The sequence below is a fragment of the Desmodus rotundus genome, chromosome 7, assembly GCF_022682495.2.
Source record: "Desmodus rotundus isolate HL8 chromosome 7, HLdesRot8A.1, whole genome shotgun sequence".
Lineage (NCBI taxonomy): Eukaryota > Metazoa > Chordata > Mammalia > Chiroptera > Phyllostomidae > Desmodus > Desmodus rotundus.
The window spans coordinates 67,300,412-68,238,333 of NC_071393.1; the positions used below are offsets into that span (position 1 = coordinate 67,300,412).

The 937,922-nt window shown below is 41.6% G+C and overlaps 6 protein-coding genes, 2 non-coding genes and 5 pseudogenes across 10 annotated transcripts; 8 read left to right on the forward strand and 5 right to left on the reverse strand.

Moving 5' to 3' along the window:
* The first annotated feature begins 1,218 nt into the window (after window positions 1-1,218).
* KATNBL1 (katanin regulatory subunit B1 like 1) lies at window positions 1,219-53,433 on the forward strand. Of its 2 annotated transcripts, XM_045201582.2 has the most exons (11): window positions 1,225-1,364; window positions 4,260-4,423; window positions 32,298-32,428; window positions 33,603-33,643; window positions 35,678-35,957; window positions 41,070-41,188; window positions 42,017-42,067; window positions 42,162-42,251; window positions 42,599-42,688; window positions 43,713-43,806; window positions 45,271-53,433. In XM_045201582.2, the coding sequence occupies exons 3-11, from the start codon at window positions 32,312-32,314 to the stop codon at window positions 45,301-45,303; spliced, it is 915 nt and encodes a 304-aa protein (XP_045057517.1). In that variant the 5' UTR covers window positions 1,225-1,364; window positions 4,260-4,423; window positions 32,298-32,311; the 3' UTR covers window positions 45,304-53,433. The 2 variants fall into 2 exon arrangements, with proteins under 2 accessions (XP_024423555.1, XP_045057517.1); XM_024567787.3 differs by lacking the exon at window positions 4,260-4,423 and having other exon boundaries at window positions 1,219-1,364.
* LOC112312025 (U4 spliceosomal RNA) lies at window positions 38,438-38,573 on the forward strand. The gene has a single exon (XR_002975484.1). It is a non-coding gene; the product is annotated as a U4 spliceosomal RNA (small nuclear RNA).
* An 8,739-nt stretch (window positions 53,434-62,172) lies between the features above and the next one.
* Window positions 62,173-62,358, forward strand: LOC112312105 (small Cajal body-specific RNA 16). The gene has a single exon (XR_002975550.1). It is a non-coding gene; the product is annotated as a small Cajal body-specific RNA 16 (non-coding RNA).
* A 14,668-nt stretch (window positions 62,359-77,026) lies between these two features.
* EMC7 (ER membrane protein complex subunit 7) lies at window positions 77,027-92,410 on the forward strand. The gene is made up of 5 exons (XM_024568356.3): window positions 77,027-77,349; window positions 80,806-80,925; window positions 85,688-85,826; window positions 89,062-89,142; window positions 91,946-92,410. The coding sequence occupies exons 1-5, from the start codon at window positions 77,117-77,119 to the stop codon at window positions 92,096-92,098; spliced, it is 726 nt and encodes a 241-aa protein (XP_024424124.1). The 5' UTR covers window positions 77,027-77,116; the 3' UTR covers window positions 92,099-92,410.
* Window positions 87,999-88,129, reverse strand: LOC112312022 (U4 spliceosomal RNA; annotated as a pseudogene).
* A 9,825-nt stretch (window positions 92,411-102,235) lies between the features above and the next one.
* On the reverse strand, window positions 102,236-104,030 carry CHRM5 (cholinergic receptor muscarinic 5). Its single transcript, XM_024568302.3, has one exon. It carries the CDS (start codon window positions 103,951-103,953, stop codon window positions 102,355-102,357), a length of 1,599 nt encoding a protein of 532 aa, XP_024424070.2. The 5' UTR covers window positions 103,954-104,030; the 3' UTR covers window positions 102,236-102,354.
* A 5,963-nt stretch (window positions 104,031-109,993) lies between these two features.
* Window positions 109,994-110,744, reverse strand: LOC123480446 (actin-related protein 2/3 complex subunit 3 pseudogene; annotated as a pseudogene).
* A 9,054-nt stretch (window positions 110,745-119,798) lies between these two features.
* On the forward strand, window positions 119,799-299,798 carry AVEN (apoptosis and caspase activation inhibitor). 2 transcript variants are annotated; one of them, XM_071221951.1, is made up of 7 exons: window positions 119,825-120,441; window positions 154,658-154,835; window positions 157,594-157,632; window positions 289,889-289,959; window positions 295,384-295,479; window positions 298,181-298,544; window positions 299,337-299,798. In XM_071221951.1, exons 1-7 carry the CDS (start codon window positions 120,196-120,198, stop codon window positions 299,450-299,452), a joined length of 1,110 nt encoding a protein of 369 aa, XP_071078052.1. In that variant the 5' UTR covers window positions 119,825-120,195; the 3' UTR covers window positions 299,453-299,798. The 2 variants fall into 2 exon arrangements, with proteins under 2 accessions (XP_053784562.1, XP_071078052.1); XM_053928587.2 differs by lacking the exon at window positions 157,594-157,632 and having other exon boundaries at window positions 119,799-120,441.
* Window positions 156,496-156,608, forward strand: LOC112312052 (U6 spliceosomal RNA; annotated as a pseudogene).
* Window positions 163,897-165,533, reverse strand: LOC112311628 (lupus La protein pseudogene; annotated as a pseudogene).
* Window positions 299,799-299,907: 109 nt separating the features above from the next.
* On the reverse strand, window positions 299,908-834,553 carry RYR3 (ryanodine receptor 3). The gene is made up of 103 exons (XM_053928437.1): window positions 834,420-834,553; window positions 662,398-662,517; window positions 632,011-632,118; window positions 599,589-599,663; window positions 597,319-597,397; window positions 591,620-591,732; window positions 590,560-590,659; window positions 587,514-587,607; window positions 582,210-582,284; window positions 580,104-580,260; window positions 568,582-568,755; window positions 564,839-564,960; window positions 544,469-544,637; window positions 543,011-543,146; window positions 540,806-540,901; window positions 539,230-539,348; window positions 531,927-532,060; window positions 529,821-530,062; window positions 519,548-519,740; window positions 509,845-510,065; window positions 506,098-506,198; window positions 504,392-504,495; window positions 503,101-503,184; window positions 501,365-501,524; window positions 500,550-500,697; window positions 499,566-499,771; window positions 498,807-498,981; window positions 490,932-491,140; window positions 489,179-489,354; window positions 488,242-488,278; window positions 486,589-486,752; window positions 485,296-485,461; window positions 480,375-480,461; window positions 479,836-480,062; window positions 477,554-478,349; window positions 475,413-475,613; window positions 470,086-470,188; window positions 469,185-469,322; window positions 447,544-447,817; window positions 445,854-445,968; window positions 444,226-444,355; window positions 442,959-443,062; window positions 441,172-441,307; window positions 426,507-426,687; window positions 425,250-425,358; window positions 421,847-421,967; window positions 417,519-417,688; window positions 414,735-414,955; window positions 410,432-410,522; window positions 408,615-408,755; window positions 407,225-407,388; window positions 405,415-405,493; window positions 401,512-401,601; window positions 400,388-400,534; window positions 400,129-400,191; window positions 398,922-398,997; window positions 398,685-398,808; window positions 393,736-393,851; window positions 393,094-393,161; window positions 392,035-392,156; window positions 386,528-386,577; window positions 386,055-386,115; window positions 384,053-384,291; window positions 382,605-382,686; window positions 376,621-376,751; window positions 370,253-370,573; window positions 367,779-368,019; window positions 357,782-357,869; window positions 357,587-357,679; window positions 348,516-348,686; window positions 348,157-348,216; window positions 346,551-346,682; window positions 345,982-346,094; window positions 343,053-343,149; window positions 341,329-341,435; window positions 340,874-340,925; window positions 339,873-339,929; window positions 338,881-338,980; window positions 338,653-338,732; window positions 337,093-337,169; window positions 332,530-332,603; window positions 332,257-332,274; window positions 331,749-331,829; window positions 331,203-331,291; window positions 329,938-330,066; window positions 328,262-328,366; window positions 326,438-326,519; window positions 324,443-325,770; window positions 322,502-322,560; window positions 321,326-321,494; window positions 320,147-320,233; window positions 318,869-319,069; window positions 315,624-315,754; window positions 312,279-312,321; window positions 311,685-311,812; window positions 311,201-311,261; window positions 310,739-310,885; window positions 307,845-307,979; window positions 306,374-306,530; window positions 305,085-305,149; window positions 304,585-304,685; window positions 302,091-302,142; window positions 299,908-300,862 (listed from the first exon to the last, which is right to left on the reverse strand). The coding sequence occupies exons 1-103, from the start codon at window positions 834,468-834,470 to the stop codon at window positions 300,767-300,769; spliced, it is 14,592 nt and encodes a 4,863-aa protein (XP_053784412.1). The 5' UTR covers window positions 834,471-834,553; the 3' UTR covers window positions 299,908-300,766.
* A 25,308-nt stretch (window positions 834,554-859,861) lies between these two features.
* On the forward strand, window positions 859,862-861,210 carry LOC112311138 (keratin, type I cytoskeletal 18 pseudogene; annotated as a pseudogene).
* Window positions 861,211-888,618: 27,408 nt separating this feature from the next.
* On the forward strand, window positions 888,619-888,918 carry LOC112311082 (large ribosomal subunit protein eL29-like). Its single transcript, XM_024567319.1, has one exon. It carries the CDS (start codon window positions 888,619-888,621, stop codon window positions 888,916-888,918), a length of 300 nt encoding a protein of 99 aa, XP_024423087.1.
* Window positions 888,919-937,922: the final 49,004 nt, after the last annotated feature.

Genomic DNA, 937,922 nt, shown 5'->3' on the forward strand with positions numbered 1-937,922 from the left:
GGAGGAAAAATACATTGTTATTTTCACCTAATGACATCTTAGCTCTAATTATCTGCCAGGCCACCCATTGCTCTGAACTCCCACAGCATTTAGAATATACACTTTTATCATTGCACTCACCACAGTGTATTGGAATGACCCCTTTCCCTGCTTGCCTAAGCCACTGTGAGTTCCTGCAGACTACAAGTACCTAGTACAAGGTCAGCGTGGCATATAATAGACCCTCAAAAATATTGTTGTACCAAACTTAACCAACTTGTTTCTTAGGCAAGCCCTGGAGAGTTCTGAGATAAGGAGTGCCTTAAAAAGGTGAATCAAAGGATGTAGTCTTGCAGTGAGTCTTGCAGTGAGGAAAGTTTCCATCAAATGTACTACTTGATTGGCTTCTGCAAGGGGTTAGAGGCCAACCAAAGACAAACTTGCTCCTGTCACAATTTGGTTAACCTTGATCAGTGGCTTCACTTCGAAAATGGGAAGACTCTGTCTGCACTGAGATAAAGAGAATTACCCTCAGTAATTAAAAGCATGTCAGGGACTGATCAAATTTAACCTCATACTTGAGTGTACCAAAGAGGCTGAGCCTGCTTCCTGGGGACAGGGTATGCATCATACATATTTCTTGTGTTCTTACGAGTCTGACAGAGTCTGGCACATGTTAGGAACAACAACAAAAAAAGCTAACAATTATATAGTGCTTACCATGTGCCAGATACATTCCTCTAAGCATTTTATAAGTTTTAACTCATTTACAACTCACAATAATGAGGCAGCTACTATTATTATCCCCATTTTACAGATGGGGAAACCAAAGCACACAGGAATTTATATGACTTACCCAATGTCACATAGTTCCAGAGTCCATGTTTTCAAATACTTTGCCTTAGTGCATTTAAGACACTAAGGCACTTAGTGCCTTAGTGCAAGTAAGAGTGAATAATTCTCTCGCTGCACTGTATTTTTAAAGCAGTTGTTTGAACCTCCTGGTGCAACACTTAAGGTACTACCTGCCCTACTAGATTGTCATTAGCTCAGGGTCATTCTTTCACTTTTACTACCCTCAATTCCTAGAGCAGTAATACCGCATAATCGCTTGACTAATGTGCCTATCTGTGCCCACGAGAGGGCACTGTGGTCACACGTCCTCTTTCCCCTCCCACTGTAGCGACTCGAGAGGGGCGGAGCCAACGTTGGGCGGAGCCTGTGAAATGCCCAAGTGGGAGCAATCCCGGCAGGCCGTGCGTGCGGCCGCGTTTGAATGGCTCTGAGAGGGTCTCTGCCCCGGAGCGGAGAGACTCTCTAGGCTTCCCGGCGCAGTTCGTCTGCGCCGGAGCTGGGTTGAGGTGCCAGAATACCATGAGGCGCGGGTAAGTGACGGCCGGGCCCGTGCGATCCCCGCGTCCGCGGCTGCTTTGCCGGCGCAGGACTTCTCCGGCCTGGCAGTGCCCTGGGCCCACCTGCAGGCCCCACGGGGACCTGGGCTCGGGCCGCCGCGGGGATGTCGGGTCGGGGAGCAGGGTGGCGAGGCCGCGGTTTCCGGGGTGAAACCCCCTGCCCAGCCGCGGCGAGGGAGGCCTGGTTTGCGGGCGCTGGAGGCGTGGGAGGGCGCGAGGGGTCCGGGCCCGGAGAGGCGTGGACGGAACCTGCTGTCACACACTTATCTTCGGGTGGAGCCGACGTCTGCACCCCGGGGAGGGGGAAGGACGCTACGAGTGAGGCGACCTGTTTGGGGACAGGTTTTCGCGAGAGCCGACTAGGCCCGGCCTCGGAATTTCCTTATTTTCCGAGGGCTTCTTGGCTTCCTGACAGATAAGCTTTTGTTTAGCAGGACGAAAACTTGACATTACTGCATAAGAATTGCTGATTACAACTTAAAAAACCTCATTGTATTTTCTGAAAAGTTTTCAGTAACTACCTAGGCTTTTACTGCCCTCTTAAATTTGGCTTAAATTATGGAGATAACAAAGAGTTGATTTGTTTTCTTGTGGCTTGTAAAGTTCCTTGAAAACAGAGTTGTCTATGTCAGTTGTGTTGCAGATTAAAAAAAAAAAAAATCTAACAAAAATTCTGTAAAACTCACCAGTTTAGCACCAGCAAAAATTCTGAGAAACTAATCCACATAGTAGCTTAAATTTGTAAATAGCTTATCCTGCTTTTTGTAAAACCAACTCCAGACTTGAATCAGAACTTTATACGTTGAGGATTTTACATGGCTAATAGCTAACATCGCAATAATAACAATGGTTACTATTTATTTTGTGTTTTCTCCCTGCAAACGCTGTTTTGAGAGCTTTTTTTGGGACAGGCACTATTATCCCCATTTGACAAGGAGGAAACTGAGGCACGGAGAAGTTAAGTACTGTGTGTAAGTTTACGAAGCTAATAATGTTGGGACCCAGGAAGGCTTGTGACTGTTTATGCTACTGTTCCCCCTTTGTATGTGACTCTTTTCAGTTCACAAAGCACTTTCATTTAATTTACTAATCTCGACTGGGGTATAATACACATATGTGTAGGGTGTGTTTGTGTACACATATATTCACACACTATGAAATCGAGTGGTCTGCTCTTGTTGACCATACTTAAGTTTTATGCACTGAGCAAAAAATCCATTGGGTTTTTTGAGATAAATAGAGTTCATGAAGTTCATGTTTGTATTTCAGTTAATAGTTTTAATTCCTTTGTATCATTTCCTGAAAGTGTGGAGAGCAGTTCAAAACTTATGTGTTCCTGAAAATATGTCACTATATACTGTTTTTATTCTGAAAACTTATCGAGTGGTCACTTTGTACTTGGAATGATTAACAGCTCCATGACAAGAAATATGATTCAAAAGCAAAATCATTTAATAAGAAAACAGCAGTTTACACTATTAATGGCAGAGCATTTAAATTCATTCATTGGTTATCAAGGTTTTGATTGCCTCTATGCCCATCACAGTATTAGCCCAGTGGCTAAACAACAGAAATGTGCCTGAGCAACAAACTTGAAGGAGGTTAGTCTTGTTTGGGGTATGAGATCAACACACACAGACACACACACACACACATCTGTGTTAGTGTAGTGGGTATATGCTGAACTGAACTGAGAAACTCAGTAAAGCTTCTGTGAAGAACTGAAAAGTGAAGGATGGATATAGGGCATTGAATAGAAAAGTAGGAATGGGGAATTTTAGTGAGACTGTTCAAAGACTTGGAATTGAGAATGAAAATAATTTTTCTAGGGAACAGTAGATAAATCTTGTCTATGTGGAAAGTTCCTATTGGGAAAAATAAGATGTGGGCAAGACTACGAGGAGTATTGTATAAGACATATGTCAAAGAAATTTATGCTTGAGATTAGATATAGATATAGATATCTAGATATATAGCTATATATCTGTAGGTATATATATTAGGAGGGAGAGATAGGATTTTGGAAGTTTTAAGGCTTTTAAAATGGATGGTTCTTGATGGAAATGATTTTGCCCCCCACCCCAGGGGACATTTGGCAATGTTACAAGAGGAGGGGTGTGCTACTGGTATCCAGTAGATAGAGGCCAGGAATGCTACTAAACATCATAAGATAGGATAAGCCCCTCCATAAGAAATAATTACCCCAAACATCAGTGGTCCCGGGATTGAGAAATGCATGTTTAAAATGATTGTTTGTATGGTCAGCTCTGTTTCTACAGTGTGCTGTAGATAAGTATGTGTGATGAAATTTAGGAGCATGAGTACAAACAATATTCATGTTGGGGAGGAGGTGGCTCAGAGACCTCAAGAGGAAAGAAGGCTGTTTGTTGTGAGTGTCCTGGGGAAGGGAGAAACTGGAGGAGATAGGATGAGACCATGAGAATGGACAAGTAGTGGTAAAACGGGACAATTATTTAAATAACATTTTTTCTGAGTTTAAAAATAATGCATGTTAATTGTAGGAAATTGAGGAAATGTAGAGAAAGTGTCAGGGGAAAAACAGTTATAACCACCCCCCCCCCCCCCCCCCCCCCCCCCGCCCAAACAGGAAGAACAACTTGTTACCATTTTCATGTAAAGTGGTTCCTTTCAAATCTGTTTTTATGCTGATAATATTTTCCCTTTTATAAAACTAGGATTATATGTTTTTCTCCCTATGGCAATTGGGCATTTTCTGTTTTGTTTTTGACTCAGCATATCATGAGTATTTCTCATTTTTCATTCTTTGAAAAATGTTCTTTTTAATGGTCAGTCTTTGTTTTTTGTATGTAGTTTTTTGAAATTGGGAATTTTGCTTTGTATTCACAGGAGACATTTTAAAAGAAGAAATATTAGAATATGATGACTGATGAAATATAGAAAACAATGAGGGTGAAAGACTACAGTATCTCCAAGGTTTTAAATCTGGGATGCTAAAAGAATGGTGGAGCTACTGAAATAAATTGGCATTCTTATAATACTTTTTATCTTAGGTAGGTAAACTGCTATTCACAGAGACACTTTAATAAGATTTTAATGAGGACCCTTGATGCCCATCACCTCCTATCTTGCTAAAACTCCTATAATTTTCCTTTGATCTTCTTTTTTTTCTTTTTGTTTTTTGTTTTAAGCTTATTTTTCAGTTTCTTCTTAGCAAGTCTTCTTCCCCTTTCCTCTTCTTGGAAAGGTTTTTAGAAATACATTTTCTATTAGAATCCTAAATAAGGCTCAAGTTCGTTGGTGTTGAATTTTACTTTGAGCAATTAGGGAATAGTTTGGGATTGTTAAAAGAATAATATGCTACAATTTATGAGCAAGAGGTGAGTAAACTTCGTGGAGAGGAGGAATTATCTTTAAACATGCTTGGCCAGTGATGGGATGCCTCATAACATCACATTGTTATTTCATTAATCCTTACTTACACTTGTTAATATGTAGCAGTTAATTTGGTGCTTTCTGGAAAATGTATTTAGGAAAGTAAATTAAAAAAAAAAACACCACCTTAAACCTAATACACATGGTATACACTTTTCAAATTAGATAGGATATAACTTTACATTGTTGGGTTAAAATGCTGTGTTTTCTACTTTGTGTTCATCTCCAGGTATCTTCTAATAGCTAGTATCCATTAACTTTGGGCAAGTGTTACATGTTCTTCTTTGTTCTTGGTACACAATGAGGGTAGGGGAGGGGGGTGAATATTAAGGGTCTATTTCCAGTATATTAAGTTCAAGAATAGATGACTGTTAGACACTCACATGGGGTGACGTGCGGGCATCTGGAGAAATGAGTCCCGAGTTTAGGGGAAGCATTGAAATGAACTGTTCTTCTTTTTTTAAAAAAAAATGAATATGTTAAATTTGATTACAGTTAAGTCTTGAACCCGGGAGTCATTATACCTCCGTAAGGTAATGTTTGACTGCTCTGCTGGAGAAGGGAATATATTCTCTAAGAGAAGGGGCATTTTCAAACTTCAACATATATTCTGATTTCAGCCCAGGAGACACAGTGGTAACAAACGGCTGTAACTGATAGGGATGTATGGTAATTATCAATTTAAGCAATGGAGTATAAGAAAGGTTAAAAACCATTGTTATAAAAGGACTTGAGCATCATCTTTTGTTGATTTCTTTAATTCTACAAGGCCAATATACCCTTATTTCACAGTCTTGGGTATACTTCTCATACGGACCAGGTACTACAAAAATTAGGCACAAGTGTTAATAGATACATAATAGATAAGTCCCAAATCACTAAGATGAGTGTTAAGATTAGTTTATATTAATTTGTCTTTTTGAGAGTCATATACCTTACAGGTATATCCTTCCATATATAAGGAATCTATCTTAAAAGCATCAGAAATACCTTTAGTAGCTAAACAAGAGGTCAAAAAGGATCCTTAAGGCAACTTATTTTGTATATGTGTGTATATACATTCCCATTTATGAGTTTAAGAAGACAATTCAAAAGAGTTAGAGTATTTTTCCTCTCTGTGAATATTTCCAGAAAAATAACTGGAATAGGGATATTCAGTAAAAGAGGCTAGTAAGATAATCGTCTAGTTGGCTTAAGAATTGAAGTCTTGGAGAACCAAGATGGCAGCATAGGTAGACACACTGCGCCTCCTTGCACAATCAGAACTAACAGAAAATCGAAAGGCAAGAAAGACCGACACCAAGTAGATAAAAAAGGAACATACATCCAGACCGGTAGGAGGGGCGGAGATGGGCACCGGGGCGGAGAGGACTCGAGTTGCCTTGGCGGGACCGAGACTGGCAGAGTGTGGGATGAACTGGGCAGGCAGTCTGACCACTAGCAGGCCCTACGTCCCCACTTTCGCGCACAGATAACCGAGAGGGCCGGACTCAGAGTGGTGGAGAACCCACCGCTTTGCCAGGGAGAACCCACCCTGCCACGGCAGGCAGAGCAGTGGGTAGCACCCCTCGGCCCCACACTCGTGCACAGATAAACCGGACAACACGGGGCGGCAGCAGGAGAGACTCCCAGCCTCACAGGAGGGGTCGTTGGAGAGACCCACAGGGGCCTAGAGTGTGCACAAGCCCACCCACTCAGGAACCAGCATCAGAGGGGCCCAATTTGATTGTGGGTAGCCGAGGGAGTGGCTGAAATCCAGTGGAGAGTGGAGTGGGCGCCATTGCTCCCTCTCGGCCCCTCCCCACTGTACAGCGTCACAGCACAGCGACCAGCATCACCCCGCCCCAGTGAACACCTAAGGCTCCGCCCCTTTAAGTAACAGATGTGCCAAGACCAAAAAAAAAAAAAAAAAGGCCCAAATGACAGAACACTTCAAAGCTCCAGAAAAAATACAACTAAGCAAGGAAGAGATAGCCAACCTATCGGATGCACAGTTCAAAAACACTGGTTATCAAGACGCTCACAGAATTGGTTGAATTTGTTCGAAAACTAGATGAAAAATTGAAGCCTATGCTAAGAGAAACAAAGGAAAATGTACAGGGAACCAATAGTGAGGCGAAGGAAACTGGGACTCAAATCAATGGTGTGGACCAGAAGGAAGAAAGAAACACCCAACCAGAAAAGAATGAAGAAACAAGAATTCGGAAAAATGAGGAGAGGCTTAGGAACCTCCAGGACATCTTGAAATGTTCCAACATCCGAATTATAGGGGTGCCAGAAGGAGAAGAGGAAGAACAAAAAATTGAAAACTTATTTGAACAAATAATGAAGGAGAACTTCCCCAGTCTGGCAAAGGAAATAGGCTTCCGGGAAGTCCAGGAAGCTCAGAGAGTCCCCAAGAAGCTGGACCCAAGGAGGAACACACCAAGGCACATCATAATTACATTAGCCAAGATGAAACAGATGGAGAGAATCTTAGAAGCAGCAAGAGAAAAGGAGACAGTTACCTACAAAGGTCTTCCCATAAGACTGTGAGCTGATTTCTCCAAAGAGACCTTACAGGCAAGAAGGGACTGGCAAGAAGTATTCCAAGTCATGAAAGGCAAGGGCCTACATCCAAGATTACTGTATCCAGCAAAGCTATCATTTAGAATGGAAGGGAAGATAAAGTGCTTCTCAGATAAGGTCAAGTACAAGGAGTTCATCATCACCAAGCCATTATTATAGGAAATGTTAAAGGGACTTATCTAAGAAAAAGAAGATTAAAAAATATGAACAGTAAAAATGACAGCAAACTCACAGTTATAAACAACCACACCTAAAACCAAAACAAAAGAAAACTAAGCAAACAACTAGAACAGAAACAGAACCACAGAAATGGAGATCACATGGAGGGTTATCAATAGGGGATTGGGAGGGGGAGAGAGGGGGGAAAGGTACAGAGAATAAATAGCATAAATGATAGGTGGAAAATAGACAGGGGGAGGGTAAGAATAGTGTAGGAAATGTAGAAGCCAAAGAACTTATAAGTATGACCCATGGACATGAACTATAGAGGGGGGAATGTGGGAGGGAGGGGGTGGGCAGGATGGAGTTGAGCGAAGGGGTGGAAAAGGGACAACTGTAATAGCATAATCAATAAATATATCAAAAAAAAAAGAATTGAAGTCTTCCCAAAGATTCAGATGTTTATATAGCTATTTAAGATGTATAATATAGTATTAATACATTTTAACTTTGTTAAAACATACTACTTGGCAGTTAAATACAAAATTTTAGAAGTCCAAAAGGGAAACATCTCCCTTTCACCTCATCCCCCAGCCACACATAGCCTATCTCTAGAAGTGACATTTGTCCCCTCTTTCTTTGAATATCCAAAATATTCAGTGAATATACAAGCAATCAGTCATGTACACATTTTGTTTTTAAGGGGTTTTTTTTTATTTATTGATTTGAGAGGGGGGAGGGGAAAGAGAGACAGATAGACAGACAGACTTCAACTAGTTCTACCTATCTATTCACTCACTGGTTGATTCTTGTATGTGCCCTGGCCTGGGATTGAACCTTCAAGCTTGGTGCATCAGGATGGTGCTCCAACCAACTGAGCTACCCAGCCAGGCCACATTTTGTTTTTACCTAGGTGGTAACATGCTGTTCTGTACCTGCCCCTCCCCTTTATGACTAATGACAGTAAGTCATAAAGTCATTGAAATAATTAAGTCTGTTGGTCCAAAACCACTGATAAAGGTGATGATAAACAACCACCTAGCTCTCAGAATTTAGTTAACTTCTTTTTCCCTTTAATCCCAAATCTTTAATGTAGTATATAGTCAGTGGCCCTAGTTATTAAAACTGAGGAAGAGGTGGTGAGAATGGCAATTCCCCTTTAGCATCAATTTTGTAATTTTTATTTCAGGGGGCCTTGGTCATAAGAAAGTTGGAATTCAGTTTGGTCTAATTGGTTATAATGATGCGTAATCATATTGTCCCCACTGAGTCTTCAGAAATCTGTATTTTCATGCTTGACCTGCCTTCCTGAATTTGATGTTATTTCTTACACCAGCCTTCCTTGGGAAACTGAATGAAGAGAAGTGAGTATGATGAGCCCTGGCCGATTGGCTGAGTTAGTTGGAGCATTCAGTGCACCAAAAAAAAAGGTTGCTTGTTCAATTTCCCGTCAGGGCACATACCTGGGTTGTGGTTTTATTCCCCTGTCAAGCATGGGTCATGAATGGGTGGCAACCAGTTGATGTTTCTCTCTCTCCATTTCCCTTTCTCTAAAATCAATAAACATATCCTCGGGTCAGGATTTGTTGTGGGGGGGTGATAAGTCATATTCAGCCAATAAAAAAAAACTGTCAGGGTTTATTTCAGGTCATCAGGTGTTTTGAGTTGTTCTGAACATGGAATCAGAATGTGACTTAGTTTTATAATTTACAGTGATTATTAGGCTCTGATAACTTGGTAATTTCATTTCCTCAGTAGGAATAAACCCAGCAAGTCTATGAGACATTCCTAGAAACTTGCTGGGGCACCCTTCACCCCAGACAGTGCATGAATAAGCCTGCCTGACCCTGGCTGGTATGGTTCAGTGGGTTGAGGGTCAGCCTGCAAACCAAAAGGTGGCCCTTTAGATTCCCCATCAGGGTAGGAGCTCCTTTTTTCTTTCTGCTGGGTAGAATTGTGTAAATGTACCACAGTTTTTTGATCCATTCATTTACTGATGGGCACTTAGGTTGCTTCCAGTATTTGGCTATTGTAAATTGTGCTGCTGTGAACATTGGGGTACATAGGTTCTTTTGGATTGGTGTTTCAGTGTTCTTAGGATATAATCTCAGCAGTGGAATTGCCGGGTCAAAAGGCAGTTTCATTTTTAGTTTTCTGAGGAAATTCCATACTGTTTTCCACAGTGGCTGCACCAGTCCACATTCCCACCAACAGTGCACTAGGGTTCTCTTTTCTCTACATCCTCACCAGCACTGGTTTATTGATTTCATTATGATAGCCATTCTCACCCATGTGAAGTGGTATCTCATTGTGGTTTTAATTTGTATCTCTCTGATGCTGAGCATCTCTTCATATGTCTCTGGGCCCGGCCCGCTGTGTGTCCTCCTTAGAGAATTGTCTGTTCAGGTTTTTTGCCCATTGTTTAATTGGGTTGTTTGTCTTCCTGGAATGGAGTTGTGTGAATTCTTTATATATTTTAGAGATCAAACCCTTGTCCAAGGTGTCATTGGCAAATATGTTTTCCTATATAGTTGGTTCTCTTTTCAGTTTAATGCTGTTTTCTTTAGCCATGCAGAAGCTTTTTAATTTGATGAGGTCCCATTTGTTTATTCTGTCCTTTATGTCCCTTGCTCTAGGGGACATACTGGTGAAAATATTGCTGCATGCAATGTCTGAGATTTTCCTGCCTATGTTTTTCTCTAGGACTTTTATGGCGTCACAACTTATATTTAAGTCTTTGCCACAGCATGGATGGAACTGGAGAGCATTATGCTAAGTGAAATAAGCCAGGCAGTGAGGGACAAATACCACATGGTCTCACCTTTATGTGGAACCTAATCAACAAAACAAACAAGCAAGCAAAATATAACCAGAGACATTGAAATTAAGAACAATCTGACAGTAACCAGAGGGGAGGAGGATGGGGATAATGGGGGGAAGGGTTTTTAGGAACAACTATAAAGGACACATGGACAAAACCACGGGTGGGAGTAGAAGCAGGGGAGGGAGGTAGGGATGGCTGGGGTTGGGGGGGAGTGGTGGGGGGGTAAATGCAGACAACTGTACTTGAACAATAAAATAATTAAAAAACAAAAACAAAAACAAAGGAAGCTGAAAAGAAAGTGCCTTTTCTCTATCCTGAAAAAAAAAAAACCCAACAGTGTAGACAAAAAAAAAAAAAGATTCCCCATCAGGGCACATGCCTGGGTTATGGGTGGGGTCCCCAGTTGAGGGGTGTGAGAGGTAACAACAGATATATCTCTTCCTATCTTTCTCCCTTCCCCTCTCTATAAAAACAAATAAATAAAATCTTTTTTCTTTAAAAAGAAGTACTGCCTATATTTGTTTTTCTGCTTCTCTTTTTCTCTCAGTGTAGTTCACCTCCTTCCCCAAGTCCATGCCTTATCTGACACATTCTTTCAAAATGTTAACTTTCAGTTACATTAGAATCTAGAAGGGATTTAAAGGCCCCAAGCAAAACCAGTCAACAGAATGTATCTCTATCAGTACTATAGTGTATAACAAGTACAGTTAACATACCATTTACTTTGTCACTTTTAGAGTACAAGTGTTTGCTGCCTTGTTAACTCCCCTCCCCACCCCTTGCTCAAGTATACCTAAGAAAGAAATGTCACACTTAGGGAATCATGTATCTTTTAAATCTGGTTTCACATTAAAGTTCTTTTTTTAGGGGGGGTTGTTTTTGAATTCTTGTAATAAATTATACCTGCTCTACACTGGGTTACATGATTGTTCAGCCCATCATTTAAAAAAATAATTTCTATATTGAATTTTAGAGAGTAAGTTGGAAATAAACATCTATTTCTTGTTCCATATACTTAGGCATTCGTGAGTTGATTTTTTTAAAATTGATTTTAGAGAGAAAGGAAGGGAAAGAGAGAGAGAATCATTGATTTGTTGTTTCACTTATTTATGCAGTCATTGGTTGCTTTGTGTGTGTGCCCTGACCTGGGATTGAACTCACAACCTTGGTGTATGTGGCTGACGCCCTAACCAGCTGAGCTACCCGGCCAGGGCCCAACATCGTTTTCAACGATCTTGTAATAGTCATGAAAATTAATTTTACACATTGATTAAAATGAGGTGAAATACTGGATATATCCTACTGTACTGGAAGCTGTTACTGATGACAAAATAACTCCGTATAAATATCTTTGCTTTAAACCACTCTCTTCTACTTAAGAGCAGTTTTCTTCTAAACTCTTAAGATAAGTCATAGAGATAATGCCATGCTTAACATATTGTATAATAATTGCTGGGTTTTGTTTCTCCCATTTAAACCTTGTAGTGATGGTGAGAATGTTACAACAGGAAAGGGAAGTTTAGGGTACCAGCAGAAGTGAGGTGCTCTTGGTATTATATAGCTACATCATAATACCAAGAGTTCTTATACCTTGAAGAGGTTCAGGTCCTGAATTTAATAATTTTACAATTATTTTGTGTTTCTTTATATAATGTAAGAATTTTTGTGTTTTGAGGCTTAAGAAAGTATTTTCTATTGGTGTATTGTTTTAAGTTAAAACTATCCTTTTATTTAAAATGTAATTATTTTACTGTAAAAAGTTGATACAGAAAAATAAGGAAATGATTCAACCTAATACTGTAAAAACAAAGAAAAAAGGTCCAACTGTAATACCATTTTTTAGAAAGAACTTGTATCCTTGTATACAGAAGAAACATAACAAATTAAGGAACTGGTAGTAAAATTAGCTGACAGTACAAATCATGTGTTTACACCAAAGGCAATTTGCTTCATTAGTGATGTTTACGTATAACTTAATAATACCTAACATTTACAGAGTGATTAACCCAGACATCATGGTAAGTAGATTCTTTTACTTATTCCTTACAACAACACTACTCTGAAAATAGGAAATTAAGTAACTTGCCTAAGATCACATAAGTAGTAAATGGTTAAAGCAGGACCCAAACCCAGGAACCTCTGACTTTAGGACTTGGTGTTTACTATTAAACATACTGCCTACTCATTTCAGTTTAATTGTATAAGGAAAGTACAATGTCATGTTAAGTCTTTCAACAGCAAACTAAAACATGATACTGTTTATTGTCTGTCATATTTTCAAAGATAAAAAGTTGATAATACAGAACTGTCTGTTACAGGGGCATTGATAGTGCTCATTCTACATTTCTAGTGGCAGAAATCTGGATGTGGAGGGCAGCTGCCCATCTCTGCCATGCTTGCCAAGCTTATATTGCTACCAATTTAGTACATATAATAATTTAAAATAAGAGTTTAAAAATACTGTCTTTAAAAAACTAATCGGAATGCCTTGGATAGACGGAATGAAGGCAAGTGACTCAAAAGTTCCTATCAAATTTTGTGTAGGTTAGAAAGATAAAGATAAATGAAGTAAAACTAACCATTTAGGATTTTGCACTGATAATGCTTTGTGAGTATCATTAAGTTCTTGATTCACTTGAAAAAAGAAACCCAAAATAGAAATCATAGATAATTGCATATGCATGATTTGTAGATTTTAAATGAAAATATTTAAGGTACATTTGTACAGCTCTCCTTTTAAAAATGAATCCTCATTTTAAATGATCTTGTGACTAACCACCACTCTTAGCCAAAGTATATAAAAGGCTTTTACCATATATTTCAAGAACTTTATAATCATATTTTTATCTAGTAATATGTTTATCCAAAGGAAATAATCAGATATTATAGGGATGTCCATTAAATTATTTCTATATATAAAAAATAAATACACCCATGTGTTAAAACATACTTAATTAAATCACTTTCAAATACTTTCATTTTTTCATTTTTTTAACTATGTTTTATTGATTATGCTACTGCAGTTGTCCCATTTCCCCCCCCTTTATTCCCCTCCACCCTGCACTACCCCTCCCACTCGCATCTCCCCCCCCCACCTTAGTTCATGTTCGTGCGTTGTACATGTAAGTTCTTGGCTTCTCCATTTCCTATACTGTTCTTAACCTCCCCCTGTCTATTTTCTACCTACCATTTATGGTTCTTACTGCCTGTACCTTTCCCCCTCCATTCTTCCCTTCCCCCTCTTTGCTGATAACCCTCCATGTGATCTCCATTTCTGTTATTCTGTTCCTGTTGTATTGGTTTACTTAGTTAGTTTTTGTTGTTTTTTTTTAGGTTCAGTTGTTGATAGTTGTGAGTTTGTTGTTATTTTACTGTTCATAGTTTTTGACCTTCAATTTCCTAGATAAGTCCCTTTAACATGTCATATAATCAGGGCTTGGTGATAATGAACTCCTTTAACTTGACCTCATCTGGGGAGCACTTTATCTGCCCTTCCATTCTAAATGATAGCTTTTCTGGATAGAGCAATCTTGGATGTAGGCCCTTGCCTTTCATGACTTGGAATACTTCTTTCCAGCCCCTTCTTAACCTGCAAGGTTTCTTTTGAGAAATCAGCTGACAGTCTAATGGGAACTCCTTTGTAGATAACTTTCTCCTTTTCTCTTGCTGCTTTTCAAATTCTCTCCTTATCTTTAATCTTGGGTAATGTAATTATGATGTCCCTTGGTGTGTGCTTCATTGAGGGGACTGACTTTTTGGGGGGACTCTCTGAGCTTCCTGGAAGTCTAATTCCTTTGCCAGATTGGGGAAGTTCTCCTTCATTATTTTTTCAAATAAGTTTTCCAATTCTTCCCCTTCCTTTTCTCCTTCTGGCATCCCTATGATTCGGATGTTGGAATGTTTAAAGATGTCCCATAGGTTCCTAAGCCTCTCCTCATTTTTTTGAATTCTTGTTTCTTCATTCTGTTCTGGTTGAATATTTCTTTCTTCCTTCTGGTCCACACCGTTGATTTGAGTCCTGGTTTCCTTCCCATCACTGTTGGTTCCCTGTACATTTTCCTTTATTTTACTTAGCACAGCCTTCATTTTTTCCTCTAATTTGCAACCGTATTTAACCAAATCTGCGAGCATCCTGATTACCAGGGTTTTGAACTGTGCATCTGATAGGTTGGCTATCTCTTTGTTGCTTAGTTGTATTTTTTCTGGAGCTTTGATCTGTTCTTTCCTTTGGGCCATTTTTTTTGCCTCGGTGTGCCTATTACATATAAGGGGCCGAGTCTTAGGTATTCACCAGGGCCAGGCTTACATAACTGCATTGTGACGCTGTATGTGGAGGAGGGGTCGAGAGGGAACAATGGCACTTGCTCAGCTCTCTGCTGGATTTCAGTCACTTCCCCTGCTACCCACAAGCAAATTGGGCCCTTCTGGTGCTGATTCCCAGGTGGGTGGGTTTGTATACGTTCTGGGACCCTGTGGGTCTCTCCAACGAACTCTCCTGTGAGGCTGGGAGTTTCTCCCACTGCCGCCTCAACCCCCCCACAGGTGTTTTCAATCAGTGGTTTGAGGCTTTATTTCCCTGTGCTGGAGCCCTGGGTGGCACGGTCTGTGTCACTCCCCAGTTCCTCCCGGTTTATCTCCACGCAGTGTGGGACCCCCAGGTCCGCCAGCCACTGCCTTGCTGTGAGTCCTCTCCACCCCCCTGCACGTCTCCGCCCCTCCTACCAATCTGGATGAATGTTTTTTTCTTTAACTCCTTGGTTGTCGGACTTCCATACAGTTCAATTTTCTGTCAGTTCTGGTTGTTTTTTGTTTTTAAATTTGTTGTTGTCCTTCTTTTGGTTGTGTGAGGAGGCGCAGAGTGTCTACCTACACCTCCATCTTGGCCGGAGGTCCCCTAGAAAATGCAAACTATTCTATAGTGACAGAAAGTAGATCAAATGATTGGGGAAGAGATTACAAAGGGCCATAGGAAATGATGGTTTACTATCTTTATTATGGTAATGGCTTAATGGGTATTGAAAGGTTTTCTTAGGCTCCGCCGAGGAAGAAATGCCAATCAGCCACAAAATTAGACAGTACAGAGCTTTATTGAGGTTTGCGCACCCCGGCGAGGTTCCCCGGCCTGCAGAGTTGGCATTTCTTCCTCGGCGGAGCCTAAGAAAACCTTTCAGGTATATATGTATAGGTGTATATGTAAATATACTTTAAATATGTACAGTTCATTATATGTAGTTTAACTTCAGAGTTGTAAACAAATAACTCCTAATCACATATCCAGCCACTATTCAAAATTCCGTTTCTTACATTTTTTAACAGTTTTTTTAAAACTAGGATCTATACAGTTGTATTCAGTTGATATAGTCTCTTTTAATATGTAGGTTCCTCTCATTTTTATTTTATTTTAAATCTTTTAATGAGGATATGCTTATTTATTTATTTTTATTTTTACCTGAGGACACTTTTTTTCAGTGAGGAAGGGAGAGCAAGAAATATCTGTGCAAGAGAGAAGCATTGAATGGCTGCCTCCCAAACGGGAGAGAGAGAGAGAGAGAGAGAGAGAGAGAGATCCCCTGACTGGGGATTGAAACCACAACATTGTGGTTCATTGGACAACACTCCAGCCAACTAGCCATCCGACCAGGGCCCACCTCTTTATTTTTTCCTTGCAAAGTATTTGTTGAGGAAACTTAAGTTTTGTGTCCCAAAGATTTTCTATTTTTCTGTATTTATCTCATGGTAGTGCTTCTTAGGTTCACCTCTGTTTTCTGTCAATCTATTAACTTGTAGTTGGTAACAGATGGACAAGGCTTGATTATGTTCAGGTTAGATTTTTTTGCAAGAATATTTAATAGTAGTGTTGTGTAATATTTCCTGTGTGTCACATCAGGAAGCATAACATCTGGTTGTCTTCTTTTCTGTGATGCTAAAGTGGATTTGTGGCTTGGATGTTATCAGCCTGATCTATCCATTGAGAAATCAGCTTCTGTATCAGTTTTTGTTTTCTATTTATGCTCAGATTGAATAATTGTTTCTGGAGAACTAAAAATAAGGAAAGCTCTAGATTCTGATTTTTTTTTTTGAGTACATAAGATTTTACTGTGATTGGTTAAATTGAGCGCTTTGTGTCATTTCATTTGTGCAATTTCCTGTTTAGTTTTCAGGACTCAAATCTACTGTGACCTGAGATATATTCTTGGATGTTTTGGTGCCTCTCAAGTTAGATGCATTGCTGCTGCTTTTTTAGCAACCTATACTACCTATTCCTCTTTTATAGCACTTAATTATTTTATATTTATTGGCTTTCTTGTCATTCTTCCCCACTAGGCCATGAGCTTCTTGAGAAATAGGGCATGTACTTCTTTTTTTTTCCATTTATTTACTTTTTGTTAAACTTATTGGCATAACATTGGTTAATAACATTATATAAATTACAGATGTATGATTTTATAGACATCTGTTTACTCTATTGTGTGTTCACTATCTGAAGCCTAATCTCCTCCCATCACCAAATATTTGATCCCCTTTATCCTCTTCATCTTTCCTCCACCCTCTTTTTCCTCTGGTAATCACCATTCTGTTGTCTGTATCTGTGAGGTTTTTTTTGTTTTTTTTGTTTAAGACATGTACTTCCTATTTCTTGACACATGGTAGGTGCTCAGTAAAGGCATGTTGAATTGAATACATATGCTTTCTTTCCTTTAATCATTTTTTTTAAGATTGTATTTATTTTTAGAGAGGGGTGGGGAGGGAGAAGGAGAGGGGGGTTTGCCTCTCACACACCCCCTAATGGGGACCTGGCCCACAACCCAGGCATGTGCCCTGACTGGGAATTGGTACGCAGGCTGGTGCTCAATCCACTGAGCCACACCAGCCAGGACTCCTTTAATCATTTTTTTAAAATGAACCTTAAATTACCAAGACTTTGATTGTGATGATGCTCATTTGCTCACTGGAGGATATACCATGTTGTGTGTGTGTTTGTGGGTGGGTGGGTGAGAGAGAGAGTTTTGTACATATTTAAGTTGTAAAATTGCCTTTTAGGTTGTGTATATAAAAGCATGCAATCAGTTTTTGCTCATGAGAAGTTTAGCAGTCTAGTTGGTTGTGGGGGGACAGGGCTCCGCCTGCAGGGCCCGCCCCCCCTCCATTCCCCCCTCCCCCACCGGCCACCACGGATGAGAATAAGTCTACTAAGACATGATCTGCTTGGGGAGGAAAGGTGGTCGATCTCTCAAATGAAAAGGACCAAGAGCCTGTTCCTCAGTGAGCTTTTATTGGGTTCAGTTTTCGCAGAAATATAGGTAAAGCTCATCAATCACTGCCAGGCAGTAAGGATCAAACAATAGATAACAGTCAAAGAACTCTGAGGGCTTATTCTGAGTCAGGGTCAGTTAGCTAAAGGGCTATAAAACTTTGGGGAACAAACTCATTTCATGCTTGGACCCTTATCATTTAAATTGAGGGTATTAGCAAAGTAGGTTTCATAGGATTTTATGCACTTTTTCGTAGGCCCGATCGCCCCAGGGAACCTGCCCTGTCTAGCACAGTGTCACACCCACCTCTGGCATTGTTTCAGACTTAGGCATTGTTTCAGGCTTAGGTCAGGCAGGGGAAGTAAGTCAACCAAGAGATTAGGAGACTCCTTGCAGACAGAATGAGGACTCAGGCTATGTCAAAGCCGAGGGGCAAGGGTCCATCACCCCCTTTTTCTATAGCCCCCCAAGTCCTTCCCTGAGGGCCTCTTCATGACCATGCCTGTCTTAGATCATCCCTCCCTTGAGGAATCTTACTTGTCATTGGCTTACCGGTCAGGCTCAGGGCCAAGCAGGGTGAGGTGAAATGGGGCAGAGGTGGTACTCCTACAAGGAAGATAAGCTTTGTCTCCTAGGTGGCTTATGGTCCCAAGGTCTTTTTACTCAGCCTTAGCCATGGGGGGTTACAGCTTCTGAAACCAGGCAGGATGGTTCCCGTCAGTTGGTAAGAGGAAACACACCTAGATCAGTTAGTGCCAATTATTTGTAAATTGTTGAAGTTCTAAGCTATGTGATATTAACTAAGTGCCATAAAAAGTGGTAAAGGACGAGATCAATGAATATAGGAATCAAGAAATGCTTCAGAGAGTGCCCTGGCCAGGTTGCTCCATTGGTTGGAGCATCATCCCGTGCACAGAACGTTTGCTGAGTTCAATCCCCAATCAGGGCACACACTTAGGTTGCACATTCGATCCCAGGTCAGGGTCCATATGGAAGGCAACTGATCCATGTTTCTCTCTCACTTCAATGTTTTTTTTTCCCTTTCTCCATGCCCTCCCCCCCTTCCTCCCCGCAACCCTTTCCTTTCTCTCTAAAATCAATAAACATTCCTGGGTGAAGATTTCTTTTCAAATGCTTCAGAGGAAGATTTGAACTCAATCATTATAGTCAGAGGCTGTGATGAAATGGCAAGGAGGGACAGGGACTTTTCAGGGAGAAGAAACAATTTGTTACCATAGAACCCGAGTATCGAGAGGCAGGAAGTTTTAATAGCAAAGCTAAGAAAATGAGACCTAATGTTATTTATAAAATGTGCTTTCTGTATTTAGGGATGCTTACACTGAGTTTAGGAGTCCCTACCTTTTTACATTTCTTTTTGTGGCACTTTAATGTGATTAATTTAAGTTTTTCCTTCTCATAAACCAACTCCCTTGATCTCTTTAGTTGGATAGAGAGACAGGGTGGGGGGGTAGTAAATAAGTTAACAACCAAATTATTATTACAAGAGAATATTTTTAGTGATAAAAGTGATTTCAAAGTAATAGTCAAATTCTGGGGAGAGAAAGAGCACTAACATTGGAGTGTTACAGAGATCAAGGAAGTCAGTTTATGAGAAGATGGCAGAAACTTAAACCATGTTAAAGCTTTCACACAAAAAACGGGAAAAGGTAGTGACTCCTGTACTCACTGTACCTTTTGCAACAGCATAGATAGACCCGGAGAGTATTATGCTAAGTGAAATAAGCCAGTCAGAGAAAGACAAATACCATATGATGTCACTTATATGTGGAATCTAATGAACAAAATAAACCAGCAAACAAAATAGAAACAGAGAATAGACTGATAGCTATCAGAGGAGAGGTGTTTTGGGTGAAAAAGATGAAGGGATTAATTTAGAAACACACAATAGTACAGTGATTACCAGAGGGAAAGAAGGCTGGGGGGAGGTAGAAGAGGGTAAAGAGGGAATAAATTGTGATGGAAGGAGACTTGACTTGGTCTGGTGAACACACAATGCAACATACAGATAATATATTATAGAATTGTATACCTGAAGCCTGTATAACTTTATGAACCAGTGTCACCCTAATAAACTCAATAAAAATAAAAAAGAAAAAAAATGTCTGCAGGTTTTCTTATTCTTTTGGAGTGAGGCAAGGTAAAAACACAAACAGCTTTACTTTTATAGATGAGGAAATTGAGGCTCACGTGTTTCCAGGGTCACATAGCTAGTTAAATGGAAAAGGTGGAAATTTGAATATGGGTCTGTTTGACCTAATCTTTTAGCTATACCAGCCCTTAAGGTTGGATGAGTCTTTAATCTTTCACCCAGGTAGTGAGTTGTGATATCTACGGCATAGTGAGCAGAAAGCTTTCCAAAGAACTGGGAGAGGCATGGGAAGCCTAAAGGCCTTTGCAGATTAAGTTTTTAATTCCCACTGGTCTCCAAGTGAGAGGACTCACCCCCACATTGAAGCACGTAGAGGGCATTGAGTGCATCTACCATCCTTAGGGCCAGACTCAGCCCATGTGGTTGATTTGAACAAAGATGAAGCCAGCAGGACTGGCCTTAATAATCACCAGTCAAAAGAGATAAAAATTCCAGATGCTTTGAGGAATGTTTCTGGAACCTTCAGGACTAAAGGGTAGACCAATTTCTTAGAGAAAAAAAAAGAACAGATATGACCCCCGTGTAGCCATATTACTTCTGGCAAGTGAGTGCTGAGTGTCCAAGGAGCCTAGTGAAAAGCCATAAATGACATGTGCTCTGCACTCCAATTTTTTGAAGTCAGGTTATTAATGTATATTTACATGAGTTTTGACATACAATATGGTCACTACCACAGACAAGATTCAGAACATGTTTCTCACCACAGTAAATTGTCTCATCCCTTTGTAGTCAACTTCTACTTTCCCCTAGACTCTGGCAGCAATTGATGTTTTCTTTCCCTATAATGCCTTTTCTAGAGTGTTATAAAAATGAAGTTGTATAGTATTTAGCCTTCTAAATTTGTCTTCTCTGACTTAGCATAATGTGTTTGAGACATTCTCATATAGTCTGTGTGTATCAGTAATTCACTTCTTTTTACTTCTGAGTAGTTGATATTTTTTATAGAAAAAATATATTAAAATCAATCTAGGAAAATAAACATTTTAAATGAGATGGGGTGACCAGACATCTCAATTTGCTTGGGGCAAAACTGGTTTATGCCTATTGACTCAGAATAATTTTTAATATCTCCTTTCACTCTCAAATGTGTCTTGATTTGGATGATAAATTATATAGATGCTATAAACTGAGTGACAAGATACAGTTTACTTGCTCTACAATGTTGTCAAATTTGCCTTCCAAAATACCAGAATTATATATATTTATATTTTATATAACTATTATGAGTATTATTGGCTGTATTAACTTACATGTAATCTCACTTTGATCTTTACAACCATATTTCCATTTGCATTAGAGATCACAGATTCAGAATAGAATAAATGACCTGCCGAAAATCGCAAGCTAGAAAAAGATAAAACCTTCATTGTTGCCCTGGCTGGTATGGCTCAGTTGGTTGTAGCATCATCCTGTAAACCAAAAGATCATAGGTTCACTTCCTGGTTTTTCTCCATGTCTGTGGTAAGCTTTTGATAAAGGCTAGCTATTATTATTATTTTTAAGATTTTATTTATTCATTTCTAGAGAAAGGGAAAGAGAGGGAGAGAAACATCGATGTGTGAGGGAAACATCAATCAGTTGCCTCTTGCACACCCCCAACCTAGCCTGCAACCCAGGCATGTGCCCTGACTGGGAATCAAACCAGTGACCTCTAGGTTCACAGGCCAGCACTCAACCCACTGAGCCACACCAGCCAGGGAGGCTAGCTATTGTTTTTAATATTGTTGCTACTTAATTGACACCAACACAATGGAATCTCCCTCCCTCAACAAAAAACTTTCCATCCTCCCCATATTTAAAAAAAAATAATGAGAATATTTTGTTCTTTTTCCCTTCTAATTAAAAAAATTATTAATTTCTAATAGTAAGGTACCTGATTATAAAGTTTTTCTACATTTAGATAAATAGTTTAGTCTTGGTGTAGTAAATCAATTCAACAAACTGTTTCTTGGAACATCTGCATCTTTCAAACTTTACATATCTGGCAGAATTTTAAAAATAGGATGGTGACTAAATTTTGGACTCAGGGTTAAATAAAATTATGCAGCCTTCTCAGAGTCTCAGAAATTCAGTAGGAAACTATTGGAAATTTGGGGATTTTGCCATGAACACTGTAGGCAGTGGTTGTGAAGGATGATTATGGGACCAGGAACAGAATGATGGCGGGAAAATCGGATAATTCTTACAGTTATTTAGGCTTGAAGTGATGGGGCTAGAGATCTGACAGTGGAAAAGGGAAGGTGAGAATGGATCCATGAAATAATCTGAAGGAAGCTTCAAGAAGACTTAATGATTTGTTGGAGGGAAGGAGAGAAGAATCAAATTAACTCCCAGGTTTCTAGTCTGACAGAAATTTGATGCCAGTAATTTAAAATGGGGTAGATAGGAAAGGCAGCTAGTTGTTTTGACACTGGAAGAGATTGAAGAGATTTACTTTAGATATGTTGACTTGAACCTAGCAATGGCAGTTCAGGAAGCCAAATACATAGATGTCAGAGGAGAGACTAGATCTAGGGAGATAGCTGAAGCCATGAAAGAATATTTTTCCAATTTTAGTTTAAAGAGAAATGAGTCATTGAAGATAAAGGAACAAGGAAAGTGCAGATAGTGCTGTGTCATGTGAACATAAAGATTGAGGGGAGAGGGACCTCGAGGTGATAAAAAAAACTAAATGATGACAAGTCAGCAGTCTTTAGATTTGGCTTGGCTGACTTTGATGAGCATCATCAGTGCTGTAAAAGCTCCCCTATAGCTTCGAGTGACCTTGAAGATGCAATTTTTTCAAATAAGAGGGCAAAATAAAAGCAAGATTGTAAAGGGTTAAAGAGAAAATGGAAACTAAAAAGCACTCATTGTAGAAGTTTGGCAGGAAAGAGAAGTAGAGAAAGAGTATAGGAGTTGATAGGGGAAACCTGATCATGTTTAAAAGCAAGGAGGGGAGGAGTCAGTTCAAAGGAAGAAATTGAAGATACAAAAGTGTACATAGAAGCTAAGTCCCAGATGAGGTGAGAAGGCAAGAACTGAGAAAATTAGAGGGAGTTGCCCTCATTTTGGAAAACTTAAAATAGATTCTTCCTATGAAATATTACCTCTGTTGCTGGCATTTACACCTTTTTCACTTTTCTACTATGAGGGAGTTATATAATCTGCTTTTTTTAGTGACCTCATTATGTTAAAATATTTATATTTTCAGATTATAAAAATAATTTATGTTTGTAGAAAATAGTGGAACATATAAATGAAGAAAAAGTCAAATAACTTCTGTTAATCTTTGATAGAGTCCTTTTGAATGCATTAATTTTATATATGTTTCTGAAAAAATATGATTATACTATATATTCTGTTTTCTGTCCTACTTTTAAAAATACTATTATTTTTGAAACTTCTTTCACTTCACAAAATATTCTTTGTAAATAGTGTTTTTAATATTCCATTGTAAGCACTAATCCCATTTGGATCAACCTAGGCATTCTCAGTTCCCTTTCTTATCGCCTTATTTTTTTAACCTGGTTCAAATTCTGTTATTAAACATAAGTGCTACCGATACCAAAACAGTTATTGAGAGTCTGGGAGCTGAATTTAGGAGGAAGGAATCAGTATCCCCAGACTCTAAAGATTGTCCCAGAAAATCCTATGTTTACCTTCTTTTTCTCTCCCCTTCACTGACATTCTTGAAAAAAAGTCCATGTTCATCCTTCCCTTTTATTTTTTGTGTGGCATCTGCCTCAGAGAAACCAGTGATTTGCCTTTAAGCCCTGTAATTTCCTTGTGAGGCCTTAGAAGAGAGAAGAAAAGGTTACCCTTATAGGGTGAGGGAAAGATGGGAGGTAGGGTTCCCATATTGTTTATGGTCACCTGTCCCTCCTTTATCATCGCCTCAGAAAAATAGTATTCTCATCTTTTTTGGCTAATCAGAATTGAAATGTTGACTCTATTCTAGTTGAGAATGAATTGGATTCAATTAATGAGAACAAAGTTATGGTAGAATGACATGGATTCTTTCTATGCCTTATACTATACTATTAATTAGCTAACTGTCTTTGGGCAAGTTACTTGTTCTCTCTGGGTTAAAAAAAGATTAGGCTGAAGCTTTAAATTCTAAAACCTTTTATTATTATAAGTTAGTGTTATGAATTTTCAACCTCAAGACGCTTGATGAGAACACCCTTTGTAATAGTGAGAGTTACTTTGACGTTGGTGATTGAAAGAGAATCACTGATACCAGAAATACTAATTATTATTCTTTGTTCACATCCATGCTTTGTTTTTCAAGAAGAATGAAATTGCAGAGTTAAATACAATATAAATAATTGATATGCTATAATATATTAATGTAAAAAGAAAGCATAAGTTAATTTGATCTTAAGCTGTAGCTTAAGTTATTAGAGACAAAAGTCAAGACATATTTAATTCCTGTATGATGAGCTTTCTCACTGGGAGTAGGTAGGGAGTATCTGAACACTTGGAGCTATTTAATCTCTTTACTGGGTAGCCATTGTAGTAATTCTGTGAATAGATCCCTTTTCACTTTTCTGGTAGATGACTACTCTATAAAGGGAATTCATCCCTCCAACTCTGTCTGCATGCCACTATTTATCTTGTCAAAAAAAAGCTGTAGCAATTACTTTATTGTCTTTCTTTGGCAGAATTTTATGGTTTTATTAACACAAATATAATATATACAATCTGTCTATTCATTTCTTCACTGCACAGCCTGGCATTGGGATTGGTGACTCTTGGCCAGCCGGGCTGCTCTTTACACAATGCCTTTGCGGTTCTTTGAAGAGACGTTGTAAGCAGCCTCAGTACAGTAACATTTGTTGCACATCAGCAGCGCTTCAAGCTCCTTGACCTGGTGGACCAGGAACTTCCGAAAGCCCCTGGGCAGCATGTCCTTTGTTTTCTTGTTGCTCTGCTAACCAATGTTGGGCATCAAGATGTGGCCCTTGAATCTTCTGTGCACCCTATTGTAAATACCTGTGCGTTTCCACCAGTTGCACTTAATTTTGACATATCGGTCTGACTGGTACTGGCTGAACTTCCTGGTCCTCTTTTTGACAATCTTGGGTTTCACAAGGGGTCTGAGGGCAGCCATGGTGCCAAGTAGGAGATGGCTGTCACCTCCGTAGGCAGTACCAAGGAAGCTATTGTCTTTATTTAAGAAAATAGACACTATATCCAGTGTTCAGAATAGTTAAAAGTAAAGTTAGTATTTTGTTCTCAATATGCCATAGCTCTTGCTTTATCTCTCAAGATCTTGTTTCTTTTTGTTCTTTCTTTTTATTAAAAGATTATGCTTTCTGTTTTCTATAATCACTGTCTTCAACCACACACGATCCCATTTCCAATTATTCTCTTTTTATATATTATCAACTAGCACTTTGCAAATATCTAGGAGCCTCAACAGTTGTTTTAGACTGTCAGAGGCTCTTGGAGGAAAAGGATAATACTATATTATTGCCCAAGGAAGGTATACCAAATGCATAAGGCATAAAATAAAATGGAATTTGTAATATAAAACTCCTTTGCTAAGAGACTTTACAATTTTGATAATTTCCTTCACCTTTTTAAGCTTTATTGAAATATAACAACATAGGGAGAACCAAGATGGAGGCGTAGGTAGACACACTGCGCCTCCTTGCACAACCAGAACTGACAGAAAATCAAACGGCAAGGAAGTCCAACACCAAGTTGATAAAAAAGAAACATTCATCCAGACCAGTAGGAGGGGTGGAGATGGGCAGCTGGTGCGGAGAGGACTTGCGTTGCCGTGACAGGACCAAGACTGGCGGAGTGTGGGACCAACGGGGCAGGCAGTCTGACCACTAGCAGACCCTGCGGCCCCACATTCACGCAGATAAACGGAGAGGACCAGACTCAGAGTGGCGGAGAATGGGGCAGGCAGAGCGGCGAGGAGCACCCAGCGGCCCCACATTCGAGCACAGATAAACCGGGAGGAATGGCGGGGGGAGTGAAGCAGACTGCGTAACCCGGGGCTCCAGTGCGGGGAAATAAAGCCTCAAACCTCTGATTGAAAACACCAGTGGGGGTTGGGGTGGCAGCAGGCGAAACTCCCAGCCTCACAGGAGAGGTCGTTGGAGAGACCCACAGGGGCCTAGAGAATGCACAAGCCCACCCACTCGGGAACCAGCACCAGAGGGGCCCAGTTTGATTGTGTGTAGCGGAGGGAGTGACTGAAATCCAGCAGAGAGTAGAGTGGGCACCATTGCTTCCTCTCAGCCCCTCCCCCACGTGCAGCGTCACAGCACAGCGACCAGCATTACCCCGCCCCAGTGAACACCTAAGGCTCCACCCCTTAAAGTAACAGACGCACCAAGACAAAAAAAAAAAAAGGCCCAAATTACAGAACACTTCAAAGCTCCAGAAATAATTCAACTAAGCAGCAAACAGATAGCCAACCTATCAGATGCACAGTTCAAAACACTGGTAATCAGGATGCTCACAGAATTGGTTGAATTTGGTCGAAAACTAGATGAAAAAATGAAGCCTATGCTAAGAGAGACAAAGGAAAATGTACAGGGAACCAATAGTGATGCGAAGGAAACTGGGACTCAAATCAACGGTGTGGACCAGAAGGAAGAAAGAAACACCCAACCAGAAAAGAATGAAGAAACAAGAATTCGGAAAAATGAGGAGAGGCTTAGGAACCTCCAGGACATCTTGAAATGTTCCAACATCCGAATTATAGGGGTGCCAGAAGGAGAAGAGGAAGAACAAAAAATTGAAAACTTATTTGAACAAATAATGAAGGAGAACTTCCCCAGTCTGGCAAAGGAAATAGGCTTCTGGGAAGTCCAGGAAGCTCAGAGAGTGTCCAAGAAGCTGGACCCAAGGAGGAACACACCAAGGTACATCATAATTATATTACCTAAGATGAAACAGAAGGAGAGAATCTTAGAAGCAGCAAGAGAAAAGGAGACAGTTACCTACAAAGGTCTTCCCATAAGACTGTCAGCTCATTTCTCCAAAGAGACCATACAGGCAAGAAGGGACTGGCAAGAAGTATTCAAAGTCATGAAAGGCAAGGACCTACATCCAAGATTACTGTATCCAGCAAAGCTTTCATTTAGAATGGAAGGGAAGATAAAGTGCTTCTCAGATAAGGTCAAGTACAAGGAGTTCATCATCACCAAGCCATTATTATAGGAAATGTTAAAGGGACTTATCTAAGAAGATAAAAAATATGAACAGTAAAAATGACAGCAAACTCACAGTTATTAACAACCACACCTAAAACCAAAACAAAAGAAAACTAAGCAAACAACTAGAACAGAAACAGAACCACAGAAATGGAGATCACATGGAGGGTTATCAATAGGGGATTGGGAGGGGGAGAGAGGGGGGAAAGGTACAGAGAATAAATAGCATAAATGATAGGTGGAAAATAGACAGGGGGAGGGTAAGAATAGTGTAGGAAATGTAGAAGCCAAAGAACTTATAAGTATGACCCATGGACATGAACTATAGGTGGGGAATGTGGGAGGGAGGGGGTGGGCAGGATGGAGTTGAGTGAAGGGGGGGATGGGACAACTGTAATAGCATAATCAATAAATATATTAAAAAATATATAACAACATAAAACTCACTTGACTTAAATGTACAGTTTACAGATTATAATTGTATATATAATAGGGCAGTCATCAACCCAGTCAAATTTTAGAACATCATCATCACGGCCCCCCCCCCCCCCCCCCCCCGCCCAGGGTATATTTGAGCCCATTTGCAGTTTTCCTGCTCCCACCCCAGCCCTGGGCAACTGTTAATCTACTTTCTGTTTCAATAGATTTTGCTTTTATGGATATTTTATATAAATGGAATCACATAATATGTGGTCTTTTGTACTTGGCTCTTTTCATTTCGCATGATGTTCATAAATATTGTCCCATGTGTCAGTACTTCATTTCTATTTGTTGCTGAGTACTGTTCCAGGTGGATATACCTAGTATTGCTTATCCATTTACCAGTTGATAGACATTTAGGTCTATCACATTTTTGGCTACTTTGAATAATGTTGTTATGAGCATTTGCATACAAGTATTTTGTGAACATAAGCTTCCATTTCGCATGAATAACTATGTGGATGCTATGATTAGTTTGTATTTAACATTTAAAAAAAGTGGCAAACTGTTTTCCCAGGCTATTGTACCATTTATATTCATACAGTAATGTGTGAGGGTTCCATTTTCTCTACATCGTCCCCAACACTTCTTATTGTTTGTTTTATTATTATTATAGCGATCTGGTGGTTGTGAATTAGTATCTCACTGTGGTTTTGACTTACATTTTTCTAATGATACAAAGTCCTTCACTTTTTAAAAAAATACAACATTGTATGTTCTTTAAAAAAAAAGAAATGAATATGTTTTCGATATAAAAGGGAGACAGAATATCAATAAATAAGTGCTATTTTCTAAAGGAAAATACTCAAATTCGATAGACATTTTTTTACTCCTTTTTTAAAAATTGTTATTTAATAATAGTTGTCCCACATTTTTTGCTGTTGCTCTCCCCTGCCCTGCCCCGCCCCCACCACAGGCAATCCCCACCCCATTGTCCATGCCCATGGGTTCTCAATACATGTTCCTTGACTTGCCCTTTCCCTTTCCTCCATTACCCCCTCTCGCCTCCCCTCTGCTCACTGTCAGTTTGTTCTTTATTTCCATGTCTCTGGTTCTATTTTGCTCATTTGTTTGTTTTGTTGATTAGGTCCCATTAACAGGTGAGATCATATGGTATTTGTCTTTCACTGCCTGACTTATTTCACTTAGCATAATACTCTCCAGATCCATCTGTGCTGTCACAAAGGGTAGGAGCTCCTTTTTTCTTTACTAGGTAATATACCATTATGTAAATGTACCACAGTGTTTTGATCCATTCATTTGCTGATGGGCACTTATGTTGCTTCCAGCATGTGGCTACTGTAAATTGTGCTGCTATGAACATTGGGGTGCATAGGTTCTTTTAAATTGGTGTTTCAGGATCCTTAGGGTATAATCCCGGCAGTGGAATTGCTGGGTCAAAAGGCAGTTCCATTTCTAGTTTTCTGAGGAAATTCCATACTGTTTTCCTCAGTGGCTGCACCAGTCTGCATGCCATAGACTTTTAAAATACATATATTTGTGTGTGCAATAAGTAGGGTTAATCTGTGGATAAAAGATTCTGGTAGTCTGTACTAGAAAAGGTTGAACTAAAAAAGACAGAAGGTGAAAGCTGTTTCTACTAATTATCATTTCTACATACTATAGAATAGAATTTTTACTAATTTATTCAACATGTACATACAGTGCACTTTGTAAGTGCCAGGCAGTATTGTAGGCCCAGGGAATATAAAAGGGAACAATCAAGCAAGGTCCCACCAGTCATGAAGCTTATATTCTTGTAGAGAAGACATATGATAAAGAGACAACTTACATATGTAGTGGCAAATATTATCAAGAAAAACAGGGTAGGATAAGGAGATAGGAAAGTGAAGGTAGGTGCTATTTTTTTAAAGATTTTATTTATTTATTTTTTTGAGAGAGGGGGAGGGAGAGAAACATCAGTGGGTTGCCTCTCACACGCCCCCGGCAGGGGGCCTGACCTGTAACCCAGGCATGCATCCTTACTGGGAATTGAACCAGTGACTTTGGTTTGCAGGCTGGTGCTCAATCCACTGAGCCACACCACACCAGCCAGGGCAGTCGGTGCTATTTTAGAGTATGGTCAGGGAAAAGCCACTTTGAGGAGGGTGGCTTTTCTAAATTCTATCTGAGCAAGAATTTAAAAATGTTATAAGGAAGAAAACTATCAGGGGGAAAAGCATTCCTCAGATACAGGGCACAGGAAATATGCAGAACCTTGAGATGAGAAATTTTATCATCCATCCTCCACTGATCAGGCGAATTTTGGCCTAAATAAACACAAAACATCTTTGGTACATTAGAACAAGTTACTTAACTTTTTAAAACCTACATATTTTAAAAACAGGGATTAGAATTTCAGCACCAGAAATTATCATTGAGATTCTGAATATTAAGCATCTATGGTTCCATTTTAAGTGGTAAAATGGTAATTGCTGTTACTTTATTAGAAATTATTAATGTTATTGTCACACCACCTATTTTAAGCTTCAAATTAGTTTTCCAACTAGTATTCTTTAGTAATTTTTGTTTTCTGTATCTTTTAAAATTTGTAAAGTCTTAAATCAGATACTAGTGCTTTAGGAATGTCATAATCTTAATGAAATAGGGACCATTATCTCACCTTCAGACTGTTATTCTTTTAATTATCATTCTAATATTCTTATTTATTTTTGAAATATGAATAACATTAGAGATATCTTTCTCCAATTTTACTTCTGAAGGTGTTTTTGTGATAGGCAACTCATATTTATCAGTGAGTTGGATTCTAAAAAATTGACTTTTTATAGATTGTTTAATCAGATTACATGTTTTGACAGAAAAGTTTCCTCTAATAGTAATAAATTTCCAGGAGTCTTAGTTGGTTTTGTTTTTTGTCTCATTTGTGTTTCATGGATGCAGTTTGTTCTTATCTCTCAAGGATTTTTTTCAAAGTCAGGTTTATTGAGATAAAATGTACATCTAATAAAAATTCACCCTTCATATTGCATAGTTTTAACAGTTGGATAACTACCACCATAATCAAGATGTAAAACGGTTGTTTGTGGACTTTGACCATCAGTAATGTTAGCATTTTTAGATGTGTACGTCTGTGTTTTCCCTCTGAGGTTGATCTGCACTCTTTTTGGAAGTGTATAAGCCTGACTGCAAGCCTCTGTGAAGCAAATGATAGAAAAAGTGTTAGAGGTCTGGACATTAGTATGTAAATTACCACTTGATCCCCCATTTGTGACTGGTGTTTCTTATCCCAAGGACTGTTTTAAATTTTCCATACAATAAAACTAGTTTTTTTACTGGAATGGAGGATAGGATATAGAGATATAACTGTGCCTTGAATGGATGGATATTCCGTCATTCTACTTGTTCTTAAGCCCACCTTAATTAATCCTCACTTCTTGAGATCCTCATTATTGGCAAATCCTGAACCTTTTTGGTGATTCTACTTTTTACCTTTACTCACTGCTGATTTAGAATTTGGCTTTCTCAGATCTGCCAAGTCATTTATCACTTCTGCTTTGCTGTTTCCAAAATGTTGTTGCCATCATCTACTCTTCTTTGTCCTTATGGGTTTATGTCTTTAAACACAAAAGACGTAAACTTTTTATTGTCATTGTAATGGAGTCTCAGGGAAATGTAGAAGTAATTGTATATTTAGCCTGTTATCTTTAAATGTCTCCCTTTTGTTTTTGTTTTGTTTTTAATAAATTTTTTCTTTTTCCTTTTATTTATTTATTTTTAGAGAAGGAGGGGGAGGGAGGAAGAGAGGGAGAGAAACATCAATGTGTGGTTGCCTCTCTCTCGTGTGGCCTGTACTGGGGACCTGGCCTGCAACCCAGGCATGTGTCCTGACTGGGAATCAAACCAGCGACCCTTTGGTTCACAGGCCACACTCAATCCACTGAGCTACACCAGCCAGGGCGTTAAATGTCTCCCCTTTTTTTTTAAAAAAAAAAAGGGGGGGCTTACCTGGTGGATGAGACCCTTTAAAATCTAGCTTCTGCCTATCTCTCCAGCCTCATTTCTCACTTAGCTGCAACCCACCCCCAGTCTAAGCTCTAGTCACATTCATCTGCTTAAGATAATGCCAAACAAACCATGTTTCCTCATGCCTTTCAGTTTAGTACATGCCGTTTGTCCTTTAACTCTTCTTAGTGAAGCTTTGCTCACTCACATGGGTGCCCCTCTATCAGTGCTTATTGTATTACTGCAATTCAGTTATTTGCTTACTTTTTAAAAGGCCTCATCCAAGAAGTTTCTTAACCTAGGGGTACAGGTGGAGGGGCTGTTCATGGGTCAGATATAATTGGAGGAACAGAAGAGTGGATTATTTTTTTCAAAGGTAGAGGAGAGCTTTGGAAAGCTAGTTGCAAGAATGAAAGAAAAATGTAAGGGTTAGGCCTAAAACAAGTCAGATATATATAGTTTGGTTTTGGTTCCTCTGACTGCTTGTGGTGGTATATGTGATTTGGTTCTGAAATTGTAGGCTCTGTACATTTGGATGCCATAAATATTACTACTGTACATATAGACCTGATTTTATGACCTGTAAATTGAAATTTAATATATGGCTGCTGATATGGAAAATGGGAAGATTGACATTTTGCTTTAACCCAAAATGCATATCATATTATTTTTACAGGTTGCAATGAAAAAGAATGAGAACAGAACGAGCCTTAATTTCCTAAAATGCCCTACCTGTGCTTCGTTTATGCTGAAGGTTTTTAAAAATGTATAGTTAGAAAACTGTGTTCTCTGCTTTACTCGTAAGCCTGTTTTACATAGTGTGGAGCTGTTATCTTTTTAGATGTGTATTAAGGAAATGATCAGGTTCTTTTGCTTTTTGTATTTTCCATTTATTATTTTTATTTTGTTGTCTAGGTATTTAAGAGATTATGGCATCTGAAACCCACAATGTTAAAAAACGGAACTTTTGTAATAATATTGAGGATCATTCCATTGATCTTCCTAGAAAAAGAATCTCTAATTTCACTAATAAGAACATGAAGGAGGTAAGTCCATGGTTTCTAGGTAACAGGTAAGACAGTATGTATCTTAGTCTGGTCAGGCGAAGAATACCATTACAGAATTCCATAAACTGGGTGGCTTCAAACAACAGAAATTTATTTCTCACAGTTCTGGAGTCTGGGAAGTTCAAGGTCAAGGCTTAGGCAGATTTGGTATCTGGTGAGGGCCCACTTGCTAGTTCATAGATGACTGTCTTCTGACTTTGTCTTCACATGGTGGGTGGGATGAGAGAGCTCTCTGGGGTCTCTTTTATAAGAGCACTAATCTCATTTGTGAAAGTCTACCCTCATGACCCAGTCACCTCCCAAAAGCCCTACCTCCTAATACCATCACTTTGGAGGTTAGAATTTCTTTTCTTTCTTTTTTTTAAATTTCATTTGTTTATTTTTAGGGAGAAGGGAAGGGAGGGAGAAAGAAAGGGAGAGAAGTCAACATACTAGAGAAACATTGCTCTGTTGCCTCTCACACGCCCCCAACTGGGGACCTGGCCCACAACCCAGGCATGTGCCCTGACCAGGAATCAAACTGGCGACCAACCTTATAGTCCACAGGCTGGCTCTCAATTCACTGAGACACACCAGCCAGGACATGGATTTCAACGTGTGAATTTTGGGAGACACAGTGTTTCATTCCATCACAGATAATTTAAACTATTAGGGCTGTGGATAGTTCTGGTAAAATTATTTAAACAACGGGAGTTCTGGTTTAACTTGACAGAATTAAGTAGAATTAATGAAATATGTTTATGTTCTGAAATGTTTATATTCTGAAAGCTCTAAAAAGTTTTTGGGCAGTATACTATTTTGACAGGAACATAATTTTAATATTTTAGTTTAATATTAAAGAGTAATCATAGAGGTACTTTTTATTCACCATTGAAAGGCATTACATCACACTGATGTAATTTCTTTTAAACCATATTAAAATTCAACTTATTGAACACCCTATAAGTATAATATGTGACTAGTGGCATGTAAAATAGGGAGATGGATATATCAAAAACAACTATATACAATGTTGTAACTAATGATTGAGATGAAGCATTAGAACAGGAAAACATAACTGTTAAATTTCAGATTTGTTCATATCAATCACAAAGTTCACATAGCTTTATTTAAAAATTTAAATATACTGCAACTTTTCATTTTAATTTTTCAGGTTAAGAAATCTCCAAAACAGTTGGCTGCTTACATAAATAGGTAAGAACACCTTAAAAGTTTGTGGGAAACAGCAAATACTGAAAGCTTGGTAAGAGTAAAAATAGGAAAAAAAATAAGTATTCTCTTTTAATAATTAACTGATTGGCAAACAGTTCCTTTGTGGTAGGCATTGTGCCAAACACATCAGTATTATCTCTAATCCTTAAAACAGTCCTACTGGGTAGGTATTATTACCCACTAACAATTGACGAGAAAAACTAAAGATCAGAGAAGTTAAGTGATTTGTTGAGAGTTGTACCCCCAGAAAGTGCTAAAAATGGCATTCATTCTCCAATCTGCTGAACTTTCTCCTAAACCACTGGTGATCTGAGGACCCTGAGGGTCCCTGTAGCCCTTTCAGAGAGTTTTTGAGGTCACTATATTCATATCAGTACTGAGACATTATTTACCTTTTTCATTTTTATTCTCTTACAAGTGTGCAGTAGAATTTTCCAGGGGCTACATTTGATATCATAATAAATTGAATAGAGAATCAGATAATGAGAAGCCAGCTGTCTTCTGTTAAAGCAGATATTAGAAATTTACACAGATGTGAAAGTGCCATCTTCTCAGTATGTGTATATATAGGATTCTTTCGGTAAATATTCTGTGTTAAATGAATTAACAAATTTTCTCAGTTTTAGTTCCTAATATAACAATAATTTAGTTCCTAAAATATCAATAATTATTACCCACATTAAAAAATTCTTTTGAGACTTCGAGAATTTAAAATATTTTTTAAATTAAATTTATTGGCATGACATTGGTTAATAAAATTATATAAGTTTCAAGTGTATACAATTCCATAATGCATCATCTGCATATTGCAGTATGTGCTTACTACTCAAAGTCTAGTCTTCTTCCATCACCATATAACTGACTCCATTTACTCTTTACTCCCATCCCCCTTTTCCTCTGGTAACCACTATACTGTTATCTATGTCTGTGAGGGTTTTTTTGTTTGTTTGTCTTATTTGTTCATTTGTTGTATTCGGTTTTTATATCCCATGTGAGTGAATTCATATGTTTCTTGGCTTTTTCTATCTGACTTATTTCATATAGCATGATATTCTCAAGAGCCATCCATGTTGTCACAAATGGCAGTATTTCATCTTTTCTCATGGCTGAATAGAGTTCCATAGTATATACATACAGCATCTTCTTTATCCAGTCACCTATCAAAGGACACTTTGATTGTTTCCATGTCTTGGCCACCATGAATAATGCTGCAGTGAACATGGGAGTACATATATCTTATGAATAAATCAGATTTTTCACATAGATACCCAGAAGAGGGGTTGCTAGATCATATGGTAACTCTATTCTTAATTTTGGGGGGAACCTCCATACTGTTTTTCATAGTGGCTATATTATTTTACATTTCCACCAGCAGTGAATGAGGGTTCCTTTTTCTCTACAACTTCTCTAACATTTGTTATTACTTGTTTTATTAATAGGCATGCTAACAGGTGTGAGGTGGTATCTCATTTTAATTTTGATTTGCATTTTCCTAATAGCTAGTAGAGTTGAGCATCTTTCTATATATCTGTTGGCCAGAGAACCGTGAGTTCAGGAGACCTCAAGAATGTTTAAAAGTGCAAAGCATCTTGAGGCCCAAACACTTGAGAACCACTATACTAAACCATGAGATGTGCTCTATTGTGGTTTCTTATTCAAGTAAAATTAAATATACTTTACTTAATCAAAATAAACTTTAATATATTCAAACACGTATAATTGTTACAAAAAGTTTAGATGACTAGAAATTGTTACAATTTTTTAACTCCCAGAGTGGCCTATAATATTTCATTTTAAAGGCATCTAGTTATTATGCCTCTCTTCATTTTCATTTGATATGAAGTATCATCCTTTTCATTGCTTTTCAGATGGTTTGTAAGTTAACCTCTTGGATTTAAAATTTAAGATTTTTAATTTTCATTTTACTGGGTTGTGATAAAAAAATGTGGCCTATTAAATATTTCTGTTTAAAAATTTTTAAAGGTTTTCATGTGCTCCTTTTTTTCATTTTTACAGAACAGTTGGACAGGCTGTGAAAAGCACAGATAAACTACGTAAGGTGATCTACCACAGAAGGAAAGTTCATCATCCTTTTCCAAATCCTTGTTATAAAAAGAAACAGTCCCCTAGAAGTGGGGGCTGTGACATGGCAAATAAAGAAAATGAACTGGCTTGTGCAGGCCACCTGCCTGAAAAATTACACCATGAGAGTCGAACATATTTGCTTAACTCCAATGATTCTAGTTCTTCACAGACAGAAAGCCCATCATCAAAATATAGTAGTTTTTTTTCTGAGGTAAGTTTTCTGAGGTAACTTTATTCTTGTTATACTATTGGGTTTTTTTCTTTGCCATATTCTGCAAGCAGCGTAATTTGCCATCCATTGAATTCAGATTTATTTGAAGATTGTAATTCCTGGAGAGTTTCCCTGATTAACCAAATTTGAATCAGTAGTTTATTCCATTTCTCTAAGTTAATGATATATGAGGTGGCTTGAAATGATTGACAAGCTGCTGTAAATATCCAGAATGACAAATTGGCCAGTAGAGATTTAAAGGAAGGGGAAAGAAATCTTGCCCTAAAAATGGACCACCAAAGCCAGTTACCCAAGCACATTTTGCTGGGCTCTCAAAATCACCTAGTAGGAAGCTTTGCTTTGGCAAACCTACTAACTTATGCTGCTCTTCTGGCTCATGCAAAATTAGGTGTTTGAATAGGCTCAAGGGAATTTTGAGGGGATGATAAAAACATTCTAAAACTGGGTTGTTATGATGGTTGCACAACAATAAATTGGTTAAAAATAATTGAATTACATACTTTTAATGGATGACTTTTGTGGTGTGTAAATTATACCTCAAAAATATCATTTTTATAAAAGTGGTCATTTCAGAGAATGGTTTGATAAAATTTGTAAACACATGAATTTATAATAATTATTACATATTTATTGTATATGTTGTAGAAATAAACCCAAAGGAAAAAGTGATCCATAATCTCAACATTTGGAGATAACAGTATTAAATTTTTAATGTATCTTTCTCTTCATACTGACATATTATTTGATACCTTGATGCTTAATAAATTTAGATATTTTTCCATGTGATTAAATGACTTCTACAGTTTTTTAATAGATACATAACATTACATTGTTTGAAAGTACCTTAATTTCTTTAACTATGACTTGGTAAACTTAGTATTGTTTTTGTCTGGCATAACAGCTTAAAAAGCATTTTCTGTGTCATTCAAACAGAAAAAGTTTTTTAAATTAAAATGGTCATAAGTGTGTATAGGTGAATGAAGATGAGCATCATATTTAGGGTAATAATTACAAGAAAATAAGGTGAAAGAAAGGTAGAAAATACAGTGTTATTAACTAAAACTGTGACTGAGTGATACAAAGAAAGTTTTTGTTAGTGAAAATGTTCATACAAAAATTAGGTCCTGAAGTGATAGAAAGTTAGCAATGCTAGGAGAAGTGAAGGAAGTGTGTGAGAAAGGAGGAAGGAAGGAGAATTTGGTTTAATATTGAATTATCATGGGCCCTAGAGAATAGTATGGTAACTAAACCTTAGTGTTGAAGAGAATCACTGTCATACTAAATTCATTCACAAACATTTATGGAGGGTTCCCTACTGTGTAAGCACTCTGCTGGGTCTGAGGAGATAGATTGGTGGGTAAAACACAGACACTTTTCCTACTTTCATGTAGTCATAGAAGTGATGAGGCCAACACTAATCAAATAATAACAGAAACTACATACCCCTGGCTGGTGTGGCTCAGCAGGTGGATCACCAGCCTTCGAACCTAAACATTGCCGGTTCCATCCCAGCCAGGAGACATGCCTGGGTTGCGGGCCAGGTCCACAGTAGGAGGCATGGGGGAAGCAACCAAATCAATGGTTCTCTCATCTACCAGTGTTTCTCCTGCCCTTCCCCTCTCTCTAAAAATAAACACACAAAATCTCAAGAAAGGGAGGGAAGAAGGCAGGAGCTAACTACAACCTTAAAGAAAAGGAACATACGTAGCTATTATAACCCAGAAATCTAGCCTTGATTGGAACCTGGGTTGGTTCTTCAGTTGAACTAAGGGAATAAATATTGAGTGCAAATGCTTTTTTAAAAAGTTTCAGTTTTGCATTTGAACTAGTGCCACATTTTTGCAAGCCCTCTTTTTACTCTGCTCTCTGATTTTGATTACTTTTCAGAAAACTGCTTTAGCCTCACACTTAATAGATATTTGATTACTCTTTTGTTGTTTCAAACCCTTTTTCATAATTGACAAGCGCCTGCTTTAAAAACCTAAATCTAAAAGTGATACTACATTATTTTGTCGAAGTTGAAATACATGTAACCTTTAATCTAGCTGTTCTAGTTCTAAAATTAACCCCACAGAAGTATCTGTACAAGTACACATATTTACGTATATAATGTTTATTGATGCATAGTTTTAATAGGGAAATACCGGAATCAACCTAAATAAAGACTAAAGAATATGTAATTATTTTCTAAAATATATGTTGATTTGTGTTTTGACATTGGAAAACCTTCATAATATATATGTGCAAAAGCAGGGATTTCAAAAATATTTTGATTACATGCTATAATATTTTAATTTTGTAAGTACTTAATTTGTCTTTGTCTAGAAAATGGTTTGGAAAGATACATGCCAGTCTGCTAACTGTGATTACTTCTTAGCAGTGATAGTAGATGTTTTTGTGGGCAGGTAGAATAGTTAACTTTCAATTTTATGCAGTTCTGCATTATTTCAACTTTTTCTAGCTTTGCACAATGGCAGTATCATAGCCAATGAGGTTTATCCAAGGTGTGAGTATTGTTAATTGTAAGCTTTTTACAATAGGAATGTATCACTTTATTATGTAGAAAACATGAATAAATGAATTAATTTAAATACTTGTTACAGAATTGAATTTTTATGGTTCCCTTCTATGTACCATTCAGTAGATAATGACTTGTCTATGTGTTTACCTTTCCCTTTAATCCCTATTTTAAATTGAATCCTAGGTTTATAGATGAGTTAAAAATAATTTATTTTTAAAAATAATATTTAAAAGAAAATAGTAGCAAATAAAAAGTATTGGAAAAAAATAAATAAGTCCTAATTTTTTAAAGTATATTTTACTGATTATGCTATTACAGTTGTCCCAGTTTTTTTCTTCCCTTTATCCCCCTCCACCCGGTACCTCCCTTCCCTCCAGCATTCCTCCCCTCTTGGTTCATGTCCATGGGTTGTACAAATAAGTTCTTTGGCTTCTCCATTTCCTATACCATTCTTAACCTCTCCCTGTCTATTTTGTACCTACCAGTTATGCCTCTTACTCCGTGTACCTTTTCCCCCATTCTTCCCCTTACCCCTCCCCCTCCCCGCTGATAACCCTCCATGTGATCTCCATTTCTGTGATTCTGTTCCTGTTCTAGTTGTTTGCTTAGTTTGGGGGGGGGGTTAGATTTAGATGTTGATAGTTGTGACTTTATTGTCATTTTACTGTTCATAGTTTTTATCTTTTTCTTAGATAAGTCCCTTTAACCTTCCATATAATAAGGGCTTGGTGATGAACTCCTTTAACTTGACCTTAATCTGGGGAGCACTTTGTCTGCCCTTCCATTCTAAATGATAGCTTTGCTGGATAGAGTAATCTTGGATGTAGGCCCTTGCCTTTCATGACTTGGAATACTTCTTGCCAGCCCCTTCTTGCCTGTAAGGTTTCTTTTGAGAAATCAACTGACAGTCTTATGGGAACTCTTTTTTAGGTAACTGTCTCCTTTTCTCTTGCTGCTTTTAAGATTTTCTCCTTATCTTTAATCTTGGGCAATTTAATTATAATGTGTCTTGGTGTGTTGTTCTTTGGGTCCAACTTGTTTGTGACTCTCTGAGCTTCCTGTACTTTTATGTCTTTTTCTTTTGCCAGATTGCAGAAGTTTTCCTTCATTATTTGTTAAAATAAATTTTCCATTTCTTGCTCTTCCTCTTCTCCTTCTGGCACCCCTATGATTCGGATGTTGGAACATTTAAAGTTGTCCCAGAGGTTCCTGAGCCTCTCCTCTTCTTTTTGAATTCTTGTTTCTTCATTCTGTTCTGCTTCAATGTTTATTTCTTCCTTCTGTTCCAAATCATTGATTTGAGTCCCAATTTCCTTCCCGTCACTGTTGGTTCCCTGTATATTTTTCTTTATTTCACTTTGTGTAGCCTTCACTGCTTCCTTTATTTTGTGGCCCTACTCAACATATCTGTGAACATCCTGATTACCAGTGTTTTGAACTCTGCATCTGGTAGGTTGGCTGTCACTTCATTGCTTAGTTCTTTTTCTAGAGTTTTGATCTGTTCTTTCATTTTGGCCATATTTCTTTGTCTTGTCGCACCTGTTATGTTGTAAGGGGCAGAGCCTTAGGTATTCGCCAAGGCAGGGCAATATTGTGGCGCTGTATGTGGGGGAGGGGTCAGAGAAGGAACAATGGTGCTTGCTTTGCTCTCGCCTTGCTTTTAGTCACTTTCCCTACTTCTCACAAGCGAATTGCCCCTTCCAGGTGCTGCCCTGGAGCTGATTCCTGGGTGGGTGAGCTTGAGTATGTTCTAGGGTCTCATGGGCCCCTCCAAACAGACTCTCCTGTGAGACTTTAGTTTCTCCTGCCACAGCAACCCCCGCAGGTTTTTACAGCCAGAGGTTCTGAGGCTTTCTTTTCCTGCATTGGAACCCTGGGTCACGAGGTCTGTCTCACTCCCCAGTTGTTCCTCCCGATTTGCATGCAAGTGTGGGACCACCCAGTCTGCCAGCTGCTGCCTTGCCTGTGTATCCTCTGTGCTCCAGCTGCCCATCTCCACCCCTTCTAGCAGTCTGGATAAATGTTTTTTCTTTAACTCCTTGGTTGTCCGACTTCCATACAGTTTCATTTTCTGGCACTTCTGGTTGTATTTTGTTTTTAAATTGGTTTTATCCTCCTCATGGTTGTGCAGGAAGTGAAGCATATCTACCTGTGCCTCCACCTTGGCTGGAAGTCCTGGGGCCTAAGTTTATTCAGATCATTTGTTTACTATGTTTAACTGCAATATTTGTGTGTGTGTGTATCAGTAAAAGGAGTCACCTTTGTGCATTTTTTTTCTTTCTTAATTTTCAGTGAATTTATTGGGGTTATATTGGTTAATAAAATTATAGGTTTCAGGTGTAGAATTCTATAATACATCATCTGTATATTGTGTATTCGTCACCCAAATTCAAGTCTCCTTCCATCACCATTTATCTCCTTTTTACCCTTTTCTATGTCCCCCTTCCCCTTTCCCTCTTGTAATCACCTTTGTATAATTTAAAAATGTTTACAAGAATAACTTAACTGAAAAAATGATTTCATATCATGCTTTAATGCACTTTTTAAGAAGTTGGATTATTGTCTTTCAGGTTTCTCAGGACCATGAAACAATGGCACAAGTTTTGTTCAGCAGGAATTTGAGATTGAATGTGGCTTTAACCTTCTGGAAAAAGAGAAGTATAAGTGAACTTGTAGCTTATTTGGTGAGGTAAGTGTGATTTTTTATGCTTTTTGTTCAATAAATGTAATTTCCCATGTGCTATCTAGAAGTGCCTGTTCTTTGTTGTTGTTATTATTTTCAACTCCTATGTTTAGCTTCAGTAGAGACGTTCCTCACCAGTCTAAGAGTAATGAAAACACAGAAAACCATCTGTTTTATCAGACTGAACAAAGTTGTTACCTTCTCTAAGATTCTTATCCATAAAATTAAGAGATACCAGTATGGGAGAATTTTAAACATTACCTTCTCAAATGTTATCTTCGTGAGGACTTCCTTGACCACCTGATATTAAAATATATATTTCTTTACTCCCTGTCTTTTCTGTTTTATTTTTCTTCATAACATCTACCACCATCTACATGTTTTATAAATTTTACTTGTTTATTGTCCATCTCAGCCTTTTCCTCCCACCCAACCCACACTCACACACATATTGTAATAGAAGCCCTATCTCTTTGTTTACTGCTGTGCCCTCAGCATCTGGCTAATCATAGGCACTTGGGTTATTTGTTATTGAATGAATGAGTGAATTTCTCCGAAGCAATGTGAAGGTCATCATATTAAAATAATTGAGGAAATTAGCTCTCTAAGCTAGAGGTGTCAAACTCATTTTCACCGGGGACCACATCAGCCTCATGGTTGCCTTCAAAGGTCCAAATGTAATTTCAACTGGTTAACAGTTAAGGAGTAGTTACATTTACACAGTCCTAAAATTATTTCAGCCCTTTGAAGGCAACCTCGAGGCTGATGTGGCTCCTGGTGAAAATGAGTTTGATACCCCTACTCTAAGCAATGCTATTCTCTGTGTACCCACAGGATAGAAGACCTTGGTGTGGTGGTGGATTGCCTTCCTGTGCTTACCAATAGGTAAAAAGAATATTTTTCAGAAAATAAATTAGTTTAAAAAAGGACAAATTATGACCTGTTTACATTTTTATAACCTAGTGTTTCTTTATATTAGTTTACAGGAAGAAAAACAATATATATCACTTGGCTGCTGTGTAGATTTGTTGCCTCTAGTAAAGTCACTACTTAAAAGCAAGTTTGAAGAGTAAGTGCTAATCTGACTCTCAATTCATTTTTCTTTTTCAACATCCTTGATTTTGTGCCCTGTATGTGCATTAGTAGTAGATTGAGCTCCATGAGACCTACATGGTTTCTCTTTCAAGTTGCTTAGAATCCAATTAGGAAAAGAATGTGAAGTGACTAAAGAACAATTATAAAAGCATCTATGAACAAGTTATATAAAATACAGCTTTGTGAAAGTAGTGAATACATTTTTAGAAAGGGGAAAGATCATTGTATGTCTGTGTGTTTGTTTTGAGTAGAGGGGTAGCATTGTTTGTAAAGGCTTCTTGGATGAAGACACTTGAATTTTGTAACAAAATGTCATTTCAGATATATAATAGTTGGTTTAAACTGGCTTCAAGCAGTCATAAAAAGATGGTGGTCAGAACTATCATCCAAAGCAGAAATTATAAATGATGGGTGAGTATACCTTTAAAGATAACCTCATGCTTCTACTTTTTTTTTTCCAGAAAAGCAGCTTTATTAAACTAGGTGATAATTTTATTCCATGGTCGTCGCTTTATAATATTTATTCTCTTCACTTACAGAGAAATATTAAATAGGGATACTGTTCCTATGTGGAAATTACACATAGAAATTGAATTCCAGAGCCCAGTATCCCCCGTATCTCTCTTTCTCTCTTTTTAAAAGATTTGATTTATTTTTAGAGAAAGGGTGGGAGAAAGAGAGGAAGAGAAACATCAGTGTGTGGTTGCCTCTTGCACGCCCCTAGCCAGGGACCCAGCCCACAACCCAGGCACATGCCCCAACGGGGAATCCAACTGGTGACCCCATGGTTCACAGGCTGGCTCTCAATCCACTGAGCCACACCAGCCAGGACATCCCTGTATCTCTTCTTCTAGCACAACTCTTCTCTTCATTTTAGAAGGAAAGAGTACAACAGTCATTTAACCCTCTTTATAATAAGTAAGGGAAAGAAAAAGAGATGGCCTTTAGTGGAATAAGTAATGAGGCACAGGAATGGAGGCATCCTTGGCTACCTAGATATTAATCCAATGTGGATGATTACATTTGTAAGAACTATATCATAATCATCATAATTTGAGTAGTGCCTTGATGTGAAAACATGTAGGTGTTTACCAAATGAGCCAGATTATCATAAGCTACAAAAACTATTTCCCAGTAGTCTCCTTAAAGTGTATAGTTTTCTTTTTAGACTCTGAAAATTTCCCACTTCATACCCAAGAACAAGTTTTCTAAATGCTTCAAATGCCTAGCTTTCTTACCTGCATTAACAACTAAGAAAACTTTAATTTCTGTGATTTGGCATGTACAATTTTAAACAGTTACTTGACTTCAAATAGTACAATTTTCTCTGATACATACTTGAAAAGTTTAAAACTGTTTTCATTAAATGTATTTACAACGAAAGTTCACATACTTCATATATTTCATTCTCATTTTTCTTCTTTTTTCCTCCTAGAAATATTCAGATTTTAAAACAACAATTGAGTGGATTGTGGGAACAAGAAAACCATCTTACTTTGGTTCCAGGATATACTGGTAATATTGCTAAGGTAATCTATAATTTTGCTTAAAAATTTAAGGTTAAAATCAATTTTTAAGCTTAATTAAAATTTAGAAATAATGTTAGTATTATACATTTGTAAATGAACCCTTTCAAATTTCTGGCAGAGTAATGCAGTACTATTCATAAGGTCTGAAGTCAGTATCATATTTGCAAATGCTTATGGTCTTTTGTTGGATATGAATGTGACTTTGGCAGGGAACACAAGAATTAGCCATTGAATGTGTTTCAGATACAGCCACAGAAATAATGCCCTAGAGATTGTTTAATGGCCTAGTTCCAGTCAAAGAAAGATATTTGAAAAAGTTAAAAATCCAGGTAAGAAAGTCATCTGAAGATGAGGGGGAATACAATTAAACGGTTTGGGGATATTATATTTTACTTGACTTTTGCTACATTATGCTCTTTGGGAAAGTAAACTGTTCAAATCACAGTATGGATTTGATATTGATCTTTATTCATTTTCTTGTCTCTTAAAGGAAAAGGTACATTGGGTTTTAATATTTAAACTCCAGAAAACATCGGTATATAAAATACATATAATTGCAGGGGAAAAAAATCATTGTTAAAAGTTTCTATCCTTTTACTGAGCATATTGTATCATAAATGGTTATTAGCCAGAAGCATAAAAGTGTTCCTTAATTTTTAAAAATATAATACTCTAAATAAAAGGATTTATGTTACAGACTTATTTGTAAAAATCTTCTTGGATACTTTTCAAGAAAAGAAGCAAAGTGATATATCAAACATGTGTGTTAACACTGTGTATAATTTTACTTTGTAGAATTCTTGATGAAAATCATACAGACAAATCAATTTCCCAGAAGTTTTTTTTCTGTTGTTCTTTTGGTAATGGGGGTAAAAATGAAGTGTAAAAGCTGAAAGACAATGGAGTGCTTTTAAAGCATATATGACATATATTGTTCTGGAGGGTCTTATATTCTTGGTAATGGAACTGGAAAATTATTGTTTCCTTAGAAATTTGCTCTCAATTGTAATTTTTTATAAAGAGAGAAGCTTTATAGTGAACGTGAGATTAATATAAAGACAATATTAAATGATTAAAATTTCTGTGAAGTTCTTTTAGCTATGATAAAACCTCTTTCACAGTATTAAACCCTCAATTGAGGGTAGAAAGCAGAAAGGTAGGCTGTCAACAAACTGAAGGAATTGCTGTGAATGGTTTAATGCTCTTGCCTAGCTATAAAGGCAGAGTTGCTTGATCATAGGAACCAAACCATTCACTCAGCACTTAGCAAACATTTATTGAGCACGTGCTATGTGCCAGGCCCTGTGCTAAACACAGGCAGGTTAAAATGGCACATCCTTTATCCTCAAAAGGTTACAAAGGGAAATTAAGGCAAATCAAGTGACAAAAGGGAGAAGAAAACAGGTTGTGTATATGTATATTTACTGTACCAGCTAATGAAATGTTTTTGTTTTATTCTCTAAGGATGTAGATGCTTATTTATTACAGTTGCATTGAAAGACTTCGTCTACTAAAGAGCATTTGGTTATTCAAAATACCCTTGGACTATCTGATTTCCAAAATAGTCTCATCACAGAACTATGAACTGTGGAAGATATTAAAACTTTTTTTTAATCCACATAATGAAACCACTAATAACGCTAACAATCTCCTTCACATTGAAGTGGAAAAATATCCGAAAGGAGCAGCTTCAACTTCAGCAAGGTGAAAGTGCACTATGAAGATTGTTCACGTTTGCTGCATTTGGAATTTATATGGTTATTTGATAACATTGTTTAAGAACTACTGGATCTTAATGCAATCCTGCATAAGAATATACTTTATACTATGTGAAAAAATAAGACAGAACTTATTACTAGGAACCACAAAGACCAATCATTATTACTTTTTTTAAGATTGTGTTTTATAAGAAAACACTCAAAAGTGTGCAGCTATTTTCTTGTGTTGAAAAGACTTTGAAAGTTTAAAACATCGTAGCAAATAAACAATACTGAAAGTTTTTGTTCACACTGAAATACTGTGTATACAAAATGCCTTAATTATTAATAAGCCAATGTGTATGATACCAATATCTGTTTTAAAGAAATTAAAACCAACCATGCTTCTGGCATGAAAATTATGGAATTAAATCAGGGGTTTCCATTCATGGAGAATGCTCTTGTTAAAACTTATTCCACACCATCTGTAAAACTTGAGAATATTTTGAATATCTCTGATTTTTTTGCCAGAATCCTCATGTCATGTATGTATATGTTATTCCTATATAAAAGAAAAAGGTTAATACATATTTGTATGAGTGCTTTAGCTGGAAGTGTTCATAGAGTTGGCTAATTTATATTTACTTTCTATTGTATATAGATTTCTAATATTTTCTGTTCTGTGTCATTTAAGCATTCTTCTTTTGAGTAAATTTACTAAATATTCATATTTTTTGCTTTTTTGAAATTTGTTTCTGTATGAATTCTAATTCTTGTTCACTACATTATGATTTAAAGAATTACAATGCTTTAGAAATGTTTACAGTTAGTGCTAATTTTGTATTTTAAATTCCAACACTTTATGTTGCTACCTCCTCCAGTGGTTGGTATGAAACGCCAGCAGACTATATGAGGTCTTCATTTTTTAATACCATTTTTTTGTGTCAATGAACACACTTGTGGAATGTCTTTACAGCTGTATGTCTTAGCCTGTCTTAAAAGTGGTTGGGATTTAAATACCACTATTGGTTCATACATTATCTCATCTTCAATGAACCCAAGAGGCATCTGAGCAAAGATTTTTATGCAGCAGTCCTTCAAGCCCTTGAATGTAAGACTTTAGCATTTACCCAATTAACAACTACTGATAAGAATCCTAAACAAGCATCTTTCTTGCTTTAAAATGTATTAAAAATGTTATCTTTTACTGAATTCTCCTTTTGTGTAGCTGTATTTCATGTAGCTATGTATTTCTCATAGTGAACATCAGTTGTAGTAATTGACTGTTTTCTGAAATCTTTAGATTAGAATAATTTCAGATTACTGCACTTTTGTGATTTGAGAGGTGAGTTATTGAAGAAGTTGTCTTTCAGGAGATGGGAATTTAAATCGGGAGCCTGCGTCATCTCTGAAACCTTAAGATGATGAAATATAACCTTTCTTTGTTCCTGTTCTTTTAGTTATCACTTTTATCTAACAGTTTGAACCAGTTAACTCAGAGCATGGTGCTAGTGAGGCTAAGGACAGGATCTCAATCCTTTTATAAGTTTGTTAACTTTACACACATCCACAGAACTCTTCATTGCTACAGACTGCACCTTCCGTATTCATCTCACAAATTCAGCTTTTGGTCACAAGGAAGATGGTGTGTATAACTTAGCATAAACCCTTCACCTCAAATAGAAAAATAATTCAAATAATTGGTGTATGTAATACTACAGACTTTTAATCTAATATTAAAAACAATGTAATGTTAAAAATAATATCTAAAGTACTGTGACACTACAGTTTTCTGTGGGTAAGTTCATTGACTAAACTGTATCTTCTAAAAATTATACTTAAGTAAAAATGAAGTACAAATATATAAATGAAACATAGTAAGAAAATGTACTATCCTGTTAACACTGAATTCTTGTGTCTAACCTTGGGTTTGTTGAAGAAGAGTAGATACTCCATTTTATTTACTTGGAGTTATATGTAAACCAGTTTTTAGCTCATGAAGATCATTCAGTAGCACACCTAATTTCTGTTCATGGCCTTTGCAGTTTGCCTTAGTACCTACCTCTCTCAGTGACTGAATTAAGATTAGTATTAGGTGATTTTAAGATTTTTGGATAAAAAATGTTAGATAAGTAAATATTGTGGAACACTTTTGTTGCTATTAAGATTTTAGCATGGTATTTAATCAAAACAGTGATAATGTCCAGAAAGAGCCAAAGAAAGTGTTTACAACGTATATTGGCTCTTATTGACCTAGATTAGGACAGTTGCTGTCTGTCGTTGCTCATTAGTTGCTGTGCTGCTGAGCAGTGTACAGAACTCAGGGACTACCCAGTGTCTCTATGCCTCACTACCTCTTCTACCCTCTTAGGTTTTCTGTACTAAACGTTGCTAACTTTCCAAGTCTCAGGACAGGTAGTTTATTGATGTGATAGAGGGTTATAATCAAGTAATTTGTTTCTACTAGGAATAAAGTGAATGAATATTCCCATAAGTGATCACATCAGAATAAGGGTCAAAGTCAGGAAGCAAGCATTATCAGATGCTTTTTAAAATTAATCCTTTGGCTGTAATTTCAAAGGTGATTGACACATTATTTATATGAGTCCTGAGATGTGAGAATTTGGATATAAATATATCTTCTTGTCGGAATCATTAATGTCAGTACTGAAGTCTAAGGACTATGGAGGAATTAAATCCTCATCCATCCCCTAAACATACTTGGTACATGTCATATTCTAACCTTAAAAATCCTTGTGTGGGTTCAAGGCTATATTTCTGGCCTTTGAAATAGTAATTTTCTTAAACTTAGAACATTCATAATTATTAGTTATTAAATAATGATAATAGAAATAATATTTAAATGTTTATTTAATTACTTAAATGAGTCAAGGAATATGAAAAAACAAAATTTAAGTTAATATTTTGTTAGTCATTCCCAATTACCACTCGTCCTATTTAAGAACAGGATGGTAATGTCAGTTGCCTTTATTGATTTAAAGGAAAAAAAATAGAATCAAAAGCAGCTGACTCATTGGAGTGATCCATTTGGATGCACTACTTATATTTCAATACAGACTTTTATTTTCTAGATTACTTCAGATGGAAAAAGTACTGCTGGGCATTTGTTGGTAGGTATTTATTCCTACGTTATTATTTATCTCTTACTTTCCAGTTCTCTAGCTGTAAAAATTATCATAAAATTTTGTGACACATTCCTTTTTTATTCTGTAACAGGAATTAGTATGAAAAGTTCCTGCCTAAACACTGTGCGCATCTAATTTGTAGCATAGCTTGATTGATTCAACAACAGCACCAACTATAACAGTAAAAACAAATACTGTACATCGTATACCCAGTATACTGAGTACATTTTCCAATGCCATACTTAATATTTCAGATATTATAGACATAATTTTCTCTGGATCAGATTATTGATTTAATAGTACATGCTAAAATCACACTAAAGTAAAAATTAAGTACAAAACAGTACAGTGGACCATTGAATGATGCAGGGGTTGGGGATACTGGCTCCCCCATGCTCTGCAGGTAAAAATTCACATATATTTTTTAATTTTTATTTACTTATTTATTTATTTTTAGACAGAGGGAGAAAGAGAAACAAAGGAACATTAATGTGTGATTGCCTCTCACACAGCCCCACAGGGGACCTGGCCCACAACCCAGGCCTGTGCCCTGACTGGGAATCGAACTGGCTACCCTTTGGTTTACAGGTCAGCATTCAATCCACTGAGCCACACCAGCCAGGGCAAACAATTAACATACAATTTTTGACACCCCCCAAATTAACTACTAATAGTCTACTGTTGACTGAATGCCTTACCAATAACATAAACAATTAACACATATATTGTACATGTATTATATACTATATTTTTACAATAAAGTAAACTAGAGGAAATAAAATGTTACTAAAATCATAAGGAAGAAAAAAATACGTTTACAGTATTTATTGAAAAAAATCTGCATGTAAGTGGGCCCGCACAGTTCCGACCCATGTTGTTCGAGGGTCAACTGTAGATACCAGTATTTTCTTTCATAGACTCTAATTAATCATAAAACACAACGTGACTGTTGTTGTGCACCAGTAGTTTTATGAAAGGGCAGCCCCATAGCTACCAGTAGTTTTCATAGCAAAACCTGTTATATATTGGGTTGGCCAAAAGGGTAGTTTGGTTATTTCTGTAAGATGGCTCTAGTAGTGCTTAGTTGTCTTTAACTTAATTCAAAACAATTTGGTTAGGTTGAATTGTGACAGCTGTCATAATCAGCATGTATTTTAAAAAAGCTTATCAAAATTAGTGAATTTTTATGTAGCCACTTTAATATTGAAGATGGAAGAAAATAAGCAACATTTTTGGTATGTTATGCTTATTATTTCAAGAAAGGTAAAAATGCAACTGAAATGCAAAGAAAGTTTTGTGCAGTATATAGAGAAGGTGCTGTGACTGATTGAATGTGTCAAAAGTGGTTTGTGAAGTTTCATGCTGGAGATTTCTCACTAGACAATGTTCCATGGTCGGGTAGACCAGTTTGATAGCGTTTAAATCGAGACATTAATTGAGAACAGTCAGTGTTATACCATGTGGAAGATAGCCGACATGCTCAAAATACCCAAATCAATAAAGCTATTGGTGAAAATTAAAAAAAAAATGTGTATTATATTTTATGGAAAAAGACATACAGACTTTACGGCCAACCCGACAGTATTGCTTTGATATACAAATTACTATTTTCTGAACTACGAAGTTTTCAGATGGAAGATGCCAGGAGTCTGAATAAGGATTCAGCCCCTAAATATACTTTTACCACTGTTGATTCTATGCTTTACAGTATTCTGTATTTTCATTCAGATGTAAACCACAGGTGGTTTTTTTTTTTTTTTTTTTTTTTTTTTTTTTAATGTCCTGGACCCGGGCAAGTCTGTTGTTACTCTGGATTTGCACCAAAGCTAAGAAGGGTTGATCCAAAGTATTTTCTAGGGTAAGAAATAATTGTCATGGGTGGCCTGGAAGACACTGAATTGCCAGAATTATTTGCTTCTAGAATTATAGTATTTCATTTATCAACGAAACCTTTAACGTGGCACCTGTTCTAGAATTCTAGTCTAGAATTAGACCTCACCTTCCAGGAGTCAGGAGCTGAGTTAGTATCTATTTACTTTTCTACTGTCATTTTTTTTTAAAAAAGTAAAAGAAAACACTTCATTAGTCCTTTATACAAAATTAGTTGAGCAGGTGAATAAGCACCTGTCTCACCTCTGGACTTGCCCTGCAATACACACTCACCAGTTCCTCTGTACACTGCAGCTTAGCTTCAACAGCAGGAGAAATGAAGGTTGGTATGTTACCTTTCTTTTAGGCAGGTTCTAAAGCTTTCAAAAGGGTTAGAAGAGGCTTATCTTTTCCCTTTAGCCATCCAGGTTTCCTTTTCTGCTGCTTTGAATAGATAAGAAATCATTAAAGGGGAGAAACCAGCTCACTTTTTTATTTATTTTGAAGGCTCCTCTGCCAGTCCCTTAGGGGTTGGTGTTCTTCAAGTTTCTGTCTTACGTCTTTCTCACTGCCCTTTCCCTGAAAAGTCCTTTTATTTATTCCCATTGCGTCCTTTACCATACATATTAATGGTTCTCATTTGGGAGTGGAAGGGAGGCCATTTGGGGGTTCATCGAGTGGACATGGATTTTTTTTAAAGGTTGAGAAAACTGAACTGTATATCAATTCTCATATACGTGTATGTGTGTGTATTATTTTTTGCCCTAAACCTAACTCTTATCTCATAAAGTATATATTCAGTTGCCTACTTACTGGAAACATCCATTGGGATACCTTATAGACATTATAAATTCAGTGTATCCAGAATTGACCCCATTTTCCACCTCCACTTTCCTCCACCAACCCTACCACTCCCCACCCCCCCACACATGGGCAGAAAGGCTGCTGTTGCTGGAACCTGGTTTTCCTTTCTCATTGACTAGTCCTATTATCAGCAATTATCAAACCACAAACCTGTGAATCATCTTTGAATCATCTTTAAATCACTTAATTCTTGTTGGTGCACCCCCGCCCACCATGAATTTTTTATCTTTCTACATCTCTGCACCTTTCCTGCCATTATCTTAGTCTATGTTATCACAGCAGCCTCCTGACCCTGGCACTGGCCCTTCATTCCTACAACCTATTCCCCATACATGCTGCCCCAGAGTAGTATGTAAAGCACAAATCTAATTGTGTCACTTGACACCTCAGGAGAATCTGAACAGTGATTTACAATCTTTTGACAACACCTCCCCTCCCAATGCTTCAGCTAGAATGAACTTGTTTTAGTTTCAAGAAAGCATTATACTTTCTCTGCAAATACTTCCTTTGCCTGAACTCTCTTGGTCCCCCAAATTCAGTTACCACTTTCTTAACCTCCAGGTCTCAGCCTAAACACATTCCTCTGGGAGGCCCTCTCTGAAGCTTCTTCAGCTGTTAGAGGTCTCTGGCCACAGCACTTGTGTCAACCTTGTTCTTTTAACACTAGTTCTAAGTGTTTTGTAATGTTTATTATCTGTCTTCCCAACTGGATTGATAGTTTTTGAGTCAAGATCAGAGACTCTGCTCCTGTCACATCCCCAGTACTTAGCACAAAGGCTGGCAAGGGTGTGGCATCTTTAGGCACACATTGTATGAGGAAGTAATTTAGTAATCCAAAGCTATTTGTGATAGCATAGCAGCTTAAAATGAGTGATTCTAGATTAAATACATCCAGTTTTCTCACTTTTTTTTGTTTTAGGAAACTAGTTTATAAATGTTCATGCTATAAAAGAAACCTTATCTAAAATGTGTTTGATTCTAAAGGTGGTTACTTTTGTTTTTCAATTGTATGGTTTCTACATTCCACACAAAATTTATGCAAGTAAGGACCATATAGATATACAGTGAAAAATTAAGATATTTTCATGTAATGTGTAAAATATATGTTTTTTTCCCTTGGAATTGAGGGTATCCCTTTGGTGTTTGTTTCCCTTCTGCCTTTATCTTGAGAATTATGTGAAATAGTATAAGTTCCTTTTTTAAATTACAAAATAGTTCATACCTATTTAGGAAAGTAGAATAATGAAAGGAAGAAAATTAAATACACATAATCTCATCTGCCTAGGCAGGGGTGTCAAACTCGTTTTCACTGGGGGCTCCACATCAGCCTCGCAGTTGCCTTCAAAGGGCCAAAATAACTTTAGGACTGTATAAATGTAACTAGTCCTTAACTAGGAGCAAGGAGCTCGGTGCTGCCACCTGGAAGAAACAAGGTGGAGGGCTGGATTTGTCCTGTGGGCCTTGTATTTGCCTCCTATGGCCTAGAGGAACTATTGCGTGTCTCCTAAATTTTCTCTCGTGTACATGTTTTTTAATACAAATGGAGTCATACTATATATACTGATAAGTAGTATATTGTTTCCTACTTTTCATACACTGGAAAAGCTTAAAGGTAACTGAACAATTTTTTGCCTATTAAAGCTGTATGTTCTGAGCAGTTACTGTTAATGTCTTTGGGGATGTTGGAAGAGGCCAAAGAATATTTGTGAATTACTTATGAAGCGTTCTCAGTATATGATTCTGTTTTCTTTGACCATTGCTAATCATTATTTTTTGTAATGTTAAAAAGAGGTCTTATAAGAAAACAATATTTCTGTATTTTGAAAAGAAATGTGGATTTATTTAAATGATTTTTAGTGTTTGGGAACAAAATTTCACCTTTTATTCTGTGATGTATTTCCTCTAGCCATCAAACATAATTTTCTAAATAGTAGTCAATTCTTATGTATGAAACTGATATAACATTAAGCAATACATAAATATTGAGTCAGTATAGAACTAGATTTGATTTTTAAGATTCACTCCTGTTCAAATAAATCAATTCCTAATAACCTGACTCTTTCTTAAAACATTTTCTACAACAAGTCTATTTATTTTGATGTCTCTAACTAAATAATTTTCTCTGCTGCTTAAATAATTGCTTTTTAGTTTCTGTATTTTTTAAAAGATTTTTAAAATTTATTTTTAGAAAGAGGGTAAAGGAGGGAGGGAGGGAGAGAAACATCGATGTGTGAGAGATTCATCCATCGGTTTTCTCTCTCATGCCCCCAACTGGGGACCTGGCCTGCAACCCAGGCATGTGCCCTGACCAGGAATCAAACCAACAACCTTTGGACTGAGCAGGCCTATGCTCAATCCACTAAGCCACACCAGCCAGGGCTTGTTTCTATATTCTTAATTAAAAATTAATCTGCATTCTGTCCTGGAGGAAATTTAATGCCAGAAATCGAGAATATAAATGGTGAATAATAGCAACAGAGGTAGATAAAGTTAATACACACACACATATGTATATATATATGCACATATACACAAATACACATGCACATATTCACATATATAAGTATAAATATTATCTTGTGCCTAGAATCAACCCTTTATCTGTAATCAACCATAAAGAGTATTAAATTTTTATGTGGAGTGAAGGGATGGTGATTTTCTTACCAATGGACCCACGGTCTATTATTGAATGATCATTCTCCTGTAGAGTATTAGTGTGTTTATAGTACTAACTAGGCAAAACTTCCCAGTTGTCACCAACTCTAAGAGCACATTTTATAATTGGCTTGCTTTCACAAAGCACCATTTAAATGTTTATTTTAAAGAACAGCAATTAAACTTTTTGCATAAGTTATTGGTGATTTAACCTGGTATACTTTTGTTTTCTTTGACACACTTATTGAACCAATTAACAGCAAAAATGAAAGATGGCTATATAGTAATTGAAACAAAATAAATCTGTTAGATTTTTAAGAATGCCTGATGGTATTGATTCAGGGCCATTTATTGTTGCCTTAGTCTCATTAATCAATTGTTTCTGACTTGGGCTTCTGCCCCCAGGAAGGTGGCCCTGACAGTGAGTGGGGTGTGGCTGTGCATAGATAATGGGGTTTCTTTTTGGGGTGAAGATACTATTTTGGAATTTTTAGTGGTGATAGTTGTATAACTTTGTTATACTAAAAGCCACTGAATTATGTAAAATTTCATATACTAAATTTTATGGTATGAATGATACAGCAATAAATAAACAGTTGAAGACTTCAAAAAAATCATTTCTGCTTCGTCAGCCATATGGTTAGATTAATATGTATAATGTCATTCTATAAATCTTCAAAATATGAAATAGCTAAAGTTTGCTTCAAAGCTTCTGGTGTTAACTAGAAATTATACTATGGTACATTATCTAACGTAGTCATTTTCTATAAATTTCATTAATTAAACATTGACATAAATTTGTAATCAAGTGGTGATAGCTAAAGTGATTATAATCGATGTGCTTGGTGTACTCTTCAAGAGAGTAGCTAATGTTTTAGATTAGTATTACATCATATACCTTCTTAAGCTTTTCTTGGACAAATGATATAATTTTGTAATTAGAACTAAATGAATATAACCTAGCTTTTGTTGTTGTTTTTCTGTATTAGGTGAGTGGAACCTAATAGTTCTTTGAAAATGTGAGCTGATGGGGGGAACTGAGTATAAATTTTGTGTTTAAGTGACATAAAAACTTAGGACTTTTCTTTTAAATGTTAATTCAGCTGTTGACTAGTGTGATATTTGAGGAACTGCATTGTATCTTTGAAATCAAACACTTTAATTAAAAGATATTTATAAAAGTACAAAGCTCCCAGGAGCTGCTTGTGACAGCTGGCACACCCCCATTTGTCATATCACATGTGGTGTGAGTTTCATGTCCACCACTTTTATCTCTTGATCCATCTTTTCTTTCAAGAAAAAAGCAACAGCTGACTATATAGAAGAAAAAGCTTCCTAAAGTACATTCTAGTAATATTTATTAGCAGCGATCTCCGTGAATTGTAATACATAGTTTAGAAATATACATTTACAACCACTATAAGGCAAATGTTTAACGTTACCAAAGAAATATATTTGGTTCAACATTCAAAGGTTGAGTTGTTAACAAGTGTTTAAATTTATATAAAGAAAGAGCTTCAAAATTAAGATCAAATCCAGGGGACTTTTTTTCTTCATATTAGACTAATAGAAATTTATTTTCTCCCGTTAGTCATTCTGATTATACAGCTCTCTAAAAATCATATATCAATTGAGTTTCCCAAAACATTTGCTGGAACATTAAGAAGGTGGTTTTATGTCCCAGTGACTGCCAACAGGTATGACTGAGGCTGTCTAAAGTTCTCTATTTACTGCATGCCATTGTTTCTGGGAAATAAGGTAGTTGAGGCAGTAAGAGTCTACATAAGCAAGATTACTTGCTATATGCTGGTTGATGTTAACCATGGAAATTAGGTAGAGTCCTTGTCCTCAGAGTTGTTTTCTTTTAATTCAGATGCCCCTTTATTTTTAAAATTTATTCATCATTCAGTTGACAATATTATATTAGTTTAAGGTGTACAAAATAGTGACTAGATATTTAAATACCTTATGCGGTGATTATGCCATAAGTCTAATACCAATCTGACACCATACATAGATTCTACAGTGTTACTGAATATATGCCCTGTGCTGCACTTTACATCCCTGTGACCAGCAATTTGTTCTCTGTATCTGTGAGTTTATATTTTGTTGTTTAGATTCCACATATAAGTAAAATCCGGTGGCATTTGTCTTTGACTTATTTCACTTAGCATAATATCCTCTAGATCCATCTACGATGTCACAACAGCAAGATTTCATTCTTTTTTTATGGCTAATTAATACTCCATTTTATATGGAGTGTTAACCACTATTTTTTTTAATCCTCACCCAAAGATATGTTCATTGACCTTTACAGAGAGAAGGCAGAGAGAGAGAAACATCCACGTGACAGAAACATCAATTGGTTGCCTCCCATACACACTGCCACTGGGGATCAAACCTGCAACCTAGGTATATTCCCTGACTGGGAACCCAACCTGCAACCCCTTGGTGTACCAGTCAATACTCCAACCAGCTAAGCCACCTGTCCAGGGCTATATATAGCACTTTTTCTGTACCCATTTGCCTATTGTGGGTACTTAGGTTGATATCTATTGTAAATAATACTGCAATAAACATAGGGATACATATATCTTTTTGACTTAGTGTTTTGGATTTCTTTAAGTAAACATCCAGAAATGGAATGCTGGGTCATATGATAGTTCTATTTTTAATTTTTTGAGGAATCTCCATTCTGTTTTCCATAGTGGCCACAACAATTTATTCAAAGAGTTGTTCTAAAATACTTAATGTACTCTGTAACTGGTGTGGTTCAGTTGGGTGGGCCTTGTCCCTCAAAGCAAAAGGTCGCTGGTTCAACTCCTGGTTAGGGCACATGACTGGGTTGCAGAGAGGCAACCCGTGTTTCTCTCTTCCCTTTCCCCTCTCTCTAAAAATAAATAAATACAATATTTTTAAAAAATACTAAATGTACTGTGATCCTAAACCATACTATGGAAAAGACTTTGGAATCTTTAGTTCTTATGTATACTTAGGAAGACCCAGATTTTAGCAATTTTATACTCAAATGCTTAAGGTAGTATATTGAACATTTTGAAGTTTTTTCTTTATGTAGTGCATGTTACTTTTTACTGGATGATTGGCTGCAAAATAGTAAAGTTATTTATTTACCCTGGTGTTATATAGGTCCTTCAGACCTTTTATAATCAAAACTCAAGTAATAATTTTTTTAAAGATTTTATTTATTTATTTTTAGAGAGGGGAAGGGAGGGAGAAAGAGAGGGAGAGAAACATCAATGTGTGGTTGCCTCTCCAGCACCCCCTCCTGGGGACCTGGCCTACAACCCAGGCGTGTGCCCTAGACTGGGAATCAAACCAGTGACCCTTTGATTCACAGGCCGGCACTCAACCACTGAGCCACACCAGCCAGGGCAGTAATAATTTTAATGGGGAGTTTTATATAGCATGGCCATCCCTGTTTATTTCTAACTTATAGTATGTGATATTCATACTTACATATTAGTTTATTATTCACACTTAAGTCTTTTGACAATAGTGGCATCAAGTGAATTAAGGTGTAACTTTCAACATTTTTTCATGAGCTCTTTTGATCTTTCCCTACACGTTATGACTTATTTAATGGGTAGCTGCTTGGAAGTGATCCTTATAAGAACTTGACCCAGAATTCCGATTACACTATTTCTAGGTCATCTTAAATGTATCTCCATTTTTTACAATTTTATTGAGGTATAACTGGTATGTAAAAACTGTACCTATTTAATGCATACTTTAATTATAAGAGAAAGTTTATTTAGACAGTTACAGAGGTAGTAGAAGTGAGCCATCTGGGCTGCATAGGCTTAGGGAACAAGTTACAGAAGCCAAAGAAGGGACCTTGGAGCTTAGGAGAGAAAAACAAAGGTAATGTGGGGTCTGGGGGTGGAGTATGTTCCCAAGAGGGAGAAGCACTAAGGCATACAGTTTGATGGATCTGAACATATATATACCCAGGTGTATACCTGTGATACCATCATAATCGAAGTAATATTGTAAATATGTCCCTCACAAAGTTTCCTTGTTCCTTATGTGTGTGAGTGTGTGTGGTCAGAACAGTTACTCGAGATCTACCCTCTTATGGAAATGTTAAGTGCATGCTGCAGAATTATCCACAATAGCCAGGATCAGGAAACAACCCACATGTTCATCAACAAGTGGGTAAGAAAATGTTGTATGTGTTATGTATGTACATACAAGAGAATATTATTCAGCTCTAGAAAAGGAATTTCTACCATTTGCTACATGGATAGACCTGGAAGACATTATTCCAAACGTAATAAGTCAGTCACAGGACAAATGCTACAGGATTCCACTTTTGTGAGATATGTAACATAAGCTAACAGTGCAGAACATAGAAGGGGGTTGCCAAGGCACGGGGGCGGGGGAATTAGGAGTTGCTCAACGTGTACAAAGTTACAGGTGCCGCACATGAACGTGCTCCAGAGATCTGCATGACATGGGACCTGTAGTTAGCAATGACTGTTTAGCCATTAATACCTTTGGAAGCTGAGGTGAATGCTCCATCAAAGAAACTCATATCATTCAGATTTTTGCTAAAAATATTTTTTTTTTACCTTTGATACTTTGTTTTTAAAATTTTTTTCCTAAATGCCATGTCCATCCTTGTTTGTATTTAATTTAGATTATAAATCTGCTAGACTGCACTATGCCCTCAATGGCTGTGATGCCAGGCAGCACTGTGGAGGCCAGGGGAGGCCTCGACCACCAATATGCGGTCTGTGTTCTTGTCACTGCACCACATGTCACCACACAAGAAAGGATTCGAGAGTGAGATGGAAAGATTTAGCAAAGCACTGTAGACTTAAAGCAAAAGTATGCACTTGAGAAGTAAGAGGGCGACCTCAGAGAATGAGGTGCCCCCAGTTGGGTCTGGGTGGAATATTTTGTAAAACGTAGGCAAGGAGGAGGGATAAGGTGGTCCTCGACTTCCAACGCTGGTGGAGTGACTGCCCACACAGCTCATGGTGAGTTCTCTCCAGACAGTGGTTTGTTTTGGGTCCTCCCAGAACAGTCATGGCTATTCGGGAGGTGGAGTGGTCCTGAAACTGTGATGCAAATTTATTATAAAGATATAATGCCCAATTGATCAGTTTTAGGTCAATATGGCTGTCGAATCTGGTTGAGACCAGGATTTTGTTTGTCTCAACTACAGAAATGAGGGAGGGGGAAAGGGGAAGGTTAGGGGGAGCCGGTGGTCTGTAAAAGTCACACCCACAGGGTTCCAGCCAGGACAGAAAAGGGGAAGGGTAGAGCTTGAGGCCTTTGTTCCCTGTTCTAACTTTCCTCCCTCACTTAGCTCTGCATCATACTGGGTGATGGCTGCTTGGTAAATTCTAAGTATCCACTTTTCACTTTTTAAAAAAAGTAATCCTCACCCGAGGATGTTTATTAATTTTTAGAGAGAGAAAGAGAAACATGATTCGTTTGCCTGCCAAATGTGCCCTGACCGGGGGATCAACCCTGAAATCCTGATATGTGCCCTGAACGGAATCGAACCCGCAGCCTCTTGTACACAGAAGACGCTCCATCCAACTGAGCCACCCCAACAGGGCCCCTTTTCTTTCATGAGTTGTTACAGCAACATTCTAAATTGCTACTTTTAGCTCTTCTAAAAAAAGTTCCATTTTAACTATAAAGGATATGCAAAGGTAAAGATATAGATCTCCTTTGGATTTGTGATGCAATCATCGTTTACAGGAAAAAAAAGTATATATTATGTGAAACCATAGTCTTTAAATAGACTTACCCCTCACCTCCCTGAGATACCATTTTAGCTGAGTATCACCGCCTGGGGAAGCCGGCCCTGGGTGAGGTTATGCAATGACTGCAGACTGCATTCCGAATGCACGAGATAAAGCCATATGCCAAGTCCTCCCTTTATAGGGGTGTGGTTAGCCTAGAATAAGTACATTCTGTGAACTATCTCAAATGAAATTGCTGAACTTTCTGTTCCAAAGTTGCTTAAATTCTGGGGAATTTGAGTTTTCCCTTCTAAGGCTTCAGAAGAAAACTCTCCCTTAGAACATGCAGAGCCACAAGGTGTGTGACAGAGGGGAAAGCACTGGACTAGGATCAGGGGACCTTAAATTGTAAATACTTCAGAATATTGAGGCTCAAAGAGATAATCAGTTGACGTGGGTTTAATTTACATAGATTGGAAGAAATGAGTCTGAGTTCAGCTCAATACCCCCAAATAATAATGAACTCTGGTGCGGGATGCGCCCTTGGCATACTGTAAAACTTGTGCTTCGACACCACAGAGGAAGAGGATCTTGATAAAGCTACATACACCAACTTTGGTTTGGAAAGACAGAGTTAGACAATATTTTATATCAACTGAAACCTTTTTCTATTTCTGAAATGTGGGCCAGAAGCTGAGCTAAATCCCTAATGCTTAATAAGTTTAGCTTTCATTTTTTTGTATACTTAAGATTTTAAAGATCTCAATAAATATCTTAACACAATAGCTAGTTGACTATAAGCTTTGAATATCTGTATTTATAGAAACATTGTAACACTTTACTTGGAAGAGCACTCAGTAAATACATTCATTACATTTGACAGGATTTGCTGACTCACTTGATCCCTTCTGCACGAAACTTAAACGTTATTTCTATGAAGCACCACAAAGCTGTAATTGTGTCCCACAGCACATTTTCCACTCCTACATTCAAATCTGGATTTCTGCTCACGAACTCCTCTAACATTTTATACCTATTTTCCCAAGACAACTTGCCCAAGTCAGATTTATGAGGATCGGCTACTTCCCCTCACCTCTTTTTTTCTCCCAAGAGTTATTAGTATTTATGATTGTAGTTTTATATTAATAATTGTTAATCATTTGACTTGTTTTTGATATTGTACATATATCATTGCAGATCAAAGATAACACTAAAGAACAAATATTTCACCCTTTTTATGTATTTATTTTTTACTTGCTACTTTTTGTTAAGGCAAAAAAATTTTATTGTATTTTTTAAATTTCATCCTTTTTAAAAACCTAGAAGCCCTTGCTGTAGTTGAAGACCCTCAGAAGAAAAAGTCTCTGGGAGTAATAATAGCTAACGCCGACTGCCATGTGCCAGGCAGTGTTCTGGACACTTCACATGTATTCACTCATTTTGTCCTCACAAAAACCACGTGCGGCTATAGTTGTCCTTATGAGGAAATGGGAGTCTGAGAATGTAACTGACTCACCAGGGCTACTCAGCTCACAAGTGGCAAAGGAGGCGACCTGACTCCAGAGTCTGTGCTCTTAACCATTAAGCTATATTCCTGTCCCAGAGATGGAGATGGGGCAATCTAAGCAGAATCTGACCTTTGAAAATGGCATTTAGTTAAATAGGCAATACTACCATCCTTGACAGTAATATGAATTTTGTAATCCTTCAAATAATCTGTTTTATTCTTTCAGAATATGTGCCTAATATTTTTCTTTTGTATTATACATATTAAATGTTATGTGAATGTTTTGTTCATTTCTATGAAATTTCAATCATTTCTAAGACCTATATTATATCTGACATGATTATACCTATTTTATGTATATATACTTTTAACAATGTTTCTTTGCTAGTACAGCATCATGCAAAATTATTCCCATAGTGCTGTGCCTTCCCAGTTATAGGTGGAGCAAGAAAACAAAAAGTTCCATTTAATATTAATTTTGCTAGACCTGACTGGTGTGGTTCATTTGCTTGGAGCATCATCCCTTAGACCAAAAGGTTGGAAGTTCAATTCCCTATCAGGGCACATACCCAGGTTGTGGGTTTGATCCCTGGGTGGGATATGTACAAGAAGGCAACCAATCGATGTCTGTCTGTCTGTCTGTCTCTCCCCACCCCACACACTTTCTCTCTAAAAACAATGAAAAAAAATGTCCTTGGGGGAGTATAAAAATAAAATTAAATTAATTTTGCTAAATATAGCAAGAAATCAAAGGTGTTTCTGCTTATATTTTTCCTTAACTATGGAGGTTTTGGTAGATACCAAAATCTCTTTTGCATTAAAATAGGCCAGATCAGGTCTAATCCATGGCTAAATTATCATCTACCAGTACCCTAATGCATATAAGCAAAATTAAGAAAATTGATGCTACAGTCTGGGGAAAGGCTCCTGTGTTGCTGAACCTGCACAGCAGTGGGTGCAGCCCCGTACCAGGCAGCCCTACCCTGACCCACAGTAAATCCCTAGGAGAGTATTGCCTGGGTTTTGAATTTGCAGTAACAGGTGTGAATGTTCTAGCAGCAGTTTGATGATCATGTATGATACTGCAAACAAGAGAAAAAGAAAAACTGATGCTAAAATAATTCTAATAAGCCTTGTCTTAAGTTAAAAAAGGGAACCGAAACAATTATGCTGCTATTATAGCCAAAGTAGTTTTTTTACTGCAATTTAATGAGTCTCATTATACATTCTTTGTGTATGTGAGAGGTATTCATTATTTAACTATAACCATGGGCAGAAAACCTGTAAGAAGAGTGACACGGAAAGCCCTTTCCTCATTGATTGTATCTGTGTACTGAAGGCCACAAAATGAAAACAAAACTTCTAATCTGAAGGTAAAGTTAAGGAATGATACTGGCTTCCTTTTCAGTCTTAATTCCTTAAATTTGAGGCTTGCACTCTGCCTGTATACTCCATCCCCCCTACCCCCCCCCCCACACACCCCATAGTATCCTTAGAATGAACAAGAGGCTAATTTTCCTGGGAAATTTACTGCCAAGGATACAGGTTTCATGAGTGAGAATCAGTTTCACAAAAGGCTGCCTCCTTCAATCATGGGAAGCTTAAGGGTGAGGAATAAATGCTTACATTTTCTGCATCTTCCCCCAAAAGTGAGTTTGGAGACTAAATTCTGAAGTTAAAACTTTTCAAGCTTCCATTTCTTGCCCTCCCCTCTTTCCTCTGGACACTGTTTACTGGTGTGGTAGGGTTAGGGACACAAAGATCAGTCAGACTTGGCTCTGCACCCCAGCAGTTCCCAGCTTTGGCAGAGTGTAGTAGGCTCAGTGGTGGAGACTCAAACACAGGACTTGATGGGCTCACAGAGGAAGAACATCTAAAGTGGGAAAGGAGACCATGAAGGAAAGATTCACAGAATATCCCAAGTCGAAGGTGGTGAGTAGGAGTTAGCTAGTTGAGGAATGGCACTCCAGGCAAAGTCACCAGTGAGTCTGAAGGCATTGTGGATGAAGCTAAAGGTACTCTGTGGAAAGTGACAGGAGATTTATGTGAGGGGCCAGATAATGAAAGATTTTGTAAGCTTTGAGAATAATATTCCAAGTCCTTAAATTTAAGTAAATAGGTCATAAGGGTGGAGCCATCATAAGTGGGATTAGTGGCCTTATAAAAGAGACTCTAGACAGCTCTCTTGCCCCTTATGCTATGTGAGGACACAGGAAGAAAGCCATCTGTGACCAAGGAAGCAGGCTCCCACCAGATGCTGAATCTGCCAAACCCTTATTTTGGAATTCCAGGCTCCGAAACTGTGAGATACAAATGTTTGTTGTTTAAACCACCCTTTCTATGGTATTTTTGTTATAGCAGCCTGAATGGCCTAGTAAAAGGTAAACAACCCAAATGCCCATCAACTGAGAAATAGAAAAAAATGGCATCATAAATGCAGTGTATCCACACAATGGAACATTATTTGGTAATAAAAAGAAATGAAGTGCTGATACATGCTACAACATGGGTGAACCTTGAAAACATGCTAAGTGAATGAAGACAGTCACAAATGACCACATTGTATGATCCCATTTATATGAAACATCCAGAACAGGAAAACAAATAGAGACAGAAAATATATTATTGGTCCATGGGGGTGGGAGTGGGTGGGAAGTTGGGGAAGTGACAGTTAAGAGGAATAAGAAAGATAATCTAAATTTGATTATGGTGATGGACACACAACACTATAAATATACTAAAAGCCATTGAATTTTACACTTTAAATGGATGAATTATATCTCAATGAAGTTGTCAAAAAAATTAGTGAAGTTAAAAAAAAAAAACAACTATTTTATTATGCTCACAACTTTGGGAGTCAAGAACCCCGGCAGGGCACAGCAGGAACAGTTCAGACCTACTCCACGTGCTGCATGCATTCTGAGCTGGAGTGACTCGACTAGCGGGAGCTGTCTGGTATGGCTCAACCCAGTCGGTCACAGGCGTGCGTGTACTCGAACCAACTTGTACCCACTTCCGGGAAAGCCACCTGGGTTCTGCCTTCCGTGGCACAACCTGATAGCTGCAGTTGGTCACGGCAGATATATTTACACCATGGAAATTGGAAAAAGCTACAAATCAAGATTTCCTGATTTGAGTGTTAGAACAAGGCACAAAGAAAAAAATGAAACCGTGGATTCGGAAGCCTCGCGAAAAGAAGCCTGTAGTTTTCTGCTTTCTTGTTTTTGTTTTCAACTGAGATTTTAACAGGAGGAATAAATTGTTAATATGAATGAGATGTTAATAATATGGCAGACTGAAAGTGAAGACTCCAACACTCTCATGCTAAAGCCAGGCAGCCCTCTGCAGGCCTGCGTCTCAGGTTTTCCATGTGACTCTCACCACGTGACCTGCCCTTTCAGAAAAATAAAGGGTGGCTGCTTAGGCTGAGAGCACCACAGACTGTGACAGCCCAGGAGTCTGTCATTCACCCTTCCAGGGCAGCAATTACAAGTTCAACTACTTTAAATATCAAGTTTTACAATACGAGGGGCACATGAAATCAGTACAGTTAGGGTCCCTTTGATAACCCTTTTGTCCACGTTGAGGATGAAATCTTTTGGGTTGATCTTTTCAGAAGTTCCTACTACTTCACTTTCTCCCTCTGTTTCAACACAAAAATTTGGGAGAATAGAAATTGTGAGTTAAATTTTCAAGCCTGTTTTGGCCAACAGAGTGCTATGAATATAAACACAGAGATTTAAAACCGTAACTTTATTGAAAAGACTGTAATAAGTACCAGCTGCGTGCAAGGTCTTGCGGGCTTTGTAAGGAGGTGCACACATGAAAAAAAGTGAAATAAGTGGCATAAAGCATGTGGAGGGAGGAGTGTGGTTGTGTGTGTTGTTTTTGCTTACGTCTTTGTTTTTTGGTGGGTAGTTGGATCCAGGTGGATTATTTCAGGCTGAAGGAATCTGGGAAAGAAGTTCTCTGTACTCAAATAGCAACTTCAAATAATATAGATCAGCAATTTTCAACCTTTCTCATTTCATGGCACACATAAACTAACTGCTCAAATTCTGTGGCACCCCAAAAAACGTATTTTTGGCCAATCTAACAAGAAAATAAGTATTTTTTTAATTGTAAAAAATATCTTTATTGACTTTGATAGATAGAGGAAGGGAGGGAGAGAGAGAAACATCAATATGAGAGAGAAACATTGACTGGTTGCCTCCTGCATGAACCCCGACCAGGATCAAACCTGCAACCTTTTGGTGTATGGGATGACACTGCAACCAGCTGAGCTGACTGGCCATGGCTAAAAACAATGGGTACAATTTTGATTCATTCACATTAGACGGCTATTTTTGTGTTGGTTGTTGTTATTTTTTAATTTGACAATCTGAGGGAAAGAGGTCAGTGCCCCTGACTAAGCAGTCAAGTGTTCAATGTTTGAAAAATTCCTGCCGCACACCAGTTGAAAATTGCTGGTATAGATCAAATACCAAATGTGTTCAAATAGTTTATAAACTTATTCTGGGTAGAATTTTTTTATCTTTGTCTTCTAATTGGAATAGTTTTATTCACTAATAAACTATTAGTAGACCAAACTGCTGTGTTCTCCCTATTTTACAGTCGGTTGGGATCAGATAGGCTTCATAAAGATAAGGAGTGAAAGCACTCCCACCAATGGTAGAAACGTGAAAGCCCACCCAGCCCTCTTCAGTCTGGCTCAGAATCTGTCAGATTTCACCACGTCAACTTGCTGCTGCTAGTGACCTAATTGGACCTTCCTTGTACCTTAATATGGTTTTAATAAATTTATAAAACACTATAGGCTACTATTTTGGGTGGTAAAATTTCATGAATCTATTTGACAGGTTGTATGAGGCAGGAGTATAACAAAATTATTGTTTTCTCCCTTATCTTTTATAACAAATAGCTAGTGGGATCTATCTTTCCAACATACAAGAAAATCAAGTCATTTCCTCATTTAAAATACTTCAGTAGTGGTGTATCACCTCAGGATAAAGTACCTTGGCTTGCTGGGCCTTTCATGTTCTTGGCTTTGCTTTCCTCTCCAGCCTCATCTCATCTTGACATCACACACACACACACACACACACACACACACACCCTGGTTGCCAGTGTACTTACTCTTCACCCACTTTGCCTGACACACCCTGCAATTTCAATTCCAAGCTTTCAAACTTGCTGTTCCTTCTGCCAAGAACACTCCTCCCTGCCTCTCTGCCTTTCCTCCCAACTACCCTCCTCACCTCCTACTAAAATAACTCTTTCTTGAATCTTCGAGTCTTAGCATATTCCTCACTTCTAATTTTTGTGTATGTCAGGTGTGTCATGTTTGTGCTCTGAGGTGCCCTGCACTCCCCATCATAGTCATGATTATAATTGATTATACATGAGTATAATTGGCTATACTGCATCTTACCTATATCACGGTAGCTTCTGAGGTAGGGATCAGTCTGTTTAACTCACCATCGTATCCCCAGCTCGCAGTACTGTGCATCCTAAATAAGAAGTGTTCAATACAAGTTTGTTGAATAAATGAGCAAACAAAGGAACAAAGGGCTACTGAGTGCTTTTACTCAATCAGAATATTCAGATAAGACCAAGATACCTGTAATTATCGGTCTCTCATTCTTCTTCACTGTAGCCACCAACTGGTGTCTGTTTTTCTGTGGAGGGAAGATTCATTCAGTAATAGAGCTCCTGTAACAGGACCCTGTCATGCTGTCGGTGAGCACATCTGCAAACCCTCTGTTACTACCGCTGGGGTTCGCTGCCTTACACATGGGTCATTAACTGGAAGACTGCATATTTTGTGGCAGAACAAATGTAACAAATAGACAATAATTGTTACAATGAGACACTCAGCACAATACCTTTCACAGTTTCATTGTATGATAAGTGCGAACTGATAATCCTGATAAAACCCAGAGGACCTCTAGCAGCTCATCAGGATCTCTACTAGTAGGTTTGCCATGAAGTTCGACTCCCCTACCACATTGGTTTCTTTCTGACCTGTTCCCAGAGATGGGTGTGAATAGAGGGCTTGTTCAGTGACTATTGCCAACACTGTCCAGCTCTGTTCAGGGATTTCCCTGTCAGCTTCTTGGCCTTTTTCTGCCTCACCTCACTCCTATCATCTACCAACGCAAAATCATAAAGTGTTTGGGAAATGGAAATTTGTTCTCACAGAAAAAAATTAGGGACCTTTGAGAACCAGAGCTGGGTAAGCCTGGGATACAGGAATTGAATTGCTCTATTGGAAAGAGAGTTGCAGAAGATTCTTTATATGAAAATTGTTCATATTCACTTTAATTGAATGGGTTAGAGCAATCCGGCTAGAAGAACAATGATTAATGCTGTTTGTCAATTACTGTTACTACTTTTCTGTCTGGTATCAGGACATGCGCCTCTCACTGCTGTAAGACTAATTTATTTATTTATTGTTTTTTAAAAAGATTTTATTTATTTATTTTTAAGACAGAGGGGATGGGAGGGAAAAAGGGAGGGAGAGAAACATCAATGTGTGGTTGCCTCTTGCGCGCCCTCAACTGGGGAGCTGGCCTGCAACCCAGGCATGTCACCTGACTGGGAATTGAACTGGTGACCCTTTGGTTCCCAGGCTGGCACTCAATCCACTGAACCACACCAGCCAGAGCAGACTAATTTATTTTGTCTTAGAAAAGCATGCTGGGAAGAGAGAACCAAGATGGAGGTGTAGGTAGACACTCTGCACCTCCTCACACAACCAAAAGGACAACAATTTAAAAGCAAAAAAACAACCAGAACTGACAGAAAATCGAACCACACGGAAGTCCGACAACCAAGGAGATAAAGAAGAAACATTCTTCCAGACTGGCAGAAGGGGCAGAGACGGGCAGCCGGGGCGCACAGGACTTGGGGCACACAGCAGGATCCAGAGACGTGGTGGATTGTGGGACGAACAGGGCAGGCAGTGCGACCGCTAGCAGACCCCCCGGCCCCACATTCGAGCACAGATAAACCAGGAGGAACGGTAGGGGAGCGAAACAGACCACGCAACCCAGGGCTCCAGCTTGGGGAAATAAAGCCTCAAACCTCTGATTGAAAACACCCATGTGGGTTGAGGCGGCAGCAGGAGAAACTCCCAGCCTCACAGGAGAGTTTGTTGGAGAGACCCACAGGGGCCTAGAGTGTGCACAAGCCCATCCACACGGGGATCAGCACTAGAGGGGCCCAGTTTGATCATGGGTAGCGGAGGGAGAGACTCAAACCAGGCAGAGAGCTGAGCAAGCGCCATTGCTCCCCCCACGTACAGCGTCACAGCTCAGGGACCAGCGTTACCCTGCCCTGGTGAACACCTAAGGGTCTGCCCCTTACTACGTAACAGGCATGCCAAAACAAAACAAAACAAAACAAAACAAAAAAGGCCCAAATGAAAGAACAGATCAAAGCTCCAGAAATAAGCAGCGAACAGATAGTCAACCTAACAGATGCACGGTTTAAAACACTGATAATTAAGATGCTCACAGAATTGGTTGAATTTGGTCACAAATTAGATGAAAAAATGAAGGCTATGCTAAGAGAGACAAAGGAAAATGTACAGGGAATCAATAGTGAGGCGAAGGAAACTGGGACTCAAATCAACGCTGTGGACCAGAAGGAAGAAAGAAACATCCAACCAGAAAAGAATGAAGAAACAACAATTCGGAAAAATGAGGAGAGGCTTAGGAACCTCCAGGACATCTTGAAATGTTCCAATATCCGAATTATAGGGGTGCCAGAAAGAGAAGAGGAAGAACAAAAAATTGAAATTTTATTTGAACAAATAATGAAGGAGAACTTCCCTAATCTGGCAAAGGAAATAGACTTCCAGGAAGTCCAGAAAGCTCAGAGAGTCCCAAAGAAGCTGGACCCAAGGAGGAACACACCAAGGCACATCATAATTACATTACCTAAGATTAAAGATAAGGAGAGAATCTTAGAAGCAGCAAGAAATAAGGACACAGTTACCTACAAAGGAGTTCTCATAAGACTGTCAGCTGAATTCTCAAAAGAGACCTTACAGGCAAGAAGGGACTGGCAAGAAGTGTTACAAGTCATGAAAGGCCAGGACCTACATCCAAGATTGCTGTATCCAGCAAAGCTTTCATTTAGAATGGAAGGGCAGATAAAGTGCTTTTCAGATAAGGTCAAGTTAAAGGAGTTCATCATCACCAAGCCATTATTATATGAAATGTTAAAGGGATTTATCTAAGAAAAAGAAGATAAAAAATATGAACAGTAAAAATGACAGCAAACTCACACTTACTAACAACCACACCTAAAACAAAAATAAAAGCAAACTAAGCAAACAACTAGAATAGGAACAGAACCACAGAAATGGAGATCACATGGAGGGTTATCAATAGGGGAGGGGGAGAGTGTGGGGAACTGTTCCAACTGTGGGAAATGTGGCTCAGCCCCCACTCGGAAAAGCCAGTGGGGAGCGAGGTTGGCAGGCAGGACCCACATCCATGGACAGGTTCTCCAGTGGGAAATCAGGCCTGCATTGTACCTAGACTGCTATGAGACTTGCTCTTGCTAAAACTCTCTCACCCTGAGACAAGCAAATGTTTACTGAGTATCTTTATCTTCCTAAAATCTGGGCTAGACCTTCCAGGTAGGGAACCTAGCCATTTGGACCACTTCTCCCTTTACGTTGCAAATATCCTCCTTTGATGTATTCAGCGACACCCTCTCCTGTGTCTGCAAAGATAACCACCCAAAACAAACCTTTGCATAGTAAAGGAGGACCTTCTTTGATGTAAGGGGCCTAGAAAAACAATAAAAGCCGGTCAAGGCAAGGGTCAGCGTGCTCCCCTTTTGAGGGAGTGGCTGAGGCGCTAAACCACAACAACGGATCTTGCTGGCTGAGATCTGTGTCAGGAGAGAGGGGTGAAAGGTACAGAGAATAAGTAGCATAAATGATAGGTAGAAAATAGACAGGGGGAGGGTAAGACTAGTATAGGAAATGTAGAAGCCAAAGAACTTATAAGTATGGCCCAAGGACATGAACAATAGGGGGAGAATGTGGGAGGAAGGGGGTGGGCAGAAAGGAGTGAAGGGGGGGAAATGGGACAACTGTAATAGCATAATCAATAAATATATATATATATTTTTAAAAAGCATGGTTTTGAGGGATAAGTTTGGTCAGGGATATAAAATCAGTCCCCCAAATCTTAGATTTCCACAGTTGTTTCTCTTGTGTGGCCTTGAATACTTCACATGTCCTTTTCAGGCCATTAACTTCTTTCTGTGTAATGAACTCCTTGTGTAATTATAGGGGAGTTTATTTCTAAGTGGTACACAAACAAATGAAGAATGGAAGGGACTAGATAAAATTACTTTAAAATAGATAAAACATTTTATTGTAGTGTGTATAATAGAAATACATGTATATTTCACCCTCTCCTGGAATAAATATCTGGTCACAGAAAGCTCATTAAATTGATCCTATTTCTAACTCTGTATTAATCATAACAAGGTCACACTGAAATAATCTAGTGATTAGTCACCATAATACTACTTATATTTATTGGGTGCTTTTCACATGCCTGTAGCTGTGCGGCATGCCCCATTACGTTATCTCACTTAATCTTCATGACAACCCTGTGAGGTAAGTACTCTAATTCCTGCTTTTTCCATAGGAGGAAATTGAGGCTCAGCAAAGTGAACCCACTGGGGCCAAGATCTCACTGTTAGTAATTGCCACAGTCAAGATTCAAACTCTGATTTGACTCCAAAGCCTATGTGTATATTCTTAACCCTTACACTGTTTTAAGTGTTGAGTTGGAGCTGGAGAGAAATTTGTTAGTATCCTGATATATGGACATAACAATTTCTGCTTCTGGAAATTTGCTAATAATAGTCACACAGGAAGCATTCTGCTTAAAAAATAAAGCTCAGCATTATGTTATACTTTGTTTTCTAAGAGCTTACTAGGCTACTTATGTAAAAATGCTTTCTCCTGCGATAAGTCAGTAGCTCTCAAACTCAGTGTATCAGAATCACCTGGGAGCTTGTAAACATGGCACTGCCCAGGGCCCTGTCCCAGACCCACCGAATCAGAATCACTGTGGGCGGGGACCCAGCATCTGATGTTTAATAAGCTTCCCAGGTGATTCTGCCACACACGGGAGTTTAAGAGTCACTGAGGTCTGAGAATGGTAGGAGGGTTTTTAAGGAATGATAACTCTCAGGTTGGTAGATTTTCTTACGACCTCACAGGAAATTTGGGAGCGACTAAATCACAATGCATACATTCCAAACCATCATCCTGTCTAAATTTGTAGAATAATTATCAATTGGCAACATCTGTGATATGACTTAATGTAATAGAACTGATTATTTCATGTTCTTCCTATTGAAAGATTGTTTACTGATGATGATAGCTAACACTCTGTCTTGTATATATTGAGTCTTTTTCAGTTAGCATGTGAGAAATGATGGTTGGATCTCTTGTAACCACTATTTATAGGATCTCAAGGAGTTTAAAAGAACAACTGTTCAGATCCAAATAAAGAATCACAAAATCCCAAGATTAAAGTTATCATGTACAGCCATATGTTACTTGAATTCTCCTTTATGGCATCTCCACCGAGGGGCCAGCTAAGTGGCCTGTATCTGCTGGATAGCTGGCACTTCCTGGCAACACTCTATTCTATCTGACTTAGAAACTTCTCCCCTATAATGAGCTGAAATCTGTTTCTCTAGGGTTTCCATATGTTGGTTCTAGTTCTAGCCATTTATCAGAACTTCTTCCTCATCTCAGCCAAAACCTTTGCTCAAGAAAGTGACCCTCTGATTGCAGTTTTCTGGAAGTTCATGGGATGCCTCATAGTTAGGTGGAAGGTGTGTGTGTTCCCTGGCAGGTCGTCTGTCAGGCTATTTTCTGTATAGATGAACTTAGAATTATATCACTAGACTATATTCACGATTCATTTTTAAAAATAAATTTTAGTAATTCTATATAGAAAGATTTATTTGTTTAAATATAGAGGCCCAAATGACCAAAAGAAAAAAAAAATGCAATCTTACCTTTTGTCAGAGCACTTTAAGTGTTCCATTTTACATTCATTTCAGTAGCATGATGTTAGATGTAGCAGCCAGATTAAGAGTTTTAAACATTGTCTACTTCCTCTGTGAGTTGTTCAGAACCTTCTAAAAAGCTGGTGATTACCAATAGGTCTCTTCTAAATGAGAAATATAATGTACCTCAGCTTCCTGTGATTCATTTGCTTTTCTGAAGCTCAAAAGAAAAAGAACATTTGTGTCCTCACTGCCAAAGAACTTCTGGTTCTAATACTCTTTTTTTTGAGGCATACATTTCCTTCTCCCCATCCTTTCTCACAGACCAGAACTTGATCTGGATCCCAAGAGAAAAACAGCAAATGCGTTACTAACCAGTGGCTCAGTTGTCGACAGTGTTAACTTTCAATGCTCTGGATACAAAGAGAGTCAAATGCAGGCAGCTGTTAAGATAACAAGTCAGGTTATTGTTGGGAAGAGATTATTTCCTGGCTGTGTCTACTTTGGGATATAAGGTCCAAGTTTTAGCAGATAAGCCAGACAAATGTTAGTTACTACTATGACCATTCAGATAGTCTGGCCAAGGTGAAAGAAATTTTAAGACACTAACTTCAGATGGAAATGACACTTCCTACTAGCATTAAAGAAAATTTGTAGTTCAATTATAATTTATGGCAAATGTCAGCTATGCATCCAAGAGACAGTCCCTTCTCTGATTTAGTTTTCTGGGGCCAAAATGAAGGATGAGCATTCTCCTCTATCTTCCCTGATGCTTCCAGACTGCCCTTCTATCATGGATTCTCTTTCCTGAAATTATTGTGATCTTTTTGTAGCTTTAGCCTACTCAAGATATTTTGTCACCACCTCATTAGCATCAGGTTCTACCTACACTCACTGATGACATCTTCAACATTCAAGTTGATTCTTCAGAAGTAAAACAAAATACAAAAAAACCCCCCATGTACGCGTCATTTATTTATTTTATAAGAATATGAACTTGTAGACATATTCTGGCAACTAAAAAACACTGGGAAATTTTATCTCTGCTTTTAGTATTAAGAGACTGAATGACATTTGAACTACAATAATACATGTCTTAAAATCTGGTTTTTTGAAAATTATAGACAAAAATATGTTGAATTGTATCACTAAATTTTATAGGCTTAACTCTCACATAAATGAACAGATAAAGTGCATTAACAGTGACTCATAATTAGGAGTAGAAAGAGCAGGAACTGAAAATTATGACTAACTCACAACACTGCCGATGCAGTTTCAGACAGCATCCTGTCCGAAAATTGTAGGAATTCTAACTATCTGCCTCGGCTCATTGATTGTGGAAGCTCAGCACACTGCCAAGCGCTGTATGGCTGCCAGCCCTCCCTGAGAAATTCTCATTTACAGTCTTCAGTAAACCAAGACCAACTTATGTATTAGGCACAGTAGGCACAGTGCCTAGGGCCCAGGATATTTTTAGGAGCCCACAAATATGTCTTAATTTCTTTTAAAATAAAAAGACAATAAAACAATAACAAATATACAATAATGAATCTGCCTGCATTATATTTGTCTTTATACCAATGCAGTCATACAATAGAATTGAATGTGTGTGTGTGTGTGTGTAAGAAAACTTAGGTTTTTCACAGAATTTGGTGGAAGGGATTAGAATTTAGAGTAAATTGAAGAAAGTGAAATCTTTCCACTGTAATTTATTTTTGCAAGACATTAAGGCAAATTAGATGCCTCTTGTACTCCCTTTGAGAAGGGTGGATGACACATTAATTTCAGGAGACTTCCATAGAGAACTTCAGAAAGCCAAACCAGATATCCTAGTGGATGAAAGGCATTTTTAGATATTAAGGGAATTGGCTCCAATTTACTTGAGTAAAAAGGATTAGCTTATCTCAAAACTCTTTGAGAAAACTCAAAGGGCAAAAATCACAAGTAAAAAGCAGGGTATCTGGGGATTAGCACAGCTGAGGTTTCCCAAGCACTATGCTAGTATTATATGCACACCTCATTTTATTGCGATCACAGATGTTGCATTTTTAGATAGATTATAACTCACTTTATTGTGATACTGGATTTATTTTGGTGATATGAAACTGAACCTGTTGCATCTCCAAGGTATGCCTGTACTCTACTTTTTAAAAAACCAAACCCACTGATTTAATGTAAGAGAAGTGGCTAAGGGTATGATCCTCATTCCTTTGTAGTCATGCCTTATAACCAACTCTCTCTTCTATGCCAATCATTTTATGAAGAATAGCTTGAAAAGTACCGTGACACTGAGAGATGCTGACAAGCAGAATACTGAGGTGGAGAAAAAGACCAAAATCATAATCAAAGATGACACTTTTTAAGTGATCGTGAAAACTCTACAATTGTTTTTAGGCTGATTCAAATTTTATGAGTTCAAAGTAAATTCTATTATATATTTTTTATCAATTTTAGCTTCCTCCTTTATTTTTTATTTGTTGATTTGAGAGAGATTTCTTGTTCCACTTATTCATGCATTTATTGGTTGCTTCTTATAAGTATCCTGACCAGAGATTGAACCCTCAACCTTGGCGTATTGGGACGACACTCTAACCAACTGAGCCACCTGGCTAAGGCCCTCTCTTTATTTTTAAGAATAGCTTTATATTTTTATAATTTATATTTATAAAAACATCATAAAAATAAGAAAAATTGTAAAAAACCCCAAAATAAATATTATCTGTAAAACTCAAAGTGAACCTCTGTTGGTATATTCCAACATTTACAAAAATTCCACTTTGTTTTTTAAGTGTCATCTCTGTTCCTATCCTGGCTCACCCCCTTGTGGCCATGATATGAAGAAGCCAAGAGCCTGGCAGCAAAAAAGGGAGAGAAAAGCAAAGGGCTCCTCTCACTTGAATGGTATTTTCCATAATTGAGATAACTAGGTCTGCTTGAAATCTATATGGGTCAGCATCTTGAAAGGAAATAGATGGGAGACTTGAGGGGGTGGATTGTAAATTATCCCTTCATTAGACTTTTTTAGAAATATGGGCAGGGTAAGGGAAACAAAAAGGGATGTCCTATTCATACGTATTGTCCTATTCCTGCTGGCTGAACCCAACTGGAAGCACCCAGAGGACAAAGGAACCAAGTTTTTGCAATCTTTCAAGGTCTAGCCTTCCAGGGCGCAAAACAGTGAAGAGTAGAAAGTGGAATTGGCTGGGCAAACAGAGCAGGTTCAGTACAAAATCATTCTAACATATTTCATTACTATTACAGTTTCTTTTATAAGACATGAGTCCAAGGGCTACATTCTGGAATAACTCTTGTATAAGTTGGCATTGAATATCTATGCAATTCCTGTGATCTACCTGGAAAAAAACCAGATATAATAAAACTTCACACTACCTGAAAACATTGCCTAGGCTTGTCTCCTTTATTTAATGACTGTAAGTCTGGCATTTGAGGGTTTCAAAACATAGGATACTTTGGTATTAGCCTGAAAGTAAAGTAGGGGAAAAAAGAGGGATTCAGATACAGGGGTACAGAGAGCTTAGCTGCTGTTTGCTGCTGGTCCTCTTCCACCCTCTGCCCCACATGGAAAGTAAACTTCTGAGCTTCTGCTCAGGCTATTGAGACCAACACTGATTATTAGGTTGAACACGTGTCTAAGACACCAGCAGAGCAGGGTCATCAAAAATATGTGAAAGAAAAATCAGAAAATTTTGAGTTGAAGCTATTTTTATTTCAGCATATTTGTAAGTTTAGTATCATTTTAGAGAAGTGAAATTTTATTTCATACTTTAGCATAGTTATGACGATTGTTGGTGGTGGGGAGAGTTACAGGCTTGATAATCTTTTTACAGCAGACCTCCTTCTTCCAAAGATCAAGTGTGAAGAAATGGTAATCTTCAAAAGACTTAGGGAACGTTCGCCTAAGAAGCAGTTGCTGATGATCAGGACAATAGAGTGCCTACCCCTTCCCCACACCTCCAGCCATGGTTTCAGAATACTTGGCTCTTGTATCTTTTTCTCAATTTGTGTTATTCTCCCATGACAGGCCAACTCTGAGACGGCCAGGGTAAAACATGCATTTCCCTTAATAATCTTGATTAGCGATTTGCAGTAGAGAAGACAATGTTTAACGCCAACAGAAACCCCGGGCAAATCATTTTCATTTTTATCATCAAGAAAATGAAAGGACTGGAGATATCTGAAATCTCGGCTTAGCCCCATGATCAACAACGTCGTTGTTATGCTCACCACAAAGCATTCAAAATAAGAGGAATGGTGTGGTGTCACATGAATGTCCTCCAACTCTTCCCCTTTTCACCAGAGGCAACCCTTCGTAAATAGTGTACGTATTTTTCCAGCTATTTTCTCTGTACAGACATTATCTCCTTCGCACACACAAACGGGAGCCTTTTCATCTACAAGTTTTTTTAAACGTTTCGTTCTGTACCTGTCTACCAGAGAGCCTTAGTATCACAGACACTACTGCAGAATCTTGTCCCGTTCAGGCTAATGTTTTACTCCCTCAACGTCCTCAGCAATACACACCTTGGCTTTTGTGGGCGGCCCGTTTCACTAGACGCACCCCTCCTACCACCTTCCAACCAAACCGAAGCGCAAGGAACGGCCAATTCCTTTCCGCCACGCACTTCGACAGGCCCAACGTTCCCGTCCTCGGGTTTGAGCGCGCAACAGGCGCCCGAGCCGGGCGCGCGGTGATGACGTCAGCCGGCGGCAGCAGCGCCAGGAAGACCGGGAGGGCTTCTGAGGCTGCCCGCCGGAACGCAGAGAGCTGCTGTCATGGCGGCCTCTCCGTGGGGTTCCTTTTCCGTCCTTCTTCTGCTGCTAGCAGGGAAAATCCACAGCTCGGAGGTCCACGGGGCTTCTGCCGACGGGTCGGGGGGCATTGGGGTTGGCATAGGAGATCGCTTCAAGATTGAGGGGCGTGCGGTCGTTCCAGGAGTGAAGCCTCAGGATTGGATCTCGGCGGCCCGAGTGCTGGTAGACGGAGAAGAGCACGTCGGCTTCCTTAAGTGAGCATCCTGAGGGCCGCGGGAGAGCGGTTGGGATGGAAGCCTGAGGGGAAGTCCCCCCGGGAGAGCTGAGTGTCGAGAGCTGCGGACATCGCAGTTGGAGGGTGGAGGGGCAGGCGCCGCTAGCTGGCTGTGCCGGGAGACCTTAGGATGCTGTCGGAAGCTTTCCCCTTCCCAGCCCTGCACCTTAGAAATGAGGATGGCAGGTGCTTGCCCGAGGGCCGGAGCGGTGGGGTCGGCTACCTTCAACTCTATTTTGACCCTGTATGGGGACGACCACTCATGGGCCCTAGGGACAGTTGGACCCCTTATTTGTCTCTTGCTGAATTTTTTCATTTGCATCTCATCTGGTTTCCCTGGAATTTGGCCGGTTATTGTTATTTATTTTTTTGCATTCATTTCAGTCTTTTCGTAGCTTGATGTTGTGTAGAAAGATGGTAAGCAAATGGGGAATTCTGAAAGCCCAAAGGGCTTCTGGTGATGACATAGACTGGGAGACTAATGTTGCTTCTAAAATTAATAGGCCCCGAAGGCCCTGATCAAAGCACCCTTTTCGTCTGTAGGTGGGATTGTTGCTCTTTTTCATACTTGACTTCGAGGGATTTGCGTCGTTACACTTGGCATTTATGTGGGCCTACGGCTTCACTGGCATTGCTTACGCGCTTCTGTCCTCTCTAGGTGTTAGTAGAAATGGGATTTCAATCTGTATTAAAAATCGTGTTGAATTTATTAGCACTCTCATTTTGTGGCAGCCTCCTTTTCAGATGTCTAGACACGTGTGGTGTTTTAAATCTCTCAATTACTGCTTGGAAAATGACACTACGAACTGAAAAATTATTCAGAGAAGGGGTGTGTCTCTGGTGGGTTTGTGCACCAGCAATCAGTGTCTGAAAACCAGATCACTTAAACGTTGACATTTAGTTCTAAATTTGATTTGCAAATATTCAGATCATACAGATGTCTTTGAATGAGGGTTTCAACTTCAGATTTATAAACAATGACAAGAAGCTTACAACCATGATTTTAATGCTGTCATTAAAGATCTGGCCTTAGGGCATTCTTTAGGTTTAACCTAGTTAACGATGTTTTAATGACAAAGCTTTCATTAAGCTTTGGAAAATTAGGCTTACTTGACCATTTGCCCTTTTATTTCCTGCAGTACACAATTCTTTTAAAAAGCATTTATTATTTTTATTTAAAAATAATAGATCTAAGTAATATGTGTGTTGAAGAAAATATAATAAAATAGAGATAACAACCCAACATTTTATTCTATTGTTTCTAGCCTTTTTTGGAATCATATGACCTATATTTTTAATAGTAAAATACAATATATATCCTTTGTAACCTGCTTTTTTTGCTTAATATTTCGTGAGCAGTTCCTGATGCCATTTCATGTTTTTCCATTTGCATGTAGAAAGGTTGATTAAGAATTAATGTAAGGAGTTTGTCCTGCCAAACTTGTTGGAAGAGGGATAGGTAATTTGTCTTGTACCTGTTATGCATAAATACCATGCAATTTTGATTTTTGTTTGTGCCTATTGGAAGTTGCTTGAGACTTGGTTAATGGAAATGAAGGGAGTTTGCCCTTAGCACTTCTCATGGCACTTTCTTTTTTATCACTATGTATATAAGCCTTTACCCAGTCCTCTGTTTTTGGACATTTAGGTAGTTTTCAATTTTTGACATATGAAGATTATGTACTGAACCTTTATGAATCTTTTATTATGGAAAATTACAGACATAAACTAAAATAAACAATTATTGAATCCTTAGACACTAATCACAGTCTACTGTTTTGTTTCTTGTCTCTTCTATATCTCATTTATTTTTTTCTAGGCTATTTAAATATCCTAAAGATATTATTTCACTTGTAAAAATGTTATTTATGACTAGAAGATAAAGTCTTAGAAAATAATACAATACCATTATTGATTCCACAAAATTAATAATACTGTAACATCATCTAATAATACCCAGTCCATTTGCTTTCCCACTTATCTTAAAAATGCTTTTATGTAATTGCTCTTTCAAATTAAGGCCTTATATTGTTGAGTACAGTTTTAAAGCCAAGTTTTAAAATTTCATTATAAAGTTTCTGTCATCTTTCTAAAATGAAATATTTATGTTAGGATGAAAAATGTATTTGCATTTTCTATAGGCAGTTGGTTCTGCTATTTTGTGTTATACAGTCATTGGTTTAATTCTGTATTTGCTGTGGACCTAGAAAAATATTTTGAAATTCATTCAGTTAGGGCCCCATCAAGAAACAGAAGATACAGTCAAAATAGATAATTCAAGGAAAGTTTAATGAAAAGATTAAACAGTGTAGTCATGGTGTTGGGGAACAACCAGATTACACATTACCCTAAAGTTTACAACCTCAAGGCTATTATCAACTTTAAACCTGAAGGGAGGAAGGGAAGAAAGGACTGCGTGAAGAGGAACTATGTGCCTTGAAACCGCCAGTCAGAGGTGGCCTCTTGAGGAGAGAGTTTGGGGAAAATATGCTAAACGTGTTTTCCTCCCTTCCTCTAGTGTGGAGAGAGAAGGATGGGGGAGAGGGGTCTGAAGGACAAATGTAAGACATCTAGCTCAGGAGTAAAATTAACTCCATGTTTACATTTCAGTTCCGTTTTAGTTAAGTGTGTGCTTTGAAGTAGCAGGGAATACCTTCTCCTCTTACTCTTTCAATAAATATTGTGGATGTGGCAGGAATCAATTATTCTTTTAACAGTGAAAGAGCCCAATAATAAGCATCATTAGAAAATATTATTATGATACTGGGAGTTATCCCATAAAGTTCGTCTTTTTAGAATCAATCATTTGTTTTCCTGAAACAGAAACTTCTTTACTTCTTTTTCCTCAGAATGGCAGTTTCTCATTATCAAAACATTAACTTTCATCTGTGAACATGTAATTATCAGCCCTTAATGGGATGGTTTTCTAAGCTCAGAAAGTTTAGAACAAAGCAGGTTGGAAAAGGTGAATGGTTTTAACTACAAAAACAGGAGGAAAGAACCACAAAGTGCAAATTAAAACTTATTTTAAAAAGCCATTTTAATTTAGAAATAGTTGGAGGGGATTGGCAAAATTGGAACCACTAATGTAGTAATAATGTATATTGATAACTTTCCTTGAATAAAGACATGGCTTCTGAATAGGAACTGCTCTTGACACCTGTTATCTCTATTCCACAGAGGGAGAAGTAGTTCTGTGTCAGGGCTCTCTGCCACTGTGAAGTGTCTAGGGTGTTTTCAGAACCCATTCAGTGTAATTATGGAAGCTGAAGCATGAGACAACTCTTGATGGTTTGGGGTATTTTTTTGTTTGGTTTTGTTAATTGCTCTGAGTGTCATTCTTGGAATTGATTTGCGGGTTAACAGATGATCTAAAACATAAGAAAAGGATACACTATTGGTCAGTAGTGACTAAATGTGATTTTCATTTTTCCAGGACAGATGGGAGTTTTGTGGTTCATGACATACCCTCTGGATCCTATGTAGTGGAAGTTATATCTCCTGCTTACAGGTTTGATCCCATCAGAGTGGACATTACTTCAAAAGGAAAAATGAGGTGAGAGCAACTGATTTAATTTTCACTGAAGTCTGGGCTACTGTATACCTCATTATGTATTACTTTCAGAATTTACACTTAAGGTTGAAAATGTTCTTATTTAAACTATAGTTTAAACTATAAACCTATTTTAAACTCCTTAAAACACTTAAAACATCCTTATATTGTTTTATTCTGAGGATGATAATATTGTAAAGTTGAACTTCCATCTACTCTGGCTTAAAATTTATTTTAAAGCTCCTAATCTAATTATATAGAGTGTTTTTGCTTGTATAGTAAGTAATCTTACTATTACTTACTATATAAGTAATATAGTAAGGTGGCTCAGTTGGCTAGAGCATCATCCTGGTCACCAAAAGGTTGCAGGTTTCATCAGGGCACATACCTAGATTGTGGGTTTGTCCCCCAGTTGGGGTGCATACGGAAGACAACTGACCAATGCTTCTCTCTCTTTCTCTCCCCCCCCACCCCCTCTCTCTAAAGTTAATAAACATACCCTCAGGTGAGGATTAAAAAAAAAAGAGTGCTGTGAAAGTTGTAATTGAAATGTGAATAAAGTTGGAAATAATTTAACTTTCTAAATTGGAAATGTTATTTATTACCTGTTTTTAATCAAGATAGTTTGATAATACCCCTTAGTACCTATTTGATAGTATGTTGATTTAGAAACTTCTATAGTTCTTCCTTTGTGGAATATTTAATATGCAATGGAAATTTAATATTTCTTGGGGAAATAATAGCTTACATTGTAGAGTTTATGTCAAAGTAAGTAAGCATTATGATAAGTAGAGCTTGGCAGACTAGGAAAAATTTTCAGAATTTCTAAGTAGATGAACTTGTGATTTGAATTTGAGATGAAAAGAATTTTGGATCAATTCAAGCTCTGAGTATGGAATACTACAAACACATTTGCATTTGGAATCAGTTGTGTAGGTACCCACAGTGTTCAGATGCAGCCTTCCATTATAACCCCCAATTTACTTATTTGTTTATTTTCTTATTATCTGCTGCCAGTAGTATTCGTTTTGTTCTAATCTCACCAGGAAATATAGGAAGCAATTTTATATATTTATGTGTTCCAGCTTTATTGAGTATAATTAAAAAATATGAAACAGTTTTGAATGGTAATGTCTCTTCTTTTTTTGAGCTACCACAAACTTACTCCATGTTGCTGCAATAAAGCACAAGCCATGCAATGGCAAAAATAATTTTGGGGTTGGAGGAGCTGTGTTTTACTGACATTTTCAGTATGTGCCAAGTCTATTCAGGTTGATTTGTAGATACCCCAGATTGAGCTGACATCAAAAGAGATATGTCCACTTAGTATCATAATATTTACAGTTGAGTTAGTGATTACTCCTAAAATGTTTTCCTTCTTTCTTTGCTTTCTGTTATTATTGGAAGTTTTTAAAGTATCATATATAAATATGCTGTAATTCAAATAGGGTAACACATACAGCTGTCTTACCTTTACATATCTGAATATCAGTCTGTTTTTGTGACCAGTTCCTACTGAGGGATATGTATAGCATGTATAATGAACAGAGACGTTGATTGTGTAGTCATTTAAGTTCTTAATGTTATCGTGAAACCAATACCATGATGTCATTAAAAGTACATTCTTTGGAAACAAATTACTTTCTCTTTTTGAAGTTTAGTTCTTAGATTTTTCTGCTTTGTCCAAATTCTAATCATGTGTCTTGCTGTTGGCTATTTAGAGCAATGGTGAAGCTTGAATTGAAGCGAATACCTTACAAATATGTTTATAAATAATCTTTGATGGAATAAACAGATTGCTTCAAAGTACTCGAACCTCTCTTAGTATCAACTTTCTCATGTCTTTTTAGAGATGTAAAGATTTTTTTAAAAAAATGTACAGGTAAAATTCTAATATGGAAATCTGAAACTTAAAGGACTTAGAATGACTTTTTATACATTTTGAATTGCAGGGTTGGAGATGGGGGGATATGTAGATTATAGTATATAGTATACACAGGTTAAAATTTTTTTTTAATTGCAAACATCAGGTACTGGAGGGAATGAGAGTTGTTAAAGCAGGATACGTGTCTACTAAAAACTGATTTATTTTTATTTATTCTTTTACTCTGAATTTAAAAAAAATTATTTTATTGTTGTTCAGTTACAGTTGTCTGCATTTTCCCCCACCCCTCCCCCCACTCCAGCCAAACCCACCTCCCTCCCTTACTCTGAATTTTGAATTTGTAGTCTACACAAATAGAAATATTTTTCTAAATATTAAGGTTTTTTTATACATTTTATTGATTATGCTATTACAGTTGTCCCATTTTCTCCCCTTCACTCCCCTCCATCCAGCTCACCCCCTCCCACCCACATTCCCCCCTATAGTTCATGTCCCTGGGTTGTACATATAAGTTATTTGGCTTCTACATTTCCTATACTATTTTTATGTTCCCCCTGCCTATTTTCTACCTACCATTTATGCTACTTATTCTCTGTACCTTTCCCCCCTCTCTCCCATCCCACTCCCCTGTTAATAACCCTCCATGTGATCTCCATTTCTGTGGTTCTGTTCCTGTTCTAGTTGTTTGCTTAGTTTGTTTTTATTTTTGTTTTAGGTGTGGTTGTTAATAAGTGTGAGTTTGCTGTCGTTTTTACTGCTCCTATTTTTTATCTTCTTTTTCTTAGATAAATCCCTTTAACATTTCATATAATAAGGGCTTGGTGATGATGAACTCCTTGAACTTGGCCTTATCTGAGAAGCACTTTATCTTCCCTTCCATTCTAAATGATAGCTTTGCTGGATACAGTAATCTTGGATGTAGGCCCTTGCCTTTCATGACTTGGAACACTTCTTGCCAGCCCCTTCTTGCCTGTAAGGTCTCTTTGGAGAAATCAGCTGACAGTCTTATGGGAACTCCTTTGTAGGTAACTGTGTCCTTTTCTCTTGCTGCTTCTAAGATTCTCTCCTTATCTTTAATCTTGGCTAATGTAATGGTGATGTGCCTTGGTGTGTTCCTCCTTGGGTCCAGCTTCTTTGGGACTCTCTGAGCTTCCTGGACTTCCTGGAAGTCTACTTCCTTTGCCAGACTGGGGAAGTTCTCCTTCATTATTTGTTCAAATAAGTTTTCAATTCTTTGCTCTTCCTCTTCTCCTTCTGGTACCCCTATAATTCGGATGTTGGAACGTTTAAATATGTCCCATAGGTTCCTAAGCCTCAGCTCATTTTTTTGAATTCTTGTTTCTTCATTCTTTTCTGGTTAGTTGTTTCTTTCTTCCTTCTGGTCCACCTCGTTGATTTGAGTCCCAGTTTCCTTCCCATCACTGTTGGTTCCCTGTACATTTTCCTTTGTTTTACTTCGCATAGCCTTCATTTTTTCATCTAATTTGTGCCCAAATTCAACCAATTCTGTGAGCATCCTGATTACCAGTGTTTTGAACTGTGCATCTCATAGGTTGGCTATCTCTTTGTTGCTTAGTTGTGTTTTTTTTGAGCTTTGATCTCTTCTTTCATTTGGGCCATTTCTTTTTTGTCTTGGTGTGCCTGTTATATAAAGGGGCAGAGCCTCTGGTATTCACCAGGGCGGGGTAATGCTCGTGGGTGCACTGTGACACTGTATGTTGGGGAGGGGTCCGAGAGGGAGCAATGGCGCTTGCTCAGCTCTCTGCCAGTTTTCAGTCACTCCCTCTGCTACCCACAATCAAATGGGGCCCCTCTGGTGCTGATTCCTGAGTGGGTGGATGGCTTGTGCATGCTCTAGGCCCCTGTGGGTCTCTCCAACGATCTCTCCTGTGAGGCTGGGAGTTTCTCCTGCTGCCGCCTTTACCCCCACAGGTGTTTTCACTCAGTGGTTTGAGGCTTTATTTCCCCTCACTGGAACTCTGGGTTGTGCGGTCTGTCTCTGGGCCCACCAGCTGCTGCCTCTCCGCCTGCTGCAGCTTTGCCCACCCCACCCACTCCACAATCCACCACCTCTCTGGGTCCGCCAGCCGCCTCCTTGCCGGGTGTCCTCTCTGCCCACCTGCCCATCTCCGCCCCTTCTACCGGTCTGGATGAATGTGTCTTCTTTATCTCCTTGGTTGTTGGATTCCATATAGTTCGATTCTCTGTCAGTTCTGGTTGTTTCTTGTTTTTAAATTATTGTTGTCCTCCTTTTGGTTGTGTGAGGAGACGTAGTGTGTCTACCTACACCTCCATCTTGGCCGTAAGTCTAAATACAAAGTTTTATTTGGTTTTTTACCTTGGGGTAAAGAGTACTTCCTGCTTTAACACTTAAGGACTGGTTGCAGCAGTGGGATTCATATTCTCAGATCCATTCCTGATGATTGGGTGCCTGAATCATAGGTTAAAAAAAAACAATAATTAATAATTGGGGGTGGGACAGAGTAGAGACCAAAGTGGGATTCACAGGAGATCCTAATATTCTTGACCAATGTTTTATTAGCATACTTGGTAAATTAGTTTCAAATATGTGTGAGACTTCCATTTCTGACATTTTGGCAGAATGTAAAACCTCAGAAATGCTGGGTAAAATATATATAGCTATTTCTTTTAAATATGTAGCTTGATTCCAGTCTTGAGTTCTTTCTCTACATTTTGCTAAATATTTTAGATATACAGATAAAGCTATTTTGATTAGATATTCAAGATCAAAAGTTTAGATACCTAAATATTTGGGAAAAGCTAAAGGTAATTATAAGGCATTGCTCATATAGGCAGTTTTTTTAACTAGTAATGTTTTTAGTAGAATTACTGATGCCTTTTTTCATGTTGCTTTATCAGAGCAAGATATGTGAATTACATCAAAACATCAGAAGTGGTTCGACTGCCCTATCCTCTCCAAATGAAATCTTCAGGTCCACCTTCTTACTTTATTAAAAGGGAATCATGGGGCTGGACAGACTTTCTCATGAACCCAATGGTATGTATCAGGCTATAATAAAGTAGCTTTACTAATCTCTAATTTGCTTCTAGGCAGTTGAAAACTTTTAACCCCTGTGAGATACCTGAAGTCAGATTGTTGGATGAAAGGATAATTGTGAATAATTTGTGGATTTCAGGAAAATAGTGTCTTAGGAATATATAATGAAAAGAATACAGTGAGAATTGCATGGCAGATTTGACCTTGAAATGTGTGACAGAAATTGAATAAATACTTATTTATGATGAAATGTTTTAAAACTCAAATAGAGTAAGAATATGTGGTAAGTCTGCAGGAGCTGTCTCCTATTGCTTGCTACCTGCATTTTAGTCCATTGATGAGTATGCCATCACTTATTTTTTTTTTATTTTTAAAATATATTTATTGATTATGCTATTACAGTTGTCCCATTTCCCCCCCCCACTCCACTCCATCCTGCCCACCCCCTCCCTCCCACATTCCCCCCCCATAGTTCATGTCCATGGGTCATACTTATAAGTTCTTTGGCTTCTACTTTTCCTACACTATTTTTACCCTCCCCCTGTCTATTTTCCACCTATCATCTATGCTACTTATTCTCTGTACCTTTCCCCCCTCTCCCCCTCCCACTCCCTTATTGACAACCCTCATGTTCTAGTTGTTGGCCCAGTTTGCTCTCGTTTTTGTTTTATGTGTGGTCGTTAATAACTGTGAGTTTGCTGTCATTTTTACTGTTCCTATTTTTGATCTTCTTTTTCTTAGGTAACTCCCTTTAACATTTCATATAATAAGGGCTTGGTGATGATGAGCTTCTTTAACTTGACCTTATCTGAGAAGCACTTTATCTTCCCTTCCATTCTAAATGATAGCTTTGCTGGATACAGTAATCTTGGATGTAGGTCCTTGCGTTTAATCTTGGGTAATGTAATTATGATGTGCCTTGGTGTGTTCCTCCTTGGGTCCAGCTTCTTTGGGACTCTCTGAGCTTCCTGGACTTCCCAGAAGTCTATTTCCTTTGCCAGATCGGGGAAGTTCTCCATTATTTGTTCAAATAAGTTTTCAATTTTTTGTTCTTCCTCTTCTCCTTCTGGCACCCCTATAATTCGGATGTTGGAACATTTCAAGGTGTCCTGGAGGTTCCTAAGCCTCTCCTCATTTTTCCGAATTGTTGTTTCTTCATTCTTTTCTGGTTGGATGTTTGTTTCTTCCTTCTGGTCCACACCATTGATTTGAGTCCCAGTTTCCTTCTCATCACTATTGGTTCCCTGTACATTTTCCTTTGTTTCTCTTAGCATAGGCTTCATTTTTTCATCTACTTTTTGAACAGATTCAACCAAGTCTGTGAGCATCTTGATAACCAGTACTTTGAACCGTGCATCCGATAGGTTGGCTATCTCTTCCTCGCTTAGTTGTATTTTTTCTGAAGCTTTGAAGTGTTCTGTCATTTGGGCCATTTTTTGTTTGTTTGTTTGTCTTGGCGTGTCTGTTACTTTAAGGGGCGGAGCCTTAGGTGTTCACCAGGGCGGGGTAATGCTGGTCACTGCGCTGTGACGCTATACGCGGGGGAGGGGCTGAGTGGGAGCAACGGCGCCCGCCTCACTCTCCTCTGGATTTTAATCTTTCACCCGATACCCACAATCAAACTGGGCCACTCTGGTGCTGGTTCCCGAGTAAGTGGGCCTGTGCACACTCTAGGCCCCTGTGGGTCTCTCCAACAACCTCTCCTGTGAGGTTGGGAGTCTCTCCTGCTGCCGCCCCAACCCCCAGGGGCGCTTTCAATCAGAGGTTTGAGGCTTTATTTCCCCGAGCTGGAGCCCTGGGTTGCGCGGTCTGCTTCGCTTCCCGCCGTTCGTCCAGTTATCTGTGGGCGAATGTGGTGCCGCAGGGTGCTACCGGCTGCTCTGCCTGCCCCTTTCTCCGCCACTCTGAGTCGGGCCCTCTGGGTTTATCTGTGCAAATGTGGGGCCGCAGGGTCTGCTAGTGCTCGGACTGCCTGCGCCATTTGTCCCACACTCCGCCAGTCTCAGTCCCGCCACAGCCACGTGAGTCCTCTCCACCCCGGTGCCCGTCTCCGCCCCTCCTACCAGTCTGGATGTGTTTATTTTCTATCTCCTTGGTGTCAGTCCCCCTTGCTGTTCGATTCTCTGTCAGTTGTGGTTGTGCGAGGAGGCGCAGTGTGTCTACCTACGCCGCCATCTTGGTTCTCCATGCCATCACTTATTAACCAGCTGTTTATTGATGTTGTAAGTAAGGATTTTTTCAATTAGCAATAATTGCGCCTCGGATAAACCTCATTGGCTATGATACTGCCACTGCGCAAAGCTGTAAGGATTTTTTCTTGCTTTTTGGCATGTATAGTGAGCAAAGAACTTATTCTGTGGTAATTTAAATATTTGGTATTATCATGAGACTGATGTGATATTTTCCACTAATTAAAAAAATACTAATAGAATACATTCTTTAGAAACAAATTGGCTTTTTTGCTGCTTTTGAAAGTTGAATTATTAAGTTAGAATTGTCTGAGTTTTGTTCATATTCCTTATGATAGCTATTTAGATCACAAATAGGAATGTTTGGGGCTGTATATCCTTTAGAGAGCAATAAATGAGTACCTAGAGTCTCCTATCAGGGATAAAGAAGCAGAAGGGTAGAGTGGACAGGAGAACTCAGCAATGAGACTTCAAAACTTACTAAGAAACATCTTCCATCTTCTCATTTTTGAAATTCCATGGAAGCATATCCAGTGCTATAAGTTTCTAGGTCATCTTTTGAACTTATCTGCTAAAGTAGTTGCCTAGTGTTATATTGGGGGCTGTAGAGGATGTACATTAATGAGAGGTGCAATATACTGTTTTCTCCAAGAATCACAGAGTCATCTGGAAAGAGCAGCCCTGCTGGCTATCAGGATCACCAATCCCAATGTCAGACTGCAGACTGAAGAGAGTGAATAGATAGTTCTGTTTGCAAATTATTCATGCTAAGTAAAACTGTAAACTGCAAAATGGTAGGTGGCACAAATACAAAGTGAGGTATAAATTCCAAACACATATAGATAAGGCTTTTATGTTCTGCAACAGTCAGACATTGAGGAGCACCTTGCTATCAGCAGGGCTGATTCAGTAGAATTGAGGTAGTTGCTCCTAGTTTTATTCTGTATACAACATTTAAGTCTTTAGTTTTATTGTTGGGTGTTAGATGCAGATTTTGTCCTACTATTGAGTGGAAAGAAACATTTTCTGAATGTCTTCTCCCACAGGTTATGATGATGGTTCTTCCATTGTTGATATTTGTACTTCTGCCCAAAGTGGTCAACACAAGTGATCCTGAGATGAGACGGGTAAGATGATTGCCCAGCTGTGGATTTTTGAACCATATTCTGATGCCTGGTCCATCCATTGTGTCCGGGTGGGTTGGGTCTTTCTATTTTATCCTAGTTTCCAGTCCAGATTCATCTAGAGATGGTGTTAATACAACGTTATGTTCCTGGCACCTACTCAGTCATTTCCATTGGAACAGATCAATTCATTTGATTGTGCTTGATAAAGGCCTGGGACTCTTCACATAGCTAAAACATTCTACTTAGTACTAGACTCTTTGTGCCTCACTTGTTAGACAGTTGAAGTGTGTAATAATCCTGGTACACATAACCCAAATATTTTGCAAAATGATAGTTTCCTATAATCTATTTTTACAAAACTCTTCAGAGTACACGCTTGGTTTTGTGTTCAGACACATGAAGACAATGTGAATAGACCAAGGGAGAAACATAGAGTAGTGGCTTTCAGACTTTGTACCACAAGACCGTGCTGGTTTGGCAAGGGGGAGAGGAGTTGCCAAGGAGGATGCTTCATGTTCAGTGCCACCTCTTTGTCTCTTTTAAATGTTGGTTTCCATATTAAATCGGCAGTTTTTAAAAAACGATTGTCAATTCTAACATATCAACAAATATCTTCTTAGTTCCAACTTTTTCCACTATAATTAATGTATCGATGTGTTGACATCTTTTCATTACTGAAAAACACTTACTAATCAATTTCCAGGTTCTGGGTACTGGGGAATATGCAGATGAATAATTATATCACCCTTGTCCTCAGCAAGTGCATAATCCAGTTAAGTGTAGGAGATAGAACGGATTTATAAAAAATTCTTCTTGCCATCAGGGGAGTGTGTGGAGGGGTGTGTTTTAAATACAAAAATAAGATAAACATAAAATAAATAAAAATGTTTGCTGAGATAGTAGGTGATAGAGTTCTGTAGAAGGCGAGGCATTTATTCCAAGCTGGAATAGCAGAAAAAGCTTCCTGGAAAAAGAAAGCTTTATGATGTTTCATAATATTTTATTACTAAATCTTGGCATCTCTGCTTCAGTGTTGGCCAGAAAATATACCTCCTGTACAGTCCTTTTATCTTTTAAGCTAAATCTCTGTGTCATAAACAGAAGGCAGCATCAGAAGTCACATGAAATTAAAAGTTCATTACTTGCAAAGTGCTTTGTACATGGTAAGCAGTATACAGACTTGTTCATTCAAGAGCTTCAGAGTTGAACAGATTAAAAAATAGAGCTGACTGGTATGGCTCAGTGGGATGGGTGTCATATTGTAAACCAAAAGGTCGCCAGTTCTATTACTATTCAGGGCACAAGCTTGAGTTGCGGGCCAGGTCCCCAGCTGGGGGTGTGCGAGAGGCAACCAGTGGATGTTTCTTTGGCACATTGATGTTTCTCTCCCTCCCTCTCTCCCTTCCTCCCCCCTCTCTAAAAATAAAATCTTAAAAAAAAAGATTTGATATATTTTTGCAAGGACTCAAGACCTATAACCATATACATTTAATTCTTTAAAAACTTTTTTTAAAAAAGATTTTATTATTTTTAGAGAGGGGAAAAAGAGAGGGAGAGAATGTGTCGTTGCCTTTCGCGGTCTGGCTTGCAACCCAGGCATGTGCCCTAGACTGGGAGTCGAACCCTCGACCCTTTGGTTTGCAGGCTGGCACTCAGTCCATTGAGCCACTGAGCTACACACAGCCAGGTCTCATTCTTGATTATTAGGGCATGTTAACATATTTATAGTGTGCATTTTTTTCCAAAAGGTTTTATTATTTTTAGAGAAAGGGAGGGAGAAAGAGAGAGAGAAACATCAATGTGTGTTTGCCCACTGGGAACCTGGCCTGCAACCCAGGCATGTGCCCTGACTGGGAATTGAACCAGCAACTCTCTTGTTCGCAGGCTGGCGCTCAATCCACTGAGCCACACCTTGGCCAGGGCTATTTGTAATGTTTCTATTCTGGCCTTATTTCACTTTCTCCTTGAAAAGCCATGTATAAATTCTACTTTTGAGGAGAAAGCCCAAATTGATACCATAAATGGTGTTCAATTTTAAGTGATATATAATATAGTATTTACTATTTTTTTTAGGTCTGAACTAATACAATTTTAAGTTCATTTTTGAGATGTCATGTAAAATTCAAATGAAGCAGACATTATATTAATATCGTTAAAGGTGGAACAGTACTTTATGGATTGTTGGCTCAGTAAGAGGGAGGACAGATCCTCAAAATAAAAGCGCCAGATCCTTATCCCGTCCTGCCAGTATCTTGTTTGTAGCATTTGTGTTGCTTGCTTTAGATGCTGTAATTGAGGTCACCCAAGCCGTACAGCATAGATTTATTACTAAGGGCCTTAGGAATCAAGTCTTGGGAAAACTGCTGTTATCTTCCAAATTGCTCTGATGCCTTGATAGATAAAGATTGATATTCTGGTTGTATGCATCTAAAGAAAGCATGAGTTAAAAAAAAACAACACTCATCAAAACAATAAGAAAGCATTTTAATCAGAAGACATAAGATAGCAGGAATATGATCATATATGTCCATTATCAGAGGAAATGCCTTTTATAAAAACATAAGCTGAATCAAACCCTAGGCAAGCATTTATCAGACATTTACTAAGGATCAAAATGCTTAGTGGTATAAAGGAGGTATGAAACATGGTTTCTGAAGTGCTACTGGATATGACATTGCATTGTTACTTAGAACCAATGCCTTTTGTTCTACTCCTCTCCTTATTCCTTAATGGAAGTATTAGTTGTTTAGTGACCCGAAGGGTCCCTGTGCCTTTCATGTCATTATGCTTTGTCTTCCTGCAGGAGATGGAGCAGTCAATGAATATGTTGAATTCCAACCATGAATTGCCTGATGTTTCTGAGTTCATGACAAGACTCTTCTCTTCAAAATCATCTGGCAAGTCTAGCAGCGGCAGCAGTAAAACAGGCAAAAGTGGGGCTGGGAAAAGGAGGTAGTTGGGCGGTCCAGAGCTGGCATTTGCACAAACACGGACCACTGGGTGGCGTTCAAGTCTTGAGGGAGAACAGTGTGAAGCAACTACTGTAAACTTAAGTCATCCTTAAAGTTGATCTCTTATAACTGTTGTGTGTGATAACTCTTCAGTACATGTTTTGGAACTCGGTACACAAGAAAACCCAGCCTTCATCCTTTGTGTGAGGTCAATATTGATGTCACTGAATTAATTACAGTGTCCTATAGTAAATGACATTAATAAATTATATGAAGTACTATACATTATGTATATTAAAATGTTTTAACCCAGAGATAAAATTATCTTGTCATTTTTTTTCCACTTAATGTTTCCTTTAATCTTGAAAGTTTTCTTCTGTCTTTCATTATCTGAGGCTTGAAATTGATCTTTTCTGTCTAAAAAGAAGTGAGTGATATTTTTATAGCAGTATGAACCACGGTTTTTAAACAGCCAGATCATTCAAAATGCTCAGCCCTGCCTTGCCATTTAACATACCCTAATGATTAAGGTAGAACCATATGTTCCTGATGTACTTTCAATTTTTATTATTACAGTTAATTTCAGAGTATGGATATATGAATTAGAATATGTTATCAATCTTTAAATTCTGGTTACTATCTATGGTAGTCACTATTGAGTGTTGGCTATGTGCTGTGTGATTCAAGGTAGGATACGAAGATGGTTAATTTCCAGTGTCCTTAACAGAGCTTACCATGAAGAGAGGAGCACAAACAATAATAGGGGGTGAATGGCTGGGGGAAGGAAGAGCAGCATTAGGAGAGCCTTCTAGAGTCTGAGGACAGAGCTTTATGTAATATTGGTGGTATAGCACAGGCAGCTTTTCACTTCCTTCTTCTCTCCCATCATTGGTTCTCAGAGTGGCTGGAATATAAATTACTACTTTCCACTCAGGAGGGTCTCATAAACTTCATTTAAATAAGTTACAAAAATTTCACACCATTTTGATGGGTTGTTTTAATTAAAGAGGAACTCTGAGGCTATAGTATTGTTTCCAGTACAGGGCTCCTGTCCTTTCCTATGCTAAAGAACTCCCCTATTGCTTTTCTTCAGGTTACTAGATAGCAAAAAACAACAAAAAGTTTGGTTCCAAACTTTTATTTTCCCTTTTGTAATAGGTGCCATCGATCATTTTGAAATGAGGTACGTAAGTTTTCTTTTGAAGAAATAAGTCCCAATGCAGGACATTTGTATTAATTATATAAAGGAGGAACTATATCTCTGTTGGTATTAAAACACTAAAGTTACCAAACTGGTTACATTATGAATGATTAAGGTGGGTAAACTGGTTAATGTGAGAAGTAGGTCTTTTAAACTAGAATAATTTATTGAAAATAAAATATTAGAATACTAGTTAAGTGAAAGTTATAATTTAAAGGAGACAGAATAAACAGTCAGAGTTTGTATGACCAGAAGTCACCTTGAAAAATTTCAAAATCTGGATTGCAAAATTTGTATATGACATACCTAATGATAAGGAATTAGCATTTTCAAGGAAATTACCATTTCAAATGTTCAAGTGTTAATTAAGACACTATGTGTGGTTATTTTACATAGATTCTAACACCATCCGAATTTTTTATATACACACACACACACACACACACACGTACATACATACATATATATATCCCTTATATTGTAGAATGTTATTACATCCATTGCATATGAAATTCTTGCTATCTTTGCATAGAACCTTCATCAAATGCTTAGTGTGCTTACAGGTGCAGAAGTGATTGTATGTTATTAGAAAATAGGGATTTAGCCCTGGCTGGTGTGGCTCAGGGGATTGAGCACCAGTGTGCAAAACAAAGCGGCACTGGTTCACTTCCCAGTCAGGGCACATGCCTGGGTTGCTGGCCAGGTCCCCAGTAGGAGGCGCATGAGAGGCAATCACACATTGATGTTTCTCTCCCTCTCTCACTCCCGTCCCCCCTTTCTTAAAATAAAATCTTAAAAAAAAAGAAAAGAAAATAGGGATTTAGTACAAAGAGCCTCTGTTTACCAGCTAACTTGCTTTGTGACTTTGGGCAAGCCACTTTCCCTCTCTGCATCATGGTTTGTTCATTGCATTTCCAGCACTGAACATGTAGACACCCATTAAATGCTTGTTCAATAAATGAATCAGCTTCAAGTTTCCTCATCTGTGAATTGAGGGTGTGGTTTAGACCTGTAAATTCCTTTTCAGATATAAAATTCTACTATACTTTTAGCCTACTCTTAAGGTTAGATGGTCAGCTATCAGTTAGATGGCCAACTTTCTCTTTTCTTACTTCCTTGGGTTCTTTCTGCTATTCCCCATTGGGAGAAGAATATTATTTTTCTCTTCTTTAGGTCCTTTCTTGGATTCAGTTTACATGTAAGTATCTCCTCTGAAATGTAAGCTGCATGTTTTAAAATATTTTAAATTTACTAATTTAAACCTGAGTAGTGACTTTGTGCAGAGCAAATCTTTGTTGCCTGTTCTTGCCAGGAAGTCCTGAGTGCCCAGGATGCATTTGTAACACCCAAGATTTTAAGCAGTTTTTTTAGAAGTCAAAACCTTGGGATTCACCCCAAGGTTGAAGATTTTGAAGATTTGGGATTTTACCTAATCTTCCTCGAGCAGTCAAGTATCTTATTTTCCCCCTATGTTTCCTTTGACAGGAGGGAAGGAGCAACCATTCAACAACTTTTCCGTAGTGGAAAGGTTTCAAGATTCCAGTGAGGAATGTAAATAATGATAAAGCCGTTTTCATTTAAGTAGTCACTCAAACTTTAAGGAGGTTTGGAGTTTTTTAAGTGCTCAACCAAGCAAAAAGTTATTTAAAGTATTATTATTAAATATCTTTTAAAAATAGGGTCAAGTATTTTCATTTTTGTTTATTGCCTTCCAGGCCACATATATATACATTTTTGCATGTTTACAATCACGTATGAACCATTTTATATTTAAACTCAACAAAAATTCTCCTAAGCACTAATCTTAGGAAACATAGAAGCTAGTGGCTGAGTCATTTAGTTCAAGGAGTATGTTGAGACAGGGCCTAGTTCTATTGTGTTCTTCTAGCATTTTAAGTGTGATTGTTGTCACGATTTTTTAATTTGTAAGGTATGTGAGAGTATCCAATTGGTGAAAGTGTTTCTATTCAAGGGAGCTTGAAGATAGGCTTTGCAAAATTTAGGTGTGGCCTATAAACTATAAACATCATTTTAATATTCTTGGAAGAATGATGAAATATTAAAAGAGCTTTATTAGAAAACAGTCCTCCCAAAATACCACCAAATATTAGCATATCTTTTTTTCCTTTCAGTAACACAACTAACTGTTTTGGGAGTATAGGGCAACTGAAGCCTTTCATGATGCCTGCAGCCTAGTAGTATTGAAAAAGCCAGTCAGGCAGACCTGAGAAGAGGGAGCAGTAAATTAAGAAGGTCAAACAGTAAATAAGAGGAATGGGTAAAGCCATAAAAATTAGCTGTGCAGAGCATTTCCAAAAGAAAGCTTTTGATAAGGCATTTAATTCCACTAAAATTCAATCAAATAATACCATGAAAGATTAATATTTGTATCTCTTTAGTTAATTTTGAAATCAATTTTCTTTTTTAAAGAAATTTAAAATTTTTTTTTATTTTTAGAGAGGAAGGGAGGAAGAAAGGGAGAGAAACATCAGTGTGTGGTTGCCTCTCATGTACCCCCTACTGGGGACCTGGCCCACAACCCAGGCATGTGCCCTGACTAGGAATCAAACTGGTGACCCTTTGGTTTGCAGGCTGGCACTCAGTCCACTGAGCCACACCAGCCAGGGCTGAAATCAATTTTCCATGTCGGTGAATATTAGTCATTTGGTCTCATTTTAATGAGCTCCTGTGACATATATTTGGATACTTAAAAACATTACTATGTAACTAGTAAGAAGTTAGAAAATATTTAGAATTAAATGATTGTGAAAATTTCACACGAAGATTAAGAAATGGAATCATTCTAGCCCTGGCTGGTTAGCTCGGTTGGAACATCAGCCAATACACCAAAAGGTTGTAGGTTTGATCCCAGTCAGTGCACATAGCTAGGTTGTGGGTTTGATCCCCAGAAGCAACCAATCACTGTTTCTCTCTTATGCGCTCTCTCTCTAAAATCAGTAAGGATATCCTTGGGTGAGGATTAAAATAAAAAGAAATGAGGTCATTCTAGAAGTGTGATAAGATGATGCATAAGGGACCAAGAGAAGATGTGCAAGGAGAGCTTCCTTGCAATAACTGCTCTCATGGAATCTTGTCCATTACACGAAAGAAAGAAAAATACCATTTTGCACTTGTCTCTCCACAGGACTGGATGGACCTGCCTTTCCACTCACAGCTGGTTGGACTGTGGGTGGGACTTGAGCCAGTCAGTTGGGTGGTACTGGATCAGAGAAGGCAGTATGTTGATGCTGAGCCACAGATAAGCAGAATCAACAGTGGAACCTGTGAGTCAGCAATCTGCCCAGCAAAGAGATTATAGCAAATGCCCGGGTAGGAGGCCACTATGACACCAGAGAGGGATGGAGAGAGTAGCTACCAGATAACAATCCAGTTCCATGGAGGTTCAGCTGTTCTTACAGAGGTTCTGTGAAAGCCTCTTGAATCCCTTCCCCCACCATCTCTACCCTAACCCCTTATCTGTCCTGACTAGGTGAGTACTGTGTCCAGTTTCAGCCTAAGAGGATACAGAGATTTAGAGAAAAGCTGCCAGCGATTAACACTCACGTTTTTCTATACAAATGATTCTATTGACTTTGTGACTGACTATATTAGATATAATTTAGGAAGGATTAAAAGGTCTGATTTTTGTAGTTTGGTGAAGATAATGCCGAGGGGATTTTTTAAATAATTGGTAACCCCTTTAAAGCAAATTCTGATAAACTCTGTACCACTCCATGAAGTCTGAGAAAGGAAATGCACTTAAATTACAGCAGAAGGACTTGCAGTTGGCCTCTGAACAACATGGATTTGAACTGGGCAGGTGCACTTACTTCCATGTGGAGTTTTCACTTGACCCACACGGTTCAAACCTGTGTTGTTCAAGGGTCAGCTCCATGGTTGGGAATCCATGCATGCAGAGGGCTAACTATAGTTACACGGATTTTTGAAGGGGAGGTCAGCACCCCTAGCCCACAAGTTGTTCAAGGGTCAACTGTAGTTTGTTGTGAAGAAGTTCTTGGCATGGTAAATAGGGAAATGCCACTATAAGATTTACTTTTTTTGGAGTTCTTAAAAAATTGGGCAAAAAGTCACCTGTTAGGATAGTTTATAAACTATGCAACTACCTGATGATCTCTCAAATTTTGTCCTATCCCCCAAAATAAATTATTTTATTCCCAGAATGTGAAGAATGGTAGGATGGATAAAATATCAGTGGGAGAGGAAATGAGATATAGCAACAAAATTGGACTGTGGGGAAGTGGAGTGGAAAATCTAAACTCTAACAATAAAAGATTTAAACCCTTAGGGCCCCTGAGAAGTGATGCTGGGAATTCAGGAAGGAAACTTTCCCCAGAAGAATTTCCGAGTTGCACCCTCAGAGTTTTAGCTCAAGCTAGGCTCCAGATGGAGGGACAAAAGCCTCCAGAGGTGCTCCTCATAAATATAGAAGGAGCTTTAAAAATCTGGTTCCATTCCTTTAGTTTCCTGTATTTTCTCAGGCCAGGAGAGAAGAGGCAAACACATACTTGAAAAATACAAGGTGACTGTCCCATGCCTGGACTTAAGACTGCCTTGTCCAGCCAGGTCTCCGTAATGGAGTTGACGTTATTACCTCAGTGGTGGCTCTGAAATCTTCCCCATTTGATACTGCCCAACATTGGTCTACAATTTGTTCATCTATAAAGTAGAAAGTGTTTTCCTTCCTTGTTTATTGTTATAGGTTGAATTGTGTCCCTGAAAATATGTTAAGAGTCCTAACTCTCAGTACCTCAGAATGTGACCTTATTTGTAAAAGGGGTGTTTATAGAGGTAATCAAGTTAAAATGAAATTAGGGTAACCTAATCCAATATGACTGGTATCATTAGAAAAGGGGGAAATTTGGACTCAGAGACGGACATGCGTGGGGTGGGGGTGGGGATAACATGAAGAGACACAGGGAGAAGATGACCATCTGCAAACCAAGGAATGCCCGAGGCTACCAGGGGCCAGGAGAGAGACCTGAAACAGACCCTTCCCTGGTTCCTTCAGAGGAAGCATGGCCTCACTGACACTTGGATATTGGACTCTGGGCCTCGAGAACAGTGAGATGATAAATTTGTTTTTCTAAACCATCCAGTTTTTGGTACTGTGTTATGGCAGCCCTATAATCATTTTAAAAATTAGACTTTATAAGTCTTTTCAAAAATATCCCTCCAGGTAATGATTGTTTCTTCTTGAGATCAGAATTGAAGAGGGCAATAATCCCTGTCGACTAAGCTGTATTGGGTGTGTCTAATAGAGATGAAAAAGGACAGAAGTAACCTCTCTCTAATCTATATTTAGTTATAGGAGCTTTGAAATGTGGCAAAATATTAACAATTGGGGAATGTGGATGAAGGATATAGGAGTTTTTTTGTACTATTATTGCAGTGTTTCTCTTAAGTTTAAAATTATTTTTGAAAAAAGTTTTGTTTTTTAATTTCCTTCTGATTCCTTCCTTGATACTTAAAAAATTTGTTTCCCTTCCCCCTCACAATCTGAGGTTCTTAATGGGTAAGAGTTTGTGTTATCTCAAACTGTACTGCTGAAATGGCATGGGGGAGATGGAAATTTGTATCACTTACAATGGAATGACTAGGGCTCTAGCCTTTTGAGCAGTTGAAGAGGAAATGCTACTATTTTGTTGCTGGGTCTGTAACCAGCTACAGGACTGTGGTTTGAGGTCTACCTCCGCTCCCATGTTCTGGAGAGAAAGGGAATCATTTTGGTCACAGGAATCTTGTTATCATTATTTCATCTTAATTTGGTCATTGGTGACCGAGAGGAAAGGGGGAAAATCACAAAGGTAGCAAGAGGGATGTCTGTCTATAGTGTGTATCAATCCCTCCCTACTTAAAAGACCAGCCCAATGCCAATGTCTGTCGAATCTGTAATATAAATGGATCTATCAAGCTAATCTGAGACCATTTTCTTATTTAAATGCTTTGCATTGGACTACTGTGTGGTTAAATTTCTTTAATTTCCGGAATGATGTTTGTACGATACAGAAAAGCAGCCTGGTCCCCACATCCACTGCTACAATTCCAGTATTTATAGTAGACAACTGGATATTCTAATCCAGACATCAGGTACAGATTTCACAATTACAAAGAGCTGAACATCAGCATCTCCCTCAAAGGACATTCACCAAAGGAGCAAAGCAGAGGCCAGGAATACTGACAAAATGCTTTAACCAAAAATTGCACTGAAAAGTGATTCCTCAGCAAGCCATCAGATTCACAGAAGAAGAGAAACAATATTTGCAACATAACAGCATTCAACAGGAACTAGTCAACCAAAGCTGTACATAGCTTACCATAGACAGAGCTTGGGACACTGGGGGCATAGGTCTAAGATCTGCAGTTAGCCCATGCCCCACCTACCAGCCAGGTCACTGCAGTTTGCATTTGGGTCTCTTCATTCTGAGGACCCCACCAGAGGCCCTGCTCTGGTCTCGCCTAGTAGTTTGGGCTTTTTTGTTTTTGTTTTTGTTTTTTTTTTAAATTTTGTCTAAGTCAAAGAGCTTAGGAATCTGCAAAACTGGCTGTCTCCAAAAGCTGATAAGGAAGCATAGACCTCTCAATTAGTTTCACACATGATAAACAAAAAAGCTAAGTCCTAGACAACTGTGGAGTGTGGAAAGTGTGGAAGTTGTACCTCCAACACTGCGCCCCCGCGCCCCACCTCAAGTTTTGGGTTCTTTTGTTTGAGTTAGCTTATTTCTCTGCTCTATGTGAACAGTGAGTCCCCATTGTGGGTTCAAAGTGCTGTTATTCTCTTGGAGGGATTTTCATTTTTCTCAGGAACCAAACCCTTAAACTAAAAAAACCCAGCTATCTGTCTAAAGCTGGTGGAGTAGGCTTGCTCATGAAGTCACCCCCTGTTGGCATCACATAGGCCTGGGAATCTCTGTCCTGGAGGACTAAGCCAATTAACTAATATTCTCTACCAAATTCTTGGTAGGTGTCAACCTGTTTTTCACCAAGGCTCAGCAGCTGCATTTCTCCCAAGATGTTACATCTCAACATTGAGTCACTATAGGGCTGGAGGAGTGGCCTGGGTTTCTACTGCCCTGAGCATTCTTGGGACTTTGTGTAAGTGGCTAATTTGCTCTTCGGTGGTAGGGCAAAACTCTCCTATACTCAAGAACATGAAGATTCCCCGGGCAACTAAATCATCTGTTTTTACATCTCCTTAGCAAATGAGGCTGAGAAAGAACTGGGCTATATTAAGTAACATGAAGTCCAGATTTTTAAACATAATGCATGCAGATATAATCAACAGGTTAAATAAGGAGCTTCTATCTGGCAGGAGTGCTTCATCTTTAAATTCTTCCTTGAGTACCATGCTGCTGCTTTCCTTGTAGATCTTTCATTAATTGTATGCACTACTTTATAGTTTCAATTTCTTGCACATAGGTTTATTTTCAGAATTATCAAACAGATTCAGATTGTTTACACAGAAATTTCAATTAAATTTGATAATTTGGTTTTTAGTAATCCTGATACTCTAATGTATATGTTGATATAACTGCTTTATTTTCATACATTATTGTGACCTACAGTTTGTTTTTAAAGGTGAGGCTTTCATTCTTAAAAACCATAACCAGCTTCACTGGACCACAACTGCACTTTGCGGGATTTCTCGTGAATGACCATGAATTTGGAGAGGAATGAATAAGTCATTTCTGAACCGTGATTCAAGGACCTATTAAATGAATAATGAAACCTTTCCCCTGCTGTCCCTCCACTTCTAGCTGGAGGCTCCGGAGTGAGAAATGCTTGTGACCTGCTTGGACCTGAGTGTGAACTAGTGTGAACAAATTTGGGAGTGAAAGCAAATTTGTTTTCCACATTTTGCCTCAGGTTAGCCTTGCAAAGAGATTAGAAAGTAAGACCTCTGAAAATAATTTAAGAGAACCCTGATGAAATGGCCTGAAGAATATCTTTACTCAGTGAAGAGCTGTGTTACAAATAGTTTTCCTAAGAATAGAGCATGAATAAATGGATTTAAATGGACACAAAATAGAATGCACAATTTTTGTTTAGAAAAGGAAAAATTCCCACTGGTAAAACCTAAAACACTGACTGTGGAGACTTGATCATCTTTATTAGCAGAATAGAGGCCCGTCTCTAGGACTGGGTGTGATCAGACCCAGAATTCTGACAGGAAGCATGGGGACCAGCATGGGTTTCTGTGGGGACCAGGATTGGTATCAGTTGTGTAAGGGATGAGCAAGAACTTCACTCAGGTGTACGGACAGAAACACATACCACAGCACAGAACACATAATAGCTGCATAAGTTGTAAGTAAATACTGATCTGTTTATACAGAAAGTCTTAGAAGCCAGTTGAATAACACCCTTGTTAATAGGCAACACTGACCTACATTCTCCTGGTTCTCACTGGCACAAGACAAGTTCATAGGACACACATATTGCACAAAAGTCTGACAGGTTTCCACAAGGGAAAGGTCTCCAGCTGGTCCCTGCTGTTCCCACAGAAGGTCGGACCGAAGTTCCCTCAGCCATTGTTCATTGTGCGCCAGCGTGCCTCTCCTCCTGTGCAGGGCCATGAGTCTGTCTAGTTACTTCCACGGCAAACTGCAGCGGCATCAGGCGACCTCAGTCACAGACAAGAATAATTCAATATGGCAGCAATTGTGGCAGGTGTGACTCCTTTCTTTTGGTAATAGACCTCAAGCCTTTACAGAGTCCTCAAGGACTCAAAATGACAGATATTACCCCAGCTCAGTGGATTGAGCACCAGCCTGCGAACCGAAAGGTCACCTGTTTGATTCCCAGTCAGGGCACATGTCTGGGTTGTGGGCCAGGTCCCCTGTTGGGGGCATGTAAGAGGCAACCAATGTTTCTCTCCTCCCTTCCTCTCCCCTTTCCCCTCTCTTTTGAAGTAAATAAAATCTTTTTAAAAAATGACAGGTGTGTTTTTTTTTAAAAAAAAAAAAACAAAACCAGAATCAGCTTGGTCATCCTCAGAGGAAGTGGATGGTGGTCATTCTTTTGAGGGGAGTTGTTAACTTCTCAGGGGAGCTTACTGTTCCCCTGCCAGTACAGCTTCTCTTCCACTTTTTTCTTTTTCCATTGGCAGAGAAGCAGCATCTTAAAGGTCTTCCTGAAGGTTCTGTTGCAGAGGGCATAGCAAATGGGGTTGACAGTGCTATTGACATAGCACAACCAGTAGCCCAAGTGCCACAGGGTGACTGGGACACACTTGTCACAGAAGGTGGAAACCAGGACCATGATGTTATAAGGGGTCCATGTGATGATGAAGGCCAGGAGAATGGCACTCAGGGTCTGGGCTGCTTTCCTCTCTTTGACAAGGACCATTTTCTTCCGTTTGGTCATCTGATGGCTGAGGTTGGGATCCAGGCCTTTTGTTGAAGTGTCCTTGGACACTGGGGAGGAGCAGGGCATGATTTTCACCTTGTGGCAGCCGTTATTGGTCTCCTGGGTCCCATCAGCTTTGACCACCAGTCGGAACTTATAGGCCACACATTTCTGGCTCTTGGGTCTATGAGCAGCTGCTGGAGACAGGAAATATTTTGGGGTGTCATAGTCATTTTTTTCAGTTTGACCTTTCACAAAAGTTTCCTCAGTCTCTTCAGTACTGAATTCTTCCCTTGTGTGCTCCTTGGCCTGACTCTTGTAGACCACCTGGAAGACAGGGTCAGTGGTGGGCTTATCCTCATCCTCGGAGGAGGGGTAGCTGCTACACATAGTGAGCTGCTCAGCTTTGTCCCACTCAGGGCTTGGGCCAGTGGCTTGGGATGGCTTCCCAGTGGTTGAGGTGCTCCTGTGGGAGGATGACCAGGAAGCTTGGTTCCTTTCCCTCTGGGCCAGTGTGGGCCAAGGGCAGCTGAAGCAGGACCTGAGCAGAGCCTTGTGAGCAGGCTTTCTCTTCTCAGTTTCAGCTACAGAGTCCGAGCCCTGCAGGTCAGCAAGGTCCTTGGTCCGCTTCTCTGTTTCCCGGTAGATTCGGCAGTAGAGAATTGTCATGACAGAAACAGGAATGTAGAAGGCAGCAATGGCAGTGCCAAAAGTGATGGTGGGCTCAGAGAGGAACTGGATCTGGCACTCATCTGGTGGGACCGTTCTTTCCCCAACCAAGTACTGCCAGCAGAGGATCGCCGGCGCCCAGAGGATGAAGGAGATCAGCCAGGCCAAGCCAATCATGATGCCAGCCCTCTTTGGGGTACGCTTGGCCCGATAAGTCAGGGGTCTTGTGATAGAAAAGTAACGGTCAAAACTGATCACCAGAAGGTTCATGACGGAAGCATTGCTGGCCACGTAGTCCAGTGCAAGCCAAAGGTCACAAGCCAAACTCCCGAGAGCCCAGCGTCCCATGAGGATGTAGGTGGTATAGAGGTTCATGGAGAAGATCCCAATGATGAGATCTGCACAGGCCAAGCTGAGCAGGTAATAGTTGTTAACCGTCTTCAGCTGACTGTTGACTTTGAAGGAGATCATGACTAAGACATTGCCCACAATGGTGATCAGGCTGACCACAGCAGTCACAGCTGTGATGCTGATGACTTCCCACAGCCCATGGTGTTCCAAAGCCTGGTGATTCACCCGGGTGCCGTTGACAGTAGTTGCATTGTGGGAAGATTCTCCTTCCATTCTGGTGCAATCATTTGCATTAGGAGTAAGTCAGGTTCTATACTGTTCTCTTTTTTATCTAACACCTCTTCTGGGACAGCATCTGGAAGAGAGGGAAGGAAATACATTATCTTCACATGCCAGCATGAATTTCTTTTTCTCTCATTGTTTATAATTTCTAACAAAACATTAAATGCTGTCTCACACAAATTTTGGGCAAGATGCTGGAATTGCCAAAGTTTTTATTACATTTAAAAATATTTTATTTTTTATTGTGTTTCCCCCCCCCATTGCCATTAGATAGTATTTTTATAAGGGCATCATTATCATCCCTTTGATTTTTACGATTCATAATGTCTGAGTGCCTTTCTTGTCCATGAGGCTGCTGCCCTCTTGTGGTTCCCAAAGGCAATTTTAAAAAGGTCTGGGAAGATGAGCAAAGGAAGAGAAAGGAGAATTGGATTGTTGGGAGTAGTAGTAGTGAGGGGAAAACAAGTGACATAGTTACTTACTTTAGACTGCAGTGCCCTTAAGGGCAGACACTTTTTAAGCTCCTGGTGATAAGCACTTTGTCATGAACTGGAGAAAAAGACAAGCTGTATCAATAGTATAGTCCAATTATTAACATTATTGAGTTTAATTATGAATTCGATTATTAAACATTATTGAGGCACTGTTGTGAGCCAAGACTGTATTACAAAACTTCACCCTGACTTAATGCACAAACTCCCAGTGGGTACCTGGTTTTCATGTAGAGCAGGGGTGTCAAACTCATCTTCACCGGGGGCCACATCCCCCTCGTGATTGCCTTCAAAAGGTCGAAAGTAATTTCAACTCCTTAACAGTTAAGGAGTAGTTACATTTATACAGTCCTAAAATTACTTTGGCCCTTTGAAGACAACTGTGAGGCTGATGTGGCTCCTGGTGAAAATGACTTTGACACCCCTGATTTAGAGGGTTTGAAATTTGCCTCAGCTGCTGAAGATGACCCTCCCTTGGACTATTTGCAATATTATAGAAATTTTTAAAATGTCTTTCTTTTTTCATTTTTAATTTCTTTTAAAAATAATTTAAAATTTTCAATTATAGTTGACATACAGTATCATATTAGTTTCAGGGGTACAACATAGTGATTAGACATTTCTAAAACTTATAAAGTGATCACCTTGATAAATCTAGGGCCCATTTAACACCATATATAGTTATTACAACATTATTGACTATTTTCCTTATGCTATACTTTATTTATTTTTTATATTCACTTAATTTTTAAAAGTTTCTATTGAATTTATTGGGGTGATGTTGATTAATAAAAGTATACAGGTTTCAGGTATACAATTCCATAATACAGCATCTGTATATTGTATTGTGTGTTCACCACCCAAATACCTTTTTTTAAAAAGGTCCGATTATAAAGTAATATGCTCCTTGTAAAAGTTGAATATCTGTCAAAATGTATAACAGAAAACAAAAGTCTCCTCTATTTCGGTCTTACAGAGGTAATCAATGCTAACAATTTAATGTGTATTTTACAAATTTCCCTATGCAACTCTAACCAACATTTAAATACACTTATTTTTAAATGGGTGAGTTTTTAATGTCTATATTCTGAATTTTTGCTTTTCACTTAAAAAGTCATCATGGCCTTCTTTTGTATCAGTACATCTTTTGGATCAAAACTTTTTTCTTTGCATTTTAATGACTGCCCATTATTTTACTTAAAAGATATACTATAATTTATATGTTGAATAATTCTTTATTTATTTTTTAAAAAATTAAAAATAAATTTATTAATTATGCTATAACAGTTGTCCCATCCCCCACTTCACTCCACTCCATCCTGCCCACCGCCTCCCTCCCACATTCCCCCCTATACTTCATGTCCGTGGGTCATACTTATAAATTCTTTGACTTCTATATTTCCTATACTATTCTTACCTCCCCATCTATTTTCTACCTACCACTTATGCTACTTATTCTCTGTACCTTTCCCTCCTCTCTCCCCATCCCACTCCCCTGTTGATAACCCTCCATGTGATCTCCATTTCTGTGCTTCTGTTCCTGTTCTAGTTGTTTGCTTAGTTTGCTTTTGTTTTTGTTTTAGGTGTGGTTGTTAATAAGTGTGAGTTTGCTGTCATTTTTACTGTTCCTATTTTTGATCTTCTTTTTCTTAGATAAATCCCTTTAACATTTCATATAATAAGGACTTGGTGATGATGAACTCCTTGTACTTGACCTTATCTGAGAAGCACTTTATCTTCCCTTCCATTCTAAATGATAGCTTTGTTGGATAGAGCAATCTTGGATGTAGGTCCTTGCCTTTCATGACTTGGAATACTTCTTGCCAGTCCCTTCTTGCCTGTAAGGTCTCTTTGGAGAAATCAGCTGACAGTCTTATGGGAAGTCCTTTGTAGGTAACTGTTTCCTTTCCTCTTGCTGCTTCTAAGATTCTCTCCTTGTCTTTAATCTTGGGTAATGTAATTATGATGTGCCTTGGTGTGTTCCTCCTTGGGTCCAGCTTCTTTGGGACTCTCTGAGCTTCCTGGACTTCCTGGAAGTCTATTTCCTTTGCCAGATTGGGGAAGTTCTCCTTCATTATTTGTTCAAATAAATTTTCAATTTTTTGCTCTTCTTCTCTTTCTGGCACCCCTATAATTCGGATATTGGAATGTTTAAAGATGTCCTGGAGGTTCCTAAGCCTCAGCTCATTTTTCTGAGTTCTTGTTTCTTCATTCTTTTCTGGTTGGATGTTTCTTTCTTCCTTCTGGTCCACCTCGTTGATTTGAGTCCCAGTTTCCTTCCCATCACTATTGGTTCCCCGTACATTTTCCTTTGTTTCACTTCGCATAGCCTTCATTTTTCCATCTAATTTGTGCCCAAATTCAACCAATTCTGTGAGCATCCTGATTACCAGTGTTTTGAACTGTGCATCTGATAGGTTGGCTGTTTGTTGCTTAGTTGTATTATTTCTGGAGCTTTGATCTGTTCTTTCATTTGGGCCATTTTTTTTGTCTTAGTGCACCTGTTACATAAAGGGGCGGGGCCTTAGGTGTTCACCGGGGCAGGGTATCGCTGGTCACTGAGCTGTGACACTGTACGTGGGGGGAGGGGTCAAGAGGGAGCAATGGCGCCCACTCCACTCTCTGCTGGATTCCAATCACTCCCTCCACCACCCACAATCAAACTGGGCCCTTCTGGTGCCAACCCCCAAATGGGTGGGCTTGTGTACACTCTAGGCCCCTGTTGGTCTCTCCAATGACCTCTCCTGTGAGGCTGGGAATTTCTCCTGCTGCCGACTCAACCCCCACAGGAGTTTTCAATCAGAATTTTGAGGCTTTATTTCCCTGCACTGGGGCCCTGAGTTGCGCGGTCTGTTTCACTCCCCCACCATTCTTCCCGGTTTATCTATGTGCAAATGTGGGGCCATGGGCCCACACCTTGTGGGGTCTGCTAGTTGCAGCCTGGCCTGACCCACTCCACAATCCACCACCTCGCTGGGTCCGCCAGCCACTGCCTTGCTGGGTGTCCTCTCCACCCGGGCTGCCCGTTTCCACCCCTCCTACCTGTCTGGATGAATGTGTCTTTTTTATCTCCTTGGTTGTCAGACTTCCATGCAGTTTGATTTTCTGTCAGTTCTGGTTGTTTTTTTGTTTTTAAATTGTTGTCCTTTTGGTTGTGCAAGGAGGCACAGTGTGTCTACCTACGCCTCCATCTTGACCGGAAGCTCCTAGCCCCTATATTTATTTATTTACAAATAAATAATATTATTTATTCTATAATTTATTTATTTACCCATTGACAAATTCCAACTTTTAAAAATAAAAGGAAAATTTTCTTTTCTAGTTTAAAAATGTATGTACATGATAAAAGCTTTGCTGGGTACAAAATGGAAAATAGTAAGACAGGTCTCCCTCCCACCTCGGACCTCCAAGCTCCTACTCCCCCTTTCCCAGAGGTAACCAGTGATCATTCCTTTCATACAGACAAGATGTGCATATAATATGTATTTGATGACACATGAAAATACCATCACAAAACCCCAGACACCACAGTATGATGGTAGGGAGGAGAGAAGACCTCCAAGTGTGCGGTGTGGCAATGCCTGCTTTGCCTGCTGGTTAGTTTGGTCGCTTCTTTGATAACTGTAAATGATACAAAGATGATAAATTTGTGAAGGGCTAGGAATTTTCTTTGTTTTATATTGCAATATTTTAAACTGTATTTTTAGTTTTTTAAAATCTCAAATTCAATATGGAATTGAAGATATTGTCATGTAACAGAAACCAGATTCTCTCCCACCTTCCTCATCTTGTAACCTTGTCTTTCACATGCCAGCTAATGCAATTTAGTTTACCTATGACATACCTCTCTCATGGGTCCCTTTCCATTCCTGCTGCTTCCACAGTGGTCCACTCTCCTGTTACCTTACAGCAATAACTCCTTGGTGTTATCAATGTCCAAAAGCTGGCAAAGTAAGTCCCAAGAATGCCAGGTCACTGGATACAGACTGACCAGAGCCTGAAAAGACCAAAGTTACTTTATACCCTACAATTATCTGGGCAAATGCCAACACAGACTGCCTTTGAGTTGTCAGATCTAAGCTGTACCATGCAAGAAAGGGCCTACAGAGTTTTCTTCTTTTCCCCTTCTTTCCCTCCTTCCTTCCTTCCTTCCATCCATTCATCCATCAATATTTATTGACTCTCTGTTATGTAATAGACTGTCATGCTGAGGATACTATGGACCAAGACCCTAGTGGGTATATAGGTAAATATCTGGGGGTTGGTACTGCAAGCCATAGGGGCACTTGTGAGAGGCATCTAACTCAGCTGAGTGAGGGTGGGGGAAGCATGACCCTGAGGAAAAAAATGTCTAAGCCAAGACTTGAAACATAAGTGAGCTTTAGCTAGGGTGGGGTGGAGTTGGGGAAGAGTGACTCAGCACCAGAAGGGAAGAGCTTGTGTGTAAGCCTGGAGGCAAAAGGAGGCATCAAGTACTATGAAACCTAAGAAGTGAGAGGTGAGACCAGAGGGATGCAGGAGGTACAAGAGTGAACGTGAGAGAAAAGTCTCCTTTCTGGGAGACCTGTGCTAGCTATTTCCAGACTCCCCATCCACTCTGAAGGTGGTCCCAACATCCAGGGTGTTGGGGGCACTGGTCTGGGGAGACATAATAAAATGCACTGACTGCTTGTTGAGTTTTTCTAATCAAGTCTTCAAAATATAGTGTTTTGAAAGGATTTAATTTCCCACTTAATTTTAGGAAGCAATTTATGAAAGATTCGGGAATTCAGGTATGCACGTCCTCCTGTGACTGCATGTATATGAATTGGGTGCTTATCCTCTATGACCTGATTCTTTATTTGCAAAAATAAGAAAATTGGACTATGGAATCTAAGATACCTACATTTCTGTGATTTGTATTTTACATAATGTGATGGTTAATTTTATGTGTCAACTTGATTAGGCTATGGCACCCAGGTGGTTGATTGAACAGCCATCCAGATGTTTCTGTGAAGGTGTTTTTAGATGTGGATAACATTTAAATCAGTAGACTTCAAGTAAAGCAGATTAGCCTTCATATCATGGGTCAGCCTCATCCAATGTGTTCAAGGCCATAAGGGAAAATACTGAGGTCCCCCAAAGAGGAAGACACTTAAAGAAAAAATTAGACATTTTTATTATTACTTATTAAGCACTAGCTTAATACTGCAGAAAATCTCAAATCACCTTTTGACAACTCATTCTTAGCACCCCACCAATTCCTTCCTTCCTTTCTTCGTAATTTTAGAGAGAGAGAGAGAGTAATATTGATTTGTTGTTCCATTTAATGATACATTCATTGGTTGATTCTTGTATGTGTCCTGACTGGGGTTCAAACCTACAACCCTGGCATTGCAGGACAACGCTCTAACCAACTGAGCAAACCAGCCAGGGCCCAAATTCTTGGTAATGAACTTTTCAAGTAAAGACATGTCCTTTTCTCTCTTCCGTATAAAACTTTATGAGATAAAGGCAAAGAACAGTGTACATCTTGCTGTAAAATGCTGCCCACACTCCCTTTACTGTCGAGGTCCTGAAAGACTCTGGTTCATAAACTGTGTCTTCTCAAAGCAAGTCCACCACTTGCTAGGTTTATCATTCTGAGGGTCAAAAACTTTCTCACAAAGTCTCAGTCAAGTCTCTTGCCTTAGCTGCTGTAAATAGGCCCTCCTCACATGTCTTCCTGTTGGTTTGCAGGTTTGGCATAAATTGCATTAAGTGGAAAACTAGGCTCTCCAGGAATGGGAAAGTTAGTGATTCCCAGTGTATACATTTCCTTCTCACCTTCTCACAGTTGCACTTGTGGAGTTTCTTTAGACACTCAGAAATGTGGAGAGTAATGTATATCAAGGTGCTATCAGCTTCATTATTAATTTCATAGTTTTGGGAGAAGACATCTGCTTTGAAGTAATAGATGGCTTCATCCACAATATCTATATCTCTTGCCACTCCAGGGGCGGGTCCTTTGAACTGACTTCTCATCGGCAACAGTGCCATGTTTCCAATGAGTCTGGAGTCCAGGGCCATGAGAGAAGAGTGGTAAACTGGCACCTTGGCGGCCCCCTGAGTTTCATCCCAGATGGGGAGGATGGGGGTAGAGTGCAGCGCTTCCGGCCTGGAGGCTCGGGCAGGGCAGGAGGAGGCTCGAATTCTGCCTCTAGACTCAGGATTATGACACTGTCTCCTGTGGGAATTCCTAGCCCTCTGGCCTGCACTGCACAGTCCAGACCTGCCAGTCCCGACAATTGCATGAACCAGTTCTTGAAGCATTTCTTCCTCTTTCTGTCTCTCTCTTGCTGATAAACAGAATAAACACTTTGATAAATGGAAAAGCAGCTCATTTATAATGGCCACATCATCTCGTAATTACACAACTGAATCTGGCATTGGGCAGCTTCAGATTCAAAATGTGGTTTTGAACTATGACTTTTGGCATATTACTTAACCTCTCTAAATTTCAGACGTTTAAACTTTTAAAATGGAGATTATAAGAGTCCTTACCTCATAGGCATGCTTTAAGGATTAGATGAGTTAATCCACATTGTTTCTCTAAGTGCCTGACACAGGGGAATAGTCATTACAAAGTAGCAAGCAAGCTGGCAAGAAGGGTGACTTCCAAAATGACTTCCTGTCCTGGGAACGGGACAAAGTGGGATAAAACAATGAGGCAACACTTTTGCTACCTTCAGCTGGCTGTTTGAGATACTTCATGGTGCCAATGATATTTTCCCATGTAGTTTGTGTAGCTGGTATTCTACCTCTAGGGCCAGAGCAAATTGTGACCAACCAGTAAAGCAAAATAACCTTGAAAAGCACCAAAGCGAACACAGCCTTCCTCAAAGTCTGCTCATTAGAATAGGACGACTTCAAGATGCTTGACTGAAAAAAAATGGTTCCATGGTCAAACAAGTTGAGAAAATGCCATATATTAGATATATAGCTCTTGGGAGGTACAGAAGACACCTTAGCCCAGTGAGGGCCAAGAGGTCCTGCAGTCAGGGACACTATTTACTTCAGTTTAACCCAGAGGTGGCTCTGGGTTAGCAGGTCTAACCCTTTCCAGAGGAACATCTGTTGGTACCCTGTGGAATCCATGGATCACACTTGGGAAATGCACTAGCAGGAAACATATGAACTGGGAGTATGGAGATTTGAGTTCTCATTTTGGCTAAAATCTTGTGATTTGAGATAAATTTCTGGGCTTCAGTGTTCTCATGTAAAATTAAGAGATTAGAATTGATGATTTATCCTTTAAGATGCTTTCAGGCTTTTCCTAGAGACTCACAATGGAAAACATCAGCCACTGTATTAATTTTAGATCTCAACTTCCCTCTATTCTCAGCAAGGGACATAGCATTAATTTAGCCGCTCTGAAAGTTAGCATAGTGAGAGCAGCTGTCAGCCAATTTTGAGTCCCCAGTTTTCTCATCTGATAGATGGTATAACAATATCTGCTCCATCTACCTTACGGAGTTGTTTTGAGAATCCCCAAATGAGATAATGTAGGGAAACCAGCAAGTCCTATTCCGATGTCAGTTTGGGGTTTTAATTATTATAAAATGAAGAGTTAGTTTAGGTAAGTGGATCATATCACAGGTGGCTCATTAGAATCCTCAGAGCTTTAGGAAACCGCTGATGTCTGGGCCCCACCCCACACCTGTTAACTTAGAATCACTGTGGGGGAGACATGCACATCACGTCATTCTGAAATTCCTCACGAGCAGGTGATTTCTCATGAGCAGCCAGGCTGATCAAGCCGCAGTTGGTAGATGGACAGTATTGGCATCACCTGGAAGCACCTTTCAACTGAAGATCAGTGCTTCACAAAATGTAGCTTGGTAATGAAGTACGTGGAGAGTCTTGTTAAACTGCAGAGAGAGGGGCTTGCGATTACACATTTCTCAATACCTCCCGGGTATGCTTTGTGCTTTAGAACCATGAGCCATACTTAAAATAACAAGGCTGAGGATTATTTCTGAACTTCCTAGAGAAGAGGAATTAAAGCTTACAAATGCTGCTGCTGAAACTAGAATTTTCCAGCTAAAATGTGCAGAAACATTTGGATCCCTCTTCCCAGGACACTTGAGTACATTTTATTTCTACTTAAAATTAATACATATTTCCTGTCCAGTTTAGCTTCCCTCTATTGTGTGCATTTTTTTTCCTGCCTTATTTTTGAGAGCATAATTTTTCCTGATCCCTGAGCTGCTGGAAATGAACAGATCTTCCACAGACAAAGACATTTGGGACGTGAGGTAGGTTCCATGGCTGAAGGATTGTGAGTGATAGTTGAGTGTGAAAACCGGATTTCAAGCTCAAGTTCCACAATAAACTTTTTGAGTCATTAAAAGGTTTTTGAAAAAAACGATGGTGTTTATGGAGGGTAACTCTGTTTTCTTTTTGCCGTGGTGGGGCGCGTTTGCAAATGCAAATGGAATATTAGGTTGGCCAAAAAGTTCATTTAATTTTTTTTGTATGATGGCTCCAGTAGTGCTTAGTTGTCTTTACTTCACTTGAAACAATTTTGTTAGATCATAATGTGACAGCTGTCATATCAGCATGCATAAAAAACACATCAAATTGGTAAATTTTTGTGCAGCCATTTTAACATTGAAGATGGAAGAAGATATGCAACATTTTTGGTGTATTATCCTTTATTATTTCAAAAAAGGTAAAAATGCAACTGAGATGCAAAAAAAGATTTGTATAGTATAAGGAGAAAGTGCTGTGATTGACGGAATGTCTCAGAAATGGTTTGTGAAGTTTTTTGGTACTGTTGACATTTTGGCCAAATAATTCTTTGCTGTAGGGTTGTCTTATGCATTGGAAGATATTTAGCAGCACCCCTGGCCTCCACCCACGAGAATCCAAGAGGGGGAGATAGCCAACATACATACTCAAAATATCCAAAACAAGAAAGTTATTGGTGAAAATGAAAAGTGAAAATCCTTTATTTTACGGAAAAAACTAAACGGACGTTTTGGCCAAGCCAATACAAGTAATTATCTGAGGGGTGAGGACCCTTCTGAGTTCTTATTTGGTTACTGACATGTTCAAAGTTCGCATTGTTGAGAGTGTGTTTACTTATAGTGTGTCAGCATGAGTAGAGACCAAATAGTCCTAGGTTTGTTTTCTACTATTGAACAGAAGACAAAGAATCCCAGAATAATAAGTCTCTCTGTTTCCAGCCTTGGCAGATCACTTTTGCTTCTTTGTTGTCAATAAATTACAAATGAAGCAAAACCACGTCTTAACCAAAAAAGAGTAACATGGTACCAGATGAGTCCCCTTCCTTGTGGAATGCCCTCCATGACTTGTGAGGCTTTGCATGAGTTTAGATCCTACTTTTCTGAAATACCTTTTCTTTGAGAAACTTTATGCCCAAAGGTCTCTTTGCTACTCTTTCCCATCCTTCCTTTTCAGGGACAAATCAAGAGAAATTAGGCTTATTGCATATCTTAAACTTATACAATGTTGTATCTCAATTTAAAAAAAGACAAAAAATGAGAAAGCAGTTTAAACTCATGTGGTAACATTGGATTAGATATCAGAAAGAAATTCCAATGAAGGAATGTGTGAATAAAGGTTTCTGGGCTTGCCTTTCTTGGTTTCTGTTTTAAAATAAAGTCTACCTAACTTTTTTGATTGATAGAGTAGAAATACTGTCCACAGATATGTTGTGATTAAGAAATAAATTCTCAATGTTGCTGAAGCAATAATATCTGGAGAATCTTAATGTGACATTTATTTTATTAAAAATTTTAAATTGATTTTAGAGAGAGGAAGGTAGAGAAACATTGATTTTTTTTTTGTTATTCCATTCACTTATGCATTAATTGGTTGATTCCTTTTTTCTTTAAAGATTTTATTTATTTATTTTAGAGAGAGGGGAAGAGAGGGAGAAGGAGAAGGAGAGCCACATCAGTGTGAGACAGAAACTTTGCTCAGTTGAGAGGCAACCAGGGAGGTAGCCCTCAACCCAGGCATGTACCCTGACTTTTCTGTTCACAGGACAGTGCCCAACCCACTGAGCCATGCAAGCCAGGGCCATTGGTTGATTCTTCTATGTTCCATAACCAGGGATTGAACCCACAACCTTCACAGATGAGCTACCCAGCCAGGGCCAATGTGACATGTTTTTAAAACATATCATTTGTTCACCACTGTGCTATATGCCAGAAGGGCATATAAAAGAGATATACAGTTCTTGATCTGAAGGTGTTAATCTTTTACAGTTCTAAGAAAAAGAAGATACAAGAATTGAGTCCTGCCTGGTGTGGCTCAGTGGATTGAGTGCCAGCCTGTGAACCAAAGGGTTGCCAGTTCGATTCCCAGTCAGGGCACATGCCTAGGTTGTAGGCCAGGTCCCCAGTAGGGGGCACATGAGAGGCAACCACACATTGATGTTTCTCTCCCTCTCTTTTTCCCTCCCTTCCCCTCTTTCTAAAAGTAAGTAAAATCTTTTTTAAAAAAAAGAATTAAGTTGAGCCTTTACACTGCACTTATGTGACAGAGAAGTTTGTCACTGACATCAAATGATTTTGTTTTTATTGTAGGACAGGAAAACAGAGGTGGGATTGGCTTACATGAGGGCATAAGCTGGAGACACTCAGTGCCTGGAGCTTCCTACTGGGGTCAGTCTTGTCTGGTTTTCCCTGAGGACTGGGAGACTATTTTCATTTTCTACATGCATCATGACGTGAAGTAGTCTGGAAAACTGCCACAAACGGATTTATGTGATGATGGTCTGGAAATCCAGAGGCTCTTGACTGTATTGTCCAAGTCTTCTCAACAGACTTAATGGCATGGATTATATGTTTATATTTGGATTCCTAATGATAGCATGTTTTTCTAGAAGCAACAATAAGAGAATTCTTCAAGGAGGGAGTGATCAACTGCATCAAATAGGGCTGATGAAACAAGAATGATCAAGACTGAGCCCTGCCTACTGGGTTTGAGTTACTATGTGAGACCACAGTGAACCTGAAGCCATTTTGGTGCAGGGGTGGGCATGAAGGCCTTGGGCCATGGCTTGAAGAGCTAATGGGGGAATTGGAGACAGCGCTAGACAATCCTTCTGAGGAACTTTGCTATAAAAGGCAGTAGAGAAATGGGGTGGAAACTGGATTGGGATGTTTATAAAGAATTTTTGAAAAAGAAAGGTGGAAATATAGCACTCTTGTATGCTAATGTGAATGATCCATTAGAAGGTGCAAACTGACACATGGGGGAGGTTGCGGCAGGGAGGTCCTCAAGGAGGCGAGCAGGGATGGGGCCTAGTGAAACAGTAGAGGCCTTGGCCTTGCACCAGAGCAGAATATATGGGTGTGGGTGTAGGCAGGCTGAAGGTTGTGATAATGGCAATGGTGGAAATTCTTTTCTGATTGCTCCCAATCTCTGTGAAATTGAAAGCGAAGTCAGCAGTTCAGAGTGAGGATGGAAGCAGGGAGAAGGGATCAAGTTGTAATTCTGTATCTTAGGAGTTTGCTCTGTCATTTTCAGAACTTCTCTGCCCCTGACTCCAGATCTGGAGGCCCAAGCACCTTTGTGACCTGTCAGGCAGTTCACTTGCCATCATGGTTACCAGCTTCTCAGCTGGGACTCTGGCCTGATGAAAGGGCTTCTGCCAAGGTCCCTGCCCTGAACCCCGTGAGCACCCTTCCACAGTGGACACAGCCCTTCAGAAACATGTGAATATAAAGACATCTTTTTGAGAAACCATATCAGGGTTTTCCAGTTTGCCTTGTTCATATTCTAAGTACCAGAAATCGACTAAATCTGCCTGCTTACAAAGAGAAGAATCAGGAGGATGTATTCGTTACATGAAAATTGTATTTGCAAGGTGACAGTGACTTGTTTTTAAAAAGACCTAACTTAACATCTACTTTCATCAAATAGTGAGACCTTTTGAGATCTGTGGCCTTAGCCTAGGATTATGAAGTTTTCTTGTGATGTCTGAGGCTCAAAAACTCCCTTCAGACAGTGGTTCTCAAACCTGAGCAGCATCGGAATTGCCTGGAGGGTTTGTTCAACCACTGATAGCTGGGCTTCACCCCGAGTTCTGGGTCCAGGGTGAGGCCTGAGGATTTGCACTTGTACAGGTTCCCAGGTACTGCTGTTACTGGTCCACATTTTGAGAACTATTGACTTAAAGAATTGAGGTTAAAAAAAATAAATGAGGTTATATGTATTTTTAAATGCAGAATGTATAGTTTATTTTCTTAAGGAGCTACCGATGTAATTCAGCACTTGTTTTGCTGTTTCATGAATACTATCTAAGGAAAAACTGAATTTTTATTCATGCAATGGCATGTTTAAAGTCAGGGCTCTCAAGTAAAAGTGATACGAGAAAACCCTCATTTCCTTTGTTATTTACCAAATCAAAAGGTCTCTGGCTTCTTGCAACAAGAGGAACTTGTATGGCATTTCCATCCTGATGACAGACATCTTCTCCATGTTGATCAGAATCAACTGAGGAAAGCATACTCAACAACCTGGGTAAAAGAACTTCTGCTACTGGTGTCCTCCAAGCAGGCAGTGTTAACAGGGACCACAGAACCCTCCGTATCCGGAACACTACTGGCTGAATTGAAAAAAACCCTTGACTTACAGGTAATAGATGGGGGAAGGGAGAATCATGTAGTCTCTGGACTTCTGATGGCATCTGTGGCACAGACTTAGACACAGATTCTGAAACCAGAGTGTCTGGGTATGAATCCCAGTTCTATCACTTACTAGCTTGAGCTAATTATTTAGCTCCATTGTGACTCAGCTTTCTTATCTGTAAAATAGGAATAATAACAGTATTTACCTCGGAGGAATGTTGTGAAGATTAAATTAGTATGAATGAAGTGCTCAGAATAGTGCTAGGCACAAAGGAAATGTTAAATGTGAGGTCCCACTGTCCACAAATAAGGCTTCCTGTAAAACAAGCATAGTAATTAATATCTTTCAATAGCGCTATTGAGTCTTAAATTGACTGCTAAGTGGAAGTGTTAAGCAGATGAATGCGCCCTAATGAAGCTGGCTTAATTTGCCATCCACTGATCTTTTTAACCTCACAATTGTAGAGGCTTCTTGAGGGATACTTACATAGTTTAAATCCATTTGTGCTAGTTGTCATCCACGGTGATTTGTTGCTCAGGGGACATTTGGAAATGTCTGAAGACATTTTGTCATAGCTAAGGGGGAGGGTTCCTAGTGGGTAGCAACTATGGTAACCCCCTTTGTCTGGGGTTCCACTTTTCGTGGTTTCAGTTAACTACTGTCAACTGCAGTCTGAAAATACAAAATGGAAAATTCCGGGAATAAACAATTCAGAAGTTTTAACTTTCATGTCATTCTGAGTAGTGTGATGAAACCACTCATCATTCTGCTCCTTCCCGCCCACGGCACAAATCATCCTTGTTCAGGTATCTTCCCTGTGTATGCTACCAGCCCCTCAGTCACTTAGTGGCTGCTTGAGTTATCAGATTGACTGTCATGGTATTACAGTGCTTGTGTTCAAGTGACCCCCTTTTTACTTAATAATGCTCCCGAACCGCAATAGTGATGCTGGCAATTTGGATATGCCAAAGAAGTTGTAAAGCACTTCCTTCATGTGAAGAGGTGAGTACAGTATAATAAGGTATTTTGAGAGACATGTTCACATAACTTTTATTATAACATATTGTCAGAGTTGTTTTATTATTGTATAATTTATAAATTAAACTTTATCACAGATATGTGTGCACAGGAAATAAACAATACATCAGCAATTTCAGGCATTCACTGGGGGTCTGGAACATCTCCCCTGTGGATAAGGGGAGACTACTGAATGATAGGGGAGACAACTGTGATCCTCTTCAACATTAATGCACAGGACAAGCTACCACCACAAAAATCATCTAGTCGTAAATGTGCCAAAGTTGCGAAACTCTTGATCTGTGCTAATGTCTGGCATGATTTTAATACATGGATGTTCACCTCTGAGAGGTGAGCCCACATCAGTGGTGTGCTGGGAAATTTAACCTGTTTCTGCCCCATGGCCAACAAAGCCCTCATATGTAGAAACTTGCCAATTTCTGGGGTGTAAGAATTCCCATTGTGGCCCTTATCAAGTCACCAACTTAGTGTCACTGGCTGTAGAATGAGGAGAAGACAATCAATGTATTATATCAAATCATTATCATTCCTGGTTTGCCACTGGGTTCTAAAAAATACTATTCATATGTGTGTATCTCCTGTTAGTTCGTCTGGTGTGCAGAGAAAAGGATAGAATTCTTTCTACACTTTCCATCTTCCTGTGGTTTAGCATTTTTCTAGAGGAGGAATTACTGAATTTGAGGTTAGCCTGGGGATGAATAACTTAATCCTGAATGCCACAGTGAATCTTAATTTTGTAAGTAGAGACAAGGGGAGAAAAAGGGGGTGGGGGCAGAATAGGGCCAAGAGGGCCTGGAGGAATAAATACAAAGGGAAAGGCTGGAGAACAGTAGAGAGGGAAAAGAGTAAGAAAAATTGAAGAAGTAAGTGTGAGAAGTGTCTACTGACCAAAATATTATGATAAAAAGCAACACAGAAAAGTACAGAATACATTAAAAAATACTATTATCCTGACAACATCCTCTGCATTCCCTCTTGACTAATGGCATCAACTACCTGGTCACTCAAGCAAGAAACCTGGGCATCTACACTAGCTTCTCTTCCCCCTGACCTTCCCACTTACAACTGGACATGAAGTGCTATTAATTCTTCCTCTCTATCCTATTATCTGTCTCCTTGGCTCAAAACTTAATTCAGGCCCTATTTGTGGCCTAGTTTATTCCAGTGGTTTCCAATGACTCTGCGTAGATATTCTAATTCCCCTCCACAGAATAATTTTTTGAGAGTATAGTGATTAAGAGCAAGCCTCTGAAGCCAGATTACCCTGGGTTCCAATCATTCCATTACTAGCTGTGCAGTTTTGTAGGTTGGTTAATATCTCTTAGATCCTTTATCTGCAAAGTAGGGACACTAGTGTGACCTTATAGGGCTGCTGTGAGATTTAAATGAAGGACTGAGAATGGCTTTTGGTGCAGTAATTGCTGTATTACTGTGTTTAAGACTGAGTAACACTGAGTTTTGTACCGTTCTTTCTACTCCCAGTTGCTTGCTGCAGTCCACACCCATCTCTCACCTGAAACCCACCCTGCCTTTTCCTCCATATCCGCTCTTGAATCCCGAGTTCAGTGTAAGTTTTAAAAATTATATACATTCTGGATAATCAGGAGATTAAACAGAAAAATTAACTCTGTCTCACCACAATTAACCACTTAACAGTTTGGCATATACTTTAGGCATTTCATGCAAATACACCCATATTTGTATTTCTTCTTTCCTTTTTTTAAACAAAAGCGAGTTTATATTACACAAACTGTTTTATAACCTGTCCTTTTACCCACCTTGGCCCCACCCCCCAGACCCATCCCGGTTCCTCACTGCTGGCTCCCACTGTCGGGCTTTCTGCTGGGCCCCCAGCCTTCCCCGAGGCCCATTCCGGCCCCAACTTGTCAGGATCCGAGGCCGCCCCCCTCCCCCCGCCCGGCCGGCGGCTTCCAGCCCCCCTCCGACACCCGCGCTCAGCTCGCAGCCACCCAGGCCGGACGACTGCGCTCTCCGCCGTCCGACCCGCTTCCGGTGGGGCAAGGGCGTCTCCGGGTGGCTCGGCCCCTGCCTGTTCTGCACCTCCTGCAGCGGCAAGATGCAGGCAGACCGAGGAGCTCGAGGCGGCCACGGTCGCCGGTCTGGCCGCAACCAGCTCAGCGGGGACCGAGACCGCTATCCGGCAGGAGCCACAGCGGCGGCGGAGAGAGGAGGTGGCGGGGACGGCGGTGGCCGCCGAGGCCGTGGTCGGGGATTCGGCAGGGGCCGCGGAGGCCGAGGAGGAGGTGGCCAGCCGGGCGGCCGCCGGGAGCCAGGAGGCCGGCGCGCCGGGGCCAGAACACCGGTAAGAGATGGTGGTTGGTGTGGTCGGGACCACGCGAAACCTGGGCTGGTGGGGTTCAGGGCATGAGTCTGGAGCCCAGAGTGGCGTGCGGGGCGCGCTCTCGGAGAGCGGGGCGGTGGTGGCGCCTGCGCGGTCCAGTGGGAGGGTGGCGGGCACGTGCGGAGCGTGCACGTGGGGCTTCTGAGTATGCGCTGGTGGAACCTGACTGTCAGGTTCCGAGGGCTTCCCTGGGCTGCCCAAGGGATCCTGGGCCACATTGGTTAATAACTCAGGGCCGATGGCTGCAAGCCTAAGAGGCCTGTTGGGTTCGGGGGGAGCGTCAGTGTGATAGACCCTTGTTGGATGGGAGTGAGGCCCGGACTTGGTCTCCGGGAGACATTATGGGGAGACATCCCTCTTATTAGGAAAGAAGGCATTTTTTTATTTTTTATTTTTTATTTTTTTGGTCTGTTGTGTTCACTGTGCAATACCTGGCACACAGTAGGTACATAGTAAATGTTTATTGAGTGAAAGAATGCCTCAGATGGACTGGACTCATAGTACTTGGGGGTGAGATCCAAGGCATAGCTCTCTCTCCCTCTCTCTCTCTCTAATAGTATAGTTCTCTTTTATTACGTATATGTAGGAATCAGGCACTGGCCATCGTCTTTTTTGAATTTTCAATCAGTAAATATTTCAGCAATCAAGTCCAGATTTTAATAGCAGTATGATCGATCGGTCTTCGTCACACATTCTTAAGGAAATGTCTTAGAGATCGTAGTAGAGAATGAGATGGGCAAACTCTTACTCCTTTGATACTCCAGCTAAAGTAGTTGGATTACTGCCTTTTTATGAGCTGTTCTTCTGTTATTTTAACATTTATAGTACAAACTGTCTTTATGTTTTAAATTGTCATGTACATAGGTTAAAATATTTTTTAAAGATTGAGGCAAAATTTCCTGTAACTGAAATATTTACAATACCTTAAGGGCACAGTAGGTAAGATGTCCCTGAAGATAGTAGTTTTGTATGCAGAAATACAGAGTTGAAAAAAATTGTAAAACTCAAGATTTTAAGTGTAACATACTTAACCTTGTTAGGATCCAGGTAGGTAATAAGTAAAGTTTGAGTGAGATATGGAGAAAATCTCAGGGTCAGCTTACCAGGGACTGAAGGAAACACAGACCGATCTAGTGTGCACTGTATATCCCATTTTACCTTTATAACATTATTTACATATATATAACTTTATATAATTATAACAATTTTACTTTTAAAGCAACTTAAAGTCATTTACACAACTTTGTAACAACTTTATTGTATATATAAATGTATGCATGTAACACACTGACTTGTCTAAGCTGTCACAGCTTGTAGCAGAGCTGGGGTTCACACCACACTGCCATGGACTCCGCCACGTTTTTGTCTTACATTTTTGTGAGCCAGTCACTGCTTTACTGAGAGCAGAGTAGACACTCCTTAGCTACAGTGATCATGTTTTAGTAGGAATTGTAGTAATGGTACTTCTGGTACTTACTAAAGTGTCTGGCACACAGACCTTTAATAACAAGTGTCTTTAGCTTGTTAAAGTGAGTGAGTGAAGGTGCTTCTGTTTTATTCATGTCTGTTGAACTAAATTGAGTAAAACGATGGTCTGTCATTTAGAGGATGAATAATATATATTTTTTGATTTATGATAATATTGTAACTCATTCTATTAAAATTTTAGGCTTATCTTTTTTGGAATAGTTTTTAAAATTCCATCTTGTATTTTCTTTAGGATTTTCTCATTTCACAGGTTGCTTCAATGTGTCAGTGCATGTGAATGCAGGGCCCAGAGCCTGAGGCATAAACACCAGCAGCAGCAGCCACCACTTCTACCGCTGTTACCACCCCCATCATATTTTCAGGCAAAGGTAGAGGAAGAGATGTGGGAAAGATTATTCCTTCATTTTGCTTTGGGTAGGTGACCTCTAAGGTCCCTTCCCCTTTCAGATTCTGAAGTACTGTTTGTATTTAGGCTTGCTAAGAATAACATTATTGCTGACTAAAGATTAAATGGGACAAGAATGATTACCTTGCCTGAGGCCTCCTTGTTCTCATATCCCAAGGTGCATTTGTGCTCCAAATGGAGAGTAATTGAAATGCTCAGAACAAAATTCATAATCGAGTTTTAGCTGTGTAAGGAAGGACCAGTTGCCTAACTCTGGTATTTAATACTGTTTACAGCCTTTCCTTTCTTCTTTATACCACAACACATATGTGACTTATAAATGGAAAACGAGACAAAATAAAACTATGTAAAACAATTTCTAGATACATAATACTCCAAGGTAACTTAGTTGAGTGCATAGCATCCGCGAATCTCTTGCTCTTCCATCAGTCCTTCTGTAGATGGTGTGAACTCTGAGCCTACAGAGTGTGGGGTAAGCATATCATAAGGCTGATTATTTTCATTGAATCCCCACTGGAAGCATGATGTGCTTGATGCAATCAGTAACTTTAAAAAAATCCCAAGTCCTAGGGATGAGCTATTAGCAAAAAGAAATTCAAGGCCTATTGGCTTTTCTTGGATTTTTTCCCCCCTTTTTTCTCCTTGTAGTAATGACAGTAACTCACATTTATTGAGCACTTGGTATGAGATGAGAAAACTGAGGCACAGTTAAGCAACTCATAGGAGAGGTTAAATAATTTATCTTCTATCATTCAGCCAGCAAGCTGCAAAGCCTGGGTTCAACCCAAGTATTTTGGTTCCAGAACCTTTGCTTTCAACTATTATCCTACAGTGCCTCTGGACAGACCTGCAGATTTGAAAGAGGACGTGTGAGGACTGTTGAGTGATGCTTTTTACATGCCTGTTTGTTCCTGATGTTTCAATGTGGTTGTAAGGCTTCAGGGTAATACTGATACCATATTTGGTTGTTGTGGATGTCAGCAGATCTTTGCTTTTTTGCTCCGTGTTCATATGGCAGCTGCTTTTGATAATATTTTAATAATTTATGTCTAATAAAAGATAAGGTTGCTCTTTTATAGCTACATTAACAATAATGTAAGTTTTTTGCCTGAGGATTTGACATTTGATATTTTCGTTGCTACTATTTGTCTCAGTAAAAGGGAAATCTCTGACTTTGATTTCAAGTTTACTGTGAACCTGGAAGAAGAAAGATGTCATCAAAGATGATGGTAGGTTTCTAAGGCACTTGCCCCTTCATTGTTGCTGAAAATAGTCACCCTATGGTGTCAGACAGATAGAGATTAAGAGCCTATTAAAGCTCAAACTAAATGACAGCCTCTAGACATTCGCTCACCAACCCCCGCTTTGTTTTTTTTTTTTTTTTAAAGAAAGACTGAAGCATTTTGGGTTAGAAGCTGAACATGCTTAAGTGTCCCAAAAGAAAATTGCTTTAAGGTTTTCAAAATCCATGAAAGCTCAGTAACTAAAAAGTTATCACTCTCATGAGGGCCAGATCTATACAATGGTTTTAATTCACATTGGATTTTATATTCTCCTAGTTCTGTCTATTAAACATTCTGATTTGATGCAAACAATAGATTTTTTAAACTGTGGGAATGAAACAGGAATTATATTATCCAGAGGTCTTATATCTACAGAATCTGTTTTTACTATTTTATTCTCTTTATCTGTTTTAATCTCATTTGTTTTATATATTGTTCAAGCTTGATTATTTTGTGTATACTTTGGATCCTTTTCCACTTTTCACACTTGACTTTTTTGTCAATTATTAAATATAATTTTTAAATTTTTTAGAAATTTTATTTATTTATTTTTAGAGAGAGGGGAAGGGAAGGAGAAAGAAAGGGAGACATACATCAACGTGTGGTTGCTTCTCATACACATCCTTCTGGGGACCTGGCCCTCATCCCAGGCATGTGCCCTGACTGGGAATCGAAAGGGTGACCTTTGTGTTCACAGTCCAGTGCTCGGTCTACTGAGCCACACCAGCCAGGGCTAATTTGGTATTTTTATTGTGATATTTGAAATGTTAGATTCCATAGGTAATTTTAGTGTTTAATTTTTTTCTTAACTATTTCTTAAACTATTAGTGATAATTGGGAAGAGTAGATTTTTGTTAAATTTAAACTAGAATTTTTTAATTAAAAATGTGCTGTGTTTATTCTATGTATGGAATAATGGAATTGGATATATATATTAAATCTAGCAGGGAGAAATTAAAGTACACCACCTTTATAGTATTGGGTTGGCCAAAAAGTCCGTTCCGTTTTTTCCCGTAAGATGGCTGTAGTAGTGCTTAGTTATCTTTAACTTCATTCAAAACAATTTTGTTAGATTGTAACAGCTGTCATATCAGCATGCATTAAAAAAAAAACAAAATCGGTGAATTTTTGTGCAGCCATTTTACTATTGAAGTTGGAAGAAAAGCAACATTTTTGGAGTGTTAATGCTTTATTATTTCAAAAAGGTAAAAATGCAACTGAAATGCAAAAAAAGTCTTGTGCAGTGTATGGAGAAGATGCTGTGACTGATGGAACATGTCAGAAGTGGTTTGGGAAGTTTCTTGGTACTACTGACATTTTGGCCAAATAATTCTTTGCTGTGGGACTGTCTTATGCATTGGAAGGTGTTTAGCAGCACCCCCCTGGCCTCTGCTCACTAGAAGCCAATAGCAGGAGGTGGCCCACATACCCAAAATATCCAAATCAATGAAGTTATTGGTAAAAATGAAAAATCTGTCATGTTTTATGAAAAACACTAAACGGACTTTTTGGCCAACCCAATAGTACTCCGTTATGGTGTAAAATTAGGTCAGGACTAACTCAGGACAGAACATTTCTTGTGCCTCAGTTTTTTTTTTTTCTCATGTATAATTTTTTTATTGTTACACACATCATTCTAGTAAAAGATATTAGCATTATAGGGACAGCTTTAAAATTATGGGGAACATAGACAAGTATCTGGTAGTTAGAGACATTTAAAAGTTTAGAATATGGTAAATTCTAGGGTAATAACTGTGATGATGTCAAGGCCGTTCATTTTCATGAGGGCTAGTGTTATTCAAGTTGTGGTGGCCAGTACTCTCCTTTCTGGGGTGTCTTGCACCTTAATTTAAAAATTATTATTGTTTCTCTTGATAAATGGAAGTTGTAGGTTCTTTATTGCTTCAGATTGATGGTGGAAACATAAATTAGGTTGCTTACAAATATTTAAACATCCATGTTAATTTTCTTGGTGATAAATTTCCTAATGAAACTATACAGAAAAAAACTTTTAGAGCTATGTTTTTTAAAAAAGTGTTGATCATATTCAGCATTGGCTGAACTTAGATACTCTTCTCTTGGTGGGGGTTCATACAACCAATAAATGAGGCAATTTGACATCAAAATTTAGCCTGTGGCCCAGCAATTCTGTACTTAGCAATTGATCTTACTGAACAAGTTAGCAAATATAAGCAGATGATTGGTCATAGATGATTGTGCATGGACATGATGTTCAAAATAAGGAAAACCTAGAAACAACTTCCTAAACCTCTGCTAAGGACTGATTAAATAAATGATGGTAGGTCTATGCAGAGGAATACCATGCAGCTGTTAGAGAATGGGGTAGATATGGAAAGTGTCTAATATTGACAGAAACACTTCAGAAAAGTTAGTATAGTGTCATTCCATTTGTGTGAAAAGAAGGTATTCATCTATAAGCATAGAATATTTCTAGAATGCTCTATAGGAAACATGTAGTGCTTACCTTTGGAGATAAGGAGGATAAGGAAAGTTCTTTTTTTATGTCTTCTGTACTATTTCAGTTTTTATTTTGTTACCATGAGCATGTATTACTCATATGCTGAGTAAATTAATTCAACAGTAAAACTTAAATTAACTAAAATTACTTCTTTAGGGTAGGACCTGAAAGAAATCCTCACATTTAGCCCTCTTGGTTTGGCTCAGGGGATGGAGCACTGGCCTGGGAACCAAAGGGTCGCTAGTTCTATTCCCAGTCAGGGCACAAGCCTGGGTTGCAGGCCAGGTCCCCAGTGGGGGGCGCACAAGAGGCAACCACATATTGATGTTTCTCTCCCTTTCTTTCTCCCTCCCTTCCCCCTTCTCTAAAAATAAATAAAAATAAAATCTTAAAAAAAAAAAGAAATCTTCACATTTAAATGATTATCAGAACCTCCCTGTGAAAGAGGCAGGCAGTAATAAGTGTAGTTTTACAGATGAAGAAATAGTAGGATTTAGGCCTTTTTAAGGGTGCACCCAAGTAGTTGGTGGTAGGATTGATACTTGAACTTGAGGTTTCTGACTTCTAGGGTGAGATTTAATTATTTGTTTATGAATGAGCAAGTAATTCTAATTTTTTTTTCCTTCCTAGGAAAATTGTGTAATTTTCATGCTTTCCTATCCAGCATATATCTTTTTCTTTCTAATGTAGCTAATGGCAAGGATATATTGAGTTGTAGTTCATCCTTTTGACCTGTTGACTTAAGCTTTTCTAGTTTATTTGTATGTATCTTATTATGCTTTGAGATAACAACAGATGTAGTAGGAAAATACAGAGATGGGAATTTAAGGTTTCTACCACAGGACTTAGGAATTGAGGTTTCTGCCCGGTATCTCAAAGTCTAGGTGTGTGGCACACCACAGTGTACTTCCTGAATTCTAGTTCCTTAAACGTAAGTTCTAAGTGGGCTGCTGTGATATGTGACATTAAAAAGACTGGGAAACTTTGGCATTCCATTTGCCTTCCCTTCTCAATTTCTTTTTTCTTTCTGGATTTGGGACATTTACAACAAACAACTATGAATTCATTCTCATTCTCTCTTATAAAACAATTAAATGTGAAAAGCCTTTAAGAGATTACTCAGTTTTAGAATGCCATCATTATAGTTTATAATCAATTAAATCATCCTCATAGATTAAAAAAAAAATTAATTGTTAGATTGAAATGTGCTCTGTAAGTACACATTCTGGAAGCATACGTTGATTAAGAATGACTGTGAGGATGGCGGCGTAGGTAGACACACTGCGCCTCCTCGCACAACCAGAACTGACAGAAAATCGAACAGCAAGGAAGTCTGACACCAAGGAAATAAAAAATAAACATTCATCCAGACTGGTAGGAGGGGCGGAGACGGGCAGCTGGGGCGGAGAGGACTCCCGTGGCCATGCCGAGACCGAGACTGGCGGAGTGTGGGACAAACGGGGCAGGCAGTCTGACCACTAGCAGACCCTGCGGCCCCACATTCGTGCACAGATAAACCGAGAGGGCTGGACTCAGAGTGGTGGAGAACTGGCAGGCAGAGCGCAGGTAGCACATGGCGGCCCCACACTCACGCACAGATAAACTGGGACGAACGGAGGGGAGCAAAGCAGTTTGCATAACCCAGGTCTCCAGCGCGGGGAAATAAAGCCTCAAACCTCTGATGGAAAACACCCGTGGGGGTTGGGGCGGCTGCAGGAGAGACTCCCAGCCTCACAGGAGAGGTCGTTGGAGAGACCCACAGGGGCCTAGAGAGTGCACAAGCCCACCCACTCGGGAACCAGCACCAGAGGGGCCCAATTTGATTGTGGGTAGCGGAGTGAAACACTGAAGTCCGGTGGAGAGGGGAGAAGGCGCCATTGCTCCTTCTCGGCCCCTCCCCCACGTACAGCCTCGCAGCACAGCAACCTTCGTTACCCCGCCCTGGTGAACACCTAAGGCTCCGCCCCTTAAAGTAACAGACGCACCAAGACAAAAAGAAAAATATGGCCCAAATGACAAAACACTTCAAAGCTCCAGAAGAAATACAACTAAGCGAGGAAGAGATACCAACCTGTCGGATGCACAGTTCAAAACACTGGTTATTAAGACGCTCACAGAATTGGTTGAATTGGTTCGAAAACTAGATGAAAAAATGAAGCCTATGCCAAGAGAAACAAAGGAAAATGTACAGGGAACCAATAGTGAGGCGAAGGAAACAGGGACTCAAATCAACGGTGTGGACCAGAAGGAAGAAAGAAACATCCAACCAGAAAAGAATGAAGCAACGAGAATTCGGAAAAATGAGGAGAGGCTTAGGAACCTCCAGGACATCTTGAAACGTTCCAACATCCGAATTCTAGGGGTGCCAGAAGGAGAAGAGGAAGAACGAAAAATTGAAAACTTATTTGAACAAATAATGAAGGAAAACTTCCCCAATATGGCAAAGGAAATAGACTTCCAGGAAGTCCAGGAAGCTCAGAGAGTCCCAAAGAAGTTGGACCCAAGGAGGAACACACCAAGACACATCTTAATTACATTACCCAAGATGAAAGAGAAGGAGAGAATCTTAGAAGCAGCAAGAGAAAAGGACACAGTTACCTACAAAGGACTTCCCATGAGACTGTCAGCTGATTTCTCGTAAGACACCTTACAGGCAAGAAGGGGCTGGCAAGAAGTGTTCCAAGTCATGAAAGGCAAGGACCTACATCCAAGATTACTGTATCCAGCAAAGCTATCATTTAGAATGGAAGGGAAGATAAAGTGCTTCTCAGATAAGGTCAAGTTCAAGAAGTTCATCATCACCAAGCCATTATTATATGAAATGTTAAAGGGAGTTACCTAAGAAAAAGAAGATAAAAAATATGAACAGTAAAAATGACAGCAAACTCACAGTTATTAACGACCACAGCTAAAACCAAAACAAAAGAAAACTAAGCAAACAACTAGAACAGAAACAGAACCACAGAAATGGAGATCATATGGAGGGTAATCAATAGGGGATTGGGAGGGGGAGAGAGAGGGGAAAGGTACAGAGAATAAATAGCATAGATGATAGGTGGAAAATAGACAGGGGGAGGGTAAGAATAGTGTAGGAAATGTACAAGCCAAAGAACTTATATGTATGATCCATGGACATGAACTATAGGTGGGGAATGTGGGAGGGATGGAGTGGCAGAGAATGGAGATGGAATGTGGGCAGGATGGAGTTGAGTGAAGCGGGGGGAAAAGGACAACTGTAATAGCATAATCAATAAATATATCAAAAAAAAAAGAGAATGACTGTGATAGTGATGCATTCCCCGTTTTAAAAAATTAATTCATGGGGGTGACATTGGTTAATCAAATTACATAGGTTTCAAGTGTACAATTCTGATACATCATCTGTATGTTGCATTGTCTGCTCTCCACCCAAAGTCAAGTCTCCCTCTATCACCATATATTTGACCCCATTTATTCTTTACTACTTCCCCACCCCCCTCCCTCTGGTAACCACCAGACTGTTGTTTGTGTCTGTGAGTTTTGTTTGTTTTTCCTGTTTGTTCATTTGTTGCATTCAGTTTCATAGCCCACGTATGAGTGAAATCATATGGTTCTTGACCTTTTCTGTCTGACTTACTTCACTTAGCATGATATTCTCAAGATCCATCCATGTTGTCATTTCTCTTTACAAAGATTCTGCTTAAAGGATTTTTAAAAACAAGAAGTGTTTTTTTAAAAAAAATGCTTTCAGTGTTTATAAAAAATAATACTTCCAGTCAAGATGGCAGCATCGGTAAACACCCTTCGCCTCCTTGCACAAATGTATCAAAATTACAACTAAAATACAAGAACAACCATCATTCAGAACCATCAGAAATTGATTGAATGGCAGTCCAACAACTATGGAATTAAAGAAACCACATCCATCCAGACTGGTAGGAGGTGTGGAGACATGGAATGGGCTGTTCTCACATCCACATGTGGTAGATGAAATTTCAGGAAGGATGCCTCCGGAGCGAGGAGTCCTAGCCCCACACCAGGACCCCAGCCCAGGGTTTCAGTGCCAGGAAGATAAATTCCCACAACCTTTGGCTGCAAAACTAGTAGGGATTGAGTTGGTGGAAGAAACTACTGGAGGCACAAGCAGTTCCCCTTAAAGAACCCGCACATGAACTTAATCACACTCAGTCCCTCTGAGCTCCATCACTGGGGTAGCAGCTTAAAAGGCACCAGTGGCATAGAGGGAGGAACTGAAGTTCAGGCATAAAGGCAGGAGCTCGGGGACAGCTTTATCCCAGACAAAAAGGCAGGCAGAAGCCTTGTCCCTTTTCTGAGCCCTGCCCACACAGAGCCACAGAGCTGGCATGCCAGTGCCATATCTAAATTCCATAACTCTGGCTAACACTGACCTGTACTTGAAGATCCTCTGAGACTTTGTTCCATCCAACTTACATGGCCAACCAAACTGTTAACTGTGATTTTTCCATATGAATGGCTGGTCTTGGCTCATGCTTCACAACTTCCTAAATCCTATCAAACAAGCAACAGCCGGCCTCAGTGAGTCCCCAGCCACTGAACCTCTTACTAAGTGGCCCCAGGCCTGGCACTAGCAGCAGCCAGCCTGGACTCACAGTTTGGCTTTGCCTGGGAATCTCCACGCCCAGCACAAGTAGCAGCCATCTCAGATTGCTTTATAGCTCGGGAAAGGTAGCCGGGCAGAACACAGATGGGGACTGACCTTGGTCTGCACCACCCAGGAAATCCCAGAGCCTGCACACCCAGTGGGCAATGATAAACTACGTGGGAGACCCACCACCTTGCCCCACAGGGGATCCTCCACAGAGGGTGGAGATTGGTGGTCAGTGGTTGTCACAGCCAGCCCTTGCAGCTGACTGGCCTGGGTAAATCCCTGCCATTGGCCTGCCAATAGCAATCCAGGCTTAACTGCAGGAGGAGGGTGTACCCAGCCCATATGAAAGACGCACCTTGAGTACCCATCTTGGGTGATACAGGAGGCTGTGCCATTGGACCCTACAGGACACACCTACTATATTAGGCCATGCTACCAAAACAGGGAGTCATGCAGCTCTACCTAATACATGGAAACAAACACAGGGAGGCTGCCAAAACGAGGAGACAAAGAAATATGGCTCAAATGAGAGAACAGAACAAAACTGTAGAAAAAGAACTAAGCAAAATGGAGATAAGCAATCTATCAGATGCAGAGTTCAAAACTCTGGTTATAAGGATGCTCAAAGAACTTAGTGAGGAGGATGTCAACAGCATAAAAAAGATCCAGTCAGAAATGAAGGATACAAAATAGAAATAAAGAACAATTTACAGGGCAACAACAGTAGAGTGGATGAAGCCGAGAATCAAATCAATGATTTGGAACATAAGGGACCAAAAAACAACCATGCAGAAGAAGAAGAAAAAAGAAACCAAAAAAACGAAGATAGTATAAACAGCCTCTAGGACAACTTCAAGCATTTCAACATTTACATCATAGGGGTGCCATAAGGAGAAGAGAAGGAGCAAGAAATATGAAATCCATTTTGAAAAAGTAATGTAAGATAACTTGCCTAATTTGGTGAAGGAAATCACCATGTAAGTCCAGGAAGCACAGAGTCCCAAACAAGATGGATGCAGAGATGCCCACTCCAAGACACATCATAATTAAAATGGCAAAGGTTAAAGATAAAGAGAGAATCTTAAAAGCAGCAAGAAAAAAGAGTTAGTTACCTACAGGGGAGTTCCCATAAGATTGTCAGCTGATTTCTCAAAAGAAACTTTCCAGGCTGGAAGGAATTAGCAAGAAATATTCAAAGTCATGAAAATTGCTGTGCCCAGCAAAGATACCATTTCATACTGAAGGGCAGATAAGGGGCTTCCCAGGCAAGAAAAAACCTAAAGGAGTTCATCACCACCAAACCATTATTATATTAAATGTTAAAGGGACTTATTTAAGAAAAAGAATAAGATGAAAACTTTATTGTTCATTTTATGAACAATAAAATGGCAATAAATACATACATATCTATCAACAATTGAATCTACAGAATAAACTAAGCAAACAAGAAGAACAGAGACAGAATCATGGATACAGAGAGCATTTTTTGGTTGCCCGTTGGGAGGGGAGTGTTGGGGAGTGGGTGAAGAGGTGAGGGGATTAAGAAGTACAAATAGGTAGTTATGGAATAGCCATGGGGATGTAAAGTATATAGGAAATGGAGTAGCCAAAGACCTTATATGCATGACCCATGGACATGAACAATGATGTGGGGATGGCCTGAGAGAGTGGGTGGTGCTGGTGGAGAGGGGAAAAGGGAGAAATTGGGACAACTGTAATAGTATAGTCAATAAAATATAATTAGAAAACAAAAAACAAAAACTTATAAAAAGTGAATAGTAGAGTTAAAGCAAATGTGCAACTGCCTTTTGGTCTGTTCAGATAAAGGACCATTGAGCTATCTGCCAAATCAATGTTGAACTAGATATATTAACTCCAAGGCCCTTGTCCAGCTCTGAAACAACAATGAAAAGAACAGTTCAGACCACTCTGAGGCACCATGTGTTGCACAGAAGGTGTGTCTGCTCACAGTTGAGATGAAACCAGCCACCAATGCACAGTTCCAGCAGTGAACAGCAGGTGGGGGAAACAGTCCAACATTTTTCCAAATGGGAGTAACATTAATTTTGTTTTTGAGTCATCGAGGGAACTGCCATGGAACGCTCACAAAGCTGAGTACGTTCAGACCTTACCTGAGTAGGTTAAAACAACAGCAACAGTATCTTGATAGTGATTATAATTCTTTACTCCTCAATTTTGACTGCTTCCTAGATTGTTGATAATATTTCAAATCAGACAGGAAAAATCTGGGGAATGAGGTACACTCATCATTCTCTCTTGTGTTTCTCCTCCCCTTATTTTGCTACATTAGTACAGTCTTACTCATCAGGAAGAAGTGAGTAGGAATCACAGAAACAAGTTACAGAAGAAAACCATCTTTTGTTGATTTGGTTTCTTATTTTTGGATGTTATGAGCATTATCTCTGACGTTTCATCGATGTGTATGTCATAGCCAAGGGTAATTCAGGCAAGGATAATTAGTACATGTGTGAGTATAATATGCCACTTAATATTTTATCTTTAACATGGGTATTTTTAGATGAAAATGTTGGCTCAGAGCACGTATGAATCTAACACTTAATTTTTTTAATCTATGAGGATGATTTAATTGATTATAAACTATAACAATGGCATTCTAATACTGAATAGTCTCTTAAAGGCTTTTTACATTTAAATGTCATGAGTGAGAAATAGAGAGAGGATGAGAATGAATTAATACTTCTTTGCTATCGCTATTCCAAATTTAGAGATGGACATATACTATAAACTCCACATCTGGTATGTATTATCATGTTTGTGAAATTCAGTATAGTTTCATGTGTTACTGAGCATTAATGGCTTATAACAGAATAAATTTTGTGGAATAAATCTCAAACCTTGGAAGTTATTCTTTTCATTTGGGTCATTAGCTTCTTCAGATCCATTGACTTTTGTGTCCATTGCTTTCTTTTCTGGGTTGTAGAAACTGTGTTTACAGCTGCAGTTTGTGTATATTGTGACTTTTTGGTGCTAAAGCCATCTCTACCTCCCCACTTCCAAAGCTGGCGTATCTTTAAATCCACATTTATTTTAAAAGAACAATTTAAAGAGGCACCTTTCATTTTAAGGGCAGGAGCTGACAGTATACATGTATACACACATAAAATTGGCCTGTGTCCTTGTCTATAACCTCACACATATGTCAATATATTAATGAATATATATGTTGTATGTTAATATGCTATTTGGAAGCTTTTTATATTCCCAGCTTTTCTTTTTTGCTTTCTTACATAGGTAGTGATTACTAATGTTATACATTGAATGTTTGTGTCCTGCAGATTCATGTTGAAGCCCTAACCCCCAGGTGACTGTATTTGGAGATGGGGCCTTAAGGAAGTAATTAAGGTTAAATGAGGTCACAAGGGAGGGGCCTAGCCCTATGAAGCTGGTGCCCTTAGAAGAAGAGGAAGAAAGACCTGGAGCGCTCCATCTCCTTGACATTGTGAGGTTACACGAGAAGTAGCTGTCTACAGGCCAGGAAGCGGTCACCACTAGACACTGTGTCTCCTGGTACCTTGATCTTGGGCTCTCCAGTCTCCAGAACTGTGAAAAGAAAGTGTGTATTGTTTTAGCCGCTCAGTCCGTGGCATTTGTTGTGGCATTTCATGGTGACCAACACAGATAGCTCACATTCTAACCACAAAAAACAGGTATTTTTAAAACAGTGGTCTCATGTCAAGACTTCAGATGAATCAGACTAAGAAACCGAAGGGAGTTTAATGTTAAGGACATCTGACTGTTATGTGCCTGGAGTGAACAGTCCTGCCTGCTTTGTGCTGTAGCTTACAGGTACCACCAGTTCGCTTAGTTCCTGATTTTTAAATTCTCTCATTAGTTGTGATTGTTTACTTCACACATATGGATAACATTTTTTTCCTTTTTCTTTAAATGGCATGTGATAAAAACACCACTTGATACTGGGTTAAAAGGACTCTTCTGCTCAAAGCAGGAGAGTTCTTTCTGTCTGCAGTATATTCGTGTTCTGTTGCTGTAACAATTGCCACAAATTTAATGGCTTAAACAATACAAATGTATGTGTTATAGTTTTGGAGTCTTACAGTGGGGTGCGACTCACGGGGCTAAAATCAAGGTGTCTGCCAGGCTTGGCTCCAGAGAGGCTCCAGGGGGAATTTGTTTCCTTGACTTCCTGCTTCTAGAGGCTGCCCCATTCCATCCCTGGCTCCCGACTCCTGTCTTCAAAGCCAGCAGCACAACATCTCTCTGACTTTACTCCTGTGGCGACATCTTTCCTTCTCTCTTTCCTGCCTCCATCTGCCTCTCGTGAGGATTCTTGTAATTAAATTGGGCCCACCTGGATAATCCAGGGTAATCTCCCTGTTTAAGGTCAGCTGATCAGCAACCTTAATTCCCCTTGTTGTGTAACCTAGCATATCCCCATGTTCAGGAGTTAGGACATGGATATCTTTGGGGGGCTGTCATTATGCCCATCACAGGCAGAAAGTGATATATTTAATAAGGTATAAGAACACTTTGTTTTGAAAAATACTGGAGTTCTTCTTTTTCAGCCTTTTTTTTTTTTTCCTGGTGGAATCATGCTCTGTGAGTGTTTCTCAACTGTTTAAACCCAACCCCTCTGTTGAAAAATGAAAATCTCATCTATTCTATGGTCAATAATAAACATAGTTTTTCCCTCTAAAATATTAACTGCCCCCCTCAAATGTTTGAGCTAAACATGGTTTGTTGTGCCTGTACTTAGCCTATATCGGGGCCATCATTTCAGACTTCCAGTTTATTTCAGGCTCTGGCATACAACGTTGATGCTTTCGTTCAGTTCAAACTTAAAATCTGTGTAGCGTTTGCTTTTTTCTTATCACCAGCTCCATTTCACACATAACGGTAATTACAGTGCTACCTCAGTACTTGTCATTAATTTGTTCTGATGAGTGGTGAGCGAGCAATGATTGATGAAGCATTTTCTCTTGTGGGGTGGAGTTGTGACTCACACAAATCCTAGCAAGTGTGATAAGGGGCGAGCAAGCACGGAGTGCTGAAACATTTTTTCTTGTCAAAATGAGACAAGTACCAGGTTTGATGAGTTCTGAAGCCAACAAGTACCGAGGTACCAATGTATTTGATATTGCTATTGTGAACTTATTTAAAGAGGTAAACACCCTAACAAATATTTTACAAACTTGTCCACACACTTAAAAGTTAGGTCGAGTTGTGGATAATGCTTGCTCAGAAAACAGTAAAGACCTATCAGTGCAATCTCAATTGCTTAGTTGACTAGAATCTGATTATCAGTCTCGTTATATCAACTGAAACAACCCACAGCAATAGGATAAGGCTATTGCTTTTGTTGGTACATGGTCTCAGAACATGTACGCTGCATATGTAGTTTTCAAAATATATCTTTATGCCCTGGCTGATGTGGCTGAGTTGATTCAGTGCTGGCCTGTGAACCAAAGGGTTGCTGGTTCGATTCCCAGTCAGGGCACATGCCTGGGTTGCAGACCAGGTACCCAGTAGGGGGCGTACAAGAGGCAACCACACACTGATGTTTCTCTCTTTCTCTTTCTCCTTCCCTTCCCCTCTAAAAATGAGTAAATAAAATCTTTAAAATATATATATATATTATAACTTTTAAGAACAGTTTAGATTTACAGAGAATTGGAGAGAATAGTCGAGCGGTCCCATATGTCCCGTACCCAGTTCCTCCTATTATTAATATCTCACATTAGTATGGTACATGTGTTACAGTTAATGAACTGATATTGATACATTATTATTAACTATCGCTCTGTTCCAACATTATGTTTGTCTGATGTTTCTTTCATGATTAGATTGAGGTTGTGGGTTTGGGGTGGTAAAATACCATCATTACATCATATCAAGAGTACATACTATCAAAGTGACTTGTTACTGTTGGTGCTGACCTTGCTCACCTGGCGGAGGAAGTGTGTGTCAGGTTTCTTCACCGGAAAGTTGCTCCCATCTCCCTTTCCTGCTGTATTCTGCACAGCTGTTTCCTTGAGGCTGGAGTATCTATGTAAAATATTTGGAATTCTTTCACATGGGAGATTTGTCTACCCCATTTACTTATTTACTTAATCATCTATGCTAGTGTGGACTCATGGATAATTATTTTATACTGTGGGCTAGAATTCAGTACCACTTTATTAATTTTGTCCTTCAGGTTGTCCCAGCTTGGCCATTGGGAGCTCTTCCACTTGTCTCTGTGATCCTTAGACATGCCCTCATCTGTGTGTGTGAGAGAGTGACTTTCTACTTTCTGGTGCTACTAGGTATTAGATGCTCCAGGCTCATCTTGGGTACTTCCTGCCCCAGTCCTAGAGTAAGCCATTTTTCTGGATACAGGGCTGTTTATTTTATGCTGGATCCTGTGTTTTGATGATGAGCACCAAACAGTGTGACAGGTTCATTGTGTCTGCCATTGCAAACATTGAAAATATCATTGACCCACTGCTTACATGTAGTAACATGTGGCAAGGTGGGGGCAGAGCAAATCCTCATTTTAAAGCTAAATGGTAAATAACTGAAAACAGAACAAATAACAGCAACAAAAAACCCCAAATGAACCTATCAGGTGTGACTTAGAGAAGAATTATTTTGAGTGATTGTAAAATGATATTTTGACTGTGTATTCCTTGTTGGATACATCCTAATAACTTAAGTACTTAGGAGAAATTTAAATTGTATTTAGTATTCTTATCATTAGTAGCAATATTGATATCATTATGTTGACATATATACATACTGCAGGGTAAAGGAAATAAATGATTATGTCAATGTTAGCAACTCCGATTTTTCAGAGTGGAGAAAAGAGATACTAATATAAAAATTGAAGCAGTTAAGTAAAAACCCTATAACCTTAAATTTGAGTGGAAATATCTATAAGAATTTAGATTTACTTTTGTCTTTTTAGGTATGTATTCTCCACTGAGAATCCAGAAACAAAGACAACCCAGTTGCAGTGAACACTCTTAGCACTTTGAGTAGTTTCTAGATAACTGTTTCCCACTTGAAGGAGCCAGGCCTATTGGAGGAAAGGCTGTTTCTAGTCGTGGGGAAGAAAGCAGGAACACTGCTAAAGGCTGCTGGAGCTCCCACTAGATGGGACTGCTTGAGTGTCCTTGAGAATAATAAATGCAGTGAATTGAGATACATTAAATATAAGTTTTTAATGATACTAACCCCCCCCCATTGGTTACCTTTGGAGACTTCTTAGGTAACAATGTATAATTTTGAACACCGGTAGATTAAGGGAAAGGATCGTGCAGTTATCCTTCCCTGAATGAACTGTACTTCAGGATAATCATATAGTTGATGGTGAAAGTTTAAAAAAAGTAGACAAATTGCACCTAGTAAATGCAGAAGAAATGCTAGAATTAGAAAACTGCCATTTTCAGCTCCTAAGGAACTAATAGATCTAAACAAACTGTAATCACCAAGGGATGCCAAACTGGTCTGCAGTCAAGCCACTCGACCCAATGACTAGTTTGAGGAAACAGTGGGGTAGAAGAACAAGTTAAAGGACACTACAAAGAAGCGATAAGTCAAATCCAGGAAGAGGGAAAATTCTGTAAGCATAGATTGAAGGGAACTTACAGAGACGGACTAACCATGTGCAACATGCTGGCCTTGTTCGGGTCCTGTTCTTACACAATGTGAAAGGATAGATTTGTGTCATGTGGAGGATATTTGAACATGGACTAGGTATTGTTTCTTTTGTGAGATGTGCTATGGAATTGTTTCTTTTGTTAAGATATACTATAGGCATTGTGTTTATATTTAAAGACATTTAATATAAGAAATACATAATGAAATGTCACGGGTGAAATGATAGGTATATTCAAGTGTGTTTGAGGAAGGCAGGGCATGATAAGTTAAAAAGAGGATTGGAGAATTATTCATAATTGTTGAAGCTGGATTATGGGTGCCCGGGTATTCGGTGTACTGTATTTGAAGATTTTTGTAATAAAAATACAAGTTAAAAAGCTAAACGTAGTCTTTCAATTTTCTTTTCTAGTAGAAAAGGAATAATTGGGCATTTTAGATTATCATTTATGAAATACATAATGTTTTTTGGGGATGGATTATGCTTCATTCATGTGTAAATTTATATTTGACTTTGTTTTGACTTCTTGATCTGTTAAGACAGAATTTGCAGTGGATTTGAACATTAGATTTAGCTCTGAATTTGAAGGTAATTTTTTATTTGGGGTGGAGCATGAGAAAGATCATGTGATCAAACCTTGCATGTTTATGCCTGTGTAGGTCTGCTGTCCCCTCACTTAAGGTGCAGTCCAAGCGCTTCCTATGCCCTCCCTGCAAGGCCCTTCCCACTCCGATGGCTACTTGCCTTTTAGGCTTCTTTACTTTGCTCTTTCCTCCTAGTTCAATCCAATGCAGCTGTAACACTTGCTTTATTTCTGATTCCTGAATGAAGCAGGATTGTTCTCTCCTGAGGGCCTGTGCAGGTGCTGCCTGGAACATTCTGTTTCCTACCCCCAGAACCTGGCAGGGCTTGCTCCTTTGTCCCGTCTGGCTTTCTGCTTAAATGTGACTTTGAAGAGGCTTCCCTGGCTGTTCTGTGTAAAACAGTGCCCTCATTACTTTCCAGCCCCTTGAGAGGGAAGGCAAAAGATGGAGGCTTACAGAGGTCAGGGAGCCTTGTTGTTCTTCCTCTTCTCCTTTTTAAGGGTTTGAAATAAAGAGTGACACCCAAGAGGGGGATAAAAATGTGCACTGAATGTCATGGTTTTATAAGAGCCAGTGGCGTGTTCTCTACCCCGGCAGTATCATCGTGGAAGGCGGGATGGGCTCAGGTGTGCAGGAGCTCTCCTGGTGCAAAGTGGTCAGAAGGGACACTGCCTCAGCAAGTAACAGTGAAACTACCGGGTGGACAAGACCAAGATGAAGCAGCCCTCTATGACCGCTTTCTCTGGCTCACTGCAGCTGTAAACTGTGGCCACATTGATTACTTGAGGACTCAGAGAAGTCAAGAAAAGATGGCAAATTGAAAAGGGAGTGAAAACCCTACCTGTATGGGGGACCAGTGGGGTGAATTTCTCCTTATTTTTCTTTTCTCTCTGGCTTGGAGCAAAAGGCGGGCTCTTGGTAGAGCTGCAGCTGTGGTACAGAGGTAGCTAAACTCCTAGAGAAATCCCATCTTTCTGGCCAGAAAACCAGGAAAATTCAAGCTGGAAAGCATGGGGGTGTGCCTCTCTTTTGAATCATAGGGGGCAGCGGGAGCGAGAACGTCCTTGGAGAGCCAGGGTAGCTGGTGGTGTCAGCACCTGAACTGTATCTAGAAATATTGTCTTTCTGGCCAGGGATGCTGGTTAAAAGGGGCCCTTGCAGTCCAAAGAATTGTGGGAGATGCGTCTCTCTGCTTTGCCCTTGAGGGGCAATGTGAGCAGCTGGAACTCCAAGAGAAATGTTAGGGTGGGGATATGCCCCTGGCAACCTAAGCCCACCCCTTATCCTATCAGAGATGTCAGAATATCAGGATGGATGGGGATATCCGACTGACAGCCGGAGCTCCAGGGGAACCACCAATGATGGATGGAGGCTTTGTTCCAGGAGACCAATCCCTAGCCCTCGAGGGTAGCCAATCAGAATTTTGGTGTATAAAGCCCTGCCATATTTGCTGCTTGTGGCGACTTCTTCAGCCCGCCCCACACCGCTGGCCGGAGAATTTCATCAGGGAACTTAAACCCCAAATAAAGTTCTGTACTGCCTAATTTTGTGGCTGATTGGCTTTATTCTCCGCGGAGCCTAAGAAAACCTTTCAAGAAACTGTACCTGTGGGCTGGGGATTGGGGCAGTCCTAGAGAGGGGATTCTCTCATGGTGTGTGAGTGGGCCTGAGGCCAGTTTCTTATCAAAGTAAGTATACACTTATCATATGACTCAAGAGTTCTACTCTTAGGTATCTATTTCCCCAAAAGAAATGAAAACTTATGCATGTGAGTGCTTATAGTGGCTTCTTTTCACAGTTTCTAAAATCCAAAGATTCTTTAACTGGTGAATGGATACACAAATTAGGCATATCTATACCAGAGATTTTCAGCCACTGCGCTGCAAGAATTTTCAGAATGTATGATTGCCTGTAAAAGGGCTATTTAGTCAGGGGCACTGACCTCTTTTCCCTGATGGTCAAATAAAAAAATGACAACAGTCAACACAATAGCTGTTCAGTGTGAGTGAATCAAAATTTTACCTATTTTTTTTTGTCAAAGCAGCAAAAAAAATTTTTTTTGGTGTGCCTCAGAATTTCAGTAATTACTTTATGTGTGCCATGAGATGAAAAAGGTTGAAAATTGCTGATCTATACCAGGGACTGCAACTTGGCAATGAAAGGGAATGAACCGCTATTATTTTTGGGGTTGGCCAAAAAATCTGTATGGGTTTTTCCATAAAATAAAAGACACATTTTTCATTTTCACCAAAAATTTTATTGATTTGGATATTTTGAGTATGTTGGCTATCTCTTGCTATTGGCCTCTAGTGAGCAGAGGCCAGGGGTGCTGCTAAACTCCTTCCAATGTATAAAACAGCCCCACAACAAAGAATTATTTGGCCAAAATGTCAGTAGTACCAAGAGACTTCCCAAACCACTTCTGACACGTTCCATCAGTCACAGCACCTTCTCCATACACTGCACAAAACCTTTTTTGCATTTCAGTTGCGTTTTTACCTTTTTGAAATAATAAAGCATAATATGCCGAAAATGTTGTGAATCTTCTTCCATCTTCAGTATTAAAATGGCTGCACAAAAATTCACTGGTTTTGATAAGTTTTTTTAAAATGCACACTTATATTACAGCTGTCACAAAATAGCAAAATTGTTTTGAATGAAGTTAAAGACAGATAAGTACTACTAGAGCCAGAAAAATTAGTACCAGAAAGACTAGATGAACTTTTTGGCCAGCCCAATAAATTTACAGGCCTTTTTATTGGAGGAAAGCAATATTAGAGTTTAATTTGTGCTTCTTCCACAAAAGAGTATTTGGACACTGTTGGTGGGATCTAGAGAAGGTGGAATAAAGTGTTGCTTTCAATTTCTATGAAGCAGAGACTTCCGGCCAAGATGGAGGTGTAGGTAGACATACTGCCTCCTCGCAAAAACCAAGAGAAGGACAACAAGAATTTAAAAACAAAAAACAACGAGAACTGACAGAAAATCAAACTGTATGGAAGTCCGACAACCAAGGAGTTAAAGAAGACACATTCATCCAGATGGGTAGGAGGGATGGAGACTCGCAGCTGGGTAGAGAGGCGGCAGCGGCTGGTAGACCCAGTGAGGTGGTGGATTGTGGAGCGGGGCGGGCAAGGCTGCAGCTGGCTGACCCTGCAAGGCAGTGGCTGGCAGACCCAGGGGTCCCACATTCGAGTGCAGATAAACCGGGAGGAACAAAGGGGAAGCAAAACAGACCACGCAACCCAGAGCTCCAGCTCGGGGAAATAAAGCCTCAAATTTCTGATTGAAAACACCTGTGGGGGTTGAGGCGGCAGCAGGAGAAACTCCCAGCCTCACAGGAGAGTTTGTTGGAGAGACCCACAGGGGCCTAGAATGTACACAAACCCACCCACCCAGGAATCAGCATCAGAAGGGCCCCCTTTGCTTGTGGGTAGCAGGGGAAGTGACTGAAAGCTGGCAGAGAGCTGAGCAAGCGCCATTGTTTCCTCTCGGACCCCTCCTCCACATACAGCATCACAGTGCAGTGCTGTGGGTTGCCCCGCCCAGGTGAGAACCTAAGGCTCTACCCCTTTATGTAACAGGTGCACCAAGACCAAAAAAAAAAAAAAAAATGGCCCAAAGGAAAGAACAGCTCAAAGCTCCAGAAAAAATACAACTAAGCAACAAAGAGATAGCCAACCTATCAGATGCACAGTTCAAAACACTGGTAATCAGGATGCTCACAGAATTGGTTGAATTTGGTTGCAAATTAGATGAAAAAAATGAAGGCTATGCTAAGTGAAATAAAGGAAAATGTACAGAGGACCAATAGTGATGGGAAGGAAATTGGGACTCAAGTCAACGGTATGGACCAGAAGGAAGAAAGAAACATCCAACCAGAAAAGAGTGAAGAAACAAGAATTGAGAAGAATCAGTAGAGGCTTAGGAACCTATGGGACATATTTAAACGTTCCAACATCCGAATTATAGGGGTACCAGAAAGAGAAGAGGAAGAACAAGAAATTGAAATTTTATTTGAACAAATAATGAAGGAAAACTTCCCCAATATGGCAAAGGAAATAGACTTCCAGGAAGTCCAGGAAGCTCAGAGAGTCCCAAAGAAGTTGGACCCAAGGAAGCACACACCAAGACACATCTTAATTACATTACCCAAGATGAAAGAGAAGGAGAGAATCTTAGAAGCAGCAAGAGAAAAGGACACAGTTACCTACAAAGGAGTTCCTATAAGACTGTCAGCTGATTTCTCAAAAGAGACCTTGAAGGCAAGAATGGGCTGGCAAGAAGTGTTCCAAGTCATGAAAGGCAAGGACCTACATCCAAGATTACTCTATCCAGAAAAGCTATCATTTAGAATGGAAGGGAGGATAAAGTGCTTCTCAGATAAGGTCAAGTTCAAGAAGTTCATCATCACCAAGCCGTTATTCTATGAAATGTTAAGGGGATTTATCTAAGAAAAAGAAGATAAAAAATATGAACAATAAAATGACAGCAAACTCACAGTTATTAACAACCACACCTAAAATAAAAATAAAAGCAAACTAGGCAAACAACTAGAACAGGAACAGAAGCACAGACATGAAGATCACATGGAGGGTCATCAACAGGGGAGTGGGAGGGGGAGAGAGGGAGAAAAGGTACAGAGAATCAGTAGCATAAATGGTAGGTAGAAAATAGACAGGGGGAGTGTAAGAATAGTGTAGGAAATGTAGAAGCCAAAGAACTTATATGTATGACCCATGGACATGAACTATAGGGGGGAATGTGGGAGGGAGGGGGTGTGCAGGACGGAGGGGAGTGAAGGGGAGAAAATGGGACAACTGTAATAGCATAATCAATAAAATATATTTAAAAAATAAACTTCTATCAAGCAGAGAGTGCTTCACACTTCTAGTAAAGATAAGGCACAGGTAATGTTAGTATTGCCAGCTCCGAGGGAGTTTCACCGAAGTGCAGTTATTTAGGCGTGGTGTGCTGCAGCCCAGCCTCAGGGCCCTTGGCTGGTGAGCTCTGTGCAATCTGGATCCTAGGATTTGCGCTCCATCCGTGTGGACTGGGAGCTCTGAGAAAATCCACCTTTCTCTAATGCAGGGCAAAAAGCGCCCTCCCTTCCTCAGGCATCTTTGCTGCCCTTTCTTTTAATTAAATTTTTTCCCTCCCTAATGTTAGAAGATCTTCCTAAAGGTCACACTTGAAAAGGGTCGCTGCAGAGAAATGCAGATTATAGTATTCTGCCCTTGTATCAGGGAAATTCTTTCTCGAATCACTCTGCCTCTGAAAAGTGCATTTTCTTTTATTTCTCAATTTTGGTTAAAATAGTGTGACTTGAAAGGAACGTGGCATTTTTGCTAATATGTAGCCACAATGTCATTCAGCTGATGGCTGAGGAGCAAGAGAACAGTTTAGTCAGAAAAGAAAAATGTGCCAGCCCAGCGCCTCTCAAAGGTCACACGTTTTGTGGCAAAAGAAGGTTCCAGATTTAATGCATACTTGCCTTTATTGCAAACAAGGCTGTCTTTTCCATCTATTACAAAATCTAGAGACTTGAAGTGTCACATATGATTTTTGCAGTAGGTGTTTGATTTCTAAGGACTTCCAGAGACATACGGGAGAACTGTCTGTGCTTGCGCCCCTTTCTCTTCATGTTTCTGTTGTCTGGGTTAGCACTCTTGCAGAGAAACGATTTTAATGTACAAAACATTCAGCCAGCCCAGAAAAGAAATATGATGCATTTTACACAAATCTGTTAATCAGGGAAGAACAGGAAAAGGAGGATAAATTGAAAGAGGAGCTTCAAATGGTAGAAAGCCAGAGAAGGTGGAAGGGTGCATCACATTATTTCACAAATATCCGTAAAATACATGGACAAAGAGACTTTACAGTTGATTGGTCTAGTGAGTCATTCCCCATCATTTGGTCAGTGTGTGTCTTTGGGTTGTCCCACCTGAGGTAAGTGACTTCTGGCCCATTTGTTCTGTAATGTGAAATGCCAAGTTAAGCAGCTTTTACCAGCGAGGCCTTGGATATGGCCCTTGTCTAACAGAGCAACTAAAGAGTGATGTGAATGTATTACCTTGTAGCATCTGAAATTTGACCTTGTTAAACTTACAGTTTTGTGCCATAAGGAGAGTAAGAATGTAGTCAAGGGACCTTAATGGTGTAATGGGTGGAGCTTTTATGAAGACACACAAGTTTCTAGCTGTGCAGCTGCAGCTTCTACTAGTTAGTGATGAGAGTGCAGACAGACCTGCAGTCCACCTGAGCTGTGAGGTGGGGTGAGAAGTACATTCTACAGATGGTGGCCTTAATTCTGTAATTAACAAGAGTAGATTAAAACTTACACCTGTTTAGCATAGTTTCCTTTTTTTCACATTTTACTAGTTTGTCATGGAATATCATCTGTTTTTGTTTGCTCTGAGGTACTTTCAACAGTTTTTGCAAAAATGCTCATTAATTCCCTTGTTTAATTGTGTATTTTTCCTCATTGTCACTGATTATGTGTGTCCCTCAATTTCTGGTCATATTTATTTCTTCTGTTTGTGACTTTCAACTATCAAGCCATTTCCCCATACAATGAACTTGGCTGTTTTCAATGATTTGAGTTGCAGGGAATAAGTTTTTGGGTCAGATTTGTTTTCTTGTATGTTTGGTAAGATTTTGGAGTGAGTATATGGACTATTTCAACTGCATTTCACCTGTGTGTGTATGTATAACTGATTATTTGTAAGGAAAATGTACCTGTCTTTCAGGGCTTCCTTGAATTAAATAAGATAATTGAATGAGAATGAGTTTTGAGAGAATGCAAAATAGCTTCACTGATGTAGGGAAGGTTGTTGCACACATCAGAAGATGATTCTTTTTTTTAAGTCTTGTAAGAGTTTATTTGAGTCAAAATGACTACAGTTGCCAGGAAGCAAAATCTCAATGGGTTGAGAAAATGCTCTGGCAAATGGCCGTTTTGCAGCTCAGAAGGCGATTCTTGAGTCATCAGTCCCTGGCTGCCACATCTCTCCTGCCCCTTAACAGTCTCATTGTTTTTCTCTGCTGGTAGCCAGCAGTTTTGAGTAGAACCTTCACGAAGGCTTTAGAAACTAAGAGACTTAAAACATTAGAGAAAATGATTTATTTACTAAGATTTTGCTCAGTGAAGAGACTTACTTGCAAAAACACTGGATTTTATTTTAGGCAGATTTTCATCCTTCCTTTGTTGTAAAGACCTTGGCCAAGTTCTTTTTCTGAACCTCATTTCATTTCTAAAGCCTTGGGGCTTAAACCAGGTATCTATCTACAAGGATGCTTTAAGAGAGAGAGTATTATTTCAAACAAATTTCCAATTTGCCTCCTTGGATTAATATTTTGGAGCAAGTTTGTAAAGGTATTGGTAAGAAGGTCTCTTCTAAAGGTAGAAAAGGATGTTCTCTGGCAGTAAAATCTTTATTTCAAAGCATAGAAATGAGTAGATGACTTCATAAAAAATAGTTTATCAAACCTGTTTGGTGCATTGTATAAAGTAGGATAGCCTGCAAAAGGACTGTGTGACATTGCATTTCCTTCATTGCATTGCTAGAATAAATAGTTGCCAGGCAGCAGAGTTTTCAATCTTTTGGAATCATTGAATGAGGCTTGCTGAAATCACCTTGTCATTGGCATCTTACTAGAATTGTTAGCCATATGGAAAAAAGAACATTGCATGAAAGTCTTAAGTGATAAATGTTTCAGAATAGCTGATGATAAAGGATATCTTTGAAGAAATTGTTTAACTTTATTGGAACAAAGATGAGCTCTCCATGCTGTTTAAAATGTTGGTTACTTTGCTGCCTTATTTTGCAGGGAGAGTTGAGCACTCTGTTGTAAGCTCTCTGATGAGTTGTTAATATGTGGACTAAGGGGGTGAATCTGGGCTGGCAGGATTCATGGCTGGTGAAAAGACACTTGGAAAGTCATATTATTTTTATAAGTCCAAGAAATGATTTAGACAGCGGTGGTTTAGAACTTGGATGTAAAGAAGAAACAAACCTTTTGTCTTTGTCAAAATACCTACACAGTTGTAAAATGAAGCAGCTTACCACAATCGGGAATTCTCTATGTATTGGGTTGGCCAAAAAGTTCATCTAGTTTTTTCCATACGATGGCTCTGGTAGCCCTTAGTTGTCTTTAACTTCATTTGAAAAAATTTTGTTAGGTTGTATTGTGACAGCTGTCATATCAGTGTGCATTTAAAGTAAACTTATCAAAATTGGTGAGTTTTTTTTTTTTTTAAATTGGTGAGTTTTTGTGCAGCCATTTTAACATTGAAGGTGGAAGAAAATATAACATTTTCGGTGAATTGTGCTTTATTATTTCAAGAAAGGTAAAAATGCAACCAAAACACAAAAAAAGATTTGTGCAGTGCATGGAGAAGGCGCTGTGGCTGATTGAATGTGTCAGAAGTGGTTTGTGAAGTTTCTTGGTACTGTTGACTTTTAGGCCATGTGTCCATGGCTGGAGCCGAATCACACTGTTCCCTCAACCTGAAGGTCTCCCTTCTCTGCCTCCCTGGCTCATAGGCTGGTTCTGAAGACTCCCCATTGCTGGTGCTTTTTCTGTGCTCCCATAATATCTTACGAATGCTTTATCATAGCACACACCACAGTGCTTTAAGTATACATTTACTTTTCTGATTTCCTCACAGGCCTGTGGGCCCTGAAGGCCAGGGACCTTGTCCTGTTTGTTTTTGTATCTCCACTGCTGGACCTAGTGCCTGGCACTTGGTAACGACTCAAGAAATGCTTGTCGAAGGAATGTTGGCAGTTGTGTGGTCAAGGAACAAAAGCGGTCCTCTTTGGATGTGTTGTAGGATAGGCAGGAGGAAATCTAAGAGTTATATTTAACTCTTGTTCCTGGTGCCACTTAGAGTTATAGTTTAAGAAAGAAACGTGCCTTCAGAATGGATGGTAAAGGTGACTGTATTTTCAAAATTTGTGGTAGGGAGGTGGCGGCCCTGGCCAAGTTGCATCTACTGAGTCCATTTTCATTATAATTATTAAAAAAGGACATGGGGGAATTTGAAAATTTAGAACAAACAATGTTAATGATTAAGAAATTGGAAGTTTGTGCTTATGGAGGAAGCAGTATGGTCTCTCTGGGTAGAGAATGCAATCACAGACACAAGTGTAGAGTACACCGGCCCAGTGTGATTCCTGCACACAGTAATTTTGCTTGAGGGCTGCAGCTGGGCCAGGACTGCCTAGGTTCCTTCTAGTTCCATAATATTTTTAAAATCTTCACCCAGGGATATGTTTTTATTGCTTTTAGAGAGAGAGAAAGGTAGGGAGAGGGAGGGAGAGAGAGGACACACACATCAATATTAGAGGGAAACATTGATTGGCTGCTTCCTGTATACGTCCTCACCAGAGAGCAAACCCGCAACCTGATCAGGGATCAAACCTGCAACCTTTTGGTGCATGGGACGTCACTCCAGCCAACTGAGCCACCTGGCCAGGGCTCTAGTTTCATAATTATTTACCTGTTAATTAAGTTCCCTTTCTCTGGTGACTTCAGGGTTTGGGGAGAATCTTAAAGTTGGCCAGATAAACAGCTATTTAGTAGTCCGTCCATTTTTTGGAAAATGGAAGGTGATGACATTAAAACTTCAGTAATCAAGTAAACCAGCCCTGTACTGGTGGCAAAGAGAGGTGAAAATTTAACTGAGACAGAGTCAAAAGAAAATCTGGCCACTTCCAGCATTAGCCTGTGCAGCGCAGTCCCAGGGAAGAAGGAACAGAGGGAGATGCACCTGAACTATCATGTGCCCTTTACGAAAAAGAGTATGGGTGACTCTGGTTGTGGATAGTAGGTTTTGTACCCAGGGATGCTCCGAGTCCATCATGCAGCCTTCTTATAAATGCTGATTATTTTTATGTATGTAAAATTTGAGCTTCTCATCAAGAGGACAGCCTAGGTATACATGGCTTGCCTCCTCCCACAACCATGTCAAAATTACAACGAAAATAAAGAACAACCATCACTCAGAACCGTCAGAAATTGAGTTGAATGGAAGTCTGACGACTACAGAATTAAAGAATCCACATCCATCCAGACTGGTAGGAGGGGCAAATGCAGAACAGGTTGGTCTCACATCCATGTGTGATAGATAAAAATTCAGGAGTGATATCTTGGGAGTGAGGAGTCCTAGCCCCAGAACAGGCCCCCCAGCCCAAGGTTCCAGTGCCAAGAAGATAAGTCCCCACAACTTCTGGCTGTAAAAACTAGCAGGGATTAAGTCAGTGAAAGAAAATAATGGCCTTACCCCTGCACAGCTGATCCTCCACAGAGGGTGGAGGTTGGTGGTAAGCGGTCACAGGCAGTCCTTGCAGCTGACTGCCCTGGATAAATCCCTCCCATTGACCTGCCAACAGCAATCAAGTCTCAACTACAAGAGGAGGGTGTACTCAGCCCACACGAAGAGTGCACCTCAATTACACAGCTTGGGTGATGGGGGGTACTGTGCCAGTGGACCCTACAGGACACACCTACGATATTAGTCCATGCTATCAAGACAGGGAGTCATAGCACCTAATACACATAAACAAACACAGGGAGGCTGCCAAAACGAGGAGACAAAGAAACATGGCTCAAATGAGAGAACAGAATAAACACCTGAAAAAGAACTAAACAAAATGGTGATAAGCAATCTATCAGATGCAGAGTTCAAAACACTGGTTATAAGGATGTTTATGGAACTTAGCAAGGATCTCAACAACATAAAAATGACCAAGTCAGAAATGAAGGATACACTAATTGAAATAAAGAGGGAAACAAAAGTAGAGTGAGTGATGAGTGATGATGCTGAAAATCAAATTGATGATTTGGAACATAAGGACAAAACAAAGGACATAAGCAAAAAACAACCAATCAGAACAAGGAGAAGAAGAAAGAAACCAAAAAAAAAAAAAAGGATAGTGTAAGCAGCTTGTGGGATGATTCAAGAGGTCCAACATTTGCATCATGGTGGCAGAAGGAGAAGAGAAAGAGCAAAAAATTGGAAATCTGTTTGAAAAAATAATGAAAGAAAACTTATCTAATTTAGACATGCAAGTCCAGGCAGCACAGAGTCCCCAACAAGTTGGACCCAAAGAGGAACACACCAAGACACATCATAATTAAAATGGCAAAGGTTAAAGATAAAGAGAGAATCTTAAATGCAGTAACAGCAAAGAAGTTAGTTACTACAGGGGAGTCCCCATAAGACTGTCAGCTGATTTCTCAAAAGAGACTTTGCAGGCTAGGAGGGATTGGCAAGAAATATTCAAAGTCATGACAAGCAGGGACCTATTGCTGTACCCAGCAAAGATACCATTTCATATTGAAGGGCAGATAAGGGGCTTCCCAGACAAGAGAAAAAAAACTAAAGGAGTTCATCACCAACAAACCATTATGTTAAATGTTAAAGGGACTTATTTAAGAAAAAGAAGAAGATGAAAACTATGAACAATAAAATGACAATAAATACATATCTATCAACAATTGAATCTACAAAAAAAACTAAGCAAACAAGAAGAACAGAGACAGAATCATGGATACAGAGAGTGTTTTGATGGTTGCCAGATAGGAGGTGGGGTGTGGGGAAAAGGGTGAAGAGGTGAGGGCATTAGAAAGTACAAATAGGTAGGTACAGAATAGCCATGGGGATGTAAAGTGCAGTAGAGGAAATGGAGTAACCAAAAAGAATTTATACACATGACCCATGGACATGAACAATGGTGAGGGGATGGCCTGAGGGAGTGGGGGTGCTGGGTGGAGGGTGGTAAAGGGGGAAAAACTAGGACAACTGTAATAGCATAACAAATAAAAAATAATCTAAAAAGGAGAAAATCTTTTAGTTAAATTATTTAACAATGAAATTTTTACTTGAAGGCCTCTTTGTATCTCCAGTTATTGTGTATGTCTCTATAGTCAAAAGATCAACAAAGCAAAACACAATCTTTTAGCTCATAACTACAGCAAGAATCAAATTGTCTTGGTTACAGTTCCTTCTTTACTACAAAAATTGTTGACATTTACCTAGTTTGTATTAGAATTTTACTCATGAGGTTGACTAACTTAGTAGTTTTAAACCTATTTTAGCCTGAATTCTTTCATGAAGTTCAAGTTGTAAAGCAGATAAAATGAACCTGATTCTATTGCCATTTTCTCCCTCTTTCCCACAAGGACTCCATATAAAATGACTTCCAGGAAGTATAGTTTAAATCCCAATTAGTGCAATTATTGCAGTTTAATTTCCCAAACCCCTCTTAAATCATGGAAAGATAGAACTGTGAAGGTCTTTATGGTATGTCCAGCTCTTGGGCGGCCAGCAAATGGTCATTACCTTTCTCTGCCACCTATTTTTAGCCAACTCTCTGAAACAAGATTACCCACCTGGGAGAGATACAAGGACTGGGAGAAAGAAGATAACAGTGTAAGGATTGGGATGAGTGGAGAGGCCTGTGACAAGTGTTGCTGAACAGCTGCTTGGAGGATCGGGACCCGTTTTCTCTGTTCTCAGATCCCATTAAACACTCTTATCTCCCACATACTGATCACAGGGAGGGACAGGAAAAGGAGCTATTATCAGTCAAATTTGAGTATTGTCTGCATGGTTTTCCCCCCCATTCTTAATGGCCACAGTATTTTGGAGCTCAGTTTACATTGTTATAGGTTCACTAGATAATTTAGATATATCCATAAATTACATTTACTCTTTTTTCAAATATGATCCTGCTCTAATGTGTATGTTATTTAATATACAATGACAGATGGAAACATCTTAGCTATATACTGTGTATACCTGTATACTATAATAGTATGTATACTTTTATTAGTTTTTTATTGAAATGTAGCTTCTTGAAATAATATGTAGAGCTATTTTCACTAGAATATTTTTGTAATACTAAAGCTGTCAATGAATTCTTTAATTATAGTAGTTTATGAATTTTACTGTTGTTAAAAAGATAATTTTTTAATACATTTATTGATAATGCTATTACAGTTGTCCCATCTCCCCCCCTTCACTCCACTCCATCCTGCCCACCCTCTCCCTCCCACATTCCCCCACTATAGTTCATGTCCATGGGCCATACATATAAGTTCTTTGGCTTCTACATTTCCCACACTATTTTTACCCTCCCCCTGTCTATTTTCTACCTACCATTTATGCTACTTATTCTCTGTACCTTTCCTTCCTCTCTCCCCCTCCCACTCCCCTGTTGATGACCCTCCATGTGACCTCCATTTCTGTGCTTCTGTTCCTGTTCTAGTTGTTTGCTTAGTTTGCTTTTGTTTTTGTTTTAGGTGTGGTTGTTAATAACTGTGAGTTTGCTGTCATTTTACTGTTCATATTTTTTATCTTCTTTTTCTTAGATAAATCCCTTTAACATTTCATAGAATAACGGCTTGGTGATGATGAACTTCTTGAACTTGACCTTATCTGAGAAGCACTTTATCTTCCCTTCCATTCTAAATGATAGCTTTTCTGGATAGAGTAATCTTGGATGTAGGTCCTTGCCTTTCATGACTTGGAACACTTCTTGCCAGCCCCTTCTTGCCTGTAAGGTGTCTTATGAGAAATCAGCTGACAGTCTCATGGGAACTCCTTTGTAGGTAACTGTCTCCTTTTCTCTTGATGCTTTTAAGATTCTCTCCTTCTCTTTCATCTTGAGTAATGTAATTAAGATGTGTCTTGGTGTGTGCTTCCTTGGGTCCAAGTTCTTTGGGACTCTCTGAACTTCCTGGACTTCCTGGAAGTCTATTTCTTTTGCCAGATTCGAAAGTTCTCCTTCATTATTTGTTCAAATAAAATTTCAATTTCTTGCTCTTCCTCTTCTCCTTTTGGTACCCCTATAATTCAGATGTTGGAGCGTTTAAAGATGTCCTGGGGGTTCCTAAGCCTCTCCTCATTTTTTGAATTCTTGTTTCTTCATTCTTTTCTGGTTGAATGTTCATTTTTTCCTTCTGGTCCACACTGTTTATTTGAGTCCCAGCTTTCTTCCTTTCCCTGTTGGTTCCCTGTACATTTTCCTTTATTTCACTTTTCATAGCCTTCACTTTTTCCCTCTATTTTGTGACCATATTCAACCATGTCTGTGAGCATCCAGATTATTAGTGTTTTGAACTGTGCATCTGATAGGTTGGCTATCTCTTTATCACTTAATTGTATTTTTTCTGGAGCTTTGATCTGTTCTTTCATTTGAGCCTTTTTTTTTTTTTTTTTTTTTTTGCTTTGGTGGGTTTGTTATGTAGTAAGGGGCGAGCCTTAGGGATCTGCCAGGGTGGGGCAACCCACATGGCAGCGTTTTTGACACTGTATGTGGGGGAAGGGTCCAAAAGGGAACAATGCTGCTGGCTGGGCTCTCTGCCAGCTTTCAGTCACTTCCTCCACTACCCACAAGCAAATTGGGCCCTTTGGTGCTGATTCCCAGGTGGGTGGGTTTGTGTATGTTCTAGGACCCTGTGGGTCTCTCCAAGGAACTCTCCTGTGAGTTTGGGAGTTTCTCCTGCCATCTCAATGTCCACAGGTTTTTTCAGTCAGAGGTTTTGAGGCTTTATTTCCCCTTGCTGGAACTCTTGGTTGAGTGGTCTGTCTTGCTCCCCAGTTGTTCCTCCTGGTTTATCTGCACTCAAAATATGGGACCGCCTACTCTGCCAGCCACCGCCTCTCCCAGTCTGCAAGCTGCTGCCTTGCCTGCCCAGGTCCTCCAACCACCGCTTTGCTGTGAATCCTCTCCACCCCTGTTGCCTGTCTCCACCCCTCCTACCGATTTGGATGAATGTTTCTTCCTTAACTCCTTGGTTGTTGGACTTCCATACAGTTAGATTTTCTGTCAGTTCTGGTTGTTTTTTTAAAGAAATTTTGTTGTTGTCCTTCTTTTAGAAGTGCAAGGAGGCACAGTGTAGCTACCTATGCCTCCAACTTGGCCGGAAGTCTAAAATAATATCTTTAATATAATCAAATACGTAGTCATTGCTCACCTTCCTCCAATTGTCTCATAAGTGATTTTCTCTAATTGTATTGTTTGAATCAGAGTGCAAAGAAGTTCCGGACATCACACCTGCTTATGTTCATTAAGCCCTTTTAATCTACAGGTCTCTTACTTCTCCGGCATATTTCCCCTTGCAGTTTATTTGTTGACAAAACTAGGCCCTTTATTTTTTGTAATTTCTCACATTCTGCATTTTCCTGCATGTGCTGTCAACCTTTTAATGGCCAAGACAGGAAACTTTTCTAGAATGCATCTGAGCAGGGCTCCCATTTAAAGCTTACAATATAACATTTATAGAGTATTCGTAAAATCTGTAAATTGAAAGGGTTGATTTCTATTTTAAAGTCCTCTGAGTTTAAGACTCGTATAGCTTTGATTATTTCACTAGGAGGAAACAACTATTGAAATAGGTTACACTGGGGTAGAGTTTGGGGATACCAGTGACACAAATTTTTTAGGTAGGAACTCCCCAGACTATCTTCTCAAAGCTATATGAAAATTTACCCTGTAAGTGTGGTCTGGTGTAATGGGGTCATTTTGAAATGTTAGATAACATCCTCAGGAGTGTGGTGTAAACGTGCTTTCTAGTGTGATAGCTGTGTACTATATATTTTTTTGGCTTTATTTTACTGCTGAGACTACTTAGGTCAAGATTTACACTGACTGTTGATTTGTCTCTAATGATTGTAGGTTGAAGATGACAATGATGCAGAGACCTATGGAGAAGAGAATGATGAACAGGGAAATTATTCTAAAAGAAAGATAATCTCTAACTGGGATCGATATCAAGATACCGAAAAAAAGGGTGATAATGAAAGTGGAGAATCACAGAGGGGGACAGATTTCAGTGTCCTTCTCAGCTCTGCAGGTATGAATTCTGGCTGCTCACGTACTGGTTTGTGCTGTGCAAGTTGCGCAGGCATTTATGTTCCTTTTTCAACTGCATCTTAGTAACTAGCAATTCATTGTTTACCCTTTGGATTTTAAAGGCAAGTAAAGGACAGTGTGTCTAATGCTTTGCAAGGAAAAATGGCATTTTTTTAAGTGGAAGTCAGAGTGTCCATGTACTGATGTAAATGTCTTAATTTGTGGTTGAAATGGATAAAAGTCTTCATAGAAATGAAAAATAAAATGCTGAACCAGGCCCCTCTCAAGTGGGCAGACTGAGAAACAGCACTGTTTTCTTTGATTTCAGAAGGATTGGTGCCTAGGTTTATAAAAAGGTTTATAAAAAGCTTTTCCAGAATATGTTGGTTTTTTCCTTATTTTGTAGCCAGGAATGTGCATATTAGTGGATATGCACATATTAGAGACATATGCACCTGAATACAAAAGTTTTTTTTTTTTGCTTTGGATGGCCTTCTCTTTCAAGAGGGTGAAAAACTCATTCCTTCCATGACCAGGTGTGTTTTTAAGATTGACTTCACCCTGAGCGATGTGCAGCAATGTGAAATTGTAGAGTAGTTGGTTACAGGAAATAATGGGGCAGGGCTGCTTGTACAGATGGCTACTTCATATTGGGTGAGACATAAGAATTTGAAGGATGAAGGGAGAACAGATTCGTGGTTTTCAGGGTTTAGGGATGGGTGGGTGGGAGGTGAATGTGATTATAAAAGGGCAACAATATGGATGTTTGTAGTGCTGGTACTGATCCTTATCTTGATTGTGGTGATGGGATACACAAGCCCAGGCAAGTGATACAATTGTGTAGAACTTAAAGACACACACAGAAGTGAATGCAAATAAACCTGGGGACGTCTGAATAGGATTGGTGGATTCTGCCAGTGACAGTGGTTGTGGTAGCATACTCCAGTTTTACAAAGTGTTACTGTTGAGGGACCATACTCCAGGCATGAGATTTCTCTGTGTTATTTCTTACAACTGCATGTGAATCTACAGTAACCTCAATAAAAAAATTGCCAGTTTAAAAAACGTAAAGGATTAAGATGTGAGAAGCAGTGAAATAAAATGAAAATAACATTTTCAGTTTTGAATTCCCTCTCCCCCTACCTTTTATGTTGCTTTTGAGTTCTACCTTTTTTACTATCTGCTTATATTTTTGAGTACCTAACCCAGACTAAGACTCAAAAGTGATGAGTTCTCTCCTGGTTGAATAGTTGGAAAGAAAGAGGGAAGTGGAGGGAGTATGAAGCGTGAGTCAGAGGAGCAGGTTCAGCCTGGTGTCTTCATTTTTGTGGGACATGCAGTGTAACCACCTTAGGTAGAGGTTTGCTGATGGCATCCAACTCACTGACAATTCAGGGACAGGTGACTCATCTTTTTGCCAGTCAAATGAGTATTTTTCTCTTATTACCTGCATTTTGGCTAATTAGGGGTTTAAAAGCACTTTTATTCAAGGCTGGAGAAATGTAAAATGTGTGCCGGTTAGCTTCAAATTTTATCAGTTCTGCTAAAAGATTTATGGGGAAAATTGAAGTAGTGCAATGAAATTATCCTGTGGACTTAATTGCATCAATTGTGTAGCCAGCCACGATGACAGTATCTGGCAATAAAAGATACTGCCTAGTGCTTGCTTTGGCAGTGCACACACTGAAATTGGAACCATACAGAGAAGAAGAGAAGATTAGCTTGGCCCCTGCACAAGGATGACGTGCAAATTCCTGAAACCTTCCATATTTTTGAATATCAACTGTAATTGAAAATAAAGATACTGCATAAATATTTGAAGGTGGTTCAGAATTCTATGTGATTTGGGTCTCATAGGTTATTTATTTTTTTGTAGTCTCTTTGCTTACTGATTTCTTAAGTGGCTTGTTTATCTGTGATTGGTTTCTTGTTAGGTTACAATAGTCACATCTTTTGATACATTTCTTCCCCACTCTGCTACCGATTTATTATTTTCCTTTCACATAGTGTAAGCCTGAGAGAGAGCTGCTGTGCTTTCTTCATATATGTGGAGTGGAGCTATAATATTGGTTTACTTTTAAGAGGTGGAGTTTCATTCTGTGATCATAAAATGTTAAGAATATGCTCTAGATTCTCATTTTTAGTATACTGCCCTTGTTTGTATAAATAAGCACACAACCCAGGAAAAAACGCTGCTAGTTTGTTAGATGTGCACATCACAGACTTTGTAGATATTTCCAGACTGCTCCCCAAAGTGATGAGCCACTGGAGATGTCTGCCAATGTGTAGTACTCTTAGCCTTTTAACTGTGGCCAGTTGATTGAATGGTGTCAAGTTGTGGTTTGTTTAACAATTTCAGTGCCCACTATTTCCAGGTACTGTTTTAGAAGCTGAGAAATGGCACTGCACAGAATGGACAAAAACCAAACAAAACACCTGTGACATGGAGTTAACATTCTAGAGTTTGGAGGACACAATAAAGAAAAGTATGTAAGATCTTAAATGGTGATAATTGCTCAGGATACAAATAAAATGGGGAGAGGCTGTTACAATTTAGAAAGGGTGGACAGCGAAGGTCTTACTGAGAAGATGACATTTTGAATAAAGGTTTGAGGAAGGGGAGGCTGCAGCCATTGAGGATCTGTGGGAAGTGTCGCAGGCAAAGGAATAGCAAGTTCAAAGGCTTTGAGTCTCTGAGATGAGCAGCCACTGGAGGATTTTGAAGGGAAGAGTAATGTAGCTAATTCATATTTTAACAGGATCCCTCTGGCTGCTGTGCTGGAGTAACCTGAAGACAGGTGAGTGGAGAGCAGGTAGACCAGTTGGGCTATATCCAGACAAGCGTTGCTGGTGGCTGTGGCCAGAGTGGTAGCAGCAGAGGTGGTGAGAGATGGTTGGGTTCTGGGTCTGTTCCAAGGGACTTGTATATAGGTTTTGTGAATGTGGGGAGAAAATAAAACTAGGTACAGGTGTGACACCAGCTTTTTGGCCTAAACAGCTAGAAGAAGGGGATTGCCATTATTTGAGATGGATAAAACTATTGGAAGTGCTTCAGTTTTTTTTTTTAAGATTTTTATTTACTTATTTTTAGAGAGAGGGGGAAAGGAGAGAGAAAGAGAGGGAGAGAAGCATCAGTGTGTGGTTACCTCTCACATGCCCCCCGCCAGGGACCTAGCCTGCAGCCCAGGCATGTGCCCTGACTGGGAATTGAACCAGCAACCCTTTGGTTTGCAGGCCGGTGCTCAAGGTACTGAGCCACACCAGCCAGGTGGAGGTGCTCGGATTTGAATGTATTAAAAATGAGATGCCAGCTAGACATCTGTATTCGTCAGAGTTATGAAATAGATGGCATACTCATATAATTAGAAGGAAAGTTTTAAGAAAGGAATCATTCACAAGGTGTGGGTAGGATATAGGGAAAGCACAGGGATAGTACAGTGTGGGAGGGCAGGTAACAGCAGAGATGTTAGCACTCCTCGTTGCCGGAACTCTGAAGGAGAGATACATGGAGAGCAGTCTACCTTGAGAAGGTGTATCACCTCTGGTCAGGAGATCTAGCCAGTGACAATGACTCCACAGGGAGAGAGACAGGGAAGTAAATACTCTGGTCTATAACTCTCTTTCTCCTCCATTCGCCTGCCAGGGCTTCCCATGAGCTTAGCCTGTTGGAGGCTGGAAGGCAAGGGAAGCCGGTTACTGCCATCCATGTAGACATACACTCCTCAGGCAGAACAGGGAGGAAAAGGTTGGAGGCTGACTGTAGAGTAGCAAATGGAAGAGACCTGGCTCAACACCCACCACGAAGTATCGATTGGATGAAGGCATCCAGGGATCAGTATCCAGGTCTGGAGTGGAGATACACATGTGAGTGATGCAAGCCCTGAGGTGATGTTTAAAGCCATAAGAATGCATGAGACGACCCAGGCAGTTATTAGCCAGAAAAGTCCTGAGCCCTGGGCACAGCAGTGTCTGGAGGTGAGGAGATGAGAAGGAACCAGGGGAGGAGACCGAGCGTTGAGGGCAGAAGGGAAAACCAGGAGACCGTGGCATCTTCGTGCTTCCAGAAGGATGGAGGGGTATGGGTCACACGCAGCAGATAACAACCAGAACTGACAGTTGAATTTGACAACATGAGATGACTAGTGATCTTGACTAGAGGAGTTTTGCTGGAGTGATGGGATAAATTCTTTCTTGGGTTTAAAAAGTATGTGGGAGGAGAGACATTTGAGACAGTAAGCACCAACAACTCTTTGTTTTAAGGAGCTTTATTATTAAGGGAAGGAGACTCATAATGAACTGTGGGGAAAGTGGGCTAAGACCCATTTTTTAAGGATGGGAGAAGTAGCTGCATGTTTATTTATTGATAGAAAGATCCAGAAAAGAGGGAAAACATCGTTGGGGGTGAAGTGAGAATTGCTGATTTTGTGTTCTGCGGCACACACAGAGTGTTGGAATTTATTGTACAGGTGGAGGGATTGCCCATTGCGAGGCGTTTGGACAAGTTTTCACCTTAGTCAGAGAAAAGGCAGAACACGTGGGCACAGACATAGGTAGGAGGGTAGATGTGATTTGGGCTTGTGGAAGTTCTCTGCTAATTGCCTCTATTTTCTTGGTGAAAGAAGAAAGCTGTGTGTGAGGGCCAGGGAGGAGGAGAGATAGAAGGTAAGAAGTAGTTGTTCAGGGGGTGGGAGAGTGATGAAGTAGGGGAGCATGACATGGCCTCTGGGTGTTTGGGCCACAGGAGGTCATGTTTAGAATTGAAGGTGAGAACAGGTGTTTTTCCCTCATTCATTTTCTGCAGCACAGGTGCACATAGCGGGTGGACAGTGGGGTTTAATCATGGTAACAGTTCAGCCAAGCAAATGCAATGAAGTGAGAGAAGAAGGGGGTTAGTAGAAAGACTGGCACTGAATTTGAGCCAGGTGGGATGGAAGTGCAAGCATGGGGAGGAGTGCAAGCACGGGGAGGAGTGCAAGCACGGGGTGGGCAGTGATGGGTGGTGTCCTCAGGGGACTACAGGTTCCTCTGTGCACAAAGGTTGTCTACCTCCTTGCAGGAGGGTGAGTTCCAAAGGCAGGAAGTGGTGGCTGTAAAGCTGGATGCTAGATGTTGAAGTTTGGGGAGGGCCACTTTGTAGATGTTAGTAATGATATATTTTAGTGTGCAAACAAGAGTGACTGGCACTGAGCCGGGTGGAGAGCTTGGTCTGTGGAGGTTGGTTGAGCATTTTTGTTTGCTGTTCTTGGTTTCTTCTCTGAACTGTCTGCACATATTCTTTGACCATTTGGCTTGTTTATCTGTAAGTCTTACTGACTTATGGATATTTTAAATATATTCTTGATAATTATCTTTAGATTTTTATAATTATAAATTTCTTCTAATATGAGCCCCACTTTTACTTTTGTGATGATGACTTTTGGTGCAAGTTTTACATTTTAATGTAATTGACTTTGTATCTTATAGTTTATGCTATTTTATGCCTTGTTTGAGAAATCTATTTTTTCCTCAAGATCTATTTTCCTCAAGATCCTCTATTTTTATTTCATGAAGGTGTTTTACTAAAGTTCAAATTTTGTTTGTTTTCTGAAGTATGTTAAATTTCATTGGCTGCTATATATTTTCACAATCATTTAATTTTAAAAAACAGTTTATTGAGGTATGATTGACATGTAAAAGTTTAAAGGTTGTACAACTCAAGAGTTTGGGGATAAGAATACACACACCTGTGAAATCATCACCACCATGGAGGCCACAGACATGTCCATCACACCCCAGCTTCCTCCTGCCCTCCTGCTCCCTTTATTACTATTACTGTGTGTGTGTGTGCACACGTGTGTAAGACCACGTAGCATGAAATCTATACCCTTGTAGCAAATTTTAAGTGTGTGGTATGACATTGTTAACTATAGGCACAGTGCTGTACAGGAGATGTCTAGGGCTTATTTACCTTGCATAACTGAAACTTACATCCATTTTATAAATATTAGTGAAGTTAGGTGGCATAATCACTCTACTTTGTATTCCAGTCTTTGAAAGAGTATATAATGTTTTGGATTCAATTTTCTATATTTCTTTATTAGTGTATAATTTCTTTACTAAGTACAAAAGTAACCAAAGTTGGAAGTAACTTATCTGCATTGAATGTTTTGATGTTTAGTATTGGGCATTTAAATTCAGCTGTGATGTTGTAGTCTTTCCTTTGTCGGTGTGGCCTAATCTAAGGAGCACGTGGAACAGGTCTGGATTTGAATGCTGTTCTGTTGTGTCTGTCTAACCTGAGGCGATACTGTTTCTTTCAACAGGAAATGCAAGAATAGAAAGAAGTACCTGATTTGATGATGTTGGCATCTTATCTGAAGTCTATCATTGATTTTACTTCTGCTTTAAATATAATCATGGTGCCTAGATTGAGAATTTATCTGAATTTTTTTGTTGCTAGCTTAATTAACTATATTTGGTGAAGTAAAATAAAGTTTAATTTTTTCCCCTTGAATGTTAGACATATAATAATAGTTGCCAACAGAATTGAGCAATGGTTGCCAATAGAATTTATATATCCTCATTTTTCTGAGAAAAGTTCTTCTTGGGTATAATATAACTGATTATCGAGTCTGTTTATTGAATAACCAGAGGTGGTGGTCTGAGTCTCTGAGCATTTACAAGTGGACAGTTTTAGGTTAGGTCATAAAATGAAGTCTACTCCTCTTTCTCCCACTTTGCCACCTTCAGTTGTTCATCTGATTTTCTCATCATTCTCAGTGTCTGCCACGTGCCGTGAAGGATGGCCGTTGTCACTGAGATGTGTAATTCAGACTTGGAGTCTCAGACAAGGCTCTGTGCTTTGAACTGTTCTTTATACATTATTTTTGTTCCAGAGTTAGCTGTGCTGTGCGCACACTTCCGCTGCAATTCTTAAATGCCGTTTTAGAGAAAGACCTCTCGCTGAGAGTACATCCAGCTTAATGTGTTGTTTTCTCCTAATAGGATTTCCACTGTAACAGTGAAGTTTTGCAGACCAGTGATAAATTTAAAGAGTAAATTTTTACTGCACACATTGTTGGTGTGTAAGTATATTGGTATATTCGTGTTAGAAAATAGTTTGTCACTTTCCAGTTGAAGTTGAGGACCCAGCACTTCCATGCTTGGAAATTACTCTAGGAAATTCTAGCACAGGCGCCCCAGGGGGCATGCGCACCAGTGTCCGTAGCAGTGTTTCAGAGGAGCCACAGATGGAAGCAACTCAGATGCCCGTGAATGGTGGAATAAATACATAGATAAGTGGACGAAACTCTCAAACATAATGAGAAGTGAAAAGAAAAAACCCTCATACCCACACAATTCCTCAGTGGGATTTTATATAAAGTCCAAATGCGAGAAAAAAGTGAACTCTGCTATTTAGAGATTCCTATTTAAATGGTAAGATGAAAACCAAGGAAGTGATTATTACAAAAATCAGCACTGTGCTCACGGGGCGGAGAGATGAGGGGTAATGGTGGGGGCGCGGCACACAGCAGGTGTTGAGGGGTGGGAGGGCTTCTGTGATGTTGTCAGTATGCTGTTTCTTTACCTGGATGATGGTTGCTTATGTTTGTTTAATAATTCTTTAAATTGTGTACGAGTATATACAATATATTACTTATTTGATTTGCATATCTATGCAAGGGAGAAAATCTGATAATGATAGAACTTTAGTTGCTAGTGCAGACCATGGGCAATGTTTTTGGAGAGGGCGTTTGTCAGAGCACCTGCCAGCCTGAGCCTTCCGCAGGCACTTGCCGCCCCGCTGTGTGTGAGTTTCTGGCCATGGGCAGTGGCGGCTCTCGTCTAGGTGGAGGGCATGGGAAGGGGCTAGTTTGTTTGAAATCATGCTTTTCTTCGTAGAACTGGGAGCCTTTGGAATTTTTTTTTTTTTTTTTTTTTTTTTAGGACTCTCCCTGTAAGCCTCTGAAACATAATTGAGCCTTCAGCTTTTCTTCTTAAACAGTATTGTTGCAGTTCTGAGTTACATTTCACAAGCTTTGAGACTGGTATCATACTCTCACTTAACATTTAGGCATAAAATATTAGATCTTTAAGCAATTTTTCCAACCCCTACTTTTTTTTTCTCCAAATGATGAGTCATTGAATTAATGCCATATGCTTTATCTATTTCTTTCAAGATGCCACAGATAACCAGAGTTAGAAGAATGTTTACAGCATGAGCAGAATGCACTGGAGCAATACTTCAGAAAATTAGGTCAAAAAGTCTAGCTCTGGCTGGTGTGGCTCAGTGGACTGAGCGCCGGCCTGCAAACCAAAGGGTAGCCAGTTGCAGTCCCAGTCAGGGCACGTGCCTGGGTTGCAGGCCAGGTGGGGGGGGCATGTGAGAGGCAACCACAGATGGATGTTTTTCTCCTTCTCTTTCTCCCTCCCTTCCCCTCTCTAAAAATAAATACATAAATAAAAATCTAAAAAATAAAAATAAAAATAAAAAAACCTATATGCTCTGTTTAAGTGGAACAAATAAAAATGAAATAATTGGACTATAGTTTGGTCAGCAGAGTTGTCTGTGCATATTTTTATTTATCTTCATGTAATTTTATGAAAAGTCAATTTTGCGAGGGACATTTTAGTACAATGACTTTTCTGGGGGGGGCAGGCTCCGTGTGTGTTTGCCAGCAATTGCACTGAAAGGGAGAAGAAAGCATATCTGTCTAGCAGTTTCTACTTTTAGATTAAACTCTGGACTTTTTCCCCATGAAGCAGCAGGATAGTTGTATTGCCCTCATTGATCAGTTCATTTTTTCTCTTTTTTCATGGTATGTATTTTATTAGTTGTACTAGTACATTCTCATATTATAAAGGCAATTTAATGGAAGAACCTTCCTTTGACATTTGAAGCATTTGAAATAACACAAAACAGAACTATTCATTAAAAAAATCTATTTGGGTAACAACAATAAAAAAGGCAGGTTAAACCACATACAAATCTTTCCAGTCTTGCAGCTGGACATTGAAGGGGCCTGATGTACTGTTCTTTTTTTCAAACTTCCAGAGATACAATGCATAGAAACGTGTTTGCTAGACTTCGGGTGTCCAGCACCGCTGGTGTTTTCTGTTGTTTGGAGGCAGGCTCTTTGCCTGTTGGTGTTGGTCTAGCTGCAGTTTTCATCATGAGTGCCGTCAGTATTAACTTTCATTCTCTTTCCCAGAAATTGTGCTTTTCCTTTAACAGACCCAGCCTTGGCAACTTTAATTCCTTTTCCTTTTTGTCTGTGACCTTTTGATTTCCATTTGTGTAGGGATTCTTGTTGATCCTTGGGATTTTTTCAGGACTGCTCTTTCTACCTCTCCTGGGCCTTCCTACATCTCTTCTTTGTTCCGTGGTTGTAGGTTACCGTTCTGGCTTCCTCATCTTTCTCTAGTGCTTCTGTAGCTTTTTGTTTAAATAGAATCAGTCTCTCTTTTGTTTCTCTGATAAAGTCTATCCATTTTGTTTCCTAACAATTTGAGAAAAGGAAGTGTGGGTCTTCTCTATAGGTCTGATCATCTAAGTCAGCGCCAAATTTCTGTAAATATCCAAGCTTCTCTTCTGGAGTTTCCATGTCAGCATCCATAGTAATTCTATATTTCTTCATTAGCTCTTAATTTAGCTTACACTTTATTTTGCTTTCTTCATTTTCTTTTTTGGCAAAGTAATCTTCCTTGAAAAGTATTAGAAGGCATGTCTGTTTATGCTTTTGGCCAGGTGTTTTTTAGAAACTTTTTGGCAAATCCAGGACTATCACATACTGCAAATATTGATCCCTTAAATGCTTTGTGTAATGTTTTTTCTCATTTGAATATTCTGTACTTGACCTTTATCTTTTTAATCTTTCTTTTATTTCACCAAGGGTTATTATACCAGTTGGGAAGCCTTTCATGTAAATGGGTCTGTTTTTACATAATTTAAGTATATTTATTAGTTATGAGAAAGACCTTTTATATTCATGAGAGAGAGGTTTGCATGGAGAGCTTCTGATTTTTAGCTTTATCTTCATTTATTTCCATGAGTTTTGTCTTTGATTTTCTTAATGCTTCTATTAAAATCTCTCAGGCAGTTTAACATGTTGAATTTCATTATCTCCAGAGGTGTTCAACCATTGTCCAGTTTGATCTGTTGCTTTAAAATTTGTCTCATGGAAGCTTAGTCACCAAAATGACACTTGATTTGATGACGGATTTTGGTCCCTAAGTAGCCTTTTTTTCGCCGTCGCCATTTTCATTTCCGGTGAGTGAGAACGGCTGCTGAGTTGCAGCAGGCTTGTCCGTGGGCCCACTTACTGCTGAGTGACAGGAGGGTCTGTTACTGACTTTTGTTAACTTTTTAATTTCTAATTCTTTTTAGATTTTTCTGAAGGCTTGCAAAGATAAGAGAATTCCCATATACCCTTCACCTAGGATGATGGCCTTTTTCTGTTCCAAATTAGGACACTATCCTAGCTGTCTTTAATTTGCAAAGTTTCTCAGTCTTTTCTGGTCTTGGCACTGTTGAAGAACAGTGGTTAGGTATTTTGTAGGATGTTCCTCAATTTGGGTTTTTCTGATATTTTCTCATGATTGGACTGAGGCTGTGGATTTTGGGATGCCTTTCTTGTTGGATCTTATTGGTGGACACGTGACACCAACATGACATCACTTCGATCACACGGTGAAGATGGTGCCTGTCGGGTTTCTCCATTGTCAAGTTACTTCCAGTTACCTGTTCACTAGATGAGTGACCAATTCCTGCTCACCCTCACGGGGTTGGGAACTAAGCTTTACCTACTAGAGGGAGGGGTATTGAGGAATTTGTGGACATATGTTAAAATAGTGACAGTGAATAATAAGTACCTTGGGGGAAGTATTTTGATGCTGTGCAGATACTCTAATTTTTCTTAAAGGCTCAGGGAAACCAGTTCTCTCCGAATGAGGCAGAGAATTGCATCAGATAAAAGGTCAAATTGTGGATGAATGGGTAAAGAAGTGGTGCATATTATGAATATACAATGGAATATGATTCAGCCATTAAAAAGAATAAAATCTTGTCTTGCAACAGTATGGGTGGACCTAGAGGGTATTGCGGTGAGTGAAATAAGTTAGTCAGAGAAAGGCAAATGTCAGATGATTTCATTTATATGTGGAATCTGAAAAAGAAAATAAATGAATAAGCAGAACAGAAACAGACTCATAGACAGAGATAGTGGACTGGTGGTTGCCAGAGGGCAGAGGGGTTGAGGGGATGGGTCGAAAAGGTGAAGGGATTGAGAAGTCCAGACTGGTAATTACAGAACAGTCGTGGGGATGGAAAGTGCAGCACAGGGAGTACAGTCAATAATATCGTAATAACTATGTGCGGTGCCGGGTGGGCACCAAATTTATCAGGTGATCCCTTCATAAATTATATAAATGTCTAATCATGGGGTTGTACACCTGAAACTAATATAATATTGTATATCAACTGTAATTGAAAAATAAATTATTTTAATAAAAGGTCAAATTATGTTGACTAAATACTTGACCTTTCTGTTTAAGCTTTACTGCAGAGCTGTCTTTATTAATAGATGGTGCTAATGGTCCTGTTCTTGTGTTATTGACTCTTCTGTCAATTTTTTGAAGAGTGGAATCATTTATATTAATTGAATGGGGTTAATGAGGGTACATTTAAGAAACAAGGTAAAACATCAATAATTGATTTTAATTTCTTCCTCATTAATCATTTACAAAATGCTTATTTTATTTCTTAGCTTTTGTGGCTACCAAGTAAGAAGCTATATATACAGGGGTTGGTAAAAGTAGGGTTACAGTTGTTCACATAGAAAAATAACAAATACTAATACAAGAAGCAACTGTAAACCTACTTTTGCTCATCCCTGTATATATATATATATATATGTACAAGTATATATATGTATATGTGTCTGTGCATGTACATATATATGATTACACATATACATATATTGATATTATTAGCTCCATTCCAAATGACTTGTATCACATGTCTCAAATCCTTTAATCAGAAAGCCGTTAATGTTGTGCTTCTTTATGCAAGAGACAGGTATGGTGTCCCGTGGAATCAGGAGGTGTAATCTTCTACAAGTTACCCCAACAGGAGTAGATAGTGAGGAGGCACATTTCAGTGAGCCAGCAGTTATCCCAGCACACACCAGCAACTTTGCGGAAGTTGGGACAATTCCCAGGGGTGCTGTCCGAACAGGGGCTGGTCCAGAGAGAGAATGTAGGTAACGTGTTTTTAGATTCCTAGGGGGGGAAACATCACGACATTTTGATGTGTGACATAACTATTTATTCCTTACTGCTATTCTCAGAAGCTCCATAATCTAAATGTACTTTGTTCAGATATTTCAGTTTAGTAAGAGGAAATCTGGAGTAGTAGTATTTGGTACAGTGCCGGATATAGGGAAGGATATCTAGCACTTAAAAAAATTGTAAAGTCTTAAATATATGATCAAGATTTGGCAGTGGTGGTTTAATAGTAGTCAGATTGAATTTGACAGCTGTACTGAGATTTGGCCTCTTAACTGTATATTATTTCTTTTTTGTATGTGCTATTGTCAGAAATATTTTCACTTCTTTCCCTTCCCTTCCCTTCCCCTTTTCCTTCTCTTTCCTTTTCTTTCTTTCTTACTTTTTCTCTCCTCTCTCTCTCTCTCTCTTTTTTTCAGAAGGCAGCGTTCCTAATTCTCAGGGTCATTAGAGTAGGGTTTGGGTGGGGAGGGATGGGGGTTGGGAGAGGGAGTGGTCTTGCAGGAATTTGCAGTGGAGAAGGCAGCATTGTGTGGTATGTATTGGAGCCAACTTCTGTATTAGGTTGAATAGCAATACCTACCTTAATTTGGGGTGGAGAGGGTAGTTGAGGTGTAGGCAGAAATAAATGTGTTAAAATAGTTCTTATTTATAGAACACCTGGCTTGGGTATTTGGTGCATTATGTACAATATTTTATTTAATCAAGATAGCCCTGCAAGGTCAGCACTGGACCATTTTGTAGATGGGGCAAATTAAGCTCAAGGAGGTGAAATGACTTGCCTAATGTCACATAACTAGTATGTGATAGAACTGTAGTATGGTTTCCTATTTGTCTGACTACGAAACCCACTGCTGTTCTTTGTACTGAACTGTTGCCTTCTACAGAATGCTTGTAGTTGGTTCGGCAGTGATAGGCTCTTTGGATATATTGTGTAGAAAATGAGTCATTATATGGTTTGAAATAGTTATGTTTCCCCCCACCTCTATAGCAGAAACAAGACAAAACAAACATTTGTCTACTTTGAAGAAATTATCCTTGTTGGATAGTTTGGTGCCTTTTGATCTGGCCATGACAATAAAAACATTTCTTACTTGTACTTGTGTCACTTATATGTATAAAAACAAAATATGTATTTATTTCAACTCTCTGACTATATTATTATGAGAGTTACTCAGGAGTTCTACTATAGAAATAAGTTTTTCTTCACTGCTGATACTTATTAACTCAAGCAAAAAGACAATTATGCATTAAATTATGTGTGCTATACGTGCAATTGAAACTCATCAGCTTCATATTAGGAAAATTGACAAGGTATTACTATTGTTAATATTTTCCATATTATCTCTAAGGTTTCTTTAGATATCTTAGCCCCATAATTTTGAGAGAAAATGAAAAAAGATTGCTGTCAGGGCTTGGACGAGTCTTGGCAAAAGTTGTGATTGTAATATTCATACATAAATTCAGTTTAACCTCAGTAGACCATTGAGCATTTTTGCAACTTGATGATCCCTATATTTTAAAATTTAAATTTTCACCTGAGAATATGTTTATTGATTTTAGAGAGAGAGGAATGGTTGGGGGAGAGAGATACAGAGAGAGAAAAGCATTGATATGAGCAACATTGAATGGCTGCCTCCCTTTCCTGCCCTGACTGGGGAACGAACCCAAAACCCAGGTATTTCCCTTCACAGGCAATCGAATCCGCAAGTTTTTGGTGTACATGACGATGCTTCCCAACTGAGCCACCCTGTCAAGGTCAATGATCCCTATTTTAAAGTGAGAGAATAGTTATATGCAAAGTTTTTCTGAATCCCAGGCTAATCTTCTTTAGTTTTTAATTTTTTAAAAATATATTTATTGATTGTGCTATTACAGTTGTCCCATTTCCCCCCCCCACTCCACTCCATCCTGCCCACCCCCTCCCTCCCACATTTACCCCCAATAGTTCATGTCCATGGGTCATACTTATAAGTTCTTTGGCTTCTACATTTCCTACACTATTCTTACCCTCCCCCTGTCTATTTTCCACCTATCATCTATGCTACTTATTCTCTGTACCTTTCCCCCCTTCTCCCCCTCCCACTCCCCTATTGACAACCCTCCATGTGATCTCCATCTCTATGGTTCTGTTCCTGTTCTAGTTGTTTGCCTAGTTTGCTTTTGTTTTTGTTTTAGGTGTGGTCGTTAATAACTGTGAGTTTGCTGTCATTTTTACTGCTCCTATTTTTGATCTTCTTTTTCTTAGGTAACTCCCTTTAACATTTCATATAATAAGGGCTTGGTGATGATGAACTTCTTTAATTTGACCTTATCTGAGAAGCACTTCATCTTCCCTTCCATTCTAAATGATAGCTTTGCTGGATACAGTAATCTTGGATGTAGGCCTTTGCCTTTCATGACTTGGAATACATCTTGCCAGCCCCTTCTTGCCTGTAAGGTCTCTTTGGAGAAATCAGCTGACAGTCTTATGGGAACTCCTTTGTAGGTAACTATGTCCTTTTCTCTTGCTGCTTCTAAGATTGTCTCCTTCTGCTTAATCTTGGGGAATGTAATTATGATGTGCCTTGGTGTGTTCCCCCTTGGGTCCAGCTTCTTGGGGACTCTCTGAGCTTCCTGGACTTCCTGGAAGTCTATTTCCTTTGCCAGATTGGGGAAGTTCTCCTTCATTATTTGTTCAAATAAGTTTTCAATTTTTTGTTCTTCCTCTTCTCCTTCTGGCACCCCTATAATTTGGATGTTGGAACATTTCAAGATGTCCTGGAGGTTCCTAAGCCTCTCCTCATTTTTCCGAATTGTTCTTTCTTCATTCTTTTCTGGTTGGATGTTTCTTTCTTCCTTCTGGTCCACACCGTTGATTTGAGTCCCAGTTTCCTTCGCCTCACTATTGGTTCCCTGTACATTTTCCTTTGTTTCTCTTGGCATAGGCTTCATTTTTTCATCTGGTTTTTGAACAGATTCAACCAATTCTGTGAGCGTCTTGATAACCAGTGTTTTGAACTGTGCATCCGATAGGTTGGCTATCTCTTCCTCGCTTAGTTGTATTTTTTCTGGAGCTTTGAAGTGTTCTGTCATTTGGGCCACTTTTTTTTTGTCTTGGCGCGTCTGTTACTTTAAGGGGCGGAGCCTTAGGTGTTCACCGGGGCGGGGTAACACTGGTTGCTGCGCTGTGATGCTGTACGTGGGGGAGGGGCTGAGAGGGAGCAGTGGCATCCGCTCCCCTCTCCACCGGGTTTCAGCCACTCCCTCCGCTACCCACAATCAAACTGGGCCCCTCTGGTGCTGGTTCCCAAGTGCGTTGGCTTGTGCACACCCTAGGCCCCTGTGGGTCTCTCCAATGACCTCTCCTGTGAGGCTGGGAGTCTCCCCTGCTGCTGCCCCAACCCCCACGGGCATTTTCAATCAGAGGTTTGAGGCTTTATTTCCCCGCGCTGGAGACCTGGGTTGCTGGGTCTGCTTCGCTCCCCTCCCGTTTGACCCGGTTTATCTGTGTGCGAATGTGGGGCTGCAGGGTGCTACCCCCCGCTCTGCCTGCCCAGTTCTCCGCCCCTCTGAGTCTGGCCCTCTCGGTTTATCTGTGTGCGAATGTGGGACCGCAGGGTCTGCTAGTGGTCAGACTGCCTGCCCTGTTGGTCCCACACTCTGCCAGTCTCGGTCTCGGCATGGCCACGCGAGTCCTCTCTGCCCCAGCTGCCCGTCTCCGCCCCTCCTACCGGTCTGGATGAATGTTTATTTTTTATTTCCTTGGTGTCAGACTTCCTTGCCGTTTTATTCTCTGTCAGTTCTGGTTGTGTGAGGAGGCGCAGTGTGTATACCTATGCCGCCATCTTGGTTCTCCCTTCTCTTCTTTAGTTTTGATTGGAGCCTCGAATGATGTCATTTTTAGTGTAGGCTAGTTTTAACTATATATAGGAGCTATATTTTTTCCTTATATTTTGAAGCCAGAATGGTATTGCATGTTAGTAATGCTTTAATTTGAATATGGTGTAAATGGGGTTTGGGAGTGAGCTAAGGTACTTGTCTGTATCTCTCCTTAGAGCAGGAAGTAATTTGGGGCTCTCTCTGTGTATAGCTGATAATGATAAATGGACCGAGTTTGGGGCAAGTTTTCTCTTTAGGTCTCTGCCTCTTTTTTCCTCTGTGGCACTCCTTTTCCTTTCCCATTTAGGTACTTGACTACCTATTTTTGTGCCCACGGCTTTTATGCACTCATTCATGCTTTGCTTGTTCTCAGGCTATCTCTCCCAGGAAACCCACACATGTAAATTTAGTATTCATACTTTATGCTCCTACTGTATGTGGCCAGGAGGCCACAGCCAGAGAAACTGGAGGGAGTGTTGCTTGAGAAGCAGTCTGTTTGGAGTGCTCATGAGTGGGACTGTACCAGGACACCCTTACAGGACAGAAGGTATGCTAGGAAAGCAACAGGTAAAGTGAAATCATTTTAGAGCAGGCTGCTCGGTGAGGTTTTGTCAAGTTAAGACGTTCCCAGTACCCTGGTATTTGAGTATTTGAAAGGTATGCTGTTAGCAAAGATACTACATCTGGTCTGTGTAGGAGCGTGCATGTCTGTCAGATATGCAGTGTAATTCCTAAAAAACATTTGCTGCTCCTGATGTAACTTTAAAATAATGTGTCTTCGGCCCTACGTATTGGATTTTCTCGTACCTAAGCACTGCTGCACCTGGTTGCTGTGAGCCATACTAGTTTGCAATGATATCAGTTAATAAAATAGCACTAATTCAACCAGATTATCTTAAGTATTCTCCCTTGTTATTATGCTTTTGTTCTTTAAAACTTAAAATCATAATGAAAAAGTGAGTTGTTTCTTGTTTTGAAACCAGAAAACAGAGGATTAAGAACTATCATTGCATAATGAGTTCATAGCTGGAACAAGTTACTGTTCACCTGGATAATTTCTTCAAATAGCATTTTCAGTCTCTTGCATTGCTCCTGCTATGCCAATAACTAGCAGTTGCTTAAGAAAAATATACAGCCACATGCATTGCTTTTTTCTTGACTACAAAAGGTCCCTATTGCTTTTCTGCGAGTGCCCTTTAAGATTCTCAGGGGTGCTAATCTACTCTTAGTTGAGTGAAGTTGTTGTATTTGAACTTTTGGTGTCTTTTCCCCTCATTCTTCCAGGAACATCCTAGAATGTACACTCTGAAACACAAAAATCTCAGATACCATTTGGTCCATATCTTTCACTTTTCAGATGGGGTAACTGAGACTCATGAAGTTGGGGTTAGACCTAAGGCCATATGGCTATTTCTTGGAGATGAATTGCTCAAGATAAGTATCTTTTCTGTAGGTTCATAGACAGTGTGGTCTCTAAATCATACCGATAGACACCCCATTGAATTCCAGTTTTTATTTTAGAGAGGAATTTGAGTTGATTCCTTTGGGGTAAACTATGACCCGATTGGTAATAAAAAGAAAGTAGAAATCATTTCAGAGTTAAATAAGTTAGGAATATTCTTTTCTAAATAGATTCATGTAGGATGAGAAAGAAATCTGGAGAACCATGTAAGCCAAAGGTTCTATGTATTGTCTGTTTTTGATCGATCTTGTTCTAATGCCTCTACGCATGCCTGACATGGACATGTATCTTTCTCCTGTCCATTTTCCACATTTGTTTTTTGTTAGACTTGGGATTCAGGTTATTACCTACTGGTTTTCATGTTTGTAATTTATGTCCTTCTAATGTTTCCTGGGGGTGGGAACCCTGGAAAGGGTAAAACTGAGGCTGATTTTCATTTTTATCAGACCCTTCAGGGACCAATTTAATTTTCATTTGGTAGTTTTGTCTCCAATTTTTAAATCTACCTCTTCTCCCTTTTTTTCTAATCCCTTGAGAGACCTTGTCTGTCCATACATTTAGCATAGTCTAGTGCCACACTGCAGTCTAGTATCCTAGCAGATCCGGAGGGTGCTCAGGAAGAATACCATTTTGTTCCGAATGGCCAGTCTGAAGTGCTTCTCTGCCTAGAGACAGATGTGCTTCTCTCATTGTCTACTCTGATCCCCACATTTTTCTGGACCAGTTTATTTGCAGTTTTATACAGGGGCAGTGAATTTTGAAATAGTCTCTATTATAAACCTGGCAGCTTTAACAGGGAATTAACTTACCAGAAAATCATATTTGTAGAAGATCATAGTTTAGAGCAGGGGTGTCAAACTCATTTTCACCGGGGGCCACATCAGCCTTGCAGTCACCTTCAAAGGGCCAAAATAATTTTAGGCCTGTATAAATGTAACTACTCCTTAACTGTTGAGGAGTTGAAATTACATTTGGCCCTTTGAAGGCAATCACGAGGCGGATGTGGCCTCCGGTGAAAATGAGTTTGACTCCCCTGGTTTAGAGTATAATAGAGAACATGTGATTCTCCCTTTGTAGACATAGAGTTTCAATGTTCAAAATTTTACAGACATAGATAAAGGGATGTAATGAAAAGGAAAATATGCATGGACCATCCTTTCTTTCAAAGTGTCCTTGAGGGAGAGAGCACATATGAATTGTGTGTGGTGAAGCCACTAGGTGGGCATACGACAGCCTGACTCTAAGTATGGCAGGCATCCTAGCCTCCTAATGAGAGAGAATGTGAATGTGTGAAATTGGAATTTACCGTGACATGCAGTCTTTTATGTGCTTGTGAATGAAGGCAAGGGTAGAGTGGGAGGAGGACTTCTTTGACTCTGCCCCGTCTTCAGCATGTGCTGAAGCATTGATCAGGCGGTCTTTCTATGGCAGCAGTGTACGAGGAACCGTGCGTTTCAAGGTGAAAGTATTGGAGCTCACTCTCAATTGCTATCCCAAAGGCAAGCTTCCCTGTCTCACTGTGAGAAGTCCAGCCTGTTTGTATTGTGATTTTTGCTTATTTTGTGTTTAGGAGGGAATGGGTGGATTTTCTGACTATCATGAGAGTGAGGAGATGCACATTTCAACTTCTTTGGTACTGACTTGATCCAATGACACATTTAAAAAACAAACAAGATATTAACTTTGCTTCAACTTGCTTGTGCCTCTGCGACCACAAGTTTAGGTATCTCTTTTCTACATAAGAAATCACTGTTGAGAGTTGGTTTCCTACCCAAGGGACCCTGTAATGTTGATTATTTTCCTTCTATCCAGGATGTCATTACAGCACAGGAAGCTGACCCGGGGGGGGGGGGGGAAGATAAAAGAAACTAGCCTGTGTGATTCTGTTGTCTAGGACATTTGTTTCAAAAGTTCAACTGAGAATCTGAGATAGGACACATTCAATAAGGTGTTTTTTTTAAATCTTTGTTGGTATTTACATTTATTTAAAGTATTTGTAACAAAGATACTTACATACTATGGTTACAAAAGGTCCTTCTCTTGATTAAGATGAATAAATTATAACTAGCTCCTAACACACTTATCTCAAGTATTGCCTCCTGGAGTTTTTCTTCCCAGACCTATTTATGGAGAGACCATGAAAAATATCTGATGCAAAAATAGCAAAAATTGGTTATTTGTTACAGCTGGTTGGTAAGTATTGTACATGGGTGTTACATGTTTGAAATAATGCATAATAAAATATTTGAAAATAAATAGAATCTTCCCTGGCTGGTGTGGGTCAGTGGATTGAGTGCCGGCAAAACAAGGGGTGGCTGGTTTGTCTTAGGGCACATGCCTAGGTTGTGGGCCAGGTCCCCAGTAGGGGGTGCACGAGAGGCAACTACACACTGATGTTTCTCTCCCTCTATTTCTCCCTCTCTTCCCCTCTAAAAATAAATAAATAAAATCTTAAAAAGAATAGATTCTCAAGATTATATTTCAAAAGATTTTAAAGCATTTTAGGGGGAAAAGACATTGCTCATTTGGGGGATTTGGGTTCAAAATAGGAATAATAGTTATGACACTTTCTTAGTAAACAGGAAATAGTGCTGGAGATGATCAGTGAATGGAAGCAAATAAGTTATTACATAACCATAATAAAATATTATATAATAAATTAGGACATAATTATGTCACCACATTTGAAACATGTTTTGTGGTAGACAGAAATGATACTTCCTCTTGAAAAACAAGGTTGCTTTTCCTCAATATATTCTGCTAGATATAAAATTTAGTTCTATATGGTTTGTAGTTTAAATACTTAAGACTCTGTCTCACTCTCAAAGTCAAGTAAATTTACAGAGTCCACAAACATGAAATTATCTAAAGGCAACTAAAATGTTTGGCATAATGTTATAGGTGAAAAAATATAAAAAGGGCAGCTTTGTGGCATTTCCAACGATTGAATTCTGTTGATTTCTTATACTGAATTCCGACTCCTATTGTGACAAATTCGCACTGTTTCATTTCCATGCCTTACTTCTTGATTGCAAATGATGTAATTTTTTGAGATTTTGTTAATTTTAGTTACTTCTGGGATATTCTAATGCAAATTACAGGTATTTAGTCCTTATTTACCAACTTGTAATGTATTTGAATTCTAGGTGTTGGTTGCTTGGTCATTGTTGAGACGAGAAGAATTGAGCAGTATGCTGCCTGTCTGTGCTGCACTGTTTTGCAACCAGTGCCCACTAGTACCAGCAGACACTGTTGCTTCACGTAACTCATTCCAGGAATTTTGGAGTATTTGGTGGTGTCTATATGGAATCAGATGTATATGTTAAAATTCAGAAGAATACCTTTGTGGGTCCTCTAGATGGCAGAACAGTTACAGTAAAGATACCTTAGGGGAGCTGATCCAAGAAGTGTGGGGAGGGGTGAGGAAGAAAGATGGGGTGAGTAGAGGACCTTCTGCATAGCCGGGCTCTAGGCTTTCCATTTCAACCCAGCCAGGGTAGATCTGCTTTTATATGCTTTATATATCTTGATTTTATGTAAGATTTCGTTTGAAAGAATGTAATCCTGCTAGAAAATGACAGGTTATCAAACACCTTGAGTTGTGCGCACCAACACTAAACCCTAGATCCCTGTGGGGACTTAATATAGGCATTCATGCACATGCCCCCAGCGTCTCTAGAGAGTGTCTTAGACTCCATCCCAACACACATGCTAATGAATTCTAGAGTGAATGTTGGCCAACTTCAACTCGCATCTTGCCTTCATTTCTATAAGAGAGGATGAAGTATAGCATAAGCTTTAGTCTTCATACTTTGAAAGAGATCACCATTGCTGGCGTAGATTTAACAGATAAATCTGATACCGTGCCTCTGAAACTCAGAGGAGATTTGACTTAGATACCTGCATAGATTCATTCCTCACACAGAGAGGGAGAGAGCATAGACTAACTGGAAGATTTTTAAGTCTGTCACTTCCCCGCTCTCACCTTTGAGTAGGAAGCTGATTGTAGTAATACTTCAGTTTCTTTTGCAAAATGCTCATCCAAATTCTCCTGTAATCCCTTTTTAACAGCAGGGCCAGGTTAGATCCTTTTGGACTATTGATGAAGTTCTAGATCATAATGTTATGGCAAATGCGATTTCCATTTATCAAATACAGCAAATAAGGGATAAATTTGCTATCTGTGTCTGTACACTTCATATCGTATTTTTTGGACTATAAGACGCACTCCCCCCAGTTTGGGAGGAAAATGGGGGTGTGTCTTATAGTCGGAATGTAGCTTACCTGGCTTGCTGGGCGGGGGTGTGGCAGTGGAGCAGGGGCTTTTCCCCTATTTTCCTACTCTAAAACCTAGGCGCATCTTATGGTCCGGTGTGTCTTATAGTCTGGAAATGTGGTAATACCATGTAACATTCTTAATAGATTTGATATCTTTGTAGCCATATTTCAGTGTGACTGCCCCAGAAAGTTCCCCACCTTGGAACTTTTCTGTACTTGTTCGATTTGCTCATTACTAGTGAATTGAAGCTGAGGTTTATTTTAGCATCACTATTGTTCTGCTTGTTGATGAGATTGCACTTGAGAATGTCTTAGGGTGCATTTTCACATTCATATAACACATCTGTTGATTAACTAGTCCTGTTCTTATCTTGGTAGTAGACAAAGTGATGAGATGTAGTCCTCATACTTGAGGCCCTCATCCATGAGCTTGCGGAGTTTGGTAGGCAAGGTAAGTGTATAAATAGCTTTCCAATGCAGTCTAACAAGGTGTCATAGGGGAGGTGTGATCAAAGTGCTATGGAAGTTCCTAGGCATGAAAAACTCTTCTGCACGCCCTACTACAGGTTACCCAGAAGTTACTGCATTCAAGGACTGTGTCCTTGCAACACACACAAAGGAAGACGTGCAGCCGATGACGGGTCACATATTAGAGTAGCGCCATGTTAGGTACTAAGCCTGTAGGTTTAGATTATGCCCCCCCCCCAGCATATTTAGATTATTGCCCCCAGAAAATTCTGTAAACAGCTGGAGATACTGGGATAGCAACTGGAAACTGTCTTGGACCTTCACTACCCAAAGAGCGCATTATACATTCATATAATGATAATCGGTAAACAGGAAGCCCACATATACTGATGAGAAATTGTGACTTCGAATTAAGGGTCTAAAAAGTGGTAATGTGTTCTGATTCACCTGCATTCTTGAGTTATTTCACTGATACCTCTAATATCATGTGAAAAATGGAGTCTGGCAGAATCTTCAAACAACTGTTGAGAAATAAAGTAGTATTTAACCAGTACATAGGACTGGAAATATGCTTTACAATGTCTCTCCCATACCATTGTTTCAAGCCAATTGTGTAACTGTAGATAACAAGACTTCAGCTTGGCTTGTAGTTATTCATGGACTTGTTATTCTTTTATTTACACATCTATGAAGACTGTGAGTCTAGGAGGCTAAAACACAAATGTCGGGAGTCGGATATTGCAGCTAATCAAAGGATAGGCTGCACCTGTGCTCCATGTGGAAGGCTTGTCTGTTCTGCTTTGTCCTTTGCAGCTAGAGCTGCACAAAGATGATAAAAAGAGGAGAGACGGTGTATGTATGAGTGTGTGTGTAAGAAAGAGGAGCTCTTATTTTGTCTCCTTTGTTGAGCTCTCCCAAATTATTTTTATTACTTTTTGCAAATTTTTGTTGATTTTTATAGAACAGTCATTTTGCTTATTAAAAGGTTCCTTCTCTTTTATGAATTCATATTTTAAGGATGTTCACTAGCTTCCTACCTGCCCCTGTTTTATAATACTAGTTTATGTGCCACATACTAATTGATCTATGTAATGGGATCCCTTCCTACTCTATATTTAGGAGTCTCTTTCTCATTCAGAGAGATTCTTCCCCATTCCAGTGTGTGGATGGTTTTGTCAATTTCCTGAGTAGCATCAGTGTTACTGTTTGAACCGAGGGGAGATTTTGCACCTGTTCTTCAGTTCCCTAGGTTTCCCTTCTGTTATTGTCTGGTTGCTTGCTGGTATTTTCCTCACTCCCAATTTATCAGCACCTGTGAATTTTATTAGCGTGGTGTTTACTGCCTCTTTTAAATTATTAATGAAGAAAACTGTGAAATGGTACTTTTATCTTTAAGAACAGACTCTGTAAAAGTGTCAATTGCAATGAAAGCATCTTTCTCTAATTCAGTGCCTGTCACACATCTCTTTAGTATGCCTGTGATATGACTTGAAATGATAGTGCTCACATCTTTCGCAGCCAGTGCCCACTGAAAGGCTATAATCATCTATTTGTTATCACAGCCACTTCCCCAGCTACCCATTGTGATGTCACAAACCAAAGATCATTCTCTCTCAGTGGGAAGAAACTGGAGAGGAGATGAATCTCGATGATGAACCATCATGCTAATTCAAATCTGATTGATTCATGAAGAAAAGTAACCATAAGAAGGAGTATACCAGCTGGTTGACATGCCCTGTTGAGTTAAGCTTGAAAAACTTTTCCATTATACTGGAGTGAAAGTCTTTCAAATATTTTAAGGAAAATTTGAAAATTACAGTAATGCATAAATATTTCTTTATTGAATTTAAAAATATTATTTAGTGCCAGTCCCTTTAAATGAAATATTAACACTTAAAATGAATTTTAGGTATATTTCTAATTTTATATACAAAACTATGTTCAGACAAAGATAGCACATGAATCTGAAAGAAGTCAACAGAGACAATAAATGGAAGTATTTGATACTGGCCTGAACATCTACTTTTGTTTTCTCATGGTTCACACAGAAAGTTCATAGCTTTTGGATGATTTAAAATGTGCAGAATCTAAGGATATAGTAATAAATATCATTGAAAGGATAAGGTAGCCAAAAATATTCACTCCATTTCTATTAAGAACCCAATGATACACAGTCCTATCACTTAAACTGTAACACTTTTATATACCATATGCACAGAATACATTTTAAATTATAGAAACAATTAGGCAGTCATCGACTACTTCCCAAGAACATTAAAAAATATTTTAATTGCTAAATCCATCAACACAGGGGAAAACTCCCATAAATCAATGAGATCTTCAGGTACCAGCATAAAGCTCCTTATCCATTTGTGCCCATGAGATGCTAAGTAAGTTTCAACTTTTTAACACATCATTGATAAAGTGAGCTAATTGATAAAATTAGCTAATATTTTTTATTTTTCACCAAAATGAAGAGGAAAATGTAGATTATTGCACATAAGTACAGTATTTTTAAACTTCAATAATTGTTATCCAGAATGGATTATTACAGAGGAGAGCCTGGATTTAGATAGGAAAGAAAAGGAAAGAAGGATAGGAAAGAAGTCTCTTTAGGACTGATGCTGACCAGAGCTGTGAAGGGGAGGAGAGCGCTGACCGTTTGCCTGTCCACTGTCATTAGGAAGTAAGTCATAGAGCCTCCACACCGGTGGGACATGAGTCTCTGTGTACATTCCAGTGAATATATAAAGTCCACAAGACTTCGGAAATATTATTTTATACCCTTGTCAGTTCTAGTCATTGGAAACAAATTGAGCATAATATTATTAACCTCATATTTTTGCCAAAGTTAATTAAATTCTTCAATTATGAATTGAAGTATTGATTAATATTTTTCACTTGCAAAGGATGTCAGTTTACAGATATATCATAAAAAGGAGGAAAAGATGAAAGGAATCTTTAAGGGTTCAGGTAAATCTCAATGTAGATAAAAAGCAATACGTTACTTTTAGTTAGGGCTGGTAATACAAGGTAACTATTTTGAAATTTCTTAATAAATAAACATTTTACTCTGCAACAGATAGGTACATTCCACTGTCACTGCTTGTATTTAAATTGCTGCTTTCCTTCGGTACTGGAAAATGATGAGTGAATTTCTGTAATGAATTCAGATGCAAAAGACTTGTGATATTTAAGGTTATTAATAGATTGCCTTGAAAACAGTGATGAGATCATGTAATTCACTCTATGAAAATTTGAAAACAAAGAATTCAGTGAAATGGCAGAGAATAATTTCACATTTTACTGTGTTTTTAGATAAATAGTTCTGATTTAGAATAATTACTTCTGATAAATTTCCTTGTATTGTCATATCTCTATAGTTAGATGTGATCTGCTTTTGTTTCCCTTATCTCCTGTCTTCTAAGATAATATAAATAAATATATTACTTGTGATATTCTTTATGGCAAATAAAGAATATTATTCTTTTCATATTCTTTATGAAAAAATCAAGCTTTGAACTTTTCCTGTTGAAGTTATATGAAAACTAATATGGTTGAATTTTGGCTAAAAATCTATGTAGGGAATTACAATTCTGACAGCGCTGTGTGTGTGTGTGTGTGTGTGTGTAGAAGTCTCTTTAAGGGGTGATTTCTAGGGAATTTCTAAAAGGCACTGTACCCTTTAAAATTCTTTGATGGCTTCAGTAGTTCTTTGCATTTTATAGTTTGGATCATTAATCTGATTTAAAGCTGTTAAAGTACCAGACATCTTTTTGTTCTATTGTTAAATCAGAAAAACGTCCTTATTTAGCCTCATAAAAATATGCCCAGGACCTCCAGGGTAAATCAACCCCATTTTACTTCAGGGTTAAATCTAGTTTACTGGAGCTTGATTTTTCTTTAGCGTGAATGAGAGTGACATCACAGCCTGCTTTTTTTTCTGTCATGATAAAAATCAGTCATTGAGCTTTGTTCTTTTGCTTTAATAGAAGTCATATAAAAATGCATTAATTTTTTCTGGTTTTACCAAGTGCCCTGGGAAATGAATTTCATTTGAGTATGTTCTGTTAATAGCATCTGTGAATGCTCTTGTGCTCCATTCAGGGCTCTCTACATGCATTTTTCCCAAGCTATTCAATGACACAAAATTGGGATTTTAAAAATGAAGACAAAGATGGGACAAATCCAATGAAAATTGAATGGGATTATTCCAGTGTTTTATTATTGTTATGTGGCATAAGTACAAAAAGGACTTTACCTAGGAAGGCTTAAGTCTGTGGAAAGTGTAAGGGAGGATTGCATGAAATTGAAATCTCCTGGCTCGTTCACACACAGCATCAGCGGGGTTAGTTTCCTGGTCAAGATATAAATTAATGTTATAAAATGAAATCTTACCTGGTCGCAGCTATTCATTGGAAGCTCAGTAATTTGAACTCTGGCTGGAAATAGTAAGCTTTGATACCTGAAATGCCTTGTCTACTTTCCTTTGTGTTTTCTTTGCCACGGTGTTTGATTTCTTGCAGTGTCTGTATTCCTGGTAATCCCGTAGCCTTAGTTAGGACAGCACGCAGCAGATGAAGACTCCATTGGTGATTTTGCCTTTATCTGGTAACAGCAGTCGATCTGACCACAGACAACTTGAATGTTCAGAACTTACTGAAAATTCACTGAGTGTTTCAGCAATGAGAAATCCTGGTTCTTTCTATAGACATTTTGCCTTCTGGAAAAGTTCTGTCCATATTTCAGAATTACACACACTCTCGAATCAAGTTGCTTCAGAACTTATCTGGAATGGAAGCATGGATGTTTTCTCTCACATTTCTCGTCTTTTCCTTTACCAACTTTTCAGTCCATTAGCTTTTTCTGTAGAGGATGAAGGGATTTCTTCTGTCTTCCTCCTGCTTCTGTAACACACAGTTCTGAATAGAGAGGGAAAATCCAAAAGGAAGTACAGCCTTATATCTCCGGACAGGAGTATACTTGGTATGAATGAGGAGCTGATACGAGCTCTTCAAACCAGACAGCACACTGACGGGATGACACTTTCATACATAATAAACATGCTAATCACTTCTCCTGGTGGACGGCAGAATGCCCTGGAAGGAAACAAGGAAGGAGCAGATGATCATATTCGGTTTGGTAGGTGCTGTCTGAGCAGCTTGTTATTGAGAAGTGAATCCAGGAAAAGCTGCAGCTTTGGAATGTGATCAGGTGGAAGGGGCTAGAGTTGTTCTGGCATACAGTTAAGTGACGTGTCTTGGGAGGAAAAGGAAAGCCGAGCACAGAGTTGGCTGGAATAAGGTTCCAAAATGCTTTTAAAAATGTTCATTTTTCCCATTAGTCCTTTTGGCTGGAAGAAAGGACTCTGTATTTAACCTATGCATTATTTGTAGAAATTTTGCCAAGCTCTTTCCTCATGATACAGTTTTCCTGAATGAAGGAAAATAATTTTTAAAAAGTCTTTTGAGGTAGAAAAGCAGATTGTGAGTTTGAAAGATTCGTAGCAGGGAAAGCCTGCTTTTTGTGGAAGACACAACTGGTTTTACATGTCTTTTGGGCATGTGCACTTTGTTGCTTTGCAGTAAAGCATTATGAGTCATTGCTTGGTATAAAATTTTAGTAGGGTCTTCATTTTAAAGTTTTCTTAAATTAGATGGGATTCTGAGTAACTATAAAAGACTAGATCTAAAAAATGTCAACTGCATAATTTTTGTACTTCATTTTTTTAAATATCAAAAGATTTTTTTTTCCTAGTAGCCCATAGAGTCCTTTGAGGAGTCTTTCTGGGCAATAGAATGCTTATAAATGTTTTTAAAAATTATGAAAAATATCAAACATACACAAAACCATAAAAATAGAATATATGAATGTCTATAAACCCATCACACAGATTCTGTAATTACCAAGATTTTGCCATATTTAGCTTCATTTAGTTTTTTTTCTTAGCTGAAATATTTTAACGCAAATCTCATTTCATCCCCGTGCACTTTCATATGTATATTCTTAAAGTATGGCCACTTTCTCATGTGACCGTTGTGCCATTATGACACTCAACAATAACAATGATTAAAATCAACAATAATTAACAGTGGAGTTAATTGTTAATAATTCTTTGGGATAACACATCTCATGACTCAGAAACTCTCTTTGCATGATTTGCTTTTTTTAAAAAAATAGAATCTAGACACAGTCTATGCTTTATAATTACTTATTAGGCCTTAGAATTTTAAAGATTGACTTAGATGATCAATATGAGAGCAAAGTAAAATTGTTTTATAGTGGTCTTCCACACATACTTATAATACGAATATCTACATAAGAGAACATATCTGTAGAATATTTTCCCGAACTTCTTTCCACTTAACATTATTCATGATACTGAAAAGGAATGTCATTTTTATGTGGCAATGATTGGTCATTGATTAAGTTCATTGCTTCCTATAAGTGTGTCTTGACTTGTTCTGGAGTATGAGGGTCATGACTCTGCCCCAGGCTGTTGAGGCTCCCTTTTGGGCTGGGCAAATGCAGTCAAGTACATTCCAGGGCCAGTTCTACTTTATTGTTTGAAAAGACCATCCTGTTTGTTTACCTCATCAAAAACAATAGAACATCGCCATAATAAATGCTCCAAGTTTTAAGCCAATGACTATGAAGCCATTTCCAACATTTGAAAGCAACTTAGAGTTCTGTGAAGATGTAAAAAGAGAGAAGTAAAAATCAAATCGGGCCATTGTGTTCACGAGGACCAGTGACTGTGATATATAATTATACGTGATTGTATAATATCTATACATTATATAAATTATTAAATACTTTTCCATAGTATCAGGGTTTTTTTCCCTATGAATTTCTATTTTCCTCTAAGATTTGAACTCCCAGCTCCTTTTCTGAAAAAAGCAAAGCATTTGACCATCTACTTAATTTTTCCAGGAATGTGTCAATATGAGTTCCTGAAGTAATGTGTGCTGCTCCCTCCGCTGTTGAAATTCATTCTCATGCACATTCTCTCTGTTTGTCTTTCATACCCCCTCTGTTCTCCAACTTGGCTTGGTGAATGAGGATGCGAAGGGAAATATGGAGAGCATTACAGGCACGGGTGGAAATTATACCTAGGCTCAAAGCCTCGACTGAGGGCCATGCTCCCATTTCTGTGGAAGGGTATAGTATACTGCTCTCCAAAGGTGTTCATGTTGTGTTTCCTGTCGTATGTCATGCTATGGCACAATCATTTGGTAGCTTTGTTCTCACATTATGTGCTGCCTCTTAAATTTTGCTGAATAGGGAGTATTGGTATGTGTTTATTACCTACATATGTGCTTTATTGAGAGTAAATAGTTGCTATAACCATTACATACAGATAAGTTGAATAAAAAAAGGAGTTGAATAAAAAACCTTTTTTTTTCAAAGTTTTCTTTGTAATTTTTCTCCTCAACATGCGGTGGTACTTTGCAAATGTGCAGATTCTAACTAGAGACCATTGTATGGTTGGTGACAGAGTGGTTATAGAGGGAACTAGAATAATAGATTGTCAGTGTATTTTGGGTGCAAGTCCCTACTCAATTTCCAATCATCATCTCCCAGTGCACTAGCTATAAACTGAACTAATAGAAAAACATTGACCGAAGCAGTAACTATAGAGTTCCAGACCAAAAATAGCTGATCTCTGCCATTGTGAGAATCAATTTTTTCCACGTCTTTGTTCTTGGTATTCCTGATTTTGATCTTGTTTCTAGAAAGCTACATTTATTGCATTTTTATTTTCTATAGGATGGACTTTATGCTTTGAAGGAAGGAATTGTCTCTGAGAATAATATTGTTCAGGAATCTAGAAGATCTAGTAGCTTGTTGGGTGGTTGGCTTGTTTTTCCCACTCCAAAGCCCCACACGAGGAGGAGGGAAAGTCTCAGGGAAATGGATTCTGTGTTCTCTTTGATGCATGTAGTAGGCACAGTTTTCTTTTGTTCAGATGTTTCTACTGCCTTATTCTCATGTTTAATCTAAACTCTCCCATTTCCACTATATAAAGTAGATCGCACAACTTTAGAAGTTTCATGGGTCTCATAGATTTTTAAAGAACATTATATATGATAAGTCATTTTTCCCCTACAAAGTTCTTTTGTGCAAGAGTATTTGCTCCTACCTAGAAGTATGCTTATAGTTGTTTTTGAGACTTTGCAAAACAACTGCTTTTATAAAGAAAAAAAAAAAATAGTCTGTCTCCTCTTTTGTTTTTGAGTTCTTAAATGAATAGGGTTTGTGGTGAAAGAGTTCTGTGGCAACTACTTTTTTAGGGCAGTTTAAATTATTCATAATCTCAATTAAGTATGATTATTTTTCAGTTAATATACCAGGAAAAGTGTTTCATTTTAAGAGAGTATTATAGAATCATGAAAACTCTTTCTAAAATAAATATACTTGATGTGCTAGAACATGTGATATATTGATTTGAACTAATAAAGCTGTTATACCAGCAAGTTATTAGCCTTTGGAATTAAGTTGGAAAAGTAAGTAAATTGCATGAAAAAAGAACAGCTTGTTTGTTGCTTTGTTAAAGATGTCAAATCTTTGTTGGCTTACTTGGGTCATTCCAGATCCTTTGAGCGCCTTAATTGTGATAACTGACACGTGTTTGATTCCTGACGAGGTACCTGACACTGTCCGGGCTGTTTGTGTGCGAAGTGCTTCTGCTTTTCATAGCTTTGAGGTGGAGACTGTTATCATTTCTATTTTAATTTTTAAGATTTTATTTTTCAATTACAGTTTACATTAAATATTATTTTGTGTTAGTTTCAGGTGTACAGCATAGCGGTTAGACAACCATACACATTACTAAGTGTTCTCCTCGATATTTCCATTACCCACCTGGCACTATATATAGTCGCTTATATTGGGTTGGCCAAAAAATCCGTATGTTTTTTTCCCCTTACAATAAAAGACACATTTTTCATTTTCACCAATAATTTTACTGATTTGTTTATTTTGACTATGTCGACTATTTCCCATGTGGTATAATGTTGATTGTTCTCAATTAATGTCTCCATTTGATCGCTATCAACTTCAACTGTCTACCCGACCGTATAGCATCTTCCAGTGAGAAATCCCCATCATGAAACTTTGCAAACCACTTTTGACACATTTGATCGGTCACAGCACCTTCTCCATACACTGCACAAATCTTCCTTTGTGTTTCAGCTGTGTTTTTACCTTTCTTGAAATAATAAAGCATAACATGCTGGAAAAAAAAGGCTACACAAAAATTCACCAATTTTGATGTTTTTTTTAAAATGCACACTGATATGACAGCTGTCATGATACAATCTAACAAAATTGTTTTGAATGAAGTTAAAGACAACTAAGCACTACTAGAGCCATTGTACAGAAAAAAATTAAATGAACTTTTTGGCCAACCCATATTTTTATAAAGGAGGAGACTGAGATATATAGAGAGGTGGAGCAACCTGCTCAAGTTGACCCAGCTAGTTAGACCTTGAACTGTGGTGTGGATCCAGGGAGATTCCCTGCTGAGAAAAAGATCAGGCAGCCATGCCCTTTAAGTGTAAGACTGGGAATACAGTTTTGAGAGTGGTGCCTCTCCAGCGTCACTCCTGCTCTATCGAAGTGAGATCTGCAGTTTCTCTGAGAACACAGATGACTGGCAGATGGCCCTAGTGGTTGACCATCTTTGAGAAGACAGTGAACTTAATATAGAAGGACTGTTTCTTTTCTTGTTTCCATGCTTAGAATTTCTAAAGGGATGATTTTCTTTCCAAAATTGTTTACTTTATCCTTTAATAGTCTCTCAAATAGCACCTTGTTTACCGATGCTGCCATCTGGACCTGAAGTCAGTGCAATATATTTTAGAATACCAGTCATTTATGTTTAAAAACATTTAAACTAAGTGTGGTGCTATGAGGGGATTATGAACAGGTTTGTTGTACTTTTTAAATAAAACTAATTATTAAGAAAAAATTGCTTTCTTTCTATGTATCACATTCAGATAAACCAGTTGCATTTTTAGCTTCTTACTTGGACTTGTTTTATGTTTTATTTTTTAACTTCCTTAGTTCATCATTACTCTAGCACAGCACTCACTTTTTTCACTCCTCTGAGGCCTTAGCCCAGGCGTGTCAAACTCATTTTCCCCAGGAGCCACAGCGGCCTTGGGGTTGCCTTCTAAGGGCCAGCCGAATGTGATTTTAGGACTGTGTAAATGTAGCTACTCCTTAAAAGTTAAGTGAGAGCTCAGTGCTGCCGCTGGGTAGAAACAAGGTGCCGGGCCAGATAAAACAAGGTGGAGGGCCGGATTCGGCCTATGGGCCTTGGGTTTCCCACCTGTGCCTTAGCCTGTGTCCTGGTGTTCGAGCCTTTCCAACCTGTCCCCCTTCAGAGTAGACTTCTCTCAGCGAGGTGCCCACACCACTAGAGGTCTCCAGCCCACACGTTAGAAAGCTGTGATTTTACAGGCACACCCTACTGACTGGGATAGATAAGTTCCCTGTGAGACTGGTTACTAATATTTCTCATTAAATATTTATTAAGTGCTTCTTATGTTCCAGGTCCTATACTGTGCTATGTCCTCAGAGTAAATTTTTTAAAAAAGGTAAGCTCTTTGCTTCTAAGAACCCTGCAGTGTAGTGAGGCCACGGAAGTGTAAGCAGAAGGAAGTGTGAGCATGTGGTTGCACAGCCGCTTGTTAGGCGTGGCCACCTCACAGACTTTTAGATCCCAATCACCTGGGCTCTGGAGACTTTCAGGTTTATCGAAGCCTCACTCATACTCTTGATCTTTTCTGTAGCTCTTCCATGGTGAGGGCGCTCCAGCTTTCTTGGTGAGCCTGATACTGCGTCTTCATCAGGACGGCAAGGAGCCCTTCTCAGGGGCAAGTGGGTGATTTGGCCGGGCACTGGTTTGTGCCTTCCGATGCCCTTCTCAGCTGCTCCTGGCATGTGAGCTTTAGGGAAGAAGTTCGTGCAGGAGTCAGCCTCTCCCAATCCCAGGGACAAGGCAAGCCCCACATTTTGGGACCTTTCACTTCATTTTGCTTTACATTAGAGATTTCTTCTGTGGAAAGGGTCTGCACCCTACTTGCGTTTCTTGTATGTTAGGGTGTTTAGGTGGAGAAGTGTCTTCAGTGACATGCTTCGGGACTTGTTCTGAGTAATCCGCAAGGAGCACTGAGCACAGTGCCTGGAACATAGACGGCAAGCACTCAGTCAGCAGTTGTCATGGTTACTATGGCACTTAATTTTAGTGCTGGAAGGGACTTCAGAGGTCATTTAGTCCCTTTTACACAATAGGTTTTAATGTTCTTTTTCTTCTTTCATGCAGGCCGTATAACTAGTTGTTATTTCTAGTGCTGTTCCATATTAGGAAGGCGGAAATTTTGACTCAGTCATTATCAGCTTAATGATTAAATGATTTCATAAGAATTTTTATGTGGATAAATGTTTTGAACTAAATTGCAATTTTGAATTTTAAAAGAAGTTAAGGGAGCCCTGGCCGGTGTGGCTCAGTTGGTTGGAGTGTTGTCCCATGGACCAAAGGGTCTTTGGTTTGATTTCTGGTCTGGGCACATGCCTGGGTTGCAGGTTTGACCCCCAGTTGGGGTGTGTGTGAGAAGGCACCCTGGTCTGTGTTTCTCACATCGATGTTTCTCTCTCTCTCTCCCTCTCTCCCTCTGTTCCTCTCTCTCCCTCTGTTCCTCTCTCTCCCTTTGTTCCTCTCTCTCCCTCCGCTCCTCTTTCTCTAAAAGCAATGGAAAAAAATGTCCTTGGATGAGGATAAAAAGAAAAAAAAGGTAAGGGTGAAATTGGGAAAGCATTAAACAAAATATTTCTACATAAACAGTGATGATATAGAAAGCCAGGCAGTTTGTTAGCCTTTTGTCTGTAACAAAAGTTCCAGTGGGAATTCTGGAGATAACAGGTTAGTGACCTTCTGGATGGTAGATCCATTTTTAAGAGCACATAATTCTTCAGTACTTAGGTGAACAATTATTGAAGAAAAGATAGCTTGGTTTCAGAAATAAATAAGTATGTGGGTGAATAGAAACTATTGGGTTATATTTTAGATTTAAAAAATATTTGGACAAAGATTATACCTTAAAGTCATCAAAAAAATATTAAGAGAACCACTGTAGAGTGGAGCTTTAACATTGCACGTCTTATGCCTCAGATCTTTGGGATGTTGAAGCAGGGAAACGTTACCTTTGGATTGGGACTAGAGCAACATTGTGCCCCAAAGAACTACTTGCAAAGATAACAAGAAAGCAGATATTATGGACTGGACTGGTGACTTACTGGACTGAAAATTAAAAACACTGTTGAGAATTAACATCATTGTGTTACATTATCTGTATCCATAGAAATGCCTTTTTTCTACTGATGTAATTGTCCCCTTTCCTTCTCATAAGTACCCACTGCCTTGGCCTGCTGATCCAAACGCTGTTTGGGCTTTTGCCTGAACCAGTGCCTCCTGAGTAGCTGTTCTTACTGATCTCAAATAAACAATGATTGCCTCCCACTTTGAAAGTCCTTTTAATATTTAGGTAAACAAAGCCTATTTTTTAAAAACCTTAACATATATATACACACACACACATATATACACACACACACACACACTTGTGAATAGGCTATTATCTGAGGCAGCAAGAGAACTATAGGAATAGACGTCAGCTCTTGGAAGTGGAGGAGTTTTGGGGATCTTCTAGTAAGAGACAGTCTTCATTTAACATTTTTATAAATTATTTGAAAGGCAGTCTTAAGAGGAAAGCCCTAAAATTAGGTGGTAATGTATGAAGCTGTTAGGGATGAATCCCAGGGTAGAGCTCTGTGAGTGAGAAATGGTAGATGCGTTTAGTGTGGGCATGAGTTAGTGAAAATACTGTTGATGATAACTGTGTGATGATATGCAGTAAAGTCAGGGGAAGTTACAGGAAGGTTTTAAGCAGGGGCGTGCCTTAAACACCATCTTCTGTTTTTAAAAGAGCTGAGTCTTGTGTGGCATAGTGAGAAATTAAGAAATTGGTAGACCAAGTAAGATTATTGTGATTAAGCAAAATACGATGGTTCCTATCTTAGTCTGCAGACTGGGGGGCTTAATCAACAGGCATTTGTTTCTCACCATCCTGGAGCCTGGGAAGTCTGAGTGTAGGCTGCCAGTATGGTTGGGTTCTGGGGAAGGAGCCTTGCAGATGACTCCTTGCTGTATCCTCACATAGCAAAGAGAGGAAGCTCTGGTGTCTCTGCCTCTTCTTAAAAGGACACTAATTAATCCCATCACAGAGGCTCCACACATAATTACCTACCTCCCAAAGGCCCCACCTCCTAATACTGTTTTACTGGGATTCAACATACAAGGAGGGACCCAAAAAACCCTCAGAATTACTTTCTGGAGGGCAGGCCTCTTGTAGTACAGGCTTCCCCTGCTAGGTGAGTGTTCTAGGAACCCGTCTGTATCAGTGTACCAGCTGGCATTGTTGTGAGAGGCTGAGTTTGGCTTCAGTGAAAAAAAAATTTTTTTTTGAGCACTCTTTCAACACGTTTGCCCATTTCATGATGGGTCATTTACAAGTGCACACTGCACCGAGTGGTCAGCAGTTTTTGACCAAAAACGGCGCGACCCCTATTCCTCATCCTCTCTATTTATCCAGTCTTGCCCTAAGTGACTTTATTTTTGTTTCCCCAGATGAAAAATGTTTTGCCAATGGGGAAGAGGTGAAACAAAAAAAACGGCAGAAGCAATAAAAGGCATCAAAATCGAGGAATTCAAAAACTGTTTTGAGCAGTGGGAAAAATCTCTATAGGTGTATTGCATCAAATGGAGAGTACTTTGAAGGTGACTGAAGTTTAAACATGTAGGAATAAATACACAATTTTTTATAAATTCCATATTTTTGAGTCCCCTGTTGTATGAATTTTAGGGGTACATATTTAGTCCATAACAGTTCCTTAGACTAAGATAAGTACAGAAGAGGAAGGAAATGGACTGAAGGAATATTTTGGAGGATGGAATGTGCTGATGAGTTGGGTGTCTGGGTGTGACGGAGAGTGACGTGCTGGAGTGACTCAGAAGTGTCCGTGGTAACTGGGGACAGGATGCCATCTGCTGCACTTGGAGAAAGCTAGGTGAGGAGCAGCTTTGGGAAGGGGAAGATCAAGAGAGAGAACATTGAACGAGATGGGCTGTAGACCTGGTGATTCTTACCTTCTCGAATACTTGAGGCATGTGCAAGAGTACTGTACACTCATTATCCTGAGAATCACGGCGGTCCTGCATGGTACCCTTGGGAATAGTCCTTTCTCTGTGTTTTAAATGATGGTTTTAAAATTCACTTTTTTTTTCTTGTCTGTACTGTTTATGTGCAACACATACTCATAACTTCTCTCCTTGCAGGTATTCCAGGGAGGTAGAAAAGTAATTTGATAGATCAATCTTTCTGTGTAGGGTATGGTTTGAAAACAGCTGCTCTAGGATTAAATAACGTGTCCTACTCCATGCCCCCTGCTCCCCAACCTGATTGAGAAAAATTTCTTTAAAATCTTCTATGAATGCTTTTTAACATGTCAAAATTCTTTTATGTTCTTTAGTTTCTTGGTGTATAGACAGGAAGGGCTTTTCTGTCTCAGATGGTCCAGACACCTCGTTTCCCAAGAATGCTGAACATCTGCCCAGTTTGCATGCACCTGAGGATGCAGATCTTATAGTGGGTTAGCAGGTTAGATGTGTTAGAACAGTAGAGCCCCAAGAATTGGAATCCCAGCTTATAGTTCTTTCCCTGAGATGTACCATTTACTTCTTAATTTTTCTCCTAAGAGAAATTCTTATGAAAATAAAAGAAATAAATGTTTTATAAGAAATGTGATAAGTTAACAATTGTTATGTTGTTCAGTTGAGAGTTCACATTTGTAAGTTGATAGGATTGATATGTTCTAAGTTGAACAATTCAGCACCTAAAATATCTGCATTGTTCTAGGCACTGGATGTATAAAGGTGACTAATGAGAAACTCTGTTCCTGAGCAGCTGACGTGGAGAGAGGGAGACAAGCATATGAATGACAGTGTTGTCCTCAGTGTGACAGTTGCGGAAGTAGCTGTAGGATAGGAAATACGATGGGGCTTGCCAGCAGGAGGAAATAGACAGTTTTGCTTGGAGAGACAACGGAGGTTTTCTAGAGGATCTATGTTAAACTGACTTGGCTAGGTGCTTTTTAAATTCCTTCAGTGGAGTTATTTTTAAGAAGCCCATTTTATTTTTCTTGTTTTTCTCAAAACACTAGTAAGGGGCTTGTTGTCTGCTAAGTGAAGAATGTGGTTTGAGATTACAAAGACAACATTTTAAATATTTCTAATGGGAGTGGCAACCAAACCTGCTACACAGAGACTCTCTTCCTCTCTTTAACCTGCACGTTCCAGTTGCCATAACAACCCGATCATGGTGGTGCATTTGCAGCTATGGTTGAGGTTGTGTCAGTAGTTCCATTTATAAGCTACAATTTTCAGGATTTTAAATTCACTGTCATATTCACTGATGTGACATATAAAAGTCCCACCCATCTATTGATTTCATTTCCCAGTATAGTTGAAAACACAAAAGTCATTCTCTTTTGCCTCCTGTTGAAAAAGCCCATATATTCAGTGTCCAGAATTCTGCTTTTGTTTGTAAATATTTTATTGCTGAAAGAAACCTCCATATCTTATCAAGTTTCTTCTTCTTCTAAAGATTTATTTATTTATTTTTAGAGAGAGGGGGAGGCAGGGAGAACGAGAGGGAGAGAAACATTGATGTGTGAGAGATACATCCATCAGTTGCCTCTGGAATGGGGGGACTGAACCCACAACCTAGGCTTGTGCCCTGACTGGGGGTTGACCTGCGACCTTCCACCTTGCAGGATAATGCCCAGACAGCTGAGCCACACCAGTCAGGGCAAGTTCTCTTCTTTTATAATAAGGAAATTGAGGCTACAAAGGGTTAAATGACTTGCCTGAGGGTGAGTAATTCAAAGGAATTTCATAGTTAATATGCTGTCACACTGGTGGTGTTCAGCATATTGTCCATAGTGAGCTTTTGACTTTTGAATAAATCTCACAATGACATGTTTTTGATTTAAGTATGAGTATCTTTGTGTGTTTGATGTGTGTCCTTTCTTATCTAATAGCATTCTTTTGTCACACACAGTCTGGATTGTGGAAATTTGTTTGTGTGTCTGTCCAATCTCCACAAAACTGAGCTTCTCAACATCAGACACCATGCCTTACCCATTTCTCCAGCATTTGCCAGGGAAGAGAGCAGCTCTGCCCCTTTTTCCTTTGTGCTGTGACTCTACTTCACCTGGCTCTGATCTTCGTTACCTATTTCTATTGGGTTGGCCAAAAAGTTCATTTTTTTTTCCATATGATTGCTCTAGTAGTGCTTAGTTGTCTTCAACTTCATTTGAAACAGTTTTGTTACATTGTATTGTGACAGCTGTCACATCAGTGTGCATTACAAATAAACTTATTGAAATTGGTGAATTTTGGTGTAGCCATTTTAATATTGAAGATGGAAGAAAATAAGCAACATTTTTGGCATATTATGCTTTATTATCTCATGAAAGGTAAAAATGCAACTGCAATGCGAAAAAAGATTTGTGCAGTGCACATGGAGAAGGTGCTGTGACTGACCAAACATGTCAAAAGTGGTTTGCGAAGTTTCGTGCAGGAGGTTTCTTTCTGAACGGTGCTCCACGGTTGGGGTGGACCAGTTGAAGTTGATGGCAATCAAATTGAGACATTAACTAAGGACAATGAATGTTATACCACAGGGGAGATAGCCCACATACTTAAAGTAAACAAGTCAATAAAGTTATCGGTGAAAATGAAAAATGTGGCTTTTATTTTGTGGAAAAAACATGGGGACTTTTTGGGCAACCCAGTAGTTGTTATACCTAATGACCTGTGACTCGTTAGTTGTAGTTTGACTTTTCCAGGAGAGGAGGAGATGGGGAAAGGGAAAGTAAGCAGGAAGGAGGGTGTTCTAGGCCAAGGGAGAAGCAGGTGGAGACGTCTGGGAACTTGAGGGTTTGGTGCTTTGTGGGCTGTTGTTTGGACTAAAGTATAGGGAGTGGTGAGACACAGGTTAGAGACATTAAAGGGCCTGAAGGTAGACTTGTACTGGACTTCCTGATACGGAATTTGAACTTCAGTAGGTAACAGGGACCAATTGAAAGGTCATAAGTAGGGAAGTGATATGAGATTACCTAAAACTACTAGAATTGAAGACTGAATGTGCATAAAAAATGAGGCATAGATTGTTATATGTTCTCTGAAGTAGAGAAATGTAAACACATAGAAAGAGCAGTTAATGCTGCCTGGGGTATGATGATGCAGAATTTTTACAAAAGAAGTGATGTTTCAGCTGGATTTTCATGACCAGCTAGGATTACACTGGGAAGGAAAGTGGGAGAGATGGCATTCGAGGATAAGGAGATGAATGAAGGACTGAAGGCAAGATGGTGCTGACACACTAGGAAAAATCTTGAGTGCGCTAGTGTTGGAGCAATGTAAGGTCTGAGGGGGCCAGGGGGTGAGATGAGACTGGATACCTTGCATTGTGATCAGATTGCTAAAGGTTTTTGGGGCCTCAGCAAAGAGACTTCAGGCTCTATATTGAAGGACAGGAGCCATGGTCTTTAAAAAGCAAGAAGACATTGAGCTGACATAGAGAAATAGCTCTGGCAATTTAGAGACTGCGTTGGACAAGGAGAGAGGTAGGGGCATACTGTTCCACTAGACCAGGTCAAAAGTGAAGGTGTCTGTTGAAATAGGGTGCTGGGATTGGAGGGGTTAGAGGTGAAGGGTAAGAACTGAAGAGCAGAGACGTTTCAGAGGTAAATTTACCAGATGTGGTGATTGACTGCATAGAGCAAAGGAGGGGGTCGGATTGGAAGAGGGAATTTTTTTCCCTCTTCAAGATTCTAGGTGGATTATTTTGCCATTTATTAAGGTAAGGAAAACAAGAGGAGGAGACAGATTTGGGTTAAAGATTATATGTAAAGAATTATATCCAAATTAAAATATTCAGGTATAATTTTCTTATAAAATGCTCAGATCCTAAGCAGACATTTTGATGAGCTTGGACAATTGTATACACCTGTTTAATCATCTCTAAAACAAGATGTGTTATGGAATAGGGTTCTCAACCTTTAACGCTGAAGACACACCTGGGTGGCTTGTTGAAGCGCACAGACCGCTGTGCCCACCCCCAGAGTTTCTGACTCCGTGTGTCTGGGGCATTTCCATTTCTAATGATTCCCCGGTGCTGCTGGTTCAGGGACACACTTTGAAAACTGCTGAGTTACCATCACTTCAGAAAGGCTTTCCTCCCCTCTTCCCCCGTCCCCAGGGAACTGTGGTTTGATTTCTATCAGCATGATTAGTTTGCTGGTTCTTGGGGGGCATACAAATGAAATTATACAGTATGTGTTCTTCTGTGTCTGGCTTTTTTCACACCATGTAATGATTTTGAGATTCACTCATGTTGTTGCATGTAGTTTATTCCTTTTTATTGCTGAAGAGTATTCTATTATATGATTATAGCACCATTTGTTTGTCAATTCACAGACATTTGTTTTAGTTCCAACTGTGGGCTATTATGAATAAAACTTCCATGAACATATATGTACATCTCTTTGTGGCCATATGGTTTTGTTTCTCTTCGGTCAATGTCTAGGAATAGAGATACTGGGTCATAGGGTTGATTTATGTTCCATTTTCTATGATATTGCCAAATCATTTTTCATAATGGTTGTAAAATATGATTCATTGAATTGATTAAATGTTCATTGAATGTAGTGAGGTTGGCAGATATTGACTAGACTGAAGGACTTTTATCAAAGAAGTAAGGGCTAGGTGGACAGGGAGGGTTGGCAAAATTACCCTTTGGGACATACACATAGTTAATAACAGTGATGCAACTCTTTTTTTAAAAAAAGATTTTATTTATTTTTAGAGAGAGAGGAAGAAAAGGAGAAAGAGAGTGAGAGAAACATCAGTGTGTGGTTGCCTCTCATGCTCTCCCCACTGGGGACCTGGTCCGCAACCCAGGCATGTGCCCTGACCAGGAATCGAACTGGCAACCCCCTGGTTCGCAGCCCACGCTCAATCCACTGAGCTACACCAGCCAGGGCTAACAATGATGCCACTCTTCTCCAGACCTTAAGAGAATTTAAATCTATACTAGGTCTTAAGAAATGTAAATCACTGTTCATTCAAAGGAATGTTTATTAAGCAATTACTGTGTGCTGGTCAAATAAGAGTATATGGGTCCCAATACTTACCCTGATAGAGTAAATTCTTGTACTTTAAGAAGGTGTAAGACAGTGACTTCAGTCTAAACTGCTTTTAATTCTAGTTTATCTGAATGTCTCTATCTCAGAAATCCTAAGCACCAGGATATCATGACATAAGAGAAAACCGCAAACCAAAAAACTCCAAAGCGTTTCAAATCATTGGGAACAAGATAGATTTGTAAATCAGTGATGTTGGTCCACGTGGAGTTACCGTCTGGGAAAAAAATTGGATTCAAACCTCCTACCGTGTAACAGGATAAAGTCTATGTGGGTCTAGAATTTTAATATAAATTTTAACACTCATAACAGTATTAGAACAAATCACTGATAACTTCTTCTCTAATGTCAGAATGGGGAGGGTCGTTCTAAATATCACACAAAACCCAGAAACCATAAAAGAAAAACATTTGATTACATAAAAATTAAGAATGCGTGCATGACAACAACTGTAATGAAAGCCAAGACCAAAAGATGAATGTGCGTATAGAGGCTGGGGCTGGTGGGGAGGGTCCTGACTTATGTCACAGAGACTGACTTCCAATGTATATACTGAGTTTTAACGATCTTATTAACAATGGGCAAAGGCTATGAGCAGACTCTTCACATAAAATGAAATGCAAATAGCTCTTAAACATGTGAAAAGATTCTCAACCCACTCATGGTAAGAGAAATGCAAATTAAAATTAAACTGAAATACACATTTTCAGCTATCAGACTGCCAGAGATCAGGAAGTTTCATGAGATGCTATTGGCAAAGGTAAGCCTGGGAAGAGCTGGAGAAGGGTGTTTGGGCTGAGGGAGTAGCAGGAGCAGAGAAACAGAGGCTGCAAGTTGCTCAGCAGATTGGAGCAGGGCAGGGAGAAGAGGGGTGAGCACGGTGACCCTAGCAAGGACAGACAGCAGCAAACTGGTGTCAGGAGAGCAGACAGGGAAACTAGACACATCAAGAGCAATAACCAAAAATGTTCATTACTATGGAGACAAACAGCCCTACAGATATCAGCAGCCTGAGAGTGTTACTTTGTAATGATTGATCAGGGTCACTACAAAAGGTTATATTATGCCCAGCATTTTCCATTGAAGAAAGCATTCAAGTAGAATTTTTAAATTATATTAAGCACACTTAATAAATGTTAATTTAAAGATAGATTTTTTTCAGTTATCTCAAATTTAATTTTTAGGGAAAACTTTGTATTTGAAGATGACGAATAGATGGAACACATCTCAACTGTTACTTACTGCTATTCTTGGCTTCTCTTACAGTGACTTAAGTTACATCACTGAATGTTTAGGACAATAGTGGCTGCCACCCTGTGTCTCTTTGGTTGTCAAAGAATAGGCGGTATAATTTACAGATCGGGAGGGAGATGAACTACATACAGTGCTTCGTTTTAAAAAAGCAGGTAATATGTATAATTTAGCAGAATGGTGCTTTTATTTTTAATTCCCATTCTCCCCTCTCCTCCATATTTATTATCCTCCTTTTATTACTTCTGCTCCATTGCTTATTTTTCTCTCAGAATTCTCAAATGTATGATGCTCTTTTAAAGGAAGTTACTATCACTCTTCATGACTAGTTTAGTACTGGAGGCAAAAGGTTAGATCAGAGGCCGTTTGGCCTAGGATATTATCATTTTGTGCAGTACTCCATGGTTTTAAGCTTTGTACATTGTGATTACACCTTCAGATTTTATAAGTATTAGGAGCGAATAGGACACCAAATATTTAATGAGATTCTTGTCTGCTTACATTTCTAACAAAGAATGTAAGTATATGCTCAAACCAAAAAGTTAATTTACATTTTCCTTCACACACAATTTGGTTGCTGTCTGGACTTAAAAAAAAATTAATCCTATGCCCAAGTATATTAAGTAGTTCCTTTGAGTTACTAAGGCAAAAGCTTAAGCAAAGAGATTAACCTAATAGGGTGCTTACAATGCTGATCAGCGTAGATCTTCATGGGATTTTCTGATAGCAAGGCTGTAGGTGCTGTTAAAAAAAAAAAAGACAATACTGCAATGCTAAACAATCAGTATCTTCTCTGACATCTGAAAAGTAAGGGCATTATTATATATTGAAAAGATTTTATTTATTTATTTTTAGAGAGAGGGGAAGAGAGGGAGCCAAACGTGCAACCTGGACATGTGTCCTGACCAGGAATTGAACCAGCGACCTTTCACTTTGTGGAACGATGCCCAATCCACTGAGCCATGCTGGTCAGGGCAGTGAAGGGTATTATTTTTGTACTGGATTCTTGGAAGTCACTGTTCAAGATGTCTTGTGCTGTTTCCAGTGCAAAGCTGTAGGAAAAGATAACTACCTGATAATTTTTAGTGGTGCTTTCAGGGCCTCGTCTAGGTAGAAAAGGGGAAAGAGTGAGACTGATAACTCTGATGTTATTCATCTCAAATAAGAGTGGAGTTTGTGAGAGTACAAGTAAATTGAAAAGTCTTTTTTAGTAACATTGGGATCCTTAGGGATCTACGAGTATCCTTGAAGTGTCTTTTTTTTTTTAATCCCCATCCAAGCATATGTTTATTGATTTGAAAGAGAGAGAAAGAGAGAGAGAGAAAAAAAAGAGAGAGAGAGAGAGAGAGAGAGATATTGATTGGTTGCCTCCCATATATACCCTGACCAGGGATCCAACCCACAAGCCAGGTATGTGCCCTGACTGGGAATCAAACCTACAACTTTTTTTCCCCCTGGTATATGGGATGGTGCTCCAACCAACTGAGCCACCTGGCCAGTGCTGTAGTTGTCTTCTTATAGCGCCACATTAGGCACTAACATGGTTGATTGACAGATTTTTGTCCATATTGTTTTTCTCAGTTGGACAGTTTCATTTCACATCCAGTTCAACCACCTCAGAAACTCATGTGAAATTGAATTGTCATACAAAAACAAAACACATGTTTAATTTCTATTTTTCCATTTATGCTGCTTTGGGAGCCATTTTTAAAAAAATTTAATACTGTTTTATCATTCGTGCAATTTCATATCTTTTCAAAGATTTATTGTAATATTTTGCCATTGAGTGTATTGATGTCTGATGAAGAAAGAGAAGAAATACTGAAATCGCAGTAAAAGAGACTTAATTTCTCATTTCCCTCTAACCAACAAATACGACAGGAATCTATGTAGACCTGCAAAGCAGGATAAATTTTGCGGTTGTCTTCTAATAGTTTGGGGAATAGGTTGCAAGGTATGCTGCTGTCTTCTCAGTGCTTTGCTTCTTCCAGCACCCCCCCGCCTGTTCCCCTGAAACCTAGAGTGAATGTTTTTCTCTTTTGATGTGGAAAACAGAACTGATTTATTTTTCGAATTGAAGATACTCTTCACCCCCCTCCTCCTCTTGTTTGTGAGCTGCTGTTACCTACATAGCCACCTTAGTATGGACGCTCATTTCTAAAACTAGGCCAGACAGAATTTGGTTCTAAAATCCGCCTTTTGTTACTGCAGCTGCATAAACCCTGGGTTATCTAGAGATCTTGCTATTGAGACTGAATGGACTTTTGAGCCCTAGAGCTGTGCTTACTTGGATGGAGATGGTGAATTGTATGTGGTAGGTATTTAGGAAATTAATGTTTGGCATTGGTCTTACCCAGCTTTACAGATGGAGTTGAGAGTTATTTCTCTGAAGAATAGAAGCATCCTTCTCAGTTAAAATAATTTTTGCTTTGAAGTTTGAAATTTTCCTCCTGTGCTATCATGGTTTTTCCTAAACAGTTGCTTCATAACCATAAAGGATGAGATTGAAATGAAAGAAGAAGGGGTAATAATCTGTAGATCAAAGTCTGAGTCTCCTTTAGGAGAGGATATGTAATATAAATAAATAAAGGCATAGGTCATTTTGGTTGGTTTGTATTTCTACTCTTTATGCTCCTGGAACCCTGAAGACTGATGTCACACCACAAACTGGAGCAATGTAGACAGAAAGTCAGTAGCATCCTTCTTGACAAGGGTCCCTGGTTACATTCCGTACAAGCTAGATGAATGCAGAAAGGGAGGGAATTAGGAAAAGTGCACAGTGGTTATAGAATTGTTGAAGTTATGTAGAGAAAATGGGCTAACAGAGATGGTTGCGGAGCTTCTGTTTGAGAATCTGTGTCTCACATAGATTGGGAAGGAAATTTCTTTCATATATATATAGAGAGCCATTTGGGCAAAATGTGTCCTGCCTTCAAGGAGACAGGAAGGGTGTGGGCTTAAGAATAATGAGATGAGAGATCCCCCCCCACCCATGGAGGAAAAGGGGAGTTAATGCAGGGGTTTGAAGGCTTGTTTAGTCTTGGATTTTTGGCTCAGGGAATAATGGCAATAAGTATTAAATTAATGAGGTCAAAGCAGTAATTGTTAAACTGTTTTAGGAACACCCTGATGCACACGGAGCCCGGAGACCAAACCGGATGTGCATCCTTTCCACATGGAGGCTTCTGAAAGCTTTGCTGCTGGAGACAGGAACGCCACACTGCTTCCCTAGCATCTCCTGCCCCCTCTCACAAATTCGCCCTTCCTTTAATGATGGTTTCCTGAACATACCATGCTCTCTAACTTTTACTGTTGTTTAATCTGATTTTTCTCTCCCCAATCCACTTTTCCCTTTTCTTTAAAAACTCTCCCAGATTCTCATTTCAGTCCTGAAACCTCCCCAGGTGCCCCAGTGCAGTCAGTCAGTTCTTCCATTCTGTGTCCCCTCCCTACCTGGGGCCTGGGGCCGCACAGTGGTCACGATGACTTGTCTGGGTGTCCATCTCCCTTACAGCTTTTGAGCTCGTTGGGGGCAGGGGCCTTTCATCCAGGCCTTAGCAGGCCACTTGGTATGTAGTAGGACATCAACAAATGCTTACTGAAATGAGTTGAACTGTTGTATTCAGACAACTTTCAGACACCATGCTTTATTCTAGATGCGTTCCTGGGGTCTGTAGCTCCTGCTGCAGTGTCTGAGTTCAGTGATGGCCTTTTTCCTCACATTTTTAGTACCTCTAGCTATTTATTGAAAGACACTGAAAGGTTACTTAAAAATATTGTTACTCTCTTTATTGTTAGGCCTCCTGCATCTTTAAAATATTGATGTTCTTTAGAAATTTAAAATTTCCAGGGAAAAACCAAGATGGAGGCATAGTTAGACACACTGCGCCTCCTCACACAATCAAAAGAGGGACAACAACAATTTAAAAATGGAAAACAACCAGAACTGACAGAAAACTGAACCGCATGGAAGTCTGACAAATCAAGGATATAAAGAAGAAACATTCATCCAGACTGTTAGGAGGGGGTGGAGATGGGTAGCCAGGGCGGACAGGACTTGTGGCTGAACCCAGAGTGGTGGATTGTGGAACGAAAGGGGCAGGCAGTGTGACCACTAGCAGACCCCATGGCCCCACATTCGCCCACACATAAACCGGGAGGAATGGCGGGGGAGAGAAACAGACCCCTCAACCCAGGGCTCCAGCTTGGGGAAATAAAGCCTCAAACCTCTGAAAACACCTGTGGGGGTTGAGGTGGCAACAGGAGAAACTCCCAGCCTCACAGGAGAGTTTGTTGGAGAGACCCACAGGGGCCTAGAGCATGCACAAGCCCACCCACTCAGGAATCAGCACCAGAGGGGCCCAGTTTGATTGTGGGTAGCAGATGGAGTGACTGAAATCAGGCAGAGAGTGGAGCAAGCGCAATTGCTCCCTCTCGGCTCCTCCCCCTCATACAGTGTCACAGCACAGCGACCAGCATTACCCCGCCCTGGGGGACACCTACGGCTTTGCCCCTTTATGTAACAGGTGTGCCAAGACCAAAAAAAAAAAAAAAAAAAAAAAAAAAAAGGCCTGAAGGAAGGAACAGATCAAAGCTCCAGAAATAATTCAACTAAGCAGCGAACACTTAGCCAACCTATTAGATGCACAGTTCAAAACACTGGTAATTAGGATGCTCACAGAATTGGTTGAATTTGGTCACAAACTAGATGAAAAAATGAAGGCTATGCTAAGAGAAACAAAGGAAAATGTACAGGGACCAATAGTGATGGGAAGGAAACTGGAACTCAAATCAATGGTGTGGACCAGAAGGAAGAAAGAAACATCCAACCAGAAAAGAATGAAGAAACAAGAATTCAAAAAAATGAGGAGAGGCTTAGGAACCTCCAGGACATCTTGAAACATTCCAACATCCGAATTTAGGGGTGCCAGAAGGAGAAGAGGAAGAACAAAAAATTGAAAACTTATTGGAACAAATAACGAAGGACAACTTCCCTAATCTGGCAAAGGAAATAGACTTCCAGGAAGTCCAGGAAGTTCAGAGAGTCCCAAAGAAGCTGGACCCAAGGAGGAACACACCAAAGCACATCATAATTACATTACCCGAGATGAAAGAGAAGGAGAGAATCTTAGAAGCAGCAAGAGAATAGGAGACAGTTACCTACAAAGGGGTTCCCATGATTTCTCAAAAAAATCTTACAGGCAAGAAGGGACTGGCAAGAAGTATTCCAAGTCATGAAAGGCAAGGACCTACATCCAAGATTACTGTATCCAGCAAAGCTATCATTTAGAATGGAAGGGCAAATAAAGTGCTTCTCAGATAAGGTCAAGTACAAGGAGTTCATCATCACCAAGCCATTATTATATGAAATGTTAAAGGGACTTATCTAAGAAAAAGAAGATAAAAAATATGAACAGTAAAATGACAGCAAACTCACACTTATTAACAACCACACCTAAAACAAAAACAAAAGCAAACTAAGCAAACAACTAGAACAGGAACAGAACCACAGAAATGGAGATCACATGGAGGGTTACCAATAGGGGAGTGGGAAGGGGAGAGAGGGGGGGTAAGGTACAGAGAATCAGTAGCATAAATGGTAGGTAGAAAATAGACAGGGGGAGGGTAAGAACAGTATAGGAAATGTAGAAGCCAAAGAACTTATATGTATGACCCATGGACATGAACTATAGGGGGGAATGTGGGAGGGAGGGGATGGGCAGGATAGAGTTGAGTGAAGGGGGGAAATGGGACAACTGTAATAGCATAATCAATAAATATATTAAAAAAATAAAAGAATCAAATGTACTTATGAAAATTAAAAAAAATCTTTTTTAAAAACAAAGAAATTTAAAATTTACTTAAAAAATATATATATATTTATTGAGTATGCTATTACAGTTGTCCCATTCCCCCCCCCACTCCACTCCATCCTGCCCACCCCCTCCCTCCAACATTCACCCCCTATAGTTCATGTCCATGGGTTATACTTATAAGTTCTTTAGTTTCTACATTTCCTACACTATTCTTACCCTCCCCCTATTTTCCACCTATCATCTATGCTACTTATTCTCTGTACCTTTCCCCCCCTCTCCCCCTCCCACTCCCCTGTTGACAACCCTCCATGTGATCTCCATCTCTATGGTTCTGTTCCTGTTCTAGTTGTTTGCCTAGTTGTTTTTGTTTTAGGTGTGGTCGTTAATAACTGTGAGTTTGCTGTCATTTTTACTGCTCCTATTTTTGATCTTCTTTTTCTTAGGTAACTCCCTTTAACATTTCATATAATAAGGGCTTGGTGATGATGAACTCCTTGTACTTGACCTTATCTGAGAAGCACTTCATCTTCCCTTCCATTCTAAATGATAGCTTTGCTGGATAGAGTAATCTTGGATGTAGGCCTTTGCCTTTCATGACTTGGAACACTTCTTGCCAGCCCCTTCTTGCCTGTAAGGTCTTTTTGGAGAAATCAGCTGACAGTCTTATGGGAACTCCTTTGTAGGTAACTATGTCCTTTTCTCTTGCTGCTTCTAAGATTCTCTCCTCTCTTTCATCTCGGGTAATGTAATTATGATGTGCTTTGGTGTGTTCCTCCTTGGGTCCAGCTTCTTTGGGACTCTCTGAGCTTCCTGGACTTCCTGGAAGTCTATTTCCTTTGCCAGATTAGGGAAGTTGTCCTTCGTTATTTGTTCCAATAAGTTTTCAATTTTTTGTTCTTCCTCTTCTCCTTCTGGCACCCCTAAATTCGGATGTTGGAATGTTTCAAGATGTCCTGGAGGTTCCTAAGCCTCTCCTCATTTTTTTGAATTCTTGTTTCTTCATTCTTTTCTGGTTGGATGTTTCTTTCTTCCTTCTGGTCCACACCATTGATTTGAGTTCCAGTTTCCTTCCCATCACTATTGGTTCCCTGTACATTTTCCTTTGTTTCTCTTGGCATAGGCTTCATTTTTTCATCTGGTTTTCGAACAAATTCAACCAATTCTGTGAGCATCTTGATAACCAGTGTTTTGAACTGTGCATCCGTTAGGTTGGCTATCTCTTCCTCGCTTAGTTGTATTTTTTCTGGAGCTTTGAAGTGTTCTGTCATTTGGGCCATTTTTTTTTTTGTCTTGGTGATTCTGTTACTTTAAGGGGCGGAGCCTTAGGTGTTCACTGGGGCATGGTAATGCTGTTTGCTCTGCTGTGAGGCTGTATGTGGGGGAGGGGCCCAGAAGGAGCAATGGCACCTTCTCCCCTCTCCACCGGACTTCAGTGTTTCACTCCGCTACCCACAATCAAACCGGGCCCCTCTGGTGCTGGTTCCCGAGTGGGTGGGCTTGTGCACGCCCTAGGCCCTTGTGGGTCTCTCCAACGACCTCTCTTGTGAGGCTGGAGTCTCTCCTGCTGCCGCCCCAACCCCCACAGGAGTTTTCAATCAGAGGTTTGAGGCTTTGTTTCCCCGCGCCGGAGACCTGGGTTGCTCCGTCTGCTTTGCTCCCCACCGTTTGTCTGGTTTATCTGTGCGCAAATGTGGGGCTGCAGGGTGCTAACTGTTGCTCTACCTGCCCCGTTCTCCGCCACTCTGAGTCCGGCCCTCTCGGTTTATCTGCATGAATGTGGGGCTGCAGGGTCTGCTAGTGGTCAGACTGCCTGCCCGTTTCGTCCCACACCTTGCCAGTCTGGGTCCCGCCATGGCCATGCAAGTCCTCTCTGCCCCGGTGCCCATCTCTGCCCTTCCTACCGGTCTGGATGAATGTTTATTTTTTAGTTCCTTGATGTCGGACTTCCTTGCTGTTCGATATTCTGTCAGTTCTGGCTGTGCGAAGAGGCGCAGTGTGTCTACCTATGCCGCCATCTTGGTTCTCTCCAATTTACTTTTTAAATATACAAAATAAATTACTAGTTTACTGATACTTGATTCTTTGTCTCAGTTTGTACAGCAACTGTGACAGCTGATATAGGCAATTAAGAGACAGTATTTGATATTCTTATAAGTATATTGGATATTTTTAGAAATAGCATATAGACTCATGTTAATATCTGATTGTATATATATTCTTGAATGTGTTTACCCATATAATTTCAAAATATTTCTTTTGTCATTCTTGAAAATGAAAAATCTTTAAAATGGTTGGAATTGTTGATGAATTTTCTACCTACTAGAAACTCATTATTGCAACATTTTCCATCTACACAGACATAGCATAGCTATAATTTTTTGTTCCAGATGATTGTTTCTAAGGGAGTCTAAGCGATTATACTTCGTGGTTAAATTACTTACTTAATTTAGTAATCCCCAAGTGCATCTACATAGCATAGATGTCTCTGTTTTTCTTATCTTTTTCTCGCACCCTCTCCTGAGGCTGTCTCCCATTTCCCATTCCATTAGTTGGGTTACAATGCTCAGTTTTCAGAAACTTGGAGCACCCCAGCTGTTTGTCTTTCCCCTCCCTCACAGTTGGCGCAATCATTGTTTGTTTTTTGCTGGCATCGGTTTCCAACTGACACATAGGTGTCTAGCCACCAGTATTTTCTTTAGTGGTTTCTTGGAGTTAGATGGGGAGAGGCTGGCAAGGTGGATCTTGGGTTTGTCACCTGTACCTCAATCTTCCTGCTTTCTGTGGAGCCCTCCACTTCATCCCCCAGCTCTGCCCAGAGTCCGGAGTTCTTTGAGTCCTTGATTCTAACCTCATTTGCACATTGGAACAACCTGCAGAGATTTTGAAAGTACAACCAGCCCCCTCCCATACCAATCAAAATTCAGACCAGAAACTCTGGGATAGGACTTATGTTAAGTTTTGGAAAGCTGTTCATGTGATTCCAGTATGCAGCTGTGGAGGGGAATCATTGCTTCTATGGACTCTTCTGTCATCTGGTCCCTCGATCCATCTCAGACTCCATCTCAGACCCCATCTGCCCCTGTACCTTCACCGTGTCAGCTGCCGCACTGTTCGCCCACAGAGTATGCTCCCACCTCAAGGTCTTCTACCCACCCCCGTCTATCTGGAATGGTCTTTGTCTGAATACCTGCATGGCTCACTTCTTTCAGATTTCTGCTCTGTAGCAAGGACCACATCACACACCCTATCCTCTTGCTCTATAAGTCACATCAGATCTGTCACAGTTTTGCTTGCTTATTTCTTCCCGCTAGAACAGAAGCTCCAGGGTCGGGGGCAAGGCCTTAGCTTTGTTTCCTCAGAGATTTAGGGCACCTAGACTGAGCCTGGCACATAGTTGCTCACTTACAGTTGATTGAATTTCTCTGGGGTTTTTCAGCTGGCGTTGCTGAGAGGGTTGGTTATGTGATTGTACCATGTTGGGCAGGAGCTCTGGGTAGTCTAACTGATATAAGATTTTTTTCAGCCATCCTCTTGCTTTGGGCCATCCCTGTATCCACACATTCAGAGGTGCCTGTGCCTCCCTTCTGGGCTTCCCTCCTAAGGTTCACATGACTAGGGCTACCAGGTCAACTACCTCCCTTTTTTGGCTGACGTTGTCTCTTCTCTTCATTCCTTTGGATTAAGGTTTAAGAAATGTGATTAGCCTTGGCTGGGTGGCTCAGTTGGTTGGAGTATCGCCCCCTACACCAAAGGTTGCAGATTCAGTTCCTGGTTGGGGTGCATGCAGGAGGCAACCAATCGATGTTTCTCTCTCACATCAATGTTTCTCTGTCTCACAAATCAATAAACATATCCTTGGGTGAGGATTAAAAACAGTCTGTAGCAGTTGCTTAAGTGAGAGTCCAGGAGGGAGTGGAGGTGACATTTGCATTCAGTCCACAAATGTACCCTTTATTAATTTCTACTTCACTTACAGATTAATTTCTTCCATGAATTTGTTGATTATCAACTCCTTGCCAGGCACTATGACTAAAATATAAGTTCCTGCTTTCACTGAGGTTGTGTCCTAGGGTTAGTAAGTGGTGAATCTGGATGAAAAGGATCAGGAGTCTTTTTTTACTATTCTTGCAACATTTCTGTAAGTTTGAAATGATTTCTAAACAAAGGTTTTCAAGAACTGTGTCATGCAGGGCCTAAATAGTAAAGAGCCTCCTATGGCATTTCAGACATCCCAATGGCTTTGTGAACCACAGAAGGTATTAAGCAGGGGAGGGCCAGGATAAGTTTTGGAATTTAGAAAGATTAATGACTTGAGTGTAAACAAGGGTGGGTTTGAGGCATGTGTGATGACAGGCAGGGAGGGCGGCAGGTAGGAGGCTTTTGCAGTAATCCAGAAATGATGAGGGCCTGCGTCTCAGTGAGACGCCTGAGGATGGACAAAAGCAGCTTTTCCCATAATGTCTGCTTTATCAGATTCCCTTGGAAGTAAAGCTGTTTCTGTGGTAACATAACCCATCGAAATCCCATTATTAAGGAGAGTGAGCTTGTCCTTACAGACTAAGTGTCTGGTGGTGGCACCTGGAGGCGGAGTACTAGGATTTATGACCAAATCGACACTGCAGTACACAGGAAGACCTTCCAGGAAGTAGCAGGGACTATTCCATTCAGGGGACAGCTCTGGGTGCTGTCATGATGAGACATCGCCCAGAACCGAATCCAGTTGGTCTGCTAGATAAAACATTGGAATTTGTACTGATACAGTTGTTTAAAATTATCTCAGCCAAGTATTTCCTCTTATATTGGGCTGCGTATTTCTATATTATTGGACAGCCTTTGCTTGCTCTTGTTGCTATGGAGAGTCTGCCTCTGCTTTGCTAGGCTGATAAGTGCCTTAAGGATTCTCTATATATCTGCTTTAGTGGAAGAGCCTTCCTGTCATTTTTACATCAGGTGTTTCTCTTTTAACAGAAGAACTTTTGGTTAATTTAATGTTTTAAAGCTTATGTTGACTTCTGTCCCACGTGTGGGTATTGTTCATTGTGCTTACTGTTGTGAGAACTTTGTCTAGAGAAACTGCGGCTCACAGAAATCCCACTTTTCCCACAGTGTAGCAGGTAATTGAGAACTGCAGACCCGGTCAATCCATTGCACAGGTAATAGGTCCCAGCACTGAGCAAGGTGTGATGGGTTTCTCTGATCTGCTCTGGGGCCAGGGCCATGGCCTTATTAATCTTTATGTTCCCTCGCAGTTACCACAGTATAGTTGCTTGATAACAGTTGACCTGAGCAGAGGATGTGAGAGCAGCAGAAGGTTGTGTCCTGTGAGCCACCTTTAAGGCTGCCTAGGGTTTTCAGGCAACTTCATTCCATCAGTGTCTGTATATGTTGAGTGAATACAGTGACATCAATTTTACCTGATGATTTGGAGCAAATACAGCGAATAAAAACATTTAAAAAATTATGGTAAAGACACAAAATTTACCATCTTAATCATTTCTCAATTCAGTAGTGTTAAGTATAATCGCATCGATGGGAAACAGGTCTCCAGAACTTTTTCGTCTTAGAGGTCTGAGACTTTGTACTCATTAAACAACAAGCCCCTATTCCCCTACCTCCAGCCCCTGAAAACCACCATTTTACTTCCTGTCTCTATGAATTTGACTACTTTAGATACCTCATATAATTGGAATTATGTAGTATCTGTTTTTTTTGCAGCTGGCTTATTTCACTTGGCATAATGTCTGTCAGGTTCATCAATTTGTAGCATGTGATAAGATTTCCTTCCTTCTTAAGGCTGAATAGTATTTCGTTGCATATGTCACATTTCATTTATCCGTTCATCTGTCAATAGACATTTGGGTTGCTTCCACCTGTTGGCCATTGTGAATGGCGCTGCAATGAACATGGGGAGTGCTAATATCTTTTGGAGTTCTTGATTTTGGTTCTTTTGAATGTATACCCAGAAGTGTGATTCCTAGATTCTATTGTAGTTCTATTTTTAGTTATTTGAGGAACCTCTATGCAATTTTCTGTGGTGGGCACAACATTTTACAATTCTACCTACAGCGCACAGGGTTCCAATTTTTCTGTGTCCTCGCCAACACAAAAACATTCCTATTTTTATGTTAAAACAAATGTAGACTATGGTATTGAATCTTACATTTCAAGTGAATTTTAAACGTTAAACAGAAGACTTCAAATACATTTTGATTTTATGATAGATCCTCTAACAAAAGAAGTGCTTTGGTGGAAACATTTGAGCAGCCCTGAATTATAAAAGAATCCTCATATAATCTTGTTGAGAATTCATGCACACACATGAGTAAAGAACATCTTCCTAAAGCAGCGTGTCACAAAGTACAACTTCACCTTTAAACACTTGGTCCTGTAGGCATTTAGTCGGGAAGTGAGGACTCCCTGAAAGTGATGCATTTTGAACGGGAGCTTGAAGGATGGTGGTAAAGGGAACTAACTGACAGCAGGAAGCAGAGGCATTAATGTAAAGAAAAATGTGATCTCACAGTTTTACAGTCATAGAATTTGACATTGAAAGCTGATATTCAGTGCTTTCTCTTTTCTGTATTTAGTAATAGCTGTAACTGGAAGTAGTAACTTTGAGTTTATTTAATGAGGGCAAGTTCCGTATTTTTTATTGTGATTTTTATCAAGATCTGACAGTGAATCTTCAAGTGCCATACAGATTTGTGCCGCAGAATCCCCAGGGTGGGTTTGAAAGACCTGAGAAGCACCTTGAGAAGGACATTTTTTTAACTAATGTATTAGGACCAAGTGTTTTTGATGATGGTGATTTAGGGTAGGCTGTTCCTTTATTTTCTTCTTCTTTGACATGACTAGAAGAAAGAAAGAACACTTACTATCAAGAGTGCAAAAGCTGAAAAACTGAAGTATTTAGATACCTAACAAAGTGTTCTACTTTTTGCAAGTATTGCCCCATTATGTGTGACTTTATAAGTCAATCTTAATTCAAGTGTTTATATTTTCAATATGAATGCTGTGTATAAGCCTTTTGTCCCATAAGTTTTTTTTTTAAATAATAGGTTTTTACCTTTTATACGGTATGTCTTAAGACTTACCAATTTTCAGTTTTTAAATTTCCCTTCTTCTGCTGGTGGTTTAAATTATTCTCACTTTGGCTGTATTTTAATTACCTTTTGCTTAAAAGTTCTGTTTTGTTTTTTAATGTAAACTCTGCAGTTACCAAAGCGGAAACAATACAACCAGGCAGGAATGGTACCAGTTATACCCTGACAGGGTAACAGTGATTTACGTGCTCAGACAGGAAACTGGCGATGGCTTTTTGTCACGCCCAACCATATTCTTTGGTCGTTTTCAGATGCTTGTGTCAGGGAAAAGCTATACTATTTGTTTGTTTAACATTGAACAATTGGATTTTGGAAAATTAATTTAACATTTAGAAATTAGTAAACGATTTTTGAGTAATATAAGGGTGTCAGAAGCAAAAATCAAAAAAAACAAATCAGTTTCAGTAAATGATTTTTGAGTCATATAGAATGAAGCAAAAATCAAAACAAACAACAAAAAGCAAATTGGTTTCAGTTTAGCAATGTGTGAATTAAATATCATCACATTATGTTTAAGCAAGCACTTTCCAAAATAGCTTCCTTGGAGCACTATGTTGTAGGGTGTTAATAGATACCCTGTGAAAAAAGGGTTTTGTAGGTACATCACAAAACAATATAAATCAGATTTCTGTACTCTCTAGGGCTTCTCAGAGCCTTTAATGTTTTCATGTTCATTGTGAATTGCTCCAGAATGAGGTAGCATGCAGCGTTTCTGAAATATGTGTGGCATTCTTTGTTCTTAGAGCATCTTGCAGGACTAATACTCTGTAGAACAAATGGTAGAAAGACAGATTAGGAATTGCTAGAGCCAGAGTTTTATTGTAGGTCACAGGAAGGATTTGTGGTCCAAATGAGGTTGAATCCCTATGGTTAGCCAAAGAAGCACGAATCCTGCAGATTGCATAGACATTTGGACCAGACCTCATGTGTGCAGTGGCTCTGCAGTTTCAGAGGTATGACTGAAGTCTGCTTTGGGGGCACAGCACTGGGATGAGCTGTTCTGCCAGTCAGTAACTCCTAACATTGTATTTACACTTCCAGGACGTAGGGAGTAACTGGCAGGTTGATTGATAAGAAGGGGAAATTCTGATAAAAGGAAGTTTTTTTAAAAGGCTTTATTTATTTATTTTTAGAGAGAAGGGAAGAGAGGGAGAAAGAGAGGGAAAGAAACATTGATGTGTGAGAGAAACATCAATGTTCAAGAGAAACATCAATTGATTGCCTCTCATGTGCCCTGCTGGGGACCTGGTCTGCAACCCAGGCATGTGCCCTGACCCAGAATTGAACAGGTGACCTTTCAGTTCCCGGAACGATGCCCAGTCCATGGCCACTCCAGTTAGGGCAAAAAGGGAGTTATTTTGTTGAAATATTTGGTGTTACTTGATTTTGAAAAGAGGTAATAAGTTCTTTAATGGTTTTTTCATTGTTGTTAAAAGGAAACTGAGGTGCCCATTTATATTACATTTAAGTCCAAATTATTATTTTCAGCTCATTGTAGTACATTTTCCCCATCTGTGGAAAGGGTGTGTAGAACCATAGAATTTTAGAGATTTCAGAACTTTTAACAATTATCTCATTGTACTTTTAAGGATGAAAAAGCTGAAGACTAGGGATATTACATAGTGCAATTCATAGCTAGTTTATGGCATGGTTTAGACTAGAATTCCGGTCTCCTGTTTCTTAGTTTAAAATTCTTCCTGGTGCATTTTGCACCTTCCCAGTGTGACAGTGAACTACTCTCTCTCTGTATTGTTCTTTTAGAGTTTGCCTCTGTAGGGAACTTGGTTTTAGCATATTGTACTCAGTTGTACATGTTACTCCAAACATAACTGTTGGTACTGATTTCCAGCCTCTGATCCTATCTCCTAAAATGGTGCCATTTTACTCTGGCAATTCATGAATCATAATTGATTATAAAATTTGATCAAATTCTGTTGACCACATTGTAAATTCAGTGATACTTTAGTAAAGAAGAGGGAGGGGTGACAGGCTGGTGGGAGAGTGACTTGGCCATTAAAAGAAATCGGCACGACTGATGGTGTGGGTTTGGCAGGAAATGTGGTTTCTGGTTAGACATACAGAGCTACCTTGTTTACTCTGAAAATGTAATTTACACATTCTCAATTGAGAAAACTGAACAGTGTGGCATGTTGCTTAATAAATTACTGCCAAGGGTTTCTGTGTACATGTATAGCAAGTAGTTCATCTTTGTAGGAGTTCTTTGTGTATTCTAGACATAGATGTTAACTTTTGTTTACATGTGTGAAAATATTTTCTTCCAGGAAATGGCCCATTTAAAGAAATGTTTTTATTACCTTGCACAATTTAATAAATTAAAGCAATGGGTCATAGACCTGAAAGTAAGAGCTACTACAAAACTTGCGTTAACCTTAAGAAAGAAGACACCTACTAAGAAAGGCTCCTGGTGGCTAACTGGGCTCAAATTTTTTTTTTTAATCCCAAATTAGAAAAAAAATTTTTTTAAATTCAGTTACAATTGTCTGCATTTTCTCGCCCTCCCTCCACCCCACCCCAGCCAGTCCCACCTCCCTCCCCCACCTCTACCCTCCCCCTTGATTTTGTCCTTGTGTTTTTAAAAAGCAGAGTTTAGCAGCCATTTCTACACAAACTTCACTTCAGGGAGAAGCCTGCACTGAACTGCCTGCCTGTGCTGTGTTTCTGCCATCTAAGCTGGCCCTTATAAAGGAGTTCCTAGAATCCTATTTCAGCTAATAGGACTGAGGTATTCCATATCCAACTGGAGCTGTGAGCTCCAACCAACTGGAGTGGCTCTATTCTGATCAGAACAGTGCCAAACTGTGAGGATGTAGAGTCCTCATTTGCATGAGGACAGACCAATCAGGGACCAGGGGCGAGGACTCCTGTTCATATAAGCCAGCTCCCCTTGGAGTCAGGGTAGGGGAACGCACTTTCCTCTTCCAGCAAAGACTGAAACCTGTGTCTTCCTCGCTTAACCTGAAACACCAAGGGTGTCTCGCCAGAGCAGCACTGAGCAAAGCAGAGCAGCACAGGAGCAAAGCAGACCCATGCAGTGCAAAACAGACCTGCACAGAGCAGACCAGACCAGACCAGACCATGGAGGAGCACAGCAGAGCTGCTTAGCTGGAAACGGGCCTGGCCCAGGGCCGCCTGGCCTCGGGGCTGCCTGGCCTTGGGGCTGCCTGGCCTCGGGGCTGCCTCAACATCCCTGCTTTTTCTCAATTGAGATGTTCCATAGCTGTGCTGTTTTCACAGCTGTACTGTATCACAATTGAGCTGTTTTGCACTGAATGAAGTTTCCTTCTTAACTGCGCCCCAAATTGGGGATTCTTGTTGGTGTTGAATTGGCACCAAGAACCATCAATTGACACTTGTAAACAAAAACAGGAGAAAATCTTTTTTTGTTTGCTTCAGAAAGCTTTATTGTTTCCATTTGGTCCAATACATGGGAGTGGGTTCCAGGATGGGGCTTCAGGGAAAAGCCAGTTAACAGGCAAATGCAGACGGGCCCCTCAAAGGCCTCTGGGCTCCAAAGGCTTCCTAGTCATGCTGGAGGATGAGCCTTTCAAAGAGATACTCGTCCATCTCAGCCTGGGGGCTGCCCAGCCTGCGAATGTTAGTCAGGTGGTTGCCCATCTTCTTGAGGAGTTTTACCTCCTCATCCAGGGAATGGTTCTCCAGGAAGTCATAGAGATGAGGGTCTGTGTGGATAGAAGCCAGGGCATGCAGGTCAAAAAGGGCCTGGTTCAGGTTCTTCTCCAAGGCCAAGGCTGCTTCCATGGTGTCCTGGGTTTTACCCTACTCATCTTGGGAAGGCTTTTCCATGTCCTGGAGAAGAAGGCATGCACTGCGCTGGTGAGACGCTCAGAGCCCTCACGCTTCTCCTCAGCTGACTCTCGGAAGAGGTGGCCCATGCCCTGCAGAGCCACACCTTTCCGGTTGAAATAGAAGCCCAGAGAGAGGTAGGCATAGGAGGCTGGCAGATACAGGTTGGCCAGGTGGTTAACCGTGGCCTCTACCTTGGTAGAATAATTCTCATGAATTTGGGAGCTCAAGGGTGTTCAGCAATGAAGAATTAAGGTAAAAAAAAACGGGGCCGGCTGGTCTTGGTGGCTGAGGATGGCTGAGATGGTTTTGAAGGTGCTGACTAGGAAAGAGGCTGGAGGGTAGTTGGAAAGAAGGGGTGTCCCTAAGTCTGTTCCGTCCAAACCCCGTTGAAGCAAAAGACAGATCCCAGGACTGCCGAGAGTGCTGTATAATAAGAAATATATATTTGGTTTTTGTCCCCATTTCTGGAACAATGCTCCTGGAATTTCTTAAGTGATAAGAACAATAAAGGTGTCTGTTGTTAAGTTAATAAAGCGACTTTTGGATGGTACCTAAGGATGGGGTCTGGTTGCCAGGAGAATCAACCATGTGATTAGAGGGCTGGAACTTTCAGTCTCACCCCCTGGATTTCTGGACTGGGGAGGGAGGTTGAGGTTGAATCAGTTGCCAGTGGCCAGTGACTTAATCAGTCATACCTATATAATGAAGCCTCAATAAAACCCCCAAAGGACACGGTTCATAGAGCTTCTGGGTTTGTGAACATGGAGATTCAGGGAGAGAAGCAGGCTCTGAGAACACAAAAGCTTTGAGCCCTTTCCCATACCATGCTCTACAGATCTCTTACATGTGGCTGTTCTGCTATAGCCTCTGTAATAAACTGGTAACCTAGTGAGTAAACTGGTTTCCTGAGCTCTGTGAGCTTCTCTAGCAAATCAGTGAAACCCAAGGAGGGGCTTCTGGGAACCTCTGATTTATAGTCAGTTGGCCAGAAGCACCTGGACTTGTGATTGGCGTCTGAAGTGGAGGATAGTCTTGTGATGCTGAGCCCTTAACCCAGGGGTGTCAAACTCATTTTCACCGGGGGCCACATCAGCCTCGAGGTTGCCTTCAAAGGCCCGAATGTAATTTCAACTCCTTAACAGTTAAGGAGTAGTTACATTTATACAGTCCTAAAATTATGTCAGCCCTTTGAAGGCAACCTCGAGGCTGATGTGGCCCCCGGTGAAAATGAGTTTGACACCCCTGCCTTAACCTGTGGAACTTGGTGCTGTCTCTGATAGTGTCAGAGGTGAGTTGAATTCCATGACACCAGCTGGTGCCTGAGAATTGCTTGGTGGTGTGGAAGAAACCCCACACATTGGAATCGGTGTCAGAATAAGGTTGTGACTTTTGTGATTCTGGAGCTCCAGGCTATGAGTAGGAACATGATTCTCCCAGGTTTCCCTTCATCTCAAGCACTGACTAATCAGGTTATGTTCTGTAAAGGGAATGTGTGAGGCAGAGGATTTCAAATTTGTAAACAGGATCAAAGTAAGACATACAGTTTATATTGCTATCCCTTCCTCACACAAGCCAGATGTAAAAGATTCATGAAACAAATCTTACATTTGCCATATACAATGTCTTTGATATATTCTGTTGTTTAATTTGGTTTTGAAAATGTGGATACCCATTCAATTGATTTTACAAACCACTGATGTGTTAAGATCTGCCGTTAAAAAATAATTCTGGCTTAAGGAGACCTTTATCACTTTCCTTCATAATTGTATTTATCCCTAATACAGTTTGACTTCCTCATAGAAGTAATGCTTCAAAAATGTGTACATTGTAATGTAAGTGTGTATCCACTTGTCTTGGGAGCCATGTTTGTCTCGTGTGTGCACACATGTAGCTGACAAAATCATGTTACCAAACTGAAGGGGTCCGTCTGCCTGTGCATATCAAGGCCCAATCCAATGCCAGCAGCAGTTTGCATCAAAGACAGCAGAGGTTTATTTGAGGAAATGGCACCATCCTGGAGTCACAGGTGAGGTAGTGCTCGGAGAAGATCTGGGATCTGGCTCCCTGGTGTTTTCTAGGGGAGGAATTATACAGGGAAAAATCATGAATCACAGTGACTGAGGAAGTTAGGGTTGTGGTCTACTGAGTGTTTGGAGCCAGGGTAGGGGATAGTTGTCCATTGCATGGGATCCTGATGTCAGCCATAGTGTTTCTCTGGTTTCACAAGGGTATGGTCAGTGGGGTCCTTCTGTTTTTCTGGGTCTGGGGCTGAAACACAGCTGAGGCCTAGATGTTATCTTTAGTTTGACCGAAACTCTCTTTCTGTGGTCAACGGACTTGAGGCTTTGTTCCTAGGAGTGTTTAGTGCTAACCGAACTTTAATGTCCTGAGGGCTTAATGACTAAGGGAGGGGAGGTGCAGGGAAGGAGGGAAGCAGGTGAGTTGTGGTGCTGCACGAGGCTGCGGTAGTTTGAGTCACAAGAAGAGAAAGGATAAAAGGTCCTATTAAAAAATGGAGTTTCTGCGTGGTTATGGTCACTGTATGACTTTCGCCATGAGTATCCTCTGGTGGAAATGGAGGCTTTAGACTGTTTTGTTGAATTTTGAAATAGTAGGTACAAATTTGCCAAGTTGGGTATAAGTTATTAAATAGTGCATATTACAGAAAGGCCTAAAGCTTCTTGTATTTAGTCTTCAGATTTCTGCTCATTTGCATCAGTAGATGTAGCTTGTTTGTAACATCTGATGCTATTCTTAGTGATCAGTATCTTGACTTGGTAAGATGTACCTATTAATCAATTTGATGATATTCTAACTTTTACATGCTAGGAGTCTGTTCAAATGAACTGTACCACAGGCTGGACAGTACTTCCACTGAGATTTATTTCCCTGGAGATTAATGCCATAAAGTCTCAGAATTAGTTCTATCCTTGTCAATGTGACGACTCTGGATGTTTTATTCTTTCTGTGATCTCTGTCTCTTTCTTCTCTCGGGGATTATTTGGACTATGATGAGCTATTTTATCTGTTGCAAATTAGCTATACTTCTAGCTGTAAGAAAGAGATCTTCCTAACCAATTGGCTTCTGTATTCTGCTTAATACATGAATTCTAATGACCAAGCTCTTCATTAAGAGAAGAAATGATGAAATAAAATATTGAAAATTAAATACTTGGTTTTGTTGTAGCAGGTTTATTTTAATGAATTTAGTGAAAACATCTAGTATAGTTCCTCTTTTGCAAATAAATACATTTTCAAAAAATTTTTTTAAAAATTTTATTGTTATTCAATTACAGTTGTATGCCTTTTCTCCCCATCCCCCCAGCTGAACCCACCTCCCTCCCCCACCTCCACCCTTCCCCTTGGTTTTGTCCATGTGTCCTTTTTTTTTTTTAATTTTTATTGTTATTCAATTACAGTTGTATGCCTTTTCTCCCCATCCCTCCACCCCACCCCAGCTGAACCCACCTCCCTCCCCCACCTCCACCCTTCCCCTTGGTTTTGTCCATGTGTCCTTTATAGTAGCTCCTGTAATCCCCTCTTCCCACTGTCCCCCCCCCCCCCCTGGCTATTGTTAGATTGTTCTTAACTTCAATGTCTCTGGTTATATTTTGTTTGCTTTTTTCTTCTATTGATTATGTTCCAGTTAAAGGTGAGATCATATGGTATTTGTCCCTCACCGCCTGGCTTATTTCACTTAGCATAATGCTCTCCAGTTTCATCCATGCTGTTGCAAAGGGTATAAGCTCCTTCTTTCTCTCTGCTGCATAGAATTCCATTGTGTAAATATACCATAGTTTTTGGATCCACTCGTTTGCTGATGGGCACTTAGGTTGCTTCCAGTACTTGGCTATTGTAAATTGTGCTGCTATGAACATTGGGGTAATTTGATGGTTAAGTGCTGGCTGAAATAACTTAAAAATAAACCTATACAAAAGAGCCTATAAATGGAATTTCAGTTTTTGAAGGTTGCCTTTTTTACATGGGGAAAATGCTTCATGATTCAGACCGCAGATAATGTACTCATTGACTGTACCACACCTGTTGCTGGTAGTCATTCTGAAAGAAGAGCCCCTTTGGGAAATTGCACCTTCTGTTTTTCTCTAAGGAGTAGGCGGTGTAGAAGTAAAAGGGTCTGCCCAGAGAAGAAAAGGGGATGTTTAAAAATAATGAAATCATGGTTATCTTGATTATCATACTATTGGCTTTTAGTATTTCTTAAACTATAACATATTGCTTTTCATTCAGAATTTCATATTTAATATGATCATCTTAATTTTGAATTCACAGTGACTATTCCCATAGCAATTTAAATTTAGCAAGAAAGTGTTTATAGGCTGTTTCACATGAAAGGAAGAGGGAATATTTTGCTCAGAGTCTCTGAGAAAAGAGTTATAGATTATAATTTATGCATATTTTATTCATGCTAACATTCTTTTCTAGAAAGCCTCATGTCTAGGACCTGACTTTTACTTGGCTTCAAGTGAACTTGAAATTAGTATTTAGCTAATAAACTCTCTTCAGGGATTGCTCAAGTAGTTCTTTTTTGCAGATGGATCCAAAATAGTACTAGTGTTGTGCTTTACTTCCTTGTCTCGAGTGGCTGGGTGTCAAGATGCTGTACTGAATCAGGTCTGTATTCCCCAAGAAAATATTCTTGACTCAAGTACATAGTTCTGTTCACTCCTCAAAGATTAGGAAACCACAGACAGAGGGACAGAAAGACAGCAGAAGATTATTTGTAAAATGATGGAAGATATTTGTTATTTTTTTCTGTTGTCTTAGGGACTTGCATTAAGGACAGTTTCCTAATCTGTTCCTCAAGGTGCTGGTGCATTTATAGGGCTCCTTGATAGGTCTCAAACAGAAAGCTGATTTGTAGCACTTAGGAAGAAAGGACTGGATTTTTTTCTTTCTCTTTTTTTTAGCAGTAGTTACGCCAGTTATAACTGAGTATACTTATTTTCATCAGTCTGTATTCATATATTTCAATTCAGTTCCCTAGTAGTTTAATGCCTTATGTTCCTATTTGTTCTGAATAAATTTCCCTTCTTCTTAGACATGTGAAGATTAAACTTCACATGTCTTCTTCACTGTGTATTTAGGGACACTGTGTTTCCCATTTATCACCTGCCAATCTTTAGCAGTGAGATTAAGTGACATTTATTAGGGGGTATTTTGATCTATCTTTGAAAAAGGTGGTAAAGAGTAATTCGTCACAGTAATGCCTTTTTTTTCAATTTTGTGTGCAAATTTAGGTTGCTTGCTGAAACATTCTAATTTTGTAATGGTGGTAGAGAATTCTTACTTTAGTTTCATGGCTTATTTAAATAATTAAAAATCCCGTACATCCTTGAAGCATTTGTAAATTTAGCAGCCTTGAACACTAGCCTTCTTTCCTCTGGGAGCTTACAAGGCTGATGCTGGCACCAGTGCTATGCAGTGTTTTTCCCTTTCTCCTTCGACCAGGGTTTGGCCCAGCCCTGTCTGTGGAAAGACAGTGTAAAGCTATGAGGTATGGTCCACTCACTTGAAATCACTCAAATTATGAAGTCAGCATATTGGCAGTATGACATTAAGACTTCCTGGCAGACTAGGGTTACCATTTTTGTGCCTCAGTGACTAGTAGCCCACATAAAGACCTGGGTAATAATGAAACTAAGACTCAGGTGCCAAGGTGATAAAACACGCACGCTTTATAGGCTGAACATAATTGAGTACTCTGGATCAGGAATCCCATCGTCTACTCCCTGGTTCTAAAGCCCACCGAGAGCACATTTTCTCTCCCCCAATCAGTTGCTTCTTGGAGAGCCTCTTTACTCCGTTCAGCTTCAAACTCCTGTACTGGTTATTAGTCCTCTAAATTCATTCTTTAGCCTAGATTTGCTGGCCGCTGGCCACAGTACTCCCACCTCATATTCTTTCAGGGCCACCTTCCCTGCCAAGTCGACAGCCCTATCTTGCTCACCTTGTTTCTGTTGTCAAATGTAGAAACATCTCTCTTAAGTTTCCTTTACGATAAGAGCTATAAGACGTCAGTGCTTCCAAGTTTTCTTGTGTAGAGACTAATCTTTGAATTGGTAACACTCAGTAACCAGGTTGTTCTTGCCTGTGTTGTAGTGACTTATTGTGAAATTTATGGAACATTCTTTAATGGTACTGCTGCATTATTGAACGGACAGAACTTCTGTTTTTGACTAAGTGTTGAAGAGAACTGAGTCTGCTGACTGGATCCCCAGCAGTCGCGTGTGAGACATTTCTGTCATTGCGGAAAGTTCTACTGGGCAGCACTGCTCCTGAGTTGTGTTAGATCTAGTGGCCTGGGACCTACTAGTCTAGGCAGAACTGGTGGTCTCCTGCAGACTCTCACACTTGTCCCACATTTCTCTCAAATTTGTGACATACTTTCCTGGTCACTTTAAAACTTCCCTGCATTTTCACTTGGCTGTTTTCCCCACCTGGAAGCACCCCCTACTTCACCTCTCTTTCTACTTGTCTAAATCCTACACTACTTCATTTGTGCTCTTTCTGTGCTGCTTTATTTTATTGAGCAGGTTTTTATTTTTATTTTTCAATTATTTTTCAAGTTTACATTCATTATTAGTTTGTATTGACGTCAGGTGTTGAGCAGGTTTTTGTTATTCTTTGGAGGACAGGGCCAGACTGTACCCCTGGTCCTCATTATACTTTAGGCATTCAGTGAATGATCGGTGGAGACGGAGATTCTCTGTATTACCGGCTACAAGTTACCGTCTAGGCACCAATTCTGGGCAGTTGCCTGTTTTTGTAAATAAAGTTTTGTTTGGAACATTGCCACATCCATTTATTTACTTATTGCCTGTGAGAATAGTTGTAGCAGAGACTGTGTGACCCCGCAAAGCCAAATAAAATACATTCACTATTTGGTCTTTTACCAAAGACTCCCAATCTGCTCTACATTTGTAACATTGAAGGCTCTCACAATTGCATGTCTACAATTTGGAAGTCACATAATAAATCAATTAATATGCCTAGATGAAGTAACTGTGATTATTCTTTATTAATGCATTTGCTTGACTATTATTATATTGTAAGGTTGCATATAATTATCATTAACATTATGGAAGTTAAACACATGTTTCAGGGTAGAATAAATTCCCAAGTACTCCTTCAATTGTTAAAACAATGTGTGACTAAATCTTACCTTACTAATTCTTTCTTTCTGCCTAGTAAGATTGTTTCGTTGAAATCGAACAAAGAAGGGTAATTACCAAGTTCATTACCTTTCTTTTTACCTTATCCTTTTCAAATGTAGTTTGCCTTAATCTTGTAAAAACTTTCTAAATTTAAAGTACAATTTACATTCTTAAAATATGTGCTCTTGGGTTAACTCAGAAAGCATAGATTATTTAAAATTAATATTTATTAAACATGTATATGGTGCTCATTAGATTACCTGTAAAGCAGTTAATAAATTCAACATTAATTTACTTATTCATTTCTAACAAAACTTTGAGCTTTGTGGGACAAAAAAAAAAAGACAAAAAAAAAAAAAAAAGGAGAGAACCAGTGAAGTATCAGAAGTAAAGCACAAAATGCATTTCATGAAATAAGCTGTTTAGAAGAGGTCTTTGAGATAACACGGAGGGTTAAGTTGTTAATCAGATCCACAAGAATCAGATCTTGCCCCCCATAAGACTTTATAATAATTTACTGATAAATAATAATTTCCTATAATTGGTTACACAGTTTATATGATATTTTTCAAGGGGTTGTATTCCATAAGTTTAAAGATTCCAGATTTGTTAACCATAAGTAATCCCAGGCAGATTAGGTACATCCTGATCAAATAATTCCATAGATAAGGATTTGTTTGTCATTGTTCTTGAGATAATGAAAAGTAAAAGCCAAGATTTTTCTTAAAGTTTCCTAAAATAAAGGTCTATCTGAAAGAGCGTGAGTTTCTTCAGGAGGCTAGTTATGCCTTCAAGAGGTGTTGACTATATTTGAGGATGAGTTGTGATGCCTAAGGAATTAATGCTTCCTAAATATAAGACACGACCAGGGCACACTGATTTCCAAAGCCAAATCTTCTGTAATGGACATCCTGTCTAGCTAGGACAAATTTCCCCTTTGTTAAGCTATCTGAGTCCCAAGGGCTTAAGGTGAAAGTGCTGATGCTAGCATAGTTCTTGAAATAATAACTAGCAACTTCAAAAGTAGTATAAATACAAAGCAAGATGCTGTGGTCTTTTTTAGTTTTGTTTTGTCTTTTAAGACCTGGTACAGAGAGTGATAAATAGTGGAAGGATATAGACATGCAGATAATGGAATCCATATTCATTTAGATAAGGGGAATTGGTGAGGAGTGGGGACTATCTCAGAGCTTGTAGTTATCACTATGTAGGATTTTTTTTTACATTTTTCAATTACAGTTTACATTCAATATTATTTTGTATGAGTTTCAGGTATACAGCATAGTGGTTAGACAATCATATACTTTACCAAATGTTCCCCCCAATATTTCCAGTACCCTCCTGGTACCATACATGGTCATTACTGTATTACTGACTATATTCCTTATGCTGTGCTTTACATCCCTGGGACTATTCTGTAACTACCAATTTGTACTTCTTAATTGCTTTATTTTTTTCACCTATCCCCCAACCCACCTCCCCTCTGGCATCCATTAGTCTGTTCTCTGAATCTATGAGTCTGTTTCTATTTTGTTTGTTCATTTTATTTTGTTCTTTAGATTCTACATATAAATGAAATCATATGGTTTTTGTCTTTCTCTGACTGAGAAAGCACAGTACCTGCTAGGCCCATCCATGCTGTCACAAATGCTGAGTGCCCTTTTCTTTTTTTTAAATTTTATTTTTTAAATATATTTATTGATTATGCTATTACAGTTGTCCTCACTCCACTCCATCCTGCCCATCCCCTCCCTCTCACATTCTCCCCCCATAGTTCATGTCCATGGGTTATATATATAAGTTCTTTGGCTTCTACATTTCTATACTATTCTTACCCTCCCCCTGACTATTTTCTACCTACCATTTATGCTACTTATTCTCTGTACCTTCCCCTCTCTCTCCCCCTCCCACTCCCCTGTTGATAACCCTCCATGTGATCTTCGTTTCTGTGGTTCTGTTCCTGTTCTAGTTGTTTGCTTAGTTTGCTTTTGTTTTTGTTTTAGCTGTGGTTGTTAATAAGTGTGAGTTTGCTGTCATTTTACTGTTCATATTTTTTATCTTCTTTTTCTTAAATAAATCCCTTTAACCTTCCATATAATAAGGGCTTGGTGATGAACTCCTTTAACTTGACCTTAATCTGGGGAGCACTTTGTCTGCCCTTCCATTCTAAATGATAGCTTTGCTGGATAGAGTAATCTTGGATGTAGGTCCTTGCCTTTCATGACTTGGAATACTTCTTGCCAGCCCCTTCTTGCCTGTAAGATCCCTTTTGAGAAATCAGCTGACATTCTTATGGGAACTCCTTTGTAGGTAACTGTGTCCTTTTCTCTTGCTGCTTCTAAGATTCTCTCCTTCTCTTTCATCTTGGGTAATGTAATTATGATGTGCTTTGGTGTGTTCCTCCTTGGGTCCAGCTTCTTTGGGACTCTCTGAGCTTCCTGGACTTCCTGGAAGTCTATTCCCTTTGCCAGATTAGGGAAGTTCTCCTTCATTATTTGTTCAAATAAGTTTTCAATTTTTTGTTCTTCCTCTTCTTCTGGCACCCCTATAATTCGGATGTTGGAACATTTCAAGATGTCCTGGAGGTTCCTAAGCTTCTCCTCATTTTTCTGAATTCTTGTTGCTTCATTCTTTTCTGGTTGGATGTTTCTTTCTTCCTTCTGGTCCACACCATTGATTTGAGTTCCAGTTTCCTTCCCATCACTATTGGTTCCCTATACATTTTCCTTTGTTTCTCTTAGCATAGCCTTCATTTTTTCATCTAGTTTGTGACCAAATTCAACCAATTCTGTGAGCATCCTAATTAACAGTGTTTTGAACTGTGCATTTGATAGGTTGGCTATCTCTTCCTTGCTTAGTTATATTATTTCTGGAGCTTTGATCTGTTCTTTCATTTGGGCCATTTTTTTTTCCCTTGGCGTTCCTGTTATGTAAAGGGGCGGAGCCTTAGGTGTCCACCAGGGCAGGGTAATACTGGTTGCTGTGCTGTGACGCTGTAAGTGGGGGAGGGGCCGAGAGGGAGCAATGGCACTTGCTCCACTCTCTGCCGGGTTTCAGTCACTCCCTCCGCCACCCACAACCAAACTGAGCCCCTCTGGTGCTGATTCCCAAGTGGGTGGATGGCTTGTGCACACTCTAGGCGCCTGTGGGTCTCTCCAATGAACTCTCCTGTGAGGCTGGGAGTTTCTCCTGCTGCCACCTCAACCCCCACGGGTGTTTTCACTCAGAGGTTTGAGGCTTTATTTCCCCTGCGCTGGAGCCCTGGGTTGCACAGTCTGCTTTGCTCCCCCGCCATTCCTCCCAGTTTATCTCTCTGTGAATGTGGGGCTGCGGGGTCTACCAGCCACCACCTTGTGGGGTCTGCTAGCTGCAGCCTGGCCTGCCCTGTTCCACAATCCACTACCTTGCTGGGTCTGCCAGCCGCTGCCTTGTAGGGAGTCCTCTCCACCCTGGCTGCCCATCTCCACCCCTCCTGTCGGTCTGGATGAATGTGTCTTCTTTATCTCCTTGGTTGTCGGACTTCCATATAGTTCGATTTTCTGTCAGTTCTGGTTGTTTTTTGTTTTTAAATTGTTGTTGTTCCTCTTTTGGTTGTGTGAGGAGGTGCAGTGTGTCTACCTACACCTCCATCTTGGCCGGAAGCTCCCTTGAAGCAGTTTTTAAAAGATAATTAATCTTTTCCAGGCCTGCTAATAGTATTTGCTTTGCTTTTCTTAGATACATTTAAGAATCTGCTTTTACATCAGAAAGCTTGAAGTGAAATATCTTATTTCTGTTTTAGTTGTGTGGTTTTATTGTAAGATAAAACACAGGTACAGAAAACTATATAAAACAAACGTGTAGCCTGATAAAGGCAAATACCTTTGCAATCACCACCTGGGTCAAGAAATAAAAAACCTCAGGGCCTTCCTTACGTTCCCGCGTTCACAGCCAGGTCCTTCCCCCATTAGTAACCACTGTCCTGAGTTTGTAGGAATTACTTCCTGTGTTTTAAAAAACAGTTTTATCACCCAAATGCAGCTCTAGGCACTAAAGTTTAGCTCATTAAAACAAGTTAATCTGTTTTTAAAATTGATGGCACTGTTCAATACTGGGAGCCACACATGAAATTTTTAATTTTCTAGTAGTCATATTATAAAAAAGTAGAAAGAAACAAGTGCAATTAATATAAATATATTTTATTTACCTAAATATATCCAAAATGTTATCATTTCACTGTGTAATCAATATAAAATTGTTGAGATATTTTACATCCTTTTTTGTGGGGAGTGGCAAAATATTTGAAATCTAGTGTGTGTTTTACACTTAGAGCACATCTTAAATGATCCCAGATGTGGCCAGTTGGAAGCCCCTTCAGCTAGCTGTTCTTCTCTGTTTGTGACATATCTCATTATCTTTGGGATATCTCCTTCCTTTCTGGCATTTGAGATGTTCCAAACTCATCTTGTACCTTCTCTGTCCCAATCTTGGAATTGGCCATTTCTCTCTGGAACCCTGGTTCTTTTTGGTTCTAGTGGTTTTAAAGACCAAGATATGGGCACTAGGTGCATGCATTGTTCTTGGGGTGTGTTTGCTAAGTGGTCAGAGCTAGGGAATAGATGTATGTTGGTTTTAGATGTTTCTTCCTCTACCCACTCTTACTGACTTAATTTGCTATCTATCTATCTCTCTATCTATCATCTATCTACCTACCTACCTACCTACCTACCTACCTACCAACCTACCAACCTACTTATCTACCTACCATCATTGCCATCTTCAAAAGTTAAAACTATACAAGACACCCCCAAGGGAAGGTCACACTCCCTTCTATACTCCTCCCACCCTTCTTCCCCCAACCCCTGTAGACAACTTCAGTCACTGTTTTCTAACTTATCCTTCTTCTGTTTCATTTTGTGAGAACAGGCATGTACATGCTTTCTTATTTCCCCCTTCTCACACACTGTGTCCAGAATAGGCAAGTCTGTGGAGACTGAAAGTACGTATGTGGTTGTCTAGGGCTGGGGAGGTTGGGGACTGCTGAGGGGCTAACGGGTACACAGTTTCTTTAGGGGAAGATGAAAATGTTCTAAGGTTGTAGGGATGATCGCACAACTCTGAAGGTACTAAAAGCTATTGAATCGTACACTTTAAATGGCGAGTTGTATGGCATATGAATTACTTCTCAATAAACGTTACTTTTTTTAAAGGTAGCATGTTATATGTACTCTTTTTGTACTTTGCTTATTTTACTTTCAACTGACTGTATCTCCTGGCAATCATTTGCCAGCACTTCATAGAGATCTTTGCTCTTTTTAATAGTAGCTACTTAGTACTTTATGTGGATATAAACAGTTTATTTGCTGGTCTCCTGTTTTTGCTATTATAAATAGCAAAAATTTAGCATTTGCTAAATGGCCTGTTTTGCATTTCTCTTATTGTGTGTCAAGTTGAATATCTTTTAATATTTTAAGGGCCATTTTTATATCTTTTTATGAATTATCTTTTCATGGGTTTTATTTTTTTGCCTGTTCTGTAGGATTTTTTGTTCTTATTCTGTCATTTTAAAAGCTCTTTGCATATTAGAGGTTATTTACCACTTTTCTCTGTTGTATGTTGCAAATATTTTCTTACAGTTTGTCTTTTGACTTTGCTTATGTAAAAGTTTTAATTTTTAGCCAAATTTTCAACTTTTTCACATTTAGATTTTAAATCATAGCTAGAAAGCTTTTCCTTATACTCATGTTAAAGTGGAATCCACCTATATTTTGTTCTAGTACCTGGTGAGTTTCTTATTTCACATTCAGCTCTATGATGCATTTGGAGTTTATTCTTCTGTATAGAGGAATGGATCTAATTTTATCTGTTTCCGAATAGCTATCCAGTTGTACCAATCATATTTGTTAAAAAGGCTGTGTTTGTCTCAGTAGTTTGAGGTATATCGCTAGCATATGCTAGATGTGGGTCTATTTCTGGATTTTCTATTCCATTACTATCTCTGTGTGCGTGTGCTACACACTGTTTGAATCAGAGAGGCTTTTTAATGTGTTTTAATATTTCTGATGGTTCTTCCTTTTCAGTGTGTTCCTAGCTGTCCTTGTGTGTTTAGTTTTACATTTGAATTTTGCAAAGAACGACTGTAATACTACTCTAAAAGAACTCATTGCTATTTTGGGGGATTTCATGAAATTTTACATTAACTTAGGGAGAACTGTCATTTCCTTTCTACTCCTCAGATGCAAGTATTATGTCATTCACCTCTTCCCTGCTCTTTGTGCGATTGTTTACTTCCACATACGCTGTGGACCCTACCTTACAGTGTTACTATTTTTGCTTTAAACACTAGTTGTCTTTTCAGGAAATTAAGAGAGAAGAAGAAAAATGGTGTTTTATATCTTCTCACATATTTCCCTTTTCCGGCACTCCTCACAATGTCTGTAGATCTCAGTTTCTGCCTGGTGCCCTTGGACACCGAGGTGGCCTTGCCCAGAGCAGGCGATGCCTTTTCATGTGTTCAGGTCCATGTTGGTGTTCTAGAAGTGCTGGCAGAGGACATTCTTGCCTTGTTTCTGGTTTTATGGGGAAAAGCACTCAAAATACTATGACTCATTATATTTTTGATCATTTTATTATGACTTAGTAGGCTGATTTTCAGTTTCACAGGAAATGTATAAACTTTAATGAGTTAAGTAATTGTATATGAGAGAGCTATCATTGCATTCGATTTCATTCCAGTTTCGCTGCATTTGCCACTCGGCATATTGCTAGTCATCCCACCAGGAGGCTTAGGAAATACTGCAAGGTAATTAAAAAAAAATCTTTTTACTGCAAGGTAATTTTAATATTAGGTGAAGCAAAACATAATTAGGAATGTAAATCTGCTTAAATCCCTGGATGTTCCGTAATGTGCCGTACAGTCCCAAATGAGTGATGTTTTGGTTGTCTCTATTATCTTCTTCATTAACAGAACAATTGTAGGATTGACTATTTGAGAATTAGTGTTATTTGGAACCCGTTTGTACATTTCTTTTTTTTTTTTTTTTTTTTTTTTTTTTTTTTTTATTGTTATGCAATTACAGTTGTATGCCTTTTCTCCCCATCCCTCTACCCCACCCCAGGTGAACCCACCTCCCTCCCCCCTCTCCACCCTCCCCCTTGGTTTTGTCCATGTGTCCTTTATAGTAGTTCCTGTAATACCCTCTTCCCACTATCCCCGCCCCCACCCCCCACCCCCGCCCTGGCTATTGTTAGATTGTTCTTAACTTCAATGTCTCTGGTTATATTTTGTTTGCTTTTTTCTTCTATTGCTTATGTTCCAGTTAAAGGTGAGATCATATGGTACTTGTCCCTCACTTCCTGGCTTATTTCACTTAGCATAATGCTCTCCAGTTTCATCCATGCTGTTGCAAAGGGTATAAGCTCCTTCTTTCTCTCTGCTGCGTAGAATTCCATTGTGTAAATATACCATAGTTTTTGGATCCACTCGTTTGCTGATGGGCACTTCGGTTGCTTCCAGTACTTGGCTATTGTAAATTGTGCTGCTATGAACATTGGGGTGCACAGATTCTTTTGGATTGGTGTTTCAGTGTTCTTAGGGTATAATCCCAGCAGCGGAATTACTGGGTCAAAGGGCAGTTCCATATTTAGTTTTCTGAGGAAATTCCATATTGTTTTCCACAGTGGCCTCACCAGTCTGCATTCCCACCAACAGTGCACAAGGGTTCCCTTTTCTCCACATCCTCTCCAACATTTGTTTGTGGATTTGTTTATGTTGGCCATTCTGACTGGTGTGAGATGATACCTCATTGTGGTTTTAATTTGCATCTCTCTGATGGCTAGTGATGCTGAGCATCTTTTCATATGTCTCTGGGCCCTCTGTATGTCTTCCTTGGAGAAGTGTCTGTTCAAGTCCTTTGCCCATTTTTTAATTGGGTTGTTTGTCTTCCTGGAGTGGAGTCGTGTGAGATCTTTATATATTTTGGAGATCAGGCCCTTGTCTGAGGTATCGTTGGCAAATATGTTTTCCCATACTGTTGGTACTCTTTGTAATTTGGTGCTGTTTTCTTTAGCCATGCAGAAGCTTTTTATTTTGATGAGGTCCCATTTGTTTATTCTTTCCTTTATGTCCCTTGCTTTAGGGGATGTGTCTGTGAGGATGTTGCTGCGTGGAATGTCTGAGATTTTCCTGCCAATGTTTTCCTCAAGGACTTTTATGGTGTTACGGCTTATATTTAAGTCTTTTATCCATCTTGAGTTTATTTTCGTGTATGGCGTAAGTTGGTGATCGAGTTTCATTTTTTTGCACGTAGCTGTCCAGATCTCCCAACACCATCTGTTGAAGAGGCTGTTTTTGCTCCATTTTATGCTCCTGCCTCCTTTGTCAAATATTAATTGATCGTATAGACTTGAGTTTATTTCTGGGCTCTCTATTCTGTTCCATTGGTCTATGTGCCTGTTTTTATGCCAGTACCAGGCTGTTTTGATTACAGTGGCCTTGTAATACAGTTTGATATCAGGTATTGTGATCCCTCCTGCTTTGTTTTTCTTTCTCAAAATTGCTGCAGCTATTCGAGGTCGTTTATGGTTCCATATGAATTTCTGCAATGTTTGTTCTATATCTGTGAAATATGTCATGGGTACTCTAATAGGGATTGCATTGAATCTATAAATTGCTTTGGGTAGTATGGCCATTTTGATAATGTTGATTCTTCCAATCCATGAACATGGTACATGCTTCCATTTGTTTGTATCTTCCTTAATTTCTTTCTTCAGTGTTGTGTAGTTTTCTGAGTACAGGTCTTTTACCTCCTTGGTTAGGTTTATTCCTAGGTACTTTATTTTTCTTGTTGCTATATCGAATGGGATTTTTTTCCTGATTTCTGTTTCTGCAGTTTCGTTGCTGGTGTACAGGAATGCCTTTGATTTCTGGGTATTGACTCTGTATCCAGCTGTTTTGCCAAATTCATTTATTAGGTCGAGTAGTTTTTGAGTGGAGTCTATAGGGTTTTCCATGTACACTATCATGTCGTCTGCAAACAGTGACAGTTTCATTTCCTCCTTTCCAATTTGGATGCCTTTTATTGCTTTTTCTTGTCTGATTGCTGTGGCTAGGACTTCCAATACTATGTTGAATAGGAGTGGTGAGAGAGGGCATCCTTGTCTAGTTCCTGATCTTAGTGGGAAAGCTCTAAGTTTTTGTCCATTGAGTGTGATGTTGGCTGTAGGTCTCTCATATATGGCCTTAATTATGTTGAGGACTGCTCCCTTTATTCCCACTTTGCTGAGTGTTTTTATCAGAAATGGGTGCTGTATCTTATCAAATGCTTTTTCCGCATCTATTGATATGATCATGTGATTTTTGTCTTTGCTGTTGTTGATGTGATGTATTATGTTTATTGATTTGCGAATATTGTACCATCCTTGCATCCCTGGGATGAATCCCACTTGGTCATGGTGGATGATCTTTTTAATATATTGCTGGATGCGGTTTGCTAATATTTTGTTGAGAATTTTAGCGTCTATGTTCATCAGCGATATTGGCCTGAAGTTTTCTTTCTTCGTTGTGTCTTTATCTGGTTTTGGGATTAGGATGATGTTGGCTTCATAAAAAGAGTTTGGGAGTCTTCCATCAGTTTGGATTTTTTCGAATAGTCTATGAAGGATAGGGGTTAGTTCTTCCTTAAATGCTTTGTAGAAATCTCCTGTGAAACCATCTGGTCCAGGGCTTTTGTGTGATGGGAGTTTCTTGATGACTGCTTCAATTTCCTTTGCTGATATTGGTCTGTTCAGGTTTTCTGCTTCTTCTTCATTCAGTTTTGGAAGATTATATTTTTCTAGAAATGTGTCCATTTCATCTAGGTTTTCAAATTTCTTAGCATACAGGTCTTCATAGTAATTTCTTACGATCCTTTGTATTTCTGTGGTATCAGTTGTAATCTCTCCACTTTCATTTCTAATTCTGTTTATTTGGATCCTCTCTCTTTTCTTTTTGATGAGCCTACTTAAAGGCTTGTCGATTTTGTTTATCTTTTCAAAGAACCAGCTCCTGGATTCGTTGATCCTTACAATTGTGCTTTTAGTCTCTATGTCATTTAGTTCTGCTCTGATCTTGGTTATTTCCTTCCTTCTGCTTGCTCTGGGCTGTCTTTGTTGTTGTTCCTCCAGTTCTTGTAGGCATAGGGTTAGGTTGTTTGTTTGAACTGTTTCTAACTTCTTAAGGTAGCCCTGTATTGCTATGAACTTCCCTCTCAGGACTGCCTTTGCTGTGTCCCATAGGTTTTGGGTTGTTGTGAGTTCGTTTTCATTTGTTTCCAGGAAGTTTTTGATTTCTTCCCTAATCTCGTTCTTGACCCATTCATTGTTTAATAGCATGCTATTCAGTCTCCATGCTTTTGAGTGTTTTGGGTTTTTACCCTTGGCGTTGGTTTCTAGTTTCAGACCCTTGTGGTCAGAGAAGATGCTTGATATGATTTCAATTTTCTTGAATTTGTTGAGGCTTGCTTTGTGTCCTATCATGTGGTCTATCTTTGAAAAAGTTCCATGGACACTTGAAAAGAACGTGTATTTTGCTTCTTTGGGATGAAAAGCTCTGTATATATCAGTTAAGTCCATTTCCTCTAAGGTATTGTTAAGTGACACAATATCTTTGTTGATCTTTTGTTTGGAAGACCTGTCCATTTTTGATAGTGGGGTGTTAAAATCCCCTACTATAATTGTGTTGCTGTCAATATCTTTCTTGAAATCCTCCAATATTTTCTTTATGTATTTGGGTGCTCCTATGTTGGGTGCATATATATTTACAATGTTTATGTCTTCTTGGTGGATTCTTCCTTTGAGTATTATGAAGTGACCTTCTGGGTCTCTCTTTATGGCCCTTCTTTGGAAGTCTATTTTGTCAGATATGAGTATTGCTACCCCTGCTTTTTTTTCCTGTCCGTTTGCTTGGAAAATTTGTTTCCAGCCCTTCACTTTCAGTCTGTGTAAGTCTTTTGTCCTGAGATGGGTCTCTTGTAGGCAGCATATGTGTGGGTCATGTTTTCTTATCCATTCAGCTGTTCTATGTCTTTTGATTGGAGCATTTAATCCATTTACGTTTAAGGTTATTATCGATAGGTAGTTCTTCATTGCCATTATTTCCTACCTATGTTCCTCTGTCTTTCTCTTTTCCTTCCTTTCCTTAAAGCAGTCCCTTTAGCATCTCTTGCAGAGCTGGTTTGATGGAGCTGTATTCTTTTAGACTTTTTTTGTCTGGGAAACTCTTTATTTGGTCTTCTATCTTGATTGAGAGCCTTGCTGGGTAAAGTAGTCTTGGTTGCAGGCCTCTGGTTCTCATTACTTGGAATATTTTTTGCCATTCTCTTCTGGCTTGGAGCGTTTCCATTGAGAAGTCAGTTGCTAACCTTATTGGGGCTCCCTTGTATGTTACTTCCTTTTTCTCCCTTGCTGCCTTTAAGATCCTCTCTTTGTCTTGGAAATTTGCCATTTTAATTATGATGTGTCTTGCAGTGGGTCTCTTTGGGTTCCTCTTGCTTGGGACTCTCTGTGTTTCCTGGATTTGGGTGACTTTTTGTCTCCTCAGATTAGGGAAATTTTCCATCATTACTTTTTCAAACAGGTTTTCTATCCCTTGCTCTTCTTCTTCTCCTTCTGGTATTCCTATTATACGGATATTGTTACGTTTCATGTTGTCCTGCATTTCCCTTATTGCCTCTTCATTCTTTCTGAGCCTCTTTTCCTTTTCTTGCTCCTTCTGGGTGTTTTTTTCTACTTTATCCTCCAGCTCGCTGATCCGATCCTCTGCTTCATCAAGTCTGCTTTTAATTCCTTCTACTGTGTTCTTCAATTCAGAAATTGTATTCTTCATTTCCGCTTGGCTCTTGTTGATATTTTCTATTTCCTTTTTCATGTTGATATAGTTTGCAGTGAGTTCATTGTAGTTTCCTTGTAGTTTCTGGTAGTTCTCTGTGAGCTCAGTGAGTTTCCTGATAACCATTGCTTTGAACTCAGTATCTGATAGTTGACTTGCCTCTTTTTCGGTTAGTATTCTTTCTGAGACTTACTCCTTTCCTTTCATTTGGGAATTGTTTCTTTGTCTTCCCATTGTTTGTGAGGCTCTTCTTGTTGGCCTCTGCGTCTTAAATTGCTTTGTTCTGACTCCCTGGATTTATGATATGAACTTCTATGGTAGAATGCCAATGGGATTCGGTGGTGCTGTCTCCTTACTCTCCTGTGCTCACTGGTCTTGAGCTGACGTTTATGTGTTTAACACGGTCTAACTCTAGTCTTTTCAGCACTCCAGGTTTTGTTGTCTCACCTGTGGGAAAAAGAGAAAGGGGGGGCGAAAGAAAAGAAAAAAAAAACACACACACACACACACACACACAAAACAAACCAAAACAAAGATGGGAAGGAGGGAAAAAGGAAATAGGAAAGGAGGAAAGGAAGGAAGGAGGGAAGAAGGAATAAAGAAAGATCGGAGGCAAGATAAGAAGGAATTTTAGCAAAAATTAAAACATAGAAATAGATAAAAGAAGGCAGGAAGAAGACATAAAAATGGTAAAGGATGGGAGGAAGAAGGAATGAAAAAAAAGAAAAAAAGAGAGAGGAAGAAGGAATTCAGGGGGAAAGGAAAAAAAAGAAAAAGGATAAAAAAAAAAAAATCTTCTGTTGGCTTTAAACCGGTCAGGTTATTTCTGCTGGTGTCCTGTCTGTGCAACGGGAGGGGGTGGTTGGAAGGATTGGTTTCACTTTTCTCTCTTCCTGGGTCACACTCTTCGCTGTTTTGTAGGTGTGGTCCCTGGCAGTCAATCAGTCCGTTGATCAGCCAATCCAGCCGCTTTGGCTTGTGACGCGTGCGTGCGCAGCAGGGGAATCCAGCTGCTTTGGGTCTGTGACGTTATTTTGTGCCCTGAGCGCGCAGCCGGCGGACCAATCGAGCCGCCAGGGCTTGGAACGCTGGCGCGCAGGTGGCGGATTCAGCCGCCTTGGGGTTAGGACACTCGCCAGCAGCTTTGTATTTGGAAAACGGGCACCCAGCCGGCCCTGTGCTTGGTGAGCACGCGCAGCCCGCTGAGCCACAGGCTCTGTGCTTGGGGGCCCGATCCAGCCGCCCTGGGCTTGAGACTCTCGGGCGGGCGGGGCCGCCCTGGGACTGAATCACGCGGCACTCGGTTCCGAGGTTTTGGGCCTGTGGGTGGAGCAGCTAGTCTCTGCTCCAAATTATCTCAGAGGTTTCAGGTGTGGGCGCCCCTCCGGGGTTTCAAGTGTGGGTCCCGTTCGCTAATCTGCGCGCTCGCGCGTGCGACCGGCCCTCAGGTGAGCGTTGCAGTCCAGGGGTGGAGGGGGAGGGGCGCCAGGGGCCTCGGCTACTACCGAGAGTTCTCTAATTAGCCCCTGAGTGTCTCTATTTTCTTTTTCTTTTTGAGAAATTCCTCCTTTTCAAGCCCCCCTGGTCTAATCAAGCACCTGGCTGCTCACAGCACAGCCTGGCCCTCTCCCAAGACTCCTGCCGCAGCCCCTGCGCCAGGGCTGGCGCTTCTGCCGCCCTTGTACCGCGCGGTCCTGGGTCCCGTGGACCTTATTGTCCTTGAGCACTCTTCTTACCGTCAGATCTTTCAATGTCCTCTATCTTTGGTCTCTGATCTTCGTATATGCTGGAATACTGTTGGCTGTTCGCTCTGCTCCTCAGATCAGCTAGGTATTTCCCTGGCGTTGAGGGGAAGTGGACTCCGCTCCCACCTATGTTGCCGCCATCTTCCTCTCTCCCGTTTGTACATTTCTACTCCCTTGAAAACCAAATCAGTTTAAAAATTTAACATTTGGTTTCAGCCTTTGTTTATTTAAAAGTAGCCATAGCTACTATGTTTGTTAGATTTCTTAAAATCTTTTTTCTATTATGTCTTCTACATGATAATCTTTAAACACTGTATCCCAGTCTGTAAATGTTTGATTCATTTTCATGAATGAATTTTAGAAAGTTCTTGCCAAACGTGGATTTGAGTCACTGGCCTAGAGAGACTGTTTTCCCCTTTGCCACCCGTCGGAGTCTAGTGCACATGAGTGTCATTTGTTCCAGTGTAGTTGTGATGGTTGATTTGTTCAGTTGGCCGTGAGAGACAAGCTTATCCCTTAATGGAGACCACAGGAGAGCTAAGATTGGAACAGCCAAGCGTTCCAAGTGAGCAGAACTTCAACTAAGGTGCCTCCTTTGAAGGGGGATTAGATTTCCTGTTGATGGAAATCTGTCGTTGGTGGTGTTTTATATTGTACGTTTGCCCTTATGCCAAGAATTGTCTTTAACATTATAGATAATTTTGTGAGGAATCTCATTTAGATCCCCATATATAAATAACTTTCTCTATGAATATTTTATATTCCTTTATGTTTTCTAAAATAAACTTTTCATAAACCTAATTTTAATCACTGCTGTTCCATAAGTGATACTTTTAAATATTAAGCCTAAACTACCATGTGATGTCGGATGCCTTCTGTCTCTGGCGTGTTATTTTTATGTACAGATAAGTGGTGAACAGGGAGACAGGGAGAGTGTGGAGGCAGCATTGTTTTCATTATGCCTCTTCTAAAAGACATACCTGTGATCTTTCCCTTAAACTTAGCGATAAATGGATGAAACAGATAGGATTAAATGTTATTTACATATGAGAAGGTGAGGAGAGATTAAATAACTTTACTGAGGTCACAGAGCTAATGCGTTGTGGAGCTGAACTTTAAACACACATCTTTTTTAAAACATATATTTATTGATTATGTTATTACAGTTGTCCCATTTCCCCCCCTTCACTCCACTCCATCCTGCCCCCCCCCCACATTCCCCCCCTACAGTTCATGTCCATGGGTCATACTTATAAGTTCTTTGGCTTCTACATTTCCTATACTGTTCTTACCCTCCCCCTGTCTATTTTCTACCTACCATTTATGCTACTTATTCTCTGTACCTTTCCCTCCTCTCTCCCCGTCCCACTCCCCTGTTGATAACCCTCCATGTGATCTCCATTTCTGTGCTTCTGTTCCTGTTCTAGTTGTTTGCTTAGTTTGCTTTTGTTTTTGTTTTAGCTGTGGTTGTTAATAAGTGTGAGTTTGCTGTCATTTTTACTGTTCCTATTTTTGATCTTCTTTTTCTTAGATAAGTCCCTTTAACATTTCATATAATAATGGCTTGGTGATGATGAACTCCTTGTACTTGACCTTATCTGAGAAGCACTTTATCTTCCCTTCCATTCTAAATGACAGCTTTGCTGGATACAGTAATCTTGGATGTAGGTCCTTGCCTTTCATGACTTGGAATACTTCTTGCCAGCCCCTTCTTGCCTGTAAGGTCCCTTTGGAGAAATGAGCTGACAGTCTTATGGGAACCCCTTTGTAGGTAACTGTCTCCTTTTCTCTTGCTGCTTCTAAGATTCTCTCCTTCTCTTTCATCTCGGGTAATGTAATTATGATGTGCTTTGGTGTGTTCCTCCTTGGGTCCAGCTTCTTTGGGACTCTCTGAGCTTCCTGGACTTCCTGGAAGTCTATTTCCTTTGCCAGATTAGGGAAGTTGTCCTTCATTATTTGTTCAAATAAGTTTTCAATTTTTTGTTCTTCCTCTTCTCCTTCTGGCACCCCTATAATTCGGACGTTGGAGTGTTTCAAGATGTCTTGGAGGTTCCTAAGCCTCTCCTCATTTTTCCAAATTCTTGTTTCTTCATTCTTTTCTGGTTGGATGTTTCTTTCTTCCTTCTGGTCCACACCGTTGATTTGAGTCCCAGTTTCCTTCGCATCACTATTGGTTCCCTGTACATTTTTCTTTGTTTCTGTTAGCATAGCCTTCATTTTTTCATCTAGTTTGTGACCAAATTCAACCAATTCTGTGAGCATCCTAATTACCAGTGTTTTGAACTGTGCATCTGATAGGTTGGCTATCTCTTCGTTGCTTAGTTGTATTATTTCTGGAGCTTTGATCTATTCTTTCCTTTGGGCCATTTTATTTTTTTTTTTGTTTTGGCATGCCTATTATGTAAAGGGGCAGAGCCTTAGGTGTTCACCAGGGCAGGGTAACGCTAGTAGCTGTGCTGTGACGCTGTAAGTGGGGGAGGGGCTGAGAGGGAGCAATGGGGCTTGCTCCACTCTGCCAGATGTCAGTCACTCCCTCTGCTACCCACAATCAAATTGGGTCCCACTAGTGCTGATTCCCGAGTGGGTGGGCTTGTGCACGCTCTAGGCCCCTCTCCAACGACCTCTCCTGTGAGACTGGGAGTTTCTCCTGCTGCCACCTCAACCCCCACAGGAGTTTTCAATCAGAGGTTTGAGGCTTTATTTCCCCGAGCTGGAGCCCTAGGTTGAGGGGTCTGTCTCGCTCCCCTGCCGTCCCTTCCTGTTTATCTATACACAAATGTGGGGCTGAGGGGTCTGCTAGCTGTGGCACTGCCTGCCCTGTTTGTTCCACAATCTGCCACCTCTCTGCCGTCACATTGTTGCAAATCCTCTCCACCCTGGCTGTCCGTCTCCACCCCTCCTACTGGTCTGGATGAATGTTTCTTCTTTATCTCCTTGGTTGTTGGACTTCTGTGAGGTTAGATTTTCTGTCAGTTCCGGTTGTTTTTTGTTTTTAAATTGTTGTTGTTCTTCTTTTGGTTGTGTGAGGAGGTGTAGTGTGTCTACCTACGCCTCTCCATCTTGTATTCTTGGGGCTAAACACACATCTTTTTGATTTCTATTGCCTCATGCCTGTTCCAAAGATCCACAGATAATTTACATAATTATAGTCTGTAGGTCACAAATCTTTCTTGAAGGCTAGAGTTTCTTCCTTTTCCCTTCATCAGATTCTGTAATTGGAAGGTCCGACATACAAATAATGAACCTACTTGCATTTCATCTCCTTTCTCTCCCTCTCTCTCTTTGTCTGTCTGTCTGTCTCTCTCTCTCTCTCAGTTCTTATGTACATTCAGCTGACATCTTTCTCTAGATGTATAACTGAGAAGAAACAAAGGTACCACACAAGTCACTAGCTAGTTGTCAGCCTGTAAGTAATGGGAAGTTTGCAAAGATGATTCTTAATTGTTATTGCAGTGGTGTGTATAATTTAAAACAAATTAGACTTCCATCTTTTCGTATTGCCAATTAGAGGATTACACAGTGACTTGTCAATGTTTACATAATATGTACTTTTATTTCCAGAGCTCTGTATTGTTAATTATTGTTCTTAGCTCTTTAAGTGTCTCAATTTATGGCTCAGAAATTCTTATTTTAAAACCCTTGCCCTGGGAGTGCCTTAGATTTCAAATGTAATTTATACTTTTAACAGAGTTATTCTCCCACTTAGCCTTGCTGTACTGAATGAAATGTATACCTCTTTTTCCAGACATTGCATTATTTCTCAAAGTCACTTTGAATGAAAGTGTGAAAGGCTGTGTAAAATATTGTCTCATTTAAATCCATCTCATCAGAACCAAAAGGAAATAGATGAAAGCACAGGTGGAAATAGCTAGGGATGCCTTTGATGTTGTTGCCCTTGTTGTGAGTATTCTCTTCCTTTGTTTCTCGAGAGGCCTGCAGCGCTGGCTTTTGTCTGCGGCCTTCATGGCAATAGCTCGTCCTGGGTGGAAGAAGTTTTAATTGTGGACCTTGCTCAACCAATGTGGCACTGGCACAGAGGTGGTTTCGATACTGGGTGTGATGAGAACAAGTGGAGGTGCTAGAGTTTGTCCCGAGAAGAATAAGTAACATTTATTTAATATCTATAAATATTTTTGAGAGAAGATTTTAATGAATTGGATTCAGTGTAGCTTAGGTTTTGGAACTGTTCTCACTGTTTTAGCTTCTCCCTTGTAATTCCTTGTCACAATGATTCATTAATTTAAAGTTGCTTTTCTTCCAAAGAACTCAAAGCATTTTAATAAGGAATATTTATGATCTTGATATCTGCCCAGAAATAGGCAAATGGAGAGGTGAAGTGACTAGTCAACAGTGGTGGTGGAACTAGTGTCTCTCCTGCCTCTTGGGTGGAGCTGCCTTTTCTATCGGCCAGCCTTCAGGATGTTCCTGGTATTCCAGCCTCACCAGTCTGCCCCATTAGATCTCCTCCTGGCACAATCGGCAGGGTGCCCTCCGGTGAGTTCTCATGAGCTACAGTCTGTCTCCCTGTCACTTTTTGGACCCTGGAGCAGACATCGTAGTAGTGCTCTGTGAGACAGGAAGCCTCGCCCTGGGCTAACTGAATGGACACGAGTACTGATAGAGCTGTCATTGGGTCCCAGTGGTGTCTGCCCACTTTTTGCCTCTGTGGCCAGTGTTCTTACAGCAGCAGGGACAGTGCCTTGCAGGTGTTGGGTCTGCGGTAAATGTGTTGGCTTTATATTATTTTCATTTCTCTTTGCTTTCCTGCTGGTGATTTCTAAGTAGATACCATAATAATTGTCTGGCAAAGTTCACAGCCCCCTCCCATGTGCCCACCCTGTCTGGTTTTAGCCCTGCTTCCAGCTCCGTGTTGGCATGTCTCAGAGACAGGAGAGGAATGTGTGCTTTTCCCAGACGCCAAGGGACCCTGAAGACAGACGCATTTGAACAGGCAGTTCCTTGCTCCCAAAACAAATGGTTTTAAAGATTATAGAAAAAGTCCTAGATAAATGCAGAGTTATGGTGTTTATAATTTTATGTACCTGGTGCATTTAGTAATTTTAGGCATTCTAAAATTGTTTTGATTCTAAACATTTGAAAAATGAAACACACAGATGATTTTTAACTGTGGCTTGATGGAGGGTAGAATATAGCTGACAGTTTTAGCATCTAATCAAAATTCTTTTGCTTCCAAATCTAAATTGTAAATTCCAAGGAACAGTGTGCTGACAGAGCCTACGATGAAGAAGATGCCCTCTTTGTATATGGTGGTTCTATGTCTTACAGCAAGCGTTATTGTGCACAGGAAGGAAACAGTCCCGCTTTCTTTTTTTTAAAATATATTTTATTGATTATGCTATTACATTTGTCCCATTTTCCCCCTTACACTCCCGTCCACCCTGCACACCCCCTCCCACTCACATTCCCCCCCTTTAGTTCATGTCCATGGGTCATACATGTAAGTTCTTTTGCTTCTACATTTCCTACATTATTCTTACCCTCCCCCTGTCTATTTTCTACCTACCATTTATGTTACTGATTCTCTGTACCTTCCCCCCCCCTCCCCCTCCCACTCCCCTGTTGACAGCCCTCCATGTGATCTCCATTTCTGTGGTTCTGTTCCTGTTCTAGTTGTTTGCTTAGTTTGCTTTTGTTTTTGTTTTAGGTGTGGTTGTTAATAAGTGTGAGTTTGCTGTCATTTTACTATTCATATTTTTTATCTTCTTTTTCTTAAATTAATTCCTTTAACATTTCATATAATAAGGGCTTGGTGAGGATGAACTCCTTTAACTTGACCTTATCTGAGAAGCACTTTATTTGCCCTTCCATTCTAAATGATAGCTTTGCTGGATACAGTAATCTTGGATGTAGGCCCTTGCCTTTCATGACTTGGAATACTTCTTGCCAGCCCCTTCTTGCCTGTAAGGTCTCTTTGGAGAAATCAGCTGACAGTCTCATGGGAACTCCTTTGTAGGTAACTGTCTCCTTTTCTCTTGATGCTTTTAAGATTCTCTCCTTCTCTTTCATCTTGGGTAATGTAATTATGATGTGCCTTGGTGTGTTCCTCCTTAGGTCCAGCTTCTTTGGGACTCTCTGAGCTTCCTGGACTTCCTGGAAGTCTATTTCCTTTGCCAGATTAGGGAAGTTCCCTTTATCATTTTTTCAAATAAAATTTCAATTTTTTGTTCTTCCTCTTCTCCTTCTGGTACCCCTATAATTCGAATATTGGAACGTTTCAAGATGTCCTGGAGGTTCCTAAGCCTCTCCTCATTTTTCCAAATTCTTGTTGCTTCATTCTTTTCTGGTTGGATGTTTCTTTCTTCCTTCTGGTCCACACTGTTGATTTGAGTTCAGTTTCCTTCCCATCACTCTTGGTTCCCTGTACATTTTCCTTTGTTTCTCTTAGCATAGCCTTCATTTTTTCATCTAAATTGTGCCCAAATTCAACCAATTCTGTGAGCTTCCTGATTACCAGTGTTTTGAACTGTGCATCTGATAGGTCGGCTATTTGTTTGTTGCTTAGTTGTATTTTTTCTGGAGCTTTGATCTGTTCTTTCCTTTGGGCCATTTTTATTTTTTTGTCTTGGCATGCCTGTATGTAAAGGGGCGGAGCCGTAGGTGTTCACCAGGGTGGGGTAATGCTCGTGGCTGCACTGTGATGCTATATGTTGGGGAGGGGGTCCAGTAGGGAGCAATGGTGCTTGCTCCACTCTCTGCCAGTTTTCAGTCACTTCCCCTGTTGCCCACAATCAAATTGGGCCTTTCTGTTGCTGATTCCTGAGTGAGTGGGTTTGTGTATGTTCTAGGACCCTGTGGGTCTCTCCAACAAACTCTCCTGTGAGGCTGGGAGTTTCTCTCCGTGCCGCCTGAATCCCCAAGGGGTTTTCAATCTGTGGTTTGAGGCTTTACTTCCCCGCACTGGAACTCTGAGTTGGGTGGTCTGTCACCGGGTCCACCAGCTGCTGCCTCACTGCCAGCTGCAGCTTTGCCCACCCTGCTCCACAATCTGCTGCCTCACTGGGTCCTCCAGCCGACGCCTTGCCTGGTGTCCTCTCCGCCTGGCTGCCCATCTCTGCCCCTCCTACTGGTCTGGATAAATGTGTCTTCTTTATCTCCTTGGTTGTTGGACTTACATACAATTCGATTTTCTGTCAGTTCTGGTTTTTTGTTTTTAAATTGTTGTTGCCCTTCTTTTGGTTGTGTGAGGAGGCACAGTGTGTCTACCTACGCCTCCATCTTGGCCGGAAGTCTTGCAGTCCTGCTTTCTTGTGCAAACCTTGAACTAGTAACATATCAGTATTAATCCACATACTATTAGTGCGTCAACATAATATAAATCACTTTATAATCACCAATGGGCAAGTAGTTTATTCACATGAGAGTTCTTGCATTTTTTTGTTTTGTTTTGTTTTTCTGTGTCCTGCATGTTTTACTTTTGTCTTATTCTCTGAATCTCTAGCCTTTTACCTAGCTTTATTCCTCTCTCCAAGTAGTAGGCACAGAATGTCACCTTTGTTCCTGGGTGTGGAAGGAAAGATGTTTCTGCTATAAGTCTTCCCAGGGGATCTGGGTTCCTGTAAAATCGTACACTAAAATAACAGGGATAAGGGGAAAATAGAGGCCGGGGCTGGCCACTCAGGACCTGTGTAACTTTGTAACCCAATCACCAACAAACTCAAGCACCAAACCGTTAACCAGTACTCAGGGAGATAACTTGAGGGGTAGCCTAGGCAGGAAGCTCAGAGCAGGGGAATGCTGTTGCAGAGGGCATGAGACCTGTGTAAAACCACTTCACTTTCCAAAGCACCTTTAGAACTCAGCAAGAACGATGTGAGGGAAACTGGCCATAGTTCAAATCTCAGCTTGGTCACTGCAGACCCACATGACCACTGAAGCCTGTGGTGGATTCTCCTTTCCCCCGGCAGTAGTCCCTTGCACGGACCAGGTCCCAAACCTTCTGTAGTTTTGTTCGTTAACTGGATTATGTGTCTTTTTAAAACATTGATTTGTATACAGTAACTGGAAAGTGAAAATAGCAACACACACTGATGGATGAATGGATTAACAACATGTGGTATGCACACACAATGGAATCTTACTCAGCCTTAAAAAGGAAGAAAATTCTGACATGTACTACAGCATGCTTGAACCTTGAGGATGTTATGCTAAATGAAATAAGCCAGTCACAAAACAGCACATGTACCACATGATTCCATGTATGTGCAGTTCCTAGAGTAGTTGAATGCAGAGACAAAAATGAAAGTTGTGGTTGCCAGGTGCTGGGGGAGGGTTGGGTGGGGGTTTTGTTTAAGGGTTACAGAGTTCAGTGTGGGAAGATGAAAACATTCTGGAGATGGATGGTGGTGGTGGTTGTATAACAACGGTAATATATCTAATAGTATTGAACTGCACACTTAAAAATTAAAATGGTAAATTTTGTTATGTATATTTTATTTTTCAGAAATATTTTTAAAAATTGATTTGTAAAGTATACATTGTAGTAGATGAAGAACAGTCTTTTATCTTTTGGTTGCAAATATTTCTCCTACATGTCACGTGTCTTCTGACTTCATAGTTTTTGACTATATAGGCACTTTATATTTTATGGAATTATATGAATTTTGTGTTTATAAAGTCCTTACTTACCCCCAAGATTTTAAAATATAAGATTTACCCATGTTGCCCTGGCTAGTGTGACTCAGTGGATTGAGCACTGGCCTGTGAACCACAGGTTCGTTGGTTCAGTTCCCAGTCAGGGCACGTGCCTGGGTTGCAGTCCAGGTCTCTAGTAGGGGGCGTGTGAGAGATAATGACACATTGATGTTTCTCTCTCTCTCTTTCTCCCTCCCTTCCCCTCTTTCTAAAAATAAAATAAATAAAATCTTTAAAAATAAAAAAATTAAAAATAAATTTACCCATGTTTTCTTCTAGCACTTTCACTTTTTTCCTTTTTTTTTTTTTTTGACATTTTTGTCTTTGCTCCATTTCAAGATTATTTGGGTGTTGGCAGTTTTGTGGTCAGGACAGTGCAGCAGGGGTGTTTCTAGAGCTTTATTATTTTCAGAGCTACTAGGACTTCAGAGAAACAGCCTTCACTCTCTATTTGATTCTTATGAACCAGTGAATTTTAATTTGTGTGCGGTTGTTGGGATGGTGAGTGAGGGAGATGAAAGCCACAGCCATGTGAAGTCTGTGCCTTCAGGGTCGCTACCAGGTCCATCATGAGGGCCGTTATAACATTTCCTTCCTTCTTGATGAGCTTACCTAGCAAAATTTTTTTAATGCGTGAAAAACATGGACTCAGAGGGTTGACAATGTCTGCTAGGGAAAAACATCTCATTTAAAAAACATAATCCAGTTTGGAAGCAAAATAACTGATCTTGGTACCCCAGGCTTTCCTCTGAGATTCCCATTAAAATTCCCAGAGCATGGCATGGCAGCTGGCCTCCGGTGGCTGCCCTTGAGACCAAGTAGCCTGAGTATGGAGGAAGTGGCAGCCTCCTGTCCATGACTTCAAGTCTCAGCTTGTAAGGAGAGTTAACTTAGTGCCTAGTAGGTGTCAGCAGGGAACTGGAGCTGGGTGATCAGGGCCATAGCCCGGTGATATCTGGAATATTGTAACACTAGACCGGTGGTCCAGAGGCCAAGTTAGGGAGACATTCCAAATCCACAGTTTTGCTTTCATTCATCATTTGGTGGAAAGACATATGAACCATTGGACCATCAACTAGAAGAACTTGGTCCTTATTCTTGCTCTACCATTAACTAGTTATTTGACATTGGGAAGTCAGTTATGTAATTTGGGCCTCATTTTTTTAAGTTTGTAAAATGAGGCAGTTGAATCCAATAATCTCTAAAGCCCCTCGGATATCTCTAATATTCTATGTAATCTGTCAGCACAGGGGGCTTCTCTACCTGCTTTGGTGCACATTCCACATCCTTTGAAGCCTTCCCTCCCTGCCCCTTGGCCACCCTGTGCATCTCAAACACAGGAGAAGAGATGCTCACGTGCATTTGACTCTAGCTCTGATCAAGAAGGCAGGGGGACTTGGATCTGTCCTTAGGTAGCTGAGTGGCTTTAAGCTTGACCGTATTTCACTTTGTTTTTGTTAGGGGAGTTGCATTGATAACATCAGATTTAACAACTTAATATAACATATGATTCCATGGATATATGGACAGTAATTCATGTATAACAGGTGCTTAGAAAATCTAGAAGAATAAGAAAGACAGTATACTAGAAAAAATAGGGGAGAGAGTATGCTAACTAGCACACTAAACAAAGGATGTTGTTTCTCTGTGGTCAGTGCATTTGGTTAGATTGGGTCCAGGAATGAATTTTACTTTCCTTTTCCCTAGTTTGGAAGAAAGAATTTGTAGAGGAGAGTAGTTGGGACTCTCGACCTTGAGGGGATGGGCTGATTATGAGGATAGGATTATAAAAGTTTATTTAGCGCCTAATACATGTCAGATCCGGGGCTGGGTGTTATATAATCTCTCATCTTGGAAATAGCCTTAGGGAATGAGTGTTATTACCCTCATCTTTTTTTCCAATGGGAAAATTGAGGCCCAGAGAGTTTAAGTAAGTTTTCCAAGTTTTCACAACAAGTAAGCAATGAAAAAAGTTATTTTGTACCTTAAAGCACATTTTTAAAAATATAAATCATACTGGCTGTTTTTCATTCTTTTAGAGTTCTTTTTTAAAAAAATTATTTTATTGTTCAATTACAGTTGTCTGCATTTCCCCCCCCGCCCACCTTTAGAGTTCGTAATGAAGATCCGCACAATGAAAAGTGTTACTGTTACGTGTGCTTTTTCCTGACTATATCTCCTTACATAGGATCCCACGTTTGTTTTGGGGGAACATAGTTAATGAGATTACATAATGCCAAAAATATGTAAAATTAAGTAAACCACAATATTGTATCGATCAGGGTCTTAATTGTAAGCAACAGAAACTGGCTTAAGCTAATTTGAGAAAAGGAGTTTATTGTGTAGCTCACAGCCTCTCTGAGAGAGCCTTAGAACCAGGCTCAGAGCCTGGAGGGCCTCAAATTACAGCAGAGCTGATCAAGAGCGGGCTTGCTGCTGCTGCTGCTGCTCCTAGGCACAGAGCACTACAGCTTGTTCACCCATACCCATGTGGCCAGTACTGGGCACTGCTCTGTCCTTTTAGAAACTGATTGTTGTTGCCACTGCCCAGCACTAATATGGATTCTGCATGGCACTTCACTTTTTATTTGTGTACCAAAAGTTTTTTAAAATTATTTTTATTAAATGTATTGGAGGTAACATTGTTTGTTAACATAATATAAATTTCAGGTGTCCAAAATTATAACATGACATCTCTATACTCAATTGTCTGCTCACCACCCAGAGTCCAGTTTCCTTCCTTTACTATGATCGCTTACTCTGGTCATTAATTTTTGACTGAAATACTATGGGTGAGTGTTTATGATCAACCTGACCTTGTTTATGTGCCTATGTCCTAGAGCAAGAGAAGTGAAAAGGGAGCCTCTGGTATTTTCTGCTTTGGTAATGGGAGAAGGACTGTTTCATAAGGAAGGGCATTCTGACCTGGTGGCCAAAAGAATGATAAATGATTTCAGTAGGTGACAGTTGCTTTAGAAATTCTGGGAGGTTGTCGAGGGCAAATTGATTATCAAACTATAGAGAGACTGCTAAAGATAAACACATAAGATTAAAGTATAAACTGATTATTTTACTTAAAGTATAAAAGCAAGCACAGGCTACTTTCAAAGAATGTAAAGTGATATTAACTGATGAATGGATAAATAAAATGTTATTTTTTTACAACGGAATATTCAGCACTAAATATGTGAAGTACTGATATATGTCATAACTTGGATGAACCTTGAAAACATGCTGAGTAAAACAAGCCAGTCACAAAAGGCCACATATTATTTGAGTTCATTTATAAGAAAATCTTCAGACTAGACAAATCCATAGAGACAAAAAGTGGATTAGTGGTTACCAAGGACTTAGGGGGGAGGGAGAAGAGGGGAGCGACTGCTGATGGGCACAGGTTTCCTTCTGGGATGATGAAATGTTCCACAATTGATTGTGGTGATGGTTGCACAACTGGTACAACAGGGATATGCATAGCAAATTATTTATTATAAAATAGACTTTGTATTAGATGATTTTGCCCAACTGTAGGCTACCGTAAGTGTTCTGAGCTCATTTAATGTGGGGTAGGCTAAGCTCTGATGTTTCGTAAGTTACATGTGTTACATGTCTTTTTGTTTTATGACATTTTCAATTTATGATGGGTGTTGCCTGGAAGTAACTCCATCATAAGCTGAAGAGCATCTGTACTAAAAACCATTAAAATGTACAGTTGAAGTGGATGAATTGTATGGTATATGAATTATATATAGCTCAATAAATCTGTTATTAAAGAAAAAAATGAAATGGGAATATTTAGGAAACAAGGCTCTCATTAGAGGGCAGGAAAGGCACCAAAAATACAGATTGGTGGCTTACCCTTACACGATCTGTATTTGCTTTTGGAAAATAGTTAGAGGGGCAGCGCTCAGACCCCTTCATCCCACCACTTCTTCCTTCTTTCTGGCCCCGACCCAGTGAGTCTGTGTGGGGAAGGGAGGAGGGCTATCCCATTACTGCGGAGGGAGAGATGATGAGTTAGTCACTGGTAGTTATTGACTGGGATTGCCATTTATGAAATTGAACAATTAGGTATTAGAATCTTGTAGCCTATAGCTGAATGTCAGGTTTTAGACTTTAAAGAAATTATATTGTGTATTGTGGTTGAAGAGAAATATGACACCAAAATGATATTTTAATTGACTAACCAGGCTATGCAATCAGACTCTTCTTGTGTTTAAATTTTTTTAAAAAATTGTATTTCTGAGACTCTGTTATCTACTTTTCCACACTAGAGTTGTAATCTCAGACAGTTGAGGACATTTAGACACAATTTAGCTTTGTGGGAGAAGTGACCTTCTAGATCCCAAAGGGTTTCAAGGACTCATTTCCACAGAACAATTACAATTGCATAGAGGGCTCAGAGAGAAGAAAAAGGGGGGTGAGATGGGGGAGGAAGATCCTTAAGCACAGACGTGGAGCTAGGACAAGAATGCATGCAGTGATTGTGACCTTGGCATTCTCACTGTGAATTTTAGCAGAACTGCTGGCAATTAGACTCTCTATTCTGTGTACTTGTAAAATTAAAAAATATATATATGTAGTTCGAGGATTCTCAGCTTTATAACCCAAAAGGACGACTTGGTTTGCACTGTGGGAATACTCTTTCAGAAAAGAGGCATTAACTAAGAAAATAGTTTCTCTGTAAGTTAGAAATCTTACCAAATTTTGTACTCTAGCTTGCAATTTAACAATAGAAAAATCTTTTACTGAGCAAGTAAATATTAAACACTCTTGAATTAATGTTGCATTTTCAAGAGGGAACCATTTCCCCAGGTGTATAACATAGATTCCACATGGTGGCAAAATGCTTGGGGCCCTCCAGCTGTTTCTAGCTCTGATATTAGAAGTTAGCTGGACCAGTAGGAAAAATTGCAACCTGGGTGATGTGAACAGTCCAAAGAACTATGTTTGAAAAGTCCCCTGTCATGTTATGTAAACCTCTTCACTGTGTTTGAGGGGCACGGGTGAGAAAAGATTCCTTTTTACCACTGTTACCCCTCAGTGCCCCCAAAACATCTACTGAATGAAGTGCATGCTCTTTATTTAGGCATGTTACCACCTGTTACCTGGACCTGGTTCCCACCTACCTTTCGAATATATCATACAGCTAATGCTTTCATAACATTGGACTCCTTCCTCTTACCATTCTTGCCTGCCTCTGTATTTCTGACAATATAGCGTTTCTTCCCTTGACTTAGAATGGCCTATTCTTCTCCTTCATATCTCCTGGTCCAAAACATTCTCTTCTGTCCAGGACCATTCAAATACTATTTTTTTAAAAAGTTGTATTTTATTGATTATGCTATTATAGTCATCTCAGTTTTTCTCCCTTCTACCCCATTCCCTCAGGCAATCCCATTGTTCATGTCCATGGGTCATGTGTATAAGTTCTCTGGCTACTTCCTTTCCTATACTGTATTTTACATCCCCATGGCTATTCTGTAACTACCTATTTGTACTTCTTAATCCTCTCACCTCTTCAACTATTCCCCTATACCAGGGGTGTCAAACTCATTTTCACCAAGGGCCACATCAGCCTCGTGGTTGCCTTCAAAGGGCCAAATGTAATCTTAGGACTGTATAAATGTAACTGCTCCCTAACAGTTAAGCAAGAGCTTGGCACTGCCGCTGGGTAGAAACAAGGTACTGGGCCAGATAAAACAAGGTGGAGGGCCGGATTCAGCCAGCTGTGCCCTACACATTCCTCCCATCTGGCAACTATTAAAACGTTCTCTGTATCTATGCTTCTGTTTCTGTTCTGCTTGCTTGCTTAGTTTGTTTTTTAGATTCAATTGTTGATAGATATGTATTTATTGTCATTTTATTGTTCATAGTTTTGATCTTTTTCTTACATAAGTCCCTTTAACGTTTCATATAATAATGGTTTTGTAATAATTAACTCCTTTAGTTTTTTCTTGCCTGGGAAGCCCCTTTAACTGCCCTTCAATTCCAAATGATAGCTTTGCTGGGTAGAGCAATCTTGGCTGTAGGTCCCTGCTTTTCATCACTATGAATATTTCTTGCCAATCTCTTCCTCCTAGCTTGTAAAGTTTCTGTTGAGAAATCAGGTGACAGTTTAAGGGGACTGTCTTGTAGGTAACTGTTTTTCTCTTACTGTTTTTAAGATTCTCTCTTTAACTTTGGCATTTTAATTATGATGTGTCTTGGAGTGGGCCTCTGCATCCATCTTTGGTTCTCTCTGTGCTTCCTGGACTTACATTTCTATTTCTTTCACCAAATTAGGGAAGTTTTCTTTCATTATTTTTTTAAGTAGGCTTCTAATTTCTTGTTCTTTCTCTTCTCCTTCTGGCAGCTCTGTGATGTGAAGTTGTCCCAAGGCTTTACTACTTATCTTTGGGGTTTTTTTGTATTCTTTTTTCTTCTTCTTGTTCTGATTGGTTGTTTTTTTCTTCCTTATGTTCTAGATCACAGGTGGCAAACAAAAGGCCCACAGGCCGAATCCAGCCCTCCACCTTGTTTTATCCAGCCGAGTACCTCGTTTCTCCCCCGTGGCAGCGCTGAGCTCTCGCTTAACTGTTGAGGAGTAGTTACATTTATACAGTCCTAAAATTACTTTCAGCCCTTTGAAGGCAATTGTGAGGCTGATGTGGCCACTGGTGAAAATGAGTTTGACACCCCTGTTCTATATCATTGATTTGATTCTTGTCTTCATCCACTCTACTGTTGTTGCCCTGTAAATTGTTCTTTATTTCTATTTTATAGCCTTCATTTCTGACTGGGTCTTTTTTATGCTGTTGAGGTCCTCCTCACTAAGTTTTTGAGCATCCTTGTAACCAGTGTTTTGAACTCTGCATCTGATAGATTGCTTAACTCCATTTTGTTTAGCTCTTTTTTTTGAGTTTTGTTCTGTTTTTTCACTTGAACCATGTTTCTTCTTTGTCTCTTTGTTTTGGCAGCCTCCCTGTGTTTGTTTCTATGTATTAGGTAGAGCTGCTATGACTCCCTGTCTTGGTAGTGTGGCCTAATGTAGTAGGTGTCCTGTAGGCCTCCCCTATCACCCAAGCTGGGTACTTGAAGTGCACCCTTCATGTGGGCTGAATACACTCTCCTCTTGTAGTTAGTTGAGCTTTGATTGCTGTTGACAGATCAATGGGAGGGATTTACCCAGGCCTGTCAGCTGCAAGGGTTGGCTGTAACAACCACAGATCACCAACCTCCACCCTCTCTAGAGGATCAGCTGTGCAGGGACAGGCTGGTGGTGCCCCGACATGATCTGTAGCTGTTCACTGGGTGCTCAGGCCTTGGCGTTTCCTGGGTGGTGCAGGCCAAGGTCAGTCTCCACTTATGTTTTGCCTGGGGCCACCCTGCCTGAGCTATAAAGCAATCTGAAATGGCTGCTACTTGTGCTGGCCTTGGAGATTCCCAGGCAAAGCCAAGCTGTGAATCTAGTCTGGCTGCTGCTAGTGCAGTGCCTGGGACCACTTAGCTAGAGGTATGGGGGCTGGGGGCTCACTGGAACCAGCTGTTGCTTGTTTGAAAGGATTTAGGAAGTTGTGAAGCATGAGCTAAGACCAGTCATTCACATGGAAAACCCACTTTTAACAGCTATAAGTTGGGTGTGATGGAACCTTAGAGGATCTCCAGGGTGGGTCAAACAGTGTTAACCAGGTTGATGGAGTCTCAGATATGGCACCTGCCTGCTGGCTCTGGGCTCTGTGGCTCTGTGAGGGAAGGGTTCAGAAAAGGGACAATGGTCTTTCTGGGAGAAAGCTGTTCCCCAGCTCTAACCTTGATGCTAGACCCTTCACTTCTCCCTGTATGCCACTGGTGCCTTTCAAACTGCTACCCCAGTGCTGGAGCTCAGATGGAGTGAGTGTAAGTTCGTGTGTGGATTCCTTTTTTTTTTTTTTTTTTTTTTAATTTTTATTGTTATTCAATTACAGTTGCATGCCTTTTCTCCCCATCCCTCCACCCCACCCCAGCTGAACCCACCTCCCTCCCCCACCTCTACCCTCCCCCTTGGTTTTGTCCTTTATAGTAGTTCCTGTAATCCCCTCTTCCCACTGTCCCCACCCCACTCCCCCCTGGCTATTGTTACATTGTTCTTAACTTCAATGTCTCTGATTATATTTTGTTTGCTTATTTCTTCTATTGCTTATGTTCCAGTTACAGGTGAGATCATATGGTATTTGTCCCTCACCGCCTGGCTTATTTCACTTAGCATAATGCTCTCCAGTTTCATCCATGCTGTTGCAAAGGGTATAAGCTCCTTCTTTCTCTCTGCTGAGTAGAATTCCATTGTGTAAATATACCATAGTTTTTGGATCCATTTGTTTCCTGATGGGCACTTGGGTTGCTTCCAGTACTTGGCTATTGTAAATTGTGCTGCTATGAACATTGGGGTGCACAGGTTCTTTTGGACTGGTGTTTCAGGGTTCTTAGGGTATAATCCCAGCAGTGGAATTGCTGGGTCAAAGGACACTTCCATTTTTAGTTTTCTGAGGAAATTCCATACTGTTTTCCACAGTGGCCTCACCAGTCTGCATTCCCACCAACAGTGCACTAGGGCTCCCTTTTCTCTGCATCCTCTCCAACATTTGTTTGTGGATTTGTTTATGCTGGCCACTCTGACTGGTGTGAGATGGTACCTCATTGTGGTTTTAATTTGCATCTCCCTGATGGCTAGTGATGCTGAGCATCTTTTCATATGTCCCTGGGCCCTCTGTATGTCTTCCTTGGAGAAGTGTCTGTTCAAGTCCCTGGCCCATTTTTTAATTGGGTTGTTTGTCTTCCTGGAGTGCAGTCGTGTGAGTTCTTTATATATTTTGGAGATCAGGCCCTTGTCTGAGGTATCATTAGCAAATATGTTTTCCCATACTGTTGGTTCTCTTTGTAATTTGGTGCTGTTTTCTTTAGCCATGTGGAAGCTTTTTATTTTGATGAGGTCCCATTTGTTTATTCTTTCCTTTATGTCCCTTGCTTTAGGGGACATGTCTGTGAGGATGTTGCTGTGTGGAATGTCTGAGATTTTCCTGCCAATGTTTTCCTCGAGGACTTTTATGGTGTTACAACTTATATTTAAGTCTTTTATCCATCTTGAGTTTATTTTCATGTATGGCGTAAGTTGGTGATCGAGTTTCATTTTTTTGGACGTAGCTGTCCAGATCTCCCAACACCATCTGTTGAAGAGGCTGTTTTTGCTCCATTTTATGCTCCTGCCTCCTTTGTCAAATATTAATAGACCATAAAGACTTGGGTTTATTTCTGGGCTCTCTGTTCTGTTCCATTGGTCTATGTGCCTGTTTTGATGCCAGTACCAGGCTGTTTGATTAGAGTGGCCTCGTAATACAGTTTGATATCAGGTATTGTGATCCCTCCTGCTTTGTTCTTCTTTCTCAAAATTGCTGCAGCTACTCGGGGTCGTTTATGGTTGCATATGAATTTCTGAAATGTTTGTTCTATATCTGTGAAATATGTCATGGGTACTCTAATAGGGATTGCATTGAATCCATACATTGCTGTGGGTAGTATGGCCATTTTGATTATGTTAATTCTTCCAATCCATGAGCATGGTACATGCTTCCATTTGTTTGTGTCTTCCTTAATTTCTTTCTTCAGTGTTGTGTAGTTTTCTGAGTACAGGTCTTTTACCTCCTTGGTTAGGTTTATTCCTAGGTACTTGATTTTTCTTGTTGCTCTATCAAATGGGATTTTTTTCCTGATTTCTGTTTCTGCAGTTTCGTTGTTGGTGTACAGGAATGCCTTTGATTTCTGAGTATTGACTTTGTATCCAGCTGTTTTGACAAATTCATTTATTAGGTCGAGTAGTTTTTTGGTGGAGTCTATAGGGTTTTCCTTGTACACTATCATGTCATCTGCAAACAGTGACAGTTTCATTTCCTCCTTTCCAATTTGGATGCCTTTTATTTCTTTTTCTTGTCTGATTGCTGTGGCTAGGACTTCCAATACTATGTTGAATAGGAGTGGTGAGAGAGGGCATCCTTGTCTTGTTCCTGATCTTAGTGGGAAAGCTCTAAGTTTTTGACCATTGAGTGAGATGTTGGCTGTAGGTCTCTCATATATGGCCTTTATTATGTCGAGGAATGCTCCCTTTATTCCCACTGTGCTGAGTGTTTTTATCAGAAATGGGTGCTGTATCTTATCAAATGCTTTTTCCGCATCTATTGATATGATCGATCATGTGATTTTTGTCTTTGCAGTTATTGTTGTGATGTATTATGTTTATTGATTTGCGAATATTGTACTACCCTTGCATCCCTGGGATGAATCCCACTTGGTCATGGTGGATGATCTTTTTAATGTATTGCTGGATGCGGTTGGCCAATATTTTGTTGGGAATTTTAGTGTCTATGTTCATCAGCGATATTGGCCTGAAGTTTTCTTTCTTCATTGTGTGTTTATCTGGTTTTGGGATTAGGATGATGCTGGCTTCATAAAAAGAGTTTTGGAGTCTTCCATCAGTTTGGATTTTTTTCGAATAGTCTGTGAAGGGTAGGGGTTAGCTCTTCATTAAATGCTTTGTAGAACTCTCCTGTGAAACCATCTGGTCCAGGGCTTTTGTGTGTTGGGAATTTTTTGATGACTGCTTCAATTTCATCTGCTGTTATTGGTCTGTTCGGGTTTTCTGCTTCTTCTTCATTCAGTTTTGGAAGATTATATTTTTCTAGAAATGTGTACATTTCACGTAGGTTTTCAAATTTCTTGGCATACAGTTCTTTGTAGTAATTTCTTACAATCCTTTGGATTTCTGTGGTATCAGTTGTAATCTCTCCTCTTTCATTTCTAATTGTGTTTATTTGGATCCTCTCTCTTGTTTTCTTGATGAGCCTACTTAAAGGCTTGTCGATTTTGTTTATCTTTTCAAAGAACCAGCTCCTGGATTCATTGATCCTTAGTATTGTGCTTTTAGTCTCTGTGTCATTTAGTTCTGCTCTGATCTTGGTTATTTCCTTCCTTCTGCTTGCTTTGGGCTGTCTTTGTTGTTGTTCCTTGAGTTCTTGTAGGCATAGGTTTAGGTTGGTTGTTTGAAATGTTTCTATCTTTTTAAGGAAGGCCTGTATTGCTATGAACTTCCATCTCAGGACTGCCTTTGCTGTGTCCCGTAGGTTTTGGGTTGTTGTGAGTTCATTTTCATTTGTTTCTAGAAAGTTTTTGATTTCTTCCCTAATCTCGTTCTTGACCCATTCATTGTTTAATAGCATGCTATTCAGTGTCCATGATTTTGAGTGTTTGGGTTTTTTTCCTTTGGGGTTGGTTTCTAGTTTCAGTCCCTTGTGGTCAGAGAAAATGCTTGATATGATTTCAATTTTCTTGAATTTGTTGAGGCTTGCTTTGTGTCCTATCATGTGGTCTATCTTTGAAAAAGTTCCATGTACACTTGAAAAGAATGTGTAGTTTGCTTCTTTGGGATGAAAAGCTCTATATATATCAGTTAAGTCCATTTCCTCTAGGGTGTTGTTAAGTGACACAATATCCTTGTTGATATTTTGTTTGGAAGACCTGTCCATTTTTGACAGTGGGGTGTTAAAGTCCCCTACTATAATTGTGTTGCTGTCAATATCTTTCTTGAAATCCTCCAAGATTTTCTTTATGTATTTGGGTGCTCCTATGTTGGGTGCATATATATTTACAATGTTTATGTCTTCTTGGTGGATTCTTCCTTTGAGTATTATGAAGTGACCTTCTGGGTCTCTCTTCTTTGGAAGTCTATTTTGTCTGATTGCTACCCCTGCTTTTTTTTCCTGTCCATTTGCTTGGAAAATTTGTTTCCAGCCCTTCACTTTCAGTCTGTGTAAGTCTTTTGTCCTGAGGTAGGTCTCTTGTAGGCAGCATATGTGTGGGTCATGTTTTCTTATCCATTCAGCTATTCTATGTCCTTTGATTGGAGCATTTAATCCATTTACATTTAAGGTTATTATCGATAGGTAGTTATTCATTGCCTTTTTTTCCTACCTGTGTTCCTCTCTCTTTCTCTTTTCCTTCCTTTCCTTAAAGCAGTCCCTTTAGCATCTCTTGCAGAGCTGGTTTGGTGGAAGCATATTCTTTTAGACTTCATTTGTCTGGGAAACTCTTTATTTGGCCTTCTATCTTGACTGAGAGCCTTGCTGGGTAAAGTAGTCTTGGTTTCAGGGCCTTGGTTCTCATTACTTGGAATATTTTTTGCCATTCTCTTCTGACTTGGAGCGTTTCCATTGAGAAGTCAGTTGCTAACCTTATTGAGGCTCCCTTGTATGTTACTTCCTTTTTCTCCCTTGCTGCCTTTAAGATCCTCTCTTTGTCTTGGAGATTTGCCATTTTAATTATGATGTGTCTTGCAGTGGGTCTCTTTGGGTTCCTCTTGTTTGGGACTCTCTGTGTTTCCTGGATTTGTTTGACTTTTTCTCTCCTCAGATTATGGAAATTTTCCATCATTACTTTTTCAAACAGGTTTTCTATCCCTTGCTCTTCTTCTTCTCCTTCTGGTATTCCTATTATACGGATATTGTTACGTTTCATGTTGTCCTGCATTTCCTTATTACCTCTTCATTCTTTATGAGCCTCTTTTCCTTTTCTTGCTCTTTCTGGGTGTTTTTTCCTACTTTGTCCTCCAGCTCGCTGATCCGATCCTCTGCTTTATGAAGTCTGCTTTTCATTCCTTCTACTGTGTTCTTCAATTCAGAAATTGTATTCTTCATTTCCTCTTGGCCCTTGTTGATAGTTTCTATTTCCTTTTTCATGTTGATATAGTTTGCAGTGAGTTCATTGTAGTTTCCCTGCAGTTTCTGGTAGTTCTCTTTGAGCTCAGAGAGCTCAGTGAGCTTCCTGATGACCATTGCTTTGAACTCAGTATCTGATAGTTGACTTGCCTCTTTTTCAGTTAGCATTCTTTCTGAGACTTCCTCCTTTCCTTTCATTTGGGAATTGTTTCTTTGTCTTCCCATTGTTTGTGAGACTCTTCTTGTTAGCCTCTGCTTCTTAAATTGATCTATTCTGACTCCCTGGGTTTATGGTATGAACTTCTATGGTAGAATGCCGGTGGGATTCAGTGTTGCTGTGTCCTTAATCTCCTGTGCTCACTGGTCTTGAGGTGACGTTTATGGGTGTAACACAGTCTAACTCTGGTCTTTTCAGCACTCCAGGTTTTCTTGTCTCACCTGTGGGAAAAAGAGGAATGGGGACAAAAAAAAGGGAAGGAGGGAAAAAGGGAATAGAAAAGGAAAGGAAGGAAGGAAGAAGGAATAGAGAGAGATCGGAGGCAAGATAAGAAGGAATTTTAACAAAAATTAAAACAACAGAATAAATAAAAGAAGGCAGGAAGAAGGAATAAAAAAGGTAAAGGATGGAAGGAAGAAAGCATAAAAAAAAGAAAGAAGGACAGAAAGGAAGAAGGAATTCAGGGGGAAAGGAGGAAAGAAAAAAGAAAAAAAAAAAAAGTCTTGTGCTGGCTTTAAACCCGTCAGGTTAGTTCTGCTGGTCTTCCTGTCTGTGGAACGGGAGGGGGTGGTTGGAAGGATTGGTTTCACTTTTCTCCCTTCCTGAGCCACACTCTTTGCTGTTGTTCAGCCTTCAGTCTAGTTCCTCCGGGTCCTTCTGCTCCCCACTAGGCCTTTAGTTCACCAGCTATGGTGTCCTTGAGTTGCACCAGTTAGGGGCAACTCACATTCCACCTTCTTGCTCTTTGCTGTCTTAGATGCTAGGGGCTCTCGGCGCTGCTATGGGGTAGTTCAGCCCCCTACTGGGTCAAGTCTTTCCTGGGAATGCAGTCTCCCCTAGCCCTGCTGCTCCCCTCTGCTGGGTGTTCTGCCTTCCTCCCAGAGAGCCAGTAGGCCCTGCAGGGTTCTGTGCGAAGGGGCCAGGTAGGAGTTTTTCAGAACCAGTGCTTTTGGGTGTGGTCACCTGCAGGCAGCCAGGCCATTGATCAGGTTGTGTGGCCGATCTCCGCTTGGAACTTGGGTTGGCTGCCGATCCCCCCCTTCGGGTCTGTGCACGGGGGCAGCCAGCCACTGATCCGATTGCGTGTCCACCCAGGCGCTTTTTGTGTGTGCGCCCAGGCAGCCGGGCCGCTTATCAGGGCGCACGGCCACCCGGGGTTTCAGATGTGGGCCCCATGCCACTGATTGGGGTACATGCCCACTGGGGCACTCTCGGGTCTGGCGCCCAGGCAGCTGGGCCGCTTATCTGGGCGCACGCTCACCCGGAGTTTCAGTTATGGGCCCCCAGTCCGCTAATCTGGGTCGGCGCCAGCCTGGCTTCAGGTGAGCGCAGGGGCTGCTTTTCCCCATTCACAGTCCAGGGGCTGAGGCGGGGGGGGGGGGGGGGGGGGCGCCAGAGGCCGCAGCTGCTGTGGAGAGTTCTCTAACTAGCTACTACGTTCCTCTATTTTCTTTTCCTTTTTGAGAAATTCTTCCTATTCAAGCCCCCCTGGTCCAAACAAGCACCTGGCTGCTCACACAGCCCAGCCTGGCTCTCTCCCAAGAATCCTGCAGCAGACCCTGCTCCCGGGGCCGGGGCTTCAGTCGCCCTAGTCCCTGGGCAGGTCCCGGGGATCTTATTGTCCTTAAGCACTCTTCTTACCGTCTGATCTTTCGATGTCCTCTATCTTTGGTCTCCGATCTTCATATATGCTGGAATACTGTTGGCTATTCATTCTGCTCCTCAGATCAGCTAGGTATTTCATTGGTGTTGAGGGGAAGTGGACTATGCTCCCACCTATCTCGCCGCCATCTTCCTATCTCGTGTGTGGATTCTTTAGGAGAAAATGCTTGGTATTCCAGAGGTTTCTTCCACTGACTCAATCCCCACTGTTTTTTTCAGCCAAAAGTTATAGGAACCTGTCCTGGCTGGTGTAGCTCAGTGAACTGAGTGCTGGCCTGTGAACCAAAGGGTCTCTGTTTCGATTCCTAGTCAGGGCAGATGCCCGGGTTGTGGGCCAGGTCACCAGTAGGGGGTGTGCGAGAGGCAACCACACATTGATGTTTCTCTCCCTCTCTTCCTCCCTCTCTCTAAAAATATATAAATAAAATATTATAAAAAAAGAAGTTATGGGAACCTATCTTTCTGGCAGTGGAACCCTGGGCTGGGTGGCCTGATGTGGGGACTCCTTGCTCCCAAGATATCCCTCCTGAATGTTTATCTATCACACGTGGATGTGCAACCAGCCCGTTCCTTGACTCTGCCTCTCCTACCAGTCTGGATGGATGTGGTTTCTTTAATTCTGTAGTTACCAAACTTCCATTCAACTTAATTTCTGATAGTTCTTGATAATGTTCTATAATTTAGTTGTAATTTTGACATGGTTGTGCAAAGAGGCGAGGTTTATTAACTTACGCCACCATCTTGACTGGAAGTCTGCTATTTTTCAAGTCTTAAAGGACATGACCTGTAGTAGATTGAAACCACAGTTTGCACATTCTTTGCTTTAATATTTAACAGCAGGGAAAAACAAAACTTTTAAAATTCAAATTACTCTGCATATCATTTGCCCATTTAAATCATAACTTAGTAGAATAACTCTATAGTATTTTTCAAAAGTAAAAATGAAGAAAACCTAATGGGATGAGAGGAAGGTTGGATGTTTTCTTTTTTTTCCCATGTGGAAACATAGTTCATACCCGTTAGGTGAAGAAGAGGCAAAGAAACAGATCACTTAAGATTTACATTTACTATGTGGAAGGGTGGATCTGAGGGGCAACATGGACTTCTTAAGGAGCCTCATACTGTTTGAGTCCTTAGCTGCGCTTATAGTGTGTGCTACAACAAACAATAAAGCCAAAACAGACTTCACAAGTTAGCAATGGAGAGGACAGTAAAAGCCAGAAATCTGTCAGACACTAACAGAAATCATCTGGATATTTGTTGGAAAAGGTTTCATTCTACTGACTTACGTTAAAAGGCCATCATTACTTGGGGAGTGGGGTCTTTGGGGTTTTGAGTTTATTATCTTCACCTTTTGGAGTCACTACAGTGCAACACTCAAAAGATGCCTGTTTTTGTCATTTAGTTAATGGAACAGATTATTGATGCTTTTATGTGTAAATCTGGAAAATGTTCAAAATGTAAAGTACAGTAATCAAATATGTTCTGGAAAGTTTATTTTCAAGTATATATAAATTGAAAAATAATCTTTTTTTGAATCTGTGAGAATACATCTTGTGTTGCTGAAATAGGAAAAAAAGTAGAAATTCAAAAGCATTTTCTATAGATAATATCTTAAACTCCCCAAGATTAAAGCTATTTAATAAAATGCTAACTTGATTTATAAAGTACATTTACACATTGTTTTTAGGTCCTCACACCATCCTGTGAAGGATGGTAATGACCCATAGCTTTAGCTACTCTGGACTCTGCTTCTCCTCAAATATGCTAAGTAAGCATCATCCATCTCAGGGCTCAGAAATCTGCACGATCCCTTCCCTGCTCCTTCAGATCTCTGCAGACTGTTCCCCATCAGAGGGGACTCCCTTGACCACACCGTAATACAGTAACAATCTTCCCGCCTCTCCTTCTTGGTCCCAGCTTTCTTAACCTGCTTTGTTTTTCTGTATGGCACTTGACACATTATGTACTTACCTTGTGTAGATTGAATGTAGCTCCAAGAGAGCAGGGACTTTATTTTACTCACCACTGTGTTACCTGCATCTGTGAACAGTGTATAGTAGGTATTCAATAAGTGTTGAACCAATGTGTGAAAGAATGAATGAATTTTATAGATGAAAAAATGAAGTTATCTAAGATGGAACTAGAACCTAGTTCTCCTAATTCTAAAAACACCTTCTTTCTATTATATGCTTTGTTTTTAGTCTTCATCGTTGTACAGAAAAAGGTTAACACAGCAACCCTGAGATTGCTTATCCACAGAACGTCCTGCTTACCAGGCGGGCCCTTGGCTGGAGTCTGGGAACTTGGAGTTTGGGAGGATTCTCACTATTCCCAGAACTGATGAGTGGCTCACTTACCAAAATTGTGCAGACGATGTAATTCATGCTGGATACCTGCTTTCCTTCTGAGGGTTTTTGGGACAGGCTAGATCGGGGAGTGCCTGTGTGATCTGCCTCCAGTAAGAACCTTGAGTACCAAGTCTCTAAGGGGCCTTCCTGGTAGTGTTTTGTGTGTTGTTGTACCCCGTTGTTGGAAGAATGCGGCTCATCTGGTGTGAATTTGCTGGAGAGGACTCTTGGCAGCTTGTGCCTCTGGACTTTGCCCCATGTACCTTCTCCCTTGCCTGATTTTGTTTTATATTCTTTTGCTGTAATAAATCAGAACCATAAGGTTAACCAACATTGAGTCTGATAAGCCTTCCTGGCAAATCTCTGAATGTTGGGGGTGGTCCTGGGAACCCTGACATTATGGTGTTCCTTAAGGTACTCTTTGAGTTATCACTGCATCACACACATCCTCTGTATTGGTTTTGCAGATATGTCTCATTCCTTTTATTAGCTGTGTAGTATTCTATTTTAGGGATGCACTGTGAGTTAACTATTCTCCTATTAGTGAATATCTAGAATGTTTCTAGTTTTTCATTTTTATAATCAATGCTTGCATGAATTCTAAAGGATTTACCCCGATGAAACTGCCCAATTATCTTTCAGAAAAGGCTGTGCCACTGTATTGTACACTTGAAGCTAATACAAAATAATACTGAATGTAAACTGTAATTGAAAATATTTTTAAAGGCTGTTTCAATGTATGTTTCCACTAACAAGAACTAATGCTCTATCTTTCTACATTTTTACTAACTCTGGATTACTTATTCTTTAAAGTTTTTGTGTTTCATGATCAAAAAATGGAGTGGTCTCTCATGATTGTTTGTTTAAATTTGAGTGTTCTGACACCTAGCAAGTTGGAGCATACTTTCCTGTGTTTTCCTGTCTTCTTTTTTAAAAAATATATTTTATCGATTATGCTATTACAGTTTTCCCATTTTCCCCCCTTCACTCCCCTCCACCCTGCGCACGCTTTCCCACTCACATTCTCCCCCTTTAGTTCATGTCCATGGGTCATACATATAAGTTCTTTGGCTTCTACACTGTCTATACTATTCTTACCCTCTCCCTGTCTATTTTCTACCTACCATTTATGCTACTTATTTTCTGTACCTTTCCTCCCTCTCTCCCCCTCCCACTCCCCTGTTGATAACCCTTCATGTGATCTCCATTTCTGTGGTTCTGTTCCTGTTCTAGTTGTTTGCTTAGTTTGCTTTTGTTTTTGTTTTAGGTGTGGTTGTTAATAAGTGTGAGCTTGCTGTCATTTTTATTGTTCATATTTTTAATCTTCTTTTTCTTAGATAAATCCCTTTAACATTTCATAGAATAAGGGCTTGGTGATGATGAACTCCTTGTACTTGACCTTATCTGAGAAGCACTTTATCTGCCCTTCCATTCTAAATGATAGCTTTGCTGGATAGAGTAATCTTGGATGTAGGTCCTTGCCTTTCATGACTTGGAATACTTCTTGCCAGCCCCTTCTTGCCTGTAAGGTCTCTTTGGAGAAATCAGCTGACAGTCTCATGGGAACTCCTTTGTAGGTAACTGTCTCCTTTTCTCTTGATGCTTTTAAGATTCTCTCCTTCTCTTTCATCTTGGCTAATGTAATTATGATGTGCCTTGGTGTGTTCCTCCTTGGGTCCAGCTTCTTGGGGACTCTCTGAGCTTCCTGGACTTCCTGGAAGTCTATTTCCTTTGCCAGAGTAGGGAAGTTCTCCTTCATTATTTGTTCAAATAAGTTTTCAATTTTTTGTTCTTCCTCTTCTCCTTCTGGCACCCCTATAATTCGGATGTTGGAGCATTTCAAGATGTCCTGGAGGTTCCTAAGCCTCTCCTCATTTATCTGAATTCTTGTTTCTTCATTCTTTTCTGGTTGGATGTTTCTTTCTTCCTTCTGGTCCACACCGTTGATTTGAGTCCCAGTTTCCTTCGCATCACTATTGGTTCCCTGTACATTTTCCTTTGTTTCTCTTAGCATAGCCTTCATTTTTTCATCTAATTTGTGCCCAAATTCAACCAATTCTGTGAGCATCCTGATTACCAGTGTTTTGAAGTGTGCATCTGATAGGTTGGCTATCTCTTCATTGTTTAGTTGTATTTTTTCTGGTGCTTTGATCTGTTCTTTCATTTGGACCATTTTTTTTTTTGTCCTGGAGGGTCTATTATGTAGTAAAGGGTGGAGCCTTAGGTATTCACCTGGCCAGGGCAACACACGGCATTGTGCTGTAACATTGTATGTGGGGGAGGGGTCCAAGAGGGAACAATGGCTCTTGCTTGGCTCTCTGCCGGTTTTCAGTCACTTCCCCGGCTACCCACAATCAAATTGGGCCTTTCTGGTGCTGATTCCCAAGTGGGTGGGTTTGTGTACATTCTAGGCCCCTGTGGGTCTCTCCAACAAACTCTCCTGTGAGGCTGGGAGTTTCTCCCGCTGCTGCCTCAACATCCACAGGTGTTTTCAATGAGAGGTTTGAGGCTATTTCCCTATGCTTGAGCCCTGGGTGGCATGGTCTGTCTTGCTCCCCAGTTGTTCCTCCCGGTTTATCTGCACGGAAATGTGGGACCGCCCAGTCTGAAATTCACAGCCTTGCCCACCAGCCGCAGCCTGGCCACGAGTCCTCTCCACCCTTCCTACCAGTCTGGATGAATGTTTCTTCTTTAACTCCTTTGTTGTTGGACTTCCATACAGTTCAATTTTCTGTCAGTTATGGTTGTTTTTTGTCTTGAAATTTGTTGTTGTCCTTCTTTTGGTTGTATGAGGAGGCACAGTGTGTCTACCTACACCTCCATCTTGGCTGAAAGTCCCAAAATCCCTGCGTTTTGTCTTATCTTTTGTCCTCAACTCTGTTCTATGGAGTGTCTTTCCTGAGTTTCTTTATAAGTACTTTTGGTGTATTAAAGATAGTAATCTTTTGTCTTTTATGTTGCTTTTTAAAAAGTCAGGTCAGTCTTTTTCTAATTTTTGTAGTGTCTTTTGATTAACAAAAGTTTCCAATTTTAGGTAGTAAAAATCTGTTAATCTTTTATTGATTTTCAATTAAGTCTTGCTTTGAAAAGTCTTACCCTATTGGAAGATGATAAAACTATTCCCTTCTGGTTTGTGTTAGTATTTTTGTAGTTTCAGTTTGTACATTTTTATTTTTAAATTTATCTGAAATTATGTATGTATGTCTGTAGCAAAAAATGTGAAAACCTAAGTAAGTTTTCTTCCATAGGGAGAGCAAATAGACCCACCCTTTGGCTGTGATGCTCTTTCCCCACTGATTTGAAATGTCACCTTCATCACGTGCAAAGTCGTTTGCCTGGGTTTCTTTCTGAAGTGTGTACTCTGAGTTCCTATTCCTCTGCCAGGACTATATTAATGATTCTAACTTTATAGTCTGGCATTTTGATTTGGTAGGTAAGACTTTTTCTTCTTTGTTATTTAAAATATTTCAGGAAAGTCTTGTTTGCTCTTACACATTTACTTCTGCAAGTAAAACTCAGAATAGTTGATAAATTGCCCCCTACCCAAAATTGGGATTGTGATTGGAATTGCATTGAATATAAATATTTCTTTGGGGAGATTTGACATTGTTATAGTTGTGAGATTTCATCCAAGAATGTTACATTTTTCCTTTTATACCTTTTCCTTATCTTTCATTATTCCTTCCTTCCTCAGATTCTGTGCTCTAGTAACACCAAGCTGCATGCAGGTAGGTACCCACCACACCCGCACTTTCTCACTTTCTGATTTTAGTTCTGCCTTTAATTACAATCTCCTAGCTTTTTGCCTGGGTAAGTTATCACCTCTTAAAGGAACTTTGTCTGACATGTCCCCAACCTGAGTCAATTGTCCCCTGCATCCCTCTTTGTCCCTCCCGACACACAGAATGCTCCCCTCAGACCTTTTGTCTGTCATTGTATGTCCTGTAATCGCTTATTTATGTAGCTGTGAACTCATCAAGGTCAACAGTGGCCTATGTCATTTTATACTTTCAACACTGAATACAGTATTATTCTTAGTAAATTTTTGTTAAATGAATACACAAGAATATTTCTTTTTGGTTTTACAGTTTTCTTCATATACGTCTTAACACTTCTTAAGTTTTTGTTGCAGCCATGAAGGGGTTTTTCTTGCCACCCCAACCATTGTCTAATTGTTTATTGATAGTATGTGGAAAAGTTATTGAGTTTTAGGATTTATTTATCTGTAATTAGCCTTCTACTGAATTTCAGCTGCTATTAAATTCTTGATATTACAGCTTGAGAAGAGGTAGCTGGAAGTGACTAAGATAAGGTTTAAAAAATTATTCTTTACTTAAAAAAGGCTTTCCTATTAAAGGAAGATTCAATATGTTATTTCAGAGGATGTTTTAGTTTCCTATATACTAAATCAATTAACTATTTTCTAAATAAGAAGTAAACTAAATTCAGATTTGGTTACCTTATATTATGTGGTTCCCCCACCCCCAGCAAATCTGAGCCAAATGATTAAGTACCATTAAAAAATATATACTTGTGAGGCAAATTTGATTTTATTAATATTAATGAGTTATACAGAGGGACAAGGTGAACATGAGGTTGATTTAGGCATTACAACATCTGATCCATTGATGGCTGTGAATTTAGAGATTGTCTTTTTCCTCAACTCCAGGATAATTTTTTATGATGATAAATTATATACTGCTATTTGGTGTAAAATTACTTCTAAGTAAAAGAAATTTAATATTTAGTGTTTATGTTTTTCTTCTTATTATGATAAATGAACAATTGATAATGGGATTTTTTAAAACATCCAATGCCGAAAAGCATTTTGAACACCTCGGGGCACCGGCAGTTCTCCCTTGGTTCTCATGATTCAGGCAGACACTTGATGTTTGGTGATAGATTATTGGTCTTTGAAGGCAGTTAATTACTCAGGTGGAATTTCTAACTCTAATCTTTTTATTCATTCTCATTCAAGATTACAGGAAAAAGCACATGTGAGTTTTCAAACAGTCATCCACACAATATGTGGCTATCGCTCTTTCCATTTCATTTAATCCTGTGGTCCTATGGGAGAGGTGTTTTCCTTTGCTATGATTTCTTTCCAAAATTGATACAGGGAATTTAGTCTGAGTCTTAGATGAATTAAGTGACATTTTTGGGGAGAGCCTTGGCATAACTTGGTTTTGGCAACATAAAATATCTCAGGATGGGGCAGCATCATAATCTCTGCTTACTGTTTGCTTGGTGCCCATGTTAACAACAACTAAATATTGCTAAGCATTTGCTTCCTTGTGGTGGCTGTGTTAAAGCAGTTTGCATGCATGGCTCACTTAATACTCATAATCTGCAAAGCTAGGAACTATTAATATCCCCATTTGACAGAAAGTTCAGGCAACTTTCATTAAGACACACGATTACTAAATAGTGGGGCCGGGATTCAAACTCAGATAGTCTGACTTTAGAGCCTGAGCCTTTAACCACCAGGAAAGCACAAGTGTGTGTTATACTTTATCAAAGTAAAGGTCCCTAAATTAAAATCCCCAATTTTGCTCCAGTGGTCACTTCACTTCTTTTTTCTCTCTTCCCCCTTTCTTTGAGAATTAGGTCTGAGAATATGATTTGGTGTCCTTTGGGCTGCTCTAATTTTTCTTCTTGGCACTCCTCATTATATTTCAGAAGACCCAGCCCTTCACCTTTCAAAGTGACATTGAATATCCAGTGACATAGTATAGCGTTATTGAATCTGTCAGGTATACCTTTGTTTCTTTAGAACATTATAAATAAGTGGATCTTAAAGTCTTAAATGTACATTTTGTGAATTTCTCTTACATCCAGTTGCTCTATCCCTTGTCAGCAGTGTTATTATGTGATCATTGGATCTGACACTCTTGATTCAGAGAAGCCCTTTACATGTAACCAGTTACCTGGTGCTGGTGACAGGATCCGTGAAAGAGCTCTCTAAGGCTGAGAGTTTACTCTGAACCCTGTGCTTTCTTGCCCAGGATGGATTGCAGGAGCAACTGAGAGTGAGCTCTGTGCTCTGGATCACAGTCTTGAGTCAGAGCAAACGTGTTATTGTGGATCTTGCTTGTGCAAGATCATGTGGCCTTGTGTGACACACACAGTTCACAGACTTTGATGAGGGCGGCTCTGAGAACTTTAGAAAGTCTAAATTTGAGATCTCTTCCTTTCCATTGATGGCCCTCTGCATAATGCTGATCTCTGCCATTTTATGGCTTTTTTATCATTCACATAGATGGCTAGTATATATTTGGTTGTAGTTTATGACTGTTCATTGTGGAAGTGCAGCCCTGGGTAGCCAGTCTGCTGTGGTCTTTGCTCTGTTAGCTGATCACAGGCCCAGCACCCACCCCAGGAAAAGGGAAGAGTTACCATGTTAATTATACAAATTATCAAAAAAAAATAAAGTTAGAAATACATATAAACTACATAATCCATTCCTTCTCTAGAGGTAGCAAGTTACCTTACAGTACTTCACATTTATGTATAGAATTATCAGCTTTTGAATGTCACAACTGTTAAAAAAGCATGTACGTTCCATTTGGCAGGAGGATGGACCTCTCCAGAAAAGAAACCAAAGGAAAGCAATGCCAGAAGTTATTATATTTAAACATTTTTAAATATATATTGGGTTTAGAAACATTGACATTTCAAATAGCTATTTTTTCCACATTCTCCACCAGAAAAGAGAAAACCTTAGCATCCTCTTCTGAAAGGGGGCAATAAAAATTGAAATTTTATTTTGTAACAAAATACCACTTTACAATTCAATTATAATTCTGACTTAGAGATAATTTTGGCACTATTACATCTTCACAATGACAGCTATAAATAACTAAGCTTAATAGGTATCATGCACCAAAATGTAAGTTGTGAACACAAAAGAATGATTTGTACAGTTCATTGGAAATAGGAACATGGAGAAGTGGGAGCTTAAGTTACCCTCCCATAATGCTGGCAGCCCTGGATTTGAGAAGAGCTACTGTCCATATGCTTTATTCAGCAGAGGAATCGAATGGACCAAACTTGTAGACATTGGACGTGTATTGGGATGGGGGACCTGTGTGTGGTGGGTGCGAGCAACCTTTCTTTTCCTTTGGCGTGTGAAGCAGGGGCAAGAGTCATGCTGTTCCATAGGCCCCACAAAGCACCAGCCCTGAGAATGGGCTACAGAGAACCTCAGATGTCTTATAATTCCCCTTTAAAAAATTTCAGCTTAATTATGTACCAGTTTTTGACATTTCCCGGAACACAGTTCTTCTGGACTCACCCTGGGCATGAATCTGCTTCCCTTTGTATACATTTCTAAATTACCGAGATGGGAAAGTGGTTTGGAAAGTGACTCTCACCTCTTCCACTTGCTACCCCCTTTTCCTTGGCAAACAAAATGGGCTCAAAACTGGATACGAGTGTACAACCATTTCCCTGCGTGAGCATGACCCAACCTGTTCTCTCTGAAAAAGCTTGTCAGTTCCCATCCTGGGTTTTATATGATGTCATTATCAATGACCATACAGGTTGTACATTATTGTCAATCACTTCACCTTTTAAAAAACTTTTCTCTATTATAATTTAAGCTTATGTTAATTTTACTTGTAAATGATATTATTGATGAGCACCTTTGGGATCTCCTCATTTCCTAAAAATTTTAGGTAAACGGTGGGTCTGGTATACTCTCCTCCTGTCCAGATAACTCTAAAAGTCAACATCACCCCTTATCTAAAATTGGATTTTGTCCTTATAAATTTTCATTAATTTTCTCTGATTTAAAAAGCACATATTCAAAATAATTGAATTTCAATCTGATCAAACCTCTAATTCTAACTACCAGTTTATATAGAAAAAAAATCCAGAAAGTGAAAAAAACTGATAGCTTAAATGATCTGGTTTTCTCAACAAATAAACTATGAATACTAAAGAGATTTGTGAGACACATCAACTAAATGCATTGTGGGGAATTTAGTTGGATCATTATTTGACTATACCAACTATAAAAAACAATCCTCCTCTCCCCCAAGAGAAATCCAAAACATTTTATGGAGATAATTAAATATTATCTGCATATCTGATAATAGTACCTTATTATATTTAATTACTACCACTTTTACATATAATATTGTTATAGTATTAAAAAAAGGCCTTATACTTCAGAGGCATATGCCAAAGTTAAAAAAAAAAAAGAAGAAGAAAGCATACTATTTGGCTAATACCCAGAAAGCCTCAAGTGGGGCTAAATTTGCAAAGGTGAGTGATTAAAAAAAAATAGGCCCTTTCTGAATTCCACCCACTAGCGTCTCCTGGAAACACAGTAACCATGAAACTGAACCAAGCTGGTTAATTATCAAAAATCATTACTGAGACTTGTCAAATGAAATTTGACAAACAGATTCCACTGGCACCTTGCCTAGCCAGAGTTTCTCACATATTGGCAAAAGCTTTAGAATCTTCCTGTGAAATAGCAAAGCAAACCCAACAATTTATTATCCTGATCCTACTCTTAAAACATGAGATATACACCAATGATTTAGAGATTCTACTCTGATAATTCAGTTGCACAAAATCTATGGAGCTTTGAAATCTTGAAAAAATGTTGCTACTTTTGACAATACCCATGATAAGCAACATATTTCTTTTGAGAATATAATGAAACACAAACATGCTCCTCAAAGTGGAAACACTGGAGAAGAGCATCCAGACAACAGATATTTCTGTATAGATGATCCACTGATATTCTGACCATTTAACATTAAATGTATTCTGAAAAGTTTTAAGTAAAGCTTTTGGAAACTCAATCACATTTTAAATTTGTCATGGAATTTCAATATCTAAATGAGCCCGCTCATGAATTCTTTCGTAACAGTGACAAATTATTGTATTTTTGTATATCATATTTTCTTAAAACTCACTTTTTACTTTAGATATGGAATGGAAATTTTAGATAAAAAAGAAAGCCAATCATATTCTAAAGCAGCTGTAAATAATGAAAATCATCATCCTTGCTACTGACATTCTCAAGCAGATTTACCAAATATAAGGCAACTTGTGACTTTCCAATGAAAGCAGTATGTATTGTTCACATGAATAATGCCAGGACCCAAAAGTGCCCATCTAAATATATTAATAATAAATACTAGGGCTTCTGAAGGTAGTGTTTGCATTTCTGTTTCATCATGCTGCATTTAAGCATTGAACACACATAAACTACCATCAAACACATACTAGCTCACCTACATAAAGAAGAAAGTAGCCATGAGATGGATGCCAAAATAAAATGGCAGACCTGGAAAGGCTGGAAGTTAAGTGTGGTCAAAACCTAGGCCAAGGTTCACATTTACGGATTGGATTAGGAAAGGTGCAGTTCAAAATAACTATGGTCTTAAATAGCTGAAGTCTATGAGATGGGGCTCAGAAGCCAACTCCAGACACCGAGGTTTGAATCTGTGGGCAGCTCAGAGTAGGAACAGAGAACCAAGAGGCTGACGTGACCTCTGCTAGTTAGAGCCAGACCACAGGGGTGGGTCATGTTGTTAGGTGAGATGTATACTTCTCCCCAACTCATTCTGTCTTTCACTGCATTTCCTCTCCCTTCTACCACTGACTGTTTGAAGTTATGTTGCTTTCCAGATTAGTGATTTCGGATATCAATTAGGGATGTGGCATGTTCTTAGGCACAGAGAATTTTCTGTGCCCAAATTTCCCATAGATGTCCTATGAGGTCGTTCCCTGAGCTAATTTACCTGTCAGGATAGCTTCCCAATTCCTTATCTTCATATTTGGATTCCAGGTTCTCAAGAATGGCTTGGAAGGTGGCATATAGATACAGTAATGTTTTTAGAACAATCCATTACTGTTTGCAGAGAGAGCTTTGGATCTTACATCGTCTTTGTTTTTGAAGGTGACAATTTGACAGCTTCCTCCCCCTGCCTCCAGTTCATTTTTTATTTTTTACTGTTTGGTGGTTTGTTTAAGCTGTAAACAGCTTAAGGATAATCGTACTTAATTTGTGTGTGTTTGGGTACTCATGCAAAATGTGTTTAACAGATAAGAGCTAGCCTTGATGGAGTTTTGCTAAGCCTGGTTTACTGTGGAGTATGGCATTTAGCAGTGAGACTTGATAACTGGGTGAAGAATGCTAAGTCACATAAAGAATGTGACCCAGCCATCCCATCAGTCACATCTTGCCTCCTTACCCCTTACTGGGCTTGAGCCATACTGGCCTTTCTCCTCTGTGAATGGCCAAGCTCCCTTCAATCTGAGGCCTCTGCTCATGCGGCTTATGTGGGGATATGCTACCCTACCAAACTCATTTCAGGCAAACTCAAAAGCTAGAATTAAGAGAGTTTTACAAAGAAACACAAGGCTCTGGGATATGAGAAGTTAATCAAAACTCACCTTCACACGTTCTATGTTGCCTGGATGAGTTGACCTCAATAAAACTCTATAGACTAATGGTTTCCTCTCTTCAGCTGGGGTATTACTGGTGCTTGCTGGTGCTGCTCAGTTGGAGATTTTATGAAGAATATTAAGAAAATCTTTATGTGGTTTTAAAAAGGAGGCTTTATAGGATTTTAGGAATGAGAGGAGAAGTTGAGAGGAGTGCTGTCAGCAGCTAAAGGTGTCGATGTGAATCTGCTTTTTATGCTGAGATGATGTGAATTCATACCAGAGAGGTGATTTCAGTGAACTGAGCTAAGGTGCAGTAAACTACAAAAGTAATCAGACAGTCAGACATAAGACAATAGGGAACACTTCTTAACTCTTTAATTCATGAGAATCTGGCATACATTTAGTCAGTACACAACAAATTGAAAGCATATTCATATTCGTGATAGAAAGGGATTCAGACATTTTCTCTAGCAAACCCCACAGTGTTCTCTAAATTGGAGGCCATGCTACAAGACATATTTTTTTCATCATGGGATTACAGCCTTTGGGGATTTTAATTATTTACCATTAATCTTTATGTAGAACTTTTACACGCAAGAAGAAAAATTGGGCAGGCTAAGGTCGAAAATACCATGTTTGAAAGATATAAATAGTTATATAAATAGATTGACTTTCTTTTTTTTTCTTTTTAGTTTTATTTTTTAAATATATTTATTGATTATGCTATTACAGTTGTCCCATTTCCCACCCTTCACTCCACTCCATCCTGCCTCCCCCCTCCCTCCCACGTCCCCCCTAGTTCATGTCCATGGGTCATACATATAAGTTCTTTGGCTTCTACATTTCCCATACTGTTCTTACCCTCCCCCTGTCTATTTTCTGCCTACCATTTATGCTACGTATTCTCTATACCTTTCCCCCCTCTCTCCCCCTCCCACTCCCCTGCTGATAACCCTCCATGTGATCTCCATTTCTGTGGTTCTGTTCCTGTTCTAGTTGTTTGCTTAGTTTGCTTTTGTTTTTGTTTTAGGTGTGGTTTTTTACTGTTCATATTTTTTATCTTCTTTTTCTTAGATAAATCCATTTAACATTTCATATAATAAGGGCTTGGTGTTGATGAACTCCTTGTACTTGACCTTATCTGAGAAGCACTTTATCTGCCCTTCCATTCTAAATGATAGCCTTGCTGGATAGAGTAATCTTGGATGTAGCTCCTGGCCTTTCACGACTTGGAATACATCTTTTCAGCTCCTTCTTTTCTGTAAGGTTTCTTTTGAGAAAGCAGCTGACAGTCTTATGGGAACTCCTTTGTAGGTAACTGTGTCCTTTTCTCTTGCTGCTTCTAAGATTCTCTCCTCTTTCATCTTGGGTAATGTAATTATGATGTGCGTTGGTGTGTTTCTCCTTGGGTCCAGCTTCTTGGAGACTCTCTGAGCTTCCTGGACTTCCTGGAAGTCTATTTCCTTTGCCAGATTAGGGAAGTTCTCCTTCATTATTTGTTCAAATAAGTTTTCAATTTTTTGTTCTTCCTCTTCTCCTTCTGGCACCCCTATAATTCGGATGTTGGAACGTTTCAAGATGTCCTGGGGGTTCCTAAGCCTCTCCTCATTTTTTTGAATTCTTGTTTCTTCATTCTTTTCTGGTTGGATGTTTGTTTCTTCCTTCTGGTCCACACCATTGATTTGAGTCCCAGTTTCCTTCCCATCACTATTGGTTCCCTGTACATTTTCCTTTGTTTCTCTTAGCATAGCCTTCATTTTTCATCTAATTTGTGCCCAAATTCAACCAATTCTGTGAGCATCCTGATTACCAGTGTTTTGAAGTGTGCATCTGATAGGTTGACTATCTGTTTGTTGCTTAGTTGTATTATTCCTGGAACTTTGATCTGTTCTTTCATTTGGGCCATTTTTTTTTTTTTTTTTTGGTCTTGGCACGCCTGTTATGTAAAGGGGCGGAGCCTTAGGTGTTCACCAGGGTGGGGTAATGCTGGTCGCTGTGCTGTGATGCTGTATGTGGGGGGAGGGGCCAAGAGGGCGCAATGGCGCCCACTCCACTCTCCGCTGGATTCCAGTCACTCCCTCCGCCACCCACAGTCAAATTGGGCCCCTCTGGTGCCAACCTCCGAGTGGGTGGGCTTGTGCACACTCTAGGCCCCTGTAGGTCTCTCCAACAAACTCTCCTGTAAAGCTGGGAGTTTCTCCTGCTGCCGCCTCAACCCCCACGGGTACTTTCAATCAGAGGTTTGAGGCTTTATTTCCCCCTGCTGGAGCCCTGGGTTGCATGGTCTGTTTCGTTCCCTTGCTGTTCCTCCCTGTCTATCTATGTGCGAATGTGGGGCTGCAGGGTCTGCCAGCCACCGCCTTGTGGGGTCTGCTAGCTGCAGCCTGGCCTGCCTCGCTCCATAATCCACCTCCTTGCTGTGTCTGCCAGCCGCTGCCTTGCTTGGAGTCCTCTCCTCCCTGGCTGCCCGTCTCTGCCCCTCCTACCAGTCTGGATGAATGTTTCTTCTTTATCTCCTTGGTTGTCAGACTTCCATACAGTTCGATTTTCTGTCAGTTCTGGTTGTTTTTTGTTTTTAAATTGTTGTCCTTCCTTTGGTTGTGTGAGGAGGCACCTACACCTACACCTGCATCTTGGCCGGAAGCCAATAGATTGACTTTCAAAACCATGTTCAGTTTAGGAAGGAAAATGAAATAATGAGGAAGAATGGATTACAGGCCAGAAAATTCAGGCAAGGTTTGACTCTGCTGTGGGACTGAGGTGCTGAATTTCACAGTGATCTTAGGAAAGGACAGTGTTAGTGTGCTGTAGGACTGTGCGTCTTGGACGGCTGCACTGAATGTGTGTGCGTGTGCGTGTGTGTGTATAAGACAGGGAGAGAGAGAGAGAGAATGTTTGAGCATCATTCTGCAGATACCAGGCTATTTTCCAGATCATGGCAGTTTGGCATTGATCTAGCTCTTCTTCCTCATCTCCCTCTGGAGTGAACTGTAAACCACTGCAAGATTGCCATGGGTTTAGAGTGCAGTCTGCTTCAGGTATTTGACTTGGAACCTTTGATTGTCTGTGTGACGGTTTTCACTTACTGAGATAACACACAAAGTCAACATTTTTGGTGTCAAATAGGGTAAAAATGAAATACAAATGAGCTATTAGGTGGACTGAATCTTTTTAAAATAAATTAACACCATGAGTGCCTCATTATGCGTGCACGTACGTGTAAAAGAAGAAAGGGAGAGAGTACAAACCTTCTAAAGCTTTGGGGAAGGGATTTAAATGCTTTAAAAAACTTCATAGTTTTCTCTTTCTTACAGAGAAAACTGTCTTTTCTCTGTCGTTTCTCCTGTCTTGTTCAACTCAGGATCTGAAAGAAAGAAGAACAGGGAATGTCTCTTCTTTATGTATGTTATTAGCACCCAATAGTGTTTGGCACATAATTGCGCTGAAAAATATATGAAAGAATGAAAAAACTATTAATTAAATAAATGAATTGTTACTTCTGCAGTCACTATTGTTCAACTTCACATTATGCCTGCTTTCCCTGAGAAAAATAGCCAACAGTATTTATTTTGGTAAAAAGGTCTTGCTTTATGCTGGAAACTAGAATTTTAACCGACACCTCTTAGGAGAAGTGGGGAAAAAGTTGAAAGGCATATATTCTCTAAAATTAGTTTTAATTATAATTTCAGAAGTTTGAAATAATTGGAGACAACTCATACTTCAGTGAGCACAGTCATTACACTTAAAGCTGACCCTCATTAACTACCTGCGTCTTGAGTAGGACATTCTGATAATTTATCATCATCGAGTAGTTGCTTCCCCAACCCGTGTTTATTCTCCTTTTTCTCCTCGGACTCCTGATTCTTGTCTGGGCACATGGCCACCTGGGAAGAAATTAATTATTTTGCATTCCTCATGACTTGATAAAATGATAGGATACAGCTCTGGCCAACAGAGAAATGAGTAGAAATAATTATGGTAGTTTCTGGGAAAACTCAGCAGATGGATAGTGCATGCCTTCTGTCCCTTTTTCTCCAACTTTTTTTCCATCTTGCTGTCAGGAGCTTTGATGGGGTAGCAGGAGCTCTGGTCATCATCTTGGATCATGACTCCATAGGATGGCAGACCAGTGCCCTGGAGGGAGCCTGGGCCACCATCCCAGCCTTTGACCGCCTAAGTGTTGACGTTTTTAGTTGACAGAGGTATAACCTTTTATCTTGTTTAAGCCATAATTTCTCAGCTCTTTGTTTCATGCAGCCAGACCTAATCCTAGCTGACGTGCTGATTTACTTCAGACCAGTTCTCAGTCTTATGTCCATGTGAGGATCACCTTTGTCTAATCATTTATTCTCATCTTGGAGTTCTGTGCCAGGATTTGATACTTCTGGAAGTAATTGGTCTGAGAAATTGTACTGGATTGCTTATAGTGGTACAGGGTTAACATAGACTATTCAACTATTTTGAGGAAAACAGCTAGATTCTAAATTCTAGAATGTTAGCATCATCCTTCTATCATAAAGCCTAGAACTCTTTCATGGTACCTGAGTGTATTTGGCTTTTCCTTCTACATAAACCTTGCAGATGGGGAGGCAACTTTTTAGGGACATTGGGAAGATAGGCACATCTACTATGTAGTATTCAATGTGGATATTGGATGCTCAGGGGCTTTGGGGACCCCACACCTGGTGAGAAAGCTAATTATAAGTCACTGTTGAGCAGGAAGAGAGATTTTTCTTATCTCTCTCGTTCTTTGGCTCAACCTGACTTTTTTTTGTTAATACTGTAGTGGCTTGTTAGTCTTCCTCACAAAGACAAGACGTTAGCCATTGCTTTGTTTTAGGATAAATATCAGAGTGCTTGACATCATCTAGAGAGGCTCATCCATGGAAGTTGGGGGTGGCAGGGATTTTTTTATGTCCTAGAGGCTAAACTGTGATCATCATTAAATTGATCTGTGTTAGCCTGTGGACTTAGATTCCACCTTGACCTTCCAACTTTGCCATCTCTCTTAGGTGAGAATAGAGAAATTAGGAGAGGAGAAAGGGGACGTTTCATTTTCGGTAGCAGCCATTGTGACTATTGCGGCATATTCTTTTTTAATGAAGATTGTGAACTTGTCATCTATAATGTTTGTTTGTGGTTTCCCAGAGACACCATGTCCTAGTTGTGGGCATATACTAAGGACTGTGGGAGAAATAAAGGAAGGTGATCACGATAAAGAAAAGCCAGGAAAATGGAGCTTAAACTGAAGTACTCATCCAGAACTAGTAATACATTCTTCTTGCTTTCTAGAGTTGGTTTCCAAAAAAATGCACCACGAAGGTCTGGGCCAGTTTTATGACAAAAAGATCCAAATACCTAGGACAGATATCAGTTATGAAAATTGCCACTACCAAAGTATTGGAACTCTGGGTATTGTTAGGTTCGTGCACATTTTTCATCCTTTACATTCAACTTTTCATATGTACTGCAAATCTGAATTGTTGAAACTGAAAGTCTTTGCTTGCTTTTCTTTGCCCAGATAATTCCTTGTAACCCTACCTGAACTTTCACTGGAGAGCTTTCATCATGTTAAGTAGTTTTGCTTAGCAGAAAGTCTTTTTTTGCTGATGAGGCCCCAAGGGTTAACTTAAAATGCAAAGATGTGTCATCTATGATGAAGCCTTTACAAAGCACAGTACTGCAGAATTCTAATAAGTTTAGTGTCCACATTGCCATTGATCATACGACATGTGTTAGACCAGTTTAGGAAGTTAGACGGAATGAGAATCGTGGGCATTATAAATAGTGTCAGTGTTGGTATATAATTTTTTCCTGAAGCTATAATATTTAGAATATCTAGAATTCTATAAAAACATTAATTTTTTTAAAAGTACTACAATGGTTATTTAAAAGAACCCTCAGTGATTCTTTCCCTAAGAGGAAGAATTCTCTATTTTTGAATTTGGATTTTCATATCTTCAAACATTGTCAGCATATAAAATATTAATATACCAAATGTCATAAGATATTTATTGAGTAACTGTTTTTGTTCTAGGGAATTCAGATAGCCTCAAAACCTAATGGAAACAGTAGAAAGAACTTTATTATTTATGGATGTAATAAGAAATGCTAGGACCCAAGAGGTCTTGGTATCTATCACTAACTGGCTGTGTGGCCTTGGTTAGGCCATTGAGCCTTCCAGACCTGAAGTTATTCGTTGTTCTATAAAGAGAGCGTTGAATGAATGGCATCTGTGGTTCCAGCTTTGAGATCTGTGGATGTTTTGCCTTAAATGCATTCTCAGAAGGTCCCTGCCCTTGGGAAACTTAGCTTTTTTCTAGATTTCCTTACTTCTGTTTGGCTCAGTTCCAAAAGTAGTAGGTGCTTGTTGTTAACAAAGGACAATACAACTGGAACGGGTATTGTGCAGAAAGGAAGTCTCTCTTAATCCCACCCTCTGAGGGATAATCATTTTTTAAATGTATTTTATTGACTATGCTATTACAGTTGTCCCATTTTTTTCTCCTTTTTATTCCCCTCCGCCCTGCACCTCCCCTTCCATACAGCAATCCCCCTCCTTGTTCATGTCCATGGGTTGTGCATATAGGTTCTTTGGCTTCTCCATTTCCCATACTATTCTTAACCTCCCCATGTCTATTTTGTACCTACCAATTATGCTTCTTATTCCCTGCACCTTTCTCCACATCTCCTCCCTCCTCCTCCCCACTGACAACCCTCCATATGATCTCCATTTCTGTGATTCTGTTCCTGTTCTAGTTGTTTGCTTAGTTTGCTTTTGTTTTTGTTTTTGTTTAGGTTCAGTTGTTGACAGTTGTGAGTTTGTTGTCATTTTACTGTTGATATTTTTGATCACCTTCTATTTCATACATAAGTCCCTTTAACATTTCATATAATAAGGGCTTGGTGATGATGAACTCCTTTAACTTGACCTTATCTGGGAAGCACTTTATCTGCTCTTCCATTCTAAATGATAGCCTTGCTGGATAGAGTCATCTTGGATGTAGGTCCTGGCCTTTCACGACTTGGAATACTTCTTTTCAGCTCCTTCTTTTCTGTAAGGTTTCTTTTGAGAAAGCAGCTGACAGTCTTATGGGAACTCCTTTGTAGGTAACTGTCTGCTTTTCTCTTGCTGCTTTTAAGATTCTCTCCTTCTCTTTCATCTTGGGTAATGTAATAATGATGTACCTTGGTGTGTTTCTCCTTGGGTCCAGCTTCTTGGAGACTCTCTGAGCTTCCTGGACTTCCTGGAAGTCTATTTCCTTTGCCTGATTGGGGAAGTTTTCTTTCATTATTCTTTCAGATATGCTTTCAATTTCTTGCTCTTCCTCTTCTTCTTCTGGCACCCCTGTAATTTGGATGTTGGAATGTTTAAAGTTGTCTCAGAGGTTCCTAAGCCTCTCCTCATGTTTTTGAATTCTTGTTTATTCATTCTGTTCTGGTTGAATGTTTATTTCTCCCTTCTGGTCCAAACCGTTGATTTGAGTCCCGGTTTTCTTCCCATCCCTGTTGGTTCCCTGTATATTTTCCTATATTTCATTTTGCATATTCTTTACTTTTCCCTCTCTTTGCAACCATACTCAACCATTTCTGTGAGCATCCTGATTACCAGTGTTTTGAACTGTGCATCTGATAGGTTGGCTGTCTCTGGATTTCTTAGTTATATTTTTGGAGCTTTGGTCAGTTCTTTCATTTGGGCCATGCTTTTTTTGTCTTGGCAAGTTTGTTACACATTAAGGGCCAGGGCCTTAGGTATTCATCAGGGTGGGGCAACCCATGTTGCTGCACTGTGGTGCACTATGTGGGGGAGGGTTATGAAAGGGAACAATGCTGCTTGCTTGGCTCTCGGCTGGCTTTCAGTCACTTCCCCGGCTACCCACAATCAAATTGGGTCCTTCTGGTGCTGATTCCTGGGTGAGTGGGTTTGTGTGTATTCTAGGTCCCTGTGGGTCTCTCCAGCGAACTCTCCTGTGAGGCTGGGAATTTATTTTGCTTCCTCAGCCTCCACAGGTTTTTTCAGTCAGAGGCTTTGAGGCTTTATTTCCCCCCACACTGGAACCCTGGGTTGCATGGTCTGTCTTGCTCCCCAGTTGTTCCTTCTGGTTTATCCACATGCAAATGTGGGACCGCCCGGTCTTCCAGCCGCTGCCTTACCACAAGTCCTCTCCGCCCTGGCTGCCCATCTCCATCCCTCCTAATACTGGTCTGGATGAATGTTTCTTCTTTAACTCCTTGGTTGTTGGACTTATATACAGTTCGATTTTCTGGCAGTTCTGGTTACTTTTTGGTTTTAAATTTGTTGATTTCCTTGTTTTGGTTGTGCAAGGAGGCAAAGTATATCTACCTATGCCTCTGTCTTGGCCAGAAGTCATCTGACATAATCATTCTTAAAGTAGGTATATAATTATCTCCACTTACTTTTATGCAAATATTAGTATTTTTGTGATTTATATTTTGTGTGTATATCTATATGTGTTATTCACACTGTACTAAAATTTGATTTTTTTAATGTAACAGTTGAGTAATGGGTATCTATTAATGGGTCAGTACATATAAAGCTACCTTATTTTTATTTATTATTATTATTTTTAATCCTCACCCAAGGATATGATTTTCTTGATCTTTTTTGGGATGGGGCGAGAGAGAGAGAGAGAGAGAGAGAGAGAGAGAGAGAGAGAAAGAGAAACATCAGTGTGAGAGAGAAAGAGGTTGGTTGCCTTCCCTATGCGCCCCAACCCAGGATCTAACCCTCAGCCTTTTGGTGTAGGGGACAAACCTCCAACTAACTGAGCCACCTGGCCAGGGCACAAGCTACCTTATTTTTTAAATGGCCTCATAGCATGTCACTAACTGAAAGTTTGAGGTGCACCAAATACAAACTGGCCAAATGGTTAAGTGTTAAGTCATATTTAGCTGAAGCTAAAGCAAAATATTACATTGTAGATTGGACATCCAAAATACAAGAAAAAATCTGAAAATTTAATAAAACTATTAAGTTTTATTTTAAAAGTTTTATTATAAAAGTTTTTCGTCACCAGATTTAATTTGGGTTAGATATAGGCATTCTCATTTCTCACCACTGTCTTCTGTTAGATTGTTCCCACAGTCGCTATACACTACTGTGTATTTGAGATACTAAATAAGTGGCGGCTTTCAGCCACGGTGGGTAGAGGAGCAGGATGTTTGGCTGGCTTTGCTGGAGTAGAGTGCTGCTGGTGATACTTAGCAGTTAACTTGTCTTCTCTAATAGTACCCAGGTAAAGACTTACCTCTTCATTGAATCTTAGACTTGGGGATTCGTTTGCTGATCATGAGTAATTCCAGAAATTGAAGTGCTGCACACTGCTTAAGTATATTCAGAAGCATATTTAAGATTGCTGCCATCCCACATATTTAATTTTCAACATTTTGTTGCCTCACAGAATTATTTATTGAAAAAAACTTCTGTCATTAATTTTGGCTCTGGAAATGTGGCATTAGAGCAATATAATTGACTTTCAAAATATAACAAAATTGTTTCAGTGTGTATCTCAGATTTTATTGCATGCAAACCAACCACAGCTTTGTGGCTGGAATAGCATTATATGGGAGTTTTTATTCTGTAAGAACAATGTGAACTCTAATGTATATCAGTTTCCTTTTTTTTTTAGCATATTCTAATGAATAAATTATGTTCTCAATAAGCAATCATTGGGTTTAGTAGGCCTGCTACCTTGGTATTCTTATCTGCAAAGTAGAATATAATGGGGTTTTTGTTGCTGTTGTTCAAGCAGCCTTTCTAACAGGCACTTGCTTCTCCTCCAACTTGTTTGAGGATGTTGTATGGGTACACAGCAGGGCAGTCTACAACCTCTTATGTCATGGAATTAGTCTTTGGCTGAAGAAGGAAGAAAGTGCTGTGTTCCTTTTATGATTCGTAGTTCTGTTAATCTACTGTGCTGTAATTCCTTTCTGAACATACAGCTGGTGAGTGTGACAAAAACTTTGAATGCTACAACTCTGAGGCACTCTCACTTCACCGTTTGTTTCATTGTCAGCAACAGCTGGCTGTCATGTTATTGTTCTCCACTGGTTTCCATTCCACACTTCTTCAGTCAAATGCACTGTAAGAGTGAGAGACTGGGAGTGGAGTGCTCTGCAAGGAATAAAGCAGGAGCAGCGTGGAATGCCTTGTTAATGCGCTGTGCTGTCTTAAAGAATGTCTCCGTTTGTTTCTGCATGTCCACATATCTGAAGGAGAAGGTGTGGGAGCAGCACATCTGGTAACACTGCCATCGTTTTTGTGCATGTCATGATGTAACTCAGGAGGAAGAGTTCTGTTAGCCTGTTTTCCAGAAGCACTCTTTGATTGTAGGATTCATCATTTTGACCAGTCTCAACACGCCTTCATGTTTGGTGAGAGGATTAGAGGGGCAGATGTTCCTCAGTAGTCATTTTAATAAGCTTATTTTTCAAAATTAGCCACTTTATGCTTTATTTATTATGGTTTTTAAGTTGCATTGATTTGCAGTTTTCTAACTATACAAAATGTGTTTTAGGTGACTTGTTTTCCTCAAAGATTGTTTTCTTTGTGTTTTTATGTCTACACTTCATATGAATCAAAGATGCCGTCATGGCTGTCGTCATGTGACTTTATCGTTTTTACTGGCTTTGAAATTTTTACACTGCAAAATCCAAGTCTGATTGATAACTCCAATATCTTAACTTCTGTGGATATTGTCTTTTTTTTTAATTTAATTTTTCCTTTCTCTTTGTTGTTATCTTGGTCTTCTTGTCTCCTGATATGCTTGCTGTTTTTTCATGAATTTTCAACACTGTCTATAAAAAATTGTAGAGATAATTTTAGGCTATTGATAATGTCATTTTCCTCCAAAAAGAACTTTTTTCTTATAGGCAGAATCAGAGATTGAGCTGATTCACAGCTTGGCCTCAGACTTTGTGAGGGCTGGCCTATTCCTCCTTGGTCCCAATTCTAAGAGGCAGTCATCAGGGATCCTGAGGGAAAGCCCTGCTTTTCTAAGACTCTTTCTCATCCATGGGCCCTGGACTCCAGCTTTTGTTCGCCCAGTGCGGTAAAGACTAGCAGAAGGTCTCTGCAGCTTCACAGCCTCCCTGGTGGTTATTTTATGCTCAGTTCTTCAGTCTCTCAGGCCTCCCCCTCCTTTGGAAATTATCAAATTCCTCAAAGGGAAAAGCAGTTCTAAATGTTAGACTCATCTCCTTGCTCTTCTCTTCTCTCTCTGGACCTTTGTCCCTCACACTCTCACTGCTGTCATAGTTCTCTAATGCAGCAGCCCCCAATATTTTGGCCACCAGGAACCGGTTTCATGGAAGACAATTTTTCCACAGACTGGGGTGGGAGGGATGGTTTTGAGATGCTCCAAGTGCATTGCATTCAAGCTCACCTCCTGCTGTGCATCCTGGTCCCTAATAGGCCTAGACCTCACTGGTAACTGTCCACAGTTTGGAGATTGGGGACCCCTGCTCTAATTGTAATGGGGTGCTGAGCTGGAGGTCCCCCCAAATCCTAATGCCCCCACAGCTATTGCTTGGGGGATGAGGGAAGTGGAGCAGGGCCATTGAGAGTTATTTTGCATATCTGAAGAACTTGGCCAGCATTTAAATGATGTTAAAAGCTGCGCCCACTTTGAGCTGGGGAGATGGGCATGACTCTAACCCATGATGTGATGTAGCAGGAAGGGCTTCCTGCACCTGTGAGAGCGGCTTGGAGAGGTGGCTTCTGCATCACAGGGCTATGCTCGCCTAGACTAAGAAAGGTGGAAGAAAATACAGCAGGGCTGGCAGGTGTAGCTAATTGTGGGAGGAGTGGGGAATGGGGTTATGGAGGAAGATTCATGCAGGGATTTAAACCCGGGCACAGCAGCCATGCTGGGGCTTAACCATTAGTTTGGGAGTGGAGAGGGGCTCTCTTGACCATGTGGCCTAGAAAGGAGCAGAAAAATAGGATGTAGCAGCCGTGCAGGGCTTGTGACCATGCAGCTGGGGAAGGAGAAGCCTCTTGACCATACACCGGCAGGGCCTTGGCCACACGGTTTGAAAGAATACAGAAGGACTCCCATTGGCCTACCATGAGGAAGTGCCACACGGTTTTGGATTAAGAATGGGAGCCTAGCCGAGCTACAGACTTGTTATTTTCTTTTTCTGAGGTACGGTACCCCTGACTGGCCTGGTTTGGCAAGAGGAGGCAGGACTGTGTGTGTAGGGGGTTGTTTTAAAAGGATTCTGGGATTTAATGGCAACATTTTGCCATTATTCTGAACCTGTATAACTTTTAAATATATAGTTAAGGAACCTTTTTACCAAACTCTGGTATTAAGGGCCACAGTACTTACCGGTGGTGGGCAAAAAGAACCATAGAATAAACAGAACCCACAGGGGGGACGGGAGGGTGGTTGGGGGAGTGAGTGGGGTTCTGTGACCTAATATCTTTAAGTAGATTATTATTATTATTATTTGGTTTGGCCTAGTGTTCCTAGTTCTCAGCAAGAGGACTAGGAACGAGTTCGTAATAAGCTATTTAGCCATTGGTGGAATCTTACCTGTATTTGAAGGTAAATATTCAGATATTAACTACATATAGCATGCCTTATTTGCATTACTGTTATCTTGTGTTGATTATATATTATAGTAATTTGTGCAATCCTAGGATTGTTTATAATATAGAAGTTCAGGAATGCCAAAAATAGCACTGAATAAGGTATTCGGCTATTTGGTTAGGTTTTTAAAATCTGCCAGATTGATTTTTTCCTTTTTAAGAATACCTCTGTTTTTATTACCATTGTAAATTCCTTTCTTTAAAAAAATTTGTTTTTCAATTACAGGTTATAGTCAATGTTATTTTATATTAGCTTCAGGTATACAGTATAGTTGTTAGAGAATCCTAAGTTTACAAAGTGATCCCCCCTCGATATTTCAAGTACCCACCTGGCATGATACATAGTTATTACAATATTGTTGACTATATTCCCTATGCTGTACTTTACATACCTGTGACTATTTGGTAGCTACCAACTTGTACTTCTTATTCCATTGTGTCTATGTACCACAACATTTTTATCCACTCATCTATTGATGGGCACTTGGGCTGCTTCCATAGCTTGGCTATTGTAAATAACACTGCAATGAACATAGAGGTGCATATATTCTTTCAAATTAGTGTTTTGGGTTTCTTCAGATATATACCCAGAAGAGGAATTTCTGGGTCATAAGGCAGTTCTATTTTTAATTTTTTGAGGAAACTCCACAGTGTTTTCCATAGTGGCTGCACCAATCTGCATTCCCACCAACAGTGAATGAGGATTCTCTTTTCTCCACATCCTCTCCAACACTGTAGTTTGTTGATTTATTGATAATAGCCATTCTGACAGGTTTGAGGTGTTATCACATTGTGATTTTAATTTGCATTTCTCTGATGCTTAGTGACACCAAGTGTCTTTTGATATGTTTATTGGCTATCCATGTGCCCAATTTTTAATTGGTTTGTTTTTTTTGTTGTTGAGTAGTATGAGTTCTTAACAAGTTTTGGATATTAACTCCTTATTGGATGTATCATTGGTGAATATCTTTTCCCATTCAGTAGGTTGTCTTTTCATTTTGTTGATAGTTTCTTTTGCTGTGCAAAACCTTTTTAGTTTGATGCACTCCTATTTATTTATTTTTCATTTGTTTCCCTTGCCTAAGGAGATATATCAGAAAAAATACTGCTAAGAGAAATGTCAGAGATTTTACTGCCTGTGTTTTCTTCTAGGAGTTTTATAGTCTCAAGTCTTAATGTAAGTCTTTAATTCATTTTGAGTTTAGTCTTGTGTGTGGTGTAAGAAGGTATAGCTCTGGCTGGGTGGCTCAGCTGATTGGAGCATTGTCTCATACACCAAAAGATTGCGGATTTGATCTCCAGTCAGGGCACATTCCTAGGTTGTGGGTTCAATCCCCAGTTGGGGTTCATGCAGGAGGCAATCAGCTGATATTTCTCTCTCACATCAGTGTTTCTTTCTGTCTCCCTTCCTCTCTAAAATCAATGAATATATCCTTGGATTCAGGATTTAAAAAAAGGTGGTCTAATTTTGTTTTTATGCACCATTAATTGAATTGACTGTCTTTACCCATTGTATGTTCTTGCCTCTTTTGTCACATACTAATTGATTTATTTTTGGGTTCTCTATTCTGGCTCATTGATTTATGTGTCTGTTATTATGTCAGTACCATGCTGTTTTTATTATTACAACCTTGTCATATAGTTTGATATCAGGTAGCCAGGTTGATCTTTAATTTATTCATTTATTATTTATTTCATGTGTATGTAGCAACCACTCATATTTATTATTCTCAGCCCTTACTATTTGGTGGTTTTATTCTGATTGATCTGCAAAAGTTCTTAGTATGTAAGAGATGTTCTTTGCCGATATGTGCTACAAGTGTTTATCAACAGTGAATATGGTTTATATGACTGTTGCATTTTAGGATTTACTGAGGTTTTTGTGGCCTTTGTATAGTACTTTTTAAAAATTAATGTTGCACAGATTATCCAGAAAGTATCCGGCCATATAATATGAAAACCAGAGACATTTATTGGAGAAAATACAAGACAGAAGAAACATTGTACATAGGACAGTGACACCTCAGTCCCCTTCAAAGTTATGACCTTCTTTCAAGAAGGTAGGAGTTTGAATTAGGCCATTAGCAACTGCAGCACGATGCTCCTTCTACTCTGGCAGCAAAAGCCAGGGAACGAATTTTGCCATGACACATTTCATGCCAAGATCCTGTGTCAAAATCTCAGACACAGTAGTTTTTGGAATCCTCAAATCAGCTTCTAGTTCTTCCATTGCCAGTTGCTGATCTTTACTGATTGCAGCCTGGACGTGTTCAACATTCTCAGGTGTTCTGCTTGTTGCAGGCCTTCCAGAACATGGATCACTGTCAACAGATTCTTGACCATATTTAAAGTATCTCTGCCACATTTTTATTTGTGCTGCACTCATTGCATCATTCCCAAAAACTTCTGAATCATCCAAATAGTTTCTGCAGAGGAATGTTCAAGCTTAATGCAAAATTTGATGCAGATTCATTGCTCTACTTGCTCAGTCATTTTGAATGTGACGGCCACACAGCACACATGCTCACTCAGTGGCATCTACCGCCCCCACTGACTAGTGCGGTGAAGTCATCATGTTCATGACTGTGCATCCCAGTCCACTCTCCTTGGCTGCCAGGTTACATCAATGTTGTGCCAACTGTTCCCATTATATTAATTATGGCTGGAATTTTTCTGGACAGACCTCATATAATCACAGTACATACATGCAGAAATACATATACATCCACATCCCTATACCAGACCTTATTAATTATATTACTCAGATTCTTTGTATCATAGTTTTTGAGGGATCAGATTAATTTACCAATGACTAAGAGTAGTGGTTTTACCCTTTTTCATGATAAAAAGTGTCATTCTTCGTCCTTTTTGCCTTGAATTTGACCTTGTCAAGTGTTAACATTATGATCAATTTGTTTTGAAAGTGGTGGGATTGGTATAGGTTTCATCCTTATCTTTGTCTCTTTAATTTTGAGTTCTTCACTTTCCCCTCCTTTTAATGTAGAAGTAAAGAACAAATATGTGGTTAAGTCCCCACAGGGGTATCACAGGTGGAGGAAGTGGGCTGTATCTGAGTTTTTGAAGTATAAAGAGAATATAAATGGGGCTCGCGGCCAAGATGGAGCTGTAGGTGGACACACTGTGCCTCCTTGCACAACCAAAAGAGGAACAACAACAATTTAAAAACAAAAAAACAACCAGAACTGACAGAAAATTGAACTGCATGGAAGTCCGACAACCAAGGAGATAAAGAAGAAACATTCATCCAGACCAGTAGGACGGGTGGAGACGGGCAGCCGGGGTGGAGAGGACTCCTGACAAGGCAGTGGCTGGCAGACCCAGCGAGGTGGTGGATTGTGGAGTGGGGCAGGCCAGGCTGCAGCTAGCAGACCCCACAAGGCAGTGGCTGGCAGCCCGTACAGCCCCACATTGGTGCATAGATAAACCGGGAGGAACAGCAGGGGAACGAAACAGACCATGCAAGCCAGGGCTCCAGCAGGGGAAATAAAGCCTCAAACCTCTGACTGAAAATACCCGTGGGGGTTGAGGCGGCAGCAGGAGAAACTCCCAGCTTTACAGGAGAGTTTGTTGGAGAGACCTACAGGGGCCTAGAGCGTGCACAAGCCCATCCACCCACTTGGGAATCAGCACCAGAGGGGCCCAATTTGATTGTAGGTAGCAGAGAGAGTGACTGAAATCTGGCAGAGAGTGGAGCAGTGCCATTGTTCCCTCTCGGCCCCTCCCCCCACTTACAGAGTCCCAGTGCAGAGACCAGCGTTACCCTGCCCCCATGAACACCTAAGGCTCCGCCCCTTTACATAACAGGCATGCCAGGACAAAAAAAAAAAAAGGCCCAAATGAAAGAACAGATCAAAGCTCCAGAAAAAATACAACTAAGCAACAAAGAGATAGCCAACCTATCAGATGCACACTTCAAAACACTGGTAATCAGGATGCTCACAGAATTGGTTGAATTTGGGCACAAATTAGATGAAAAAATGAAGGCTATGCTAAGTGAAACAAGGGAAAATGTACAGGGAACCAATAGTGATGGGAAGGAAACTGGGACTCAAATCAACAGTGTGGACCAGAAGAAGAAATAAACACCGAACCAAAAAAAATGAAGCAACAAGAATCCAAAAAATGAGGAGAGGCTTAGGAACCTCCAGGACATCTTTAAACATTCCAACATCCAAATCATAGGGGTGCCAGAAGGAGAAGAGGAAGAACAAAAAATTGAAAACTTATTTGAACAAATAATGAAGGAGAATTTCCCCAATCTGGCAAAGGAAATAGACTTCCAGGAAGTCCAGGAAGCACAGAGTCCCCAAGAAGCTGGACCCAAGGAGGAGCACACCAAGGCATATCATGTTATATTACCCAAGATTAAGCAGAAGAAAAGAATCTTAGAAGCAGCAAGAGAAAAGGACACAGTTACCTACAAAGGATTTCCCATAAGACTGTCAGCTTACTTCTCCAAAGAGACCTTACAGGCAAGAAGGGGCTGGCAAGAAGTATTCAAAGTCATGAAAGGCAAGATTACTGTATCCAGCAAAGCTTTCATTTAGAATGGAAGGGCAGATAAAGTGCTTCTCAGATAAGGTCTAGTTAAAGGAGTTCATCATCACTAAGCCCTTATTCTATGAAATGTTAAAGGGAGTTACCTAAGAAAAAGAAGATAAAAAATATGAACAGTAAAAATGACAGCAAAGTCACACTTATTAACAACCACACCTAAAACAAAAACAAAAGCAAACTAAGGAAACAACTAGAATGGGAACAGAAGCACAGAAATGGAGATCACATGGAGGGTTATCAACAGGGGAGTGGGAGGGGAAGAGGGGAGGGAAAGGTACAGAGAATAAGTAGCATAAATGGTAGGTAGAAAATAGACAGGGGTAGAGTAAGAATAGTATAGAAATGTAGAAGCCAAAGAACTTATAAGTATGACCCATGGACATGAACTATAGGGGGGGAATGTGAGAGGGAGGGGTGGGCAGGATGGAGTGGAGTGAAGGGTGGGAAATGTGACAACTGTAATAGCATAATCAATAAGTATATTTTAAAAAGTAGAATATAAACGGGTAGAAGTGTGTGGATCTTCCAGATGAGAGTGAAGGATTAAAACACGAATGGCCAGTGTGGAATATGAAGTACGTTATGTTTGGAATATGGAAAAGGCTGACTCTGGAGCAGAAAGTCTGAAGAAATAGGAAGTAAATATGGGTTAATGAGGTAGGACTACATTTTGGAGGATCCTGAAAGCTAGGCCAAAGAAATAATTCTTCATTTATAAATTAGCTGTGTTTCATGCAAATAGTCAGATAAGTACACATTTACAAAATAAGCCTTTGTCGAAGCTTGCTGCATAGGATTGTCTTTCGTGCATGCTTATGTTAATCTTACAAGTTCATTTTCCTTTGTTCCGAGAGCTCAGAGCAGTGTACTATGATTCACATTAACTAATCTAATACACATTCTTTGAGTTTTATCTTGCATTTGACATTCTAAGCAGTTGATTTTTGGAGTGATGATTGAGGTTCATAACCTCACGTCAAAGAGATATTTTAAGTGTGTCATATTGTGGATCAGTCTAGAACTACTTTCCTTCAGTTCTGTTCTTCTCCATCCTTTTCTGCTATGCCTGCCCCCAAATCATAACCATAAATTTCCTTGCACACTTAAGGCAGATGAGATGACAAAATGCTAAATATGGGTAGATGGCCATGTCTGCTGGCCTGTACAGTTCAGGCCAGCATGCAGGATAGTGACTTACTGAGACCTGAATGGGACAATTAAATATGTTGTCGAAAATATTTTCCGGTGTCCGCCATGCACAGATTGCTATGTAATGATGTGGAAGCCAGGTCCTTCCATTGAAAGATATCACAGAGTTCAGGATGGTTAGCTCTTCAGAAATGGCACTTATATTCTAAAAGGGGAGTTTAGAGAGCTGTTTTCCTTTGACTTTTGCATAAAGTTGTGTTTTTTTCTGTTTCTAGGGGACTCCTTCTCACAGTTCCGGTTTGCTGAGGAGAAAGAGTGGGATGGGGAGGCGTCATGTCCAAAGCAGGTGAGATGGATTGTCTTGAATGTGAGTGGACTGGCTCTTCTCAAGGCTGAAGACTAACCTCTGAAGTTATTATTGAGGTAGAGTGTTTCTGTAGAAAAGAGGTTAGTAGTTCATATACAGTTTAGTCTCAGTTACCTAAATTGCTCATATAATTGTCAGGGAGCTTAAATTTTGTATGTCCTTGAAAGTAGAGTTCGTCTTCATATTTGCCTACTTGTGTAAATTGCTCACACAGACTAGGATGCAAGGAAGAAAATTTAGAATTATGATTTTGAGTAGATTACTTTGCCATTTGGGCTTCCTTCTTTTCCATTTCTGTGAAATTTCCCCTCAGGGCTGAAAATTAATTTTTTCCTCCATATTGTTTTTGGTATTAAGAAAATCCATTACTTTATAACTCTAAATAATTCCTCTTCCAGAATTAGGAGAATAAAGTTATCAAATAAGAACAAAATCACAGATGTCTTTCAGTATATCTATAAAGCCCAATTATTTTGCTTTGTGTTCATGCCATATTTTCTTCCCAAAGAGTTTTGATTATTTTTCAAGCACCATTCCCTTTCTTTCCATATGAGAGATAACGTATTTTTTCACCCCTTTAAAATGCACAGAGAATTACTGGTGGGTTGTCATATGCTCCCCGATTCCAGGGCTAGTGCATACTGTCTGGTATAGTGATTAGACAGTCTGCCCACAGCCTCACACAGGTGGCTGAGCAGCAGACCCAAAGCCCAAAGGTAAGGCACCCTTCTCCCCATCCCTGTACCAGCTCAGTACGCACACTGTAGGTGGCTTATTTTATCTCTGGGCTGGTGTTGTTTAGTTGTTTGGGATGGACACTGTGTTATATAAACTGAGGAGATGGAAGATACTTGTAAAAGAACTGCCTATCACTTTGCAAAGAGTATGTATTATTATATATAGGAAATTAGGAATTAAAAATATTTGCCTTTGCTTGAGTCTCTTTGGGCACATACCTGAGATATAGTTTAGAATTCTAGGACAAGTTGAAAACAGACAAACGGAGATGATTAACGAATATGGTGAAAACCAAACAGCTCACATTTCAACTCATTTTAGACCATGTTGGCATCAAAGCACTGAGCAACTGTTGTTTACTAGATATTTTATTAGACGAAGCTTATTCAAAGGTGAAGAAGGCAGGAGCATGCTTGTTCATCGCCCCAAGTGCCCTACTTAGTGGCTGACGTACAGTAGATGATCAGTAAATATTTATGTAATAAGTGAAAAAGAATGCAACATAAAATAAGTGATGTAATAAATGAACTAACATAATTCTGTGACAGACAGCTATTGGGCTGGGAGTGATTGAGAACAGTGCCATGGGGAAGAGAGCATTTGAATGGGCCCTTGTGGATGAGTGTGATTCTGGTAGGTCCTGCCTTGGGGAACAACAGGAGAAGGAAGAGGCGATTTGAGAGAGCAGGCCCTCAGCTGGGGAGTGTGGCTGGAGTAGCTTCCCCGGAGAAGGAGTCTCAAGGTCTGGGCTAGTTAGTACCGGCAGTCTGGTCCTCATTTTCTCCCCGGGGGCAGTTTAGCATGTGAGAGACAAACCTGAGTGTGAATCCTTGTTCTACAACTTAGGCAAACTCCCTTCCTTCTGTTATTTTCTCATCTGTAAAATGGAACTAATAATAAAATGTAACTTGGAGCTTTAATGAGGATTAAATTCAATGATAAATAAAAGCCTTTTAGCATAGTTCCTGACATGTAGGAAGCACTGAAAACTAGCTCATATGACTACAGTTATTTGTTCACAGAAGTTTAGGTTAGCAAGAAAATAGAAGTGGTTAGATTTGACCTCAGCAAATGGGAAGGAGGAGGTGAAGAGCTCAGAGGCTGGAACCAGGGAAAGCATTTAGGGAGGATATTATGTTGGGTGAGTGGGAAGGGATGGGGCCTGACAGCAGGAGGCAGTGAGGGTGGAGAAGGGCTACACATAGATGGGATTTCAGCAGAGGGCGAGGTAGCCCGTAGCACTGACCAAATATGAAACATGGGGCAAATAAGATTTGTAGTTGTACATCCAGACTAGGTGAGTGGTGAAGCCGTTAGTGGGGCAAAAGGAGAGTGGAAAGAATGCAAGTTTGATTTTGAACATTCTGAGTTGAGGTATTGGTGGGACATAGTGAAAACTGAATTTATCATTTCCGCATCGAAATTGTTTTCTGGCCCACTTAAATCCTCTTTCTTCTTGTATACTTGAGAGAGAAAAAGAGAGGAATTTACATATGTGTATTTGTGTAATCACACACACAAATACATGTGTGTATTTTCCCTCAGGCTCCCTCTGCCCCCAGTGCAACCAGTGGCACAAGACAATAAAGAGAAATGGGAGAAAGTAGGACTTTGATAGTGGGATGTGTTAGGTCCTCAAAGGACGCCCTTATAGGAGAGGGACCCAGCACCATCCCATTGACTTGCCTTCGTTTCTTTGTGGTTCCTGTGCAGGGTGACGGCAATGTAGCCTGGTGGTAGGAGCACATTAGTTACTATGGGGAAGTTGTCCCTTAGATCCACAAGTGGGATTTTCACACCTTTCCTTTGGATAGTGCAGGGGCATGTGTGGAGGGAAAGGGTGGTAGGAGAACTTCATTAGGTGAAAAAATAGATCTGTTTTAAAAAGATCACCTTTTTCATTTCATTTTTCATTTTGTCAACATGGTGACTTATTTATGTAACAGAACTCTTTAAGCAACTGTTGAGTGCTGAATGAGACACAGTGGTTCCTGAACACCTGGCTTCTAAAGATGTAGACTTCCAGGTCCACCCCCCAGAGCCCAGCTCTGAGTGAGGCCCGAGAATCTACATCTGGAAAAGCTCCCCATCTTTTTAAAAAGCATGGCCTGATTTGGGTGGGCACTGCTGTGGAGTGCATGTGTGGCCCTGAGTCCCACGTGAATGCGGCCCGTGCGATAGCTCTGGAGGAGGGTGCGATGGTCAGAGTAAAGGCCACGGTGATCGCTTCTCAGAAAGGCAGAACAGAACAGGAGGAAAGCAGTTCTAGGCTTTGTTTAAGCTGCAAAGTGTAGTTTCCAGTATGATCATTTTGCACCAAGTAGTGCACCTTTACACAGACTCTGAGATTCAGAGCTTAATAAGGTTCCTGGACAAGAGGGACCTTCAGGATTACAGACTCTCACCCCCGAGACAGACTTCTGTGCACAACAGTGGCAGAGAAGTGGTGTGGGGGGACTTTGTGCTAACAGTCAAGCCTGCTCCCCTCTGCCAGCCTCAGCATCTGCGGGAGAGAAGGCAGCAGGGTGCCCTGGTGTCGAAGACCAGGCTGTGTGCTCCAGCTGTGAGTGACGGTCAGAGTTGGTCAAGTGGATGTAGGGACTAGGCTCTCCAGGCAAAAATAGATTACCAGTTATTTTAAATTAAAACCTGTAGTAAAAAGCTAACTCATGGTTATTTTATTCCATTGAAACCAATTGTAAAATTTACACTTTACTATTACAAACAAGTCGCTTCAGCTCCCTTTTCATCTGATGTCTTCAGCTTTAGCCCGTTAAGGGGCAAATTGGTGATGAAAAAAGGACTCTTACAAAGTGGCACTTGATGGCAGGTCCTGGGCTCTGGGACTCCTGCCAGGAGACAAGGAGCAATCACCTCCACGATGACGGCATCATGGAGGTGGTGCAATGTCAGCCGGGCCATGGATGATGTGTGGACATTAGAAATGTGCAGGGAGGACACATTCTAGTCGCAAACACAGTCAAGTGTCCGTCATTCAGGACACGGCTCACAAGCACAGCCTGGCTGTTCCCATATCTCTCTGCGGTCAGTCTCACACACTTCTCATTGTTGGTGATGTGCCCTGTAGTCATCTTGCACGGGATGCGAAATGGCACAGAGGAAATTGGGATACATTTGGCCAGACCCCAGCATGTCTCAACAGTTCTCTGGAGAGCTAAGAGAGCAACGGGTTATAGAGGGAAAGTTCTCACTCTTTTAGAAGCCGCATGAAGGGCTCTACATGTGTGGCTTTGCAGACAGCTTGGCTGTGGGAAGGATGAGATTTCCAGCTTGTAATTTGGCAACTTACTCATGTGTCAAGCACTGAATATCCCACCTTACTAGTGGGCTAAGAGAACTTGAAAACAAAGTCTTGGCCACACTGGTTTGGGTCACAGCAGTAAGGTGCCCTGTGCAGGATGGAGGAAGGGCCCGGAGCCTACTGAAAGTCTCACTTTCTTGTCAGGGCTTGGTTACTTTCCATCTATTCCCTAAATCCTTTTTTTTTTTTTTTTTTTTAGATGTAAACGTAAGCTCCTTTTTTCTAGGACAAGGGGCCACAATTGGTGCTGTGAAGATTCCTTACTTAAGAGCTATCTTTGGAAAATTTCAGCAGGGCAGTGGAAAAGCCACATTGTTCCTTTCCATCCCCACGTATACTGCTGTTGTGGGGGTTAGGAGTGAGCGTGGGTCTGGGTTTTGTTTTGGGCTCTTCTTGAGTGCACCAGGAATGACTGACTCTCTGTCTGCAGTCATAAACTCATCTACCCGAGACACTCCTGCAGTGGACTGGAGATTAGACTAGATGAGCCCTGGATTTTCTTCTAACTTGAAGTAGTCAGTGGTTATAGATTAAGATGTGGTTCTAGCTGGACCTGTGACTGTCCTTGGTAGGTGAGGTGGTCAGTGCTGTTTGCCTCTAATGTGAGGTCATTGTAACCACCTTAATTTAGTTTTTTCCTTCGCTTAAGTGGCCAGGGCACTGAAAAGCATCTGTTAAACTATTATCCAGCCATGTGATAATCCTGAATGATTTTTCAAATGCTGTCAATTTGGGAGGTCATTGCATGGGTGTGACTTCACGTTGTGAATGGTAAGGGAGTCAAAGGGAGCCTTTAGTGTTGGCCTTGCACAGTGTGCTGCCTGCCATTGGTAGGTTTCCGTCTTCTCCTTCCTTGTTAGCAGGCACCTCCTGGGCTCCTGGGGCTGTGCCTCTCCTCCCCTCTCACTGCCCACACAGCTCTTTCCCTCCATCCCGAAGGTCAGCCATTGAATTTGAGGGAGGTGTCCACTTAGATTTTATTGAATGCTTATTTTTCTTTCAGTTTGCCAGTGAGTCTAGGAGTGCCCAGTTTCCAGGTTACCATGCATTTTTGACTGTGGGGGCGATCACTGCGCTGCTGCTCCCACAGTGTGAGGGTGGCTCAGGAAGGTTGTGGTTGGGTTTTTTTGCCCATCTTAACTTGGAGATGATAGACTTAACCATATCAAGTGTGATTTATGACCTGACTTAGTCCCAGCTGAATGGAAATCCAGGGAAGATTTGTTTAATAGTTACTTTCATCTTGTGCTCTTTTGTTTCTAAAAGGTTCACGTGTAACCATCACCAGAAATATATATCACATGTATATGTATGGTATAGGTATTTTTCCTATTTATTTATAGAATTCAGCATTTTACGTGCACTGCGAGTCATTGGTTCAAGCCCTTCAAGAACTGCCTCTCTCACTGCGCCTCAATGTTGCTGCTGAATTGGTGCAGGTAAAAACCCTGAGGGCATCTTCCAGTTGGTGTGGATTAGGGCGGGAGGGGAAAAAGAGTGGATGATGTCTCAGACTCGGCTTCCCCTTTCACAAAGCTGAGGGTTTGGGTTGGATAGGATTTTGTAAAGTTTTAAGGGAGAATGAATTAATTTTTAAAACATTTTTTAAAAAGTAATTGAAACGTTTTGAAGAATCGAATATAATGAAGTTGAATGAAATGTAAAAGCATAAAATCTGGCTGGTATTTTTCTCAAAATAATTATGCCGGGTACTAAGAATACAGTGTTTGAGGAGACAGGCATGGTTCCTGGCCTCATGGAGCTTAACCTATTGGGGAAGATGGGTACTAATCAGATTATCACATAACTGTACAAATTGTGATAACTGCTTTGAAGGAGAAGCACATTGTGCTATGAGAGTACATGATAGTGAACCTGATCTACTTTGGTGTGATTAGGATTGGATTTTCTGAAGAAGGACAGACAAGCTGAGATCCAAAGTAGAAGAACATTTGACCTGAAATTTAGAGAAGAGTGACCCAATAGATCTTCATTAACAGCACTGCCAACAATACCAATAACAAGAACATGCTGCCTGTAGATGAGGAGTGGGCTGTGGGATGGGGGCGGGTGTTCATTGGTAAAACTGCACTCATAGGAGGAGACAAGGGGAAGCAAATGAGGAGGCAATCGCCTGGGTCCAGGTGGGTAGTACTGTGGCTAGGACCAGGGTGATGGAGGTAGAGATGGTACAGAACTGGACTTTTTCAAGAGGTACTTCAAAAGACAAGAAGACTTGGGGAAGGACTGAAATGGAGAGAGAGCAGGCAAGGAATTGTTCTAGGTTTCCCAGCTGTACAACTCAGTGGTCGGTGGTACCAGGAAGGGTGAGTTTTGGATATTATGGGTTTGTGCCTCTGAGATATCAGAGTGAAAATATTAGCCAAACAGATATAGAAATTTATAGTTCAGAATTAGGGGCCAGGAATAGAAATTTGGGAGATAGATACACATGTAGGATGGCAATTGAGAGGAAAAGTCCCAAGGACTGTACTATACGGAACTTCAAAATTTAATTGTGGCTTGATTGAATTTTTTAAAGTGAAACCCTGGGCAGTACTAATTTTACATAGAATCCCAGCAGCTAAAATGATGAACTTTGTTCTGCAGTTGAATGTGATGCTGTTTCTATTGTACTTACGAGTCTCTAATTTAGGGCAGCAAGTAGCTGTCAGGGCTAGAGGACAGTTAGGGGCAGGGCAGGGAAGTGCAGAGGATGGCATTTGGCTCTGAGGGGGAATCACCCCAAGACTTCTTTAGGAATGTGGGCGGGGGCCTTTTGGGTTGTCCCGTCACTGGGAGGGTGTTACTTTTCCTGCTGGGTGTCCAGGTGTTCAAGGTTCTCACCTGTTCAGTTTGGTCCCACACCATGAGGAATGGTAAACAGAACACATCAAGGAACCACTGAGATGAAGGTGAGGGGGGACACAGGACTCAGGAGAGAAACAGGAAGTATAGGAAGAATTTGAAAGTGAAGGTTGTATTGGCAGCAGGCCTTAGAGTAAAAGTATATAGCAACTGTAGTAACTTTGAAACCCTGGCTAAATTATTTTAAAATCCCTCTTCTGCCCTCTGTACCATGATGTACAGCAGTTAATCTCAACCGTTTCTACATTGGGACCCTCCAGGGGAGGTAAACAACCAAACTGATGCCAGACGCCTGGACACTAAATGATTCCAGGGTTAGAGTGGAGGACCACATCCCAGCATTGCCCACACCCTGACAGTGATGGATGAACATTTAACTTTGTGTGTATAATCATGCTGTCTTAAAAGCCCTGAAGAGCTATTAGCAAATTGGATCTGCTCAGATGCTTCACTGTACAAACGGGACAATGCGGCCAATGGTAGTTGAACTTCATTCTGAACCTTTCCACTCTGATGCCATGCTCGCCCAGGCCTCCCTCTAGAGCAGTGGCTCTCAGCCTGAGCTCTGCAGTAGTATCACCTGGGGAGTTTCTCCCCTTTGCTAAATTATAACATGGATACAGAAAAGTGCATGCACAGATAGTATTTACGACCATGGACTCCAGAAGCTCTCTCCCTCCCCCACTACTTTGAGTCACTATTTCCCTAAAACCATTATCCTGATTTCTAATATTAAAGATCAGTTATGCCTGTTTTTGGCTTTTTAAAAATGCTTGAGTATGTTTCTTTCATGTCTGGCATTATTTACTCATTATGGAGAGCCAGTCGGTCTTCCCTTCTCTGTGAATTTATCCCTTTACCTTTATTTAGTGCTTTTGTACTGTTAACAGATATGATTTGCTATTTGCTTCTCAGTGCCTTTTACAGAGGTTTAAATCTCATCACAGACTTAAGTACACATTCAAGTAGACCTATGGCCCTGTCATTGCTCAGGCCGTATAGAAGACATCGCCCTTTGATTTCAACTCTTAGCATGGAGCCGAGGTGGGGAGAGTGGGAAGCGCAGCCCTGCTGTTTCAGTGAGGTGTCCCACCCACACTGACCCCACATCAGTCAGAAAGGCTGCTGTGCAGGCCCAAAACTGAGACCCTTGGTAAACTCCTATCTGAATTACCTGTTACTCCACAGAGTTTGATGTTTTCCTTAGCTTCTGTTTCTGTGTAAGCAAGTGTCAGGATTCACATTTTCAACTCAGTTATGCTTCTTTTTCAGACTGCCCTTCCTTTAGAGCTTCCTCAGGTGAAACCAAAGAGAAATGATGAAGGCAAGGGACTAGGTGTGCAGTTCAAAGGGCCGTTGGGGCCTGGAGGAAAGGGGTCTGTGCCTGAGCTGAAATCTGTGGCTGCTGGCTGCCCCATGCACCTGGGTAAAGACAGCCCAAGTCTGGCCCCTGCAAAGGGTTCCCAGAAACCTGCCTCCCCGCTGCCAGCAGCAGCAGACCACTTGGAAGAAGAATTAGATCTGCTACTCAACTTAGATGCACCTGTAAAAGCGGGAGATGACCTCTTACCAGACCAGATACCCCAGGCCCTGGAATCTGAGAAAGATGGGGAGGCGGTGGCCCAGGAAGAAAAAGGTATGGTTTTCGTTTTATTCCCTAAGCATCTTCTTGTTTCTGGCATTGTGACACGGGAGAGACTGTTCTCACCACATCTGTACATATGTCCACTGGTGTCTGACACCGATCTGGCGTTGTCCACTGACATCTATTTCCATGCTCACATCTCTGCTTCCCCCGTGCTGACCTTCCTCTCACTCGATACACCGGTTTCCAAAAGCTACTGCCTGCCTGACTGCAATGTTAAACCTGGGCGGCGAACTGAACCTGTGCTATGTAAAAAGGCAGCTGAGTACTCGAAGCCCTCAGCTGTGGAGCAGCAGGATTTTAATTAACTGAACAGGCCAGTTAACCAACGCTTCCTGTGTTGTGCTTGCTATTTTGATCTTATTTTTTATGAGAGGACACTTCCTCGTCTGTGCATACTCGGTGCGATGGTGGCCTGTGTGATATGGAGAGGCCGAGGGCAACCGCCCCGGTGATACACTACTTTCCCGAATCTTTAATGGCATCTCAGGATTGCTACAGTAGTAAAAAGAAAACCGAGCTGTTGGTCTTTTTAAAATACTACTGAACTATGAAATTCAACTTAAAAATAAATAAGAGGAGCATGTTTCTACCCTATTTATTAATTTGTTTAGCTATTATTGTATCTTCTTAGGGAACAGGAATAATAATGGAATGTTTCCCCTTTCTGTAAGAAAAGTAATAATTATGGCTCTGTTACATCATGGAACAGACCCCAGGGGAGCCTTAACCCTCAATCTGCAGACGAATGTGAAGTTGTTCGCATTGCTCTTATTTCCCCAGTTCTTGCGAAACCATCTGTGATGGAAGCAAATAATGTGGAATCTGTGCAACCAAGCACATCAAAAAATGTTACCGAGGAAGAACTCGAAGACTGGCTGGACAGCATGATTTCCTAACAAAAGAAGAAAAAGAGAAAGAAAAGTGCTTGAAGCCAATTTTGGTTGCTTTGTAAGTAAGGACAGGCCCAGGCTGTCCATGAAGGACAGCCTGCCCAGTGCACTCCCTCACCGCAATGAACACCTACCTCTTGTTTGACAACATCCAAAATGATACATTTAAGAGGCTCGTTGCACTTTTCTCTGGTTTAGTAATCTGAGACTTATCAAGGGCAAGAGATGTTATAGCGCTTGTTTCCAGCCTTCTTCGTCTCAGTGTTTATGTAACATAGCAAGCTCTGCTGCTGAAGGGACTAGAGCACACGGCAGGGCGTGCACTTGACTGAAATAAACAAATGCCGTTCTATGGAGTTTTCTTTTCTGTGTGTGGTTTTGGGCCGTGTATCGCATATCCTGTTCCCCAGCAGTCACAGTGGGGTTGCTGAATTATCCAGAAGTGGTGCATTACAAGAGGCCGAAGCACAGATTGGCATGTATTACTTTATTGCAGTGGGCACTTCATTTTATTTTAAAGAGATTCACCTAAACATAGCAGCTCCACTACTTACAAGGGACCATAAAGCATTACGCAATTTGGCGTAAGATTGAAATTTTTCTGAGTTTTCAGTTACAGTACTTTTCTTCTAATAACAGCAATTGACAAGCTGTTACTGAAAAAAAATATATGAATAACCTTCAAGTGCAGTTTCTTAAGACCAAAGACGGCACAACTATTTAATGGAACTTTCCATCTGGAACCTAAACATAAAAAACTTGCATAGCTATATCTAAAGAGATTTTAAGGCACTTAATCGATATTTCAGTGTCGACAAAGTGTTTTTTTTGCCTATTTCTTTAACTGCTTAAAGCTTTTCAAGCTGATTCTGGGTACATTCACTAGCAAGTACCATGGAAAAAATTAGACTGCAGTTAAAATGATTCTTTGTAGTTCAGACCATGAGTCACTGGTAGATACTGTCATGTGACAATCAAGTGTTTTAAATTTCATGTATTATGTGTTTTCCTTTTAGCTCTTTTCTTGGTGACGCCATCCCGACAAACAAGTTACCTTAGTCTTGGAAAAACTTGAGGGCATTCAACTAGAGAGTCCTTGACCAAACATTCTGACAGGTTGTCTCCCGCAGAGCATGTCCATTTGGCACAAAGAGCCAAGTCAATTCCAGATATCACAGATTTTTTAACAAACACTTTTTTGTGGTAAGGGAGGCATTTAGAAAATGTCACCTTTCAAAAATGTCACAAACGTGTAAAAGAAGGATTTTAATTTCACTTTAACTTGATAGTCTAGAATTGTGGAGTTTCTTTCATTCAGATTTATCCAAGCTGATCTTCATATTGTTTCCGAAAGCAGTCACCAGCTGGGAAGAAATCCCAACACCTTTCTTGGTACATCTTCCAGACATAAGATTCCTGAAATAATGGGGGGAAAAGGTACTGCTTTTTAAACCACAATAAGCTAAAACTCTGGCTTTGTTCTGTGCAGGTCCCTTTAGGAACGTGGATGTGGGTTTAGAAGAGGCTCAACTGGCATACTCTTTCCTGCTCTATGCCCAACCCATTTGGGAGCCATAGGTTTCCTCCAAATGACTGAAACCAAGTCACTGATTGTCACAAAAAAAATACTTAAAGATTTAGCAATAGGCTGATTCCACGTCATCTGTAATTGGTAGAAAATGCAAGATGCGGGACACTGAGGACTGGCTTAGATGCCTGGACAGCTAAAGCCAGAGCTGGAAACCAGCTGCTCCTCTCACTCTCAAAAGTGTGAGCTGTGAAGAATTCCTGCAAATCCTGATGTGTGAATATTTGATAACCTGCCTCTTCCTCCTGCGTTCTGTCTACATTTGTTTTTCATGCTTAGTCACAGAATCCCTTTGACACGTACCTTCATTCATTCTTTCACTCCCTCCCCACCCCGTGTCCCTCACACAAAAGGTTATCCTTCTTATGTTGTCTCTTGCAGCATTTACTCTGATTCTCCTGTGCTTTGTGTAGCCACCCACTCAGCTTCTCATTGCTTTTTTTCTCTCTAATGCTCCCCCAACCTCCAGCTATTTTACTCTGAAGCAGTAACCACAAGGATTTAGGAAGGGTAACCAGGAAATCTTTGGAAGAGACTGGGGTTGCCCTAGGACTTTGGCTTCTTACATCACAAAGGGATGGTGGAGTAACGCAGAGAGCAGTGGCGGAAAGCATGAAAGAGACTGCTGGGATATCTCTTTCCAGCAGCCTGTGCTCAACCGAGTCTTGGGACTTGGGAACCTCTAACACCGGGTGGGTGATTCTTTTTTTTTTTTTTTAAATTTATTGTTGTTCAAGTATAGTTTCCTGCCTTTTCCCCCGACCCCAGCCCAACATTCCAGCTCTCCCCTGTTTCTAACCCTCCCCGTTATTGTCCATGTGTCCTTTATAATTGTTCCTGCAAACCCTTCACCCTTTTCCCCTGCTAGAATTATATCCTAAGAACCCTGAAACACCAATCCAAAAGAACCTATGCACCCCAATGTTCATAGCAGCACAATTCACAGTAGCCAAGTGCTGGAAGCAGCCTAAGTGCCCATCAGTAAATGAGTGGATCAAAAATCTATGGTACATTTACACAGCGGGTGATTCTTAATTAGAAACTTTTCCTCCTCACCTGACCCGTGTGCTCTGTTTCATCTTTGTTAATCAAATACATCAGGAAGAACCTGGAACAAGGGAGAGAGGTATGATAAATGAGAAGAAGGCAATATTAGATACTTCAGGTGGAAACCTAATTTCATTTACCTGAACCAGACAGGGGTCTCAAATATGTTTTTGTTATTGTGCTGTCTACCAGGCCATTCTGAATTGGAGAACTATGGCAAAAAGACACAAACCATCACTTTCTAATAAGAATGTGAGGTTAATCTCCAATTAGCCTTTCATGAGGAGAGATCCCTTTTTACCATCTCTAATCCTTGAGCTAAGATCACTTGTGGGGAAGCATTTTTGCCTACCATTTTGTTTAAAAATATCCTAATTAAACAATAAAATAACTCAGACACTATAATTTTTAGTAGGCCAATTTATCATATAAGAATGTAGAATTGAAATTATGTTTGTCTAGAGGTTAAGGAATTTTTGGAAATCATTTAAGTTGCTCTGATTGTGTCAGAAGTGCAGCTTTGTTTTGATTGTAGACACTGAGAGGCGCCGGTGTGGTTTCACCTGCCCTGACTTTGGCGTGTGTGAGGTTTCAGCCTGTTTGTCTGGAACACACGAGTGTCCCGGGAGGCCGAGCTGTCAGCTTTCTTTCCATGACCTCAGCAGCAGCTTCCAAAGGAACCAGTCTCATGCCCTTTAGGAAAAGGACTGTGAGGCTCCTGTTAAGAAAAAGTAGAGCTAATACTCTTCTGAGGGTCAGGAGAGCCTGAGCCCTGAAATTTGAGTCCTTTCAGGGTACCCTTCCTTAGATTTATAGCTTCAGATTGTGGCCCTCAGTACAGCCTACAAATATATTACTTTCCTTCCTCCCTTTTCTTTTATCAGACTAAGAAACAAGGCATGGCCAATATCTCACCTTGTTTGAGATCCAGGCACATAGGACATTATTCCTTTCCTAGCACATTTGTTTGAGAAAGCACCATTTGGGGTGGGGGGGGGCATTCAAACCTGAATAAGATGGGTTCTTTCCCCCAAGCTTGTTGGCAGAGGGGCACAGAGATAGAAACTGGAGTATTATAATACAGAGGGCTAGGGGAAGACATAGAAGGGGGCCCACCCCCTGGGGCATAACACCGTTTCACCCCTTTCTAGTCACTGGTCCTGATATGAAAGGAGGCCATGTGCTCACCTGCTGTGGAAGGACATCCACCCCGCCACCTTCGAGAGGAGGCGCACTCTTGTAATGAGCACAGACAATGTTGACTACTCAAACTTGAGGGGGTGGGTATGCCGAAGTTTTTTTTTTTAATTTGTGTTTTTACCTAAGACACTACATTTTTGCTACTTCTCTTTGACAGTTAATACCTATACCAGACGCCATGCCTGTTCCATCTTAAAGAAAGATCAGGCTTTTCTAAAGACAATGTACACACAGAGGTGAAGGGCTAGGCCAGGGAGCAGCCTTTTTTTTTTTCCTTGCAAATGAGCTCTTGCAGGGGTGTCCAACCTTTTGGTGTCTCTGGGCCACACTGGAAGAAGAGGAGTTGTCTTGGGACACATTCATAGCAATCCTGGGCTGCGTACAGGCCACAGGTTGGACACCCCTGGTTACAGAATCTGAATTTCAGGTAAGCTGTATTCTCTATACATTCAGTAAGTGTCACAGGCAGTCTGTGGCACATAATAGGCTCTGAGTAACTTGTTCTTAAGTGAATGCTTTCCCTTAGAAAAAGTGAAATATTTATTCTTTGCCTACTGGGTGCCAGGCCTCAGTGCTGGGATACAGCCATGTGCAAACATGCCCCCAACACCCTCCCTCAACCCCCCCGCCCCGCTTTCACGGAGCCTGTGGATTACTAGGAGAGGATGGACTCGGTGAGGACTGACCATCACAGAGTCCAGCAACATGCGGTCACTGGCTACCTCGACAGCCACAATAGCGAGTTGGTGGGGAGGGAGCCCTAACTGGGGTGGGCACAAAGGGGACAGGACAGAGAAGCTGCAGACAGTGAGCGACGGTGCTTTTAAGGTTTGCTGGATGGAGAGAGAGAAGCAGGGCAACAGCTTCTCTCTCTGAGTGGGGGCCACTCAGTTAAAGTGGGGCCATTTTAGTGAAGTAAAGTCTCCTCTAAGCAGACTTTTGTCTTTGTTTAGGGTTAAAAATGTAGCATGATAGGAAGATTCTAGGAAAGAGAGAAAATTGCTGGAGGTATGTGACCTTCAGAGGGGATGGCATCTGATCCCAGGTGGAGGGACTGACCTTTGTTCAGAGAAGGAACTGTCCATCCACAGCACAGGTCTATGAAAACACGGGAGGGGGCGAGCGTATGGACAAAGACATGCACTCAGGGGGACTTCTGGAAAATTCTTTCCTAATTGCCTCTACTTTTCATGGAAATAGGAGGAAATGGCAGCATCAGCAGAGACTGAACTGAAGGACATACTGTTGAGTTTGCCACCCCTTCCCCCTGCCCCTGTTTCCTCCATTGCCCAAGAGTACTCACAAGTAGTTGGCTAAATTGTGCTCTTGTAATGTATGTGTTTCAAAGCCGTGAGGGGTCGTGTCAAAGTAGTCATTGCCAATCCCACAGATGAAACATTTGGTCTAGAAAAATAACAGAGGCAGTAAAGGCATTAGTGAGACATTACAGGCAGGTGGGAAAAGGGTGAGGGTTGCACCCTCTGCTTGCATTGAGAGACACTGAAAACCACTTCTCTCTCTGGTACTCAGCCTCTTAGTCATCTACCCCACAGTGCCACAGAGTACCTAGGTCCTCGCCAGCTGAGGATACTTGCTCCTGCCCAAGCATGGGGCATGGTGGGGGCAGCAGAGCGCAGGGTGGGGCCCTAAATGCCCAGCGCTGTTAGGCACCAAGAAGAGGACAGGAGTGGAAAACACGCTGGAAATTTTGCCCAGGGCTGGCCATAAGTAATAGCAGAACCTATTGTTTATAAATTTCATTTGCTGTGAGATACAAACATAGCGTAGTTAGGAGAACATTACCTCCATATCTTCTCGCACTTGTTCCTGCTGGTCTCTTAGCTCTCCAAAAGCATCAATAATAAGACCTGGATTTTACATGTAAAGACAGAGAAAGTGTTTCAAATAATCTGTTCAGTGGTTCAGGGTAGAAGAAGATAGAAGGAATGGCAGAGGCCACTTTGTTTTGTAAAAAAATAAATCATCAAGCTGACCTCTTCAGTAAAAATAAAATCAGAAAAATACTTTATTTTCAAATGCTGCACCCTGGCTAACCATTTCTCATTGTTCCTCTGACTCAGCCTTTCTGCAGTGCGTGCTGCTAACAACTCACTCTTCCTAGAAACATTTTCTTTTCCTCTAGTCTCTCTCCCTTCTGTTTTGCTCGACCTTTCATTTCGTGCCTTCCTGTTGGCACTCCCCATCTTCTCCCGGCCCCTGATGCATTGATGTGTCTCAGGTTCTTCATCAGTTTCTTTGTTTCTATTTCTGGGAAATCTCCTCTGAGCCAGCATCTTTGACCAACCCCGTGCCCCCCTCCCCACCACGATGGCCCCTCATTCTATTGTTTTACCTTATTTTTTTTCTATTATATTATTTCATTCCTGACTTGTTCCCTAAGACATATATTACAGTGAATTGCTTGAGCCCTCAACACCTGCATGTCTCACAGGTACCATAACTCACCATGACCCAAACTGAATTCATCACATTCCTCTCATTCCTGACAAGGTACTGACTAAATATCACCACCCCTCCCCTGAAAAGAAGAGAAACCCTGTCACATGTCTTAGCTCCTCTCTGTGGTCCTCCGCCCCACCCCACTGCCCGGGAGGAAAGTGAGTTGGGAAGGAGTCAGGAGGCTGTGGGCAGGACCACACACAGGGGAGCAGAATGAGCAGGTAATAGTCAGTTCCGAGTGGGGAATGGTAGGAAGGGGGTGCTCTGTTCTCCGTACAGGCAAACCTTGGAGACATTGCGGGTTTGGTTCCAGACCACCGCAGTAGAGCAATACTCAATAGACTCAATAAAGCATGTCTTAATCTTCTTGCTGGTAGAAGGGCTTGACTTCAGTTAGTGAAAAAATGCAACATTTGTAAAGCGTCATAAAAATGAGTTAAGCCTGTAGCAGTGCCTGGAGGGATCTTTGGCTTTATCTATAGGCATGGCCTCATATATAGTAGATGCTCAATAAATATGGAATTAACAAATAAATGCATGCACAGATCTCTACATAAAACAATTAGGCTGTTGTTAGAGGAAGGTACAGAGAATTAGACTAAGCCCTGTTCACACTTAACTAGCAACCATACCTTGAATGATGGCCAGCAAGATGACAATGACAAAGAAGAAAAAGGTAATGTCAAAGACAATGCGGTACATTTCATAGGGATCACCAGCAGGGTCTTCAATTTCATCGCCGATGCCTCCGCCAGCTCTCACTCCCACATACATGTGGAATAGGTAACACTGGACAAGAAAAATAATGTCAGTCCAGGTAAAAGGTGCAGAGTGGTGTTCGTTTTCAGCAAGAGGGTTGTCAGGTCAGTCGGGCGGTCAGACGGAGTGTGACAGCCCTCAGCTGCGGAAGGGTGGTCAGTGACCTCAGCAGTCCTGCCGCTCCCTGCCCCTCACCCTGTCCTCTGGTCAGTATGCTGTCTACCCAGGGGGAAAGATTGTTGTTACATTTAGCCTTCAACAATATTTTTTGCTCATATTTTTAAAAAGTTTTGAACTTTTTTGACACATACAAGAGAATTCATTTAAGGCGTGCATACGTTAAAAGACCTTTTAGCCCCAATGCATATGGCATAGGCCAGACATTAGTTTTCTCTCATTTAATTATAAGGGGGCAGGCCGGGCTCCCACCTCTGGGAAGAGAGGCCCCTTCTACTTCTCCTGCATTCGCCTTACACCTGGTAGGGCAGGGATTCCTGTAGCACCTTAAAGAATAGACTTGCTCTCCTTCTGTGCCACACATGTGGCCCAGTGCAGGGACCTGGGCACCAGCTCACCGGGCAGGGTGCCCTCCATCTATCCTCCGGCCTGGATGGGTTATGTCCAGAGGAAAAAGAAGCCTTACATTTGGTAAGTCAAACACCAGGGCATTGTGAAGGTGGGTGCTGGCCACACTGGTGCTCTGGCAACTGTAGTGTTGCTGTCACATGAGGGTTTTGCCCCAAGAAAGCACACGAACGTTTTTCGCCGAGGAGTCTTACCCATTTTCTAGAGGAATGATCACAGGCGGGGGCCGTTCACTATTTCCCACCCTTGCCTCAAGTTCTTCTCCAGGCATCTGGTCACGGTGAACTTGTAGAGATCCTACTGCTGCTGTGCTTGTTCACCCTGAGCTGTGCCTGTCCTTCCCACAGGGGGCGCTCCTGACCTGATCCTACCGCTAACTACTGACTTGCTGAAATAAACTGAGCACAAGGTCCGTGGGACTTTGCTGCAGCTCAGAGACAAAGAATCAAACGCTTGCCTTGCATGCATTTAGTTACCGGTCCATTCACACTTAAAGTAGTCACATCTTTGCCACAAACAAATACAGATGACTGATGACCAGTAACATGCTCTGCGGGGTGCTTATATTTCCACCTAACCTTTGGTAAGTGCTCGTGAAACCCATTTCCATCACTACTGTCTCTCTAGGAAGCTTTCCCCTTTGGATGGGGCATCTATGTTCTCCTCTGTAACTCCACTGCTCTTTAGTTCCCCAGACCACCTACAGCCCTTCTTTCTCAACGAGGACAGGTGGCCAGGTGGCCCTGAGTGGGCTCTCACCGTCATCATGTCATCACATTTCATGTCGGGCTCGTCATCATCCTCACTCTTGTTGTAGAACTTGCGGAAGAAGTTGAATGCCACCACAGTGTAGAGATAAACCACTACAGCCAGGAGACCCACAGTCAAAACCAGCTGGGAGGGGACAGAAAGAAAGGGAGGTGGGTCTTCTGCACATTGAATTGTACATGGGCAACTCTAAGGACACAGGGAAGGGGAGCCTGAGCCGTGGAGAAAGGGGAAAGAAGATCGTGCAGAAATAGGCTATTGGGCAAAAAGAGTAATGTTGGGGTGCTATGGACTAAATTGTGCCCCCACTCATGTTAAGGCCTTTACTTGCAGTACCTCAGGATGTGACTTTGGAGATAGGGCCTGTAAAGAGGTAATTCCATTAGAATGAGGCTGTTAGAGTAGGCCCTGCTACAATCTAACTGGTGTTCATATAAGAAGAGACCAGGACACACAGTGAGAGTGGGAGAAAGAAGCTGCACAGAGGGGCGATCAAGTGGAAAGGGAGCGAGAGGGCAGCCAGGTGGAGTCACAGAGGGAGGCCTCAGAGGAAGCCACGCCTACCCACACCTTGATCGTGGACTTCCAGCCTCCGGAGCTGAGAAGAATGACTTGTTTAAGCCACCCAGTCTGTATTTCATTATGGCAGTCGGAGCAGGTTAGTACCTGGGGTATGGAATTGGGCCTGTGCAAACTACAAAGGGGTTTCAGGATGGGGTGGTGAAGGTGCCATGAGGTAGGTGACATTATTTTCACAGACAGAGCAGTGACCTGAAGTGTTGCAATGTAGCTCCTCCTCTAATGCTGCTAAAGCTTCTAAAGGAACCAAAGGATCCTTGGACTGGTAGGTGTCCCTACATGACATTATTTTATAAATAACCATGAATGGGATAATTGTCACAGCCTTGAAGTTACTACAAGAATTCTTTATGATGGTTGAGTAAAGTGACATTTTTCATAACCAAGATGTCTGCCTGGGACCTTTGCAGGGGTCATAGGCCATGTTAATTTCCTGGCTTTAGGGTATACTACACACGAGGAGCCCACAGGACCTGCCCATCTGGCCTATTCGAGGGACTAGGTGCTGAGCAGAAACTATGAAGATCGATTACAAAATTTCTAAGATAAGTACCAGAAGAGACATATTCAGCAACTTCTTAGATAATGAGTAGTAACTTAGTCTCAGATAACAGACCTCACAGAACCAGCTGGTTTTAGAAAAACAGAAAGAACCTGGACTTTGCACCAAAGAAGAAAGAAGCTGCCACTTAGCAGCTATGTGGTCTTGGGTGAGACACAGCCTCTCTGAGCTTCAATTCTCTTACCTGTCAAGTGAGCATAATCAAGTGAGCAAATGAAAGGTGATGATCTAGCTCCTTTCATTTTAGAACAAAAGTCAACTTGATTTTTTTCAGGTTGGAGTCTTTAGGCATTTTTTTGAGGTGTACAACCTGATGACTTAATATATGTATGCATTGTAAAATGATGACTGAAGTCCAGTTAACTAACATATCCATCACCTACTGCAGTTATCATTCTGTGTGTGTGAGAGTGCGGTGGGAACACTTAAGGTCCACTCTCCGAAAATCTCCAGTCTGTGATACAGCAGTTTTAACTATAACCACCATGCTTTCTGTTAGATCCCTGGAGCTTATTCCTCTTATAATGGAAGTTTATACCCTTTGACCTACGTCTCCCCATTTCCCAGGCCCCCCCCCAGCCTTTGGCAACCAGTGTTCTACTCTTTGGTTCTATGAACTCATCTTTTTTAGATCCCATATGTAAGTGAGGTCATACAGTATTTGTCTTTGTGTGTCTGGCTTATTTCACTTAGCACAATGCCTTCAAGGTCCATCTATGTTGTTATAAGGAGCAGCATTTCCTTTTTTTTGCCAAATAATATTTCCTTGTATGTATGTATATATTCTTCCATTGATGGACACTTAGGTTGTTTCCATATCTTGGCTATTGTGAATAATGCAGCAGTGAACATGGGAGTGTAGCTTTCTCCTCAAGATACTGATTTCATTTCCTTTGGATAAATGCCCAGAAGTGGGATTGCTGGGTCATACGGAGGTTCTATAGTTAGTCTTGTGAGGAACCTCCATACTGTTTTCTAAAATGCCTGTACCAACCTGGGCACATTTTAACTTCCTTCTTTTCTCCTTCTCATACAAAGGTTTAGAGATGTGAGGGGGCATGTCTCATTCATGGAATTGCACTTAATGCAGAAGGAAATGTTAAAGGATTTGAATTTGTTGACAGAACGAGCCATTAGAGGATTTTAATTAAAGGATTCCGAAGGGTTCCCCCTGACAGCACTGTGGAAGTCAGACTGGATGTGGCAATGGCTATATGGATGTATAAGTACATCTTTTACTATATCAACTTTCAGCACTCTCTATACAAACACACACATACACGTCTATATGTATGTATACATGTATATGTATAGCTGTTTTTATGTGTGTGTATATATCCATGTCTAAATCATCGGTTCTTAGTTGGAAGCTTATAGTGGAAGTACCTTGGGAGGTTTTGAATTACATAGGACCACGTGCTAAGCCCCAGTGAGTATATCGGATCCACGGAGGAAGGGGTAGATTCACAAAAGGTTTCCAAAGTGATGTGTCAACTACCTCCTTCCCTCCCCCTCCCCTACTTCATCTAAATGTTAGGGGTCTCTGAATGAAGGCCTTATGCCTCTTGAGTGATGGCTACAATTTTATTTTTAAATAAAAAAAATCACCATTCAAGTGTTTCACCAAGAAAGTTGTATTATATACTATGATGTACCTTCCTGCCATACACTAGTTGTACGGTCTTGTTCGTTTTATTTTCCATATCTAGGTCCATTCAGTTCTGTGTTAGTATAAACCCACTACCTGTTTGCCGTTATGAGTCACAGATGATAGAATAGTCCTCAGGGTCTTGAAGCCCATGGCGATATCCAGCAGATGGGCAGCGAAGAAGAAGTTGTTGTAGTGGCCCAGGACTGACATGGTTGTATACCAGGCAAGGTAGAGAAAGGACTGTGGAAATGGAAGAGATTTGGCAGCTTTTCAGGCATTCCTGCCTCCTGATGTGCTGATTGAACTAATTTTTCTCACCTTTGGGGACAGAGTGAGGATAGAGGGTTTTTAGATGTAGAGGTGCTGTGAACTGGCCTAAGAATTGCCAAGTGAAACCCCATCTGTCTTACACTCTTGCACAAGCCCCTTTGAGGCTCTCTGTCTTTGAGGTGGTCCCAGAATCTTTCTGGGCAAGCTCCCTTGCTTTTTCCTTGTGGCGTCTAATGACATCCCTGAACCCGGGGAACTGAATCTCTTTCCAGGTGCTGCACTTACATTGTCAGTGAAAACAACTCCCAGCTTCCAGATGTGGTACTTCATGTCGATGGAGCTTAGCCTAAGGGGACCAAATAATTTAAAAACACATAAATGTCAGGTGTAAGTTAAGTGTTTAATAAGGGGGGGAAAATAAGGTTGTCTTTTTCTCTCTTAGGTTTATTAATCTAAATATGGCTCTGAGCTTTATCGAGGTGTATGAGTTCCTTGTGAGACTGAGAACGGTAGGGTCACCCAATCTGAAATTTTAATTAGTCCTTCTATTTCAGCTCTCCCAGGCATAAAAGCCTGATAGTTCCTTAATTTTTTTTAAGCACTGCTCTCCCAATATGTTAGAATCTAGAGGAAACACCTAAACCAGACCAGAGCCTGAGAGAACAAAGATCTGATTGAGAATTTTTCCCTTTAGCCCCTTGAAAAGGGCTGGAGAAATCAAAGGATCTACTTCAGCCAGACTTTGGATTTTAACTCCTAAGCTCTGTACCATGACACCAGAGAGGCCGCCTCTGCTTTGGTCTTTTCTACTGGGCTAAAGTCAAGGGCATTTTTGTCCAAACCCAGGAGTTCAGCAATGCGTTCCGCTCCGTAGAGGTCACCATACTTGTTTATCACCTAAAGCAAAGGAACGACAGGGTGAGGCTGGGCCACACATGAGAGTCAGTGTTCCCTCCAGCCCGCCGTCCCCAGAAGCCTGCTCTACGCTGGGCTCTTCAACAGTGTGATAAAGACAGGATTCAAAATGCAACCGGAAAATAAAGGCAAATAGCCCCCAAAGAAAACAGAAATGATAAAGGCAATTAAATGAAAATTGCTTTTCAGGCTGCTATTTTCTTAGAGGGGGAAAAGAATCTAGTATGCAGAAAACAATGACTGTGTTGAGCTGTTTTAAGGCAGATGAAATATAGGATTGAAGCCAAAAACCTGCATATGTTCATTTACACCCTGTCTGTGACTTACTCTTCTCGGGAAACTGTCATAAAAAGTAACATCAAATTTATTCATGTTTGTATGTGGAGAGCTCAAAACCTATGGCATTTCTTTGGTGGTCATAGAACTCACCCCCACTGACAAGGCCTACCTTTCTTTTCACAAACTTGTCCCAGTAGTTATTAGGAAAAGATCTGAAAAAAGAAAACGAAAAAGGCAGGTTCTTAACATCAAGGCAAAGCACATCAAGAAACTTTGCAGTGTGAGAGTGTCTGGATCTGTGATCCCTGTGGGTTTTGTCCGGCTCATTGAAGAATTCAAGACGTGATTGAAGTTCACAGTCACCACAGGGTGGCTTACGGTTTCACTACTTTGCACTGACTTCTGAAACACTTGGAAAACCACTCTGCATGTTCTATTTAAAATTACGGCTGTGAGGCAGGCCTTCTGATACCAGGGTTAGACAGAAGCAGAAAAGTGTTTAGTGATCCCAGGATCAAGTAGAACAGAACCCCACAGGAAACGCATGCATTTAAGTTGCATTAATTGCATGCCTGGTTTATGTCAATCGCTGGGGTAGGAGATCAGCATTCCGTGGGGCAACGTGTAGACAAAGTCCCTAACTACACAAAGTTTCCAGTCTGGGAACCGCCTTTAGTTAAATTCTATAGGGTTTTGCTAACCAGAGTGCTCTTCCACTCTCTACTCCATTCCCTGTAACTCCTGTAGGGGTCTGCTTTCTTCAGGGAATTAGATCGCTTTCTCCTTTGGGGGTGGTTTCCTAAAACATCCTATTCCTAACCCCCTAGAGCAAACTTCTTTCTTCTGCCTGGTAGCTTCCACTAGCTCCACTGCAAAGAGCTTTCTATTGTTAAAAGTCAAGAAAGAACTCTCACTTTCAGATATGTTGGCAAAAACCATTCACAATATTTTGTTTCTGTAGTCTACAGAATGAGCAGCCCTCCCTGGGAGGGTTCCCTGTGAGGCTAGATTACAGCTGAGGAACTGCTGGCCCTTGGCACATGCTTTTTACACTTCTGTTTTCCTTAATTTGAGTCATTCTTATTGGAACCGGGACACAGTCTCCTATTCTAGAAACCACCCCAATTGGTGTGAGGAGTGGGGGCCTCCCTTTGTGCATGGACTTCTCAGAAGAATAACCCCGAGCAAATGCCACCTCTCCCCAACTGGATGGCCACCTTTAAAAACACTTTTTTAAAAAAATAGTTAAAGCAGTTTCCTTGTCTTAAATCTCCAAATGCCACTTAAAAGCAAGAACAAATGCTGGGTTTATAGAATAAATAATGGGGATGGCCACAATTATATTGACTTTCTTCTTTGTTCATTTTTCTGCTACTTGATTTTTTTTTTTAATGTGCTGCATTTAGAGTCTAAAATAAAACAAAGGAAAACCAAGCCAGGCTTCCTCTGTCCACACTGGTATCTCCTTTCTCCTTAAGTTCTTTATAAAAATGGTCCATAACATATAACCCAGCCTTGGTCACATTGTTGTAAATAGAAAATTCCAGAAGTGGTGAAGGGCCACTGACCAAAGGCTCTGGACAAGACCCTTTTGAACGTGATCTTACTTTGGTCTGAGTATTTTTGTCCTCTGACTAGGTAAATAAGCTCCTTGAAGGTAGAAAACGCATTTTTACTAGGTAATATTCTTTAAAGTGTGGGATAGACAAAAGAAACTTCAGAAGAGAAGTGCATAAATAAATAACATCTACCCATGAATGGTCAAGAAAAATAATATACAATACTCACCCTCTTTAAAAATCAGGGTGATTTTTAAAAATCATAAACATTCACAATGCGATGCCATTGCTACCTCCAGATCAGGAAAACTATCTGACAGTAACAAGTGCTGGCAAGAAGGTAGAGGGGCAGGGACTCTTGCACAGTGCTGGTTGAAGGTAAATTGGACAGGCATCTCATGTCCTACTATTCAGCAATTTTTTCTCCTGGGTCGCTACTCTAGAGAAACTCTTTTACTTGTGCAAGAGTTACAGAAATGTTCATCGTGGCACTATTTGTAATAGCCAGAGACTGCAAACACTGGAAGTACCCACTGTCAGGAAAATAGATACATATATGATAATATACATGTGTTTTTAAAGTGTTTTGAAACAGCTCAGTTTTGAAAATGACAAAACTATGGCCACACACATCATCTCACACACAGCACGGAACACATGATTCAAATGACAGTACCGCACAGGGAGTGTAGCTCTGTACATACAGTGCAGAAGTAGTCAAACTGAAACAGCATCGAGGGATAGACATGGAAGCCGCGAAACTATGACGCAAACATGAGCACCACCGACGTCAGGAGGGTACTTAGCAGGGTTTGGGGAGACAGGGTCAAGGGGGATCATAACATCCGGGACTTCGAAGCTCTCTGCAGTGCTCCATTTGTTAGCCTTTGTAGTTCAATTTATTATTACGTTTAAAAATATTCATATACATGTTCTATCTTCTACATGTATATTTAACAAGACAAAAATAATATTAAAAAAGAAAGCTCTCCATGACATATAGTCAACTGAAAAAAACAGGTTATGAAGTACTACGTGTACTATGGTGCCATTATTGTAAAAAAATTAAGGGTCCTTTGATCAAAAATTTCTTAAACGTCTACTTATTTATGCATTTCCTACTTAAGGACATGTAAGCTACTTCCAATAAAGTTTTAGCAGATATCCTTGTTGGGACACTTTGGTGTTCTTGTCTCACTACCTCCTCAGGATAAATTCCTCGAACCTGAACTGCCTTTGTCCTGGTACTTTCAGGCCATATCATCTGGTGCCACAGACATAGACGTTACTGATAATTGCAGAAAGCTTGCCAAATAATTAAATTATTTAATAGCATCCAAAATTTCAGTTCCATAATGACAAAGAGCCCAAAACAAAGCTGGATCCCTCTTCCTCTTTAGAAGAGAATGGCAGGAACAGGCTTTTGATTTGCGTACTCACTCCTGGGCACGCCCCCTGCCCCCACCGCCAAGAGAAGAGTTCCCTTTCTAGAGACTATTGAAAAAGCTCAGTTGTACCTTTGTAGAGCTGATCCTCTCTCAGTTTGTCTGGCCATCTGTGGTTCAGGAGCAATTTCCTTCTTCTAGGGGTTGGGGTTGTTTCCTCACGTGCATGTTTTAACTGTCACAGCCAAGTGTTTCTGCATCGTCACCTCAGTTTACCTATCTGGCCCTATTTCTTTACTTTTCCTTCAGAACATAATCTTACAACTCTCACTGTCACAATTGTGACTACATGGCACTAGAGCATTACCTTCGCTAACGATGGGCATTTTTTGAACAGTTAGGGAAAGGGAAGGACTAACGGCTTGATGCCTACCATGTGCCAGGCGCTGGGCTGGGCATTAATATTCCCAGACTATAGGAGGTGGCTTCTCATCCCTCTATTACTGAAGAGGAAACTAAGGCTTAGAGGGCTTGATTACCTTGGTGGGAGGGTGTGGGGGGGATACTTACGGTGTGTTGATTACCAAGCGGTCCCATTGTCCTTTGATGTCATCTTCAGATGGCTGTTCGGTAATATATAGGCCATCGAACTCCAGCTTCCTGGCAATTTCTTTTTCTCTCTTGAATACCACCAAAGGCACCTAGGAGTGGGAAGACATTGGATGCTCAGAGAAGGCTTTCCTGATTACAGCACTCTCTCCCAAACATTTCTTACACGCAGGCCTTCCACCTTCAGGGCAGCAGTCTTAGTGGAATTCTTAGGTGGCTTAATTGTGCATCCAGAGTCAAATCTCTTATCACTCCTTTGGCTAATACACCTTCCTTTCCAAAAGGAGATCCAAAAGGATCTGACTCAGGCCACCCTTTAAGGTTTGGGTTAAACAGCTGATATTAATGCAAACTGGACTCCTTGACCCATCCTATAGATGAGTCCCTGGGCTGAATGAGTTAGGTCTCCTAAGACTCCTAAGAACTAAGAAAGGGTGACAAACTATTTTAGAATTGACTGGTCAGCCACAGGAATACCACAAAATGTTCCAACCCCTTCAGTGGCTAGGGTCATAGTCATCTCATGACTTTGCTTAATGAAACACAGTTTGGTAGAGAGAATGAGAGGACACACTGGGCTCTGCACATAGTCTTTCTGTCTGAGGTTTTCTTCCTGAGATTCTTTCCCTGAAGAGTTCCTGTGAGGTAGGAGCACACTTATTTGTTCTCAACTATTATCCCCATTCTCTTGTAGTTCTAAGTCTGATTTTAGACTAGATATGGTGGCATGGCTACAAAGACCTACCACCAGCCCTGGCTGGTTTGCTCATTTCGTTAGAGCATCATCCCAATAGGCCAAGGTTGCAGGTTTGATCTCTGGTCAGGGCACATACAAGAATGAACCAACGAATGCATCAGTAAGTGGAACAACAAAATCATTGTTTCTCTCTTCCCCCTCTCTTTTTCTCCCTACCGCTCTCTCTTTTCAATTAAAAGAAAAGAAAAGACCTACCACCAAAGAAGTACACACAGAAGGACAGGGATATAATCCACCCACCCCAACCATCACCGCACACACACACACACTTCAAATATGGGACAGACTTTCTGAGGGCAGAGGGCACTACTGAAGTTCCAGAGGAAGTCAGAATAGCCAGAAATGCATAATTCAGACAGAACTAGGGTTTCTCATTCAGCTGGGAAGCCACTGGTTACTTAGCAACATCCTTAAGACCTTGGTCTCCAAACAGCTACTTCTAATAACTCTTCCTCAAAGTTAATGATATCCATATGCCTCATACTGATGCTTTATTTCCAAGACAAAAAGACAAAATTTAGATCATGATTTGTAAAGAGTTACCTCTTGCTCTTTTTTCTTTAAAACAATAAAACGACACTGAGGAAATAAAAGACTAATGATAGGAAGACAGCAAGGCTAATAACAGGCATTGTGAGGAACCCATGATTGCTGTCAGTGAATGGATGATGTGGGAGGGGTACAAAGGTAACGATAAAGGTAAAGCTACTCTGACTAATTTCTGCTGTATTTTGAAATGACTCTGCATAACAATAATACCAAGCTGTAGAGTCGTGCTGATCTCTGGGGTTCATTCCCCTTCAATCTTCTTGGAGCGTGTGCAGCTCTGTAAGTAGGACTTGCACTCAGTCCCTAGGCAGCGCTTCTCTTTTGTTTTCTCTGGGTCAGCAGTGTGTCTGCAGCCCTCCAGCAAGATGAGCTCGAGGATGGGGGCCTACAGAATGGTAGCTAACACCCTAGTGTTAGTCACTATAGCTGATATTCTGAGTACTTGTACACATGTTAATTCATTCATTCCTCCTGGCAACTTTTAGGGGTTGGTGGTATTATTGTAATACTCATTTTTACAAATGAGGAAACAGAGGGATGGCGAGGTTAAGTGGCAGAGCTCTGAGTCCAAGCCAGGCAGCCCGGCTCTAGAATCCGTGCTTTTATTGTTATAATGGGGTCCTCAGTGTGGTTGAGGGTACAGGGTCTCCTGCCAGCAGGGTAACTGAACTTCCTACATAATACCACAGGTCACTGGGAAAGTCAAGCCACAAGGATAGGGATCTATTTCCTGGATTCTTCCCTGGGAGGAGATGGCTTGGTAAAGAGCCAAAGAAGCTTCCTACTAAAGAGAATTAAGAAAAAATGTAATGAGAAAAAATGTGGTACAGTAGAAAAGGACTCAGAACACCAAAAACAGAACAGAATGACTGAAGACTGACATACATGTAGTAGTGTCTGAAGATAGCCCCAGTGAGCCAGGCCTCCAGTATTCATGCCTTTGTGCAGCCCTGCTCAGCCCGGTGCCACAATGAATCTGGGCCAGCCCTGGCCTTGCTTTCACTGACAGGCTGTTGTAAGAATGACACTGTGGCAGTTCTGGGCCTGGGCCTTCAGGAGAGCTAGCAGCTCTCACTTCTGTGTTCTTTTTGGAAACTCCAAAGCACCACATGCAAGAAGTCCAGCTACCTGGCTACAGAGAGAATGTGGAGAGGGCAATGGAAACATGGAAAGGGCAATGTGCTGAGTCTACATGGAGCCACCCCGCTGAGCCCAGCCTGCCAGCTGTTACTCCTGCACTGTGCCAGGCATGAGTGCATGCCACCATGGACAGTCTGGCCCTGGTCCCGCTGAGTGCCCGGATGATTGCTGATGCAGCCACTTCTCACACAGAGCAGAGGGACTGCTCAAGTGTGCCCAGCCAGTGCAGAATCAGAGAGATACAATGTGTCACTTTAAGCCACTAAGTTTTGGGGTGATTTGTCATGCAGCAATAAACAGTAACTGAAACTAACTTATCAATAAGTTTTCTTCTGATATTGTGAATAGTTAAAACCTAATTATTTTTGAAAAGTCAAAAGCATTTTTATAAAAACTCCAACATGAAAGATCAGAAGAAACTCTCATTACCAGTTCCACATGTGACTTAGCCCAATGATTCTAATTTTATGAAATTCAACAAATGGTGGCTGCAATGGAACTCGCAGAGCAAGGCTTCTCAAACTAGAGTGTGGACACTGATCCCCTGGGGATCATGTTAAATTGCAGATTCCGATTTAAAAGGCCTGGGGCAGGGCTCTGGACTGCACGGGTCTAACCAGCTCCCAGGTGATACCCAGGTTGCTGCTCCATGAACTTTGGTCTGTTAGAAAAGTCTGAGAGAGCAAAGGGCTGGCTGGATTCAGAAGTGATGCTTTCTCCCCAAGGAGTCAGGCTGGATTCAGTGTGGACAGCAACTCACCTTCAGGCAGTAATAGCCCACCACACAGACTAGAGAGATGATGGTGTGGACGATGGCCAAGGCCCGCAACGTTGGGGCCATATACCCAGTGCTCTCCTGCAGGACAAAGAACACCACTGCTTCTTCCTCTTCCTCATCATTAAAGGAATGCCACAGGTTCGCCATGTCCTCCGTCTCCTCTTCTAAAGGTTCTTCTGTGACCTGGCCCAAGACACACACAGTCTTAGAAACATCAGAAAGAGCCGCTGCCACTAGGTGAGCAATGCTTTAAAGAAACAAAATGTATCTTTTGAGAAAAAGCAAAAATATTTTTAAATTAGGGAAGTTTTACTATATGTGCTATAATCTCTGTGCCTCAGGAAGTGGTCTCTGATGTGTTGTGGCCTGGGAGGAGGTTAAGACATTGACAGGTATGTACACACAGCATTTTCCATTCTTTCTTAGATGCCACTGACACTCATTTCTTCAACTGCCGTTCTTACACAGATGCCCCCCAAATCTACACCTTCGCGGCTATGTCCTGCAGCTCCAACTGCCTGTGGCTACCTCCACCTGGAAGCAGTCTGCAGTCACTTCCACCTCAATATGTGTAAAACCAAGTTTTGCCACACCCCTCTGTAAACTTCCATTTTTCTTCTACAGGCAAGAGAGAGCCATTAGTTCATGGAGTGGAAGGTGGATGTGAATAAAGCACGTTTTATAAAAATTAGATTGGTGGTTTTAAACAGGAAGGGAGAGAGGCAAGGTGAAATAGCCAATTGAAGACTATGTCAAAAATCCAGGACCTATCATCCATGAACTCATTCCATAACCTTTTATTATGTGCCTACAGTGTTATAAGACCCACTTACCAGTGTTCAAAACCTTAATTTCCCATAGCCAGCAACCAACTCCTGTTAATTCCTCCTTCTATTATGGGTTCTAACATATGGGCCAATTGTAATGGCTCTGGGTTAGCTTATTCCTCAAGGGAAGAACTGTGTTACTCATTTTGAAATGCCTCATAGTTCTTAATACATGGCCAAGGACATAGTAGATGCCCAACAAATATTTAAAGAACTTACTAAGTAATGAATAGAATAATCCTGAACTACCGAAATAGTGTCCCAATTGGCTTCCCTTGCAAGCAGTCTCTCCATTCTTCCCATTGCTAAAAATAGTATCCTTTTTAGGAGCCAGTGTCTTAGAAATTTCTCTAGATATTAGAATATTAGCTGTAATTTCTATTATTTTTAAAACAAAGTGTATTTTGCAAATAACCTTTGAGTGAAGCATCACCTTGTAAAAGAGCAGGATGAAGTTGATAGCGAAGGCTACAAACAGAGCAAGGAACCTCAGGTTGTAGAAATTCCGGGCCAGGTAATGCTGAAAAGAAAAGGACAGGCAGAAGTCGCAGAGCTCGGCACGGGGAAGAGAACCCCTTTCTCTCACACAGATCTCTCCTGGTTGCAGAAGTGTGTGCAGGACTAGCCCCACTCTTTGGTAGCCAGTCTTTGAGGACAGTCCTGGCCTTCTCAGGACTTATTTGGGGGGGAAAACCAGAAATGGTGATTAAAAAATATTTCTTAGAATGATATTCAAAGGAACTCTGGCCCCAGCTTATCCCTCAGGGGACCAAATGCCAAATACTACCTGCAGACTCGGTGCTGTGGAGGTGCGCGTGTGCGCGCGTGTTGAGCACTTCATGCAGGAAGCAGTCTATTTGGACATTATGCGTGATTGAAGCTCACAAAAGGCCTCCTCCGCAGCTCTCACCCTGCATGCAGCCAGACTGTGGCCCCAAGCCCTTGTCCCTTTGTAAGTCCCAGAGGGGAGGGCCTCTACCTCTCCCCTCTCAGGGGGCGCCATTCCTGTTCTCACTGCCGTCTTCCTGAAGAATCGGCACTGGAGGACTAGAATGGCTGCCGCATGGGGAAAGCTCAGTCTCTCTGCGGAGGGGGCTCTCACCGATGGTGCTGGGGAAGGTGTCATCCTGGCCATCAGCAACTATACCTCAGTGGGCAATGTATCCAAGAAGAATGTCACAAGCTGTGCTGGGGGTTGATTGCATGTGAGATAGCAGCTTTTGAGGACAAGTGTGAGAACCTAACCTAACAGGAGTATTCTTACTGCATCCCAAATCATCCAACGACCTCTGAACTTTGGACCCCACATAACACACACATGTAGGGCCAGCTAGGAAGAGGGATTCCTTCTCTTTCCAAGAAAGCACAGGTCAGAGAGGGTGCCCACTGCTGGGCTGGGCAGCTGCAGCACTTGGCTTTTCCAGGCTATCCTCTTTTTCTTTTCCTCCAACACAAAAGGAACAGGCAGATAAATGAGAAGAGGAGAAGAAGAGGAGTGAGGAAGTGAAGAAGCATAACTAACCAAATGGTGAAATGAAAGCTGTGGCCATTTCTCTGAGGTCTGCCTGGGCAACTCCGGCACCAGAAGTGAGGCCAGCATGGGAGTGCTTACCAGCAGCTTGGTCTGATAGATTTCCAGCCCTTTAAAGAAATTAGCCATGAAGGCTTCAGGCTTCTCAACTTTCTGGCCACGTCGTCGCTTCTTCTTTTTTGTGGCTTCTGCCCATAAGGCCTTGGCTTGCTCTTCTCTGGCTGGATCCTCCTTCTCCCCATTTTCCATGCTGCAGGGACAAGAAACCCACTCAGCACAGAGGACAGAGGGAGGCCTGGCCTGGAGAGGAAGACTGAATTAAAGAGAAATCTTGTAATTATTCCTCGTGGGCAGGAACCTCAGGTTGTTATCACACCACAGTGCCTGGTTGTCAACTTTGCCCTTAATGAGTGGTGTCCTCTTTAAGGAGCTGTGGTCATAGGTGTACAACAGTTGTAAATATAAATTTGTAGTCTCCTCTGAAATTTGGCCTAACAACTTTTTCCCTTCAGAAAAGCCCTTTATTTATTTATTTATTTATTTAATTTATTTATTAACACTTCATTTGAATTAGCAATGGTACCTATTCTCCAAGTCTGAGGTAGGAATTAAATGAGATACTGTGTAAAAGACCTTAGCAAAGGGCCTGGCATGAAAGAGGTAGTGACTATATGAGCTATAATCATCAACATTGTATACAGTTATAAGATGTGGGTGTTTGCTGATTTGTTTGGCCATGTGGACTAGGGGCAGTTAAGTCCCCACATAACACGCATATAGGAGCAGCTATTAAGAGGAATTCCCATCAGAGAAATTATTTTTTTTAAAAAAAGGTTTTATTTATTTATTTTATAGAGAGGGAGAGGAAGAGAGAGAGGGAGAGAAACATCAGTGTGTGGTTGCCTCTCATGTGCCCCCTGCTGGGGACTTGGCTGGCAACCCAGGCATGTGCCCTGACTGGGAATTGAAACAGAGACCCTTTGATTGACAGGCTGGCACTCAATCCACTGAGCCACACCAGCCAGGGCCCATCAGAGAAGTTCTGATGTACTAATGAGATTATAAAGTTAATAAGATTAATAAAATGTGTTTATTGTATATCTGTGGTTAAAGGTAATATATCTAGAGTTTGTAAAAAATCTATTTCTTGTATTACTAGAAATCAAGTTTTCTATTTACCATAGCAATAGACTAGTGAATGCTATCAAGAACTACCTACTACAGGATTTTGAGTACTCAAAGCTACCAAGAACTTACTCTGCTTTTTCAGGTTCTACTTTTCCTTCTGACTCATGGGCTGCTCTCATCTCTGCCACCTAGACAAAAATAACACTCAGTGAAGATTTTCCCCAAATCAGTGAATTCATGGCGATGAGCCATATTTCTGGCCATTTCGTCTCCTTGGCTCGAAGTTCCAATGGCTTTCTTTTTTCATGCTTCTGCTTTTCTCTGGATCATGGAATGTAAGTGCCCTGCTGCTACATATCAAGGGACTGTGGAGAGATGTCAAGACAAAGATTTCTAACCCGAAAACTCCATAGCTCTGTTATTATTCCCCTCAGAGAAACGTGTGCTAGGACATTGCCAGAGCCCAGTGGCAGTGGTCCTACTGCCTCATGGCCTCCAGGAGAGATGGGACATAGATAATACCAGGTCCAGTCCAGAACCTGCTTCTGTCAGACAGAATACCTGCCTTGCCTGCATCTCTCTTACCACCACCCCAATCCCTCAGACCAATGGCCACTGCACTGAGAAGAAAAGTCAAGCAAGGCTGACGTGATCGTGGCCTTTCGCTCCATCCTCCTCTTGCGCCACTTGATTTGTTACTTCCTACACCCCAACACCCAGGCCTCATTTCCTTGCCTGGGACATTCCAAACCCTTCCCAGCACCAGGACCTTCACACCAGCCATATCCTCTGCGTGGAGTATGAGTGCTTAACGTGTGCCTGACAGCCTTCAGGACTTGGTTCAGAGGACTCCTTTTCAGAAGCCTCCTTGACCATCCTATTTACAGTAGGGCCCACATACCCTTGTTCAGTTATTTTAGCATGTGTCACAAATGGTAACTATTTATTTGTTGTCTTCTTCCATTAGAAGTCAAGCTGTATTAAACAGAAGTGCTGTCCTTCCTGTTAACTGAGTTCTCTTATCCTCAGAGCACAGTCTGGCATGTAGCTGGCCTTGAATGAGTCCCTATTATGTATCAAATCCCATTCATGCCCTGGGGCTGCATCAGGGAGCAAAGCAGAGTAAATAAATTAATGTTGTCAGAACGCCTATGATTCTGATGCCTTCTGCCCCAACTCTCCAAGCCAGGTAAGAGTTTTTTCCTATACATTTCCTTAGCACCTGGCAATTCTTCCCCCCTAACATTCTTCACACTTACACTGGCTTGTCCATTATCTCTCTTTTTCACTAAATCATAGGGACAATGCATTTCTCATTCATCACTGTATTCTCAGAACCAAAAACAGTGACAGCCACATATTAACTAGTTAACTGATATTAATGTAATGAATGGGTGAAAGTTGTCTTTGCGCTCTGAGCTCTTCACACTTCTCTCCACGCACTTTTTAGTGCTAGGATGATGCTGTGAGTTAGATGCTGCAACAGAAGGAAATACCCATGACCAAGGGTAGACCAAGGGCCCACATCCATGACCAAGGGGCTCTGAATTACCATTATCTTCTTCTCTTAATCTAGTCCACTGACTCAAAGCCCAAATTTCACAAGAATAAAAGTGTCCCAATCATGACAAAACTCACTGGGACGCTGTGCTAAATTATATGATATCAGCTGGAACTTCTCGGACACTGCAGACTTATTGTCTCACAAGAAAAGTCTCCTCCTATGCTACACCTGGTTGTCTATGCTTTCAGTTCACGGAATGAACCTGTCTACCTTGAGAACTAACCCTGTAATGAAGTGTGGAAGCGAGGTGAGTGTCCCAGATCATCATGTTTGAACTCCACAATGTAAACTGAAGACCACTCAGCAATTAGGCAGTGAGACGGCCATTTAAGTCTCACTCTGCCAGACATGACAGAGCTGGAATTATAAGATGGGGGCAATCATAGGAGAGCTGGTCTCTAATACAGTGTTGGCTCTTAGGAATTTGGTGTCAGGACTGATGCAAAATACAGTGGCAAGTCTTCTTCTGGGCATAAAGGAAGGTGATGGAAACAAGTTATGCTTACCTGTGCTTTCCTTTTCTTCTGTACAGTACTCTCTAGTGTAGGGGGTTCATCTTTGCCAACAATCTCAGAGAGGTCACCCAAACCCACTTCGGGCCCATGCTTTAAGCCACCTTCTTTCTTTGAGTGGAATCCAAAAAGATCTGACATAATATCCGCATCTCCCTTCTCCCCCTTTATGAAGTGTACTAGTTCAGTGGAGATACCCGGCTCAGTCACTTCTGCCCTCTCAGCCTCCACAGTGTCGTCATGGATACCAAATTGTGTTGGGTCAGGCATGTCCCCCAGGATCTTGGTTACCCTGATGTTCTTTGCCCCTTCTACAAGGCCCCCTCCAAACACTGTGTTCCAGAGCACCTGAACGATTCCTCCCAATATGGTAAAGAACAACTGGAACAGCCCCATGAACACCATCCAGAAGAAAGAGAAGAACACCTTCACAAGCTCCTTCACAGCCATCTTTTTCACTTTCCTGTATTGCTTCCTGAGGTTCTTCAGGGTTGCCCTCTTTAGAAAGTTGGCAACACTTCTCTTCACTGAGGCACAGGCCATGGCAAATGCAGAGGCAGGCTCGGAAGACTTGTCATCCTCCCCTTCACCCTCGATTTCTAACGCGTAAGAAGAGTCTTCGTCTTCCTCCTCCTCTTCTGGCCTGTCAGCTGAGTCAGATTCAGAGATCTGAGATGCTAACTGCATTTCAAAGATGGTATCCTCACAGAAGTTCACAAACAGCTCCATCTTTTCCTGTTCTCCACCTTCATTGACAACATCAAAGATGAACTGTCGCTTCGACTCCTTCACTTGGGGCTTTTCCCACTGAGTTCGACTGCATTCACTGATCTCAAAATAAACACGCTCAATTTTCTTGGCCCCACCCATAATCTCAATGCGTCCTAGGTATGGTTCAAAGTAATTCAGCACACTTTCTGCTGGGTCCAACAGGCACTTAAGGCGAGAGTCATTTGGCATGTGCTCCGACAGATTTGTCAATAACACTGCCACGTTAAACCCTATGTCCTTGGCTGGCTCATGGAACCGGTCTACAAAATCGATGTAATTAAACATGTCATTCTCATCAGCTTCTGCACATGAAAGGAGAAAGTCAATCTCCGATGGTGTGTACTGTTTTTGTCCTTCCATGGCTTTCTGGAATTCTTTTTTGGAGATAATCCCTTTCCCATCTGGGTCATATTCTTTGAAGGCCTCTGAGCTGGTTAAGTCTTTCAGTTTCAAGAACATGTCAAAGAATTTCAAGATCATTTCTACATTGGTAGATGACTCTACCAGTGTGTCAACCATCTGCTTGCCAATAGTTCCATTTACCACATTCCCTGTGAGGCAGGTTCAAAAAGACATACACATATATCAATAAATCCAAGTCGTTGTGTAACTGGTCAGGTAGCTATTTTTATAAGACTTATGTGCCAACTCAGTCAGTTCTTTTCTGACTGTGATGATTTGGAAATGGGCAGGAGGGAACAGCAAGCCATAAAGACTACACCACTAGGAACCAAAGGGGATGGAGACAGAGGGAAGAAGGAGAGGGCCACACCAATGCCTTTTTATCTGGCCTGGGGCCCAGGAATCGGTTTTGTTATCAGGTTATTGGGGACACATAGGAATAAGTGGTGCCCCTCTTATCCCCTTAGACCTAGGGAGGTGACCAACTAGATGGCTGGCATACACACTGGCAGCCAGATGTACTGAAAAGCAATGGGGAGAGGGAGAGGATAGGGAAGAGCAAAGCTTAGAGGTTTTCCCCAGTTCATTCTGGCTTTCCTATGGACATAAAATGAGTTGGTTTCAGGCTTTGTCCTTCAGACCATGTGCCCCTCACTCATTTTTGTTGTTGTTGTTGCTGTTGCTGAAAATTTGTCTTTCTAACCAATGTCATATGGCATGAATGACCTGCCAGAGGGATAACCTGCGTGATTAGTATGGTTAGCACTCAGACCAATTACAGTTGTGTGAATGCCTAGTTATACCAAACAGCCCAACCTTCCAGGAGGGACAGAAGCATCACCACCATGTCCTGAAGGAGATCCAAGAGTTCCTTCAGCAGCTCGATCTGACTGGAATCCTAGAACAGAAACAGGAGATACCCCTGAGCTATCTGATCCCTCAGCAAAGTGCGGGGCAGTGAGCAAGAAGAGCCTGCTCTGGAAATGCTAGGTGAGGGCTGCGTCAGACTCGGGAATAAGCTCCCTTCTTATTGTGAATGTGGACGTCCTACCATCCACTGTTTGTAGCATCAGGAAGCTTGCTGTAGCACAGCTTGGCCAATAGCATTTACAGTGTCCCTCTTACTAGCACAAAGTGGCAGATATACCACTTGTTGTCCAAAACCACTGAACAACCCAATCCAACAAAGAGCTGTTAGGTATATCTAGTGGTTTATATTGTTGTTTTTTATACTGGAGAAATACAAATGAGGTTTTTGGGAATATTTTGCAATCCAATTCAGGTATTGAGATTAAATCACCATATATAGGCTCTCCTTTTTTTTTTTTTTTAATGAATTAATTTAGGTTCTGGATTAATGTAGGTTCTCCTGATTCTACTTGGTGGTGATCTGGATTCCACTGGTCCCTTAAAATGTTATATAATTGAGGCTCTACCTCCGGATGGTTTTGATACTAGTCTGTTTGCTTTCAATTCCAGCACTGCAGACAGGGGACTGTCAGCTCGCACTGTGCTTTCCACCCTGCGTTGCTGAAGGAGACAATGCTTGGAAGATCTGCGGTGGGCAATCCGAGGGTGGGGTGAAAAGTGCATCTGGGCCCCGCTCCTTTTATAGACTCTCTCTGTAAAGACGGTTTGTTTCTTTTTGTGGAGCTCTGTAAATTTCAGAGGGGTTTCCCCACCTTTGGTGTGTGTCATAGCTCTGTATAAAACAGAAGTGTGGGATATGAGAGCTCTAAGAGATCTATTCTAACTCCCAACATTTTACAAATGAGGAAGCAAAAAAACCAGAAAAGGGAAGTGACTTTCTGAAAGTCACCAGTGAGGAGGTGGCAGGTCCAGGCTCCTGTCTCTGGAGCCTCTCCACCATGCTGCCCCAGCTGGGCTGCCACAGGACGCAGTCGGCTGACGTATCATTGCCGAATGAGCAGCCCTCCCAAGAACTCTCTTCTCCCATAAGGCCAGAGTCAAAAGGGGAAAAATGAAAGGGTTAAATAGCACATTCCAGAAGAGAGGAGAAAGATGTGACAGCCTTGAACATTTTAGGTACACATTATTTAAATCAATGCTGCAAATGTTATTCTAATCAGTCCAAAACATCCTGAAGTTCTCCCTCATGGGTTGCCATGGAGAGAGATGATCGACTACTACATAACACTCCATTTATTTGTTCATAACAAATGCTCTGAGCGAGTCGGGTTCATCTTGCCAGAGAGATGGGGAGTGAGAAGGAATGACAGAGATGGGGACGGAGGGGGAAGCAAAGGTGAGAGAGAAGGGACGTGTGAATTAGAGAGACATGCAGACATCTGACAGGTCAGGCAGGGCCGGTAGTTTGTTGTAAAATGACAAAGCAGTGACAAGGAAGCAAAGGGAGCAGCACCATAAAGGCCAGATGTGGAGGCAGTTATGAAAAGGGCAGGTCAGGGACACCAGGAAGGAAGCTGCATCCATGCAAAAGCCTGTCTGGGGGCGTTCATGCCTGCTTCCCACTTAGACCCTTGATTTTACAGGTGAGACCTAATGTGCATGGCGTTTTCATATATTTACCAAGCAGCCATATCCACAACGGGAATACCAAGGGGTGGGGATTGACTTAGCATTTCACACCAACAGCTCACTGGGGACAGGCCACAGTACCTGCGAGAGTTTCATCTGCATGTTAGCAAATACGTGGAGGAAGCCGACCACTGCGTCCCACAGCCTGCTGTGAGCCAGGCTCTGTTGGTTCCCAATGCAAGGACCCTGTGGAGAGGAGGACAGCCCATTTCACTTAGACATCACAAGCGCTCCTGTTGCCATCTGGCAAAGCTACATGGAGAATGCTAAGACCACACGGCTGTCCACTCAAGTTAAAAAAAAAATTCTGGTGTTCAATTACTTTTAGGATTTTCTACCATTAACCTGAACTTCAGGTATAATTCCATCTCTGATCATGTTCTCTGAAAGCCAAACACAGAAGGATGACAATTACTAGTTTGCATTTTCCATGTTAATAGCCTTTCCTATTTTTGCGGGTCATTACTGAAGCAATATTTCCAATTCTGAACTTTCGTATAGTTTATTTTTCTGTACCCTTTAATCACTCTCAGGTCATTCTTCAGTAAGGAATGTCCAAAGAAAACACTGATACTATCTCATGTTCTAGAAGTCTTGGCAGAGTTCCCAGGGAAGAGGTGAGCAGGAGAAATGCTGCCTGCTTCCCTGAGTCATGAAAGCTTGTTTAAAAATCACTGTTTGTGTACATTTGCTGCCTGATCCCTAGAAACCTCTAGATGCCTTTGGAACAAAACCTGTTGTGGAAAAAGACTCACAAAGCTTCTCCATTACTTTTGGGTTAAGTGCTGCATGGGAAATTCTGAAGATTAGGATGGGCTCTGCAGAGAGCTAATCAGGCTTGTCAGATCTGTTCAAATCATCTTGACAAGTATTTCACATTCTGTGACACTTCCGATGAGCCATCTGCTCCCAGGCTTCTCTCTCCATGTTCTTACAATCCTTGGGTGATAAGGATCAATCTCTCCCTTAAAATCCTCCTTTTCAAGTTGACAGTCTTAGTTTGGTGTTTATCTTAGTAAGCAAATATGATCTGACTGTGCCAGTGGGCTCATCCTATGGCTCATATCACTGACGACTGTGATATGGCTATTGATTTTATAGCAAATTATGCCTGAGCACACCCTCATTCCTTTCATAGTGGCTGGACTGCTGTAGGCAATGAGCAGAGAAGGCTGTGAACAGAAAAAGAATGCTGCAAGATCTAGACATTCAACCTGAACTCCACCTGTAGATTCCACTGCCAATTCACATAGCTGATGGACTTCTGAAGTTACCTGTTCCATAGAGTTCCTTTCTGGCAAATTTGTAGGATCTTGTGAATTCTGTTTTTAATCTCAAGACTCAAAGTGACATCATTTGCACCTTTATTCCTTCATTCTAGTTATCATTTCTCTACTCCACTGTCCACATTTACTTAACACCTATGATGTGCTAGACCTTATGCTAGAAATGAAGAATATTAAATTAAATATGCAGTTTTTTGTCAGCAAAGTTTTCAGTCTAGGAGGGAAAGCAAAATGTAATTATATTTTGCATAATTGCATATATTTTGCAAGTGTGGCAACACGATGAACAGGTCACAGCCTCACAGAAGGTAGGTAGGCACCCTTGGTTCTTATTTACAGATGAGAAGCATTGTCAGCCATAGGGCTAACTGCATAGTCATATGTGCATCCAAATATTCTGCTGGGAATACAGAATTTGGGGATGTTACAGGTGTTCTCTTTGTTTCTGAGCATGCATTCTGCAGCACATACCTGGATGTATTCTGTAAGAGAATTGAAAATCTGCTTGGTGACCGCCAGAGCTTTGGAAAAATTGTGCTGTCCAGACTCATCAATTATGTCCTTCCCTGAATAATACCAGTAGAAATCACTGATTGATTCCTAAGAACAAACAAGTAGAGTTTAACATTTCCCAGGAGTCTGTCAGTGTAGCTAAAGTCAACATTCAGGAAGAGCACAAGAGAATCCTACATCTCTATGACCTCTTTGCTAAGACAGGAGCCTGGGGCTCCGTGAGGAAGCATGAGATAGCTGGTCCCTAGCATCTTTGAAAGAAAGATGGTCCTCCCCAGGAAAGAACAGATAGGAGAGAGGTCGGCTGGGCCTGGGTGACTGTGATATGAGACACTTTATTCACAAGGAAAAATGTGCACTATAGATAAAGATAATAATGGTTATCATCCAAATAATCATAATATAACAACATAATAGCTAACTCTGTAAGTGCCAGACATTGTTCTGAGCTTATTACATACATTAAACGTCTCGGTCTCTACTATCATCCTATGGGACATGTCCTACCCATTTTATAGATGAGAAATCTGGAACACAGGGAGGTTAACAGATCACTCCTGGTAACAAAATGTTCAGTGGCAGAAGGGGATGAAGAATCAACAAAGAGAAAAGGGAATCCTTTTTTATGTTTGTGTAGGGTTTTTAAAAATATTATTTGGATTTTTCTCCAGAGAATTAAACCAAGTGACTTCTCAACACCTTATTCTCACCACTCTTTGTGACTTTTTCCAGGTGAAGAATCCTTTCTCACTCACAGGTTGTTTTATCGCTCTCGGACATTATGGCTAGGTTTTCACTGGCAAAACTAAAATGCACCAGCATTTCATAATAAATGATACAGTTTTAAACCACCTCCCCCAGGTCAGTCTTCAAACATTCAAATACACATTTTATGTACAGCAGGTCCTCAAATAACATTGTTTTGTTCAATGTTGTTTGGTTATAATATTGATGAGAAGCTGTAGGAACTTAACTGTAACTTACATCAGTTAGCCGCTGGCAATTCTGGTTTCATTATATGTCATTTCACACTTAAAGTCATTGAACCTATTGATGATGTTGGGGACTTACTGAATTTGACTTCCTATAATTGTGTGGATACAGATTACAATACTTCCTTACTGGGGCTTGACTATCGCCCAGGCCTCCCTGACTCTGTGTAACTAATGCCTTTAGGTTTTGGAAGAAAATCTGAGACACGCCACCACCCAAGGCCCACTCACCTGAAGACGCAGAAGGTAGTCCACAGTGCTGATGATGATGTTCACGGTGGTGGTGTTACCCATCTGAGTTCGCAGGAAGTTCTGAAAGTCTGACAACACCAGGGCTGGGTCAGAGCCCGTCCCTGTCATGCCTAGGGATCCAGTCACGCTCTCTCAGCTAAACTTGGAGAGGCACAGAATGTGAAAAACTGTACAGGGCCACCCCATTTTGGGTCTTGGTGGACCCTGCAGGACAGAGTTCTGACCTGAGCCCTCCCACCCTGGTGATACCAGAAACTGGACCTAATGAGCCTTGAGGGGCTTGACAGGAGGGCTTGGTGTTCAGTTGGACCACCTGAAGATTCTGGAAGCAGCTTAGTCTGGGTGGCACTAAATAACTTTAGCCCCGAGTTAAAGGTCATTTTACATAGGGTTTCTCATTTAGGACTGAATTAACTGTTGTCCTTAAGTTACCCACTGGTTGCATGCAATGTGGCTTCCTGAACTGAATCATAATTTTGCACATGAATGCTGTTTTCCCTTGACAAATTAATCTGTTCCACTTACCACTGTTATGTCCTTCACAAAGTAACTGTAGGAATCTAAAGAGATCTCGTGTGAACTCATCGTTCTGGAGTACTTTTTCACCTTGAAAACAGAGGACACTGGTGAACATTTGTTTGCCTCTAAACACAGAACACCTTCCAATGCAAATGACTGCAAAAATGCTAAAGAAGCTGTGCTGGAATGGTTTGGAAGGGAAACTTTGGATGAATGCTGTTTGACCCGATTAACCCGGAACGGAGGGTGCACAACACAATGACCAAAACAAAGCTGAAATATTTAGCTGCAAGGTGCATTTGTAAGGTAAACAACCAGGCTAGTGGCAGTAAGGGTTCACTGACCAAAACCCATGCTTTCCAGATGGAAGACTCTTGTTTAATTAAACATCAAACTGCTGAATTCAACTTGACATGCAACCTCTAAGCCTAAAAGGTGTAGGAGCTGGGACAGTTAAATCAGGTCCCTCAGGACTCACATGTGGTAGGAACTCAGGCCAGCAACTCAGACTTACCACGCTCACGAACAATGACTGGTGATAAGAGAAAAACAGAGAATACAGGTAAGGAGACCATCGACACCATGCTAAACTGTTTTTAGCTAAGACTGGCTCTTTGAACACATCCAGCCTGGATGCTGGCTTTATCAAAGTTGCTGATGGAAATATTTTGCTGACATGAAGCAAGTCCTTGAGGATTAAGAACAGTGAGCAGGGCCTCTAATCAGAAATAATTAAGATTTTTTTTTGTCAGGAGGAGAGTGTCCTTCACATTCATTAGTTACTTACGTGTTCCTTCCTCAGTAACCATGCCCAGGCCTTCAGCTTTATTCTGCCTCTCAAAGGCATTCAAATCAAGGACACTTTAATAGACAAAAGAAAACAAGGTTCAGGGCTGTGTACACCGGGGGAGTGGATTTCTAACATCAGTGCACCCACTGACTAAGAATACCCCGTCCTTGTGTCCTTGTGCTCCTAAATGCACTAACACATCGCAGTGTGTTTGAGTCTCACGGCTTTCGTGCCAGGCAGTGCTGCCCAAGGAGGCCTGGAGCTCACGGACCTGGTCACACCTTGGAGAGGGACAGAAACACTGATGATGGCTGTCGCTGCTGGTCCAGTGTGTGTCCTTTCTTAGGGGTGAAGATTTAGAGAGGCTTTCTTTCCAAATAAAGAAGGAACCATCTGTTTCTAAGTGTATTTAAACTGCACTAATTAATATTCACTGCCCACGTTTGCCTACTTTCTCTGAGAATCACAAGGAATTGTGGCTTTTAGTGCTCAGGATGCATACTGATGGAGAAAGCTACAAATTTCCAGATTTCAGAGGGTTACACCTTTTTAGGGTTCTTGTGTCATTCAGGAGCCAAATAGTAGGGGAGATTAAGCTTTCTAGAGGCAATGGTGTTCCCAACCCTTTGACAAGTTGGCCTTCATTTTTGTCCCCACTGTCCCCACCCTGCCTGGTCACAGCCATCACCAAATTCTACTTAGTCAGAACCCCTGTATGACCTCAAAGTCTAACAAGTGAGGACACTGTATGATCATATCATTTCCAACTGGGGCTCATTTTATTTCTCTAACAAACTCTAGTTCCCAATCTGAAAAGTTTCAAAGAACATAAGTCTCACAAGAACATAGCTCTCAGGGAAGCTTATGGCTGAATTCAATTAAGATTGTACAAAACCTTGCCTTCCTTTTACCACCGGGTGAAGGAAATGACCATCGGCTTGGAAAGACATTAGACAAAAATCCAGTACCTCTTTTCCCTTTTGAGGGAGTCATAAACATTCTGTAATTTAGATGAATTTAGAAGAGAAATCAGTGAAAATTCCTACTAACATCTTGTTGGTTCTGCTATAAAAAGGACCTGTTCAATAACACAAAACTATCCTTTTACTTTGGTTTTGCTGTCAAGGGGGGACAATATGGAACAGACATGTATGACATAGCCGCTCTGCAGTAGCTGCTCTGACTCAGGAGACAATCTATGCCACACACATTTCTGACCCCCACTCCATCGCAAAACACCCATTTCAGAAAGCTTTAATTTCTGTAATGCTTAAATGTTTTACAAATAAGTATTATTTTTATAATCAGCATAAAACTACTAAAATACCTTACAACTTGTTACAACTCAGTTGGCCTGTAAGGGTATGTCACCTGTCCTTCCAAGCCATCATTAGAAATGAGTTTAGCAATATTAAGTACTGCTGATCGCCAAGAGAACTCTTAGGAATTTAACTGAGAATTTTATGAGTGATATGGAACTGAGCTGCCTTGATTTTTGCCATCTAGAGTCCACATGTATGACTTTACCTAAGTGAGTCAGGTCTGGCCATATTACATTTTCTTTCTACGAGAGATAATAAACAAATTGGCCGACACTGGGGAGGAGGAGTGCCGGCAAGAATAAGGGATTGTATTGCAGCTCAGATATGCTCCCTCCAGCCCCAGGGCACAACACTTACCCAATCAAATAAGGTTATTAAAATTATGAAGTCCATCAAAATAAAGGCTGTTCATCTCCCAAATTTGGAACTGGAAAACCTAATGTTCCATTTTAAAGAATATTAATTGGAGGCAAATGAGCTAGGTAATAACTGTGAATCCTTTTAAAATGAGTTGCAGACTGTTCAAAATATATGTGAATATTAGAGAATAGAATGATGCTTTTTTCTTAGATTTCTGGCTCATTTCTGAAATGAGCAAGTATGGTAATCTGATTTTGGTTACAAATTGTTCATTTGTCAGAGGGTTCAGTCATGAGGGGAAGCTTACACAACTTGGTGATAAAAACAGAAAGTTTAATGCTTTGTTTTTAAAGCTATGCCAAAATTCCCATGTTAGGATGTTCCTCTGTCAAAATATGTACCTACCAAATAGCTATTCAAGTAGGCTGAAAGACCAGTTAAGGCAAAAGACTAACAAAATGCCAAATGAAACACACAGCCTTGAGTCATAGTGAGAGATTCCTCTTCTCTCCATTCTTTTCTGGTTTGACTTTTACGAGCATATACGTTTAGGAGAAACTCACACTCAGTTCTGAGGATAACAACAGAACAAAAGAGGAGGTGAGGGGGATGAAAAAGCCAAACAGGTGTGTGTGCGTGCGCACGTGCGTGTGTCTTCTGGAGATGACATCCCCTTTCTGAGTGCTATTTGATTGTCACCCTGAACGCTAGAGGAACAATGCCCATCCATCCTCCTCCCCTTCAAAAGTAGGTGATACCTCTCTCAATAATTCTAGGATAAGCCAGTGTATTTGGTGCCACCCCCCATCCTATTGCCCCTTCCCTTGAATAGTGAAGAGTTTAGAGGGAGAACCAAGATGGCGGCGTAGGTAGACACACTGCGCCTCCTCGCACAACCAGAACTGATAGAAAATCGAACGGCAAGGAAGTCTGACACCAAGGAAATAAAAAATAAACATTCATCCAGACCAGTAGGAGGGGCGGAGACGGGCAGCCGAGGCGGAGAAGACTCCCGTTGCCGTGGCGGCACCAAGACTGGCAGAGTATGGGACGAACAGGGCAGGCAGTCTGACCACTAGCAGACCCTGTGGCCCCACATTCGCACACAGATAAACCGAGAGGGCCGGACTCAGAGTGGCGGAGAACGGGGCAGGCAGAGCGGTGGGTAGCACCCCATAGCCCCACATTCGCGCACAGATAAACCAGACAAATGGCGGGGAACAAAGCACCCATGCAACCCAGGTCTCCAGCGCGGGGAAATAAAGCCTCAAACCTCTGATTGAAAATGCCCCTGTGGGTTGGGGCGGCAGCAGGAGAGACTCCCAGCCTCACAGGAGAGGTCCTTGGAGAGACCCACAGGGGCCTAGGGTGTGCACAAGCCCACCCACTCGGGAACCAGCACCAGAGGGGCCCAGTTTGATTGTGGGTAGTGGAATGAAAGACTGAAATCTGGTGGAGAGGGGAGCCGGTGCCATTGCTCCCTCTCGGCCCCTCCCCCACATACAGTGTCACAGCGCAGCAACCAGAGTTACCCCGCCCTCCCCACACCTAAGGCTCCGCCCCTTAAAGTAACAGACCCGCCAAGACAAAAAAAAAAAAAAAAAGGCCCAAATGACAGAACACTTCAAAGCTCCAGTAAAAATACAACTAAGCGAGGAAGAGATAGTCAACCTATCGGATGCACAGTTCAAAACACTGGTTATCAAGATGCTCACAGAATTGGTTGAATTTGGTCAAAAACCAGATGAAAAAATGAAGCCTATGCTAAGAGAAACAAAGGAAAATGTACAGGGAACCAATAGTGATGGGAAGGAAACTGGGACTCAAATCAATGGTGTGGACCAGAAGGAAGAAAGAAACATCCAACCAGAAAAGAATGAAGAAACAAGAATTCGGAAAAATGAGGAGAGGCTTAGGAACCTCCAGGACATCTTGAAACGTTCCAACATCCGAATTATAGGGGTGCCAGAAGGAGAAGAGGAAGAACAAAAAATTGAAAACTTATTTGAACAAATAATGAAGGAGAACTTCCCTACTCTGGCAAAGGAAATAGACTTCCAGGAAGCCCAGGAATCTCAGAGAGTCCCAAAGAAGCTGGACCCAAGGAGGAACACACCAAGGCACATCATAATTACATTACCCAAGATGAAAGAGAAGGAGAGAATCTTAGAAGCAGCAAGAGAAAAGGAGACAGTTACCTACAAAGGTCTTCCCATAATACTGTCAGCTGATTTCTCCAAAGAGACCTTACAGGCAAGAAGGGGCTGGCAAGAAGTATTCAAAGTCATGAAAGGCAAGGACCTACATCCAATATTACTGTATCCAGCAAAGGTATCATTTAGAATGGAAGGGAAGATAAAGTGCTTCTCAGATAAGGTCAAGTTAAAGAAGTTCATCATCGCAAAGCCCTTATTCTATGAAATGTTAAAGGGAGTTACCTAAGAAAAAGAAGATAAAAAATATGAACAGTAATGGTGACAGCAAACTCACAGTTATTAATGACCACACCTAAAACAAAAACAAGAGCGAACTAGGCAAACAACTAGAACAGGAACACAACCATAGAGATGGAGATCACATGGAGGGTTGTCAATAGGGGAGTGGGAGGGAGAGAGGGGGGGAAAGGTACAGAGAATAAGTAGCATAAATGGTAGGTAGAAAATAGACAGGGGGAGGGTAAGAATAGTGTAGGAAATGTAGAAGCCAAAGAACTTATAAGTATGACCCATGGACATGAACTATAGGGGGGGAATGTGGGAGGGACGGGGTGGGCAGGATGGAGTGGAGTGGGGGGGGAATGGGACAACTGTAATAGCATAATCAATAAATATATAAAAAAAGAGTTTAAAAAATACTGTGGGTGTTTTCCCATATTTACCTGCAAGACTGCATAAGACCAGAAAGGCTTTGAAAGAATCCAGCATCCTTTTTCTCCTTTAGGTAATCTAACATTTTCTGCAAGGGAGACACATTTTAAAAGGAAAAACAATGGAAACTATGCCGCAAGTCCTGACCCTCCTACCTGTAATGGAGAAATGGCACGGTCCTAGCCAAGCAGGCACACTGAGTCAGATCCAGGTGGGGGTGGGAGCCCCGGGTAAGCCTCTGAACCACCTGTGGACTTGAACCTGCCATGTGTCTGAGCTCCACCCTCTACTTACAGAGCCTGAATCATTTAGGGTGGACACATTTTATAAAGGTCCACTGGTGTTTCCACTAGGGCAGCATAGTAGGTCTTTCACATTCATGGATTTACTGTTTGAACTCTCTCTTACGGTGAATGATTTAGTAAGAACACGATTTAGGAATGCTCCTGGTGGCCGAGGTGTAATCTGAACGGCTCAGGCCATGAGTCTGATGCACTGGAGCAGGGAGCTCAGCCAGCTCCGAGCCGCACTGAGAGCTCAGTGTCTCTTCCGCAGTCGGACTTTGTTCCCTCTGTTCTCTGCCACTGGGAAGGCAGGAACTTTGTCTGGCCTAGTAAAAATTTTGTTTCTTTATTTTTAAAAAAGGCCATTCAGGAAAAATCAGCTGATGGAGGTTGGTGTTAGAAGAGAACAGACAGTGAGGGGTGTCTTAGAAAATGGTAGTTCTTCATGAGAATTTGTTTGGGATGAATAAAGGCTTGGGAAGATTATATTCAATAATGGTAGTTATGAGTTTGGAGATTCTCAAAAGCCCTGGGATATAAGCCTTACAAATGCCAAGAGTATTTGAAATGTCACTTTCCGCTGCTCACAGAGGCTTTTAGGCAGAGCCTGAGTGCCCAGGAGACAGCAGAGCATCCTTGTCTTCTGCAGCCACTTCCAGTTCAGATTGCTGAATGAATCCCTCGTGCCAGGTACTCTGTTCCATGCTTCTCTGTTTTCAATTACTGCATGGTGGCAGGGTTTGTGTTTTTTTGTTTGTTTCTTGTTTGCCTTACACACTGCTACATCCTCCACCCCTAGAATAGAGCCTGGCTGGCTTCAGGGCTTTGCCAGTAATCACTAAACAGATGTTGAATGAATGAATGAACAATGAATAACAACAGGTGTGTGGGATTATGAACTCCACTTAACCGATCAGGCTCCTTGCTCACAATAAGGCAGCTAATCGAATGAGAAGTTGAAGTAAAACATTTAAGGCTTAGAAAACTTCCTCTAGAGCATAATTGTGCAACAAAAATCACCTAATGATGAAGAAACAAAATGTTTTTCTTTTTTAAACCTGCATAAACCCTCTGAATTCCTTACACATTTGTCTGTCAACACCCAGCTGGGTTCTATTTATATTCCCAGCTATTCCGACATAACTGGCCTCTAAGGACAAATAGCAGCAAAGGTGGTTCTGGATGGTCCTCTCTGCAGCAGAGACAGTACCTCTTCCCTGAAGTGTGACAGTTGTCAAGTGGGAAGACCTCAGGAAGTCTGCACTACCTCTGGGGAGTCCCCATTACCTGCTGCACACCTGCGTTGCCTCCATTCAGAATGGCGATCCCCAGCTTCAGAGTCTCAACCACCATGGGGCTCATCTCACCTGTTATGGTGAAATTCAACTGAATCACCAAGGAAAGAGGGTAACTCACACCTGCTGGGCTTTACCAGGACTCTTTAATCATGACTTCATCGCACAGTGTGAGTCCTCTGTGGGGTTACAGGGGCCCATCAGAAACCATGGAAACCACCTTTGCTGGCGCTGATCATCTGAAGGACCATCTCTGCAGCTCCACGCTCATGCAGCCGAGCTTGCTGGTACAGGGTTTTCTGCTTTTCCATCTCCTTTTCCTGGAAAAAGTACGCAGGGAATTCACTGTGGTAAATTGAGAGAGATAATCTTTACTTGCCTAAGGAAGGTGACCCACAGAGATGATTTCAGACATTTATTTTCAGATGTTACTCAGCTTTCCAAACTGTCCACCCACAATTCACTCATGTTTTCATGATTAATTTTCCACTTTTTGTATAAGAGACAACACAGTCCATTTCTCTTTGATACCAGAATTATAGGAAGTGACCCCAGGATAAAATGTGTTTGTTTTCAACATTGTCATACAAGGAGACATGCTGAATAGTCAACTGGAATATACCTGTGTGACTGTCACAGGCCCTCTTATCTGGAATGTGCAGACCACAGTTAACAGAGACTCTGCCAGACATGGGACAGTGGACCATCAAGGCTCTACAGAACTGTACTTATGTTCATGTATTTTTACTGTTGTTACTTTGTCTATAAAAGAGTACACACCAACTAATGTGGTTTTATCTTGGGAGATTTAGAGGCCTGCACAAAACTGCTATTATTACATTTTCAGGTCAGTAGGGCAAAAACTATCCCAGTGTCTCCACTGCTCTGAGTGTCCATTTTTGGGTGTGTGAATTTGTCCTTCCATGGACCCTGTTACTACCGTACTTGGTACAGGTATAAAGTTTCCCAGAAGAACAAACCCAGTGGGATGGTTTGCTGACTGACTGGCTGCCTGCTACCTTTCATCAGGCAGACAGACAGACAGACAATAGAACCACAACTAATGTGTGTGCTTTATCTAGGCAGACTTGTGTGTTTGCTACCAGATACCCACGGTGGTTGAGCGACATGGCTAATGCCAGCTCTCGCCTCTAAAGTCCCCACCATTGGCTTTGGAGGGTGGCCCTGTCTTCAATCTTAGTGAAAACTTACTTCAAATGTTTTTTCCTTGTCTTCCTCTTCTTCTTCATTCTCCCCATTCCAACAACTCTGGATTCCATGGAACAGGGAAAGGAGACAGACAATCAAATTAAAGGTGAAACCAATAAACAAGACTCTGTTCCAACGTGCAGCAGGGGACAGGATGCAATTCACAGGCACCTCAGGACCTTAGCACTTTGTAAAACCAGGAACATTCTGACCACTGCAGGGCAACGTTCCACTCTAAACACCATCTTTGCAGTTGCCAAGAGGTTCAGAAATGAGAAATGGGAACACCGAGATCACACAATCAATGAGGACCTATCTGGTTTAAACCTGAACTGTTCTACCTAGGAAAGTTCTAGTGTAAACTGAGAGACAGGAGTGCAGGGAGATCAGAGACATGTAGGTTGTTAATCCCAAAGTGCCCCTTCCCTCCGTGACCCTGTGGTACAGCTGGAAAAGGAAAAGGCGCTCTGTACCCCCAGCACATCCCACTTTCTGTCTGACTTGGAGGTTTTCCACTAGAGAAGGAGCAGTTCCCTTAACCACCCAGCATTCCAGAGGCCACCACCCCTCTACGTCACATAGAAACAACATCTCTGGTAATGCCCGTCTTTTTGAACACTAGGATCTCCCTCTAGTTTCTGAGCCTGTTTCCAAAATGTACTGAACTTCCTTCACCTACAGGCATGTTCGAACAGTCGGATGTATTCTGAAGGCTGGGGGAAAATGCAAGGGCAGGCTGTATGTCTGAGCCCTGTAGGGCTGGCTTAGAATTACCTGTGAGTCTAGCCAACACGGTCCACTGTTTCTGCAAAGCTTCAGGTTTTTCTTAGGAGGAGGGTAGAGAGGCTTACTAATGTCCCCACACAGCACATGAATTGTGCAATGCCTGGAGCTCACATGGGGACCGAGTCCTGGGCCTGCCGTTCACCCTGCCAGTTTCTGGGGCCTGAAGAGGTCAGGGGAAGACAGACAACTGAGACAAAAGGCAGCAAACCCAGGCGTACCTTGGCCATCATGCTGGAATAGGAGGTGTACAAAGGGTCATCTTCCAGTTTGCTGGAAAGAATAAAGGAATTATTTAGCAGGCAGCCTTCAAAGCCCAGCAGAAAAGATTGAGAGCCACAAAAGTCTTCAATGATAGGTACTAGTGAATTAATTAGAAAACCCCCACCCCTCTCCCTGATTCTTAGAAACCACCCTGAAAATCTGAATTAGCACTGGCTTGATGGGTAATTCAGGGATGAAGGATACAGTTTCTGGCTGCTTAATCTACAGACCCAGGGTCTGGTGTTATGATGAGAGGGCTGTGGCTTATGGAGTTTCCCTAGATGTTTCTTGATGGCCAACATTAGGGCTGCAAGAGGGCTGCTTCAATCTGGTATCCCCTCCGCAGGCCCTGCCATCAGGGACACAACCATGCCCGGGGCCCAGAGAAGCAGGGCGCTCTAACGCGGCTGACCTCCTCTCGGTGAGAGCATTGCGGCTAAAATGGAGAATGATCTGATGAAGTGGGTCTGGATGTCTTTCCGTCTCCTCCTCCTCCTGCTCCTCTGCCTCAGGCGATTGCTGCAGAAACCAATGCAGACAGGTTTTAGGCATGGATTTCAGCACGTGTCACACAACTGCATGCGAACAGAGAGAAGGCAAAGCGCAAGGCACAGAGTGCATTGGACTGAAAGCACAAAGAGAAATCACTTATTTCTTTATCACTTATATATTTATTTCAGGACAGAAGCCCTAAGGATGCAAGGTTTGGCATGTAAAGATATATATTTTTTCAGCCAACCAAAGAAACATTCCAATTTTGGGGTAAAACAAAATGAAAGGAAAAGCCAAAGCCTGCCCACAGCGGAGGAGCTCCAGACCCCAATCAGCAGAACTCTCATGCAAGCTCTGGGCATCCGCGTTCAGGAGGGAAGCCCTGGAGAGTCACCCGAAAGGCTGGGTCTCTCAGCCCACACCTGGCACTTCTCTTGGAGAACTGGGCTGGAGACAGGGATGGGGCAAGAGTTACAAAGCACTGGGGCCTTTGGGGGGCCAATACTGTTCTAGACTGAACTCAGATAACCATTTCTCTTTTCTAACCTCATTCCTGATTCTAAAAATCTTGTTGTTCCTGAGAGATGACATCCTGGAGTTGCAAGCCTTACTGCTTGTCCTCTCATTGAGTCTTTTCTCAATCTCCTTTTACAGAAAGGGAGATAGCAGCTGGTGCCAGAGGTAAAAGTGAGCTTTCTAGCACAGCCAGCAGGGTAGACCATATCCAGTAAAGTGGTGAGAAGTGCACAGGTTGTGTGAATGGTTCCGAAGAAGTGGATGGCTGAAACAACGCTCATTGTCAACTTCATACTAATCAAGAGACTGGGAAAACCAAGGAATTGTCTCTCTCACTGAGAGGCACTCACTAAAAACAATGAAGACCATAGAGACAAATGGAGGAAAAGTAGGGAAGAAAGGAGAAAAAGAGATGAGCAGAGGAAGAGAAACAGAGGGAGATAGGGAAGGATAAAAAGAGAAAGAAATGGTGAACATGGGAAACACAGGGCAAGACTAATGGACAAGAGAAAAATGAGAGAGAGAAATAAAGAAAAGCAAGCAAACAAACAAACATTAACCATGGGTTGGCCAGAGGATAGGAGGGTTGGTCTTCTTCCTGAACCGGGATGAAGCTCTATGGTCTGCTACCACTAGCTTTCTCCCCTTGCATGTAATTGCAAGGTTTCAGCATGAAGTCCATTAGAGAGAGATGGGACATGACAAATTTTCTGAGGGCCAAATACAGAAATGTGAGATGCAGGAAGGGGATTTAGATGTGCCTTTCCTAAAGTTGAGCTGATGACCACAACTGCAGGGCCTAGACTAGGGCGGGGTGGCCTCCTGCAACCATTGGTGCTCAAAACTTAACAGCATCAACTTTCCACAGCGTGGCTATGCATCTCAAGAAATTTAACTAATTAATAATGATGATGAAGATGATAACAGTTACTAGCACCTCCAAGTGGAATTCATCCTCTGGTACTTAACAACCATTAGCAGGACTTCCCCCGATATTTATACTGTTAGTTTCTTTCAAATTTACACACTCAATTTTTGTGAATCTTTAACTGTTATAATGCACACACATGAATACAAAAATCAAATTCATTCACACTCATATCTGCTCCCAGTTGAGTCTGTACTTACAGCCAAATCCTGTACTAGTCTCTCTTCAAAGGAACATTCCTCTGTTTCTATCCAAAATCTCTGATAGCCATGGAGGAAGAGGTTAATAGAGCGGTGCCTGAGCGGAAGGGGTGAGAGTGAGGTCAAGAGGGATCCATGGGACACCTTATTTTAGTTTGGGGGCGGTTAACAGTTAGTAAGCAGAACAGACTTTTGTACAATTCTTATCTTCTGATTGGTCAGGGTAGCCTCTAGCACACCATAAGCACTTATTTAAAAAAAAATAGAAGCCTCTAAGATAGCATTTCCTGAATGTCTGGATCATGTTCTGAATGACTAACAATGGTTAGAGGAAGACCTGAAGGTAACCACAGTCCTACTCTGGTCTCGCAAGGTCCTTATCACATTTCCTCTCTAATGAGAAATAACTCATTAGTCCAAGGGACAGTCCAGAGGTATTTGTTTAATACGGCAATTTGACTATGCCTTTTGGCAGATCACATCTCCAGGTAATCCAGTCCAAATCATGCTGGTGGTGAGTGGGTTATTCTCAGATATACTGAAAACAGCCAAGCTTGGCTTCTTTACCAGGCCTCCAAGGAATCACAGCTGCAAGGTGCTCCAGCTTGTACTTAGGAAGTCAAGGCTTGGGTGAGCTGTGCTCATTAGCATAACTCCTGCATGCCTCGGGGACTCTAGCTGTGGCCCTGGGGCCTGAAAAACACTGACTAACTGCCACAGCCACTGGCTCCCTAGAAGCCGGATTGACTTCTGGGAATCCTAGCCAGTGAGCCCCAGTTAATTGGTTACCAAATGTGAAGAGAGTAGTGAGGAGGAAGGAGAGAAAGGAAGATGGTCAAGACCAGAATCATCAAGACCTGGTCATGGTTTCCGGCAGAACACAGCCCTTGCTATCCTTCTTTAAAATCTGACCAATCAGAGTTGTTTTTTAAAAATTGTACAAATTTATGTCTTTATGGTAATGTTAAATTATGGTCAAGAAAGGAGGAGTGTGCAGAGAATGAGCAGGTCCCTCCACAGGTTACATTACCATTAAAATGGGTATAAGCCTGCCATACTGAGTTTTTTCATTAACTTTTTCCAGCCAAACCCGTTGAAAGGTGCTCAGGAAGAAATTGTTAATTTTGTGTCTGGGGAAAAGCATACAGGTTTTCTTTTAAAAACTAACATCAGAGAAACAGTTTCCACATAATAAAATCCTTTCAATCCCTTTAGCCCTTTAGTTTGGAAGATTCCATGCCATTTACATGATCACAACATGGAGAAGAGGTGTGGTCTCCACCATCAGCTCCTTAGATAGTTTCTGTTGTTGCTGTTATGAAATCTCCTAACTGTCCTCCATGCTAGCAGGAAATCCAGGGCCACCCCCCAGAACAACTGGGTTAGGGTGGGGATGATCACGTTTCATCAAGGACATAGTGAATTCCTGAACTTGACTGTTACCGACACAAGGGTAGAGTTGCTGAAGGATCAATCAAAATATGAAAGGGTGGTACTAACATTTTCAGTGGATTTAGGAAGAAAAAACAGTCTTTTTTTTTTTAAGAGAGGGAATTTCTGCCTAGTTGGTCCTGGAGACATGTACCTAGAGCAGAGCACTTCTGGAGACCGAATTAGCACAACACGAGGCATGAGTCTCTACCAGAGGGGAACGTGAATGCCTTCTGATGTTTCATCATGTCTGGAAAACAGACAGAAACCCTATGCATTTTTGGTCTTTCTACTGGGCTATGAATTTCATTTTTTTTCTTTTTGGCCAGAACTTCAGTAGTCTTTGTGCCCATGACAGCTTGACTTAATTTTTCAGCTTTTTATTAACAAATTTGGCCTGATTCTGTGGTACCTGATCCCCTTCCAAAGAAACGAGTCTGTTTTCTCAAGAGAAGCATATGTGTGTCTCAGAGGACATGATTCTCCACTATTTCCAAAGCTCCTAACTAGGGAAGCTCAGATGGCCAATTGGCTCAGGACAGGGTTACAGGGCACTCTCGACAAATGATGGCTAAGGTGCACAATTTGATGAAAGCAAGATGTCAAACATAGGAATAGTCCTTGCACTGATATTCCAAAACCAAAAAACCTACATTTATTTTCATGTGATTCAGAATGCACTTGTCCAAGTGAGTTTATTTTCCCTGACCAAGTAAGGATGTTTCTATTGATTTGAAAGTTGATGAAGCAGAGGCTGATGCTCATTTACCAACTTTGTTTATTGATCATAGAGGGGGTACTTCACCAATTCTGAAATTACTCGAGGACGGACTGCTGCCACACCACCAGTGATAGTGTCAGTGCTCAATGCTGGCCAGATCTGTACTGAGAGCCAGCACACGTGTTCACACACATTCCAGAAAAGCTCTCATGTACAATGGACTTCAGAATACGGACTAAACACCCAGATAAAGGCATCATATCTGTGACTAGCCTTTTGGGACAGTGCCCTTTCTTCATTTTGAAGGCAAATACACTGTGCAAAAGATTCTCAAGTTACATTTCTATACCTGCTGAGGAAGAGAAATATCGCAAGTGCCTGAGCAGAGAAATATTGTTTGATCTGTTGATGGAATTTAGAGTAAAGTAGTTGAGGAAACAGTTCCTTTTTTCCAGGGTGCCTTTACATTCCTCACAAAGAATCCCACATTGGTAAATCTATCGAGCTTATGCTTATGTGGCTGACTTCACAGTACGAAAGAGTGAAGCAGGCATGGGGTACTATGGAGTCTCACCTGGTTTCAGTTTTTATGCTTACCTGGATTGCCTCAGCAGGCCATTATACTATAGGCAACCTGTAATGACTCTGTGGGTGAAGGACTCCAATTTCTACCTCCTGGGTCATGAGTGTTGGGGCCAGAAGAGAATACAGCCTTGGGAGGATACCTTAATTCCCGTCACTGGCTCACCATCCAGAGGAAAATGACAGAATACTTGCCTGGGCAGGTTGTAGAGAGGGGCCATCCTGAAACAGGCCACCACTGCCCGTTTCCGCTGCTTAGACAACAGTTTGTGCCAGACTGCCTTCTTGGACCTCAAAGGCTGCTCCACCTGAGAAGAGATTACATGGGGAGGTGAGCACAGGCTGAGAGGGTGGCAGAAGGTGGTCGCCTGCAGCCCAGATTTCTCAACCCTGCAACAATTTTGATTTCTCAACTGTACTAAGCAAAATGTACCCATTAGTAGATGGGTCAGTTTGTGGAAGTTTTAGGTTTGCTTTTTTCTCCCAATTGTGTTTGGCTGTTTATTGCTTAACAGAAGTTTTACAAATGGGGAGGGGATGTCAACAGATCATTTGAGCTAATGGCAAAACATTGTAAAAAACTGGGAGGGGAAAGAACTGAGGAATTTGCTACAAAGGTGACAGAAGGGTGTGAGTGGGGATGATCCTTGCTTCTTGTTTTTTGTCTTAACAGGGCACTCTTACTAAGAGCTGAGTGGAGACAGGAGTTTTGTATTCTCCAAGGTAGTTTTGCTTCCTCAGTACTCAGGGCGGATGCTCCTTACCTGCTCCAGGTAGAAGACAGCTGCTGAAATTCTTTGCACACGCTCCACTGTCTTTTCTGGATCAGAAGGTTCTTCACTCTTCAAAACATCCTTGTAGAGGTTCAGTTGCCACTTTACAGCTGGGTCATCAGACTGATAATTGAAGCACACACGTGAGCCATCTGCAATACCTCCTGTACTGAGACAGCCTTTCACTCCTAGCATGGGTCCACAGTTGTCAAGACTACATTCTTTCTATTACTGCCTCTCGCTTATTTTCCCTATTATCTTCTGGAATGCTGTAGATGCTATGTAGGAATTTCTCACTCTAGCCCATATGTCCCTTAACTTTTCTGTCATATTGTCTATCCCTTTCTTTCTCTGTGCTGCATTCTAATTCCTTAAAGCAATCTTCCAATTCATAAATTCTCTTTTCAGCTATGTCTAGCCTGTTTTTTAATGCATAAATTGGATTTTTAATTTCAATGACTATTTTTTAATTTTTGTAATCACTATGAGGTCTTTTTCGATAACATCTTCTTCCCCCTTCTTTAACAAAATATAATGTTTAAGCCTTGATTTATGGATTCTATTGCTACCTTTATCTCTTTAAATATTTTAACCATACTTATGTTAAATTCCTTTCTGCAGTCCCTTAGGCTTGCATTGTTCTCTTTGTTGCATTTTCTGGCTGTCAGAGAGTGGTGGATTTCCTTTCACACCTTGTACTTTTTAAATATGAATTTGTCTTCAGGAGGAGTTCTATTTATTGGCATCTCAGCCCATATTCTAGAGGGTGGAAACTCTCCAAGTGGTTTCAGGAGATTCACATGTTTCACTGGTTCAAGGCTAATTTTATGTAAGTTTCTTGCTCTGAATTTATGCACAGCATAAGTAATTAGGCCCCATAACTGTCTCCCTTTAATGTTATCAGAAACCCCAGCCCCGAAAATACATATCTGGTACAGAGAACTCTACAGGTTTTCCCAACTGCATCAACTTGTCAGTACTATGATTTAGTGTGTCTTTTTTTTTTTTTTTTCTGGCTTGGGATTTCTTTTTACTGCCTTTTTTGGTAGCATGCTTATTTCTTCTATCATTCCTATATGTTTGGGATGAGAAAAGGCTATTTGCATCAGCCTAGTCCTCCCTCTTAGGGAATAATGTATCTGAGGAAAGACCTGCTCAGAATCACAGTCCTGGAAAAATATCAAATAGCCTTTAAAATCAAAAATAGCTTATTTTTGATCATACCAACTCAGATACAAAATTGTTTTGGTTTCAACTCTCTGGAGCAGGAGGTGCCAAGGCTTCCCCCAGGAGGTCCTGTTTCACAGTTTATTTCTGAGGCCTGATCTGACCCCCTGCTGGGGCTGGATGTTGTCGCACAGGAGGAAGGGGGAAGGCAGGCTTCACTGGATGCCTCTTTGCATCCTCTTTGTAACAGCTAAGAAGAAAAATTAAGAACTAGAAAAACAAAGATAAAGGGCAGAGAGCTAGCCCTACCAATTTAACACAAGTACTCTGAGGCTGTTTTAGAAGACCATGAGTAAATTAAGTGGCAGGACGGCCCCCTGCGGCCAGAAGGAAGCCCGTGTGAGTTCTCATCATCTTCCTGTGGCATCACCTTTTCCTGCAAGTGCAAGTTATTCCGCAGGTGTTCCTTCACTTCTTCGTCTGTGTCTCTCTGTGGAAAGAAAAGTTAAATTTTATCCCTAGAGGTCATACTGAAATGTAAAGTAGGGTGCAGGGATGTGTGGACAGCCAAGGGAGACTTTGCTGGGAACTTTATTATAAGAACAAAAAAAGAGAAATTACTGAGGCTTATTCCCAAGGAAACACGCTAACTCCCAAACCAAGCTGCAAGAAGAAGGCGCACCTTGGTTTCTGTTCACCCGTTCCTACCATCCACCCCCAGGAGGACCGAGCACCTATCACTTCCGCCTGTCCTACGTGCTCAGCTGAACCTGCACTTGGGCAACTTACAAAGCTGTATCGTGATTTTGCGAGGGAGATCAGCTCCTGATCGCCTGGGGTGCACATATTCAAACCAATAGGCAGCATTTTCTTGAGCGCAGCCACAATGAGGGAGGTCTGGACGGAATACAAGTCTCCCCTCCGCTTGGTCTTCTTCCGTTCCTGGTCCTGCCCTCCAGACTAGGAGACGAGGTTGACAGAAACAGAGGGCTCAGTGATTCTGAAGGGAGTGCCTCACCTCGGAGGCAGTCTGCCTCCTTGGGGCCCTATCAGTACAGGCCAGGCCTATCAGTACATTGCAAAGGACAGTAAAAGGAGTGTGTTAAACAAAGACAACCAGGCGGACATAAAAATCCCGGAGCCCTTTCCTTTGCGCATGCTCACAGAACTACGTGACCAGACCCACACAACCGACAGCTCCAGTCTTTGCTCACTCACTTCTGGACTAAATGAACAAACTGGCCTTTTTCAAAAATGATTTGCAAACTGGCAAAATGACTCCAGGAAAGTAGTGACAATGCTGATGCTGGGGCGACCACCAAACCGTTCTCTGCAGGGTGAAGCTGTTGTTTTGGAGCAGGGGAGGGCCTCTCAGCCTTTACCTCGAGACAGTGCAAATTCCCTCAGGAAAAGGCAAGTCCCCCAGTAGGGCTGCTTTGGGATCTGGCTGAGGGGAAGTTAGGACAGACCACAACTCCCCAAGTCCGTCCCCCTTTGGCTCACACTTTCTCATCCCTTTCAGGGAGCACTCATCCAATGAAGCAGCAGGTTTCAGAGAAGGGGGCCAATGCACTGGGCTGAAGCAAACAGCCAAGAGCCCTCAGCATCTGCAACGCATGAATATGGTGGTGGTGAGTGTTCAAGGAGACAAGGCACTGCAGTGACGGGACTTTTCTTGAAAAGCTTCAAAGCTCTTCACGTGGTACCTCACTTGCAGGACTTTGCCTCAGCTAACAGGGCACCAGGGGGAAGTGTGGGATGGATGGGTAGCCGGATCAGGGTCCACGGGGGAGAGTGAGCTGGTGCTCACCAAAGCTTTCCTTCATGAGGTGGCGGCACTGCAATTTTTACAATGAGCCAGAGGGCTCTGGGAGTGGGCGGAGGCCAGATGCTGCCCCTGGAACTGGTGTCTAAGACCTGGGACCCGGGGCTGGAGCAGAGCTCATTTTAGAAAGGATTCCTTTTCTGAGAGAAGAGGAGGGTCAGAATTAACACTGCCTTGGGATGATCTCTTCTTTACTTTCCAAAGTGTGAAAGAGGTTCATAATTATTAACAGATACTTTAAAAATGGCTATGATTTCTTTTACCCTGGTGGTTATAGCACAGAAACCACAGCAAAGCCCCTGACTGGCAAAACCCAGTCTGGCCAAATGCTGACCGAGAATTCTCCTGGTTGCAGGGCACCTTGTGCCCCGGGCTCCAAAACAGCAGGTCAGACCCAGGACAGCAGTGGGAGGGAGCAGAGAGAAATCTGAGTGGGAGGAAGAAATGAGGCTAAGACGCAGAAGCTTCTTGGGTTCCAGAACGCAGCAGAAAGCTGGTTCACACAAAGACCACAAAAGTGCTAACTCGTTTCCTGAGTGCTTGTAAGGCTCCTCACTTGTTCTACCTCAGCTGTAGAATTCTAAAGGCTGCGGCTAAGCTGAAACTCATTTGTAGTCTAATTTACCCTTGAAAATGCCTCAACCCATTCATAAAAGATATGACCCAGTTTTATGTACTAAGAAGTATAAAAGTTTATAAACTAAGAAGTACCCTGGACATTATATAAATGTAAAGGGCAACTAGTAACATGCTTTTTACAATCCAATAAATATGCAAAATGTAACTTTGTGGATTTGATACGCAACTTAAGTAATTTCTTGCTCACTTTCTATTTTATCTTGCCAATCCCAGTAGTTTCTGATCCAGTGCTGCATATATGATGTGACTCCAATGTGCCTGCTACTAAAATAAAACATTTCTAATGCTCCCCAAAACTCTGAGATAGAAATGAGTCATTTTTATAAATGAGAACACGATGCTCAGAGAACTTAAGTGATTTTTCCAAGGTCACAAAACAAGTAAGCATCTGAGTCAACATCTAGACCCAAGGCTATCTGTCCATGGCTCCATTTTCCTTTTCTAACTGAGAACTACATGTGACCTGGCTCCTGCACAGCCCTTTTCTCTGCCCTTAGGGCAGAGGGCTTGGGACAATGGCAACAGAAACATTGATAGAGAGAGAGAAGTATTTCCAAGTAATAACTTGTATGGGTCACTGGAAAACTATCTCAAGGTTTATTCCACCATACATTTTGTGCAAAAACTCATGGTTATCTGTTGATTTCCAATCCTGGAGTTTAGCCCTTGGAAAACTCTTTGAGTTGCGGGAACCTTGCACAAGATGCAGGAATGTACAGTGTGAAAGGCAAACGGGAGTCCAACCCCACATAGCAGAGGAGTGTCCCTCAGGTTCACAAGCCCTGTCAGTGTCCCTGTGATCTGTTAGTGTGCTGGCTGCAGAGTGGGCAGCTGTGGAAGGGAGCAGAGGCAGCAAGGAGACCTTGGATAGGGTGAGGCTTGGCTGGCTTCCCCAGCTTCCCCATTCCAAGGGTGGGTAGGCCTACATTCACTCTTTGACAGGCAGCTGTCTTCCCTGGAGCTGGCCTGGGGCACCTCCAGGTGAGAAAATCCATTCTGTACCACCCTCATGGTGAGCAAAGTGAAGAGGGCGGCCAGAGCCCGGCACCTCTAATACTAGGACAGAAAAGATACGTCATGCATTTGACCTGTACCTTTACTTGCATGGCCTGTGTGGAAAGACAAAAGAAAAAAACAAGAAGAGTCAGTCAGTAAAAGCAGGGTCCAAGGCATAAGGTATCACATTGTTAGTCATAGCTTCTTAGCCCCAGTTCCTTAGCCAACACAACAGAAACTCGACCGTTCTAGAAGATGGTTGAACATGGCACGTCGAGTGAAGGAGGGATTAGGATGGAGGTTAATTTGGTCCTAAGGCCTTCCACCCAGGCTAAGCACAGCACCCCGGGCCAAAGTCACCTCAGAGATCAGTCTCCCAGAGTGCATCACACTCAGACCCAGGTGGTCTTCAGATGAACTCTTTAGATCTAAAGTTGTTCCCCTATGTCCTCCCTCCTTTCACCTGGGTGGGCTGTGGACAATCTGTCATTTAACTAAAGACAATTTTCTTTTCTTTCCACCTACCACATTATCACCTCTAGCAGACTTGTGCTTATAAAAATATGTAAATGTATAATTACTATACTGGATACCTGAAACTAATATAATATTTTATGTCACCTATAATTGAAAAATACATTTTAAAAAAAGAAAAAGAGAGAGGGCACACCTAAGCCAGGGGGTGATGGGCGTGCTCATGCTAAAAAGCTTGCTAAACCAGAAGGACTCCAGGAATCTTTCAGGTGGTTCAGGACTACCCCAGAGCCTGAAGGGTGGAGCACCTCCCCTCCTGTGCTGTGACCTTTGAATATATCTGAGGTCAAAGGCTTCTATGCCCTACAGATTCTAATTTTATTCTTTTCTTCACATATTGCTAAGATTAGTTGATTCAGTGCATTTCACTAATGCTGGAAAAACTTTTTTAAAGAGGTGCCTAAAAGTTTTTTGTTTTCTGAACAAAAATTGATGAATTCCTGTGGCTTCATAATTCTTTCATCTCCCCTAGTAGTTTAAAATTAAACAGATGACTTTTTATGTGAACTTCAGAAAAAGACTTTTAATGGATGAAGAAGTGAAGAGGGAGAGGGGACAGAGAGAGGGAGAAAGGAAAGGGAGAGGGGGGAAGGAGATTGAGAAACAGCACTTAAGCTGCAGAAGTACAAGATCAAAAGGAATAAAAATGAAAACAGGTGGAGGGCTGGAGGGAATGAGAGAGAGAGAGAGCATGAGAGCACGAGCACACAATAGGGGATGTTGGAGTAAGAAGAAACTCACATGCATAATTCTGAATGTCCTTAGAAAACTCAAAGATATCTTCTAACCTCCTCCCTGTCCTTTTTTAGCACACTGAAATCACTCATGGAGTGGAGGGGCTTAAACAATGAGGCCTTCCAATATTTCCTGCATCATATCTCTTTCATTGTTTATAACCTTGGTCAAGTGCGTTCTAACTTACCACTGCCCTCCAACGAAGCTGTTGCCATTTTTCAAAAAACAAGTTTAAAAACAACCCCCCCCTAAAAAACACTTGCTCTGCTTACTTATGTTTAGCTTAACATATTTGCAAACCAGTGTTATATAAACAAAATAATACAATGAGCTCTCCAAAAAAAAAAATCTGCTTTAGCCTCCAGAAAAAACACACATCTCTGAACTGACCTCAGTTAACAAGTATGAGCAGTGTGGCCCACAGCACATTTTCTCTGCTTCCTTTCCATTCGCAGTGGCAAGTGCGGAGTGTGTGTGGGCATGCGGCATTCCAGTGCACACAGCTCTGCAAAGGCTGCCGGGTGCTCTGTGGCCAATTTCATTTGTACAACACCAGAATTCAATTAAGAGTGGAGATACAAAGCAAGCACAGGTGACTAGTGAACATTCAGATCAGGTAGTAGGGAGAATTTTTAATTTCAGGGAGGTAACGGCAGTGAGAATTCAATTGATAATAAGAAAGACTATCGCCCTCTGTGGCTCCTCAGTATATAACTGTACAACCAAAAAACCCCAGCAGAAACAGGTTGCGGTTTTGGACGCATGATATCTGTCTGCAACAATGCATTGCACTTATGTAACTTTATTTTTTGCTAGAAATGCAATTTCAAACTGACTTTTGTTTTATATGATTAGAGAGAGACAGAGAGAGACAGAGAGAGATCGATCAATTTGTTGTTCCACTTATTTATGCATCCATTGGTTGATTCTCATATGTGCCCTGACCAGAGATCAAATTGCAGCCTTGGTGTATTGGGAAGATACTCTTACCAACTGAGCTACCTGGCCAGGGCCTGAAACTGACTTTTGAACAGAACATCCCAGTAGAGCTGGGGGGAGTCAGGTAGTAAGCTCAACCCCTCCAGATTGGTAAATCGGGGCCCAGGCAAGGTAAGTGAATGATGCAAGGCCATACCTCCATAGTCAACAGTTGGGCCAAGGGGAGGACTTAACTTTCTGTCAGTCTCTAGTCTTATTTACTATTACATTTTGTGTCTCAACTGATGCAACAGGAACAATATGAACATTTTACCCTGAAGAACATGGCAAGTGTGATTTAATATCTAGGGAGTGTCCTCACATCCATTACACTGTAACTTTGACCTTACCCCATGTGGCGCAGAAAAAATTGGAATACAATGTCAATGGAAATAAAATAAAAGTGTTTGCTCATATAGACTAACCTTATCAATGGGGGAGATGCAAAGATTCTGAATATGACTATCCTCTGACAAGGCAAACACACTCTTTTCCTCATTCAGTAATGTGAACAAACACAATTTCAGGTTAGTTTGTTAGTAGGTTAGTTTTTAAACATCATTATTTGTCACCTCATCTCCTTCCAAGTGTAAACCCAAAGGACCCCGAGTACCCACTCATCACCGAGGGTTGAGATGTCTGCCCTGGGGTGTATTTAGGTGGGCGGGGTCAGAGGAGTGCCTGAGTTGGCCGTAAGAAGACTCTTCAGAGGGAACTTAAGATAAATGTCCAGGGATCTGGAGTCTGAGCCATCCTACCTCGTATACCTGACATGAGCAGCAGATGTGTTTGCTAAAAGTTGAATGCAAAATAAATTTTGGAAAATCAAAAGTTATACAAAGCTCACAAGGATCCACCTTTTGATCACTCCATTTTGTAGGTGCACAATTTTATTTATTTTTATTTCTTCCTTTTAAAATATATTTTATTCATTATGTCATTACAGTTGTCCCACTTTTCCCCCCTATGCCCACCTCGGCCCAATACCCCCTCTTCTTCCAGCAATCCCCCTCCTCAGTTCATGTCCATGGTCGTGCATATAAGTTCTTTGGCTTCTCCATTTTCTATACTATTCTTGACGTCCCACTGTCTGTTTTATACCTACCATTTATGCTTCTTAATCCCTGCACCTTTTTCCCCATTCTCCCTCTTTCCCTTCCCAGTTGATAATCCTCCAAATGATCTCCATATCTATGATTCTGTTCCTGTTCTGGTTGTTTGCATAGTTTGTTTTTTTAGATTCAGTTGTTGATAGTTGTGAATGTTTCCCTTTTAATGTTCATAGTTTTCATCTTCTTCTTCTTAAATAAGTCCCTTTAACATTTCCTGTAATAAGGGCTTGGTGAGGATGAACTCCTTTAGCTTTATCTTATACGGAAAGCTCTTTATCTACCCTTCCATTCTAAATGATAGCTTTGATGGGTACAGTAATCTAGGTTGTAGGTCCTTGCTTTTCATCACTTTGAATATTTCTTGCCAGTCCCTTCTTGCTTGCCAAGTTTCTTTTGAGAAATCAGCTGATAGTCTTATGGGAAATCCTTTGTAGGTAACTCTCTGCTTTTCTTTTGCTGCTTTTCAGATGTTCTCTTTATCTTTAACCTTTGGCATTTTAATTATGGTGTGTCTTGGTGTGGTCTTCTTTGAGTCCAGCTTGTTTGGGACTCTCTGTGCTTCCTGGACTTGTAGGTCTATTTCCTTCACCAAATTACGGAAGTTTTCTTTCATTATTCTTTGAGATGTGCTTTCAATTTCTTGTTCTTTCTCTTCTCCTTCTGGCATTCCTAAGATTCAGATGTTGGTACGTTTAAAGGTGTCCCAGAGGTTCCTAAGCAACTCCTCATTTTTTAAATTCTTTTCTTCTTCCCTTTGTTCTGATTGAATGCCTTCTCCTTCCTTATGTTCCAAATTGTTGGTTTGATTCTTGGCTTAATTCTCTCCATTGTTGGTTCCCTGTAGATTTTTCTTTATTTCAGTAAGTGTAACCTTCATTTCTTCCCTTATGTTTTTGTTGTACTCAATGAGTTCTTTGAACATTCCAGTCACCAGTATTTTGACCTCTGCATCAGATAGGTTGGTTTTTTCTGTTTTGTTCAGTTCTTTTCCTGGGATTTTGTTCTGTTCTTTCATTTGGGCCATATTTCTATGTCTCCTCAATTTGGCAACCTCCCTGTGTTTGTTTCTGTGTATTGGGTGGAGCTGCTTTGACACCTTGTAAAAAGGCACCTATAAATTATGTGGGGCAGAGCCTGAGGTAATCACCAGGGCAGGGCAACCTACTTCACCATTTCGTGGCTCTTTGTGGGGGGAGGGCTTGAAAAGGGGACAATGCCAATGCCTGGCTCCTGGAGGTTTGCCTGGCACTCACCATATTTCCAGTCACTTGACCCACTTCCATATGTGACTGGTACCCTTCCAGTTGTTGCCCTGGTGGTGAATCCCAGAGTGGGTGGGTTTATGTACATGCTAAGTCCATGCAGGCCCTTTAAACAAACTCTCCTGAAAATCTGGCAGTTTCTTTTGCCACCCCACCCCCCACTGGTTTTTATAGCCAGGAGTTATGGGGGTTTACCTTCCTGGTGTTGCAACCCGGGGATGTGTAGTCTGGCCTGGGGCCAAGATTGCTCACTCCTAAGGTATCCCTCCTGATTTTACCCACCACAATGTGGGACCATGAATGTGGGACGTCCTGTTCCACCACTACCACCTTTCTGCACCTCTCCACCTGTTTTCACAACTCCATCCCTCCTACCCGTCTGGATGAATGTGGCTTCTTTAAATCCTTGGTTGTTGGACTTCCATATAGCTCAATTTTCTGACAGTTCTGGTTGTTATTTGTTTTGAGAAATATCTGTAATTCTCTCTGTGGTTGCATGAGGAGGCAAAGTGTGTCCACCTACACCTCTGTTTTCTGTGCACAATTTTGTTTATCCAGCTTTACAGAGCAGTACATACCAGATTCTCAACTTCAAGAGTCAATTGCTGGGTGCTGGAAGAAGTGTTGGTGTCAACACAGCTAGAGGGTGGAAGGGCTGGAACGTTCAGAGTGACCGAGCTGACTAGAGCTAGCCACACAGGGTGAAGATCTGAGTGCTGATCCTTAGTGTCACGCGGGGCCCTTGTCTGCAGCTCCACATACAAACGTCTTCCACCCCAAATGGTTATTTGGAAAGCTGCCCCAAGAACTTCACTACAAACCCACGACTGTAATCTTTACAGAACTGATTTTCACTTTTAAGGGGTCCCCATGCATCCACCTTTGTGTTCCTCAAAGGCAGCAAGGTACAAGCAAGGAGAGAGATGTACATCTCAGGGATGGCATGCCACTTATACTTGACATGTATACAGTCACCCCTCATCGAGGCATACCTCTCAAGGGGAGAAAGTCAAGGGTAAGCCATAAGAGCAGGTAACAAACCATCACATTTAAGTAAGCCTTGCTTTTGTATGTATACCTGAAGGCGTGCATCTCAGAATTTTCTCCAATCAAATCAGCAAAAGCTTCACTGTACAGAGCTGACCTAGAAGGAGCTGGAGGCCAGTTCCCTCTCCTCTATTTCTGCTACACTCCTCCCTTATAGATTACTTTTTTTTTTTTCTCAGACAGATGTCTGGTATGCCCTCTTTCAAATATTTCATGCATGGAGATGGAGAAATGTTTGGGTTTCTGAATGTAGCTCACATGGAAAATAAAGAGAAGGCATTAAGAGGTCAGCACAGTTGAAAGAAAGCAGCTATTGGGTGTTCCAGATAGGAGGACTACAGGTAGACTATAAGAATATGTGCTAATGAACTCTTCAAAGCAAGGTAATTTCCTAATCAGAAGGTGACTCTAGGCACCTGTATTTTTGCAGCTTCACTACACAGGAAGTAGATCTATTTTAAAACTACTGACAGCAGGCTTGTTTTAGAGACTTCCTGAATGCCTCAGGGAGATCTTGAAACAAATTTTTTGACAAACAAGAAGGTATTTATTCATAAATGTGATGACCATGCTTATTTGAGAGCAGTTTCTTCTGGTTCATTCTCAAAGAAACAATAGTAGAGACTGTTGGTTTGACCTAAATGCAGTACAGAGCGAATCCCTTCACATAGGAAAGATACACAGCTTAGGTCAAGGTTGAAGAGTCTTTAGAATTGATTTCTAAGGACTTACTTTTGACATCTTGCTTTTGCTGTCTCCAGTTAAAAATGCCAAATTATTAATTTCATTCTGAATCACAAAATTTTGCTCTTCCCTCTTGAAGTTCTAAGTGAGGGGGGGATAAAAAAGCAAACATTACAAGAGAGTTCTCCCAGGTCTGTACCTTTCGCAGCCGTCTCTGAGTCCAGGGCCCACACGTGTCCTTACGTTAGATTTGCACCACAGGATGAAGACCTCTGCCACCATGCGGAAGAGCTCGTCAGAATCAGCATCAGGGCTTTTGAGCCAGTTAGGTCTGAATTGAAAAGTAAAGGAATATGTACATGAAATTCAACACTGACTCAACCAGTCACGCTCATTGGACACCGGATGCACATGTTTCCCAGACAAACTGTATTCCCATGAGAAGGCTGTCCTCAGAGAGACCAAAGATCAATACACTCTCCCATGCTTGGATATAGGCACATAATTGTAGATATTTTTGAAGGGCCTGCAATAATTTTTCCATTTTACCAAAGGATTCAAGGATTATCTTAGCAAACAGATGTCAGAAATCAACATTTCAATTGTCAAAGATAGTTTTTCCCCCCTTTAAACTGATGAAGTGATTAACGCTATGCTCGTAAGTTTTGGGACAAATGCCCTTTAATACGTAAGGCAGGCAAAACTAGGAAAGTCTTGGTTACTACGACATCTACTCTGGTCACTTATACTTGTCATTGTCAAGCCTGTGGAACATGGAGCACTATACACACAGGCCTCATCCCTTTTCCTTTCGAAGCCAGTTTTAAGGAAAAAAAAAGACATCACGTTTTACACTGCTGACTGAAGTGTGTGGGCAGAGACCACGCATTGCCCATGCCCTCTGAAAGGGTTTGGAAATTCCCTGTAAATGGTCATTATTCATTTCTTAAAAAAAAAAAAAAAAAGGCTTGGTTAAGAAACTTCACAGTGGCAACCAGAAGACTAAACTGCAGTAGGATTCAGTCAATTTCTGAAAGTTCTTTTGCCCCTAAATATCTTACACATTTGAGTTAAATTATATTTTGAAAGGGCCGGCTGAGTTGGCATTTTCAAATACCTGTATAGAGTGACGTAGAAGTTAACTTGTCTATTGCCTTCCCTAACTTAAAGAAAACTTTGCTTTCCCAGGTGACCTGGGAAAAACCCCATGTCCCTTGGTGTGTGCAGGGTAATAGCTATCCAAAGCCAGTTCCCTAGGCCTGGGAACATCGGACTGACCTGCCTCTAGCTGTCTGACCTCCAGCCCACTCATAGATGGCCCGCACCAGCCTAAGGAAAAAAGCTGAAGACTAGGAGGCCAAGACCACTTTTGGATCCCTCTCTTCTCTCCTGAATTCTATACTGTTCTGAGTTCCATTTTCACAGCTGTTCTTATATAATTTTTTTTTTTTTCAACTAGACTCTCCTGTATGTGGCAGACACTACAGGTTGTTTGCTCATTCTCTTCTCTTCCTTAGGAACAAAACCCCATTGTATTCAGGGTGGCATTGACTTTGATGAAGATCACATTTCCCATCTTCCCTTGAGGGATTGCCACGTAACTAAGTTCTGATCGATGAGACGGCAATGGAAGTTGTCGTATGGGCATTCTGGAAAAGCTTTCTGCAAAGGGATCAGGTAGCTGAAGGTGCCTTTTTGCCTTCCTGCTTCCTGAGTGCAATCATAATATGATGATTCTAATTGGCATTTTGCGCCATCAAAGTAACTTTAAAGATGGAAGCCAATGTTAGGAATGGAAGGACAAAGGAGTGACAGGAATGAGTACACTAGTCCTGGACTGGATTATCTTTGGACTTATTGTATGTGTGAGATTTGGCTTCTAATTTGTTTAAGTAACTGTCATCAGGTATCCATTACTGGAAGCCAAATGCAATCCAAACTTGAGGTTTGACATTGGTAATCCTTTTTGATTTTTTTCATATTGATTTTTCAGGAGTGCTTTCTCAGGGTCAAATATCAAGTTTTAGTAGAACTGGCAGCTGTTCATTCTTTAGTGTTTTGTTTGAAATGAGCTATATATTAGGTTGGCCAAAAAGTCCGTTTAATTTTTTCTGTAAAATAAAAGACACATTTTTAATTTTCACTAATAATTGTGTTGATTTTGATATTTTGAGTATGTTGGCTAACTCCCTCATGATATAATGTTGATTGTTCTCAATTTATGTCTCAAGTTGATTGCTATTAACTTCAACTGGCCTGCCCAACCATGGAGCATCGTCTAGAGAGAAATCTCTAGTGCAAAACTTCGCAAACCACTTTGACACACTGGATCAGTCAGCACCTTCTTCATACACTACACAAATATTTGTTTTGCATTTTAGCCTTTTTGAAATAATGAAGCATAATATGCCAAAAATGATGCGTATTTTCTTCCATATTCAATATTAAAATGGCTACATAAAAATTCACTCGTTTTGATAAATTTGTTTTTAAAATGCATGCTGATATGAGAGCTGTCACAATACAATCTAACAAAACTGTTTTGAATGAAGTTAAAGACAACTAAGCACCACTAGAGCCATCTTAGGGAAAAAAACCAAACGAACTTTTTGGCCAACCCAATAGGCTGGCACTATGCCCAGGGTGGGAAGAGGGGAGGTGTCATATCCTATCCAACCAAGGAAAAATACAACCACGGGGAGCATCAGCAGCAGGAGCTGAAAGCAACCTTAGGTAAACTATTCCTCCCAGGAGAATGCAGAGGAATTTGATCGTTTTGCCTTCATATGGGAAAGCAGTTTCAGCTGAATGAATTTCATTTCATCATTCCTCTTTACTTTTTAATTTAAAGACTTTTTAAAAAAATGTATTGATTTTTTTTTTTTTTAATATATTTATTGATTATGCTATTACAGTTGTCCCATTTCCCCCCCCCCCCCACTCCACTCCATCCTGCCCACCCCCGTCCCTCCCACATTCCCCCCCTATAGTTCATGTCCATAGGTCATACTTATAAGTTCTTTGGCTTCTACATTTCCTACACTATTTTTACCCTCCCCCTGTCTATTTTCCACCTATCATCTATGCTACTTATTCTCTGTACCTTTCCCCCTCTCTCCCCCTCCCACTCCCTTAATGACAACCCTCATGTTCTAGTTGTTTGCCTAGTTTGCTCTCATTTTTGTTTTATGTGTGGCCATTAATAACTGTGAGTTTGCTGTCATTTTTACTGTTCCAATTTTTGATCTTCTTTTTCTTAGGTAACTCCCTTTAACATTTCATATAATAAGGGCTTGGTGATGATGAGCTTCTTTAACTTGACCTTATCTGAGAAGCACTTTATCTTCCCTTCCATTCTAAGTGATAGCTTTGCTGGATACAGTAATCTTGGATGTAGGTCCTTGCGTTTAATCTTGGGTAATGTAATTATGATGTGCCTTGGTGTGTTCCTCCTTGGGTCCAGCTTCTTTGGGACTCTCTGAGCTTCCTGGACTTCCCAGAACTCTATTTCCTTTGCCAGATTAGGGAAGTTCTCCTTCATTATTTGTTCAAATAAGTTTTCAATTTTTTGTTCTTCCTCTTCTCCTTCTGGCACCCCTATAATTCGGATGTGGGAACGTTTCAAGGCGTCCGGGAGGTTCCTAAGCCTCTCCTCATTTTTCCAAGTTCTTGTTTCTTCATTCTTTTCTGCTTGGATGTTTGTTTCTTCCTTCTGGTCCACACCATTGATTTGAGTCCCAGTTTCCTTCTCATCACTATTGGTTCCCTGTACATTTTCCTTTGTTTCTCTTAGCATAGGCTTCATTTTTTCATCTGTTTTTCGAATAGATTCAACCAAGTCTGTGAGCATATTGATAACCAGTGCTTTGAACTGTGCATCCGATAGGTTGGCTATCTCTTCGTCGCTTAGTTGTATTTTTTCAGGAGCTTTGAAGTGTTCTGTCATTTGGGCCATTTTTTTTTTTTTTTTGTCTTGGCGCGTCTGTTACTTTAAGGGGCGGAGCCTTAGGTGTTCGCCGGGGCGGGGTAATGCTGGTCGCTGCGCTGTGACGCTGTACGTGGGGGAGGGGCCGAGTGGGAGCAATGGCGCCCGCCTCACTCTCCTCCGGATTTCAATCTTTCACTCCGATACCCACAATCAAACTGGGCCCCTCTGGTGCTGGTTCCCGAGTAAGTGGGCCTGTGCACACTCTAGGCCCCTGTGGGTCTCTCCAACAACCTCTTCTGTGAGGCTGGGAGTCTCTCCTGCTGCCGCCCCAACCCCCAGGGGCGCTTTCAATCAGAGGTTTGAGGCTTTATTTCCCGGAGCTGGAGCCCTGGGTTGCACAGTCTGCTTTGTTGCCCGCCGTTCGTCAGGTTTATCTGTGGGCGAATTTGGTGCCGCGCGGGGTGCTACCCGCTGCTCTGCCTGCCCCACTCTCCGCCACTCTGAGTCCGGCCCTCTCGGTTTATCTGCGCAGATGTGGGGCCGCAGGGTCTGCTAGTGCTCGGACTGCCTGCGCCATTTGTCCCACACTCCGCCAGTCTCAGTCCCGCCACAGCCGCGCCAGTCCTCTCCACCCCGGTGCCCGTCTCCGCCCCTCCTACCAGTCTGGATGAATGGTTATTTTCTATTTTCTTGGTGTTGGTCCCCCTTGTTGTTCGATTCTCTGTCAGTTCTGGTTGTGCGAGGAGGCGCAGTGTGTCTACCTACGCCGCCATCTTGGTTCTCAAAATGTATTGATTTGACAGAGAACCAAACATTGATTTGCCATTCCACCTGTCCATGCATTCATTCACTGGATGACTCTTGCATGTGCTCTGACCAGGGATTGAACCAGCAACCCTGGCACATCAGGATGATGCTCCAACCAACTGAGCTACTCAGCCAGGACCATCTCTCTTCTTCCTTATAAGAGGCAGTCTTTATTTCTAGTGAAGTCCTTTTGTCAGGTTCAGAGTGGTGGGTGTGCATGAAGAATATCTCATTAAATGTCTTCCCCCAGGTACACAAACCCTCTGCACCTCTCTCAGCCAGATTAAGATGGTACTTGCAGGAGACTAGAGGACCCTGACCTCACATCAATTTGCCCATAGCCTTTCTACCCCTGCGTGATGTATCTGCTCCTCTTCCCCAGCCCACAGTCTTCCACAGAATTCATGATCTCTCTTAATATTCAGACACTTGATCCTTTTGGAGGCACAGAACTGATTCCTAAGTCTCTTATCATCTGCACTGCATGCTGCCAAAGAACAGTTGGAAAACACAAGGCCATAGGTGGGAAGAAGGCTGCGTTCAGTGGTAATAATCAGTGGGGGTGATGGTTAAGCAACCCAAGTGGATGACATTACTGAGCATATTAATGGAGAAAAGAAGCACAATAATAAAATCTTGGATGATGGCAAGAGTAAGGAGAGTTTGACTTCCATTGTCAAAAAGATAAGTTATCAGATTTTGAAAGTTCATGGCCAGGTTGTCTGACTTATAGGTAACAGCTTCTCTCAGCCTTGTTCCTGAGCCTCTGGTAGAAGACACAGCCTTATGCTGTCACTGTACAGGGTTCCCTTCAATAGGTTGAGAGACAGGTTTTCTCCAAAATCACACTATTTAAAGTGGCTTATTTCCATGTTCTGACTGTTTCTGATTTCCAGATAAGAAATCACTTGGAGAGAGACTTTCTTGAACCTATGGTGATGCAATATCTCCTGGATGAGATGGAGAACTGATTTGCCCAGTTCTGACCACACCACATCACACCAGGAATTCCTGCTCATTCTGGGTCAGCTTCAGGCTGCACACTGACCAGAAGCTTCTGTTCAGGAGAGTGTTCCAGATGGCAAAGAAACTTGAAACGCTACTATGACAAGGCTGAAGGAAGGGCAAAGGTTTAATATAATGAGAAGATACAGGGAGGAGGCCAGAAGGCAGCACCCTTCAATATTTAAGAGCTGCCACAAGAGAGACTACATAGTTTTGAAGGGCAAAATCAGAGCCGATAATAGGAGCTATCCCTGAGCTCAAAATGGTGTAAAGTGTCTGTGAGTGGAATGGGAGGTGCGCCCATGGAAAGGCTGAACCTGTTGTCTATAACCGTGGTGGATAAATCATCAGAGGCAGGACATGCACTGCTAGGAAAAAGGAAAGGGGTGTCTATACTTCCAGTCAGATGGAAGGTGAAATGACCTCAGATATTCCTGCCAGCCCTATAATCCCATAATTCCAAGCCAGCTAATTCTTTTGGGTAAAAAAAAGGACTTGAAGAAGGTCATGGCACACACACAGGAAGGAAGCATTTCTAAGCAAGGCTCAGATGGCCATAGTACTCCCTGGTGTTCAGGGAAGAATGGGCTGAACAGTGGGGGTGAATGAATTAATGATGATCTCAAAGACTCCCTGACATTGCCACTTTTAGCGCTGCCAAGCACTGTGGGGGTGGAACACACTTTATCTTGAGTCTTGGTCGTCAATAGTGACAAATGAATGACATTAAAGAGCTATTCTTGGAGTAAGCTTACTCTACTTTCATTTTTGTTTTCACCTCAAACTTTGACATATTCCTTCTCTAAACTGTTAACATAATTATGTCAATGGGAAATGACTAAAATGATGACTGTCAGCCCAGGATTTCATTTGAGAAAGTGAGTCAAATTTCCCAAATATGGCTGAGAGGTTATATGTGCACACACACACTGTGGGTGAGGTGTTTATTTTGAAATGCTAAATATAAGTAATCTGAAATTATTTTAAATAGTAAATACAATTTGCCTTATAAAATAAATGGGCATATTCAGACCTACTTCCTGCCCATGACAGAAAGGGATACCACTCAAAATGTTAGTAATGTTCCCTCAAATATTCCTGAGTCCTTTCACTATCTATGAGGTATTTTAAAATCAAGCTTTTCCAGGTTTACATTTTAGGCCTGTAAGCTTTAAGAGGGTGTGGTATAATAAAAATATATCTGTTTGGCCTTCTGCGGGGACCAACAACCCTTTGTTCCCTCCCCCGCTCATGGTCGTTACTCTCCTGTATCCTCATTTCCCTCATCGTTCAGCTTCAGTTCCAGTCAGTCTTCATAATTACCCTCTTACATACACCCACAACTCCCTAACCCACTTTGCAAAACCCCAACCCTGGTTAAATCAATCTCTCTTTCTACTCTGGGCCTAAGCCTGGCAGCTAAACTGGCTGGAGAATATGAACAGCCTGCTGATGGGTCTCACTTGAAATTTATGATCATAGATTTCAAGTGGGCCCCTTAATGCTGCCTGGCAATCCCACTGCCTTTCCCTGGGCCATCTGCTCTACCACTTCTCCCTGGCCACTGCCCTGTACCTTCTCCTTACTCCTCAAATCTCCAAGCACCTTCTCCTCATCCTCACTCTTAGCTGAGGATCTTGCTTCCTACCTCACTGACAATGGAAGCAATCAGAAAAGGACTCCTACAGACTCTATCCATCCATATATGAACACAGGTGTATGTTATGTATGTTGTGTATGATACATGCGTATGTATGTATGTACATGAGTACCTCTGTGAGTATGTACTGGCATTAGCACCCACTCTCTGCCCTCCTGCCTGCTATTATGAATGAACTGTCTGAGGCTGATCCTTTGCCTGTTCAAGGACATTGCTTTAGAAATTCTCTCTCACTCTGATCAATTTCCTTTCCTCCAGTGAATTATTCCCATTAATGAAGAAATAAGCTGACAAGTCTCCCATCTCAAAAAGTCTTCTTTTGACCCTGCTTCTGTCTTCAGCTACCATCCCATTTCCCTGTTCCCCCTTACAATAAGACTCCTTGAACAACTTGTCTGTATTGCTGTCTCCAAGTCCTTTCCTTCCATTCTCTGCTAGAAGAGAATGGAAGAAAGCCACTCCAAGGAGGCTTTCATCTCCATTGGTCCACTCAAACTGCTCCAGTCAGGGTCACCAATAAACTCCATTTAGCATTCTTTCCTACTGGAAATGCTTTATGAAGTTGGCATCCCAGACACAACATTCTGTTGGTTCCTCCTGTCTCAGTCACCGATTCCTCCTTTGCTGCCTGACCTTTTAATGTTGGAGAACATGAGCGCTGAGTTGGAACTCTTCTCTCTCCCCCTCAGTCCTTTACCTCACCCAGTCTCATGGGTCTGAAAGACTACATGCCAATATGTTGATGACCCCCAAATTCCTACACCTGCACCAAACCTCAATCCTGAACTCTGCACTCACATGCAACTGCCCACTCAACATTTTCATTTTGATATTGATTAGGCAACTCAAATTTTCTTTTAATTTTTTACCTTGGAAATGCTTATTGATTTTAGAGAGGGGGGAAGGGAAGGAGAGAGAGAGGAAGAGAAACATCGATTGGTTGTCTCTCGTAGTGCCCCAACCGGGGACCGAACCTACAACCCAGACATGTGCCCTGACTAGGAATCAAACCTTCAACCTTTGATTTATGCCAGCAGGGGTGTTCAACCTTTTGGCATCTCTGTGTGACACTGGAATAAGAAGAGTTGTCTTGGGCCACATATGTAAGTACATTGTGACATGTAATCACACACACACACAAAATCTCATAATGTTTTAAGTAAATTTATGATTTTGTGTTGGGCCCATCCTGGGTTGCATGTGGCCCATGGGCCGCAGGTTGGACACCCCTGGTTTATGGGATAATGCTCCAACCAACTGAGTTACACTGGCCAGGGCAGCAACTTGAATTTAACATGTTCAAAGCAATGTCCTAATCTTCCCCTAAAAATTTTCTGTACCCACAATCTTCCCCAACTCAGTTGATGAAAACCCCATCCTTCCATTTGCCAGAATTGTCTTTGACTTGAGTCTCCTATTTTCTTTCATTACCACTCTGGAAGTCCCAAGGGCTTCACCCTCAAAATAGACCCAGAATTGGTCGTCCTCTGTCAACCGTCATTATTACCACGCTGGCCCCAGCCAACATGCACTCTCTCTCTTTTTTTTCTTTTCATTGTGGTAAAATACATAGAAGAGAAAATTGGCCATTACTGACATTTAGTACATTCACAAAGTTGGCCAGCTACTTCTAAAACATTTTCAAGACTCTAAAAAGAAACTCCAAGTCCATAAGCAGTTGCTCCCCATTCCACTTCCCTCCCCAACCTCCCTCCCCAACTTTCAATGATCAACTCTTGCCTGGATCATTGTGACCCTCCCAAATTGTCTTCTCACTCATTTTTTGCCTTTATCTCTTGCCACGGCATTCAAAGAGTGAATCAGATCACATCACAATTAGCTCAAAACCTCCACCGGCTTCTCATCTCAGAGCAAAAGCCTCCGAGGGCCTGACTCTTTCTGCCTCTCAGATGACTATGCTCCCCACACCCCTCACTCTTCCTGGCTTTGCCAGCCTCCTGTAATCTCTTGAACACCCCAAACACACTCTGTCCTCAGGGCTTGCACCAGATGTTCCCTCTCCCTGAACACTCTTCCCCAGACCTGCAGGGTTCCTCACTTCATCTCCTTAGGTCTTTGCTCAAATGTCTCTTTCTCAGTAACATTCTATTTACAACTGCAACTCCACCCTACTCCCCCTTACCCTGCTTTATACAATTTCCTTTTATAAGTAAAGTGTGTAATTAAATATATAAGTAAGTACATATAAGCATATACATACTTTTTAAAAAAAGATTTACTTATTTTCAGAGAGAGGGGAAGGGAGGGAGGAAGAGAGGGAGAGAAACATCAATGTGCAGGAGAAACATCAATCAGTTGCCAACTGGGGACCTGGCCCATAACCCAGGCATGTGCCCTGATGTGAATCTAACCGATGACCTTAAGGCTCGCAGGCTGGCCCTCAATCCACTGAGCCACACCAGCCAGGGCTAAATATTTATTTTGTTTATTGTCTGCATGCCCCACTCCCCTGCCAGAAGGAAAGCTCCCTATGCCAGACATCTTTGTTTTGTTTTGTTCGTCCTGTTCCCGTGCCTGGAGCACTCAGTTTTATCTGTTGAATGAATGTGGGGTGGGGTGGCAGAAGGGCAGAAGTGGATTGCTGCTGCCCTCATCTGGCCAACTGCCTCTCCCTTTGGTATTTGAGGATGGAAGGGATGGCCATGCCACTGGCAACATAGAATCACTGGTCAAGGAAAGCACCCCCTGGAGGTCCCACACTAGGGCTTATTTGAGGAGGGTGCTGGTGGTGGCAGCTGTGACCTCTACTTCTCACTTGTAACCCAACCCAGCCCCAACTTTCTGTCCTGTAGACATGCGTTCCCAGGCTGCCTCCATACCTGTTGTTGTCCACGTAGCGGATTAGCATGGGGTAGAAGGCGTAGAGGTCTCTGCAGAGCACTGCAAACTCATCCAGGATGAGGAGCTCCGCCTCCTGGGTGTCCCCTTTGCTGTCGGCCTTCAGCTGCTCCTCCTCCTGCACAGTCTTGACAGCCTTCTTCTTCAGCTTCTCCAGAGTTGGGATGAAGTGGCTTCTTAGCAGGTCAGGCCTGGCTTTGCTGATGATTGGCTGGGCGTACACTGTGTTTGCAAACAAAGGACCACCCCCTCATTTCCCATTAAGAATTGATTAAAGGAAAGAAGTGACACTGAGGGTGAGGCTGTGAAAGTCCATCCACTCAGGATGGCACCTGTCCCTTGTTCCCTTCCTTAATCTCCCACTGGGCACTTCCCTCTCATGAAGCCATAGTTGGGGGGTGGAGCTAATGAGAAGGTCCTATTCCTGTTCTGCTCCTGCAGGCCATGGGGAGCCCTGGCCATCCCTGAGCCCCTTGGGCATGCATGGAGTTCACCACAGCCCCTAGCTCTTCCTAACAACTACCTTGTATCATTTCACAGTATGTTCAGGTTGGTTTGGCTCACCAGCTAGATTACAAACTCCTTGAAGGAAGCCTTCTGTTCATAATAACCAGCACTGTGCCAAGCCAAGAGTAGGCACTGAATACTCTGCTTTCTGGTTAATTTACAGAAAAACCTGTTGTTAAAAATACATCATCCACCCACAGTTCTTAGCCCCCAACACTGGAGGACTACCTGGGCCCTGAGGAAGGCAGACAAGCTATCATCAGCTGTAACAAACTGAGAAAGAAGATGAGGTGGACATCAGACGTCAAAGAGCCGAAACAAGCAATCAGTGGGACTTGGGACCATAATTCTGATCCTTGTAAAGAGAAAGAGAAAACCTTTATATCTCACTCTATTTCTTGAATAGAATATCTTATTTATTCAATCCATAAAAAAGATCAGAATCAGAATCATTATAAGAAAAGTGAAATAATAATAATAATAATAATAATAATAATAATAATAATGAGTCACTGACAATGTTCATGGTGTATTTCAAAGTTTCTCTAGCTTAGAGCATTTTAATGGAAAATGGCCTACTTTCCAGTACTTTAAAAAATCGCATTTTGTCTAAGAAGACTGCTTGCGAAAGAGAAGGTGACGGGAGCTCTCTGCTGAGAGGCATTAATGAAGAAGTCAAAACTCGGTGCCATGATGGCTTCAGTTTCACAGCCCTGTAATCAGAGTGGCTCTTCCAGATGTGGGCGATTTGGGGTTACTATTAAAATCAATTTTGTTTAGGTACCAGGAACTAAATGGCCTGACTATAGAGTTAATTCACCCATGGAATTAAAGGCCAAGTTCAGTTCCCATCAGTGGCTCTCTTGCTGTGATATCTTTCCTCTCTGCCCCTCTCTTGAGCAAGGGAGGGAGTTGATCATTTATCTCCTCCTTCCCTTAATCCAGATTTACAAACTAGAGCCCCTCAACAAATTGCCTTAGGGTTAACAACATTCTTGGGCTAATGGGTAACAAAAGAACACCAACTTTATTTATTTGTGTTCTTAGAAGCCTATCTCTACTATCTAGCAGCCTTGAGCACCCAAATATTTATAATTTTGATTTGAGTTCATTTCTGAGAAAAGGAGGTAGGAACTTTCTTCCTTGGTCTTGCAGAAGAATGTCCACTAATTTGTCCAGGGAGGGAAACACCTTGAGTTGGGTTGATGATGCTCCCTGTGACTCAGCCATGGTCCAGAAGATTATGCAGGTGAAGCTGTTATGTGGAGTCTCCTATCTAAACTCTAGGTCCATTAAATGACTTTGCCTCAGGTTTTATCTCCTCAGACTACTTGGACACAGAGGACACTAAATATTCATGGCTTCTTGACTGTAGATGGAAAATGAATGGCTATTCATTTTCCAAGTCTTTCCTTTTTTGAGGTAGCTTCAGAAAGAGAAAATTAGCTTACAACATTTATCAAGAGCCTACAGCATGCACGGAGTTCCAGAACACAAAATGACCCCCCCCCCAAGACAAAGTTATACTATTGTGACCTAAATTAGTGTCTTAGAAAGCATAGTGTGAAATACAAATGCTAGGAACTTACAGTACAGCCCAGATGGGAGTGAGTTTCACAGACGTGGAGAACAAGGATAGCTTACCAACAAGTATGGACAGTTATCACTGTAAGAGCAAATGGGATTCTTAATTGCCAAACACACTAAAGCAGTGGTGATCTGCGTCAGGCAGAGTTTATCAAGAAGGGCTTCCTGAAGGCTTGAGGGGCCTGGGTTAGTTGGGCAGCTGGGCAGGAACATTTGCTCTGAGAAGCTCTATGGGGAAATAAGTCAGTTCTTTTTACTCTTAAGTAACTAAGAGTGGCAGTTAGGGAACTAAGAGATGGACAGAGAATCTAGGCACCTTGGCCCCTGAACCTGGGGCTGGGGAGAAAAGCATTTGTGGTACCTGCAATACGCTTCATCCAGGAGGCCTCATCGATGCCCAGGTTGTTGTTGATGATTTTCAGGATGTTGCCCAGGATGACACTGAGGTGTTCTGAGGTGACTTTGGTGCACCAGGGTCCTGTGTCAGGGGGCAGGTGCTCAGGCCCCTGTTCCCACCAGTAGGACAGGTAGTTGCAGAGCATGGGCAGGATCACCTCGATGACATGGGGCATCTCTGTGTACCGTGCCCCTGACTGGGCCAGGTCATTGATTTCTTTCATGAGGCCTTCCAGCTGGGGGATGTCAGGACACATGTCTTCCACCATGTCCGGCATCCCCAGAACTGCCCGAGAGGGTACAGGAAGAACAAAGGGACAGTAATTCAAAACCACAACAGTGCAACCGTATCCCCCACTGGCCCCCCTTCCTTCAGTCTTTCCCTTGAGTTTCCCCCAGAGCCTCGCATGGCTGAGCAGTGATGCGGGGGAGCACCTGCTGCAGCTGTGTAAAGACTGCTGCCCCCAGAGACCAGGGGCCTCTGCCCACATGTGGTACTCAGGTTAAAACACTTAGACACAAGGTTGCAGGAGCAGAGCAGGGACCCGGCTGAGCAGCGTTTAATAAGACCTCTCTGTGACAAAGCTGGTCTCTGGCCTTCTCCCTCTTGCCTGAGTGCATACACTGCAGGAGGGGCGGTTCTAGTCAGAGAAAAGCAACTAATGGGTGTTCAGTTGCCAACTGGTGGTTCAATCACCTGGCTCACATCTGTACTATTTAGAAAAGGAGAAGGGAACCCTCTCATCACGTATTCTCTCAGCTGGACCAGAGACAGCAATATGTTCCATCCAGTTGAGATTTGGGGGGAAACGTTGTACATGTGTTGATTTTGGCATTTACAGCAGAAGTTACTGGGGACCTGAGGTGACCTGTGCCAAGATTCTTGTCCGTCACCTAAGCCTTTTTGTTTCTGCAGCTCCTGTGCACAGAACAGTGAGTTTGCTGTCTTTTCCTCACACTGAATGACTGAGGTCACTTTACTGAACAAGGACAGACAGGATGGAGTGGCAACAGAGTTCAGCATTAAACCTTGTTGGATACCAGAATAGCAGACAGAAGCAGCCAGGGGCTAGCTGACCTGCTCTCCTTAAGGAAAAACAACACTCTTTCTCCCAAGCTGGGAGGAGAGACCAGAGCACCCTGAGGTTCCTGACAGGTGAGAAGATAAAGGGTCTTGAGCAAAGGGACACAGGCTGGTTGAGAAAGAAGCACGAGTCCAAAGCTATGCGGGTGCTTATGTTGATCTTCCTGCTCCCCACAGTCCACCTAGGCCTGTGTGGGTTGGGCACAGATGACACCCAAAGGCCAGACTTCTCACACTGGGGCCGAAGCATCAGGCGCCACAGGCACCAGGAGTCTGAGAAGCCACAGGAAAATGTAGAACATTTTCCCAGAACATCAACTCCACTAGAAGATTTGAGGAACTTATTTTTGATACTAGAAGTAAAATGCAACATTCTCATGAATTCCAGAAGACAAAGCAGAAGACTTCCAATAAAAGTTTATGTTCAGTGAAGTGGGTTATACCTGCAGGCTCTTTGCCATTGGTGCTAATGCTGGTGGGAAGTCTGCCCTAGATTTTAGGCCCACAGGACTCAAAGAGCTAATGAATAAGAGGCCTCAGCAAATTCTCTGGCCTTCAGAAATACTGGCCAACTGAAAGGGACTGTTTTGATTTTTCTCATGATTGTACTGCCCAGAGCAGAGCCACAGATAATCCTGGGTCTCCTGGAGGTAATGAATCTGTCACTGAGACAAGTGGTTCTCCTGGATGGCGTGTGGCAAAGTGATGGACTCGGAGGGGTTCCCTGCTCTGGAACAGCTGCATGAGTCTTAACCAGCTTTCCCTAGGATGACTCTCTGTTGTTAGGTCTATGGCCTTTGGATGAGTAGAAGGCTCAAGATCTCTCCTCCTTGGACACCAGGAGTGGACCAATGTCATTTAAAATCCAGACCATTCAAAAGGATTCACAGTGTCAAAGCCAAAGAACACTGAACTCCCATGAATCACAGTGGAAAGGGGTGACACAGAGCAGACACGATCCACTGCCAGTGCAGGCCATTTGCAGAGACCAAGTCTAGCCTGTACCCTTTAGCAGAGGGGAGACTCTCACAAACAAAATAATGACACAAATAGCATCAGAATAAATAGGTCAAGAGAGAGGTCAAACTTTCTACCCTCCAGCTCTGCACACAGAACAGTGTGGACCACCACAGACGTGAATGAAGTTTACAACTGTTGGCTGTAAATTATAAATGAGTAGGTGCAGAGGGTGTGTGTGTGTGTGTGTGTGTGTGTGTAAATGGCACGCAGACAATACATTGTCACCAACTCTTTTTTTTCCTGCCTAAGAAAAATGGTTGCTTGAGGTTTCTACACCGGAGTCATTATAATGACCTTTAAAAGTTATTTATATGTAATTGGTCCTTGAGTAGAGGAAACATTTGCCATTCAGGTGGTGTTCTGAACTTCAAATGCCACATACTAAAACCACAGAATGAATGCTGCTGAGTTATCTATCTGAAAGACAGCCTCAGTTGGGTCCTATCAGAATCAGACACAAGACAGTTGGAGGGGACCATTGGAACACACTGTCCTTTCATCTTCTAGATGGGCAATTTTCAACTTTTTTCATCTGCTGGCACACACAAACTAATTGCCAAAATTCTGCCACACACCAAAAGATGCAGTTTTTGTTGGTGTGACAAAAAAAAATAGGTAAAATTTCAGTTCATTCACACAGGATGGCTATTGTTCTGTTGGCTGTCATTTAAAAAAAAAATAACACTCTAAGGGAAAAGAAGTCAATGCCCTGACTAAATAGTGAGGCACTGCATGTTTAAAACTTCTTGTGGCACCACGGTGTGCCTATTGCAGCACACAGGTTGAACTCAGTGTTCTAGATCAACGGCTCTCAAAGCGAAGTCCTCCCACCAGCAGCAGAGCAGTGATGGGACCTTCTGGCTCGGGACCCACTGCATTGGAAGCTTAGGGGCAGGACTCAGCAATCTTTATTCTAGGGAGCCTTCTGAGTGATTCTGGTGTATGCGAGGGTTTGAGAACCACTGAGGTCCCACAGTTGCATCTTCTTCCCTGAGCAGCTCCTCTCTCAAGAAGAGGGTATCCGAGACCATCGCCCCTGTGCAGCAGAGGCAGAGCTTACATGGGAGCTGGACCCCCTTCCTTCTGGGTGATTATTCCAATTCGGGTGTGCAGAGTAAACCAGCTGGTGACCAGGATGCTTGGCCAAACTAATACTCTGATCAAGAGACCACTGCCTCACATAACCAAAGATTTTATATAGTTTTGAATAACTGGCACATAATAGTGTTAAGCCTTTTCTAGGTACATCTTAATAACTTTTGGATGAGTCAGAAAATGTGCCAGGATCTTATAGGGTAGACGAGTTACTAATATGAGTAACTGCTGTCAAAAATGCTAAGTGGAAATTAATAGAGATGTCCAATTGACTAAAGTCTTGATGAATCAGTTCATATTGCATTTCTAAATCAAAGTCTCACATCGTTTGTCACCCTATATGTTCCTGCCCCTTCTTGATCCTTTAGGCCATCCACTCTATATAATGAATGAAGTCTACCTCCCTAGAGTCTCTTAAGCCATCAGTCATTCTCTGGCTCCAGGCAAACCTGGTTGCCCCAGATACATATTCATGTGCACTCTACTTTTCAAGAGCCATAAGCACGATTAGCATTCTGTCTTTGATTAATTAAATGATGGAAAACATAGGCTTAGGGGCCTGGGGTACTGAGTCCCACAGTATGCCGATGTGCCACTGATAGAAGAGGGACTGTGTCATTTTTAATCTCAAGCTTGTCTCTTTTCTCCCACGTGCAGTATGTGATAATGGGCACTTATTTTTTACTTATGTGTATGTCTTATTACATCAATGTAAAAATATGTGAAATAAGAAGGAACATTTCTCAAATAGCTCTTGAGAAGGAGAACAATGGGAGAGAGCCATTCCCTTCCCTCCGAAAGCCAATCTAGGGTCTCGTGTGTCTGTCATTGTCAAGTTCCCCATTTGCCTGCTGCTGCACCTCTATGAGCCCAAGAGCAGAGTAGGTCTCTCTCTTTTCCAAGATTCAAGTCTACACATTGCTGATACAGAGACAAAGACACACCATTTCTTGAATCACAGGTGGTGTAGAATGAGCGTATACAAATCCGGCACTCATGCCTGGGCCCTGACCCTTTGGGGAGCTCCACTTGGGCTGGCGTGTACCTGCAGATGCCACAGCCCTTTCTCAGCATTACCAGAGCCTGCTCAGTCGCTCAGCTCCCACTAGGCTGAAAGACGTGACTCATTTAGAATCATGAGAGGGTGGGAAAAAAAACAAGGTGGGAAATATACTTTTGCTAGCCCCAGAAAGGAGAGAAAGGGTGAGATGAAGCTGAGGGTGTTGGGGACTTAAGAGATTTCACACACAACTTTGGAAAGTGGAGGCATCTCAGCAATGTTTCTCCCTTAACCAGCCCTGAGAACACTAGGGTCTACTGTGTTCTAGCTCAGGAAAAGAATTCTATAGAGTGGCCTTGTCTACATTGTCCTGGTGATCATTCCTGGGGCCAAGGCATTTCTTTTATCTGAAGTAGCAAAAGCAAATGTGAATAAATCCACCATGGCTCTGCTCTCTGCCTCCTTAGATGGAAAGACTGGTGACAAAGAGGAATGGAGCACAAACCCCACTCTCTCAGGACTCTCTCCCTTAGGACCTCAGGGCAGTTTGCGAAGGGGGCCCACACTAAGTGGGATCCCGTGCTGCCCAGTCACTGCCGGTGTATCGATGGCTCTGAATAGGATGGCTCTGGTGTGAACGGTTCACTATGGCTTTTTCTTTTTGTGAATATTGATGAGGACTACTGTGTGGTAACTTTTACTCCATCAGATCATTGCAGTTCTTTCTAGTGAATTCTAGCTTCCTGCTTGGAGCTCCTCTATCCCGTGGCCCTGCAGCAGGATCGCCATCGATCCATGTGTGAGGACTCCCCCTTCCTGCCTCCAGGAGCTGGTTTACAGCCTGCCTTGTGTTCCAGCTGTAGGTTCTCCTAGAAGAGGGGGCGGAACACCTTTCGGTAAGGGGCTGGAGAGTAAATATTTCCTGCGCTGCAGACTGGATGGTCTGCACTGCCGTGACTCAACTCTGCCCCTGGGGTGCAAGGCAGAGACCCAGCCCCTGCACACCTGCCTCTTCCACTCAGGGATTATTTTGAGTTTATTGTTTTTAAGAAACTGCACAAAGAAGCTCTGAAAAAAGAGTAGGACTTACCCTTTTGTCAAAGAACTCTACATTCATAAAGGGAATTTACATCAGAAAGGCAGTCTACCAGGAGGTGACCTATTACCAAACATAACTTTTTCATCGGAGACACATCTGAGTGGCAGGGCAGCTCGGCTCTCAAACATTTCCTCTTCTGGCCTTCCTGTGAGTTGCCTTCTTCTCGCTGAGCCCCGCACACTGACCCCTTCCCTTGCTCAGGCTGTTATTTAAGGCTCAGTCCTCTAGCTACCTCTCCAGTCTCACATCTTTGTGGGGCTCCTGTACACATACGCATGTAGGTGATTAAAATAGATTAATTTTTCTCCTTTAATCTGTCTTTTCCACAAGGGAGGTTTAGCCAAGAATAATGCAAGGTAGAGGGAACATAGTGTTCCTTCCCGACATAGCACTAGTGCAGCCACAGACAACATGTAGATGAGTGGGTGCGACCACAAGTGGGTGTGACGGTGTTGCAATAAAATGTTACTTCCTAAATCCTAGGATGGCTGCCCTAGAACTTGGTGCATCAGTGCTCTGGTTCAATTTTGTTTCTTGTATAATTCCAATTCCCTCTGGTGTTTTGTAGGCTTTATTTTCCATGCAGAGGGAGAACATGTGGTCATCATCCTTGGAAACAGAGTCTGTCCTGGGACTGGAAGAGCTTAATTAGGTGATTAGTGCAGAAGTGCCCCTTCTGCTGACGCTCTGGAGAGGAGCTGTGAATGAGTTGTCACATCTGCAGGTGCAGGAGAAGAAGTTAAGACCCACGATCAATGAGAGAACCTGGGGTTTTAGGATGGAAGAGATTTAGAAATCAACTATGCTGTCTCCTCTTTTTTTAGAGGAAGAAACCAAAGTTGAATGAGCACAAAGCACCTGCCCGTGCCCATTTTTCCAGTGAGATGGAGATAGGGTTTGGCCTCCTGCCCTGCTCCCTGACCCCGGGCCCCAGGAACCAGCAGTGCTGGAGGGCTGCTGCTCCCTGCCTGTGTGGCCTTCCTTCCCGCCACTCTCTTCTCAACACAGGGCATGTTACTGTGGGAAGATACTTACTAGATCTCTCCCTGGGGGTTTTGGTGTTGAAGACTGAGAGCGGATTGTAGCGGTTAAGGGTGGGCTCCAGGAATGCCACTGGGATGGCAGCTGCCAGTGAAGCCAGACATTCTCCAAGGGCGGGACGTTGTCTAGAAACAAGAAATCCATTTAGAAGTGCTGCTGGGCCAGGCCCCTTCCCCAGGATGTCTCAGGCTGCTTCCCCATCGATTGCTCCACTGGCATCCCTGAACCCTGGGCTCAGCTAGGCTGCAGGCACCTCCTTCTTCCCCATCTTTTGCTGGACACTAACCAATAGTTTGCAATGGTCTCACTACTTGGAACCTAGTTATTAACTGGCTAAGGTGATATAATATACTATGTCACTTTGTTCTTTTCTCCCAGCATATCTGAGAGCAAATTTTGAGGATGTCCACATTGAATCTGATCCTCCTTGTTCTAAAAATGTTTTGAAATCTTCTGTGTAATTTCTCTGTGTCTGTTCCCTACCATGGATGGAGCCTGTGATCACCAGTGGGAACAGTAGATAAAGGGCCAAAATTATGAATTAGTCACAAAAATAAAATACCTGCCTTGTAATAGAAATAAAAGGTCCTAAAACATATTGCTTGGTTTGCAGACAGACCTCAACCACCTATTACGTCTCTCTCTTCCTTTCACAAATGTTTGAGTGTCCACCAGGTATTAAGCTCTGGGTTTTGAGTCTTTCTCTGAAATAAGCAACCAAACAAAAATAAAGTGCTTGGGATTCCTATTTCAGATTTCTAGTTCTCCAACAGAGAGGACTTGTCTTGCTTGTGGGATGGCCAAGTGTCCAAGTGTGAGGGCTGGTCGGTGCGGAGCTGGTACTGAAACAGCGTTTCTCCCGCACAGACCTGGGCTCAGTCTTGGAGCTGCACTGTCTAACCCAGCAGGTCCTTTCTCCTAGTGAGACAGCACAGTGACAGTGCTGGCTTGAGAGCCCTGTGTGGGGGCTGTTATATGTTGCTTTCTGATGAATGAGACCGGAGCCATCTGGTTCTCACCCATAAGTATCTTCTCTTAGCCACTCATTGGCATCAGTCATGGACAGACTACACACCTCTCCCGGGAGTTTCACATGGATACCAGTTTCCATACAAGGAGAAAACTTTCTTCAAAAACACCAGTACTCTGAGTCCTTTGTTAGACCACGAAACCAAGATCACTAGTGGGAAATGTGGACCACAGGTCTAGAATTGAGAACTGGAAGGGCTTACAGTGTGCAAGCCCATCTTGCTTGTGGCTGATCAGCTCAAGCTGAGCACTTGCACTATGTATACGAAGCACACAGACAATGTCCCTGGACACTGGGGGTCGAAGGCAGCCTTTTGGAGGGATGTTACAGAAGCACCACAGAGAAAACTGCCAGTGAGAGAGGGCACACTTAGAGCCAAGAGCGAACGTTTGCCCCACTAGTGTGGAAACAGAGGTATTCAGCCCTCAGGTTCCCTTCAGCTCCCACCACAACCTGCACCTGAGACTGTGTCACCTGCCCTTCACTATGACAACAGCCAACACATCTGGCAGCCCCAAGAAAATGCCCGAATGTCAAAACTGTAGGGTCTCTGGACATGGATAACAAGCACTTACTAGGTGGTGGGGGGCGACTAGGGGAGCCAGAGCCCACCAGGAGTAAGCCAGACAGCTCTAGCCTTTGTCTCTAGGTGGTGAAAGTCCTTTCTCACTGAATGCAGAGGAAGGATGGAAACCTGAAGCAGTGTGATAAAATAATATCTCTCCGTGGTTTCAGTTACCTACAGTCTGAAGTTATTCACTGAAAAATTCCAGAAATAAAATGTCACAGATCTCAAATTGCATGCTGTTCTGAGTAGCATAGTGAAATCTTGCACCATCCCGCTCCATCCCTGCTGGGTCGTGAATCACCCCTTTGTCCAGCACCTCCATGCTGCGGATGCTCCCTGCCTGTTGTTAGTCACTTGGTGGCCCCTGGTTATCACATGGGCTGTCATAGCATTGGGGGGCTTGTGTTCAAGTAGCCCTAATTTTTCTTAACAATGCCACATTCACAAAACTTGCATTATAGCATATTGTTATAATTGTTCTACTTCATTGTTAGTTATTGTTCTTCATTTCTTACTGTGCCTAATTTACAAATTAAAATTTATCCGAGGTATGTATATAGGAAAACACATGGTATATATAGGGTTTGGTACTACCTGTGGTTTAGGCATCCACTTGGGGTTGGGGAATGTATCCCCTGTGGAAAAGGGGGGCTTCTGTACACAGAAGGGTTCTGCTTGAGATGCTGGAGGAATCTGCTCGGCTAGAGGGAGGGAGGGAGGAGGGCAGGGTGGGAGAGCGAGTTGGTAGAAAGCTGTGTATTCCTTGGAACCCTCACACGATTTTTAGTCATTATTAAACTTATTAAAAAGTGACCTTTTAATTACTTCAAAGGAAAATTAATAAATATGGATTTATTTCTTATCTTCTATCTTTTTAGGCTTGGCTGTTAGGGGACCAGTGGACAGCTCATTTGGCCATGAAGTATTTGAGGAGATAACTTTAAAATCAGCCTCCAGCAAGCAAGAATGTCCTCAGGTAGGCAAGTCACTTCTTAGCTAATGGTGCAGCCCAGTCCTTCTGTTGAAGGTTTGGCTGCTCATCCCCCCACTCTCCCATCCCAGTCCAGGTCTGCTCTGGGGGCACAGTGGCAGCCCTTGGGCCGAGCTAATCCTCTAGGCCCTGTGTATTAATGCTGCGGCCCCAGTTGGAGTCCGCATCAGTGGTGGAGGGGGACAGAGTGGGACGTGGGGACAATAGAGATCAGGCTTACTCTCTAGGAAGCCTTGGGAAGGGCTGCTTCGGTTGGAGCAGGCTGAAGGCCTGTCCCATTTCTCCACCATGCATTCCTTCTTACCACATTCCCCGCCCCCCCAATTACTCCCTGCCTTTGCTCAAGTCCAGGGAGTGGAAAAGCAAAGAGAGACATCGTTTAAGGTTCAGATCTGAATGATCAACTCCTTCAGGGAGGCGAGGGCCCGTCAACATCAAATAGGATGTACGACAGGTGTTTCGTTCTTTTCAGTCTATAGTTTCACCGGTTTCACCAAACACAATGGCCAATGAGGAGAAACACTGCATTTCCTCTCCTCAGCCTCGCCTTTGGAGGAGAAGGAGGAAATAAAGAACTAAACTGTGGTGGGGAAAGAAATGCCACAGGGGGAGCATTGAAGAAAAAAATTCCTGGGCAAAAAAAAAATCAGGGATGACGAGGAGCATCAGATCTGAGAGCAAACTTTAGCTGGCCCAGGGAGGTAAGCCCAGGGGGCGGCAGGCCCTGTGCTGCCTTGGTGCTGAACTGACTGACCCATTGTTCTCTTTCTCTCACCAAAATTAAAGTCATGATCTCATGAAAGTGGATTTTCAGAAAAGTCAGTCTCATATACAAGCAGTCCTTGGGACAAAAGACAGTTTTCCAGTGCTGCACTGACCTGAGGGACACGCATGTCCCTGTCCTCCCTGATATTAATTACTGAGAAACCCGTCTCTACAAGCTCACAACAGGCCTTTTTCTAGTCTGGAGCACACGGTGATACTAATTAGCCACCGGCCAAGAGGGATACAAACAATAGTTCTCCTGGCCTCTCTGTTAAAAGTTCTATATATGTAAGGCTCAGACCTCTGCCAATTAATGCTCCTGGCTGTGAAATACCAGAGTGAATGACCTTGGCCTTTAGGCCCCAGAGGGACTGAGCTGGGCAAAGGCCTGCTGTTACAACCGCTTCTCTGGTCATTGGTGCCCCCCAGGGGGCAGTGTGGGTGTGGACCAATCAGAGCAAGGGCTACACAAACTGCTCCATGGAAACCAAAGGATCTACTTGAAGAGTTTATCATTGGATATGGAAAAAAACCTCTTTTTTCTTCCCTCCTTAGTTATTGTTGGTCTAGTACAGTATTTTTCATGGGCAGTACTCGGTCCGTGGTGGCAGACTGAGGAGGGTACAGTTTGTATTTCAGCAACTGTTACTTCTTAATTCGTTCTCTCAATTTTACTCCCATGGATTGGGACCTCGTTTCTCACATGTCTATGGCCAGGGACACAGGGAGACAAAGTCATCATGGAAATCACACTTATGCCTTGCACCTATCTGGGGCTTTGCAGTTTTGAAAGTCCCTTCATGTACATTCCAGAGGATGCTAAGGAGAGAAAACAGCACTCAGCGAGGGGCAGAAAGCAGGGCCAGGCATGGCACTGAAAAGCAATCTCAGAGGGTTAGGGAAGGCATACCACGTTTGATCAGAAACATCCAGTCAAAAGGGGCAGGGAAAGAAGGGAGAAATAAATCTCTAGGTGTGTCTTACTTTCACAATACCAAAGAAAGCAAACAAAAGTCATTCATGGTGGCAGCATGACACCCCTAGGGCTTTAAGTCATTAACTGTCAGACTGTAGGAGTGGCCTTGACCTAGGTGCTTCTGCCAGTTCCACTTCTGCCCACAGGGAGCATAAAACACAAGCACCGATATTCACAATACATAGTAAAACTGGAATGAATATATGAATAAAATAAAAAGCCACGTGAAGAGCAATCTTTCTCTGACATTTCAGAGTTGACCTTTCTTTGACCTTTTTTTCCCAAGAGAATAATGTATAAGCTTTTCAAAAAACTGTATAAACACATACACATACAGATACATGTATATACACACACAGTAAATGAGAAAATAAGACATTGAGAAAATATTCGCAAATGTTTAATGGAAAAAACAAATTAAAGACACCTTCTCTAAGGGAGATTCTTGACCAACTTCTATAAAATGAAAAATTTTGAATTAATTCTCTTGTTGATTTGGTATAAAATATGGTTAAAACTTTTGTTTGCCCAGTTCCTAACCCTAAATGACAAAAGTATCCATATTTGAAATAAAGCAATAAGGAAGGCTGTGCAACTATAAGGAATGAAAGGCATAGTCAGTATAAAGCAGCCATCCGTTTCCTGAACTGCAGAAGCTGTTCGGATGCTGTCGTGATGAAGATACAGACATTTCTTGCTAGTGCATGATTTCAAGTTATCAGTTCTTTAGTTCTTCAAGGAACCAGTTGTGTTCTTTTTTTCTTTTTTGAGAAGTGTCAATTAGAGTTTATGTAAGTTTTGAGGTAAAACAAGGATTTAAATTGGTTTGTTTGATAGAGCACCATAAGCTGAGGTGGTGCACGGGGCATAGCTGCCAAGGAATGTTTAGAGTAATTTTAAGCTCAGATTGAATTCCTTCCAGTTTCCTCATTCGAAAGGTGGGGGGGGGGGAGGAAAAAACTCTTCCAAGAATAAGAGTAAGTCCAGAGTTTGACTAACCCTGTGTTTATCTTTCTGATCACCTCCATGCATTTAAACAGAACAGAACAACACAACACTGGTGTTTGATGGTGAAAAGCAGGGGTCACAAAAGGCCTCCGCAGCTCCAGGCAGATTAGAGAGCAAAGCTGAAACCCACACACCTCTGAAACGCAGTTTGTTCGGGTTCAAGATTATTGAATAGCATTTCTGCTACCCAAGTGTGGCCTTGTTTAAAACTATAGCTAATCTGACAGCCGAGAATGGCCAAGGTCCAGGACTGCATCACACAGAAACTCATTAAATGCTAAAGCAGCTGCTTCATGTCCCTTGAGCTTCTCAGCAAGCTTTAACCCCAGGAACTCTGGAAGCTGTTGGGAAGCTGTGATTATGAATAACTGGGCATTTCTTTGCCATTTTTTAGTCACTAGCACAAGCTTTTTTGAGCTTGACTATACTGCTCCTCCAGCCACAAACATTCACCAGTTATCTCCACAAAAGCCACAAATCTTAATAGCATCATTACACTTCTTAGTATTGCCACAAACATTTCATAATCTAGGCTCAAAATCACCATCCCATTTCAGTGAGCATTTGATTTTGCTGGATTGAGAAGATGCTAACATCTTCTCGAGTCTGAATGTGTTAGCCTCTTCTGTTCGCTAATTACCTTTCAACATAGATGTTCCTTCCCGTCCCAAGGGAGTAGAGGCTGCGCAGTATGTGGTAGCATGAAATCTGCACGTCACCCACTGCAAAGAACAAAATGGAGTGGCCATCACTGTGGATCAACCAGAGCTCCCCACCTTCTGTACATGGAAAGGGTCTACCCACAGGAAAAGCATGTTTGCATCACTGAGAGCCAAGGAGATCTTTCTCCTCTTCTCCCCTTCCGCCCCCCCCCCAGCCCCTTTCTACCCAGATGCTAATTACTGCACTGGGGGAGAAAACTCTCAGGAAAACACCCTGCAGTGAGCCATCCATTCCCCTATGGGGCTTAGGATGGGGTCACAGGACCGTTGGACCAATGAGTCCTCCATTTGAGAATTTTTTTTTCCAATGGAGGGAGACACTTTAGCCAAATTTTATCCAGAGGAACATTTCTTTGCTTTGAAAAGAATAATTCAAGAAATCTGCCTTTTGTTCATTTCCTAGGAAGATATATACAATGTCCCTACCTCTTCGGAGACAGAGCAAATAGAACAAAATTGCTCATGTTCCCCTGTCCCAAGTTCTCTGAGGGAAGTTTTTCAAAAGGCCATTCAATCAGATAATGATTTTGCCACATTTCCTAAAAAAGGGGGCATGTTCCACCTAGTAACACACAAAGTTTATCTATAGGCTACATGCCCTTGTTAATGTCTGGAACTCGTAACAAGACAGGGACTAATTTAGCACAATGAGAACTAATTTAACTTTTTATTTTTTAACAAGGAGGTATGTTATTTCCATGACAAAATAATGAGTTCAGATGTTCCCCTACCAGTCCCCCAACCCCATGGAAATAACTGACTTTCAGTTGTTCAGGGATACGGAAGACACAGCCTTAGCTATTGACAACTGGTTAAATTAAATTACATCCTCTGCCAACATTTAAAGTGTGAAACTGAAGCATGGTGGCAGAATATCTGCGTGAGGGGTCTGTACACGGTACTGAATGCAAACTGCAATAAAACCAACTGACTGTGGTCTTCCAAAGGCTCAGATAAGGAAATCTTAGCAGCTTTTCTTTGCTCCTGGTACTTTGTGAATAAATTAGGGCCTCTAAACCAGAAAACTGGTGTCTGAGAAACCCTGGGAGCAAACCTCTATCTCCTGCTGGATTACTCAGATAACCTGTTCAAATTAAGAGGAGCACAAAGGCTGGGAACTAAACCAGTGAGTGAAAAATTCTGGTCCTGAAAAATAGCAGGAAAAGATTAAATATTATATATTCAAATTTGGGGATTTCTTCCCATCCCGGAGTCTACTACTTGATTTTTAAATCTAAGAAGAAACAAAGCATGGAATGATGATCTCTCTGCTCTTCCCTCAAGGTCAGCCTCAGTGACTGAGACAGGAACTTCCTGTCTGTGGCCACGTGCTTATGAATGCACAACGCCCAGCAGTCTGACTCACAGAGTAAGTCCGCCCCAAACTGATGCTGCGCCACGTGCTCAAAGATGGACGTCAGGATGGGGAGCAGTGCCACCGTGGTATAGTTAATGTTCTGAGAGACTCCTTTAATCTGCGTTCTGGAGTGCGTAAACTTCCCGAGCTTCAGGTTTTCCGATGTCTTCTCTAAGTCTTCCGCAGCGTTTTCAAAGAAGGCTCGTAACCCGGCCTTCACCAGCTCTGAGCCCGACTTCATGACAGTCCTGCAATCAAATAGTGCTCAAAACCAGAAGCAAAATCTGAACCTTTGGCCAACCGCCTTCTCGAAACGGGTGACTCACAGTGCGAGCTGGGCAGACATTTGACACTCCAGTCACCCGATGACATGTGTCAGCAGAATGGAGGGGGTGGTTAGGTCCAGGAGAAACCTGGACCACAAAGTACAAAGAGGCCTAGCAATGGGATGGTATGCTCAGTTTGAGGGACTCTGTGTCCAACTCCGTAGGAAACATAGAAGATGATTTAGAATGAAACTGATATTGGCCACCTGCTATACATATTGTGGCTACGTCCTCAAATATTAATTAAAAGGAGGGTGAAGGGAGTTTTTCTTGCAGCTCGCCATGAGATAAGCAACTTTTATACGGCTTAGCAAGAAATATTAGCTCTCCTATGATATAGGACTACTTAGACTACTTAGAGAGAGAGAACAAAGGAATAAGTCAACTGGAGCTTAGTTTCTGTCAGCTTGCAGGGATGTCCTTGCTTGGGGTAAGGGGAGAGAGAGGGACAGCCAGCCCCTTGTAAAACAGACAGCTTAGGCAGTTCACTGACAAAACCATATAGGCATGAAGATTAGCTATGGATATCTGAGGTTCACCCACAAGAATTAGTTTATAAACCTTAGAATTGGAACAAAGCCTATAAGTCATCTATTATTTTATGTAATTTGATATCTTATTCACAGGATTATGACAGGCTTGCTAAGGACAGTTGCTTTATATCTATAGCATTTTCACGATCACCCAACTGACCAGAAAAATAAAAACGAGGAAAGTCAGTGAGGCTTGCTCCTATCCTGCAAGTCTTCATGAGCTACCTGCCACCTCCCTAACTTTCCTGTCGAAGGTTTTCTCAGGAATGACGACCAAACACACTGCCCTACATTAAAAAAAAAATGGACTCTCTCTCAAGGCATCTCACGGGTATCTGGGCGAAAAGTTCCCTTGCCCTAGTTGCAAGGGATTTCAGTCCCTCGGGAGGCTTTGGTCTGACTTGCAAACTCTGCGGTCCCAATATCTCCACAATGCTTGTTTCTCTGGAAAACCTAAAACTCCCAATTGCCCTTAACTGTGAGTGTGTATGTGTGTGTGTGTGGCCACTCTTTGTTTGTAGTGGATTTTCATTTCATGGCCCCTCGGGTTGCTGCCTCTCTTCTGCACTTGGGATGGATGTTGTCCTCTCAGCTTTGACATGAGTGTGCTAAAGAAAGCTCCCTGTCAGCTGGTTGTTCCCATGGCTTGTCTCCTTTTCGTATCATCATATATAAAATATTTCTATTATCAGTGTACATACATATGACTTCCTTTCCTGTTCAGCCGTCTTCCCTACCAGGCCTTCAGGCCACACTGTGTCTCTGGCCCTTTGGTAACCGCATCTCTCCGCACAGCTTGCCTGGGCCACCACAGAGAGCTATGGTTCCCCTCTCCCACGAGGCAGTGGCCTTGCCACCCATCAGGCAGCTCTTGCTTTTTTGGGGGGAATGAAGCACAAAGTGGTGCTTTGCCACATTATACATTTCATCTTCTGAAGGTCAACTTCTCAGTAAGAGACAAGAATGATCAAATGCTCTGTTTTCAGCATTCAGCATAAGCCCTAGCAGTGGCCCTCTGTCATGTGGACAGGGAAACAGAGAAGTGCTAACATTAGGGCAAGATCCATCTTTTCCCTGTTTGCCTCTCTCCGGTGCGTCCTGAATGAGAGAGAGAGTGTTGAGGAACGATTGGAAAACACTGGGCAGACTTACCTCGTGTCCAGCGTCTGAGCTAAGATGTGAAGGCAGCTCACCATCGTAGTAGAATCACTCCCTAGAATCAAAAGTATCACCTGTGACACCCTGAACCATTCAGCCTTTCAAACACAATCTTATCAATATGCACAAACCACAGCCCAGCATAATTAACCACCAATGCACAGATACCCAGCACTCGAGGTCTGTGTTCAGGGACAACGCATTTATCTCTGGCCTGACACATCTGCTTTATGATGGACGTTGGAGGCAAAGCTTAAAACATTCACTGGTGTGGAAAATCAGAGCTGTTAAAGGGATAGAGAGGTCATTTATCATATTTCAGACCAATTTTCTATGACAAATTTAGGTGACACCTTCATCCTCAGGCTCAGGTGTTCTGTGGGAGACACACACAAAAGAGGCAAAATGCAAGTTCAGGAGAACTACAGGGAGGAGTGCTGCCCTTAGCAATGCCTCTTTTCACTCACCAAAGAGGGAAATCCTGTGCCGAACAAGAGCAGCAAGTTTGCAGAACAGGCTGAAACAGAAAAGAGCATGAGTTGGAGAGGCACATAGACTCAAGGATTGATTTGTACCTTCCCCGGTCCCCCCACTGTAAAACAAAGAACACTAAATGGCACTCTGGGAAGATGCTCTATGTTCTTCTCAAATGGGCTCCTGGGCCACACCAGGAAAACACGTGGTTCTTGTAGTCTTGCTGGAGAGTCCTGAAAGACACCTCACGGGCAGCTCCAACTTTACAGAAAACAGTCCTTCTTGAACACTTACAGTATTTTGCAGAGAGCTGGTACTGAACCATGTACTGAAATGTTCATTCATATGACATTTAGGAATAAATGGGGATTCTGGGAGGAAGCATCATTTTTCCATTGTTGCAGTGGAGGGTGAACTGTTGTGCAGCCTTCACTAGGGTGTGAGGGCTTTGCTGGGAGGTGGGCAAGAAGGTGGGACTGGAAGAAAGTTAGTGGTTCAGGTGTGGGCAATGCTGTGTTGAGACCAACATGTAAGAAATTGCTTTTCATTGTCATTTCCCATTCGTCGATGGGTGTGACTAGCTTGCTGTCCTAGCTGTGTCCTTGGAGGCTAGAAAAGCCCGCAGGCTATGCTTTTGTGCTTTCTGCCCCTGCTCTGTGCTTTCTGCCCCTATTTTCTGCCCTGGAAGCCCTTGGAGATCAGCTGTATCTTACTGTTTTACTTTCCACAGTGGCAAACAGAGGGGTTTGTGTAGTTAGAAAAGAGCCCACACGTTTCTAAGCATGTTACTGATGGACCCCATCCAGGGGCACCAGGCCGCCATTCCACCTGTGTTGTCCATGTTGGTGGGAGGAGGTTCCTCAGAACTCTGACAGCATGCAACACTAGCACAACTAGACAGGAGCCTGGCAATGCCTTCAAAAAGCCGTCTTTCCTGGTGGAACAGAAAGAGGGAAGGCTGACTAAAAACACTTGGTACCGGCCATGGGACTCCAAGGTCAGGCTGAGCCGAATTCCTTCCCAATCTCTCCTTCATAGCTTGTCGCGGGCTTCACGCCCTACACAGGTCCGAAGTCTGAATTTAGAGGACAGCTCCAATGGAGAAGAAATACATCCTGAGTATTGGTGGGGATGAAAATTTGCTCACTTTTCAAAGATTTTCAGTGAATACCCTGGACCTTTCTGGGCTGTCTCCTAGAAATCATGGCCAAAGTCCCTCCTGGTTAGTCCTTTTTTTTTTTTTGCAGTGGAAATCAGTTGGAACCCCTGGCCTGGAGCTTAAGAGAACTCAGAATAAGTTAATAGAAATTTGGCAGCCAGCTAGTGTGAAATTAAATATGGACTGCCTCTTTTTCCCTCTCCCCACTGTATTTGTTTTTTTCCGAGCTATGTATCTGATAACTCAAGAAGCTGGGGGAGGGGTAGCCTGGAGGAATGTGAGTTTGGGGCTCTGCTCTGACTGTCTGGGCTGTCGGTGAAGCCACCTCATGGCTCAGAGTGTTTGCTGGTTTTCTCACCTGTAAGTAGAGAATATTCACACTACCCTTAGTTTTTAGAATTGGGGCTGATAAACTCACTTATTTCTGGTGAGATAAACACATGTTCTGTATATACAAAAGAACATTTTCCTGGCTGAAGCAGATGGTTCAGTTGCTTGATCCTAATGCTAACATGGTTCCCCTGCTGTGAGATGCGCTTTCTGAGGCGTGCCAAGGCCGGAAATCTCCACAGGCTCCTGGTTGTCATTGTCCTTACAGTCCCCCCAGATTTTGAAGGTGATAAAGGGATCCCAGGAGCGAGAGTCTGGAAAGCCCTGGTGAAGAGCATCTGAGCTGGAAGAGGTGGGGTGAGGGCAGAGGCTGCAAACCAGTGGGGTCCGGAAATGTGCGCACATTCAGCGCAGACACCACGGCCTCCGCGGAGGGCGGCAAGCCACTGCTGGGGCTGAAAGCTATTTGCAAGGCTGATCGGCTCCAGGTTGTATTTCAGCCCTGACAAATGGTGCCTGGCTGAACAAATGTTACATTTCCATGAATTAATAATCTAAAAAAAACATAGGTGAAGAAGACAGACACACCTGCCCTCTGTTGGATTATCTGAGTATCTCACTTTGCCCATTAATTCCCCACCTTTTTTGCAAAATACACTGGTCCATCCTGAAAATATTTAGGAAATTGTTAGACAGTAATTGATTCTAAGTGTATCTCATTTTGATAGCATGGGCTCCTCCTTTCCTAAGAATTGAGGTTAAGTTATGACTGTGCAGGGAAAACGGCACTTGGTCCGGATAGACAGCACTGGGCTTTTATGTTTACCCTAATCTACTCCTCGGGACATTTTAGATTCTGTGGTCCACCTGACCAAACCCCAATTTCCTCGCCTGCAAACTGGAGATCATCATACACAGCTGTGTTAGAAGTTTGAGCATGGTGGTGACAATGCACTAGTGGGCCACAACTCTTACACATGAAAAATTAGGCTCACTGCTGAGCCATATCATGTTTAATAAATGTTAGCTAAATCCTAATATTGAATATCTTCCCAGAGAGGGTGACACCTTATAGTTGGGCCCTCTTTAAGTATTATGTATGCAATTCACCATCAGCAGATGCTAGGGAAGGAGTTGATACCCTGCTTTCATTACAAGTCCTTAACTCTTTGCTATGTAGTAGTCAAAACCCTTCCTTGTCATTCATAAATCAAATACAGAGAGACCCTGAGGCATGGTGGGATCCATCTGTTAGCCCACAGGTGGCAAACACAAGGCCTGTGGGCTGAATTTGGCCCTCCACCTTGTTTTATCCAGCCCGGCACCTTGTTTCTGCCTGGTGGCAGCACTGAGCTCCTTCCCCCTAATTAAGGAGTAGTTACATTTATACAGTCCTAAAATTACATTCGGCCCTTTGAAGGCAACCACGAGGCTGATGTGGCCCCCGGTGAAAATGAGTTTGACAGCCCTATGTTAGCCTGATCAGGACTCATCCCTTTTATTTTGATCTCTGCTGAGGAATCCACCTGTTCTGCCCAGTGAAATGTAAAGGGGGCTTGTGCTTTTGATGAAAAAAATTTTCCTGTTAAGAATTTAACTTGAGGGACTTCCAGCCAAGATGGGGGAGTAGGTAGACACACTGTGCCTTCCCACACAGCCAAAAGAAGGACAACAACAATTTAAAAACAAAAAACAACCAGAACTGACAAAAAATTGAACTGTATGGAAGTCCGACAGCCAAGGAGTGAAAGAAGACACATTCATCCTGACTGGTAGGAGGGGCAGAAATGGGCAGCAGGGCAGAGAGGACATGAGGCAAAATGGCAGCTGGCAGACCCCGCAAGGCGGTGGCTGGAGGACCCTGCGGTCCCACATTCGTGCACAGATAAACCGGGAGGAACAAAGGGGAAGCAAAACAGATCGGGAAACCCAGAGCTCCAGCTCAGGGAAATAAAGCCTCAAATCTCTGAGTGAAAACCCCCTGGGGGTTGAGGCAGCAGCGGGAGAAACTCCCAGCCTCACAGGAGAGTTCATTGGAGAGACCCACAGGGTCCCAGAACATACACAAACCCACCTACCCAGGAATCAGCACCAGAAGGGCCCACTTTGCTTGTGGGTAGTAAGGGAAGTGACTGAATCCGGCAGAGAGTGGAGCAAGCGCCATTGTTCCCTCCTGGACCCCTCCCCCACATACAGCATCACAGCGCAGCACTGTGGGTTGCCCTGCCCAGGTGAATACCTACAGCTTCGCCCCTTTATGTAACAAGCGCGCCAAGACAAAAAAAAAAAAAAAAATGGCCCAAAGGAAAGAACAGATCAAAGCCCCAGAAAAAATACATAAGTGACGAAGAGATAGCCAACCTATCAGATGCACAGTTCAAAACACTGGTAATCAGGATGCTCACAGAATTGGTTGAATTTAGTCGCAAATTAGATGAAAAAATGAAGGCTATGCTAAGAGAAACAGAGGAAAATGTACAGGGAACCAATAGTGATATGAAGGAAATTGGGACTCAAATCAATGGTGTGGACCAGAAGGAAGAAAGAAACATCTAACCAGAAAAGAATGAAGAAACAAGAATTCAAAAAAATGAGGAGAGGCTTAGGAACCTCTAAGACATCTTTAAATGCTCCAACATCTGAATTATAGGGGTACCAGAAGGAGAAGAGAAAGAGCAAGAAATTGAAATTTTATTTGAAAAAATAATGAAGGAGAACTTCCCTAATCTAGTGAAGGAAATAGACTTCCAGGAAGCCCAGGAAGCTCAGACAGTCCCAAAGAAGCTGGACCCAAGGAGGAACACACCAAGGCACATCATAATTACATCAGCCAAGATGAAACACAAGGAGAGAATCTTAGAAGCAGCAAGAGAAAAGGACACAGTTACCTATAAAGGACTTCCCATAAGACTGTGAGCTGATTTCTCAAAAGAGACCTTACAGGCAAGAAGGGGCTGGCAAGAAGTATTCCAAGTCATGAAAGGCAAGGACATACATCCAAGATTACTCTATGCAGCAAAGCTTTCATTTAGAATGGAAGGGAAGATAAAGTACTTCTCAGATAAGGTCAAGTTAAAGGAGTCCATCCTCACCAAGCCCTTATTCTATGAAATGTTAAAGGGACTTATCTAAGAAAAAGAAGATAAAAAATATGAACAGTAAAATGACAGCAAACTCACATTCATTAACAACCACACCTAAAACAAAAACAAAAGCAAACTAAGCAAATAACTAGAACAGGAACAGAACCACAGAAATGGAGATCACATGGAGGGTTATCAACAGGGGAGTGGGTGGGGAAGAGAGGGGGAAAAGGTACAGAGAATAAGTAGCATAAATGGTAGGTAGAAAATAGACAGGGGGAGGGTAAGAATAGTGTAGGAAATGTAGAAGCCAAAGAACTTACATGTATGACCCACAGACATGAACTAAAGGCGGGGAATGTGGGAGGGAGGGGGTGGGCAGGGAGGAGGGGAGTGAAGGGGGAAAAATGGGACAACTGTAATAGCATAATCAATAAAATATATTAAAAAAAGAATTTAACTTGAATTATGTTGCTCTAGATTTCGAATCTCAGATCGCCTACACTAGAACTTGTAAGATCTGATTCTGTTTTTAAATTTTAGCCTTAAAAAGCCTGATAAGAGTGGAATTGAAAACAGTGTTCATCTGCTTCTTTTCAATGTTACGTGTTTGCTTTTCCTAAGCTTCAGAATTACCTTCGCCTTTTTCTAAATGTTATTTCAGCATAGAAGTTGACCTGATATATAAATTTTTCCCCCAGCCCTACTGAAACCCCCAAACAGTTCACTTTTCTTGGTTGCCAGGATAATAACATATAGACAAGTATGAATAAGTTTACTTTCAAGACCAAGGTGATCATCAAAGCCTCTAAGGTACTGATCATCAGAATACAGTTCATTTCTCCAAAAGACTCACTTAGTCTCCAGGAATCTGGAGTTTTGTGTTTCACATCAGCACCAGGACCTTCTCTCTCCTTTGCAGACTCACCTGGCCACCATCTCTTTCTCCTTATGGGAGGCAGACCCGCCGCTGCTGAGGGGCTTCAGAGGGGACGACAGGAAGTAGAGGCGGTGGTTGGTGAAGTACTGGTCAACCAGTGGGAGAAGAACCTGGAAGATCCACCAGAAATTAACTTGCAGGAAGCCAGCCAAAGCCCTTCCTGTGGTTCCTTTGAAAAAGCTCATTCTTAGTGAGCAAAAAGCCTCTGAACGCTGTCCTGACATTTCCAGAAAACTCTACCCAGTGATTTAGTTTTGAACACATTTTCCTTTTATGCCTGGAACCAGAAGTCATGTTGATATGGGAAAGGACAGGGCCACTAACTTTGGGCCCAAAGACATACAAGTACAGACCCAAGTCACCATTCTCAGGGGAGGCCTGTGGGATGCCTGCACTGAGACACAGCTTCTGGGGCATGGCATCTCACAGGCGCGCGGAAGCCTTGGCTAGCAATACTAGTCTCACCCATTCTATCCCTGCATCTCAGAGCATGGCTGCCCCAGGGCTGCCCGTGCAGTCGGCCCTCTGAGTAGGGCTGTCTGGCAGAGACTGCTCACTGGTACCCGGATTCATTCTCCCCTTCTTTCTCTTAGCAATAGAAACCCCTGGGTTTTGGCTGGGCACAGACTAGAGAATGCATTATCCAGTCTCCCTTGTAGTTAGGTGAGGAGAAAATGACTACGTTCTAGCTAATGGGATAGAACTTTAAAAAAGTAGCAGCTTGCCCTCCCTTCTCCTTTCCCCCTTTCCCACAGAAGTGGTGCAGGTGAGCCTGTCCGGACCATATGGACAGAGACCATACCTTAGGAGATGGTGGAGCATCAGAGAAGAACCGGGAACCCTGGGTAATGGCATGGAGCAGGGCAAGCTGCCTGCCTCCTCAGACCACCCCCTGCCTCGGGAATGTGCTACAAAAGAGAAATATGTGCCTGTCTCATTGAAGCCATTGGAGTTCTGGATATCTTTGTTGGGTCAGCTTAACTTGTACCCTAAACTGTACAGATCCTAAGAAGAAAGTAATTTGGTGAAGTACAGTAAGTCACTTACTTTGGCAAAGAATTTGATCTCCTGGTCATGGGGAGACCTTTCAGTTTTCCCACTGCTGACAAGGGCTTCTACAAGGACACAAGTAACACAAAGTTGGCCAGGTGGCCAGAGTTAAACAACAAAGACCACACAGCCCCAACAGTTTAGAAGCAGAGCAGCTCTTCTAAAGGCCGGGGAAAGGCCATTTGATTTTACAAAGTATCTTGTATTCTACACAGTACTTCACAATTGTGCTGGTTAGTTCTTTCTTGTGTCAATTCTCTAAGCTGTTTCACTACCCTTTTCTCCACTTTATTAATTAAAATTTTTTCCCCTTTTCTCCACCTAAATGATGAGAAAGGAGCTTGTGCTCATGGTCTCAAAGCAAAACAAAGGGAGAGTTAAAGCAGGATGAGCTACATGAAAAATGACAAATGGTTCAATCAAACCCAGCAGGGAAACCAAGGACAAAACTGATGTTTTTCCGTGTGTGTGTGTGGGGAACCCCTGGGGGGTCTCCTCCCCAGAACCACGTGCCTAAATGAATCACCGACAGCTACGGGATGAAGACCTCATTCCTTGATGAAGACATAGAAAATTCTGTGATATTATGAGATACTATGAGAAGCACACACGCTTGTGACATTTTGCAATGAGACTTACCCAAGTGGGCAATAAACTCTTGAGCAGAATCAACATATTTCAGGATCTTCTTCAAAAATTTATAGGCAAACCTCTTTTCCATGGAGGAGGCATCCAGCTCCATGTCCTTCATACCTCTAGGTTGGAAACGGGTAAGCCCGGGAAGCAACAGAGAAGACTTTGTGACTTTGGCGCATCAACTGTCCTACCTACGCTGACTTCATTTTCCACATATGAGTCGTTATTCTGGCTCAGTGACCCGGCTTATCTGAGTGATTTCCCTTTGCACATGGAACCCTCACTGAGTGTGCACCTGTACTACAATCATTTCTGGAAAGATTTTTCAAAGAGATCTTCATTATGTAATCAACAAATACGGAGCTGGGGATAAATCAGAGAAGCAAGCAAGAATCCCTGCCTCCATGAACTTACATGCTATAGACAGACACAAACAACATTTAAAACAAGGTAGAAATGATATGGAATAATAGATGTTACTAAGTTTTGTGGAGAAAGGAAAATTAAAGCAGGATGAAGGGGCCCACGTGTGTCTGAAGTGGGGGAAGAGCAGACTGCAGTGTCAAATAGAATAATCAGTGCTGCTCTCATTGGAAGGAGGATGTTGGAGTAAAGGCTTGAGCGAGGGGAGAGGATGAGCTATGGACTCTGGGGAGAGAGCTTTGCAGGCACATGGAGCGGAGATGCAGAGGTCCTGAGGGGGGAGCATGCATGCTGAGCTGAAGGACTATGGCAGAAGCCAGTCTGGATGGCATGGAAGTGAACAGGCAGCCGGGAGTGTAGAGAGTAGGCAGTGGAGTAAGTCATAAGAGCCCTGGGCACCATCCTTCGAATTTTGCTTTTGCTCTGAGATGGGAAGCTATTGAAAGTTTTGCAGAGAAGAATGACATGATATGACTTACACTGTGACAGAATTATTCTAGTTATTAGGGTTGAAGTTGACGGTCATGGTGACAGCATGGAGGTGGTGAGAAGAGGTCAGTTTCTAGGTATCTTTTTTTTTTTTTTAAATATATTTATTGATTATGCTATTACAATTGTCCCATTCCCCCCCCACTCCACTCCATCCTGCCCACCCCCGTCCCTCCCACATTCCCCCCCTATAGTTCATGTCCATGGGTCATACTTATAAGTTCTTTGGCTTCTACATTTCCTACACTATTTTTACCCTCCCCCTGTCTATTTTCCACCTATCATCTATGCTACTTATTCTCTGTACCTTTACCCCCCTCTCCCCCTCCCACTCCCTTATTGACAACCCTCATGTTCTAGTTGTTTGCCTAGTTTGCTCTCGTTTTTGTTTTATGTGTGGCCGTTAATAACTGTGAGTTTGCTGTCATTTTTACTGTTCCTATTTTTGATCTTCTTTTTCTTAGGTAACTCCCTTTAACATTTCATATAATAAGGGCTTGGTGATGGTGAGCTTCTTTAACTTGACCTTATCTGAGAAGCACTTTATCTTCCCTTCCATTCTAAGTGATAGCTTTGCTGGATACAGTAATCTTGGATGTAGGTCCTTGCGTTTAATCTTGGGTAATGTAATTATGATGTGCCTTGGCGTGTTCCTCCTTGGGTCCAGCTTCTTTGGGACTCTCTGAGCTTCCTGGACTTCCCAGAACTCTATTTCCTTTGCCAGATTAGGGAAGTTCTCCTTCATTATTTGTTCAAATAAGTTTTCAATTTTGTGTTCTTCCTCTTCTCCTTCTGGCACCCCTATAATTCGGATGTTGGAACGTTTCAAGGCGTCCGGGAGGTTCCTAAGCCTCTCCTCATTTTTCCAAGTTCTTGTTTCTTCATTCTTTTCTGGTTGGATGTTTGTTTCTTCCTTCTGGTCCACACCATTGATTTGAGTCCCAGTTTCCTTCTCATCACTATTGGTTCCCTGTACATTTTCCTTTGTTTCTCTTAGCATAGGCTTCATTTTTTCATCTGTTTTTCGAATAGATTCAACCAAGTCTGTGAGCATATTGATAACCAGTGTTTTGAACTGTGCATCCGATAGGTTGGCTATCTCTTCGTCGCTTAGTTGTATTTTTTCTGGAGCTTTGAAGTGTTCTGTCATTTGGGCCGTTTTTTTTTTTGTCTTTGCGCGTCTGTTACTTTAAGGGGCGGAGCCTTAGGTGTTCACCGGGGCGGGGTAACGCTGGTCGCAGCGCTGTGACACTGTATGAGGGGGAGGGGCCGAGTGGGAGCAATGGCGCCCGCCACACTCTCCTCCGGCTTTCACTCTTTCACTCCGCTACCCACAATCAAACTGGGCCACTCTGGTGCTGGTGCCCGAGTAAGTGGGCCTGTGCACACTCTAGGCCCGTGTGGGTCTCTCCAACAACCTCTCCTGTGAGGCTGGGAGTCTCTCCTGCTGCTGCCCCAACCCCCACGGGCGTTTTCAATCAGGTTTGAGGCTTTATTTCCCTGAGCTGGAGCCCTGGGTTACGCGGTCTGCTTCGCTCCCTGCCGTTTGTCCGGTTTATCTGTGGGCGAATGTGGTGCCACGGGGTGCTACCCGCTGCTCTGCCTGCCTTGCTCTCCGCCACTCTGAGTCCGCCCCTCTGGGTTTATCTGTGCAAATGTGGGGACGCAGGGTCTGCTAGTGCTCAGACTGCCTGCCCCATTTGTCCCACACTCCGCCAGTCTTAGTCCCGCCACAGCCACGCGAGTCCTCTTCACCCCGGTGCCCGTCTCCGCCCCTCCTACCAGTCTGGATGAATGGTTTTTTTCTATTTTCTTGGTGTTGGTCCCCCTTGCTGTTCGATTCTCTGTCAATTCTGGTTGTGCGAGGAGGCGCAGTGTGTCTACCTACGCCGCCATCTTGGTTCTCTTCTAGTTTCTAGGTATCTTAAAGGTATAACCATCAGAACTTCCTGAAGGATTGGGCATGGGTTGGGAGAAAAAGACAAGAGCTAAGATTTTGGCTTGAGCACCAGGAAGAATGGGCTGTCACCAAGTGATGGGGAAGCTGAGGATGGAGCAGGGCAGAGGTAAGGGTAGCAGGAAACTGGGAGTTCTCCTTGGTGACAGGGATCTCACTTCCTCACCTGTACCTGCAGGTGTTTACCACAGGCTCTGGCAGGTAGTAGATGGCCACTAGGACATGTTTGCTAAATTCAATTATCTTTCTCCTTTCCCCTATTTCCTTGGTTTTCTTTTTAGTTATAGTAAAGAGGAACTTTTCATTTCTGTGGGCTAGTTATTTATGAGCAAATGACAGTGTGCACTCATCTTGTTGCTAAGAACAGGGTTTAAATGATGGTGGGCGTCCTTCTCAAATGCTTCCTCAGAGGCTGTCTCCCACTGTCTGACCTTTCCTACTTGACAATATGGCACATAAGTTTTGTTATTTTTTTCATATGATATATAATAGAAACATCTGTATCAATTTTTATTTGGGTTTCTGCTATTCAGTGGCAAAAATTCTGTAGGAAACAGCAGCTGGCTCAGCAAACATTTCTTTTAGGAGGAATGGCTGTATCAGAACAAAAACACCAGCTTTCCCCCGCCCCCCCCCCCCCCCCCCACAAAGGACTTAGCACGCAGAGCCCTACAGAGCACAGCCCACCCCCAGCATTTGACCAGTGGGAAGACAGATTCCACTTTTACAACTCAGGCAGCCAAGACCATTCTCATGTAAAACATTCACCTAGATAATTCTGACAAACAAGTCCAGATAAAACGCCTCAGGAAATTGTGATTCATTCAATGCCCCCACTGCCTGCAGTTGCATCTTCAGGGATCAGTTTCTTTGTTCAGAGACTGTTTATGTCAGTGAGGCTTCTATTGTTATTGTGTAACTTAATGAAATATCACATACAACAACAAAATCAAGGTGTCAAGAGAACTGTTGATTCTATGAGGATGAAGTTGCATATTTTGCAAAGACCTGCAATAGCAAATTTCCACATACATAGTTTTTAAAGCAGGTATGGGTGAGAAAACTGTTAAAGGTAGGGGAGGAAATGGGGAAAAAACATCTGGAAGAATACTACATGCACACAGTTTTGTATGTGCCTTAATTCTCACCATCCTTGTAAAGTCCCGATGGCAAAGCTTTGAGGACAAATTATGGATGTGGTTTGTAATTCCAGTGGGTAGGGCAACATACAATGAAAGGCCCTGGCCTATAGCACAAGATTTCTAAATAAATGCATGTTGACATGTTTTAAGTTAAAATTAAATGTTGAAGGTATGCACGTATAACTTGTCATAACTTTGCTGTTATTGATATTTCTTTGTTAATGTTTTTTCAATTACAGTTTACAGTCAATATTTTTTTGTATTAGTTTCACAGTGGTTAGACAATCACATACTTTACAAAGCGATCCCCCTGAAATTTTGAGTGCCCACTTGGCCCTGCACATAGTTATCACCATATCAGTGACGACACTCCCTGTGCTGCACTTTCCGTCCTGTGACTGCTCTGTAACCGCCCATCTGTACTTCTCAGTCCCATCACCTTTTTCACCCATCCCCCAGCTTTCCTCCCTTCTGGCCACCTTGGGTCTATTCTCTGTAGGCATGAGTCTGTTTCTGTTTTGCTTTGTTCCTTTATATTGTGCTATAATTGATTTTTAAAACTGATATTGACTGATTCTGTTTATGTCAGAAAAAAGAGCTTTATCCTGCAAAATAAAACTTTTCTTATTTCCCAAGACTCACCTGCTATCCTTGTTCTGATCCATTTTTTAAATGTTTCTTTTCTTCATTATTTTTTTAGATTGTTCTTTTTCTTTTTTTATTGTTGTTGTTCAAGTACAGTTGTCTCCATTTTCCTTCCACCACTCTCCCTCGCCCTGCCCACCCCCACCTCCCACCCTCCATCCTTCCCCCCTATGGCTTTGTCCATGGGTTCTTTATACGTGTTCCTTGTCAACCCCTCCCCTTCTTTTTGTAGGCAGGTAATTAAACGCCTGAAGAAGAATGACTTACCTACCTGAATGACCTGGAAGATGACTTACCTAGAAACCACGATGCCATTCACTTGGAGGAATTTAAACAGGTCCTGTGCCTTCTCTCGGTCCCTAAACTTTTCCTTGGCGGTCAGGGTGTCATATGGCACCAAAAGAGGGTGACTGCCACCACCTGGGGTCAGTAAGGTGAGAGCTGACAACATATTTGGCTCTTCCTTTGCAGTTCCAGGGAAACACACATGCTCCCCAGCTCAGCTTCCGGGGGGTGTTGTGAACCAGACTTACCTTTGCTCTCCAGCTCCAGCTTCTTCTTCTTGGCCCAGATGTTGTGATAGTTCTCAGCTATGACCTCCACCATTCCCTGTGTCCCCCAGGGAGAGGACCGTCAGAGAGAAAGTGAGAACACCGGGCTCCGGTCTGCCAGGCCATTTCAGGCAGCCTGGGGGGCAAAGCTCCACCAAATGTTAATGGTGAGTCACAAGGCTGAGTGTCTCCCCTCATTATTAATTTGTCTGCACTTATGCACCTCATTAGTTTTATATCTTCCTGTACACACAGAAAACAATTTCGGATTCTGACCTTCCCTTGTAACTTATGATCCTGGTGGTTTGATGCATTTAGGAGAAGCACTTGTTTCCATGTGGAAATGCATTCTGGCGGCTCTCCATTAATCAGCGGAGCTCAGTCTCTCACTCCTGACCTGAGATTAGGGAGCTGGAAGTGTGGGTGAAGAAGTCTAGATCTAGAAAGCCTTTAGCTTAGCAAGCTAAAAATAGTCATGTCTTGGGGAAAAGATCTCTCAGACAGAATTTATCTGTATAAGATTCATAAAACAGTGACCTGGAATGGTGTACTTTGGAAAGAAATGTTCTCTGAAGTCAGAAGGGCTGGTCTGATGGACTCCGTGAGGAGTAACTGGCCCAGGCTGGGGCCTCTTGTGACCAGCAGTGCGAGCCGGGGGGATGAACGGGGAGGCAGCTTAAGGCTCTCAATTCCATCTTCTCAGTTGTACATCCCTAAGTCCTACAACAATTGCACGTCAGTGCCATCGGGGAGCTTGAGCGGACCCCCTGCAGGAGATGCAGGTGCCCTTGCTGCCGGCGGACCTGCCGGAGCAGGAAAGCACCCCCACCTGGGCGTCTTTTCACGGAGTTTCTCCTAGCTGTTGTTAGTTCTGTTTTGGGTTTTGATACAGAATTTGATTGTTCTTCCTTTTATTGAGTGATTCCCTGTTACAACGTCCCTGGCAGAAGTACAAAACCTCACTTTCTCATATGATTGGTTAATTCTGTTGAGACCTTCCCTGTGGCCGTGGCCCAATGGGGCCCTTTTCAATGTTTTATACTTTTGTGGTGATATGTTCTAAGCATTCTTTCCCTTCTCCTTGATCTTAAAAACAAAACAAAACAAAACTTCTTTGGAGGGTAATATATTCTGCACTTGAGGGGGTTTAGAGAGCAAGTCGCCCTGTTCAGGCGCTGTCGGCACTGACCTGGAGCTCTCTGGAGAGTGCCACATTGGAGAGGTCCAGAGGAGTGGGGCTGTAGCTGTTGCCCTAGGAAAGCAAAGGCGGAATCACTGGGGCTGCCTTGATTTTCCTTAGTCTTACCAGCATCCCCACATCAGCTGCCAAAGATGTATCTCAAGAGGTCCCCAGGCTTACGGCTGGTGGTCCTGGCCTCTGGAACCCCGGAAGAGCTTTCCCAGGCTCTCCATGGCTTAGACTGGCCAAGTGTGGGCCTCTGTCCTACCTGGCTGGCCTGGGACATGCTTCGAAGCTTCTCATTTTCCCGTTGTTGAACAAGGGCTTCTCCTTCTTTGGTCCTCTCCACAGTCCAGCCCACAGCCAACATGGTTTTCAGGGACTCTCTGGCTGGCCAGCGATACATTTCCTTCTCCTGGAAGAAAATTCAAGCAGAATAGCTTTGCAGAGAGCACCTCAGCACTCTGACTGGCCTGTCTCCCTGTGGGAGTCTGATCCCACACTGGATGGGTACTAATTGGTTCCAGCTTCCCCTCGCCAGCTCCGAATCCCCTGTGTAGCACCCCACCTGAAACACCCAATCCGTCTTTCTGATGTTTTTAAACGTGAGACCCTACCGTCTACTGCCTCCAGAGGGAATGAACCAGACATTACCCACAGTTTGTGGATAACGAGGAGCAAGACCAGAGAGTGACTTTTCTTGTTCTAGTAGTTGTGTAAGAGGGACTCGCCAGAAGGCGTCCACACAATGCTCCCCTTTGAGCCCGGGAAACAGAATGTCTTAGACTGAGAATTCTCTTTAGAGCTGTGTACAATTTTATCGGTGGTCAGTATGCACACAAAAATACACGTGCTGTCCTTCATGTGTGACAATAGACCCAAATATTACAAAGGACTGGTCACAAGATAGGAATTCAGAGTGGGGTTGAACTATAACTCTCAATTGAAAAAACCCAAGGGACTTGCCCATATTTCCTTGGGGACTCTCTTCTTTACTTCCTCATGATTGACACTTATTTCTCTTTGAATTTTTCCCAGCAATTCACCCTTCTCCCCACGTCAACAGTCTAACAAAAGCCTTCCTAGTTCAGTTGCCAGCGAAGTACACGTGTATTCCGGCCCAGGCTCCAAGTGCTGACCCATGCTTCTCTCTCCAAAGGGCACTCAGAGCCTCAGAACAGACCCTGAGGCTGGGCTCTTGGAAACATCCAGGGACAGGTGCCCAAGGCGGGGCTCCCGAGGAGTTCAGGGAGTCCTTAAAAGTCTCTAAGGAACTAGAGGGTGAATGTACCCTGAGCTCTGACAATCTGAGACAGTTCCCAAGGCAGGACAACCAGCACGGCCACTCAGTGTTACCCGGCCACTCAGTGTTACCCGAGACCCGTCCCTTACCTTCTCTGTTAAAGTCTTGAAAGGCCTTATCAATGGGTGGGTCTTCACATTTTCGTCCAGGGAAATTCCATATTTCCATCCATTCTGACTCTGTAGAAATGTTCTTAGTTCAAATATCCTTGGCACCCAAAGGGCCCTGCTGTGTGACCCAAATCCCAGCTTCTATTTTCACTGAACAAATGGGACAATGGAATGTGACAGAGCTTGGAAATTACCCTCTCCCCCAACATATTTAACTGATCCATTGCGGCTGTCAGGCTTCCTGCCCCTGGGTTTCGAACTCTGCTCCTTTCTTTCTTTTCATTTTAGTTGCTGTCTCCTCAACTTACTCGCCTGTGTTTCAAGCTCACTATAGACAGAAGGATGTTTCGAAAGGCCTGAGAACAGTGCTTCTCAGGACAGTGTGTTATGTTCACAGCTGAGGACAGAAGTCAAGGTTAAAGGCATGTGAGGGCAGGACCCCTGACCACTGCTTTCCTTGTCTGCCAACCCCACAGCAAAACTGTGACAATGCATGTTTCCTAGAGTCACAGCAGTTTATGAATTTCAAGAGTCATTCAACAAACATTGTTTGAATGTCTACTAGTGTAGGTGTCCAACTCTGTCCAAGGATACACAGATAAGTGAGAGTCCCTGATTTCCATAAATAACCTCACAGCTTAGAGACTCCTGGCTGCTTTTGCTCAGTCTCTGCCTCTGCTCACTTGCTAATGTGTTTGTTTCTCAAGTTTCTGTCCATTCTCCCGGGGCACACTCTCCCTGCGTGATTGAATTGAAGCCCACAGTCCATAAGAGGACTAATCTCAAATCAATACGTCCAGCCCAGACCTCCCTCCTAATTCCCAAACCTCTTTAAGCTCTGCTTGGATGTTTCCATGGGTACCTCCAGCATGTCTGACACAGATTTCTCTAAGTGGCCCCCCTCTTGGGCTCCCTGTACCTCAGTGAGTGTCACCAGCTCGCACTCACTCACTGAGCGAGAGATGTGGGACTCCTCCTTGATGTCTCTTCTCCTCTGCACCTTCTCACATGGCTCCCACTTCCCATTTCCCTGCCAGTGTTTTAGTTCAGGCCACACCGGCTCTCACCTGGACACCAGAGAAGCTTCCTACTCAGTCTCCTTGCCTCCTGCATCGCCACCTCTCTCTGACTCCATTTTCTACACCACTGCCAGTTGATATTTATAAAATCACCCTGATCTGGGTACTCCACTGCTTTAAAAGTGTCTGATTCCCAGCTGCCATCACGGTAGAATGCAAACTCTTCCTGGCCTCTAGAGCTACAGCAAAGGCCTTGCCAACCTGTCTGGATGACCTCCCCCTTCTCCCCCTTCTCCCCCGCCACCCTCCTCCCTCTATGAACCTGCCATAGAGCCCCACAGTTCCCTAGAGCCACCACACTCCCCCTTGCCTCCATGGATCTGCACCTGCTTCCCCCATCCCTGATCACGTATGGAAGATCAACTCGAGGAAGCGCCCCTGGTCCCCACTGTTGGACTAGGGACTGCACCTGGTGCTCTAACCCTGTGCTTGTGCCCATCACAGCAGTGAACGGCCTGTGCCAATGACCTGTGCCACTATGGCTGGTCTATTCTGTTCCTCCCACAGGACTGTAGGGTTCTTTTATTTCTAGTTAATTTATTTAAAACATTTTTCAATTAAAGTTTACTTTCAGCATTATTGTGTACTGGTTTCAGGTGTTCAGCACAGTGATTAGAAAATCACAGACTTTAGCGTTCCCTCTGACGTTTCCTGCACACACCTGGCACCGCACACAGCCATTACAATACTACCGATGACATTCCCTGTGCTGCCCTTTACCTCCCCGTGACTGTTCCATAACTGCCAATCTGTACTTCTCAGTCCCTTCACCCCTTTCACCCAGTCCCCTACTCTTGCTCCCTTCTGGCAATCGCCAGCCTGGTCTCTGTAAGGCTGTTGGGTTCTTGAGGACAGGGACAATATTCTTTTTCTTGTTAGATAATTGATGCCCACCCAGCCACGGGGAGCCAGCATGTTTCCTTGAAAACATGGAGCTCACAGGCCAGGGAAGAGAGAGAGTAACCAAACACTGCACCAGTAAACATACAGTTGACAATTGGTACAAGTGTGTAACTGTTGCAAATAGTACTATGTAAGCTGCTATAAAAGTACCATGATGGAAAAGAACAAGGTGCTAAAGGGGCCTCTTGCCCAGAGGCACCTGAGGAAATCACACGCGGACGGAATTTGAGGGATGGGTTGATGAGCGGTGTGTGCACACGTCAGAGTGCAGACGGGCACCTGGCTCAGATGGAGGAGGGTCTCAGGCACCTGCAGTGTGTGTGTGTCGGGAGGGGGAAGTCGGGGGAAGAAGAGGATGTGGCTGGAGGGCAGAGGGTGAAGGGAGAGATGAGGCTAGAGACGGTAGCAGAGGCCAGATTAGGCAGTGCCTATCAGGCCATACTAAAGACTTTGACCTTTGTATTAAAAATAGAAGCTATTAAGGAACTTTAATGAGGAGAATGGGCTGTAATGGAGAATAGCAGTAGGTTAGGACCGAGTGTGCATGCTGAAACTATCACCTGCCTGCAGTGTGAAGAATAGGCTGGAGAAAATGCTCACGGGCAGACTGATGAGATAATCACAATCCTCTGGGCCGAAGAGGCCTGTAGCCTGAACTAAAGCCACAGGGTTGGGATAGAGAGAGTTATTTGATTCACGAGAGACTAAGGAGGTAAATCCACATGGCTTAGTGATGGACTGGCCATTGCTATGGGTGGACGGGGTGCTGTTTTCCTCTGTTTCATAGGCTGGTCACACAGCATATGTAAGGAGTGCTGAGAAAATAACAAGCTCTCGAGCAAGGTCCAGCTGACTGCAGTCCTGGGGCCAAATCCGGCCAACCATCTGTTTACAAACACAGTTACACTGGAACACAGGCATGCACTCTCATTACGCATTGTCTATGGCTGCTTTCGTGCTCTAATTGCAGAGAGGAGGAGCTGCAATAGAGACTGGCCACAAAGTCTACTCTCTGGTCCTTTACAGGAAAGTTCTGTCAAGCCCTGCTCTTGAATGGTGAGGTGTCAGCCCATTCTACTATTACAATGATTGCCGTGATTGTTGGCTCCCATGGAAGCAGAGCTGAGCCCAGACCAGTGCAGGGCTCAGCCAGGGGTGCACGTGTGCCGTCTTCGGGGAGCACTGTATGCAGGTGGTCCCTGTGGCCTTGCTGTGGACTGGGTCCACGGTTCCATGCTGAAGCTGCAGCTGAGCTCTGGCCCCAACCTTTAACTGGCTGCCCATAGGAACCCTGGATGTCTTTGGCACATTCCTTCCACTCTGTCTGCCAGCATTAAAGGGCTGACAGAGCAATTAAATTTATTAAGCAGCCTGACCTCATGTGCTGAGGAATTTTAAACACCAGATGGACAGGCTTATTAATAGGGAGCGTCTGGGACTCCTACCGATGCCTGCCATAGGGAGAGGTATGCCCTCCTTCTCTTGAATAAAGTCCAGTTTCCTGGCAAAATGCAAGGTTAAGGCTTTCAATTTCATTTTCCCTTTTCCAAAGAGAAAAACATTTTAAAGGAAAAAATGTAATAAAAGCCTCCTGCCCTGCATTAAGCATTCACATCAGACACACACAAGCACTTGCTTGGGTGCGAACTCCAGGAAATGCAATGTTGAGAAAGGACTAAAGACTAACGGAATTGATCATTTTCTGGAGAAATATAAAACGCAGCAGCTCCAACTGCTGCCGATTATTTCTCTGACCCCTCCGATCCTGCTCTGAAGTAGTGAATGCTCTTGGTCGGTGAGTCTGTCACTTAGACAAATCAGGCAGATTTCCAGCATGGACCCTTTAATGTTCTGGGGCTGGTTTTCCCCTGACAACTGTCAGCTGGAGGATAATGCCTACCTTTTCACAGGCCCATTTGTCATGTGAATGCTCAGCATACTTGGTGACGATGTATTCCAATTTGTCAGGCAAGGAGAAACTGCAATGAGAAGGGGAAAAAAAAAGGAAAAACCAAATTACAACCTCCCCAAGCACCTCAGCCAGACATGCTGAAAAGATGTCCAGAGGCAACAGTGAGCCCTCCTTTTGACTGGTGGCCTCCCTCCTGCTGCTCTGGGCTCTCTCGGCCCCTGAAGAACCACTTTGGCTCCTGGGTCAAACCTGTCTAGGCTACACAGTGAGAACCCCTCCATTCAAAGACACTGGCCTATTGTCTCGTGGCTGCACTCTGGGAAGGGCAGGAAAGGGAAGCTAGAGGACCAAAAGTTACAAAAATAGTGGTTGTTTACTCTTTTGGGTTCAGTAACTCACACTTAAGTATTAGAAATTTGAAAGTATAGCAGCCTGACAGCTTTGGTTCCTTCTGCTGGTTGCAGCACCTCCCTTTTCCTTTAAGGAACACATCTTGTGTTGCACACAGCCCTATGTGAACTGTCTGAGAATGGGCCCCTGTCCAGGCCGCTCAGACTCCCTTTTCGGGGACTGTGGATCTTGAGTCAGGTGAGACTAGGGTGGCAAACTCTTCAAGGGGATTCACCCAATGGGGATGCCTGAAGGCTGTCCATTTGGCTATAGTGTCTTGGTTTCTGTCCTTGCTGCACCCAATCCCTGGAGTATAAGGTTGTCCCGTAACGTTTATAAAAGCATGCACATTATTGCACCATTTGGCATCCTTCAGCACACTTATATTTTCAGAGGGGGAAGGTGTCTGAAGTAAACGTCTGCCTTCTCTTTGGCCCCTGACCTCTTCCTTGGAGCAGGTTCAATTCTATTTCTCACCATCCACTCAGCTCAAGGCTTGGTCTGATGGACTATGTACTTAACCTCCCAAAGATGAATTTCATACGTCATCAAAGCTGACAGCCCCAGGAAAGGGCTCAGGCCATTTGAGAACCATTGCCACAAACCCCAAGTCTGAGGGGCTCCTCTAGGATGTCTTACTTTCCCTGCTCATGCTAAGGAAGTCTTGGAGCTCTTCTTTTACCAAGCACCTGGAGGTGAAGACCGTACACCCCACCACACATAATCACAGCTGAGGCAGAACCACTACCGGCCAAAATCAAGTACATGTTTCGTCCATGGCCTAACCACCTCCAGTGAGAGGTGCTGGGGAATCAGAGGGAGAAATTGAAGGTGCTGTTGTAGGGTTATTCCAGAGTGTCAGCACCCCTTGGCATGGCCGAGAGTGGGGCCCGTCTCCCAGGCAAGGGCCCTGCGCTACTCTGCCGTCACGTACCCCCAACGCCTCATCACACCCCCCGAGGCTCGCTGCGTGTTACCTGTGGGGCCGTTGTGACGAACGATGCTACTGGAATGGTACAGGCCTAACTCCCAAAGAGTGAAGATTTTGTCAAAAAACTCATTAATAAATTAATTGGCTCATTTGTCAGGGTGGTTTCTGGCAATGTCTCAGGTGACATTTCTTTGTGGAGATCACCCATCTCTTATCATAAATTAACTAAACCCGCCCTCTAAAACAAAAGCCTGTAAATATTACAATACAGTATATAATCACGTATGGATGCATTAATCCTTCAGGAATTGAGGGCAAAACCCAGTGCCTGGTGTGACTTGTAGTGTCAAGAGAAATGACAAGCAGTGCTGGCCGGAGGGAAGGAACAGACTCTTAACTGTCTTGCTACCTTTGGAGAGAGAAACACTTGCCACGGGGCAAAAGATAGAACCAGCTTAGAGATGGTTCTGGACTCACTTCATGGTGTTGATAGGCTTGGGGTCGAAGTTGCCATCTGCATCCACTGAGATCTGTCTCTCCAGCGTGGCCGAGATCCTGGAGTCTAAGTGATCTGGTGGCAGGGCCCCAGCTATAGCACTGAGACAAGGCAGCGCCATTCGGAAAAGGTCTGGATCATACTTCTGTGGGGAAAACCGAAGACCGTGTTAGCACAGAAATGAGAGCCGTGGCCGCCAGGCAGAAGCAATACGCTCACTTGTCCGGGGTAACCAACACGGCAACATGTGAGTCCTCAAACACATTCCGGTGCAAACCGAGGGGTTCTCGGGGGGGTGACGTGACCGTCTATAAGGCCCTCAGTTCATCATGTGCTTTAAGTTGAAAAATGTTAAATCACAGTTTACATCAATATCTCCTAAGTAGTTAATTCAAGACTATCGAAGGGTGAAAGTGGTCCTCACTGGACTGGAAATGTCTATGAACTTGCTTGCCAGAGGCTTGTGGAACTGACGCAGCCTTTAACTGGAGAGCGGGTAGGAAGCTGGGCCAGGCTCCTCCGTAGCCCATACGGTCAGGTCCCCTGCTGACCTCACCAGCAGCCTGCTCTTGAGCATGTCCATTCTTTCTTGAACCCGGCCAGGAAGGCATTTCAGCCAAAAATGTGGGGTTAGGAGCAGCTTTTGATCTGCTTTTATAAACCATTGAAATAAAGGCATAAAGACAATTTATATGCAGGTGAACACGCTATATAAACACATGTTCCAGATTTCTGTAAGAAAACCAGACCTCTCACCTTCTACCTTTAAAGCTGATGACCTCAACAATCTAATAAGCTGGGTCAGGGGAAGCAGAGGCCAGTCTGCGTGTTGGAGCTGTATTTCAATCCGACGGTGCAGGAAGGCTCTGGCTTCCAGGGCCCCTAGTTCTCTCTCAACCTCCTCAAATGGGTGGCCATGAAGAACCTCTCCCACTGTGGCTTCAAGTCTCCTGGAAATCCCACACCCTGACCTCAGGGCAGATGTGGCAACCTCCTCTAGGCTAGAACCTGGTGAAGACTAGCTGACAGGGGCCACACAATGTCGGGGCCAAGGAATGATGGTGGGGTCAGTCTTCATAGTGAAATCAGGAAATATTTTTGTACCTTACTCTGTACTTTGGTAGTCTCTCTCCCCTGTGTGAGCTTTGTGTGTCTGACAAGTCACCCAGTTGCTCTGAGACTCCTCCCTGATGAGACGAGGAATAGAGTAGTTCCTATTTCAGGGAGTGGTGATGAGGAGGAATGATATAGCGTGCTTGTGAAGTGCAGCCCCTAACCCACGGTCATGGCTGAGCAGAGGCTAGCCATTGTGATTTGTAGCAGCCTGGGCCACGGAGGGCCTCCCTTTCTCTCTAGAAGCATTGACCTCACCTTGTGGGACAGGGAGTCGAAAATCCCCCAGAAGAGCTTCTCTGTCAGGTGCAGCTCTTCCTCCACAGCGAGGCCGTAGCTCCCCCACCCTGACGGCAGACAGTAGTACTTCCAGCACTGTTCGTAGTGATTCGTCAGAAGCTGGAAGGTCCGCAACAGGATTGCACGGTGTGGAGCAAAGGAGAGGGGATCCGCAGGCATCAGCAACACGCAGGGGAGAATAAAGAGCAAGCGGCCATCAGGCAAGCGAAACCAACATTTGCAACAGATGAGTTATCTACAGAGGGCCTCAGACACCACGGGAAATGGTCTGCTTCATGCCTGATGAGCTGCAGCCCAAACTGAGTCTGTCTAAATAATTCTTGTGTCTCCTAATGTGCCCTTAGCCCTCACTAAAAAACGGATAACTATTTCTACTCCAAATGAGAAAATTCTACTTTCTGAAAGTAGTCTCTGTGTGTTGTTCCAGTCAGTCAGGGGTAGGAAGAATTTCTTCTGAGATCTTTACTTATAAATCTGGAAGATGCTGGGTGATGCCGATATGGGGAGGAGGTGGTGGGAGGCACCTAGTGGGTCTGAAGATTTTGTCTAGGTGGATTAATGCCCATGACTTCCTTCCCTTTTCTCTGCCTTCCCACAGCCCAGCTGTGTTACAGTAGTTCCACATATGGCCAGCAGAGGGGAGAAGTACGCTGCCAATGTTCCCCATCCTCCAAGAAAAATCCCTGAACTAAGAGGTAGAAGTGAGCGCATTGAGGGCTATTCATGATGCCTGTTTGGGAGCCAGAATCCATCTGACAGACAGCACAGGTCTGTGGAGGAAGCAGTGTCAAGTTGAACTGTGAGAACCGTGGTTCTCAGCTATGGTACTTTTTGAGATTAGAACTGGAGTGGTTAGGGTTAGAGAGCTGAATGAGCCCATGGAGGGCAGTGGAATCTGACAACATACAAGCTGTTCTCTGCCTGGTGTGGAGAAAGCATTGAACTAAAGGCTCCTGGGAATTCTGTTTTTCCCAGTAAAATGCTTCTTGAAACCCTTGCTTGGACTATTTCTGAAAAGAAGGAAAAATTCTGTTAAAATCACTAGGCAGAATTTTTGGCTGTGGCTGACACTTTCAAATATGCTAATATTGCAGGTGGACAAAGGTGAAAGATGGAAAAAAAAAGCCCTCTTTTGTGGGGTGTGGGGGCTGATTCTGGCTGATTCTTGGCCCACCCCAGGCCAAGATGCTCACAGTGCTAGTGATGAAATGTTTGTAATCTATGAGAAAATCTATGAGAAAGGAGAAAACAGAGAGAGAGAGAGAGAGAGAGACAGAGGGAGAGAGAGAGAATGAAAGAGAGAGAGGTCAGTCTCTGTGGGCTTCCTTTTCATTAGTAAAGAAGAAGAAGAAAAGAGGGTCTGTTACAAAAAAAAAGTAAAATCACAAAACAGTCTGGAAGAGAGAAGGGACATTCTAGTTTTTGTACTTGAATAATCACAAAAGGTTTTTGAGATTGAACACGTTCTGAAAGGCTAATTAGGGCAGGAAAGCCCAAATCCAGGTCCCCTGACTAACCTCCCCTACGTAACAGGCGGTTGGTGGACCGCCTTCACAGAACGCTGGGGCAGGTAATGAATCTGGAAGATCCACTCCCCTTCACCCTGACACACTCAAGAAGGGGTTGATTTTGTGGGTTGCATCTTGTTGGCTCTCAACTTAAAGGAGCAGAGCCCATGGAGCATGCATTTTGCTCCCCAAATTATGAAGACATCACATTTTGCAAGGCAAGCCTCCTGTGCCATGGACTGCATTTCAGTAATGAGAGAGGTTTACCTTCAGGGGCATTTTGCAGTATTCGTTGAGCTGGGGCACATCAAAAACAAGACGCCGCAGGAGCTGCTGCAACATGGAAGGCCTCAGGTGACTGCGGTGTGCAGTAAGAGAACCAGAAGGGCAGAATGAAAAAAAAAAAAGAAAATAATTAAGAAAGAATAAAAGAAATACTCAGCAATAACCATCTATTAGAGCTAAGCCTCAAAACAATGAGCTCTTAAAACACAAGATCTTGGGGAAAGCCCAGCTGATGACAAAACACTCTAAGAACTGAGTATAGTTAAAATACAGAAAGAGGGACATGTGGCTAATAAATTAAGGTACCTGATGTTAAATTCCAATTGCCATTTGACAAGATGTTCTAGAGTCTATGCACAAAGTATAGCAAAGAATGTAACAGAAATAAGGGACTTTTATTATTATTTTTTAGATATATAATTCACTACACTTTATTTTTATTTTTTATTCTTGTTTATTCCAGTTGTCCCAATTTTTCCCCCTTTGCTCTCCTCTACCCAGCACCCCCCCCCCACCCCCCACCACTCCCACAGTCAATCCCCACTCTGTTGATGTCCAAGTCCATGGGCCATTCATACCTTTGACTAATCCCTTCCCCTTCTTCCCACAATTCCCCACCTCCTCCCTTTCCTCTGGCAGCTCTCAGTCATCAAAGGACTGCAAGTGGCCTTGAACTCTAAACAAGCAGAAGCTATCTGAGGCCATCTACTGGTATGATCTGAAGGGAATTTTAAGGCCCCCTGAGTTACTGTGTGATCTTTGAAATTCTCATTACTGGAATTATTTCTTTGGGTTAAGGCTCCATCCTCAAAAACATTCCTTTAAAGGGCAAATGCACTAACTAATTAGAGAATAATTTATCCAAGTATCAAAGAGGTCTTGGCTTCGGGTTTCAGGGCAGTAAATTCTGAGAGAGACAAAGGAGAGACAAGCGACATTGATTTAGCCTTTATGTTTAGATTGCCGAACTTCTAAATCTCTTTCTTAGGTAAAAAAAATTATTTTTCAGTTATAGTTGACATACAATATTATAGTAGCTTCAGGTGTATAACATAGCGATTGGACATTTATGTAAGTTATGAAGTGATCACCCTAAGTCTAGTAACCACCTGGTGCCACAATGTTACCGCCTGCATTTCCTATGCTGTACTTCACAGTCCCAAGCCTCTTCGGCAGCTGTTGATTTGTACTTCTTAATCCCTTCATTTTCTCCACCCAGCACCCCCCGCCCCCACAACCTGCCCTCTGCTCTGGCAATTATCAGTCTGTTCTCGGTATTTATTAGTTTGTTTCTGTTTTGTTTGTTCGTTTATTTGTTTTTTAGCTTCCACATATAGGTGAAATCATGTGGTATTTGTCTTTCTGTTTGGCCTATTTCACTTAGCACAGTGCCCTCCAAGTCTGTCCATCTTGTCATCAATTCAGTGGCCAAACTTTTTCAAAGCCTAGAGGAACCTCTGGATCTTCTCCAGAGAAAAGTGTGTGCACACAAGACCCACAGTCCAGCACATAAGTTCAGTCCATGCACCCACAAACTCCTTCCTCAGATGCCCAAGGAACCACACAGGCCAAGTTAATAACTTTGATGGTCGAGTGCGGAATGCCAGGAAGGAGAGCCTTGGGCGCATCCACAACAAAGAGGATGGGCACAAACAGAGGTGGATGACCCAACCCAACTGTCCACTACTTTCCCTGGAGCCGCTCTTGGGACAAAAAGCCCTGCAGGGAAAAGGGTCAGCCAAAATGCACCGTAAGGAAATGGCCTTGTTGGTGACTCCTGTACTTATTATGTAAAATTCCTCAACTTTTCACATTCCTGTTTAGCTTATTGGTCATATCACCTAAGATGTACTAACTTGAATAAAATCAAGGCATGAAAATCAATTTCTCTTTTAATTCCTGACTTTTGTTAAAAATAAATAATGACATAACTAGTTTAATACCAATTTGTCTGCTACATCTGGAGCTCATATGGACCAAGAGGAGGGGTATGGAAGCTCCTCTGAGTATAGTAGTAGGGCTGTTAGTTAAATTTTTAGTTTGATGTAAAATTCTAATTTTCCCAAGGTCTGATTCTTTAAAAGTGTTTGCAGCTTGTATCAGTCTCACCAACATGCCTTTAATACTGGGAACCAGCTCACACTGGGAGACAGGGCTCCTCCACGGGTCTGAGCTCGAATCTAGCAAAAGGCGGAACAAGGTCTGCAGTGGTTACAGGTGCCAATTCCAGAATCAAGAGCGACAGGATTTCTTTGCGTGTAAACTCGTCCTTCATTCCCTTGCCACCGTTGAGAAGAAAAGCAGAGACCCGTCTACACAGGTAATGAAGCCACCACTCTTGTTTTTGCAGCGGCAGAGAGGAAACCTGGCACCCTGTCGATGCCTAGACACCAGTGAGTGCTTCTACCCAGCTTTGTCTCTCTTTCAAGACCAAAAAATTCTAATGAACTTAATTCTCTTCCAGTTATAATAATCTTGAAATGAATGAAATAGTGTCCGAGGACAGGCCCTGATTTGGGTAGAGGAGCTCAGAGAGAACCCCCTTTTATGGGGCCCTGGTGGAGACTCCCCTGCCCCCATCCTCCGCCCTCTACTCCAAACCCAGGCAAGCAGCACTGTACGATGTACAATGGCACAGCTTGTCCCCTGAAGGACTGAGCTGGCCAGAAAGTTCATTTGGTTTTTTTCTGTACAATGGCTCTAGTAGTGCTTAGTTTCCTTTAACTTCATTCGAAACAATTTTGTTAGAATGTATTATGACAGCTGTCATATCAGTGTGGATTAAAAAAAAGCGTATCAAAATTGTTGAATTTTTGTGTAGCCATTTAAATATTGAAGAAAATACACATTTTTAGCATATTATGCTTTATTATTTCAAGAAAGGTAAAAATGCAACTGACACACAAAAATGATTTGTGCAGTGTATGAAGGTGATTGATCGAATGTGTCAGAAGTGTTTTGCAAAGTTTCGTGCTGGAGATTTCTCACTGGGCGATGCTCCATGGTCAGGTGGACCAGTTGAAGTTGATGGCAATCAAATGAAGACATTAATTGAGAACAATCAATGTTACACCTCATGGGAGAGAGCCAACATACTCAAACTATCCAAATCAATAAAGTTATTCGTGAAAATGAAAAATGTGTCCTTTCCTTTACAGAAAAAACTGAATGGACTTTTGGCCAGCCTGGTAGTTGCAGTCTGTAGGCATTAGAAGATAGAAAGACAGCAGATGTAGCTCCATTTTAAATGAAGCACTGTAAATGTAAGGATCATTATTATATTTGAAATATAAGTGTGAGATTGTCTTTTAGTTTGATGTTCTGAAGCATGTATCAACTGTTTTTTCCCTAGGTAGCCCTAGCCCCTCAATACAGAGTCAGTCACCTTGTGTGACTGGGATACAGCTTCTTCACCAAGAGCCATGACCACCAAGAGCTGTCTGCTGGGCCTGTCTCCGGGACAACCTGCAGCAGAGCTTCTCCACCTTAGCTGCACATGGAATCACCTGGCAGCTTCAAAGGCTAGAGGTCTCGAACTCGTCGCTAGAGGTTGGACTTGGGGGCAGAGGTAGGACCTGGGCCCTGAGGCATGAACCTGGTATTTCCCCAGGTGATTCTCCTGTGCAGCTGAGGTGGAAAACTTCCTTAAAGCTGGAGCCCAGGTCCCGCGCCAGCTGCTGCAGCCTGCTGTAGGAAGAGCCCTTCTTTCTTTGGCCCTACCTGACCCCACATAGTTTCCTGAGGAGCCAAGGCTCTTGGGGTGAATTTACCTCTGTCCTTGGAGGCTCTGGTGCCTATTTGCAGTGGTAAAGCTATTGCCCTCCCCTCCCCTTGGGACTGGAGATGCCTGCTCCTTGCTCCCAGTCTCTGAGGTTGAGAGGAGGGTTGCTTTGATTTGCAGTCATAGAGGCTGGCCTCTGTGCAAAAGGCCCACTCATTTAGAGGAGAAAATTCTGCTTCCGGCTCTGTCTTAGGGACTAAAACATTAGTTCATCTTTGGAATACTACAGGCCTGAAAGACAGTCTCATCTCCTGGTCCACCAACCCTGAGGGCTAGAGGGTGAGCTGCACCACCCCCTCGCCCCTCACAAGGATCAGAAAGAGCCTGTGGCAAAGCGGGGTCCCAGCACGCCCTCAGAGGAGATGTCTTGGGGAGTGCTGGTGTATGGCACCGGCCTGGAAGCTTCCTCAGACCGGATTCGCCAGTTTTTAGACTGATTACACAATTAAATGCAGCTGCTGTGGGTGCATGCACACAGGAGAAAAACAGGCGCGTGGTACTTACTTGCAAATAGCAAGCAAACATTCTTCTATGGTGTCCCTCTGAGCTTTGGTGAGGGAACGTCCCTTGGAAAGCCTGTATATTGTCTGGAGTGTAGAATCGATCAAAGAGGTGTGGTGTTCTGTTCCAGCAAAGAGAGGGGCGCATCTTGTGAGGAGCGGGAGCACAGCAGAACATATGTACCGATTCAGTGCCAGTGCAGCCTCCGTGGTGCTCAGGGAAACCTAGGAAATGGCAGGGGGACACTGGTCAAGTTCCCCAGGAAAGAGAGCAAAGGTCACCCCATGTACTGAGTGCCCACCGAGCAGGGGTACAGGAGTTCACACGTATCGGTGCTTCATGGGAGCAAAGTGAACAACCTTGTACCTTCTCAGCGGACTGATTGCTCTTTTGCATTTTAAATGAGAAAAAAAATCCTGTTTAAAAAAAATAAACAGATGAAAAGCAAAGATTGGCTGGTCCTAACTCATTCTAATGATCCACAAACATCCACCCTCCTCAAAGATTTCTAAACTGTTAAAATCATGTGATGGCCAGTCTAATCCAATATCCTTGATGTTTGCAAAGTTCAACTACATTATTTTTCCTGTTTTAGCTCTTTTTTTCTCATCCTGGGGAGACTCACAGGTCGTTCTCTTGTGATTCTGGAATTAGTGAGTAAAGGCCAAGCCAGCGCTCAATTTCGCTGGCTTTTCAGAGAGTGGAGGAATTCTGACCCCCTTCGCTTAATTTATGAGCATCATGAACAATTCACAATCTAATAAATGATGAGGGCAGATCTCACTTTACATGGGAACAAGTGTCCAAGAAATAGAAACGCGGGACCTTCTTCTCTGCACCTGCTGTAATTCTCACTCCCCACGTGCTCTCAGGCTTATTTAGACAGGCCAGATTCAAGGAAGGCCCACTTAGTGACACTAAATTTAGCCAAAGCATTTGATTTATTTGTTTGATCTTTACCTGAGGATATATTTATTGATATTTTAGAGAGAGAGAGGAATGGAGAGAGAGAGAGAAATATTGATGTAAGAGAGAATCATTGATCGATTGCCTCCTCTATGTGCCCTGGTCAGGGACAGAACATGCAACCTACGTCTGTGCCCTGACTGGGGTTCGAACCCCCAACCTTTTGGTGTACTGGATGTTGCTCCAACCACCTGAGCCACCCAGCCAGGGCAGCCAAAGCATATTTAACTATCATCTCTGAAAACTGCAAAACTTTAAAAGAAACTTTGAGATTCACAGTGATGAAATATTATCATCATTTTCTGTGATCATCGTAATAATTATATCTGTAATTTACAATCTGATAAAATGTTTTCTTTGAATTGTACACATTCCTGGGTGTTCCTCTTAATTATCAAAACCTTGTTTTCTAGGAGCTTGAGTAATCATATGAACCCTTCACATTTATCACTTTAACAGAGTAATTAAAATGAAGAAGGACCTAGCTTTTATTACCGTGGCTTAAAAGTTTTCAGGAGAGAATGCATGAAAACGTGTGTGCTGAGAAACTGGATGTAAAACTGCTTTTGTAGACGGTGCTAAGACAAGCATATGGTTTGGACACCAAATGCTGGAACAGCATTTGCTATTTATCTCATCTATAAAAGATTGAATGCTTTGATCAGGAAACTTAGGAATATCCCGCAAGCTAAAAAGTTATTATATTTTAAACCAAGGAATTTATTGAAAAGCTGAAAACACATAAGCTGTGGGGGCATTGTTTTAATTATCCAAAAGGATCACCCTAACACTTTCGTGGATATACCATCTCTTAGTCCCAAGCCAGAGACCAGGACGGAGCTCTCAAGCAGACTGGGGCAGGGGTGGGGGAGGGGTGGGGTGTGTGGTGAGGATTGTACTGCTTTCCATTTGCAGGTAACCCATTCAAATGGAATCCATTCCAGTCCAGGTGTTGGCTATGTGACACCCAGCCCCGAACTTAGCCTGCTATCTCCGCTGGACACCAGGTGGAGCCTTTGCGAAACTTTATGACTGATCAAGAAGACATGCTTCTGGCTCTTAAGAAAAAACAAACTCTAAACTGGCAAAATGTTTTTAGAGTTAAGCTGATTTAATCAGTCTTTCTCCTTGGACCCAGTATGCCTGGTGCCTCGGGTCTCTGCTTAGTCCTGACTTGGGGTATCAGGCATCTATGCTCTTTAACTTTGGGGCCTCCTGTCTTCATGTCTGTTGATATTGGATTACTGTATCTCACACTTGACTTCCAAACTTGGATTTGCCCTTGGCCTCTTGTCCTGACCTTGTCATGCGTGAAGTCTGTCAGCTTCAGACTATCTTGCTTGACAGTGTAGTAAACTTAGGGAGTAAGAGTGGGAAGAGTATTGCCAGCCTCTAGCGCGGCCAGCCAGCCTTTCTCATAAGTGATAGAGCCACACTTCCGACATGATCATTTTTGCCCCACAGGACACATGTGGCGAAATCTAGAACTGGTTTGGGGGGTGGTGGGTAGAGGCCAGGATGCCACTAAACATCCTGTAATTTACAGGATGTCTTCCCCCACCCCCCAACAAATATTATAAATGTTGAGAAATTTTGGAATAGAGGGAACTGGTTGAATATTTGAGGTCAAGTTTACATACCTCTAGGTCACTGGCCCAATAAATTAAGATCTCCCATTTCTTGGGGCCTCAGTTTTCTTACCCTTTAAAACAAGGTACTAGTATGTAATTAGTGAGTATATTAGAAAATAGTCACTTCTAAATCCAAAGATACTAATTTACACTGGTGGGAAAACTATTTTTCCTTATTTTAGTTACTTACTGTGTCTAGAGAGGCAGAGGTTCTTAAGTCAGGTAAAAATCCGACCTCCAGCAAGTGGAGCAGAAACGTTTGATCCTTAATCCCATAAACACGGTCCAAGAACAGCACCATGGGTGCCTTGTGGTCTGGGCAGAAGTGGGCGGCCATGTCTGGCTCGCTGACGGACCTGTCTAGAAGACACAGAGACTGTCATTCTCTACAATCTCAAAAGGCAACACAGTTTGCATGTCTATGGCTCATTCCCCTAACAAGCGGCAGCGATTTGGGAAACAGTATAATACTGTGCTGCATCCAGTTTAGATTGACTTAGAAGAGCTGGTTGTTAAAATTTTAGGAATTTTGTGAGTCAGTTGTTACACGTACTCATTATTAAAAAATAAAACAATAAAGTAAATTATATTTTAAAATGTAACGAATACTCAAAATTCATTACTTCCTTATTACTATCTTGAGGTTGTTTACATCTACTGTATTTGTGTGTGGGAAATGCAGTAAGGTGGTGTGCTTTGTGCCAGCCCATGCTCAGTGACATGAGGTTGGTAGCTTGACATGACCCTGGTGAGAGGATTTACGCCACAGAGATTGGCAAATGCAGGAGTCTGGGCTTGATCTACGGCTGTGTTGTTGAAGACACACGAAAGGGAGAGAGAAAATGTAAGGCAGAATAAATTTAAAAGTGTGTCATGTCTGTAGCTATTACATCATAAATAGCACAAAACTGAGGAAATCTTCCAGTATTTTAAAACTATTATCTGATTTAGATGGAATTTAGGTCAGATCATCCAATAATTCTAACCTTATCTGAATGAAGATGTTCAAAGGTGAACTGGAGAATACCATGAAGAAAATAAAAATTGCTTTACTTGGAAAATAAAGACAGCATTTCGAAATAGGATAAAAAAGAAAAACAGTCTTCCTCTTGCTATTTTGTTAACATAAAAACAAAACTAGGAAAGACCCATAAACGATCGATCTATAGTCAGAGCATATTTAAATTCTGTACTTCACAAGCACCCTAAGAGCCGCAAAGACCCAGTGCAATCCAGGGATCATCCTAGGGTGCTGGGAGAGCCAGGAGGGAAGGGACTTTCCCAACGGGAAGCCGACTGCCGCTCCTCTCGTGAGCACTAGGGGGAGCTGGATCTGCAGAGCCAAGGCTGAATTAACCTCTAGGACACACCTGGTGTGCTGAGGAACATTATTTTTATGGTATATCGGTAACTGTTTTGTGCTCAAAAACTTTGGGGAACAAACACTGAGTTCAACATTTATTATCATTATCATACATTTTCTCAGAGGTTCTATAATCCAATGTTATTGATGAAGTTTTATAAAAATGTGGTATTTTTGAGAGTGATGTCACCAAGACTGAAGAATAGGAGGTCCCAGGCTCTGTACCCGACAAAGATAAACAATTAGACAGCTACCTATGAATAAAAATAGTACTGGGAGAGCTCTGGAGTCCACTTAAGAAACTTCAGCAACACAGTGGAACAAAACACCTGAGAATAACGGTACAAACAGGGAAGAACAGCTTTATTTTGCATCCTCCCTGCCCCAGGCTGGCCCTGCTCAGCATCAGGAGGGAACTCCCTCTGCTGGAAAGGGGAGAGCGGGATGAGTGGTCAGCTCCTCCAGCCTTTTGGGGCACCACAAGAAGGACCCACTTTGCCTTCAACCCAGCAGGGGCCAGCAAAGCTGAGACGTCTGGAGATGCCTAAGAATAAGAAGAGCAAGCAGGGGCTACATATACCAGCCACGCAAGCAGGAGCTAGCATCAAAATACCTAGCAATAAATTTAGCCAAGGAAGTGAAATATTTATATACCCCAAACTATAAGATACTGATGAAAGACATGAATAAATGGAATGAAATCTTGTGTTCATGGGTCTAAAGAGTTAATATATTATTTAAATGTCCAAATACCCAAAGCACTCTATGGATTCAATGCAATCTGTACAAAATTCCAATGTCACAAAAATAGAAAAAACAATCCTAAAATTCATATGGTATGACCAAAGACCCTGAATGGCTAAAGCAATCTTGAGAAAGAATAAAGCCAGAGACATCACACTTCCTAATTTCAAACTATATTATAAAAAACTAGAGCAATCAAAACAATACACTATTGGTATAAAAATAGACACATAGATCAATGGAACAGAATTGAGAGCCCAGAAATAAAGTCATACATATACAGTCAAAAATTATTTGACAAAGAAGCCAAGAATACTCAATGGAGAAAGGATAGTCCCTTCAATAAATGGTGTTGGAAAAATTGATATTTACATGCATAAGAATAAAATTAGCCTTTATCTTATACCATTCACAAAAATTAACTCAAAATGGATTGAGGAAACAAGACCTGAAATGTAAATCTCCTAGAAGAAAACATAGGCTTAAGCTCCTTGACATTGATTTTGGTGATGAATTTTTCACTTTGACATCAAAAGCACAAGTAATAAAAGCAAAAATCAACAGGTGGGAGTTCATGAAAATAATTTAAAAAACCCTTCTGCATAGGAATAATCAACAAAATGAAAAGGCAACATATATAATAGGAGATAATATTTGCAGGCCATGTACCTGACAATATGTTAATATCCAAAAAATATATATAAGGAACTCATACAGTGCAATAGCAAAAAGCAAATAATTCCATTAAAAATTAGCAAAAGATCTGAATAGACATTCTTCCAAAGAAGACACAAAAATCACCCACAGGTACACAACAAGGTGCTCAACATCACAAATCATCAAGGAGATGCAAATCAAAACCATGAGATACCATCTCAGACTTATACATGGATGTTACCAAAAAGCCAAGGTATAACGAGTGCTGTTGAGGATGTGGAGAAAAGGGAAACCTGGTGCACTGTTTGGTGGGAATGTAAATGGCACAGCCAGTGTGGAAAACAGTATGGAGGTTGCTCAAAAAATTAAAAATAGAACTATCATATGATCCCACTTCTGGGTATATATTAAAGGAAATAAAATTATTATTTTGAAGAGATATCTGCACCCCTATGTCCATGGTGGCATTATTTATAATGGCTAAAACATGGAAACAATCCAAATATTCGTTATGGATGAATAAAGAAAATGTGGCACACACACAATGGAATATTGAGTCATAAAAAAGAAGGAAATCCTATCATTTGCAACAATATGGACGCATTTGGGGGCCATTATGCTAAGTGACATAGGTCAGACAGAGCAGCCAAATACTGTGCGACCCCACCTGTATGTGGACTCTAAAACACTGCACTGAGGGAAACAGAGTAGACTGATAGTTACCAGAGATGGGGGAAGGTCAGGGAGATGGGGAAACTTTGGTCAAACAGTTAGAAACTTTCAGTTATAAGATGAATTCAAGTTCTGGGGATGTAAAGTACAGCATGGGGACGACAGTTAATACTGTATTGTTGCTATGAGAGTAGAACTTAAATGTTCTCACCATAAGAACAAAAACTAGTAATTACGTGAGGTGAAGGAGATGTTAACTAACATTAATGTGTTAAATGTTTTGCAATATATAAGTGCATCAAATATTCACATTGTACATGTTAAATATACATAATGTTATATATCAGTTCTCAATATGGCTAGAAAAAATGCGATACATTCCACAGCATCTCCCAAACTTACTTGATTCCAAACCCCTGTAAACCAATGAATATCTTCTACAAAAATGCTCCACAGAACACCAGTTCGGGAACACTAACAGTCAGAGTCATGCTATCTTTCAATTCCTCCACCTGCCTGGAAGAAATTGTCTGGACAGCAGGTGGAGTGAGGCGGAGAAACCACATGCTCCTGGGAGGGTATAAGTTGCACAAAGTTAACACCAATCATTACCAGGTGTCACAAGCAGCGTCGGGGAAAATCCGTTTACGATCCACGGCCATGAGGTACACAGGACTGTGGCTGAAGGGAGCCTGTGTCAAGCCCTACTGTTGCCCCACGTGGCTACACAATCTTGGGGACACACAGGCAAAGAAGGAAGGCCATGCTGAGAGCTTTCCTTGGTCCCATTCCATCAGCCTCCTCCCAGAGGACGAGAGTGTTGGAAGACTAGGGGGCCTGGACTCTCCATATCTATGGCATGTAGGGTACATCAGTCTCTAACACTGGGGACCAGAGGAGAGAGCAGCCAGCTGGAGCCAGGAGGAGAGGACTCATCACCAGAAAGAGAGCAAGACCTTCCCTGCCCTGCAAGTGGGGGCTTGGAAGGAGGACTGTGCCGGTGCCGGTGGACAGAGTCCTGGCCCTGAGAGAATGTCCCTAGTGGGAACTGGCAGCAGTCAGCCCTGAGCTGCTTCTCTTACCTTTGTTCAGGGAGGGCAGTTTCAAGGGGATGCTGATGATCCCAACCAAGTCTTCGGTGGGGACCAGGGAGCGTAGGATTGACCTGATCCGGATGGCTTCGCCTTTTCCTGTCTGGATAAGCTGCAATGCAGGGTTGGCGAAAAAGGTAAAGGAAGCTCCCATACCCCCATTCCACCCCACATCCAAACCTCTTGCAGGGAACTGGTTCTCTTTCACGGCTGGGGACACTTCTAAATGTCTCTAGTTGTGATGGACACTTATGACCACAGGGGAAAGGGAGGGGCTTTCTCTTGATTTCCTAGAAGAGGTGCTGCTGAGGGAATAACTGTCCAAGGAGGTCACTTGATTCCTTTGCTGGGATTACAATGGTCATCCAGTTATGGTATCAAGTCTCAGCAGTAAGTGTGGACCCTGTTGGTAATTCTTGGTGTGACTGCAATACAGGGAGCTCTCAGTGGTCATGTCAGGAGTGTTGACAATGTGGCCATAATTCCAGAGTCTAGAATGTCACTAAATATAGAAATATTTATGCAATTTAGTTTCCGAAAAGGATGATTAGTGCTGGGACTGGAGGTAGGCAAGAGAGGTGTAGAGAATGTCCTAGAGCAGGGGTGTCAAACTCCTTTTCACTGGGGGCCACATCAGCCTCGAGGTTGCCTTCAAAGGGCCGAATGTAATTTTAGGACTGTATAAATGTAACTACTCCTTCACTAGGGGAAAGGAGCTTGGCACTGCTGCCAAGTAGAAACAAGGTGCCGGGCTGGATAGAACAAGGTGGAGGGCTGGATTCAGCCCTCAGGCCTTGTGTTTGCCACCTGTGTCCTAGAGAAACTGAGAATCTCAGTGGAGTTATTCTGGGGTGGATGACATGAACCATACAGCCATGAGTGGGCCAATCAATGCGTACAGGTGCACAACTTCCTGCACATGGGGGCAACAAGCATGCTTCTAGGCACAGGACACAGCAGAGAACTGAAGTGCTAGGAGCTCAGGATTGAATCGACCCCAGGTCAGCTGCAGGGCATGCTGGGATATGATGCTCAGAGGCCTCAGGGAAAGAACACTGTGCACTCACCCAGCTGCCACCTCTCATTCCTGTGGGTAGAGGGCCAGCCGTCAGTGATGATGGCATCTCCTCTCCTACCACCACTCACAGAGCCAGGACCCAGGGGAGGGGGTCGAAGAAGGTGTGTGTGTGCATGTGTGTGGAGCGTCAGACCAGAGGAACAGTAAGGGAGAAGAAACTCCTTCCCAGATGGGGGTCTGATGGCTTAGCCATCCCACGCTGCTGTCCTCCAGAGAATAAGCAAACCTGTAACTTGCTTTCTGAAGTGATGATGGGTGAGTGGGGGAACTGACATCCCCACCCTGAAGACTGTAGAACACCCTGGTATTTCCCTGGCTCCCTTTCAAGTTTCCTTTATTTGTTTAAGACACAGAAATAGAAAGATGAGCCCTTGTGGGAAAGGCTGGTTTGTCATAGTAGAAAACAGAATGCTAAGGATTCTGATCAGCTTCCCTTATCAAGATTTAGACTTTCTACTAAGCACATACTTTTGATCTAGATTCTTCCATGTTTGAATAGTTTTCTTAAACACTTGTTGAAGGATTTGTAAACAGGCTAGACTGTGTATTAGGCAAGACCCATGATGTACTGGAAGAGAGGTAAGAGTTGATGCTTTAATGCGGTGTCCTAAACTACAGGTCAGAATCAATCAGAGGGCTGTAAAATCAATTTAGTGGGTTGTGACCACTTTAAAGAGCATGAAATAGATTACTAGAGAATAGAAAATATTACAGTGCAATATCTGTAGTAAAGAGAAATTTTGTTTCTGGAATATATGTATACTAGGTGACAATGTAAATTATATTTCTTACTATGGTCAAAATAAATTATTTTGGCCAAAAAGTTTGAAATCCACTACTTTAATGGGTGCTGTTTTTTGTTCGCATTAAAAAAAATATAACAGATCCACTGTTAACTTGGCAGTGACCAAATACCCAATCTCACCAATACCAGTTACGACCGTCTACACCACCTAGTCTGCTTTGTCAGTGCTTTTGGGAGACGGTCTGCAACAACCCCAATGCGGGAGCCCCACAGGGAGAGGCGGGCAGGTGCCCGAGCCTTGAATGGGCAAATCAAGCAGTTCTTTCAAACAATGACCAAGTTTAGAAAAAAAAATTAAAAGGCTATCTTTTCTGTTATCATGTAAAAAGCAGTTCTTTCTTCTCTCACTTACCATGTAAAACATTATATGAAATAAGGTCACTTTCTCTCAGGCCCCAGGAGAGGTAAAAAAGGGAAGAGGAAAAAAAACCCCACAACTTTTAAGGTCAAAACTGGACGTCTGAGAAGACATCCCATGAAAATAGAAGCATCCTTTGTGGCATGTCTGGAAAGCTTACCTCTGGGAAAGAAACACGAACAGTGGAAAGAGACTACTTTTCTGGTGCTTAAAAACATGGTCATCAAGAAAAAAGGATTTTTTATGTGAGTAGCCTGATGTCCACAATCAAGAATCAATTTGGAAAATAGAAACAGACTCACAGATACAGAGAACAGTATGACGGTTGCCGGGGGGAGGAGGGTTGGAGGGATGGGTGAAAAAGATGAAAGGGTTGAGAAGTACAGATTGGTAGTTACAGAATAGGCATGGGGGTGTAAAGTACAGCTTAGAAAATATAGTCACTAATATCATAGTAACTACGTATAGTGCACAGTGGGTACTTGAAATATAGTGGGAACACTTGGTAAAGTATATGATTGTCTCACCACTATGCTGTACACCTGAAACTAATACAAAATAATACTGAATGTAAACTGTAATTGAAAAATTAAAAAGGAATAAAGTCATAGAAAAAAGAATCAAGTTGGTCACCTTTTGACCAAATTGAGGCATATGGCCCACAATTTTGGGGGGCGTTTGAAACAGCGTATATGGAGGACAACCCAGCTGGTGTCACAGGGAAACCACACCACATGGGGGTTTACCCAGGAGCCATTCTCTAGTCCCACTTTGAGCACATTGTGGAAAGGCAGGGCTCTTTGGAAAAGATAACAATACAGGGGAAGATAGGAGGGCGAGGGAAAGGGGAAGACCAGACATGAGGTGGGCTGACTCCATAAAAGAAGCCACAGGCCTGAGTGTACAGGGCTGAGCAGGGCTGCTGAACAGGACGCTGTGGACATCACTCAGCTGACCCAATAACATGTAAGGAATGTGTGTATGCAGAATCAGGTGCCAGAGATGGAAACTACTTTTCATGGGAGCTAAAAGGAACTGAGAGAAAGGCATGTCAGCAAGTGCCAGAGACAGAAGAAGAAATTACATTCAGGAAATCTACAGGGCTCTCTGATCAAGCTCTTCAAAGTTGCACTCTGAGAACTCAAGTACTTACATGCATTTCAGGAGCACAGCGGCCCAGTAGATCTATAAGAGCGGAATAAAATGACATAATTGCATTGCCCATGTGCACGATCTCTTCTTCGTCTTCACTGTCCTCTGTGCTGCTGAGAAAGAACCAATACAAGCAAGTGTGAGGAAGCCTGGCAGGTACAGTCACGAGGTGCTTGAAACGGAAACACTCTGCTCATCCTGGTCATCGTGCACCCTTCCCCTTGGACACCTTTCCTCCCTCCAGAAGTCAACCAGGTGGTTTCAGTCACCCGGTTCAAAGGACCCAAATACTTGTCCATGACATTCCTAGGGTCCCAGGAACTTTACAGTACGTGTACTGACATTAACTGAGTGTTCAGTCCATATACACTCATGAGAGGAAATGTAATCCCCATGGTTCCTACCATTCATTCACCTTTCCTCCCTGAACACACATGGAAAGCACATTGGACAAGGAGTCAGGAGGGCTACATCCATGTTCTCATTCTGTTGGTAACAAGCTTCAGTTTTTTCTTACATAATGTGAGGAAGTAGAGACACCTTATGTTCTTTCTAGCTCTACTAGGTCACCTGCCAGAACAAATGACCAAAAAAAAAAAAAAAAAAAAAAAATCCAACTAGCTGGAGAGTTATCTCTGCTGAGTTATAGCCATTCTCTAGATCCTGAGGTCTAATCTAGAGGCTGTGGTTAAAGAAGGGGAAAGGGTCATAAGACATAATGAAAAGAAAGTCACAAGGCAATCCGCCAATGCACCATCTCCTTAACCTTTAAATACCAAGATTAGTGATGCTGTCATTTTTCACATTCTGCGGTTCTCTTCTTTACCTAAAGAATCAAATCAAAATACTTTCAGAAGAGGAAGGATTAAAAGAGGTATGAGATGAGACACCAAGGTTTAGAATACTGAAGGGAACAGTGTGGAGTGAGACAATGACTGTAACCTTGATGGTTCAGGCCTTTTAGCCTCTCTACAGCTTCCTCCTGTGTGGGGAGGGGCTGTGTTGGCTCAAAGAGCTTGCCAAACTTCTCGATTTGCCAGTTGGTCTCGGTGGAGCAAGAAAATGGAGGTGGGTGAGGGCAATAGAGAATGAGGACAACAATGTGCTTGACAAAGTGATTTAAAATGTTGTCACTGTAAAGAACCTATGCTTTGTCTACCAGGGGGCAGTTATTGGCACATCTTTAATCACTCATGCATTGACAACATCTGGGTGCTCACCAACTATATCTGTACCAAAGGTGATTCCATTCACTTACACTTCTCTCTTGTATCCCTGTGAGGGGAGGTCAAGGGCTGGGTTCTCTGAGATCCTAATGGCTCCCTGCATGGCGGCCAACAGGCCATTCCCCCCTTCACCCCGCAGGGCTGGGCCGAAGCACTCTGGGCGTCTGATGAGCAGCTTGACCACGACACTAGCATTTTCTTCCACACTTTCACCTGAGGAAAAGAGTTATTTCCTCTCATTAGAAAGGACAGCCTCAGAATTTCTTTCTTTCTCTTTTTAAAAGATTTTATGTATTTATTATTAGAGAGAGGGGAAAAGAGGGAGAGAAACATCGATGTGTGAGAGAAACATTGGCTGCTTTGAACATCCTCAAACATTGTGTGAGAGATATATCACCCCCACTACTGGGTACCTGGCCCACAACCCGGGCATGTGCCTGACTGGGAATTGAACCTGCAACCTTTTGGTTCACAGGCCAGTGATCAATCCTCTTAGCCACACCAGCCAGGGCCCAAGAATTTATTTCTAATTGATGAGGCTAGGAGAACAGTAATTGACTGAATTTGCCACACATTTTTAAGGTTAGGTTGTAATATGGAAAGAAAGGTGAGCTTTGAAAGATTTAGGTCAGAAGTTGTTTATTTGAAGTATACCAACTAACCAATATACAACAGAATCCTGCTTTTAAGTTCAGGATTTTGTGCTGTTGAGACTATTTCACTATCTTTAGGTCCTCAGAGGCCAAGAAATACAGTACCCAGTCTATCACTAATTACTGATTAATTCACCAGTGACTCAGAGAATAAAAGAACTTTATATATTTGTTGACCCTGTGAGGGTCAGGTAAAAGGGATTTCCTTCCTTCTTTGCGAGGAAGTAAAATGGTAACTGCACCTGATGTGCCTCCGTTACCCTGTGGAGAAGTGACATGTGAGCTCCTGAGCAGGTCTCACAGTCTAACACCTGCCCCAGAACAATCAAGTTTGTGTGGATAGAGTGCCGAGCATTCCTGGAACCAGTTGTCCATGGTAAAAGTCTATGTGGTCAGGTTGCCTTGGTTACATTGATACTAAAAATAGCTCTATAAGAAGCTAAAGGTTGGAGAATTATATTCTGCTGGTATTTTTCTTTGGAGGAGCTGCAAACAACTAAGACAGAGTCTCATTTCCTGAAGACATGATTAAGCAATGGAACAGTCACATGCAGAAAGTAACAGCCAATGCCTCTGAGGGCCGATACTTAGAGTCAAAAGCAGTTTGACAGCAGTTCATACAACTTCATAAAACACATCTTCTGTCTCAAATACGATATGAATTTGTGTCTGAGAATTTATCTCTTGGCCAATACTCAAAGGCAAGACTTTTTTATGCTGTGCATTGGATGAAGCCTGAAGAAAAACTCTTCTACAAAATCATTAGTAGGTATTTCTTGGAGAACTGAGCTCCATAATAGAGGTTGTACCCTGATGTGCTGTTGTATTAGTTACTTAATGTTGCATAAAAGATATCTTATCAGGCTAAAACAATAGTATTTGTTTATGTTACAGTTTCTGTAGGTCAGGAATATTGGAGTGACTAAATGAGGTGGTCCTGGCTGGAGAAATCCTGTGAGACGCCAGCCAAGATACAGGCCAGGGCTGCAGTCTTCTGAGGCCTTGACTGGACATGGAGTGTCAGCTTCCATGCTCGCTCATGTGGATGTAGGCAGGAGGCCTCATTTCCTCACCATGTTCAGCTCTCCATACTTGTACACATTTGATGGGTCTCACAGCCCTTGAAAGCCTGCCCTACGTCCCTGCTGCAATCCTTCCTGGTCCGGAGGTTGGCTTGCTGACATGCTGTTCTTTTTCTTCTTAAAATCATTCAACCTTTTGCATTTCAAGTAAAATTCAAGATTGTAAATATAACCTCTTTAAGTTTTAGAATTGTGTGACTTGATTCAGAAGTTTCATTAACTAAATTTAAACTCATCAGTGTGCATTCACTGCTTTATAGTTCACTCCTTTGAAAGGCTAAAATTTTTGTAAAGAAGTTTTTCTTCAAGTTTGATTTAATGTATAACATCAAGAATTTGTTTTTATCAAATGGGAATCCATGTGAGGAAGGTTCTCAGGAGATGCTGGAAGGGTGAAAGGACCACAATAATGGCACGGTGGAAAGAACCAATGAAGACAGAAACCAAGGAGAGAGTGAGTGACACTGTGCAGTTTGTAGAAAAGCTCAAGTGAAGTGATGGTGAGAAACCCTAAGGCCATGCTTTCCTAGTAGTTGAAACTAACATCTATATTTGATAAAGTTTAATCACAGGGGGAACACTTAGAGAAAAACACCAGGAGACTCAATATACTTGAAAGCGAATATTCTTAGTCATAGATAAACTCATAGTTCACTGATTTCATTGATCTTTGGCCTCCCAAATTATGAAGGGACAGATACATCTACTTCCTCAGTTGTCATTTTTAATTTTAAGAATAATGAAGCTAAAACTGAAATTTTCCATGTTAAAATTAGAAGGAAAATTCCCTGTTAATCAGCTTATTTAAATATTGTACTCTGATTCTTTTAGCTGTCAGGATGGAGACCCTTCCTGGTGGGTCAGCCAGTCTTTACCAGCATGCTGAATTCAACTTAGCTCTTCCCACAGTCATCAGTATCATGGAGTTTGATGGGACATGGACGACAACATGCAACAGAATTTCAAAAACCAGACTGTGAGTTCTATACTAGGTTTGCTGCTGAAGTTCATTTGCCACATTAGCCTTATTTTATCTGAATCTCAGGTTCAGATCTAAGCTAATTAGGCTGGCTCTACCAGCTGACCCAGGAAGCAGTTCCTTGATTACTGAATTGTGGGGGATGCAGAGGGCACCCTGCAAGAGAATGAACTAAAGTGCAACCACTGCTGCTAATTACAGAAGGGACCATGGGAAAGAATTTCCAAAGGCTTCACAAGGTACAGAGAATGGCATGATTAGAAAAGAGAGAACATTCTCTTCTTAATTACCTGTAGCACAGCAGCCTGGACTGCCAACCAAATCCACTGCAGGGAAGCTGAATATTGACCCTGAGGGGCATTTTACAAGGAAGAGAGAGATCTGAAGTAGATTAGTTTTGCCCAAGGGCTTACAACAATGCTTTTGCTTGAGTTCCAAAATGAACAGAGCTTCACAACAGTGTGAATGATGTTCACAGTGACTTTCTTCAAAGGCTCTCAACACTGTCTTCACATTACTATCTCTTTCCACATTCCCAAGAAGTTGGATGGAAAGGGACAGGTTGCTCATTTTACCCTGAAGCAATCACTCTTACCACAAGGACGATTATTACAGATACAATGATATTACTGTCAGCCCATCAACTTCCCTTACTCTCTATATTCTCACTACCATCCTTATTTTAAGGTTCTTTACCTAAAGTGTTCTTTTCCTCCTTATTCCCTTGACATCAATCCTTGACCTGGGTCACTCCATTTCATCCTTCAGATCAAGCTTGAACTTGGAAGCCCCAGAGGACCTGGTCCTCTCAAAACCCCTGTCCTCTTCCCTGAAGCACAGAACTCAAATATAATTAATTAATTGTTTGTATCAGTTTTTCTTACTAGACTGTATATTTAAAAAGAACATGGAATTATGTCCAAATTATCTATCTCCACATGTTCAAGCATCTCGTTAATATTGGCATATAACAGGTATTCAAAAACATTTTTTGGGACTTCCTGCCAAGATGGAGGTGTAGGTAGACACGTTTTGCCTCCTTCCACAACCAAAAGAAGGACAACAACAAATTTAAAAACAAAAAATAACCAGAACTGCCAGAAAATCAAATTATATGGAAGTCCAACAACCAAGGAGTTAAATAAAAACACTTATTCAGACAGGTAGGAGGGGTGGAGATGGTTAGTGGGGGCAGAGAGGACATGAGGCAAGGTGGCAGCCAGCAGTCCCATATTTGCATACAGATAAACTGGGAGGAACAACTGGGGAGTGAGACAGACTGCACAACCCAGGGATCCAGCATGGGAAAAGAAAACCTCAAAACCTCTGGCTGTTAAGACCTACGGGAGTTGTGGGGGTGGCAGAAACTCCCATCCTCACAGGAGAGTCCAATGGAGAGACCCACAAGGTCCTAGAATGTACACAAATCTGTCCACACTGGAATCAGCACCAGAAGGACCCAATTTGCTTGTGGGTAGTGAGGGAAGTGATTGAAAGCTACCCAGAGCCCAGCAGGTGGCATTGTTTCCTCTTGGACCCCTCCCCCATATATAGCACCACAGCATAGCTACCTGGGTTTCCCTGCCCTGGTGAATACCTAAGGCTCTGCCCCTTACAATGTAACAGGTGTGCCAAGAAGAAGAAATATGGCCCAAATGAAAGAACAGATCAAAACTCCAGAAAAACAACTAAGTGACAAAGAGATAGCCAATCTATCAGATGCACAGTTCAAAACACTGGTAATCAGGATGCTCATAGAAATGGTTGAGTATGGTTGCAAATGAGGAAAAAGTGAAGACCAGGCAAAATGAAATAAAGAAAAATATACAGGGAACCAACAGGGAAGGGGAGGAAACCAGGACTCAAATCAATGGTTTGGAGCAGAAGGAAGAAACAAACCAGAACAGAATGAAGAAACAAGAATTCAAAAAAAAAAAATGAGGAGAGGCTTAGGAACCTCCAGGACACTTTAAATATTCCAACTTCTGAATGATAGGGGCGCTAGAAGGAGAAGAGGAAGAGTGAGAAATTGAAAACTTATTTGAAAACATAATGAAGAACTTCCCCAATCTGGCAAAGGAAATAGCCTTGCAGGAAGTCCAGGAAGCTCAGAGAGTCCCAAACAAGTTGGACCCAAAGAAGCACACACCAAGGCACATCATAATTACATTACCCAAGATTAAAGATAAGGAGAGAATCTTAGAAGCAGCAAGAGAAAAGGACACATTTACCTACAAAGGAGCTCCCTCCCATAAGACTGTCAGATGATTTCTCAAAAGAAACCTTGCAGGCAAGAAGGGGCTGGAAAGAAGTATTCCAAGTCATGAAAGGCGAGGACCTACATCCAAGATTATTCTTTCCAGCAAAGCTATCATTTAGAATGGAAGGACAGATAAAATGCTTTCCAGATAAGGTAAAGCTAAAGGAGTTCATCATCACCAAGCCCTTATTATATGAAATGTTAAAGGCACTTATCTAAGAAAAAGAAGAAGATCAAAACTATGAATGGTAAAATAACAACAAACTCAGAACTATCAACAACCAAACCTAAAAAAACAAAAACAAAAACAAAAATAAACTAAGCAAACAACTAGAACAGGAACAGATTCACAGAAATAGTGATCACATGGAGGCTTATCAGCAGGGAGGGGGAGGGGGAAGAATGGGAGAAAATATACAGGGAATAAGAAGCATAAATGGTAGGTAGAAAATAGACAGGGGTAGGGTAAGAATAGTGTAGGAAATGTAGAAGCCAAAGAACTTATATGTATGACCATGGACATGAAATAAGGAGAGGGGCAATGCTGGTAGGAGGGGAGGTGCAGGGTGGAAGGGAATAAAGGGGAGAAAAAAAATGGAACAACTGTAATTGCATAATCAATAAAATATACTTAAACCCCCCCCAAATATTTTTTGAATAAATGAATGTATTGTATTGTGACTCAAGATGGAGGGTTGAAATGACTTCAGGGAAGGCCAAGGGGGACCATGCATCATTGTATTACCCAGTCAATTATTAGCCTCTGTTTATAAGAGTCTGATTTCTCAGATTTCAATTAGTCCTAAGGAAAGGAACATATCCTCAATGAAGTCCCAGTGCAATAAGGGAGAGCACTGTGGGGCCCAGAATGAATGAGTATAGAGATACTCTCATTTAGTTAACTTAGAGAATCACAAGACAGAGGTGATGGCCAAGAGTCAATACCTTTTTTTGGGAAGTGCCAACTTTAATATGATGGTAGAGAACTTATATAAACAAGTTATTAAAAGTGCTTTAGACATAAAAATCCCCTCCTTAGTGCCTGGGAAGGGAGTTGAACATGTGTTAATAAATTACTGTGACAGAACAGACAAAATCAGGGGTTATTTGCACATTTGGTTATGAATCCTGGCCTTCACTGAGCTTGTATTACATGCCAGTTGCTGATCCAGGAACAGTGGGCAAGTAGTCAAGAAGAGAGTTAGGCTTGAATGTGATGAGTGGAACAGGGCCTGCCCAGCAGATGCACAAACCTGCAGCAGAGCTTCCCAGCCAATTTACAAATACGTGAGCAAAAAACTCATGCTTCAGATTAATAGCAGTGAGATTATGAGGTTATTTGTTGTGCCGCAGAGCCTGACTGATACAGGGGTGAGAGCAGAAGTGGGAGACCAGTTCCTATGTAGCTATAGTGGTCCAGGTGGAAAATAATGCTAGCTAGGAGTAGGATGTGGCCAGTGGAGGTGGAGGGAAGTCGGTGGATTTCAGATATCTGTGAGACACTGAATCAATAGAATTTTTGCTGAATTGAATTCAAGGAAAAGGGAAAAGGTTGAATCAAGGATGCCACTTAAGATTTCATTTGAATTATCTGCAAAATTGTGCTAGTTAAGAGAGATGGAGAATCTATGAGCAGAACAGGTTTGGGGTAGATAATTATAAATTCAGCCATGATATGTACAAAGTTTGAGATGCTTGTTCAACTGCCACATGGAAATACAAAGTAGGCCCCTGGGCACACAAGTCTGGGGCTCTGGAGGAGGCAAAGGGTGGAAATGTCCACATGGGGGGTGATCCGCATGCACGTGGAATTTGAAGTCAAGGGACTCAGTGAAAACCCTGCAGGGTGGACTGGCACAGGAACCTAAGAGTTCTGGAGACCAGTATTTAATCTCAGAATCATGCTACAATTTTGTCTATGTGTCTAGAATGTTGGGTCCTTATGGATTTTTCCTGAAATATGTGAAATAAAACTTGGGAGATATGGAAGTGTCTTGGGAGGTCTGCTCTGAGAGAGCGGAATCCACCTGTTAAATATGGGCATTCTCTTTGAGTTGATGAAAATCAATTTGTGGTAAGCACCAGGCTCGTATAGTACTGTCATTCTGTGTGAACAATGTTGATGAGCAGTTTTGCTCAGCTTTACCATTTCAGCTAAAAACCACCATGTTACTTAGGTATAAGACTTCATTTATCATTCTTATCAACAAAATGACTGATAAAGAATTTCTCTACATATTGGTTTTGGACATTTGAGCTCACTGCCAAGCTGCTCAGCCAGCACTGCTGCCAGGACCTGACGGGAGCTGTGGGGAAGAACTGCTGAACAGTTCACTGAGCTCGAAAAGAACAGGGCCAGACATCCTTTCCCCCAGGTGCAGGCTTCCTGGTTTTGGTGCCCTGGGCATTGGTTTGCCTTTGGCTTCTTTGAGTAAGTTATTTTGGTGCTGTTTCCCTTTGAGATTTTACAGATGCAGTCCCATTTCCTGCCTTTGTCTCTATAAGCCTTTATCTGATCCCACTGACTGATTTACCTCACCTTTTCAGTCATAGAGATTCAAGAGGCCCAGGGGCAGAGTGAAGAAGGTGGGGAAGAGGAGACTGCAGTGAGCCTTTTAATAGGTGAGAAGGTGTAATACAGATGTTAAGCAGCCAAGCCCCACTGGCCATATCTCAAATGTATCTCCCTGTTCTACCTTCTCCTCTTGCCACCCTTGCCTGAAGTGTCTCCTGAGTACAGCACTGTTACTCATAATTGTCTCCAACTGTTATTTAAATCTTTTACCATTGGTTAACTTTTTGGAAAGTTTGTCTAATCTTTCCAATTGTATTGTAAATTTGAGAATAAGAACAACATCATATATTTTAATCCTAACCATTCCAGGTCTTCAGTACCAATTGTACCAAGAAATGGTTATTATATCAGTTCTGACTCTAAAAACACAAATCCATGAACAGAAATGAACCAGCTGATGTTTTACTCATCTGTATGGACTATGCCCTTCAAAGCTAATTTGCTACTTTGTTCTCTTGATCCAAAAATAATTTTTCCAGCTTTATTGAGGTATAGTTGACATATCCTAAAAGATTTATGTCTCCCAGCTCAAAAGCTAATCAGGAGGCTTGCTCCATACTACTCTGCTAAATAATGTCCATTTCTTTCTTCAAGATGTCATTCAACACTTGCCTTCTTGCCCAGGCATTCTCAGATCCAGTATACCAGGTTCCAATGAGAACCATCATTTCTGGCATGCCAACAGTCACATGAATGTCACTCTGTAGGCAGGTGTCATTGGTGACAATTTTTAGTAATTATTCCATAATGTTTCTGATAATTCAACTTAAGTTTGCTCTGTTTCCTGCTTTAATTTATAACTGACATCGGAGGAGAACTTCCAGAGCATGTCTCTTGTCACTTCTCACAGAGTCTCATCTAACCTTCCCATGTCATATGATGGATGTCCACGTTGTGGCCACTGATAATAAAGCTGCCTAGAGAAATTCAGCAAAGCTAGGGGATCCTGTATTTTTCATAGCCAAGTTGTCGCCTGGGGAAGGTATCACTGAAACACTCAGAGGACTACAAGGAAGCAGAGAAGAAGTTTTCCCTTCTTCTTGGGGACTGGTATATAATCTTTTACTTCTTGTAATGTATATTAGGAAGGGATTAATCAGATTCCCAAAGTGATTACGGAATTTGCAACAGCAGATTAAATAGAAACTTCTGAATTTCATTACTCTCAGGGTTAAACACACCCCAAGACTTCTAGCAAGCTAATAAAAACAAAGTAGAGAAAATTATATACTTTAAGAAGTTCTTTTAAAGACAAATCTTGTTTAAGGAGATTTAATACAAATATTAAGAAAGACTAGTAAAATAATGTTAGAAATAAATTTCCAATTCTGTAATTTTGACAGAGCAAGAGCTTTTGGTTTGACTTTTAAAAAATATATTTAAAAAAGCATTAGCACCGAGAACCAAGATGGCGGCGTAGGTAGACACACTGCGCCTCCTCGCACAACCAGAACTGACAGAGAATCGAACAGCAAGGGGGACCAACACCAAGGAAACAGAAAATAATCATTCATCCAGACTGGTAGGAGGGGCGGAGACGGCACTGGGGTGGAGAGGACTCGCGTGGCTGTGGCGGGACTGAGACTGGCAGAGTGTAGGACAAATGGCGCAGGCAGTCCGAGCACTAGCAGAACCTGCGGCCCCACATTTGCACAGATAAACCCAGAGGGCCGGACTCAGAGTGGCGGAGAGCGGGGCAGGCAGAGTGGCAGGTAGCACCTTGCGGCACCACATTCGCCCACAGATAAACCGGCCGAACGGCGGGCAGAGAAGCAGACCACTGCGCAACCCAGGGCTCCAGCTCAGGGAAATAAAGCCTCAAACCTCTGATTGAAAACGCCCCTGGGGGTTGGGGCGGCAGGAGAGACTCCCAGCCTCACAGGAGAGGTTGTTGGAGAGACCCACAGGGGCCTAGAGTGTGCACAGGCCCACTTACTCGGGAACCAGCACCAGAGGGGCCCAGTTTGATTGTGGGTAGCGGAGTGAAAGACTGAAATCCGGAGGAGAGTGAAGCGGGCGCCATTGCTCCCTCTCGGCCCCGCCCCCACGTACAGCGTCACAGCGCTGTGACCAGCATTACCCCACCCCGGTGAACACCTAAGGCTCCGCCCCTTAAAGTAACAGAGGAGCCAAGACAAACAAACAAAAAAAAATGGCCCAAATGACAGAACCCTTCAAAGCTCCAGAAAAAATACAACTAAGCGACGAAGAGATAGCCAACCTATCGGATGCACAGTTCAAAGCACTGGTTATCAATATGCTCACAGACTTGGTTGAATCTATTCGAAAAACAGATGAAAAAATGAAGCCTATGCTAAGAGAAACAAAGGAAAATGTACAGGGAACCAATAGTGATGAGAAGGAAACTGGGACTCAAATCAATGGTATGGACCAGAAGGAAGAAACAAACATCCAACCAGAAAAGAATGAAGAAACAAGAACTTGGAAAAATGAGGAGAGGCTTAGGAACCTCCAGGACACCTTGAAACGTTCCAACATCTGAATTATAGGGGTGCCAGAAGGAGAAGAGGAAGAACAAAAAATTGAAAACTTATTTGAACAAATAATGGAGAACTTCCCCAGTCTGGCAAAGGAAATAGACTTCCGGGAAGTCCAGGAAGCTCAGAGAGTCCCAAAGAAGCTGGACCCAAGGAGGAACACAACAAGGCACACCATAATTACATTACCCAAGATTAAACGCAAGGACCTACATCCAAGATTACTGTATCCAGCAAAGCTATCATTTAGAATGGAAGGGAGGATAAAGTGCTTCTCAGATACGGTCAAGTTGAAGAGGCTCATCATCACCAAGCCCTTATTATATGAAATGTTAAAGGGAGTTACCTAAGAAAAAGAAGATCAAAAATAGGAACAGTAAAAATGACAGCAAACTCACAGTTATTAACGACCACACATAAAACAAAAACGAGAGCAAACTAGGCAAACAACTAGAACATGAGGGTTGTCAATAAGGGAGTGGGAGGGGGAGAGGGGGGTAAAGGTACAGAGAATAAGTAGCATAGATGATAGGTGGAAAATAGACAGGGGGAGGGTAAAAATAGTGTAGGAAATGTAGAAGCCAAAGAACTTATAAGTATGACCCATGGACATGAACTATGGGGGGGGAACGTGGGAGGGAGGGGGGTGGGCAGGATGGAGTGGAGTGGGGGGGATGGGACAACTGTAATAGCATAATCAATAAATATATTAAAAAAAAAAAAAAAAAAGCATTAGCACCACTCAGTAATTTAATAGTGCTGCAGTTTTTGACAAGCTCAAAGGAAAAAAATGCTGTTTTTCCTCATTCTCTAGGGGGACAGTGCTACCAAGCAATACTGCATAATGATCTGACTGATGTTTGGTCCGTGGAGCCAAACTTCTCCAGTTCAAATCCTAGCTTTACATCCTATAAGCTGTGTGATTCTGGGCAAGTACTTTCTCTATAAAAAGAGAAAGATAAGCGTGCCTGTTTCACTGGATTTTTGTATTACATAAGTTAATACACTTAAAAGCACCCTGAACAGTGCCTGGCATGTAGTTACTGCACAGTAAGTTTAACCTCTTATTATCACTGCCACCACCCTCATGACCCCCTGTCACCAGCTCCACCACATCATCGCTCACTACCACCTACCACGGTCACCTCAACAACCCACTATGACCATCTACCACCCAACTGGCATATCCCACCGTCATGCCCATGACTCAACCATCAGACCCACCACCAATCTCATCGCTCACCACCGCCATCACCTGCCCCACTATCACTCACCATTGTCCACCACCCCACCTGTCACCACCCACCATCACCCTCGCCCCTACCCACACCATCATCAACTGCCATCTACCATAATCACCCATTGCAACTTTTATCTTTCACTGCTGAGCAGAGGTGACAAACATGGCCAGGGAGTTCTTTTCAATCGCCTCTTAGACATAAAGACTTATAATAAAGGTTTTGAGATCTCGAGGGATCTATTGATTAGAGTCTCCCCATTTCCAATGCCCTAATACTCTTGTTGGAATTATGAACAACAGTGACAACTAGCATGACTGCAGGCTATGATTCTGGCACTGTGCTAATCAAAGTTTACCATGATTATTTCAGCCATGATTATTTCTTTTAAGCCTCACAATAACTGTGAGCTCTAATAGTATTATAATAAATGTATTATCTCCATTTTTGTATAATGTATAAAAAAACTAGAGCTAGGAAAGTTTTAATAACTTGCCTAAATTCACAAAGCTTGTAAGCAATAGAGCTATATTTGAACCCAAGCTACTCCACTCTCCAGCCCAAACTCTTTCACATCGCTCTGCTGTGCTGCAGTCACTTGTTCTCATTCCTCAGGTGTTCGACACGAGTCTACCCTTTTCTTTCTCATACTCTGCATCTCTCCCCTTTTCATGCTCTTCTCTGTGACAGTCTATTCCTTCTACTTCACCTACAGATGATCTGCATATCTACCCAGTCCCAAACTGTCGGCCAATTGATCTCTATCCTCCAAACCCAATTAGGGGCATCTCTGTTTCAGGGTTACACACTGCAAAATCAACATGGCCTGAACCAAATCAAGCTCATTATTGTCCATCTGAAACCATTTTCTCTTCTCATATCTTGATTTCTTTCTCCCTATCCTTACATTGCTAAGCTTCAATGTGAATTCAGTTTCTTTCTCTCAATATACCCAGGCCCAGCCACCATAATCAGCACTACCACCCAGTTCTGTACATTCCATCTCTGTAATTTCTTTCAAATGTATTTTCTACATTCCATTCCTACCACCACCATTATAATGCAGAAACCTGTTATCATAAGTTGGGCACAGAAATTCCCAGTGGTTCCCATCAGTCTCTCTTTTGTTAAAAAGTTCTCCCAGTTTTCCGCACAATGAATCAAAACTAGACTTTCCAGGTTGGCATTTTGGTTTTCCCCACAATAGCAGCCTCCTATCTTTCAAACCATATCTTTCAAACCTTATCTTTCACTAGAGTTATCTATGTATCCACCCATCCTCTAGGGCCCAGCGGTGCCCAACATTTTGGTGTCTCTGTGCCACACTGGAAGAAGAAGAGTTGTCTTGGGCCACACATTAAATACACTGTGACACATAATCACACACAAAAAAAATCTCATAATGTTTTAAGTTAGTTTACAATCTTGTGTTGGGCTGCATTCACAGCCATCCTGGGCTGCATGCGTCCCGCGGGTCGCAGGCTGGACGCCCCTGCCAGACCAACAGATCACTGTGTTTCCTGAGCACAGCGCTTTAGCCTTCCGGCCACTGTCCATGCTGTTCCCCACCTGCATACCTCGCCTCTCCTACATCTTTGTGTCTGGAAATTTGATCCTTTAAAGCTCACCTCTAACATCACCGCCTCCATGAGACCTTTTCTGATCTTCTCAACAGGATGTGAGTTACCCCTCAGGAAGTCCTCCACCCCTTGTCACCTTATTATAGTGACCTCTGTCCATGTGTACTCCCCTCAGTAGACTGTAATTCTTTGAAAGCAGAAGTTAACACCCTTTGCCTAAACCAAATGTAGTCTTTATATTACAGAGACACAATAAACATGAAATCAGAATGCATGTATCTTCCTACTGATTGGCTAGGTTCTAAAGTTAGTTGCATTATGAAATGGCAGGTCAGAGACTATATTAAAAGGGCATAAAATAACCTAATAGCAAAGGGAACAGATTAACATTTTGGTGTACATTTTAGTTCAACGTGGTCATACGTAACCGGTAGAAGCTATCTGGATAGAAGCATGGCCAGTGGGCTCCTTTACTCTCTTAACCCATGCAGACAGTCCTGCTGAATGACTCAATAAAGCTCTTGATCTTGAGTGCAGAGGTGGCCAAGATGAATAAATTCATCCTATCTATTTACACAATTTGGTGAGCTTCATGAATCCTTAAAAATCTACTTTTAAGAAATTCTCTTTAATACCACAGTAACTCTGCATTAATTCTGGGCATGTGATCACTTGGATAGGAAGTGGAACAGACTATTAGAGGCTACCCTGAAACTGGTTTCCAAGAAAATGGAGTGTAGCAATGCTGATGATGAACAGGCAGGGACAGTGAAGAATACAGAGAGGGAAGCAAAAGACAGGTGATTAAGAACCTGGCTAGATGAGATCCAGGGGAACAAAGCACAGACATCTCCAAATCTGTGACTCAAGTAGGGAAAGGGAAAAATCAGGAGAGAAGAAATCATTCGAATATTAAGAACAGAGTATATTACAGTGTAGGAAGGTAAGCATGTGGGATGGGGTGAAGAGAGACAAGAAAAGCACATGGGAATATAATGATCATATCATGTCAATATACTTTGAAGTAAATTATCATATTTTAGATAACTTTCATGGTTGCTTATTAGCTGCAATCCCTTTTTTAATAACTTAACTAGCCCAGCTGGATTTGTTAGCCTGGAACAGCAAACTGGGAGGAGGAAGAGCAATCCTAACTACAATGTAAATACAAGTAGATTAGTATAATCTACTCCCATGGTTATAACAGAACCATGGGAGGCAAGGTACATTTTCAAGAAAGCAAGAAGTCCACTTATTTTATGCAATATTCAGCATATTATACTAGGGGAAATACAGAATTTTTGTAGGCTAGGAATTCACTGGAAATGGGAGGTGACTTGCATTAAGAAGAATAATATTTATGGTTGCTATAGCATTTGTTTCTCCAGGGAGTTTAGTGGTCTCATATAACTATTCAGTTATTCTTGATTTCCATTAATTCATTCACTCACCATCCATGCATCCATCCATCCATCCCATAGTCTAAGAATCTGGAGTCAACTTTGCATTTAACTCTGTGAAACAGGTAAGAAGATGTTAATAGCCCCCCTCTTTCAGTGATAGAAGTGGCACAGAGAGCTGATAAGCCCACAGTGTGTGTTTCTTCCTGTATCTGGCACTGGAACTTAGTACTTCTGCTGAAGAGAATCATTCGATGATTCTCTTGATCCTTGTCTGACCTGATTTTCTGAGATTTTTCTACCAGCTGCCACCTACCTGTAGAATCTATCCTTTTTATGAATACAAAGCAATGCAAAGGATCTTCTTTTCCTTGTATATACCCATGACTGTGCCATCCTAGGTCTGAAAGGCATAGAACATTTAGGACTCACCGTTCACAAAGACGGCAAACCTCAGGAAGGACAGGTAGCGCTCCCCTTCAATGGGGTTCCAGCCAACGTCAGGGTATCCTTTGGCCAGAAGCATGGGGCAGCTCTGTAGGCCACAGCCTGCCAAGTAAGTCACCACCTGCCACCAACAGTACAAAAGTAAGTGCCCAAGATTTTTATGAGATCCTGTAAGGACAGTAAAATTCTGGGACCCGAAGGGCTTTCATTTCCCTAAAAGCTACAGAGAGCCCAAAACTTTTAAAGCAAGTAATTTAGTAGATTTGAAGCCAAAACCTCCATTTCATTTTTGTTTCCAAGCAATCCATAAGACTGACAATCACTGTTATATATGAGAACACCGTGTGCTGTGAATTTCCTGGTTTTCCCAGTATTGGCAAGAGGGAGCTGCCACTTAAAAATAGGCCTACTGCCCTGGCTGGTTGGAGTGTTGTCCCATACACCAAATGGTCATAGGTTCAACCCACGGTCAGGGCACATACAGGAGGAAACCAATCAATGTTTTCCACATCAATGTTTCTCTCTCTCTCTCTCTCTCTATCCCTTTCTCTCTCTCTAAAATCAGTAACCATATTCCTGGGTGAGGATTTAAAAATTAAAATAAAAATAGGCATATGTAAGGTACATCTGGGGAGATAGCCATGGATCTAGGCTGGCCATGTGCACTTGGCCATGGTATTTCAAGACCAAAAATGCAGTCACTGGCTCTCAGTGGGCCCTTGACTAACCAGGGGTTCCTTACTCAAGTTTGTATGCACAACAGTTATCCAAGGTGAAAAGCCGAGATATTAAGGTTGGGGTGGCCAGTGAAGAGGCCACAGCCAGTCAAAGACCAGGATCAGCAGCGCTCTCTTTGCTTCCAGGTTACCAGACACTCACCATAAGCTCCCAGCTGTGTGATCATGTGGAATATTAGAATCTGCCTACTTTTAGGTGGCGTCAGGCAAAGGCATGGCAGATAGACATTTTCTTGAGATGCAGTTGTTGTTCTAATTTAGTCTTCTATATTTCATGTGTGCAGGGAGGAGAGAAGAATGCACTACGCTGTGAAATACACATGGTCAGGAATGGTGTCCTTTCATTTTTTAACCCCTAGGGTCTTTAACCAATGTCACCCCAATAAAGAAAGAATCCCCAGGGTCTGGCACATATTACGTGCTCAATAAATATTCATCAAAGGAATCATGTATTCATTGATGTCAAATATTTGAAGTTGTTTTGCAAGAATAATGAATCTAAGTCAAAACTCGGTTTAAAAACTATCATCACACTTTTCTTTCTTAAACTAGTAAGGATACTATTCTGCTTGGAGCTTAGATTTGATTTGGCCTTTAAAATGTCAGGGAAAACATCAATAAAGGCAGGAATGAGGAAGAGTTTTCATGACTACAGGTATGAGGCATTTCACTGGCCACTGGAATAAGTGCCTGTGTTTGGGCGTGTGTGTGTTGTTGTTGTTTTATCTGAAGGGACCTAATTTCTCTCATGATCAACAGAATGAAGAAACGGCAATCCTCACGGCCTTTACTGGCCCATTCTCCTTCTCTCCTGGGAACCAAACTTGGGAAATTTTCTGACTCTGGTCTAGACAAAGTCTGTGCACTGTGCTGAGCTGGGGAACCACTTGCAAGGGACAGCAAACCTCATCATCCCCTTCACAGATTTTCCCAAGTCCCTGCTTCAGACCATGGATCCACTGGTCTGCACTTGCGGGGTCTGGCTGCACTACCTGCAGGAAAGAGCAAACACATTGCCTCCCCAGGGCTTGTTACCTTCTCGAGGTCTGGTTCCTCCAAGCCCAGTGCTAACTCGTTGTTGTCCATCACTGAGGAAGCTGCCACATCTAGTGGAGTGGATCCCCTCATTGATGGGGAGGCTGAGGAAGGAGGAAAGAAGGAACGAGAAAGGGACCAACAGGCCACCCCTCACTGAACTGAGACTGTAGTGCACACAACTGGCCAGGTGAGGGCAGCAAACACCTGAAACCTGGTTCACAGTCCGGTTCTCTTGAGGGGACTGCCTGTCTTGATTTAAGAACAGCTCTATTTGCTGTCCTCTCCCCTCCCCCAGCCCACCATACAACTCATTACTGATTGTGGACATGCATTAAGTTAGAATATCACTTCACAGGAGCAGCTGGGACCACGAATTTTCAAGTGCTTTTCTACCATGAAACTTCCTGAGGTTGCCTTTTGATGATCACTTTAAAAACTCAGAAGTCATTCAACAACTAAACTCAAAGGACTAGGCTCTTTCTGGGGCCACCACACAGGGTTTAAAAATAGCCTTGAACAGCATTAGCTCATACAGTTATCAGGCCACCATGGTTTCCCTTTGTCAGGGCCTTAGGCTAGAATTAAGAAAACCTCCAGGAGGCGTTTTACAAAAAAGGTTGGTAGCCTGAGGTGGCTTTTGATAAATAGGAAACCCGAGCTATCAGATTTCAGATTTCAGATTTCACTTGCTCGGCTGTGTGTGTCTGCATCTGCCACAAGTTTATTCGGTTTCTCTTCAGAACAGTTAATGGGGCCTATGTGTGCGGTTGCTTTTCTCGTGATGGTGATGGATTGACACTGTTTATCCACATTGCTCTTGGCTGGTCCACCCCACAGCTATGGAAAGCGCTGGCTGGTTGGCTGATGGGACAGGCTGCAGCCAGCCTGCCAAGAAGGGACTGGATCTATGACCTTGGTCTCATTAGCACTGCCCTACGGGCAGGTGGGTGGGCCCCAGACTACATCTGCAATTTTAGGCAGCATTTTATACATCTGGTCCCAAGAGAGATGAGCTAAAACTGTGTGACCATGCCAACACAAACCTGTCATGGGTGCTGGCTGGGAACAGCATCGCTACTTAGGTTGGGGAGCAGACACATGGTGTCATTATTTCACCTGTTTTTAGACTAGAAAGGGCCTTTTTGTATTAAAAAAGAAATCCCATGGGATGCATGTGGCTTCTTTCCTTTTACCTCCTAATTAAGTGGTCAGCAGGGGGCATGTCACCTCCGAGCCCAAATGTGGAAGTTATAACAGGACATACCTAGGCCAACACTACTATTCTCCAGCAGGTAACTTAGATGCTCAAACATGGCCTTCTGATTCTGCCGGCTAATTCGACAGAAATAGCAGAGGAAGCGGCAACAGCTAGCAACCATCTTTGGAAAAGCAATCTGCAGGGAGAAGTAGGAAGTGTCAAGGAAAAGAATCCATCATGAAGTCTTTCTGGAAAGTCTGGCTTAGAGAGTCTTAGGTTAAAGTCTGGAAAACTGTGAACATTTTGGAAAAACAAATTTTCTCCTTACTTCCAGTTTGTTTCAAGACTTTTTCGTAGGAGAGATGGAGAGTACATACACAGCTAAGGACAGGCTTCTGGAAATACTCCCAACTAGTTATAGCTCCTGAAATATTTTTCTTTTGAAGGAAACGGACATCAAACAAAAATCCCAGTCATTCTCAGATGTCACATGAGATTGCACAATCCTATACCAGGGGTGGTTTCTAACTAGGAAGGGGGTGACAGAATGCTAACGGGAAATTTCAGGAGGGAGATGGGTGATCATAGACAAATGAGACCCCAAACCCAAGTCCTGGGTGAAAACTGGCCCCTCCGGGTGTGGAAGCCTCAGAAGCGTCACCTTCTCAGACTGTGAGCCTTCCCCGGTGACGTCTGTTCTCCTCTCCTACGGGCTCCTACAGCACTTGTCATCTGGTCACACAATTCAGCACTGGGATGCCATCTGATAGTACTGTTGACTGTGACTTCTCTGCTGATCAGAGTAACTGGCATCTCCAGGGCCTGGCCATGTCTTATTTTTGATCCAATAAAGCCCAGGATCCTAGGAAGCCCTTGACATCCCGTTAGACTCATGGAGGGTGCTCAAGAAGTAAGGTTCTGACACCTGCAGTCTGCCTGCTTGCTGAGGCATCCAGCCATTTACCTGGGGATGTTCTGGAGAGTCTACTTTCCCAAGAGATCAGACAAGCAAGTGAGGAGGAAGATGAGCTTGGTGTCTGTTCTCCCTTCTCACCCCCACCTTTCAATGCTGGTGGAACTGTTTTCCTAGGACCCTGCACTCTAAAATTTCTAACATATGAAAACATATGGGCAGTTCCCCATCTACTGCCTTCAGAAGCGATCTGACTCTGAGGAGGACCCCTGAGAAGGTAGGCCCTAACCCTGCCCTTCCCCTTGCTAGCAGGAACTCCCCTAACGGCTGGCACCTCATGGGGGGCTCACCAGGACACCATCCAGGAGCCTGGCTCACAGAGGAAACCTATGTACTCCTGAGGGGACACTGCCAGGATCGTTACAAAATCTTGTTCTCCTTTAAAACAGCCTTCTCCTGACACAGCACAAAACACACCGGAGGAATCCCATCTGGGAGGGAGCGGGGCTGCCAAGTATGGTGAACGTAACAGCTGAGCTACCCAGTGGAACAAGTGAGGAAAGCCCCCCGAGCTCCCAGAGCTGAAGCTCTCACACTGGCTGGGTGCCATTCAGCAGCATCGTCCTACCTGCTGGCTTCTTCCTGGCATTGTGTACGTCCCTCCCTCTCTCTGGGAAGAGCAACTGAGGAAATGGACACCAGCCATGTGGCTACAAACAAGTCACCTCCTGTGTTCCTGGTCAGGGGTCCAGTTCTGGCTAAGTTCTCCCTGTAGCCTTACCTGGGATTTCTCTGCACCCAGCACGTTCACCATCACCTCCATCACTGTCTCGTGCATGCCGAGGACTCGCATGAGGTTGGGGTGCTGGTAAAACACCTTATTGTTCATTATGTCTCTAGGGAAAGGATCAGAGAGAGATGTCAGCTCTGGCTGACTTCAATGCTATGGAAATTCAGGGATGAAAACACATAAATGCGCACATACATCTAGGGTGAAATAGGATAAAAACAGGCTGAAAAGGTAATAAGAAGGCACTAGGTCAGTTAGAAGAAATGTGGAGTGCTTTTTTAGCTGATTGGAATATTCTATGCTCTTTTATTTCTGCTAAGCACTTGCTTTCTCTCTTTGAAACATTCCCTTCTAATGACATATTTAACAGTTGCCCCTTGGTCTTTGTACTTAACAATAGTTTGAAGGCAGCCCAAATCACTGAATTTATCTTCCTCCACGTACTTAGGGTCTTTTATTGTTTTCTACTCTTGTCCTTATGTCCCTATATATTTTAGTTTTCTTAATGATAGGTCTGTAGCCTTTTCTTAAGACAATTGTGTATTAGGTAACAATGAGGACAGTGGTCCTCAAAACCCAATGAAATGGTCAACAACAAAATGTAGAAGAAATCACGTTTTCCAGTCATTCGATACAGGTTCACAAAATAAAGCTGCAGGCAAATGTGAGGACGGGAGCAGTGGGAGACTTGGCTGTGTGATGCCTGCAGAGTGGTCCCCTCCCAACCCCCCCCCCGCCCCCCGGCTTGCAGCTGCTAAGAGTAGACACCATTACTGTGGGTATGTCTACGGCAAGGGCTATGGGAGAGGCTAATCTGGTAGCTTTTTTCTCTCCCCATCAAAGTGTTTTCATTTCTACTGTAAGATTCTCCTCTGGAAGTGAATTTGAGGAATGCATGCACTCCCCCCACCCCCAACCCCCGCCCCAGTATCCTCAAAGTCCCTGTTCTGGGCCTTGCTGATGGATGTTCTTTTAATTTGCCAGCTCAAGGCGGGTGGGATGGAACATTCAGCAGCAGGAAGGCTGCAGTTCTAGTTCTTGATTTTAACCAAGTGAAACTGTGGGCTGAACACTGAACCTTTTTAGGCCTGCAAAATGTAAGTGCTATGTTAGCCAATTAAAGGAAATCTTTTTAATGTCTAAAATGCTATCTTTTTAATAATTGTAAGGAAGAGACACAAACTATTGTTATGGGAAAAGGTCCTGGAAAAGGTCATTTTTGTCCTGGACTGACAAAAATGATACTAGCATAGTCCCAAGAAAAGGAAGGGGCAGGTAACAATTTTTCAGAGGGAAGTCTCAGAAGTTTTCCAGTCAAAAGCAGAAGTGCTCAAAAGGTGTCTCTCTTGTTGGGTTGGACACACTATCCCTTCCTCTAAGTTTTTTCATTGCTTCCCTGAGGCTTATTTTCATCAGATTCAAGCTAAATAACTGTTTTCTCCAAGACCCCTCTCCACTTCTTCTGGCAATATCCCTTCACTCGGATTAGCAGGTAGTCTGGCCTCTCAGGTTATCAAAGGTGACTGATGTGACAAGGATGTAATCCCACAAGGATTGCCTGCAGGCGGGGGCACCCAGAGATGGTACATGATTTGATTCTGGGACATCCAGAGAGCAAGGTAAGCCAGTTTCCCACGTGATGCTCTTCTGACAGGTTTGCACTTCACCGTGAATGGCCTACCCAAGCCCGTTGATCATGAGCAGCTCCTCTTCCTTGCCCATCCTGACGCTGAGGAGGCAGCGGATCTGGCCCAGGGCAGCCAGCAGATTGATGGTGTCACCCACAGAGGCCTGGCTGATGCTGTAGGTCCTCCTCAGGGCCTGCAGCAGCTCCCCGATGCTGTCATACTGCCTCCGGAGGAGGTTGAACATCATCTGGATGAGGTCTGCGTCCTGAATGTGGTCCTCCTGGGCCCAGCGGATCATGGTCTGTGAGATGAGTTCCTTCAGTGTTGCTGGAAAGACAACAGGAAGGACCAGTACTGTGGCTGTCCTGGCTCAGGGAGAGCTGTGTACCTTAGCCACTTCATTCAGTTGTAAGACATATCATCAGCTGGTCAAGGTTAAAAAATTCTCTTTTTTAGAACAAAGCCAGAGGTATCACACTCCCTGACTTCATATTATACTACAAAGTAACAATAATGAAAACAGTATGGTATTGGTGGAAAAACAGACACACAGACCAATGGAGCAGAACTGAGAGCCCAGAAATAAATCCATATGTACATGGGCAAATAATTTTCAACAAAGGAGCCAAACCTTACAATGCAGAAAATAAGTCTCTTCAATAAATGGTGCGGGAGAATTGGAAAGGTACATGCAAAAGAATGAAACTAGACTATTGTTTCTCCCCATGTACAAAAATTAACTCAAAATGGATAAAAGACCTAAAAATAAGACCTGAAACAATAAGTTACACAGAAGAAAACATAGGCACTAAACTTATGGACCTTAGTCTTAAAGGAAGATTTTATGAATTTGACCCCAAAGGCAAGGGAAGTAAAGGCCACAATAAATGAATGGGACTTTATCAAACTAAAAAGCTTCTCCACAGCAAAAGAAACCACCAACAAAACAAAAAGGCAACTAACCCAGTCAGAGAAGATATTTGCAAACAAGAGCTCTGACAAGGGGTTAATATCCACAACATACAAAGGTTCATACAACAAACAATCCAATTAAAAACTGAGCAGAGGACCCGAACAGACACTTCTCCCAAGAAGACATACAAATGGCCAATAGATAAATGAAAAGATATTCAACCCCACTAGCTATTAGGAAAATGCAAATCAAAACTAGAATAAGATACTACCTCACACCTGATAGAATGGCTATTATCAACAAGACAGGTAACAAGTGTTAGGGAGATTGTGGAGAAAAAGGAATGCTCATTACCTGCTGATGGGAATGTAAACTGGTACAGCCACTATGGAAAACAATATAAAGGTTCCTCAAAAAATTAAGAACAAAGTTACCATATGACCCAGCAAACCCTCTTCTGGGTATCTACCCCTAAAATTAAAAAGAGGTACTTGCAAAAATATACATGCACCTGTACATTCATTGCAGCATTATTTACTGTGGCCAAGACATGGAAACAACTGAAGAGCCCTTCGACAGATGATTGGATAAAGAAGATGTGGTACATATATACAATGGAATACTACTCAGTCATAAAAAAAGATAAAATACTGCAATAGGTGACACCATGGATGAATCTTGAGAATATACCAAGCTAAGTGAGACAGAAAAAGTCGAGAACTATATGATCTCACTCGTATGTGTGATATAAAACTGAAAGAAATGAACAAGACAAATAAATAACTCACAGACACAGACAGCAGCATGGTGGTTACTAGAGAGAAGGGGGTTAGAAGGGTAGTAAAGGGTAAAGGGGTCAAATACATGGTGATGGAAGGAGACTTGACTTTGGGTGGTGGGCACACAATGCAACATACAGGTGATGTGTCACAGAATTATGCACTCGAAACCTGAATAATCTTATTAACCAATGTCACTCCAATAAATTTAATTAAAAAATGTTTTGAAGGACGGGCTATGGAATGTGGAGAAGTAGAATATGTTGTCGAAACACACATATGTGAGCCACACTACAAGAATAGAGTATCTCAATTCTGAATTGAGGGTGCTAAATATACTATTTTGATTAAATGATGTTTGAATAGATGCTGGAAACAGAAGACTAAATAAGGTGCTGTTCTTGCCTGCAAGGTGCTCATAACCGGGAATTTACATTTTCACTTTGATTTTATAAAAACCAAGTTTTATCTTTATTTTATAACACTGTAATAAACACTAAAATGGGGGTATGTGCAAGTGCCATGGGACAGAATGGGGACCAATCCATTCTGGGTGGGCTAAGGCATGGGAAGAAGACACTGTTGCTGCCCCTTTAGAGTAAAGAGTACTAAGCACTGGAACTTATCTATCATATGTACTATTTCTGAATATTTTAGATACCACATACTATGAACTGACTAGGCCAAGCCATTGATTTGAGAACCATAAAGGTTGTTTTTACATCTTACATACAAACACATCAGGGATGGAGTGAAGTGGACTACGAACACTCTATGAGGTCCGAAGGCCTTGCAGTTGGCCACCTGACCCGGTCGTCCTGAACGGCGCTGCTGCATCTCTGCAGGAGTTGGCTGACGCTGCGTCACAAACTACTTCCACAGGCATCGAGACAGGAACCAGTATGACTTTGGATTCAGAATTTCTCAGGGCTCATCCTGGTACACAGAAATATGACTTGTTGCATAAGTAAAGAAAAAGTTGCTGAAGTGGGACCCGATCCAGCTGTAGGGTGTTCAGGGGTTGGACTAAGTGGCCCTGACATGAGCTGATTGGCACTGGTGTGAAAAGGTGGTCAGGAAAGCCAGGGAGATCTCAGCGGGAGGACAGAGTCAAATGGCTGGGAAGACCACACACGCATCCAGAAGGTGCTGTGACAGAGGTGAGAAATGCTGCTCTTACATCATTATTGCATCCAAGTCTGGCTCTGCCTAGCACATGCCTGCAAAATATGGATGGCACCAAGATCCTGAATTCAGGCCTGGCGTTTAAGGCAGTGCTCAGGGATGATGAAGGTCTTGCAGTCCGTCAGTAAAAGGAGTGAGAATAAACTCAGGTGGGCGCCTCCATAACCTGTGCCATCTCCAATAGTCTCGTCTTCTACCTCCACACACTCTGCATGGCAGGTGTCTGCTCTACACCTGGTCCTGGCTCGTCATAAGGATATAAAAATAGAGTTCCAGAAGAGATCCAAAGGATTAATTTAACCTGTTGCTGTGTCTATCAACCCTGTGGGTGTTTTAGGTTTGATGGAAGACATAACCTGAAAATCTTAAGAAAGGGTACTGAAGGCAGAGAGAAGCACAGTTAAAAGGTGTTCCTCAGAGGTCTCACTAGGTAGGGATCGTTGACTAATAGCCTTTAGGTTAGACAACATTTGAATGCTCTGGGGGAAAAGTGATATACGGGCTAGACTGGGCTCCTCTCAGGAACTTGTTTCCTCGGGAGACAGTGTAGAAGTTCCTTTCTCCTGTTACTCTTCACAGTAAGGAATAAAGGCAAGACAGAAACATAAATGCCCTTGGACCCAACATAAGTTCTAGTCCTGTAACAAAAAATTCCCTCTGTTAGTCTATATTTTGGGCTGAAAGAATTACAGTTCTCACCACGAACAAGCAAATTCTCTGCAGAGGTAACATGCATCATCACAGTCCCTGCTGCACTGGAAAAGCAACCATCAGAATCATGCATCTGCTCAAGGTCCATCCTCTTTTCAATGGGACATTTTACAGAGTCATAATGAAACCAAATAAATATTAATGTTTCCTGCACCTAGCTTTCAGATTAATTCAGGATTTGGGTGAGCTCCTAGCCTCACAATGACTTAAAATCCAAATCAATATTTATAGTCTAGAAAATGGAACACCCACAGCAAAACATCTCACTCGAGGACAAATAAGAAAGGAAACTGCCCTTTAATCTGAAAGGATGGAGCAGGGACTGCCTGTAGGTTCTCTGCCCAGACCAGCCCTCGAGGTAAAAAGGAGAGAGTGAGATAAATAGGTATGAGTGGGACCAAGCTGAAGCTCAGTTAAAAGCAAAACATGACTCCAAGATCACAACAGAAAAAGCAAGACTCCTCATTGTTGTGTATCAATGGACAGGTGTAATAACTCAGTGGGAGGCATGACATTTGAGGCCACTCTTGTTGATCAGGCTTTCCAAATATGAGAAAGAATAAGAGAGAAAGAAATGAGAAGAAAACTGCAGGGTAGGGAGAAAACATTCTCAAGAAGCCTGAAAAGCAGTGTATTCTGTAGCCTGACCCAGGCTAGCGAGCTGGCACCCACCAGGCAAACCTCGGCTGAATGCTATCTAATGGTCCAGACACTTTGGAAGCTGAGAAAAGGGAGCTTCACACCCTGGCAACCATGCTACTGAAAACCCCTCAAACTTCAGCTAGCTCCCCATGAGCCAGCGGCAGAGCAGCAAAAATGTGCCAGGGTCAACAGGTGAAAAAGAACCCATGTTCTGGAATGTAGTAGGCTCTCCATATATCTGTACACTTGAGTATTAAAATAATTAATGCATATAACCATGTCTGGTACCTATTGTGGGCTTTATAAAGGTTAACTATTATGCTATCTACGCAGTAGTTATAAAAAGTATGGTCCACAGACCCTTGGGGCAAGATCTGCCAAGATCCTGTAGGCAGTTTGCAAGGCCAAATGTACTTCCACAACACTTGGGAGAAGTTATTTGCCCTTCCACTGTGTTGACAGCTGCTCGGGTGGTGCATGAGCAGTGGCAGGCAAAACTGCCAGTGTCTCAGCAGGAGCTCAGTCGGTAGCACTGAACGCTGTTCTTTATGGCTGTACCGCCAGGAAAACGCCTGGTTCCACACAAGAATGCTCTCAGTGAAAGAGAAATATTATTCACTTTATTAATAACACACTTTCAGTCCACACCTTTTTAAATCCCGTGTGACAAAGTGGGAAGTGTGCCTAAAGCACTCCTGCACATCACAGGGCAGCGGCTTGGGGTGGGCACTGCATGACTGAGCTGGGGGCTGAGCAGCGCTGTCTCACGGAATGTCATTTCTAGTTCAAAGAGCCACAGAAAAACTGCGGTTAATCAGACTTTGGTAGCTGACAGGCATTATGTTAAAAATGAAAGATGTGGGTCTGTTCCGGGAAGATGGCGGCGAGATAGGTGGGAGCGGAGTCCACTTCCCCTCAACACCAGTGAAATACCTAGCTGATCTGAGGAGCAGAGCGAACAGCCAACGGTATTCCAGCATATATGAAGATCAGAGACCAAAGATAGAGGACGTTGAAAGATCTGACAACAGGATGACCAGCAGAACTAACCTGACCAGTTTAAAGCCAGCAGAAGACTTTTTTTTTTCTTTTCTTTCCTCCTTTCCCCCTGAATTCCTTCTTCCTTTCTGTCCTTCTGTCTTTCTTTTATTCTGTCTTCCTTCTATCCTTTGCCTTTTTTATTCCTTCTTCCTGCCTTCTTTTATTTATTCCTTTGTTTTAATTTTTGTCAAAATTCCTTATCTTGCCTCCAATCTTTCTTTATTCCTTCTTCCTTCCTTCTTTTCATTTTCTATTCCCTTTTTCCCTCCTTCCCTTCTTCCTTTTTTTTCTCCACCCCTCTCCCCTTTCTCTTTTTCCCACAGGTGAGACAATAAAAGCTGGAGTGCTGAAAAGACCAGAGTTAGACCGTGTTACACCCATACACGTCAGCTCAAGACCAGTGAGCACAGGAGATTAAGGACACAGCACCACTGAATCCCATTGGCATTCTACCATAGAAGATCATACCATAAACCCAGGGAGTCAGAATAGATCAATTTAAGGAGCAGAGGCTAACAAGAAGAGTCTCACAAACAATGGGAAGACAAAGAAACAATCCCCAAATGAAAGGAAAGGAGGAAGCCTCAGAAAGAATGCTAACTGAAAAAGAGGCAAGTCAACTATCAGATACTGAGTTCAAAGCAATGGTCATCAGGAAGCTCACTGAGCTCTCTGAGCTCACAGAGAACTACCAGAAACTGCAGGGAAACTACAATGAACTCACTGCAAACTATACCAACATGAAAAAGGAAATAGAAACTATCAACAAGGGCCAAGAGAAAATGAAGAATAGAATTTCTGAATTGAAGAACACAGTAGAGGGAATGAAAAGCAGACTTGATGAAGCAGAGGATCGGATCAGTGAGCTGGAGGACAAAGTAGAAAAAAACACCCAGAAAGAGCAAGAAAAGGAAAAGAGGCTCAGAAAGAATGAAGAGGCAATAAGGAAATGCAGGACAACATGAAACGTAACAATATCCGTATAATAGGAATACCAGAAGGAGATGAAGAAGAGCAAGGGATAGAAAACCTGTTTGAAAAAGTACTGATGGAAAATTTCCCTAATCTGAGGAGAGAAAAAGTCACCCAAATCTAGGAAACACAGAGAGTCCCAAGCATGAGGAACCCAAAGAGGCCCACTGCAAGACACATCCTAATTAAAATGGCAAAATTCCAAGACAAAAAGAGGATCTTAAAGGCAGCAAGGGAGAAACAGGAAGTGACATACAAGGGAGCCCCAATAAGGTTAGCAACTGACTTCTCAATGGAAATGCTCCAAGCCAGAAGAGAATGGCAAAAAATATTCCAAGTAATGAGAACCAAGGGCCTGCAACCAAGCCTACTTTACCCAGCAAGGCTCTCAATCAAGATAGAAGGCCAAATAAAGAGTTTCCCAGACAAAAGAAGTCTAAAAGAATACGCTTCCACCAAACCAGCTCTGCAAGAGATGCTAAAGGGACTGCTTTAAGGAAAGGAAGGAAAAGAGAAAGAGAGAGGAACACAGGTAGGAAAAAAAGGCAATGAATAACTACCTATCGATAATACCCTTAAATGTAAATGGATTAAATGCTCCAATCAAAAGATATAGAATAGCTGAATGGATAAGAAAACATGACCCACACATATGCTGCCTACAAGAGACCCATCTCAGGACAAAAGACTTACACGGACTGAAAGTGAAGGGCTGGAAACAAATTTTCCAAGCAAATGGACAGGAAAAAAAAAGCAGGGGTAGCAATACTCATATCAGACAAAATAGACTTCCAAAGAAGGGCCATAAAGAGAGACCCAGAAGGTCACTTCATAATACTCAAAGGAAGAATCCACCAAGAAGACATAAACATTGTAAATATATATGCACCCAACATAGGAGCACCCAAATACATAAAGAAAATCTTGGAGGACTTCAAGAAAGATATTGACAGCAACACAATTATAGTAGGGGACTTTAACACCCCACTGTCAAAAATGGACAGGTCTTCCAAACAAAATATCAACAAAGATATTGTGTCACTTAACAATACCCTAGATGAAATGGACTTAAACTGATATATATAGAGCTTTTCATCCCAAAGAAGCAAAATACACATTCTTTTCAAGTGTCCATGGAAGTTTTTCAAAGATAGACCACATGATAGGACACAAAGCAAGCCTCAACAAATTCCAGAAAATTGAAATCATACCAAGCATTTTCTCTGACCACAAGGGACTGAAACTAGAAACCAACCCCAAAGGGAAACACCCAAAACACTCAAAATCATGGAGACTGAACTGCATGCTATTAAACAATGCATGGGTCAAGAACGAGATTAGGGAAGAAATCAAAAACTTTCTGGAAACAAATGAAAATGAACTCACAACAACCCAAAACCTATGGGACACAGCAAAGGCAGTCCTGAGAGGGAAGTTCATAGCGATACAGGCCTACCTTAAAAAGATAGAAACATTTCAAACAAACAACCTAACCCTATGCCTACAAGAACTGGAGGAACAACAACAAAGACAGCCCAGACCAAGTAGAAGGAAGGAAATAACCAAGATCAGAGCAGAGTTAAATGACATAGAGACTAAAAGCACAATTCTAAGGATCAATGAATCCAGGAGCTGGTTCTTTGAAAAGATAAACAAAATCGACAAGCCTTTAAGTAGGCTCATCAAGAAAAAAAGAGAGAGGATCCAAATAAACAGAATTAGAAATGAAAGAGGAGAGATTACAACTGATACCACAGAAATACAAAGGATTGTAAGAAATTACTACAAAGAACTGTATGCTAAGAAATTTGAAAACCTAGGTGAAATGGACACATTTCTAGAAAAATATAATCTTCCAAAACTGAATGAAGAAGAAGCAGAAAACCTGAACAGACCAATAACAGCAGATGAAATTGAAGCAGTCATCAAAAAGCTCCCAACACACAAATGCCCTGGACCAGATGGTTTCACAGGAGAATTCTACAAAGCATTTAATGAAGAGCTAACCCCTACCCTTCACAGACTATTCGAAAAAAATCCAAACTGATGGAAGACTCCAAAACTCTTTTTATGAAGCCAGCATCATCCTAATCCCAAAACCAGATAAACACACAAAAAAGAAAGAAAACGTCAGGCCAATATTGCTGATGAACATAGATGCTAAAATCCTCAGCAAAACATTGGCAAACCACATCCAGCAATACATTAAAAAGATCATCCACCATGACCAAGTGGGATTCATCCCAGGGATGCAAGGGTAGTACAATATTCGCAAATCAATAAACATAATACATCACATCAACAACAGCAAAGACAAAAATCACATGATCTTATCAACAGATGCGGAAAAAGCATTTGATAAGATACAGCACCCATTTCTGATAAAACACTCAGCAAAGTGGGAATAGAGGGAGCATTCGTCAACATAATAAAGGCCATATATGAGAGACCTACAGCCAACATCACACTCAATGGTCAAAAACTTAGAGCTTTCTCACTAAGATCAGGAACAAGACAAGGATGCCCTCTCTTACCACTCCTATTCAACATAGTACTGGAAGTCCTAGCCACAGCAATCAGACAAGAAAAAGAAATAAAAGGCATCCAAATTGGAAAGGAGGAAATGAAACTGTCACTGTTTGCAGATGACATGATAGTGTACGTGGAAAATCCTATAGACTCCACCAAAAAACTACTTGACCTAATAAATGAATTTGGCAAAACAGCTGGATACAAAGTCAATACTCAGAAATCAAAGGCATTCCTGTATACCAACAATGAAACTGCAGAAACAGAAATCAGGAAAAAAATCCCATTTGATATAGCAACAAGAAAAGTAAAGTACCTAGGAATAAACCTAAGCAAGGAGGCATAGTAGTTCCTGTAATCCCCTCTCTTCACTGTCCCCTCCCCACTCCCCCCTGCCCATTGTTAGATTGTTCTTAACTTCAATGTCTCTGGTTATATTTTGTTTCCTTTTTTTTTTCTTTCTATTTATTATGTTCCAGTTAAAGGTGAGATCATATAGTATTTGTCCCTCACCATTTGGCTTATTTCACTTAACATAATGCTTTCCAGTTCCATCCATGCTGTTGCAAAGGGTATAAGCTCCTTCTTTCTCTCTGCTGCGTAGAATTCCATTGTGTAAATATACCATAGTTTTTGGATCCACTCGTTCATGGACAAAATCAAGGGGGAGGGTGGAGGTGGGGGAGGGAGGGGGGTTCGGCTGAGGTGGGGTGGATGGATGGGGAGAAAAGGCATACAACTGTAATTGAATAACAATAAAAAATTTAAAAAAAATGAAAGAAGTGATCCTATCACTTCAAGGAAAAACACTGGGTAGTATTTTTGCCATAATACAATTTAAGCTTTGAAAACCATAATTTTGGAAAAAAGTTTGTCACTGTGAGACAGCTTCCTAATACTTAAAGACTTTTCTTATTAAGTTGATTTAACAAATATAGTTTTAAAACCTTTATAATTAAATATGTTAATATTTGGAAGCCCTGCATAACTGGGTGAACCAATAATTTCTCCATGACTAGTGCAGGCTGTTACAAAACATTCGTGGGTAGAACACCCATCCAATATGCAAGACAGACCAATGTATTTTTGTGTAAACAAGTACAAAAATTTCTTTAATTTTAGATTCCACATGGCAATTAACTTTTGAGAAGCTACTACTTGTTTTTTTTTTTTTTAAACAGGAGAAAAATCAAAGTTTAACACTCATACATGGAGAATTCACATAGGCATGATAATTTCATAAAAACTCCAAAGACACTGAGGCAACATTGGGTACATAGCACATTTTTGGACAAAGGAGAAAGGGGAAGAATGTACTTGTTGACTTTTTGTGTGGTGTTAAAGAACTTCCACAATTATCTCAGAAAGCTATTAAAATATTCCTCTTTCTAACAATATATATGTTTGAACTAGTTTTTCTTCCTATTCTTTAAACCTAGTGTAAGAATTTGGATATCTCCTATTAAGTCAGACGGAAGAGATTTATAAAAATGCAAAACAATGTCACTCTTCTTATCCTTTTTTGTATTAAAAATTTAGTTGTTTTTATAAAAGTATGTTATATATATAAATGTAATGGGTTTTTATTATTTATAAACTAACAGTCGTTTAAAAATTTCTCAGTGTTAAAATCAAATTCAGTAACATTGATAGGTATAATCCACGTAAACTAAAGCTTTCTGAGGCCTTTGAAAATTTGGAAGAGTGTAAAGGGGTCTTGAGACCAAAATGCTTGGGAACCACTAATCTGTGTAAAGGGGTCCCACTGAGGTGATGGCTGTGACTTAGAGGCAAAGCTTTCCTTCTAGTTAAGACAAAACCCTGTTCCATGAGACTGATCATGTAGCAGAGACCTGAGCCTGGAAAGCAGAAGCTTAGGGAGCACTTTCCATGTTTGTTTCTGGGTGGGAGATGGGCTAAATGTGAGTATAAGACAGTAAGACATCTCACATTTAGAAATAAAGAGGATTAAAGGATCATTGTTTGGAGAATGGAATCCTGGGAGTCAGCAAGGACCCAGTCACTATTCATTCATCACTAAAGGGCTTTCCCAGTGGCCTGCAGGGCCCTAAATGCTCCTCTCTGAAAGTGGGTTTAAGATCAGTCATCTTCAGAGCAAGGGGGGAATGTGGTATCTTCTACACAGAGGCCCCATGGCCTTCTTTAGCCTGGTCCGAAGCCAGTGCAACGGGGCACAGGAAGAAAAGGCACACTGCCGGCTTCAGGGGCCACTGAATTCTTTGCTGCTGACATTGGCTGACCCTTTATCAATACTTAACTCTCATTCATATGGGAAACCAGTGCTGTCAACTACGGAAGGCTCTGCCCTGGAGTCAGTGCGTCCAGGACTCAGGACAGATCTTATTCATAGGTTTCTTCCTGTCCTCATCTTAGTATCTCAGTCACCTCGAGTTGTATCCCTTCTAAAGTAGTTTATGAATCAAAGGGTGTTTTCCGTTAAGCACTGAGTTATGCACCCTACATGAAAATATTCCAAGACACAATTATTACCCACGGCAGCCTCGTTAGGGAAACTAAATACATACATGTAGAGCATTTAATGGGAAGTAAAGTATTAAAAAATGGGTAAAACTGTGTATTCTTAGGAAATAAGATAATTCACTAGAAGGTACAACATCTATAGTAAATACTTCCATTCAAAAGAAATTAGAGAAGAGAAATGATAAGATTTTGTTCTCTTATTTTTCCCCCCTAATGGGTCCTTTGTCTGAAGTTCCTTATATTTCCAGACTAGGCCCACATTACAAAGAAGCAGGGAAGAGAAAGCCTACCATGAAGCTTGGAGGGGCCTTCGGAGTGGTGCATGCAGTGACAGAATGGAAGAGACTGCTCTCTGCTGTGATGAGCGTGCGGTGCCATTTTCCTTCAAGAGCTGCTCATACAAGTAGTCCCTGAAGTGAATATTTTTTTTCTGGTATCAATGGGGGAAAGCTGACAATTTTGGCAGGAATTTCAACTGCAAAGGGAGTCAATTCTTGAGATAAATTTGAACTTCATTCTTAACCAAAGAGAGACAGATACGTAAAGAAGAGTTATAACCAAATAACGATTTCATTGCTGTTGCTTTCCTAAGTTCCCCTTTGAAACACTGCCCTTTAATGATTTAAAAAACACTTTAGTAGTCATGGGAAACATAACTCCTGAAAGGGGACAGACTCCAGGAGAAAGGGAAGGGTGAGGTGGAGAGCTTAAACCTACCACTTGCCATTATGTATGGCCCCGTATTTCTCTCTCAGGCACATACACACATGCATCTAATACTCCACTCAGAACCTCCACCACCTGTAATGAAGTTGCTTCCTTTGTTGCAAGTCTAGGATTTTTACCCACTGATTTGCCTGTTTGAAGAAGGCCCTTGTGAAGTGCCCTGGATGGTTCAGCTCATGGGATTTTTAAAAAGCTATAGTGTTTTTTTCAAAAAGGACAAAGAAAGAAAGAATATGTGTATCCAAATGCTTATCTTCTGCTGAGATATAAGATAAATTCTATGAAGCAGACTGCCTTAGGGAAGCTGGTCATGCGCATGTGGTTTGCTTGACAATTATAAATGACTTCATTTATGAAATTATTATTAACATTCTAGCTCACTCCACTTTGCAATTAGTGTAATTAGGGAGAGTCACATTTAGGCAATTATAGCAAATATATGATCTAGAAACTGCACTTAAAATGACTGTTCAGGCTAACTCGGAATGGAAATATTTCTAATGCATTGTATTGTTTAGGAAGACTTGATGCCTGAAAGATACTATAAAAGAAAAATAGCTACTTTATTACATGATTTCTGGATTAGTCAGACATTCCCCATAAAAATAAAGAGACAGAGTGTCTCTATAGTAGAGCCAGCCTGAGCACCTCAGTTCGGGAGCCCAGATGTTATTGCTATTTACTTTCTTCCACCTGCCATGTTGTAACCTGCTGTTGGACCTCAGAACCCCAAGCTCTCCATTCTGTGAACCTTGTAAGAAAATTCTCTAGTGTCACCCACAATACTTGGTAAGCTCTTTTTCAATGGCCAAATCACTAGCTCTGCAATGCCAACCACAATAAGAGAAAGGTAATATGTTCTCATGGTGTAGGTTTCAATTTTTGGCTGCAGGGGTCTGGAAAGAATCTTTTTTTTCCATCTCTAAATTTAGTTCAGAGTCCAAGTGGCCATCATGCAGCGAAGTGCATGCTTATTATCAAAGAGCAGATCTTGGCCTCTGGCAAAGCAAATTCTTCTAGTTTACTGACCCAAAGCTATGCTGGTGTTACATTTCTATGAGTCTGTTCCTAGGTCAGTTTGGAAGAAAATGTCTTCTGATTACATTGAGGAGAAGGAGCTCACAATAACAATTGGAAAAGAAAAATAATTATGTGCCTCTAAATTATGTATGCTGATTTTTAAATTCTAGGTGATTAAAAATTCAGCTTGTGCTATGCTGTAAATACTCTGGAGTCATTAACTGGTGGGATATCATTTTCAAGTGAAAGAACAAATGTATTTTGACCTCTGCTTTCTGCCTTCCTGTGGCAGCTGCATAATGGCCCTCCAAAGACATTCATGTCTTAATTCTTGGAACCTGTGTGTACCAGGAGACCTGACGTAACAAAAGGGGCACTGCATTAGTTGGGGAGATTATCCTGGATCATCTGGGTGGGTTAAATATAATCACAAGGGGCCTTATAAGAAGGAGGCAGGAGGGTCATGGTCAGAGAAGGACATGTGATGACAGAAGTAGGGGTTAGACTGATACCCCTGCTTGGAGGAGCTGCTAGTCAAAGAATTCAGGAGGCCTTTAGACGCTGGGAAAAGCAAGAAGTGCCTCCTCTCCTAGAAGGAATACAGTGCTACTAACCCCTTTTAGATTTGTGATCTCCAGAACTGGGTGATAATAAATTTGTATAGTTTTAAAGGCACTAAGTGTGTGGTAATTTGTTACAGAAGCAATAGGAAACTAATACACCCCCACTGATAGAAAGGCCTGGTTTGATGCTATTTGACTCCTTTCCCAACCAAAGCTATGTGTCAGACTGGAGGGTCTCAATGAGCAAGCAGCTGTGAAAGTACCCACAGAAGGTGGGACCTGAGAGAGATCCAGTTCTGTTTTTGCTGAGGCAACTGGAGTGAGTGGCAGAGTGGAGGTCTGCCTGGGTCTGGCCAGAGCCTCTGTCAAACCAGCAACACTGAACGAGGAAAGCACCTGCTGCAGCACTGCGGTGGCCAATTAGATCCTGGACACAGGACACAGACAGCACAATCCATAGTTTCCCAGACATATTTTGGCCTCTTCTCTCCCTTTGAATATCATGGGCTAGAACTGCTGACATTTTAATACTAACTACCGAGTGCATGAAAGATGCTGCTGATGATAACCATCATGGCATAATGAATATTCCTGACCTCATAGCCAGCTTTCAGTTGTCCCTTCTTCCTTCTTAACAGAAGCCAGATTTTGTGGAGATATATACCTCTCTACCTTAGGGCCCAGATCCTCAGTGCAAGCTGATGCAACCCCCCCTTCAAAGGTGGGCTCTGTTGACTGATTTAAGTCAGCATTTTATTTTCTAGTCATACTCATTGATTCATGAAAGAACCTGTGACCAGATTCTCCAAACAGTGGTAATCTGAGGATCCTTGTTTCACAAATACAAGGGTAGGAGAAGCTTTCCTCTTTTAAAAAAAAATTTTTTTTTTTAGTTACTGATATGTGTGTGCATGTGTGTGTGTTTGTATGTGTGAGTGAGAGAAAGAGAGAGAGAGAGAAAGAGAAACATCAATTTGTTTTTCCACTTATTTATGCATACATTGGTTGCTTCTTGAATGTGCCCTGACTGGGGGGTAGAACTTGAAACCTTGGCGTATCAGGACAATGCTCCAATCAACTAAGCTACTTGGCCAGGGCAGGAAAAACTTTCTTGCTTTTCCCTTGCACACTGTCGTGACTGGACATGAGTCCGGAACTGAAGCCACCGTCTGGCCCTCAGCCTGAAGGCGCAGCTAGAACATGTGTGGAGAGTGTGATCAGAGCCATGGGATGAACCTGGCCTAGTGGCTGGCTCCATCTCTGAACTTCCAGGCACGCCCTGATCCTCTCAGCTCCTCTACCTGAGTTGGTTTTTTTTTTTTTTTTTTTTCCTGAAAGCATCTGCTATGATACATGTGGTGATGAAGTTCTTATGACCTATCTTATATATTCACTTCAGAAGTTGAGTACTAGGTACTAGGACATTAGACTGAGCATTATTCGGTAGAATTCTTGCCTACATCACAGTTAGTAAATGATGGAGCTAGCACTCCAGCCTTGGCTGCTGGAATCTAAACCATCTCCAAGCCACCTAATTTCAACAGCTTCATAAAATTCAAAAAAATTGGTAATGCTTTAAATTTATATTGTACTGTCTAGATGTTCTTATAATCAACTACAAAATGGATTCAGAAATAAATCCTTATAATTATAAAGCTTTGGCTGTTTTTCTAACTGACTCTGAACAGGGCAGATTATTCACTTTCCCAGCGCCTCAATTTCTTCAGCAATAAAATGAAGAGAGAAACATAAAATTCACGTTGAAGAAAATGAATGCAAGGATGGCACAGGAACAAATGTGCTGGATGCTTTGTCCTAGCCCTGGCTGTGTGACTTTGGTAAAGTTGTTTTACTTCTCTGTGTCTATGTACTTGTATTAAGTCAAGTCACTTGTGGCTTAATATTCTAGAATTCTGTGTCTCCCTGACGCACTGAGTTTTGAAAAGGCTGTACTAATTTATTAAGACAGCAGATGAGTGCCTAAGGCTTCATTGGGTTTAACTGATGAGCACAGATTGCACCACCACAGTTTAAGGCCAACCAGCCCTATCTTGACATTACCCAGCTTGCTTGTATTAATGGTAAAACCTGAGACCGAGAAAAATCTTAAAAGGACAGTGGTGACTGACCATGGTGTGTACCTTGCCCTCACCAAAGCATCATTGCAAACCACTAATCCTTTATGTCAAGGAGAAGAGCTGTGGCAGCTGATGACCTTGCTGATGGCTGTCCCGACCTGCGGTTGAGGAAGAACCCTTCCTCTGTTGGAGTCAGAACACACAACGGCCTGCTGATTGAGTTGGGAAAATTTCCCAGGGAAGGTCTCCTGCCCTCTGTGCTCTGAGCCCAGAGCTTCCTCTGGGCTGAAAGTCTGGTCTGCATTACAAAGTGGTCAAATACTTATTAGTATAAGAGGTCAGGGTAGGAAGTTCAATCCCTCGACCCTAGGGGGACTTGAAAATTCATCACATTAATTTCTCTGTGTTTTTCCCATCCAGGCCGTGCTGTAGGTACCACTTTTTGCCTCATTCCCCGAGAATACGGATGTTGTTGGAAACACTGAGAACAAGGTTGTAAGCCTCTGAAAACCTGAAAAAGCCTGCGGAAGACAATAAGGAGCCCTGTTCCTGGATGACATAAAAGAACTGCTCCGTTTATTATGTGTCCCCAGGGCCCAGTGACCAGGCAGTGGCTGTCAGACCCCAGAGGCGTGTGAGGGATCAGGGTCCGCCTCAGGCTCCGCAGCAAGCAGCTGAACCTCTGAGGACCCCTGCAGCCCTCACTCTCCCCAGCTCTACATTTAGTTTATGGACATGTACACTGTTTCCTCCTCTCCGGGCTTCACTGGCTGAGGAAGGGGGGTAAAAGTTCAAGCTGCTGGCTAGAACATTCTATTTCTTATTAGAATTATAGTAGCCAATGTTTACCAAGAGCTTCCTGTGCTAAACACTGCATCTGAATTACCATTCAACCCTTACAACCACCAGGGAAGAATGGAAAAAAGATGCAGTAGGAATAGTTTCCTCAACAGTGATGGTCATTAACACACTAGTCCTCACTTTGTATTCTTTTAAAGATTAGACATTGGTTTTCAAATTATTTTTAAGACTATTTATTTTTAGAGAGAGGGGAAGGGAGGGAGAGAGAGAGGGAGAGAAACATCAGTGTGTGGCTGCCTCTTGTGTGGCACTAACTGGGGACGTGGCCCGCAACCCAGGCATGTGCCCTGACTGGGAATCGAACCAGCAACCCTTTGGTTTGCAGGCTGGCACTCAATCCACTGAGCCACACCAGCCAGGGCTCATTTAATTTTTTAATAAGGCAAATAAACACTTCAACTTCATAAACAGACAAACTGAGGCTCCTGTAACTAGGCAGTCTGTGGAGGCAGTCTGGGGGGTGAAGGCTGGAGAAGGAGCACCAGAGACAGAGGTCTCTGCCTTGATCCACACCTGGCGGGAACCCCACACGTTGCCCAGTCTGCCTGGCCTGGCTGCCCTTGACCTTGGCTCTCAGGGCTGGCTGTGTGTGGACAGCATGTGGCAGTTGGATATTTCTGCTACATTTGTTTCTGGATTTCCCTTACTGGTTTTCTACCTTAGCCGGAGTCTCCCCACCTGGGATGATGGAGAAAAGTGTGGAAGCAAAAAGACTGTCTCTCCCACTGCTGACACCCCTCCCTGTCAGAAGCAGCCCTGCAGACCGCCAGGGAAACTGCTGACCCTGCCAGTCCACCTCTGTGGCCCTTGGGCTTTCATCCATCTTACAAAGATAATTAGCCTGTTGTTTTTCAAATCAGTCAACTAGCCCCATAATCACCTTCTCAAAAACATTCAGGCAATTAAATGACTCAATGAGACAGACAATGGGGAGCAGAGAGAGAGAATAGATGAAGATGTCCCTGAAATGCAGATGCAGCAGAGATGGGGCAGCAGAAGACTCAGGGGACTGAGGTCTCTGTCTTCACTGTGCTGGGGAAATAATTGAACTGCTTTCATCTTAGTTTCTATGTCTATTCAGTATGGAGAATAAACTGATGATGGGGCAAGTTAGGGGCCACCATCCTAGAACCTGTGCTTCCTTGTCCTCTCCCCCTGCCCCTGCAGCCTGCCTCCCTCCCAGCCACCCCTGCACAGTGTTATGAAAGAGCGGGGGCCCCAGACATGTAGCAGGATTTCAGTCTTGGCCTCTTCCTTTCTTATTGCAAGAACCTTGTCCAAATAATTTGCTTCTCTCAGGCTTAGTAGCCTGGTGTGCAAAACAGGAACCTGGCTGTCACTGTATCTGGCTGTTTGCTGGAGGATGAAATCAGATGAGGGGATGTGAAACATCGAGCCACAGTACTTGGCACAAAGTAGGTGCTCAGTAAATGTAGGTTTTCTTTCCCCTGACAACCAAGCTCTCTTCCCCATCACCAAAGGGCAGGCCTGATGCTGACTGATTCAACAGATGCAGAACACCTGTTCTGCATGTCTTGCTGAGAAGCACTGGACCAGGAGCCAGTGCATCATCAGAATGAGTTCTGTTCCCTGCTTGGCCATCCGTGAGGGCAAGGTGCTTTTGTTTAATGCCTCAGGTTCTCTATTTCCTCATCTCCACGCTAGGACTAATGATGCCTGTGTTGTGCATCATGCAGGGCTCTCCGGGCAAAATGACAGACGTGTGAAAACTCTTTGCAACTTTGAAGGACCTAAATAAAGGGCAGGCTCCACCCATCCTCTCTATGTCTGTTAACTCAATCACCTGCCTCACAGGGATCCATAAAGACCATCTGCAACACCTCCCTCTTTCTAATTGGTTGCCATGATATGCCAACCCTACGTTTACAAGGTGTCTGACCTGGAGTGCACTTGCTGTTACCGCCTTTACCAGTGTTTTTATTGCTGCTGTGACCAGCCACCACACACTTAGTGACAAAACAGCACCAATTTACTGTCTTACAGTTCTGTTGCCCAGAAGTCTGATCCAGATCTGGGCTGACCCAGACTGACTGCCAGGGAGAGAAAAATCTAATGTTTATCAAGGACCTACTTTGTGCCAGGTCCTGTGATAGATGATGCTTCTGGAGGAATAACTCAGTGACTACATGCTTCTATTCAGGGAAACCCTGCTTAAACTCCCGTGCGTGAGAAACACAGGACTAGAATGGACAGGCAAAAGATTTTCTAGGAAATTTGCTGGTTTAGGATATGAAAACAAAGTGTAACCCAGTAGAGTGGGCTGCTATTATTAGATTTTCTCTCTTCATTATCATCTGATCTTTTGATAAGACTGTAACAGCTTTGATCTTCAGTATGGCTTGGTTAGCTTAGGCGAATGCAGTAACACTGAGCCAGCAAGCTGGATTCGCATGGGCTGCAGGGCCCTGTTGCTTCCTGTTTCCTAGGAGTGCTGAGGTTTCCCTGCAGGTCACGGCCAACACCAGCTTCTCATACAGGAGAAGTTGTACTACCTACCCTGAAAACCCTGAGTGCTATCTTTGGCTTGGCTGACTTTTTGATGTTAAAATTTTGGCTTCTGTTGGGTTCATACTTTCTACATGTAACAATGAGGCAAGTAGTGAGTTACCTCACAGATGTAGTCAGCAAGATAAAAAGATGATGGCTTTAAAAAGCCTTTCTCTATGCAATATTTATGTTGGGGGCTTCCCAATAGAGATACTGCACATTCTTTGGCAAGTGTCATGAGGCAAGAGAAGAAAGGTGGAATCAGAGGCAGAAGAGCTGAATGAGTTGCAGCTTTACTCGTCTCTGTTACCTTGAGCTGGTGACAATCAGTCCCCTGGAAATTTTCCTGGAACCATGTAAGTGTGGAAAAAATAAATGAAAGTATCCCTTAATTCTTCTGAGTCCTATTTTCATCAACCACACAATGGAAGAGTTGGAAAAAAAGAAAGAAACTAACAGCAGTAAACTAAGAGTCCATCATCCCTCGGTGTCTGCGCGGGATGGGGTCCAGGACCACCTGCGCACACCAAGCTCCCTGGGTGCTCAAGTCCTTCACCCAAAATGGTGTAGTATTAGCATATGGCCAGCGCACATCCTCCCATGTCCTGTACATCATCTCTAGATTATACTACCTAATATAATGTATATGTCATAGCAATAGTTGTTAAACTGCATTATTTAAGGAAGAGTTCAGTACAGACACAGCCATCTCAGGCCAAACTACATAGGGCATGCGAGCAACAATGTAACTGCAGAACCCGAGGCCATGGAGGACTGGCTATGGGAAATCTTTGGTAAGTTGTCAATTCATGCTAGCATGTTATTCTCATTAGCTATACTTTTCATACTTTATGAAATGCAAAGCCAAGAGAAATCAGATAAGCAATAACATTGACAAAGTTACCAACATTTTAAAGGATTTTGACCCCTTTATTGCAACTGCCTACCTACTCAGAAACACTGTCTCCATTTAATCAACTTAAAAACAATTTTGGGGCTGTGGCAGTTAAAGCATTCCTAATATTTTCTCTTAAAATGTCAGCTCTGAGTGAGGGGCTTTATGATTTTGGAACCTTAGGCAGGGAACCCATATGTGGACAACCAAACATGCTCGATCACCTTCTGTTTCTATTTCTGGGACTCCAGGATAGAAGATGTATGGCACAAAGCTAGTACTTTTCATAATTCTTAAACCTGAGAGGGAAGAAACCCTGAGGGGGTGAAGACAGGGAGGAGTCCCATCTTCAAGTGGCCTCTCAGGTTTGCACATTCTGTCAGAATAGGTGGAATGTGGTCTTTGTGCCTGAGGCCCAAGGTAGCAGGGCTAAAGATGACAACCTTTGGAGTCTGGGCCCCATTCTTAGAGTCAGGAAGACTTCACAGAGCCAGGTGATTGCATCTGACGGACTCCATTTCCCTGACATGAAATGGTCACCTTGGAGGGCGCCTAGTCGTGACATTCTATCAGCAAGAAACATCCACTTTCAAAATAGACTCTCAGCAGGTATTACAGGTCAGCGCAGGCTATTTTTAGTTCTGCTTTGGCAGGAACCACAAAAGAAGTCTAAACTCACTTTTTTGTGCCTTTAGAATCTTGCTGGCACATCCTCAGCAAATACCCACCCTACTCTTTCTGTGGTGACAGATGGGGCTGATCAAGGGTTGCCAGGGTAACTGCTGCCAAGTACCCCATACCCTTTTCCAGAGGCTTTGACACTTCTGCTGATGAATGGAGAAGTTTCTTCCTTTCAGAGAGATTCTGACAAAGATGGAAGGTCAGTATAAAGGGCAATAAGACGTATGAACCTCCAAGTAGTGTTTTCAGACAAACCAATCATACCATGACAGGCTATTGCTCTAGTCCATGATTTGAAGGCATAGTCTAATACAGATAAGAACAGAGAACAAAATAAAAGGCAACTATATTAAACCTGGGAAGTTCCTTCTTTAGACAAATGAAATATTTGCAGAATCTGATACTAAATATCAGACTGAGTATATATAATATGCAGACAATGTTCCATTTGAAATGTTAATGGTTTATAGGCAGTAGACTGCCTTGCAGAACAAACTATGATCTTGTTTAAACATGGGTCACAAGGTAGGAGTCCCCTATACTATAAGGATTAAAGAAATGAATTTGGACAAGGTTTGGCATTTTTGCAAGAATAGAAGGTCAAAGTCCTCTAGGATGTTACATTATGAAAATCGTAGCCAAAAACCAAAAACAACCTCCCTAAAACTCCACATCCTGTTTCCTTTACTCCCCTTTTATTATTATTTTGTTTCCTCACTGAGGTAATTTTTGATGCTAAGGAACCACAAGCAGAAGTGACAGAAACAACAATGGTTAGAAGAGGAAGATTGTGGAAACATAAAACAAAGAACAGAAACACATTTCTAGGCATATTTAACTAGAGATACAAGAGCAGACCCACCAAGCAAGAGACCTCTCATGTTTCAAAAGACTGAAAGTAAATTAAATCAGAAGCATAGCCCAAAATATACCTACCACCACCAATTATAATAGATGCTCAGATGCTGTCTTTGAAGCTAAGTAGCTCATCTCTATCTTAGGTACTTGTTAGAAAGCTAATTCCCTTAATGAAGTCTTAGAGGAGCACTGCCTGGGCAGCACTGTAATTGAAGGTCACTGTCACTTACTAGGGCACTTCTGCTCTTCCACCGCTGGCTGCTCCATTTCTGGCTTGGGAGGGCCTTTGATTTTGCGCACCAAGGTACAGAGTTTGCCTGCCCAGGAGGTAACCTCCTCCTCCTCCTCTTCTTCCTCCAGGGGGACCCCTAGCAGGTCACAGAACAAAGTGGAAATCTTGAACACTATATGAAACCATCATATGATTGAGAGAACATAAGAACTTCTGGAACTTTAAATGTTTATCTACATAATATCTTTTCGCAAGTTTTTTAAAAGGGTGATGTCTTGTGTACAAGAACATTAAATAATTTCAATCCTAAGACTTAACTCTTCTAACCTATACCCCCAGAGCACTGTAGAGTCTTGAGAAAGAAGGAGTTAACATTGACTTATTTCAAATGAAAAGACCATCTATGCAACATATTATTCAGTCCACTGATGTATGAGCAGCACAAGCGCTAAGAGCCACCTAAAATCAGCAGATGCATTAGAATCCTTAAGGGCAGAAGTTACAGTAGTGCATCACTGCAAATGCTGCAAAGTGAAGGGGATCAGAATGTTGGCTCAGCTGGGAGCAGAGTCTCAGTCCCACCCATCTAACTTGAAGTGAGCTGGGCGAGGTTTATATCAGGGTCAATTATTATCTTTCCTTCTTCAGAGACACCATCCCTTCTCACATTTCAGTAAAGTCTTCCAGGTAGAAAGAATTTCAGTCATGAATTACGCCAGGATTATTTCCTCTATCTTGTCTGACCCAAGTAGTTTTTTGGGTAGGACCATTTCTTAAATAATTAGTATTGCAATTTTAAATAGAAAAATAACTTCCCACCTTCCCTCCCCCCACTAGCTTCTAGTGAAGGACTCAGGGACAGACTTGTCTTTGAAGAATCTGAATCCCTGGAAGCTCACCACAGTGAGAGAGAAGGTCCTCGTGGAAGTCGTATAGCTCCTCCCGGATCTCGTCTGGGCAGGGGCAGTTCTCTCCCAGTTGAAAGTTGAGGAGTGTGTTGATCTTTGAGGGACAAAAAAGAATGGCTAGTTGGTTCTCAGTGCTGCTCCAAAGAACTCAGGTCCTGCCTTAGGCAGACACCTAACACTGCCTGCAAATTTTATTTAACTCAATTTTGTGTGTGTGTGTAAAAATGGTGAACATTTAAAAGTAGCTTGCATTTTCCTGATTGTAAAAGTAGTTTATTAATTGCACAAGATATGGATAATACCTAAGGAAGTTTACTGAGGTCTCACCACCCAAAGATAAGTTAATATTTCAGTTAATATCTTCCAGTCTTTACATAAGCAGGTTGAGATTATATTCTAGATAAACTCTTTTGAAACTCACTTTTTCCCACTTAACAATTTATCTTGAGCATTTTTCTTATTTCCTTAACCTGGTTTTTAACAGATGCACTGCATTTTTATCATATGGATAAATAGCAATTTATGCAAAATTAATGACTTGTTATGATATATTTATTATTTTCATTATCTTCATAAATAAAGTTTATTTTAATTTCCTTTTACATATTTTTTGCCCACACCTCTGTCCATTTTCTCAGGATAAACTCTTAAAAGTAAAATGATGAGATCAAAAAGTTTGTACATTTCAATGGCTTTTTAAAAAATATATTTATTGATTATGCTATTACAGTTGTCCCATTCCCCCCCCCTCACTCCACTACATCCTGCCCACCCCCTCCCTCCTACATTCCCCCCCTATAGTTCATGTCCATGGGTCATACTTATAAGTTCTTTGGCTTCTACATTTCCTACACTATTCTTACCCTCCCCCTGTCTATTTTCCATCTATCATCTATGCTACTTATTCTCTGTACCTTTCCCCCCCTCTCCCCCTCCCACTCCCCTAGTGACAACCCTCCATGTGATCTCCATGTCTATGGTTCTGTTCCTGTTCTAGTTGTTTGCCTAGTTTGCTCTTGTTTTTGTTTTAGGTGTGGTCGTTAATAACTGTGAGTTTGCTGTCATTTTTACTGTTCCTATTTTTTATCTTCTTTTTCTTAGACAAATCCCTTTAACATTTCATATAATAAGGGCTTGGTGATGATGAACTTCTTAAAGTTGACCTTATCTGAGAAGCACTTTATCTTCCCTTCCATTCTAAATGATAGCTTTGCTGGATACAGTAATCTTGGATGTAGGTCCTTGCCTTTCATGACTTGGAATACTTCTTGCCAGCCCCTTCTTGCCTGTAAGGTCTCTTTGGAGAAATTAGCTGACAGTCTTATGGGAACTCCTTTGTAGGTAACTGTGTCCTTTTCTCTTGCTGCTTCTAAGATTCTCTCCTTATGTTTCATCTTAGGTAATGTAATTATAATGTGCCTTGGTGTATTCCTCCTTGGGTCCAGCTTGTTTGGGACTCTCTGAGCTTCCTGGACTTCCTGGAAATCTATTTCCTTTGCCAGATTAGGGAAGTTCTTCTTCATTATTTATTCAAATAAGTTTTCAATTTTTTGTTCTTCCTCTTCTCCTTCTGGTGCCCCTATAATTCGGATGTTGGAACGTTTCAAGATGTCCTGGAGGTTCCTAAGCCTCTCCTCATTTTTCCAAATTCTTGTTTCTTCATTCTTTTCTGGTTGGCTGTTTCTTTCTTCCTTCTGGCCCACACCGTTGATTTGAGTCCCAGTTTCCTTTGCATCACTATTGGTTCCCTGTACATTTTCCTTTGTTTCTCTTAGCATAGGCTTCATTTTTTCATCTACTTTTCGAACAAATTCAACCAATTCTGTGAGCGTCTTGACAACCAGTGTTTTGAACTGTGCATCCGATAGGCTGGCTATCTCTTCCTCTCTTAGTTGTATTTTTTTCTGGAGCTTTGAAGTGTTCTGTCATTTGGGCCTTTTTTTTTTTTTTTTTTTTGTCTTGGCGCATCTGTTACTTTAAGGGGAGGCGCCTTAGGTGTTCACTGGGGCATGGTAACGCTGGTCGCTGCTCTGTGACACTGTATGTGGGGGAGGGGCCAAGAGGGAGCAATGGCGCCCTCTCCACCGGATTTCAATCTTTCACTCTGCTACCCACAATCAAACTGGGCCCCTCTGGTGCTGGTTCCCGAGTGGGTGGGCTTGTGCACGCCCTAGGCCCCTGCAGGTCTCTCCAAGACCTCTCCAGTGAGGCTGGGAGTTTCTCCTGCTGCCGCCCCAACCCCCACCGGCGTTTTCAATCAGAGGTTTGAGGCTTTATTTCCCTGCACTGGAGACCTGGGTTGCAGGGTCTGCTTCGCTCCCCACCATTTGTCCGGTTTATCTATGCGCGAATGTGAGGCTGCGGGGTGCTAACCACCGCTATGCTTGCCCTGTTCTCCGCCACTCTGAGTCCGGCTCTCTTGGTTTATCTGTGCGTGAATGTGGGGCCGCAGGGTCTGCTAGTGGTCAGACTGCCTGCCCTGTTCATCCCACACTCTGCCAGTCTTGGTCCTGCCATGGCCACGGGAGTCGTCTCCACCCCGCCTGCCCATCTCCGCCCCTCCTACCGGTCTGGATGAATGTTTATTTTTTATTTCCTTGGTGTCCAACTTCCTTGCTGTTGGATTTTCTGTCAGTTCCGGTTGTGTGAGGAGGCGCAGTGTGTCTACCTATGCGCCATCTTGGTTCTCCATTTCAATGGCTTTTGATATGAATTGCTATTTTGCTCTCCAGGAAGCTCACAACAATTTGTATTATTATTGAATTTATGCAAAAGTATGTATTTCTTTGTCACCTCCATTATAGAAATAAGAGTTAACACATTTTCAAATATTTTCCAATTTAATGTGTAAAAATGTCATACCCTTGTCGCTTTATTTTGCATTTAATTGGTGAGGCCGAACTTTGTTTTCCACACATAAGGACCATTGTTATTTCATATTTTACAAATATCCCATCCATGTTCTCCTTCCATTTTTCTCCTGTATAATCATTGTTTTAAAAATTAATTGAAAAAAATAATAAAAAAACTGACAAGTACTTTACAGTCTCTGGACTATTAACTCTCGTAACATATATTCCAAATATATTTTCTAGTTTTTAGTGAGCTTTTGTTTATGTGCTTTTGTTGACATGTAGGCTTTGTGTTGTACAGTCACTCTATCATCTTTTGCATTATAGTTGTCTCAGGGGTTGTTAACTCTGCGCCATGGGCCACTCTGGCAGTCTAGGGAAACCCGTGGATTTCTTCTCAGATTAATATTTTAAATACATGAAATCAAATGTATAGGGTTACAAAGAGAAGCCATTGGATTGAAATCTAGTTATTAAGATAATAAAAAACAAATTTGTGATATTGTAGCATGTATACTCATTAGACAAAAGCATCGGGTGGCAAGCCTTACAGCTGCTGTTATCTTGAAGTAGGTAATGAGTGTAGGTGATATTTCAAGGCATTAAAACCACTGTAGTATGAAATGAAAAAATATGCAATTGATGTTGGTGATAATGTCCGGCCTTTGCTTTGCTGCCTACCTTGATAATTAAAAAACACTATTAGAGGTTAATAAAAAGGTGGTAGAAATGAAGCCGCCATTCATTTCCCACTCAGATTCCTAGGCGTCTGAGTCCTCCACAGACCCAGACTCCGGGCTGGGGAACAGCTGCAGGAGCTGGAACAGTGACTAGAGGTCATCTTGTGCACTCTCCTGCCTCAGGCAGAGTAACTCACACAACAAAAAGGCTTTTTCTCTCCTTCTGTTTAGGTTTCTAGGTGAAAAAAATTGACAACCTCTTTTATTAAACCATGAACCTTATTTAACATTGTTAGATCACAGCAAAGAATTTTTTGGAAGTAGGTAGCAGTGTAGTTTGTAATACAGTAATATTTATAGAACAGGTTGGAAAAGTAATTTTTGTGGTTTTCTACAATGTTAAATTATGGTAATTTTATCAACAACATACACTGATAGGTGTTTATTAAATAAGATCTGAAGATCTGGTTTCAGAATTAGAAAATTAATTCCTTTATTGACAGGTCTTCCCTTCAGTGGAATGCATAAGAAGCAGCGCCCACCAGCCTGCAGGGCATAAACCCAAAAGGGCACAAAACCAAAAGGGCGGTGAGCTGAATTTTCTACTGGAGGACATATCCCTTAATGAAGCCCTTTTGAAAGTGAAAGGCTTGCTGACTATGTTTGGCTAATTTGCCAACAATCATGGGACTCATAACCTTAGTTTTAGCTACTCTTGTATGTAGTTACATCCCCAAGTATGGTTTTTTCATCTCTCTGAACACTGTGTGGATATAGGGCTGAAAACCTACTCTTTCCTCAAAGGTTATAGAAGGATAAAGTAATCAATCATATCACTGTTTTAAAATTTTAATTCTTAGACATTCCACTTTCCAAGTGATTTTGCGTTTATCTCCCCTAAAATTGACCTAAATCTTCTATATCCTTTGCTATTAAATTCTTATTTAGAAAGTTTCATGGGTAGATTCCTTCTAGAAATGAATACTCAGGGTGGGGTTGCAGATGGCATAGCAGAGTCTGACAGGAGTTAGTATCCCTTTTTTATTTTCGGTTCTAGACCAGCAGCATCAACATTACCTGCAAACTTGCTAAAAATGCAAATGCTTGGGCCTCATGCTAGACCCACTGAACTAGAGATCCTAGAGGTACATCAGCCACCTGCATTTTATTTAGTCCAGGGATTCTGATGTCTGTTCAAGAAACACTGGTTTAACATGTCAGGGAAGAATTTCTTGAGTTACAGGTTTCTGATGACATGATTGTTCAGTGGGTTGTTCAGAAGGCTAAAGTGATGGCCGTGGGGATGCAGAAGAGGAGGGGAGGAGGCAGAATGGGGAAAGAAAGGGTGGGAGCCAGGATCTTAAGCTATGCCCGTGAGGATGGTACACCTGCTCTCATAAACTGGCAAACGTTGACCATATTCTGTTGATCCTGAGGAAGAGATTTTTGGCATGACTGAAAAGAAATTTTTAAGTGGTGGATCCTTGCTGGGGTGCAAGTTGATACTGACAGTGATCTGGTCCCAACTTGGTGATAAGGACACAGGTGCGAGGGAAGAGAGGAAGCCCTGCCCTTTGTGCAGTTTTGGAACGGTTCTTTTCCCACCCAAAAGACAATTGGCAGGTCTCAGTTGTCACATTAGGCCTATCTCCTGGTGTTGGGCTGGTCTTTTAATCACCCATAGCTCTTGTGGCTGCCAGGCACATAAAGGTTTCAAGAGCCCCGTTCCCACAGGGTTTAAGGTCTTCCTTGGGAATGGGACAGAGGCTCAGAACGGGGTTCTCACCTGCTCCTGCGGAGGTGAGCGGAACTCCTTGGTCTTCCGAGCAGTCAGGGCCGCAGACATGTTCAGGGCCTGCATGAGCTCATTGTAGCGGAACTTCTGATTTGCCTGGAGCTTGGAGACATAAACATCACCAAAGGCCACAATGGCTTCCACTCGGTGCTGCAGCTCACAGTCACAGAAATAGCTGAGGAGCTCACACATCTGCAATATAAGTGTATATATATGCTGATATAATAATGCCTTATGGAAGCTGAGGAAGTACCTAGCATCCCCATTTTATACATGGTAACACTGAGACATAGGTGATTTAAGTAAACTCTCCAGTGTCACACAGCAAGCATAGCGCTATTGATTCCAAGTTGGCCAGAATCCAGACACCAGCTCTTCAGCATTAAGGCCAGGAGAACAATGGAAGTAAGCTCACTGAAGACAGAGTACATCTGTCTGTGGAGCGAGAGAGAAAACATTTGTAAAGGAGTGTTTCCCGCAGGCTCTAAGCTTAGCATAGCAACCACCACTGAAATGCACTGTGAGCCCTGGCTCCTTTTTTGACATCGTCTGGCTCTCTCATTGTTTTTGTTTCTAAGTTCTGTTTTTCTATGATTAGTTCTTTAGGATTACTAGTATTACTGATCTCACCACTATTACAACTTATACTAATAAGAGAAGTAATAACCATAACTTACTGAGCACTAACTTTATCTCCTTGAATCTCTGTGTTCCTGATATTACTGAAGCAGAAGTTCTATTAACCCACCCCCACTTAAGCCTTCCTGGGACTAACAGACCCTCTTTAGTCATCTGGGTGGCAGGGGCTCTCGCCTGGCTGCACACCTGGGATTGTGCCCGGTGAACTAGGATCTGAAGCTTATGCCAATCACACCTGTGATGTAATTACAACAGTTAATTAAAAATTATATGAGCCAATGAAATAGGAAAACTGAGTTGAATGACTAAGGGATATCTGTAAAAGGTACGTTTTTCTTTTTGTTCTTACAAAAATGCTAAAAATTGGGTGTGAGCTAGATAACTACAGAAAACTAAGGGGAATCATAAAAATCTAGATTCATTCTGCACTCCGCTTTCCAATGATCTCTAAATCCGCATGCAGTCTGCCCAAACTGGCGTCTGTGGGTGCTGTGTGACAGGTGCCATCTCTTCACAAGACTCTATGTGCCAGTCAGAGGCTCACATTAAGGGAAAGGTCTTGGCCCTATGTCAGAATAGCACATTTATATATTTTAATAAAAAATTTAAGATATATATACAAAATTTGTTATGCTTCTCCTCTATAATCAACATTTTGACTGACCACCTACCAATCCCATCACATTGGATAAGACAGCTTCATCTTCAGATTACTTGATTGTAATACATTTTATGATAAAACATATTTCACATTGTATTTCATAAAAATACATTTTAATCCTATGTTTTACTATATTATCATCCATATTTTACAAATCAAAAAGCCAAGACTCTGGAGGAGAGGAAGTGAAATCCAGGGAAGACTGAACTGGACTCACTTCATTTACCTTTCCTCAGTTGCTCCCAGAAGACAAAAGGTATGGTCATCAGTTCACTACTGTCACTAGCTTACATCTGGTAAGGCTATGCTTTATGAAATGGTGAGGTTTGCTAGGTAATACCAAGGGGAGAGCGCTAAGTTACCCTGACTCTTTTCCTTAGTATTTGCTAGTTTCTAGTATTTGCTAGTGTAACGGGTCCACAACAGCTTGGCGATCAGAGCCTGGATACAAATGAGAGCTGCTGACGAGTGTGGTCACCCCATGTGTCAATTCCTTTGGTCTTCTCCACAGCCAAAGGCTCCTCCCCCTCTCTAGACAGGATTTCACAAATACACCCTTTAGCTCCAAAGGGTAAGAGATAAGGTACCAGAGTACCAGAAGAACAATTCTAAAGCATGTGCCTTATTGGCAAGGGTTGGTATTTTCATTTTGGCTTGGGGAAATGGAGGGAGTACATTCCATATCAGAAATGAGCAGGACTGGTGGGTGTTCTGAGCATCTCTGTTACCCTCCAGGTTTAGGCCAGCATCACAGTTCCAGCCTCAACACCACTGGGCTTTACTGTCTCCCTCCCCAGCTCTCCAAGGGCAGGACCTTTGATGCCCGAGTTACCTGGAGCTTGACGGACTCTGGTAATCGGGTCTGTAACAAGCCTTTGACTGGAGCCTCCTTGTTGGCCTTTTCCCCAGCCTCCACTGCCTTCTCCTCCACCTGACTCACTTCCTCCTTCTCTGCTCCCTCTTCTCTCTCCCCACTGTGCTCCCCAAATACAGACGGATCAATCAGGAGGAGAATCTGCCGAATGTCATCATCGTCAAACACCCCCATGACCAGCAGGGTTCCAATGAGCTTCAGCACAGGCACAAACTGGAACTCCACAGAGCCCCCGACAGGGTCTCGGATGTGGGCTCCACTGCACTGCACAGCCTCTCTCAGCATGCTCAGCGCCTTTGTCTTGAGAATCTCCAAGGGAATCTCGGGGCTCTGCTTCTGGTGCTCCTCACTGGTCATGACAAAGCAAGGGGTGGAGAACTGGAAGCCTGGCTTGAGGCAAGTTCTCAGGCCCACCCCAGGCAGCCCATGCCTCTTCGACCCATCTGGGTACAGGCGGATTTTCCTGGTGGTGCTGGTAATGGGGATGATGTACTCATTCTTCATCATCAGCTTTCTCTCCTTAGCATTGGCCAGGTGGATGCTGAGGAGCAGGTCATAGAAACCAGACCGAAGGAGGCCGGGGAGATACTTGTTATCAATGGCGTAGAAGAGCTGGGAGAGGTCCACGTGGCTGCACAGGGCATAGGCTACTCGGCTGTTTCCCAGGGCACACACGGCGCTGTAGAGTCTCAGCGTGTGGTAATGGAACTGCAGCAGGCTCTCCTGCTCACAGAGCTCCAGGATATCCACACACCTGAGAATGAGACAAGCAATTCACCACTCCATAGGGAGAAAAGTGTGCCAGAATACAGCAGAGTTCTTGCTCTCTGAATCCCCACGGACTTCACCCAACCCAAGGAAGTCAGAGCAGGTAGAAGGATGAAGGTGTCTCTGCCACACTTTCTCTTACAGGTTATAATCCGTCTCCCAGTTCTGGTCCAGATCCCATTCCTGATAATCTACCATTTCTAATTATAAGGGTCTCCAAAGTCTGTAAGACTTAGAAAGTATACTTGCTTCCAAAATATTAAATACTTCCTTATTAGGGAAAAACCCCAAAATATCAACACTGAAAAACATTCAGGTTCAAGTCAGAGGTGACTTGGTCCTCTTACTCATAGGCTCAAGGGGATCCCCTGGTTGCTGATGTAAGAGGCCTCTCAGAAGATGCAGCCTAAGCCCTCTGTCAGTCTACCATCTACATCATCTATATAATCTCCAATCTGCCATCATCCACAGGGCTTTCCCTCCTCTGAAAACAAACCTACTGTACTCTTGTCCAGAGGGGAGACGCTCTCCAGCTGGAGATGAGCTGCCATAATAGTTCACTTTCTCCTTCCCAACTTGAGGTGTGTTTGCCTGTGTGTCATTCCCTCATTTGTGGGGGTCCAGGGTGTGGGCTCTAATCTTTGCTTAGATTTTCTACTTTGTTTTGCTCCTCACCATGGATCTGAGGATCCTTCACAATAGGTGTACGTGGGTGGACTGCTGGTCTTTTCTGCTCCTTCCCTACACTAACCTGTCCTGCGGCTGCCCATGACCCAATGGAACACCCAACTGGCAGCTAGGTAGGTGTCAAATACCTCTACCTTCTCTATTAATTAATTTATTTTTTAGTCCAAGAGATCAAGGGCTAATAATATCCACAAAATACAACTTATTTAATCTTACTATGCACAGGAACTATACTATATTTTTTACCTGCCAGCCCTTCTCTGGGTGGACATTTATCTCACGTATCCCTGAGGAGACTGAGGCCTGGAGGGTGTGAGTAACTAAGTGGAGGCCACACAGTCAGAAAGTGACAGCGTTGGGATTAAATCCTGGCCATAATCCAAGAGCACCTCTTAACGAGAAGAGGCCAGCAGCTTGATGTTTTCATTTTCTAAGCAAGCTAGGCATACCTAATTCTCCTCCTCCTTGCCATCAACAAACATATTTCAGGGTCACACTAAGATTTTTAATTAAGTGCATGGAAATGTCCCTGAACACAGGCACTAGGAGCTACAGTGAAGGCCCTGTGGCAGGTGCAGCATAGTGACTATCCTGCTATTTCTGAGTGAATCAAAAAGCTGGGAAGGGAAAGAAGAGAGACTGAGGCTTTGGGGAAATCAAAAGTCATCTTCGGACTGAGCAGGGCCCTGGGCTGATGAGGGTGCTCCTCCTTCCCTTCCGTGCCAGCTGGGCCCTGCCTCCCTACCTCCCAGGCCTGCCCTGTCCTCCGCGGAACCCTCCACTACCTGTTCTCTTCTGGGATGTGGAGTGCCATCATCTGCAGGGGCTCCAAGCACTGCACCATCCAGCCATGGCGCTCGCTCACCCGCTCTGTCTCCACCTTCAGGAAGCTGCTGGGCATGCGGCTCCAGAGCACAGGCTGGATGGTTTGCACATCTAGCCGAGGTGGACACTGCGGGACTGGGTTCTTCTCTTCACTCTTAAATATGGCTGCCGACAAGGGCATCGCATTCTGGGCAAGGCGGAGAGGCATCGGAGAGGAGAACACATGTGCAACAGAGATTCTCAGTGGCTGACCCACAGTAACCAACAAGGTGTATAAATTAAGGGGAAACAAACACATTCAGGAACCTCTAAGGGCTTTACCAGCATTAGCTGAGACTTAGGTAACGGGTTACATGGGCTTTAATTCTTTCAGCACCCAATAGAAGTGGGAGAGAAGGAGAGAATGAGAAGGGAGTATGAGAAGCAAGAAGTGACAAAGGCCTCATGGTCAATGTGCCTTCTCTTGTCATAGCCATTCTATGAGGGGACAGATAATTACCTTCAGCTGTCCAAGTTCAAACTGAAACAGAGATGTGCTTGTGGGCTGCAGGAAGACTGCTGGAAACACTTTGGTGTTGGGCTCCACCTGGAAACCAAAACAAATTGAGAGGTTAGTGCAGAACTATCAAATCATAGACGGCTAAGTCACTGGGTGTTTTAATCATCACCCACATTCTAACTTCAGCTGGAAGAGGAGAGTCATTTGGCCCTGGCTCAGAAATTCTCAGAGACCTGGTGCCTGTTGGTAATTATCGTCTTTGCTTCCTACTTTAAACACTATCTGACTCTCTCTCCTTGGGCTAAACGATCATGTCCTTTCATTTTTCTCTCTCCAGCAGCTTTCTCCAGTGCTCAGGAGGATGGTCACAAGGCTACTAACTCGCCACCAAAGGCAATGCCTGCTCTTGGTCACTGAACAGTTAGGTGTTGTGGCTCATCACATAAGCACAGAGACACCTGCCCAGGAGGGTTCTATGGTAATTTTGGAGGACAAACGGACATTGGTCTGGCAACCCAGGGAGGCTCTTACAGCAGGTTTCTCAACCTCGGGACAACTGACAGTTTGGGCTGGGAAAGTCGTTGTCAGGGCTGTCTTATGCATTACAGGGTATTTTCAGCGTCCCTGGCGTCTGCCTACTAGATGTCAGTAGCAGTCCCCGCCCCACCACAGGCATGGTAACCAAAAATGCCTTCCGAGGTTGCCAAATGTCCCTTGATGAGAAAAGTGCTTTCACTGAAGAACTGCTGCTTTGCAGGCAGGGCTACGAGGTGCTTCCCTGGAATAAGAGGAAGGGGCTGCCTCCAGAGCCTGTCTCCTCTCTCCAAACCTCTCCTTTCACTTGGTCCTTCTGGACTTCTCTCTGTGATTGTAGTTCTCGCATTAAATAACATGGATTCACTGACTGTCATTTAGTTGCCACTTAGGTGAGGCACATGGATTCATTTATGATGTTGGGGCTCCACTTAGCATTTGCTCACTTTGATCAGACCTTGAAGGAAGAAATGGAATTCTTAATTCCACCAACTGAAATTCTTTGCCTTTAAGAAAATTCAAACATTCGGAAATTCTTGTAGCTCTTCCAATAGACCCAGTTAGGGGATAGTGGGTGTTGTGGATGCCACCTTGCAAATTGATCCCTGCAAACTTCATAAACCACACAGCCACATTCCAGGGCCATCCTCACACCCCTCTGCAGAAAGTTCTCTGAAAACCTCCCGCATGCCCTGGGACAGGTTGATTCGACCCTGCAGAGTACACTGCTGCCATGAAGAACAATGGATATTTTCCTCAGCCACCGAAATAAGACTGTAACACAGTGTGGGCTCATGATGGATGTGCAGAAGGGTAAAAGTGGCGACTGGGGGTGTGACAAGCAGAATCCTAGCTGACTCTCATGACCCCTGCGGTTACTTCTGTGATGGTGTTTGTCACATGGCAGGAGGGATTCTGCAGAGACAAGCAAGGCTATTAGGCTATTAACGAGTTAACCTAGATTGAGAGATTATCCTTGTGGGTCTAATCTAGTCACACTCAGAACCCTGGCCTACAACCACAACTGGGCCCTGCCAACAACGTGACCGAACTTGGAGTGGATTCCTCCCAGAACTTCCAGGTAGAGCCAGCTCAGCCCTGCTGATACCTTGATTTTGGCCTTGTAAGAACCCAGGTGGAAAACCCAGTCAAACCTACAGAACTATGAAATAGTAAATGTGTGCTGTTTAAAGCTAATTTTGTGGTAACTTATTAGGCAACAATTAAACGACTAACCAAGTGGCTTTGCAACTTGGTTGGGCAGTTTGACAACAAATATTTAGCAAGCACTCACTAGGTGCCAGGTACTGTCTTATGTACAGGGGACGTGGCAATGAATATGAGGCATGGCCTCTGCCCTCAAGGGTCTGACCCTCCGAATGGGGAACTTACTTTGAATGGAATGGACATCAAACCCAGGTTTGGATCTGCCATGGAGTACCACTGACATTTTTCCCTTTGTGTTTAAGGTACCTTTCATCACTGGCTGATCTGCTTTCCCCTTGCAGTAATAGGCATTCTATTTCCAATCATGTGTGAAGATCAGGCCATAGGAACTGGCCCGAAGTGAAAGCTAACTCCTGTCGTCAGTCTGGCTCAGTTCTTACAGCAGTGTGGCTGGGCTGTCAGTAACCGAGGAAGAGTATCTCTTGAACACAAATTTTATTTCTCATCTTTCCCATGATTACATTAAGTGGGACAGAAAAAAATTTGCAAATTGCCTAGCAGTCTTTAACAGGGAGCTCTAAAAATATTGTTCGAAAGAAACCTCTCATTATTTTGGTTACTGGTCCTTTCTAAATAGAAAACCAGTGTATAAATACTACTGCCCTGCTCCTCTCAGGATAATTGAAAAACGAAAATGGCTACAGCTTCAGAATAACAATTATCCCACTGCCAGGGGGACCAGATGCATGGCCAGATGCGTTAGTGTCTCGCCTGCAATGCGAACGGGACTGGCTGGGTGTGAGCCTCCCCAGGGCCCCTGTGCAGAGCCTGGGCTCTCTCCCCACTCACAGCAGCATTCCTCAGGGTGGGAGGCAGGACTAGGACCATTGAGCGAGAAATCAGGATTCATATGTGTCAGGCAGAGGCAGGAGTCCTGGGGGTATGGGGAGGTGCCAACACACAGCTCAGAGAAGACAAGTGCCCACCCTGATGTCACCCAGGAACTAGTGTAAAAGATGGGATTAAAAATGGTCAGTGTCTTGCTCTTTGTTACCACATCTCAACATCATGGCTCTTCCTTACAGAAAGCTAGTCATTGCTGCTTCGAATGCCATGGGTTATTTATTTATTTAGGGACCTCCGAAGCCCAACTAGCCTTAAATGGTATTTGATGCTTTAGAGCTCTGTGCATCTCAGGGAGGAACCTATAGTCAAACTCATTTCAAAAATTAATAGGAAAAACCTAATGGATTCTGAAGGACAGAGTACATAATGTATATACACATTTTTCTCAAGGGACTGGGGGGAGGGTGGAATCATAAGAAAGTACTAGAAGAATAAAGCCTCATTGGGCCCCAACTGCTGGACCCAGCCTGCTGTGTGGGTTGATGATTCTACTTTCTTCCAGGAACAGAAGTGGGACACAGTCTCACGTGCTGCAGGAGGTACTAGACAGGAGGCAGCTGCCCCTATGCCAGCAGGCTGTCCCCACACCCCCCAAAAGGATGGGTCTGTTTGTTCTTAGTCACTAATCACTTCCGATTTGAGGAGACTACTCTCTCTCTCCTCTCCAGATGACATCTCTTCAACCACATGTCAGAAAAACGGCTGCCAAGGGGCTTTTCAGCCTGGAGTCTATGACCTGGGCTGAATCTGGAATCTAGGGTTTTATCCATTTACATGGCAGTTGGAGGCTTTTTATCAGCTGCAGTTAGCTAAGATTTCTTAAACATGGAATGTCATTGTCCTAGGTCAGCCACCTTCATGACACCCTCATTTCTAATCAATATCTTCCTCCTTTCTAAATGAATTTCTCAACCACTAACCATTAAGCCCCATACTAGTCTGTCCATTGTTCTTCAGCAATACCTTATGCTTTCCTATCTCCATAATGCTTCTTGTGCCATTCTTTCAACCTAGTACATTCCCCTCTCGCCACAAGAAAGAATTTTTTTTTTGCTTCAAAATCAAGGTTTCTCCATAATAAACCCTTTCCTGACCACTCTGGATGGAGGCAAGCATTTCCTTCTCTGAAGTCGAATAACAGCCTCTGCCCACACACACTTGGAACTCTCCATTCTACCCCTGGAATGTCAAGAAGGTTTAATATAGAAATTTGACTCCTTCTCTTAGCCTTTCCCAGATGTGCTTTGTAGAACTTCAGGCTAACAGAATACTACTACACGTTAAAGAAAGAAAGAAAAAAAAAAGAGCTCTTCTTGGTTAAATAGAATGAGAAATGCTTGGTCAGACAGGTTTCTTTCTAAAGTATTTCTCAAAGTCAATGTTCACCATGAAACTTCAAAAGGAGGATATAATATGTGGCATTTCCAAGCTCACAGGACCATCGGGGATGAAAACCCTGCTTAAAGGAAATCAGCCTTCTTGTGCTTTTCCCCCACTACCTTGTAATTTTCTTTTTGCCCATGTCTTTATTTTTTGTCCATTTAAAAAATTTTATTTTTCAATTATGGTTTATATTCAGTATGATTTTGTATTACTTTCAGGTGCACAGCATAGTGGTTAGATAATCATATCCTTTACAAAGTGTTCCCCCAATATTTCCAGGACCCACCTGCACCATAGTTACTATAATATTATTGACTACAGGCTTCCTGTGCTCAATGACAACTAAACCTACATGTATTCAACTGATGGTTTTCCCGAGGAGTTCTATCAGAGTTCACATTCCATGTAATAGAAAACACATTATTTATAAACATGCATTTTAAAATGATCCTTTAAGGAATCCATAGGGAATGAGACTCACTTTTTTCAAAGGGAATACTCCCTGGTGAATTAATCAATTTGTATGGGGGTCTATGTTTGATCATAGAAGTTTCTCAAAGCAAGGAGTATCTCTGTTCACCTCTTAAACTTTGCATCTTGTATGTTACAAATAACATAAAAGTCATACAAGAAATATTTATGGAATAAATAACTTCTTGGAGCCCATCACAAAGAAAACCCTTCTTACCTTCTAGAAAGATGACCAGCATATCTGATCAAGTAATAAATATGATATTCACCCCTCTTCCCCATTTTTCCCCTCTCTGGACAAAATAAAGCCACTTTGCTCTTTTTTTGCTCAAGAGGTCTTGTGGGCCATGTGGGCTCATCACCTGCCCACTCCATGATGGGGATGCCGAATATAGAGAGAATGAGGGACAGGGAGGTAATATGGGGACATTGCTGTCTCAGCCCCAGAAGCCGTTCCTACCTGGTAACAAGTGCCAAGTTCTCTCCCGTTGGCTGAGAAGGACAACATGCCCATTGCCAGATCTATGAGGCAGCCGATCTCCAGGTCCACGTTGCTGCGACTTGACTGTTGGGAAGTAGCCACGATGTCCCCTCCCCAGACCATATAGCAGTTGCTGCGCTTTACACTAGGGGCCAAAAAGATAAAAGGCACAGAGTTGGGACTGGGGCAGTTTGCAAGCAGGACTCAGGGATGAACTGCCCCAGGCTTTCCAGTCTGCCCCTAATAACACTTTTTCCTAAATGAATTCATTCGGCTTCAACCCAGTTGCCTCAGGCACAAACCAGTCAGTTTAGGGGTGTGATAATCTATCAGGATACTTTGGTCCACAGAGCCTAACATTTGGGGAGCTGTTCCCGCGCTCAATGTCAGTCTACTGTTCTGAACTAGAGAGCAGGGATGGTGGTGCAGAGATGGAAATGGAGGCACAGGCTGGGTGACTCCCACAGGGAGACTTGTATAAGAGGTATAAGAGGCAGGAAAAAAATTCTGTGTTCAGAGTCCCAGCCCCGAGTCAGGGCAAAAAGAAAAAAAAATCTTTGAGACACTTGGAGACTCAGGGCCACTTTCCTTAGGATGTCAGGCCTTGGCCTAGGAAGACTTGCAAAGTAGGTCAAGTTGGTCTCAGGTGGAAACAAGACATGGTCTCCTGGGTCCCCTCTAGGCCATAACCGGTCAAGGATTTTTTCCTCTGGTGGCAGTGCCAGTGGACTGGGTATGCCTAAAATGTGTTTTCCCTGAAGATCCCTAATTTCTATCCAGTAGTTATTATGGGTGAGTTTGCAATAACTCTTTTGTGTTTTTGGTGCTTTCAACCATGACAGACTTTTGGGATGAGCAGTTCTGACTTGATCAGTTGAGATATGACGTGGTACATCATTTTATTTCTTCTGAAGTGAGTTCTCTCAGGCACCAGGGGACTCTTCTCTACCCTGTTGTTCTGATGTTGTAGAAATAGGGGCTTGCTCAGAAATCATGGAGAAGAGTCTGAAACGGAGCCGAGAGCTCCCAACTGTCCATTTGTATTTCCCATCCTTGGGTCATGTTTTATATCAGTGATGAAACTGCCCACGGTTTTCTCTAATAACATGTCTCCCCCCATAGTACCCAAGCCAACCCTTTTACTTCAGAATTTTAAGCCTGTGCTTCATTTTCCCTTTCTAACATTGATAGATGCTGGGTATTTCCTTCTTTTGGGGCATGGGGGTTAGAGGGAAAGAGACTGCTGGGGGGAGGGAGTGAGGAGCCCCTTACCTTTCATGAACCCGGCCTCTTTCATCCCCCAGGGTAACAGTCACTGTACAGTTTTTATTCGGGTCGAACTTTTCACTGTATAAGTGATAGTCTGGAGTCACCCATCCGACCCAGACGCAGGAGGGGTCCTGTCCAGCAAAAATGCGGATTGCATAGTAGCACTGCTGGAGAGAGACCACAGGTGAGTGACTGGCCCCCAGTTAGGGGGAGCATGCTCAAGAGGCAGAAATAAGGCAGTAGCCCCCTTTGCCCGTTTTTTCTTAAAAAGCGCACACGGTTGTAGAGGTGTACTGCACTGCACTCTAGACTTAGAGGAAGGGCTGACTGGAGAGTTTGGCTTCTTTATTTTTCTATTTTCTGTTGTGCTTTAACAACTAGAGAATCAAACACGTCATCTGCAACCCTCTGTTCAGGAGATGCTGCTGAGGAAATAAGCGGTAGCTACTCTGAACGGCCAGAACCCTAACCCTCTCCAGCCTAACTGTGTTTGTCCTGAGAGAGGGAACAGCTGAGGCATACAAAACTCCTGCTACATGTCCCACTTCTACAGGGAAGTCCGGGATATTTTTTGAAAATCTTGAAAAAGATGCTGGTAAAAAGCTCCTACTGTTGTCATCGGGCTCACTGACACAGTATGGAGAATTGCAGCAGCTCTTGGTGGATGCCATAACAATTTGTGAAGCGTATCCCTGTGTTATATAAATAACAAAAGCTTTAAGGTGACTGCTTCATCATGTTCTTTATGAAACAAAGCACATTTATTCGTAATGAAGTTACTTCTATTTGTTGTCTGTCACATTTTTTAACTGGAAGATAAAAGGGTCAGCCCATTGAACGTGGGCTTGAATCTTGGCAATGGTCACCACATGACCTTGGACAAGTCATTGGTGTACTCTGAGTCTTAAGGTACATAACAGTGTCCAGCCCATGGGGCTGCTGTGCGAATTGAGTGGAAAGGCGATGCAATGTGCCCGGCACAGTTCCCCTGCACATTTCACATCTGTAATTATGGCAGCGAGAATCCTACTCCTGATGGCAGTTAACCTATGAGCTCAAGATGGTAGGATATGGGATAACATACATTTCTTCCAGAAAACATTTTGGTTTTGGTCAGGTGCTAAAAGAAAATGAGTTTGAGATAAAGAAAGAAGTTAGGAAGGCCTGCTTTCTAACTGCTGTTTAGCTAGAGAAAAGGGATCAAAAGCAGCCTTCATTTTCTGGTCTGGTTCCCTGGCTGCTTCTCATTTGATTGCTTTCAATATTATTCCTGGCACTGCTCTGAGAGGTGGGACAGTTGATCCATAGGAGTTTACATAAAAGAGCAAACAAAGGATTAAAGTAAGACCCCCCAACTGATATTCATTTCAATTAGACAGCAGTGCTGGGTCCCTGGTGGCAAATGGGCAAAAGTACACAATGATGCCCAATTAGATGCTTCAGGTAGAGCTTCCTCTGTGCACTCAATAACTGTCTTTTCTTCCCCCATCTGAGCAATGCCATGGACATGCTTTGGAAGCATCAAGATAAATATTAAAAGACAGAGTAATTGGCAATTACAGAGGATCTCTAGACAGATCTTTGCTGTAAGGGGCATATTACCAGGCACAACAAAGACTCAAATAATTAAAACCATAATTGAGCACATTTACTTACTGTTGTTGTTTGAGAGAGTATTTCTTGCATCTGCTTCCTGGAGGGAAGATAATCCACATTTTAGTTATTCAGCTGTAGAGAGAATTCCATGATGCTGACAGGCAATTGATCTACCTTTAATGATGAAGGCTAGTTTAAGAAACTATTTTCTATACATGAGTGCCCCCAACTGGTCTTGGGGCTTGTTCTTTTATAACCTGCTACCACCAGCCAGGGCTGTGGCTTCCAATTCTTGTCCTTCACTCCAGGGGGTGAGGGTGGGAATATTGAAAAGATTCTAATACATTATTAGAGATACCTCTGAATACATTCTCTTGTTCTCTCAAGTATCTGTGCCTGTTTAAAGCTTGGTGGATAGTGAAGTTCTAGAGGAAACCTGGACGAGACAGCTCCAAACAGGCAGACACACATCAGTGATTAAAAATAGACATTAAATGAAAGAAACACAGCAAGGAATATCTTCCTTATCAGGAAGGAAGAAGTCATGTTACTCAGGGGTCACCCAGCCTCTGGGTTGGACATTGGCCATAGTCACACAAAAGCAGCAGTCACACAAAAACTTCCGGAAGCTTCCAACTTCACACAAAGGCCATAACAACTGCACCTTCTCTTTTTACTCCAAAAACATAGTCCTTTAGGTTGCAAGGAGGCCAGGGACCCAGAGGGCTCAAGAAGAGCAGAAACTTTTCCACTATATGTGACCCTGTGTAGCTTGATTGGTTCCTTAATTCTGCATCGCATGCATGCACACACACATGCACTTGTATGCTCATGGGCACACACAAGTCCTCTTTTCTCTACCTGACTGAAAGCAGAGAGACCCCTACCCACGGCAGTCTAGTTGTGCTGAGGTGGAGTAAGAAACAGACAGGTGGAAAGCCAACTTTACAACAGACGCAATGAGCGCCTCTGAGAGAGCTGGAGGTCTCACCCTCACCTTTTCTGGAAAGCATCACTGTCCAGACAGGGGCTGTGGCTGAAGGAGGAGTGGCACTCCACGGGCATGCTCAGGCGGCAGTAGATCATGCTGGCATTGCTATTCTGGGTGCCAAATGTCTTGTGGGTCACCTTGAGGCACGGGGGACTGTCTATGGTGCTGTCAATCCTCACAACCTAGAAACACCATAGGTCCTTTACCAGACACACCCAAGAGCGTGACTCAACCCTCTCCCTCCTTCCCTCATTGCTATAACATATGTCAGTGCTCTCTGCAAACTATGAAAGTTGTCACCAGTGATGACCAAACCATTACACTCAACATTACTAGGACCCTGCCCTTTAGAAAATAATGGATCTTCCTCTGGCAGGACAAAAAAGAGATTTAAAAACACTCCCACTGGGTTTTCTGCAAGGTCAAGGGTGGAGGACAGGTGCAAGACAGGGGTGCAGTATCTGGATAAAGTGGCATGGTGTCCACTGAGGCTGACCTTTCAGGTTAAGGGGCAAGTGACTAAAGAAAATCTTCCCAAAGACTTCCCTTGTCAGCAGGCCTGAGAATATCTGAGAGAGAGGGTGCTGAAAAGCCCAAATATCAAGAAGAGAAATCACAGCTCCTTTGGAGGATCTTGTTTCCTGTCAGTGCATTTCCCATCTCTGCCACAGCCACAGCCTGAGCACCGAGCCTCCCTGAAGCCCCTCTAAATATGGGGAATTCCCAGCACCGAGGCACCAGCATTGCAGGGAAAGAGTTTGGAGGAAGAAAGATCAAAACTGGATTCTTAAAAATGTGTGAGTTCAGGGTGTGGGGAGCAGGGAAGAGACAGTAAAATGGGGCTTATAATCAAGTTCTCATGATCCAGCATTTCCCTCTGCGTTCTAGAGACTAGTTTAATCTTGGGGTCCAGGAGGGTGCTTAAATACTTTTGTGCGGTTTGCAGATTTTTTTCTTGGAGGATCTCTAGATTCCATCAGTTTGTGCATCAGCTTTCTAAAATCATGGTCAGGTAGGAATCTGAGAATGAAATTCTCCACTGTGTAAGACTGTGGGGAAAAGTGGGGCATTAAGAGTTGGTGCTTGTTGAATTTACATTGTAAGGTGAATTAAGGGAACTTATAGGCAGGTAGAAGCAAACTACTGAGTCTAATGCTTCAGTGAGCTGATCTGTCTGACTTTCCACCAGTGCCCCACCCCCGTCTTCTGAAAAAAAACCATGGCAGGCAAGTAGATGTGGAATCAAAATCCAAACCAGGGGAGCCAAAATCTCTGGCTCCACTCAGCTCTTCCTACCAGATGGGAGCATCATAATCACCTATTATGCTTCAGCTTAAGATGCTGGAAATGGATCTGTAGAAATTAAATAGGGCCTAAAGATACCAGTTTATGAGCATAGAAGAGTCATGTCCAGGACATCTTCAATACAGGTACTGAACATTTTTAAGAAAATGGCATTAAGGCCTCTGAATACTGTATTGCTATGACAACAGCAGTATAGGAATGTCTGGAGAAAACACAGGGGCCCAAAAGCTTGGAGACTGATCTGCAAAGTGGCTGCCATTTGTAAGATGCCACTGAGATACCCCAATTAAGGCATCTGCAACTCCAGATCTGAGCGCCAGCTAGGAGAGGGCTGGTAGGCAGCCAGGGCATGGATTTAGGTAAGCAGCTGCCCTGTGACCAGAGCATTAGCAGCGGCTTAGTGCCTTGGCCCACCTGCCCTGCCAGGGCCACTGCCCACGATGTGTAACATTACCTCTATATGTGGATGATCCTTTGGCACATTGACAAATGTCGGGAGGCGCTTGCTGAACCACATTGCAACATCTCGGTTCATGTTGACAGCAAAAGGCTCAAAGCCCTCTTGGAGGCCGCACATGGTGTAAAACTTGAAGGTACTGGCGTCCATTCCGAGGTTCATACGGCCGATCTGAGACAGTCCCAGGGAGCAGATGGGCACAAAGCCTGCAGAATGGGGAAAGAGAGCCCTGCCTGAGCCTGCAGTACTCTCCCAGAAAGCTGTGAGGAAGCCAAACATGTACTTCCTGAACGGCTCTGAGTCCCAGTCACAAAGATGGGACACCGTTCTTTGTTCCTTCCTGGCGTGTAAACTCAACAACAGGAGGCATGTGGAGATTATGGCTGTCCTTGGCATATGGGGAAGTAGTTTGGTTTGAAATAGTTTGGGGAAGAAACAGTCACCCAGCCAAGATTATTCTTAAACTGTAAATAAACATAAGCTGTAAAAGTAAAACCAGTAAGAGAAAAAGTAGAATTCTTCATGCCTTAGCTAAAATTGCTGTTGGGCCTGGGGATTTTAACTGCCCCCAAAACGGCACAAGAAAACTGAAGAATCACTTGGTGCAAATGCCCAACTTTTCTAGGTCTCAGCATATTTCCAGGGAAATAAGACCTCTAGTGGTTCTTCTCATTTCAGTACATGATTCTGAGAAGTTTTAAATGCTAACACAAAACTTCTGCTTGTTCACAAAATACAGTTTACAAACCCTCATCCTCCTAGCCTACGGTTATGGTCCTCACTGGGCAGGAAGGCAAGAGATTTGAGCAGGTGCTGTAGAAAACTCTCTTCCCCCCAACAGTTCCTGTCTCTCTAAGCTTGCATCATAACTGCCTGCAGAATAGACCAAGGCAGAAGTTCTAATTGTTCAGTATTCTTCTCTGTGGGCTATTTATAAATCACTATTGTGGACCAACAAATCAGCAGCTCTGGGAAAGCACTAATTATCCCGGATTGGGGAGGATGTGGGAGGCAGGCGGCTGAGAGTGCTCGGAGCGGGAGGCAGGCTCTGAGGCTGGTAGCTAAACCAGGGGTTGGAGCCCCCGAAAGAAAACTGGTGTCACTTCTAGGACAAGGATGTTTATTTAAGGGGATATTTACAAGCTGATTTTGGTAACTTGCATTCCACAGTAAGAGAAAGACCATTTTGATCATAGAGACCAGGGCCAAAATGTGCCCCTCCTACCATGAGTGCTTCCATACTGCTACCTAAGCCACAAAGGTTGTATGTAAAGAAGTGAAGGAAGTGGAAAATAAATCCCTCACAAGGTAAGTTGCTTGCTTTCAGAAATGATGAAGTCATTAAGGACACTATTTACAGTAATACTGCTTAATGTAATTTATAAATACAGCTTTAATGCAATCCTAGCAGAATAAGGGTGATGTCTATGTTGAGATTCTCCTCTCAGCGCCTCCGAGGACTGGCAGTAGACAGATGACCATGGCCATGTCCCTCAGGAAGGTGGGTGGACAGGTCAATGGGACAAGCAACCGTTCAACTTCCTGAGCCCTGCTGTGCTTCTGGCATTTTTACACGAGCGACTTTGATAGGTGAAACCGTCTCCTTTCTATAGATAGAGGTTTTTATGAATAAGGGACCTTTGGAAATCTGACTCCAGTGTGAAATAAGGATTGCTTGTTAGCAAATTTCTTCAATTCTCACTGGGACAGAGGGCTGCTGTGTGCTATAAGATGTGAAGAAAGGAGAGGAAGCTGTTCATGGAGCTTACAGATATAGAAATGACAAAGAGAGTACGTAAGAGTCAATGTTATGCTATAAACACCCCTACTCCCAAGACAGTATTTTGGTCTCTGATTTGGGGGCGGGGTGGCCCAACCAGAAAACTACCCCCACAATCATTTTTCTTGGAGCCATGCTCCCAAAGTGTTTCAGCCTGATGTGAGAAGTGATAGGACGCCTTCAGAAAAGCTCTCTTCTCCTTTCTTGTCTATTAACTTGAACGGTGGGATAAGCAACAGGTATAAAAGCCTGAGTTGAAAGAAGCATGCATGAGGACTTCTGAATAACTCAGGTCACATGAATGACTTCCTGTGAATAACAGTCACACTAACAATGTAAGATACATGCTGAAAGGAAAAAAGGTCACATGAGCACGGAGGCTTGCTTTCTAAGGAACTCATCATTCCTAAGCTATCAGCAGAAGAAACAGCCCTCCACTGGGGATGAACCTGAAGACGTGAGGAACAGACTTGACCAAGGTCATGAGAAGGTCAAGTGATAAAACAGGACAAGATCCCACACCCTCTGACTCACAGGCCAGCTGCCAGTCAGTCTGCAAGAAAGGGGGAGAATGTTACAGGGGATGATGCCCCATATTTAAAGAGCTGTTACGTGCCAGCCCTGGGGGCTGCACTCATTACAGAGTGGGGACCTCCTGGGGGCTACGTGGGCACAGCTAGGACGGCTCTGTAAAGCAGCAGCAGAGAAACTAAATCCACACCCTAAGTCAAAAAAGAGAAAACCTGAAAAGGACTGAGAACAAAAGTAAGTCCTTATCAGTCACCAGCACTTTCTCCTGGGGCAGGGTACTTGATGACTGGATACATTTGATCTGCTCTTGACACGTGTACAGGCTCTGGTTAATTATTTCTCTATATCTAAAATTTTTCCACTTGAGGCACTAACACTTCAGGTAACTTTGTAACTCTGCATGACAGATAAGGGGGAACAATGATGATAAAGTCCAATAGCTAATATTTATCAAGCTCTTTCTAAGCACTGGGCTTAGGGCTCTGTAGATTTAGCTCATTATTATTTCCACTTTACAGATGAGGCAACTGAAACTTAGCAGGCTGAATGACTTGCTCAAGGTCTGTCACCTAGGAAGCAGCAGAGCCAGCACGTGAACAGGGCAGCCTGAGGAGCAGCCCAGAGCAAGCAGTGGGGAGCGAGACGAGCGTGTCTGCTTTCAAATTCTTATGCTCAATGACTTGATTTGCACCTAGCCCTTCCTTCACTTTCCTAGTGGTTTTCCTAAGTGTCATGCAGTTGTTGACCAGTCTGCCTGTAGCTCAGGCAGCCTGAGTTCCATGACCATAAGACCCTAGAGGAAAAGGGCTCTCTCTCACAACTGGCCACATGGCTCCCTGGAGTTGACCTGGATAAAAAAGTTCCATTTGGTGAGGCCTCATGGCTGTTCTATGAGCACTGACTCTCATAAGCACTTTGCACACAACCCAATTAATCCATAGTTGCAAGCGAGACTGGAGAAGAACACGGAAAACTAAAAGGGGACAGAAACACCCCCTTCCTCTTTGAAGAGGTTTGAGAGGAAAATGTGCAAATGGCATTATCTTGAACCAAGATGTGCATGGAGTTTCTTGTTCCAGGAAGGGAATGGCAAGAACACATGTACTTAAACCCTGTAGATGACCCCAGGTTCTGATACACTTTGTATCACAGGGCTTCATACTGATTTTGTGATTAGGAAGGGGAATGGCCAGGAGGTCATCTTTTTATAATTCAGGAGCTTAGAAAGAAACCAGTTCTCTGGAAAATCCAAACCATGGATCCATTTTTAATCCATTTCAAACTGAAGAAAGACAAGAGAGCAAATCACTACCGGCAATGGAAAACAGATCTTGGAGAGAAGTGGGTAGATGACTGCCCAGACCATTCCTGGGCATTTTTGTGCATCTCCATCCCACAGCATGTGTTTTACCCTGTAATTTTCATTTCCCACTAAGCCTCATGAAGACGGGGTTCAGGGACAGTGCTGAGTTTGTCACAAGCCTTGCAGAAAACACAGGGAACAAAAGGCACGTTTCCCTGCCACGGCCACTCTTTGAAGCACACTGCCCATTAGCAGAAGGACTGATGGGGCAAGCTTCCGCACCAGTGTCTTTGCGTGCGGATGGCAGCAACACTTCTGCAAGTTAAGTTTCATCTGCTGCCCACAGAGGCGCTGCCCTCAGAGCTGGGGGAGCTGTTAAACTCTGACAGGCTAATGGCAGGAACAGCGGAGGAGCTGCACCAGCAGACACCGGAGCTGTAGTAGTAGCAGGATGTCCCCTAGGGGAGTGCCTGGCACAGACGTGGGCCAGGAGACTGGCACTCATGCCTCTTCCAGGTGTCAGCTCTGAGGTCTGGCAGGATGTTCAGGATTTTATCTTCCTTCCCTTTAAATGTAATAAAAGAGAAGACTAATTGCAAAGGTTTCACCTTGGAAGCTTCTGAGTTTCCAGATGCCTTTAGGTGACAACACTAAGAGCTTTAATGGTCCAGGCCAAGGATCAGCATCAGGAACAATGATTAGAACAATTTAAACAAGGCAGGTAGCAGCATATTATCTATGACGCAGAAGAGGATGGAGAGAACAACTTATAAATAACCCAGAGGAAAAAAGGGCCATCAATTTTAATGTCTGCTCCCATTCCTTCTCTCAAAGGACTAACAACTTCCCATAGCACAATGCCCACTGGGATAATGGCCTGAATCAAGGCTGGGGGCTGGAGACCGGAACACAGATGCACAGGGGATTTTGCTTTATGGGGGCGACAATGCACGAAATGTTTTGTTTTCAACAGATGCTTTTCCTAACAGCTCAAAGCGAGAACTGCTGCCTCTTTCCACTTTATACAGCAAACAGAGAGATGCTACATGGTTATTCCAGGCCTCTGAGCTATTGTTATCAAAGAATGGCGCTCAGACTCCCTTTTAATTACTCTTTCTGAGCTACCACACACTGAAAGAGCCTTCCAATTACCTTGTCTCTGTGTTATTAAAGCGTGATATGATACCACAGTATAATGTGTTAACATAATGCAGTACAATTCTATTATAAAACAGCTTCCTCGTATTAGACTTTGTTATTCTGAAGATCAAATCACGTCTCTGTACACAAAATGTCTATGAGGTGTTTCTTTCATTATTAACAGACGATCTCTAAAAGCAGAGCTATTCTAAAATATCCCTCTATTTTGTAGTACTCCTCTGCTCAAACCCTCCAACAGCTCTCCATGCCTTAGAGAAGAAGTCCAAGCATGCTTGGCTCAGACCAGACAATGAAAGTACCTTGAGTGAAAAGACCGAGTCTTGGTTTCCTGAGGCTGTAATCTGTACCTTGTCTTATCTTTTCAGCTTCATCTTCCATAAATTCCACACGCAAATCTTCCAACCTGTCCGGCCCTTTCTTGCAGTTCCCCTATTCCACAGCAACCCTCTAGCTGTGTCCCCTGAGGGGAGTGCCGATCCCCTGAGAGCGAGTCATCTCAGACTCCTTATTTAACATTCAGAACCAATCCTGGTCTTACAGAATTTTAATTCTGTATTAGTTACTTGCCATTTCTAACCAATGGCTTTGCATTATTATTTTTTCATATTTAAATCTTAGTTATCTGTTTTGCTTTTATTACCCAAAAAAGCTTCTTTTTTTAAAAAAATTAACTTTCTGACTCTGGGCTTGTGCCTTCAACACTTTACAATGAACTTCTGCTCCTAGATAAGGCAAGCACACTGGATCCTGTCACAGACACATTCAACACGCATGGCTTTCCCACAGACCCTGCGGACATGGTTTTTCATTTTAGAACTATAGGTCTCACGGCACGAACTCCGTGAAGTCAGCCTGGGCGCAGGCTACGTGCAGGGTCTGGAGTTCTCCCAGCCTTCTTGGTATGAAGGTAAACAATTCTATCACGAGGGGTTCAGGACAGCCTAGTTTAGTTAGGGGCTGTATTGTAGGACAGTCTCCAACAGATGGAATGTCAAGCGCTGGACCACTGTGAATGCCTGTGGACACCATCCCCAGAAGAGCTCATCTTACTTATGTTTACAGCTGGAAAACGAACAGTTTAATACAGGTACTACTTGCAGGTCTGTGTATTGTAGACCACTGCGTCTCATCCTTTAATATGCACACAAACCAGAGTCTCTTGTCTGAATGCAGTTTCTGATTCAGTAGGTCTGGTGGGTCCTGAGAGTCCACATTTCTCACAAGTGAACCACACTCTGAGCAGCAAGGCTTTGACTTTACAAAGTTCTCCTAACTCTACACCACACACAAGATTCTTATTTCTTCCTTAGGTTGAATCCAAGCCTCATAGATAGGAACCCCTCCCCACCCAGTCAACACACAGGAGAGCCAGGAAGAAGTGTGGTCCCCTTCTACTCTTGGGTGCTCCCTTCCTCGGGGATGAGCCTGAATCTTTTAGTGTTTCAGTTTCTTCCTGGACTGAAGAAGAAAGAGCTGCCTGCGGAGGGTGCTGGGTAAATATCTGTTTCCTAAGAGCAGTGCCAGGAGAGGCCGTCTGCACCGCCCTCTTGCCCACCTACACACTCCCCTCCTTTGTCTCTGACCCAGCGCACCAGCCTTTCTTTCTGCTGGCAATGGCTTCCGCACCTGTCTCCAAAAATAGGACTCTTTCTTTGGAACTCTGACTTTTAAACCTCTCAGAAGGCATTAAAATAGGACCCCATCTTGCTTTAGCCATCCTGTCTTTCTAGGAAAATACCTTGACTTGCAATCTTTCTTTTTGCCCAAGTAGGTAGCTCTCAGAAAAATCTTTAAAGCTCTTTTATGGAACAGTTGGATAGGAGTGGTGCAGATAATAGGTATCTGTAAAAAGTATTAAAGTGACTTATAAAGCTAAAGACATTCTGTAAGTAAGAAATATTTATATTATTATACATACAGTTTCACATATTTCTGCTGCTCTTGCCTACGTAGTTTTATCTTTTTTAGCTTTCTCAGTGGGGACTGTTTCTTTTTTGTGAAATCCCAGAGATTTAGGGCTATCAAGGAGCAATAATCATTTTAGGGGGGGTGGGGATGAGATACGAAGATATTAAATCAAGTGGACCTAAGGTGTCATAGGTGGGGGCTGGGCAGAGGCAGGAGGAGAGCCCAGGTCTTCTCAGCAGAGCATCCTCTTTCCCTCTTGACCCCTCTGCGTCCTTCTCGTCTATTATGAAGCAGCAGAGTGGCAAAGCTCCAACCAGTGCTGTGTGCACAGAGCATAGTAAGTCATTGCCATAGAATTTTTTATGTGGCAAGAAGGTTGGAACTTTGTAGTCTACCCTCTTATTCTCTGGTCTATTGTAGATGAAGAAAGTGAAGCCCACAGAAGGCAAGCCACAACTCTCTGGGAACCACAGAGCTTGTCAGGAGCGAGGCAGCTAACTCTCAGTCCAGTGCTCCGTCTCCAATATGCCAACAACCTTTGTACATAATGTAGTTCTGTGGACAGGAAATAAGAAGCACCAGTTGCTGCTTTGTGTTTCTAAAGCACTGCCCTGATTACAGTCTATCCATGGACATAAATAAATGCTATTGTGCTTGGGTTTCACACTGGTGGTTGAATTGCAAAATAAATTGTATTTCATTCAAGGGAAGAGCTAAGTCGAACTTTTGTGTTTCAATGGTTTTCATCAAAGCATCAAGTTCAATTACACACACATGCTGACTGACAATTTAAATCAGAAAAATAGACAATTCCTTAATTCATTGACTTTTCTACTCTGCCAGGGACATCAGTCCACATGCGATTAGCATTTCTTTTGCAATTCCAGGAAACCTGGGGGAATTTGAACTGTCAAGGTGCAGACCAGAGATGTGGAGGAGAGCTTCTTCACCAGTCTGTCTGAAATTTGGAACTTGTATTTATGCTGTAGATATCCACTATCCCTATTGTTTATCTCGACTTCTTCAATAATGACTATAGAAGGGCTTTTACCACCAGGTGTTCAAATATCCAAAGGACAGTACACTCTAAACAAAGAGGTAGACAAGCTCACCGAGCTCTCCCTGGATTTTCCAACAAGTTTCAAACTCCTCTTGGAGTTGGAATGAAGGGGAAAGGTGGTCAGTTTACCATTCTTGATCTCATAATCCGCGAAGGCAAGTTCTGAGCCTTTGTTGGTGATAAGCAGCTCCCCATTCAGTGTGAAGATCATCGAAGCATCATCCAGGTTAATCATACATCCAACCACATCTCCTGGCTGCCAGGTACGTCCGAAATACCCACTCCCTTGATGCCAACGCTGACCCTAGGAAATAAGATCCCAGAGCTTAGAAACATGAGGTCCTAGAAGCAGCCCTTAGGCAGCTAGAGAAATGGCCAAAGGAGCAATTTCTCCTAACTGGCAGTAGTACCTGGTTTCTACAAGGCACTCACTTCTCTAGCAAAGACAAGTCACAGGGAGGGGCGATCCATCTTATAGATGAATGAAAATGAGATACATAAAGCTCATCAGAAAAGGTGGGTCAAGTCTCCTAATACCTCGGCAGCTATGACAATTAGCAGGACTCTCCCTAGGACAAAGTGGTAAGACTTTCCTAGACACCGGCCATACAGTGTTCTGTGAACCTCTTCTGGGGTAGAGACAATGAGCTCAGGGGCAGGGGAAGATATGCCAGTGATTACAGAAGGCACTTGTGTATACAATCCTCTCTTTCACCAGAACAAAGAGCAAAGTGATAATCACTAGGTAATAATCATTCAATGGTGTAAATTGCCAGTGGTGGTGGCCACTGATTTTGAAGCCAGAGACCCAAATACTCACTACTTCTAACTTCTGTGGAAATGTTTGCAGAAACTAGACTGAGATGCATGGACACTGTCCAGACTCACCTTGCTGCCTTCAAACACAAAGGCTTGGTCATCGGCCCCCAGCTCAATGTCAGGCCGACAGCCTGGCCTGGCCCAGCCAACACGCATGTCTCCTCCGGTCACCACCTCAAACTCAAAATACCATTTTCCAGATCTCACTGCATAAGACCGCTCTACCCGGAAAAATCGGATCTTGTCTATGCTGACTTTCTCCACAGCTGGGTCAGCTACCGTGAGAAGCAAAGGGAGTTGAGGGTACAGAGGGAAAGAGAGAATACAGAACTTTAATAATTAGGTAGCATTCCCTAAAAGAATTTGAAAACAACACACTGATGATAGATCTCCCACTTTCTAACATAATATTCTGTTCATAATATACTCATCATTTGCATCATATCATAATAACAATAGAAGCTACCATTCACTGAGCAGTTACTTTGTAGTAGATCCTTTAGAGACTATATCTCAGAAGTTAACGAATCACTTGTTCCAGGTCACAGAGCCAATAAATCAAGGAGAGCAAGGATCTGAACCCAGGTCTGTCTTACTTAGAATCTATCCCCTTAACCACTTGTATTACTGCCCCAGTGGCCTGGCACATCCTGGGTATGAGATGACAATAACATGGTCATAAATTGTAAGCTGGTGATTTTAATGAGTGTTAGAATTTCCTTTAGGGATGAGATTACCTGGTCCAAAAGTAGGCTGATATTCATGTGTTAGGAAAATAAAAGAAATAAAGGTTTTGTGACCAAATAACCTGAAAAACCTGGCTACCCTGGAGGATAATTATTCCCTGTGGGATTGCTCAGCATAGACACATCTGTCAATGGGACAATGTTCTATTACCAAACATGGTTCTCCCCACTCATCCCCTGCTTCTTAAAATACACGACTTAGTTTAGAACAAGCTAGACCTACTCAAAGTTAGCAAGTTAGCATTTCCCCAGAAGAGGACAGGTTTAGTAAACTACAGGGCCAGAACGAGCAATCTCCACTCTTTACCTAGTTCTTGGTCAGATGGTTCAATGTTATAGCCATAACCAATAAACGTCCGAACAGCTTCACGAAGGCTGTCCCTGTTTGACTTCTTGGTACGCTCATCCAGTAATGCATATGGCACCAGACGGGGATTTCTTTTGTTCTTCAAATCCTATGCAAAGCCAGAGAAGAGAGGTTTGGAGTACATACATTTTGTCTTTACAAATTCCTTGTCCCACTGGCTTCCTCACATGAGTCTGCTAGCTCCTCTCCCAGTGCTGTGATATTTAGCAGTGTACACCTCAGTTCTCTTCAGGATTAAATGAGTATAAATGCAAAGCTTTTACTAATGTTCAAAGCTGGCATGAAAGAAACACATTTTAATAATGCCAGGCTATGAATAAAATGGAGTGCCATGCAATGGTTAGAAACCTCCATTCTCAAGCCAAGGCAGGTGGGGATTTATGTAACCACCCCTTGTGGAATTATCAGGCCAGAATTTCAACTGTTAGAGCCTCTTCCCAACAGCCTCTTAACAGAGAAACATCTATGTGTATAGAGGAACATCAGAAAAGGTGTCAGAACCATAGTGGTTCATTTCATAGTGGTACCTGGAGTTAATGTCAATCTGACCAGAGGGAATACCGTCCAGTCCCGAGATGCTATAAATAATGAATGAGCAGAGGCAGGAGGGACAGAGTGCAAAGAAAACCCTCATCTTCCAATCCAACACCCAAAGAAACTGGCATGTTGATGGATGGTCACATCTCCCAACTTTCCCAGCAGGCCTGACCCAGCACTTGCCACCTGTTGAGCGGGCCTGACCCAGCACTTCTCACCTGTTGAATCCCATAGGTCCATCCTTGTTTTATTCTGTCTTTTGCCCAGACGTTATGTGCATTTTCTGCAAGCTTATCCACTAAAATTTCCTGAGGAGGTAACAGCTTCACATCAGACAAATCCAAGGGGGCTGGCTTATAGCCATTAGACATCATGTAGCTACAAGTAAATGGAAAAAAAATATTTTGAACAGATCTGTACAACTCCCCCATTCCAGATTTTAGATCAAGAGCACATGGTGAAAAAACCATGAAAATAAGGCCACAGCCACAGGCTCTACCTTGTGGAAGAATGGAGAGCTTGGTTCTATTTCATGTCAAAGACAAAACCCCTCATCTACCAAACTTTTTTCCAAAGTGCATCACCAATTCCAAGGAGACTGTCAGAGAAAGTGGATGATCAGTGCAAATCCATCCCTATTTCTAAGAAAACTTAAGTGCCTTACAAATAATGGGCACACTTAGCAGGCTATCACTTTGCCAGAAGCTGTTGCATCCTACTTTAAAATACAAAAGGTTCTAACCATACTAGCAAGGACAGTACCTTGAGCCAAATGGTTTCTTATAAATGAGTGGAGAATGATTGCTCCATCTTAGGAAGTTAAGCCTTTACTTGGGGAATTAAAAAAGTTTGCACTACAGAATTTGTGCGCTTAAGGTGACCTTAGTGGTTAGGTGTCCAGTCCAGGAGTCACAGTCTCAGATGTCTTTAACTTGAAGATAATGTGAAGATGGGAAAAAGCTCAGTACGAGTCCAGGTAGATGCTTGTCTAAATGTAGAGGACAAGGGCACACTGTGGAGAGGCTCTCAGAAGAGCAGCGGATCATGGCCACGTGGGAATGTGAGTCCAGAGGTACCCATGGCTTCGGCAGCCCTGAAGTGCAAACCAGGGCCAGAACCTAAATGTGACGACTTGTAGGCCAAGGCTCGCACTACCCAGGAACCTCTGAGCAGTGAAAGATCCAGGGTCTATTGCAGGCATAACACACTGCCCCTTGTCAACCTCAGGACACCTGGTCTTGGGCAGAGTCAACACATATTGATTGTTGAGCACTGACCCCAGCAGCCCTGGCCAGCAGGCCGCCCCTCCAGCAGCTGCCTCTCAGATGTGCCACTCTCAGCCTCTGAGAGTAGAACTTGGGAGTCTAATAGGGAGCAAGGGGAAGAGAAGCATTTGATTCATGCTGGCACTGCCGTGGCTCATAACTAATTATGACACCTGTGTGACTGTGTGAACATCCAATCTGGCACGTGAGGGAGAGCGGACAAGAGCCAGGGGACGCTCCAGTGAGTGTGTATCTGAATGTGTGAGCACACGTGGCCCTGATGTGCGGGTGAGAGGAAGAGTAGCACACGAGCAGATTTGGGGCCCAAATTAGATCTTGGCAGAGACACTCACTTCCACAAAGGGTTTAAAAGGCTGGCTCAGTGCCAGAGGAGTGAGTCCTCCTGTGCCAACTGCTGTTTTTATAGGACCACAGACGGCACCGTGTGCTGCATCACTTGGCTGAAAGCTAACAATAGTAGTGTAGATCTGGGCAGAAGGAGCAAAAAGAGGGAAAGGCTGGAAACACTTGTACTTTGGCAGGCTTCTGTCTGGGGGTCTCAGTGCAGCCTTAGTAACGGGAGGAGCCTGGCGCTGTCATCTGCCTTCACGCATGGGCCTCCCATCCCCCCAGTTAAAAAATTCAGACTAAAGCATTATGACTTGAACAGTTAAAAAAAAATCACCTACTTTTTGGACAGTTTGACCTTCTTGAGGTCCTCTTCAGCAGCTGGATTAGCATGAGCAATGTGGCACCCCAAGGCCAGCAGGGTTCTGCAACGTATCAGCGGGAAAAGATTAGGGTCAACTGCCAGATAAAGGACAGCAAGAACCTTACATATCTGAGTTGATAAAAACAGACAATCGTCATTCGTTTAATCAGGGAGTTACCAAAGTTTTTCCATAAAGGGACAGATAGTAAACATTTAGGCTTTGTGGATCATATGTCCATTACAAGTACTCGACTCTGCCATTATAAAGAGTGAAAGCAGTCACAGACAATATGCAAATCAATTGGCTTTGTTACGATAAAACTTTATTCATAAAAAGAGGTGGCTGATCAGATTGGCCTATGGGCCACACTTTGCCAATTTCAGATTTAGATGATAGCAAGCATGAGAACATAAAAAAGTTGGTTCATAGCCCCTCTTTGAGGCATTTTTGAGTTTATATATTTGTAACGTAAATGTTATATATTCAATTAGGATTGAACACTGCTCCTCTGATTCCAGGGAACAGAGAGGATCTTAAAATACTCCCTGAGCCACAAGTCAGTGCATATTTTTCGCATGAGCCCTGTACAGTGCTTGAGTGTGCTAGACTCTGGGAGGTCCCAGAGCTGCACCCTCAGGAAGCACTGGGGTGATCAAAGGCATCACATACGTGAGCCTGAGACAGGACGCCGTGGCCGAGCATGGGCATGCCAATCAAACCACAGGGTTAAAATGCTCTGACAAGTATGGGTAGAAATACAATACCCAGAGAACAGGCAACAATTACAAAAGAAACTCAAGATGGGAGATATCAACTTGGGCTAAAAAACTTAAAGTTTGAACCAGGCTTTTAATCATGGGTGGAGATCACAGAGAAACTAAAAGTTGCTTTCAAATTGAATTTTAGTGAATTAGACCATGTTTTCGCATTGGTTTTTTAGAAATACCTTTCTTTTTTCTTGATATAACATGAACTACAAGAAGTAGTTGGTCCTTTGAGTCTGTTGCTCTTCTTTTTTCTTTTTTCTGCCTACATTCTCCCTCTCTCTGATAAATAGCAAATAGCCTCTAAAGAAATATATGTGCTCAGTAACAATGGTGGAGGTGTTACTCACTGTGCTAAATCCTTTTGTGGCATGAATAATCACCCTCCAACTTATCAGAATGCATTGTTTTCCAGGCAAGAGACATATCTTTGAAGTCTAGTTATAAGGCATTAAATCATCCACTCACTGTTTAGTCCAAATTCAGTTCAATTAAACACTCACTTTAAGGTTTCAGTTGACATTTGTAGGTTATAATTCTTCTCGGTTTCAGGCAGCTTTGAAAACTCCACCAGGCAGGGGTGTTGTCTTTTATTGTCATCCCGTATCTAGGTGGCAACACAAAGAATATAATGTACGTCTGACAGCTGGCACTGCCTTGGAAAACAGAAAAGGACACACTGTGAAACATGGCCCAGGCTCTCTCTGTCCAGGAAGACAAAGAGAGCTGTTTGCTGATAGACGAGTAGATGATCTTCTCTCTAGTAAATGATACACCAGTCTCCAAGCTGCCAGCGGCTTTTGCTCTGTGGATTTGTTTCTATTCAGGTGTCTGCATTCAGAACATACTTTTCCAGAGAAGCAATTTTACACATGGTAGCCATGCTCCTGCCTGGCCAAATTTGTGGAACCATAATGCTACTGAATGGGGGCATTCTTCAGAGTACACGGGACTACAGAATCGGGAGCAGCACTGTCTAGGAGCAATATAGAGTCAGCCACAAGTGTGCACCACACTTGTAACTCTACATTTTCTAGTAGCTGTATTAGAAAAGCAAAAAGAACAAGTAAAATGAATTGGATTGGTGTATTTTATTTAACCCAATATTTCTAACATATTACCATTTTAATAAGTAATTAATGTAAGAAATAATTAGATATTTTATTTTTCTAGGACATCTTCAAAGTCGGGTGTGTATTTTAGAGTTACTGCACATCTCCATTCAGACTAGTCACACTTCAAGTGCTCAGCAGCCACGCATGGCTCATGGCTACTACACTGGACAGACATTAACTCATTCATTCATTCAACAAATACTGGTTGAGTGTCTACTCTGTGGTGGCACTGAGCCAGTTGTTTGGAGCTCAACAGTGAGCTGGGGTAGCCCCCAGGCCCACGAAGCAGATAGTCTAATGGGGCAGGGAACAATAATAAAATAATCATAGAAATAAAGGTAAAATTGCAATTGTGCTTAGATCTCTAAAGGAGAGGTTGGTGATGTTACAAGAGCATACAGCAGAGAGGCGGTCAGATTGAAGGAGGGTGTTTCATGGTAGCTATAGCAATACACATGAGTTAGAGTGCAGGGCCCTACCAGTAACTAAGCTGGACCATGTATAGTTTGAGAGTAACAGGGCCATAGGAAGGTTCAGAACTCACCTAGCCTTCTGCCTTCATACACGACCTCATACAAATCACAGAACAAAGTCAATTTGCAACCTCTTTGAAAAATGTTTTCTAGTAAAAGAAATTCCTTAACCTCCTCTGAGTGTCCATTAATCTTAGTGATACATCTGAAAGCCATATTAAACAAATTCTGATTCAAGACAATGAATCATCCTCTTTTTACCACCCATGCAGAAAGGACAGCTTTTCTGAAAGGAAAGGGAGATGATAGGGTTCTCTAAGGGGTGCTGAGGATCGACCACACTCGACATTCGCCGAATAAAGGAAAGCAGCATTTGGGAGAGAAAAGGGAAGTAGATTCCCAGTTCTGTCTGGGCAGAGCTCATCTCCTCAGACTCCTGACCACACTAAACAAATGACCGAACAAGCCTGTGCTGGACACAGCAGAAGCTAGACGGGTGGTAATTATGGAGTGAATTTTGGCTCATGGGGTTCCCTTCCTCACTCAAGTCTTGGAAGAACGCCTCCAGGTGGTAACAAGGCAATCCGACCCTGCAAAGTGGCTGGCCACTGGAACCCGTACCTTGCCAAAAGTCCAGCCAAGCTCTATTTTGTTCATTCCCCAAAGCTCGTGGATATTTTCAGCCAGTCTGTCTCGGATCTTCTCTAGGTGAGGTGGCAAAACTACCTAAAAGGGAGAGGAACAAGTGTGAAGTTAGGATTACAAGAGTCAACTGTACTGAAATCTATCATAAAATCTATATGGCTCAGGTACCCTAGTTGAATTCACTACAGGTCACTCAGGAGGGGCAGCTTCCAGAGATTCCTTCCTCTCTTGGCTTCCTCTCAGTCTTTTTTGCAGATAGTGGTTCCACCTGTGGATGCTTCCTTGGGCCTTATCTCCCCTTCCTCCATGCTCTCTTTTTGGAAGATCTCACCTACCCAGAGATGGGCACTCCCAAGTAAGTACATCTCCAGCCATGGTCTCTACAGAAGTTCAGGCCCATTGTTCCAACTGCCTGCAGGATTTTTCCACCCTAGCGAACTCAATATGTTATTCAAAGATGAATTAATTATCTTTCATTTAAACCCTTTTTCTTTTCCTGTTTTTATTTTCTCTTTTTGTTAAATGGCCCCACCATTGTTTTAAGCCTGGAATTCACCCTAGTGTCTTTCCTCTTGGCATCACCCATACACCCCTACGGCCCTACCTAATCAGTCGAGAAATAACTTATGGTTATTTGCTAGGCATCTTTCTGAAGGGTGCTCTCCCCTACATCATTCAATCTCATTATTTTCTCCCTGGACCCTGTAAGAGCCTCACAATTGGTCTTTCTAACACCCCACCAATCTATACTCCACACTGTGGCCAGAGGGATGAGCCTACAAATTTAAACCACATTAAACACACTCCTCCAGAGAGTCTCCACGTGTTCCTCAGCACTCCTGAGACACAGACTAGATGTCTTAACCAAGCACACAGTGTCTTTCTTCAGTTCTCTCTAACAGTCCTCTGAAACACATCCTTCCAAACTTCTTAAAATTATCCCAAAAGGTCACATGTTCCACAGTTCTGTGCCCTTGCATATGCAACCTTTACCTTATTAATATGCCCCATGAGACACACAATGTGTGTACACACACACACACACACACACACACACACCCCTCCATGCCAAGTGACAAATAGAGACTCTCTCCTTGACCAAACTCTAGATAGGTTTTTCTCCGTCCTTGGCCTTGCTCTCAAGAGCCCAGTTTTAGCAAGAATCACGATAAATCAATCAGCGAACATCCATTACCCTCGATATTTGATCACTTTCCATATCTGATCAAAGGCCCTCATCCCACCCCCCCCCCCCCCGCACCCCCCCCCAGAGTGCATCACTGCTGCCTGCCTTCAGCTAGAATCCCGTTAGACCAGTTTAGCAAGAATTCACCCCAGCTCCTGATATTTCCTCTTAGTAGCTGTCCATCACTGACCACCCCCAACCCCACCCCTCAACCTGCTCCCTGATGATAAATCCCCTTGTTCTTATATTCAGAATTGAGCCCTGCTCTGGAGTTCCTTTCCCCGTATTGTAATAGATCCTAAATAAAATTTGTTTTTACTGTCCAGCCTTGGTTTTAATACAAACACCCTCAGTATTTATCCTTCTGAATTTAGCCAAATGTCACCATCTTTGGGAAGTTTTTCCCAGTTACCTTCAGGGCGAGTTTCTCTGTGTTTTCCTGGAACTTGGCTCATATTTGTCCACTGAGGTCATAAGGGGGGGGGGCAAGTACTTTCTCTTTTTTCCCCAATTTTTTAATTATAGTTTACTACTATAATAATAGAACAAATTACAATTGTATTTGGCTCTTACCAGTTAATTAAGATAATCTGTTTAAACTAAGTGCTCCTTAGTTGGTCACAGTCAGAGGAACTGCATGCTTCAGTGAAAGAGGAAAATGTGGAAAGAGGACTCCACCAATCCCCAAATCACAATTTCAGTGGCCTCAGTTGGTGACCATCTGGGACAGAATAACACTGGCTTGATGACTGCCTCCCAGGTGCCTGGGCCCAGGCTGTGCAGAGCTGGCTCCCTTCTTCCCGCACTCAGCCAGGGCTGGGGGTGGTTCAAGCACCAGGCACCGTTGTGTGTGTGGCCACGGGGCTCAACTGAGTGATATTTAACCTGCAAGTTGGTTAATGTGCCCCAAGGAGAATGGTGTTCACTCTGTGAGTATCTGGTATTTAACTTCTTTGGCAATAATTTCACAGAATGGTAGATTCTCAAAAATTACAAGGTCTCAGCCAAGACAATAAATTGTGCCTTTCCAATGAGAACTTCCCTACTGTTTTATTTTCCTGCAGCATTTCCCTAGATCCAGGGTCCATACACATTCAGCTTTGGGTCCTCACAGCACCATTGTTCTGGCTTGTGGATTATCTCTGTTCTTAGATTTCCAAGTGCTCAATTCTGCATGTTTAGAAACTCCTCTCCCACTATGGTCAAGCCCCCTTTCCTCCCTTATCAAAACTTCCCCTCATTCTTCTGACCTTTTCGAGGCCCCATTTCTTCCAAGAAGCCTCTTCTGAGTAGCACATGCTTTTATGATAACTTAGTGAGAAGAGCAGCACGGAGAGGCAGGACTCGTGCTCCTGCTCATGTTCTCTCCCCGCCTGGGTGCTAGCGGCCCTGTGTCCACGGGAGAGCTTCCTGTCTAGAATACACAGGAACCAGGTGACTCTGTCCCTGGGTGACCCTGGCTCACAGACTCATCCCCACTTTGCCATCAGCACCCCAACTCCAGCTGCTGTCCAGGTGCTGTACTGGGCTCCGGGAAGCAGGCAGAGAACTGCTGCAGTTTCCATCCTACGGGACTCACGATCATCAGCTACAGGACGTAAGAAGGAAGCTCAGGAACATGCACATGTGGCTGAATGTAACAGGGTCATATGAATGCTACTGGAAAATACATGCTTGAGACCTTCTACACTCCAAAATGCCTACAAACTATATGCCTACAAACTATTAACCCGAGCACCTCAGAGACAAGGTCCCTTTTCATTTAATTTCTCTAACATCTAGAATAATGATTTGAGTAGCACTGGTATGTAGAAAATACCGAAAGCTATTTATTTATGCCCCTTATCATAACTATGTGATTGTCTCTCTCTCAAAATACAGGACCTAGAAGGGGAAAAATGTCAATATATCACTTTCAAAGCCTTCCTCTGTGTCCCACTACTTTCAGTTTTATTTCTAACTATTCTCCTACATGCCTCTCTTCCTTCAAGATTCCAGCCTCATGAGATTGTTCATCACCACCTGCCCCTACTTTGTGTTCTTGCTTCTAGGCCCTTATTCATCCCATCCCTGTTACTTCACCCCTGCACATCCCTACCCATTTAAGCTTATTGAAGGGCCTGATTGAATTCTATCCTCTTTACTCAGACTTCTAGAACCATGCAGCTGAAAGGGTGTCTCTACCAGTTACTGGTGTGCACTCTTTATTTTGCATTTATCATATTTAGACTTCATACATTAGTTTTTTACCTCTTCAACTTGGTTGTGAATCCCCAGAGAATACTGAAATATTTCTGCCTGTGCTTTCACAGAGCCCAGCAGAGTGCCTTGTATGAGCTACTGCTGAACTTGGCCATTGGTGGAGAAATCCTTACAGAGCTCAATCTATGCATATGGCAGAAACATGAAGAATAACAGTTATTCACATTACATGCCAATTCTATAGAAATATGATAAGAATTGTTCAAAGACAATAGAGAGAGGATGTAGCCCTGTTACTTCATCTGCATGGGTTGCCTCCCATTGGCAGGTGGAACCTACCTGGCTGGTGTCTATGGGGCACGGGATGAAGGAGGCTTGGGAGAGGAACTGGGTGGTTCCCAACAGATCTCTGATGCCTTCAGTGTCACGCTTATATTCTTTGACAGGCTCCAATCTCATCTTTTCCTTTGGAAGTAAGGCTTCATAGCAAGGGGCATAACCAGAGGGAGGCAGAAACTTAAATTCTCCGTGACGTCCACCCATCAAGAAACGTACTCTGTGTCATTTGGAGAAACCAGGAAGAGAGGGGTTAAAACAATATCCCAGCCCAAACAGGTGAAAATTAAAGATCAGGCCCCCCTACCCCCAAATTATTTTGTTGGGAAGTGACTGAACTCAGATTCAGCACAGCAGACATTCTAACATGTGAAACAAAGCAGTGGAGGGAGGACTGAGTGTGAACCTCAGTCCACCATGTCAGCTAAGTTCTTAAAATTTCATTTGAATGTTAATATCACTAGCTTTAAAAAAATATCCTTACTCTAGTAGGTAAATCATTACCATATATTATTACTAGAGTATTAAAAAGAATAACAGTGATGATGATGATATTATTCTCAAAAATAACATTGTAATTAGAACACGAGAACTTGAAGTCTTTTTATCTGAGGGAGACTAGCCACACATCAATTAAAAGAAGCACAATATAACTATCCAAGGAAAATAGGAAATTCTTACTTTAAGATTCAGGCTAAAGATTTAGTAAACACAGAATTGTAAACACAAATGGTATACATGCCTGGCAACATGAATAGAAATGATACACGGCAGAGGCTGCAGTTCTCCAAAGCAGCCATATGAGGGCGACTCTGAGGAAGCATCAGCAGGGAGCCACAGGGGGGGCCACAGGGGGGCCACAGGGGGACAGCCAGGAACAAAGTGTTTGCTTATTAGGGTCCCAGTGTTTTTCTCAAGGGCACCAGCGCCCTGCTGGCATCCAAGCCTGATACCCTGGCCCACTTCACCAGTGACTGGAGGAACCTCCCAAGGAAGGGGACAGGGACACTTGGGGCTCATAGGAATGGCAGGCACTAGTTACAATGCACTGAAGTCTTTCAATATTTTAATTCAGCATTCTGGCTGAATTTCATCCCAAGATCTGTAGGTTAGGTTAGAGTTAGGGTCAGACCCCGAAGCTCCCCGCTGCAAAGAGGGGGTGAAAACTGCAAAATGATACTCACATGTTCTCAGGTTAGTAACTAGAAATATAGCATTAAATTGACAAGGAAAATGACTGAAATTTTAAGTAATCAAAACATAGCAAGGTATGCAGTACTGCAGAGTCAACAATAATGTCACACAGGAAAAACCAAGACATACACACAGCATGTGCACACAATAGCACTCCCTCCATTTAACAACAATTTTCTAAGCCCATGATTTGCACTGTTCTGTGCGCTAAGGATTCAGCACTGAACAAAGCACATAGTAGGCATCCAACTAGACAAATAGGTCTAACTTCTAATTAAAAGACATCCAATTAGGGAATACAGAGGGAGACATAAAGTCACTCCTAGATTGAAGTCAAGGAAAGCCTCTCTGAGGAGGAGCATGTGAGTAACCTCAAGGGACAAGGAGAAGCCAATGAGCTAAAAGTCTGGAGGAAGAGCATTCTAGGCAAAGAAACAACATATGCACAGGTGCAAAGGCCCCGAGGCAGACAGATCTTGGGTGGAGGCAGTGTGCTGAGAACATGGAGAGCCTGAGGGGCAGGAGATGAGGCAGTAGGTGGCACGGCTAGATCAGGTAGGGTCCATGAGCCATGGAGAGGACTTGGGATTTTCTTTCAGGTTCTGAGGGATTTTAAGAAGAAATATAAGATTTTCAAGTTGCTGTTTGCAGACAGGCCTGGGGACCAATTAGGAGGCAATTGCAGGCACCTGACACCCTCTAGTCACAGTGAGAGATGAGGGTGGTTTGGGCCATGGTGCTGATGGCCAACAGGGAAAGGAGCCGCCACATCCCACTTTCTGGGCGGAATTAAGCATGTTAGGAACTGCTGGTGGAGTAGGCGTGTGTGTGAAATGAGGCGAGGTATGTGGAGGAAGGGTTCGGATCTAGCCAGACTCTCAGAGCAACACACTGCACTGCCCGACCGTACTTCCTCTAACTGGATGGTCCCGGCAGGGCAGCCCTGCGAGAGGAGTGCCGTTGTGGCGGGGCTGCCGTGACAGTGGACATAGCCTGGTTATGGAAATGGGAAACAGAAATCTCCCCAAGTGAGAGACACTAAGGGTTTTTCCTTTTCCAATACAAACAAACTCTTTATCCAAACAGCATTTTATAAAATGCTGCTTTAAAATTAATTATAGAAATATGAAGCCTCCCACTTTCCCATTTTAAAGCACTAAACAACAATGATGTAGAATCAGAACCACAATTATCCCTTGCAAATGTTTCTACATTAAATGTTATGCAATAGGGCATGATCTACGTATACTAAGGATATGAACAATGACATTAAACAAAATTGAGTCATTAGGCTGCAATGTTACTAATTTAGTGAGCCTTCAGGAAAAAATGACTAAGCCTTGAAACCGTTTGTTGAGAACTTCCCAATCCAAATGTAACCTAACAGATTGTGCTACTGACATGTTGAAACTATGGGTTAAAATGGGATATTTTTGAGCAAAGAATGAATGTGGGACTTTTTTTTTTTTTTTTTTTGCATTTCTCTCCTTTAAGAAGCTGAACTGGGAGCTTATACAGCAAGTATATTCTCTGTTCCTCACTCCCGTACGGATTCCAAGAACAAGTAATGACCTCCTAGGAGGACTTCTATTGGACTTAATTATTCATGAGCTCTCTTGCCCATTCTGTTTAGTTTTAAAATTTCTCTTATGTTTTAAAATCTGCTGTTCTCTTTTGGACAGATAACAAATCAAGAAGGTAGAGTGCCATGTAGCACTTACAGAGACCAATGCTTTCTGTGTGTATGTTCACTTATTAAAAGAGAATGATAAGATAAATGCTAAGTTTATCTCCTCCAATGGCCACACCAACTGTAAAATGAAAAATTGGCAAAGCCAGCAATCAGTGTGCGCCGATTGCGGAAGCAGTCTTCAAACAGACATTATGCTGTGCTTTAGTCGGTGGGGGGGGAGAACAGTTCTGGGTTGCTTTCAAAGTCCTGCCAGACAGGAATGCTGCGCCCCAGCAGGTGAGACTGGACAGGAGCAGGTGCCAGGCACACCCGCCGTCTTCGGCTCCTGCACTCACTGCCCATGAGGAACTGCCCAGGGACCATGTCCAGGCTCCAGCAAACTGCCACCACTCTTGGTGGTCCCCCTCCTCACTATATCAGGGAGATCCGGACTGACCAGGTCAAAGGAAGGAACTAGAGATAACATAGAGGTGTGAAGGGAACAAAGGAAAGAAATGAAGTATCTGAAGTCCACTTTATTTGAGGATGTTAAAATGGGCTCCCTTCTGTCTCGGAGTTTTAGCAAAGGTCCCAAAGGCAGATAATTCAGTGAATGCCAATTCTTTCACACCCTGAAGTGAGGGGCTGGATCAACTATGGCGGAGCTTCCAAAATATCATGAAACCGGTTCTATTAGCTATAGCCCACTGTAAACCTCCATGGGGATGAGAAAGGTAAAGGACTCATTGTCAAGGAGATGGGGGGGGTGGTTTTCTCCCATCTGAAGTGCAAGGGTGAGGGCTTCAAGGACTCTTCAGAAGCTTCATGATTCACCTCTGAGGTTTAGTGAGGGACACATTTACCTGATCATGGGCAGAGAGAGAGAGAGAGAGAGAGGCCCTCATGGGAAAGAAGGAGAGAAATGGGGCCAAGGACGATGCTTCTGGAAGGCCAGATAGAGAATCCACCAAGGAGCCCGCTGTCAGTCATCTCCGGAAAGGCAAAGGACTGAGTAGAGATCAGCAACCCAGGGGCTGGGGGAGCTGGAAGGCCTTCAGAAATGCACAGGGAGATCTGGGGTCAGCCAGAGGTAGCAGCCAGCACAAGGGGTAAAGCTTGTGCCAAAGAAGCTGCTGTCAGAAGTTACCAGCCTGTGGCTCTTCAAGAAAATTACAAAAGAGCCCCAGAAGAGACAGAGGCAACCATCGCACAACTGCCACACAGAGGTCTGATGCCACATGACAGCTGCATCCATCCCATAGGACGTGCCCTTTCCCAGTCACCTGGCCCCTGGGCTCAGCGCTGGAGGGTCTGAGACAGGAGCTGGTTAATGGAGGAGGAGCCTGACCTCAAACTGCTGGCCAAGTGGGGGAGGGCTCAAACATCAACAGGGTACAAATCTGGAGCTTTTATGTTTAAGCACATGAAACTTTTAAATTACTGACAAGATTGTTCTTGTTCTTTAAAAGAGTGATATGGCTACAGAACTCCAGGAAGTCCAGACTATGGATTTGAAGGGGTTGAAGGAGAAAGGACAAAGTTACACGTACCTAGTCTACACCTCCCAATAAATCTGTTATCAGGCACTTAATGTTTATCTTTGAAATCCTTTGCCTCATTCATAAGTGAGAAATTTCCAAATAGAATGTTAGTTTTTCTTCTCTAGGTGTATTCTTCCCTTGCTGCTTGGGTTCCACGGAACCTCCTAGCATCACAAAAAAGGTCGAAGTTTTTAAAAAAGATAATTTAAAAATAGAGTTCTTAATTAAAATTAGTTCTTTTTTATCCTCAGATTTTTCTCTACATTAATGGATTTTAAAAATCAATTTCATTAATCAATTTAATCTCTTCCACTACAGCACCTGTATCATCTTCTGGGGTCCTTCCTATAACTCAGACATTCCAATCAGCTCTTGAAGGAGGTTTTTTTCTTCCTACAGTGATTACAGTAAGCAATTGTGTTCTTGGATTCCTCTAGCTTGGAATGAGCAATGGCTTCAGTAGTAGCCACCTGGGAGTACTGAAGTTTCAGGGTGTACAGAGGAATTTTCTATTTACTTGACTCATTTTGAAAACAGAGCAAATTGTATTGAAAAAACCCTCACTAGCATTTTCATCTTTTGAGATCTGTGCATTTTTGCTTGTCAGTTTGCAGAAGAGATGAGAATACCTCTGGCAATTTTCCAGATTTGAAAGACTGACCCGTGAACATAAAATACATGCAGTAAAAATTAAAGCTTTATTGTGCTCAGAAAGGACTTGGTTTCCTCATCCACAGCTTACTAGCAACCACGTGAAGTCACTTTAGTCTTAGTTACTAACTGTTTCATTACTGTTATGTGCTGCTGAGTCCCTCCCAGAGAGTTGGGATGGTGTCCCAAAGAACAAAAGGATACAGCCTGTGGTTAAGCAGAGAGAGAAACAGCAAGCTTTTGCTGATGTGAATTCAACTCATAAGTCATGGTTCATAATTTCATCTTTAGTGCATATCGCTAAGACGGGAGATCAATCTGAGTTATGTATGTTACCACATTCATATTTCTTCCTGGTCAGTATTTGATGAAAGCCCAGGGCAAGCCAGCCAGTGCTCATCATGTTCTTCACAGAAATATATTTATCTCAGCAGTAATTTCCACAGCATTGACCACAGTAAGCTGGAAATAGCTAAGCTGCTGGTTACCTGAATTTTAGCCAAGTCTGGTGGATACCAACGGAAAACAAACAGCAACTGCAAACACCAACCATCTTTGGATATTGTTGTTTCTATAAGTTAGCAAGGACTGGTAACAGAGTTACGTAAGATGATAAAATAATCTATGAGGAGTTTATAGTTATAACATATATTCTCCCACGGTAACTAATTCATCAGTTTTATGCAAAACAAAATGTGGCGCCTGAATTTCACTATACACTCAGCTTCTGTGTAATGCTCTCTGGGTGGTTGATGCCACGACGCCATTCTGCAGGGTGAGATCACCTTTTAATAAGAGCTTCCTGGCATCTTAGTAACTCAACCAATTTGGCTGGGCTCCAAGGTACATATGCTGTATCCTAAAATCCGTCCTCTAATGAATAGTGCTGTTACACTGAAGCCCTGCTCCACTAATCATATTGGCCATAAATCACACGGAGAAGAAAAGTTAGAAGGCATATTCATAATAGTTAGGAGACAGTGCATATTGATTTGTGGATTTTGTTAGTAATTACTCACACTGCCTTTGACTTCACAGTAGGTAAATCTGACTGGAAAAGATTTTTGCTCTTCAATGATTGCTGGCAGGGACACCCTAATCAGGTATTACTAATAACCTAATTTGTAATTATAAAATAATGTGGGGTCACCAGGACAAGACTACCACCTCAGTAAAGACCATTAGATGGGCAGCAATGGGGCTGTAAAAAAGAAACCTAATTTAGAAGCCACATGGAAGTGAAGTGAGGAAATTTCTAAATTCTTCTATAATGGGAGAAGAATCTTTCTCAATGGGCATAACCTTGCACCTTGCTGGGAGAGACGCTATATATCAGGCAAATATTCTACTATATTGGGTAAAAACAATAATCAATTTCCAATTTTAATATTAATGCATTTATTTTCAATAAGATACTTTAACTTGGAATTAAGATCCTGGTTTCTCTGTCTAGCTCTTTGCACAGCTGAACTAAGGCAGTAGAGAGGAGCATGATCTGCTGACCGAGAAACAAGATTCTAGAAAGATCTTCTACATGTGGATACCTATCAATCACCTATTTCTTCACTAGCTAGCTACAATTCTTTATCAGAAGATATTTTAAAAATCCCCACTACCCATGGTCCCCATCCAGTCACACATTTAAAAATCCTACCTCATAGCTCTGAAGGAGATTAGATGGATGAGTTAATGATTAAAAATCATTATGCAACATGCAAGATTGGATGTACTATTATTCTCCAAACACAGAATACTCAGGAAAGTCCATCAGCCAGCAGACTGGAAAAGACCCCCCTGAGGAGGTCTGGCGTCTCTCAGATGAGAAGTAAAACCCAGAGAGTGGGATCTGGTGAAAACAAAGAAGGGAAGGGCACTGATGCTGGCAGACCAAGGCCTTGATTATGCAGGCAAATGTGGTCCTGGGAGCGGACTGCTCCACGTGAGCAGTTTCTCCAGGAGAAGGCGCCAAGCCAGTCTTGGATGACCCAAATGCTGTTATGTTGTTTTAGATTTATATTCATTGCCTTTACTCTTGGGGGAACGGAGTGGGGAAGATATGCAATGGGGCTGACTCTGGTTTCCCCCCAACTGCCAGAGGGTCTTTGTCCAGTTAGTTGCCTTTGTGCTTGGAGTGCCTGGGTCTGTCCATAGAGCTCCTAGTTGTCTGCAGGCTCCTGATGGATACCAACGAGGAATGACAAGTCACACCACACTGACAGAGGGCACACTGGGGATGGGATTCCCATGGAAATGTCATCTGCACAGCCAAACAAGATAAAGAACTCTTAACTTCTTAAGAATATAGTCCCTGGGGCTAAGGTACAATTCTCTGGCTAGAATCTGTGATGAGTGGGTTTACAAACCTAATAAAGTTTCACTACAGTGGTTCTCCATTTCTTACAAGAATCACCAGCAATGATAATGTTTAATTTCAATATATTATACCCATCTTATGCATACACTAACAAATATGCATGTGTGGGCTTGTGGGAATGCGCGTGTATGCTGTGGCACTGTGTTTGCAAACATACATTACTGTCTATACTGTGCAGGTGTGTGTACCTATGTCAAATTCTATGGGTTGAATATCATTTTCAAAAAAATAATTCTTTATTCCTAAGTAGTTTATTTAATTGAAACAGAACAGAATGTTTGTCCTCTATTAGAAAGTGTGTGGACATGCCTTGGTTCCTCAGCCTACGTGAGGTGCTGAGGCCCACACAGTGGTGTCACTGTGGAAATCCCATCGCCTGGGAGCTTGGAGCTCAGCTGACTCTGAAGTACTTTGTTGTGGCCCCAGCTCTAAGCACTGCTCTCCACAGCTCTCCTCCTCCCACGACCCTTTCCAACGGTGTTCATGAAAACCAGAGTGATCCTAACTGCGCTGACTCTAGTTCCCACCCAATCCACTGTGATCTTCTTAACAGGGAGGGAGCAAGGATGGCTAAGAAAATGCTGGGAAAGAAGGAAGGATAATGGGATCTTGCCTCACAGATGATAAAATATATTGTCAGACCAAGACAATTAATACAGCATCCAAACCGAACAAAGAAAGCAGAGCAATGAGCACAGTGGTTAGCAATAGTGCGTAGAAAATGGCCTGCACAGTACAAGTCCAATGTGATGTAAAAATATTGGTATGTATAAATAAAAAGGTAATACGGTTATCTCTGGATGGTACGATGATGGGTTCTTGCTATTTTCTTTGACTTATACTACTTTTGTAAAGGGAAAACCAAAAAACAACAGAAAAAAATTAAGTGCCCAACAGTAAATCATGAACTGGGAAAAATATTTGAAAACTATAAGACAATAGTTTAACAGCCTTAATGAAGGAAAAAATTAATACCAGAAAGGTAGAAAACACAAAATTAACAAAGACATTGTTTTGTGTATTAAAATACACAAAAACAGTAAGCATAAAAAAGCTCAACCACATCAGTAATCAAATAGAAAATTGAGACTTTAAGATCAAATTTTCTCAAATTAGCAAAGATGAAAATAACCAATAGCAGGAAAAGTTCACAAGAAGCCAATCAGCTGGGTCTGCCCATACATGGCTTTAAATGATACCACAGACTGAAGTTTTGGGAGTTGTGCTTCAGACTTTGGAATTCTTCAGATTTATAAGAGAAAGAAGGTACATTTAATACATACTAAAAAGATCCTCCAGCCAGGTGGGGGGCTTTATCCCACAATCAAACATATTAATGTTTCTACAGTTAAACATGTAAATATTCACAATATGTAGAATAAATTAAATACTAAAAACAGCCCCATTTCTGTTGATGATAGTTTTGCCATGAAATAAGTTTAGGCCATGTTTTGTGGTGAAATAAATCACAAAAAAATTTATGTTTCTTGGAGCCTTTTAGATTTCAAAATTATTGATAATGAATCCTGAACTATTCAAACAATCTTTTAAAAAATCTATTTGGCCATATCATTATAAACTCGGACTTCAAAATGTTCATATCTTTTGACCAACTTCTACAAGGAACTAAACAGAAACGCAGACAAAGTTATGCTCAAGGATGTTCATAACAATTTATAATGAAATGGGAGCAGCATGGGAGCAACAAAGAAATGGCCACATTAAGGGAGCCAGACAAAAGGGGCTACACGGCCCTGTGAGTCGTCTGGAGGCGGGTGTGAGACGGCTCAGGGAAGGGCTCGTTACTTCTTCCCGAGTGAAACATAATCAGGACATAAAACTGCACATTTAATGGGATGTCAATTAAAAATATATACTTCTATCTTTAGAATAAAAGACTTGAAGAAAATACACCAAAATATTAATACAGATTATAGTTAAATGATGGGATCATGAATATATTGTCTTATTTATAACTATCTTTGTACTTTTTATAATGAGCATGTGATACTTTTTATAATTATTACAGTAATTTTTTAAGGATTCATCTTATTCACCTTGCTATTTATCTGAGGACATTACATAACCCCTGGCAGGAGGCATGTGTTCAACATGTATATAAGGAGTGAATGGCTTTGCATTGCCTTGCCCCCTTAGGGGAGTTTGGCTTACGGTGCCAAAGCACTGAAGGAGATTATGCTCCCCAGTTCATAGGAGTGGTGGGAGGTGGGGTAATAGCTACTCTTCATGAGATCATGGCCATAACTTACTTGACACCTGCTGAAAAGCTCACCACAGGGAAGAAGAGCCCATCTGTGTTGAAATTCTCAAACATCCCCTGCACAGGCTGCCCGTTGATGCGGAAAGAGATGCTGGGCACGCTGAGGTCCAGGCAACAGCTCACCACGTCATCCGACTTCAGGAGGTGCTGGTTGATGGAGGCCACGGCTCTGGGAATGCGGCCTGGTGAGCGAAGAACAGAAAAAAGGCATGTAGGAGTCCAGGAGAGATGCTCACAGGCCACCAGTAGGAGGTACGAGGGCACACGGGTCTGGGCACGCTATTGCATTTGACGTGCAACGTTGCTTTCTGAAACTGTGTGAGCTGAGCAATGAGAAATGATTTCCTAAGCAGGTGAGTGGGCAGCGTGACATGGCATGAGTCTCAGGGGAAACTCTCAAGCTGCAGAGAAGAGAACAAACACAAATTCCACCTGCCCAGTGGTGCTCAGATTCTGGCCTGGTGTTTGAGACAATGGGCAGTCTGCCTCTGCTGGCAGTGCGGCTTTGAGCAGGGGTGTTTGTGTGTGTGTGTGTGTCCATTAGTGTCCTTTCTCTCTTCTATTGGGGTGGCCAAAAAGTTCATTTCTCCCTGCTGTAAGATGGCTCTAGTAGTGCTTAGTTGTCTTTAACTTCATTCTAAACAATTTTGTTAGATTGTATTGTGACAGCTGTCATATCGGTATGCATTAAAAAAATCTTATCAAATTGGTGAATTTTTGTGCAGCCATTTTAATATTGAAGATGGAAGAAAACATGCAACATTTTTGGCATATTATGCCTTATTATTTCAAGAAAGGTAAAAACACAACTGAAACACAAAGGAAGATTTGTGCAGTGTGTGGAGAAGGTGCTGTGACTGATCAAACATGTCAAAAGTGGTTTGCAAAGTTTCATGCTGGAGATTATTTGTGTTCCATGGTTGGGTAGACCAGTTGAGGTTGACAGTGATCAAATCGAGATATTAATTGAGAACAAGCAACATTATACCATGTGAGAGATAGACGTCACTCTCAAAGTATCCAAATCAATGAAGTTATTGGTGAAAATGAAAAATGTGTCTTTGATTTTACGGAAAAAATTAAATGAACTTTTTGGCCAACCCAATGTTTCTTCTAAACAATGTCCTGATGAGCTCATCCACTATTAGCCTAGTCACCAAAGTTTCTGAAGTAGTGAAACCAAAACCAATAACAATAGCATTTGTCGTGGGTTACCACACGCCAGGCACTCTTCTAATCACTCTGAGTAACTTATTCAGAACTCACAACCACCTCATGACATTACTGCTTCGATTTGACAGATGAGGGAAATTGAGTCCGCAAAGGTAAGTGGCTGGCCCAAGGTCACACAGTTAGTAAGTGACAGAACCAAGACTCCAGCCCAGGGAGTCTGGTTCTAGACATGCCCCTCACCTGCTGCACACTGCTGCCTCTTGAGTGGCACAGAGCACGTCAGCCAGACATTTCTTCACAGGCATAGGACTGATAATGGTACCTGGCCAACGGTTCTTGATGGCAGCACGTGGGCATCACTGCATCCAGTGTACAGATGTAGAAGCTGAGCCTCAAGTAAAATCACAGGTTCAGGTTCATGTAGCAGGTAAAGGCTTGGGTTTTGAAGTCATCTTTCTGTGACTTCCAGACCTCTCCCCACCCTTACCCCCTCTCCATCTTATTACAGAGTAACTGGAAAGATAAACACCTTAAGTGTGGGTGTAGGACTCTTCCAAATTGTTAGGAACCTTGAAAGCCCTCACAGAAGCAGAGAGGGCCACTTTAGCACTGGATGCAGGAGCCATGAAAGTCACGAACAGCAAGGTCATCTAGCCTCCATCCTGCACAGCAGAGTTTTCTTATCTGTTTTAAAGAATTTTACTACATCAGATAGGCAGAGAAACACTGTCACTTATACCCTGTATTGGTGACACTTTTTGTTGTTGCATATATTTTTCATAAGATGATTTGTCATTTCCTCACCTAACCTAGTGAGAAAATCACCTCTCACTTTTCTATAACACACCCTATCCTGAAAGTTTTAAAAGCAGATGATCATAACTACTCCCCCATCTCCCAATAGGTTTACAGTTCTGTTGGGAAGATTGCAATGACATGGCAGAAGTTATGTATTAAAATGAGGTTTCAGGCAGAAAAACTTATGAAATGTATGTTGTTTTTGATTACAGCAGTAATACAAATTCATTACATGTTCATCTCATATATATATATATATATATATAAAGTATAAACAAGGAAAAAATGTAACAATAAAAAATTGCCTCTATCCTTTCAAACATATTCTTTTCATCTAACCTGAGATATTGTAGGTTTGATAACTTGTTTATGCTATTTATAAGATTACATTTTATTTATCATAAAATAGTCATTAGAAACTGAGTTTTAATGATTTGATATCATGAAAAGGCACTTTCAAAAAAATTCCCTTATGATGTGTATGTGAGTTGTTTATAAATTTTATACATGTATCGATACTGTGTAATATTTCTCTTCTCAGCTTAGAACTATTTAAACTTTTATGTAATGTTTTATTGTGAATAGTATTTATTAGTGGTTACCACTATTCAAGTAAAAGATTCTAAACTAAGTAGTGGACTTTAAAATAGTAAAACTACTATACTCTCATTAATAAAACAAAAATTAGGTATCCCTTTCTGGTTATTTTAGGTGATTGACAAAGCCATATAGTGTATACCCCAACCTTCCACAAACAGGAATGAGGCCGGATACTGTGCTCGGGACTGGGGACCACAAACCGAAGACCCAGTTCCTGCCCTTAGAAGCCCATACTCTAGTGGGAAATAAACATTCAATGAACAATTCCAATTCAGTGCCAGTATTGGAATAAAGGAGATGCATTCTAGAGGTAGAGGACATCAAGTTGACTTGAAGAATGAAAGGTTCACTAGGTAAATGAGAAAGAAGAGAGCATCCCATAATTCCATGAGAGAGCACTCATACATAAGCAGAATGAGTGGCTTATGTAACAGATGTATATGGCATACATCCTCACTTAACATGGTTGACAGGTTCTTGGAAACTGAGACTTTAAGTGAAATGACATATAAGGAAACTGATTTTACCCAACATGTGTGTCTAAACTGCCCCAGTCTAAGCGAGTATGAGTATGAGTGGCCTCAGATGGAGAGGTGTTCTGTCCAGGCTGGGCACCAGCCGTGTCTGGAGCTGCCAGGATAATTAATCTCTGGCTACTTGCAACCCTAAACTAGAATAAACAGGTTGGAAAATCATGATCTTGTTTTTATTAATCTTTCTTGTATGTGTGTATAGCTCACATTTACCTTAATGTTTAATATTTTAGAAGTGTTTGTTTAGAAGTTTGGTAATGTTTTTGTGACCTGAAATATGCTACAGACACCTAACTCATGTTTATATCAATTAGCCTATGGTGAACTTGATCTCATTTATCTAGTGAACCTCTCCTTCTTCAAGCCACCTTGATATCCTCTACCTCCAGAAGTCATCTCCTTTTTACCAATCTTTGGGATATGGAAGGAAACTGGAATACATGGAGAAAACCCACACAGAGATGGGGGGAACATGTAAACTCCACATAAACAGTGGCCCTGGCTGAGATTAATTTTTTTTCTTCATCAACATTATAACAAAATTGCAGGACTTGCTGTGTGTGCAGAGTGGCTCAAGTTTGGGGAGGCTGGGATGTGGGCAATAATGGGGGCCTGATGAGGAGACGTGGTGGGGATAAAACTGGACCAGAACCTAGAACCTGGACTCCCTGCTCTGCACCAGCTCATAGCAAATTCGGTGCATGTTGGCAAATGAGCCTGGATGGCCTCAGACTCTGTTTCATTACTGAGAATGAGGAGCAAGTTCCTCGTTGTAGGCCCTAGACTCAATACCATTTAAACCAGAACAAATCTAAGCCCAACTGGAAGAGTGTGTAGGTTTGACCCCTTCCCTGCACCTCCATTTGAGAAGAATGAGTACTCTCAGTGCCTTTTATGGAGGTTAGATATCCCAGGTCCCAGAATCTTTTCTTCCTTATCATATTCAAGTCTGCCATGAAAGGAATCTGTGGTATTAAAATCTCAGCAAACCTTGCTATATTGTCTCATTCTTAAGATTCCTTATTTTCTCATTAAAAACCAATGTTTCTGCCTCAATTGTTTCTTTTTCAATCAGTTCAGTTTCTGGAAAATATTACTGCAGTCATGTGAACAAAGCCCAAGAGATTTCTGTGAATTTGGGAAAAGTAAAAATTAATTGAAACTTGAGGTTGGACAACTACCTTTACAAGCATGCAGATCGTTACTGGCTAAAAATACAAATTAGAAGGAAGATTATCTTTCTGAGATCTTATCAACTAGGACAAAAGTGTGTTGAATTGTGACTCCAGGGTCCCCTTCTCCTACACTCTCAGAGTGCCCTGTCGGCTTCCATGCCCCCTGAGCCTCAGTCAGTGAAGATCAAGAGCAGCTTTCATGGGGGATGCTCTTCATCTAAGCTGTGCTTTGATGCCACTGGAGGCCGAGTTCTGAGCTTTATTTAGCCTTCCGTACACCACAGTTGCCAGTGCCTTTCCGAGGAACAATGGCTGGGATCTTGTCCCCTGCCTGGCTTACTTTCTTGGTAGAAAACAACCACCCGGATTAGTGATTATGTCCTTGTGGAAAGGACATTGCCTTTCACCTCCTTTATTCTAAGAGACTGGATGCCAAGGAGAAGTTGCTGTAGGAACACATGCTAACATCACCTACAGGCAAATTGAAATCACAGTCTAAGCCTGTTTTTTAAGACATACAATAGAGAATACAGAGTTGGGGCCAGTATTATCTAGAAACTGAAGAGCGACTGTTGCTAATCACTGGATAGGACACATACACTTAGCAAGTACTTAGAGCAATGTAATGGGAAATCTATTTGAATAAAATGCCCACTTCATATAACACTCATATTATAAAAAGTCATCCGGTAAAGCATACCTAGTTTAAAATGTGAGTAGTGTGAAGATTTTGAAACTAGAAAATGATGGAATTATGAGATTGCACTTGTACACTCTGCTTCATAAATCCATTATCTAGAGGAAGCAACTGCTACCCCTGCGAGAGCTTTCAGGGCTCCAGATGATTTGGAAGGGTCCTGTACCCCACACTTAAACAAGGCATTTGTCCTTCCAACTGCTCTGCAATGAGGTGGCATGGGGTGGCAATGTGGTGGGGGTGGGGAATGGTCTCGGAGACATAGAGGGCTGAGTCTGAATTCAAATCTTCAGCCTTTACCTGCTACATGAACCTGAACCTGTGATTTTACTTGAGGCTCAGCTTCTACATCTGTACACTGGATGCAGTGATGCCCACGTGCTGCCATCAAGAACTGTTGGCCAGGTACCATTATCAGTCCTATGCCTGTGATGAAATGTCTGGCTGACGTGCTCTGTGCCACTCAAGAGGCAGCAGTGTGCAGCAGGTGAGGGGCGTGTCTAGAACCAGACTCCCTGGGCTGGAGTCTTGGTTCTGTCACTTACCAACTGTGTGACCTTGGGCCAGCCACTTACCTTTGCGGACTCAATTTCCCTCATCTGTCAAATCGAAGCAGTAATGTCATGAGGTGGTTGTGAGTTCTGAATAAGTTACTCAGAGTGATTAGAAGAGTGCCTGGCGTGTGGTAACCCACGACAAATGCTATTGTTATTGTGTTTATTACTCCCAAAACTTGAATTGCTAGACTAGCAGTGGATAAGCTCACCAGAACATTACAGGAATATTATGTCGGTTGTAACATTAGGAAGAAATAACAATACGGAGAATAGTAGCACTGAGGGATGAGTGCAGAAAGTGATCTGAAATATCACTGCACTGAGTTACTGCAATCGTTAAGTCTCTCTATTGAATGAAAGTTCTCAGAAACATTCACTTTCAAGTATGGATAATGTACTTAACGCCTTGTAGAACAACAGGCAGAAAATGCTATAGCAAGAAAAAACAAAGTTGTTGCAGACAGTGTTTCTAAGTTGCCTCAACTGCTTTTCCAGATATTAGGAACTCTGAGTAACCCCGGAGAGCACCCACTGAGACAGGTCAGGAGGTCCCCTGGTCTCTGTTGGTCTGAAGAAACCCCTGACTGATTGGCTCAGGCCTACCTAAAAGTCCCAGGAAGGTCAGAAAGGCTATTCCTAACTTAGCACGTTAAGAAAAGAGAAAAATCCACTTTACCATCAGCTGCACACCTTCAAATTAACCCGAGGATATATTACTGTGGGGCCTAGTCTATTCTGATGAGTAATGCAGGCAACTGGAAACACTGATGCTCAGCAGTTCTATTGCCCCAGGCACAGATTATAACATAAACACAAACACTAGGCACTTGGAAAGAGAGAGGATCCAAATATGCAAAAGTGCTGGTGTTCTACAGACCTCGGCTCCTCTCCACAGAGCAGTGGGGTTGGGAAGGTCTGAGTCGCAGTGGGGTGTGTTTTGATACACAAACAAGTGCCCTGGGATTCATCTCTGTGGGGAGATAGGTGAAGACCCTCTTATATGAATTTGACTGTAGAGACAAATTATCTTGATGAGTCAGAAATCATACTAAATCAGGAGGCACAAGTTTACTCCATTCATTCACTTTCTGTTATCACTTATCTCTTGGGAAGGTAAATTCCTCTGCATCTTCTAATTTTGCAAGGGAAAAAGTTGTTAAAAGGAAAGGGCAGGTGAAACTACTCCCTAGCCAGTAACATACTCTGGGCTGCTCTGAGCCCAATTCACCTCCAAATGCAGGTTGGAAAGGCCGCATGAAGGCCATGCCACGAGAGGGAGGGCGATGCCATGACCAGAGAAGAGCCCCTCCTCCCAAAGGAAAACCACAGCAGCTGAGCTGACTCAGCATTCCGTAGAGAGGGGTGGGCAGGGTTGCAAGGACAGATATTTGTACAGCACATGCTTGAAAGTGAATCCACAGGCTTCTGGGGTGAAATAGACCTATTAAGTCTGCCCTCCCACTACAGAGAGGAAAAGCTCATTGATACTCCCAGGATGTCACTTTGAAACTCCCTTTCCCATTCAGCATGGGACTTGGGTTCTTTACCACCTTAGAATGGGGCTATTCTTCTGGTCTTGACTAAAGTATCCAGAACTCTGGACTCGGTCTTTCTAAGTAAAGTAGACTTTACAGACACTGAGCAAACGGAAAAATCCTATTTATGGGAATCTAGTGTGTGTCAAGAACTTCATGTCTCTTATCACACTTAAATTCTGTAAGAGCCATATAGCACATGTTCATTTTATCTGAAGGAATCAAGTATCTAAGAGGTTAAGTAATTTGCCCAATGTCAAAAAAAAAAAAAAAGCCTCGTCAGTGGAGGCACTGGGATTCAAATCAGGCATAAGTCCAAAGCCACGCTGTTTCTTCTTGACCCTTTCTGATGACAAAGCATTGGAGGCGCCGCACTTCTTTCCAACAACTGCAGCACCTCTACTGCACACTAATAAATGATCAGTCCAAGACAGCGGCTTAACTTATGCACACATATGAGTTTAAAGTTAATGAGCCTGGGCATTTGTACCTCAAGGGAAAGGAGGAAAATTGTCATAACCGGTTTCCAGTATTTCTCCCTAGCCACCCTCCATTCCTTCCTATAGCAGAGAAGTTGCAGTGTCATTTCCATTTTGTTTCTTCATCAGACAATTATCCTTCCATCAGACAGTCTGAAACTCACTGCTGTCCTGGTGGGAGTCATTAATGGAAATCTTACGTCATCGGGGTGCACATGCCAATGTATTTACCTCCAGTGCCTTCTGTGAGATACATGTTCCCTGTGTTGGTTGGAGAATTCAGAGCAATGCCCAGCCCCAAGGCAGCTTTGCATTTCGGTGAGCATGAAAATTATAAAGCTTATGGGCACAGGTTTTCCCACTTCTCCTCAGGCGCTGGAGACTGAGGGGTGAAGTCCCCTAAATGTACCTCTATTACTCAGTGTGGGTAGTGATCAGACAGCCATGGTCAGCTTCTGAAAAGTGGAGTCCCAAGCCTCCTCCCCATCTCCAGTCATAAGAAGCACTGCTAGTGATAATCGGGTGAGCACATTCGCCTTCCTGGTCTTCAGAGGAAGCAGGACAAGAGGGATCGGGGCACCATCCACTCCTGGAATGACGCCCATGTAGGCAGATGTTCAGGTCCTCAGTGCACAGCCAGCAGCCCTCTCTGGACACACAGGGAGTGGGTTCTCTGCCTCCCAACTGACTGACGTGTTCATTCTGCCAACTTTACAAAGGGGATAGTAGCATCCCATGCAGGGCTGCAAAGTCTGGAAAAGTCCGAACAATGTTTTTCTTTGAGAATGGTTATTTTCCCTTTGAAACGAGGGTCCAATTTTCTTCATCCAAGGGTGTAGGTGGGTTTCATGTTTCCTTAACCGATACCCGTGCAGAACTCTCTTCAGGTGTAGACTGGGATCCAGGAAATACTCTTGAACTGTATCATGAGATGGTGGCAGATGAGCAGCCACCCACAAGCAGTGGGATAATAAATTTGTCAAGCCCATCCTCTCTACTCCTTTACAGATTCAATTCTACCAATCTCAGGAGCTGTGGGTGTGCGTGAGCACAGTGACTCTCTTCTCAAATCACTTCCCCAGAGACAACTCTCCGAGCACCTTATGGCCTCTGATGATAACCTAAGCTAAATGCTACTCCTGTATAGCCACACACATGGTGGCTCCGTGCAGGGGCTTGGAGAGCCAAGGCGGGAAGCTCCACCCTGCCCCCCATGAAGAGGGAACTGGGGAAGGTTAAGCTGGGAGGCTGAGAGGAGACTTTCACTCACTCTAACTCATCATCCTACTATTTTGCATCTACTTTTGTCTGTATCACACTGTCCCTCGGACACATAAAACATGGACAGAGAAAAGGCTTCCTCTTTCTTTCCACCAATAACCCAAGACAAATATGTATATACATAAGTTTACACCACTCCTAAAAGTTTAAAAATGTTTAAAATGAATTTAAAAAAGCACACACAGGCACAAACCATAATGGATAATTGAAAATAAAGACCAGTGGCAAGAATCATTTCATCAGGACCTGAGCTAATGGTTCCAGCCTGAAAGCCAAGGGAAGAAGGAAGTGTGATGGGTTCCCAGGTACAAAAGAAAATAGGCGGGTTTGTGTTTAGAGACAAACTTTTCCCTCCTGCTGGATTTAGGGTAGAATGTGTGCCATGGGTCCTTATATAAGAGGCACACAGCACAGTGCTTATGTAAGGGGTTTCTATGAGGGACGTGGTTGCAGTTTTGCAAAAGATACAGATAGGACATGCTGTAGACAATAGACAGCAGAGGTGGAGCTCCTGTTCTGGGATGAAGGCATGAGTGTTCTTGCATTTCACCCCAGCAGAAGCCGACCCATTCCTGCACAGGCACAGGCTGTGTTTATGCTTAGGGAAAACAAAGTTCATCTTCAAAAAAGGAAGCTTTTTCCTGGCCAGGTAGCTCAGTTGGTTGGAGTGTTGTCCTGCTACACTGCGGTTGTGGGTTTGTTCTCTGGCTAAGGCACGTACAGGAATCATCCGATGAATGCATAAATAAGTGGAAGAACAAATCAATATCTCTCTTTCTTCCTCTCTCTCTCTCCTTCCTCCCTCCCTCTCTCTCTCTAGAAAAAAATCAATAAATTAAAAAAGGAAGCATTGGATCCTTTTTAACAGATCAGCATCTACTACGTGTCAGGTACAGAGCCAGACACTTTAGAAAGTGCATCAGGAAGCAACATGCTGCACTGACGAGATGACAGACTTAGAGTCGGATCTGGGTACTTCCCTGTGTGACTGTGAATAAATTACTTAAATAGTTTGCTGCCTCACTTCCCGCATCTCTAGCATGGGGTCAATGTTGACTTCCTGAAGGGGTCATTGTAAGGATAAAGTGAGAGAGAAAATGTACAAAAGGTATGCAGCTCCCGGAGCCTCTTTCTCCTTCCCTGGTTGCCCATATAATCCTGAAATCTTCTGTGTGCAGGACCGTACAGATACAGATGCTGACTTGGGAAAGTGAAGTGATCTGTATAGGTCATGCAGCTGGAAGTTCCAGAGTCATGGTGTAAAAGCAGGATAGTCTCATGTCAGATCTGATGCTCTTCCCACCTAACCATCTAATTAGTTTACAGTCAAGTCTGTACCATTTATATAGGAAGGGACTGTTTCAGCTAGAACAATTCAAGCCCGAATCATTCCCAGAAAGAGATAAGGGGCCAAAGCTTTGGCAAGGTACTCACCTGACCAAAGGTGAAGTCCATCAAAGCCATAGGAATACAGGTCATCCCCAACACCGTTGCCTCCCCATCCTTCTCCACCTCCAGGGTATGGAGCATAGCCTGAGGAAGAGGCCCAGCCCACCCGCAGGTGTGTGGGCTCTGCTGTTAGGAAGGGGTCCACCTGGTCGACAATGAGCTCGAAGTACCACCTTTTGTACTGTGCTGAGCCCTCGGTGACTCCCAGGAAGATGTTTGGTCGAATACTGAAATTAAACATGGGACAGGTGGCATTTACTGACTTAAAAACTGAGGAAAGCAAACTGAACCAGACCAGAGGAGGCACTGGCCCAAGTAAATCAAGGGCAAGAGCAGTTCCGTGGTTTTCATATTGTTCTAAAGGACAAAAAGCTTGGAGCCTTCAACACTTGATCAAGTTCTTAGGAGGGTATCAGAACAACATTAATTCCATTACAAAATACAGAGGACCTCGCTCTCTTTAAATGTTCCATCCAAGGTAACCAACATTTACTGAGTGTCAGCCACGGGTAAAGATGCTGAAGACATCATGTACAGCTGCACAATTACAAACCTTTGTTTCTTATTGTAAGTGAAATAAACGACTTGTTCCATCTTCCAGTAAATTGGTTTAGTCATCCCTATTTTCATAACAGCAGCATTGTCACCCAAGCATTATTAATAACAATGGCTTTTTAAAATCGTTATTCAATTACAGTTGTCTGCATTTTCTCCCCATCCCTCCACCCCAATAACAATGGCCTTTTAAAGCATTAAGAGGTCACATTAGAAAAGATTCAGACAGAAAAGACAAATACTGCATAGTATCAGTTACATGTGAACTTAAAAAAAAAGTTGAACTCCTAGAGACAGAGAATAGAAAAGTGGTTACCAGGGTCTGGGCTGTGGGGGGCAGGGAGCAGGGGGAATAGGAAGAGGGGGTAAAAGGAGACAAACTTTTAGTTATAAGATGAATAAGATCTGAGGATGTAATGTGTAACATGGTGACTACAGTTGATGACATCGTATTGCATAATTGAAATTTGCTAAGAGAGTACAAGTTAAATGTTGTCACCAAAAAAAAAAAAAAGAAAGAAAAAAAAGTGATGGACATGTTAACACTTTGGGAAGAAGCCTTTCACAACGTGTTTGTATATTTATGTACATTGAATCATCACTTTGTACGCTTTAACCATCTTACCATATTGTCGGTCAATTATACTTCAATAAATCTGACAAAAAATTCAGCCTAGATGACAGGAAAGCATTGGAGGAAGTCACTCTTCAGCAACCTTGTTAAGGGCTGGAGGTTATAATGTATCCAGCAACACGGCTAAGAGCTTGGGACAAAACACCTGGAGTTTTTCTGAGGTGTCCGCTGACCTGCGCAGGGGCAATGTTCCATTTTGTGTGGGCAGGGGAAACCAGCCTGGTACCAAGAAGGAGAAACGTTTGTATGGATGGCTCAGGTGTGCTGGCTGCTCCCTACTTCAGAGGTGAGGTTCACCCCTCACCATTGTATGTAGATTAGGAAGTGGGCCCTGGTGGAAAGTTACTGAAGAACCTTAGGTCTGCCTAGTCCAGGCCCAGTGAGTTCATATGACACTCATGTGGGCACATGTATGGACCAGCTGCTTAGGGTTCTGCTTGGGCCTGTGCTTTCCACCTTGACCTTCACAGATAGTCCTGGGGAAGTGACCATGTGCCAGAGGGTACAATAATTCATGGTATCAACATGGGACATCTAATCTATAAGAGATTTTTAGAAAAAAAGTTGGTGTATCAGACTAAAAATAAAGCTATGAAGATGGTATAAGATAGATCTGTGTTGATGTTTAAAGTAAAACATGGTAGACCACTTCTGGCTGAACTCTTCAGCTCTTGGGTGGCACATATACACTGTCCCTGGGCTCTTCAGGAGAAGGGGCTGAGCCACTCTGCCAAAGCAGTTGTAGTACCAGGCCCTGAAAAAGTACACATTTGCCTACTCTCATCTTATGTGCCAGAATTATCACAGAAATGATGGGTGGGTGGCTGTGGATTCAGATCAGCCCTCTTCCTTCCCTGTCTAGAGACAAGATGCCCCTTTTGGAGGAACAACAGTGGCCTTACCTTGTCACGTCATTAATCAGCCGTGTCTGCAGGAGCAGGTTTCTCCGGGGCAGCAGGTTGTCACAGATGAGGTTCTGGTTGGTTCTCACTGCGACCCCATTGCAGAGACAGAGGGAGCACAGCACATCCAGAACCTGCAGTGAGACACACCCAACAGGACATGACAGCTGGGATACAGGAAGGAAGCAGGCTTCTGCAGTGTGGGGGCTGGGTGATGGGTGGGACGATGACCTGTTCAGAGTCAAGGAAGCCTCTCCTTTACCACCAGGCATAAGTGAGTAATGCCCCAGAGCCTTCTGCCTCTTGGGAAATGAGGATGGGCTTCTTTCCAGCCCCTCTGCCCTGGTCTTGAGCACTTTCCTACTTTCCTACAAGGTGCACATTTGTGGCTACTGTTCTGTTAATGTGGGTAAGAGTCTGGGCTCTGAAGACAGACTTCCTATGTTATACCCCAGCCAGAGCCAAGACTAGGGTGAGGTGAGGCATCCAGGGCACAAAATCCAGGCACCACTCATTGGGTATGAGTAGGGGCATGAGCTGCAAAGCCCTTCATTGGCCACAGAGTGAAGCCCATGCTCCCCTCTGCACCACCGTCAGTAGGCACTCAGATTCCCATTTGGCTAAGGTCCCTTGCACAGAGCAGGCTTGGGAACTCATGAGGGTCAGGCAGAGGTGGGTCAGGGCAGGTTGTGGTTCATGGGTCTCTCACTGTGATATTATTAAATCTCATTAAGATACCCTTATATTCCTAGAAATTCATATTCAAAAACATTTCACCTGCTCTCCTTCTCCCCTCTAGAGTGATGCTGAACTTGCAAGAGCACAGGTGGCCCAGGAATCTATGAGACCAGCCATCAGCCTCTGTTCCTTTTGTTTGCTGGCTTCCCTGGAAGTGGGCACGGTCCCTGGCCTCCTCCGCCATGTGCTGCTCTTGCCCACCCTCACTCCTTGTGCATCATCTTCCTTCATTCCAAACTCTGTGTTCCTGCTGTGTTCACACTGTGCTGGGCCAGGCACTGCTCCTTCCTCTCTTCTACAGGGAGGGACATGCAAGCAGCAGTGATGAATAACAGCCAGGAGTGTGGCAGCTGTGCTGACAAGGAGGCGGGTGGCCGCATTTCAGTCTTTCAAAGTGGCCACTGAAGACTCAGTGCTTCATGGGTTGATGGCTTCAGGTTGCTGGTGGCATTTGTAGCCATAATTCTCACAGACCAATTTTCTACCTAATTCCTCAAATGTCAACTTTGTTCCCGACAAACACAAAGCTCATTTATGGGACAAGCAGAAAAGGATCCCAAAGGTGGTTTTGTGGACTTGCACAATCACCACTCCATGAAACGTATGGGCGGTGGAACTGGAAATCCAGAGTTCCAGAGGATAATTTCTCATTTTAAGAGTCATAGATGGCCATGAAATTAAATACTTATCATCTGGCCTATCACACATTTTCATCTGTTTTGCCTCTCACAGCCTAGGGAAAGCAGAGCTTGATCTGGGTACAACAGAACAGCAAAGAGCAAAAGGGCTGTGTGAAAAGTACACAGCCTAACAATGTCTCATCCACAAATAGCAGTGCTATAATGAATTGTAACACCGCGTATGCTGTGTTTCAGAAGGCATATCTTTGGATATAATGGGCAGTGGGGAAACACTTCCTTTTCCAGAAAAGTTTAAATGGGTTCTCTTGAAAGTGATGGGGGACACGTGGGCATTGTGCCTATAGGTCATCTGTACTTTCTGATGAAGAAATAACATCTCAGCGACCTCTGGGGTGTGTAGCTTATTGTGGCAGTTAGTGCTGAGTGAATCACCAGGCTCCATTTTCCTTCTTGTCCTGGGCACAGAAGAGGCTACATTCCCCAGCCTTTCTTGCAGTTATGTGAGGTCATGTGACTGAGTTCTGGCCAATGAAAAGTGGGAATCTCACTGACAGTGATGTCCTGGCCCTAAAAACCGGCACAGTCCTCTGTGCACTCTCTTTTTTCTAGCTGGCTGTAGATATACAAGGAAAAATTATAAAACCCAAGGGCCTCTTTTTCCAAGTGTGATCCACCTAGGAGCTGGCCAGAAATACAGATGACCCTGGACTGACCAGATCAGAGCCTTCATTTTAATAGCAATGCTAGGAGATCTGTAAGCACATTACAGTTTGTGAAGCCCTGTTCTAGTGGATGGGAAGCTGCTAGATGGAAGGAACCTGTGTCTCTGAATGACCACACAGAATGGAGCCCTCCCTGCCCCAGACTGACCTCAGACTGACACGAGTTCTGTATATGTATGTAAGCTTCCATCATTCCAGGAGAGATGGGGGGGGATTCTGGCTTTACTCTGTCATTCCTTTTACTCATTTCTTACACTTGTAACAGACATGTATGAAATGCCTGTCATGTATAACATATGAGCTGGGCACTGTGGGGATTACAAAGATGATCCCTGCTGTGAAGGAACTTGGCATCTGTGAGAGAAATATGTGTATAAACAAAGCCACAATAAAAGGCAGAATGGAACCACCAGGGAACAGAGTGCGAGTTGCATAAGGATCAAGGAGAGGCCATATCCAACTAGAATAAGAAAGAGCTTCATAGAAGAAGTGGCATTTGAGCTAAGTTTTGAAGTGTGGATAGAATTTTCATGGGTCATGAAAAAGGAGGAGGGATTAAGGGGCAGAGAGCATTCAGAAAATGGGGAGTGGGCAGTGTACCCCACTCCTTTCTCTTTCACTCCAAAGACTGTGTTCTTTCCCTCTTACTTGTTTATCACAAACTTGATCATGCTTTAGATGAGTGGCAGTGCTTTCCATGGGAGGGACGGAGGTGGCTACTGCAAACTCTTAGAGAGAAAGGGGAGGTCTACTCATCACCAGTGCAGCTACTCTCCATTCTAAGCATGTGATTGCCGGGGGCATGGTATCAAAAGGGGTGTCTCAAACCAATGAGACAGACAAACCTTTTTTTTTTTTTATTCTTGTATTATTATTTATTTATTTATTTTAATTTTTTTTAATATATTTATTGATTATGCTATTACAGTTGTCCCATTCCCCCCCCTACTCCACTCGATCCTGCCCACCCCCCTCCCTCCCACATTCCCCCCCTATAGTTCATGTCCATAGGTCATACTTATAAGTTCTTTGGCTTCTACATTTCCTACCCTATTTTTACCCTCCCCCTGTCTATTTTCCACCTATCATCTATGTTACTTATTCTCTATACCTTTCCCCCCCTCTCCTCCTCCCACTCCCTTAATGACAACCCTCATGTTCTAGTTGTTTGCCTAGTTTGCTCTCGTTTTTGTTTTATGTGTGGCCGTTAATAACTGTGAGTTTGCTGTCATTTTTACTGTTCCTATTTTTGATCTTCTTTTTCTTAGGTAACTCCCTTTAACATTTCATTTAATAAGGTCTTGGTGATGGTGAGCTTCTTTAACTTGACCTTATCTGAGAAGCACTTTATCTTCCCTTCCATTCTAAGTGATAGCTTTGCTGGATGCAGTAATCTTGGATGTAGGTCCTTGCGTTTAATCTTGGGTAATGTAATTATGATGTGCCTTGGCGTGTTCCTCCTTGGGTCCAGCTTCTTTGGGACTCTCTGAGCTTCCTGGACTTCCTGGAAGTTTATTTCCTTTGCCACATTAGGGAAGTTCTCCTTCATTATTTGTTCAAATAAGTTTTCAATTTTTTGTTCTTCCTCTTCTCCTTGTGGCACCCCTATAATTTGGATGTTGGAACATTTCAAGGCGTCCTGGAGGTTCCTAAGCCTCTCCTCATTTTTCCAAGTTCTTTTTTCTTCATTCTTTTCTGGTTGTATGTTTGTTTCTTCCTTCTGGTCCACACCATTCATTTGAGTCCCAGTTTCCTTCTCATCACTATTGGTTCCCTGTACATTTTCCTTTGTTTCTCTTAGCATAGGCTTCATTTTTTCATCTGTTTTTCGAATAGATTCAACCAAGTCTGTGAGCATATTGATAACCAGTGCTTTGAACTGTGCATCCGATAGGTTGGCTATCTCTTCCTCGCTTAGTTGTATTTTTTCTGGAGCTTTGAAGTGTTCTGTCATTTGGGACATTTTTTGTTTGTTTGTCTTGGCAAGTCTGTTACTTTAAGGGGCGGAGCCTTAGGTGTTCACTGGGGCAGGGTAATGCTGGTCGCAGCGCTGTGACGCTGTACGTGGGGGAGGGGCCGAGTGGGAGCAATGGCGCCCGCCTCACTCTCCTCCGGATTTCAATCTTTCACTCCGATACCCACAATCAAACTGGGCCACTCTGGTGCTGGTTCCCGAGTAAGTGGGCCTGTGCACACTCTAGGCCCCTGTGGGTCTCTCCAACAACCTCTCCTGTGAGGCTGGGAGTCTCTCCTGCTGCCGCCCCACCCCCCAGGGGCATTTTCAATCAGAGATTTGAGGCTTTATTTCCCCGAGCTGGAGCCCTGGGTTGCGCAGTATGCTTCGCTCCCCGCCGTTCGTCCGGTTTATCTGTGGGCGAATGTGGTGCCTCGGGGTGCTACCCGCTGCTCTGCCTGCCCCGTTCTCCGCCACTCTGAGTCTGGCCCTCTGAGTTTATCTGTGCAAATGTGGGGCCACAGGGTCTGCTAGTGCTCGGACTGCCTGCGCCATTTGTCCCACACTCCGCCAGTCTCAGTCCCGCCACAGCCACGCGGGTCCTCTCCACCCCGGTGCCCGTCTCCGCACCTCCTACCAGTCTGGATGAATGTTTATTTTCTATTTCCTTGGTGTTGGTCCCCCTTGCTGTTCGATTCTCTGTCAGTTCTGGTTGTGAGAGGAGGCGCAGTGTGTCTACCTACGCCGCCATCTTGGTTCTCTCTCTCGACAAACCTTTTTTAAAAGAAAAATGTCACGACTCTGAAGACCATCTTCATGGACCCTTAAATGTCAGTCTGAGAAACCCGAACTTATCATATGAAAATGCCTTCTAATTGTGAATTCTTCACGACAGAGTTTTGTATTTACATAACTATAAAAACAAGAGCACAAATGAAACATTCTCACGGAACATGTGGGCCATGAAGAACATGTTCACAGACTTCAGCTTGAGAAACCTGGAAGGAACATTAAACCTGGAGTTGGGAGACCTAAATTCTGGCCCTGGTCTGTCATTCATTATTCCTGTGGCCTCTGGGAAATTGCTTAACATCTCAAAGCCCACGTTCCAGCCTTGTTACTGCCTGTGTCAAGTGAAAGTATTAACAATACCACTTCACAGCATCACAATGAGGACTAAAGAAAATGCATGTGAACACTGAGAACAGCACCTGGCATTTGTCAAAGGCAAAATAAATGTTAGCTACCACCATCCTCATTATTACTGCCCCCGTTGTTGGAGGAGCTGGGAGGGGCGCTGTGGCTCTAAATTTCTGTATCTATTCTGTCACTGTCTTCATGGAGAATTAAGTGAAGGGGCTGAGACACCTAGGACTGCAGAAAACAGAACTGCCTGGTTAGGAAAACATTTCTTGGGCATTTTTCAAGCAAAGATAAAGTGTTTCAATAGCTGTCTAGCCTGCACTCTGCACATTCTTTACAAAGCTACCACAAATAGCCCTCCTGATGACTTGATACCAGGCTTCCCTTTGAAAATATAAGTTATCCAATGGATTACTCTCACAGAGTGGAACTAAATTCATGGCAAGTGAGCCATCACCCCAAAATCTATCAAAAGACAAAAAGGGGACTTCCTGAGGAGACTCTCTAAGTGCCATGACCACATTGTCTGGACTTTGATGACATTGCCAAAATTTCTCAAACAGTGCCTTGGCTCTAGAAGATTAAAGACTACTCTGCTACAGTACTTGGGTAACATATAAGACAAGCTCTTGATTTCTAGCAAACTACTTCAGCTTATTAGGCCTCAGTTTTCTCAACTATGGAGTGGGCAGAATAGTCATCAACTTGCTGCCAAGGGACATCCATTAAATGCCTTGTGGCTTTTGGCTAAGAGATGCCCTAACACACTGGTTTTTATTAAGTGCATTATGTGGTGCTATCATAAAGCAGCCCTGGGGACAATGACGTGTCAACTGACATGGCAGCAGCTTTCCCGTCAAAGAGCTCCTCTTGACATCTGCGTGCAGCTCATGGCTCAGGCCATGTGTTACTTGGGTACTTATCAATTATTCTCATTACACTCTGCAGGAGGAAGAAACATGTTGAAACATTGAGAAGCTGGACTGAAGTTGGAGCCTCATGCCTGCTTTTGACTTACCACACTTGGGAAAGCAATTAAAGATCCCACATATTTTTTCTACTCTTTGCCAAGCAATTTCACAGATGCTAAGGACCATGGCTTTTTTCTTTTTTATTTCCTGAGGGTGATACATATCATCTGAGCAATGCTGCAGAGCCTCATTCTCCTGGACCCCCTAAGATGTATTTCATATATGCAGTGCCCCCAAATGATGGCAAGCAGAAGAGGCCAGTGATCAAGCTGAGTTCTCTCCACTCTGCAGGATCCCAGCTGCTGTCCCTCATGTCCCGTTCTGCCATCTGCTTTTGGAATATACTCCCTCAGCCTTGGAGTACCTGTCTAATCAGGCAGTGCAGCAATCTCATGTATAAGGGGCAGATGTTGAAGGGTCAGGGTAAAACATATTTTAATAGACTTTCCCCAAAGATCATTGTGTCTTTGGAAATGTAATTCCATTAAAATAGATGCTAGAACTTAAAAGAGACCTCAAAAAAATGGATACAGCATTCCACCTCAGTAAGTGAAAGTGTCTCCATTTTACAGATGAAATAACCAAGGCCCAAAGTGACACAGCTGTTGTATATCAAAGGGAGAGAGACCCACGGCTTCAGTCCTCTTGCTGGCTCCTGCAGACTCATTTACTTCCCTTGGCTTGATTCATGGTAAGGCTAATTTCATTTAATAACAATACTTTCTATGTTGCTTTTATCTGATTTTTGTAAATCTTCTTCACACAGCCGGCATTAGCTGTTACACTGCTAAGCTCCCAGCCCCATGGGTGGGAGCTAGCCTGCAGCTGGCTGTGTATGGACTTCAGCCAAGTGCCTCCCACAGTCTGCTTGTGTTGAGGGCTAATGATGGTGAGCAGGGCTACTTGGGAAGTTGGCGGAAATGAAGGGAGACCATCCAAGGGCCAGTGCGACTGACTGTCTGGCCTGTAGATCTCTCAGGCAAGGAAGGGTCTTTCAAAACCTGTTTACCAAGGGATTTTTAGAAAAATGTAAATCAAAGCCAAGAAGGACAGCAGGCAACACAGGCTCAATAACATGCAATGGTTATTAAGTGGTAGGGAAGAAAAGCCAGGGAAAGTCAATCACCAACCCACCTTGTGGTTCCGCCCATGCTTATCCAACAGGGAGATGATGGACTTGATGTGGCCCTCTGCTATCAGGTTTAAGGCTTCTGGGCTTTCCGTCAGGATGCAGTGCAAAACTTCCAATATGCCTATGTGAGTGCCACAAAAGTCATTTGGACATTTATTAACCTTCCAAACTGGCCATAACTTTGAAACCTGAGAATGAAAAAACCATCCTGCGGGGACAGCATATCATCAATTCACTGAATCTATTACATATTTCCAGCCAGAAGAAAGATGTAGTCCTCTCTTGTAGACTTTGGGAACCTCTGAGGGCCAACCAATCTGTAATTAGAGGTGAGTTTTTTGCAGCACTAACTACATTTCCCTTTTCCTGGGCAAAGACATAATACTTCTATGTCAAAACGTAGAAAAGCAGCTGTAAGGTGGAATTATTAATTTGATCAAACCAAGCAATACTTAACTTTAAAAGAGAAAAATAAATTCCCAGGCTAGTATAAATTTTAAAGTTCTTTCAGGTAATTTAGACAATATTTGAAGTGTTCCTCAAATAAGTTTATTTGGAATCACCCCAGAAATTATTTTTATTTTAAATGTCCTTTTTATTTTATTTTAGTATCAAACAAATTGTAAGCTCACTAAAAAATGCTCTTTGGTTTTGCCCCCTTTTCTTGGCACACTGGACGGTTTTCTGTATTAAGTGAAGGCTTAAGAACAACTAACCAGTGCCCCAATAGCCTCGCAACATCCTGATGAAAATGCAAGGGAAGAAGTTAGTCAGCATCTTCACTGGTTTTAATTAAAAAATTCATTTTCATTCTGTTTTTCCCCATGGTTTTCATAAATTACCCTGAAATGCGGTCTGGCCCACGGGAGGAGATACTGAAGAAAAGAGAGGCCTAGGAAGACATGTTTAGGTGCACGGTCCTGGGGAAGACTTCCTTTGGCCTGTCTTGTCCAGGCTCTAGACAATGAAAACAGTACCAAAATCTGTCAGCTTCCCAGAGATGGCCCACGCCTGTCATGTCCACTCATCTCGAGGAAGCCAACGGCTAAGCTCCATGGCATAGTCACTTGGTCACTTACCAACAATGACTATTCTCTTGGCTCAAATTCTCTGTGAGTCATGAAGGGCTCTGGACATGATGTCAAGGGTGACTCAGAGGGTGGGAGGATCATCATTTCCTCTTATTTCACAGTCATTTTTCAGTCCTGCTTTTAACCCAGACTGTTAGGAGGACCATGTCCAGAAAGAATTTAGAAAAGCAGAGAGAGAGAGTCCAGGCAGCAGTCAGAAGGAGATTGGGACCCTGGGTAGGGGGCCATTAGAGGATCCAGGGGATGAAGATGAAGGCACAGAACGAAAAGTGAAACAAACAGGGAGACTATTAAAATTGGGTTGGAATTGTTAAATAAAGTTATAGGGGTGCCAGGAAGATTTAGCTTTTTGCTGTCATTGAAATAATTGTTTGTTTGCAGTCCAGGGGAACAAAGAGTTGTTCAAAGATTCAACATTGTATTCCTTTTTACAGAAAGGAAAAAATAAAAACACCACCTTCTCCACTGGTTTCCTGTCAATTCTTACCTGAGGAAGATTCTAGTCTGTCCAATTTGCTGATTAGCCAATCAAGGTTATTGGAGAATTGAGCACAATTGTTTCTGTTTCCACGGATGAGGGCAGCTGTGAACAAAGAAATATCTGATCATGTACAGGTTAAAGGATGCAATGATGGGCATAAGAACTTGGGAAGTTCTTAAATATACTTCAGCTACTTAGCAACTAAAAGAAATGAATAAAAATCTTCCCCTCCCTATCCCTTTGATTCAATCCTATTTCTATATCTGGAAGAGTATAAATCTAGCATTCACTCAAGTACTTCCAGAGAATCTGCTATGTACCAGTCACCTTTCTAGTTGCTGGGAATAAAGCAGTGGGAACGAGACAGCAGAGTTCCTGCATTCATGAAGCAGGAGAAAGAGACCATCAACACACAAATTAATAAAATTACTTCAGATGGTGATAAGCCAAAAAAAAAAAGTATCAGTTTAGTTATTGGCTAAAAAACTCACTTCCTCACAGTGTTTTCTTAAACCTAGCTAGAGATTTGCTATTTTTCAGTGCTAAAAGAAGGTTCCCAAATGAACACAGCTGGATGAGTTGGTTAAGCTAGTAGGTAAGTAATAACTAAACATGAAACTCTAAAATACCTAGAGCACATCAGTGTAAGACAGTGGTTCCCAAAGTGTGGTCTCTTGGACCAGAATGTCAATGTCACCTGAGAACTTGTTAGAAATGTAAATTCTCTGGCTTTATCCCAGATCTACTGGATCAGAAGCTCTGGGGATGGGGCCCAGAACCTGCATTTTAACCAGCCTTCCAGCTGCTTCTGATGCCTGCTCACGTTTGAGAAACAATGGTAGGTGGTATTGCTAAGGGAGGGAGGGAATATGCTGTCATTAGATTTTCAACACATCCAGATAAGAAGTAACCTTCCCTCCATAAGCCCACTGCAGATGTAGCTCTGGAACAAGTCCCTGTAAATGAAATGTGCTCAAGTAGCTCGTTTTTGATGCTGGTGATTTCCAAAGACTGATGCTTACAAGGTGTTTGGATAAGGAAAGGTCTGCCTCAGGACCTCTGCTTTGTGCCTCTGCAGTTAGTGGAGGGCAGAGTTTTTTCTGAGCTCCTGACCTGCTTTTCAGGTCAGCCGAAGCTCAGGGAGTCAGTCTGCCTGGGCTCAAGCCCTAGTTCCACTACTTGCAATGTGTGACCTTGAGCATTTCTGAGCACCAATTTCTTCATCAATAAAATGGGGATAATTCTAGTACCTACACCTCAAAGTGTTCTTCTGAGGATCAGGAAGAGATATTCCACTGTTTGGCTCCCAGAGCTCAATAATTGTTAGCTATTACTTTTGTAGTAATTATTACTGAGTTTGAGTTGTATCATTACAGAATATCAGAGTTGGAAGTTACTTTATAAGGTCACACAGCACCGCGGCAGTCCAGTCAGCCTGATCTTTGACATTGCGAATGGGTCTAGCCTGACTTCTGTGGGCTCCCCTTTGGCTTGCTCTCAGCTTCCTGTGGACTTCCTGTAATGGGTCATACGCTTCAGAGCAAAGCCCTGAAATGCTGCCTTGTCACCATGACTGAGCAAATACTGGTGGCCACCTCCTTGCAGGCCAATATGTTTACTGCTGTCTCCCTCCCATGGCCTGGCAGCCTGGGCCATGTGGCGGCACGGGATACAGCAGGCACCAGAATGTGACCACACTTTCAGAGTTGTGAGAAGAAAGGCTGGGTGCTGAAACACCACCCTTTTTCCCAACAAAATGAAATAAGGAAGAGGCCAAAGAAGCAGGAATCATGGCTGACCAATAAGTCAACAGAGAAAGGATACAGAGTTTAAGAGAGTAACCACCTGTACAGTGCAGGAGTCAGAAGTTTAGAACTGGAGGCACCATGGACAAGTCCTATTCTCGTTCCTTCACACTAAAGATGAGGAATTGAAGTTCAGAAAGCATTAAGTGACTGCCAAGGGTTCACAGGCAGTTTTGGCCAAGTGGTCACTATCTGCTTCTACAGGCTGCTGACTTCTTGCTCTAAGTTTGGAAAGTACAATAAGCTACTAGTTAACAAACAGAGTGATTGTCTGGGTTAGAATCAAATGGTGAACAACAGGCTTCCGAGAACTGATGCTAGATGACCACCTTGGCTTGTCGTGTGGAAATCCCATAGAGACCACCCTTGGGAACCTTCCCAGGGAGAGGACTGTGAGTGTACTTACCCAGCAATTTGTACAGCAGGTTCAGAATTTCTTTCCAGGCCATGCCACTCTCTTCCCTTGCAATCCCTGCAAAGTGTGCGACACTGTTGTAGATGTTTAAGCGGTCAATGCAATTTAACACAAGGGCCAACATTCCCTGTGAAGGCAAGAGGGTGAAAGAGCAAAACTGCCTGGTTAAGAGAGTGAACCCCTTTTGTTCTTTCCCTCCCATGCCAAGCAACTTGTAAAGCTAATAATAGTGATCGGCAAGTAGGCCGTATGGTGCCAGCTTGGGTTTTGTTTCTCCCCTCCTAAAAACAAAATATGCATTTTTACGCCTCACAGACCTAAAGAGCCTCCAGTTTGGGAGTGAGTCAGCAGTCTCCTGACAGGTGTGCCCCACATGTTTAGCTCAAACCAAGGGCACATTGGGGAAGGAGGAACGTGAATGAGCCTCACAAATGCCCACCTGGTGCCTGGTGTAAAATGACTCTGACTCACCCAGAAGCAGCCCTGGGTATGCTGTCTGTTTTTCTCTTAAATCTCAAATACGTTCAAGAAATTCCACTCAGCTACACAAAGTGGAATCTAAAGACAATAACACCAAAAGAGTATTTTTAACTACTGTTCCATCTAAATTACAATACTATGCCACCCAGTTAAAACATCTGTGCTGAGCTGTGCTCAAGGAGATGTAGTTCCAGGAGCCCACAACGCATAATGTCCCCAGAGCCAGTCTGCTTAGATCATCAGCCTGCCTGAGCAGGGATGGGTCTATATTCCATGTCGCTAAGTTTGGAAATGGCCAAGGGACAGGCTCTGTCCCCAGGAACGAGGCGCTGCAGGACACCACAGGAGTATGACCATGGCCTGTTAGTGCCAAATCACCATGTCCAGTTTCAGAGAAGGCATGTGACTTGTCTCAGGACATATACAGCCAAGGACAGAGCCAAACTAGGGCCCCTTGAGCTCCAAGTTAGAGATTCCCTCGTATCCAGGCCCCATCCCTAGTGACTCAGATGCTCAGGTTCTCCCTAAGGCCCAGCTTCATGTATCTCTCAGACCAGCTCCTCAGCCATTTCTGATGTGGAACCTGGGCATTTGTATTTTTCAAATAGGTTTCCTAAGTAATTCTGACCTCTTCCAAAATTTAGGAGTCACAGCCAATGCCATGGCCTAATAGCTGTGAGTTTTTGAAAATGGATTTTGGATATACATGTGACACTTGACACTTTAAATATCATGTGGTTTGCATGTGCCAATGTACATTGCGACCATGTACACTGTTGTGTAAGCTGGGGCGGCTGACAGGGAAGGTCAGATTCCAGTGAGTCCTTTTCTTCCCAGCTTCCTCTTTTGTCTGCTCTATGTCTCTCTCATAAACATGTGCATGCATGGAGACAAAGCTAATCTCGGGTCACAGGGGTATTTTAGTTGTGGACACTAGGAGAACCTCAATTTTTAATTCTTTGGACTTACCTCTTCCTTGAAAAGATTCTGTCTGTTTTTGAGTGAGCGGAGCTTGTTCTGCTTGTCTTCATGCTGCATCTCCTCCTCTGGGGGCTGGAAGTAGGCAATCAAGTCCTGTAAGGTCTGCAGGACCTCTTCTATCGGCAGGGTGACGGGGGCAGCTGTGCGATTGTTTCCACTAAAAAACCCGAGATGGACACGGCTCAGGCACTGGGCCTCCAGTAGGGACCCTGACAAGCAACCACTAGGTCCTAGTTCCCCTCTGCCCCTGGCACTGGGCACAGTGCACCACCTCCTAAGGTAGTCGCTGCCCAAACTGACATTTGCCAACTAGCAGAGCAACAGAAGACAATGTTCTGCTTCAATTTTAAAGCCACTTCATAAATAAAGTGAAATGGGCCCTGGTTGTCTGCCACACTTTTTCTGTTTTGAATAAAAACATCTAAAACAATACACTTATTAACCCATAGTTCTTTTACACCATTATGTGATCTTTTTGGGACAGGCTAAATGTAAGGCTGGGAGGGTGTCCATCACTGGTCTCCGGCTCCATATACATCTCCGTCTTCCCTCTGTGTCTCTCCATGAGTCTTTTTTAATATCTCTGCTTATGTTTTTCTCTAAGGTTTCTACAGGTGTGGATGCACACACCTGCTCCCCTCTGCCATTTGTTGATGTCTCCAATCTCTGTGTCTGTCCTCCTTCAACTTCCTCTGTGGGCCCTCCCTCTGTATCTCCACCCTTGTTTCTTTCTCAGCATCCCCCCATCTCTCCATCATATCCTTCCTCTCTGCCTCAATGGCTCCTCCTTGGTGCCCCCCCAACAACTTCCCTCTCATCCTCTGTTGTGTTCCTCCTTATCTTGAATGTGTCTCTGTCTCTCTGACTCTGTCTGTCATTATTTTCAAAAAGTCTTGTCATTCATCTTCTCAACACTGAGAGATCACAAACCTCCACAAATGGTGAAATGAGCCCTCATTTTCTCATCCCCTTGAGGGTTACACTGGTGTGCCTTTCTGAGAATAAAGGGTAAGAAGAGATAGGGGGAAATGGACCCAGCACACAGGGAACTGCATCGTTGGCCCTGAGGGACTGGGAATTGATTGAATGTAGAAAATGTCAAGTTTTTTTCCTTGAGTCAATTTCTAATGAGTTCCCTTTATGTTTACAGTGTATCTGGTTACTTGTTAATCTGGACACATGAGAAGAAAAGGTCTAAAGGTCTTTAGACCTAGATCTCTAGGTCTAAAGCAAAGGCTGAACAAGCCTTGAGAATACCCAGGTTATATGGTGACAATAATTTTAATTTGTGTAAAAAGTACCAAGTGCACACAAGAAAGGCAGAACAGTAGAGATATTTCTTGCCGTGTGTAGTCTGGCCCATGGTGGGTGCTCAGGAAGTATTCTCTAGTGACTGTCTGAGATATTATCGGACAAAGACAGTGGGGAAGAGGACTGCCATGAGGACACGAGGTGAAGGTTTGGGACTACAAAACCCAGTCAGAAGTGATTTCCCAGCTCTAGATTCAGTGAAGGGATAAGTACATTTCCCTTAACATTTTGGGTCCAGTTAAAGAGTTTTTCTCTCTCTTTCCTTCTCTAACATTTTGAGTTTATTAGAGACACTGATGGCAGTTAAGTAAGCAGTGTTTCTTTAAGTGATAAGAAAAGATGAAAAGGAGATGTTTGCTGGGGTTTTTTTTTTTTTTTTTTTGGCTTTAAAGAGCAACTACACAGGAGGCTGGAAAGCCCAGGTCATATGCACTGCCATTAACTAATGAGGCTTGAGGGCCTCCTAGCCTCTTGACCTACAATTTTATATCTGGAAAATAGGCAGGCACACTCTGTATAGACAGGTCCTTCAGGGCTAATTTTTTTGTTCTGTGGTTTTCATTGCTGATCACTTCATCTTGCTCCCTGACAAAACATCAGTACAGTAGTCCTTCATGGGATGGAGGCAGATCTCTCAATGCCTTCAAAATACAACACATACTGCATGCCTGGCACTGGGGACAGTGGTGAGAATAGACATGACCTCTGAATAGCCTAATTGTGCTCACCTTCTACTCTAGAACCCTGGGGAGGAGACCCAGAGAGACAGGGACAAGATGACATTTGAATGCAGAGCTAACTACATGGGCACCTATCTCATCCCAGCTTTTTCAACTCTATAGTCACTACTTCACTATATTCTCACTCTTGCAAAGGATTTCTTTTATTAAATTCAAGTAGGATCTCAGGCAATTCTGAACATCTACCACACTATAACCCTCACACATTTATATATTGTTTCCCTCCTGAGTGTAATCTCAGAGGTCAGCTGGGCAGCTATCGCCTCTTCTGCAGGATTTCCGAGATGCCCCCATCTCTTGCACTGCTCATCTGTCTGGTTGGACAGCTCCCAGCGACTGTGCAGAGGATGATGAGACAGCACAAGCAAACTTGAGCTTTTTTTTTCTTCGTTATTCCTTCTTGTTCCTTCCCTATTCACTTAACTCTAATTTGCTCTCCCAGGTGGCCACTCTTTCCTCTGGTTTCCATTTGTACATAGCATGCACTGTTGGTTTCTCAAAAGAGAAAGGAGGGGAGAGAATGTAGTTCCAAATTATGTTTTTCTTTTTCACCTGCCAGCTCTTGCAAAATTCAAGTACTATGGCTTTTGTATAACCCCTACCCCTGCCACATTTGTTTCTTTTTCATTAGTCACCCTTTCTTCTAAAAATAGCCAGTGGCTGGGGAATCAAGAATTTCCCCCATTGAGGGTGGAATTCCCACAAAATAATGATAAAGTTGGACAAAATCATCCAAAATAACCCTGTAGAACTCCAGAAATTTACCAAAGGCATAAAACAAATTGAGAACTATGTATTTAAGAAAATAGGAACCTTGGTAAGAACAGTCTATGGTGTTTCAGCCTGAGGCTGTTCACTCGCCTTATACCAGCTTTAGGGAAAAGAAATTGTAATGGGCCAGGGCAGACCCTGGGCAAAGCTACCCACATGCTCAGGAAGGACCAGAGAGGGACCTAGCTATCTATTCTCTTCTGGATGAACATCAGCCTTCTTTGTGAAAGCAGAAAGTATAATCTTGGACACACTTAAAACTGCTTGAACTTTAACATGTTATCCAACCCACATGGGGAGCAGGCTTGCCTTAGAAGAAATACTAAGCGAAGTCCTTCAGGCTGAAAGAAAATGATACCAGACAGGATCTGGAATCGACATGAAGAAGTAAAGAGCATTGGTGAAGGTAGTTATGTAGCTAAATATAAGAATATATATATATAGCAAAAATTATAAAACTATATTGCTGAATTATAAAACTATAACACATGAAGTTGTGATATACAAGACAATGTTATCACAAAGGAGCAGGGAGAGAATACGACAATATTGGAGCAAAGTTGCTTTGTTTTACTTGTCAAGTTTATATTAATTTGTTTCAAGTGAAATACATAGTGAGTTCCCTAGAGCAACCACTAAGAATATAACTTTAAAAAGTAGTTAAAAACTAAACAAAGGAATTAAAATGTTACACTAGAAAATATTTAATACAAAAGAAAGTAGTAAAGAAGGAACAGAGGAACAAAAAGGACATGAGAGAGAGATCACATAAAAAACGGCAGACATAAATCCAACCATTTGAAAAATTACATTATCTATAAATAAATTGCACACACCAATAAAAGGAAAGGATTGTCAAACTACATTAAAAATCCAACATACTCAGTCCCACCCCAGAGCTGTCTGCTTTCTATCTATGAGTCTGTTTCTATTTTGAATTTAGTGAAAAAGGAAAAAAAAAAGAGAAAGAACTCATGGACACAGACAACAGTAGTGATTGTGGGGGTGGGGAGGGAGTGGGTGGAGATGGACAAGGGTACGGGGGGATAAATCGTGATGGAAAAAATCCATCGTATGGTATCTACAAGACGTTCTTTGTAGATTCAAAGGTGCAAACAGGCCAAAAGTAAAAAGGATCGGAGAAGATATGCCATCCAAACAGTAACCACACTGCATATAGCACATTTAGAGTGGCTCTGAAAGTCATACTTTAAGGAAATAATGTTTGTAGAGGAAAAAGGGAGGCATTTTATGACTATAAGAGTCAATTTATCAGGAAAATATATCTATTATAGACATAAGCACCCAACTACCCAACTCAAAATATGTGAAGCAAAAATGGACAGAATTAAGGGAGAAATAGACAATTCAATAATAAGACATCTCAATACAATACCCCATTCTCAATCAGTTAATGTAATAAACTAAATTAGTAAAGGATAAAACCACATGATCATCTCAATAGACAAAAATAATTTAACATAATCTAATACTAAATCAAGATAAAAAAAAACCTCTCAACAAACCAGGGATAGAGGGAAACTTCTCAGCCTGATAAAGGGAATCTCCACAAACCCAGAGCAACCCATACCTAATGGTCAAAGGCTGAGTGCTTCCTGCTAAGATTAGGAACAAGACAAGGATGTTTGTTCTCTCCACTTTAATTCCACATGGTAGTGGATATTCTAGACAGCACAATCATAGAAAGTTAAAAAGAAAGAAAGAAAGAAGGGAGAAAGGGAGGAAGGAGAAAATATTCATATTGGAAAGGAAAAAATAAAATCTCTATTCACCTATGAATGATCCTATATGTAGAAAATTCTAAAGTATCCATGCCAAAAAAAAGAAAAAAAACTTCACATTAGAACAAATAAAAAATTTCATTAAGTCACAGAATACATGATTGACATACAAGAACTTCAATTTTATATACTAGTATTTATGTAAGCCAGCAATAAACAACCTGAAATGAGATTTAAAAAACAATTCCATCTGTACTGGCATCAAAAATACTTAGTGATAAAGTTTTCAAAGGAAGTATAAGACTTACACACTGAGAATTATAATATCTTTCTGAAAGGAATTCAAAAAGAATAAATTAATGGAGAAACAATCTATGTTTATGGATTGGATGATTCATTATTATTAAGATAAAAATTCTCCCAAAACTTATCTATAGATTTAAATACAACATCAATCAAAACACCAGCAAGTGTTTCCTGCAGAAATTGACAAATTTACTCTAAAGTTTAGATGGAATGCAAAAGACCAGGAAGAGCCAAAATAATTTTGAAAAGTGAAAAACTGGAGGACTCACCTACCTGATTTTACTATTTACTACTATGAAGGTACATGAGTCAAGACAGCGCTGATCTGGCACAAGAACAGGTATATAGATGGACTGGAATAGGTATACAGATGGAACAGGTATATAGAACAAGGGCCCAGATATAAATGTTTACATTTATGGTCTCTTGACATTTGACAAAGGTGCATAGGCAATTTGATGTGGAAAGGGTACACTGTGAGCAGACTGTGCAGGGACAATCAGATATCCACATGAGCCACATTCAAAAGATGGATTTAAATTCTTACCTCACACCATACACAAAAATTGATTCAAAATGGGTCATAGACCTAAATATAAGAGCTAAAATTATAAAACTTTCAGAAAAAATCATAGGAGAAAATCTTGGTGACTTTGGGTTAGGCAAAGAATTTTTAGATAAGACACTGAAAACATGATCTGTAAACAAAAATAAAGTTAAAATAGACTTCATCAAGATCAAAACTTTTATGCTTAATAAAAACACCATTACAAAAATGAGAAGAAAAGCCACAAACTAGAGTTCTGGCCAAGATGGAGGTGTAGGTAGAAACCCTTTGCTTTCTGTACAACGAAAAGGAGGATAACAACCAATCTAAAATCAATAAACAACCAGAAGTGCCAGAAAATCAAACTGCATGGAACTCCAAAGACCACATAATTAAAGAAAGAGTCAAGCAGAACAACCAGACAGGTAAGGCAGCAGACGGAGAGAAACCACAGCAAGGTGGTGGACCACTTGGGCTGGGCTGACTTCGGGGAGGTGGAGGGCTGTGTGGGCAGGGCTGACTTAAGAGGAAACTGAGACTCAGAGTGGGCTGTGGACTACGGTGGTTGCCGTGGTAGGAGAACCTCCCAGTCTCACATGAGAGAGTTCATTGAAAAGTGGGCTAGAGATGAGCAGACAAGCTGCACCATTCCCTCTCTGGCCCCTCCCCCACAGGCAGCGCTGCAGTGCAGCAAGGAGGGTTGCCCTGCCCTGGTGAATACCTAAGGCCCAGAACAAAGAAATAGGGCCAAAATGAAAAAACAGAGCAAAACTTCAGAAAGAGAGCTAAGCGATGAGGAGATAGCCAACCTATTTGATGGAGAATTTAAAGCCCTGGTAATCAAAATGCTCACAGAACTCATTGAGCTTGGTTGAAAAATGAAAAAAACAAATGAAAGATACCCAAAATGAAATAAAGCAAAATATTCAGGGAGCCAACAGTGACAGGAAGGAAACCAGGACTCAAAGCAATGATTTGGAACAAAAGGAAGAAATAAACAACCAAACGGAACAGAATGAAGAAACAAGAATTTTAAAAAGTGAAGAGAGAATTTTGAACCTCTGGGACAACTTGAAATGTTCCAATATCTGAATCATAGGGGTGCCAGAAGGAGAAGAACACCAGCAAGAAATGAAAAACTTATTTGAACAAATAATGAAGGAAAACTTCCCCAATTTGTCAAAGGAAATAGACTTCCAGGAAATCCAGGAAGTCCAGAGTCCCAAAGAAGTTGGACCCAAAGAGGAACACACCAAGGCACATCATCATTAAGTTACCCAAGATTAAAGATAAAGAGAGAGTCTTAAAAGCAGCAAGAGGAAAGGTATTACCTACAAAGGAGTGTCCATAAGACTGTCAGGTGATTACTCAAAAGAGACCTTACAGGCAAGAAGGGGCTGGAAAGAAGTATTCCAAGTCATGAAGGGCAAGGACCTACATCCAAGATTACTGTATCCAGCAAAGCTAACATTTAGAATGGAAGGGCAGATAAAGTGCTTCCCAGATAAGGTCAAATTAAAGGAGCTCATAATCACCAAGCCCTTATTATATGAAATGTTAAAGGGACTTATCTAAGAAAAGGAAGATCAAAACTATGAATGGTAAAATGACAACAAACTCACAACTATCGACAAATGAGCCTAAAAAAATAAAAGAAAGAAAAACAATGAAAACAAAAACTAAGCAAACAACTAGAACAGGAACAGAATCAGAGAAATGGAGATCACATGGAGGGTTTTCAGTAGGGAGGGGGAAGGGAGGAATAGGGGGGGAAAGGTACAGGGAAGAAGAAGCATAATTGGTAGGCGAAAGTCAAAAATGGTATAGCACACAGAGAAATCAAAGAACTTATATGTACAACCCATGGACATGAACTGAGGTAGGGGGAAAGCTGGAGGGTTGGGGGTGCAAGGTGGAGGGGGGATAAAGGGGGAAAAGCTGGGAAAACTGTAATAGCATAATCAATAAAATATACTTTAAAAAAGCCACAAACTAAGCAAAAGTATTTGCAAATCATAATCTATAAACACAACCAGAAGATACAAACAACTCTCAAACCTCAATGAGAAGACAAACAATCCAACTAAAAAATAGGCAAAAGACTTGATTGCATTTTACTAGAAAAGATATATGAATGGCTGATAAGCACATCAAAAGATGTTCGAAATCATTAGTCATTTTGGAAAGCCAAGCCTCTAATGACCATTTTGGAATGGTCATTAAAACCATAATGACATACCACTTCATATTCACTAGAATGGCTACTATCAAAAAGTCAGACAATAACAACTTCAGGCAAAGATGCAGAGAAAATGGAACTTCATACATTAATGAATGGAATATAAAACACTGTATTCACTTTGGAAAACAAATTCTCAGTTTCTTAAAGCTAAACATCCCCAAATGCCCACTGATGGATGAATGGATAAACAAAATGGTACTGTTTTGATGGTGTTGACACATGATATAATAATATTCAACCCTAAAACTGAATGAAATTCAGACACATGCTACTATATGAACCTTAAATACATTTTTGTTAATAGGCCAGACAAATGTTGTATGATTCCACTTAAATGAGGTACTTAGAATAGTTAAAGAAATACAAAGTAGAATGGTGGCTACCCGGGGCTGGATGGAGGGGAGAACGGGGAGTTATTGTTTAACTGGTATAGAGATGATATAAAAGTTATGGATATGGATAATGGTGACAGTTGCACAATAATCTGAATGCACTTAATGTCACTAAATTGTACACTTAAAAATGATTAAAATGGTAAATTTTGTTATGTATGTTTTACCACAAAAATAATAAAAAGTTAAACATAAATTTATATATGACTCAGAAATTCCACTTCTAAGAATTTACCCAAGAGAAATGAAAATACATATCCAAAGACTTTTATACTAATATCCATCAAAACATTACTGATAATCATAAAAAATATAAACAACCCAACTGTTCCTCAATTGATGAATAAAACAGAATGTGAAGTGTGTCTGTCTCTGTCTCATAGAGATAAACATATATATCTTCTGTATATATACACACAATCATACATATATAAACATATGTACATTTATGTGTATATGTGTGTCTATATTTACAGCTATAGCTGGTACACACACAAGAAGAATACTCTTCAGCAGTACAAAGAAACAGAACACCATTATAAGCTATAACAGAACAGGGATGAACCCTAAAAATGTAATGCTGAGTAAAAAGGCCCAATTCAAAACACTATAATATTATATGATTTAATTTATCAATTTAATGTGTTAAGTTGAGACAGAAAGTAGACCACTGGTTGCCTAAGAATGAGGGTGGCAACTGGTATAAACTTCAATAAACATAAGGAGTCATTTTGGGGGATGGAAATGTTTAAAACTGAACTATGGTGATAGTTGTACACTTCTGCAACTTTATTAAAAAGTACTGCTTTGTATGCTCAAAAGGATGAATTTTATGATATATAAATTATAACCCAATAAAGCTGTTTAAAAATAATTTTTTCATTGTCAGGCAATTAACTCCCACTTACTTTTTTAAGATAACAGTTTTATTGAAATATAATTCACATATTATACCACTATGTATCATATTTTTTGGACTGTAAGATGCACCCCTCCAAATTTGGGAGGAAAATGGGGGTGCATGTTACAGTCTGAATGTAGCTTATCTGGCTCAGTGGGGGGGGGGGGCGGTGGTGGAGCGGGTTTTTTTTCCCTATTTTCCTCCTCTAAAACCTAGGTGCATCTTATGGTCTGGTGCGTCTGATAGTTCAAAAAATATGGTATTTAAAGGGTGTGATTTAAGGGTTTAATGGTCTTCAGTATGTTTCTAGAGTTGTGCAATCCTAACCTCAATCAATTTTAGAACATTTCCATCAACTCCCCCCAAATCCCACACCCATTTAGTGGTCACTCCCCTCGTCTCTGATGACCACCCCTGCACAACCACCAATCTACTTTCTACCTCTACAGATTTGTTTTTTCTGGATGTTTCATATAAACAGAATCGTATAATGTGGTCATTTGTGACTGACTTCTCGTACTTAGCACAGTGTTTTCAAGGTTCACCTTTGTTGTAGTGTATCTTTTTTATGGGCAAATCACATTCCATTGTAAGTATATAGCACATTTTATTTATCCATTCATTGGCTAAATGTTAAGGGTTGTTTCTACTTTTTGGATATTATGAATAATGTTGCTTTGAACATTTGTTTACAAGTTTTTGTGTGGACATTTGCTTCATATCTCTTGGGCATATACCTAGGAGTGAAATTGCTGGGTCATATCATCAATCTATGTTTAACCTTTTGAGGAATTTCAGGACTGTACTCCAAAGCGGCTGTGACATTTACACTCCCATCAGCGCTGTGAGGGCTCTGATTTCTCCACACCCTGTCCCATGCTTCTTATTAGCAGTCTTTTTGAGTATAGCCATTCTACTGGGGATAAAGTGTTATCTCTCCATAGTTTTGATTTGCATTTTCTTGATGGCTAATGATGTAGAACATCTTTTCATATGCTTATTGGCCATTTGTATGTCTTCTTTGGAGAATGGCTATTCAGATTCTTTGCTCATTTTTAAATTGGTACATTTGTCTTCTTAATGTTGAGCTGTGAGAGTTCTTTATTCTATATACAAGTTCCTTATCACATATATTATTTGCAAATATACTGTCTCATTATGTGGGCTTTTTTCTTGCTTTCTTGATGGTATTCTTCCTAGCAAAAAGTTTTAGATTTTTTTTTAAATCTTCACCAAAGAATTTATTATTATTACTGATTTTAGAAAGAGGGAAAGAGGTAAGAAAGGACAGGGAGAGAGGAGGAGGGAGGGAGAGAGAGGGAGAAGGAGAAAAGAGGAGAGAGGGAGGGAGAAGAGGGGAAGGGGGAGGGAAGAGAGAGGGGGTGGGAGGGAGGGAGAAAGAGAGAGAGAGAAACATCAATCCACTGCCTGGCTGCCTCCCTAGGCCTCCCAACCAGGGAAAACTGCAACCTAGGAATGTGCCCTGGCCCGGATTGGATCCACAACCTTTTGGTGGACTGGGCAATGCTCTAACCAAGTGAGCCATCAGGCCAGGGCAAACCATTTTTAATTTTGATAAACTCCAATTTATTTATTTTTCATTTTGTTGAAGAAGGTTATGAAAATTTAAGCCTATGTTTTCTTTTCCAGGTTTTATAGTTTTAGGTCTTAGAATTAGGCCTTTGATCCATTTTGAATTATTATTTTTTGTACATGTGTGAGGTAGGAGCCACTAATTTTTTAAAAAGATACAGGGGCAGATGTTGAGAGAATTGGGGACCAGATAAGTAAAACTGTACCTCTACTGTGACAGTTCTGGTAATAATCCAGACTACATGAAACACGTGTTTCTGTGCAGCTATCTTTTTTTGCTACACAAAGCCATTCATTCTTATACCCTTTCTTTGAAGAAGGGGGCATGCCTGAATGTAATTTGGCATAGCAAGGAGGAAATACTGTATTTTGCTCAGTGATCACAGGAAACCAGTGGCAAAGCCAAGAGCAGACAAAGGATGGTTGACTTGCAGGTCTCAGTTCTACCCTGTGGCAGGAATACCTCAATTACCGACTTTCCTTTTTCCAATTCAGTAATAGGACCCTGAATTTTTCTGGGTGCATAGCCAACCAACCAGGGATTATATTGCTCAGACTTCCTGCAGCTAAGTGTGGCCATGTGACTTAGCATTAGCTAACAGACTTCAAAATAAAGTGATCTACCTTCAGGTCATATCTTTTTAAAAAAAAATCACTTGCCCTCTGCTTTCTCTTTCTTCCCTCTTTTGCAGAAGAGACCTCAGACATGGTGCTAGTAAGCGACTTGTGATCATGTAGATGAGGGGTGTTAAACTCATTTTCTCCTGGGGCCACATCAGCCTTGTGGTCACCTTCAAAGGGCCGAATGCAATTTTAGTACTGGATAAATGTAACCACTTCTTAAGTGGGGTCTAGGAGGTCAGAGCGGCCACTGGGTAGAAATAAGGTGCCAGGCGGGATAAAACAAGTTGGAGGGCTGGATTTGGCCTGCAGGGCTTGTGTTGCCACCTGTGGGGTAGATGAAGAAAACATACCAGGATAGTGGCTGTTGACTGAGGCTGAACATTAGAATCACCTGGGGAGATTTAATTAAATGTTGGTCTTCGTTCATTCAAAAAGATACAGATACTGCTATGTTCAATGCAGTATTATTTACAATAGCCAACAGATGGAAACGACCTAAGTGTCCATTGATAGATGGACAACAAAGTGGTACACATATACAATGAAATATTACTCAGCCATTAGAAAATGAAATTTGGCTATTTATGACAACATGGAAGGACCTAGGGGGTATTATGCTAAGTGAAATAAGCCAGTCAGAGAAAGACAAACACTGTGTGATTTCACTTATATGTGGAATCTAAAATAGATGAATACACAAAACAGAAACAAACTCATAAATAGAGAAAAAAACTGATGGTCACCAGATGGGAAGAGGTTGGGGAGACGGGTGAAAAGGTGAAAGGGATTAAAAAGTACAAATTGCCAGTTATAAAAAAACTCCCAGGAGGTAGAGAAGATGGTGGAGAGATAGGTGGGAACATAGTCCACTTCCCCTCAACGCCAGTGAAATACCTAGTTGATCTGAGGAGCAGAGCGAACAGCCAACAGTATTCCAGCATATATGAAGATCGGAGACCAAAGATAGAGGACATCAAAAGATCAGACGGTATGAAGAGTGCTTAAGGACAATAAGATCCCCGGGACCCACGTGGGGACGAGGGCGACTGAAGCCCCCACCCGGGAGCAGGGTCTGCTGCAGGATTCTTGGGAGAGAGCCAGGCTGGGCTGTGTGAGCAGCCAGGTGCTTGTTTGGACCAGGGGGGCTTGAATAGGAAGAATATCTCAAAAAGGAAAAGAAAATAGAGGCACGTAGTAGCTAGTTAGAGAACTCTCCACAGCAGCTGCAGCCTCTGGTGCCCCTCCCACCTCAGCCCCTGGACTGTGAACGCGGAAAAGCAGCCCCGGTGCTCACCTGAAGCCCGGCTGGCTGGCGCTCATCTAGGGGCCCACACCTGAAACCCCAGGTGGGCGGGCGCCCTGATAAGCACCTGGCTGCCTGGGAGCACAGACAAAAAGCTCCTGGGTGAGCGCGAAACCAGATCAGTGGCTGGCTGCCCCCACACAGAGACCCAAAGCAGGGGACCAGCAACCAACCAAAGTCCAAAGCAGAGATCAGCCACACAACCCGATCAATGACCTGGCTGCCTGCAGGCAACCACAGCCAAAAGCACTGGTTCTAAAAAACTCCTACGTAGCCCCTGCGCATAGAACTCTGCAGGGCCTACTGGCTCTCTAGGAGGAAGGCAGAACGCCCAGCAGAGGGGAGCTGCAGGGCTAGGAGAGATTGCATTCCCTGGAAAGACTCGACCCAGTACGGGGCTGAACTACCCCATAGCAGCACCCAGAGCCCCTAGCATCTAAGACAGCAAAGAGCAAGAAGGTGGAATGTGAGTTGCCCCGAATTGGTGCAAATCAAGGACAGCATAGCTGGTGAACTAAAGGCCTAGTGGGGAGCAGAAGGACTCGGAGGAACTAGACTGAAGGCTGAACAACAGCGAAGAGTGTGGCTCAAGGAGGGAGAAAAGTGAAACCAATCCTTCCAACCACCCCCTCCCGTTGCACAGACAGGATGACCAGCAGAACTAACCTGACCAGTTTAAAGCCAGCAGAAGACCTTCTTTTTTTTTTCTCTCTCTCTCTTTTTTTCTCTTTTTTCTTTCCTTCTTTCCCCCTGAATTCCTTCTTCCTTTCTGTCCTTCTTTCTTTTTTTATTCCTTCTTCCTTCCATCCTTTACCATTTTTATTCCTTCTTCCCGCCTTCTTTTATTTATTCTGTTGTTTTAATTTTTGTTAAAAAATTCCTTCTTATCTTGCCTCCGATCTTTCTTTATTCCTACTCCCTTCCTTCCTTTCCCTTTCTATTCCTTTTTTCCCTCCTTCCGGTTTTTTTTTTTTTTTTGCCCCCATTCCTCTTTTTCCCACAGGTGAGACAAGAAAACCTGGAGTGCTGAAAAGACCAGAGTAAGACTGTGTTACACCCATAAATGTCAGCTCAAGACCAGTGAGCACAGGAGATTAAGGACACAGCAACACTGAATCCCATTGGCATTCTACCATAGAAGTTCATACCATAAACCCAGGCAGTCAGAATACATCAATTTAAGAAGCAGAGGCTAACAAGAAGAGTCTCACAAACAATGGGAAGACAAAGAAACAATTCCCAAATGAAAGGAAAGGAGGAAGCCTCAGAAAGAATGCTAACTGAAAAAGAGGCAAGTCAACTATCAGATACTGAGTTCAAAGCAATGGTCATCAGGAAGCTCACTGAGCTCTCTGAGCTCACAGAGAACTACCAGAAACTACAGGGAAACTACAATGAACTCACTGCAAACTATATCAACATGAAAAAGGAAATAGAAACTATCAACAAGGGCAAAGAGGAAATGAAGAATACAATTTCTGAATTGAAGAACACAGTAGAGGGAATGAAAAACAGACTTGATGAAGCAGAGGATCGGATCAGCGAGCTGGAGGACAAAGTAGAAAAAAACACCCAGAAAGAGCAAGAAAAGGAAAAGAGGCTCAGAAAGAATGAAGAGGCAATAAGGGAAATGCAGGACAACATGAAACGTAACAATATCCGAATAATAGGAATACCAGAAGGAGATGAAGAAGAGCAAGGGATAGAAAACCTGTTTGAAAAAGTAATGATGTAAAATTTCCCTAATCTGAGGAGAGAAAAAGTCACCCAAATCCAGGAATCACAGAGAGTCCCAAGCAAGAGGAACCCAAAGAGACCCACTGCAAGACACATCATAATTAAAATGGCAAAATTCCAAGACAAAGAGAGGATCTTAAAGGCAGCAAGGGAGAAAAAGGAAGTAACATACAAGGGAGCCCCAATAAGGTTAGCAACTGACTTCTCAATGGAAATGCTCCAAGCCAGAAGAGAATGGCAAAAAATATTCCAAGTAATGAGAACCAGAGGCCTCCAACCAAGACTACTTTACCCAGCAAGGCTCTCAATCAAGATAGAAGACCAAATAAAGAGCTTCCCAGACAAAAGAAGTCTAAAAGAATACAGCTCCACCAAACCAGCTCTGCAAGAGATGCTAAAGGGACTGCTTTAAGGAAAGGAAGGAAAAGAGAAAGACAGAGGAACACAGGTAGGAAAAAATGGCAATGAATAACTACCTACTGATAATAACCTTAAACGTAAATGGATTAAATGCTCCAATCAAAGGACATAGAATAGCTGAATGGATAAGAAAACATGACCCACACATATGCTGCCTACAAGAGATCCATCTCAGGACAAAAGACTTACACAGACTGAAAGTGAAGGGCTGGAAACAAATTTTCCAAGCAAATGGACAGGAAAAAAAAGCAGGGGTAGCAATACTCATATCAGACAAAATAGACTTCCAAAGAAGGGCCATAAAGAGAGACCCAGAAGGTCACTTCATAATACTCAAAGGAAGAATCCACCAAGAAGACATAAACATTGTAAATATATATGCACCCAACATAGGAGCACCCAAATACATAAAGAAAATCTTGGAGGATTTCAAGAAAGATATTGACAGCAACACAATTATAGTAGGGGACTTTAACACCCCACTGTCAAAAATGGACAGGTCTTCCAAACAAAATATCAACAAGGATATTGTGTCACTGAACAATACCCTAGAGGAAATGGACTTAACTGATATATACAGAGCTTTTCATCCCAAAGAAGCAAAATACACATTCTTTTCAAGTGTCCATGGAAGTTTTTCAAAGATAGACCACATGATAGGACACAAAGCAAGCCTCAACAAATTCAAGAAAATTGAAATCATACCAAGCATTTTCTCTGACCACAAGGGACTGAAACTAGAAACCAACCCCAAAGGAAAAAACCCAAAACACTCAAAATCATGGAGACTGAATAGCATGCTATTAAACAATGCATGGGTCAAGAACGAGATTAGGGAAGAAATCAAAAACTTTCTGGAAACAAATGAAAATGAACTCACAACAACCCAAAACCTATGGGACACAGCAAAGGCAGTCCTGAGAGGGAAGTTCATAGCAATACAGGCCTACCTTAAGAAGATAGATACAGTTCAAAGAAACAACCTAAACCTATGCCTACAAGAACTGGAGGAACAACAACAAAGACAGCCCAGAGCAAGCAGAAGGGAGGAAATAACCAAGATCAGAGCAGAGTTAAATGACATAGAGACTAAAAGCACAATTCTAAGGATCAATGAATCCAGGAGCTGGTTCTTTGAAAAGATAAACAAAATCGACAAGCCTTTAAGTAGGCTCATCAAGAAGAAAAGAGAGAGGATCCAAATAAACACAATTAAAAATGTAAGAGGAGAGATTACAACTGATACCACAGAAATACAAAGGATTGTAAGAAATTACTATGAAGAACTGTATGCTAAGAAATTTGAAAACCTAGATGAAATGGACACATTTCTAGAAAAATATAATCTTCCAAAACTGAATGAAGAAGAAGCAGAAAACCTGAACAGACCAATAACAGCAGATGAAATTGAAGCAGTCATCAAAAAACTCCCAACACACAAAAGCCCTGGACCAGATGGTTTCACAGGAGAATTCTACAAAGCATTTAAGGAAGAGCTAACCCCTATATTTCACAGACTATTTGAAAAAATCCAAACTGATGGAAGACTCCCAAACTCTTTTTATGAAGCCAGCATCATCCTAATCCCAAAATCAGATAAAGACACAATGAAGAAAGAAAACTTCAGGCCAATATCGCTGATGAACATAGATGCTAAAATTCTCAACAAAATATTGGCAAACCGCATCCAGCAATACATTAAAAAGATCATCCACCATGACCAAGTGGGATTCATCCCAGGGATGCAAGGGTAGTACAATATTCGCAAATCAATAAACATAATACATCACAGCAATAACTGCAAAGACAAAAGTCACATGATCATATCAATAGATGCAGAAAAAGCATTTGATAAGATACAGCACCCATTTCTGATAAAAACACTCAGCAAAGTGGGAATAAAGGGAGCATTCCTCGACATAATAAAGGCCATATATGAGAGACCTACAGCCAACATCACACTCAATGGTCAAAAACTTAGAGGTTTCCCACTAAGATCAGGAACAAGACAAGGATGCCCTCTCTCACCACTCCTATTCAACATAGTATTGGAAGTCCTAGCCACAGCAATCAGACAAGAAAAAGAAATAAAAGGCATCCAAATTGGAAAGGAGGAAATGAAACTGTCACTGTTTGCAGACGACATGATAGTGTACATGGAAAATCCTATAGACTCCACCAAAAAACTACTCGACCTAATAAATGAATTTGTCAAAACAGCTGGATACAAAGTCAATACTCAGAAATCAAAGGCATTCCTGTACACCAACAACAAAACTGCAGAAACAGAAATCAGGAAAAAAATCCCATTTGATACAGCAACAAGAAAAATAAAGTACCTAGGAATAAACCTAACCAAGGAGGTAAAAGACCTGTACTCAGAAAACTACACAACACTGAAGAAAGACATTAAGGAAGACACAAACAAATGGAAGCATGTACCATGCTCATGGATTGGAAGAATTAACATCATCAAAATGGCCATACTACCCACAGCAATGTATGGATTCAATGCAATCCCTATTAGAGTACCTATGACATATTTCACAGATATAGAACAAACATTGCAGAAATTCATATGGAACCATAAACGACCCCGAATAGCTGCAGCAATTTTGAGAAAGAAGAACAAAGCAGGAGGGATCACAATACCTGATATCAAACTGTATTACAAGGCCACTGTCATCAAAACAGCCTGGTACTGGCATTGAAACAGGCACATAGACCGATGGAACAGAACAGAGAGCCCAGAAATAAACTCAAGTCTTTACAGTCAATTAATATTTGACAAAGGAGGCAGGAGCATAAAATGGAGCAAAAATAGCCTCTTCAACAGATGGTGTTGGGAGACCTGGACAGCTACGTCCAAAAAAATGAAACTCGATCACCAACTTACACCATACACGAAAATAAACTCAAGATGGATAAAAGACTTAAATATAAGTTGTAACACCATAAAAGTCCTTGAGGAAAACATTGGCAGGAAAATCTCAGACATTCCATGCAGCAACATCCTCACAGACACATCCCCGAAAGCAAGGGACATAAAGGAAAGAATAAACAAATGGGACCTCATCAAAATAAAAAGCTTCTGCATGGCTAAAGAAAAGAAAACAGCACCAAATTACAAAGAGAACCAACAGTATGGGAAAACATATTTGCTAATGATACCTCAGACAAGGGCCTGATCTCCAAAGTATATAAGGAACTCACACGACTCCACTCCAGGAAGACAAACAACCCAATTAAAAAATGGGCAAAGGACTTGAACAGACACTTCTCCAAGGACGACATACAGAGGGCCCAGAGACATATGAAAAGATGCTCAGCCTCACTAGCCATCAGAGAGATGCAAATTAAAACCACAATGAGGTACCATCTCACACCAGTCAGAGTGGCCAACATAAACAAATCCACAAACAAATGTTGGAGAGGATGTGGAGAAAAGGGAACCCTCGTGCACTGTTGGTGGGAATGCAGACTGGTGAGGCCACTGTGGAAAACAGTATGGAATTTCCTCAGAAAACTAAAAATGGAACTGCCCTTTGACCCAGAAATTCCGCTGCTGGGATTATACCCTAAGAACCCTGAAACACCAATCCAAAAGAACCTGTGCACCCCAATGTTCATAGCAGCACAATTTACAATAGCCAAGTACTGGAAGCAACCTAAGTGCCCATCAGCAAACGAGTGGATCCACAAACTATGGTATATTTACAGAATGGAATTCTATGCAGCAGAGAGAAAGAAGGAGCTTATACCCTTTGCAATAGCATGGATGGAACTGGAGAGCATTATGCTAAGTGAAATAAGCCAGGCGGTGAGGGACAAATACCATATGATCTCACCTTTAACTGGAACATAAGTAATAGAAGAAAAAAGCAAACAAAATATAACCAGAGACATTGAAGTTAAGAACAGTCTAACAATAGCCGGGGGGTGGGGGGGGACAGTGGGAAGAGGGGATTACAGGAACTACTATAGAGGACACATGGACAAAACCAAGGGGGAGGGTGGAGGTGGGGGAGGGAGGTGGGTTCAGCTGGGGTGGGGTGGAGGGATGGGGAGAAAAGGCATACAACTGTAATTGAATAACAATAAAAATTAAAAAAAAAAGCTCCCAGGGATGTCAAATAGAGCAGAAGGAACGTAGTCAATAATACTGTAATAACTATGTCAAATGGTTACTAGACTTATCGGGGTGTTCGCTTTGTAAGTTATATAAATTTCTAACCACTATGTTACATACCTGAAACTAATATGTTGTATGTCAACTGTAACTAACAAATAAATTTTAAAAATCTAAAGAGAAAAACTCTGGTGTTTGGATCTCACCCCAGAGATTCTGATACAATTGGTTTGAAGTGCCACCTGAGATCAGGGTGTTAGAAACCGCCCAGATGGCCCTGGCTGGTGTTGCTCAGTGGACTGAGTGCCGGCCTGCAAACCAAAGGGTGGCAGGTTCCACTCCCAGTTTGGGCACATGCCTGGGTTGTGGGCCAAGTTCCCAGCATGGAGTGCATGAGAGGCAACCACACATTGCTGCTTCTCTCCCTCTCCCCCTCCCTTCACCTCTCTAAAAATAAATAAATAAAATCTTAAAAAAACAAAAAAACAACTGCCCAGATGAATCAAACATGTGGCCAAGGTTAAGGCCTCTCTACTCCAGGGCACTGGTTTTTAAACTTGAACATGCATCAGTATCAACCAGTGGGACTATTAAAACATGACTTTCTGAGGTACCTGCCCCAGGTGTTTCATTTAGTATGCCCGGGGTGAAGCCTGAGAATTCGTATTTTAACACGTTCCCAGGTGATACTGCTGTGATGGTCCATGGACAACCTTTAAAAACCTGCAGGAGATCTCAAAGTAACAAGACAGAAAGGACCTGAGCCCCAGTAGCCAGCCTGTTTTCCTTAAAACATTCACCTACCCTATAATATTACCTTAAAGAGAAATAAGTTTATCCTGAACTGTAACAGCAGCTTAGCTTGTACCTGCACACACATTCCTTAGATCACATTGTTTCAACAGGGAGAAAAGTAAAGGTGTAACATGTTTTTCTCATTTTATGCAAATTCACATGTAAAATCTAAACCCTCTTGGCTTTAAAGATATTTTCCTACAAGAGAAGGATGGCCTGGAATACCACACTGTTTCCAACAGACTCCTTCATGGTAATGGGTGAACACAACGCACAGAGTTCTGTTTTGGCAGCACTGTTAGGGCTGGGGGGATTATGATCCAAGCAGGCAGTTCATTTACTGTTCCCAGTTAAGTCCCAGTCATAGCTGGGTAACTCAAAGCTTCAATGCAGATTTGCTTGGATGCAAACTAACAATGATTCTGAATGCTGTAGAAAGCCTTTCTAAATAGCAGAGAGGGAGTGGATCTGAGTCTTTTCTCTCCTCCCCTCTTCACACCTAATACAAAAGGGACTCAGAGCCCAGCAGTTCTTTCACTTAATTTTCATGACACGACCTTGGGTCTTTATGACACCAACCTGAGTAGCCAAGGGGCCGGGAGATCTGTGGGCAGAGAGAGAGGCTGGTAGGAGGTTACCTATGTGGGAAATATATTTCAGTCCCAATCTCTCTTTGGTAAAACTTTTTGCTAGTGTTTAATTACTTCCTGAAAACACTCACATATTAAAAGAAGGTGGGCAGGTAGGATTGGAAGACTGTAGAGTAGAAAGAGAGAGAGAGAGAAAGGGAAGGCACTCAACTCACCTTACGAACTGGCTAAATAAGGCTGTTGTGTTGCGGATGATGCGGGCCGCCTGGGATTCCTCACGCTGGCATCTCTGCAGTGTTAACCCATCGTCCATGTGGCCTTCCTGATGGAGTATGACCTACAGAGCAAAGCCCACAGGGGCCAGGTTACACATGACTCCACAGCTGGGCACTCAACATTTCTTTCAGGGTTTCCCTCCATCCTTGTTCTCTTTCTCCCCAACCAAGTTCCCCTGGGTCCATTTTGAAAATGGGACATTAACAAAGTTATTTTGCCCACACACCCTTGTACTGACATATGAATCATTCCTGATTTTATGTGCCCTCAATTTTATGTGCCACCATGGTATGAATTACAATAAATTCCTTGGACCTAGATGGTCAATTTGAATGGGTGAAAACGCATTTTATAATAGATTTTTCTCTTAAAGTGAACACAAAGCTTACTCTTGGCCATGGAAAAAGTTCTTTTGTTAGACACTTTTCCTTCAGAGGTACTAAACTGAGAAAAAAGAAAGACACATTAAAGCAAAACCCTCTGCTGGGTCAGGCTTGGATTTCTCTCCTAAGGATAGGTACACTGGGTTAGCTCACTGCTGAACTGAGGAAGCAGCACAAGATGGTAGGGAGCTTCTCAGGGAGGTTAGAAAGAAGGCTTGAAAGCATAGGCCCTAGTATCAGCAACCTGAGTTCTAACCCTGCTATGCACTTCCCAGCTGTGTGACCTTAGACAAGTTACTTAACCTCTCTCTGCTTCAACTTCACTGTCTGCAACAAGACTTATCTGGAAGGGTTGTTTGGAAGATTAGATGATTTACAAGTAAATCATGTAGCATGTTTCCTAGGATACGGGGTACTCAATGAATGTTTGTTATAAGGGGCAGCATGTTACTGATCGCAGATCTAGAAGCTAAGCATGCTTATCGATCACCATGATACAATTTTCGGTGGGGCTAGTGGCTTTGGGTATGGAGGTCAGTAGTTTTCTCCTTAAAAGGGTCAAGTATGTGCAGATATTCACTGGGGTGGTTTGACTGGAGTTCAAATCAGGGTCAAATCTTGATTCGGGTTTCTGGCATGGTCTCCTCCTGATATGAGCAAGTGATGGAAGACCATCCACAGGTCCTGAGTGACTGGAGGTGGTGGTGGTGGTCTGTCAGTCTGTATGTCAAATAAGTCAAACCCAAGGCTTTAGAAAACATCTTTAGAATAAGGATTTTTGGTCTTTCTTACTTTGGTCTCACTCAGCACAGAGAAACAATTTATTTCCCTTTCCATGATAAAATCTCTTTTTTATTAGTTTTCTTCTGAAGATATGTCCTGATATACTGAATATGTATATGAAGAATACTGGCATGCAAAAGTGGATGATCATTTTTGAAAAAGACTTCACATCCCATCTACATATTATAGTTTAAGTGCCAGCAAAGGATGCCCTTACCATTGGAGCCACCATTTCAAAACATGACTTTGCCAGAACTTCCCAGCAACTGGTTAACAATGTCAATTTATTTATTTATTTATTTATTTATTTATTTATTTATTTATGTTGTTGTTGTTGTTGTTCAAATACAGTTATCTCCATTTCCCCCTAACTCCCCCTGCCCCACCCATCCCCGCCTCCCACCCTCGATCCTCCCCCCCTTTGGCTTTGTCCATGTGTCCTTTGTACATGAAACATTGCCACTGGGTTCACCTTGGCCTCATTTCCAGCTTTCTGGTCCCTAAAGACTAAAATCCTTAGGCTTTGATTGTTCACATAACACATTCAAACTGACCAGCCCAATAAGAGAGGGAGAAGCAGGGAAGCGCAGCTGTTAGAATACTGTTTTTATGTGACCCCCTGATGTCTACAGCCCAGTTCCTAAGGTCCTTATCTTGGAGGAATTCCATAGCCCAACAGCAGAGAGCACAAGCCTGAGATATGAATGGGAAAGAGGGTACTTTCTTTAAGGTGAGTTTACCATTCATTAGGTTTCTCATGGTGTCTGTTCTCCATTGGTCTTCCTAGGTTCCTATTTTGTTTGTTCCATAAAACACAGATTTGGACATCCTTTGTATTTTTAGAGGGGAGCTTGACCTGCTCCTCGGGAAATGGAGCAAGACAACCCTGTCAAGGGCTGAGCATTACAATACCATTGGGAGCTAGTTTCAGAAAGCACCCCCCAAATTCACATGCATGTTTCAGCAGTTAAGTGGACCTAGGGATTTGGCTCTGGAAGAGAAAGACAGGGACAGGCACAATAATTCAACCCCACAAACTGGGATCTCTTCTAGTTGACAGGGTCCTTTGAGTGTGTGCCTCCCCAGCCAGAGTTACAGCCAAGATGCACAAATTCCACTCTCCTTAAATGTCATTATTACCTTAGTAGGTATGAAAAATTGTGGAGGCTGTACATGATATTATCATACTCTCTAGACAGGATTTAATTTTCTTCTGTTGGGCTGGTAGGGTAGATGATGCATTTTTGGCATTGATTTTTAATCTGCCTACTATTTCTAGGGCATAGTCCTTATTCCTGGGCAGAGCCCTTTTGGGATTTAATTGAAAGCACTGTATTTTCAAGGGTCATTCCAAGTTAAGGGATCCTAAACCCCAGGCTCTCCCTCCCTAGTACTGTTCTACTGTCCACATCTCTGCTTTCCTCTTCTCCCTATGGCTGCTACTTTCTCTTTGCTACCTTACCTTCACACTCCATCCACAGTCAGCTTAAGATCCTAGAGGAAACTGCAGAGAATTTCAGTTCACGTTCCTACAGTTCCCTCCATTCTGGAATCTTGGCCCCGAGAGTCAGAGAAACCTGGGCTGACTGTCTGCAGTTCAGTGAAGCTGCAAATGACGCCACTATTCAGTGCTGCAACTCAGCAAACTCACGGAGGGAGAAGTGGTGACAAAGGTGGGGCTCACTTTAGTGCACTTACGTCCTATCTGGGAGCTTTAGCGCTCACGGCCTGGGTGCTCTGGTATTTGAAACCTTCAAATGGTTCATTGGATTTTCTTGTGTTTTATCCCGCCTTTACAACTGTCTGCAGAGGAAGGGTTGGACTCATACAAGCTACTCAGTGTGGCCTCTTATTAATTCTATTCTCTATCTCCTCTTCATACTTTTATTTCCCTTTTCTGGATATTTTCCTGGTATGTTTTGCTTTACACAAAAGTAAGCTATTACCTTATGGTCTGCTCCCAGCCTCCTTTCTTACAAGCACCGTCATTTGGGAAACTTTTCATCATCTCCACACTAGGCTGAACTACACTGTACAATGCCTCCTAGAACTTTATCTGGGACTCCTTGACATGCAAACCTGTGTTTTGTGGGGGGTTTCCAAAAAAAAAGAAAAAAAAAAGGATCATGCCCTTGGCATCTATTTTCTGGTTCCCATCAAAAGGAACAGTTTTATGACAATTGACTTTCCAGTAAGAAGGTGCTGTATGTGTCCAAGCCAGTTTTCCATTATAACAGGCTGTGATGGACCACTCAACTGTGGAAACATCCTCTGTGGAGACAGCACCATTCTACAATGTCTCATTTTTCTACATGTTGGTTTCTGCGGGCTTTTTATCATGCAATCTGCTTTTTCTCTGTAGGGATTCTATTTCATCTCTCTATTATGAAAACTACACAGTAACTCAATTATCCACTTAAATGGAGGGAGCAATGATGTGGTTAATCCCCAAACAGGATACCAGTTGCTTCTGTCTCGGTGTGACACAATTCTGGACAGCCTTTCTGACCCCTCACCTTTCTTTTCAGAGGTCCAAGGCGGGATGTTTTGGCATCTTGTGCTTTGTAGGTCACCCACAGACCACTGGCTACATGCTGGACAAAGCAGAGAGAATCTCCGTACTTGATTTCTGGAACTCCCATGCCTTCTATATCTCTTTTGTGACTGGAATCTGGTTTCTCCTTGATTTCCTATTTCACCAAAAATGAAAAGATACAAATATAGGCAAGCCTGATTATACTGAAATGTAATATATGAAACAAATCACTCATGCTGAATTTGTAAGCCAGGGAACTGATTACCAAAATAATCATGATGTGTCTGTCCAAGCTAGGATTTCAGAAAGGCTGTTAATTGTAAAATCAATGGATTTCAAGTTCTGGCTACTTTAGTGATTACTAATTTAAGTCAATGGGAAAAGGAGACAGCTGGTAGGTCTGTTGTTGGTTCTCATCTTATATAATTCTCCATTATATTTTCTAAATTTTCTCATCCTGATTTCCCCTAATAATTAACTCTTCATTTGTCAATTAGCTTATTTTCACTAAGCTTTGTATATTCCATAATTTTAATGGCTATCTTATATAAATGCTTTAGGGGCTTTAAATACATCTTCAAAAATATCTTTTATAGAAGTCAGCAGAGAAAGCAGGCCCCCAGAGGAGGCCAGGGGCTGCTGGGCCAATGCACAATTGTATGTTCATCTCCCATGGCCTCCTCGGTTGTGTGTTGCAGTCATGGGTCTTGTACTTCCATTGACATTGTTTCACTAAACTTAGTATCCAGAGTGAAAAAAAGGCGTCACCGTGCACTAGGTGTACCCTTGGTGACAGCCCAAGGTGCCTGTCACAGAATGCGTCAGGAAGTGTATGGTACCTCTGACCCTCGTCTATCAGGGCCTTCATGGTTCTACTCTACTTCCATTTCTTCTCTGCTCCTGCGTTAAACTGCTCATTTGTAAAACCCATGAGCTAGGCAGCATTTTTTTTTTTACACAATAAAAAAGTGTAGTGTGCTGTTCCCTTTGCTTGTGGCAACTCTACTTCCACTCTTAATGATAGAGCCAGAGCTGCATGTGTATTGAGCTCTACCCTGGGCAAGGCAGGGCTCTAACTTGTTTACACACATTAACTCTTCATAGCAGCCTCTGGTGCAGCTACAAATATTATCCCATTTTTTACAGAGGAGAAAATAAAGGTACATGAGTTGCCCAGGGTCACTCAATAAGGAGTGAAAGAGCCAAGATTTAAACCAGAAGTCCGGCTCCAGAGACTGTGCTCTTTCACACTGCTCTATACTCCCATGGACCCTTCAGCCCGCTGCTCAGGTGCCAACCTTCAGAGTGAATCTCTCCGCCTGTATTTCCCCAACACACCCTCATTCCTCTACTGAGCAGTTAGCAACTCTAACCGTGAATGTGCTTGTTTACATGACACTTTCCATTTGCCAAGCCATGAAAGAATCAAGGGAATGGGCCAGATTTAAGTTAATTTTAGATTCCTAGTCCAGAGAATCCAGCACCTATCAATTACTAAATAAACACATATTAAAGGAATAAATATATATGTTTATATATATTTTTCCTTTCAAATATGTTTTCATTTCAGCTCTTATTTCTTTCCTGCAAACCTTCATAGGAGTAAAACTAGTTATTTTGCACACATTTATAGGATCATTTTAAGCAATATTAACACTTCACAAGAAATTCTTATTTTTAATGTATGTTGAAATATTGGTGGATTGTTAAATATGACTTCTTTCTCAAAATGAACATTTCCAAAGGGACTTATTTCTGATTTTATTTTAAGAAGTCAATGGGAAAATAAAATTTGATATAGTAGGATTTCTTTATAGGCAACTGGTCAAGAGTGCATTTATTTATTCTAAAAAACAATGAATACTTGATTTTCACTTCATAAATATCCATAATTCTGTAGGCACTGAGGCCAGTAACAGACTTAAATATATCAAAGTTTTCATCTCCAGCCTGTTCTGTAACCACAGGAGGTGTAGCAAAATAAAAATAACATGATAGATAAATGTAAATAATTACACTGAATGCAAAGAGCTCACAGTTAAAATACTGTATGCTCCCAAACTATCAACAATCACAGTTATTTCATTTATTTTTTCACTTTTCACTTGTATAAATATGACTTTGCCAAAGGGAAAAAACTGTAGGATTTATTTTTCTAGAGTCTCTGAAATAAGTGGATCATTTTGTTTATAGAATGGAGTGTCTCTCTGTGTCTTCACTGTTATAAAATAGCATCACCTCTCAAAATTCTATGACGGTCACTGCAGTGGCTGCTTCTGATTTAAAATGGGATCAACAACAACAAAATCTAAAACATAAAGACAAACGAACACTAAAGCCAACCTAACGGAAACCTAAGCAACAACGATGATATGTGGTTAAGGGAGTGAGAGTGGTCCACGATAGAGACAAGCCTGGCTTGGCTGACAGCAGGTTGGTGATCTCCTTCTGACTTGAGCATGAACTAATGCTCCCCTCTCCATTTTCACTTAAGTATGGCCCCAGATGTACCCACTCTCTCCTGGAAATGGAACCTTCCCAAAGGATAGGGCTAATCCAATCACTTCCTTTCTATAACTCCCAAGTTCCTACAGAACACAGTTCTCATTTCTAACTTCTTATATACCATATGCTTTATTCAAATTGCACTATATTATTTTTGATATATCAAGTGTCCCTTCCTCTGGGTGTTTACTGGCATGATACTTTCTTCTTGGAACTCCCCTGCCTCATCTTTGCATATTTACATTTTATTCATCAAGCCTTTCGCAGGTCATCTTTGGATTTTCTCTGATCTTATGGAACTTGGCTTCACCTCCCTCAAAGCTCTTCACCATCTTCTACAATATGAGCCCTGTACTGGTCCACTTCTTGTCCCCTGCCAGGCTGAAAACTCTTCAAGAGCAAGACTGGGATTTGTTTGTCTTTGTATTCCACAAAATGCTCTCCGTAAAATAGGTTGCAAATAATTTTTTGTTTTCTTGGTCTGTGGGCATCAATTTGTCTGTTTATCTGCACAACCTTTCCTTGTTAGATAATGAGCTAATTCCAAGAAGGAACAGGTTACTTGTCCTAATATGTGTGGAAGGGTAATAGTAACCATTATGCCCATCTTCACTGAGAGGTTACTAAGGAAATGCCAGTGACCACATCATGATTATCACGTAAATACTTGGTTCAAGGTGATTAAGTTGCTGCTCTCCAGGTTGATTTAAGTTTTTTAGGACAAGGAAGGGAACTGGAATGAGTGTCTAGTGCTTACTTTGAGTGACATCTTTTGCTAAGCCCTTCGCAATGACAACATCATCATGTGAATTTACTAAGGACCCACAAAATGATATATGTGTTATACATGACACTTTAAGAACACTCTCTAAACCTTTCAATGGCCCTATTGTTTTTATTTCTCCTAGTTTATCAATGACAAAACTGAGAATTGCAGAGTTTGAGCATTTTCTAATAAGTAATGAAATATAATCCTAAATTAAGTATAAATCCAAGCCCATTTGTCAGCTGAACATAATTTTGTAATGTTTACCATTATCATAGTTACATATCAACTGTGTTAATGTCTTAGTTGTTTGAAGACTATGATAAAGAAGAAGTTGAAAATATATGCTATTATTTTATGGAAAATGGCTCTGGCTTTTTAAAAAATCCTCACTCAAGTATATGCTTATTGATTGTAGACAGAGATAAATGGGAAGGGGGAGAGAAAGAGAGAAATATCAATTTGTTGTCTTTCATACATGCTCCAACCAGACTGAACCCACAGCCTAGATATGTACCCTGACCAGGGATTGAACCCCGCAGCCTTTTGGTGTATGGGATGATGCTCCAACCAACCACATGGCCAGGGTGGTCCGGGGTTTGTATAAACTTCAGAAGTTGTATATAAAAACTCCTAATGACAATAAGGTGATGTGGTTTATATTCAAGGAAAAATAGGAGTTTGGAAGAAAGAAAAATTCACACTGCCTGGGCAGTTAGGAATGATTCTATTCAAGATTGACACTTGATGTGAGCTCAGCCAGGAGAGCAAGGAGAGGAAGGGAGTATGGAAGGGGATGGCATTCTAGGAGATGGAGAGTCACATAGTGAGGGAAGGAGAGTGTGGAAGCCCTGAAAGGGACCTGTACAGGACTCAACTTTATCCTATAGGTTCACGTTTCTCAATGTTGACAAACTGTCTGTAGGGGAAGAAGACTTGGCTAAGTAAGGTATCTTCTTTTATAAGTCAGAGGGAACATTAGGATAGTATAATATGGAGTCTATGAGTCTACAGTAAAAAGCAAATGACAACAGAAAAACCAAAACAACCTGTTGAACTCTGTTGAACACAGCATTACATTTCCTTTTCATTGAATTACTGTTTGGAACACCTCTTTGGAAAAGCCGGTGTGGGTAATGAAATCTACTGAAAATTTTCAGCAGGGGAATAACACAAGGGTTGCATCTTAGAATAATTGTTCCAGCAGCAGTACGAATGATGGATTGCAAAGAAACAAGGCTATAGACTAGCAAGTTGTCAGCTATGGCATTAGTAACAGTGTGATATCTTAAACAGAGCAAGTCCTAGCTCATGTTTATTAACCAGAGTTAAATTTGTTGTTATTTGACACAATTAAACCATCTGTGCCCAAAAAGGACAGCAAAGTTCTTTTCTAACAGGCTGTAAGCACGTTTCAGAAGAAAAGTAGATATGGGAAGGTGGGCTCCATTCACGGATGCTGGAGTAAGCCATTGAGAAAGCCCTGGTTAGCCCACTCCTTCCTAGGTGTCTCTGGAGGAACCTGAGAAATCACCTTTGGGTTCATTTCCCCACCAAAAGAGTCCCCTTCTGAATTTCCGACCCTGAATATGAAGTCTTAAAATGGCCTTATAAGGACAATGCTGGAGCCTGGCTGGCTGCAAAGTCTCTGCTGGGCAGCTGACAAGGAAGGGCCACCATCATTTACAGCATGCAGGGGGGTGGCTTCATCCGCCTCGCTGGGGAAGGTGCACCACCTGAGTGGAAGGCACCATGCTGGGATCCTTCCTCCATCCTTGTCAATTGATCCCTACTGTCACCTTCAGGACAAGAGAAAAACTCCCAGGTCATCTTCCTGGTCTCCTCAGTCCTCACAACAATGCTTCTAGATATAGTTTTTTACCCCCATTTTTTTTAACAAGAAAAAACATTACTGCTGAACAGCACATGGCTGAGCAAAAATTGAAACCCAGGTTTCTCCTACTTCAAAGCCTGTGGTTTACGTTGACTGCTTATTTGGTCCACTTTAAGCAGGAACGACTCGGAAAAGCATCAATTCAAATTTTAAAAATTCTTTGCAGACTTATTTAAAGTAAAACTTCAGGAAATGGTACAGTCTGTAGATGTCTGAGTCTTAAGGTAAATTTTCTCCTTTCCCCCTCCCTCCTTTGTTCCATACCCTCTCTTTCCCCCACTGATAACCTGGTGAGGAAATAGAGTATGCCAGGAGCCTGGCACAAAGGGCACTACTTCAGCACAACCTTGTCAGAGAGGGATGTACCATTAGCCCAGCTGCTGTCTGGCTGTGGGCCACTGAGGTAAAGGGTGCATGAGGATCCAGGCTGCAGGGATGCTCTGCACACACAGCAGAGAGTAGTGGGCAGTTTTCAAAAGGCAGGTAGGGGAGTCACGTTTGGCCAAGAATACAGTGCTTAGTACATAGTAGATATTTGATAAATGTTGACTAAATAGAACTTCAGGTTTTTATACACTGAGGAGAAGTTTCCTTTAATGGGGAACAGTTATAGCTCTATGCCCTTATGTAATAAAACAGGCAAGATTTGAGATTCTATCTCAATCATTTATTCAAGACCTGTGGCAGAATCTTTAAGTATAGGTATAAAATAAACGGCTAGATGTCATAAGGCTTGTTTGAATATTAATTTACCCTTCTCTAAAATGAATTCAGTGGTGTAAACTGATGCTGAGACATGACATCTTAGACAGTACTGCCCTGCCGGAGTAAATGCAAATCACATTGTCTGACAATCCCTGGGGAACGGCCTTGCAATGTCAAGACCATGGGAAGATGACATGAAATCAAATTCATAGAAATGTGACTTAGATGTTCAAAATAATAAATCTCTCTCCTTGAATGTTTACAGGAAGAGTGTTGTGACCCCAAAATAATTACACCATGACAGAATACTTCCATGAAGATGACAGGGATTAAAATAAAATGGGCTTCACTCTGTATTTTAGTGTGTAATCACATGTGTGTATCCCTTCAGCAAGCAATTTTCAAACATACTACATGCTACACACTGCGCTGGGTGCTGAGGTTTGAACGAAGGGAAAGGCCAGCGAGGTCCTTGTCGTCCAGTGGCTCCTGGCCGAGCTGGTGATGGCTGTAATGGAATCATGAACAGGGCCTGCCAAAGAACAATGGAAGAGCTTTCCTCCTGTGGGAGGCACTTGACACTCATATGGAAGGATGAGTTCCCTAATGAAGGTGTATGGAGAGGTAAAGGCATTTTAGGTATAGGTTCAGTGGTGAGAAAAAAATAGCATGTTTGAAGACTGCCAATATTTAGGATGCTAGAACTCAAGACAATGTGAAAGTGGCAATAGATATGATGGAAGGGCAGGCAGGGGTCAGATCTTAATGTTTATGACAGACTATAATGAGGTGAACTTGATAAAGATCAAGGTCTCACACAAAGTAGATCTAGGCGACCTGGAGAACATGCTCTATCTTCCACCACACCCCTTCCAGGATACAGGAGTAATGTGTGATGCTGCAGTTTGGAGGCACCAAAGCATCCCAGACCTCTGGTCCGATTTGGATCATCATGCTGACAGACAGGGGAAAACACTTTGACCAGAATCATATTCTGCTGATTATTCTACACTGTTTCACATAGGTTGCTTGGAGACCTCGGTTTCATTCCATCTCAGCCAGGCCATGCCAGTGACTGTAGCAGCCGCTTGGCCTTGATCACTTTCCATTAAGGCTCAGTCACATGCCTGCTCAAGATTCACAGGGGCACCTGCCATCTTCCTTGTATGGGTAGCTTGCTAAGGATGTTAACACACACTTGCAGCCATTCCAAGGCCTCCAATTTAGTAGTTATAGCTGTCACAGGCTAACACAACCTGACAGGAAACATGGAGTGGGAAGCCCATCATTGCCAAATGACTCCCAGCCCAGCTAACCTACAGTCCTGCCTGAACACATGAGCCCAAACAGTGCTCCTCTAGTAGTCTCTTTTCTGCCTTCTAGATTCTCCAGCATGCAGAGAGGATCGGAAAAATACCCCACCCAACCCCACTAACAAAAGCAAGAACGCACACTCTCTCTTCCTCTCTGCCTGCCCACTGAGTGCCCCCAACCCCTGTGCCACCACCCAGAACCTGAAGTGCTATCTCATGGTCTGCCATCTGCTCTATCATGTAACACCTAGACCGGGCAAGAATTGGCAAAATGGCTCAATATCCTCACGTCACTGAAAAATAGAGCCATGTCCCAGCTGGTGTTGCTCAGTGGGTTGAGTGCTGGCCTGTGAGCCAAAGGGTTGCCAGTTCAATTCCCAGTCAGGGCACATGCCTGGTTGTAGGTCAGGTCCTCAGTAGGAGGTATAAGAGGCAACCACACATTGATGTTTCTCTCACTCTCTTTCTCTCTCCCTTCCCCTCTCTCTAAAAATAAATAAATTAAAAATCTTTTAAAAGCCACAAGTTCTTTCTGATGGGGACCATCACTATTCCCCAGTGAGCAGAAGCATTCTGGAAAGCCCATTTTCAGAGGAGAGCCTACACCACATGACGTAAGAACACATTTACTTAAGAGTAAGCTGCAGGTCCAGAGAAATCAAGGCATCTTTAGTACTCTTCCCCAAGTGCTCTTTGAACCATGCATGGCAGAACTGTGTGCTCCCCACATGTTCTCTCTTTTTGTGCTTCACAGTTCAGATGCCAAATGCCCTGCTCCCACAAGGCCCAAGGAAGGCCCAGTCTTCTGTGGGCACACAGCCCTATCTTGACCTGCCACAGAGCCTATGCCATTTTAATTTCAGTTCCTTTCAAATTGGAGTGAAGATAGCTAGGCTGAATACTGCTGCATTGAGTTATTTAAAACCTCTAACATAGTAACTTCACTACAATACAACCACACTGCCAAGTGCACAGGACAATGTGACTCCTGGGTGACTTTGACACCCAGCTCTGCTATGCTGGCAGCCCCCATGGCACCTCGATGACATGCAGCTACCAGCTGCACCTCTCAATGAACAGAGGGACTCGGGACTGAGCAGGCAATGAGCCTTTTGAGGGCAAAATGTGCCCATAGGCCAGAAGTGGTGCAAAAAGGAAGGAGTGTTATGAGGACTGTCTCCAGTGCTTTGAGCTTTTCTGGACTCCCCCAGAGACCAGGGCATAGCACTGAGCCATGCTCCACAGGCTGAGCCAAGAAAGGAGTGGAAAGGAAGAGTCCCCTTGGAGCAGGAGCTTGCCAGCTTCCTAAAAGGCTACTGGATTCATTTGGTGTCATAAAAGGAGCCTCTTTCTGAAATGATGAAGCCCTCAGTGTCAGCACATCTAGAGTGGGCTAAGGAGACTGGGGTAGAGCGTTCAAACAAGAAAAAAGCCAAGCTGCCATTCTTAGAAAGGTATTTACCTGGGCATCAGCCATGATGAGACATTTCTTGTCTTCCTTCCCCCACCCTTCTTTATCCACTCTCACCCCTGACATCTCATGTCCAAGTTGTCTCTAAGGGAAGAATGTGATCTTCTTTGTCTCTGTTCTTAGGATTTTTCTAGTGCTTTGTTTCACTGATTCTTGTAGCAATTTGCACTGCCCTAAACCACTTTCTGGGGGCCAAAATGTTTTATTACACAGAAATAAATTTGACTAAAATCCTTCTTGTGCTGAGAATCTTAAAAAAAAGAAAAAGTGAGAGTAGCATGAAAAGAATGTGCTCAGAAAACCAGAATGAAGTCCAGGAACCAACAAGCCATGGAAAGAGAAATAGAAAATGAAGGTGACGTCTGGGGGGAATTTAGAGCAGGAAGCTGACATTTTTTAGTGTTTGAAATATGGTAAGGAAAAAGCCTACCTCTGATACAGGGCAGTTTTGGGGAGAAAAACCTATATGCTAAAGAGATTTGCTGCCTAAAAAGACTATACCACTACAGAAAGGCGGGGGAGGAGTCTGAACACCCTGCTCACAAAAGGGTGGTGCTGAAAGATCACCCTCCTCAGATTCATTAAGAAGCAGAGCTGCCCCATAGAAAACTGGGCTGTCAGCTTCACGCTGAGTCCTACACAAACAGAACCATCAACAAACCTTTACTGAAATTGTGTTGAGAACATGAATCAGAATTTATTTTGGGAAAAGAGCCATGAAGAATAGAACCAGAGATGAAGCTCCCCAAGGAGATGTTGAGCTGTCTTATGAGGAGCAGACTCCCTGATAACCCTGCAGACATCTGTGCAGAGCCTTTCTTATGCTTGGATGATCTTTCCAGAGAAATCATAAAGCAACAGGGCATCCAACTGTCCGTCAGAAGTTAGCTCAGATGAGATTGGGCATGTTAAGAGTGGTATAAGCTGTGGTACCATAAAAATCCTAGTGGAAAACGTAGCGAGTAAAATTTCAGACATCCCAGGTAGCAATATTTTTGCCCATATGTCTCTCTAGGGCAAGGAAAATTAAGGAAGAAATAAACAAATGGGACTACATCAAGTTAAAAAGCTTCTGCAAAGGTAAAGAAACCAAAATCAAAATGAAAAGGGAGCCAACCATAAGGGAGAACACATTTACCAGTGATATACTGGACAAGGGTCTAATCTCCAAAATATATAAAGGACTCATACGACTCAATACCAGGAAGACAAGCAATCCAATTAAAAATGGGCAAAGGACCTGAACAGACACTTCTTCAAGGAGGACATACAGAAGGCCCATAGACGTATGAAAAGATGCTCAACGTAATTGGCCATCAGAGAGATGCAAATTAAAACCGCAATGAGATACCGCCTCACACCTGTCAGAATGGTGATCATTAATGAATCAACAAACAACAAGTGCTGGAGAGGATGTGGAGAAAAGGAAACCCTAGTGCACTGTTAGTGGGATTGCAGACTGGTGCAGCCACTGTGGAGAACAGTATGGAATTTCCTCAAAAAATTAAAAAACAAAACTGCCTTTTGACTCAGAAATTCCACTTCTGGGAGTATATCCTAAGAATCCTGAAACACCAATTCAAAAGAACTTATGCACCTCTATGTTCACAGCAGCACTATTTACAATAGCCAATATTTGGAAACAGTCTAAGTGCCCATCAATAAATGAGTGGATTAAAAAATTCACTGTATAAATGTACTACACATTTGTGAAGTATTACACAGCAGAAAAAAAGAAGGAACTCCTACCTTTCATGACAGTATGGATGTAACTGGAGACTATTATGTTAAGTGAAATAAGCCAGTTAGTGAAAGACAAATACCCTATGATCTCACTTATAAGAGGAATCTAATGAACATAATGAAGTAATGAGCAAAATAGAACCAGAGGCATGGAATCATGGAATAAATTGATAGCTATAAGAGGGGAAGAGGGAGATGAGGACTGTTTGAAAGAAGGTGAAGGGATTAGTCAAAGAACATATAGAAGGACCCATGAACATAGACAATGGTGTGAGGAATGACTATGGAAATTGGGAGAGGACTGGCTGGAGGAGGAGGAAGGGTGCAAAATTGGGACAACTGTAATAGCATAAACAATAAAAAAGCTGGCTCAGCCTGCAATTCTGACCATCCAATGAGATGCAGCTCTGAGTTGTGAGGAGTCAAAACCTAGCTGAACATTGAAGATAGAGGTTAAAAAATAGTTGTCTAAATACATGTCAAATGGCAAAGTTGCACATTTGGGGTTAATCTAACAAACACAAGATCTACTCTTAATGAGGTGGGGGATAAATAGGCAAGAGCTAAGAGATCTGGGGAGAAGAGATAACCTGGGAAAAGGATGAGGAAGGTACGAGTAACTCTGTATAATAGAAAAAGTGGTGAGAAGATATCATGTCCAGAAATATGCCTTCTCTGAATCTGAAAGAAACCATTTCCTTGATCCAAAAACAAAGGTACCACTGAAATTATACCTCCATGTTACCAATGCTTGATAGGAATGAAGCATGTGACTTAAAAGTATTAAACTACTTAGAATTAAGTATTAAACATCAATAATTTCCATTAGCCTCTGATCAACAGTGTACATTCCTGTGATCCTGTTGTTTTCTCAGGTTCTTCACTCTCCTGAAAATCTCTCTCTCTTAAGACGTCAGCTTTCATCTAAGGTACACATTCCTCTATGAACTCACTTCAAAAGATACAAGAAGGAAGTGAGTATCATAGGTTTAATTTCCAATTGCATCTTATTCCAGCCTACCTTCTTTTCAGTCATAGGTCTACCTGAAGGCTTCAGAGCTTTTGCTTTTAGAACAAGGTCAAAGTCCACTTCATCAGACCTTACCTTTGATGCCCTGAAGGAGAAGGCTGTGGCCTTGGTGTCTGACTTTCCCCGGTCTTGCAGCATTAGGCCTTGGTCCTCTGTCAAGGCCAGGTAGTGGCCTGTGGTGAGATGCCGCAGTCGGAAAGCCTGGCCCCATCTGATGTTACTGCCACTCCAGCTGGGCAGGTGAAACAGACAAGAAATTGCACTTACACAAAAATAAGTCCTTTTCAATATTTATTCTGTGCTTCCATACACATGCTAGCAGACTTGCAATACTCCAGGGTTCATCCCCTAAGGGACAAAGCACCAGAGTTCTGGTTTGCTCTAGGATTTTCTGTCTGCCTAAAACTAAGCATGGTGCTCTCTTGTCATCTCCCTTAAGAACACCAACAAGAAACATGATCCTGGGGATGGGGCAATAGTCTATTTTAACTGGAAGGTCCAGGCTCCCATTTTTCCTTCACTCTACTGAAGTATCTTAATGCAAAAACAAAAACAGAAAAAAGAATGGGAAGGTTGCCTTTTTACGGGAAACTTGTTTCTGGGAAAGCAAAACCTTTCTGAATGTGCCATCTGAACTCAAACACTTTTCCACCACAAAAATCTAATCTTCAACAGAAAGAGCAAAAATGTTTGTGCAGCTTACACTTGTCAGAGAGAGGGAGATAATAAAGAAGCCTAACAAATAAATTAACATTGTGGTATATTAGAAGGCAATAAATTCTATGGGTGAAAAGTAAAACAGGATGAGATGCTTGAGATAAGAAAGATCTCATGTTGAATACCGAGTTTTTTATGGTCCTACATCAAAAGCTTGGTATTCAACAAAAGTTACAGGAAGTGTCAGGGAGAAATTATCCACTGAATAATCTGTAATACATTTATCTTTTAAGTTAGAGTGAAACATTTAAGAGATACATGTGCCAAATTTTAAAGTAACTTTTCTCTTTATCCAACTCTTTGGAGCACCAGCAAATCCAAAGTACATTGTTAAAAGGCTTAAATTCTTCATGCTTCAAATGCTGGGGAAATAAGCAACCATTACTTGAAGTCTAGACACATACTTGTTTTAACTTTTTATACAAGTCCATTAAGTAATAATCATAGGCTGATATCCTGAGAAACAGAGTATAACTTTTAACAGGGCTGGAAAAGGAATGTAAAGCCCGGAGCCAGATAACAAGCAGGTGCTCCTTAAAACAAGTTTTCCTTAAACCAGCCGTCTCCAGAGCTCTCAGTAAAAAGTTGAACGTATATATGTGTATGTATAAGAGAAGTTGTAATATCTTCTTCTGATTGCTAATGGGTTATTTTGAGAATCCTTCATGAGAGAGACTGTTACTTTGAATATGTGTTCAGGGGGAGAATGAGCAGAGAGCTAGAGAGAAAGTTAGAGAAGGACAACCAAGATGGCCACACTTGACCCTCCTCTCTTATCCCAAGCAGTTTAGCTCTAGCCTCGCTTGCAGTTCCTCTCAGCAAAATAAAGGTCCAGAGCTTAACTGGATCCCCTTTAGTAGTCTGATGTTTAGAGACCATATGTTTTTGCTCAGGCAAATAGCTCCAGAGTCTCAGCCTCCTGTCCCTTCCATCTAGATGCAGCACTGTTTCTCACAAGTTCTGGTAAATACCGTTTCTTCACAGCTATGTTTTCAATGATGTTCTCGTCTTCCCTGCCTCACATCATCATGACCACCACTCTGTCACTCAAAGATAACTTTCCACTGGAGCAAACAGAGCTACTGAGAAGGAGACTTAATGTGGATTCTAGAGAATCTTTTGAAGAAAACAAATGGGAGAAGAGTACTGTTGACTTCCAGTGGTCATGACTGAGCTTGCCTTTTGTGATGCAGACACTGCAAGGGGAGGGGAGCTGTCTGGCTTTATAATCAAAACAGAGGTCTTGGAAATCGCAGTTGGGGTGTGTGTGTGTGTGTGTGTGTGTGTGGTTGTCATTGTTCTTCTTTAAAAACAAAGTCACAGAAACTTCAGATTTAGCTGTGGGCCCATAACTTTTGAGGGTTTGCCAGGTGATAGGGAACAAATGAAATAGTATTTAAGAGAAAGGACTGTACCAGAAAAGGAAGCAGTCTTGCGGAGAGCACCACCCTGACCCTCCATTACCTAATCCGAAGGGGTTCCACTCTCCACAGAGATCTGGCGCGTGTCCCAGCTCCCCCGGCTTCATAGAATATCCTCCTGTGAGCAGAGTTGGAGATTAGTTCCTGACACTGATCAGCACCGGATGGGGGACAGCTCCCTGTGGAGGCTCCCACACTGTTTTTCTAAGTCAGCAAAGCAAGGGTCAAAGGGAGGGCATACATTCTTTCAAATTAGTGTTTCTGTGTTCTTAGGACATATTCCCAGAAGTGTGATCACTCAGTCAAAAGGAAGTTCTGTATTTAATTTTTTGAGGAAATTCCATACTGTTTTCCACAGTGGCTGCACCCGTCTGCATTCCCACCAAGAGTGCACAAGGGTCCCCTCAATAAATTTAATTAAAAAAATAAAGTAACTTGAAAAAAAGTCAGACAGGCACACTTTGTCAGTCTCTCTCTCTCATGAGGAGAAAAAGTGCTAGCGGTGAGGGGATTGCTTGCCATGTAGGTATCTGGCCACCCACGAGCCACCCATCAGGTGTACAATGAAAAGGGTCTTCTCGGTTTCCACATCAGGAGTCAGAACAGCCAGTCACGTGATCAGACTAAATACTGAATGCTCCAGTTCTTTCAGGTTAAGTGCCTTGATGTTTTACACCTTTTAAAATGTATTTGCACTTTAAAACATATACATAGTACGGTGTGAATTAATTTCTACTGTTCTAGGATGCTCAGAACAAAACTTCATGCTCCGTGGCTAGAGTGTTCATGATTTTATTACTGTGCTCTTGTCTCCTTTCCTGAAATAAGATAAGCTTTTAATGTGTTTAATAAAATGTTTATTTTGGAATAATTTTAGACTTGCAAAAAAGTCATAAAAATAGTATGAGGGTTTGTGTATAGTCTCACTTGCTTTCCCCTAATGGTATCATCTGACATTACAATGGCACTGAGTCAGAACTAAGAAACCACCATTGGTACATCATTACCAGCTAAACTCAAGACTTTATTGGGATTTCGCCCGTTTCTCCATTAAATTTTTTCCTGTTCCAGGATGCAATCCAAGACACAATGCGTTTAGCTGTCATGTCACCCATTTCCTCTGGTGTCTTACAACTTCTTAGTCTTTCCTTGTTTCCATGACTTTGGCAGTTTTGAGGAGTGCTGGTCAGGTATTCTGTAATGTTGCTTGATGTGGGTTTGCCTGATGCCTATCTGATGATTAGCAAAGCCTGCTTTTAATCTATATAATCGGGGTCAACCTACCTAAATGACAGATTACGAGGAATTAAATGAACTATTCTAGTTGTCCCTGGCTTGCCTGGTTTACTAAACCCAGACACTTTTTGAGAATCTCATGACCTTAGGTTAAGACTGATCATTTACTTGCATTTAAATTCGCCACACAGGATTTGTATATACATCACAATTGAATCACTCAAGCCCCTGAAAAACTTTATCTAGGTTTTTGAGACAACAGGCAATCGATAGAGGTGAAGAGGAAATGCCTAATTATTTTTACCCTAAAATAATCACATAATTATGAGATAGTTAAAATATGGGGCCTGGGAGTCAGGCAGACCTAAGTTTGAATCTGTTAGCTGTGTGACCTTAATCAAGTCCTTTCAACTCTGTGCGTCAGTTTTCTCACTGGGAAAGTCTAATTAAGGGACTTAAATCACAGAACGGTTGTGAGGGTTTAATGTGTTTTGTTGTAATTGATGTGCCAAAAGATGCTCCCAGATGCACAGAATATTATGTATTGTGGATTAATCCAAATTTTGTTTAAATACAGATGTTTATAAACATGATACAAAAATGCAGTTAATGGTACAGAAATACAATGAACAATTATATTAACAGTGGTTACTTCTGGGTGGTAGGATGACTGAAGACATTCTAAATCTTTCTCAAATGTACACATTATCAGGAAATATGTAATAAATATTAGGAAAGAAATCTTACATTACTTTATTGCTCCGACACCCCAGGTGTCTGTGTACCAGGCCTAGAATAATAATAATACTGCACTAGCCTCCTAGCCACACAAGAAAATGTGCTGAGGTTTCCACCAATGCTTCTCCCTCCTCACTGAGGGCTGGAGGGATCTCTAAGGAGGAGGGAGTGGATCAGCTCACCCCAGGTTGCACAATTAGAGAACCCTCTCCCTCTGACATCTAAAGAATTCTGGAAGGTTAGTCCTACCCACCCAGGCAATGCTGGAAACTTGTTCCATTTATTCTCTCAAGGTTACAGAGGTTGAAACAACCTGTTCCCGTTCTCTAAAACAATTACCCAAGGAGAGGAGTAGAGTGGGTGGTGAGATGAGGTGCCTCTGAAAGCTTGGCTGACAGCTTAGCCTTGACTTCAATAGCTCAAGTGACTTACTCCAGGGTGCTTGACAAGCCAGAGGCACAGACAAGGATCAGAGCTCAGAAAGCTAGATTGATTTTGGGTTTGTACCCTGGGACAGTCAGCCTCTCTATCTAGCCTCGCTGCTCTGTGGCTTTAGAGGGAATAGAAATTATTTCCACCTGCAAGTCAGCCCTGTTAAGTGGAATCACTCACATAGTTTTTTTTAGTATGTTCTCTATTCCCTATTCCTTTGTGCTCTCCCAGATTCCAGTATTCCTGGCCAGTTCTGAGGATTTACATGTTGACATAAGACAGCCATGAGGCTTGCCACTCACCTTACCTAGATGGCAAGTAATGCCAAGGCACCCTGCTTTCATTAAGAGACCAGCTGACACAAAAATTCACGTTCCAGTGTAAGAAAGAGATACTCACTCACACCAGCCTCAACCCCTTCACACTTCCTTACTGAGGAATGGATTTCAGCATTCTCATTTTTACCTGTGAATTTCTTTTTTAAAAATACAAGTTAGATCCCAAGGAATCCTCAGCCCAGGGAAGGCCACCGTCACTCTCACCGCAGTGACGGCACACATGCCTGCTTCATGTGCCTCTCTGGGACCTTTCCGTCGTATTCACTCTCCCCAGCACTTCCTTTCAAATACCCGTGCGGCCTTTCCTTTTAGTCAGGATCTTGTTGAACCACCTGACTGAAGTGCCCACAAAATGGCACGGCTCTCCAAGCAGTGTCTGCACAGGCTGCTTCTAATATGGCTCTATATCTAATGACAGTTGTGTGGTGGGGCAGGGGGGAAGCCATGTACAAGGTTAGTGTTTCATTTTTCCCAAATTCCTATCCTTAAAAAAGAACAGGATTGAGAAGAAAGAACTAGTGAGTTCTGATAGATTCCATCTTAGGTGTAACTCTGGAGAACTCACCCACAAAACTTCAGTTCTTTATCCACCTGCAAACTTTCCCCTGATGCAGCAGAATAAAATATTAAGAGAGACAGTACATGGGCAATTGCATAATTCACTGTTTAAAGAAAAGGGAATGAAAGTTGCAAGTGAATAGGATCACATGACATTATTTAGAACATGGAATCCTCAATTCTAAGGAAATCAAGTGTGCCTCATCATTGGACCAGTGCTAGGGAGGTGGTGAGTGAATTAATCAGGCATTTTCCTTAGCTCTGCACTTCGTGTGTCCTAGACTCGGCTCTGGTTCCCATGGTACACCTGGTTCCCATGAAGGGATATTCAGAGGACAGAACAAGCAGGAAAAGACTCAGAACAAGAAGGAATACATATTGCCAATGGATGGTTTCTAAGATATACAATAATATGTTCCAGTTCATCCTCCTGGGGGTCCTTGTGTACATCACATAAGGAATGAGCCCTGGATGGACAGTCTGCAGCTCTGGCTTCTAGGCTCCCATCTAAGATCAGTCAGTGTGTGTCCTGGGGGTAGGAACCTGCCCTAGATGATTTCTTAGTTGTGTGGATGTGGCCCCATGTTTCTAATAAAGTAAAAGAGACACTTGACAAGGTTCCCTTAGGCATGATGAAAAAAACCAAAGAATGTTTTCCTGCCAGGATATCAGATATCAGACTCAGTGCTGTCCCAAATTCTGTTTGAAGCACCTCTCAGTATTAAGACCTGTATTCATATCTTCCCTCTATGGTATAAATTTCTGAAAAACATTCATGGATGGGTCAACTAGGGGAGAAGACAAAGCATCACTGTCAATAGCATCCTCTAAACATAGCCCTTGGCACTATTCCTTGCTAAATCCAGCTCCTGCTGGATATTGACACTTGGGTCCTCTAATCCTGTTTGGTAACAAGCAAAAGGAAATCACCAAACTCCACCTTAATTACTTAGCTCATGAAAGGGGAATAATAGTGATGATCTGCTTGCAAATAACCTGGTGGATAATTTATGTAAGTGCACAGACCCATTAGAGTCATTAGCTTTATTTCTATTACTGAAGAGGGTGAATCAGGCTACAATTAATGCTACCAGAAACTCCTTAGAGACAGGAGCACCCAAAGAAAATAAAGGAGTTGGGCATTATAGATCTGCTTGCCAAAGAAGCAGTACATGTATATATGAGGTCTGTCTGTAAAAAGTCCAGCCATTGTTAACACAACAAAAAGGGTTTGCATGACATTGATGTAACCTGGCAGCCAAGGAAAGTGGATGGGAATGCACACGTGTGAACAATGATGACTTCACTGTACTAGTAAGTGGGGGTGGTAGATGCTGTTGAGTGAGTGTGTGTACTGTGTGGTTGTCGCATTCAAAATGACTGAGCAAGTAGACCAATGAATCTGCATCAGATTTTGTGTTAGGCTTAAATATTCCTCTGTGGAAACTATTTGGATGATTCAGAAGGCCACAGCTGTGGGCAACTGGAGATTGGCAGCTTCATCATGACAACACACCCACTCATGCATCACATCTCGTGCAGAGTTTTTTTATGAAACATCAAATCACCCAGATGACTCTGCCCCCCTACAGCCCAGACTTGGCACCGTGTGACTTCTGGCTGTTCCCAAAACTAACATCACCTTGAAAGGGAAGAGATTTCAGACCATCGATGAGATTCAGGAAGACATGACAGGGCAGCTGATGGTGATTAGGAGAACTGTGTGAGGTCCCAAGGTGCCTACTTTGAAGGGGACTGAGGCATCATTGTCCTGTGTACAATGTTTCTTGTATTTTGTATCTTCTTCAATAAATAAATATCTCTATTTTTCATAGTACATGGCTGGATACCTCTGGACAGACCTTGTATATACCTGTCTAGTGTTTGCCATTCCTAGTTACAAACTGCAACACATGGCTGAAGTGGGGTATGCTATTGAGCACCAGTTACAGAATTCATCTGTGGCCACATCCACATGCAAGCACTTCAATGTGAGTCATCTGAGACTGGAGACAGGTAGGAGAAGGAGGAAGCTATCAGCTTACCTGTGCTGGGAGTCATTCTGGCCTGTAGATGGTATTGTCAAACACTCATCATGACCATGGAAAAGACGTACTACATGCCCTCCAAGTAGGTATCCTAGAAGAGAGTTATATTCTACCATGAACTGATGACAAGTTTAATAAAGAGAATATCATGTTTAAAAGGATACATTTGTACAGGTCTGAGTCAGTTATGAAAAACACCAAGAGAGAAGCATTTGGGAAATTACAGATTCCATGAATTCAGGCCTCAGGCAGAAAAGACAAGAATGTCACAACAATTCTAACATTGAGAGTTAAAAAGGTTTCAGGGATGAGCAAGTCCGACATCAAAAAGTAAGGTGAAAATGGTGTCAATTCATAGCATTAAGAACCAAAAGGAAAATAAGTTGCTATTATAAAAGAGATAAGGATTTTCCAACTGCTTGGGATGTAAAGATGTTCGACACCAAATTCTTGGATGAGCTCTTAGATCTCACTGTGTGTGTTTTGTGGCAAAACCCAAATCAGACTGCAGTCATGGAAAAGAAAGAAGGTGCTGGGCAGGGGGCTAGCCAACTGTTATTAAACATTGTCTTAGGAGAAGCTAGCTTCTGAATGTATTTAGCAAACACATATCAAAACTGGACATTGATCCTACCGCTTTGAGGGGAAGGCAGAATGACATTCCAATATTCCTGAGTTGACAAGCATAGATGCCACTATCAATAAGCTCTTAGCTTTTAGAACAAGGAAAGGAATCTGAATAGCTAGGGAGTTCAGAGATGGATAGGAAACAATAAGATTCAAGTGCATGATGACCAATTCATCTTCAAATAAATTTCTAGCCTTAGCACACAGTAGCAGGAGAGGGGCCCCAGTCTGAGCTTTACCTTGCACAGAGAAGTGGACATTTTTAAAGGGATTTTTAAATTTATTTTTAGAGAGAGGGGAAGGGAGGGAAAAAGAGAGGGAGAGAAACAACAACGTGTGGTTGCCTCTTGTACACCCCCTACCGGGGACCTGGCCTGCAACCTAGGCATTTCCCCTGACTGGGAATTGAACTGTTGACACTTTGGTTCACAGGCTGGCACTCAGTTCACTGAGCCACACCAGCCAGGACAGAAGTGGGCATTTTCTTTTCCTACTGAATTCAAAAACTCTCCAGGCTAGTCTGTTCTCAGGAGACATAATGGAGTTAATATGCTCAATGTCTGTATTAGGATTATTTTTTAATCACATAATTAGATCACTTTAAGGGCTATCAAACTATTTGGGTGTTGGGTGAAATCAGCAAGAATGAGAAGTCATGCCACAGGAGAAAGGCGTTACCAGTGTATCTTGTTCAGGGGCAGTCTGGTATCCCCCTCCATTTTTTTTATTTTGCATCCGGGCAAGGAGAGTTTTTCTTAAACTTCCCCCAAACATTCAGAAGTCTTTTTCCAATTTCTCTCTATGTTATTGCACTAATATTTTCAGTTACATCATTTTTTTTGCATTGAGATAATTTATGACATTATCATAAGTGTCATAGGGGAATTCTTAACTGCCAGTTTATTTAGAAAATGAAAATCATCCACGATCATGTTCTTGCATAAACTCCCCATCGTCTCATGATGGTGAGGCCATGCCCCATTCAGAGCTCATCACTTATAGTCCTCAGGCTCCTCCAATCAATATTCTATCCACACGGAGAAAACTGCCAAGTGCCAGCACATCACAGCATTTCGTAATTGAAATATGCAGGCCAACAGTCAGTACAGAAGGATCATGACAAGGGTCACTTACACTCTCAAGGGCTGCAGTGGGTTTCTCACCAGTGGGTCCTGAAAAGCCAGTGTCTATAGGGCCAGACGACTCACAGGATGAGTTGCCCAGGTTCTATTACAAGGGCAATCAACACTTCTGGAAGGACCATCCTGATGTGATTTGCAAACACTTCTCAATTAGTCTCCATAAGCCCTCTTTTTGGACTGGGAAACAATTTTATTCCCACAGTGATAATGAAAATTTAACACGGAGAGTCAGTCAAAACTCCCCTGGTCAAGAGTTTCTTGATTCCTCATAGAAAGGGAATGATTGACAATGATTCAATCATTGTGGGTGGTAGGTTAATTTCGGCATAAAACAAGAGGGCTAAATGTTCCACAATTTGCTGAAAGGGTTAAAAGTCTGCTGTTCCCTGATTACTCAGTTGAGCTATGATGCCTTCTGAAACTGGGATATCACCTTGATACTCTCAGTTTGCCATTTGCAAACATTTTATCATGGGAGGGCATTCCTAGTTTGAAACTACTAGGCTCAGGATTAAAAACAGGGTTAAAGTCTGTGACGTAAATATTTAAAAAAATTTTGATCTTGCTCTAAGTGCTGAAATGTGATGTGATGACCTACAGGCCACTGACATTTGATTATTCCGCTCAGCCGTGATATTACTCATGAGTAAGATAAGGCCAGTGTATTTACTGCGTAACTTGAAAGGTGCATTGACTTTGTCTGGCTCCAAGAAATAGGATATGTTGAACAAACTTTGATGCTCTTACTTCCAAGGGAAAAATAAAATACTGAGAATATTTATTATTTTTAAATGGCTTTGCAGGCATAGAAGTTGAAACACAAAGCCAAATGTACTCTTATTATAAAGAAAAGTCCTCCCACCTGTATGGAGACATGCCTTGGGAAGAAGTATTAACAACATCACCTTCTTGGCAAATAATCTCGTCTAAAATTTAAGTTGCTGAGGTCTGTACACTTATAACTGTCACCATAAATAAAAATGAAGAGTCAGTAGATGAGGAAAGGTGCATATCAAAGTCCTAAATGCATATGGTGCTAAAATAATAGTGGACTCCAAAGGATTAAAAGTAATTCCAGGAATGCTCATGTGATCAGAAATTAGGACAGAAAATAACCCACACCGATATCAGAGAAAGGAAGTCAGGTGAACTAAAACCATGCTAACTGTGTATTGAGACGTTCATGTGGGAGTTGGGAAGCAGCAGAAAATGTCACTATATACAGCACAAGACAGACTGGCAGAGTGAGGGCTGCATGCATATAAAAAGCATACCTTCTTCGATGCTACTTCCTGAGCACGTAGGATGTACATTCCAGAGTGTTTGCATAAAGGAGGCATCCACTTGTATATTAGCATTTGATATTGAGAGATGCTGTGGCAGAAACAAAAATGTGACATCCTTTAAATCACCTGGCCAGTCCTGACAGGAGCAGCTCCCCTAGAATTTTAAGGATCGAATTAAACAGCCTTAGCATCATCTGGCTCTTCCTATATAGCTATGGAAGATTTTTTCACTCAATCTAGAAGCAGTTTCAAAGCAGGATGTGTTACTCAGGGAAGACGAAGTTTTAGCTACAGAGGTGACAGACAAGTGTTGACTTCATCCCTTCAGCTGGCTCCTTGATTCCACAGGAATTTATAAAATGTTTATTTTTGGCAGGACACAGAACTCACAAATGGGAAAAATTACTGCAGTCTTCGGTCTAGGCAATGTAAAGTCTGCTAACAGGATTGGCATTCAGAAGCTTAAAAACTTATCTCTGACATTTCTCTGATCTTCAGATATTACACACACACACACACACACACACACACACACACACACACCCTACCCCTCCACCAGCCAAGGGCTTGATGTCAGTGATGCGAGCCTAGTACCTATCCCCAGGTACAAAATCTCACCTGCAGCTTCCAACTGCTATGACATCTCACATGCTGAAATATTTTAAATTCATTTCTTTCTCCAATAGCAGCTTATTTTCCTCTATCCCATTCTTTCAGGCTTTTTCTTCTCTGGACAAGAGCTAAACAATGTGATACATTCATAGTAATGGCAGCTAATATATACATAGCTGGCTTTCTCTGGAAGTGCCTGGAGAAGTTTAGCAGAGGTTGTTGGGCACAGTGACTTATTCTGAAAGGATCATTCACAGTTAAATCCCAGGCCCCATGACAACCTGGCAGGGGAGAGGATTTAATCACCTCTTAAGTATGCTATGTAAAGGCATCTATCTTATTCTACGCAACCTGTTGTGACTCTGTTCTCCTTGACCAACTGTTCTGAAAGGAAATGTTCTAGAAATGAAAGATGCCTGTGTTAGGAGGTACTTACAAGGTATCTTTCAGAGGACACGCTGACGAGGATGAGATCATCTCCAATTCGAACTTTTTCTCCCTCAGACCTCTGTTTGGAAGTGGGATGTATGGTCCACCAGCAGGCTTCTCCTATGTAAAGACTCCTCAAGTCAGTCATTGCTTCATAGAGGCCCTTGTCTCTAATTCTGTCCCTCATTACTATTATCAGTGCTGATAATAGTAATTTCTGATAATAGTAAATTTGTGATAATCTCCCAAACACACCCATACTTCAGACCTCAATTTCTATTTATCCGTAGGCATTCCAGCTAGCCCCACATCTGCTTTTGCCGATGGTGATTGTTTTTTTCTCTAGAGACAGAAAGGCAGTGTTGGAAAGAGCATTGGAGGCCAGCATCTATAGAAGCCTGAGCATTTTTAATACATAGAGAAAATGCTCTCTTCATAGGCACTTACAAATCTTTTTTAAGAATTGACTTCAAATGCAGACAACTGTAATTGAATAACAATAAAAATTAAAAAAATAAATAAAATATATAAAAAAAGAATTGACTTCATTGGGCTACTGACTACTCACAGACTTTTTTTTTAATCTTTGCCCTGACCCTTCCATGAATTCTACTAAAACATCGGTATTTCTACTGAAGATGATGATTTTTCAAAAGGCCTAAATCTACAAGAACTAAGATAGTAGGTATGAAGTTGATAGCAATAAAGAGAAAATGACATTTTGTAAAAAATAAGATAGATGGTTTTAGCCCAGAGAAAGCTAAAACTCAAGTCTTTGGGTAAGAAAATGGATGAGAAGCCAATCTCAAGAAATAGAACCCTTCCCTTTGCATATTACCCAGAAAGCCTCTGGAACCGGAGCTAACGGTTACTTGCACAGGCAACAGTAGGATAGGAGATGGGGTTGAAAACAGAAAGGCTGGCTGAAAGTTTTAAAGGAACATTTAACCCCCTGCATCCTTTTTTCTGTGCTGCACACACAGATAGGGAAGTCTTCCTCCTCCACCCTATAGAAAAAGTCAAATCCATGGAATGACAAACCATCAGTGGTCTGGTTTTAGAAATACCAGGCACTGTCAAACAAGGAGGCAAAGAATACTGAAGATAGAGAATAACTAAAATTCCATGTCCTGGTTAGTAACTCCAGCTCTCTTCTCTTATCCTCCATCCTTCGGCTTCCAGAATGCCCGTTGTGATGCTGGCTCCCTCCCCACTCCCAAATTTGAGGATTGCTCTTTAGGGAAGCCAAATATCCAAGATAAAATATGCTGCTGTCCTGACGCCTCCTGTGAAAAGCCTAGGTCCCACCTGGATCGCCTAAAAGGGAGCTCTAAGAGAGCTCAAGTCACACTCGTAGCTTCCAGTCAGCACTTACTCCCCTGATCTAAACCTGAATGGAGACAAAGGATCACCAGGCATCTGAGGAAAGTCTAATGTGAATGACGGGAACAAAACAAAAAGGGGGAAAAGGGACTTGGAGAAAACAAAGGTTAAAGACTGCCAAAGAAAACTTAAAAAATATTATAGTAATAATCTCAGAGAGATAAGAAGATATTAATGCAGTATATTAATGAAGCAGCAATGAACATATCCAGGAAGGATTCCTTTGGAGAAAAAGAAAAACTCTCTGATTCTGAAAAAGAGAGAAAGAAAGGGTTATAGGATCAAGTTGAGAAAACTTCTCCCAAAAAGAAGAACAAAGACAATCAGAAAACCAATCTAGAGAATTTCCAGGAAGCAGAACAGAGAAAAGGGAGGAATAAACCAAAGAAATAGTATAAACATGCTTCCAAAGCTGAAAGACAAGCACTTTCAGATGGGAAAGGCTTATGAAAGGCCTAGCACAGTGGAGAAGAGAGACCTGCACCGGGGTCCATGCCTGTGAGGCTTAGAAGACAAAGGATCTGAGTCGAAACATATTGCTGTGGAATTTCAGACATGAGGGCAAAAGAGAAGATCTAAATAGCTCCCAGAAAATACAAACAGGTCATACACAAAGGATCAGAAATCAACAAACAGGCAGACCATAAACTAAGAGAAAATAGATAAAAACTTTTGGGATGCTGAGAAAAAGAAAATTTCCCATGTAGAATACTATGAATTACTTCTGAAGCTGCAATTAAGAAACTTTTGGATGACAGTTTGACCTCCCATGAATCTTTTCTGTAAAAGCTACTGGATAATGGGCTCCACCAAAGTGAGTTGATAAACCAAGAAGGGAGAAAAACATGAGGTCTCTAGGAGAGGGGAAAGGGAATCTCCTGGGTGATGGTGGATGTTTCTAAGAAGACAAAAGTAAGAGTACAGCTAATGTGATTGAATCTAATCAGGGGAGAGTTTCAGTTCTATGGAATAGTTTAGAAATGAATGAATGATTGAGCCACAGAAAATAAAACAAACAAATAAGATAATTTTTAAAAAAGAGATTTTATTTATTTATTTTTAGAGAGAGGGGAAGGAAGGGAGAAAGAGAGAGAAGCATCAGTGTGTGGTTGCCTCTCACCCACCCCCTACCAGGCACCTGGCCCACAACCCAGGCGTGTGCTCCAACTGGGAATTGAACCAATGGCCCTTTGGTTCACAGGCTTGAGCTTAATCCACTGAGCTACACCAGCTGGGGCTCAAATAAGGCAATTATTAACTACTGGAAAATTCAAAAATAATAAAGTGAACCGAGCATAGTATGTGAAGAGTCTCATTTGCAAATAAAAGTTACAGTTATATCAATAGAAGTAGTTTATATTGGTTTGGTAGTTATATGTAAATATATTGGGAGGGTGGGAAGAAGATAGGAAAGAATGGACCATAAGAGTTATTTCTTATTATTCATTTGGCACCATCAGTAGATAATACCTAATCTGGAAAGAATAACTAAATAGTATGCTCTATTATTCATAAACAAGTGGTAAACAATACTAGAGGAACTGAAAGTAGGTGCCCCAGAGAGAGGCGGGGACCCAGGAGAGGGAAGGACGGGGGAGGAGACTGATGTTTTCAATAAGTGTAAAAGGACTCTTTACTTCTTTAAACTATGTATAGGTATTACTTTGATTAAGTATTTATTCTTATTTTGATTACATTTAAAATTTCGTGACAAGCCCTGGCTGGTGTGGCTCAGTGGATTGAGTGCTGGCCTGAGAATCAAAGGATCATGGGTTTGATTCCCAGTCGGGGTACATGCCTGGGTTATGGGCCAGGTCCCAAGCAGGGGGCGTGCGAGAGGCAACCACACATTGATGTTTCTCTCCCCCTCTTTCTCCTTCCCTTTTCCTCCCTCTAAAATTAAAGAAATAAAATCTTTAAAAATAAATAAATAAAGAATTTCATGACAAAAGGTAGGTTAGCCTCCACATTTCCAGGGGAAAATGATATTTATATCCATTAGGTACTCTGGACCATCAAGGGTGTTTGGGATAAAGTGGTTCTTAAACAGGCACATGGAGGAAGAGTCTACTTCTCCTACTGCCCTCTCCTGGGAACAACAGTTCAGTGGTCAGGACCATTCCCAGAATCAATAGGATATGGGCCAGTTGATGACCCTGAAATACATAAAAGAAAAACACTAAAAGCACTGTTTTTCCTATTTATTTCCTCCTAAGTCTCATGTTAAAGCTACCTGTAAATGCTAAAAACAAAACAACAACAAAAACCCTTAAAAGGAAAAAAGAAAGGACTCAGTAACCAAAACCAAAGGGAAAATGATCAGCAATTCTTTTTTTTAATCCTCAATTGAGGACATGATCACTGACTTTAGAAAGACAGGAAGACAGGAGGGTTGGGGGAGAGGGAGGGAAGCGGGAGTGGGGGTGGGGAAGAGAATCTGTTGCCTCCTGTATGTGCCCCAACAGGGGACTGAACCTGCAGCCTAGGTATGGGTCCTGTGGGTATTGAATCTGCAAACCTTTGGTGCACTGGATGATGTTTCAACCAACTGAGCCGCCCAGCCAGGGCAATCACCAGTTCTTTTAAGTCCGTCAGTCAAACTATTTAATATCCTCTATGAAGGGGGAATTCCGGAATTGTTCAAGTAACTGCCTTCAAACTTCCCCTCACATTGTCCTAGCGATTCAACTCAACTATTGAACGTGTACTTGTTTTTAACTTAGAAGAGGTTTCTGAGCCAAAGGTGCATCCATAGAATGACCCAGTAGGAGACAGAATGGGTACTCTGTTGAATTCTGAGTGCATCTCCTCCTGAAGTGAGAAGACTCCCGCAGGCAATACTGAAACTTATCTGAGCTATACGTGCATTTTCTTCTCCCTCACAAATACCAAGCTGGCCTTCTTAAAGGACAGTATGAAATGGGTTTGGGTGAGAGAGATAAAATAAATTGTGTTAAAAGGCTCTAGGTTTTCATGAACACCTGGTCAACCCTTTCCCACCTGTCTTCTGCCAAAGTCAGCTTCTGATTGGCCAATTTGAATTTGGGTTGGTTCATGTGTTCATCTGTCAACAGAATTTACACTACGCCTGATTTTAGGAATTTAGAAAACAGTGCTGGATAGAGTAATATCTGATGCAACTTCCTTCAATTTCATTGGAGTCTCTAATATTTAAATAAATTTCCTGAACACATGACTACAAAGTGGTCAATTTCTTCCCAACTCTCAAAAAGTCTAAAGTCATTTTACCGATTTGGGTAGAATGACATGTAACTTTTCAGATTGTGTGCTCCAAGACTGACAGCTGGTTCATATTAGAGGCCAATTTGCATTCAGAGAGTATAGTACTTCGCTCATTTGATAATTTTCAGATGATGTTGACAACATCTTAGAGCAAAGTATATTGTAAGAATAACACTTCAGCTGAAAACAAAGCAACCTCACATCAAATTCAAATATAATCTTATTTTAGGGAAAAAACCCATAATGAGCTGAGGCAGGCCAACATTTCCACTTTGTACAAAAAGAAGAGGTGGAGAGAAAGGATTTCTCTTCAGGCATTCTTAGACACCACTGGGTATGATGCAGAAACAGCAGGTGCACATGGCTTAAACTCCAGATTTTTTCTGTATCAACTGTAAAATCAGACTACTGACAGTTTGAGAAAATCCACATGGACTTTTTTCCTTTGGCTACCTAACAATGAAATCTCCTCCTATTTGTGGGAAATGTTATGATGTTAAGGATTGCATCCAAGACATCTTCCTGCAATGTGACCTAGGCTGTTTTCCCTTCCCTGGTCTCTCTTTGTTCTTGCCCCTTTTCCAAACCTGGGGCTTCAGCCTGAGAGGAGGTTCTACCCAACCTTCTTCCAGTAAATTCTCATTCTGCTTGTGTTAACCTGAATCAGTTTCTGCTGTCTTCAACTAAGAATCCTAACTGGTACATAGCCCAAGCTCTCAGCTGAACAGAAATTCCATATGAAATGCCCTTGACACCTGATCAGATTGCTCAAGAATGTTTCCAGCCACTGGGAGCACCCCACACCCCCAAACCAGCTGTTCCTCTGCTGGGTAACTGCAGGTGTTACAAAGTGGTTTCCTTCACTGAGATGAAATATACCTCCTTTCAACTTTGATCCACTGCTCCTATTTGTGGTTCCTGTGTTTTCATCACACATTCTCCAAAAGTTTATCAGATCTATTTCCTGACCCCACTGGTTAGTTGGTTTGGAATCCGAAATGAATAACATATTCATTATACTTCTCAAGAGTCCTTGGCCCAAGACCCCACTGAGCAGGAGATCTGGGAAGGTGGATTTACCTGTGGCATGTTCTTGTAGACCTACATCAAAGGCAAGTTTATCCGTCTGGGATCTTGACGTAGTCAAACATGTTAAATACTGTGAAACAAAAACAGATGCGAGTGAAGTCACACTCTTTTGTCAGGTCTTGGCATCTCACCACTACTTGGCTCCCAGTTGTCAATGTCAACATTGAGCTACTGTGAAAAGGGCTTATCTAGTTCATCATCATCATGCTTTCACAATATACTTTAATAATATATGTAAACCTCAGAGATGTTCTTACCTGATGACCCAGTGACTTAACTAATGGGACTATATGTTATAGAAATAAGTTTGAAATATTACATATGCTTTAGCTGAAAGATACTCTGAGAAACTTAAGTTGGGAACAATATAAATGGAACACCAATAACTAACACTAATAGAAGGGTTGATAAACTTTGGTACTTCATTTTGTGGAATACTATGTTACCATTAACTGTTTTTATCAAGGCTGTGTAATAGCATGAAAACAATGCAAAATAGTATATTTGTATAGTTAGCACGTATGCAAAATTTAAATGCCTCACAACCAGGCTAAAAGAAATTCCACCAAACTGATAACAGAAGTAATCTTTGGACAGCGGCAGAGACCATGATGACTCCCCCACTCCTGATTATTTTTTGTTTTTAAAATTTTCTGTGAGCTTTAAAACTTCTCAAATAATGTCTATATATTTTTTCAAATTATAAAAATACATGTGCATGTGAAACTTAACAATGATTTTTAAAATCACTTCACAAAGGACAAAAAGCCCCGGCCTGTCTCCTGCCTCCTTCATTGACAGGCACAGTGGCTGACCTTAGAATGGGCCTGGGAGGCAGACATGTACTTGGAACGTGCTTTCTGGATTATAGCCCTAGTTCTCTGCAGCAGGAAGGTGAAGAATCATTGCATTGCACACAGTCATAGCTCACAGGCTTTATTCTCAGAGCTGCTCCACAGAGTTTATATGAATGGTGAGTGGGATTTTGGGGGAAGGCAGTAAGTCTAATGACAAATAACATAAGCCTTCATATCTCTACCATGAAGTTAGCCCAAGTTTTCAAGGCCAGAAGAATATACTGTTTGAGGTTTTGTTTATTGTATGTGGGTAGAAAAAGAAAGGCATCAAGGTTTTATTTACCCTTGTGGATAAGCACCAGATTCTGAAAGGTCAATGATCACCTGCCAGTTCTAGAGATTGTCCAGGTACAACATTTCCACACTCTCTAAATGTCTCCATCCCCTGCTTGGGTAACCTTCCATGTGGTCATTTTTGTTCTCTGTCCTTTGCCATGAAGGACTACAGCAGGAGAATGTTAAAGCGGAAAAGGTCAACTTCTTACCAGTGTTCAGAAAAAGAAATGCTGCAATAAATAAATTATTTAAGAGGCAGCTTCTGCTCCTGCTGCCAATTTGATGGTTCAAGCTTTGAGATGAACTTTGCAGTATGCTGCAGGTGTAAATGTGTGGAAGTGAAGTCTTGAATGAATGTAACAGTTTTCCATTAGGGCCAGAGAAAGAACATGAATGTCACTTACACTGACAAGGGTGAAAAAGATACATGCAGAGACTGGGAGTAAATGTATTAGAATTGCACATACTGCAGTTGATAGAGATCACAACGATTCTCCTTAATAATTCCCGCCAAAGATCTGCAATATATGTATTTTACAAATTTATTTAAAAATTGAAAAAAATTTCAAGTTATATAAGTCATCACCATTTGGGTTCATTGTGGTTCTAGATCCCTAATTAGTTACACCCTCATTGGCTGTCTCATGCCTCTGGATTAACAAATTATGTTCAAATTCTTCCAGGACTGAAGGCGATGGACACCAACCCACTTCCTTCAGCCAGCAAAGAGGAGAAATGTCACAAGATCTTACTTGATTGATTTTTCTTCTATGCTAGTGGTCCCTGTGCACTCGGGAAGTCAGTGATCCCATAGTCTGTTTGGTCAATGTGACGCATGTTTACTGAGCATCCAGTGTGTCAAGGTACTGTACTTGGCAGGGCCACAGTCCTTTTCCTCATGGAGTGGGGAGAAGGGTGGGTGGACATTATGCAAATGCAAATAAATAATTCCAAATTAAGGTAAGTTATAAGGAGAAGCCAAGACAATAATGTGCTACAATGATCTACATTTCATATGACTCCTGATGTTAACTTGACCTAGACATTTGCTGGTTTCCTGTGCTTTCCCCCCTCTTCATCTTCCCCCTCCTCTCTGAACGGTGAAAGTGGACACTCAGATGTACTTACCATTCCGCTAAAGGAGTGCCGCAGGAGAATCGCGTGGCCATATAGCAGAGTCCTGTGCCCACCCCCTTGTGCTGCCTGTGGGGAAGGAGGAGGAAAAAGGTCAGTGCAAGCCAGGCTGTGGCCTCTCTCAAAGCAAAGCAGCACAAGAATTCTACAAGACAAACTACAAAGAAAAGACACATTGCAAAGCTCCCAAAGAATTCATTCTAGAAGAGAGTGGCCAGCCTACGGGCAGGGGAAGACTTGCGACCACAGTCATGCAACATCCTTGGGAGAGGGGGTGTGGGGCCAAACCTCTTCTCCAAAGCGGCCCCTGCCTGGGTTCAGCAGGAACCCAGAGCTGTTCTACCAGAGCAGCATGGAGATGAGAGAGGTACTGCTTACCTTCCTTTGAAACTTCTCAGAAGCATTCAGAGTGAGAGAGAGAGAGAGAAACAAATGTGATGTAACTACAGCCCAGCAAGAGAAAGGCAGCTTGGGGGCAGGTGTCTGGTCACATGCTGCTCTTTGCGGTCTTTTCCCTTCAAGGCTCTTGTGCCTTCTGCCCACTCAGTGAAATGGGACCCATTTACCCAAATCTCACCAATGAGAGATACTGTGGACACCGAGACTTTAAAAGGCAAGTTATGAAGAAGTAGATCCTTCAGTTGAGAGACCTCTAGGCACCTTCGCTGCCTCACCAGGTAGCTCTCCTGTGGCTGTTCACTCAGGGACAGCCCAACCAGAGGAGAAGGAGGCATGGGAGAAGAGGCAGCCTACCATAATCATAATCTGATTCATATTAAACTATCCCAACTGAATATGATATGAGATAAAACTACTATTAATCTAGTTATAGGTGAGTAGGTAACATGAAAAACTGAATCTACAGAAAATTCTAGATTTTTTTGGCATCAATATTTTCAACCTTTTACCTAAATCTCTCCCTGTCATGCTAACCAGCCCTCAGGGACAAATTAGTTTGATCACACACCCCTTTTAGGAAAAGATATTTGCACATAGGCCCTCATCCCTAAATACACTCAAAAAGAGAATTCAAAGCCTGTGATTAAAATTAATCATAAAGAGAAATTACAGCATTCTCCTTTTTCCTTCTATACGCCAAGGGCATCCTTTATGCAGCACACTGTACTCAGAGCTGCAGACCCAGAGCCAAAGGGGCTGGTCCGAGGGTCTGCTCCTCTCCTGTGCTCACCCTCCGCTGGAGCCTCGGACAACAGAGGGAAAGCTGGTGGTGTGGGGAGAAGGCAGAGGTTTGGGTAATAAAGTCTGGAGTAATTTTATTTCAACTCCATTTGGATTAACAGAATCACTCAGTCAAAGAGATGACTTTTAATGTCATGCAATGAACCTAAGAAAAGAAAAAGGATAAACGTGGTATCAGGTTTTAAAAAAGCTGATAACTATATATAACTCTGTGTGTGTGTATAACTATATATAACTGTGGCTATGGAGATACTTAAGTGCTCTCCAGATTTTAATACTATGGAGGAATTAAATGTTCTTCACAATGTTTCCAAATTTCTTGAAATAATTTGATCTAACTTTAGTTTCTGTGTTTACAATACAAATGTGTTAACAGCTTACATTAAAATTAGTCATACTAAATAATTTTCACATCTTGTCAGTCCAGCTGATATTTTCACTGTACATTTGTATTATCTCAAGTTAATTGACAGCTCATGATGGCTTATGTTGTGGGTGTATGCTCCCCAAACCAGTCCCATGTCTCAACGCAACCACAGACTGGATGATTATTTCCTAGTGTGGACCACGGGTCACAGCTTTCTCCAGTTCATCCTCATTTCTATCAACTCAGTGAGAAATCGTAAGAGTCAAGAGTTGCTGACCCCAAAATGTGGTACTGCAGAGCTTGTGCTCCTCCCCTTCTCTGGTGCTGCTGGAAACATCTGGTACTTGAGTCCTCTCCTGTGGTGACAACTGGGATTGAATGGGACATCACAGCCCTGGAGGTTTCCTCATTTCCCAATGTCCCTTCCGTTAAGGCAGTGTTTCTTAGACACTGGTGTGCACCTGCTGTTAGAACGCAGGTCGCTGACTCCATTCCACAGTGTCTGTCTCACCAGGCCCAGGGTGGAGCCTGAGAACTTGCATTTCTAACAAGTTCCAGGGGACATGACACTGATGATGCTGCTGGCCCAGTGGCCACAGTTTGAGAACCACTGCTTTAAGGAGGGATCCGGCTTCAGTGCTAGAAGGGCGATCAGTGTAGAGGAGTCCCCTGTGGCAGTTTTGGTCATCATCATCCTCGTGACAGCTACTGTTGGGCATGCTCTGTGCGTCAGGTGCTCTATGTGTGGTCACAGCTCCTTCTCATAGCCCCTCAGTGGGAAATGGTTTTTCCGTTTCAAATGTGAGGAATCTGAAACTCTCAGGGGGTGTCTTGCTGTATGTCACACAGCTGGATGTGGTGGTGGAGGGAACTGAACTCAGAGCTGACTCCAGAGCTTGAGCTCATTTCGCTCCACTTTTCATGATGTATTCATTCCCCTACTGTGTGCAGTACCAGTGTACAAGGAACCAGGAAAATAGGATACAAAGATATTTCCTCAGCTCCTCAATGAAGGTGAATTCATATAGCTGGAATTACATGAGCTCTAATTATACAGCAGGCGCGGAATTACACTAAGTGTTGTACATGAATCAACTCATTTTATCTTTTTTTAAAATATATTTATTGATTATGCTATTACAGTTGTCCCATTCCCCCCCGCCCACTCCACTCCATCCTGCCCACCCCCCTCCCTGCCACATTCCCCCCCCCATAGTTCATGTCCATGGGTCATACTTATAAGTTCTTTGGTTTCTACATTTCCTACACTATTCTTACCCTCCCCCTGTCTATTTTCCACCTATCATCTATGCTACTTATTCTCTGTACCTTTCCCCCCCTCTCCCCCTCCCACTCCCTTACTGACAACCCTCATGTTCTAGTTGTTTGCCTAATTTGCTCTCATTTTTGTTTTATGTGTGGTCGTTAATAACTGTGAGTTTGCTGTCATTTTTACTGTTCCTATTTTTGATCTTCTTTTTCTTAGGTAACTCCCTCTAACATTTCATATAATAAGGGCTTGGTGATGATGAGCTTCTTTAACTTGACCTTATCTGAGAAGCACTTTATCTTCCCTTCCATTCTAAATGATAGCTTTGCTGGATACAGTAATCTTGGATGTAGGTCCTTGCGTTTAATCTTGGGTAATGTAATTATGATGTGCCTTGGTGTGTTCCTCCTTGGGTCCAGCTTCTTTGGGACTCTCTGAGTTTCCTGGACTTACTGGAAGTCTATTTCCTTTGCCAGATTAGGGAAGTTCTCCTTCATTATTTGTTCAAATAAGTTTTCAATTTTTTGTTCTTCCTCTTCTCCTTCTGGTACCCCTATAATTCGGATGTTGGAACATTTAAAGATGTCCTGGAGGTTCCTAAGCCTCTCCTCATTTTTCCAAGTTCTTGTTTCTTCATTCTTTTCTGGTTGGATGTTTGTTTCTTCCTTCTGGTCCACACCATTCATTTGAGTCCCAGTTTCCTTCTCATCACTATTGGTTCCCTGTACATTTTCCTTTGTTTCTCTTAGCATAGGCTTCATTTTTTCATCTACTTTTTGAACAGATTCAACCAAGTCTGTGAGCATCTTGATAACCGGTGTTTTGAACTGTGCATCCGATAGGTTGGCTATCTCTTCCTCGCTTAGTTGTATTTTTTCTGGAGCTTTGAAGTGTTCTGTCATTTGGGCCATTTTTTGTTTGTTTGTTTGTCTTGGCGTGTCTGTTACTTTAAGGGGCAGAGCCTTAGGTGTTCACCAGGGCGGGGTAATGCTGGTCACTGCGCTGTGACGCTGTACGCGGGGGAGGGGCTGAGTGGGAGCAATGGCGCCCGCCTCACTCTCCCCTGGATTTTAATCTTTCACCCGATACCCACAATCAAACTGGGCCACTCTGGTGCTGGTTCCCGAGTAAGTGGTCCTGTGCACACTCTAGGCCCCTGTGGGTCTCTCCAACAACCTCTCCTGTGAGGCTGGGAGTCTCTCCTGCTGCCGCCCCAACCCCCAGGGGCGCTTTCAATCAGAGGTTTGAGGCTTTATTTCCCCCGAGCTGGAGCCCTGGGTTGCGCGGTCTGCTTCGCTCCCCGCCCTTCGTCCAGTTATCTGTGGGCGAATGTGGTGCCGCAGGGTGCTACCGGCTGCTCTGCCTGCCCCGTTCTCCGCCACTCTGAGTTTGGCCCTCTGGGTTTATCTGTGCAAATGTGGGGCCGCAGGGTCTGCTAGTGCTCGGACTGCCTGCGCCATTTGTCCCACACTCCGCCAGTCTCAGTCCCGCCACAGCCACGCGAGTCCTCTCCACCACGGTGCCCGTCTCCGCCCCTCCTACCAGTCTGGATGAATGTTTATTTTCTATTTCCTTGGTGTCGGTCCCCCTTGCTGTTCGAATCTCTGTCAGTTCTGGTTGTGCGAGGAGGTGCAGTGTGTCTACCTACGCCACCATCTTGGTTCTCTCATTTTATCTTCTTAATTAGTGCTGGGAAGTAACTATGGTAATTATCTCCATTTAACAGCAACACAAACTGAGGCTCAGAGACATGAAGTAATTTACTTAAAGTTGTACAGGTTCCAAGTACAGGGTTGGGATATAACAAAGTCGAGCTACGTAACCTTGTGCTATATTGTGTCCTGTATAGTCTGGTCTGGGAGATAAGACTTGTGTATTAAAACATCATGTTACAAATAGAAACAACATGTCTGGTAAAAGAATTGAAGAGACACAGAGCATTGGAATACAGCGGGAAGGTAAAGAGGGTTAAGAAGGTAAAGAAGGTTAAGGAAGAGCTTTATTGAAAAGGCAGACCATAACATTCTTCTGGGACTGTTGACGTGTAACAATAATGAGAGGGACTCACGTGGGTGAAGGCCTTGAGGTGGAAGAGTATGAAGTGTACGTGGGGACTAGCAGACATTTATTTCACTGATCAGTGTTAGGGACAATAGAATGAAAACAGCTGGCAACAAGTCAGGACACAGATGCAGGGAGGTCACATTATGGAGTGATATGACACACTGCTCTATTGCTAAGGGGACACTGGTGTTGGTTTTTGAGAGGAGAGTGTCACAGTCAAAAGTGTACCTTCGGAAGATAACCCTGACTACAGAGTGGTGGGCACGCTGGAGGTGTTAAACCCTAGGCTCAGAGAAGATCGTTCTCTCATTCGATTTCCACAACGTAAGGAGAGTGTGGAGATCAAAAATCTTGGCGTCATCCTTTACTCCTTTCTCCCTCTCGTCACACTCCATAGCCACCTTCAAAATGTGTGCTGTTCCAGCTGCTCAGCACCCCACTGCTACCAGTCTACTCCAACCCACCACCCTGTTTCACCCAGACTCTAATCACAGCTCCTAGCTCTGCTTCCAGCTGTGCCCTCCCCATTTTATATTCTGAGTTAATGTGGCAGTCAGAGCATCCTTTTAAGACCACTGATCACATCACATTACTTTCTTGCTCAGTCCCCCAACCTCCCATGGTCCCTTCACATTCGGAAGTATAACATCTTCACCATGGCCTCCAAGCCTCTGCATCAGGAGTTGGAAAATTTTCTCTGTAAAAGACCAGACAGTATCAGGTCTTATATTTAGGTCTATGATTCATTTTGAGTTAATTTTTGCACATGGGGACAAACAGAAGTCTAGTTTCATTCTTTTGTATGTAGCACTTAATTATCCCACACCATTTATTGAAAAGGTTTTCTTTTCTCCACCATATGTTCTTGGCTCCCAAGAAGATATAGAAATGGCCAACATATGAAAAGAATCTCAACCCCACGGGAAAAGTTATTAGGAAAACGCAAATCAAAACTACAATGAGATACCGCCTCACATTTGTTAGAGTGGATTTTACCAACAAGACAAGTAACAACAAGAGTTGGAGAGGTTGTGGAGAAAAAGGCACCGTCATTCACTGCTGAAGGGGCTGTAAACTGGTACAGTCACCATGGAAACAGTATGGTGGCTCCTCGAAAATTTAAGAATAGAGTTACCCTATGACCACGCAACCCCTATTCTGGGTATCTGCCTGAAATTTGAAAACATTTACTTGCAAAGATATATGCACACCTATGTTCATTGCAGCAGTATTCCTGATGGCCAAGACATGCAAACAACCAGTGTCCTTCGACGGATGATTGGGCAGCAAAGGTGTGGTGCAGATACACAATGGAACGCTACTCAGCCATAAGAAAGGATGAATTACTGCCATTGTGACCATATGGATGGACCTTGAGAATAACATGCTAAGTCAGACCGAAAAAGTCAAGAACCATATGAATTCACCGATATGTGGGATATAAAATTGAAAGCAACAAATTAACAAATAAGAAAAACGAACTCACAGACACAGACAACAGTATGGTGGTTACTGGAGGGAAAGGGGGTGAGGGTAGTAAGGGTAAAGGGGTCAAATACATGCTGGCAGAAGATGATTTAACTTTGGGTGGTGAGCACACAATGCAATATACAGATCATGTATCATCAATTATATACTTGAAACCTATATAATCCTGTTAACCAATGTCACCCCAATAAACTTAATTGAAAATAAAATGGGAAAGATGAACATTAAAAAAGTGAAATACAAAGACCAGATTGTAAATATTTTAGGTTTGGCAAGATGTGTATGGTCTTTCTTATAGTCTTCTTCATTTTAAACAACTTTTTTCTAAATATAAAAGCCATTTTTACCTAGAGATTCTATACTTAAACAGGCCATGGGCTGGATCTGGCTCCCTGGTTGTCCTTGCAGCCCCACTTAATCTGGTTCGCTCCACTTCTGTGACTTCGCCACCCACCAGGTGTGCTCCCCATCACTCCTTTGCTCCTGCCACGTGGGCCTTCCTCTATTCGTCACACGTGCATGCTCCACTGCAGGGGCTTTGCATGTGTTTCTCTTGGCCTGAAATGCTCTTCTTCCAATATTCCCCTGGCACATTTGCACACTATTTTTAGTTCTGTGCTCAGATCTCTTATTAGGGAAGTCTTCTCTCATTGCTCCTTCTAAAAGAACAACCAGCCCCAGCTGGTGTGGCCAAGTGGATTGAGTGCCTGCTGGCGAATCAAAGGGTTGCCGGTTCAATTCCCAGTCAGGGCACATGCCTGGGGTGCAGACCAGGTCCCCAGTAGGAGGCACATAAGAGGCAACTACACATTGATGTTTCTCTCCCTCTCTTTCTCCCTTCTCGTCTAAAAATAAATAAATAAAATCTTTAAAAAAATCACCTGTACTTTCATTTTTCTGCTTTATTTTTTCCTCACAGTGTTTTTCATTAGCTGATATGAATTCATGTTAGTTTTGATGTGTATCTACCCTCCCTACCCATGGACATAAGTGGCATGAATCTTTTGATGTGTTCTCTGCCACATCAACATCACTTTTATCAGTGCCTGGCAAATAGGAGGCACTGACTTTCCTATTTATATTCATTTTTCCTGAATGAATAAATAATAACTGGAGGAAGTGGTCTTCTTGTCTCCCTTTTACAATGGGGAAAGAGAAATTTTCCCATGGTCATCTTGTGAGCTTGGATTTGAATTTGGGTCTAACTACAATCTACTCTTCCTGCTATTTGATGCTAATTCTGGAATTACACCCCAGAAGGAAGACTGCATGGGTCTGTTCACAAGGAGGATGCAGACACCGAGACCATGAGGCTTCACTGGGAGGGCAGTCTTGCCTCGGCCACGAGTGACCTTGGCTGTAGTCACTGGCAGGAGGAGAATATTCCGTATGGCCTCACAGGATGGGGGTGGGGCAGGGCAAAGCTGGTGAAGTGCCCTGATGCCAGGTCCAGAGGAAAAATGTTCCACTAGATCAGTATTTCAATCATCTCACCAGTAATTTCAAAATTAATTCTGTCACTGACATTTCTTTCAGTGGTTCCCAGAGGACACGGCCTCCTAGAAAGATACACCAGATATAGCAACAAGGAGGAGGGAGAACACGGCTTCTCCCCAGGCACAAATAAATGTTTCAAGACTGTTCGATCTCTAAACTGCCTTCTTTTAATAACTTGAAGCCCCAAATTCCACTTTGGGGGTCCCAGGCCCTAGGAAGGCTCCTTGCTGAATTTATGACAACCTGTGAAAGCTGTGGGGGCCACCTCACTGGGGGCTTGTGAAGCACGGCGTCATTGTCTGGATGTGTATTAGCACTTTCATCTTCCTTCCCCTCCTGACCCCACTTTCGTTCCGGTCTTTGACGTTACCGAAGAAAGAAAGAAGTCTTTCTAGAAAGTCACAGGGTGGCACTTCCTGAACACGCTAGAGGCCCTTTATATTGCCCGGGAGGTTTACTTTGACACAAGTGACAACTAGATAATAATGAAGCCATATAATAAAACCAAAACAAAACAAAAACACCCCAATAACACCGAATAGCAGAAACAAAAGCAAGCAACCGAGTATTTTCAGTTAGAAAACGTAATGGAAGATTCTCTTCGTGATTGCTATAAAATATTACATTTTTAGGAATTTACTTGGATGATGAGCTAAACCTTTAAAATGAAATGGCAAACCTTTAGTCTATAAAATGAAATATGATTTGGTGGTATTCTCATTGTTATAGAACAAGAATACTAGTAATATTTGTAAGTGCTAGTTCTCCTAAATTTAAGTTACAGATTTAATGTAGTTTTAATAAAAATTCCAATAGGGTATTTTGGAATTGAACAAAAGTTTTACAAACTTAATCTGGAAATATAAACAGTAAGAACCAAAATCCATTCTGGCAATGATTCAAAAAGAAGACTGTAGCACAACATAGGCAGCCCAAAACCAAATCTAAAATGTAGCCGACAATAAAGCAGATTTTTAGTGCAATGGGGGGAGGCAAGATTATTAAACAAGACTCTCTACGATATGTAGATAGCAAATCAGAAAAGCATTCAGTAAGACCCACAGGAAATATAAAAGAGAGATTCTGGATGGATAGTAGAGTTAAATATTTCATTTTAAAATTAAATTCTAAAACAAGTAGCATGTAATAAATAGTCCACATTCCTTTACAGACCTAATACTTATCCATGCTTTGAAGCACAGATGAACTGGAAAAGACAGATTTTAGCAAGATTGTGAAACTTCAGAACAACGGAAACATCAACACTTAATAGACCACATAAATTCTTTGTATCACTTTAAAAAAAGCAGTAACATTGATATGTAGGGGGAGGAAAGAATCAAATAAATATATAGGCAAAGAATGAGTATGTGATTCATATCAGGAGTGAAATGAAAATATATAGAAGAGATTTTATCTCCTCTAGTAATGAAAGGAATGACAATTAAAGCAACTTTGATATATCATTTTCCATCAACTGAATTTGCAAAAACCCTAATGCTGTCAGAGTTGCAATTCAGCTGGTGTGTTCCAATATAAGATGACACTGAGTAAAACTCTTTCGCAAAGCAATATCAGAATATACAAAAGAGCCCGAAGAAGTTCATAATCCTTACTGTAGTAATTCTACTTACAGGAATAACTCAAGAGTAGAAAAAAAAAAAGCGTTCATACTGTTGTGATAAGAGCATTATAATGAGGACAAACAAGAAACCTGGAAAGAAGCTAAATATCCAAAAGAAAAATATTATGTAGTAAATCACTGGCTCCTTCAGGATGTTCTATCTTGTAACCATTAAAGACAACAATGACAGGGGCTAAAGGAAACACAAAGTGTTTACGATACGCTACTGTGATAAAGGCAGAATGCAAAATGCCTTTCACAATTTACTTATGCAAGAGTGATAAGAAAACTTATCAAAATGAATAGAGTCATTTAGTTGGTTGCAGAACCATTGGATTTTTCCTTTTCTGAATTTGTCTTTGACACTATTGCCACATGATTGTTTTAACACAAAAATACGTGTATGTGGAGGGCAACAGCATGCTGCACGTATTTCAGGGAAGGGAGTGCCACGGAAGGGTTTTGTCTGCTGGTTAAAACTTGAGTTGCTCAAGGTGTGATTAATTTGCTAGAGTGCTCAGTAAATGACTTCACCTGCCTGAAAGGTGAAATGCTTATCTAGCATGCCTGCTTTCAGGCCTGACTGCAGCTAGTGTTGAATGGAAACCCACAGAAGCAGCTTTTGCCCAGGATAGCTCTGATGCCCTCCGAGCTCCCTCAGGCCCAGCTCCAGATTCTGTAGGGAAAAATCGCTTGCCACCCGGAGTCAGACCTGCTTGGATCCCAAATGCCTTGTCTCTTCTGACCACTCTTTGGGGACCCTCCACCTGGGACCCCATCCTTGTTCCTGGAGACTTGGGTTCTACACTTTTCCATGCTTTCTAAGGCTGCCTCCCCAGCTGTCAGATTGCAAGTCCTCATTTTCTTGCTATTACAGGCCATCACCCCCTCTGGCCAAACTCCCAAGACCCCACACTCAGTCACCCCACTTTTCTCGGAGGGGTGAACAGATGGGGCTCTCCAGCTCAAAGGGTACTGAAGAAACTGAGGGGGCATTTTCCACACTGGCCTTGGATTGTAAACTCATAGTAACATGGACAATTTTGTTTCTCTAATAGTGGTTAAAGCAGCACACTGGAATTTAGAAAGTGTATTCCAGGGGTCGGGGAACACATCCACAGATTAGTTTGACTTGTGATTTGGGGTCAGAACTGGGACTATGACAAAAGAAATTCAATATGCATGTTCTAGCCACCCTAATTCCCTTACTATGTGTGGGATCCTGGAAAAACCCAATGTAGGACACTAAGCCCTTGTCTTCACCACCTTTTCTGGATCAAATACTCAACTCTTCAGCTAGGTAATTGCCAAGTTCAGCTTTTCCTGGGTTCCCCATCCTGGGACATAACACCACTGAACAGTATAAACTATCTTTTTCAATTTGACACCTTGATTTTCTACATGCAATGGGATGGTTAATATGGACCTAAAACTCTTACTCAGAGGTTCCTGAGCCACTGGCTACAGAAAGCCACGCCATCAGGATGAAATGCCCTGGAGGAGTCTCCCCTGTCAGAAACCCTTCCAGTGAGTGTGGGGTCACCCAACCAGGAAAGTGCAGGCCCTTAAGATAAGTGCACTTGAAAGGAGCCTGCGTTCTTGGCATCCTACACGGGCCTCCTGGGGTATTGTTAAAAACTAAAATTATGAAATGGAATTTTAATCAAGTTCAGAAAAGAGGAGGAAGGTGTGGCAGCTGACAGCCCACTTCCCCAATTTTAATGATCACCAACGTCTCCCCAGTTGCCTTACTGAAAAGAAGGGCCCACATGTCAGAGGCTGCAAGGCACAATAGGACTCCAAAGAGAATAGGCTAGGTCTAGTTGGCAGAGGGCGTATGGCAGCCACTGCTCCCTCTGCTGCTGTGCTCTTGCTACAAGGTCAGCAGGGTGACCTTGACTCCAGGAGCCCCACCCTTCACTCCTCATCACTGCTTATCACAGGACCCGAGCATGGAATGCTCCAAGCACTGCCTACAGAGACAGGCTTTTCTCCTCTCTCTCTTTCATTTTTAACGAGGGAAAATAAGCAAAATCAAATAATCCAATCGGCCACCACCAAAGGCCAAATTTACCATTCCTAAGATTTATAATTCATTGAATTGGGCCAACTCACTTTCTTGGAAGCATTCAGAATTATTTTATCCCAGTAAGAAGATTCTGGAAATCCTATTTTTGTTTATGTCATTAATTTTACAGCCATATGGAAATATTTCAGGACAAAAGGATAAAAGGCCAGAGCTGATGTAAGAAACTGGAAGTTCTGGGTCATGAGCATCATCTTTAGCAAGAACCTGCACAGCAAGAAGGAATTCCCTCCCAGGAGGATGTCCACATTTCTTTTGGGCTCTAGACAATTCAAATTTGACAGAGGAAGAGTTCCAGGCCCAAAAGAGATGGCTTCTCTTTTGCACAGATTTGGCCCATGAGGTAAGTAAAATCTAGAGATGGTTCAGGTGAATTAGGGATAGCGGAGGTGCCTCTGAGTTCATTGCTTCCTGTGAGCCCTTAAAGCCATGAGAAGGAAGAGTCCCTGGATGGTGCAGACTTAAACCCTGGATGCACTGCTGAAGACAACTGAGGAATCTCCTGTCAATTATTTAAAAATAAGAGCTTCTGATCTATGAAAATGATAGATGTGTACAACCATTTTCCTTCTCTCTTTCCCAATCCATGGTGTTTAGAGAATGAGTTAAATGGCTTTGGAGGTTCCCCTTAGGCCTGGGATTTTTTTTTCCAACACTAATTCTGTAACAGGAGGCTAAACATTCTCCATCGGGGGAACAAAGGTGACTGTTGGGATGCCTCCAAATTGAACACGGGGTCATTCTAGATGCATCTGTGCTTTGCTTTGAAAGTAGATGCCACAGGGAAACCGCACAGCCAGAATGGCAGTCTAATGTGTTTATTATGGTCTCTTTGAAAAGAGCAAATTGGCAGGAGGTATTTGTCAGGGTATGACATTCAGCTTGATGACAAGTATACTTTGGAAAGAGGTAGAGCAATTATTTTCTTCTCTGAATTAATTTCCCCACTTTCTCATAGATTTCTAAGAAACTGACATTGCCAAATTCATTCTTTACATAACAGGACCCCATCAGCCAGATTTGTTTTCCAGTCACTGCTCTAGCTTTTATCTGAACCACCCATACTCATCGGGCCTCTGATGACATGGTGGACCAGTGGCCACATAGGGTCGAGACTTAGAACTCTGCCCAATTGTTTCTTTTCACCCAAGGTAAAAAAAAAAAAAAAAAAATATATATATATATATAAAATGAATATTTTCTACAAAGTATTTAACATATGAAAGTTCAGAATACCTTGACCTAAAAAATCAGACACTGTCTTTAATTGATTATCTCTCTAGGAAAAAAATTCACTGTTGCTCTGGCCAAATGGTTCAGTTGGTTGAAGCATCATCCCATACACCAAAAAGTTGTGGGTTCAATCCCTGATCGGGGCACACACCTAGGTTGTGGGTTTGGTCTCTGGTCGGGGTGCATATGGGAGGCAACTGATCAATATTTCTCTCTCTCTCTCTCTCTCTCAAACAATAAACATAGTCTGGGATAAGGATTAAAAAAATACATTGTTTATTCTGGGGATAATAAAATAGGAGTATGATTTTTATTTTTATCATGAAATTGTTCTTGAGTCTTTCTGTGTACAAACAAGCCTACCCATGTGGGCTATAAGGGAAAAAATGAACTTGATTATATTTTTTTGTTTGACCCTCTTTCCTCTCTTCTGCATTCCTCAGCCTATGTTGTTTCTCTCCTGGATGTCCTTTGTCAACACAACTTGTCTTTCTTTCAATTCTCTTACCTTCTTTGTACTATTCCCAATCATGGTCTTGTTGGATAGTGATCAATTTGTCCTGTTCTCTCTACAACCACATAATAAGGTCAGGGCCAAGTTTATATTTCCAAGAAAAACAAATAAATGAATGCCTGACCTTCCCTTGAAGTATATGAAGTGGCCTTGGGTGGAGTGGCTGATTATCAGAGATCTGTATATGTGTGGGCCTGTGGATGGACAGGAGGACAGTTATTCCTAATATTTCCTACCTGTCCATGGACCATATGCTGCTTGGAGGGCAATAAAATGATTCTCCTGAAGCTCTCATGGATTGATTCTATGGAAGTGGTTCTCAGTCCCCGCTTGCCATCAGAATCACTGGTACAGCTTTAAAAACGAAAAGCAAAGCAAGAAAAAACAAACAAACTATAGCCCAAAGGCTGGGCAATTTCCCTAAGGTCCTCACTTGGTTCCTGTGTAATGGGGCCTGGGCTCCCAGGTAACTCAGGTGCATGGCCAGGCTTTAGGGCCACCCCTCTAGGACTTCTCCAGCCACAGTGGACCCTTCCTTCAAGTAATTGGTATGATGCTCACAGTCAGCAAGTGCTTCTCTTTTCTCAGAACTGCATCTGTTCTGGGCCAGAAACTGATTATTTCTCCAGAACCCCAATGAAGCAAAGAACAAACCTGGTTGTTTTCCCTTGTCCTTGCTGGCTCTAGGACTAATGTTGGACACTGTTTCTCTTTTAGCTCGGCTGCCATAGATGGGACAGGTGGAAAGACACAACTTTCTCTGTACAATCTCAGTGGTAAGGGTTCCAGACAATCCAAACTTGACAGAGGGGGAGTTCCAGGCCCATCACAATCACCCCTAGACCCACCCATCTTTATGGTGTACAAAGGTCCTCTGCCTCAGCCACAGCCTGGACTTTCTGTCTCATCGGTCTGTACTCTTCAGGGCTGGAAGGAGATGGAGTTGATGGCAAAAAACAGAGCAGGTCAGGGGGAAGGGGTTTTTACTTTTCTTCTCTTACTACTTGGTCACCCTTCTCCCATCAGTCCATTCTAATCTGTTCTCACTCTGGTTTCTGTGTCCCCATCTCTTAATGGTACACTTCTGCATTTTGCATTCTTTCTTACAATATTCTACTTTCATCTCTGCCTGCAAGGTGAATGTCTTTCAGAGTTGTTTAGATCACCTAATACTTGGGCAATGCTATTCACATAGCTGCTTTCAAAAGCCTACTCTTCAGAGGCCTCACTTAGGTCTGAGTGTTCCTGCAAACAACTAGCTCTTCAGTCAAAGAGAAAAATAAAAGTTTTTTTTTAATGCCTCCTCTGCTGATCTGTGAATGGAAACTGGGACCTGTACAGAACAAGCACCATCCGATATATTTTCTCCCCATCGTGCAGGAAGTAAATTCATCACACTGACAATGGGAGAATAACATACTGGGACTGACAGTAAAACCCAACTTCCCCTGAGCTGCAAGAAACCAGAGCAAGCTTTATAGATAAAGAGAAGAAGGCACATTAAAATTAGCACCTGCTGTCTGTGTGGGGAGGAGGAGAGAGGCTCAGAAATACTGAGTATGGTTCACAATTTGAAAAAAATAAGCAAAGATTAAACAAAACTAAGTCTCAGTGGTGCTGATCCTAGCTTCCTTCAATGGTTGAAAAACTAAATAAATCCCTTCCCAACGGGGTTGGTAGTTACCATGAATATAATGTGACAACTCAGTACTGAAAAGAACACTGCAAATAATGAACTATCTGAAAGAGAAATAAATAAAACAATCCCGTTTACAATAGCATAAACAATAAAATACTTAGAAATAAGTTTAGCCAAGTAGGTGAAAGATATTTATACTGAAAAATACAAGACATTGGTAAAAGAATTGAACAAGACACAATAAATGGATAGATATCCTGTGTTCATAGATTGGAAGAACTAATATTGTTAAAATCTCCATACTACCTGAAGAGATTCATCGAGTCCATGCAACCCCTTTCAAGATTACAAAGGCATTTTTTTTTACAAAAGTAGAGAAACCATTCCTAAAATTTTAATTGAACCACAAAAGATGCCAGATAGCCTAAGCAATCCTGAGAGAAAAAAAAGAACAAAGCTGGAGGCATCACACTTTCTGGTTTCAAACTATATTATAAAGCTATAGTCATTAAAACAGTATGGTGTTGGCATAAAAACAGACACAGAGGTCAGTGGAAGGAATTGAGAGCCTAGAAGTAAACCCGTGCAAATACGGTCAACTAATATTTGACAAGAAAACCAAGAATAATACCAAATGGAGAAAAGACAGTTTCTTCAATGAATGTGATGGGAAAATTGAACACTTAGATACAAAAGAATGAAACTAGACTCCTATCTTATACCACTCACAAAAATCAACCCAAAATGAATTAAAGACTTGAACATAAGACCTGAAGTCACAAAACCCTTGGAAGGAAACATATGGAAACAGCTCCTTGACATGGGTCTTGGCAATGATTTTTTTGGATGTAACACCTAAAGCAAAAGCAACCAAAACAAAAATAAACAAGTCACATCACACATAAAATCTCTGCACAGCAAAAGAAACTATCAACAAAATGAAAAGGCAATATACAGAGTGGGAGAAAATACTTGGAGATTCCACATATAAGGGGTTCAACATACAAAATATATAAAGAACGCAGATAACTCAATAGCAAAAGAATCCCAAGTTTAAAAAAAAGGCCAAATGACCTGAATAAACCCTTTTTCCAAAGAAGACAAAAAAAAAATAGCCAAGAAGTAAATGAAAAGATGATCAACATCAGTAATCATTAGGGAAATGCAAATTCAAACCACAATGAAATATCACCTCAGGCCTGTTAGAATGGCTACTATCAAAAAGATAAAAGATAACAAATGCTGGAGAAGATGTGGAGAAAAGGGAACACTTATGCACTGTTGATGGGAATGGAAATTGTTTGAGCCACCATGGAAAATGGTATGGAGGTTGCTCAAAAAATTAAAAATAGAACCAGCCTATGAGTCAACAATTCTGCTTCTGGGTATTCATCCAAAGGAAATGAAAATACTATGTCAACAAGATATCTGCACCCTGATGCTCATTGCAGCATCACTTACAATGGAAACAATCTGTCAACAGATAGATAAACAAAATGTGGCTTAGCTATATAATGGAACCTTCAGCCACAAAAAAGAAGGAAAAGCTGCCATTTGCAACAAGACTAATGTACCTTGAGGTCATTATGCTAAATAAAATAAGTCAAAGACAAATATTGTATCATATCACTTATATGTGGAATCCAAATAAAACCCACACTCATAGAAAAAGAGAGGTCATATTTGTGGTTACCAAGGGAGGGATGGGGAGTGGGGGAATTGGGTGAAGGTGGCTAAAAGGTACAAACTTCCAGTGATAAGATAAAGAGATGTGGGGATGAAATGCACCACATGTACTACAGGTAACACTGCTGTGTGGTATATGAGAAAGTTGCTAAGAGCAAATCCTAAAAAGTCTCATCAAAAGGAAGGAAAAATTTTGTAACTATATGAGGTGGTAGATATTAACCAAACTTATTGTAGGAATCATTTCACAACATATGTATGTCAAGTCACTATGCTGTACACTTTAAATTATACAGTGTTGCATGTCAATTCTATCTCAATGAGACTGAAAAGCACACAAAAATACATTGTAGTTGATCTCTGCTCCTTACACTGGGAGGAATTGCTGCTGACTGTCAATGATCCTCATAGACTTGAAGCAGCAAGGATGTTCTCTAAGAGAGTCCATAGTATGATGGAGAGTCAGAGGGACTGACTCAGGCCAGGGCAGTTATAAAAATTCCTGGTAACTTATCACTGTAAGTAATCAGTATGTATCTATAGCTGTTTATGTAGCTTGAAGAATCAAGGAAGATCTTCCTTAACACACTCAGAAACTGCCATGAAACCAGGGGATGGAAATCACATACAGTTAGGCACTCCATAAATAGAGGACGGCATGGTACAATAGAGCAGGTGACCAAAGGAAATCTGTTACCTCAAAGGGACACAGATTCCTTTTTTTAAAAAAAAATATTTATTTATTTTTATTCAGTTACAATTGTCTGCATTTTCTCCCCTTCCCCCCACCCCACCCCAGCCAGTCCCACCTCCCTCCCCCTTGATTTTGTCCTTGTGTCCTTTATAGTAGCTCCTATAGACCCCTCTCCCCACTATCCCCTCCCCGCTCCCCTGTGGCTATTGTTACAATGTTCTTAATTTCAATGTCTCTGGTTATATTTTGTTTGCTTTTTTCTTTTGTTGATTATGTTCCAGTTAAAGGTGAGATCATATGGTATTTGTCCTTCACCGCCTGGCTTATTTCACTTAGCATAATGCTCTCCAGTTCCATCCATGCTGTTGCAAAGGGTATAAGCTCCTTCTTTCTCTTTGCTGCGTAGAATTCCATTGTGTAAATGTACCATAATTTTTGGATCCACTCATTTGCTGATGGGCACTTAGGTTGCTTCCAGTACTTGGCTATTGTAAACTGTGCTGCTATGAACATTGGGGTGCATAGGTTCTTTTCATAGAGGGGGATACATTTGGAAAGTGTAGGAAATGCTGAGTGAGATTTGTTATTCACGAGAAAGAAAAATGCCAAGGTTTATTAATAAGGTTAAAATGAAGTTAATGTCTTTTTTAAAAAGTGCACAATAAATCCTTACGGGCAAACAGATGGGGGAAGGGATGGCAGAGCTGAGGAACATTTTGCATTCCTGCCAGCACAGAAAAATCAGGTGAAACAAAAAATCAGTTGGAATTGGACCTATTAGCAGGAATCAGCACATTAACTTATCACTCCTGGTTGCCCTGGGAACAGCTCAATCTAATAAAAGATTGCAAATGAAGTAAATAGTGTTATAGGTGAAGCAATCATGGCCTAGGTAACTCTACCTGGGGGACACAGCAAAGTGTTTAAAAGGCATTTGTGCCATAGGAAATGGCAGGTTATGAGACAAGGAATTGGAATTCTATATACACAGGTTAAGTTGAGACTGCATTCTGGAGACAGTGCTTGGAAATACTGCAGTGCTATTGTTTCGCCCACTGACTTTGACTGAAATCAGTGCAGCTGATAATTTAGGGATGTGTATGCCTGTTGCCTGCACATCCAAGTGGCTGCCTGGAAGGAACAATGAACTGCAAAACAGCAGTTTCTTATCCTCCTGGGGACCAGGGTTGATTGTCTGGGGTCTGAGGACTGTGGCTCCCTCCTACTGCTCAGACCGTTCTCTAGGTGAGGCCCCCTGGGTGGGCTGCCAGAATAGAACAGGGAGTCAATATCACCACAAACGTACAACCCTGAGCAGAGCAGAGATTCTGAAATGCTAGCCTCTTGTTAAATATTCACCCTCCATTTTCCCCACTGTTGGAATCTCTAGATTAAATAGGTGTAGAAACATGTTATTGGACCCATTTAAAGGCAGAGAAAGAACATGAATTTGAGATATTAAAACAGTTATTATTCCCAAAATTTGTGTAAATCCTAAAATTGGATCAGGGCTGGCAAACAGTTCTTCAACAAGCAGGCATGAGAAGAGTCCCCATGAGGCAGGACACATAGGGTAAGGCTGCCAGGGTTGTCCCAGGGGAGGCAGTTCTACAGACTCTGGGACAACCTAGCTGCTTCTCTCTCCTCTGCCGCTGTGGCCCAAACTATAAGTGCGAAGTGCTGCATGAAGCACTAGAGAAGCAGCACCATAACTCTTCTCTGCTTGAGTGACTGCAGGTGCCTCAGTAATTATGATTCAGGGCCTGTATGCACTGATAAGATAAAATGTGGTGATTTCTGTACCCCAGCAGCAATTCTGAAAATGTCTAATACTGTCATAAACTTTAAAAAATAAACAACTATTCGAAAGACATACACCTAATTAAAAAAAAATTAATGCATTCAACTTACCTGCTAATATCTAACCAAAGACATGAAAGCAGGTATTTTCAGAAGTGGCTCTGCCATGGGTTTCCATCACTAGCCCCACCCCTATCCGGAGAATGGAGCTCAGGGACGTGAGGAGAGGAAGACCTTCTCAAGCCAATTCCTACAGACTGTTCTTCCGCAGAAACCTGCATGGTGTTGGGTGCTCTGACACTGGAACAGCTCTTAACTCCTTTAGAACACCATCTCTGGTCTCCTGCCCACTGCCCTTCACCATAAAAGGCAGTAAGCAGCAGAGAAATGGGGGCAGGAAGCCCAGCACCATATCCGTTATGAGAGGGCAGCAGGTGATGCTCATTGACTTGCTGGTTCCACCTTCTTCTCCATAACCCAAACCGGGCACGCCTGGTGCCCATCACCTCCGAGGCCTCTCCCTTCCATCACCAAGAAAGGTGTGAATAATTACAACCATCTAGGGCACCAAATAGTATCTGAGTTTCATTAATTTTTTTTCTTGTAAAGCAACAGCTTTTAAGTCAAATCATGTGTCTAGTGTTTGGGTAAACTACTTACATAAAACATGGATTCCCCATGCTGAACATAAGAATAAGCCTCACTATAACAAGTTCAAAAACTGGTGCAATTTCAACAGGAGCAAAGTGATCATCAACATAGTTACTAATTTTACATTTTTCCCAAAATACCATTAAAAGAAGATAGAAAGGAAGGAAGCAAGCTGTCACCTACACTATCACTATAATTTCCAAAAAAAAAAACCCAACCAAAACCCCTCAAATTTATGGTCATTATACTATACTAAAAAAGACTTAATCACAGAAAACAAAAAAAGCAGACCTTCCCATTTATAAGTTAGCTTAATGAAACAAGTCCTATATTGTCTTTATTTTCCTCATTTCCCTGATGACTTTTGAACCTTTCCTCAAAGACAGACACTGGTCCCAGGACAGCGTCTGGAGATGTTTAGGAGCGTCTAATGTCGTTCAGAACCCACATTTCACAGATGGGCAGAACAAGGCCCAGAGTGTGGCAGTGCCCAGGCCTGAATGTCCAGCTCCCACTAGTCCAGCACTTTCTTCCTTCCCACCAGAGCAACATCTCAGGACTGGGGACCAAGGCTCAGCACCAACCTGATAATCAGGTGGGTACCAGACTAGTTGGGGGGTGGTCATCTTGGAAGTCACATAAATGTCTAACCACTATGCCATACACTTGAAACTAGTATTACATGGCAGTGATTTTTAACTGGTATGCTGCAAAAAATTTTAAAACATTGAATACCTGACTATTTAGACCTCTTTCCTCCTCGATTGTCAAATAAAAAAATGTTAACAGCCAATACAAGAGCCATCCAGTGTGAATAGATCAAAATTATTTTTTTTGTCAGATCGGCAAAAGATCCATTTTTTGGTGTGCCGCAGAATTGGAGTAATTAGTTTATGTGTGCCATGAGATGAAACAGGTTGAAAATCGCTATTATATGGGATGTCAACTGTAACTGGAAAACAAACCCAGCCGCTGGAGGTGCCAGGTAAAAACAGAAGCATTCTGACCTCAGCTTCCTCTTCCTCTTCCTCCTCCTCTGCAGGTGGCTGTCTTAGCCCTCTGCAGAGCAGGAGCCCTTTTAGCCCCACGGCCCCCTAATATTCTTGTTCTTATTCTTGCTCTCTTTCCATTGATGCCACTTGGCCATTTCAGGTCCTTCCATTCTAAAACCAGACAGTAGTTATCATAGGGCTGGGGTGCTGGCCACAGGGATTTTACTCCCATGAGGGTGAAAATGCCAGGTGAGATCAGGGTTTCTTTGGCACCAACTTACTTTTTCTTTAGCAGAGTATCCAGATAGGTGCTTTCATTAAACTTTCACAAGATGGAAATAAGTTGGAGTTTTTTCTAGTTCATTCAACATTCCTTACAAATATGTAATTTAAACTGGTAGCTTTTAAGAGTAAATTACAGAATCAAAGGAAAAGCCTAATAAATAAACAGAATTTTTTGAATTCTAAAGGGGCTTCATTTGTAAGAGGTAAACAGGTCTCTTAAAACAAAAGATTTCCCCCAAATTCAAATATTTACAATTTAGGATTAAAGCATATTCCTAAAAATGCAGCTGAGATCCATTTTTACATCCCTTCCTCAAGAACAGAACTATTTACCTACTTAGTACGTACTGGAGGAAGCTTAGACACCCCGATCCATTCTCACTACTCTAAGAAACTTTAATAAAAATATTTACATTGTTTTACAATTAAAATATAAACAACAAACAAACAAACAAACAAGCCCAAGAAACCACCACACATTAGTTCAGCCATAGGGAAGAAGCTCAAGCTTTCTAAGCTGACTGACACGACTCTACTAAACGAGCATCCGAATGTCCACAGCAAGAATGAAAAGCTCTCCAGGGTTTGGATTACATTCGCAAAGCTCTGTGTTATCACATTTGCCAAACACCACCAGGATCGCACAGGCATATTGATCCTGAATACGAGGCACTGACATCAGAATGAAAAGAATTTCACCAATGCAAAGGCAATTCCACTAAAGCTGAAGCACTATCTTCAGAAAGGGGGAGGGGATATTTGATAGAGTCTGGAGTTTTAAAAATTAATTTTGTGGGTTCTTTCGTTTGAAAATGCTTCTACTCAGGATATGAAGAAATGTAAAAAGCTAGTTAAACTTAACAGTTATTCTTAACCATTGAAATTAACATTTAATTCTTTCGCTGGCTCACTTTGGGGTTGTCGCGCAAGAAAGGGAAAATAGAGAACTAGCTTTTTCCATTTTTATTATGGATTCCAGCCTTGGGAAGAGCAGAGCTGGAGTTGTGTAATAGCTCTGGGAAAGGCCTAAGGCACCGGGGAGCTTGGATTAAGGCAAGGCTGCACACTCGTCATCTCTCCAAGTCGAAACCTGTGGCCATGGGCCATCCAGACCATGTTCAGGGGGGGAAAGGGAGACTTTTTAAAACAATTTTCAGTGTCTTGAAGGAAAAATAAAAAAGAATCCACAGGCAAGCCATTCTCTTAATTGCAGCATAGTAGCTTAACATAAGCTTCTTGGCAACAAAATTGTAAGTGTGCAGCCACCTCTGATTCCACAAGACTGAAGTGTGTGGTGTTTTGTTAAATTGCAGAGACACAAACAATGGCAATTGCCCTGAACAGTCACAAATGAAAGGCCCAGTTCATTACAAATACAGCTGAAGCCAGTTGTCCATGCAAAGTACATGTACATTAAAGGAGTGAATAACATACCCATTCCGAGAGGTCACTGATCTAGCAAAATTAAAAACAAAACAGTAATTGGATATTTTAGTGGGCGCAGGTCTTGCCAAAAGCTTTTAAGTAATTTGAGGAATCTACTGATACTTACTACAGAGAAAAAACCCAATGAGAATAAAGGGGGTGGATTTCCTGCCTGGTGATTATTTTATTTTAACTAGAAACTAGCAGTAGCATTAGATCATTAGATGCAAAAGTTTGTTTTTACTTTCCCGCTGCCCCTCCCCCCAGTACAGTACTGGTGTCATCAGGAAACTAGCAGGCAAGCAATACGCTGCAGTCTAAATTTGTCTTGGCACATCTTTGTGGTTGTAGTTATGCAAGAAAATCCACCCAAAGCAAATGGCCAGCACCTACATCAGGCAATTTGGGATTTCTTTTTCTTAGAAATACTGTAAACAATCAATAGGATTTTTCTTATACCAAACAGGGGCTTTCTTACCACAAAGTAAGGTCTTTCAGATGGCATATTAGATATTAATTAGATATCAAAAAGCCAGTTCAATGAGTTATCTGCATACATTTTCATAAGTATCAGCTTATCAGAGAAACATTAAAATCCAGTATCTCAACACAAAACCCTAAAATCATAGTGTCACATGAGAAAGAATTGTAAGGAGGGGAAGGGGGTGAAGAGAAGGGACATCTTTAATGGCAATTTTGGTCTATGAAAAAACACATTAAAAATCTTAGTTTGGAGGCCTCTCATTATTATTTGATTTCTGAAAATAATGTCTGGCTCTTTGAAGAAAGAAATTCTGTCACCACTACAGAATGTATCCCATATTTTTCCACAAGAAAATTTACAGGGGATTCAATGTCTCACAAATTTTTTTGTTACAGTCATCACTGAGTACTTTAGGGTTGCTGTCCTAGGTGCAATTTGGGACGTTTTCCTTGTCCACACCGAAGCAGAAAGAAGATAAACACACTGACGTGTTCTCCCTGACAAGTGAGAGTCAGGGCCTCAAGAACAATGGCTGACACCAACGGTCCCCATCGGGCCAATCGGAGACAGGCTGCAGTCATGGGAAGACACTCCAGAGGAGGTGAGGTGGTGGCATTTTTCCATGTTAACTTGGCACATTGCAACCTTCACAGGTAGGAGAAAGTACTTCTGTATCTCAGTGAGGCGTGTGGTCCTTTAGAGACAGTGAAGCCAAAGCCCAGAGGAGGGAAGACCTTTGGCCACAGTCAAACTTCCAGTTGGTGGCAGCGTGAGGACTAAACCTAACCCTCCTGACCCCAAACTTTGTCACCAGACAGGCTGCCTCCCATGAGCAAATAGGTAAGATGAACTCGAACACCGGGCAGATTTTAAAGAATAGTTTTTGACATATAAACCCCCTACACTTTTACATGTAAGAGCACTTTTATCAGGTAGATTTGGTTGTTATATAAAAATAGAAAGTATTGCTTTTGTAGCAGGTGTGGATGACCAGCCATAGATTAAAAAAAGAAATGGAGGCATTCAAAATCAGAATGCTATTTTTCTCCCTTTCAAAAGAAAAACAGGGTCAAGTCAAGCAAGTTGAGAATTTAATACCATGGTACCCAGCTCTTACAGACTGGTACTGGGTGGGAGTGGTAGCCCCAGGTTGAGCAAATAGCCTGCTGGGTGCTGGCACTGGGCTGGGGAAGTCCCGATGGGGGTCGCCAAGGAGATACTTGGAGAACTTGATGCAGTGGCTCCTTACCAACTAGTGCAAAAGAAGTTCAGACTTGAACACCTAATGGGGCTATTCTGGCACATCCTCATCACCCTGGTGCCAGGACATGTACGGGTAGGTCCTGGGGTTTACATCATGAGACATGCAGAAGTGACTAGTTTTTCTCCAAATGAAATTCTATGTCCTATTCTAAAGGATATTGATGTCTATTGATGCCTATTGTTATATTTTACTCATTCGATGATTCCTCACCGTCAATGAGGATGAAGTTTATTCAGAATTATGGACAGAGTTCCTCTATCAGTCTTGTGCCCTTCCCACACATACCAAAATAATTCTCATTCTGGCTCTTTTCTGAAATTTATGAGTGGAAGGTGAAAACCTCAGATTAAGAGGCTAAATCTGGATGATGGGGGTGTCTCTCCTCTTCTGTGATGCAGAAGAGATAGTGGGAGCCCAGGGCCCCAGGATAGGGAGGAGGTAGGGATCCTATTAGCCTTCTTTATTCTGGATGAGTTTACTGCAAGTTCTTTAAATGTGGGCACATCTGGGATTCAAACTTTAGACAAGGCTTCAAATTCCCCTTGTCAGCATCTATTTGATTTGTTCACTACATAAAAATGTTAGGGTAGCTGAATCTTTAGCACATTCTTTTTTTTAATGATGTCACATTTTTGTGGCTTAATTATCTGTGACTTGATAAGATGGGTGAATGTCCTGAACTTGGCTGCAAAATGAGTATCTCATGACATGTCCTTTAAGGACCTTTACAGGAATACCCCGTAATGTGAGGTTGTACCACATTGGGTGTTTACAAGGTCACATGGTGCCAGGAGACAACCTCCTAGCTTCTTAGGAGGCATGGGCACATCGTCCGCGGGCATGACAAATGTGCCATACAATACGTGTACATTTCTCTAACAAGTGCACTGTGTGTAGTCCTGCCACTCTAAAGACAGGGGAAATGAAAGGAGCCTAAAGCTCCTTTTTAGGGCTAATGGGACTTCGACATAAATAATACAGGGAATGAAAGAACCACCTGTCAGTGAGTATGTCTGTGAGGAAGATACTTGTAGAAACAACATCTTCCCAAGTCACATTTCACAGTCAAGGTGTATTAAATTCTAGATATTTTAGTATCTAAAGTCAAGCGTGATCTGACATGTTCCTGATGTTGTGTGCTCTTATGTGTCTATAAAGTGTATCATAAATGTGGCAGCCATAACATTAATTATAATTATTTTTATAGGTATATTTAATGTCTTTTTTCAATGGTAAAAGTCTACCAATAATTAAGTCATCTTTTAGAGAAAACCAGAGCCCTTATCAAAAAGAGTACAGCTGGTAATTTTGTAAATCAAGGCCCCCTTTTTTTAATGAAGCATTATGGCCATGCATGTCAAAACTTATTTGTATTATGTAGCCCGAGATGCAACATGTACTTGGTCATATAGCATGGAAATGTCCTTCCTTTGATAAAAATATGTTTGAAGTATCCATGACAGGTTGAAATGGACCAGAGAAAAGAAGAGGAGCCAATATTCATTTCCACACACCCCAAGGCATTTTTAGGAACTGATTTAATTCTCACTCAATCCTATGAGTAGGTTGCATTTGAAAGATGTGGAAAGTAAGGTACACAGAAAGGAGAACTAATTTGCCCCAGAGGTCACCTGGTCCAGTATAGGCTGGACTGAAAACTCATCTGCCTGACTCCAAAGAATGACTTTTCTTGCCACAAATCCTGCTTTTTCTGTATTCAAAGTCATTTCTACAGGATGATGGGGACTGAGGGCTCAGATGGAGATGGTGATAACTCCTTTAGCCCCACGTCCTGCTGAAGATGGCTGGGGGCATCACGTGCTATAGGTCCAATCAATCAAAAATGTGAAAATAATTCAATATTTGCAAGCAGGGATTGTACTGCAAACTCCAGATATTTAATGGGCCACAGTGCCAAGTACCTATCTGTTGTCAATTTTCCCCAGAAGAAAATCAAATAAAATTTAATCAGAGGTAAAGTGACCCAAGGATGAGTTTAATGAGGGTGGGTTCTAAGGGGCACCAACTGTTTTCTGCAGCCAGGTCCTCATCATCATTTATTCTCCTTTTCAACACAAATCTGGGTCTCCCATGCTATGGGCTGTAGCTAAAGACATTTCAATGATAAACTCTTGTTGTTAAATGGAGCTGGACATCTTTGTTTTCTTTGTTAGTAAGAGAGATTCCTGCAGAATTGTAAATCCTTGCCAAAGTACTTGTGTACACTCATCACATGGATAAAAAAAAAAAAACTGAAATCATTTTTTAAAAGGTTCAGTTGCTGCCTGGCAGTGAACAGACACACCACACAAGGACTAATTTATGGTGGCAGTCCTGACATTAGTGAGCATAGCATCTATTTAAATGCATTTATACCTATTTCCAAACAGAATGGCCTGGCATGCAAAGGAGGTGTCATTCCATTCAAACATCCCCAGGCTCCCCAGAGAATCATTATGGTCTGTCATGTTAACTCATTTCCTTCTATATTTTTCCCTCTTTTTTCTTCACTGCTGGATATTATTACCTCTTATCACCTGAAATCAAATTAATTAGAAAATGTACACAGCAATCACTTCAGAAAAGCAAAACAATTAGACCCTAGAGGTTACATAAAATGTTAATTCTCGTACTAAAGATAGAGAGCCAGGATAGATTGTGAGAGAGTTCTAAGATGATTAGAGTTACTGAAGCTGCTGTTCAGGTTACTAATTAGTGCAGTTTCCAGTGAATAATAAAATCTTTTATTAAATTATATTTTCCTGATTATGCTATTACAGTTGTCCCAATTTTCCCCCTTTACCCCCTCCATCCCACCTTCCACTCCCTCAGGCAATCCCCACACAATTGTCCATGTCCATAGGTTATGTATATAAGTTCTTTGGCTACTGTATTCCCTATGCTGTACTTTACATCCTCATGACTATTCTGTAACTACAAATTTGTAGTTCTTAATCCCTTTACCTTTCCTGCCCATCCCTCTGACCCCTCCCCCATCTGGCAACCATTGAAACATTCTCTGTATCCATGATTCTGTCTCTGTTCTTATTTGCTTAGTTTGTTTTCTAGATTCAATTGTTGATGGATATGTATTTATTGCCATTTTATTGTTCATAGTTTTGATCTTCTTCTTTTTCTTAGATAAGTCTGTTGAATGTTTCATATAATAAGGGCTGGGTGATGATGAACACCTTTAGATTTTTCTTGTCTGGGAAGCTCTTTATCTGCCCTGCAATTCTAGATGATAGCTTTGCTGGGTAGAGTAGTCTTGGTTATAGGTCCTTGCTCTTCATGACTTTGAATATTTGTTGCCAATCCCTTCTAGCCTGCAAAGTTTCTTTTTGAGAAATCAGCTGACAATTTTATGGACACTCCTTTGTAGGAAACTGACTACTTTTCTCTTGCTCTTTTAAGCTTCTTCCTTTGTCTTTAATTTTTGGCATTGTAATTATGATGTGTCGTGGAGTGGGCCTCTTTGGGTTCATCTTGTTTGGGACTCTCAGTGCTTCCTGGACTTGTATGTCTACTTCCTTCACCAAGTTAGGGAAGTTTTCTGTCATAATTTTTTCAAATCGGTTTTCAATTTCTTGCTCTCTTCCTCCCTCCAGTACCCCCTGATGTGAATGTTGGTATGATTATAGTTGTCCCGGAGACTCCTTACACTATCCTAATTTTTTTATATTCTTTTTTCTTTTTGTTGGTCTGATGGGGTGTTTTTTGCTTTCTTATATTCCAAATAGCTGATTTGATTCTTGGCTTCATCCACTCTACTGTTGATTCTCTGTAAGTTTTTCTTCATTTCAGTTAGTGTATCATTCATTTCTGACTGGTTCTTTTTTATGGTCCTTTTTCATGCTGAGTTCATCTGCTCTTCCCTTAAGTTCAATGAGCATCTTATAGCCAGTGTTTTGAACTCTGTATCTAGTAGATTGCTTGTCTCCATTGTGTTTAGTTCTTTTTCTAGAGCTTTTCCTGCTTTTTTGGGAGGCCATGTTTGTCTCCTCATTTTGGCAGCCTGCCTGTGTTTGTTTCTATGTATTAGGTAGAGCTGCTATGACTCCCTGGCTTTGTAGAGTAGCCTAATGTAGTAGGTGTCCTGTAGAGTCCAGTGGCACAGCCTCCCCTATCACTCAAGCTGGGTACTTGAGGTGTGCCCTTCATGTGGGCTGAGTACACCCTCCTCTTGTTGAGTTTTGATTGCTGTTAGTAGGTCAATGGGAGGGTTTACCCAGGCTGATCAGCTGCAAGGACTGGCTGTGACCTCTGACCACCAAACTCTGACCACTGTGGAGGATCAGCTGTACAGGGGCCCACTCCACAGAACAGGACTTAACTTCAGCAGGGCTCTGGTGTCCTCTGAGTCTGTCTCTTGAGTGTGTCACTTGTGGAGGTGGTTTAGTGATGGTGCTCTGATACGGTCTGTAGCTGTCCACTGGGTGTGCAGGCTCTGGGGCTTCCTGGGAGGTGCAGGTCAAGGTCATCACTGCCTGTGTTCTGTCTGAGGCCACCTGGCATAAGCTACAAAGTGATCTGCAGATGTCTGGTACTTGTGCTGGACTTGGAAGTGCCTAGGAGAGGCCAACCTGTGAACCAAGGCCAGCTGCTGCTAGAGTCAGGCCTGAGGCTACTTAGCAAGAGGTATGGGGTTTTGCTGAGGCCAGATGCTGCTTGTTTGAGAGGATTTAGAAATGTGAGGCATGATCTAAGGCAAGCCATTCCTATGGAAAAGCCACTGGAAACAGGTTGGGTGGGTCATAGCTTCAGGGAATCATCAGGGCGTGGCAAACAGTGTGAGCCAGGTTGATGGAGTCTCAGATATGGCACCTGCCTGCCATCTCTGTGGGTCTATGGGGGGAGGTCTCAGAAAAAGAACAATGGCCTCTGCCAGCAGTTCTGTCTGGGAAGAAGCTGTCTCCCAGCTCTTGCCCTCATACCATACATTTCAGTTCCTTCCCATATGCCTTTGATGCTTCTCAAGCTGCTGCCCTGGTGCTGGAGCTCAGAGGAAGTGAGTCTGAGTAAGTCCATGCATGGGCCCTTTAAAAGGAACTGCCTGGAAACCCAGCAGTTTCTGTCCTCTGCATCATCAGTCTCCACTGGTTTTTACAGCCAGACATTATGGGGACTTATCCTCCTGGCACTGGAACCCTGGATGAAGAGGGGTCTTCTGTGGTCCTGGGATCCTTTGCTCCTCAGGTATTCCTCCCAATTTTTACCTGCCACATGTGGGTGTGGGATCAGTCCATTCTGTGTCTCTGCCCCTCCTACCAATTTCAATGTGGTTTCTTCTTTAATTCCATAGTTGTAGGACTTCCATTCAGCTCAATTACTGGCAATTCTGAATAATGGTTTTTCTGTAGTTAAGATGTAATTTTGATGTGGTTGTGTGAGGCGGTGAACCATGTTTACCTCCTAGGCCACCATCTTAGCTTTCTCCAAGTCTCAGTAATTTTAAAACAGTGCACTGTTCTATCTTATTCTACCTCTCTTTTAAAATTCCTTCCTTCTAGTTCTAAGATATCTAGTAAATACTCCTCCTCCTCCTACTACTATTACTTGTACTAATAATAATGTCAAGATGAAAAAATAACTATTGGATCTTTCCTTTTTGTTTGGTAAAATAGCACAAAAAGGCAATAAGACACATGATAAATTTCAGTCAGATTCAACATGGTGATTATTGTTGTTATCCAATAAATATTTAATAATAAAAATGTCATGGATCATTTATTTTGGACTTAAGTCTTCAAAGAGAATTAATCCCCCACTAAGATTTACTGTATTGGTTTTTACATATTATACATTAAAGATAACCTTGAAATATACTTGTATAGCTATACTTTATAAACTTCTGCTTAACATGGCTTGTAATTAAGGGAGGTCTTATTCATATTTTCCAAAACTAAGTATTCATTCTTAATAAGATGGTCTTCACCTTGTATTTAGAAAATAAATTATTATTTATTCTTTTTCAGACAAATCAAGTCAAGGCTATTATTTAAGTTCTTGCAAATAAAGAAGAGCAGGATTATAACCAGAACTTTTGAATTTACTTTGTCATCTACAGGAATTCCTGAACCACTCAAACCAAATAATAAAGAAAAAGAAGTCTTTGAAATGCAGTTTTTGAGCAAAACAAAATGCCTCAGAGACAATTCTCCAGTTAATATAGCTTCTATCTTCCCACTTTCCATCCTAGGGCCATAAGTAGGCAGGGTCTAGCTGATCCTGATCGACAGTGAAAGTGGTGATATTCCAAATCAACCAGGTCTCCCCCACAAAAGACATCTGTGAATGATGAGTTATTAGTCTTGAAAAAGAGTGAGCAGTTAAAAATAAAACTGTTTCACTAAATAGGAAACATTTGAAGGAGTGTGCCTAGGGATGAAATCATGGGGTACTGAGGCCAACGGAAGGGAGAAATAAACACAGACTTCAGTGAACATCAAAGAACATCAAAAAATCACCTGTGTTAATGCTCTATGGAAGGAATCAAAGTTATTTTCAGTTGGCTGATGAAAGCATTTTGTTCTAAACTAAAACAGTGAAGAATCACAAACATTAGTGTTAAAGATCCTAGAAAACTAATTAAGTATTCTAATTTTATAGATGAGAACACACTGGCCTCAAGAAATTACGAGACTTGTGTGCAGTCACATTAAGAGCCAGAAGATGACTTAAATGTAAATATTGGTTTTCTTGAACCTCCAGCCATGGTCTCTTCTATCATAAATGAGATACTTCTTTATTACATAGGAGCTCATTAGAGTCAAGTAAGAATAATCCATGCTAGGTGCAGCAACTAGTTTTTTACCTACATGCAATTTACTCTCTTGTACAGGATGCAGAAAATTAGACTTACAGTTACAGCATAGAATGATAAGAACTATTTACTGACTTTTGCTCAAGCAAGGGCACCCATACCAGACTTGGAAGGTCAGCAAAGGCTTCTCAGTAGATCTAATATCTAAACTGGCTCCTTGAAGGAGAAGTAGAGATTGCCTATGGGAAGGGAGGAGTAAAAAGCTGCTCTAATGGAGGGGCTTGATGACACACATGACCGTAGGCAGGACACAGCTGATGAGGAAGTGAAAGCAATTCGATGTGGCTGGAGCCTGGAGAGCCTGGCAGGATGGGATGTGGTGAGAGATGGGGTGGGAAAGGTGAGCAGGGATCACCAAATCCTGGAGGGCTTTATGTCTAGTTAAGGGATTTGGAGTTTGTTCTCAAGGTAATGAATGACAAATGATTTCAAACCAGGGAAGTATAATGATTAGATCTGCATTTTAGAAAGAACACTATGAACAGCCAAGTGAAAAAAAAAATGGTGGTGGTGGTGACGGGTAAGTACGGAAAGAACCGAAGCAGTTAGGAGGCTTTTGAAGGAACCCAGGAGACAGAGGATAGTCATTGGGTATTGTATTTAGAAGGTATGGAAAGAGGTGTTTGTATTTGAAATATTCGGGCCATAGAATTAAAATACTTGATGATAAATGGACATAAATAGATATAGGCCATTTGGGAAAGAAAGGGTCAAAAATTATTCTGAGGTCTCTGGTCAAAGACCTCTGACATGGGAGAGATGGCACATCATCCCTCAGTTTAATACTCAGGGACCATTTTACAGACTCAAGTAAGAGACACTCAAGACGGATCTGTATTTGCTCCTCATGAATGAAACTGTGGAGTTCTGGGCACATGTCAAAGACTCTGAATTCCACAGGAAATCTTTTCCAAACTGCTGTCACCTGGTTGCGCTCCACTGGGGCAGTAGTAAACCTCTGAGAAGACTGTCCCAAGAAAAAGCCCTGCTTACTAGGCACCCTCCATCTCAAGGTCCTCTCAGCCTCTCCTCATTTTCTGGTGGGTTATGGAACAGGGAAGGGAGTCAGTTCAGTTCCGTATGCCCTGCTCAGGCAGCATTAAGGATGGTCCCTTCTATTTTCTGGTGGAAGTTGGGTAACCCAAAGGAAGGAGAATTAGAGTTGCTAAACGAGAGGAATTAAACTTAGGGAGAAGGATTTATTATCTACATAGATCATCTCAAGGACCCTAAGGTTTCCCAGGTCAAAGCTCAAGGGACAAAATGAAGTATGCACTTATGGGCTATGGTGTATCCCAGTCCCCACCTAGGAAGTAATCCAGGTACTCACCCCTTCGCCGCCATTTTCCCCTGTGCTGGCAAGCATTTCCTGCAGGGCTCTGACTGACAGGGACTGCTCCAGCACAAAACTGCAGACACACAGGTCTGGAGGAACAAACTGTGGGGAAAAAGCCAGAATGAGGACATCTACTCATGTCAGTTAGGCATCAGTCATGCAGTAACACCTCAAGGACAAAGAGCCTATGAATCAAAGTGCCAGTTGGATAAATGGATGAAATATAAAAGGTGGACTTCTCTCATTCAAATTAAGATGGGTTTCATGCTGTATTCTAAAGGATGAGGAAAAGGAAGTCCCCAGTTGCAAGGGAAGAGGGACCAAGGTGTCAGGATCAATTTGACTGAGGACTGGTGGCACACGCGGTAGCACACACATTCGGCCTCACTGCACAGGAGGCGGGAAGGACAAGCAGATCTACACTGACGTCTGGGTGCGGCCAAAGGAACTCATCACCAGTAATTTGTAAGAAATCAATGGACAGACTAGAATGTGGCTCTAGACAATGGTGAGCAAATTAGGAAATTCACTTATTTGTTAAATAAACCTTGATACTACAGTGTAAAGAGAAGCAACAGAGGGGATGAACAGCTACATAAATATATTTCTGGGCAAAGAAATGTCCAGAATTATAAGAATTGATGACCCCCTACAACAATCATTCTAATTTATTATGCACTCAGGTAATGTCCTGATATTCATAGCTGTTCTGGGACATTTACCAACAACACTTACAGAGAGCCTTCTTTGCATCCTGACTAGTGATAGCTAATGCTCACTGAGTGCTTTCTCTGGCAGGCACTAAGTGCTTTGCATATATTACTTCACTTAACCCTCACAACCTCCCTAAAAGATAGGGATGATCGATATTCCAGTTTTCAGCCAAGGAAACTAAGGCACAGAGAAGTTAGGTCATCTGCCCAAGGTAATGCCTTATACTTGGCTGAGCTGGATTCAAATATAGGCAGTCTACCTCCAAAGTCCCTACTCTTAACTCTACACTTCCTGCCACTGATGAAAGTATTAAAGATATTTTTCAAGCTAGAATATTTTCAATCAGCAAATCTTCAAGTATTACACTTATATAAAACACAGTGGCTGGTACTGAGAAAGAAAAACAGACACAGGGAAGAAAATCATTGCTCTTAAGGAGTTTACAAGCCAGCGTTGTGCATTTTCTTTGGGAGTACAGATTATAATGATGTTGCATCCCAAGCCTTTGCTTCCCATGGGACTGTGGCAGAACATTGACACCATGAAAATAACAGGGGCAAGGAATGAGGCCCAGAAGTCACCCATAGCTGTGTCTGACACTCTGAGCAGGTAAAGCTGTTTCCATGGAGATCCAATTCAAAAGTTAAAGCAAGCCTGCTGCTAGGGCACGGGTAACCTCTCTGATGCCAACATTTTCATTTTTAAAATAAAGATAATAGAATTGGCAATCTTTAAGTTCCCTTTAATTTCCAAGTGTTTATACATTCTTTATGCCCCTACCCAACCACAATGCCATTAAAAATAAAATAACGTCCCACTTGCTGACCTGCCTATTCCTGTTCTTTATTAAAGTTTTAAGACACCCTCTAAGCCAAGAATAGGTAATCCCATCCCAAAGGCTACTGGCCTATGGGCAATGTACATTTTAAGTACTTTTCTACTGAAATAACTTTTCTACTCAGGGTCTCAAAAGTAATAAATTCCAAAAACCTAGTCATCCTAAAATTTGGAATTATTGGAAACTGCCCAGTTCTCTTTAAAAAATAATGTAACCAAGGAGAAACTGTAACATGAGCAGACAACAGCCTTTATTTTCCATATTTCTTGCTTTGTTTTCGAAGTCTGTTTTTGCTACAGGTAATTAACTCATTTGTATGGGACTTGAGTGAGCAGAGAGCTGGTGATGCAGGGCAGAGCTTCAAGTCTGGGAGGGAAGTGTTTTTTACAACACATATAGCATCATTCCAAGTAGCAGGCAATAATATGATAAAGCATTTCTCTAAAGACTTTGTGCCATAAACATATATCATCCAACTCAATCTCCCAAAATAGAATGCCAAATCAGAAGATTTTATAGAGGTGTTTTCTACCACTTCTTAGTCTTCCTGGATCTCATGTCACCAGAATAGGAAGCCAAAGAAGCCTGATTTGAGTGTTTCCTCTTCCTCCTCCATGTTACTAGAGGAAGTGATTAGGAGATTTCCTATTCAGGAGTGTTTTCAGTTGTAGTTGGTAATTTACAGGGTGCTTTTTGGCTAATTGAATGGTCTCAAGATTCATGCTCACTGTTTAGCCCATTCTCTTTATGATAGAAACTTTCACAGTTCTGAGTGCTCACGATTCTGCCTTTCCATGAGACTGTGTAACTCTAAGTCAGCTTTATTTCTTCCCTGTGTCTGGTTTGCTTGGATGGGACACCGGAGCTCTCCCCTAACAATGCCCTCACCTATCCTGATGGAGGACCACTGACAACATGGACACTAGGCATGCTCCAATTATATGTTTCTTTTCCTTCCAGATATTAAAAGTCCCAAAGTAGTCATGATTTCATTACTGGCATGAAAGGTACATTTAAACAGGAGATAGTCAGCCTGGGGAGGAAACATCTTATATGGGAGCATGTATCTGCCACTGATTGACATAGTTTCCTTACAGGTAGTTTTTAAAAAAAAATCCTCACTCAAGGATATGCTTATTGATTTCAGAAAAATAGATGATAGATAGATAGATAGATAGATACACAGATACATAGAGAGATGTGAGAAAGAAATGTCAATCAGTTGCCTCTTGGATGTGCCCTGGCTGGGGATCAAACCCTCAGCCTGGGTATGTGCTCTGACTGAGAATTGAACCCACAGCCTTTTGGTGTATGGGACAATGCTCCAACCAGCTGAGCCACTGGGCCAGGGTGGTTTTTCTACCTCTAGTGTGGGCTCCCTGGACTCTCTATGCCCAGGGATAAGGTCATATCACTGCAATGGCAAGCAGAACAACACATGGGCAATGGCAAGGGAAAGTACAAGGCAAAAGGGATTCTGGGGAATAACAAAGTGCACCTCGTAACTTGTGACATGAATGGAGTGCAGAGCACAGAGCCATCTGATCCGCTACTCCAGCTGCCATCCTTAATTAAACTCCACACCAGCCCGAGCTCCCCTCTCCACAGTCCCCAAGAATGAGCAAAGGCTACTGGTCCAGCAAAACTAATTTGCAGTGGGAGAGTCCCCCAGGAGGCCAGCTCACTGTCTGTGTGCTCTGGAGGCTGTGCCTCAGACACTCTGCCTGGTAGGCATGAGGCATGTGCTTGATGATTCTTAGCACGAAGAAAAGGGCTGTGTTGACATCTGTTCTGAAATAACTCATCGCTCTCCTCAGCCCTCTCCTTAGCCTAGAGAAGCACTACATTTCCAAATGTCCTACAGAGAACCTTGAAAACCAGGGCTCTGGGTAAGCCAGGAACTAGGTACTCACTTAGCCCCACTACGTAAAAAATAGTGGGGAAAAAAGACCTATGGATGCCTCGTGTTCCACACGTCTATGTAACATCTTTCTCACCATAATAAAAGTATTTTTCTGGGACTTACTAGATCCAAGATGGTGGGAATCTGATACTCCTATTAGTGGATTCATTTAGCATTTCCTACATAGCACCCCGCAATAAGCACTAGGCATTGCACTGGTCAAGTCTTTGGGGAAAGAAGAGGGGAGGTAATTAAAAGAAGGAGGACTGACATTCTTCTATTACACTGTCAACCACAGTCTGTTTTGGCTTATACAGTTCTTTATGCAGTGTAGTCTATTTCACTGGATATCTTGAAAAATTTATGCCTTATTCTACTTTTGGTATCCCCAATATATAGAATAGTAAGTGCTCAACTCAAATCTTCTTGAACCAACTGTATCCCAGAAGACTATCCAAGAATACATGGCTGACAGTGGCTGTGGTTGCAGACAAATTGCACTGAGCACTCACATGCCTAGCTGAGTCTCTTCCTCAACTCTCCTGCTTACTGTTCAAGAAGCCCTTCTTCTCTCGTTATATAGGTCTCCTCCCACTTCTCTGTTAATCAGTCTGGCTCTCACCCAAACATGCCTCAGTGATACACCCTGTAAGTGCATCAGTGGCTTTGAATTAAAAGCAATATAGGGCATATTGGTTAAGAGCAAACACTCTAGTGTAGTAATACCTGAGGTCCTATCTCTGTTCAATTACTTATTAGCTGAATGATATTAGGCAGGTAACTTAGTCTCTCTGTACCTTAGTTTCCTTATGTGTAAAAAAAGATGTAATGGTACCCACTTTTCAGAATGAACTATGTTTTTATTATTAAAAAGCTTAAAACAGAGTCTGGTGCATACATAATAAGTACTCATAAATGTCAGATTTTATCCCACACAGAGAAGTTAAATCAAAACATCAATAACTTAAATGTTCATTTATATAAGTTCTTATTTTATGTAAGGATAAGGCAAAACCTCTGCCTTTCAAGGCTGTATGGTCTAGTGGAGTTTTGGGGAAGCAAATGGACAATTTTCAAAGTACGATCCAAAATGTCCAGAGGTGAGTAAGAATGCAGGTAAAGAAGCACACAGAGTTGAACATGGTGGGGTAGAGAAAGGGGCAGTGGGAGGAGGAGGAGATGGATGGTGGAAGCAAGCAAAGGAAGGTGAGAAGTGAGGCTGAGAAAGACGTAGGTGTTAGACTGAGAAGGGTCTTGAGTCCCCTTGTCAAGCGGTTTGGACTTTATCTTCAGAGCAATGGAGCACCACTAAATGAAGTTATGCAGGAAGTGATGTAACCAAATTTGCATCTTTGAAAGATCATTGCAGGTCCACTGCAATGGTCTAGACCAAGTGCTCAACTCAAATCTTCTTGAAGATTTGAGGAGGCTAGACCAAGGCAGAGAAACAAATTGGCAGGTTGTTGCAACAAACTAGTTACGAGGTGACAATGCCATAAAGTAATGTCAGGGGAGATGAAGATAAGGGAATGAACCTGAATTATCCTGAGAAGTTAGGCAAGATAAGAGCTAGTAATTAATTGGATGTGGGAGATGACGATGGAGGAGTGGAAGAAGAAAGTGTTTCTATTGGATGGTATAGATTGCATAAAGATAGGATTCACCAAGAAAAAGCACACCGAGCATCCGAAAGACACCAGAGACAGTAATCACTCTTGGCAAATTGCCCACTGGTATCTCCCATTGGTATACCGACTGATGATGGGAGGGCGGAGAAGTGGCTGTGACCATGTATGGGTATCCCTGCAAATGTCAGTGAGGTAGGCTCATCTAGGAGAAGGCAAGGAATGTGAGAAAAAGACATATTCTTCACAAAAGGAGAATTCCTAGAGACCTAGCAACCAGAGTCAGCCCTTTCTTATGTCTATCAAGCAGTCAGCCAGTATTTAGAGAGCATAACGGCTGCATTCAGTACTGTACTAGCTGCTGTAGGAAACAAAAGAGAAAAGTAAGACATGTATTCTACCTTTTAAGGAATTTCTAACCTTGGAGAGACAGACCTACTGTACGTGAGACTTTATGAAACAATGCCAAGGAGTATACTCTGCTAATTTTAGGGGTACGAATTACACATCCTACAGGGTGCAGAGCCTTCTGGACAATATTGTAATTAGAAAAGGCCAGCCCAGGCTGGAACTTGACCTGAAGAGGGTTTATGTAGGCAAGGAGTTCCTGACACATGGTAAGAACTCAAATTTTTGTTTAATGAATGAACACAATGGAAGAATTATTCTTTTCATTTTTTGTGTGTGTATTCTTCCCTTTTGTTTATAGATAGAGAGCAGGCTGTTAGTGAAGGAGGGTGGAGGGATCTGATCGAGCAAAAAAGGAAAAGGACTCATGGACACAGACAACCATGGGTAACTGCGAGGTGAGGAGCGGGTGAGTGGAGGTAGAAGAGGGTATGGGGGGATAAATGGTAATGGAAAAAATACAATAAAAATGAACTATTAGAAATAATATAAAAAGCCATGGTTGGTGTGGCTAAGTGGATTGAGAGTCGGCCTGTATACCAAAAGGGTCATTGGTTCGATTCCCAGTCAGGGCACATGTCTGGGTTGCAGGCCAGGTCTCCAGTTGGAGGCACACAAGAGGCAACAACATATTGATGTTTCTCTCCCTCTTTCTCCCTCCCTTCCCATCTGTAAAAATAAATAAATAAAATCTTAAAAATAAAAATAATTTTAAAAAGAAAAAGAAAATTCCATTAGTTGAAGCAGCATTATTAAGTTATGGGCTTTACGGAACCTGTTTCCTTACCTTCCTTTGCTTTCTCACCCAGCTCCCCAAAGAAAAAGGTCAAGTACTGGAAGTATTATGAGTCAGTAGAGGGAGTGAGCAAAGGAAGGAGAAAGTAGTGGATAACTGCTATGTACTCATTTTTCTGCCTACACCTCCCACTCCAGCTCCAGGAATAAGCAGGTAGATGAATGCCATTGATAGTGTACATACACAGGCTGCTGGGTTTATGTATACTCAGCCCCACTGCCATGGTAGGCTGCAGAGTCTTCCCTGCAAAGTGAAGTAACTTCTAATGTCAATCACATGGGGAGCAAGTTGACTGAGAACAGAAGCCACAACCAAGGAAGCAGAGCTGAAGCAGCTGTGAGAACTTCATCTCATCTTGGACCCACATTACAGAGAGTCAACATAGTCCAAGGGGTGTCCTTGGGCAGATGCTACAGAAGCATCCAACCAGTGACAAGTGTGAGGGTAGAAAGTAAGGAACTTGGGCAGATGATTCATTCCTCGGGGGTTCCATGTAAACAGGGATAGGAGCAGTGAGAATGTTAATTGTTTAAGAATCAGAAAATTTGAGCCAGAATGTAGGAATACATTGGCCCTTCCATCTTTACTTTTCATGTGTTCTTCCATAGGGTTTCACACACACAAAAAAGTTTTTGGAAGTTCTGGCCTGTTTTGGTTGGATTATGTAAAGTGAGAAAAAAAATGTGGCTTACACGTGAGCCAGAACATTGAACTGAGCAAAGTGCTCCTCTGTGGCCAACACAAAGGTAGTAGGGGTAATCAAACAGGAGGACCATAAGATAGCAGCAAAACTGAAGGGGAAAAGCTGGGGGGCCTTGACCAGCCAGCCTTCACTAACAGGACACCCCTATTCAGGAATAAGCTTTGAAACATCTGAATTTCATTAAGGAAGGCTCTGTCAACTGTCCCCCCACCCCCCCCATGCTGTATTCCTGCTGCTTGAGCCTGCCTAGTATGGGAATAAACGGCTGGCGTTCATTCTCATGGCTCTAGATTGCAGGTCGGGTCTATAAAGAGAGCCTGTTTCTCCAAGGGCGCTATGCCTGCTGGTAACAGGCAGAGCTGGATTCAGTCTCCAGTGGCCTGGCTTTTACATGCTTTGTGCTTGTTCCATTCCACTACACTGCCTCAGACAGGACTGATCATTATCTCCCTACAACGGCTCAATATAGTCCCGCTCAGGCACCATGGATGAGACGTCCCAAGCCCTCAGAGGCAGAAAATCATTCTCACCTCCAGAAAATGTTCCAGGTCAACCAGGTCCCCTTGGGTACAGTGTGATGCTGGCTAAGACCCACTTTCCATGGAATAGCCTCAGGCTAGCCAGAGATGGCATGTGTAATTTGTATTTCAGGAGCTTTAAGCACTTTATAGACATTATCTCATCCATCTCCAGCAGACAGGAGTTTATTTACAGACTTCCTATCTATTATTGATAATACATAATTATTTGTATTGTGTTTATACTTCATAGCTAGAGCAAGTCATTAACCAAACTAATACCCAAATCCAGTCCCAACTAGGATTTATTTAAGCATTTATCCAATTAAGTGTTTTTTAAACCCACCTTTGTGACCTCTACTAAGTTGTTAGCAGATTATAATAAAGTTATACAGTGAATGTTTAAATCTTAAGCTGTTGCCAAGTGTCTGGATTTCTAGAAGAAACATCTTAACAACCATTTTAGAGGTGGGTCAATTGAGGCACAAAGGAATTGGGTAAAACATCTATGGGCAAGCAGAGAAACAAGAATAGAATCCACACACACATTTTAAGTGTCTCTATTTACCTATTTATATAATTGTACCAGGTATTGTTAAAGGCTTTATAAATATTATCTTATTTAACTTTTACCTCCTTGCAGGGAAGAGATTTATAGCCATTTTACAGATGAGAAAACTGGGACTCAGAAAGGTTAAAGCACTTCACAATCATATGCCGTGAACAACATTTAAATCCTGAATTTCAAACTCAATTCTTTCTGAGTCATGCTGTGTCAACATTCCTGGAGAGAAAGTTCCCAACCCTACAGCAAGACTACAGGATTCTAATCCCACTAGGCTACCCCCTCCCAACTCTTGTATTTTAATAAAAACTTAGAGAACTTATATTAGGTTCCTGACTATTTCAAAAAGCTTTCTCTATTTTGGAATGACCACTGGGAATGCAGACACTACGGACTGAAGTTAATGGGACTATCAGGGTTCCAGAGTTTTATAAAGATTGAGATTTCCAGCAGGTGAGGTCATTTCCATCTTTTTATGCACTTCTAAAATCTGAGACTGACTTACCATGTAAGCTTTCTCTTTCAAAAGGCCACTCAACTCTTGGCATGATGGGGCAAGTTTCCTCTAAGGACATACATGTGTAATTTTAAACATATATATATCCAGATTTTAAACATTTTGAGAAAAGAGATTTTGCCTACCTGTGTTAACAGCTGTTACCATGGAACAAGGTTAAACTGTAAAACCCTGCCTACATTTTCTATTTTTAAATATTTTGCTGTGGTAAAGGAGAGAGGGTCTTTCTGAAACCACATGCAGAAACTACTCAGAACAGTTGAGTTCCAATTTCTGCTTGGACTTTGCTAACAAAAACCATAATCTAAGCAGTAAGGTATACAAAATTGAAACTTATAGTTGAAAAACATTCTTTTAGGGGAGGAGAGGAGGAAGATACCAATATCTTTTTAATAAATGAAGTAAAAAAGTTTCCTCCTGATGCCTCTCAGTGTCGAGCAGTCTCCAGGTGATCCTGCATTCTGGAGACCATTCTGGAGCTTCCCTGTGAGAACTACAGCTGTGGAAAACCACTATGACAGCGCACGGAGACTTGCTGAACAGAAACACTCACATCTGCGAACAGAGTGATGATAGCGTCTGGTGCCTTGCTGGCCTGAGGTTCACTTCAAGCCAAGACCCGATTCACAAGGAAAGGGATGAAAGAAGTTGATTACATGCAAGGAAAAGGGAGAAGGTTATCAAGTTATAGAGGTGTTGATATTTAAATATTTACTAAAGAACATTTGCTGAAACATTTTCTATGTAAGGGAGGTACCACTGCCACCTAGAAGCAGGAAATCCAAAATGCAGGCCACATTTCCCTTGACAAATGTCTCGCCAAGAAAAACCAACCCAAAGTGATAAAGAACTAGAAACACCCACAATCACTGCTTCTTTACTGCATCCCTCAAATGCCCACTTATTGGCTGTTCAACTGACATTGATGGACAGACCATTACATCTAGCCTCTTTTAGGGAGAACGCTTATTAATTCAAGTGAGAGCAACATTTGCAACATCAAATGTCCTTTTAATGACGCTCAGAGATGTCTCCTAAGAGCTTGTTTGGAAGCACTGATGCAGAAACATGGTGTGTCCAAGAAACTCCTGAGCACAACTGCTAACGTTTCAGATTCCTGGGACCCTTTTCCAGGTGGGTACCCTAATGAGTAGTCCAGGTATTCTCCAGGAGGTCTCTGACCCCACTTTGAAAGATACTGCAAGTGGACCCAACGAGAAAGACTAAGTTCCTGGAGAGTAACCGATTCTTACTCTAGATCTTTTGTTAAAGAGCTCATCAAAATACAAGAATTTCTCTCAAATGAGTAACCCAATCGTTTAAAGTGTATGTGGTTGTTGTTTGTTATGATCTTGCCTCATGTGGTTCCAACCAAAAATAACACCGAGGTGCCCTGGACACCTATATTCTGCCATACATCAGTTATTTCTGGCAAGTTAAGAAAAAATGTTACCAAGAGCTTAGCACAAATAAGGGCTGTGAAGCTCGTGTTCTTAAAAATAAGAAGGGACAGCCAAAAAATCCAAGACAAACACTGGGCAGCTGGCTTGTCAAACTGCCTGCTGGGGAAAAGTGTAACTGACAGGCTGGGTGGTTGATTTGGTTCTTGATTGAGCCAAATATCTCTCCCTGCCTGGCATGGTCAGCTTGTTCAGTAACAAAGGTGCCAAAAGGTAGAAATTTCAACACTTGCACCTGGAGAAACAAGCCTACAGAAGGGCAGCAGATAATACCTACTGTTTATGGGCAGAGAAAACTGAAACAATGACTCTTTACGTGATCCTAAAAATATGGCCATAAACAAAACTCGAGCTTAATAAGCAGCACAGTTAACACAACAAACTCTGTGGATCACTAGTGGGACCCTAACACACATACACCCATTTTCCATGGCAACTTCCCTGAGAAACTGTGAGGCTGTTATTCTGAAGAGTTTGCCTATTGAAAAACAGCTAAGAACAGGAAAGAATAAAGGCAGCAGGTCAGAAAGGAGATGAAACCAGCATGCATTTTCCATGTTCCGTGAATAAGGTCGAAGTGCAGCATCAGCCAGAGGAAGAGCACACAGTCCAGGGTGGTGGAGTCAGAGGAGGTGTGATGGGCAGAAATATCAAGAGATGAGGTGAAAGCTGAGCATCATTTCAACTTACCAGTTATGTTTTAGTCTAAAACTTGGTTTACTTTAGTTTTGGTGGAGAGAACCCTGATCAGCATGCACCTCCCACATACTTCTCTCTATTTTCCTTACACTCTCCTCCCTTGGGACTGATGATGTGGTTGCAAAAGAATCTGGAAACTACAGTGAGGCTAGCACCAGGAAGTGGTATCTAGCAGTTGCAGGATGGGAGAATGTTCCTCATGGCTTTTTCATTACACGACAGGAAAAGGAAGATTGAGGGAAGTACGAGGAGGCACCCATGAGAGCTGAGAAAATGCCAAGCTGGAACTGAGGGCTGACAGAGAGAATGGAGACACGGGGCACTTAACAGCAGTGCTGTCCCTGAGGTGCGACTGTTGTCAGCATCACTTACTGGGAGAACCTCCAGTGGACTGGGTCCTCCTCCACTCAGCACCAGCTCCACGATGCGCATGCACTCAGGATCGGAAATGAGCGCAGAACTCAGAACAACAAAGGGCAAGGAAAGGAGCTTGGCTTCCAAATGGTTTGAATTTTGTTCCCAGTGCCCCCTTCCCACTCTCAGACTGAATCCAAATTCTATTGTGGAAATACGGGTTTTATTTTTTGCACACCACCCCCCCCGCCCCGGAATATTTTCTTCAATAGAAACAAGCATATCACTATAATCTAAGTTCTGGATTGAAAATTGTTTGGCAGGAATATATGAATATATGTTAATTAAATTTGCAGTTTTAAAAGTCCTTGTGGAAATAAATAACAGTCATAAATATTTTTCTCCAGTATGGAAAAAGTCCTCCTATATCTTAATGAAAAACTAGACCCCATCCCCTCCAACTTCCTCATAGTGTCTGAGCCAAATTCCTCCCACTAGATATTTACATTTGCAAGAATTAGTACTACATGTAAGAATTAGTGCTACATGCAAGAATTAGTGCTACATGCAAGGATTAGTACCACATGCAAGGATTAGTATTATGTGCCCCCATTTGCAAGGGGGCATGTGGTTCTCATCATAGATATTTTAAAACATGTCATAAAGCAGGGAGTTAGCACTGCCAGTTAGTAGCTGCATGAATTAAAAGTGTTCACTTAATAATAAGTGCTGCTTCATTGGAGTGGTAATAGACTTATCACCTTGTCTGCCTATGTCTTTTCCAATAGCGTGACCCTTACCAAGAAGCCTTCTAGGTATGGAGGATGGACAATCATCAAAATGCTCATTGACCTGTGGAGATCTGTTGGATATTATCCTCTCTAAACCCACTCTGACTTCCCCCACTCTGAAGTCACTGATACCTTGCACTCAGGGCATGAGCCAGCTCCAATCAACACAAGAAAAGCATTAGGAGACTCAGTCTCTTCCTGTTTGAACCCAACCCATCAATCAGCATCTGGTGAAGCTGGCCAGGAAATACCATGTCAAATACTGCCCATGCTGAACCATCCCAGTTCACATGACTTGGCCTTGACTTGAGTTCCTTTCCTGAGCTCTGCTAAGGAAGCCAGGTTACTGAGGGTCTCCATCCATGATGAAGACAGATTATGACCTTTTCTTTCTTTTCCCCCCTTGGATATCCAGGAATGACTTCCAGTACATAATGGTTAACTTGGTACCATGAAAGAGAATGAACATGTTGATAGAAACTGAGGGAGCAATGTCATGCCTCGAAAAGGTAAGTCCTTGTTCACGGTGACCTTAGCAAAGTCTGTCAGACCCTATGAAGATTAATGCTTCAAACTAGCCAGTTACTCTCCAGAAGCATCTGCCCTTATGTTCTCAGTGAACAAGATGAAGATGAAAGCCATTGTGTGGCTTCCTATTAAACTTCCACATTTTGGGAAAGAAGTAAGTTCATTCATTACTGTAGCATTCGAAAACTTTCCTTGGTAGGCTGTCGGTAAGTGAATGTGTTGCTGGTGAAGTCAAGGCCATAGCTTTGTTTCACTTTGTGATGACTTCTGCCCACCTAGGTTGGCTAGCCACTCTGTCAATGCTTAGATAAGGAAACAGGTGTGTGAGGCTGATGACTACAGACTCAGCCCTGTCACAACTTCTGAAAGCTGGTCTGAGGACCACCTCTAAAAGCATCATGTAGGAGTTTGTTTCAAAAACCAAAAGCTGATTTTTTACGCCACCCAAGACAAAGATGGGGATTGAAGGATATGCTCACTCAAATTTGAGAACCTCTGCCCTTCTGCGTGAATTCTGAGCCAAACCCTCCGATGCTGGCCAGGCTTATGATCTTTAAGGATATGGCATTCTTCGCATAATTTACCTGGGAAACTGGGCAGTGATCAAAACCACAGCACTAAGTTTTCAACTTGAAAGGTGGTCAGAGGACACTGTGGACACTTTCTCATGAACATCAAAACCTCTCACCTTTTTGGCTGTATTTTTCACTGAAAAGTAATATCCTTTGGCTGTTTACTAGAGGTTTTGCTGAACGATAACATTAGACCTGCATTCACTCAGTCTCAGAGCTTGCATTAAATTCTAAAACCTCTCCATCTTTAGGCAAAAGAAGTGAAATTGTTTGAACCTAGATTCCACAGCTAATCAAGGTAAAAATTCACATTTCAAACCTGAAGTGATGGCTCTTGGGCTGGAAAAGGTGAAGCAGAGAGCAATTATTCTGTCTCTGAGGTGCTAGAGCACCGGAACCACCCCAAACACATGATAATCTGTTCTACTTTGAAGTAGAAATACCTCGGGATATACAGGGAAGTGCTAAAGCAGGACTCGAGGCAAAAATCCTTGATGAAAGAGATCCAATAAGAAATGGATCATTAGGTCAAGTTTTAAAAAAATTTCGTCAACCACTCTGTAGCTGCTTGAGGGAGGCTTACAGACAACTCTATTGTACCAGTTGTCCTCACCTTCTAAAGGCTTTGGATAAAACCGAGCTGGGTTTAAGTGGAATAAAAGAAAAATGATTTGAAAACACCCTAACAGAGAAAACAGCTAAATCCTGGATGACTGCATTAGGAACACTCTGTAATTATTCTCTGAAATAATTTGGACAAAGAAAAACAAGTTAGTTCTCCACAGTGTTTTGAATTATTTAAAATCACCTACATGCTGCATGTCAAGGAATTAAGGACAAACAAGATACTGTTTGTGGGTGATTCATAAAATGTTTCAGTTCATATAGTTTGTTAATGTCTCTATTTATTTATTTATTTTATTGTTGTTCAATTACAATTGTCCCCATTCCCCCCATCACTCTCCCCTGCCCCACCCACCCCTACCTCCCACCGCACCCCCATTATCTTTGTCCATGGGTCCTTAATACATGTTCCTTGAAGACCCTTCCCCTTCTTTGCCCTGTTACCCCCCTCCCCTCTGGTTACTGTCTGTTTGTTCTTTATTTCCACATCTCTGGTTATATTTTGCTCACTTGTTTGTTTTATTGTTTAGGTTCCACTTATAGGTGAGATCATATGGTATTTGTTCCTCACTGCCTGGCTTATTTCACTTAGCATAATGCTCTCCAGTTCCATCCATGCGGTTACAAAGGGTAGGAGTGCCCATCAGTAAATGAGTAGATCAAAAAACCATGGTACATTTATATAACGTCTCTATTTAAAAAGAATAAAATGACTGAATAAACTGTTGAGAAGGAAAAAATAAAGTTGTCAACTTAAAAGTCTGAAAATTTTAATTTTTAAAACAATTGTAAACATTTTCTTTATAAAACTCTGCTTAGGTGGCAAACAGCCAATCAGACCTGAGATGTCTGAGATGTAGCACAACATTTTATAGCAAATTGGAGGGAGAGCAAAACCAGATCTCCCGAATCACTAACCTAATGCTCTTTATAATAATAGTTTGATCTGTGAATTATGATTATTTACATAACTTCAAAAGACCACAAAGAAGTCATAACTATGACTTAAGATTCATTCCCAGGTTGTAAAATGCTCATGAAGGAAAAAAATGGTACACGTCACATGGCTTGGGTTCTGTAGGCTCCAGGTCTAACACAAAGGCACTGCAGCATTTTTCTTGCAGGGAAAAAGCAACAACTGGAAAAGAGACATTCTCCTAATCACAGGGGGGGGGAAAGGCAAGTTTGTGATCTAATTAGCAAGTTCAGGAGTTGGAGGATGAAGAAAAAGTACTGCTAATGGAGACCAAAATAGTAGCTCTTAGGTCTGAAGAGCAAAGTACTAAGTGTGGCAGGGGAGCGGGGATATGAATAATACCTGCTCATAATTCACCTGGGGCCATCTGCCTGCTGTGAAAAAGTAGATGACAAATGGACAGCAAACGATGGTGTCACTTTACACAGTGAATAAATTCCTCGTGAACTTTCCCACCACCAAGGTAAGGACTGTCTTTAAATAAAAAGAGAGGACAGGTATTGCCTCAAGCAGATGAGTTATCATGACAGTATTAATAACTCAAGTAGAAAGGAGGATGATAGAGATGAGGAAAGACCTCAGGGTTAAAAGGTTAGACTTTATTTTTTCTTTTTAACTAGGTCATGGGATCCAGCAAATGACAAATGCGTTAATAAACTTGACATGTGTTACACTTGACTTTTATGCTATTTCTTTGGATATCTGTTTCCCTGCTCATCTCTGGACTGTAAGAAATAACAGAGTATGGGGCTCAGTGTGGATGTAGAAATAGGAATAAAACTTTCAGAAAAAAAACAGTTCAGCTGCTATTTGGGAAGAACTGAAAGATGAAGCCATGTTTTTCAGAATCTGAGCATATTAGGATTGTACTCTGACCCTTCAGCTTGGTGAATTCACATATAGACCAACATGAAATGAGTCTTTTAGTCCTGTTTGCACAAAACAATAAATAATCCCTGGACCAGGTGGAAGAGTAACTCAGTGTAGAGTAGCCGCTCAATGTAGAGAGCCTACCCTGGTCCCAGGGGGCACCAGCAGAAGGCCAAGCCACTTCACAAGCAGGACTGTGCAGAACACTCCCAGCCACCTCTGTTGATTCCACACATGTTGGACAACAAGGCTTGAACTTGTAAACAGGTTCTCTGGCACCTAAGAAAAAAAACTGCCTGGACTAACAGAATGACTGCCCAGCCTCCACTTCCCATGTGTCTCTGTGTGATCCCCATCCTCCAGAAGACTGCAGGGCTAAACCCACAAGGCTGGTCCCCTTGTTTTTTTAAGACAACTGACTGTAAGTTTTCTGCTGTCTTATTTTTCCTCTTTCGTATTCTCATTCCCTAATGCTTTCACCCTCCAATCTCCTGATCCATGAACCTCCTTTCAAATCTGCTCGAATAGCTACTTCATGATCAACACACTCCATCATCCACCCCCTGCCTTCTCCCTGCATATTGCCTGAACAGACAAAATCTGGCTCATCCCAAAGGACCCCACTTCCCTTGGGGAGTCTCCCAACTACAGATGCTCATTCCTTCATACCTCAGGTAACTTGGGGTTAACACATGAGGTCTGTGTCCCTCTCCCTCCCAAGGCTATTTCTTTCTTTATTTTTTTAAAAGATTTTATCTATTTTTAGAGAAAAGGGAAGAGAGGGAGAGAAACATCAATGTGTGAGAGAAACATTGATCATTTGCCTCTCACACATGCCCCCCTGCAACCCAGGCAAGTGCCCTGACCCAGAATCGAACCTTTCACTTTGCAGGACAACTTCCAACCCTCTGAGTCACATCAGTCAGGGCAGTATTATTTCTAGGTCATTACTATTCCATAAATTAGCTCCTTTTTCTTTAAGTTTCCTACACTTGGCAATATCACCTTTCTCTCCCTCCTCTTTCGCTCTTTATTTCTGTGACCTTCCCATCTTCATCGAAACCTCTGACTCGTTTTCTTCCCTGCTCCTGGCAACTGAACATTCACATTGTTACTTGTTGAATTGTGTTCCCCCCAAATGTACACTGAAGTCCTCACCCTAGTATTTTGAATATGACCTTATTTGGAATAGGGTTTTTACAGATGTAATCAAGTTAAGATGAGGTCGTTAGGGTGGAACCTAAACTAATAAGACTGATGTCCTTATAAGAAAAGAAAACCACCACGTGAAGACAGACACACACAGAAGAGGGCCACCTGAAGGCAGAGGCAGAGGTGGGGCTATGCTGCCACAAACCACAGCACACCTGAAGCACCCAGGAACTGGAATGAACAGCCAAGGAGAGATCCTCCTGAAGAGGCTGCAGGAGCATGGCTCTGCCAGCACCTTTATTTCAGGTTCTATTCTGCAGAACTGTAAGAGAATAAATTTCTGTTGGTTTAAGCCACCTAGTTTGTGGACATTTGTTACAGGAGCCCTAGGAAAGTAATGTGCTATATGAATAATCTATCACATATCATGGCCTCTCAGTTATTTTGCTCCCCTCTTGATCTGCACTCCAGTTCAGCCACCCTCTATCATAATCATAAACCTCGGGCCTGTTTTCAGCCAAAATGCTCCATTCTGACATCTCTGATTGACACACTCCACTGTCTACCCATCCACTCACCTTCCAGCTTGCTTGTTTGCTCACTCGATTACTCTTATCACTATTTATATCCCCATATCTTTGCACTGCCAGACCCTATTTTTTTTAATACTCGCCAGAGGATACATCTTTTAATTGATTTCAGAGAGAGAGGAAGGGACACGGGAGAGAAAGAGACAGAGAGAGAATCATCAATGTGAGTGATAAACGTTGATTGGTTGCCTCCCATACATGCCTGACCAGAGATCGAACCCGCAGCTTTTGGTGTATGGGATGACACTCCAACCAGCGGAGCCACAAGGCCAGGGCTCTGCTCCTGCCTTTAGTTCTCTCCTCATTCAGTTTAAATTCTAAGATTTCATGGAACTCTTTTGTCCCTTTATTCTTTATTACTCTCACCTGTGAACATGTTGACCCTGGCTGAATTTAACTATACACTTTCTTCATGACTAAGCTGGGGATGCTGAGGGCTGCTGCAGAAAATTGGCAGCACTAAAAATTCATGGTTATCAACCTCAGCTGGCCCTCAATTCTAGGCCCCCATGCTGCTCAGCAAGCCTGCTGCTCTCCTCTAAGTAGCTCATTCTGTCTAAAACTTTCTGTACAAAACCTACAGATCTACCCCATCCTTTGCCTTCTTTTTTCCTATTAAATAGAATATGAGTTCTTCCTTTACTTAAGGTGAATTCCTTATCTCTGTTCTTGATATCTATCCTTTCCACTATGTCAGCAATTTTCACACTAGACCATCCCTTGCTTTACCTGCATTTTTCTTCTCCTTCTCCACTTGTACTTTCTCATCAACATTTAAACATGTTTAAGTTTCTCCTATTACAAAAATCCTTCCATCCTCAGACCCTCGCCAGCTATCCCTTTCTTTCTTTCAGAGATGTCTGAAATGGTTGTCTTTATTCTTACTCTCCTCTTACTCTTCACCTCTACTAAACTGGCCTCTGCCCTCATCACCCCATTGAAAGGGCTCCCACCAAAGCTGCAATTGGCCTCCATGTCACTATGTCTATTATACATATTCCATCCTATTATTTGACCTCCAGTGGAATTTTACTCTATTGACTATGCTCCTTCTTGACATGCTTCCCTTGATTTCTGTGGCTTCTATGATATTACACATGCCTATTTTCCCTTTTATCTCTCAGGATTCTCTTCCATCCTCTCTTATTAATCCACATTTTTTTTCTACTCACTCTCATAGTTTGATTTACTACCTTTAAGCCAACAACTCCTCCACCTCAACCTCCTTTCAAAACTCCGGATTTGTATATCCTAGTGCCTACCAATATTTCCTCTTGGATGTCTTCCAGGCCTTTTGAATTTAGTATATCCAAAGTTCAGTGTATAAGTATCATTTTCTTCAACATACCCTATTTTACTAAATAATATATCATCTACAGGCAGCTAAAGCCCATAGGTCTAGGGTCACCCTTGACTCTTCCTACCTTAATCTCTTCACCATCCTATGCATTTTATTAACCATACCTAAATTAAATTTAATCCCAGTCTATTCATCATCTATTGCATGTGAAGAACCTACACATTTTCCAAAAATTCATGTTTTCCTTAGACAATAAACCCCCATTCTTTTTCAGCTCCCATTCTTGCTACTTCAAAATTGGTGCCTTTACCTCTTCTCTTTTCTTTTGCATAAGCCAAAGCTGTAATCAATTTAATCCCCTAACAGTGTCTTTTACAACCTCAACATCTTCTCTATACCCTCCTTCCTCTCTCCCTAGAAACATGCTTGTGTCTCTCATCATGGAAACTCCTTCTTTGTAATCTAGATTCTGCTTCAATACCATTTCCCCTTCTTCCTTTTAACACTCAGCTCCTTTAGAGAGTGTCAAACACTCATTGATGAGGTTCTGGTTCAGATAATGATGGAGAAACTCACAATAGAAAAACTCTCCTGATAATAACAAATATCAGCTCCAGACAAAATTTTAACTACAAATGATGGCACTGGAGAGTAATATAAAGCTTGAGGGAACATGACTCTTGAAAGATGGGAAGATAACTAGGTGATGTCCACATTTAATTAAATTTTCTCCTGAGGGCACTCGTCTGTTCATGGAGCACTTGGGGGATAGATCCAAAAAAATAAAAAACTCCAAAACAAAAAACGGCTGTGCAGTCAGAAGTCTGAGTTTGGGGCTGTCAAAATGTTTGGAAATTAAGCAGGAGAATTGTAGGAAGAAGGGAATCACCATAAATTATAAAACCCCCAAATCAGCATTAAAAATTTTGGCTAACTCATAAACTGTAAACAGGCAATATTCTAAGTATCTGATGGAAAGAAACAGCTGCAGTGCTAAAAATGAGCAAAAGTTCCATCAGCTTCCAGTTCAGAAATGCCTGAATTTAGTGTTCAAGGCTTCCCAAATAGAGGGAGTTAAGAAACACTTCAGGATTTTCATTAAAACACAGAAAGGCTACAATCTAAGACCAATGATTATGCCTTAGAATTAAAGGAAAAATAAAAGAGACCAAACCTCTACAAGATCAAGGAGATCCCACAAGTAATTTAACTGACTGCCAGAACAAAATACAAACTCTTCAGGGGAAGATAAAAGAAACCAGAATAACTACAAAATATTACCTACATGGTTCAGTACACAACTACTGTATATTCAAATTAATAGGAAAATGTGATTTATAATCAAAAGAGAAACCAGTCATTAAAAGCAGACCCATAAATGACCCAAGAACTGGTATAAATATGTTAAATGAATGTATCAGAAAAAATAGGAATAATGGAGAAGAGAATGAGAATTTGAGGAGAATATGTAAAATCTTAAGAATAAATTATTGGGAAATTTTATAATTTAAACATATAACATCTGATACATTGGAGGGATTAAATAGCACATTCAAATTTAAGAAATTAGTAAACACAAAAATAAATCAGTTGAAATTATTCAAACTGAAGACCAGAGAGAAAAATAGTTTAGAAAAATATGATCAGTTTTACTGACCTATGGAACAATGTAAAACAGTTCAATATATAAAAATTGGGGTCACAGAAGGAGAGAGTAAATGAGGCAGACCAATTATTTTAAGAAATATTTGTCCCCAAAGTTCCAAACTTGATTAAGAAAGTAACAAAACCAAGGGATCCATAAAGTTCCACAACATGCGGTCACGACAAATACAAAAATAATTACCCTCAAACACATCATTACAACTTCTAAAATTCAAAGATAAAGAAAAAAATCCAGAAGAACAATAATATGATATTTATTTTTCATTTAAAAAAAGAGGACAAAAGACAACAAAATACAATCAATAAAGTGCTGAAAGAAAAAATAGTCAAACCAGGATTTATATCCACAGAAAAAAATCCTTCAGGGGCTTCCGGCCAAGATAGAGGCACAGGTAGACTTGCTTCACTTCTTTGCACAACCAAAAGAAGGATAACAACCAGTTTAAAAACAGAAAACAACCAGAAGTGCCAGAAAATCAAACTGTATGGAAATATGACAACCAAGGCGTTAAAGAAGAAACATTTATCCGGACTGGGAAGAGGGGCAGAGACAGAAAGCCAGGGTGGAGAGGATGAGTGACAAGGCCACAGCTGGCTGACCAGGTAAGGTGAGGGAGGCAGTGGCTGGCAGACTGGGAGGTCCCACATTTGCATGTGGATAAGCCAGGAGGAACAACTGGGGAGCAAGACAGACCATGCAACCCAGGGATCCAGCACAAAACTAAAGCCTCAAAACTTCTAGTTGTAAAAACCTGTGAGGTTGTGGCAGTGGGAGAAACCCCCAGTCTCACAAGAGAGTCTGTTGGAGAGGCCCACGGGATACTAGAATGTACACAAGCCCACCCACCCAGGAATCAGCATCTGAAAGGGCATGATCCACTTGTAGGAAGCGAGGGAAGTGACTGAAAGTAGGGCGAGAGCCAAGCAAGAAGCATTATTCCCTCTCAGACCCCTTCACCACATACAGCACCAGAATTCAGTGACATGGGTTGCCCTGCCCTGGTGAATACCTAAGGCTCTGCCCCTTACAATGTAACAGGTGTGCGGAGACAGAGAAATATGGCCCAAATGAAAGAAGACATCAAAACTCCAGAAAAAGAAATAAGTGATGAGGAGATAGCCAACCTATCAGGTGCAGAGTTCAAAACACTGGTAATCAGGATGCTCACAGAAATGACTGAGTATGGTTACAAAATAAAGGAAGAAGTGAAGGCTATACAAAGTGATATAAAGAAAAATATACAGGGAACCAACAGTAAAGGGAGTGAAATCGGGTCTCAAATCAATAATGTGGAACAAAAGGAAGAAATAAACATTCAACTGGAACAGAATGAAGAAATAAGAATTCAAAAAAATAAGGAGAGGCTTAGGAATCTCTGAGACAACTTTAAACATTCCAGCAACTGAATCATAGGTTTACCAGAAGCAGAAGAGGAAGAGCAGGGAATTTAAAATTTACTTGAAAAAATAACAAAGGAAAACTCGCCAATCTGGTGAAAGAACTAGAATGCAAGTCCAGGAAGCTCAGAGATTCCCGAATAGGTAAGATCCAAGGAAACACACACCAAGGTACATCATAATTATATTACCCAAGATGAAAGATAAGGAGGGAATCTCACAAGAAGCAAGAGAAAAGGAGACAGTTACCTACAAAGGAGTTCCCATCAGACCATCAGCTGATTTCTCAAAAGAAACCTTGCAGGCAAGAAGGGGCTGGAAAGAAAGTCTTGAAAAGTAAGGACCTACAAGCTAAATTACTCTATCCAGCAAAGCTATCATTTACAATGGAAGGGCAGATAAAGTGCTTCCCAGATAAGGTCAAGTTCAAGGCGTCCATCATCACCAAGCCCTTATTATATGAAATGTTAAAGGGACTTATCTAAGAAAAATAAGATCAAAACTACGAACAGTAAAATGACAACAAAGTCACCACTATCAACAACTGAACCTAAAAAAACAAAACAAAACAAAACAAAAAAACCCCTAAGCAAACAACTAGAACAGGAACAGAATCACAGACATGGAGATCAAATGGAGGCTTATCAGTGGTGAGAAGGAGGGGGAGAATAGGGGAAAAGGGTACAGGGAATAAGAAGCATAATTGGTAGGTACAAAATAGACAGGGAGAGGCTAAGAATAGTATAGGAAATGGAGAATCCAAAGAACTTATATGTATGACCCATGGACATAAACTAAGGGGCGGGGGCGTGCTGGAGGGAGATCGGTGCAAGGCAGAGGGGGATAAAGGGAAAAAAATGGGCCAACAGTAATAGCATAATCAATAAAATGTACTTTAAAAAAAGAACTAGGATTTAAAGAAAAAAGAAAAAAATTCCTTGAAAAATAGTCAGAAAATAAAGACATTGTTAGTGAAACAAAAGCTGGGCAAGTCTGTCTCCAGCACATCTGCCTACAAGAAATATTAAAGGATGTTCTTCAGACTAAAGGACAATGCGGTCAGATGGAAATCTGGATCTAGAGGAAAGAATGAAGAACACTAAAAATGGTAACCATGTGGATATCAGAAAACCCTATCTTTTCTTAATTTTTTAAGACAAGAAAGTCTTTGAAACATAAATAATAAGAGAGTACTGACATTATATAACATACATGACAATAACAGCACAAAGAATATAAGGAAAGTGGTATAATATTAATTCAAAGGAGATTGTGATGAGTTAAAAATTCATAGTAATATCCCTAAGGATAATTAATACAAAGGGACAGAACTAAAAAGCCCATAAAGGAGATAAAATGGAATACTTAATAATTCTCAATTTATCTTTAAAAAGACAGAAAAGGAGAAACAGAGGAACAAGAACCAGAGGGGGAAAAAGGAAACAAATAGCAAAGATACTAAAACCCAACAATATGAGTTATTAAAATAAATATAAATGAACCGAATACTCTAATAAAATAGCAGAGTTCATAAAATGAAGAGAAAAAGCAACACCTAACTATATGCTGTTTGTAGGGCATATACTTTAAGTATAAAGATCCAAAGACATAAACAAGTAGAAAACAAAAATGTGGAAATAAGATATACCACACAAACAGTAAGCATAAGAAAGCTTGTGGCTATACTGATATCAGTTAATGTTTATTATATGACCAAGGATAAACAGGGACATTTGATGATGACAAAAGGATCAATTCATTAAGAAAACAACCCCAAAATGCCTAAAGGTATTTGATCTTAAAACAGAACTTTAAAATGCATGAAACAAAACTGACAGCTAATGGGAGGCAATAAGAGTTGAACACTTCTCTTTCAGTAACTGATGGAACAAGGAGGTACAACATAGTTCAGGAAGGACATACAAGATTTGAACACCACTATCAGCCACACTGATAGTCATAAAACACTACATGTTTATACATGAGGTTTTTTGAAAGCACACAGTAAACGTTCACTATGCTGGGCCATAAAATAAGCCCAATAAACTGCAAAGGATTTAAATAATTCAGAGTATGTTTTCTGACCATATTAAAATTAATTATAAATCATTAACAAAAATTTACATCCCACTGTTTTCTTTTTTAAAACCACTCACTCATTGCTTAACCCTTTTCATCTAACTTAGTGTCTCTAATTTTCCTTTATTTTTCACTTTTAAAGGTCACACATGTCCTCCTGATCCTCAAATCCAGGCCTTTAAGGTTTTTAGTTGATTGATTCAGTACATGGGACACTTAACTGAGTTAAGCAATGGTTCCTGAGGACCTAATGTGTATCTGGGCCTCTGTTGGGGATAATAAACTCATTGCTTAAATAGTACTTTGGGTCAGGCACTGTCTTAGGTACTTTGAATAACACAGGTTTGAAATATATTTATTTTTCTCAATAAATATATTGGAAGGTTTCTTGGAGATCTGTAACAATTTGAAAAAACTCAGATGAATCTCATGTTTTCTTAACATTTTCTTTTCTCACACTTACTTTATTGTAAGAATATAGTATAATATACAAAATATGTGTTAATTGACTATGTTATCAGTAAGGCTATGTGCAGATTTTCAGCTGTGCAGAATTGGGGGGCATCAGCGCCCTTAATGTTTTCCAAGGGTCAGGTGTACAATTAGGAACCCTTGTAACTGAATCTTCATAATGGTCCTATGAGATGGGTACAGATTTAAACGTGAGGAAAGTAAGGCAAAGGAAGGGAAGCCATTCCCCTCCCCATCAAAACGCTGTTAAACCGTGGAGGCAGAATTACCAGTCCAGGCAGCCTGGCTCCACGGTCATGTTTCTTGCCTTCTGTACTGCGCAGTCTGACTTCCGTGGTCCCAGAATGGGGAAGGGCAGGTGAAAAGGCAGGTAATCCATCATAATTAATGCAGTAGATGCTCTGACTTCCCCACTCACAGTATTTCTGTGCCTTGTGTTCCAATACGGAGGCTTTTAGTGATCTGCTGATTATCCCCTTTTATAAATGCATTTTCTAGAAAAATATACCCTATGATAATTTCATTCATACAGGGAAAAGTTACCTATAAAATTTTAAACTGCTTCATTTGCTCTCTCAGAACATTTGCATTTTGGAGGTTTGTTTCAATTAAGCAAAATACCTATTTCTAGCTTTGGAATGTCAGGTATTCAGAGGACAGATGAAGAAGGTTGTTTGAGTGGGTAGGAAGATCCAGACAGGTATTCTTGAAATCTAGCCACATAAAAAATGTCTTCTTTATCCTCAAGTTGGATCCATGATACTTTTATTGCTGAGTATTATAGAAATTAGATAGAGATTGGAGTTTGGAATGAATAATCCTCAGAAAGTTACTGAACCATCTAACTTCTTGTACCTTTCTTATCTGAAAGTGAAAACTGTTTGCTCTGTGGGGCTGTAAAGATTACACAGGAGTGGAATACAGCACATGATGCCTGATAAACATAAAAAAAAATAGTTCAAAATTTCAACTTGTAAGTCTATTTATATTACATGACAAGGGAGATTTTTGAGAACAGTTTTATAGTTTGACCTTGCATAAGATCTCCAGTCCAGAGAAAATAATACCCACAAAAGTATCAATCAGAAGTTCAAAGAGTATGCAACCTTGGGTCAAACTTCTGTCACTATATATTTGCAAAGGCTTATTTTTTTAGGAGTAAACAGTAAATCTATCTCTGAGAGAAAGAGAAAAATAATAGAAATAAGTTATTTTTAGCCTAGAATTCCATCTTAATTGATGTCATCTGCATAATAATGTTTGCACAAGCACGGATGGTGAGTCAGGGGTCTTGAGAGCCTATACAACTGTGCGAAACCATAGCAGACTGTTCTTCATTTTCAACAGAGGAAGTGGAAATAACAGGAATAAATTTTTCCTGAAAATTTTCAGTTTGGAAACTGGACTTGAAACTGAAATTTTATTTTGAATAAACCACAATTAGGAAGACAAAGTGTTCCTCAGGAGAGAGGTGGAACTTCATTCTGAGACCCCTGAGCCAGAAGGCTTCAGGCTGCCTTCTGCTTGTCAAGGACCCCAGGTAAGCTGATTCAGTTTGTGAATTTCAGTTTCATCCTCACTAAAATTCATGAAACAAACAAATCTTTGTTCTTTGAAACTGATTTTAAATAAAAAGTTCCTGCAGTCTTCCTACATTTTGGTGATGATCTATAATTAAAGACAGTAGAAATAAGGATTTGGAAAGGTGTTGGTGCTCCCCCAAATCTGACAAGGCCACAGTAGTTAAAGAATTGTCATCAATGAAGATTACTCTGGGATATGACTTATGAAATTCTTTTCTCCTTGTGAATGAGAATTTATCTTCAGTTAGCAGTCTAGTTTTGTTCTTGGGACAAGCTGATAAAATTGATGTGTGAATTAAGTTGCTAGGGAACACTGTTTACCGGGAAAATGGTCCCTGGCTGGTATCCTGCTTCTGGACTAGGATGACTACCAACACCTTAGAGGAAGGCATATCTTTGTGATTCCCTAAGTGTGAAGACTCTTGTAGCTGGTGTGGTTCTTTGTGGGGAGCCCCGAGGCTATGACTGTGGAGTTGTTACAAGATACATCAGCTCCTGTAGTTCAAGAGGCTTTTAAGCCATGGTGACTCTTATACCTGCCTGAGGTAGACCTTGGCTCTTTGCATCTGAGCTCTCATCTGGAGTGGGAAATTCAGAAGCTAACTACTGTACCACTGCAAGGATTTTTATAGGAGTGCTTGACACTTCCCAGCAGGCAAGGTGTGGCTCCTGTCTTACTGAGCGGACTCAATAGGTGCCAAATAATCCATGAAATTCTCAGCTGGTGCCAAATAGTCTATGAAAGTCTTTTGAGTCTGAATGTCAAGTTGAACCAAACAAGACCCTGTGGTGGACACTGAACACTGCAGATACAAAACAGATGATACACACACACACACACACACACACACTAAAGACCAGAGGAAAAATAGTAAATTCTTGTTCCTGAAAACAAATGTTCTACTTAAAAATGACAGTAAATAAACATTTGCTGCTTCTATGCCCTGGCTGCTGTGGCTCCCTTGGTTGGAGCATCATCCATAGCCAAGGGGCTACAGGTTTGATTCCTGGTCAAGGCACATTCCTAGGTTGTGGGTTCAATCCCCAGTTGGGGCGTGTATGGGAGGCAATTGATTGATGCTTCTCTCTTGTTTCAACGTTTCTCTTTCTCCCTTACTGTCTCCCTTCCTCTATCTCTAAAGCAATGAAAAAATGTCCTCGGGTGAAGACTGAAAACAAAACAAAACAAAAATAATTTGCTGCTATTATAAATAAAATAAAGAAGCAATGTTTCTTCTCCATGTTTTCTGGTTATGATTTGAGTCTTTCCTGTAAAACAAGATGACTTTTAATTCCTGGAGCTGTGCTTAGTTGAAAGGGATGATGAATGGTGGTGCTTCCATCAGTTAATAGCTGCAGTTTCAGGAAACCTTCAAGGAAGGGTCGAATAGCATACAGGAATCAAAGTCACGAGAGCTCTCCAATGTGCTAAATAGCCTCCATGTCTGTAGCAAGTGTTGATATTCTTACACTTTTGCTTTTTATTCTTCTACTCTGTCACTCCTGGCTTCATTAGGATCTCCTTTTCTCAGGGTTTGTACACTAAAAATACACTTTGAGAAACTTATCTCTTGTCCTTAGAGTGCATCTCAATTTTCTCTGAGTTTCATTTAGCTTTAAATACCCCTGACTAGAAAAGCCCAAGGTCACTGGTTGGCTCTGATAAGAGTGGTGTTTAATGTCAGTGCCTCATACCCAGTGCCAAGCTTGGGAATACACCTTCTCACTTCACTGCATAAAGTGAGCTTACATTAGCTTCCAAGAATCTAACAATGGTCCAGCTAGCTGTGAAATTGGATGGTAGAGAATTAGGTGAAATGTTTATTGAAAAGGGAGGAGACCTGCCAGAGGAATGTATGCATAGCTGTTGCTGACTGCAGCAAAGACTGAAGCCACAGAAAATGGGTTCATGTAGCAGGCAGCTCCCAGGAACGGTGACAGGAATTTCTGAATACCTACTCTAGCCTTTCTATGAACTTGACCCTGATTCTGTATGAGAAGTTCTCATGGTGTACTTTCCTCATTAATAACCATGTGTAAAAGAGGCATACACTCATGAAATGCCATTGGGCATGTGCCAAATGCAACAAGACGTATGTCCCTTTAGGAACGCACTTTACTGCTGTTCATGCTCCTGACACCACTACTGCTAACCTGGCCATTTACTCCGAGAAGCAAAAGTAAATCAACAAAAGCACATATATGAAATTTTTAATAACCATAAATCATTATTTCTATACCTGGGGAATACAAAGCATTTTTAGGTTATGATATAAAGTCCTTTTTAATCTGTTTTTAGGTTATCTGGTTTAGGTAAGATTAAATCTTAATATCGAGTGTTTATACAGAGTTTGCCATGTACTAGACAACCTAAAGTGCTATGCACTTCACATGTATTGACTTACTTAATCCTAATAATAACTTTATTAGGTAGTTACTGTTAAATTCCCATTGAGCGAATGGAAACTAAGCTCAGAAAGGTGAGGTACCTTGCTCAAACTTCTGGCTTAACTGCTGAGTGGTGGAGACAGGATTCAAACTCTGACAGTCTGGCTCCAGAGCCTGTGCCCTAAACCTCCATCCCATGCCCTCCTCTAAGAATGATTAGCAAATGGTCACACTGGTTTCTAATTCAGGCAACACTCTTTCCACTCCACAGACTGCACCTCATTCTGGTAGATGAGAAAACCGAAAATAAGGCTGAGTGACTTGCCTGTGGTCACATGACTAGCTAATGGTTAAGAATTAACTTCTTGACTCTAATCTAATGATCTTCCTATTATTTCAGACTGCTGGGAATGAAAAGAAAAATATCTAGGTAAGGACAAAAGCAAATGAGAAAAGGCCTCAGGGAAATCAAGTCAAAGACCTTTAAAAAGATAAAAATCTTCCTTACCTCTTTGCTCTGCCATTACTTTTAATGAGACTCTGTCCTACCGCTACTGGCCCCACGTGCCCCAGACAGATGACTGTATGTGTGCATCAGTGACCTACTCGGGAGAGATCGGGATGGAGAGGAGGGGGCTTTCCGGGAGATGAGCTCATCTCAGGGCGCATCTGGTGGTCTAGGACTGAGTCAGACTCTGCATGTGTGCTTGCGTTGTATATGTTCATGTGCAGAAATGACAAGCCAATCAGCCGGTCCTACTGGAAAATGTAACCTGACTGATTTAAGAAAAAAAAAGTGCTCTGAGAAAACTGAGCTTGGAGGGTGGTAAGCTCTGTGTCAGTTTGACTAGGCTACAGTACTCAGTTATTTAATCCAACACTGACCTAGGTTTTGATGTGAAGATATTTTGTAGGTGATTAGTTGATTTAAAGGTGATTACCCTGAAAAAGATGGGTGGGCCTCCCCAATCAGAAGGCCTTAATAATAAAAACTAAGGGAAGAAAACTCTGCCTCAAGACAGTATCAGCTCCAGCCTGAGCTTCCAGCTGATCTGACCTAGTAGATTTCAGATTTGCCAATCCCATAATTGCATGAACCAATACCTTAAAATAAATCTCTATCTGCCTATCTTTCTACTTACCTGCTCTACCCATCCACCTACCCACCCACTCTCTCACCCACCCACCTATGTAGAGAGAGGGAGAGATTCTGTTGGTTCTGTTTCTCTGTAGAACCCTGACTGATAGAAACATTTTGCCAGGACTGCAAAGTACTTTGAGAACAAGGAGCACACAGATCCACTTGACATACAGATTATAAGAGGCAGCAACAGTCCAAAAATTAAAGAAAAAAAGTTTGGCTGAAGAGACATGATGTTACACGCCATCCCGCAGGCAGGGGCCTGAACAAAATTTCTTCTCTGTCCCCCCAGGTCACAACAGGCAAAGAGTTACAATCTCAGCACAGTCAGAACTCAGAACAGTGTGTGTGCTGCGAGCACAGGCCCAAGTACCGGTGAGTCCCTGTAGCAATACAGGACAGTCGGCAGTTAAGAACACCCACTCAGATTTCTAAGGATTAATAGCAAGAAAAGGCATTCTGGGAATACTAAAAGAACCTCCTCCATGAAAGGGGACAGTGACATCAAGGCCTCCCTTCTGCCCCAGTGAACACTGACAAATAAGGCGCCTCTAATTCTTCACCACGCTGTGGGTTCCTACTAAAGCGTTTCTTGGGCTGGGGAGTTACTGTATTTTGCTGTGTATAATGCGCACCCACAGTTTTGTGCACATTATACATGAGATTATTATACCCCTGGTAATAATTGCACTCGTGTATAATGTACATCCTTATTTTTCTCTCAAAAATTTGGGCAAAAAAGTGTTCATCATACATGGCAAATATGGTATGTTTTAAATTTGATCTACTTCCCATTTTAAAAATAAATGTGTTCTTTTTTTATAATGAACAAGCAAGACAAAAACAAACTCATAGGCATAGGGAACAGATCGGTGGTTACCAGAGGGAAAGGGGGCTGAGGGTGGGCAAAAGAGGTGAAGGGGGTCCACTGCATAGTGATGGATAGTAACTAGACTTGACTTTTGGGGGTGATCACTTTGTAGTATATACGGATGTTGAATTATAATGATGTACACCTGAAACTTTAGCAAATACAAATAAAAGTATCTTTTTAAATATCTTCACCATCATCACCATCTCCCAGCAGCCCCATCCCCTAAAAGAGTGCTTGGGAGGCCAAGGGGGAAGGTGCCCAGCAGGTAACCAATCTCACCTTGGCTTCTGAAGTGGGTTCCAAGAAGCACAGGCGATTGCCAAGTCCCTCGGCTGCCAGGCAGAACTTCCTTTGCTCCTTGTGAATGTTCGCGATGCACTGGAGAACCACTTCATCTTCCTGCCATAAGAACAGACAAACAAATGAGAGTAGCCCAGGACTGCCTCTCCATGTGGAACCGGGCCCCCAAGCCACCTGGCTGTATCTTTCTCAGGTATGCTGAGAGGCACGTGCTTTTGAATACTAAATAAAGGAGACTTTTATTCACATGCCTATATTCACATGGCATAACTGAGTACCTCCCCTGAGGTAGATTCTGGCGTGGAGTCACCGGGAGCAAGTACACGGAGTAGACATACTACATACATATATAGCATGGGCCTCTCTTCTAAGATGTCTACAGTGCACACGCCCCAGGTGAGCCAGGTGAGTGGATGATCTCAACACTTGAGTGACCGTGAAAGCAAACCTAAGCAATCTCTCCTAATATGAAATCAAACAAGAAGATGTGATTGAGGGAACAGAGACCACAGCAGGGACCAGAGGGAAGTGGAATTCAGAGTGGGAAAGCATGCTTTGTGGAGGCTGTGGAGGAGGCGAGAGTCATGTTTTATTGGGGGAGGGGTATATGTAGTGGGTGACATATTTGCCAGATCCCACAGAAGGAACCTGGACGGTAACAAGAGATGTTTTTGGCATATTGGCAAGGAAGATTGAAAGACTCCCTGAAGGTTCAGATTGAAAGAAGGAACTGAAGGTCAAGTAGAGGAGTCATTCTGGCTCAAAAGCAGCCTCTTAAAATTGCAGAGACCTTGTTTGACTGGCATTTCTCTTGTTGATGGTCAGAAACAAGGCTGATCTCCATGTTCACTAATATGCTTTCCTCTCACACAGCCTGCCTGAGGCTGGGAGGAAAACACTTTCCTTACCAATTCCTTCATTCTTGATCCTCCAATCTATTAGTCCATGCCCTCTATCTACCACCATTTGACTTTGGGCTTCAAACCTCAAAAAGATTTCAGGTGCGGTTAAGTTAAAGGAGTAATGAGAAGAGCCAAATGGAGCTCCCTCCTTAGCTATAAGTCTCCTGTTTCCCTGACTCATTCCCATGTCCCGTGGTGTTAAAGTTTGTCCAGGCAGATTAAATAGAAACAATGTTTTCTTAATGGTGTCATATGGAAAAATAAAATTCTTCCACCGGGTGGGAAGATGAAGAGATTCAGTAGCACCAGACTCGAACAAAGTGTCTGCAGGTGCCCAGAGATTGGTCAGGGGCTACAGGGATATGAAAGAAGCCACAAACCATATATGAAAAGAAGATTGAAAGGAAGAAAAAGTTCTACACTTATACGAGTACTGAAATGTCACTGTCCATTATTACTTTGAGTCAATAATAAATTCAAGAGCCTCTGATTCTAGTGAAGTCAGAATTTATGGTCTTCATTTGGACTGAGACTGAAGAAAACTCCAGAAAATCACTTCTTTCAAAACGTGAAATCTGTGAAATCTGTGAGGAGGATGAAGTTTTTCCCCAGGTGGAGTCTCCCCCAAATCGTTAGGCAATCAGTGGCCATGTCATTCTCCTAACGGGCATGGGCGATGGGTAGTACTCTCAGCTGTCAAAATGATCCAGGGTGCTATGTACATTGGGATGCAGGGGCTGTGTGAGACAAATGGTGTGTATATTGCAAGAAACATACAACTGAAACATGTCTTTGAATACAATGTCTTTGAAACATACAATTTTTGTCCAAAATATCAAGAGGACCCCCTAATTGAAAAATATTAAATATCTACCACCAACACACAATTTACCAGTTTTAAAAAAAGGCATTTGGAAATCATAGGAGTGTAATTATGGACCAGACTTTTCATGACCTGGTGAAAGTTGAGAACTTTTCTCTTTACTATATGTCTTAGAGAATCTCTTTTCATGATCTCATTTCCCACATCCTTTCCACCCAAAGGAGTGCAAAATACTGTGGCTTGACCTTGCACTAGCTGCCTTGAGTCTCTATTTGTCTTCTGAAATTTACCTGTCCTATAATTCACACCCTCATAACCTAGGCTGCCAATCAGCTAATCATGCAATAAACAAACCTGTCCTGGCTCAATAACCATTTGCTGAAGTGCAGTCCAGCATAAGTGATTTCCTAGGTCATCACTCAGGGTGGCACAGAGACAGGTGTGGGACTGGAAGCCAGATTTGCCATCTCCAAACACTTTTCCTGTCTTCTACCTGCTGTCTCGAACTGTATGCTCAGTGTTGACCTGGCTACAGACACTACCTTGGAGTGGCAGCCTGTACCTGCCTTTGTTCCAGACAGCAGCTATTAGCTCCACAAACCTTCAACAGACAGACATCTGGAGCCTTCAAGTGCATAACACTGAAATCTTTGCACCCAAGTCCCACTTGGAATCATGAGATGAGCTAATTCAACCCATCTCATTACTCCTCTCTCTCCCTAGTAAAGCACAGGACACGAGCCTTTCCAGGTGCCGCCCTACCTAGTTTACTCATCCTTGTACCAGTGTAGACTTCCTCTTCTCCTGTGATCTACCTTCCTTTCTGCCTTTGCTTTAAATGAGGCCTAGGAATTCCATAGAATACCATTTCCAAGGAAGCCCCTTTAGATGGAGGTTGCAAATTCTTCCATATGTGGTATCGCCTCAGAAGCTTATGCTCTCCTCGAATCCCCCAGTGCCAAATTCAGACCATTACTTTTTTACTCAAATGCAAAAACTCTTACATTTTGAAGTAGGTGATAGTCAATCTCCACATCTTCTTTGGCAATTTATCAACAGTCCAGTTACTACTTATCTGACATTTAATGACAATCAGAAAATCTGATAGAAATTTTGGTGTGTATTCAACACACATTTATTGACTACCTTCAAATGATGAAGCCTTCTGCCAGGACACTGCAGAGCACACCAGGTTTTATAAGACAAGAGCAGTAAGTACTGTAATCATGGAGCCGATGGCTGAAAGGCCAGCAGACGGCCTTTCTCCACGCCACTGCAGTCATCATTCCAAGTAACTTCAAGGCTTATGTGGACAATCCATTCAAAACAAACATGTTGACCTTCTACTCTGCCTTAGTAACACACTATCATGAACATGCCATCTCATTATCTAGGACAATTCTAACTCTAAAATCCCAAACTAACTTATCTTACTCTGTGAACCCACTCTTCTCTTTCTTGCTTTCTTGTTCTCTTACTTTTGCTATTCTTGCTCTCCTCCATCAAGACTACCGGTTCCTAAAGGGCACTGCTATCTCCATTATTTCTGCTACCCCAGGAAGGGGAATGACAGATTAAAAAAAATTATTAAACGTATCGACGTGACACTTGTTAAGAAGATTATATGGATTTCAAGTGTGCAAGTCTATAATACATCATCTGTATATAGCATTGTGTTCACCACCCAAAGTCAAGTCTCCTTCCATCATCATATATTTGGCCTCCTTGATCCTCTTCTGCCTCCTCCCACACTCCTTTTCCCTCTGGTAACTGCCAATCTTTTGTCTGTGTCTCTGAGTTTCTGTTTGTTTTTTGGCCTTGTTCATTTGTTGCTTTCTGTTTTATATTCCACATATGAAGGAGATCATATGGTTCTTGACTTTTTCTGAAGAATGATACATTTTTTAGAGAAAATAACACAATTCTTGGGTTTTGTTCCACTAAAAATTTATGAGATTTTTTTTTTTTTGGTAATACATTTTTAGTTTATTTGAACTTGGATTTCACTGGAACATACCCATAAAATTTTCCCTTTTTTGTAGGACTCACAGCAGATTCAACTCAGTCAACATCAAATAACTAAAGAGAAGAAAGTGATAGGTCAGAAGGAACCATAATCAGTGGTAGGACTTTCAGACCTAGACTCTATCTTTAAGGTGAGGGGTGCCAATCTCTTACATCCCAGGAAATAATATGTGTAAGATCATGAAGGTTTTTCTGCCTTCTACCAAGTAAGTCAAAAGGTGCCTGACTGAATTTTATAGTGCCCCCCACCCAGGTGAATTCTCCCCTTCACCTCTAGCCTTATATCTTTCCTTCATTCCTATTACCTTACTGTCACCCAAGTAAGTCTTCCCAGCTCCCACAAAATGTTCCCTCTTGAAACCCCTCCATTCCTTTATTCAACTCTGTTCTCCTGGTTTAGCTCCCTTTCTGGTGGAGCCTTCTCATGGTCTCTTTCTCCTGCTGCCTGTAAATATAGGGATCATCCAAGAGTAGGTCCTTGTCATTTTCCCTTAGCAATCTTCTCCACTCTTCAGCCTTCCAGTTCTACTCAGGAGTTGTGATGCCCTCTTTCCCTCCAGCCTAGTGGCATTCTAAGGTTCCAAACCTTCACCTATTCTTAACTACATCCATGGATGTATGAATACCTCAATATGTCCCAATGCATCGAAAGGCTTCCTTTTCAGTCTGTGTTTATGCTCCTTATGTTTGTTAATGACATATCCAACCTCTCAGCAACCCAGGCTCAAAGGTCATCTCCTGTCTCTGAGTCTTCCCCCCTTTATCCAACAGCAAATGGGCCAGAGGAGGGAGAGACTGGAGGTCTAGAGACCAAGACAAGGCTATTACAACACCAGAGTCATAGCTCTGACCTCATCACTTTCCTGCTGAAAATCCATAATAACACTCTCTCCACTACCCACATAACAAATACAAACTGCTTACGTGAGCATCTGAGGACCTTTGCTTTCCAACCTATTTTTCCAACTTCTTCCCAATAAAACTCTTTGGTCTTCTTGACCTCCATGTCCTTACTCATGCTGTCTCTAATTCTAAAGCTGCCCCTATTTATTCTATTTTTCCATGTTCATATATTACCTATCCTCCCAAGCTTAGCTCAAATCTCACATTCTTCCATGAAGCCCAAGTAATCTCTCTTCTCTCCGAACTTTTATAGCAATATCGCTCTTGCATTATGGTTATTTACTTGTATGCCTTATCCCCACTATATTATATAATTTGAAATGGCTAACATTTACTGATCTCTGACTATCTGACAGGCATTGTACTTTATGCACAATGACCCATTTAAGCTTCAATTAATACTATTTTGTAGGTACTGCTGTTATCTCCACTTGACAAATGAGGTGCCCTTATAAAGAGCAGTTAAATAACTTGTCTCAGATCTCATAGTGGCAAGGGGTAGAGCCTGGTATCCAGTCCTGGCTGACTCTATCCATACTCTCTCTCCTACTCCTCTCAGCTGCCCTTGCAGCCCTCGAAGGCAGAGCCCACATCTGCTTCATGTGTACACTCGTCATGATACTCACAAGCATCATGAGTATCCAGCTGGAATTTACTGAAGGGTTAACTACAAACCCTGTTACAGCAGAAAACTGCTTCCCCATCCAAACTGGGAAAATAATGTGTTTGGTAAACACATGTTGACTGGGACATGGAATCAGATTAGAAGAAGAGACTTCTCTGCTCTCAGCCATATAACAATAGTTATTGTAGATAGGGTCACTGTTTTATTGATGAGTCAGAACTGAATAAAAAAAGAGAGAACAGATATTGACATTAAGAAAGTAATGAGGAATAAGCAAGAATGAGACCTTGGGGTCTGTTATGGATAATAATATCAAGTATTCATTCTATACTGGACATTCTGCTGAGATTTCCCCCAATTTTATTTAATTTAATATTCAAAATAACACAACCATTTTAAGAATGAGGAAATCAAAGCTCAGAGAAATGAGGCACCCTTAATGAGGGAATATTTAGTGAAGTCATTATGTGCCACCACACTACAGCATTTCAGTGTACAATTTCCTTATAAGGTAAGTACTAATAAAACACTCTCTACATGGAGATAAAGAGATCAAGGCACAGAGAGGTTAGTTTGCCTAGCACCATACTGCATGTAAGTAATAGATACTGGCCTTGAACCTCGGACCATGTCAATCAGAAGCCAGTCCCCTTTACCACGGTGCCAAACTGGCTCTCTTACCAAGAAACTGACCTTTGCAATAAGTCTGAATTCACGTCTTCCTGACTGTAAGACATGGTGAGGGTGCCGATAAAAATAGATAGTTCCCAGCCCTCTCACATGGCCATACAACACTGAAAAGTAACCAAATCACAGAGCACAGTGCCAGAGAGAACAGCCAGGGAGCTACAAGTTCCATAAAATAATATTTTTCTGTACCCAATGACTACAACACTTGAAGGAGTAAACATCACTCCAAAACTTCTAGCAGTGTGGAAAATGATTAAAATCCAAGGTATATCGTATGTCAGCATCCCTCCAAGCTATTCAGTACACAAGCGCCAGCTATTCCTGTCATAGACTCAGCTTGTGAGGGTGTTGAGTGATTGTTCCTGAACAAGAATATATAGCCTTTGGCTCTCTTTGCTTAGATTTCATATTATTATCACAAGCCATCTCTGAAAAAGTCAAGTTTTTCTATAGTCCTCCTGGAGCTATAGAACTTTTAACTTGAAATGAATGGAGCTTGCCTGTTCTATCCCTGTTGCTTCTTTCTTATGGCCTGGCTCACAGCTCAGGGGCCAGAACGACCATGTTTGCCATTTCTGAGTTGGTGGCTGGGGGCACCTTGATTCTCCCTCTTCTCTCTGGGTCATTTACAAAGAGCTCTTTGGAACGAAACAAAATGGCTGACATTCCTATTTAAGGTAGAACACTAAGCAGCTGATGACAGCCCTATAGTTAGATCTGCACATCACTGGTACCAAGAAACTCGTGAGCAGGGAGCAAGCACGTGGAACAGAGTGCAGGCCAGCAGATTTCATGGACCTCATTTAAGTACAGATATTGCTGCAGAGGAAAATCCATAGCCATTTACTGCTTTACAAAAGGAGATGTGTCTCAGCCACTCACCTGGAACATCAGGCATGATTTTAGGGAGCTGATACTAGACATGGGTGAGAGAGTTCATTTTAAGGCTTTATCCAAAAGCATCTCCCTAAAAGCATCTCTTAAGAAAGGAAGAGATGCTTTTGGGATGATGAGAGTATCCACAATTGTTTACAAGAATTAATGACACTGATGGTCTACTTGTATGTTGGAAATATCAATCATTTTGACTATTTGCTTCCTTAGATTCTGAGTTTCTGGTGGGCAGGAGCCTCTCATTTCTCTTTGAATCTTCAGTGTCCAGCATAGTGCCTGGTACTGAGTAGCAAAGCAGAGATATTTGTAAAGTTAATGACATAACTGTGTATTTTAAAAACAAGTAATAAAATTAGCAAAAATGCTTATGCATCAAATTGCATAATAAAATCCCCTTTTAAATTTTCGTACCAATAGTGTCTGGATGTCAGCCTGGAAATAATAGGATTATGTAAAGGGATCTATGATACCCTGCTTGCTTCCACAATGGCCCATGAGACATACAAATATTCTTAATATAATTTAAAAAATTGTGAAGCCAAAGGTTATAGACTGAAGGAAGAAGCTAACTAGTCCTGTGTTCAGTTCTCAGAGACTGGCATTATGCTGTGTCCCTGGGACATCTCTGGGGCTTTGCTATTGCTGTTGTCTGTGTTGGTGTTAGTACGATGAAGCCTTTAGAAATCCTTCTTGTTTTTGAATCTGTCAAAAATTAGGGATGGCTGCCATTTCTGGCTCTTTACTATTCATTGATGGTTGCAAAATACAGTAAAACAGAAATTTCAGAATTCCAAGAGACAAAGTTGATATACTTTATTATTCTTTTCTTCTTTAAATACTTGACTCATTGGCTTGTAGGTACATTTTCTTTTGCTTGCATTTTCCTCCCATATAGTTGCAGCTCCTCCCCAGTGTCTCTGGGTCACATATCCTTATCTCCCCCCAACCACCCCTGCCCCCAATGCCATATTAGTGCTCTAGGACTATTCCTCAGGGTTCTCTTCCTTCCCTGCACTGCCCTCCCTGTGATCTCATTTGATTTCATGGCTTTGAAAACCATGTGTCTACTGATGAATCTGAAATCTGTATCTTTTGCATAATTTAAAAATTTGTACCAACTTCTCTGAAGTCTAGACTCACTATCTCCAATTGCTTATTTAATATCTCCAGGTAGGTGTCTAATAGACATCTCACATTTAATATGACTCCTGATCATCTCTCCCAAGTATGCTCCTCCTGTGGTCTTCTATATCTTAAGACATGGTAACTCTATTCTTCAGGTTGCTCATGAAAACTTTTTTTAAAATTTAAAACAGAGTCACAGTGATCCTTTTTTTCTCACCTCACATCCACAATAAATCCTACATGTTCTGCATTCAAAATGCACCCATCTGGATCACCTTGCATCCTCTTCACCATCATCACCTGGCTCATGCCATTATCTCTTGTCGTCATTGTTACAGTCACCTCTGGACTTGTTCCACACTCACATTTCTTACCTATACTGTACCCAGAGAGGGCTTATAAAATCTAACTGAAATCATGTCTCTCTGCTACTCAACACTCTCCAATGGCTCTCCATCCTATTCAGGAAAAAGGGAGAATGCTTACCATGGTCTGTGAGGTCCCCAAAATATGCCCACCTTCCTACAATCTCTCTTCCATCATTCTTTTACTTGCTTAGTTTCAGCTTCCCTGGCCTTCTTCTAGAAGCTCAAATCTTTGAAACATGACCCTTCCTCAAACCCTTTGCCCAGAATGCTCTTCTGCTAGATATCTGCAGGACTACCTCCTTCACTTCCTTTAGGGGTCTGCTCAATGTCACCTTATTAAAGAGGCCCTCCCTGATTACCCATATAAAGCTACAACCCCATTCTCACTCTGTACTTCTTCTCTTGCATTTTTTTCCCATTTAACACTTGCCACCTAAGAATATATACTTATTTTTTTCTTATCTCTCTCCTCCATTAAAATGTAACCCTCATGGGCACTGTTTTGCTCACCATTACATCCCCAGTGCCTAAAACAATGCCTGGTACATGGTAGGCACTCAAATCGTCATTGAATAACAGACTAGTCATTTTGCTTCCTATTAAATACAATGACCACAAGCACTTATGAATTCATTATACGCTTTCATTTCTTCATGGGAAGTGACCAAATAGTCCTCAGTTTCAGCTGGAATAGTTTGCTATGTTGGGGACTGACAAACAAAAAAGGCATTTACAGCCTACAGAAGGACCCTTTCTGCTCCACGAACCAGAAGCAGTGTTCTGTTCCCTCTTTATTACTTTTCCCATTCCCAAACAGGCAGAGTTTAGGGTGTGATTATGAAATCTACTTAGCCTCTCCCATGCCTGGTTCCCTTTGGAACTTGCAGGGAAGAGCCTTTCCTTAAATTGATTGGACAGACAAGCAGGCACTAGGGCTTACTTAAGCAATTAATTCCCTGTCTTACATAACATGCTGCTACCGGACATGGAGCAATGCAGTGGCCTCCAACAAGTGCTCCTAGAAGTAATGGTTGTTAGAATTTTGTATTCTCATAGGATGGAAAAAGAGTGATTTGGTTGGTACTAAGGGATTTCAGGTACCATAAGATTTTTTTGTTTCTTTAACAAACAATCCATTTCTTCCAGCTCCTACACAAAGGCTTTCTACAAAATTGTAATGTTGGCATTTTGAATACTTCTCTCCTGCCAAATGAGAAGACACCAGGAGAGTGACCACACCCAGGTGCATGCACATACCCCTCTGATTTTTTTCTCCTTTAGGCATATCAGCCAGGGTGAGGAATAAATGGGGAAAAACCCAGAACACCAAAGCAAATCACAGTGTTCCATGTCTAACCTCAGAAGCAGCAAGGATTGAGAAACTTATAGCAGGAAAATTTAGGATCTAACATTGCTCTGAACCTAACTTTGTGAAGGAGATTTGACCAGGACACTTCAGTTTCCCAGTTTCATATCATAAATGCTGATGAGTTTGCACTGTGTCTCCATCTTGATGTGATCTAAGCACTGTGACCCCAGCAAGACACGGAGAACATCCAATTCTGTTCGACTGCAGCACCACTGAGACACTTGACAAACTGAGCAAGGATAGCTATATTTTTATGTTATTAGACCTACTCTTTATTTTTAAATCAATTTCCTTTACTTTTATCAATTGTTCTGGGACTTTGGGCTTCTCATTTGAGGCATAGCTCATTCCCTGGGCCATGCACCTATGACAGCCCACCCACTTTTAGCCTGATCTTCTGACAATATCTATATTCAAGGGAGTGAGACATGGTACCATCTGCTTTTCTTTCTAAACAATAAAGTAAGTACGTATTGAGATTCTTTTTTACTTCTGTTAGGCAGTGCCTCAGACAGGGTAGTTTCTGGAATTTTCTCCTTTAAGATTTGTAGAAAAAGTAAACAAAATTAAAGTACCTAACATGTAGGATACATTCAAATACTCTTTGTATGTGCATAATCAGTCCAATGTACTGACAGATGTAAAATTTAAAATGAAAGCAAGAACAAAGAATCCAGCAATTTCCGCACAAAATCTAACAGCTGGGGAACACTGTGCCTTTTTCAAAAAGTATGCTTGATGAAGTTAGTAGATCATAAAGAATTGTATGGGCTGACATTTAGATGGGCAAGTCTTTAAAAGCAGGTCATGTAAAGGCAAATGAAGTGTCTTTATGATGTAATGGTACATAAAGGCTCATGGACTGTCCAAGACTAGTTTCTTTAAAAAAATCATCTGTTTCTTCCAGCCCCATTCAGAACTAAGTCATACATCTATGTAAGAAGTATTTGTATGCCGACTGATGCTCTGCATTCTGTCTCATGGCCTGGGGTATAGTGGTAAACAAGACAGGCTTGGGATCTCCCCTCCTGAAGCTCCCCTCCTGAGTATGTTGAATATACCTACTCAGACAGACTTGTGGCTTTCAGAGATGATGATGAAATTGACAACCAGAAAAATCTAAGACAAAGGCAAAAATGCAGGGAGGGATGTTTGAGCTATATCTCTTTCCTCCCTGACACCTTTTCTGTCTCAGGAAGGGCTCTTGTGTATACGTTTCTATTCTTCCCCCTCTATATTGTAATTCTTAGATTTCTTATCTAAAATCCCTTTTATCAGAATTCTTCTGCTTAGAAGGCAAAAATTTGTTTGTCTTGTATCCCTAAAGCCATATGTCAAACGTGTAACAAATGCTTCTCAAATTAAAAGAATGAAGGTTAGGGGAAATAGTGGGTCAGAATGGTGGGTCAAATTTAAGTGAAAAGCTGTAGACCACAGTGCTCAAAAGTCTGGAATCCAAACTAGACACTGCTAGGGATCATAAGACATGCCTCATGAAGAGACAGAGGACCCTTGAAAGTCAAGTCAAGCCTGTTTCTACTGACAGGAATACTCAACACATCCTAACTATGGCAGGACTCAGAGTTGAGTGTCAGAGTCTCATGTGGGGTTAAAAGTCAGCTATCGGTATGCAACAACTTCCTGCCCTTGAGGATTCCAATTCAGCAAGGCTGTTCCTGTCAGAACACAATGAGTAAACAGCACAAGAGAAGTCAGTTGCAGGCAGGCAACTCAAATACAAGGAAATCATACCAGGCACTGGTTTAAGCACTTCATATTTCATAAAATGCTCAAAAATCTCATCAAGTTAGTTATGAGTATACCCACTGTTGGTGTCCAGGCCAGGCTTCCCCAAGATATCTCACAAGGGCATAGTGATTATTTGGAATTAAAATCACTCAAGAAGCAGCAGGAGATAGAGGAGCTCTCTGACTCTTCTCTGTCCCCATAAAAGCAGGAAAGAAATCTCCATGATAGGTGCCCGTCCCATTCCTGAGGGCTAGGGGACAAACTTATCATAAGAGTTCAAAAATTCAGAGTCAAAAAGCCTGTAAAAATAAACCTTGTAATGTCTTTACTAATTTACTTTCCAAGCCCAAACTTTGCTTATATTCTTTTCTAATGAGCACCACCATTTTTTGTCCTATCAATTTCTTACAAATGTATTGTTTCTTTGTCTAAAAAGTATTAAAGGCTGCCTGGTTTGATCATTTCTTTGAACCTCATTTTATAATGTCAGCATCTTATTATGATTCTCCCATGTGTACATATTTAATTTTTTCTCTCCTGTTAATCTAGTCTTGCGTCAATTTTATCATTTTATTGTTAGCCCACCTGTAGGTCTAATAATAAAATTAATTCTCCCCCTCCCTGACAGTTTTGGTGAGCCAGCCAGGAGAACTTCCCAAATGGAAAACTGCTTTTCCTAAGACAACTGTAGCTAAGAGATACTGGGTATCTGACAATCGAGCAGACAAACAAGCTTTTCTTATCTTCTTCAGCCTCCTAAGATCTCTCTCTGTGAGTCTGGTAAAAAAAAAAAAAAGAAAGATAATTTTTGTCTCTTTCTAAATTTAGATTAACAGGAGAAATACTGGTGAAACTAGTTTCTTGGGCAAATGCAACTATAGTAAAGATTTGGTTTGATATTTTCAAGATCCATCCATGTTGTTGCAATGGCAATAATTCATCTTTGATTCCCCATGTTTTGAAACAGCTGTTTTAAAAACAGCCCCCTCTTCTTCTTACACTAATTGAGAAAGAACTTTTTGGATCTTATAAGGATTGCATACTTTGCATTCTTATGGGATGCCTATTGTGTCTTTGGTTTAGCCATAAAAGGTTTATTGGTTTGAGTCACTATTAAGATTAATAGGTTATACTCCTCAGTGGCCAGAAGATGGATCCTTTGAATTGGAAAAACTTCTAAATTGAGAAGAAAATTTTTTTACAGAGGTCTCATATGGATATAATGGCTAGCCATTAAGACTCCCTTAATAAAATGAATGACATAAATTAAAACAAAAGTCAAAGTCCACTCAGCTTCCTATTTGCCTTCTGATGTTTGTAGATATTGTAAAACCTCAAGACACTGGAAGTACAATTGTCCAGGACTTAAGGAGAAAAAGAGAAAAGAATAATCTAACAGCTTGGCTTAAAGACTCCCTACCAAGATAAAAGAACAGAAATGAGAACTTGAAACAAAAATCCAGTATAAATTTTTTAAAACACATACCACCCCCACACAAAACAAAAACAAAAAACCTGCCCAGATACCATTCTACAGGTGAAGACATTTAGGCTAGGCTCATACATGTTAAGTGACTACAAGGAGTCGGATGGCTATTTTTTCAGTTCACCCATTATTCATTAAGTTATTAAGTATTCACTAAGTGCCCATTATACACCACACACTTCTAGATCCTGAGAATACGAAATAAATCAAAGCTAGTAAGTGGCAATTTAAATCCAGGTCAGTGTGACTCCAAAACCTAAATTCTTTCCACTATACAAAAGTTCCTTTTGTGAAGAAAGCATATCAGTAGCTTGTGTAATTGACACTCACCACTACCACTTTGTGAAGCTGCTTTTCAATTTCTCACCTTATTGGTGGGGGTGATGATGGGGGTAGGGGTGTTCCAGCTGGAAGGCTTTAATTGAGGGGGCAGCTTCCTCTTTGTTTAATAAAAGATAAACATCCAATTGTTTCTCAATGTTCTATCAAGTAAGGATACAACGGTCAAGGCCATGGGCCATTCTTGCTGCTTCCCTCCCGAATCACAACTACAATCCTACCCCTAAGCCCTGCCATACACGGTTCCTGAGCAACCACTACATCCTATGAACAGACTAAGAAAATGCAAGTGTCCTCCTGCAGCAAAAGTCCTCAGAGCTTTCAGCCAAACCAAAAGCTAATAAAAATCCAATACACTTAAATGCATATGAGATGGAGTTATTCCATTCACTTAAGGCTGATTGCTTGATTCTTTTCGTTACCCACACTAGAATGTACTCCATATCCTTCAGATGAAAAAAAAAAGACTTTCATATATTAATGTCTGGCTCTGAATCCTTGCAATAATTTCAGTCTCACTCACATTTGGGGAAGCTATACCCTCCCTGTGACTATATAATAATTCTAGGAGATTTATACATTCCATGAATTTTTTGGCAAAGCAGTTGGTCTATAGTCCAACAAGATAGCTGCCAAGACCTGTGTGGTCCATCTGATGGCAAGTATCTACTACTTCTTTATCGTTCTTGGCTACAGAGACTGTGGACCCCAAGGCCCTCATGCTTCAGGCCCAGCACTGATGTCTCCAACATTTTGGCCTTGATAGACCTACAATCACCCAGGGAGAGCATATGGGCAGGGCTGTAGGTCTCTGCTACCTATAAAGCCCCTCCCCTCCCCTCCATCCTCTTAAGCAAGGCTGTCCCAAGTTTGGCCACCTAGCCTTATCTTACCCAAGCCTCATGGCCCATTCCCCACTAGTACCACCCAAATTTTCACCTCCAAGAGACTTTCAGAAATAAAAGTCTCGGTTCTACCCCAGGAAGAAAGAAGCCCCAGATCTCTAGGCCACAAAGCCTTGCTTGTCTTGGTGAGAAAGCAAAGGAAGAACTAATTCATTTTTATTCTGTATTTTCTCCCTGGAATTCTCTCACTTTGATGAGTGTACAGGAAAAAAATATCAACCTGGCTGTGCTGTAAAGCAGTGGGGCTCAGGCTCATGTGAACATGAGAATCCTCTGGAGCACTTTAAAAATGTGCTGATGCCTGGGCCCTATCGCAGTCCACAGGAATGGAGATCTCTGGGAGGGGTTCTGGGTGCAGGGAGATAAGATTTCCCCAGATGACTGGTGCACAGTGCCAATGGAGAACTCCTTGGCACTGATTCCTCAGACTCAGGTCAGAGGCAATAGCTGGGGAAATCAGAGGAGGCTGGCCAATACCCTGATACAGGTATGGAATCACTAAATAAATAAATAAATAAATAAATAAATAAATAAATAAAATGTTTTAAATATGATAAAAGCAAAATAGTGGGGAAAAGATCAGGTATGGCCCCCATTTCCTTTCAACAAAGGATCCAAAAGCTAGGTCACTGCTGGCCCAAGAACCTCTAATCGCGAAAGGCTACATCAGGTGCAGGCTCCTCACTGGGTATATTCCTCTAGAATAGCGATTTTCAACCTTTTTCATATTATGTCACACATGAACTAATTACTAAGATTCTGTGGCACATTGGTGGAAAACCCCCACTCTAGAACATAGCCTGACATGTTTTTCCCACTCTCTAGGCCTTTGTAATGTTGCCTGATAAGACTTTTTCCCTTGAGTACAGTGACTAGGAAGATGATTTGTCAGCTATACGTGAATAAGAAGGATAAACTGATGTCTTGAAGACTTCACCAAAACTAGGAAATCATAAATGGACAGTGGACTAAGAAGTTTAAGACAGAAAACTAGCCAACCAACCAGCAAGTACCTGTGGCATGTTCTCAATGCGCCCAGCACTGTCCGTACCAGGGCATTGAGGGTCCTTCCTCTCCCTTCCCCAGCCCATTCCCAACCCCCTCCCTTGACAAGTGGGAATGACTTTCTGGTAACTTCAAAAGAGGGCAAGTAAAACTATTTTGAATGAATAACACCCTTTATATGCCCTAAAAAAATTGAAGTGCTTTATGGCTGGGGTTAATTGAGCCTCAAAATGTATAAAGGAACTGTTTACAGTGGTAGATTCTGGAAGATAATGAAGGTTTCTAGATCTCTCTTCAAGAACACATTGCTTTCTCAGTGGCAGATGTCAGAATATCTAAACAATGTTCCAAAGCTAATCCATCTTACTTTTTCTTAGGCACATGTTTTGTAACTGGAAGTAGAGAAAGAACAACTTTAATCTTCTTTCAATAATGTGGGGAATATATACAGTTAGTATCACATATGTTAAATAATTTGTGTGACTTCAAACTTTTGAAGTCACAGCTCATCTACAGGTAGCTATCCATGTGTTGAACACAAGCAGAATTCTGGTGACTGTGAAATATTTATGGTCCAGGGATTGAGAGCCTTTCCTTTAATAATTTTAGGTTGTCAATCTGTAACTCAATTTAGAATTAAGCATCGATATTTGCTCCTTTTCTATAAAGCATGTCAATGATACAGAAAGGTCCCTATTTTATCCTGAAAGACACTGATTATAGAAGTTCTGATGATTTCTGTTTCAGTCGTGACCAACTAAAACAGTACAGAGCAGACCACACCAGCAATAGCTAAAAACAGTCCCCATCTCTACCAGCAAAATCCTAAGAAAGTGCTCATGACCTCACTCCTCCTGCATTGTCATTATTAGGGTTTCCTGTGCAAATAAACCTCCTAACCAAGAAAAGGGAAGAAAAAATGCTCCACATGGAATCACAGAATGTTTAAGGAAGGAGCACCTCCAGAGTCACTGAAACCTCTTGGCAATTCATCCATACAAATGTCAAGGAATTCACATGCAAAGCACCAAGAGATACATAAAAACCAACTGAAAACATAAAACCAATGGGAAGATGTAATACTGTCTTGCATATTTCTCTTTCTGATTAAAAACTTCCTCTGTCATGTGCTTGCCTGCTCTGCCTATAGTCAGTGTCCATTAACTAGTTAAAACTCTTGGCATTCTGCAAGATCAATTCTTTAGGCTTCATTAGTTATTTAGCCTGGGGAACTCCAAGCAGAAGGAAAATTTATTATTCACCTGCAAGTACGGGAAAGATTGATATATGGAACACAGTAACCATCTGTTATCCACTGAGGTCAGAACAAGACAGGATAGCCCTAAAAATATATATGAAGAGACTGAAATGAGATAGGAGACAGGACTTACTGAAAGTGAGGGTTAAATGCTACCATAAATTATCAAGATTGGATTACAGTTATTTACAAACAGAATATAGAAGTATTTTTCTGGAATCTTTAAAGTATCTTGTGCTTAGAATTCTGTGAGAATACATTCTATAAAAATAGTCATTAAAAGGGACTATTTTTGGTCAATTTACCCAACTTTAGAGTCTTGAGACTCATGGTCCATGAATGCATAAGCTGTTTAATTTGTCCTCTATTCTGTTTAGCATGGCATTATGTGCAAATAAAAAGGTAATAAAGTATTCTCGCTGCTCTTTACTATAACAAGGTAAACCGTTTTGCCTAATACCTTTTTCTAGGACCAACATCCAAAGAGCAGGATCCTGGGTACTGTCCTTGTGACAATGTGACAAAGCTTTATCCATTGCTTATTAATATTATCTCTGCTCCTGCAGCCAATTGCTTTCACTTTAGGTCACCAGCAACCTCATCTTTCTTGACCTCTCTATGTGGCAATGGATACTGCAGATCCTTCATTTTTGTGAAAACAGTCTTCCCTCCTGTCTTCTAAGGCAACGTACTGACCTCCCCATTGTCTTCTCATTTTCTCATCTTCTCCCCTCTCCTTCAGCCTTTTCTCAGCCTTGAGAGTTGGGAGCTCCTCAGGCCCCGTCCTCAGGGCCCTGCACTGTTCAGATCATTTACCTAGTCACTCCATCCCAATGACTGGTTTCAACTCACACCTCCTTCCTTGATGACTCCTCACTCTCTCTTATCTGAGCACCAGGTCCCTATGTTAGAATGAAGGCTGCTTGGTCTTCTCCATTAGGATGTCCATGACACACTGAGTGAGTTCATTCAAAACTCATCTCATTATCTTCCCTTTCCCAGACTTGTCCCTTCCCCACTCCCTGTATGGTGGTATCATCACTCCCCCAACATACCGATGGCAGAAGCCTGGAAGTCATCCGCAGCTCCTCTCTCTCACATACGCAGATAGAATTCCTTTTACTTCCCCTTCCTCTCCGTTACCATTGCCCTTACCTTAGTGGGGGCCCCTACAATTACTATAATAGCTTCCTTCTGAAGCTTGACTTTTTATCTCACTACCCTGCATCAGTCCTCCATGCTCCTGACAGAATAATTTCCCTTGAATACAAATTTGAGCATTTCATTCCAGTGCTGAAAACTTTCTAGTTGTTTACCCATAACTCAGATTTTGTGGAGAGAGTTCAGGTTCTTCCTCCTCATCTGGCTCCTGCTCTCACCTCCACAGTCTCAGTTCCTACCCCTCCCCCACTGGCCCTCACCCCAACACTAACCTTCAGCCCTCTGGAGCTACTACCTGGAGGGTCATGCTTTTCTCTCACCCCTGAGCCTTTGCACATGCAGTTCTAGCCTTGGTTGCTTGTCTCTGTTTCACTCCTCACTTTCTAAGGCAGCACACATTTCACTTAACCTGGAAAGGTCCATGGTGTTCTACTGTAGTACTCTGCTGTAGTCTCTACTGTAGTACTGTAGTGTTACCTGTCTGCCTACCCCCGCTGACCGTAAGAACACAGAACACAGGGACTACGTCTGACTCATCTGGGGGCCTAGAACAAGGCTTTGCATAGAGGAGGTGCCCAGTAAATGCCCAATGAAGGGATGATTGAGCTCAGTTGGCTCAGGGTCTTAAGTTTAAGCTCATCATGTTACACCAATATAGTCAAGTGTAATTTCTGGTTTTTAGTTTTTAGACCAGGCCACTGGATGGCAAAGTAGGTGAAAAGAACAGGTCAATGGGATATGCAAAGAGTAACAGGCTGGTTTAAACAAAGTCTTAGAAGTGAGTGCCTCAACTGCCTTCTCTGGCCAATTACAGGTGTACCTCATTGGACTGTGCCACGCTTTACTGCACTTCCCTGCTGTTGTGTTTTTTACAAATTGAAGGCAAGACCCCCCAACAGCAAAAAGATTACAACTCACTTTATTGCAATACTCACTTTGGTGTGGTGGTCTGGAAATGAATCTGCAACATTTCCAGTGTGAGCCTGCGCTTTGATTTGAGAGTGCTGGGCAGCAGTGTAACTTCTTGTTTCTTAGCCTTCAGTTTTCCCCTTGCTGGAAATTCCTTGATGTTAGGAGCCATGTTTTCAATGCTCCAGTATCTTCACTTCGTCTGGTGAACCCCAACCTCAGAAAGAACCGAAGGAACAGACCAGGGGGGCCCTCCAGAGGTCCTCCAGCCTAAGGTGGACCTATGCCTGCTATGTCTGTTCAGATTTTGACTATTGCCAATTTTTAGGGTCAATTCCACCCTCTAAGCGTGAACCTGGCAATAATCCAGCAACAACTAATTCCAAATAAGTCACTCAGTTACCCATGGATGCTTGGAAAGGATCCAATGGAAAGGAGAGGCTATGTCTGACTCACTGTTCCTCTCCAACCAAGTCAAAGGGTTAATCATTTGCTGTGCTCCTTTGCATGTAAGTTAACTGTGTGTTTGCCCCTCTGCAGTTAATACTTCCTTTAGCAACAACATCCTCATTTGTTTTTCTTTAGATGAAAAGTCATGAACTGAAACCTGTGTCGATCATTGCAGACACACAAGGACAATGCAACACCACCTGCTCATTTTGCAGACATAACAAGGTCTGTGCTATAAAGGCAGTCAACATTTGCATACAGATGTACATTTTTAGGGAGGCTAAATTGTTACTCTATACTATACCAGTTGGTCCTTTTCACATTAAACCTACAGAATTGCCATATGTCCTATTTTAGATTTCAGGGGTTTTTTTATGGACAAGCAGTTAACATGTAGGATTTTCTCTCCCAGACAGTCATGCAAGCAGATGCTGTATCTTCCTACCATGTGCAATGTCAGATGCTTTATGGAGATTGCTCTAGAGAAGGAACATAAGAAAGGCCCTCAAACAGCTAAAGGTAACTACTAGCGAAGCTGGAAAAAGCTTGTGTAATCAGCCGCATCTGGGCCAGGATCTATAAATGGATATAGAATGCCTAAAAGTCATCTAAATACTAACGAAGTTTTTCCCCCCTAAAAACCTTGCCAAACCTGGCTTTAAGATGCAATTAACCCTCTCAACTTTCTCAATTTAAGTTGATAAATGGATGTTTAAAAAAAGTCTTTGTATATTTAGAATTTAGTGAAATAACTTGTTGCTTCACTATATTTACCTTTGAAGCTATAATCTACCATTCAAGTTGCTGACCCTCAGAACAAAATTCTAGTTTCAATAGCAGCAAACTTCACTGGAGTCATTTAGGAGAGGCAAGAAGACAGGCCAGAGTGCCATCGGCTTTGTGACTCCGGAGCGTTTATCTGACAAGTTACAATTCAGACAGACAAAACCTCCCTTGGCACTAATGTATTGCTGTAGGTTTTTATGTAATCATGGTGAAAGCATTAAGATGGTTTTAGGTCTGTCTTGTGCATTGATTGATTTTGCTACCTCAGTTTTCATATGAAATCCATTACTGCAGAGTGGTGAAGAGGACCAGGCTCTGAAATCAGACTGGCTGGGGTGGAATCTTATCTCTGCATCTAGACATATGGCCTTTGGCAAATGTTATTAACTTCTTGCCTCATTTTTTTCAGTTGAGAAATGGAAATAATAATTTCTTTGTGCATTGTTTGAGATTAAATGAGTAGGTAAATATGAAACCCCTAAAAGAGTACTTGCATGTAACAAGGACCCAATTGAAAGGGTATTTTGTTCATCTTACTGTTATTTTATTGAAGAAGCCCTTTATGAATATATGACATTCAATGGTCTATGTCTCCTTATAACAACAGAATACTCTGATATTTACAGACAGATCACTGATGTCTGCAAAGTTACAATCATGATTTAGAAGGAGAAATGGAACTAGTATTTTTTTGTTTTTCAGTTGCTTTTCTCAAAACTGAGATGCTACTTGAAGCCTAACAATATATAATTCCCCCAATAGGTTACTGACCTAAACCCATCATACGAGTCCTTCTTTAGGAAGCTGGAAATTAAAGGAAATAAATCTTATTTCTGTCCTACAATGAATTGGCAACACACTGGGTGTTGACACCCACCAGGACTGACTCAAACAACCACAAACAACTGTTTCACTTCCTGTCAGCCCCACCATACCCCATAACCAAGTTTGTCATTTACTCCAAATAAAGGTTGGACTTTTGCATTCTTTGAAGCCAATTCTAATTCTGGGGGATAAGCAGATAAACATGCCCTGGCCACTCTCAAGTTCTAGTTGGTGGCTGGAATACAAAGGCCCTTTCCTGTCCTTCAACCAGACTTCCATTGTCCTAGACAGTTTGATTAAGTCTGTGATCATGATTTAATAGAAAAAGAACCAAAATGAAATTCCAAAGTCCCTGGTTTGAGTACTGATTAGATTATTCACTGGCTGCATGGCTTTCAGTAAGTCCTCACTGCCATGAAGCTTACTTACAAGGTGAAGTTAATAATGCCCCAGCCGAAGATATTGTGAGAGGTATATAGTTGTGCATGGAGATGCATTCTATAAACTGTGAAACAGTACAAGCATAATAAACAGTAAAAAGTCAAGTTCTTAGCCTTTAACTTAATTTTTTCAGTCTCTCGCTTTGCCTGGGGCCCTATTGTCCTTGCTCTGTAACCTCTAGCTCCTGTCTGGGACTTGATCTATGGCCTCTAAATCTTCTGGACTGTCTTCCACCCACCCAAATCCTGGCAGGCCACATAGATACCACAGATGCATTAAAATCCTCACGCTAATGTAACCTGCTTGTCTGCCTCATAATCTGATGTGCAGTACATTTTCCCCAGTTTTGTTTTGTTTTGTAACTTGGGTTCCTGTTTCCTGACAACCCTGACAACTTCTAACAGTTAAGCAGCCACTGGGCCCTCTCTTCCATTCAATTTCTATATTTAAGCCTCTATTAGACAAATGGGAACTGGTACTATCCTGGAAGTTTATGGGGGTGGGAAGGAATGGAGAGGAGAAGAAGAGAGTGCAGGTTTGAATAGAGGTAATGACCTCCACCCATTGCTAACAGCTGCGGAAAAGATGAAGGAAACCACAATTCACTGAATGCCTGTTATAAGCCAGTTCTGTGTGAGGCATTATATAAACAGAACTTGATGAAATACTAACAACAACCTCACATGCACTTGACAGGTGAGAAAACTAATAAAGCTAAAAGTGTAAGTCACCTATCCCGATCCACACAGAAAAATCTAGGTCTGCTGGAATGGGTTGGGAGAAAAAAACTCATCTTCATTTCTTCTCTTCCAACTTTGGGTTGCTTCAGCTACCTCAACAAGTCTCAGGTAAGGGCCACAGGGCATCTTTTTTCTGCTTCTTTCAGAGATCATTGCAAACCTCAAAGAGGATGGGAAGAGGCACTTGAATTTGTAAGCTGGAGAGTCACTATATATGCCACCTACCTGAGAGTAGTGAGAAACTACCAGACAAGGAGACATACTGTACCAGTCTGTTTCCTGTGGTTCAGAACATGTATTCTGGAAGCCTTTTCTTTTCTGGAATCTACATGTGCAGGTGAACTGAGCCTGTGCAGCACTGAGTGCTTCTGCAAAGGATCCTGTAGGCTCTACCGTCTGATATTAGTCCATAAACTGACATCGTACTCAAACAAATGAACTAAAAGACCAGGCATTGTCAAAGCTCTCTGCAGTAATTAACAACGCCACTGCTCCAAATCGTTTCCTCTGTAAACTGCTCCAGGGAAACGCCTGACTTAGGGCAGCCTGAGATGAGGACGGAGATGGAGGGCCTTTGCATCATGCACGCATGGCTTGGAGCCTGGTGGCACCCGGGCTCTCTCCTCTTTGCCTCCTAGCCTCGGAATCAATTATGTGTTACAAACTCACCATCAGACTCTTAGCCAATAAACTCAAGATCTAATTATTCAGCTGGATGTTTTCATTGTGCAGAAGAGCATTGTAGAATCTCAGATTCTTGGTCAGCCGGAGCTCATAACCCCTGCTTGGGTGAGGACACATAGGGTAAGTGATGCCCTGGCCATTTAAAGTGTTCCTGACAAGGTGTCAACAGAACCAGCTCCATGATGCCTCATCTTCTTTCTTGGTGTCAATGCTTCAATTTCAGTAAGGGTTGGGACGAGCGGATTGAGGTAAGAGAGAGAACTTGTGAATTCTTTCCTCTCTAGGAGGGAAGGGTAGGACCATCCCTAAGTACACATTCAAAATAGGTTTGAATTTTCTTTTGGTTATTTCTCCACCTAATCCAGAATCTATTCCACTTCCCTGATTGCGCTTTGTCCCCCTCCTCCCAAAATTTCAGTGTTTCTGTGTTTTCCTCTGGATCAATGCCTTCCTCTTTTTGTTTTTTTTTTAAAGACTTTTATTTACTTATTTTTAGAGAGAGGGGAAGAGAGAAAGAGAAGGAGAGAAACACCAGTGTGTGGTTGCCTCTCATGTGCCCCATGCCGGGGACCCGGCCTGCAACCCAGGAATGTGCCCTGACTGCAAATTAAACTGGCAACCCTTTGGTTCACAGGCCAGTGCTCAATCCACTGAACCACACCAGCCAGGGCTCCCCGCCCCCTTTTATGCCAGTATAGGTACCTAGTCTTTGAATCAAAGAGATCCATGCTCAAAAGTTGCTGACCTACTTCCACACACTTTCCATATGTCCATGCTCTTGATGATGGCCATTCTGACTGATGTGAGTTGCTATCTCACTGTGGTTTTCATTTGCATCTCTGAAGGTTAGTGACATTGAGCATTTTTGCATGTCTATTGGCCATCTGTATGTCCTCTTTGGAAAAGTGTTTATTCAGGTCCTTTGCCCATTTTTTAATTGGATTGCTTGTTTTTTTGGTGTTGGGTTTTATAAGTTCTTTATAAATTTTGGCAAATATAGTTCTTCCATTCAGTAGGCTGTCTTTTCATTTTGTTGTTGCTTTCTTTTGCTATACAAAAACTTTTCCTTTGATGTATTCCAATTTGTTTATTTCTTGTTTTCTTTCCCTTGGCAAGGAGCTATATTAGGAAAAAAATATTGTCAAGAGAAATGTCTGAGATTTCACTGCCTATGTTTTCTTCCAGGATTTTTATGGTATTAAGTCTTATATTTAAGTCTTTTACCCATTTTGAGTCTATTATTGTATGTGGTGTAAGAAGGTGGTCTAGTTTCAGTTTTTTGCACATACCTAATTTTCCCAACCAACAACAAGTGTTGGTGAGAATGTGGATAAGAGGAAACCCTAGTGTACTGCTGTTGGTGGGAATGCAGACAGGTGCAGCCACTGTGGAAAACAATGTGGAGGTTCCTCAAAAAATTAAAAATGAAATTGCCTTATGACCCAGCAATTCCACTTCTAGGAAAATATCCAAAGAAACTCAAAACACTAATATGAAAGAATATATGCATCTCCATGTTCACTGCATCATATATACAATAGCCAAGATATGAAAGCAACCCAAGCACCCATCAATAGATGGGTAGATTAAACAAGCTGTGGTACGTTTATACAATAGAATACTCCTCTGCCATAAGGAAGAATGAAATCTTATCTTTTGTGACAGCATGGATAGATCTGGAAGATATTACGCTAAGTGAAATAAGTGAGACAATGAAAGACAATACCATATGATTTTACTAATATGTGGAATCTAAAGAATAAAATAAGCAAACAAATGAAATAGAAACAGACTCATAGATACAGAGAACAGACTGACAGTTGTCAGAGGGCAGGGGTTTTGGGAGGTGGGTAAAAATAATGAAAGGATTAAGCAGTACAAATTACAGAATAGTCACAGAGATGTAGATTACAGTATAGGAAATACAATCAATAATATCGTGATAACTATGTATGGGTTGTGGTGGGTACTTGAAGCATTGGGGGGACCACTCTATAAAGTACAATTTTCTGGCTGCTTCGTTGTACATCTGAAATGAATACAGAATAGTGTGGAGTATAAACTGTAATTGAAAAATAAAAAATTAAAAAAAATCCATCCTCTTAATATTATCACAAAAAGCAGTCTGATAAAACTTTAGGTAGGGAACTATCACATTCTAGGGAATATAGAATTCCTTCCAGTTTTTCTCAGCTTCCGGCCAAGATGGAGGCATAAGTAGACACACTGTGCCTCCTTGCACAACCAAAAGAAGGACAACAATTTAAAAACAAAAAACCAGAACTGACAGAAAATCGAACTGTGTGGAAGTCTGACAACCAAGGAGATAAAGAAGAAACATTCATCCAAACTGGTAGGAGGGGTGGAGACAGGCAGCAGGGGTGGAGAGGACTCCAAGCAAGGCAGCGGCTGGTGGACCCAGCGAGGTGGTGGATTGTGGACCAGGGCAGGCCAGGCTGCAGCTAGCAGACCCCACAAGGTGGGGGCTGGCAGACCCTGCGGCCCCACATTCGCGCATAGATAAACAGGGAGCAAAGCAGACCATGCAACCCTGGGCTCCAGCACAGGGTAATAAAGTCCCAAACCTCTGAGTGAAAACACCTGTGGGGGTTGAGGCAGCGGGGCGGGGGGGCGAGGAGACTCCCAGCCTCACGGGAGAGTTCGTTGGAGAGACACACGGGGGCCTGGAGCATGTGCAGGCCCACCCACCCGGGAATTAGCACTAGAGGGGCCCAGTTTGATTGTGGGTAGCGGAGGGAGTGACTGACTGAAATCCGGCAGAGAGTAGAGCAAGCACCATTGCTCCCTCTCGGCCCCTCCCCCATGCACAGCCTCACAATGCAGAAACCAGTGTTACCCCACCCCAGTGAACACTTAAGGCTCCGCCCCTTTATGCAACAGGCATGCCAAGACAAAAAAAATGGCCCAAATGAAAGAACAGATCAAAGCTCCAGAAAAAATACAACTAAGCCACGAAGAGATAGCCAACTTATCAGATGCACAGTTCAAAACACTGGTAATTGAGAAGCTCACAGAATTGATTGAATTTGGTTGCAAATTAGATGAAAAAATGAAGGCTATGCTAAGAGAAACAAAGGAAAATGTACAGGGAACCAATAGTGATGCGAAGGAAACTGGGACTCAAATCAATGGTGTGGACCAGAAGGAAGAAAGAAACATCCAACCAGAAAAGAATGAAGAAACAAGAATTCGTAAAATGAGGAGAGGCTTAGGAACCTCCAGGACATCTTGAAATGTTCCAACATCTGAATTATAGGGGTGCCAGAAGGAGAAGAGGAAGAACAAAAAATTGAAAACTTATTTGAACAAATAATGAAGGAGAACTCTCTAATCTGGCAAAGGAAATAGACTTCCAGGAAGTCCAGGAAGCTCAGAGAGTCCCAAAGAAGCTGGACCCAAGGAGGAACACACCAGGGCACATCATAATTACATTACCTAAGATGAAAGAGAAGGAGAGAATCTTAGAAGCAGCGAGAGAAAAGGACACAGTTACCTACAAAGGAGTTCCCATAAGGCTTTCAGCTGATTTCGCAAAAGAGACCTTACAGGCAAGAAGGGGCTGGAAAGAAGTATTCAAAGTCATGAAAGGCAAGGACCTACATCCAAGATTACTCTATCCAGCAAAGCTATCATTTAGAATGCAAGGGAAGATAAAGTGCTTCTCAGATAAGGCCAAGTTAAAGGAGTTCATCATCACCAAGCCCTTATTATATGAAATGTTAAAGGGATTTGTCTAAGAAAAAGAAGATAAAAAATATGAACAGTAAAAATGACAGCAAATTCACAGTTATTAACAACCACGCCTAAAACAAAAACAAAAGAAAACTAAGCAAACAACTAGAACAGGAAGAGAACCACAGAAATGGAGATCACATGGAGGGTTATCAACAGGGGAGTGGGAGTGGGAGAGAGGGGGGAAAGGTACAGAGAATAAGTAGCATAAATGGTAGGTAGAAAATAGACAGGGGGAGGGTAAGAATAGTGTAGGAAATGTAGAAGCCAAAGAACTTATAAGTATGACCCATGAACATGAACTATAGGGGGGGAATGTGGGAAGGAGGGGGTGTGCAGGATGGAGTGGAGTGAAGGGGGGGAAATGGGACAACTGTAATAGCATTATCAATAAATATATTAAAAAAAATTCCTTCCACATTTATTATGACATTTGTGTTATTTTTATATTCAGTATGGGGCTGTACATAACCCTGTTACATTTTAAAATACAGTGCCATGAAAACAAATGTATTTCTTTAATGTATTCAATATCCTGACTTATAAAGAGCCTCTCAGATGACCTCCAGTGATTCCTGCCTCCTGTGGTTCACACCCATGTAATCCCCTTCCCTTGAGTTTGGCTAGACTTAGTGACATCCTCTGAATTAAGGGAATACAGAAAAAAATGGTGTGATGTCACTTAAAAAATTAGGTTACAAAGAGACTGTGGCTTCCAAGTTGCATGCCCTCTCTTGCTGTCTCTGGTGGATGGCAGCTGCCACATGGAGAGGTCCATGTGGACAAAACTGTAACTCTGGCCAACAGCCAGCAACAGTCAGAGCCTGTTAACAGCCAGGTGAGTCTGCTTAGAAATGGATCCTCCCCCAGCCAAAATGAGATGAACCCCAAGATGACCATGGCCCCTGGTAACACCTGGACTCAGCCTGTGAGGGACCTTGGATCAGAGGACCAAGCAAGCCACACTCAGATTTCTGACCCACAGAAACTGAGAGATCATAAACGTTTATTGTTTATGCCCTTAAGTTTGGGGGCAATTTGTTGTACCGCAATAGGTAACAAATTGCCCTGTACGTCAAATATTCTGAGCACTGAAACTCTCCCCAGGACATTCTTCTGAGACCCTTGAGTCACAAATACCTGACACTTGTATCACCACCTTCCTTTCTGAACCTTTGAAAGGTGTGGATAATCCATCACCACATTCTCTCTTCACACTCCAGACAGCCACTTCCAGTCAATCAGAATGGGCCACCAAGACAAAGTCATTTGTCCTCAGGAGCTGACTACATGAAAAAAGTATTATCACCTGTCATCATCTGTCACCTAATGAAGCCACAGACAGATTCCTGTGGCCTCAGTTCCCTTACTCTCTGATTTTCTTCAGGAGCCCACTACACTGAAAGAGTAAGACTACAGAAAGAACTGATTTCGGCAAAAATCTCACTTTTGCTCCATTAGCATAGGGTCCCCCATTATTTGTTGCTATCTGTAGAAACTCCAGCCCATGACTGATGTTTTATGTCATTTCCTTATTTCATTAGTGTTCAGCCACCTTCAAGTTTCACTTTCAAAGCTTTTCCTTTGTTTCCTTCTTCAGAAACACTTACTCAATTTTCTAGAAGTCTAACAGTCTCCTCTGGTCAGGGTGTTTTATAACTCACATAAAAACATGAATAAAAGATCGGCTTCCTTAAGCCTGTCATTTCTTGTTCAGCCAGTGCATCATTTTAATGGTAGATAGGGTTGCTTCAGAATAAAGGGACTTCTGTTTAGTCTTATCCAACTCTTAGTCCCAATTAAATATGATTTGGACCTAAATGAGATGTCAGGATGGGAAAATGCTCCACATTCTCCTGTGGTTACCAGCTAAGCAGACTCCTGCTTTCCTGAGAGGAGCTGTCCACAGTCTTGGGGGCCCCTCAATGGAAGACTCAGCCTCCACAATGGAACCAAAACAAGGTCGGCAACAGAAACATGAAGCCAGATTAGTAGGACACACAGCCTCTTCCCAGGCCTAGCTTTGCACTAGTTAACCTCACTGTCAAAGACACGCAAGTTGAAACTACAGTGCAGGCCCATTATATATGTATTAAATTAGTAATTTAAAGAAATAATATACTTTTATTATCTTAGCTCTACTTTCTAATTTTGGGAAAATTAATTCACTGAGCCTCCATTTCTACACGCTTAAATAAAGGTTTAAAAGGTTTTAACACATGGTGAGTATATTCTAAATGGTACTTATTACAACTAAAAGCTATGACCTAAGCTTTAGAGCCATGTGAAATAATAAAACTTTCTGTGATGATTAAAGTGTTCTAAACTCTGTGCTGTTTAATATGGTTCAATGTGGCCACTGAATACTTGAAATGTGATTAGTGTAAGCGAGGAACAAAATTTTTAATTTTAATTAATTTAAATTTATATAGCTCCATATGGCCACTGGCTACCTTATTGGGCAATGAAGCATTAGAAGAATATCCTTTCCATGAATGAGCCGAGCTTTCTCATATCCAACCCACAGGGAACACAAGTAGACTGCCTGCACTGACCAGAGAGCACAGCAAAATATAACCTTGACCTCTTAAGGAGTCTAAGAGCCCAATAATGCACAGAGAAGCACTTTGCAAATAGGCATGGGAGTGAGAAGGAAGTTCTTTCAGACCAAGACTGTGCATTTGCCTACTATTAACAGCATATTCAGTTCCAGTTGTTCTGAAGCTTCCAGGTCATTTTGTACCTGGTTATCATCATCATCACCTAGCTGCTCTAATGGACACTGTGTGAAGCTAAGGAGAGTATGGAAATTTAAAGTAATTAAAATCAAGTTCTAAGCAATGAACAATGGATTCCCTTCATTGACACTAAGTGAAATGGAAGCTGTCTCCAATTCTCTAATATTAATACCTTATTTATCCTTATTTATTAAGCACTTATTGTGTCAGGCTAAACACTTGAATACAAGTTAAACACAGTTCTTGACTTCTCTTCTCTCATTCTATTCCAAGTCAGAAATGCAAGTGAAGAATTGTGCTACAGGCTGAGAAGCACGACATGGTTGTACAAAAGAGTCCGCCATCAACCGCATTTGTTGAAGTCAGTGCAGGAGGCAGTGAGCAGAGTTGTGGAGGCACTGCAGAACCTGCCTTCTCCAAAGTGTGCGAGAAAGGGGAGCGTACTCCTGGCAGAGCAGAGGTGTGTGCAGAGCCCGACACCTCTGAGCAGCATCAACAGTTCCTGACTGCCATGGAGGGGGCAAATCTAGGCAGAATAAGGAAAGTAAGCGGGAGGAGAGGTGGCTAGAATATAAAAGACCATCGATCGGAGTTTAGATTTTATCTCTTAGAAAATGAAATACCACTGAAGGATGCCAAATAGGACAGTCACATTGAGATTTGTGTTTTAGATCATTCTAGATGTTGTGTGGGAGATGGATTAGAGGGAGGGAAAGAGTGGAGACACCTGCACTAGTACAGGAGGGGAAGGACAGATGTGGGCAATCAACAAGGGTTAACAATACAGAGACACTAAAAGAAACACTGAAAGTTTCTACACTACGATGAGTTTTATGGGAGGAGGGGTTTAAATAACATTGAAATACTGTTATGGGCTTAATTGTGTTTCCCCAAATTCACATGTTCAAGTCTTAAGCCCCTGTACTTCCAGATGTGACTGCATTTGGAGATAGAGCCTTTTAAAGAGGTGATTAGCATCAAATGTGGTCATTAGGCTGGCCCCCAATCCACTAAGACTTGTCTCCCTGTAAGAAGAAGAGCTGAGGACATAACCAGCACAGAGGGGAGGGCCATGTGAAGACACTGGCTGAAGACAGCCACCTGGAAGCCAAGGACAGAGGCCTCAGAAGAAACCAAGACGGCTGACACCTTGATCCCAGACTTCTAGCCTCCGAACTGTGAGAAAATAAATTTCTTTCTTTAAGCCACTCAATCTGTGGTACATGTTATATTAAACCTATTTTCATACTGATTGGTGTTTATTCTAAAGCTTCCATATCTGGGAAGGAAAAGCTCAGCTTTCCGATGTCTTCAACTTTAAAAGAAAATCTTTTACCCCAACCTCTTTTGCCTGGTCCTCATGGGAACACTAATTTGAGCAAGAGAATCAGAAAATCAGAAGTCAGTGAGGCCAGGTGTAATTAAGGGCATTTTCTACAGGTTCTTAGTTTCTATCCTAAAATTCCCTCACGCAGAAAATACATATTAAGGGTGGGAATATCTTTAAGAAATTGCCTCCACTCCTCAGGACTCGGCTCTGGACAATGACGTGGAGTCTGGTCCTGAGAGTTCCTGTGAAAGCTTAAGGGAAGCAAGTCTGTCACATCTACTACGCTGCCTCGGTGGCCCAAAACCTTCAGAATCTTAAGGCTCACCTTCGTTATCTAGCTTCAAACACTTTCTACTGTTATTTATGACAGTACAAAAATTATATCAATTTTCCTTTATAAGATGGACAAAGTATCGCAATACAGAATAAGGATCAATTAAGTTGACTTTTAACTTTTGTCAAAATAATACCCATTGAATTCTTCCCTTGGATTTCTTCTTTGAGTCTCAAAAGAGCTTTCACATATATGCATGTATCTGTGTTTGTGTTTATTTTTGTGGCAAAAGGAGATAAGGAGAGATAGGAATCAACATTCACTATTTGAGACTGGAAAACTGAGAGGCAGGTTCTCCACAGTGTAATGATGTTACCAACCTAAGGTCTACTGTGTGTCTGCCACATTCCCTAGAGGGGGCCTCAATCAGGAAAAATAAGATGTATTTCTCTGCTTAGATGGCTGATAGGCATTTCAGTGTTGAATATGCCCCAAACAGATCTTTTAATGTCCTTTCCTGTCTCCCTCAATACTGCAAATACCACCATTTGCCCAGCTGTTCAAGCCTAAGATTTATTCTTGATTCCACCCTCCCTCTTACCCCCTCCAATATCCAATCCCTCAGCCACTCCCATCACTGCCACCTTTAAAACATATCCCATCTCTCATTTCCGGGCACCCTCACTGCTGACTTTTGAGCCCAAGCTGCCACCACCTTGGCTCCAACCACTGCAACTGCTTCTGAACTCATCTTCCTGCTTCATTCTTCTCTCCAGTCTGGTCGGTTAGCTTGGCAGTCAAATGGAATCTCTTCACAAACTCCCACTCCTCTGTAAAAACCCTGAGCAGAGGCCAGTTTTTCTCTGAATAAATCCAAACACCTTATCGTGTCCTACAAGGCTCAGCAAGAGCCTTCCACTGCCTTTGTGTCTACCTCAACTGCCATCATGCTCCCTCCAGTTCACTGGGCCTGGGCCCAATGACAGTTTCTTGAATGTGACAAGCCCTTTCCCTCTCAGGGCTTCTGATCTTACTGTTTCCTCTGCCTGCAATGCTCTTCTGCTAGCTTTTGCATGTGGCTGGCTCACTCACCACTCAGGTCTATGCCCCAAATGTAATTTCTGAGACAGCTCTTTACCCTTACCATCTCTCACACTACTGTTAATGTGTATATCAGGGTACCTGCCACAAATCCCAACCTGTACCTATTCACATGCTTTCTCAATTGTCTCTTCTCCTCTAGAATGTTAGCTCCACAAGGGCAGGAAAGTTCTGTGTTCTCTTTCCCTCTGCCTCCACCACTGTGCTACGCACATGGCCAGTGCTTGGTAAACAGACACTGAACAGCTGGTCAGGGTGTTGTCATGATACACCAGGTTGTGGGTTCAGTCTTCAGTTAAGAGGCAACCAGTGAGTGCACACATAAGCTGAACAACAAACCAACGTTTCTCTCTCTCCCTATCCGTCACTCCCTCCCTCTCCTCTCTAAAATCAATTTAAAAAATGCCACCAAATAAACGTGACCTTGGAGTAGGGGCCCTGGCTATCTCACATTGAATCTAGCATAATGAGGCACTTTTTGCCTATTACTCTAAAATTGAAGTTAGCAAAATAAATACTTTTAAATCTTCTATTTTTCACAAAGCAAATTAAAGTGCAAATTGGCTTAAATTGAGGAGCTGCTGCTAAGGAAACTTCCTGGCCTAACAAGTTTCCCTCTCTCTCATGGAGCCAAATAATTATGTCACTTGTCGGTCAGTACTGGTCTGTGATAGGCTCCTGGTCCCCGGTTGGAGCACAGAGCCATTAGCAGCCCGTGATGTAGAACAAAATCCCACAAAATTGTATTAGTGTGGAGCCCAACTTGGTGTTCTTGACTAAAATTTTAATTTCAAAAAAATGCTGATCACAAAGCCCTCAAATTCACTTCAGGCACACGGGGTATCCTGCAGGTACCACTCAGTCCAACCTACAGGCTGTGGGGGGCTGTCTCATGCTCTGCTGCCTCCTCCAGGCACTGTGCTGTGTTGGAACGGAGCAGACGTTCAGGCTGGCTTCAGTGGGACCCCAGAAGAACTGTCAACATATAGGCTGAAATCACCAAAGGGAGCAGGAGCAAGAGGAAGGCAGAAAACAGGAGGGAATTAGAAGGCAAATGCAGCGAAGAGCATCCCCCTGTGTGCACGTGGCTGTGGCGTAGCTAGTGAATTCCCCAGCAGACAGCACGGTGGGCGTGTTCGTTTTGTATCTGTGCCATCATTTCGAGACTCTGGGGTCCCTGTGTCTTGCAAAACAAGGAAGGGCTTGACAACCTGAAAATGACTGCTCTGAACCATATTGAAACCTTCTTTACCATCTTAAGTAAGCGACACTTTTGATATGATATTGTCATTTCATTAGGGGCTGTTTGCTAATTTCTCAGAAAACTGTGGGTTAATCTCTTTTTAAGTGGATTATAAACTTTTGCTTTATTAAACAGCCTATATTGAACATAATTTAGCCCACTGTTAATAACTTAGGCCCACTGTAATCAAGTTAATATATTATGTTGAATCTTTAATGTGTCTGGTAGCCTAGCTGAGCACTGTAGAGCATTGCCCTGTGAATTTTTCTGACTTCCAGGGTTTGGTTCATTTTCTAGGTGTCAACTAGAAATGTTTTGCTTTTGTTTATGTAGTTTGTATTTTCCTCCTTTTTCCCACCTTCCAATGTGCTGTGGTCTGGAAATTCTAATTACTGAAACAAATATTCTAACTTAAGAACAAATATACTTTAATTATAGCCCCTTTTGATGAATAAATACATGCACTTGTTGTTTTGGCTTTGTGACATGTATTTTGTATGGTCAGAGGTCTTTGCTTGTTGTTAGATTACCGCTTACATTTTAAATGTCCACAGACTCGGAATAGTGACCTCCACATAAAGGAAGTGCTGCTGTGGTTGAAGTTTCTGTCTGAAGCCTATTTGGCTTGAGAAAGGGAATAACAAAATGTGACACTTCCAAGCCATTTCAAATAACTGACACAGTCATGTAGTTATAACTGGTGCTAATTGTTTTTTAATCAGCTAATTGTCTTTGTTACCATTATTGAACAATGCTTCTTTGCAAACTCACTCCCCTCTTTAGTTCTGCCAGAAGCATCACAGAAAACCATGTCACATTGAAATCCTCAAATATAATTCTTTAAAATTAAAAAAAATGTATAAGCAAAGTAAACAGGTATTAAATACATTAAAAAATTTAAACTACCTAATTTAAACAAAATAATCAACAAAAATGAACACAAATACTCTAAGGTAAGTTTTATGAAAACTGCTAACTTGGTCCCCAGAGAATATAAATAGGAAATGGCATAAAACAATGTAACTAATTCCAGGGGAAATGCCAGCTGCTTAGCTGAATATTGTTTTCACAACCATCTTTTAGCTGTGTTTCCAGTCTTAGAAGGAAAAAATGAAGGTATTGTATTGATTATGGTATCCATACAGTCAACTTTGAAATACAAATGTATAGGTGATAGATGACGCTAAGTTGAGAAATCAAACATTTTCTATTTGGGAGGGACACACTCAGAGTCACTCACCGACACTAACCGCAGTCACTGGCTTTGACCTCTCTCTGGTTTAGTCCTATAGGCAGAAGCCCATGACGGAGCTGAGCGGGAGAGAAAAGGAAACTCGGAAGCTGCTATGGACAGTCCGAGAAGGCAATAATTTGCGGAACGACATTCCAATGATACGTCCAGAGACTACTTTCTTCCTGCACTATTGATGTCTCCTTTCCTACTCTCAAGAAAGTAAAATTCAGTCTCCAACAGGGGGCTCCGTGCGGAATCCAATGGGGTGACTGTACAGGATCTAGGGCAGGTATTTCACATTTAACAGCACTAAGGCCCTTCAGACATTTGCAGAAATGAAGTAGAATTAAAAATCCCAATGTATAAAGCAGAGCATCCACTTAACAGCAGAGGCCTTTTAAACAATGAATTTCTCGGGTATGAGCATTTTGTAAATTTAATTCTATGATCACAGAAAATACAGGGTCCAGCAAAAGTAAGGCCTGCTTAAGTGTGGTCAGTAGGGTAATAATATGGGTGTAATAATTCATAGACTTAATTTGAACATTTCAACTAAAATGTCATATGGTGTGCTTGAGTGTGATATTGTTATGTTACAGAATTACACGCTTATGATTTTGTAATAAAAGATTTTGTAACAAAAATGGGGCGTTATTTGTGCCAGACGCTGGATTTTGGAGACCAGGTATGGTCACATGGCTGAGAGTTCAGGCCTAGCAATGACAGTGTCTGGTTTTGAGTCCCTACTTGTATTAGCTGTGTGACAAGGGGAATATCACTTATCCCCCTCGGCCTCAGTTTCCTCACTTAAAAATGTAGCTAGTAATTAAAAAGACAAATAAGCCCCTTTTAGGCCCTCTTTATCAGTGCTAGCTCTCTGTCTTTCCGTCAGTACGTCAGGTATAATTAACTGCTGTCTCTCTGAGCCTCTGTTCTCAGGACTGGAGGGATTACTAGGAGCATCCCCCACGCAGGTGTTTAAAACTTACACAAACAGGACATGCCAGACCAGAGCACCCGGACCCTGAACCCAGTGATAGCGGCAGAAGGAACTGAAGCTTGCACAATCGGCCCGAAGCCTCCTGGTTTATAAATAATTGCCGTGACTACCCAGCTACATCGCCCTTCCCCTTTATCACCCCAAAAACTGACAGCCTCAACTTTTAGCTGCTGGTGCATTTCTCCACACCTATCCCTTTCCCTCTGTTGGGAAAATAAAAATAAAACTTTGCCCTCTGCATTTTCTTCTCTTTGTGAATTCTTTCATAGCCTGTGTCACCAGCCACCCTAATAGTAGTAATAGCACCTCGTCATCAGATCAAGTGAAATTTAAATCATCTAATATACTGAAAGTACTTGGAACAATTCCTGGGAAATTGTAAGTGCTATGTAAGCACTGTCTAAAAAGTGCCTTTTATACAAAGATGGTGTACAACAAATGGGTTTTTGGTCAACCGACATTAGTGAATGCTGTTGCTGAAATGGGCGGTGAGAAAGCCAGAACAATTTGGCAAAGAGAGAATAAAACGATACAAAATTTCCTCTAGGTATTGGTAACCCTAACTGCAACCAGGATGGCAGTAAATGAACTTCTGCAAACAGCACCATGAATTCCATCCACGGCACTCAGCCCTGTGTGAGCCTACCTGGGACAATAGCAGATCCTCACCACTGACGTGGCGCTGTAGCGTGGCTGGCTGGGCACAAAGTGCTCGATAATGATGGAAACCGTTCAGCTGTGCTGTGCATGTAACCGGGGTAAGAAACCACTGCTACACAAGGCCAAGTTACTTGGGAAATCATTGCTACAACGACAAGAACGAGCCAATGAGTCTGGCTGCTCCTCAGTGCAAACCCCTAAGCACTCTTGTTGCTGACCTATCATTCTTTCTCTTTTGCCCTCCAAGTACTTGGTAAATGCATTTATTAAAATGCTTTCACTGTGTCTATTTCAGTATTTCTTAGGGTGAACTTCCAGGACCACCTACACCAGACTCATCTGCATGTTTAAAAATTGAGGATTTAAGGCTCTGCCACGTTGAAAGATTATCTAGGGGTGGGACCTGGAATTTTAGAATTTTGAAGAAGAAACCCAAAAGATACAGAGAGATACTTGTGGGAGAGTCACTTTGATACATTCGGGTTCTAAAGGTAGCACTATTGACATTTCAGACCAGGCAGTTCTTTGTTATAGGGCTGCCCTGTGCATTAAGATGTTCAGCAGTATCCCTTGCTTCTCACCCCAGATGCCAGTAGCACCAGCAATACCCCCGTTGTAACAACCAAAAACATCCCTAGACACTGCCAAACGTCCTTCGGGGGGCAAAACTGCCACTGGATTAAAACCACGGAGCTAGTCTATCCTTAAACACCGTGAGGCCACGGATCAGATGAAGCTGCGAACCTAGTGTTCCCCTATGTGCCTCCTTGTTCAAGGCAACAATACACACAATGAGTCTCATACTTAATTGTATTTCCCATAACACCTTTCATGGGGTTGGACTCAATTGGTTAAAAAGAAGAGTGATAATTTGAGACTTTAAAAGGACTTTGTTTTGAGTTACTGTTGCTAGTTGCTCTGACATCAAACCAGACCAAGAGAGTTTCATGCCAAGGAGCAAGTACCTGCAGACTTGCCCTCTTATGCTTGGTCTTTCTAACTGTAGCGTAAGGGAACTAATCCTAGAACATTTAGTGGTTTCAAATAGCCTTACTTGTGTGATTACAAACACAAAAGGCAACCTGTTTACAACAAGGAAAGAACAAGCACATATGTTTTGGATGAGAAGAGACTAATGAATGACAATACAACCATATCTACCACTTTTGTGTGCTTGCTTTCTGCATGTCAGCCAATGAGCTAAGTGCTTCATATGGATTATTTCAACCAATGCTCCCAACGATCCCATGCCACTAGTATATATCACCCCCACTTTATTTGTCAGGAAGGTAAAAGCTTAATGAGACTGAGTAACTTGTCCGTGATCACACGACCATTTTGCAGGTGTAGTCGATTAAGCATTAAAACATTTTGAATAAAGATTATAAATAGGGAATATTCCCTAACTCACTGTATGAGACTAAGAGTACGTAAGGAGAATAGGAGAAATCAAAGACTACTCTCATTCATCAGTATAAATTTAAAAAACAACAAAATAATGGCAAGCTGAATCCAATAAAGTAGTAGGAAAAAGATACTATATCATGATCTAATTGAGCATATTCCAGGGATTTTAAGATTCAGTACCTAAATATACTTTCTAATGTTGTACCAATCACATTAATGGGGGGGAGTGAACTAGAAAAAACATGTGATGATCTTTATAGATGCAAAAAAAGCACCGGAATATCCATTCACTCACACACACACACACACACACACACACACACCCAACAATAAGAAAAAGTAGGAAGTAAAGGGAACTTGCTTAAGTCATATTCAACAATAAAACATTGGAAGAAATCTTTTTAAAGATTAAAAAAGTGAAATACATCCACTATTATTAGTACTATTCAAAACTGTGCTGTGCAATTTGAGAAAAGAAAAACAACTGTCATTCTTTGCTGTCTACATAATTTCTTGAATGGAAATCCTAAATGAATCCAAAGGCAAATAGAAATATTAAGAATTTTACAAGTTGGCTGGTTCTAAGATTAACATCCAAAAAGCAAAAGCATTTTTATATCCTAGCAGTAAAGGATTACAAAACAAAGTTTAAAATATGACCAGTTTTAAAGAACAAGAACAGCAGCAATAAATAAACCAGGAAAATATATTAACAAAAGATTACAAGACTTATTTAATTTTTTAAAACATTTCAAACTTTAAGATAATTCTCTTCATCTTTTGGCCCATAAGTCAATACTGGTCCCCTTCCCTTTCTACTTTAATTCCACAAAATCCGTAGAACAACATTCTAATGTTTGATGTGTATCCTTTTGTTTGTATGAGTTCTTGTAAGGGGTGCATTACAGTTTTATGTGCAAGTATATTTACCCGACATAAATGGCACTGTGTTATTGATTCCATTCTTTTTTTTAGTTATGTTTTTAAATCTATCAACTCCAGGAGAAAAATCATAACCTTTATTGGAATGAAAGAAGACTAGAATAAATAGGCCATGATCAAAGATAAGAAACATATTTCAGATGTCAATTATCCTGATATTAATCTAAAAATTCAGCACAATGCCTCAAAAATACCCAGTGTGTGTAAGTTGACAAGTTAATGCTAAAAATTACATGGAAGATAAAAGGGGCAAGAATAGCAAAGACAGTTGAGAGAAGAAGAATAGGGATAAGTCAGGAAGACTCCCTACTACACAACAACACACTTTTAAAGTTATAGGAAGATGATGTGGTGTTGGGGCCAATGTAAGAACACAGACCAATGAAAAGGTATAGCTCAGGGACAGTCCACTGTGGCTGATACTTTAAGTTGGCGCACTCAATATTTGATATTGTTTATTAGTAGTACTTAGAGAAATATCCACATGTAGCAAACCCAAAGCAGAAGCAAGAGAATAACAGATACAGAGTTTTGGTCAGAGGTTACCTCTAAGGAAGGAGAGATACAATTAGAGAGAAACATACAGTTATTGATAATGTCTTATTGATTTAGGTGAATAGAAAGCACATGAGTGTTCATTTTATCTTTATTCTTTGTACTTTACATATAGCTACAATATGTTTTTACATGCATGAAATAGTTCACAAAATTGCCAAGATTCCAGACAAAACTCTATTTTCAAGAACGTTGGCACAAAATTGGTCATTGTTGTTCTGTATTACAGGGAAGAGATGGATTTAGAAACCTGGAAATATGAGGAGGAATAAATGGATCCAACTGAGTTGTAAAACCTTCTGGAGGGAGAAAGTATACTTTAAAATCTTGAAATGCAGATGGCACAAAACTCTCACAGCTAATGAGAACTAGAAGCACCACAACCAAGACATTGGCAGTGATTTGCAAAGCAAACATCTAGAGCTGTGACTGGCAAACAATCAACAAACAAACAACTGGAGTGTTTCACCGAGGCAAACAGAAGAAAATATTTTTATTGAAAATATAATCCACATTCTACTGTTTGCCTGGTGAGCTTTCTCTCTGGCACAATGACTTAGAAGAGATGACTTGATGGCCTCATAAACTATTTTTAAAGACAGTGACCTGGGTTACTGCCTAAAAAAAAGTGGCCAACAAAATGTCAACTACCACCAGAAAAGACACAAGATATTATTCTATGGTTTTGGAGCACAAGGGTCCTTCTGTACCTTGTGTCCAGGTCAAATTGTTGCACTTGAAGAAAATGTAACACATCTGGTAAGGATTGAGAAAGATTAAGTACAGGGATGCAGGGGCTGAGGTTGTGTCCAGCTGGTCACACTAAAATTTGCCAATCTAAGATGAGAATTGAAAAGAAATGTAACTGAAAGGTATCAAGTTATCCAAAGATATGGAAAAGGCATTCAGAGTTTGAGAGAAGGAAGAGAAAACCACCATAATTGAAAGCCTGAAATGTACTAGCTACTAAGTAAGGTGCTTTCTCAATTTATCTTTAAAATACTATAAGTAATTTTTATAGAGTAGTCACGTGAAACTCATTACTCTGAAAGATGCTACAGAATCAGTATTTAAATTGGCTACTTCTCATTTATACCTTTGCTTACCTCTACCACTGCATTCATTTTTTACACATTAACCTTCTGTGGTGTCCTTTAAACTCTTTGAGAGCATCATTACTTCTTTTTCATCTTCTATGTCCAGCACATGCTACCTGAACAAGTTTTGAGCACTTAGTGTATACTTATTAGATGAAATAATGAATGACCACAATGACTTTAGAGAAATCCAAAAGGTATACAAATGATCTAATAATGGAAAAGAGTTTAGGGGGAACATGCCTAACCTCTGCTACTAATGTAAAAAAAAAAATCACACAAGGATGCTTCTCTGTCACAATGGAGGGATAGCAAGCTAAGCAGTATGGGGCCCCCCGCTCCAACCCAGGTAGCAGCTTTGGGCTTGCACACTCTAACAGAAAGCACACACCTGACTATATACAACATAACACACATCTCTGCACTGCAGACAACAATAATTTAGAAGGCCCCATTTCATCTTCCTTCAGAATGTTTGTATGAGTCAAAGGCTAATGAAGGAAAAGATCAATACAGGTTTCGTGCAATGGACAAACCAGGTTAAAGCATTGATCAATAAACTAATCCGATGTAGCAAACACGATGGGCATTATTTCCAGGCTGTAAGACTAGATTAATTTAGGCCAAAGAGTTGGAGTCAGTTGATATTTCTATCCTCACTTCATATACGCCAGACATTGAAAGACCAATTAAATCAAAGAGGAATTAATGGGACTGAGAACAGCTTCACATCTAGAGTAATACAAGTGTTTCCCACAGTCAAAAACTGATGGATGAGGTGGTTGGCTCTACCTCAAGACTAGCTCCAGAGTCACCTGAAAATCCCACTTAAACACAGCATTGTTCCAAAGCTCAGGAGTGGGAATCTGAGATGACGACAACTTCCACAGCCCAGAAGGAAGGAAAAGTGTTAAAACAGCAGTTTTTCTCAAACAGATGATCCAGCTGCAGAATTAAGGCTGGCAGGTTAAATGTCAATGCACTGTTTTCAAACCCACATTTATGTGGTTCAATAATGTCCTTTGTGTGCCCTGGGTATCCTGCTCTTCCTTTCAACTTAAAGCAGACACTTAGCTTTTTTCCTGCTGTACTAGTCATCTTTTTACAAGGGAACCTATGATTTTTGTGATCCTCACAGGTTCCTACTGACGATGCTCATCTTGGCTTTCTCTAAAAAACTCACTCAGCCATGAGAGAATGTGAACTTATTCTCAATCTGAAAGTGCAAATTAGTATTTGTGAGGCACTTGTAAGTTAAACAAGAGCCATCTGTTATACATTAGCATTTTACAGGTAGCCAAATCTGAAGGAAGGGCAGCAAAAAGCACCATGAGTGAGGGCAGAAATAATCTGTCTCCAAAAAGTGAAGTTGCTCGTCACCTGAAATATGCTGACAGATCACGTGATGATGCAAAAATGTCCCTGAGCCCCAGAAACCGCCCAGTCCCATCACCAGAGGGGCAATGCTCTTCTTTTCGTCTTAAACTTAAATTAAGTCAGTAACCATGAGCACACACTTAAGTCTTCTTGGCATTTCAGAAAAAGCTAAATCCTCTATGAGCGTCCTCCATTCCTGTCTCCTCTCTTTCTTTCCCGAGGTAAATATTAGGTGTGTCTCCTTCCAGATAAACCTGCACACCATATACATACACTCATATCTGTGTGTGATTGTACGTAAATGTAGCCACAGAAACTATATGGTATCTCATAAAGTACACATGTGTATCAGCTTCCTCCCCTGCCCCCACCTCCCGACTCAATGATCTTCTGTGTTGAGCTGGGACAAATCTAGCTCATTTCTTTTAACTGCTTCACGGTTTCCCATGGTATGAAAATACTTCTGTTATTTCTCAGTGGACACTCTTATGCTTACCTCCTGCTAGACGTACTGAAGTAGAAATGCCGGGTTGCATAGAAACTGACAACTCACCTTCTACCATGGTGGCGCCCATCTGCAGCCCCGCCAGCACTATGTGCGAGTGCCGGCCCTTCACACTCTCCCTTATTCATGATAGCGTCAACATTTTTTATTTAGGGCACCACACTTTGACCCACTCTTTCTGGACCCCTGTGTTTAGTTATTTTTCAAGGCAGAGTTAGAGAAGGTGGCTGTAATGAAACTGAGAGGTAAGAAAGCAATTCAGAGTCTTTTCTGAGGATGCCAGCAGTTGACGAGTTTACTAGCATTCATATCTTACAAAACTAACAGTATACACTCCTCTTCCCTAGTTTTTCCCGATGTCAGCTGGAAACCTCACTCATTCTCTTGCACACATGCCCATTTTAGCCCAATCCCAGGGATACCTAGCCAGAAGGCCCAGTGTGCTTTGGGAAACTTTTGGCTGGAGGTGTTAACATAGGTAGCTAGATATTAATAAAGGAAGGGGCAAAGGAAATTGGACATTATTAAGCATAATCAACTAGGGAGCCTGAGTTTGCTTCCCAGGAAGTTATAGCTTCACACACCTGTCTGTTCCTGTCTGTTCCCCACAGATCGCTGGGGGGAGGGACAGAACAATAAAGGGGGAGGTGAGCACATGTGCAGTAGGAGCCACAGTGGAGGCCAGAGAGGTCTGTCAGTCTAGCCTGGGAAAAGGATCAGATTGGATAGGACACATGAAGCCCTAGCCTAGCAGGGGTGGCCAACTTGTGGCCTACGGCCTGCATACGGGGCAGGATGGCTATGAATGTGGCCCAACACAAAATCATAAATGTACCTAAAACCTATTCTTTTTTTTTGTTCATCAGTTTTCGATAGTGTTTGTGTATTTAATGTGTGGCTCAGACATGCCAAAAGGTTGGACACCCTTGCAGGGATCTAGGGAGTGGATGGGTTACGGGTTGGACCCATCAGAAGCCCTGGAAAGCTTGGGGAGTTAATTGGTTATTTTGAAAAAGTGCCTGGTCTGTCCCAAATCTGAGATAATATAACCTGAGCATACCAAAGACAAAGGGCCCTCTCTTCCTCACGCACTCACTTGTGCTTGCCCTCTCCACTCACGTGTTCTCTCCGTAGCAGCTGTGTGACTGCGGGGGCCACTGACTGACTGTGTGGGCCTGACCACAGCACCAGCCAGGAACAGACTACGCTAGCCGGACGGGGACTGAGGCATGGACTGAAACCAACGGTGCAAAACTTCTGAACACTAGCCCTATTTCTGGGCCTGAGGAAGGCAAGATTGGACTTTTCCATGTGGGGATAGACAGAGATGAGACATTGGAAACTTCGGGCAGCCTTCTATTTTCACCCAAATAAATCTTAACCACCTGGGTGTCTTGGAGTGTTTTCCTTGTGACACTGCAAGAACCCTACTTCCACTGGCAACAAAGGAGTCACAGAAAATCAAAGAAACACTTTTATCCCATTGCTACAATTTCTCTTTCCTGAAGAAACACTAATAATGATGCATCTTTTGAAAGGAAATCTTATTTATGTCATACAATATTTAACAGAGCTCTGCCTTTCTAAAAGCCTATGGTCAGAGCTACCCAGTGACTTTAAGTAGCCTCCTAAACTATTCATTGGATTTTTGTGATTTTCCTACGCATGTTCAAGAAGTTCTCAATAAACGTACTTAAGCAAAATGTATGAAGAAGTCCCTTAAAATGGTGTTTTGAGAATGGAAATGAAAAAAAGAGAGAGAAGCTGGGATAGCAATACCTATACCAGACAAAAACACTTTAAAACAAAAGCTATATAATAAGGGACAAAGAAGGACCCAGCAATTCTTTTCTTCAGATAAGCACCCAGAAGTGGAACAATCCAAAAAGGTGTCTGCGCCTCTCTGTTTACTGCAGCATTATTTACAAGAGCCAAGTCACTGAAGCGACCCAGGCGCTCCTCACTAGATGGACGGATGGAGAAGTGGCTATCTGTGCACGAGCACACTGGGATGTTACACAGCCACGACAAAGAAAGGGATCTTGCTATTTGCAACAACATGGATAGACCTGGAGGGTATGATGCTAAGTGAAATTAAGTCAGAGAAAGACAAACACTGTATCATTTCACTTAGAAGTGGAATGTAAAAAACTGAAATGAACAAACAAAACAAACTGACCCATGGATACAGGAAAACTGATAATTGCCAGAGGGTTGGGTGGTGGGGTTATGGGAAAAAGGTTAAGGGGATTAAGAGGTACAAACTTATAAATAAGTCATGGATATGTAAAGAACAACATAGGGAATATTAATAATATCAATATCACAATAACTTCATATGGCGACTGATGAATAGTGGACTTTTTGTGGCAATCACTTTGAAAGGTATATAAATGTGAAATCTCACTATGTTCTACACCTGGAACTAATACAATATTGTACATCAACTGTACTTTAATTCAGAAAAGCTTTACATTTCAGAATAAAAATTAGACATGAAACAAAAAAAGAGAGAGAGAGAGAGGGATTGCAGCGGGGTGTTGGGGAAGCACAGAGATCTGAGGACTTTTTCTTCTCTTCAAAGAGCTTCATGAAAAGCACAAGGAAAACATTAACAACAACAATGGCACGTTCTAACCTGTAAATTAGAGTCCCGTTGAAAGCTCAGACCCGGCCATCAGGGCCAGCTTCCTAGAAGCCAAGAGGAAGAAAGAGAGGCATCCTGTGGCACTACCTACTTGCAGCTTATCTGATTTTTTAAAACTTCTCTCAGAAGGGGATAACTTTATTGTTGAAAGGAAGGTAGTTTATAAGAAAAAGTTAAATCTCTTTTGAACTGCACAATAACCTTAGTGACTCCTACACTTTCCTAATGCAGGGTAATCATCGTGTGAGCACAGGCAGCTGGGACTTAACAAAGAAGAAGGAAGCTACACTGGCTGGACCTGATTGAATCTGGAAGGTACAGCTTCAGACATCCCAGGGGAGAGCCAAGTCCCTGCCAGAGGATTAACTATTTTTTAAGAGATTTTATTTATTTATTTTTAGAGAGAGAGGAAGGGAAGGAGAAAGAGAGAGAGAAACATCAGTGTGTGGTTGCCTCTCACACGCCCCCTACTGGGGACCTGGCCTGCAACCCAGGCATGTTCCCTGACTGGGAATTGAACTGGTGACCCTTTGGTTCACAGGCCCACGCTCAATCCAGTGAACTATGCCAGCCCGGGTGGATTAACTATTTTTTACCTAGGAATAAATTTAACCAAGGAGGTGAAATGCCAATACACTAAAAACTATAAAATATTGATTGAAGATACTGAAAACAACATAAATGGAAAGATAAACTATGCTCACAGATTGGAAAAATTAAAACTGGTAAAATGTCCATATTACCCAAAGCAATCTACGGATTCAGTGCAATCCCTATCAAAACACCCATAGCATTTTTCACAGAAATAGAACAAACAATCCTAAAACGTCTATGGAACCACAAAAGACCTCAAATAGCCTGAGCAGTTTTGAGAAAAAAGAACAAAGCTGAAGGGTCCTTCTCATTGACTTCAAACTATACTGTAAGGTTATAGTAATCAAATTAGAATGGTAAGGTCATTTAAAAAACCCAAAGATCAATGGAACAGAATAGAGAGCCCCAAAGTAAACCTACACATATATGGTCGATTAATTTATGACAAAGATGCCAAGAATATACAATGGAGAAAGGAAAATCTCTTCAATAAATGTTGTTGAAAAAACTGGACAGACACACGCAGAAGAATGAAACTGGATCACTATCTTACAGCTTGCACAAACATTAACTCAAAACGGATTAAAGACATGAACACAAGACTTGAGACCATAAAACTCCTAGAAGCAAACATAGACAATAAGCTTCTTGACTTGGGTCATGGCAATAATTTTTTGGATTTGACATCAAGAGCAAAGGCAACAAAAAATAAAAATAAACAAGTGAAACTACATCATGCTAAAATGCTTCTGCACAGCAAAGCTAACATTCAACAAAATAAAAAGGCAATCTACTCAATGAGAGAAAATATTTGCAAGTCCTATATCTTACAAGGGGTTAATATCCAAAATATGTAAAGAACTCATATGTGAATGAGATGCCACCTCATCTTGTTGAATTGGCTATTATCAAAAAGAAATATGTTGGCAAGAACGTGGAGAAAGGGAACTCTTGTGTACTGTGGATGGGAATGTAAATTGGTGCAGTGACTGTGGTACGCAGTATGGTGGATCCTCAAAAAACTGAAAATAGAACTACCATATAATCAACAATTCATTGGGGATTTGTCCAAAGAAAATGAAAATGCTAACTTAAAAGGATATCTGCACCTCATATTCATTGCCACATTCTTTACAATAGCCAAGGTGTGGAAACAAACTAAGTAGCTATCGATAAATGAGTGGATAAAAATATGTGATACACACAATGTAATATTCAGCCACAAAAAAGAATGAATGTTGTTGTCACTTGCAAAAACATGAGGGCATCATGGTAAGTGATATAAGTCAGACAGAGAAAGACATCAGCAAAACCATGCACTCAGATACAGAGGACATGGTAGTGGTCTCTAGAGTTGGGGGTGGGTGGTGGGCAAAACAGGAGAAGCTGGTCAAAGGATACAGACCTCCAGTTATAAGTAGTTGTCATGGGGATGTAATGACAGCATGGTGACTACAGTTAATAACACTGTATTGCATATTTGAAAGTTATTAAGAGAGTAGATCTTAAAAGTTCTGATCACAAGAGATTAAAAATTTGTAATTATAAATGGTAATGGATATTTCTTAGACTTACTGTGGTGATCATTTTGCAACATATGCATATATCAAATCATTATGTTGTATACATGAAATTAATGTTATATAAGCAAATTATAGCTCAGAAGAATTTTAGTGAAAATCTTAACATAGCACCCTATAGAATTATGTTGACATTTTTTGTCATTAAAATGTTTCCTCCTATACTACAATTCATTATTTATTATTCACTTTAAGAATCAAGTCACAGAAAAAATTGTTTTCATTAACTGGGTCTGACTATGTGATTGCAAAAAAAAAAAAAAAGAATAAGGAATTGAATTATCTTAGAATTGAAATCGACCTGAGTTTTCCCACTCATCTTTCCCTTCAAAGAGAGGAGGAAAAAACCCCTGAAGAATTTAGGTTAAGGTTCTACTTCTACACGGGCATTTCATTTTGCCTTAAGTGGATCAGGGAAGACCTAGAACCCTGGGTCTGAGGTATCTTGTTTTTGTTGTTTGTTCAATAATATAGAGGACTTTGTTTATCCGAAATAATTTGAGTAAGGATTATTACATCTTAAAAGTACGTATCTTACATCTACATGCACAAAGATAAATTTCATAAAGGAAACGGAGAGAAAGTGGGAACCTTCTCGGAGCAGAGCTTGTTGAACCTGAGAGAGTGCCTAGCATTATCAGTTGCCGCTCACTTGCACAATAACTGTCACTGTGTTACTTGATATGTCATAAGCTTCTTCACTCTAATGCCATATGGGAGATGGAGATAGAATGTAGAGAAACAGGAAACGTATCATAGTTCTACCTGTATGACAGACAGGTCTTACTTAAAAATTCTGGATTGTTCAGGAGCATCAGGGTGGCCTTCTGCTACTATAAGCCAAGGACAAAGACCTGAACCTTTTCCTGAAGGAGCTTACTCTACAAAGATAATGGACAATACATGGCAGCTTCTTATACCTGATGGTTGGGATCGACAAGGGAGAGAAGCTGAGGTCAGAGAGATCTCTTTGGCTGGAAGGAGAGTGGATTTCAGAAGGTTTTATCAAGACAGCATTTCCAGCCTACTCAAGACCTGCCCTTTGCTATCTTCTTTGAATCAGAGCTCCCATCCAGAACGAGACTTCTTGAGGGGAAGAGCTATGCAGCCATGACTCTTACTTAACGTCAAGCTCCGGTTTCATCTTTATATTAGTGAATCTGGACATACTCCCCTCTACCTCTGGCTTTCATTGTGATGCCTTTGTGACTGGTCCTGCTTAGAGAATTGAGGGGGCTTTGCCCAGATGGATAAATATTCATGTTAGAGAGATCCATGAATAAACTTTTAGCGATGCACTATCATACAATATCCAGTTTCAGAAAATAAAATCTAGGGTTTTTTGGTCACCATCCCAAAATATATATTTCAAGAATGCTAGTCATAAATATGAACTGAAGAGAACACTCAAACATACAAAATTTAGCAATGAGCAGAGACCTCTATTACTAATTATCGATCATCACAGTTTGAATACTTTTGGCCCTTAATCAAAAATATCTTATGGCATCTGCTCTGTAAAATGAGATAGGATAAATCAAAAAAGAAGATTAAATTTTGACATTATTGTACTTTTATAATAAACAGCCAAGCCACTAACTCACATACCTAGATATTGTACTTACACACTCACTCCAGTGCTTTGCTGCGTGTTCTCCTTCACACCCTTGCATCCATCCATCAGAGACACTATCTAGCCAGTAACTATGGAACCCAGCAAATAATTGTGGAGGATGGTGGAATGGAAAAAATGAGGCCTGAGGATCCCAGGACCCAGTTTCCAACCCTAGCTCTGCCACCAATGAGCTGCTCATTTACTTAACCTCCATGAGTGTCAGTTCTATCCTTGTTAAATATGGGTGATAATAAAACATTAGAGGGTTATTGAGAGGGTTGACTACAGCTAGATGTATGTAAAAGCATTTAATAAACCATGTAACTCTTACATAGTTTTGGTACCTACTTAACGGCCTCTAGTACAAAAATATTACACTCTTACCACCAATCAGATGGCAAGGTGCCACTTCCCGGGGCAACAATGTTTTTAACGACTAGATAAAAAAACATGGAATAGTGAGTGCCTGTAGCCTGCTATCTTTATAACTCAGAAACAAAGGTCCATCCTCACTTCCAAGGCTGCCCCCAACCTCAAATCTAGAAGTCTACTAAGCCCAAGGAGGACCACAGTGGATGCCTACAATCGCCACTTCTCTTAAAAACAGAAAACTTTCAACTAAGCAATTTTAAGGTTGTGAAATCATAACATTTCAAAGTGTTAATTCCGTTCTTGATATTTGCTTTATTATTCTCCTTTGCCTTAACTATCAAGAAGTGCTGAACTAAGTTTTATGTCTAGTTTTGAAAAGAATGCTTAGCCTCTACTTTCTGCTAGAACACTTCTCCTGACTCACACTTTTCCCCCACTTTTATTAATGTCTTGTCAAAAGAACACTGCTGGATTTGTATCTTTTATTATGAGACCAGAGAGTCAGGAAGGGAGGTTATAAAGAATAAAAGATCATATCCACACACTTTCTTTAAATATAAAAAGTGATAAAATTATGAGTCTCAACCTAGTAGAACTTCAGATAAAAGTTGGTATTAGAGAACTCATCGGAGATTGCAGACAACATAGGGTTATTCTGAGTATTTATTTCTGAATTGCTACCTACCATGATCTCCCTCTAGACTTACAACAGCAGGATTTTTCTTGTCTCTCTAGTTCGGATTTCACCAGACATTGAAGAGCTGAGTCAGGACTTCAAGTGGCCCCACGTACCCATCAAGAAGGCTGAACAATTTTGGAAATACAATGATGCCGTGAGAAGCCAGAATTTCCCAAGATCTCTCAAGAAAATGGTAGAAACTACAATTTGTCCCGGGGTTTACATTCCTCAAAGTCACAGGGTGAGCAAGAAGATTTATCTTGAGAAGGCTCATTAACAAAAACATCTTCTGCAATTCTATGTCTCCCTTAGGGGGACTATTAAGTGACTTACACAAACTGGGTGTTCCATAAAGTTGTTGAATAAAGAAAACACAGCCAAGAGCAACAGCAGCAATAGGATCTATCCATGGTTCACCTTTAAGGAGTCTGTCCTGATGACTATAGGGCCACATGAAAAGACAGGTTGAGTTTAAAGACACGGAAACCCCATCTACGAGTCTGACAAACCATGTCAAGCTAGAGAAGATGGGAAGGGAGTAGGGCTGGTTTCTGTAAATGACTTGGTAAAGTAATTTCCATATTCACATCCTGATCATCTTGATGAAACCCTGACAGTGTGCACGATATAAACAGGACATGGTAAGTGAGATAAGTCAGAGAGACGAGTGCAATGCAAAAGCACCATGGACAACAGATAATCACTGTAACAGAGATAAGCAGGCTGTGACCCAGCCAGCATGCCAGGAAGGGCTGCACAGAGGACAGGTCTTTCTGTAGGCTTGAGAGTCAAGGACACATTATTTATATGAGGTTCAATCAGGCAGAGCGAAGAGCACGCACTAAGCTCTGGTCACATGAATGCGCTAGTCCATATTGGCCAGTGGCTCAGGGGGCTGAGGTGAAGGAGTGAGGCAGCAGACCAGGCCAGCCACCTGGGCTCTGAAGGCCTTTTATGGACTGCCAAACAGTTTGAACTTTGTTTGGAGAAGTAGAAATCCAAAGTAGTTCAAGCTGAGGAGTTCTATAATCAGGCTTTAGAAAGGTAAGTGCAGGCCACATAATAGGCCCCAAAGTAACAATTACTGACATGTTCTATGTCACAGGTGGCAAACACAAGGCCCGCAGGCCAAATCTGGCCCTCTACCTTGTTTTATCCAGCCTGGCACCTTGTTTCTACCCAGTGGCAGTGCCGAGCTCCTTGCCCCTAGTTAAGGAGCAGTTACATTTATACGGTCCTAAGATTACACTTAGCCCTTTGAAGGCAACTGCGAGGCTGATGTGGCCCCCAGTGAAAATGAGTTTGACACCCCTGTTATGTGCTCAGCAAAGTACCAAGAGCTCATGCATTGTCCTCACAACAGGCCAATTAATGGATGCCATGGTTTTCCCTTTCTATAGGCAGGGATACAGAGTTATTGAGATTAAATGACTTGTCCAAGGTGTCACAGCTAGCAGTGGCAGAGCTAGGACTCAGACCAGGGTCTGATTCTGATGCTTGTGCTCATAGAAGTAGAAGGAGAGGAGATGACAGACTGGAAGAGTGGCAGGCAGGCCGCTGCCCTAGTCCAGCCCAGAGACAGGGAGGGTCGGAACCAGGGCAAGGAAAGTGGCAATTGTGTAGGTAGGCACAATGCAGCTGCCAGAAGTTTCAGCATCAGCAAATTGATCCTGAATACCTTAGAGGGTATTTCAGAGCAAAGGATTCTCCAAAACCTTGAAAGAATGCTCCAACTGTAAGCCTTAACTTAGAAACACAAGTCTATATTCAAACATCATCTTGTATGGCAAAAACAGGAACACTTATCTTAGGAAACCTCATGAACAGAAATGTCTTCAAAGCTTGGTATTACTCACTAGAAAACATCTTTGCATGTCCCTTAGTGGGCACACAACCACAATGAAGCTATACTTCACACCCACTTAGGATGACTGTAACAGTAAAACAAAATTACAACAGAAAAGGAAAAGTGTTGGCAAGGATGTGAAGGAATTAGAACTGTCACACGTTACCGGTGGGAATGTGAAATGGTGCAGCCACTGCGGAAACCATTTTGGTGGTTACTTGAAGAGTTAAACAGAAGATTATCAGATGACCCAGAAATTCTACTTCAAGGTACATATGCAAACGAACTGAAAGTGAAGATTCAGACAGATACGTGTAGGCCAGTATTCACTGCATCATTATTCAAATAGCCAAAGGTAGAAACAACCCGTGCCTCTATCAACAGATTAGATAAACATATAATGTGTTTCATACATACAATGGGATATTATTCAGTTATAAAAAGAAATGAAATTATGATACATGATGAACCTTGGAAAAATTTTACTAAGTGAAACAATCTGGACATAAAAGAACAACTATTATATGATGCTACTTACATGGGCTATCTGGAGTAGGCAAATTCATGCCAAAGGAAGTAGATTAGAGGTTAGCAGAGCATGGGGGGCAGTGTAAGTGGGGAGTTACTGTTTAATGGTTAAACTCTCTATTTGGGGGGATGGAAAGTTGGTTTTGGAGATTGATAGTGACAATAGTGAAAGTACTCGTATCACTGAATTGAACACTTAAAAACAGTTAAAATGGCAAATTCTATGTTACCATGATAAAAAAATCCTCCCCACCCCAAGGAGAAACAAAATCAAAACAAACAAAAAACCCACTAATGTGCAGAGTTGCCTCAACCACTTCCAGAGGGAATAAAGGAAAACCTTTCTTGTCTCCTGATCCATGTCAAACTTGGCCTTGTGCTAGGTAAGAATGACAATGTCTACCAATGAACCCAGAACTGCACGCCTTCTAATTATGCCATTTAAAACACTTCATTGACTTCTTACAACCTACAGGCTCATATTTAAACTATCTTAGAGTGGATACAAGCCTTTCCTGATCTGGTTTTTACTTACCTGTCCAAGTCTGCTTTCTATATCAGGGATAGTGAAGAGCGCCAGGACATGCCAGGCTCTCTCACTCCTCTCTCTTTGTCCACAGTCTGCTGTGCACTTGTAAAGGGCTCACTCCCATCCTCACCCCACCTCCAACTGTGATGCAATGATAATATTCCAATTGCTTATTTGCATGTCCATATCTACTAGACCATGGGTCCCCAACCCCTGGGCCACGGACCAGTACCAGGCTGCACAGGTGAGAAGCAGGGGGGCAGGCGAGCAAAGCTTCCTCTGTACTTATAGCCGCTCCCCATCTCTTGCATTACTACCTGAGCTCTGCATCCTGTCAGATCAGCGTAGACATTAGATTCTTGTAGGGGCATGAACCCTGCTGTGAACTGTACCAGAGGGCTCTAGGCTGCAGACTCCTTATGAGAATCTAATGCCTGATGGTCTGAGGTGGAGCTGAGGCAGTGATGCTAGCACTGGGGAGAGCCTGCAAATACAGATTATCATATTATCATGAGCAGAGAGGTTTGACTGCACAGAGACCATGATAAATCAATTGCCTGCAGGCTCATATCAACACCCTATCAGTGAGTGGCAGCTGACAAGCTGCATCTGGTGGCAGGGTATAAAGCTATCCTGCCCCCCAATGGTCCATAGAAAAACTATCTGCAATGAAACCGATCCCTGGTGCCCAAAACGTTGGGGACCACTGTTCTAGACTGTTACTTTGTTGAAAACAGCAATATGCCACTTCATTTCTTTCTGCAGGGACTAGTATTACATAAAAGGTTCTCTAATAATTGGGGAAGACTTATTAGTCTTCCGCTGGGGAGCGAAGACTCTAATCCCCCAAATTCTAAAGGAATAGTCACTCCTTGGTGCCTCCTCATTGTCCTTCAATAGACACCAAATTTCAGTATGAAGACCAGAGACTAAGTAAATGTAAACCAGTTAAAATCAGAGGGGAGGTAATTTTGTAAAAAAGGTGAGGAATTAAGAAGCACAAATTGGTAGCTACAGAAGTCATAGGGATATAAAGTACAGCATAGGGAATATCACTAATATTATAATAACTATATATGGGTTCTTTGTAATAACTAGGTGGGTTCTTGAATATTGAGGGGAGCACTCTGTAAAGTACATGATTATCTAATTACTATGCTGTTTATCTGAAACTAATACAGAGTAACACTGAACATAAACTGTAATTGAAAAATAAATTTAAAAGAATGTCTGGGAAGACAAGCTAAGTGCTGAGACTTGGGAGAGAACGTAGGATGGTCAGGGCACTGGCGACACTGGCACAGCCAGGCTGCGTCCCATGGGCTGAGGCCTGATCCAGACCCAGAAAAATAAAGGAACGTTACATCTAGCATTAAAAAAAAAAAAAGTCAAAGTCAGAAAAGCTGTAAAGAATCACCTACACCTGTGGGGCTATAAGAAATTCACCCAGTTTGGAACCTGAGGAAGTTTTCTGAGAAGGCAAATGAGAACAGTTTATAGAAAATGTGTTCCACGAGAAATAGAGTTGTTCAATTGTCAAGATACACTCAAATTGCATGCAATGAAGGGAAACAAAATCTGAAGGTGAAGAACAAAAATATAACCAGAGACATTGAAATTAAGAACAATGTAACAATAGCCAGAGGGGCGTGGGGAGGGGATAGTGGGGAGAGGGGTTTACAGGAGCTACTATAAAGGACACATGGACAAAATCAAGGGGGAGGGTAGAGGTGGGGGAGGGAGGTGGGATTGGCTGGGGTGGGGTGGAGGGATGGGGAGAAAATGCAGACCATTGTAACTGAATAACAATAAAAATTAAAAAAAATTAACTGGCAAATTATCAATTAAATAAAAACTAAAGGCATTAAATATATAAAAAAAGTTAGGAATCATCCACTACCACCCACTTCAAATAGGTAATATGATTATTTTTGTCACTAAATATGTCTGTTTCCAAGCAGATGAACTTCCACGTTGTATGTGACTAAATTAAACCGCCTTTAAAAATCTACCCATTTTCTTTGTTCTACTTCTAATACGTCTGATAATTGGGTTACTCTAATTCTACCTAACAGATGGAACTGACACAAATCAGTTTCTAGTCACCAGAGAGACATGTTTCTAAATAAAAAAGGAACAGACTGATACTCTGATTGATAAACGCCCACGTATTTTGGTCAGCATGATAAGAGCCTAGTTAGTCCTCCATGAACATAAGTAAAAGTGAGCATTCAGTTCTTTAGGTCTGAGAATTCCAACATAGGAATGATTTCCCTGGTTTACAATATTCTTTATGGCTGGAAAAAGGCTTTGATTAAGCAAGGCCTCTTCCCAGTCACCTTTCGTCCTTCTCTTCCAGAAACTGCGTAATCGTTGCCTTCCCTAGATTTCCCACTTTTCATCACTATTGACAACTCCCCTTGATGCCATTATTTCATTTGGGAAACTCCTTTCTCATCCCTAATAGCCAGTTTTAAAGTAAACACTTGACTTCTTATAAGTTCAAGTCTACTAAGCACCCCTGGCCAGATTGGACAGGAACCACCACTAAAGAGTGTTTATTGAATTTCTACCTCCCCTGAGCTTCTGTGGCCCTGCTAATGAGATCCCATTGCTGGATCCTCCACAGAACGGAGTTATACACACACATAAAAATCTCATTCTTGTGCTTCTTCAGAGTTCCTTGTTTTCAGTAAGCCAAGGGGAAGTCTGAGCCATTGCTCCAGCATGGCCCGTACCTAGCACTTGGAAATGACTGGTGTCCTGGGTCTTGTCTCACGGAGGTGCCACCTGACACCACAGCAGGTGCCTTGCTGGTCTTCAGAGGCATCCGACAAAGAAACAAGTGGGACTGTCATGACTGATTCCCCAGTGGCCTGTCTGAGAAGTTGACCTAAAGGTCACGCCACATTTCATCAGAACCTCACAGAGGCTAAAAGGTGCTCATTTCAGAAGGACGTGACTTGGCCCAGATCTAAGGCTCACACATCCAGGGACAGAGAAGGCTCACATATGTCCTTCAACAAGTCCAATTGGTAAGTCCTCACTCAAATGTTCCTCATGTCTCACACCAGAGGGCTGGACCCGCATTGCAGCAGATGCCACAGCAAAGAAAGATGGTGAGGTCCCCAGGAGGGTTGAAACCCTAGGTTTCAACTCTGGCTCCCTGACTTCATCCCATGTGCAAACTTGGGACTGTCAATCATTCCTCTAAGCCACTGCATTCCCAGTTTTAATACCTGCATATAGATATCTGAAAAGTTGCCCTAAAAAATATCACTACTAAGAATTATTTTAAGGGTTAGAAACTTGAACTTGACTAATTAGGAAGATGGATTCATGAGCCTGGCTCTCCCAAGTCTGCTGCCCCTGTGCCGACTCTCACTCCTGGCTGGGCTGGATTCTCCTTGTGTAGTTTCCATTTTAATTTATCCATTTCACTCCCTGGAAAACTCTGGAGAATGGAAGCAACAAGGAGACAGCAGCTCAGCAGGGGTCCCCAGGAGATTGAGGGCTGAGGCCAAACCCACTACAGCAGTATCAAAGAAAACACTCTTGACTTAAGTCAAAAGACTTTAAATTGCCATTTTTTCAAGAACAGGTTCTGTTTATTCTGTGGTTAAATAAAAAAGATATTGCTGTTCACTCAGGAGTGGTGTGAAAAATGATGGTAATTCAAGGCCTTGGATGCCTCTGAGACCTTTTACATTGTGGCTGTTTTGTGCTTATTGTACCAAGGAAAACACTCTTCACAGTCGTGCGGTTTTGAAATGAGATGCCCTTCTCATATTGGTCCATTGTTTTTAATTTATTGAATTATAAGCATAAACTCCTAGACACTAGCAATTCTGTGAGACGGAATGAGCTCAGCCTGATTACTGAAGGACTTAGAAAAGCAGGTGAAAATTGACACCAATTTATAGTATCTCTGGGCCCCCCACCCGCATTAACCCTTCACCTCCCATAATTAAAGTGCTTGATTTACTGCAGCTCCTTTTTTAAAGGTCAGTTTGACCAACATGTAGCTCCCATACCATGAAGTCACCCTTTTAAAGTGTACAATTCAGTGGTTTTAGTAAGTTCACAGAAAGTGTGCAGTTTTCACTACTATCTAGTCTTAAAACATTTTCATCACCTCAAAAAGAAATGTCAGACCCATTAGCGGTCAGTCCCCATTGCACCCTCTCCCCAGCCCCCAGTAACCACTAATCTACTTTGTCTCCATGGATTTGCCTATTCTAGCCATTTCAGATAAGGGAAGCTGTATCAGGTTTGTCCTTTGTGACAGCGACCAAGGCTCCTTTCCAATCTCCATTGCACGCCCTCTCCCTCTCCCCCCGACCCCCATGTGACCCGTGGATCATCCACTCTCCATGCTGTCTGGGCACCCCGTGCCCTCCAAAGGCTTTGATTCTTGAGCAAAGACTCAAATCTTCATTTCCAACCTAGATCTTCCAAACACGCTTCTGGCCCGTGTATCCACTGCCTCCTGGGCATCATGAATTTCTCACAGACAATTTAAAGTTAAAGGAGCCCACTGTCCCCTCCCTCAAAGCCACTACCACCTCCTCCTGCTCCAGCATTCTTTACCTCACCATTTACCTGGGTTCTAGAATCAGAAACCAGACACCATCCTTGAAGCCTCCCTCCTTTGCCTTTCCCTCCACATTCAGTTATCACCAAGTACCATTAAATCTTTCCCAAATCACCCAGATTACTTGCATTCTCAATGCCATTTTCCTGGGCCAGGCATGGACTTGTAATCTGGAGTGTGAACAAACTCCAAACTGCTGCTTGAGTCTTGTCCCCCTGCAGCCTGTCGTTAGATCCACAGTGACTAGTTAGAAACAGCCCTCATTGGGTAAACTCTCCTGACTCAGGCGCTTCCAAATATCTGACACAGCCTACAGAAGTCTTACAATATCTGCTCTCTGCCTCTCTGTCCAGTCACACTGACACCACTCTCAACTCTAAATTTTAGTTTCAAGTTTCTCCTCCAACTTGCTAGGATTTTTCTTACCTCCAAACCTGTGTTCTGGATAGAATGAATAACAAGGAATCCCTCCTCCCAATCTCCCCAGACGCTTTCCTCTTTTGGACCTGACTAACCTATTCAGGTCTCAGAGAGAACTGCCTTGAAACTATAACTAAGCACCACTCCAAAGGAAAGGTGAGAGACTCCTCATGTTTGTTCCCAGGGCACCTTGTACTGCTGCCATCACAGAGTTTTTCAGATAATTTGAATCATCGCTTTACTTGCTTCTGTCTGCCACTACACGGTGAGCTCTACAAGGGCAGGGGTTGGATCTGTCACTTCTCGTGTATCTTCAGCCTCTAGCACACTGCCTGGCACCATGCAGGTGCTGACAAACGCTCCTTGGATGGCAGCTTTCCATTTGCAATGCAGGCAATGGGCCTGGTGGGATTCACTCTACCAATGGTGGGTGCTGATCCAGAATATTTTTGCTTTTTAATTTTTTCTGTCGGGGCATATTTTCATCAGAAGCAAGCAGATTCCTTTCTCATAAGGTAGGCAAAGAACGAGGCGAACAACTCAAACACTAGTTCAAGTTTTAAGATTTAATTTCTTTTTTTCTTTCTAAAGGAAAGGACAAGAAAATGCCACATATTTAGAGACCTGATTCTTGTGCTCCATCTCTCCCTGACCTGCTTTGCTGAAATGGACTGTTTTGTACTTTAACTTCCTCTTGTGCAAAATGAGGACAATAAACTCTACCTTATCAGGATGTTACAAGAATAAGAAGAGATATGAAGGTACCTCAACTCTGAAAAGAATGGCCTGCAAGAAATACAACAGATTTGCCTTGCTCTTATGTGCCATTATAAAAATATTAGCCAAACTTAAATACCCATACAAGTAACATTACACACAACGTATGGCTTTGTGGGGGCACATACACAGGACCCTGGGGTCGAGACTCCCCAGGTCACCTGAACACCCATCCCCCTTACACTCTGATTCTTCTACCTCTGGGTTGCTCAGCTGCAGGTGGGGAGGAAACCCATCAAGTTTCCTTTTTCAGTCACGTTGGGGGAGTAACACACCTATTCCCCCTATTGCACTCCCCATGCAACTCAAATTCTTGAGAACAAGGCTGGATTCTCCAAAGGACAAAGTGTGATTAGGGTAACATGTTAAAGATCGCTGTGGAAAGTCACCTATTATCTGATAAATTCATAATTACAGGTTGCATCTCCGCTCCCTTAGAGGCACCATTACAGTCTCTTCGTTTTTAATTCTGCTGGTGGAGAGGAAGACTTTAAATCATTTAGGGGGCCAGCTGTGTTGTACTTCAGCTGCAAAAATGCAAAAGTTCTCAAGTGTGCTTGGCATATATTCAGAGCTGAAGCACACGCTGCTTATGCAGGCAAAACGTCCTTGCACTGCAGCTGCCTGGTGAAGCGACTGGGGGCAGTACGCACGTGCAGTCAGTGACACGGGCTCCCTCCCTGGCGAGCACGCGCCTTGTCACTCTGTCTTTCTGCTTCACGTCCTGTAAATAGGCGCCGACTCAACTGAGAACTAGCTAAGTTGTGGAATTTGGGGATTAAACAGGAGTCTCAGCAACAATCAGATCTAGTGTCTATGATTTGTAGATTTAAAAAAATGAAGCCCAGAAAATGTGGTCATGTTGTCAAGTAAAGGTACTATTTCCATTGAGTGTGATAGAGCCCTTCACCAGAAAGATACTTTATTTCCTTAAGTCTTTTCAAACTAAAGTCCGGAGGCAAGCACAGCAGTTTCATAGAAGGGAGGGAGGGCAGGAGCTCAGTGTTTATGATTAGAGAGAGCAGAGTTCGATATCTGGCTGATATCGTGGTGCCGACCATACCTCTTATAACCAATGCTAACTTTGCTACTTGAACTGGATGTCCAGCCCCTTCCAGGAAAATCCGCCGCAAGCAGGAACAGGACTGACCCCCTCCTGAAGCTGGTTGTTGCAGGTTGAAGAGTTTAAAGTCTGTTGTGCCCGTTACCAAAAGAGATAAAACTGAGGGTTTCTGGAACCTCAGTTTGTCACAGTAGCTTTTTCAAATTTCACTTCCCTCCTTTACCTACTTCTCCCACTTTCCCCTTAGGATCCTATCCTCCTGTCCACCAAAAGCTTAGCTCCCCTCAGCATGAAGCACACACAGCAGGATGGCGGAGCACCACCCCTATGTCCTCCCACCAAAGGCTACTCACTCTTCTGCCTCCTCCTGCACCTTCAAGCTTTTGGTGACAGAGTCATCTATCCTCTTGGCTGCCTCTTGCTCAACTCCATTCACTTCCTAACTCACAGTATTCTAGCTTCTGCCCTCACCATGCTAGCAGAAGGCCCTGATTCCTCAAAGGACCTCAACTTCCAAATCCTCTTTTCTATATCATCTATTTTCTGAATGTATCATTGTTGTCATGCCTATTATACCCAATGTCTGAAGTTAAGGCTCTCACGTCTCTTGACAATGGCCTTATGTCTCAGGGCTTCTGTCTTTGCCTTTCCCAGTGACACAGTTATACTGCTTCCAGAGCTAGTTGTCTTCAAATACAAAGCCGATGCCACCTCCTGCTCTGAAACTTTCAATATCACTATAGCCTAGCTTATTCTACAGGATGTGTTTTATAGGATAAAGTCCAGATTCCCCAGTCTTTCTAGGATCACATTCTTCCACTGGCTCCTGCCTCTGGCCACACTGAATTCTTGCTGGATCCATTTTGTCCAGCACTTCATGTCTTACTGTCTTCCTTTATGCTTTTCTCGCTACCTGAAATATGCTCTTCCCATTCTGCACCTGTTCTATTTCTACTTGTCCTTTGAAGTTCAAGCGTCCATTCCTCCCTAAAGCCTTCCTCACTCCCTGGCTTGCAGGGGCCATTCCCTGTCTCACTATCCTCACTGCTCCGAAGCACCAGAACTCTTCTCTATTACAGCACTAAACATCCTACACTGTAATTATTATTTTTAAGAGAAGACTATCCCATCTGTCAAACAGCATGGCTCTTCCCCAAGGCATTAACAGTTCTCTACTTTGGTTTCAAAGTTCTTTCATGTGTTTGGAAACCACACTTGCCATAGACAGCATCTCTTTCTAATGTGCACCCTTGACAAGGTTGCTAAAATATGAACTCTTGCCTGAGACAAATCTTTTGAGTCATGTAAATTAGTGAGAAGAGTTTTGGGAGAATACATACGTGTTTTTGCTAAGTTTCCTGGGAAACGCATTACCTTCCTTTTCTTACAGTGTATAACACCCAACTCCACCAGCGCCACCACCAAATGGTTGTACAAACGCCTCATTTTTTTCTTCAAAAGAAGAGTCATTTTATCCATGAAAAACATTCTCTGTATTAAAAATGATAATTATCAAGATGTTACACCTGCTCTTCAGGCCTGGAGATGGGCAGACCATTCCTATCCTCAAAAAGAACACAGTAATAACAAGATGGACAAACTGGCCTAGGGAATCTTATTTTCTTGAACAGAATCTTTTTCTCTGGATTGAGACTCAATCCCCACTGCCTTTCCTCCAGGAAGACTGACTTTCCCTGACAAAAATGCCTGCAAACTTGGTTCTCTCCATTTACAAGCAAATCTGTTTGCAAACAGGAAGCTGCCAGAGTGGGAGGGTGTGAAGCATGCAAACCAGAGGACAGCTCTGAAAATGCAACTGTGGAGCAGGGGCTTAATTTAGCCACATGCTTTCTCAGCTCCCGAGTTATGACCAAAGCCGTGCATCCCCAGCAGTGCAGGAAAAGGCCCTGGTCCCATCCTCTGGAGCCCTGGTAACAAACACCAGGCCCTAAAAGGAAACCATGGGGTTTTCCTCTTCTTTCCCCAGACATCAGGGAGACCTCTGCCAGTGAATGTAGATGGTTGATTAGAGTGGCTGCAATGTGATCCTGCTGGTGACAACCAAGTTATTTAATGGAAACTCACCCCCCTCCCCCCTGCCCACCTCTCCCAGGGCCTTCAAGAGAGCCGGGGTTTCCGCTGTCAGCTTGTTCCCCTGGGAGGAGTGGCATCAAAGCCCAGATCCAGCCCGGGAACATACCTCTGGCATTTAGAAGAGGTCACCGGCAAGTCAGTGCCCAGAACAACCTGTGGCCTTCCGGGTCTCAGGCCAAAGGGGATATAGAATGGAGAAGCTGCATTTCTCACCAGAAACTACTGATTCTCTGAGCCCATGACTATGTCTAAAAGGGAAATTGGTCTACTTTACTTCAGTGGTCGTTTTTTAATCTGCATGCCTAAGTAATCATTCTCAGGAACTTATAAACTATTCACTCAGGAGTCTTGAGAATGGCAACAACAGGTGCCATTGACACACTAGAAACACAAATTTGATATTACATTCTCAGTAATATGAGATTGCTTGACAGACTACTGTGACAAATTCTTTCTGGAGGGTTAATTTGGCCCTAACAGGTCTTCATGGAGCTAATTACTACAGAAAACATCCAAAAGACAGGAAAGACAGACCAGACACTTGCCACATGTCTGACTGTTTTCCCGTTTCTCTGTGTTTATTGCTGATGTGATGCTACCCACGCCGTACAGGCAGGGGACACCACCCCAGTGTGACCACAAGGAAAAGACCTGCTCAGAAGCGCCATTTTCTCACCAAGACACGGCCCCTCAGGAAGCATGGTCTTGGGTGTGTAGGCAGTATGGACAGCTAGCTCTGAAGGTAAAGTTGATGCTATGGTAAATTTTATGATTCAGATTTTGGTATCTAGGCCAAATTAGTAAATAACTAAAAAATAATGATTTTGAAGGCCAAGCATGCCCAGGGAACAGGTGGTGCTGCTTAATCACCCTGCATGTGTCCTTTCTAACCCAAACTTGTATCCTGCTCCTTCTCCGTCCATATGTGGCCATGTGAACCCCTCTCACTGAGTACATTTGAATAGAAGGCATGGATTCATTCGCTTCAGTCCTTACAGGGACTACATTTGCTTGCATCACTTAATACCCAAAGATGCCAAGGTGATGGCTGTGTGTTGTGCAGAGACCAGGATAATATATTACTTAAATTTAATTGGGACATCTCATAACTTTTCTCAGGGGCTCGGCAGGACAACTTCAGCACTAGGGAAGCAGACTCTCAAACAGCCAGACTAGAAAAACCCAGGCACAGAGCTTGGAAAAGCAGGTGCCAGCAGGAGATCAGCTCTGAGCCAGAGCTGGCTGGTGGCAATGGTGTCCAGGTGGGCCCTCCCCTCACCACTGAGTTGTGTTTGGGGGGAGGGGTACCACTCCCATCACTCAGAAGCTGAAATAATTTACAGCAGAGAAGAAACTTCTCTAAGAGACCTTTAGATCGCAATTCCAACTCTGACAATTAGATGAGCATAAGGCAACCAGGAACACACAGACCGCTCACTGCTTTCTGAGCGGTTGGCTTTCTGCACCTGACAAGCCTTTCTTCTTGAGTCCATTACGGATGGCTGGTCCTGTATTTGAATAATGAGGATGAACTTTAGTGATAAAAAGTTTGTCTAAACTTGTAACAAATCATTTTCAACATCTTGACATATAGTGAATAATTAATTTCCACTATGTAGGGTACCTGCCTGTTCATTTCAATTCATCTTAGTTGATTCCAAATTAGGGAACCTGGGCCCTGTCAAGTAGAGTGTTCTGAAGAAGCAAAGCATTGTGCTCAGTTATTTAAAAATACATGAGGAGCAATAATGCCACCAAGTCTGATGAGCTAGCAGATCAGGCCAAATGTCTGCTTAATCAGTGCTGTGATGTGTATTTCCCAGGAGGCCGCACTGTGCGAGCCCCTCGCTGCAGACAGTCCCTCTCACTATCGTTTCTCACCACACATAAAACCCCAGACTGTGTTTATGCAGGGGATGTACAATTCCTCCATATTCAAGATCAAGCAATGAAAGAAAGGTAACAGTCTTTTTTAACTTGACCTCTACATTTTGGGGGTTTATACCTGCTTTGAACCGTACTAAGCTAGGAACATGATTTAAATCCCAGGATCACTGGACCCTGGCTCTTTCATGGGTCTCTCAGGTAACAGTCCTCCTCCAACCTAGGCCTTCTTAGTCTACAAATAGAGCCAAATTAAGACCCACCTCTTGGAGGGAATCAGGAATTATTTTTTAAGGCACAGCTGGAAGCCCAGGAATGAGAAATTCCTAAAATACAGTCTCTTGTACACCACTGGCCACCATGGAATAAAAGGAGTAGATTTATGCTCCAACCTCAAAAAACAGCAAAAAGGAAGAAGATACTGCATATCAGGCATTGAAAGCTGGTGAGCCCTACTGTGGGAGTTCCAGGCTGGGACATGGGAAGGAGATACCTGAGGGGAGCCTGACTGAAGGGCATGGAGGTAGGAGTCTGGAGAGACCAAGGCAGCTGTGTTCACCAGACACGGTGCCAGAGAGGCGAGAGCTGCACAGGGAGGGAACTCTAGACAGTGCAGTGGGGCAAGAAAGCCTGTCCTGTGTTGTGAAGCAGAATGCGGTCACCTAGGCCATTGACCAAGCAAACTGGAGAACTGGAAATTCTCTGCTTGTTGGTGCTCACAGCAAGACCGCTGGTTAGTCATCAAAAAGTAAACCCCTGCTGCATTATGAAACAGTGACGTTCAGGTTGTCCTGTTACCCCATCAGGGCACACATGCACAGAGTGTGGATTTCTGTCAAATTTGTGAGAAGCACATTCCTGGCACAGATCTACGTAGATCACTATAAATCTTAAAGACCCATTTTTCCATTCTACAGGAGCAGCCACTGAGGTTCAGATCAGAAATGTTACAACTTTCTGTTCTGCCCAGTAGGGTTACCAGATAAACTATAAAATGGGACATTGCATTTGGAATATGCTTACACTTAAAAGTTATTATTTATCTAAAATTCCAGTTTAAACTGGGTGTCCTTTTCCCCCCCTAAATCTGAAACCCTACTGCAAGCAATGCTGTGCAGAATAACACTACCAGATTTGACTCCTCTGAGGGAGAAGGGGAAGGAGAGAATGCACACGTGGAAAGTGCTCAGCTGGTAACTGGACAGTAACTGGACACAAAACACGTGGTTAACCTGGAACCCAGTGGCCACATTGGGAGTTAGTGCCTTTGTCCAGATTTTACTCTCCTGTTTTCTGTAGACCACGCCATTTTCTCTTCCACTACCATGGATCAAGGATTCTACTTAGCCAGTATGAAGCTCCATCTACCCACCATGTCACCCCCCCAGAGCTTTCCTGTCTCCCTCAGAGCACAAGCCAACATCCTCACGGTGGCCTCCAGTCTGCCTCCTACTACCCCGTCCGCTGTTGCTCTGTCATTCCAAGCACAGGCCAGCTCAGCACCATGCGCTTCTTGTTCTTTCTGCCTGAAACTCTCTCCACAGATACCTCTAAGGCTCACTCTCTCTTCCATCAGGTGTTTGTCCAGTGAGGCTCTCCCCTTCGCCCCATGCACAGCCTACTGCTGTTACTCTGTTTCACTTCTCTTGAGACATATACATTTACTCGCTTATTTACTGTCATTCTTTCTCCTGTCCTAAGAGAAATAGTTCCTCAAGGCAGGAACTTTGCTTTGCTCATTGATGTATCCTCAGAACTGAGACTTGAACCTGGTACATGTTTGTAATTCAAGAAACATTTGTTGAAGGGATCAATGGACAGGCCTGAGGTGGTTCTCCACTTTCAGCTTTCAGCTATGTCCAGACTGATTCTTCAGAACACAGGGTTGGTGACTGTGGCATGAAGCAGACTAGGTGGCTGCCTACACTGTATTATATGAGGACTTGCAAGGCAGGGCTTCCAGGCCCCAAATAAAAGATCTTCAGTCCATTTTTTTTCATAGTAATTCTTTATTCCTTGGCTTTTAAAAGCTTATCTTTGAAAAAAGTTCTCCAGTATAAATGTTCTTAGGAGGCAATTAAATCTCACTTGGTCAACACTGTCACTGCCAGGCTAACGTGGACAGATCACAGACCGAAGTTTTATGGGAAGTGGGAAGGGGTGAGAGGGGGAGGAAAAACATTGGGAGGATTCCTGAGAACAGACCTGTTACGCCCAAAGGCCCAGCTGTCTGGCCAAAGGGAGTAGCCCATCCGTTATCAGCTGATGCACTCCTTGAGAGCCTTCCTCCCCAATCACCTGTCTAATCAGAGAAAGGGGTAATGAGAAAAAACGCATTTCTTTGGCATCTAATAGGACTCCTATTTCCATGCCTCTATGCTAAAATACAGAGAGTACTTTAATAAACCAATCTGATACTCTTTCCACCCCAAGCCCCTTCCCAGACACAGGGGTAAGCTGGTAACTCAGGTTGAACTACCAGAATAACACATCCTTCCAGATCCACTACTTAGTTCAAGGGTAGGCACATGACTTAAACAGGGCCATTAAGGGTCCTTTTCAGAATTAATACAGGATGATGGAGAAGAGAGGAACACATTCTTTTCTCCAGGTAACTTATCATTCCCATCTCCTCAGGGAGACAACCAAGGCTTCTCAAAGTTGCCATTTGCCCAAAGTCACACAGCTAGTCAATCATAGACCCAGGACGTAGTCAATAGAGTGGTGAGGATGCTCTGGGCCTCGAGCCACTGTGGGTCTCTTGGCTCCCACAGAGAGAACCTGCCTGAAAGTGGAGCAGAGGACAGGGGAGCCAGGCAGGGGAAGCAGAGCAGAGTCCCGGTGACATCGCCTAATCTTCCTGTCAACTGGGCGTGAAGCCAACACCACTGCTGTGACCATCCAGGTACAACACATTAGCACAGAAGTTTCCCTCTTTGCAAGCTCATTTGAGTTGCGTTGCTGACACTTGTAACGGAATAAGCATCATTAATAGGCCTCATTACTACCTGCAGGACTTACCTGCTTATATCAGAAAGGTAAGTCTCTCAGATGAGCTGACCACTATGCTTCCTACTGGAGAAAGTATTTATTGAACACATAATATATACAGGCTAAAAGAATACATAAGCACACCAGAGAGATTTCATGGTTCTTCAGATTTGTTCAACCCTCTTTCTTTCTACTATGGAAACAAGATAAAGCTCCTATGGTCCCAGGATCTTACGTTTGGCCTGGCATCTTAGTCAAATAACTCAGTGGCCTAGGGAACATCCCTAGTGAACACAAGACAGTTTATAAGGCCACATCTTACCTGGGTGAGCTCCAAGCCACACATTGAGTGCGGTGTGTCAGGGCAGTGGTTTGGAACCTGTTTCTGATGCGAGGGCCGCAGCCTTAAGAATGACAGCCGGCCATGGCTGCTTGCTCAGACCACTAAGGCACCTCCTACACTAAACATACCCACCCAAGAAGACCAAAATTTTCTTTTGTGTGTTTGACCACCCCCCCCAAATTATCACCTTAGATTCACAGAATTCATTATATATTTATAATATTTCCATAAACAGTATCTCACTCGGGCAACCTAGAGGTGCTGTCATTCCTATTCCCCAAATGAGACAACCAAGACTTCCCAAGTGGGACATTTTCCCGAGGTCACATAGCTAGTTAGTTACAGAACCAGGACTAAAATTGGGGTCACCTGACTTAAGGATTCATGCTCTTTTCATTCTGTTTCCAAGTTTCCCCAGGACACTTGATGTCTGATACTGAAAAACACAGATTTGTAAACATAAAGATTATGTGTATTGATTAAAGGCATATATTTTATCTGAAAAAACAAAAATTAGTCTACAGCTTTCAAAAATCAATTTTATTAGTGTCAATTTTATTTATTTTATGAACTTTTCATTATTTTTCATTTGCCTTATGACTTGTAATAGTGATTAATATTCTTCAGGGTTTTTTTTTTTTTATAATTTGCTTGATTTGAACACTTCTGGTAGTGACCCAAGCCTAGTGTTTTCTGATTTTTTTTAATAAATTTTTTTGATTGTTGTTCAAGTACAATTGTCTCCATTATCCCACCACCACTTTCCCCTGCCCCACCCACCCCCATCTCCCATCCTCAATCCTTCCCCCTTTGGCTTTGTCCATGGGTCCTTTATGTTCTTTGATGACCCTTTCCCTTCTTTCCAATTTTGACAGATGAAAGTAAATAGTCATTTTCCATTTAAAATCATAAGTAGGTACCTATCTTGTTGATATGTTAATTGTGCTAAATGAATCAGCTATTTCAATGATAGTTGCGCCATGAACAACCAACCAGTTGGCTAGAAAGAAAGGTCTAGTCCAACCAACCTGAGTTTTGAAATTAGATAAACTTCGTCTCAGATCACAGCTCCTCCCCCCATCTGGGTGACCTTGGTCAAGTTACTTGGCAGGTTGGGGGCCCATTGTTTTCACTGGTTCAGACAAGATGACTATTTACAGTGTAGAACTGTTGTGAGGGTAAATGAGCACCCGAACACATAAGTGTTCAATAAAACTGAGTTCTTTCCCTTTTAAGATCATCAATATGTTGCATCATTTATAGTTAACAGCGTAAGCTGAAAACCAACAATGCAAGCAATATTTTGATTTTATGTCTTGTCTTCATTTTACTAATGAAAGGTGCCATTCCAGATGCAAGTGAACCATCATTTTACCTCCCCATCACCCTTGAGTGGGAGAGGCAAACCCTTCTGAAAGGTAGGAAACATGTGGCCTGCTATTATGCATGAGAAATACCCATACAAAACAGCTGTTTATCTCAGAATTGACAAGATACTCCACATGCTTCTTGCCAATTGCATTTATTTTTTATAACTTCTCTAAAATTTTGGCTGGCTAAGAGTCTCTCTTCTGCCTGTAATTTGGAAACCATCCAAGATTCACTGTAAGGACCAACTCAGACAAATCCAGCTAAGAATAAACATCTTTTGAAGAAGGTGGAGGAAACAACAGGCTGGGTTACGCACAGACAGGCTACACTTATTAACCATTTGAGTTCAGTGTGTGTCATGGGCACAGAAACACCTGAATCTAAGTATTAGCTATGAAGCTGATGGGAGATAAAATTATAATTAACTTCACTGAAAAAAGAAAAATGATTCATTTTATGTTTTCTAAAATTACATTTATTTAGGTCAGTGCATCATGCATATTTACGGAGAGTTTTTTTACAGAATTATTATTCTTCAATGAAATTTACAATTTGACCTAGAAGAATCTTCAGAGATTTCATCAAACCTGTTGGTACTGAAAGACTCTCATCTTCATTTCTTGTATATGAGTATATATATATTTATATACTAAGGATGTTTATATTTAATATGTACCAGGCATGTACATCACTGGATAAACTATCTTATTGATAGTTTTAAAGTATTTCAATTGATCTGTTTGATTACTAAAAATATCTGACATCCACCAGTAGGAAAAAAAAAATCAAATCTCAGCATTTCTCAGTATAGTTTTTGGAGTTAGCTTCATGGCTTCAAAAATATATCTTATTTAGAGATTAGATTTGCTTGTCCTCACAAACTCAAATATTTTATCAATTTAACTATAGATATTGGTTGAAAGGTTAAAAAAAAGCATTATCATAAACTGATTTAATCTGCTACCCATGCATGGTTAGAAAGTAAATACCAATATAAACAGTTGAAGACATGGTAAACGGGTCTCTCTGCTATTAGTGGGGTTCAAACCTCCTTATAGAGGCCCAGTTCAGAAACAAACTCAAGATTTCTCATGTTCAAATCAGCTGTGCCTGCCACTCATTCATTTCTATACTGCTTTATAATAAAGACACAAACTAAAACAAATACCAAAGCAAGATGACATTAAACACTTCTGTCCCTAGTCATTTGATGGTGGACTGGCCACTCATGGCAGGGCCGTGACTGAGGTCGGCACCGCCCACCCACACCCATCTGCGGTGAGCTGGCACTGCTCACACCTCTGCAGCTGACACCACGGTCAACCTAATTCCTGTGGGCCCTATGGGACAGATGATCCATAACAACAAATAGCACCAAGTCCTACTGAGAGCTGACAAAACACAAACTTGATATCCCAGCAGTGAACATTCTGCGTCCTTGAGGAGTCCTCCTCGGAGCCCCTGCTTAAGGGCAGTCCTGGCCCATCTGCCCTCAGTCCGGGCAGGATGCACGCTGCACGGGCCCTCGTCTAACAGAGCTGTTTAATATTCAGCTTAGTGTTAACAAAAACAAAAACAGCCCGTCTATATTTCCACTGGAAATCAGGCTCTCAAGGAGAGGTCTGGGTTAAGCTGATAAAAGATATTTATCCTGGCAACTATGACAGAATCACCAGGCACCTGGTTAACACCTTTCACATGCAACTGGTTCATGAAAGCCTTCTTTGTATCTTCAACATTTGGGGAGTGAAAAACCAAATTAGGAAATCTAAATTCCATTGTTATTTCCTAATCAGACCACTTCAGTGGTCTATAAAATGGAAACTGTTACAGTCTCCCTGTTCTATTAGGAAGGCACTTGTGAACAAACTATCAAGTATAAATTTATTAATGTCTCATTATTTTTTCCTATCTGATATTGTAACATTGCTCAGAAATACCTATGACCAAGAAAACATTCTTGAAAGGCAACAATAAACCGATTTCCATTTCTGTTCCCTGAGACAAACGTCTCCCTAAATACCTTTAACCATTTCTGCAGAAGATATGTGTAGACCCTTCTCTTCTCCATCCATGACTTTATAACAATCGTGAGAAGAGCCTCATCTTTGTTTCTCTGGTAGAGTATACTGCCCTGAGTAAGGGGTCCTTGGGCCTTGTACATTATCTTTTTAGAGTTATTGTTGAAATTAATATGCATTCACTTAGAAAATTTGAAAAATGCAAAGGATATAAATAAAAAGAAAATGAAATCCCCACATTCTCCCACCCAGAGGTACTCACTTAACATTTTGGTGGATATCCTGCAAATTATTTAGATACAGATTTGAGAGAGAAGGAGAGAAGATCATAATTAAATTCCAAGATGCTAATCAAATATAAGATTTACCATCCATATAAGAACCTTGTCAGATGGGGCACACATTATAAGATGTACACTTCTTTCGAAAATGTTAAACTATGGAAAAATTTGTCTTAATGTTAAGGAAAAAATATTTTTTAGTCTTAAAGAAATATGACAATCTTTTATCTCACATGGCATCACATTAAACATGCTATTTTGTAACTCATTTCCTCAAGTAAAATGTTGTGAATATTACAGCATGTAAAAAATTATTCTACAGGTCAGAAATTCTAGAATTTCCACTGAATCATTTTAATGGCCAATTGCATTTATTTTTTTAGTATTAACTCTGAAAACTATATAGTATTCAGCTGGGGAGAGGGATAGAACTGAACACAATCTTTAGGGGACTTGTTGCAGGAGTTTCCCAGGTAGTGTACTTGCGAAAGCAGATACCTGAGACAACAAGAAAGTTACACCCATCCTAACCAAGGCTATTAGTGCAAGGACAAAAGTAATACTTTTTTAAACAGATTTTATTTATTTATTTTTAGAAAGAGGGGGAAGGGTGGGAGAAAGAGAGGGAGAGAAACATCAATTTGTGGCTGCCTCTCATGTGCCCCCTACTGGGGACCTGGTCTGCAACCCAGGCATGTGCCCTGACTGGGAATCAAACTGGCAACGCTTTGGTTCACAGGCCTGTACTCAATCCACTGAGCCACACCAACCAGGGCAAAAGTAATAATTTTTCTGAATGAGGTTTGAGAAGTTAGAAGTGCTCCACTGATGGATAAATGAATAAAGAAATTATGATATGTTTTAATTTACTTTTATTTTTTATTATAGTTGATGTTTACTATTATTTTATATTAGTTTCAGGTGTATAGCGTAGTGGCTAGATAATTATATAATTAACATAATGATTCCCCCCAATAATTCAAGTACCCACTTGGCATCATACACACAGATGTATGGGTACATACATAATGGAATGTTATTTAACCACAAAAAAATGAGATTTTGCCATTTGTTACAAGATGGATGAACCTTGAAGGCATCATGCTAAGTGAAATATGTCAGATGGACAGAGACAAATACCATATGATCTCTCTTATGTGCAGAATCTACAAAAAAAAAAGACAAATTGGTGGTTGCCAGAGGTGTGGGGTGGAAGAAATGGGTGCACTGTTTTGTGTGTGTGTTTTAGTTTGAATAAATAATTTTTTCAAGTGCTCTATATGTGTGAGTTAGTGCTGCCGTCATCTGAAGGGAGGCACCCTTCGGTTTCTGAGCTCTGTTGCCCCTCAGGATGGCCATCCGAACAAAGCACTACTATTGAGACATTGAAGTTAAGAACAATGTAACAATAGCAAGGGCGGGGGTGGGGGGTGGGGGCGGGGACAGTGGGTAGAGGGGATTACAGGAACTACTATAAAGGACACATGAACAAATCCAAGGGGGAGGGTGGAGAGGGAGGAGGGAAGTGGGTTCACCTGGGGTGGGGTGAAGGGATGGGGGAAAAGGCATACAACTGTAATTAAATAACAATAAAATAAAAAAAAAAAAGAAAAAAAAAAAAAAAAAAAAGAAAGACCTCACGATAGCCGAGCAGAAGACGTTGCTGAGTAAGATCCTCCAGGGACACACCCCTCCCGCGGCACAGGGACGAGCCCTTGTTCATACTCAGTCCAGGCTTGCTAGTGCCTTTATGTCCCGGTAAACAGAAAATCTCTCTGACAGAACCAGCAGGGCTTGCAGGTGACCAGACCACAGTGGTGGTGAAGGCATGCTGCTGGCCTTGCACACTGTTTATTTAAAGATGGTCCTGCCCAGGGTGCCTTGCCTTTGGGTGGGTATGATGGACCCAAACAGTAGTTCAGACAGCAGAGGTAAAAAAAAAAAAAGGTACTAAAAATCTACAAAAAGAAAGTTCACAGAGTATCATTTCCATTCAAGTCGTAATTTTAATGTGTTGAATTATGAATTGGGGGAAGAAAGGGCAAGAATGATGGTAACTTTAGCAATACCACTCCCCAATGGAAGCCAAAGTTTCAAGACTAAAAATTCAAGCACCCTTACTCCACTACCTCACAAAACCCCTCCTTTCCCTTACCTGGTTCTGCACAGCTCCCCATGAAGGAAGGCAGTCTCTATGAAGGCAGTTCAAATTAGCGCTGGATAGAGCTCAGCCCTCTGCAACTTTCCCAGACCGCTGAGCAGGAAATCAGGGCTTCCCTGGCTTTTCCCTAGCCTGTGACTACAAAGAGCGGCTGGTGCCATCAACTGCCTCACCATTGTAGCTGGGCTTTAAAGGAAAAGAAATTACAGAGGGCAGCCCATAGGGTGAGTGGGAAGAAGGTGGTAGGTGGGTAACATTGGTCATTCAATTTATTGTCCAAAAAAGGACACTTTCGAGAGTGAAAAGGTGTGCTACTGGTAATTACGAGACAATAACGTAAACTAGGACAGTCCCAGTTTACGTCCGGTTACCCGAGTGTCAGCACACTCATTCATGTGTTTGGGTCTCAGAGACACAACTCTCAAGTGGGAGAATTCAGACACAAAACAATACAAACACAATTCCCCTTGAAGTTCAGAACATCGAAAACTTACCCATGGGGTTGTAAGTCAGGTAAGAGTTTTCCTTGGGTGGCAGACATGAGGAGGAGAGAGCAGAAACATAGGAGGAGCTTTCCTGAATCTCGATAATAATCGATTTATTGAGCTCTGTAGTATATGGACTTTGTGGGAAATCATTGTACTATTATTATATGTGCACTTTTCGGTTTGTCCTTTAATTTTAGAAGTTTATTAAAAAGAGTTAGGATTTGATTGCACCTGTGTGCATGTCTCTGTAGTTACAGCTATAACTATAATAATATAGATGTACCTGTCAGGTTCACTTAACTATCAGCTGCTTTGTCACTTTCCTCCCTGCCTGTGGGGTTGGGAAGGGACAAAGCAGCTGTGGCTCACACACAATTCAGGGTATCTTTTTGAGTATATGGAAAGAAGGCTTCCTTCTGGATCCACTAATTTATTAAATTGTAACAGTGTAGTCCTTAATAGTACTATAAAGGTTGCCCTTAAACTGACTAAGAAGCAAATGCAAATTATGCCACATAGTTCTCAGGTGAAGAAATAAGACTTACAAAAAAGAGGTCACTTGTTACTGGTGACACCAGGATTCTGCCCCAGGTATGATGAGTTCTAAAGCCTGCACTGTCTCCCATAATGTCTCATGATTCTGGATTTACATCCTGTGCCGGTTTGGGGAAATGAACCCGTCAGCCTACAGAACCAAGAAACATCAGCACGATCTGGGAGGTCCATTCTCAGCATGCTATGAGCAGGTGACAGTCCCCATCGATACGCAGGTACCCTGGCCACCAGAGACCCAGACCCGACACCCTCCCATGTAAGCAAGCCCCTTCAGGCCGGGCCTCACTCTCCTTGGATCTAGGTGACTGGGTCAAGTCTGCCTTGTGGGTCCACACCAGGCATCATCTCCTCAGCTCAAGTCCCTGCCATCGGGCTCTCTGGTTCTGCTGCTTCATGGTGTTCCTAACACCACCACCTCACTCTCACAGGAGGCAAGCAACACCCCGCCTGCCTGCCTGCGACAGTGGCATGGGACAGACCCCTCTCCACAGAATTGCACACACAGAGACATCTCTTGTCTTACACCCAGTGGAACTAGCAGGGACACATTTACCATTTGAAGACCTATCAGGATAGCGCATTTCAGTAGTACCCAAATTTTCAGTGACCTAATTATTGTTAATCCCTTTGACTCTGATAACTGTTTTTCTGAGTGTGAGGCTGTCAAGTAGCATTCACAGAGTTTAGGGCTCATTTTCTTGAGAATGAAGATTTAACAGAGTCACTGATTCCCCCCACTGCTGCTGCGCTGAGGTGCAGATGCTGAATGGCCACCTCAACGGTTTCCAGTAACAAAACCTATCAAATTGGCTTTGACCATTGACATTACATGATCTGTACAACTGAAAAAAATATTTTCAACAAAGGTAGTTCCTTCAATAGTTTTTGTAAACATTGTGTGTTTGTCATACATTTTATTTAAAGCTGCTTTAAATTCGTAAAGGCTCATTCTTTAAGGAGCCCTGAATTGAATATTTATCTTGATGGAACACTAGAGAAAGAGTTGAAATAGACTATACTATTATATAGATACTGTATGTGATATACCAGGATTTTGATATATCATAAAAATCACATGTATTATGTTCCCTTTTCTAGGACATATATAATCCTCAATTCTTCTGCAGATATCATTCCTTACCTTACTACAACAGTATTAATTAAAAAAAACATCTGGCTTAGTTTCTTGACCGAGGAAATGAAGAGGCTGGTTTCTGTTATTTGGCCATATCTTAAATTCCTCTTCTGAGTTTCAAAGTCTCTAAAGGACACTGAAAGAGAAAAGTGACTCTGAGTGGTATTTCCTGTGGAATGAGACACCTAGGGATGAAAGGCAAAAATCTCCCTGGGACTCCAGACCCAGGTCATCTGTTATCTCACTGATACCAGTGAGCCTGATGTCAGGGCCAGGCCCCTCCTGCATGCTAATGTATGTACTGAGAGGGGCAGGGAGAAGGAAAGGTGGGGTTAGGGCTACAACAAAGACCCAAAGGCCTAGAAAAAGGTTGCTTGTGACAGAGATCTGAAGTGGCAGTCTGGACCCTATCTGGCCCACAAAAGTTTTCATTGCCTCAGAGTTTTAAAAATATGAATTTGTTGCCAACATATAAAATCAGGACATTTTAATACAGTATTTTGTATTTACAGTTTCTCTTGAAACTCTCTTTTTTATCCTCACCTGAGGACATTTTTCCATTGCTTTTTAGAGAAAGGGAGAGAGAAAAACACTGGTGCAAGAGAGAAGCATCAATTGGTTGTTTCTCATATGTACCTGAACAGGGGAATCATACACACTCAGACCAGCAACGTAGGTATGTGCCCTGACCAGGAATGGAACCTGCAACCTGTTGGTTATAGGACGATGCTGTAGCCAACTGAGCCACACGGGCCAGGACTCTTAAAACTCTCTAGTCTCAAGTTCCTTCCTGGCAACAACTAGCTGGAGAGAAGTAGGTGTTCCCTGTAGATGAGACAGTTTGCCACAGACCTCAGCACTCCTAGTGTGTCTCCCACTCATCTGTGTCACTCCTGTGTCATCTGTCTGGCCACATGATAATATAGGCTTCAGATCTCTGTTCTAGAGAGAGGAGTAGAAGAGAAGATGAGAAGGTGGAGAGCTTGTGGTAAAGCCCCACTACCTTACCAAAGAGGTGGAGGCCAGAAGAAGACCCTTAAGGTGAAAACCATGACTGTCCCCATTGGACATGGGTAAAACATGCCATTCAAGGTGTCAGTCAGTCACCGAACATGGAAGGAGTTACAAGGTGCTCCACTCCCCACCTATCCAGACTGGATGTCTTTTCCAACTTTTGATGTAAATGAGTGTAGTCCCAAAAAGGCCTGTGGAGGAGGAGCCTGTAGTGAGGTGTGCCTTTCTGAGCCAGAGTGAGTCCAGCTTTCAGAATTATTCAAGTGGGCCAACAACTGAATATGAGATCACGTCAGGCATCATCTACCATCTCTTCAAGCACTGGAGAAAAGTCATTAATTCAAAATGACAGTGCAGGTGGATGGAGTTCCCCACCCACTCAGTCAGACCGGACATCCACAGGAGACAGGCATGGCAGGACAGATAAGAACCCAATTTCTTGGCGAGCAGTCCTCAAGATAAATCACTTAGCCAACCAGACAAGATTTAACAAACAGGATCCTCTGAGTGAACCATGTCCACGTTTATCAGTGCACGAAGCAGCCAGATATGTTTTCTAGGATGCCTGGCAAACACAGGGCTCCAGCTACAGAGCAAAGACTTAGCAGAGCTCCTACCCATGTCACTGGCAGCTGGTCAGTCATAGGTCTGACCCAGATTCCATCACCAGCTCAAATTTTATGCTCAGCCTGTCTGTCTGGTTTGCCTGTTAATCATCTGTGAGCATAGCCTGACATGCAGAAGTGCCCCGTGTTGAACCCCTTCAGTGCACTGCATTACACACAGTCCGTGAGATAAAAGGGGCCTGGATGAATTCCATTTTTGAGTTTCATTTTTAAAGAAGCTATCACAAACATAGCAGTGCTCCAGGAACTATCAGTGAGAAAGAATAAAGCATAAAAACATCATATGACTCAACACCAAGAAGACAAACAATCCAATTAAAAATGGCAAAAGACCTGAATTGATGCTTCTCCAAAGGGAGCATACAAATGGCCAATAGACATATGAAAAAATGCTCAACATCAATAATCAGAATGATATCAGTTAAAACCACAATGAGATATCACCTCACACCCGTCAGAATGATTATCATCAACATATCAACAAACAAGAGCTGGCGAGGATGTGGTGAAAAGGGAACCTTTGTGCACTGTTGGTGGGAATGCAAATTGGTGCAGCCACTGTGGAAAACAATATGGAGTTTCCTCAGAAAATTAAAAATGGATCTGCCTTTTGACCCAGAGATCCCAATTCTGGAAATATATCCTAAGAATCCCAAAACACCAATTTGAAAAACTATATACACCCCTACATACACAGCAGTATTATTTACAACAGCCAAGATCTGGAAACAGCCCAAGTGCCCATCAGTAGATGAGTGGCTTAAAAAGCTGTGGTACATTTACACAATGGAACACTATGCAACCGTAAAAAGGAAGGAACTCTTATCTTTTGCAAAGTGTGGATGGACTTGGAGGTTATTATGCTAAGTGAAATAAGCCAGTCAGAGAAAGACAAATGTCTTATGATCTCATTTATATGTAGAATCCAGTGAACAAAATAAATTGATGAGCAAATAGGAACAGAGGCATAGATAGATGCATAGGACAGACAGCTTGCCAGAGGGGGAGGAGGCAGGAGGGACTGCATGAAATCAGGTGAAGGGATTAGCCAAAGAACATGCATGCATAACCCATAGACACAGTGTGGTGATGGCCAGAGGGAAGGGGGGCTAGGGGCTGGGTGGGGGTGGGCAAATGAGGGGGAAATGGGGACATCTGTAATGCTGGCAACAAAAATAGAATTTAAAAAAATCAGCCTTTCATAATCAGTCCCCCGCTGGAAGTACCAGCTCTGGCTAGAGCCCCACGTTTGTGATTAACATGAAAAGTCTCACCGTGACGTGTGCACAGCTATGACAGTGGACACCGGTTTCTCACAATGGGGTCTTAAAGCTGACTTTATTGTGTGTTTGAGCCAAATTTATTGTTTTTCCTCTAAAAATTACCTTGATAACACAATCCATGGAGAACATGTTATTTTCTAGTCCAGTGTTTCTCAAACTCTGGGAGCTTGTAAAATCTCAATACCAAAGCTGTACCCCATATCATACCAACTAAACCAGAACCTCTGAGACCCAAGCATTAGTATATTAAAAATTCCTCACACTAGTGGACTCTATACCAGCCTGGCCCTCCCTCCCTTTCAAATTCCAAATTTATTTCTATGTATCTCTCAGAACTTGCTTTCAAATTCAATTTTCCTCCCTCTTGTTATTACCCTAACTGGTTGCTACGTTATTTGGAAATTAGCTTGTCTTGTAAAAACCAGAATCAGCACATCTTTGGTTGGTGGAAGCCCTAGAGATTCAAAGATCAGCTTTTCTATATGGCATCATTTCAGAATCAAATTAGTTTGTGGCTTCAGCCAAGAACTAATGCAAGGAAGGAAAGGATTCTTTCACTGAAATTACAGTTCTCTTCACAGAATAACACCCCAAAGAGATACTGATGAGCAAGTCAGCTCAGCAGCCAAAGTGACAAGTTGTGACTCAATAAGATAGAACAAACTCAAAAAGATGTTTAAAAAAATGGGTGTCTCATATCCTGCTCCCTGCCCCCAGGCCTAGAAACAAAGGATCTGTAATCTGGGCCAACCTAAACCACATGGAAGTTGGAAGGTAAAATGTGAATCGCTTTTCTTTCTCTCTCTCTTTGACCACTGGACCCAGATCACTGCATGCTCTGATATTCTGACTCCCATCTCTCTTTTGGGCTCTGCAGAAAATATTTTAAACAACATTAAAGTCAAGTGAAAAGTTTGGAATCCTGTAATGCCTTCCTTGCTGTCTCAGCCCATGGTGGGGGTGTCACCAGGCTAACCCAGAGGTCTATTCTGCCCTGGAAGGAGACCCTGCCATGTGGTGCTAAGCGTGTGGCCTTCCGTGTTCCCCAATGTGGAAAAGGAGGATACTAACACTTCAACTAATTTCCTAAGGTCATGGGAAAATGGAGAGGTAACCTGTGCCACATGGAGTCAGCAAAGACACAAATTTTGGAAACCTGCCACTTACACATTGGCTGACCTCAGGACTATGGCTGAATTTCTTGGTGTCTCAGGTTCCTCATCTGTAAAGAGGGTTGCAGCATCCATCTCATGGGGCTGCTAGAGGTTTTATGAGATACCACGGTGTAGAACACCTAATATTGTATCTGGCACGTGTATCCTTGCTCAGTAGCTGTGTATTTTCTTCCCTGGCATAGATCAGGAAAGCCAACAGGAAGAGCCATGGTGTGGCCCAAAGATCCAAGACTGGGAGTTTACCTGATTAGGAACTCAAGCTTATCATCCTACTCCAGTGTCAGCAGAGGCTCTGAGAACACCCCAAACTGGCAATGTGTCAAGCCTAAAATCCATAAGGGAGGGTTCCTAGTCCTTAGTCCTATCAATCACCCCATGTTTTGAATTTTCATCTTGCTCCTCAACCATAATGGGTTCAAGTGGGCTCATTGTTAAAGTTCACAGAATATATAACTGCTTTCCTCACTATAAACAATTTTTCTACCCTCCCCCATTTTTTATATGTGGCTCCTTCTTCCCCGTTTCCCCAGAAATTGCTTAGAGAATGCTGCATTTTCACAAGCATTATGTAGGTTCCTGTTGTCTTTATAACAACTTTGCTGTAGAAATAAAACCACCCCCTGAGGGGAAGTTCTGGAGGTAAGACCAAGTCCACTTGATATTTGTGCTGAGATTCTGAAAACCAGCAAATACTGTAGGACAACACTCCACAGTTTTCTTTCAGTCCTGGGATGTTTCAGTTCCTTAAGTCAGGTCAGCTCTCAGGTTCTACCTGTTAACATCCACTTAGCAGAACTGTTCCCTAAAAATGTTAAGGCAATTACATAAACACACACACACAAAGACAAATGCTGTCACAACATTCCCCTTGATAGAGATGGCCCCATGTGACAGAGGTGAGGTGGTACCAGTCACTCGTTCAGGACCCTAGGAGGAGCCTGTTTTCAGAGCTTCCAACTCTATGCCCAACAGGAGCTTTGCTGTTGCCACCCTGTTTATCTGCAGCATGCCAGTTGCTCCTGCAACTCACTGCCCCTGCACATTCCTAAAATATGCTTAAGCAATCGTAAGCGCACATGTACATGTGAACCCTTTTCCTTTCATTTTGAACATATGACAAAATTATAGATCCTCCTTGCTTCAATTTCATCCAGTTGGGTTTCTAGACTATAGCAGATGCTGATGGTGACTCACTCATATCCCCCTGACACCTCCCAGCAGAGGCTGAGGTCTTGCTATTACAAACATTTTCTATTCTCTACCTACAGAGTTTCACTAGCCACAGGAGCCCACTAGCTCTCAAGTGAAACAGCCAGGAAGTATCAGGGAGTTAATGATCCAGGGAGTGCCTTCAAACAAAGTAGAAGGGAGCTAGTGAAAAAACACCCAGTTCCTCATCCCTCAGTTAAAACATCTCTGAGGCATGCTCTACATAGTTTCCAAGGCCCCAAGCAGGATTGAGTCCCAGTTCCATAGGGTTGACCTGCTACTTAGCCTGGGTTGACTTCCTTCCCTTCCCAGACTCACTTTTCCCCTCCCCTACCAATGTTTCCTGGAATCACCTTCCAAAGAAACTACCTGTATTCCAACCTTATCTCAAGGTATTCTTGTAAGTCGGTCCAACCTAAGACAATGACTCACGCAATGAGAAAAAAAGGTTTGCCACTGTGACAAGACAGTCTCTACATTCCTTTATTCATCACAGATCTTGTTCTTGAGGGTTCACCACTTGCCTGACCCTGTGTTAGGTCCTAGGGGTGCAAGGGTTAACAAGACAACATCATTTTCTCATTAAATTTATACTCTGATGGGAGATACAGACATCAAACAAGTAAGGATTTAAATGATAGATGCTCTGAAGACAAAGTGTAGAATGCAACCAGAGTGTATAATGAGACCTATCTACATCTGGGAGAAGAGTTGTCTTAGGAAGCAGCTTTCAGCCAAAGGCTAAAGTTTGGGTAAATGAGCAAGGTAGGGAGTGGGTGGAAGAGAATCCCACACAGAGGAAATAGCATGTATAGGAGCCCAGAGGCTCAGGAGACAGCTTGCAGAGAGGAGACAAATGGGGCTGGAGCCCTGGGGAAGAGCCCACACCCTCTTCAAATCCTTGTGAATTATCAAACTGGGTAAAAACACCCTAAAAAAACTGAAAGGACCATTTAATTTCACTTGGGACTTCAAATAAAAACTCAAAACCCTATTATTTTACTCACCTAATGATTTGTCAATTCTGTTTGGTCCAGCCCTCAAAAAAGTTGATTGCTTTTAAACTGCACCTAAAAACATATCTTGAAGTTACTCAAAAGTAAAATTAGTTGGCTTCATGGGAAGTGAAACCTCAGTGGAGACACACCAGTTCAGAATGGTTGGACTTCTAGTCCTTTCTTAGAAAATGATGTCTGTGTTTGAGAATTGCTCTAATCCTTGATCTGGTGTATGTTTAGGTGGGATGTGGGGGGAGGAGGGTGAGTGGTTTGGAGGGATGAGGGAAAAGGTGCATGATTAATCTAACATCTACTGTTTCATGCATTCCAAAGATCCCCCTCTCTCAATATCTGGAGATTCACTAGAAGGATTCAGGGGACTCAGCTTATCGGTTCTTTGCCACAATTTATTACAGCCCCATAGAAAGGATGTACAGCTGGACCCTAACAGAAAAAGACACAGGCAGAGAAATCAATATCGGGCTTCCTTATGCCCTCTCCCTCCTCTGAGGGTGAGCGTGTTTCTTTATCTAGAAATTAAAAGTGCAATAACATGTGTAAAGTTTCTGCCCAGGGAGCCCACTAGAGATTCAGCACCCAAGTTTGTTCCTGGGGTATGGTCACACAGGCACCCTCTGCCTAACACACGCCACTGCTATAGATTCCCAGAGTAAGTCGGTGGTCAGCATAATCACATTGTGCAGTCTAGGCAGAGTGGACCACCCTTTCGTCTCAGATGAGTAAGGTATCATATTCCCAAATGGTAGCCTAGGACTAGCCTTACAAGCAGACCCTCCCAAAGATGGCCTCGGGCCTGCTATGTTAACTCTTTTCTGCACAGCTACCAACCCTATAAATGAGAAATTATGAAACAAATGGACCAACTTTACCCTATTTTCAGTATTGTAAGATCAACAAATAAAAATAACTTACTAGAATGTTTTATAGGAATTCTCTTCTGTAGCAGCTTGGTCCTGAATGGTTTGGAAAAGTGAGTGAAGCAGCTTAGGTGAAATTTAGGAACCCCAGGTATACAGTTATTGAAGCCAATACAGAATAACAGACCAACCCAAAACTCTTCTGTAATTTTCAAACAAACAATATAAATAAGCTGTACTTAATGATTGCTTTCATTTGAAAAACACATTAAAAACTGAGACCATCTCTTCTCTTGTCTCCCAACAGCAAGACTCTGCTTAGAATAAAAATGCAGATTTCCAGTAATGAAGCCAAGTCATCTAGTGACATAAAATCCATTTACTGCAAACATAAACATTTTCAGCAGTAATTTACAAATCTGAAATGAGAGAAATTGAAAACTGGTCAGCATACCCTAAATAAAAGGCCCCTTCACTGTAACTCTTTCATAGCCAAAGTGACCTTTCTTAGTGCTAGGGCAATACATTTCTAGGATGCTATTTTCTCACATAATTCACAGTCACATTATATTTTCATAAATAGTCCTGAAAGGTAAAACAGCTGCACAAAATAATAACCCATAAATACTAAGCTGTATCCTTGAAAAAGCAATATAAAAAATTAATTTTACAAACAGTCATTCAAAATTTCACACAAAAACCCTATTTTATCTGCATATTACTTTTGATCTCTGTCCATATGTACATATACTTTATGAAGTTATGATCATATTGTACATCTATTTTCAGATTTTTCAACATTTGAAAAATATTTTCCAAGTTTCTCTATAAATGTCATAATTATTATTCCATTCCATTACTTGCTATCCTAGAATAATTTTACTTTAAATATGTCTATTAAAAATTCTGTACACATTTGCTTAAAATCAAATATTCAAAAGAGTGTTAAAGTGAGTTATAGTCCCCATACCACACCACAGCTGCTGTCATTCCCCAAAAGCAACCACTTCTAAGTGTTTGCTTCAAATTCTTCTACCGATTATCTCCATGTCACCCTGTGATCATGCTTCGTGATTATTTCTAAATTTATTGACTTTATATATTATCTATTAATTATTACTTTTAATTTCTTTATTCTTTGTAATTAGAAATCATACTTATCTTTATTTCTTCTTCTATCTACTACAGGTAATACCTTGTTAATTTCCCACTCTGAATAAACAAAGAGTTTGAGTGCCCTTATCCTCCCCTTCATTTCTCCTTCCCAACATCTAATTCTGAACTTCTGTTTGTATTTATGCTTCTATATGGGAGATAGATATCTTTTACATGAGTTTTATGGCCATGACTGTCTTCTGTGCTTTGTCTATAATTTAATTCTAAATGTTGAAATCAATAATGATGACTTCATAAATACTGTTCACTTTAGATCTAAATTGTACAGTATGATCATACCTCCTTTCTGGACATCTTTTATTTTTCTGGAGTTTCTAGTTGCCTTTGTTTTCCCTCTTGCAATGGTTTTCTGTATTACATACTTATACTATCTAAAGACTCAAAGGTCATAACATATCTGTAGAATCTTTCCCCTGCTATCCCTATTCTCTGATATCTTCCTAATAAAGCAATCTCTCCTCCTGCTCCATTCATAACTAGTTGCTACTTATCAGTCAGTACAACCCAGTTGTCACCCTAGGATTCTCCTTCATTACATTTCTGGGTTGAAGTTATTATTTCTAGAATTCCATCTTTTTTCTTGCCCCAGCCCCCAGAATGTACCTGAAAATATCTGTATTCTACTCTTACCCTTGCCTAATAGTTTTTCTGGACAGAGAAATATTTCTACTCAAAAATTTGAAGTTTTAACACTATTAAAATATTGCACCCCTTGTTTCTATGATTCTTGTTCTTTTGTGGGTGGCCTGCTTGTATGTATGTTTTCTTCCTTCAGACACTCATAAAAGCTTCCCCCTCTCCTAGGTATTCAGAACTTCCACAAAGTGTTTTTTCTGTAGATAATGTTTTATTCATTTCTGCTGGACATTCAGTGAATCCCTTCACTCTGGTCCTTCAATTTTAGGAAATTATCTTACATATTTCTTTGATAATTTTCTTTTGTCTCTTTTCTTTGTTCTCTCTTTCTGGCCTCCCTGAATTTATTCTTATTATCCTTTTCTCATATTTTCCATCACTGTATCTCTATTCCATTTTGCAAAAAAATTGTTTCAACATTTTCTTCCATACTTCCAATATTTTTTAAATTTTAACAATCATATTTTAAATGGTTTGTTCATTCCTTTTTTTTGAGCATCTTGTTTTATAGATGCAGTATCTAATCACATTTTCATTTATTTTATTTCTGTTTTCTATGAGGCCATTCTTCCTGTCTCATCATCTTTTTTCTTTTTTCATTTTTTCAGGCTATCTTCAACAATCAGGTGATCCTTAGCTACTCCTATTTAAGAATCAATGAATAAAAAACTCACAGGCACTTTATCCCATCAGAATGTATATTATTTAAAGAGAAATGGAAAGTATGTGTTGCCAAAGATGTGGAGAAATTAGAACCCTTGTGCACTGTGGGTGGGAATATAAAACGGTAGAGTCATCATGGAAAAATACATGGTTCTTCAAGAAAATTAAAAATAGAATTATCCTATGATCCAACTATTCCACCTCTGGATATACACCCAAAAGAACTGAAAGCAGGGTCTCAAAGAGTTATCTGTACTTTCCTGTTCACAGCAGCATTACTCACAATAGCCCAAAGGTGGAAGCAACCCAAGTGTCCATCAATGGATGAAAAGATGGACAAAATGTGGTATATACATGCAATGGAATATTCAACCTTAAAAAGGGGAAAAATTCTGACACATACTACAACATGAATCAATTCTCAATAATAAGTAAAATACACCAGTAACAAAGACAATAATGTATAATTCCACTGATACAAGGTATATAGAGTAATCAAATTCAGAGAAACAGAAAATAGAACAGTGGTTACTAGAGACTGAGGGAAGGAGGAAATGAGGATTGTTGTTTATTGGGACTAGAGTTTCAGTTTTGCAAGATGAAAAAGTTCTGAAGATACTTGCATAACAATGTGAATACATTCAATAATACTGAATGCACATCTAAAAATAGTTAAGATGGTTTTAAAAAACTGACAGAAAACTGTAGCAGAGTCATTGGGATCCTGCCCATTATTTTGTAGGAATTACCATTTCAGCCCACGCTGTCATGATTTATATCAGATTTGAATGTACCAGTTTGTGGCAATTTTACCAATTTGGCATGTCATGCTCAGTATTAATACTGTACATTCATATAAACATTTTTCTCTAAGAGAATGGGCTGTCTGACACTAAAGTTGTTCTAGAAATGGAATTGGTCATAATTTTGATAAAATGAAGGCATCAAGGAATGAAAGGCCAATTAGTTCAAGAAACTGATTATAACTCAGGAGTTCTGATTCTTAATTCACATCTTCTAGAAAGATAAAAAGCAAGCAAGGGTGTGATGTTGGAAGGGAAAGAATTTCAGGCTATATGAATAAAATTAAATGCTATCAGCTTCAGAAAAACTGACATAGAAGGTAAAAAGATTTTTCTAAAGATTCAGCATTTTAAATCCATAAATTTTCTCTTCCTGAAGAACCCCAAATAGCAACAGCAATCTTGAAAAGAATAGTTGGAGGAATCATGCTACCTCATATCAAACTATACAACAAGGCCATAGTAATCAAAACAGCATGGTGCTGGCATAAAAACAGACAAATAGATCAATGTAACAGAATAGAGAACCCGGGAATAAACTCATGCCTATATGGCCAATTACTATTTGACAAAAAAAGCAAGAACATACAATGGGGTAAAGACAGTCTATTCAATAAATGGTGGTAGGAAAACTGGAAGATGTGTGCAAAAAAAATAAAAGTAGATCATCTTCTTACACCATATATAAGAATAAATTCAAAATAGATTAAAGATTTAAATGTAAGTCCTGAAACCATAAAAATCCTAAAAGATAACATAGGTAGTAAAATATTGGACATTTCTTATAGCAATATTTTTTCTGATATATATATATCCTCAGGCAAGGCAAACAAAAGGAAAAATAAACAGGACTCCATCAAACTAAAATGGTTTTGTACAGCAAAGGAAACAATCAACAAAATGAAAAGACATGCCACTGAATAGGAGAACGTATTTGCCAATGATACATCTGATAAGGGGTTAATATCCAAAATTTGTAAACAACTTAAAGAACTCAACACCAAAAAACCCCCAAACAAAACCACACGCAACCTCCCCCCCCACACACACATACAATAAAACCCAATCCAATTAAAAATGGGCAAAGGACCTGGAGAGACACTTCTCTAAAGAGGATATACAGATGGCCAACAGATATATGAAAAGATGCTCAACATTGCTAATCATCAGAGAAATGCAAATTAAAACCACAATGAGATATCACTTCATACCCGTCAGAAGGGCTACCATCAATAAATCAACCAAAAATAAATGTTGGCAAGAATGTAGAGAAGGGAACCCTTGTGCACTGTTACTGGGAATGCAGATTGGTGTAGCCACTGTGGAAAACAGTATGGAGTTTTCTCAAAAAATTAAAAATGGAACTGCCTTATGACCCAGCTATCTCACTTCTGGAAATATATCTGAAGAAACCCAAAACACCAATTTTAAAGAATATATGCACCCTTATGTTCATTGCCTCATTATTTACAAGAGCCAAGATTTGAAAGAAGCCCAAGTGTCCCTCAGTAGATGAGTGGATAAAAAATTTGTGGTACATTTACACACTGAACACAACTTGGCCATAAAAAAAGGAGAAAATTTTACCCTTTGCAACAGCATGGATGGACCTGAAGAACATTATGCTAAGTGAAATAAACCAGTCAAAGAAAGACAATACCATATGATTTCACTCACATGTGGAATCTAATGAACAAAATAAACAACAAATAAAATAGAAACAGACCCACAGAAACAGAGAACAAACTGACAGCTGTCAGAGGGGAGGAAATTTGGGGTGCTGGGTGAAAAAGGTGAGGAGATTAAGTAAGGAAAGAAAAACCTCAGACACAAGCAGTATGGTGATTACTAGAGGGAAAGGGGGTGGGGGAGGTAAAAGAAGGTAAAGGGGGGATAAATGGTGATGGAAGGAGACTTGAGTTGGGGTGGTGAACACACAATATACAGATGATGTATTATAGAATTGTACCCCTGAAACCTACACCATTTTATTAACCAAAGTCATCCCAATAAATTCCATAAAAATTTAAAAAGAAGAACTATTGTTTCTGTCATATAAAAGTAGACATTTTTAGAGGAAAGAGGGCACTGGTGTCAGCACATTCTTGAAAATTCTTGATGTAGAAGCAAGTCATCGCTGCCCCAATTCAGTAACAACCTAGGAGGTGAGCACTTGGCTTTGCCATTCAGATTTTAAATACACTCTGAAGGCCTTTTTTAAATGTAGGGAGATAACTAGGCACTTGTTAATTAATTTCAGGGTCTCCTCATAATGAAGGCAGCTACAGAACAAAATGACTCAAATCATACTGCTTATCACTCAGCTAAAAATAATCTGTTGAGCTTAAGTATCCTGCCATTTACCAGGATAAAGAAAGAAAATTTCCACTGTCCCTGTTGTTAGCCAAAGGAACATATTTTTCCACCTGCTACAAGAAAACAAAACAAAACAAAAGTTATCATTGAGCAAAAAGGGATAGCACCTGGCTCTAATTCAATCCTGCCAAAAGGCCCAGAAGTAATCAATAAACACTAACTAATCATGCAGCCTCTCACTTCTCTAAGTGAAATGGCAAATGTTGTACAAATCCAGAAAATAAACAACCCTTAATATGGATGAAAAAGTTGGGGAATGAGAAAACAGCAGAGCAACTGGTCTTACATCCAATTTCCCAGAAAACAGTTTCATTTTCTTCTTTCTATACCTTGTGGGGACCATCCAAGTGTGGAGGGGAAAAAAAAATCAAGGCTAATGTATTAGTCATATTTTACTATTTCTTCCATAGTTACCTTTCATCTTTAAATGCCACAGTGGCAATATTCCTGAAGGGATACCTAGATTTAAGACCTAGGAAACAGAACCAACTCCCTATCAAACACGGGCAGAATGCACGGGGCTAATGTCGCTTTAGTTTTCCTGCCTCCGTGATCCCACTAACTAGAGACAAACTGGACTCTTATAGTTGGAAAAGTAAGACTTAGGTGCTATGAACTCCATGAATTTGATGGATGTGAATCCATGTTATTGAGTGTGAAATCCAGAAAGAAATTCTTGGAAGACTCCAACAAAGACCACCAGTCCTCTTAGTCAAAGAATACAAATTGCCTAACAGAGGCACCTTACACTGTGACTATCTCAAACCTGAAGCGATTTGTGGGGGAGGAGGGGGGAGAGGAAGGGTCTTCTTTATGTTCCCTGTCCAGTGACACCACCACCAGATAGCCAGTTGCTACAACAATACAGACCTGGCAGTCATGCTACACTCTACCCTCCTCCTCCCATGTATGTCCTGGAGCTCTGGCATACTCATAGCTCAGATTTCCTTCCCACTTGATCTTGACCCCCACTGCTGCAACCCCATCTCTTCTCTCCGATTCCTGCAATAGTCTCCAAAAATCACCTGGCCTCCCTGCCTCCATTAGGCACTTCTTCCATCTGCTTTCCCCACTACTGTCCTACAATCTTTTACAAATTCTTTTTCAATGATAGTTTACATTCAATATTATTTTGTATTAATTTCAGGTATAATGGAATTCTACATAGCAGAGAGAAAGAAGGAGCTTATACCTTTTGCCACAGCATGGATGGAACTGGAGAGCATTATGTTAAGTGAAATAAGCCAGACGGTGAGGGACAAATACCATATGATCTCACCTTTAACTGGAACATAATAAATAGAAAAAAAAAAGGAAACAAAATATAACCAGAGACATTGAAGTTAAGAACAATCTAACAATGGACAGGGGGGAGTGGGGAGGGGACAGTGAGGAGAGGGGATTACAGGAACTACTATAAGGGACACACGGACAAAATCAAGGGGGAGGGTGGAGGTAGGGGAGGGAGGGGGGTTTGGCTGGGGTGGGGTGGAGGGATGGGGAGAAAAGGCACAAAACTGTAATTGAATAACAATAAAAAATTAAAGGTAAAAAAAAGAATGAACAAATGGGATCCCAACAAAATAAAAAGCTTCTTCACGGCTACAGAAAACAGTATTAAAATAAAAAGAGAACCAACTGTATGGGAAAACATATTTGCCAATGATACCTCAGACAAGGGCCTGATCTCCAAAATATATAAAGAAGTCACACGATTCCACTCTAAGAAGACAAGCAACCCAATTAAAAAATGGGCAAAGGACTTGAACAGACACTTCTCCAAGGAAGACATACAGCAGGTCCAGAGACATATGAAAAGATGCTTAGTATCACTAGCTATCAGAGAGATGCAAATTAAAACCACAATGAGATACCACCTCACACCATTGAGAATGGCCATCATAAACAAAGCAACAAACAACAAGTGTTGGAGAGGTTGTGGAGAAAAAGGAACCCTAGTGCACTGTTGGTGGGAATGCGGACTGGTGCAACCACTGTGGAAAACAGTATGCAATTTCCTCAAAAAACTAAAAATGGAACTGCCTTTTGACCCAGCAATTCCACTGCTAGGATTATATCCTAAGAACCCTGAAACACGAATCCAAAAGAACCTATACACCCCAATGTTCATAGCAGCACAATTTACAATAGCCAAGTACTGGAAGCAACCTAAGTGCCCATCAGTAAATGAATGGATCAAAAAACTATGATACATTTACATAATGGAATTCTATGCAGCAGAAAGAAAGAAGGAGCTCCTACCCTTTGCAACAGCATGGATGGAACTAGAGAGCATTATGCTAAGTGAAGTAAGCCAGGCAGTGAAAGACAAATACCATATGATCTCACCTTTAACAGGAACCTAATCAACAAAATGAGCAAGCAAGCAAAATATAACCAAAGATAGTGAAATTAAGAACAGGCTGACAGTGACCAGAGGGGAGATGGGAGGGGATTATAGGAATAAAGGGTGAAGGGTTTGCAGGAACAATTATAAAGGACACATGGACAATAACAAGGGCTGGGGGGTGGAAACAGGGGAGGAGGTGGGGAGGGCTGGGGTAGTGGGGAGAGGTGGGGGGAAAAGGCAGAAAACTATACTTGAACAACAATAAAAAAATGTTTATGAAAAAAAGAAGAGGAAAAAATTTCAGGTATAGCACAGTGGTTGAACAATCATATACTTTACAAAGTGTTCCCTCCAATATTTCCATTACCCACTTGACACCGTACATAGTTATTACCATTATTGACAATATTTCCTATGCTGTAGTTTATATCCCCATGACTATTTTGTAACTATCAATTTGACCTTCTTAATCCCTTCACCTTTTTCACCCAGTCCCCCAAATCCCTCTCCTCAGGCAATCAGCAGTCTGCTCTCTGTATCTATGAGTCTGTTCAGTTTTGTCTGTTCATTTATTTTGTTCTTTTGATTCCATGTATAAGTCAAATCATATGGTATTTGTCCCATGATCTTTTTGAAATTGTGATCATATCACTGCCTAACTGAAAAATCTTATTTAAAAACCTCAGTGCCTGATTCTAGGTATAAATATCTGCTCATCTTTTAACTAAGATTTTTTTAGTCAAGTTTAAATTTTTAATTACCTAAGGATATCCAATGACATGTCAAATTATCATTCACTCCAGACCCTGAGAGTTCTATTAAGCTTATATATCATAAAATTTTTCTGTGTATATAATGCACACACACATATAAATATTTTACCTAACTTATATTGACAATTATATTGTTTAAATACATTTAGACCTATTTCATTCTCTTGAATAGTATTCAACTGAAGTATAAACCATATATAATTATCACCTTTCTGTGGAAATTTTTTTGTTATTATTTCTGAGAGTAAAGGACTAAATTGCAATGAATGTACAATCAAGTTCAAATACTCCAGCAGACAAGTCATTAGGATCTGGCTGCTGCCTATACATTTGCTTCAACCCCTCCACTTTCCCATATGCAGTCTTCCTCTGACCACACCAAGCTACTCGCTGTTTCCTATAATACTGTCCTGCTAGGATACATCTGCCTGTAATGTTCTCTGCTCTTCTTTGGTTAACTTTCAATCATTTTTTAAAATACTCAAGTTTTATTCTAATTTTGATTTCTCTCTTCCCCCTTCTGATCACCCTTGATTTCTGTGCTGTGGTACGCTCCATGCATTCTGGAAATAATCATCATACTCACCACTGCCCAGCACTCAAGACACGAGATAGATGAAGCCAGGCATACGGCTAAGTGAAGTAAGTAACAGAGACACAGGATTGAACAGAGGATGGGATGAGGCTGAGAGGAGCCTGACTGAAAGTCGACATCACAGTCTGTGACAATGCCATGCTCATCGCACCACACAGAGCTCCTGCAGGACAGAGGGTGCGCTGGGGCCAGCGTGGACCATGCTCATGGGAGGCGAGCATCACATGGCAGCCTGGAATAAGTGAGCCGTGAAGACTGCAGATGCTACAGGAGGCCGACTGAGTGAGACATCACTCAGGAATATCAGGCTGTCAGGAATGATTTCAAGGAGAAGTAGGATCGAATGGAGCCTTGAAGGAAGAATTTAGCTGAGAGAAAGCCTCAGGGTAGGAAGAATGCTGAAGGAAACACCTGGAGGACAATAGGGCTGGGGAGCTGAGGTTTGCCAAGGGCAGCAGAGAGGTGGACAGAGGGCTCAACTGAGACTGTGATGACTGGTGGTCCAGGCCCAGTTCCTTTGTGGATTAATTCAATACATATTTATTGAATTTCCAAGTGGTCTGGGCACTGGTGACACCACAGAAAAAAAAATAAAAGTCCCTGAGCTTTCATTATTTCAGTTCTTTTGCTAATTGCCAGAGTAACCTCGAGCAAATCACTTCACTACTGTGTATCTGCCTCCTTACCTGTAACACCTGATCCTTGGGCATTTCTGAGACCACTCTTCTCTCTAATAGTCTAAGATTGATAAGAAGAGGTTGGAAATGTTTGTGGACCACAGGATGGTGAGCTGAAGAAGCTGGACTCCTTCACTGGGCAGAAGGGAGTCTTTGTTGCTTTGGGTATAGGGAATGCTTTCAAGGTTCAGGAGGTTTAGGAAGACTGGTCTGACAAACTGAAGGTGGAAGAGGGAAAATTGGAGGTTGCAAACTATTTAGAAGATAATTGATCCTTACAAGGTAATGAAGCCTCAGACATACATCCTAAGATTCAAAAAGCATGAGTGAATAGCACAGATTTGATAAGCCATGAATAAGCTGCTTCTTTGTAAAAATACTGGCTCTAATAAATAGTGAGCTATAAAGGTTTCATAGTCATGATACCAACCAAAATTGGCAGAACTGGGAGAGCTTTGTAGGCTAAAGACAATTTTGGATCTTCGTAGAAGACTGGGCTTAAGTGTACATGTGCTGCTTCCTGAGCTCCAAAGGACTGTCCCACATGCCAGAGGAATACCATACAGCCTCTACCAGCTGTGAAATGCTATGCAGAGTATGGCTTGACATTGCATGTAACTATGACTAGCTATACTGTGTACTATGACTGAAGCCCAAGTAATGTGAGCTGTCTCCCCTGGTATTCTGGTAAGTATAGCATGTGGAATTTGCTATCTTTAGCCCTCTCCCTAGAAAATTATAGAGTGCTTATCACCCTAGTAGTTAATGGCTAAGCCATCTCTAGTACAGCCTTCCCATGGCTAAAAGAACTTTAGAAATCACTCAAAGATAAATGTTCCCTGCCAGAAAATGCCTTAAAATAGAATGTTGTAAGGATATCTTTGGTGTGAGGAATAGGCACTTATTTAAGGACCCACATCCTGAGTTTCTACCACCTGCCTCCAAGATCAGGCTCTCTGGTCGGTTCCTTTGCTAAGACAGGGGTGCCAAGAGCTCCTCATAGAAAGTCCTCAGGAAGAGATGTCACCAATATAAAAATCAGAGCAAAATTCAATGACAATGTCAGTTCCACTTATTTCTACTCTCAGTTCTAACTTAAAAATTCCATTGTTTGCCCCCAATTGGGTAAAAAACAAACAAACAAACTGAAGAGTGATTAAGCTAGGGTGGCAGGACAATTCAGGTCAAAATCAAATGGACTTTGCTAACAAAATGCATGTTTCCCCCAGATATCGAACCAGGCCAAGTTCCCTTTCAGTGGCCATCCTGTCCCAGTCCCCAAAACCTGGACCTTCACTTTCAGTCCTTCTAAACTATAACAAGCAATAGCCACATGGCTAGGCATCAGCCAAGTGTCTCTTCCATCCTTATTTCCGAATGTTACACCAGCAAATTTTCAAATTCTTGAAAACCAGCGTTGCTCAATATCACAGGCAAGCATTTCTTCACTTTTATGTGACTACCAAGCAGCAGCCAGAACTGCTTGTACTCATTTTTTCCTGACCAAGAGACTATCAGAATTTGCTCTTTTACCATTTCCACTTTCTGTGGGTATGAAGATCCAACCCACAAGGGTAATTTATCCATAGTCACTCAGAAGGAGGAAAAAGCATTTTTAGTAACCCAGACAAGGCTTTCGATTGGACTAAATGTAGTATGAACACATATTTTCAATCTACTTACTGTCCTAATATTAACTTCTGAAAAGCCAAACAACTATTTAGAGCACAAACATCTGTCCAGTTTATCCCACAAAGAAACTCTAGGTCCTCTCTCCTCATCTGCTTCTCCTCGAACAGCTTGGGTCTCCTTGGCTGTCACTGCAAACGAGCTTAGCACCAACCACATAGCCTTTGTCAAAGACGAAGACAGAGCCTCAAAACACCTATAATCCAAGGTGCTTGGGACCAGAAATCCTGTAAAAATTCTGCTGGGTATGGCCTCTGACCACTTAACAATACTTCTCCCAGAGAACAGCTCGTACAAATGTAAAGTGGTGTGAGCCTCAGAGCTGTTTTGGTTCTGATGCTCTGATCCCTCCAAGAGTTCCCAGTATGTGTGGAGGAGAGTGCTGAATAGAGGGGAAGAAGCTGGGCCAGGCTGGGCTGGGTTGGGCTGGCTCCCCTGGATCTCAACTCTTTCAAGCAAAGCCTACAGGCCCGTGGATGTATATAATAATTACTATTGATACTATTCATTAAATGCTTATTCTATGCCAAGCACTATGCTTAGGGCTATATATATACTATTCTTGAAATTCTCAAACTGCAACCCCTTAAGACCTTAAGATGAGTGCTGTTACACATTGCATTTTACAGATGGAGATTCTGAGACATTAGGAAATATATGTGACATGCTCAAGGTCACCCATGTAGTAAGGGCCAGAGAGAAGTGGGAACTGGAGGAATCTCGCTCTAGAGCTCATGCATTTAATAGCTCTGCTATAAAACCTCCCACAATGAAAGTTATCGAAACTTACCTTGCCTCCAGTCCCGAGTCTCACCTCCTCCCAGGCTTACCTGTGGCAGAGTCAATGCTCACATTTAACAAAGACTGCACTTCCCAGTCCCCCTTGTAGTTAAGGTTGGTCAACTGACTGGGTTTTCAACAGTAGATCTAATTGGACATGATGTGAACACATCTAAGCCAGACACTTAAAAATGTCCTGTGTAGCCCTTCAGCTCCCTCCTCCCCATCCATGGAGCCTTGGCGGGTACAAGTCCCAGGTGGCACAGTTACAAGAAGGAAGCAGCTGGGTTGCCCCAGTCACTGTTTGGAGAAGAGCTGCCCAGGAGAGTCATTCGACTCGCACCAAGTGGTGCTCTGAGGAAGAGAGAAACTTCTATAGCAGGGGTGTCAAACTCATTTTCGCCGGGGCCACATCGGCCTCACCATGGCCTTCAAAGAGCCAAATGTAATTCTAGGACTGTATAAATGTAACTACTGCTGCTTAACAGTTAAGCGAGAGCTCAGCGCTGCCGCCAGGTAGAAACAAGTTGCTGGGCCGGATAAAACAAGGTGGAGGGCTGGGTTCGGCCCACAGGCCTTGTGTTTGCCACTGGTATTCTATAGAGTTAAGCTACTAAGACTTCAAAATTAGTTTGTAACTACGGCATAGCCTGGGCAGTTCTGGGAACACGCCATGCAATCTACCCCAGGTTTTAATCATTACAGCCCATTACTGTCTGCATCTGCCTAAATGAACCTGCTCCATCCATGTGGCCTTCCTTGCTTCCCTAAGCAACCAAATTACCTTCCTGATCAAGAAAAAGGTTATACTGTTTCTGCTAGATTTCTTTCAAAACACTGCCTTACCTAAGGATAAATAAATCAGTAAAACAGAATAGAGAATCCAAAAATAGACCCACACATATATGGTCAATTGATTTTCAACGAAGGCACCAAGAAATTCAATAGGGTAAGGAAAGTCTTTTCAACACATGGTACCAGAACAACTGGGTGTCTCTATGTAAAAAACAAACCTCTAGCTCCTAACTCACTCCATACATAGAAATAATTTTGAGATGGATTATAGACATATATGTAAAAGATCCATAAAACTTCAGGAAGAAAACAGGAGAAGACGACATTGGAGCCAGAGAACATGTCTTAGATAGTGTAGTAGATGCTGTGATGCGCCACCCAGGTCCCCCACTCAGACCGAGGCCCTCCTCCCCAGCTGCCAGTGCTGGCTGCTGTGGCTCATAGCTGACTCTCTCTAGACATTTCCCCAGCCTCAGCCAGGGTTCCATTCTGTCCCCAGGAGTAGCTCTCATCCAATGAGTGGTCAAAGGGGATACAAGGGCATGCCCTCTTGCCTCAATCTGAGACAACTTTGAAGGGTTAACCCCTGAGAAATAAAACATATGCACACAGAAAGACTCACTCAAGAATCAGCCTAATTCATGAACTGGAAACCCAAGTGTCCATCAGAGAAGGATCAAGTTGTGGGATATCCACAGAAGGCAATACTACTCAGCAATAGAAAGGAACAAACTCCTAATACACCCAATGTCATGGGTGATCTTAAAAACATTTGGTTATACTATAGGAGCCAGACTCAAGAAAGTATATGTGGTATGATTCCATTCATATGAAACACCAGATCTGGTAAAATTATGATACTAGAAACTAGGATGTGGTTGTTTCTGAGTGGTGAGTGGGGGCATTGCTTGAAAAGTGGCAAAATATAAACTCTCTGGGTTGATAGAAATATTCTCTGTCCTAATCGGGATGGTGGTTACCAAGGTGCAGACAATCGTCAAACTTCATCAAACTCTACACTCAAGATCTGTGCCTTTTCCTGTATGAAGATTAAAGCTCAATAAGAAATGCTGGCCTTGCCTCAGGCTTGCTCTCCAACCTGCACTCCACCCCGCCGAGCAGAGTTCTCTGGCATCGTGGCTGGTTCTCTGGCACCGCTGTAGTGGGGTTGGAAAAACGGTTCCTGAGAGACTCCGGTGTTGGAGTCTGAAAGTCCGAAGCCTTGAAACTTCCCTGTGTGGCTTCACCCAATACTCTGCCCCTCTCCCCTCATTCTCTCCTGCATTTTTTTCTGGCTGGATTTCCCCTTTGTAAGGAGTTTTAAGGTTTCTTTGAGGACTGTGACAACTCCCTTTCCCATATACGCTCTCTGAGTTCAGATGGCCAGACTCAGGATTTTGCCAGCTAAAGAATCAACCTTTACCCATCCCTAGGCCAGTGAGTGCTTAGTAACAATAACAGCAGCAATAACAATAATTGCCATTTCTCAAGTGCTTACTATGGGCCAAGCAGTGTTCTAAATGCTGTTGTTAACTGTCTTAGTCCCTTTGAACTGCTGTAACAGAATATAATGGATTGGGTGGCTTATAAACAACAAAATGTATTTCTCACACTTCTGGAGGCTGGGAAGTCCAAAATCAAGGTGCTGGCAGATACAGCATCTGATATAGATATAGAGAGCCTGGTTCATAGAGAGTGTTTGTCTTGCTGCAACCTCACAGGGCAGAAGTAGACAAGGGAGTGCTCTGGGATCTCTTTTATAAGAACGCCAATCCCATCTATGATGGCTCCATCCTCGTGAACTAATCACCCCCTAAAGAGACCACCTCTTAATACCATCACATTAGGCATTAGGTTTCAACATATGAATTTGGGGGAAACTCAAAAATTCAGCTGACATTATTTCACTTAAAAACAAGACAATCCCTAAAAGTAGGTATTATCATTCCATTTTACATATGAAAAAACTGAGATATAAGGAAATTCTGCAACTTATCCGTATTGATTGATCCAATAAGTAAAAATTCCAGAACTCAAACTCAACTCCAACTTCCAAGGCTGGATCTTCTCCACTAGACATTATTTGCTTTCAACATATGTTTAATAAAATATCTCTTGCTTGAATAAAAAGAATAATATAATGATTATAATAATATAATAATATAATAAATATCCATGATAGTTTTTAAAAATAAACAATAGGAATTCAAGTTGCAGCTCTGATTTTGGCTGGGTAAAGCCCACCTGGGGCCATGACCAGGGGGCCGCCGAATGCAGCTGCTGCTCATCTGGGCCCGTCTGGGAGGCTTCCCCAGCTTCGTGCTGTCACAGTTACCTTTCTGTGCACTGGGTGTTTAGTGCAATATACTTCACCTGCTCTCAGTTTATGACTTCTTAGTACTTTTGCAAGCACAAATTTGGTATGGTTAAAAAAAAAAAAAAGAAATTCAATTCAGACCAGCAGACATGACTTTAAACTGTCCCAAAGGAGTACATTTGATCTGCAGAGAAGTCTTTCTTGATGCCACTAAGTGGGGATATTTTCCACTTCCCTTTGTTAGGCCACCAGGTAATGAGAGATAAGTTTAGAGCTAGTTACAGGTCAGGCGGCCGAGGAGGCAGCCACAGTTAATAATAGGTTATTCAGATGCTGGAAACCTAGCATCTGAAATGAACTTTTTTTTCTTTTTAAATTTCTTTTCTTGTGTTTCTCATCTTCCTCTCCCTAGTTACCTATCTTTTTAATTTTTCTACTTACATATCTTAATCGACATTTCACTACTGATTAGCTGCTCTGCTGGAGATTTGACAGAGTAAATAAAGATAAATTAAACCAGCTAAGTTTGTTTTCTGACAGAAGCCCTGATTCAAGGCATTGTGGTTTAAATCATTGGGCAAAATAAGATTTCTTTTCTTTAATTACTTGTAAATTTCAATTACTCTTCATAGTTTCCAGTCTCCTATTCTCTATTCCTACTGCAACATATTAAAAACTGGTTTTAACTTCCATTTTGTGTCTTGGGCTGTTACAAAATATTATAAATATTGGCAGTTGTTGCAGGCAAGGCATGAGTCACATCTTAAACACTTTGTGTTTGGTGTTAAAACAGATACCCTGTAGGACCAAATCCCTTGCTATGGTTTGAATAGCTGTTCACTTAATCCCCCTGAGATGTATATTGCATTTTAAAAGTCGTAGTGTCAGAACCCTTAGCTATTTAAAAAAAAGTTATTGATTTCAGCCCGACATACCATGTTAACTGCTTATAAATTAAGCCACTGGGGCACTTGGGGACGTGCTGTGCTCGGAGTGACAACCCATCGCTGCCGCAGCGCCCCCTATAGCTCACAGGGTTGGTTGCACCGTCCTGAACAACACAGTTCCCTACTTCACTGTGTGCCCACCCTGGGGACAAACCGCGTCTTCACTTAACCACGGTAACTGTGAGACAAATTAGGCAGGGTACTGTCTTTTCCTCACCCGTGTTTGCTACTTCTGACAGCCCTCAGTTTAATCATTTTGGAGCTCTTCAAGGGCATCCAATTTAATTGTGGGTCTGCAGCAGAACTAAGCATGATGGTGCCTTTTTCTAAGATTGCATGCAATTTAAAACAAATCAGAATATAAAAAGCAAGTCACCTCCTGGAAACTTATCCTGGGCAAAAAACAAAACCAAACACAGTAGCAAGCAGCCATTGCATCAAATCTGATAAATGCATAGAAATATACTTACTAAAATTCCACTCAGTGATGTACCACCAACACTGTTAGACTTCATAAAAACAGGTAGGTCGTCTACTATAGCAGACCCTGTGCACGAATTATTTCAGTTAGACCTTGCAGCAACCTTATGAATTAGGTATTGTTCAGCACAATTTACAGACGTACGAACAATGATCCGAGAAGTTAAATAACTTGTTGGTGAACTAGGAATAAATGCATCACACGATCTGGATTCTTTCTGGCATTTCTATACAGACGGTAGGAAAACATGGTAAAAGCAAGTAAGGACTCTAAGAATACCATATGGACATGTATTTCTAAGACAAGTTGATGAACAAGGACACCCCAGGTCAGCTACTTGCAGATGCTTATTGGCAAATTTGACAGAGACCAGGGAGGAGAAGACTTGATCAGCATAAACCTGTGATTGCTGGAAAACTAACTCAAAGTGAGTGGGTCACCCAGCAAGTTCACTGATAGGAAGGAGCAATGATGGAGAGATATATGGGAAGTATGAGATGTTGTCTGCTATTCACAAAGGTGTCTCCCCAGAAATTATGTTGAAGCCCTAACCTGCAATGTGATGGTATTGGTACAAGGAGGTGGGACCTTTGGGAGGTAAGTAGGTTTAGATCAGCTTATGAGGGTGGGGCTATCATGATGGGATTAGTGCCTTTATAGGGAGAAGTATCAGAGAGCTCCTCTGTCCTCCAGTTCTCTCTCTCCCACTCCTTCCCCTCCCCATCACTTGAGGACACACTGAGAAGATGGCTTTCTGCAAGTCAAGAAGAGAGCTCTCACCAGAAACTAATCATGCTGACACCCTGATCTTGGACTTCTAGCTTCCAGAACTGTGGGAAAAAATGTCTTTTTAAGCCACCCAGGTTCTGGTATTGTGTTATGCAGCCTGAGTAGACTGAGACAGTGTCCCTGCCTGCAAGGGTGGGTAATCCAGGTTGGGTACCAAAGTAGACATGGAGGCAATGAGTGAGGCAAGGGTGTCTATTGTTGTGCACTGAGTTAAAAGTCATAATTTTGGAGAAGGCAAACTTTAACACAGTACTCAGGAAGGCTGCTAAGGAGTTGAAACTTGAGTGGCACTTTAAATTGTGGGAGGAGAGGCCCCTGCAGATGAAAGGCCAGCAAAGGCACAGTGAGAGGAGCAGGAGAGAAGGGAAGGGTGCACTCAAGGTATTGCCTGAGTCACCAGGGGATGGGGAGAAGGCGGAAACACATAGTGCAAGGGCAGGCTCTTGCGAGCTCTTCAAATTTTGTGTCCAGGAAAGAGCTGACAAAGCTTTGTGAGGTGGGCAGTGACACTATCAAAGCCTGAGTCTCCTCATGTACTGGGGAAAGCAGTGGTACCTCCTTCCCTGCACTGCCGTGAGCACTGACTGGAGTCACCCACGTGGAGCAGTTAGCACAGTGCCTGGACCCTGGTGAGCATCAGAGAGTGTCAGCTATCATTTGCAAAGCAGTTTTGGGAAACAAATGCCTCACTGGCTAGGGTGAGTAAGTTTCAGTTGAAGCCCTCCAGGCCTTAGCTTCTTGGCAGAAATGCCCAATAAACTGGCTGATGCTCAGGAGGGCTCCAGCAGATCCAACCATCATTGCTGGCTCAGCTCCTCAGCCCCTTGCAAGCTCCTACCTCCCACCAGCCCTGGACTCGTGGGCAGCAGCCTAGAACCCAGGTTGTGCTAGTCAAAGCTTACAAGGTGTCAGGAGTTACTACACTTCCAATCCTTGTCCCATCCCACCTGGAGAGGCCGTGGCTCCCAGAAAAAGAGTCCTCCAGCTAGATGTCAGTCTGTCCCTAGCTCAGAGTTCTGCTTGTTCCTGATGTCTTGTCTGTTGAGAAGCAACTAACTCCAAGTGGCAGAAGGAGCTGCAATGCCATTTTCCAGCTGAGCTACCTTCCGTCCCTCAGCCCCTTTAAGCGCCTGCCTGTTCCCTCACTCAGAAAACAGGATAAGATGCCCCCTCAAGGAGCTGCTACGGGATCACAGGAGCTAATTGTGTGGATACTTTTGCTAAATATAAGTCACAAATTAAATATTGAATAAAATATTGTTTTTGCTAAATAAAGTTACAAAGTAAATATTAAATAAAATATTGCAGTCCTGGGCTCGCTTATTCATTGGTCAAATACTTAATGAGCACCCTCTATGTCAGGAACTATTCTTGGAGGTGGGGGTCAGGTAGGAGACCAAATAGACCCGAATCCGTGCCACATGGCACTTACAGTCTAGGGACTGATCTCCCTGGAATGTGGATGGTGGACAGCGTGCTTACAGCCATCTCTAACAGCTATTGCTCTGATTATGAGTTATCTTCATTTCCAGTGTCTCGGGTCAGCCTTCCCTGCCTGTCTTAAGTTGCCTTAAACCTGACTTTGCCTTGGCTCCAGTCTTCCCTGCAGTTCCTCTGGGTGTTTTACTTGACAGTCTCCATGCTGGCTCACAGCCTTGCTTGTGTTGCATCAGCGCTGCCAACATCCTGGCATGACAACTCCCCTAAAATGCCCAGCTGGAAGATGGAAAAATGGGTACATATCACAATGCCAGTAAGTTTACTCTGCATCTGTACCACAATAGCAGTTTCCTATATTAAAGATGAGAACCAGGAGCCAAGAACTGAGAGTTAGCACTTTGGATGGTCAGCTATGTCCAGTCTGGAAGCAGCAGCTTGCCAGCTGATTTTCCAGCACATCTGGCATTAGAGTTCTGGACTTTGGAAGTTCTGAGTGAATGAGAACATGTAGGGAATGATCACTGTTGACTGGTGACTGGTGAGAGGAGGAGGTGGTGCAGAATAGGTAGAAACTGTGTCACAAGGTGCGGAGAGAAGAATGTCTCTACCCACTCAAATCTGCTCAGATGGAAACAATCTTTAAAGAGTGTCTCAGTGTATGGTTTTTATAGCAGCAGGTAGAAGGAAAACCTCCAGCAACTAAGACATACTTATAAGTCAAACCAATTTGGTTGCCATGGTACCAAGAATCCTACAGGGGAAAAATGATGCATTTTCAAACACTTTAAAATATTCAAATAAGTGGCAGTATGATGACTGATTGTGTCATGAGGTTCCTTCCACTCAAGTGAACAAACATACATCGATGAGCACTTCCGATGTCCGAGGCTCCTTATATTAGGTGTGGGAAGGACCTCTGAGTTGAAGAAGATACTGTTCATGTTCTAAGCCCTAGAGCCCAAGGAGTTTTTAAATAAGTTTGGCAGAGAAACGTTTCACAAAGAGAACTAAAACTTAAGGACAACTGTGATAGTTACTAAAGGAAAGGTACAAAATCTATTCATTTGTTTACTTATTCATTCAAAGGATATTTGCATCCAAGCTTTCTTATGGGTACTGGGTATCCAGGGATAAAAACAAAAGGATTTCTTTCTTTACAGTCTAAGGCAGGGGGAGACCTGAGCAACAGGTGACAGAGCAGACAAATAAATGATGATGGAGATGATAGATGGTGGATTGATAGATAGATGATAGATGGATAGATAGATAGGTAGATAAACTGCTTTTTGCCACGGAGGTAAACAGACAGGATTTTATGATTATAGTGTTCCTTGCGCACAGAAGTGAGGAAATTATTATAGCTGGAAGGAGACGGATAGGCTTCATGGAGGAGGCAGGCAGTAGGTGAGCTCCGCCATGGATGGTGATGAGGTTTTAACAAACAGGAAGGAAACCAAGGACATCCAAAGACAAGAAACTGGACAAAGGCACCAAGGTGGGAGAATGCCAGGGGCACCTGTGGACAACAGAAGATTGGGTGTGGCTAGAAAGTAAGGAGAGTGCTTGAGGGAGGAAGGAGGGAGGGAATGAGGTCTAGGCTGGCACAGTAGAACACAGTGGTTAAAGCCTTGACTCTGGACCTGTCTGCTGGTTCGGCCACTTTGCAGGTGTGTGACCTTCAGCAAATGATTGAACTTCTTAATGGTTCTGTTCCCTTCTCAGCACACTGGGGGATACAGAGTTGTTTTCAGGAGCAACGCATGTTCTGACTCGGCAGAAAATCGTGGCTCTGGGTTCAGCCTTCTGGGGGTGCTGCTGCAAAGCCAGAACTCACTCAAGCCTTGGGAAATGACCCTGATGATGACTAAAAAGCCATTCTTTCGAGGTGGATTGAGAAAGGCAAAGCTTTCAGGGTAATGCATTCTTTCAGATTTTAATCTTCTCTTCTAGACCTCACTGTAAAGTTTGTGCCCTAAGGCTTGCTTCTCAGATTTCAAGGCACTTGACCCCACAGCAGATAGAGGCTTTCTCCCATTGCTCTCCCTGTGGAAGGAGCTGGCCCCCTGCTGAGGGTGGACTGCAATGGAGACTGCAGGTGAAAAGACTGCATTCCAGTGAGGTGGGGCGAGCAGGAGACTACCTCCTGCATTTCTCATTGGGATGGTTCAACCACTTCATACCAAACACAATCACCTAATTGCACACCACTACCGTGGACCGGTAGGCACACTTCTCCATCTCACCGCTCCCCTCCCTGAAGCTTCAATAGCTTCAGCAAGGGCCCTACAGCAAAGCCAGGAGCCGCTGTATTATCCAGACCAGTGTGGGGCTGCTGAAAGCTGAACCCTGCTGCCCCTCCGAGAGGAGAGTGAGGCCTCGTGATAGGGAACCAGCTTGGGAAAAAGAGAGAGGGAAAGAATGACTACAGGAATGAGACAAGACTCCCATTCTCAAGCTGCAAAACCAGGCTATGAACGAGAATCTAGTCCAATGTACATGTTTGGATGAGCTAAAGTAATTCAAACTCTGCAGGGGCTTGTTCCTTACACTGGGCCCTTACATCTTTTTGTAATTTACTGTTGTGAATTGGTAGCTAGGCTGGTTTTTCCAAAGGGGGTGATTAGGCAGACTGAAGAAAGTTAAAGGGTTTTTGTAATTTATTGGCAGAATGAGATATAAATAAAACTAGAGTTCAGTTTAAACCTCTACTACCCCTTCATACCTACACTGCTAATAATACTTACATTCTTTCTTTATGGAAAATATGTGTCCCATAAGTGAGATGAAGGACAGCATTTGATGTAAAAGATCTTTTGCAGCAGAGAAGCCACGTATATTTATATAAGTCAGTTTTCTTGGTGGGCCTCGGTTTTCATATCTGCAAAATGGTGAGGCTGAACTCGAGGTCTCCTGGGTTCCTTGCAACACATGGCAGCTGGGAGCTCAGAGAAATGTGCTGCCACCAACCAACTGACTCTGCTCCTGGGGGTCGTTTTAGGAATACAGGAAGTGTTCAGAAATGTATCATACTGTATTTATGCATGAAGAAAGAGCTTAGTTGTTTTGTTTTTAAATCATAGTGCACAGAAGCAGTTTTGACTTCTTTTTTAATATTTTATTGTTTATACTATGAGAGCTGTCCCACTTTTTAACTTAAGAACAAATCCATTTCCTGGCAACCTTACTATCCAACAAACAGTTGTGCTCATTAGAAATGATCCGCATCAGGCCAAGAGCAGGGTGGAATCCTAGGGCCTCATTTCTCTTCGTTCTCGCCACAGGGTAACTCTGTGTACATGTTCTTGTGGCTGGTAAAGCTCTGTTTATGATTGAATGTCCCATAGTTCAGATTTTTTCATTATTTCAATCAGACTTCCCCACCATTTAAGTTAAATCAACAGAGATAACGCCAGAAAAATGGCAGTATAGAAATTTCTAGCACCTGTCCTCTCCCAGAAACATCAAGTTAAACAACTACCCATGTACTGAAACACTTTCACAAGATCTAAGAATTCTGGGTTAAAAAAAAAGCACTGAGGAGGGTGGGAAAGATGGACTCACATTACCCTCATCACCACACCCCTGAACCCAGGCAGCATGGACAGAGACACCTTCCCCGCAGCAGGAGAGTGAAGTGAGCTCCCAATCTCCCTGCTGACCCAGCGCCAGTCTTCCCCAGAAGCAGGCAGCTGGGCCGGTAGCATGTTCTCCTGAACCCAGGGCCCTAGCACATCCCAGTACTGGCCAGGTCCCAGGATCCAGGGGACTCCTGTGGCCCCACATTCCAAATCGGTTCCTAGGAACCTAGGCTCCAGGTGAGTACCCAAGAACCAAGGCTTCAGCTGGGCCCAGTGCCAAGTCAACCACTCAGGCTCCAAGCTCCTGCCAGCCTGGCCACCCTTGAACCTAAGCTTCTATGAAATCAAGCTCCTGGTCTGTCCTGGTACCAGATTGGCCCCCAAAGACTTAAATGCCAGGCCACCCTAGTGGTTCCCAGTACCTGTTTGGTCCCTGTGGATCCCAGATCCAGATCTACCCATAAGGAGGACTCAGGTCATAGGTCTAACACTGAAGACTATCATGCCAGGCCTGCCCTAGTGACTCCAGGCCCCAGGACTGCCCCCATGGACACAGGCATCACGCCTGCCCACCTGCTGGCTTCAGACACAAAACCTGCTCACCCAAGCACTCCAGCAAACTCTTTTTTTAAAATGACAAAAAGTGAACAGTCCCAAATTCATTTTTTGAGGCTAGCATTACCTTGATGCGAAAGCCAGATAAGGACACGATAAGAAAAGAAAACTATAGGCCAGTATCCCTGATGAATAAGATGTAAAAATTCTCAACAAAATACTATCATACCAAACTCAATAGCCATTAAAAGGCTTATACACCATAATCAAGTGGGGTTTACCCTTTGGATGCAAGGATGGTTCAACATGCACAAATCATTAAATGTGATATAGCATTTTAGTAGCATAAAAGATAAAAATCATATGATCTCAATAGATGCAAAAAAAGCATTTGACAAAATTCAACCTCCTTTCTTGATAAACACTCTCAACAAATTGGATAAAGAAGGTATGTACTATATACAACAAACCTACAGCTAACATCAAACTCAATGGTGAAAGTTTGAAAGCTTTCCTGCTAAGATCAGGAACAAGGCAAGTGTGGCAATTCTCACGACTCCTATTCAACACAGAACTGAAAGCCCTAGTCAGAGAAATTAGGCAAGAAAAAAAAGTATAAGGCATCCAAGTCAGAAAGGAAGGAGTAAAATTGTCTTTGTTTGCAGATATGATCTTATATATAGAAAATTCTGAAGACTATCAACAAACTTAAAGATAATAAATAAATTCAGTAATGTTACAGAATATGAAATCAACATAACAAATTCAGTCGTACTTCTACATACTAACAACAAACTGTCTGAAAAAAGAAATAAAGAAAACAATATCATACAAAATATCATTAAAAAATAAAATACTTAAAAATAAATTTAACCAAGGAGGTAGGATCTGTACACTGGAAACTGTACAACATTGATGAAAGTAAAGAAGACATTAATAAATGGAAAGACATCCATGTTCATGGATCAGAAGAATTAATTTTGTTAAAAATGTTCATAGTACCCAAAGCCATCTACAGATTCAATGCAATCCCTATCAAAATTATAATGGCATTTTTCACAGAAATAGTAACAACAATCGCAAAATTTGTATAGAAAAAACAAATAGCCAAATCAATACTGAAAAAGAAGAACAAAGCTGGAAGCATCACAACTCCTGATTTCAAACTATACTGCAAAGCTAAGAAATCCAAACAGTCTGGTTCTGGCACAAAAACAGACACATAAATCAATGAAACAGAATAGAGAGCCCCCCCAAAAATGCACACATGTGAGATCAACTAGTATGTGAAAAATAAGCCAAGAACATTTAATGGGGAAAAGGTAGTCTTGTCAATAAATGTGGTCAGAAAAACTGGATTTCACATGCAAAAGAATAAAATTAAGTCCCTATCTTACACCACTTGCAAGAATTAACTGGCAATGCATTAAAGACTTAAATGCTAGTTCTGAAACCATAAAACTCATAGAAGAAGACATAAGGAAAACACTCCTTGATGAGTCCTGGAATGATTTTTTGGACATAACATCAAAACACAATCAACCAAAGCAAAAATCAATAAGTGGGACTACATCAAGCTAAAAAGCTTCTGCACAGCAAAAGAAACAATCAGCAAAATGAAAAGGCAGACTATGGAAAAGGAGAAAATATTTCAAACCATCTATCTGATAAACAGTTAATATTTAAAATACACAAGGAACTCATATAACTTAATAGCAAAAAAAATAAATAAAAACAAATAATCCAATTAAAATATGGAAAGAAGACTTAATAGACTTTTTTTTCTAAGAAGACATGCAAATGGCCAACAGGTACATGAAAAGGTCAATACTAATTATCAGGGAAATGCAAATCAAAATAGTAATGAGATATAATCTCACACTTATTAGAATGGCTTTTATAAAAAAGGCAAGGAATAACAAATGCTAGTGAGGTTGTAGAGAAAAGTAAACCCTTGTGCACTGTTGGTGAGAATGTAAACTGATACAGTCACTAGGAAAACAGTATGGAGGCTCCTCAAAAAATTAAAAATAGAACTACCATGTTACCAGAGATCCCACTTCTGGGCATATACCTGAAGGAAAGGAAATCACTACCTTGAAGAGAGATCTTCCTGCCTATTTCAACATTATTTACAATAACTAAGACATGGAAACAACCTAAGTGTCCACTGGCAGATCAATGGATAAAAATGTGTGATATATATAATATATATAATGCAATATCATTGCCATAAAAAAATAAGAAAATCCTGATTTTTCTCACAACAGCATGGACCTTGAGGGCATTATGCTAAATGAAATCAGACAAAGAAAGCGAATCCTGTATTATCTCTTTCATCTGTGGAATCTGAAACTCCAAACATAGAAACAAAGGGTAGAATGGCAGTTACCAGGAGCTCAGGGGTGGGGATAATAGGAAGATGTCGCTCAAAGGATACAACCTTCTGACTATAAGATAAATGAATTCTGGGGCTCTAATGTAATGGCTTGGTGACTATAGTTAACAATACTGTATTTCATACTTGATAGTTGTTAAGAGGGTAGATCTTAAATCTTATCACCACATATACACACGTAGACTCACAAAGTGGTAATCGTGTGAGGGAATGGAGGTGTTAACTAACCATATTATGGTAATCATTTCATGATGCATACATGTATTAAATCATCCTGTGTTAATCTTTAAGGCCAAATTAATTAATTAATTAAATTAATTAAGTAAATTTTATCTAAAATCTCTGAAGACGACTACAATCAGGAAAAGACTATGCAGCGAGAAAGGGCAGGAGCAGGGAGGTAGAAAGGAAGAAAAGAAAGAGTGAGAAAAAGGAGGATTCATTTGGAGGAGAAAATGATGGGATCTCCATAACTATTTCTTGGTTATTTATTTTCTGTATGCTTTCTGAACATTTTTCAGAAATGCAATACGACAGAATTTAACATCTGGTAATAAACTACATATATTCTAATTTGGTAACATAACCACCAGGAGGTATCAGAGCCTCTGGCTATTGAAAATAATTTACTTACAAAAATGAAAGTAATGTTTTCTTATTTATTTGTCACAGTTGTTAAATCAATTGCAATGTCTTTGGTAGCATTTAAGCGAATGAATGAGTACACTGTTATACTCCCAGTGCTAGAATGACATCTCTGATACCAGATACACCCAAGGTCGTAGAGACAACCCTGCATTCTTTCCGAGACAGGCTGACCTGTTTCCCTCTGTGATACTCCATTCCATCTGAACTGTTAGAAAATGCTTCCTTTTGCCCTGGCTGGTGTGGCTCAGTGGATTGAGTGCCAGCCTGCGAACCAACAGGTTACCAGTTTGATTCCCAGTCAGGGCATATGCCTGGGTTGCAGACCAGGTCCCCAGTAGGGGGCATGCAAGAGGCAACCACACATTGATGTTTCTCTCCCTGTCTTTCTCTCTCCCTTCCCCTTTCTAAAAATAAATAAATAAAATCTTTTAAGAAAAGAAAATGCTTCCTTTTGATGGGCTAAAATTCACCTCCCTTATTTTCTACAGATTGGCATAATTACTCCCCATTGGGCCAAGTCTACCACATATAACAAAATTCTCTCCTATTTTGAGTAACTAAAGCCACTTACTGAGTTTCCAGTCTCCATACTCCCATGGCTCTAAGGCCTCCTTCTAGCTCTTAGTGCTCAAGCACCTCGACCTCCTAGTGATTTTCCTAGTAACTCCCCTCTCCAATTTATCTTTGTCTGTCTCAGTGTAGCCCAGGTTCACAGTAGTTCTTCATCAGGCACACCACACTGTGACTCAGGTTGGGTTTACTGTCAATATAAAACCCCTGAGTCTTGTTCACATGTACCATGGCTGCTGGTTCTCTTAATTTTCTGAAACTAAGTGCAGGGCTCCACATTAATTCCTTCCTATTAAAATAAAACCCATCCTCTTTGATAAGGCCCATCATTCCTAACTGTCAAGACCTTTTTTTCATTCTGCCATCAAATACATTATCTATTCCTGAAAGCTTCATGGCATCTGCAAATTGAAAAACATGTCTTTTTTAACTTTATCTAATTCATTGATAGAACTGTTTGCATTTTAGTAAGTAATAAGTGACCCGTCTCCTTTAATTATGGGCATTAGTTACCAAGCACCACGGTGGCATCATTCGGTTTACATTTCTCAGTTTGGCTCCCAACAGTTTCACGAGAGACCCAACTAAGTGTCTTAGGAACTGCAGAGACATATTTAAAACACAATCCAAATCTTAGCAAATTAAGATCAACTACTCTGAAATGACTTATTTGGGCAGGACCTCAATTGGCTTCTACTGATCACTGATAGCTTTTCTAATTTTCACAAACTACCCTCTTCATAATCTATACTAGAATATTGCCCAGAATTGACAAAACTCACTATACTAGAGTCTTTACTTCTTTCCTCTTCAAATCTGGAAACTCATAGGTTTTCCCCCAGTCTTGATCACTTTACTGTTCTTCTAGTCTCTAAAGATTCTGTCAGAAATTCAATGACATTACTGACTGCTTCTTGGTGCTACAGGGTATAATTCACCCAGGCAAGAAACCATTTATTTCCATGTTATTAATTTATTACCTGTTATTAATTAATGTTCATTCTCCTAATCTAAAGACAAGAATAAGCACTGTGACTGTAACAGGGTGCAGCCAAGAGGGGGTTCCCAAATAGGGATTTGTAATGGGGTCCAGAAGAGCTTGGAGGTAATTGGCTCCACACCACAGGGCCACACCTGCCTGGAATGCTGGCAGCTGTGACCAATTGTGGGAGGAGCTGGAAATGGGGCTGCAGAGGAAGATTGGCGCTGGGATTTAAACCCAGGTGTGGCAGCCATTTGGCATTTCCTCTTGGAACCACATGGCTTTGGCAGGGAGTTAGGACCCCACGGCTTTGGAAGTGCTCCCTTTTGTCACGTGGATAGTGCCGGGACCCTGAATCATGGACTGCTACTTCTTTCCTGAGATAGGGTACCCCAGACTGGGCAGAGGGAGAAGGAAGGACTATGTGCGTTTGTGGGTATAGTCTGTATAACTTTTAAATAAATAATAATTCCTTTCCTTTTCACCAATCTCTGGCATTGAGAGACATCTTTCCTCTGGTGGTGGGTAAAGCAAACCTAGTACAGGGCAGGAACCCCTAGAGAAAAGGGGGGGTCTTTTATATTGTTCAGCAGCCCCCCGTCCTGTTCTGTGACATGACCCCAAGGTCAAGGTCTGTCCCTCTTCACTCCCCTTTCTGCCAACCTAACTAAAAATGGCTCTTAGTGTTGTCATCATCTGTCACCAGCATCACCCAATGTGAACCCTTGGCCTTCAGGGTACTGTTCTTATACATTGCTGCTGCTTTGTCACACTCCTATTACTTCCATGTCCTTCTGTCCATCTTTGGTACATGTCCTCTTTGCCTCTGAGCTCTTGGGGAAGCCCCCTGAGCATTCACACTGCAACTGCAAATGCTCTCAGAGATGAAAGAAAGACAACACCTTCACATGTATCTTCTTTGTTTTCCTTGCCAAGATCACTTGCAAGTGACAGAGTTATTTTCCGAGATCTCCATAACATTACTGAGCCCTCTTCCCTGTTGGAACTGGATGCTGTGGAATGACATCTACTGCTTTTTCTGACATTTCTGAAGCCTGCCTTGCTCAAGTCTGGGGGCCTCTGCCTAGTCTTCTTTACTTGATTCTGATGAACTCCAAGGATAAAATTACTTTCTTCTAGAACCCTTTTCTTCTCCTGCCCACCAGTCTGGGTCTTGTTGCACAGAACCGTCACTTCTATATGCTAGGAGATGGCGTTTACACAGCAGCATATCAGTGCCTTATCAGATACTCCACTTTTCAGCTGAATGAGCCTGCCTATGCAGGCCCAAATATTTGAAATCTCCCATCATTACTCTGCCGTGCTTTTCTCCCATTCTTGTGCCCGTGGTTTTACAAGCTGCTAACAAAAATCATGATCTGGAAAAAATGAGAATTTGGAGAAAAGGTACAGATGGGAAATGCAGGGACCCTGCAAAGGGGTGTTCATGAGGTATGCATGGAAGGCAGCACTTTTGCTTAATCACTTGTTTTAAGGTAATTGTAGCACCTCTTTGGCCCATTTGAAACAGACAATATGGGAGGGAAGAGATTTGTGTTGGGAAGAATCAGTAACCACCGAGAGACATGATGTAGTGCTGCACTGTCCAAAAGAAATATAATGTGAGCCGCACATGAAATACTAACTTTCTAGTAGCCACATATTTAAACAAGTAGAAAGAGACAGGTGAACTTGATTTTAATAACATTTGATTTAACACAATATATCAAAAACATTGTCATTGTAGCATGTAATCAATATAAAATGTTACTACAGATGTTATATACTTTTATACTAAATCTTTGAAATCTGTTGTATTATTCCCATTTACCACACACCTCAATTCAGATGCTGAATTTTCATCAGAAATAATGTGTATATAGATTTTATAAAATTTACATTTGAAAAAGTAGATTCCTATATCCAAGTTGTCCCAAACATACTTTAAAAGTTTTCCAATGGCTGGATCCAGTATCGGTTATTAAATTTAAATTAATTAAAATTAAATAAAATTTAAAATTCCATTCCTCAGTGGCACCAGCCACATTTTCCAGAGCTCAGTAGCCACGTGTGGCTGGTGGCTTACTAAAATGGGTTGCACGGTCTAGACACAGCAAGTTTTGAGTGTGATAACCACTCTTAGCAAAACTTTCTTGGGCTCAATCAACACATGAGTCATTTTTAAGTTAACAACCCATTAGTGGGAAAATGCAAATTGACAAAAAAGGACATACTGCATTTGGTAATTCCTTTAAATAATTTCATTTTACTCATCACAGTAATACTAACATTTGAGGTCTGTCCAGAAGGTATCCAGCCATGTATTATGAAAAATAGAGGCATTCATTGAAGAAGATACAAGAAACATTGTACATAGGACAATGACACCTCAGGCCCTTTCAAAGCAGGCACCTTGGGACCAGTTCTCCCAATCACCATCAGCTGCCTCATCATATTTTCCTGAATCTCATCTGAAATCCCTTCCCTTTCAAAGGTGATTTTAGCTTTGGGAAAAGCCAGAAGTCACAGGGCACCAAATCTGGGCTGTAGTGGGGCTGAGTCACTTGGGTGATTTGAGGTTTCACAAAACACTCTGCAAAAGACATGATGAATGAGTGGGCACGTTGTCATGATGCAACTGCCAATCACCAGTTGCCCATAGTTGCGGCCTTCTGGATCATCCAGATAGTTTCCACATGAGGAATGTTCAAGCTTAACACGAAATTTGATGCAGATTCATTGCTCTACTCACTCAGTCATTTTGAATGCAATGGCCACACAGTACACATGCTCATTCAGTGGCATCTACTGCCCCCACTGACTAGTACAGTGAAGTCGTCATTGTTCACACATGCACATTCCAGTCCACTCTCCTTGGCTGCCAGGTTACATCGATGTCACACAAACCATTCTCATTATATTAACAATGGCTGGACATTTTCCTGGACAGACCTTGTATATTTGAAAAAAATACCAGTACAAATATCACAAGAGTTTCTTTTTTCACCAGCACACACTTCTTAATACACGTGTGAATCTGAAATCCCACTAGAGTAATTTGTGCCATACCCAGGGAGGCCTCATGCCACAGGCTAGAATCCACTAGCCAGAGGATCCCCTGCACAGCAAAACTGAGCATTAGAAATCTCTACCAGCTGAAACACAAGCTTATCCAGCCTTTAGCATACTCACAATAATCAGCTATTAAATGTAAGCAAGCCAACAATAACATAGAACCAAGACATTTAACTGGACTGAGGGAGGTGGGATAATAGGCAAGAACTTGGAGCCAAGGCCACAATACTAAGGAAGTTTCTCACAAAAAAGGAAGAGAGGTGAAAAAGGAGACAGGAGCTACGTAAGCTGCTTGCTTCCTCTCATTGCATGAGGCTGACTGATACACCTGGCACCTGGAGATGTCCATTGTATTTTTATTTATATATTCAACCAACAGGCATGGAGATGCCACCATATGCAGTCACTGTGTAGGGGGAAGGGCAGTTAGGACAGGGTAAGGATACAAAGAAGTATATAACTCACTAAATATATCCTAAACCCACTACCCTTATTTTCTAATAGAGGAGAAAAGACCCAAGCTCAAACAACTCCATCAAAAGTGGAAAATGTGGGTGGCATAAGGGAAGTCAGATAAGCCCCCCTGAGAGTCTACAGGAGGGAACTACTAATACTGTTCAGGAAGGCTGGGGGATTTTTGGGGGTTGGATGATGTTAGTGCTTTCTCTTGGGCACTGAGGATGGTCATGGTGTATGATGTTTCAGGGAAGGGCTTTCTAAGCATGAAGTCCAGTGTCAGAAGACACATGGAAAAGCATGGGAAGGAACACTGAACAATTCAGCTCACTTAAAACACTGTATGGGTAAAGACAAAGCTAAGACTGATGAGGACGATGGGGCAGCCTTGGCTGCCAGGCTAGGAGTTGGTTCCTATTAAGTAGAACACTGAGACCCATAAAGGCCTTTGAACAGAAGGTTGAAACAAATGTATGTTTTTACACAAATGTGCAAGCTTATATTTTTGAAATAATGATGATGGCGATGATGACAACTAATATTCATTGAGTGATTATGTGTGCCAGGCCCTGTTCTCAATGGTTTACATGCATTATCTAATTTAATTATCCCAACAACTCTATGCTGTAAAGGAGAAGGAGAAACATCAGGCTGTTCATTTTAGAACACAGCAAGGCAAAAAAGAATAGAAGACAAAAACACCAAGCTATAAGTGCAATAACACAAGCCAACAGGGAGTTCTTATTTACAAGAGCCGCAGAGCATGTAGTACAGAAAAACAAGAGGTGACACAGTGCAGGAGGCAGGAGTGATGTGTTATAAATAACACAGCATTAAGCTGTCAGATTCACCTTTCATCAAGACACTCTGAAGAGGGTCAGGCTGCCTATGGGTAGGTGGTAGTGGCCAGGGGGCCCAGCCCTGTCACTGTTCTTTGTCCAAGAGCAGAGCTGGACTCCAGTCAGTTACCTGCAAGGGGTTCGCACTGAACCCTGCTCACTGAGAAGGATGCCAGGCTTACATCACTCTTTCTCTACGTATGGTTCCCTCATCACAAGCATCCACATCATCTGGGAATTTCTGAAATGCAGATTCCTAGGCTCCATTCCAACCTGCTTAGCTCTAAACCACTGGGAGTAGGTTCTAGAAATCTGTGTTTTTAACACGCCACTAGGTTATTCCTCACACATTAGTAACTGGGTACCACTGGCACACTGGCCGAGCCCCTCCTACTCTGGTGGGGAAAACCACATAACAAAGGGGCTCCTCAAGGCTGGAGTGCTGTGAACGTCACAGTGAAGCCAGTCTTCTGCTGCTTATTTAGCTAATATTTTACATGTATAATGCTGCCTGAGACCTCGGCAAACCTAGCAGTTTACTTTTCTCTACTCTGGCTCCTCCTTAAAAGGTGTAGTAGGGAACATCATTGAAATTCATTCTTCCTCATCCTCTTCTGTGAAGTCACACACATTGACACCAGCATGTAATTCCCATACTGCTAGACTGGAGAAAGTCATGCAAGGACAGGTAGTTGTATTCCTATAATGTTTCTGCAAAACCGTACTGGTGTATATTTGCTCATCATTCTTCCAGTTTGGTTATAGATGGTAGAGGCAGTCTATTGTAATAATTCTGTGTTACATGTTCAGCGAGCACCCAGTGAAGATTCTCAGGTAAGGAAGACAAAGGCGTCTTTCCCAAAGACGAGAACTCAGATCCAGTGTCTACTTCTCACCATGTGCATGTAAGGTGCAACAGGAGCAAAGCTACAACTGCCCGGCTGATCACTTGCATCCAGACCCACAAGCAGTGCGGGCCCCAGTGTGTGCAGCTGAGAAGCCTCCAGCTTGAGGGACACACGCCATGTGTTTCAGTTAGAATAAGAGCTGCTTCTGCTGCTTTTCCCTCAATACACATGCTCTGTGCTCAGAGGATAACACTAAGGAAGAAGAGCAAGAAAGAGAGAAGAGAAGGAAGGAAATCCGGGAGGAAAGTGGGTCAACAGCCTCTGCTCAACTCCAGTCTACTGCTCTGTCCGAGTGCAGAGAGCCACTCTGAGGCATGTGGGAGACTCCTTAGCTGCCTTGGGTATAGAAACCTTCAAGGAAAGATTCAAATCTCAGGCACTTTGGAGTCAAACCAACCAGGGGCAAACCCCAGATCCACCTCTTACTGGCTATGTGTACTTGGGAAGATCAAAGATCATTCATCTTTTCTAAGGCTCCAATTCCCCATTTGTAAAATTCATTCAAATATATGTTAAGCCATGCCTAGGTATTTATCATCAAAGAAGACTTGTACTTAAATGCTCATAAGAGATATACTTATTATAGCCAAAGACTGCAAACAACCCAGCCATCTATCAGCGGTTAACTGATAAACTGTGGTGCATCCCCGTGATGCACTACTACTCAGGACCAAACTACCGCAATACAATAGGTGAATCTATGTACTAAATATACGTCTATAATGCTTAGAGAAGCCAGACACAAACGAGTAAATACTGTAAGATTCCATTTATATAAAACTCTAGAAAAAACAAACCTAATCTTTGATGACAGACTGTAGATCAGTAACTGACTGGGGCTAAGGAGTGGACAGTGAGCAGGGATTTGCTGTAAAGGGACAGGAAGGAACCTTTTGGGGAACTGTCCTCCTATCTTGTGATTGTAGTAGTGGGTTACATGGGTTTATACATTTGCCAAAACTCATCAAGCTGTTCATTTAAATGGTTGTATTTTATTGTGTTTAGATAACATCTCAAAATTTACTTATACAAAATACTACCATGTCCCAGGTACAGTTTTAAGTGTTGGGATGTAGTAATGAACAAAACAAAGTCCCTCCCCTCATGAAGCTTACTTTCTAAAGACAGATAAACAATGCATGAAAATAGATTCAATTCATAGTGATAAATGCCATAAATAAAATAAAGCAGGGTAAGGGGATTGAAAGGGACAGAGATGCAGTTTTTGATGGAAGGCAAGAGAAGACCTCTCTGAAGAGACTACATTCAAGTAAGGACTTTAATGAAAAGTAAAAGAGAGGGAGGGGATGGAGGAAGGAGTGGAGGAAGGGGAGAGGGAATAGGATTGGAGAGGGGAGGAGATGATATCAGGGAAGAGCATGACATCCCAAGCACTGGGAACAGGAAGTACAAAGGCCCTGAGGCAGAACTGTGTCTGGGGTGGCTGAGAAGCCAAGTGAGCAAAGTTGTGAGCCGGACAGTAAAGATCTGATCTTGCAGAGACTTTGACGGCTGTTCAAGGAATCTGAAGTGAAGTATGTTGGAAAATGAGTGAAGGCTTTTGTTTGTTTGTTTGTTGTGCCTTTTTTTTTAAAGAGAAGGAAAATGATTAGATAAGATCTATATTCCAAAAGCATCATGCTGGTTGCTATGAGTAAAAAAGATGAAGTTGGTAAAGATGGAAGCAATAGTTATGTCTGCTGTAGTCCTCAAGCAAGAGGTGACAGTCACCTGGGGTAGGTGTAGCCGTGGAAGTGGCAAAAGCAGTCAGGGTAAATGTGGGAAGTAAAGAGTACCTACCTTCTAGGCTGGCTCTGAGGAAAAACTGAAAAGTACTTCATATACTTTAAGCACCTGAAACAGTGCTTAGAATAGTACTTAGAACATTCTAAAGCATGCTTAGAATATTGTAAGGCCCTGAAAAGTGCTTAGAATAGCAGCTGGCACGCAGTTCAGTACCCAGCCATGTGAGCTAGGGCTGTCACTCCTCTGTGGTCAAAGAACAGTCATCATCCCATTGCAGAAGTCGGTGCTTCGTTTTTTTGGCCAAAGAGTTGTGAATGGGCCTCATCCACACACCTTTAATTACTCCTAAGGAGCTACAGACTGTGAGAGAAGCAAAATTTAACAAAATGTTAAAATTAATTTAAAACAATTCCTGTTGGGAATTAGGGAAGATGGCGGCGAGATAGGTGGGAGCATAGTCCACTTCCCCTCAATGCCAGTGAAATACCTAGATGATCTGAGGAGCAGAGCGAACAGCCAACAGTATTCCAGCATATATGAAGATCGGAGACCAAAGATAGAGGACATTGAAAGATCAGACGGTAAGAAGAGTGCTTAAGGACAATAAGATCCCCGGGACCGCGCAGGGACGAGGGCGACTGAAGCCCCGGCCCCAGGCGCAGGGTCTGCTGCAGGATTCTTGGGAGAGAGCCAGGCTGGGCTGTGTGAGCAGCCAGGTGCTTGTTTGGACCAGGGGGGCTTGAATAGGACGAATTTCTCAAAAAGGAAAAGAAAATAGAGGCACGTAGTAGCTAGTTAGAGAACTCTCCGCAGCAGCCGCGGCCTCTGGCGCCCCTCCCCCCTCAGCCCCTGGACTGTGAACACAGAAAAGCAGCCCCAGCGCTCACCTGAAGCCATGCTGGCGTGCACTCTAATTAGTGGACTAGGGGCCCACACCTGAAACCGCAGGTGAGCGTGAACCCTGATAAGCGGCCCAGCTGCCTGGGCGCCAGACCCAAAGTGCCCCAGTGGGTGCGTACCCCAATCAGTGGCCTGGGGCCCACACCTGAAACCCCGGGTGGGCTGGCGCCCTGGGAGCACAGACAAAAAGCGCCTGGGTGAGCAAGAAACCGGATCAGTGGCTGGCTGCCCCCGAGCACAGACCCAAAGCAGGGGATCGGCAGCCAACCGAAGTCCAAAGCGGAGATCGGCCACACTACCCGATCAATGGCCTGGCTGCCTGCAGGTGACCACAGCCAAAAGCACTGGTTCTGAAAAACTCCTACGTAGCCCCTGCACACAGAACTCTGCAGGGCCTACTGGCTCTCTAGGAGGAAGGCAGAACACCCAGCAGAGGGGAGCTGCAAGGCTAGGAGAGACTGCATTCCCTGGAAAGACTCGACCCAGTACTGGGCTGAACTACCCCATAGCAGCACCCAGAGCCCCTAGCATCTAAGACAGCAAAGAGCAAGAAGGTGGAATGTGAGTTGCCCCTAATTGGTGCAACTCAAGGACAGCACAGCTGGTGAACTAAAGGCCTAGTGGGGAGCAGAAGGACCTGGAGGAACTAGACTGAAGGCTGAACAACAGTAAAGAGTGTGGCTCAGGAAGGGAGAAAAGTGAAACCAATCCTTCCAACCACCCCCTCCCGTTCCACAGACAGGATGACCAGCAGAACTAACCTGACCAGTTTAAAGCCAGCAAAAGACCTATTTTTTTTCTTTTTTCTTTCCTTCTTTCCCACTGAATTCCTTCTTCCTTTCTGTCCTTCTTTCTTTTTTTTTATTCCTTCTTCCTTCCATCCTTTACCATTTTTATTCCTTCTTCCTGCCTTCTTTTATTTATTCTGTTGTTTTAATTTTTGTTAAAAAATTCCTTCTTATCTTGCCTCCGATATTTCTTTATTCCTACTCCCTTCCTTCCTTTCCTTTTCTATTCCCTTTTTCCCTCCTTCCCTTCTTTTTTTTTTCTTTTTACCCCCCTTTCTCTTTTTCCCACAGGTGAGACAACAAAACCTGGAGTGCTGAAAAGACCAGAGTTAGACCGTGTTACACCCATACACATCAGCTCAAGACCAGTGAGCACAGGAGATTAAGGACAAAGCAACACTGAATCCCATTGGCATCCTACCATAGAAGTTCACACCATACACCCACAGAGTCAGAATAGATCAATTTAAGAAGCAGAGGCTAACAAGAAGAGTCTCACAAACAATGGGAAGACAAAGAAACAATTCCCGAATGAAAGGAAAGGAGGAAGCCTCAGAAAGAATGCTAACTGAAAAAGAGGCAAGTCAACTATCAGATACTGAGTTCAAAGCAATGGTCATCAGGAAGCTCACTGAGCTCTCTGAGCTCAAAGAGAACTACCAGAAACTACAGGGAAACTACAATGAACTCACTGCAAACTATATCAACATGAAAAAGGAAATAGATACTATCAACAAGGGCCAAGAGGAAATGAAGAATACAATTTCTGAATTGAAGAACACAGTAGAAGTAATGAAAAGCAGACTTGATGAAACAGAGGATCGGATCAGCGAGCTGGAGGACAAAGTAGAAAAAATCACCCAGAAAGAGCAAGAAAAGGAAAGGAGGCTCAGAAAGAATGAAGAGGCAATAAGGGAAATGCAGGACAACATGAAACGTAACAATATCCGTATAATAGGAATACCAGAAGGAGAAGAAGAAGAGCAAGGGATAGAAAACCTGCTTGAAAAAGTACTGATGGAAAATTTCCCTAATCTGAGGAGAGAAAAAGTCACCCAAATCTAGGAAACACAGAGAGTCCCAAGCAAGAGGAACCCAAAGAGACCCACTGCAAGACACATCATAATTAAAATGGCAAAATTCCAAGACAAAGAGAGGATCTTAAAGGCAGCAAGGGAGAAATAGGAAGTAACATACAAGGGAGCCCCAATAAGGTTAGCAACTGACTTCTCAATGGAAACGCTCCAAGCCAGAAGAGAATGGCAAAAAATATTCCAAGTAATGAGAACCAGAGGCCTGCAACCAAGACTACTTTACCCAGCAAGGCTCTCAATCAAGATAGAAGGCCAAATAAAGAGTTTCCCAGGCAAAAGAAGTCTAAAAGAATACAGCTCCACCAAACCAGCTCTGCAAGGGATGCTAAAGGGACTGCTTTAAGGAAAGGAAGGAAAAAAGAAAGACAGAGGAACACAGGTAGGAAAAAAAGGCAATGAATAACTACCTATTGATAATAACCTTAAACGTAAATGGATTAAATGCTCCAATCAAAAGAGGGACAGAATAGCTGAATGGATAAGAAAACATGACCCACACATATGCTGCCTACAAGAGACCCATCTCAGGACAAAAGACCTACACAGACTGAAAGTGAAGGGCTGGAAACAAATTTTCCAAGCAAACGGACAGGAAAAAAAAAGCAGGGGTAGCAATACTCATATCAGACAAAATAGACTTCCAAAGAAGGGCCATAAAGAGAGACCCAGAAGGTCACTTTGTAATACTCAAAGGAAGAATCCACCAAGAAGACATAAACATTGTAAATATATATGCACCCAACATAGGAGCACCCAAATACATAAAGAAAATCTTGGAGGACTTCAAGAAAGATATTGACAGCAACACAATTATAGTAGGGGACTTTAACACCCCACTGTCAAAAATGGACAGGTCTTCCAAACAAAATATCAACAAGGATATTGTGTCACTTAACAATACCCTAGAGGAAATGGACTTCACTGATATATATAGAGCTTTTCATCCCAAAGAAGCAAAATACACATTCTTTTCAAGTGTCCATGGAAGTTTTTCAAAGATAGACCACATGATAGGACACAAAGCAAGCCTCAACAAATTCAAGAAAATTGAAATCATATCGAGCATTTTCTCTGACCACAAGGGACTGAAACTAGAAACCACCCCCAAAGGAAAAAACCCAAAACACTCAAAATCATGGAGACTGAATTGCATGCTATTAAACAATGAATGGGTCAAGAACGAGATTAGGGAAGAAATCAAATACTTTCTGGAAACAAATGAAAATGAACTCACAACAACCCAAAACCTATGGGACACAGCAAAGGCAGTCCTGAGAGGGAAGTTCATAGCAATACAGGCCTACCTTAAGAAGATAGAAACATTTCAAACAAACAACCTAACCCTACGCCTACAAGAACTCAAGGAACAACAACAAAGACAGCCCAGAGCAAGCAGAAGGAAGGAAATAACCAAGATCAGAGCAGAACTAAATGACATAGAGACTAAAAGCACAATTCTAAGGATCAATGAATCCAGGAGCTGGTTCTTTGAAAAGATAAACAAAATCGACAAGCCTTTAAGTAGGCTCATCAAGAAGAAAAGAGAGAGGATCCAAATAAACAGAATCAGAAATGAAAGAGGAGAGATTACAACTGGTACCATAGAAATACAAAGGATTGTAAGAAATTACTACAAAGAACTGTATGCCAAGAAATTTGAAAACCTAGGTGAAATGGACACATTTCTAGAAAAATATAATATTCCAAAACTGAATGAAGAAGCAGAAAACCTGAACAGACCAATAACAGCAGATGAAATTGAAGCAGTCATCAAAAAACTACCAACACACAAAAGCCCTGGACCAGATGGTTTCACAGGAGAATTCTACAAAGCATTTAAGGAAAAGCTAACCCCTATCCTTCACAGACTATTTGAAAAAATCCAAACTGATGGAAGACTCCCAAATTCGTTTTATGAAGCCAGCATCATCCTAATCCCAAAACCAGATAAAGACACAACGAAGAAAGAAAACTTCAGGCCAATATCGCTGATAAACATAGACGCTAAAATTCTCAATAAAATATTGGCAAACCGCATCCAGTAATACATTAAAAAGATCATCCACCATGACCAAGTGGGATTCATCCCAGGGATGCAAGGGTAGTACAATATTCGCAAATCAATAAACATAATACATCACATCAACAACAGCAAAGACAAAAATCACATGATCATATCAATAAATGGGGAAAAAGCATTTGATAAGATACAGCACCCATTTCTGATAAAAACACTCAGCAAAGTGGGAATAAAGGGAGCATTCCTCAACAAAATAAAGGCCATACATGAGAGACCTACAGCCAACATCACACTCAATGGACAAAAACTTAGAGCTTTCCCACTAAGATCATGAACAAGACAAGGATGCCCTCTCTCACCACTCCTATTCAACATAGTATTGGAAGTCCTAACCACAGCAATCAGACAAGAAAAAGAAATAAAAGGCATCCAAATTGGAAAGGAGGAAATGAAACTGTCACTGTTTGCAGACGACATGATAGTATACATGGAAAATCCTATAGACTCCACCAGAAAACTACCTGACCTAATAAATGAATTTGGCAAAACAGCTGGATACAAAGTCAATACTCAGAAATCAAAGGCATTCCTGTACACCAACAACGAAACTGCAGAAACAGAAATCAGGAAAAAAATCCCATTTGATATAGCAACAAGAAAAATCAAGTACCTAGGAAGAAACCTAACCAAGGAGGTAAAAGACCGATACTCAGAAAACTACACAACACTGAAGAAAGAAATTAAGGAAGATACAAACAAATGGAAGCATGTACCATGCTCATGGATTGGAAGAATTAACATCATCCAAATGGCCATACTACCCAAAGCAATTTATAGATTCAATGCAATCCCTATTAGAGTACCCATGACACATTTCACAGATATAGAACAAACATTGCAGAAATTCATATGGAACCATAAACGACCCCAAATAGCTGCAGCAATTTTGAGAAAGAAGAACAAAGCAAGGAAGGATCACAATACCTGATATCAAACTGTATTACAAGGCCACTGTAATCAAAACAGCCTGGTACTGGCATAAAAACAGGCACATAGACCAATGGAACAGAACAGAGAGCCCAGAAATAAATCCAAGTCTCTACGGTCAATTAATATTTGAGAAAGGAGGCAGAAGCATAAAATGGAGCAAAAACAGTCTCTTCAACAGATGGTGTTGGGAGATCTGGACAGCTACGTGCAAAAAAATGAAACTTGATCACCAACTTACGCCATACACGAAAATAAACTCAAGATGGATAAAAGAATTAAATATAAGTTGTAACACCATAAAAGTCCTTGAGGAAAACATTGGCAGGAAAATCTCAGACATTCCACGCAGCAACATCCTCCCAGACACATCCCCTAAAGCAAGGGACATAAAGGAAAGAATAAACAAATGGGACCTCATCAAAATAAAAAGCTTCTGCATGGCTAAAGAAAACAGCAGCAAATTACAAAGAGAACCAACAGTATGGGAAAACATATTTGCTAATGATACCTCAGACAAGGGCCTGATCTCCAAAGTATATAAGGAACTCACACGACTCCACTCCAGGAAGACAAACAACCCAATTAAAAAATGGGCAAAGGACTTGAACAGACACTTCTCCAAGGAAGACATACAGAGGGCCCAGAGACATCTGAAAAGATGCTCAGCATCACTAGCCATCAGAGAGATGCAAATTAAAACCACAATGAGGTACCATCTCACACCAGTCAGAGTGGCCAACATAAACAAATCCACAAACAAATGTTGGAGAGGATGTGGAGAAAAGGGAACCCTCGTGCACTGTTGGTGGAAATGCAGACTGGTGAGGCCACTGTGGAAAACAATATGGAATTTCCTCAGAAAACTAAAAATGGAACTGCCCTTTGACCCAGCAATTCCACTGCTGGGATTATACCCTAAGAACCCTGAAACACCAATCCAAAAGAACCTGTGCACCCCAATGTTCATAGCAGCACAATTTACAACAGCCAAGGACTGGAAGCAACCTAAGTGCCCATCAGCAAACGAGTGGATCCACAAACTATGGTATATTTACACAATGGAATTCTATGCAGCAGAGAGAAAGAAGGAGCTTATACCCTTTGCAACAGCATGGATGGAACTGGAGAGCATTATGCTAAGTGAAATAAGCCAGGTGGTGAGGGACAAATACCATATGATCTCACCTTTAACTGGAACATAATCAATAGAAGAAAAAAGCAAACAAAATATAACCAGAGACATTGAAGTTAAGAACAATCTAACAATAGCCGGGGAGGGGGGCAGTGGGAAGAGGGGACTACAGGAACTACTATAAAGGACACATGGACAAAACCAAGGGGGAAGGTGGAGGTGGGGGAGGGAGGTGGGTTTAGCTGGGGTGAGGTGGAGGGATGGGGGGAAAAGGCATGCAACTGTAATTGAATAACAATAAAAATTTTAAAAAAACCCAATTCCTGTTTTGCCAGAATTTTTTGTACACTGTTACCCTTGTTTCAATAGTCATTACAAGGAGATTAAGTCAAAACTTTTGTGAATATTAGACTTGGGCTTGATCCTGGGCTGAACCATGTCATGCTATTATGTGTCTGCAGACCTTTTTCACATTAGCACAACATAGACCTTGATTTGTGGTGACAGGACTGAAGTTGATGCATTTCAGCCTTGTCCAGATCCTTCTCTTTATGGGTCGGCTAGACATACCGTCAAACAAATGTCAAGGAAGCCAAAGAGAGGCCAAGAGACTTTGCCAAGGGACAAACCCTGGACATGTTTCCCTTATTGAGACTAAGACCACAGGTGGGCAGTAGTGCCCCCAACCAGTAGGTGTCCAGCAGAAGGGCCACGCTTGCATTTTCTGGGGGCCTAGTAGCTTGATCCACTGTGGTTAATCTGGACAATTCCATCAAGTCAGCATTATTATCCTCATTATCAAGGAGGAAAGCAAGGCTCAAAGAAAATGTGTGAGTTGGCTATGGTCACTCAGCCAAGACTTGGACCCAACCTGACTCCATACTTTCCATTACTTGTAGCAGCCAGTGTAGAAGGAAATAATCAGAGAGAAAGAGAGTCCCCTGTTGCTGGTGCTAAAGTAAGCAGCAGTAATGTATCTTTTTGCCCCTGGCAATTTCAAACATCACTTACTGGCTAAATTGTTGTAAAAAGAGCTTGAACATAGTCCTCTTTCTAGTGAAGTTTTCCCATCTGGTCCAATATACAATCTTGCCATTCATGTGAAATACTTCTCACCTAAGAGACCCAAAACATGATCAAGTTCAATGGTGAGACAGGGACGGAGGATGTCCTGTATGTTTGTTTTTAAAAATTAGTGAAGAGACATCACTTCTTGGCCTTTTGGCTAAGATCAAGTATAAAAATTAGTGAAGAGAGATTATCTAATGAAATATTCATAAATGGTTATAAAATATCCAGTTTACTTATAAAGTAAACTTTTTGCTCATTTTAAATAGACATTATAAGATAATATAAAAGACAAAAATGCAGCAAGCTGGGAAATTTAGGTGGGTTAGCCTGGAGGACTAGATTCTGATTTTAAAACAAGAAGGTGTATGAACATCAGAGAAGTTCTGAAATAGAGGAGGGTCTCGGGTCCTGTATACGAGGGTGCTGTGCAGTGAACGACCTGCATGTCATTGGGGGATGAGAGTGACACGAGGTCACCTTCTTATCTACATGGCCGAACCTTTCTTCTGGTCCAACGCGGCAGTAAATTTTCCAAAGCAAGGAAGTCCCTAAAGGGGCAGGGTCTCTCTGTGTGTGTTCGTTTGTTTTCGGGAACTCTTTCTCAGACCGCTCAAGAGCAGAGCTGAAATCATTTTAGAGCAGTCCAGTGAACCTAAATAATTTAGGTCTGAAAAGTGGCAGAAAAGTAGGACCCTCTTTCAGACGTTTAGACTTCTGTTTGCCGCCGACACCACCTGTGTCCACCACCAGGGCGCATGGTGAGAAAGCAGAGACAGAGGCAGCAAACAGACAGGAACAGGCAGAATGCGGGAGGGAAGGATGGCACACCAGCTTCCCACTTACGAAAGGCACTTGCAGCAGAGTTGGCGAATGAGCCACGAGCCACAAGGAATCATTTCTTCCCAAAGAAGCACCCAGGTTAGATGATCTCATCACCAATGACTTTCTGAACTATGGTCCCCAAAGTCCTGCTTTTCCATGTTATAAATGATTACTATCTACCATTTATAGGATGCTTACTACAAGCCAAGTTAGAGGGAGGTGAAATGCTGCATTGGTCCCTGGAGCGAAAACCTCAGTTGTGTCCCAATGAACAATTTTTTTAAGACTTGGAAGAAATTTTTGCTTTCCAGATGTCAGAGCCTGAGTGCGGGCTTGTATAACCTAAGATGTATCTGATATTTCACCCCAGCAACTCCAGGAACTCCTTCCCCCTTCGATCCCTCTCCAGGTTTATATATTCTCTCAATCTGAACCTAGGACCCCAGCCTCCATCCTGTCTCTTGGTCTTCTCCTGGGAGGCTCTTCAGAAGGGCTGCCTGGCTTCTGATTTCTACCTCGCTCCCAGAATTCTCTGAGGTCACGCTGATGCATGTATTGTGGTCAATCCTGCCTGAGCCCTGTCCTCAGTCCAAGACCTCAGGAGCTTAGTCTGGGCCTAGAACCCCTGATCCTGCTTGTGTAGAAGGGGAGCTCTGCCAGTGTGGAGGGACAGGCCACAGATATTAGCATATGGCATGACAAAGGAAGCATATGTTGTTATTTTTAAATTCCCTTCCAAAGTGAATCTCCCTTCGGTCAAGGCTAAGCTAGAGCTGACAGTCTAATTGTAAGATGGGATCTCTTAAAAACAGATTGGGTTTACAGAGTGTTAATACTTACATCATTTATTCAGGCAATTCCGGTGGCCTGCTGCACAGAATTAAATTTCAGAAATCACCAAATCCCCAGATTTTAACAAAACATTCTCAAATTTGCTAATAGTAAGCCTGCAGAAAGATCCCAGTGTTTCTTATATAATAAATACAACTAAGGCCTCCTTATATAAACTTATAATAATAGCTTTTGTAAATTATGTTTGATGAACTGTGACTTTCCATAACAATCCATTATTCTAATTATTGTTTTGGAGTTAACAGTTTTTGTTGTTTGACAGCCCATGATGCTTACTGAAGCTAATGAATCCATAAGCACATAAAGCTAATGTTGTATTTGGTTGTATTCTTTGTAGTGAGTAAAATAAGCTGATCTCTCCTCGTCCATACATAATTCTGGACCATAAATCCAGCTGACTTTAGCTTCTACTTATGTTTCTGGCCTTTACCTATTAATAGTTCATCTGTGGCAATTCCATGTCCACCTGTGTTTTCTAGGTCCTTTGTTCCCAGCTCTGCTGAATAACAGAATGGTGAGAACGGGCCCTAACATCCTGCCAGCCTTGACAACTGGTCCTGATTAATGGAAAAACACATGGGAAATTTCCATTTGGTCCCATCCGTCTAAATATTTAGCTTCCATAGGCTTCCACTCCACTACTAACTCAGTATATAAACTTATATTTAGTAATATAGACCATTTATTGGATACTGACTATGTGCCAGTCACTGTCACAATAAACCATGTACATACAGATGAGGGAACAGAGGGAAGCAAACTTGAGTAACTGGTCACAGCGAGTGCCGGGACTTCCCACCCACACTAGGCTGCTTCTCCATAGTCACTGAGCCAACTTCTTGCTTGGTTACGCTGTGCTAAGGATTATACTAAGGAGTTCTGTATGTGTTTTTTTAATATCATTTAACACTCAAAATAAAATATGATTGTATATAATCATTTCCATTTTATTGAGGAAGAAACCAAGATTCAGAAAGATTAAGCAACTTAACCTTTTCCTATACATAATTTTGTTTGGTTGATATATTCTTAACCATCACTGTTTCTTCTATTTGTGCCATTGCATCTGTCCAAACAGAAAGGCCCGCAAATACAAATTCAAACTTCTAAGCCTACTTCCAAAGCGGTAGCCGATCACCAGGGGGTTGTTTCCCTGTGTATCCCCCACCACCTACTTTGTTCTTCTCACTTGTTGATAACAGATAAAAATAAAAAAACCCAAAATTTTGATAACAGATTGCACGCCATGTCAAAAGAGTTTATTTCTACCTTTCTGACAATGCTGTCAAGTAAAAATGGTAATTATTCTGCTTTAGAGATAAAGGATTTGGGTTTAGTTGATATTTCATAGCTTGCCAAAGGTATCTAGTAAGAGGTAGAAATGAGGCCGTAACACTTCAAATATGACCTGCTCACTTCAAATTCTGGGCTCTTTCCAATAAAATATGCTGCTTTACTTAGATTCATTGACCCTCACTATAGGCATGACTCACAGAACAGTGCTCACGGTCTTTTTAAATTTTTTTTTTTACTTTTTTTATTGTTGTTCAAGTACAGTTGCCTCCATTTTCCCCCCACCACTCCCCCCCACCCCAATCATCCCTACTTCCCACCCCAATCCTACCCCCCTTTGGTTTTGTCCTTGTGTCCTTTATACATGTTCATGAAAACACTTCCCCCATTTCCTCCCATTATCCCCTCCCCCCTCCCCTCTGGTTACTGTCAGTTTGTTCTTAATTTCAATGTCTCTGGTTATATTTTGCTTGCTTGTTTGTTTTGTTGATTAGGTTCCACTTATAGGTGAGATCGTATGGCATTTGTCTTTCACCACCTGGCTTATTTCACTTAGCATAATGCTCTCCAGTTCCAATACTCATAGTCTTCATCTATCTCCCAAATTCAACTACATCTCTGCTGTGCATATGCTGGGCACCTCTATCTAAATGTCCTAGCTAAAGGTGTTATTCTTGTTTCCCTCACAGTATCCACAACAGGATCCTGCATGAAGTGGGTACCTAACAATTTTTTAAGAAATCAATGATGGGATTTTAAAAAATAAAAGGGATAAAGTTCTTTCACAGAGCTAAGTGGTGCGGTGGGGATGTGGACAGTGTAGGGACTGGAAGATACCAAGCTCTCTTCCTCTGCCCCCTGGCTAAGTATCCCTGGCATTACTGCTGCCCAGCCCAGGACACCAGGGGTGAGAGGCAGCCATTTACTCTGGAAGCTCAAGTGACAAAGGGCCTCCACGGAGCCAGCAGCAATAGAAGCAACAATAGCCTGAAAGATCTAGACACTTTGGAGGTCTTATGACTGGATTAAAAGTTGGCTCTTTAACAGCCCACTAGGAAATACAGAAGAAAAGCAGCATGAAGATAAACATCATGTCATTGATTGTCTTCTGGAGTCCACCATAGTAGCAAACCCATCTCTAATGCTTACTAGCAATGTGAGCCTGCACAGACATCTTAGTTCCCAAACCTCAGTTTCCTCATCTATTCAATGGGGATAATAATATACACCTCTGCCCTGGTTAGATGGTTCAGTTGGTTGGGCATTGTCCCATACACCAAAAGTTTGCAGGTTCGATCCCCTGTCAGGGCACGTACGAGAGGCAACCGAGGCAACTGATCGATGTTTCTCCTACATGGATGTTTCTCTCTCTCTCTCTCTTCCTCTCTCTCTCCCTTCCTCTCCCTCTAAAGTCAATAAACATATCCTCGGATGAGGATTAAAAAAAATAATAACATATACCTCATAGGGCTGGTAGTAGGCTATTAAATGAGGTATTGTATTGTGCTAAATAAATATTAGGTATTATTAGAAGTATAAGGTTTATTCCCTCTGCCATTAAATGGTTGCAAGTAAGAAACGTTCAAGATTAAATATGGAAAGCACTATCTTCCCTAATCCTCATGCTTCACTGGAAAGAGATAAGGATGACAAGCCTACGCAAAAAAACTAGTGACTTGATCTTGGTTGTCAGGGTACATGGTGAGTGGGGTTGAAAGGTGGTTCTGTCATAGACTGGACAAAATCTGGCCACTTTCCTTGTGAATTGCTAAGGAAATTGAGGATCACAGAAAAGGGTATGCTCCCAGATCAGCCTTGATATAATTTATATACTGAAAGAAAGATCTACTTATTTTACAAAGAGTACATGTGAGAGTTAGTGAGAAACTACTCCCTACCCCCACTCCTATACCATTGCTTCCCTGCATGTTCAGAAAACTGATTAAGTCAAGTCTTGAGCAGGTTTGCAAAGCAGATGAAAGGCCTAGCACTCTTGAATAATACAAAGTCAAGAGCTGCATTATAAAGTGATACTTGACACTTAGCAGTTTTTCTTTTTTGTAAAGATGATCTCATTTACAGGATTTGAAGAGACTCATAATTCCCTATGGGTAGGGTCAAGGCTTCACATGTGGCAAGCAGTTTGCAGAAAGAAAAGCAAAATAGGAGACAAAACTATTTCAGAAGTGGGTGAGGGGCAGCAGGCCAGATTCTAAAGAGAAATGGAACTGTGTGGATGGAAACACTAACAAATGGGCATCTTACCACATGGTTCCTGTGTGAGAGGTTTCTTAGCAGGTGCTTCTGTGCAGCTAAATTTAACAGCTGCAAGACTGAATGCATCTCTAGGGGATTCTCATCAAGGCCACCTGTATCTGAGAAAACCGGAGGTTAAACATTTATCTTGGGTCATGACAATAGAGACTCATTACATTTTGTGTTCACTAACTTCTTTTGCTATAGAACTCAAACCGTTTGCCAAAGTGACCTCAGGAGGTCATGTCAAACTTCACTCTGATTCTGGGAAGCCTTCAGATGAATGGATGTCCAATCTGCTCTTCAAAGACCTTTCAAAAGGGAGGACTCACAGGTTTCCATTTCCCAGAGCTATACAGTTAGAAAAGTCTTCCTTTTCCAGAGACTAAATCTCCCCTACCAGGAGAGAATTCGCTTTTACATAGACAGTATAAGGATGGGATGTGTTATCTCAGAGAGGTCTCATCTTCTTTGGAAGTTTCTGCCCTGGCCCTGGCAGGGAAAAACATCAACATCACCTTTAGCCTTTCCATGGGGGAAAATTGCTCTGCAGGAGTATTTCATAGAATCACAGTAATCTAGAACTTTAGAGCTAAGCAGAACTGTCATGATTTGTGAGTCTAATCCCCAGTATTAAAGAGTGGGTAGTCCTCCACCAGCAGGGCCTGGCTAAAACTGAGACGACTGTTGAGCAAACTGGTACAGCAGTTGTCTTATTTCCCAGTCAAGGCCAATCTATCAGCAAGTCTACTTACCTCTACCTCCCAAATGCACTTCAATTCTGATGCCTTCTCTCCAACTCCACTGCTATTTCTCAGTTCAAACTACTTTCTGGCTTTGCCTATCACAGTAATTCCTTCAGGTGTTCTCCTGTTTCCACTCTTGTCCCCCTAAAGTCCCTTCTATACACATCATCAAGACTAATCCCTTCAAAAAAAGAGGTCAAATTACATCAATATCCTGCTTAAGATCCTTCACTTGGTTCCCTTGGCAAATAGAGTAATTTAGAGATATCACGTCAAGGCAAAAATCAGAGTTGGCTGTACATTACTATTTTCTTCATAGCTGTTTTAGGCTTTTCTCATTGAAATTCAAACCAAACAAAAAAAATACATTCATATACCTTACTAAGTGGTGTCCAACCTGCAGCCCTCAGGCTGCATGCAGCTCAGGATGGCTATGAATGTGATTCAATACAAAATCGTAAATTTATTTTAGAAATTATGAGATGTTTTAGTGATTACATGTCACAATGTATTTAATGTGTGGCCCAAGACAACTCTTCTGCTTCCATTGTGGCCCAGAGACACCAAAAGGTTGACATCCCTTTTGCTGCTCTAAACCTTTCTACTTAGCATGACAAAGGTCAGAAGAAGAACTCAGAGTAGGTTCTCCACCTTAGGAAGCACTTTCCAAAGGAGACCTCACATTAGGTCTAGAAAAGATTTCAAAGGCTATATAAATACAATATACCAAGAGAGGAGTGAAGGGTCCACACAGTCCCAATGTAAGTCAGGCATTTGGAATTGTTTATACATATTTCTAGAAATGGTCTAGTTGCAGCTTTAACATTAACTCTCTACATGACCACCCTGAGTGAACAGAAGTGGGGATAGCCTTCTGTGCTAAAAGCTAATTGTATGTAGTAGGCAACTTTGAACCTCAGTGAAAGTAATCAGATACTTTGACACTCAAGCTTTCGTTTGTGAATAACATCTCATAAACTGTTAGCTTAAAGATATCAGATCCAAAGTAACTAAAGCGCAGAGAAATACGACCGTGATTTTAAAACCACACAGATAATAATGAGCAGAGCCAGAACGAAGCACCAAATCTCACAGGTTTCCATTCACCTGCTGCCCCAGTGTTTCAACCTAGTTAAGTCAACGAGGGGAGGCTCCAAAGTGTGGTGGGCTTGACAGAGCAGTAAGAATCTAGCCGAATGGTTATCAAGATATGTAGGGGAGGGAAAGCACTGTATCAGAACAACTGATCTTCTCTGCCACCAAAAAGCTTCAACCCTAAAGCGACCATTCCTTGTACTTTTTCCACTACAGTTTACACTCACTATTATTTTATATTAGTTTCAGATGTAGAGCATAGTGGTTAGACAATCACATACTTTACAAAGTGTTCCCCCTGGTATTTCCAGGATCCAACTGTCACCATACATAAATATTACAAGATTATTGACTACATTCCCTAGGCTGTACATTACAACCCCCGGACCATTTTGTAACCACCAAGCTGTACTTCTCAACCCCTAAGCATTTTTCACCCAGTCCCCCAAAGCCCCTCCCTTCTGACAACCATCGGTCTGTTCTCTGTATCTATGAGTCTGTTTCTATATTGTTCTTTAGATTCCACATATAAGTGAAATAATATGGTATTGTCTTTCTCTGACTAACTTATTTCACTTAGAATAATACCCTCTAGGTTCATCCATGCTGTCACAAATGGTAAGCTTTTGTTCTTTTTTACAGCTGAATAATATCCTGTTGTATATATGTACCACCACTTTTTATCCACTTGCCTATTGATGGGCACTTGGGTTTCTTCCATAGCCTGGCTATTGAAAATAATGCTGCAATGAACATAGCAGGGCATCTATTCTTTCGAATTAGTGTTTTGGATTTCTTCAGATATATACCCAGAAGTGGAATGGCTGGGCCATAAGGCAGATGCACTTTTAAGTTTTTGAGGAGCCTCCATACTGCTTTCACAGTGGCTGCACCAGTCTGCATTCCCACCAGCAGTGTGCAAGGGTTCCCTTTTCCCCACATCCTCACTGATACTTGTTGTTTGTTGATTTGTTAATGATGGCCATTCCGACAGGTGTGAGGGCATATCTCATTGTGGTTTTAATGTGCATTTCTCTGATGATTAGTGGCATTGAACATCTTTTCATATGACTATTGGCCATCTGTATGTCCTCTTTAGAGAAATGTCTATTCAGATTGTTTGCTGATTTTTAATTGGATTGTTTGGTGTTGAGTTCTGTAAGTATTTCATAAATTTTGGATATTAACCCTTTATCAGATGTATCATTGGCAAATATATTCTCTCATTTAATGGGTCATCTTTTCATTTTGTTGATGGTTTCCTTTTCTGTGCAAAAACTTTTTAGTTTGATGTAGTCCAATTTGTTTATTTTTTTCTTTGTTTCCCTTGCCCAAGGAGATATGTCAGAAAAAAATATTAAGAGAAATAGTCTGAGATTTTACTGCCTGTTTTCTTCTAGGATTTTTATACTCTCAAGTCTTACATTTAAGTCTTTAGTCCATTTTGAATTTATTCTTGTATATGCTATAAGAAGGTGGTCTAGTTTCATTTTTTTGTACATATCTAATTTTCCTAACACCATTTATTAAATAGACTGTCTGTACCCCATTGTATGTTCTTGCCTGCTTTGTCAAATAGTAATTGGCCATATAAGCGTGGGTTTGTTTCTGGGCTCTCTACTTTGTTCCATTGATCTACACATGTCTGTTCTTATGCCAGTACCGTGCTGTTTTGATTACTATGCTTTGCAGTGTAGTTTGATATCAGGTAACACAACTCCTCCAACTTTGTTCTTCTTTCTCAAGATTAATGTGGCTATCAGGGTCTTTGTGGTTTGTTATAAATTTGGGGAGTATTTGTTCTAGTGCTGTGAAATACACCATTGGTATCTTAATTAGGAACTGTGTTGAATCTATAGATTGCTAAAGTTACACTTAGAGAGGAAAGAAAACGATAATACCATTAACAACATATGAAAGATGCTGTTAAGAGGATGAAATGACAAGCCTTACAATAGGAGAAAATATTTATAAAACAAAAATCTGGTGAAGGACCTGTATTCAAAATATAAAAAATTCAAAATTCCACAATAAGAAAACAAACAACTTTAACAAGTAATTAACAATTAACAAACAATTAAAATGGATAAAAGGTCTAAATAGTTACCTAAGGAAGATATACAGATGGCAAAAGGAATATGAAAAGATGTCCAACATCATTCATCATTAGAATGGCTAAATCCAGAAAACTGACATACCAAATGCTGGCAAGCATGTTGAGCAACATAAAGTCTCATTTATTGCTACCAGAAATGCAAAATTAGAAGATAGTTTGGTTGTTTCTCACAAAGTAAATATAGTCTTACCACACAATCCATCATTCACTCATGCTCCTAGGGGTTTACCCAAGTGAGTTGAAACCTTACATCTACATAAAAACCTACACATGCATGTTATTTACAGCAGCGTAGTCATAATTGCCAAAATTTGAAATAACCAAGGTGTCTTTCAATAAATGAATGGATAAACAAGCTGTGATACATTCACTCAATGAAATATTAGTAAAAAAGAAATGGCTATCAAGCCACAAAAGACATGGAAGAATCTTAAGTGCATATTGCTAAGCAAGAGAAGCCAGTGTGAAAAGGCTTCCTACCATATGATTCTAACCATATGACCTTCTGGGAAAGGAAAACCTATAGAGAACAAGAAAAGATCAGTGATCGCTCAGGTCTCAGGGGAAGGAGGAGGGATGAAGCATAGGGCACTGGTAGGGTGATGAAACTATCCTGTGTGATACTATAATGCTTGTACTCAGGCATCTGTTGGAACTCATTGAACTCTACAGCACAAACACCTTAACTCAGACAAATCTTAAAAAATCATTTAGGAGATCAGAAAAACTCAGAAAAGAGTGAAGATAATGACAGGAGAATCTAATTGTATTACAAATACATGAAACAACTTCACTGAAGGGAGGAAGAAAAGACACCAGCCTAAGTAACTCTGGAAATAAATGCAGTCCACAAGACTGCAGGCGGGATGAGCTGCGCATAGCACTTCTCCAGTGGACTTTGTTGTTTCCCACAGAGGTGTGGGTTACCAATTCTGATGCTGCTGTATAAGCAGACTGGAACTGAACAATTGAGTTAATGGATGACAGATGGTGGGAAACACGTTTCTCACGGAGGGAGTGGAAATTACAAATAAGCAAGGGAGAAACCTAGAGTGATCCATGTAGGAAGATATTAGATTTGGAGACATAAATAAGCACTCATAGTTAACTTAATGGAGATAGAGATTATTACTTACAGAATATTTACAAACATGTGTGCACATAAAGGTTAGTATATACACGTATATTTCTTTGTTAGTTGAAAGAACCTAAAATAAGCAAAAAGCCAGCAGCAACAAATACACTTAGTACCTGGAACTTGGTTTCTAAAACCATTCTTTTTTAAAAAAAATTATTTTATTGTTGTTCAATTACAGTTGTCTGCATTTTCTCCCCACCCCTCCCCCCCGACCCCATCCAAACTGACCTCCCTCCTTTGCTTCCACCCTCCCCCTTGGTTTTGTCTATGTGTTCTTTATAGTAGTTCCTGAAAACCCTTCTCCCCACTGTCCCCTCCCCCCTCCCCTCTGGCTATTGTTACATTGTTCTTAACTTCAATGACTCTGGTTATATTTTGTTTGCTTTTTTCTTTTGTTGATTATATTCCAGTTAAAGATGAGATCATATGGTATTCGTCCTCACCACCTGGCTTATTTCACTTAGCATAATGCTCTCCAGTTCCATCCATGCTGTCGCAAAGGGTATGAGATCCTTCTTTCTCTCTGTTTCGTAGAATTCCATTGTGTAAATGTACCACAGGACTTGAACAGACACTTCTCCAAGGAAGACATACAGAGGGCCCAGAGACATATGAAAAAATGCTCAGCATCACTAGCCATCAGAGAGATGCAAATTAAAACCACAATGAGATACCACCTCACACAGGTCAGAATGGCCAACATAAACAAATCAACAAACAAGTGTTGGAGAGGATGCAGAGAAAAGGGAACCCTAGTATATTGTTGGTGGGAATGCAGACTGGTGCAGCCACTGTGGAAAAAAGTACGGAATTTCCTCAGAAAACTAATAATGTAACTGCCCTTTGACCCAGCAATTCCGCTGCGGGATTATACCCTAAGAGCCCTGAAACACCAATCCAAAAGAACCTATGCACCATAATATTCATAGCAGCACAATTTACAATGGCTAAGTGCTGGAAGCAACCTAAATGCCCATCAGCAAATGAGTGGATCAAAAAACTAAAACCATTCTTCTATAAAAGGAAAAAAGCCTGATTCTAGGACTGGGGCAGGGAATATGCAAGATAAGCCTAGAGTATTTTCAAGTGCTAGAAATTAGGGAGATGCTACAAAAATTAAAAAGATATAGTGTATCAAAGTGATATAGGAGCCAACTGAAAGGGCTCCCAATGGCCAAAGATGAAACAACCTGGGCAACAAAATAAAGTGACAGTTGATTATAATTCAAGGTATAAAACAAATATCCACAATTCATACTGATATAATAAATAAGTGACTTATAAATAAGTGACTGAATAAATTAATAAAGGGAGAGAGGAGACAAATCTCCTATGCAGAAGGCTTCCAAATAATTTATGTAGATGTTTCAATCTCAAGGAAGTGAGGAGTAACTCCCCACTCCTAGGCACAGTGACCTGCCTCCAAAGAAGACAGTGGGAGAGGGCGGTAAAAAGCAGCAGTGGAGAAGCCTTGGCAAGCTCTGCATCAGCTGGGTGATAAAGGTCAGCACGAAGAGTCATAAATTGTGGTAATAGTAGGTACTTTTGGTATAATGTGATAAAAATGGCATTTTACCTCTGTGCTTTTCCTCCCCAAACCCCAGAACCCCAGTCTAATCATGAGAAAAACATCAGACAAATTCCAATAGAGAGACTTTCTACAGTTTAAGTGGTGAGTATGCCTCAAAACAGTCAAGGTCATCAAAAACAAGGGAAGTCAGAAAAACTGTCACAGCGCAGAGGAGCTTAAAAGGATATGACAACTAAATATAATGTGGTGTCCTTGATGGGATCCTGGAACAGACAAAGGATGTCAGTTAAAACCTGAGGAAATTTAAATAAACTATGGACATTAATTAATAATAGTATATCAGTATCAGTTTATTAATTATCAAAATGGATAATACTAAAGTAAGGTATTAATAGGGGAATTGGAGCAGGCAGGGGGAGTGGTATGGGAACTCTATGCTATCTGCTCATTTTTTTAATAAATGGAAAATTATTCAAAAGATAAAGCCTATTAATTAATGAAATCAATGACATTAATGTATGTTCTAATGTGCTCTTTTTCAGGACCTGTACAAAGTAACACGACTGTGCTGGTTGACGGTTGCCCCTTCTGGTGTCTCACAGAGAGAGGTGCACAGAACCTTTCCTGCCAGTGATTTTGATGTCCACCGAATTTATAACTATGACAAGATACCCCCAAAATAGGGAGTTTTGAAGTACTTTGAACTTCTAAAGCAATTAAACACATGCCAATCCCTACATCTGGATGTTACTATTTGAAATGTTTCCCTGGATACAGCTGTTCAAGGCAGGAGGTGAAGCCATGTATAAAAAGCCACTGTACTGCCTTCCAGAGGGTCCTGGGGTTCCTGGTCCTGTAGCTCCACGGGTTATTGTCACAGTTTGGTGCAAGTTTTATTTGTGGATTCAGGTACTTAATTAGGAGATGTGGATTCCCCCATGCATTCAGTAGCACTGCTTTGAAACCACTGAGGTCAGTATGTACGAACAATAGAATGCCATAGTGCTGTCTGTAGAGACATTACAATTCCCTTTTTTTTTCAATAAATTTTTATGGCCAGTTCCCCATCAGCTATGTCTCTCTCACCCAACACCCATGCACACACAAACATAAAGCCAGTGTTGTATATCTCTTATATTCTAAGAATCACCTGTCACCTTTATCTTAAAACCAGAAAGGCCAGAATCCTTTAGAAGTTGGTGTGGTATTGTTTTAGAAATAGAAAAAATGTAAATGATTGTTTAAAATTATGGTACACCCATTCAATGGAATGCTATATAGCCTTTAAAAATAAATATACTAACATGAAAAAATGGCTAATTAAGTAAAAAAAGTTGTAAACTTAAGTAAACATTTTTTAAAAATAAAAATGGCATGTTAACATATTGGGAGCACTCCAAATTGCTTTATAGAGGGATGGGTGATATGATAAAGAGTTTTCATTTTCATGTATGGATTTCTATAACATCAAAACTTTCATAAACAGAGCATATTAATTTTGTAATTTGAACATTTTTCAGTATTTAAAAATGTCTGCATATTTCTTCTTGAATATCATGTGGTCTGACGCAGCGAGGTGCTGGTAATGCAGGGCAAGAAGGGCACTCTTCCCTTTCAAGTTCTGCCAGGCCCAGGCTGGGTCCCTGGATGACAGAGAATGACGTCCGAGACCTTCTCCTTCATCTTACGCTAAACACTACCTTCTCCTGTGCTCAATGCTTATCAAATACTCTGTTATAAAAGCATTTATAGAAGCTTTTTGAGGAAACATAAGACTTCTTTTTAATTTTAATTTTATTTTTTTAAATATATTTATTGATTGTGCTATTACAGTTGTCCCATTTCCCCCCACCACTCCACTCCATCATGCCCACCCCCTCCCTCCCACATTCCCCCCTATAGTTCATGTCCATGGGTCATACTTATAAACTCTTTGGCTTCTACATTTCCTACACTATTCTTACCCTCCCCCTGTCTATTTTCCACCTACTTATTCTCTGTACCTTTCCCCCCCTCTCCCCCTCCCACACCCCTGTTGATAACCCTCCATGTGAGCTCCATTTCTGTGGTTCTGTTCCTGTTCTAGTTGTTTGCTTCATTTGCTCTTGTTTTTGTTTTAGGTGTGGTCGTTAATAACTGTGAGTTTGCTGTCATTTTTGCTGTTCATATTTTTTATCTTCTTTTTCTTAGATAAATCCCTTTAACATTTCATATAATAAGGACTTGGTGATGATGAACTCCTTTGACTTGACCTTATCTGAGAAGCACTTTATCTTCCCTTCCATTGATAGCTTTGCTGGATAGAGCAATATTGGATGTAGGTCCTTGCCGTTCATGACTTGGAATACTTCTTCTCCAGCCCCTTCTTGCCTGTAAGGTCTCTTTGGAGAAATCAGCTGACAGTCTTATGGGAAGTCCTCTGTAGGTAACTGTGTCCTTTTCTCTTGCTGCTTCTAAGATTCTCTCCTTCTGTTTCATCTTAGGTAATGTAATTATGATGTGCCTTAGTGTGTTCCTCCTTGGGTCCAGCTTCTTTGGGACTCTCTGAGCTTCCTGGACTTCCTGGAAGTCTATTTCCTTTGCCAGACTGGGGAAGTTCTCCTTCATTATTTGTTCAAATAAGTTTTCAATTTTTTGTTCTTCCTCTTCTCCTTCTGGCACCCCTAGAATTCGGATGTTGGAACGTTTCAAGGTGTCCTGGAGGTTCCTAAGCCTCTCCTCATTTTTCCAAATTCTTGTTTCTTCATTCTTTTCTGGTTGGATGTTTCTTTCTTCCTTCTGGTCCACACCATTGATTTGAGTCCCAGTTTCCTTCGCCTCACTGTTGGTTCCCTGTACATTTTCCTTTGTTTCTCTTAGCATAGCCTTCATTTTTTTCATCTGGTTTTCAAACAAATTCAACCAATTCTGTGAGCTTCTTGATTACCAGTGTTTTGAACTGTGCATCTGATAGGTTGGCTATCTGTTCGCTGCTTAGTTGAATTATTTCTGGAGCTTTGAAGTGTTCTGTCATTTGGGCCATTTTTTTTTTTTTTTTTTTTTTTTGTCTTGGTGCTTCTGTTACTTAAAGGGGCAGAGCCTTAGGTGTTCACAGGGGCGGGGTAATGCTGGTCACTGCTCTGTGACGCTGTACGAGGGGGAGGGGCCAAGAGGGAGCAATGGCGCCTGCCCCACTCTCCACCGAACCTCAATCTTTCACTCTGCTACCCACAATCAAACTGGGCCCCTCTGGTGCTGATTCCCGAGTGGGTGGGCTTGTGCACTCTCTAGGCCCCTGTGGGTCTCTCCAATGACCTCTCCTGTGAGGCTGGGAGTTTCTCCTGCTGCTGCCCAACCCTCATGGGTGTTTTCACTCAGGGGTTTGAGGCTTTATTTCCCTGCGCCTGAGCCCTGGGTTACATGGTCTGCTGCGCTCCCCACCATTTGTCCGGTTTATCTATGTGCGAGTGTGGGGCCGCAGGGTGCTATCCGCCGCTCTGCCTGCCCCGTTCTCCGCCACTCTGAGTCCGGTCCTCTGGGTTTATCTGCGCAATTGTAGGGCTGCAGGGTCTGCTAGTGGTCAGACTGCCTGCCCCGTTTGTCCCACACTCTGCCAGTCTTTGTCCCCCCACAGCAACGCGAGTCCTCTCCGCCCCGGCTGCCCATCTCTGCCCCTCCTACTGGTCTGGATGAATGTTTATTTTTTACCTCCTTGGTGTCAGACTTCCTTGCCGTTTTATTTTCTGTCAGTTCTGGTTGTGCAAGGAGGCGCAGTGTGTCTACCTACGCCGCCATCTTGGTTCTCCTAACATAAGATTTTTGAGCTGTAAAAAACTTTAAAGGCCATCTCACTCAACATTCGCTATCGCAGAAATGCTCTGTTGAATCCCTACCTGGTAGTTAACCAGAGGCTGGCTGGACACAGGGGTTGTATACCTCAACAGCCTTTATATTCATAGGAGTTTATGATATTCCCCTGCCCCCAAATTTCTAAATGCTGCTTAAAATTATAGCTGTTCAATGACATCCTAAATAACCATTACAATGCATGGCATATAGTAGTTATTTATTGAATGTGTAAGTTGATAGTTCAGAGTAAGCAGACTTACACTCTATTCTGTTCTTCTTTTACCTGAGTTTGCATTATATATTTTGGTCACTACATCACACAGTTACTTCATACTGAACTTGCAAAAAAGCAATGAGCTAGAAACCAAGAAACATGACTTGTGTTTCTAGTTGTCCTATTTATCAGCTATGTAGATGTAAGGAAGTCATTTTCACATCTTTGAACTCCTCTTTTCTATCACCAAAATGTGGGAAGGATTGGGAAGGTGAATTTTAGTAATAAAATTCTGAAAATAAGCTATAACATCAGGATTTCTGCCATCCAGTATGTGTAATCGGGCCCAAGCTCAGGACTTTCCAATTATACTCATTAAATATGACCTTTATGTTTTGGTCTCTTATTTTGTGCGTTCAGTCACATCTCCTATCCCCACCACTTCAGCTTTTCAATGCCTGGAGATTCTATAACCTGATTGAAAGTAGAACAAAGTGAATGTAGATTTTTGTTGCCTAAAGAAACAATCTTCAAAATGTTTATATTATCATACTCATCAAAAGTGAACATCTGTAATAGTGTCAACAATAAAAAAAAAGGATCAATTTGTAATTGAGGGGAAAAAAGAGTCTTTCACCCAGAACCTGTCCTTGAAATTAAAGTGGAAGCATTTGAGAAATATCTTGAAGGCAGTGGTCTTAAGAACCACCCAGAAACAAGCAAACAAACAAACTCTGCCTAAGAAAATAAACACATTTGGCTAATTCCAAAACTCATTTAGGAAAAAAAATATTCATGTGTAGGAATTAATATATAAAACAAGAAAATAGAGAACTGAAAGCTTTATTAGGAAACACTTGCCAGTGTGGATGGAGCCATGGTGGGGTCTAATTTTCTTAAGTTTAACCTTAAATTGTCAATTGGTCAGTCCTGGGAAATGTTTTCTAGAAATAAATGACTTTTCATTGCTCAACTCAACGTGTTCAACCATGCAGCAGATTTGGGTACAAGGTACAAGCTGTTTAATGAGGTCAACCGGGGCACCTGCTTCTCCAGTGCAGGTTTCCAAGGGTGGGTTGAAACCTCACCTTCAATGAGGGAGAAGAGTTTTCATTCTTTGGCTGGTGCAGACAGGTAGCCTCTCATTACTCTGCAGTAAAGCTGCTTTGTAAAAAGCAACAACAAAAATCCCAGCAAGTGAATGTATGTTTTTGAGTTTCTACTTGTGACAGCATTTCAGTTTTCTTCCTCTGGCAGAGAAATGTCTAAATCTCAAAATAAGCTTTCTAGAAGCTGCCATCTTTGGAAATCTTCTTAACCTTTCTCCATTACACTAATCACTGCTCCGCAGCCAGAAGATACCAAGAATGACTACTGTACAGGAAAAATGAAAATAACCCAGACATCTTTCTGAACCACTAAGTAGCCAAGCTATATGCAACTGGGACAGGTAATCAGAAGCCAAAGAGAAAGCCTGCTTCCATTCCTGGGACAGGACACCTCTCACTTTGCTCTTAACTTCCTTCTCCTGAAAAGCGGAATCAAAACAAGGAGAACTGAGAATAATAATAAGTGACTAAGTATTCTGAAAATATCAAGATGTGTAGACAGGAAATAATCTAAAGGAAACAACGTGTTTTCCCACTGATAGGAGCAATCTCTTTTCCTGAGACAGTGAAAAATAGTCAAGGATGATCACAAATCACTTTTAAGATAGAAAAGGCTGAAACATTCAAAATACAGTGAGGTGAGAGCATCTGGGAAGTCAAATGGGGGGGGTGGGGGGATGCAAAATTGTGACAAAATAACCCAAAATAAATTCTCTTGTGTGATTCAGCAGGAAGTACTATGAAGAAGATGGCACAAAGCAGACAAAGGGAGGTGTTTGTTACACTGCAAAAGAGGAAATGAGTAAAGGATGATGAGGATTTTTTTTTGTTTTTAAAATTTGCATCTCATATGGAAGAGCAGGCCAGGGAAACTGGGAGATTGGTGGGGAAAGGGGGGCGGCAAGAAGCCACCCCATGCTTTTATTTTTATTTATTTATTTATTTATTTATTTATTTATTTATTTATCCCCACCCAAAGACATACTTATCACTTCCAGAGAGACAGGAAGGGCGGGGGTGGGGGAGAGAGAGAATGAGAGAGAAACATCAATATGAGAGAAACACCAATTGGTTGCCTCCAGTACTGCCGCATCTGGGGATCAAACCCATGCAACCTAGTCACGTGCCCTGATGGGGAATCAAACCTTAACGTTTCAGTTTACAGGATGATGTTCCAAACAACTGAACCACATTGGCCAGGGCCTCCCCATGGTTTGAAAGAATTCAGAATTTTCAGAGGGCCTGTGGAAACACTCTCTTTACTTACACCATGATGATAACTGTCAAATACCCCAGTAAAGATAGCGCCACAGATTATCTCATGGCCTGCTTTTTTTTTTTAAGTATATTTATTGATTATGCTATTACAGTTGTCCCATTTCCTGCCCCCCTCACTCCACTCCATCCTGCCCACCCCCTCCCTCCCACATTCCCCCCCTATAGTTCATGTCCATGGGTCATACTTACAAGTTCTTTGGCTTCTACATTTCCTACACTATTCTTACCCTCCCCCTGTCTATTTTCCACCTATCATCTATGCTACTGATTCTCTGTACCTTTCCCCCCCTCTCCCCCTCCCACACTCCTATTGACAACCCTCCATGTGATCTCCATCTCTGTGGTTCTGTTCCTGTTCTGGTTGTTTGCCTAGTTTGCTCTTGTTTTTGTTTTAGGTGTGGTCGTTAATAACTGTGAGTTTGCTGTCATTTTTGCTGTTCATATTTTTTATCTTCTTTTTCTTAGATAAATCCCTTTAACATTTCATTTAATAAGGGCTTGGTGGTGATGAACTTCTTTAACTTGACCTTATCTGAGAAGCACTTTATCTTCCCTTCCATTCTAAATGATAGCTTTGCTGGATACAGTAATCTTGGATGTAGGTCCTTGCCTTTCATGACTTTGAATACTTCTTGCCAGCCCCTTCTTGCCTGTAAGGTCTCTTTGGAGAAATCAGCTGACAGTCTTATGGGAAGTCCTCTGTAGGTAACTGTGTCCTTTTCTCTTGCTGCTTCTAAGATTCTCTCCTTCTGCTTAATCTTAGGTAATGTAATTATAATGTGCCTTGGTGTGTTCCTCCTTGGGTCCAGCTTCTTTGGGACTCTCTGAGCTTCCTGGACTTCCTGGAAGTCTATTTCCTTTGCCAGATGAGGGAAGTTCTCCTTCATTATTTGTTCAAATAAGTTTTCAATTTTTTGTTCTTCCTCTTCTCCTTCTGGCACCCCTAGAATTCGGATGTTGGAACGTTTCAAGGTGTCCTGGAGGTTCCTAAGCCTCTCCTCATTTTTCCGAATTCTTGTTTCTTCATTCTTTTCTGGTTGGCTGTTTCTTTCTTCCTTCTGGTCCCCACTATTGATTTGAGTCCCAGTTTCCTTCGCATCACTATTGGTTCCCTGTACATTTTCCTCTGTCTCTCTTATCATAGCCTTCATTTTTTCATCTGGTTTTCAAACAAATTTAACCAATTCTGTGAGCGTCTTGATAACCAGTGTTTTGAACTGTGCATCCGATAGGTTGGCTATTTCTACCTCACTTAGTTGTATTTTTTCTGGAGCTTTGAAGTGTTCTGTCATTTGGGCCATTTTTTTTTTTTTTGTCTTGGCGCGTCTGTTACTTAAAGGGGCGGAGCCTTAGGTGTTCCCCAGGGCGGGGTAACACTGGTCGCTGTGCTGTGAAGCTGTACGTGGGGGAGGGGCCGAGAGGGAGCAATGGCGCCCACCTCACTCTCCTCCGGATTTCAATCTTTCACTCCGATACCCACAATCAAACTGGGCCCCTCTGGTGCTGATTCCCGAGTGGGTGGGCCTGTGCACGCCCTAGGCCCCTGTGGGTCTCTCCAACTACCTCTCCTTTGAGGCTGGGAGTTTCTCCTGCTGCCGCCCCAACCCCCACGGGTGTTTTCAATCAGAGGTTTGAGCCTTTATTTCTCCGCACTGGAGCCCTGGGTTGCGCGGTCTGCTTTGCTCCCCACCGTTTGTCCGGTTTATCTATGCATGAATGTGGGGCCGTGGGGTGCTACCCGCTGCTCCGCCTGCCCCGTTCTCCGCCACTCTGAGTCCCGCCCTCTCGGCCTATCTGCGCGAATGTGGGGCCGCAGGGTCTGCTAGTGGTCAGACTGCCTGCCCCGTTAGTCCCACCCTCCTCCAGTCTCGGTCCCACCACTTCCACATGAGTCCTCTCCGCCCCAGCTGCCCATCTCCGCCCCTCCTACCGGTCTGGATGAATGTTTATTTTTTATTTCCTTGGTGTCGGACTTCCTTGCCGTTCGATTTTCTGTCAGTTCTGGTTGTGCGAGGAGGCGCAGTGTGTCTACCTACGCCACCATCTTGGTTCTCTCTGCCTTTTTTTTCTTATGGTAAGGCGCTGAGAAGTTGATAAAATCATGCTCCCTGGTACCAATTTCTCAATTTCTCATTTGCATTATCAAAAGGAGCTTTGCTATGGATGTTCCTTTCTGTTTTAATTAATTGGAGCACACAGAACATTAAAACAACCTACTCTGGTTTTTTTTCAAAGCCTTCTTTCTACTTCTGCCTATGAGATGAGAGATGGAATCAAGATACCTTGTCACAGGTTGCAATTTGTCCTCCAACATTACTATGAGGAGGGACCTAAGGGACAGTTTGAACAACACTTCTGATCTGTGAGTTGATACCAATAAGAAATGTCTTTTTCCTTTGAAAATGGTTGTGAGGTTAAGTATTGGAGTATGGCTGGGAAATATATAGTTTGATTACACTAGCAATGTGAACCAGAAATCTGAGGCATAGGTTCAGGCAGCTGGAGCATATTGTTTAAAAAATAAAAACTCGTGCAATTTTGAACAGTGGCATCTTGCTTTTGATTTTGAATTTAGAGGAAGGAAGAAGGATTCTGAAAGAGGGCACTAACTGATACAAATTGACTTTATTATTATTATTTTTATTTTTGGATAGAAATTGACTTTAAACATAGTAAACAAGATCATGGGTAATACTCTGTGCATGAAACCAGAGACCAGCTTTCCTTGAAAATGAGTTTTTAAATTATTACAGGTTATGAAAGTTCCACCTATTAATATATTTTAAATCCTTAATCAGTGCATGTCATCAAGCAGATGTGTAAAGGAAAACTGGCATCAAGGGCTGAGGTCTTAGCACAAGAAATTAATGCCAAAACCTACCTCAGCTGAGAAGAATGAACATCCAATGGAGAGTCAACTTCCAATGGGCAAAAAATTTCTTTTATGAGTTTAACTTTCATCTTCTTGTATTTTATTTCTAATTTGTAAGAGGTGAGTTTTGAGGCCATGCAACAAATTGTTGGTTTTCTAAAGCCCACGCTATGGAAATTTGCAGATGGCAGGGTCCAGAAGTCAGAGAAGGCTCCCAGTAGGAGCACTGATGTAACATATGCCGCTTTCCTACGTGCGGAAGTGACCCACCCACGACAGCTGCAGGGGCCGGGCCTGCTGCTCACCAGAGAGCAGTAATCCTGCCCATCCATTCCCATGTTGACCCCCCTCCTTCCCCTGCTGGACCATTTGTTTAGCATGCTAAGTAGGAATAGAGCTCCTGGTTGGCCAGGTGAGGCATTAGATATGAATTCTGGTTCCAACCCTGCCACTAATTTGCTGTGTGGCTTTGGGTAGGTCATCCTTGAACCTCAATTATCTCCTTTGAAAAAGTATAACTGGTCTAGAAATGACTTGCAATCTCTTTGAGCTCTAATATTTTTTGATTTTTTTTTTGAAATCCTTTTGGACAAAAGGCAGTGACAGATACCAGGTCCGATAATGTTTCTCCTTTCCTACAGGCTAAGGACACACATTGAAAAAAGTAACATTCATCACTGTAAGCCCTCTCCATAGTCTGTGCCTCTCATGTCAGCCTTTTTCAACAGGGGCTCCACAAGAGAATCAAACTTTAATGCCCTCAGTCATCCCCTTTCTGTGATGAATGAGTTCCCTCCTATGCATCTAGATTGGTACAAACTAGTTAAGTACCATCCTTAGGAGAACTGAGCAAACAGCCACTCAGATTAATTTCCAGGTTATGTGATTGAGAGGAGGAACCCCAGTTGAGAAAGGCTGCAAGACCTTCCCATAAAATTGTTGTAGAAGAGTAAAACTAAAAGGATCATATAGATCATTCTATTCCCGTGGTTCTCAAAGCATGGTCCCTAGACTGGCATCAGTAGTGCCTGGAAACTTGCTCAAATTCAAATTCTCACTCACCCCAGTCCACCACATCAGAAACACTGAGAATGAGGCTCAACAATCTGGTTCAACAAGCCATTCAGGTACCTTCTCACATTTCAGAATCATTGCTCTAGACCATATGCCTTATTTTCAGATGAGTAGAAGATGTGTGGGGAAAAGATCGTACCTCTAGTGCCTTGATAAGAACTCAGGAATTACAAACTGAATGATGTCCTCTTTCTAAATGTGAATGTTGAAGCCCTAACCCCCAATATGACTGTACTTGGAGATAGGACAGACCTTAAAGGTGTAATTAGGGTTAAAGGAGGCATAAAGGTAAGGCCTCATCCAATGGGACTGGCATCCTTATAAGAAGTGGAAGAGATCCCAGGAATGTGCGCACATAAAGTAAAAGCCATGTGAGGACACAGAGAGAAGTGGCCATCTGTCAGCCCAGGAGAGAGGCCTCAAGAGGAACCAACCCCACTGACACCTTCATTTCAGATGCTTAGCCTTCAGAACTGTGAGAAATAAAATTCTATTGTTTAAGCCACCCAAGCTGTGGACTTTTATTATAGTAGCCCTAGAAAACTAATACACAAAGCCTTCTGATTCTCTGGACAAGAATATTTTAATTTAATTAAGTGATTCTAGAATTCTGGACCAAGCCTCCAAAACCTAAAGAAACAAAGGAATCTGCAGGAAAGCCATTCTGTCAGCATGGTAGGCAGTGACAAGCGGGCGTCCTGGAGCCTCTGACCACAGAAGTGCACAGGTGAGACACCGTTCGTCAGACACCGTTCGGAAGGTAAGTTCCCCGAACGCACGACTTGTGTAACGGTTCGGCCACAGTAATGTAAGAGCTGTGGTCCTTCATACAAGGGTTGGAAGCGGGCACTAAATCGGGAGAAGCTGAGGAAGGGTAAGCACTGTTTGCCTTTCCCGGAGAAGCACACAGTAGTAATGAGACAGGGCTCTAGGAAGGGCAGCGACCTAACGCCCTTCGAGGGGCCAACCCTGGAGGAAAGCATACACTTCATGCTCAGTTTGTTGTCTTCCTTTCTTCTTCTCTTTGGGGCCCAAAACATCCCTCCTCTGGTGTTCCACCATTCAGGTAATGGCATTTTTACTCCTCTGACTGTGCTGCCTGGAACCCTTGAGGTCGCCTTTGCCTTTTCTGATTTCCTCATCCCCCATAACCCCCGGGCAGCGCCAATCCTGTCCATGTTGTGTCTGAGATATCCTTCAAATTCTTCATCTCTACTGCCGCTAGTTTGGGTGACACTTTTGTCATCTTTTGCCTGAAGTAAACCTGAAGGCTTGTAACTGCTCTTACTGTTTCATATCCTCTCCAAAACATGGTGAGAGGGCTTTCCTCCAAACTGCAAATCTTGTACAAGGCTCTTTAGAATCCGTCCTGCCACTGTCTGCCTTCTGGCCACACCCCCACCATCTCCAGGAGCAGAGCAGCAGCTCACTTCCCCAGTCCTGAGCCAGCACGCTCCTTTACTCCTCTGGGTCTGTGTGCAGTAGTCCCAGCCCCTTCCGGAAGATGCCTATTTTCTGGGGGGGGGGGGGGGGTGTTTGTGTGTGTGTGTGAAATGTTATACATGATATAACAACAACTCTGGTATTCCCACCACCAGTATAATAATAAGAAACAGAATATTACCAATCTTAGGAAGCCCTCTATTCCATCTGCCAGAGGTAGCAGATACCCTTAATTTGCAGGCTTTTAGTCTTTTACTTTCCTTTATGGTTTTACTGCATGTGTACATCCCTATAAATAATGTTTTGTTTAGTGTTGCTTGTTTATAAGAAAAGCCAAATGTGTGTAGTTTCCGAGAACTTGCCTTTTCCACTACTACATTCATAAGATTCACCCATATTGTTGCAGGTCGCTGTAGATAATTAATGCGCACCTTTTTTCCATTCTATCGTTCATGGGCGGGTGGGGGATTTCTGGTTGTTAAACACTAAAAACACCCTTAGACACATGAAAGTGTACCTGTGCATGAGTTTAGAGGCTGTATCCAAGAAAACTGCTGGGCCCCGGGGGATTCATACGTTCACCTTTACCATCTTACCGGGTAACACCACATCGTTTTCCAAAGTGGCTGCACCAGTTGACAGCCCGATGTGTTAACTTTTCACCTACTGAAATATGCAGTCTGATGATATTTTGTTTAGGATTTTGTATCCATGTTCAAAATTTAAGTTGGTAATTTTCCTTTCTTAAATAATCATTGGCTGATTTTGGTCTAAAGATTGTACTGGCAAAAAAAAAAAAAGGTTGCACTGGCTTCTTACGTTAATTTAGGAGTGCTTCTTCTCTTTACATCCTTTTAAAGGATTTTATAAGGTATCAGTTGTTTGACCTTTTGCTGTTGTAGAATTTGCCTATATAAAATTACCTAAATCTTGTGTTTTCAGAGGAAACTTCTTAAGTATGTTGATTCATTGTGTTTAGTAGCTTATAGGAGCATTCCTATTTTTTGTTTCTTCTTAAATCACTTTTGATAATTTATACACTTTTTAGGAATTTGATCTAACACCTAAGTGTTCCCAATTGTTTGGCACAAAGTGGCTCATAATATTCCCTTATCTTTTACATCTCTGCTGCACCAGAGATTTAACAATATTATTCTTAATATTGTTACTTTATGCCGTTTCTTATTTATGTCTGTCTTTCAGACTTTCAGAGGCGTAATTAGCCTTTGCATTGCAACACAAACCTTAGGTATCACACTCTTTTTCTCTCTTGCACGGAGCCCACCTATCCCGGATTACCCTTCACTGTTGAACCCGCATGAAAGGTCACACTGCTGCCTGAACGTGCTGACTAAAAACATGCCGTTCCACTGAGAGTTCACTGTGCTCTTTAGCTACTCTTCGTACCAATCCCTACAGCCCTGGGCTTGTGCCTCCCAATACAAGTAGAGCAGGCCCCACTTATGCTCAGGGGACAAGTTCCAAGAGCCCAGTGGATGCCTGAAACAACGTAGAGTACTGAACCCTAGATATGCTATGTTTTTCTTATACTTACATACGTATGATGAAGTTTAATTTATAAATGGGGCAGAGTAAGAGATTGACAATACCCAATAATAAAATGGATCAACTGTAACAACACACTGTAAAGAAAGTTATGTGAGTACGGTCCCTTTCTCTCTCCCTCTCTCTGATAACCTATTTGGTAACTGAGACAGCTGCTTGGGGACTACGGGAGGAAGGGCAGATCCAGCATGGAAATGTTGGACAACGGGGTGATTCACATCTCGTCCCAGGAGGGGTGGAATAGGACAGCAAGAGATTTCATCACGCTGCTCAGAATGGCATTTAATTTAAAATGTACAAATTGTTTATTTCTGGAATTTTCCACTTAATATATTCAGACTCTGATTGATTGTGAGTACCTAAAACCACAGAAAGTGAAACCTCGGATTAAGGGGGAACTGCTCTATTAGAAACCTTAGTTTTTACCTAAGCTTCTGCCTTCTGAAGCACCTGGGCTAAAGCAGTCTTTTAAAATAAGCAGATTTTGGTTTTGTTATATGGGTCTTTATTTTTATTTATTTCTGCTCTTGTCTTTATTATTTTCTTCCACTTCCTTTCTCTGGGTTTATTCTGGTTTTGTTTCTCCCCCATAAATTCTTAAGTTAGATGATTATTTCATTTATTCCAACTATTCTGTTTTTTTAAAGTAGCCTTTAAGGCAGAGGTCTGCAACCAAGACCTCTGAGCAAAACTGCCCACTGACTGTTTCGATAAATAAAGTTTTATTGGAAAAAAAACACATCCGTTCATTTTCATATTGTCTGTGGCTGCTTTTGTGCTACCATGGCACAGCGGAGTAGCTCTGTGAGGGTAAATAGCGATACTTATTATCTATTCTGTTACAGAAAAAATTGCCAATGTCTGCTTTTTTTTACAGGCTAATATAGAAATTTTAACTTGTGTATTTAACTTAAAGTCTAAAATTAGTACCTTTACTTTCATACAACGATAAAAGGACTACACATTTTTTCATCAGTCACTTCCTTCCTCATTTATATGCTCTTATTGTCCAGAATTTTGAACATATATTGTTTTTTAAGCCCCAAACTTACTTATTGTTACTATTTCATATAAAGTTATTTACCATTTTTGTATGTTTTAGTTTTGTTTTCCTTACCATTTGCTCTTTCTTCTCAGACCTTCTTTCTGGGGTCATTTTTATTCTTCATAAAGTATATCCTTTAATGAAGCACTTTAGAAACTTTCCTAGGTTTGTTTTGAACGTAAATGTTTTTGTTTAGTTTTCATTCTTAAAAGTTCATTTCACTGGATATCTTATTTTCAGCACTTAATGTATAAATATATATTGTATGTATATGTTTTTGTCACAGTAGAATTACTTAATTATATATTTATTAAAAGAATTATATAATTATTATATTGAATACATATTACCATATTTTGCCATATACAATGCACATTTTTTGCCCAAATTTTTGAGGGAAAAATAAGGATGTGCATTATACATGGGTAGTACTAAAATACCTTTCATCTGTTCTTGTGTTTTGTAATTATTTGTTACACAAAATTTCTTGTACCATAATATGTTAAAAAATAAATGCTAAAATTCCCTTCTAATACAGAAAACAAGTATCTACATATAAATAAATAAATAAATAAACAAACAAATAAATAAGTTAAAAAAATTAAAATGAAAGATTTGTTTTCCTTGAAAGTTTGGGCTCAAAACATGAACGCACAGTATACATGGGTGCATGCTATACATGGCAAAATACGGTATATGTGCATTATTTTTGTCACAGCAGAATAACTAGAAGCATTGTCATTACGTGAATCAAGGAAACTAAGTCTATTTTTAGTTAAACTATTAAAACTCTTTTATTTTCTAGCTCAGAGTCTATTTCTAATTTGATACCAAAAATTACTTAATTAAACTGGACTATGCTTCAGTACATCTTCCTAAAATGTGGAACTATCTAGTGATCTACTTTACAAGAACATCAGCAAATTAAACAGCTACAAGAGAACAGGTGGAATAATGTAAGGACTGATTATTTTGCCTTCTTAACTATGTGTGTGTACCCTAAAGTGTTAGGCATCAAGAACATCTTTATGTTAATATCTGAAAGAGAATGGGTCGATTTTAAAAAGATTGTTTTTCCAAAAGTTCCAAAAGATATTTGTCTTGAAAAAGTCTTGTTAACTCTAATGTATTAAAAATATGTACAATAGGATGAAGAGGCTGAAAACCCTGACCATCAACATTTGAAACAGGTTCTTTCCAGTCTGCTCATAAAACTGCAGAAAAGGCTCTGTCACTTGTGAGCTCGGCTCCTGAGAAAGCAGAGGTGCGGTCCTCTCCGTTATAGAGCACTGACAAATCTGCATGCATGAAATCCACCACAGGTATGCACCTCCACCCCAAATAAAGACAAGACCAAAAGACATATTAAGCTCGAAGATGCACAAGCACACAACCACATGGACCAGCCTTTAACACAGCTCAGTGTTCCAGCAAACCTTGGCCTAAACCACTGCCACCTCACCTGAGCCACTGCAGTCAACTTCCAACTGGTCTCCCAGCTCCCACTCCTTTCCTCCTACATGGAAGTCAGAGTTCTTAAGTACATTTATCCCTTCTTAAAACTTCCTGACAGCTTCCCATCAGAAGAACACCTCAACCCCCTACTAGTTAAGGAGAATAGAACACAGTGATCAAGAGTAGAGTCCCTGGGGCCACACTACCTGGCTCTGGCACATTCAGACTATGTGAACTTGGACAAGTTGTTTAACCTCGTTGAGCCTTAGTTTTCTTATGAGTAAAATGGAGATAATAACAATGCTTATCTACATTATAAGGTTGATATGAGAGTTAAATGAGTTAATACCTGAAGCATTTAGAATAGTGCCCCCACTTGATATATTACCTTGGCTTACAAGACCCTGTTAGGTCTGATCCCTACTTACCTCTAACTTCATCTTCTCCTTGCTCGTTCCACACCGGCCTCTCTAGCCTCAGGGACTCTGACCTGTTTCTCTCTCTTTTCTCTCTGACTTCTATCAAGTACCATTCAGAACTTGACTAAAATGTAATCTTACCATTTTCCTTTTAATAACCACCAGACCTTTGCAAACTGTCATTCCCTATCCCATAATTCTGTATTATTTTTCTTAGCCTTTGGCAGTATACAGAATTACATCTCCTCTTTATTTTTATACTCATTGTCTGTCTCCTTTGCTGTAATGTAAGCTTTGTGAGGACAGAAACTCTACATATCATGGTCACCATCATATCCTTAGTGCCCACTCCAATGCTTGATCCAGAATAGGAACTTAAAAAATATGTGTTAAATACCAGAAGAAATAAAATGCTTACTAGAGCACAGTAGTTATTCATAAATAAAATGGCAGTTACTATTATTTTGAGATGATATCAGTCCTGGAATAGAATTTAAAAATTATCTAGCTCCATGCATTTTAGAGATAAATAAGAAATAGCCCAAGTTTGCCAAACTAGCAGCAGGGCTAAGACTATCACCCAAATGCTAAATAGGTGGGTATGTATTTTTAAGAGAGAATCCTGTGAAAGCTAATATTTCACTGGTTTTTATTCAGAATTTAGTTCTGTGCAACTATATCCATAAGACTGATGAGGATCAATAACCTGAGACTAAGACGGCTGTGAGCAGCTATTCTTGCTGCAGCTTCAGTCTATGTCCTCCTGCTGCTGGCTGGTCTGGAGTTCCAGTTAGCAATCAATGTATGTGAATCAAAGCAGCGAAGACTGATTCTAAAATAAAACTATCTAGGTGCCGTATTTGTCCATTTTTAATATCCTAGCTCAAATTAATTCACAGTAACATGTTGTGCAGGGACAATGGACAGGCAGGCTCGGGGGGAGCGCAGGGAGAGTCACAGCACAGAGCAGCCAGACCGCAAGCAGCCCCACCGGTCCATGTGGGTGGAGGAGGGTGCAGTCGCTCAGTGGGAGGCAGGCTAGGTAGCAAAAAATGGCATCCTGGCAACTGTTCCTCTGAGACTGTTTCATACAAGGACAGAGAAACAAAACAAAAACTCCTCTTTCACTTTATTTATTATCAGTTTATTTATGCGAATGAACAGAAGGCATGAGGAAGGAATATAGGTAGGTATGGTTGGTGAATGGGAGACAATAGTCCCTAAATGGTAGTACCCCAATAATTTTGGGACAAAGAAAGTTACCCTGAAATGAAATCAACAAGAATAACCTTGAGATGTTACTTACGAGATTAATTGGTAAGGGTGGTGCCTCCATATAATGCAATACAAATAAAAACTGACCACCTTAGGCCCAGAATGCCTCAAGCTTGTGTAAGAAGATGGCCCTGAAGGACCCTCAGGGTCTTTTATTCAGACCCAGCATCACTTCCTTTTGACCATTTGAACTGCCATCTTGATTTAGCAACTGCTGCCTTCCTAACTCCCAACTCTTGGCTCCATTTCCTAGATTCTCCTAAATAGCTCCTTCTTAACATTACTTAACCTCAAATATCGCTCTGTGCAACAGTCTCTAGAGTTTCCTGCAATTGGGTACCATCTTCTGGGCTGCTTATACTGGGAAGAAACCAGTCCTGTGGGCAGGCATTGAATAAAAAACAGACTACCATTTGTCACATCCTAAGAAACATATAATGTAATAGCAAAATGTTCTAATACTTTAAAAAAAATGAGAATTTTGAGAACTAGAGATTAAGCACTTAGTAGCGTGGCTTCAGCTTCTAGTATATAACATGTGCTCCACTTCTTCTTAGCAAAATGCACCAGAGTAGAATACCTCTCACACACTAAAATGAGTGAGCATGATGCAAACATCCTTTCAGAAACACCAGTTTCCTTTTGTCACGATCAATTCTTCCTTCAGCAAAGAGTTTAATGAACTTTAAAACCCTACAAGTAATTTCTTCTGGAAAACCTGAAGCCTGACTTTCTAGTTTTTATATAAATCTTTTGGAGCTTTTATTAGCATCACTCACGTCCCTCAGTGACTTCCCTGGAGACATAAAATTTTTGGTTTCTTGGGAGACAGAGTTAAACATTTGATACTGACCAACTATGGAAACCCAGCCTAGAACTACATACCACCTCTCACCTATGCATAAAGTAGACACAAAAATTCCCCAGCCCATGAGCTTGACCCATTGTCCACAAACCTTCTCTAAATCAAGGGGGAGGAAATGGGATTGGGAAAGAGGGGGGTGGGCAGGAGACCAGACTTGGTGGACAATGGAAGTTCAGGAAGCAGGAAAGAGCTGCTGTTGCTCTGACCTTACCCCTCCTTTAACTGAAGTCCTGATGGCCGACATTATTTCAGGACTAAACTTGTCCTTCTGTGTATTTTCAGGAAAAGACTGGGAAAAAGAGCGCTAGACATGAGGAAAGAGAGAAGCAGCTGATAACAAGGGGAAAAAGAGAGAAAATAACAATGTAACAACAAGTGAGCAAGAAATGAAGAGAGAATAAATACATGCACATGAGGAGGAGGAGGGGGAAAGTAGTCTTACAGGCTTAGACACATATGAATGAATATGTATCTGGGTTTACTAAAACGCTTTAAAATGATTCAGTCACTTGAGTAGCAATATTAGATCCATGACCCAAAGTCTAAGTAAGCCAATAATAATTGCACCAATTGTAACTTCTGGAAAGGAAGACTACAGACCAATCCTAACTAAAACATGGGAAATGCGTGCACTCACCTTTGCATAGAGGTAATGTTCCCCAAACTATAATGAAGCTCTTGATGAAAGCAAAGAGTATCATCTGTGGCACTCACCTTAATGGTCCTGCGTAGGTTAGTAATAGAGAAGGGGCTCATCTGAATATGTGTTACAGGACCTCAGACCTGGAGACAGGGATCTGAGAAGGGACAGCTGAAAGGTAGGTGAAAGAAAGAAACTATGATGAATGGCTGTCTTAAGCCCTTCTCTAAGTGAACAATGGTAAGCTTGAAAAGTACTCCAGAAAGGCACGGGTGTGTGTGGGCAGAGCTGTGGTAACAGCCCACACAAGGGAATCAGTGATTCCTCATAGGTGGACCTAGATGTAGAGTTTAGTTGGAACATAAGGAATCAGATTTCAAATAAACTTATGTTTTCTCCATTTAGTTTTATTAGCTTATTCTATAAATGTTTACTCAGCACATGCCATAGGCTGCACTGTGTTGGTCATTGGGGATACATCAGAAAAAACAACAATAAAAATTCAATGTCCCTGACTTAATCTCAGATAAGCACACACACCCCTTTTAAACTTCATGGAAAAAGAGTAGTTTTCACTAGAAGTTCTCATTGTCTAACTCAGAATGGAACTTGCAATTTCTGAAAGTGGAGTCCCTTTTTATAAACCACTAAGGAAAAACACACATGTGGGTGTTCCAAAGTAATACTTGCTAAATACCTAGTCTAAGCAATGAGATTTGGCAGAAACATTGAATAAAAATGATCAACTGTCAGCTGATTTCTCAAAAGAAACTTTGCAGGCTAGAAGGGATTGGCAAGAAGTATTCAAAGTGATGGAAAGCAAGGACCTGCAACCAAGATTACTCAGCAAAGCTATCATTTAGAATGGAAGGGCAGATAAAGAGCTTCCCAGACAAGAAAAAGCTAAAGGAGTTCATCATCAGCAAACCAGTATTATATGAAATGTTAAAGGATCTTCTTTAAGAAGAAGAAGAAAATATGAAACAATAAAATGGATAATATGAAAAAATATGAATAATAAAATGGCAATAAATACATATCTATCAACAACTGAATCTACAAAACAAAATAAACAGACAAGCAGAACAGAAACAGAATCATAAATAGAAAGAACGTTTTGATAGTTGCCAGATGGGAGGGGGGAGGGGTATGGGTAAAAAACTGTAGAGGGATTAGATTAAGAAGTACAAATTGGTAGTTACAGGGTAGTCATGGAGATGTAAAGTACAGCATAGAGAATGGAGTAGCCAAAGAATATATACATGCACAACCCATGGACATGGACAATGGTGTGGGTATTGCATGAGGGAGTGTGGGGGGGGGCTGGATAGATGGGGGAAAGGGGAGAAAACTCAGACGAGTGTAATAACATAAACAATAACGTATAATTAAAAAATAACCATTCAAGAAATAACTTAGCCATTGTTTATGCATTGATAGGAACTGTAAGAAATCAAACTGCCTAAGCAAAGACCTTGCACCTAGGAGGTGATTAATTCTTGTGAAGAAAAGGAGATTTATTTACCATGAAACAAAGTTTGCACAGTAAAACCAAGTACCAGATTATTTGGTCCAGACAAAAAATAATTGACAACTATCTTCCAGTCATACTTCTCACTAAACTCTTAGCAAAACTTTAAGCAAACAATCTGAATGCATTTTGAATTTTGATCTATTTTTTCTATTAGATGTGACCAAATGATAGGTCATTAAAGGGCAAAAGCCGGAGTATATAAAGTCTGTTCATCTGCCACTCCTAGTGGCACAGAGGGCTCGTGCGCTCCATGGACAGGGGTGGGCTCTGGCGGGAGTGTGGGAGCCAAAGTTTAATAGTCTGAGGTATGAAAGACACTGCTGGTACTTAACTTTTAACAGCCAGAGTCCTCAATAAGGCTTCTAATGCGGCTACAGCCCTTCAGTACTAATCAGTTTCTATTTTCTAGTCATGCTTGAAGAACCTACTTCCTTTTCTGTCATCTTAAATCCCTTGGCCTGAGCCAAGGTGAATCATCTTCTGGAGCTATAGAGTAGTTCTTACTCCAAGAAGAAGTAGTTTAGGTGCAACGTAAGACTCTTCTTCCATGTCCATTGCAAGGGCAAGGCCAGCTCCCTAACAGTGGAGGTTTTCTCTTGCTAATAGTCTCAGACCTCTCAAGTCCATTCTTGAACTCACAGATGAACTCACTCAAGTGATCTACATTTGTCCTTAAAGGGCCAACTAGATTCTAAAAGCATCAGGTATCCAACTGTGAACTGAAGAAACCAATATTTTTTAAATCACCCTTTCATAGTCTATATCTATATATTCTACTTTACCAAAACCATGCATACTGAATTAACATAAGCATATCTTTTTGAAATCTTTAGAATTAATTGTATATATGTTATTGAGTTCTCCATGACCTAAAGAATCATCTTGGCTTACTCCCCAAGTAGTTTTCCAATCTCATCCCCCAAATGTTTTCCATGTACCCCCATACTCTAGTCTTTAGAGTTCCCTGAACATATCATATAATTTCACACCTCTAGGTGTTATTTTTTAATGACCCATGTGCCTGAAATATACTTTTAAGCTCATTTTCCACTGACCACCACCTTATAGAATTCACCCAGTTCAGATATTCTCTCTCTTCAAAATTTCCCTGACTCCCTAGTTGAAATTAACTACTCCTTCCAGAGTGCATTACTTTTACCTTTATTTACCACATCCTTTGTCCTACTTTACTGTTAGCTCTTTAGATGCCTAAATCTCCTACTATAGCTTGAGACCCATGAAAATAAGATTATGTATTTTGCTCACATTTAAATTTCCAGTCCCTAGTACATGCCTTTCACATAGTAAATATTCAACAAATGCTTGCTAGATGGATGGATGGGTGGATGGATGAATGGATAAATAACACATAGCATCTCAGCTTCCCTACAGAAAAATTAACAGAGGATTGCCAAGGTCTTTACCTAGCTCCGTAATGTAATAATAAATCAGAAATGGAATAATCACAAATGTATTATTATCCTTTAAAAAGATATTAGTTCTTATTTAGGTCAGTAGACATTGAAAAAAAAAACCATCTTCATTGACTCATATTAGAAAAGAGAGCGAAAGCTCATCATAGTCTTATTCAGGACACTGTAGGAGGAAACCCCAGAAGAAGTTTCAGAAGGACCGGTAGGTTCTAAACAAGGACTAGGATTAGGAAGAAACAGAGATAATGTAAAAGTAGAAACAAACTAAGCAACATGATGGTAGTAAAGTACATTGCAAAGCCAAACAAAAATCAATCCTGAATTATTCAATAACAAACTATTACTACAATGGCTTCCCTCGGCCTGTAGCTATGAATGATGGCTAAGTTTTTCTCTAAACCTGCAAGTTCACATGCCAGTGGATGATACTGTGTCTGCTGTTTCTAGCACTCAGGAACCCCATGGAAATGAAGGGGCATATAGAGTGGTTTCTGGTTTGTGTATGGTACAGATTAGAGATTTGAAAAGCACACAGACATCTTTTCCAAAGTAAACTGACATCAAAATAACCATTTCTCAAATAAGCATCAGTTTGCAAAACACTACAAAAATATCAATAGTCATCCTACTGATGTCAATGTATACAGAAGACATACTCGTGTGCTTCATATGTATATAGCATTGTCCCATATCCATTTTACATTTCCATAGCGACCTAAAATGTCCCATAATTGTGGTTAGTCCTGACAGTCAGGCACACGTATATGTGATAGTGGAGCTATCCTCATTACAATTTTCACAAGCTATCTTTGTGTAAGTCATTGAGGTTAGAACCTGAGACATTAGTCCCCATATCCCAAGTCTGGGTAATACCATAATAGGGCTGGTTTCTATCTTCATGGAAACGCATATTTCACTTACATCAGTCTCACCAACCATAAGGGCTCAGAGAGGGAAACTTGGGCAGAGATAACTCAGTGAGGTAGGGATGTGGGCTGTCAGGCTGACTTGTGAGGATTTATTCATTCATTCAAGTATTTACAGAGACCCATACTATGTGCTAAACACTATGCTTAGTACTGAGAATGCAGCAAAGAAATAAAGGACAAAATTCTTCCTCCTGAGTGGCAGAAGACACACAAACAGAATAAGTAAATGAAATATATAGTATGTTAGATGTTGATAAGTGACAAAGGTGAAGAAAGGTAGGCAGTGCAGAAAAAGACATTTAATATTAGAATCACTCTTCTATTAATAGAAAACTCTATTAATTGAGCTTCATCTAAGATACTGGCATTTACAAAATAAGATTAAGATAAAAATTATGAAACGGTGATGCTTGGCCTTTTTGCTCCTCATCCTTTAGGTGATTTTTTCCTTTTTTAATGTAGCCTCTCTTGCTCCTACTTTCCTAGGAGACCCAGGGTAAGCTACTACAGAACTGCTCCTACCAGTGCCCTAGTGACCATTCCTCATCTTTCAACCCCAATGCCACATTACTAGATCAAGGTTTTATTCCTAGATAATCTAACAATCTAAGAGGAGGTATAACAACATCTAAATCCACTCTCTGACCCCCAGACAATACATTTGCCTTGGAGATAATGCCGTAGCCCAAAGGAGTACCTTGAATGTCAGAAATTCCATGCACTTTGTCAGATGACAAAAGTCTGGGGCACAAGGGTCGCATCTTCCCCAAGGACATATTATACCTAACACAAGGCCAGAGAGAGGTCAACCTTAAATCTCTTTTACTCTAAAAACCCAATAAACCTACCTTTTAATTTTTATTTGATTTCAGGAGTTTGGACTAGCTCTGGGGGCCTTTTTTGGCTTTATGAGATATTTGCCTTCTATCGTGTGTTCTGGAAGCCTCACCAGAACATGAAGAGGAGTGACACGCACTTAGCACAGCCAGAGACCAGAGCAAAGCCCCAGGATCTGTCAGCACACTTGTCATCTCCTACCCAACAGCTGGGAGTCAGGCACATGTTCCTGTTTTCATTAAAAGCATGATTTGGGATTGCAACCTTCGTGAGTTCAAAAATTCAAGCATGAACACATGTACACCCACAAGTTTCTATTTGGCTAAGGCTTCCAGGGAGCAGGTGGGAGAGCTGTTTAGATTTTTTCCAATTACTTGAGTTAGAAATTATAGTAAATAAACACTTCAAGTACATCTTCTACTCTCCTCCCCACAAGACAGTTCCCATATCACTGAAGAGCAGCTGCTTCAGGATCTGAGGTGGCTTGTAGAAGCTCGGGCTGAGCATGAGCTCTGGGGGCCTGGCAAAGGGAATCCCAGGGACTGGGGAATAAGTTCTACCATCAAAATGTGCATTACATCACATTATATATTGTATGGAAGAGAAAATATGCATGCTAAGAGTCAGGAACTGTGTTCATTATAGCTCTACAAACATTACCACATTTAATTATCTCAACAGTCACATGAAAAGTTATTAATATCCCTGTTTTAGAGAGGAGGAAACTATCAGAGTCTCACAGCTTGTAAATAGCTTGCAGATGATGGATCCAGAATTCACACCTCAGTCTGTTTTACCTGAAGTTCTTAACTACTCTCTTAATAGAGACTGCATGTGATAATAGTGTTGACACTGATATTAATAATAATGGTGATCTGAAAATAATATGTGGTACTAGAGAAATCATCAATTTCAAGGTTGACAATAGGGAAGAACTAAGACATTCAGTGGAAGAAATTGGTCTGGCTAGGCAAAATTTATATTAATTGTAGTCATTTATGTGAATTGTACACAATTATGCCTGATTAGAGCAAATAAAATATTTGTGTACAAAATATGTCAGAATAACTTTGATCTGAATTTTATTTGATTAGAATAGTGAGCTGTATGCATATGTAATCAGACTTCACTGTGGCTCAGGTTCTGATGTGCATGTGTGACATCCCTATAGCATTTCGTTGTTTATAGGGTATGCTTTCGGAGGATCCTCAGTGCCAGGCATTATCAGATGTTGAGGGGAAGGAGGCAGTTAACAGTAATAAGGTAGGGCCTTGCTCTGGAGAATACTGGGGTCTGATCATTTCCTCCTGATCCTCCCTGTGAATTAGTTATGATTTTCACTATTGCGTAGATTAGGAAACTGAGGCTGAAATATATGAAATAGCTCAAACATATAGTTTAGTTCTCTATCCACAACTAAAATAGTGAAATTTATTGCTAATTAATGAAACACCCAGATTTGGCACCAAAAGAAATCCCTCCCCCTGACTGTCTTTTAAAGAAATCAAAAGCCCACCAATTTTCTCTCATTTAGGGAAATCTCGCTTTAATTTTTTAATGAAATTTCCCATCTACTTAGCCCAATTAAGTGTTCGGTGACTGAGACCAGCTTTATGAGTGAAAATGAAGAGCCAATTAGAGTGATGTGACTTAATAAAAAACAAAGCGCCATTAGCCTACCCATATACCTAGACACCCTGTATACCTGTCACTCTTCAAGAGCAGAGTATTCTAATTAGGTAAACATTCACTCTCGTTCAGGGAAGGGAAAATTCTTAATAGTAAGTAAATAACCAACACTATCCAGCTTAATTCCATGGAAATCAGGAAGGGAAAAAAATGAGAGTAATGTTTGATAGACAGGAGTAGGTAAGAATAAAAGGCTTGGGCCATTGCCCACTGCAGGACCTTCAGAGGCCAGGGCACTAAAGCTTTACCTTAGGTTCATGTTTCATATGCACAGACATGGGAATGGATCAGAGAAGGTGCCTGGCCAGATCTTTCTAGTGGGAGCTGAAAACACAGATAATTCCCAGTAAGGCAAATTCCATATTTAAAACACAAGTGGAAAAGAAAGGTCTCCCAAACCAAGGACAATGAGCTGCTTGTGTACAGGACTGTCTGAATCACGTTGCCCATCCATCGGTGTGGGTAATCAAAAATTGCTGGAGGGAAAGTCAATTAGCATTTGCATCAAGAGGTTTTTCAAAGTAGGCCCTCTGAGAACTGACCTATCAGTCTGTGCTCGTGAGGCCATGTCCATTCCAGACTCATTGCTGTTCACAAGCCTGGTCTCATTACAATTAAGCAGAATGTCAGAAATCAAGACCATGGGATAATGACAGGGTATTGTCCCTTTGTACTTTTCAGCTATAAAACGAATGTGCAATGACATTTGGAATAGCTAGTAGCTAGTGTGACTAATGTCAATGTTTACACTGTCTGTTGAGAGAATATTAATAGCTAATACATATTTATTGAGGACTTACTATATGCCAGGCACTCTTCCAAGCACTTTCATATGGATTAACTCATTGGATCCTCACAAGCGCCCTTTGAGACAGGCAATATTATTACTCTCATTTAACACATGGGGAAACAGGCAGAGAAGTTAAGAGGTGTCCCCAGGGTCACACATTTTAATAAGATAATTTTTGTACCATAGGAGTATGAAAAATTTAAATTAATTGTTATAAATTCATCTAAAGTAACTGATGTCCTGGCTTCCTCAAAACAAGACTGAGGTCCCTCTTGACCCTCAGCTAGTGGAGGATTTCAATGTTAAGATGTCTTATTCACCCATACAATATTCTCAGTGACTTGGTAAGGCCCAGGCATAGGGAAGTTGGTCAATAAATATTGAATAGACACTCTGCTTACTTTAAATTTCATGGTATCTATATCGATATGATCATTTTAAAGGGTGTTTAAAAGCTAGCACAATCTGAATTCATTTTGATGATCAAGTCTATCATTTATTAAACCTATTCATCTGTCTGACTGTCTATCTCTCTCTTATACACTGTTATTAATGCCATATTGTCATTTAGGTTGACATTTTCATCCAAGGACCTTGATGTGTGTTGTGAGCCTGATCCTACTCATAAAAATATTCATGTATTCTAGGGAGCGCATTCACTCACACAGAATCTGAGACTCCATCCAAGGCTGCAAACTGGCAGGCAGCTCAGAATTCTGCTGCAGATGTGTCTTGCTTGGCTGGCAGTAGTTAAGAATTTTATTTGAATGTGTAGACCAGGCCCACTTCTCTTTGGGGGGGGGGTTGAAGAAGGCCTGGCCCCCAAAGTGTTTAAGTTTGTGAGCTCTCTGATCTACAGGTACCTAGGAATTTGGAGTCCATTCAGGTTGATAGCAACCTTTTCAGGCAATCAGGAAACTAAACAACTTTTATTCCAAGCGACTCCCTCCATATATACATACCTAGTTCTCCTGGAAAAGACTCAGAGATTCTTCACTCCTGTTTTCAAGGCATCTCTGAGATGTAATCATCATTATAGGATTTATAAATGGATGAACTACAACCCAGGGATGAAGAGACAATCCTACAGGTATCTGGCAATAGGAATGCCATCAAATAGAGCAAACGCTTTAGCTGAGTTTTACCTGCTTGAGGGATATGTTCCCTGTTACGATTTTCTTCCTAAAATGCCACTTACAATGAAATGGGATTTGTTCAAGACATCACTATGACTTCCTCTTGGTCTCCACTTTTCTAGCCAGCCTGAACAGAAGAGAGGATGACTTGGAGGTGAAGCACTGCTCAAGTTAAGAACCACAGCCATGTGTCCTGAATGATGGCAATGAAGGGTTTATGAAGGGTGCACACTCCTCCCTATTTTGACTTGACCTCCTGGATTCAGCTTTTGATTCAATGTGGACTGGTGGTCAACGGGATCTCGTTTATGGCCCCAGCATTATTACAGAGTGGATCTGTCCATGGCTAAGAGTGCAGCAGTTCTAATCATACTTCTTACATTGTGGACGTTTATGTACCATTGATGTAGTAGAACTTTCCATTTCTTCCTGTCGTCTCCCACTGCCTAGCTCTCCTGCTCTGGCCCATTAGAGAACTCAACTGTTAAATTATCAGAGAGTAAATGACAGGCTCTGTCACTGGTCTGCTGAGAAGCCTGTACCTTCCAGTAAGATCCTTTCCTATTTGCTGTGTTGGGAGATACACAGCTCTTCTTGGCATATTCTCTCTCTCTCTCTCTCTCTCTTTCTTCCTTTCTTTCTTTCTTTTTTGCTGTAGGAACTATGCTAAGTTGGTGTCAGGGACCCTGGATCATTTGCTTGGGATAAGATGAGTGACACATCAACAAATATGATAACTGATAGTGGAGTTTTGTTGCTCAAACAGTTTTCTACTTCAAGAAGGCTGCACCTTAGTTCTCATGTTGATGTAGAGTCATCTCATCTTATAAAAAGCTGAGACTTCCTTTTTCTAAATGTTGTCTCTGATTCTGAATTATCTAAAAGTATTTATGGGCATCAGTCCTGGATGCAAATAGTGCTCTTCCCAGTGCCTGTAATGAGGTGGCCACTTTCTCCTCTGTAGCTCAAGGATTCTGCTCCTCTGATCAAAGTTCATAAATACACAAAGATGGAATGTCTGTGGCTCCACCCTCAGCACCCAGACTTCTCTGCCCTGATGCTTCTTCTGCCCACCCAGGGTTCTCCAAGAACCAGTGCAGAGCTCACTTAAGTTTGCCCCTCTCAGTAGGACCCCCAAAAGTGCTATTATCTTTCACCAGTTTAGTTCCTATTCCCTCAGGAACTGGTTCTACTTAGTTGTTAATGATGGTAATCACTGATGGTACCCACCAAGCTAACAATTTTGCATTTCAGTATTTTCAAAGAAAAAGTGTCTTGTGTCAGTGCCTTACCCCAAAGGAAGACCAATGAGAATGATAGCCTCTGTACATGGGTCACATTGACACTGATACAAACCCAGATTTTTTTTTTTACTGTGTATGCTATTACACTTGTCCCAGTTTTCCCTGCTTTGCACCCCCAGCCCACTCTCCACTTCCATAGTCAATCCCCACACCGTTGTCCATGTCCGTGGGTCCTTCTTATATGTTCTTTGACTAATCATTTCACCTTCTTTCAATCGGTCCCCTGTGCTGCCTTGCTCACCCCTTGGTTAGTTCCATAGCATTAAATAGTAAGTTAAACTTGGTAGAGAAAGTGTTGGTGGCTGGTAAGATTCTGCACAGACAGCAGGAACTCTGCCTCTAGAGCTCTCTCCTGTCTCCTTTACACTCTTAAAGTAAGCAGCAGCAAGCTGTTGTCACCCCAAAAGGATGATTCATGGGATGGCCTCTTTTGGGGCACTGACTCCAATAAAAATAAGACCTCATGACGTAGACAAGACCTGAATTCAATAAGGAGTTCACTGTTGAAGGAGATGGAAGGTGAATGAAAATAAAAAAAAAAATACAGGGTCTGGTGCCTCAGTGTCTCCTACCTGTAAGGCTGTGTCTCACCTAAAAGGACAAGAGCCCAGTGCACTCCCGCAGAGTCAGCAATGTGCTCCGAGCTGGAGGCGGAGGAAGAGCATGTGAGGAGAGGAGGCACAGCTCTTTTATTTTTGAATACTGCATCATCAATCTTGGAGCCGATCTGAACTTTGTTTTCTAACAATCAGGAATCAGAAATGACATAAGGAAGAAAAAAATAATATTGTTGGCACCTCACGAGACCCATCCTTGTAGCAGGATCAGGGCTAAGGTGCCAGCACTTTTTCTTCCCTTGCTCTGAATTGAAGAGGTGCTATGATGGCAAAACTCACTGGAGCAAGGGAAACTGCAGTGGCTGGAAACGTCTTTGTCCCTAAAATACCCCACTGACTTACAAACAAGAGGATGGCTGAGAAGGTGCCAGTCCAAAGCCCTGAAAACAGGACGTGGCTCCCTGGGGAGAAGTGGTGCCCTGCAGCCTCAGCATTGGCTGGGCTCCGACCACCAAGGCACCTGCTTCATCCAGCTGCAGCCAACAGGAACTTTTCAAAGGCCCGGACTCCATAAACAGACACGACTGAAGCTGCAAAATCCCTGGGCGGAAAAGCAGTGTTGGTCTACAGGGAATCTGGTCCCCATTCTCTAGGGGAAAGGAAGAATGGGCTCATAAAAGAAATGGGAGGCAGACTTTTGGAGGGATGGCTTTGAAAGGAAGAGATGTGGGATTTAAAAAGAAAATGTGGTCTTATGGGAAATAACTGCTTTGGTTATTTTCTAAGAAGACAAAATAATAATAATAATAATTACAACAATAACAACAACAACTGACTGCTCTGTTTGATGCTTGGGAATCCTGAAGACCTACCTGGCCTCTTAAAGGTTATTGCACCAACTGATTTGCCCTCTCAACCAAGTCTTTTAGTCAAATCTCTTGAGAAAAGTTGGCAATTGCTTTAGTCAAGAAATTTCCCAGGTAGATATACTGAGGCTGGACGACATTGGAGACCACCTAACAACTCTGAGATGCTAGGCAAGAACCTGTAGCAGGGAACATCATGTTTCCACAGGACCCAGTCACAAGTAGGGTTATCTCCTAGTACAGCAGAAACACAGAGGTAGAACGCTGCGAAACACACCCTCTTCTCTCATTTGGGGTAATATTGAAATTACCGCTGCCTCTCACCACACCTCTGTGAGGCTGTTAAAGCAGGTTCTATCTCCATACAGTGGGGCAAATGAAACCTCGATTTTTAAAAGTGATCCGTTCAAGGTCACAGTGAACTAAGGCTAGAAATAAGAATTCTGGCCTCTACGTTCAATTTTTAATTACATCATTCCACTCCTACTAGATAAATATTGTATTATGGGTACCTAAAAGATAGAGCTAATTTAGGAGGATTTGTATGAATGTGGAACTATGGAAAATGAGTTAAAAAGTATTGGTTTCTGGAGATAGAGACCTCCAGGGCGTACAGGAGAGATTGGTACAAATCACTCGGGAGGATGCCAAGTCAGTTAGAAGTGAGGAAACCAGTAGCTTCTAAACTAAAATCTCTTCAAGTAGTAAGGTACAGGAAAAATTAAATTATGATATAAAATGTCCTTCCCAGGAACAAGTAAAAAAGAATGATGACAAAACAAGCAAATAAAGAGGCAAATAAACACAGACATAGTAAGGCCCATTTAAATACAAGTCCTTCAAAAACAATCAGAGTATTTTGATTTCCAGATAAAATCCTCTCACCCTTTCTTCTTCAACATTTTTAATCTTCAGATCAACCCTAAGAAACCTGAGAAATATTTTCCCCTCTAAATCAATATTGGAAAATGAATAAAGAATTGTTTTAAAGAACATATTTCCTTGAAGTGTTCTCCTTCTGCTTCACAATCATATTAGCATTAAAAAAAATTCACAGACATCAGACATAACTACTTCAACTGCAGACCTGTTCATGGTCTCACTCCTCTCACACTGAGCTACAACACATTCCATATTCCAAATATTTCCAAGTTCACAGTCACCATCACCGCCTTCACCTTCACCAGGAGCTCAGCAGCTTAAAATCCCCTAGGACAACCAATGGTCATGGGCAATCAGTGCCTTACAGGTATGAGCCATCCCCCACCCGCCACATACCCAGTGCTGATGCAGCCTTCCTGACATAAGTTAGTTAATTTCTTTGTGAGGATCTACCTTCCTTCTCACATCCACCAGGGAATGTCCCTAGAAAGGAGGAGATATTGGGTGCTCAGCTACAGTTCTTTAATAAGATGAACTCTCTGAAGGCAAAGGAAAAGAGTCAGAGAAGGGCGGGAAGTGATGTTGGGAGGCTCAGAATGTGGAAACAGTGAGTGTTCTCATTTTAACCATCCAACCCAATTCACGAGGACAGCCCAGGATGGCTCTCTAAAACCATATCCCTGGGTGTATGGGGCCTGCCTTCCAGCACTCCCTCTCTTACTGCTCAGTGTCACCCTGAGCCACCTTGCCTGAAGAAAGAAGTCACTCGTGTCCACCTCCTCCCCCTGCCTCCTTGAGGAGCAGCTACCAAAAGCATGACACTGTCATCACGCAGCTGTTATGTAAATGGACTCTGTTGAGTGAAGAAGCAAGCAGTAATCTGTAAACCACCAAGTGAAAGTTCACTGTCACCCCAACCTGGGATGATGTGCTCTGGAAGGACCTGAGCTCACATTAGTGCTGTAGCTCAAATGCAGGGATTTGTCCTGGGCAGGCTGTAGGGAGGTACCCGAGACCATGGGGGTGGTCTTGATTCTCAGCCTGAGGGCTTTCTCTTGTCCCTCGAGAGCTGCAAATTTAGATGGAGGAGAACAACTTTCTACCAGGAGGACTAAATTAGGCATCTATATCCAATCTTTAATAGGAAATTAATAGAAACGAATGTCTACCTCCCTTTGCGTTCTGTTTCAATTAACTTTGTGGTGGAGAGGGATCTGCAAGGAGAAGGCATGGTATATTAAAAACAAGAAGCTGAAGCTTGGAGAGTTTTCTTTCTTTCTTTTTAAATGGATACTATGGTTTCAGGGAAAAAGATGGGGTAGAAAAGAAAACATCTTCTGCCTGGCACTCTCAGAGTGTGATGCGGCGCCAGCTCCACCAACTGTCTGGAGATAGAGTGATTGTCACTCTTCTCAGTGTAACTTCTTGCTTTCAGATCAGCGGCTGGCAGGTTTATCTGCTTCTGAGCAGCTTCAGAGCTACGTCAGTGACACTGGCTACGTCAGCAAGAGCAATTGGAAGGGAGGTTGATGCCACTGCCAGCAGCACTGGGAGGGAAAATTCTAGCCTTAAAGAAAAGTCTCAGGTCTATCTGTCTGGCTGACTCTCTGTCATTGACTTAAATGACTGCCAGTGATTTCAAAAGACCAGAAGAAGAAGTGTAGTTTTACCCTGTAGGGAGGAATCCATTTAAGTTTCGGAGTACAGGAGCATTTAGTTAAGATGATGATCTACTTCCAAACCCCTTGTGTAGAGCCTGCTCCCTAGGAGAAGGTAGGCTTCGAATGTATCAGAAGATGCAGTCAAGATGAACGCCTCCATTTAGCAAGTGTCTAAAGCCTCACTACACACACATTATAGTTATTCCTGCAGTAACTGGGGCCCATTTCATGTCATCGATAGTTCTAGCTGCTTTCGTTTTTGTCACTATCATAATAAACAGCACACCATAACCACCAATTTGATGAGGACCCTTGACATGAGTGCTATTCCATGGTCTGTTTTTAAAAAAAAAAAAAAAAAATAGGTTTAAAAGCCTGGGCTCTCTGGAACGGCAATCCTCTAAAGTTCACAGTTGCAAAGATAGGATTCCATGCCATCATATCAACCACCTTCTGGTCCAGAAGGTAAGGAGGCATAACGTGACTAACGTATGACCAAAAATGTTTTAGAAGATACTGTTCTGGGAAAGAAAGAAATGCCAGTGGGGTAAGTGGGGTAGTTCAAACTGAAATATCTTTTCAAACCCAGGCATACTCAAAGGTGAGAAAATTCCTCTGCTAGCACAGCCCTATCATTCCTGAATCCACTAAAAGCAGCAAGATAAAGACAAAATTGTGTGCAGATCAAAACTTCTGGTGATTGGGCTCAAAGAAACAACTTGGTTCTGTTCATGGATACGGAAGGAGAGTGTCGGAATTCAGAAAGCAGCAGGTTTCATTTCAGTAATTGTATGACTGGAAGCTGTGGAATAATGCTCAATGGCAGGCTGTAGTGGGAAGTAGATCTAACACTATAATCAATGACGATTATCAGTAACTTGTTGGGCGAATGTGGCCAAGTCACTTGATTTCCCGTGCCTCAGTTTCATCACCTATTTTCTTGCAATAGTCTTATTTCTCTCCAATAAGCCAAAGATGAAGAAGTTAAGCTGCTTTCCAGGGTTACAGAGGATCACATCTTAAAAACACTTAAGGTGATTACTACAAGAAAAAGAATCAGAAATGTCACACTTGGAGTCATTCACACCATGGTTACCTCCAGCTTTCCCTGGAAGCCATTAACTGTTACGCAGTACATCTGTAACAGGGCTTCTAACATTGGTCTTTGAACTGCACAGGGGGCCATGAATGGGCTTTAAGAGGAGCCCACCCACTCTGATCTCTGGAGCAGGATACCCAAGACACAAAATATTTAAGAACTACTGTTCTACAGGAAGCCTTGGTGACAGGTATCTTAAAGCCAGCTACACAGCCTCATGGAAAAGAAAAGTCAGGGGGGTGGCCACAGAAGCCAAGAGAAACATATAGGATTGGGATCTCAAGAAAGCCAGGACTTTGCCTTGACCCTCTGGGCCATCTATTTACCACTGACCCTATCCAGCAGAAGGGATTTTTTTCAATTAAAGCCTAGAAGATCACTAATAATAAGCACAAGAAACGAATGATTGAGGAGGGCATAGGGCAGAGAGTACCTGAGCTGCCACCCATCCAATAAGCCTGTTAAAGGAAAGCCTCAGAATTCCACAGGGCTTTGGGGGGAATGGGCGGTTTCACCACAAAAGGGCTGCAAACCGTTGTGTGCACTGCGAGAGAGAAGAGGACCGGGCCTGGGTCTGCAGATCAGGTAGCTAATATCAGAAGTGTGGTGGGTCCTGCTGTACCTCCCGAAGGAGGCCCAAGTCCCAGCCCTGACAGAGGACTCATGTTTGGAGGAGAAACTGAAAGGAATTGGAAGCAACCACTTTGAGAGAAAGAAGGAATGGCCCAAAAGATGGACAAGGGCTAAGTTATGATCTTCAGAGACCAGGTCAGAAGGGTACATCAAAGGAAGAGAGGGAGAGAAAGAGAATTTCATTCTAATTTCTGAGAGCTAGACAGAGCATATAAAAGGATCTAACACTTACAGAGCAATTTACAGTTTACAAAACATTATGACATTCACTATCTCATTTAATCCTTATCATCCTGAAACGCTGGGTTTATTTTCTCCATTTTACACATGAGGAAATTAAGACTAAGGAGGGCGGATTATGCGATTTGCTCAAGGTCACCTGGCTGAAATCAGAGCTAAGGTGCACCCCAATGCCCCCCACTCATCCTGGTTATCGCCCGCCGCCAAAGGCTTTTCATTAATTCAAAGGGCAACGTTGATGTGGCTACAACGGACACCACCTCCCCCCACCACTGCCACTTCCCCTAAAATCTGGGGCAGAGCAGCGCCCTCGGGTGCCAGAGAGGGGACCTGAGTGACGCGGAGCCACAGACTGGGGTTTCCCTGTCCTGCAGGGCTTGAAGGGGCCAGCAGCAGAAGCCACGGCTCTTAAACTCAGGCAGTCAAATAACGTTCAGCAGCAGTTGGGGACTTGGGGCTTAACGTGCGAGGGGCAGTGCTGGGTGAATTTCTTTACGCGCCACTAGGACTGAGCGCCTGAGCCCGCTTCTCCAGCTCAGCTCCCCAGGCTCGCCCCTGCCCCGCAGGTTCCTCTAGCAGTTCCCCAAGTGCTCGGGGGAGCCTCCAAGGCAGGGGGTTGGGGTGCAGTGTTGGGGGTGACGAAGCAGGCCGACTCGGGCGAGATCTTGCACTCCTGATCCTCTGGGTCAGGGCAAACACGAGAAAGCCCTGACTGGAAGTTTGGGCATCCAAGGTTTCCGATCAAGTAGCAAGTTGCCAGGAGAGAGGTAGAGGTGGAGGTGGAGGTGGGGGTCTAGGATGGGGATGGCAGTAAGGGAAAAAGGGACAGTCAGGCGGAGCCCCTTCCCACACGGCCTCTCGAGACCCCGCGGGTGGGTGGCTGGTCCACCTCTGCAGCCCATGGGTTCGGAGAACGCGCAGGGCATCCGGCACCGCCGCGCAGCGCAGCTTCTCCTCATCCGGCTCCGCGCTCCTCCCCACCTGCCCGCCGCCTGGCCCCGCGGGAGACTCACAGTCCGCAGGAACTGGATCTCGTCCTCGCCGCCTTCTCCCCCTTCGGCCATGGCTCCCGAGGCGTCGGTACTGCCCCAGCCTCCCGCGCCTCTGCTTTCCTCGCTCGCTGCTTGGGGTGCGCTGGTGGCTGCTGCGCTCTTCTCCCCTCCTCTTCCTTTTCCTCCTCCTCCTCGGGCTCCTGGCTCAGCTCAGCAGCGCCGAGCTAATCCCCGACCATATAGGGAGCTGGGCTTACACTCCACTGCACTGCAGAGCGCCAGCGCCAACCAAGCAGCCCGCCTACCCCTCTCACCTCTCGCCCCAGCCGAGAGCGCGCCGGCCGCGCGGCGAGCGCAGCGCCGAGCGAGTCGCGGTGCGGGCGGGGCGGAGTGGTGAACCGGGACGTGGGCCGATGGACCTCTTGTCACCGCACCTCACAGTGTTGCGCACTTAGCGGAGGCGCGCGGCCCGCGGCAACGAGAGGGTGCCCCCTACCCTGCTCCTTATCCACAAACAAAGGCTAGTTGCTTAGCTCCAGCGCACCAAGACTAGGTACCAACCCTCTCGCTTTGCCCACTTTGCCCTCGTGTGTGTGTGTGTGTGTGTGTGTGTGTGTGTGTGTGTGTGTGTGTGTTGACATCGAATGCCTTGTTCCCACCCGAGTGCCTTGGAAGGTGGAGAGGGGTGTGCCTGTGGTTTGCTGAGAGGCAAGGAGAAAAGGGTGCAGTGAGGGTGCTATCCATTCATAACAAAGTTTGCTACTCCCTAGATAGCACCTCAAAGGAGCCCCTTACCCTTCAAAATCTAATCAGCACATTTCACCAAACCCCTTGACTGTCCATTGTTGCTGGGCAGAGTAACTTTTCTCTGTACCTTAGGAGGTTTCCGGGGCTCCCCATTCCACCTGCAATTCGGAGGTCAAGTGGCATCAGAATCTTTTCTCTCTGCCTACCCCTTATCTAAACTTATTCTACAGTTTAGCGTGCCAGCTCTGTGGACACTAAAAGGGATAAAGGGGAGTATATACAGTGAGACCCTTTCCATGTCCTTGGGCTGCTGACATCCCGCATCCTTAGGTCGTTTTCCTGGGTTTGAAGGCTATCGGATTGGTCCTTGCTAAAGCTGAGAGTACAGGGTGCCCCCTTCTGTCTGCTGGCCAGGAAGGACCAGGGCAACAGAAGCATTCAAGAGAAGGAGCCCTGGGAGGAGATGGAGACCTTGGGTGAAGAGGTACCCAGAAGGTGTACGGGTGACAATTCCGAGCTGATAGTAGCAAAAGGACACTGGAAACCCCAACCGATTTCACAGTTTCCTTGTGGAAGACAGATCTCTCTCTCAATCTCTCTCTCTCTCTCTCTCTCTCTCTCTCTCTCTCTCTCTCTCTCTCCTTTTCTGCCTTGAGACCTCTTTCCTGAGCTCCAGTCCCACATTTTCTATAGACAACAGAAATGTGAAGAAAAATGTTTTTTTCTTATATTTTACCCAAATGCTTCCTTCTAGAGTGTGCACTTCGGCCCTTGTTTCTCTTCTGAAGCCTGCCTAGAGTAAGTCAAACCCTCTCTCTGCACACTACGGGGCCTGCACACCCTGCACACTGGAGGGCGCCTGTCAAGCTCACCGCTGGGACGTGCCTTCCTAGTCTTCTCTTGGCTGAAGATTCCTCTTCCTGGCACCACCCCCTGCAGCATGGTTTTCAGTGCCTACATCCTCTTCGATGGCCTTAGAAGCATTCTGGTTGGTCATCTTGCCCTACACTGTCGTGCTCTCTGCCGTGTTCTACAGTCTGTACAGGCAGCCTAGGATTAGATCAGCTATGCAGTGGTACCCATGACACGTTTGCATTCAACTAGAAGTTCTAGGGTTGGTTTTTTCTCTCCCACATGGACCACTAAAGTCAAGTCTTCCCCACTTGGGTCATATTTAGTACAAGCTTTTAAAAATACTTCTTCCCTTCCTATTATAATTTATTAGTTTTGTCTATACGTGGTCCTTTAAGATTTTTTTGAATATATATTATCCCATCCAAAGTGCTAATTATAACTAAACTATGATACGACACACTTTTGGCATGCCTTCTTGGGTTAACTTTCATGCTTTTGTTTTTGATTATTTAATAGGTAAAATAGCCTACCTAAAGATATCACTTTGTAGACCAAATTTCTTGTTGCTCATGAGGAGACTACAAATACCTTTTTTTTTTTAACATACTTTGCTTAAATCCAGATAATTGAGGTAAGATAACACCAGCTTTCTCAGTCAAATAACCCCCACCACAAAAGGAAGTGGGAAAGTATGGCTGTGACACCATTAGCGCACCCACTTGGATGCTTGGGGATCAATGCATTCCTTTAGTGTACTCAAAAATGAACTGTTTAATTGCTCAGTCTACGACTTATTCTGGTGCTCAGCCTATAGTTTCTTTGCCTAAAGTTTTAGCTTATAGTTTGAGGAAAGTAGCACATTTACCTCTATGTGAAACCCTCTTCCGTTTTATAAGCTTTCCCCAAAATTCACCAGTAATGATGCCTGATTACTTCACCACCTTTGGGTTTAACTTATTTGGGTCTGCAGATATAGCATTGAATGTGAGAGCTGAAGTCCTTGTCCTCAGGAGTAGTTAAAAGAAAAAGTAGAAAGAAAGGAAACTAAGGTAAGATAGGTAAGTAGGTATGTAGGTAGGTACATAGATACAGAGAGACTTATTTGAGACATTGGGCTCTGGTATAAGTTTTGTTATTAGTCCTCCCATCAAGTCTGAGAGAATGAGCTAGGACTGTGTTACTTGTCTGACTTTATATCTGTGGTAAGTGGCACAGCTGGCATTCAGACCTGGGTTGTCCCACTTCAAGTCTAACACTTTTCACTACTTTTCCAGCGCAAAAAAAAAAAAAAAAATTCTTGTTTCTAGGACAACAAAATGAAAAATGTCAGATTCAAAACTGAATGTCTCTCCAAACCAATTACTCTTTGGAGAGGGCCAGAAGACTTGGACCTTAGGCCTTAGAGGACATAACAGCCACTATAGTCTCACCAGAAAAAAACAAGCCTCCCAGGTTGTAAACCCCTGGAGAAAGCCATCAACCATTTCTAGTGAGGTATACACACTAGCCCTTCAGGGAGGTGCCCACAGAGTAATTTGGGATTCCTGAGTTGTTTGAGGGTAGCCCTGAAAATTGGCAGCATTTGAATAATGGGGCACTGCCGTGTAGCCGATATCAACAGCAGCAGGAAGGTGCAGAGACAACACCTAACAGCAATCCTAGGCTTGTGGGGCCAAATTAGAATTTTTCATTTTTATCTTTTCAGCACTGCTGTACCTTTTACATATATAATTTTTAAAGGCCTGAAAAAATCTGAAGTTTGATTGAAATAAAATGTAGGTGTTTATTTTCCCCCTCTGACAGATTCTCAAATGAAATATTGGTCCTGAGGATCTTCTCGCATAACAGGGCCCCTGACATGCATTTTACCAGCAGCACTGATATTGCTTTAAAATCCAGATGAAAAATGCCTGAAGTCTTATAATTCAGTATCTCATTAGCTATACTTTATTATCAGGGGGACCAGGGTTGTGGATTCAATTCCAAGAGGGCATGTTAGCTTTACTCTATCTGGTGGCCAAAGACCCTGGCCCCTTCATTGTCCCCAAGAGCCTCATAAATCTTTGTTGACTTAACCACAGGGAAGGCAGGCCCAGGTCCGGTAATCAACTAAGACCTACACGGAAGCTCAGAGGCCACCGTTGATAAAGAGAGGCTTCATCAGGTTATTGGAGTTATAGTAAATGCTATGCACCACTTAATCTGCCGTCAATACCCATTTCAGCCTCACCTCCCAACTACAGGAGTCACGCATTTGCTGCATCTAGATTTCTCCAGTTAGTTGTGCTCAGGTGACACGGCTCCCGGCCCACGGGATCCTGTGTTGTGGCAGCAAAATACAAATACACACGGACTACAGAAATCCTGTGGAGAAAAAGGGAGGGCGCAGCCACTCTCTCAAGAGGAGAGCGCCCCGACCCTTGCCTTGACAGGCTTTTATTGTTTTTGTAGGCCCCTTACATCAAAGATGGTCCTAATTTACTAGCATAGGTTCGTTTTGGGTGGTTATCTTTTGCAGACAAAGGAGAGGATGTCGCTAAATACATCAAAGAAGGATATTTGCAATGTAAAGGGAGAAATGGTCGAAACCGGTTATGCTCCATACCTGGAAGGTCTAGCTCACATTTTAGGAAGATAAAGATACTCAGTAAACATTTGCTGCCTCAGGGTGAGGGAGTTTTAGCAAGAGCAAGTCTCATGGCAGTCTAGGTACAATGCAGGCCTGATTTCCCACGGGAGAACCTATCCATGGACGTGGGTCCTGCCCGCCAACCTTGCTCCCCACTGGCTTTTCCGAGTGGGGGCTGAGCCACATTTCCCATGCGTGGGATGGTTCCCCACACTCAGGGCATTGGCCTGCCTTGATGCAGGGTCTGCCTGGGGACAGTGTAAAAGGCAATGACAGAATAGCGGTGAAGGCGAGAGGGCTGACTCTGCAAGTTTTCATCTTGTTTGACACATCACCATGTCCATAAGTACTATTCATATGTTTACTGAAAACTTATTTATTTTTTCCATTAGCAAAGAGATAATACCACCTTTCTGTGCCTTTTCTTCAAGTGTTTAAATTGTGAAGTTCTTTCACTGGTGGTAAGGCAGGAAGGTATTGTCGCCTGTTAAGCCCATGAACAGATATTATTGCTGAAAGGACATCTTGCCTTTGATTTGGTGCCAATGGGAAGGGTGGCGTACACACTTACAGAAGTTTTTTTTGCTGATGTTAAGAAATGTCTAGCATTAGTTTCCAAAATGTTTGCAACAAGCTATGTTGACGTGTACCTTTGGTCCAAAGAATGGAAAGTCAGACTAAAGAGCCTTGGCTTTCATTCCTTTCTGCTTTAGGGAGGGGCTAGATGCAGAAAAATATTTTTTGTTGTTGTTTTCTGATGATATTTGATTTACTTATCTCATAAAAGCCAGACATTACAACTATTTAATTCAGGCAAGGATCCACAGTTAAGGATATCTTGTAGGTGAACAAATGGAAATGTCTTTTTTTTTCCTGATACCTTAAAATTAGAAGATTATGTAACAAGGTGAAAGGCTCTGAAACTAAACCACTCATAAAGGGGACACTGTCCCAGAGAGTTTTCGACTCCAAGTCTTAGCTGAGATGGAAGGACACTGGGCTCACCTCCGGAAGCCTAGGGGCTGATCTTCCCACTGGGTGCCACCCATTGAGCTGATGTAGCTTCAGGAGAACTCCAGCTGGAACAGCTTGTTGAAGCAATAGATTAAGCTCATTTGTACTTGCCTCCAGTCAATCTCTGTTTAACCTCAAACTTGTACTGTGGCTACTGTGTAGCATAAACTTTGCCTTGAGGCAGATGAGGATTTGAGTGCTGGGTAAAACTACAATTTAAAGATTATACAACCCTGAGCAAGCAATTTAAACTCTCAGAGCCCATTTCATCTTCTGGAAAATGGGGTCGCAGGGTGAAAATACCTACTTCTCAAGATAATGGTAAATGACCTAGTAGTTGGAAAATGCTTAGCAGAATGTCTTGTGAAAGTGCCCAGTACAAGACTGTGAGATTTCTCTTGCAAATCTGCCCCCTTCCTCCTCCGTTGTATTGGTTTCCAACACCTGCCCTTCAGGTCTGTTTGTTCCTGCCTCTCTTAAAGTTCCATTTCCATGACTTTTCATAAGGCCTTTATTTACACACACACGCACACACACAGACACATTGTCTTTGATTTCAGGAAACAATTTACTGCCCCAATAAGCAAAATATTCTGGGCAGATCTCATGCGTAGTAAGCTGACAGTTAACTCCAGTGCTACTTTCCGTGCTTGTTTCCTAGGGAGTTTTTGTCTGAGCTGTATTGTGCCCCCATCAGCAATGAGAAATGTATCCTGTTGCTATGGCTTTTTGAAATCTGTGGCTTCTTCCGGAAAGTGGGGCTGTCATCACTGCCCCCTCAGGTTTTCCCTAAGGTTTTACGAAACTGAGATCTAGCAGTTTACGAGATACACTTAATCAGATAAGGCTCACACTAAACTCAATGCCTTTGATTTCTAATTTCTGCATTTTAATTCTTCCTGCACTTCAGTGGCACAGATTTATTAAAGCTGCTGCCAGCAACAATTGGTTCTGACCGGCTACAGCTCTAATAGTTCCTGCTGAAATAGGCAGGGCACCCAGCAGGAAGGAGACAAATGGAGTTTTGTGTTATTTCTTTCAGGTTCCAGGGTAAGACCTACATTTCAGTAAGTAAAAATATAGGTAAATAAATTTATTCTGGCTCTAGGGTAAAGCTACTGTGTTGATGTGTGTCTTTGGTCCAAAGAATTGAAAGCCATACCAAACACCCTTGGCTGTAATTCCTTTCTTCATTCAGGAGGGGGTAGATGCAGAAAAAAATTTTTGTTTTTTCTGATGGTATTTGTTTTATTTCTCTCCTAAAAGCTACAGGCACTGCAACTGTTTAATACAGGCAGTCGGTTGAATTTGTTTCTATAGTCTGTTCTGAGCAGATCCTATTCCCAGTATCTTCGAGCTAGCAAAATTTCCTTTAAAATTATTCAAAGATTGAATCATTATTGGTGTATAAAAATGCAACCAATTCCTGGATATTTGTTTTGTATCCTACTACTTTACTGAATTCACTTATCAGTTCTAGCAGTTTTGGGGTTGAATCTTTATGGTTCTCTCTATATAATATCATGTCATCTGCAAATAGTGATAGTTTAATTTATTTCTTTCTAATTTGGATACCTTTTGTTTCTTCTTGTCTGATGCTGTAGCTGGGACTTTCAGTACTATGTTGAATAAGAGTGATGAAAGCAGACGTCCCTGCCTTGTTCCTGATCTGTGAAAAGTCTCCTAATCTCTTGGCTCCCCATATCCCCCACCTGATTTTAAGCCTGAAACAATGTGAGCGATGGGTGAGGCCCTGTGCTGGAAAGGGGCTTTCGAGGGGCAATCGGGCCTAAGAAAGAATGCATAAAATCCTGTGAAGCCTGCTTTGCTAAGAATACCCTCAATTTAAATGATAAGGGTCCAAACATAAAACAAGTTTGTTTCCCAAAGTTTTATGGCCCTTTGGTGTCTATCTATCTGACCCTGACTCAGAATAAGCCCTTATAGTTCTTTGAGTGTCATCTGTTCCTTATCATTACTGCCTGACAATGATTGATGAGCTTTATGCCCTATGTTCCTATGCAAATTAAACCCAATAAAAACCCATGGAGAAACAGGCTCAAGGCTCTTCTCTGAGAGATTGGCCACCTTTCCTCCCCAAGCAGATCATGTCTTGGTAGACTTATTCTCATCCACAGCAGCCCAGGGGAGCTCTGTTGGACAAAGCTTCCCCACATCCCTGTGTTCATTGCAGCACTGTTTACAATAGCCAAGATTTGGAAACAGCCCACATGTCCATCAGTAGATGAGTGGATAAAAACAGCTGTGGTACATTTACACTATGGAATACTACTCAGCTGTAAAAAAAAAAAAAAAAAAAAGAAGAAGAAGAAGGAAAGCTTTCTCTTTGTGACAACAGGGATGGGTCTGGAGATTATTATGCAAAGTGAAATAAGCCCATCAGAGAAAGTCAAGTACACCATATGATTTTACTGATATGTGAAACCTAATGAACAAAACAAACTAACAAACAAATAGAAACAGACTCATAAATACAGCGAACAGGTTGGCAGATGTCAGAGGGGAAGGGGGTTGTTGGGTGAAAAGGGTGAAGGGATTAAGCAAAGAAAAAATACTCATAGGCCCAGACAACAGTGTGGTGATTACCAGTGGGATGGGTTGGGTGGAAGAGGGTTAAGGAGAGATAAAAGGTAACAAAAGGAGACTTGACTTGAAGTTATGAACACACAACACAATATACAGACAATCTGTTATAGAACTGTACACCTGAAACCTATGTAATTTTATTAACCAATCTCACCACCTCAAAAAATTCAATTAAAAATTTAAAAAGTAAAATAAAATGACTCAAAGAATTTAACAAAGTGATTTTTTTTTTTTTTTGGTCTCTACAAGGACATACATTTTTCTGTTGGCATTCAGACCTCTGGCGTCTAGAATTCAAGCTCTGCTTTTCAAGTTCCTTCCCAATGTGTCACTGTTGCTGACAAGTATGACAGGACACTTCCAGGCTCTAATAAGAGTTCAGGAGGCAGGTAGTTCTGCTGGGTGACTCCTGTCGCTACTATCCAAGATCCAAATAAAAGTCAGAGATTTTAAACTCTACTCACCACATTCGATCTGGAATTGAGGAGAAAATAATTATTCTACTCCTGTGGGTCAATAGCCCAGTAAAAATCTAGAGAAAATTTTCAGCAGTCCCATTATGTTTTCAGCTATTTACATTGTTATTTAAGTACATGAAAATCTAACTGCTAATAATTATGACAATTGTTTTTATAAAAGCAAGAACATTTTAGTACAATAGTAAAAAGGACAAATCTTAGAATTAAAAATAAGTAAGTCTGACTTTATGAACAACTCTCTAATTTCTTTTTCTCTCTCTCTCCTTCTCTCTCTTTTCCTCCTTCCTTTGCTGCAAAGAAAATGAAAATATCATCAGAGACTAGTTCTGGTTTGGGAGTCATCAATAAAATCCATCTCCTTGTTCTAAAATAAGGAAACTGAGGCTCTCTGCGATGAATTGAATTGAAAGCTGGGACTAGAGCCCAGATCTCCTGGCTCCTTGTGTAGTATTTATTTTTTTCTGCCTTCTTTGTAATAGAATTCAGGGTAATGGCCCAGAGGTACAGGAAGATCCTGGAATGTCTTCTTAATCATCATATACAATTATTTTTGTCTTTTGTCTTCTTTAAAGTCATGATGTTAAGTGAATTGCTATGGTCTAATTCTTTAAAAACAAACAATACATTTGTGGGAATTCTTTAGTAGCTGGGTAGAATACTGGCTCCTTATGGGATTATTTACTAGTTGTTAAAACCAATAGCAACAAACAAATCCATGAAGTTAAAACTGAGGTTAATCTTAAATATTTTTCACTAAACACTTATACATTAAAACACTGTGTTGAGGATGGGTGAAGTCCATACTTTGGGGTAGTTCTAGAATATCCTTCACAAAAGCAAAGGATTGATTTACTAAATTGTATAATTTATATGTCACTTCACATTTTCCATATCATCCTCTCCTTAGTTTCTATCTTAACATTCTAATCACCGGGTTCAAAGGATAAGAGAGACATTCTAAGCACTAATGTTAATTTTGGTCCAAATCCTCCATCTTGAGCCTTGTAGTATTGGTCCCTGTTGATTAGTTACAATTTCTTGGGACTACTCTCCATCCTTGGAGTCCCTATCATGGCACTGTTCTGGCTCTGCTTCTACCTCTATGCCTCCTTTGGTGGATCCTACTCTTCATCCTGACAACAGAAATTGGCATTTCCCAAGATTCAATCCTCGAACCTTCTTCATTCTCTGTAAGTGCATGTTATCTTCTTCTATGACTTCAGCCACAACCATCTCCATGCCCAGATATTTATTACCATCTCTTCCAAGTTTCAAACTCACTTTTTCTAACTGTGTGCTGAATATTTCCAACTATGTGAGTCACCATGTCTTCAAACACAACATACGTAAACAAAATTCATCGCATAAGTAAGGGTCCTCCCACTCACTCTCCCTTTCCACATCAAATGGCTTCTCCTTCCTCCCAACATCTCTATCTCCATTATTGATCCCATCATCCTTGTAGGAACAATTACCGTATTGCTCAGACTATAAGATGCACTTCCCCCAAACAATTTGGGAGGAAAATGGGGGTGTGTCTTGTAGTCCGAATGTAGCTTACCTGGCTTGCTGGGCGGGGGGGGGGGGGGGGGGGCAGGGGGAGGGTGGCAATGGAGTGGGTTTTTTTTCCCTATTTTCCTCCTCTAAAACCTAGGTGCATCTTATGGTCTGGTGCGTCTTATAGTCTGACAAATACGGTACTAGAATGAAGGACTTTTACCTCCATTAGCAATGGCAAAGGAACCAGCCGAAATAATGAGTCAAGGTACAAGGACACTCTGCTTCTCCCTTTTCCACTACCCCTGCTTTGGCCTCCAGAACAGAGTTTGGTTTATAAGAAACAAAAGTAATGCCTCCAATAAAGAGTTATCTTCAAAACACAGACTAAAATCATATAGACTTAAAAAAACTTAAGGCAAAGACAAGATTCAGGAATTATTGAAAGAAAATGAGCTTTGCCAAGGACTTACAGAGGAAGCTGTGATTGCTACACAATGGTCAGGGTAGCTACTTGGATCAGCAAATTTGTCAGAGTCTGTTCAGTATGAAAACCTATTCTTTGAATTCTGGCATCAACACATATTAGCTTTGTGAACTGGGGTATGCCACCTAACCTTTCCTCAATTTCTTTATTTGCAAAATGAAAAATCAAATGAATTTCTGGTCAAGATGGCAGTATAGGTGAACATGGCTTGTCTCCTCATACAACCACATCAAAATCACAACTAAATTATAGAACAAACATTACCCAGAACCATCAGAAATTGAGTTGAATGGAAGTCTGACAACTACAGAATTAAAGAAACCATATCCATCCAGACTGGTAGGAGGGGTGAAGATGCAGAATGGACTGGTCCCACATCCACATACGGTGGCTAAAAATTCAGGAGGGATATCTCAGGAGTGAGGAGTCCAAGCCCCATACCAGGGCCCCCAGCCAGGGTTCCAGTGCCATGAAGATAAGTCCCCATAACTTCTGGCTATAAAAACCAACAGAGACTGGGTCAATGAAGACAATTCTGGAGTTGCAAGCAGTTCCTCCTAAAGATCCCATACACAGACTTACTCAGACTTACTCCCTCTGAGCTCCAGCACCAGGGTAGCAGCTTGAAAGGCACCAGTGGCATAGAAGAGGCAATGGAAATGTTTGGTGTCAAGGCAAGAGGTGGGGGGACAGCTATGTCCTAGACAACAAAGGAGACAGAAGCCATTGTCCCTTTTCTGAACCCTGTCCCCAAAAGAGCCACAAAGCCGACAGAGACTCCATCAACCTGGCAAACACTGTTTACCTCACCCTGGAGATCTCCTGAGAGTCTTTCCCACCCAACTTACTGGCCCATTCAAGCAATTAAATGAGACTTTTCCTTATGTATGGCTTGTCTTGGCTCATGCTCCACAACTTCCTAAATCCACTCAAACAAGCAACAGCTGGCCTCAGTGAGTCCCTACTCCCTGTACCTCTTGCTAAGTGGCCCCAGGTCCTGCACTAGCAGCAGCCAGCTTAGATCATAGCTTGGCTTTGCCTGGGAATCTCCAAGCCTAGCATAAGTAGCGGGCATCTCAGGTTGCCTTAAAGCTCAGGTAGGGTGTCCCCAGGAAAAACACAAGTGGGGGCTGACCTGACATGCACCACCCAGGAAACCCCATAGCCTGCACAACCAATGGACAGCTACACCACTTCAAAGCACAACCACCCTGCCCCTGCATAGCTGATCATCCAAGTCAGGCAGAGGTTGATGGTCAGTGGTCACAGCCAGTTCTTGCAGCTGATTGGCCTGTGTATATTTATCCCATTGATCTGCTAAAAGCAATCAAGGCTCAACTACACGAGGAGTGTGCACCTTGAGTACCCAGCTTGGGTGATAGGGGAAGCTGTGCACTGGACCCTACAGAACACCTACTACATTAGGCTACACTACCAAAACAGGGAGTCATAGCAGGTCTACCTAATACAGAGAAACAAACACAAGGAGGCTTCCAAGATGAGGAGACAAAGAAATAAGGCCCACATGAAAGAACAGATAAAAACTCCAGAAAAAGAACTAAACAAAATGAAGATAAACAATCTATCAGATGTGTAGTTCAAAAAACTGGTTATAAGGATGCTCAAGGAACTTAGTGAGGACCTCAACAGCATAAAAAATATCCACTCAGAAACAAAGGATACATTAATTGAGATAAAGAACAATTTACAGGTAAATAACAGTAGAGTGGATGAAGCTGAGAATCAAATCAATGATTTGCAACATAAGGAAGTGGAAAAACAACCAATCCGAACAACAAGAAGAAAAAAGAATCCCCCAAAGTGAGGATAGTGTAAGCAGCCTCTGGGACAACTTGAAGTATTGTAATATTTGCATTATATGAGTGCCAGAAGGAGAAGAGAAAGAGCAAGAAATTGGAAATCTATTTGAAAAAATAATGAAAGAAAAACTTCCCTAATTTGGTAAAGGAAATAGACATGCAAGTCCAGGAAGCACAGGGAGTCCCAAAGAAGATGGATGCAAAGAGGTGCACTCCCAGACGCATCATAATTAAAATGTCAAAGGTTAAAGATAAAGAGAGAATCTTAAAGAGAGGAAGAGTAAAGCAGTTAGTTACCAACAGGGGAATTCCCATAAAACTGTCAGCTGATCTCAAAAGAAACTTTGCATACTAGAAGGGATTGACAAGAAATATTCAAAGTCATGAGAAGCAGGGGCCTACAGCCAAGATTGCTGTACCCAACCAAGATATCATTTAGAATTGAAGGGCACATAAAGAGCTTCTGAGGCAAGAAAAAACTAAAGCAGTTCATTATCGTCAAACCATTATTATATGAAATGTTAAAAGGACTTATTTAAGAAAATGAAGAAGATCAAAACCATGAACAATAAAATAGCAATAAATACACATCTGTCGATAAACTGAATCTAAAAAACAAACTAAGAAAACAAGATACAGAATCATGGATATGGAGAGTGTATTGATGGTTGCCAGATGGGAGGTGTTTGTGGGGAATAAGAGGTGAGGGGATTAAGAAGTACAAACTGCTAGTTACAGAGTAGACAGGGGGATGTAAAGTGCAGTATAGGAAATGGAGTAAACAAAGAACTTAAAAGTATGACCCATGGACATGAACAATGAATGGTGTTGGGATTGCCTGAGGGAGTTAGGTTGCTTGGTAGAGGGGGGCAAAGGGGGAATAACTGGGACAACTGTAATAACATAACCAATAAAATATAATTTAAAAATATTATGAACCACTATATGGTTCATAATATTATGGACAACCTGGATGAAATGGATAAATTCCTAGAAACATAACATCTTCCAAATCTAAATCAGGAAGAATCAGAGGATCTGAATAGACAGATTATACCTAGTGAAATTGAAGCAGTAATTGAAAAACTTCAAACAAACAAAAGCCCTGGACTGGATGGCTTCAGAGGTGAATTTTACCAAACATTTTGAGAAGAACTAACACCTCTCTTTCTCAAACTATTTCATAAAATTCAACAGAAGGGAGTGCACCCAAACTCATTTTATGAGGCCAACATTATCCTAATTCCAATCAGATAAAGAGTATAAAAAAAGAAAATTATAGGTTAATATCCCTGATGAATATTGATGCTAAAATCCTCAACAAAATATTAGCAAACCTAATACAGCAATGCATCAAAAAGATCACACACCATGATCAAGTGGGATTTATTCCAGGAATGCAAGGTTGGTACAACATTTATAAACCATTACTGTGATTCACCACACAAAGAAAATGGAGGACAAAAACCACATGATCACATCAATAGATGAAGAAAAGCGTTTGATAAAATCCAGCACCATTTATGATAAAAACTCTCAGCAAAGTGAGAACAGAAGGAACATACCTAAACATAATAAAGGCCATATATGACAAACCCACTACCAGCATCATACTCAATGGGCAAAAGCTATAAGCATTCCCCTTAAGATTGGGAGCAAGATAAGGGTGTCTGCTTTAACCTCTCTTACTCAACATAGTACTGGAAGTCCTAGCTACAGCAATCAGACAAGAAGAAGAAATGAAGGCATCCAGATTGAAAAGGAAGAAGTAAAACTTTCTTTGCAGATGACATGATACTGTATGTAGAGAACCCCAAAGATTCCACCAGGAAACTTCTAGTCCTGATAAATGAATTCAGCAAAGTAGCAGGATACAAAATTAATATCCAGAAATCAGTGCATTTTATATGCCAATAACAAACTAACAGAAAGGGAAATTAAGAACAGTCCTATTCACAATTGCTACAAAAAGAATAAAATACCTAGGAATAAACGTAATCAAGGATGTAAAAGACTTGTACTTGGAAAGTTATAAGACATTGAAGAAGATCCAAATAAGTGGAAGCACAATCTGTGTTCATGGATAGGAAGAATTAACATCATTAAAATGTCCATACTACCCAAAGTAATCTATAGATTCAATGCAATTCCTATGAAGATTCCAATGACGTATTTCACAGAACTAGAACAAATATTTCAAAATTTATATGGAACCACAAAAGACCCTGTATAGCAACAGTGATCCTGAGAAAGAACAAAGTTGGAGGATTCATGCTACCTAGTGTGAAACTACACTACAAGGCCATGGTAGTCAAAACAGCATGGTACTGGCATAAAAACAGACACAGATCAATGGAACAGAAAAGACAGCCCAGGAATAAACCCACACCTTTATAGTCAATTAATATTCAACTGAGGAATCAAACACATACAAAGGGATAAAGATTGTTTATTTAATAAATGGTTTTGGGAAAATTGGACAGATACATGCAGAAAAATGAAACTAGACTACCTTCTTAAACCACAAACAAGAATAAATTCAAAATGGATCAAAGACTTAAACATTAGACCCAAAATGATAAAAATCCTAGAAGAAAATATAGGCAGCAAAATCTCAGGCATTGCTTGTAGCAAGTTTTTATCAGATATATCTCCCCTTGCAAGGGAAACAAAAGAAAAGTTAAACAAATGGGACATTAAACTAAAAAGTTTTTTGCACAGCAAAGGAAATCATCAACAAAATAAAAAGACAACCTACGGAAAAGACAACCTATGAGAGAACATATTCACCAATATATCTGGTAAGGGGTTAATATACAAAATTTGTAAAGTACTTGCAAAACTCAACACCAAAAAAACAAACAACCCAAGTCAAAAATGGGCTAAGGACCTGGATATACACTTCTCCAAAGAGGATAGACAGATGGCCCATAGACATATGAATAGATGCTCAACGTCACTAATCATCAGAGAAATGCAAATTAAAACCACAATGAGACATTATCTCACACCTGTCAGAATGGCCATCATTAATAAATCAACCAACAACAAGTGCTGGAGAGGATGTGGAGAAAGGGGAACCCTTTTGCACTGTTGGTGGGAGTGCAGATTAGTGCAGCCACTGTGGAAAGCAGTATGGAGATGCTTCAAAAAATTAAAAATGGATCTGCCTTTTGACCCAGCGATCCCACTTCTGGGAATATATCTGAAGGAATCCAAAACACTAATTCAAAAGAATATGAGCACTCTTTTGTTCATTGCAGCGCTATTTACAATTGCCAAGATATGGAAGCAGCCCAAGTGCTCGTCAGTAGATGAGTGAATAAAACAACTACGGCCCATTTATGAAATGGAATACTACTCAGCTGTAAAAAAGAAGAGAATTTTACCCTTTGCTACAGCATGGATGGACCTGAAGAACATTACACTAAGTGAAATAAGCCAGTCATAGAAACACTTAATACCATATGATTTCACTCATATGTGGAATCTAATGAACAAACTGAACTAACAAGCAAAACAGAGACAGACTCATAGATGGGGAACAGATGACAGCTAGTGAGGGGGGAGGTTAGGGGTTGGAGGGACTGAGCAAAAAGGAAAAAGGACTCATGGTCATGGACAACAGTGTGGTGATTGTGGATGGAGGGGAGCATAAGGGGACTAAACGGTAATGGAAATAAATACAATAAAGATTAAATCACAAATTCAAATGCAAATATTTTAGTAGGTGGTTGAAGAATACAAGTAGTCAATATCTGTAAATCTTTCAGAATGGATGCTAAATTAATGTCTGATTTTCTAGAAGCAGACTCTGAGACATGGATTCGGGAAGTGATCCCAGGAAATACCTGTAAGTGAAGAAATGAGACAGGGCAGGGAAGGAAGTCCATAAGGGGCAAGTTATCAAGCCAGTTTACACTGTGGGGAAAAGAAGCTATTTCATTGGGGAACTCTGAGAGTTAATGGGAATGTCCACCTCATAGTCATCCCCTGGAAGAGCAAGATAGCTAGAGTCCTTACACACTCTCTCTGATCAGTCAGTGGTTAAAGGCTACTCCCATGCCTTGTGAATTCTTTGGCACTACCACCTGTTCTGGCTGACAGAGAAAGCCCTCAGGCAGTTGAAAACTGAGCTGACATATACCCTACAACGAATGGTAGGGCTCAAGGAAATACATGAGGACATTCTCTACCAGTGTGCTCAATAAATACACTACTGTCATCATTGCCACTGAAGTCCGAAGGCAAAACAGATGGAACCAGGCTCTTCTGGCTGAAGCTGGTAGGCAAGCGTGGTGGTGATGAGCCCAGGATTTGTCTGGGAGCCCAGTTCTCTCATCCCAGGTGACATACCTGAGTCACCTCTACACATTAGAGTCCCACAGAGCAGTCTGTGGAGGACAGTTCATGGTGCCTACTACTGGGAGTGATTCAAAAAGGTAAAAATCCACTTCTTATCCTCAAGGAACTGTAACATAGTTTCAGAGACAAACTATAAACAATACAGGAAGGTGTACAGCGATAGAAGTTAGGACTTGCTAAGTGTCCAGTGAGCGGAGCAGAAGTTGTTGGGAGGGGTGAGGATGCTGCTAGCTCGGGCAGTCAGCATGGGCTGTGACCACAGAAGCAACTCAAAGCAGTCCTATCCTGTTTAAGGACACACTGAGTTGTTTTTCAGAGATAACAGACCAATACCGCAAGTCATGCAGTAGAATCATGTTGCAGAGGGAAGAACTGTGGCCTCCTGCTGCACCTGGAAACAAAGTCTCCACATCCCCAACCCCTGTGGAGCCAAAGGTCCAGGACATAACTGGCACTGGAACACCAGAACCAGAAGGCAAGGGTTTATTGTCCAGGGAGGTCTGGCATCGACACCCCTTTACCATAAATGGCGAAGTTCCACGGTCCTTCAATTATAACTTGCCCCACCAGCACTTCCACATTCCTGTTCTCCCTGACCCCTTAGAAACCTTAACCTAGTCCAGCAAGTAAAATGGGTTTGAGACACCATTAGGTTTCCCATCTTCTTAGTTGGCAATCAATAAACCTTTCCTTACTCCCAACTCTGAGGTTTTGAGTTTTGGCTTTTTGACGTATGGGGAACACAAACTTTTGAATGGTAACAGGCTCCATTGAGTTAAAGGATTGAATTCAGCCCGGTAGGGTGATTAGAAGAAGAGAGCCAGGATATAATTTCCAGGAGGCAGCTACACTGATTGGGCTCAAGAGTTCCCCTGATCCAGATACTGGCTGTCAATGCTGAAGGCCCAGCAGCTGGGACTGCTGCTTAATCCAGCCACTCAATTCTCCTAGAACATGCAAAGTGCTTCATGCTGGTGGCAATTTCGTCCTCCCAACAACACCACTCCCAGAGGCAGATCCAGCTTTCAGTCTCTCTCTCTCTACCATTACACTGACCTTCCATCTTCAACATTATCTCTCATCTCGTAATAAGTATCACCCTGGCTAGTGTGGCTCAGTGCTTGGGCACCTGCCTGAGACCTGAAAGGTAACAAGTTTGATTCCCCTCAGGGCACATGCCTGGGTTGTGGACCAGGTTCCCAGTTGGGGCCATCCAATGTTTCTCTCCCTTTCTTTCTCCCTCTCTTCTCTTCTCTCTAAATAACAACAACAACAACAACAACAACAACTATCAACAATCCTGTGATGCAGGCATTTTTATCATTATTTTAAGATGAGGAGATTGAGAAAAGGTTTAAGAACCCCCCCCCAAAGTTTTACAGCTAAACCTGGATTTGCACGCTAGTATATTTGATTTCAAAGCCAGACCAAAGCACTATGCTTCCATACTTCCAGTTCAAGCAAAGAGAAGAAGAAGAGGTCTTAGTTACTTTAAATTTGGGATAGTCAAGTTAGATCCTGTAGATTGATCCAAAGCAATTGCATTTATAGGTTGTTTAGTCTCCCTCAGTACCAACACAACTTTGGGCATTTTTTCTAAAGGTACACCCATCCCAACAGCTGCTGCAAGCTTATGGAAAACAAATTGAGAAGAGACAAAAGAGAATAGTTTTAAATCCATTTGAGTGACAACTTCTGGTCCTGTTCAACAGATGGTACAGTTATGGCCGCTCTTGGATCTCTAGGAGTGGAAGAATTCCTTGAGATCTGATTTCAACTCAGTTTCTACAAAACTTGTAAGGCTCATTCAGCTAGTACTTAACATTTCATCTGTTACCTTTTGAGAGTTTTTTTTTCTTTAATCAAAAGGATTCCTTACCTGAAGCTTCCTTTTGCTATAACAGATGTGTTGAAGATACTATCATTCATTCATTCATTCCTAACAAGGCAGATAAGAAAAGTAGAGAGGGTGAAAGCTTCTGCACAGCTAAAAAAAATCAGCTAAATAAAAAGGGAACCAACTGTATGGGAAAACATATTTGCCAATGATACCTCAGACAAGGGCCTGATCTCCAAAATATAAAAATATATAAAGAACTCACAGGACTTCACACCAAGAAGACAAATAATCCAATTAAAAATGTGCAAAGGACCTGAAAAGACTTCTCCAAGGAGGATATACAGAGTGCCCAGAGGCATGTGAAAGGATGCTCAGCATCACTAGCCATTAGAGAGATGCAAATTAAAAAACCACAATGAGATACCACTTCACACTGGTCAGAATGGTCATCATAAGCAAATCAACAAACAAGTGCTGGTGAGGCTGTGGAGAAATGGGAACCCTAGTGAACTGCTGATGGGAATGTAAACTGGTGCAGCCACTGTGGAAAACAGCATGGAATTTCCTCAGAAAACTAAAAATGGAACTGCTTTTTGACCCAGCAATTCCACTGCTGGGATTATTCCCTAAGAACCCTGAAACACCAATGCAAAAGAACCTATGCACCCCAATGTTCATAGCAGCACAATTTACAATAGCCAATTGCTGGAAACAGCCTAAGTGCCCATCAGTAAATGAGTGGATCAAAATTCTGTGATACATTTACACAATGGAATACTACACAGTAGAATGAAAGAAGGAAATTCTATCCTTCGAGGTAATATGGATGGACCTGGAGAGCATTATGCTAAGTGAAATAAGCCAGGTAGTGAAAGACAAATAGCATATGATCTCACTTATAAGTGGAACCTAATCAACAAAACAAACAAGTGAGCAAAAAAGAATCAGACTTGGAAATAAAGAACAAATTGACAGTGACCAGAAGGGAAGGGGGATGGGGAAGGGGGTTAATGGGGGAAAGAAGGGGAATATGTACAAAGGACCCATGGACAAGGACAATGGGGAGGGGATTGTCTTTGGGAGCAGGGCTTGGACTGGGCCAGGGAGAACAAGGGGTGGGGGGGGGGGGAATGGGGACAACTGCAACTGAACAACAATAAAAAAAAGTAGAGAGGGTAAAATATTATGTCGTTTACAGTTAAGGAAAAGGATATGACCAATAATGACCATTCTGTTTGGTCTTTTTCTTTTGCAGACATCCTCCTGCTCCTGCCCCCATCAGCATCCCCAGAGGAGAAGGCTCTGCAAGATTCTGGAGTGGATCACAGGCAGGGTAGATGCAGCTTCTGCTCAGCTTTGTTGAAGTGATGGCTTGCTAATCCCTGAGGCCAGAGGTCTTCTCCATCTTTACAGCAGACAACTGCATGACTGAGTGCTGAAATCCTTGGGTAAAACAGCACCACAATACAAGAGATCAGATATGAAAAAATTAGCAGTAGAGGACATTTCCCAAATATTTCAAAAATATTTTAGGATATTCTAGGCTCAGTGAGGCACTGGGCTCTCGGGGACCACCTGTGTGTGTGGACAGGCCATTTCAAATTTAGAATTGCATGGAACTTGGAAAGTTAATGTTGAAAATTTAAGGTTAGCTCCCTAAAAGGCAGCAATTAGTCTTAATTGCCTGGTGGTGACATTGGGTTTCTCTAGAAGGATGTACACAGTGATCCTTCCCTAAACTTTTAATGATGGTGATGTAATAGTAGTAGTAGTATCAGGAGCAGGCTAACATTTACTGTGCGTTAGGGACTGTCCGCTTTTTATATGTATATTAAATCACTTCATTCTACAACAGCCTTAGGCAGACAGTGTTTCTATTGTCTACATTTTAAGATGAGGCAAAGAATTCAAGTTACTTGCCTGAGGTCACATAGCTAATAAGTGGTGGGATTTAAATTCAGGCAGTCTGTATTAGTTATCTACTGCTGTATAACAGATTACCCCCAAACTTAGTGACTTATAACAATATTTATTGCCTCACAGTTTCTGTGGGTCAGGAATCCGAGTGTGGCTTAGCTGAGTCTTCTGACTCAGGGTGTCTCACCAGCTGCATTCAAGGTTTATTAAGGGCGCTCATATCAAGGCCTGATTGGAGAAGGATCCACTTCCAACATCTCGCATGTGTTGATTCAGTTCTTTATGACTTGTCGCACCAAGGGTCTCAGCTCCTCTCTGACTGTTGGCTAAAGGCTGCCTTTGGTTCCTCACCTCCGCAGCCTCTCCATGGGGAAGCTTACAACATAATAATAAAAGTTGGCTTCATTAGAACAAGTGACCAAGAAGACTGAGAGAGGGAGAGAGAGAGGGATGGAAGTCACAGTTGTTTGAAATCTAATCTCAGAAGTGACAGCCCATCACATTGCCTTTTCCTATCATTTTCTATCCCCTAAAAGTGATTCACAAGGTCCAACCCACATTCAAGGAGAGCAGGTAATACAAAATTCATGAATACCAGAGAACAGGATCCTTGGCAACCACCTTAAAGGATGCTTCCCACACAGCCTGACTGTAGAGCCACAGTCTTGAAAAGAGAGGAGAGAGGTCCCACATTTTCCCTATATTTAAATTCAGAAGAACCAAGCCTGTCTCAACAAAGAGCATAGGGATGGGGAGGCCAGCTCCAGACAGGAGACAAAGTTAAAAAGTTTCAGGTCACTGGAGGCTCCAGAACTGTCTCCCTACATGGCAAACTCTGATATCTATTCCATTTCACTCAATAAATAAAATAAAGAGTAGTGAATAATGATCATGTCCCTAACTCCTACTTGAAAGTTAGTGATGGGAGCAGTGTAACTCAGGAACGGTCGCCTTTCCCTCTGCCTCTCCCTCGCAGTCCTTTGTCTTTCCCTCTATAATTCCATATGCCTGTATGTACCTCCGTGTGTCAACTTCTTTGCTGTTATTCCCTACCCACCATTCTCCTCCCCTCTGATCAACTTTCTCTTCTTATCTTCTTGCTCTGGATTTTTCTTTATTCTTTATCCTTGGTTGTTTTTAGATTTTAATATCTAAAAAGTTTTCAAGGAGTAAGCAGTTGATCAAACAATTTCATGTAAATCGGGTCGGTTTTATGTGTTGACTAGGCCAGGCAATGATACTCAGTTATTTCATCAAACACTAACCCAGGTGCTGTTGTGAGGGTATTTCCTAGGTGTGGTTAAGATCTAGTCAGTTGACTTCAGGTAAAGGAGATTATTCTGGATAATCTGAGTGGTCCTGATCCAATCAATTGAAACTAAGATTTCCTTGCAGAAGAAAAAATTTTGCCTGTGGACTGTGACATCAGCTCCCACTCCAGGGATCCAGCTTTCTTGTCTCACAGCTTGCCATATGAATTTAGGACTTGACTAGTCTTGCAATCTTATAAATCAAGTTGTTTCAATAAATGTGGGTGTACAATGTATATGTGTGGATGTATATCTATATCTAGATTTAGCAGGAGCTTGGGAAGTTAATGTTGAAAATTTAGGTCTTACTCCCTAAGGGGCAGCAATTAGTCTTAATTGCCTGCTGGTGACATTGTGATTTAGATCTAGATCTACATATAGAAATAAATACAGAACCTAATGACTTTCTCCGGTGGAATCCTGAGTGACATATGGGAATGTCCAACAGTTCTGACAGTAGTTGAGAGAAGGAGGCATACTTTCATTTTTAAAAAAAGTTGAATAACTCCAAAAAATGAGTTTTCAGAGGTACTTTTTTTTCCAGATGAGAATTCTGGATGTCCCTCAAATTATGCCATGCTGGCCACCCCCACGTTGGATAATGTCCTTTTCGGACTCGTTCAGCCACTCGTCGCCTTCCCATCAAAATATGTCACATTCTTCACTCTCTTGGGGAACTACTTGCTGATAAAGTTTTCTATTATTCTGTTTAATTCACACTTATGTTTATAGCTCTATGTCTTGCACATTTATGCCATTTAATATAGGTTCATTTAAAAGGTGATTGATAAATTTACATTTAAATAGGATCATTCAATATCTTAACACCCAAATGAGACCGATGATCAGGTTCAATGCACTGCGAGGGGCCGTGAAGGGAAGATACTTTGGGATGGGAGCACCTTTCCAAGCTTCTCAAATCTTATCTCCTGGGTAACTGTCTAACTGGACCCCCGCAGTCATATGACGCTTCTGTGTCTGTGCGCATACATGATCATGGGCTCACATTAAGCCATGCAAGGTGCCTGTGCCCAAACTCTACACAGAGATGACTGGTCTCAAAGTGTGGTTCCAGGACCCCAGAGGTCCCTAAAGCAGTTTTCGGCGCCTGGTAGGTCCTCCATTTCTAGCTACACATCTGAGTGAGGCTCTATTTTCTCCATGTACTTCAATAAAAACAACATATCCCAACAGATAATGAGTGAAGGAGCAGTTATGAGAATCGTGCTCTTTTTTATTGTCATTCTTTAAAGATATTCTTTTAAATGTAAAACTGCCATTTTTCTCATTAATATTTTGGGAAATGCAGTTATTTTTCATAAAATATGTTACAGGCAATGAATTTATTATTGTTAATTTATTATTAATAAATTAATAACTATTTAAAAATTTTAGCTGCTTTAGTTTTGAATGTTGTAAATATTGTTAGATGTAGCACACATAAACAAGAGCTCTTTATGTACTCAGTAATTTTTAAGCTTGAAAAACTGCTACTATAAAACACTAATTATATTTCTGCCAGATCAGGAAGTACAGGACGCCCCAGGAGTGACTGGCTGGCCATGGGAATGAGGAGCAGCTTAGAGTGACATGGAGCCTCAAGTCTGTCCCTTTGGCTGATATTCAAATCCACATTGGAGGCCATGGTTCCTGTTCCTTCTTCAGCTTCTACAGAGCCCAGCAGGGCTGTGAGCATACAACATACACTCTCTACAATGTATTGCTTGTTTTTTGTTAATCTTCAATTGTGCAAGATGTATTAATTTAGAATAAGGAGATATCAGCCATATAGCTCAAGAAGCTTAACATCAACATCAATGGCTAAAACCTGACCAGTTTGGGAGACCACCCCTGCCCACCTCAGCTGCTATGTGAGTTCAGTGGGAGAAGGGAGAGACTGGAAGAAGGTTCAATAACCACTCGAGAAGCTAAAACTGGTTTATCCAGCCTGGAGACTCTCCTCAGGACACATTGTCACTAAGTCCAGGAGATCCCTTTGGCTAGAGAAACTGGAAGGACATGACACCTATTTTTACAGCATGGGATCTTAGATGCACTATAGGTGAGTGCTGAGTGATATAAAACCCAAGGCGTTCTGCTTATGTATGTGTCCTATTTTAGTACAGTGTTGAAGTCCAGACTACAGCATGCTTATAGGTGCCGAGTCAAAGCTCCTCTTACGGGCTGTGAGATTTTGAGCAAATATCTTACACTCTACCAGCCTCAGTTTCTCTATCTGTGAAATAGAAATACTACCTGAAAAAGCTGAGGTGAAAATTAAATGATCTAATGTGTGCCAAGTGCTTAGCATGGGTGCCTGGCACAGCAAAATACTTGAAAAAAATGTTAACTACTATGAATAGTACATATCTAATATTTCCTGTGTTAGGCAGAGTAGAGGGGCTGGCAAATGGACTTTCTGTTCTTATTTGGTAGTTGATATTTAATATTCTATGCACTGGAAAGACCAATCGTTTCCCACAGTGCTCATTGAGAATGAAAAAGGAAAACACAGATCTTGACTTGCTTGTTTTTTTCATTCTAATCTAAAGCTGAAAGACTGAGGAAAAGAAAAGCAAAAGGAGGAGGAAGAAGATGACAGCCCCTCGTTCACTAAAGAAAACATGCTACCATGTTTATCTCTTGCTGTGAATGAGTTCACGACAATCCCCTTCCATCCACAAGCTCCTATTTGTGTTTGGACAGGAGCTTCTGCTGGAACAGAGAGGACACGGTGTTGACTTGGGCAGCATGTTTGTTCAGTCCTGGGGCTGCCAGTTAAGTCTCGGGGCAGAGTTGGTTTTCAGGTCTGGAGGAAGGAAAACATACCCACTTAATGCCCACAGATTTGCAATATGACATAGGGCTTGGAAGCAGGTCACACAGATTGCAGCGGCCTTCTGATTTGTTTCCCAGGAAAGATTGTCTTCATGAGATATTATTAGGGATGAATGCTATGAGCAATGTGCACCAAGGACAGCAGCCCTCTAACTTCAAAGGCTCCTCCCTTCACAGGCCCCTGCAAGCTGGGCTGTGTCCTCACTCAGCCTGTGCCCAGAAGATCTTTCAGCAGTGAGGAGACTGACTTGCTGGGTAGCTGCATTTGAGAATCAAAGGGCTGATGTCAGGCAATGATAGGCTGTTAGTCTGGAGGCGGGCAATGGGGACTGCTTTCATGTTCTGCTGAAGGAACAGAGCGCAGCACGAGTTCAGACTGAAGGCTGGCTCTGGTGTGTGTTTGAATTAAACCAAAGTAAACAAGAAGACACCCACCACTTCACCAATGATGTCCTTGGCTCCACAAGGGACAAACTAATGCAGGGGGATGGAATAAGAGGGTGCTAAAAATGAAATCAACCAATCTACTTGTTTCAGAAGAGGGCACCAAAATAATAGAAAAGTTGGAAAGTAGCAGTGCCAGGTAATGTCTGAAAAGAAGCTAAAAAGAATGCATATTACTTCAAAATAAAAGGAAAAGGCCAAGGAAAGGATATAATAAAACTTTCTGTATCTTTAACAAGCTGTTTCCGTTACTATTGGACAAAGGAGGTGGAAGTGGGTTTCTACTCAACTTTAGGAACTTGGGGGAGATCATGAACATGCTGTTGCTGTGGGAACAGTGGGGAGGGGAACAGAGGAGATAATGAAACAAATGCCTGTATGAATCTTTAAAACAGGAGGGGTCCCTACGTGTAAGAAGTGGCTCAGGGCCATCTTTCAATTTTAAGCAGTGAGTTGCAAATATTGTAATGCATTATTTTCTACATAATCTTTTGACCTAACATAATAAGTCCATAATTAACTCAGATAGCAAGGAGGCAATAGCAGGGATTAAAAATAACCAAGGCACCAGCTTCAACCTGAGTCTCGGCTTCTCACCTTCCTCCCTGAACAACATGAGCTTCAGCACACACTCCAGTTTCTCCTCAAGCTACCCGTCCCTGGGCTCTGTGCAGTCGCCCAGCTACCTGGTCTGGCCAACCAGCAGCGCGGCCATTGTCTATGCAGGCGCTCGGGGCTCAGGCTCCCGGATCTCCAGGTCCCGCTCCACCAGCTTACGGGGCAGCTGGGGATCCGGGGGCCTGGCTGCAGGGATGGCCGGGGGTCTGGTGGGCATAGGGGGCATCCAGAGTGAGAAGGAGACTATGCAATGCCTAAATGACTGCCTGGCCTCCTAGCTGGAGAGGGTGAGAAGCCTGGAGGCTGATAATCGGAGACTGCAGATCAAAATCCAGGAACACTTAGAGAAGAAGGGACCCAAGGTCAGAGACTGGGGGCATTATTTCAAAGACCATCGAAGACCTGAGGGCTCAGATCTTTGCAAATTCTGTGGACAATGCCCGCATCGTTCTGCAGATTGACAATGCCCGTCTTACTGCTGATGACTTCAGAGTCAAGTATGAGACAGAGCTGGCCATGTGCCAGTCTGTGGAGAATGACATCAATGGGCTCAGAAAGGTCATCGATGACACCAATATCACTTGGCTGCAGCTGGAGACAGAGATCGAGGCTCTCAAGCTGGAGCCTCAAGCTGTGGAGGAGCTGCTCTTCATGAAAAAGAACCACGAGGAGGAAGTAAATGGTCTACAAAACCAGATTGCCAATTCTGGGTTGACCGTGGAGTTGGATGCCCCCAAATCTCAGGACCTCGGCCAAAATCATGGCCAACATCCAGGCCCAGTATGATGAGCTGGCTCAGAAGAACCGAGAGGAGCTGGACAAGTACTGGTCCCATCAGATTGAAGAAAGCACCACAGCGGTCACCTGGCAGACTGCTGAGATAGGCGCTGCTGAGACAACACTCACGGAGCTGAGACATAGAGTCCAGTCATTGGAGATCGACCTGGACTCAGTGAGGACTCTGAAGGCCAGTTTGGAGAACAGCCTGAGGGACATGGAGACACGCTATGCCATGCAGATGGAACAACTCAATGGGATCCTGCTGCACCTGGAGTCAGAGCTGGCCCAGACCCGGGCAGAGGGGCAGCGCCAGGCCCAGGAGTATGAGGCCCTGCCTGAACATCAAGGTCAAGCTGGAGGCTGAGTTTGCCACCTACCGCAGCCTACTGGAAGAAGGGGAAGACTTCAATCTTGTCGACGCCCTGGACAAGAGCCCCTCCTTACAAACCATTCAAAAGACCACAACCCGCAGGACTGTGGACGGCAGAGTGGTGTCTGAGGTCAATGACACCAAAGTTTTGAGGCATTAAAGGCAGCAGAAGTGGGACATCCCTTGGCAGGGCAGAAGGCCAATAAAAAGTTCATTGAAAGATTAAAAAAAAATAACCAAGGCAAGAAATAAAAGTATCAAGTTGTAAACAGTAAATATATCCTTAATGAATGAAACTGGTTTTTTGGAAACAAGGAAGTATGAATAGGAACGAGTGGAAGGTTATGATTATGCATATCCTTATTTTAATTTTTCAAGTATATGCTCTTGATTGTGATATTTCCCCTCAACAGTTTGGGGCTCACTCCACATTTCAAGTCACCTCCCAGTCACACAGCCACATAATTACATTCGGTCGCCCTCTGGTGGCACGGAGCTAATCTAGCGTGGGATGAAGCTTGTGTTTCCTCTGCTATGATTCGGATTGGAGTTCAATGTTCTGGTAAATAGTGTTTTCATATGTAGCAAACACAAACCTCACTATTTTTATATCATGAGGAAACAATGAACACCTAATTATAGTTTCTGTTTAATTTCTTGTAAAGAATTCAGAAAATAACTCGGGATCTTGAAAAACCTGAGTGATATTCTCTGTAATACACTATCCAAAGAGGTGTCGTTAGCAGGGATTCTGTGGTACTGAGACAGATAGAATGTCTGACAAATGTGTTCACTGTGGATGGCAAATAAAACACTCTGCTTTATAAAGAGATGTTCCCAGCTGGGTCGACCTTCCTAAACATAATTGAAATGAAACAAAAGAAAAAAGGCTAATTATTGAAAATATACAGGCGATAAGAAAAACTTTTAATAATTGATGGTCAGTAATTGTCCAAGCAACACATTTAATCAATAAACAGGATGCTAGTCCTGATACTGTTGCTACCTATTTCCTCTGTTCTTGGATTTCATTAGCTACTCCAATAGTCTTAAAATAAATTTCCTATTTTTTTCCTTAAAATACCTCTAATATTACTTGCAACCCAGATATAAGCCAAATTAATATTAAATAAATATGCATTCCCTTCAGGAGACTGCAATCATCATAGACATAATTATATGTGTATATACATTATAAAGACAATTAAAAACAATGAATGCGCGAGGAAGCTTTCCTGTGATTTAGAAGACACTGGGAAATATGACAGAAGAGAGAACAAACTTGACAGGCTCTGGGCACAGCTCTGAGGAGAGAGCCTGACATGTAAGTACAAGCTCAGAATTTGGAGTAAAAGACCGTGATGAACCCAGCCGTGGGTGATAGGATGAACAGGGTTAGACAGGGCGTGGGGGCAGGTGACTCAATAGATGTCCACAGCAAGGACAAACTCATACCAATCTAAAACCAGAGAATGATTTCTTGCCTTGACCTTTGATAAGTATGTGTTTATACTGCTGCTATTTTTGTTAATTAACAGGGAGTGGATGTTTTTAAAGTTTATCTCATCAAAAAAAGTAGTAAAACTTAAGCTGCATTATTCGGTTAGTGTATTCTAACTCATGCCACAGAAAAGGTTTTATGGTTCTGCAAAGATTGACTAAAAGGAACATGGCACAGTAAAAAAAATTAGTCTCAGATAAAAATGTGTCTGAGCCTGAAATGTCTGCCATAAAACTCTGTATAAGGGGGATAAATAATAATGAAAAAAGTACAATAAAAATAAACTATTAAAACAAAGAAAAAAGTCAATTTTTCATAGAAGGATTTGAGGCAGGAGTAAAGATCGTTGACAAAGTACTCTTTTACTATGCTTTTGCCTCACGGTTTTATGTTCCCAGTGTCTTACATTAGCTAGTTCCCCTAACATTGCAAGGAGTAGAATTGGTGTTTATGCCAATTTTGTTAATTCGGGAAAAAATTTGAGCATTTCTCAAGATAACAGAAAAACTTCTGAAAGAGTTCACATGGTTCTTGTGTGATCCACCCATCCATCATTGATTCGTCTATAGAGTAAATTGGTATGTTATGCATGTACCTTTATAAAGGTAGCAAAGGTGAAATAGACAAAACACTCCTATATTCAAGGAGCTTGCAGTATGGTGGGACCAATCAGACAAGTACATGTATAGACATAGAAAATCGGTTGAAATGGGTGCTTTAAAAGTTATAGGACTGACATTTTAGAAGATAAGGGGCCCTTCCAAATTATGAAGTCCAGCTCCTCTCACAGTGCACACTCTGTAGGGTCATTTATTAACACTCTTAAATATATAAAATAGGTAATATTTTATTTTAAATAATATATATTAAGAGTATTAAGAAATGACCTGTAGATTATATATATCCCAAGAAGACTGCCCGTTTTGCATTTAAACAGTTTTCACTGAGAATAAATTGCTCCTGATATTAAGCAAATAAAATCTTCACTTAATTTAATCTTTACTTAGAAAGCTATGCTAACAATTTTTTAAAAGTTTTCTTCATGAGAGATATTCTAACATTACACTCATCTCGCCCTAGTCTGTCTGGCTTCCCAGAGAGGACCTGAATCTGTCTCTGCATTCTGGTCTGCCTCCCTGGAAGAACGGAGTTTGTGTTGTCCTTAATGTGATGCCCAAAATGGATCTGATCTGTTTGAAGTGCAGTGGGGCCACTTCGTCTCATGGTACTTGTTATTCTCCTGCTGATGAATTATACATGTGCTTTTGCAGCACCTGTGGCACACTGACGACTCGTATTATACCTGCGGTCAGCTAAAGCCCCAGATCTTGCTGCTGCAGCCATCATCCTGGCCAGGAGGCAGGTGTATCACAGGAGGAAGTAGGGTCCAGGGAAGTCTAGTTAAGGAAATGACTCTTTTACTAGCTAGGTTTTAAGAATAGAATCTGGGTATGTGGACAGAGGAGTGAACAAGGCTGGCCCTTGTCCTGGGTTTGAGGGCCCAGGCTAGGAGAAAATCAAAAAGGGTGTCCTGGGTGAGGGCAGACCAGAAAGCAAGGGGAAATTTAACATTTATGGTGCAGGTTGAGATAAAAATAAAGATACATACTGAAATAGCTTCAATAAGGAATATGTAATAATAAAAAGCAGACTTCAGAGGTGGAATCTGGAAAGATAACATGAAGCAATTTTAGGCCTTCCAGGGCTGAGCCCAGAGGAGAAGAGGAAGCTCTTAGGAGGATCAAACCTGTCCCAGCACCTTCACATAATCATTATTTACCATGTACCATTCCCTGGGCTAAGCACTACTTATACATGATGAAGAAGACCTATGCCCAAATCTCAGAGTTCTCACAGCTTCCTTTGGGAGATGGACACAGGCCATGGACCTGCCTCATCGTGTGGGCGGTACAATGATGTGGAAACACATGGGGGCTACAGAAGAGTTCTGCGGGAGGCGACTGTCTCAGTCTTATAGGATGTGGAGGAGTTGGTCAGATCAAAGGAATGGGAAAGGACTTTCTAGATGAAAGAAATGAAGGCCCAGAGAATGGGAAAGAGCATGATGTGGAAAGGAGCTGCCTGCAGTTCTGTATTGTTGGATTGTCAGGTATAAATCACTATAAGTCAGATTTTCCCTTTCCTGTACTGGAGATATTATATTTAGAACCTAAGTAAAGGTCTTTATTATTTTTCATATTTATATCATTTGTTTTGCCCTTTCACAGTAGTCTTAGAATATTCTCAACCCATCAAAGGTCCATAGTCACTATTTCCCTGGGCTACAGATTATCCAAAACTTTGATAAACATTTTTTATTTAGCTTCCTTCTAGTCCTGGATTAAAAAAAAAAAAGTGTCAACTGCAGCATCAAGTCCAAAGCCCTTCAGTAGTAGTCTCTAGAGATCTCCTGCTAAATCAACATTGATCCAGCAATCAACAGCCTACACACACGGTTGTTAAACCAGCTATACTTCAGAGTAATGGGAGACCGTATGATGACCTGTGGCCAGGAGTGGCAGGTTAGGATAACTTGGAGAGGATCCAGATGTAAAAGTGTGCCTGCCAAAGGGGAGGCCAGGACTCAGGAGATAGATCCGCATGTCAATTCTGGATGGAATCCAGTCCAACAGGCAGCAGCAGCCAGTATCTGGAACTTATGGTCACAGACAACAAGCAAGTAGTCAAGTGGGGAAGAAAGAGGAAGGATTACATAACCTAGTGGACTTATTCCAAAATGGAGGTAGGGCAGAGCGGTAGGGCGGATACTTGGAAATTTAGGGAGACATTTAGCATCAGGAAAATGGTGTACGATCTAGAAGAACCCTAACTACGACTCGAGTTTATGGGCAGGATTCCAATTCCCGGGAGAAGACGTAGGAAGATCAAAGAATGGTCCTGGAGATAAAAGCAGACCAAGAATGTAACAGGGCGTAGTCATAGGCCATGTAAAGTCAGTAAGTACCAGATCTAGTTATCAGAACTTGAAGACCAAGTGAGGACTTGGTTTCAGAAGCAAGAAAGCAGACTAGAAATTCAACATAGAGTCAGACCTGGACTGGCCACAAGTGTGACCTGGGCTAGGCTACTTGATAGCCTCTTGCCTGGAGACAGAATAAGGCTGAACATGCTTGTGGGGGACGAAGGACCACAGGTTTAGGGAGAGGAGGGATCTGGGGGCCAGGAATCTGAATGTCAATGACAATTAGTAGCTCATATTTCTAAACCCCATCTATATTGCCAGATTGGTCCCATGCCTTTGCCAGTCAGCGATGCCCCTATTATTTCTCTGAGCCTTCAGTCTTAAAACCTTATCACAAAAATGAATGAGATTCTGTTGAGGTAGGTTGCCTTCACTGTGGGAAGCTGGCTTCTAGTCATTACTGCTTGCTTATTTTAGGTGTTCGTAGACTTGTGTTTCTTATCCTACTTTTGCTGGCAATCAACATAAAATTCTAAACAAATCCAAGAGAAGTGCAATAAAGGGTGGCGATGATTCCATGAGTGTGGAGAAAATATGGATAGTTTCAGATGGCATTTGCATTTTTTCTTAACAGATGAAAAGGAGTAGGCATCAATTGGTGGCATGGAATTGGAGAAAATGATCCAGGATGAAGGAAGGTCTTAAGACCAGTCAGTTATTGCGGGGTGGGGGATCACTTTGTAAGTTATGTAAGTGTCTAACTGCTATAAACTATTGAATGTCAAGTGTAATTCAAAAATGAAAGTTGAAAAAAAGAACAGTCATAGATGATTGTTGGCTCTTTAGTTCAGTCTGGCTGGAATATAAAAAGTTAGACTGACGAGAGGAATGGAATCAGGTCCTTGAGGCCTGAAAATGTGAACGTTGCTGGGGATGTAATGGGCAGTAATGGGAGGGATTGTCCCAGCCAGAGTGGAGCTTTAAAATGAGTGAGGTAAATGGTGAAAAAGCATCAAACCAACTCCAGATCAGGAACACTCTATAAAATTACTGGCCTGTACCCTTTAAAGTATTAATGCCTTGAAAGATAAAGCAATACTGAGAAACAATTTCAAAGTAAAGGAAACTAAATAAACAGTGACAACTGAATGCAGTATGTTATTTGTTTTGTTTTGGGTTTTTAGCTATAAGGATATTATTGAGTTAATTGTCAAAATCTGAATAAGGTTAGTGGGTTAACAAATCCTATTATGCCAATGTTAATTCCAGGTTTTGGATAATTACATTGTGGTTATATATTAGAATATCCTTCCTTTTCAGAAATGCACACTGCAGCATTTAGGGCTCAAAGGACATATATCTGCAACTGTCAAACTGTTCAGAAATGTATATGTATATATACGCACACATATATACACATATATGTAAATGCATATAATGTGTATATCAACTACACATGTATGGGGTGTGTGTGTATTCAAAGGCAAATGTAATAAAATGTTATATTTAAAGAATCTGTAAAAAGTTTCTGAATTTTTTTGTTCTTTTCTTGAAACTTTTCTGTAGATCTAAAATTGTCTAAATAAAAGTTAAAAGAAAAATAAAACACATAATGTAGTGATGAAGTGTAGTGTAGGGACTAATTAGTCAAATCCCAAAAGGCTAGTGCAATTGGCCAGCTGGGAGGTGATAAGTGAAAGGTGATGGAAGGAATACGAGGGGGGACCCATAAAATCCCAGAATTATCTTCTGGAGATCAGGCCCCTTATAGTACAGGCTTTCCCTGCTAGGTTAGTGTTCTAGGAACCCATCTGTATCAGTGTACCAGCTGGTATTGCTGTGAGAGGCTGCATTCTGCTTCAGTGAATTATTTTTTGAAGACTCAACGTGTTTGCCCATTTCATGATGGGTGATTTGTGAGCTCACCTGTCCACACTGTGCTGAGTGTTCAAAACAGCATGACCGCCAAGTCCTACCCTCCCTATCACCTGATCTCATCCAGAGTGACTTTTTTTTGTCTCGATGGATGAAAAAAGTCCATAAAGGGAAATGTTTTGTCAATGTGGAAGAGGTGAAACAAAGAAATGGCAGAAGCACTAAAAGGCATCAAATCAAGTTCAAAAACTGCTTTAGCTATGGAAAAACATCTAGATAGGTGTATTGCATTAAATGGAGAGTACTTTGAAGGTGACTGAAGTTTAAACATGTAAAAATAAATACATAATTTTTTATAAATAGATTCAATTTGGGGGGGCATCCGCTCGTAGACATGAGAAGGGAGTGAGAGGCATTCCCAGGTAGTGGTGCCCATATTTGGCAACTCTAGATATGATACAGGAGCTTAGATGGAGTTTTTAGGTTAAGGTGACTTCACAGCTGGAAACATTTACTTAATGATCCTGGTAGAATTACTGATGAGATTTCAAAATAAAAACTATAATTCCAGGAAAGAGGCATGAATGGAATAACATAGACTGAGACTAGAATCACTGAACACTTAATAGGCAAGTTAACTGTCTTTTTAGTGTTAATGTATCCAATTAAATTTAATTGTGGTCCAGCTGATAAACTTTTATTATTGCAACCAACCAGAAAAAAAATTGTGTCAATTCACAGTGAAGATGAAAAGGGAACTGAATGTTAAAAGGTAAAAAAATCAAGCCCCACTGTTGCAAGATAAGCTTTCCAAACAGGGCGGGTGCTGGGCTGACCATAGCCCTCTCCCAGAGGCTTGCACTCTGCCCAGCTCTGTGACTTTATCAGATCACTAATGTGACCAGGCTAAGAGAGGCTGATGACCAGAGCTTACTGGTACCCTCCTAAGTGCACTTTCATATTCTGAAGAGTGAAGCTTCCACCTTCTTTGCTTTTCCCAAGTTTCTTCTCTTCTCAACCACTGTGGTATACTGTATTCTTTGTTCACAGTTCTTCCTTCCTGACTTTGTTTACCCGTTGAGTCTGGGCTGGGCTCTGTGGATGAATGGGCCGGTGCGGGTGCTGAACAGAAGCATCACCTGTTTCTGCTTCTGCCCTTATCCTCCTGCCGTAACCACATGCCCTGAACAATGGCTGCCCTGTCAGCCTGCTCCATGTGGACCCAAGCCCTGGACCCAAGTCTAGACAAGTCAGTGTCATCTTTGTAATTCCATCACCCACCCTTCCCAGCCTTTGGCTAGGAATGGGCTAGCGACAACATTCTGCTAATGAGAGAAGTCTGCAGAGGGCTTTGGGGAAACACAGAAGGAAATGGTCTCACTTCCTCAGGACATTTTTATGACTGCATGCAACTCTTGGAGTGGCCTCAGCCGTCTTCTACCAATCTGAGAGTTAAGGTAACACTATGATAACAGACCAGAGCAATGGAACAAACCAGAGCCTTAGTCACATTGCTGAGCCACTGAATCAAACAAGCCTGGAGTCTCTGGACTTTGGTTACAGAAGATTATACGTTTCCTTGTTGCTTGGTCACTGGGAGTTGGCGAAGAGAGAGAGGTCCAGGGGAGGGGTGAGAGGAGTATCCACAGGGCATAAACTTCATGGGTTGACAGTGATGCACGAGCTCACAGACCAGGCATGAGGTGACTTAGGTAGACTGGGGCCGCCCAGCGGTTTGCCTTCCTGACTAAGCATAGTTTGAAAGCAAAGCAAAACTGAAAGAAAGAACTTTCCTTGGGGTTTCACATGCATTTTCTCAGCCAGTGTATCAGGGTTCCAAATGACACAGGCTATACATTCATAAGCACAAAGAAGATGTAGTTAATTTTCTATAAGCCTCCATCCTCACTAGGTACCAGAGAAACTTGTTAATTAACTTGCTAATTAAAGTTTCTGTCTCTTAGGGTTTAAACAATCTCCTTTTAGTTAAGCAATCAGATTATTCGAAGTTCACTTTCCTGGTGGGGCTTGTATGAATTGTGCATTTTGGATGACTCAGTCTCTTGGGTAAATTCTCAGGCTTCCAGGGTGCTGCTGTAACCCTCCTCTCTTTCCTAAGAGATGCATGAGGCACCTTACTGGGTCCCTGCCATGTCCTCTGGGGGCCTGCTGCTCTCTGTGATAGTATGGCTTGTCTGATCTGCACCGTTAAGTGCTAATCACTTTTGTGTGGCTGGTTCCATATGGTCCTCTCAGGTCATGTCCTAGTACCTATTCCCGGAGTCTGTGGTCCCAGGCACCTGCTCCTTTATGAAGACCCCTCTTAAAGGAGCCTTTTCATCCTACTGGTGCCCTGGCTCCCCTGGCCTTTTCCATCCCCTCAGGAGGCACACCGGCATCTTTGCAGGCAAGACAAGGCCAGTGAGGAGCCAGGAGCACTGCAGCAGGCTCACTTGTCCAGTCAGTTGGCTCTGGTCTGTCACTCTGATGCCATGCTGGACATGGAGCCAAGCAGTGCACCAAAACTGCCCAGGTGGCCTACAGCCTCCCTGAGGCTTCCTCCAGGAAAGCAGCCCTGAGCCTGGCCTCAGCACCTACCTAATGTTCCTACACTCTCACTCTCTCAAAGCTTGGGCTCTGGAAGGGGAGAAAAATCCCTCTGGACTTACCTTTGATTCTTTTCTTCTCTTCACAAACCTGAAGGTGTTGTTGAAAAGTTTAGGCTTTTCACTTCTCCATCTTATCCCACAGGCCTTCCCCACTTAACAGCTCTAAGATCAAGACCACCACGTATCTGTGAACAAAAGAACAGGGGCTGTGGGATAAATCTGATGAGCTCTAGGAGCCACATGGCTGGCCCAATAAGCTTCCGCAGTAACCACAGTAAACAAAAGCAACCACAGGATGACCTGCTCAGTTTCCCAACTGGGCAGGTCATAGCAGGTAGTCACGTTCTGGGCCAATGGCTTCCTTCGCAAAGGTCAGTCTGTGAGCTCTACCCATTGTTCTTATGCATCTAGGACAACATGCCTTTGAAATGTCAGGGTAATTTTCTTTTCCAGACCCCTCAAAGGCACAACCGCAGAGTATGAGACCACCAGAACACTGGACCATAACCCCTCATTGCTATCTTGTTGCCTTCATACCGTCTCTACTATAAATGTTAAATGCTAACTACCCTGTACCCACCAATGTAAAAAAAAAAAAGGATATGCCTTTCCCATTTTGCTTTTCATCTAATCCTAGAAAGCAAATTTCTCCACTTTGCTTTCTCCCACCTGCCTATCTAACACCAGTAGGTTCAATGTGTTTCCCTTACGTTTTTCTCCTTTGATTCTAAATGTATAAAATAAGCTGCAAAACTGCCACTCTCTGGAGAATTTTCTCAATCTGTTGAGATATTGCTTCCAGAATGTCTTCAAAATTTCATTCAAATAAACTTTTATAAAACTTTTCTATAGGCTTTGGCACTCTTTCATCAACAAATTGATCTGTGAAAGAATGGAGATTTGATTAAAGCTTTACTTTTAAGACTGTTGAATTTCCTGAATTATTTAAGCAAAAAACAAAAAAACCCTTAGATTTGAAATTAAAATGATCTCCTTTTTTATATGCAATATTAACCTTTTACCCATGTAGGGCAATGAACCTCAAGGTTGCTTAGAGGTAGGAGGCCACAGAGTATTAGACTTAAAAGAATGACAATAAATCAATTCTATCTATCTGTCTAGGAAAAAACTATGTAATTATATATCTAATAAATATTATGTGCTATATTGTACTACATACATGTATTTAGCCACACTCAATAGTAGGGAATGAATGGAGGCCCTTGCGGGGGGCCTGCCCCAAGTACCTAGCCAGAGTGCACTGCCCATTTTCTCCCCTCCTCTGCAGCCCCCTTGCCAAATCAGAAATGCAGGCTTTCTGGGTTTTTTGATCACTGATAAATTCCTTCTGAATGATGTGATGAACAGTTAAAATTAGTCTTGCTGATTTCTATTTCTCTCCACTGTTACATTAAGGAATTAAATTGAAAATGGTACAAGAGAATCTTTGAAAAAAATCACTATTTAGATGAAGAGGGGTCTGTAAACTTATCTAATTAAATCTGAAATAAAAATAAGAAAGGCCATGTTTGTTAGAGAATTGCAATGGAATAGATTCAATATCAAAACCACCATAGTAATAGCAAACCACACACAGAACTGAAAGATAGGAAAAATAACCAATTTCTTCACTATGGGAAGCAAAATCAGCATTCAGTGTTGTAGGTTTATGCTGATTCTTCAGTCTATCCCTTAACCCAGGGTCCTTCCTCCTCCTCCTCCTCCTCCTCCTTCTTTTTGAATAGCAACCCATAATAAGAAATATATTTTATTTTCTCTGATACAGTCTGATCTATTTTTTTTACCCTCAACCTGAGGATCTACTTTTATTGATTTTAGAGGGTGAGGAAGGGGAGAGAGAGAGAGATCTATGCAAGAGAAAAACGTCAATCCATTGCCTCCTACACAAGCCCCGACCAGAGGTCAAACCCAAGCCTAGGTATGTGCCCTGCCTGTAGATCAAACCCATAACCTTTTTGGTGCATGGGGCGATGCTCCAACCGCACCACCCAGCCAGGGCTGTTCTATTCTGCTTTGTTTGTTATGTTTTAAATGCTAGTAATGACCCAATAAATTGGTATCATTGCACTCTAGTAGATTATGATCTATAGCTTGAAAACTGCATACTGCCTTTAAAAATGTTTCTCAAAATGTGATCCAAAGACCCCCCCCCAACCCTACATGTACGTTAGATCATAGCCTCCTGGAGTTCTTATTTTAAAATGCAGATTCTGAGGCCTTGATTTCTTCCCTGGACCCTGGACGTGAATACATTTGCCTATGGCAATGGCTCCCAATCACTATTCTCATTCTGGCATGGGCCTAGGATCAGGATGACTGCAGACCACGGACTCCCAAGAGTAAGGATGGGCCAGAGGGAGAGAAGCCTTAGCTCAGTGCTAAGGAGGCTTAACAAGAATCAGCCCAAGGGGCAAGGGGAAAGCTGGAGGACAAATGGGCCAGAGATGTGTGAGGGAGAAGAACAGAGGAAAAGCAGAACAGGGAAAGGGCTGAGCCTTGTTAGAGTAGCCAATGCAGAGCAGAGCAGCCAAACGAGGTCCAGTTGGGATTGCTCTCTGTGGATGCGGACCAAAAGAAGAGTATGAGAGTAGGGCCTGGGATTTCTATTTAAGTAAGCTCCCCAGGAGGTTTTTATGCAAATAAAGTTGTAGAGACATTGCTGGGAATAAATCATGCCATTCACTCTCCAGGAAGATTAAAATTTGCAGCTGCAGGCATGAAATAAATGTTTAACATGCAGCTATCCACACGAGGGAGATTTAGTTATTTTGCTGTCATTATAAGCTGTGCTTGTGCCTTTCGGTGGAGTCTCCCTTCTATTTCCTGCCATAGTCTCAACAAAATCTTTGTTCTTCTGCAAGAGCCGCAGTAATTGGTTACAGTTGTTCACTGAAATTCAGATCCACTTCTCACTACCAACTGACTCAGGGCCCGTGTTCACACAAGGATGTACGAGGGCAAACATGTGCGACTAAAATAGGATTTTTAAAAAAGACTTTATTTTATTTTTAGAGAGAGGGGAAGGGAAGGAGAGAGGGCAAGAAACATCAATGTGTGGTTGCCTCCTGTTCATCCCCTACTGGGGACCTGGACTGCAGCCTAGGTATGTGCCCTGACTGGGAATCGAACCTGTGACCCTTTGCTTCGCAGCCCATACTCAATCCCCTGAGGTACACCAGCCAGGGCTAAAGTAGGATTTTTGAATGAGATAGATTTGAGGGTAGGTTTTTCTCAGCTAGGATCTGCAAAATTCCATCATCCTAAAAACCAAATCCCAAAAGCAAACATATTCATTTTTAATGAAGAAAATGTAACTATCAGGAAGATGGATGCTTATGCTTGGGAAGTGCACCCTCTCCCTGCAGGCAGTTTCCCTGGGATACTAAATTATCAGAACTGTTGCCTAGTGAATTATAACAAGTGGAAGTGGTCAGGTGCGCCTGATACCCATTGATGCCATGATAAATGCATTCCCCCCTCTTCCCTAGGGACACAGTTGCCCCTAGGTCAGTAGGTCCCCTTCCTGGGGAGAGGCACTACCTATCCTGGATATTTTTGAGACAAGAAAATCTCTAAATCTAATTTTTTCTTTCCCATTTTTACAAAACAAAGTTTTCAAACTTATTTCTTTTATTTGTTTATTAAAGAAAACTTAGATAACCATATGATCTCACCTTTAACTGGAACATAATCAACAGAAGAAAAAAGCAAACAAAATATAACCAGAGGCATTGAAGTTAAGAACAATCTAACAATAGCCAGAGGGGAGGGGGGAGGGGACAGTGGGGACAAGGGTTCTCAGGAACTACTATAAAGAACACATAGACAAAACCAAGGGGAAGGGTGGAAGCAAGGGAGGGAGATGGGTTTGGATGGGGTTGGGGAGAGGGGTGGGGAGAAAATGCAGACAACTGTAATTGAACAACAATAAAATAAGTAAAAAAAAAGAAAACTCAGATAAGCAAAATACACAAAATAAAAAATATTACCCTCCCCCACCACCCCGCCAGAGAAAACTGCTCTTAACAACCTTGTGATTCTTTCAGACTCTTCTGCTTTCATCAATTGTTCTGATCTTTTCAGAGCATAGTAGCCCCTGCCCCTCTCTCCAGCCAGGGGTATGTCCTGGCTCTGGGTGAGCAACTGGGGACAGGGCAGAGGTGGCAAGTGGAGCACACAATTGCATACCTTCTGGGGTGGAATTCAGGGGCGGTGCTGAATGAGCTGAGCGGGCGGCTGCGTGTTACACACAAACACACAAGCACACCCTCTGGGAGTTTGCTTAGCCCACGTTCTCTGGTAACCAAAGTTTCCCTGTGAACTGCCCCTACTCAGGGCAGCAGAACTGGTCAGTTGAGAGCAAGGCGGTGATTCCTGCAGATATTTATGGGCCATTTATTCTACCAGGGGTGTCCAACCTGAGGCCCGTGGGCCACATGCGGCCCAGGATGGCTATGAATGTGGCCCAACACAAATCGTAAATTTATTTAAAACCTTTTTTTTTTTTGCTCATCAGTTTTCGTTAGTGTCTGTGTATTTAATGTGTGGCCCAAGACAACTCTTCTTCTTCCAGTGTGGTCCAGAGACACCGAAAGGTTGGACATCCCTGTTAGCCAATCCCTGAGTGAATATTTCTTAAGTACTTTGTTCCAAACATTTTTCCACACACTGGAAACAGAAATAAAACAAGATAAACCCTGCTGCTGTCACAAAACTTCCATTCTCATGTAGAGGTAAACAGTTTTTTAAACAAGTGAAACAAATAGTATGTTGAATGGTGATAAATGCTATGGAGAATAATAAGGCAGGAAAGGGGGTAGGCTAGAGGAAAGTAGAATTTTAAATATGGTGATGAGGAAGATCTCTGGGAGAAGGTGCCATTTGAATAAGCAGGGGAAGGAGATCAGGGAGTGAACCACGTGGACACCTGTGGGGAAAGCTGTTAGGGACTTGGTGGGGGGAAGAGCCAGTGCCAAGGCCCTGAGCAGCCAGAGTGGCTGGACTGGGATCCAGAAACAAAGAGGGTAGAGGGGACGAGGCTGGAGCTGAACTGGGGTAGGGAAGGGACAGTTTGTGTCGGGCCTGGTTTATAGGCCACTGTACTGACTTTAACTTTTACTCTAAAGTGAAATGGGAAGCCCCTGGGTGTGGGAAGTGAGACAGTGACATACTCTGATTTCCTTTTAACAAGACGCCTCTGGCTGCTGTGTCGAGAGCAGACTGCTGGGGGCCCGGAATAGATGGGGACTCACTGCAATACTCCAGCGAAAAGCGATGAATGAATGGACTGCCGATGAACAATGGAAATTGTAAGAAGCGGATGGCAAGGTCTGCGTGTGTTTTAAAGATAGAACTGTCGGGATTTGCTGACAGATTGGAAAGGGGTGCAGAAATGACGGGGCGACCGGAAGGATAAAGTTGCCATTTCTTGTGAGGAGGAAAACTGTGGGAGAAGCAGGTCATGGGAGGAAGATCGGGTGTTCAGTTTAGAGAAGTTAAATTTAAAATGCCTGTTTGACATAAAAGTGGAGATAACTGTCCTTCAGGCATGTATCTGAAGCTCAGCATGTAAGATGGAAGGAGATCACCTAGGAAGAACATAGGCAGAGAAAAAAGATGGTCTAAGGCCTATCCGTGGGTGGCACCACTACTTAGAGATCAAGGAGATCAAGAAAACCAGGACAAGAGACTGAGCATGAGAACCCAGCAAGGTAGGAGGAAAACTAGGAATGGGAAGCCACAGTGAAGGAGGAGGGAAGGGCCAACTGTGTCACATTTTGCAGAGAGCAAAGGGAGAGCAGTGGGGTTGGCATTGTGGAAGTTATTAATGGCTTCAGTAACAGCAGCTTCCGGAAAGTGATGGGGGGATGAAAGCTTAATGGGAGTGGTTTCAACATAGTTTTTGAGAAGAGGAATTGAAAACAGAGTAGACAATTCTTCTGCAAGTTTTCCTCTAAAGGGAAAGGAAAAATGAATGGGTTAAAAAACGCATCCTTGCTCTAAGTGATTTTTATCAATTAGTCCTTACAATAGGCCTATAGAGTAGGAACTAGTCTCATCTATAAGTGAGAAAATAAGACAATGAAATGGATATGTCCAGCAAAGCAAGACTCAGGAGAACAGGCTTCACCAGCCAAGGGCGAGAGCAAGGAGCACATGCTTTACAGACCTGCCTTAGATCCCGGACGTTGGCTCTTTACCTTCATGACGCCCCTCAGTTTTCTCACTTACTGACTGAGTCTCCATTCTACATAGTAAAGAGTCTAATCAGCACAGCTACTGTATTTAAAATCCTTCTCTGAAGGTCAGGCTGTATGGCAGGAGGCAGGAGTTTAGTTTACATCTAACAGGTCATTTCTGAGCCCCCTGCCTCTAGGTTTGAATTTCGTTAGCTTTCCCACAAGCTGGCATACTTCTCTTCTAGCTCAAGGGCTTTTGCGTTATTTAGGGTCACTGCACAAAAGCATTGGGTGAGATGGACACATAGAGTCTCTCAAAGATTGGGACCCTTCCTAATGACAATTAGGAATTTAATGAAAATAACTTTCTTTATTTTAATTAAAAATAACTTTCTTTATTCCTTGAGAGTTATTTTTAATTAAAGTAAATTTATTTTTTTTTCTTTTTTTTAATATATTTATTGATTATGCTATTACAGTTGTCCCATTTCCCCCCCACACTCCACTCAATCCTGCCCACCCCCTCCCTCCCACATTCCCCTCTATAGTTCATGTCCATGGGTCATACTTATAAGTTCTTTGGCTTCTACATTTCCTACACTATTCTTACCCTCCCCCTGTCTATTTTCCACCTATCATCTATGCTACTTATTCTCTGTACCTTTCCCCCCCTCTCCCTCTCCCACTCCCCTATTGACACCCCTCCATGTGATCTCCATCTCTATGGTTCTGTTCCTGTTCTAGTTGTTTGCCTAGTTTGCTCTTGTTTTTGTTTTAGGTATGGTCGTTAATAACTGTGAGTTTGCTGTCATTTTTGCTGTTCATATTTTTGATCTTCTTTTTCTTAGGTAACTCCCTTTAACATTTCATTTAATAAGGGCTTGGTGATGATGAACTTCTTTAACTTGACCTTATCTGAGAAGCACTTTATCTTCCCTTCCATTCTAAATGATAGCTTTGCTGGATACAGTAATCTTGGATGTAGGTCCTTGCGTTTAATCTTGGGTAATGTAATTATGATGTGCCTTGGTGTGTTCCTCCTTGGGTCCAGCTTCTTTGGGACTCTCTGAGCTTCCTGGACTTCCTGGAAGTCTGTTTCCTTTGCCAGATTAGGGAAGTTCTCCTTCATTATTTGTTCAAATAAGTTTTCAATTTTTTGTTCTTCCTCTTCTCCTGGCACCCCTATAATTCGGATGTTGGAACATTTCAAGATGTCCTGGAGGTTCCTAAGCCTCTCCTCATTTTTCCAAATTCTTGTTTCTTCCTTCTTTTCTGGTTGGATGTTTGTTTCTTCCTTCTGGTCCTCACCATTGATTTGAGTCCCAGTTTCCTTCGCATCACTATTGGTTCCCTGTACATTTTCCTTTGTTTCTCTTAGCATAGGCTTCATTTTTTCATCTACTTTTCGAACAGATTCAACCAATTCTGTGAGCATATTGATAACCAGTGCTTTGAACTGTGCATCCGATAGGTTAGCTATCTCTTCCTCGCTTAGTTGAATTATTTCTGGAGCTTTGAAGTGTTCTGTCATTTTGTTTTTTTTTGCCTTCTTTTTTTTTGTCTTCGTGCGTCTGTTACTTTAAGGGGTGGAGCCTTAGGTGTTCACCGGGGCTGGGTAATGCTGGTTGCTGCGCTTTGTTGCTGTACATGGGGGAGGGGCCCAGAGGGAGCAATGGTGCCCGCTTCACTCTCCTCTGGATTTCAATCTTTCCCTCTGATACCCACAATCAAACTGGGCCACTCTGGTGCTGGTTCCCGAGTAAGTGGGCCTGTGCACACTCTAGGCCCCTGTGGGTCTCTCCAACCACCTCTCCTTTGAGGCTGGGAGTCTCTCCTGCTGCAGCCCCAACCCCCATGGGCGTTTTCAATCAAAGGTTTGAGGCTTTATTTCCCCGAGCTGGAGCCCTGGGTTGCACTGTCTGCTTCACCCCCCGCTGTTCGTCCGGTTTATCTATGTTCGAATGTGGGGCTGCGATGTGCTACCCACACTCTGCCTGCCCTGCTCTCCGCCACTCCGAGTCCGGCCCTCTCGGTTTATCTGCGCGAATGTGTGGTCGCAGGGTCTGCTAGTGCTCGACTGCCTGCCCTGGTCATCCCACGTCCCACACTCCGCCAGTCTCGGTCCCGCCACAGCTACTCGAGTCCTCTCCACCCCGGTGCCCGTCTCCGCCCCTCCTACCGGTCTAGATGAATGTTTATTTTTTATTTCCTTGGTGTCGACCCCCTTGCCGTTCGATTCTCTGTCAGTTCTGGTTGTGCGAGGAGGCGCAGTGTGTCTACCTACGCTGCCATCTTGGTTCTCAGTAAATTTAAATATTTAGCATTTCAGTGCTTCAATCTGATCATGTTTGCATGAATTGTCTGACTCGAATTTGAGAAAATGTTTTTGTGTATAACTCAGCTTGGCAATTAATAAAAGTATTTCTTTACTGTCACTACTCATTAGTTTTCCTTGATCCCAGAGTCACAGTTTTCCCTTGATGTGTCAGTACAACTGGTGACAGTTGATTGTGTTGACATTCAGTGTAGTTCCAAATACTTTAATCGAAAATGTGTATAACCACGCATATGGGCCAAGTGTTAATTAAAGTAATTTCTCTAATATCTTCCCCATTTCAAGTGGCAGTTATGACTTTGGCATGTCTTTATCAGAAAGGAAAATATCTACTTTTCTGTTTTTGGAGGAATATATGAGGAAAGGTAATATTTTATGGCTTAAAGAAACCCAACTAAAATCTGACATTAACAGCTCCCATTCAGATCCTAGTTTGAAGACTTCTATCCAAATCCATCTAATTTAGCTTTAGAAAAGTATTTTCTGCTCTGCAAAACTACATTTAAAAATTACAGAAACCCCATTTATTGTTTAACATCAGTTATTTAGTATGATGATGTGAAGACACAAGCAAACTATCATTTTATTTAATGGATGTCATTGTTGGACCAATAGTTTTATCGTGTGAGGTTGATCATAAACAGCAGGACAGACTGTGTGCCCGCCATCCAAACAGTCACCATTTTGCTTTGGGAATTTAGCTGAAAGGAGCAAGTGCAAGTGAAATGTTTGTTTGTTTGTTTGTTTTACTTTTTTATACAACACATGTTTACTGAATGCCTGCTATACGTCAGTCACTGAACTAGTAACCAAGAATACAAAACTAGGGAGAGTGGGGGCTTGGAAGACACATAGCACACTCAGAAATATGTCTTGTGAAGGGAAAACTCTGTAAGGAAAAACGCCTATCTGGTGGACTCACTCTGAGCATGAGAATGTTGATTACCTCTGCAGTTTCGGGGGTGCTGACTTGACTCAGATGACTGTCTATGATAATACCTCAGAGATTATTTCTAATTATTGTAAAGTTAATCAAATGATTGAGAATGCCTGAACTCACATTGATGAACAAGAATGATAATTTATCACTCAGGTAACCTAAGTATAGCTAAATGGCAGATTAACCAAGAGACAGATAAAGATAGAATAATTAAAAGTTCTATATCCTGGTATTTGCCAATTAACTTCTAAGCCATCCTTACTATAAATGAATGAATGATTTCTCTTCAGCTCCACTCTTTCTCCTCACTGAGATTCTATTGAGAGCAATTCCTGCTTCCTGCGGGTCTAGCTTTAAATGGCCACTTCCTTGTATCAGGTACTTGTGGCCAATTTCAGAGAATAAATGCAGTTTTGATTTGAAAATGTACAGGTTCAGATGTGATGTCACAGAGGCCCTATTAGTTTCATTCGTAGGAGATTTGCTTTGTTAAGTAAGCTTGACAAAATGCTTGCCAATATATACTCATTAATTGGGAATAGTTTCTCAATTTTCATATTTCTGCCACTTTCTGTGTGTCTCTATTCTGAATGTCCCTGAAGCCTTTGCAGGAAAAATAATATCTGTGTTGCATTGGAGTTGGAAGAGAAATCTCCCATTGCACAGACATTACAGGTGCTACAATTCTTCCTCCATCTGCTAACCTTCAGACACGCTTCTGTTTAGGCACCATAAAATTCTAGGAACTCACGTGCTAACCAGGGTTGTACATGTAACGGAGGGATATACATGATTTGGTGAGACGAAACAAGCAGGGATAAATAATTGCTCTAGGGGTTGGGGGTTTATAAAGGTTTCACAGAGAAGCTAAACCTTGAGAAAAGACTTCAGTGTTTGCTGGGGAAAGAAGTGCAGAGGCCTTGCAGATAAAGGGAAAGACATGGAAGGGGTAAACTTTCATTACATTTAACTCAGTAATTGTTTTTAAGGAATCATAATCTAGTTTACTAGACAGGGGCCAACCCTGGAAAATGATGAGGAGACTGATCTTCCACTTTATGCATCTATTTCATTTCACAAAGACCAGCTCCCCTGAAAGCTGTTCAACTCCTGTTCACATCAAAGGGTATCTGCCCTGCGTCCTCCTCCACTCAGGACATTTGCTTCAGCTTTCTGAAGCAACAATGTTTCATTTCAAAAGGTCCAACATAAAGCCTTAATAACTGATCAAAACTGATATAGTACTCTTTCTGGAAACTGATATAGTACTCTTTCTGGAAATATTTTAACAGGTTGACCCTAAATGCAAAAGGGTTTACTGAACACTAGTGAATTCTTACTTGCAGAACTGGTGGAATTTTGGTAGATTGGTGGGGATACAGTTTTGTACAGTAATGTCTATTATAACAGTGTGGGGAGAACTACATGAAATATGATTCTTTCTTCATGTACTCAGAAGTTAATATTGTCTCTTAGCCATGGTAATCTTTGCTCCACATGCCCTTTATAATCAAGATTCTATCTTTCCCAATCCATGATGAAGTGATTTCATGAAAGCTGGAATGTCTTCTTTAGTCTTAATTTGTTTCAAAACTAGGAAAAGAGATGACAATTACAAAACAGTGCCAAGAAGCATTTTTACTCATTTAGCTGAACAAGATCGCATGAAAAGAGTGTTTTTCTTTTGTAATCAGGCTTTTAAAATGGTAATTTACCTAACTTTTAAAAGGTTTCTATGAAAAGCCTTTCATCACTGTTCTGGTCTCCCTCCCCACTCCCAATAAGTGAAATGTACTGGAAATACATTAATTAAATATTCTAATAAGATTCTGTAGCTATTGGCCCTAAACTCTGGGAAAACCATCCCTAATTACAGCTTACCAATTACAATTAATTATTTCAACTAATCCCTAGATGTACTCAAGAAAAGAAAAAGAGTTGCTAATAAATTTTAGAAAAGATTGGAAGCTCTTTCAATGACTGTCAAGGGGCTGCTATCAACCTCTGGGAGAAAGTTCTAACCCACATGTGGGCAGTCTTTATCTTCTTGGGGCAGTCTCCAAACTCGGATTCTCTGTGCCCAGACCCTGTGGAGTTGGGTTGGTCTCGGGAACGGTAACTACAGTTGCCTTTGTCGACTTTGGGACTATACTGTAGAGGGCTCACATTTCCAAGTGTCCCAGTTTCAATTACCTGGAGTAAGCCCTTGGGGTGAGGCAGGGTGTGGAAGACAGTCACTAGACACCAGGGAAGCAGGACAAAGGTGAGACGTGGTCTTTAGCATGAAGGACTAGGATGGAGTGCAGTAGAGTGAAGGCCTAACCCAGCAAAGCTCCTTGGAGCCATGCAGTGAGCCTGGGATGACAGCATTTTTAAGCTGCAGCCTTTCAGGTGTGACTTGCTTATAAGGTTCAGTAGATGTCAAAAGCCCTCTGTTTAATTTTTTCTCATCAGTTCCCTTCAGTTGTAGTGTCCTTGAGTTGGAATACTTTCCTGTTTTTCTGTCTAAAGAGATTCTAAACACCTGACTCTTAGTTTCTTGCCTCTGCCTCACAGGATATCTGAAGATTAGACAACACTGTGACCTAGAGCTGACAGCTGAAGATTAGACAACATTGTGACCTTCAGCTGTTATCCACAACTATGTGACAACAAACCACACCCAAAGCTTAGATGGTAAAACAGTTACAATATTTTCTTTTTTCCTCAAAATCTAAAACTCAGAAGAAATAACTACTGTCTTTCCTATAATGTTATCTGGGGCTCTCTGACTGGCGGCTCGAGCTTCAAGTTTTCTCGCCCATGAACAGGAAAGTTGACACTGACTGTTGCCGAGGAGCTCAGCCAGGCCTATGTGCCTGCTGTCCTGATGCTTTCCATGGGCATCTTGGGCTCCCCCAAAGCATGGAGGTGGAATTGAAGGGAACCAGGTGGAAGCTGTGTGGCCTTCTCTAACACAGCTTTGGAAGCCATTCAATGTCACTTCCATTGCATTCTATTTATGGAAACAGTCAAAACTTCAGCCAAATTCAAGGAGGAAGAACTTGATAAAGGAGTGGCCAGGTCCTACAAAGAGCTCCTACTGTGGTCCTCTTTGGAAAGTGTGCTCTGCCACTGAGAGGGTCCCTGTGCACAAGGAACCGGAGGCTCTGTGTTCTCCCTGGCCAAGCCCAGCCAGCCTTCGTTTGCTGATTCCTTCACGGAACCTCCTGAATATGCTGCAGCTCTCACCAGACCTTTCTTTATGTACCAACTGCCTAATGAAAACTTGGTGTCTGAATTACCCTTTTACATTTTAAATTAGATCGTAGACTAGTTCTCCCATCTTTAAAATTAAACAGTGTGGGATAATTTCACAGGTCCCTTGAGCAGTAAACTCTCTGTCTGTATCTTTCTTAATATCAAGATTATGTAGAGTGTATATTATATACCATGAAGAATATTCTATGTAACAACTGGCTTATACTTTTAAAATGTTAATGTCATAAAAGGCAAAGGAAAGAAAAAGAACTGTTCCATATAAAAGGGGACTAAATAGATGTGACAGCCAATGTGTGATCCTGGGTGGGGTCCTTGGTATAGGAAAAATGCTATGAAGAACATTATTGGCACAATTGACAAAATTCAAATACTATATAAATAATAGGCATTATGCAAATATGTGTTGAATTTAAATGAGTTTAATTTTCATATAGTTGAATTCCAATACTTAGAGTGGCATGGCTGACACTACAGAGATCATAAAAATCAACACTTATTTATATTCCAAATAAATAGCCCCCCCACCAGTCAGCAGCAAGGCCTGGTCAGGTTAGGCAAATAAATAGAAAATATTTAACCAAGTGTTCTCCTTCAAATAGGCCCTTTCCGTGACTCCAGCAGCAACAAAACTCAGTATTTCTCTGCTTTCATCTGACTCCACAGCAGGAGAGCCTCCCACCCTTGCAAACAGTGTAGGAATGAAGAGGGAGAACTCCCCTTCTCGTTAGCACTGATGGCTCACTTTGCTGCTGGCACCATCCTTCCTGACGCCCTTCCCATTCAGGACACCGCCCACCTTTTGTCTTTTCCACTGCAATCTGCTCTATTGTCTGCCCTCCTTCAGCTGCACAGGCCCCTCCATCTTAATTAAAAGTCCTCTCCTTTACTCGGGTGTCCAACCTTTTGGCATCTCTGGGCCACACTGGAATAAGAAGAGTTGTCTTGGGCCGCACATTAAATACATTGTGACATGTGATCACAAAAAAAAATCCTCATAATGTTTTAAGTAAATTTACAGTTTTGTATTGGTCTGCATTCATAGCCACCCTGAGTCTCAGGTTGGACACCACTGCTAGAGAATCTGTCTATTGGATTCTGTACTGTGGGGTAACTCATGAGTCCTAACCTCTTATTGTCCTGTTTACCTAAGTATTGGCATCAGATTCAAAAAAGAATTTGCATTCCTGCCCTCACCTACAGCCAAATAGCAAACAATTCCCATCTTTAACTCATGTCTGTCATAAATACTAAGTTAAGTGTAAAAATCAAGGGGGTCCTCCTTATTTCATGACTGAAGTGACCCTTGTGTTTTCTATTCTGTCCTCCACAAGTTCTTGCTCACCATCTGGCCCTCAGATTGGAGTCACCTGTCATGCTGCCTCCCAGTCTCTTCCCACCCAGCCCGCTATTTCTCTTGTTCCCTCTGTCCCCACTCTTTACCATGAAGCTCAATTTGCTTCATTTCCCTCTTCCTCTTCTTGTCATCTGGAACTGTTCTTGGAGCAATAAACAACACATGAGGAAAAGCGAAAGGCATGAATGAATGTTTCCACCATAGTCAAGGTTCAAAAAAGATCATATCTATTTTCTTTCTTCATAAAGTAAATCTGTTTCTGAGCATGCTTTTCTAGATTAATGAGATGTCCAATACAAATACATTTCTATGGTTTTCTCCCCTACCCACCTACACCTCCCTGGGTTGTCACAAGATCCTGAGCTTTCATCATTCAAGAAAAATAGGAGAGACAAATTTGAGTGTTTAAGAGGAACTAAAATTTGAGATTTTCACATGAAATCTTTCAAAATTGCTGCCAAGTAGCTAAAAAATTATAATCATGTGTGGGTCAAATCTAACATGTCCATGGCCAATATAAGCCCCATTCCCCTCCCCAGTAGTTTGAAAACTCTGAGCTCCAGAACCAAGAGCCCCCTTTTAGAAATAAGCCTCTTCCTACTTCTGCTTAAAATCATGCTTGCCATTGCTTTCCCATCTTGGCAGATTCACAGTGATGGTGGCAACAGTCCTAGACTACAGCTGGACTAAAGAGAAAAATCTGTTTTGGTGTTGTCTTTTCTGGAAAGCCATTTCTCTTTCTTTCAGCTGCTAAATGTGAACACCTCTCCTTCATCCCCCACACCTCCCAGTATGAAGACATTTCTATGGTTCCCTCCCCTACCTACCTACACCTCCCTGCCTTGTACCAAGGGTCTGGGAAACTCAGACATCAAAAACCCAAAACCCACATGTCTTTCCTCTATATATTCGATTGTAAAATATAGAATAAGAGTTCTATAAAAACGCATGTGTAATCTGGAGAGCATTATGCTAAGTGAAATAAGCCAGCCTATGAAAGACAAATACCATATGATCTCACCTGTAAGTGGAACCTAATCAACAAAACAAACAAGCCAGCAAAATATAACCAGAAACACTGAAATAAAGAACAAACTGACAGTAACCAGAGGGGAGGGGGAGAGGGATAATGGGGGAAAATAGGGGAAGAGTCATCAAGGAACATGTATAAAGGACACATGGACAAAGCCAAAGGGGGGTAAGATGGAGGATGGTAGGTGGGGATGGCTGGGGTGGCGGGGAGTGGTGGGGGAGAAATGGAGACAACTGTACTTGAACAACAATTAAAACGTAAAAAAATGAATAAGCAAATAATTAAAAAACACACGTGTAGTGTTTAATGAATAATAACTAGTCAACACTCATATACCACTAGAAAACAAAATACTTGTATAATCCAGAAGTTTCCTGTACCCTATACTGATCTCATCCCCTGTCTCCTTCAGAAAATTAAACCACTCTTATGGATTTTGTAATAATTATTCCCTTGCTGCCCTTAATAGATTTTATTATCTACATATGTACTCTAAAATACATGGCTTACAGTTTAATCTACTTTGAACTTTGTATATCTCAAATTAGAATGCATACATTCTTTTGTGATCTGCCTCATTGGTCGACATTTTCTTTAGTGTATTCATCCATGTAATTGAGCTTAATTGAAGATTATTTATTCTGCTGCATATCACAACCTATTTCTCCATTGTACTGGTGATGGACATTTGTGCTGCTTTCAATCTTTTTCTATTATTGACAATGCTATGTAAAAATTATTATAATTCTTACCTAGGGTACTGTGCAAGTTTTTTTAGGGTGTGTTGGATAGTGAGATTACTGGGTTGTAGGATGAGTACATATTCTATTTTGCCATTTACAGATTTCCAAAAGTGGTTTTGCCAAAGTGGTTGTTCTTTCCAAAGCATTTTTTATAGTTGTGCCAATTTATATCTCACTGATAGTGTAGAAGGTTCTTGGTGCTGTGCATGAATTATTAGGCCACACCTAACATTGTCTAAGTGAAATTTTCTTTTCCTTCCTCCCTCTCTCCCTCCCTCCCTCTCTTCCTCCCTTCCTTCCTTCCTTCCTTCCTTCCTTCCACTTCCTTTACTTCCTTTACTTCTTTCTTGCTTTCTCTCTCTCTCTTTTCTTTCTTTTCTTTCCTCCCTCCCTCCTTCCCTCTCCCTCTCTTTCTTTCTTTCTTTCCCTCTCCCTCTCTTTCTTTCTTTCTTTCTTTCTTTCTTTCTTTCTTTCTTTCTTTCTTTCTTTCTTTCTTTCTTTCTTTCTTTCTTTCTTTCTTTCTTTCTTTCTTTCTTTCTTTCTTTCTTTCTTTCTTTCTTTCTTTCTTTCTTTCTTTCTTTCTTTCCTTCTTTCTTCCTTCCTTCCTTCCTTCCTTCCTTCCTTCCTTCCTTCCTTCCTTCCTTTCTTCTTTCTTTCATGAATCCATCTAATACAGACTGTGGCAGGCCATCAGCAAAGTTTTCAACAACACAGTCTAATGGAAGTGGCCTTACAGAGGAAAATCAGATTTTAGAATTTTCAAGAATCCAATGCTATCATTATTTTGATCATAACTGGCCCCAGTGTCCTAAAAATAATCCAGGGATTCTTAGAGTACAGACCTCTCCCAGATATTAAGAATATCATGAGAATTTTTTTTTAGTATGATGGGTTAGAAGGGATATTTTTCTTTTTTGGTGATAAAGCCATTTATTATATTTTTATCCTGGTATTATAAACTTTGACTATAAATTGTACAATGCTTTTTTTTTACCTTGTGAACAACTCTCTCTTAACATAAAAAAATTTCATTTTACTCTATTAGGCTTGATTGACAACTTAGTCTTAATGTTATGAAAAGTTATACAAAATGCAAAATAGTAGATCTTTTATAAATCTCAAAAGATTTATTTTTTGCATATTTGCATGTAAAACAAGGAATGCAAGGTCTTTAAACATATTAAATCAACATTGTTGATCTTTCTGATACCAAATCTACTGGCTGAAAACTAATTTTTCTTAATCAGAAAACAGTTAATTCCTGATACTGCAAAAATTTGTCTTGCCACTCTGTGATATTTGTAGAGAACTAAAATAGGGTGAGGACACAAAAATTCTGACTTGTGGAATTTCTCACAAAGAGGTTAAAACTGCATTTTATAGCCATGCAAATTAGCATAGACCTCTTCTATAGCCTCAGGTACTAGAACACAACAGGAACAGTTCTGCATAAAACTAAGAGTCAGAACTCAAAACAGTAAATAGGAGCTTTCAATTCTGTTTCCCTAAACTGCTGAAGCTTAGAGCTCCCCAATGCATCATTACAAGTGTACTGCTAGGTGTAGGGAGGGCCATGGGAAGTCCAAAGGGCTGATTGTTTTTAGACTTATTTTAGAATATTGAAGTGTTAAAAAGGGTTTGTCATCTTGATATATATCATTCTTTTATTTTCTGGGATGACATAAATGAAACTATAGCAAGGAGAGCATTTGGGTATGTATTCACAGCAAATGGTTCACATTCATGGATTATACACTGAACAGAGATAAACCAAGGAAATAAAACACATGGTCCATACTTTTAAGTTTGTATCTATGAAGACTCAGAACTTCAAAATATGTTACATCATAGAAAGATTCAATTACATTTTACTCATTAGTCATTCATACAAGGTCTGTCTGGAAAAAGTCCAGCCATTGTTAATATAACAAGAGTTTGCATGACATCGATGTAACCTGGCAGCCAAGGAAAGTGAACTGGAATGCTCATGCATGAACAATGATGACTTCGCTGTACTAGTCAGTGGGGTGGTAGATGCCATTGAGTGAGCATGTGTACTGTGTGGCCATCACATTCAAAATGACTGAGTGAGTAGAGCAATGAATTTGCATCACATTTTGTGTTAAGCTTGGACATTCTTCCACAGAAATTATTCAAATGATTCAGAAGGTCACAGCTCTGGGCAACTGGTGATTGGCAGCTTCATCACACTAATACAGCCACTCATGCATCACATCTCATGTAGAGTTTTTTGGCACAACATCAAATCATCCAGGATATTCAGTCCCCCTACCAACCCAGATTTGGTACTGTGCAACTTCTGGCTTTTCCCAAAACTAAAATCACCTTTGAAAGGGAAGAAACTTCAGACTGTCAATGAGATTCAGGAAAATATGATGGGGCAGCTGATGGTGATTGGGAGAACTGTGTGAGATTTCAAGGTGCCTGCTTTGAAGGGGACTGAGATGTCATTGTTCTAGGAACAATGTTTTTTGTATCTTGTATCTTCTTCAATAAATGTCTCTATTTTTCATATTACATGGCTGGATAGCTTCTGGACAGACCTCATATGTACTAGTTAAAGGCAAACAGAGTTACTTGAGAAGCCAGGAAATATATATCTAATATATATTTCTCCTCTGGCGGTGCCATTGAAAAGGTAGACATGGCCAAGTCTAAGAATCAGAACACGCATAACCAGTCCCCAAAATGGCACATACATGGCACCAAGAAACCCTAATCACAAAGATATAAATCTTTCAAGGGGGTAGACACCAAGTTCCTGAAGAATATGCACTATTCAAAGAGGCACAATAAGGCTTGAAGAAGATGCAGGCCAACAAAGCCAAAGCCATGAGTGTACACAGCAAGGTTATGAAGGCCCTTGTAAAGTCCAAGGAGATCAAGTCCAAGATCCCAAGGGACGGCAGCCACAAGCTCAATCCACTTGCCTACATCGCTCACCTCCAGCTTGGGAAACGCACTTGTGCTTGCATCACTAAGGGTTTCAGGCTCTGCTGTCTGAAGTCCAAGATCAATGCTCAAACCAAGGCCTGGGCTGTAGCTGTGGCTGCAGCCCTGGTTCACTATCCTACAGCTGTTCAGGCCACCACAAAGACTCCAGAGTAGAAGTCTCTGTCTGCTGATACGAAGACAAAAGAACTGGTATGACCCCTGGGATTCATAGGACTGGTGTCCTCCTGTGTTATTTGTACAAATAAACCTGAGGTCATATCTGTCAAAAAAAAATTCCACTTACAACAGCATTTGCCTAGGAGATATGAAAACTAAATGCTAAATCACCACAACTGGATCTAACCAGATAAAACTATTGAAAGACCAAGGTCTGGCCAATTAATTTTTACAAAGATACAAAAACAATTCATGGAGAAAAAAATAGTCATTTCAACAAATGGTGCTGGAGCAATTAGACACAATTGGTAAGAAAATGAACCTCACACCTTACACAAAAGTTAATTCCAAATAGATCATAGATTTAAATGTAAAATGTTATACTATAAAACATTTAGAAGAAAGCATAAGAGAAAATTTCAGGGACCTAGAACCTGGTAATGAGTTCTAGACATGACAACTAAAAATTGATCCATAAAAGAAAAAAATCTACAAATTAACAGTAAAATTTAAAAAATTTGCCCTGGCTAGTGTGGGTCAGTGGATTGAGTGCCAGCCTGTGAACCGAAAGCCCACCAGTTTGATTCCCAGTCAAGGCACATGCCTGGGATGCAGGCAAGATCCCCAGTTGGGGGCATGTGGGAGACAACCAACTGAAGTATCTCTCGCACACACAAAATTTTTTTCCTTGTGAAAACTCTTAAGAGGATACAAAGAAAAGCTAAAGCATAGAAAAAAATATTTGCAAATCACATACTTGACAAAAGATTTGTATTTAAAATATGTAAAGAATTTTACTCACTCAACAGTAAAAACAATCCAAGTAGAAAACAGGCATAGAACATGAAGAGACATTTCACCAAAGAGAATATACAGATAGCAAAGAAGGAAATGAAAAATGTCCAACATAATTAATTATTAGGGAAATGCACCCATGGTGAACTATTATGGCAAATTTACAGCTAAAATAAATAATAATGATAATGCAACACCCAGTTATGATATGAAGCTCAGCAAAGTAGATATGGAGGGAACTTGCTCAACTTGATAAAGAACTTCTACACAACCCCTACAGCTAACATCTTACTTCCTGGTGGGATCTTGAAGCTTTTCCACTAAAATCAGGTACAAAAAGCAAGGACGTCTCCTCTTTCCACTCCTTTTTAATATCACACTGAAAGTTTTTGATAATGCAATAAGGCAAGAAAAGAAAATGAAGCTATACAGATTGGGAAGGAAGACATAAAACTGTCTTTGTTCACAAATGCCATGACCATTTATGTAGAAAATTAAAAGAATCAAAAAAATAAACTCCTGGAACTACTAAGCAACTTATTATAGGAAGGTAGCAGAATACAAGATTAATATGCAAAAGTCAATTGCTTTCCTCTATACCAAAAGTGAATGAGTGACATTTGAGACTTCAAATGTGGAATTTTTGCTTCTCCTTGTCAAAACAGAAAGGGAAACTTAGTCACTTTCAAAGCAAACATTATTTACTTGTAACAATAAGCTAAAAAGGATTCATTTTGGAAGGTTTCACAGAGAGGGTGAATTTGTTCAATATCCTTAAGGAAAGGAGGGATGGTGGGGAGAATATGTTCATCAGTGATTCTCAGCCAGAGGCAACTACTGCTCTGGGACATTTAACAGAGGCTTTCAGATTGCATCCCTGATTATCATGCATCAGCCTCCTGGAGAACATGTCCCTCGGTTGAGAATTCTACTCTGGTGCACTGTGCCGCTCATGAGAGTGTACTAATGAGAGTGGACAGGTGAGTCTCTTAGGTGTGCTGGAAGGAAAGTGAGAATAGTACCTGTTCTAGATAAACGGAGTGAAAGGAGTCATTCATTTATTCTAAAAACATTCAACATAGGCATATTCAAAGTTCATATAATATAAAAAATTAAACATGTATTGTGTTGGAGCACGGATGAGAATTCACTACTCCTGTATGCTATACATTGTGTTAGAAGCTTTGCATATATTATTTTATTTAATCCACATTGCAACTTCGTGAAGTAGAAATAATGCCCATCTCACAGGTCAGGAGACTTGAGCTCAGAGAAATTAAGTAAGTTGTTCAAGGTAACACAACTATGCTATGAAGTGCCAGACTAGAATGAAATTCAGGTGCTTTCTAACCCAGCCTATTTTCACTCTCCATTTTCAGGCCATTCACTTCTTGAACAACTCCAGAGAGCACCATTCCAGTTGGATTCTGGGTAAACGGTGGCCCTGAAGCACCCTACAAAGAAGATCCAATCAAGTATAAGCATATAGCATGCTCATGGATAGGGAGAATTAACATCATTAAAATGTTTATGCTACCCAAAGCATTCTATAGATTCAATGCAATTCCTATCAAGATCCCAATAGTACATTTCACAGGAATAGAACAAATATTCCAAAAATTTATATGGAATCACAAAAGACCCCAAATAACCATAGCAATCTTGAGAAAGAAAAACAAAATTGGAGGTATAACACTACCTGATATCAAACTATACTACAAGAACATTTCTCATTGCAATATTTTTTTCTGATATATTTCCCTGGGCAAGGGAAACAAAAGAAAAAAAATAAATAAATGGCACTACATCAAACTAAAAAGCATTTGCATAGCAAAGGAAACCATTGACAAAATGCAAAGACAATCCACTGAATGAGAGAACATATTTCCCCAAGATACATTTGATAAAGTTAATATCTAAAATTTATAAAGAACTTATACAACTGAACAACAAAAAAACAAATAATCCAATTAAAAAATGTGCAAAGGATCTGAATAGACACTCCTCCAAAGAGGACATACAGATAGTCAATACACATATGGAAAATGCTCAACATCACTAATAATCAGAGAATGCATATAAAAACTGTAATAAGATATCACCTCACATCTGTCAGAATGGCTATCATCAATAAATCAACAAACAACACGTGTTGGCAAGGATGTGGAGGAAAGAGAGCACTTCTACACTGTTGGTGGAAATGCAAACTGGTACAGCCATTATTAAAAGCAGTATGGAATTTACCCCCCAAATTAAAAATGGAACTGCCTTATGACCCAGTGGTTCCACTTCTGGAAATACACTTGAAGAAACCCAAAACACTAATTCGAAAGAATATATGCACCCCTATGTTCATTACAGCATTATTTACAATAGGCAAGATTTGGAAGCAGCCCAAGTGCCTATCGGTAGACGAGTGGATAAAAAAAGCTGAGGTACATTTACACAATGTAATGCTACACAAAAAAGAAGTGAAATAAGCCAGTCAGAGAAAGACAAGTACCATATGATTTCACTCATATGTGGAACTAATGACCAAAATAAACTAACAAACAAAATAGAAACAGGTGCTTAGATACAGAGAACAAACTGACAGCTGTCAGAGGGGAGTAAGGTTGGGGAGCTGGTGAAAAGGTGAAAAGATTAAGTAAAAAAAAAAACCCAAAACCTCATAGACACAGACAACTGTATGGTGATTACCAGAGGGAAAGGGGGGTGAGAGAGGTAGGAGAGGGTAATAGGGGGATAAGTTGAGATGGAGGAGACTTGACTTGGGGTAGTGAACACATAATACAATATACAGATGGTGTATTATAGAATGTACCCCTGAAACCTATGTAATTTTTAAACTAATGTTACCCCAATAAATTCAATAAATAAAAAAAGGAAAAAAGAGAAAATATTTTAAAAAGAAATCCATTTATCTTGGAAAATTACAATTTAGGGCTGGCTGTTTAGGTGAATTAACAACAGAAGATGGGGTAATGAATGAGATTGTGGTGGAAAATCTTTTTAAGGGCTTCTGTTTCCCTGTCCTGAGTTTAGTAATGAAGATAATTTTCCTGTAGGCAGGAGATGATGGAAATACTAGCATTAGAAGCCACAAAACAGAACCTTGTCTACCTGAATTCCAACCTTTGAAAGGACCTGCAGAGACTGGATGAGGCAAATCAGGCTTTTCTAAGAAAAATTCAAGAGAAAGAAGAAACTAATAAAGGTCAGCCTTCGCAGATGGTGATGTAAGAGCTTCACATCTGAATGCCCCTTGGGTCAGAGAAAGTGTGTGAGGAAGGCTAACTTCTTTGTTGGTGAATTTTAGAGTGTTATGTAAATTCTGAAACAACAACTGCGATGCCCTCAAAAGGTTTTATGTATAGATTTTTGCATTAAATTTCCACATGAGGTTGACATTTTATTGCCGCTGTATTTGGTGGTCACTCAGTCTGGAAAGAGAGGTCACTGTCAGTAGGAGGAGCCAAAGGGAAGGAGGAGCCGAACCATATCTTATATGAAAAGGAGGAAACTATGAGACCTGGAACTAGAGTCTAGAAAAGGACATTCTGGTGCGTTTTGCTCGAAGTCTGCTGCTCTCTTTTCCCCAGGGGTCATCATCGTGTGGCCATTACTCCCGTGTCTGCAGAAATCACAGCTGTTTAATCACAGCTCTGGGAATGAAGCACTGGGTATGGGGCTCTCTGTTCCCAGTCCTCTGTGTGGAGCCAGAGTTTACTTTTCCCACTTGATACACTTAGGGGGAGGGATCAAGAGCAAAGCAGGTTTGTCCCCTTTACCTCTTTCTTTCACAGTAGAAAAGTAACAAGACTCTAAGCAGGAATGTGGTGGAGTTTCAAAAGAGGGGAAGATGGTCTCTGGGTTTTCAAGGATCCCAGGATAAGTCCACCCTTGAAAGGAGGCTCATTTTTTTTGGAATCACAACTGAGTTGTCCAAATTCCTGATCTCTCTAGTCAGGAAGGCTGGGGAAGGACCCACCAGTAAAATCTGTGTGCTCCCTCCTGACTGTAGCCTTCTCAGTCTTTAGAACAAACTGATTAATGTCACCGTTTGTTCTCGGGGCTTACAGAGCTTAAGGACTATAGAGGCAGAAAAGATTTTTTCCCTCCCTCCCCCAACCACTCTGCTCTATTTTCTTTTCCCTCCCTCCTCATCTTCCTCACCTCCTCGTGTCATTGTTTCCAAGGACTGTGGGGATGAAAAAATCTGTCCTGCTAGCACAGTCAGACAGCTTCCCACAGGGAGAAGGAGATAATTTTCTATCGAGCTTCTATCTGGGATCTAAGTTAATTAAACACTATTCTGCAGCCCAGGGACCCCTAAGTCTGCCCTTACCCCAGGTTTTCACGTCTGTGTGCCTTGCTCAGTTCATGATTTTTGGTATGCTTCAGATTTCAAGGAGAGTTAAGAATGCTGGGCTTGATAACAAAACCTCAAAGCAGATGTTGGCAGAATTGAAGGTGAGTAAAGAAACAACAGATTTTCTGGCAGATACTGTGTCAGTTCTAGGTTTGGAGAGGAACTGCTTTCAAGGGCTCCCTTACACTGGGTATGTCTGTGTGCTTACCAGAAGGGAACCAGTGTCCTTAGTTCCCCCCATCCCATGGCTGTGGGGCATTCATAGCACTCTCAGTCACCCCAGTGCCGGAGATGACTGCAATGAAAAAGAAAGTGGAGGGAATTGCTCCAGTGACCTCACCATCCATCAGTCAATAAAACACATGGTCTTAATGCTGATCCAGATCTTCCCTTCAAGTTTGTGAACCCTGAGAAGGAAGACACCTGCTAAGAAGGGCTCCTGGTGGCTAAATGGACTCAAATTAAAAACAGAACAAAACAAACAAACAATAGATAGCTAGCAACAATTTCTACACGGGCACTTCTCACACAAACTGCTCTTCAGGGAGAAACCTTCACTGAACTGCCTGCCTCTGCACTGAACTGCCTGCCTGCACTGGGTTTGTGCCATCTAAGTGAGCCCTTATAAAGGAGTTCCTGGAATTCTAGTTCAACCAATAGGACTGAGGCTTTTTGGAGCTGTCCAGTTCCAAACAACTGGAGTAGCTCTATTCTGACCAATGACAGTGCCTTTTGGACAAATCAAACATCTGAGGATTTAGGGTCCTCATTTGCATGAGGACAGACCAATCAGAGACCAGGGGCAGGGACTTCTGTCCATATAAGGCAGCTCCCCTCAGACTCAGAGTACATTTTCCATTTCCATCAAAGACTGGAGGCTGTACCTCCCTGGCTGAGCTGAAACACTGAAGATGTCTTATTAGAGCAGATCAGTGCAGGCAAGAGCAGACCAAAGCAAAGAGGAGCAGGCCAGCACAGTGCAAAGCAGACTGGTAGGAGCAGAGCAGAGCTGTCTAGGTGGAGAGCATCCTGGCCCCAGGGCTGCCTCATAGCTGTGCTGTTTTCACAGCCATGCTGTATCACAGTTCAGCTGTTTGCACTGAATAAAGTTTCCTTCTTCGCTGTTCCCCAAACCTGGTATTCCTGTTGGTTTTGAATTGGCACAAGTGACTATCAGTTGACGAATTTATGATCTACATCAGTGGTCCCCAGCATTTTTAGGGACCAGTTTTGTGGAAGATGCAACAGGGTGGTGGTGGGACAGGAAGCAAAGCTGAGGTGAGCTTTACTATTGCTTACCCTCTGTGGATGGGTGGGGGTGGGCAGCAGGAGTTGGGGCAGAGCTCAGGCAAGCTTTGCTTGTGGCCTGGTTCCTAACAGGCTAAGGACTGCTACCAGTCTGTGGCTCAGGGGTTGGTGACCCCTGATCTAAATGACCTACAAATACAGATACTCAAGTAGGGAAAGAAAACTATTTTTCCACAATTATACAGGGAAGGATCAAAGATCTTATTTGATTTTCCAACCCATGGCTTATAGGCCAAAGAGGTTTTATTTTTTTTAATTTATCTTTTTCTTCTATTAGAACGTAAACACAATTAGGACTTCTGGCCAAGATGAAAGCATAGGTAGATATACTTTGCCTTCTTGCACAACCAAAAGAAGGACAACAACAAACTTAAAAACAAAAAATATCCAGAACTGCCAAAAAATTGAACTGTATGGAAGTCTGACAACCAAGGAGTTAAAGAAGAAACATTCATCTAGACTGGTAGGAGAGGCGGAGATGGGTAACTGGGTGCAGAGAACACATGGCAATATGGCAGCTGGTGGACCTGGTGGTCCCACATTTGCATGCAGATAAGCTGGTACAACTGGGGAGCGAGACAGACCATGCAACCCAGGCTTCCAGCACTGGGGAAATAAAGCCTCAAAACTTCTGACTGAAAAAACCTGTGGTGGTTACAGCAGTGGGAGAAACTCCAAGCCTCACAGGAGAGTTTGTTGGAGAGACCCACAGGGTCCTAGAATATACATAAAACCACTCACCGAGGAATCAACACCAGAAGAGCCCAATTGGTTTGTGGGTAGCAGGGGAAGTTATTGAAAGCTGGCTGAGAACTGAGCAAGTGGCATTGTTCCCTCTCTGACCCTCCCCCACATACAGTGTCACTGCTCAGCAACTTGGATTGCCCCACCCTGGCAAATACCTAAGGCTCTGCCCCTTACAACATAACAGCTGCGCTGAGACAAACAAACAAACAAACAAACAAACAAAAAAGGCCCAAATGAAAGAACAGATCAAAGCTCAAGAAAAAATACAACCAAGCAATGTAGAGATAGTCAACCTATCAGATGCAGAGTTCAAAACACTGGTAATCAGGATGCTCACAGAAATGGTTGAGTATGGTCACAAAATAGAAGAAAAAGTGAAGGCTATGCAAAGTGAAATAAAGGAAAATGTACAGGGGACCAACAGTGACAGGAAGGAAACTGGGAATCAAATCAATGATTTGGAGCAGAAGAAGAAATAAACATTCAACCAGAACAGAAGGAAGAAACAAGAATTCAAAAAAGGAGGAGAGGCTTAGGAGCTTCCAGGACAACTTTAAACATTCTAACATCCGAATCATAGGGGTGCCAGAAGGAGAAGAAGAGCAAGAATTTGAAAACATAATGAAGGAGAACTTCCCACATCTGGAAAAGGAAATAGACTTCCAGAAAGTCCAGGAAACCCGGAGAGTCCCAGGGAAGTTGGACCTAAGGCACATCATAATTACATTACCCAAGATTAAATATAAAGAGGGAATCTTGAAAGCAGCAAGAGGAAAGGAGACAGTTACCTACAAAGGAGTTTCCATAAGGCTATCAGCTGATTTCTCAAAAGAAACCTTACAGGCAAGAAGGGGCTAGAAAGAAGTATTCACAGTCATGAAAGGCAAGGACCTACATCCAAGATTACTGTATCCAGCAAAGCTATCATTCAGAATGAAAGGGCAGATAAAGTGCTTCTCAGATAAGGTCAAGTTGAAGGAGTTCATCATCACCAAGCCCTTATTATATGAAGTGTTAAAGGGACTTATCTAAGAAAAAGAAGAAGATCAAGACTATGAACAGCAAAATGACAACAAACTCACAACTATCAACAACTGAACCCAAAAAACACAAAACAAAAAACAAACAAAGCATACAACTAAAACAGGAACAGAATCACAGAAATGGAGGTCAGATGGAGGGTTATCAATGGGGAGGGGTTTGGGAGAGGGTAGGGGAAAAGGTATATGGAATAAGAATAATAAATGGTAGGTACAAAATAGACAGGGGGAAGGTAAGAATAATATAGGAAATGTAGAAGCCAAAGAACTTATATGTACGACCCATGGACATGAACTAAGGGGGGGTATTGCTGGTAGGGAATAGGTGCAGGGTGGAGGGGAATGAAGGGGAGAAAAAAATGGGACAGCTGTAATAGCATAATCAAAAATATATTTAAAAATATAATGGATGCATTTCCCATAAAAAAAAAGAAGGTGAACACGATTAGGGCATAATCTTTTTGTCTGTTTTCCCTCCCATTTCCTCAGTGCCTAGAACAGTGTCTGGCATATAGTAACTGACAAATAAATATTTGTTGAATGAATGAATGAATGAATTGGATCCCAACAGAAGGCAGAAACACTAATGGGAATCTTTGTAGATTTGTGTGGCAATACGGCAGTTTGGCTGATCCTACCATGCCAGAGCCCTACTCTCCTGTTTTTCTCTGAAAAATGAGGCATAAGATTCCTCTTTTGCTCTGTGATTGAGATGCACCCTTTGGAATATAAGAGAGATAGGCTGGTGAGCTTGGGTCAGTCAGACTGGAGGAAGGAGGATGGTTAGGCCCACAGACTGGGCAGTCAGGTGAGGGAGGCTTAAATGTCAGCTCTGCCACTGTGTGACTTTTAAACCAGTTATGCATCTAACTTCTCCTTGCCTTTGTCTCCTCAAGTAAAATGGGGCTTATGATAGTGTCTACCTCAGCTCGTTATAGTATGTCCTCAATATATGGTAGCCATTATTATCATGCTCTTTGCTGGTCTGGAAAAAGGGTGATCGTCATCCATTTGCTTTCCACCAAAGAATGCTATGGCCTTTCTGCTATCACACATTGTCTTCCATTGGTGAGACCACAAAAGTTAACAGAGTCCCGTGCAAAGCGAGAGAAGGAACTGGTCAAGGTAGAGGCTGTCTACCTCAGTGTCTCCTTCATTGGGGGTTTATTCAAGATATAATGAGAGGGAAGCCAATAGAACAACTTAAGGCATGAGGTGTGGGGGAGCAAGAACATCTAGAAAATGAATTCTGATTCACGTGCAGGTGGAGGGAAAGAAAGCTTATATTAAAAGTACTGGTCTTACTATTTCTTACACACCCTCTACCTCAAACACTGATTGGATCCCAAAACTAAGTGCCCTTAAACATCTGATGATTCACCTGAGAGGCATATGACAACCTAGGCAAACAATTTCCTTTGTTCAAAATTAGAACCTGCCCTGTGAAGGAAGAGATCACTGCTTTGTGATGTGGGTGTTTTCCTTTCAACCAAGAAGTCACTAGGTAACCAGCTGAGTGTCCAATGCATCAGTTATGGTCTCAGGGAGCAGCCAAACTTGGTTCAGATTTAACTCATGAGATTTGTTAATTTCCTTTTCTTTCTAGATAGAGAATGACTACCAATTTGTGTGTAAGCTCTGTGAAGACGAGGCCACTGGCTTTATACAGGCACATTACCTCTGGGGGAAGTCAGAATAAAGGCAGAATTTCTCTAAGGCTGTGGGTTCCTTAGTGTGAAAATTTGCCTCTGGAAAAAATGAAAATGCCTTTTATACAACAGCAACAACAACAACACAGATTTATGTTAAAGATTTACTTTGTACCAGGCGCTGGAACATATGGTATTTTTAAGTACTCACTATACAGTACATTTCTCAATCATTTTGCCCAGTAGTTCTGTGGGTATGATGTTGTGATCAAGAGAACTCTGAGGTTTAAGGAGTTAGGGAGTGTGCTCCAAGAACACAGCCAGTAAGCATCTGCAGTAGAACCCTATTTTTTATGTCATTCGTCAGATGTAAGTATTACAGTCTATTTTATGGCTCTTCTTTTTCATTCTCTTAATGAAATGTATGGGTAAATTTGAAGGCTAATTAAGTTTCCAAGCCGTAAACACATTGTCTCCAAGTATTTTGATCTTTTTAAGTTTCTCGCCTGTTTTATAGTTTTCTATGTCGTGTTATACATCTTCCAACAGATTTCTAGGTTTTTGATATTTTTGATGCTATTATAAATGACATGTTTGTTATTTTAATTTCTAAGTAATTGCTGTTAATACATAGAAATATAATTGGTCTACACACATACACACACGATGAAGTCTGTCCAGAAAGTACCCATCCACGTAGAATGAAAAATAGAGACATTTACTGAAGCAGGCACAAGATACAAAAAATACCTTGTACATGGGACAATGATGCCTCAGTCCCCTTCAAAATAGGTACCTTGGGACCTCACATAGTTCTCCAGCATCTCTTCTACCGTTCAAAACACTGTGAAAAATCCTTTGTTGGAATTGCCATCAGCTGCCCCATCATATTTTCCTGAATCTCATCAATGGTCTGAAATCTCTTCCCTCTCAGGTGATTTTAGTTTTGGGAAAAGCCAGTAGTTTTTGGAATCCCCAGCTTCTAGTTCTTGCACTGTCAGTCGCCGATCTTTGTTGATTGCAGCCTGTAGACGTTCAACATTCTCTGGTGTTCTGCTTGTTGCAGGCCTTGCAGGATGGGGCTCTTTCAACAGATTCTCAACATCTTTGAAGTATTTGTACCACACTTTTATTTGTGCTGCACTCATTGCATCGTCCCCTAAAGCCTTCTGAATCATCCAAATAGTTTTTACAGATGAGCGTTCAAGCTTAATACAAAATTTAATGCAGATTTGTTGCTCTACTCACTCAGTCATTTTGAATGTGATGGCCACACAGTACACATGCTCACTCAACAGCCTCCATTGCCCCCACTGACTAGTGTAATGAAGTCGTCATTGTTCACACATGCATACCAGAGTCCACTCTCCTTGGCTGCCAGGTTACATTGATGTTGCACAAACCATTCTCCTTATATTAACAATGGCTGGGCTTTTTCCAGACAGACTTCATCTATTGAACTTGTATCTACTAGCCTTGCTAAATCCACATATTCTAATAATTTGTTTATAGATTCTTTTATATTTCCATCTCTGAATAATGACAGTTATATTTCTTCCTTTTTAATATTTACACTTTTTTTTCCTTGAATTAGCTTAGAATTTTAGTACAATATTGACTAGAGGGGTGACCATGAGCATTCTTGGCTTTTTACTCATTAGGGGAAGAGTGCTTAATATTTCACCAGAAGTATGGTGTATGGGTATCTTATGGACATCTTTTATCAAATTAAAAAACTACCCTTTTATTTTGAGTTTGCTGAGTGGGTTTTCTTTTATCATTAGTAGGTGTTACATTTTATTAAATGCTTTTTCTGCATATATTGAAAGGATCACATTTTTTCTCTTGGAAATGTAGCAGGGCCCCTTCATATTTAACAGGCCTAGAACTCTGAATTTACTCCCCAGCCTTCTCCAATCTTTGCTCAGCTTTTTTTTTTTTTTTAAATATATTTATTGATTATGCTATTATAGTTGTCCCATTTCCCCCCCACCCCACTCCATCCTGCCCACCCCCCTCCCTCCCACATTCCCCCCCTATAGTTCATGTCCATGGGTCATACTTATAAGTTCTTTGGCTTCTACATTTCCTACACTATTTTTACCCTCCCCCTGTCTATTTTCCACCTATCATCTATGCTACTTATTCTCTGTACCTTTACCTCCCTCTCTCCCTCCCACTCCCTTATTGACAACCCTCATGTTCTAGTTGTTTGCCTAGTTTGCTCTCATTTTTGTTTTATGTGTGGCAGTTAATAACTGTGAGTTTGCTGTCATTTTTACTGTTCCTATTTTTGATCTTCTTTTTCTTAGGTAACTCCCTTTAACATTTCATATAATAAGGGCTTGGTGATGATGAGCTTCTTTAACTTGACCTTATCTTTTAAGGAATCTTGTTTTCTGCCATTCTTGGAACCTTGAGCTACTTCTGTAGAGCCTGGACAGGGAAGTTCATGCAGCTATGTGAACTCATTTTTCTACAATTCCTTCCTCTCTTGGATTTTTTCACCTGATGGTCTTGAACTCCAACCTCTGTCTCATTAAGCAATTAATGCTGCAACTTGCTCTATAGACCCCATTTCTCATACCACCAGTTGGCAAACACCTTTGGGGAAAGCCTGGGTGAGTGAGGAGCTCACCTCCGAACATTTTATTTTGCTCAGGGTTTGTATCCCCTCAGCTTCTACCTGCACTCTTCAATGCATTCAAACAGTTTTATGCATTTTGCCCAGTTTTTACAGCTGCTTTTACAGTTGGTCTAGTCTGATACAAGCTATTCCATCCTGCCCAGAGCCTGCAGTCTGTGCCACTTCTACCTGTTCTCTGTCTGATGATTACAAAGATATTCCCATGAAAATGTTGAGTAAGCTTTACTGGATCTGACCCTCTGGCAGAAAACCGCTCCAAACTCTGGATAACAAGATGAATAAGCGAACAATCAGAGGGCACTGGAGAATGAATTAAAGCAGACAAATTCTGGAGTAGAGTTGATACTTGGAAGAAGGTAATGGGGGGGGGGGGTTGATTCCCTCATTTTAATTATTGTCAGCCTCAGGGCAGGCTAAACTGGGTGTGTGGGGTGCAAGTGAAACACGGGGAGGAAACCTGTCATATTTCTGAACTAAAAAACAGGCGGACAGAGTTCAGGACAAAGTTCCTGGATAAAATGCAAAGAGCCAGAGACGGAGTCTCACATATTGTGTCTAAACTCTTCCCCATTTGCAGGCTTACCTCGAAACCACGCATGCTCAGGATAGCCTTTCAGCACCCCAACTAAGGACCAGAACTGAACCACAATTTGAACTGCCACCAAGAGATTTCTTGCAGTTTGAATTTAACATCAGGGTTTGGTCACGGTTACTTTTCACTGATTGTGTTTTTTCTTGAAAATGGAACACATTTTCCTGGTTCTTTGAAGGCTGAGCCATTACAAATTTTGAGTGTTGAGCATTGTGAATGTTATCAAGAATCTAGGAAATAAATCATAGATATTACATGACTTAGAAAAGCACCTTTCATCAACCCCTCAGATTATGTTACATAATTCTTAGATCTGGTCTTTTTCACCCCACTGAGAGTCCAGATTCAAAGCCCAGAATAACTCCTCCCAAGTAGTGAAACCTGGGTCAATGCTGGTAGTAACCATTCAAAACAACATGGTAAGTTCTCCTTTCCCAAACTGGAGTTTTCCTTTATCCCTTCCTCCCCTGTCCCCACTCTTCTTTTTTAACAACTCTAGAGTAAGGAAATAATGAGCTTTGGTACCGAGCTCTACACCATGGCAGCTGTAAAGTAGCAAAGCCTGGATTCAAACCCAGGCAGCCTGACCCGGGGTCTAAGCTCTTCGGCACCTGGCCCTACTGCCTCTCTGTGAGCGTGTGGGCAGGCACAGCGGTGGCTTTTATTGCTTCCCACAGGAGAAGACCATTATTAAACAGAAGAGAATGTTTTGGTACAGGTAAGTGGTAGAGTCTTGTTTTTGTTTTTTGTTTGTTTTTTTTCCTACTTTAGGCCACATCGACTTTGTAGAAGCAAGAGACTTGGAAAGGGCATAAGGAATAAGGATAAATACACCCACCTACCAGAAAACATTAGGCAGCCACTGATTTCTCCCAGCCCTCCCCTCCTTCTGTTTTCAACCCCAGAGTTATGCAGAACTTGGTAGTTGGAGAAAGTGGCTTTTTCTGAGAAGTTCCATGCCAATGATGCAGGGGTGGCCTCTTTCTATTATTCAGGTCCTGAACCTGATAATCTCTGCTATACTCTTTGCTGGAAAGAGAGTTCAGAGTGTATTAATTTTCTTAGTTCTTTCACTCAAGGCTATAAAATCTTAGGAAGAAACCACTTGAACTGTCTGTGTTTTTTTTTTTTTTTTTTTGAAACAAGACTAGCTCTGAAATGCTTCATGCGGCACTTTAATGTAAAGCTCCAATTTATGACATTTCAATATAGCTGAAGACTGAAAGGACCAGCTTTCAGGGTGCACACAGGAAATTCAGTTAGATATACACTCCTTTTATTGTCTGAGTTGGTCTCTTTTGGCACTTGATGTTTAGAAAAAAAATCCTAATCATTTTACCTGGGTGTTAACATCAGAGATGGCCAGTCTTATTTCAAATTCTAGAACTTCTTGCTATAGTGGGCCTAATGAGGGCCACTGGTCACGGCACTCACAAGTGTGAGGATCCTGGACACCTTCTGACAACCCCATATCGCCTGCCCCATATATATATATATATATATATATATATATATATATATATACATCCCTGGGAAGTCATCTCTTTTGTATCTCCAGCTTTTCATCGTGGGCATCTGTTTGGTTGGAAGGCTAAACTTCAGGAGGGCTGTATTTGATTCCTAAACACTACATCAATCTTTCGTCTGCTATCACATATTCCCCACCCTCACCCCTTGTGTTTCCTTTCCAACTTCCTCATCAGTTTTGCCTGAACAAAGTGATTCCCCAATTATTCATGAGTATGAAGTTTCCCTCCTACTACTGGGTACTGGGCTGGCTCTTTCCCCTGTGCTATGATGAACATCCCTTTGCAGGCATTTCTGGTGTCTTCATGGTCATGGTCTTCATTAACCTGCAGCACATAAACTCAGACCTTCTTGTGGATGCCTTTCCCATGGTAATGAGCAGGGACACCTCGAAGAGGCTGAGGGAGGTCTTATTTCCCTTCCTCACTCTAGAGGTGGAAGAAGTCCTACCATACTAGTCAGGAGTGATGGGGGGTGGAGGGGCTTCACACCACACACCAGTGGAGAGAGGGCTGTGGCTTTGCCCTGTGTGGGTGATGGGCCAGGAAGGAGTGGGAGCCTTGACTCAGAGCTGCTGCTCAGACATGTGACGTCTGAATTTTATCCTCTTCCCTTGCTTTCCCTCTGGAGTGTCTCCCTTTCAGACAAAGAACATGTTTGACCAGAGTTCATATGTTGGCCTGTGAACTTGATCTGTGAGTCTTGGGGCCTCACTAGGCACACATAGTTTCCATCCTGCAATGTTGAGAAAGCTGCACTTACAGTGGGATAAGGAAATCTCCCCAAGGACTTCCATTCTCTGCTTCATACAAAAAAAAGTAAAAAAAAAATGTCTTCACTTGTTAGATTTTCTACTCATGCTGAGGTGGGCACAAAAGGTATTCAGTTGAGCAGCTTCTAGGTAGAATGAGGCTTGCTTATATCCCTAAAACTTTTATTTTATATAATGCTATATCTTAGGGGAGTAGGATAATCTCTAAAGCTGACTTTTTTCATGAGCACAGATGATTACTCCTCCATTGAGAAAAAATTACCCTAAAATTTAAGTGCCACATAAAAAGCAGTGTGTAAAATCAGAAAATACTTTAGACATAGCCAAACACAGTTTGCATGTACCTATAATTTAAATCTTAATTCAAATGCCATCTCTTCCATAATGCCTCCTCTGATCCCTGCTGACCTGAGACAGCCTCACCTGCCCTCCTCTGAATGTTCCCGGCACCTTCTTTGGGCTCCCCTTGTGCCCTGCCTATTGCTGCCTTGTAGTGTCATTACTGTGTGTCTTGACTGTAGGGCTTGTGATTGATCCCTTTATTCTGCTTCATCTCTTGTGGCTTCTAGTGCAGTGTCTATACAAAGGGATGATTCTTTGGAGATTTGTACTTCTTTTCCACGGCATCTGGAGAGTGACAGTTGGAACCACGAGCCTAGACCCCGTGTTGGGAGAGCTCACTTTTTGGCTGGTTTAGCCACCAGGGCGTTGGCAGTAGAGAAGGAAGGGAGGTGAAGAGACACGGCACAAAACACGAGGTCATGTGGCCAGCTGGTGGTTTCTATAGGTCACTGAAGCTAACTGGTGAAGGCAGTTAGCCTTCCTTGGCAGTTCCGTCCTCCTGTGCATTCCCCAGGCTCTTGCTTTCTGATGACTTTTTCTCCTTCCAAAACCATTCTTGATTCAGGTTTTAACTGAATTTCACTTGGATACCAATGTTGGGGTAAAAAAACCCCACAGTGCACGTTTCCTTTGGCTGTAGACATGACCCTATCCCATAGGGGTTTTTGGGGTGGGGGTGGTGGGGGGGAGGTGGTGGGATGAGGCTAGGGGGAAGAGGTTGAATTGTCTTACAACAAGGCTCTTAAAAAGTGAAAAACTGATCAGCACCACCCTCTTGTGGCCAAATGAAAGTTCTTTGCATTTAAGCAGGCTTCACCCAAAAAGGCAAGAGTGTGATCAGCAAGTTGGAAAAAGGAAGACAGATCACTTGTCACTCCCAGACAATTCTCTTCATGAGTTCTAACAAGTCCCATTAGTATTCACTCACTCCACACATACTTACTGAGTCTGTTTCTTAGGGCGGGCAGTGTTCTAGGCTCTGGGATTAGAGCAAAACAGCCAAAAATATCTAACCACATTCAAGTGGGTAAAGGCAGATAGTAAGCAAATAATTAAAATATGGAAATATCAGATGATATTATGAGATATAAATAGTTAGGTGGGGGAGGGGGTAGCAGGGAATACTGAGGAGCAGCCTTTGAAAAGCTCACTTGGGATGGTGAAATTATAACCAAGACCCGAAGGAGATGAAAGAGCCATGTGGATACCATGTGGATAAATCCCCTTTCCAGTTTTCCTCTGCAGCCCCATTTCCGACTCCTCCCACAATCAGTTACACCTGCCCGCTTTCCTGTATTCTTCCAGCTTTACTGGGCTGCCATAGCAAGTCTGGGCAGGCATGGCCCCATGGCGTGGAGCCAGTCATCTCCACGCTCTCATGCAGGTGCTTTACCCGGGGGAGTTGCTTCCCAGTTACATCCTTGGTAGAAGTCACTTCCATCCCCCTGGCTCAAAGCTTGGCCACAGCTATTTAACATATCCATGAAACCAGTTAAAAGTTATAGGTATGTTAAATGACCATGCCAGAGGTTAGCTGCAAAGCTGTTGCTGTACAAAACAGCTCTGATGGCCCTACTCCATGCGTCCAATCCCCCAGCTCAGACTTGTGGGGGTGAGGACATCATATATATTTTTTTTCTCTAATATTTCCTGAACACCGTGAGTTCCAGACTCCATTACAAATCCCTATTTGGGTCCCCTTTCTTGGCTGTACCCTGTTGCAGAAGCACGGTGGCCTTTCCTGCCACCCAGAGAACCTGTTTCCAGGTAGAGGTCTGGTTTGAGAAGGGCCTCGATAACATTTCCAAGTCCAGGAAGCAGAACCAGGGTGACCCCTGCTTTAAGTGAGCAGTGCTGAGCTGGACTTTTGACTTCCAGCAATGGGGAGCTTACCACCCCCCAAATATCCATCAGTTTCTGAAAGATTACAAAGCACCTGGCACAACAAAGGGCACATGATGGGTATTCAACTGACATGAGTTTCCTTTCTCTTATATTAGATAAAAGTTTGCCTTTATCTAGTAGTTAATCTGAGTTCTGCCTTCTAAAGCCACACAGAAGAATGACTGTCTCCTTCATATGTTAGTCTCTAAAACTGAACAGCCTTCTGTTCTCCAAACGAGCAGTCCCAAGTCCTGGAAGCTGTCACATGACATGGCTTCCAGATCTCGTGTTATTGAATTTACCCTTCCTCCACACCCCTGAGCTGAACAGAGCACTACAGATAAGGTCTGACTGGCAAAGGGCAGTAGCACCAGTCTCCTTTTATTCTGGACACTACGGCTTCATTACTGCATCCTGAGCTTTCAGTAGCCATTCTGGATGCTGTATCACACAAAGATATGAGCTTGGCATCAACCAAGATTCCTAACGCTGTTGAACATGGATTATTCTTAGTCTACATCTCCTCTGCTTTGTGTTCACACAGAAAAACAATACGAAAGGCAGGACTTTCCACTTGCTCTGATAAATTTTATTTTGTTGCTTTGGTTGCTTGTTTTATCATCATTGAAAATTCTGATTCTATGAAGTAATTAACTTGCCCATTTAATGACCAGAGATAGCTGCTGTAGTAGAAATTGCTGAACTCTGGATGTAGAGGAGCTTGGGTGTGAAATCTTTGGCTTTGTGATAATTGTTGAGCTCAGGCAGCTAGTTAATGCTTCCTTTAAAGCGGCTAACAGCACCTAGTGCAATGTATGGATTTTGTATAGTATCATAGAAATGTACACCTGAAACCTATGGGATGCTATTAACCAAAGTCACCCCAATAGGTTTAATAAAAAAGAAAATAGTAAACAAAAAATAAATGAAAATGAAGTGGCTAACAATGCTCTCCCCCAGGAGCAGGTTACAACAGCTGCAAGTCCTTTCAGTATATTCTGAAACGGGATTTCTCCGGGTCTGGGGACTTGAACTCAATCAAATGGATTAGGTGCTCTTCTTATATCTTCTCCCCTATCTGAAAACTTAATTACCTGCTCACTATTTTGGACTACCCTTTTTATCATGGTAAAGATCAATTTCCTTGATGGAGAAGGCCGATGTGAAATAGGACTCTTATCTATTAATATTACACCTGAATCCTAAGTAGTGCCCTCTGCCTTTCAGCTCTCCTGTTCCAAACACAACACTGAAATGCCTTTTAAAAAATGTACTTTATTATATATTTTTGAAAACCTCAGTGTTGTCTTGAAAAAGGCACTGAATAAGGGAGTCAAACCATAGATGCTGGTTCCAGCCTTTCTGTTACCTGATTCTATACTAGCTACATACTTCTCTGGGCCTGAGGTTGATTTCTGGGTGCTTTTTAAGACCGCCTATTCTGACATTCTTTGATTCTATGAACTAATCCATCCGGGTCCTTGCGTGAGTAAGAAACTACCTTCTTCCTAACCCTCTCTGAGCCTGCCAGGCCCCAGTCCTGCCGTCCGTCTGAGCCCTGCCCTGCCCTCCCTCTTCTCCAGGGGATTCATCGGGAAGCCTGGAAGTGCTTCCATCACTTCTCCTTTATCAGGAGTCTTAGTGGTGATGCTCTAATGATTCTTATCTTCACATAAGAAATAGTGTTATAATGAAATAGTGAAACACTCGAGAAATAGTGTTTCTTAAGGAATGAGTTAGGAACTTTGCTTTAAAGGCTTAGCTCAACAAACACACATTTATTGAGTTCCTACTATGTGCCCAGCACTGCACAATGAATGCACAGGGATGCAGAGGAAAAGGAAGGTAGAACAGTTCAAGAAATAAGCAATAAATCATGTTCTCAAAGACTCTCAATTTTGTAGTGGATCCTAGAACTCAACAGCAAGATTAGAAGTAACTGTGAAGTTTCTCTGAAGTGTCAGTGCTGACTTGATGGGGGCTCAGAACTATCCATAGCGACTTATTGATCACTTACTATATCATAGACACAGTGTTAGATACTCCATATGGTCCCATTTCACAGTTTAGTGAACAGCCTGAGATTGCCCAGCTAGTAAATGGCAGAGCCGGGGCTCATAGGCCACCTCTGGATTCCTCCAGGACACTTGCCTTTCGTTTTCAGATATAATAAAGATGCTTGAAGTCATCTTCAAATCCAATATTAGTCTGCTAATTAGTAGGACTATTGAATCAGGTGTCTCGATTTTATTTAAGGACACTGGTATTTTGCAAAGCACCTTTCACCTCCCCACACAAGGTGATTACAATATGCAGCCAAGGTTGAGAACCACTGCTCTCAAAGCTTTTAGAGCTACTTCCAGACTCTCTATGGAAGGATAGCACAGAGGTGGGGAGAACTATTTCTGAACTGGGAAAATAAGTAAGAAGAGGTGGGGACAATGCTATATAGGAAGATAAAGTTCACCTCAATATGCCCACTGATCCGGATTATTATTTCTGCATGTTTCAGCTGCTTCAAATCTTCCAGGTGGGTCTACATTTGCTCCTACCTACCTCACGTTGAGAGGAACGGTCTCTTTGGCATAGTGGGTACTTTCTATGCCATGGAGAGAGTATAGAAATCAGGGTAAGGCAACAATTTATCCTTTGGGATGTGGGAGGAAGAATAGTGCCCTTCCACAGGATATCCATATCCCAGTCTCTGGAACTTGTAAATACTGCAACACACACCTCATATGAGACTTTGCAGATATGATTAAGTTAAGGATCTTGAGGAGAGATTATCCAGTATTTTCCAAGTGGATTCAATGTTGTGATCACAAGGGTTGTTGAAAGTGAAAGAGAAAAGGAGGATAGTTGGAGGAGATATATGGTATTTTTCAGAGTATAAGATGCACCCCCATTTTCCTCCCAAATTTGGGGGAGAGAAAGTGCATCTTATAGTCTGAAAAATACGGTAATTGACATAATCAGAAGTCAGAGCAATGGCTTTGAAAATGGAAGGAGACCATGAAACAAAAAACGAAGGCAGCCTCTAGAAGCCACTAGATATTCACACGTTATCTTACTTAATCCTCACAACAACCCCACATCAAAGGTCTTTTACTGCCATTTTATGGAGGAAGAACAAAAGACTCTGAGGGTTAAGATTTATATTTCTCAAAATCCAAAATGTCAGTAATTGTAAGATGCATCATTATATTATGTGATTAGGAAAAAAAGACACTGCTAATTAAGCTGAAATATCATCAACAGAAACCATTTCTAATTCTAATTTAAAATCACAAAATAAATGAGATACAAATTTTCGTATGATAACCCTTACACTGCATTGTAGAAAAATTAAATGTCAAATTCTTTAAAACATATTCTCCTTGAAAAAACTTATTTTTGTGTGAGCCCTAAAGCTGTGCTACGTAGCCTGGGGCCCACTAGCCCCAGGGGCCTAGTTTAAATGGGAGGGAGGTAAATCTAAAACACTTCAGACTTCAAAGACATGATAAAATACAGTTAAATATCTGACTAGCAACTTTCTATATTGATTATACACTAAAATGATAATATTTTGGAGTTATTGGATTAAATAAGATATAACATTAAAATTAATTTTACCTGTTTCTTTTTACCTTTTTAACGTGACTTCTAAAGAATTTGTGTGGCTTTTGTAACATTGCTATTGGACAGCATTTTCTTAAAGTGTGTAAATAACCTGCCTATTGGATAAAACAACACAATCTGGAGTTTCGGAGCTATTTCATGCCTTTTTTCAGAGGAAAAGGAATGATGTTCACAAACCCCACAAAATTTGGCAGGGTAAGGTGAGTGTGTGCATTGTTGGAAGTGGAAGTGGTCCAGGCAAAACGCCCCGTTTAAGTATTCATTTTGGAATATGTCACTTCTTAATTTTTTTATTGTAGTAAAATGCACATAACATAAATTTTGCTATTTTAACCATTTTTAAGTGTCCAATTCAGGGGCATCAAATGTATTTACAATTTTGTGCACCCACCAACACTATCTATGTCTAGAACTTTTTCATCTTTCAAAACGGAAACTCTCCCCACTGAATAACTCCCCATTCTTTCCTCCTCCCAGCCTCTGGCAACCACCATTCCACTTTCTGTCTCCAGGAATCCAACTACTACAGGTACTTCACACAAGTGAAATCACACAACATATGTCCTTTTGCTGCTGGTGCTTTACTTCGCATAAGGCTCTCAAGATTGATTCATTCCTTTTTAAGGATGAATAATCTTCCATTATAGGTACATGCCACATTTTGTGTATCCATTCATCCGTTTATAGATGAGTACATCACGTTGCACTTGCTATGTTACTTGTAATTGTTCTTTTGATAAAGGGCTTTAGCTTTGATTTACCTCATATCTTTTGTAGTGTTTATTGGAAGACTTTTGGCCTAGGGGCTCTCAAGAGATTCCTCTTAATGAAATGTGCTTTTCAGAGCTACTTACAAATAGGGTAATTTTTAGAAGAACCAGGAGCACACATTTTGTGCCACAATGTCAATACATTTTGACAAGTTAGAAGAAACTTTGTTAACAGATGATTTGGCATCAGGTCATAAAACAAGACAGTCTAAGACGCTGAATTTTCACGCTAGAATTTACAACTAGGAACCTACCATTACTCCACTGTAATACTTACCTAGTGTCTCCTGTCTACAGCTTGAGATAAGCAGACTTTCTATAAGGTTACTTGGCTCTAGTGAATCTCCGAATAACAAACTGTAACAGAATGTCAGGCTATGTACTTCTGGAACAGATTTGGGGTTTTATTGCCATCACCGAAAACATAACTCCATATGCCAGAGTTAGGTGAACAGGAAAGGGGATATTTATTAAAAGTTGTACAGATTTAGAATGATAGCAAAGTTCTATTTTTAAGTCCCCAAATCCCCCAAACACCCATAAACACACATTCCTGCCTCCCCTTGCCAAACCAGGCCAGTCAGAGGCACACCTCTCAGAAAGCTCAGCGAGGCTCCCGCAGTTTCCAGCACCATCAGCCACGTCTCTGTGTTCTCCAGCTCCAGTGAATCATATGCTACGCACACCCAGTTTAAATACTTGAGGTGAGTCTCCTACATCTCTCTGGATTTCTTGCATCTCCTGCAGGTTCTTTGCTTTTTCGTGCAGGTGTGGCCCCCTGGCGTGGAGCTAACCCTTTCAGAGCTCTCTTACAGGTGCTGTGTGAAGCTAGTCTTCTGTTATTGATATGCAAAGTAACTCTCCATGTCCCCGCTCCATGTCTCCCATCCCTCAGCCAGGTCTGCAAGGGATATCCTATATTCCCAGACACTCCAAGTTCTGGACCCCATTCCACACCTGTTATGGTTCCCCCCTTTTTAGGTTTAGATCCTTTATATTTTCATAAGGGCAATGGGTGAAGGTTTCATCTTCTTGGAGCTACTTCTGGCTGGACATGGCCACCATCCTACCTACCCTTGGGTCCAGGGGTCCCTAAAAGAGTAGGGGGTTGTGACATAGAGGGTGGCCTTCCCATGAGGGGAAGGACCTTTCAGAGTCCTGGTCAGTTGGCTGTTACCAGGAAGCAGCAGGCATGATGTCCGAAGGCTGGCATAACTGGACAGTTTGCATCCTTGTCATATTCTGGAGGTGACAGATTTGGCAAGAGGGTTAGAGGTACGATTAAACCGTAACCACTAAACAACAAACGCAGGGACCAATTCTTCAATGCCCCACACTAGGAAAAGAGCAGCTCATCTGGGGGAAGGTGTGCAAGGCGTGCCACACCTGTCCGAAGCCCTTTCCCCCACTATACTTAGCTTGGGCTGAGGGGAGTATTTTAGGATTCCTCCCTTTTCAGATTTCTGAGCCTTTTCTGTTTGAGCCATTAGGGCAGAAAAAGAAAATCAGTTTTAAAGTAAAGTCCACAGACCGTCCCAAACTTCACCAACCCAACCACTTAGTCCAGCCAAAACGCTGAGTCTCAGGGATGATGATGAAGATGGGCCCGTTAAGTGAGGTCTATATTGCAACCAATCGCTCAAGTAATGAGGTCATAGGCTTACATTGTATGAAAACAGAAGGAAGAACACACATGTTAATTTACACAACCCACAAACCAGCCTCCGAGTTTGCGAGACTGCCTTTTGGGAAGACATCCAGTTGCAAGGCCTTTGCTGGCATGACATTTAACAGTGGCAACTTGACAGATATTTTGTGCCTGTATATTGAACATCTTTGATGATGTCACAAACCCAGCTTCAACTTCCTAATGAAAACAAACTTTCAAGACAGCTAGCTGTGCCATTCTGATGTCCAATAGGGAGCATCGTGATTTTCCTTGAACCACAGTTTTTCTCCTTAAGATCACCCTCATCGTCATTAAAGGGACTACATTGAGTCCAGTTTTAATTTTGCCTATTTATTTGCATAAACACACCAAGAACAGGCACTGATCACGTATGATCTCTAAGTCTGCTTTCCTGGGGCTTACACAGGGAACCTTTAGATTGACCTTTTAGTCCACCCTTCAGGGCACAGAAGCAGAGCCACACACCTACCATCTGGCTTCACCTGTACCAGTTGTTTCTTTCAAGTCCTTGAGGCTTCCATTGTGCCTGCAGGTTCCTTTTTAGCCATCTTTCAGGAGAGCAACCGTCATTCCTTCCCAGGAAAGGCTGCCACAAATCACACAACCAACCAAGGTACCAGGCTTTTTCTCGTGGGCTTTCACTAGCTTAGCAAGTCAATCCCAGTTCCTCAAGGCTCTCTGGTGATGACCCCGACCCAGACAGGCCTCCTTCAAGTGTGACATTCTAGTCGAAATCTTGGTTAACAAAACCACCATTAATGACTGGTCTTATCGGATTTATGCAAAGCAACCTTATGTCATCACTCACTCCTTCAGCATGCCAAGTTCTGGAGGGTCAGGTAGGGGGAAAATAGCAAGTATAAAGGAAAGTCCTTGTCCCTCTGATACCCACTAAGACTGCATTCCCATGTCTTATACTTTCCCTGTTCCTTTCCTGCATAGTGTGAAGTTTCAACTTTCCCTGGGAAACCTCCATTGCTTTTCAAAGCAGAAACTGTAACATTCAAAACACAGACCGAGTTCCAAAAGAACAATACACAGATTGGAGCATTCCCTTGCACCAGTGTCCACTGGCCTCCTGGTGGAGACATGCTCTTTTGCCTCAGGCTGGAATATTTATCAGCCCTGAATGACCCTTCCTGGGCCCTGGGTGGCAAAGGCATTCTCCCCAACCAGTCACAGGCGACCTTTCCTAGGTCTTACTGGCTAGACAGACACAGAGGATTTCCTATCAGAAACAGAGTAAAATCCAAACCCCATTCCCATAAAATCAGAAAAACAGGTAGTTGAGGTTTCCTTTTCTCCAGGTTTGAAACTTTTACAACCTTTATGCATATTTTTACCCATTCAGACTTAACCACAATTCACTTTTAATCCCTGTTCTTCTCCACACGGGGAAAGACTATACTCAAACTCAGTGCCTGACAGCCAGAAGTCCCTAGCTTTACAAACACATGCACAAAGTACTGGAAATATTGTCACCCTGTGTCGAGGGTCACTGTCCTTCTCTGGAAGAGGAATTTCAAACCTTATGGAGTGCAGGTCCAGCTTTCCCTTTCAGCATCAACCACAGCAGCAAGGCCTACGACCCCCTTAGTTGGGGCCCATTTTATGTGTGTGGGGAATCCAGGGCTTAATTCCCAACAGCTTCAGGGAAGAATGCGTTGTCAATAGGACATCGTAGGGACCGGTCCATTGTTCAGACAGCTGCTGTTCAGGGCCTTGAGTCTTCCAGGTCTTTAGTAGGACTCAGTCCCCTGGCTGGAAGGGGTGCAGGGGCTCATCAGATGGGTAGACAGACCTGCAATGAGCAAACTTGTGCAAAATGGTTAGTGTTGGTCCTAAATGTTGTACATAATGCTTAATTCTTCCCTCATGCTCCAAATCTAGAGGGGGTATACCTAAGCCAGAGATTTGGAAGGGTCTCCCATAAACTATTTCAAAAGAGCTCAATTTGACCCCACTTCTGGGTGCCACCCTAATTCAGAACAAAGCAATGGGGAGTGCCTGGTTCCATTTTAACTGTGTTTCCCGGCATATTTTTGCCAGGGTCTTCTTTATGGTGTGATTCATTTCAGTCTTTCCCATGGATTGAGGTCTCCAAGATGTACAAAATTTCCATCGTATTTGTAATGCCTGTCCAGCCTTCTGGGAGATCTCCAAAGTTAACGATGGTCCATTGTCACTTTGAGTGCTTTGAGGAAGTTCAGAGCTAGGAATTATTTCTTTAAGTAACAGTTTTGCCACCTCAGTTGCTTTTTTAGTCCTATTGGGGTATGCCTCTATCTATCCAGAAAAAGTATCCTCGAAGTCCAACTAGAATTTGAAGTTTCCCTTGGTTTTAGGCATTTGTGTGAAGCCCACCTGCCAGTCCTCGAATGGACAAATTCCTTTATATCGTACCCACTTTTCCATGGGGACACGCTCCATCTTAGGATTGTCCTCAGCACATATCCTACAGGCCTGGCTGATCCTCTGGACAGTCCTTTGCAAGTAAGGGCCTTTCAAATGTGGCCTAATGAAGTCCACTGGAGCATCCCTTCCATAGTGTGTCCCTTCATGTAGGTGTTTGAGGATGGGGTACACTAGAGCCTTAGGGAGTAAGATCATGCCATGGTCATTGACCTTCCATGTCAAATTGGGATCAGTGTTAGTGAATTTCCATTCACAGGCCCATTCCTCATTTCGTTCTGTGTAATGAGGTTTTTAAACTCTGACAAGTCCAGATGGGGGACCAGAGCCCCTAGGGTGGTGGTTCCTTGGCTGCCTGTCCTGCTGTTTTATCAGCAACTTGGTTTCCCTGACTTGTTTGGGAGCCATCTGTCTTGGTGCCCTGGGCAGTGCATTATGGCAACCTGGTCTGGTACATTCACTGCCTCTAGCAATTGTAAAGTCTCCTCTGCATGTGTAACATGCTTGTTCCCTGAAGTAAAAGTCCTCTCTCCCTCCATATTGCTCCATGGGAATGCACTACTGTGAAGGCATATTTGGAGTCTGTATACATGTTAAACTTCTTTCCTTGGGACAGTACTAAGGCTCTGGCGAGGGCTATTAGTTCAGCCTTTTGTACTGAAGTTCCCAGTACAAGGGCTTGGGCTTCTATTACCTTGTCTGTAGTGACTACCACATACCCAGCTTGGCGCTGGCCACTGGCCACTGTCCATGAAGCTGTTCCTGTTTGTATACAGCTTCTAGTCTGGAGCCGCCAGTGGCTGGTCCAGCAGATCTTGTCTGCTAGGATAAACTTGGTCAATAATTTCTAAGCACTCGTGCTGAAGGACTGAATCCCCCCTCCACATCTGGGAGGTGGCTGGGTTAAGGGTCATGGTGGTCTGTAGGGTAACATTTGGATTGTCCAGAAGAATGGCCCCATATGCCCTGCTGCCAGCCAATATCTTCCTCTCTGTTCTAACAGAGTCAGAACCTAGTGTGGTACCAATACTGTAGTAGGTTGTTCCAAGGTAAACTTCTCAGCTTCCTGTAGGATGTCACACGTAGCTGCTACTGCTCAGAGGCATGGTGGTCATGTGATCCAACTTCCTTGAGAGATAGGCTATGGGCTGGGGAATATTTCCCAGGGTCTGGGTTAGCACCCCCAGTCCTATCCCCTGCCTTTCATGAATGTACAATTTGAAAGGCTGCTGTAAGTTGGGCCATCCTAGTGCAGGAGCTGAAACCAGCCTCTCCTTCAAAGTATCAAATGCTACTTGACAATCCCCTGTCCACTCAAAGAGTCCAGTCCCTTTAGGGAATTGTACAGTGTCTTTGCTATGAGTCCAAAGTTTGGAATCCAAATTCTACAAAACCTTGTAATACCTAGGAACCCACGAAGCTGCCTTCGATTTTCTGAAATTTTGAGCATAGCAATGGCTTGCTTTCTATCTGCCATCAGACTCCTGGTACCTTGTTTTAGTTGCAAGCCCAGATATACCACTTCCTGTTTGTAAATTTGTGCCTTATGTGGTGACACTTTATATCCCCTTTCTGCTAAATGATTTAGGACTGTGGTGGTGTTGTGCAAATAGTCCTCATAGTTGCCGCTGGCTATTAGCTAGCTATTATCATCCACATATTGCAAAAGAATTCCCAATTTCAATGGAACATTGCTGAAGTCTTTTGCTAGCACTTCCCTGAATATAGTTGGGAGTTCTTAAATCCTTGTGGCAGCACAGTCCAGCAGTATTGGCGTGTGGCTTTAGTCTCTGGGTTCTGCCACTCAAAGGCAAACAGTTGCTGAGCCTGCTCATTTATGAGGATGCAGAAAAAGGCATCTTTCAAGTCCAGGACTGAAAACCATTTGCTATCCCCAGGCACCATGGTCAACGGAGGCACAGTAGGGTGAATGTCCTGGACAATGTCAGCGATGGCTCTGAGATCCTGTACAGACTGATATTCATCAGAGTACGGCTTTTTGACTGGCAGAATGGGAGTTTGCAGTGTGACTGATATGGCCAAATTTATCCTGATTTTAAAAACTTGCAACACTGGCTGGATCCCCTCTAAAGCCTCCTTTTTGAGAGGATACTGCTTCTTTCGGGGGACCAGCATCCCTTTTTTTAGATTAATCTTTATGGGTTGCATATTACCTGCTTTACCTTGGGTTCCATCAGCCCAAACAGTTCGATTGACCTATTCTCAGATCTCAGTTGGGTAGGGTTCACCTCCAGGGCCTTCCAGACAGGTCGGGAATGAGAGTCAGAGGGCAGGTTACAGCGGGCCTTGCACACACAACTGCTGTCTCTCAGGGGAAAGGGTTATTTGTGCATGCAGTTTACAAAGCTAGTCTCAGCCCAACAATGGAATGGGACAATCTGGCAAATAGAGAAAATATGCATAAGCTTTTGATCCCCAAGCTAGCATTCTGGAGGTTGCAGGAATGCCTGTTTTGTAGCTGGCCAGTCACTCCAATAACTGTTACTTCACTCAAACTTTTCCCGGTTAATTTTGTATTCATCACGGAGTATGTAGCTCTTGTATCTACAAGGAAATCAATTGGCTTGTTCCCCACAGTCAGCTGTTCCTGGGGCTTCTGTGGGGAAATGGTAATAGGTTGGGAGGTGTCCAATGGAACCCCTGGGTCTCCTCATTCATCATCAGCCTCCTTTCTCCGTTTTAACAACTCAGCCTGGATCCTCATTTCTATTTTCCCTTTTGCGATTTGGTCACTCATTCTTCCAGTGACCCTCCTCCTCACAATAGGCACATTGATTAATGCCTATTAAGTCTTTCCTCCTTTCTTTAGGGCTCTCCTTGCAACAGGTACAGTAGTGGGTGCCTAGTGAGTCTCCCTTCTTTACTTTAGGGTTCTGCCTCTTCTTTTGGCCTCCCTGCCTGTTTCTAAAGACACCAAGGGCCATTTTGCCTTCCCTGCTTCCTGGACATTGTAAACTTTAAATGCTATGTCCACCAGGTGGGAGGCACTCATTCTCAATACTCCATCAACACACTGGAGTTTCTTTCTGATATCTGGGGCACCCTGCCAAGTAAAAGTCATGTTTATCATTCTCACATTTTCTGGTGCCTCTGGGTCAGCATCAATGTATCTCTTATAAGCCTGATATATTCTCACTAAAAATTCAGAAGGATCCTCCTCTGGCAAATTCAGGCTCCTCTGCTTAGATACTCCTTTCCTCAGCCCTTCCAAAATGCACCTTCTGTACTGTTTCAAAGAGGCTAGCCCCACTATTATTCAGGTCCCAGGCTCCACCCGAGGAGTTGTGCTAGCTGGGTCAAGGGTCCCCTGGCGATCCTCTTCATGGAGAGGCTGGGCCTCTTCATCAGCCCTACTTAGAACCATCCATCTCTCACCTGCCATTAGCAAGATACTTAGGAGAGCCTGCATATCTGCCCAACTTGGGTGATGAGTGGCAAAAATGGAAGCGACAAAATCTGTCATTTTATGAGGATCCTCCCTATAGGAGGGGTTGGAAATCCTCCAATTCAATAAGTCTGACATGGAAGATGGAGTATGGGCCCAATAGTAGCCAGCAGGCTGGCCTTGCTGATTTACCCCACCTCTTAGAAACTGACTCAAAGGAAAAGGTCTTGTTCCAGATAGGGATGCTCCCTGGCCAAATTGGGTGCCCTGATGTGTCTCTGAGGGGAAACTCATACTTTATCATATAGGGGTGGGGCCATTGGCTCTCTGGACCCTACTTCAGGGGTAACTAGAGGAGAAGTTGGTGACAGGGGTGGTCTTCCTGCTACCAATGCTAAGTCCCCTGGGTCCAGGGCATTAAAGAGACATCACCTTATTCTCCTTTTCTTCCTTCCTGTGTCTTACTGTGAGGGAGAGGTTTTGAGGCCACTTCTCTTCTCTTCACCATGAATCGGTTCTCTGTCCCTGGTGAAACCCTACTACCCAATGACACAAATGCATTGACATAACGGATTTCATCCCTTTTGTCTAACTGTTGGCTATACTGTCCCAATTCCTCACAGTGATGCAGTGACTCAGGGAACCATCCGCAGGCCACCTTTCCTCACAGTCCAAAACATACATAGGACAAACAGTATTATAGTAATGAATCAATATCTCCTTAGACTTTGAATAACAGCAGTAAATATTCTAGTCCTCTAAAGTTCTACTCAGCGGGCTCCCCCTTCGGGCCAGCCCAGAACTGCTCTTATTGTTCCGGCAGCACAAGCAAAAAGCCACAACAAGGGAAATACAGATCACGTGGAAGCCATATATACCCCAAACTGTTGTCCACAACTCCAATTCCATTGTTCCAAAAGAGTGCCCAGAAACAAATTTTCAACCAAATAATCTCCCTTTTCCGATTCCTTCCCAGATATGTGATCCATTTCCCTCCCACCTTCCAGGCGCGTTCAGGCAGTCAGTGCCCTTGGGAGCAGTGCAGATAAATTCTCAGAGACTGGGAAATTCCACAGTCTCACTCTCCCACTCCCAAGGGGGTTGACCTGCCACAGGCAGTCTCAGCCTCACGATTGGGCACCAAGAACTGGAACAGAACATCAGGCTATGCACTTCTGGGACAGACTTTTGGTTCTATTGCCCATCGCCAAAAATGTAGTTCCAATGCCAGAGTAGGTGAACAGGAAAGGGGATATTTATTAAAAGTTATACAGATTTAGAATGATGGCAAAATTCTGTTTTTAAGTCCCCAAGTTCCCCAAACACCCACAAACACACACAGTCCTGCCTCCCCTTGCCAAACCAGGCCAGTCAGAGGCACGTCTCTCAGAAAGCTCAGCGAGGCTCCCACAATTTCCAGCACCATTAGCCATGTCTCTGTGTTCTCCAGCTCTAGTGAACTGCTGTGCTATGCACACCTGTAACAGGGTGCAGCCAAGGGGGGGTGCCCACATAGGGATTTGTAATGGGGTCCAGAACTCACGGTGTTCTGGAAATATTAAAGAAAAAAATATATAATATATATTATGTCCTCACCCCCACCAGTCTGAGCTGGGGGATGGGATGCGTGGAGCAGGGCCATCTAGAGCTGTTTTGTGCAGCAACAGCATAACCTCTGACATGGTCATTTAACATATCTATAACCTTTACCTGGTTTCAAAGATATGTTACACAGCTGTGCCCATGCTTTGAGCCAGGGGGATGGGAGTGACTTCAACCCAGGATGTAACTGGGAAGCAACTCCCCCTCGGTAAAGCACCTGCATGAGAGCTTGGAGATGATTGGCTCCACGCCATGGGGCCATGCCTAACCAGACTTACTATGGCAGCCCAGTAAAACTGGAAGAATACAGGAAAGCTGGCAGGTGTAACTGATTGTAGGAGGAGTCGGAAATGGGGCTGCAGAGGAAGATTGGTGAGGGGATTGAAACCCAGGCATGGCAGCCATACCAGAGAGGACCATGTGGCTTTGGCAAAGTAGGTTGGGACCACGCGGCTTTGGGGTGCTTCCTTCTGCCACCTGGCTTAGGCAGCAGGAGAGACTTTGTCTGGAAGAAAAGGGGAGAAAGGACTCTTGCTGGTGGGCCCTGAGAAGGTGCCACATGGCTCTGGATTAACTGGAGATCATGGCGGTGATACAGCAGATGGTGCCGGAACCCGAGGGGCTGCCTGAACCACCGACTTCTACTTCTTTTCCTGAGATATGGTACCCCAGACTGGGCAGAGGGAGCAGGGAGGACTGTGTGCATTTGTGGGTATTCTAAAGGACTTTAGTATTTTAATGGAGACATTAAGTCATTACTCTAAGTCTGTATAACTTTTATATAAATAATTCCTTTCCTTTTCACACATCTCTGGCATTGAGAGATGTCTTTCCTCTGGTGGCAGGCAAAGCGAACCTAGTAGGTGGGGGGGAACCCCCAGAGAAAAAGTGAGGGTCCTTTTGGTAATAGTGTATCGTTCACCCCCCCCTCCTGCCCCGGTCTGTTCTGTAACACACCCAGTTTAAATACTCAGGCTGAGTCTTGTACCTTTGCAGGGTTTCTTGCATCTCCCATCAGTGCTTTTTCATGCAAGTGAGGTTGAGCTCCCCCGCCCCACCCCCACATTATCAGTTCAGGCAGGCGTGGCCCCCTGGTGTGGAACTAACCCTTTCTAAGCTCTAGTGCAGGTGCTGTATGAAGCCAGCCTGCTATTAATGATATGCAAGGTAACTCTCAATGGCCCTGATCCAAGTCTTCCATCCCCCAGCCAGGTCTATGGGCAATATCCTGTATTCCCAGACACCCCAAGTTCTGGACCTTGTTCCACACCTATTACAAAATGAGGAATCAGGAAGCAAACCTTTCCTCCTACAATGTCTCCACTGTCCTCTATTTACAAAGCTTAAGACTTGGCCACCTGAGAAAGGAAAAATGTTTAAAGGGCCAATATTCATTTTTAAAGAGGAGGCAAAAAGGATGAATTTGGAGCTCAGAGTCAAAGATCCATAGATGGCACAAAAACTTAGGTGACTGGTGGGAAAAGACCTGTACAAGCCATAGAGAGGCTGAGCAATCTTACTTTCACCGACAGAAAAGGAAGAGAGTTTGTTGGAAATGAAGAATGAAAGATCTAGTGATATGTAAAGGATTCTTTGGTTTTTGAAGACCCCAAAGATGCCTGATGACCTAAAATGAATAAATAGGAAAATCCTGGCTGCTGTTGGCAGAAGTGTGTAACGGTGTTATACAGGAGGATCACAGTGTCCATCTCTCTGGCCCATTGGGGGAGACAACATGTGTTGTTTCAGCAAAAATTTAATGAACACGTACCAGGCGTAAGTAGTGCTATGGTCACTGAGGAGACAGTACCTAACCTCTTGATTCTTAAATTAAAAAAGTCAGTAAGAAATAATTAAAACAACAAACTATTAACAAGACATAACAAATACATTAAACCATATGAAGGTGATATGCAGAAAACACTCTAGGCAATGTCATAGGAAGTAACTGGGGTGAAGGGTCAGCTGAATTAGATGAGGTACACGGGAGGGTTGAGCAACCCTCAGAACTAAAGGACGAGAACAAGCTAGGTGGGTGAGAGCCCAGGAAAAAGCAATCTGGGAAGCAAGGGAAAAGGCTCTGAGGCAGGAAACCACGGGCTTTTCTCAGAGTGGGGCTGGAGATGAGGTAAGGGAGGGGAGGCATTTCTTGTCAACAGCGAGTGCATTAACTCATATCCCTGAAAGACTAAATAGCTCTAGGGTCCATTAAAAAGAAATCTGATTACTTTGTCTGTAAATGTCCTTGAGACATTTCCATATAGGCCATGTGATTACCCATCTGTGTTAGACTGGGTTAAGCTACAGCCCAGCTCCAAATGGTATTCAGATCATGAATGCAGCTGGCCTAGAGGGTCAGCTAGCATCCAATCCGAAAGCCCATACATGCCCTGCAGTCAACAACTACGTGCACTTCCCTCATCCATCACCCAATCAATACGAGGAGTTTGGGTAATGAAATGAATGTCAAAAGTGAGTCTTATTTATGAAATTCACTGCTAGTTAACATGTTCGAATGTTTGGAATTTGGCTCTTACTGGTTAAAAGAAAGGTATGCAGTTTTGTGGACTGGCCAAAATATTTTAAATCTACTCCCTACTGTTGCATGAACATGAACAGAGCATATAAGAACCCATTGAGGCATACAGCCTGCACCTTCTATATGGAACCCGAGGCTCCATTCCAAGTCCTGTGTCCAACCACAGAGGATTGCTCTTTCTCTCCTACTGGCCAGAAGGGCGATAGTCTCCTGCCTGTGGAGTATTGCCACTCAAGTTGTGGTCAGAGTATCTAGAAAAACAGAGAGCTAGGACTTCACTTAATTTACAGAGCAACTTGTATGAACTTGCTTGCAAATAAATGTTTGTTTTGTAAGTGTATGTATGCTGGAATTCAGTCTGAAATTTGCTTTCCTTAAAATCTGGTAGTAAGGTTGGGGAAAAATGTTAACCCTCAGGTACCTTGAACTTTTTAGTGATTATGATTTTTTTGCATAAAAGAACCTAAGGGAGTTAGCATGACCAAATTGATTTATATCCATTTGCACCACATTCCCAAGTGACAAATAACTGGCAGCAGTCATTCAACAGAGAGCAATTGGAGGAAAGCGAGATCTCTAAATATAGAGGAGGATTCTAGATTTAAAATCTCAGCCATGAGTAACTGCATAAGAGCATGCATGTTTCCTGAAACTAGCAATAAAGTGTGAAACATAAGGGAAACTCCACCCCCGAACAGGAGGGTTGTGGCACAAGAAAGGTAAAGATCTAGATAAGAGGCTTTAACAGCCTTCGGAGAAGGATTCTCTCATAGGAGGAATTGACACCTGGGAGGGCAGGGCAGAAGTATGGGCAGGTGAAGGTGTGTCCTTTCCAAACATTTCTATGAGGCTACTCTGTCTTCCTCTGTGGCTCCTAGAAATTTTGAGCAAAGATCAGAAGGCCCAGCTATCAAGACATGAAGGAAGATATTATCTTAATACTCCACTCCCTTCTAATCTACTAAATAAATGAGAATATAGTTGTGACAATTTTGGTAGCCCAACTCATTCTTATAAACTTTCTACAAGACAGTTTCTAATCATGTTTTATAGTAATTTTTTTAAAGACAGGACAATAAGGGAAGCCAATATTTTGTGTGGAAAGGTTAATTCCAGAAGGATTAAGTGGAAATTATAGAATTAGAATTCATTCATATTCTTCTTTTGATGGATCACCTGTAGGGGGAAGCCAGTAAATGATAACTGTTCCTAGAGCAAAGAGTTGTTAAGATATTGAAAAATCAAAGGGACAGAAATTTGTGGAGGCATTAAGAATGTACCTTAAAGACTTAAATCAAGGGAATTTAAACTGAAGACAGTGCCGTGCTCTCTCCACACTACCCTGCCCCCACAACACCGCTTCCCCTAGCTATACATGGATTTTTGTACTTATCCCCCCTCCCTAAATGCGTGAGGGATAGCCAGGCAAGTCTGTTCCTGGAGATAGGACTCTTCTGAAGTCCAGCTTTGGTTCAATGATTCTTGATGTCCTTGCTGAACTTTCTTTGGACTGTTTGGCAGCCTAGGATACTTCCACCCAACCTTTCTTGACTCATTCCTTCAGTTGTGCTCAAATTGGTATCATAGTCAGGTTGTTCTCCCAGCCCTTCCTGGCTCCCTCCCCATGGTCTCTCATAGGCATGTCATCCAATAACATCTTTGCATATTTAATCACATCTTAGTGTCTCCTTCTTGGAAGACCTAGACGCACAATTCTTTCTACTATTTTTTTCTTCAAATATTTCAAATAGGAAAATAGTAATAATTAATTCACAGCCAGTTCCTTCTCTCTTAGTCTTTAGAATCACTAAAATCTTTGTTAAAAATGTGTTTATTTTGGAAGTGGGTGTATAATACCTGTAGTGTTTATGAAGGTCCAAAGGTGACCTTCTTTTAGAAACAAGAATATAATCCACTTAGATGATATAAACCTCAGTGAGTATCTATAGAGATTTAAAATGCCCTTTAGCCCTGGCTGGTGTGGCTCAGTGGATTGAGCCCTGGTCTGCAGACCGAAAGGTCACTGGTTTGCAGTCAGGACATGTGCCTGGGTTGCGTGCCAGGTCCCTGGTTGGGGGAGGGGGTGTGAGAGGCAACCAATCAATGTATGAAACATTGATGTTTCTCTCCGTCTTTCTCTCCCTCCCTTCCTATCTCTCTAAAATAAGTAAATAACATTTTAAAAAATATATTAAAAAAATAAAATGCTCTTTAGATATAGGATAACCACATCATTATTTTCATAAGACAAATCTCCACAGCGCTTGTGCAAATTAGATATGAATGAGATCTTAGAAATCATTTCTTCTGACTTCTCCCTCCCTTTTTTTCTTTCAGAAGGGAAAATGTAGGTCTAGATGGACAAAAGGGCTTGCCTGCATGCTGTTGAGTCAGAGACAGGCTCTGACACAGGGGCCCGGATGCTCAGCACTATGCCTAGGGCACCGCTGCGCACTGCTTCCAGCTGATGGAGCTTCTGGTGATGGAACAGCACTTAAGGGAACATTTGCTCCACATTTTGAGTGGCCCCATGTAAAATCAGGAAGGTAGAAATAAGAGAAGACTTAAGTGTTATAGGAACCTGAATTCTTGTTTAATTTCTAACAATTGCTGTTTGACCTTGGGTAATTCCGATGACTTCTCTAGGTTACAGCTTCATCTGTAAAATTTTGGTGTTAAACTCAATACTCTTCAAGGTCCTTTCTACTCTCACATTTGAGGTCTTCCCTTGACAGAAATCATGGGGAAGGAGATTGCCAAAATGATTAAATACAGAGTATAGCCAAGGGAAGTCATGGGGCCAAGGAATATTTGACTCTCTAAGATAAATATATGTTTCTAAGAAAATTAAAGAGCAGTGATGGTTATGCTACATACTACCCCAGGATACACAAGTGCACAATGAAAATAGTATCCAAAAATGACTCAAGTAAGCCCAAAACCAAACACAGCATCTTCCCGTACACATTATTATGAGGATGAAGGGAAAGAGAGAGAGAAGGAGTAATCTCAGCTACACTAAACTAAAAACTTTTGTCTAGTGATAAAAGTTTAATTGTGTCACCTTTTAATGTATTTTTTTAACTTTTAAATTACAGTTGACATACAATATTATATCACTTTCAGGTGTACAACATTGGGATTAGACATTTATGTAATTTACAAAGTGATAACATTGACAAGTCTAGTATCCATCTGACAATGGTGGGACCTTTTAATCTTCCCCATACACAATATGAAAGAAGTTTATTTTAGCCCTGGCTGGTGTGGCTCTATAGATTGGGTGCTGGCTCCTGTGAACCAAAGGGTCACCAGTTTGATTCCCAATCATGGCACATGCCTGGGTTGTGGGCCAGGTCCCCAGTTGGGGGCCCATGAGAGGCAACCACACATTGATGTTTCTCTTCTTCTCTTTCTTCCTCCCTTCCCCTTTCTCTAGAAATAAATAAATAATTTTAAAAATACATTTATTTTGAAGAAGTTTCAATTTACTATTAACTTTAAGTAAATGACTTGTGTTTACGTGAGGTTTTGAAAAATTTATAAACCTCCCCAGCCAATTCTTCCAAGAACTCAGATCACAAGAACTCTTAAAATTAGCTTAATCTTTTACATTTGCCAAAGATAAGTCAATTAGCTTATTGAAAAAAACAAAACATGGAACTATGTTCCCATCCCTACCATTTTTTAATGTAAATATATTTCATATAGTAAAGATAAAGTGTCTTGTGTCTACCTTGTCAGTAGTTTAAATAATAAGAATGAACTAATTGTAGAACACTGCCCTAACCCAATAACACACAAGCCTTTAAAACAAAACTTGAAAAGCAATGCTAAGGGTGAAGACTATCTTCCTATCAGTTAATCTCCTCTCCCTCTCTCATATTCTAGAATTGTGTAAAATATGGGTATTCAAGTAAGGTGCCCTCTGGCAAGGAGCCAGTGAGTCTCTGTTTCAGCATCTGGAGCCAGGTGGATACCCTAGGGAAGATAATAAATCCAGTGAGTAGCAGAGACATCTGGTCACCTTAGTCCTATATCTTCCAGGTGTTAACTTGCTTTTTTAAAAAATCCTTTGGGACATAGTACAAAGAATTGCATTTTTGTTAATGATCACATTTAGTAAAACAGCTGGTTAAGAATATAGGAATAAACACACTCACCTTTCACTGTAAGAGTAAGCTAAGTCACCTGCTGGCTTAGAGGTAGCAGTGCCCTGTAACAAGTGTGGATGGAAGGAAAGATCAGATGCCCATTAGGTGTTCATTGCTCTTGCTCCTGTTTTCCCTTTTCCACTGGGAATTGTAAGTTCCAGCTCAGTCGTTAGCTTTGTCTTCTTCCTTACTTGACTCCACTATTCAGGCATTAGATGCTTTGTGTTAAATGAGAAAAACTCAGCTGAACAGCTTGTCCTAAAGAAGGCCTGTTGTGAAATCCATCCAAAAATCCAATAAGTAGGAGTGATATCTGTTGGTAAGTGAATTGGGTTACCTGAGGTGAAGCTGAGTTACTAAAGCAGTATGACAATCAGGAAGTGGGCAATCTGGAAGGACTTTAATGTGCATTCTTGTCCCTAAAAATGAGCCCAGAGATTTGGACTTGGAAAAGAAAAATCCAAAGACCCTTGGCCCATTTGCATTTCAGTACTTGTTTCGGGGTAGCTGTGATGTGGTGGATAGAACTCAGTCTCAGTTCTGTGGCATTATTTCAATTTTTTCTCTGTGCTATAAAGAGTTGGTATAAAATTAAGTGATATAATTAATGTTGAAGCACTCGCAATTTTGTCCCCCCAGGACATTTGAAAATGTCTGGAGATATTTTTGGTTTTCCAAGTGGATGGTGGGTGGTACTCCTGTCATCTAGTGTCTAGTATAGACAAGGAATGATCCTTAAGTCCCACAATGCACATGGCAGGCCACTCTCCCGCCCCAAAGCCAAGACTTCTCTGGCCTCGAATGTCAATAGTGTGAGGCTGAGAAATCCCATCTAGGTTCATCTTCTTCATTCTGCTTTACTCAGGAAATCTGAGAACTGAGACCTTTACTAAGAGGGGGTGTCTTGAGTAGGTAGATGATTTTGGGGAAAAGGATGCTGGGGAGTGTAGATGCAGGCATAAATCTGAGTCGCCTGTAGTTACATATGGATCTGACTGTGAGTGTTCACTGGCCTCGGCTCCCAGGTTGGTAGATGAATAGAATGGGAAGGCATTTGACTGCAGAATTTACAGAAATAGTTGGTACCTATATCAAAGGGCCTGAGTGGATTATAACCATAAACTTTAGATGGGGTGATATACTGGTGTTGTATCAGCATGTTCGATTTACAAAGACTCTTCCAGATCATTTAGGTAAAGAAGACTCACTCATTAAAAGTTATGCTTAATTTTAAGGTACAAGTTCTTGTTTTGGCTCTGTCACTGGAAGAACTTTGGGAAAGCCATCATCTGATTCCAGACTCTGCCTTTTATGGATGTGCCCGGATGCAATGAAGCTAGGAGAGATGAGATGAAATTATTCAGAAGGTTGTCAGTGACAGAATTGCTGAGCTTAATATGCAAGGAATGCAGCAATGGAGAGATGGTAAAAATTAAGGATTGACTGAGGAGCACCTGAAGGCCTAGAGAATTGTTGATATGAGAGATCTATGTGTAAACATGCCACAAACCATTACAGGTCCCTTTTGCCTATAAGAAGCTTCTGAGTTGCCTTATAGAATCTCTCTATATTTCTACTTATTCCCTCCATCCATGCACCTCTATTTTACCTCCTGCTGTTGATTCCTAACTTCTTTCTACCTCCCTGCCTATGACCTTTGAGTGATGCCTCCAGTAGACCTCTACTTGGCTCCAATGCTTGCTTCGTCCCTGGATATGTCCCTCGTTCTGTGTCTTGCCTCCCTCACATACTCATAACCACCAAGTCCAGGCTCTGAGAAACTAGGATGGTCACAGCTGCCTGAACACACTGTTGGCTGGGAGGGATTTTCATGAGTTCAAATTCAGAGTGACCAACCCTGGAGAAAAGGGATTAGGGAAAGTTCTGAAAGCAAGACCTCAGGATTGGTAGACTTAAAGTTTTGGTAATCCATACAAGAACTCCTGGCAAAAAGCTGTATTTCTAATATTATAGAATCTTTAAATTTTTAAAAAAACTTATTGATTGTAGAGGGAGAAAGGAGAGGGGGTAGAGAAAAAATGAGAGGGGGGGGAGAGAGAGAGACAGACAGACAGACAGACATTGACTTTTTCTGTTGTTCCATTTATTGATGCATTCATTGGTTGATTCTCATATATGCCCTGACTGGGGACTGAACCCACGACCTTAGTAAAATGGAGGACATTCTAACTAACTGAGCTACCTGGCCAGGACTCTAATATTATAGAATCTTAAAGACTTTTTTTGATTTGTAACTTATATCAGCAACAATGCAAAGTGTTTATAGCAATGTTCCTTGAACATAGGGACTGAGTCATATTTTCTCTTCGTTCCAGAGACTAGCATATTCCATGAAATATGGCAGACTCACAATACATGTAGTTGAATAAAATTCATTTCTATCTTGTGTTTGTGTTCACTCAGAATTATGGAAAGATCAGGTAAACTGATAAAAAAAATCATTGTGTATAGATAGAAAAGGTTAACTGTGTTTAACAACTACGTATTCTTACATTTTTTAAACTTTTCTTTTTTATTGAATTTATTGGGGTGATATTGGTTAATAAAATTATGTATGTAAGTTTCAGGTGTACAATTTTATAATACATCATCTGTATATTGTATTGTGTTCACCACCCCAAGTCAAGTCTCCTTCCATCACCATTTATTCCCCCTTTACCCTCTCCTACTTCCCCCCACCCCACTTTCCCTCTAGTAATCACCATACTGTTGTCTGTCTCTCAGTCTTTTTTATTGTTTTTTGCTTAATCCCTTCACCTTCTTCACTCAGTCCCCCTATCTCCTCCCCTCTGACAGCTGTCAGTCTATTCTCTGTATCTATGAGTCTATTTCTACTTTTTGTTAATTTATTTTGTTCATTACATTTCACATGTAAGTGAAATCATACAGTATTTGTCTTTCATTGACTGGCTTATCTCACTTAAAATAATACTCTCCAGGTCTATCCATGCTGTTGCAAAAGGTAGGATTTACTTCTTTTTTATGAATTCAATTTTGTAAATGTACCACAGCTTTTTTTAACCATTCCTCTATTGATGGGCACTTGGGCTGCTTCCAAATCTTTCTCCTTACATTCTTGAAGACAGAGAGAGATAAGTGAGGAAGCAATGACTTAGAATAGTAAACTGCCATTATCTGTGCAAATCCTGGAAATTCTGGTGTCAATTTTTGGAGGGGAAACATGATTTTTATTGGCCATTCTTAAGGACAGGACTTGAAGTAGAGAGGGAGATAGATTTGAAATTGTTAGTATCCAAGATAGGATTCATCAAAATAGTTTGTTGTATTGGAGTTGTGTACACATGAGATGCAGAGCTTCCTGGAGATCACCAGCCCTTATGGATGCACATGAATGTAGACTCCTAATGCTTGGACCACAGAGTATTTGGGAACTCTATGTGCATTGGTTCTTGATCTACAGTAAATCTCACCTTCCCTTCTAAACAGACATTCACCCATGCACCCATTCACTCATTCACTCACTCACTCACTCACTCTCTTACACACAGACCCCTGACACATTCTGGTTCAGGAAGGGGTACACAGGTACCTCTCTGTTGAGGATAATGTAACAATGTACCTGACTGGTTATGTGTAGGTGGATGTTTTAATTTGAATTGTTTAAAATATACTAGCACAGCTCCTTATGTTAGTTATTAATTACTGAGTCATGAATCTCTTTGAGAGCCTAATAAAAAAGTTATGGACTACCTTTTTAGAAAAATGAATATAAGGGCATAGGCACAATATTTTTCAGGCCCATGTAATTTCATGACATTTATAGCTACTTCTGAAGGAGAACCTTAAAGGTGTCACATAAAAAAAAAATCTCTGGAAAAGGAATTGTGGGAAGAAGACTTAAGAAGTGAATAATCATTCCATCAGGGGTTGCAGTTCAAAGGTCTATAAGGGTCAGGCAGAAATCCTAAATGGGTGAATCTGGGAGGACCTAACAGAACAGGAAATGGCTAGCAATGTAGAAACCTGGTGGTCTTATGCCCCTGAGAAATGCGGCTGCTACTCAGTCTCAACCACTTGTAGGCATGTAGGTTCAGTATTGCTGGACTTTAGAGTTTTACAGAAATGTAAAAATCTGGATTTCATTACACTTCCTGATTTTTAGAAGACTATGCAAGCAAACAATACATGACCAGACTTCCCTCAATATTTTATAAAAAGTTTTTAAATGTACAAAGAAGAAATAAGTATACAATGAATACTCAAATACTCACCACCTAGTTTCTATAGGAAATATTTGGCTTACCTGCTTTGTCATATATCTATCCATCTGCTCGTCCCTCCACCCATCCTTCAGTCTATCTTAATTTCTATGCATTTCATTGTGATTTGTAGACATCAGTACACTTTCTTTGAAACACTTGTGGCTGCCCATTTTTTTGATGCCTAGTTTAAATAGGAGTGTTTTAAAAGGGTGAAAGATTTGTGCGTTCTGAAGAGAAACCAAAGTATCCAAGTGTGTGTTTTAAATGAAGCTTTTTTGTTACTCTTATACGTTCTGGGGTATGAAATGGTTTAGTAGTAATGCCACTGTTCTTTTGTGGGTAGGACCAGTGCTTGATGGTGTTACATAGGAATTATCATGCATTGGGGGTTAACTGGGTGAGGTGGGGAATGATTTGAGAGTTTAGAATCCATTTTTGGTCTAGATCCAAATCTGGGAGTTATTCTTTCTGCCTAAAGTTGCAGAATAAAAGCAACCTTTTTATGGTCACAAAGCAAATGCAAAATGCTGTACAGGAGGAAGACAGTATGAAGAAGAACTCAGCAATCACTGACCTTACAGAGGAGTGCAGACTGAGGAGATAGAGAGGGATGGTGAGCTGAAAGACCACACAATCAGACAAGCTGTTACTAGGGTATTTAGTGGTAAATATTTTGCTGATTATATCGAGGAGAAGCAAAGTCTTCATTAATTAGCAAAACATACACAATAAAAGTAAATTGTGTATAATCACATGCTGATGGTATATTCATGCATTGGGCCAACAAGGTGTTAAGTGCTTTGGCACATTTTATTTTTTTTTAAACATAAACATCAAATTATGAGGTAGGCTCAGATGAGGAAACTGAGGTTTAGAGAGATCTTGTATGTCAAAAATCATACTGTTGGGAAGTGGCAGAACTAAGACGTGAGCCCTGGTCTGTCTTCTCCCAAATATATTCTCCCAACCACACAATTATACTATGAATCCTCTAAAACATTTCAATATTGGAAATAATTGTCTTAGGAACAAAATATAGCTAGGATGAACTACAAAATTTGTGGGACCTGGTGCAAGTTTCATTGCTCAAAAATTATTAAGAATTTCAGGACAGAGCAAAGCATTAAATAAAGTATGGGGCCCTTCTATGCTTGGGCCCTGTGTGACTGCAGAGGCGGCATGCCGATGAAGCTGGACTTGGATCGCAGTACGGAACTGAGACTTACAGATGGTTATTTACAGGACGTGAGCCACACAAAAAAGGAATCCAGTGTAGATCAGAAGAGAGAACCTGTATTAGTCACTCAGCCTCTTTAGTTAGCTGGAACTGGAAATTTGCATAGAAAACACACTTTATTGTATCTGTATTTTGTGGTATATAGATTATATAGTAAAATGTATGTAGAATTCAATGCATAGTGTTCTCTCGATCTCTCTTGACTTAGTGTTTCATAAAGTTCTCATGTGAAACAACTACTCCAGTGCTGTAGCAAGTTCTCAAGACGAGCCCCTCCTGACCATTGCTGTCAGATGCTGGGGTCCTGGTAGATGGAAATAGGTAAGCCTTCCTGTCCCACCCCCACACACCCTCAGACCTGCCCAGAGATGTGACTCTGGCCAAATCTAGGGATGTGCCACATGACTTTTGCATAAGCTTCTGAAGCCTTCACCTACCCGAATCACAGTATTGATCTTCTGAGATCAAGATTTGTTTGTGTAGAAGGGACTTAAGGTAAAAGGGATGCCAGTGAGTCTTTCTATGTGATACATGCACATGAGCCGTGCTCTCCATGGGCAGAATGGTGAAACCATCACACTTGTGTTTAAGTGCTTCTCTTGCTGCCTTTTTTTCTCACTGGTCATCCCTTCTGCTTGCCATGAAGTCTCCTCAGGAGCTCCTTGGTTTGGGTCTCACTATTCCTTTACCTCTTCCAGACTGGCCCTTGCCCATCAAGCCCAGACCTGACTCTTTTCTCTCTGCTCAACAAGTCTTACCTGACTTTCCTCTTTCCCTCAGGTTATCCTATGTGATCGGCCAGGAGGAAATCAATTAATTTCATGTATTAATTCAGACTAAGACTAATGGCTAACACTAATTTGATAGATTGCTTTTACATTTTAATGCCTTAGCTTAAGGATGAGTAATGAAGGAACATTAGGTACCCAGGCTGAAACTTTGCAAGAGATATCTCCAACAGAGGGGCTATTCTAGCTGCCTCTGACTGATCTTAACAATATTGTACTTATTTCACTGAGAGCAAAGTCCTGCTTCCTGTGAATCAAGTGGAGCGACAACAGGCACTTTATATTTGTGTACTGTTAAGTGAAAATTTAAATGATATACTTTTTGCTTATCAAATGTTGAAGTTAAAAATAGATAATGTTATTGAGAACAAAGTGAAATCGACACTCATATAGTGGAAGAATATCAATTAGTGTATAATTTCTGAAGAAATTTGACAGTTTGATGATAATGGTTAAACTAAACATATACACAAATCTATATACACATTATACATACATGTTGTATATGTATGCACACATACACATATGTACACATACTGAGGTCTGTCTGGAAAAAGTCCAGCCATTGTTAATATAATGAGAATGGCTTGCATGACATCAATGTAACCCAACAGCCAAGGAGAGTGGACTGGAATGCGCATGTGTGAACAGTGATGACTTCCTTGTACTAGTCAGCAGGGCAGTAGACGCTGTTGAGTGAGCATGTGTACTGTGTGGCCATTGCATTCAAAATGACTGAGCAAGTAGAGCAATGAATCTGCATCAAATTGTGTGTTAAGCTCCAATATTTCTCCAAGGAAACTTTTCAGATGATTCAGAAGGCTTTCAGGGACTATGAGATGATTATAGTGCAAATAAAAGTGTGGCACAAACACTTCAAAGATGGTCAAGAATCTGTTGAAAGTGATTCATGTTCTAGAAGGCCTGCGACAGAGCACCTGAGAATATTGAATGTGTCCGGGCTGCAATCAACAAAGATGGGCTGACAGTGTGAGAACTAGAAGCTGATCTGGGGATTCCAAAAACTACTGTGTCCGAGATTTTGATGCAAGATCTCTGCATGAAACATGTCATGGCAAAATTCATTCTGCAGCTTCTGCTTCCAAGGCAGAAGGAATATCGTCCTGCAGTTGCTAATGACTTGATTCAAATGAATCAGATTTTCTAGAAGGTCATAATCAGAGATGAATGATGGGTATATGGCTATGATCTAGAAATGAAGACCTAGTTGTTCCAGTGGAAGTCTCCCAGTTCTCTACTCTCGAAAAAGGTGTGGCAAAGTCTCAGCAAGATCAAGACCATGTTAACTGTGTTTCTTGATTGGGAAGATGTTGTCCATCATGAGTACGCCCCTCCAGGCCAAACAGGTAATAAGGAGTACTACTTCAATGTTCTTTGCTGGTCGAGAGATGCAATGTGACAAAAAAACAGACAGCTTTGGGCAACTGGTGACTGGTAGCTTCATCATGACAATGCACCTGTGCATGCATCACATCTCATGCAGAGTTTTTTGGCACAACATCAAATCACCCAGGTGACTCAGCCCCCCTACACCCTGGATTTGGTGCCCTGTGACTTCTGGCTTTTCCCAAAACTAAAATCTCCTTTGAAAGGAAAGAGATTTCAGACTATTGATGAGATGCAGTAAAATACAATGGGGCGGCTAATGCGATTTCAACAAAGGATTTTGCAGAGTGTTTTGAACAGTAGAAGAGATGCTGGGAGAACTGTGTGAGGTCCCAAGGTATCTACTTTGAAGGGGACTGAGGCATGATTGTCCTATGTACAATGTTTCTTGTATCTTCTATCTTCTTCAATAAATATCTCTATTTTTCATATTACATGACTGAATACTTTCTGAAGAGACCTCATATATATAAATAAAATATTTTAAGGATTCACATGAAGGTCAACAATGCCTTGTGAAGTCTGGCCCTGGCCACCTCTCCAGTCTCATGTCCCACCCTCTCCTTCAAGCTCAGAGTCTATTCACACTGGTTTCTCTCAGTTCTCCCATACACCTCATGTTCCCTCCTGTCAGGGAACTTTGCCTAGATTACTTTTTCTACCTGGATGGTTCTTTATCTCTCTATTTACTGATTAATTCCTGCTTATCTCTCAGATCTCAGTTTAAGTCACCTTCTCAGGAAGCCTTCTCAGACCACCACTTCACCTCCCTTCCCCCTTAAGTGGAATAGTTTCCCTTATCTTCTGCTTTTAGGGACTTCATTCCTTTTCTGGTGGCACTTAACCTAGTAAGTAGTGATACTCTCCTTTGTGTGATTATATTATTCATCTCTCTGCCTTTGTGCACCAGAAACTCAAAGAGAGCAGGTTTGTGTTCATCTTCCATCTTCAGTGCCTAGAAAGGGTCCTGGTGCTAAAGAAATACTTTCTGATTAAATAGATGAATGTTGAGATTGTAATCAGTTTTTATTTTCTCCTATGTGCTTTCTTATATTTTTCAAAATACAATGATCATGTGATACTTTCATAACAATAAGAAAATCATTTAAAAAGCTTTCTCTTCCCTTTGAGGATGCAGCTGTTCTCTGCAGAGCCTGCTGTCTTTGGCACTGATTCCTCTGACTGCCACCACCCTAGGCCCTAGGACATGATTATGCTGTATTGTCTGAAGTTCTGCCCCAGATGGGGAAATTCTTCCCTGCCTATCACTTTAGCTGATTTGTCACAAAGCAGGTGACTTGCAATCCTGCTATTCTCTCTCTCCTGCCCTCAGGAGTGCATCCTGGTGGCTTTCGTGACAGAGCTGCATATGAAGCCTGCAATGACTGCAAATCCTGCTGTAATGTCTGAGGATCTATCTCTTGGCATGAAGCCCTCACACATCCTTCTATTCACCCATAGTCAAGAGACCTATAGTCAATATGACTGCTCCTGTTGAGTCAAACCGCAGCATTTTCAGGGAAATAAAATGAGTGATTTAATGGCTTTAACTTAAGACTCAAATTCCTGGGTTTTTTTTTGCTACAAGCTGACAGCATAAATGTAATTATGGTTTTAGCTAAGTGAGAGTATTTTCTCCATATGGTGCTTCAGGTGGCATTTAAGATATTTTTAATACTTCTGTAGGCAAGTTAAAAAAACCTTGTCTGCAAACATTTTTCCAGCCTCCACAATGTTCCCCTACACATTGAAATGTTACAAGGAGAATGCAGTATTTCAAATCCTCTTCGGAATGAGTTGGGGAATAAGTAATATGGATGCATCAGAAGAGGCAGAGCCCACTCAATCTGCAGAGGTATCATTCTGTTGGTTTGAGTATTTTCAACTGTTATTTAAGTTCTGACTTTTCCATGGCCCAGTTTATCTTTCCTCAGACTGAACCCACATTAGGTGACAATGTTGCAGCCCAAAGCTTGTCTTAGATCCCTAGCTGTGCTTTAGAGATACACGTTTTGATACCACTAAGTATTATCAGGAAATGTCGGGGTGATGAGTAGCTATTGATCAACAGAATAGCATCTATATTAGGAGGAATGTGGCAGCAGGCCAGTTGCATTTATCCAGCGTGGAGAGGAAAAGCTGATTACACAGCTGAGGGCAAATGAGGTGGAAACATCTTGGAGATTAGGTTTGCTCCCAGTGTCCTACATTTCAAAGGGATGTGATCATTGGTTTCATGTTGAATGTTTTCCATGGATAGCCTTTCTCTTCCCATAGATTGCCTTGTGGTTGAAATAAAATCTAACAAAATCTACCTTGGAGAATGCTACGTGTATAAATTTCCTCAGTTGGGACAAAGAACATTAATATTGGCGGTCCTGTGGTAGGTGTTCTGGGATAACTTTGTCATCACCCATCTGTGGCAGGTGAGGACAGGGAAGTCCCAATTGGCTGAGGTGATCTGGGCCTTATAACTAGTGAGGGTAAGGACATGTTGGGCCCTTTCTGGAATTATTTGTTATGCTGTTATATCCTGTCATATCCTGTCAGATCATAGTCCTTCTCCATGGGAGGGCCAAGGCCATTCCCCAGGGAGGGATCACTTGGTTGCTCTTCCTGTCTGGGTTCCTGTCACATCTCCCAGAATTCACTTGTAGTGTCTAGTCTCTGTTTTCACTCCGGGTGGTCTCCCCTTTACATCCACACACGTGTTCTTCAGAATCCTTTTCCCTGACATCAGCCTCAGAGTAAAAGAAACTCCTTGCTCCTGACTGGTCACATCATGGAAGGTGGGACTCTGAGGCAATAGATGATGTCACAGGCAGCATCCCATCTCTTTTTCCCCACCTGGGTGGTGTCCTTCCAAATGGAACCACTAAATTGTGTTTTTTCTGTGTCTGGTGGCTCTGCTGCTTTTTTGAACCTCTTTTGATTTTCTAGGTCACAAATTGAAGTTATCCACCTCAGAGAAGGACAGATTCAATTAAACAAAGCAGAACACTTATTATATGCAAGACATCTTTGGGGTGAAAAGGTAAACAATAGCCAATCCTTTTCCTTGAGTTGCTTTCAACACAGCACAGAAGCACAGAATTGGAAATGAATTCTGACAGGGAATGAGGGAAGGTTTCAGAAGGAAGTGACTTGTGAGCAGGAGCTTGATTGTGGGAAGACTTTTTAAAATCTCTTTCTTTGAAAGGAAGCACTTAGTGGTTAAATTATGATATCCGTGGCTTTCATTGACTGTAGAAGGTCTCAACAGTAGGTCTGGAAAGCTTCAGGTATGATAGGATTCATCGGAATCTACAGCCTGGTTTATATTTCTCTTTCACCCTTTTTTTTTACAGGAAAGAGACGGTTTCATCTTTTGAGAGAAGGTGAGAGTCAGTGATCTGTGGGCAATTATGTTTCTTGCTGTTACAGGTAACAGAAGAAGCACACGTGATGCATACATTA

Excerpts from the sequence above, each read along its gene's own strand:
- RYR3 (XM_053928437.1), bottom strand. The coding sequence starts at position 834,470 with ATGGCCGAAGGGGGAGAAGGCGGCGAGGACGAGATCCAGTTCCTGCGG. Across the intron at positions 488,279-489,178 it reads AGTGATGCTTTCCAGAAAAG|GAAGCAGATGCAAGAAATAC; the intron begins GTGAGGGTGAGA and ends TCTTCCCTCCAG. Across the intron at positions 480,462-485,295 it reads AACTTGGCACTTGTTACCAG|GTGGAGCCCAACACCAAAGT; the intron begins GTAGGAACGGCT and ends TTTGGTTTCCAG.
- KATNBL1 (XM_024567787.3), top strand. The coding sequence starts at position 32,312 with ATGGCATCTGAAACCCACAATGTTAAAAAACGGAACTTTTGTAATAAT. Across the intron at positions 42,252-42,598 it reads CTTAAAAGCAAGTTTGAAGA|ATATATAATAGTTGGTTTAA; the intron begins GTAAGTGCTAAT and ends ATGTCATTTCAG. Across the intron at positions 43,807-45,270 it reads ATACTGGTAATATTGCTAAG|GATGTAGATGCTTATTTATT; the intron begins GTAATCTATAAT and ends TTATTCTCTAAG.
- EMC7 (XM_024568356.3), top strand. The coding sequence starts at position 77,117 with ATGGCGGCCTCTCCGTGGGGTTCCTTTTCCGTCCTTCTTCTGCTGCTA. Across the intron at positions 80,926-85,687 it reads ACTTCAAAAGGAAAAATGAG|AGCAAGATATGTGAATTACA; the intron begins GTGAGAGCAACT and ends TTGCTTTATCAG. Across the intron at positions 85,827-89,061 it reads ACTTTCTCATGAACCCAATG|GTTATGATGATGGTTCTTCC; the intron begins GTATGTATCAGG and ends CTTCTCCCACAG.
- LOC112311082 (XM_024567319.1), top strand. The coding sequence starts at position 888,619 with ATGCAGGCCAACAAAGCCAAAGCCATGAGTGTACACAGCAAGGTTATG.
- CHRM5 (XM_024568302.3), bottom strand. The coding sequence starts at position 103,953 with ATGGAAGGAGAATCTTCCCACAATGCAACTACTGTCAACGGCACCCGG.
- AVEN (XM_071221951.1), top strand. The coding sequence starts at position 120,196 with ATGCAGGCAGACCGAGGAGCTCGAGGCGGCCACGGTCGCCGGTCTGGC. Across the intron at positions 289,960-295,383 it reads AGGCGTCATGTCCAAAGCAG|AATTCAGCATTTTACGTGCA; the intron begins GTGAGATGGATT and ends ATTTATTTATAG. Across the intron at positions 298,545-299,336 it reads GGTGGCCCAGGAAGAAAAAG|TTCTTGCGAAACCATCTGTG; the intron begins GTATGGTTTTCG and ends TTATTTCCCCAG.